Raw genomic sequence first — 1,153,433 nt, forward strand, 5'->3', positions numbered from 1 at the left:
CATTTTGATACAGGGTTGTGATCTGACAAATCAACAGTTCCTTTTCCCCCAGTGATGCTACTCGACCCAGTGAGATCCTCCTGCAGATTTTCTGTTGCTTCGGACCCCAGAATCTTCAGTCTCTTATGTCTACAATGCAGAAAATGCTCAACAGGTCAGGTAGCGTTCGTGGAGACCTCAAAACTGAGTTCTGACAAAAGGGCCTAAAATGTGATTGTTTTTTTCTCTATATGATGACAAACAGATGCTTGTTTGAAAGTAAGCATAGAAAAACCTACAGCACAATACAGGCCCTTGGACCCTCAAAGTTGTGCAGAACATGTCCCTACCTTAGAAATTACTAGGCTTACCCACAGCCCTCTGTGTTTCTAAGCTCCATGCACCTATCCAAAAGTCTCTTAAAATACCGTATTGTATCCACCCCCACCACTGTTGCTGCCAGCCCATTCCACATACTCACCACTCCCTGAGTAAAAAACTTACCCCTGACATCTCCTCTGTACCTACTCCCTATAACATTAAACCTGTGTCCTCTTGTAGCAACCATTTCAGCCCTGGGATAAAGCCTCTGACTATCCACACGATCAATGCCTCTCTTCATCTTATACACCTCTATCAGGTCACCTCTCATCCTCCGTCACTCCAAGGAGAAAAGGCCGAGTTCACTCAACCTATTCTCATAAGGCATGCTCCCCAATCCAGGCAACATCCTTGTAAATCTCCTCTGCACCCATTCTATAGTTTTCACATCCTTCCTGTAGTGAGGCGACCAGAACTGAGCACAGTACTCCAAGTGAGGTCTGACCAGGATCCTATATAGCTGCAACATTACCTCTCGGCTCCTAAATTCAATCCCATGATTGATAAAGGCCAATGCACCGTATGCCTTCTTAACCACTGAGTCATCCTGCACAACTGCTTTGAGTGTCCTATGGAATTGGACCCCAAGATCCCTCTGATCCTCCACACTGCCAAAAGTCTTACCATTAATACTATATTCTGCCATCATATTTATATACATCGTAGTGTCTTAATAGCACAAAAGTTAACACTTACTAGCACTGCAGTGTTTACAACAATGGTGGAGGATATCTCATGTTGACATGACATATTTTCAGAATTTCTATTGCAGCTTTAAAATTCACCACCATCATATTCCAATTGATTAAGATTAATTCCAAACATCCTAGGTACAACTTTTATCTGGTTGAACTCAACTATTGTGCTTGGAATAACATAGTGCTAGTAATATTTTATAACGTAGTTCACTGAAATATTTGAAACTTGATATGTCCCCAATATTGTATGATAGCAATATATATTTGCTAAACGAAAGATCTGACAGTACTTACCATAGTGTATGCAGCCTCCAAATCAATCGGAAAATATCAGTGGATCAACAACATACCCAGTTTTATGATTAAGACTGTACTTAAGCTCTTCTCGGGCTTCCAGCCGGGTACAATTATTTTCTTTGCAGAATTTGTCATTGAAACGTTGGTTAGAATCGATACCTGTACCTGGCTGGAAGCCTGAGAAGAGGTTATTTGTTGTATACGCTGGGAAAGCACGAGATCCTTTCTGTAGACTGTACTTAATTTACATTTCTCTTCTTTTAAAATATATTTCATTATTTATTGGGTTTTAAAATATTTGTCTTTATTTATTAAGATCACGGCATCACCGGGAAGGCAGCATTAATTGCCCATCCCTAACTACTGTTAAACTGAGTGGCCTGCTGGGGCATTTCAGAGTGAAGGACATTAATGGGATTGGAGTCACGTGTAAGTAGATAACCCTCCCTTTTAAGGACTACGGTGAACCAGGTACTCTTTTCTAGTTACCCACTAGTTTGTGTTTCGTTTATTATTACTAAAACTAGCAACTTTGAAAAGTTAGACGACTAACTAATGTTAAATTCCATATCTATTATGATCGGATTGGAACTCGGGTCTCTGCATAATTAGTCTGGATTAATAGACTGATTTTATAAACATTTCTAAATCGCCATAGTCCTGGAACACACGCTCCCCGTGATTTAAATTTGACAAACAATTGACAAGTAAGTGAAAAAATTGGATTTACATTTATCGGGATCTATTGTTACACAAAGAGAATTTGCTCTGAAGCTCCAGCTGCGTGGAATTACGGGCATCACAACGGGCACTGGGACCCGGCTGCTTCTCAGCGTGCTGCGGACGAGTCAGGACAAACACGCCCATTGCTGGCAATATATTGGGCTCGAGGGCTTTATTCAAAACACTCAGGAGAAATCGGTTGATGGCAAATACATCATTCCGCCGCCCAGCTGAGGATACGACATTAGAGGAAAGAAGAATAAAAAAAAACACACACACAAAAACCAAACAAAAAAAAAATCTCCCGCACCAAGGTGAGGTTCCATTCTTAAAACGGTGGCCTTCATTGCAGCGCCCCGAGTATGTTTCTCAATGGCTGCTCACCAGCACCTCCCTGCATGAACAGCTCCTCCATCTGCAGTTCATCCGCATGCACCTGCTCAGCTGCTCCCGGCAGTACCAGCTCTCTCTGCGGCTTCCCCGCACTACCCATGGCGGCGTGCAGGCATGAACGGGCTGAGTAATAGCTATTCACCATCTAATTTACCCACGAAAACCGCTATCAAAACATGCTCATTTACTGTATGGTTTTCAGCTCGTGTGTTTTACAATCCAGCACCATTTTAATGCATGTCAGTGGGTTAAACACGAGAAGTGCAAATCTTTCGAGGCTAAAACGTGTTAAAGGGCTTTGATTTCATTTCATTGAACCCATTTCGAATGCAGCTTTGCCTCCGATGAACGACGTATATAATAAATTGGTAACCAAGCCTGGAATTGTGATTGGTGGTGTAAATGTTAATTTAAGAATACTGCATCTCATCCTGGCTATCGCTCTGCTCCAGCTTATCCCCAGCTCCATATTTGGACGCTGGCTGTCTTTTTCTGTACCGATCACGGGCATAGACATAAGTATTCTCAAATCATACAGCTTAACAAAATTGAACCTTGACACAAAAAATTACCAGCATTCTACACAAATGAAACCAAAGAATACACGACAAGATATTGTTTTTAGCGACCAAGAATAAGCGGCTCTACAGAAACCTAAAGTAAGTGTAACTATTTAATTCTGTTACCTGAATATAACTAAAAGGCAGATCATAATTCAGGGAAATTCTAATAAAAAGCATTCACGGTTTTTTTTTGTAATCCGGCGGACCGCATATATTTTAGCTAGTGTGTGTTTTTCACCAGTTAGTGTGACTGCTTTATATTAGGAGGTTTGCAGGAATTTCACTGATTTTGGAATCGACCGTCCATGATTTTATCCTTTGTTTAAGCACTCATAAATTCCGGACCTTCAATTCATCTTGCACAACTGGGCCTTTTTCAGAATGTTTTGTTTTTGAGCAGAAATCTGAAAGAGGGTCATTAAAGTTCGTGGGTGAGTGAAGCATATCCCTTTCGTAATCAGCCCTGGAATTAACGGGGGCTCGAGTTTAACCTCTGATGATCTTCTTCAGTAAAATAGATGATTTTTTTTTTAAAACAAAGGGTTTTAATGTATTTTATTTTTTGTCCCCATGTAAATAAAGGCCAAGCAAAGGTGTATCTGTTCACTGAGGGGAAAGTTCGTGGTTTTTATTGTAATGAGTAGATTGCGAGTGCTGGATGGTAGTGAAACGCCTCGAAGATGGCCCCTGCCTGCCTGCATCGTTATGTAGCATTAAGTACAATTTCTCACTCATACATGCACATGTATGTTACAGAAAGTCCGGCCATGTGGCTTCGCTTCAGCAACATGTTTAGTCAACAGATGGAAGAGAATGTTCAATAAGCAAAGGGTATTGACGTACCCAGCGGCTGTGAGAAGGGACAATGAACACAACGCTGGCGGTGGCAGGGATGTGTGATCATTGATAGCCCTATCGCCAAAAAAATCAGAGCAAGGTCGTGGTTTTGGTCGCTGTTAAAATGACTCATCTGCAGGCCGGGCTCCGTGCTGAAACCATCGAGAAATCTCGGTTGGAACTGAATGAGAACGCGGAAGCCTTATACCAGGACATCCAGCAGGTCAGAGACATGATCGTAACCCGCCCGGATATCGGCTTCCTACGCACGGACGATGCATTCATCCTGCGGTTTCTGAGAGCCAGGAAGTTTAACCACTTTGAGGCCTTCAAACTGCTGGCTCAGTATTTCCAGTATCGGCAACAGAACTTAGATATGTTCAAAAACTTCAAAGCAGACGATCCTGGCATCAAACGGGCTCTGATGGATGGGTTTCCGGGAGTCCTCCAACAGCCGGATCACTATGGGAGGAAGATTCTGGTGCTGTTCGCTGCCAACTGGGACCAGAGTAGGTAAATGTAAAGGTTCTGTTTTTCCTCAGTTTGACTGTGAATGATGGATTAAAGTGCTTTAGAAACGCTCACCCTCTGGTAGTGCGCAGATACTGCAAGAAAAGTATAAAACCATTATACACTGGAATTTCCCTTTAGAAACAGGACAGTTAAGAATTCTTAAGATTCAGTCTCCCATGTTTGGTCTTGCCAGTTTTACCAATTTTAATTCTAGCACTGCAGGAACTGTGATTTCAAAATGCCTTTGTTCCTCCTGAGTGCGTATATAACAGACCACTGCAAATCACAAACTAATTACAGGTGAAGTCTTTTAGTGAACTCCTTTAGCTTAACTATTTAGAAAAATCCTCCAATCCTCGATGACATTAAATATTTTATATTTAATTCTACTCTTCTGTCAGAGCTGGAGGCCATTGATTGATCAGGTTCTGGTGTAAAGAAATCCTTTGCAACATAGATCAATTTAAATGCTACATTTTTAAAAGTCAGTTCCTAATACAATCTACATTTACTATTTTCAATCCTTCATAGTTCACTTAAGTTAGTCACTTAATGTTCTGCCCCTTAATTCTGTCATTCAGCCTGCAAATCTGCTTGGTGATTCATCTGGAACTTGAAAGCATCCTTGCATCTTGTTAATGAAAACAAGCTGCAGACTGAACACAGCACTACAAAATTTTGGTAAAAGTTGCTCTGACTTGTACCGTCATTTTGGTTGCTTTGGTTCGTACGCCGACCTATTCGGTTGATTCATGCTCAGTTGGTCTCTCCGTATTTGGATTGTGGGTTTCGAGCTGATGACGTGCCCACTCGATAATGCCAAAGGAAGGCCTCACCAATTTTGTGAATAAGGCCTGGCATTAGTAAATGCCAAAGTCACCAGTCAGCAGATGAACATTCCAGATACTTTGCCAGCTCTCAAAATGAGGTATTAGTCACTTCATCTTTTGTTTGGGGGGGAGTGTTGCTGCTTGGTTTCCAGGGGCTATATGATTCGCTCACTGTCTGCAAGAACTCTAGTTCTCTTAGATTAGAAGTTTCAGTCCTATTTATTGAGATGACTAGCGGTATAGTTTCCTTCCATATGTCACTGTGTCCTGTAAGCATTAAATTTCATCAATAGTGTCCAGTTTATTCTATATTTTTGAACTGACTCTTCAGTCTCAGCATCCTCTCCCAAATTACAATTATCTGCAAAAGTAATTAATTTGTATAGAAGTTTGGAATCCAACGTTCCATTTGACAAAGTTTGAGCCTATGTGCTTCAAGGCTTTTCCATAAAACATTTGCGACATCACTTCCTCAAACTTATATCAAACAGTATGTTCCCTTTTGAATCTGTGTTTACTATTTGTGCAAGGTTATTATTAACAACCCAAAATGTTTTATTCTAATGAATGTTATACAATGCATTAGGGGATTAGGGCCAGCACCCTTACAGCCCAGGTGGGTTGCATAACCCTAACTGTAAGTGTATCCTTTTTCTCTAAAGAAAATGTTGACTTGTGATAAGCCAGGTCGTGGCACATCATGCTGTAAACTCATTACTTGATGCAGGATGGTTTGCTTGAGTATACTGATGCTGCATATGTGTATCATAACTAGCCTTCCTCTGTCATTGTGTAAATTCCATGAGGCTAGGTCAGATATGGAAAACTTATAAGGTTCAGATTGGCTGTGGTCAGATGGGATCTAATTTTATGCTTGAAGAGACCTTTAATAGATTTGTTCCTTGTGCTTTATATCCGTGATCCGGCATCTTTATTCGAAACTCTGCCTGCTAGGCTTTTAGAATGTGAATGCTCCTAGCCCCATTGTCAAAAATTTGTGCTTGAAATGTCCATTGGGATTGTCATGAGTTCATGCTTTGACTTCAGGGGAAACAGCATGATTTATGCCAACTTTCTAATGAAGCTGAGGAACTCCGTACTTTTCAATCACTTGAAATCTGAATGGCATTTGGAGAATCTCTGTGTGTGCACAAAAGGACACAGAACACAGTTCTTGTCTGGTCATGTGAATTCAATTGGCCCCCAGAGAGTATGGTGATACCAGACCAGAATCCATTCTCCAGCTATGGGTTTCATTTTTAACCCCCTCACATAAATGTAATATCCTTGACAGCATTATCAAGTTGAACACAGGATCTGTGACAGGACTGAATACCAAGTAATTTCTTTTATAGGTTATAGCAGCACAACAGTTTTATTTATTCAGTAAACATTGTGAATAAAACCATTTACAATCCAAACAGAATTCCTGATAGAGAATGATTTCAAGAAATACCCCTTTCTAATCAAGACTCTAAATTGGTAATAAATTTAATTTTCAGCACCTAGTTCCTTGTGTATGATTTTAGTATGGTTAATAATATTACATTTCATAATTTGGATTAAGAACCTCACTGAAACAACCTATCATTAAATGTACTTTTTGTTCTCTTTTTATAAAGCCTTGCATTTTTCTCACTAGAGTGAATTGAACCAAGAGAATCATTTTTTTTTTAAAAAAGCAACATCTGTTTCATTTGGTTATAAATTTCTTGTACCTTCTAAAAATTCAAGTCATTTCATCAGTAATTCTTAAAATGTGATAATTATTTTATTTCAATTGAAACAATGATGATATAGCACATAGTTCACACATATCACACAGTTCAATAAATGGCCAACATTTTCTTTGTACTATTAAAACACTGAAAATAAAACACAATATTCTAAAAATGTTATTTTAAAAGACTGAAATAAGATCATTAAAGTATTTTGGACTTTAAGATTAAATCAAAACCAGTACAATTCAAAACAGACCTGTCTGGAAGAACATGGCAGATTCACTAGCATCTAAAAGAGTAGTTTGCTCTTGTAAAGAAAATATTTGAAATACCATAATCTTTTTTTATTTAGATGTCGAACCTCATATAAAGTTTCTGTAATTATAGATTAACTTTATATTCAATAAATGTTACAATTTGTAATGAATAATATTTTTAAAATAATTTTTAAAAAGTGTTAATTATTTTAAACCGATTCCATAATATGTAACCTGTTAAACTGAAGCATGTGATTGATCTCCTCATAGCCCAAAATCTCAATCATCCATCAGGAAATTCAGCAGTGTGTTGAGACGTCATTGACCTGCCTGCATGAACAGGACTTTAAGATCTCTTCAAAAGTTTGATAGCATCCAGGGGAAAGCTGCCTGCTTGATTGGCATACAATTCACCGATTAAACCTTCACTCCCTCCACACTGCTAACAAATACACTGCAACAAACTGTTGAGGCTTTATTAACACCTTCCAGATGCATAACAGCTACATCAAACAAAAAGGACAAAGTCAGCAAGAACATAGAAATGCCGCAGCTTCCCTATCAAGTCACATTCCATCCTTAGCTGGGAATATATTTCCATTCATCCATAGTGAGACCAAATCCTGAAACTCCCATGCTACAGTATTATAAGTGTATTTTTTAAAAGATTGCAGCTGGCCAAGAAGATGGTTCACTACTATTTATTGCATGAATGGCAGTAAATACTGTTAGTAATGTACAGATCTTGTAAATGAATTAAATATTAGAATATGAGCAGGTAAACTGACTGGGGGGGGGGGGGTGCAATATGTACCTGAGATGAACAAGAGAAAAACTTATATTTTCTGTGCCAGCTGATGTTTAGCAATGGATTCTGAGTGGATTTGCACAGTGATTTAGAATGTGTTAGGAGTAAAGGAACGTTAGCCAGTTATCAGGAGACTGCTTCCCAGCTTGTGAGAGGAGATCTCGACTCATCTCACTTTTCAACCAGTGCAATAGCCTTTCTATTCTCTCCAGGGAATCAGAAAAGGAAAGGTCTGAGGATCTTTCTGACCAATCAGATGAAAAGATAGTTACTGAAATGTGCAAACTGCAAAACACATTTTTGTAAATGAGAAATAAAAAATAGACTTAGATACTACACCTTAATAATTATTGTTAATAATTACTTAAGGCATTTGACAAGGTCACACATGGGAAGCTAGTTTAGGAGGTTCAGTTGCTTGGCAATCAGGATGAGGTAGTGAATTAAATTACATGCTGTCTTTGTGAGAGAAGCTAAAGAGTGGTTCCCTCTCTGACTGGAGGCCTATGGTGTGCCACAGGGATCGGAGCTGGGTCCTTTGTTATTTGTCATCTATATCAATCATCTCGATGATAATGTGGTTAACTGGATCAGCAAATTTGTGGATGACACCAAGACGAGGAGTGGGGGGGGGGGTGTAGTGCACAGTGAAAAAGGCTATCATGGATCAACTGGAAAAATGGGCTGAAAAATGGCAGATGGAACTTAATGCAGACATGTGTGAGGTTTTACACTTCAGGAGGACCAACCAGGGTGGGTCCTATACAGTATATGGAAGGGCTCTAAGGAGTGTGGTAGAATAAAGAGATCTGCGTAAGCAGGTCCATAATTCATTGAAAGTGGTGGCACAGGTAGATAGGGTCATAAAGTAAGTTTTTGGCACATTGACCTTCATAAATCAATATATTTAGTACAACGGATAGGATATCATATTGAAGTTGTATAAGACATTGGTGAGGCCTAATTTGGAGTATTGTGTGCAGTTTTTGTCACCTAACTACAGGATGGACATAAACAAGGTTGAGAGAGTACAGAGAAAATTGACAAGGATGTTGCCAGGTCTGGAGGACCTCAATGATAAAGAAAGATTGTTTAAGTTAGGACTGTATTCTTTAGAATGTAGAAGATTGAGAAGAGATATGATGGAGGTTTATGAAATTATGAGAGGTATAAATAGGGTTGGGTGGGACTACAACCAGAAGTCATGGTTTAGGGGTGAAAGGTGAGAAGTTTAAAGCGAGCATGAAGGGAAACTTCTTCACTCAGAGGGTCGTGAGAGTGTGGAATGAGCTGCCAGTACAAGTGGTGCATGCGAGCTTGATTTCAATGTTTAAGAGAGGTTTGGAGAGGTAGAAGGATGGCAGGGGTATGGAGGGCTATGGTCCCGGTGTCGGTCAATGGGAATAGGCAGTTTAAATGGTTTTGTTATGGACTAGATGAGTCAAAGGGCCTATTTCTATGCTGTACTTCTCTTTAACTCTATAACTAATTAATATCAATAAAAATATAAGCAATCTGCATAAATTGCCTCAGATAAATAAAGTAAGAAAGAGATGTGCAGCAGAGAAACAACCTAATGAAAAAGAATACTATATTTTTTTACATCAAGAAGAATTATTTTCTCTGTGGAGAATACTCCACTCCAAGGTGAGGGGAAAGATTTAGGACAAGGCTTTCACACAGTGTGTAGTAGGTACATATATGGAGCAAGCTGTTAAAAGAGGTGGTAGAGGTAGGAACACTAACAACATTTAAAACAAAATTGGACAGGTACATGGATAGGAAAGATTCAGGGTGAAAGGGGCCAAATGCAGACAAATAGGTTTAGAATATATAAATGTTTTGCTCGGCATGGATGTTGGGCCAAAGACCTGTGTTGGAGCTCTTATGAAGACTAATGAAATCTATTTATGAACCTAATTTTCCTATCCCCAGAGAGGTTATTTAGTCATTAGTAGTTTAAATGTTGTTTAAAATCTCTCCTACTCCTGAATGCGCCAGACCCAAAGTTTCCACGGCCATTAAGACTTGGAATTTTATGCCATTACATCAAAAAATCACAATGCAACTGATGGAGATGCAGTGTATCAGCAATAACAACTTGCAGATTTGAAAGCGTGACATCCCTGGACACTGGAAATGGCTGTTTGTTTTATCCATTGGCATTTGGTGGAAAGTTGAGAACCTCAGAGTCTTTAGCACTGAAGAATCAGAGGCACAAACTTTAGAATTGAACCCAAGTTGTTTTGAAGTGCAATTGGTTAGATAATTTTACTTTAACTTTTGATTTATACTGTAACTTGGATGAGAAGTATCATTTGCATGCTGTTGGCACTTATTCAAAGTTCTCTGTTTGTGGTGCAGATTATTATTTGCCTCTTTTGGCAGATACCTGTATTTTGATTTGAACTTTCAAGAGCAGAATATAGTATTGTGTGATCTGCAGATCAGACAGCAAATGTTCCGTTGAAAAGTCATTGAGCTGTAATATAATTTTGTTTTCCTAGTAGTAATATCTGGAATTATGGGATATTGTTTCAGAAACAATTTTGCCATTGTTGAATGGAGATCAAGGGAAGTTTTTTTTCTATTGATGTGTTGTGATTCTTTGAAATTCTTTATGACGGAGAGCTGAGAAAAAGGAATCACTGAATATTGAAGGCATGGATTGGCAGATATTGGAATTGCAAGGAAGTCGGGAGATATGAGGAGGGAGTGGGAAAATGGTGCTGAGGTCAAGATATGATCTCATTGAATAGTGGGACAGCTGAAGAGCAATTAACTTACTCCCACTCCCATTTCTTGTATATTTATATCAAGAGTTCAGTTGAAATATATTTATTAGAGTTATAGAAAAGTACAGCACAGAAACAGGTCCTGTGGCCCATCTAGTCCATGTTAAACCATTTAAACTGCCTACTACCATTGATGTGCACTGGGACCATAGCTCTCCGCACCTCTACCATCCATGTACCTATGCAAACTTTGCTTAAACATTGAAATCAAACTGGCATGTACCACTTGTGCTGGCAGCTTGTTCCACACTCTCATGAACCTCTGACTGAAGACGTTTCTTCTTGTGTTCCCCTTAAACTTTTCACTTTTCACCCTTAACCCATGATCTCTGGTTCTAGTCTCACCCTACCACAGTGGAAAAAGCCTGCTTGCATTTGCCCTATCTATACCCCTCATAATTTTGTATACATTTATCAAATCTCCCCTCAATCTTCTATGTTCTAAAGAATAAAGTCCTAAACTATTCAATTTTTCATTATAACTCCTGTGCTCCAGACCTGGCAACATCCTTGTAAATTTTCTCTGTACTTTTTCAACCTTATTTCAGCTTTCCTGAGTAGGCCTCATCAATGTCTTATACAAATTCAAAAAAACATCCCATCTCCTTTATTCAATACTTTGATTTATGATGGCCAACGTGTCGAAAGCTTTCTTTACGAAGCTACCTACTTGTGACAGCACTTTCAATGACTTGTGTATCATGGAATGTTGAAAGGCCTAGACAGAGTAGATGACGAAAGGCTGTTTCCTATGGTGGGGGAATTCTAGGACAAGAGGGCACAGCCTCGGTAGAGGGGCGTCTATTTAAAAGAGATACGGAGAAGTTTCTTTAGTAAGAGTGTGGTGAATTTGTGTCATTTATTACTACAGGTAGCTATGGAGGCCAGATTGTTGGGTGTATTTAAGGCAGAGCTTGATAGGTTCTTAATTGGACATGGCATCAAAGGTTACGGGGAGAACAGGATCAGCTATGATTGAATGGCGGAGCAGACTCGACAGGCCAAATGGCCTAATTCTGCTCTTATGTCATATGGTCTCGAGGTATTCCCAGATCCCTTTGCTCTACCACACTCCTCAGGCCCTATTGTTCACTTACTGCCTAAGCAAAGATAATTAATGGTTACATAAACATCGTATTCTTCCCTCCCTTTCTCATATCTATTAATTTAAGTAAAAAAAAATCTGCCTGTTTAGATTAAGACCCACAAGCAATTCTCGAATAGAAACCTTTGGACACAGGCCAGGTGAGTCATCAAATATGACTCCCCGCTCCAAACCCTCAGCATCTGCGTAGTGTCAGGGGGTAAGAACATTGAAAATGAACGGCTAAAATAAATTCCATTAGCTTTGTAACTTGACTAAATCAACAGATTGTGATGCGGATGAACATTCAGAGTACATGCACTTAATCAAAATGAAGATGCTTTGGGATGACCTCTTGGGGCAGGAGTCATGAGTGAATGAGTCATCTAGAACACCAGCAATGAAATCTAAAATGGATGTTTCGCTATGGTCATACAATGTGCTATTTACACCTATACTAGTGTAAAAATAAAATTTGCTTTATTAATTTTGGAGCTACTGTATGTATTCACATTAATGCTTAGCCAAAACCAAATACGTTGAAAGGTGAGAACAGAAAAAAAACCTTTCACCCTCCAGCTTAGTCTGTTTGCTTCAATTCGAACCTTAGCCCTAAATTCATTTCTCTGATCTCAGATTGCCAATTTCCTTTGAAGTGTACATCAGAGTCCATATCCTCTGTGCTCTGTTACTGTGTGCTGGTACTTCGCAATCTATTTCCTCTTGATTTGCGATTGTGCCTCCTAGCTCTTTTAGTGATGTTAAAAGCTTGGATCATGTTCCCCTTGCCCATCTTTTTCTCCGGAGAGAACAGCTGCTTCTCTTGCAACTCAGTGATTTAAAGTCCAGGCTGCCTTTGTCGCTGTCCAGTGCCGCTAAATAGAAATACCTTTTTAGCAATGCAGGAATACAGAACAAAACTCATGTGGATTCAGGGGTGTTTTTTTTTTTGGAACATTTTTAAAAAAAAGGCTGCAAGTAGAGAAAAAACTATGAGAGTCCAGAATAATGAATTTTTCAATGTGGTCTTATTCACTGCCAATTGACTGACAAAATAGCATGATGTTATATGAATATTTTAATGACATCTGCTACATTAAAAATCAATACAGCTCTATTCAAAACTGCAGTGCAGTTTTATGATGTAAATACTGTTTAAATTGCATATTTTCATAAATTTATATAATGCAGCATTATTAGTTGATAGAAAACATTTTTGTTATGATAAGACCATAGGGGTAAAAAATGTAAGTAAATCTTTTGTTCTCAGGCACCGCACTCATTAATTAGTGCCTGACAACAAAATATTCACTTCAATGTTAGTTATCATGTTTGTTTTCAAATATAGGACCCAGACTTAAATCTGGAATATGACAGAAACATAGAAACATAGAAAATAGGTGCAGGAGCAGGCCATTTGGCCCTTTGAGCCTGCACCACCATTCAGTATGATCATGGCTGATCATCCAACTCGGAACCCTGTACCTGCTTTCTCTCCATACCCCCTGATCCCTTTAGCCACAAGGGCCATATCTAACATGATAGATGATGCTAATGCTCTGCTGTAATAAGAAGCACAGCAACAACTCCATTCAGTGAAAAATACATTCTAGCAGTAACAAAAAGGTAAATCAGAAATGCAAGGTATTGGCCTGAAAACCCTCATGAGGAAATGTGCTAAATTAATATATGGTTCTTAGCATTTTTGCTCCCTAGCACTCCACCCACCCATATGTGGCTTTGATTTGCTCTCTTTCTATAGGTTAGTGATGTAAATCAAGATTTCACATGTAACTCATGGCTTTTTGATTTAAGTCAAGTTGAGTTTACTGTCTTGTGGCATTTGGTGAGGCACGGTACAATGAAAACAACTTTGTTTGCAGTAACTTCATAGCCACAGAGATACACGCCCCAGACAGAATATTACAATATTCTTGTGATGCAAAAGAAATTAATTTTCAAAAGTAAATCAATGTCATTATGAAGGTTTCAAAGCTCTCCGCATCTTTCTTGACAAAAGAACCAACCAATCCCAGCTCCCCCTCCCCCACCACCACTACCCTCCTCCATCTGGCCTTTGGGTCCTCCCACTTTCACCGACTCGAGGGGTAGCCATGGGCACTCCCATGGGCCCCAGTTATGCCTGCCTCTTCTCTGGCTATGTAGAGCAGTCTATGTTTGAAGCCTTCCCTGGTTATACTCCCCAAATCTTACTCTGCTACATTGACAACAGCATTGGTGTTGCTTCCTGCACCCATGCTGAGCTCATCGATTTTATCAACATTGCTTCCAACTTCCACCCTGCCCTTAAAGTCTCTGACACCTCCCTCCCCTTTCTCAATCTCTGTCTCTATCTCTGGAGACCACTGTCAAATGACAACCTTTACAAATCTACAGATTCCCATGGTTATCTGGACAATAGACAATAGGTGCAGGAGAAGGCCATTCGGTCCTTTGAGCCAGCACCGCCATTCAATGTGATCATGGCTGATCATCCACAATCAGTACCTCGTTCCTGCCTTCTCCCCATGTCACTTGACTCCACTATCATTAAGAGCTCTATCTGATTCTTTCTTGAAATCATCCAGAGAATTGGCCTCCACTGCCTTCTGACTATACCCCTTCCCACCCTATCTTCTATATAAAAAAAAGCTATTCCCTTTTCTTGGTTTCTTTCTCCCTGCTGCATCTGTTCCCAGGACACAGGTTTCCATTCCAGGAAATCAGAGATGTCCTCCTTCTTTAAAGATGGAGTAATTGCTACACCTGCCCATTCTCCTCCATTCAGGGCCTCAAATAGTCTGTCCAGGTGAGGCAACACTGCACCTGTGAGTCTGCTGGGGCTGTCTATTCTGTCTGGTGCTCCCATTGTGGCCTCTTCTACATTGGGAAGACCTGTCACAAACCGGAGGACCACTTCATCGAGCACCTCTGCACCATCCACCTCAAGCAGATCTTCCTGGTGACCAAACAATTTAATTCCCATTCCTTTTCCGACATATCAATCTATGGCCTCCTCGTGTGCCAAGAAGAGGCCACCATTAAGCTGGAGGAGCAACAGCTTATATTCCATTTGGGTGTCCTCCAACATGATGGCGTGAATATTGATCTCTCCTGGTGAAAAAAAATCACCCCCACTCTGACCTTTAACTTCTTCTCACCCACCTATTACTTTCCCGTGGGTCCCTCCTTCCTACCTTTCCCCTTTGTTCCACTCTCCTCTCCTACCAGATTCTTTCTTCTCCAGCCCTTGATACTTCCCACCCACCTGGTTTCGCCTATCACCTTCCCCTCCGCCCACTTTTTTGTTCTGGCATCTTTCCCCTTCCTTCTCAGTCCTGAAGAAGGGTCTCAGCCCAAAATGTTGACAGTTTATTCTTTTCCACAGATGCCGCCTGACCTGCTAATTTCCTCTAGTGTTTTCTGTGTTTTGCTCTGTAGCACTTCCAGGAAATTCTAAGGTCAAAATCAGCATTTTTCCCAGCTTAATTATCTTAATTTTAGTCAGACAGCACAACATTATCACATTCATACCGGAAAGACCTTAATTTATTCTGGTAAATTATTGGTTAACACACACAAAATGCTGGAGTAACTCTATGGAAAGGAGTAAACGGTCAACATTTCGGGCTGAGACCCCTCATCAGGACTGGGAAAAAGAGATGAGCAGTTAGAGTAAAGAGGTGTGGGGAAGGAAGGAAGAACCACAAGGTGATAGGTGAAACTGGGGGGGTCGGGGGGGGGGGGTGAAGTGAAGAGCTAGGAAGTTGATTGGTGAAAGAGATACTGGGCTGGAGAGGGGGGAATCTGATAGGAGAGGATAGTAGACCATGGAACAAAGAAAAGGGGGAGGAGCACCAGACACAGGTGATAAGGTGAGGGAGGGGAAATGTGAATGGGAGATGGTGAAGGGGAGTTTGAGAAATCGATGTTCATGCCATTAGGTTGGAGCTACCCAGACTGAATTGTTCCTCCAACTTGAGTGTGGCCTCATTGCGACAGTAGAGGCGGTCACGGACTGACATGTCTGAATGGAAATGGGAAGTGGAACAGAGAGATCCAACTTTCTGTGGTGGATGGAGCGTAGGTGCTAGGCGAAGAGGTCTCCCAATCTGCGTCGGGTCTCACGAATATACTTGTTCACCTTTCAATAGAACTGATAAGCATCTATTATAAATGACTGAGAACTGTGCTGAATGAAGCACAGTTCAACAGTTTGCTCCAGAGTAACGTAGATCTTGCATAGCATTTTTGGCATGATACAAAATGATGCTGTATCTGTAAAGACATGGCAAACTGAAAAATAAGTTGGATGTTACTAGTTACTTGAGGGGAAGAGACTGTGTACAGTTGGGCAGTTCTGTTAGAATGAGGGTATTTATATAACGTGTGAAATCACAAGAACACAGGAAAATGGGAGTATGAGTCATGCACACAGAATGCTGGAGGAATGTAGCAAGGCGTGCCCGACCCTTCAGTGGGGCTGGACAGGAAGGAGGAAGAAGCCAGCTTAAGAAGGTGGGGGAGGGGATGGAGTTCAAGCTGGAAGGTAATGTGAAACCAGGTGAAGGGGTAGATAGGTCAGTGGAGGAGGGGGTGATGAAGTTGGAAGCTGGGAGATGATAGGTGGAAATGGTAAATGGCCGAAGAAGAAAGAGAGGAGAGTGTTCCCTGGAAAAGAGGGAAGGAGGAGGGGCACCATAGGAGGGTAATAGGCAGGTGAGGAGGAGTAAGAGGGGAATCATGGGGAATGGGAAAAGAGGGGAGGGGGGAGAAATTACCAGAAGTTAGAGAAATTGATATTCATGCTGTCAGGTTGGAGGCTACCCAGACAAAATAAGAGGTGTTGCAGGAGTCCCTTGGTGTCTCTGGCTTGCTCTGCCACTCATTATGATGAGTTGGATTTATCCCATGTCTCAACTATTTCAGTGTGCCAGACCTTCATTGATATTTATCTGACAAGCTTTCGAAAATCCAACTCTCTCCATCTAATGATACAACATTTGGGTAGTGATGTTCAGAGATCAGTACTCACTTCATCTGTGATTCCCAGGAGCCATAGCAAGGTTAGTCAACCGTCAGGGCATGGGTGGTGCAATCTCACCAAAACAGCAGAAAGAAGGTTTACCAGGCACTCCAGGACAATGGAGTGGGAAGGGAGATTATCCCTGCAAGAGTGTGGCTATGCCCTGGCAACTAGATGACAGGAGACACAGGGACAGAGGCAGGATTACAGCTACTCCAGATACCTGGTTCTGGCCTGAACCATCACCACAGGTAGCTAGCACTTTGTCAAGGAGAGAGGTGATAGCGGGAAAAGTGAAGAGAAGGGAGAGTATATTGAACAGCTCGATGTGGAGATTATAACTACATGTATAAGAGCTTCAGGGCACCTCACCAAGGTCAAGGCAAACCTTTTAGAGTACAGCACTGAAACCAGTCCTTCGGCAAATCTAGTCCATGTTGAATCTACTTAAGCTGCCTACTCCTATCGACCTGCACCGGGGCCACAGCCCTCTATAACCCTGCTATCCATGTACCTACCCAAACTTCTCATAAATGTTAAAATAAAGCTCACATGGTTGCTCATTCCACACTCTAACAACCCTCTGCATGAAGAAATTTTCCCCTCATTTTCCCTTTAACCCATGACCTCTGGATGTAGTCCACCCAACCTCTGTAGAAAAAGCCTGCTTGCATTTACCCTATATATACCTTTCATAATTCTGTATATCTATTAAATCTTCTCTCAATCTTCTATGCTGTAAAGAATACAGTCCTAACCTATTCAATCTTATCATTCAGGTCCTCCAGACCTAGCAACATTCTTGTGAATTTCCTCTGTAGTCTGTCAACCTTGTTTGCCACTTTTCTGTAGGTAGGTGACCAAAACTGCGCAAAATACTTCAAATTAGGTCTCACCAATGTCTTGCACAACCTCAACATGACATCCCATCTTCTGCATTCTGTATGTTGATTTATGAAGGCCAATGTGCCAAAAGCTTTCTTTATAAACCTATTTACCTGCCGTGCCACTTTCAACAATTTTTGAGTTTATATTCCCAAATCCCTTTGTTCTACCACACTGCTCTGTGCCCTACCATTCATTGTGAAAGAGCTGCCCTGGTTTGTCCTGCCAAAGTGCAAAACCTTGGCTACATTAAATCCCATCTGCCATTTTTCAGCCCTTTTCTCCAGCTGATGCAGATCTCTCTGCAAACCACGATAACCTTTCTCTCTGTGCTCTACACCCCCAGTCTTGGTGCCATCCACAAATTTGCTGATCCAGTCATCCAGATCATTGATACAAAGGACCTCTGTAAGAGTGCAGCGAACCACACCTCTACAAATATGGTAGCACTTCCAAAGGTGGTCCTGCCAGTGATCAATCCACGTAGGTAACAGTGATCACTGTTCTGGCCTAAACAGTCTGCTGCAGGTGGACAACTGAACAATCATGCTGAGGAGGGTAGCAACTGACTGTAGCTTGTTGAGGAGATGATGTGCAAAAGCATCTGTTTTGGGCTTGTTAATATGTGATTCTGCTCTAAGCCCATGGCAACCCATCTTCCATCAGATCACACTGCTGCTGCTCACATTCCTGCTCACTGCTCTGGCAATGACTTCAAAAGCAATGGGTGATCTAGCAGAGGCATTTGCAAACTGGATGCTCCATTCAGGCTCCTGACTGAAGTAGTAAAAATTGCTAAGCTCTACAGACAGAGCGCCACAGTTATCTGTCAGTTTCAGACAGGGCAGCTCATTTGTCCTTGGATACACATCTTGTTTGTGTTTCAAGTCCTCATGGTCAGATACATAGTCACACTAGTAGTTTTCTGACCATTGCCTCCTACTGCATTGATTATCTCCTATAGGAAAACCAGAAGGCTGACAAGGGATATGGAAGCTAAAAGTAGAACTGATGTGCACAGAAAACATCAAGGAACTTAAAAGAGATTACATAGATTGGAGAAATGAAAAACTTCTCTTTGATTCCCTGGATCACTGGTGGGAATCAATTAAAGAAAACATCAAAGGATTCGTCATCTTCAAAGGTGTTTAGAAGGCAGGAAAGAGTCAGAGGGAAATTTGCCAACACCAGAAAAGCTTACAGAATCTGCTCCTTCTATGGTGAGTGGAGTGGGTGTCGAGGGAGAGCTACAGCCCCACTCTTGGAGTACTCCAAGACTACCTTTTGATTCAGAGTCTTCTCTGTGGAGTGGGATGAGATGTGTTTGCATTTCTTCTTTCTAAGTCTGAGCAGAGGGAATAACAGGTTTAAGGAAGATGATGGCTTTGCAACATCCCAATGGTCTGACATTATAGGATCTACAAATCCTCTGCCAAGCTACACAGTTTGAAAACCACAGACAGCATAGTCTCCCAGAACTTACTGTCCTCTTTCTTGAAGAGAGGCTGGACGAGCTATTAACTCTGGATGAGCTTGTGGAAGATTGAATCCACAAATTATAATTTTTAAAATTTGTAGATATAATCATATATCAGAAGCAATAACAGGTTATCTCATGGTATTTTCAATATGCACAATCATCCTCAATTAAAATGATTATGTCAAAGGGCTGTTGTGACTGTGATCATAGTCACTGGAGAGATACTGAAACTGATGATACAGAGGTCCTGATTCAGCCCGACAAGCAGACATCATTCCCATGGAGATCCTCTCAACAGAGGCACAAAAATCCAAAGGGACATTACATTTTTATATCAAAGGTAACAGTAGGTGATTCAATACAACTTTTTTTTGTAATTTATTTTTTTATTTGAAGTTCATCATCAAACAAACATTTCCATAAGATGTATTTCAGACATTGTACATATATATCATATAATCATATATATCACAAATCTCCACAAAATATTTATCTGAGGTATACATTTATAGAAAAGAGTGGAAAGAAGAAACAAGCAAAAGGAAAGAACTATGTACAAATAGGGAGTGAACTTTTTTTTTAACCACAGATTCATTAATTTGTGAAAATAAAATCAAGCCTATGAGGCATTATGTAGTTAAACCATTTTTCCCGGTATGAATCAAATTGTTCCAGCTTATGATTAACAGATGCTGTTATCTTCTCCATTTTGTAAATGTCCATTGTAATTTCCATCCATGTATTTAAAGTTGGGCTCTCCTGTGATAACCATTTCCTAGTAAGAGTCTTTTTACCAGCCACCAACAGTATATTCATTTTATCTCTTTTCAACCATTCTTGAGGTATATATCCAAAATATATGGTTTTACTCTCTAAGGGTATTTCACATTTAAAGATGTATTGTAGGGCATTGTGTATATCCCTCCAATAGTTTTTGATAACAGGGCAGTCCTAAAAAATATGATAATGATTTGCATTTTGATTTCCACAATTTCTCCAGCAAACAGGGAGGTTACTATCATAATGGGATTTCGGAGAGGGTGTAATAAAATATCGTATCAAGTTTTTCCATCCAAACTCCCTCTATTTCTGTGAACTGGTGCACTTCCATTGATATCTCCATATTGTCCATTCTTTCTCTGATATAATTATCCCTCCTTCCTTCTATTTTGTTTTAATGTATGAAGTCGAATATGTTTTAGGATTTGACAACCCCCTTATACAATGCTTGAAATGATTCTACTACCATTATCTGAATCATATGTTTTTCTAAAGAGCTCTATCAAGCATGTAGTTACCTTGGTTACATTTTTAAGCATCTTATTAACATATTGTCACATCTGTAAATACCGATAAAAATCTTGTTTTTCTAATAAGTGTTTCTCTTTAAGCATTTCAAAACTGAACAGTGTTCCTTCTTTCATTATGTTGTAAAGAACTGTTATTCCATTAGCTGTCCAGTCCTTAAATCTAGCATCCAATTAATTTATTTGGCGTAAAATCTGAGTCATAAGTACACCATTTAAGAATTGCAATATCTCCCTCTATATTATATTCTTTTTTAGTAGTTTTCCATATTTTAAGAGTCAATTTCACCCACGGGTTATCAATAGTATTTATGTACATTTGCAGGTTGTTCAATGGTTACAATGGCACAGTTTCCTTGGGTTGACAAATTGTTCCTTTGAGATACGTAGTGGAAGCACATTGTAATTGATAGTGCATCACTGAAGGCCCAAATGTCTTTTGGAAAATCTAATTAACATAAATATTAGACTCTAAGGTCATAAGGCATAGGAGCAGAATTGGCTTTCCGGCCTCTGGAATGTGTTCCGCCATTCCATCGTGACTGATTTATTACCACTCTCAACCCTGTTGTCCTGACTTCTCTCCATACGGATTCACCATCCTCTGGCTAAAGAATTTCCTCCTCATCTCTGTTCTAAATGGACAGCCGTTCTGAGGCTGTACCGACTGGAAACATCCTCCCCACGTCCATTCTATCTAGGCCTTTCAATATTCAATAGGTGTCATTGTGATCCCTCCCTCACCCCTTCCTTCTTCCAAATTCCAGTGAGTACAGACCCAGAGCTAGCAAACACTCTTCATACAGTAACCCTTTCATTTCCAGAATCATTCTTGTGAACCTCTTCTGGACCCTCTCCAATTCCAGCACATCTTTTCTTAGATAAAGGGTCCAAAACTGCTCAGAAATCTCCAAGTGTGGTCTGATCAATGCCTTATAAAGCTTCAGCATTACATCCTTGCTCTTATATGCGAATCCTCTAGAAATGAATACCAATATTGCCTTCCTTGCAACTGACTCAATGTGCAAGTTAACCTTTGAGAAATCCTGCGTGAAGACTCCCAAAATGTATTCTAAAAGCTTCTGATGACAGAGAGCCAGACACCAATAATTAGTGTTGTCAGGGCTGTCTCTGAATACACAAATATGGTAAGTATACAAAACATTGATTGCCTATATCTGCGATCATGTTTGATATGTTAAGTGACAATATCAGTTAGGTCTGCCAGGTGAACTCAAGTCACTATTGGTGCAAATAACTTAGCCATGTTGCCTGGTTTGATGCAAGCCAATTAACATGACCCCATTGTCTTAACGTTTGGCTATTGCATAGGAAATCTCTTCGTCTGTGGGCCAGTTTTACTTCAATTTACTGCTTGCAATTTACAATAAGAACTGAAAGCTATTTGCAAACAGTGTGAACTTATTTATGTTTACATAAAATAGGAACTAAAGACTGGTTTTTATTTGGATTAATATCTGCTATATTCACATAACTCTGGAATATTCCCTAACAAGGGCTATAATGCAAAACTGCAATGTTAAAAATGGAATAATAAGCAGATTAAAAAGTGGCAGAGATTTTAAAAGTATTTTATTTATATGGGTAAATGGAAATAAAGAACAAGGATGTAATGTTGAGGCTTTATAAGTACTGGTGGACCTCACTTGGAGTATTGTGAGCAGTTCTAAGAAAAGATATGCTAACATTGGAGAGGGTTCCAAGGAGGCTCATGAAAGTGATTCCAGGATTGAATGGCTTATCATATAAGGTGGCTTTGATGGCTCCGGGCCACCATTCACTGGAATTCAGAAGGATGAGGGGTGACCTCATTGAAACCTGCCGAATGTTGAAGGGCCTTGATCGAGTGGATGTGGAGAGGGTGCTTCCTATGGTGGGGAAGTCTAAGACCAGAGGTCATGGCCTCAGAACAGAGGGCTGTCCTTTTGGAACAGAGATGAGGAGGAATTCTTTAGCCAGAGAGTGGTGAATCTGGAATTTGTTGCCACAGGCAGCCGTGGAGGTCAAGTCTTCATGTATAATTAAGGCAGAGGTTGACAGTTTCTTGGTTTATCAGGGTATGAAAGGATATGGGGAAAGGCAGAGATGGAAATGGATCAGCCATGATGAAATGGTGGAGCAGACTCGATGGGCCAAATGGCTTGATGCTGCTCCTATACCTTATGGTTTCATGTCACAATTCAATAGTAATGCATTTGTAGGGTAATGTAATTGGGAGCAGTGTACACAATTCACAAACACTGACATTGGGGTTTCACTTTAAGAGGCTAGTCTGACATGATGACATTATTACGCAAAGATTTTTAGCGCAATTTTGTGCTAAGATTATGGAGTTTGATAAAAACATGTTACAGGTTTCATTAAACAAAAAACACTTCACTTTGTTTTATTTGCAAAAACCTACATTGGTGACCCCCGATGCGCTAGGACTGTTCCAGAGTTAATCAACACGTTGGCCAATGCAGTTGCTTTGAAACTGCTGGAGTTTTGGGAGCAGAGTACCATCGCTTGATATGTACAAACTGAGGTCCAGTACCTGCTGTGAGAAATTCCACTACGTGGTATCGTCACTGGGCAACTGCACAGGTGCAAGGGTAGTGAGTGTACTAGAACACCCGCCTGAACACGATAAATACTGGTCACTGAAAACTTACCTTTTACAAGCTTTTGGACTATCAGAGTCTGAGCATGCCAAACAGTTGTTTTCTGTACCCGGCCTCGGCAATGCGAAGCCGTCAAAGCTAATGGACCTCATGCTGTCCCTCCTGGGAAATCACCATCTTTGTTTTATTTTTAACGAACTCATCATGCAGAAAATGCCTGACCAAGTACGCACAGCCACGGCTAATGCACCCGTGAAAGACTATAGGGAGCTGGCTAAAATGGCTGATACTGTGCACTCAGCTCGGCAGCAATGCATCATTCCTCCCCCTTTCTCTACTTCAATAGCTTGGCCAGCAAGGCTCCCAACATAATCACGCCCATGTCTGCAAGACAAACGATGCCAGGCCTGTGCTTTCACCATGCTCACTTTGGCACGAGTACTCGAAAGTGCCGGCCGCCTTGCAGTTCCGACAGTGCCATTGCTTTGGGACATCAGAGGTCTGTGAACACCGTGGGTTCCAGCTGCCAGGGTCGCCTACAGGGAGACACTTCCTGTGTGACACGGGTGCTCGAGTGAGTGTGCTGCCAGCATCACCTACTGATAAGAAGGCAAAGAGCGACCAACCTCACTGGAGTCCGCCAAGGATCCAGACTTATGGGGCACAACGGGTGACACTGCTTCAGGGGGCTATGTTACCTACGGGACTTTGTCCTGGCTAAAGTGGCTAGACCTTTGCTTGGTGCAGATTTCCTGTTAGTCAGTCATAACTGCTGGCTGCCGGATGTCAAGGACTTTGGGTTGTTACCCTGCTGCCCCCAGTAAGTTCCCCATGACAACTCTGTCAGGCACATGCACCGCCGCATGTGAGTTTACTCAGCTCCGAAACCTCAGCAAGTCCACGTTTTCTACTACAGTCACAAAACGTGGCATTGAGCACCACATTTGCACAACTAGCCCACCAGTCCATGCCCACGCACGTAGACTGGACCCAGGAAAGCTGACAACCAAGGAGGTTAAGTTTGCCAACATGGGAAGTTTTGGCATTGTATACCAGTCGAATAGCCCCGGGCTTCACCCTCCATATGGTCCCTCAGTCCGATGGTCTCTGCTGCCCTTGTATTGATTACCAACAGCTTAATATGGCTGCCTCCCCGATCATTACCCAGTTCCACACATCAAGGTCTTTTCAGCACATTTAGCGGGGAAACTTCAGTTTTTTCAAAGTTAGGGGCTACCATCAAGTGCCTGTGTGCTCAGAGGACATTCCCAAAACAGCTGTGATAAGTCTGCTTGATCTTTTTGAGCTTTTGTGCATGCTTTTGGGCTGAAAAATGTAGCACAGTCTTTCCAATGGCTGATGGACTCTGCAATAAAAGATTTTCTTAAGTTTACCTGGATGACATACTTGTCACCGGTGCATCCAAATTTCAACACATATCTCATCTCTGCACACTTTTCAAGCACCAAAGATAGCATGGGTTGATTATTAACCCGACTAAATGCCATTTTGTGTTGTCAACTATTGACTTTCTCGGCCATCGGATCTCCACAGAAGGTGTGAAATCCCTCCCATCAAAAGTAGTCGATATTATGGATTTCCAGTGCAACGCACTACAAAAAAATCTATAAAAACACAAAATACTGGCAGAACTCAGCAGGCCAGACAGCATCTATGGGAGGAGGTAGTGACGACGTCTCGGGCCGAAACCCTTCATCAGGAGTGAAGTAACATGGGATGGTGGAGAGGGAATAAGAAGTGTGGGGGGGGGGGGAGGGATAAAGTCGAGAGCTGGTAAGTGATAGGCTGGAGGGATATGGGCTAGGGGGAAGGTGAATTATGGGAAATAAAAGAGAAATAAAGGTAGGGCTGGGGGGAGATTATAGTGAGGGGGGAAAAAGAAGAGAGAAAGAGAACCCGACTAAAATAAGAGATATGGATGTGGGTAAGGGGGAGCAGGGGTATCAACGGAGGTCTGTGAGTTGAATGTTCATGCCGGCAGGTAGGAGGCTACCTAGGCGAGAGATAAGGTATTGCTCCATCGACCTGCGTGTGGCCTCATCTTGACAGTAGAGGAGGCCATGGACAGACCTGTCGGAGTGGGAGTGGTCTGTGGATTTGAAGTGTGTGGCCACAGGGAGATCCCGCCACTTCTGGAGGAGTGAGCGCTGGTGTTCGGCGAAACGGTCTCCCAGTCTGCAGTGGGTCTCCCCAATGTATAAATGGCCACATCGGGAGCACTGGATACAGTATATCACCCCAGCTGACTCGCAGGTGAAGTGGTGCCTCACCTGAAAGGACTGTCTGGGGCCTGGGATAGTGGTGAGGGAAGAAGTGTGGGGACAGGTGTAGCACTTCTTCCGTTTGCAGGGATGAGTGCCCGGAGGGAGGTCGGTGGGAAGGGATGGGGGGGATAATGTGTCTACTACACATTAACTTTGCCTCCAACTTTCACCCCACCCTCAAATTCACCTGGTCTATTTCCGACACCTCCCTCCCCTTTCTAGATCTTTCTGTTTCTGTCTCTGGAGACAGCCTATCTACCGACGTCTACTACAACCCTACTAATTCCCACAGCTACCTAGACTATTCCTCCTCCCACCCTGTCTCCTGCAAAAATGCTATCCCTTTCTCTCAATTCCTCCGCCTCCGCCGCATCTGCTCTCAGGATGAGGCCTTTCATTCTAGGACAAAGGAGATGTCTTCCTTTTTTAAAGAAAGGGGCTTCTCTTCGTCCACTATCAACTCTGCCCTCCATCACGTCTCCCGTATTTCACGCACCTCTGCCCTCACCCCATCCCCCTGCCAGCCCACCAGGGATAGAGTCCCCCTGGACCTCACCTATCACCCTACCAGCCTACAGATCCAACGCATAATCCTCCGTAACTTCTGCCATCCCTACGTGATCCCACCACCAGCCGCATCTTCCCCTCCCCCCACTCTTGGCTTTCCGCAGGGATCGCTCCCTACGCGACTCCCTTGTCCATTCATCCCCTCATCCCTCCCCACCGACCTCCCTCCGGGCATTCATCCCTGCAAACGGAAGAAGTGCTACACCTGCCCCCACACTTCTTCCCTCACCACCATCCCAGGCCCCAGACAGTCCTTGCAGGTGAGGCACCACTTCACCTGCGAGTCAACTGGGGTGATATACTGTATCCGGTGCTCCCGATGTGGCCATTTATACATTGGGGAGACCCGCCGCAGACTGGGAGACCATTTCGCCGAACACCGGCGCTCAGTCCTCCAGCAGTGGCAGGATCTCCCTGTGGCCACACACTTCAATTCCACAGACCACTCCCACTCCGACATGTCTGTCCATGGTCCCCTCTACTGTCAAGGTGAGGCCACACGCAGGTCAATGGAGCAATACCTTATCTCCCGCCTGGGTAGCCTCCTACCTGCCGGCATGAACATCCAACTAACAGACCTCTGTTGATACCCCTGACCCCCCTTACCCTCTTCCCTATCTATAATTTTAGTTTAGTTCTCTTTCTCTCTCTTTCCCCCCTCACTATAATCTCCCCCAGCCCTACCTTTCTTTCTCTTTTATTTCCCATAATTCTCCACCTTCCCCCTAGCCCATATCCCTCCAGCCTATCACTTCCCAGCTCTCTACTTCATCCCTCCTCCCACTTCTTATCCCCTCTCCACCATCCCATGTTACTTTACTCCTGATGAAGGGTTTCGGCCTGAAACGTCGTCACTACCTCCCCCCATAGATGCTGTCTGGCCTGCTGAGTTCTGCCAGCATGTTGTGTTTTTATTTATTTCCAGCATCTGCATATTCACTTGTGTTGCCAAAAAAAACCTATGTGAGTTTTTAGGTACGGTAAATTTTTATCACTGCTTCATTTTGCAAGCTGCTGAACTTAGGCTCCCTCTGTGTAGTGTACTTAAAGGAAATACCTCTAATTAATCCTTGACTTTTCAGCGGACAAGACCAGGGCATTTGATGATACCAAACGAGCTCTTTCTAATGCTACCCTACTGACGCACCTGCCCCCCAGCACACCCATAGACGTTACTCCTGATGACCCAGACCATGCTGTGGGTGATGTGCATGAACCGGCTGGTCACAGGCATGAAGCTTCCACTCGCCTTCTTCAGCCAGCAGCTCCAAAGGAAGTACAGCACGTTTGACTGTGAGCTTCTCAGTCTTCATCTGGTTGTCTGCCATTTTCATCTTCTTCTAAAGGGTCGCCATTTCACAGCGTTCATTGACCACAAACCCCTCGTGCATGCGATGACCAAATTATCAGACCCTTAGTCTGCGCGGCAGCAACGTCACTTGGCCTACGTACCTGAGTTCACCACTGATATACAACATACCACAGGGAAAAGTAACGCTGTGGCTTATTGCCTCCCACGGCCAGCCGTTGAGGCCACACACATGGGGGTTGACTAAGCCGGCATGGCAGCCGACCAAGTTACTGACCCAGAGGTCCAGGCTTACCGAACAGCAGTCACAGGCCAGCATTAAGTTCAGTGAAGCTGGTGTTCCTCTGCTGTGTGATGTCTCATCTGGTCACCCTCGCCCCGCAGTGCCCGCAGACTGCAGCCAGACTGCTTTTTGACTCCATTCATGCCCTGAGGAAGGCCTCACAGGAACTGTTGCACTAAGGTTTGTGTGGCACGGCCTCAGGAAAGACGTGCGTGATTGGATTGCAGCCTGTGTGGAGTGCCAGTAGGCAAAAATTAACCATCATCTGCATCAGTGGCATCTTTTAAGTCCTTGGGCGATGGTTTGACCATGTCCATGCGGACACTGCCGGTCCTTTCCCCCCTCCCCCAGTTTCACATCCCTCCTTACCACGGTGGACCATACTTCCAGGTGGCCAGAGGTCACCCTGTGGCAACAGCGATGGCTACGGGTGTGGATCAGGCAGTTGTCAGCACCTGGGCAGCTTGGTTTGACACCCCACCTGATATTTCCTCTGACTGCCGTCCCCATTTCAGCCCTCTGGGCTGCGAAGGCCCAGAAGCTCAGCATTGGGCTATATCACACCATGGCGTATCGACCGCAGTCCAATGGCCGATGCGAGCAGTTTGACCGCTCCCTAAAGGCTGCTCTGAGGATTTCCCTGGTCCTGCTGGATCCGCAGTCATCCATGGCTGAGTAGGTTTATGGGCAGTCGTTACAAATGCCAGGTAATTTCATCCCTAACTGCCTGGTTGGCCCATTCAATTCCTTTTCACCTATTCCCACCTCCCATCATGGCGTACAGCACTCTTGGGTCCCTGTTGACCTACATTCTGCCTTGTTCGTTCTCGTCTGCCATGATGCTCACCAGCATCCCCTTAGGCTCCCTTACGCTGGTGTGTTCCACGCATTGGAATGGGGAGAAAAGACTTTTATCATATCTAAGAAAGGTAAACCTGAATGTATTTCAGTAGATCACCTTAAGCCAGCTCAAGGTTCGGAGCATCCCACTGCTATGCAGCTGGCATCACAACATGACCATGAGCATGTCAGTTCATCTCTGTACGAGCCAGGTGGCTCACCTGAGCTCCAGACAGCCTCACAATGCTGGTTTTGGTGAATTTTGTCGGGTAGGGGGTAGCCTGTGTAGGGTAATGTAATTGGAAAAATGTACATAATTCACTACCACCAACACTGAGTTGGGGGTTCACTTTAAGGAGCTATTATTACGTAAGCATTTTAATGAGATTGTGTTTACATTATGGAGTACAATAAAATGTATTATGGGTTTCATTAAACTTAAAATGCCTCACTTTGTTTTATTTGCAAAAGCCTACGCATTTATATTTGATACCACATGAATCCAATAGCAAGTCTAGTCATGATCATTTGATTGGATCCTGATTTACGAAATATTAGCACAACAAATCACTTAAGCTGCAAATACTGCAGAACAACTAACATTATTTGACTATAAGCCCATAAAACAGAGGAGCAGAATTAGGCCATTCAGCCCATTGTCTTCCCTGCCATTTCATCATGGCTAATTTATTATCCCACACAACCTCATTTTCCTTGTTTCTTCACATAACCTTTGACACCCTTAAAATTAAACTTATCATCCTCCGCTTTAAATATCCTCAATGAAGGCCTCCACAGCCATCTGTGACAAAGAATTCTCCTTAAGATAATTCAGGAGACAAAATTAATTCTAACTAAATTGACAATTACAGTACTTACAGCAGCTATTCAAATTAATCCTGAAATATGACATTGCTTGGAAGGTCCAGTCCATTTCAGCTCCATGTCCTATAACACACAGTTAAATATCACTTACATTTAATGTGTTGTGTTAAAAGTAGATTTCTCCCAAATATTACATCATAATAACTACTTGTTGAAGAATGCTGCATATTTTAAACAGTTCTTCTCTTCAGTAGCTTAGTTTCTGACTTCAGAATGTGGGTAGGCTTCTTAGAAATACATTGGAAAAGAATTGCTTAGAATGGCTTGTAATGAGGATTCATATTTAAGAAACCCTGGAAACTTATTGTTTATGATATCTAATTTTAGGCCTTTTTTGGGTTGTGCTCCAGCATTATGGATTTAAACATAATGCAATATTTTCTTACATAACTGATGTATGTACAAATTTGTCTTTGACCAATATTTCTAGATATTTTTGAGAGTGTTGGTGACTGAAAGTCCTCTCCTCTTGGCCATTTAGTTTTGTTAAAGTCAGTGGAATGGAATGACAAGAGCTGAGTATAGATGATACCCGATTCTTACACACACAAGCGATCAAGCACCAATGAAACTTAATAATAAACGTAAGAAATTCTGCTGATGCTGTAAGTCCAAAGCAACACAGTCAAAATGCTGACAGAACTCAACCTGATGGCATGATTACCGATTTCTCTTTCTGGTTAAAGAAGTTTTTGCCTCCCTAGCCACTTGTCTTCACTCTGGCCCCTTACCTCTTCTCGCCTGCCTATCACCTCCCCCTGGCTTCCCTCCTCCTCCTCTTTCTCTCATGTCTCTTCTCTCCTCTCAGATCCTCCATTTTCAGGCCTTTACCTTTTCTATCCATCGGGCTGTCCTCCTTCCCCTCCACCCACCTTTTTATTCTGGTGTCTTCCCCCTTCCTTTCCTGTCCTGAAGAAGGCCCAAAATGTCAATTCTTTATTCATTTCCATAGACGCTGCCTGACCTGCTGAGTTCCTCCAGCATTTTGTGTGTGTTCCAGTGAAAGTTAATTCCTTGTTTCTGCATACTTCCGTGCCCCCCACCCCCCGAAATGGCATTTTAGCAATTTGTGATGCTAATTGCATCTGTTAAGGAAAAAATAGAATTATAATTTATATGCTTCATTTGTAAGAGCATTCGGTGTTGTTTTAAGTCCAATCTATTGAGGTTTGGGACAGGCAACGAATAAAGCTAAAATTCTAACTATTCCTTTCTCAAAAGATTTATTCTTCATTCCTACTGTAGCGGAAGCCAGTACCTAGCCTGGCAAAATTTGATTTATACAGCTTGGCTACAGGCTGAGCTGTTAAGAAGCAGGAGTTGGCTCAGTGCTCATGTACCTATAAATTTCACTTTCACCATTAAATTTTAAATGCATTTTGAGTTCACCCAGGAGCAACTCATAGCGACAGCATAACTACACCCTTGATAAAAGGTTCTTTTACAAGAAGCTGCTAATGTGTAAAACATGGACAATGTTATATTAAATGTATTAGTCCAAGACTGGCATTTATAGATATTTATACAAGACCACCCACACTGACTTACACCAGTGTGGTATTCTATAGTTGTTGGACTGAATGTTATGTACATTTTAATGTTAGCTTTGAAAAATTAAAAGCATCCTTTCTTTAAAAGTCATTTTAGCATTTTGCTTTGCACTGATTGCATTTATACTGCACTAGACATGCTGTTGTAGCACAGCGACACTCATTTCCACAGTTATTCATTCCACACTCTTTCCAAAACTGGAGCAGGGTTTATATTCGGCCAAAACTGCTTCCCATTGATACAAAAGAACTAACAAATGTCCTTATAACAAACTTTTCAATATTTAATGGTACTGAGTGAAATATTTGTAGGTCCTCCCCAGACTGCAGTTGCATGATTTATGTACAGCCTGTGTTTGGGAGGTCAGTGGGGTGGATCTGTTGGATGCTGTGATGCTGTAGGCATCTTGTGCCACTTGAGAACTCTATTCACAGCTTCAGTTTCAACTAGTAAACTACACAGTCCACTGGAATTGAAATCTGCCATAGCATGGACCTGGAACTGTATGAGCACCAAAAAAAATCTAATTTTATCAGATTGTGCATTATAAATTGATCCTAATAATATCAAAAAGCTGTGGGGAATCTGAACTATTATAAGTCTGAATTTGGGAAAAAATAATTCAGGATTTTAGTATTGGTTTGGAAAATGATATATGAATAAGAAAAAATGAGCTATTAGTTGAAATACAGCAGGCCAGGCAGCATCTATAAGGAGAAGCACTGTCGACATTTCAGGCCAAGACCCTTCGTCAGGACTAACTGAAAGGAAAGATAGTAAGAGATTTGAAAGTAGTGGGGGGAGGGGGAAATGCAAAATGATGAATTGGGAATTTCGCATTTCCCCCTCCCCCCGTTACTATCAAATCTTTATCTTTCCTTTCAGTTAGTCCTGATGAAGGGTCTCGGCCTGAAACGTCGACAGTGCTTCTCCTTATAGATGCCGCCTGGCCTGCTGTGTTCCACCGGCATTTTGTGTGTGTTGTTTGAATTTCCAGCATCTGCAGATTTCCTCGTGTTTACTATTAGTTGAAATATATTCTTTCAACAGTGAAATCTCGAAGTTCCTATCTTGTTTCAAAACGATGCTCCACAGACCATGGAGGAGAACTCTAATCCCTTTATTCTTGTATGGCACTCTCTTTCAGGAATACCTTTGTGGACATTCTCCGAGCTATTCTGCTGTCCCTGGAAATTCTTATTGAAGATCCAGAGTTACAGATAAATGGATTTGTGCTAATTATAGACTGGAGTAATTTCACATTCAAACAAGCCTCCAAACTGACTCCAAGTATACTAAGACTAGCCATCGAGGGCTTGCAGGTTAGTGTTTCTGCATCCTTATTTTCCTTCTCGATTATGGAATGAGAGCTTTCAACGTTTTACAAACTGTAATCTCCACAGCTTGAGTAAATATAATACTTGTCCCATTGGTGCATTACTTAAATAAAGCACAATAAAAGGATGTAGCTTCTTGAGAGGTGACTTCCACATCAGTAAAGGGCACAGTGCAGATGTTAGACACTTCCCAGTCATGAGGGGAAGAAACTGGAAGCCCAGTTGTTCACAGTCATTATGTCTTTTCCCTCAAGTATTCTTTTTAGAACAGACTTGGCTGACTTTAGCAAAAGAAAGCTGCTTGGCCTCAGTAAGATTCAGTAGTGGTAACAAGTAAAATATAATCAAATTGAGAAGTATAGATAAGGTGCAATAAAATAAGTTACTTTAATTAAAAGGATCAGAGTAAAGAAGTTAAATAGGGTGCCACAAAGGGGTTGAGGTAAATCAAAAAGGAAAAAAAATTGAAAGCCAGCAAGCTTGAGTATTAAAACTTCAATGATTTAGCAATAAGAAATTGCACAAGGAATTCCACACTTCTGTGGTCCACCAGAATATGATTAGATTAGGAGGCAGCCTAATTGTTTTGGTCCATTTTCAAAAGATCAAAAGTTTTGTGTATTTCCAGCTAAGGTACCACGAGAGGGAGAAAAGCAATTTTCTACTGTGTGGTCCTGGGAAAAATAGAATAAAAGGGAGGTTAGAGGCTAGAGGGAAGCAAAAGGTCACATATCAGCAAGTCTTTTCTTGTACTTATATGTGCAACATCCAGACTGACGAGGAAAGATCAAAAATATCCCAAAGGAAACAGTAAGGAAGAAAGGGGTTGTGCTTCATGCCGAGGTCATCGTGTAGAACTGGTGGAAACCAATCAGCAAAAACAAAAATTAGGTCGGTCGTGCAGAAGGCAGTGATCGGAGAAATCCTGTTACTATGAGCAAAGAGTCAAGAACTACTCAGGGAAATAAGAGCTTGGCAAGCAGGAGTAAACATTAACAGGACTTTTTCTAGTTACCCTGCATCTGAAGAATGTTAGTGAAGGAAGTTCAAAAATTCAAAGTTCAAAGAAAATTTATTATCAAAGTAAAACACCTGTATCTTACCAAATACTACCTTGAGATTTATTTTCTTGAAGACATTTACAGGAAAATGAAGTTCAAGTAGAATTTTACAAAAACATACAAAGACTGACAAACAACTAATGTATAAAAAGCAAACAGTGCAAATAAAAATAATACTGAGAGCATGAGTTGTAAATAGTCCTTGAAAGTGAGCCTGCAAGTCATAGAATTAGTTCAAAGTAATGGTGAATGAAGTTACCCACATCAGTTCAGGAGCCTGATGGTTGAAGGGTAATAACTGTTCCTGAATATGGTGGTGGGAAACCTAAGGCTTCTGTACCTCCTGCCTGATGATAATAGTGAGAAGAAGGCATGGCCCGGATGGTGGATGCTGATTTCCCGAGGCCGCTCTTCGTGTAAATCTACTTAATGGTGGGGAGGGTTTTGCCTATGATGAACTGGGCTGTATCCACCACTAGGAAATTCTGGTGCAATGGGGTGAAGAATGATTCCACATTAAGACTAATAAAAATTAATTTCATTGACACCTTTTAGTCACAGTACTGGGCTTTGCAGAACCACAGATGAGGAAATTATGTGCAAAATCCTTGCATCCAGTTCCTGTGCTGCTCGGGCTACTGTCAGTGCATTTTCCAATGATCAGATTTTCGATCCATTGAGAGGTGACCTTGTTAAGTTTTTGCTTTGTGTTCTTACCATGTAAAGACCCATCAGGTGAAAAACACACAGCATTTCTTTCCCCCAGCCATGCTGTAGGTGGAGCTTGAAAATTGATATACACTGAGGTAATTGCTAAGTGGGGATGAACAGAGGGAGAAACGGCTCATCTTGTGTGGAGATGTGGAGAGTTGTGTGCCATAATGTCTTCATAAGGTCCAGCTGATCTCCAGTTTGAGAAATCTATGAATCCGTTAAAATTATTTTTGATTTAAATTAAACAATATCAAAGGTAAATAGGCAGACCCCTGTTTCTTCAGTTTGCTCCATGTAGTTGATGCTTAAGCATAACAGCTTCTTTTCTTTAAAAAATTCCCTCACCAATTTTGGATTATCAGCTACACTGGTGCCAGTTTGTTCCAGCAAACAGGCCACCTAGCCAGATCTTTGTGCAGGGCTGCGCTAGTAAATGGCAGCGGTCCACAGGCTGGTATTGAACAGCGGTCCCCCAGTGATATTTAGCACTGGTCCAAAGTTTCTCATCACAATGATACGGAGAAAACCCATTGTATTAATTCTATTGCATCTAACTATCTAAAAACTTTTGTGTAGGATATCTTAAAAATGTCAGAAATATATATATCTGAAATCTTTAGTGTTAAATTAAATCCTTATCAATTCAGAACCATTCAGTAAAACATTACAGTTATTATAAAACCATCAAAGGTGTTAGAAACACATCCGTCTGCTATGTGAATGTGTTACTTTCTGCCATCAACTGTTATAAACATCTCTTATAATCTAGTTATTAAACAACACTAATTAGAGCTAATAGCAAATACTATTACTTCCTCTGTCAATAGACCTTGAAGGACTTCTGCAGGGAGGCTGCCCTGACAAATATTTTTGGACCTGGAAACCCACAGAGAGTCAATCAATATCTGTGCAGAGAAGTTGTTTGTGCTTGGGATATGTAAACTTCCTATAATATTTACAAGGAAATGGCTGCTATGATCAGGGAAAGAAGAAAATAAGAGTTTTTTGAACAGGATTATAAAGCAAAAGAGGCAGGAAACGAACATAGTCCCCAGTTAATAGAACAAATATGCACACACATTATAGCTGAAAAATAGCATTTTAATAAAATGGAGGAATTTGAAAATGAAGAAAAGAATCATGAAATAATTTTGCTAGGTTTTACTACAGAATGCAAACAGATCTTGTCAGAAAAGCCATATGGGATGTAGAGTAAGCAGATAATTTTACAAATTGCATAACTCATATAACGTATTAACAAGCTAAGTTTCTACATTCTTCTATTCATTGTCTTTAATACAGTTACATGCTGGTATCAATTGAACACTAATTTATACTCACTTTTACTTTTCTGCCCATGTCAAGAGAGAAAGTGTGCTTCCAGTTTATTTGACCAATCCAGTTTTTAATATACGAAATAGGAGCAGGAGTGTGCTGTCTTCTCCATTTTGTAAAGAACCTGACTGAAGTTTTAGTTTTCCCATCACTATCATCATATACCTCGATACCCTAAATGCCAAAAATGTAATGACTCCATTTTGAAGGAGGCCAGTGAACTTCCACATCCCCCGGGGGCAGGGCAGAGAATTCCAAATGTGGGTTACCCTCTGAGTGAGGAAAGTTCTCCGCATCTCTGTCTGGAATGGCCTGTTCCATGATCCTGGACTCCTCAGTCCGGGAAAATATTCTTCCTATGTCAAGCCGACATGCCCGTTAAAAGTGTTACATTTCATTTAGATCTCCTGATATTTTTCTAAACTTTACTGAAAACAACTTCTCTTATAGCAAACATAACGTTTGAAAGCAGCCCAGTAAACCGAGGGGGTTTTGGTTTGGCACAACATTGTGGGCCTGAGGACCATTCCTGTTCTAAACTGTTCTATGTTCTTTACTGTATTCTTTCTACGGCAAGTAGTCTTTCTTAGGTAAGGTGACCATAATTATACACAATATGCCAGGTCCTATAGAACTGCAATAGGAATTCCTTACTCCTGTAATCAGAGCCTATCAGAACAACATACCGTTTGCTCTCCAGCTCATTAGCTGTACATCTATTATAGCCTTCAAGCATATCTTCGAAAATTAACACTATCCAATTTCTCATCATTTAACAAAGAACTCTGCTTTGCTGTCATATGTTCTAAAGTGGATGACTTCACATTCTTTTAAATAAGTTCTTTCTCATAATATCCAATGTGTGAATCAGTAACAGTAGTTCACTGGGTTCAGGCTATTGAGTGTAAAGTTAAGTACAAGTCTGAGGCAAAAAAGATTTACAAAGGGACTGATGAGGGCTGTTGTGCAACTGGGACCCTTGGGAAGTGGTTTAACAAAAATCTAAGGTAATCTTCCTAAAGATTTGGGCCCCCTATCTAAGAAAGGATGCTGCCTTTGGAGAGGGTACAGTGGAAGTTCTCAACAATGATGTTGAGAAAGAAAGGGCAAAGTTATGAAGAGCATTTGATGGCTCTGGGCCTGTTCTTACTAGATTTTAGAAGAATGAGGGGAACCTCATTGAAATCTGTTGAAAGGCTTAGATAGAGTGGACATGGAAAGAGCATTTCCCATAGTGGGGGTGTCTTGGGCCAGAGAGCACAACCTTGGAATATAAGGATGTCCCCGTAGAACAGATGAGGAGGAATTTCTTCAGCCAGAAGGTGGTGAGTTTGTGGAATTCATTGCCACTGATGACTGCTGAGGCCAAGTCATTGGGTATACTTAAAGTGGAGGTTGATAGGTTCTTGATCAGTAAGAGTCAAAGCTTATGATGAGAAGGTCTCCATCAATAAGCTCAGTGAAGCTTGAGGAACAATTACATAGAACATAGCATAATACAGCACAGTACAGGCCCTTCGGCCCACAATGTTGTGCCGACCCTTAAACCCTGCCTCCCATATATAACCCCCCACCTTAAATACCTCCATATCCCTGTTCCACCGTATTATAGACATTTGAGCTCAAATTTTTGCCTCCAACATCAATTCCAGTTTTCCAGCAGCACATTTACATTCTTTGTGGATGAACGTGTTACATTTCTCCCCTTCCCTTCATAAAATGTCATAGTTAACTAATAACTGCACTGCATGTCAAAGGTTTCAAACTATTCCTATTTACATTCATATTTCCAACCTCAACAGTATTTGCTTTGGCATTTTAGATAATGAATCTTTTTGATCCATTTATGTTTCAACAGATCTGATAATCTAAGTGGTAGTACTGCTTTGCGTTATTTCAGAGTCTTAATAGAGACAGTACGGGTAGCAGAGTGTGGATGCTAGATTAGGTCTTTTATCCAGGAAGAAAATAATAGTATTTACATATTTACAAATGTACATAGACATCAAACTCTCAAAATGCTTTAAAGGTAATCAAGCTTTTCTTCTGGACAGTTCCTGTGGTTAAGTGGCAGCCAAATTACGTTCAGTAAAATTTCACAAACAACAGCAGATATAAGTTAATAATGGTGATGTTCCATTAATGGTTTTGTTGAAAAGATAAATATTGACTGGGAACATAAACTAATGTTTTGAAGTAAGATCTGCGAGGCGAAAAGGCAACTGGTTTAATGATATAACTCAATAATGTTCTGCAAAGTTACCTTATATTTAATGGTTAAGACATGTAAAGTACTTAAGTGGGAGATTATTATGTTCACTCCTGAGCCATTGTATTTCAGGGGTTCCCAACCTCTTTTATGCCATAGACTAATACCATTAAGCAAAGGGTTTGACCCCCAGGTTGGGAACACCTGCTTTAGATGCATGTCAAAGTCTTGGAGGTTGGAGACTGGCAAATCTGGGCTGTTCTCCTTGGAGTAAAGAAGGCTGAAGGAAACTTGATGAATACGATCATGATGGGTTTAAATAAAACAATAAGATAGAAACTCTTGTTCCCATTAGCAAAACATCAAGAATGTGAGGAGACAGATTTGAAATAATGAGCAAAGATAGAAGATATGTAGAAAAGATCATAACGAGATTATATACACAAGAAATTCTGCAGATGCTGGAAATCTAAAGCAGCACACACAAAATGCTGGAGGAACTTAGCAGGCCAGGTAGCGTCTATGGAAATGAATAAACAGTTAACGTTTCAGGCCGAGACCCTTCTTCAGGACTTGCAAGAGATTGCTATGATCAGGAAATCTGAGCCTGTGATGGTAGGGCAGCATGGTAGTGTGGAGGTTAGCACAGCACTTTACAGTACAGGTGCTAAGATCAGGAATCAATTCCCACCACAGTGTGTAGAGAGTTCATACATTCTCTCTGTGACTACATGTGTTTCCTCCGAGTTCTCACATTCCAAAGATATACAGATATGAGTAATGAGTTGTGAGCAAGCAATGCTGGAACAGAAAGCATGGCAATACTTGTGGGCTACCCAGCACAATCCTTGCTAATTTTATTTGATGCAAAATGATACACTTTACCATATAGTTCAATGTATATGTGACCCATGGGTGATTGTATTGGATGTTTCTCTTGCGATTGGAAGACTCTGTTGAACAGTGATTATGTAAGATGCTGCAGGCTTGTTGCCCTTGTTTGGTGGTGTTGCAGAAGGTGGGGAAGCTGAAAGGCCTGAGAGGACTACGTTGCCGTCTGTTGTCGTCCAGGAGAGGAGATGCCGGAGGCTGTGTAGCATGGCATCCATGTTCAGTTGGGGGCTGGCCGCTTCTGTTGGTGCTGCCCTCCAGTGTTCAATTTGTGAAATGACAGGTTGGATTGCAGTGGCCTAGCACTGTCAAGGACAGTGTGTGCGTGACTATTTTTTGCTTGCTATTTTGAGTCATGTGATATGTATGCTTTGCACCTTGGCCCCAGAGGAACACTGTATTTATGTATGGTTGAATAATAATTAAACTTGATTTGAAATAAAGATAAAAAATAAAGAAACAGCCAATCAGAAGAAAAAATAATTGGGAATTGGCATAGGGATCGGGGGTGGGGCGGTGTGGTGCGTGAAGTCTGACAGATCTGGGTGGTAATCAACAGAAACACCATGGATGAACCAGTTTATGTGGCTCATTTGGATTTTAATAAAATTAGTAATCTTTTGTAACACCTTATCCAAAAAGGTTGGGGGGTCTGTGCATAACATATTAGCGCACTTTGAAAATTAGTTTCTGGACAGAAAGCAGAGGGTAAAATAAACAAATTACTTTTGGCTTGGGAGGCAGGGTTTTATGATATATGGTGGTGTGCTGGAGCTGTTCATATCTGTATCAGTAACTTCGATGAGGGGATCAAGTGTAATATCGCGAACTTTACTGATGATATAAAACTGGGTGACATTTGGATTGCGAGGAGAATGCAGATAGTCTTCAGGGAGCTATTGGCAGTGTAAGAGAACGGATAAGGACGTGCTTCAAGGAATATAAAGTGGGAAAATATGAGGGATAGCCTGACACCAGAAGCACTGAAATTATAATGCAGGTACAATGAACAATAATCGGTATGTTGGCCTTTATTACAAGAATAAAGATGCTATGATTTATTTATATAGGATATCCCTATGATTAGGTGTAGCTATATAGAGGCTGCAACTACATATTTGTCTCCCTACCTAAGGGCCCATAAATACAACAGTCAAGTGCAGCAAATGGTCACCACGTTCTTGGGATGGAGTTCTTGAAAGAGGAGAAATTAAACCAACTGTGCCTATGCCGTCTTAGAAGACTGAAAGGTGACTTATTGAAACATATAAATTCGTACAGGACTTGAGAGAGTAAATGCAATGTTTAAAAGAGCAGAGGTCTCCAAATAAAGGCTCAGCCATTCGGACAAGAGGTGAAAAGAGATTTCTTCACCTGGAAGTGAGCAAACATTTGGACTTCTCTACCAAAGAGGCTGAATCACTGAGTATGCTTAAGACAGAAATTGTTAAATTTCTAATGATGCACGGAATCAGTGAAATGTGTTTGTGTAAGGTAGTGTCATGAGATCAAATAACCGCAGAGATCTTATTGCATGGCAAAGGGACCAAATGGTCTAATCTTGCTTCTATTTCATATCCTCTTGTGTATACAAGTTTTTGGTCTCCAAGGAATGGGACTAATCAGATAAGGGGTCCAAGTGGCACCAATGGGTTGCAGGTCTTCCTTCTGTGTCAAAATGACCCTGTGATTCTCTGGATTGAGTTTTGTACCCATTGACCATTGACTCAGCCACTGACCAAAATGAATGTTGATTTCAACCTTATAAACTATCTGGATATGGGACATTAAAAAGCAATAAAGTAAAATTGTTGGAAATCTGAAATATAGACATTAAATGAGCTCTGAAGATAAGTCAGTGAACTGAGCTGTTAATTCTGTTTCTATCCCTACAAATGCTGCCTGATCCAGTATTTCCAGTTTTTCCTGTTTTTATTTTAGGTTTGGAGAGCAGGTGCCAGATGATTGTAGACTAGAAAAGACTGATCACATTTAAAAAAAATCAGGAACAATTAAAAAAAGATTATTAATATTACAAGTTAATAAGTTAGCTTCAAAAAGTGAGATTGACTAAAAATCTATCATGGGGTAGAGAAAGCAAACACACCAAAAACTATAAGGAAAGTTGGGACAGCAATCTGAAAAGTGAGTTAAAAAGGTACTAAGGACAGAAGAGACAACACCAGATTTGATTTCAGATAGTCAGCTGAAGATATCATACAAATTAGCCTTTCTTACAAGATGCTGATAATGTTGGAAACTTTTACTTTCTCCTTGAAGTTTAATTCATCTCCATCTGTGAGATGAAGGATTTTCAGCAATTACCGTCAGATCACCATCAATAATCTCAGTGTAATTTTGCAGCATCGACGTTGCCAGGATCTTCACCATAAATGCAAACGCAGACAGTATTTGGTTTTGTTGTTTGCCTTAACTGAACATGAAAGAAAACTTCATTTCAATTACTACAAGATGTTGAATATCAAACCAAAGGCATATGGGAGCATGTATCTAATTTTTGCAAGTCATCAATACCATTTTAATTTCTCATTACTCCTGGATGAATTGCAGCTAATCCACTTTACAACGTTCATTCTTAAGTCTTCCTTTTACAATGGCACTTCCTCAGATGTCTCACTCCGCACACCTACATACCTCTTCTGTACAGTCAGTGTCTGCCTTCTGACACATACATGTCCTTCTTCACAGCTGGAAAACAAATCACAGACCAGATCTCACGACACCACTCCACCACATGGTTGTCTGCTGTTCAGTGCCTCCTCCAGTTATCATAATCTGATTTAAGAGGGTGGGCAAATCCACATAAATCAAATCAAGTCCTAGGAAACATAGGTTCCTGTAGTACTAGAGCTCTATAATGCAAGAGGTTAAACTGGTGGACCCTGGACATTAAATGTGGAAAGGAAGCAGTCTTTATTCTTTTCATTGCTCTTTGAAGATTGAGAGCAAATAAAAGCAAAAATTAGATTAGAATTAGAGAGGGAGTATTCCCTTCCAGCAGCTCTGATTTTACAGATCAGTCAATGTAGCAGATTTTCTGTGGTTTTAAGTTACTAATCAGTTGATTCTGTGCTCTGATCTCTGCAGGACAGCTTCCCCGCACGGTTTGGAGGCATCCATTTTGTGAACCAGCCTTGGTACATCTATGCTTTATTCACGATAATAAAGCCATTCTTGAAAGACAAGACCAGAAAAAGGGTAATTAAAATTTCAGACAGATGGGAAACATGATTCAGCATGGCAATTAACAATTAGTTTGCAAGCGTGGTTCAGAATAATAAACCTCTCCTCTGCCTGGTTGAATGGGGGAGAAAGACAGTTACAGGGAGAGATGAATCGGTTAATCTGCATGTGTCTGTGAGTATAAGTGATTTATTGAATCGGACACTGTTCTGATCTGTGCTCATCCTCTGTTGAAATCCAAGGTGAGGTATGGGAAAAGTCTATTTTAATCTTCTGAAAGATGAATTAAATTTTGAATTGACATGGTATTAACTAATGTGAATCAATAGAACAAGCGTGATTTAGTTTTGAACATTTGGGAGAAGACAGATGTTTGCAGAAAACTTTGCAGGAACATTTTACTTTTAATGCCCCTCTCTTCATTTCCCTCTTTACAAATCAGCCCACAACTAGTTAACAGTTAACTAGTTAACTGAGTAGCAGACAGCAGGCCACTACTAAAACCTACAGCAATACTGCCGATCAACTTAGTACTCAATAACACATTAAAGAACCTTGTGTAAATAATCATCTCCTGGTAGCATGTGATGTTAGAAGTTCAATCCCATGGGAGTTTTGGGCACTATCTAAATCCTCATTACAGCAAAAGTGATTGTCATAATCTCTGAGACAAACTTAAATTGATACGATATCCAGTTTGTGCAGCTGCACATGCGACCTTCCAGACAACATGATTGGCACTTTTGACACTGTCCATTAGTGGTGTTCCCTGGCTGCATTAGATACTGACGATTACTATTTGAAAAACTGATTGTGTTGCACTTTTGTCACTAAAACACAGTTTTCACAAGGATTAATGACTTACTTAATTTTTTGATTTTAATAATGGTTTAGATCAAATTTATTGATATGCTATCTGTATAATAGATCCTTTATAGAGCCTCATGGGGAATGATAAACTCCCAGTGTTAACACTTTGTATTTTTAGATGCTTTGTCTTAATATTATAACAGTCAGTGTTGTTTATCAAATAATCATGTGAAACGATGCATTCCACTAAGCTTCAGTAGACTTTTATTGTTGGCAAGGACAAAGATATCATCAATACTTAGTTTTCCTGGGAAGAATGTGGTGACCTTCACTTTGAGCCACTCTTGTACTTGTGACAATGATCCTCTCAGAACATTAGCTCAGTGATACCGTCCAAGTTCACATACTGGTTTGCAGATTTTTGGCTAGTGGGTATTGATGCAAGCAGTGATTAGAACATAAAACATTACAGCACAGTGCAGGCTCTTCAGTGTTGTGCCAACCCTTTGTACCTCCTCCAAATTCTAATTAATGCTTCTGTCCCTCATAGCCCTCCATCGTCCATCCTTACGTGCCTATCTAAGAGTTTCTTTAATCTCTATCACCACTCCCGACAGGAAGTTCCACATAACCACAGCTATCTATGTTTAAAAAAAAGTACCCCTGTATTTTTCTCCAAACAGCTTAAGATTATGCCCTCTCATAGTAGCCATTTCTGTCGTGGGAAAAAGGCACTGGCTATCCACCCTACCTATGCCACCTATCATCTTATGCACCATCAAGTCACCTCGCTTCCTCCTTCACTCCAAAGAGTAAAAGCCCTAGCTTGCTCATTCTCTCCTCATAAGACATGTTCTTTAATTCAGGAAACTTCCTGGCAAATCTCCTTACACATCCTTTCTATGGGGTGACCTGAACTTTATAGAGCTGCAACATTACCGCACAGTCCGGAACTCAATACTAATGAAGACCAACACACCACACACCTTCTTAACTATCCCATTAACTCATGTGAAAACTTTGAGTATCTGTGGACATGGAACCCTGGATCTCGCTATCCCTCCACACTGCTAAGAGTCTTGCAATTAACCTTGTACTCTTCCTTCTAGTTTGACATTCCTAACTGTATCACTGCACGCTTTTGGTATTGAACTAACTCCATCTGTCACAACAATCAGGTGTATGGTGGATAGCCAACATGTTTCAGCTTTAATCTTGCCAATGGTGCCAAGCAAGGAGGTGAGCCCCTCATCACTGATCACCCAGCCTTTGGTCTGCTCTGGTAGCCACAAGACACGTTAACGTGACATGCATTACCAAGGGTTTTGACAATAGTAATTTGTAAAATTTTAATGGTAGGAGCTGCAGTATTGGTCTTTCTGTTGAAGGTTAGAAATTGAAACCTGAGCATTTTCTTGCTTCGGTTGACCAGCAAATGGCATTTTTGAAATCTGACTGATAACTATAATTTTCCAACCAAAGTCCAAGTCTTCCTGTAAGTTCAAAGTTGGAAACAGACGGGATTTGGACTCTTATTCACTGACCAAGTCCAACACTTGCATGAAAATAAACAAAGATTTTTGACGAAGCAGCTTGAAGAATCTCGCCTGACAATCTGCTTCAGTGATTTCTCATTGTTTCTTTCTGTACCATTTGGAGAAATATTCCCTGAACATTCCACCTGAATCTGGCCTTTCTGAGTTCTCCTCTGCGTCGTCTTCCCGACTTCCTCTGGTAATTTGCCCTGCTCCATTTGGCTGCTGCCAGATCCCCCATTCATATCCACTGCCGTGAGCTCACTTGATTTCTCTTTGAAATGAAGTGAAGACAATCCTCTTAAGCTTCTGACATGGCACTTCCTGACATAGAACAGTACATGAAAGCACCAGATCCTTGCAGAATCATTTCCATAGCAAGATAAATCAATCAAAACTAACTTGAAGATATGATAATCTACTTAAATTAGGTTCACTGTGGGTGCTTCCTGGCTGCTGAATCCATCCCCAGAAATATCTCATCGGGAGAATTAGGCTGGTGATTGATGTCATACTCTTGGCTGCTCAGCGGTCATGTTAGATTCACCCAAACAACCGGCAACAAAGATTAAATTTTGCAGCTATGATAGCTGGGGTATGGACTGTTCTGTTTCAATACAAAGTATGCCTTTAATGGTTAATGAAACAACTCAAAGGAAGGGGAAATCGAGGTCTGTAGGCTAGATTTAATAATGGATAAAAGAATAACAGTAAAACTGATTATCTGGCAACCTCAGGGCTCTGTGGCACTGAAACAGCATATTTCCTGGACAATTGGATGTTACTCTTATACTCCAACACACTTTTATTTCTCTCTTTTTTACATTTTTACATTTTACATGTGGTAAAATATATTTTACTGTGAACCTGGTGAGTTGAAAGGGAGCATTGGAAATAGAACACATGGTATTTCAGCTTGAAACAGCCAACTGAGGAGTTGTGGATCTGAGGATAATAAAGATTTAATGAGCCAGATGCGGAAACATAAATATTTCTGAACAATGAGATACCAGATTATTGGAGTTTACTTTCATCCACAAGATGTCACTGTTGAGCTTAGTAGTAATGTATTGTTGAGGACTTCAGAATACCATCCAGCAACACATTCTTCAAATATTTATCATCCAGCAAAGCAGTTGTATGAATTAGAGCTTCCGTGATTTAAGCTCCACTCTTTGTTCCTTGATTTGAAGTTTTGGAGAGTATATACGTCAGAGTTATAAGCAACCAGATAACAGATGTACTCAACTCAAGATTTAGTCCAGCAGTCCAAGTGGTTAAGTACTCATTAACGGACTTGGCTTCTCCAGCTCTGCTTGTGGGCTAGATAATGATTTTTATTCCAACCCTGCAATACAGCAAGAGCTGAAGATGCATGGTTCACTCCTTAGCATCAAAACATAAACCCTTTATCTTTCTTTACATTCTCCAAACTCAAGGGGTAGCCATGGCACTGGCATGGGCGTCATGGTAACCTAGCACTTAGTGCGATGCAATTACAGCTCGGGGCGTTTTGGAGTTCAATTCCGACGCGTTCCTGTGAGGAGTCTCTGTACGTCCTCCCCGGGGAATGCGTGGGCTTTCCTGAGTGCTCCTGGCTTCCTCCCACAGTCTAAAGACGTACTGGGTAGGTTAATAGTTCACTGTTAATTGTCCGATGATTGGGTTAGGGTACAATCAGGGTTGTGTATGGCTCCGAGGGTCAGAAGGGCCTACTCCACGCTGTATCAATAAATAAATACATAGATACAAAGTCCATAGAAATTAAGGCCTTTTGGCCCTTCATGTCCTTGCCAGCCAAAATAGCTGTAGGTCTAACTCTTCCTTGCTCTCTGCCTGAATACTTGCAGGGTATGGTTCAGGTGTTCATTCAGATGCATTTTAGATGCGACGAGGCTTTCTGCTGTCCCTCTGTAGTCTTGAAAATCTTTTCCTCCTCTTTAATTCTTACACAAATTAACTAGAAATATTGCCACTTGTATCAACCTTGCTGCCAAGTAAAAAACTGCTGAAGAGGTTTCTCCCAATGAATGTCAAGCATTATAAACTGAAAGAAAGGAATATTAGGAATCAGTAAGTGCTTTAAAACCGGCCCTGGTAGATTTTATTTTCATTTTTCAGTTAATTGCAGTTTAAAGAAAGGTGATATCAACCTAACTACTTTTGAATATTGATCTGTAATTGTCTTTATTATTTCTAAAAGGTGATTCTTTTGGAAAGTTTAAATTGGTTTAAATGCAGTAATTAATTTCAATTACTGAAATTAGTGTTTCCCAGTGTTACAAAATGGCAGGTTATTTTATACAAAGTCTTATCTTTTCCATTGAAGTCAATGTTTTAAACAGTATAAAATTTTTTGATAACTTTCATTGTTGAAATGTGGGTCACTTAAGGAAAAACATTATTTTGATCTGCTGAAGCAAGTTTGCCACATATAACATATGAATAAAGTTTTTTTTAAGGTTTCTGGGATGTGTGGATTAAGATGGACTAATTGTTCTTATTCATCCACATTTGTAGCCTGGCAAAAAGCAATGAGTCTTATTTGAGAAATGAAATATGTTTTAATGCCATGAACAGAATCAATGTTCTCCTGTTGGAACCTCCACCTTGGCAGTGAATAGGCTTAAAAATTATGAAGACAGAATATCAAAAGAAATGAGCGAAGAAGGTGACATCACAAAGTCCAGAGAAATTGAGCTAGACTTAATCGTCTGCAGTGTTTTATAACTTCAATTACACAATTTCATCTAACAGGAATGATTTTCCACTAGAAATAATAACATTTCTTTCGTTCTTTCTATCTATCTATCCATCCACAAATAACTTACTGGGAAAAACAATTCTGCACTTCACAAATGTTGATTATTGGTGCATTGAGTTGTATTTAATTAATTGAAAACATTTGTTTTTGTAGACCAAGTAAAATTCAATTTGACACGACTAATTTTTAATTTACCCCAATTTTATGAATATTTTGAATTTCCTTTTTTTTCCAGATTTTTCTTCACGGTAACAACTTGAACAGTCTTCACCAGCTTATTCATCCAGAATATCTGCCATCAGAGTTTGGAGGTACACTACCCCCATATGACATGGGAACCTGGGCGCGAACACTACTTGGTCCAGAGTACAATGATGACACTGAATATACTTACAATTCGTACAACTCAATACACATGAAAGACATGCTGGATGATCCGGAAAGCAATTGCTCTCCCAAGCATATGAAGAGGTTTGTACAGTCTAATTACAGAATTTTTAAATTAAATTTCTCTTCCAGCTCTCAAAATCTGCACATACAATTTTTCTGCATAATTTCCAATGCATGCTATTGTAATGTCAAATTAACTGTCACCAGTAATTTATTGACAAGTACATTCTGTGAAATAATCTTGAGGCAGCCAGTATGGATTCATGCACTGATCTCAGGCTGTCTGAGCCCTGATCTCAACCTGAGAGAGCTGTACGACCTCTGTACCTGTTGCCAGCTGATCATTTTCATGCTGGAACTGAATGTGGGCAGGCCAGGATTAGCCCTGCCCTGCAGTCATTTTTGAGGCTTATGCATCAAGCAGTGAGCAAACTCAGGTTACATGATCTGTATTGAATTTATCATTGAATCACCATCTTCAGAAGAGAAAATGTAAATGAAATTGTAAAAATGCAGGTGGTCACAGGAACTCTAAGTAGACTGTTACTGCTGTCATTAGCAACTCATCCCTGCCTCGGTAACCATTCTAGCGACACACCCTTCGGTGATATTTGAACGTCTCCTTTCTGCTTTCTCCAAGTTCACTAGTTGCCATCTTCCTTCTAGTGACAAGGCTCTTGAAACATCCTTATTTGACAGCTGTTTATTCTCCTTGAAACACTTCTTATTGCTGCTCCATCTACTCAATCATCTCTTTAACTGGCACATCATGAGGTCTGCCATATGCATAAGGCATGTACACTCCAACATTATAGGACGTGGACAGTGATGTCAGAAGACATATGACATTATTTCTGATGTCACTTGGAATGAACTGCTATTAAGCACAGGGCGCATGGAATAAAAACACCGAAGCAGTTTATAACTAAAGGATTGAGAGGTTCTTCAAGAATTAAATAGCCTAATCTAGTGAAGGAAAGTTTAAGAAAGATGGTAAAGGTAGATTTTCAACACAGAGGATGTTAATGCCGGGAATGCACTGCTTGGGATGACAGTAGTGGCTGATAAATCAGGAACATTGAAGAGGCATATGAATGAAATGAAAAGGAGGGTTATGGGCTATGTAGGAGGCAGGGTTCTATTGACTGTGGAGTAGTTTAAAAGGTCGGCACAACATCATGGGCCGATAGTGGGCTCTATTGTTCTATGTTTTATGTACTTAGGGGCTGCCTGGCATTAAGGGTATTTAAATATCTGCTGATTGTTTTCTTTTCATCTTCATTGTTGCCTCATTAAACTTTCTGTGCTTGCAATCATGGGGAAGAGGCCTCTCCACGGATTTCTGTTTGCAAAATGTATTTTATTTTGCATGGTCTTAGGCTCTCTGTGTAGTTGAATATCATAGTCTGCGGAACGGCGATAAACTGGCAATCAGTCCTCTTCACATGTCCACTTTGGTACTGTATTTGGATGTCTAGGCTTTTGTCTTTATATGATAAAGTTTATGCCTAATTTTGTTGTGCTAATAGTACAGGAAGTGAGAAGACAGGCATTACAATCCAGGTTAGAAATTTAGCAATTCTGTCGGATCCTGGATGGTCTAGGATCAATTTGGAACAGCTGAAACTGTCAGTGCGTTGTTTTGATTTCAACGGAAATATGATCTGGACAGATATTGAATGGGCTGTCAAAGCACTATTGTCTAAATCGGGCTCCCCCAACCTGGGGTCCAGGGACACCTTGCTTAATGGCATTGGTACATGACATAAAAAAAGTTGCAAACCCCTGGTCCAAACTCAAAATTATGCGCCTCCTGATTGTTCAGTGGAAGCTCCTAATCCTTGCTTTGCCTGTTTCTGAACTAGTAATACCCAGGTAATCTCAAGTTCAGGGTTGTGCTTTTAAAAAAAAAGGTCCATTTCATGGTCACTTATCAATTACATCATGGTGTCCATCACAGTTTACCATCTTACTGATTACTGGATGTGATTCTTCAGATATGCAGTTCATATTTCAGCTTATTGATCACTGCACTGCAAAAGCAATATCATATTTTAATTCAGCCCAAGCAGATCAGACCACATTCCATTTTCCCCAGTGGTGAATGCACCAGAGCTGTCTCTGGCACTTAGCAAAGAATTGAATATCAACACTTGCATTTCAGTTGTACCTTTTATGATCTCAGGCCAGTTTTACACTTGCATCCGTAATCAATGTAGCAAGTGTAGCAGCCAAGTTGCATGAATGACTCCCGTAAGCAACAATATGAATTATTGATAGTAGCTGTTTTTTTCCATACTAAACGTGATAGTTATATTGCAAGCAGAAATGCATCCCAAATTGGTTTCTGAACATAGACATATATTTATTGCAAAGATGTGTGTTTTTGAAGGCATACAGATGAAAAGTGATATTATTATTTATCAATTAGAATGAAATTCAGATAATTGGATACAAATCCATGAGTTGATGTGCTAGGCGGGTTGAAGGACAGGAATATTACGTGTTGTGTGTTGGAAATTTTGGAATTGGAATTAGTTTATTGTCACATGTACAGAAATACCTTGAAAAGTCTGGATAGAGTGGAAGAACGGAGGATGTTTCCGATAGTAGGAGTGTCTAGGACTGGAGGGCACAGCCTTAGAATAGAAGGATGTCCCTATGGAACTGAGTGGAGGAGGAACTTCTTCAGCCAGAAGGTGCTGAATCTGTGGAATTCACTGCCACAGACTGCTTTGGAGGACAAGTCATTCGTAATAATTAAAGTTGATATGTACATAATTAGTAAGGGTGTCAAAAGTTATGGGAAGAAAGCAGGAGAGTAGGTTTAAGAGGAGAAATAAATCAGCCATCATTGAGTGGTGGAGATGACTCAATGGGCCAAATGGCCTACTTCTGTTCCTATATCTTATAGAATGAAAAACTTGTCCTTCAAAATGCAAAAGTTTGTACAGTGAAAATTTGTGAAACCAGTTTGGATATCCTGAGGAAGGGTTATTAATCTGAAACATTTCCTCCACACAATTTCTTCCAAATGTGCTTAGAATTTCCACGATGTTCTAGCTTGACCTTATATCATATGTTTGGCAGCCTTAGCAAGGTGGAACTAATGCACTCAAGCTAGCCTAAGTAGCAGTTGGAGTACATGTTAGCCAGCATATCATTTCTGTGGAGCCTGCTGAATAAATGGATTGTCATTCAGTTAGTATGCAGACTCTCACAGGGTGATGATTACTGTAATGTGAAATTTAACATTGTTTCCAGTATGTTAAACAGAGTATTTTCATAATTTACACTAATGTTCCCATTCATAAAATCAAATCCAACATATTTGCTTGAAAAATAGCTCTACCTGTGAGAATAGATGGGTCAATTTGCATTTTGTTTATTGAACATTTACTTACTTCATTGTAGTTGACTTTAAGAGTAAGAGGTATCATGTAAAACTATAATAATAATAATGTATTTGTTTTCTAATCAGAATTTAACAAAATCATGTTTAGATAATTGAAGGTAATTGCTTAAAAATTTTTTTTAAGAATGTCACGTGTTGCACTTTGTGGAAAACATTGTTTCCTGGACACTGTAGTGAACTGATGGAACATGGTTTTAACTGCTGCTTCACTTTGGGTGCCTTTTTACTTAATTAGGTCAACGGGAGGCTAGTGGTATTTTGATTAAGTAGCACAGCCGGTATTGTTTGATTGTTGACTGTGTACTTCCCATGAAGGCCCTGCGGTTTCTTTTATTTGAATTTGGAAGCTCAGATACGATTTATTATTGATAAACAAACTTAGAAAGGAAATCAGCCTAGAAATTGAACTCATTTGTCTATGCTTTTTATGTGGGACCCGAAAATAAAAGTTTTTTTTCATTTCTTAGTTCATGCCAGCAATCAGTTCTGGGTCAATTAGTGACCATTGGGAAATTGTCCTGGGTACTTCCAGACTTGAACCACACTAACATATCTGCCATTTGCCCAACATCAAAACATACTTTCCCCAGGACTGAGCCCTCTGGCCTGCTGCTGAATGGAGATGATGACATTTCAGCGTTGAGGCCACCATCAATAAAGTGGAGAACTGCAGTCTAAGCAGAGTAGCTTGCAATGGGCATGCAGATGTTTTAAAGGGATAATGTTTCAAGCCAATCAAACCTTTAATCATTCAGCATTGAAACATCTCTCAGCAGACACAGGTGAGGTTTGTTTAATGTCATTGCATCAACTGACCACTTCAGGAACACCATGGGCCACCACGTCAAAATATCCGCAGCAGCTCAGATTTTCATTCATATCTTAACAACCTGATCTGGGCAATATCATGTAATGATTCCCTGCACAGCCCTTCAATTCTCTCCCTATCCTACTCTTCCCAGAGTCCAGCATAATAGAGGACTCCGTGAGAACAGACAAGTGTTGTATATTTTCCATCTTGCCATACGGCCTCCCTCATATTTCTCTGCCTCCTCTGAATATCAGATTCAAAAGGGAAGACGGAGAAAGTTCTGGCCTGCTATCCCTCAATTCCCTTAATACTGAAATTGAACTAAATAATAATAAATTCTATAGTGTAAAGAAATTAAGTGGGGATAACATCCTGAAAGGTACAATTATCTAAATGGACAAATACTAATACAGAGATCTGGCAGTTCTGATTAACAGTAATTAGGAAGTACCATTAAGAGTGCCCAAGTTATTAAGTAAATGCAAGTCAAGCATGAGAAAATTATAGTGATGGTTTCTGAATGCTGTCCTGTCCATAGGAATACGCTGGCTGCCTACAGGTTGTGTATCAGTGTGTACTGACCTTCTGAGCCTGTACTATGCTGTACTCTGGTAGGAAATGCTCTGCAGGTCAAGTACAAGCACAACTGACCTCTTACTTTGAGCATGGACATCACTGAGTCTAAAGGAAGAATTGAAGGGTTGAATACATTTTGTATCTAGTCCTTCACTTTTATGTCATTCACAGCTGGAACATCCTTATGATATCCATTCATTGGAATATAGCTGCTGACTGTCAGCATGAAGAGGTTTCTTATTTAGTTACTATTACTATTTCCAATTAATTTGTTTAATAGCAGCATGTTAACTGTGGCAAAGGCCTTCTGTCAGAAGGGTATGAGATGAAGGCCTCAGTCTGTGCTGATGAGATTCATTTGCCACTCATGGGCACATTATCCCAAGAGGCAACTGTAGTGATGAAGCTTCCATATTAATGGGAGCCCCATGGTTGCACAAGTAAGTGCCACTGCAGCAGTCTATGGGCTGGATGAACATGGTGTCATTGGTGGGTATCCATCATCAAGCACCTCCACCATCCAGCCCATGCTCTCTTCTGGTTGCTGCCATCAGGAAGGAGGTACAGGAACTTTAGGTCCCACACCAGCAGGTTCAGGAATAATTACTACCCTTCAACCATCACCGGTGTAGATAACTTCACTCATCACTACTCTAAATTGATTTCACAACCTATGGACTCACTTTTAAGGACTCTGGATTTCAAATTCTAGATATTATTTATTTACTTATTTATTAGTATTATTTGTATTTGCCCAAATTTGCACACAGGTTGTTTGTCAGTCTTTGTCTTTGTGACTGATTTATTGTATTTATTTGTTCTACTGTGAATGCCTGCAAGAAAATGAGTCTCAGGGTAGAATATGGTGATACTCTATATATGTACTTTGATAATATATTTAATTTGAACTTTGAACTGGAACTTTTGAAAGGGAATGGGTAGGATTTGGGCCCATTTGGACATTTAAATATCAATAATGGATCAATAATGGATCAATCCTACCCCTTTATTATTCATTGGAGCAAGCAGATTAAGAATGAAGTGCAGTTACGGTCATCATAATACAAAATAAATTATTGAAGGAAGCATGAGGAGACAACCAGACCAAATATAAGGATTGAGGGATTAGTTTATGAGAAGAGGTTATGTATAATTTGGGTATGCTCTCTTAGAAAATTAAAGGATAAGAAGTAATGTGATTGATTTACAAATTAAAGGGGGTGAAATAGCACACTACAATAAGGTGATACACTCTTTTTCAGGATTCTCATGTTAGAGCAAATTCAGTGTTGATCTGTTGATCAGTGAGAGAATAGTCAATCCCTTGAGGCACAATGGAAGCAGGTAATATTGAATCAGAATCAGGTTGAATATCATAGAACATAGAATAGTACAGCACATTACAGGCCCTTTGGCCCACAATGTTGTGCCGACCCTCAAACCCTACCTCCCATATAACCCCCCACCTTAAATTCCTCCATATACCTGTCTAGTAGTCTCTTAAACTTCACTAGTATATCTGCTTCCGCTGACTCAGGCAGTGCATTTCACGCACCAACCACTCTCTGAGTGAAAAACCTTCCTCTAATATCTCTAGCATACGTCGTGAAATTTGTTAACCTAGCTGCAACAGTACAATGCAATACATAATAGAGAAAAAAAACAGAATTACAGTAATTATATCTATCTATATATATATGTGTGTGTGTGTGTGTGTGTAAGTTCATGTGTTTCTTGGATTTACCGTGTATGGCCACAGGAGAATGAATCTCAGGGTTGTATAAGGTAGCATACATATACTTTGATAATAATTTTAAATTTAACTTTGAAGAATAACATTAGCTTTTAAAATTTTGGCAGAGTTAGTTTGGTATGACTTGGTGCATTATTAAATCATACTGGATGTCTGTGATAAGCCTGTATGTATCCAAGTTCTTACTCACTCTGTCTCATAACGACAGAGCCCAGGAATTCACTTCCAAGGGGAAGGCTTAGAAGTCGACAATTCCTCATTGGTTTTCCTTCTCATCTTACCCTTTCTGAAGTCCAAAATTAGTTCTTTTTGGAGCCATTAAACTCCAAATTTGATGTTTTCAGATACAGCATAGGAGTACTTTAGAACCTGTTCAGTGATAAAAATATTTAGGCATGTTTGAAAGGAACAGATAACTGTGGAACAGGGATTTTCTTTTAAAATATATACCACTGATTTCCTCACCTTGTCTGGTAGAGGAATGGACTAATTTCTGGAATTGATTGCAATGATTTATCAATGACGCTACTCCCATTGTAGTGGGTTATTACCAGCTCAGAGAGGGTAAACTAAACAGAGCTCGTTTTTGTCTAGCAGTTCCCATTTCATGTGGAGCGGGATAGCTCAGTGTGTCCCAGTAACAGAATACTCAGTTATAGGTTATTTAGTAAAATCACCAAATTTAATCTGACAACCCATTTAGGTGGACATCTGTAGAACTGCTCCCTGGTGAAAGTAATCTTATTTACTTGTTTTCATAAGTGCAAATTACCTATGCTTGATACATCTTGTCAGACTACATGCAGATTTTGTTAACACTTGACAGATGGACCAAAACCTTTTTATTCAGAAGCAGCAGATATTCTTCCATTAGAAGAATTTCTAAGTGTACATTTATATAATCACATATACAACTAGCATTGTGTAAAGCAGGGCTGGTGGAGGCAGAGTTAGCAGTCTGTACCTACATGTGTCAGCTTCTTGCTCTTTGTAGGATGACTTCATTAAGATACATTACGGAGAGCATGCAGCCAGTGATGGATCAAGTCCAGCAGTAATGGTGTAGAGTTGGGTAGGGAGATTTTACAGGAGATAACTGCAGTATGGAAGCAGGTGGTGTGGTTGTCTTTAAACATTGTGGTGAATATTAGAGAACAAGGAAAGAGATGCACTTATGTGATATTTAATTCAATTCTTTCTACATTGATTGTGGCAGAGAATTCTTCCTCTGATGAGGAAGAATAATACTTGAAATTCTGCCAAAGGTGGGCATTGAATTGGTTTTCAAAGACTTGAGAGGAAAAGTAGAATTTGAAAATGGAATAATAATGAGATAGAGGAAATAGCGTGTCCAGAAGTTTGTACATTCCATTCTGCCATATTAATAGGCAGTAAGAAAATGTGGAGGTCTACTAATTCAGGAATTGTCTCTTTAGATTGGAACACTGCTAATGTCATTGAATGATTTGAGAACAAGAAAGAAAATGATAAGGAATTGTTGACTTTTAAGATTTCCCCTGGGAATAAATTCATGGCCTCTTCAGCTACCACTTTCAGAACCCTTGGCTGTAGTCCATCTGGCCCAGGTGGTTTATCCATCTTCTGTCCTTTCAGCTTCCCAAGCACCTTCTCGCTAGTAATAGCAACTGCACTCCCTCCCACCTCCTGACACTTTCAAATTTCTGGCATACTCTTGGTATCTTCCATAGTGAAGGCTGACACAAAATACTTATTAAGTTTGTTTGTCATTTATTTGTTCCTCCTTACTACATCTCCAGTGTCATCCAGAGGTCTGATATCCACTCTCACCTTGATTTTACTCTTTATATATCTGACAAAATCAGGATTCCTTTTTGTATTATTGGCTGTTTTACCTCTATATTTCATCTTTTCTCTTCTTATTGCTTTATTAGTTGTCTTTTGTTGGTTTTTAAAAGCTTCCCAATCCCCAAACTTCCCACTAATTTTTGCTATATTACATGTCCTTTCTTTTGCTTTTATGTTCTTTTTGACTTCCTTTGTCAGCCACAGTGATGTCATCTTGCCTTTAGAATACCTCGTCTTCTTTTCTGCAACCCTCCAAATTTCTCCCAGAAACTCCTGCCATTACCATCTTTCCTGCTACTGTCCCCTTCCAAGGAACTGTGGCTATCTTCTGTCTCATGCCTTTATAATTCCCTTTACTCCACTGTAATACCTGAAACTCCCTAATAAAATCTGGTTCATTACACAACACAACACCCAGTTCAGAATAGCCTTTACCCTAGTGGGCTCAACCACAAACTGCTCTAAAAAGCCATCTCATAAGCATTTTACAATTTCCCTCTCTTGGGGTCCAGCACTAACCTGATATTCCCAATGTATCTGCATATTGAAATCCCCCATGACTATTGTAACATTGTCCTTTTGACATGTGGTTCTATCTCCCGTTATTTGCAGTCCACACCATAGCCACTGTTTGGAAGCCTGCATACAAATCCCATTAAAGTCTTTTTACCCTTGCAATTTCTTGACTCCACCCACAAGTGTTCTATATTTTCAGCTCCTATGTCACCTCTTCCTAAGGATTTGATCTCGTATTTTTACAAACAGAGCCACCCACTCCCTCTGCTACCTGCTGTCCTTTCAGTCAGAATCAGGTTTATTATCAGTGACATGTGTCGTGAATTCTTTCGGTCCTGTGCAGAAGCCCTTCCCATACCAGACAGTGATGTAGCTTGTCAGGATAATCTCTACAGTACATCTGTGGAAGTCTTTGAGTGTTTTTGTTGACATACCAAATCTCTTCAAACTCCTAACAAAGTATAGTTGCTGTCTTGCCTTCTTTATAACTGCATCAATAGGTTAGGTCCCCAGAGATCTTGACAACCAGGAACTTGAAACTGCTCACTCTCTCTACTTTTGATCCCTCTGTGAGGATTGGTACAGTATGTGTTCCTTCATTTTACCCTTCCTGAAGTCCACAATCAATGTATTATCCTCATCTTACTGATGTTGAATGCAAGGCTGTTGCTGTGACACCACTCCACTAGCTGGTATATCTCACTCTTGTACACCCTCTTGTCTCTATCTGAGATTCTACCAACAACAGTTGTATCATCAGCAAATTTATAGTTGGTATTTGAGCTATGCTTAGCCGTGCAGTCATGTGTACAGAGACAGTAGAGCAGTGGGCTAAGCTCACACCTCTGAGGTACACCAGTGTTGATTGTCAGTGAGGAGGAGATATTATCACCAATCTGCACAGATTGTGGTCTTCCAGTTAGGAAGTCAAGGATCCAGTTGCAGAGGGAGGTACAGGTTCTGTAACTTAACAATCAGGATTGTGGGAATGATGATGTTCAATACAACGTGTATCCTTGGATATTAAGCACCCAACAATAATCTTTCAACCATGACTCAGTGATGCCCATAACATTATATCTGCCAATTTCTAATTACGTTATAAGACCATCTGCCTTATTCCGTATACTGTGTGTATTCAAATATAACACCTCCAGACCTGTATTCACTTTCCTTTACAATTTTGTCCCCATGTTCCACTGCAACTTATCCAATAACTGCAAATTTGCCCTATCATCTGCCTGTCATTCCCGACAGTCTCACTCCACACTGCAAGCTGCATCCATTTGTAAGCCAACTGCATTATCCTGAGCTCTATCACTCTGGTTCCCATCGCCTGCCAGATTAGCTTAAACACTCCCCAACAGCTCTATAAAATCTACCCTCAAGGATATTGGTCGCCCTTGGGTGCAGGTGCAACCTGTCCCATTTGTACAGGAGACCCTAATGATCTGGAAATTTGAACCCCTGCCCCCTGCACCAGTTCTTCAGCCACCCATTCATTTGCCAAATCATCCTACTCTTACCCTAACTGGTGGGTGGTACAGTCAACAATCCAGAGATTACTACCCAGAATGTCCTGATTTTCAGCTTTCAATCAAACCTCCTAAGTTGTCTCTTCAGGGCCTCCGACCTTTTCCTACCTATGTCGTTGGTGACCAATAGGTACCAAGATTTCTGGCTGCTCACCCTCTTCCTTTAGAATGCTGTGGACCTGATCTGAGATGCCCCTAACCCAGGCACCTGGGTCATTTCATCCATCCCCTCTGGTAGGTAGGTCTTCCCCTCAACAGTATCCAAAGCAGTATATTTATTATTAAGGGGAACGACCACAGGGATACTTTACACTGGCTGCCCATTTCCTTTCCCTTTCCTGACAGTCACCTAGATACCTGCCTCCTGTAACTTAGGGGTGACTACTTCCCTGTAGTTTCTATTATCACCTTTTCAGTATCCCATAGGAGCCAAAGTTGCAGCTCTGGTTCTGTAACATGTTCTCTGTGGAGCTGCAGCTTCCTGCACCTGGCGCAAACATTCTGAAAGGCTGGAGGTCTCCCAAAATTCCCACATCTCACACAAAGACCACCACAAAGCCCCTGGAGCCATACTCACTGATCTATGTACTAACAGATGAAGAATGAAGAAGAAACGTAATAGAAACTTACTTCACCCAAGTCTAGTAAGCCAAAGCCTGTCCATTCTAACACTGGTCCATTCCAACAATGATCGCTTCACTGTCCCTCACAATTCAATTGCATTTGGGCCATGGCAAAAGCTGGAAGCCGGAGAACGCTCCTCTTTCAATCTCTCATCCCAATCTGTGTGTAGCCTCCACTCTCAATTCAATTTGCCATTTTTCACATGTTGGATCTTGCCAACAGTTACACGGTGGAATCTGGGTACTTACTCAGATAAATGCTAGCATTTGATCCATGCTTATACAAATGAAGAAGTGCCCACAGCGGAGATGCCCGAAGTTCAGAACCTTTTTGATAGAGGCCATTCTGGATTTTGGTCAATGTAAAAATCAAGTTTGAAAAGAATATTTATTGACCATTCTTCCTGTTATCCACCACCAAAATAAGGTCAGGTGTTTTAGGGGCAGATCAGAGCATGGGAACTTGATAAGCATGAAAAGAAAACAATAAAGTCAGTAGCCAGTTGAACTTACAGAAATGCCCAATTTTCAGACAATTCTGCTTCTTAAACAGCCAGATTTTGGACATTGGGCCTGTCATAAGGAAAGGGATGAGGAGGAAATGAAGATTCAAAACACTGAATATCTTTGACAAGACAGAAAATATGAACCTAATTGCTAAAATAGTTTTTCACAGTATAGAATTAGGTGACAGTAAAGAAACAAACAAGTAATATAATCTGATGTGGCTAAGCAGAATGGTGTTTGTGTGTCTGTTCCAGCCAAGCAATTGCTGTTGGAATTCCTTCTAATAGCCATGAATAATTCCCTGGTTACCATCGGTAATTATTACCATTTCCAAGTGATTGTTCACGGTTCAGTGAAAGGTCAGACTATGCATTAGTTGCATGGGAGAAAAAAGATCACTGGTTGATTGGCAGATAAAGAAAGAAGAAAGATTTAAACTACCATATTCCAATAGGTTAGTAGAGAGGCTTCATATTACAATGGGTGATGCACTCTTTGAACTGATTAGAGCTCTAATTTCCCAGTATCCAATTCTATTCCCTCATGCACCAGCTATATCACCATAAATATCTGTTCAGAAATTGCTGAATCTCTATGATATTGATAATTATTTGCAAGAGAACAATGCTGCAGAGGTGCCTGAAATAGAACCACATTTTCCCTTTACATACCAAATAAGCCAGTTATAAATTTCAGTTTTTCAGAAGTAACAATTAATTTGCTCACTTAATTCCAATTTTATCTTTCCCAGTGTTAGCTCTTTTGAAGACATTGACTTCCATGTGTCCTTTGGCATTTATTTCCACTCTTTAATACTTTACATTCAAAATGTGGATATATAGCTATATATATATATCTATATCGTGGGGGGACCAATATCCTAGTGGGGAGGTTTGCTAGGGCTACAGGGCGGACTTTAAACTAGTAAGATGGGGGGGGGGGCGGGAGACTATTTGAGGAGACTATGGGAGAAGAGGTTAGTTCACCAGTGGAGCAAGTAAATAGACAGTGTGTGAGGGAGGAAAGGCAGGTGATGGAGAAGGGATGCGCTCAGCCCGAAGATGTAGGGGAGAAGAAAGAAAAGGATAATAAATTTGAATGCATTGTTAGGGATGGAAAGAGAGGAGGAGATGGAGAGTATCTTAAATGTATCTATTTTAATGCTAGGAGCATTGTAAGAAAGGTGGATGAGCTTAAAGCGTGGATTGATACCTGGAATTATGATGTTGTAGCTATTAGTGAAACATGGTTGCAGGAAGGGTGTGATTGGCAACTAAATATTCCTGGATTTAGTTGCTTCAGGTGTGATAGAATAGGAGGGGCCAGAGGAGGAGGTGTTGCATTGCTTGTCCGAGAAAATCTTATGGCGGTGCTTTGGAAGGATAGATTAGAGAGCTCCTCTAGGGAGGCCATTTGGGTGGAATTGAAGAATGGGAAAGGTGCAGTAACACTGATAGGAGTGTATTATAGGCCACCTAATGGGGCACGTGAGTTGGAAGAGCAAATGTGTAAGGAGATAGCAGATATTTGTAGTAAACACAAGGTGGTGATTGTGGGAGATTTTAATTTTCCACACGTAGACTGGGAAGCTCATTCTGTAAAAGGGCTGGATGGTTTAGAGTTTGTGAAATGTGTGCAGGATAGTTTTTTGCAACAATACATAGAAGTACCGACTAGAGATGGGGCAGTGTTGGATCTCCTGTTAGGGAATGCGATAGGTCAGCTGACAGATGTATGTGTTGGGGAGCACTTCGGGCCCAGTGATCACAATAGCATTAGCTTCATTATAATTATGGAGAAGGACAGGACTGGACCTAGAGTTGAGATTTTTGATTGGAGAAAGGCTAAATTTGAGGGGATGCGAAGGGATTTAGAGAGAGTGGATTGGGTCAAGTTGTTTTATGGGAAGGATGTAATAGAGAAATGGAGATCATTTAAGGGTGAAATTATGAGGGTACAGAATCTTTATGTTCCTGTTAGGGTGAAAGGAAAGGTTAAAGGTTTGAGAGCACCATGGTTTTCAAGGGATATTAGAAATTTGGTTCAGAAAAAGAGGGATGTCTACAATAGATATAGGCAGCATGGAGTAAAGGAATTGCTCAAAGAATATAAAGAATGTAAAAGGAATCTTAAGAAAGAGATTAGAAAAGCTAAAAGAAGATACGAGGTTGGTTTGGCAAATAAGGTGAAAGTAAATCCGAAAGGTTTCTACAGTTATATTAAAAGCAAGAGAATAGTGAGGGATAAAATTGGCCCCTTAGAGAATCAGAGTGGTCAGCTATGTGTGGAACCGAAGGAGATGGGAGAGATTTTGAATGATTTCTTCTCTTCAGTATTCACTAAGGAGAAGGATATTGAATTGTCTAAGGTGTGGGAAACAAGTAAGGAAGTTATGGAACCTATGATAATTAAAGAGGTGGAGGTACTGGCGCTTTTAAGAAATTTAAAAGTGGATAAATCTCCGGATCCTGACAGGATATTCCCCAGGACCTTGAGGGAAGTTTGTGTAGAAATAGCAGGAGCTCTGACGGAGATCTTTAATATGTCATTAGAAACGGGGATTGTGCCGGAGGATTGGCGTATTGCTCATGTGGTTCCATTGTTTAAAAAGGGTTCTAGAAGGAAGCCTAGCAATTATAGACCTGTCAGTTTGACATCAGTGGTGGGTAAATTAATGGAAAGTATTCTTAGAGATAGTATTTATAATTATCTGGATAGACGGGATCTGATTAGAAGTAGCCAGCATGGATTTGTGCGTGGAAGGTCATGTTTGACAAACCTTATTGAATTTTTTGAAGAAGTTACGAGGAATGTTGACGAGGGTAAGGCAGTGGATGTAGTCTATATGGACTTCAGCAAAGCCTTTGACAAAGTTCCACATGGAAGGTTAGTTAAGAAGGTTCAGTCGTTAGGTATTAATGCTGGAGTAATAAAATGGATTCAACAGTGGCTAGATGGGAGATGCCAGAGAGTAGTGGTGGATAATTGTTTATCGGGATGGAGGCCGGTGACTAGCGGGGTGCCTCAGGGATCTGTTTTGGGCCCAATGTTGTTTGTAATATACATAAATGATCTGGATGATGGGGTGGTAAATTGGATTAGTAAGTATGCCGATGATACTAAGGTAGGAGGTGTTGTGGATAATGAGGTGGGTTTTCAAAGCTTGCAGGGAGATTTATGCCGGTTAGAAGAATGGGCTGAATGTTGGCAGATGGAGTTTAATGCTGAGAAGTGTGAGGTTCTACATTTTGGCAGGAATAATCCAAATAGAACATACAGAGTAAATGGTAGGGCATTGAGGAATGCAGAGGAACAGAGAGATCTAGGGATAACTGTGCATAGTTCCCTGAAGGTGGAGTCTCATGTAGATAGGGTGGTGAAGAGGGCTTTTGGAACGCTGGCCTTTATAAATCAAAGCATTGAGTACAGAAGTTGGGATGTAATGCTAAAGTTGTACAAGGCATTGGTAAGGCCAAATTTGGAATATTGTGTGCAGTTCTGGTCAGCGAATTATAGGAAAGATATCAATAAATTAGAGAGAGTGCAGAGACGATTTACTAGGATGTTACCTGGGTTTCAGCAATTAAGTTACAGAGAAAGGTTGAACAAGTTAGGTGTCTATTCATTGGAGCGTAGAAGGTTGAGGGGGGATTTGATCGAGGTATTTAAAATTTTGAGAGGGATAGATAGAGTTGACGTGAACAGGCTATTTCCATTGAGAGTAGGGGAGATTCAAACTAGAGGACATGATTTGAGAGTTAGGGGGCAGAAGTTTAAGGGAAACACGAGGGGGTATTTCTTTACTCAAAGAGTGATAGCTGTGTGGAATGAGCTTCCTGTAGAAGTAGTAGAGGCCAATTCAGTTGTGTCATTTAAGGTAAAATTGGATAGGTATATGGACAGGAAAGGAGTGGAGGGTTATGGGTTGAGTGCGGGTAGGTGGGACTAGGTGAGATTAAGGGTTCGGCTCGGACTAGGAGGGCCAAGATGGCCTGTTTCCGTGCTGTGATTGTTATATGGTTATATATATATATGGTTATATATATATATGGTTATATATATATAGTAGATTCCGGTTAATTGTGACATATTGGGACCAGTACATTTTGGCCCAATTAAGAAGCTGCCCCAGTTGGCTGGTTTCATGGAAACAGTTAAAAAGGTATAAAAAAGACAAACTGAGTAATAAATATTGTATTTAAATGAAATACATAACAAATGGAACAGTAAATTGGAGTGACTGTAAATCTGTGCAGACACCTAGTGTAGATAATGGACTGTCTTCATTCGACACTATTAATGATTACATCTTCCAACCCTTCATTTTCATTGTAACCTTCAAGATGATTGTCGATACCTTCAAATTCTTTGTAGTTCCTAACTAGCTGAAGTAGTGAAATCGTTTCGGGCATTTCTGTCATCTCCAAGGCTGAATGTGCAAAACAGTTCTAAATTGTCTTACTCCTTATTACTCACCAGCTATCAGTGACAAAATCACTGCTTTTTGAACACAAACACACACAACTGATGCTATGTAAAAACGGTTTGGTCTAAGTGTAGTGTCTAATAGCCACACAAGTGCATGCGACTGACAATATTTGGAAACTGTTTGGCAAGTCTCCTGCCCCAATTAAGCGAAAATGTGTCCCAAATAATCGAAGGGAAAAGCAGCAATTTTCTTATTAGTTTTTGTTCTTTATGAGTGGCTTAAATAAATAAATACTTCTTTAAGTAAGTGACTGCCCCAATTAACTGATGGTGTTATTAACTGGAATCAACTGTACACCTTGAATTTTTTCTTCCATGCTTTCTCTTACTTTCATTTTTGTGACATCCTCTTTCATAACTTGCAGGCCATGTTTCTCTTCTGATTAACTCAGTTTTTTTGATGCTGAGTATCAACCTCACTTACCTTTAGCCAAGTCTTGTAGATTCATTAATATACATTGTTTTGTCTCAGCCTCAAAGAGTTAGTGCTTTCAGCTGGTTTTTGCTAGTCTTTTGCCAGCAATAAATAAAGCAGACTTCCTGAATAATATGATTCCTTTTCCATTGTGCATTACCATTTGCTAATTTTCCATCTGTATCACAATCTGAGCCTAAAATCTCAAAAGTATTTTATTCTTTTAAAAATGCAGAAAAGTTAAAGTGGATTAATTAAAAAAAAGCACAGTAAATATAAAGGTCAACAGTCATCCGTTTCTCTAGAAGGAATTTCAGCCTAAAGATAATAGGACTGAGAGATCCTTTGCAAATTATTGTGCAGTAACAGTTAAATCTGAGAGTACTTTGTTAATTATTTTAAGAGATTTGAGCCTGTCACTGTACAGGCACAATATGTGTGCAATCTGCATGGAGAATAGTGCGACTTGCAATTAAGATAGTAACACAATACAACTTGCTTTTGTTTTCAAGCCTTTCAATAGCATTTCTTTTTTTTTTAACTACAATATGTTTCTATTTTTCTTAGCATCAGGTAACAGTTGTGATAAATGGCAGAAGGAAATGTAAAGCCTACTGTTCTCTTGGATTAATTTGGATAAGTGTAATTTTGCTGATTGATTGCCTTATCTTATGAAAGTCTGCAATACATCTTAAAATTATATTTGAAAGCATTTATCACAGATGTTTTCAGTGGACACTGCCAACACATGACAGAAAATAGTAATCTGCAGTTTTGCATTTATCATTCTAGCTCTTTTGCCTTCTTTTGTAATTTCCCCAAGATTGTTACACACAACTTTCATGAGAACTATCTAGTAGAATTTATTTATTTTGCCAAAATCTACTGGAGGGTTATGCAAAAAACTTATGTACTTAACTGAAAAAGGCAGCATAAACTCAAGAGATTGCAGATGCTGAAATCCAGAACAAAAAAAAGGTGTTGAAGGAACTCAATAGGTCAGGCAGCATCTGTGGACACAAAGATATAGTTGACATTTTAGGCCAAGATCCTACATCAGGACCCTACCACTTACTGTATATGTCTTACTCCAATTTCACATTCCAAAATCCATCACCTTAGTGGGATGAAATTTCATCCAGTTACCACCCAATTTCCCAAATTGATCTACATCCTGCTGTAGCATTAGATAACATTCATCAATATCAACAATGCGACCGATCTTGTGTCATCTATAAACATACAAATCATACCTCCATCGTTCACATCCAAAGTTGTTTATATGTGTCAGAAACAGGAAAGGCCCTAATACTGATGCCTGAGTTTTTAATAGTAAGATTGTGTTACTTACTTGACAGGCTAGACATGTCCACAGAGGATAATTAAAACTGATCTAACATGTTTTCAAAACAATAATGAAAAATGCTGGAAAAACTAAGTCAGGTATGATCTGTGGAAAGAGATGTTAAGATCTGTGGGAGAGAGTGTTAACTTTTCAAGTGAAGGAGAAGTAAGTTTGTCTTAGTGATATCTGGTGAAACCAAGGAAATCCTGCAAAGTAATCACCCGATTCTGAAGTATAGAGGTGGCCACATTGTGAGCACTGAAAACAATACACTAGGTTGGAAGAAATGCACCTGGAAAGAATTTTTGGATCACTAAAAAGGTACACACAGTTATAAGCAAGGTAAACTACAAAAAAACCCAATTCTACACTCCAATCCAATATAGGCTATTGGTTCTGTTGTCCACAGGGAACACTCACTTTGCATCTCCTTGGTCTGCTCACTCCTTCCCACCCACCATTCCTCATTCCCAGCACTTTTCCCTTGCAGCCACAGGAGATGTAACACTTGACCCTTCACCTCCTCCCTCACCACATTCCAGGGACCCAAGGTGCCCTTCCAATTGAGGCAGAGGTTCATCTGCACCTCATCCACCTGGTCCCTGGAGATGTCTCAGAGGACTGGCAAGTAGCTAATTTTGTTTAAGGAGGCAAGTATGCATAACCCTGTGACCCACAGAATGGTGATCCTCACATCAATAGTAGGGGAGCTATTGGAGTAGATTCTTAGGGATGGGTTTTGTGAGCATTTGGAGAACCATGACTTAATCAGGAAAACTCAGCACAGCTTTTAAGGAGCAAGTCATGTCATACTGATGTATGAGTTGAATGTCTCGCTAAATTGAATGAGACAGCCCAAGAAGAATAAAGGTAATGTTCATAGCCTGTTACTTGATGATATTTTATAACCATAAATGAAAATGGGCAGGTGTTAATTTATTAACCACACGTGCATTAGTTTAGTTTTCTATGAGTTATAGAATCATGCATGGCAGGAAAAGCTCTCTGCCCTGCAAATCCACACCTATTTACACCCCGTCATCCAAAGTCAATGAACAGGTTTTACAACACCAGGGGTACATGATTGAATCCACTTTGCTCAAGTTTTCTGCCTGTAATTAAATCCACCATTATTTGGTTTTCTATTCAGTTGCCTCTCTAAAGATTGGTGAAAAACTAACCATAAATTAACGCCCATCTCCCAAGCTCCCATGCATCCCTGTCAATTGATTCCTGAAATACAGTGACAAAGCAAATTTGATTACACCATCTTTGCTGTATGTGTAACAGATCCACAAAGCTTCCCCAGACTTAAATGAAATATTGCTTCACATCACTGGTGTAATGACACTTAATGAGGGAACAGTTCTGAACTAGAAGAAATCTAAATCACATTCTCTTACTCACTCTGCTGCATTCCCCCCTCACTGCCCCACTCCCACCCTTCCACCCCACCTTCAGCAGCTTTGATCATGCCATAGCTTGTTCGATCTTGCTTCTTGCAGTTCTGCTCTCTGGCTGACCTTTCAACCAGTGGCTTCTGTTTTTTTTATTGGAGAGCTTTTATCTTCCCCTAGGAGTTCTAATCATCATTGCTGCAGCCTGGACTGTAACGTTAACCCTTCCTTTCTTCCTTGTGTTGCTATCTATCAGCTCCTCCCAATACGGTCAACTCTTCACCACAGCAGCTATATTTTCCCCTTGCTCCAGGAGACCTCCATGTAATTAGACATGAAAGAAGAATGATAAACTGAACACCGGAGACAAAAGTAGTTGAGATAAATCACATATGGAGAAAAAGAGCAAATGGATTGAAAATACAACAAGGCAAGATTTTTTTTTCAGTTCTACAGAGTCACAGATGCACCAGTGAGTGGCAATGAAATTGTCCTCTTTTAGCCCTGCTGGCTGGAACATCTAACAATGAGTTCAAGAAGAAAATGAAGGCGAGGCCACTGAAAAAATAATGTGACTATAGTTCAAACTGAGAAAAAGGGAATAACTTTGTCAATAATGTGTTTGAAAATATGAACCAACTATTGACCAATATCAACAGACCCAAAGACCTATTTCTGAAAAAGGATACTGGATAGGTCTCACAATCGTGATTCTCGTGAATCGTGATGTTTGATGTTGAATCAGAATCATAATCAGGTGTAATATCACTGGCATATGTCTTGACATTTTTATGTATGTGTAACAGATCCACAAAGCTTCCCCAGACTTAAATCTGTGTGTGAAGTAGTGTTCATGGACTTTTCAGAGATCTGATAGCAAAGTGGAAGGAGTTGTTCCTAAAATGTTAAGAGTGTGTCCTCAGTCTCCTGTGCTTCCTCACTTACGGGAGTAGCAAGAAGAGGGCATTTCCTGGATGGTGAGGGTCCTTAATGACGGATACCACTTTTTGAGGCACTGGGTTTGTGAAGCAACACACACCTTCTTGATTCAACATTTCTAATAAAGTGCAAACAAATACTAACATAATTAAAATATTACAGCATCTGTAAATTTGATTAATGGACTCTGCTGAAATCCCTTAGAGAGATGCAGAGGGTAACAAGGCTGCAACACTGAGCAAAATAAATCAGCTTGGTCTACCACTCTCGATAGAAAACCGGTGCCATTTACCAGAAAATTTATACACCCAGTCATGGGTTGTGATTAGAGCCAGGTCTAGCTATGAAAGGAAAAGAAAGTCAATCCTCATTTAATCATAAAAGTGACATTCTTTTCAATACTCTACCAAATTAACAGCAAGTAATTTCAGAATGTGCTTTTTATTTGGGAGGCATCCTGCAGCCCAAAGGGACACCTAGAGGCCACCAAAGAACATGCAGATTTTTGTACTTGTGGGTTGATGCTTCCTTCCCCGGCTCCACGCATCAATAATTGAATCTGCTGGTGTCAGCCCTTGACACTGGCCCTTCAATCACCTTCCTATTCCCCAGGACTTGCTCTGCAGGCAGATTTTAGGATTCTACCCCATCCCCCACTTACTTGTAGTAATTCCTGTTTTCCTTTACTGTCACTGAGGTAAATTTTATCAGGCCTTCAGCCTGTTTTCAAGCTGCTTTGCAGAGTGTGGGAGGACCGGGAAAAAGACACTAATTTTCACATATGATGCAATTCAGCCAGATGATCATTCTTCCTGACAGTAATTACTCCCTTTAATGTTTTGTCAATACATAAGTTCAAAGAAATTTGAGATGTACAAAAATACATAACTGATTACAATAGACAATAGGTGCACAAGTAGACCATTCGGCCCCTTGAGTCTTCACTGCCATTCTGAGATCATGGCTGATCATTCACTATCAATACCCAGTCCCTGCCTTGTCCCCATATCCCTTGATTCCCCTATCCATCAGATATCTATCTAGCTCCTTCTAATAATAAGCAAGAAATATTATGAGTTACTGGTGACAGGAAACCTCTGCAGGAGTTTTTAAAGTGGAAAAACCATTGAACTGGGGCAGTCCCACTCTCCCGACCTCATAATAGTGTAGTGGCTGTTATTTGAGATAATGCTTACCACCTGACATATCTTCATCTCGCAAGAATTAAATTTATGATACAACTTTACTATCAGAGTATACCATCTTATTTAGTGTCCAATTCTACTTGGCACCTATAACTAGATTTGTAATTACCAATGGTTAATTTTGTCCTTCCTGCCAAAATTCTACACACCCTTTTAGCATAAGAGCACTGCTTACTCTGACCACTATTTACTCAGTAGAGTCCTAGAACCAATCAGTTTTCTTGGATTTTATAATTTAGTGCTGTGATAACTGCTGATCTTACCATGTAGGCTCCTGGAGATGAATAAACAGTTGATGGTTTCAGGCCAAGACCCTTCATTTCCGTAAGTGGTGCCTGACCTGCTGACTTTCTCCAGCATTTATTGTGATGTTGCTCTGGATTTCCAGCATCTGCAGAATCTCTTGTTTATGATTTGAGGCTTCTGGAGAGTTGCCTAGTGTTATTTTCACAGAAAGCCACTTTAAAGTTGCTGAGCTCAAAGAATCTGAAAATTTAAGTCAGTAAGAAATTTGGATAGAAATCTTAAAATACATTTTTAAAGATATTGCTATTGTTCGTATCACTATGCTTTTACTCCAGTCTATTGAAAGATCAATTTATAACTAACCTGGACACAGCACATCCGTATTTTATGTGAGGCAGGTGTTATTCTGATTAGAGGTCTGTGACAAGCGATGTTCCACACAGGTCAGTGCTGGGACCGCTTGTTTGTGATTATATGTATTTAAATGAATATGTAGATAGGCTTATTAGTTTGCAGACAACACAACAATTGTTGGAGTTGTGTATTGTGAGGAATCTGGTTAAAGGATTCAGCAGAATATCAGCCAGTTGGAATTGTAAGCAGATAAATAGAAGATAAAGATTGATCTGGACAAGTGGGAGGTGCTGTACTTCAGGTCAGAGTAAGAATGTGAGGTTATCCACTTTGGTTGCAAGACCAGGAAAACAGATTATTATCTGAATGGTGGTCAATTAGGAAAAGGGGAGGTGCAACGAGAACTGAGTGTCATTGTACACCAGTCATTGAAGGTGGGCATGCAGGTACAGCAGGCGGTGAAAAAGGCAAATGGTATGTTGGCATTCATAGCAAAAGGATTTGAGTACAGGAGCAGGGAGGTTCTACTGCAGTTGCACAAGGCTTTGGTGAGACCACACCTAGAGTATTGTGTGCAGTTTTGGTCCCCTAATCAAAGACATTCTTGCCATAGAGGGAGTACAGAGATGGTTCACCAAATTGATTCCTGGGATGGCAGGACTTTCATATGAAGAAAGACTGGATCGACTAGGCTTATACTCACTGGAATTTAGAAGATTGAGGGGGGAGCTTATTGAAATGTATAAAATTCTAAAGGGATTGGACAGGCTAGATGCAGGAAGATTGTTTCCGATGTTGGGGAAGTCCAGAACGAGGGGGTCACAGTTTAAGGATAAAGGGGAAGCCTTTTAGGACTGAGATGAGGAAAAACTTCTTCACAGAGGGAGTGGTGAATCTGTGGAATTCTCTGCCACAGGAAACAGTTGAGGCCGGTTCATTGGCTATATTTAGGAGGAAGTTAGATATGTCCCTTGTGGCTAAAGGAATCGGGGGAATGGAGAGAAAGCAGGTACAGGGCTCTGAGTTGGATAATCAGCCATGATCATACTGAATGGTGGTGCAGGCTCGAAGGGCCGAATGCCCTACTCCTGCACCTATTTTCTATGTTTCTAAGAAGAAAGTATACAATAAATGGCAGCATTTTTTAGAACATTGATAGACAGAAAGGATGTCCATAGATTTCTGAAGGTAGCAATACAAATAGAAAAGGAGGCATCCAGCATGCTTGCCTTCAGACAGGGTGTTGAGTAAAAAAGTTGTTATGTTACAACTGTATAAAACATTGATCCGCTCACTTTTGGAGTATCGTGCTCAGGTCTGGTTTTCGCATTCCAGTAAGGATGTGGAGACTTTGGAGAGGGTGAAAATCAGGTTCACTGGGATGTTGCTTGGATTGATACTTTCAGCAATATGGAGACGTTGGATGAACTTGTTTTATTTGGAGCATCAGAGACTGAGTGGGCAACCTGATGCATAAATATAATATTGTGAGAAACATTAATATTAACCATAGTTCTACGTTTTCCCAGGCCGAAATGTCAAATACTGGAGGGGATTGCTTTAAGATGAGAGGGGAAAATTTTAAAAGGCCATTTATGTGGCATGTTTTTTTTACATAGTAGATGCCTGGAATGCATTACCAAGGTCAATGGTGCAATAGCAATATTTAGGGGGCATTTTGACAGGCACAGAATGGGGTGGGGGTGGGGATAAACATCCCAGCAAATGTACAGTTTAAATTAGCATCATGGTCAACATAGACAGGACTGAAGGGCATGTTGCTGTGCTAATTTATGAAAAATTTGATAGAAAATTGATTAACTTTACAGTTACTCAACTGATGACTAGTTGAGAGAACCATTAATTTGAACGGAATTTTTCATCATTAATTTCCATGTTTTTTGCATTTAGCATTCAGCTAAATTGAACACCAATTGATAACAAAGATTAACGTTGTTCTTCCTTAAGTGGAAGTTGAATTATAGGTTATTTATCATCACTCTAAGCTTTGTTTACATGAAGCCCAAATTGTCTACCATGCAGGTCACAGTCGGTGGTGGAACCAGGTGTACTGAAGCGAGAAGACAGGGATGATGATAACACCCAACCACTACTAGCTCTGGATTGAATTAACTGTTAACTACATGGCTGGATCTCTGAGGTGCAAACATTTACGATGTATTTACTTAAATCACTTTCAATTATACTTTCTTTCATTAAAATGGCAAAATTCAGGTATCACCAGCTTTCTCATCAGTACTGCCAGAAGTTGATTTAAAACGGAGAGCATTTGAAATAAGGTACCTGAAGGATTTACTGTCTGCAGTGGGCAACCTGACAATAACCTTGGAAGGATTACAGATATTGGTACTTTGCCTACAGAAGAAGGAAAAGATCCATTATGGCAGAACTATTTAGGTCTTGATAACAGGCATGCAATTTTCTGACATATTTGTGCCTTTCCAAGAAAGGCCATGTTTTTATATATATTTCAGTATCAGATTGGAAAACTAAAAAAAAACACCAAATTTCAAACAGAAGGCAGGATGAAAGACCATTTATTAATGTGCCAAAGATCCAATAGTTCCATTCCTATTTATTTTCTGAATGAACACCAAACATCTATTAATGTATTTTAGTTAAATTCAGTAAATGAAGCTAACTTTATCAAACAAAATGCTGTTTAGCTAAGTGGATGAATAAAACAATTACTCACTTTCTTCTGTGTTTTATTTTGGGAACCATAGATCTTGCACAGCATGTTACAAAGCTTTTGTGTTCATTAGTAAGTCACAGATATTCTGCTCAGCATTCTTCACTGTAATTAAATGTTTACAATGCAATGGTTCTTAATACAAGTTGCATTAAAACATTAAGCATAATTTAAGTGTGAAGCATAAAAACTTTAATTTCAAATATCTTTTTCCAATTTGGAGACACAGTATTGATGTTTGTAACAGTGATTGCTGCAAAAATTTGCAAAAATGTGTACATTCTATTTGTTCCATAAGATATTTAAAACAAAAGCAAAGCTAAAACTGGGCTTTGTAAAACTCACACAACACACACAAAATGCTGGTGGAACACAGCAGGCCAGGCAGCATCTATAGGGAGAAGCACTGTCGACGTTTCGGGCCGAGACCCTTCGTCAGGATTAACTGAAAGGAGAGATACTAAGAGATTTGAAAGTAGTGGGGGGAGGGGGAAATGCAAAATGATTCGCATGAAATGAAGGGGAGGAGGGGCATTAACGGAAGATAGAGAAGTCAATGTTCATAAAGTAAATAAAAACTTTAATTTCAAATATCTTTTTCCAATTGGAGACACAGTATAGCTGTAACAGTGATAGCTGCAAAAGCAGAAAATGTCAATATACTCAACAGCATCAACATTAATGAAGAGTTACCGGCTTGGAATGTTTACACCGTTTCTCTCTCCACAGATACTGCTTGCCATGTCATTTTCTGTTTTCGTTTGTTTTTTTTTGCTTCAGAAGTGGTGGTTGCATTTTGCTCAAAGAATACTAGGCTTATATTATTTGCAAAAATCTATACATTCTATTTGTTCCATAAGATATTTAAAACAAAAGCAAAGCAAAAACTTTGCTTGCTAAAGCTTGAACATTGCCTTCTCTAACTTCCGTTAATGCCCCTCCTCCCCTTCTTACCCCATCCCTGACATATTTAGTTGTTTTTTTCCCTCTCTCTCTCTCTACCCATCACTCTGCCTGTACACCATCTCCCTCTGGTGCTCCCCCCTTCCCCCTTTCTTTCTCCCGAGGCCTCCCATCCCATGATCCTTTCCCTTCTCCAGCTCTGTATCACTTTCGCCAATCACCTTTCCAGCTCTTAGCGTCATCCCACCCCCTCCAGTCTTCTCCTATCATTTCACATTTCCCCCTCCCCCCACTACTTTCAAATCTCTTAGTATCTCTCCTTTCAGTTAGTCCTGACGAAGGGTCTCGGCCCGAAACATTGACAGTACTTCTCCCTATAGATGCTGCCTGGCCTGCTGTGTTCCACCAGCATTTTGTGTGTGTTGTTTGAATTTCCAGCATCTGCAGATTTCCTCGTGTTTGCTTTGTATAACTCAGTCAAGTTATTGGTGAAGGAAAAGATTTGACTCACATTTATAAAAAAAAAACTCCCAAACTCAGGAACGCAGACTATGAGCTTCCCTCAAAGCTGCAGTACTCACAGTTAAAACGCATGTCTACTTCCATGAAACCACTTCAATAACAAATCAAATTGACATTAAACCAGTAATTATAATACATTCACATAACACTCAGAGCAAATTTATTTTATCCAATGATATACAGTGTTTACTTCAAAATTATCATCCCAGCATTCAATGACAGAGTCAAAAAGAACTGCAGTACAGTTATCAATGGACTCAAAAAGAAAAAGGAAAAAAAAACTATTCTTTTAAAAAGAAAGTCAAAAACAAAATCTAATCTGTGTTCCCAATTAACAAAATAGAAAGTCGAGTCTCCCATTGGTTTAAATTAAAACTTATACCAAGTATTCTTCCAGAAACAAAGCTGGACCTCTGATAATATTTTAATTGATATACTAAATTAGAACTTGTTTGAAAATTGGGTCAAGAAAAGAAAACCATCATCTGCTTAATATCAGCTCTCTGCAAATGTACAACATATGGAAACTTTAACATCCATACACAATATTTCAGTTGGCTAAACATCTTATCATCTTAAATATTTTTGAATAATAGTTTACCAAATGTAACAATATCAATATCTGTCAAAGAGAAAATTGTTTTAAATCTCACTGAAGATCACTCTGATGTTGCAATTTTTGACTAAGCCCTGACAATAAACAGATGTCAAATTTTATCAGACTCATTGTCACTGGAATGCTGGGTACTGTGCAGCTTTAGCCATCACTACAAGCATATTGACTTCAGTGCATCAGAAGAGAGGTAAAGAAAACAAAGCATCAATGAACAGGGATTCCATAGTAATATAAAGTTAGGGGATTCAATTGCATTTGCATTATACAGGATTCCAATAAAACCATTACGGAAGTGATAGAGAACAATAAACCAGATGAGCAGAAACAAAAAGCAACTCCTGCCTGTGCAGCCAATCCAATTCCTCTGGGTGACTTGGTCGATAAATCCATCAAGACAGGCATTCACAGAATTATAAACTCAAAAGGTAATTTTAAAATCACAGTCACTAAACATTTTAAATTAAGGTACCACATTCACCTAGGTTTTTCGAACACATCATTCTCCACTGTGCATCCAACATATTATTCTCCGCACGCCGTATTCAGCACATCATTCTCTGCAATGTCTACTATCTTCAGTGGGATCCTGCCACCAAACATACCTTTACATTCCCTCCCCCCCGGGATCACTCATTCATGATTCCCTTGTCTATCTGTCCCTCACCACTAATCTTCCTTCATCCTGGCAAATATTCCGGCAACTGACAGAAATGCTACACTTGCCCATTCACATCCTCCCTTCCATCCATTCAGGTCCCTAAGCAGTTCCTCCAGGTGAGGCGACACTTCACCTGCAAATCTGTTGGGGTCGTCTATTGTATCCAGTGTTGTTGATCCAACCTCCTCGACATTGGTGAGACCCAACACATACTTAAGGAATGCTTTGTTGAGCACCTCTGCTCCATCCACCAAAAAACGGAATCACCTGGTGGCCAAACATTTTAATTCTTATCCCCATTACTGTTCTGACATGTATGCCCATGGCCTCTTTAACCACAACGAAGCCACTCTGAAGGCGGAGGAGAAACACCTCGTATTCTGTATAGGTAGCTTCCAACCTGATGGCATGAACATTGAGCTCTCCTTCTAGTAATTTTCCCCTCTCCCTTTCCTTTTGTAATCCCCTCTCTGGCCTCTTACCTCTTCTTCTCGCCTGCCTATCAACTCCTCCTGGTATCCCTTCTTCCGATTCTCCCATGGTACTCTCTTCTATCGGATTCCTACTTCTCCAACCCTTTACCTTTCCCACCCATCTAGCTTTACCAAATACTTCCCAGCTAGCCCTCCTTTCCTTCCCCCTACCTTTTAATTCTGAGGTCTTCTACCTTTCTTTCCAGTCCTGAAAAAGGGCCTCAGCCTGAAACATTGATAATTCATTTCTATAGATGGAGACCGACCTGCTGAGTTGCCCCACGTTTTGTGTGTGTTATTCTGTTCCCTAATGTTCTGCTGTCTAAATGGTTTGCCAAAATATATGAATAAGTAATTGGTAGTTGCCTTTTCCCACTTTCTGGACAAGCTTGTAATCCTTACCTTTCTCTAGGGATCTGACTGCTCACATAACTGCTCTGAGATAAAATTATCTTGATTATTCCTATGTGGTAAATTCAGTCCTCCTTGGCTTGCCCCTGCAACATTAAGTCTGTCATTTATACTTAGCATAATAAATTTCAATGTAAAAACATATGGTCATTTTATTGTAGATGTATTATGGTTGTCACAAGCCATCTGCTTTTCGGCATTTTGCACAGATGCATCAGCCATCTATTGATGACTGCGCCTCTCACATTGGCATTTGTTCATTTTTGTCACATGAAAAAAGTTCGACAATGGCATCTAAATCAGTTAGCATCTTCAGGGAATGCAGTGCAACTTCTCTTAACAGAAAACATAATTCTACACTCAAAAAGTATATCACCTTTATAAGTGAAGCTAGCAACATTGGAAAGAAACTTGCTCTTTACTTACATGATGTACATTAATTCAACTCCTCGAACAGTGAACACTGGAAAGACTGCTGGGGAAACGACTTTGGTTGAGTTTCTAAGCGCAGTGTGGGGGAGGCTAAGTATAAGCACTGATACATCTGTTAATTCAGGATGCTTCAGTGATCTTGTCATTTCAACTCTGTGTGTTAATCAATCTCGCTCACACTGTCAGGCGTAGTAACTTCACAAAGGCAGCTCTCCCATTGAGAGAAGTAACACACTTTGTGTAAACAAAAAGAAAATTCAAAATTGAAACACAGGCCAAAACAATCTAAATTGATATTTCTTGGGAAATGATCAGAAAGTGCAAAGGTACATCAAGCATTAATTGTCAGTGTAAGCTTAAAAAATGCTGATTTCAGGTAAACCTGTAATAGAATACACACATAGTGATTAATTAAAATATTGAGAGGCATAGATCATCTTTATAAAACTGGTCAATATCTATGATTACGAAACTCATGAATATCTGTACAATTAAAGTAATCAAAATATATACAGATTGATTCCATATGAAAATACCGAAGACCAGTTATGTGAATGTAACAGTATGAGTGCCTTACAGAAATTAGATAGAGTATAATCAGCTTAAGTAATATAGTGAAAAAACATAGTATCCACTTTGATTTTCACAATGAAGAGACTGCTTGAGCCAATTTATTGTGTACAGTGTATCGAAACTGTTCTATTTCCAATTGAAAAAGATGCCATGTTAATCTCATCCACCTTTTGTCACTGTGTTTCTTTTTGGAAGAACTCATGTTTATACTTAATATAAAAAATAACCTCTTAAAATGCCCCCCCCCCCCACACAGACCTCTTAGTTAATCCATTTTTTATTCTTCCCCAAAAATAGACCATCCTTTAATCTCAGAAAACTTCCCTGTACTAACAGTTAAAAAAACATCAATGGAAGTCATTACACTTCATAACATAATAATTTCTTCATGTCATCTCAACTCCCAAAATTTCCTTCTTCACTTTATGTCTCAAGCATGTGATTAGATTGGTGAAAGTGTTCTACGTTGGTGGGCTGTAAGGTCTGGATGCCATACATCCACTATGAAGATAAGCCTGTAGCTGGCAGCATCTTGCCAAACCTCATGCTCGAAAGAATCGTCAAAGATGAGCACTTTTCCCTCCTTCCATTCTCTGCAAAAACAGGACAACATTGAATTGGATCAACATCAGTTGAACAGTATTGAAAATTGCAGTGATACATAACAGGTTGATATTGTTTTAAAGCAATCTGGAAAAGAAAACTGAGACATCACTAGATACGATCCAATAATCATGCATCAAATCTGGGAGAAATATTTAGTCTTGATTTTCTTGCATTGTACGTACATGCTGGGTGCATACTTCATTAGCCTTTAAGTTTTGAAAATTCAAGAGCTGAGGCTGGCCCCATATAATAATAGGTCATATAATAATATTAATAGTTTTATTAGTGGAACATCACTGGTCACCCGCTTCTGGGCCATGCAGGTTGTTCTACTGTGGTCTCAGATGCAGACTTCTGACATCCCAGTTCCCAGCACTTCAACGGGCTGACTACCTCCTACACTCATAACCTGGCTTTGCCTCCATTTGAGAGCCCACCTCCAGGCTATTCAGCTATCAATGCTGTCATAGTAACTGTTTGGTGGATGTTATTGAACAATAAATAATTCTTGCGATTTGATTAAAAATATTTACATTAATACACTAATAAAGACTTCTGTACTTTAAGCTATTTGTAACTCTGCTTACCTTTCTGTTACCAACCAATTTCTCCCTTTCATTTTAATTGGTGCATTTGTTAGTTAAGTTTGGTGCAGACACAGCACTACTTTGCCAAAAAGTATTCCAGACTGACAATTTGTGGGTCTGCGCTTTGTGTTACCATATTCCATTCCACCATGCAGACAGGGACAGTTCACAGCACAGGTCCTTAGTGCTGGCCTCAGCTAGTATTGAAAATTGGGATACATGCCAAGTAGGGTCCAGCATTAGTACTGTTACTGGATTAAAAGTTCTGAGGCTAATACTTTTGGTTTAGAAACTTAAAAGCGGGACAAAGACAGTAAGTGAGAGTTCAGCATTAGAATATCTTTCACTTCAAATCCTAAGTTTGGGGAAATGGCCAGATGCAACAATGCACCTGCATTTCAACATCTGCAACGTGCCACTTTCCAGCAATGTGAAATCCTTTCCGCTTTTCAAAGGAAAAGGACTTCCACTGATGTAAACAGAAAAAATTAGCATTCCTCTTGAAAAATATTAATTGGTTATTGGGGTGCATATCTGACACATTATTGTTCAAGTCCTGTAAGCACACATTCAAAACAGCATCAGATCAACTGGGAACAGCTGACAGACTTGAAGGAAAAAAAAGTTACTTAAAATGTGTATGCAAAGGAACTTCAGGAGAATGGAATTCTACACTGAAGTGGAATTTCCACAGCTGTTCAGCCAGTTTCCCGAAGGAAATCCTGGAGTTATGAAAGTAGATTGGATGGAGCTAAGTAGATTGGGAAAAGCTAGAGAGACGAATCAGAGATAATATGCATATTTGCAGTAATTTACATCTGGTCATTTTTTTTGAATACTAGAGATTGTGTGGATGCTGGAAATCTAGAGCAAAACGCACAAAATGCTGGAGGAATTCAGCAAGTCAGGCAGTATCTATGGAAATGAATAAATAGTTAATGTTTCGGGCTGAGATCCATCTAGCCATTTTTTCCCCATTGGTTACACTTAGCTGAGACAACAAAATATTAATATGCACTTCTAATTTGTTTGTTTGATTGTAGATGTATTCATTAAACATGAAGAAATCTCTCACCTGGTGTCATTAGCACAGCGTATTCTGCATCCCTCTTTAGGAATAACCAGGCCAAGATGCATTCTTAAACGACAGTTTGTTGGTCCAGTGTGAGGCCATACATGAGTCCCTGGCTGCATTACTGAATACTTAATCTAAAAAGAATACACAGTAATAAATGAAATGCTGGGTTTCTATACTTATGAGCTATTATTGATTTTGATGAGTTCAGAATGACAATTTTACAATTTGATTAAATGATCGTAACATCTTTTTTAACATTGCCAGCATATGGAAAAAAAACTCTTGTGAAGTCAGTAAATAAATAGTCAGATTACAATATAAACAAAATTTTGTATATAGAAATCAAAAAGGATTGGAGGATAGAAACTGCTATTGCTGTATATCTGCCAGGTTCAGGACAGATTAGAGAGAGAAGTTTAGAAAGTGAGCGACATCTGGAAAACATATTTAGCATCTGCTATATGGAAGGTCCTTGAAATGATTTTGAGCTATAGATTGGGTGATTTTTTGGATAATAAGAATTTGTTAATGAACAATTAGCATAGAACCACAGAACATTACAGCACAGAAACAGGCCTTTTGGCCCTTCTTGGCTGTGCCGAACCATTTTTCTGCCTAGTCCCACTGACCTGCACCTGGCCCATATCCCTCCATATACTTCTCATCCATGTACCTGTCCAAGTTTTTCTTAAATGTTAAAAGTGAGCCTGTAGCGGTGTGCTACTTGCAGCGCTAAAATTACGACATGGAGTCGGTAACTGCAGTCAAAGAAACTTTATTCAAAATACCCAGCCTTGCTTTTAAGCCTCCCTCAACCTGCCCCCCGTGGCGCAGAGGCTCCAAAGCTCTGTGCTAGCAAACCCCCGTAGGCTATCTCCCTTAGCCGGAATGCTGGCTAATTGTGAGCCGGTTCGGATGTGCCAGGAAATGGGTCGCCACAAGCCCGCATTTACAACTTCATCTGGCAGCTCATTCCACACTCCCACCTCTTTCTGTGAGAAGAAGCCCCCCCCAATGTTCCCTTTAAACTTTTCCCCCTTCAACCTTAATCCATGTCCTCTGGTTTTTTTCTCCCCTAGCCTCAGTGGAAAAAGCCTGCTTGCATTCACTCTATCTATACCCATCATAATTTTATAAATCTCTATCAAGTCTCCCTTCATTCTTCTACGCTCCAGGGAATAAAGTCCTAACCTATTCAACCTTTCTTTGTAACTCAGTTTCTCAAGTCCTAGCAACGTCCTGGTAAACCTTCTCTGCACTCTTTCAACCTCATTAATATCCTTCCTGTAATTCGGTGACCAAAACTGCACACAGAGATTCAAAAAAGGAATCTGAATCTGTTTAATTAACCAGAAGAAAATTTCTTGACATTCTGGACAGAGTAGACAGAAAAGTTCTGCTGACACCGATAATTTAAGATCAAAACTTCGGTAAATTACAGCTTATGATAGAGTTATGGAACAAAAACTGAAGAAAGGCTTTGGATGGATAATTTTGTAAAAAAAACTTCAAAATTGAGGCTATACTAAACAACAACATTTTAAGCAGAGCAACGAAACTTAAGCGAATGCAGGATACCAATTTTGGGACCATAGCTATTTTTAACATATGTAGTGATCTCCACACACACACATAGCCCCCTCCTACATTTATACAGCTTTTGTTACATGCACATACAGTTCAATTCTTTCAGTGATTATGCAGAAAATTTGAAGTTAATAACTTCTACCTTAGGTGACAAACTTATCAATCACCCCTGCTGTGGACACTTTCTGGATGTCCAAGATCCGTATGCTTCATGACCGCTGGATTAAGTGTGTAAATGTAGGAAGGGACTACGTTGAAAAATAAATGTGCTACGTTTTCTAAAATTGACTCCTTTTACCCTAGGCCACGAACTTATCAATCACCCCTTGCATATAACTAATGTAAACCAAATAAACTGTTGGCTTTGTATCCAATGCATTGAAAGTAACAGACATGAGCTAACTTTACTAGAGATGTCAACAGTATGTAGATTCCTTTCCTTTCCTCCACATATGCTATAAACACTACTGGTTCTTAAATAACCAGCTTTCAATTGTCAGATCTGTATTAGGGAAAGGCACAAAGACCCAGAGAAGTTCAGATCTCAACATAAAAGGCATGAAAATTGATGGAAAAACAGCAGTGAAAACAGGGCTTTTATTTGATGGTTTACACCATTTAGTATGCCCTAATCCATACTGTGAAATGCAGTTGCAGTTTCAGTCTCTCCCCAGTGGGGTATAAAGTACAATTTTAACATTTATAGATGCAATTAATTATTTAGAAACCTCTAATTACGGAATGTTATGTATTTCATGACTGAGAGTGGGAAGGGTGCAGGGAGAGGAGAATCATGGATGGGGAAGGGGAAGAGAAAGGGATGCACTGGATGGACATTCTGTAATGATCAATAAACCAAATGTTTGGAATCAAGTGACCTTGTCTGGTGTCTCAGGGCTGGGTGTGTCTGCACCTGCTGCCCCGGCACTCTTTCTCTGCCACCTGCACCAAACCCCTCCCGCGGGACCTTACCCTTACCATTCCCAACATCCTTTCCTCCCACTAGACTTACAAACTCACTCTACACTTCACATTCACAACTAGAGTACTGCGTAAAAGTCTTAGGCACCTTAGCTATTTATAATATGTCTAGGACTTTTGCACAGTAGGTAGAAACCTTAGGCTAATCAAATCTGAAATTTTGGCAGAACTGACAAAATTGATCAGCCAATTTATTAAGTAAATCAAAATATTTAAATACCATTCAGAAGTGAAGGAAATTAGGTTAGAGAATGGAGAATAAGCAAAGTGCTTGCAGCCAGCTGTTGAAGTTATGGAATAAGAAAACATGAAGCCTCTTTTCCTTGACATTTAACAACATAATATGCTCCCAAGAGAAGACCAGAAGGGTGGAAATCTGTAGTAGGTGATTATTTTCTTACTCATAAATCCCTTGTAATAAATATATCTATGATGGAATGATTAACCCATACCTGGATGAGTGCGACTGCAAGAAATTCAAATCTGATCATCATCAAATTAAATCCTGAGCTGGAGTTTGTATGTTCTCTCCATGACTTCACTGAGCTGTATCCCACATCCCAGATTGACTGGTAAGCCAATAAATGACCAGTTAGCACAGGTTAATGGCAAAAAGGGTGATGGCAATATGTGAGAAAGAATAAATTGCAGAAATATGAGGAATTAAGGAGAAAGAACATTGGACTAATTGGCTGGCCCCTTGCAAACTGGCATGGATCAGGTAGGGCAAATAGCAGTGTCTCGTGTTGTTATGAAGTATAAGAACAAAGTAGTCTGCTAATTGCTACTTCATTCACCACTTTAAACATCCACACCCTCTCCCACAGGCCCATTGGGCTATAATGTGCATTAATCTTTATGCTCTACCCAGCGATTTGGTAGGGTCAGTAGCTGACCAGTAACTGATACAAAATACAAGTTGGATAGAAATATTGCCTCCTTTAAGTTTTTTTCTACAAAGTATCTTGACATGATAATACACTGGCAATTTCCATTGTTGCTGGCTAAATATATTGGAACTTCCTTAGCAACAGCATAACGGGAGATCCTTCCTCAAGGGATTGCCACGGTCCAATAGAGAAACTTAACTGCTTCACCCTTAAGGGGAAATTAAGCTTAGATGTTACATGGCCAACCATGCCCACATTGAACAAGGCATTGCTAGATGCACACTGAAGCAGGTATATATTTGGTCAATTTTTAAAGAAAAATATGTATTGAAGAATGTAATGAGAAAAGTGTGGTGATTCTCCAGGGGATTAAAAAAACATGTACTGTAAATGCATATTTAACCTACGGACATTCCCACAGACTTAAAAATAGCTTTTGTCCCATAGTCGTTGCTAATCTACTTGCTGTTGGAGAAAAAAAAGAGATCACTTTTCAGTTAAAAAAAAGTCCATTCAGTGAAAATAAAGGTTTAATTATCATGATTTTTCCATAACAATCATTCTCAGCCATCTTTCTGTGACTTGGTATCTTTGTTCAAAAATGTCAAAAATTGAGCTGACCTAGGCATTCTATCGATTGATTTGCTTTTCAAATGAATCACTAAGTGCATCTTATTGATTCACAGACAAAGTACTAAATGGGAGAAGGTAGGGCAGGGTTATAGGTGAAAAGCATGCTATCAACCTCAAAACTACTTCAGGGATAGCAGTTCTAGTATGTACTGATTGATAACTGCTCACCCCAAGGTTAAGAATAGAGAAAAGCCTTTGACATGGGCCACTTCTTTTGTTCTCCTTTCCAATGTTCTAAACATATATAACTTTACTCATCAGTTAGCATTGCTAAGAATATATTAACTGGTCCCAGTGCTACTGTGCTGTATGCCACGTAAGGTAGAGCAATCTGTCAGTATTTCTCTCTGGACTTGCATGAATAGCTTGCTTTAATAAGTTGGCCAATTGACCTTTGCTGACCAAAGACCATTAATAAAATGTACAGCCAACTCCCAGGTTATGTAGGTGTTGTGTTCTCAGAAAGTAGCCAGTATTGTAATTTTCTGTTCCTTTAACCCCCCCCCCCCCCCCACATTGAAAGCAGAAGTGCTTTTCTACAAGGTATTTTCCCCCAGATTAAGCTATTTTACTGTCAATGTCAGAGTGACCCACCATTATTATTCAGGTGAATATTAGACTAAGAGGATTGTTGGGTGGGAGTAGGTGGGGGAGGGAGGAGGTACTACGCAAGGGACTTTACTTATGTGCAAAGCTCCTTCTTGTGCATATGCAAACATATGGACGTCAGTGTGTGTGTGTGTGTGTGCACGCGCGTGTGCCTGTGCATGAATTGATGGTCATGCAGCAGTGGGTGCAAAAAAAGTGGTGCAACAAGAGACATCTATCATGGGGAAAGTAAGATTGCTGGCAAATAAAATGGAGGAACTAGTAGTACTCACGAGGACACAGAATGAATACAGATAATGCAGCATTATATGTTTCACCGAGACATGGCTACACAAGCAAATCCCGGATTCCAGTGCTACTGTGAATGGGTTTTCAGTGCTTGTGAACAATAGGTGGTGTAATCCCAGTCACATTTCTGTGAAAGAGTGAATCTGCAGTCTGTACATCGAACTGCCTGCTGTGAGCTTGCATCCGTTTTATCTACTGCTTGAGTTCAGTCACGCCATTTTTTTCTTTGTCTACATTCCGCCTTCTCAACGCAGTGTGATGTCATATGCAGTACTATCACGAGACTCGAGACTCAACAGCCCAATATGTTCATTGCAGGATCGGGAGACTTTAACCGACAACCTTACCACCTTCAATCAGTTTGTCAAGTGTCATTCGAGAGAAAATAAAGCACTGCATCTCTTGTATGCAAATACTAAAGCTGCTTACAGCTCCAGAGCTCTCCCCCCACTTGGAAGATGAGATCACAACTTGGTTCTCGTTATGCCCTTGTATAAGCCCAAAGTACAGCAACAGCTAGCTACCACCAAGATAGTAAAGAAAAGGCCTCCAGAGGCCTTCGAGGCTTTTAAGGGCTGCTTTGAGGTTACTACTTGAACGTGCTTTGTAAACTATATGGGGAGGTCATTTCTGATTGCATCACTGGCTACATCAACTTCTGTGTGGAAACTGTAATACCGTCAAGGACTATTTGCTGCTTCCCCAATGGCAAACCATGGGTCACCAGTGATCTAAAGGTTCTTCTCAACCACAAGTAGAGAGCCTTTCGATCAGGAGACAGCAAGGAATTGAAACGTGTGTGGAGGGAGGTAAAGGAGAAGATCAAGGTGGCTAAAGAGGGAATCAGGAGAGCTGGAGAACAAGTTTGGGCAGAGTAGCACACAAGAAGAGTGGAGAGGCATGAAGAGCATCACTGGCTTCAATCGGCCTAGCTGTAGAGCCTTGGAATGCAGCTGTGAATGGCGAATGAGTTAAACAAGTTCTTCAATAGGTTTGACAATTGCTCTCCTGGTCACAACCCTCTCAGCACACCAACTGCTCCCTCAACACCAACACCTCCCCTCCTCCAGTTCAACATGCGGATGAACAACACAGGTTACCACTGTCTACATCCCCTCCTGGCCACGCACCTACCGTCCACATCTCCACATACCAACCGCTATTGTCCCAATCTTCACCTCCCCCAGCCCCCACCTTCCACCATCTCCCAGTCATTCTGGACTCACCTTCACTACTGAGCAGGTGAAAAGGGCTCTGAGGAAACTCAGACATGGCACAGCACTGGCACCGGATGTTGCGTACCGCAGGGACTTGAGGGAGTGTGCTGAGCAGCCGTGTGGGGATCTTCAGTGCATCTGTGCCTCAGCCTAGAAAGGGTCCCAGCTACGTGGAAAACATCATGTTTGGCTGTACCCAAGAAGGGCCAACTGAAAGACTTGAATGACCACCGTCCAGTGCCCTGACCTCACACTTCATGAAGACCCAAGAGAGGTTGGTCCTGGCTCACCTCTGACCCCTGGCCAGATCAGCCCTCGATCCCCTGCTGTTTGCCTACCAGCAGCACATTGGCATTGACGATGCTGTCAGCTACCTGCTGAACAGAGCCTACTCCCACTTGGATAATCAGGACAACACTGTGAGGATCATGTTTTTTTGATTTCTCAAGTGCCTTCAATACCATACAGCTCTCATTGCTGGGAGAAAAGCTTCATTCATTGCAGGTTGGCACTTCCACTGTATCCTGGATAATAGACTACCTGACTGGCAGACCACAGTTTATGAGGCTTAAAGCTGTATGACAGACATGGTTATAAGCAGCACAGGGGATTATATTGGCTTCCTGCTTACCCTGTATACCTTGGACTTTAGATACATCACCGAATCATGTCATCTGCAGAAATCTTCTGATGACTCAGTAATTGTTGGGTGTAAAAAGGTTGGGAGGATGAAAACAGGACCCTGCTGGAAGACTTTGTCAAATGGTGTAAACTGAATCATGTACAGCACAACATCAGGAAGACAAAGGAAATGGTGATGGACTTTAGGAAGACTAAGCCTGCACTGCTCCCTGTTACTATTGATGGTGAGGAGTGGATGTGGTGAGGATCTACAAGTACCTGGGAGTGTACCTGGAGCACCAACGCAGAGGCTGTGTACAAGAAGGGCCAGAGTTGTCTTTACTTCCTGAGGAGACTGAGGTCCTTTGGAGTATGTAGGCCTCTCCTTCAAATGTTCTACCAGTCTGCTGTCGCCAGTACAACCTTCTATGCGGTGGTGTGCTGGGACAATGGCATCAACACGGGTGATGCCAACAGGCTCAATACACTGATTGGAAAGGCAGGTTATGTTATAGGAGTCAAACTGGACACACTGGAGTCAATGGTAGAACAAAGGACCCTATGGAAAATCCTGGCAATTCTGGACAATGTTTCTCACCTCCGTATGCCACCTTGGCTGTTTAATTTACTAATTTTCTGGCCATCACTGGCCAACCAGTATTTCATCATGCTCCTGACATAGGCTTTGTAAACAGTGGAAAGGCCACTTACAAGGTTTACAAGGGTGTTAGTAATTTGCCAAAATCTGGAATCTCACCATCTGCAGTTGTGGAACAAGTGATCACCTCGTTATTCTACTCGTTCAATCCAACACGTAACCAGTACCTGTTAGTCATCAGATCACCAGTCCTGAAAGTTTCTACTGAAGTCCAGGCACGTTTGAATAAAGTTTTGTCTACATTGCAGAGATAGATAATAGGATCCTCCCAGGTGATTTAATTGTCTAAGTTGGGAAGAAATGCAATTTTCTAGCAAGAAATGATTGTCAAGTAGGGAAGAGAAAGTACACTGTTTCATCAAAGAGGAGCTCAAGGTATCAAGGCAGCTTGCCTGATCCAGGCTGCGGTATTAGTGTATTCTGTCAGCGTCAGGATGTTTCCTGTAGTGGAGGAGTCTAGGACAAGAGGGCACATCCTCAGGATATAGGGGCATTCACTTAAAACAGAGATGCGGAGAAATTTCTTTAGCCAGTAGCTGGTGAATTTGTGATATTTATTACTCAGGCAGCTGTGGAGGCCAGGTCGCTGGGCATATTTAAAGCAGAGCTTGATCAGTTCTTGATTGGACACGGCATCAAAGGTTACAGGGAGAAGGCTGGGGAGTGGGGCTGAGGTGGGGAAACAAGGATTAGCTACGATTGAATGGCAGAGCAGACTCGATGGGCCAAATGGCCTACTTCTGCTCCTGTGTCTTATGGAAATATATGATACATAAGTATAGAGAAAAAACTGAATTGCATTAAGTATATATATATGTCTATTAGATAGTTAAGTTAAAATAAGTATGCAAAATAACAGAAATAAAATAGTAGTGAAGTAGTATTTATGGGGTCAATGACCATTTAAAGATCAGATGACAAAGGGAAAGAAGTTGTTCCTGAAATGCTGAGTGTATGCCTTCAGGCTTTTGTACCTCCTTCCTCTGGTAAATGTGTGAAGAGGACATATCCTGGGTGGTGGGGATCCTTAACGATGGATGCTGCCTTCCTAAGGCACCACATCTTGAAGATGCCCATGATAGTGAAAATGCTGGTTCCCATGATAGAGTTGACTACTTTAATAAACCTCTGTAACTTATTTTGATCTTGTGCAGTAGCACCCCCTCCCCATACCAGATGGTGATCCAGCCAGCCAGAACGCTCTTCACGGTACATTTGTAGAAGTTTTTGAATGTTTTAGTTGACAAACTAAATCTCCTCAAAAACCTAATGAAATAGATCTGCTGTCTTGCCTTCCTTATACCTACATCAATAAATTGTGTTCAGGTTAGGTCCTAAGAGGTATGGGTCTTCATGCTACTGTGCCTCCTCCTTGATGGTGGTAACATGAAGAGGCCATTTCCTGGAAGGTGAGGGTCTTTAATGATGAATGCCAACTTTTTGAGGTACCACTTGTTGAAGATATCTCTAAAGGTAGGGAAGGTTGTGGTTGTGGTGGAGCTAGCTGAGTCTACAAACATATGCAGCCTCTTGTGATCTTGTGCATTGGAAGCTGCGATGCAACCAATTATCATGCTCACTGCTGTACATCTATAGACATTGCAAATTTCCCAACACCCCAGTGAAGTAGAGGCACTGGCATGCCTCCTTTATGATTGTAACAACGTGTTGGACCCAGGACAGATTCTAGGAGATGTTAACACCCAGGAACTTAAAGCTGCTCATCCTTTTCATCGTTGACTCCTCAATCAGGACTGATACATGTCCTTTCAACTTCCCCATCCTGAAGTCCACAATCAATTCTTTGGCCTTGTTGACATTGTGTGCAACACTAGTCTGAATAGAAGTGGTGAATTGCAACACCACTCAACCAGCTGATGTTTTTCACTCCTGTATGTCTCCTTGTTGCCATCTGAGATTTTACCAAGAACAATGGTGCCATCTGTGAATTTGAGCAGTGCTGAGCCACACAGTCATGAGTGTAGAGGGAGTGGAGCAGTGACCCACGCACGCATCCTTGCCATGTGCCTGTGTTGACTGTCAGCAAGAAAACGCTATTACCGATCCATATTGATTGTGGTCTCCCAGTAATGAAATTAAGGATCGAATTGCAGAGAGATATACAAAGGCACAAGTTTAGTAGTCTGATGATTAATCAAAATTCATCCATATTATTGTCTGATGATTAATCAAATATCATCTGCTGGGTAGTCCATGTTATCCACATGCTTTAACAACCTTTATTCCAAGCATCAATAAGACAAGAAATTACTAAGTGGACTGAAGGAATGATTCTCAAATGTCCATGCAGAAGTGTACTGCCCTAACTAACATATGGGAAACAGTGGCTCTTGCTCACTCTAAATGGAGAAGGAGAATTCCGGTGGCACTGAGAACCTACAGTTCATCTGATAGGTAGAAACCCATGATAAACGGGTTTCGAGAAGCAAAACGGCTCCCAAGTTCCTTGCCCACTCACCCTATCAAGCCCCTCTGAGGCCCACCTATGGCAGAGTGCAAATCTCAGGCTGGCCTCAGCCACCTAACAACTCATGAAGTGAGGTGGAAAAAAGTCACAATGACAACAAATACCTGATTTTTGCATTTGATTGTCAAATGTACAAATGCTATCTGACTAAATTCATGATTACAATAACTGTTTTTACTTTAAGATTCAAGCCACAAAAATATGCTGAAGGAAGTGTCAAAATTAATGCTGGATGCACAAGAATAAAACTACTAAGTGAGACTTGCCAATCGTTATTGGCTGATGTTACAAAAGATCAAAGGCATATTTTGGCATGGAACCAGTTTCAATCCCAGTAACCAAGCAATACAAAGAATCAGAGTTACCATCCTGATGCACAGTGAAAGCACATATGAAATGTAATTTCATTTGAGAATATTAAATTCAGCATATTAAAATTTACTTCTATTACAAGTAGTTAACATCGTGTGTTAAACTGACTAGATTCATCCTTCACGGAAAACACAGCATTCTAATTGATACATCCTAATTTTGTAGTTCTGCGGGGCCACTGCAGATTGAGTCACAGAAAAACTACGCAGCTTCTGTCTCTCATTTCATTTTACAATTGCAGGCTGATGCACTCTGGAGATCAAGGTAATTACTAATGTCATATGTGTCAAGATTCAGTTAGGATCTTAATGATTTGTTTCTACAGTGAATGACAGTTTAATTGATATGAGAGAACAGTGTAGTAAACATGATTTCAGAAAGCCATGGCTGGTCTGGTACATCTATGAGAATTGCAACCTAAAATTCATATTTGAATCATATCAAAATTTATTTGGAATAAAATAATTAAAGAGTTATGTTTGATGCCTTCCATAGCAATTCATACAGCATTACACACTGACTGTATATATTATTTCCACAATAGATTTTTACATACCTGTCCTCTTTTACACCCTGTCGTCTCAGGGAATCTCTCCAGCAAGGCACATGTTTTCGGAACCTGTTGACAGGAATTCTCAATTCTACGACCTAGGATGGAAAAGTAAAACATACATAATTAGGCAGTAAACACATTACAATAATTGATATGTCATAATTAATGCAAGATAAATTTTAAATCATATTTTTAGGTCAAACCATAATGGAAATTATACATCAGGGAAAACTATTATAAACACATAAAAATGGTTGTCTAGCACTTACTGCTTTTCCACAAATACTATTCGTTTTCACACACACCTGCTCAGAGCTCATAATTTTCTCATTGCAATTGAGAAAATGTGCACTCTCTTCAAAGTGCAAAGTAAACTTATCATCAAAGTATCTATAGAGTAAGTCACCATACAACTTAGATTCCTTTTCTTGTGGGCATTCGCAGTAGAACAAAGAAATACAATAGAATCAATGAAAAACTACACACAAAGACTGACAAGCTGCCAATACGCAAAATGAGACAAACTGTGTAAAGCTGCATAAAATGCAGCAAGAGGAGGGCATGAACTGCATGGTAGGGTTCCTTGGTGATTGATGCTGCTTTTCTGTGACAGCACTCCTTGTAGATATGCTCAATGGTGAGGAGAGCTTAACCTGTGATGGACTGGGCTGTCTCCACTATTTTTTATGCACTTTCCATTTAAGGACATTGGTGTTTCCTTACCAGACCGTGATGCAACTGGTCAGTAAGCTCTCCACTGGACATCTATAGAAGACTGTCAAAGTTTCAGATGACGCCTTCGCAAACTTGTTGTTTTCATTCCAGGTTGTGATCTTTTCCCGTTTGTTTCAGTATAAACATACTGACATATCAAGAATAGAAGAAGCTATTTTCACAGAATCACAGAAGGGTTACACAGCAGGAAAGGGGCCTTTTAGCACAGTGCATCCCTCACTAGCTCTACAAAAGAAGAATCAGCTCCCTCGTCCTCTTGCCATAGCCATGTTAATTCTTTCTTTCCGACATTCAGCCAGCTCCTATTTGATGCTGCTGCAACAGTGCCCCTGGCAGTACAATTCAGGCATTACCCACTCACTACTTGAAGTTTTCCTCATTTTATTTTGCTAACTACTTTTATTGTTTCCCCTGGTTGATCAGAACAGGTTTACTTTGCCTACTCTATCATTCATTATCATCTTTATGTGCCATGTTGTAAGAAAAATTTTGGCAAATTTTTCTCAGAAGTGGTTTGCCATTGCCTTCTTCTGGGCAGTGTCTTTACAAGGTGGGTGATCCCAGCCATTATCAATACTCAGAGATTGTCTGCCTGGTGTCAGTGGTCACATAACCAGGATTTGTGAAATGCACCAACTACTCATACAACCATTCACCACCTGCTCCCATGGCTTCACATGACCCTGATCAGGGGGGCTAAGCAGATGCTACACCTTGCCCAAGTGTGACCTGCAGGCTAGCGGAGGGAAGTAGCACCTTGGTAGAGACATATCTTCACTCCGCCACCCATATTCCATCATTATAGATGCTCCATCAGAAGCCCTTTTCTTTGTTCCAAAAGAAACACCCAATTCTCCAGTCTATCCACATCACTAAAGTCCCTAACCGTTGCAACCAATTTAAGCAATTTTAGTTGAACCTCTATAAAGACACCTTCCTGAGGTGTTGTACTCATAATTGGATGTTATACTGTGTGGCTGAATGAGGGCTTTATAAATGTTCACTGCAACTTTCTTGCTTTTGCACTCTTATCACTCTATAACATTTTCTCCACCTGCTCTATTACATACAATAAATCATACACATGCACCCCAGAATCTGCAATGCCTGTACCCCTCAGGTGTCAGGTCATTCCAAATTTTTTCATCCAGGGCTTAAAATAATTGAGTTAAGGATGAGGAGAATAAATCAATTTATTTTGTGGCTTCAAACAATCTGCTTTATGGACAGCAGGACGACAGCAGATGCAATCTCACCAGCACTTGGATCACTAGGACAACAGCTGTACCTATGTCATGCTACTATTATTGATAATGCTTAGCGTTCATAATAAAGTAATCAACATGCTCCAAAACTGGGCCTCTGTATCTCCCTCTGCAACTGGATCCTTGATTTCATCATTGAGAGACCACAGCCAGTGTAGATCAGAAATAACATCTCCTCCTTGCTGATATCAACACTGGAGCACCTCAAGGATGTGTGTTTATCCATTGCTTTACTCTCTCCATACCAACAACTGTGTGGTTAGGTACAGCTCAAACACCATCATTAAATTTGTTGGTGACACAATTGTTGTTGGCAGAATTTCAAATGGTGACGAGGAAGCATATTGAAGTGAGATAGATCAGCTGGTTGAGGGGTGTCACAACAACAATCTTGCACTCAAAGTCAGTAAGTCCAGGGGTTTGATTGCAGACTTCAGGAAGGGGAACTTCAGAGAACACACACTAGTCCTCATCGAGGAATCGGAAGTGGAAAGGGTGAGTCGTTTCAAGTTCCTGAGTGCCACCATCTCTGAAGATCCATTCTGAGCCCAACATATTGATACAATTACAAAAAAGACACACACTCAACATTTTAGGGACAGCTTCTTCCCTTCCCCGATCAGATTTCTGAATGGACAATGAAGCCATGCACACTACCTCAATATTTTTTCTTCTATTAAATTTTACTACATATGCCAGAGATATTAAACCTGACGGATTCCGAGCATAATCTGTTCCATTACCCTCACCAATTCCGAAAACTTTTAAACTGTATGACACTTCTGGTTAAAAAAATCAACATCTTTTTAATTGATTGTAGTCCTTTGTGTATACTTATTTGCATAATACACCTTTGATAATTAGTATTTTATGTTTCAAGCTTTCATACCTAATTCATTCAACTAACCTACTTTTCCACTGGGATAATTTTACCTCAGCAACAACAAAGACCTTACAGTTATATGCCTCAGATTCACTGAAAACCACCTCAGCGCATCTCTTTTCATGTAGGGGACCACCACAATCTGTAATTAAATGTTCAATGTCTGCATATTCACGTGCTGGGAGAGACATTGAACTTGGCAAAAGGCTACTTTAAGATTTACTATTCTGTCATCTGTAAAACAGGGTTTTATTATTTTTATTTTTTTTTTTAGTTGGGATACTGAATGGTAATACATCTTTTTTTCCACGTTATTTTACATAATATAAGAACATAAGAAATGGGAGCAGGAGTAGGCCATCTAGCCCATCCAGCCTGCTCCATCATTCAATAAGATCATGACTGATCTAACCATGAACTCATCTCCACCTACCTACCTTTTCCCCATAACCCTTAATTCCCCTACTAGGCAAAAATCTATCCAACCTTGTCTTAACTATATTTACTGAGGTAGCCTCCACTGCTTCATTGGGCAGTTAATTTTAACCACAAAAGTAACTGAAAGCTAAGTTCCTCACTATAATCAGCACTTGTGTAAATTATAAAATAACCTCAAAACTGTGAACATTTAAAGAATACATTTTAGATTAGTAATTCTAACAATACGGTGATTTTTTTTGACAGAACATGCAACCCAATGTTAACTGGACAGAAAAGGTAGGATAGGAAGAGTGAATGCTGGAAATAAACAGCAGATCCAACAGCATCCCTCGAGTGAGAAACTCTCACGGACCTTTCATCAAAGAAATGTTAGAAATGAATAATTCATTAACTTGCGGAGAAGGGGAGAATCATAGAGATAACAAATTGAATGTCTTGTGAGACATTCAAGGCGAGTCTGACTGACATGAGTGATGTTGGTGATGGCCGATGGAACGTGATGGAACTGAGGAGATTCACCTGGAGGCTTCGTAAAGAGATGGAGGTAGATGAAAACAGAGTAAAAAAAAACACTGCTGGAAACATAAAACTGGAGAAGCAGAGTACTACGGATACTGGAAATCTGGAAAGACAGGGAATGCTGGAAATACTCAGTTGGTCAACAGCGTCTATGGAGAAAGAAACAGCTTTAAACTTTCAACTTAATGATATTTAATCATAGCCGGACAATTCTGATGGAAAATGGAAGGGCTGGTTACCCAAGTTGTTGCATTCAAGGTTAAGTCCTGAGGGCTGCAAGTCTGAAGATGAGATGTTGCTCAACAAGGATGCACTGGACTTCATTGGAGAGAGTAAGAGGCCTAAGACAGAGAGATCTGAATGAGAGTGGGATGAAGAATTAAAGTTACAGGCAACTGGAAGCTTCAAGTCACCCATGAGGACAGAATGGAAACGCTTTGCAAAGTAGTAGACCGCAAGGCAGGACCACCATATTGTGACACAAAATCAAAAGAGGTGGATGAGTAAAGAGGGTAAGGGAATAGATTTCCTACAATGTTTACAGAGGTTCTTTATAACCCAAAATGCAAAATACCCTAAAAGAAAGGATTTGTTACTGAATCTGACAATGGTCAGTGGACCAGAGCAGTTAAGAAGAATGATAGAGGGACATCTGGCAAACAATAATTCAAATGATACCAGAGAAAACAAAATATCATTAAAAAACAGATCACTAAACTGGGGAAAAGCACTGCCTGGGAGGTCTGAGTAAAGTTGGGCATGTAAAATGGCCAGCAAAACTGGTAAAGAATGATGTGGAGCAACAATAGGAAACATTTGAAAACTGCTCAATAGAGTGAAACTAAAAATATTTCAATGACAGGAAAGTATCAAGAAAACATTCATGGGAATTCCTTGGATCAGTAAACACATATACTAAGCACAATGATGACAAGTACCATTAAGAATATTAAGGGAATTAGAAAAGGTTAAAAGGCAAGAAGGAACTATGAATTTACGTGATTAAGGATTACAAGAAGTAAAACATTTAATAGACAAATCAATAAAAAACAAAGCCGAGACAGGAGATGCACTATTATATAACAAAGAAAAATAGCAGAGCTAAGTTTTTATCCATAGTCCCATTTATTGTCTATTGAAAACTTATATGTTCAAGTCAACAAACTGGTTACTGGAGTAGCGTTAATCAATTTTTGCACTGATTAACTGGCCTTATTATTTTTTCATTTAATTGAAGATGTTGGTTTTACACATTTTAATATGATCAATATATTGAAATATCACACAGATGATATGGTGTTATCTTCACAATTAGATATTACCTTGCTGCCAAATTGTAAACTGGCCCCAGTCGCCTTTTTCCCTTAAGTTTTCATCTTCAGGTAAGAAAAGCCCTCTTTCTTTATCCATTACGGTCAGACCCTCTTCACGGATTAACTTCCAATTTCTCTCCAGGGTCTACAAAAAGTAAATACTATTTATGATCTCACAACTAAACACCATCATGGGCTGAATGGGCCATTACAACATTTTCTCAGCAGAAAAACAAAGACCAGAACTTTCAGTTGTCTCAAATAAATAATCCACATCATTCATCTAGAATAATCAGTGCAACACTTCGATCTAACAAGAGAAAGAATAATCTTAATGCAATGTCATGTGTGTAACTTCTTAGAACCTATAAACAAATTAGTTAGAAATACATGGCTATTTAAAAAAATTGCACTTTTATGCCACTTTCTACAACTTCAGGACTTTCAAGGCACTCCACAGCCAGTTACTGTTTACGTGGATTCATGACTACAGTCAATGACTATCAACATGGAATAATTAACGTCACTTAAATAACTAACGGTTCCCTTCTACATATTAGTTAATTGAATAGATAGTAGAAATGCAGGAAGTGTCTATTCCTGTATCAAAATTTCTGCCCAATGTCCAGGGATCTCCACAGCAAAATTAATATTGTATCCCAGTAAGAAACACACTAGAAAGTTCAACCTCATGATATGAGAGAAATGAACAGATGAATACAAAGTTGGCTTGACATATTATGTCAGACTTGATTAAGAAGTACACAAACCTTCACCAGTTCAGTATACCCCGTTTCCTTAGCTGTCCACCAAGGCTGAGCCTTAAGTCCATTCACATTGTACAGTGAACGCTGCCATACTGATGCAAAGTGACCCCTCTTGTGTCCCAGTTCATACCATGCGTGTGCCTGTAGATGAGATAAATTGGTAAAACTACTCTGTAAACCATACTATGATTTTCTCTCATTGACTGCTAACTCATTTCATATCTGCATTGATTGTGCTAAAGGAAATGCTACATTAAATTCTTATATTTTAAATTTCATATTTTAATGTTCCTTTATTTCACCAGTTATACTAGGTTCAATCACTTTGCAAGACAAATTAACAATCACTATAACATGATTTTAAAGTGAATTTGCTCTGTTAAAAGCATCAGAAAGGGACTTTTCCAATTGCTGTATTAGATTAGTTTTATTATCTGGAGAAAAGTAACCAATTAGCATTCATTAAGTTCTTCCTCTAAACAAACTGGTTGAAAGTCAGATTTTTTTTACAGTATCAGACATTACACCATTATAGATGGAAGAGAGGCAAAAAAAAAACAAAAAAAAGGAAGTACAAAGGACAAAGCAGAAAGTGCTGATATTAGAAAATCTAAGTTAGAGATATATTTGGGTGAGCTTTAACTGTACTTGGAAGGCGAGGATACTGTAATTGAAAAACCCATTGATTATTTTACGTCAAAGTCTCTTACAACAAAATTACTATGCAGAATTTCTATTGCTAGCTCAGTATTTATGAGATGTTACTTTGACATATATGCATCTTTGAAATGTCTTAAATGAATAAATTCTATTAATCTATTAATATAAAATGGTGGCTCGCCTATATATTCACCTCTTGATCACCCACTCTCTGTAATGCATCTCCCAAGTGGAAGTAAAAGCGTCCATCATCAGTGCCTGGGTCTCCAGACAATAATCCTTCCTGCAAAAACATGGTCACTGAGCAAGAAACACATTCCACAATACACAGATGATATACATTAGACGTTACACTAATTTTATTGTAAACTTTGAGTTTCCTGAATTAATCACTTCCAAACATGTAAAACTACTCAAACTCATGTCTGCCAGTCATATAAATTACGGCTGAGAGAGATTGTGGTTTACAATCATTCATGACATGAGAATTAAGTCTTATTCTCGATTTAATACAACAGCTTCACACAGGGTTTGAATTGCATTTTCCCTGTAATGAGGTGGTAATAAAACACTCCAAATGACAGAGCACCATCTAAATACTTCCTTCAATTTTAACTCAACTTAGTCTAAACAAGACACAAGAGTCTGCAGACGCTGGAGGAGCTCAGTGGGTCGAACAGGAAAGGGATTGTCAACATTTCAAGTCGAAATCCAACAGGTCCTCATGCAGGGTTTATCCTGAGACATGAACAATTCCTCTCCTCCCGCAGATACTGCTTGATTCACTGAGTTCTTCTTGCATGTGTAATTGAGAACAACCCTGTTTGTATTGAGCCTAATTTTGTATTGCTTTATGATGTAGGTGGAGGACATTCGGCTCATTCAATCCATGCTGTCTCTTAGAACAATTCCTGTCCCCTACATACTTCCAGGTTACCTATTTTCTCACAGAGTCCACACTGATCAGAATCGAACCTATTTATCTAACTGGTACCTGACTAAAGGCTAAATGGCTTTTCCTTATGACTGTCAACAAAAAAATACATGAAAGTGGATTGAATGGAACACAGGATTTTTCAAATATTCCACAAAAGCCTGTGAAAACAGCAACTGACTCAGTATGACATATGACAGACAGCTTTTATGGAATGAAATATTTTTTTTTACAACAGTTGCTTAAAAACAGTCAGCTGAACTGGACCTTCAGGTCTTCAAAACTTGAAACCCAAGCATTCAAACAAGTCAAAGGAATGAAAAGCAGGGGTTGACATTGAAATTACTGCTGGCATACCAGTGCAAATTAATGTCATAAAATTTGGTTGCCAGTGTTATTTACTGTACTGTCTACTCATCCAACATGAGGCAGTGTTGAAATACAGTGGATTCCAGTTAAATGGGCCATCTGTTAATTGGGGCAGTCACTTATTAGGGAACCACTCCTAAAGAACAAAAACTTATCAAGAAAATAGCCAGAATTTCTTTTGTTTAACTGGGACACTATGCTGCTTCGTTGGGACAGGACACCGTTGCCGAACAATTTCTAACTAGTGTCAGTCGTGGTTGTCACTTAGACGCTACACCGTACTTAGAGCAAACAAGGTTTTAAATAGCGTCAGGTGTGCGTGTTTGTGTTCTAAAAGCAGTGATTTCTGACACTGATATTTGTGAGAAATAAGCAGTAAGATTAGGTCTGTATCTAACTCCCATCAGTGTCTCTTTACCCTTCCAGTTTCTTAGGTTCACGAGGATGATTCCAGGAATGAACAGGTTAACAGGAGCGTTTGGCAGCTTTGGGCCTGTATTCACTGGAATTTAGAAGAATGCATGGGGATCTCATTGAAGCCTACCGAATGTTGAAAGGACTAAACAGGGTGGATGTGGAAAACGCAAACACGAGGAAATCTGCAGATGCTGGAAATTCAAGCAACACACACAAAATGCTGGTGGAACTCAGCAGGCCAGGCAGCGTCTATAGGAAGAAATACAGTTGACATTTTGGGCCAAGACACTTTGTCAGGACTAACTGAAAGAAAAGATAGTAAGAGAATTGAAAGCGGGAGGGGGAGGGGGAAATCTGAAATGATAGGAGAAGACAGGAGGGGGAGGGGTGAAGCTAAGAGCTGGAAAGGGATACACAGCTGGAGAAGGGAAAGGATCATGGGATGGGAGGCCTAAGGAGAAAGAAAGGGGGAGGGGAGCACCAGAGGGAGATGGAGAACAGGCAAGGAGTGATTGTGAGAGGGGCAGAGAGAAAAAAAGAGAGGGGGGGAGAGAGAAGGATCAATCAATCAATAAGGGATAGGGTAAGAAGGGGAGGAGGGGCATTAACGGAAGTTAGAGAAATCAATGTTCATGCCATTAGGTTGGAGGCTACTCAGACGGAATATAAGGCGTTGTTCCTTCAACCTGAGTGTGGCTTCATCTTGACAGTAGAGGAGGCCACGGATATCAGAATGGGAATGGGACGTGGAATTAAAATGTGTGACCACTGGCAGATCCTGCTTTCTCTGGCGGACAGAGTGTAGGTGTTCAGCAAAACAGTCTCCCAGTCTGCGTCGGGTCTCACCAGGATGTAGAGAAGATGTTTCCTGTGTTGGGGCTATTCAGAACAGGGCACAGCCTCAAACTTGAGGGGCAACATTTTAGAATGGAAGGAGGAATTTTTTATAACCAGAGTGTAGTAAATTTGTGGAATGCTTTACTACAATGCAGAGAAGGCAAAATCCGTGTGTATATTTAAGGTGCAAGTTGATCGTTGATCAAAGGTTATGGTAAGAAGGCAGGTGTATGGGGTTGAATGGGATCCGGGATCAGCCATGAAGGAATAACAGAGCAGACTCAATGGGCTGAATGGCTTAATTCTGCTTCCATGTCTTATGGTCTTAACTATTCAGAACCGTTTTGCTCACTGTGGTTTCAAACATTCAGGCTTGGAGATGCCAGAAACAGCCGGGAGAGAAAATGAAATGATTTCACAACCTCAAGAAGTCTGCTTCTACAAAAATTTTCAAGTTATTGACAATCATCTTGAATGTTTAGAAGGATGCAACAGTTCCTAACCAGCATCAGTCGTGTCACTTGCATGGCCATTAGACACCATACCGTGCTTAAAATGAACAGCTTTTAAATAGCATCAGTTGTATGCTTGTGTTACATTATTAATTTAGGCCGACTGATGCCAAGTTAAAAGCAGTGATTTTTGACACAACTTCATGCAGGAAAGCAATGAAAGCAGTCCATTATCTGCACTGATTTTGTTCATTTACAGTCAATCAAAAGAACATGACAGCATCCACTGGATTAATTCTTCTATTGATAACGATTAGGAACTATTACACAATTTAATGGTATTATGGTAATGCCGGCATTATTCTAATTCATTTAAACTACTTCCATGAAACTTCGACGAATTGGGGCAGCGACTTAATTGAGCCAAAATATACTGGTCCTGATGAGAGCTAATTAAGCAGAATCCACTGTGTATTTCACAGCCAGCTCTGTATTGCTATACTATCCTGAATTACTATATATCTGAACTTTGAATTACTGTAACATGCAACCTTGGATGAGTTAACCTAACAGGGTTGTGTTTACCTTGAGATACGGGATGCTCTCAGCTATCTGATTTGCAGCTTTGAGGATGAATCCGTAATGAACTTTAGCAAATCCATCATTTGGAGCCATGGCCAAAACCTGAAACATCGCACAGCTATTATTTCTTTACTCACCATCAGAAATTCTTTACTTTTTTGGTTAAAAGGGAAAAATAAGAGAGAACCATTTATTCAAGCAAATCACTTTGCTCGTTCCATTCATTCTAGTCAAATGTCTTTGCGTCTGATACCAAGTAATAAATTAAGGGGCCACATATTTTTGAAGAAGCGTCTGGTAAAATTTTTCTTCATTTGGGAAGGGAAGAGCCAACACCTCTTCATTGTCTTGTTCTATGTAAGTAACATAATAATACATTTCAATATTTATTGTTAAATTAAGCATTTGTAAAGAGCCTCAAGTTACTGTGGGAATTACACCCTCTTGGTAGACGATGAGTGTACAAGTTTGTGAGATGGTACACTATATCCACCATTTAACCAGGCTGTCTACATTCTCTTGAGGCAGGTCTTCAAGGTTCTTAGTTCCATACCTTAATGTTCCTTCTCTACTTTGAACATTCATGGGTCAGTGATTCCCAGGAATCATTGGGTTTATTGCATTTATACTTTGAGTACATTATTAAATCCTTTCCTTTGTCCACTTGGTAATCTTTTGCCATAACACAACTCAAAACCAAGGGTTTGATCTGGAAGTCTGGCATGATGTGTCTTCTCCAACATAGCCTAGTGTGACTAGGGTTTCAATACTAGAGATGTTGGCCTAGGTAGGAGAAGATAGGACGCTGGCTCATTTATCCTCCCAGGGAATTGAAAGACTTTGAAGACACATTGGTGTTATTTTCACTGTGCTTTGTAGTCCTTATCATTTAGATGGACAGGGATCAGTGCTGCCTCATGGTGTTTTGTTCCAGATCCTATTTTATATATACCTAATGTCTGTAATAGTGCAGCAGTGAATTACATCATCAATATCTGTTACTGCCCAAGAAATGACAGGTGGACCTCTTTATCCATGATACTTTACGAGTCTTTAATGTTGGAAGATGTTGTAGTGTAGAGAGGGCAGTTGTTACTGGACACTGATCCTGAGGACAATGAGTATAAGAACCATCTTCTCAATTGCTTAAGTGAAAGTGCAGTTGGTTGCTTGGTGCTCAACCTCTGAGCATGTACAAACACAAGCTTTCTCTGCACGCTACAGCATCTGGAGTGTAATCATTATAGATTGAATAGCAACCATGAGTTCTGAAGATCAGCTCCATAAAAGGGAATATTGTTGGAGATGAGGTTCAACAATATGGTGAGATATATTGGCAATGGCACAGTTTCACAACAAGCTCATAAGGTGATAATGATCCACTGCCTGTATCTTTACCAGACTTAACATTACATGTTTTTCTCAATTAAAGCATACACAAATTAACAGCCCACTAATATATACATTCCAGAGTTGGTCACAAGGCAATTGGTTACATTGCATAGATCATCACCACTGAGTTCAACACACTTTACAAAATTTGGTAAGAAAAATATCTGTGTTTCAATCAGCAACAACATTTCATTGTAGAACTATTGCAATATTTTACAGCACAGTTTCATTTTTCCAGAATTTAGGGTTTCTACAATGGTATGAAGGAACCTTTGTTTTTTCCTCATCTGTACAGCTTGCATTTCTAAAGGTGGGATTGATACCACTGTATCAATTACCCTTTAGCATCTTATCCACCAGCCATCTTACATATGTAAATATGAACAGTGAATAACAATTAAGAAATCAACTGAATTTAACCCTATGTTTTCCTTCCTACCCATGTATACACAGTATATTTCCACACACACTTCACCACTGCAGATCACAGGATGCAGCACTTGTATTAATGGGCAAGATAAGATTAGCAAAGAGAAACGATTAAACTTTATTCATAGGCAAAATGGCTTAGCTTTATGATTGGCGGTTATGAACCAAATGAAGCATTTGGGAGTACATAAACTCAAGAAGATGCTGTCTTTGAATATGAACTTCAAACATGGAAAAAGATATGCACTTTCCAAATGTAAAGCTTTGAAGATATTCTGACATCTTTCTACTATGTTTCTTGATGACGTACCTCTTCATACACTTTCTTGGCATTATTGTTGTCTCCCAATAATAGATAACTTACTCCAAGCTCATTTCTAATTGAGATATCATCTGGGTAAAGAGATACCAGCTTCTTAAGGGTCATCACAGAACGTTTAATGTGACCTGTATATATGCATACACAATAGAACAACGAATGACAAAAGTTAGCAACATGCACATCAGATCACTTTAAACAAACTTCATTGATACTACAGGCAAGAGTTAAAGCAACTGTTTAACAAAGTACCACTCTTCTCTCTCCTGGATCTGAAGACACAAACCTAGATCCTACCAGGGTAGCTGAAGAACATAAATTTAACAGATATTTCTGGAATAAAAGATTGACAACTAGTGATGGAATTATGTCCTTTATAAGGTGTTTAAATAGACACTTAAGTAAGGTGTACAAGGATATGATCCTAATGTGGGCAAACAGGCTAATGCAGATGGACGAACAGGTCAGCACTGAAATGACAGAACAGAGGGTCTGTTTCCATACTGTAAAACTCCATGACCTTGTGACTCTTCCAGTAGGGGTAATAGAGAAACAGACAGCTGGAAAAGGCAGAAAATTGGAGGCACAATTGGAGAGGGGGAGAGGGGGGAAGAGGGAGGGAGGGAGGAGAGAGAGAGATGGGGGGAGAGAGACGGGGAGAGGGAGGGGAGGCGAGAGAGAGGGGGGAGAGAGAGAGGGAGAAGGGGAGAGAGAATGGGGAAAGGGAGAGGTGGAGAGGGGGAGAGGGAAGCAGAGAGAGGGAGGGAGAGATGGGGAGAGAGAGAGAGGATGGAGTCATAATCAATCAAACAAACGGAGACACTGACATGGAGAGATCTATCATCTACAAATTTTACCTACTGCGTTTCTTAACCCCTTGCTCAGCTGGTTCCATCTGCCTATCATTCCCCACTTATGTGGGTCAACATCACCTTCCTTATTTATCAGATTCCACCATCTGCAGCTGCTATTTTCCTTATCTCTCTCTGCAGGCCACCCACCAGTCACTGTCTTCAGTGTCCACTACATCCTCCCCCACACCAACCTGCTCATCAAACCTATCCTCAAATGATTCCACCTATCACCCAGCAGCATACTAACCTTCTTCCCTCTATAATCTGGGTCTCAACCTGAATCACCAACTATCTCTCCACTGCAAGACAGGAGTGGTTGGTTGATGATTCAGGTCGACCCACTAAATTCTCCAGCCATTTTTATTTTTTTTCTCCATCCGCATCTCTTATGGTTCTCTTATCTAATACCATTGCTTCTATAAATTGTTTTTCCTTTTTTCCTTCCATCATCAAATTACATGACTTTATACGTTCATGCGTTACATTCACACTACATCGAAGGGATCTGATTGATTGTGGCGCTAGTGGCTCTTTGTCTTCAGTTAGTCTTCTGAACCAACTACTTTCCTGTAATTATTTTTCATGAACACTATGGAATGCTTGCAAGGACCAACCTTTTGTTATTCCTGAATTTGCAAAGCTCAGTATCTAGTAATAGCAGTTTCTGCATTTATAGATTTCATTACTTAAGCTACGCAATCTATATGACCTCTTTCCCTTGATACAACTCCATAGTTACCCTTGAAGTTTTACAAGGTTGTTCTGAATGCTATTTCCATTCCTGCCCTTCAACCACCTCATTTCACATTCTCTTATGTTTGACTCTTTTTCTTACTCTATGGCACTAATCTATGAGAGAGAGAAACAGCATGAAGCTTAATTAAATAATAGTATGATCAAGTTTCTATAACTAGGTAAGCTAGTTACACTCCTCACCAAGGAACTGTTGTCGGTTTGCCTGCCGCTTCAGTGCCAACTTCACCAGATCAGCGGTTGGATTTGGCATGTCAGCCACTTCTCCATAGGTACTGATTGCTCTTTGAAGGATCTCATTGCTTCGCATCTTCTCTGCCAAATCATCTTCTGACTACATAAAACCACATGAAACAATTAATATATACACAATTCAGTATTGAAGTTCAACTAACGGGCTCCTGGACCGGCTGCAGCGATGAATTGACTTCGTGGCTGTGGATGCATTTTCGTGAACTTAAGTTGAGTGCTAATTGTTTACTTTTTATTGTTTGCATGTTTTGTTCTTTTTTTCGCTGAATAGGTGTCCGACAGTCTTTTTTAAAAGGGTTTTATAGGGTTTCTTTAATTTTGTGGTTGTCTGCAAGAGGATGAATTGTATATAGTATACATACTTCGATAATAAATATACTTTGAGCTTCGAACAAGGCACTTACAAAACAGCAATGCTTATAAAAATGTTAATTTTCTGCAGTTCGTTTACACTGCACTAGATAGGAGGTGAGAGATAAATGTCAAGTACTTGGAAGACAGTCTTTGTACAATTTTCCTGATCCATTTTCATATTTGCTTTATAAAGATCTCCATTGACTTTTCCTCCAACATGTTGTTCATTAACATGCAGTACTCTTCAGCTACCAACAACAGTATAGTTTAGTTAATTAATAAAGGGCACAGAAATAATTGAAAAACATTGAATAAAATTATGGGTCTTTGCAACTACAAATAGTTCTTAAATTTTCACCATTTACAATACTAAACAAACTTTCAAATAAACTGCTGGTAAACAATAAGCCAACCCTTACCTAGCACACTGCACACTACACATATACACAATAGAATGGTGCAATATATACAATCATGTGGTGCTAAAGTTGGACTGGATCTCCCATTAAACTATGCTGATATAGAGAAGCATATGGTAAAAAAGGGCCAGGGTGGGTTCCTGTCAAGAATTTCACCTCTCTCACCGGATGAAAAGTACAGCACACTCAACCTCCTAGTGTACTTACCTGTGCTTTTCCATATTTAGCTCGAGGACTCTGGGGATATGCTTTGAGAAGTTCATTAAATGCCTGCAGTGCTTCTTCAGGTTTACCCTAAAGCATAAAGAGAAAGTTTTAATACTTGGAAACATTTGTACATCTTTGTAAACAAAAACAGTCCATTCCAAATGTTCATCAATGATAAGTTACCTGATATCAAATCTAATTTCTTTTTGCTAGCTTTAACTTGGGTACTTATATCCTAATTGATTTGACTCTTTGATTTCATCATTATCAAATATTATGAGCAATCCAAACTGAAGGCAAGATGGGCCATCCTCTTCAGCACCCAGAGATACCAAGTGGAGACCCATCACTGAATCTTTCTGAGGTCACCACCACAACAGAAGTCAATCTTCAGTTAGCTTGAATCATTGCATGTAATACCAAGAAACAGGTGGTCACACAAATGCATGACAAACCCCAGCCAACCAGCAACTGCCCTGTATGTCTACTTTCCATCAAGAGCAAAGTGGGGAAAGGCATTATTAACAGTGTTAATGATATGGCACATATTAACAATTAACATATTAACAGTGATTTCACCAGGATCATTCAGCTCTGGACCTACACACAATCCCAAATGTGAATGAAGAGCAAAAGAAGGAAGATGAGAGCTACTGTCCTCGTGATCAAGGCACCACTTGACAAGAGGGCAGCTCCAAAGGGCCCTGGATAAAAAAATCAGGTAACAGGACATAAGGGGAAATCTTTACACTGGCTGAAGTCATGTTCTGTACAAAGGACGATAAATGAGATGACTGGAGCTGCAGGAGTTAGGCAGACAATCTCTATATCCTATCTCCAAGAGGTGATGTCTCAAGAAGACAGAAACCATCATCGTGGACCACCATTATCCAGGCCAAGCCCTCTGCCATCAGGAGGTGGTACAGGAACCTGAAGACCCACAACTCAAGATGCCACAACAGATTCTTTCGAACTATCATCAGGTTCTTGAACTAACCTACCTCGACCTATATTTTATTTCCCTCTTAATTCCATGCGAACATTATGTTTATTTTGTTGTTTGCTTTGCACATGTGCAAGTTACTTATGATTTATGCTAACTTAAGTTTGCATTAACTTCTATTTGTTCTCATCACTGTGCCGCTGTTGCAAAAATCTAACGTTCCTGGCATTTACATCCCGCGAAACAATAAAATGATGACAATAAACTTGAATTCAAGCATCTTCAATTGCTTCATCAATGATGAGTGGAGATGTTTGCTGATGACTGAAGAATGTTCAGTTGCATTTACAACTCTACAGATTCTCACACTGCAGCAAAATCTGGAGGCATTTTGGCATAGACTTATGTAGTGAGTAAAATGTAAACTCTACCAAAATCCTTTCCTATTAAAAGAGGAGCTCAAAGTTAGGATATTCAGAGACGAGGGTGACAAATGTATCTGTTTCCACAGAAGAAAGCTTTTCACTGTACGAATAAAAAGAGAAAATGCTGGAAACACTCAAAAAGGTCAGAGAGAAATGGAAAGAAAGTTAACTTTCCAGGCCCAAGAACTTTAATCAGAAATGGAAAAGAGAGGAAACAAGTTAGGACTGAGATGCCTCTTTTGGTTATCCACTGGTCATGAAGTCCTGTAGCAGGTCACTGACTCCCTAAAGAGAAGGTCTGTCATGAAAATGGCAATCTTTTCATTTGAATGCATTTGCGAACTTTGTGAGAAAAGATAAAAACAGTTAACAGCTTTACTTATTTTACTTTTACTATTTAACTTCTAATAACAAATTGGAAATGTTAAAAATAAAATAGGTAAAATAGAATAGTAAAATAAAATAATTGTTACTTAAAAAAAAATTAATCTTTTTGAATTATTTACATCTAAACATGCTCTGCTTAGATTATTGCTGTGAATTGCAGAACTGTAAATGGTGGAGGTTTCTCAAGAACCTTGAGAGTAATTAGCAGCCACAATTTCTGGAGTTGAAACATTAATTATGATCATCAGCATATGATTATTCTCTAAGTTATTCAAATGCTAAAGATCACGATCACTGTGGTGGATAATCTTTATAAAAGCTACTTCACACCAGGAAATCCTGTTAAGTTTAAGCATTTGAAAGTATTATTGCACTTAACAATGTATTATTTGGTATTGTCAAAATTTGCAGAATTTTCTGAAGCAGAATCACAGGTAAGATACTGAATTTTATAGCTCACCTTTTTTCGCAGTTTTTCAGCAGCATCCAATTCAGGTTTAATGGTCTTGTCAAACTTATTCAAGAGTTTTGGTTTCTTCTTCTTAGCTGGAACTAATAGAACAACCACCATTAGCCATATGATACAAGTATTCCAAAAGGTAAACAATACAGCTCTCATAAGTAGTTACAAATTTCGATAGAGTCCTACTGATCTCCTGATTTTATTCAGATTCTCAATTTCTGTTTATGCTTTTCTCTGGTATTTTCCAATAATCCCAATCCTGAATTATACTACGGCAATCTCCATGCAAATTTAGGGTCCATATTACAGTTCAATACAAATCAAAAAAGAGCCATTTGGCCTTTCATGAATATGCTGGCTTTTTAAGAGATTTTCATTATTTCCACTTGACAATCATGTTGCCACAGTTTTTAACCAATTATTCAATTACATAACCTGTTCTCTTTTGAAAGCAACAATTGGGTATCACTGAGCATAATTCATGCTGATACAATTGTATTTCTATGTTATATGACTGTCTTGTACATACTATTTATCACAAATCCCTCTAAATTCCATATTGCACATTTAGATGGAGACGTAACATAAAGATTTTTACTCCTCATGCATATGAAGAATGTAAGTAATAAAGTCAATTAAATTCAATTCATTCTATAGCTGTCATTGAAGGCATATCCCAACTCAGAACATTCACTGCACTCAAAACTGTACTCATCTCACCAACACACACAAAATGCTGGTGGAACACAGCAGGCCAGGCAGCATCGACAGGGAGAAGCGCTGCCGACGTTTCGGGCCGAGACCCTTCGTCTCACCAAGTTAGTTTAATTTTGTACAATGGGTTACAAAGCTGCTACCACTAGAAACACAAGTTCTTGTTTACCTTAGCAAAGCGATTCATGATTTGGAACATCTTTTGAAATCTCTCACCTCCTCTGTTCTAGCGGAAACACCAACATCCCCAAACTTACCATATTTTGCATTCCTGGTATCATTTCAAAAACAAAGTTTCTGTATCCTCTCCTTTAACTTTTCTGACGTGTGATGGCCATCAATAAGGGTGAGGTGTAAGGAGGAGATGACGACAAACGATTTCAAAAGATTTGGCATAACTTTGTTGTAGCACTCTGTGCCTAAGATCCTGAGCTTTACTTTATATGAAAAGCATTCTCAACTTGACCCATCATCTTTAGAAATGTCTGCACTTGACATGTTTTATCATTGCATTATCTTTTACAACTATTCAATTACACTTATTTTAATCCTTCTGGAAATGCATCACTTCACAATCTTATTCATTGGTCCATTTCATTAGCCTCTTTTTGTCAGTTGTTTGCTACTGTTCCAGGTTCATCATTGGCTAAAAACTTTGAAAATGGGTCATGTGCAGCCAAGATAAACCCAAGGAAGTTGAAAAATTTGAACTGCTCACAGCTTGCAAAGAAGATAGTGATGTTTCTGTCCAAATGTTTAATTCTTTCATTCACAACTTTAACAACAATGCTTCAATATTATTGGAAAATTGAACATTTATGTAGATTTTGTTTGGTCTGTTGATAAATTTATCGGAAATTAACACTTGTGTAGACCAATCCTTAAAATATCAGGATTTAACCTAAAACCTTGCTTTCAAATAATAATTAAATTTTGAAATGTTCATAGGCTCTTTAATAGAACAAATACTGTTTTAGGAAAAGGCACAATGATCCAGAGGTTTAGATTTAAAAACTAAAGACATGAAAATTAATGCAAATATAGCAGTGAAAGCAGGGCTGTTTTACACCATTTAGTGTGCCCTAATCCATACTGTGAAATACAGTCGCAGTTTCAGCCTCTCCCCAGTGGGGTGTAAAATACAGTTTTAACATTTATAGATGCAATTAATTATTTAGAAATGTCTAGTTGCCAAACAAATTATGTTGCCACACAAGACTTTTGCACATTACTAGGTACAGTATATATTGCTATGATGCCTAAGACCTTTGTATAGTACTGTAGTAATTTTATGTATTGCACTGTACTGCTGCCACAAAAAAAAAATAAATTTCATGACATATGTGAGTGAAGATGAACCTGATTTTGTTATGGGTCTCTATTGTGGACTGAGAGAGGGAAGGGGGCAGGGAGAGGGAAATCATGTTTGAGAAATGGAGAAGGGAGAGAGGAGGGAGCAGGAAGCCGCAGAGAGACATTCTGTAATGACAATATCCAATTGTTTGGAATCAAATGACATTGCCTGCTGACTCAGGGCTGGGTGTGTCTGCACCCACCCTACCCCCACTCCTGGCACTCCTCACACCCCACCTGCTGCACTCCACCCTCACCATTCCCAACATACTTTGCTCCCACCAGATTTACAAACTCGCTCTCCATTTTACATTGACAAATATAGTACTGTGCAAGTCTTAGGCACCAGAGCTATATATCTGCCTAAGATGTTTGCACTACTGTGTAATTATTGCACTTATGGCAGACACTGCCATGGTGGTGTTAATAAGATTTGGAGACCAAATCGTGCACCTCATGTATTACTTGAGTACACGATGATAAGCCTCAAGTCCTCAAGTCCCTCTATATGGGTCATATAACGAATAGTTAAAACCAAAATGCTTTTTAAAATCACAGCAACTTGATCTCACATTGGCATGTGCAGTAATTCTCATTTATTTTGACACAAAGTTTTATGTATAAAAATTTTAATTTGGTGGTACACTAAATTAACTTGGTCTTGTATCAAATATACTAATTAATTGATAACATTTTGTAAATGGTTAACCTCTTTAATGCTGGATTTCTAATTTAGCATACTACAATGCACAGGAATTGCTGGATTTATATCTGGTCAGTCTAAAATGCATGTACTTAATAAACAAATAACTTAATGATGAATGTTGCACCAGGAATCTCCCTGGGATTTTCAATTTCAATGAGCATAGAGCCTGCAAGGATTTTTTGAAATTATAATGAACAATGTTAAAAGAAATCTTGGTATAGAAGAAAATTGTAAACATTTACTAAGAGATGTACTGGAAGCAAAACATACATTTGTGGCCCACAGTCATTTGCATACTCATCTGCACAGTCCATGGAGCAGAACCTGGTGAATTACCTGGTGGTCCCCAATCACTTTGGACCAGGACCATATGCTGTAGAGATTTTATGGTAGCTGGTGTGCAACACTCAGTCCTTGCTAAGAGAAGCAGTGCACATGCACTCTCCACTCCTCAGAAGTGATCAACTCAAACAAAAAGGGAGTGGAGGGTAGGAAAGAAGTTTTGTAATAACTCCTACGATCTCAACTACCGAGGAGAGTAAGCACTACAAAAGTTCACAAGTACAACATTGCCCTAAAAATTGGGTGAGTCCCAATTTGTCTTCATTGCAGAGCTAATACCACACATTTCCTATCAATCATAACTGATGTATTTTGCCACATGCTGTAAATGTCATTTAGCAGCTTACTGTTTGCAGCCAAGTAACATTAACGCAACCACAAGAAGGTCATGACAGCTGGGATACTGTGCTGATCCTACATATTTGCTGCATAGTCCCTGTGATGTCGTGCAGCTAATGTGACCACAACTTAACTGAATCTTTTTACAGGCATTTTTCAATTTTGAAATTTGTGTTTGGTCTCAGTAAACAGAGTAGATGAGATGCTACTTCCCTTCTAAAACTACCAGATCTTCCTTCTTTGACCTACTACATCCTCTTAACTATTTTTGCTTCCCCCACTCAAATGGCATTTTCAACACACAAGCTGTCCCTTGGTTCCGATTTTACAGACTTTCATAGGCCAATCCTGTCTATTAGTCAGGAAATACACCAAAATCATTAGTTCAGCAGTGTCAGGAATTAACATATGTACATACATTTGACTTCTGAATTTAATAATATTATGGGAGTTGGGAACTTGTAAACTGGGAACAGCCTATATAGTACAAGCACTTTGATGTCTTGATGTTAATAATGAGCAGTAGGTATATAAAGAGTGGATAGCATTTTTTACAAAACAATGAGAGATTGGGTTTCAATGGCCCATGTGATCATGATCCCTGCTGGAACACCCAATTTACCTTCCATGCCTAACTTCTGACTGTCCACCAATGCAAAGTCTTGGAAGACCCATTGTTTGCTGAGCTCCATGGAGTGTAGCAGCAAGGATCTGTCCTACTGGAAGGATAGTGAATTCAAAGAGGCACACGTCTCCAGTGAGATTCTGAACATCTGCTAAGAAAAACTGATGTAAACTGTTCGGGATGGGTTAAACAACCTGGCCTATAATTATTTGGTCTGGATCAGGCTGAAGCATCCCCAGATGCAGGCAGCATGGCCTGAGGATTGGCAAGGCCACCAACACACAGAGAAGGTCTGTCCACGAAACACCATTGAAAGCTCTGACAGCCTGTAAAGCCCTGACTGTTGTAAATAGTGCAAGGGTTTCTAAATATCATTGAAAGTCATTGGAAAGAAAGTATATAATTAAAAAGTTATTAAAATTTAAACTTAATTTAGCTAATAGAGTCATATGGCAAGGAAAAAGACCCACCAGCCCCAAAAGCTCATGCTTCATGCAAGATAGTCCTTACGACAACATTTGGCCCATTATTTTCTAAATCTTTCCTATCTATGTACAATATGTATCAAACTTTTTCTGATGTTGTTATTGTACCTGCCTCAACCTCTTCCTCTGGCAGCACAATCAAGATACATACCACCCATTGTGTAAAAAGAAGTTGCCCCTCAGCACCGTTCCCTCTGCGCTGTGCGCCTGCGCAATAACTGAGATGCTCCCATGCCACACAGCTGGAATTTTATTTTAGACAATGTTGATATCCAAGTGCCCCACAGTTTTCAAGCACGTAAAAAAATTCTTACTCGGGGCAATGGTTGGTCCACATACCTGAAAAAAAATAGAACATTGTCTTTCAAGCTCCTAGTATATCTTTCCCCTCTCAACTTAGATCTATGCTATCTAGTTCTCAATATTCCAACTCTGGGAAAAATACTAAGTGCAATCACTCTACCTATATCTCTCAAGCATTTATAAGATCACTTCTCAGTCTCCTACTACTCAAGGAGAAAGTCCTATCCCTACAACTCAGTCCCTCAAGTTCTGGCAACATCCTTTTCAACCTTTTCTGTACTTTTCCTGGTTTAATGACATCTTTCCCAAAACTGAACATAATGCTCCAAGTGCGTCCTCATCAACGTCTTGTACAACCACATTGCAGTCTTCCAATTTCTATACTCAATGACCTGACTGACGAAGGCCAGTGTATCAAAAGCTTCCTTCAATACCCTATCTGTGACTCTAACTTTCAAGAAAGCATGTACTTGAACTCCAAGTTCCCACTGTTTTACAACACTCCCAAGGGCCTTAATGTTCACTGTTGAAGTCCAATCTTAATTTGATTTTAGAAAATGCAACACCTCACACATATCTGAATAAAATATCATTTCCCACTCCTCAGTCCACTTATTTACCTGATCAAGATCCTTTAGCAATTTTTGATAACCATCTTCACTATCTACCATACCATCTATATTAATGTAATCAGCAAATGTACTAAAATATGCTTTGTATGTTCTCATCCAAATTGCTAATGTAGATGACAAATAACAATGAGCCCAGCACCAGCCTTGAGGCATACCGCTATTCACAAGCCTCCAGTCCGAGAAATAGCCTTCCACTATCATCGTCTGCTTCCTACCATAAAGGAAGATGGTGATGGTGGAAGACTGTTCCTGGGACTGGAGGCTCATGGATAATGGTATGCCTCTATTCACTATTCCTTGGATTGAAAAATAACCTTTCAAATAATTAAAAACATTAAAAGTAAATTGTTATTACCTTGCCCTTTATAATGTCAAATCTGACAAAAAATAAAACAATCACATGTGCTCCCTCCCAAGTTCATCACGAAACTTCAAGAGCCGGGCCTCTGTAGCTCTCTCTGCAACTGGATACTTGGCTTACTCATCGGCCGACATTAACTAATGAAGGTCAACGGCAATATTCAGTTGCATCTCAAGGCTGCGTGATTAGCCACCTCCCCTATTCTCTATACACACAGGACTGTGTGGCAGTTCCAATACCATTTTCAAAATTTTCCATTGACACTGTGGCTGTTAGGTAAATAGCAGGTGAAGAAGAGTCAACTTACAGTAGCGGGGTAGGTCACGTGGTTGAGTGGTTGTTACAAAAACAACTTCTCCCATAAAGTCAGTAAAACAAAATAATTGAATCTTGACTTCAGTAAGGGGAAGGAATATGAACATATGCCAGTCTACATTTAGAGATCAGTAGTGGAGAGAGTTCTGTGGTTTAAATTCCTGGGCGTTAACATATTGATGAATCTGTTCTGGGTCCAGCACATAAATTCAATCATATGAAAAGTGGGCCAGCATCTTTTCCTCCTAAGCCGTTTAAGAAGGTTTGGCATGTCACTGAGCATTCTAACAAACTTCTACAGCTCTACTGTTGAAAGCTCAAGCTGGTTGTACCATGGTCTGGTATGGCAATTCAAATGCACAGAACATGTGGAGAGTAGTGGACTCTGCCTAGTGCGTCACGGGCACGTTCCTCTCCACCGCTGGTTGTACCTGCAGGACACATTGCCTCAAGAAAGTATTACCCATCATCAAACAACTCCACTAACCAGACCATACCAATTTTTAGCAGCTACCATAAAGCAGGAGGTATAGAAGCACACCACCAGGTTCAAGAGCAGCTACTTCGCTTCAACCATTTGTCCCTGAACCAACTAGAAAGAGCTTAATCACTATAGTATAGCTATACTGTGGCCATCTTGCACTAAAATAGACCTTGTTTTCTTTTGTTTTAATTATGTTTTCTTGAAGAATTGTGATTAATATTTTTCCTGCAAATTTTGCTATGTGTCTGTGATGCTTCCACATGTAAACTTTTCATTGAACCCGCACATACATGCACATACAAATAAACTCAACTTGCTATATCTGGCCTAAAAGGACAAACTGATCAATTTGACAATCTGTAAACTTGGAGATACCTATGCATCTTTGTCAAACATACCTGCCCTGGACTTGCTTTGATTTTTGAAGTGTGATCCAGGCCACTGAACTTGCTCAGTGCATTTTAAAAGACTAAAGGATGAAGTAAATCAAAGTTCACGAAAAACTTAGCTTTCCATTGCCATTTCAGCCTCGGAGCACAGATGGAAGAATTGCACATTTATACATGGTCCTATTTGAAACTGTGTTTTTCAAGGGAAGCTTAGTCATGAATGATGATGATCAGATCAGGTCTCAAACCTCTTTGGTATTCTGAAGAACAATGTCAAAAAGACAATACCTAATGTATGAAGTAAATACCAAACAAAACAGGCAGATCAGTACCATCACACACAACATCTGGTGAAGGGTAAATCAGAGAGCTGGAACATATAAAAAGCTGCATGATTGGCCACACTGAGCTCCTGACATGGCTGTAGAAGCATCTTTTCTCTCGGGTTCTACAGTCACAGCAGGTAGGAGAACCATCATTTTTAATTTAAACACCCTGCTGCTGATCACTATGGCAAATAATCACATCAGGTGCAGCTGCCATTAAGGCCACTTAGCTGCCATTTCCACACCGCAAAGATTCAAAGCAGCATGGTTATATAACCTTCAAAGTAATAAAACAAACAAAGGAGCAAAAGCTGTAATGCATCGCTCTCCATTCTCTGCATTACACTTGTGCATCTTGTAGTACCTTGCCCATGGTCACAAAGTGCAATATTATTTAAAAACTGTAACAGCAAAAAAAATGTGTTCTGTTCTTTAAAAACATTCAGGGACATGAAGAAATCCCATTTACTTTTCCATCCCTAAAAATCATACTCATCAACCTCAGCTTCCAAAAATGTTCAGAGAATTTGCTTTATTATGTTTTTAGGAAGAGATTCCCCAAGACCATGAGCCTCAGAGAGAAAAAAAATGCCACTCTTATCTTAAATGGGCAGACTGTTTATTTTTAAACAGTAGCGCGCTGTCCTAGGCACCCATAGATGAGAACTTTTCACAGCTTGAGGATCTAGACAGCTAAAGAAATCATATTCAGAAAAGAGTGAAAGGAAGGTTGAATCCAATGGTCAGGAAGGCTGAAGTGAATACAGGAGCAGGGTCAAGGGACCGTAGAATCTACACCCATTCTCCTACTTCTTGTACTTCTCTCTACAACGAATCTGATACTCATTTAAGGAAAGAAGCAGTAGAGGGATTAAAAAGGTAGCACAAATATAGTTGTGTTACAGGTAAAGATGTGAAAACTAAATGACAAAGTGGCACCATGCAAGTGAAAGAGTGAAGTTAAGGATGGTGGTTAAGGTAACAGTGAACAAAAGGAGAGGCGATTCTGCTCTGTGCCTGCTAATATAATGAACTGATGAGTGAGGCTTTAGGCTTATTCCGGGCTGCTCTAGGGTTCGGATCTGAGGATTCAATTTTGGTTCAGAATGCTGTTTGCATGATTTGTATTTTTTTTCTTTCTCATGCTCAACGAGGGTTGGTCTTCTATTTTTACTTTAATTATTTTTTTCTTTAATTGGGTTCTTTCGGGTTTCTTGCTTGTGGCTACCTGTGAGCAAGCAAATTGAGGTCGTATAATTAATACATTCTTTGATAATAAATGGATCTTGAAATTATGAATGCAGTTAGGCTAGATCTCTTCTCGTTGAGCTGGGTCATGCAAGTGATTCTGGAAGAGAATAATCTGAACAATTGTCAAGTGTTGCGGAGAATTTGATGAGAATTTAGTCATAATACACCAATTTAACAGTCAAGGAGAATGTTGATAGACTATAAATTTTTAGCATACCTCATTTATATGGTAATGTGTTCACGTAATGCAATAAAATTGACACCTTATGCTCAATTCTCCATATAGTAATGCGTTCTTGTTGCAAAATTACATTCATAAATGTATAATGGTATATCTAGTGTCTAAAGCATTCATTGTTCTCTTAACAGCAAATAGTTCTCTGAATAAAAGTTGTTGGAGACATGTAGCCCATGGCAATCTTCTCAAATAGAGTAATGAAAACCCCACATTGATTTTCACTCTCTAAAATAAATGATAATGCTATCTTATACATCTAACCCAAAATGGGCATCAGTTATGTATTAATTTATAGTGCCATCTAGTGTAAAATGATTTCAAGCTTTTGTCACATAACCCCAAAGCACACGTTTTCCTTTTCAATCAAATTAAGTTTTCCACCACAACAATGTTACAAATGTGAGACCGTCAGTGCACAGGTGTGGCAGGATATTTGCAAATAAATAAAATTGCAATAGAGTTTTTTTCCCCCACTGCAGTTTAAAGCAACGGATCTAGTTATTTAATCTCTGTATGTACAAGTTGCAAGAGGGAAAAAGGCCAGTTGCAACATGAGAAGTGTCTACCCAAAGTACTAATACCAGGAATAAATTCAATTTTCTTCCAATTCCATGTAAAGGTTCTTCCTTTCCCTTTTCTCAAAATCTCTTACATTTATCAATATATCTATGAGCCCTCATTTATTATTATTATGGATCATCTACAACATGGAACTGCCAGCTTCTAACTACATCAAAAATTGCCCTGTAATCTGGGATGTTAACTCAAAACTAAAGCCCATTTAAAATGCTTTGCTGAGAATCAGTTCAATTGAACTAAGATAGATATCTTATTTGTTGTTTTAAGCAATTAGTTGCTTGTACATTAAGCAATTAAAATAAGCATTTAATAAGACTAGCTAAGAAACTTTATTTCAGAAGAAAATTAACTGAAATCAACCAGCACAAGAACCTTTTAAAGTGTTTAATAGAGACTCCACCAATCGTGCAATGCAGCAGGCTCCATTCAGAAACATGTCTTTACTGGCTTTGGATTAGATTGCACTTCCACATCACTTTTTTAAAAATTTCAGCAAGAATGAATGGAATTGTCTAAAGATTCTATGATAAAATGCAGAGAGGAGCAAGGAGCAGATGTATCTCAGTAAAACCTGAATGAGTCTTAGCTCTTTTTATTCATCATTTCCTGCCAATGCTCATATTTACTTGGTTAAGATGTATTGACCTGTCACCTGCCCTACCTCATCAAATTCAATTGTCAAAACTTTAGCGAATTACTTGATTTATCTGTATATCAATAAGATGTACTCTACATTTTGAATACATTGTGCAATTTCCCATTCAATTGCTTCTACAGTTAGGAAACACATAGCTTACCTTTCTCTTCCTTCTTCACTTCAGAGTCAGATCTTTTTTCTGGAAGATTACAAAAATTATTTCATTGATTAAGGAAAATGACTACAATGCATCACTAATACAGATTGTTGTATAAAGTTCTTTTCTTCAAATTTGCAATAAACAATCAAGGTAGCAAACTGTATTTCAAGTACCTCCTCCAAGAGATTAAGTGATAAATGCGATGTAAGACACTAGATTAACAGCATTATTTTTTTGGCGTGTCGCACCAGTCAGCCAGCCATTCTTGTCTGGCGCGTGGTGTCAGGATTGGTCTCCTTTCGGATTAAGTGGGTTACGATATGAACATTCCTGACTCGAACCTTGTTTTTTTTTATGAGGCCGAGTGGCTAGCTCGACGCTCAACCCGGCACGGATGGAAAGTGTGCTCGGGGGTGGCATGATTTGAAATTCAAACTCAGGAGCCTTCGCTCTGGAGTCTGGCGCTGATGCCATTGTGCCACCAGCAGGCCATTATACAAAGCAGGCATCCGCCCCACATCGGTATACATGTGCACTAGAAACATGGTCATGGACCACAGGAACAGGACTAGCCTACTTTATCAGTACTTAATACCAAGTGCCCATTTGGAAATGTTTTTGCCCATACTCCTAACAACTGTCCTTAAATTTTATCACTCACTTATACACTAAGATCAATCTAAAGTGGCCAAGTAACCTACCAACTTGCATATCTTTTGGGATGCAGAAAGAAACTGAAGTACCCAGTGTAAGCCCATAAGGTCACAAGAGAGAACATGCAAACTCCACAGGTCAAGATTGATTCCAATCTTTAAAGCTGTGAGGCAGAAATTCTACTAGCTGCACTAGGGTAAGTTGCACAGTAGATATCTATTAGTCAAAATGAAGCAAGGATATGTATCGAAGTTTTGTATATAGTGGAACTTACTGAACAGATCTTGCCTTTCCATTTCTAAAAAGGGGAGTAAAGGTCCGGATGGTACAGGTTTTCTATATACACATTTTCTGTCTCATCCTCAACACCCAATTAATACCAGAACAGGGTTACCATGACAAGGGAAACATCAAACAAAAATCAGTTGCTTGAATGGATGCTTCACTTTGCAATTTGAGTCCCGATTGATTAAATAACACACACCTTGTCAGCATAATAAATCAACTATAGAATCAGCTGTCTGAATCTGACATTTTAGCATAAGATTTGCCTTTTCAACAATTTGTCAGCAATATTATTTCCCAAAACACACTATAAAAAAATGCTAGCTTGTATGCACAGCTTTGTGGAAAACAGATTAAGGGACTCTGTTTCTGTAAGCAAGAGGTTCACAAACTTATTTTTGTGGACCACTTCATGGGAAGATTTCCTCCCCCACTTCCCTGTTCATATTTAATCCCCATCATGATTTCTAGCTGCTGCCCAATTTATATCTTACTATCTTCACCCATCCTAATCATTAGAAACCCTTGGCTTGTGTACAGATACTGCATGCAGCATTTAAGCCAATTTTCCATTCTAGTTGCAGTAATAAACAAACTACAACAGAAACTCAGCAGGTCAAGCAGCATCCATAGAGGCAAAGGGATGGTCAGTGTTTCAGCTCAAGTCCTTACATGATGATTTGCATCATGGTTTGTAATGCAGGGCCTCAACCCAAAGCATCGACTCTTCCCTTTACCTTCACAGATGCTGCTTGATTTGCTGAGTTCCTCAGGCAATTTGTTCTTTTGCTCCTGATTCCAGCATCTGCAGTCTTGTATTTCCATTCCTCATTTTTTTTCAGAATAGTATAACATTAAAATACACACATCTTTTGTGTTTTGGTTACATTTAAGTCGGAGCATAACTACATTAATTGTACCTACATAAAAAAACTACAATGACTCACAGATGTAATTCTAGAACATTTTATTTTTCAAAAGTGACATATCCAAAAAAACTTTACATTGAATAGATTTGCACCTAAACTTTATGCAACACGCTAAAATTACATCAATTGCAAATGCAAAGTATTTCTTAATGCTAGCAAGATTTTTGGCAACAATTTAGAATCGCTAGCTTAAAGTTAGTTAGTGCCCATGTAAACTTTTGACTATCAAGTCATTTGTAAGAGAACCAATCTCCTAGACCAAAATGAAAATACAATAGAACATGAAAAGCAACCTTTGCTAATGATTAGCAATATTTTGCATTTTTTTAACTAACCCAAATCCTTAACAAATATCGCACCCTTTCTATGGCTTTATAAGTTTAATACAATTTCTTTAATTAAAAATAAGTACCATGTATTCTGCTTTGTCCATTTTCTGACACAAGGCCATCCAAAAGGCATATACAGAAATGACAACATATCACAGCTGGTAAATTTTATTGCTAAACCTGAATTATACTTCTGATGTGAAATTTAATATAGTCAAAAAAGAACCATATCTTACTAAAAAGTGTTATAGTTGAAATTTCCCTGCCATTTGCAACCACTTTTACAAAAAAAATGTCAGTCTGATTAAATACTCTTCACACTGAGGTTCTGCAAGGATCACATTGTCCTTTCGTACGATAGCTATAGAAAGCACTCAAGGGGATTGTGCCCTCAAATATTTTAAAAAAAGCTTTTTCCAATCATTTCCAACCAAAAGTTAAGACCTCGTCTGTGGCATTTTGTTCCAATGATTTTTTTGCTTTGAATTTGCTGCATATGCTCATTGCAGTCCACTCTATCAGTTTATTGAAATTATTCACATTTATAGACTGCTCTTTCATTTAAGTGAATATATTATATTTATGTAACAATTCCACATTAATATAAAGAGCAGGCTTTGTTTGAGACCATACAGAAAGACTGACTGGTACAATTCTCACTCCCATCATTCATATCACACGATTGAGTTGATACAGTCAAAATATTTGCAATACAAAATTTATAAAAGCACACCACTACTAAAAAGTGTTAATTTCTAAAAAAACACACACATCAACATAAAAAATATTATACTGAGTGAAAAATATTCCAAATATCCTTAGTGTATTCCATCACATTATCTTCCAGAGATCTCACTCTTATAGTGGCTGTTTTAAGAACAAAAATAAAATTAAGTGGAATGCAGAGTGGCCTGGTCCAAATGACTTTTTTGAGGTCTTTGTGATGAGTTAAAGATCTGCAAAACAACACAAATTTTTAATTAAAAGTCCTGACAGTCAATAGAAGAATTGGCTGATAATCATAATTCATCTGCACCTTTAGGTAATTCTTCATTTTGTTGTGAATTCTGCAAACTGCTTTGTAGTTTCAAATTCTCACTGATCAAATTCACTTCTTTTATGCTATAAATAGAAATTCATCTGAAACACCAAGTACTGGTCAACTTTGCAGATAACTGCTCCAAAAATGCCACATTTTCAGGTACAGATTTGCGTTATTTAAAATAAATGTGTGATTTTTCTATTCAACTAAATACATTATCAGAAGCAAGTAATTTAAAAGGGAATTCCCTTCGGGCTGCAAGCTGCTGTGCCAGGATCTTGGAACACACACAATGAAATAGCATGGAGATGGAATAAAGAACCAAGGCAACATGCAATATCAGCCTCAACAAGTTCAGCAATGGTCCCTAGTTACTCAGCTTGTTACCATTTAGATTATGAAGGCTGAGAAGAGCTGTATGGTCAAGGAAAGAGGGTACACTGCAATTTACCCCACATCCAATTTGAAACGAAAATACTCGAGGCTTGGAAAATTGCAAATTCCATTCCACTGTTTAAGAAGGGAAGGAGGGAAAATACAGGAAATTATAGGCCAAATTGCCTGATGTCAGTGAACTGGACACTCAAGAATGCAGGTACGACTACAGTAGCCATCACTGGAGCAGACTTGCGTCCAGATCATAGCACTCATCTCAGGCCGAAGAGTGATAAATGAACTGATGTTTGCCCATTGCTGGAGCAGACGGGGCTAGATTGGAGATGCGGGCCTCAGTTCAGAGAATGCAAAATGAGCCGACGTTTGGCCATTCCTGGAATGGGCTTGGAACCGGGTCAAAGAGGTGGGATCTGGACCCAAGAGTGAAAACAAACCGATGTTTGGCCATTGCTAGAGCAGACTTGGGGTCTGATCGAAGCAGTGGGGGCCTGGGCCTAAGACTGAAAAACAAATGTTTGGATGATTTGAATGCTGAGCCAAGTGAAAAAGATGAAGGTGTCAAGGCCAAGGGCGAAGGATGAACTGCTGTTCACCTCACTTCTTTGTGAGGTTTACACAACTCAATGCTGAACTGGTTCCGTGGCTATGGTCTGCAGCCATCAGGCTCCTGCACCAGCTTCACTTGTCTCTGTGGCAATGGACTCACTTTCAGGGAGTCTGCGGTTCATGTACTGTGTGTATTGGTTTATTGTTTGCATGATTTGTTCTTTGTTTTTGCACATTGGGTGTTTGATGGTCTTTGTTCTGTGGATTTTTTAATGGATTCTATTGTGCTACTTTGTTTTGTGTCTGCCTGTAAGGAGATGAATCTCAAGGTTGTACATAATCTAAATATTTTGATAATAAATATACTTTGAACTTTGACCTCAGTGGCTGGTTAGAGGCTTCGGGGTACCTGTAGGCACAGGATAAAATAGGCCAAAGTCAACATGTTTTCCTTAAGGGGAAATCTTGCCCTGACAGATTGGTTGGAATTCTTTGAGAAAGTAACAGGCAGGATAAACAAAAGAGAGTCAGTGGATGTTGTTTACTTGGATTTTCAGCAGGTCTGTGATTTGGATGGATGATGGAATTGTTGGCTTTGTGGCCAAGTTTGCAGATAATGCAAAGATAGGTGGAGGGGCAGGTAGTGTTGAGGAAGCAGGGAGTTGCAGGAGGACTGGACAGATTAAGAGGAAAGGCAAAGGATTGTAGGGAAATGTATGATCACTCACTTTGGTAAAAGGAATAGAGGTGTTACCTATCTTCTAAATGGAAGCAAATTCAGAAATTGAGGTGCACAGGGACTTAGCTGACCTAGGGCACAAACCCCAAAGGATACCTTGAAAGTCAAGTCATTAGAAAGGCAGGCAAATGCAATGTTATAATCCATTTCAAGAGGATTAGAATATATAAGCAAGAATCTGCAGGCATTAGAGAAGGTCTAGAGGAGGTTCACAAGAATGATTCCAGGAATGAAAGGGTTAATGTATGAAGAGTATTTGCTGGTTCTGGGCCTGACTTGCTGGAGCTTAGAAGACTGAGGAAGGTTATCATTGAAACCTATTGAATATTAATAGACCTAGATAAAGAGGACGTGGAGAGGATGTCTCCAAAAGTAGGATAGTCTAGGACCAGAAGACACAGCCTCAGAATACGACAAAATCCTTTTAGGACATGAGGGTATTTCTTTAGCCAGAGTATGGTGAATCTGTGGAACTCATTGCTACATTTGGCTGTGGAGGTTAAGTAATTGGGTATATTTCATGTGGAGGTTAATAGGTTCTGGATTAGTCAGGGCCATCAAACATTATGGAGAGAAGGCAGGAGAATGGGGTTGAGAGGATAGTAAATCAGCCATATATGTGGGCAAGGTATGTGCACAGTACAGTGCAAAATGCAATGAAAAGTAAATTGATGTCATTATGCACTAACCCCTCCTTTGTACCCTTTATTATTCTTTTGCTCAATATCTATACACTATTCATTTGACCAGATGATGAAATAGTGCTGAATTTATATACAGGATAGTTACAACCATCATAGAACCAAATACTCAGAATTTATTACATGTCAGACATACCTCAAATTAAATATTCAGGTTGAATCTATTTTCTTTGGCTCCAGTCACTAATTTACTCCCCCAGCCATCGACTACATCTCCCCATGCCACTATCCATCACCAAACTATATTCTTCATAGACTTGGTATTATATCTGATTCTGACTAGAGTCTTAGATCACATATTTATAAATGCCACCCGACCCCTGATGAAAGGTTCTTGGCCTGAAGATTTAATAGTTTTCTTTACAGAATTGCTTAACCAATTGCATTCTTCTACGTTTTTATCCAGATTTCTAGCGTTTAGTTGCATTTCGATTTTCCGCCCTAGCACAATTCAACTGCTGAAACCCTTTTCCATTTCTCTTTTTTTTTCCTTTAAGGCTTTTTAGCAAGGTCATTGATAAATTCCAGCATGATGGCAGAGTGAATAGCGAGGAAGACTATCAAAGCTTGCAGCAGGATCTGTACCAGCTGGAAAAATGGCAGATAGAATTCAACACAGTCAAGTGTGAGATGTTGCACTTTTGGAGGACCAACTAGCATAGGTCTTACACAGTGAGTGGTAGGGCACTGAGAAGTGCAGGAGGAGGATTTGGAATCCAGGTCCATAATTCCTTAAAAGTTTCATCACAGGTAGATAGGGTCATAAAGAAAGTTTTTGGCTAATTGGTCTTCATAAATCAATGTATTGAGTACAGGAGATGGGATGTTATGTTGAAATTATATAAGATATTGGTGAGACCTAATATGGAATATTGTGGGCAATTTTGGTCACATATGAAAAGATGTAAATAACATAGAAAGAATGCAGAGAAAAATTACAAGGATGTTACCAGGACTTGAGGACCTGAGTTATAGGAAAGGTTGTATAGATTAGGTCTTTATTCCCTACAATGTAGAAGATTCACAGGAGATTTGATAGATGTCTACATAATTATAATGGGTATAGATAGTGTAAATGCAAGCAGGCTTTTTTAACTGAAGTTGGGTGAGACGACAACTAGAGGGCATGGGTTAAGGATGAAAAGTGAAATATTTAAGGGGAGCATAAGGGAGAACCTCTTCACTCAGAGTGTGGTGAGAGTATGGAATGAGTTGTCAGCACAACTGGTAGATGCTGGGTGGATTTCAACTTCTAAGAGAAATTTGGATAGGCACATGGATGAGAGGGGTATGGAGGGTTGTGTTCTGGGTGCTGGTCAATGGGAGTAGGCAGATTAATGGTTCAGCACAGACTAGATGGGCTGGAATGCCTGTTTCTGTGCTGAAGAGTTCTATGACTTTATGAAATGATAGAGATAAGGACTGTGAAATCCATGGAGCAATGTGAAAACAAGGAGCAGAATTCAAAAATTTGAGTGTTGTATAATTGGAAACTAGTGTTGCTCAGTAAGCACATATATAGGTCAATGCTTAGTAGGAGCCAGTACACAGGCGTAGTTGGGAGGATGCAACTTCATAGAGCCAGCAAGGAATATACTAAAAGCTTAATGTGTAAGATTTGCCCTTTACTTCTTCATTTCCATTGTCCAGAGCCCCAAGCAGAAATTTACCTGTACAAAAAAAATAGTTGAGGTATATAACTTTACTCATGTTAGTTCTACTCTACCTTCAACTAGACTGAAAACAGGATCAGAAGAATAAACATGTAGTTTCTGCATGTGAAGATCTAAAATCAACCAATGGGACAAAGGAAAACAAATGTTAAACAGATTGAATACTGCAATTGAGAACACAGCTTACTGCAACAGTGAATAGCACACTAACACACGATTCCACAATAACATTTGTATAGTAACAGTCTAACATCTCCTCCTCAATGACAGTCAACATCAGCACACCTCAAGGTTGCATGCTTCGCTTACTCCTCTACTCTCACCCACCGATTGTGCGCCAGGCACAACTCAAACACCATCTATAAATTTGCCAATGACACAGACGGTGATAGCAGAATGTCAGATGGTGATGAGATGGCGTAGAGGAGCAAGATAGGTCAGCTGACTGAGTGGTGTCAGAACAACAACCTTGAACTCAACATCAACAAGACCAATAAACTGATTGTGGACATCAGGAAGGGGAAGTCGTGGGAGCTCACACCAGCCCTCATCAAGGAATTAGCAGTGGAAAGGGGGAGAACTTTCAAGTTCCTGGGTGATCTTTGAAGATCTATCTTGAACCCAACATATTATTGCAATTACAAAGAAGTTACATCAGGAGTTATATTTCATTAGGAGTTTGAGGAGATTGGTCTGTCAAGAGCATTCTAACTAGTTGCAACACCATCTGGCATGGGGGGGGGGGTCACTGCACAGGATCAGAGAAAGCTGCATAAAGTTGCAAACTCAGCCAGCTCCATCACGGGCACTAGCCTGCACAGCATTGAGGACATCTTCAAAAGATGATGACTCAGAAAGGTGGCGTCCATCATTAAGGGCCCCCATCATGCAGGAAATGCCGTCTTCGCATTGATACCATCAGGGAGGAGGCACAGGAGCCTGATGATACACCGTAACGTTTTAGGAACAGCTTCTTCCCCACCGCCATCAGATTTCTGAATGGACAATGGATCGGCTCATGGATATTACAACACTAGTTTTGCTCTTTCTTTTTCACCACTCATTTCACTTTAAAATTTTTAGATATATATTTATTATTGTAATTTATAGCTTTTTTATGTGTTGCCCTGTACTGCTGCCACAAAACAACAGATTTCACGACTTACGTCAGTGATAATAAACCTGATTTTGATCTATAATTTGCTTCCCCAAAATCGGGGTCAATTTATAAGATTCAATGTAGACAACTTCATAGTTAAAGAACAGAGTGCAATTATAAATGAGCTGCAAGAAACACTTACTAACGTAAAAGTCAAAGAGAATGTATAATTATTCGTATAAAAATTCCAATATATCCCCTCCCCCAGAGATTCATTTTCAATCCCAGAATGGGCTGTCACGATTTATAATTTTTTGGCAACATCCTCCTTTAGTAAAACTTAAGTACAGAGTTAATGTAGAAAAACCTGCATGTAATACAGTGTGTACAAAGTCTTAAGGAGTCATGCTAACTTGATAACAAACATTCCATTGTTACTGGAAGCAAAAAAAGCTTTTTTCTGCAGAAGGCACCAAGTTGCATTTACTGATTGCTTCTGAGGAAGAGGCAGAGTCACCTTTTTGGTACAGGCACAGAACATATGGAGAACATCTTCTCAGAATGTCATCATGTGGGAAATTATCAGATTTTGGCAACTCAAAGAATGGCTATATGCCCAGGCCAAAATAATCTGTAAATTAAAGGTGATTTTGGAGATGTTGATATTTTCAGGTGTTAGTTAACTTTCCGTATGGCAGCGGTCACAAGTTTGAGAAGTCCTTTGCAAAGATGGGGAAAGGAGCAAATAGTAAATGTGTTCTTGTGCATCAAAGAGAGGTACAAAGGAAAACATCATTACAGCCCAAAGCTGAATGCTGGGCAGATCTAACTGCATATGGATATGGATATCATCCAGTTGGCTTCAGCCACCCTTTCTTTTGTATATCTGTAGAAGCTCGTGTTATTTAATAGTTTACTCAGATAAATCATTTTCTTATTCTCTCTTACCAACCCTGCCCGCCACTACATCCCATTGGCAATCTTTGATATATTTGGGCCTGTAAAATTGTCCTGAGGAATGCCTGAAGCTACTAGGCCTCCAATAACCACAACAATAGCTAGTATATAGTTTTCTTGCATGATGACCATGATCTTTAACTTCCCTGAAACTTCTAAATGCCAAACTAGTTAAATCATAAACATGAGGAAGTCTGCCAAAGTTCTTCCAGCATTTTGCGTGTGTAACTAGTTAAATGGTGCTTTAGTGCCAAATGCAGCCACATTGAACTCACTTCTGGAAACAAGTCCCTTAATAACCTTGGTCAAATCATATACTGAAACCGAGAAGCTCTAGTAGACCCCAAATCGAGAATTACTGATCAAAGCAAACGGAACTTATTTTCTGCGATGGAGTGTTCCATCATGTTGCTAATGATCACAAGTTAGCTCTGAAGTGATAATCATCCAAATTAATCTGTGCAGTCATTTGTGGACAGGATATATAATTTTAATCTATATCTTCAAGTACTGTATCTTTCATGAAATTGATTGGAGGTGCAGTCAGATCTGGAGTACAAGTTTTCAACACCACTGCTGGGATTTTGCCACATCCCATAATGTTTGTCTCATACTGTGCTCTATCCAACTGTTTGGTGGAGTGATTTGAATCAGATAAAGACCAAATCAGTGGCAGAGGTGGATCACCCCCTTGCCACTTCTGGCGAACACACGTGGCTCATCTTTTGCATCATCATCCTGATTTCATTACCATTTATGATCTGTACACTCAGCGTGCCTCTCCCTGCTATTTGGTATTTAATCATCAGCCATCATTTACGATTGGATGCAGGAAGAACAGTCTTCTTCAAGTATGTTGGCTGTGGCATTGCATACTTCAGTTCCACAGCATACTGTCAACTCCAGTCTCTTGTGTTGTAGCTTCACCAAGATGAAAATGCATACCCAGATTATGCCAGGTGCTGTTCTGGACATTCTCTTTGACATTTCTCACTGAACTAGAAGAGTCCCAGCCTTGACAACAATGAGAGAGTAAGAGAAATTATGGGCCCAGAGGTCGAAGGCAATAAAAATGCTGCTGTTTGAGCCAAACCATCATGTGAGTCTCTCAGTTGATTGTTATGTCCAACTGAGAACGACATGAAGGACCAAGCAAGAAAGGGAATTTTTAAGATAATTCTGCAGCATTTCAAAAGTACATTTAACAATGCTTTAAAATGTGTCACGTGCTGAAAGAAATAGTATTCAAACAAATTAAAATGCTCGCGAGCAAAAATTGACTGAAATATTCATTATATCTTAATTTAAGACAGTAATGTGAAGGAGGGTGGCAGAAACCATTGCTGTGTGGTCACTATGATTACAGGCAAATCACACAACTCAAAGAATAATGCACTAAAAAAAGACAAATTTGGCTCATCGATGTTGTCAGCGATTTCTTAACACATAGCAATTTACAAATTACCATACAGCATCAATACTTTTATTCATTTTTGCATTAGGCTGCAGCTAACTTTAGCACTCCTGGTCAATTTCTGTCAGGCACAGTATATGGATGCCTACATTATGCAAATACAATGAAAAGCAGAAATATTGATACTCAAGTGTAGATCAACCTATTAGCAAATCTTTTGATGCTCACAGTCCTGTAATTCTAATTCATGTACAAATGTTCTTCTCAGTTAATCATAGTATTTTCTTCCTAAGTTAAAAAACATATATAAAAACTCAAAAAGTTTACATTTTCCTAAAGCTCACGAACATTAAATTTTTCAAACAATGTGACACACGGATGGCTTGAGTGACAAAACTGCATACATCCAAACAAAAAGGTACATCATCATCAGCTACAAGTCTCCAAGCACTAAAGCACTGCAAATTGACACTAAACATTGGCAGTGTTAAAACTGTTGAAATTATAACTCAGTTAAAATCACAGTCTCAGAACAGCCACCAAGGATAAACAGAAATGGTTCTCAGATTTCTGGCATACTGCCGTTGTGTCTTCCACAGAGAAGACTGATGCAAAATACTTACTGAGATTGTCCACCATTTCTTTGAACCCCATTACTGCCTCTCCAGGGTTGAGGTAGTAGCTCCCCTTACTCCAATGTAATACTGATACATCTGATTTTTAACTTCTCCCTCTCAAACTACAGGGTGAATTCTATCATGATTGCTGCCTCCTAGCATTTCTTTACCTTAAGATTCCTAATCAAATCTGGTTCATGACACAACACCCAATCCCGAATTGCCTCTTCCTTAGTGGGTTCAACCACGAGTTGCTCTAAACAGCCACCTGAAGGCATTCTACATACTCTTTCTCTTGGGATCCAGCCAACAACCTGATTTTCCCACTATGTGCATATTGAAATACCCCATGGCCAGTGGAACATTGCCTTTTTTACGTGCCTCTTCCATTGTAATTTGTATCCCACATTCTAGATGGTGATTCAGATTTATTTATCACACGCATGTTGAAACATACAGTGAAATGCATTATTTGCATAACATCCATGTACTGAGCCACCCCACAAGTATTGCCACACACAGCATGCTTAGCAGAACAACACAGAACACAACAAGCAACAAAATAACAAACAAGCCCCTTTCCTCTCTCCCACCGTCCTGCCTAGCCACAGACACGGATAATCCTCCAAATCCACGACAGGCCTCCTCTCTGACTGATCGGTCCTCATGCCTTCTGACTGCACAGATATCTGATCCTGGGACAGCCCAATATCCACAGAAGTGCTTTGTCACCCATCTACATTGCTGACCTTTCTATCTTTTGGAAATTATATATATATATATATCCCTAGATGCTAAGCTCCCAGCTGTGATCTTTCAGCCATGACTGAGTGATGCCCTCAAAGTCATACTTGCCGATTTCTAACAGTGCTACAAGATCATCTACTTTGTAACTGCGTACTTTCAAGTGTAACACCTTCAATCTTATATTCATCACCCTTTTCAACCATGTCTCTGTGTTACCTGAAGTTCAATTCTTATACCTTTCTAAGCTACTTGTCTTTTTTTTATTATTCTGGAGTCTTCCATACCCTTTCCTGCACTTGCCTTCCCTTTTATTTTATCCTTACTTTTCCAAGCTGTTGAACGCACCCCTCTGCTATTTAATTTAAAGCCTTATCTACAGCCCTAGTAATATAATTCGCCAGGAGCCCGTCTCTTTGGGGCAGCTCCCTCCTTCAATACTGGTGCCAATGTCACATGAATTCAAAACTGCACTGATCTTTGGCACGCATTTAGCTCTCTGATCTTATTAACTCTGTGCCAATTTGCACAATGCCTCAGGTAATAATCTAGAGATGACCAATTTTTTGATTCTACTTTTTAATTTAATCAGTAGCTGCTCAAATTCCCTCAGCAGATCTGTTAGACAAGCTCAAGGGCTAAGGCTCTTTCAGCACTACCTCATGGATCCCACTACCTGTAGTCACACCCTCTTGGCCCTAGCAACAGACCAAATTTGAAGTAGATCATCTATCGTGTGTGATTGCTTCCCGGAACACAGCATTCAGGTAACTCTTCCCTCCCTGATGTATCACAGTGTTTGATGCTCAGATTCCAGGTCATCAACTTTGAGCCTGAGTTCCTCGAGCAACTAACACTGCTACCAATGTGGTCACCATGAACCACAATGGGGTCCACCAGCTCCCACCTGACGCAGCTACAACATATCACGTGATCCTTTAACCCTATTATATTTAATTTGTTATAATTTTAAATCTTTTTTTTAGTTACACAAAACTAATAGCATATTTGAAAAAAAAACCTGTTCTTACCTGCGCCTCCTTGCCGAAGCCTCTCAAGTAAAGCCTCCGATCCTGCACAGGCCCACTCACACAGCAATTACCTGACCCCATTCCTAACTCTCTTTCAGTACTGGGAATGGTGACTGGCAAGCTAGCCAATGTGCTGCTGAGTCCACAACTACTTCTTGACCATAGTATTTAAGCTTTCACCCTGTTTTTAATTGTTCCCCCAAGTCTTTCTTTCCCTCTCTCTGTCCTTTTAAAATGCATCTTAGAACCATTCTCTCCGAACAATCTTTTGGTCATTTCTCCTTAATCTTTCTTTCTTGCCAAAAATGCTTTTATTGATTTTATCAATAAATCCCCCAAGAAATTAAGATGTATATTAATACAAATTGTTATTTTGATACCAGACATCCCAGCTCGGTTAAGAAAATGAAAGGCACTACGAATCTTTTCACTCATTAATTTTTCAGGTCACGAGGCCTTTCCAATTACAATATGTACCTTTTTTGTAAGTATGAAACATAAGACATAGTCTCCAAATTTCACTGAATATCACTGTCAATCATTAAGGAGAAATATTTAAAAAAAGATATCGCCCACTTACGTTCGTAGTAAGTAGCAGTGGCTAACGCACCATCATGGGTTTGAATATTAAGTATATTTCAGTTCTAATGTACAGAATGACACTAAACTTAATGATAGTGAAGGAGACTGGAAATGCCTGCTCCCATCTTTCAGTGTAATGCAAATATCCACTCTTCAGATTTCTGAGACGCACAGCAGCTAGTCAATTCAATGCGTAGGATAGCAATTATAAAATGTACATAATTAGGATTAAAATTAAGGTGAGGACCTATAACGGTCAATACCCACAGTCACATTGTAATGAAATAACAGCAATTTAATAAAATTATCAAAAATTGTAAGATTATGAATTAAGCCTCAAAACGGAAGACAAAGTACTGACGGATTGAAAGCTGGTTAATTTGCTTTTCAACTACATTTTTAATTTATTAATAATAAATCTATACAGTGGCACCAAAGCGTGAGAAAGAAATAGTCCCATTGCTCATATTACTGTATTTCCTCATGACTTAGAAGCTGGCCATTCAACCTATTGAGTCTTCACTGGCTCTTGGAGCAATCACGTCAATCCCACTTCTCATGTCTTTTCTGTAACCTATCCTCTCTTTTATGCCCAACTACTTCCTCAGTTCTCCAGTCACCGAACTACGCAAAAGACCACTAACCTACTAATTAATACTCGAAATTAAAAATCTAAAAACTGCATTTATTCAAATATCATAAACCGGTCAAATGCATGACAGAAAGAAAGCAAATGAGAAACCATTAGAGATTAAATGCATGAGATATAACAAGTAGAAGAGATTTCTTACTCAAGAGATCATGTTTTTTTGAATTATACAATAGGGTTTAGGACCCAAACCTAGTTTGCTGAAACAGGCTGGAATATCATGGAGAGACCAAGTAACTCTGTGATTATAAAAATATAAATGGGATAGATAAGTGCCTTCTGTGAAGTTGCACATCTATAGTCAAAAATATCCATAAAATATTGCACAGCTAATTGCTGACAATAGACAGATGGTGCAGGAATTGCTGAACATCAAGCGACTTTCCTGAGAGCAGTCCTCAACAAAAGGGCTATCAAAAAACATGCAATAAAGACATCATGCTAGATTCATTGAAAGACAATCTGGTCAAGTAACACAGTACTTGCCTGAATTGTGTTTCTTTTTTGATTAAGACATTTATCAGTTACGGGGCAAGGATAACTGAATAAGCTGATTCTATAACTTTTCCTCAGCAAATTGAATTACACTTGTAGCCTAGGCACGACTGCGCAAGTGCGTGGACATCAGTCAGTTAGAACAGCGAGAAGAGTTTAAAGACAGCTTTAGAGAATGGGTGCCAGAGGAGTGGGCGATGCCGTGTAGAGGGAGTCAGAATAGGAGGGCTAAGGCAATAATGGGTCGAGGTGAGGTCAGCTACTTGTGAGGAATAGAAACAGGAAGTATGTGTGTGAGGCCACTATTCTGTACTGGGTGTCAGATGTGCGAAGTCCGGAGACTCCTAGCGTTGAGCCGTAGCTCCTTAGGGACCGCGTTAGGGAATTGGAGATGCAGCTTGATGACCTTCGTCTGGTCAAGGAGAGTGAGGAGGTGATGGATAGGAGCTATAGGCAGGTAGTCACACTGGGGCCTTGGGGGACAAATAAGTGGGTAACAGTCAGGAGAGAGAAGGGCAAGAGTCAGATACTAGACAGTACCCCTGTGGCTGTTCCCCTTAATCCTGATTGAATTTTCTGAGGATGTGACTAAACGCACTGATGAAGGTAGAGCAGTAGATGTAGTGTATATGGATTTCAGCAAGGCATTTGATAAGGTACCGCATGCAAGGCTTATTGAGAAAGTAAGGAAGCATGGGATCCAAGGGGACCTTGTTTTGTGGATCCAGAATTGGCTTGCCCACAGAAGGCAAAGAGTGGTTGTAGACGGGTCATATTCTGCATGGAGGTCGGTGACCAGTGGTGTGCCTCAGGGATCTGTTCTGGGACCATTACTCTTCATGATTTTTATAATCGACTTGGATGAGGAAGAGATGGGATGGGTTAGTAAATTTGCTGATGACACAAAGATTGGAGGTGTTGTGGATAGTGTGGAGGGCTGTCAGAGGTTACAGTGGGACATCAATAGCCCAGTTTTGCATCCTGGGCTGAGAAGTGGCAGATGGAGTTCAACTCAGATAAGTGTGAGGTGATTCATTTTGCTAGATCAAATATGATGACAGAATATAGTATTAATGGTAAGACTCTTGGGAGTGTGGAGGATCAGAGGGATCTGGGGGTCCGAGTCCATAGTACACTCAAAGCTGCTGCACAGGTTGACTCTGTGGTTAAGAAGGTATATGGTGCATTGGCTTTCATCAACCGTGGGATTAAGTTTAGGAGCTGAAGGGTAATGTTGCAGCTATATAGGACCCTAGTCAGACCCCACTTGGAGTACTGTGCTCAGTTCTGGTCGCCTCACTACAGGAAGGATGTGGAAACCTTTTGCAGAGGAGATTTACAAGGACACTGCCTGGATTGGGGAGTATGAGAATAGGTTAAGTGAACTTGGCCTTTTCTCCTTGGAGCGACAGAGGATGAGAGATGACCTGATAGAGGTGTATAAGATGATGGGAGGCACTGATCGTGTGGATAGTCAGAGGCTTTTTCCTAGGGCTGAAGTGGCTAACATGAGAGGGCACAGTTTTAAGGTGCTTGGAAGTAGGTACAGAGGAGATATCAGGGGTAAGTTTTTTTTTTTACACAAAGAGTAGTGAGTACATGGAATGGGCTGCCGGCAAAGGTGGTGGAGGCAGAAACAATAGGGTCTTTTAAGAGACTTCTGGATAGGTACATGGAGCTTAGAGAAACAGAGGGCTATGGGTCACCCTAGATAATTTCTAAAGCAAGGACATGTTCGGCACAGCTTTATGGGATGAAGGGCCTGTGTTGTGCTGTAGGTTTTCAATGTTCTATGCTCAAAAATTCAGGATCTGTTAACTAAGCTACTTGCAAAGAAATTAATCTGCTGCCACTATTACCATAGCTACCATCCTATTAAAGATCCAATATTCGGCACTTGATAGTGATTCTGACCTTTCTTAAATGTTAGAAAACAAATGAAAACATCATCTTCCCTATTCACTTGCACTGCTGTGCTTTTGTCATCAGCAAGCTCGTGTACAACACATCGCTTCCTCATTTACTCCATTAGCACAAATAGTGACTAGTCTAAAGTCCAGGACCAAACCCTGCGGAAAGAGTCTGTCAATCTAAAAAATGACTGATTTGTTTATCCTTTAATTCTTCCTTTCCCTATCCTGCCTTTTCCCCCAACCTCATGAACTAGTCTTTAATTATGTTCAACAATTTATGCTGCTCCTTATCAAACGTCTTTGAATGGCTGGATCCACAGCAACCACCAGATTTTCTTTTTAAAAAATGTACTCTATTAGAGAGGCAGCATCAAAAAGTAGATCTGGCAAACATGATTTTCATACCGTAAAACCACGTTGCTTCAAATTAACCTTGTTAGGATTTACTATGTACCTTTGGTGTTTGCTATAATGGATTCAACAGTTTGCTGACAGTGGATATCAGGCTAAACGCTTGGTCATTTTACCTTTCCTATTTTGTAAACTGTAATGTTATACTTGCTTCCTTTCCACCTGCTACCCCTGTATTAAAAAGGGCATATCTGAAGACCACTTGTAGCAATAATTATCTCTGCAACCACAATGATGTGCAGTTGATCTAAAAGGATAATGAATATCTGCCAGTGATATTAAAGATGGGAGTTGGAGAGAATAAAAGCCTTAAAAAGTATGAGAATTATTGTGCATAAAGATTTGTTAATATAGTTTGAACCATACATCAACAAAACAAAATACAGTTGACTTGGAAGGACCAATTAGTTACTAAGTGGTTATGTCTATATACAACTCAGTGGGCAGTACTCTTGTTCAAGTCAAAAGATAATGAATTCACTTCTACCCCAGATTCTTACAAGAATGTCACTTCAAGAAACAACTACGATTGTTTCTCTAGATTGTGTCTGCTCTCTTTTGGATAGAATTTAAAACGTATTTCTGCTCCAAAGCGGATGTAAAAGATCCAAAGCACTATCTTGAAGAACAGGAGTGAAGCTCTCCTTGACATCCTGGCCCCCCAATAAAAGGTAACAAATAATGACTTGTGGGTGCTTACCCTCTACAAATTGGTTTCTACATCCCATACATTTCAACATAAAAACTACTTCATCGACTGTATTATTATGAGATGACACAAGGCAGCAAAAGACATTGCCCAAGTACAGAACTTTTTTCCCCTCCCCCACCCACAAAAAGCAGTTCTTGCTTACCTGGTTCATCTATAATTGTTTCCTCTTTTGCCTCGCCTAATAAAAAAAAAGCACATATATATATATATAAACTGTCAAGTGCATAAACAGGTATAAACAAAAACTCAGTTGTAACACTGGTGCGTAAATCAGATTTCAAGAACAGAGCATCCACGAGACAGAACCTGATAGTTATGCTGTTAAATTAGGTTTGTGTAGAATTACAGATGCAATCTGGGAAATCAAATTTAACAGAACAGATGTCAAAGATGACTACCAATACCTTGAATCTAAGCAAAGAGCATGATGATATAAAGGATGCTTTAGGCAAAAAAAAACATTGGTAGAAAAATAGCTGGTGAAATTGCAATCAGATTCCTGACTAACCTGTTGTTTCCAGATGGTCAGACTCTAAGGATTCACTCACTTCTTGGTGATCTTCTGAGTAATTCACATGTTCTGCAGTGACATAGAAAAACAAAGAAAGCAATCAATCATTTTAAACAGAGTCTGTGATTTCAATCTTGTAACCGGAATCATCATCCTGCCTCAGTGTTGCCACTTAATGCAAATGATGGCCTTTAAACCAAAGCTCAGGCGCTACGCAGAAGGAACAGGATAACTCAGTGGTATTGCGCCACAGAGTGGTTCGAAATAGATCTGCATTTAACAACATTTACATACTTCCTCTTTTTTTAGATAAACTCAAATTACGGTAATTAAACCCGATTCTGTCAACATTTTTTGTTAAATTTTGTTTTCAGGATCTAGGATTTACTGTAAAGCTCGCATTTATTGAGAAATTGGTGGCTGGCCAGCTGCCTTTTCAAAATGCAGACTTTTTAGTGAAGGTAGTCCCACAGTGCAGCCGGGTAAGTTCCGGAATGATGAAAGACTATTGATACAATTTCAAATCACAGAAGAACGAAAAGGTGATGATGTGCTTATATACCCTTGCTGCTGCCTGGGGTTACTGGTTTGGAAGTAGTCTCAGTGTGCAAATTGAACAGTGCAGCACAGTAACATATCCTTCAGCTCTTGACAGCTGTGCCAAAACCAATGGCAAATTAAATTAAATCTCTTCTGCCGGCACATGATCCATATTCCCCCTTCCCCATCCGAAAGTTTATTAAATGTCACTATCTTCTCTTTTGCACTAGACATGGCATCCCATCCCAGGCAACTGTTCTGCACATCTCCCTTAAATTTTCCTTCTCTCACCTCAAATGCATGTCTTCTAGTATTTGACATTTCTATCCCAGAAAATAAATTGGCCGTCCTTCCCTATTCATGCCTCTTCAGAATTGTATTGCTGTTAAAGATCCTGCCATTAACTATATATTTCCCTTACAATTGATCTCCCAATGTACAGCAATACACACTTGGCCTGGATTGAACTCCATCTGCCGTTTCTCCATTCATATCTACAACTGATCTCTATGCTGCTCTGTCCTCGACAACCTTTTCACTATCCACACATTTACCAATCTTTGTATCATCTGCAAACCATCCACCTACACTCTCATCCAAGTTATTTATATATAATCACAAAAACAGAGATCTCGGTAATGATCCCTATAGAACATCACTGATCAACATCCTCCAGCCAGAATACCATTACCCTCTATCTTCTATAGGTAAGGCAATTCTGAATCCAAACAACCAAATCACCATGGATCCCATGTATCTTAACCTTTTGGATTAGCCTACCATGAAGGAAGGGCCTTGTCAAATGAAAGTAGCTGCGGTGAAAATTGGAGATGGTGTACACTGCAGTCGGTGTGCATCAGGGATAAAAGGAAGGAATGTTCAGTCAAGTGGGTTGCTTTATTCTGAATGTGGTTAAGTGGGTGACAGCTATTGGAGTTGCATAAATCCAGTCAAGTCAAAGAGTCAGACTGCAGGGCTCCAGGTGTGAGGAAGCTGGGTATACATTACACCAACCTACCATTCTACCATGGTATTTATCTGGCTGATCCAGTTGAGATTCTGATCATTAATAACCAGCAGGATATTGAAGGTGAAGAAATTACGAACAAAACAAATAATCTGAGTGCAGAGGAGCAAACTCTGGGTTATGCAAACATTTTCGCCCGCAAGAGTAAATTGAAAACAATAATCTTCTGCAAAGTGCTTAATAAATGAAAGTATTAATCTGAAAGTGCCATGCTTTATTTTGGAAGTTTAACACATATGATATGAAGCTATCAAATGTCAGCAATCAAAATTATGAAAAAAACTGAATTTCATGTTTGCCTCTAGATTTCTTGAACTAAAAATAAATTAGCAATCCTGACTCATTGTAGCATGGTTAAAATTAGTAAGAAGAAACACAACTGACAAAATTATAACATGTGTATCACAATTACTAATCAAATATATAAAAAAGTCAACTGCATTAATTTTCATATTAAGAAACAATTGAATAAACATAACCTAGAATAGCCACACACTGCTGGATTTCAGATTGAAATGAAAACCCATACCTTCTTCAGCTAGATGTTCTTTTGGAGCCTCCGGAGTATCATCATCTGTGAGAAAATGAGGGGTTATATTACTAAGGCAGGCATTTTGATAAATGATTGTGAAGTAACAAAGCAAGTCGTGTTTCAGAATCTAAATTACAAATAACTCAATCATTCAAAGTTTGAAGTGGAGAAATTAGTTTCCTCTCCTGCTGGACGAAAACAGCCTCCACATCTTCCCTTTGTAAGCCGGTCTAACATGACTTCATAACTCAGGAGTTAGGATAAGATTTTCTCAGTGGTCACACATGTAGTGAGATTTAAACACACTATCCAAAAACAGTAATTTTGAGATAGTAATGTTGAGTTTTATCAGCACTATTGATAAAATTTCAAAGATCTAAGCTGCAAATAAATTTATTATCAAAATACATGTACGTCACCATATACAACTGAGATTCGTTTTCTTGCGGGGTTGATACAAAGGAACATCATAGAATCAATTAAAAGAAAACACACCCAAGTTGAATAAACACACCATGTGCAAACAACAATATTGCAATTACAATTAAAAAAATAAGCAATAAATATCCAGAACATGAGATAAAATGTCATGGAAGTTGAGTCTAAAGGTTGTGGAAACAGCACAGTGTTGGGGGTCAGTGAAGTTATCTCCTCTGGTTCAAGACCATGATGGTTTAAGGATAATATTTGTTCCTGAACCTGCTTGTATAAATCCTGATGCTCCTGTACCTCATTCTTGATGGCAGCAGTGAGAGGAGGGCATGGCCTAGGTGGTAGGGGTCCTCGATGATGAATGCTGCTTTCCTGCATCACTGCTCCATGTAGATGTGCTCAAAGGTGGGGAAGGCTTTACACCCATGATGGACGGGACTGTATCCACTACCTTTTATAGGTTTTTCTGTTCAAGGCATTGGTGTTTCCATTCCAGGCAGTGATACAACCAGTCAGAATACACTCCACCACACACCTATAGAAGATGGTCAAAGTTTTAGATGACACTAGACAATGGGGTGACCCGCTGGGGCATCCTTTGAGAGAAGGGTAGTGCAATTTGATGTGACCAGAATGAACATTACATTTTCCTGAATGCTACTGGTATCACTTTGCTTTGGAAATTGAAGAAGGAAACCTCAGTTTATTAAAGAAGAAGGGCACGTAGCAAGGCAAATATAGCTCCTCATTTAACAAAGGACACTTTTGTTGGCATCATTTCTGGTTAATCTGCCACCCTTGTGTCTCTTGTTGTCATTCTGGAGATGAGCAGCCCTTTCATCCCGTCTCTTCATCTTTTCTGCTGTTTGTTGATTGTCTCTGATCCTGGAGACGTGCATTTCTCAGGTCCTTTGTCTCTTCCTCTCTCCTCCTTCAATGCCAGTTGTTGTAATTTTGGAGACATGCATGACTCTCCTCCTCTGTCTCTTCTTCTCTCGACTCTTTGATCCTGGAGTCGTGTGGCCCTGGCCTCATCCGATTCTTGTTCTCTCCCTCTCCTTGCCACTTCCCGGCGACATTTGGCATCATCACTTGACAATAGTGTTTCGTTTCTCTTTTCACCACACAGCATTATTACGCTGACCATATTTTTTTACCCTAATGCTGGACAGAAGATACGAAGCAGTAACACGAAAGCCTCCAGGATGCTGATTATTCTTGATGATGTGGTTGGTGCTCTCCTAAATGGACATGATATAGTCACTTACAAGGAAATCTGCAGATGCTGGAAATTCAAGCAACACACACAAAATGCTGGTGGAACGCAGCAGGTCAGGCAGCATCTATAGGAAGAAGCGCTGTCGACGTTTCGGGCCAACACCTATCGCTAGTCCTGACGAAGGGTCTCGGCCCAAAACGTCGACAGCGTTTCTCCCTACAGATGCTGCCTGATCTGCTGTGTTCCACCAGCATTTTGTGTGTGTTGTGTGATATAGTCACTGCTGTCCTTTGACTGTAGCAAAGGGTTTAATGGGTGTCTCGAAGTACATCATTACAATAAGATTTAATCATCTCTTATTGATGGGTGGCAGTTAGATCTGTCCCAATCCTGCACATTCGGATGGTGATGAGCAGAATGTGACCGACCGCTCGAAGTAGAGCTGCCCTGCCCTGCCCTTTTGCTCCAATTGACGTTGCTGCTGTGAGCATCGCGAGGCGCTACTGAGGCTGGCCGTGCGCATGCGTCGTGGTGTCGCGTCGCAGTTTCCATCATGGTTGACATCGGCTCTCGGGTGAAAGCGGGGCTGCTGATTTTGGTGAGTGAGGAATTTTATACGAATATATAACCCTGAACTTTGCCTGCATTCTGTAAGTTAGCGCATTTTAAGTCGATTTAGCCAAAAACAGTGCCGCTGTAATGCACCGTTTGCTCTAATTGGAGGTCACAAACAGAGCATGAGAGTTTTAGTAGTATATAGATGCCAAATCTTCACAAACGTCTAAGAAAATAGAGGTATTGCTGTGCTTTGTAAGGGCACTTACATGCTGGACCCAAAACAGATCCTTTGAAATGATAACATCATGGAATTTAAAGTTGCTGAACCTCTCCATCTCTGATGCCCTGATGAGGACTAGCTTATGGGCGTCTGGTTTCCTCCTCCTGTAGTCAATAATTAACACTTTGGTTTTGCTGACTTTGAGAGAGAGGTTGTTACTACTGAGCCACTCAGATTCGTCACCACTTTTGATTCAGCCAATGACAGTGGCGTCATCAGTAAACTTAAATATGGCATTAGAACTGTGCTTAGTCTCATAACCATAAGTAAAAAGCAAGTGGAGCAAGACGCTAAGCTTTGTGGTACACCTGTGCTGATGGTGATTGTTGTTGCCAATCCAAACTGACTGGGGTCTGCATGTGAAGAAATCAAAGATCCAGTTGCACAAGGAGTATTAAGGTCAAGGTAATGAAGCTTATTGGTTAGTTTTAAGGGGATAATAGCATTGAATGCCGAGCAGTAGTCAATGAAGAGCATCCTGATACATGCACCTCCATTGTCCAGGTGTTGCAGGGTTGAGTTGAGAATCAATGAAATGGCATCTGCTGTTGACCTGTTGTGATGGTAGGCAAATTAGAGCAGATCTAAGTCACTGCTCAGGCAGGAGTTAATACTTTTCATCACCAATCTCTCTAAGTACTTCATCACACTGGATGTAAGTGCTACTGGACGAGTCAATGAAGCAAGTTACCATGTTCTTCCTGGGCACTGGTATAATCGAAGTTTTCCACAGACTGCTGAAGTGAGAGGTTAAAGATATCAATGAACACTTCAGCCAGTTGATCAGTGCAGATCTTCAGTCCTCGGCCAGGTACCCCATTTGGGTCAGATGCTTTTCACACGGTTGCCCTCTTGAAGACTGCTCTCACGTCAGCCTCAGAGACTGAAATCACAGTGTTGCCGAGGACAGAGGCAGTCTGTGAAAATGTCTCCATGTTTGTCAGTGAAAGTGAGGATAAAAGGCATTGAGCTCATCTGGAAGTGAAGCCTTGTTATCACATATGCTGGCTGGTTTTACTTTGTATAAGGTGACAGCATTCAAGCCCTGCTAGAGTTGTCAAACATCCTTTTATGATTCCAGTTTGGTCTGGAGTTCCCACTTTCCATGTGAGATGGCTTTCCGGAGCTCTTTGCTGGATCTCTTGTACTTTACTTGGTCGCCAGACTTGAATACCACTGATCAGGCTCTCAGCAGGCTGCGGATCTCTTGTTTCATCCCGGGCTTATGGTTCAGGAAGACTCTGAGTTATTTTGTGGGGACGCAGTCACCCACTATTAAGTTTATAAAGTCTTTTACAACCATAGCATATTTGTTCAGATCTTTTGATGAATCCTTAAACATGTACTGTAGTGTCAAGTACCTCAACAAAAGGGAAATGAGTTTAAAAGTTAATTAAACAAAATACCTGGGCAATGGATTGGTTCTGGTTTTCCAGGCATCTGTAAGTCTCTTTTGTCAAAAATTCAGAAATTACACAAGAATTGCTCATTATGGTAAACATACCTCCAAAGTATTATTACAAATATCATTAAAAGTACATAAAACTGATAGGAATACCTACTAAAACTGGAGAAGAAACTAGCTTGGCTATTTGTAGGCACAATCAAAGGTATGCACATTAAAGTTTTAACTTTAATATTGTTCATAAGCTGGGCATTCTCAACTTGAGAATAACCTGTAAGCCACCTGATTGGGAAGGGCCTCTTCCAAACTGCTGTGGGAAGTAGAGATGGAGATTGCAGAAGGTTTTGATATAATCTCCTAATCCTGGAAGAAGTTTAAAGCTATAAAATGCTAGTCTGAGTCTCTTAAAATGAAGAAATCATGTTTGATTATTACTTTTTGTTCAGGAGACGCACCAGCGTGATGAAGAAAATTGCTATAGATGGAATAAAAGGGTCAGTGGAACCTTGGATAAGAAATTGTCATAGAAGCAGAAAGCAGAGCGTTATAAAGCTTTTCACTCTCAGACTTTGGGACAGTGGCCAATTTTGAAGTATATACATCAACAGAGGAACCTGGCTGTACATATGTCAAAGACATGGCAGGCATGTTGTGGGTATGACTAGAAAAGTTCCTAAGAAGTGGCATAGAATAAAAAGACTGCAAGGTTATATTTCCCTCCTCTGAGCTTTTAAAACTTTATATAACACTTGTTTGACTAAAACCTGTGTGCAATGCTGGTCACCATAATTTGGGAAGGATGTGAAGACACTAAAAAAATGCAGAGGATATTACTCTAATGGTTGCCAGAATGAGCAATTTCAGCTATGAGATTAGACTACTGGGGTTTTCTTTTAAGAAAGGATATGGAAAGAGATTTCAAAATGGTGCAAAATATTGAGATGGTGCAAAATATTGAGAAAATGCTAAAATACTCAGCATTCCAGCAGAATCACTGAAGGGATAAACAGAAATAGCATTTTAGACCAATGACCTTGATTCAGAATTAGTAAGATTTGGAAATGAAACAAGTTGCAATGAAAAGAGGAAAGAATAGAAATAAGAAAAGGGGAAGGGGTGGAAAGAAGTAAAGCAAAGTCTCTGACAGGACCGGGGGCTGGAAATACACTGGAAATACACAAGTGGTGATAAAGCTGCCTGAAAGAGCAAAGACAAGTGAACAGTATTAGATAGTTTTAAGGAGTTTTAAATGAAAATGATGAATACAATCTCATATTATTATTAGAGGAAAGAAATAAATTGTTGGGATTAAGCCAATTATCTGAAATTGCCAAGTATAGATACTCGGAGTATTAAACAGGTCAAGCAGCATCTATGGAGAAACAGCTAACACTTTAGATCACATGAGCTTGACTTGTTCGATATTCCCAGCATTTTGTGTTTTAATTTTTGATTACTGGGACTTAAAAGTTTTTGTTCTGCAATTGTTGAATTTATCACTGAACTGAGAGGGTTGTAACATGCAGAGTTGATTTCTGCTCTGTTAGAAAAGCAAATGCTTTCACAGTCAGTCACCCTGGGGCCTGGGCTTCACTGTCTAGGCCTTTCTGAGAGCACAGCTGACCACTTGGACTGGACGCAGCCCTGTACTGCAGTCTCCTAATGCAAGAGACAGCATGGTCCAAATCCGCTACTGCCCAAAATGAATGAAATTACTCAAAATTTTTATCAGCATCACTTTGCCACTATTAAATTATTAGTTTAATGAAATGCTGCATCATTAATTTCAAAAACATTACATTGAGTGCTTCACCTTCATTTAAAATATATAACCTATCAAATTTCCCCATAGAGTCTATATGTTGTAAAAGGTATCCCAATTAATGTGGGCAGGACAGATGAACTAGGCATTTTACGATGTATGTTTGTTTGTTTGTAGAACAGAACCTATAAATATTGCAGAATCTAAAATGATGCCTACCTTTCTCCACATGCTCTTCCACTGCCTCAGAAAGAGGTACTGCATCTGGAAGATAAGCAGACAATTAAGTTTATAATGCCCATGTCAAGTATTGCACAAAAGAAACATGTCCTCAACTTGTTTTAATGCAAGCAGGAGAGGTACAAGATCAATTCTAATACTCACCATGTGAAAATAGCCTGACGATAATCAAGAGACAGATGCAGTATAGGAAACAAATTTGAAATTGTGCCCTAATTCAGGTTCAAAGACACCCTTTGAAAAGTTTTGTTAAACAGCTTAAAGCAAACATCACCCCAGACAAGCAAAATAACTCTGAAAAACTGGAAGCTATGAGAGGACAGGGCAAAACTAAAGGCAGCCAAGTCAAACAAACCTTGGATTTCAGATTCCACATCCAAGTTCTGAGACGTATTGACTGTTGTAAGTAATAAAATTGAGAATTTGTTAATAATATTCACCCTTTTAATGCTATGCACATAATGTTAGATTGTTTCATGCTAGAATGTTAGAAATAAAAATAAAAAGTTTCAACACAAACCTGACAGATAATCTTCATCACTCTTTTGAACAGGCAATGCTTCTGAAAGAAAAGTAACAGAACAACATGATCACAGGTGGCAGAGACAGCACAAATATTTTCACAGAATCATTAAATGATAGGTTGGAGCACAATTTCAACAGCTCAACATGGAGGGAAAAGATGTCATATAAACATAGAATCACCTTACAAGATTGTTCAGATTTGTAATTAGAATTAGGGGACGATACTTCTCCCTTTACTTCAATTTCCTAGAGGAATATGAGGAGAAAGACAAGTCCCGTTTCATGGTCCAATGTGTTTTGGAGCTAGTTTGTATTCCAGTTTAATTCTATAATCAGCACATCGGTGTCAGATCAGTGCTGAACAAATATTGGTTGTTAGGAGGAGATAGCTTTCATTCAAGTTGACAAATTTGAACTGATGACTCCACAGTTAAATTGCTGAATAACAGAAAGATGGATTTACAGATGTATAGTCCTTTTGAATCTGACCTGTTGCAAATCTATGCCATATGCAAAATTCTCAAAGTCTTGACAGGCCTTCTACAAGAAAATATTTCCCTTGGCTAGTGAGACTGGTATCAAAGGCACAGCTTGAAGATAAGGAGAGCAACATTTAGGGTTTATGACCGGTTCTTTTCTCAAAGTTACCAAATATTGACAGTCTTAAGTATAATGTGTATCAAGGTAAACTAACCTTGTATGTCGTCAGTGCCTGGCACATGCTCCACCTCTTCAGCTAGTAAAAAACAATTTAAAACTAGTTAAATTCCATGATTTTATGGGCATCGTCCCAGAATCTTCTGCAGTAACCAGATATATTTTTAAACCTGTAATGTTTTATCCAACCACAAGATGGCCAATATTTTACTTTCCAAAGAAACATTAGGTTAGCTTCCAGAGTTTAGAGTTTGCTGTTTAGAGATACTTACAGCCTACAAGGCACATTTCCAACTTCAAAACTTTGGGATTATATAATACTAACCATAAAATTCATCCACTTTATCTTCAAGCTCCGGGTCATTACCTGCAACAAACAAATTAATTAAAATGAACTTTTTATTTCAATTTTCTCTCATTCCCTCCTCTGTATAACACTCTCCACATGGAATAATTCCAAGTTTGTGAGCAGTACCATTCTGTTGGATCTAGAGATAATATTACCCAGATAGTTCTTCAGAAATCAAGTATGAGGCACAAATCCTGTGTTTAGAGCCGTTTTATTAGATGTTTGTAAAAAAGTGGCAGTAATTAGCAGCAGAAAACAGCCAGTGAGAAGTAAAGAAGGAAATGGCAAAGACGAGTATAAAGGGTGCCTTGTATTCCCTCTTTATACTGTTCAAGCTGGACAGATGAAGGACAGTTTATGACAGAAATATAGAACCAACTAGAGAACATGTTACTGAAAATTTACCAACATATGATCATACAAACATATAAGCAAACATAAGGAAGTTAAGCTTATAAGAAAAATTATAATTTAGATCCTAATCCAACAGTACAAATTTATATTTTTGGACTTACATTTTGTGCATTTTGTCAAAAAAAAATAATTAAATTAATCCTATTTTCTAGCCTTTGGATTGTAGTCTTGGATATTACAAGGAATCTTTAAACGCAACAAGTTTCAACTTTAACTATCTCAAGATGCAAACATATAATCATAGTCAATTCGATAAAAATAAAAATCTTAACACGTTTATCATTTATGTATAGAAATTTCAGCATAAACAGTATATAGGGCAAAAAGCAAGACAACTCAGCACCAAGAGAGCAGTTTAGAGACATGTCGAAAGCACACTTGAAATCTATCAAGCATATACAGAACTGCCTCCACTTCGGGCAACATTGCGGAATCATGTGCATTATTAAGGTGAGGAGCCTGAAATTCTTGAGATCAGAGTGCCAAAAGTAAAGGCTAGGTTTGGAAGAAGAATCATTAATCAATATACTTTGACAAAGATTAGTTAAATAGTTAACAAAGTAATCATAAACATGCTGTACTCAGAGGTTCATATAGGGCTGTTGGCAGAAGACAGTTTGACATACATCAAAGGCTACAATGGTTGAAAAGGGTAAGAAGAAATAAATCACAGCTACAGTTACTGTTATTTCAGTTACCTACCTATTACAAGAGTACATACTAGGAGGATGAAACCTGACTGATATATGAGACCAGAGCTACCACCCTGATGAGATCTGCTAAATCTGGACAAACAGATTTCTTCTAGGTTGTTGCACAGGGTGCCAATGTTAATCATGCCATCAAGGCAGTACCTCCAAGTAATTCTCATAGTATAACTCAAGGCAGGCATATCATTCTGCAATGGCATGTGATAAATTCCTAACACCATGCATCAAGTATAACTAAGCTATCCACTTAATAGCCTCATGATTCTTTTTCAAATTTCAATTCATTTAGCAAGCATATTAGTTTATTTTACTCATGATAAAACACATTATTTTACTTTGTACAAATAGGAGGAAAGACAGACATTTGAAAAAGGTGATAAAGTCATTGCTTTGGCTGCTTAGACTTCAGGAACAGATAAAATGTATTTAAAATTATAAGTTAAAGAAGAAACATTTTGAAAAGTTAGGACAATGGATGCTGTGCCACATACTTTGAAAGATGTAAAATCTAGAAGTATATAGATATTTGAAAAATTATTAAAAGAAAAAAAAAGAAGGGTGTAGGAGAATGAGATTAAATGAATGATTCCTTTAAAGAGCAGCAGATACACAATGGGGTTAAAGTATTTGAGGTTTTAAGAAACAGAGTTAATATCACCAGCATATTTTTTGAAATCTGTTAACTATATGGCAGTAGTACAATGAAATACATAAATAAGTATAGAGAAAAATCTTAGTTTTTTAAATAGTTAAGTTAAAATAAGTAGTGCAGAATAACAGAAATGAAAAAGTAGTGAAGTAATATTCATGGGTTTAACGACCATTTAGAAATCAGATGGCAGAGGGGAAGAAGCTGTTCCTGAATCACTGAGTGTGTGCCTTCAGGCTTCTGTACCTGTTACCTGATGGTACAGTGAGAAAAGGGCATGCCCTAGGTGCTGGAGGTCCTTAATAATCAACGCCGCCTTTCAGAGACACTGCTCCCTAAAGATGTCCTGGGTACTTTGTAGGCTAGTATCCAAAATGGAGCTGACTAGATTTACAACCCTCTGCAGCTTCTTTTGGTCCTGTGCAGTAGCCCTTCCATACCATTCAGTGATGCAGACTGTAAGAATGCTCTCCATGGTACAACTATAGAAGTTTTTGAGTGTATTTGTTGACATGCCAAATCTCTTCAAACTCTTAATAAAGTATAGCCACTGTCTTGCCTTCTTTATAACTACATCGATATGTCAGGACCAGGTTATATCCTCAGAGATCTTGACATCCAGGAACTTGAAGCTGCTCACTCTTTCCACTTCTGATCCCCCTATGAGGATTGGTATGTGTTCCTTCGTCTTACCCTTCCTGAAGTCCATAATCAGCTCTTTCATCTTACTGACATTGAGTACCAGGTTGTTGCTGTGGCACCACTCCACTTGTTGGCATATCTCACTCCTGTATGCCCTCTTGTCACCACCTGAGATTCTACCAATAATGGTTGTATCATCTGCAAATTTATAGATGGTATTTGAGCTATGCCTAGCCACACAGTCATGTGTATATAGAGTACAGCAGTGGGCTAAGCACACATCCCTGAAGTGCGCCAGTGTTGATCGTCAGTGAGGAGGAAATGTTATCACTAATCTGCACAGATTGTGGTTTCCAGTTAGAAAATCAAGGATCCAGTTGCAGAGGGAGGTACAGAGGCCCAGGTTCTGCAACTTCGCAATTAGGATTGTGGGAATGATGGTGTTAAATGCTGAGCTATAGTTGACAAACAGCATCCTGATGTAGGTGTTTGTGTTGTCCAGGTGGTCTGAAGCCATGTGGAGAGCCATTGAGATTGCATCTGCTGTTGACCTATCATGGCAATAGGCAAATTGCAACAGGTCCAGGTCCTTCCTGAGGCAGGAGTTCAGTCTAGTCATGACCAACCTCTCAAAGCATTTCATCACTGTAGATGTGAGTACTACCAGGTGATAGTCATTAAGGCAGCTCACATTATTCTTCTTAGGCACTGGTGTAATTGTTGCCTTTTTGAAGCAAGTGGGAACTTCCGTCTGTAGCAGTGAGAGGTTAAAAATGTCCTTGAATACTCCCTCGAGTTGGCTGGCACAGGTTTTCAGAGCCTTACCAAGTACTCCATCGGGAACTTACGCCTTGTGACGGTTCACTCTCTTTAAAGACAACCTAACATCAGACTCTGAAACGGAGATCACAGGTGCAGCAAGGATCTTCACAGTTGTGATCTCAGTAGTTGTGTTCTCCCTTTCAAAGCGTGCATAGAAGGATTGAGTTCACCTGGTAGTGAAGCATCGCTGCCATTCATGCTATTGGGTTTCGCTTTGTAGGAAGGAAGTAATGCCTGGCAGACGCTGCCGGAGCTGCCCTATCTAATGAGAACTAATGAGATGTCCCCCTTCTTCAAAGAAAGGGGTTTTCCTTCCTCCACTTCAATGCTGCCCTCACCTGCATCTCTTCAATTTCGTGCACGTCTGCTCTCACCCCATCCTCGCACCACCCCACCAGGGATAAGGTTCCCTCGTTCTCACCTACCACTGCACTAGCTTCTATGTCCAGCAAATGATTCTCTGTAACTTTCAACATATCCAACTGGATCCCACCACCAAGCACACTTCCCTCCTCAACTACTGTATGCTTTCCGCAGAGATCGCCCCTACGCTACTCCCTTGTCCATTCGTCCCTTCCCACTGATCTCCCTCCTGGTACTTATCCTTGCAAGCAGAACAAGTGACACACCTGCCCTTACAACTCCTCCCTCACTCCCATTCAGGGCCCCAAACAGTCCTTCCAGGCAAGGCAATGTGTCACCTGTGGGGGGCATTGTTGACAAGGTCTCAATTCACTTCCTATAGGCCTGCTCTCATTCCTCATTTTCTCACTGAGAATGAGGCCCTTTCAGCATGTAACGAGGGCCTTTCTTCCAACTCCATCAGTAGCACCTTCTCTTACAATTACAAGGCATGCACACATGCCATATTACCTCTTCCACTTCTGTTGTCCAGGGACATTTTCCCAAGTGAAACAGTAAGTAACTTGCATTGGATGTGGAAAGGAAATCCGACTTGGGAAGAAATTTATTCAGAACAAAGAGAAGCTGGACAAAGGAAAATAGATGGAGAGGAAAGTACAGGCAGACAGCAAGGATCAGTTTTGTTTAGCATGTGACTTGTTAACAAAGGTCAGAGCTACTGATTAGGTAATTCTCCTTGGTTTTAGTACAACAAGGATTAAACCAAGACAATACGTAAATCAAATAACAGAAATAACAGCGTTTCTCTATGGTTATAAGTAGCACTAGGATCCCACAAGGGACTGCACTGGCTCCCTTCCTGTTTACCCTGTATACCTCAGACTTTAGATACAACAGTAAGCCATCTCATCTGCAGAAATTCTCTAATGACTCAGCAATAGTTGAGTGCATAAAGGGAGGACGGGAGGATGAATATAAGGCCCTGGTGGAGAACTATCAAATAGTGCAAACTGAACCATCTGCAGCTCAACATCTGTAAGACAACGGAAGTGGTGAGGGACTTTAGGAAGACTGAGCCTGCACTGCTCCCTGTTACTATTGATGGTGAGGACGTACAAGTACCTGGGGGTGCACATGGATGCAGACCTGAGTGGAACACAAGAAGGGCCAGAGTCGTCTTTACTTCCTGAAGAGACTGAGGTCCTCTGGAGTATGCAGGACTCTCCTTCACGTGTTATACCAGTCTGTTGTTGCCAGTACAATCTTCTATGCGGTGGTGTGCTGGAGCAATGGCATCAACTGGCGATGCCAACAAGCTCAATAAACTGATTAGAAAGGCTGGCTCTATTATAGGAGTCAAACTGAACACACTGGAGACTGTGGTAGAACAAAGGACCCTCGGGAAAATCCTGGCAATTCTGGACAATGTTTCTCACCGCCTGCATGCCACTTTGTTTGAACAGAGGAGCACTTTTAGTAATAGACTAAGGCAACTGTGCTGCTCTAAAGAGCACTATATGAATTCATTCTCACCCTCAACCATTAGGCTCTATAATGAGTCAACCTATAGCTGGGAAAATGATGAGTCCCTCCTGTTTGACTGTTTGTGGTAACATATTTTTTATTCTTTCTACTTCTCTTCTAATAGCTATATCTGTGCACTTGTAATGCTATTGTGACACTGTAATTTCCTTTAAGATCACTTAAGTGTCTATTTATCTATCTAAGTATCTATTGCATAGTGTCATACAACATGGACACAGCCCTTCGGCCCACCAGTCCATGCCAACCATTCAGCAAAACAACCTCCTACCATCAATCTCTGCTTCCTACCATCAAGTCAATTGTGAATCCAAATAGCCAGCTCTCTTTAACTCTCATGAAATCTAATTCCCCATAATAGCTCACCAGGTGGAAACTCTCCTTCAATTAGGATCCAACATATTTCACAATATCACTAATTCTACACAAGGTTGAATCATTTGACGGAAGAGTATCACTAATTTTCTTGGCAATTACATCACATAAGACTGAATGACAGCTGTCTACTACTGGAAGTTAAGCTTTCATTCACTGTAAAGAGTAATTTCTATTCAGCAGTGCCATGGGCCAGGTTATATTACACTTTGGACAATCTATACTTGTCATCAATGTGGTAATTGGTCATTTCCACTGAGATGTTGCATCTTGCTTTCAACAGAAAATTTCCACTGGGCTTTTCTTTTACATTGAGTGTTTAGTTTCAATATGGAGATCATTTCTGAAGATTTCATAGTACTGTTGCTCACAGTAACACCCCAAGGTTTGGTGCATTCCTCATCCCCAAATAGAACATACCTATACATGCTGTAAGCAGTTTTCTATTTCCTGGTGAAGGCCAAACACTTCCAGATCTTTTCTAAATTATTTTAGCTTCAGTTGAAAAACACATACAATTCAAATGTAAGATCTGAAGAGGATCTATAATGATTCCGAATGAAAACTTCCAATGAGCTGTTTGGGACGTTCAGGAATTTCATTCTGTTAAGAAATGTAAAGCCCTAAGATCATGTATTATAGAAGCAGAACTAGGCCATTTGGCTCATCGGGTCTGTCCACCATTTCATTATGGCTGATCCATTTTTCCTTGCAGCCCAATCTCTTGCCTTCTCCCCGTCTCCCTTCAACGCCCTGACCAATCAAGAATTTGGTAACCTCTGCCTTAAATATACATAAAGACTTGCCCTCCACAGCTGTCTGTGGCAACCAATTCCACAACTTTACCACTCACTAGCTAAGGAAATTTCTCCTCATGTCCATTCTAAAAGGACTGCTCTTTATTTTGAGGCTGTGTCCTCCGGTCTGAGACACTCTCAGCATAGGAAACATCATCTCCACATCCACTCTATCAAGGCCTTTCGCCATTCAAAAGGTTTCAATTAGGTCACCCCTCATTCTTCTAAATTCCAGTGAATATAGGCCCAGAGTCATCAAATGCTCTTCACATGAAAAGTAGTTTAATCCTGAAATCATTTTCACGAACCTCCTTAGCACCCTCTCTAGTTTCTGCATATCTTTTCTATGAGAATGGGCCCAAAACTGCAACTAAGGCCTCACTAATACTTTATAAACTCTCAACATTACATCCTTAATTTCATATTCTAGTCCTCTTGAAATGAATGCTAACATCACATTTGCCTTCCTCACCACAGACTCAACCTGCAAATTAACCCTCAGGGAATCCTGCACAAGGTCTTCCAGGCCCCTTTGCACCTCAATTTTTTTGTATTTTCTATCCATTTAGAAAATAGTCAACCCTTTCATTTCTTCTACCAAACAGCATGACCATATACTTCCCGACACTGTATTCCATCTGCCACTTCTATGCCCATTCTCCTAATCTGTCTGTCCTTCTGTAGTCTTACTATTTCCTCAAACCCACCTGTCCCTCCACCTATCTTCATATTGTCTGCAAACTTTGCAACAAAGCCATCAATTCCATCATCCAAATCATTGACATATAATATAAAAAGAATTTGTCCCAACACAGACCCCTGTGGAACACCACCAGTCAGTGGCAGCCAACCAGAAAAAGCTCCTTTTATTCCCTCTCTTTCTGCCTGCCAATCAGCCATACTAGAATTTTTCCTGTAATACCATGGGCTCATAGCTTGTTAAGCAGCCTCTCATGTAGCACCTTGTCAAAGGCCTTCTGAAAATCCAAGTACACAACATCAACCAATTCTCCTTTGTCTATACCGCTTGTTATTTCTTCAAGCAACTCCAACAGATCTGTCAGCCATGGTTTTCCCTTGAGGAAACCATGCTAATTATGGCCTATTTTATCATGATCCTTCAAGTACCCTGAAACCACATCCTTAACAACCGACTCTAACATCTTCCCAGCCACTGAGGTCAGACTAACTGGCCTATCATTTCCTGCTTCTCTCCCTGCTTGAAGAGTGGAGTGACATTTGCAATTTTCTAGTCCTCCAGAGCCATTCCAGAGTTTAGTGATTCTTGAATTATTATTGTTAATGCCTACACAATTTCTTAGCTATCATAATTTCTTAATTATAATGCAACAGATTTTAGCTCACAATAAAGTGTCCTTTGTATCTCAAAAAACAGGATCTTATTTCACCTCACAGCACCATTCCAGCAATTGCCAAGACACACAAACCCTCATTAAATATGCTTCCACACATCAGCACAATGATAATCAATCAAAAGAACAAAAGACAAAGCCACCATATATACCTTCTATAAATTCATCACTGATCGGCAAATCTTCCTCTCTTTCACCTGCAGGTATAAATTTAAATTAGTTGAAAATTTGAAACTATACATTGGTTGAAAATGATCCATATTTGTTCAAATTATGGACTACAATTTGCCCTCAACAATAAAGAAATTATCACAACAACTCATTATACTGGTATAATGGGTTTGTTCCCAGCTTACTCTATAACTGATCTGAGTGAAGAAGTGTTAATGAACAACAGTGTCTAAACCAATTAAATCTCAAAATAGAGGGGAAATGAGGGAGATATCTGTAATAAGTGTAAAATTTAAAAATGAAGTTTTGAAATATTTGACGATAATTAGACAAGTTTTAAGATTTGAGTAATTAAGATTTTTTAAAAACCCTGATCTTCTCTACCAAGTGCAATGGATTTTCTGCAGTGTAACACATTTATTTCATTACCAAATTTCTGAAAGAGTTACAATTATCATACACAGGATATTTTCATCCATCTGTGCAGACACATAGGAAGTTAATTAAAAGCAAAAATACCCAGAAAATGCTGGAATTAACAGTTTGGACCATATGTATAGAAAGTGGTCCACGTCTCAGAACTTTTTTATTCAATTTCATTTCTTGTATCCAGCATTACTAGTTGTTTTTATTTTGACTTGGAGCTTCTTTAATGTCTTACCCAAAATGAGCAGCTTAGACACTGTTGTACTGGGCACCAGAGTGTCAGACTAAATAATACATTCAAGTTTCTAGTGTGGAGCTGCTCTCTCATTCATCTGGCACAGTAATGAAGCACCACCACTGGATTTCTGTTGACACGTTAGGCGTTAGCACGATCTTTCAGACATCCAGTTACTCACCCTCCCTAAACCCTTACCGTCACTACTTCACCATTTCCTGTCAACTTCACCTTATGTACTCCTGTACCTGGCGTAACTAAATAGTACATAGCATTACACACAAAATGCTGGAGGAACTCAGACGTCCAACATCTGCAAATTTTTTTTTGTTTGTGATTGGATAAATTCCTCCAACATTTTTGTGTGTTGCTTGGATTTTCAGCATCTGCAGATTTTCTCTGGTTTGACAATAGTACATATACAGTTTATGCATACAAACTGATCTTATGTATTTATATTTATCACATTTTATAACTGTGTTCCTTATGCTTATTGTGTATTTTTTGGCTGCATCACATCAGAGTAACAATCACTCTGCTCTCCTTTACACTTGTGTACTGAAGAATGGCAATAAACAATGTTGAATCTTGAATAATCAGCATTTAAACAACTCACTTAACCAGCCTTCTGAAATGAATAAGCTACATTTTGAAATTCTACAATGAATCTGAAAACATCTGCCATACATTTCAACAATTTCAGTACTTGGAAAGTGATATGAATGAGAAACAAGTGTATTTTTGACATAATCTGCAAACACAACTTTCACTTGGAAAAACAAAGATCAAATACTTCATGCCACTCATCTTTAGAAAAAACAATAATTTATTGAACACAAAAAAAATACAAAATAAATAAACACAAAAATTAACCTTCACTGTCCAGATGATCAGAGAAATCTTCCGTTTCACTTTCATATGCTAGAGGGGGAAAAAATTCTTTAGTAACATCATGAAGTTCAAAGTGCATTCTCCTCCTAGCCATAGCATCATAATCTATCTTAAGAAGCAGTATATCATTTAAAAATTCCTTAAAAAATAGTCCTTAAATCATCTCTCACAAGCTTAATTTATCATTCATGCAGAATTAGGTAGCAATTTTCACCTAGAAGGAATAATTTTTTGTAAATTGAAGTACCAACACAAAGTACCAACAAACTTTCAAACATCAAACCAGCGCTTTAGTACAATTATAAAGAAAGCATGGCAGTGCCTCAACTTCTTTAGAAGTTTGTGAAAATGGCATGACATCTAAAACTTTGACAAACTTCAACAGATCTGTGGCAGAAAGTATTTTGATTGGTCACATCATGGCTGATAAATCATTGACTGGTTACAATATGGAAACACCAATGTCCTTGAATGGAAAATTCTACATAAAGTAGTGGACATGGCCCAGTCCATCATTCATAGTATACAGAATAAGGTGGATGATTTTATAGCACAGTTAAAGATTGGCAGGTATGACATTATGGGCATCACTGAGTCATAGCTGAAAGAAAATTATAGTTCGAAGCTTAATATCGAAGGATACACATTGTATTGAACGGACAGGCATAGACAGAGGGGGTGGGGTGCCTCTGTTGGTGAAAGATGAAATCAAATCCTTAATAAGAGGTGGCAGAGGATCAGAAGACGTAGAAGCCTTATGGGTGGAGTTAAGAAACTGCAAGGGTAAAAAGACCCTGATGGAAGTTATATACAGGCCTCCGAACAATAGCCAGGATACAGGAAATAAGTTATAATGGGGATAGAAAAGGCATGAATTAAGTACAACATTACGATAGTGATGGGGGATTTCAATATACAGGCAGGTTGGGAAAACCAGGTTGGTGCTGAAATTATAGAATGACTATTTTAATGGCTTTTTAGTGTATCTTGTGGTTGATCCCATTAGGGGAAAAGCTATTCTGGAGTGAATGTTGTGTAATGAACCAGATTTGGTTAGGGAGCTTAAGGTAAAGGAACCCTTAGAAAACAGTGGTCATAATATGATAGAATTCATTCTGCAGTTTGAGAGGTAGAAGATAAAGTCAGATCTATCAGTATTACAGAGGCATGAGAGAAGAGGTCGTCAAAGTTGATTGGAAGGGGACATTAATGGGGTGACAGCAGAATAGCAAAGGTTGGAATTTCTAGGGGCAATTTGGAAGGCACAGGACAGTTAGGTCCTAAAGATAAAGATGTAATGAAGTATTCTAAAGGGCAAATGAGGCAACTATGGCTGACAAGTGAAGCCAAAGACAGCATAAAAGAAGAAGAGAAAGTACATAATATAGCAAAAATTGCTGGGAGGTTAATGGATTGGGAAGCATTTAAAAACAAACAGAAGGCAACTAAAAAGCCATAAGAAGAGAAAAGATGAATTATGAAGGTAAGCTTGCCAAAAATATCAGAGAAGATTGGAAAAGTTTGTTCAGATATATAAAGAATAAAAGAAAGGTGAGAGAGGATATGGACCACTGGAAAATGATGTTGGAGAGGTGTAATAGTGGACAAATAATGGCAGACGAACTTGTATTTTTTTTTGTATGTCTTCACTGTGGAAGACACTAGCAGTATCCCAGACATTCAGGAGTGTCAGAGTGCAGAAGTGAGTGTAGTTGCTATTAATAAGGGAACCTGAAAGGTCTGAAGGTAAATAAGTTACCTGCACCCCGGAATACACCTGATGGAATACACCCCGGGGTTCTGAAAGAGATAGCTGAAGAAATTGTGGAGGTATTAGTAGAGATCTTTGAAGAATCACTAGATTCCGGCAAGGTCCTGGCGGACTGGAAATTGCAAATGTCACTCCATTCTTCAAGAAGGGAGAGGGGCAGAATAAAACCTGACTTCAGTTTGGAAGATGTTGGGAGTCCATTTTTAACAATGAGGTTTTGAGGTTGTTGGAGGCACGTGATAAAGAAGGCCAAAGTCTGCATGGTTTCCTTAAGGGGAAACCCGGCCTGACAAATCTGATGGAATTCTTTGAGGAAATAACAGGAAGGATAGACAAAAGAGTCAATGGATCTTGTTTACTTGGAGACTCAGGAGGACTTTGACAAGGTACTGCACATGAGCCTGCTTAACAAGATAAAAACTCATGGTATTACAGGATACTAGCATGGTTAGAAGTTTGGCTGGCTGGCAGGAGGCAAAAAGTGGGAATAAAGGGAGCCTTTTCTGGTTGGCTGCTGGTAACATGGTGTTCTGCAGGATTTGGTTTGGGGGCATTTCTTTTCATTTTATATGTCAAAAATTTGGATGGCTAGCTGAATTGATAGCTTTGTGGCAAGTTCACAGATGAAACAAAGATAGCAAGAGGGACAGGCAGTGTTGAGAAAGTAGATTCTGCAGATCATCTTAGACAGATTGGGAGGCTTGGAAAAGAAGTAGCAGATGGAATTTAGTGTAGGGAAGTGTATGGCCATGCACTTTGGTAGAAGGAATACAGGTGTAAGCTATTTTCTAAATGGGGGGAAAATTTCAAAACTCAGAGGTGAAAAGGGACTTGGGATCTAATTTGCAGGTTGAGTCGGTGATAAAGAAGGCAAATACAACACTAGCATTTATTTTGAGAGGACTAAAGTATAAGAGAAAGGATGTAATACTGAGGCATTATAAGGCACTGGTCAGACAGTACTTCTACTATTGGGAGCAGTTTTAGATCCCTTATTTGAGAAAAGATGTGCGGGCATTGAAGAAGGTTCACGAAAATTATTCTGGCAATGAAAGGGTTAACATGTGAGGAATGTTTGATGATTCTGGACCTGTGTTCGCTGGAGTTTAGAAGAATGAGGGGCCATCTCATTGAAACCTAATGACTATTGAAAGGCCTTATATGGAGTAAATGTGAAAGGTATGTTTCCTACAGTGGGTTAGTCTAAGAATGGACAGCACAGTCTCAGAATAAAGGGACATTCATTTTGAACAGAAATGAGGGGGAATTTCTTTATCCAGATGGTGGTGAATCTGTGGAATTCATTGCCATGGACAGCTGTCGAGGCTAAGTCACTGAAAATATTTGAAACAGTGATCGATACTTTCTTGATCAGTCAGGGCTTCAAAAGCTATAGGAGAAAGCAGAAGATGGGCTTCAGAGGGATAATTAAAAAAAAAGCCATAATAGAATGGCGGAGCAGACCCAATGGGTCTAATATCCTTATTCAGCTCCTATGTCTTATGATCTTAAAGTATTAATAGCTGGAGGAGTTCAAATTTTGGTCTTTGAAGCTTAAACTGTAGCTGTTACATGATGATGTTTTTAGCAGACAGCATGTCGGGGACTAGCCACCAGCCATGAATGAGCAAACAAAAACAAAATTAATGCTAATTCCTAACAAATGCTGAAGCACTAGGGCAGTAATTCTGGAATACAGTCAGTGTAAATAATTTAGAGGGTACATGATTTTCCAACAGTATTCAGGAGAGCTCTTTTCAGCTAGTCGCTTACAAGTCCAAAGAAGAGAGGGCGTAATTCCTGTAGGGGAAACATCTGGCAAATTGGAAGGATTATCTTTTAAAGGGCTTTTTATGGGAATGATCAGAATGCAGTTTACAATTAAGATGCTTATGCTGATTATAGAAACAAACAAAGAATGAATAAAAAGGTTCTAAATTAGATTTAAAGCTACTTTGACCAAACCAGAAAGATCTACTTGAAAATACACTTGATTCTTGGCAACAATTCCTTGGGCGACATCGTCCAGATAGCTAAGCTTTTTAATTATTTCACTTTTTCGACACCTTCTGCTCGTTATTTTGGTCTTGATTGTGTTTTGGAAACTGCTGGAGCTTGAGGCGTGCAGTTTGGAGTTTGATCAAATGATCCAGCACTCTGCTGACCGTGGAGTGGACCACGGAGACAACGAGTCGATGGGTTGGTAGCAGGTCAGCAGCATTCGGGAAGCCACAGGTTGACGTAACTTGGAAGGCTGTAGGTCAACAATACGGCAGTCGCTCTTCATGGAAGACTGGGTTCGTTTCTGACAGGAGAATGTTTTTGAAATTCTAAGATTTATATGATTACTGGACTATACTTTATATTGGTCTCCTTCAGTTCTCTGTGTTTTCTTTTCTGTTGCTGATTGGAGGGTTGGGGTTCTGGGTGGGTGATATGTTTTTGTGAGAGGGAGGGGTTGGTGATTTGGGGCTTTTCTGTGTGGGCGATCCATTAACCTTTGTGTGTGAGAGAGGCAGTTGGGGTTTGATGTTATTGGCACTGTTTTATGAGAGAAAGCGGGTTGGGGGTTTGGGGTTCAATGTTCCAGCCACTGTTTTCCCTGTGGGCAATCTGTTAGCTTTTGTCAAGGGAGGGGGTGGGGGGGGGGGGTTGGGGTTTTTTAAGGTAGGTTTCTTTTTTCTTTTTTATGCAAGAAGGTGGTTGTTATTTTTTCTTTTTTTTTTGTATTTCATGGCTATCTGGAGAAGATGAATATCAGAGTTGTATTGTACATGCATACTTTGACAACAAAATGAACCTTTTAACTCTTTTAACAGAAGGAATTTAAAGAGGAGTTTCAAAGGGTTCAGGGTAAACTTATTGCCACTGAGAGAAAAAGATAAAAAAAAGAGGCTTATTCAAGATACCTAGAGGTTAATGCAAGAAAAATGTCCACAAGAGTACAGAAAGTGGAGGAGTGAACAAACCAATGAAGAAATAAAGAAAGAAGGCGGTGTAAAATAATACTGCCAAGTGTAATCTAAGAATATCCAAAGAGGTACATTAAGCCTTACATAAACATCAAGAGAATAAGTACACAAAGAGCAGGCCCAGTGAAAGGACAGATGTTTTGTGGTGGGGTTCTTAATGTATACTTCACAGTTGCCAGCACAAAGGGTAGATGATGCCAATATTGTAGTTTAGGAGCACAAGTGCAAAATATTGGATAGGATGAACATAGTAAAATATTAACAGTTTATCTTTTGTTACATACTCGTGACAGATGACAGTGGTGCCCTTGTCATGTGACTGGGGTTGAAGCTGTACTGGACTTGAGGTGATGGTCTTGTGATGGTGGAATGACGTCATTTTCCCGCCAGTAGAGATCATGTGACGGGTTTTTTTTTTTACAGGTTATAAAAGGTAGACCCCACCCTGTGAGGAGGGGCAGTTCGTGGCTGGATTTGCCAAGTTGACTTCATGCCACTGCGTGTTTGAAGTGATGTCGCAGTTTAGTTGAAGGATGAAGTTTTTATTTAATGCCTAAAGTTTAAAAGGTTAATGCCAACAGGTTCTTTATGATTCTGTTAGTTCGAGGGAATTAGAGGAGAGTGAAGATTCAAGGTTGGAAGTAAAGATCGAGGAGAATCGCTTTCTACGGTGAAATGGGGGCGACCTTTGATTGATCCTTATTTGGAAGGATTTCGTTGACTATCTTCGTGTTAATCCCTGGGTTTACCAGAAAGGATTGAAGGTAGTGGAGAAGGAAAGGTCAGTGCCTTTAAGCCGTTCTGTTTCGTAAGTTCTTCGTGGGAATTTCGACGTCGGGGATCGAAGCAAGCGACGTGAAAGAGAATTTAAATCGTCCTGTAAAGTCTCTCCTTTTAAATGGACTGTGAGCATATCGAACTTTTGGCAATATCACTTTAAGAACTGTTTTGGAATATCACTTTAAAGAACTGTTTTGGAATATCACTTTAAAGAACTGTTTTGGAATATCACTTTACGAACTGTTTGAACAGCCGCTCAGCAGCTGTTTCCGGTTACGGTAGTGTTTGTTTACTTTTGGGGGGGTTTGTTTTCTGTGTTTAATAAACGTGTTGTTTGTTATAAGAAACCCTTGCCGAACTCATATATTTATTGTTGCCTGAATACGTAACACTTTCAAAAGTCAAGGCATTGATAAAATATTTACCAACTGTTAAAAGTGGTGGACTAGGTTGCAGAGTCCCTGATCACAAGTTTTCAGTTCTCAGGCAGTAACAATGCACAATTTAAAAAGACAAGCAATTACAGGGTAGCTAGTTTAACTTCGATGATTGGAACTTATTCTAAAAGGACATTATAGCAGCAACTGCTAGAAAGTAAACAACATCAGATAAGTGGGGCTGTTTTAGTTCAAAATAAATGTATTATCGAAGTACATATATGTCACCATATACAACCCTGAGATTCAATTTTCGCGTGGGGATAATCAACAAATCTATAGAATAGTAACTGTAACAAAATCAATAAATGACCGCTCAACTAGGGCATTCAGCCAGAGTGCAGAAGACAACAATTGGTGCAAATGCATAAAGAAGAAACAATAATATAAATAAATAACTAATAAATACCGAGAACTTGAGATGAAGGGTCCTTGAAAGTGAGATAAAAGTGAGTTTAGAAGTAAGATAGTAAGAGTTAAGAGAGCAAGTTTAGGGAATCTTGGCTAACAAGATGTTGAAGGCTCACTCAAAGAAGAGGAGGAGTTGTATGCAAGGTATAGGAAATTGGTATTGCACAAATTCTTTGAGATTAAAAGGGATAAGAAAATAGAAATGAAAAAAGAAATTAGGAGGGCAATGAAATGACACTGACAAGTAGGATTATGGTAAAATTCCAGAACCTTTTCTGAGTATATTAGAAGAGGGTAGCAAAGGAAAGAGTAAGTTCCTTTGGGGACTAAAGGAGTAATCTGTATGTGAAGCCAGAGGACATGATCAGGGTCCTCGACGAATACACCTCATCAGTATTCAGCAGGGAGAAGGATGTGGTGGCTGGAGAGTTAATACGCTGATATTCTGCAGCTTAGCTGTACCAAGAAGCAGGAAGTGCTGCAAATCTTATTATACATTATGATGAGTGAATCTTAAGGGCTGGATGGGATATATCTCAAACTGTTAAGGGAAGCAAGCCAGAAGACAGTTGGGACTCTGAAAGTGATTTCTACAACTGCATTAGCCATGCGAGAGGTACCAGAAACATGGCAGAAGGCGAATTTTCCCTGTTGTTCTAAAACACAACAGGGATAAGCCTAGAAATGACAGGTTGGTGAGCCTTCTATCAGTGATGAGGAAGCTGCTGGAGAAGATTCTGACAGGCAGGATTTACCTTTACTTGGGAAGAGAGAACTTGATTAGGAGATACCATGTTTTTGTGCAAGGGAGATCTTATTCATTATGGAAGCATGCACAGGTAATAACTCCAACTAATTATGAAAACAATTCCTTCATTCACTACACCTCACATAGTTTTTGTATAAAATAAATAATACGTACCTGTAGCATCTTGTTCAGAGACTACTTCTTCAGGTTCAAACACTGCTTCATCTACACCATAAAGAATATTTTGTTATCAGAATCAGTACAGCAGCTCATTAGAATTAAAAGAGATTAGTAATTGTGCAAACCTGAAACAGTGTATTCATTAACTTCCCCCTCTCTCTCTTCTGACTCTGAAAGAAAAAGAAGTTTCTGCAAAATTAATAGCTCTTCCTTAAAAATTTAAAGTCTGCCATGAAAATAGCTCACAAAATCTACCTGGAAATTCTTCTACAGTACCTCAGTCTTGACCCTGCCTTATGCAGCTGGATCCTGGACTTCCTGTCAGATTTCCCTACAGTGAAGAAGTTATCTCTCTGACACAATGGTGTCAAGAAAACAACCTCTCCTTCAAAGTTGCAAAAATAAAGGAGCTGGTTGTGGATTACAGGAGGAATGGACATGGGTTAACCCCTATCGACATCAATGGATCTGGGGTTGAGGGGGTAAACAGCTTTAAGTTCCTCAGCATCCACATCACCGAGGACCTCACGTGGTCTGTACACACCTGCTTTGTGGTGAAAAAGGCACGACAGTACCTCTTTCACCTCAGACAGTTGAAGTTTGGTACGGGCTCCCAAATCCAAAGAACTTTCTACAGGGCACAATTGAGAGCATCCTAAACACAAAGTATACTGCAGATGCTGTGGTCAAATCAAGATGTACAAACAAGCTGGATGAACTCAGCAGGTCGGGCAGCATCCATCGAAATGAGAAGTCAACGTTTCGGGCCAAAACCCTTTGTCAGGACTGCTCATTTCAACGGATGCTGCCTGACCTGCTGAGTTCACCCAGCTTGTTTGTACATCTTGAGAGCATCCTGACTGGCTGCATCACTGGCTGGTATGAGAACTGTACCTCCCTCAATCGCAAGACTCTGCAGAGAGTGGTGCGGACAGCCCAGCGTATCTGTAGATGTGAACTTCCCATGATTCAGGACATTTACAAGGACAGGTGTGTAAAAAGGGCCGGTAGGATCTTTGGGGACCCAAGCCATCCCAACCACAATCTATTCCAGCTGCTACCATCCAGGAAGTGGTATCACAGCATAAAAGTCAGGACCAACAAACTCCGGGACAGCTTCTTCCAAAAGGACATTGGAGTGATGAACTCACACTGATTTGAGTGTATTTCTATGTTACATTGTCTGTTCTACTTATATTAAATTACTATGATTGCACATTGCACATTTAGATGGAGACATAATGTAAAGATTTTTACTCCTCATGTATGTGAAGGACTTAAGAAATAAAGTCAATTCAATCAACAACTTCAGGTTCACAGTGCCCTGCAAGTAAAAGATTCCCACCATGACTGAGGTGCAAAAGCAATAATATTGGCTATCTTTTTGCAATAATGTAATAATTTGAGTTACAACATTTCAGGGAAAAAAAGAACAGGAGAGGAGTACTGAGTTATTAATTTACCCTCCATTGGTTTAGGGAAATACAGAGATTGTTTTCCAGCTTTTTCAGGTTTTCAAATAACAGCAAAAAACAATGTATTTGTGGTATGATAAGGGAAGGTAGAGGTGAGAGTCAAAACTATCAGTGAATTAACAGTGTAGTGTTCAAATACCAATGAAACAGAACTTAAGATTTTAAGAATTGATACAAAGCAACCCATACCCATTGTCTCTTCTATTTCAGAAATTGCTTCATCTTCCATATAAACAGACTCTTCTAAAAGAAAAAAAATACATGTTAGTCGTCAAAATAGAGACTGTAACCAGAACTAACAGTGCACGTCACTGACCTCAGACACCTGCAAACTACTTCTGTGGTATGATTTCACCTTTCTTATGCCAGAATCAGAATCAAAATCAGGTTTATCATCACTGACATAAGGTAAAATTTGTTGTTTTGTGGCAGCAGAGTACAATGCAATACATAAAATATACTACAGATTACAATAAGAATATATATATATATATACATACACACACACTTGTATATACACGGTACTGTGCAAAAGCTTTAGGCACGTGTATATAGCTAGGATACCTAAAATTTTGTACAATACTGTATTTGTCTAAGTTGAGCAGAGAACAAGTTTGTAAATCTGGTAGGAGCGAAGGAGTGCCGCAGGTGGACACACCCAGCCCTGTTGCACCAGACAAGGTAATTTGATTCCAAACAATTGGTTTATTGATTATTACAGAATGTCCATCTGGGGCTTCCCTCTCCCTTTCCCTTTTCTTAGCCACAATTCCCCTCTCCGTGCCTCTTTCCCACTATCTGTCCTCAATAGAGCCCCATATCAGAGTCAAGTTTATCATCACTTACATAAGTCATGGAATTTGTTTATTTTGTAACAGCAGTACTGTGCAATACATAAGCGAAAATAGTGAGGTTCATTGTCCTTTCAGAAATCTGATAGTGGAGGGAAAGCTTGAGTGTGTGTATCCAGGTCCCTGTACCTTCTTACTGATGGTAGTAATGAGAAAAGGGCATGTCCTGGATGGTGGAGGTCCTTAGGGATAGATGTCACCATGTTCAAGCATCACCTTTTGTTGATTATCTTGGTTGCTATCAAGTATCAGTTTATGCAGCTATCGAGATAACAAGAAGATTGAGCAACTGATCACATTGGATGGATTCTCCTTCAGCAATTCATGAAGGAGAAAGCAATTTTTTAAAGCAATGATTTGATTATTTTTGGAGTACAAAATATGGAATGAAACATACAAATAAGACTGAAATGAAATCTAAGTATCACAAACTTGAAGTATTTTAAGTATTTTGAAAAAACACAAAATTTTTAAATATTCACCAAAGGAAATAGCAATTCACAAATACATTTTCTAAATATAATTAGCAGTTTGGCTTGGTAGACCATTCTTTCTTATTATGTTTGGGCAGTAGATTAGTTTTGAGGTGAGATGATAGATACACTCAAAGGCTTCAGGAATCGCTGTCAATGCTTATGTTACTGCTGAAAAATCATTCATTATATGTACCAAATTCATATTGCATCTTCCCTAACCAGTTGTCAAAAGGTTCAAGATGGACTAAGGGAGCATTCGATCTGCAATTTTCTTCATACTCACATCCACTGTCGAGTTGGATATGGCATTTGTGGTAACCCAGAAGTTGTGTCTGACAACAGAGATATTTTTTCTAGTTTAAAACTTAATGTAAAATGGAATAGCCACTCGTGCAACAATATTCTTTTTATTCAGCAAGAATAACTCAAATTCTTTAAGTTCTCATCAGTTTACTGATTTTCACTTATTTTGTCAAAGATGACTATAAGAGCATAACCTTCAGTAGATCTAGACCACTGAAAGAAACTTACAAGCTTCCCATGTTTAATTATGCATATGCTGTGCAAATTGCTTCACCATAACTCCCACTGTGAACTAGAATTATCAATATCCAATTGAAACTTACTTGGAGTAACTCAACCTAAACAATTCTTGTTATAAAACTATCATCTTCTTGTTATATAATTTTAACTTCATCTGAAAGAATACTAAATGAAATCCCCACTAAATAAAACCTCATGCTTCTGCATGATCAAACTCAGCTTCATTCTCAACTTCAGATGCGAATTTCAAGCATTAAAATATCACTTAACAAATGTACTATTTTCATTAAAATGCTGTAAAAAGCTGTAAATTTACTCAGCTCCATCTTGAATACTAGGCTCCTAAGTATTTGAGCCATCTTTAAGGAGCAGTGCCTCAGAAAAGCAACGTCCATCATGCAGGACTCACATCACCCAAGACACGTCCTATTCTCATTGTCACTGTTAGGAAGGAGGTACACACTCAATAATTCAGGAACAGTTTCTTCCCCTCTGCCACCCGATTCCTAAATGGACATTGAATCCATGAACACTACCTCGCTTTTTTAATATATCAGTCTTTGCACTACTTTTAATTTACCTATTTAATACACACATATAATTACTATAATTTTTAACTTATTTTTTTCTCTATATTATTATGTATTGCATTGTACTGCTGTTGCCAAGTTAACAAATCTCATGACGGGCCAGTGATAGTAAACCTGATTCAGATTCTGAATTTTAAACATGAGAGAATAAATATTGTCTGTTTTTAATATTTAGATTGAGCTTCATAGAACAGTACACCACAGTATGGACACATAATGCCAAGCTTATAAGCTATTTCAAGATCAACCTAACCCATCCCTTCCACATTTTTCATTCATCCATATGCCAATTTCTTAAGTGTCCCATACGTCTCTGCCTCAACCACCACCCTGACAGTGTGTTCCACACACTTCACAGTCTGTGTAAAAAACCTTCCTCTGACATCCCCCCTACACTTCCCTCCAATCACCATTGAATTATGCCCTCTCATACTAGCTACTGTTGCCTTGGGAAAGAGGCACTGGCTGCCCACTCTAATAATGTCCCTTATACACCTCTATGAAGTCATCTCTCATTCTCCTTCATTCCAAAGAGAAAAGCCCTCCCTCATTTAACCTATTCCCATAAAACATACCGTTAATCCAGGCAGCATCCTGATAGATCTCCTCTGCACCCCCTCTAAAGCTTTCATAGCCATCCTAAAGACTCCTCTGTCCTTTCACACTGCTGAGAATCCTGCCATTCAACCTGTCCTCTGCCTTCAAGTTCAACTTTCCAAAGTGCATAGTTTTCCAGTTTGAACTCCATTTGCATCCCATCCTTACAGTGGAAGCTCCAGGGGTCATTAGGTGTGTGAAGCTACAATATGGAGATTGGTGGAGGGACAGGTAGTTTTGAGGAAGTAGAGAGGTTACAGAAGGATTCAGACAGATTAAGAGAATGGACAAAGAAATGGCAGATGGAATACAGTGTTGGGAAGTGTATGGTCACGTACTTTTGTAGGAGAAATGAAAGGGTGGACTATTTTCTAAATGTAGAAAAAATACAAAAACTGAGGCGCAAAGGGACTTGGGGAGTCCTTGTGCAGGATTCCCGAAAGGTTAACTTGTAGGTTGAGTCTGTGGTGAGGCAGGCAAATGCAATGTTAGCATTCATTTCAAGAGGACTAGAATATAAATGCAAGAATGTAATGTTGAGACTTTATAAAGCACTGGTGAGGCCTCACTTGAAGTATTATGAACAGGTTTGATCCCATGATCTTAGAAAGGATGTACTGAAACTGGAGAGGGTTGAAAGGAGGTTCAAAAAAATTGATTCTAGGATTGAATGGCTTGTAATATGAAGAGCGTTTGAAGGGTCTGGGCCTGTATTCACTAGAATTCAGATGAATGAGGGGTGACTTCACTGAAACCCATCGAATCCTGAAAGGCCTTGATAGAGTGGATGTGGAGAGGATGTTTCCTATGTGAAGAGTCTAAGACCAGAGAACACAGTGTCAGAATAGAGGGGTGTCCTTTTAGAATGGAGATGAGGAGGAATTTCTTTAGCCAGAGAGTGGTGAATCTGTGGAATTCTTTGCCACAGGCAGCTGCGGAGGCCAAGTTTTTATGTATATTTAAGGCAGAGGTTGGTAAATTCTTGATTGGTCAGGGTATGAATGGATACTGGGACAAAGCAGTAAAACTGTATCAGCCATAATGAAATGGCGGAGCAACCCGATGGGCCAAATGGCCTAACTCTGCTCCTACATTTTCTGGTCTATCAATATCCCACTGTAACCCTTGACAGCCTTCTACACTACCCACGACAGCACTAATCTTAGTGTCATTTGCAAACTTCTTAACACATCATTCTACTTCCTCATCCAAGTCACTTATAAATATCAAAGGGTAGAGATTCCAGAACAGATGCCTATGGAACACTGCTGCAGGAAGAATATGCTCATATACCACCACCCTCTGCCTTCTGTCCTGAATGCACACCTCCAAGTTTCCATCGAACCCATACTTCTTCACTTTGTGAATGAGCCTACCATGAGAAAACTTGTTGAACACCTTATAAAAATCCACCTAAACCACATCCACTGCTCTACCTTCATCAATTTGTTTCATTATTTCCTCAAAGAATACAATCAGGCTCATGAAGCATGACCTGCCCAACACAAAGACTATCCCGAATCAGATTGGCTTTTCCAAATGCTCATAAATCCTGTCTCCAAGTATCCTCTCCAATAGTATGCCCACTACTGACGCAAGACTCATTGGTCTATAATTCCCTGGATCATCCCTACTATCTTTGTCACGCTCCAATGTTCTGGTACTACTCCCTGTAGCCAGTGAGGACACTAAAATCATCACAATTTCTTCCCTCAAGTCTTGTTTTAACCTTGGGCATAGCCTGTCTGGCCGCGAGCACTTAGCTATTTTAAGTTTTCTTACCATCTTTTCCTATCCCATCCTAGTGCACAGAGTGTCAGCAAGAACAGCCCTCCATACTAGGACTAGATAAGTCGGGGATAACACTGTCACCTTGTCCATAAAAATTCAAACATAGTTGTTTACGCTTTGTGAAAAATAGACAGGGCTCATTTTTCCCAAATACTACATCCAAATACTGATCTCTCCCACAATCTACATGTTTTTGAAAACTCATGGAGAAGGGTATGGCCCGAAACATTGACTGTTCATTCAATTCCATTGATGCTGCCTGATTTGCTGAGCTCCCCCAGCATTTTGTGTGTTGCTTTGATTTCCAGCATCTGCAGACTCTCTCGTGTTTATTACCTTCTGAAGTTGCTTCCAATGTGCATTTAGTGCTTATTTATTAGGTACACCTGCTCTTTAATGTGTAAGGGGTTTCTTCTTTTATGTTACTGCTAAGGCTACTAAAATGGTTTCTTTGTTATTGTAACTGGTGAGACAGTGCTTTCTCTCGCAGCTTGTTTGGGTTATAATTACTGATAATGAGAATTGTATTCATTTGTTAACCAATTGGGATAAATGTTATTCTTTCTTGTGGGTCTGTAAGACAGACAGACATACTTTATTGATCCCGAGGGAAACTGGGTTTCATTATAGTCACACCAACCAAGAATAGTGTAGAAATATAGCAATATAAAACCGTAAAAATTAAATAATAATAAGTGAATTATTCCAAGTGGAAATAAGTCCAGGACCAGCCTATTGGCTCAGGGTGTCTGACACTCTGAGGGAGGAGTTGTAAAGTTTGATGGCCACAGGTAGGAATGACTTCCTATGATGCTCAGTGTTGCATCTCGGTGGAATGAGTCTCTGGCTGAATGTACTCCTGTGCCTAACCAGCACAATATGGAGTGGATGGGAGACATTGTCCAAGATGGCATGTGACTTGGACAGCATCCTCTTTTCAGACACCACCGTCAGAGAGTCCAGTTCCACCCCCACAACATCACTAGCCTTACGAATCAGTTTGTTGATTCTGTTGGTGTCTGCTACCCTCAGCCTGCTGCCCCAGCACACACCAGCAAACATGATAGCACTGGCCACCACAGACTCGTAGAACATCCTCAGCATTGTCCAGCAGATGTTAAAGGACCTCAGTCTCCTCAGGAAGTAGAGACGGCTCTGACCCTTCTTGTAGACAGCCTCAGTGTTCTTTGACCAGTCCAGTTTATTGTCAATTCATATCCCCAGGTATCCCCAGATAGTGTTGCGCGGGCTTCTGAGGAGAAGGCACGAGGGGTTTGGACAGAGAAGACGCGATGTTTTAAGCTGGGCGACGGAACGGACCCCGAGCGGGAGTCCGAGGCCCAGGGTCTTCAGCAAGGAGAGGAGACAAGGACAGATTTGTGTGGAGCATCTGGTTGACCACTGTTGTTGGTCTCAGGTGACAGGTCGAGGAGGTCAGAGGGGATCGAATGGTGGCAAGAAGACTAATTGAGCTCCAATGGTTGTGCACGAAGTGGTTGGACTTTGATAAGTTTGGTGCCTTTTACTTTTATATTGTATCTCTATTAAGTACATTAAGTACCAGTAAGATCTATAAAGTGTAATAATTTAATCGCGTATGGTGTACTGTCTGTTATTTGGCATGGTGGGGACATCACACAGCGTCTACACAAGCTGATTGCCCAGTTTGGCGGGGCCGAAGGCTGCTCCCCCTAGGCGGAAGTGAGCTGAACGAGCTTGAGGCTTACCAGGGGCTACAAATGCAAACATCTAATTAGCCAGTAACTCAATGCACGGAAGCATGCAGAGTAGTCAAGAGGTTGAGTTCTTGTACAGGCCAAACATCAGAACGGGGAAGAAATGTGATCTAAGTAACTGTGACCATGGAATGATTGTTGGTGCCAGACAGGGTGCTTTGAGTATATCAGAAACTGCTGATCTCCTGGAATTCTCACATACAACAGTCTCTAAATCTTACAGAAAACGGTGCCAAGAAACAAAAAGCATCCAGTGAGTGGCAGTTCTGTAGGCAAAAATGGCTCACTAATGAGAGATCACAGGAGAACATCCAGACTGGTTCAAGCTGACAGGAAGGTGACAGTAACTCAAATAACTCTATGTGACAACAGCAGTGTGCAGAAGAGCATCTCTGAATGTACAACATGTCAAACCTTGAAGTGGATGGGTTACAGCAGCTGAAGACCACACCTGCTTCTACTCCTGTGGCCAATGAGCATAATTGACATGACTTATTACTCAGCACCCTATGACACTCCTTTTCTCCCAGGCATGCAGCACAAAACTGAAACCTTCCCCATTTCCCCAATATTTTTTTTCTTCTGTTTCCCTCACTATGGTTATATGCATCAGCCTTTGTTCAACAGTAACAGTCAGGATCTGCACTCTCAAAGCTCACCATACTCAGAATACGATGCTGCACAGCCACACAAGCTACCTTTCAAATCAGATAGTAAGCCACTGAATACAAATAATCCCATGGCACCATAATGAGACAAGGCTTTTCAATATCTCCCAATTACCATTAAAAGTTAATACAATGGTAGGTGCTGAGATGTTTCCACCAGCGGTGAGTCATGCGCATAAGGACGTGGCTACAAAATAAGAGGTAGGCTATTTGAAATAGAAGTGCGTAGAAACTTCTCAAAAATTCTCTGTCCCTGAGGGTAGTAGAGATGAGATCATTTTATATTTAGGATGGAGGCAGATAAATATTTGAAAGATCCAGGAATTAAGGAGAACTGACAAAAGAGGTCAGCACAGATCAGCTCTGATCATATTGATATACCCTAATGATGCAAAACAGTTAATCATGTATGAAACTCAATAATGTGTTTTAGCAAACTCTGTGTCACCAATAGGGCACCAAAACATAACAGAAAAATGTACATTTTCCACTATAGGTCATTAATTAACAATAAGGAAGTATCTTGGCTAAATTTTGTCCTCTGTTATCAAGGGCCACCAGAGCTAACTATTGCTCTAAAATAGAGATATGTGAGTATACATACACTGTATAAAGCTACCTGCTATTTACATACATACACCATATAAAGCTATCTGCTATTTACCCAAGGACAGATATAAACTTCCACCAGAGGTAGCTTCTTAAAGTCTTGCTGAAATAGGTTCTTTGATTATATAAAACTTTGAGGTTCTTGCTCATAATCTAATTTACCCCAGGTCTACAGCAATAGCCTATGAAAGCTCACCAGCTTCGGGACCAACTGAATCTTCAGACACAGCATCAAATTCATTTGTTTCTTCTGCCTCTGGCTCCTCCTCCACTGGCTCTGGTGCGAGTTTCTCCTCCAGTGACTCTGACTTTGGCTCCTCCTCCACTGGCTCTGGCTCTTCCTCCACTGGCTCTGGTGCGAGTTTCTCCTCCAGTGACTCTGACTCTGGCTCCTCCTCCACTGGCTCTGGCTCTTCCTCCACTGGCTCTGGCTCTTCCTCCACTGGCTCTGGCTCTATAGGGGAAAAAAATGAATTCTTCTGAAACCTGTGCACGTGCTAAGTATATACAACCTTTGAATCCCAATTATGAAGACCACAATTACAATAATTTTATCTCAATTAGCTCAGCATCCAAAAATAAAGGAGCAAGCACAATAAATTATTTAGTATTCTTCCAGGAATCAAATAATAATTGAATTTTAATAATAGCTTTTGTTATTACCCTATTAGTAAGTTAGCCCAAGTTTTAAATTAGTTTTAATGCCACTCTAATAAATTTCACTCATTAGCAATGAAAATCAAAGCTGCAGAACCCAGTTCCCAATGCCAAATGAATTTCTTTAACCAATATTATACATGCTCGTGAACTTACACTGGCTGTCAATTCTGTTTACTTCAATTTTAAAGTATTCAACTCATCCCGCTCCTAAACTTTGCAACCACAGCTTTAACTTCAACCACTAACACTCTGCAACTCATGTGGCCTTAATCCCTGGAATTCCTTCCCATGATTTTTCTCACCACTTCATTTGTTGTAATTGCTCCTTAAAATACATCTGTAGTATTATCTCATTAAAAAGTGTCATATTTTATTTCTTCACATTCCAATCTCTGATTGGAAGAGAAGATTAATAGGGATGATGGAGGAGCAGCAATGGGTGGAATTTCCAGAAGTAACTTGGAAGGAGCAGGATATATACATCCCAAAGAGGAAGAAGTATTCTGAAGGCAGAATGATGCAACCGTGACTGATAAGAGAAGCTGAAGCCAACGTAAAACCCTAAGAGAGGGCATATATGAGAGGTTAGAATATTGGGAAGCTTTTAGAAACCAACAGAAGGCAACTAATAAAGTCAATAATATTAAAGAGGATAACAGAAGTTCCTTCAGATATATAATGAGTAAAAGAAAGGTTAAAGTTATCTGCCTGCTGGAAAATGATACTAGAGAGGCAGTAATGGGGAACAAGGAAATGGTGGATGAGCTAATTAAGTATTTTTCATCAGTCCTTCATGTGGAAGAAAGTAACAGTATGCCAGAGGTTTAAAAGTGTCAGAGCAGAAGTGAGTAAAGTTGCCATTATTAGGGAGGGGTGCTTGAAAAAGTCAAAGGTCTGATGGTAGATAAGTCACCTGGACCAGATGATGTACACCCCAGAGTTCTGAAAGAAGTGGCTGAAGAGACTGTTGGAGGCATTCGTAATGATCTTTCAAGAATTACTAAACTCTGGCATGGTTCTGGAGGACTGGAAAATTGCACATGTCACTCCAAGAAATGAGAGGCAGAAGAAAGGAAATTACAGATCAGTTAGTCTGACCTCAATGGTTCAGAAGATGTTGGAGTCAATAGTAAAGGATGTGGCTTCAGGGTACTTGGAGGCACATGGTAAAACAGGCCAAAGTCAGCTTTGTTTCCTTAAGGGAAAACCTTGCCTGACAAATCTGTTGGAATTCTTTGAAAGAATAACAAACAGGATAGACAAAGGAGAATCGATAGACGTTATGCACTTGGATTTTCAGAGGGCCTTTGACAAGGTGCCACAGAAGAGGCTGATTAACAAGTTAAAAGCCATGGTAACACAGGAAAGGTTATAGTTTGGAAAGAGCATTAGCTGGTTGGCTGGAGGCAAACAGATGGAATAAAGGGAGCCTTTTCTGGTTTGCTGCCTGGGACAAGTGGTGTTCCACAGGGGTCTGTGTTGGGACAACTTCTTTTTTACATTAAATGTCAATGATATGGATGATGGAATTGGTGGCTTTGTGGACGATATGAAGACAGGTAGAGGGGCAGCTATTGTTGAGAAAGCAGAGAGGGTACAAAAGGGCTTAGGTGGATTAGGAGAATTAGCAGTGAACTGGCAGATGAAACAGTGTCATGTACTTTGGTAGAAGAATGAAGAAAAAAATCAAAAATTTGATGTGCAAAGGGACTTGAAAGTCATTGTGCAGGATTCCCTAAAGGTTAATTTGCAGTTTGAGTCCATAGTGAGGAAGGCAAATGCAATTGTTAGCATTAATTTCTAGAGGATTATAAAATAAAAGCAAGAATGTAATGTTAAGGCCTTATAAGACACTGGTGAAGACCATTTGGAGTATTGTGAGGAGGTTTAGGACCCTTATCTTAGAAAGGATGTGCTGAAATTGGAGAGGGTTCAAAGAAGGCTCACGAAAATGTTTCCAGGATTGAATGGCTTGTCATACTTACAGTGTTTGATGGCTCCTAACCTGTGTTCAACTGGAATTCAAAAGAATGAGGAGACATCTCATTGAAAGCTACCAAATTTTGAAAGGGTAGATAGAGCAGATTTGGAGAGAATGTTTCCTATGGTAGGGGAGTCTAAGTCAAGAGGACACAGCCTCAGAATAGAGGGACATCAACTTAGAACGCAGATGAGGAAACATTTCTTTAGCCAGAGAATGGTGAATCTGTGGTATTCATTGCCACAGGCGGCTGCAGAGACTGTCATTGGGTATAATTAAGGCAGAGGTTGATAGATCCTTGATTAGTCTGGGCATGAAGGGATGTAGGGAGAAGGCAGGTGATTGGGGCTGAGAGGGAAATGGATCAGCCATGATGAAATGGCAGAGCAGACTCGATGGGCCAAATGGCCTAAATATGCTCCGTCTGGTTTTATGGTCTGCTCAAGTGCCTTGAGATACTTTTTGATTACTTTGAAAATAAAATATATCTACATTTTGTTTCTGCATTATAAAACTGCTAAAATGCATTTCTATTTTTAATATTCTTTGTCCTCTGACCCATGCCATCTGCTCGAAACTGAATTAGAGAAAGTGATAATTAATCAGATGGTTCGCCTACTTTGTGAGGTATCTTCAATGAGCACAATAAACATGATTCCTTCACTAATCACCATAAAGTGAATGAATGTTTAACAAAATAATATCTACTCTTATTTGAACTGTTGGTAATTAGGGACCATAGTTAAGTACAAAGTTCAAAGTAAATATTTTATCAAAATACATATATGTCAACATATACTACCCTAACATTTACTTTCTTGCAAGCATTCACAGTAAATACCAAGAAACATAATACAATCAATGAAAACCTGCACGCGACAAAGGCAGATAACAACCGATGTGCAGGAGGCAACAAAGTGTGCAATACAAAAAGAAAAAAAATGAATGAATGAATGAATAAATAAATAAATAGTTATATTGAGAACATGAGTTGTAAAGTCCTTGAAAGTGTGTGGAATCAGTTCAGTGCTGCGGTGAGTGAAGTTATCCCTTCAGGTTCAAGAGCTTGACAGTTGAGAGGCAGTAACTGTTCCTGAGCCTGGTCCTTTCCTGATAGTAGCAGTAAGGAGAGGACATTGTCTGGATGGTGGGGCTCTTGATGATAAATGCTGCTTTCTTGCAACTGTGTAAATGAATTTGATGGTGGGGAGGGCTTTATCTGTGATGGACTGGGCTGTATCCACTACCTTTTGTAGATTTTTCTGTTCAAGGGCTTTGGTTTTACTACTTCAGACCGTGATGCAACCAGTCAGTCAGTATTCATTCCACCCCACATCTATAGAAGTTTGTCAAAAATTTAGATGATGTGCCAAATCTTCGCAAACTTTTAAAAGAGGCACCTCCGTGCCTTCTTTGTAATGGTACGATGTGCTAGACAGATCTTCTGAAATGATAATACTGAGTATTTTTAAAGTTGCCATATCTCTTCACCTCTTATCCCCTAATGAGGACTGGCTAATGAATCTCCAGTTTCCTCCTCCTGTAGTCAATTGTCAACATTGAACAATAAGGTTAAATTTCCCTTCTATATGCTAATTCATCACCACCTTTGATTTGGCCAACAACAGTGTTGTCATCAGCAAATTAAATAAGGGACTGGAGCTGCACAGCCTCACAGTTCCAAGTATAAAGCGAGTAGAATAGGGGGTAAGCACACAGCCTTGTGGTACTGACCGTGGAGAAGTTGTTGCCAATCAGAACTAACTGAGGAAATTGAGGAACCAGGCTAGATTACAGAATCAGAGGACTACATTTTGGAGAAAGACAAGAGAATGTTTGATGGAAAGATATAGAATGATGAGAAATATAGATAGGATTGTGGGAAGCTATGGAGGGGTCAAGTGCTCAAGGTCACAAGTATAAAGGGAAAAAGAAACTAGAGTGACATGACAATTTTTTTAAAAATGCACTGTGGAGTTAAATCATAGTACATATTACCTGCAGATGTGGTGGAGGCAGGTTCCATTGTGTCCTTCCATCAGCAATTTTACATGAGGAAATTAAGGAATGAATACATAAGACAATAAAACGTAGAAGAGAATTGCGTCATTTGGCCCACTGAATCTGTTCCACTGAGTCTGCTCCTTATACTGAGTCTAAGATGCAGTGTGGCAGATCAAAGAACATGAATGGGAACTAGATAGTTACTCCGTAAGAGAGCCAGAGCAGACACAATAAGCCAATTGTGTCTTTATGGTACCCACACTACGGTTCCATGATAAATAACAAGGGTAACAACATATACATTCAAAGTGATCACTTACCAAAATTACACATTTTATAATACCCCACTCCCAAAGGAGAAGCCAAGAGCTGGAGAAATACATTCCTATACTTATTTAATTCTTTGTGTAACAAATCCTACTTGAGTAAAATGGAACAGTTTAATTAAGAGATCAAATTTTATACCTTCGGTATATTGACCTCGAATGAGTTAAGGAATAATATATAATCCAAAACGTGAAGACCTACCTGTATTGGTTTTGAAAGACTCCTGACCCATAGTGGCTTTAATAGGTTCAGGTTCTTCTGGCTGAGTCTCTAAAATAATAGTTTAAAGACAGTATCAGCAAATTACTCCACTAATTAAACTCTTAACATAGTAGTTAGCACTGAGTTAACCATGGCTCTATTTTGTACATCTCAACATTTCTGATATGATCTGTCATGAGATGCAACATTGTAAATACAATTGTAGTACATTCTCATAACAATCCTAGGTGATTATTTTGAATACTGTACATTGATTTGTTACAGTTATTATAATCAGTTCAAGGAGATGGTAAGTATTATTATGAATTGTTTCTAATGTTACGAAGGATGAACAGCTCTGATGGGCAGAAGGGTGCAGGGTTGCCCATGCCCCCCTCCCCTGGGAGAATTACAAACCATTACTGTTGCCAGGCTGCTAATGAGAGAGAAAGAGATGGAACAAAACATACTGGGACTGGAACATTTGCTTCAGACAAGGGAGAGATAACACTGGGGGAGAGAGACCATATTATGACTCCTGAAAGACTTACGGCTCCAGAGAGAGCTGTTTACTTGGTACTATTCTGTTCATTAAAATTCCTCAGTGGACAGCTGGAGTGGGCTGGTTTGATGGGCTAAGCCATTCAAAACTGACTGATACCTGAGACCCCATGAGTAGGGATAAAAGTGAGGTCTGGGGAGACACCCCTCAGACGCACCAAGAGACACACTAGTGAGCACTGTTTAAGTGTTGGAACCCACGAGAAAAGTGTGGGGCATCGGAGACCGAACGAAGGATCGGTCAATTTTAACTCACAGTGTTTATAGCGAGGCCGGTGGGGGCTTGTGTGTGTGTCCACCCTTGCCTGGGTGACGAGTCCACCATAGAAGAACGGTCTAGCTGAAGGACAGACGGGTCATACCTGAATGGCCACAACAACACATCGACAGATCAAGAACGTAAAGGAAGGTTTGACTGGCTGTCACTGTTTGATTGCTCTCTCTCTCTCTCCCTCTCTCTCTCTCCAACAATTACAACACATCAACCAACAACTACCTCAGCCTGTATGAACTGAACTGAACTTTATATTCACATATGACAATTCATTATCCCCTAGACAACGATAGAGCTTGTCTATTATTGATTATTATTATACCCACATTTTTAGGTTTAGTATTGTTAACGTGTATTATCTGTATATTTGCATTGTTGATACTGATTTGTATATTTTACTAATAAACACTGTTTTGAAAATAGTACCAGACTCCAACGGATACTTCTATTTTTGCTGGTAAGACACCCAGTTACGGGGTACGTAACACTAATTTCTTCATATACAAGAGAAATGCCTTTAATCTATATTTGTCTGAGTCCAATGTTTTACTGCTGAACGCAAAGAGTAATTCCATATTAAAATCTCCTTCTTGTAGCCCTTTCCAGAAAAATGAGCATTTATACCGAAGTGTTTAATTTGAATGCTCACCATTACAATACTTCATTGAGATTTGCAGGGAATTCAAGTAATAAAGATTGCAGAGAACTTTTTTTTGACAAAAAGTAGCCTTTTCAAGGCTTTAGATTGTTTGGCATTGTAACATTTCTGTAAACTTGGGAGATAGCTCATTTAGTTCAATACATGATTAAAAAGTCAGTTATTATTCTGTTTTGGCCAGTTTAGCATTTTTTCCAGTTTTGTCATTTCATTACATAGGAATTAGTTTACCCATATCTATTATCAAAGAGCTACACATCACTTTACTCAATACAGAGAAGCTCATTTACAATCAGAGAATAACTTTTCTTCACATACATCTTCTTTACAGTGTCACTTAAAGTAGCCCTACCTTACCTGTCTTAAGTGGTGGATTGTCAGATGTTTGAACTGGCTCTTCATTTTTCCCAAAATGTTCAGCACGAATGGATCTTTCCACTTTTTTCATTCCTAATTTTAAATACCAAAGAATATCATAAAACAATTGAATTGGTATCAATGTCCAGCACGGGACAGAAAAGCTGGCTTTTTAAAATGACTGTACAGCGAACTGCAGGCATACAGATTATATTTTTACCTAGTCCCATAGTCTCTCTCAACAGGACTCAAATAGTCTGTTGATACATGGTGCAGTCACTGCTAGTCTCTGGCAATAGTTATTCATCTGACCAGGGTGCAGCTGATGAGCCTTGCATCTCAACTGTGAGTGGCAATGCTTCCTGACTGAGCCCTCACAGGTTGCCACCGCACAGTGCCTCAGTGGCTCCATCCACGCCAAGCCATGAAGCCATGGGAAGGGATTAACCACTTCCTCAGTGCAGGAAATCCAGCAGGGCCAAGACCTCAAACAGGTTCCCATTGCGCCAGCATGCAGATCATAGAGGGTTGGGTTCACACCAGAATCTAAGCACAACAGCATTGTGTCTACAGTGAGTCCTTTTAGCACCTATTCCACAATAACTCATTTCTAGGTGCACAACCTAAGCGCTAAGCAAGGTACCAGTGGTATAGTGCATTGCTGCTAATTGAAGTAGCCATAATAGATTAACATTCTTTTGATGCAACCTTCAAAACAGTTTTTATAGGAACAAATTCAGTCACAGAAAGATTTTAAAACATGAGGAAGCAATACATAAGCGACCTCTTTTGTTTTTAATTAAAAGTTGATTACTATATTGTAATTTTAATATATAGTTCCATTACTGAAAGATTAGTAAATGCTTCCTGAAAAAAAATACTTCCAGAGGCATTAAATATACATACACTTCAGGTAAAATCTAATATACATGCAGGTATACTTACCTTTCACTCTACAAAGCTGTATACACGGTATCTCAATGCAAAACAGCACCATCTACTCAATCACAACCTCAATTGACCAGAGAATATTGCTGTTTTTACCCAAGTAATGCAGCTAATACAGCTAAACTTCAAATCCCAGGAGTCACTTGCTTAAGATTCAATAGACTACAGAAGTCCTAAATTCAAGATGTAATCCACCGTGAACAAGCAAAGTTTGTAGCATGAGGTAAATATTAAAGCTTTGAGGTTGTCAATAAATTTTTCAAAATAAAGTTGAATAAAGTGAAGCAGCACAGTGTGATGCACTCAGTGAAGGGAGTGAAAGCACCATCAGAGAAGAAAATATGAGATGCTTGGACTGGAAAATGAAGAGGTGTGTACTTGCCATTGACTTCATCTTCCTAAATATATGGCATATTATATGCAGCTTTATTGCCAACATGATTTACTTTGCAATGCCATCTAGGGGATTTTTCATGAAAATGTACCTGCTTGAACAGATTGTCTTAACATTAGAATCAGAATCAGGCTTAGTGTCACAAGCATATGTCATGAAATTCGTTGTCTTTGTGCCAGCAGTATAATGCAATACATAATAGAAAAAAAAATGAATTACAGTAAATAAATAAATATTTCTATATAAAATTTAAATAAGTAGTGCAAAAATAGGAATAAAAAGCAGTGAGTAGTGTTTTTCTTTGGTTCAATGTCCATTTAGAAATCGGATGGCAGAGGTGAAGGAGCTGTTCCTGAATCGTTGAGTGCGGGCCTTTAGGCTCCTCTACATCCTGTAATGAGAACAAGACATGACCTGGGTGATGGGTATCCTTAATGATGGACACCGCCTTTTTGAGGTATCGCTCATTGAAGATGTCCTGGTTATTACAGAAACTAGTACCCATGATGGAGCTGGCCAAATTTACAACTCTCTGCAGCTTACTTTGATCCTGTGCAGCAGTCTCAAATTGTCAGAACTTTTAAGCATTGTTCCTGTATTTCTGGCACTTGTTAAATGAATTACTACCCTGTAAATTTTCCATTTGTCTTGAATAAAAAGATTATATTTAAATCTTTCATATAATAAAACAGGAGAAACAAAATCTAAATGTTGGTGATGGTGGTGGAGATGATTTGCTTTTCCACATTTGAACACAGATGACACACTTTAGGAACACAAAACCTCAGCAAGATGATTCTCTGCTCACCAATTTTAAATAACAGAAAATTGAAACTAAGTTTCTTTTTACTTCTCAGAATACTCTCAATACTGATAAATTATTGTTACTGAATTGCATCCTTTCTTAGGACTGCCAAGCAGTAAGCAAAACTATAGGAGATGCTGTTTATGCTAATTGTGAACTAAAATGACCTCTTTTTGGAAAGTGTGCTATTTTGCTCAAATAGGGTGGGAAAGACAAAGTTAAAGCTGCCAAGATCAAAAATGCCTCAATTTTATTTTAAATGCATCAATTTAAATACACTAAATAACCACAATTACAACAATTACCGGTACTTTCATTTCATATCAAACTGTTATAATGAACAATGTATGGCAAAATAAAATTAGAAAGACCTAATTCTGTTAGAAATTGCCCTGAGTTCAAATACATTCCCTGTTAAGGGACTGGTACTTTGAATATCACCACGTCCACATCTTATTCATCTTGAACCTTGCCTGAATGGATTGGTTAGGCAAGTTCACAATGGTAAACCTTTATTACACTTAGAAGGTGTTAAATGTAAAATGATAAGGTGTTGCAATCATTTCTCCTCTCAACTCCCCAAGCCTTCACTCCACTCTTGTGAATGGGTCTTGAATCCACTTCTTTATTGTAAGGTAAAAGAAAATGCACTCAGCCATTAGCTTCATTCTCATCCTCCAGCCTAAAACTTTATGCCTTGGTACACATCTATCATTTCCCAGCTAAGTACTCAAACTAAATCTCCATTCTGTTGATCTCAAACTGAACTTCATATGTGGGATATTGGTGTATATCAGCACATTATCCAACTGATTGTAAAAACCCTTATCCATTATCACTCATGGTTTTAACTTTTGTAGAGTTCCACCGGACATATCCTACTGTAGACTATCATTATCATTAGTAGACTTCACTATCATTATTCCTATCTTCCACTGACATCTTGATCACTTAGATGTAAAATACCTGTCAGAAAATGCTTTAGATTTCAGCTGGCCTGCCAAACTTCATGGAGAGAAACAAAGTGAACACTTTCTGTCTGCAACCCTTTATCAAAATGGATTGAGAGAAAAAGTTACAGAAAGGGTAAGGGATCTATAACAAAGGTAACGTCTGTGATAAGATACAGACCCAAGTTGTCAAGTTTAAATTCTGCAGTCTGAAACAGAAGCAAAATCAAAGGTGGAATTCAAAACTGAAAACATCCATAGAGAGAAAATCCAGAAGTTAGTTGAATCCAATACTGAGTCCCAAAGGCTTCAACATTCCCATATGAAATCTGAAGTAGGGCATTATCAAATCAGTGTTGGAGACAAAAGACAGAGAGGCCAAAGTGGAACTGAAGAGGAGATTGAAGTGATGGGAAATTGAAAAATCAAAGTTACTGAAATCATGAGCTCCAAACACAATACATTAAATAGGAAGAATGAACTTCACCTTGAAGGACAGTTTGAGTTCCTTGATAGTAGAATGTGAGAAGAGGGCATGTGATGCATCTCCCATGGAAAGTGATGAGAAGGCAAGTGATTGCTGAGGCAGAAAAACAAGTCAGAGACTAGTGGAGTGAACAACCCTATTAGAATGCTGAAAGGAGAGAGGACAGAAAGACCTGTCTGATGGATGAATCACATTGAGGATGGCAAAAATGATAAAGGATAATCCATTGAATATGAAGGCTGACAAGGTAGAAGATGAGGACAAGCAGAATCTTATCCTTATTCTAACTGGAAGCAGAAGAGTGGAAAACAGCAGACAAGACTGAGAGACCATCAACCACAGTAGACAAGATACCATTGTTAAGAAGGGAAAATGCATCAAAAGGTCTTTCTGTAATTTAAAACATGATGTTTTCTCACTTAACCAGTTTGGACTGTTGTTAATTTCAAACATCTGAGCCTCTCCAGACTCTGGATTGGGGATTGCCAAATGTTATGTGGATTTTCTAGTGTAGTCTGTTTTGTCATATGCTTTTGTGATATCATTCTGGAGGAACGGTGTCTCATTTTTTAATTGCATTGCATTTGTGGTTTCTAAAAGACAATAAACTGAATCTGAATCTCACTCCACAGATACTGCCTTAACTGCTGAATACTTCCAGAATTTTCTATTTTTATTTAAGATTTTCAGAACCTACATTTCTTTTTCGTCCAAGGCTTCATTCAATCTCATCTCACCTCCTATTAACTCGACTCAACTTGCCAGTGAATGAACTGTATACTTCAGGGCTCTGGCCTTTGATTCTACCCCACCAACAAACAACAGACAAAACCACACAGCTCCTACACCAAATTGCTTCCTATCTTAAAAGGCCTACCATGCCACCTCCCTTCTACTATACCACCACAAACATCACCACTTCATGCTTTAGACCACTTCTATAAGCATCCTGTTCATCAATGGTTGTTGTCAGCTCTGTTCAAATACAGTGGAAGCTTTGTTACATTGAAAGTTCTTTCTGGAGGTTAGGCTGTTATTCAATAAAAGGGTAAAACCAGAATCAGGTTTATTATCACTGACATATTGTATGTTGTGAAATTAGCTGTTTTGTGGCAGCTGTACAGAGCAAGACATAAATTATAATGACAAATAAAATAAATAGTGCAAAACAGGCAGTTCATGGATCATTCCAAAGTTTGATTGTAAAAGGCTGTTCATAAAATTTTTGAGTGTGCATCTAAAGGTCCTTTATGGTAGTAAAGAGAAGAGGGCATGATCTGGGTGGTGAGGGTCCCTAACGATGGATGCAGCCTTTTAAAGGCACTATGAAGACATCCTTGAGAGTGGGGTGGCTTGTACCCATGACTCAGCTGACCTAGTCTACAACCCTTTGTCGCCTCTTTCGATCCTCTGCATTGGGGCAGTGATGCAACTGGTCAGGCTGCAGATCTCTAGTCTTTGGTGACATACAAAATCTCCTCAAACTCCAAATGAAGTGTAGTCTTCAGCTTGTCTTCTTCATCTTACAATACGTTGGGCCCAGGATAGACCGTCTGAGATGCAGATTACCCAGGAACTTGAAGCTGCTCACCCTTTTCACTGCTGACCCCTCAATGAGTACTGGCCTCTTCACCTAACTTCCCCTTCCTGAAATCCACCATCAATTCCTGGGTCTTGCTGAGAGTGAGTGCAAGATTATTGCGACACCACTCAACTGGCCAATCTTCACAGCTGCGTACCTCCTCGCTACTATCTGCCAACAACAACCTCAGATGGTATTTGAGCTGTTCCTTGCCACACAGTTACAATGCCTTGTAAAAGTATTCAGCTTCCAACCCTCTGTTCACATAAATAAGTATTACAACCAGGGATTTTGATCAATTTAACTGATTAATTTTTATTTGTGGATCACATGCTCCTTGCTTCACAGTACAGCACAAAAATACAGGGAAGATTGTAAAGCATAAAAAATTCAAAATCTGAATTGTCAGCAGATCAAAAGTATCCTTCCCTCTTTGCTCAGTACTTAGTTGAACCACCTCTTGTAGCTATTACAGCCTTTTTGATAAGTCTCTATTAGCTTTGTACAATGAGATGGAGCAAGATTTGCCCATTCCTCCTTGCAAAATTGCTCAAGCTGTGTGAAGTTAGCTGGGTAGCAGCGATAGACAGGAATCTTGAGGTCTTGCCAGAGATATTCGATCAGGTTAAGGTCAGGACTCTGACTGGGCCACTCAAGGACATAAATTTTCTTTACTTGAAGACACAACATGGTTGCTCTGGAAGTGCGCTTTGGGTTGTTATCCTGAATTTCCCTGTATTTAGCAGCATTCATCTTTCCATCAATCATGACCATATTTCTAGTCCCTGCAGCTGAAAAGCATCCTTATGATGCTACCTCCACCATACTTTAGAGTAAGGACAGTGTTAACTGGCTATTGCACAGCACCACACATAACATTTAATATTCAGTCCAGAAAGTTCCACTTTAGTCTCATACAACCACAAGACCTTCTTCCACGTCTTTACAATAACCTTCCAAGTGATGCTTTGCAAAGGATTTACGGGCAAGGATATGCTTTTTCTTTAGCCAGGGCTTCTTCGTTGCTACTCTTCAGAAACAGGGATTGAGTTTAAGAGCCGAGAGGTAATGTTGCAGCTATGTAGGACCCTGGTCAGACTTGGAGTGCTGAATTCCGGTCACCTAACTACAGGAAGGACATGGAAACCACAGAAAGGATGTACAGGAGATTTACAAGGATGTTGCCTGAATTGGGGAGCATGCCTTATGAGAATAGGCTGAGTGAACTTGGCCTTTTCTCCTTGGAGTGACAGAGGATGAGAGGTGACCTGATAGAGGTGTACAAGATAATGAGAGGTATTGATCGTGTGGATAGTCAGAGGCTTTTTCCCAGGGCTGAAATGGCTATCACGAGAGTCAACGTCAACGTCAAAGAGCAAATGTCAACGATTTAGATGAGGGCATTGAAAACTATAATGTCAATGATTTAGATGAGGGCATTGAAAACTATATCAGCAAGTTTGCTGACGATACTAAACTGGGTGGCAGTGTGACCTGCAAAGAGGACGTTAGGAGAATACAGGGAGACTTGGATAAGCTGGGTGAGTGGGCAGATACTTGGCAGATGTCATTCAATGTGAATAAATGTGAAGTTATCCACTTTGGAAGCAGGAACAAGAGGGCAGAGTATTGTCTGAACGGTGTAGAGTTAGGTAAGGGAGAAATGCAAAGAGACCTAGGAGTCCTAGTTCACCAGTCAATGAAGGTGAATGAGCAAGTGCAACAGGCTGTGAAGAGGACAAATGGAATGTTGGCCTTTGTTACAAGGGGAATTGAGTACAAGAGCAAGGATGTCCTTTTGCATTTGTACAGGGCCCTGGTGAGACCACACCTGGAATATTGTGTACAGTTTTGGTCTCCAGGTTTAAGGAAGGACATTCTGGCAATTGAGGAAGTGCAGTGTAGATTCACTAGGTTGATTCCTGGGATGGCAGGGCTGTCTTACGCAGAGAGATTGGAGAGATTGGGCTTGTACACGCTGGAATTGAGGAGATTGAGAGGGGATCTGATTGAAACGTTTAAGATAATTAAAGGATTTGATAGGATTGAGGCAGGTAATATGTTCCAGATGTTGGGAGAGTCCAGTACCAGAGGGCATGGATTGAGAATAAGAGATCAGTTATTTAAAACAGAGTTGAGGAAGAGCTTCTTCTCCCAGAGAGTTGTGGAGGTGTGGAATGCACTGCCTCGGAAGACGGTGGAGGCCAATTCTCTGGATGCTTTCAAGAAGGAGCTAGATAGATATCTGATGGATAGGGGAATCAAGGGATATGGGGACAAGGCAGGGACTGGGTATTGATAGTGAATGATCAGCCATGATCTCAGAATGGCGGTGCAGACTCGAGGGGCCGAATGGTCTACTTCTGCACCTATTGTCTATTGTCTATTGAGAGGCCATAGTTTTAAGGTGCTTGGAAGTAGGTACAAAGGAGATGTCAAGTTTTCTTTTTACACAGAGAGTGGTGAGTGCGTGGAATGAGCTGCCGCCAGCGGTGGTGGAGGCCAAGACTCCTGGATAGCTACAAGGAGCTTAAAAAAAGAGGGCCATGGGTAAGACTAGATAGTTCTAGGGTAAGACTAGATAGTTCTAAGGTAAGAACAAGGTTAGGGCCTGTAGCATGCTGTAGGTTTCTGTTTCTAAACACCCTTTTTGAGCAAGGCCTTTGAGATGGTGGAGCCATGAACTTCATCTCCAGTTTCAGTCACTGACTACTAGTCAGAATAACCATTGCCATTACAGTAGCCTCTCTTACAAATGTCATTCTTCTCTGGTAACTAAGCTTAGAGGGGCGCCCTGATCTAAAAGTGTGGCTGTGGTTTCATATTTTTCCAAAATTTCACGATGAACTCCACTGAGCTCCAAAGTATGTTCAGTGCCTTTGACAGAGTATTGTACCCTTCCCTAGATTTGTGGTTTTCTATTATAATTTCCCCAACACTTGTCTTGAATAATCTTTTGCCAACATTTTGATTTGGTTTGTTGAAAATCTATGATAATGTTGGACCTTACAGAGAGAAGAATTTATTCTTATGAACTCATTGAAAGCAAGTGATCCTCCAAATTTTTTACATCAATAAATTGGGTGAGTTGGTAAGGTAAAAAGCACCTGAGGAAAGCTTGTGTCATACCTACAGATGGGACAAATGCTTTTTCAGTCTCACAGTTTTGGTTTTTAACTTTGAAAGGATTTGAAATTTTTCTTTTGATTATAGATAAAATACATTATGTTTTGTAGATTAGCTCAAAAAGCCTCCTTCAATATCTTTTGAAGTTAGAAAATGAAACAGTAAAATATGAAAATAGTTGTGGAGGCTGAATACTTTTTCAAGGCGCTGTATGTGTGTAGAAAAAACAGTGGGATCTAGCTGTGTACCTGTGTTAAATGTCAGTGAGATGTTATTACCAAATCCTTTGCAACATCTTCTACTTGTACTTCAGCAAGAATGTGTTTGCCAATTAAAAGAACTCTATTGGCTATACAGTTCTAATTATCAGTTGCTTGTATAGTATAGCCCATTTTGTAAATATGTAACCATCGTACGGAAGCTACATAAAGTGCACTAAACTCAGCCTCCTCAACCTACAGAAATTAGTTTAAACAAAAAAAAACTCCAACAATATTTTATTTTTGGTAACTTAGAAAATTCAATTAGTATTCTATTAACCTACTTCCAGAAATGTTTGAGATTCCGCGTTCTCCAGTAAATAACAAAACTGCTTCAAAAAATTATTGCAACCAATTGTGGTGTAGCTCTCTTGATAACTTATACATTGAGAAACATAGGCTTGTCCAAGGACAAGAACACACCTTGTATCAAAAGGACAGGCAGGTAGGCAGAAGGGGTGGAGTATGGGCTCTGTTGGTAAACAATTAAATCAAATCCTTTAGTAAGAGGTGTCACAAGATGGAGAACCTTTGTGGATAAACTTAAAAAACTGCAAGGGTATCAAGTCCTTGATGGGAGTTATATACAGGACCAAATAATAGCCAGAATGTGGATTACAAAATACAACGCTAGACAGAAAAGGCATGTAAAAAGGGGATTGTTACAATAGCTATGGGGGATTTCAATAAGCAAGTACAATGGGAAAATCAAGATATGGTAGATCCCAAATCAGAGAATTTGTAGAATGCCTACAATATGGCTTTTAAGAGCAGCTTGTGGTATAGCCCACTAGTGAAAAGACAATCTCAATTAGGTGTTGAGTAATGAACCAAATAAGATTAGGGAGCTTAAGGTAAAGGAATCTTTAGGAGACAGTGATCATAATATGATAGAATTCATCCTGCAGCTTCAGAGTGAGAACATAAAGTCAGACGTATCAATATTACAGTGGATAAAAGGAATTACAGAGATATGAGAGGGGAGCTGGCCAAAGTTGATTGGAAGGGTCACTGGCAGGGATAATGGCAAAACAATGGCTGGATTTTCTAGGGACAATTTAGAAGTATAGATACATCCAAAAGATGAAGTAGTATTCTAATAGGAGGCTGAGGCAACTGTGGCTGGCAAGGGAAGTCAAAGACACCATAAAGCAAAAGAGAAGGCATACAATATAGCAAAAATTAATGGGAATTTAGAGGATTGGGAAGTTTTTAAAAAAACAGAACACAACTAAAAATACCATAAGGAGAGAAAAGATGAAATATACAAAGAAGCTAGCCAATAATATAAATGAGGATATCAAAAGATTTTTTCAAATAAAGAGTAAAAATGGTGAAATTAGATATTGGACCACTAGAAAATGATGCTGGAGAGGGAGTGATGGGGGACAGCAAAATGGCAGAGAAACATAATAAGTATTTTGCATCAGTCTTCACCATGGAAGACATGAGCAGTATGCCAAAATTCGAGAGTGTCAGGCGGAGAAATGAGTGCTATTGTTATTAACTAAGGAAAAAGTACTTGGGAAAATGGAAGGTCTGAAGGTAGATAAATCATCTGGACCAGATGGACTGCACCCCAGGTTTCTGAAAGAAGTGACTGAAAAGATTGTGGAGGCATTAGTAATGATCTTTCCAGAACCATTAGGTCCCAGGGGCTTGCAAATCACAAATTTCACTCCACTCTTAAAGGGAGGGAAGCAAAAGAAAGGAAATATGGGCCAGTGATTAGGAAGATATTGGATGACATTATTAAGGATACTTGGACAGACATGATAAAATAGGCCAAAGTCAGCATGGTTTCCTTAAGGAGAAATTTTCCCTAACAAATCTTTTGGAGTTCTTCTACTACAGATTGCCATTAAATACCATCATCCCTTCAAAATTCTTCAGGAAATTACAGGCAAATAGACAATGGAGAGTCAACGGATATTGTGTTTCCAGATTGTCAGAAGGCATCTGAAAGGTACCGCACATGAGGCTCTTAAAAAAAAAGAGCCCATGGTATTATAGGAAAGATACTAGCATGGATAGAAGTTTGGCTGATTAGCAGGAGGCAAAGAGTGGGAATAAAGGGTTGGCTGCCGGTGACTAGTGGTGTCCTGCAGGGTGGGTGTTGTCACCACTCCTTTTCCCATTATACGTGAATGATTTGGATGATGAAATTCATGGCTTTATGGCCAAGTTTGCAGACAATATGAAGATGGGTAGAAGAACAGCGAGTGTTGAGGAAGCAAGGAGTCTGCAGTAGGAATCAGACAGATTAAGAGATTAGGACTAAGTGGCAGATGAAATACAGAGTAGAGAAGCATATGGTCATGGACTTTGGTAGAAGAAATAACAGTGTAGATTGTTTTCATAGACTGACATGGAGAATATTCAAAAATAAGAGGTGCAAAGGGAGTCCCTGTGCAGGATTCCTTAAAGGTTAGCTTGCAGGGCAAGTTGATGGTAAGGAATGCAAATACAATGTTAGAATTTATTTCTAAAGGATTAGAATTTGACATTAAGAATGTAACACTGAGGCTTTATAAGCCACACTTGGAGTACTGTGAACAGCTTCAGGCCTCTTATCTAAGAAAAGGGGTGCTGGCATTGGAAAGGGTCCAAAGAGTGCTCATGAGAATGATTCCAGGAATGAAAATGTTATCATATGAGGAATGTTTGATGGCTCTGGGCCTGTACTCACAAGAATTTAGAAGAATGGGCAGTTGGGGGTGGAGTTGGGGACATGGGGAATCTCATTGAAACCTATTGAACGGTCTGGAAAGAGTGAATGTACATAGGATGTTTCCTTTGTGGATGAGTCTAGGACCAGCAGGCACAGCCTCAGGCTAGAGGGACACCCATTAGAACAGAAATGAGAAGGAATTTCTTAAGCCAGAGGGCTGTGAATCTGTGGAATTCCTTGCCACTGTGGAGGCCAAGTCATTGAGTATGTTTAAAGCAAAGATTGATAGGTTTTTGATTAGTTAGGGCATCAAAGGTTACAAGGAGACCTTCATCTTTGTTAAAATTCTTTTCCTCTACTTTTATTTCAATGGCTCCCTTTACCAGATGGTCCCCAAAGCCATTGGTGCCAATGAAGGTCTTGTTCTAAGTAAGAGCTGGAATTCGATTGTAAACAAGGTGAAAAGGATTTTCGCTTTTACGAAAAAAAGGTGCCCGCTTTAAACTTGCGCTTACCCCGAGAAAGACTACCATGACCAATAAGTCTTGTGTGTGTGCACATGCGTGTACGTGCCTTTTTTTCCCTACAAATCGGTTTTTGGCTGAATCTTCCCCATTCTGGTAAGTGAAACTATTATTTTACTTTATATAGGCTGTATTTATCATATCATTCCTGCTTTTACGATATGTTAGTGTTATTTTAGGTTTTATGTGCTATTTGGTTTGATTTGGGAGGTTATTTCTTGGGTCTGGGAATACTCAAAAATTTTTCCCATATAAGTTAATGGTAATTGCTCCTTCGCTTTACGCCATTTTGGCTTACAAAAGGTTTCATAGGAACGCTCCACTTTCAGATAGTGGGGGGAAGCCTGTACCTGGACCTGGCTGGAAGCCCGAGAAGACCTTATTTGTCATCCACCAGGAAAGCACTAGATCATTTTTCAGCATATTTGGTATCCAACCACACTTGTAAAACATCTCAAAATGTAGCAGACATGGCCCAGTCCATCACTGGTAAAGCCTTCCCCACCACAGAGCATGCCTACAAGCAGCTTTATTGCAGGAAAGCAGCATCCATCATCTAGGACCTCCACCACCCAGAACATGCTCTTTTCTTGCTTCTGCCATCAAGAAGATGGTACAAAAGCCTCAGGACGCACACAAGCAGTTTCAAAAAGAGTTATTACCCCTCAACCATCATGATACCTTCACTCAACTTCATTCACCCGATCACTGAATTGCTCCCACAACCTACGGACTCACTTTCAAGGACTCATCCATCTCCTGTTCTTGATATTTACTGCTTATTTATTTATTATTTAAATTATTTCCTTTTTCTGTACTTGCACAGTTTGCTCTCTTTTGCACACTGGTTATCTGCTTGTCCTGTTGGGTGCAGTCTTTCATCGGTGCTTCTTGGACTTACTGTGCATGCCTGCAAGAAAATGATTCTCAGGGTTGTATATGGTGACATATATCTACTTTGATAATGTTTACTTTAAAACTTTTATTTCCCTCCATTAATACTGCCTGACCTCTTGAATTCCTCTGGGCATTTTGCATATGGTTGAGTGCACAATGCATCTTGGCTCCCAGGTCCCATCCTCTGCAAGATCATTGTCATCACAAAAAAATTTAATCTTCAACTAATCTGATTGATGCCATGTGATATCAAGTCATAGCTGAGGACACCAAATACACCCAAAGTTATGGGTCAGAAGCCACCTGGACTGTAGCAATAAAGGCTTCTAGTATGATAAGATGACCTCACAATGTACTTATGGCCTTGAAACTTATTATCTGTCTGGAATGTACCTTCTCTAACACTTTATTCTGCATTCTGTTATTGTTTGCATTGCGTTTATACTACCTCAGCTCACTGATGTAATCAGACAATATAATATAGATGGGCATACAAAACAGAGTTTTTCCACTGCACCACAGTACATGCAATGATAATAATAAATCATTTTACCAATTCTGAGGTGCCACAGCAGAACTTTAGTAATCTATAACTGAATCTGGCACTCAGGAAATCTATAATTATCAAGAAATAGGATAAAAATATTAGCAACACATTTTAGATGCAAAAATCAGCCATAAAAAAGGCATTTTGCAAAGGGTTTGAAATATTTGCACTCACTCCAGGAAACCTGCTGGAAACTCAACCAGGCATCCCAAATGGCATGTTGGAGTGGACATTTCCCATTAAGTTTCATCCCAACATAGATATAATTTCTCCCTCTTTCTTCAGAGGTGTGATGTAATCAACATTCATGGTAGGCATTTTTGACACAAACAGAAACTGCATCAAAAAAATCATGACCTATAATCTTGGTTTTTACATGCACCACAGAAATGTGTGCATAGCCCACTGCTCTACTCTCTCTACACCCATGGCTGTGCTGCTAGGTATAGCTCCAACGGATCTATAAATTTTCTGATCATACAATCATTGTTGGCAGATGAAAGGGCATACAGGAGAAAGATATATTAGCTAATTGAATAGTGTTGCAGCAACAACCTTGCACTCAACGCCAACAAGACCAAAAAGCTGATTGTAAACTTCAGGAAGGGCAAGATGAGGGAATACAAACCAATCTCAGAGGAATCAGAAGTGCAGAGAGTGAGCAAATTCAAGTTCCTGGGTGTTAATACCTCCGAAGATCTAACCTGGACACAACATATTGATGCAGCTGTAAAGAAGGCAAGACAGCAGCTATATTTCATTAGGAGTTTCAGGAGATTTGTTTGTCAACAAAAACACTCAAAAATCTCTGTTTTTATTTATCATGTATTTCATTGTACTGAAGTAAAGTCAACAAATTTCACAATGTAAGCCAGTGATATTAAACTTGATTCTGATAAAACAAGCATCAAATCACACAGGATGAGGAAGTATTCAAGAATTAAAGGGTCCCCGAAAATAACATTAATTTGCATTCTCTGCCTTTTTACAGACAGACAGAACCAATAGAAAAAGAATCTCAGCTGCACGCTGTGACAGTGGAGCTAACCAGGCCACTCCAGCAGCATCCAAATGAGACAGCACTTGCAAGTCCTATTAGCAGCTGCTGTCCACGAATCCATCAGTTGCTTTCTATTCCTTTCAAAATGGAGAAAACAATGATAGCGATTTCATGAAGCTGAGACAACCCAATTTTGAGATTTTGTTTGGTTATTCCTCAGCTTGGCATTGGAACATTATCACCTATTTAAGACCATAAAAAAAGGGTAAAATCCAATTCAGCAAATAAAGTCCTCACTCATCCAGTAGTGCCCTGCAGAATATGGTCTCCTTGACTTTCTGATGTCTTCTCAATTTCTTGCTTCTGCCCAGGAGCACTAAAGTCAGTTCTGTGGGTTAAGGAGGTAAATATGTTGCAATATGTACTGTAACTGAGGGCCAAAGCTTAACAATGGTCCAAAATACCTTGCAGAGACCACAAGGTGGTTTGGGAAGGTCTATTCTACCAGTATCACCATTTATCCAAATGCCCCTCAATCCAAACTTAAATTTGAGTCCTGCAAATGACACCACCAGCCGTTTAAAAAAATGTTCCTATAGAAACATTCGAAAGAGGGAAAAAAAAAATCAGTATTTCAGATCAATGATACTTCAGCAATCCAAAATATAGATTGCCAGTTCACCTTCCAGTGTTATCTGTTGCCCAGTAATCTTTTGCTTTCCACACACTTGTAATTTTTAATAAAATAAAATCTGAACTTGTTAAAACAGAAAACAAAATCTTCCAAAGGATCCTGCACCTGAAACTGTTTCTCTTTCCACAGATGCTACATGACCTGCTGTGTGCTTCCAGCAGTTTTAGTTTTTGTTCCCTCTTCTATCCAACTTTACTGCACCTAAAACCCTATTTATCCCCAATTTTTCAGGTTAAATTAGCTTTATTTGTCATACGTACATCGAAACATAGTGAAATGCATCTTTTAGAATGCGGGAGAATACCAGAATACCCAGAGGAACCCACCAGTCATAAACAAGGTTACCAAAGCAAACATTCCGTTTTTCATGCCACAACTGCTGCCTGATCAGCTAAGCTTATCCAGTAATTCTCTAATTTCTGCACACAGGCTATTGTAGAATGGTCCTGCAGATTTTCAATATCATTAGCTTTTCATTGAAAGCAATTATCAAGTAAACCGACTTGCATGATTATATAGCTTGTAGCTTTACTTCAAATTACTTGCAGCATAAAGTGACAACTCAGGCACTTTATGTATTTTCAAAATGTCTAATTCATCCTTCAGGTGCTTGCATTCTCGTCTGAGAAGAAAGAAGCAGTCATCATATTTTCAGCCAAATCCAATTTGATAAAGTTGGCTCAATCTCCATAACAGAAGGTGGAATCTGAGATGCAGTGGCATCATTGGCATGGAGAATGTTAAAATGTTAGTTAAAGCTAGAATAAGAGACAAGAGGATAGGAGAATGAGAACCAAAGCAAATTATAAGATTTATTCAAATATTTTTCTGGAATTCCCCGATTTCCTTTAGATGTACAGATTTATTATAAAGCAAGGCAGAAATAGAAGATTTTAATATCAGTACAATTAATACCAGTACAAGAAGGAAAAGCATCTTCCAATCAATCCAAAATACCTGCAATCCTCTTCCTCACATGAAATTACAAAGGAAGAATATGCAAAGCAATAAATCTGGATTACAGTACAAGGTACAATTTAACTGAAGTACAATGCATACAAACTGGGTACTTCCAAAAAATCCAAGGTATTAAAACAGATCACAGATGTCAAAATATATTTTGCTTCATAGACAATGCTTTCATGGAATCTGTACAAATTCAGAGAAAATCACACAAAGAACATGTTTAAAAAATGACAATCTAGGAGGTGTTTAAATAATGAAGATTCAGTTTAAATACACATTATTAAAAAATCAGCTATATAAAATAAAACTGTACCGATATACTAAGGAAATGGAGTACTTTCCTTCCTGTTCATGACTTCGTTTTCAGTATTTTAACTTGTAATAGAATGCATGGCAAAGGTACTCTGCTTGGCAATTTATTTTTAAATGCTCAAGTTCATGTGGGAAAAGCACAATTGTATGAAATTGAAAGTTTACCTAGAAAGATATGGAATTGTATGTAATTGAAACAGTTAAACCAGAAAGGTTGGCAAACATTCTTTGGGAGATATCTACTATCACAGTACCGGTCCACAAAGCTTGATTAATCAGTTTCTCTTGTCATAATATTTCACTCCTTACTTCTGTTTTTCCTTATTGGTAGATTTACCTTTAAGAACCTTAGGTTCCTTTTCAGCTTTCACTTGCACATTTTTTTCAACTTTAAATTTCTGAAATAACTTTTTTACTTTTTCTTGCAAAGACTCTGATTTTGCTTTTGGTTTTGCTTTCTCAACTTCGACTGTCTTCTCTTTTTCGGACTCCTTTCTCAGTTCCATTTTGGGCTTGGGTTTGGGTTTGGGTTTGAGCTTGAGCTTCTCCTTTTTTGGTTTCACCATTTTCAACTCTACCTTTTCTTTCTTTGACCTCTTAGACTTCTCCTCAACAACTCTTGAAGGTTTTGCTTTCTTAGCCTCCTTTGTTTCAGGTTGTTCTTTTACCTTTTTAAGCTCTCTTAATGCTTCTTTCACTTATTTAAAAGAAAAATCAAATTATGGAAGAAAAGGAAAAATTAAGAATGAACACTCAAACTCATACCGAAGCAGCTTGTCTTCAGAGACACACATGTATGTCCATTCATCTCCTGCCTTTACTGACAGAAATACTAAACCTACCCATTCACCTCCTCTCTTACCTCCATTCAGTGCCTCAGTCCTTCCGGGTGAGGCAACACTTCACCTAAGAATCTGTTGGGGACCGCTGGTCTATGGTATCTGGTGCTCTTGATGTGGCCTCCTCTACATTGTAGAGACCAATGTAAGTTGGGGGATCGCTTTGTTGAGTACCTCCATCCGCCAAAAGCAGGAGTTCCCTGTGGCCAACCATTTTAATTCCTATCCCATGCCCGTTTCAATATGTCAATCCATGGCCTTCTCTTTTGCCATGCTGAGGCCATTCTCAATGTGGATGAGCAACACCTTATATTTTATTCGGTAGCCTCCAACCTGATGGCATGACCATCAATTTTTCCTTCTGGTCATTTTCCCCCTCCCCCCTCCCTCTTCTTCTGTTGGCCATTCTGCCCTTTTACCTCTTCTCCTCCTCATCTATCACCTCCCCATGGTGTCCCTCCTCCTTCCCTTTCTCCTATGACCCACTCTCTTCTCTTACCAGATTCCTCCTTCTTCAGCCCTTTACCTTTCCCACCCAGCTGGCTTCACCTATCACCTTTTGACTTGTCCTCCTTCCCCTCCCCCCCCCCCCATCTTTTTGTTCTTGTGTCTTCACCCTTCATTTTCAGTCCCGAAGAACGGTCATGGTCTAAAACGTCAGGTCTTTAGTCCACTCTTTAAATGCTGCCTGACTTGCTGATTCTTCCAGCATTTTGTGTTTGTTAGTATGGAATAAAGTGTCTGGTCTGTACTCTACTATAAATACATGTGGGGTATGAGAAGCAAGTGAGGTCTCCTTGAAATATTTCCAAGGATAGTTTGCACTTCAATGAATTGTTCCTCCACCAGTTTGAGTGTATTACTCTAAATTACAATAATTTTATTAATGTATAGTTAGGTCAACAGTCAGTTAAATTGAGTACACCAACCCAATATTTACATGTGCCAAATAATTATTAGGAATTTAGTAAGTCTTACTGTGCACAAGAAGTTTTCACACACTGAACATATTAATATCAAATAGTACAATAATGGATTTTTTCCTTCTTTCATTGATCTGTAACTTTGAAGATAATTATGTATGGAATGGAAAACTGAAAATGTCTCATGTTCTACACAGCAGATTGCAACCTAATAATCTTTAAAAGAAAATAATGAAGTTGCCAAATAAATTTCTTTTTCAAACTCATCCAGGAATAGCGCAAGCATTAGTAAACTCTGAGCTCCAGATGCAATTTAGTATCAGAATGCATGCGTCATCATCTGCATAACAACCCACTCACATTTTTACTGACCAAAATGGTCAATTTGTGTAGAAAGCCTGTAGGAACACCAGATACACATTAAGGAGTAGCCTTTAAAACAGGTTTCACACATGGATATTTTTTGTTAATAGGTCAAGATGCAAGCCAATTTAAAAACTCATGACTACGGTTCAAGACTATATCAAAATATATTTTGCACAAAAAAGTCCACAGATTGTAAAAGATATAACAACTTCTGGTGATAAACAAATAAAAGCATGACATGTTTCAAAATTATCCCCAGGAGCATGTTCTCCTTCCAGCATCAGCATTCAGCCTCTTTGAAACATCAATTTGCTCTCATCTGTATCCTAGAGATCTTGTTTAATGTTCTCAAAAATTATCCTATCCCTTATATACAACAGTTATTTCTGAACAGGTGAGCATATTATTTAAGCTAGCACTTCAGTGTAATACTGTAGCAGTGTTGCACAAAGTCACCAGTGCTCTGATTAGACTTTAATAGAAGCGAATGTTGGAGCGGGTTTCTAGCATCTACAGAATCTCATGTTCATGACCACTATTAATGCCTCACCCAAAAGACGTGGATAGGTGACGTGGTGCAATTTGTAAAAAGCATGTTGAGACATCTCATCTGAACACTAGTTTAGTCTTAACTAACAAGTGAAAAAAATAACCTGGCCTATTATTTCTGGACTCTTTCCACATGCAGACTGGGTGTACAGTTCCTTATTTCACAATAGTGCCAACACTTTGCACATATTACACTTGTAATAACTCATGGGGCTAGTTGGCCCATCCAGTCTATACAAAGTCCCAAGTCTATTATGATATTAGCCCTATTCTCTGTCTCTTTATATTCCTGAATCCCTAAAACTTGTTCTTTCCCATCGACTCCCTTTAATTACTGATGCCATTAACCTAATGGATTACAGTTGCCGATTTAACCTACCATCACGTTGTTGAGACATGGAAGGACAAGCTTCCCAAACAACAGCCAGAGGCTGAAGAATGAAACTGTCTAACCTACAACAGGTAGAGGGGATCAAATCACTAAATATATTCAAGGAGATTGATCTTATTCTTAATGTTAATAGGATCAAAGGATGTTGGAACACAAAGGAACAAGGCTTTATAATGCATTATCAAACTGAACTGAAGGAGCGAAAAAGCCAAATGTCCTTTTCTTTCTCTTGTTGTCTATGTTTCTATTTTAAACAAGGAGGCAGAGAAGTAAAAGCAGGAACTATGGACCATCACTGGAAAGGAAAGTGCTACAATCTGAGTCACTGCTGGTATTTAAAAAATCATATTTTGATAGTTAAACTCATAGGAATTCTGTAAAGAAAATCATGGTTTGGGATTGTAACTAGCAGGATTGTAACTCACTAGGGTGAGTACCTAGAAGTCTTGGTACATATTGGCACCAATGACATAGGTCAGAAAAAGGAGGAGGTCCTGAAAAGAGAATTTAGGGAGTTAGGTAGAAAGCTGAAAAGCCAGACCTCCAGGGTAGTAATCCCTGGATTGCCACCGAAGCCATGTGCCAGTGAGGTAAGGATAGGAAGATTTGACAGATGAATGCATGGCCAAGGAATTGGTGCAGGGGGCAGGGGTTCAGATTTCTGGACTATTGGAATCTCTTCTGGGGAAGGCACGACCTGTACAAATGGAACAGGTTGCACCTGAACTTTGTGGGCAGATTTGCTAGAACTTTTGGGAAAGATTTAAGCTAATTTGGCAGGAGAATGCGAACCAGAGTAATAGGGCTGAGGGTGGGGCTGTTGGTATACAAGCAAAGGCAGTGTGTAGTGAGACTGTCAGGAAGGAGAGGCAGATGATAGGGCAAAACTGCAGTCAGAGAGATGAGTTGCTATGTAACAGTGGGACAAAAATCAGAAACAGTGACAAATACAGGACTGATGATGTATTTGAATACACACAGTATATGGAATAAGACAGATGATCTTGTATGGCAGTTACAGGTTGACAGGTATGTTGTTGTGGGCAACAGAATCGTGGCTGAAATAAAATTATGGTTGGGAACTTAACATCTGAGGCTACACAGTTTCTATTGAAAGGACAAACCTGTAAGCTCTGTTGGTAAAAAAAAAGTCAAATCCTTAAAAAAAGGTGACATACGATCACAAGATGTAGATTTATTGTGCGTAGTGTTAAGGAAATGTAAAGGTAAAAATACACGGATGAGAGTTATATACAGGCCTCCAAACAGTAGCCAGGAAGTGGGCTACAAATTACAATGGGAGATAGAAAATGCACGTCAATAGGGCGATGTTACGATAGTCATGGGGGATTTTAATATGCATATAGATTTGGACAAATCAGGTTGATGCTGATTAGGATCCCAAGAGAGAGGATTTGCAGAATGCATATGAGACAACTTTTTAGAGCAGCTTGTTGGCTGAGCCCATGAGGGTATCAGCTATTCTTGATTGGGTGTTGTGTAATGAACCAGATTTGATTGGAGAGTTTAAGGTAAAGGAGGGAGAACCTAAAGTCAAATAAATCAGTATTAGATTGGAGTGAAAAGCACTGCAGAGGCATGAGAGAGGAGCTGACAAAAGTTGATTGGAAGGGGGCACTAGCAGGGATGATGGCAGAGTAGCAATGGCTGGAGCTTCTGGAAGGTGCAGGATAGATACATCCCAAAGAATAATAAGTACTCTAAAGGCAGGATGACACAACCATGGCTAACAAAGGAAGTCAAAGTCAACATAAAAGCAAAAGAGAGAACATATAAAAGAGCAATAATTAGTAGGAAGTTAAAGGATTGGGAAACTAACAAAAGCCATAAGGAGTGAAAAGATGAGATATGAAAGTAGGCTACACATAATAGCAAAGATTTTTCAGATATATAAAAAGTAAAAGAAAAGCGAGAGTAGGCATTGGACTGCCGTAAAGAGGTGCTGGAGATGTAGTACTGGGAACAAGGAAATGACGGACAAAATCAATGTATTTTGCATCGGTCTTCGCTGTGGAAGATACAAACAATATACTGAAAGCTTGAGAGTGTCAGGGGGCAAAACTGAGTGCAGTTGCTATTACTAGAGAGAAGGTGCCTGGGAAGCAGAAAAATCTGAAGCTAAATAAGTCACATGGACCAGATGGAGAAAACCCTCAAGGTTCTGAAAGAGGTAGCTGAAGAGTTTGTAGAGGCATTAGTAATAATCTTTCAAGAACCATTAAATTCTGGCATGGTTCTGGAGGACTGGAAAATTGCAAATTACATTTCAAGGAAATTTAGGCTGGGCAGCCCGACCTCAGTTGTTGGGAAAATATTGGGAGTCAATTGTTAAGGATGCGGCTTCAGGAAATTTGGAGGCACATGATAAAATAGGCCAAAATCAGCATGGTTTCCTGAAGGGAAAATCTTGCTTGAAAATCTGTAGGAATTCTTTGAGGTATTAATAAGCAGGATAGAGAAAGGAGAATTGGTATATGTCTTCTTCCACCAGGCCATCAGACTGATGAACTCACACTGATTTGAGTGTACTCTATATTACATTGACTGTTCTATTATAAATTACTATGATTGCACATTGCACATTTAGACGGAGACATAAGGTAAAGATTTTTACTCATGTATGTGAAGGATATAAGAAATAAAGTCAATTCAATTCATACTTCTATTTTCAAATAGCATTTGACAAGGTATACACATGAAGGTACTTTGCCAGATAGGAGCCCATATTACAGGAAAGATTGCTCATGGTTAAGATCACTGGTTGATTGATAGGAGGCAAAGAATGGGAATAAAGGAAGCTTTTTCTGATTGGCTGCCAGTGACAAAAGACGTTCCACATGGTAAGGTGCTTCTTTTTAATGCTATCAGTGATGTGGCTAACAGAATTGATGGCTTTGTGGCCAAGTTTGTGGATGATACTAAGACAAGTGGAGGGGCAGGAAGTATTGAGGAAACAGCGAGGCAGCAGAAGGACTTAGACAGATTAGGACAGTGGGCAAAGAAGTGGCAGATGGAATACAGAGTCAGGAAGAGTAACAGGGAAAAAAATTCAAAAATCCAAAGAGCAAAGGGACTTGGGAGCCCTTGTGCAAGGTTCTCCAAAGGTTAACTTGCAGGTTGAGTCAATGGTGAGGAAGGCAAAAGTAATCTGAGTATTCATTTCAAGAAGATTACAATATAAAACATGGTATCACTTGAAGAACTGTGAGCAGTTTTTAGGACCCTTATCTTAAAAAAAGAATGTGCTGGATTGGAGAGGGTTCAAAGGAGGTACACAAAAATGATTCCAAGATTGAAACACTTATCATATGAAGAACATTTGAAGGCTCTGGGCCTGTACTCGCTGGAATTCAGAAAAATGAGGGGGAGATCTCACTGAAACCTATTGAACATCGAAAGCCATAGATAGTGTGAATGCAGGGAGGATGCTTCTTTTCTATAGTGGGGGAATCTAGGACCAGAGGTCACAACCTCGGAATAGAAGGACATCAGAATCAGGTTTATTATCACCAGCATGTGACATGAAATTTGTTAACTTAGCAGCAACAGCTCAATGTGATAAATAATCTAGAAGAGAAAAATTAATAATAAATAAAAAATAATCATAAACAAGTAATTACAGTATACATATATTGAATAGATTTTTTAAAAAACATGCAAAAAACAAATACTATATATTAAAAAAAGTGAGGTAGTGTCCAAGGATTCAATGTCCAATTTGGAATCAGAAGGCAGAGGGGAAGAAGCTGTTCCTGAATCACTGAGTGTGTATCTTCAGGCTTCTGTACCTCCTACCTGATGGTAACAGTGAGAAAAGGACATGCCCTGATTGCTGGAGGTCCTTAATAATGGACTCCGCCTTTCTGATACTGCTCCCTAAAGATGTCCTGGGTACTATGTAGGCTAGTACCCAAGATGGAGTTGACTAGATTTACAACCCTCTGCAGCTTCTTTTGGTCCTGTGCAGTAACCCCTCCATAACAGGCAGTGATGCAGCCTTTCAGAAAGCTCTCCACGGCACAATGATAGAAGTTATTATCCATTTAGAATGGAGATTGAGGGGAATGTATTTCAGCAGAGGGTGGTGAATCTGTGGAGGCCAGGTCATTGATTGTATTTAAGGCAGGAGAATGGGTTGATAAGGACATGGATCAGCCGTGATCATGGCCTAATTCATCTCTTATGGTCTAGAATAGGCAAAGGTAAGCAAGTGAATGTGGTACATTTGGACCCTAGCATTCACCGTACAAGACATTTGGACTTTCAGAAGGCTTTCAAGCAAGGTGCCACACAAGAGGCTATTAAACAAAATTAGAGCACGTGGATTGAAGACAGTCTATTTTCTGTTTGTTGACCAGTCAAAATAAATCATTTGTGTTGTCGCATATATTAATGCAGGTGCTGCCCCCCACCACCCATTTACTATCTATCAAGGAACCAATTATTATATGTTAGGCCTTTTGCTGATACAAAGTGTAAAAGGGGTTTCTTCTTTTTCTTTGTTACTGTGTATATTAATCAAAATGGCTTCTTTGTTTTGTTAAAAGTAGGAATATTTCTTTGTTGCGAGAGAGTGCTGAAAGCTTGTTTGGGTTAAAATTTACTGATAACGAGAATTATATTCCTTTGTAAACCAACTGGGATTAATGTTGTTCTTTCTTCTGAGTCTGTAAGCTATTGTTGGCGGGCTTTTGGGGAGATCGGCATGAGGGGGTGAGAGAGAGGACGCAATGCTGTAAACTGGGTGAGGAACGGACCCCAAGTGGGGGTCCAAGGCCAGGAGGTATCCTAAAGAGAGGAGACGAAGATAGATGTGCTTGGTTGACCACTTCGAGTGGTCCTGAGCTGCGAGTCGAGGAGTTCGGAGGGGATCGAATGGTGGCCAGAAGACTTCAGTAATTGAGCTCCAACGGTTGTGCACCAAGTGGTTTGGACTTTGATAAGTTTGGCACCTTTTCTTTATTTTCTTTTCCTTCATATATACTGCATCGTTATTAATCACTTAGTTACAGTAATCTTTATAAATTGTAATCATTTAATCGCAAATGGTGTCCTGTCTGTTTTTTGGCAAGGAGGGGACATCACACAGCATCCACACCAGCTGATTACCCAGTTTGGCGGGGCCAAAGGCTGCTCCCCCTAGACGAGAACGAGCTGAGCGAGCCTGTGGCAACCCAGGGGGGTGCAAAAGCTGTATGGTAGTCAGATTTGTAAGGAGAAAGCAGAGACATTTCAGAGAAAGCACTTTTAAGTGAACATGGTGGATGGAAAACAGCATACAATAAAACATCCACTTTGGTGGGGGGGTGGGGGACAGGGAAGCACACTATTTTTTAAAATGACAATACACCAAAAAGTGTTGCAATATGGTTATCATTTCACACACAACCAGCTGTAGGCCCAAAGACAGCATGTCCTTTGGGGGGGGGGGGGGGGTGTGTGTGTGTGTGTGTGTGCGCGCGCACTAGTGGATAGGTAGAGAGAGGAACGCGACTTATTTGTTGCTATTGTTCTGCAAAGATGGTGACCAGGCTATGTTGGCGGTGGAATGTGTTTCAACACTTGCAGGCTGCCCCCAGCACATCCTCAGTTAACATGATGGAAAAACAAACACTTAGGAAGGCAAACAGTATATTAGTCTTTACTGCAAGAAGCTTTGAGGCGAAATTATATAGGCTCTGATAAAACCACATTTGGGATACTGTGTGCAGTATCTCTCAACCCAGGGAAAGAAAATCCTGTGATGGGGTGCAGCAAAGATACACAAGATTGATTTCTGGAACGAGGAAGGATTTTCCCCCACAAAGGAGAGATTATCCACATTGGGCCTATAATCTACTACTCATTCTGGCAAACTATATAATCTCAATGAAACATACAAATTTCTTTTGTATGCACAGTGTGAATACAAGGTTAATCCTCTCTCTGGATGAATTATCTGAAATCAGGAATCAGTTTAAAAATAGTCAGCTATCTGGGGCTAACATATGCAAGAAACAATTTTTTACCTAGATAGTTCAGTTGCTGAGAATATTTGAGACTGGTGATTGACAGATTTTTTACACTTAAGGTATCAATGGACATAAAAGAAAGTCACAATAGGGCTAATGGCCTCATCTTGCTTTTATTTCTTAATCTAAACGCTTCATAGTCTTTAAAATTCTACAGCAGGTTATGTCTATTCCTTTAGAACTAGCATCCTCTTCCCTATCAGTAACTTGAACATACATAAGTCATGGCATACTGTAGATGTGCCATTTTCTTGTGATACTTGTGCCACAAGCTCCATTTATAAACTTGTTGCTAATAACTCCTACAGGTAATAATCAAAATGCATGCCCTTCCATGCAGTTAGACTTAATAGACCATAACATACATCCGACAGAGGCATACATACATCCTTTAAATCCATATCTCAGACTTTATGTGCCCAATTACTTTATGCCTGATAGAATTCAATAACTTCCTCATATAATGTTAAACTGACATCTGATTTCTCTTCTCAACTCTTCTTAATTAACGTATTGCCATGCATCTCTAATGTTTATTTTACTTAGAGATTCAGCATACAGGCCCTTCCAGCCCAAGGAGTCGTGCCACCCAACAACCCCCCTATTTAACTAATCACAGGGCAATTTACAATCAGCAAATAACCTACTAACCGGTATATCTTTGGACTATGGGAGGAAAGTGGAGCACCTGGAGGAAACCTATGCGTTCACGGGGAGGATATACAAACACCTTACAGAGGACACTGGAAATGAACTCCGAACTCACAAACCCCTACATTATTTCCCATCTATTTCCTTTAATATCCTAGATCCGGATGTATTTGGTATTAAGGCTTGTCAACCATACTATTAGTCATAGAAGAGTACAGTACAGAAACAGGCCCTTCGGTCCATCCAGTAGGTGCTGAATCATTTAAACTGCCCACTCCAATCAACTTGCACTGGGATCATAGAACCTCCATACCCCTGCCATCCATGTGTCTATCCAAACTTCTCTTAAATGTTGAAATCAAGCTCACATCCACCACTTGCGCTGGCATCTCATTATACACTCTTCACAGCCCTCTGAGTGAGAAGTTTCCTCTCATGTTCCCCTTAAACTTTTCACCCTTAACCTATGTCCTCCGGCTGTAGTCCCACCCAACCTCAGTGGAAAAAGCCCGCTTGCATTTACCTTATCTATACTCATACTTTTGAATACTTACATCAAGTCTCTTCCTAAACTTCTAGGTTTTAAAGAATACACTCCTAACCTATTCAAACTTTCCTTTTAACTCAGGTACTCTAGACCTAGCAACGTCCTTATAAATGTTCTCCACACTCTTTCAATCTTATTTACATCTTTCTTGTAAGTAGGTGACCAAAACTGCACGTAACACTCCAAATTAGGCCACACCAATTCTTTATACAATTTCAACATAACATCCTGTACTCAATACTTTGATTTATGAAGGCTAATGTGACAGAAGTTTTCTTTACAACCCTATCTGTGATACTACTTTATATAAATTATGGACCTGTGTTTCCAGATCCCCTTGTTCTATCACACTCTTCACTGCCCTACCATTCACCATACAAGACCTATCCTGGTTGGTCCTACCAAAGTGCAACACCTCATGTTTGTCTGCATTAAATTTCATCTGCCATTTTTCAGCTGGCCTGGTCCTGCTGCAAGCTCTGATAGCATTCCTCACTGTCCACTACAACCCCAATCTTGGTGTCATCCAAAAAGTTGCTGATCCAGCTAACCACATTATCATCCAGACCTTTGAAATAGATGACAAAGGACCCAGCACCAATCCCTGCAGCATCACACTAGCCAGAGACTTCCCATCAGAAAGGCAACCATTCAATACCACTCTCTGGGTTCTCCCACAAAGCCAATGTCTAATCCAATGAACTGCCTCATCTTGAATGCCAAGCAACTGACTCTTCTCCACCAGCCTCCAGACAGGACCTTGTCAAATGCCTTGCTAAGGTCCATGTAGACAACATCCACTACCTTTCTTTCATCAACCTTCCTCAAAAAAGGACGTTAAGATTTGTCAGACTCGACCTACCACAGCTATGCTGACTATCCTTAATCAGTCATTTAGAATACCTTTCAATAACTTTCCCACTACTGATTCAGGCTCACCAGCTTATAATTTCCTGGTTTAATTTTAGAGCCTTTTTTAAAAACAGTGGAACAACATTAGCTATCCTCCAATCTTCCAGTACCTCACCTGTTGCTAAAGATGATTTAAATATCTCTATTTGGTTCCCTGCAATTTCTGCACTGGCCTCCTGCAGAGTCTGAGTGAATACCTTTAATTTCTACATTACAGTAGTTTAAAGGATTAAAAAACTTGCAAAAAAAAAATCCATTCTGTGACTAACTTTTAATCCTCCTTGTACCACCGTTATTTGGTCCTGGGCTTCAATGTTTTATTATTATTGCATTTGTTATGTAGTCAATTTTTTTAAATGCTAGATTAAATACCTCTTCACTACATATTCTGTGGATACAAGAAGAATTTATATTGCTAAGTAGATCAAAGATGCTCAAAATACAATCAAAATTTTGCAAGCCATCATAAAAAATTGCATGCCGAAGTTCTACGAAATCGCTCCTAAAACAGGTGCACAACTTGAAATGCAAACATTGGAAATTCTACAAACCCCATTTCCAGAAAAGTTGGGATATTTTCCAAAATGCAATTAAAATAAAAATCTGTGATATGTTAATTCACATGAACCTTTATTTAACTGACAAAAGTACAAAGAAAAGATTTTCAATAGTTTTACTGACCAACTTAATTGTATTTAGTAAATATACACAAATTTAGAATTTGATGGCTGCAACACGCTCAACAAAAGATGGGACAGAGTTAAAATAAGATTGAAAAGTGCACAGAATATTCAAGTAACACTGGTTTGGAAGACTCCACAGTAAGCAGGCTAATTGGTAGCAGGTGAGGTATCATGACTTGGGTATAAAAGTAGCGTCCATCAAAGGCTCAGTCTTTGCAAGCAAGGATGGGTTGTGGCTCAGCCCTTTGTGCCAAAATTCGTGGGAGAATTGTTAGTCAGTACAAAAGGAACATTTCTCAATGCAAGATTGCAGAGAATTTAGGTCTTTCAACATCTACAGTACATAATATTGTGAAAAGATTCAGAGAATTCAGAGACATCTCAGTGCGTAAAGGGCAAGGTCGGAAGCTACTGATGAATGCGCGTGATCTTCGAGCCCTCAGGCAGCACTGCCTAAGAAACCGTCATGTTACTGTGACAATTATAGCCACCTGGGCTCAGGAGTACTTCAGAAAACCATTGTCACTGAACACAGTCCGTCACTGCATCCAGAAATGCAACTTGAAACTGTATTACGCAAGGAGGAAGCCATACACCAACTCTATGCAGAAACGCCGGTGAGTTCTCTGGGCCCGAGCTCATCTCAGATGGACTGAAAGTCTGTGGAACCATGTGCTGTGGTCAGATGTCCACATTTCAGCTAGTTTTCAGAAAAAACGGGCGTCGAGTTCTCCGTGCCAAAGATGAAAATGACTATCCTGATTGTTATCAGCAAAAAGTGCAAAAGCCAGCATCTGTGATGGTATGAGGGTGCATCAGTGCCCACAGCATGGGTGAGTTGCATGTACGTGAAGGTACCATTGACTCTGAGGCGTATATTAGGATTTTAGAGACATATGTTGCCAACAAGACAACGTCTCTTCCTGGGACGTCCATGCTTATTTCAGCAGGACAATGCCAGACCACATTCTGCACAGGCTACAACAGCGTGGCTTTGCAGACACAGTGCGTGTACTTGACTGGCCTGCTGCCAGTCCAGATCTATCTCCTATTGAAAATGTATGGCGCATCATTAAGAGGAGAATCAGACAATGGAGACCACATACTGTTGAGCAGCTGAAGTCTTCTATCAAGCAAGAATGGCCAAAATTTCCAATTGCAAATCTACCACAAGTAGTATCCTCAGTTCCAAGACGATTAAACAGTGTTATTAAAAGGAAAGGTGGTGTAACACAATGGTAAACATACCTCTGTCCCAACTTCTGTTGAGTGTGTTGCAGCCATCAAATTCTAAATTTGTGTATATTTACAAAATACAATTAAGTTGATCAGTAAAACTATTGAAAATCTTTTCTTTGTACTTTTGTCAGTTAAATAAGGGTTCATGTGAATTAACACATCACAGATTTTTGTTTTTATTGCATTTTGGAAAATATCCCAACTTTTCTAGAAATGGGGTTTGTATGATCTAATACATTCAGTATTTTAATAAAAAATTGGATTGATTTAAAATAAAGGTGGAAGATTTCCTAGATTTGTTCCAAGTATTATTGACCTCTCTACCAACCTAGAAAACCTTTGTGGATATGACTTGACCAATACAGTGTCACACAATGAGAAAGTTCCATGTTGCTTCACCTGTTGATTTATTTTATGTATTTAGCGATTCAATGTGGAATGTTCCCTTCCAGCCATACAAGTCATGCTGCCCCAGCAACCCCCCCCCCCAACAAACCTGATTAACCCTAACCTAATCAAGGGACAATTTACAATGACCAATTAACCTACTAACCAATATGTCTTTGGCCTGTGGGAGGAAACCAGAGCACCTGGGAAAACTCACACATTCTATGGGGAAAACAGACAAACTCCTTACAGAATGGTGCCAGAATTCAACTCCATACCCCGGAACACCTCGAGCTGTAATGGAGTCACATTAACCACTATGCTACTGTGGTGCCCACCAGCTTTGTGTGTGTTGCTCTGGATTTGCAGCATCTACAGTGAAGCCCTCAAATCTACATAAAATACACTAGACCTAATAATGAATGCCGATTTCTAATATTTTTTACAATCTATTACTATCCTTCAGCATCAAATAGCTTAATCAATAGTTCACAAATTTTTCAAGTCTCAATAGAATAGACGAACAAGTGTGTCATGGCAAATAATATAAAAGTGTTAAGGCCACAGTTTGATAACTGAATACTGGTTGGCATATTATAGATAAGGACATGATTATGTTGGAAAGGGTGCAAAGGAGATTCACCACAGTTGCCTGGAACAGCATTTCAGTTCTGAGGGAGAGACTGGACTGGCTAAACTTGCTTTCCTTGGAGCAGAGCAGGCTGAGAGTAGACCTTGCAGAGATATTGTACATTGTAGAAAACCCTTTCTCAATGCAGATGTAAAATCAAAGGGTTTAGGTTTAGGTGTGAGGGCAATTGATTAGGAAAGATCAGCTGAAGAACTTTTTCCACCCAGTTGCAATCTGGAAAACTCTCCCTGAATGGAGGCAGGTAACTAAACAAACATCTTAACCAACAGCACACTGAAGACTACTGATAATGTGCTGATAAATGAACAAGTTCAAATAGGTATTTGACGATTGGCATAGATATAGTGGGCTGAAAGACCCATTTCTCTGACATATGATATTCACACATTTAATACACCTTGTATTCTTAAAAATGCATCTTTTCCTGCAAATAGACTACTTATTTGAATTTTTTTTCAATTCAGCGCACACTGCTTAAAAAGGACTTTCTAAATACATTTTGCACCTGCAACAGTACTTTCATGCTACTTTGCCCTTCTAACTCATTATAAAAAATCTTTCTGCATTACTTTGATTTTTGACAAACTTATTAATTTAATAGTTATGTTCCTTAATCTCAGTTTACTGGTCACAGATGCCTGCAAAATGTATATCTATAACTTTATACATTTAAAAATGTTCTACTTGACTGCATTGCTGTGCAGAATAATCTGCAAAATACAATTTGGTCAAGCATTTTCACAACACTTAAATCTGCCCTAGGACTTTCAAATCTGTCAACTATTCCAAATAGATCAAAGTTAAAAATGTTCTGTGTAACATGGCACACTAAAGTGCTGCAAAAATTGAAAGCATGTGCAACATGTGGAAAATGCATTTCATCATTAAATATTCATGCAATGCATGCCTTCACAAATCTGATTCAGCTAACCATTCTTGTTACCAGCATTTTAGCAAAATACCTTTTTCCTTAGCCTTTTCCTTTGCTTTCACTTTCCCTCCTGGCTCTGTCAGTCACAAGAAGGAAAATTAGACTAAAACTTGCAGAGAGTTCATAGACATTCAAGTTCAGTAATTACACATCTGATTAACAGAATTAATGTAAAGATCAATGGAAAGACGCTCCTAAACTGAAACCACACATGCTCAGATTCCCTTACTGAGGTCAAAATGGGACACCGCACTTGGCTTTCTTCAATGAAAAATGCATGATGACACAATGACATTGAATAGAAATAAATTAAGAAAAAAAATTCAAACTTACTGGGCAGTGTAGCAACGAAAGCAGCAAGAACAAACAGGATGATGGCAGCAATTAAAACCTCAACTGAGACACGTAAAGCTGGTGATGAAGCTGTCTCCAAATACAGACAAACCCCACATTTCGGAAGGGTTACGTTCCCAGAAAACCATCCATATCGTGATTTTCCTTAACTCAAGACCCTAGTTCCAATGGAATCCCATGCTGTTAGTGGAGGTGCATCCTACAGGACACTACTCTCTCACAAGTAATGCTGCTGCAGCAGTGAGGCTCCTGGTTCAAGGTGGGGGATGACGACGTAAAAGATTGCCTTTTTATTTCCAAAGTAAATCGCTTTAAGAGACTGGCAGCTACATTTGCAGATGCAAGTGACTACAGATTTTTATCACTTTCAAGTCTTCAGATTGAATGGAGTCAGATTCAATATATATCTAAAAGCAGAAGATTCTCAATGACACAAATGACCACTGTGATCTATCATGACACAAGCTTATAACTTGCACTTAAAACTTGCAGCCCTGTTCCAGGCACCGTGAAATTCAGAAGAACAGAAAACTCAGGGGAAAGACACTAATGACCATAACCCACTAAAATTACACCACTATCAGCATGTGAACTAAGAAATGAGAGTTCAAAATATAAAAATGAAGAAAAATTTATTGTTTCTTTTCATTTTGTTTCTTAATTTAATATCTTCCCCTCTAATTTTTGTAATTTTTATTTTATATTCCAAATTTTTAGACAGTAATTTGTGAATTCTGCAAGGGCAAACTTCCATCACCCAAAGGTCACCTGAACAGCGAAAACTATAGCACCACACAGTATCAATCTTCAAGGACCTTGCTCCATGTGTTAGAAATTATTTTCATTCAGTTCTGGAAAGTTCAATAACCTTCCAAAAATAGAAAATATTGACTATTAATGTCTATCGAGAAACACATTAAGACTGCTCAAAATTATTTTGCACAGCATCTGCAGATGCAGATAAAACATTTGACTTTATTGGTCCACGGGCAAATCAATACACTGAATCATTACTCCCTCAGTTTCCTATATCATTCATTGGACAAACCAGCTTTCGAGGCTGAACTCTATAAGCATACACATATACAACATTCAACAATCAAAATATTTTCAGAAAACAGCATTACCCTAATAGCCATCCTCATGTCTGTTCTCTCGGCAAAGCAAAACAAAAGATAATCAAATGATGATAATCATGCCCCAATAGGCCTCTTCTATTTCAACCCTTCACTTTAAAATAAAGGACTGTCTATATGTGACACACATACATCACAATACATGCAACATATTGGGCTGATAAATACAACTTGAATATATCTATATGCTGGGAAAACAAAGCCCAGTCTAGATCACTACATTTTACATAACTATGTTATGTAAAGAAGGCACTGTTAAGAAGGCTTCTGATCAATACCGTGCAGAATCAGGTTTGTCATGCTTTTGGCCATCTTAGCCGTAAATATCATGACAAATCAAATGAGCTGTTTGGTACTTTACAAACATAATGGAAGAAATAAGTAGAAAGCAATTGTGTCTTTCAAAAGTTTCACATCATCCATGCTGCTAAGTAAACAACTTCTGTAACTAGTCTACCAGATCTTGATACTCGTTTGCTGTTCTTATTATTAGGCACATTGAAATTAGAATACTATAGCAAATTAAGAGACACAGTAATGCAGATAAGCATAATGAAATAACAATTCCAGTGGAGACAAAAAGCTGTAAACAACTGTTCTGAGTTTTGAACCATGTATTTCAAAGCCAACCAAAATACTGAAGTAAAATAATTAAATGGAATGATTAAATGCAAGAACAGGTCAAAAACAGATCCTAAATTTAGGAAAATTCAGCTAACTTGACAGCAAGTCAAATACTGAATACATAGAGCTTTACCAATGAGATGAAAACTCAACCTCTGGCTATGGCAGAACCATTAGAGCATCATACAGGGAAAAACTACAAACCTCTAACCTTACATCTATTTAAAATAAAATCAAACTGTGCTAAACCATTCAAGATATTCACAAATCATTACGATACAGAACAAATGCTGGCTGATTGTTTGCTGCAACAAACAGTTTTCTGAAAAATTGCAGGATGGTTCTGTATCAGCCGATATGCACCAAAAGAACTTGGGATTTGGGGTGGGTGAAGCGAGGGTTGACCTCCATTGAGATTAAGTTAAACCTCAAAAAGTAAGCCACCCTGTAAAGCTTTAACACCCACACTACAAGTAGTTATACAAAAGCACTAAAGCAGGGCTGCAATATTACTAGTTAGCCAGTGTGCCTTCTCTCTTTGTACCCCAGTCTAAAACTATAGTTTTAAAGCCAACATATTTTGTTCACGATACCAAATTCATGCAAGAAATAATTCTGCATGATTTCAAAAACTCTTATCATGGTTTACACACAATGATAATAATTTTGACAAACTGAACTAACAAACTTAATTAAAATCTTCATCATTTTTGTCACCAAAACCCACATGCCATCCCAATCAGCAAAAACAGAATTCTAAATAAAGAGGTATACATTTGAAGCTTGATGACACACAACTCAGTTAGAAAATTGAAAAACATATTTATCTATAATGAAATAGGAACATGGTAAACTGTAAAGTTCATTCACTGTACTCCAACAATTCAAATTGCTCACCAGTATATGACTGGATAATAAACCTAATTTTGTGCAACTATCAGTAGTCGTGTCATCAGTAATGTCAACGAGGAGGTACACATGGGGCTCCAGTTCCCTGCCATGTAGCGAAAAAAAAACAGCTATAAAGCTATTATACATTTTTAAAGAAAATAACTTTTTTTCCCCAGATACAAAATCAAGTGACCTACAAACTAAAGCATTATTGGTTCAGAGACTGCACTGCAGTGAATATACTGTCACTGCTGATCTTGAAGAGAGCTGCCCATCAAGATCCAGCAAACTCTGGTGGCAATAACTTGCACACCTCTAAAACATTGTTGCTTTCAGGCACCAACTCAAAAGAATTCTTGAAAGCATTGATAAGATTTCCGCTGAAGCATACGCCAATGCAGTTGACGTTGCAGTGTTTCACTGTTAGAACTGCAATCCTCTATGCATGTTTCATTTTGTACAGCATGGCAAAGATTATACTTAAATTTTAAACTGCCAAAGCAGTGCCAGTATCAGGACTCCTTTGCGTAATTTGAGTGGGTAGATGCAAACAAATCCTGATACTGGCACTGCTTTGGCAGAGGCAAGTGTAGTGCGGGACGCAATCTGGGAGGAATGTACTGCCAATTACACCACTAATTCCATCACTACTAGGATATGGCAAAAATAGAAAACGAAAAATTTAAATCAAGATTTTTCCAATTTTTTTTAGAATCCTCTACCACATCAATTTCATAGAACATTTCAATAATTTTATGAGAGGTACACTTCTTGTCAAAATTTAGAGTTTTGATTTTATTTGACTATTGACTGTGAATCGCAAGCAACTTTACTTCTATTACCCTCATGTTCTCTTATGAAACTCCATTAGGCCTTAAAAATGAGCAGCTATGCATCAAATATTAAAGTTTGATGAACGAGTACAGTCTTTTGTTTTAAAGTCTAAATTGTTTGTTCATTAAAAGAATTGAAATATCTTTGCCACTAAGTCCATCAAGAGATAGATCAACAGCCCAGTTTCATAGAGTCACACACCACAGAAATAGCCCAAAATATTCATGTTAACCATCAAGTACCCATCTACCAGCATTTGGATGATAGCTTTTATTGCTTTAGCAATTCAAATATTCCTCAAAAATGCATATGAGAGTACTGTGCAGTTGAGTGCATTTATACAGATTACTAAATAATAGCAAGCAAAAAACCGTATCTTCACATTTCATTTATTTATCTTTTCATAAAACCAGATAATCAGGAGAAACTACATTACACATGCTCATTTAGTTTAATTTACATCAGAATCCCAACATGCAAACTTCTCATGCTAGACATCAATTTTTACACAAGGATCCTTCATACATTAGTATACAAAAGTGCATATAAATTCATATATTCAAATAGCAAGATTATAAAAATGTTATTTACAAGGTGCAAGCATATCTATATTATACAACCATGCACAAAGAATCATTCCAAGCTTTAGTCATATTTCTTAGTACTTTAATGTCTCAATCCAATGACACTTCTCTATTAACACAAATGGAGAAAGTAAAAAAAATTAAAAATAAAATGGTTGGAAAAAAATAAACACACAAGAATGAAGTTAAATACATATACAAGTATATCTTCTCCCTATGAAAAGCTGCCAATAAAAGACTTCCATGAATTCAGACAACTTGACAATTTATAACGGATATACACATGAAGGATTCAATTACACAATTAACATCCCTTATGGGTTCATAGAATAAAAGGTATTTCACATAATTTATATCTGTCCATTATTGTCACCTGCAAAGCAACAATGCATTCACAGGCATTTTAATCATGCATCTTAGATATCAATAATGAAATCACATAACATCTCAACCTCAAATCAACTTCCACTTGCCCCCCCACAAATTTTATTTTGCTCCTCTTTGTGGATTTATTTTGGACATTTTTTGCCCAACTTCATCTAGGTACTTAGAATGACTGCTATTGGTTCTGTAAATCCAGTATGACACAATTTTCTTTCCCCTTAATCCCTTCATTCTCTGACGTACCAGGAACATCCTCTGATGCTTCATTTTCTTCTTCTAGTATTTCAAAAGGCGTCATTACATCATACAGAAATGAGAGGAAACCATAAACCCAATCTGAGGATTCCTCTGTTATAATATCTAGGACCTCCTCGAGTGTACCAATTTGTTCATTACTACCATCACCTTTAGTGAGGCCTAAATAAGAATGAGAAGGGAAAAAGGAGAGAAAAGAAAGAAGAAGTGGTCAGACAGAAGTGGAAGAATATAGAACAGCGGAGTGCTACTTTAAGTGTCCTACTTGGAATCAATCAGCTCTTAAAAATCACATCATTTCTTGTGTTACAAAGAAAATTAATTCTTCCTCCTTCTGTTCATTCAATATCATCCCAACCTATTCACCCTGCCATCTGAACAAGAACAACCTCTACCTTTTGCATTCCCAACTAGGTGTCCTTTGAGGAAACAGGAAAGCTTGAAAATAGTCAACTGGAAGACCAAAGTTCTAATTCTGAAATGACAATTGCTTGAATTATATCAGGAGGTAGACTCCCTGGGATTTAGTACCCCTAAGTTTTGCTAAAAGTAGTTGGAGCCTATTGCGTATAAGATACAACATATACTTTCATTTTTGCTCACAATGTCTTCAAATATTAAAAACAGAAAGTTTTAGCAACATTTATAGTCTCCACAAGATTTAAAGTGTTATCATCATACACATTTTATAGCATTACCACTCTATATCAACCCAGCGATCAAAACAATTACAACTAAAACTAAAGGCAAGATGTCTGATGCATTGTATTTGTCCTGGACAAATGGATACAAAAATGGACGCAAGAGAATGATAAGAGAATATAAATAATTACTTCGCTCAAAATACTGTTCAGCAGAAATATCATCACTTTTATAGAAGCTCACATTCCCCAAGCAAATTCCAAATAACTTAAAACAAGAAAACTACTTTGCTACAAAATGAAAATATGACATGGATCTCACTAGCCAATGTTCTATCTGCTTTTATTATTCTGCCCCCATCCCCCATAGTCAACTAAGCTAGGAGGGAAAAAATACAAAAAAAAAGACAGGCTATGCTGCACATACACTGCTCTTGACCAACAGATGAAGACATATGCCAATACTTTTAATCTATTAAATTTTGGAAGCCTAACCTAACCCTAAATACTTTAACAGCACATACACCAAAACCAAGCTCAATGTTTGGAGGGTTCATGGGTCAGACAGGCAGGCTCTAGCTCAAACAACCTACACTGACAACAGAGAATCAGAATCTCTTCTTTTGCCACTGCTGCACGGAAGTTCAGTTTTAAAAGCATCGGGAAATTAGGTAAAAATTCCACCATTTAAGTTATAATTCAAGTTCACCTGATCACAAACAATGAAGTATAATATAATATTTACTTCATTCACTTGGCATTAAAAAATCTTCATTAGTGTACTCAAGTGGCAATTTGGTGCAATGTTATAATTATTAAAACAAACTGAATTCTTTTTTTCTAACCATTCACCTAGTTGCATTATTTAAATCATTTAAACTATAGTGAACAAATAGTTTAATGGCAGATTAACTTATCTACATTCTATAGCTCTATGATCTTTTATGGGGGGAGGGGGTTGTCCATTTTTGACCAACTGAAAGCAAACCAATTTAATTGCCTAAATCTGACAAAGCCCATCACCAAATGATGTTCAAGAACTCCTACATATTAACAAACCACCCTGACATCCAAATTAAAAACACTAAATTCAATAAATGGCCCACAATAATGTACATATGCATATTTATTTATTGACAAAATGCAAATATATTTGTTCTGAAATTGATTATTTGAAGATTCTTCTTTCCAATCCATGAAAATCTGTTACATGAAACTTCTGTACATTTATCAGTTCCTGCACCCAGAATAATTGTGAATTCTCTCATCTCCAAACTCACAAGTTGTGGCGTTCATAAACGGAGAATAAGGTTACCAACGCTCAACATCGATCATGTAAGTTCAGTCAATAGCTGCATTTAAAATTAAGCTTTCAGAACAACCAAATTCATTCATGCAACTGCCAAACAAGGGTGCCATTTTGGAAATCCATGCAAGATAAAAACAAAGATATGCTTGCCTAGCAAAATTTTGGCATCTTCCACATCAAAATCACCATCTCCATCTGCATCATAGATTCCAAGTTTCCCTATTCAGAATAAAAAGGAAAACAATTACCTTTTGAATTACATTTCAATGCAACAAATTCACAGCATACAAAAACAATTAAAAAATAAAGTTTCAGATGTGCCCAAATTGCAAAAAAAAATACAATTACAATATGTATATACATTACACTACACTTGGTACAAGAAGCAGTATTGCAAGAATAGCTACTGGGAACAAGGCTCTTTCTAACCACGCAGATACTAAATGACATTCCACCAGAGCTAGATAACTAACTTAATCCTTCCAGTGTCAAAATGACAAACTTTGTAATATGAAGATCTTAGGTCACTTGAAAGAATTTATACAAAGCAGAAATACCAAGAGTTACACAAGACATAATTTGCTAAGATAATGATACATAATTGTAGCAAAAATAGCAAAAACATGTTTAAGTTAATGTCACAGATTTAAAAAAATGACCAAAATATCTTAGTCCTTTTCACAACGAAAAATAATTCCAACTTAGACGTGGGCTGTCAGAGCTACGGAAGGACTTTGTCGCGGTAGAAAATACAGCTGTAGTTGAAGTTTATGTTCCAGTGAACATAATAAATATAACCAGCAGTAGACTAATCATCCCTCCAGCTTGCCTTGTCCTTCAATCAGATCACACCTTATCCAGCTTTGGCCTCAACAGCATTTTCTTCCTCTCTCATCATACTCCATGAACTACTTGTAGTTCAGATCTCTGGCAATATTAATCATAAACCAAAGACTCTGCCTTCGTAGCTTTCGAGATAAAGAATTCCGAATAGTTACAAATTGGTCAAGGGAAAAAAAATACTCCTCACCTCAACATGAACGGACAACATTTTTATTCTGAAGCTTTGCCCCTTAGTCGGAACATCTACTCCATAAGAAACAGCCTTTCAACATTCATTTTGCTAATCTCCCTCGGAAACTTGTATATTTCAATAAAATTACCCTTCACTCTTTTAAATTCTAACTGTCCAAATGTCCAATGTTTCCTCATCTGTCAACCCCTTAAACCCAAGGAATAACCTGCCCTTTTCTGCAGTGCATCCAATACATCTCTCCTAAATACAAAGGCCAAAACTGAATGCAGTACACAAGGCCAATTTCATCAGCACCCCTTGTAATAACGACCAACAATTCATTAGCTTTCCTAATTACTTGATGCACATGCATGTCAATTCTTTGCAGCAGAACCTTCGTAACATAACATTTTGCAATTAACAATCTGAACTGCACCATCAGTAAATTTGGCCTCAGTTATTAATAAACAGATTGTAAATAGTTGAGGCTCCTGTGGTGCCCAATAATAACGAATCCAGGAATATTATTATAATTCTGCAAAAAGCAGTATTTCCCAGTGGCCAACCATTTTAGTACCTATCCCCCAAGATGTTAGTCCATGGCCTTCTCTTCTGCCATGATGAGGCTAGTCTCAGGGTGGAGGAACAACATATCAGATCCCATCTAGGTAGCCTCTAAATTGATAGAATGAATGTCGATTTCTCCTTCCAGTAATTTTTTGCCCTCTCAATTCCCTCTTCTTCTATTCCCCACTGCAGTCTCTTAGCAGCCTATCACCTCCCCCTGGTGCCCCTCTCCATCCCTTTCTTCCATGATCCACTCTTCTCTCCCATCAGATTCCTTCTTTTCCAGCCCTTCGCCTTTTCCGTCTTTCATTCCCAACTTGTTACTTCATTCCCCGCCCCCCCCCCCCCCCCCAGTCACCTATCACCTTCTAACTTATATTCTATCCCCTCCCTTCACCTTTTCATTCTGGCATCCTCCCCCGTCCTTTCCAGTCCTGACGAAGGGTCTCAGCCCAAAATGTCCACTGTTTATTCGTCTCCACAGATGCTGCTTGACCCCCCCCCCCCCCCCCCCCCCGAGTTCCTCCAGCATTTTATTGTGTTGCTCTGGATTTCCAGCATCTGAAAGATCTCGTGTTTATTATTATAATTGATTAAGTGGATAAGTTAAGAAAAATAAAGATTAACAAAAGGTTTTGGGTTTGAAGAGCACCGATCTAATATTTAACTTCAATAGTTCAAAAGGGCCACTAGGTTCAGGACAAACAAAGTACAGTATACCTGGACTTTCAAATAACCTTTGAGGTATTTTGCACTATATTATTTTACAAGGTTGTATCTTATGGTTTTAAAATATGTAGTTTCAGTAGAACAGAGTGATCTAAGAATAATGGTGCATAGTTCCCTGAAGGTGGAATCTCATGTGGATAGGGTGGTGAAGAAAGCTTTTGGTATGCTGGCCTTGATAAATCAGAGCATTGAGTATAGGAGTTGGGATGTAATGTTAAAGTTGTACAAGGCATTGGTGAGGCCAAATTTGGAGTATTGTGTACAATTCTGGTCACCGAATTATAGGAAAGATGTCAACAAAATAGAGAGAGAACAGAGGAGATTTACTAGAATGTTACCTGGGTTTCAGCACCTAAGTTAGAGAGAAAGGTTGAACAAGTTAGGTCTTTATTCTTTGGAGCATAGAAGGTTGAGGGGGGATTTGATAGAGGTATTTAAAATTATGAAGGGGATAGATAAGAGTTGATGTAGATAGGCTTTTTCCATTGAGAGTAGGGGAGATTCAAACAGGAGAATATGAGTCGAGAGTTAAGGGGCAAAAGTTCAGGGGTAACACGAGGGGAACTTCTTTACTCAGAGAGTGGTAGCTATGAGGAACGAGCTTCCAGTAGAAGTGGTAGAGGCAGGTTCAATACTGTCATTTAAAAAAAAATATTGGATAGGTATATGGACAGGAGAGGAATGGAGGGCTATCGGCTGAGTGCAGGTCGGTGGGACTGGGTGAGAGTAAGTGTTCAGCGCAGACTAGAAGGGCCGAGATAGCCTATTTCCGTGCTGCAATTGTTATATGGTCATATTAAACACTGTATTTGAAACTGGCTCCATTTCATTGAGTGTTTTTAATGGTGCCTCTAGAAGTCAGTGCCAGTGTAGCTGTGCGCAATATTTAACATTAATGTGCTGCTGGATTGAGGGTGACTTGCTCCCATTGAGGTTCAGTGGATTCTACAGCAATTGGTGAAGCCAATATGGGAACCATGGTTTCTTCCATAGATGCCTTTAATACACTTGTGCCACCATTGTACAGAGGGCTCCATGTACTCCTGACACACAGACTCAAGGTTCTCAAATGTTCTTTCTTCATTCTGACCAGATACGGGCCAAGAATTCTCTAGCTCTATGGGTAGACTGCATGTTTTTATTGAGACTTTGAGCACATCCTTGTATATTTCTGCTGAGCATCTCAGTAATCTCTTCCTGGAATAAGGGTTAAGCTATACTTCAGGTGAAATGGGAGGGTTTGCAGAGATACAACAGATGGCGTCTTTTCAAGCCATTTAGTGACTGTGGTAGGTAGGTAATCCAGATCTCAGAAGCATACAGGAAGGCAAGGATCAGGTTGCTTTACAGACCCTTAGACTTGCGTCAGGTTCAAGACACTGCACGGGCGTAACTTCAAATGCCCCTTGATGAACAATCTGTTTAGGATTTTACCATGAACTGTAATTGTCAAGAGGGCAGCAGAGTACAATGAAGTCACAATAATAGAGGATTCATTCTTTAATGCATGCTGGGTTAAAGATCTATTTTCTCACACACTTCAGTGAAAGAGTTAAAAAGGGGTTTTATGGCTCATCCTTTTGTATACTGTAACTTAACTATCAGGGTTGGATAAACCCTGCTCTGGAGCACAAAAGATATAGGATGACCTAAAGATTAGCTCAACCTCCAACAGAACTCTTACGAGAGTGAAGGTGCAGTGTTGGAGCATCTCACAGGATTACATAGAAATTTCAGAAAAGTTCTGAGAAGTCGAGGATTACACAAATGATTCCTAGCTTTGAGAATCTCAGCTGCTCAGAAAGCCTGAAATGCCTCAGTGGGCACAATATTACAACAATATCTGGAGATCACCAGATAAATAAAGGTCAGCAGACTAGGATGTTGCTTCTAATAGATCATTCCAGTTGTAACATATTAGAAAGGGCCAGAAGATGCAAGTTTATAGAAATTAAAACAGGCAATACCTGCTACAGGGAACTGAGAACCTCTGGAACTCATTAGCAACTGCTATTGCTTGTGGTACCTCCCTGCATTGCTTCAGGAAGTTGAGTATGTTTCTCACTGGGAAGAGTCTGCATCATGAGGAAGGCATGATTCTAACTGAAATACTGTTTCATGCAATTTCCTGAACAAGTTCTAATCTCCTGCATGGGTCATAGCAGAATTTTTTTCTTCCCTGTCTAAAGACGTTTTTGTTTCCCCCTTATATAGCATATACTAAATTCAAACTTAAAGTGTGTCCCTCAGAAAAGCAGTGTTTAGCCATGGTGGTAGAAAAGTCACAATGTGGGATAAAGCTATTGGAACAGCTGGCACTTCATGCACATTCTTTTCTGTGAATGTATTTATGAAGCTAGTCTGGTACATACAAAGTTTCATTAGATTCATTTAAATTAAAAATGATTAAAACAGGCAAAGCCATCACAATAATAACCCAAACACAATTCGAGGAGCCAAAGCTCAAAATGTTGTGCAGAAAATGAGGACGTCGACTTCCTCAGGGGAGTAATCAGAATTGTGCCTTTATCCACTATAATTTACAATACTTATTCTAGGAAGTGGGTTGATGAACTAGACTTCTAATATTATCAATATTCAGCCTTGCAGAAGTACAAGCTAATGTTCTACATAATAATATATTGATAATTATTATTATAATAATGTTCAGGCAGCTTATCATCAAGTGCTGATGATCAAACCACTAAAACAAGAGTCCCAACCTGGGGTCCATGGACCTCTCAGTTAAGGATAAGTCTCCATGGTATTAAAAAAAGGTTGGGAAACCCTGCGCTAAAACAATATAACAGTCTCAAACTGAAACATCGACCATCCTTTTCCCTCCACAGATGTTGTTTGATTCTAGATTTCCTCTGGCAGTTTTGTTTTTTCCTCTACATTTTGCAGTTTATTGTCAAGATTCAAGATTGTTTAATGTCATTTCCAGTACACAAATGTAAAAAAAGAATGAAATAATTGTTATTCCAGATCTGATGGAGCACAAAATAAAATACAAAATATACTACATCATAATAACAAAAAGCAATAAATATAAATACATAAGATAGCTCATATGCATGTAAATAACACTAGGCACCGAGAAGAAATGATAAAATAGTGAGTGGAAGTGTTGATCAGTCTTGCTGCTTGGGGAAAGTAACTGTTTTTGAGTGTGGTTGTTCTGGTGTGTACGTAGCCTCCTCTCTGATGGGAGTGGGACAAACAATCCTCGAATAGGATGGGTGGGATCCTTCATGATGCTACTGGTCCCTTTTCACCACCTTTGTCTACATGTCCTTGATGGCGACTGGGCTGGTGCCAGTGATGCACTGGTTAGCTCTGACTCCCAACTGTAGAATCTTCCTGTCTGCTGCAATGCAGTTTCCTTACACTGAGTGGCACTGTTTGTTAGGATGCTCTCTTCAGACTCCTCAAAAAGCAAAGATGAGCTCTCCTGATTGTGTTTGTGATCCGAGACCATGAGAGTTTGTGTGAGATGTGCACTCACAGGAGTTTGAAACTACTTGCAGTTTTCACTGCTGTAAAGAGAAGTGTGAGTGTTCTCCTGAGGTCGATAATGATCTTCTTTGTCTTATTAACTTTCAGGAAGAGATTACTTGCCTAGCACCAGGCCTCAAGCTCTTCTACCTTCTCATTGTTAGTGATGAGCCCCACCACTGTTTTAAAGGTTCAAAGATTCACTTATTATCAACTAAACAGCTCTGAAATTCTTCTTCTCTGGGTAGCAATAAAACCATGAAAGAAAAGAAAGGCAGCATGATCATCAACCCCCAAATCCACCTGCCTCTCCACACAAAAAAAAGTGAATAAAAACAGAACAGGCACATCAACCTTCAAATCTGTTATGTCATAGGTGAACTTGATAATGTGATGACTCAGGTGCTTAGCCTTGCAGTCATGTGCGAGCAGAGTGTACTGCAATGGGCTCAGTGCACAGCCGTGGTGGGCACCTGCATTGAAGATAATGGTGGGGGGGGGGGGGGGGCAGTTGTGCATCCTGTCTATCTAAGGTCTGCTTATTACCAAGTCCAACATCCAGTTGCACAATGGTATATTTAGACCAATGAGTAGGATTTTGTTCACCAAGGTCTGTGGAACAATAATGTTGAATGCTTCAGTGAAACCCAGAAAGAGCATCCTGACATTAGTGTCCTTGTTTGCCAGAGTCGGTGCACAACAGATGCTGTGGTGTCTTTTGTACAGCATTTCTTCTGTAAGCATTTCAGTTAGTGTCCAGTGTGGCAGGAATGGAGGTTTTGATATATGCCATTTCCAGCCGTTCGAAGCACTTCATGACGACTGGCATCAGTGCCACTGGGTGGTAGTCATTTAGTTCTGAAAGTGTAAGATTTGACGGTGGCTGATAGGGATAGCAGGCTGGAAGATGTCAGTGAGCTGGAGTACTCAGCCTGGGATGTTGCCTGCCCTGTTGCCTTATGGGGATTGACTCTTTGTAGAGTTCACAGAATAAGTGCATTTCAAGATGCAATCATGTTAACTAAGAAAAGGAAGATTTTGAAAAGCAATGGCAATTCCCCCCCCCACAAAATTATAATGCACATATTATGTTTGTGTATAATAATGTGTATGTATGTGTATAATATATGCACATATTATAATAGACAGTATTTTTAGCCCCTCCACCGCAGTCTGTGGCAGAACATTCCATAGATTCACTACTCTCTTCCTCCTTACCTCTGATCTAAAAGGTTGCTCCTCAATTTTGAGGCTATTTCCTCTCCTTCTGGATACCCCCACCATAGGAAACATCCTCTCCATATCCACCTTATCTAGTAGGTTTCAATGAGATCCCTCATGCATTCTTCTAAATTCCAGTAAATACAGGCCAAAAGCTGCCAAACACTCCAATCATTTCATTCCCGGAATCTTTCTTGTGAACCTCCTCCGGGCTCTCTCCAATGACAACACATCCCTTCTGAGATATGGGGCCTCAAAACTATTGACAATACTCCAAGCACAGCCTGACTAGTGTCTTATAAAGCCTCCGCATAATCTCCTTGCCTTTATATTCTAATCCCCTTTAAGTAAATACCAACATTGCCTTTACCTTCTTACCACCGACTCAACCTGTAAATTAACCTACTGTGAGTCTTGCACAAGGATTCCCAATTCTCTCTGCACCTCTCATGTTTGAACCTCTCCCCATTCAGATAAGAGTCCACGCAATGTTCCTTTTACCAAAATGCATTATCATACATTTCCCAACAGTGTTCTATCTGCCAGTTTTTTGCCCATTCTTCCAACTTGTCTCAGTCCTGCTGCAATCGCATAGCTTCCTCAGCACTACCTACCCCTCCACCTAACTTCGTATCATCCGCAAATTTTGCCATACAGACATCAATTCCATATCCAAATTATTGACAAACAACGTGAAAAGTAGTGGTCCCAATACTGACTCCTGAGAAGCTCTACTAGTCACTGGCAGCCAACCAGAAAAGGCTCCCTTTATTTCCACTTGCTGCCTCCTGCCTGTCGCCATTCCTCTATCCATGCCAGTATCTTTCCTGTAACACCATAGATCTTATTATTTTTAAATCAGCCTCATTTTGTGGTACCTGATCAAATGCCTTCTGAAAATCCAACTAAATGACATCCACTGCCTCTACTTTTGTCCAACCTGCTTGTTACATCCTTAAAGAATTCCAACAAATTTGTCAGGCAAGATTTCCCTTCACAGAAGACATGCTGACTGATTTATTTTATCATTAAGTCTCCAAATACTCCAAAACTTCATCCTTAATAATAGACTCCAACACTTTCCCAACCACTGAGGTTAGGTTAACTGGCCTATCATTTCCTTTCTTTTGCCTTCCTTCCTTCCTTGAAGAGTAGTGTAGCATTTGCAATCTTCCAGTACTTCAGGACCATACCAGAATCAAGTGATTCTTGAAAGATCATGACCAATACATCTTCCAAAGTGAAGACTGACGGAAAGTACCCATTAAGTTCATCTATCATCTCTGTCTCCCCCCAGCACCTAACCAGAATCATTTCCCAGTGGTCCAATATCAACTCTCAATTCCCTTTTATTCTTTATATAAAAACTGAAAAAAAAAATTTTGGTATCCTGCTTTATATTATTGGCTAGTCTGCCCTCATATTTCATCTTTTCCCTTCTTATAATTTTTTAATTGTCTTTTGTTGGATTTTAAAAGCTTCCTAATCATCTAACTTCCCACTCATTTTTGCTACCTTCTATGTCCTTGCCCTGGCTTTTATGTAGCTCCCACTTCCCTTGTCAGCCATGGTTACCAACCCCTGCCATTTGAGAACTTCTATGAGACATCTCTATCCTACGCCTCATTAAACTATTCCCAGAAACTTTAACCATCTCTGCTCTGCTGTCATCCCCACCAATATTCTCCTCCAATCTACCTGGGCAAGCTCCTCTCTCAAGCCACTGTGATACACTTTATTTCACTGTGATACTGATACATGTGACTTGTGCTTCTCCCTCTCAGATTACAGTATGAATTCAATCGTATTATGATCACTGCCTCCTACGAGTTCCTTTAAATTATGCTTCCTAATAAGATTTGGGATATTACACAACACCCGATCTAAGATAGCCTTTCCCCAAGTAGGCTCAAGCATAAACTGTTCTAAAAAGCCATTTCATAGGCATTCAACAAATACCCTCTCTTGCTATTTAACAGCAACCTGATTGCCCCAATCCTCTTGCATACTGAAGTCTCCCATTACAATTGTGAGATAACCCTTAGTACATGCCTTCTCTTGCTCTCTTTGCAATCTCAACCTCACATCTTGGCTACTATATGGAGACTTGTATATGATTCCCACAATGGATTTCTTACCCTTGTAGTTTCTTAACTCCACCCACAAAGATTTGACATGTAGATGTACTCAATGATTTGGAGGGTTTTACCTGTGATGCACTGGGCCGAGTCCATTACCTTTTGTAGAATTTGTCACTCAAAGGCATTAATGTTCTCATACCAGGCCGTGATGCAGCCAGCCAGCACACTTTCCACCAAACAGCTATAGAAGTTTGCCAAGGTTTTCAATGACATGCCAAACCTCCACAGACTCCTGAGGAAGCTGAGGTGCTATCGCGCTTTTTTCGTAATTATATTTATATGATGGGGCTAGGACAGGTCCTCTGAGATGGTGACACCCAGGAATTTAAAGTTACCGACCCTCTCCACCTCTGATCCTCCAATGATTACTGGCTCATGGACCACTGGTTTCCCTCTCGAAGTCTACAATCAGTTCCTCAGTCTTATTGACATTGAGTGAAAGGTTGTTGTTATTACACCACTCAGCCAAATTTTTAAGTCACCTCCTGTATACTGACTCATTACCCCCTCTGATATGGCCCACAACAGTGGCATCATCAGCAAACTTGTATATTGTGTTGGGAGCTGTAGTTAGCCACACATAACCTGGTTATTCAAAAAAGACTAACTACAATATGTTAAACATATTATAAAATGTTTGATAAATAAATCTTGGTAGATAGAGAAGCTTTTAGATCTCAAATGAACAATATGATTCAAGTTATTATCTAATCTAATGGCCCAGTGAAAGGGTTGTCCAAAATAACTCAATGCTTTTCAATTGAAAATATACTTTATTGATCCCAAAGGAAATTACAGTGTCAAAGTAGCATTACAAGTGCACAGATCTATGGTAAATATTAGAAGAGAAGCACGAAGGAATTAAAAAAGTTAACTTAAAAGTTAAATGTTCAAGATTTACAAGTTAGAGACTGCAAGATCACTTTCCCGGCTATAGGTTGAATCATTATAGAATCTTATGACCGAGGGTAAAAATGACCTCATATAACACTCTTTGTAACAGCACAGTTGTCTTAGTCTTTTACTGAAAAGGCTCCTCTGCTCAGTCAAGTTGGCATGTAGAGTGCAAGAAACATTGTTCAGAATTGCCAGGATTTTCCATAGGGTTCTCCAGTATGTCTACTTTGACTCGAATAACAAAGTCAGCCTTTCTAATCAGTTTATAGAGCCTGTTGGCATCACCCATCAGCGTGTCCCAGGACATCAACACATAGAAGATTGTACAGGTGACAACAGACTGGTAGAACATGTGAAGGAGAGGCCTGCATACTCCAAAGGACCTCAGTCTCTTCAGAAAGTAGAGGCAACTCTGGCCCTTCTTGTACACAGCCTCTGTGTTAGTGCTCCACTCAAGTCTGTCATCCAGATGCATTTCCAGGTACTTGTAGATCCTCACGCATCCACATCTTTACCATCAATAGTAACGGATATTATATGATTTACACATAAAAAACCTTTTATTCCAAGCACAGAACTAGAATCAATTTATTATCATTGACGTATGATGAAATTTGCTGTTACGTGGCAGCAGAATAATGCAAAGACAAAAATATATAAAAAGCGTAAAGAATTCATGGGTTAACAGACTCTGCAGAAATCTGATGGTGGAAAAAAAGCTGTTCCTAAATCAATGAGTGTGGGTCTTCAGACTCCTGCACTCCTCACTCACGGTAGTAGTAACAAGGAGAGGGCACGTCCTGCAAGTTGAGGATCCTTAAGGATGGATGCCATCTCTCTGAGGCACTAGCTCTTGAAGACACCCTCAATGGTGAGGAATGTTGTGCCTAAGATGGAGCTGACCGAGTCTGGGACTCTCCTGTGTGCTGGAGTCTCCATAGCCGGCTATGATGCAACCAGTCAGAATGGTCTCTACCATACATCTATAGAAATATCAGAATCAGGTTTACTATCATGAGCATACATCATGAAATTTGTTGTTTTTCTGCAGCAGTACATTGTAATTTATAGATTTTTATGTATTGCATGAGAATTATCAATATAAAATGAAATTAACTAATGCAAAAATATATTGTGAAGTAGTGTTCATAGGTTCAATGTCATTCAGAAATCTAGTAGCAGAAGCGAAGAAGCTGTTCCTGAAGCATTGAATATGTGTCTTCAGGCTCCCATACTTTCTCTTTGATGGTAGCAATAAGAAGGCATACCCTGGGTGATGTGGGGTCCTAATGATGGATGCCGCCTTCTTGAAGCATCACTTTTTGAAAGTGTCCTTGATGCTGGTGAGGTTATGCAAAAGTCTTTGATGACATACCAAATCTCCTCACACTTCTCACTCAGTAGAGACTCTGGCTTGCCTTCTTCACAATTACATCAATGTGTTGGGCAAAGGATAGATCCTCTGAAAAATTAACACCCAGGAAATTGAAGCTGCTCACCCTTTTCACCACGAACCCTCTGAGGGCTCTTCCTCTACCTGATCGGGGGCCAAGTAGCTGCCACATATTGCCCAATGGGACCTGCAAGCTAACAGAGGGAAGATGTGCCTTACATTTCCTTTGGTAGAGACACATTCCCACCCTGCCACCATGTGCTATCTTTCCCAGTTATGGGTCTGCAAATCCTACTTTTCAGCTACCTCAGACTTCTACAAACTGAAAACCAGATTGAAAGACAGAATGAAGCTTGATTTGATCATGCCTTAAAAATAAGGGACTTATTTCCTTTAAATCAGCCTAGCTTGCAGCATTAAAAAAGACACATTGAGATGATAGCTGTGCATGAACTGGTGTCAAATCCTATTTTCCCATTCATAATATACAAAATTAAATATACCCAAAAAATACCAAGTACATTGAAGCATAAAATAATCACCTCTGCAAATCTAAAGATCAACACAATAATATCCAGACAAAACTATACAGAGATTTCAGGCTAGTAGAGATTATAACATATGGGAACAGTGTAAATCCTACCTTGTAATACCTCTGAAAAATTATAACGGAATTCCTTAGCTTTCGCTGCATGAGTAATAAAAATAACACTTTTAAAGAACTGTAGAAAATAGTCATTGTGTACATAGAACAAAAGACTATAACTCAATATTTTGAAGAAAAGGATCCAAAAGGATGCTGATTCAAAATGAAGCAGTGTAATTTCAATGTGATCTTATTAACTCTTAATTAAATGCAACTTTTGGCGTAGTTTAGAGAAATTGCTCCTGGAAATCAAAAGCAGTTATTTTAACAGCTCTAAGATAAAACAGTTGGTTCTTATTGTTTTGGAAGGTCATCCCAGTAGAATACAAATTGCTAGAGGGCTATTTTGCACTACTATAAGCTGTATGTGATTGTATCTCTACAGTTCTTATACATTCTAAAGATTAAAGATCAAAATGTACAAGAACTGAAGAAACTGTAATCTGAATGAATCCACAACTTTATTAATGGAAAGAGACATACATGTATGTCATCCACTGGCCACCAGTGTTTCAACTATAATGGAATATGACCCAAAATGATAACCAATCTAAAAAGTTAATAAAATAATTCAAGTAATATTGAGCATAAAACAGTAATGTGAATCCAACTTCCCCCATACATGACATCCTGCTTTCAAGGACAGGAACTTTCATTCAAAATGCAATTTGAAAAATGAGAAACTTACCCAGAACTTCCTCATAATCCACCAAGTCAAACCAAACTACAGCTACTGATGACCAGACTCCAAGTAAAGCAATTATCATGAACCACATGAAGAACGAGCTTCCTGAAGGCCCATCTCCTTTCTTCCCATTTTTATTAGTGCCATGTTTATCTACAACAGAAGAAATCATGGTTAGTCATCTGTAGTAAGTAAGCAAATGGACAAAACACGAATGCTTAAAATTGTTCTATTTGTAACATTTATGCGGGGATAGACTCACAGAAACATATAATGCCAATTGCATGATTTGGATTAAAATTTATTGTCACAACAGCAATGCACAGAAGCTGATTGGACCAGATCAACTGACTCAGTACCAATGTTAACGCCAGTACCTTTCCATTAGTGGTCTCACTGCCAGTTGTGTATTAGACTCCTCATGGAGTCCCACAATACCATACGAACTTCTGCTTGCTTCCCAAATATCAAACTGGAAAGTGTGACCATTGGGCCTATCCCAAATTAAGCCACATAGAGAGCGAGAGAGAGCGAGAGAGAGCGAGAGAGAGCGAGAGAGAGCGAGAGAGAGCGAGAGAGAGCGAGAGAGAGCGAGAGAGAGCGAGAGAGAGCGAGAGAGAGCGAGAGAGAGCGAGAGAGAGCGAGAGAGAGCGAGAGAGAGCGAGAGAGAGCGAGAGAGAGCGAGAGAGAGCGAGAGAGAGCGAGAGAGAGCGAGAGAGAGCGAGAGAGAGCGAGAGAGAGCGAGAGAGAGCGAGAGAGAGCGAGAGAGAGCGAGAGAGAGCGAGAGAGAGCGAGAGAGAGCGAGAGAGAGCGAGAGAGAGCGAGAGAGAGCGAGAGAGAGCGAGAGAGAGCGAGAGAGAGCGAGAGAGAGCGAGAGAGAGCGAGACACTTTTTAACTATATTTAATTCTTACTTCCATTTGAATTTTACCCTACTGATACATGTTTTTGTGACATGCAAGCATTCAAGTAAAATGTAAGCAGAGGACAGGGCTCATCAGTTGTCACACCTGGTCTGGGAGTGCAAAAGGCTGCTTGCATTGAGGAAATGTCTGTACTGAAGAGGCAGAGAAAGGCTCCCAGCCAACGTTTGTGCCATGGACAGACTGGAAGAGTAAAATGGCTTAGGGACAAAAAGCCAGCAATTACAGAACAAAATATCCCCTCTAACAACTCCGGTACTACAGCACAGACAAATTCAGCCACACAGCAGGGTGATAAGGACCCTCCTGTTGAAAAAAGTGGCTTAAAGCCAGATTTCACTTTTTTTTTCCTCATTCCCGTATGTGATCTTTAGGTTGTTTCATCACCACATTCTTTACATCAAGGATATATCTTAGTAGGTGTTCCATGCAAAGGGTGGAACAAATTTCTAAAGACATCACCAAAAATAACTGAAGTCACTGATAGCGTCACTTGCTCAGAAGTGGGTTACAGCCATTTAATTTTTCCAAACTGAGAACAGTTTTAAATGAACTGGTTTCTATTAGAAACACAGAAAACCTACAGCACAATACAGGCCCTTCAGCCAAAAAAGCTGTACTGAACATGTCCTTACCCTAGAGCTACCTAGGCTACAGAAACATAGAAAACCTACAGGACAGACATTCTTAAAGCAAAGCTGTTCAGACCCTCTCACAATTGCTTTCAACATCCCCAAAAACAGCATATACTTATAGCAGAAGCTATATCCACTAAAAGTAAAAAGTAAACTAAAACCAAAACTTGTTCCACATGAATGGTTTTAATGCCTGCTGTGCAAATGCCTATTCTCAACTTCCATTACATGTACCACACAGCCTTACAAATCCCTTTTTCTATTAAATAATCAATTCTCCCCCATCGTTCAGATCTGGATCTGCAAGACTTCAAAATTCAATTTGATCCATTGTGGAATTACTCATTTTTGTTATGGGAAGCCCAATGCCTCTCCATTGCAGTTTCATTCAAGCTGTCAGCACACTTTAGTTCCAGCGGTTGTTACCCCAGAAATATTTTTACATAATCACTGAAAGAAAGTTAGCATCATGACCTCTACACAAAACGTATTCAAACACATGATCTGAGTGTACCTGGTAATTCCTTTCTGACTCTGATCTAAGGAGACAGTTAACAGCCAACCTTGGTGGATCTGTGATTGCACTTAAGCCCAACAAGCAAGGCAGCTCATTTCAGATGGGTGCTTGAAAATAGTTTAGCTGATTCATATTTCCTTACTCTTATTATCTTTAGGTATTTGGTGTTAAATTTTCCAATTGCTATGATAGGATTTGAACTTTTATAGCTGAATTAGTGATTCCCATTTTAGAAAGACATTCAGCAAAGTCTCTCATGGTATTCTCCCCAGAAGATTTAAATGTATGGGATAAACAGTGACTTGGCCATACACACAGCAATTCAGTAACAGCTTCTTCCCCACTACCAACCGATTCCTAAATGGATACTGAAGGTTTAGGCACTACCTCACTTTTTAAAAAAAAAATACAGTATTTCTGTTTTTGCACATTCTTTTATATCTATTCAATATACGCAAGTGATTTACTTGGCTCTTTATTATGTTTTACTTTAATTTCTTTTCCCTCTCTCCCTCTCTCCCCCTCTCTCCCTCTCTCTCTCTCTCCCTCTCTCTCCTAGATTATGTATTGCATTGAACTGCTGCTGCTAAGTTAACAAATTTCACATCACATGCCGGTGATAATAAACCTGATTCTGGTTCAGAATTGGTTTGCCTATAATGGCAGGATGTTTATCAGCACTGATGTACAGGGGCACCTTGTACAGTGGCTGCTTAAGTGAATGGAATGATAAAGACAGCAAGCAGCATGCTTGCCTTTATTACTCAAGACATTAAATTCAAGAGTCAGGAAGTAGTGTTAAGAGTTTTTAAAAAAATAAAACTCTTTTTAGACTACATCCGGAGCACTGCATTCAATTCTGGTTACCTCATTATAGCGAGGATGTGAAGGTGAGAGAAAAATGCAAAAGAGGTTTTACCAGGGTCTTGTCTGAATCAGGAGGAATATGCAATAAGGAGAACCATTTAAGCAATACAAGCACAGCTTCAGGCCCATCAGTCCATTGACCATGGTACTCACCCAGCTATTGCCAATTTCCAGAGTTCCGCTCATAACCCCAGCCCTTCCACATAGCTATCCAACAGCTTCTTAAATTATATTACTGTAACTGCCTCAGGCACTTTCTCTGGCAGCTCGTTTCACTCACAGCATTCTGCATGAAAAAGTTGTCCCTCAGGTTCCTTCTCGCTCAAAATCTTTGCTCCTGAGTTTTGGCCTCTCCAATCCTAGGGAAAAGACTCCTTACCTCTGCTTCTCAGAATTTTAAACATTTCTATAAGGTCACCCCTCAAGCTCCTACTTTCCAAGGAATGAAAACCTAGCCTGGTCAACCTCTGCCTATATCCTCCTCCAGTCCTGGGAACATCCTCAAATCTCTTCAATTTAACTACAGTCGGCCCTCCTTATCCGCGGATTCTGGATGCGCGAATTCAACCAAACGCGAATTGCGATAACCCAGAAGTGCTCTTCCAGCAATTGTTGTTCAAGCATGTACAGATTTTTTTTTGTCATTATTCCCTAAACAATGCAGTGTAGCAACTATTTTACATAGCATTTACATTGTATTAGGTATTATAAGTAATCTAGAGATGATTTAAAGTATACGGGAGGATGTGCGTGGGTTATCGGGCATCAGGATCGAAAAAAAGTCAGAACAGGTACATCCGGTATTATTTAGCATCAGTTAGTCAAACGTTTGTCTTAGTATATAGTACATATTTTATCTTTCTATGCATATAAAACACTTAAGAACATATTTTTCAGTGACGGGCTCGGGAACGGAATTTTCCGAGTTCGATCCAGTAACAGGCTGCTTCCGAGTGCACTCTCCACCGTGCCAGGTTGATGTGGAGGATCAAAAACCCAAAACCCAATAATTAAACCACTGCTTTCATCGGGGCAGAGCCTTTCTCAATTATCCTTTAAAATTGTTCCGATCGTTGACCGGTAGCCTAACACTTTTCCAATGACTGATGGCATTTCAGCTCTTTCAGATGGCTTTATTATTTCCATTTTATTTTCAATCGTGATCGTGATTATTTTCGTGAACAGAAACACTGCGCATTCAGAGCTCTGGCGCCAGGTCCTAATGTCCAGCGCACTGAGACAGGTAAATAATGCCTGGGGTTCCGCTGGGGCCTAAGGTCATTCAGACAGGTTGAATAAGGGAATTGAGCATCCGCGGATTTTGGTATCTGCAAGGGTTCCCGGAACCAATCCTCTGCGGATAAGGAGGGCCAACTGTACATCTTTCCTATAACAGGGTAAACAAAACTGTACAAAAAGTGTGCTCTAACCAACAACTTGTACAGATACAACAATGTCCCACCTCTGTGCCCAGACTACTGAGGTTACAACTGACTGATAACTAGGGCTATTTTCTCTGGAACTGCAGAGGCTGAGTTTATATAACTATAGGAAGCATGGTTAGAGTAGACTGCCGTTATCTTTCCCCCACAGAGTTGAAATTTCTAATACAAAGGATATTCATTTAAGAAGCTGGTGGGGGGGGGGGGGGGGTAAAGGAGAAGAAGTTCAAAAGAGAAATGAAGAGCAAGCTTCTTAAGTTGTGGGTGCCTGGAATGCGCTGCTAGGGCTGGTTGCAGAGACAGTGATGATAAGAGGTTTTCAAGAGGCTCTTAAGTAGGCATATAAATATGTAAAGAGAGGAATATGGCCCATGTGGAGAACTATAGGGTAGCAAGAAAGGAGCTTAAGAAGGGGCTGAGAAGAGCAAGAAGGGGACATGAGAAGGCCTTGGCAAGTAGGGTAAAGGAAAACCCCAAGGCATTCTTCAATTATGTGAAGAACAAAAGGATGACAGGAGTGAAGGTAGGACCGATTAGAGATAAAAGTGGGAAGGTGTGCCTGGAATCTGTGGAAGTGAGCGAGATCCTCAATGAATACTTCTCTTTGGTATTCACCACTGAGAGGGAACTTGATGACAGTGAGGACAATACGAGTGAGGTTGATGTTCTGGAGCATGATGATATTAAGGGAGAGGAGGTGTTGGGAGTTGTTAAAATACATTAGGACGGATAAGTCCCCGGGGCCTGACGGAATATTCCTCAGGTTGCTCCACGAGGCAAGGGAAGAGATTGCTGAACCTATGGCTAGGATCTTTATGTCCTTGTTGTCCACGGGAATGGTACCAGAGGACTGGAGGGAGGTGAATGTTGTCCCCTTGTTCAAAAAAGGTAGTAGGGATAGTCCAGGTAATTACAGACCAGTGAGCCTTACGTCTGTGGTGGGAAAGCTGTTGGAAAAGATTCTTAGAGATAGGATATATGGGCATTTAGAGAATCATGGTCTGATCAGGGACAGTCAGCATGGCTTTGTGAAGGGCAGATCGCACCTAACAAGCCTGATAGAGTTCTTTGAGGAGGTGACCAGGCATATAGATGAGGGTAGTGCAGTGGATGTGATCTACATGGATTTTAGTAAGGCACTTATTTGACAAGGTTCCACATGGTAGGCTTATTCAGAAAGTCAGAAGGCAGAGGGTCATGGTGGAGTGACTGCATTCAGATTGGAGGGTTGTGACTAGTGGTGTCCCATAAGGAAAAGTTCTGGGACCTCTACTTTTTGTGATTTTTATTAACGACCTGGATGTGGGGGTAGAAGGGTGGGTTGGCAAGTTTGCAGACGACACAAAGGTTGGTGGTGTTGTGGATAGTGTAGAGGATTGTTGAAGATTGCAGAGAGACATTGATAGGATGCAGAAGTGGGCTGAGAAGTGGCAGATGGAGTTCAACCTGGAGAAGTGTGAGGAGGTACACTTTGGAAGGACAAACTCCAAGGCAAAGTGCAAAGTAAATGGCAGGATACTTTGTGGAGGAGCAGAGAGATCTGGGGGTACATGTCCACAGATCCCTGAAAGTTGCCTCACAGGTAGATAGGGTAATTAAGAAAGCTTACGGGGTGTTAGCTTTCATAACTCAAGGGATAGAGTTTAAGAGTCGCAATGTAATGATGTAGCTCTTTAAAACTTTAGTTAGGCCACACTTGGAGTACTGTGTCCCGTTCTGGTCGCCTCACTATAGGAAGGATGTGGAAGCATTGGAAAGGGTACAGAGGAGATTTACCAGGATGCTGCCTGGTTTAGAGAGAATGGATTATGATCAGAGATCAAGGGAGCTAGGGCTTTACTCTTTGGAGAGGAGGATAAGAGGAGACATGATAGAGGTATACAAGATATTAAGAGGAATAGACAGAGTGGACAGCCAGAGCCTCTTCCCCAGGGCACCACTGCTCAGTACAAGAAGACATGGTGTTATGGTAAGGGGAGGGAAGTTCAAGGGGGATATTAGAGGAAGGTTTTTCACTCAGAGAGTGGTTGGTGCCTGGGATGCACTGTCTGAGTCAGTGGTGGAGGCAGATACACTAGTGAAATTTAAGAGACTACTAGACAGGTATATGGAGGAACTTAAGGTGGGGGGTTATATGGGAGGCAGGGTTTGAGGGTCGGCACAACATTGTGGGCCGAAGGGCCTGTTATGTGCTGTTCTATTCTATGTTCTATGTTTTAAATAAGGAATTGGGATTCATTAATTTAATTAGTTTGCCACAACATAGTGGGTCAAACTGCCTGTTCCTGTGCTGTATTGTTTTATGTTCTACAGCTCTGGCTTCTCACCCAGTAACCCAACTAATCACTGCACAACTCCACTCACTTGGCATTGCTTAGCGACTGATGGCAACAGTGGGTCATGGATAGCCCGATTTGAATTGCAGTGCATATTCTAAATCTATCCCACTGAACATAGCAGGGCCAAACAAAACAACAACCAATCTCCTCAAATGTGCAAGACGAAGCTCTATTTCTACAAATTGAGTTTGGAGAGTATGGAGGAGGATTTTCCCCTTGGAAGTCCATTCTGGCAATTAAGTCCTCCAAGATATGGGCCAGCAATGATGCTGATAATTTAATTTGGTATATAAATTTAGCCACCACCCTCATCTATTAGAGATTTTGTGAACATTATGCATTTCTAACTACTTATGTGAATGAAGATCATTAGACAGTCTGCACAACTAGTGCACAAATCAAACAGGCATTATAATCAAAATGACTCAGCAAATGATGTATTGCTACAGGGCTTCGGCACTGGAATAGGCCAAGGGGTCAATGTAACTAAGGTTGTAAAATAGCAGGACAACTTCTAAAGATTAGCGTCAATACTTAATCTGGCTGTTTCATATTTTTTAAAATAGTCTTTTGAATGCAAAACTTTGTGCATCTGTAGTATGCTTGGAACAAAATAATCAAATGGGGAAAAAAGTTATTTCAGGTTGAATACAACTTTGTATACTAGGCATTCACAACTAAGTTTGATGGCTCAACCGAGGCACGTTGTTACAAAGTGTTACTGAGAACAATAAATTACATTAGGAAATACATTTAACATTTTCCAAGTGGTGTCCAAACCAAATAAATACCAACTTATCAGTACTGCTCCATTTTGGGAACTGTGAATAAGTATCAGCAAAGAAAATAAAGAATTAATTGCTACCCTCTAATTCTTTAACAACCACATTTCCTTCATATTGCTCCAAGATTCAAAAAGAGCTAGATGCATTTTTAAGGATGCCAGGCCCCAACACTCAAGTGGCCTTTGGAGATAGCAATGAGATAGTTAAACAACACACATTATTAACTTCAATTTCATAGCCAAGTGGCTGTTTATTCAGAAACTTGAATTCTGTCAAGTTGCCTTCAAAACATGATTTGGGGCATTGAAATATGAAATGTAGAATAGTCTATGATTTGTCAATGCAAATACTGTACTCATGTCATGATGCTGTTTATTGATTATAGCTCAGCATTTAACGCCATCATTCCTACAGTCCTGGTCAAAAAGCTACAGAACCTGGGTGCTTATACCTTCCTCTCTCCACTTGGATCCTTGACTTCCTAACCGAAGACCACGATCTGTGCAGATTGGAAATAACATCTCCACCTCGCTGACAATTAACACTGGTGCTCCAGAGGGATGTGTACCCTCTCTACACCCATGACTACTTGGCTAGGCACAACTCGAACAGCATCTATAAATTTGTTGCTGATACAGCCATTGATGGCAGAACTTCAGATGGTAACTAAAGGGCATACAGGAGATATCAGTTAGTTAGCAGTATCACAGCAACAACCTGGCACTCAACATCAGCAAGACCAAAGAGCTGACTGTGGACTTCAGGAAGGGTAAGATGAGGGAACACAAACCAATCCCAATTGGAAGAGAAAGAGGGAGTCAGAAGTGCAGAGTCTGAGCAATTTCAAGTACCTGGGTGTCAAAAATTTCTACAAATATAGCTTGGATAGCATTCGGACTAGCTGCATCATCATTTGGTTTTGTGGGGGGGGGGGCTACTGCACAAAATCAAAATAAGTTGCAGAAACTTGTCAAATTAATCAGCTCTATCATGGGTACCTGCCTCCGTAGTATCTCAAGGAGCGGTGCCTTAGGAAGGCAGCATCCATCACTGAGGAATCCCACCACCCATAATATGCCCTCTTCACACTGTTACAATCTGGAAGGAGGTACAGAAGCCTGAAGGCACCGCTCAGTGATTCAGGAACAGTTTCTTCCCCTCTACCATCCGATTTCTGAATGGACATTGACCCATGAACACCACTTCACTACTTTGTTATTTTGCTGTAAGAAACAAATAAATATTACATATATTTTTAAATTTTTTTCCATTTAGACTATTTTTTTAACCTTACATTTGCTCACAAAGCAAGAAAACTGTGACTGCTTCAGATGAGCAAACAACTCTTTTTCCCTCCAAGTTAAAACATTGTAGGATCAAGATTCATTTTAGAGACTTGAGCACGTAATCCAAATTCTGCTCTAATGAAAGAGTATTGCACTATCACCGGTGCAGTATGTCCACATGAGAAATTAACCCAGGACCGCACTTGTCCTTCAAAGTGAACACAAAGGTTTCATAGAACAACTCAGAAGACAGAATTCTGAAAACAAACTGATCAACATTTAATTGTTCACCAAACAATTCTAAAACCGATTAAATGGCCATTTTCTCATCACTCTACAAGAGTTTGCTACTTAACAAATGGCATCATAGTTTCCTACATTATAGTACTTTTGGATGTTTTGAGGTCATAAAATATAAAAACCACTTTACCAACATTACATACCTTTTAACTTTTCATTGTCATTTATAACTGCAAAATATTTAAATTCTCTCACCTCAAAACAGTGCTCAAACTATTCCGACACCCTCTCTCACCTGAAAAATATCCCTTACCATCTTTAAGATCATCGACTGGACAATTTGTTATTTGAACCAAGACGAAATTAATACATCCCCTTAATTACAGTTCAGGGATCAAAGATAGCTAATTTCTCCAACATTATATGACAGCATTATTTAGCTTCATTTCACTGCATGGAGCTTTCTTTCCAAATTCATTATTTCTAAAATGACAGCTTAATTTAGATAGCAAACTGATGATTGGAAAGCTCTATGTAAATTGTTGAGCTGGGGATAATTATCTAATTGTGTCCTTTTGCTGATCCAGACACATTCTTGATCAGCATGAAAAGGAGTTTTCAGATAAATATCAGTAACTGACTTGATCCACTGAAAACAAATTCACTAAACCGCATTGGACAAATCAGAAACAAGGAGGTTATACTGCGACACAGATCATTGCAAGATTATCACGAGAAGTTTACTCAGTATTTATTAGACTGGGTGTCACTTGCAAAAACAAAACTATGCAATGCAAATTAAAATATTTCCAAGTAAGCCAGACCATATAGGGGCACAATTTCCTTGAAAACACTTTGTGACAAGAAGATGCCACCAGATTAGCTCTAAACTCTTCATTATAAATAGTTCAGGAGTACACCTGTAGTACTCCTTAGATAGACCAATCTGCTTCCAAATACTGAAAAGATAAATGGAATGTTTTGACAAAAATTAAAAAGGTGAAAATTATTTTGAATACAGATTCACACAAGACTTCAAGTACAATACTCTATAGCATCGTTACCTGTGGTGATAAAGCAAATGCTGCAATTGAGCAAGTCATCTGAAAGACAACATTAAATAATCAAATTTGGCTCTTTTTAAGCCATGAGCTTTAATTTAACACATGTCTAAAAACTCAAGCCTAATTTTCAGATGATTACCAGCTAGTCAAAACTTAATACAAAATGGGCCTACTACCATTAAGCAAAAAGCAGCATTGAAATGTATTACTTTCTCAACCACACACTGTAATACCAGAGTACAAGTCTAATATTCTTGTGTTCTAAAACATAATCATTGCACACAAGGATCAAGGCCACAAAATATCCAGTGTACTTGCACACAAAATTTAAAATGTTACCTGAAACATCTGCCATGGTATCAGTCATCTATTTTCCATAAAGTAGCAGGCAACACATTATTAAATGTAATGAAGAAAAGCACAACTCTGGAACGGAGACTCCAGCCACAGAGCAGAAAGCCACAGCTAACTCAGCTATAACCCGATATGAGACCAGCCGGCAGAATCTGCCAGCAGAGTATTTTTAGGTTTGTTTTCTCCATGAGTCAACCAGTTTCAAGCACTCATATGGAAATACTTCTCATTGAATGACAACTATTTGGCATCAAACTTGTCCAAGTTATCCAAGCAAAAGTCATCACTAATATTCACCCACTGTCCAATGACAGGTACCGTTCAGAGAACAAAAGAATAAAATGTGCCATTATATTTCCTAGTATGTCTTAATAAATCATTCAAAAGCTATTCGATCACAAGATATCATGAACAAAAACAAGTGGCTGAACAATTTTAAACAAAGATTCTGCAGATGCTAGAAACCCAGAGCAACACGCATAAAAATGCTCAAAGAACTCAACAGGTCAGGCAGCATCTGTGCAAACCAACAAACAGACATTTCAAGTTGAGACCTTTCTTTAGGACTGGAAAGCTAGGGGACCAAGGAGAGGCACTAAGGGGAGCTGATAGGCAGGTAAGGGGTGAGGGGGAAGAGCGCAGGAGTGGGGAATTGAAAAAGAGGCCTGGGTAGGAGGAAAAGTACCAGAAGTTGGAGAAATCCGGAAAATCCACACCAGTACTTAAAACCCCACATTTAACAGTTTAAATCGCCATCATACCAGAATAGCCATCTCCCTCTAATTGCATAGTGAAAAGAACTGCTATTTACAAGATTTTCCCATCTTCCAACCTGAATTTTTCGGGAATGGAGATATAACACATTGTGCTAAACACAAGATACTAGTAAAACTCAGTGAGTCAGGAGCATCTATGAAATAGAAAATGCATTGGGTGCGGACACTTCATTCTAGTTCCTCTAGCTCTCTGAGATGAGTCCATGGAATTCTAGATTCCAGCATCTGCAGTCTCTGGAGCCTCCAAGCAACATTTTTGTGTGCGTGCATTTTTAAAAAAATAAACATTTTCCCCCTCCTATCGCTAACTAGAGTATCAAACACTCTTACCAGGTTAAAATGTGACAATCATGTAAAGGGGGGTTTCTTCTTTTTCTTTGTTACTGCATACGTTAATCAAAATGGCTTCTTTGTTTTGTTAAAAAATAGGAATGCTTCTTTGTTGCGAGAGAGAGCTGGAAGCTTGTTTGGGTTAAAATTTACTGATGACGAGAATTGTATTCCTTTGTAAACCAACTGGGATTAATGTTGTTCTTTCTTCTGAGTCTGTAAACTATTGTTGGCGGGCTTTTGGGGAGATTGGTGCGAGGGGGTGAGAGAGAGAGGACGCGATGCTGTAAACTGGGTGAGGAATGGACTCCAAGCAGGGGTCCAAGGTCAGGAGGTACCCCGAGGAGAGGAGACGAAGATAGATGTGCTTGGTTGACCACTTCGGGTGGTCCTGAGCTGCGAGTCGAGGAGTTCGGAGGGGATCGAATGGTGGCCAGGAGACTTCAGTAATTGAGCTCCAATGGTTATGCACGAAGTGGTTTGGACTTTCATAAGTTTGGTGCCTTTTCTTTATTTTCTTTTCCTTCCTATATACTGTATGGTTATTTATCAGTTATAGTAATCTTTATAAATTGTAATCATTTAATCACATATGGTATCCTGTTTATTCTTTGGCAAGGCAGGGACATCACACAGCATTCACACAAGCTGATTACCCAGTTTGGCGGGGTCGAAGGCTGCTCCCCCTAGACGAGAACGAGCTGAGCAAACCTGAGGCGACCCAGGGGGTTACAATACGCAGTAACAAAGAAAAAGAAGAAACCCCCCTTTACAATCATATTTATTTAATAGTGTTCTGTTTAAATTGTTTAATATGTGGTTTTTCCACAGTAGGAGCAATTACACAACAATTGCTGCATTATAATAACACAGGACTCTGACCTCACAACCTCTGCCAAGCCCACTAAAGCTTTTCTATGAAACTCAGTACACTTGAAAAATATAAATCTTCATCTTTACAACACTTTACAATATTTCCAACAGACTGTTGTTAATTTCTTACTTTTATAAATTAGAACAAGCCCACTTGGCCCATCAAGTTAATACTATCACCCCAATTTTACCATTTATCTCTCTGTAATCCTACAATATTGAACTCCCCTCTGGTTTCCCTAACACCCACCTTAGTTCACACTTAGTTCACAGAGGCCAATTAAGTCTCCAAACCAGTGCATCTTAGGAAACTGGAAGAAAATTTGGAGCATTCAGGGTAAAATTCAAGAAGCCACAGAAAGAAGGTGAAAATTCAATAAAACCAGCACTGGAGGATGAGATGGAACACAGATCACAAGCACCAGGAGCCAACAGCACAATATGATAGTTATACAGCTCTTCCAAACAAATTTTTTGTTTCTTTACTTGTGAAACTTGATCATCATCTTTAACCCCATCTAAAACCAACCCTTTTGTTTCCTCACTTTCCAAGTCATAAAAACTTTTAAAACTTTCCAGTTCTTTTTAATTGATTTTTTATGCATTTCTACAACCAGTACAATCAAAAACCCAATAGCAAAATGAAGATTAATACAGTGCAAAATAAACATATCAATTGTATGTATAGCTCAAAACAGTAAGGAAAAAGCACCCAGAATAAAATCTTATAAAACTAATATCCTCCAGTTCTAATAAAAGATGAGCAACAGCAATCATATTGCCTTGTCACAAAAGCTGCCTAATATGGCTTTTCTACAATCCTGTTTATATTACAGAGAATTCTACATCAGTATTTTCCTTCGTAATTCCTACAGCACAAATGCAAATATCTCAAAAGTAACATACTGTTTGCAAAGCACTTTGGGATATCCCAAAATGATGAGAGGTGCAATATTTCAAAACTACAATCAAAGCTGAGCTTTTAGTGCCTCAAATGAATGCAAATATCAAATAATCTCTAAAAAAACTGACTACCGACCGCAATCTACCCTCAACAACCTAGACTTTTTATACCTTTTCATCAGTCCTTTTCTTTCTGGCTAAGAGACCAGGTGCATCAAAATGACCATTTCAACTTCTGAGTCATGATGCAGAGACAATGTGTGTTTGATGTTTAATAAAATAGCACAGATGGCTATTGGACCAACACAATTGTTCTATAGATGGAAATAAAAACACAGCAAGCCAGACAGCATCTATGGGAGGAGGGAGTGACGACGTTTCAGGCCGAAACCCTTCATCAGGAGTGAGGTAACATGAGATGGTTGAGGGGGGATAAGAAGTGGGGGGAGGGATGAAGTAGAGAACTGGGAAGTGATAGGCTGGAGGGAAATGGGCTGGAGGAAGATGGAGAATTATGGGAAATAAAGAGAAAGAAAGGTAAGGCTGAGGGGAGATTATGGGGGGGGGGGGGGGAGAGAAGAGAGAGAAAGAGAACCAAACTAAAATTACAGATAGGGATGGGTACGGTGGGGGGCAAGGGTATCAACAGAGGTCTGAGAGATGTTCTATAGATGGACTTGTAAAAAAAAAAGCACTTGGGGGAAAAAAGATCACATAATAGGCTGATTTGTACAACTACAGGAGAGGAAGCAGAATGGTGACAAACGGTGATTTCTGCACTCTGGGATGTACTCGGCATGACTGCTGGATACAAAACGGTGATGACTACCTATTGTAAAACTTCAACTTTTGGGTATTAGAATTGTACTATTCGCTAACAATGAGACTGATCATTGTTATCAACTGAGGATGAAAAGCATTGTAACAAGCAAAATTGGAAGAGGTACAACTTGGAAGAAAAAAAATTTAAAAAGTGATGCAGGAACAGAGACGCTCAAGCATATATCCAGTATAAACCTTTGATCCATATGAAAAGCCTTCTGGTAAAAGTGTTACATAACATGCTGGAGGAACTCAGCAGGGCAGGCAGCACCTATGGAAACGAGAAACCAGCTGACGTTTCAGGCTGAGACCCTTCATCACAGCAAGGATCCCAGGATCCTGATGAAGGGTCTCGGCCCAAAATGTCGACTTTACTCTTTTCCATGTGTACTGCCTGGCCTGCTGAGTTCCTTGACCATTTCATGTGTGTTGTTTGGATTTCCAGCATCTGCAGGTTTGTAGTAAAAGTGTTATTTTGTATTTATACTATTTATTTAGCTTATGGTTATGCTAACCCTTGGGAAAATGTGGTCAGGTCCCAGCAGGAACATCTGCACCTGCACCTCATGTTTCAGCATATCAAGAAGAAATGTAACTGGATCTAGCTAAGGAAAGGCTCTGTTCTGTAGATACGTTAGAGAATTTGGTTCTGTTCTCACTAAGCAAACAGATCATTAAAGGAGAAAGAGGAGCTTAAAATAATTCTGGACAATGAGGAAAATTTTTTCCAGTCAAAGTAATGAATGTACTCAGCAATTGTGACAAACATTATGCTAATGGCCTCTCATTCACTGGTTAGTTGTTAAAATCCAAATTCAGTTAGTTCTCATGTGCATAAGTAAGAGCATGCAGAGATGCAATGAAAGGCTTACCTGCAACAGCATCACAAGTACATAGTATCACAAGTACCATTCACAAGAAAAACATTAATTATACTTTTTAAACAATTAAGAACACAATTAGAACAAAAAAAATAATTTTAGTGCCATATTAGAGGCCTGCTTTCAGGCAAATACCTCTTCCTGTACAAATGCCTGACACAAAACCACCAGCAGCATCAAGGACGTGTATACAGAAACGTGGCAGGCAGGAGGAAGCCAGCAACATTGAGAAATTTTTAAAGGTTATGGTACTAAGATATCTGACCATTCTGAAATTAACAACGTAATTAAAGACTTTTACCTTAAGTTGTATCAGTCTGACTTCTTCAGATGATACCTATAGGAATGCTTTTTTCAGTAATATCAATATTCCTACATTGTCTGCTGATAACCTAACACAGTTAGATCAGCATATTTCCAATGAAGAAGTGGCTGAGTGCTTTACATTCTGATAAGACCCCAGGACCTGATGGCTTTCCTGGGGAGTTTTATAAAACTTCCACTACGTTACTTACACCTTATTTATTCTCTGTTTTATCAGAGTCCCTTAAATCAGGTAAACTCCCTCAATCTTTTTATGAAGCTTTTATTTCTCTTATTCTTAAAAAAATAAAAATCCAGCTGAATGTTCTTCATACAGACTGATTTCTTTATCAAATGTTGATGCAAAAATTTTATCCAAAATCTTAGCTCAGACTTGAAAATATTTTACCATCTATTACATCACATGACCAGACAGGATTCATTAAAAATCGTTACTCAATTTTAATATACTTCAGTTATTGAATGTGATTCACCATCCAAAAAAAAAATCAGTGTATATTATCCTTAGATGCAGAAAAAGCCTTCGATAGGATTGAGTGGAATTATCTTTTTAAGACCTTAGAAAAGTTTAATTTTGGGCCTAATTTTATTCATTGGGTTAAATTAATCTACGATTAATCTACAGTAGCAGCAGTCTCCTACCGCTCAGGTTATTACTAACTCCCAAATTTCTAAGCCCTTTAAATTACAGTGGGGAACTAGACAAGGTTGCCCTCTTAGTCCTTTTTTGCTTTAGCTATAGAACCCTTAGTAATTGCATTTCGAGAATCTAAGGACATTTCTGGTATACTAAGGGGAGGTATGACTTATAAAATTTCATTATATGTTGATGATATTTTACTTTTTATCTCTAACACTGAAACTTCTTTACCTTCGGTTCTTTCTTTAATTTCCCAGTTTAGTTCTTTTTCAGGATATAAGCTGAACCTACACAAAAGTGAGCTATTTCCTTTAAATGACCCAATGTCATCAAATGCCAAATTTCTGCTTGAAGTTGTTATAAGTCAATTTACATATCTAGGTGTAACAATTACTAAAAACTTCAAGAATTTATTTAAAGAAAACTTAAACCTCTTATTGAATTATGTGAAAAAGACACTTTCTAAATGGTCCCCTCTTTCTTTAACCCTAATTGGCCGAATTAATTTGATTAAAATGAAGATTCTTCCTAAATTTTTATATCTTTTTCAGGCTTTACCTATTTTTATTCCTAAGACCTACTTTGATTCTTTAGATTCAATATTAACATCTTATATTTGGAATAATAAACAAGCTTGTTTAAGTAATGTTTACCTACAAAGAAATAAAGAGACGGGTGGATTAGCCCCACCCAATTTTAGGTTTTACTACTGGGCTGCCAATATAAGGAATATTACTTTCTGGTCCTATTATATTTATCGTAAAGATTGCCCATCATGGGTCTCCTTGGAAGTTAATTCTGTAAAAAATTCCTCTATTGTCTCTCTTCTTGGATCATACTCTTTCAGCAAATAAAAAAACAGATAACATAATTGTTAAGCAAACTTTAAGGATTTGGGTTCAATTTAGGACATTTTTTGGTTTAGCGAATTTTTCATTATCATCTCCCATTCTCCTTAATTTTTTTTAAATCCCTTCCATGACAGACAAAATCTTTAAGGATTGGGATGAACTAGGTATTAAGTGTTTTTGGGACCTGTTTATCTCAGGATCTCTTGCTTCATTTGACCAATTGTCAAATAAATTTGCACTCCCAAAAACACATTTTTACAGATACCTTCAAATTAGAGATTTCCTACGTTTCCATTTAACTACTTTTCCTATAGGTCCTGATAAAAATCTCCTGTACAATCTTTTAAATTTAAAACCTTTTGTTAATGATTCTATTACTGGTATCTATAACTTGTTGATTGATTCTAGACAAGACTTTTTAGATAAAATAAAAAAAGCCTGGGAGAATGACCTAAATTGTCAGATTTCTGATGATAGATGGAATAAAATTCTTAAAAGGGTTAATAATTCATCTCTCTGTGCTCGTCATTCTCTTCTACAATTTAAAGTGGTTAATAGAGCTTACATTTCTAAACAGAAGCTGTCCAGTTCTTACCCGAATGTTTCTCCACTTTGTAATAAATGCAACTCTGCTGATGCCTCTTTAATTCATGTTTTGGTTTTGCCCTAAAATTGAAAAGTTTTGGCGGGAAGTATTTCATACCTTCTCACAACTTTTTAGTTGTGATTTAGGTCCAATTTGACCCAAATCCCCTTACTGCCTTGTTTGGTATTATTGCAAATGAAGATACAACTTTAAATACTCCTAACCTACAGGTTTAGTTTTTACCTCTCTTTTAGCAAGAAGAGCAATCTTGCTTAAATGGAAGGAGTCTACCCCTCCTACACATCTTCAATGGCTACGCGATATTATGTCTTATTTAAATTTAGAAAAGATCCGCTGCTCAGTCTTAAATTCGAAACAATCTTTTTATGGTACCTGGGGACCTTTCCTAAATTACTTTTCCAATTTATAAAGCTTAACAGTGCACAGACTTTTATGTATATTTTTATCTTCTCTTCTTAAGTGAATATGGTTTTTTTTTCTAATTATCCATTATCATCCATCAGCTTTTTTCTTTGGTAGTTGGTTGACTTTTTTTTATATAAAAAAAGGCATTGGCGTTTCCATAACAGGCCGGGATGCAGCCTGTCAATATACTCTCCACAATACATCAATAAAAGTTCGTCAAAGTTTTTGATGTCACGCCAAACCTTCGCAAACTACAAAGGAAGAAGAGGCACTGTTGTGCTTTCTTCAATAATTAAGTATGCAAAGATGCATACATCAGGATGTTCTTTATAGATTATAACTTGACATTAAAACCATCATCCCCTCAAAACTAATCAGTTAACTCCAAGACCAGGGACACGATACCCCCTTGTGCAATTAGATCCTGGATTTTCTCACTTGTAGACGTCAGTCAGTTTGATTAGACAAAAACATCTCCACAATCTCCATCAGCACAGGAGCACCATAGGGATGTGTACTCCCAACTGCTCTACACCTATGACTATTTGGCCAAGTACAGCTCCAACACCATATTCAAGTTTGTTGATGACACCACTTTTAGGGGCTCTACGAAAGGTGATCATGAATCAGCATACAGGAGGAAGAATGAAAATTTGGCTGAGTGGTGTAATAACAACAACCTTTCAACTCGCTATCAGTAAGACCAAAGAACTGATAATAGACTTCAGGAGAGGGAAACAGAGGTCCATGAGCCAGTAATCATCAGAGGATCAGAGGTGGAGAGGGTTAGTAACTTTAAATTCCTGGGTGTCACTATCTCAAAATTGCTAAGAAATCACAACAGTACCTCAACTTCCGCAGAAGTCTGCGGTGATTCAGCATTTCATCAAAAACCTTGGCAAACTTCTGTAGATGTGTGGGAAAGCATGCTGACTGGCTGCATTACGGCCTGGTATGGGAAGACCAATGCCTTTTGAGTAGAAAATCCTACAAAAGCTGCTGAATTCCGCCTGGTATATCACAGGTAAAACCCTCCCAACCACTGACCCCATCTACGTGAAATGCTGCCATAGAAAAGCAGCGTCAAAGAGCCTCGCCACCCAGGCCATGGTCTTTTCTGACTGCTGCCATCAGGCAGAAGCCACAAGTACCTCACGACTCACACCAACAGGTTCAAGAACAGTTACTACCCCTCAATTATCAGGCTCTTAAACAAAAGGGGATACCTACACTCATTTAAGGACTCTTTTATCTTGTTGTTTCATGCTTTTTATTTATTACCATTTATTTATTATCTGTATTTGCTCAGTTTACTTACAGTTCCTGATGTTTAGTTACTGTTCTACAGATTGGCTAAATACTTCCACAGAAAAAGAATCTCAGGGTTGTATGAGGTGACGTGTGTACTCTAATAATAAATTTTACTTTGAATTGTGAATAATTACACTACTGGGCCCAGGACAATGATAACACCAAGGAATTTAAAGTTGTTGCCCCTTTCCATCTTTGGATTTCCAATGAGGAATGACTCATAGACCTTTGGTTTCTTCCTCCTGACGTCAATAAACAGATCCTTGTTCACGCCGACATTAAGTGACAGGTTGTTGCTGTGGCACCAGTCAGCCAAATTTTCAATCTCCCTCTTTATACTGATTTGTCAACATTTTTGACCAGAATCAGGTTTATTATCAATTGCATGTGATGTGATTTGTAAACTTAGCAGCAGCAGTTCAATGTAATACATAATATAGAAAAGAAAAAGTAAATCAATTACAGTAAATGTATATTGAATAGATTAAAAAACATACAAAAAACAGAAACAGTGCATTATTTTAAAGAAAGTGAGCTCACGTCCAAGGGTTCAATGTTCATTTAGGAATCTGATGACAGAGGGGAAAAAGCTATTCCTGAATCACTGAGTGTGTGCCTTCAAGCTTCTGTACCTCCTACTTGATGGTAAAAGTGAGAAAAGGGTATGCCCTGGGCGCTGGAGATCCTTAATAATGGACGCTGCCTTTCTGAGACACCATTCCTTGAAGATGTCCTGGGTACTTTGTAGGCTAGTACCCAAGATGGAGTTGACTAGATTTACAACCCTCTGCAGCTTCTTTCAGTCCTGTACAATAGCCCCTCCCTATCAGACAGTGATGCAGCTTGTCAGAGTGCTCTCCACGATACAACTATACAAGTTTTTGAGTATTTGTTGACATGCCAAATCGCTTCAAACTCCTAATGAAGTATAGCCACTTTCTTGTCTTCTTTATAACTACATTAATATGTTGGGACGAGGTTAGATCCTCAGAGATCTTGACACCTAGGAACTAGGTGCTCAATCCCTCCACTTCTAATGGAGGATTGGTATGTATTCCTTCATCTTACCCTTCCTGAAGTCCATAATCAGCTCTTTAGTTTTACTGACGTTGATTGCCAGGTTGTTGCTGCAGCACCATTCCACTAGTTGGTATGTCTCACTCTGGGCACCCTCTCATCACCACCTGAGTTTATACCAACAATGGTTGTATCATCAGCAAATTTATAGATGGTATTTGAGCTATCCCTAGCCATGTGCATATTGTTATGTCCACAGCCCCCTCCTTTGTGAGAATCGCAAGAGCACTAGTTGGAGGGGGGTTAGTAGACCCAGGAAATGGGAGAGAGACATGCCGGATGCCTTGTTCCCCGGTGATGCAAATTAACGCGACATTGACCATTGTCTCCTGGAGACCACGTTTGTGGATTTTGGACTACGCTATGTGCAAGCCCTCGGGCAAAGTGGGCTGGATGAGAGAGAGATTGCATCATCCCAACCTGATTGATATCTGAGACCCCGTGAGGTATAAGAGGGTCTGGGGGAACAACGCCTTCATACACACCAGAAGAAACGCTAACGATCCCGTAGTAGCGGGAAGCCATTTGAAGGAAGCCACGTGCGTTTGATTCAGTGGCTGGAACCACGGAAAACAGCTTTTAACTAACAACGGGGAAGCCCGCTCCCCCGATTCAATGGATTTGCTTCATAAAAGACCCGAGCAAGTTTCTTTTCTCACAAATCTCTCTCACTCTCCATCAAGTGAAAACCCAGCGGTCCCCAGAGGCTGAAGCCTGCAGGAACTGAGTGACTTTTATATTTCCATCGGACAATATATTATCCCCTAGACAAACGATCGAGCTGTTTCTTATTGATGGTTATTATTAGACCCACGCTTTTAGATTGAGTAGTGACGACGTATATTATCTGAATGTTTGTATTAATCTTATTTTTGTGCCCCTTTATAAATAAAGACTTGTAAAAATAGTACCATCAGACTTCAACGGACCTCTCTATCTTTGCTGGTAAGTGACCTAGTTACAGGGTATGTAACAATATAGAGAGTAGGGCAGTGGGCTAAGCACACATCCCTGAAGTGCGCCAGTGTTGATTGTCAGTGAGGAGATGTTATCACCAATCCGCACAGATTGTGGTCTTCCAGTTAGGAAATCAAGGATCCAATTGCAAAAGGAAGTACAACGGCCCAGGTTCTGCAACTTCTCAATTAGGATTGTCGGAACGATGGTATTAACTGCTGAGCTATAACGATGGTGTTATCAACAAACTTAAGTATGGCGCTGGAGTGGTGATCAGTCATAAAGCAAGTACAGCAGGGGGCTAAGTACACAGCTTTTTGGTGCACCTGTGCTGAGGAGATTATGGAGGAGATGTTGTTGCCAATCTGAACTGACTGGGGTCTGCAAGTGAGGAAATCCTGGATGCAGCTGCACAATGGAGGTAATGAGGCCGAGGTCTTAAAGCTTATTGGTTAGTTTTGAGGGAATGATGGTATTGAATGCCAAGCTGTAGTCCATACAGGGCATCTACACACAGGTTATCATGCCTCTTTTGGGAAAGGGTTTTTAAGTTGGTGCAGAACATTCTTAGTTTAGTAAGGTAACTGAGGAATAAATTAATAGCTTGGATATGCAAATCAGTCAGGGAAGCTCTGTAGTTATAAAGTCATACATAACATGAAAAGGCCCTTTTTGGTTTACGTGGTCCAACATCTAATAGCAGAGATCTTAGAATCTAAGGAAGATCACAATCCAGATTGCTGACGAAAGGAATGGCCTAATTAATATATGTAATGTAGTTTCCTCTCTCTCCATACTTGGCTAGTAACATTTGAAGCACACCAGGTAGCAATAATTACTCACTTAACAGAAAACACTGAGCAATGCACTAACTGCACTCAAGTTGAAATTTTAGTTTTAAATATACAGTGGAATCATGAAAAATCAGAGAAGACTAAACATGGAAACACAAGAGACTGCAGATGCTAGAATCTGGAGCAAAAGAGTGAGCTGTTGGAGGAACTCAGTGGATGAAGCTGCCTCAGCAGAGGGAAATGGACAGATAATTGTTCAGGTCTCACTACAGATGCTGCCTAACACATCAAGTTCTTCCAGCAGTTCAATTTTACATACTATGTTAAAACATATTATCCTATAAAAACTGTAAACAGGAAACCTTACTAACAAAAACCGAATCACTACCCATGTGTCTTTTCCAAAAATTTGTATTTAATATTCAAAAATTATTTAAGAATGCATTCATGCAAAGTTCAGCACAAAATATACCTGGCTTAAAATCTTAATTAAGTTCATGAATTAAAACAAGTACCAACTTCACCACAACCAAAATATTAGCAATGCTACACAAAAAAAACTAAAGCCAAGAAACTTGAAAATAAAAATAACACATCACTTCATGTTTCAGTTAATTAACAGAACAACTTCATAACAAACACTTGCATTTCCGTTCAAGCAGGCTTTACTTGTGCAGGGCTTGCAAGGTTCTCAGAAAACACAGGGAGAGAAAAAGCACAGCAACAGAAAAAAAGGCAGCATGCAGGCACACAAATTCACCTCCAACATTCATAGCTATGAATACTAAACACCAACAGTAAAAATAATAAAACTCAACTACATGCCATTCTCAGATTACCAGTCATAGTCTTCGCTAGGAAGGCACACAACTCCAGATGAGCTTGTAGCAGTGTTGATGCACAGGTTCTGTGCCAAGATGAAGAATCAATAATTAAAAACTAAAATACTTAATAACCACACTGTTATTAGGCAAAATGATTACATAGTTTATCGGTATATTTACATCAATATGAAACCCATGTTTCATGAGTGCCAAGGTCAAATACAATATCATTCAGGATACATTTGTTCAGTGAAATACCAAACTGTCAGCATTAATTAGTGAAAGCGAATTTCTCCCATGGTTCTAAGTCATCCAGTTAGAAAAATAATTACTTGATCCTCATCACCAAATACCATTTGACCACTATAGATTTTAAATATTTAGGTGCTCCTCATCACAAGGGAAAAATAATGTTCAACTCACTAACCATACCAAAAGATCTTGTTGTTAAATTCATCCCAACTTTGAAAGCTAGACAGATACCCTCTAATGACTGCGATCCAAAAGGATTAAAGTTGATGATTTGTGCTGTATACCTCAGGCTATAAGCTGCTCAGAGTCACATGCAATAGAGTGCATATCTCTAGACAAGTTAGACTTGTTGGTTAAATTGTCAGATACAAGTAAATATTTCTCAGCAAAAAAATATGCATAGCCAAAAAGGGAATCATAAAGGCTCCATTTAAGATTTTAAATGAAAAAGATGTTTTGCCACTGAGACTGCTCTTGACAATTTGTTAGTTTTAAAACAAAATTAATTATTTCAAAAGGATAGATAAGCAGGAATTTTAAAAACTCTGTATTGTCTTGTATAATTTACGCTCCTTGTGCACATGAAAATAAACTCAACATGATTTGAATACAAACGATCATGGGATTCAAATTCCAAAACCTAATTATGCAAATAAATAGTACAAATGTCAGGTGACCTGCAATTCAGTGAAATTAAAGATCAGCATTTCCACATGTATCTGCTGAATGATAAAAGATTGCTAATGAAAATGCTCTCCACGTGGCTCCTCTTAAAAGGAAAACTGCACATGAACACCCTTCTCTCATGTCAGCCAATATCACAAGAAACAAGAAGTGAGCTGGTGTTGTGCAGCATGCAGCATACCCTTCTGCAAACCAAGTAGGCAATGTAGCTCAATATTAAATACAGAGGAAGACTAGCATGATACTGTGGCCACTATGTACAGTATGGATACTATCTACAGTGAACACTAGCATTTTAAGTTTTGTCAGCTATAGTTACCTTTTCTATTTCAATGGCAATCATTCATTATACATACCTGTACTTGTATCTACCTCTCGACTCTTGTATTCAAATGATTCAACCCGTTTAATATTAAAAAGCCCAGCACCCAGAAAATGTATATAAAAATTGGTCACCAGACATTTAAAGAGTCTCTTTCTGTGATCTACCATTCCATCTTTTTGTTCTCAACCAGCCATTCGTCATTTACGCATTTCATTCCAATCATTCAGTTGTTAAGATTACCCATCTTTCAAAGATACAATGCTCTCTGCTGCTCTTTCATACTAACCTAGATTTGAATTACTAAGTCAGTAGAGCCATTGAAGAGTAAGGGAAGGGAAATCATCTTTGACAAACCTACTGGAGCTTTGAGTTTGTAACTAGTAAAATAGTGAACAGAACAAATGGATGTGATATATTTCAATTTGCAGAGGCCTTTGATGAACTTTGTCATGATGGGTTTGTGTGTAAAATTAAACCCATGTAAGAGTAGAGATTATACTGGGTAACAGACAGAAATCAAAGTAGGAACAACTGGACTTCCTTGGGTTAGCTGCTGGTGACAAACTAGAGTACCAAAGGTATCAGTGATTGAATTCCAGCCTTTCATAGTGATTTGAATGAAGGAACAAAACACGATATTTTTAAATTTGCCAACAATACAAAATTGGCTGGGAATGCAAATTAAGAGAGACAAATTCATTTTCTCCATCACTGAACTGTTCCCACAATCTATGGACTCATTTTCAAGGATTGTTCATCTCATGCTCTAAATATTGATTGCTTATTTATTATTTCCTTTTTTTGTATTTGTACAGTACCTGTATGTTGTTTTTGCACATCTGTTGTCCACCCTGTTGAGTGCAGTCTTTCATTGATTCTATTATGGAGATTAGGTCTTTTAAAATCACAACTTTAAGTTTTTTTGACTAATAAATAAAGCTTATATTTTACATACCTGAATACTTAATCAGGAATTTAATATGGCAACTCAGTAACAAATAGCATTGACTTGCAATGTCTGCACCTTACTAGAAAATTTAAAGTGTTATTCATTGCACTGAACTTACTTAGTGGCCTCATCTAAAGTCACCTGAAATGCATTTATAATAGAATGCATAATACAAGTGTCCACAGACTCAGAGTTATTTTAATACAGCTTTATAGAAAAGTAATTGAAACATAAATTGGATGCAGCCGTGGTATTGAGAGAGAATAACAGAACAATAGGAATGATTTACAGCAATGACAATGTTTCCTGTGGATCAGAGCTTGGCTCCATCAACCCATCACATGTACAGAATAGTTGCAGAGGAAATTTACAAGAATGCTGCGAGTACAAGGGATTTTAGTTATGTAGAGAGACTGGAAATTACCCCTCAGAGCAGTGATACTAAATGCAAATGTTTAAAATTCTAAACAGCATTAATTAATGGATGGAAGATACTTCACAGTTATACAACATGGAAACTGGCTCTTTGGCCCAACTCATCCAAGTGAATCCCATCTGCCTGCATATGGCCCACATCCCTATAAACTAGGGGTTCCCAACTGTTTATATGCCATGGACCCTGGCCAATAACCAAGGGATCTGTGGACCCCAGGAGGTAATAATGACGTTTCAGGCCGACGTTTCCCTCCTGATGAAGGGTTTCGGCCCAAAACGTCATTATTACCTCCTCCCATAGGTGCTGTCTGGCCTGCTGAGTTCTGCCAGCATTTGTGTTTTTTGTTTTGTAAATGTACTGCTTCTTCCACTTCCCCATAGGTCATTAATAGAAGAACATCAATTTTATAATACTAAGAGGCATATTTTACAGTGTACCACCATTCTGCATGATAAAAGCAAGTTTGAGTGTGGCTTCCAAAAATGAATTGTAAGTATATTTGAAAAGGAAAACTACTACAATCTTGAAAGAATAGTGGAAGATTGATTGGATAGTTCTTTCAAAGATCCTATGCAGGCAGAAATGAACAACTGTATAACCTCCTCTGGAGCAATGATTGCTTGTATAAACAATGGGAAGAAATGTCAAGGACTTGAACTGATCTGGTGACAAAATTCTTTAGAGTAGGAAAAGCCAAGAGAAAATGAATGCTTTATTTTACTATGAAGATTATTCATGATCACAAAAGTCAGGACAAAGACAGGATTTCTGAGATGAAGGGAAACATCTCTGAAGAAAACTTAAGAAAAATAGTTAGATGAGACAGATACACATTTATTATGACACAGGCAGCAATTTGCGGACATCAGAAGAGCAATCACATCATTCAACTGCTCTGTATCCCTGCAATTTATTCTCTCTTACTTGATCCTTTTGTCACTTATTTATACGAAAGGGCAATTTGCAGTGGCCAATTAACTTACCAGCACATCTTTAGGATTGGGAGGAAGCCAGAATATCCAGGAACCTGTGGTAAGAATGTACAATCTCAAAAGAGACAAGGTTCCAGACAAGCAACTAATCCAGCTGAGAGGCAGCACAGCTACAATGTTCTGCCCTTCAAAATGAGCAAGATCATTACATCCTTTAAAGGAAATCTGAATCAACATTTAGAGTCAAGGACTGCAGTGAAATAGTAGAGCACACTAATCTGTTCCAGTAGAGTTGGTACAAACATCTGTCCAAAGTCACCTCTAGTACTTTAAATTTCATCTACTATGATGAACCACAACATCATATTGGAAACACGAGGAAATCTGAAGATGCTGGAAATTCAAACAACAACAACACACAAAATGCTGGTGGAACACAGCAGGCCAGGAAGCATCTATAGGGAGAAGCGCTGTCGACGTTTTGGGCTGAGACCCTTCGTCAAGACTAACTGAAAGGAAAGATAGTAAGAAATTTGAAAGTAGTGGGGGGAGGGGAAGAGGGGGAAACGCGAAATGATAGGAGAAGACCAGAGGGGGTGGAATGAAGCTAAGAGCTGGAAAGGTGATTGGCGTCTCTTATTACCTTTCCTTTCAGTTAGTCCTGACGAAGGGTCTCGGCCCGAAACGTCGATAACGCTTCTCCCTATAGATGCTGCCTGGCCTGCTGTGTTCCATCAGCATTTTGTGATAATATTGGAAATTTCACTGGATGATCATAAAGCATAAGAGCAGAATTAGGCCAATTGGTCCATCAAATCTTCTTCACTATTCGATCATGGCTAATTTATTTTCCCTCTCAACCACATTCTCCTGCCTTCTCCCTGTAACCTTTCAAGGTTCAAGTATCCCCTGCAAAGTGTATTCTGCATTACATTATCTAGAAAGACAAAAAATATTTGCCTATAAATGTTCATCATTAAAAAAGTGTATTTGGTCAGCATAATGTATTAGGCACATTTTAAAAGCAGCTGACTGTGCATTTCATAAATTCCTTAAGACCATTAGATACAGGAGCAGAATTAGGCCATTTGGCCCATCCAGTCTGCTCCACCATTTCATCATGGCCGATACATTTTTCCTCTCTGCCCAATCTCCCGCTTCCCCCACCTCCTGCCCGAACATCCTCATGTCCTGACCAATGAAGAATCTATCAGCCACTGCTTTAAATATAATATACATAAACACTTGGTGTACATAGCTGCCAGTGCCAATGAATTCCACAGATGCATCTCTCTGGCTAAAGAAATTTCTTGTAATTTCCATTCTAAAAGAATGCCCCTTCCCCCATTTTGAGGCTACGTCCTCTGGTCTTAGACACTCCCACTATTGGAAACATCCTCTCCACATCCACTCTACTAAGGCCTTTCATCATTCAATAAGTTTCAATTAGATCACCCCAATGCATTCTTCTAAGTTCCAGTGAATACAGGCCCAGAGCCATCAAACACTCTTCTTACGACAAGCCATTTAATCCAAGAATCATTTTCATGAACCTCCTTTGAACTCTCTCCAGTTTCATAACAACATCCTTTCTAAGATGAGGAGCCCAAAACTGCACAGTATTCCAAGTGAGGCCTAACCATGCTTTATAAAGTCTCAACATTACATCCTTGCTTTTATATTCTTGTTCTCTGAAGTTAATGTTAACATTGCATTTGCCTTCCTCACCACAGACTCAGCCTGCAAATTAACCTTTCGGGTAACCTGCACAAGGACTCCCAAGTCCCTTTGCACCTCAGTTTTTGTATTTTATCTCCATTTAGAAAATAGTCAACCCTTTCATTTCTTCTACCAAAGTACATGACAATACATTCACTAACACTGTATTCCATCTACCACTTATTTGCCCTTTCCAAACAGTCTGTCCTTCTGTAGCCTCCCTATTTCCTCAAAACTACTTATGCCTCGACCCATCTTCATATAATCTGCAAACTGTGCAACAAAGCCATCAATTCCATCACATAAATCATTGACATATAACACAAAAAGAATCTGCCCTAACACAGATTCCTGTGGAACACTACTAGTCACCAGCAGCCAGTCTGAAAATACTCCCGTTATTCCCACTCCTTGCCTCCTGCCACTAAGCCACTGCTTTTTTTCATGCTAGGCTCTTTCCTGTAATACCACGGGCTCATAGCTTGTTAAGCAGCCTCATGTGTAGCACCTTGTCAAAGGCAGTCTGAAAATCCAAGTACATATCAGCTGATTCTCCTTTGTCTATCCTGCTTGTTATTTCTTCAAACAATTCCAACAGGTTTGTTAGGCAAGATTTTCCCTTAAGGAAACCATGCTGACTATTTTATCTTGTGCCACCAAGTAACCCGAAATCACATCCTTAACAAATGACTCCAACACCTTCCCAACCACTTAGGTTTGACTAACGACCTAAAATTTTCTTTCTTCCACCTCTTTCCCTTCCTGAAGAGTGGAGTGACACTTGCAATTTTCCAATTGCCAGAACCATTCCACAAACTAATGATTCTTGAAAGATCATTACTAATGCCTCCACAATCTCTTCAGGCACCTTTGTCAGAACCCTGGGGTGTACACCATCTGGTCCAGGTAACTTATCTATCTTCAGACCGTTCAGTTTCCCAAGAACCGTCTCTCTAGTAATGATAACTTCACACACTTCATGACCCCAGACACCTGGATCTTCCATCATATTGCTAGCATCTTACACAGTGAAGACTGATGGGAAGTACCCATTAAGTTTTTTCTGCCATTTTATTATCCCCCATCACTACTTCTCCAGCATAATCTTCCAGCGGTCCAATATCCACTCTCACCTTTTTTTTTTAAACACTTTAAGTATTTGAAGAAACTTTTGGCATCCTCATTAATATCACCGGCTATCTACTTTGCCATTCTATCTTTACCTCCTTAATGACTTTTTTAGTTGCCTTCTGTTGGTATTTAAAGACTTCCCAATCCCCCACCTTCTTACTAATTTTTGCTCTATTATATGCCCTCTTCGACTTATATATTGCCTTTGACTTCTCTTTTCTCTTGTTAGGCAAGGTTGTCTCATCAGAATACTTCTTCCTCTTTGGGATGTATATATCTTCTTAATTGCTTCCAGAAATTCCAGCCATTGCTGCTCTGCTGTCATCCCTGCCAGTGTTCTTTTCCAAACAATTCTGGCCAACTCCTCTCTCATGCCTCTAATTCTCTTTACTCCATTATGATGATGATATGTCTGACTTTAGCTTCTCCTTCTCACATCTCAGGGTGAATTCAATCATATTATGATCACTTTCTCCTAAGGGTTCTTTTACCTTAAGCTCTCTATTTTGGTTCATTGCGCAACAGCCAATCCAGAACAACTGATCCTCCAGTGGGCTGCCATCTCGTAGGCTTTCTAGAAATTCCCCCTCTTGGGATCCCACACCAAATTGATTTCCCCAATCTATCTGCATATTGAAATTCCCCGTGACAACTGTAACATTGCCCTTTTGACATGCATTTTCTATACCCAATTATAACTTGTAGACCACATCCTTACTACTGTTTGGAGGTCTGTACAGAACTCCCATCAGTGTCTTTCCACCCTTGCGGTTCCTCAGCTCTATCCATAATGATTCAACACTTTCCGACCCCATGTAATCCCTTCCTAATGATTTAATTTCATTCTTTACCCACAGAGCCACGTCACCCCCTCTGCCTACCCGCCTGTCCGTTCAATATAATGTGTATCCTCAGACATTAAGCTCCCAGCTATAATCTTCTTTCAGCCATGATTCAGTGATGCCTACATCATAATTGCCAATCTGTAACTGTGCTACAAGTTCACCAGCCTTATTCCATATACTGCACACATTCAAATATAATACCTTTAGTCCTGTATTCAGCTCTTTTGATTTTGTTCACCTTTTACGTTGCAACTCATGCTGTTGACTTGCTTTGCTTTCTAAAAGCTTAAGTCAGAATTTGTTTCTAAATGGTTCACCAGGGCATTTCTGTTCTCTTTCCTATATAATTGCTTCAAAATAATTCCTATGTTAAAATGAAACATGTTTAGAAGAACTTAACCACTGCATTTTGTCTTTTTCATCATTTTTTTATATATTCTTTGTGAAACTATTTTAACAAGTTAGTTTCAATTCTCCAAATAGAGTATTTCAATACACAATCTGGAATTACTCTGATATAGGGGACAAAAAAAAACCTTCACCAGAAAACAGAAGAATTGGCCATTTCAAAGAAAAAGCAGCTTATTGTATGTGCCCAACATCAGTTGCCTTCCCCATTCTCTGAAACACCCATTGATGCAATGCAGCTGATTTTCCTTCGATAAATTCTACGAGAGAAGTCATTAATTAAATATGTTTGTAAATTCAAAAAAACAAAATTAAATATGAAACCTGCTCATTTTGGTCTACATCCCCATTGAAATTACCAATCCTACAAAACACAATGCCCTGGTATATGATAACCCAATGCTCAAAGATCCAGAATTGATTAGAGAGCTTAACGTAAAACAACCCTTAGGAGAAAGCGATCATAATTCACCCTAAAATTTTTTTAAGGAGAAGCTAAAGTCAGATGTATCAGTATTACAGTGGAGTAAAGGGAATTACAGAGGCCCAAGAGAGAAGTTGGCCAGAACTGATCGAAATAGAACTCTGGCACGGATGATAGCACAGCGGCAACGTCTGGAATTTCTGGAAGCAATTCGGAAGGTACAGGATATACACATCCCCAAAGGCAAGATGACACAACCATGGCTAAAAAGAGAAGTCAAAGCCAACATAAAAGCCGAAGAAAGAACATACAATAGATCAAAAATTAGTGGGAAGCTTTTAAAAACCAACAAAAAGCAACTGAAAAATCATGTTGAAGTGTCATTTTTAAGATAGGATACACAAGTATGCCAGATAACAAAGGATACCAAATGTTTCTCCATTTACAGAAAGTTTAAAGAGAGACACGAGTGGATATTAGACCACTGGAAAACAAAGTTGAATAGTTAGTAATAGTGAACAACGAACTAGCAGAGGAACTTAATTATTTTGCAATTCTTCACTGTGAAAGACGAGATCAATCTGGTTTAAGTTTCAGGCATTAGAGGGTATGAAGTGTTTGATGCTACCATTACTAGAGAGAAGATTCTTGGAAAACTAAAGGTAGACAAATCACCTGGTCCAGATGGTGTACACCCCAGAGTTCTCAAAGAGATAGCTGAAGAGATTGTGGAGGTATTCATAATGGTCTTTCAGGAATCACTAGATTCTGGAATGGTTCTGGAAGGCTGGAAAATTGCAAATGTCGCTCCACTCTTCAAGAAGGGAGAGAGGCAGAAGAAAGGAAACTATAGACTCAACAGTTGGGAAGATGTTGGGAGTCGATTATTAAGGCTGAGGCCTCAGGGTACTTAGAGGCACATGATAAAATAGCTGTAGTCAGCACTGTTTCCCTCAGGGGAAAATCTTGCCTGATAAATCTGATGGAATCCTTTAAAGAAGTAATAAGCATGACAGACAAAGGAGAATCAGTTGATTTTCAGAAGGCCCTTGACAAGGCGGAACAAGGTGCTTAACAAGCTATGAGTCGATTAGGAAGGTTTCTGGCATGGATAAAGCTGTGGATGGCTGGAAGCAAACAAAGTGAAAATAAAGGGAGAATTTTCTGACTGGCTGCCAGTGACTAACGGTGTTCCACAGGGGACTGTGTTGGGACCGATTCTTTTTAAGTAATATGTCAATGATTTGTTTGATGAAATGGATGGCTTTGTTGACGTTTGCAGACGATATGAAGATAGGTGGAGGGGAGGGTACTTTTGAAAAAAATAGAGAGGCTACAGGAGGACTTAAACAGATAAGGAAAATGGACAAAGAAAGGGTAGTTGGAATACAGTGTTGGGAGTGTATGGTCATGCACTGTGTTAGAAGCAAAAGTATATACTTTTTCTAAATGGAGAGAAAATTAAAAAAACTGAGGCGCAAAAGGATTTAGGAGTCCTTGCACAGGATTCCCTAAAGGTTAATTTGCAGTTTGAGTCTATGATAAGGAAGTCAAATGTGATGTTAGCATTCATTTCAAGAGAACTAGAATATAAAAGCAAGGATGCAATGATGAGACTTTATAAAGCACTGGTGAGGCCTCACTTGGGAGTATCATCAGCAGGCTTGGGCCTCTTTCTTAGAAAGGATGTGTGAAACTGAAGAGGTTCACAAAAATGATTTCAGGATTGAATGGCTCATCGTATGAGGAGCATCTGATGGCTCTGGAACTGTATTCACTAGAATTTAGAAGAATGAAGGGTGACCTCATTGAGACCTATCAAACGGTGAAAGGCCTTGACAGAGTGGGTGTGAAGAGGATGTTTCCTATGGTGGGAGAGCCCAAGACCAGAGCCTCAGAATAGAGAAGTGTCCTTTTAGAACAGAGATAAGGGGAAAATTTCTTTAGCCAGTGGGTAATGAATCTGTGGAATTCTTTGGCACAGACAGCAGTGGAGGCCAAGTCTTTAAAAATATTGGAGGCCAAGTCTTTAAAAATATTGAAGGCCAAGGTTGGTAGATTCTTGATGGGTCAGAGAGTGAAGGGAAAGTCTTAAATTCAGCAGTTTTACACCCTTAATTTGCTGCTACAGTATTAAAGTGGATACATGCCAACAGATTCCTTCAGACCTCTAACTTCATTCTGAAAAATCCAAGCTAATAAAATGATGCACCATTCTAAATTTAAAATGAAATTTGCATAAATAGAAATACTTTCCAATGTTACTATTCTGATGGAAAATACAGACCTCCAATTTATTCTATAACAGTAAGAAACCAGCTGAATAATAGTGAAATAGATTTGTTTTCAAATGCAAGATAGTAACTATCCTTTAAATCAGATTGCTGCTAGATTACTACCACAAATTTGAATCACTGTAATCTTATTCATGAGCTGATCATGCACTAGATAAGAGCATAAGACATAGAAGCAAATAGTCATCCAGCTCATCTAGACTTCTCCGCCATTCCACTGTGGCTCATTTATTATCCCTCCCTGTCACTTTTGGGGCCCTTATTAATCAAGAATCTGTCAACCCCCACTTAAAACATACCCAATTATGTTACCCTATGGCAACAAATTCCACAGATTCATTACCACCTAGCCAAAGAAATTCTTCCTCATATATGTTCGAAATGGGTATCCTTGTATTCTGAGGTTGTGCCGTCTGGTCCTAGGCTCCCCCACAACAGGAAACATCCTCTCCAAATCTTTCAATGTTTCAATAAGATCCCTTCTTATTCTTCCAAACTCTAGCAAGTACAGGCCTGAAGCCATCAAACGTCCCTTGTATGTTAACACTCTCATTCCTGGGATCCTTCTTGTGAACCTCCTCTGGGCCCTCTACAACACCAGCACATCCTTTCTTCGTTAAGGGGCACGAAACTGCTCACAATACTCCAAGTACAGTCTGACTAATGCCTTATACAGTCGGCCCTCCATATCCACGGGTTACGCATCAGCGGATTCAACCAACCGCGGATCAGGATTGGAAAAAAAACCCATAAGTTCTCTCTCCAGCACTTGCAGTTTGAGCATGTACAAACTTTTTGTCTTGTCATTATTCCTTAAACAACACAGTATAACAACTATCTACATAGCATTTACATTGTATTAGGTTTTATAAGTAATCTAGAGATTATTTAAAGTATACGGGAGGATGTGTGTGGGTTATGTGCAAATACTATGCCATTTTATACACAGGACTTGAGCATCTGGTATCCATGGGGCGGGGGGAGGTCCCGGAACCAAACCCCCACAGATTCGGAGGGCCGACTGTAATGCAGAGTCTTTACATCTTGCTTTTATATTCTAGTCCTCTCAAAATGACTGCTAACATCATTTTTGCCTTCCTTAACATCAAATCAACTTGCAAGTTAATCTGAGAATCCTGCACGAGAACTCCCTACTCCCAATATGAGACTCCTAGCACACAATAAAGTATTCTAGTTTTAATTCCCAAATCTCGACACAAAATTATCTGCACAAAATGTTAGATCATTTTTTCTGTACAGTAAAAGAATTGACAAGTTCAGATAGATATAAAAGTATCACCTTAACTTCAACATTTAGCTCATTTCTAACTACCTTCTTGCTTAAAAAGAACACCAAAACCACTTCTAGTGCAAGGAAAATGAACAGGAAAAAAAAATCAATTATTGAGCAGGATTATATTTGCAGAAATGTCATCCTGCATTTCTGATGAAGGATGCAGGATGATGCATCCGCTGTAAATGCTACAACTAGAATTTAGAACATTTTGTGCAAAATCTAAATTGTCAGGTTTACATGGGGGGGGGGGGGGGGGTTGCTAGCAATAAAAAGGAATCATTAAACTTCCATTATTGCAACTATTGCAATTTGTGAAAACTCACCAGAACAACATAACAAACTTTTGACATTCTTAATCAAAAGAAAACGTAATTGCCACAGTGGCAGATTCCCTGGGCTAGTTCTGGGGATGACAAGTTTGCTCCAAGAGATAGATTAGGCCTGTAACCACTGGAATTTAGAAGAATGTCAAGTGATCTCACTGGATCTTACAAAAGGCTCCAAAGTGTAGATGCAGGTAGATAATCTTCCCTGACTGAAACATATAGAACCATGAGCCCAATACTGATTAAATGATAGGCCACTTTAGGACTACTTTTCCAAGCAGTAATTGGTGAATTCTCTGCTCGATGGTTGTGAGCCTCAATCACTGAGTCTAGTCAAAATTAACATTGATAAGATTCCTGAATAGTTAAGAACACAAAGGGGATAACAGAGGGTATAGCACTGAAGTGGAATATCAATCATGTTGAATGGTGAAGCAGACTGAAGAACAGACAGCCTACTCTCACTCAAAGTTCTTGTGTTCAAGTGACAAAGGCTTCAGTTGGAACTGATTTCCATTCTCCTAAATAAGGCTGGAGCGGCAGGCAAATTCAGTTTTTGAGTTTAGTGGATTGCAGAAGAAGAGAACAGGTCAGGAAAGAACTCTTACTGTGAGTAACAGAGGATGGAAGCAGGGCAGAAGAATTTAACTCTGAAGCATCTGGTGAAAGTATGCTGACAAAGGGAGGTAAAGACACTGGCAGAATATTAAAGAGAGAAGGCAAAGCAGACTGCAGGGGGCAATACTCAAGGAAATTGTGCTCCAAGATTTTATGCAAGTACTTTTTGTTAACGGTATTTTAATTATATGCAGGCCTCCCAAATCAGCACTGCAAGATTTAGGTAATATTCTTTCAGAGCAGGGGTCCCAACCTGAGGTCCACAGTCTCCTGAGTTAATGGTAAGACTCCAGGGCATAAAATGGTTAGAAACCCCTGTTTTAGATGTACCCCACCACAGCTTTAAATTCCTTCACCCTGCATCACAGTGGTTTCTCAGGATAGCTTGCAAAAGGGTATCCTGGAACAAAACCTTGCTTCAAGACTTGTGAGAAAGAATAAATCACAGGATTACAGAAAAATAAGGCGGAATGGAATTGATGGTGTTCCCTCTGCAGGGAAGTGGCAGCAAATTGCCTCTTTATATCTCACAAGTATGAAGGAACTAATGAATGCTGCTTAAAATAGCAAATAATCACCCCAATGCTCAGTACATGATTCAAACCACGTAATTCAAAGACTGGCGAAAATTGAACACAACTTCAACCCCACAGCAGCACATAAAACAAGAAACTTCAAACAAACTATTAAATAATCTTAAAGAACGGATGCACAATGGACCCACCCACCCCAAAACAGCAAGTCCTACCAAAATATGAAACCAATGCAGTTAGGTAGAAATTGCAGTATGTTTTCAACCAATACCAGACATTAAACCTTTACAGGAAAAAGGTGCCTTTCGCCTCGAGGAAAGACCAAAGATCGATCTGACTGAGGTTCAGGCAAATCCTGTATGAAAAGCAAGCAATAGTACAACACACAGTGCACCAACCTACAGCGCACAGGTAAATAGAGAAGGTGCGTTAGAAAACGTGCAAACGCTCCCCACGTAATAACGCTATGGGAAGGCGGGCCAGTTTTGTGCCCATTCCCTCCGTGCCCGCCTGTCCCATGGCATCCTGCTCCTTATCAGGAGTTAGCCATCAGCATCGGCTCCAGACTGCAAGCGCTCTCCCCCGGCCCTCTCACCTTTCTTCGATCCCGCAGAGCTCGATCTGCTGTTGCTGGCTTTATTCTTCGACACCATGGCTTGCTCGATTGAAATTTAAAACGCGTGCAAAACAAAAGAAGAAATCAATGGAAAATAACCACCCTTCACCCGCTTCCTCGTCTCAACATTAACCAAACTTCCAACACCCTTCGAAGGTTGGAGCACGGCTGCAACCTAATCCCGGCAACGATCTCGTTAATTGACGTCAAAACGGTCCAATCAGCGATAGGACTCTCGGCGGTGATTGGATGGTAGCCTTTTATGCCCGGCCCACTCCCCCCCCCACGGGGGGGCGGGACTACTGTGCTATCAAGGTAGAGTGAGGCGCAGCGCGCGCCGAGCGAACGTGGCAACATGGAAGCGGCGAAGGCTCGCGAGAGCTTCGGCGGGCTGTCCGTCCGTCCGCCCGTCCGCCCGTCCGCCCGGTGTCGGTCACCTGCTGTTCGCATCTCGGATCACCTCAGTCGCTCTGAGCGGGGTCGCCCACCCCGTGACGGCGGCGCTCGGGGGTTGATGAGCTCCGTTCTCTTTGCAGGCGGGGCTGCTTCTGCCTCCACACATCAGACCGATTTCACCGAATATGCCAGTGATGTTAGACTTCGATTCTGATTCCGGTTCACTCTGTCTTCTCGGGTGGATTTTGGATGATTGTTGGCAAGGGATTCCCACCTCAGTCACTTGCATCATAAAAAAAACACAAAGGTAGATAAATCCTCGGGGTCTGACTACGTGCGTGCTCAGACTTTGTGGGAGCTAGTGGAAAACGTAAATTGGTTTATTATTGTTATATATACCGAGGTATAGCAAATATATTTTACACTCCATGCATACAGTTCATTACACGAGTTCATTGAGGTAGCAGAACTATAAAAAAGTTAGTTTAATTTGTCAAGTGTACATCAAAACATAAAGTCAAAGGTCCTGATGAAGGGTCTCGGCCGGAAACGTCGACAGCACTTCTCCCTATAGATGCTGCCTGGCCTGCTGTGTTCTACCAGCATTTTGTGTGTGTTGTTGTTTGAATTTCCAGCATCTGCAGATTTCCTCGTGTTTGCTAAGTAAAAGGCATAATTTGCGTCATCGTGTTGTGATGTACTGGGGACAAACAACAAGTGTCATCACGCCAACGTAGCATGCCCACAACTCACTAACCTTAACCATACCTCTTAAGTATGTGTGAAGAAGCCGGAGAGTACATCAACTCGTCGCAGACAGTGATGGGAGTCGATCAGAGAACGAGGGCGCTGTAAAGCGATTGCGCTAAATATTGCACTTTTAAGCCAAATGAAAACAGAATGCAGAATAAAGTACGGAGAAAGTGCGGTGCAGGCAGACAATAAGGTGCAATGCCATAATGAGATAGACAGTGAAGTCTAGGGGAGGCTTTCACTCCAATGGGATCTTAGTGGGGGCTTCCATTGGAGTGGAATTATTGAAGCCCTTGCAGAAATATTTCCATCATTAGCCACAGGTGAAGTTCTGAAGAACTATAACTTTGGAAATGTTGTAACATTATTTAAGAAGAGCAGCAAAGAAAAGCCAGAGAACTATAGGCTGGCGATTTTGACATCAGTGTTACTGGCAGGATTCTGAGGAACAGGACCTACCAGGGTTTGAACAGACAAGGAATGATTAGAGATAATCCGCACAACTTTGGGCATGGTAAATTGTATGGCTCAACTCAGAGCTTTTTGAAGAGGGAATCAAGAGGACTGATGAGGGGGGAAAGTGGTCATTGCCTATATGGACTTCAGCATACATCTCCAAGATCCTGCACAAGAGGCAGATAAAAATAACAGTATTTAAGAAATGTGAATAGGTATATGGATAGGAAGGACTTAACGGGATATGCAACAAATGTGGGCAAATGGGTCTAGCTTAGGCTCACATCTTGGTTGGCATAGATGAATTGGGCCAAATAACCTGTTTTCCATGTTTTAATGAGATTAAGAACATCTTTGAATGATTTCATTTGTGCTACTGATCACCTCTTGCCATTGCTGAGCTCAGAGTGGCATACCTGTTTCAGGAGTGAGAAGCTCACTGGACTCTGCTGAAGTTGATTTATGCCTTAAAGGGAGAAGACTCTGTCATGGGATTGCTGACCCAGCCAGTGGATCTGCAGGATTTTACAGAGACAGACAGAAATGTGGATACTTTGCCAGTGTGCTGAGGTACCTACTGTTAGTAATTCATATCCTTGTTGGACCTCAGTATCCTAATTTTGTTACCATTATTTTTAAAGGTTAAATTGTGGAGATTACTGAATGGATTAAATAGAGGACAGTCCAGCATTCAATGCTATTTGTCACAGCACAGATTACCTGACCATTTCTCACTCAGACAATGACATAATCCAACAGTCACCAGCGCCTGGTTAAGTAAAATGCTGCCTATGCAAATTTGGTGAAATTGATAACTGCACTTCAAGGTGATGGCAGACGATGTTTTGAATCAAACACTGCAGTGTAATGTGAAGGGTAAGTTTATGTGCTTCTGCTTCTGCCTTCCTGGTCATCGAATGGCCCACTCAAAGGATGCAGCAGCTTCTTCCCATAAGACCAGAAGACACAGGAGCAGGATTAGGCCATTCAGCCCAAGATCATGCTGCCATTTCAACCCGGCTCTCACTCAAACCATAAACAAGCCCTCTCACCATATCCCTTGATGCCCAACCAATTGAGAATATATCAACTTCTGCTTTAAATATAGCCACGAACTTGGCCTCCACCATTGTCTGTGGCAGAACATTCCACAGATTCACCACTCTTTGTCAAAAAAAAACCTCCATACTTCTGCTCTAAAAGGTCACACTTCAATTTTGAGGCTGTTCCCTCTAGTTCTGGATATCCCCACCAGAAAGAACATCCACCCTATCTAGTCCTTTCTACATTTGGTAGGTTTCAATGAGATCCCCACACATTCTTCTAAATCCCAGTGAGTACAGGCCCAGAGCTGCCAAATGCTCCTCACATGTTAACCCTTTCATTCCCAGAATCATCCTTGTGAAACTCCTCTGGACTTTCTCTAATGACTGTGTCCGTTCTGACATATGGGGCCCAAATCTGTTGACAATATTCCAAGTATGGCCTGACTAGTATCTTATAAAGCTTCAGCATTATCTCCTTGTTTTTATATTCTATTGCCCTTTTAATAAATGCTAACATTACATTCACCTTCTTTACCGCAAACTCGACCTGTAATTTAACTTTCTGGGAGTCTTGCACAAGGGCTTCTAAGTCTCTTTGCACCACTGATGTTGTCCTGCTGCAATTGCATTGCTTCCTCTGCACTACCTACCCCACCAGGTCTCTTCATATCATCCGCAAATTTTAACACAAAGCCATCAATTCCATTATCCAGATCATTGACAAACCATGTGAAACGTAGTGTTTCCAACACTGATGCCTGAGGAACTCCACTAGTCACTGGCAGCCAACCAGAAAAGGCCCCTTTTATTCCCACTTGCTGCCTCCTGTCAGTCATCCCACTATCCATGTCAATATATTTCCTGTAACACCATAGGATTTTATCTTGTTAAGCAGCCCGCATGTGAGGCACCTTATCAAATGCCTTCTGGAAATCTAAGTAAATGATAACCACTGCCTCTCCTTTGTCCACCCTGCTTGTTACTCCACAAAGAATTCCAACAGATTTGTCAGGCAGGATTTTCCTTTACAGAAACCATGCTGACTTTGACTTATTTTATCATTAGCCTCCAAGTATCCTGAAGCCTCGTCCTTAATAATGGACTCCAACACTTACCCAACCAGTAAGGTTGGGCTAACTGGCCTACAGTTTCCTCTCTTTTGTCTCCCTCCCTCTTAAAAGAGTGGAGTGACATTTTCAATCTTCCAGTCCTCTGGGACCATGCCAGAATCGAGTGTTTTTTTTGAAAGATCATAATCAATGAATCTGTTATGTCTTCAGCAACCTTTCGCAGGACTCTGGGATGTAGTCCATCTGGTCCAGGTGACTTATCCACCTTAAGACCTTAGAGTCTGCCTAGCACTTTTTCCTTTGTAATAGCAATGGCACTCACGCCTGCTCCCTGACACTCATGAACCTCTGACATACAGTTAATGTCTTCCACAGTAAAGACTGAAGCAAAGTACTCACTAAGTTCATCTGCCATTTCTTTGTCCCCCATTACTACCTCACCAGCATCATTTTCCAGTGATCCAATATCAACTCTCACCTCCCTTTTATTCTCTATATAACTGAGAAAAACTTTTAGTATCCTGCTTTATATTATCGGCTAGTTGGCCCTCATATTTCATCTTTTTCCCTTTTTATGCTTTTCTAGTTGCCTTTTGTTGGATCTTAAAAGCTTCCAATCATCCAACTTCCTATTCACTTTTGCTACCTTATATGCCCTTTCATTGGCTTTTATGCAGTCCTTAACTTCCCTTGTCAACCATGGTTGCCTACCCCGGCCACTTGAGAACAACTTCTTCTGTGAGGCAGATCTATCCTGTACCTTATGAATTGTTCCCAGAAACTTCAGCCACCTCTGCCCTGCCATCATCCCCACCAATATCCTCCTTCAAACCACCTGGGAAAGCTCCTTTCTCATCCCTCTGTGATTCCTTTTATTCCATTGCGATTCTGATACATGTGACTTATGCTTCTCCCCCTCAAATTGCAGTATGAATTCAATGATATATAATCACTGCCTCTTAAGGGTTCCTTTACCTTAATCTCCCTAATAAGATCTGGGTCATACGCAATACCCAATCTAAGATAGCCTTTCCCCGAGTAGGCTTGAGCACTAGCTGCTTTAAAAAGCCATCTCGTAGGCATTCAATTAATTCCCTCTCTTGCAATCTGACACCAACCTGATTGCCCCAATTCCCTTGCATATTGAAGTCTGCCCCCTCCCTTACAATTCTGACATTACCCTATTACATGCCCTTTCCAGCTCCCTTTGCAAGCTCAACCAACTCCATATCTTGGCTACTATTTGAAAGTCTATGTATGATTCCCATACATGAGGAAATCTGCAGAAGCTGGAAATTCAAGCAACACACACAAAATGCTGGTGGAACGCAGCAGGCCAGGCAGCATCTATAGGAAGAAGCACTGTCAACGTTTCAGTCCGAGACCGACGAAGGGTCTCAGCCCGAAACATCAACAGTGCTTCTTCCTATAGATGCTGCCTGGCCTGCTGCATTCCACCAGCATTTTGTGTGTGTTGATATGATTCCCATAATGTTTTCTCAGCCTTGCAGTTTCTTAACTCCACCCAGAAAGATTCGCTATTCTCTGACCCTGTGTCATCCCTTTCTAAAGATTTAATTCCATCTCTTACCAATAGAGCCATTGGTAACCTTGTGTGCAATGATACTGCTGTCCAGTTTCAGGCACCTGAGGGGCTTTCTTTTGTCTCCAAGCACTTACCTTCACCCTGAGGTCATCACCAATGTTGAAAAACCGATACAGGAGGGCCCACTTGCACTCTTAGCTACGTATCTGTTTGTTGATTGTTTAGCCTTGTAGTTGTGTAACTTGGGGAGACCTAATGAGGTACCTATTGAGCCTGAAGTGTTGCTGAATGTTTGGTATCGTTGTTCATGTAACTTATGGTGGCTTAGATATTTGGTCAAATATTTCACCCTTTCTCTGAAAATAAATGGTTAATGCGCTTATTTGTAATCGGTACCTTCTGTCTCACTTACCAAACCCATGAATCTGCTTCCCCGAAACATGTAGTGACAGTCCTCATATCAAAAGACACCAGACAATGACAGTACTCTCACTTGGATACCATGACTGAATATCAACAAACTTCAGCCAATCAATTATACTTAAGTAGAAGATTCTCTATTTTCTCTTCCAAGCATCCTGCAAAGTCCCTTCATATAGAAGGGGCACTAGGACATGTTGACACTGGGGAATGTGGAACCCTGCAATACCAAAAACAATGGCTCAGAAGATTGCATGCAGCAGATCTCTAAGCAAGCTCCTCTTTGCATCACCTACAGCTGTCAGACCCCACCATATCAGCATCCCAGGCATCCAGATATGATCAAGCTGTTTTGACAGCCGCTCCTTTATATATTCCCGTAGACAGCAAACCAGGTTCATTTTTTAACCATGTTTTGAGCATTATTCTAAATAAAGACTGAACCATGTGCATTTGTTTCAATTCAAATTTGAAATATAATTAAAAATATTTTAGGAACCCCTATATTTTGAAATATTTATGAAACAATTGTTATGCAATTGTATATCACTGAGGACCTCATGTGGTCTGTACACACCAGCTGTGTGGTGAAAAAGGCACAACAGCACCTCTTTCATCTGAGACGGTTGAGGAAGTTTGGTATGGGCCTCCAGATCCTAATAACTTTCTACAGGGGCACAATTGAGAGTATCTTGATTGGCTACATCACTGCCTGGTATGGGAAATGTACTTCCCTGAAGCACAAGATTCTGCAGAGAGTGGTGCAGACAGCCCAGCACATCTATAGTTGTGAACTTCCCATGATTCAGAACATTTACAAAGACAGGTGTGAGAAAAGGGCCCAAGGATCGTTGGAGACCCAAGTCACCCCCAACCACAATGTATTCCAGCTGCTACCATCCAGGAAACAGTACCGCAGCATAAAAGCCGGGACCAACAGGCTCCCAGACAGCTTCTTCCACCAGGCCATCAGACTGATTAACTCACGCTGATTTGACTGTATTTCTGTTACTTTGACTGTTCTATTTATTATAAATAACAATGATTGCACATTTAGACGAAGACGTAACATAAACATTTTTACTCCTCGTGTATGTGAAGGATGTAAGAAATAAAGTCAATTCAATTCAAATAAGTTATTTTCATATATATGCATTCAATGTTTTGCCAAGTTGTCTTTTTCTGTCTGATTAAAAATTTATTCAGGTTTACTTATCAAATGTACATTCAAAAATACAGTGAAGTGTGTGTTTGTGTTAACAACCGACACACCCAAGATGTGCCTGGGACAGCCTGCAAGTGGAGCATTCATTCTAACACCCACAGTGTTCAATATAACAACACAAGTAGCAGCAGCAACCACAACAAAAGAAAACAAGACAACAACAACAAAGAACCCTCCTTTCCCACTCTTCCACCCACACATATTCAGACAGGCTTCCAACTGAGGATAGGTCACTTCTGGGCCTCCAGTTTCTGGCCCTCCAGTTTCTGGCCCCAGTCTCTCAGACTCACAGATACCAGGCCTCTAAACTTCAAGCCTTTACCTGCAGACATGCTGACTTTGATCTTCGACCTCTGACATGCTGAGTGCTCAACTTCAACCTTCGGATTTCCCCTGTAGACTTTGCTGACTTATTGACTACAGAATTCACCGATCACAGGTTTGAGGTTTGGGCCTTGATCTTCAGACGCACGGACCACCGACCCTGGTGACCTGAGGGTGGTGGTGGGGGGGGGGGGGGTGCGGTCTACCTGCCCTCATAATTTCTGCCCATAGGGACCAGTGACCTGGCACTCATTGACTTGAGGATTGCCAGTCTCCTCAGCGCATGCTGAACCAACCTCTGCTCCAACCTGGACTCTAAGCACCAACTCTTGCCCCTGACTCTTCACTTCACCTGACTCTTCGACCTCTACCTCTCACTCATCCCTGTCCCAAAACCCCAGCCTGACCCCATAATCGTCATGCTGTCCCGCAAACCATCCCTACAAACATAAAAAAACAACCAAGACTGCGTCAGAACATCAATAGACACCCCAGCTCATGCTGCATGTGATCAGTAATGTTTCCTTGTCTTAAGCCTGTTTTTGGTAGTTAGACAATATCTTTACACAATGACTCGGGGTCAGTATTCATATTATTAAAATGTGTCCAGATTCTTTCTCACTATACAGGAAAAGAAATTTAGTATTCTTCCAGGTGCACCAGTTTCTTCCCACAGTCCAAATATGTACCGGTTAGTAGGTTAGTTGGTCATTGTAAATTGTTCCGTGATTAGGCTAAAGTTAAATCAGTAGGTTTCTGGGCAGAGCAGCTCGAGGGGCAGGGAAGGCTTGTTCAGCGCTGTATCTCTAAATTTGAAAATATGTTTGCCTTTCTTGTAATTTTGAGATGTTATCAATTACTGAAAGTTTAATCTAAGTGAACTTCAAGTTATATTGTTTCTCTGTTCATTATCTTCATTCCACCAAAGGCCACATATAGACGTGTTATTGAGATGGAATAAGGAAACTGTCACTTGAGCTCTCTTAGATTGCAAATGCGAGGTTCAGAAGAAGTGCTCAATGCTGTACCGATTGTTTTCAGAAACTGTTTCTGAAAGGCATCATGTTGCAAAATCAATGCCGTATCATCAGATAACTAATGTAAATAAATGTGACGCCACCAGTGGGTGTCACTGTGTGAAAGTTGAAAAAAGTGGGTAAAAGAACATACCACTGAGCAAGGTAATCTTTTCATTGTCAAAGTGTACATGAAATCCAGAATATCATATTTATTCATGCATTAGATGACAGTCACTCACTTTAGCAGCTTTTCCCAATTTGTATTATCTTCAGAGGAAAGGACTGCAAATGTCCTTGTTTTTAATTTGGCCTCTGGGTGAACTGCCAGCGCTAATGCCCAAGCATTGATATGTTATGCTTAGCCCCCTGATTAAGCACACAGTTCACTGATGACACCACTGTCCTTGGCTGAATCAAAGGTGGAGATGAATCAGCAGAAAGGAAAGAGCTTGAAAATTTGGTTGAGTGGTGCCACAACAACAGTCTCTCTCTCAATGTCAGAAAAACCAAGGAACAGATTATTGACTTCAGGAAGAGGGAACCAGAGGCCCATGAGCCAGTCCTTATTGGGGCAATCAGAGGTGGAGAGGGTAGGCAAATTTAAATTCCTCGGTGTTATCATGTGCTCTCCTGGGCCCAGCATATAAGCACAATTACAGAAAAAGCGCAACAGTTCCTTTACTTCCTTTGGAGTTTGTGAAGATTCAGTATGACATCTAAAACTTTGACAAACTTTTATAGTTATGTGGTGGAGAATACATTGACTTGGTTGCTATGGAAACACCAATGCCCTGGAGCAGAAATTCCTACAAAAATAGTGGAGACAGCTCGGTCCATCATATGTAAAGCCCTTGCACCATTGAAAACATCTACATGAAGCTCTGTCACAGGAAAGCAGCATCCATCGTCAGGGACCCCCACTGCCATCAGGAAGGAGGTACAGGGGACTCAGGACTCACACCACCAGTTTCAAGAACAGTTATTACCTCTCGGTGATAAGGCTCTTGAACCTATGGGGATAACTTGACTCAACTTCTTGCCCCAACACTAAAACATTCTCACAATCAATCGACCCACTTTCAAGAGCTCTTCACTTCATGTTCTCAATATTTATTGCTTATTTATTGATCTATTTATTTATTTATTTATTATTTGTTTTGTATTTGCACAGTTTGTCTTTTGCATATTGGTTGCTTGTCTGTCCTGCTGGGTGCAGACTTTCATTGATACCATAATAGTTCTTGGACTTACTGAGTATGCCCGCAAGAAAGAAAACAAATCTCAGGGTTGTATATGGTGACACATACATACTTTCATAATAAATTTACTTTGAACTTCTATCTGTCCTAAAGCCAGCTAAGATATGATAGGTTTCATCATCCAAATCATTGACATATAAAAAGGATTAGTCCCCACTAAACACCGGTAGCAAACCAGAGAAGGCTTCCTTTATTCTCACTCCTTGCTTCTGCCAATTAGCCACTGCTATCCTTGCTAGAATCTTTCCTGTAATACCATGGACTCATAGCTTGTTAAGCAGCTCATGTGTGGCACTTTGTCAAAGGCCTTCTGAAAATCCAAGTACACAACATCGACCGATTCTCCTTTGTCTATTCTGCTTGTTATTTCTTCAGTGAATTCCAACAGCTTTGTCAGGCAAGATTTCCCTCAAGGAAACCATGCTGACTTTGGCCTATTTTATCATGTGCCCCCAAGTACCCTGAATAATCGACTCCAACATCTTCCCAACCACTGAGGTCAGACTAACTGGTCTATAGTTTCCTTTCTTCTGCCTCTCTCCCTTCTTGAAGAGTGGAGTGACATTTGCAATTTTCCAATCTTCTGGAACTATTGCAGAATCTAGTGATTCTTCAAAGATCATTACTAATGCCTCAGTGATCTCTTCAGCCACCTCTTTCAGAACTCTGGGGTGTACACCATCTGGTCCAGGTGACTTCAGATTTCTGTTTCCCAAAAACCTTCTCGCTAGTCATGGTAACTTCACACGCTTCATGACACCTGACACCTGGAACTTCCACCATACTTTTAGTGTCTTCCACAGTGAAGATTGATGCAAAATACTTAATCAATTTGTCCAACATTTTGTTGTTCTATATTACTACAACATAGTTTTCCAGCGGTCCTATATCCACTCTCATCTCTCTTTTACACTTTATGAATCTGAAGACACTTTTGGTATCCTCTTCAATATTATTGGCTAGCTTACTTTTGTATTCCATCTTTAACCTCCTAATGACTTTTTTAGTTACTTTCTATTGGTTTTCAAAAGCTCCACATTCCATTAACTTACCACTAATTTTTGGTCTATTATAGACCTTCTCTTTGGCTTTTATGTTGGCATTGATTTCTCTTGTTAGCCACGATTTGTGTCATCTTTCCTTTAGAATGATTCTTTCTCTTTGTGATGTATATATCCTGTGCCTTCCTGATTTCTTCCAGAAATTCCAGCCAGTTCTGCCGTCATCCCTGCCTATGTTCTTTCCTAACTAATTCTGTTCAACTCCTCTCTCATGGCTATGTTATTTCCTTTACTCCTTTGCAATACTGATGCACCTGGCTAGCTTCTCCTCAAGCTTCAGGGTGAATTTGATCATATTATGCTCACTTGCCCTAAGGGTTCTTTTATCTTAGTTCTCTAATCAATTCTGGTTCTTTGCACAATACCCAATTCAGAACAGCTGATAGTTTTGTGGGCTCAATCATGAGCTGCTCTAAAAAGCCATTTCATAGGCGCTCTAGAAATTCCCCCTCCTGGACTCCAGCATCAACATGATTTTCCCAATCTACCTACATATTTAAGTCCCCTATGACTATTGTAACTTTGCCTTTTTGGATGCATTTTCTATCTCCTGCTGTAATTTGTAGCTCTCATCCTTACTACAGTTTGGGGGTCCCTATACAATTCCCATTAGGGTCTTTTTACCCTTGTATGCTACGCACATCACATTCAAATACAACACCTTAAGTCCTGCATTCACCCCTTTTGATTTTGTCCACCTTTTATATCAATGAGACCCGACATAGATTGGGAGACCACTTCACTGAGCATCTACGTTCCATCCACCAGAAAAAAGCTGGATCTCAGTGGCCACCCATTTCAGTTCTACTTCCCATTCCCATTCCCGACATGTCAGTCCATGACCTCCTCTATTGCCATGATGAGGCTGCATTCAGTTGGAGAAGCAACAGCTTATATTCCGTCTGGGTAGCCTCCAAGCTGATGGCATGAATATCTACCTTCTGGTAATTCACCATTACTCATTCCTGTTGCTCTTTCTCACTTTTTCATGCCAGGTGTTACCTGCCTATCGCCTCCCTTTGGTCATCTTTCTCGTTTTTCCATGATCTTCTGTCCTCTCCTATCAGAACTTCCCAGCTCTTTACTTCACCCCTTTCCCAGTTTCACCTGTCACCTACTACCCTGTGCTTCTTCCACCCATCCACCCTCCTTTTTTACTCTTTCTCATCTTTTTTCCCGTCCTGATGAAGGGTCTCGTCCTGAACGTTGACTATTTATTTATTTCCAAAGATGCTGTCTGGCCTGCTGAATACCTCCAGCATTTTGTGAATGTTGCCTTGGATTTTGGCATGTTAAGGACATGAATTTTCTTCATTTGCAGCTACTCTACAGGTGTTTTGGGTTGTTGTCCTCCTGAAAGATTGACTCCTTCCCAAGTTTAAGTTTTCTGGCAGAGGGTAGCAGGTTTTTATGCAAGATCCTTCTGTATTTAGCAACGTTCATCCTCCCATTTATCCTGACCAGATTTCCAGTCCCTGCTGCTGAAAAGCATTTCCACTGTACTTTATAGTGGGGATGGTGTTACCTGGCTGATATGCGGTATTAGATTAACACCACACGTGCCGTCAAAAAAAAAATCATACCCTTGCCTGTAAGGACTTTGCAATGCGTCACTTAGAAGATATTGTAAAGATCTGTAGGAAGGCCTTGTGGTCAGATGAGGCTAAGGTGGAGCCCTTTGGCCTCAACACGAAGTGTGGCGTCAATCTAATATGGCACATCAGCCAGGTAACACCTTCCCTCAAGATGGTTCCAACAAACCTGACACAACGTGAACAAGGAAAGGACTAATCTTGTTCCATCATGTTCTGCAAAGCCAACAGAGACTTATCCAAAAAGACCACTGGCTGTAATAGCAGCAAGGGGTGGTTCAACTAAGTGTTGAGCAAAGGGGGATGAATACTTTTGAATTGCTAACATTTCAGTTTTTGAATTTTTAGTTCTTTGTACATTATAATTTCCCTTGTTTTTTGGACTCTACTGTGAAAAAAAAGGAGTATGATTCACAAAAAAAAAGTACTCAATTAAATTGATCAAAATCCCAGGTTGTAATACTTAATTATGTGAACAAAGGTTTGGAGGCTGAATACCTTTTCAAGGCATTGTATGTACTAACAGACAAAAGAGAAATGACCTTCTGAGAATCTGCCTGTTCTTTCCTAAACCTGTCCACTCACTCCAAAACAGACTGCTCTAATAGATTAGATTAGATTCAACTTTTTTGTCATTGTGCTGAGTACAGGTAACAAAGCCAATGAAATGCAGTTAGCATCTAACCAGAAATGCAAAGAATAGTGTTATTTACAAAATAACTGTGAATAAGAAGTAAGACCTACAGCACACAAATATAAAAGTACTGAGACAGTACAATATGGGTGCAATACTGCTTAGCGCTGTGATGTGAGGTTCAGCAGGGTCACAGCCTCAGGGAAGAAGCTCTTCCTGTACCTGCTGGTGCAGGCGCGGAGGCTCCTATAGCGCCTACCGGATGGGAGGAGAGTAAAAAGTCCACGGTTAGGGTGAGATGCGTCCTTGATAATGCTTTTCGCCCTGCCCAGGCAGCATTTATGGTAGATGTTCTCAATGGTGGGCAATTGGGTGCCAATAATCCACTGGGCAGTTTTCACCACCCGCTGGAGTGCTTTGCGGTCCGATACAGGACAATTGCCATACCACACTGAGATGCAGTTGGTGAGTATGCTCTCAATGGTACAGCGGTAAAAGTCCGTCGGTATCTTGGGACAGAGGTGAGCTTTCTCGATGCTGCGCAGGAAATAAAGGTGCTGTTGCGCCTTTTGATCAGGATGGAGGAGTTCAGGGACCAGGTGAGATCCTCGGAAATGTGAACACCAAGGAATTTGAAGCTTAATACGTGCTCCACTACAGCTCCATTGATGTAGATGGGGGCGTGAGTGTGGCTCCTAGCATGCCTGAAGTCCACAATGATCTCCTTGGTCTTCTGGGTGTTAAGGGCCAGGTTGTTGTCGGCACACCACGTGGCCAGGTGCTGGACCTCATCCCTGTAGGCCGTCTCGTCATCCCCTCTGATCAGCCTGACCACCGTGGTGTCATCTGCGAACTTAATTATGGAGTTAGAACCATGTACAGGAATGCAGTCGTAGGTCAAAAGGGAGTACAGAAGAGTGCTCTGCATACAGCCTTGAGGCACGCCGGTGTTCAGGGTGAAAGTGGAGGAAAAGAGGTTGTCCAACTTGACAGATTGGGGTCTGTTAGTCAGAAAGCCCAAGGTCTGACTGGCAAAGTTTGGCGATCAGCTTGGAGGGGGTCACAGTATTGAATGCCGAACTAAAGTCAATGAACAGCATTCTGATGTAAGAGTTGGGGCTGTCCAGGTGGGTCAGTGCAGTGGAGATGGCGTCCTCTGTTGACCTGTTGGTGCGATAGGCAAATTGATGGGGGTCCGGGGTAGTGGGGGGCAGACAGGATTTCAGATGTGATAGAATCAGTCTCTCAAAGCAGTTTGCAATGATGGGGTGAGTGCCACTGGGCGAAAGTCATTCAGGCCCGTGGCACTGGCACGGTGGTGATGATCTTGAAGCTTGTGGGGACAACTGCCTGGACCAGGGACAGATTGAAAATATCTGTGAAGACGCCGGCCAACTGCCCTGCACAGACTCTGAGCACACGGACAAGTATTCCATCCGGACCAGCTGCCTTCCGTACATTCACCCTGCTCAGGGTGGCGCAAACATCGGAGGTGGAAAGTGAGAGAGGCAGCTCACCAGGTGGGAGATGGGCTTTGAGGGTGACCTCCTTGTTCGCACAGAAGTAAGCCTATCTGCTCCCACAATGTCCATAGGTCGTCATGACTGCAGCCCACCAAAAGATTTGCAAGGCTCTGACCGCGTTTTAAACCTTACACTGCCTCACCAACTGCTCACAATGTTTGCAGCCCATCGAAAATAATGGGCAGACTAGACCAGCCAAAGGACCTGTTTCTATGCTGCAGAGCTCTAAGACTCTACAACTTTACTTCATATGTAGAAATGTTCTATGATTTTGGGTTGAAATGTCAAATATTCCTCAAAGTACCATCTGAACATTCCTTTTGGAGCTTACTTCCTATATCTTTTTAAGAATCTATTAGAAATCTGCAGATTGGCATAATGAGATGAGAATTATTAATGGAGATAGTTTGCAGTATGTACCATTTTTATAGGAGATGGGATGGACTGTGTTATTTGTATATTGGTAGTGAACTCATATAATTTATTGGATTATCCCTTTTTTCAGGAGCCAACCATGCAGGCAATGGAGCTGGGGTCTTGTGGATGGTGTGGGTAGATAGCTCTTGTGTTGAAGTCGAAGCGGGTTCAGGAATATTTAGTTCCCATCAGTGTTGCTATGCTGCAGGTGTTCTGGTAGACAAACAGGCAGATATGGAGGTGTACCACAAAGTTTCACCATCTCTCTTTAAATGGAGAGTTTTAACTATAACCCTGTTACTTCTTGAAACAATCCTTGTTGGTTATTAGCAGCATCCACAGACTCAGGATAACTAAAGGGTTTGCCTAACTGATCTTAAGCTGTGTAAGAAAGTCTCCTTTAATACACACAAAATGCTAGAAGAACTCAGTAGGCCAGCCAATATCCATGGAAAAGAGTAAACAGTCAACATTTCAGGCCAACACCCTTCACCAGGACTGGAAAAGAGAGTTTAGATGAAAGTATCCTTTCCTCTTTTTCTCCCCTGGATCAGCTTTATTAATCTAGAAATCTCAAAGGTTGGTACATTTGTAAAGCTGCAAATACAAAAGACTTTCTTGAGTAACAGGTCACAAATTTCATTTGGTGAAGAGTAAGTGATTTATTAATGATAGTTGAATCTAGTTGATTGGCAGCATTCCCTTCATTTATTTGCGACACTATGCTGCTTAATTAGGGCAGAAGACTGTTGCCAACCAGCTTCTATTGTCAGATGTGCGCAGTTGTAAGGTTGTTAGACACTACCCTGTATACAGAGTGAACAGGTTTTAAATAGCGCCAGTCGGTTGCGCTTCTGTTGAAAAGGCAATGATGTTTGTCACTGTTATTTGATGAGAAATAAGCAGTAAGACAATTCAGAACTGTTTTTCTCACTGCAGCTTTAAGTATTAGGCTTGGAGATGCCAGTAACGGCTGGAAGTGAAAATGAAAAGATTTCATTACTTAAGCAAGTTAGGAACTACGAAGAATTTGAAGGTATGGATAATCATCTTTAACGTTACAATTAAAAAGAAGGAGGATGCAATTGTCGAAAATTGTGTGAAGGCACTAGGAGTCCGTGCTGATTTTGTTCATTTACAGTCAATCAAAAGAACGCAGCAGTGTACCTAAAGTTCTCATCTGTTGCTCCAAAGAGCTGTTTAATGTGACAGCGGGCACAATCCAACACACCATTTCAACAGGTGGGCTAAACTAAGTGAGGGTAGCTGGAGGCCTTTATACCCTGGAGAGATAAAGATATGCTTGTCCTAGCCTGCAAAGTCAGCTCCAACAGACTGGACATGAGATTCACAGTAAGCTCCAACGGCCGGCATGACAGTTCTACAACACTCTGTGGAGAGCGAAGGCATGATGAGGCACAGAAGTCATGGTCAACCACTGCAAACAAGGAACCCCAGTTGTGACTATCTTTGTACCACTGAACCCAAACTTCTGAGATCAAGTGAGTGGAATTGCCCTAGTGCAACGGTGTTTCCACTTGAAAAACTCTCCCGCACAGGTTTCCTGCTATTTTCAGATACGACGGACAACCACCAAACCAGCTTTTAGGAACTAATACACAGCTTTATCATACTGTAGTAGTAATGATAGTGTGCTAATTTGTGCTATATATCATTTCAATATATAATTTGTTCTTCAGTTAAATGGTATTTGTCTTTTTTTAATACTTTTTTGACTATTTCCATGAAATTTCGGCTAATTGGGACAGTCGCTTAAATGGGCCAAAATGTACAGATCCCAATGTGTCCCAATTAACTGGAATCCATTTTGTATATATGTGGTGACAGAACATAATGTGCCTGGCAGCTCTGGCTTTTATTTCATAATATTTAGACATTTCAACTATTATAAACCTGCTGGTAACTGACTTTATATATTTGTCTTACCAACAAACCTTAGATTAAGAAATATGCCAAGAAAGCACCTTCTTTGAATTCCAATGTGTGAGCTTGTGCTGAAGATTTAATAGCATTATACTAAAGCAGATAAACACATTTCAATGACCTTTGACAAAGTGGCTACCAGTTTGCTTTTGAAATCATAGGTGACATCATAATTATATGTTAAGAGTACATAATAATTCGGGAATCATACATTTTGTCATAAATGTAGGATGTTCATCCACATTTTCTGAACAAGATCACTATTCCGTTATTCTACTTCCTGACCCTTTTCTCCAAACCTTCCAAAGATTTTCTTTTATCCACCTCCATTTTAAAAATGCATTTAGGATTCTTCTCCCAGTATTGTCCATACCTTCAAGAGGACCACAGCATTGTTGTGGTTTGGAGACTTGTGTGCATCAATAACCCAGAGAGCTATGCTGGCTGGAGTCAGGGGTTTATACTTTGGGTCTTGCTAGGGTAACTATGCTAAACAGGTCAAAGGGTATAGGCCAGTCCTCCAGGTTCAGGGGTTCAGCTCAGGACAAAAGCCCTGACTGATCAAACAAGGAAACAGCAATGAAGACTCCTTCTGTATCTGAATGGCCAAGGACAGACACAGATGGAGGATCGTCATTGCTGCCCTGAACGCCGGCAGCATTATGAGCAATAAGTAAGTATTCCCCATAGTTGGCCATCCTAGGTTCTAACAACCTTAAGCAAAATAAAACATCAAACTTGTTTAATTCCTTGATCATGATTTCTTATTTATGTTTACTAATTATCAGCTAGTATGTCATGAGTAGTCTTTCAAAGGTTTATAAAGTCATAGAATTAAATAGCACAGAAACAGGGCTTTCATCCCAACTCAACCAGGCTAACCTAGGTGACTATCTAAACTAATCTTATTTGCCTGCATTTGGCTGACATCCTTTCTAATTGTTTCCATCAGTGTCAATTCTTCTTAAAACTGTAATTGCATCAGAATTAGAGTTGGGATTAGGTTTATTATCACTGACAAATATCATGAAATTTGTTGTTTTGTGGCAGCAGTGTAGTGCAAAACATAAAATGACTGTAAATTGCAATAAGAGATATATAAAAATGCATAACTAGTGCAAAAAGAGCAAAATAGTGTTCATGGATTCATATATTCAGAAATCTGATGGCAGTGGGTAAGAAGCTGTTCATAAAATGTTGTGCGTGCATTCTCAGGTTTCTGTTCCTCCTCCCTGATGGTAGCATGAGAAGAGGTCATATCGTGGGTGGTGGGGGTCCTTAATAATGGATGTTGCCTTCTTAAGGCACCATCTTTTGAAGATCTTCTCAGTGGTGGGCTGAGTCTACAACGCTCTGAAGACCCTTATGATCCTATGCATTAGCAGAAGGTACCAATGCACAGTCAGAACACTCCCCACATTGCATCGATAGAAATTTGCTCGAGACATTGTTGACACACAAAATCTCATCAAACCCCTAATGATGTACAGCCACTGGCATGCCTTTGTCGTGATTGCATCAATAAGGTATGCCCTTTGAGATGCCAATACCCAAAAACCTGAAACTGCTCAGATTTTCCACCACTAAATTCATGATTATGGCCAGATCAGTCTTCTCCAAACTTCCCCTTCACAGTCAATTTCTTGTGTCTCACTACATGCAGATATGTCTTAAACTAACCTTTAGGAAAAGCTGAAGAGATGATTACAGTCTCTTCTCAGAATAGTGGAGTGTAATTCTAGAAGGCATCAATTTCAGGTGAGAGGATAAACATTTTAACGGAATCTGAGGGAAAAGATTTTTAACAGAGGGCAATGGAAATACGGAATGAACCGCCAGAGGAAGAGGTAGCGGCAGGTTCAATTGCAACATTTAAAATACATTTGAACAGGTTTATGGATAGGAAGGGTCTTGAGGGTTTAGGCCAAATGTAGGCAAATGGGACTAGCTCAAGTTAGGCAACCAGGTCAGCATGGTGGAGTTGGGAAAACTGGCCTGTTTCTGTGCTATATGACTATGACACTTACAGTAAATGCATTCTCACTGTGTAGGCTTGTAAATTCAAGTATTAAATTTAGTGATTACTTGTTTATCTCTGTTCTCCAGCAGCATAACCTGGCTAGGTTTCCAATTTTGATTATCTGAAAAGAAAAAGGGAAAGAAATAAGGGTAGGGATTTGGTGAGAGGAGGGAGGATAGAGAAAGAATGAAATATATAGACCATAAGAAATAGGAACAGAATTAGGCTATTCAGCCCATTAAGCCTATTCTGTCATTTCATCATGGTTGATCCATCTTCCTCTCAACCCCATTCTCTTGCCTTCTCCCAATAACCTTTCATGCCCTAACAAGTCAGGAACCTATTAACCTCCACCTTAAATGTACCCAGTTACCTGGCCTCCACTGCTGTCCGTGGCAACGAATTCCATAGGTTCACCACTGTCCGGCTAAAGAAATTCCTCCTCATCTCTGTCCTAAATAGAAGTCCCTCTATTTTGAGGTGGTGCCTCCTGGTCCTGGACTCCCCCACCAAGGGAAACATCTTCTACACATCCACTCTATCTAGGTCTTTCGACACTCGATTGGCTTCAATGAGATCCTCCCTCCTTCTTCTAAATTCCACCAAGTACAGGCCCAAAGCATTCAATAGCTGCTCATAAGATAGCCCTTTAATTCCTGGAATCATTCTCGTGAACCTCCTCTGAACCCTCTCCAAAGTCAGCACATCCTTTCTTAGATATGGGGCCTAAAATTGCCCATAATATGCCAAATGAGGCCTCACCACTACCTTGTAACAACCCTAGCATTATGTCCTTGCTTTTATGTTCTAGTCCTCTTGAAAGGAAAGTTAACATTATATTTATATGAATTTAAATTCACATTCATATAAATTTCCATAGCACCTTCATGGCACATCAAAAACACTTTGTGGCCAATGAGATTCTCTGAAGTATAATTACTATTTTAATGTGAGAAACTTCAGAGCTAATTTGTGCACTTGGATCTCACTAATATCAAAGCAAACGCGATAAATTTATTTCCTTTTATACTGGCTGAGGGATAACTATTGGGTACAAGACTAGATGTAACTCCCAACATTCTTCAAAATTGTCCAGTAGATACTTTCATGTCTACCTTCGCCATGTTTCAGGTCAGAATGAGCCTCAGATGGCTTAATTTGAAAACCCATGGTACATCACCTCCTCATTACCCTCTGGATTTCAAGGCTTGGTTTGCTGTGCTCATGTCCAGGAAGTGGAGTTAAGCCTAGCAAATTGTGACTCAGAGATGGAGCCACTACTACTGGGTAAATTAGAAGAGTTGTAGAAAGAGAACTGGAGTGTGAGAAAGGTAAGTTTGGAATATGCTGCCATCTTCATTTCCTCTCTAGTGTTGGCTGAGCTTCAGCGGTAACTGCTTCAATACCATCTCTTTGTGTCTTGCATCCATGGCTGTTGCCTACAGGTAAACTGCACAGCATTCAATTGTGTGTCACCTTATGTCAGGAAAGGATGTGCCATGATGAATGAGGTGAGGATGTAAAGTTTGCAGCAGCGTTCATTGTGTGAGTGAACCTGGGAATGTAGAGTAAGAGTCCTGACTGACTGTTAACTATTGTTGGTAAATTAGTGTTGGTGATGTGGTGTAAAGAGCTGTGATTGAGATTTGTGATATGACTACTGGGATGTCATTTGAAGATGCTTTCACCTACTGTACCTTGACCACTTGAAAGGTTGTTGAACTTCATAACATTGCATTAAGTTCATTGGGATTGAGTCTTTGTAACAGTAACTATTCTCCACGAGGACCGCAACCTTGTCATAGAGTTTGGAGCTTGCGTGCGTCAATGATCCAGAGAGCTATGCTGGCTGGAGCCAGGACTGTATGCTTTGACGTTTGGTATGGTTACCCATGCCAAGCAGATCAAAGGGTAAATGCCAGACTAAGAGTGGTCCATCGATCATCCAGATTTTGGGGTTCAGTTCATTGCTAACAAGTCTGAATGGTCAAACAGAAGTGTTATTAGAAACAGCCATGAAGAATCCTTCTACAGTATTCCTGAGTCTCCACACAGAACTTACATGAATGACAGTAAACCGAGAGGAAGCTAATGACATGATGAAGAAAGCCGTAAACACCGCCAGAGAGGGAGGACTTCCACTGCTGTCCTAATGCCAGCAGAATAACGGGCAAAAGAAGAACAGTAACTATGCTCCTATTTTGCTGAGGGTTTCCTGGACCCCAGTGGTAGAGTACAATTCCTCTTGGCTTAATGAGCCAAAGTGTTCAGAGCAACATCAGAAAATCTTCAAGTCAGTCCTCCTCCATATTGAGTAATGCTTCACAATTCTCCAGGAAAGAAAATGCTTGAGCCACAGTTCTGAATGTCTTTATTAACTCTAGAGAGCAGCATCATCCTCTTGCTGAGGTGTGAAGCTATTTGATACCACAGTTGGTGCTGGGTGCAGTCACATAACTGAGGATCCAGCTCAAGGTTAAAGTGGTGATGAAGTTAGTAGCAACAGGCATGCTTTAATAACACACAGAGATTCAAAAACATTTTTGGTGAAAAATTGCTTTTTATTTGAAATCATTCTGTCAGTTGTCTTGATGGAACTAACATCACATGGAAAACATAAAACATACCTTCAGAAAAGAATCTTATAGGATCAGCAACAATGGCTTCTACTTTACTGGCTCTATAGAAGCTTTAGGGTTTTAAATTATCTGACCACGTTTTCTGATAGGTGTTTGGATTTACAGTATTCCCAGATCCTTCTTTTGCCCATAGATTTCTAGGCAGTACCACCATCACGTTTGAAATCTTACAACTGGGGCGAGAAACATCAGAATAAAAGAGAGCTGATTTAAAAGCAAACAGGAGAAAATCTGCAGATTCTGGAAATTCAAGCAACACACACAAAATGCTGGTGGAACACAGCAGGCCAGGCAGCACCTATAGGAAGAAGCACTGTTGACGTTTCGCGCCGAGACCCTTCGTCAGGACTAACTGAAAGGAAAGATAGTAAGAGATTTGAAAGTAGGAAGGAGAGGGGGAAATGCGAAATGATAGGAGAAGACCAGGAGGGGTGGGGTGAAGCTGAGAGCCAGAAAGGTGATTGGCAAAAGGGATACAGAGCTGGAGAAGGGAAAGGATCATGGGACGGGAGGTATAGGAAGAAAGAAAGGGGGAGGGGAGCACCAGAGGGAGATGGAGAACAAGCAGAGTGATGGGCAGAAAGAGAATGAATAAATGAATAAATAAATAAACAAACAAACAAACAAATAAATAAATAAAGAGGGGGGCAAACCTAAATATATCAGGGATAGGGTAAGAAGGGGAGGAGGGGCATTAACGGAAGTTAGAGAAATCAATGTTCATGCCATCAGGTTGGAGGCTACCCAGCCGGTATATAAGGTGTTGTTCCTCCAACCTGAGTGTGGCTTCATCTTGACAGTAGAGGAGGCCATGGATAGACATATCAGATGGGAATGGGACGTTGAATTAAAATGTGTGGCCACTGGGAGATCCTGCTTTCTCTGGCGGACAGAGCGTAGGTGTTCAGCGAAATGGTCTCCCAGTCTGCGTCTGTTTGCATTGCAATTGCATTTTTCAGAAACTTAAATAAATTCTGATTTCATTTTCATCTCAAGAAGCACACTTTAATTTGAAATCCTTTCTAGTGTGATAGTCCACTAGAGGTATTTATTTAATATAAAATAGGACAGCCATTATCTTCATTAGAGCACAAGTATTGGCAATGGGAAATGGATTTTCTTTCGTTGTTAATATTCTGTGTAACAGTTATTGCAGGACTTACATTAAAGGTCTTTACATCTAATGGAAATAAATTTGAAGCATTTATTATCCACTTTATCCATCTAATTTTCTGTATGATGGCCAGAGTAATTTCTATCATGTTAATGAATGAGTAGAAAACAAATTTAAATGTATAGTTAATTCATAGTGTTAAATTTCCATTCTTAATACCAGTTGAGGACAGTGATGCGCTGTTTCCATTTGGTGGCATATCTTTACATATCTTTACAGATGAATACTCATAAAACCTGCATCTAGGATCATTATTCAAACATGTAATTGGCTGCTAACATGATAACTTAATGTGTGAGGTAATTATCTACTTGACTCCAACACTATCAAGGTTTTGTAGTAAGGACGAGCCACGGGCTTAGATAATAAATGATTATTTATGCTAAAGAGACTAAGGGATTTAAGCAACAATAGAACAAAGATAGAACATAGAATAATACAGCACAGTACAGGTCATTCTGTCCACAATGTTGTGCCGACCCTTAAACCCTGCCTCCCATATATACCCCTCACCTTAAATTCCTCCATATACCTGTGTAATAGTCTCTTAAATTTCACTAGTGTATCTGCCTCCACCACTGACTCAAGGCAGTGCATTCCACGCACCAACCACTCTCTGAGTAAAAAACCTTCCTCTAATATCCCCCTTGAACTTCCCTCCCCTTACCATAAAGCCATGTCCTCTTGTATTGAGCAGTGGTGTCCTGGGGAAGAGGTGCTGGCTGTCCACTCTGTCTATTCCTCTTAATATCTTGTACACCTCTATCATGTCTCCTCTCATCCTCCTTCTCTCCAAAGAGTAAAGCATAATCTCTGATCATAATGCATACTCTCTAAACCAGGCAACATCCTGGTAAATCTCCTCTGTACCCTTTCCAATGCCTCCACATCCTTCCTATAGTGAGGCGACCAGAACTGGACACAGTACTCCAAGTGTCGCCTAACCAGAGTTTTATAGAGCTGCATCATTACCTCACTACTCTTAAACACTATCCCTCAACTTATGAAAGCTAACACCCCATAAGCTTTCTTAACCACCCTATCTACTTGTAAGGCAACTTTCAGGGATCTGTGGACATGTACCCCCAGATCTCTCTGCTCCTCCACACTACCAAGTATCCTGCCATTTACTTTGTACTCTGCCTTGGAGTTTGTCCTTCCAAAGTGTGCCACCTCACACTTCTCTGGGTTGAACTCCATCTGCCACTTCTCAGCCCACTTCTGCATCCTATCAATGTCTCTCTGCAATCTTCGACAATCCTCTACACTATCCACAACACCACCAACCTTTGTGTCGTCTGCAAACTTGCCAACCACCCTTCTACCCCCACATCCAGGTCGGTAATAAAAAGTAGAGGTCCCAGAACGGATCCTTGTGGGACACCACTAGTCACAACCCTCCAATCTGAATGTACTCCCTCCACCACGACCCTCTGCCTTCTGCAGGCAAGCCAATTCTGAATCCACCTGGCCAAACTTCCCTGGGTCCCATGCCTTCTGACTTTCTGAATAAGCCTACTGTGTGGACCCTTGTCAAATGCCTTACTAAAATTAAGCAAGAGAAATAATGTTGGTGTCAGTGTTGTGTCACAGGTCAGGAATCTCAGCTCTAAGCAACAGAATTGTGAATCCAAGTTTAACCAGTAAGGATTTGAGCTCAAAATTCTAGGTTTGCTCTTCTGTTTAGTAATGAGGTATTGCTGCACTGTCAGTCCTTCCTTTCAGATGGGACATGAAATCACTACCAATCAGCCATTAAAAAAACAAAGAAAACTATTCCTGGTGTCAGGAAATCAAAATTATCTGTGTGGTCATTGTTTCTGTGATACTGCTTCTTAATGTACACCATAGGTGTTTGTCAGATGAAGTTAGCATATAGTACCACATATTTTTAGGGCAGTCCTCCATCCAAATGCTATTTAGCCTTGAGCTGTGCGGCTTCTAAAATCGGACAGGATCAGCTTTCCAGAGAAGTGCCAGCAAGCATTCCAGCAGAACAGGCAATATGCATTCTCAACATTACTAAAACACATTTACCAAGAAGTTTGCCAAGTTTACCAAGAAACACCTTATTTTTTTGTGCACTAAAGTATTGTTGCATTTAGAGCTGGCAGCAAATTGGGTTCCCGAAAAATACTGTAAAGTTGATTAAAAATAATTTTAAACAGCATATGAATAATCAGATCAAGATATGGTTATGTGCAATACCCTTAACAGCTGTGACTACTATGCTGACTAGCCATCATGTATATTGAGGACAAGACACATAAATTGCTGGGGGATCTCAGCAGGCCAGGCAGCATCTAGGAAAAGAGTACAGTCGACATTTTGTCCCGAAACATCGACTGTAATATTTTCCTAGATACCACCTGGCCTGCTGAGCTCCTCCAGCATCTTATGTGTGTTTCTCAGGTTTCCAGTATCTGCAGATTTTCTCTTGTTTGTGTTTGGATCTACATTGAGGGGCTTGAGGATGACAAACGACATTTAGAGCTACAGAATGGAGCTGCTCAGACGAAAAAGTGTCTTTTGCAAGGTCAATGCTGTTTACACAATTGACCACTCAGAGATTTGGTAACACATTATTTAAATTTGAGAATCAGAGAATCATTCATTGAAATGTTACATTCAGTACAGGTGGATTTGCACAGCATGATGTAAGAGTTGACTGGGCCCTTCTGGCTTATTGCTTGCTTATTTTGTTTCACTTGGGAGTTGTAGACTTGAGAAGACCACTTGGTTTTCATTGGGAGCTGTAAGTTTGCAGCTTTCTTGTGGAATTTCTCTATCCTTCAGGAACTCCATATTGCACATGGAATTGGCATTATATTGCCAACTCCACTCTTGGGGCAGGAGGCTTTGGATGCCAAGATTTCCCTAGTAGCTGAATAATCATTCTGAATACCCTCAGTTATTAACAGTTGATGTATTACATCCAGTGTTACTGAATACCAGGACTATTTATAATTATTATTGGCTTAAAATGCTTCAAAATGTGTCAGAAAATTTGTGTAAAGCTGGACTTTACAAGTCAGGTCATTCATAATTGGTACGAGACTCTGTACTGTATCTGGTTTAATTTTATGCAGATACAGTATTGTTTCCAAGGTTATGATGAGAATAAATATTTTACACAAAGCTTCCTTGAGAAGAAATGACTTTTTTTTTAGGACTACCAAGATAGATCTACAAAAGTTATACCTCTGGGATAAGTTCACCAATTGCATTTGTCAGTATAATTAATCATGGTAATGAAGGTATTGAAGGACATAGGCTATGTAGCTGTCCGAGACAACTCAATGATGGAAATTAAACTTTCTAGAATTACCAGACTCATAACAGGCCTAAGTCAGATTGAGCCGAAGGACATCAAATAAAAAGCTTCCTAATTCAGTAGATAGTACACCACAGACTCATAGATGCTGCTCTGCAATCTGGTAGCTACTGAATGCCTCCTTCAATGTCGTGGGAATTACAGCCCATCAGTAATATTTTTCTTGTTATGGGAATTGAATGCAGATGTTCCTGTATCACGCATATGCTACAGAATGCTTTGCATCAATGGGTATCTCTTTATCAGGGTAGCACAGAAAGTCAATTAGCCTCAAACATTTTCATATTTGTTGTCTCTTTTGAGAGATTTCAGAGCCTCCATATGTGTTTGATGTTCTGTATGATGTCCTTATTAATGTAGGATCTTTGGAATCATGGTCTTCATAGTTTACAAGCAATGATTAATATTTTATGAGCCTTAAGTTAAGAACAGGATCTTTAAATGTTATTGTGTCCTTTGACTCACCCAGCAGCTATTAATCACCTAAGTTATTTAATGCACCATTTGTTGGTGAGTGCTAATAATGGGTTTGTTTGTCTGAATGGGAGAAAGGTGACTGTTACTTAATGTTGGAAGTCAAGGTAATTTATCTTCTCTATTTTCTTATTCAGCATGACTACTTGCTTCTTTGAAAACCAAACAGAATTATTGTAATGTCATTATACCTCTAATAGAACAGTTTTATTAATTTTGGGTGCCTCTGTTTGATACTAGCAATAGTTAAACTTTTGTTATGTTAGCTTCCAGTACATCATGCTTTTGTGCTCTGAGTAACCCCTCCACAGCTGCAGGATCGATACATTTTCCAAATTTCCTCAAGGTCGATGCCAGTAGTCGTCTGCCTGTTACTTAATGTTCTCATGTACTGTGGACAGTTTTATCCTGTATAAAATGAATGGTTATATTTGCATTTAACTTTTCCACACTTTTCTTTAGAAATCTGGATGATATGCATCTCTTGAGGAAGAAGACTGGCAGATAGATGAAAAGTGTGAAATGTACTATGACATAGAGAAGACAGCTGTGGATTTGCAACAGGAAAGGCAAAGAGACATCCAGGTGACTGAGTTAATGACATTTTCTCTGTAATGATATAGAGTTAATTATACAGTGCATAGATGCCATAGTACTTATCTTTGCCCTTGACAGATAATTAAACTCTGTATGGCATTGTAGTTGTATCCTTGGTTTCTAATTCAATCACAGCCTCAGTCCAACTTGTTCAGAGTAATCTCAAAGGGCAATCCTGCTTTATCCTCCAAGTTATGACCGTCACCATCTGGCAGGGAAAGAATGACATATGCAAGGAATAGTTCAACAACTAAGTCACAGACTACTATTTCCTGACTTGTAATATACAGGAAAACAGCATTGCTCCTTTATCTCATAGCGCCCGAGCTCTCCCTATCTAACAACACTGAGAGTACCTTGGCAAGAGATAAATGTGCCCATCACCATCAGATCAAGGGCAACTAAAGATGGGTAACAAATACCAGTCTTGCTTGTGATGCATGCAGCTGGAATATCACTAAGTTCCAATTTATTGGAAAGTTGGCAGCCTTTCCTTTTCTCTCCAAATATGATCTCTTTAAAAGCATAATGTGATTTTTTTTTATATTTAGCTCTGCCTGATACACACAAATGATTTTCTTCCTCCACCTTACAATCTTTTTGCTGGAAAAATAAAAGAGTTTTGAAATTAGCTGCCTTTAGAACAAGCACATGTTAATTGGGCATTCCGAACAGTTACTGAGTTTAGGTGCTTTAGATCTCCTTTGTAGAACTGGAATTGACCACAGCAGGAAGAGATTTTCTGCATTAGTAAGACTTCACCTGGAGCGAGTGAATTGTTGTATAATAGTGAGGTATAATAATAAACAGAAACAATAAACAACTGTTTACCTGCACAGAACTGTGAATGCACAGCATGTGCTCCCAGCAGAAGTAGCAAACACATTATATATATACATACAAAACAAGATTAGGAAAGAATTTGAAAATGCATTCTAGACTTACTATAATGCAAATCATGACCTGTAATTTCCTTTTAAAAACACTATAATACTATTCACAGTTCTATCCAAAAGTTGAGGTGACACTTTAAACATACAAATGGAGCCTACAATCAATTACATGCTACAAAAATATAAAAACTGGACTTTATCAGGAAGCACAAACTTAAATAAACTTGGGTATCTATAAAACAACTTAGAATTTAGTAATACCACATTGCAATGTGCAATAATCTCTAGTCTTCCAGGATCAGCTTTCCTCCACAATGTTAAATGTGATTTCTCAGTTGTCTTTTATGTAATCTCTTGGTGATAACGATTTGAAAATATTTTATTATAATACCATTAGACATAGGAGCAGAATTAGGCCATTCAGCCCATCAGGTCTGCTTTGCCATTCCATCATGGCTGACATATTATCCCTCTCAATCCCATTCCCCAGCCTTTGCACTGTAACCTTTGACACCCTGACTAATCAAGAAACTGTCAACCTTCCCTTTAAATACATCCAATCATTTGGCCTCCAGACGTCCGTGGCGTTGCATTTCACAGATTCACCACCCTCAATGAAATCCCTCCTCATTCTTCTAAACTTCAGCAAGAACAGGCCCAGAGCCATTAAATGCTCCTCATTTGTTAGTCCTTTCATTCCTAGAATCATTCTCGTGAACCTCCTCTGGAACCTTTCCAAATCCTGCAGATCTTTTCATAGATAAGGGGCTCAGAATGGCACACAATACTCCAACCTCAGTATTGCATCATTGCTTTTATATTCTAGTCCTCTCAAAATGACTGAATGTTAACTTTGAATTTGCCTTCCTTACCACTGCCTTGACCAGCATGCTAACCTTCTGGTTATCCTGCATGAGGACTCCAAAGTTCAAAGTAAATGTATTATCAAAGTACATACATGTTACCATATACAACACTGTGACTTGTTTTCTTGTGGGCATACTCAATACTCCTGTTTTATTATTTATTGTAATGCCTGCACTGTTTTTGTGCAGTCCAGTATAGGTCTGTAGTCTAGTGTAGCTTAGTGTAGCTTTCTCTGTGTTGGTTTTTTTTATTATGTAGTTCAGTCTAGTTTTTGTACTGTGTCATGTAACACCATGGTCCTGAAAAACGTTGTCTCATTTTTGCTATGCACTGTACCAGCAGTTATGGTCGAAATGACAATAAAAGTTGACTTGACTTGACTGAAATTCAAAGAATAATAACCATAACAAAGTCAATGAAAGACTGCACCGTCTTGGGCATTCAACCAGTGTGCAAATACAAAAAGAAAGAAATAATAATAAATAAATAAGCAATAAATATTGAGAACACGAGATGAAGAGTCCTTAAAAGTGAGTCCATAGGTTGTGGGAATATTCCAATGATAGGGCAAGTGAAGTTGTGAAGTTATCCCCTTTGGTTCAAGAACCTGATGGTTGAGAGGTAATAACTGTTCCTGAACCTAGTGGTGCGAATCCAAGGCTCCTGTAACTTCTTCTTGGGTATGGGGATCCCTGATGATGGATGCTGCTTTCCTGCAACAATGTTTCATGTGGATATGCTCAGGGGTGGAGAGGGCTTTACCTGTGATGGACTGGGCTGTATCCACAACTTTTTGTAGGATTTTCCATTCAGGGGTATTGCTGTTTCTATACCAGGTTGTGATGCAGCCAATCAATATACTCTCCATCACATGTCTATAGAAGTTTCATCTCCTTCATTCCTTTCTCCTATAGTCCACTCCACTCTCATATCAGATTCCTTTCTCTACAGACCTTTATCATTCCTACTCACCTGATTCACCTATTACCTTCTAGCTATCCTCCTTCTCTCCCCCGTTTTTTTATTCTAGCATCTTCCCTCTTCCTTTCCCGTCCTGAAGAAGGGTCTCAGCCTGAAAAGTCAATTGTTCGTTCATTTCAATAGATGTTGCCTGACCTGAGTTTCTCCAGCATTTTGTGTGTGTTTATATAAAAGTTTGTCAAAGTTTTAGATGTCATGATGAATCTTCGCAAACTCCTAAGGAAGTAGAGCCGCTGCTGTGCTTTTTCATGATTGCACTTATGGGTGCTCCAAAATAGAAACACCAAGGAACCTAAAGTTACTTATCCTTTCCACATCTGATCCTCTGATGATAATCGACTCATGGACCTTTGGTTCCTTCTCCAGAAGTTAATAATTAACTCCTTGGTTTTGTAGGCATTGAGGAGGAGGTTGTTGTTATTATTATTCACAACTTGGCTAGATTTGCAATCTTCCTCCAATATGCTGATTCATCACCACCTATGATTTAGCCCACAACAGTAGTGTCGTCAGCAAACTTGAGTATGAAATTGGAGCTGTGCTCAGCCACTCAGTCGTAAGTGTATAAGTGAGTAGAGCAGGGGCTAAGCATGCAGCCTGGTGTTGCACCTGTGCTGATGGAGATTGTGGAGGAGATGTTGTTGCCAATCTGAACCGACTGGGGTCTGCAAGTGAGGAAATCAAGGATCCAATTGCACAAGGAGCTATTCAGACCAAGGTATTGGAGCTTATTGATTAGTTCTGAGCAGACAATGGCATTGAATGCTGAGCTGTACTTTAAAAAGTAACCTGATCTCAGAGTCATAAAGAAGTACAGCACAGAAACAGTCTCATTGGCCCATCTAGTCCATGCCAAACTACACAAACTGCCTACTCCTATCAATCTACCCTGGGACCACACACCTCCTTACCCCTAATATCTATGTACCTATCCAAACCTCTATCAAATCTCCTCTACATTCTAAAGAATACAGTCCTAACCTATTCAATCTTTCTTTATAACTCAGGTCCTCCAGACCCGACAACATGCTTGTAAATTTTCTCTGTACTCTTTCAAATTGTTGAAATAGTAACAAGAGTGAATCTGCAGATGCTGGAAATAAATAAAAACACAAAATGCTGGCAGAACTCAGCAGGCCAGACAGCATCTATGGGAGGAGATAATGACGACGTTTTGAGCCGAAACCCTTCATCAGGAGGAGTAGAAACGTCATCACTACCTCCTCCCATAGATGCTGTCTGGCCTGCTGAGTTCTGTCAGCATTTTGTGTTTTTATTGTTGAAATAGTATGCATCTTTGCTATCCAGAAGTTCCAGGGTTGAGTGAAGAGCCAATGAAATGGCATCTGCTGTGGACTTGAATGACCTTATTTCTTACATCCTTCACATACATGAGGAGTAAAGATCTTTATGTTACATCTCCATCTAAATGTGCAATGTACAATCATAGTAATTTATAATAAATAGAACAGTCAATGTAGCATAGAAATACACCCAGATCAGTGTGGGTTAATCAGGCTGATGGTCTGATGGAAGAAGCTGCCCTGGAGCCTATTGGTTCTGGCTTTTATCCTGCAGTACCGTTTTCCGGATGGAAGCAGCTGGAATAGATTGTGGTCAGGGTGACTCGGGTCCCCAATGATCCTTAAGGCCCATTTTTTACACCTGTCTTTGTAAATGTCCTGAATCATGGGAAGTTCACAACTACAGATATGCTGGGCTGTCCGCACCACTCTCTGCAGAGTCCTGCGATCAAGGGAGGTACAGTTCCCATACCAGGCAGTGATGCAGCCAGTTAGGATGCTCTCAATGGTGCCTCTGTTTAAAGTTATTAGGATTTGGGGGCCCATACCAAACTTCCTCAACTGTCTGAAGTGAAAGAGGTGCTGTTGTGCCTTTTTCACCACACAGCTGGTGTGTACAGACCACATGAGGTCCTCAGTGATGTGGATATCGAGGAACATAAAGCTCTTTACCCTCTCAACCCCAGACCCATTGATGTCAATAGGGGTTAGACTGTCTCCATTCTTCTTGTAATCCACAACCAGCTCCTTTGTTTTTGTAATATTGAGGGAGAGGTTGTTTTCTTGACACCTCTGTGTCAGAGAGACGACTTCTTCCCTGTAGGCCTCCTTGTTATTGTTTGAGATTAGGCCAATCAATGTAGTGTGGTCAGCAAATTTAATTAGCAGACAAGTGCTATGGGTGGTAAAACAGTCATGGGTATACATGGAGTAAAGGATGGGACTTTGTACATAGCCCTGAGGAGCTCCTGTGTTGAGAGTCAGAGGGGTGGAGGTGAGGGAATCCACTCTTATCACCTGCCAATGATCTGACAGGAAGTCCAGGATCCAGCTGCACAAGGCAGATTCGAGGCCGAGGTCTCTGAGCTTCCTGTCACGTCTGAATAGAGCCTTGTTTCTCTGGTAGGCAAACTGGAGCATATCTAAGTCACTTCTCAGGCAGGTTGTTTCATCATCAACCTCTCAAAACACTTAATCACTGTGGATGTAAGTGCTACTGGCTGTAGTCACTGAGACAGGTCACCACTCTCTTCTTAGGCACAAGTGAGATGTTAAAGAACTCAGTAAACACTCTCGCCAGTTTGTCAGCACGGGTCTTTAGTATTTGCCCAGGTGCTCCATCTGGGTGAGATGCTATTCATGGATTCACCCTCTCGAGGGGTGCTTGCACCTCGGCCTCTGATGCAGAAATCATAGGATCGTCAGGGATGTGGGAGTTTGTGAAGGTTCCCCCATACTTTGACGGTCAAAGCAAGCATAGAAGGCATTGAGCTCATCTGGAAGCCAAGCCCTCCTGTTGCCTATGTCACTTGATTGAACTTTATGAGGTGATAGTATTCAAGCCCTGTCACAACTGATCAGCACCCTTCATTGATTCCCTTTGCACCTCCGATTTTTGAATATTCTCCCCATTTAGAAAATTGTCTATCCCTTTATTTCTTCTACCGTGCATGACCATACACTTCCCTACTCTATATTCCATCTGCCACTTCTTTGCCCATTCTTCCAATCTGCAGACACTCTGCTTCCTCAAGAGTACCTGTCCCTTCACCTATCTTCATTTCATCTTCAAACTTGGCCACAAAACCATCAATTCCATCGTCCAAAAGAAGCTGTCCCAGCACCGACCTCTATGGAATACCACTAGTCACTGGCAGCCAACCAGATTATTCTCACTTTTTGCCTCTAGGCAGTCAACTTATATTTTATACATGCTAGTATCTTTCCTGTAATATCATGTGCTCATTTCTTGTTAAGCAGCCTCATGTGCAGCACCTTGTCAAAAGGCTTCTGAAAATCCAAGCATATCCATCCATATAACATCTCTCATGTAACACCTCAACTCATCCTACTGACTCCTTTTTTCCCTATCATCTAATGTCCTTCTCACAGTCCCACTGCACACTACATCTACTTGTACCCCAACTGCCCCATCCTCAGCCCTATCACTCCGATTCCCATTCCCCTGCCAAATTAGCATAAACCCTCCCCAACAGCTTTATGAAACCAACTCCCAACGATATTGATACCCCTTGGGTTCAGGTATCACCCTCCTTTTTGTACAGATCACACCTTCCCTAGAAGACACCCCAATGATCCAGAAATCTGAAATCCTGCTCCCTGCACCAATTCCTCAGCCACACATTCATCTGCCAAATTATCCTTTTCTTACCCTCACTGACACATTGGCACGGGCAGCCAAACAGAGGTCACCACCCTGGAGGTACTGCTTTTCAGATTTCTGCCTTACTCCTTATATTCTATTTCTTTTTCTGATCTATGTTGTTGGTACCGATATGTATTACAATTTCTGGCTGCTCACTCTCCCCCTTTAGAGTGCTGTGGACCCGATCTGCGATATCTCTGACCTTGGCACCTGGGAGGCAACATACTATTTGGATGTGTCTTTCACATCCGCAGAATCTCCTGTCTGTTCCTCCAAACATGGAATCCCTTATCACTACTGCAATCCTCTTCTCTCTCTGCCCCTTCTGAGCCACAGAGCCAGACTCAGTGCCAGGGACCTAACCACTGTGGCTTTCCTCTACTACTTCACCCACCAACAGTATCAAAGCAGCATATCTGCTGTTGAGGGGGATGTCGACAGTAGCACTTTGCATTGGCTGCCCATTCCCATTCCTCCTACTGAGAGTGACCTAGTGATGCACCATCAATAACTCTTGGAGACGCGAGGCGAAAGATAGGCTTTTATTAGCTGGAAGAGAGCACTATCAGCAGCAAGAGACCATCACACAACATCCTGGAGACTGAGGGAGGAGCAGTGCCTCCAATCGCCTTTATACAGGGGTCTGTGGGAGGAGCCACAGGAGCAATCAGCTGGGTGGGGGGGGGTGTCCAGACAGGTATATGTAGTTCACCACACCTAGTTACCTGTGCCTTTCACCTTGGGTGTAACTATCTCCCTGTATTGTCCTGTCAATCAACCCGTTAGCTTTCTGAGTGTCCTGGAATTCATTCAGTTCCATCTCTGAATGCTTGCCAGAGCCTGAAAAAGCTGCAACTGGACGCATTTCTTGCAGGTATAGTTGTCAGGGACGCTGGAGGTCTCCGTGCCTTTTCACATCCCGCAAGAGGAACAATCCACCTGCCTGCCATCCACATCACTGCTAGCTGTGCTCAGTCAAAGCCTGAATGCCCCACTCTAACACAATGGGCCCTCTGCTTAAAACTAACTTCTTTTTATTGGACTTTTCAAATTGCTTAGCGTGTAGAATATCTAAACTTTCTCTCTATGAATGCCTAAAGTTCCAGCATTCACAGCATCAGATTATAAATTCACCACCCATAAACATGTTTTAGCATATATAATCAACTTATGCAATATTTTGATCGAAATACAGGACCAAGGTAAAGGCCATTCAGTCTTTTCCAGCTGCGTGACCATTCACTATGGTTGATTACATACCCTAAGGCCATCTACCTGTGTGTCTATATTTTTTGTATGACCACTTGAATCAAGTATAATGTTCTCACAAGGGGTTATTTCCATAATGAAGAAGGCCTGTTCGTGACTTCGTATAACATGGAGATGCTAATGCATGGGCAGTCACCAGACGGTCCCTGACAGATTGGGGTTTGAGACAGCTTCTTGTGGACTTTACATGCCAGTTTTAAAAAGTGAGTGGGGCCCATCAGTACGTGTCTGTGGAGCAGAAGACCACTTGGGTTAATAGTAACTGGGGTTAATTAGCAAGGGCCAATAAAAAGAAGTGGGCTTGAACGGAGTTTCCATTATGTAAGTGAACAGTGTTACAGTGATCAGGCTTTGGACTACAGGCATGAGTGAGAACTTAAGTTAGAGGCTTAACAAGTGTAGGCAGGGTGGTTGTTCAGGCAGTGGAAAGCTCCTCCTGTGAGATGCAGATCACATTTACAGGGGTATGCTCAATGTTATCTTCTACCTGATAAATTTGAGGAACCAGAGATGGAGCTGGACGCACTCAGGACCATCTGAGAGGTTGAAAAATTCATTGATGAGTCTTTTACTGAGCACAGGCTTCAGATAGTAAATGGGTGACCACCAGGAGAAGTAAGGGGAGTAAACAATCAGTGCAGGGTTTCCTGTGTCTATTCCCCTCAGCAACCAGTATATTCTTTTCGATACTGTTTGAAGGTGGGAGGGGGAATGACCTATTGTTGTGTATTTAATAGTTTGGTAATATTTAACTAATATTTTAAATATATTTTTCGATTAAGCATGCTTTGTGGTTTACATAATGCATTGTGGCAGGTTATCTGTAAAATTACATCAATGGCATATGTCATTATGCCACCATGTGATATGTGTGCACCTTGCATAAAGTAAAAAAAATAAACTAAGATACATTTTCCTGGGCCCCTGAGTTCCCCTTTCAATTTGCTTTATGTTTCAGTTACAAGACGTAATAGTGGTGACGAGGAAGTTTCAAATGAATCCGAGACAGCTACCTTCCTGTTGAAGCGGAGCGAGAAGTTTGAGTTTTTAAAAAAAGCGCAGAAAAACTATTGAGGAGAAAAAGCAGTGCATCATCTGCTTCTTTGGAGGAGAAAACATTTGAGTTTTAAAAAAAGGTGGAAAACAAACAAAAAGTACAAAAAGTACCAAGTGATAATAATCATAAATGAAAAAAAAACATGGCTGGCTACTTTTGAAAGATTGATGTGCTTGATTACACAACAGATTACTGGATATTGTATATTGAGCAGTATTTTAAAGCAAATATAATAGCCAATGAGAAACAGGTACCAGTTTCATTGAGTGCATTGAGTTTAAAGGCAGAAAGTTTGCTTTGAAGTTTAACTGCTCCAACCACGTCAGCTGAAATGAGCTTTGCAAATATTGTGAAAGTAATGCAGGAAAATTTAGAACCAAAACCATGTTGATTGCAGAATGCTTTAGGATTCATATGTGGAATCAAAAGGAAGAAGAGTCCATTTTGGCATAAATGACTGAATTGAAGAAGCTCTCTGAGCACTGTCAGTTGGGTAATGGGTTTAATGCTACACTAAGAGATGGTTCATGGAAACTTACAAGAAAGCATTCAAAAACAGCTCCTAACTGAAGCTCAACTTACATTTAAGGTGAATATTTAGAGCAGTTGAAATAGCTGCTTCAATGGAAACCATAGATAGAGACGCAGTCAAGAATGAAAGAGAGCATGAACAAAATTGCCATGTCTGAGCAGAAAATGGACTGGCTGAACAAATTTTGTTACCTCTATGGCAGGGGCACACATTCACCAGACCAATACAGGTTTAAAGGTGAAAATCACAGAAAATGCAACAAAGTAGGTTACATACAAAGAACACGTCAGGTAGACAAAGGGCAGAGAAAAAGATAAAAAGTCAAGTTGCAGTTTCCAAAAGAGCACTAGCCTGCATGCTGTTTGTGAAAAGAATTGACAGTGATGAGAGTGACACAGGACTGAGTAGCCTTGAGAATTACAAAGTGAAAACTAACAATAGACAAGGACTGTGGCTTATGCCAGAAGTGAATGGTGAATTAATTAAAATGAAATTGGACACTGACTTGGCTGTTTCAGACATTCCACAAAATGAGTTTGAATGGCATTTCAAAGATATTGAACTAAAGCCTGCAGATATCCAATTAAGAACTTATACTGGATGAAAAAGAACCCTGTGAAAATTATATTGGTAACAACCAACAAGCCGCATTGGGCTTGCATGTGATAAAAACAGGAGGGCCAGCATTGAGCAGATGTGAGTGGCTGAGACAACCTCAATGTGACTGGAGATTCATCCACAATTTGCATGCCACATCCCCTCATCAACTGAAAGCGAATTAAGAAAGGTACTGGATAATGGTAGTGTTCAAGGATGGCTTTGAAAAACTCAAATATATCAAGGGTAAAATAGCATCAAAATGAAAATGTCACACCCAAGTTTTACAATGTCCAGTTCCTTATACCATCCATGATAAAGTAGCTAGTGAGCTAGATCACATGAAAACTGAATGAATTCTTTCCAAAGTTGAGTAGGGCTAGGTACCAGTGGTCCCAGTAGCCATGAAGAATGGGTCTATCAGGATCCGTGGTAATTTTAAGGTCACCATCAACCCAGTACTGAAAATAGATCAATAGCCTCTGGCCAGGATCTTTCCAGACCATTCTGGAGAGAAACAGTTCAGCAAAGTGGACTTAGCTGAGCCCTATCACAGACAGAGATGGAAGAAGAGTCCAAAGTGTTTCACACTATAAACACTCACAAAGGGCTTTATCGCTATAATAGGGTTATTTTTGGGTAGCATCTTCACTTCTTCTCTGACATCCAATACTGCTGCTGAAAAATTTGTTTTCCACAGAAAGTGATAATAGCCTCTTTGCCTGATATGAGATAGCAGTTTTTTTCCTTGTAACTATTTGTTTAATAAAATCAGATTTTGAGGTAAAATATGTCAGACTACCAGTGACAATTTGTTTTCTAAACTGCTTACCACTTAGTAATGTTACAATTCTATCCTAAAGTGCAACAAAGCAATGAAGACAACTACATTTTGATAACCACTGGACCTCTGTATGCATTAGTAGTCATTCAAAGTGGTTGAAAACAACAATCTTGAAGTGTATTTGATTTCATGAAGTTGACAGCCATTTTTACAGTAGCAAGGATGTCATGCAAATGTCTTCCCAATTTTTTTGCAATGCAATGCCTACATTAGATGACACAGTGTGTGCAAAAAACACCAGGTATGGCATTTTTTAAATGAGCAGTAAGTTCTCTGTATCTTCCTACCGTCGAAGAGGCACCATCTGTTGCACAAGCCATTGTATTTTCCTGCAGAATATTCTTTTCTAAGAAACACTGTATCTCTTGACTTCTTCAATAATAGTTTTACCTTTGGTATCTGTCTTAAGATTTTGGTCAAAAAACATTTGCACACTGGCCTTATCATCATTCAGAAAGCTAACATATGCCATCAAAAGGGCTTTGTTATCTGGGAATGTGCTTTCACTGATTTGCAAGGCAAAGTTCTTAACTTGAAGTTGTTCAGCTAGTTGTTTTTCCACCTCACCAGTTCATCAATACACATTTTAGGCAGTTCATAGATACATGCCATAAGTAATGTTTTACATGCTACTACAGTATATATGCAGATTCTATGTGGTAATAAAGAGTGTGTACTCACCAAAAAAGCAAAATAAACTTACTTCTAAAATATGAAAGTTTTAAGGAAGTAAAGAGGCTACAGAAGGACTCGGACAGATTAGGAGAATGAGTAAAGAAATGGCAGATGTAATATAGTGTCGGGAAGTGTTTGGTCATGTACTTTGGTGGAAGAAATGTAAAGGTTGACTATTTTCTAAATGGAGGGAAAGTACAAAAAACTGAGGTGCAAAGGGACTTGAGAGGTTTCCTTAAAGGTTAACTTGCAGATTGAGTCAGTGGTGAGGAAAGCAAATGCAATGTCAGCATTCATTTCAAGAGCACTAGAAAATAAAAGCAAGGATGTAATGTTGAGACTTTATAAAGTACTGGTGAGGCCTCACTTGAAGTACTGTGAGCAGTTTTAGGCCCCTTATCTTAGAAACTATATGCTGAAACTGGAGATGGTTCATAGGAAGTTCACAAAAATGATTCTTAGATTGAATGGGTTGTCATATGAAGTGCTTGGTGGCTCTGGGCCTGTATTCACTAGAATTCAGAAGAAAATGGGTGACCTCATTGAAACCTATCAAATGGTGCAAGGCCTTGAAAGAGTGCGTGTGGAGAGGATGTTTCCTATGATGGGAGAGTCTAAGAACAGAGGGCACAGTGTCAGAATAGAGAGGTGTCCATTTAGTACGGAGTTGAGGATGAATTTCTTTAGCCAGAGAGTGGTAAATCTGTAGAATTCTTTGCCACAGGAAGCTTTGGGGGCCAAGTTTTTATGTACAGTATATTTAAGGCAGAAGTTGATAGATTCTTGATTGTCCAGGGCATGAAGGGATACGGGGAGAAGGTAGGAGTTTGGGGCTGTAAGGAAAATTGGATCAGCCATAATGAAATGGCAGAGTAGACTCAATGGGCTAAATAAGCTAATTCTGCTGCTATATCTTCTGGTCTTATGATAAGTATCAGGGATTTAATGGAAGTTAGTAGTGGTTGGTGGTGATGCAGCACTGAACTTCACGCATTCTCGTCTCTGCAGTTTGTACATTTCTGGATTCCACTGCAGTAACCGGAGCCTTCATGTCACATTTTATAACATGCAGGAGTCAGCAAACAGGACCAGCCTCCTGCTGCATACACACTGACTGGCCTTGCTGCAGACAGCCCTGCCCAATCTTTAGTTTGTTCATGATACTCATAATCATTTTAATTAGAATTCTACAACATGGGCCATGCCAGGCTTTCCACATTAATCCCCTTCTGATAAGGGTTCTGATATGGAAACCTGGCAACTTCTGACAGTCTTTCAGTTGGAATTAAATGCAGATGGTTCCCTATTAACATATAATTATCTACAGTATAACAAAGTAATCAGAATCAGTAGCTGGTGGAGCACATTGCAGGGTCACACCCGCCTGGTCACTGTATATTCTGTGATATGCGGGCAGACATGGAGTGGGGCTCAGCAGGTCGCCCAGCAAAGTGTGAATGATGGTTTGTGCATGGTCAGGCAGGAACAGAGATAACCAGTGACGTGCTGCACCCTCCCCCCTCTATCTATCTATACACACACACACACACACACACACACACACACACCTGCTTTGCTGCCTCATTTGCATCATCCAGCATATCTCCCCATTCATTTCACTCAGAGTTCCAAGTCAATTAAATATATTTATTTCTTTAATTACTTATACCTTTTAGTAATATGTCAGTGAAGCTTATCATAGACCAACCAGAGACTCACGTGGCCCCCAGTTTTTTGGTTTTTCACTTGTGGCCCCTAAAATATCCGGCATGGCTCCCTGGAGTGGGGCCATATGCTCTAGGTTGAGAACTCCTCTCTGCATGGAGCTGAAGGAGACAGGGAAAATATCAGATGGACTCTTTTGCACCTGCATTTACTCAGGAGACAGACATAGTGTCTATAGAGGTGAGCCAGAGTAGCAGTGAGATCATGGACCGTACACAGGTTACAAAGGAGAGGATTTTAGCTGTCCTGAGACAAATTAAAGTGGATAAATCCCCAGGGCCTGGCAATGTGTTCCCATGGACCCTATAGGAGACTAATGGAGAAATTGCAAGGTCCCTCGGATTGACATTTAAAATGTTCTTAGCCATGGGTGAAGTGCCAGAGGATTGGAGGATAACTAATGTTGTTCCGTTGTTTAAGAACGTCTCTAACTATAAGCTAGGAAATTATAGGCTGGCGAGCCTGATATCCATAGTGGGAAAGTTATTGGAAGGTATTCTAATGGAACACATATATAGGTATTACAATAGACAGGGACTGATTAGAGATAGTCAACATGGCTTTGTGTGTGGTAGGTCATGTTTAACCAATATTAAAGAGTTTTTCAAGGAAGTTGCCAGGAAATTTGATGAAGTCAGGGCAGTGGATGTTGTCTAAATGGATTTTAGCAAGGTCTTTGACAAGATCCTGCATGGGAGCTTGGTCAAGAAGGTTCAGTCCTACAGTGTCACACTGTGGGTTTTGTCCTTATGAAGTTGTGGACTTTAAGGATCGGATGGCAGGCTGCAATAGCACATCTAGTGCAAAGGTGTTTATTGTATGTCCGAGGTAAAAAAAAATTATAAATTTAAAATTTGTAAATGCTAAAATGTTTACAATGCAAAAAAAGGCAAAATAACAAAATTGACAAAAGAGAAAATGCAGACCTATCAGACCTTTTGGACTAAGCTCCAAAACAACAATCTAAAGTACAAACCGTTGTAATACACTTCACCTTACCACACCTCTCTCCCTCTTAGAATGTTCACAGGCCTCCAGCTCTGTTTCTCTTTCTGTTCCCTCGGGATCAATAAAGAATGTCTGTCTGTCTGTCTTCCCCTTCTCAGGGAAGATAACAGTAGTTTGAGACTTTTGTGTGCTGAAGGGTACAACAAGAAGCTTTGTGGCCTGGCTGTTAAAGGAAGAAGCAAATTAAAGGCTTGGTCTTCCCACTGTCTTTCTCCTGTGTAGACCAGGTGTAACTATAGGTTGTGGAAGTTCGCTCACTGCAGCTGTCCTCTGCTCCTGTGGCTGGATCAAAACTGGCTGGAAGACCCCTCGGCAGGCATTCAGGTACTGTTGAGCCAGCAGGGATGCAGCCAAGCTATTTGCAGGTTCATGTTCCTGTACCCATGTACAGACATCTCCTGGCAGGACTTGCAGCAGATGCTCTAGCACAATGACTTCTCCGACGTCCTCCTTCGTCTTCACCCAGCAGCGATATAATCCCTTCAGTCAGTGGTAGGCAAGGTCTCCTTTGGTGACTCCCCTGGTGGTGTAGACCGGGTTCAAAACCTCTCTCAGTAGGTGTCTGGAGAGGTGTCAGACTTGGTAAGGAAAGCCTCCTTCAGCTGAGGACACTGGTTGGACACTGTCTCATCTATCGCAGAGTAGGCCTCAAGTGCTTTCCCCTTCAGTATTGGGATGAGCCACAGGCCAACTCTTTCTCTGGCCATGCCCAAGTCCCAGCAAAGCACTCAACGTGCAGCAAGTAGTTTTCAATGTTCTCTCTATCTTGGAAGGTGGACACTTTTGGCTCTGTTCTGTAAGTGAAGGCTCCGTTTTGTAAGTGAAGTCTCTGGGTCTCGCAGTGGCCTCCTGTATTGCACCTCCTTCACCTGCCTGCAGAGAACGTCAGGGAGCTGGTAGGAGTAGTCTTGGGCTGGAACTTTCATCAGATCTTTAGTGAAAGCTGGGTGTCCGCATAGCAGGAATTGCACTGGCTCTCTCCATGTCCTCTGCAGGGGTAGTGTTGTTAGATGTGTACAATGTACTGTGTATGTTAATCAAAATGGCTTCTTTGTTCTGTTACAAGTAGGAATGCTTCTTTGTCTGATAAGTGCTTTCTCTCACAGTTGCTTAGCTTTAGACTTGCTGATATCGGGATTGTATTCATTTGTTGACCAATGGGAAATGTTATTTTGTCTTGTGGGTCTGGGAGCGGGGGTTTCGCGGTCTTTTCAGAAGAGTCGGGAAGGAGACGCCAAGGAAGGTGGACGTGCGCTGCACTGCTCAGTCGACCACCCGGGTGGTCCCAGGTGCGAGGACGTGGACAGCGGAGGAAAGTGACGAGGGGTCAAATGGTTTGATGGTTGAGTTCCAACGATGTGCACTAAACTGACTGAACTTTGATAAGTTGGTGCCTTTTACTTTCTTTTCTTTTCCTTCATATATATTGTATTGCATAGTACTCTTTTAGTTTTAGTAAAATCTTTAAAGTGTATTTCATAACGGTGTCTGGTGTGAGTTTGATATGGTGTGTGCGCGCGGCATAAACTTGATTCCCACAGCACCTGCATGTACGGGAGGTGGGGTTGGTGAGTGGCTGGATCTCCTGTTCCCCTAGACATATACCAGCCTGTTGGGTAAGTGTTACAGATGAGTTTTCAGCTCCTGAACTCCTGGATTACCTGTTCCTCCCGTTCCTGCTGATGGAATCTTTCCAGGAGAGACATGATGTCAGACATCTGGTACGGTCTCGCTGGATCAGGAAGAGGCCATCGTGCCTTCGGCTCAGCTCCCAGGGCTGTGTACTCACTGGGGAAAGAGGAAGAAATGACTTGTGGCAAACCTCCTCTGTCACACTCTGCATTCAAGGCGAGATCGTAAATTTGATTAGACATTGGCTTTGCAAGAGGACTCAGACTGGTTGTAGATGGCTGCCTCTCAGACTGGAGGCCTGTGTCTAGTGAGGAACTGCAGAAGTCAATACTGGGTCCAATGTTGTAGGACAATGAGGAGTGTGGTAGAACAGAGAGATCTGGGAATACAGGTCCATAATTCCTTGCAAGTGACATCATAGGTAGGTAATATCATAAAAAAGCTTTTAGCACACTGGCCTTCATAAATCAAAGTATTGAATAATTGGAGTCGAGATCTTATGTGGAAGCTATATAAGCTGTTGCTGAGGCCCAACGTAGAGTATTGTGTACAGTTTTGGTCACTTACATACAGGAACATTTATAACAAACTCTCACTCAAAGTCAGCAAGACCAAGGAGATGATTATTTACTGCAGGAGGGGGAAACAGTAGGTCCATGAGCGAGTTGTTATCAGGGAACAGAGGTGGAGAGGGTCAGCATCACAGCCTGGTATGGAAATACCAAAGTTTTCTTCCTGCAAGAGTTCGATTACCCTGACTGAATCAACCACCAATACCCGCACAGCCTCGAGCAACATTGCAACAAGAAAGTGTCAGCCTGTACCACTAAGAAGGACTGATCGCTAGTTTAAGCCAGTTGCTCTAATCTATATCAAGCATCAGCTCAAATCCTTCAGGTAATCATCTTTGAGATGGAAATGTTACGGAGAGCCGAAACAACCAATGCTAGCTGACAACCATTCCCAAGCTGACTTTCACTAATTGATCGCTGTTCCAACCAAGGTCCCAAATGTTCTTCAGGTAAGTCATGCTTTGGGATGTACAGTTGAGTTTTGAGTTTGAGATTTTGCACTTGTATGGTTTTTACTGAATAAATTCCGGATTTGCCCTGTCTCCTGGCTTCAGGTATTATGCACGAGTGAATACAACAATTTAGTTCGCATAATAGACCCTGAAATTCATTTTCTGGGGGTATTCACAGTAAATACAAAAAACTCAATAGAACCAATGTAAGACCGCCCCCAACAGGACAGACAAGAAAGCAATGTGCAAAAGACAACAAATAGTGCAGTTACAAAAAAAAGGAAATAATAATGTGTGAGCAATAAATAACACTGCTGCCATCAGAAAGGAAGTACCCACAACACCAAGTTCAGGAACAGTTATTACCCGTCAACCATCAGGTTCTTGAACCAAAGTGGATAACCTCACTCGCCCCATCACTGAACTGTTCCCAGAAGCTGTTGACCCACTTTCAAAGACTCTTCTTCTTATGTTCTTGATATTTCTTGTTTATTTATTATTATTATTATTATTATCATCATCATCATCATCATCATCTTGTTTTTACACTGTTCCTTGACTTTTGCACATTGATTGTTCATCCTGTTGGGGGCAGTCTTTCATTGATTCTATTGTGTTTCTTGTATTTACTGTAATACTCAAAAGAAAATGAATCTCAGGGTTGTATGTATATGGTGACATTTTTCCATTTTGATAATAAATTTGCTTTGAACTTTGAATAAGGACGTTGCCAGGACATGACCTGAATTATAGGGGAAGATTGAATAGGTTAGGACTTTAATCCCTAGACCTTAGGACAATGAGGAAAGATTTGATAGAGCTATACAAAATGATGAGGGGTGTAGATAGGGTAATTGGATGCATTGGGATTATGCAGAATAAAAGTTTGACACGACCTTGATGGGCTGAAGGGCCAGTTTTGTGCTGTAGTGCTCTATGACTCTATAACTCTACATTCAGCAATTGGACTTCTGAAGAATAGTGAAAAGTAAGAACTGTCACACTATCTTTGTAGAACCAAATGACCTTTTAGTATGTGGCAGATTATTGTGCTGAAATGTGCATAAGTCCTGAGTGACTCAAGGAACTTATTTTGAGCATCAAGGTTGATTGAAATAAAATGTTGCTTCCTAGCTATAATTAGAATGTGTGTTTGCTTTCTGCTGCAGTTGTGAGGCAGCTCAGCATCTCTCTATCATGTAAGAACTGTCACACTATGTGATGGATGAAAGCCATTTCTATTTAGCTCTTTGTCCTATGTCTGCGGCAATGTTTTGAAATTGGACATTACATGCAACATTGGTATGGTAGAAACATCAAGTCCTTTCAATGTTTAACTATTAATGATTTTACTTTTATGAAAATTGTCTACATCTCATTGCCAAGTGGCAAACTGTAACAAACTGTTGTCAGGCCAGTGACTGAGTTAAAGTCCATGTAGAATTTGCTGATATGCCCATGATCAAATGCTCTGCAAATGGCCAGTAGAGGGTAGCCACAGATGATTTTTTTTTAAACAGAGGTAACCCAAAGGCTGAAGACAAGTCAAATTGTCATTCTCAAACACAAGAAATTCTGCAAACACTGGACATCCAAATCAACATACACAAAATGCTGGAGGAACTCAGCCGGTCAGGCAGCATTCATGGAAATGTTTCAGGCCAAGGCCCTTCTTCAGGACTGGAAAAGAAGAGCAAAAGTGCCAGAATAAAAAGGTGGGGGAAGAGGAAGATTGATAGCTAGAAGGTGATGGGTGAGACCAGGTGGGTGGGAAAGGTAAAGGGCCAGAGATGAAGGAATCTGATAGGAGAGGACAGTGGACCACTGGAGAAAGAGAGAGAAGGGGCATCAGGGGGAAGTGATAGGCAGGTAGAGAAGAGGCAAGCCAGAGTGGGTAGGATCCCTTTGGAGATGACGGAAGTTGAAGAGAATGAAACGTTGAATGCAGAGGCTCATGGGGCGTTAGGTAAGGAAAAGAGGAACTATCATGGTTAAGGCGGTGGGAAGTTGGGGTGAGCGTGGATTTCTGAGAAATGAAGGAGATGTGGATGAGGGCTGCATCAATGGTGGAGGAAGGGAAGCCCCATCCTTTGAAGAAGGAGGATATCTCTGATATCCTGGCCAGGAAAACCTCATCCTGGGAACAGATGCAGCAAGATGATGGAAGCGAGAAAAGGGAATAGCATTTCTACAGGAGATAGCAATTGGAAGAGGTATAATCAAGATTGCCATGGGAATTGATAGGTTTATAAATAACTTTGATTGACAGTTTGTCTCCAGAAATGGAGAAAGAGAGATCGGGAAAGGAGAGGGAGGTGTCAGAGATGAACCAAGTGAACTTAAGGGCGGGTTGGTAGTGGGAGGCAAAGGTAATGAAATTGACGAGCTCAGCGTGGATGCATGAAGCAGCACCAATGCAGTCGTCAATGCAGTGGATGAAGAGTTGAGGAGCATTATCAGGGAAAATTAGAACTATAGTGGTGTACATAGCTATAACTAGGGCTTATGCGGGTGCCCATGGTTACCCCTCAAAGTAGAAATTGCTGAGGGTGATGACTAGTTCTACCAGTGGTGGTGGTGGAGGGGATCTGGTTGCTTCTATTGTTGGGAAAGAAATGGAGAGCTTTAAGGCCTTGTGGATGGGGACTATAGGTATATAGGGACTGAACATCCCTGGTGAAAATTAAGCATTCAGGGCCAGGAAATTATAAGTTTGTGAGCAGATAGCATGAAAAGTTTCATCAATGTAGGCAGGAAGGGACTGAACAATAGGGGATAGAACAGAGCCGAAATATGAGGACAGGTGTTCAGTGAAGCAGGAGCAGGCAGATACAATGGCCAATCATATTTGTGAATCTTGGGTAGGAGGTAGGAACGAGCAGCAAGGGTAAGGGAACTATAAGATTGGTGGCAATGGATGGGTGTTCTCCAGAGCTGATGATGTCAGTGATCATGTTGGAGACAGTTTTCTGATGGTCAGGAGTGGGGAGCACTTCAAGGGGTAGTTAAGAGAAGGTGTCTGAGAGTTGCCACCTCTTTTCAGCAAGGTAAAGGTCAGTCTGCTGCAACACGACTGCAACCATTTTGTCTGAGGGTTTGATGGTCAGTTTGGGATTAGCGCAGAGAGAGATTTGGTTCAAAGGTAGTAATGTTTGAGGAGGAGTGAGGAGTTGTAATGAGAGACCTAAGTGAGAATGGTTAGGACCCATGTGCCGGAGTATCCAAGTCTAGGCTTGAGACATGTATCAAGATTAAACGACGACAGGGCGCAAAACAGGATGCTAGATGAGAATCCAAAGTACAGCTGATGATTGAGCGCCAAACCTCAATTCAGGTGCTCTTAAATATCAAAATCCTGATGTCAAAGCATGACTTCCAATTAGCGGGGTGGACCTAAATCTTTAAAGAGGTCATGCCAGCTATCTGTATTCAGGTGAGTTGGAGCACCTAAAGCTCAGAAGCTGGAGCAGTTGGGTACATATCGCAACAGGACTCCCTTCCCTATGGCCAACAGCAGACAGCCCTTGTTCCATGGAGAGACGATGATGAGAGCTGGACCCAAGGTGTCCCTTTCCGGAACCCAGCACCATTCCTTAGGTCTAAATCCTTCCCAGTCCAGGAGGAACTGACCAACACCCCAGACAGTTTGTGAATCAGAAATTCTCACGGTGACAACCAGCTCCCCGTCAACAAACCTGTGTGGCAGAGGGACTGATAGAGGTGGGGATAAAGGGCTGGTGTTCACAGGTTTGAGAGTGGGATTGATCGTGAGGGTCTTGGGGAGCTGCGAGGTGAGGACCACTGAGTTGACTCTCTTGAGGACCTTGAAGGGTCCAATAAACTTAGGCGCAAATTTCCTAGACTCCACCTTAAGAGGCAAATCATGATTGGACAGCCAAACCTGTTGGCAAGGCTGCAAAACTGGTCCTTGTCTGCTCTTGTTGTTAGCCTTTATTTCAGCCTTCCAGGTAGAGGACAACAAAGTCTCCCCTGCCCTAGACCATCTCTCCTTGTAGCATCTGACAAGTTTTTTGGCCACAGGAACTCCGATTTCAGTCCCTTGCTCAGGGAAGAGTGATGGAAAATCCCCAAATTGACATTTGAATGAGGACATCACGTGCACCAAATGCTGTAAAGTACTGTGGGCGATCTCTGCCCACATCATATGGTCGCACCATTTGTCTGGTTTTCTGAAGCCAGTGTGATGAGAGTCCTTGAAGAGGACGGCCTGGAACCAAATGCTGGAGTATCTGAGGCTGAGGTTGAGACACAGTTTCAAAATGGATCGAGAATCGGAGCACCAAACAAACACCAGACAAAATCATGAGTAAGCTTGCAATTGAGCACCATACGTCAGTTCAGGTGCTCTTTAAATACTCAATCCTTGGAACCCAAAACATGACTGGCAATTAGTGGGACCATCCTGAATCTTTAAAGGGCCCATGCCTGCTATCCATCTGGGGAGATGGAGTATCTGGACCTTGGAAGCTGGTGCGAATGGGTGTGTGTCATAAGAGACCCACCTCCTATGGCCAACTCCTGACAACCCTGGCTGCGCGGAGAGATGATAATTGTAGTCATGGATGAGATCTGGATCCAAGATGTCTCTCCAAGGCACCCAGCACCTCTCCTCCGGTCCGAATCCTTCCAAGTCCATGAGATATTGCCAAACACCTCAAACTGTATGCGAGTCCAAAATTCTCCTCATGATCAAAACTTGTTCCCCATCAACAAACTTGGGTGTTGGCAGGGCTGATGGTGGTAGGGCTAATGGGCTGGTGTTCATGGGCTTTAACTTGGAAATGTGGAAAATGGGATTGCCTTGAGGGTCTTGGGGAGCTGTGAGGGGTAGGTCATTGGGTGTACTTTCCTGAGAACCCTGAAGGATCCAATGAATTTGGGTGCCAATTTCCTGGACTCCAGAGGCAAATCATGACAACCAGATCTGTTGCCCAGACTATAAAGCAGGTCCCCATCTTGTCTTTTAGTACTCCTAGGTCTCCGCTTTCCAGGAAGAGTCCAGTAAAATCTCTCTTGCTCTAATCCGTTTTTGCTTGCCATGTTGGATGAGATCTTTGGCTGCACGGGAACTTGGACCGAACAGCCAACATGGAGGACCAACCTTAGGAATCTCCTTTTGCACTTGGGCTCTGTGAACAAGTGTGTTGATTCCCCAATGATCTGGCGCTACCACCTTGGCTTGGGACAAAATGGTGGTAGGCTGATCCTCTCATTCGGGTTCATTAAACTGATGGGACAAAGCATCTGGCTTCTAGTTCCTTGACCCAGTTGACAGATCAGGATGAAATTAAAGCAGTTAAAGAACAAAGACCACTCAGCCTGCCATGAATGCAGCCTCTTGGCCTTCTGAATATAATCCAGGTTCTTGTGGTCTGAACAAACAATTAAAGGGTTCCTGGATCCCTCTACCCACCATCATCAGCCCCGCCATTCTTCTAAAGCCGACCTAACCACAAGAAGCTCCCGATTCCTGATGTCATAGTTCACCTCTGCTGGGGATAGCGGCCTGGAGAAGAATGTACATGGGTGCAGTTTACTGTCCAAAGGTGTCCGTTGAGACAACGCTGCACCCACACCATCACCTCCATGATGAAGGGAAGGTCCAGGTTAGGTGCAATCAAAATGGGAACAGATCTCCCAATAGCTGCAGTTGTGGGCAATCAGCCCACATGTGACCTGCTCCCCCGCAGTAATGGCAGCAACCTCGATTCCGACGCTGGAACCTCTCTTCAGCAGAGACTCTTATGTGGCCGATTTGCATGGGCTCAACAGGATCCTGAGCAGGAGGTGGGTGGATCATGGTCTGAGATCTGGGTGGGGTGGAACAACAATGTGTTGAGTCTGGGGTTGAGCAAGCCCTCTGCGACCTCGTGCTGTAGTCCCAGTTACGCTCTGCAGACGATTATCGAGACAAATGGATTGGTCAATCAGAACTTCTAAGTCCTCAGCTGGTTCTCCCAAGACAAGGGCATTCTTTAGTTTATCTCAGAGTTCGTGGCGGTATAGCATGGTCAAGGCTTTCCGTTTCACCCACTCTCTTGGGCCAAGGTCTGAAATTCAATTGCATACTCAGCTGCTAACCCTTCACCCTGTCAAATATTTATCAGGTGGTCCGAGGCCTGGCTGGCTTCAGCAGAGTGATGGAATGCTTTCCTCATGGCAGCCATGAACTCTTCGGAATCCAAGCAAACCTCTGACCTCCGTTTCCTCTTCCAATCAGAAGCAAGATAATGAAGGCCTCCTTTCCCACGCTCTGAAGGGAACCCGGATGGCTGGAGTTCAATTACCAATGAGCATTGGACAAGGAGACCACGGCAAGAACCCGGGTCATCATCGAATCTCTCGAGGATTGGAAGACGGACACGCTCCTCAGAATGACCAACAGCCTCACCCAAGCGATTTTGCCCTCCTGCCTGCAGGAATTGGCACACGGTGATCTGGAGTGCGTGTATCTCCAGCCTCTGTTTTGAAGTATTTTTGCTACGGCTGGCCACAGCTGACGAAAGGCTCCAATATCCTGCTGAGTCCATATTGGCTCAAGTGTACCTTGACAAAGATGGCATGGACCCAAATGCTGGAGTGTCCGATGCTAGGAACAAGATATGGTTTCAAACTAGATCGAGAATCAGAGCACTAAACTAATACCAGATGAAATCATGAGTAGGCTTACAACTGAACACTGAACTTCAGTTCTGGTGCTTCTTAAATGCTCAGTCCCTGGCACCAAAACATGATTGCCAATTAGCAGGAATGTTCTGAATCTGTAAAGGGGCTGCGGCAGCTAGCCATACTCCAGGGAGTTAGAGTGTCTGAACCTTGGAAGCTGGCGTGAGTAAGTGCATGCAATAACCAGGCATCTTAGTGTTCCTTCCAAAAGAACACCCATGGGTGCAGTTTATTGTCAAAGGTGTCCACTGGGACAACATCGCACCACTCTGACATCCAAGTCATCCACCTTCACAATGAAGGGAAGGTCCAGGTTGGGTGGAACCAAAATGAGAGCTGTCATGAACCACTGTTTGAGCTCTGCAAAAGCAGGCTCCGCTTTGGTAGTCCAAACAAAAGGGCCTGTGGATCGACAATACTCTTGTCCCTTGGAGAATTTCAAAGACAGTGTTCATGACTGGAAGAAGTTAACGATTCTCAGTCATTATGTGATTCAGTCCTCTCTAATCAATGCATAACCACAGGCTTCCGTCCCTCTTCTGCATGAAGTAGAAGCCAGCACCGGCAGAAGAGATGGCGGGCCAAATGAATCCCATAGCAAGTGGCTCCCGTATGTATTCCTTCATATCAGGTAGCAGATGTATAGCACAGTCATAGAGTGGGTGCAGTAGAAGAGTTGAAGCCTTTCACTTGCAGAAGACCTCTTCCAAATCCTTGTAGACAGAAGGGATTTCAACCAGCTCGGGTGCTGCGATTACCCTTGAACCCTCCGAGGATTTCTCCTGAGGATCCTTAGGTAGTGGGCTTGATTCTCCAGACCTCAGAGTCTCCTTCATAGGTTCACAGGAGACTTAAACAGAGACCCAATCAGAGTCCAAAGCCTCATCTGTATCCTCAGACATCAGCAGCAAGGCAGTACAAATGGTCCCCGTGCTCTGGGACCAGGCTCCAGGGTTTTCATTTTGGAGCCTTTCTCTTAGACGGGAGCTGGTGATTGGAGCCCTCAGGCTTAGCTGCTAGAGTACCAGACTGCTTGGGCACCTCCTTGGCTAGCTCCTGAACTAGAGGTCCTCACTCTCTAGTTCCAGCACACCCCCTCCACTGGACAGGGCCAGGACTCACACAGTCCTGTTGGCTGGAGCTGGCTTGTCTGCATTTGAAAGCAGGACTGGGTCTCCTGAAGACTCCATGTTACCCTGAACAGAAGTCTTCCCTCTTGTCAGCCACTGGTTTCAGAAGAGTCTAGGCATCAGAACAGCAAGCCGAGAACATACCTCCTTACAGAGACTGGACCATGCGATGATCCTCTCTTGCTTCTAGTTCACGGAAGGGTTATGCTGGGACAGCCAAGGGTGCTTGAGGATCTGGGGTATATGAGGAGACTCTATGATATAGAAACTGATGTTCGCCGCATGATCCTCTAACCTCATCAGCAAAACCATTGTCTGCTGCTGGATCTGCCCGGAATCTAGCGGATGGCCATCCAGGGGAGCTGCAGGCATGGGCTGGCTTAACTCCTACAGCAACATGTTGAGCTGACGGATGATTCCCAAGTCCAGGAAATTACCGGCTGCCCCAAAGTCTACAAAGGCATTCACCTCTCTTTGGTTCTTACTCCAGGAGAACGCTGCCTTCAGCGTGACTCCAGAATCCATGGGGTCTGGAGTGGAGGCTGCTCCTGTCATGGCCCTCCCAACAGTGGATGTCTTAGCAGTTTCCTGACAAATGCAGCTTCACACATTCGGCCAACCGGTGCTCTACTTCCCCGCAGTGGTAGCAGTAAACTCAACTCCAATGCTGGAACCTCTTACGGCGGAGAGTCTTGTGCAGCCAATTCGTATGGGCTCAACAGGATCCTGAGCAGAAGATGGGTTGGTCTTTGTCCTAAGTCAGAAAGTGGAACTACGATGCGTTGAGACTGGGCTCAGGGTAGTCTGCTTCAACTTCTTGAGGTAGTCCCACTTTTGCTCAGGCAGGTGGACTGGTCAATCAGAGCCTCTAAGTCCTGTAACGGCTCTTCTGAGGCAAGGACATCCTTTATTTTGTCTCCGTGTCTGTGGCAGTATAGAGTGGTTGAGGCTTCCCTGCTCCAGCTGCTCTCTTGGGCCTAAATATGAAACTCAATTGTTGGCCACTGACCAGGTGCCCCAATACACCTTCATCAGACAGTCTGCAGCTTGGCTTCCTCCTCATAGTGGCCATGAGTTCCTCCGAGTCCCAGCAAATCTCTGACCTTTGCTCCCAACGTGTGGTGGTCCAGGCCAGGGCCCTCCCAGTCAGAAGAGAAGTCATGAAGGCCATCTTTCCACACCCCCTGGGGAACTGGGTGAGTGGAGTTCCAACACCAATAAACATCGGGTAAGGAAGAACCGGGGTCACTGCCGAATCTCTCTGGGGTCAGAAGATGGACTGGCTCCAGAGTGTGACCAAGAGACTCACCCAAAGGACTCTAGCTTCCTCCTTGCAATATTAGGCACACAGCAACTTGCAGGTCATGTATCTCCAGGCTCTGCCTTGAAATTCTCTTGTTGTGGCTGGTCTCAGTGGACGAGAGGCTCCGATATCCTGCTGAGTCCATGTTAGGCTCAATCATACTGCGAATGGTTACAATTCAACTGCTGGAATATCTGACACTAGACTCAGACGCAAATTGAGACTAAATGAAGACAGGATACAAAACTAGATGCTAGACAAGAATCAAAGTAGAGCTGATGGTTGAGCGTTGAACCTCATTTCACATACTCTTAAATATTGAAAACCTGGCACCAAAACATGGCCGCCAATTAGCAGGGTGGACCTGGATCTTTAAAGGGGTGGTGCCAGCTATCTATTCCAGAGAGTCAGAACATCCAAACCCCAGAAGCTGGCACTGTTGAGTTAGTTTTGTAACAGGAATGCTATAGTTGAGACAGTTGATGTCTCATCTGCAATTAGAAATTACCTTTCTGAAAAGAATGTTCAAGGGGTTGTGAATGTTCACTATTCTTACGCAATTATTATTAAAGTAATGAATGAAGTAAATTTTGTCCAGCAGTAATTCTGCATATTTGCACTATTTAATAATATATAATTAGTAATTTTAAAGAAATGAAAAATGCATCTTCTTAGGCAATAAATTTCTTTTGGATTAAACTGGGAATTCTAGCTATTTCTCATATATCAGAGGTGAGGTGATCCAAATGGTTCTTTGAAAAACAAAATGAAAATCTAAAATATGTGGAGTTGCTGGAAATCTGAAATAAAAGGAGGTCAGACAGCATCTGTGGAAAAGGAAACCAAGTTGACTTTTCAGAACTGAAATATTTCAGTTAGATTTGGGCTCATTAGCAGCCGAAGCTAAGGTTTCTACGAGGAATGATTGCTTGGGACCAGAGATGGGAAACCCAGCAGAGATGACAACAACAGAGCAGTGGCTGGAACAGAGGATAATATGGATTTAGATCAGACTGTGACATCTGGTCTCTCTTCCCCATTTATTTTGCTATGAAAATTAACTTCTATTCTCTTTCCCAGTTGTGATGAAGGGTCTTGGACCTTAAATCCTTCCACGGGTGCTGCCAGGCCTGCTGAATGTTTCTAGTTTCTTTGTTTCTCTTCTAAACAAAATACTTTAAATGAAATAATCATAACCTTGTGTGGTCAAAAAGGCAAATACTCTGGGCACATGCTATTCACTAAGTATCTTCATACTTTATCTACCTTGTTCAGAGCCTTTCACTCAGATTTTGGAATCAGTGTCAGTGACATAATTCTTATTCCCGTAATGTTCAACAGATAAAACGCAATCATCTAACTGTACTTAAACTGGGTGTTTTGACTGGCACTAAGCAATGAGCATTCCCTTCACCTTGTGCATTGCCAGATGCATTTTCCTTCTGGTGAAGCTGTTGATCGCACATAAGTAGCAAAGCTTTGTGTAATTCTCAGAAAATTTGCATAGAATTTGTGTAATACATTTTGATGCTGATAACATTGCATTGGGAACTGATGCTGTAAAATTATGCAGTGTGAAATATAGTGTACTGAGGCTTGGTACATTCATAAATACAGCTTGAATTGACAAAGGATTTTATATCAACACATTAATCTGAGTATTGATGAATGGTAACCTCTCTGCTCATGTCTTTTTTTTGTAATATATTTTTTAAGACAACTAGTAAATTCAACACAGAAATTACAAGACTTAAAGTAGATTCAAGATTCAGGATTCGCTTATTATCAAAGAATGTATAAATTATACAACATTGAGATTTGCTTGCTCACAGGTAGCCACAAAGCAAGAAACCCAAAAGAACCCAATTCAAGAAAAAAATAAAAATAAAAGACCTACCCTCGATGCGCAGGGGAAAGAAAAAATATAAAAATCATGCAAACTTTTGAATGAACAACAAAATTCCAAAACAAAATTGAGCCCTCAGATCCAAACCCTGGACCATCCTGGAGTAGACCCAAAGCCTTTCTTATCAGTTCCTCTTATCAGCAGGCTTGGAGCACAGCAGCTGGGGCAGTCTTCACAGCCTCAGTGCCATGGAGATGACCATTGCGGAGATCAAGCAAAACCGGCTCTTGCCTCTGATCCTGACACCCTGGCTTTTCAGTCTATAAGGGCTGGCATGTAAACTGATCAAACAATGGAACAATGAAAGGCTCTGGCGCCCTGGAGAGCGGAGTGAAAATCGTGGAGAGCGAGCAAAATCAGGTCTCGCCTCTGATCAGGGCCGGCATTTAAATTGTCTAAACAATGTATCATATCTCACACTAGGACCCAGGCATTGCTGCTACAAAAGGCTCCAGGCCTAGACCATGCTGCCCAGCGATTCACTCCAGGCCCAGATTTTGTCACCCAGCTCAAAGCTGCTCTCAAGCTCTTCGAATCGGGTTGGCACCCAGAGCAATCCAGCCTTGCACTTGGGCCAGTTGAACGACCATTGGAATTTCTCTGCTCTGGTCAAGACTTCTCCTTTTGGTGTCTTGAGTGATACCACCTCACACCTGGCCAGTTGAATGAGCATCGGAACTCCAACTGCAAAGACTCTGCCTCACACCATCTCGGCTCATCGCCTGAACTCACCTCACCATCGCTCGCCACTTCACTGTTTGAGGTGTTAATTTCACACAATTTCCTCAGAAGAAGTATTTTTAGTATTTTTTTTTCTCAGATTTCTTAGCTTTTTGACTACCAGAAGTTGTCATACACATTTGGTAGCACCATCTTAACTGGAAGCCATCATGTTTCACAAGTATCACATGTTTTTTCAGTAAGTTATTTGCATAAATGCAATTCCCTCTGCAGAATTGTATGCATTAGTCAGTTTATAAACCCTGATTGTTAACCAATCTCTTCTCACATGGAGATGTGTCACTCTGTTCACATTGTCAAGTATGATTTTGAAATAAGAGGAACCATTAATTACACTTGGTGGTTTCTTATTGGGTCCAGATATTTAATCACATAAATTTCTGAAGGAATTGCAAACCAGCTAGCCAAAAGAGTGATAAAACCACTGTCAATTTTTGATGTGACAGGAAACTATTCAGCAGAGTATTCTTGACTAAATGAAAGAAGAAATCTCTTTTCATAACGTCAGAGGAGGAAAAGGGAAATGTACCCAAAGAGAAGGAGATTTCAATGGATATCCTGCTGAACCACCTATTGGATGTAATGGTCGCAAACGACTTTCTGTATTTTTGAGGATCTGACTGCACGTTATCACTGCTTCATAGAGGATGCAATTGGATGACAGTGTGACTTTCTCAAATGATTTTATCCTCTATTCAATACTGCCAAAATCTCATGATTGAATTAAAGGTGACATAAGTCTTTGCCTTCTATAAATCCAGATCCTTATATAGAATTCAATCTAATCCTTTTATGGTTTACTGGCTTCCCCAGGGTGTGCAAGACAACAGACATAAAATATATCAAAGTAAATAAAGAAGGACTGGCATTATAAGGTGATATCAGAAAGGATTTCAGAGCCAATGAGGCATTTTGTGAACAGTATGGAACACGCTATTGCATTGAAAAGCCCTGTATTAAAATTGAAAATGAACAATATGACGAGGAAAATCCTGGACCCATTATACGTACATCAGCGTGACTAAACAGAAAGTGCACTGTCCTCACTAAATCCGGCATTTCAGAACTACGTTTCATATCCAGAAAAATTCATAGATTTGGAATTAATTATGGTCTTCCACAAGGACACAACTCGAATCATTGTCCCAGGAGGAAGGAAACGTCAAGTCGCAACTTGGTCAGGTGGATATCACCACCAATCCCACTTCCAACTCTACTTGTCAGGATCAATGAGATCAGTTTAGTAAAAGTTTGGGCTCTATGGCAAATCAAAACTGACATTTTGTCTGAGCAGAAAAGTGTGATCTAATCATACAAGCATGTATAGGGAGAAATTTTAACTAGAAGCTTGGAAACATGCTACTATTGAGAGTGTCCAGGTGGAAGAATGGCCACACCAACCCTCCCTATGCATAATGCAGAGGCAAAGGCCCTGACCAAATTCAGTATCCAACTCCTAATTTAGCCCCTTTCAAGATTATGACTCACAGCTGACATACTTCGAGCCTTGTTTTAAGCATTTTTTCTTCAAGTGACATCAATGTACTAGTTAATTTTATGTACTAGTTTTGGTTTAATAGAGTAAGTGTTATTTTGCGTCTGCAAGATGTGATTCAAGACAACTCCAGATATAATTCAGGATTATGCTTTTTTTATATTTTGATGATTATGATTATACTTTTTTATGCCAGAGCCTTATCTACATCCTTTGACCCTCATCCTGTCCAACATTGTTCTTCAACAAAATAAATGGAAAAAAATGATTTTAGTCTTTCACTTGCTGCAATTTTTCCAACTAGTGGGTAAAGTGGTAGCCATTTTTGCCCACATCAAGCTAATATCCTTTATTAAAATGCCCATTATAAAGTACTTTCCCCAAGCAGTAAAGCTGATCAATAACTCCACCCCAGCACAGCACATCCCCAACCTCCAATACTTCATCATTTCCTGTCAGAGTCATCTTATATGCAGACATTCCTGGGCCTAGCATCACTTGATGAACACAATCAAATCTATGTATATAAGCTATCTTTATATTTATTGTTTTTTATATGTTATTGTGTTCTTTATCTTACTGTGTTTTTTTGTGCTGCATTGGATCGGGATAACAATTATTTTGTTCACCTTTACACTTGTGTACTGGAACTGACATTAAGCAATCATGCATTTTGAATCTTGTTTCTTGAATTAAGTGCAACAGGATGTACTGAGATTATTCCATTATGTCATTTAAGAAAATTAAGATGAATCAAGTGCAATCATGGTAATTTGGTAAAAGCTTTACTTTGTCGTCATTTTCCTTCAGCGGATGTCTAGCATTTATACAAGAGCAGAATAGACAGACATTTCAAAATGTCCAGCCAATGTGAAAAAGTAGTTGAAATCTATTATCAAAGTGCCTGTGGTACAATCAAATTGTAGAAACAATTTATCCTGGAAGTTAGAAATTTGGACACAATTGAAACCATGAAGCAGAAGCATTACTGATGCAACATCATTCCAGGACGGTATGAGACCTGGGCATTCACGTGTGCACAGCTAACACCTGCAGGAGGTGTGCACCACAGGCAGTTTGTGATATCAGCATAAGAAAACAAGCAGACAAAGTTCATTCAGCCCCTTACGAAGTGACAATGATTGATCTGCCCCAAGAAGTTCCGCAAAATTTCTAAAATGTATCTATTTCCTCTTTAAGCACTCCTGTGATCCATCCTTCACAACCCTCTGGTTGAAGAACTATCTGTGAGAATACGTTCCCAAGCACTTCCAATCCAAATAATAGTTCTTAATCATATAACTATGCCCCTTCATTTGAATTTCTTCTACTAGTGGAAACATCTTACCAGTTACCCTATTTTTGTCTAGGATCTTACATATTTTAGTAAAACCACCTCCCAATCTTCTAATGACCAATGACTATAGATCTATTTTTTTTCTGTGCAGTCATCAGTGGACGTGCAACCATTTTTGAGCTCACTGCTTAAACTGAGGCCTTTCATTACACTTACACATCTGAACTGGCATTCAGCTCAGAACCAGAATCTGGTTTATTATCACCGGCACGTGTCATGAAATTTGTTGTCTTTACAGCAGCAGTACAGTGCAATACATAACAATTGAGAAAAACAACTGTGAATTAGAGTAAATATATATATTATTTTCATATAAAATAGCTAAATTAAATAAGTAGTGCAAAAATAGAAATAAAATATGTAGTGAGGTAGTGTTGATGGGTTCAAAATCAGAAATCAGATGGGGAAGGGGAAGGAGCTGCTCCTGCATTGTAGAGTTTGTGTATTCATGCTCCTGTACCTCCTTCCTGATGATAACACTGAGAACAAGACATGACCCATAGGATCTTTGCAGCTGCAAAGGTCCTCTTGCCCTTCCAGTACCACTAAAGCGGTTCATTTACTACTCACAGTTTAGATGCTAATCAGAATCAAATTTGTTAACACAAACATGAGGAAATCTGCAGATGCTGGAAATTCAAGCAATGCACACAAAATGCTGGTGGAACGCAGCAGCCAGGCAGCATCTATAAGAAGAAGCACTGTGAACGTTTCAGCCCGAGACCTTTCGTCGGGACATTCAGGACGTTGGGAGTCCTGACGAAGGGTCTTGGCCCGAAACGTCGACAGTGCTTCTCCCCAGAGATGCTGCCTGGCCTGCTGCGATCCACCAGCATTTTGTGTGCGTTGCTCAAATTTATTATCGTTGACTTATATGATGTGAACTTTGTTGTTTTGCAACAACAACAGTGCAGTGTAAATATATACGATTACTACAAATTACAAAAATAATGAAAAAGAAAGAAATATTAAGGTTGTGTTCATGGATTGTTCAGAAATTGTACAACTGCCTGGAATTATTTAATATTGCTTAAGTCGACATGTTAACATTATTTTGCAATTTACCAGTTACTAAATAAATGATACCATTCGGGTTATCTGGCTTCATTTCACTCTTCCTCGCAGCAAGCAGAGGGGGCACACCTTTTTTACGCCTTCTGCTTGTTCTTCTTGTTTTGTTTGTGTTGTGGAAACTGTTGGAGCCTCTGACGTTCAGCTTGGAACTTGATTGAAGGATCCAGTTCTCTGCTTCCTGCTGTGACTTCTCCTCCTTCCCTTTCTCCTATTGTCTACTCTTCCCTCCAATCAGATGCTTTCTTCTCCAGCCCTTTATCTTTCCAACCCACCTGGCTTCACCTATCACCTTCCAGCTATCCTCCTCCCCCTCTTCTGGTGTCTTTCCCCCTTCATTTTCGGACTTGAAGTAGGGCTTGGACCGAAACAGGGACTGTTTGTTCATTTCCATAGACGCTGCCTGGCCTGCTGAGTTCCTCCCGCATTTTGTGTGTGTTGCTTTGCATGTCCTGCACATACAGACTCTGTCGTGCTTGAGATCAGAGAAGACCTTAAACTCACACTGGCAAAATGGAAAAACTGCTGATGCCAGAGAACGTAGAGTGCTTGGGTTTTCGAGTTCATAGGGTGCACTGCGTTTACACTGCCTGGTTCAGTGAAGGCCTCGTCACAGTGCGATGTACAGATGCCCTGACTTTACGATGTCAGGTTCAGGGAGTGCAGACCACCGTGCTGGACTACACTACACACACATGGTGTTCTTGCCGCTGAGTTTACAGGCACACCAGAGTCCAGAGGATTTGAGCACGGGGATTCATATATTAAAATTAAATTGCTGAAGGGCTAAGAACAAAAGAAGAACCAACGTCCATGGCAATGACGGGTATTCCTGACCGGTTGCAAGCTGGGATTCGTGCAGCAGTGATTCGGATGAGGCCTGTTCCTTGCTTGCAATGGCGGGAACTTGACATTTGGGGACCTGCTAAAGGAAAGACTTGCAAGAAGTCAGATATTTGCGAGGGTTGTAGGCCTGGAGATATTCTACGAGGATTAAATCAATGCAATAATTCGAAATAAAATCATACATTTTAAAACCAAATGCCTAATTAATGGAGAGGCAATGTAAATCAGATTTGGTATTGAGTGCGTTGTTGAAAGGAAAGTCTTGTGTGACCCTGAGGTATTGTAAGGTGGAAAATGGAAGAACACCAAAGTTGTATTGCCGGAATGGTTGTGACTAGAATACAGTGGCAAAAATGAATACCTTGTTAAAAGTAGTGAATGCAGAAAATGATGCCACGTGTTAACTTTTTTTTTAACCCTGATAAGTAGAACTATCCCACCACCCATCATCTACCAACCTCACCTTCAAAAGTAAAAGTAAGCTTGTTAATATAGTTTCCAACAAAATTGAAATTATTTAACAATGGGGTTGTCCTGGAGTCATCAATTTTTAATCATCAGTTATTGCTCAGAGCCAGTAGTTCCTTGTCTGTAATATGGTTTCAGAACCAGGAGGGAACTCAGCTCTCTGAAGAAGTAACCTGAAAACTCTAAATCCAATAAACAACATACCTGCCAAGAACATTTTTAAATTTCTAAGTGCCTCTGAACAATAAGCTGGATGGAAGGGATTGTTTGCCATAATCAGTGCTCAAATAGCTGTCATAATTCTTTTTCAGGGCAATAAACTGCACAGGGATTTACTGTTTACTTTCAGACACAATGAACTAGCATCCTTTATTGTTTGGGGCTTAGCTAATCAAATTCAGACAGGCAGCATGGAAGAAAATCTAACTTTGTTCTGTAAATATGCAGGACATGTTTGTTCACCAGGAGAAGATCAAATACGGTCACTGGATTATTTGCTATCCATTCTTAAGAAGTGATCATAGCTAGAAGCTGTTTACCTGCAAAACCAAGCTTGATTTTGAAATGAAAAATAAACAACCAGTTACAATCCGCGATTATTTTTTTCTCAGAAAAAGCTTGAAAATTAGCTCCATTAAGGTGCTTGGTTTCAAATTGGTGGATTCCCAGAAGATTCTCAGTAACTGCAGAGACAAAGTGTAGGTCCACATCCTCCCCCAGGACAATATCTCCAGCTCTGATGCCCTGCTGATGCACCATCAATAACTCACTCTGAGACGTAAGGCGAGATATCGGCTTTTATTGACTGGAAGAAGGAACAAGCAGTGAGTGACCACCATACTACATCCTGGAGACTGAGAGGCCGGGCTCAGGCCTTGATCGCCTTTATACAGGGGTCTGTGGGAGGAGCAACAGGAGCAGTCAGCAGGGGGCGTGTCCAGACAGGTATATGTAGTTCACCACACCTGTGTACACTCAATCTGGTTGGGCAGTCAGGCACGTCATTTGTATGCCTGATTCCAGACTCTCAACACAATCTGAACTCTGACATGGTTAGAGCTTTGCAGTGTACAGAGGTAAAGGTCCAAAGAAGTGCTCTCAGTCCCACTAACTCTTGGGAATCTCTGATCCATGGTGTCAGGGTGTACACTGGCAATATTGGAACTCAAGTGCAGAGGAAAGACAGACTTTGATGTAGAGATGGCGATGAGAGTTTATTCATAATAATTCCAAAAGAACATTCTCAAAACTAGGAGCCTGCGATTGGCACTAATCAGGCATTCGCTTAAATAATACAAGTAACATGGAATCCCTGAGCCAATCAAAATAAACTTAACAAGCTTAAGCAAAAAGCACCTGAAGACCATATTACAAAGACCGAATCGCTTAGGAAAAGCACAAGGAATATTAAACGATTAAGAACTGTCATTGGACACAAATAGCCAATTCTGGTGCTCTAAAAATATCAGCGCCCGATACTCTCTGGCGCCCCACACAGGCCTGAGGAACTCATTACATATGACTATTCTGGATCGTGTTGAAAACCTTCAGTTTCGGAATTAGAGCACGCAGAGGCCTTGTGTAGATGGCAGAAGGAACGTTGTACTAACCACCCACCTACCCCATCAATGGAAGTGTTTGCAATTCCCACACTGACCTCATTTGTACAAAGACAGAAATTCTACAAATTACAAATAAACAGTGCAGAAAAAGTAATATTGAAGCAGTGTTAACATGAGGAAATCTGCAGATGCTGAAAATTCAAAAAACAACACACGCAAAATGCTGGTGGAAGGACCAGGACCAGGAGGAAGCAGTGTTCATTGGTTCATGGACCATTCAGAAATTTGATGGTGGAAGGGAGGAAGTTGTTCCTAAATTGTTGACTGTGGATCTTCAATGGTGGTAATGGAAAGAAGGCACATCCCAGGTGGTGAGGGTCCCGAAAGAGAATTTAAATTAGCTGCTTTTGGAAGGGTGTATATGCACACACGTTGTGTGTGTTGAAAGGGTCAGGTGCAAGATATAAACTGCAATTATTGATGTATTTTTCAGTTTTTTTAAGGGAGGCCATACCTCTGTTTCCACCAAACTTGTATACTATTTTAAAAGCTTTCCCTTTTCTTTTTTCCTGCTCTCTACCTTTCTGTGTATTTGTACTTCTTTACAATTTGACATATCCCTTTTTTATAGTTTTGATGACAGGTCTTTGACCTGAAATGTTATCTTTGTTCGGTACAACTGGGTGTTTTTTAAATTTTAGGTTTGCATCATCAGTACTTTGCTATGACTCGAGTTAGGATCTGGAACCATCTAGTCCTATGAGCTTGAGCTATAAATCTGATTCATCAGTGACTGCTGTGAAAGAGCAGCTGACAACCAGGGAAAGTCCTGGTGACATCCTGGAAAGACAGTTGACAGATGACAGAAGGGAAAGACTCCACTGGGGTTGCCATAGGCTAGCAATCCATGGCAGCAGACTCCTCTTGCTTAGGAAGCATATAGGGGTCAACCACTGATGGCTACTAGAACTACAAAATAAGATACCCCCAGAGTCAGTGAGAGTGGGGGTGCAAGATGATATTCCAGTAATACAACATGGCGTGACTTCAACTCTGAGATATGAAGTTCCCATCACTCATGTTGAAAAGCTGGAGAGGACAGTTAGTTCCTTCACTAAGAAGTGAATGGGCCTAACAAGGTCGCTAAGTAACACCTGCCTGTATGGCAAAGGAGCTCTGAAGCTGTCTGTCATGAGCTGGCTGAAGAGTTCAAGAGAGCCAAGGTGAGGCTCAAGATTACTCTCTCAGAATCCTGTGACAGTGTTGTCCAGGATACGGCACCCAGGACCTTAACAGGGAGAAAGTGGTGTCCAGCAGAGTCGGTAAAACAGGCAGAAGCAGCACTCAGGATGGCAGACATGGTGGGCCAGGTGCAATCTGGAAGAGGGGGTCTTGGAAAAGGGTCAAATAGGCCCATTTGACAAAAGGCGACAACACCAAAGCAAAGGCAAGCTAAGGTGGTGGAGGAAGTACAGTGACAGGAGGTATGCAAGAGCAGTGTCCCAGACAAAGACAGTGAATAAGGTGGGAAAACATTGAGAAAAGAAAATTCAGCTGGAAAGACTTATGGGAAAAGGAAGGAAGAAAGATTAGCTTCCTTACAAGTTTATGATGTTCTCCTAACTCCCACAAATCAGAACCAGTGGCTCAATGGACCATCCTTGTGAAAGAACAGCAAATCTCGAGCACATCCTCTCATCTTGCAAAGTAAGCCTTTCTCAAGGAAGGTACACATGGAGGCCCAACCAGGTCCTCAGATGTTTGGCATCCATTGTGGAGAAGCAAAGGCTGAGGAACAACTCTAAGCCCCATGTGACTGGAAGAATCACCATCCCCTTTGTCCAGCAAGGACAGACAGTGCCACCCACAGTGACACGGTTGGTGTCAGGCACACTGGAACCTGCTCATGACTGGAACATGGCTGCCGACCTTGACAAAGGAGCTCTGAAGCTGCCTGTCACGGGCTGACTGAAGAGCTCAAGAGAGCCAAGGTGAGGCTCAAGATTACTCTGTCAGGCTAATATTTCCCCCGGAGATAACCACTACCACCCTCAGACCAGATTCGGTCTTGTGGTCCATCAGTCTGAAGGCTGCAGTAATCTGAGAGCTTATGGGGCCCTGGAAAGATGCAGCTTGTGAGGGGTATGACGGGAAACATGTAAGATACACTGAGCTGCCCACAGGTGCCCAGCAACTTGGATGGAAGGTGCAGATTTTCCCGCTAGAGGTTGGCTGCGGAGGATTTGAGGCTACTTCTATGGTCAAATTGCTGAAAGGATTGGAAATCCAGGGCCAGGGCCAGCGGCAAGCTAGAAAAGAACTCTCGGAGGCAGCTGAGTGAAGCAGCCACTGGTTATGGATGAAGTCAAGTGACAACAGCTGAGCCCTAAAATGACCCATGAGTGGCCAGATGTGGAGTGGGTGCACCTGGGACTCCGGGTCACACTGCTGAGCTCTCTGGAAATGTAATAGGTTTAAACTGATAAAACATTTAGGAAGGGGAGTGCCCACCTGATGACCCCTGGGAAGCATCTGCCACCCACCAAGCCCCTCCCCAAGATCTCTATGCTAGGACCTGAGTTAAGATCTGCTTATCAAAGGGATTGAAACATCTAGTCCTATGAGCTTGAACTATAACATTATCAGAAATATTTCTCTAGAAGATGAAAAATTGCTGCATGGAATATGTGTTTTTTTTCTCTCAGATTGAGTATTAAGTACACATTTTTCAATTATCTTGCTATATTGTCTCTTTTTTTTTTAACTTTTCCAGTCTGGCTATAACTGTTTGAAGGGAGTTATCACAATGTTCTGTGATTATAATTAACATTTTCTTAAGGGTTTTAAATTCAAGGTAAAATTCTGGCAGAACATAATTGGCAGAGATGAATATTCATTTCCTGTTACATGTTATGAAAATAACTCATAAATATTCAAACTACAAAAACCTATCATTTATTTTGATACATACTTTGAGCAATGCAACACAATCAAGGGCCACTGTAACCAAAATAATCAGAGCTTTCAATTGAATTTCTCTCCAGATTTGAAAAAACATATTACAAGTCTGAAATAGGAATAGAAAATATGAGCAAAGTGGATCTGGTCTGAAATGTTCTCTTTATTTCTGCTGCCCATAGTTAACAAAAAGAGGTTAATACCTTAATGTTCTGAGTTGAAATTAAACTCCTAATTGGTTACAAATGTGAACCTGTCTTGACCAATGTTCTAATCCTCTTATAACAAGTCTTTTATGTTTTCCATTAAATAACTGTGCAATTTGAAATGAATAAATTAACATAATTGTTACACATTTTGCACAACTATGATTTCAGAGTCCTTCTTGGTGTCTCTCACATATTAAGCATCTACAGCTGAAGATTCAACATCATTTTTATTTTAATTTCTAACAAGCTATGCTGTAACTTTCCTTACTGTCTTTTTAATTTTCTAACAGTCATATGGTAATGATGATAATTTAGTAAGTTTGACCAAATGAGGTCAATGAAATGATGTCTTAAGAAATAATTTAAAATAAATAAATATTTTATTTCACTTTGGCATGGCTAAAAATTTACATCTATCATTTGATCATTTCAAATAAATATTAATGTGAGCACAGAGCTGTCAGACAATAAGGAGACATTAAAGGTTATATTTTCTGAGTCCATACCTGTAGTGAGATACCTATCTTCATTGCTACTGGTGTCTGCCTTAAAAATACAAATGGAGCAATTAAGATATTAATGCACAGGCTTAAAAAACCCTTAATTACAATTGAAACATAAATTGCTGGCAAAGCACAGCATCTAGAAGAAACATAAATTAATCTTGAATCATGTCCTAATCTTGATGAGACATGATTGAAATTACTATATTGGAGCATAAATCATTTTAAGTAAAGCTGCATCAGCTCATGCTAAAGTGATAAAATATTTTAAAAGAAGGAAATTTAGACCAAGGAGTTCTGTGTGCTTAACAAACATTCCCATTTATATTGTCTTGTCCCCTCTTAGTATTTGGTGAAGGATTGTTTCATGATTCCTGGAGTGCAGAAGTGCTGCTGGACCATTAACATCATGGCCCACGTACTTTGAAAGCCTGATCACTCTGGCCGTCCATGTTGAACAACCCTCCACGTCACCAGCCAGAACCCCAGCTCAGCCAATCAGCAAGTGGAGAAGTTTCTGTTAAGCTTCGCAGATTCTAACCCCTATAAGATGGACTCTTGTCCTTACAATCTACCTGATTATGACCTTGCACCTTGCTGTCTACCTACACTGTACTTACTCTTTAATGCGTTATTCTGCACTCTGTTATTGTTTTACCTTGCACTTCCTCACTGTTTTAATGAATTGATCTGTATGGACAGCATACAAGACAAATTTTTCCCTGTGACAATAATAAAACAGTTTATCAATTTACCAATTTACTAAGCCAGCCAGAGAGTATGTTGCTGCATCCATTTTTATTGTGGTCAATTACTTTTTCACTGTACAGGCATTGCAAAAATTCAATTCTGATGCAATTGGAAATAAAAAGTAATAAAAATAAATAATATACACAAGAGATTCTGCAGATGCTGAAAATGTCCTGTGAAGAATAAGAATTTCAGAATGTATTCTGTATACATTTCTCTGATATTAAATTAAACTTAAAACTATAGAAGGATCTCAGTTCAAAACATCAATTCTTTATTCCTCTTCATAGTTGCTGTATGACCTATTGAGTTCCTCTAGCATTTTGTGTGTGTTCTAAGTAAAAATAGATTCTCAGTCTCTCCACCCATATCCTCACAAATGAAACAAAGAGTGGGAGTAAACGGAACCTTTTCAGAATGGCAGGCAGTGACTAGTGGGGTACCGCAAGGCTCAGTGCTGGGACCCCAGTTGTTTACAATATATATTAATGATTTAGATGAGGGAATTAAATGCAGCATCTCCGAGTTTGTGGATGACATGAAGCTGGGCGGCGGTATTAGCTGTGAGGAGGATGCTAAGAGGATGCAGGGTGACTTGGATTGGTTAGATAAGTGGGCAAATTCATGGCAGATGCAATTTAATGTGGATAAATGTGAGGTTATCCACTTTGGTGGAAAGAACAGGAAAACAGATTATTATCTGAATGGTGGCCGATTAGGAAAAGGGGAGGTGCAACGAGACCTGGGTGTCATTGTACACCAGTCATTGAAAGTGGGCATGCAGGTACAGCAGGCAGTGAAAAAGGCAAATAGTATGTTGGCATTCATAGCAAAAGGATTTGAGTACAGGAGCAGGGAGGTTCTACTGCAGTTGTACAAGGCCTTGGTGAGACCGCACCTAGAGTATTGTGTGCAGTTTTGGTCCCCTAATCTGAGGAAAGACATTCTTGCCATAGAGGGAGTACAAAGAAAGTTCACCAGATTGATTCCTGGGATGTCAGGACTTTCATATGAAGAAAGACTGGATCGACTAGGCTTATACTCGCTGGAATTTAAAAGATTGAGGGGGGGATCTTATTGAAATGTATAAAATTCTAAAGGGATTGGACAGGCTAGATGCAGGAAGATTGTTTCCGATGTTGGGGAAGTGCAGAACGAGGGGTCACAGTTTAAGGATAAAGGGGAAGCCTTTTAGAACCGAGATGAGGAAAAACTTCTTCACACAGAGAGTGGTGAATCTGTGGAATTCTCTGCCACAGGAAACAGTTGAGGCCGGTTCATTGGCTATATTTAAGAGGAATTTAGATATGGCCCTTGTGGCTAAAGGGATTGGGGGTATGGAGAGAAAGCAGGTACAGGGTTCTGAGTTGGATGATCAGCCATGATCATACTGAATGGAGGTGCAGGCTTGAAGGGCCGAATGGCCTACTCCTGCACCTATTTTCTATGTTTCTATGTAACCTTCTCATTGCTCTAACCACCTTCAAAAGACCAGAGTGAAAAAAAAAGACAGGCTATAAAAACCTGGGTGTGATAAATCTCGTCGCAAACTCATAAAATTCATAGCTGTTCATTCACTGCATAGTTGAGTACCAGACAAGTAGTGCATCTCGCAGAAATCAAGTTTCAAACAGAGGTATTTTCCCTTCAATCCTTCTTAACAATGAAATTTATATGTTCTTTTTTACAACATAGAATACATGTCTGGCTTCACTTGGTCATTTATGATTCTGATTTGAAATGGGCTGATGTGAAATCAAAGATACGTAATATTTACAAACAGCTTCACCACTCATATCTTCCTTACAGACCACCCTGGTTACAAATAATGATGAGGATACCAAGAGAAATATTTCAAGAGGTTTGTTTGATGTTGCCAGAAGGATCAGTCTGTTTAAATCTGGATACTTAAGATTTTGTTGGGTTCCGATTCTGAAGGGAGGGTTGTTTGTGTTTACTGTCACTGGATTATGAAACTAACAGCATCTTGCCAAGTAGTCAAATACAATAACAACCGGAAAAATTCAGAAACTGCTGTCGGTGAACCCTTCCTCATCGACATGGATTTTTATTGTAACCTCCTCTGCATAATCAATGAAGAACAGTAAATGAAGAACTTCAATTAATTCTTCCTAATTCACTGTTTAAAAATGTACTGAAAATAAACCCCTTTACTCCATGAAGAATAAATGAGCTTCTAATAATACATTAATCTACAACTCTGCCAATTTATTTCTCAGACCCAGAAAAGATATGGATTATCATTCACTTGGATATTTTTTGATATAGAACATAGCTTTTATTTTTATTATTTCATATTTATTATTTCAGATTGACGAAGGAGAGCTGAACACTTAACAGAGAAAGCAGCACATAAATAATTGAATAAGGCAGGTCACAATGAAAGCAATATTAAAACATGGATGTCTAGCCAGAGAGTTCCTTTGATCCATATCAATCCAATGTGCTTGACCTGATATATCACCAATTATTCCCATTTCTCATGAACGGTCAAACATCTGAAATATTAACAATGTTTCCCTCTTTTACAGATGCTGCTTAACTGAATGTTTCCTTGTACTCAAACCCTCAATCCTCGATATTCAAATGCCCTGCAAACCTCAGGAATTTTACAGCTCTTTGCCTCCAGCCTCTTATGCATCATCCCTCAGCTCTGCTGTACTTTTGGCTGCCACGTCTTTGGGTCATTATCTGTGAAAATTTCTCTGTAGACTTCTCCACTTCCCCATTCCTTCACAGAATCACAAAGTAGTTACAGCAGAGAAGGAAAGCATTTGACCCATTAATTCCTTACTATCTCTATATAAGAGCAATTCTTTGCCCCATGCCCTGCAGTGTGGAGGTTGAGAACTTTATGTTCCTTGGAGTTAAACCATGTTGGCACCATAGCCAAGAAAGCTCACCAATACCTCTACTTCCTCAGGATGCTAAAGAAGTTTGGCATGTCATCTTTGACCCTCGCTATTTTTTATAAATACACCACTGACAGCATCCTATCCAGATGCATCATGGCTGGGGGTATGCATCTATTCTGCCTGAGACATCAAGAAACTGGAAGGAGTTGTGGACACAACTCAATGCATCATGGAAACCAACCTCTTCTCCATGGACTCTGTGCACACTGCTCACTGCCTTAATAAAGCAGCCAGCATAATCAAAGTCTTTACTTCCTCAGACACTCTTCCTTCTCCTTCCTCCTATTAATCATAAGATACAAAAGCCCGAAATCATATACCACCAGGCACAAGGACAGCTCTTATCCTGTTGTTATAAGATTATTGAATGACCCTTGTATGTTAAGGATGGACTCTTGATCACCTGCACTGTGTACATTACATCACTCCTGGAGTCCTTTGGCTCACTGCCTTTTAAAAATAATATAATGTCAAAGGTTGATTTACAGGTTCATCAGCTTATCAAGGAGGCAAATAGAATGTCAGACTTCATTGCGAGAAGGATTGAATTTAGGAGTGAAAGCTTATGTTGCCACTGAACAGGGTACTGGTGAGGATGCAGCTGGAGTACTATATGCTTAATTTTGAAAATATTTATCGGCTTTGGAGGAGGTGCAGAGGAGGTTCACCAGCAGGATTCCGGAGATGAGGATAGACTGAGTCTCCTGGGACTATATTTGCTGGAATTCTGAAGGATGAGAGGGGATTTTATAGAAACATAAAATTATGACAGAAGGTAGAGGCAGGGAAGTTGTTTCCACTGGGAAGTGAGACTAGAACCAAGGAACACAGCCGTATGATTTGGGAGATAAGATTAAAGATGAAAACGAAGAACAACTGCTTTTTCCAGAGAGTAGTATATCTGTAGTGAATCTGTTTAATTTTCTGCTCAGCAGTGAAGGTTACCTCATTAACTATATGTAAGACACAGTTAGGTTTTTTCGTAGTAAGGGAATTAAGGGTTAGGAGAAAAAGGCAGGTAGGTAGAGCTGAGACCATGCAGATCAATCATTATCTTAATGAATGGCGGAGCGGGCTTGATGGGCAAGATGGCTTTTTCCTGCTCCTATCTCTTATCCTCTTACATTCTTATAATGGAGAGAGGGAGTTTGGTTTATGTAAACCCATTCATTCCGACAATGCACCGTGTGACAGTGTAACTATGTATGTACCCATACTATTGCAGTGTTTATAGATTAAAGAATTCTAAAATAATTACAGTTTTAAAGTTAAAAGATGCCTCAAATGTTTGCCAGTATAACAGTACATTGAAAAGTTGTGTGGTAATTAATAAAAATGGAAGAAATACTACCCATTTACTGCCTCTGAAATTTTTGACCTTACCTTTTAAGTTCCAGTCAACAAGGTAATGCAAATTCTAGAGATAATTAGAATTCAGGACCTACTAGAAAAGCCCTTGGAGTAAAGAAATCTAAAGTATCAGACATGCAGTTTCTGTTTGATTAGTAATGCATCTTCTTTAAAAACGATAACTGTCTGTGACATCCAAGGTACATAGTGACTATTACATCACTAAAAGAGTTAGAACAAAATGTCCTTCCACTGTTGTCTCTTCCTTTCCCCAATGTGTTGATTGGTTATGAATATTGAAGAACTAGTCCATTAATGTTGGTAACTTACCAATTCTTCAATGACAGGATTACAGATAAACCTAGTGCTGACCTAGACTATATCCACACATTTTCATTTTCCAGCTAAAGGACACCGACTCAGCAACCCTCCAGTCTATCTCAAGAAAGTAATAATATAATGTCCTGCATTGCTTAATCATCAGAGAAGTGACTGAATTCACCTCCAAACTTGAGAGAAGCTAATCATAGAGATCTAGCCATTTCTCTTCATGGATAATGCCTGAATTATTCAACAATGCTTCACCAGGATTTCCAAGTCCCTTCACATCCTCACCCCTCACTCTCTGTACCTCCTCCAGACCTAAAAACCTAGAGAAACTGTAGTGCTTCCGCTCCAGGCATACCCAGTGCCTTTACTGAACCAATGGTGCAAATTTCATCTTTTATGACATCACTTGACTGTCAGATGTCAGTTCTTAGAACATAGAACTTAGAACAATACAGCACGGTACAAGGTCTTTGGCCCACAATGTCGTGCCAACGTTTTAACCTACCCTAAAAACAATCCAAACCTGTCCTCTTACACAACCTATTTTTCTATTTTTCTATCTTCCAAGTGCCTATCAGAGAGTTTCTTAAATGCTCCTAATGTATCTGCTTCTACCACCACCTTTGGCAGAGTGTTCCACTCACCCACCATTCTCTGTGAAAAGAATATAACTCTGACATTCACCATGTACTTTCTTCCTTGCATAATGCTCCCATGTATTTGCTATTTCCACCCTTGGAAAAAAATCTCTGGCTATCCACTCTGATATGCATCTTACTACCTTGTACACCTCTATCAAGTAAACTCTCATCCTCCTTCACCGCAAAGACAAAAGGCCAAGGTTGTCAACCTATCTTCATATGACACACCTTCTAGTTCAGGCAGCATTCAGCTAAATCTTGTCTGCACACTCTCTAAAGCTTCCACATCCTTCCTATAATGAGGTGACCAAAACTGAACACAGTATTCCATAGGACCATAAGATATAGGAGCAGAATTAGGCCATTAGGCCATTGAGTCTGCCCCATCATCTGATCATAGCTGATCGATTTCCCCCTCAGGATCAATCTCCTACCTTTGCCCCATAAACCTTCATGCCTTGACTAATTAAGGATCTATCAAACTCTGCCTTAAATATACCTAATGACTTGGCCCACACAGCCACCTGTGACAGTGAATTCCAGACTCACCACTCTCTTACTATAGAAATTCCTTTTCATCTCCATTCTAAATAGATGTACCTATATCCTAAGGCTATGTCCTCTGGTCCTAGACTCTCCCACCACAGGATACATCTTCTCCACATCCACTCTATCGAGGGCTTTCAACATTTGTTAGATTTCAATGAAATTCCCCCCTCATTCTTCCGAATTCTAGTGGGTACAAGCCCAGAGTCATCAAATGCTCCACATATGATAAGCCTTTCAATTCCAGAATCATTTTCCTGAACTCCCTTTGAACCCTCACCAATGACAGAAAATCATTTCTTAGATAGGGTGCCCAAAGCTGCTCACAATACTCTAAGTCAGGACTCACCAGTGTCTTATACAGCCTCAAATTTACATCCCTGCTTTTATATTCTATTCCACATGAAATGAATGCTAACATTGCATTTGCCTTCCTCACCACCAACTCAACCTGCAAATTAACCTTTCGAGAATCCTGCAAAAGGACTCCCTTTGTACCTCAGATTTTTAAAAACTTTTCTCTCCATTTAGAAAATGTATACACTTTTGCTTTTCTAAGTGCATGACCATACACTTCCCGATACTGCGTTCCAGCCGCTGCTTCCTTGCCCATTCTCCTAATCTGTCTACATTCTTCTTCAACCTCTCTGCTTCCTCAACACCTTATGACCCTCCACCTATTGTTGTATTGTCTGCAAACTTGGCCACAAAGCTATCAATTCCATCATCCAAATTATTGACATATAATGTCAGAAAAAAGTGGCCCCAACACAGACCCCTGTGGAACACCACTAGTCAATGGCAGCCAACCAGAAAAGGCCCCTTTTATTCCCACTCTTTGCCTCCTGCCAATCAGTCAATGCCCTATCTATGCTAGTATGTTTCCTCTAATACTATGGGCTCTTAACTTATTAAGCAGCCTCATGTTTGGAACTTTGTCAAAGGCCTTCTGAAAATCCAATTTCACAATATTCACCAACTCTCTTTTGCCTATCATGTTTGTTAGTTCTTCAAAGAATTCCAACAGATTTGTCGAAAAATCTTCCCTTAAGGAAACCATGCTGACTTTGGCCTCCTTTATCATGTGCCTCCAAGTACCCCAAAACCAGATCCTTAAAAATTGACTCCAACATCTTCCCAACCACTGCGAACAGACTAATTGGGCTATAATTTCCTTTCTTCTGCCTCCCATATTTAATTGAAGAGTGGAGTGACATTTGCAATTTTCCAGCCCTCTGGAACCATGCCAGAATCTACTGATTCTTGAAAGATCATTACTAATGCTTTCACAATCTCTTCAGCCACTTCTTTCGGAACACTGGGGTGTACACCATGTATGGTGTAACCAACGTTTTCTAGAGATACACATAACTTTGTGGCTCTTGAACTCAATCCCTCTACTAACGGAGGCCAACACACCACATGCCTTCATAAACCACCCTATCAACTTGAGTGGCAACTTTGTGAGATCTATGGACTTGTATCCTAAGTTCCCTGTTCCTCCCCACTGCCAAAATTCCTGCCATTAAACCTGTATTCTGCCTTCAAATTTGACCGTCTAAAATTATTCACTTCACATTTTTCTGGATTGCGTTCCATCTGCCACTTCTCAGCCCAGCTCTGCATCCTGTCAATATGCAATTTTAACTTGCAACAACCCTCCACACCATCCGGAACTCTACCAACCTTCATGCCATCTGCAGACTTACTAACACACCCGTCCACTTCCTCATCCAGGTCAGTTATAAAAATCACAAAGAGCAGGGATCTTGGAAGAGACTCCCTGTTACTGTTACTGTTACTGTTACTGTTACTATTCTGTTACTATTCTTTGGGCTGGTGAGATTGCAAAAATCATTGACAAGGTGCAGTAATCTCTTCTTTCACTTCCCATTGTGATCTGGAGACTATCTTATTTGGCCCAGGGGGCTTATCTCTGGTATCTTTGGGATCTCTACATCCAGCAACAGTGATGTCATAAAGTGACATAGTACCAATCACATTGCTGAATTCTCACAGGTAGCAAAAATAAAGCAAATATTTGCTCAACAAAATATGAACATTGTTATGGTCCGGTCCCAAACTCGCATTCTGGTTCTTGATCCGGTCCGTGGACTCCGGACTCCGGGTCTTGTAGCCGTCCCTCCTTTCACCTTTGAGCCAATTAGTCACACCTGTGGATCATCGTAGCTTGTTGGGGCTCAAGGAGACCCACCTGATGCCCATCGGCTGGCAGGTGTATATAGGGGGCTCTGGGACTGAGTGGAGTTGGTGGGTTGTCCTGCTTATCCTGGTGTGGAGTTCCCCCTTGTTGAAGGTGAGGTCTTTGAGTAAGTCTGTCAGGCACCCTGGACCTAGTTCCCTTTCTATCCCCTGCCTCTGTTGGGTAAGCCTGGCTGGACTACTGTTGCCTGCTGCTGAAGGTTTGTGCCCTGCAACCTACCCAGGTGCCCTGTGACCTGCTCATGCCCCTGTGTTCCTGCCTCTGAGGTCTGGGCCCTGCCTAGGAGTTATATGGCCTTCCCAGAGGTCTCTACCCCTACCTATCCCTCATTGCTGATGGGTTGTGCCCTGCAACCTACTAAGGTGACCTGTGACCTGCTCAGGCCCCTGTGTTCCTGCCTGGGAGGTCTGGGCCCTGCCTAGGAGTTATGTAGCCTTCCCAATGAACTCTAGGATCCTCCTGACTTGCCTGAACTCTAAGACTCTCTTGGAACCCCAGCATTACCTTGAACCATATAACAATCACAGCATGGAAACAGGCCATCTTGGCCCTCCTAGTCCGTGCCGAACTCTTAATCTCACCTAGTCCCACCTACCTGCACTCAGCCCATAACCCTCCACTCCTTTCCTGTCCATATACCTATCCAATTTTACCTTAAATGACACAATTGAATGTCATGTCCCTCACGCACACCATGGTCTCCACATCTTGTCTCTTGTTTAGTTGTTCCTGTCCTGCCCCTAGTACTTCAGTGCACTTGGGTCCAGCCTCCTGTCCCCTTATGACAAACATATGAAAACAAATTTATTTGAACTAAAACTAAATTTTGTTTTCAGTTTCAAAGTAATCATTTTATTACTTTAGAACACTAAAATGTGAAACAATTTATCTGCAGGAAAGATTCTGAATATAAATTTCAGTTGTATTCAGGGCCAGAGAGTTCATAATACAGTATTTATAATTTTGCACTATTAACAATAAAGTAACAGTTAATTGAACAAGGATTTTTTTAAAAATAAGAACAGTTAACCTATAAGTGAAGCTATTATCAGATTCATTAATTTATGTTGATTGCACCATAGGATACTGCAAATGAGCTCAATGTGAAACAAGGAGAAGAATGTATTGTGCCTTCTGGATTTCTGCATTTATCTTATGTGCATATGCCAAATGTCACTATCATATTCTCCACTTTATATTAGTGAATTCTGATATCTTCTGATTCAAATACCAATTTCACATTATTGTTTTTGCACAACAAACTAAAGCACTTTTTAAAAAATTATTTTGAAAATACTGCCATTTATAGAGGAAATGAAGAGATTATTGCAAAAAATTAAACATACTGTAGCCCCATCAGGAGGGGCATCCATAGACCTTAACAGAATGTTATTTAACTTGTGCTGTTCTCTGGACAACCAAGTACAAAACTAAACTTTGGATTAAGCATGAGTGTTGAGGACTTGAAGGATTTTGAACCCAATTAAAAAGATTCAGCAAGTTGGTAGGTGAAGGCAGCATCAGCTATCAAGTCCTGAAAAGCTAATTTTGCTTCTAGCACTCCATCCATATTTAGAAGCAGGGAATAAAACCTTGGAAAATGGTTATAGAAGGCAGCATGTTAATGTTTGCATCCAAAGCATTAAAACATTCTGTGCTCTATAAGCTAACAATTGTTAATGTATAACATCTATGTGAAACCTGCTGAATGTCTAAAATGAATCTGGTAAAGGGTCATTGGCCCGTTAACGCTGATTCTCTCCACTAATGTTAGCTACTGATTTCCAGCTCTTTGTTTTTTATTTTATATTTCCAGCATTCACAATTTTAATTTCCCCCTTTTCTGTTGCTCTTAAATTAAATCTTTTGGTTTAGTGCAAAAACATAATATAGTTGTTACTTGAAGCTCGCAGGTGGAACCTACTTTGCATCAAGAAATGAAGTACAAAGGCCACGCATATGGGATACAAAACCAAAAGCTGGAAAGATATAGTTATTAGGCAAATTGTTTCAGTTTGTCTGCAGCATGTAGGAAAGATAAATATTAAGACACTATGTTACTTTGTCTTTGGATTTGACATTGGTAACTTCAGCAATTTGCCTACTGCCACAACACCTAGACAACAACAATGCATGTTCGCAACATTAATTAGCAAGCTTCAAAACCTGGGCCTCTTTATCTCCCTCTGCAACTGAATCTTTGACTTCCTCATCAGTAGTTAGTAGTGATCAGTAATAACATCTAGCTGACAATCAACACAGACACACCTTAAGAATGTGTTCTTTGCACATTAATCCACACTGTCTAGCCTCATGATTGTGTGACTAGGCATAGCTCAAACACCGTCTATAAATTTGTTGATGAAACCACCTTTGTCAGAATTCCAGATGGCAGCAAGGTGTACAGGAGCAAGATGGATTGGTTGATTGAATACCTATGTCAGAGATTTGGCATGTCAACAAATACATTCAAAAACATCTCCATGGTACAACTATAGAGCATTCTGACAGGCTGCATCACTGTCTTGTATGGAGGGGCTACTGCACAGGACTGAAAGAAGCTGCAGGAGTTTGTAAATCTAGTCAGCTCCTTCTTGGGTACTAGCCTACAAGTTACCCAGGACTTCTTTAGGGAGCGGTGTCTCAGAAATGCAGCGTCCATTATTGAGTACCTCCAGTACCCAGGGCATGCCCTTTCCTCACTGTTACCATCAGGTAGGAGGTACAGAAGCCTGAAGATACACACTCAGCGATTCAGGAACGGCTTCTTCCCTCTGCCATCTGATTCCTAAATAGACATTGAATCTTTGGACGCCTCTTCACTTTTTTTTAATAAACAGTATTTCTGCTTTTGCACTTATTAAAATCTATACAATATACATAATTGATTTACTTTATTTTATTTATTATTATTTTTTTCTTTTCTATGCTAGATTATGTATTGCATTGAATTGCTGCTAAGTTAGCAAATTCCACATCACATGCCGGTGATAATGAATCTGATTCTGTTGCAACAACAGCCCTCAGTCAATGTCAACATGGCTAAGGAATTGATTGTGGACTTCAGAAAGAGGAAGTTTGGAGAACACACACTAGTCCTCATCAAGAGGTCAGCAGTGAAAATGGTGAGCAGCTTCAAGTTCCTGGGCGTCACCATCTCAAGATTTCTATCCTGGGCCAGCAGATTGATGCGATCAGGAAGAAGCCATGCCCATGCTAGTGGCTATACTTCATTAGGAGCCTAAGGACATTTGGTGCATCACCAAAGACTCTAACAACTTTCTACAGATGTATAGTGAAGAACATTCTGACTGGCTACATCACCACCGTTGTTTGGAGGTTCCAATGCACAGAATTGAAAGAAGCTCCAGAGGGTTGTAGAATCAGCTAGCTCCATCAGAGAACAACCAGCCCTAGTATCAATAACATTTTCAACTAGCAGTGCCTCAAGAAGGTGGTATTCATCATTAAGGACCTTCACCATCTGAGACATGCCCTGTTGCCATTATTACTTTTGGGGAGGAAACACAAGACCTGAAGACCCATTCTGCTATAAGATCCATGGACACTACCCCCTTCCTCTTTTGCACTATTTATTTACATATTCATTTATTGTAACTTGTAGGATCGTTTTATGTATTGCACCGTACTGCTGCCACAAAACAACAAATTTTATGACAAATGTCAGTGAAAATAAAACTGATTCTGAATCAGTTTTGACACATGCTACCTTACAGCAGAGTCCCGCATGTGTATATACTGCAAACTTATGCGCTTGAAGCTATTTCCTAGTAAGAATCAATCATTTTGTAACCAGGCAATGTAACCCAGATTAAACCAGAAGATACCCATCTGGATATTCTTCATAAATCATACATAACTGCAGCTTCAGAGAATTACACTTTTTCCAGGGGAAAAGATTTCCGTGCACCATATTGGACCATGTGGTTGGCGTATTGGAGGTTACATTTTACCACAAAGATAAAAATCTTTATATGTTTGCTTAATCAAAGTACAAACTAATTTATAACCATATAACAATTACAGCACGGAAACAGGCCATCTCGGCCCTTCTAGTCCGTGCCGAACACTTACTCTCACCTAGTCCCACTGACCCGCACTCAGCCCATAACCCTCCATTCCTTTCCTGTCCATATACCTATCCAATTTTACTTTAAATGACAATACCCAACCTGCCTCTACCACTTCTACTGGAAGCTCATTCCACACAGCTACCACTCTCTGAGTAAAGAAGTTCCCCCTCTTGTTACCCCTAAACTTTTGCCCCTTAACTCTCAACTCATGTCCTCTTGTTTGAATCTCCCCTGCTCTCAATGGAAAAAGCCTATCCACATCAACTCTATCTATCCCCCTCATAATTTTAAATACCTCTATCCAGTCCCCCCTCAACCTTCTGAGCTCCAAAGAATAAAGACCTAACTTGTTCAACCTCTGTATCTTAGGTGCTGAAACCCAGGTAACATTCTAGTAAATCTCCTCTGTGCTCTCTCTATTTTAGAATTTTCTACTATTTACGTGGTAACGGATTTGGGATCGGATTACTTGCTGCGAAATGGTAGGAGTGAAATTTACCATGTAATGAGCTGAAACATACTATAAATAGGACTTCATCTACGCTAATTTCATTCTCTTCCCAGCTCGTCCAATAAACAAACAATGTACGTGGACCATGTTTAAATATGCTTACACAGCATGTTTGCTTTTCTAGAAAATCAAGTTTGATCTAAACTTATCTCCTTGAAAATGCCCTCTTAGTCTGTTTCTTGACCTGAGCAGATGGAGTTGTCCATTAAGCTATGTTGCAGCATTATTAACTCAATCTTCCTTGGTCCCCCAGTTGGAGTCATGCATCTGTTCTCTATCTGCATTGTATTCTGTGTTAAGTGTTTATTATGGTAATTAGTCACATGAGTGGTAAAAGTGAGGGGAATAAGTTATGTATTCATGCTTTGTTCTTTGCAGTTTCCAGTAGTTGGAGGCCAGCAGATTTCATATTGTTTTGCTGACTGCCCAATAACGTTCAATTACGCTTTGCTGACACTTGGATATGCTTAAGTTTCATCACATCAAGATTGTACATTCACTAATTGTGAATAAAGGATCAAATGCATATTCTCAATTTTTGGAGCAATCGTTATGGAGTGAGGGCACATCATCATGTGTAACAAATCCGTAGGGTCACCAGCAGTGGTAATTGTCTTGGTTTTGCTTCGGTTTATCTCCTTTAATATTTATATGCATGGACGATTCAGTGCAGTGTTGCCTGCATGTTGCATTGTTAGAAGCAGTAATTGTCATATGAGTCTCCATCTGAGGAATGGTCAAATTGTGCCCATGCTTCAGTGAAGACTACATTGCATCTATGCTAAGACCACCCAACTTGGGTTGATAATTTTCTAAATGCAGAGAAAATACAAAAATCTGAGGTGCAAAAGGATTTGAGAGTCCTTGTGCATAAAGATTAATCTGCAGGTTGAGTCTGTGTTGAGGAAGTCAAATGCGATGTTGGCATTCATTTCAAGAGGATTTGAATATACAAGCAAGGATGTAATGTTGAGAACATAAAAAAAAAGGAACAGGAGTAGATTTCAGACTTGAGACTTTATAAAACACTGCTGAGGCTTCCTTTGGAGTATTGTGAGCAGGTTTGGGCCCCTTAGAAAGGATGTGCTGAAACTGGAGAGGGCTCAAAAGAAGTTCACAAAAACAATTCCAGGATTAAATGACTTGTCAAAGCAAAAATGTTTGATGGCTCTGGACTTGAATTCACTGGAATTCAGAAGAATGGGGGGGTGACCTCATTGAAATCTACTGAATGGTGAAAGGCCTTGATAAAGTGGATTTGGAGAGGGTGTTTCCTTTGGTGGAAGAGTCTAAGACCAGAGAACACAGCTTTAGAATAGAGGGTCATCCTTTTAGAACAGGGATGAGGAGAAATTTCCTTAGCCAGAGAGTGGTGAATATGTGGCATTTGTTGTCACAAGCGGCTGTGGAGGCCAAGTCTTTATGTATACTTAAGGAAGAGATTGATAGATTCGTGTTTGTTCAGGGTGTGAAGGGATATAGGGGAAGGCAAGTGATTGAGGCTGAGGGAAAATATGGATCAGCCATGATGAAATGGTGGAGCAGACTCGATGGGCCAAATGGCCAAATTTTGCTCCTGTAACTTATGGTCTAATGGTCTAAAAACAGTTACTTTCCCTAAGCAGTAAGGCTGATCAATGCCTCCCAACTCCACCGCTCCTTTATTATTTCCTATTAGAAACCTTATGTACAGCCTAGCATCACTTTATGGATATGCAATCAATCTACGTATAGAAGCTCTTGTGTATTTATACTCATTGTGTTTATTATTATTATTATTACTGTTGCTGCTGATTTCTTTAACTTTTGTTTTTCTTTGTGCTGCATCATTTCCAGAATAACAATTATTTTGTCCTCCTTACATTTGTGTTCAAGAAATGACATTATGCAATCTTGAATCATTAGCTATTGAAGAAAACAAAGGAATTTCCACCAATGTTTGTCAATAATCCAACAAAAAAAGTGGATTAGCAGATCATTCACTTCAGTATGGGATGTCTAATAAATATTCATAAAGATGAAACCGACTTATTTATTTATTTATTCAAGTAGCCCAACAGGTCTGTGCATTGTGCTTCACACACTCAACCTTATGGTTTACACTTTGTTTTTCTTCCTCATTTGGTTTGTTAACATAAAAAGCTAGACTTTTCTTTAAAAGTGTATGTAGGAACTTCTTGAAAGATGTGATAATGGACTGTAAAATGAATATTTGCTTCATTAAATCAGTTAAGTTGAGCTCTAATTGATTAAAAAGTGAACCCAGACAATTAAATTGAGTGTGAAGTTTAAATGACAAATAGTATTTTCCATTACCTAAACCATTCATTCTTTCTCTGTATTTATGTGATGCTTTATTAATTCATGAATTAAAATATAACTTTTTGTCCCAGGAAATGAATAACATAACAAGTAACATTAAGCTGACACTCTTTGACAGTAGGATAGAGAAAAAAAAAATGCGCCTTTGAGGAAACCAATTTATCCCTCACATTCAGCTAAATAAAATAAATCCATTAGACAGGTTTGGAATTTCCCTCTAACAATTATTTTCTAAAATAACAACCTGTCACAGAAAGAGTAGAGGCATTGTCTTGAAGTGTATTTTTGTCAACAGTTATTAAGAAATAAGAAGACTGACTTGCCTTAAGAAGAAATTTACCAGCCTCACTATCACCTGCCTAGGGTGACCTGAATTTGGTTTCGTGTTCACCTTCTCCAGAGCACATGGCCTTCGCCTGAAGGTTTCATATTAACATCAGTAGAGAATATTATTGAATAGAGTGCAAAATCACCATTCCATCTGATCCCCTGGGCTTGCTGTCTAATTGAGTTAGATTAAAATTACCTTCATTAATGCATTAAACTTGGTGAATAAACAGAAGAGACTCCAGAGAGAGATGATGAAAGCAGTTAATTTATTTATTTATTATTTATTCAGCGATCCAGCGCAGAGTAGGCCTCTACAGCTCTTCAAATCACGCTGCCCCAGCATCCCCACCAAACCCATTTAACCATAACCTAATCACAGGACAGTTTACAATGACCAATGAACCTACCCAATATGTCTTTGGATTGTGGGAGGCAACTGGAGGAGGACCCGGAGACAATGCACGCATTCCACAGGGAGGACATAACAGAGGTTCGTAAAGAATGGCACCAGAACTGAACTCTGAACCCTGAAACCAGGAATGTCTCGAGCTGTAATAGCGTTGCACTAACCACTATGCTACCATCGTACCCAACCACCAAATGCCCAATAAGATAGAACTATTTCAGTATGAATTTTCACTATGAGTAAAATGAAACATGTCAAAATGTATGCGTAGTCTGCTTGAGAGAAACAGTTGAATTTTAGGTTAATGACTTGTGAAGATATTTATTATTGGCTGCTAGCAAAGCCAAATATAAGCAAACCTAGTCAACAAGGTTTTATGAATGAATGGTAAATTATGTTTGACAAGCTTGCTCAAGTTCTTCAAGGATACATCAGGGAGAGCTTGTCGAGAGAAACCTGTAAATATGGTAACTTAGATTTCCAAAGGGCATTTAACAACGTGTCTTACAAAAGGCTGGTGCTTAAATTAAGAACCAAAGGTGTCTGTATAATAGAAAACAATGATTTGGAATCAATTGATCTCTTTTAGACTTGAGGTTTATAACTAGTGATGTTCCTGGTTTGCAGTTGTTTACATTAATGACCTGCAGGAGGGAACAAAATGTAATGTTTTTAAGTTTGCCAATAATACTGAATAGATCAAAGGAAAAGTTGTGATGAGGACATTATGATTCTGCAATGGGACATAAATAGACTGTGTCTGTGAAAATCTGGGATATGGATTTAACATGGGAAGGTGTAAGATCTGGCAAATTCTGTAAGAGAAACTGAAAGGTGGATTCAGAACTAAATAGAGAGAGATTGCAAAATGAGGGATTTTGCCAAGAATCCTAACAGGACTTTACAGAGCAAATGTGGAAATGTTTTCATTAGTGGGAGAGTCATGAACAGATGACATAGACACAATATCAGGGTCAGTCACTTAAACTGAGGTGTGCAGAAATGACCTTTCTCTGAGTTTAAGTTCAAGTTTAATTGTCATTCAACCATACGCATTTATACAGTCAAACAAAACATCTTCCACTGGGACCAAGGTGCAAAATGTAGTACAGTCACACACAGCACATATTGTTATCATAGAACATGGAGTCACAAAATAATATTAGCACAAGTCCCTGAGTAGTATAGCCTGAAGATTGGTGGTGCATGGGACGTTGCCCTAAAGCCATGTTTCTGCAAGATCAAGCACGCAGCAGTTCTCCGTTTCATGCTGGGTCAGCTGCAATCCAGTTTGCCTTCCAGGCAGTGATGTGGAAACTTATGATCTCTAGTTGCAAAGTGTTCCCCTATCATAAACTTCTGTCACTTGCCCTGTTTCATTCCCTAGTATTCTACACTGTCACTAGCTGGGTTTTCTATATACTGATTAAGGAAACTTTCCTGAACTCATTTGACTTGCTCTTCCCCATCCAGCCATTTTGCGGTATGGAGGTCCTAGTCAATATGTGGAAAGTTAAAATCTCCGACAATCACGATCTTATGTTTCTTGCAAGAGTCTAAATTTGCTCCTCTAAATACTGGTTAATCTATAACATATTCTCATTTACGCAGTCATACCTTTCTTACTCTTCAGTTCTACTAATAAATCCCCACTAGACAAGCTCTTCAGTCTGTCCTGATGAAACACTGCTATGACATTTCCCATGATTAGTAACATCACCCCTCTCCCTTTAATCCTTCCCACTCTATCATATCTAAAACAATGAAACTTCTATCCCACCTGCAACCAAGTCTCACTAATGGCTACAACTTCATAATTCCATGTGCTGATCCATGCCCTAAGCTCATCCACTTTTCCTACAAAACTCCTTGTATTGAAATAGCTCAGAACATTAATCCCAGTATGCTCAGCATTTCAATTCCTGTCTTTGTATGTAGGCTTATCAACACCTTTCTTCACAAACTCTCCACTATCTGTTCTGGCGCTCCGGTTCCCATGCCCCTGCAACACTAGTTTAAACATGCCATGCAGAATTAGCAAACCTTCCCACTAAGATATTAGTTTCACTCCAGTTCATACGAAAAATATCCCTCTGTAAAGGACCCACCTTCCCAGAAAGAGAACCCAAGGATCCAAAAATCTGAAGCCCTCCCTCCTGCACCAACTCCTTAGCCATGTGTTAAACCATATGGTCTTCCTATTTCTGGCCCCATTAGCATGTGGCATGGGTAGCAGTCCTAAGTTAAGAGCCCTGGAGGTCCAGTCCTTTAACTGAGAACCTAACTTCCTGAACTCACTTTGCAGGATTTCGTCATCCATCCCCAGGAGGCAACAAACCCTCCAGAAATCTCCTTCTCATCCACAGAACTTCCTTTCTGTTCCCCTCACTAACTAATCTATCATTACAGCTCGACAATACTCACCTCTTCCCTTCTGAACACAGAGGCAGTCTCAGTGCCAGAGACTTGACCACTGCAACATTCCTCTGCTAGGTCATTCCCCCCAACAGTATCCAAAGTTGTTGTTGAGAGAAACAGACATGAGGCTACTCTGCGTTGGCTGTCTATCCTCTTTCACCCACCTGACGATCACTCAGTTACACATGTACTGCACCTTGGGTGTAACTACATCCCTGCGTGCCCTATCAATCAACCAGTCAGCCTCCTGAATGATCCAGAGATCATCTAGTTCCAGCTCCAACTCCTTAATGCAGTCTGTTAGAAGCTGCGGCAGGTGGCACTTCTTGCAGGTGTAGTCATCAAGCGGGAGGTCACACTACCTTCCCACATCTCACAGGAGAAGTATTTCAGTATCCTGTCTGGCATTCTCCCTGCTCTAAATGTGCAATAAGAAATAAAGGAAGTATAAATAATGAAAAGAATCTACCAATGGCCTTGTCTCTCCTTGCCAAATCCTCAACTCCCCTGTCCAACACAGGCCCACTGAAACAATTGCCACTCCACTTAAACCTAACTTTTTTAATTGGTCCTTGCCAAGTGGCCAATTATGCACAATCCAAAGTCTCCTCAGGACTGTGCTGACTGATCCAATCATTTCTGCGATACCGTCCTCCCTCCAAACAATCTGGTATCTCCTCAGGAATAGGCTGCCATAAAAACGGAAGAAGCATTGTATTTCACAAACTACCCAACTGCCTACTGTGCCAAGAAACTCTTCACCCATGTTTGTTAGAGTATGTTGGTCTCTAAGAATACACAGGACCTAAGTGGAAGCAAGACACTGTCCATCCCAAAGGACTGCCTAAGAAAGAAAATACAATTGTTTCCAAAGATCTTCTGGTATGAGACTACTACAATTTTTGTCACACTCTCCCATTTTAAATATTCAGAGAACTGCAAACACTCACATCCTGCAGGTCTCTTGACCTAAATTGTGAAAGATAGTGACAGTTATGAAAAACAGAGTGATGCTGTCCTTTCTATAAGTGCAATGAATAATAATGATAGTCAAAAGCTCCTTTCATGAATTCAGCAATCCTATGTTAGCTACAGCATGCTAAGTATTTTTGGTGCAATTCGTGTTTTGCAATTTGGGAAAAAATGGTAAATAATTTTGACACTGAAAGGTCGAAAAATAATCTATTATATCAATGGAATGCATAAGGATGTTTTATCTCCACGGTCAACTGCTTTGATGAAATCTTTAATTCATAACTGGCATTAGGTTATAGCTGAGTGGATAGTATGTGTTTCTTAGTCAAATTTTGTATATTAGGTGTGTAGCATCAGGAAATAATTTGATCCAATTGCAAAAGTGTATTCTGATTTTGAAGTTTTTCAATATATTTACAATTGGGAATTTTCATGGTTTAATAGTTATTATTTAGCTTTGTGTGTATATTTCAATGCAAGGTAAGTTGAAGAAAGAACCTACTATATATTCTCAGAGATTGATCCATCAGAATCAATATTGGCATGTAGAGGGTTGTATCTGGTGATAGAGGATACATTGCTGCTGTTCTGAAAAAAATAAAAAGTGCAAATGATTGCTGAGCTAATCATTTATAATGAGGATATGCCGTCTAAGGCAGAATTCAGTTATATGGCACAAAAACAGGCCCTTGAGACCCAAATTGCCCATGTCAACCAAATTGCCTACCTGAACTATTCCCATTTGCCTGCATTTGCCCCATATCCCTCTAAACTTTTCCTATTCATGCACCTGTCTAAATATATTTTCAACATTGTAATTATATCCACCTTTACGGCTTCCTATGGCACCCACCATTCTCTGTGTGATAAAGTTGCCCCTCAGATCCCTTTTAAATCTTTCTCACCTTAAACCTATATCCTCCAAGGACTTTGACCATTCACCTCATTTATGCTGCTCATGATTTCATATATTTCCATAAGGTCAGCCCTCAGCCTCTGACCCTCCATGAAAAGAAGAGCCAAACTATTCAGGCTTTCCTTATACCCCAAGTCCTTCAGACATGACAACAACCCTGAGATTATTTTCTGCATCCTTTCTAGTTTCCTTTAGCTGGGTGACCAGAACTGCTTGCAATAGTCCAAGTGTGGTCTCACCAATGACTTATATAGTTATAACATGAAGACTAAATTCCTGTATTAAACATGCTGAACAGCAAAGGCAAGTCTGCTGAACATAATCTTCTCAGCCCTTTCTACTTACATTTCCACTGTCAGGGAACTAGGCATCTGTACTCGTAGGTCTTTCTGTTCCACAACACACTCCAGGGCCTTACTACTTAGTAAGTCCTGCCATCGTTTAGTGCCACACCTCAGACTTGGCTGGCTGGTGGAGCTGTGGCAGACCTTCGAGCGAAGGCTCCCAAGTTCGAATCCAGCCGGTGCCAAAAACCTGCAGAGGGATGGGCTCCGCCAGGTTTCAGATGCCTGAGGCATGATGAGCAATCACCAAAAAGATCGGTGCAAAAAGCTTGTCATGACTGCAACCCGGCGACTCCAGGACCACCACCCCCACAACCACCACCACCCCCCCCCACACAACCACCACCACCACCACCCCCCCCCCACAACCACCACCACCACCACCCCTCCTCCCACACACACACACACACACACACATTCATCTGCCATTCTTTCGCCCACTTCTCCAGTTGGGCTGGATCCTGTTGTAATCTTAGATCACTCTCTTCATAGATTATCATAAGATTATCTCTTCATAAAATCACCAATATTGTTGTCATTCTTAAATTTAGTAACCATGTACAATCTACAACAAATTACTATATAGATTACAAACAGCAGAGGCCCCAGCATTGATCCCTGAGGAGCACTACTGGACATAGGCTTCCAGTCTGAAATACAGTCCTCTATTGCCAGCTTCTGACTCATTCCACCAAGCTAATTTTGTAACCAATTGGCCTATTAACACTGGATCCTATATGATCTAATCTTCTAGGCTAGCCTGCATTGTGTAACCTTGCAAATGTTCTTTGTGTAGCCAAGGTCTGCTGTCCTACCTCATCAACTCTCTTCATCACCTCTTCAAAAAACTCAATCAAATTCACAAGAGGTGATTTCCAATGCAGAAAGCCGTGCTGCCTATCACTAATCAGGCCTTGGCTTTCCAAATGTTAGCAGACAAATCTGAAGTCAAACTTGTTGCAAGAGTGAAGGATGAATGCAGAGAACAAAGAGATTGTATGTCTTAGGGTAGATGAGAGAAAATGAATGACACAAGTGGTGAACGTGCTGTGTGAGAGAGGGTGGTGAAAGCTTGTTACTCACATCTGATCTGTCTGGATGAGATGCAAAAAGGAAACAAATAAGAGCAAGAGACAGAGAAAAACACATGAAGTGTGAAATACAAACCACTACAATGGAATATGAAACAAGACAAAGAATGCTTGAAAAACTTACCAACTTACTTTCTGCAACTTAAACTGTGCTAGATTTTTGCTGTTTTTTAGCTCTCATTGTTTCTCTCCACAGGTGCACCTTACCTGCCGAGTATTTACACCAGTTTTTGTTTGTTTTTCATATATCCAGCATTTTTATTATTTTCAATAACAGCAAGTAAGCTTCCAATAATATGGCAGATTATTTCCTCCAAAATTTCTGGACACATAGTTTCTTAACTTTGCACAGCCCACAAATGCTGTGCCCGGGTAAACCCGTCATCTCAACTAATTGTTGTCCCATAGAGATTATTACTTCCTACCTTGTCCTTACTATTTTCCCCTTTTTCTGCCTTACTCTCTCTGATCTCTGCTCTAATGAGATCTTGAATGCCTTCTGGCATCTTGTTAGTTGTAGGTTCCTGGGCTGCTGAGTTCCTCCAGCATCTTGTGTGCATTGTTTTGGATGTCCAGCAACTGCAGGTTTCCTTGTCTATGCAGTCTTGGTGGAATTCATAGAGCAGACCTTGTTTCAGGCCAACTAGGCCCCACCTCCACCTGTTTTTCTAGTGCGTTGCTAGCATATCAATGTTGCTTCCTGAAATCAAAAGTATGAAGCTAATTTCCACATTGTTCTCTCTTTCATATGGTCCAACTCTGACTCTTCACCCTGCATTGTCTTCACTACCCCCTTGGCAGGGGATGGGTTAGTTCCCTTTACAAATCAGATCTCTTCCTTGGCTATTATCCTCTCAGCTGCACTGCTGTAAGGGCTCTATTTGTTCTCCCAGTTATCTGTAACATGATGATCACACCTTCCACAACAGTTCTTCTAAAGTTCCTTACCCCTCCAATGACCTATCCTCCTTTTACTCCACAGAACTGCCAACTTGTCCGCTTCATTGCCTGTACATCTGCATCACTCTACTCCTCTTTTCCAACCTGATGGTCTCCACATTTTACAGATCATCCTCCCTAAGTTTCTGCCACCTCCTGTGGGATGTCATCATCAAACACGACTTCCCTTCTCCTTCTCTCAGCACACTGATTGGACCATCCGCTCTGCAAGTGCCCGGAAACACTCCGCTAAAATACACTCATCATGTCACAGCATCTTCCCACTCAACAAGCGGTTCAGCATCTGCGCTTTTCCAACCGTCCCTTCTCACCAAAGCTCCTTCTAGCTGATCCAGCATACACTCGTATCTCCTTGATTTCAGTGCACTGCATTTGACAGTCATGATCTTCGCACTGGAGACGCCAAATATAGATTGGTTACCCATTTTCCAGTATGCTCTGTTCAGTCTGAAAGAGTTTCCAGTTGCCTGTCGCTTCAATTTCCCGTGCCACTTCCGATCTGACCCAACTCTCTCCGCATTCCAGAGAGGTCCAGCGTAACATCAAGGAACAGCGCTTCACCTTTTGTCCAGGCATATCGCAGTCTTCATATTTCAATATCAAATTCAACAACTACGGATGACTCACGTTTCCCGCTTGTAACAGAAATGGCCCTCTCTGCTGTAACAATAACTTAACTGGGTTTTCTCCTACTGCCTGATACGCTGACTATTTTGTTTCAACTTTCAGTAAGTCATGATTGTTCCCGAATACAAAATCATGAGTGGTACAGATAGGGTAAATAAATGCAGGTTTTTTTCCCCACTAAGGTTGGGGAGAGAGACTGGAACTAGAGGCCATAGGGTAAGGATAAAATGCGAAGTGTTTACGGGTAACATCAGGGGGAACTTCACTCAGAGGCTGGTGAGAGCGTAGAAGGCACTGCCAGCGGAAGTGATTTCAACATTCAGAGGACATTTAGGGAAGTATGTGGATGGGGGTGGTGTGGAGCGCTAAGGTTCAGATCGATAGGATTAGGCAGAATAATAGTTCGCCGCGGACTAGACGGGCCGAAGGGCCCATTTCTGTGCTGTAGTGCTTTATACTCGTGACTTGCATTTCATAGGTTTCATCGACCCTTTAAAAAATGCCTCCAACTCCCGCATTAATCTATTAACCCTTATTCCCGCACATATTGAGATCTTCTGACCATTACCGGCCTCACCCTCTCGGAGAGATTCCCTTTGTCCCAAACCTCTCGCCCAACCACCTCCGCAACTTGAAACCAAATTGTCTTCTCGTTTCGCAATTCCGACGAAGAGTCTGCCACCCGAACGATTAGCTCTGTTTCAGTCATGTTGCCCGACCTGCGGAGAGTCTGAAACATTTCCTGTTTTCACTTTAGTTTCCGAACTTTCCCGTGTTAGTCTGAATGGAGATGGCTGAGTTTCGGCCAATTTACCACAGCCGATCACTGTTTTCTTTGACAAATACTTCCTCGCCAGCCATGATGTTTAATGCAGCCTTCACACCCCAAAGTGTTTCACCTCACACTCTCATCTGCTCAGCCCCTTGAATTTCCCAAGCATCCCCGGCCTCCGCCCACAGACCCGCTCAACATTAACCCCAACTGCCCTGTTTCCAACTCTGCCCCTCCACTTTTCGAATTAATCATTTTGGGGGGTGGAGGATGGCCGCCCCGCCCAGAGCGTCCTGACGAGTTACGTTTCGGAAAATCCCACCAACTCAATTAAACTTTCTCCGACCCTGGCCACTTCATACTTGGCTTCCCCAGCAAGTGACTGTATAAGAAGCGTTTCGAATCCTCTCCGCTGCAACAATCCCAGAGCAGCTGGATTGTACTAGCCGCCTTCCTGCCTCCTCTCCATTCTCCGCACCGCGTACATGGAGTGACATCCTACACCAGACTGCCAACTAGACTTCGCTGATTGCGATTCAAAAGGTGTAGAGAGACCTAATCAGATTCTTCCGGCAAGACTTTCCCTCCGGTTGGAATGGGTTGCTGCACGGGTCGGTGTACTTTAATATTCCTCTGTACTTTACAGTTGGTGAGTATTCCACGCCGACCCATTGTGCTTGGGCAGTGTGTAAGCATTGCTTACAAAAATGATCTGGGACTTTTGAAGGGATCTGCGTACTTTCATTAGTCGCGAAAGAAAAACTGAGCGGTTATTTGCTGAAATCTCTGTGTTTACTAAGTGTACACTACAGTTAGTATGTCACGGTTAATATGTGTGTTGGAGCACGTCAACTTTAAGATAGAACGGCAGTACACCTGGTTCCAAACATGGATCGCTGGCAATCTATTGCCAAATAAGATTCAGCGGCTGCGCTCGGTTTCGTCTCTCTATCCTACCATCTCTTTGTGTTTAATCGCGCTCTGCTGGGTTGCTGCCTGTGCGGTGCGGAGATGGAATTAAAAAATCATGCTTGTTGGTTATCCCTTTTGTATTTGCTATCGGCACTTTGAGTCGTGCTGACACTTCAGTTCGTGCTTGTGTTGCTGCAGTTCAAGTGTATTTTTTTTAAATCGGTATCACCGGGATCTCTTTCGCGAGTCCATCCAAATGCACCCGGATACTGTCAATGACTGGCTGTCTGTTTGCTCCCAACCCAGGAGCAACATCGCGAAGCCAGATACCCATTCACCGGCCCGAGCCCGAAACAGCCGGGAGCCCCGGGATTGGCGGGGGATGGGGGGCGGGATGCTGTGTTGGGCTCGCGGTACATTGATTGTTCTTTGAGAACCCAGTCACCAAATAAAGGCAGGCAGAGCCGGGAGTGAAATTTCTTTTCCTGGTCCATATTTTGTTGTAGAAATCAGTCTGGTGCTGCGGTATGTGGATTGAAATTGGATGCTGTAGCTGTTTAGTGGATGCTTGCTCATTTTGACGGTGCACATTGCTGAAGTCCGAGGTGCAACAGAACAAACGTCTGTTCTCAGCGGAAAGAACGCCTTTTAGGAAACCACGAAATAAAATGGAAAGATCGTTGGGCAAATAATGTGTTAGAGGCAGGGCTGCTTGCATTGTATTGATTTTTCTTAAGAGGGCAAGCATGGAAGCATCTGGCTGTTGGTGAATAAAATGAAGCCGGACCGGATGGATAAGGCAGCTGACAAAGGCTGGGACTGCCACCGGACGCCTGCTGCTGTGAGCACCCGGAGCAGGTGCGGTGTGGTCCTGCCAATGCATTGTCCACCTGCGATATTCAGACGAAAGTACATATTGCGCCTTCTGGATTTTGTTCCGGAGTTGACCGGACGCTCATATTATATATAGCTATTTGTAAATAAATATTTAAGGAAGGGGTGATATCGTTGGCATAAAAAACCGCATATCTTGACTATTTTGATCGCATTGTTCGGTTATCTGGGCAATTCGGGCTTCTAGTGAATGAAGGAGCAGAGGAATGAACTATTTCCAGACCAAACTACCTTCAGACCTGATTATTAATTGATCCCAATAGGTTCCCGGCACAATAGTGCAGTTCTACAGGCAGAAATCCAGCAACGTTACTCCTGTCACAAATTATAGGACCGGCTGGTATTATTGGGATGACGTCCAGGACTCGAGGGACCCGAGCTTCGTGTCAAATTATTAACTATATCATTCCTGCCCATCGTCCTTTTTCAGCAGATCCAACTCGAAAGATTTTGTTTTCAATTTACCAGCCGTGCCATTTAATTTCCTCATCCCGTGCGTTCACCCAAACTGAGGGAAGAGACTGAAGATACCAAGAGCCAACCTACCCTACCACTCGGTAGGGCAGATTAATCTGCCTGGGTGGGGTGTCAGAATGGGGGAGGGTGGACTTGTAATTGAGATTTTTATATTGTGTACGTCTGTGATCATGGGTGGAGAGCTAGTATCTCGCTCTTCCTTTTGCAGAAATACTGTGTAACTAATTGGTCTCTTATCATCGTGGCTGCCAGATTAACGCCCGATCAATCACATATATTTCTTTATCATTTAGGAAATTCATTGCACTTTCTAAAATGGATTATTTTCTGTGTTCACACTTTATCAGGCCCCTGACTTCTAGTATGCTTTGTGACGGCACATTTACTAAGTTGTCCATTTACCATTACCGCCCCGAGCAGCTGCGCTGCCAGCTCCTTGTGTGACAGGAGGTCTTCATGTGAAAGCTTCAGATCTACTTGCAGGTGTGACTACTTCCACCATCAGAGCAAACTCTTTGCAAGAGCGAGCCATGAAATAGTAAGTAATGAAGAGGTGATCTGAAATCAAGAACTTATTAGTAATACTAATCACCACTAAAACGCAATGCTTTCTAGAGCACTGTATTTAATCACAAATGCGTGTAATTTACTTTAAGGAGATTTCACCATCAAAATAAATTTTTTTCTAAGTTAACCTTGGTTTCTCTGCTATGTGTGTAAATGCCATCATTTGCAAGAAAATATTTTAACAAAAAGCTGTATCTAAGGTAATTTATGTGTAAACACAGCATCAAAATGTAAAAGCAAACATATTTTTCATTTTTGGACTCCGTGGCAAAAGTTCTGCCTTTGAGTCCTTTTGCCTCCTCGTCTGCTTTTATGGATTCTCAACTCAATGTTTTTCTTGGTTCTGGAACTTCACAGCACACTTTATAACAAATTGGGTCCAACATTTTGGACTTAAACATACTTGGTTAGGGTTAATTTTAGGTTGAATTGATTGATGCTTTCCTTTACTAGTCACAGTCCCTCAGTGCATAAGTAGTCAAATATATCAATATCTTATCTCAGTGAATTAAAAAAATGCCATTTATTTCAAAACTATTAAAAATGTACTGTATTTTAAAGAAAACAATTTGCTTTAGCTGTGCTTTCAAGGTGATATTTCATTCATGTAGTTTAATTTCCCTCACTATAGTATACTGCCATTTCAGATCATTAATATTATTGTTAAACATTTCCCTTAAAATCTGTAGCAATTATTGTGTCTAGTCTAACTTATTGATCTTTCATAAAGAATTATCAGAAAGCTTTTGTTGATGGTGTACTCCAGATGTTATAGTTTTCTGTTGATTGAATATTATATTGGTCCTGAATACTACAACCAGGCTGGATTCTTCACCATAAAGCAGACCCAAGTGCAGCATTTCAGTTTGTTTGTATGTATATAGGAGCACTATGTTCCTGAATGTATGCATATGCACAAACTCCAAGCCATTGCAACAAGCTGATTTTAGTTATTTAATTGAATCAAATTACCACGATTTATTTTGTCAGTACTCTTTCTAATAACAATGAAATTAATCACATTTTTGCAGGAGATGTAGCCAAGTGTTCATTGTTAATGCAAGGTTAAGCAGTGAAATAATTTACTTAGCTTATCTTTTTCTTCACTTTTTGAATGCTGAAAGGCTGGATAGATGACAATTATGCATATGAATATTACTGTAGTTCAGATGGATTATTATGTTCGAGTTTTTAAAACTTTGGGGACAATCAATGCCTATGAGGAAGTTCAAGGGGGAATAACTGAAGCAATTTTTGGTCTCCCAGCTCAAAATCCCAACTTTCCAGTTTTTCCTGATACTATTTTTTTACTCCTGTTACCATTGGAAGGAGTCAGTTTTGGTACTGTTTTAGTAAATCTTTTCTTTTGCATTTATTCCAGTGCTCCGATAATTTATTTAGTTGCTTACTTTCTAAAGTTTAGATTGTGTTATTATTTTCTGAAAGTGTATCACTTGGCATTTACAATAAAGTTAGCCATTTAGTCTGTAAATATTCTAATATGTTATTGTAGTATGTTGCATCCTTCTTCAGCATGAGCTAAATCATCTTCAAATTTTGATATTGTCTAAATTGTTAATATATAATAAATATCAATAGTCCCGGGTCTATTTCATGTAGACCACTACTTTTTGTCTTTCCTCAGTCTGAATATTTACCCCTTTTCCCTCTTCTCTGTACTTGGGGACCAGGAAGGTGTTTTTGTAATTGCCGAAGCAATGGTACATTTCCTCTAGGGAAATAAAAGTTAAAGGTATCACTGAGCAACTGCATGGAATTCCATAGGGGAGAGTGAATGACTAGAAGTCTTGGTCAATGCATAAATAACCTGCACAGGGAAAAAAAATGGATGAAGTCCTCCAGGGAAATTTTTAAGGAGTTAGGAAAGAGATTAAGAAGCAAAGGTATTAATCTCCAGATTACTCTTGGTGTCAAGCATGAATGAATACAGAGAGAAAAAAAACAATAGTGTGGCTTGTGAGAGGGTTCAAGAGACAGGACTTTGATTCTTGGGGCACTGAAAGTAGATCTGGGGAGGCAGAACCTATACCAGCCAGATAAATTCAGTTTCCTGATGTACGGCAAATGTTCTCATAAAAATTTCATGGTGCTGTTGGTGAGAGGTTTCAAACTAATTTGGCAGTGGCTTGGACACAGAAATTGAACACTGGAAATGTGAACACAAAGCTGAAAAAAAAAGGTTTGGAAAAAAATAGTGTCAGATAATAAATATTGTTTTTGACTAGACCATAAGTGTCCAAGTGTTAATAGTGCACATGTTTATAGGAAGAAGCACATTAAATAGGATTTGTAAGCTCCCAGGGTTATTAACCAAGTGGGCTAATGATATCACAGCAATAAAAGTGACCTGACTTAAGAACTAGTTGTGAGTATACAGGAGAGCATATTTGCAGGGATATTTCAGTGTCATGTGAAAGCAATGGGCAGTGATAGTGGAAACTTTAGCTACCCCAATATATGCAGGAGTAGCAATGTAACGAGGAGCAAGATAGGGAGGTATTTCCAGTGTGTGTTCAGGATAAATTTCTTTACCACTGTTTTTTCTCTGGCCCAATGAGGAATGCTGCACTGCTGGACTTGGTTACAAAAAGCAAACTGGGTCAAGTGCAGCAAACATTAGCAGTGTAACATCTTTTAAAATTGATTATATCATAAATCACTACAGTACAGAAAAGGGCCCCTTGGCCCATCTAGTCCATGCTGAACTTTTAATCTGCCTGTGTAGGTCCCATCGACCTACACTTAGACATTAGCCCTCCATACCCCTCCTATCCATGTACCAATCCAAATTTCACTTAAATGTTGAAATCAAACCTACATTCACCAATTCTGCTGGCAGCTCGTTTCATGTGCTTACAACCCTTTGAGTGAGGAAGTTCCCTTAAATATTTCGCCTTTCACCCTTAACTCATGACCTCTATATCTAGTATTTCCCAACCTCAGTGGAAAAGGCCTTCTTGTATTTGCCCTATCTGTACCCTTCATAATTTTGTATACCTTTATCAACTCTCCTGTTATTCTCCTATGTTCGAGTAAATCTATTTAATCTTTCCCTGTTGCTTGAGTCTACAAATCCCAGCATTATTGTTGTAAATTTTCTCTGCACTCTTTCAATTTTATTGATAACTTTCCTGTAGGTAGGTGACCAGAACTGTACACAATGCTCCAAGTTGGGTCCCACCAACATCTCATACAACTTGAATATAACATCACAACGCCTGTACTCAATACTTTGAAAGCTAATGAGCCAAGAACTCGTTCTTTGTTCTGATGCCATTTTAAAGGAGTCAAAGCCAATGTCTAATCTAATTTACTACCTCAACCTGAATGCCAAGAAACCAAATTTTCCTGACCAACCTCCCATGCGAGGCCTTGTCAAAGGCTTTGCTGAAATCCATGTAGACACCATCCACTGCCTGTCCTTCATTAACTTCCCTGGTTACTTCTTTGAAAAGCTCTAAAAGATTGGTAAGGCTCAGCCTACCACACACAAAGCAGTGTAGACTATCATTAATCAATCCCTGTCTATTGAAATATATACACATATTCAGTCCCTTAGAATACCTTCCAATATCTTCTCGCTGCTGTCTGTAAGGAGTTTGTGCACTTGCCCCTTGACCACAAGGGTCTACCGATTTCCTCTCACAATTCAAAGATGTACCAGTTGGGAAGTTAATTGGTCATTGTAAATTGTCCTGTGATTAAGCTATGGTTAAATGGGGGTTGTTGTGTAGCATGTCTTGAAGGGCTGGCAGGGTTTATTTCACGCTGCATCTCAATAAATAAATATATTTAGCCACTGCTGACGTCAGGCTCACTGGCCTATAATTTACTGCCTTATTTTTAAAGCCTTTCTTAAACAATGGAACAACATTAGCTATTCTCCAGCATCTCCCCAGTTGCAAAGGACCTTTTAAATATCTCTGCTAGCACCCCTGCAATTTCTGCACTACCCTCCCACAAGATCCAAGGGAACATCTTATCAGGCCCTGGAGATTATATCACCCTAATCTGCCTCAAGACAGCAAACAGAGCCTCCTCTGTATTGTGTATCAGTCCATGACCTCACTGCTGTTTTGCCTCACTTCTGTAGTCTCTGTCTCTTGAATAACTACAGATGCAAAATATACAGAATCCCCTGCGACTCTCCTTTACCTTGTTGGCTAGAATAACCTCATGTCTTCTTTTAGCTCTCCTGATTCTCATTTTGTGTTCTCTTCCATTTCTTATACTCAAGTATCTATTTTTTTCCTTCCTGTCTATATTTGTTATGTAATTTCTCTTCCTTCTTAACCTGGGTGTCAATATCTCTTGAAAATGAAGGTTCCCTCAATCTGTTATCCTTGTCTTTTATTATTGTAGGAACATACAAACTCTGTACTCTCAAAATTTCACTTTTGAGGTCCTCCCACTTACCAACCGTGTCTTTGACTGAAAACGACCTATCCCAATCTACACTTGCCAGATCCTTTCTGAACTGGTTTTTCTTCAATTTAGATTGTCAACCTAAGGAACAGCCCTATCCTTCTCCATAATTATATTAAAACTAATTGCACTATGAACACTAGATGCGAAGTGTTCCTCTACACAAACTGCTGTCACTTGCCCTGTCTCATTCCCTAATCGGACATCTAGTATCACATTCCCTCTAGCTGAGAGCTCAACGTATTGAATAAGGAAACTTAAGAAACTCCATCCCATCTAGCCTCTTTACGGTATGGTAGTCCCATTCAAAATGTGGAAAGTTAAAATCACCTACTATACAACCTTGTGTTTCTTGCAAGGGGCAAACCTTCCCACAAGGATATTAATCACCCCGCAATTAGGGTGCAAACTGTTCCATCTGTACAGGTTCCAACTTTCCTGGAAGAGAGCCCAACAATCCAAAAATCTGAAATCCTCCCTCCTGCACCATCTCCTTAACTATGTGTTGAACTGTACTTTTGTCCTGTATCTCACCTCACTAGCTCATGATACAGGTAGCAATCCTAAGATTACAAGCCTGGAGGTCCTGTCCTCTAACTTGACACCCAACTCCCTGAACTGACTGTGCAGGACCTCCTCTCCCGCCGTACCCTTGTCATTGATACCAACGGGGACCATGATCTCTGGCTGGTCATCTTCCCACTTAACAATGCTGTGGACTTGATCTGAAATGTCCCTGACCCTGGCATCCGGGAATTGTGTTTTTGTCCACAGAAATTTATTGATTCCCCTATGACCACAGCTCACCCCTTCTTCCCTATTCCATTTTGAGCCACAGAGCCGGTCTCAGTACCAGAGACCTGACTGCTGTGGCTTTCCCCATAACCACCACCACCCCCCAACAATATCCAAAGCATTATTCCTGTTATTGAAGGGAATAGTCACAGCTGTACGTTGCAATAGCTGCCTTCCCCTTTCCCACTTCTGATGATTACTCAATTGCCTGTGTCCTGCACCTTGGGAGTAATTATCACCTGTAATCCCCCAGCCTCCCTAATGATCCAAAGTTCATCCATTTCCAGCTCCAATTCCTTATCCTGGTTGGTAAGAAGCTGCAGCTGGATAGACTCTGTTCAGGTGTAGTTGTCAGGGGCAGATGTTCTCCCTGCCTTCCTGCAAGGGGAGCATTCACTATCCTGGAATCCCCGCTGCTCTAACTGTGCATTAAGAATGAAAGTAAGAAAAATTAAATGAAAGTATCTACCTACAGCCTTTCCTCGCCAAAGCCTCTATGAGCCCAAGCCTGAAATCCCCACTCAAACACTGGTCCACTCACACAATGGCCGAACCACTTAAAGCTGACTTCTCCTTACTGGACCTTGCCAAGTGCCTAATTACACACACTACAGTGTGTCCGAGTGATATGTGGCTTGCAGAATGTCCTGACTGTCTCTGAACGCTTCTTTTGAAATCTCTCTCATGCTACACACAATCCAATGTCACTTAGAGACATAATTATGGAAAAGTACATAGAGCACTCCAGGATAAAAGAAAAGTCAATCAATGAAGGGGCAAGTTCAATGGGATGAGAGAACAGACTAGCCTGGATGTTCTGGAATCAGAGCTTGGCAGGCAAAACCATTTTGAAGCTTTGAAGTTGGAGATGTTTCAGCTACAGTTCTATGTACATTTCCATAGGGAACAAGGGTAGAGAAGTTAAAGCCAGAGCTCCTTGGATGACAAAAAAGACAGCAGAAAAGATGAGCAGAATAGATGCAAGATTGCAAGTATAAGTGAGAACCAGACTGATTACAGGGAGGAGTTCAGGGGGAAAGTAATAAAGGAAATGAGTCGACAAAAGAAACCATGAGTAAAGGCTGTCAGTAGCATTAAAAGGAATCCAGCAGTGTATTTTCTAGGCAATTTACTGTGTTTTTTAATAATAATAATGACTTTATATAGCACCTTTCATACATTAAGATGCAGGCTCAAAATGCTTTACATAGATTGTAAAGATAAATCAATATGATCATAAAATATGAAACATAATTAAAAATCATAAGTAAAGAATAAGAATCAGCTTTAATATCACCGGCAAATGCCATGAAATTTGTTGTCATTGTGCAGCAGTACAATGCAATATGTAAAAAAAAAACTTAATTACAGTAAGAATATATATATTAAAAGGTTAAATTAAATAAGTAGTGCAAAAATAGAAATTAAGAAAGGAGTGAGGTAGTGTCCATTCAGAAATCAGATGGCAGAGGGGAAGAAGCTGTTCCTGAATCATTGAGTGTGTGCCTTTGGGCTTCTGTACCTCCTGCCTGACAGTAGCAAGATGAGACCAGGACATGTTCTGGGTGATGGGGGTCCTTAATGATGGATGCTTTTTGAAACACCGTTCACTGAAGATATGCTGGATACTACGGAGCCTAGTGCCTATGACGGAGCTAAGTTACAACTCTCTGCAGCTTATTTCGATCCTGTGCAGTAGTATCCTCCCCCCACCACCCTTATCAGTTGGTGGTAAAGCCAGTTAGACTGCTCTCCATGGTACATCTGTAGAAATTTTTAAGTGTCTTTGATGACATACCAAATCTCCTGAAACTCCTGATGAAGTATAGTCACTGTCGTGACTTCTTTGTAATTGTGTTGATATGTTGAGCCCACGACAGATCCTCAGGTGTTGACACCCAGCAACTTCAAGTCAAGTGAAGTCACTTTTTATTGTCATTTCGTAACTGCTGGTACAGTACACAGTAAAAACCAGACAGTGTTTATCAGAACCATGGTACTACATGAAACAATACAAAAACTACACTGAACTACATAAAAACAACACAGAAAAAAACTGCACTAGAGTACAGACCTACCCAGGACTGCATAAAGTGCACAAAACAGTGCAGGCATTGCAATAAATAATAAACAGGAAAATAGGCACAGCAGAGGGCAGTAAGCTGGTGTCAGTCCAGGCTCTGGGCATTGAGGAGTCTGATGGCTTGGGGGAAGAAACTGTTACATAGTCTGGTTGTGAGAGCCCAAATGCTTTGGTGCCTTTTCCCAGATGGCAGGAGGGAGAAGAGTTTGTATGAGGGGTGCGTGGGGTCCTTCATAATGCTGTTTGCTTTGCGGATGCAGCGTGTAGTGTAAATGTCCGTAATGGAGGGAAGAGAGACCCCGATGATCTTCTCAGCTGACCTCACTATCCGCTGCAGGCTCTTACGATCCGAGATGGTGCAATTTCCAAACCAGGCAGTGATGCAGCTGCTCAGGATGCTCTCAATACAACCCCTGTAGAATGTGATGAGGATGGGGGGGGTGGGAGATGGACTTTCCTCAGCCTTTGCAGAAAGTAGAGATGCTGCTGGGCTTTCTTTGCTATGGAGCTGGTGTTGAGGGACTAGGTGAGATTCTCCGTCAGGTGAACACCAAGAAACTTGGTGCTCTTTACGATCTCTACCGAGGAGCCGTTGATGTTCAGCGGGGAGTGGTTGCTCCATGCCCTCCTGAAGTCAACAACCATCTCTTTTGTTTTGTTCACATTCAGAGACAGGTTGTTAGCTCTGCACCAGTCCATTAGCTGCGGCACTTTCTCTCTGTAAGCTGACTCATTGTTCTTGCTCATGAGACCCACCATGGTTGTGTCATCGGTGAATTTGATGATGTGGTTTGAGCTGTGTATTGCAGCACAGTTGTGGGTCAGCAGAGTGAACAGCAGTGGACTGAGCACACAGCCCTGGGGTCCTTGTGCTCAGTGAGATGGTGTTGGAGATGCTGCTCCCAATCCGGACTGACTGAGGTCTCCCAGTCAGGAAGTCTAGGATCCAGTTGCAGAGGGAGATGTTCAGGCCCAATAGGCTCAGCTTTTCAATCAGTTTCTGAGGGATGATTATGTTGAATGCTGAACTGAAGTCTATTAACAGCATTCGAATGAATGTATGTGTCTCTTTTGTCTAGGTGGGTTAGTGCCAGATGGAGGGTGATGGCAATGGTGTCGTCTGTTGAACAGTTGGTGCAGTACGCAAACTGCGGGGGGGGGGGGGGGCGGCGACAGGATCTTGATGTACTTCATGACGAGCCTCCCGAAACACTTCATGATGATGGATGCGAGTACAACGGGACAGTAGTCATTGAGGCAGGACACCGAACTTGAAATTGCTTACTCTTTCCACTTTTGATCCATTACATAGAATAAAATATAATTGAACATACCAAATTATATAAATGTAATCAACGTCAGCAGTCAATAAATACTCCTATAAGTAGGCCAAACTTTTTAAACATGTAGGTTTGCAAATATGTTTTGAAATGTTCCACAGTACTAGCCTGGCATATCTCCATCACTGGAGTACAGCAGATTTTTGGTGCATAAGAACAAAAGCCCACATCACCAGCTCTTGTATACTTTGCTCCAGGAACGCAAAGCGAACCAGTATTTGTGGAACTAAGATGATGGTTAGGGATATAAGGGGTTAGATACTCCAAAATATCGACTCTTTTCAGGCTTCCAGCCGAGTACAGGTATCGATTATAACTGATGTTTCGATGATGAACTCTGCCATCTTCTTCAGGGATGACGCCTGGGCATGTCGAGTCTGGTGATACTGTAGTCCGTCCCTCCTGATTGGTTAGTCCTCATCCAATCAGGTTTCCACTCTTGCTTCCAATCAAATTCCTGTTCTTACTTGGAGTGAGGCCTTCTTCTTTGTTAAAATTCTTTGCCTCTTGTTCTATTTCAATGGTTTCCATCACCAGGCGGTCCCAAAAACCTTTGGCACAGCACAGCAGTTTTGTGCTATCGAATGCAGTGTTCTGCAGCCACTGATTTCTCTGGGTAACCCAAACTGATACACCTCCTGTGCTCCTTGATGTGGGTTTCCACTGTGAGTCCCATCTGGCCGATATACACTGCTGTACATTCACAGGAAATCCTGTAAACGCCTGCCAAGCTGACTTCCAGGTTATCTTTGACCTTCTTAAGCTATGATGAAGTTCCTTATGGGTTTGCTGATGGTATTAATCCGGTATTTCTTCAGGATCCTGGCGATCTTCCAGTCAACATGGAAATGTAGGGAAGACTGGCGGTGGCTCCTCGTTGTTAGATTTTCTGGGTTTTCTATTGGCCCTTTTAAGGGCCAATTGATTTCCTTCACCTTGAAGCCATTCTGTAGGAACGTCATGCATAATCATCTTACTTCCTCGGGGAGACTCTATGGTTTCGAAATAGTTTTCACATGGTTAATCAAAGTAGAAAGAACCGTCTACATTGAGAGGCATGATGGTGGCTTTTATTGTTGAGGTAGAAGTCCACGTGGCTGGGTTTCCAGTAGACACCATGTCAGATTTCCATTGTATTAGAATGTCCAGGAAAGAGGAGCAATGATTCTTCCCCATCTCCTTTGTAAATTGAATGTTTAGATCTGTACTGTTCAGATGGTCATGGAACTGTTAGAGTGCATGGAGACCATGAGGCCACACTTTGAAGGTGTCATTGATGTATCTGAAGAAGCGTTTGGGGTCCTTAATGTAGGAATTAGCATTAGCTGGCAACAAGGACAATCCCATGGCCACTCCATCCGTTTATACATAGCGGTTCCCCTTATCAGGTCAAGATGGCACCAGTGTGCAATGCTCCCTCGGTCAACATCTTCCAGATAACTGATGGAAATAGCTATTTTTACTTAGGTTTTTCACCTTAAATGTGTTTCTAGGACTGTTGGAGCCTGTGGTTTACAGCTTGGAGTTTGTTAGAGTGGCCCAGCGCTTTGCTGGCTCCGAGAAGATTTTGGGAAACGTGTGCATACTTGGACGGTTTTGATGTGGAAAAACTTCAAAATGGAGCCGATGTTTGACTGCCTTCCTTTTTGATTGCTGCCGGAAAAGGAGTCAGTGAGCGGCCTATCGCTGTGCGGCTCACTGTGGCAGGCAGGTAGGGCTCTCTAGCTCATGTGGTGTCCCTCTCTTTCAATGAATATCAGTAAGATTGTAGGATGGTATCGTGGTTCTGTGTTTATGAATTGGACTACTTGAGTTTATGGACTGTGGACTTTTTCCAGACTTGTGGTTTTCATATTCTGTGTTCTTTTATCGCCCACTCCTTTTCAGCTTTGTTGTGCGAGGGGAGGGTGCTTGGGAGTTGATATTCTGTTAGTGTTCTGTTATCACATTCTACAGGGGTTGTATTGAGAGCATCCTGAGCAGCTGCATCACTGCCTGGTTCAGAAATTGCACCATCTCGGATCGCAAGACCCTGCAGCGGATAGTGAGGTCAGCTGAGAAGATCATCGTGGTCTCTCTTCCCGCCATTACAGACATTTACACTACACGCTGCATCCGCAAAGAAAACAGCATTATGAAGGACCCCACGCACCCCTCATACAAACTGTTCTCCCTCCTGCCGTCTGGGAAAAGGCACCGAAGCATTTGGGCTCTCACGACCAGACTATGTAACAGTTTCTTCCCCCAAGCTATCAGACTCCTCAGTACCCAGAGCCTGGACTGACACTTTACTGCCCTATTGTCCTGTTTATTATTTATTGTAATGCCTATACTGTTTTGTGCACTTTATGCAGTCCTTGATAGGTCTTTAGTCTCGTGTAGTTGTTTTTTTTCTCTTGTATTGTTTTTACATAGTTCAGTCTAGTTTTTGTACTGTGTCATGTAACACCATGGTCCTGAAAAACGTTGTCTCATTTTTACTGTGTACTGTACCAGCAGTTATGGTCGAAATGACAATAAAAGTGACTTGACTTGACTTAGTTTCTTTGTGGGGAGGGGCTGCTTTTTGGGGTCCATCTTCCTGTGTTGTGTGAGGAGGTTGATAAATTGGGATGCTGTTCTTTGTATGGAAGGGAGGTGGGTTTGATTTTTCTCTCTGAATGACTCTTATGTTCTTTCTTTGTTTCATGGCTATCTGGAGAAATACAAAACTCTGAGGATACGTGCTGTCACACTTTGATAATAAATGAAGCTTTGAACCTTTACAGGGGAAGTGCAAAGATGTAAGGAGGTGTTCAACAAGATCAGTGATACCCTTATCTAACCTTTACCATTGGAAGGCCAAGCTGTCCTTAATGGGATCTCTTGTGAACACCATGTCGAAACTGACCATTATGTCCTCTGGGTTCAGCTGCATGTCGGTTATCATTTTAATGAAGTTGGTCGAACTTGTGATGTGGTGCTCACAGTCCCCAACAAAGAAAGGCAGCGTGGTCGTTAAATGCTTAGTGAGGCAGTAAGTCGGAGAATCTGTCCCACTGACAATAGGCCTTGAGGGCGATCCCTCTTTGTGTATCTTAGGAGCCCGGAAAGTCTTGGTGGTACTGGCAGCTGAAGCAGAATTGTCTTGCATATGTGTGTTGGCAGTCCAGATTTCTTCAGTTTAATCAAAGGTCATCTTGACCATTGAATCAGTGGGGTCCCACTGTAGAATTCTGTAGGCAGGTTCATCCAGAATCTGTTGGACGTTCCTGTGGTATTCCTCCGAGGTCATCGGGACAGTTGCATTTCCTTTGTCCGCTGATAAAATCATGATGGCTGGGTTTCGCCACGGTGCCTGGAGGGCTAGTAGCTCTCCTTTTGGAATGCTCGGCTTTGGCAAAATGGCTCTTTTGGGGGCCGTGCAGATCTCTGTCCTTACTTCCTCTGTGGTACCCAGTGGTAGTTTTCGGTTGGCTTTGCTGTACTCTGCTAATGTTGTCCTGATGGGGTACCGATCTGGGGACTGGAGTGAAGCTTTGCCCCTTGGCGAGGACCAGTTTTGTCGCCTCATCCATGCTTTGCCAAGTTTGATTGATGACAATCCTTATCGTGGGATGGCTACCCTTTTCTCTTTTTTGGATAGTTTGTTGTACTTCCTGACCTGCCTTGTAGAGCTCCTTCATTAAACTAGCTCCCCTTAGGCAGTGGTGGACCTGACAATGTACTCCCAATCACTGGGAGACAAGGTTTTCTGTTCGCATTGATGTCCAGAGCAGATATAATGTAATGGTAACACTCCCTAATCAACGCTTGGCCAGCTCATCGTAGAATGTGCTTAGCCACCAGAGAAACCACTGTGGAATGCATCCTCACCAACTTCGGAATGATGTCCTTGTCCCGGCATCTCTGAAGGAAGCCTAAAGAACAAAGAAACGCCACCTTCTCTTTACGCAATGTTTCAAAGCAACAAACATTGCGATGAACTTCCTCCCTGCAGAGGTAAGTGAAAAAGGATCTGGTGCTTTCCCGGCATATACGACAAGTACTGTATATGACAGACTTCCAGCCGGATACGGGTATGGATTATATTGATATCTATACCTGGCTAGAAGCCCGAGAAGAGTTTATTCATCACATATGCTGGGAAAACACTAGATCCTCTTTCACTCCAAAACATATGGAGGAGGTAGATTATTCAGAGCCTTATGTACAATTAGAGTATTTTTAAATTAATCCTAAAGGACACAGGCAGCCAGTGCAATGATGCCAAAACTGGTGAAATTGCTCGGATTCTGGTTTCTGGTTTCGTAGGCACGTTATCAGGGGAGGGGTTGTAAGCAGAAGGTTGGAGCTGACGAGAAAGCGGTCAGGACCTTTACTCATGGAGGAGAGGATATGGCTGAGGTGCTGAGTGTGTACTCGAGCAATCTCCCCTGGAGAGGTGCTGCTGGAGCCTCGGCAAATGAATGTGTAATATTGATTCTGAAAGGGCAATAGAGGAAGTACAAGGAGGGCTGTACCTACCAAATATTGAAAGTACTATATAGGGCGGATATGGAGAGGACATTTCTTATGGTGGGAGTATCCAGGACCAGAGGGCACAGCCTCAAGATTGAGGAATTCTTGTTTTAGCCAAGGAGTAGTAAATCTGTGGAATGCTCTGCCACAGGCTGCAGTGGAGTTGATAGTTTCCTGATCGGTCAGGAAAGGCAGGTTGTATGGGATTGAGTGGGTTCAGGGATCAGCCATGATGGAATGCTGGAGCAGACTCGGTGGGCTGAATGGCCTAATTCTGCTTCTATGTCTTACAGTCTTATGGACTGTAAATCACTAGTTCCAAAGGGATTAACTTGTGATTGCTGAGAGAGCTAAAGCAGGAAATTGCAGAGGCCTTAGAATCTGTAGATTCAGAGGTGGCACCCGAGGACTGGAAAACAGAAGTGTAGGGATAAGTTCCGTCACTAGGGACAAATCAGTGTTATCTTTGATAATAGGTAACCAGGACAGGATTAGTGATTACTTCGTTAGCAGTTCAATTGGTATGATGATTAACTAACAGAGAGGAGGCAGTGTTGATGTGCAATCTGTGAGTTTTCGTTATATATTTGACAAAATGCCAATTAATTGATTTGTTATCAGAACTTAGAACTTGAAATAAAAGGAACTACTGCTGTTCCATCATTGACAAATTCGTAGGAAAAGAGACTTTTCAGCCTGGAATTTCCTAGGGATTGGAATTACTATCCCTGCTTTTCTTGATCAATGCCTCTGACTTGGGTTTGTAGGAAACAAACTGCAGATCTGCAGATGACATAAAATTTGGAGGCATGGAGAAATGTGAGGAGAGGAGCAATAGATTTAACAGGGATATAGACTGACAGGTAGAACAGTGGCAAGTGACATTCAATGCTGAGAAATTAGAAGCATTACATTTTATAGAAAAAATAAAAAAAAGGAAGACACAGCTCAAAAAGACGCATAAGAACCGAGAGAACTGGGTCATATATGCATATCTCATTGAAAGTGGCAGGCCAGTTTGAGAAATGAGTTAAAAAGCACAAGGGACCTTGGGTTTTGTTATTACAGTAAAAGAGAAACGTCATGATAAATTGTCATATCAGACTGGCTTATCCACAGCTCTTGGGGGGATGGCTGAAGTGGAGGGCTGAAGTGAAGAGCTGGGAAGTTGACTGGTGAAAGAGATACCAGGCTGGAGAAGGGGGAACCTGATAGGAGAGGACAGAAGACCATGGGAGGAAGAAAATGGGGAGGAGCACCAGAGGTAGCTTCCAACCTGATGGCATAAGCATCAATTTCTTGAACTACCAGTAGTGCACCCCTCCCCCTCCCCTTCACCATTCCCCATTCCCATTTCCCTCTCTCACCTTGTCACCTCCCTCTGGTGCTCCTCCCCCTTTTCTGTCTTCCGTGGCCTATGCCCTCTCCTATCAGACACCCCCTTCTCCAGCCCTGTATCTCTCTCACCAATCAACTTCACCACTCCTCCTTGGTTTCACCAACCACCTTGGTCCGCCCTGCCCTCTCCCCACTTTCTTATTCTGAGTCTTCATGTATTTTATCCCAGTCGTGATGAAGGGTCTCAGCCCAAAATGTCGACCATTCTCTTTTCCATAGATGCTCCCGGGTCTACTGAGTTCCTCCAGCATTTTGTGTGTGATCCAGTCATATACCGTTTATTATTCCTGTTTAACCTCACCATGTGCAGAACTTCTCAGTCTTTTCAGGGTTCTGATAATGGATTCAACAAATTGATCATCTGGATGTAATGCAGAGCAACTAACAAGCTGTCCACTGTTAAAACATCTTTCCTGTGTTTAATTTTATAGGCACCTTAAAACAATGAAAGAAAGTGGAGGTATTTCACTGAATATAAAATGTGATATTTTCATCATAATTTCTCAAACACAGAAATGAAAACTGAACTAGTGACTGAATCTGTGTGCGAATGTGTAGAATTAGTAGGTTTATGACATACAGTGATTCTTAATCATAATAAGGATTTCCCACATTTTTGAATACAACCAGAAAGCAAATGTTTTTCTGCACTATAATTGAATGATAAATATATTTTTCCATTTTCTTGGCATTACTTAATGATTAATGCTAACAATCCTACACAGTTAGCCTAGTAATCAATTATTAGAATTTATCCATTGAAATATCTTCCATTATGACAGGTGTGATAATGAAACAGTATTTCATGATAAAGAGGCAGTGAACAGAAGTCCTTGACGTGGTGAGTTTAAAAAGAACTATCAATGAATAAGGCACTGCTTTCTGCTTCTTGAACAATGAATCTTTGCCAGGAAATGTTATTATGGATGGTTAATATGTGCTATAACTCAAGCACAAAATATACACCTGTTTAGAGACAGAGAGTCTTTAATATCTTCCAATGCTAGGGTCAATACCGTGATGATTGAATTTTAATATACAGCAATGCGCACAAGTTCTAGTAATCAAATGGCATTGACTCTATATTCTCCCTTTGACTTGCTTCCTCTAATGAAGGCAGCAATTCCTCGTACAGTACGATTCCACATGTGTTGTCTTGCTCATCAATTCACTTGTTAAATTAATCAGTGAGAACTTGCTGTCCAGCTGCTCATGGGATCCCATTGCCAAAACCAGGTCCATCTTCTTTTAAATGTTAAGCTTTCTGCCAGGAATTTCTGGATAATAATAATCAAGAGCAGGATCTCTGGCAGAATTCCTCCTCTCTGAGGTTATGTGAATATCATATCTACTGCCTCTGATGGACTTAAAAGATACTGTGCCTGGAATTTCAAAGAGAAGTGGTGATCTTAGAGAAGATTTATTCTTCACTCACTTAAATTCCTAAAACAGATTAACTGAACATTATCACTGACCTTTTTTATGTAGAATCCTGCTTTGTGTACTTTACCCATCATATTTCATTATAATAACCATTGTTGTAAAAGCACTGAATTAAGTAATTTGGTCAAAGTGTGGAATTGAATTGAATTGACTTTATTTCTTACATCCTTCATATACACGAGAAGTTATAATCTTTACACTACATCTCTGTCTAAATGTACAATGTGCAATTTATAGTAATTTATAATAAATAGTATATACAACAGAATAGTCAATATAACATAGAAATACAATTGTATCAGCGTGAATTAATCAGTCTGATGGCCTGGTGGAAGAAGCTGTCCTGGAGCCTGTTTGTCCTGGCTTTTATGCTGCGGTACCATTTCCTGGATGGTAGCAGTCGGAACAGTTCATGGTTGGGGTGACTCAGATCCCCAATGATCCTTCAGGCCCTTTTCACCCAGCTGTCTTTCTAAATATTCTGAATAGTGGGGTTCACATCTACAGGTGCACGGGCTGTCTGCACCTCTCTCTGCAGAGTTCTGCGATTGTGGGAAGTACAGTTCCCATACCAGGCAGTGATGCAGCCAGGCAGGATGCTCTGTGGCCACAATTTCTTATTGGCTTTTCTCTTCCTGTAATGAAATGAGTGCATTCATTCATTTTGGACCAGGGCTATGTGTATGGATGGTCCAATTCTACATTGGCGCAACAAGCTTCATGTTATTCTGCTTAAAGAGCATCCTGATATGAGCCCAATCTTCTAGATTGTGAAGAACAAATAAACTTGCAAATTAGGTAAAATTAAAAAAAAAATCTCCCCATGGATTTTGGATTGAGAAAGAGACTGGCAAGAAGCCAGTTTATTCTTTTAACCAGTCAGCACTGCTTCACATCGAATTTCTAAATCAATCTAACAATGGGGCTATCCCCACAATACAGGGGCTGGACAAAACAACAGTAGTATGATGACCAGTTAATGATGCCTACTGCTTAATTACCAATGTGGACTGACTATATTGTTGGCTTATGGCTTTAATGTTTCTCTGTTCAATGTGCTGATGTCTGTCTGGCAGACACTGTGTATAGAATTTTTATGTATGAATTGACAGGTCAGATTAAGAAATGATTACTTTGCTGCCCATTGTCATTCTATTATATATTACGAGGAAAAAAGTTCATATATCAGTGACATGATAATTTTGGAACTAATTGCATATTGTAAATTAAGATATTGATTAAACACTCCTTGTACATTATGTAATTCTTGTTTTCTGATATTTATTCATCACCTATTAAAATGGGGTTACATACTACAGAGCAAATGAAATGCATTACTAACAAAGGTTAAGAACTCGTTCTCATTGCTGAACAAAGGCTGGAGTATTGTGCTTCTTACTATGAGCTAATCATGCCTTGTTCTCATTGTTAAAATAACGATGTGTGGTAGCGGTGGGTGAGATGTAAACAAACGTTATTTCTCCTCCCTAACAGCTGGTGAATTTGAATGAAGTCCATGGTTACAGAAAGTAATTATTTCTATGTGATGAACATTTTAGTGTAAGTGGTGCCCTCTTTTGGCCCTTTTTCTTTTGGAGTCGGTAAAGGCTGAAAATCTGCTTCTGGACCCATTCAAACCTTTCAAAGCAAGCATAATCAAAGGGAGTTAATATTTAGAAAGAATTAAACAAGGGAGTCTCCCAAGCTGGTGTCCCTTAGCCTGGAATCATTGTGGTTCATATTGTCCAGATGGGTATTTTCCCAAGGGGAGACTCTTTCTTTCACATAATACATCAAGTGCAGGCTTTAAGCGCTAGTCTCTTATAAGGCTCAAGTCGTATTGTAGTCATGTGAGAGACCATTTATAATATCATAAGAAGGACTCTACACTTATGAAAAACAGAATCTACTTTGCATCTTTATTAATGGCGTTATGAAAGCCTGCCTTATTTCCTTTGTCACTGCACTAAACGCCTTCTTGCACCCCAGGCAGCCAGGTGCAGGTTGGGATAATCTGAATGCAGCTGACTCTCCAATCCTCTCTGCACTAGATGTTTTAATGATTTAGTATCCATGCGTGAGGCAAGTATCGTTAAAATTATTAACCAAAAGCATGAAATCTATCAGTTTTACAGTTCATGAAATATTTTCTTGACATATGAGCATTTAAAAATTATCCCCTTGTAAAACATTTGTCAATCCTAGTATTTTCAACCCAGTAAATAACTGTCTATATAGTTTACAGGAATGATGTATTACATAAATGGAAATGAACTGGATCTATGTAGATCAGTCATGGTCATATTGAATGACAAGTCATGCTCCTATTTTCCTGTGTAAGAGTTCAGGATATATAAGAACTTAAGCATGAAAGAATGTGGAGCAAAGACAAGAGATTGAGTCTGAGAGGGAAAACGGATCAGCCATGATGAGATGGTGGAGCAGACTCAATGGGTCAAATGGGCTAATTCTGGTCCTGTATCTTATGGTATTAAAAGCAGGATTAAGCCATCTAGGCCTTTGAGCCTGCACCTCCATTCATCACCTCAGGGCTGATCTTATACCTCAGTGACATTTTTCTTACACTATATCCATATTATACACGACCCCATGGTAGTGTAGAAGCAATAGGATCATCCTAACAGCTTGGGGTTAGGATGATCAATTAGGAGTTCAATTCTGGCGCCATTCGTAAAGAACTTGTCTGTTCTCCCCATGAACTGAGTGGGTTTCCTCCGGTTGCTCCCACAGTCTAAAGGCCTAACGGTTTGTAGGTTAATTGGTCATTACAAATTGTCCTGTGAGTAGGCTAGGATTAGTATGTGGGCTGCTGGATGGTGCGCCTCGTTGGGCTGGAAGGGCCTGTTGCATGCTATATCGATAAAGAAAATATAAATTTAAAAAAATCCCTTAATATTGACTGCTGAATGAACACATCAATGACATATTTCTGTTCTCTCCAGCATCCCAAATAAAAGATCTAAGCATCATTGTGCAGACATTAATAAATGCTGAGCCTATATGCTAAAGTATTATTTTATCTATCTGAGTACAATCTGAAATTACAATTTATTGATCTTTATTGATACAAATTAAATTCTGTCAAACCTATATGTATATCTTCAGACTAAGCTAAATGTAGAGATTGCATTTCCTTTTGCATTATGAAAAAGCAATGAGGACCAGCTGATTGTGCACATTTTGAAGTATTCCATCCTCTGACATATCCATTTGTGCTTTTTGTATGGAATCACTCTCTAGCATAAGAGTTCCAAGATGGGATGTACACTGTATAAGTCAATTTTCTGAGAGAGGAAACTCTAGTATCTTTAAAAATGTCTGTAAAATTTAAACATTATTTCTTGTTGAAGAATTGATAATTTTATTCATGCCGACCATGTGGGAGCCACAGTTGTGGATGATACCAGCAGGCTAGACCGAACAATTTTCACAGCCAGGCATCAATTTAATTTGATCGAGTATTACACTGGTTCTGATGAGCATTCAGTTAAGGGCTGAAGGAGTAAATGGAAAGAAGGTGGATGGGCAAATCAGACATAGTGTCTGTTTGTGGGCTAAGCACTTCCATCAAAAGCTGTTTAGAAGGATTGGAGTCAATTGAGGAGCAGGGACAGAAAGATATATTGTACGTAGTGTAGGTTCATCCTGGCTCAGAACTATCAACAGGTTTAGACACAATTTCTTCTAAGTACTATTCTAATTTCTGTAATTGTCATGAATGCCTCAGGATCTTGATTAAAATATCTTAATAAGCCTCTTTGCTTCTTTGGCCAAGGACAATGATATCCCTCATGAGGGCAATGTAGAATAAAGTGAATTGTGCCTTGAGCAACCAGTGGGCAGAACACTCTTTTTATATTATCTTCAGCCCAATGTTCTTGTTTTCCGTTCAAGGTGAAGCAAACGGATGGAATCACACCATTGAAACGTATAAGACGTGGGGCTGGATTTCAAACTACAAATATCTTTAAAGACCATTGTCCTAAGGAAATGTTTGTCATGTTTGGAGTTCTGTTTTCTTTGTGTCAGCACATTACAAAAATATTTGTGCACAACACTTCTGTATTATGTTGTAGTCCTTTTTTAAATACACCTCTGACAAGAAAAATTCCAGAAAATTAAGCAGTCTTTAAGTAGAGTATTCCAAAGTTAAATTTAAAAAGGGGGAAAAATTCTGGTAATTTTGTTTGCATTGACTAAAGAACAAATGTAAAAGTTAAACTTTGGAATTCTTGTATGGCCATGTAGGAGTCCATTGACCTAATTCACATAAGTACACTCTGCACTCTACACACTAGTCAAGTCAAGTCAAGTCAAGTCACTTTTATTGTCATTTCGACCATAACTGCTATGTACAGTACATAGTAAAAATGAGACGTTTTTTCAGGACCATGGTGTTACATAACACAGTACAAAAACTAGACTGAAGTATGTAAAAAAAAAAGAACACAGAGAGAAAAAAAACAACTACACTGGACTACACACACACACATGACACAAACACAGGCAAGCAAAGCACACACCCATACCCCACACATCCACCCAAATTCTGACATCCCAATACGAACGCTATCACAGACACCCAGTCTCTCAAATAAACTCACACACACAAAATAAATATATCATACACAGTACTCAACAGTATTTGTTGGAATAGTGCTCTTCAATTGTTATATGAATTGCAAAATGGCATTGAAGAAATATAATTAGGAAAATAAATATTACTGATGTCCAGAGGTGTACATTAATGTGCAGTCAAGCTAAAGGCTACATAATCTATTGTTTGCTGCAGTGCTATGAATTAAGGTCTCTACAGGGCAGTCAAAAGTATAAATCTAAGTATTTAATCAGGTACATGATTTCATTTTTTGTCTTACATAGCACATAGACAAAAATTTAAACTTGTGGTTTGATAAAAGCAAACACTGTTTTAATTGTGTAAAGGTGTGGGCTGGGGACATAGTCATTAGCAAAATATTTAAAGTCTGTATGATTTTTGACTTGGAATTGTAGAAAAACATAAATGTAGACATCTTTTTCTCCAAACCCTTATTTATCCAGTTGCATCTTTTTAAAAATTGTATGTTTATCTAAATGAATAATTGATTTTGAACAAATTATGCACAAATAAAGAAACTAACACACCAAAGTCTAGCTTGAATTCAAACATTAGCTTAATTTATTCTTTATTCAAATGCATTTCGGTCCAGATTTTCCTTTCATAAAACCATAAAACACTGGACTTAATGCAATATTTATCATGTTTCATTTCCTTTAATCAAGTGCATTCTCACTCATTTTGTGTCCATCCAATAATTGTACTTCAGCAGGGGCTTTTTAGATATTTGTTTGAAATTTTCAAGAGTATGTTTTTAACAAAAATAAGTTTTTCCAGTGATGAAAATGTCACAATTTTTAAAGTCATTGTTAGTGCAGTGTGACAGGCTCCAGGGTTAATCATATGTAAGAGAAAATATAATTATATTAGGACATTCAGTCTTACAGAAAAAGAATGAATCATTTTATCCCCAGAGTTTATCCTCCACTCAGTTAGATCATGACTGATCAACATCTCAACTCTCGGACTTCCAGCCGGGTACAGATATTGATTATAATTGATACCTGTACCTGGCTGGAAGCTCAAGTAGAGTTTATTTTTCATATATACTGGAAAAGCACAAGATCCTTTGTCATCTCAACTCTTTTTCTATTAACTTATCAGAGACGTTCTTTGTTCTAACCATCCATTCTGCTGTTCAAAACTAACTTGTTTTCTCTTTGTCCTGTTTTAATAAAGGATCTCAGATCTGAAGTTTAACTTTGCTTTTCCTTCCATAGATAGAAACATGGAAAAACTACAGCACAATACAGGCCCTTTGACCCACAAAGCTGTGCCAAACATGTCCTTACCTTAAAAATTACCATAGCCTTCTATTTTTCTAAGCTCCATGTACCTATCTAGGAGTCTCTTAAAAGAACTTATCATTTCTGCCTCCACCACCATCGCCGGCAGCTCATTCCACGCACTCACCACTCTCTGCCTTTATTTAAAAATAAACTTACCCCTGACATCTCTTCTGTACCTACTTCCAAGTAGCTGCAACATTACCTCTCGGCTCCTAAACTCAATCCTATGATTGATGAAGGCCAATGCACCATATGCCTTCTTAACCACAGAGTCAAACTGCACAGCAGCTTTGAGTGTCCTATGGACTCGGACCCCAAAATCACTCTGATCCTCCACACTGCCAAGAGACTTACCATTAATACTATATACTGCCATCATATTTGACCTACCAAAATGCTTAACCTGCATAATGTTTGCATTTACTTACTGTAACTCTATATTCCTTGAAAACCTCAGCTCACAAAATCTACCAGTCTCCTTCCAGAACACAAGAGATTCTGTGGATGCTGGAAATCCAGAATAACACATACAAAATGCTGGAGGAACTCAGAAGGTCAGGTAGTCTGAGGAAGGTCGTCGGGGAGACTCTTATCTCCTGACCTGCTGAATTCCTCCAGCATTTTGTGTGTGTTAATCTCGTTCCTAGCATTTACTGTCATTTTTGAGGACAGCTTTCAGATTTTTATGAACTTTTGAGTGACAAAATTCTCCCTATTTTGTTTCTTAGATTTAAGTTTGTGTCCATGCCTACTGTAATGAATCATTTTCTCAGACCAAAAACCACTAAATTTAAGAGAATAGAACAACATTATTACAACCTGTCCTCAACATTTAACTTTTTAAAACTGTTCATCATTCTGCTGAATCATAGTCATGATCCGGCAGAGAAAGGCCTTTGTTTGCCTTGTCATGCGTGAGGTCTGTCATTCACATCTGCAAGCTATTGTTCCCAGTGGGAGCATGCAATAAACCAACCCCGTTCTCTGATACTGTGCCCCTTTAATGAGGGGTATTATGCATAGGAGAATTCTGAGTCAGTCTTAACATTTTAGATTTACTCTATAACGTGATGTAGTAAGCATTAGTTTATTTTAAAATATTTCCAAGGGTTGCTTAGGGAGAAAAGTTGTAGATTATTCCAGGTCCCAAAATACTTTAAAAGTATTTTTGATGTGTACTGTATACCCTGCTATTACAGCCTCCAGACTTCTAAGCTTCAGTGCGATAATGACGAAATAAGTTTTTTTAATACTTGGTGGGTTGAATATGTGACTGAAGTTCTGGAACAATTCATCCATTATACATCACCATGTTGTCCAGGGATCCTTTAACATCAAATAGATCCTCTGCTGAATGTCTCGACTGAAGTACTCGGCCCCTGGTAGTGCAGTAACCTTTTACTTCTGCTCTGGAGTATCAGCCTAGAAGTTTCTGACCTTATTTTGAATCCTTAAAACTTTCTTGCTGACAGTTGAGAGTGTTGTTTACTGACCAGATCTGTAAATATGAAAACCAAAAGCTAATAGAAACCTGAAATAAAAACAGAAAATGCTGGAAATAGTCAGTAGGTCAGGCAACACCTGTGGTAAGAGATGCAACGTAATATTGCTGTTTTATAGTGTAATTGTACACAATCTCGATAAAGAGACTAACTCCTTTCTTTCTAGCACCCGAATATCAGAATCAGCTTTAACATCCTGATCTTTGTTGTGAAATGTGTTTTTTTGCAGCTGCAGTCAATGCAATACATAAAAACCCTGACGAATTACAATAAGAAACTTATATAAATAAAATGAAATTAAATGAGTAATGCAAATAGACGGCAAAATAGAAACACTGAAGTAATGTTCATGAGTTAGCTTATTGTCCGTTCAGAAATCTGATGGCAAAGGGGAAGAAGCTGTTCCTAGAATGTTGAGTGTGTGTCTTCAGGCTCCTGTATCTCCTCCCTGTTGTTAGCAATGAGAAGAGGATGTGTCCTAGATGATGGGGGTCCTTAATGATGGATGCTGCCTTTTTGAAGCATTGGATTTTGAAAATGCTGGGGAGCACCATGGATATTCTCAGGATATTAGAGTGTATTTCATTGCATCACACACAAATTGCAGGGGGAACTCTGCAGATCAGGCAGCATCTTTGAAAATGAATAAACAGTCGACATATCAGGCTGCGATCCTTCATCAGGACTAGAAAAGAAGGACGAAGACACTAGAATAAAAGGTGGGGGAAGGGGATGAAGGACAAACTAGAAAGTGATAGGTGAAGTCAGGTGGGAGGGAAAGGTAAAAAGGTTGGAGAAGAAGGAATCTGATAGGAGAGGAGAGTAGTCCATGGGAGAAAGGGAAGAAGGATGGGTACCAGGGAGTGAACAGTGATTTCTCCTTCTAAACACCCCTTTTGCTCACCTGCCTTTACCTCCCCCTGGTGCCCCTTGTTCTTCCCTTTAACCCATGTCCACTCTCCTCTCCTATCAGAATCCTTCTTCAGCCTTTTACCTTTCCCAACCACCTGGCTTCACCTATCACCTTCTAGTTCCCCTCCTTTTCCACCCCCACCTTTTTATTCTGACATCTTTCCCCCTTCCTTTCCAGTCCTGAAGAATTATCTTGACCTGAGATATTGGCCCTTTAGTCCCTTTCATTGATGCTGCCTGAGTTCTTCCAGCATTTTGTACGTGTGGCTCTGGATTTCAAGCGCCAGCAGAATCTCTTGTGTTTACTAGTGCATTTCATTGATATTTCAGGATAGAACCATAGAACATTACAGCACAGAAACAGGCCTTTTGGCCCTTCTTGGATGTGCAGAAGCATTTTTCTGCCTAGTCCCACTGACCTGCACCTGGACCATATCCCTCCATACACCTCTCATCCATGTACCTGTCCAAATTTTTCTTAAATGTTATAAGTAGGCCCGCATTCACCACTTCATCTGGCAGCTCATTCCACACTCCCACCACTCTCTGTGTGAAGAAGCCCCCCCCCCCATGTTCCCTTTAAACATTTCCCCCTTCACCCTTAACCCATGTCCTCTGTTTTTTTTTTCTCCCCTAGACTCAGTGGAAAAAGCTTGCTTGCATTCACTCTATCTATACTCATCATAATTTTATATACCTCTAACAAATCTCCCCTCATTCTTCTACACTCCAGGGAATAAAGTCCTAACCTATTCAACCTTTCTCTGTAAGTCAGTTTCTCAAGTCCTAGCAACGTCCTGGTAAACCTTCTCTGCACTCTCTCAATCTTATTAATATCCTTCCTGTAATATCTGAATTAAAATGAAACACTCAAATACCCTGCACACCCATGTACTTGCCTCTACTGAGGTGGGTAAATGGATAATTGTTACGTATCAATGAATAGCAAAGTAAATATACATGCCTTCTCATGTGACTTTTAAGCTATGGGCTTAATCATATTGCGTGAGATCTCTTGGAAATCAGTGCAGTGAAGGCAATAGTAAAGCAGGCTTTGTGTGGGGCAATGGGAATATTAGGCCGACACACCATTTGAGGAGTTACTTCATGGGCACAGGTGGACCTGGATAGGCATGGCTGATTTTAATTGTGCCTTTGAGATGTTAAAAAATTAGTGCTAACCAACCCTTTATTCATTACAGATAAACAGGCATCCCAGCTGCTCTGCCGCCCACCGGAATTTGTAATTAGAGCCCTGGTCATGTCACTGGCTGTATGCTTTGTTTTGCAGCTGTGCTTTTCACAGATCAGGGCCTCCCTACATCTTAAAACTCAACTAGCTGTTTAAAAGTAATGCTGAATTTTCCCTTTATAACGATAATCTGTGCAATCATGAAACAGCTTGCCAAACTGAATCACATTTTCTCTCCTTTACAGGATCCTGAAAGAAAGCCCTCGAAATTTTAATGGAAAATGATTACGATGGTGTGGGGAGGGTGTAGGGGGTAGGAGAGGGGCTGTGAGTGGTGTGATGGGGGTAGAGTGGATGAGTTGATGTCCAATCATTATTACAACCAATTTGGAAATGTGAAGGTAAAGATACAAATATTAAGACAAGATTGTACTTTATGACAAGAAAGAGACTGGAATTACCTCTGGTCTTCTTATTCTTGATGGAAAACTAGATAATCTGAGACTAAGGTGATTTTTACAGTGCACACTGGTTGGAGGGGCGGTTTCCATTTATCGCAAATGGAGTTTAATGCAGATTCCACTCATTTACCCACAGATGTGTTTGACTCACTGAGTTCCTCAATCACTTTGCTTTTCACCAGGGTAATTACTGGAATGAGAGAATTGTCTATTCTGGTTCTGTATTCTTTGGAGTTCAGAAGACAGAGGGGTTACCTCATACTAACACAAGATCTTGAAGTGGCTTGACAGAATGGGCGTTGGGATGCTTTTCTCCTGGGAATGTCTTTAATAAAGATATCTAGCTACAAGTTAAGAGGCTGGTCATTTATAACTGAGGTATATAGAAAGCTCTCCTCCTAGGTGGTGGTGAGTCTGTAGAATGCCTTGCACTGGTGGGTTCTGAAAGCTGGATCAGTGGAAGTATTTAAAGTGGACATGGATCAATACTTACAAAAAAGAGAAAATCTGCAGATGCTGGAAATCTGAGTAACACACACAAAATGCTGGAGGAACTCAGCAGGCCAGGCATCATCCATGGAAAAGAGTACAGTTGACGTTTTTGGGCTGAAACCCTTCATCAGGACTTCCAAAGATGCTGCCTGATTTGCTGAGTTCCTCCAGAATCTTTATAGATTGAGGAATACAAGGGGCATGGGGAATTGGCAGTGAAGAAGAGTTGAGGTCAACAAAGATTAGCATGACCATATTAAATAGTGGGCAGTCTGATATCTATCCCTGCTCCATTATTTCTTGTGTCTTTGTGCTATAAACCAGGAAATGCAGGGAATACATTTCCTGCAGGTCAGACCGCATTGATGGAGAAAGAATGGGGGGATAAACAAAGTTCACCTTCCAGGTCATTGACCTGAAAGACATCAATTTCTCGAACTTCTGTAAATGCCCCTGCCCCCCCGCCCTTTCCTTCACCTGCCCCCTTCCCCTTTTCTCTCTCTCACCTTACTCCTTGGCTGCCCATTGTCTCTCTCTGGTGCTCCTCCCCCCTTTTCTTTCTTTCATGGCCTTCAGTCCTCCCTTCTCCAGCCCTATATCTCTTTCACCAATCAACTTCCCAGCTGTTTGCTTCATCCCTCCCCCTCCCAGTTTCACCTATCACCTTGTGTTTCTCTCTCCCCTCCCTCCACCTTCAAGATCTACTCCTCACCTTTTTTCTCTCCAGTCCTGCTGAAGGGTCTCAGCCCGAAATGTCAACTGTACTTTTTTTCATAGATGCTGCCTGGCTTGCTGAGTTCATCCAGCTTTTTGTGGTTATTTGGATTTCCAGTATCTGCAGATTTTCTCTTGTTTGTGACGTGAAGGATTAACTGCTTCTGCTCGAGTAATGTTGGCTGACCTGCTGAGTATTTCTAACTTTTACTAATTTCTCTCACAAGGTACCTGTATCATGGGAGGTGGGGGCAAGGTTCATATTTCCAGCATCCAATGTACGATGCATTTGGAGAAATTTTTACTATTACTAATGGAGCATTTTTCTGATATTGGGATGTTCCACCTAATTACCTTTATGCATAAATTAACTTTTGACCAGCTGGAGGGTAGTGGATGGAGCTCACCTACTCCAATCTAATAAGTTGTCGTTGCTCTACAACAGCATTGACCAGGTGTCTATCTGTGATCCATCAAGAACTGAACCTCTATTAATGTTAGAATATCTGAAAGGAACCAGCCATTCAATTAGATCATATTTAGATCTTGGTCTCTTATTCTTAACATCTGTCTAAGATTTTGTAATTCCAGTGGCTTACTCTCAACTGCAGGAGACCTTCCCAATACTTTCAGCCACTTTTACAATGCTGCTAACATTGTAAATTTTGAATTGAATTGATTTTATTACTTACATCCTTCATATACATGAGGAGTAAAAATCTTTACGCTATATCTCCATCTAAATGTGCAAAGTGCAATTTATAGTAATTTGTAATAAATAGTATGTACAACAGAACAGTCAATATGGCATAGAAATACAATTGTATCAGCGTGAATTAATCAGTCTGATGGCCTGGTGGAAGAAGTTGTCCTGGATGGTAGCAGCTGGAACAGTTCATGGTTGGGGTGACTCGAGTCTCCAATGATCCTTCAGGCCCTTTTCACGCAACTGTCTTTCTAAATATCCTGAACAGTGGGAAGTTCACATCTACAGATGCGCTGGGCTGTCCACACCACTCTCTACAGAGTCCTGCAATTGAGGGAAGTTCAGTTCCCATACCAGGCAGTGATGCAGCCAGTCAGGATGCTCTCAGTTGAGCCCCAGTGGTATTTATGTATTTTTGTTCTTTATATATTGTTCTTTATTACATGTCGCGCCAACCCACGACTGCAAACTCCTGGTACATGTAAATGTATTTGGTGAATGAAATTGATTTTTGATGCCCTAGAGCCAATCAGTCTACTAGTTACCACTGACCAACTTAAAAACTGGTGTTGGAACAAAACATGCCCTACTATGGGAAAGGCTGGTTGGGCCTTTGGTCTTGGGCAATCTGCAACAGTTCCCTGAAGTAAAGAGTTCTAAATGTCCTTGGCTTTTAAAGTAGATGAGCTTTCTAATGTCGGCCTTCAATATCTGTGCTCTAGTTTTGTCATGCCTCTTGTATTCATCCAGCTGAAGATCAGTTTGTCCTTCCGGAGTTGTGGAACCAAATGCTGTGCTCGAGAAGGGTTTCAGACAGCTCTTGCCTCACCTGGAATCGTACCCCCACACCATTTTATTCCAACTCTTGGAGATGAAGGCCGAAGTTCTGTCACACTGTGATCTGTTTGAGGGTTAAATATTCTTGGAAAAATATTAGCACATGAACAATGCATGTTAGAAACACTTAGCAGGTCAGGCAGCACCTATGGAAAGAAATGGGCAAAGCTAATTGTTTAGAGCCAATGATCCTTGGTCAGGACTGCTTTCTTTAATAATTAATGTGTAAGTTGACCAACAAGTTTAATAGATTGTGTAATATATCATATCTTGTGAATCAAGAACATGGTTGGACCTGGTTTGTTATGCTCTTTGTGCAAAATGTATTTCACCCTAAGGTTTGCTGCCATTTGTAAGAACATACTGGATTTCTGGAGTTATTGAGCTGGGAACAGGGCCAATAGTATACAAATCAATACAGTGCAGTGCAGACTGGAGGAGGACAGGCAAATTTTAGGGCAAAATTGTTTTCAGTGGATGAGTTGAAGTGTAACATGGGGCAAAATCGATAAGGGTGATGAATGCAGGACTGAAGCTGTTACATTTGAATGCAAGTGGCATACAGAATAAAGCAGATAATCTTGTAGTGTAGTTAGAGGTTGTCAGGTATGACATTGAGAGCATCACTGAGCCATGGCTGAAATGAGATCATAGTTGGGAGCTTAACATCCAAGGGTACACATTTTATCGGAAGGGCAGGCAGGTAGGCTGAGGAGGTGGTGTTGCTCTGTTGATAAAAAATGAAATCAAATCCTTAGAAAGAGGTGACATAAGATTGGAAGGTGTAGATTTCTTGTGGGCAGAGTTAAGAAACTGAAAGGGTAAAGAGACCCTGATGGGAGTCATATACAGGCCCCTGCACATTAGCCTGGGTGTGGGCTATAATTACAACAGGAGGTAGAAAATGCATATAAAAAGGGCAATGCTATAGCCATGAGGGTTTTTAATATACAGCTTCACCAGCTTGAGCTAATCAGGCTTGAGCTAATTTGCAACAGAGTTAGTAGAATCCCTACAAGATGGCATTTAGAGCAGCTTGTGTTTGAGCCGGCTTGGAGAAAGGCAATTCTGGACTGGGTATTGTGGAATGAACCAAGTTTGTTTAGGAGTTTAAAATTAAATAATAGAACTCACCCTGCAGTGTGAGAGAGAGAAGATAAAGTCAAGATGGATCAGTATTACAGTAGAGTAAAGGGAATTATGTTGGCTTCAGGGAGGAGCTAGCCAAAGTTGATTTGAAGGGGACACTATCAGGTATGACACAGAACAGCAATGGCTGGAATTTCTATGGACAATTCGGAAGGCACACGATAGATACACCCCAAAGAAAAAATAAGTATTCTTAATGGACAATGAGGCAACCATAGCTGACGAAGGTAGTTAAAGACAAAAGAAAGGGTATATAAAATGGCAAAAATTAGTGCAATATCAGATGACTAGGAAACTAATAGTTTATATATTAAAAACTAACAGAAGGCAACTAAAAGGCCCTGAAGACAGAAATGATGAAGTATGAAGGTAAGCTAGCCAATAATATAAAAGAGTCTATTTAAAGAGTAGAGAGAGGGGAGAATGGATGTCAGACTGCTGGAAAATGATGCTGGAGAGGTAGTATTGGGGGACAAATGAATAGTGGACAAACCTAATAAGCATTTTGCATCAGTCTTCACTGTGGAAGACACAAGCAGTGTACCAGAAATTCAAGGGTGTCAGGGGGCAGAAGTGAGTGTAATCGCTATTACTAAAGAGAAGGTGCTTGGGAAGCTGAAAGGTCTGAAGGTAGATAAATCACCTGGACCAAATGGACTCTATCCCAGGGTTCTGAAAGAAGTGGCTGAAGATTTTGTGGGGGTATTATTAATGATCTTACATGAATCGCTAGAGGACTGGAAAATTGCAAATGTCACTCTACTCTGTAAGAAAGGAACGAGGCAGCAGAAAGGAAATTATAGACCAGTTAGCCTGACCTCAGTAGTTGGGAAAGTGTTGGAGTCCACTGTTAAGGATGAGGTTTTGGGTTAATTTGTGGCAGTTGATGAAATAGGCCATATTCAGCATGGTTTCCTTCAGGGGAAACCTTGCCTGACAATTCTGTTGAAATTATTTGAAGAAGTTTCAGGCGAGACAGATAAAGAAGAGTTCGTGGATGTTATTTACCTGGATTTTCAGAAAGCCTTTGACAAGGTGCCACACATAAGACTGTATAACAAGAGAAGAGCCCATGGTATTACAGAAAAGATATCAGCATGGTTAGAAGATTGGCTGACTGGCCTGAGACAGAGTGGGAAGATAGAGCTGCCTTTTCCGGTTGGCTGCTGGTGACTAGTGGTGAGCTGGTAGTGTTGTGACCACTTATTTGCATGTTATATGTCAATGATTTGGGTACTGTAATTGATAGCTTTGTGACCAAGTTTGTAAGTGATATGAAGATATGTGGAGGGGTAAGTGGTGTTGTGGAAGCAGAAAAGGAATTAGGGAGATTGGGGGAATGGGCAATTAAGTGGCAGATGTAATATAGATTTGGGAAATGTATAGTCATGCATTTTGGTAGCAGGAATAAAAGCATATACTATTTTCTAAATGTGGAGAGAATTCAAATATCCGAGGTACCCAGGAACTTGGGAGTCCCTAAAGATTAACTTGCAGTTTGAGTTTGTGGTAAGGAAGAGAACTGCAATGTTAGCATTCATTTTGAGAGGAATAGTATATAAGAGCAAGGATGAAATGTTGAGGCTTTATAGGCATTGGTGAGACCGCACGAGAATCGTGGGCAGTTTTGGGATTTTTATCTAAGAAAGGATGTGCTGGCATTGGAGAGAATCCAGAGGAGTTTTCACAAGAACGATTCTGGAAATGAAAGGGTTAACATAGGAGTGTTTGTCTCTGGGCCTACATTTGCTACAGTTTAAAAGGATGAAGGAGGAACTCACTGAAACCTATTGAATATTGAAAGGCCTAGATATATGTGGATGGGTGTTTTCTACAGTGGGTGAGTCTAGGACCAGAGGGCACCATCTCAGTATAGAGGGACATCCATTTAGAACAGAGATGAGGAGGAATTTCTTTAGCCAGAGGGCACTGAATTTGTGAAATTCATTGCCACAGATGGGCTGTGGAGACCAAGTCATTTTGTATACTTAAAGTGGAGTTTGCTAGGTTCTTGATATGTCAGGGTGTCAAAGATGAGGGGGAAGGGGGCAGGATAATAGGATTGAGATGGATAATAAATCATCCATGATGGAATGGTGAAGCAGACTCGATGGGCCAAATGGTCTAATTCTTCTCCTATGTCTTAAGTCTCCTATCAATTGTCTACTGTGGGTTCCATGTAATGTTAGGATCAATAATTATAATGTAGCCTTAAATGTCTTTTTAATAAAATAGTAATCAAACTAGAAAACAGAAATTTAAATAATCCTGTTTCATTGCTTCAATTGATTTTCCTTTTCTATTCTTTCTCTTTCTAAACCCAATATATCTCTGCATTCTTAATCTATGTAGAATAGAGAGTCTTAGGGGTACAAGTACAGAGTTCCTTGAAGAAGGCAGCACAAGTAGACTGAGTGGTGAAAAGGGTTTATGGAAGGGGCACTGAAGACAAGATATACTCTGTGTGTCTGTATACTCTGGTCACCATGCTATAGGAAGTATAGAACATAGAACAATACAGCACAGTACAGGCCATTCGGCCCACAATGTTGTGCCAACCCTTAAGCCTTGCCTCTCAAATAACCCTCCACCTTAAATTCCTCCATATACCTGTCGAGTAGTCTCTTAAATTTCACTAGTGTATCTGCCTCCATCACTGACTCAGGCAGTGCATTCCACGCACCAGCCACTCTCTGAGTAAAAAACCTTCCTCTAATATCCTCCTTGAACTTCCCACCCCTTACCTTAAAGCCATGTCCTCTTGTACTGAGCAGTGGTGCCCTGGGGAAGAGGCGCTGGCTGTCCACTCTACCTATTCCTCTTAATATCTTGTATACCTCTATCATGTCTCCTCTCATCCTCCTTCTCTCCAGAGATTAAAGCCCTAGCTCCCTTAATCTCTGATCATAATCCATACTCTCTAAACCAGGCAGCATCCTGGTAAATCTCCTCTGTACCCTTTACAATGCTTCTACATCCTTCCTATAGTGAGGCGACCAGAACTGGACACAGTACTCCAAGTGTGGCCTAACCAGAGTTCTATAGAGCTGCATCATTACCCCATGACTCTTAAACTCTATCCCTTGACTTATGAAAGCTAACACTCCATAAGCTTTCTTAACTACCCTATCTACCCGTGAGGCAACTTTCAGGGATCCCTCTGCTCCTCCACACTACCAAGTATCCTGTCATTTACTTTGTACTCTGCCTTGGAGTTTGTCCTTCCAAAGTGTACCACCTCACACTTCTCCGGGTTGAACTCCATCTGCCACTTCTCAGCCCACTTCTGCATCCTATCAATGTCTCTCTGCAATCTTCGACAATCCTCAACACCATCCACAACACCACCAACCTTTGTGCCATCTGCAAACTTGCCAACCCACCCTTCTACCCCCATATCCAGGTCGTTAATAAAAATCACGAAAAGTAGAGGTCCCAGAAACGATCCTTGTGGGACACCACTAGTCACAAGCCTCCAATCCGAATGTATGTGCTCCACCACGACCCTCTGCTTTCTGCAGGCAAGTCAATTCTGAATCCACCTGTCCCAAACTTCCCTAGATCCCAAGCCTTCTGACTTTCTGAAAGTGTGATTAGGATTGAGAGGAAGCATACAAGATTTGCAAGGATGTTGTTGGGACTGAAGTGGTTTGAATTATGAGAAGCTACATATGCTGGGACTGTTTTCCCGATAGTGAAGGGGATTGAGTGGTGATCGTATGGAGGTTTATAAATTCCTGAGGGGCATTGATAAGCTGTATGGTATGTCCTTTTCCTGGGGTAGGGGAATCTAAAACTAGAGGACAAAGGCTTACAGTGGTGAGTATATAGAATGAGCTGCCACGAGAAGTGGTAGAGGTAGGTTCATGTACAACATTTAAAAGACATTTGAACAGGTTAATGGATAGGAAGGATTTAGAGGGACAAGGATCAAATGCAGGTAAATGGGACTAGCTTTGGTAGGCACCTTGATGAGTTGGGCTGAAGGCCTGTTTCTAAACTGTACAACTTCAACTCGAATTCATTATTCCTTTGCCTCCCTCCAAACTGTAGCTGTTAGTTTGGGAAATATATTGTTTTTACAGCCATCATTCACTGAGACTGAAGGACATGTGGCAGCTGAAACTTCAAGTAACTTATCAAGTGTAGGTTTAAAGCATATTTTAGAATGTTGGAAGAAGTCTTTTCTAAAAATAAAACTTTCCACTCAAGAAGAATTTGGTCTTACCTTTTTATTGAGTGGTGATGAGGGTAAGGCTGAGACTGGGATTCAGGGCCCAAGTTTAATGTGAAATTAACCAATGGAGTACTCAACCCTGATTCAATTTTCAGTTTTTGGCTCTTCATTTTTCACAGTACAGAGTATAATTTTAAAAAAATGCTTGAAATATGGAGCAGCTTAGGTAGCATCTGTGGGGGAAAAGCTCTTTGACCTTAAGAATTATCCCCATTATTCTCTCCACAGATGCTACCTAACTGCTAAGCATTTCCAGCATTTTCTGTTTTTATTTGTTTTCTAGCTCTGCAATATTTTACTTCTACAGTGTAAAATATGACGTGCGTTTATGGAGAGAGCACCAAATTGACTGGTAATAAATTTTGGTAAAAGATGTAGGATCATGATCAGGAAATGACTAAGATTTTATAAGTCAGAAATTCTATCTCTGAATCAATATGCTATCATCACACTGTTTTCCATGTTGCAAGTGTTTAAGCAATTTTAAAGTGAGACATCAATAAATGCAAAAGAGTAAGCAATGAGAAGCCTGAATAATGCTTGAAGGCTGTATTTGATAACCAGATAATTGGAATTTAATTCAGGTGTATATTTTTATTTTTCCTAAGGAATAAGTGATACAGTGCTTTGCTTACTTAAACGGTACATAACTTCCTAGGCTATAAAATCCCTTGTTTTCTTCCAGAACCAGTCTAATAGCTTGGAGAATAGCATGTAGTAACAAGCTGACTTGTGAAGGTGACAGGAGGAGTGCTATGCTTTTAACTGGTCCCACAAAAAATCCAGATAACATTTTGGTGGTCAGGAAATGAAAGGGCTCAGAGCACAATTAGCCTTTAGTTAGTATTGAGCAAACTGCTTGTAGAAATTAAGTTGATATGCAGTCACAGTGCATGGAAAAGGTAGCAGAATGCTTAGAGCAAAAGACATGGCATTGTGCTCTGTCGCCATCATTGATAAGCACTTGAAAAGGAGCTGCAGACGGGTGCACTTTCCACTATATTTCTGGTATTTGGAAGGAAAATGCATGGAAGACAATTCTGAAGTAAGATTTTGCAGAAAATTAAGAAAATATAACTCGAATAGTTAGTGAAATTTGAAGGTTAAATTATCTATTGCTCAGAAAACTTGATGAAATAGTTGTGGTAATGACTTCAGCAATGCTTCCAAACATAGAAATGAAGTTGATGTAGGAATAGAAAAGTTAATAGAGGAAATTTCAGAATGTTGCCTTAGGCTGTTTTAAAACACTAGAAAACAGCTGGGGAAAATATGGGCAAAAGGAATGGGCTGCAGTGATGTCTTCTTGGATGGAAAGTACATGGGAGTAATTGCGTCGTTCATAGATTCATCTAATTTCTGAGTGATTTATTTTAACTCTGTCTCAGACCGTGTATTTGAAGTTGAGAGCACACCATGAAAATTTTACACTCTTGTATGACATGTGTATTGTTATGCCACCCATGTAAACTTCATCCTAAGTAAAAAATGATCAACCAGATTACTATGAAATTTTAAACAAAAACTAAACTAGCAGATCCCTTGAAGAAAGTGTAAGTTAATTCAATGAAATAGCAACTGATATTCAAGTGTATGCAAGAGATCAACAAATAATTCGCAATGGTTATAAGTTTAGCATGTTAATCTTTGGTTGTCTGATTTGGACTTCTTATTATTGCTAGACAATGAAGGTATCTACCTCCTTTGCAAAGTGAGCTAGTTTCTAGTTTTCAACAGTTATATCAAAGCTTCAGGTATGCATGTAATAACCTTAGACTGATCTCTATACCTTTAAGTTAATGTAACGATGACTATATCTTTCATTTCACATTTATTTAATTGGTTACTTTTCCTCCCCTCTCCAACCCTCGGTATGGAGAATTGAGGAGAGAAAAATGGCACTTTCTACTCCTCTCGTATCCAGTTCCTGTCCTCTTCTGACATCCACACAGTCCTATTGCAGAATGAATAGTGTCACCCTTACTGAGAAGAGCCAACAGCATAGACTGAGGACTGAGCTGGCTCGTACAGCCAGTTGGTCAGCTTGTAGGCCCAACAATGTATAAAATATATACACACAGATATTTAAAATTTATCATATCAGATATAATTAAATCCTATTGACCCGGTTCTCAGATGCTGCAGAGGAAGTTATTGCAGTCAAAGACTGACATACTATATACAAATGTTCTGAACCATAACAGGTTAGTCAGCTAAACCAGGCAGTGTTGGTTTAGTGCCCTTGTCAGAAATTATCTCTATCTTATTTACACTCATCTATCACTGATTAGATATACTTATCTTTCATTGATTCTGTTGTGTTTCCCTGTATTTACTGTTAATGCCAGCAAGTAAATGATTCTCAGAGTTGTATATGGTGGCATATATGTACTTCGAGAATAAACTTATTTTGGACTCTGATCTTTTTTTGTTCTTTCACCTATCCAAGCATATTCTTGGATTTGGAATAATAGATTGAGGTGCAGCATATTGTGAGAGGGGATATGGTGTCTTAGAGAGTGCATTTGTTCTTTTATGCTCCAAGTACACAGTTAAACTCAGAAATCCTGAAGCTTGCTGCAAGCAGATTCATGGCTTTTGCATAGGGAGCACCATTGAAGCTATCTCTGGTATAATCAGTAAGCAGATGAGAGCAGTATTTATAATACAGTCACGCTCTAAAAAACACAAAAGAAGTTGTGCTTTGATTCATGAGATACAGCTGAATTTTTAATGGTAGTCTAGGCTGTAATTACCATCTAACAACCTTTCTGATTCTAGCAAATAATTTATGTGAGTATCATCGGTCTCTCATATAAATATTTGAAAAATTCATGATGTATTTAAAACATTTTTTATTTTGATTTTATTATGTTCACCATATTTTAACTTTTGCTTTAATTCGGTTTATGGTCCAAGCTTTATGTCTGTGAATTATTTGAAACATTAATCAAAAATCGTAAGATTTTCTTGCTGGATTTCAGTATTTGCTACATCTTCAATGCGATAGACTTTCCAGCCAGCTTAATATACTTAATAATATCACTGTTATTGGATAGAACATTTCTTCATTGACAACTGCCGACACCTGGCAAAGTGAAATCCACACCACTAAGATTGATGGAACTTTGTGGGGAGCTTCTTTGAAGGTCAGCTGTGAGCCCAGCCACCTCACTGCAGAGCAAAGCTCCGTAACGTAGCTTTTATTTATCTCACTTACCCTTGAAATGCATTTCACTGTCTCCCAGCTCTGTGTGAAGAATTTTCTCCTACCCTCTGTTTATAAATCTCTTCACCCATGGACAATAGAATTGCAGAACTCTTATCTAAGTGTAAGGCACAGCTTCAAAGGCTAGCTTCTCCACTGAGTAAATGGTCCATTTCACATTATCCAGCCTTAAATTATGGAATTATCACTGTTGCACATGCTATCTGACAAATGGTGAATTTGGTATTTGCAACAATCACAGAGCACTCTAAAGGGTAAATTGTTGCATTCATACAGGACAGTTAATAAATAGGCATGGTGCGGAATAGATCCAGCAAGCTAATTAAGTGCAGAGAAAAATAGGTTAGCCCAGAAACTTGGAAAAATGGTGAATATTATTTGGGGACTAATTGACCCAATTTAGAGGACAGGAAGTGCTTGCACGTTTCCAGTCATGAGTGTAATGCTCATCAGATGGAATAAGAGGGTACAGTTAATGAGACTGTCTTTTGTGATTATTTAAAGAGCGGGATATTTTGTCTCAGAGTGGACACTGCACTCTGCAGTATGCGTTTTATAGTGTTTGAAAACATCAGGGCTTCATTTACTACATGCTTCCCTCTCATGGCACAACGTGGCAAGAGCTGGTAGGAAGGTGTAATGTGATAATTGCAGATTATTGCTTTTTTCTCATTATAGGCTACTAATTAACTCAGTACTTTTTTGACATTTTAGCACCTTAGAAGTATTTAGCTGTTGCTGTAGGTAAACTGCTGGAGCCAAAAATGAGACAGCTGTCCTACCTGAATCTCACAGATACACAAATCCTCAAACACCTACCCCCCACCTCTCTCCCCCTCTACATCTTCAGTACATCCAATATGAAGCAGACAAATTGCCAAGAAGTGACTTTCCCAAACGCCTGCATGTGGTGAATCTTTAATCAAGGCAAGAAAAATACCAAAAGAAGCTTTTAGTAGTCCAGGATATGTAAATCTAAGTCTCAGTTAGAGTCAAAGTAAATTTATTATCAAAGTATGTATTTGTCACCATATGCTGCCCTGAGGTACATTTTCTTGCAGGTATCTACAGGAAAATAAATAAATACAACAGAATTCATGGAAAATTATTTATGGGGTCTGACAAACATCCAATGTGAACAGAGAACAAATTGTGTAAATAAAAGAATATTATTTTGTGGACATGAGTTGTAGAATCGTTTTTTAAAATTATTTATTGAGATACAGCATGGAATAAGCACTTTGAGCCACACCACCCTGCAGTCCCTGACGTAATCATGGAACAATTTATAATGTCCAATTAACCTACCAACCAACACATCTTTGGACCATGGGAAGAATCTGGTAGGAGCAGAGGATGTTGAGAATGGCAAGGGTGGAGGAAACCGCAGAAACCCACCTGGTCACAGGGAGAATGTCCAAACTCCTTACAGGTAGCATTGGGACGCTCTGAGCTGAGGTGAGTGAAGCTATACTTGCCAGTTCAGGAGCCTGATGTTTAAAGGGTAATAACTGTTTCTGAACCTGGTGGTGTGGGACCTGAGGCTCCTGTACCTCCCGCCTGATGGTAGCAGTGAGAAGAGTACATGGCCTGGATTGTGGGGTCCATAACACCGTAAGTTATAGCAGCAGAAGTAGGCCATCTGGCCTATTGAGCCTGCTCTGCCATTCAATCATGGGCTGATCCAATTCTTCCAGTCATCCCCACTCCCCTGCCTTCTCCCCATACCCTTTGATGCCCTGGGAAATCAAGAACCTATCTATCGCTGTCTTAAATACACCAATGACTCGGCCTCCACAGCCGCTCATGGCAACAAATTCCACAGATTTACCACCCTCTGACTAAAGTAATTGCTCTGCTTTTCAGTTCTGAAAGGACGTCCTTAATCCTGAAGTCGTGCCCTCTTGTCCTAGAATCCCCTACCATGGGAAATAAACTTGCGACATCTAATCTGTTCAGGTCTTTTAACATTCGGAATGTTTATATGGGAATACAGCCCAAGAGCTGCCAGACGTCTCTCATACAGTAACCCTTTCTTTCCTGGAGTCATTCTCATGAATCTTCTCTGAACCCTCTCCAATGTCAGTATATACTTTCTAAAATAAGGAGTCCAAAACTGCACACAATACTCCAAGTATGGTCTCACAAGTGCCTTATAGAGGCTCAACATCACATCCCTGCTCTTATATTCTATACCTCTTGAAATGAATGACAAAATTTCATTAGCCTTCTTCACCACAGACTCAACCTGGGGGTTAACATTTAGGGTATCTTGCACAAGGACTCCCCAGTCCCTTTGCATCTCTGCAATTTGAATTCTCTCCCCATCTAAATAATAGTCTGTACATTTATTTCTTCCACCAAAGTGCATGACCATACACTTTCCAACATTGTATTTCATTTGCCACTTCTTTGCCCATTCCCCTAAGCTATCGAAGTCTTTCTGCAGGCTCCCTGTTTCCTCAACACTACCCGCTCCTCCACCTATCTTTGTATCATTGGCAAATTTAGACAGAAATCCATTAATATCATAGTCCAACTCATTGACATGCATCGTTAAAAGCAGAGGTCCTAACACCGACCACTGTGGAACTCCACTGGCAGCCAAAATAGGATCCCTTTATTCCCACTCTCTGTTTTCTGCTGACCAGCCAATGCTCCACCCATGCTAGTAACTTCCCTGTAATTCCATGGGCTGTTAGCTTGCTAAGCAGACTCATGTGCGGCACCTTGTCGAAGGCCTTCTGAAAATCCAAGTGCACCACGTCTACTGCATCTACTTTTTCTACCCTGCTTGTAATTTCCTCAAAGAATTGCAGTAGGTTAGTCAGGCAGGGTTTTCCTTTCAGAAAACCATGCTGGCTTTGGCCTGTCTTGTCACGTGCCTCCGGGTACTCCATAATCTCACCCCTAACGATCGATTCCAACAATTTCCCAACCACTGATATCAGGCTAACAGATTTATAAATTCCTTTCTGCTGCCTCCCACCCTTCTTAAATAACGGAGTAACATTTGCAATTTTCCAATCATCCAGTACAATGTTAGAATCAATCAATTATTGAAAGATCATCGTTAATGCCTCCATAATCTCTCCAGCTACCTCCTTCAGAACTTGAGGGTGCATTCCATCAGGTCCAGGAGATTTATCCACCCTCAGACCATTAAGCTTCCTGAGCATCTTCACAGTTATAATTTTCACTGCACAAACTTCACTTCCCTGACACTCTTGAATGTGGTTCTTGATCATGGTTGCTACTTTCTTGTATTGCCAGTGATAGCTCCTGAGTCAGCAGAGCTGCTGTTCACCTAAAGCAGGAAATTGTGCATGTTGCTTATTGAATTGAGGGATAAATTAACCATACTATTACAATGGTAGAGAGTTTAAGTGTGCGCAGCTTTCAAGGGAATGTTACACATTCACGTTAAGGGTGCCGGGAATACAGCGTTGACGTTCACTCTTCATGCATCCCATCTTTGCTGTTGCTGGTGATGCCCACTCCACTCATTTCCTGTTTGGAGAATGTGGACTACAAGGAGTAAAGCAGGCTCTGAGAGAGGAAAACAAATATGCTCAGGAATTAGCAAAAAGGTGTAACTTTACCAGCATCTTCGCAGTATTTGCAACAGAAGGCATCAAATGAGCTCCAGTTGATCATTATACATTTATGGAGAGAAAAGCATGTGTAACTGAGCTATTAGAGTTTATTGAGAATTTGATTAGTAAAATACAGTACTGTGTAAAAGACTTGGACACATACAATAGCTGGGGTGCCTAAGACTGTAGTAATTTTATGTCCTGCTGCCACAAAAGAAAAACAAATTTCATGACATATGTGAATGATGATAAACCTGATTCTGATGTGGGGCTGTATTGTGGACTCAGAGTGGGAAGGGGGGCAGGAAGAGGGGAATCATGGTTGGAGGAAGGAAGAGGAGGGGGAAGCACCAAACAGATTTTCTGTAATGATCAATAAACCAATTCTCTGGGATCAAATGAGCTTGCCTGGTGTTTCAGAACTGGCTGTGTCTTCACCCATGCCACCCGCCCCAGCTCCGGCACTCCTTCTCTGCCACCCTTCCCACGGCACTCCACCCTCGGTGTTCTCAACATCCTTTGTTCCTACCAGATTTACAAACTTGCTCTCTGCACCATGTTGACAAATACAATACTGTACAAAAGTCTTAGGCACTCGAGCTATATATATGTGCCTTGGGCTTTTGCACAATACTGCATGTAAAGAGAAGTGAGGGGATGTGGTACATTTAGAGTTTCAGAAGGCTTTTGTAAAGGACTCGTGCACAAGGTTCAAACACATGGAATTGGGCTTAATACACTAACACTGATTTGACAAAAAGGCAGAGTGGGAATAAACTGGTGGCTGCAGGGATCAATTCCTGGATCCCAGTTATTCACGATTTGTTAGTGATCTGCAGATTGCTGTATTTCTGAGTTAGTGAGATTGTGAGTCATGAGCAGGATGAACAAGTTAAGTGAATGGGTGAAATGCATATCCCTCATTCAATATGCACACTGGCGTGCAAAACAGGAAAAAACAGTATTTTGAAAATGGTGACCAATAGGGAAATGTTGATGTTCACAAGAACCTGGATGTCCTTGTACAGACATTCTTGCAAGCAAATATTTTGGAGGGGAAATAATAAGCTGTTTTTACTGCAAGTGATATTTGAGCACAGGATTCAGGATTTCCAGCTGCACTAATAAAGGATTGTTGTGGGGATACACTTGGATATAATGTACAGTTTTGGTTTCTTTATTAAATAAGAAAAAAGATATACAGAGTGCATGTGGAATATGGCTAAGGTTAAACAGACTAGTTCCTTGGATGGCAGTTTGCTGTATAGGGAGAAATTAGTTCAGCCGGGCCTGTATTCTCTGGAGTTTAGAAAAAACCCAGCCATTGTGCGGAATTGTTCCTACTTTGTGCACAAATCCTGAAATTATTCATGATTAATCATACAACAGTGGAAAATTCATCACATTTGCCTCTCACTTGTGCATAGCCTTGTATAACATGTGCAGATAAAAATTTTCTCAGCAACTAGAGGAAGCTGGCATGAGTCTGCATGCAGTGCCATTGATCTCCAGGTGGCACGATAGACTAACAGTTAACGTAATGTTTTACAGTTCCAGCAATTTCGACTGGAATTCAGTTCCTGCTTTTGTGTATAAGGAGTTTGTGTATTCTCCTGGTTTCCCCAGATGCTCTGATTTCCTCCCACATTCCAAAGACATACAGGTCAGGGCTAGTAAATTGTGGGCATGCTATGTTGGCACCGGAAGCATGTCGACACTTGTGGGCTGTGCTCAGCACAATCCTCGGACTGTGCTGGTCATCAACATAAACGACATATTTCACATATTTTGATGTATATGTGATAAATAAAACTAATCTCTTTATTTCTATCTTCATTTTTAGCATTTTGCTTCAAAACAACTAAAAGCTTCTGGACTTTTTGCCCCAGAGCAATCCACAGGGATGCACTGGGAACTCAAACTCTCCCACCATCATTCCACCCAACCCACATGAGTATTGCTGGCCCTGATAAGGTTCAGTCTGCTTTACATTTGAGAAAACCCAAGCTGTAAGTATAGAACTCGACCTGTTGCCATACAAAGTCCTGGTTTGACCAGTAAATTTTCTCTGAAGTTATAGTGGGTGTGTGTCAGAAAGTGTCAGTAGCTTTATGGCCTCCCAATATCTGGAGAAGTGTGATTTTGGAAAGCTAATTTAAAACATGCCAGATGCTTGAAGGACATTTTTGTGGTTTCATTACTTTGAATGATTGCAGGGGAAATAAATCAGAATTTTAAATCAGATGTTCTTAGACTCATTATCCTGAAGATTACAATCCAAACGGGAAAAGAGTTTCCTAGCAACATGCTAAGTTTTGTATTCAATTTAAGGATATCAAAGTAATATATAAGTGATCAATTCAATGAATTGCTTTTTGATCTTCTAAAGCATGTCCCTTTTCCCCAGTGATTGCTGGAGTCCAGGGAACCAAACAAGCAGATATTTCCACATGGGAATTGGAGAGCTAAGTGAAAAATTTCATTTGTCACCTGAAGTATTATACTGAGACTCCATCTACTCTGCCATGTGGACTGCTCAGTAGTGTAGTCATCAGCACAATGCTTTAAGGTACAGTGACCCAGGTTCAATTCCTACCTTTGCCTGTAAGGGGTTTGTATGTTTTCCTCCGGATGCTCCAGTTTCCTCCCACAGTCCAAAGATGTACTGGTTAGTAAGATACTTGGTCTTTGTAAATTGTCCAGTGATTAGACTAGAATTAAATCGTGGGATTGCTGGGCGGCACTGCTTGAAGGTTTGGAAGGGCCTTTTCCACTCTGTATCTTAATAAATAAATAAACAATAAATAAAATAACATATGCCATAGTGTTGTCCAAAGATGAGCAGAGGAGATCTGCAAGGTGTATAAGTTCATTATTATCCCCTGTATTTCTGTGTAAGAAGGCTTATGAGTATTTTATTGTTGTAAATGGAATTAAATACACAGTAGCCACATTATTAGGTACCTCCTGTACTCGATAAGGTGGCCACAGAGTGTATATCTGTGTCTTCTGCTGCTGTAGCCCATTCACTTCAAATACATGTTGTGTATTTAGAAATGCTCTTCTGCACATCATTATTGTAACACGTGGTTATTTGAGTTACTATCACCCTCCTGTCAGCTTGAACCAGTCTGGCCATTCTCGTCTAAACTCACTCATTAACAAGACAGTTTTTGCTCACAGAACTGCTGCTCACTGTTTTTCTTCCCCACACCATTTTCTCTAAACTTTAGAGACTTCTGAATGTGAAAATTCCTGGAGATCAGCAGTACCTGAGATATTCAAACCACCCCATCTGACACCAACAACTATTCCACAGTCAAAGTCAGATAGATCACATTTCTTCACTGTTCTGATGTTTGGTTTTATGCTGTTATGCATTGAGTTCCTACCAAACATTATTGGCTAATTTATTACATTAATGAGCAGGTGTACTTTAAAAAGTGGCCACAGAGGGTTAATGCAAACTCTTTGTTTTGAAGCTCTTCAATATTGTAGTACCTTTTGTAATTGGTTTCAGTTCAACTTCACCATGGTTAGTAACTGGAATATTTTTAAGTAATACCAGTTTAATTAATAACATGCTTATGATAATCTCAGAGAAAATTATGTGGCAGTCTTGGAGTCTGCTTCAGTACAGAATTCACTGTCCTTTACTTTAGGGAATAAAATGTGCACTTATTTGAGAGTCACACATGACCATGTGATTTTGCCATTCATTTGAGAATTGCAACTCTTCCATATTTTTCTGATATTTTCTTTGTTATTCCTTGCCACAAATGAACGATTCTCTTTCTAATTAAAAAAGCTAAACTGTAAATATTTACCTGCAAACCTACCGATACATCTTTTTCTCCAATGTAGCACTTCCTTCCGGTAACTTGTATCAGAATAACCTCGCTTTGAAAAATGCTTTGGCAAACCCCAATAAGAATAATTTCAATTTATAAAGCAGGAAATTGCTGAATATCTGATGTTTGCCAAACAAGTGCAGCATTCAAGTTTTAATTCTCATTTTGCCTCATTGCTTTCTGAATCAATACTGCATTCTTCCTATTTCTATCTTGTGTTTGCATGCCTATATAGTTGGTTAATTTTTGCTATTCCATTTGAAAGGTTAATTGATCTGCTCAGTCAGAATCGCTATATTTTTTGTTCCTTTTCCTGTTATTATTAATATCTGAACAAAAGCTTTGTGTTAGTTTCCTTCGTGCCCTTCTCAGAAACTGAAAGTCATGAAGATGTGCAAGGCCAAATGCACTTTGTTGAAGCAGCATATATCGCTAAGCATTGGCTCAAATTATGCTTTTTTTATCTGCACAATGTACTGTTCTGTGACATAACACCAAGAGACTATAGAATTGACAGATTGCTGGTCAATTTGAGCTCAAATTGTAATGACCTACTCCTTCCTACAAGGTCAGGGTCTCAGAGCCCTTGGAGTGTCTATGTTTTGTTAGTTCTCTGTTGTTACACTAATGACTGTAAACATAGAGAGTGCGTGATCTGACAGCACTATGTCATAATACAGGCCCCTAACCTAGGTTGCCTTCTTCTTTCTTTGAACAAACCTTAAGAATGTTAACGAGAGGATGTGGGTCATGCTTTTGCTACTTCTGGCAAGTTTGCACCCACTTGTTTTCTGTGGCATTGTTATTACCTAACTTTGAGAGCGGGAGCCACAGTTAGAGGTCGAGAGGAGCAAGATACATGTCTGCAGCCCCCCGCAGAAGCTTGGATATGTAGTTGTCCAGTCTCTCACTTCCTACAGAGATTCAAGTAGTCTTCAAGTAGCCTTGAAAAACTGCTTAATTATTATTGTGTATGAACTGGAGACTATTGAAATGTAATGAAGTTGAATTGCAAGTTGCCTTGTTTAATGATCCACCTAATGTAACTTCTATGTAAAATAATTCAAATGCAATTGGACGCGAGAAGACAGAGGGATTGAGATTGTTAAGAATGATAGGAACACAAGCTGGAGGTAGCCAATTGTCCCCTCATGCCTGATCTGATACTTAATAAGATCATTGTCACTTTCTTGCATATTCTTGTTCCTCGTAATGCCCTTGGTAAAAGGAGGGAAAGCTGGTTTCTCTGGACTGATGACCAATAACTATTCTTTAAATATTTTGTAGTAGAGAACTTGACAGCAAAATTGGCTGAGGATTGGCCATCTGTGGTTTATGTTGCCGAAGTTTCCTTTCTGTTGTCATGTATGAAAGGGAAACAGGTTTTCACATGTGATTTAAAAAAGATGTAGACAAGCTGGGTGGGTAACTAATGCACGAGAAGCGCAATGGGCAGGATACAGAACGGGAAGGAAAAAGCAGTGCATTGGACATAGAACAGGCAGGAGCAACTGCTGGAGCTGAACAGCTCTTGAATTGAATGCTCTTTCAGATCGTTCTCCCTTTCTACTTTCCTATGACTCCTCCAAGTTCTAGCCCTGGCCTTTTTATCACTATCCCTCCTTATTGTCCCTTTTGTGATTCCGTATAATCAGTCCTCAGAAGAACTATCAGCTTCATTACCTCAAGTATCCACCTTAATGAATTTAGAGCCTGACAGTATGTTGAATTTTTGGTGAATTTGGAACTCTGCTTTGTTGTGCTCTAGTAATTAGTCTTCACAGATATTTAGTACTCACATAGTTGTACTGCTTGGACCAGATATGTTTTGTGCATCCACCCTCTTGAAGGATGCCTGGGTGTCAACTTCAGTGACTGAAATTACAGAGTCTTCTCGAGATTTGGAGGCTTGTGTGGCTATGTCATAGTTCTCTTTATCAAGGTATATGTGAAAGGCATTGATGGGCCATTGCCACTTATGCCTCCTAATCTTATGTTATAGGGAGTTGTCACAGCTGTCGAGAGTGTCCATCTGTGGTTCCATTTAGTCCAAAACTGCCTCTTTGTGCTGTCAAACCCCGTCCAGATGTTGTACCTGCACTTATTATAATGTCAGCTAGAAATGCCACAAATCTAATCCTCAGAAGATTTCTAATTCCATGGTTCATCCAGTGCTTCTAGTTGGGGAATGCCTAGAATGTTTCCATAGGTACACACTCGTCCATACCAGGTCTTTATGAAGTCAGTGTAGACTTTGATATTTTTATTTAGGTCAAAAGATGAATTGTAGAATGTAGTCCAGTCTACCAACTTGAAGCAATCCTGCATTCACTTCTGCACTTCTGCTGACCATTGTGTGCAGTTTTGGGCTCCTTATTTTAGAAAGGATATACTGACATTGGAGAGGGTTCAGAGAAAATTCACAAGAATGATTCCAGGAATGAAAGGGTTACCGTGTGAGGAACTTCTGGCATCTCTCAGGCTGTATTCCCTGGAGTTCAGGAGAATGAGGGGGGATCTCATAGAAACATTCTGAATGTTAAAAGGCCTCAACAGATTATATCTGACAAGGTTATTTCCCATGGTAGGGGAGTCCAGGACAAGAGGGCATGACTTCAGGATTGAAGGACATCCATTTGGAACAGAGATGAGGAGAAATTAGTTTGGTCAGAGGTGGTAAGTCTGTGGAATTTGTTGCCACAAGTGGCTGTGGAGGCCAAGTCATTGGGCGCATTTAAGAAAGAGATAGATAGGTTCTTGATTAACCAGGGCATCAAATATGAGGAGAAGGCAGGGGAGTGGGGATGACTGGAAGAATTGGATCAGCCCATTATTGAATGGCAGAGCAGACTTGATGGGCCGAATGGCCTACTTCTCTTATATCTTATGGCCCTATGGACTTTGTAGCCTTCACTGATGAATCACTCTTCAGTGTCTGAGGCTGAAGAAGCATAGCCAAGTGGTTGGAGCTAACAAAGTGCAGGCAAGGATGGGGCGAGAGGCTGGTCTGATGATCTTGTGGCAGTGGATGAGTGTGTCAGGCGGTCTAGTGTTGCAGGTGAGGTGTTGATAGTAGTTAGGCAGAGCCTAGCCTGCGTACAGTCTCCCACCATGATATGCCAGGCGTCAGGGCATGTGGCTTCATTTTATTAATCACAAAACATGGTGCCAGCTTGTTGTCTGCCTCGGGTGAGATGTAGACTGCAGTCAGGATGTTAGCAGAGAACCACTGGAGGTTCAAGGTTGAAGTGCCATTGAACCATACATGAATACAGCCAAACGAAACAGTGTTACTCTGGGGCCAAGGTACAAAACAAAATACCAACAGTCACACACAGCACAAGGCACATGTAGCACACGTAAGGTAGCAAGCACATACAAGATATCAGTAAAATACAGTAACATGTAAAAATATAGTCCAAGACGCTGAGTCCGTGAAAATTGCGGCATTCTGCAGTCAAGCACAATACAGCTGGTCCTCTGTTGAATGAACACTGGGGGGCAGCATCAACTCTAGCGTGGACACTACGCCACACCGCCTCTGGTGGAGTGCACCAATCCTGATGCATCTCTCCTGGGCAACTGTTAACAGGTGACTCTGTGGCTCGACCCCCATTTCTTGCTGTGACGCATCTCCCACACCATCTGCCCCTGCTGCCCACCTGTAAATCAAGTGAAGTGGAAGGTAGAATGTTTGGCACTTCACTGCCTGGAGTTCCAGGTTAGGAAAGCAGGAATAGAACGAGGTAGTGTTGTTCATGCACTATGATGAGCTCTTCATAAAACAGAGGTGGCCACCTTTCCCTTTCCCCAATGCTGGCATCTGGTCCATGTAGTGGATTGAGGAAACCCTGGGCTTGAGCACTGTGTTGGGAGAATTGGGATAAGCCCTGTCTCTGAAACAAAATACAGAGCAGTTCTTCAAAGTTCAAAAGTACAAAGTACACTTATTATTAAAGTACATATACCATATACAACCTCCAGATTTGTCTTCTTGCAGGCAGCCACAAAACAAAGAAACATGAAAGAACCCACTAAAAACAACATATGCACCAAAGATAGTCAAATACCCAGTGTACAAAAAAAAAGAACAAATCATGCAAACAATTAAAGAAGTGAACAAGTAACACACAGAACATGAATCAGGGTCCCTGAAAGTGAGTCCATAGCCATGGACCCAGTTCAGCATTGCAGCTGGTCCAGGAGCCCAACTCCAGCAGGCCGCAGCCACTGATTCAGTTCAGTGCTGCAACCGGTTCAGGAGCCTAATGGCTGCAGGCCTGTATAAAGTAATCTGCGTCAGTCTCACTTGAATTCAGGCATCTTGTCACTTTTGCAATTCTGACGAAGGATCCTTGACATCCACATCACTGAGGTCCCTGATCTGCAGCATTTTCAAGGCCATATCTTTCTAAGGTGTGGTGACCAGAAATGTGCACAATTATGGCCAAAAATGTTTTATAAAGGTCCATGCTGACTTCCTTACCCTTGTACAGTTTACATCAATCTGCCTGGATCCTCTATGCTTTCCTAACCACTTTCTCATCCTGCCCTTCTAGTTCTAATGAATTTAACACATGCACATCCCCACCCCAACCGCAATCTCCTTTCAGAATAGGTTACTGGGACATCACAGTAGCATAGCGGTCACTGCAACACTATTATATCTTGGGTTATTCTGGAGCTTAGAGTTCAGTTACAGTCCCTGTGGGTTAAGTGGATCTCCTCTGGGTGCTCTGGTTTCCTCCCACATTCCAAAGACTTACTGGTTAGTAGGTTAGTCAGTCATTGTAAATTGTCCCATAGTTTGGCTACTGTTAAGTAGGTGGGTTGCTGAGTGGTGTGCATTGTTGTGCCGGAAGGAACAGTTCAATGCTGTATTTCTACATAAATAAATACTGTGCTCTCTAATCTTTTTGAACACAATATAACATTTAGCATCCCTGTGTTTGTTTCACCTACCAATGTTCTAACCTACCTTGAATCATATTGCAGGAGAAAATGATTTATATGAACAGTTTCAAGCAAATTGCAGAACAATAATATGTAGATATATCTACTGCAGGGTCCTGGCTAATATCGAAGACTTATTTTCTCCTCCATGTGTCTGTTCTGAAGTTGTGTCGTGGTCTGCAGATAAATTCTCTTGTCTACATTCCAGCTGCCAGCACCTGTGATAATTGAATTCGGGTGGCCTTGGAACAGTTTTACATTCTGGAGTCTTCAGGGTCACTCTTTTAAGAGTTTTTACGTGAGACTTTCAGAATTAAAGACCATCAGATTTGATTACTCTCCTTTCCCCTGTGTCTGTAGTCCCATTGATTCAGCCAAGCTTTCCAATATAAATTGGTGCTGAGGCATAACTGCTCTGACCTGTGTAAATAGCAATGGATTAAAGTAAATCTGTTGGATACTTTGTCCTCAGTGTGCAGTAGAAACAAATGGAAGGGAGAAGCCTCTTACGTTTAGTGACTGCAATTTTACTGATAAATCCACTATCACAAATGCACGAATTTCTTTGGTCTGTGTGTATAATTGCAGAGTAATCTCTGCATGATGTAGTTAATGCATTATTCATTTTAGCTTAATACTCTCTATTGACCCATCTTTTAGACTTTTCCTTTCTCTTATTCTGCCAAGAGGCATACTAATTAACTGCATCCATAATCAGGACATAAAGAAACACATTGATGAAATTTATTGCATGGAATTCTGTCAACACCACTTGAATATAAATGAATAAACTGTTTTCATTTCCTTCCATTCACTTTCTGAGCAATCTACCTGCTGTATCTCTTGCCAGATTTAGTGAAATGCAGCTCCTTCTAATAGAAGTGAGGTCACTGGCATCGCCCTGGGCTCAGAGATTATTAATTACAGGAGCCCATACAGAATCTATATGTATGGAGGAGCAAACACTAATGGTAAAATGTTCCTTTGAGGACAACCCAAGGGGCAACGTGGCAGAAAGAAGCTGTTCTCTTGGGCAGGACAGTGATATAGACATCTGGGATTCAAGTGGAAGTTGTTTGAGGCACCTGAGTGTTATTTAAGTTCCCTTTTCTAATTGCACTCAAAACAACCATGTGCATTGCACATCATGAGCCAGTCTTTCATTCTGCAATTCTAAGTGCTGTACTTTCAGAATATTGTTGAGGACCTGGTGACAAGAGTGTTAGAGTGGTGGCGGCTGACATGGTGAAGGCAGGAAGTTCACCTACGTTTCTGACTTGGAGATATTGTTGAATTACTTGCAGCACTGTGCCCAGCTCCTTGTTGCCGCTGCCTCTCTCTATCATCTCCAATCAGACTACTTGGCTTTCTCATAGTTCCCTCTCAGAATCTGGATCAGCTTTTTCCTCTTTCCATTACCATAGTGGGCATACCACGCAGATCTGCACTTGGCAACATGTAACTGGGACAATATCTGGACCTGAAATATTGACTTTGCTTCTTTTCCCACAGATGTCACTTGAGCTTCTGAGTGGCTCCAGCACTTTCTGTTTTTATTTCTCTTAGAACCTTTTGAAATGGCATTTTCCTCTGACTCTCACTGCAGTGAGCATTGGCTCAAGTGTCAACTTTACCCTTCAGCCAGTGTGTACAGTGAAGGCACAAAATAGAATATAGAAGTCAATGCAGAGTTCACCTTCAGTGAATCTTAACTTCCTATAAGAAATGCATTCATCCTTCATATTGTAGAATGGGTCCCGTTGGAAACTACATGTTATAGGTGGGCTGGTATCACATGTAGAGTAAGTGCGAATGAAACCTGGCTTGCTGAGTCAACCAGCCATTACAGGCTTTCACGTTTCTCACCGCAAATTAAAATTGATAATGGTGACTGTCTTTCCTTCATAGAAGTAATGAGTCATTTCATTGTTCATGGGTAAGTATTCCATTTTTCATTAAGCTGTCATTTGAATTTAACCACCAATTAATGTTTATAACTCCCAGTTTTGTAGGTTTAACTGATAATTCCAAATGCAGAATGTTGGGATTACTGTTGATTTTGAAAACATTGAGGAGAATTAATGTTCTTTCTTTGAGCTCTTTATATAACCATCAGCCCTGTCTGTACATTCAAGCAGCAAGGTCAAAGCTTTATTCTCATATTTCCTTTCAACCATTGACAGCCTGATACCATATCTGGGAAATCAAAAGTTTAGTATCAAATTGTTTTACACATTGAAGCAATGACCAGATTCAAGAACCTACTCTCCAGTAAAGGAGGGAGAGGTGCCAGGGAGAGATCCCTATTGGAAAACCATTGGAGCAAAATGGAACAAGGAGAGTGGCTAGGAAATTGCTGAAAGTATCAAACCAATAGTCCTTTTTTAAAAAAATATAGGCTTTCTGTATTTAAATATTTAATACTACATCTGGATTTGAACAGGTGATAAATATTTCTGATTTATTTAGCATCAACTTTCTGTGGTAAAAGAAGATCAGTGGAACTTCTGAGTTCTGCCAGTGTCGTGCATGAAGATTCAGCAATTGATGTCCTCTACATTTATAGAGTACCAGAGGGAATATTGAGAATGCCAGAATTGTGAAATTCCTAAAACACAGCATGTGAGCCTCAGTGACATACTGCAGGATAAGCTCAGATCAACAATAGTAATCATTTAAAAATGCAATAAAAAATTATTAAAAAAAAAACAATAGGAAGATGTGTCAGTGTATAACAACACTGTGAAGAAATAGTCTAATGATTGCAAAACTTCAAACACGCATTTAAAGTTTTTCCTATTTATGTAGAATCAACATTGTATTTATTTAGCTCTAATTGTTTTGTTTTCTAATTTCTTTGAAAATAATGTACTTCCCGAAATGGGGAATCCAGAGCAAGAAGACATGACCATAAATTTGGGGCAAATGATACTTCCAAACAATTATCATGAGCCATAACTGTTGGAACTCCTCACTATCACAGCTGTTTGGCAGTTTAGTCATTCAGTACTCTTAACTATTCCTTAATATTACGTGGAGTGAATTGAATTTGTCTGGATCTCAAGAGGATCATCACTCGGCAGTCCTCAATGAACATGATTGTGAATTCTCCCACTTAGTCTACAGGACACACATAGGCTGAGTTGTGCCATCAGTGTGGTGAGAATATTGCTGCAACTTCATCCTTAACTGTTAAAGTGCTTCAACATTTAAAGTTGAGCATTGATAGACTGAAAAGCTTTGATCTGATCCATTAGTTCTGAAACCAGGTCTATCTTTGAACAAAATTGATTTATAGGCTTGATTGTGATTTTGCAATAAGTAAATGCCAGAGTATGGGAATACATTATTGATCCTTCAAATAGCCCAAAGTTTCTCATTGATATTCAATTTGGAGACACCAGATCTACTCAGAATTTACTCTATTGAATGTGCTGTTCTGACGTAATGGAGAAGACAGGACTCTCTCGACAAAGCCTAAATGTTGCTCACTCCTGTATTGAACAGACACATCTGTAGCAGTCAGACTGATGAGGATGAAGTCAATTAAGTTTTAATTCACTCACCACCTCCTGTAGACCCAGTCTGGCAGTTCTCTTATTGAGAGCTTGGTTAATCGTGGTGCTACTGTATCTTTTTTTTTGGTGATGGTCGCTGCAATTCTCCATGGAAATTACATTGTGCCCTTTGCACCATCAGTGCTTCTTGGTAATTATTCTTTGTTATGTTTCCTCATTTGAGGGAGGATAGTGAGTGTTCATCAGCAGAAGATTTCTTTGCCCATGTTTAGCCTGATGCTGTGAAACTTTAAGGGAACAGATTCCGTTTCAAGGATTCTCAAGACCACTTCTCAACTGTTGTCTTGTGCTGTTGTTGAGATAGGATTAAACCAGTGGTTGTGAAGAAGAAACCCAGATCTTGGTTGCAACAACTGTGATTCTGTGACAACTATGTTGGTTGACTAGACCCTGAGGTAGCTCTCAAATCAGTCCCAACATTTGAGGTGTACAAATAAGCTGGGGGTAACTTTACTATGTCCAGATTCAGTTGATCCAAGTTGTCTGTCTGAGTTAACATTTTTCATTTACTGTAAATAGGGACTAGCTCACTCAGGCAACCTGGTTGGCATGCATGAGCTGGGCTGAAGGGCCAATAAAGCTCTGGCTCTATTTTTGTTATAGCTGTCCAGCTGACATCTCAGGTTCCAGTCATTGTGTTGCAGTCAGCCTGGAGTCATTCAGTGATCAGACTGGGCGAGGGTAGCAAGTTTTCTTTTGTAAAGAATCGTAATGAACAGAATAACTTTATGACAACCCAGTGCTTTATGAAAACCATTACTGAAACCAATATTTTAAAGATAAAATTACTTTATTTAATTAATGGAATTTAAATTCTTCAGCTTCTGTGAAATCATGTCTCCGGATAGTGCAAGCCTCAGGGCCAATAACCCTCTCTTCCTTCCTAGCAAGTTAGGGAGTGAATAGATGACCTTTCCTTTTGAAAAGCCACAGTGCAAGCAAGGGGTTACACATAAAAATATTTTAAAAAGGAACATTATTGATACTTTGCAACTTTCCCACCACTTGTCAGTGAAGCTAATTAACTATGAAGATAAATCCTGTTAAAATCAAATTCTGTCACAAATAATCAATGAAATAGACTTTACTGTAGCCTTTAGTGAATTCTTTATAAAGTTACCAATTTAGCTGACATTTAAATCTCTAAATCTCATAAATCTCTTATGTTGAAACATAATTGCACCCTTGATCTCATTTATACTGTATGATTTTTAGGTTTTAAAATGCACCAGTTTATAGAAATTAAAACAATTTTCGTATTTGCGCTCCAGCTTGGTGATGACTCTGCTTCAGTGACAGAATCTGGAAATAAAAATGTTGATGGTTTGCATGCAAGAGAGTAAATTGAAAGAGGCTTAACCTTTCATAGAAAATGAAACATTCAAAAAACAAATGGGATTTTGCATTGTGATATCTGCCCAAGTTTTCAGATATGCTATTGTTCAGGGATTCTTTTAACATATATTCCTGTTTAGATTTATTGTTTAATGTCATTTCCTGTATACAAATGTAAGGACACAAAATAATTGTTACTGTGGATCTGATGCAGCACAAAAATAACACAAATGTAAATAACACAATAAATACAAATACATAAGATAATTTATATACATACAGTAGATTGATTGTATGTCCATAAAGTGACTAAGGGGAAATAATAAACTAGTGGTGGAGTTAATGGGTGGAGGTGATGATCAGTCTTGTTGCTTGTGTTTGAGTCTGATGGTCCTGGCGTGGATGCTATGTAGCCTCTTCTCTAATGGGAGTGGGATAAACAGTCCATGAGCAGGGTATGTGAGAGCGTTCCTGATTTTACTGGCTTTTTTCCTGTATAAATGTCCTTTATGGTGGGTAGGCTGGTGCCAGTGATATGATGGGCAGTTTTGTTTACCAATTGTAAAGCCTTCCTGTCTACCGTGGTGCAGTGACCATACCAAGCAATGATGCAGTTTGTCAGGGTGCTGTCCACTGCACACCTGTAGGATGATGTGAGTATGGATGTGCAAAGTCCAGCTTTTTTCAGCCTCCTTGGAAGGTAAAGGCATCGGTGAGCTTTCTTGACTGTGTCAGATGTGTTTTGGGATCATGAGTTTTGTGTGATGTGCACTCCCAGCAGTTTCCACTGTTGTGTCTGTGACGTAAAGGGTGTGTGAGTGGTGTGAGGTCCCCTTAAGCTGATAACCATCTCCTTTGTCGTGTTGACACTAAGGAAGAGCTTATTTGCCCGGCACCAGACCTCAAGCTCTTCCACCTCCTCTCTGTAGGCTATCTCATCGTTGTTGGTGATGAGCCCCACCACTGTTGTGTCATTGGTAAACTTGACGATGTGATTACTCGGGTGTTTGGCTGTGTAGTCATGTGTAAGCAATGGGCTCAGTGCCAGCCCTGGCGGGGCTGGGGTGGGGGGTGGGGGGAGACGTATATTGAGGATGATGGGAAGGGTGGAACAGTTCTGCTTCCAGACTATCTGAGGTCTGTTCGTTAGCAAGTCCAACACCCAGTTGCATATTTTGAATGAGCAGTAGGAACTTGTTCAGCCAAGTCTGTTGGCAGCAGTGTTTGATGCCGAACTGAAATCCAGAAGCAGCATTTTGACGTGTCCTTGTTTTTACGTGTATCAGGGCCAGATGTATGGCAGATACTATGACATCTGCTGTACAGCAGTTCTGTCAGTACGTACATTGGTGAGTGCCCTGTGTGGCAGGAATGGAGTTTTTGATTTATGATGTTTGAAGCACTTCGTGATGACTGGTGTCAGTGTCACTGGGCGGCAGCTGTGTAGCTCTGAAGCTGCAGGTTTCTTTGGTGCAGGGATGGTGGTGGCTGATTTGAAGTATATGGGGACAGAAGCCTCAGTGAGTGAAGTGCTGAAGATGTCAGTGAGTTGCTTACACACTCCTTGAGTAGTTGGCCTAGGGTGTTTTCTGGTCCAGCCCCTTGCAGGTGACACTCTGCAGAGTCCTCACATTCGCTGCTGTCACAGACAGTGGCTGCTCACCTGTGAGGGGGTAGTTTTTGTGGCTGGCGTTGCGTTGCATGCTTTGAGGCGTGTGTAAAAGTTTATTTGACACTGTTTTTCCTTGTGCAGTCTGTCGTCCCCTTGATAGGCAGCTACGCACGCCGGGGATCGCTATCAGACAGATGTTCCTGACTTTTCTTGTGCAAGGGCAGTCTTTACCCCCTTGATGCCTAACGTGAGGGTTCTCCTGCCTGCTCTGAGAGCCTTTCTGGCGGTGTCCCGGGCTTTTAGTAGGGAGTGCAACTCTGCATTCAGCCAGGGTTTCTGGTTGAGCCATGAGATGACTGCAAAGAAAAAATTATCATCAGAGTACATACCTGTCACCACATACAATCCCAAGATTCTCTTCCGTGTGGGCATACTCAGCAAATCTATAGAATGGTAACTGTAAAGGGATCAATGAAAGAGCAAGAGCATAGAAGTCAAGAAACTGCGCAAGTGCAATTATAAATACATAGCAATAAATAATGAGAGCATGAAATAACAAGATAAAAAGCCTTAGAGATCAACAGTGTCATCTACGCAATTACTTGTATAGCCAGTGACAGATGAGGCATATTCCTCAGTCTGTGCCTACTCTCTTTGTGGCAGCCTCCTTGAACGTCTGTCCGTTGGTCCACTCAAAACAGTCTTGAAGTGCAGAGATTGCCTCATTAGGCCATACCATGACAATCCTCTTGCCTGGTCTCTCCAATTTCAGCAGTAGTTGTTATGCTGAGATTACCATCATGGAGATGTGGTCAGAGGGGCCAAGACAAGGATGAGGGAATATTGAATATTGTAATAGACCTTTCTCACTTGATACCTAGGTATTTATTGCCCTAGTCACTCTATTTGTTCCTCTGCCATCAATCCTGTCAGCTTGTGGATGAAGATAAATTTCCATCTGCTCATTTCAAGTGAGAAATTGAAAATGGAACTGGGAAGGCACAAAACATTTGGCAACCGTTCTGAATGCTCATCTTAGTTAACAACCGCAAGTTCCGTTTCAGCACTGAAGGAAATCCATCCATCACACCATTGCATTTATTTATAACAACAGAAGAAAATATTATGGGAATCAAAATCTGCGTAATTGTGGAAACTGTGCTGGGGAGAAAAGCGAGCGAATGATTAGAATTAAGATTACTGAGGCAGATAGTTGTTCATCCAGGGCGTTATGTTAGTAAATACCTATGAATAATAGAGGGCCTATTCCATTCTTTCCTCTTTGCTCGAGCTAAAATGCTTTGTATGTTAAGCTGCACTGATCCACATCAGACCATGCTCCACCCTCCTTTGGCAGGTGCTTGTCAGCTGCTTTCCTCCCTGGAAACACTGTGTGCTAAAGAGTGCACAATGCCCAGAATAAGGGCAATAAGCTAATTATTTTTTTCCCCAAGGGGAGGTTTGTTTGTGGGCCTGGAGAATTAGTTGTTTTACTTCAGGATCCACCAAGAAATTCAGAGCCTACCCCTTCAACCAGCTTGTATCTCAACTGTGAGAACAAGCCACACATTCCCGACATAACGGTAGCTTGCCTCTGCTCCTGATGCATTGGTGCTGAAGTCTGCGTGAATCTAAAATTACAGCCACTTCTGTAGTTTCATTCTTAACAAATTGTCCATCAAAATATTAACATTCCATGAAATAAGGCGATAGATGTATCATTTGTTATATAATAATAAAACTTACTGTCCTTACTGAATGCAGAATTTAGTATTAGTTGCTGTTTAGGCTTGGTTTCAGTAGTTGTCTGGTTTTAACAATTGAAAACCAGAAGAACATTGAGTTAGAAATGTATTGTGATTGATGGCGATGCGTTGAATTGCACTGTTTGTAATGAACGAGTGAGTGATGCACACAGATGAGGTACAATGATTAATGGTAAATGCAAAGTCTTCTCACCATTCTGGTGGGTTTAGAATTTTATCACTTCTGTGTTTTTTTTAATTCAATGTCATTGTCACCCAGAAAAATTAATGTGGGACCATTAATACAGGGAGAAAGCTCAGGCAGGGAGCACAGATATAATAGATTTGCCCTGTACTATTCAGGGACGCATATTGTAAGCTGAGCATATTCTGCCCGCAGCATCTGAAGTCACAGACCTCCAGGGCTAGCTTGCCATTACTGTATGAGCTGTATGCTACAGCCCTCTCAATGAAGTTAAAATGTCACAGTGTGTGTGTGTTGTGGACCTTTGAGAACAGTAACAGAGCTGTGTGTAGCTCACAGGTTTTGGTTTGTCAGTTCCTGTGCTGGTCTGTGAAGCTGCAGCTCTGCGCACACAGAACCCAGCACATGCCTCACTCTTTTCAAATCGATGCGGATAGCCATCGCCATCACCTTTCGAAATTTCCCCACTTTTTATTGAATAGTTGTACTATTCGAGACATGGAACATTACAGCACAATAAAGGCCCTTTGGCCTATGAAGTTTAACCGACTTTTTAACCTACTCTAAGATCAATCTAACCCTTTCTTCCTACATGTGCCTCTATTTTCCTATCATCCATGTGCCAAGCTGAATTTCTTAAATGTTCCTGATGTGTTTGCCAGCTACCAGCACTCCTGGCTGGGTGTTCCACACAATCAAACCTCTTCTTAAAATAAACTTAACTTTGATGTTCACCCCCCCCCACATATTTTCAGCTCCAAATGAGCATAAAGTTTCTTGGACTAAATATTGTGAGCTAACTTCATTTCTGCCACAGGGTCCATTTTTGTTTCTACTGTGTGGTGAACCAGACTACTTACAACCAGGGTTAGATCTGTGTATCTATTTTCTGTCTGTCTGTATTGTATTGTGTTGTGCATTTATTATGGCTAATTTGTCACCCATGTTGCAATGTGGTGGAAGTGAAGAGCGTAGTTACATATTCATGCTTTGTCTTTAGTGAAATATAGTCTGGTTAGACTGGTGGGTCGAAGGAATGAGTTTTTTGTTGACCATTTAATGCTATCAATTAAATAAACTACATTTATCACTAACATTTAAATATGCTTAAGAGTGCTTAGACTGCTTATTCTGTTAAATCATTAGCTTTCGTTTAATTTGCTTTCTGTTATTACACAATTGTTTGTTTTTGTCGGTTTCTTAATAAAGGATCAAGCGTACTTCAAGTTAGAACTTCGTTATTTTTGGAGCACAGTGTCAACCCCGCGTGCTTAGTCTCAGAGCAGTTTTGGTTTGTTTTCAAATAACCGCTACAATCTGAATTCACACTAAGTCACAGCCTCATGAAAACCTTCTCTGCCCTGTAACATTGTTTATTCAGGTTCAAGGGCTCTTGAAATCCTATGTGTGTGTCTTCAATCCAGATTTATAATTATAAAGGATCCAGCTGCAATCGTGTAACTTCAGATCATTTTCCTTGCGGAGGCATACCAAATTCCAGTTCTTTGCATTTAGTATCCGAACACATACCGGGTTTCAGTGGTCTAATGTGCATTTAGCAATTCACATTGATTCCCAGTTAAGCCACTCTACTGTTTTAAAATTCTCCTCTTGCTTTCATTCAGCTCTTTCTTAAAGCCTGTTCCTCCCTACTCTACAATACACTCCAGTTCAACGCTCAATCAAGACATCTGTATTTCTCCAGTTGGCACTGTGAACATCCCCGATTTAATCGTTCAATCAATCTTTTCATGCCTGCAGTTGCCAAGACCTCTAGCTCAGGAAGTACCTAAATAATCTTGACTCTTATTAGCTCTTTCTCATTTAAGATATTCCTTGAAACCTTATTTGATATCTGTCATATTTTTAATGGAGTGGTAATATCCTTATAGGGTTTGGCCATAAATTTTGCTGTATAGGTTCCTGTGAAGTACCATAAAGCATTTACTGTGTTAACGTTGCTACTTAATTTGTTGCTGGTATTTATGAAGGCAGGTTAGGAATGCTTCATCTTGCTTTCTATATATTTCACCACAAGACCCACACTGAAGTATCTCAGATGGAAACTGCTTCATTCACTGAGAGAAAAAATAATGGTTAGCAGGAAGCATTGAACAGGTCTTTAAGGTGCAATTGTGGTATCTAAAAGAAGCTGAGGAAGTAAATGCATCAAGTCAAAAAGCTTACTTCATCAAAAATTTTATAGGTCCCTAACATTGATTTTTTTTTCGGTGGTCAATTTACTTCTCATCCATTCTATCAATATCATTTACCAGAATCAATTTATATTAAATAAGAATTCTCAGCTATTCCTGATTTTCATGTTTCAATGAAGAAATTCAGTAAATCAATTTGCTATTCACTTTTATTGGGGGATGTTTGGGGCCCTAAATCCTATGTCAGGCATTGTGCAATAAACCACTTAAGATTTGTGCAGTAATTTTCCCCACCTGGTAAACATCCAATATGCCCAGTTTAATATGGTTAACGTTGTGAAGTCCAGGGCAAAGGAAGCCAGGTAACCCCACTGCTCGGCGCAGGGGTCGATTTAGAGGCTGTTTACTGAAGAAAGTACTTCAGAATGCAGAAAGGATCAAGAATGGAAATAGTGAGAGGGAAAAGAACAAAGGGAATGAAAGAAAAGCAAGGAGATCAGGGAGAGGGAGAGCTTCCTTTACTCAAGATTCAAGACTGGTTAATGCCATTTCCAGTACGCTAGTATAAAGGAAAACTAAATCATTGTTACTCCGGCTGCAATGCGGCATGAAAAAATACACAATAATAAAAAAACTACATGTAAATATGTGATAGCTTATGTACTTAGATTATCTGTCTATAAAGTGATGCTGGGCACCAGAGTGTCTGTACCAGGTGACTGACAGGAAATGATAATGTATTGGTATTTGGGAATGTGGAGGGGTGGTTAGTGGCTGGAGGTGTTGATCAGCCTTACTGCTTGGGGAAAGTAACTCTTTTTGATGCTGATGGTCCTGACGTGGATGCTATGTAGCCTCCCACCCCCCCCCCCCCCCCCACGGCCCCCAGAGAAACAGACAGTCCATGAGCAATGTGGGTGATCCTTCATGATGTTACTGGCCCTTTTCCGGCACCTTTCTGTGTTTATGTCCTTGGTTCTCAAGCTCTAATCCGGCTTTTTTCTTCATTAAATCTCTACTTAGATCCATGCAGTGAAGTATTGATTTTGTTACCTCTGATTAAATCTAAATTGAAACCTAACTCTACTTGGAGATTAATTCATTCCAATCTACAGTTTTTTTTTAAAGCCTGTCTGCTTTGGTAGATTTTATTTGGATTTAATCTGAACTAAACTACTGATCAAAATTAAAGATTTTGAAACAAAACTGCAGAATAAAATCAAAAGAAATTCCTTGCTTCATCTGACCGACTTTGACTGAGGGGTTAGATTCAGTTTATTCACATTATCCATGGGATGACAAGCTGTTCTGAAGAAACTACCTAGGGCTGTTCATGTCATAACTTGCAAATGAAAATGGATATTATTCTCAAAGGTGTTATGCAAATGAGAATATTTCAAACCAAAATCACTTGGCTCATAAACAAAAATTAATAAACATTCAGAGATAATGTACACTCTACGACTTGCGCCTGATGTGCTCTCTGTTCATGTTTTCATGCTGGCTTAAGATACACTTCATGAATTCATTCTACGAGCAACATACAAAATTTGACTTTTAATCAGTTCACTCTGACATATTTTCTATGTATTTGTACAGCAAACTGTTAAAGCTTTGTGACAGGTAATGGGATCTTGCAGACAGGAGCAACGGCGAAACGAATGTTGGATAACCAATAGAACTTGGTGATTTAACTCCTATTAAAATTACCAGCAGGCTTAAATTTAGGAATAATTCTTATTTTTAATGATTATTTTGTATAATTCAGCTTAATTTTTGTTCCACATGTATTGTGAATGTTGTACTTTACAGTTTTACATTGTATTTTAAATATCATAAAATCAATAGCCTAGAGATCAGTTGCATTTTCTTCAGACTTTATGCTGCCATACAGGCAAAATTCCACGTCACCCAGAATATCAGAATCAGGGTTAATATTACTGGCATATGTCGTGAAATGTGTTGCTTTGCAACAGCAATACATAATTGCAATACATAATCCAAACCGTAAATTACAATAATATAAATACACAACATATAAATGATTATTGTAAATATTACAATAACATAATATACAAATTAAATAAGGAGAACAAAAAAAAGAGTAAAAAAAATAGAGGTAGTGTATTGGGCTTATTTCCCATTCAGAAATCTGATGGCGGTGGAGAAGAAGCTGTTCTTAAGAAGTTGAGTATGTGTCCTCAGGCTCTTGTACCACCACCTTGATGTTAGGAATGGCACACCCTGGTTAATGGGGGTCTTTGGTGATGACGTTGCCCTTTGTAGATGTCCTCGATGCCAAGGAGTCTGGGGCTGATGATGGAGCTGTCTGAGTGTTCAACTTTCTTCAGCTTTTTCTGATCCTTAGCGGTTGCCCCTCCATACTGAATGATGATGCAACCAGTTAGAATGCTCTCCATAGTACATCTGAATAAATTTGCAAGAGTCTTTGGTGACATACTTCCACAAAGATCGAATGAAATACAGCCACTGTTGTGCCTTCTTTGCAATTGCATTGTTATGTTGGGCCCAGGATAGATCTTCAGTGATGTCGACACCAGGAACTTGAAACTGGTCACCCATCCCACTGCTGATCTCTCGATGAGGAATGGTGTGTGTTCCCTCGACTTCCCCTTCCTGAAATCCATCATCAGTTCCTTGGTCTTCCTGACATTGAATTCAAGGTTGTTGTTTCAACACCACTCAACCAGCTGATCTATCTCACTCCTGTACGCCTCCTCATCACCATCTGAAATTCTGCCAACAATAGCTGTCATTGGAAAATTTATAGATGGCATTTGAGCTGTGCCTAGCAACACAGTTGTGTGTGTAGAGAAAGCAGAGCAGTGGGCTAAGCATGTATCCTTGAGGTGAGCCAGTGTTGATTGACAGTGAGGAGGAGACGTTATTTGTGATCTGCATTGACTGTGGTCTCCCAATGAGGAAGTTAAGGATCCAATTGCAGAGGGAGGTACAGAGGCCCAGGTTTTGGAACTTGTTGATTAGTACTGAGAATATAATGATGTTGACCACCAAGCTGTAGTCAATAAACTGCAGCCTGTTCACCTATTGTCCGGGTGATCTAAGACCGAGTGGAGAGCCAGAGAGATTGCATTTGCTCTAGAGCTACTGTGGTGAAAGGTAAATTACAGGGAGTTCAGGTCCTTGTTTAGGCAGGAGTTGATTCATCACAGTAGATGGACATGTGAAAGACAATCAGAGGTTGAGACACAGGGAAATAAATAGAGGGCAAATGAAGCCTTTGGGAATGCTCTACTGGGAATGAGCAGGGACCCAATTAAATGAATCACTTTCTACTGTGTTGTTAAAGGAAGAAAGTAACAGTATGATAAGGTTCAGAAAATACGTGAATTATATTAAATGAATCACAACTTACTCAAGTCAGGATTTACATAAATGAAAATATCAGAAATGTAAAGACCCTTAAGTTCATACAGCTTGTTTCATGAACTCAAATAAATTCTGTTTCTCATAAATATTTCTGTGTATTCAGTATTCCTGATCTCCATAAGGCTGGTATTTCTGCATTGAGAGTCATTCACATGAACAATATAAATTTGTGACTATTACCTGAATATATTTGACAGTCAAGGACATGTGGAAACCTATTATCTTAATTACAGTGTGACATCTACTGTGAAACAGTAATTACCTAGCCTGCCTTGAAGGATCAGTTCTGAAGTTCTTCCATAACTAAGCAAGTCATCCACTGTAGCCAAAGCTTTATTGATTGGCAACATTTTCCATTCAGCGTTGCCCTAACTTTGGGAATGCCCAATGGGACTGAATGCAGACATGATTTTCTTCAGTTTCGTTTTTTTGGGGAATTTGATGGGTTCAGATGTTTCATTATTTTAATGATATTAAAGTGATAATAAATATCTTTGCATATTCATTCATGTTAAAGCACAAAGTCTCTCCAATGAAGAAATTGGAGATGCTTTTGTACAGGGGTAAAGGCTTTTTATTACTGGGCTGAAGTTAGCTCTGGAATGTTAAATCCATTTTAATATAGTGTTCTTGGTTGGAAAAGAGAAGGAAGCTTACCCAGTACCCTGTGCTGATATGCAAAGCTCTGCTCTAACTGTACCCCTGTGTATTGATGGGGATCATACCAGCCTACACCAAACCTTGCTGTACCTAAAGAAGCAGTAAGGTCCTCATGGGAAGAAAAAGTGAATGAGGAAGTGGGTAAATGAAGGACAAGTGGGCATATTTCTCAGCACTAATTTTGGAGATTCTGAACCATTAGGCAGTTGTCAGAAACATAATTTTGATCGGATCTAAATTCTCTATATCCTGATAGCTTGTTCATAGCCTGCATTACCGTGAGTTTGATCCACTCAAGCTTTTTGTTTGTTTGGAACCGTATGTACTAAAACTTTCAAGAGCATGTGTGCAAACAATATCCTTACAGAGATCTTTGGCTTTTGTTCTCATTTCTGACACAACACAAGGAACTAAAAGTTAAATTGTAATAACTTTCTCACAATCGAAATATTCCCTATTTATGACTGATACAAATAAATTACACTTTGTATTCTTACAGTTATATACATACTGCTTATTCTAACATTGAAACAGAAGCATAGAAAACCTACAGCACAATACAGGCCATTTCAGCCCTGGGAAAAAAAGCCTCTGACTATCCACACAATCAATGCCTCTCATCATTTTATACACCTCCATCAGTTCACCCCGCATCCTCTGCCAGTCCAAGGAGAAAAGGCTGAGTTCACTCAACCTATTCTCATAAGGCATGCTCCCCAATCCAGGCAACATCCTTGTAAATCTCCTCTGCACCCTTTCTATAGTTTCCTCATCCTTCCTGTAGTGCGGTGATTAGAACTGAGCACAATACCCAACTGGGGTCTGACCAGGGTCCTATATAGCTGCAACATTACCCCTTGGTTCTTAAACTCAGTCCAATGGTTGATGAGGGCCAATGCACAATATGCCTTCTTAACCACAGAGTCGACCTGCGCAGCAGCTTTGGTGTCCAAGGACACGGACTCCAAGATCCCTCTGATCCTCCACACTGTCAAGAGTCTTACCATTAATATTATATTCTGCCATCATATTTGACCTACCAAAATGAACCACCTCACACTTATCTGGGTTGAACACCATCTGCCACTTCTCAGCCCAATTTTGCATCCTATTGATGTCCTGCTGTAACCTCTGACAGCCCTCCATACTATCCACAAACACCCAACCTTTGTGTCATCAGCAAATTTACTAACCCATCCCTCCACTCCCTCATTCAGGTCATTTAAAAAAATCACAAAGAGCAGGGGTCCCAGAATCGATCCCTGAAGCACACCACTGGTCACCAACCTCCATGCAGAATATGACCCATCTACAACCAGTCTTTGCCTTCTGTGGGCAAGCCAGTTCTGGATCCACAAAGCACGATACCCTTGGATCCCATGCCTCCTTACTTTCTCAATAAGCCTTGCATGAGGTACCTTATAAAATGCCTTGCTGAAATCCATATACACTACATCTACTGCTCTTCCTTCATCAATGTGTTGGCTCACATCCTCAAAAAATTCTATCAGGCTCATAAGACATGACCTGCCTTTAACAAAACCATGCTGACTATTCCTAATCATATTATGCCTCTCCAAATGCACATAAATCCTGCTTCTCAGTAACTTTTCCATCTTTGCCTTGGGGTTTTCCTTAATCTTGTCCATCAAAGCCTTCTCAATGCCCCTTCTGTCTCTTCTAATTTCATTCTTAAGCTCATTCCTATTAGCTTTATAATCTTCTAGATCCCTATCATTACATAGTTTTTTTTTGAACCTTTCATAAGCTTTTCTTTTCTTGACTAGATTTTCAACAGCCTTTGTACACCACGGTTCCTGTAGACTACCATTCTCTCCCTGTCTCATTGGAACATACCTATGCAGAATGGCATGCAAATATCTGCTGAACATTTGCCACAATTCTGCTAAACATCACTGAGAGACCTGACACCTGACCAGGCTCATTTCCCAATACCAGATCAAGTACAGCCTCTCCTCTTGTAGGCTTATCTACATATTGTGTCAGGAAACCTTCTTGAACACACCTAACAAAGTCAGCCTCAACTAAACCCCTAGCTCTAGGGAGATGCCAATCAATATTTAGGAAATTAATATCTCCCACCATGACAACCCTGTTATTATTACACTTTTCCAGAATCTGTCTCCCTATCTGCTTTTTGATGCCCATGTTACTATTGGATGGTTTATAAAAAACACCCAGTAGAGTTATTGACCTCATCCTGTTTCTAACTTCCACCAATAGAGACAACCCCTCCATGACTTGCTCCTTTTCTGCAGCTGTGACTCTATCTCTGATCAACAGTGCCACACCCCCACCTCTTTTGCCTCCCTCCCTGTCCTTTCTGTAACATCTAAAACCCGGCACTTGAAGTAACCATTCCTGCCCCTGCCCCATCCAAGTCTCTGTAATGGCCACAACATCATAGCTCCAAGTACTGATCCACACTCTAAGCTCATCCGCTTTGTTCATGATGCTTCTTGCATTAAAATAGACACATCTCAAACCATCAGTCTGAGTGCGTCCCTTCTCTATCACCTGCCTCTCCTCCCTCTTGCACTTTCTCCAAGCTTGCTCTATTTGTGTCAACTTCCCCCTCTTCCATCTCTTCAGTTTTGTTCCCACTCCCCCCCCACCACCCCAGCAATTCTAGTTTAAATTTTCCTGAAAAGCCTTAGCAAACCTCCCTGCCAGGATATTGATCCCCCTGGGATTCAAGGCAACCTGTCACTATTGTACAGGTCACGCCTGCCCCAAAAGGGGTCCCTATGATCCAGCAATCTGAATCCCTGCCCCCTGCTCCAATCCCTCAGCCACGCAATTATCCTCCACCTCACTCTGTTCCTATATTCACTGTCACATGGCACAGGCAGTAATCCTGAGATTACTACCTTTGAGGTCCTGCTTCTCAACTTCCTTCCTAACTCCCTGTAGTCTGCTTTCAGGACCTCCTCCCTTTTCCTACCTAGATTTGGTACCAATATGTACCACAACCCCTGGCTATTCTCCCTCCCACCACAGGATATCTTGGACGTGATCAGAAACATCCCGGACCCTGGCACCTGGGAGGCAAACTACCATCCGTGCTTCTTTCCTGCATCCACAGAATTGTCTGTCTGACCCCCTGACTATAGAGTCCCCTATCGCTGCTGCCTTCCTCTTCCTTTCCCTACCCTTCTGAGCCACAGGGCCAGACTCTGTGCCAGAGGCATGGCCACTGCTGCTTCCCCCAGGCAGGCTGTCTCCCCCAACATTACTCAAACAGGAGTACTTGTTGTTAAGGCGGACAACCACAGAGGTACTCTCTAGTATCTGACTCTTGCCCTTCCCTCTCCTCACTATTACCCACTTATCTGTCTCCCGAGGCCCTGGTATGATTCTTGTCTAAAACTCCTCTCTATCACCTCCTTACTCTCCCTGACCAGATGAAGATCATTGAGCTGCATCCCCAGTTCTCTAACGCAGTCCCTAAGCAGCTGCAGCTCGACACACCAGGCATAGATATGGCCGTCCGGGAGGCCAGGAGTCTCCCAGCCATCCCACATCTGACATCCAGTAAAGAACACCGGCCTCACAGACATACTTCCTGTTTCTACTCCTCACAGGTAACTTACCTCGCCTTGACCCGATATCACCAAAGCCCTACCACCCTGCCTCCGATCACTCCTTTGATGACTGCTCCAGTAGGCAGTGTCTCCCTTTTATGCCTGAACCTTCCCTGTTATCTAACTCACAACTGGTGCTCTGGTTATAGCCGCTGATAGGCTGCGTACAATGGACAAATGCTCTCAAAGCTCCCTTTTTAAATAACCGCCACCGACCTGCGAGAAACCCCTCTTGGTAAAGCTCTGTTGACGCCGCTGACCATTTAGTCCTAACGATACATTATTTAGTCCGTCACCTTACTGATAATTTTAGAACTAAATCTGTGTATTCGTTTTTAGATTGTCTTTCACTGTGATGCCCACACTCTGGTTCAGAAAGGTCATGTCCAGACCAAACTGCTGATAGAACACTGCCAACCTCAGAGTGGCTGCACTCCACATTGTGGCTTGTGCTTAAAATAAAATCGCAATTAAGCATGAATTCTTAAAATAGGCACCCATTTGTGGGCAGATTATACGTAGAAGAAAAACTGATGACATTGAAGCAGCGGCCCAGAAAGGGCAATCAACAGATCAAAAACAAATAAAAATACAACAGCCCAAGCTCTTTGTTTGTGATGCAAGTTCTAGTGAGATACAAATACCAAGGTTGACGAGAGCAGTGGTCTGGCAATGTGCGTGCCGGCATGAACTGCCACCTGGAGACAGCATACAGATATGTTCCCCACCATCAAATCTTTTCTCTATGCCGGGTGGATATTCTGCCAATACATTTTCTTTCGGTTGCATTTCCTATTTTCCCAACTTAATCGTTGACAAGCTGCAGTTGTTATTTTATTGAAGGTCATTGAAGCAGGCCATGAGTTAGTCATCCTTCCTCTAGGGCGAGGAATCACAAAAGAATACACTCGTCTCTCAACTCCTCCCTGAACAGACCCACTTTGAGCAGCATGCACTGGGTATGACAGTAATTCACTGTCTGGAAAATGAGTTTGCAAGGAACATGGGCGTTTTGTCCAGCATATTTCCAGTGTCATTATAATTGAAACCTGCTTGAAGTAGCCGATGCCTCAGACTACCAAAGTGAGAGATTAAAGCTATCAGTGAACACTACAGCCAGTTGCACAGCATGGGTAATCAGGACTCAATACTGTCTGTGGGCTCAACCTCCTGAAGGATACCCCCCACTCCTGCCTCAGAGACTGAAATCACAGGTCGTTGGGGACTGTGGGAGTTCGTGAAGGTTCCTCCATGTTCTGCTGGATTGAAGTCATCTGGGAGTGAAACATTATTGTCACATTGGTCTCTTGGTTTTACTTTGTAGGTGGTCATAGAGTTGCACAGCACAGAAACAGGCTCTTCAGCCCATCCAGTCAATGCTGAACCATTTAACAGCCCACTGCCATTGACCTGTACCGGAGCTGTCCATACCCCTACCATCAATGTACCTTTGATTGCACCACTTGAGCTGGCAGCTCATTCCACACTCTCCCGACCCTCTGAGTGAAGGTGTTCTCCCTCATGTTCCCCTTAAATCACCACTTTTCATAGAACATAGAAATCTACAGCACATTACAGGCCCTTCAGCCCACAATGTTGTGCCAACCCTGTAACCCATTCTAGAAACTTCCAAGAATTACTCTACTGCATAGCCCTCTATTTCTCTAAGCTCCATGTGCCTTTCTAAGAATCACTTGAAAGACCCTATTGTATCCGCCTCCACCACTGTCACTGGCAGCCCATTTCATGTATTCACCACTCTCTGTGTAAAACAAAACTTGCCCATTTTTCTGGCTGAGGCAGATCCCTCTGGAGGCCATGATAGCCTTCCTCACAGTGCACTACACCCCCATCTCGGTGAGATCCGTGAAATAGCTGATCCAATTAACCACATTATCGTCCAGGTCATTGATATAGATTACAAACAACAGAAGTCTCAGCACCAATCCCTGCGGCTCACTATTCGTCACAGGCCTCCAGCCAGAGAGGCAACTCTCTACTACCACTCTCTGGCTTCTGCCACAAAGCCATGTCCAATCAAATTTATTACCTCACCCTGAGTGCCGGGTGACTGAAGCTACTTGACTATTCTCCCCTACAGGACCTTGTCAAATGCCTTGCCAACGTCCATGTAGACAACATCCACTACTTTGCCTTCATCAACTTTCCTGGTAACTTCCTTGAAAATCTCTATAAGATTGTCTAGACATGACCGATCATGTACAAAGTCATGTTAACTATCCCTAATTAGACCCTGTCTACCCAAAGACTTATATATTTGGTCCTTAAAATACCTTCCAATAACTTTCCCACAACTGATGTCAGACTCAACGGCCTATAATTTCATGGTTTATGTTCAGAGCCTTTTTTCAAACAGCAGAACAACATTGGCTATCCTCCAGTCCTCTGGTACCTCCCTTGTCACTAAGGATGATTTAAATATCTCTGCTCGGGCCCCGGCAATTTCTGCACTTGCCCCCCACAGGGTCTGAGGGAGCATGTTATCAGGCCCTGGTGATTTATCCACTCTGATTTGCCTCAGGGTAGCAAACACCACCTTCTCTGTAATCTGTGTGGGTCTGTGAGGTTTGCTTTACTTGCTACCTTGCTTTACTTCCGTAGACTCTGTGTCCATTTGCTGAGTAAATACAGATGTAAATAACTTATTTTTGATCACCCCCATCTGTTTTGGCTCTACACATGGATTACCATTCTGGTCTTCCAGAGGACCCAATTTTGTCCCTTGTAATCCTTTTGTTCTTAACATATCTGTAGAATCCCTTAAGATTCTTCTTCCCCTTGTCTGCTCATGCCTTCTTTTAGCCCTCTCGATTTCTTTAAGTGTTCTCTTGCATTTCTTACACTCCATAAGCACCTCATTTGTTCCTACTTACCTATACCTGCTATGAACCTCCTTTTTTCCTTTTAACCAGGGCCTCAATATCTCTTGACCTTTTACCTTTTATCCTGACAGACACATACAAGCATTGTACTCTGAAAATTTTGTTTTTGAATGTCTCCCACTCACCTTTGCCAGAAAACAGTCTGTCCCAATTCACACTTCCCAGATTATTTCTAATATCATCAAAATTGGCCTTTCTCCAATTTAGAACCTCAACCCGTGGACCAGACCTACCTTTTTTCATATTTACTTTGAAGAAAATAGCATTGTGGTTAGTAGATGCAAAGTGTTCCCCTACACAAACTTCAGTTACCTGCACTGTCTCATTCCCTAATAGCAGGTCCAGTATCACACACTCTCTCACTGGGACTTCCATGTACTGATTAAGGAAACTTTGCTGAACACATTTGACAAACTCCATCCTATCTCCTACAGAAACTCCTAAGCCACATATGAAATTGTATCATCCTCCTATTTCTGGGCTCACTAGCACATGGCACGGGTAGCAATCCTGAGATCACAACCCTAGAGGCCCTGCCCTTTAACTTAGCACCTAACTCCCTATGCAGAACTTTATCATTTGCCCTACCCATGTCATTGGTACCTTCATGGACCACGACATCTGACTGTTCACTCTCCCACCTAAGAATACTGAGAACTTGATCTGAGATGTTCTGGACCCTGGCACCTGGGAGGCAGCGTATCATCCAGGCATCTCAATCTTGCCCACAGAACCTCCTGTCCATTGTCCCTATTAATGAATCCCCTGTCACCACAACGTACCTCTTCTTCCCCCACCCCCTTGCCTTCTGAGTCACAAAGGCAGACACTGTGCCAAAGAACCAACCACTGTAACTTAGTTAGGTAATTTCCCCACTGACAGTATCCAAAGTGGCATACCTGTCGTTGAAGGGATGGTCACAGGGATAGTCTGCACTGCCTTTTTAACCCCTTTCCCCTTCCTGACTGTCACCCAGTTTCCTGTGTCATGCACCTTGAGTGGAGCTACCTCTCTGTATGTCCTGCCTGTCTCCCGAATGATCCGGAGTTCATCCAGTTCCAGCTCCAACTCCTTAACGTGGATGTTAGAAGCTGCAGCTGGATGCACTGCTTGCAATTGTAGTCGTCAGGAATGCTGGAGGTCTCTCTGCCTTCAGCTATCCTGCTTGGCATCTCTATTGCGCTAACTGAGCAGATGTACAGCAGGAAAGGGAAAAAAAAACTTTACCCAGAGCTTTTCTTTTTGCCTTTTCTGATTGAAGCTGCTCTTTACTGAAGCCTTGAAGAGCTAAAGCCTCACCACTCCCGCTCCAACGATGGCCACTGCGCTTGCCCCTGCCCTCCTTTCATTTGCTCTTGCTAATCAATCCCAACTGGCCGCTGATGAGAGCTCCAGATAAGGTGCCGTGATCCATCGCTGCCTTTTTCTACTCTTGTCAGTGGACCCGAGTGAAATCCACAGGTGACAGCATTCAAGACCTGACACAGCTGCCTAGCATTCAAGGATTTCTCACTTCACATGCGAGACTGCTTTTTTGAGATTATGCCTGGATCTCTTGTACTTGGTTTCCATACCCAAACCCCACTGATCTGGCCATCAGCTGATTATGGATCTCTTGGTTCATCCAGGGCTTCTGTTTGGGGAAGATTCTGAAAGAACTTGTGGAACACACTCGTCCACGGCTAACAACTGTGTCATACTCATTCAAATCTTCTCATGAGCCTTTGAACATGGCACAGTCCATCAACTCAAATAGCAATCCCATAGCCGCTCAGATTTCTGGAAATGTGGTCTTGGTATGGAATGGTAGACATTTCTGGGTAGAGTAGCAGTGATCGAGTGTGCCAGAGAAGAATATAATAACCTACTTCAATGATTATCATCCAGTAGTATCTGCTTTGACTGTGATGAAGTGCTTTGAGAGGCTGGTGATTAAGCATATCAACTCCTGCCTGAGGAGTGTCTTGAATCCACTCCAATTTGCTTACTGGTGCAACAGGTCCACGGCACATGCCATGTCATTGACTTTCAGCTCAACTCTGGAACATCTAGACAGTGAAGGTGCATGTATCAGGATGCTGTTCATTGACTAAGGCTCTGCATTCAATACTATTATCCTCTCAAAACTAATCCACAATTTCCAAGACCTAGGAATTTATACCTCCTTGTGCAACTGGATCCTCGATTTCATCACGTGCCGATCCCAGTCAGTTTGGATTGGCAGCAACATCTCCTTCCCAATTTCCATCATCTCTGCAGCATCACAAGGCCCTGTGCTTAGCCCTCTGCTCTACTTATTGTATGCTTATGACTGTGAGATTAAATACAGCTCCAACGCCGTATTTATGTTTGATGGTGTTAGGCAAATCAAACGTCATAAGGAATCAGCATGAAGGAGGGATGTTGAAAACCTGGCTGAGTGGTGCCACGACATCAACCTCTCACTCAGTGTCAGTAAAATCAACCAGCTGATCATTGACTATGGGAGGAGGAAGCCAGGGGTCTATGATTCAGTCCACGTCAGGAGGTCAGAGAACCTACGGACTCACTTTGAAGGACTCAAAATCTCACGTTCTTGATATTTATTGCTTACTTATTATTATTTTGTTTGTTAGTCCATCTCTGTTGTGTACAGATTTTCATTGATTCTGTTGTGTTTCTTTAGATTTACTGTGAATGCCCGCAAGAAAATGAATCTCAGGGTTGTATGTGGTGACACATGTGTACTTTGATAATAAATCTGCTTTGAATTTTGAACATTGAGTGCCATCTGATAATAACACTGCATTCATTTCAGCCAGCTTCCACGTTTTCCAACTGGTAGCGCATGACCTCCAGCTTGCCTAGTTCTGTCTCGCTCCATTTCCGAATGGAACCAGAAAGCTATCTGTTCCATAACCAGGCCCAGAATCACCAAGTAAGTGTAATAAACTCAGTGTGAATGACTTGGCAAGCTGAGTGCCCTCCTTCTATGCTGTAAACATTCTGTGGATTTATGAAAGGGGTTCTACAAAACATTCTTGAGACATAAACCCATTTTTCATAATCTTCCCTGGCATTAAAATCATTAGTACATCTACATTGGAGCTACCAGCAATAAAAATTACATAATATTTGAGACAGAATGGAAGTAATAGCAGTAAATCAGAAAGTTGCCTGTGTTTTATGATGTTTAGTGTAAGCCAAATTAAAAATAAAAGGATACCATTGTTTTCATTCCTATTACACAGAGAAAAATGGAGAGGTGTGACCTCAATAAAACTTGATGATGGCTGTTATTTTTAGTGCCTTGCCATAGGTCTCTGGACAATAAGCTTTTAAAATGAACCATGTTATCAACTATCTTCGACTGCAATTGCCTGAGGGAGATTGCCTTTCATATTGCTCTGCTGGGAGCCTGATTTGGAAAGCACTGATAGTCCAGTCAAAAATTAAGCAGAATATATACTTCGTATTATTCAAAGCACAGATCAAATGTTTATCAATTGTTTTAAAACCTTTATAATTATTCTTCAAAAAGTAATTGTCCATCTGAGTAACCAAGTCCAGTAATTTTACACTCACTTGCTAAATGTGCTACACTGCACATTTTTGCAGAAATGCTTCCACATTCAACTGTATTTATGAATAATTGAGCTCTCTAATGCATACAATTATCAGAATGCACACCTCTCTAATCTGACAATGAATGTTATCCTTGATCCCTTTATTTACTATTCGTAGTTCCAGTAGAACGATCAGCCCTTTTCTTTAACTCAGCTTAATAGGATTAATTATTGTGCTTTTTCTACAGAAGTCATTGTGCTCTATGCTAACTCCTTTCCAAGTTCCCCCAAAGGTTTGATACCCAGGACCATCTGCAGCAACATTTAAATTCTGAGTTCAGAGTAGGAGGTGATGTCTGAACATGGGAGTTCCCATGCTATTTAGTACACATTTGTTTGGTTTAGTACTTCTGCAATTTTGTATAAACTTCTTATTATTTACTTTTTAACATTTTGTCTGATTTAACTAGCTTCAGTATTTTTATTTCTTTCCATTGGGGTCATGGGAATTTAAAGGTCTGACCAGTCATTAAGATGTTATGGATCCCATTACAGATTTCAGACTGGTCAACTAAACACTTAGGCCAGGAGATTTGTGCAAGTCATACCAGTGTATTTAAAGAAAGGAGACCAACATTATACCAGCCCCAGAGCTGGTGGAACTGAATAAAAAGATGTAAGCTGTTTCTTTGAGTAGAAGCAGTTTCTTGAGGACAGATTATGTTTGCCCTGGGCTGCCTGAAGGCCTAAAGAAGATAAAAGGAATTCTGTTTATTACTTGCCTTTCAACCTTCATGCAAGCAGAAAGTGGTTAAAAGTGAGTGAAATCCATACTTTTTGAAGCACAGTCTCTATTGCACAGCAGAAGTGTAGCAGAGGAAGGCCTTACACACAACCGTGTAATAATGACCGATTGATTTGTTTCAGTAAATCTACTTAAAACATAAATATTTAGTCAAGTCAGAAGTGTGATCAGCAGGTTAAAAATCATTCATGGATAGGGAAGTATAATTAATATTTCACCTAGGTGACTTTCATCAGAACATTTTGGTCATCAGGGAGATTATACTTGCTCCCATCCGAATGAAGGGTCTCATCCTAAAATGTCAATTGCCTGTTTCCCTCTAAAGATTCTGCTTGAACCATCGAGTGATTCTGGAGTTGGATTGTTTGTCCAGATTCCAACACCCACAGTCAAGTTTTTACACTTAGCAATAGTTTCATAGTATCATTTACATTCAACTGAGAGGGCACATATAAAATAAAGTGCTGGAAAGACTCGGCAGATCAGGCAGCATTTGTGGAAGGATAAAGAGCTATTGTTTCAGATCATTCACACTTATTGAAAAAGAGAAGACTCACAACACAAAAGGAGTGGTAGTAAATAGTGAGATGGGGATTAAGACCAGATGGATGAAGAGTCATGCTAATTATTTGAAATTCAATGTTATGCCCAAAAGATTTTAACATGTCTGTTTGGAACATGAGGTAATGTTTCTGAAGCTTGCTTTGAGCTATTTTTGGAACCATGTAAACTGATGAAGACAGAAGTCAGTATGCATTTTGGATGGAGAATTAAAGGGGCAAACAACTGGAAGGGACTAATGTTAGATGTACTGCAAAATGGTCATTCAATCTGGACTTGGATTCCCCCTTACGCAGAGAGCAGGAAGAAGTGCGGCTGAGCTGTTGTACCTGGCAGAGTATTTGGTGCCCTATGGGAAGAGAAAAAAGGAGGAGTTGTATCTCCTAGGGTTTCACAGGAAGGTGTCATGGAAGGGGAGTGAACAGTACTGGAACTTGATTGTCCCAGAGGAAATGGTTTCTTCAGAATGATGAAGGGGGAATGAAAGCTGCGTCTTATTGCGGCATTGTGCAAGTGTGGAAGTTGGAACAAGAGCTCTCTTACTCTTCTTCTGGGTCGGAGTGAAATGGATGCATGTGGAAGGGCAGTTTATAGAACAAATATAGTTAAAGCCCCTGTCAACCGTGGTGTTGCTCTCGCATGGCACGAGATGAGGTATTGGATATTGTTAAGGGACTACAGAACCTGAATTCAATCTGCTCAGATTAGTAGTTTATTACTCCACCTGCAAGAGAGTGCTGTTATACACACTTTTCCCAACCTAGTGAAAGGCTACAAATAATAATTATGCTAGCAATTGTATATACATATATAACTCCCTACAGTTATAATGCAGTGTCTGGGCATAAAAATGATACGTCACTAAATATAGTGTACTAGTTCTATAATGTTTGGGGAAAAGAGCCCCAAATTTAGCACAAATACACCTCATATTCTGCCTGAATAGTCTACAAAACATTGGTATGAATACTGAATTCCATATAACCTCCACCTTCCCAACTTCCTCACCTCCTCCTCTCACCTCTCTCTCCATCACCTCCTCTCCCTCACTTTCCCCAAACCCCGCCTCCCTTACCTCCTGTCTCCCTCCTCCTCTCTCTTGCCTTCCCCACCTCCCCTCACTTCCCCTACCTCTCCCCTCACCTCCCCCCATTCTGATCCACCCCCAATCCATTCATTTTTGTTACCTTTCCCATATCCGTGCCCCTATCCCTATTTTTTCGCCCACTCCCCCACCTCTGAGATGAATATTGACCCTCCCTTTGCTCTGTTTCTGCTACAGGCAATGTTGGATTAACTCACATTGAGCCAGACTTTCAGACTCATCAGGACAGTTTGTTTCATTGCTACCTGTATCTCCTTTGATTTTGAAAGGGGATGATACAGTCAATATGCTGAATGCTAACCTTGCCACTAGCAAACATCTTGACCACACGTGTGAAAATCATTTATATAAACAATGTTTATAGTGACGTTTTTCAAATCAACCTTTATTTCAGTTTCAGAATTATTTCCGAGCTCTGCTGGAATTCTGACTATCTTAATTGTCTTCTGTTTTCATTCAATTTGCCTTTAGCAATGAGAATCATGTTCATGGCTGTGGTCCAAGAAACAGCTCAGCTGGTGCTCTGCCAGAGGTAGTGTGACCACTTTTCCAGTGCCTTATTAGAGAGAGTATGTGGTGTTGAGATAATTGATGTCTCTTTGATCCAGTACTTGCTTAATAAGGATCCAGCTGCAGCTTCAAACACTCACATTAAGGTGTTGGATCTGGAAGAGGATGAACTCTAAATCATTTGGGAGGCTGACAGGGTGATAGATAGGACATCCAGAGAGGTAGTTACACCCAAGGTACAGGACACAGGAAACTGAGTGACATTAAGGAAGGGGAAAGGGATTAAGGAGCCACTGTGGCCACCCCCCCCTCAACAACAGGTATATCACTTAGGATACTGTTGGGGGTGATAACCTAGCAGAGACACAGACTCTGGCTCTTTGACCCAGAAGGGATGGGGTGAAGAGGCAAGCTGTGGTGGTAGGGGATTCATCAATTAGGAGAACAGAAAAAAGGTTCCATGGACGAGAATGAGATTCACAGATGACACGTTGCCTCATGGGTGCCAGGGTCCCGGTCAACTTGGACTGAGTCACCAGCATTCTTAGGTGAGGGGTGAACAGGCAGAGGTTGTGCTCCATGTAGGTACAATGACATAGGTAGGAAGAGTTATGAGGTTCTGCAAAGGGAGTTCAGTGAGTTAGGTGCTGAGTTAAAAGGCAGGGTTGTGATCTCAGGATTTCTACCTGTGCCACATGTTAGTGAGGCCAGAAATAGGAAGATTATACAGTTTAACACACGGCCAAGGAGTTGGTTTAGGATGGAAACATAACATTTTTGGATCATTCAGCTCTCTTCCAGGGAAGGTGGGGTCTGTACGGAAGAGAATTTTTGTACCTGAACTCGAGGGAGTCTAATATCCTCACAGGAATGTTTGCTCGTGCTGCACGGTGGGGTTTGAACTAGAGTTGCAGGAGGATGGGAACCAGAGTGACAGATCAGTGAGTGGAAAGGTTGTGGAGGCAGATGTTGTTAATACCTCGGACAACTGTAGGTATCAGAAGGTTGAGCAGCGTCCTGAACTGTATATATTTCAATTCAAGAAGTATCATAGGCAGGGCATGGATCAACACCTGGAATTAAGATATTGTAGCCATGATTGAAACTTGGTTGCAGGAGAGGACTGGCAGCTCAATAGTCTGGGGTTCTGTTGTTTTAGATGAAACAGGGCAAGAGGGATTAACGGAGGGCCAGTGAGGTGTTCTGGGTGGAACTGAGAAATAACAAAGGTATGACCATGTTAATGCGGCTATATTACAGACCTCCCAACAGTCCAATGGACTATTTACAGGAACAAGTTTGTAGAGAGATTGCAGACTGTTGCAAGAAACATAAGGTTGTTACAGTAGGTGATTTTAATTTTCCACATATTGAGTGGGACTCCCACGATCTGGATGATAATGTGGTTAACTCAATCTGCAGATTTGTGGGTGACCTAGAGTGGTGGTGTAAAGGACAGCAAGGAAGGCTATCATGGCCTCCAGAGGGATCTGCACCAACTGGAAAAATGGGCTGAAAAACGGCAGATGGAAATTAATGCAGACAAGTGCATATCAAAGTGTTGCATTTCAGTCAGATCAAGCAGGGTAGGTCTTGCACAGGGCACCGAGGAGTGTGGTCAAACAAAGGGATCTAGCAAGACCTACAAACAGGCTGGATGAACTCAGAATTTCGGGCAGCATCCGTTGAAATGAGCAGTCAACGTTTCGGTCTGAGACCCTTTGTCAGGATCTGGCAATATAGGTCCAAAATTCATTGAAAGTGGTGACACATAAGGTCATAAAGAAACCTTTTGTCATGTTTGTCTTCATAAATCAAAGTACTGAGCACAGGAAAAGGGATCTTATGTTGAAGTTGTACAAGATGTTGGTGAGGCCTAATTTGGAGTATTGTGTGCAGTTCTGGTCACCTTCCTACAGGAAAGATGTAAACAAGGTTGAAAGAGTACAGAGATAATTTACAAGGATGTAGCTAGATCTGGAGGACCTGAGTTATAAGAAAAAATACATAAGTTAGGATTTTATTCTTTAGAACATAGAAGATTGAGAGGAGATTTGATAGAGATATACAAAATTATGAGGACTATAGATAGGGTAGATGCAAGAAGACCTTTTCCACCAGCTTGGGTGGGACTAAAATTAGAAGTCATGGGTTAAGGGTGAAAGGTGAGAATTTTAAGGGAACATGAGGGGAAACTTCTTCACCCAGAGGGAAGAGAAGTTTGGATAGGTCCATGGATGGCAGGGATATGGAGGGCTTTGGTCCTGGAGCAGGTCAATTGGAGTAGACAGTGTTAAATGGGATGGCACAGACTAAATGGGTGGTAGGGCTTGTTTCCGTGTGTGCTGTACTTTTCTGTAACTCCATGATTCCCTTAGGTAGGGTGTGTTCAGATATCAGCTGAGGGACTAAATGGAATAAGTAGGAAGGACCTATTCCTATGGATTGAACGGTCAAAGAGCAGAGGGTATAACTATTCTGCAGAAAGATTAGAGGGGATATGAGGGAAAAGAATCACCCAGAGGATGGTAGATTCTGGAACTCACTGCCTGAAAAGATATTAGGTGCAGAAGTCCTCATCACCTTTAAGGAGTGCTTGGATATGAACCATGGCCCAGAGGGGTATGGCTCTAGTGTTGGGATTATGTTAGTTACCTGCTTTTAAACTAGCAGAGATATGATGGACTGAATTGTCTCCTGTCTGAAGTTTTTTATTATTTGTTTTTTATTTATACTAGTTACCCACAGCTCCTGGTCCATTAGGATAGCAAAACCTATGACTGCACAGACCTTCTGTGCGGCATTCTGCCCCTCAAAATCATGTTCAGGGCATCTTTTTCAACTTTTGCATAGTTTGACTCATTTGCACTGAAGATGCCAGAGACCACCTGTAACAAAAGAGAGTTAGTCTGATCTATTTTGACATATGATGTACAAATATAGTATGCTCAAAAATTAACTTTTATCTTTGAATTTTTGTCACAATCATCAGTAGAACAAATTCCCAACTTCCAGCAGTTCTCGTCACCCCATTTTAGAAAGGGTGTCAGGACTTTCGAGAAGGTGCTGCCTGGATTAGAGGTCACGTGCTAAAACAAGAAGCTGGAAAAATGTGGACAAGAGGTTGGACAAACTCTGGAGCGGCTGAGGGGAGATCTGAAATAGGTTTATGAGATTATGAGAGGTATTGATAAAAGAGGGTATACATTTAAGGTGAGAGGGGTTACTTTCAAAGGAGATGTGGGCAGGTTTTTTACACACAGAGTGGTGGAAATGTTTAGGAAGGAAATGGAAGGATATGGACATTGTGTAGGCAGAAAGAGATTAGCTTAGTTAGCATTTGATTATGAATTTAATTGGGTTGGCACAACATTGTGGGCCAATAGGCCTGTTGCTGTGTTGTATTTCTCTATGTTCATTCAAATAGCATTAGATTGTCGTTGTAATTTACAAAGCTCAATAGATGTGCTTTGGGAGTGTGACCATTCTTGATTGCATTCAGCTTTTCCTTGATAAGGCAGAAACTATCCTTGCCCTCGCTATGATCCAAAGACTTCTGAAACACCTCACATTTGCGTCCTTTTGTAGCTACTCCATGCTTTTCCAAAAGTTGGAACACTTCTTCCAGCCTGTCATTATCGATCTGCTTGTTTGGAGATGAATTGTGAATATTTCTTCCCTTTGACTCTCTTTGGGCAAAGAAAGCACTAAACAACATCCTCCCGAGCTGCAAAAGACACTGTACATAGAGTATAAAGTATGATGTGGAACCTTCATCCAACTTGAATTCAAGATAAATATTTGGTAGATGAAATGTTGAAAAGATCTCCCATCAAGACTGTGTGTAAATCTTCCAATTTGACAAAGTATCAGGTGAATTATATCCAAGACTTGATAACTTGTGGAGGTGTTGATGGATGAGAGAGAGAATAAGTTGCAGGGCTACTTGGTCGGAGAGGGGGAATGGGATGCTCTACTGGTTGCCAGTATAGACTGAACAGGCTGCGTAGTTTCTTTCAGTGTATTTAAAAAGAAAATGAGTAGCAATTACTTTATAATCACCACTTACTTTGATTTTTGGCTTCATAACTATGAATATAGCCCAATGAATTTGTTCAGTCTTGGCAAGATGTTCTCGGATTCAAATCTTCTCCGTTCAGGCTTTGCACTTCCTCTGAGAGAAGAGGGTAAGTGGGTGTGAGTTGGAGCAAACAGTTATTGCAATCCTCTCAAACCTCCTCCTAAACATAAATCATTGAAATGCTCTGTCATTTAGTTAAAACACTTTGGATACAATTTTAACTTGTGATGTGGATTTCAATTTTAAAACAAAATATCCAATCTAGTTTCAATGAGCCGAATCAATTTTTTCCTATCAAGGCCAGTTTGTGTCCTCTCAGTGTACTAATAAGCAATTTGACACATTGCTTCTTGTACATGACTGGAATAGAAACACTTTCAACTTCAAGAACTTCCAGCCTCCTGGATAACGGCATCTGCACCGGGTGCACCGAGCTGCAGATCCTGAGAGAACGTGCTGAGGAAATGGAGCTGCAGCACGGTGATCTTTGGCTCATCCAGGAAACTGAGCAGATGGAAGGAGCTACAGGGATGGAGTCACCTGTAAGTTGCAGGAAGCAGGAAAATGAGTGACTGTCAGGAGAGGGAAGGGAAATGGGCAACTAGCACAGAGTCCCCCCTCCCCTCAAAAATATCATTTTGGGTACTGTTGAGGGGGATGACGTACTGGGGGGAGGGGGAAATGACCAACTGGGTCTCTGGCGTTGAGTCTGGGACTGTAGCTCTGAAAGAAAGGGGACAGAAGAGGATTACAGTTGTGATAGGGGATTCCATGAGGTTCTGTAGGTGCAGTAGAGACACCAGGTGCCAGGGTCATGGACATCTTGGATTAGATTCACTGCATCCTAAAGGAGCAGCCAGAAGTCAGTACATACTGGCATCAGTGACATAGGTAGGAAAAGCAAAGGAGGTCCTGAAGAGAGAATTTGGGGAGCTGGTTAGAAAGCTGAAAAGCAGGACGTACTGGGTAGCAATCTGTGGACAGTGAGGGTAAGAATAGTGTGATTTGGTAGATGAATACATGGCTGAGGAACTGATGTTGGAGGCAGGGCTTCAGATTTCTGGATCTTTGGGATCTATTCTGGGCAGGGTATGACCCATGACCTGCACAAAAAGGGCAGCTTACAACTGAACCTAAGGGGAATCATTATCTTTGTGGGCTGGTTTGCGAAAGCTGTTGGGGTATATAGGAACTGGAGTGATAGGGCTGAGGATGGGGCAGTTGGTATACAAGCAGATGAATGCAAGGCTAAGAAACTGGTGTTAGGTGCCAATGTCTTAGACTTCTGGATCATTAGGATTTCTTCTGGGGAAGGTATGACCTGAACAAAAGGGATGGGTTACACTGAACCCGAGGGGGACCGATATCCTTGTGGACAGGTTAGCAAGAGTTGTTCAGGAGGGTTTAAAATAATTTGGCAGGAGGATTTTCAGAAGGCCTTTGACAAGGTGCCACACATGAAGATGCTTCACAAGATAGGAGCCCATGCTTTTACAGGAAAGATGGAAGAATATAGAGCATTGCTTGGTTGACAGAAGGCAAAGTGTGGGAATAAATGAAGGCTTTTATGGCTGCCAGTGAGTAGTGGTGTATCGCTTCTATATGCCAAAGATTTGAATGATTAAATTTATGGTTTTGTGGCCAAATTTGCAGATAATAGGAAGATTGGTGGAAGGGCAGGTAGTGTTGAGGAAGCAGGGAGGCTGTAGAAGAACTTGGATAGATTAGGAGAATGGGAAAAGAAATGGCAGATGGAATGCCATGTCAGGAAGTGCACAGTCATGCACTTTGGTAAAAGGAATAAATGCATGGACTATTTTCTAAATTGAGAGAAAATTTTAAAAAATCTGACGTCTGAAGGGGTTTGGGAGTCCGCGTGCAGGATTCCTTAATGGTTGATTTGGAGGTTGAGATTGTGGTGAGGAGGGGAAATGCAATGTTAGCGTCTGTTTTGAGAGGACGAGAATATAACAGCAAGGATGCAGAGGTTACTGGTGAGGCCTCACTTGGAGTATTGTGAGCAGCTTAGGACCCCTTGTTTAAGAAAGGATGTGTTGACTTTGGAGATGTTTCAGAGGAAGTTCATGAGAATGATTGTGGGAATGAAAGTCTTATCGTGTGGGGAGCAATTGATGGCTTGGGCCTTCACTCGCTGGAATTTAGAAGAATGAGAGTGGAAACCTATTTTGATCGAGTGGGCGTGGAAAGGATGTTTCTTCTGGTGAAGGAGTCCGGAGCCAGAGGGCACAACTCCAGAACAGAGGGACATCCATTTAGAACGGAGGCATTTCCTTACCCAGAGCGTGGTGAACCTGGCGGCCATGGTGGCCTCGTCATTGGGTGCATTTAAGGCGAAGATTGATAGGTTCTTCATTGATGAGGATATGAAATGTTACAAGGAGAATGCAGGAAAATGGAGTTGAGAGGGAAATGGATCCTCCATGATGAAATGGCTGAGCAGATACAATGGGCTGAATGGCCTAATTCTGCTCCATGTCTCATGGTGTTATGGTCTAACCAGCATCAGATCCTTAAGTGTTCCAAGGAAGAAACAACCTTTGGTTGGAGAACTTGATTCTTCTTTGCTTTTGGAACTTATAGACATTTAATTATTCTGTGTATAATAGCTAGAGGTATGGGGGATTTCAGTATGACCACAGCCCAAGAATGGGATGAAATGCTGGATGGTGAGTATCCATTCCATAAATGTATTAAAATTTAATTTGAATCTCACATTAAATAATAGCAATAAATTGGCTTTGCGCTGTGGGCTTCTCTCCTACTCATTTTCTGAGAAATGTGAGGAAGCTAATTGTGAAAAAGAGATTGAAAATGGACAATAAACAGCTGTTTCAAATAACTTCCTCTGTTTATACTAAAAACAGTCATTAGCAATTTAAATCAACATCCTAATTCATTACACATCAATCTAACTTTCTGCTCATTCAGTCATGGAAACTAACTCATCTGAATCTACAAAGCTAATGGCAATTTTAATGAATTTTCTTTTTTTATATACACTCAGTACACCTGTATACATGCTCATTAATGCAAATTTCTGATCAGCCAATCATGTGGCAGCAGCTCAGTACATAAAATACTGTGGATATGGTCAAGAGTTTCATTTGTTGTTCAGACCAAACATCAGAATGGGGAAGAAATTATATCAACGTGACTTCGACTGTGGAGTGATTGTTGGTTCCAGCTGGGGGGGATTTGAGTATCTCAGAATCTCTGGGATTTTCATGTCTCTAGAGTTTATAGAGAATGGTACAAAAAAAACCCAAAAAGGATCCGTTGAGTGGCAGTTCTGAGTTCTGTGGACACAAATGCCTTATTAATGAGAGGGGTCAGAGGAGAATGTCTAGACTGGTACAAGCCGACAGGAAAGCAACAATAACTTAAATAACCACACATTACAACAGTGGTGCACAGGAGAGCTTTTCAGAATGCAAAACACATCGAAGCTTGAAGTGTATGGGCTACAGCAGCAGAAGACCAGACAGGGCTCCATTCCTGTACAAAATAAAGTGGCCACTGAGTGTATGAGGAACCTGCAAACTCTGAAAGAGCCTCTAGTTTCAGAACCTGAATCTTTGGCATTGTAGATTATGTAAACCAAACAGTTGTGTTGCTTATTTAATGCCGGAGCAGCAGGCACCATCACATTCACCTCATCACATTTGTTTCCATTGACCCAGGTGGAAGTAGGTGCTGAGGGATGAGGTCAAATGGAGGCTGTTAACCTAGTGCATGTTTAACTTTGGAAACTAAAGATGAATTTCTTCCACTGAAGTTTTTTAAAATTATATTTGCTGGGCTATTAACTTTAGAAGAGATCTTGTTTATTTATAATTGCACACCCACACGCGTTACTACATTAACGGCACAGAAATACTCCCTAATGAACTGCAGAAACATCAGCATCAGGTTTAATTCTATTTAACTTTCTGTCACTTGCAAAGTTATGTGTGAGGACGTGGGGAGGGGCACGTGGGTTAGTGGGGAGGGACGAATGGACAGGGAATCGCAGAGGCGGTAATCCCGGCAGAAAGTGGAGGGGGGGTGGAGGTCAGGTAAAGATGTGTTTGTTGATAGGATCCTGTTGAGGATGGAGGAGGCTGCAGCGGAAGTGAAATAGTTCATGAGTAGGTTCATTGTCCATTCAAACATCTGATGGTGGAGGGGAAGATGCTGTTCCTGAAACATTGAATGTGTCTCTTCAGGCTCCTGTACTTCCTCTCTGATTGTAGTAATAAGAAGAGAGCACATCCTGGGTGATTGGGGGGTGGGGTCCTTAATAATGGATGTCACCTTTCTGAGTCATCTCCTTCTTCAGTGCTGGGTAAGCTGGTGCCCACGACGGTGCTGGCTGAGTTTTCAACCTTGGGTTATCTTGATGGAGTGATGTAGATACAATTGCTACATTTAACTGTGAAATTGAATACAAAAGCTGAATTGCCTACAGACTGAGGCTGCAGATTGTACTAGAATTGCTGCGGTCATTGCAGAGGTATATTAAATGATCATTGTTGTGTGCCTGGGCCCTGGGCTTGGAATTCCACAGCGCACATCCCGTTGTTGAAAAGCAGACCGGGTGGGTGGGGGAAAGGATAGCAACACAATGTTTCACACAGGAATTAGACTACGGTGTTTGAAATGGAAGCTCTGGGACCAGCTCTGACTGCACACTAATGAATTGGTATTCCACGAAGAAAGGCCTTTTCTTCTGTGCTACAGTGCAAAAGAGATAAACAAGATCTTGGGCTACGGCCAGGTCTGGAGTTTTGAAGGGAAGACCATCCTTGTTGGCGGTGCATTGTGGGGTAATTAAAGTTGCTGGTGACTCAAAAGAGAAAGCCTGCAAGTATTGGTAAAGAGGTAAAGGTCCATGATTAGTTGGGGAATGGTTAAGTTAACCAAAGGTTTTTGTATAGCTTCTCATAAATTCTATTGTATTCCTTTTATTTTCTTGCAAGCATTTATAGGAAAATAATCTCTAGTTAGTATATGATAACATATGCATACCTTGATAATGAATTATTTTGACTTTGAAGGGTCGTGAAGTTGGGTGGCAGAAAAATAGTTAAGATGTGGGTAGAGTGTTAGAGCAATATGTTGGGGTCTGAAGCAGAACTGATAAACTTGAACAAAGTTTCCAGTACTGCTTTGACTAATCTTATTATCTTCTTTATCTTTTTGAAATATTGAAGTTCCTTCTCAACTGAACCTCCACCTTGTATTCTTGTCTTGGACACAAATTGTGCTGAATTTCAGTGACAGCTTTGATAATGATCTTACGCTTTTCCTTGTTAGCTCTGGACCAGTTGTGTCCTTGTCTGGACCAGACATTTCTTTCTGTACAAAGGCACAATTGTTGTGATGTTGTCAGTCTCCTCAGGACCTTTATCAAATATTCAGAGATTTTCCTGATTTGCAGTTGCAATCAAAATGTTGTCTTGTTTGTGTAGACAGTATTTATCTAACTTCAATACCTTGTTCATGGTGGCTTCTAATATTTTGTGTGATGACTTCATGACACCGGCTAATAAAATAATAATAATAATAATAATAATATATCAATTCAGGAATGTTGGTATAACTACTTCCCTGAACCATTTAGTTCCTGGACCATGTAGCGCAGCCTTAATTTCTAGAGTTTAGGAACACAAGAATGACTTTGCATTAAAATGGACTTTGCCTTATTTTTGTTCGAATTGCATTCCTTGTAAAATATCTGTTTAATTTATGTTTTTCTTGTGAATTCTAATTATATGATGCTATGAGCTGAAGATGCTGCTGCAAGTAAGTTTTTAATTGCAACTGTGTATACATGTACTTGTGCATGTGACAATAAACTTGAGTTTGAATTTGAAACCCCTTGTGAGTGTAATTGTAATGTAGTGTTGGTTTACTTCATTTACATTTAATTCTGACTAGGTAGGTGAAACTTGGTGAAGACTTCAGCGCCTGCCAATTGAACGTATAAATCCCTTACCACTACCTATTCCCTTGCCCACAAATACAACTCTTCAACTGCTATGTTCTTCTCTCCTGGCAATTGCATAAAACAAAATCAAACTTGGTGTCATATATGACCCTGAGATGTGCTTTGGGTCATATATCTAAAGCATGTCTAAGGTGCCTCTTTCCTCCATGGTGACATCAACAACTTCCAGTCACTGGCCACACACTCAAGTCAAAGGAAATTTATTATCAAGTTCGTCCATGTCACCTTATACTGCCTTGAGATACATTCTCTTGCAGGTCTTTACCAGGAAAATAATGATATAATATAGATTAATTTAAAATATACATAACAAAGACTGACAAACAACCAAAGCGCAAAAGAACTATGCAAATAATCAAATAAATAAATAAATAGATAGATAGATAGATAAATAAATAATGCCGAGGATGTGAATTGTAGAATTCTTGAAAATGAGTCTGTAGGTTATGGAATCAGTTCAGAGTTGAGGTGAGTGAAGTTAAGTTTCGTCCAAACCCCCTCCCCAACTCCTTCAGCTCACATTGTGTTGAAATCCACATTCACCTCTTCTGTTGTTTTAAACTTGGTCATTCCAAAGCACACTTTACTAGCTTTCATCATTTTACTCTCTGCAAACATGAGGACATCAAAACCCTGCTGCCTCAGTCCCAATTTACTGTGAAAACTTGGAAGAAAATGAATCTCAGGGCAGTATATGGTGATATATATGTACTTTGATAGTAAGTTTTCTTTAAACTTTCAAAGGCAACATAAAACAAACTGGAAGAATTCAGTGAGTCAAGCAGAGGGCAAAGAAATGACATCAATAAATCTGTGAGGGAAAGGAAATAACATCAATTAGTCGGTTGCACCTACATTAGGTCTTAATTATGAAACAACCTGATTTTTTCATTCTGAACTTTGTTCAAATACTTTTTTCTGATGTTGCTCCCACTATGCAAATGGGGGGCTAGAGCCAAAATGTAATTTCTTGTCCCTTACAGATGCTGCTTGACTAACTGAATTTCTCCAGTTTGTTTTATGTTGCCTTTCAAAGTTTACAGTAAATTTATTGTCAAAGTACGTATATGTCACCACATTCTGACCTGAGATTCATTTTCTTGCAAGTATTCACAGTAAATACAAAGCACAATATAATCAATGAAAAATGCACACAACAAAAAGAGGCAAACAACCAGTGTGCAAAAGACTATAAACTGATACAGAATAAATCAAAATGATAATAATAAATACATAAACAATAAATATCGAAAACATGAGATGAAGATAGCATGGAAGTGAGTCCATAGGGATCAGTTCACTGCTGGGATGAGTGAAGTTGAGTGAAATTACCTCCTTTAGTTCAAGAACCCGATAATTGAGGGGTAATAATTATTTCTCAACCTGTTGGTGGGGGTCCTTGATGGATGTTGCTTTCCTGTGACAGCGCTCCTTGTAGATGTGCTCAAAGGTGGGGAGGGCTTCACCTTGATGGACTGGGCCGCAACCACTATAGTTTATGGGCTTTTCCATTCATGGGCATTGGTATTTCCATACCAGGCTCCAATGCAACCAGTCATTGTACTCTCTGCCACACATCTATAGAAGTTTGTGACTGTTTTAAATGACATGCAGAATCTCAGAAGACAGAGAAGCTGCCAGCCCTTTTTCTTGGAATGGTACTTGCATGCTGGATCCAGGACAGCTCCTCTGAAATGACAATGCAGAGGAAATTAATTGTTGATCTTCACCAGGTCCATTGGGGTAAAGTCCTCCCCACCCTTGATGAGGATGGCGCTTTCACCTTAGACATTTGAAGAAGTTTGCTATAGGCTCCCAAATCCTAAGAACTTCCTTCAGGGGCACAATTGAGAGCATCCTGATTGGCTGCATCACTGCCTGGTATGGGAACTGTATTTCCCTCAATTGCAGGACTCTGCAGAGAGTGGTGCAGACAGCCCAGCGCATCTGTAGATATGAATTTCCCACTATTCAGGATATTTACAAAGTGTAAAAAGGGCCTGAAGAATCATGGGGTAGCATGAAATAATAGGTTTATTAGTCTATGTTAGTAAAAGAAAATACACCGCTGTTAATAGTGTAAGATTCAATGTAGAATACAGTTTAAGAAGTTAAGATTTTTTTTAGTTTATGTCATGGCTGTTGCAATGTAAGAAAAGCATACCTAGAGGCATTGTTTTGGTAAATCACAGTGTTGTAAAAAAAATCTTGAGAAGGGGGATGTAATGTATTGTGTGAGTGTTCATAGGTCAGAGTGCGTATGATGTCAGGACTGGTGAAAGGAAAATGGAAGACTGTTGAATAAACGTGGTTATTCAATCTACAGCGGTGTCCGAGTCACATCAATACTACAGGCTCCACGACAGCTTCTTCCACCAGACCATTGGGCTGATTAATTCATGCTGACACAACTGTATTTCTATGTTATATTAACTGTCCTGTTGTACATACTATTTATTATTAATTACTTTAAATTGCACATTGCACATTTAGATGGAGATGGAACGTAAAAGATTTTTACTCCTCATATATGAAGGATGTAAGCAATAAAGTCAATTCAATTCATGGATCTTCAGTTTTCTCGTCCTGTGTCTGTAGTCTCTGTTGATGACCTTTATTAGTCCAATTTGTATTGTCCCATTTACAAGCTCTTTTATTGCCCTGGAATGTAATCATTTCACAAATGGCATCTGTTCCTCTAGCCAAGACTCTCATCACCCTGCAATACATACACGTTATTAGAACTGCAGTTGAGGAATTGTTTAGGCTGCAGTAGTGTTACATTTAGTAGGGCTCTGACATCACACTTACATAGTTGTGTGTTTAAATTCAACTTCAACATATGAAGAACAATGGTCTCAACTTAGGTGCTGTCCATGGTCCTGTCAGCTTTCTAAACTTTCTGTAATATATCACTTTGCATCATTACAAAGGAGTGGAAGGGATTTTTAAAAAAATAATGTTCAGGTCTTTTATTTCCAAATAATACTGGAACAGATTGGCTGGGTATTGTCAGTTTTTTTGTGTGAGGTTTATGTTTGCAAATTATTGGCTGTGTTTAATGCAATTCAGAAGTGACTCAACTAGCCTTAGTTCATTATTGGCAAAATGCTTTGAAACAAAGTGAAGCTGAGAAAGATATTATCCAAATGCCTATTTTCATTTTTTGCTTCTTGGTCTTTAAAGTCTACCTTATTTACCAAATTTTTGCCTTATTATCTTATGTGGCTCAGTATCAATATTATCTCTGGAACTCATTTGAGGCTCCTCGATGTTATTTTCTACAGATAAGGTTAAGGCTGAAAGTAATTCCCAAGGCACCACATCACCTCAGCTGCTTTAGCTTGATTTGTGTCACAGGTGAAACAACAGGCAGGACACTAAATAGTGCCTATTCTTTCTCCAATTAGCTGCTCCAAGTGTTCTTGTTGTCAAACATCCAAGTGCTAATCAACCTGAATATACATTACTACTAAAATTAGGTACTTTCAGCCTTGTCCCAATATGCACTGTAATAAAACTATTCTACAGATACACGTTGCTATTGAACCTATTGTTAGCCATCATTGTCAAGACATTACATTGGTATAATTACAATTTGATAATTACCATATGATTCCATAAATCTGGAATAAGTAAGCATCAAGCATTCTGCAAATTTTCCTGATCTCATATTTAATCTGATTGACCAGGACTCAGTTATTTAGAAAAGTTGATATTAGTTAAGTGCAAAGCATAGTGTCATATGTAACCTTGTAAATTAACCTGCTTATTATGAGCAATAACTGAAAGGGTGGCTGAAGCAGAGGTACTCATTTGAAAAGTACCTGAATGAGCACTTAGAATGAAATCACTTACAAACCAAGTATAGGAAAGTGGGTATAGTCTCCATAGGTTAATAATGTGATATCCTGGGCCACATTGCTTCCTCCTGCATTATAAATTTTCATTAATCTGTAATTCTATGAATACTATAATAATACAAAATTCAACACACATGATAATTTAGCTCTTTATATTAATATACTGTAAGTTACTTGGTATCACACGTATTTTTCTAACGCTATTGTGGTGGGTTCCAAGTCTTTATTATACTCTAAAGGAAGACCAAAGCAGAGGGCTTCCTAATGAGAACAGGCAAAAGAACAAAGATTGAGCTACATTTATCTGCTCAGCTTGACATCTACAGCATTGAGCTTAATGAGTTAGTGACGAGGAGTGGAATTTTTAATCAGTTCCCTCCATATAAGAAAGATACGCATTTATGTGTGGTTTTAATTATCCTGAGCCATCTTGTAATAAGTGAGATAATTAAGCAGTTAATTTGTAGTAATTATTGAATAAGAGTAAATAAGAATAAGAATAAATATTGGCCAAAATATCAGAATAGACTCTCTTGCTCTTCTTCAAACTCTCATCTTCCTGAGATGCAAGACAGACCTTGGATTATATCATCTTCAAAAGATGGTAACAGCACAGTGTTCTGTAAGGCTTTACTACAAGTGCCATTCTAATATTTATGCTCAAGGATTTTGGAATAATGCAAGAGGCAGAGAGTTAAAGTGGGAAGATGAAAAGCATTTTTGGTATCTAGATTTTTAAATATTGTGTTTCATGGAGATAAAATAATGTTAGTCCTGGTGTATTCCTTTGTTATGTTACAGAGGAAAAATGAAAAGGGGAGAAAAGATCAGTAATACAGATTCATTGAACAAATCAGGAAATAGTTGGCCTTCTGTTCACCAATGCAAGTGACCTTTGTTATCAGTGGGAGGAATCATTGGGAGGTGATTGCACTTGAGGGCATCAACTATGAACTCCTGTGACAACCTCGAAGCAGCATTGACAGTGCAAAATAGATAAAAACTCTTTCAGCAATAGATTTACGCAGCTGCATGCAAAAGAAGGACAGGAGTTCATGAATAATGTAACTTAGCAGTGTTTAATCAAGTGTACTGTTACTAAGGCAGTCACAGGAATCTAAAATGTCAACAGAACAAATTGCAAACCTAACATTGGAAAGTGGTTTTGATTTCTATCAGCCAATGTTTGTCTCAGTTTTCCTCTGATTTTCTTGAAAATTATAGAAGTGAAACTCTATTTATTCTGGGTATCAATGTGTATGTCCATCATTTCCTTCATTGTGCTCATTTTGTCAATCACACCTTGAATGAAGTTGATGATTTATCCATGGTCATCACTTGCAAAGCTTGCAAACCACTAACAAAAAAATGAAAAGGATTTAAAAAGTTATCTGGAATATAAATTGAGCCTTTTCTTGACCAATGTTTTGATTTTAAAAACTACTATCTTAAGGAAAAATATCATGCATTCTGTTCTTCATATCCTTTCTTTCTCCCAGATTGTATATTATAAGTCAATGTAAATTTATTATCAAAGGTCACATATGTCACTGAATACCGCACTGAGATACATTTACCTGAAGGTATTCACAGCAGAATAAAGAAATACAAAAGAATCAATGACAAGCTGCACACAAAGTTTGACAACTACCGGCCCAATCAGTGGTGGAAGCAGCGCACAGCAAAGACGTTACTTGCAGGTTGACAGCACTTGTTTAAGAGGAGAGCAGCATGGGCATTCAGTGTAATTCTGGTGACGGATGGTTGCAGTTGGGAATAGAATGTCCAAGGTGATGCATTGTTATTGGAGGGATAGGAAAGTAGGCAAGGAGAATGACTTCAAGTCATTAGAACGATGTGACATAGGATCAGAAAATGTTGAATCCTTGTAGGTTGATTTAAGAAACCACAGGGGTGAAAGGACCCTGAAGCCAGTTATATACAGGCCTCCAAACAGCAGCTGGGATGTGGACTACAGATTACAACAGGAAATAGAAAAAGCGTGTCATAAGGGGAATGTTATGGTAGTCATGGGAGATTGTAATATGCAGGTAGATTGGGAAAATCAGGTTGGGAATGGATCTCAAGAGAGTGAATTTGTTGAATTGCCTACGAGATAGCTTTTTAGAGCAGTTTGTCGTTGAGGCTAATACGGGATCAGCTATTCTGGATTGGGTGTTATGTTATGAACCAGAAGCAATTAGGGAGCTTAAGGTAAAGGAATTCTTAAGAGACAGTGATCACAGTATGACTGAGCTTAACTGAAAATTTGATAGGAAGAAAGTAAAGTCTGATGTAGCAGTATTTCAGTGGAGTAAGGGAAATTACAGTGGTATGAGAGGAGGTTTGGCCAAAGTAAATTGGAAGGAGACGCTGGCAAGGAAGACAGCAGAGCAGCAGTGGCTTGACCTTCTGGGTAAAATGTGGGAAGTGCAGGATAGATGTATTCCAAAAACAAAGAGATACTCAAATGGCAAAATAGTATAACTGTGGTTGACAAGGGAAGTAAAAGCTAATGTAAAAACAGAAGAGAGGACATACAAGAAAGCAACAATTAGCTAGAAGATGGAGGATTAGGAGTCTTTTAAAAACCTACATAAACCAACTAAAACAATCATTAGGAGGGAAAAGATGAAATACAAAAGCAAGCTAACAAATAATTCCAAGGTGGATAGAAAGAACATTTTCAAGTTTAGAAAAAATAAAAGAGAGATGAGAGTGGATATAAGATCACTAGAAAATTAAGCCACAGAAATAATAACAAGGGAAAAGCAGATGGCAGATGAACTAAATGAGTATTTTGGATCAGTCTTCACTGTGGAAGACACTAGCAGTATGCCAGGTGTTGAAAGATGTGAAGGAAGAAGAGCAAATGCAGTTAATATTACAAGGGAGAAGGTGCTCAAAATACTGAAAGACTTAAGGGTACATAAGTCACCTGGGCCATATGAACTGCACCCTAGGGTTCTGAAAGAGGTAACAGTAGAGATTGTGGAGGCATTAGTAATGATCTTTCGAGAATCACTGAATTCTGGCATTGTTCTGGAAGACTGGAAAATTTCAAATGTTGGCTCCGTTTTTTAAGAAAGGAGGGAGGCAGCAAAAAGGAAATTACAGACTAGTTAACCTGACCTCAGTGGTTGGGAAGATGTTGGAGTCAATTGTTAAGTATGAGGTTATGGAGTATTTGGTGACACAGGACAAGATAGGACAAAATCAGCATGGTTTCGTCAAGGGAAAATCTTGCCTAACATACCTGTTGGAATTCTTTGAGGATATTACAAGTAGAATAGATTAAGGGAATGCAGTGGAAGTTGTATATTTGGATTTTCAGAGGACCTTTGACAAGGTGCCACACATGAGGCTGCTTACCAAGTTAAGAGCCCATGGTATTACAGGAATGTTACTAACATGGTTAGAGCATTGGCTGATTGGTAGGAGGCAGTAAGTGGGAATAAAAGGATCCTTTTCTGGTTGGCTGCCAGTGACCAGTGGTGTTCCTCAGGGGTCAGTGTTGGAACCGTTTCTTTTATGCTGTAGCTCAATGATTTAGTTGATGGAATAGATAGCTTTGTTGCCAAGATTGCAGATGATACAACAACGATTTGTGGAGGCGCAGGGTGTGTTAAGGAAACATGATGGCTGCAGGAGGACTTAGACAGATTAGGAGAATGGGCAAGAAAGCAGCAAATGAAATACAATGGTCATGCACTTTGGTAGAAGAAATAAATGAGCAGACTATTTTCTAAATGGGGAGAAAATCCAAAAATCTGAGCTGCAAATGGGGTTGGGAGTCCTTGTGCAGAACACCCTAAAGGTTAACTTGCAGGTTGCGTCAGTGGTGAGGAAGGCAAATACAATGTTAGCATTCATTTCAAGATGTCTGGAATATAAGAGCAGGGATGTGATGCTGAGGCTTTATAAGGCACAGGTAAAGCCACACCTTGAGCATTGTGAACAGTTTTGGGCTCTTTATCTAAAAAATATATGTGCTGGCATTGGAGAGGGTTCAAAGGAAGTTCACAAGGATGATTCCGGGACTGAAAGGGTTATTATATGAGGAATATTTGATGGCTCTCGGCTGGTACTCACTGGAATTTAGAAGGATGGGGTGGGGGGGGGGGGTTCTCATTGAAACCTTTAGAATGTTGAAAGGCCTAGACAGAGTAGATGTGGATAGGATGTTTCATATGTCACAAGAATCTAGGATAAGAGTGTACAGCCTCAGGAGATAGGGGTGTCCATTCAGAAACGAGTTGCAGAGAAACTTCTTTAGCCAGAGTGTGGTAAATTTGTGGCATTTGTTATCACAGATGGCTGTGGAGGCCAGGTTGTTGGGTCTATTTAAGGTGGAGATTGATAGGTTCTTGATTGGACATGGCATCAAAGGTAATGCAGAGAAGGCTGGGGAGTGGGGTTGAGGAGGAGAAAAAAGGATCTGCCGTGATTGAATGGCGGAGCAGTCTCAATGGGCCAAGTGGGCACATTCTGCTCCTATGTCCTGTGGTCAACCAGTGTGCAAAAGAAGTCAAACTGTGCAAATACAAAGAAAGTAAAATAAAAGTAAAGAATATGGAGAACATAACTTGTAGAGTCCTTGAATGTGAGTCAACAGGTTGTTTTCAGTGATCAGTTCAGTGTGAAGTGAGTGAAATTACCCATGCTGGTTCAGACCTGATGGTTGAAGCATCATACTTGATCCTGAACCTGGTGGTCTGGGACCTAAGGCTCCTGTGCCTCCTTCCTGATGGAGCAGCGAGAAGAGAGCATGGGCTGGATGGTGGGGGTACTTGTTGATGGACTATCTTGAGATTCATTTTCTTGCCGTCATTTACAGGAAAGTAAAGAAGTAGAGTATAATTTATGCAAAAGAAAAAAAAGTGCAAATATAAACAAGTAAATAACTAATAGTGAGAACATGAATTATATAGTCATTGAAAGCAAATCCATACTGGTTGTGGTTTAGTTCAGTGTTGTGGTGTGTTAAGTTATCCACTCTGGTCGCAGGGTAATAACTGTTCCTGCAGCTGGTGCTGTAGGCCTGGATGATGGGAGCCCTTAATGATGGATGCCGCTTTTTGAGGCAGCGCACCTCGTAAATGTGAGCACATTCAAGGACTGTACTCCATTTATTTAGTACTCTGAAACTATGTTGATTTCTCCTGGATTATACAATCTGCAGTGAAATATCTATAACTTAGATCAAAATCTCTGTCTTCCAGTACTGACCTGTTGCTATATGCCGCATAATATGTAAACACTATTGCCATTGGATGAGGTTTAGGCAGGCTGTGTGGTAATTTGAAACTGATTGTCAGACCCATTGCACAATTAAGGTGTCTTCCAGCAACTGGGTTGCCTAATGCTTGCATTTCTCACAGTAGAATCAGTCACTGCCTAAATGATAGGTTTACCATGGACCCAACAGACAATGCAGGAAGTGGGGAGGTCAATCTGCAAAGAAGTATAGAATATGTGAAAGTAGTTTGGAGTCAGAGCTGCAATGTACAATGCTTGACTGCTCCATGATTTAGTGCATGAGAGAAACTGTGGGATATGATGCTCAACTTAATCTAGTTCATAAAAGGTGAAGCATATACTGGAAATAGAATGGGGTCAGTAACCACTGAAAGAAAATTCTTAATGTGTTCTTGCGTGGATGACTAGAGGGCAGGGAAAAGCCTTGTCTTTCTCGTACCTTGTGATCTCCTCAAAAGTTTTGGGAATTGTGATCCTTACAGCACAATGCATTCTTCCACAATTTGGAAATTGTTAAGATAGTAAAACTTCTTGTAAATTGCACTCAACTGAACAGTTTCTTTACATTTTCACAGCCATTTTTTGGAGGTTTTATATTTAGTTATAAATTTTTGTAAGAGTTTTTTATACTTTAAATTGCCTAATCGTGCCATCTGTAAAATCTGTTTTACTGCCGAGGAAGCAAAGTAATTTTTATGGATAAAAAACATGCAATGGTGTTTGCCGACAGCAATAACAAAACTGATGAAATATTTCCTTAAATTGAATGTATTTTTCAGTCTTCCGCTTCCTCTGAGGAAGTGGTATTTAGATGATCATATATACTGTATACTCTTTTTATCCTATTCTGGTTTTTCATTCCTGTTCTACTTATTACATTTGCATTAAAATCAGTCTCAAATATGTTGACCAATAGCACTTTTCCTTTGACATTCTAACCATGTTAAGAAGCTGGTCTGCTTAAATTGACCAATTATAACAGTGGCATTTGGTTCTGACAACTTTTTTGTCTTTGGTCCTCAAGTTGGAAGTGTGAACACAGATGACTGATGATAGCAATCAAAACTCACATTTTAAATTCAATTGACTCAAATCCTAGGCAAGTCTTGTGAATTGAATGTTGTATTCACAGATCCCCAGTTATTTAGGTGGCAGAGTAAGTGATCTCTGCAGATAAATTCAGACAAATGTCTGTTGTAACTAAATGCAGCATTCACTTCCAAAGTGGGTTGAAATCATTCCAGGCCAACATATAACAAGTGGCAGGTTTAAAGCAGTTTTGCTTTAATCATGCTGCACAACTAAATAGGAGAAATCAAGCTCTAAGCTCATGATGTTTCCCAGCACACACTGTGTATTTTGTTCTGTGACTTGCACAAAGGAAATCGATAATTTCATTTTTGCTTCTAGGTTTGCAAGGACAATTTGTAAATTTGATTTGGAAACATTCTTTATTGTGCCAAAGTGCTCAGATATAATTTGACACAAATTGAAAAACAGAGTGAAAATGGAAATTAGAATAATTTGATTTGTACATAAAAAACTGCCTGGAAATTAAATTTCCCCTTATTTTTCAGCACAGAAAGGTATTTACCTTGCTTTTTCACAAACAGCTCTATGGGCTCCCAACATTTTTCTTGACTGTCGCCTGCTCTTCACTGTAGTCTTTTGCTGATAAACCCCTCCCTCTTCAGCCCAGGGCTGCAAACAGCCTTGGGTGAGCACCAAGCACAGGTCTACAAGTCAGCCACATGCTCAAAGCTTGTTCATTATACAATGGAGCAGGCCTGCTGAATGAACGGGTACATTTTTGAGTACGATGGCTTCCAGTCAAATGGCGGCTGGTCCTCTGAGTAAACTGGAGTAGCAGAGTTTCCCTACTTCGTAGCACTTTTAGTTTTCCTCTTGCCTGTGATGTTGGAGGGAGCTGTGTATACAGAAGTCTGTTTGACTGCCAGAGCTGAGAGAGCACATCTGTTACTTTGGGTCATACAAGACCTGGAGCAAATTTCTTTGTTTCCAACTCAATATCATCAAACAAGAATTGATTTATTTTAACCTAACTGCAATGTTTTCATTCTGCTTCCTCACCATCCTCTCACCAGACTTTCTTCACACCCACCCAAAACTGGTTCTTTGTCTTTCCTATCATCTGCATTTGCACGATTCCCTCCTACGCCTCCAATTTTGCTTCTTCCTTTCTACTTGTCTTTTGCACTCCACTCTGCATCCCTGCGCAATTATAAATAAAACTGTACATCTGAAAATGTTGGGGTTTGAGCAGGACACAGTTTTCTACAGATGCTCCCTGACGTTGATTTTTTTCCAGTGTTTTCTGTTTCTGCCTCTCCACGAGGCTGGACTGATGAGTTCTGAATTAATAAAGGCTCACGACCAGTCTGTCTGCCTTTCCCCCACTACCCTCCCCAAAGCTCAGTTAACACAGTTGTCTTCCCGATGGCCTGCTCACCTCGGCCCCATTCCCCACCCCCTGAGGGAGTCTTACCAATGGCTGGAGAAGACAGCTTGTGCCAACTCCAGATGGCACAAGCCGGATATCGCTGGAGGTGGTACAGCAGAGAAGTCTGTTTCTGTACAATACCTGGAGCCTGGACCCAAAGCATTAAGTATTTCCCTCCACTCCTGCTGCCAAACCTGCTGAGTTCCTCCAGCATCTTGCTTGCTCCAGGTAGCAGCATCTGCAAACTCCCATGTTTTATGGAAGAAGCCCTAATCAGTAGTACAGGGACAGCTGAAACTAAATTGCCAGTTACTGCTGGACTCATTCAGCTCCTCCAGCAGATTGTTTGTCAGATCAGGAGAAAATCCTCTCGGGCATAGCACCTCACCGTGCACCGTGTTGAGGAGAAATTCCTTCCATCCCTGCAGCTTCAATTAACTGGATTCTTTAGTAATTAAGTTCTCCAAAAAACTGTACTTTGCTGACTTGAGTGGAGTCTGAGGAGTGCTCGGACAGAGATTTAAGCACTGGGCCTGATTGAAAAGGTCAGGGTGTCGAGGAGCGAGCCGGTTTGGATTGCTGCTTGAAGCGGCAGAACCTGAAGTTCGGATGGAGGGTTGAGCTCTGGGTCAGATTGAAAAGGTCAAGGCATCAGGGCCCAAGGTGAGGTATGGGCTAATTAAGAGTGCGGCTCTGTGATGCTAGTTGGCTCTGCACTGAACTGTGGGTCTTAAACTCTCTTTGTGGACTTCAGAAATGCTACTTGCTTACAGTTACTGTTTACATGATGTTTTTTTTCATTGCACATTGGGTGTTCAGTCCTTTTAATGGGTCATTTTGCTCTTTAAATTTCTTATGGGCACAATGTGGTTTTTATTTTCTACACATTGGGTGTTAGACAGTCTTTTTAATATATATGGGATTTGCATTTGGGTTTCTTTATTTTGTAGCTGCCTGTTAAGAGACGAATCTCAAGGTTGTATAATGCATACTTACTTTGATAGTAAATGTACTTTAAACTTTGAGCTACTCCGTGAGCTTTGATGCCTTTTATGCTCACTTCGACCGTCAAAACATTGAGGGAACCTTCACAAACTCCCACAGCCCCTGATGACCCTGTGATATCAGTCTCTGAGACTGACGTGAACAGAGGGGTGAACTCACAGAAAGCAAGCAGCCCAGGCCGGGTACCTGGCTGCGTACTAGAGACTTGTGCTGACCAACTACTTAGAGTGTTCACTGATATTTTTAACATCTCACTTCGGCAGTCTGAGGTACCCAGCTGCTTCAATCAGTGATTAAGGGAGCTAGAGCTTTACTCTTTGGAGAGAAGGAGGATGAGAGGAGACAGGATACAAGATATTAAGAGGAATAGACAGAGTGGACAGCCAGCGCCTCTTCCCCAGGGCACCACTGCTCATGCAAGAGGACATGGCTTTAAGGTAAGGGGAGGGAAGTTCAAGGGGGATATTAGAGGAAGGTTTTTTACTCAGAGAGTAAGTGCGTGGAATGCACTGCCTGAGTCAGTAGTGGAGGCAGATACACTAGTGAAGTTTAAGAGACTACTAGACAGGTATATGGAGGAATTTAAGGTGGGGGGATATATGGGAGGCAGGGTTTAAGGGTCAGCACAACATTGTGGGCTGAATGGCCTGTACTGTGCTGTACTATTCTATGTTCTATGTTCATACCGGTGCCTATGAACAGTGTGATAACCTGCCTCAATGACTATTGTCCAGTAGTGTTTACATTCACTATGATGAAGTGCTTTGAGAGGTTGGTGGTAAAACTCCTTCCTGAGAAGTGACTTGAATCCACTCCAATTTGCTTGCTGTCACAACAGGTCAACAGCTGATGCCATTTCATTGGCTCTTCATTCAACCCTGGATCACCTGGACAGTGAAGGTGCACACATCAGAGATGCTCTTCATTGACTACAGCTTGGCTTTAATACTATCATCCCCTCAAATCTAGTCAGTAAGCTTCAAGACCTTGACCTTAATACCTCCTTGTGCAACTGGATCCTCAATTTCCTCTCTAGCAGACCCCAATCAGTTTGGATTGGCAACAGCATCACCTCCTCGATCTCCATCAGCACAGGTGCATCACGAGGCTGTGTGTTTTGACCCCTGCTCTACTCGCTGTATAGTTATTACTGAGATGTTAAGCACAACTCCAATGCCATATTTAAGTTTGCTGACAACACCCTGGCATAGGCCAAATGAAAGGTGGTGATGAATCACTATGTAGGAAGGAGATTGAAAATCCAGCTGAGTGGTGCCTCAAAAACTTCTCACTCAGTGTCAGCAAGACCAAGGAGCTGATTATTGACTTCAGGGGGAGGAAGTCACTTGCCAGTCCTTATCGGGGAATCAGAGGGGAGAGGCTCAACAACTTTAAATTGCTCAGTGTTATCATTTCAGAGGGTCGGTCCTGGGCCCAGCACGTAAGGGCCATTATGAAGAAAGCACGGTAGTGTTACGAACCCCGTAACTGGGTGTCTTACCAGCAAAGATGGGAGTAGCCGTTGAAGTCTGATGATACTATTTTCAACAGTATTCATTAGTAAAAATACACAAAAATAATATCAATGCAAATATACAGATAATATACGTCATCAATACTAAAACTAAAAGTGCGAGTATAATAATAATCAATAAGAAATAAGCTCTATCGTTGTCTAGGGGATAATGAATTGTCCAATGGAAATATAAAGTTCAGTTCAGTTCATATAGGCTGCAGTCGTTGTTGATCGCTGTGTTGCAATTGTTGGAGAGAGAGAGAGAGAGAAAGAAAGAGAGAAAAACTTGCTGACTTTCCTTTTTCGATCTTGATCCGTATCCGTCCTTTAGCGAGACCGTTCCATGGAGGACTCGTCACCCAGGCAAGGGTGGACACACACACAAGCCCCCACCGGTCCCGTAGCGTCTCTCCTAGTGCGTCTGAGGGGTGTTCCCCAGACCCTACTTTTATCCCCTCTCACGTGGTCTCAGCTGTCAATCAGGTTGGGATGATTCAATCCCTCAACCAGACCACTCTGGCTGCCCCCTGAGGGGTTTCAATGAATAGTACCGTACTCAATACACAGTTCCTCCTTCAAGAGACAATAGCAGTAATCTCTCTCTTTGTCAATAGGAGACATTTCACCTTGTTGTGTATTCTGGCGTTGTCTCTCTCTCATTTCCTGACATGCTGTGTATCTCTCTCGTTTCCTGGGTATCAGACCCGAAATAATAGCAATCTTGCGATTCTCAAAAGAGGGCGGGGGGGGGGGCAGGCATTGGCGATTCTGAACCCTTCTGCCCATCAGAGTTGCTCCTCATTTGTAACAGCAGCGCCTCAACTTCTTTAGAAATGTGCGAAGATTTGGCATGTCGTCCAAAGCTTTAATCAACTTCTATAGATGTGTGGTGGAGAATAGATTGACTACAAAATGTAATGGATACAGCCCAGGCCATCACAGGTTAAGCTCTCCCTCCACTGACCAGATCTCCACGGAGTACTGAAAGCAGCATCCATCTCTTTTCTCATTGTGGCCATCAGGAAGAAGATACACGTTCAAACAGGCTGGATGAACTCAGCAGGTCGGGCAGCATCCGTTGAAATGAGCAGTCAATGTTTCAGGCAGACAAGAGCCTCAGGACACACACTACCAAGTTCAGGAGCAGTCAACCATTAAGCTCTTGAACCAGAGAGTTCAGTTCACTCAACGTCATTTGCAGAACTGTTCCCACAACCTATGGACTCATTTTCAAGGACTCTTCACTTCAAGTTCTCAATATCTATTGCTTGCTTGCTTATTTATTTATTGTTTTTCTTCTTTTGTATTTACACAGTTCGTTGTCTTCGCTCGTTGGTTGTTTGTCCATCCTGCTGAGTGTGTTCTTCCATTGATTCTATTGTGGTTCTTGTGTTTGCTAAGAATGGCCGCCAAGTAATGAATCTCAGGGTTGTATATGATGACATATATGTACTTTGATAATAAATTTACTTTGAACTTTGAAGCTGCCTTCAGAAATTTCCCCTTTGTCAGGTAAACGTACTGTTGATCTCAGAGCATTTTACACCGCGTTTATGTGACTGCTAACAGATTATCTCTGTACAGTACTGGATAGATTCAAGAAGTCTTCAAATAAGTGCACACAGCAGTTGTCATCATTAGCTGTACATATAATGCCAGGAGAGAGTCAGACGTGCTAGCATGGCTGCGAATAGGACATATCCAGGGGTGGAATTGAGTGTACATATAATGTACATATAATACCAGGAGAGTGTCAGACATGCTAGCATGGCTGCGAATAGGAGTGGAATTGAGTGCTTGTGCGATCCACTGCAGAATGTATCAATTTTTGATTGCGTAGTGCTGAAAACAATAAATGTTCTGTAATCCAGTGTCTAGGGCATTAATTAATAACAATTCACATGCATTGGATAAATACTACCAGGCAGTTATGACAACAGTAGGAAAATACCCAATAGCTTGTATTTATAATCTGTGTCCTTCACAGTCTCAGGATTTTCGCAATCAAAGTTACAGCGTTTCTGTCACTGCAATGTAGGAAAAGTCAACAGCCAATTTAAAGGCAACACACACAGTCATGGGATGCATGACCAGATAATCCCTTTTTACTTTGATGGTATAAATTGAAGGATGACTCTTGTCTGGGACACCTTTGCATCCAGATGAGAATTTAACATGGCTGCAAGAAAGGTTTTCTGACATTGTAGCACGGTCCCTGGGCTGGACTATGTTATCATGTCAACTTATAATGTATGTCTAAGACCTGAAGTGAGGCTTCAATGTATCTATGGGTATAAATGCTAGCACTGAGGTTGTTGTCTTCAGTCGCCTTTAAGCATATATATTAGGTCTCAGAGGTGATTTGGGTGTGTCTGGCTTCTGCACCATCCATAATTTGATTCTTTAGCTATTGTCCACAGACGTGCATTTTGCAGCAGTTACCAGTCAGCAGACAGGAGTAGGAATCTTGGCTGACCTTTCCCCTCACTACTGCATGAGAATTGAAGTCAATTATAACTTTCCAACTGTTGCCCACTTGAGATTAGCTAATGCATGATGGATCCGACGATTTCCAGTTTGTCTGGTTCAATGCCACTTTGGGAATGCCAATTACCCAGCAAGGAGACCATTGGGGAGTTGTAAATGCTACACTTAACATTCCCTAGATATTCACAGTTTGTTCTTTGGTTTCACACATCTTTTCCCCACTTTTATCTCTGGTCCTGTCATCCGAATTCATTAATAACCCAGTGCCAATATCATTAAAGCACTTGATGCACTGTGTCAGTCACAGCCATCAGTTATTTTTACGGTTTGGTACCTGCTCTGTGCAGCTGCAGCTAAAAGCATTTTTAGCATTAGCACTAGTTTAGGTATCAATTACCATTAATGCATTCATGGACTCCTGATAACCAGTGGTGATTAATTTTCAACAAGCTATTGTGGCTGAAAAACTTCTGACCTGAAAATAAATTGTGTGTAGGCTATTTGATGGGTTAATAGGATGAAATTTCTAATTAAGAAAGTGCTTGCTGCAAAAAAAAAATGACAATAACAGGTTGAAGATAAATTTGAGAGAAATGCCTTTGAAATTCTCTTGGAATGTCTATCCCTTCTTTATTAACAAATTACAGCTACAACTTCCAGATTTTGAAAAGAAATGACTGGCCCTCTTGAATTCTGATTTCATATCTGATTTTAATATAATTATTTAAAATTTGTTATGAGGGTAAATGTTAAATATTGATAGTATTCACATAAACAGTTGAGTATCTATTGTGTTATGAGATCTCCCCAGTGAATTTTGTTGAATTTGTGCAGCTGGTAGCTATCTAGTGCCACTTTAATTCTTTTTACTTAGCATCATTCTGGTTTGCACTTGGCATTATGGGGAGAATTACTGGGGTACTTGCCCAGAAGATCCGTTTTCCTTGTGTACAATGATTGTAACAAACCTAATTGTGGACCAGCAGCTGAACACTTGATTAACTTGTGTTTAACTGATTGTGGTAAATCAGACAAGATAGTTATATTTCTAAACCTTGGTTTCCAAAACTCATTGTAACAAGCAGACCTCGAAATCCTGTCTGTGGTTTGTTGTAACATTTTGTAGCTTTTCCAACTTGATATGGGTGGTCAAAATAAATACTGCACAAAAAGCAAATGATAAAAAGTTTGGTCTCAGCCCAAAACATCAACTGTCTATTCCCAATAGCATGAATGCAGCAATGTTTCACTACCAGATGACGTCTACATCTTGTATACCCGCTTTGAAAGGGAGAATATATCTACAGCTGTGAAGATCCCTGCTGTGCCCCGTGACCCTGTGATCTCTGTCTTGGATGTCAGACTGTCTTTCGGGAGGGTGAACTCATAAAAGGCAGCAGCCCCGATGTACTCCCGGGTAATGCTCTGAAAACTTGCGTCAACCAACTGGTGGGAGTATTCAAGGACATTTTCAACCTCTAATTGCAATGGTTGGAAGTTACCACCTGCTTCAAAGGGTCAACAATTATACTAGTGCCTAAGAAGAGTACTGTGAGCAGACTTAATGACTATGGTCCAGTAGCACTCACATCTATAGTGATGAAATGCTTTGAGAGGTTGGTCATGACTAGACTGAACTCCTGCCTCAGCAAAGATCTGGACCTGCTGCAATTTGCTTATCACCACAATAGGTCTACAGCAGACACAATCTTAATGATTCTTCACCTGGCCTTAGATCACCTGGACAATACAAACACCTATCTCAGGATGCTGTTTGTTGACTATAGCTTGGTGTTTAAGAGCATCATTCCCACAGTCCTGATTGATAAGTTACAGAACTGGACCTCTGTATCACCTTCTGTAATTGGATCCTTGACTTCCTTACTGGAAGACCACAATCTGTGTGGACTGGTATTAATAATTCCTCCTTGTTGACAGTTATTGGCACACCTCAGGGATGTGTGCTTAGCCCACTGCTGTACTCTCTCTATACCCATGACTGTGTGGCTAGGCATAGCTCAATTGTCATCTATAAATTTGCTGATGATACAACCATTGTTGGCAGAATCTCAGATGGAGATGAGAAGACATATAGGAGCACGATATACCAGCTAGTTAAGTGGTGTTGCAGCAACAATTTTGCACAATGTCAGGAAGACCAATGACCTGATGTGGACTTCAGAAAGGGTAAGACAAGGGAACATGAACCAGTCCTCATACAGGAATCAGAAGTAGAGAATTTCAAGCTCCTGGGTGTCAAGATCTCTGAAGATCTAACACGGTCTCAACATATCAATGTAGCTATATTTCATTTGGAGTTTGAGGAGATTTGGTTTGTCACCTAAGACACTCAAAAACTTCTACAGATGTACCGCAGAGAGCATTCTGACAGGCTGAGTCACTGTCCGGTATGGGGTGGGGGAAGCTCTTGCACAGAATCAAAACAAGCTACAGAAAGCTTTAAAATCAGTCGGCTCCATCATGAGTACCAGCCTCTGTTGTATCCAAGACATCTTCAAGGAGCGGTGCCTCAGAAAGACTGCATTGATCATTAAGGACCTCCATCACTCAGGGCATACACTCTTCCCATTGTTACCATCAGCAAGGAGGTCCAGAAGCCTAGAGGACTCACTCTGTGACTCTGTGATTCAGGAACAGCTTCTTCCCCTCTGCCATCCAATTCCTAATTGGACATTGAACCCATGAACACTATCTCACTTTTTTATATTATTTTGGTACTATTTTACATTTAACTATTTTTTATATATATATATATATGTATATATGTTTGTTTGTTTATTTTGTTTTTCCTGTATTATCATGCATTGCCTTATACTGCTGCCACAAAGACAACATATTTCACAACATATGCCGGTGATATTAAACCTGATTCTGATTCCCCTCCACAGATGCTGCCTGACTTACTGAGTTTCTTGAGTATTTTGTATCTGCTGCTCCAGATCTCCAGAATTTGCAGTACCTCTTGTGTGAATCTAAAGTAAATCATATAATTTCACCATATTACCTCTTTCACCAATCAGCTTCTGGGCTCTTTACTTCCCCCTCCCCCTCCCAGTTTCACCAATCACCTTGTGTTTCTTCCTCCCTCCCATCGCCTTCCAACTCTGATTCCTCTTTTTTTTTCTCTCCAGTCCTGATGAAAGGTCTTGGCCTGAAATGTTGACTCTGCTCTTTTCCATAGATGCTGCCTGGCCTGCTGAGTTCCTCCAGTATTTTGTGTGTGTTGCTTGGATTTCCAACAGCTGTGGATTTTCTCTTGTTTATATTATTTCCCTTGTGTTAGGTTTCTCTTTGGAGTAGATAAAACTTATTATCTTGCTATAAAATTATTTCCTTCACAGGCATGCATACTCACATATTTCAATTTTTTTAAAAATACTTCTGTGGCTCAAAGTGAGAGAGTAGGTGAGTAATGCTACAGTTTTCAGTCCAGGTACTGAATGTTTCAATGAGGAAACAGCCTCCTCTGTACTGTTGTAGCTCAATTTCAGCCAATGTAAGTCTATTCCTCATAGCACTTCGGACAGGCATGATATTTATCCACCACAAAGCCATGTTGTTTAAAATCTCCACTGCTGTTCCTTTTTATCTGACATAGCCAATGCCTAATTGGCAGGGATTTGGTAAATCTATTTGCAACTGACAAGGAATGATCCCTGCTGGCGAGTGCATTGCATTCCTTCATTAACTACTATCCGCCAGCTTGATATGGGTTAGAATCAGAATCAAAATCTGATGTAATATCACCAACACATTTCATGAAATTTGTTGCCTCTGCAGTTGCAGTTCAATACAATACATAATAATAGAGAAAGAAAACATTACAGTAAGTGTGTGTGCATATATGTACAGAACACAACAAGCAACAAAACTAGTCCTATTTCTCTCTCACATCCACCCTCTCACGTGCACACACAAGCACCCACACACAGTCCTCCAACTGTAAGATCGGCCATCCATCACTGGCCTCCGGCTCCCAGTAGATTAGAGGATTTGCAGACATTGGGTTTTGACTTCCCTAGGGGACTTGCAGACTTAAGGCTCTGGACACTTGGCCTCCAAATTCAGACTTCCAATCAACCTTCAATCTTCAGTATGACCCGAGGTCTCCCTGATGATGATGACTCTGAGCTCCAGGCCTCGAACACCAGGCCTTGAACTTCAGTCTCGCCGACTCACGTACCCAGGGTTCAGCGGTCTTCATGGCTCCTGTCCTCACGGAACTCTGATCCCAGGACACACCGATGACCTTTAAGCATGGGGTGGACATCAGCCCTTGCTGGTCTGTTGGCCCAACACCCAACCACAGATGTCTTTTGTCGTGTGTCCCTGTCGCTGGACTTCAAACGTGGAGTGCGGAGCAGAAGCCTAGACTTCAGTCTGACCTCTAAAACCTCCACATTCCTGTCCCTTAACCCTAACTTGACTTGATTCCTAGCTCCTCTCTCTCTCCTCTAAACCATCTCTACAAATCTAAAGAAAGGGCTGAAAAAATAACTCTCTGAGCCATGATCTGGACAGAGACCATCGCCATGGTGCCATCTTAACAGGAAGTAGAGGGACTGATGAGGGTTTTTGGCCATGGCATCAATATAGTTGGACCAGGACAACTTCACTTCTCGGAACGTGAAGATCTCAAAACCTCTTCACCTCTGCACTGTTGATGTGCAGTGCTCCCCTGCCTGATGTCAGTTACCAGCCGCTTTGTGTTGCTGATTCTGAGGGAATGCTTGTTTTCATGACATCCTGTCACTAAGCTTTCTCTCTCTCTCCTGCACTCCAGCTTATTGTTATTTGAGGTATGACCTACTCTAGTGGTCCGCTGCATACTTGAGGTTGCAGTTGGTGTTCAGATGCTCCAGGGGTGAGTGTAGGGCCAGGGTGATGACATTTGCCAAAGACCTGTTTCTGCAGTAGGCGAATTGCAGTGTGTCGAGGTTGTTGGGGGTGGGGGGATTGAATAAATAATATGATGCGTGCAAAAATCATTTCCTTCTGACACCAATCGAAGAGGCATGGTGCAGTTCCTTTTTAATGTTTTAAACAATGCTGAATTTCAAGGCTATAGTCTTTCAGATCTGTGCTTTGTAGATGTCCTTCATTAATGATACATTAGAATCATTAATGAGAAAATGTTATATTACAGGGTGCCAAGTAAAATCACACTGTTCTTTGAATACTCCTTGCATGGTAATATTGTACCTTTCCAAAACTAGCACTTCTTCAAATACATAGCTTTTCAAAGGCACAGTAAACAATCTAATAGTACTTTATAAAATTCCCAATTTACATGTATATAATTGCACAAGAACATCAGGCTTGCGTTTTCCAAATGAAGCTGCTGTGCTGTTTTCCTTTCTGCTTCTGGAAGGATAACTTTGCCAGAATTGCAATGGCAGACCCTTTGCAGCAAACTTAAAGAGACAGAGCAGGAGTGCATTTGGGAAAATGTTCTTTTTTATATCTTTTTATTAATTTTAAACAAACATAAGAGAAACATAGATATAGAGAGTTTGAGAATACATAATTAATAGGTTAAAGTATAAATACAAATAGATGATATTCCATATATAATAACCTCCCAAACTCATAGTGATGACGAAAAAAGGAGTAAATAAGAAAAAAAAACTAACCAACATGGGCCATTGCATTATGTCGAATATACACAGCAGCGTCAATAACTCCGTACCTCCATCCAAATAGTTAAGGATAATACGAGTAAGGTTTAGGAAAAGTCAGTTTAGCTCATATGAAAATGTTGAATAAATGGTCTCCAAGTTTCTTCAAATTTAATTGAAGGGTCAAAAACAACACTTCTAATTTTTTCTAAACTCAAATAAGAAATAGTTTGAAAAAACCACTGAAACATGGTTGGAGGATTAATTTTCTTCCAATTCTATAGGATAGATCTTCTAGCCATTAACGTAACAAATGCAATCATCCGCCGAGCTGAGGGGGATAAACAACTATTATCCACCACTGGTAAACCAAAAATTGCAGTAATAGGATGCAGTTGCAATTTAATATTCAGAACTTTTGAAATAATACCGAAAATATCTTTCCAATAACTTTGCAAGCAGGGGTAAGACCAAAACATGTGGGTCAATGAAGCAACTTCAGAATGACATCTGTCACAGGTTGAAAAAGAGGTATGAAAGGGATCTGTTTGCACCTCTTCATGTGAGTCCATCTGGAAGAGGTTGAGCGTTACTGTTTCAACAAGACAACTAAATAGGGAATTCACATCAACTGCTTTAAAACATATGGCTCTTTTATTCCAGTGCATGAAAATCTGAAATAAAATGTTATTATGTAATTGCATTCCCAAGGCAATGAATAAAGTGTGTGCCAGAGGAAAGATTAGCATTCACGACCTTCTGTTCAAGTATCTTTATTAATTCAGTAAAAACAATTACTTTCTGTCTCCATTTCAAATGAATAAATGTTTTTTTAAATATATAATTTGATCAAGTTTTCCTGTATATATTTTTTGCAACTACAATGTGACTCAGAGGATGTGAATTTGGTTTGTTTGTTGGGTCACCCATTTCTCAGCCTCAAGCCTACTTTACTTGGAATAACAAGGGATCATTGCACCTACGAACCGGCCAGTCCTGATTCTGCTTTAATTTACAAAGATGAGCACACAAAGCTGTTGATTCCAAGAACTATGCTAGATGTTTTCTATACATTCTGCCCCAATGTTAAAAGATAACTTGGCCTTTTCACCATCTCACTTGCTTCGGCAAATAGCTGATAGAGCTGAATTCCCATCATTAGCAGGCTAAAATTTAGCTGGCTAAGGCTCTTTAAAAGGTTGGGAATAAGGAGAACTTCTCTGTAGAGTAATCTTGACCAAGCAATGTGAGAGAGGCTGGGAATATTCACCACTGAGTGCCTCCTACACAGACCTCACATATAAATGGTTTCTGAAACTCATGAAGTAGTTTATTTTCCATTATTTCTTATTTCTTGCCAACTGTGCCTCTTAGTTTAAAGCAAGCTTTTAAAAATGGCATATCCAAATTTAACGTGAGAGGGCCCTTATTTTCTCCAGGTTCTGACTGATCATGTTAAGGTTAACTGGGATGGGAGGGGGTACTGTGCATGGGTAGGGTACTGGTAGGGTGATGGCAGAAAATGTAAGGGGGGGAGAGAGTAGGAGCAAGAACGGTTGTATCTTCTACCAATGCAACATTAAGATGACCTTATATTGAGGTAGCTGTGCTCTGAACATGGACTGTGGCGCCAAATGAACGAAAGCCCATGGGAAGGGTTTCTCCTGTTCTGGTTATCACCTACACTTTTCATATAAAGTGGTCACAGGTATATCTGAGGCCAGAAAGAAAATGAGAGTGCACTTGGAAGAAGTAATCTCTGTGTAAAAGGAGCCAATGAGTAATTGTTTTTTTAAGCATGTTTGGAGCAATTGCCCAGTTCTACTCTCCTTCTGTCTTTCCAACATCAGGTGCCCAGATTGCTCTGATATGGTATGGGCATTTGTGTCTTCCTATATCTACAACTAACTTCCCATCCCCGAATGTTGTCAAGGCTTATTTCTGTTAAAATACCTCAGATGAGCATCTCAACCACCTAAACTCACGCTGTGTATTAACAAACATAGTCATCCCATTATCTCAGGTTCTCATGGAAGCATTTTAAATGTGCCAATCCACGGAATTGCTGACTTAAATGAGTTCTAGTAGTAGTGTGATCACTTGAGTTGGTATGATGTTTGATCGCTTGAGTCAGTGATTCCCTTAATGGAGAATGCCTGAAGGTGACTTTGTTTAACGTGGGGAAGTTGCCCATGCATCAGCCTCCCCACGTTGAACGGAGCCACGCAAAGGGTTTCACCATTAAGAGAATCCATCCTATCCTCCCAGAGAACCACCACATGGTCCTTGACAGATCAGATTCTGGGTCCAGTGGCAGGAATGCACGGATACTGGGGTCCATTCACTATAGCCTTCCTCTGCCTTCACTGTTGTTCTGATATGTCTTCACCTTGTGCCTGTTCCACCGTTGAGGTCTTGGTTGGATTGTTCCTTGCCCAGAACCTCCCCCTTGACCTTACTAGCAGGAGCTAAGCACCAGATGGCTCAATTCCAGACTCTCGGAATCTCAGCAACTCACAAACCCCTCTACCACAATGAGGTGACGACCTTTGGAGAAGGCTAATTAAATTACAATACACAAAATACTACTGATGCTGGAAAGCCAAAGTGAAAGAATAAAAATATCCCAGAGTTGGCAGTTCGGGTAGAATGTGCGGAGATTGGAGGCTAGATGAAATTTTAAAATGTATGTGCAGTCATCAGACTAAAGCTGAGGGATGAATGGCTTCTTGACAAGAATAGATAGAGGGGAAAGTGAATGGGAATTTTCTAACCCAGTAATATTTTTCTGATGGAAATATGCCATTCCTTACACTAATTATCAGTGTTCTTGAAAGTTAAATTCAACTTCACAAAACATAAATTATTACCATAAACTTCTGAGCCACCAAGAGTTTCCTGTATTTCTGATTCCAAATGGGGTATCCACATCGCTTTCCTCTCTGAGATAAGCCAATTCAGCTGTATGGAGATTGAACAGGGTCCTTCTGATCTGTCTGATTTATTACTTCCAAGACATTAATATATTATGTGGTCGAAATGACATTATATATCACTCAAGCATTGCTCTTTCTGCTCTTGCAGTGTATTACTAACCCAGTAACCCTTTCAGTGCCTTGCTCTCTTTTCATTGACTGCAGAATGTATATATAATCTGAGCATTTTTCGCTTTAAAGTGACGCATTGAAACGAGATAATTCAACAATCCTGTCTGCTTGAGGAACTAATGACCACATTAGGGATTAAACTATTCCTTCTGTGTTTTGGAAAGCTGGCCAAGTCATATTGATTGGTATTAGTGATATAATTGATACAGTGTGGAGAGAAGACACTATGATGAATACTAGAGGATTCCCTTTTGCAGAATCCTAACACTGCTAGAATTTCTTGGTTGTACAGATTAGATTTGTATTGAGTAATTTGATTGATCTTTCTAACAGCCCTGTGCAAAATGCAGATACTGTTTCAACAGTCCGTTTCCCCCAGTTAAATCTAAACACAAGCAGCTATTAGGGATTTGGAGATGGCAGCTTGTCAAGATTGATTTAGCAAAAAAAAAGCATTATTCATTATAAAGTCTTTAGAGAAAAGGGAAATGGTTGTGAGTTTGTGGTTTTAATTTCACTTTGATGGATGCTGAAGAACAAATAAGTTGTTGCTTCCTTTCTTTATGTAGTTAGTCACAGATAAGTATGAAAAAGTAATGAGGCAGATTTCCCGACCAGAATTTAGTAATAGTCCCTCTTTGAATTTTTTGTACTCTGTTGTGGCTCAAGGATAGCTTCAACCCTGCAGTTATAAAACTATTGAATACTCCCCTAGTTTGATCAAATGGAAGCTTGACCTCAAAGTCAACCTCATTATGATCTTGCACCTTATTGTCTACATGCACTGCACTTGCACTTCACGTTACGCTTTATTCCACATTCTATCATTACTGTCTTTGGCAAGGTAGAGCGAGCTAGTGCTTTTATCTTTGGAGTGAAAGAGGATAAGAGGAGAATTGATAAAAGTACAAAAGGTGATAAGAGGCATAATTAGAGTGGCTCAAGTACTAATGGTTAATATGAGAGGATATTCTTTTAAGGTGATTGAAGGTAAGTATAAGACAATAAGATCATGAGACATGGAAACAGAACCAGGCCACTCGGCCAATGCATCTGCTCTGCCATTCCATTACATCTGATTTATTAACCCTCTCAACGCCATTCTCCTGCCTTCTCCATGTAAACCTTTGACGCCCTGAGTTACTGAGAAGCCATCAACCTGTGCTTTAAATATGCCCAATGACTTGGTCTCCACAGTCATTTGTGACAAGGAATTCCACAGATTCATCACCCTCTGGCTAAATAAATCCCTTCCTACCTCTGTTCAAATGGGCGTCCCTCTATTCTGAGGCTGTGTCCTTTGGTCCTGGACACACATTATAGCAAACATTCTCTCCACATCTCCTCTATCTAGATATTTCAATATCCAATAGATCTCAGTGAGGTCCCCTCTCATTTTTCTAAACTCCAGCAGATCCAGAGCCATCAAATGCTATTTATGCATTAACTCTTTCATTCGTGGAATCATTCTTGTGAACCTCCTGTGGTGCCTCTCCAATGCCAGCTCATCTTTCCTTAGATAAAAGGCCCAAACTGCTCACAATACACTGTGCAGACTGACCAATGCTTCAGCATCGCATTCTTGCTCTTGTATTTTAGTCCTTTTGAAATGAATGCTAACATTGCATATGACTCAACCTGCAAATTAATCATTAGGGAATCCTGTAAAAAGACTCCCAAGTCCTTTTGCACCTCTGATTTTTGAATTTTCTCCCTGCTTAGAAATTAGTCTACATCAGGCCTCCTTTATTCAAACTCTTTTCCTCCTGCCAGACAGCCAAACGTCCATCCACGCTAGTACCTTTCCTCTATTGGCATGGGCTCATATCTTGTAAAGCAGCCTCACGTGCAGCACCTTGTCAGAGGCCTTCTGAAAATCCAAGTAAGCAACATCCACTGACCCATCTTTGCCTATCCTGCCTGTTATTTCTTCAGATAATTACAACACATTTAACCATACTGACTTTGGCCAACTTTACCATATGTTTCCAAGTAGCCCGAAACCTCACACCTTCCACCCATTGAGGTCAGCCTACCTAGCCTATAATTTCTTTTCTTCTGGCTCACTCCCTTCTTAAAGAGTGGAGTGACATTTGCAATTTTCCGGTCCATTGAACCATAGAACACTACAGCACAGTACAGACCCTTCAGCCCTCCATGTTGTGACGACCTATATAATCCTTAAAAAAAAGTACTAAACCCACACTACCCCATAAACCTCTAATTTCTTTCATCCATGTGTCTGTCGAAGAGGCTCTTAAATATTCCTATTGTTTTAGCCTCCACCACCATCCCTGGCAAGTCATTCTAGGCACTCACAACTCTCTGTGTAAAAAACTTACCCCTGATGTCTCCCCTAAACTTTCCTCCCTTAATTTTGTACATATGCTCTCTGGTGTTTGCTAATGGTGCCCTGGGAAACAGGTACTGACTATCCCCCCTATCTATGCCTCTCATAATCTTGTAGACCTCTATCAAGTCCTCTCTCATCTTTCTACACTCCAAAGAGAAAAGTCCCAGCTCTGCTAACCTTGCTTCATTTCCCCTTGGGGATGAATAAAGCATCTATCTAATCTAATCATATGACTTGTTCTCCAAACCAGGTAACATCCTGGTAAATCTCCTCTGCACCCTCTCCATAGCTTCCACATCCTTCCTATAATGAGGTGACCAGAATTGAACACAATACTCTGTGCGGTCTCACCAGAGACTTGTAGAGTTGCAACATGACCTCTCTACTCTTGAACTCAATCCCCTGTTAATGAAGCCTAGCCGGGGGTCGGGGGCCGGGGGTCGGCAACCCGCGGCTCCGGAGCCACATGTGGCTCTTTTACGTCTGTGCTGCGGCTCCCTGTTGCTTTGGGAAATAATTGGTTGTGGCGACCCTTTTCCTGGCACATCCGAACCGACTCACAATAAGATAGCCTACGGGGGTTTGCGAGCACAGAGCTTTGGAGCCTCTGCGCCATGGGGGGCAGGTTGAGGGAGGCTTAAAAGTGAGGCTGAAGATTTCGAATAAAGTTTTTTTCCTTCGACTGCAGTTACCGACTCCGTGTCGTAATTTTAGCGCTGCGTGTAGCACACCGCTACATGGTCAGTATTTAATTAATATGTATTTTATGTTAGTTTGTTAGTTTTTGAAATGTAAATCTAAATTTGAAGATTATGGTGATCTTGTACAATCTAAATAAGACGTTGTGGCGACCCATTTCCTGACACATCCGAACCGGCTCACAATTAGCCAGCGTTCAGGCTAAGGGAGATAGCCTACGGGGGTTTGTGAGTACGTGTCTTTTGCAGCATCCGCGCCCATGGGGGGCAGGTTGAGGGAGGCTTAAAAGCAAGGCTGTTTAGTTCGAATAAAGCTATCTTTGACTGCAGTTTACTGACTGCGTGTAGCAACCGCTACAACGTGTTTTTATCCCTGGCTGTCCAGAGGGGAGGTGCTGAAACGCTTTGTCGCGCGTCTGGAAGGAGTGAAAACTTTCCTGGGCAGCAAAGGGCTCAACTTTCCTGAGCTGGAACAGCCAGAGTGGCTGGAAAAGCTACACTTCATGGTAGACATGACAGCGCACCTGAACACGCTGAACACAGCTCTTCAACGGGGTAAGGACGTACAGCCCTGCACATGTTGGAGGATGTTTTGCATTCGAGCGCAAGTTGACGTTGCTTGCCAGAGATTTACAGAAAGGCACATTGTCTCACTTCCCCAATTTGAGAGAGTTCAAACAATGTCACGACATGATAAATTCGGAGTATTTACATTCTGCAATCATCGCAATGCAAACATCGTTTGGGAAACGCTTCTGTGAGTTCAGAGAGGAAAAAAACACATTATCCTTCCCGGTCACTCCCCTAAGCATCGATCCATCCCTACTGAATACGACTGCATTGTCAGGTGTGAGTCAACCTGAAGAAGTATGATAAATATTTTAATTGCGTATTATTTTACGTATATTCATATGTTTTCATTGTTCAGTGAAATAGTCCTTTCATTTTTCAGGTTGACAGCTGGCTGACATTATTTTTGGTTTGCTGCTGGCGGCAAATTTAAGTTTGGCATTTTTCATAAATACAAGAAGGACTCAAATAGACGTTGAGTATTTTACTTAAAAGTAACCTTCAACCCAACGTCTTTTTTTCGGAGTTCAAAATGTTTTTGTTGCATGCAGAAATGTAATTTCGTTTTCTCTGCAGGAGTTCATCAATTTCATAAATGCAACACATTATAGTTTGTTTATACATAGCATAAAGGCAAAACAAAACGTTGTATGCAGTGTTATTTCATTTTAAATGTCAAACGGGTTTTGCGGCTCCCAGTGTTTTCTTTTCTGTGGGAAACGGGTCCAAGTGGCTCTTTCAGTGGTAAAGGTTGCTGACCCCTGCCATAGGCCTTCTTAACTACCCTATCAACCTGTGCAGTGACTTTGAGGGATGTATGGATTTGAACCCCAAGGTCCCTTTGTTCATCCACACTCTTAAGTAACTGACCATTAATCTTGTATTCAGTCTTCTGGTTTGTCCTTCCAAAATGCATCACCTCACACTTGTCCAAATTGAACTCCATCTGCCATTTTTCTGCCCAACTCTGCAGCCTGTCTGGATCCTCTTGTAAGTTTTGACAACCTACAGCTCCATCCACAACTCCTCCAATCTTCGTTTCATCAGCAAACTTACTCACCCATCCTTCCGCCTCTACATCCAGGTCATTTATAAAAATCACAAATAGCAGGGGTCCCAGGACAGATCCCTGCGGCACTCCACTAGTCACCGACCTCCAGGCAGAATACTTCCCTTCCACAACTACCCTCTGCTTTCTTCCTTCAAGCCAATTCTTTTATCCAAACAGCCAAAGTTCCACTGATCCCATGCCTCATGACTTTCCAGATGAGTCTCTCATGAGGGATCTTATGAAATGTTTTGTTAAAGTCCATGTAGACCACATCCACTGCCCTACCCTTAGCAATTTCTTTTGTTACCTCTTCAAAAAACTCAATCAGGCTCGTGAGGCACAATCTTCCCTTCACAAAGCCATGTTGACTATCCGTGAGTAGACTGTACTTCTCCAAATGCTCATAGATCCTATCCTTAAGAATCCTTTCCAGTAGTTTGCAGACCACTGACGTAAGCTTTACCAGTCTATAGTTCCCAGGTTTCTCCCTATTACCATTTTTAAACAAGGGAACTACATTTGCCATTCTCCAGTCCTCTGGCACTTCCCCTGTAGCCAAAGAGGAATGAAAGATCATGACTAATGCTCCAGCAATCTCTTCTCTCAATTCCCACAACAACCTGGGGTGTATCATATCTGGCCCTGGGGATTTATCAATCTCGATGTTTTTAAGAAGATTCAGCACTTCTTCTGCCCTAATCTCCACATTGTCCAGCACACAGGCCCACTCTACTTCGACCTCACCCTGATCAAGATCCTTTTCACTTGTGAATACTGAAACAAAGTATTCATTTAGGACCTCCCCAACCTCCTCCGCTTCCAGGCAAATGTTGCCCTCTTTATCCTTTAGCGGTCCCACCTTCGTTCTCATCATCCTCCTGTTCTTCACATACGTGTAGAACGCCTTGGGGTTCTCCTTAATCCTACATACCTTCTCATGCCCCCTTCGAGCTCTCCTAAATCCTTTCTTTAGCTCCTTCCTGGCTACCCTATATTTCTCATGAGCCCCTCCTACTTCCTGCTTCTTATATCTAACATATACTTCCTTTTTCCTCGACAAGTTGCCTCACATGTTTCGTCAGCCACGGTTCCCTTTTCCTACCATTTTTTCCTTGCCTCAGTGGGACAAACCTATCCTCAACCCAGCTCAAGTGGTCCCTAACCTTCTCCCACATTATTTCTGTGCTTTCCCCTTTGAACATCTATTTCCAATCCTACAGAACCATTCCAGAAACTAGCTATTCTTGAAAGAACGTTACTAATTCCTCCACAAACTTTCCAGCTACCTCCTTCAGAACTCTGAGGTGTAGCCCATCTTGTTCAGGTGACTTCAAACATTCAGCTTTCTAAGCACCTTCTCCTTAGTGATAGCAACGACACTCACTTTGGCTCCTGACATTCTGAAATGTCTGGCATACTGATTGTGTCTTCCACAGTGCAGATTGACACAAAATAGTTTGTCTACCGTTTCCTTGTCCCATGACTACATCTCCAGTATCATTTTCAAGTGGTTCAATATTCACTCTTGCTCTGATTTTTGCTTAATACTGTATATCTGAGAAAACTTTTGATAAACTCTTTTATATTATTGGCCAGCTTACATATCTCATCTTTTCTTTCCTTATTTTTTTTTAGTTGCCCATTGTTACTTTTTAAAAGCTTCTCAATCCTCAAATTTCCCACCAACTTTTACTCTTTTATATGTCCTCTGTTTTGCTTTTATGTTGTCTTTTATTTCCCTCGTCAGCCACGGTTGCCTCATTTTCCCTTTAGAATACTTAGGTATCTTTGAGATTTATCTATCCTGCACCTTGTGAATTGCCCCCCAAAAATCCAGCCATTGCTGTTCTGTCATCATCCCAGCTTTGGCCAGCTGCTCTCTCATGCCTCTGTAATTTCCTTTACTTCACTCTAATACTAATACATTTGACTTTATCTTCTCCCTCTCAAACCACAGGTGAATTCTATGGTATTATGCTTATGGTCTCCTAAGGGTTCTTTTGTCTTAAGCTCCCTAATCAAATCTGTGTCATTACTTAACACCCAATCCAGAATTCTCATTCTCCTAGTGGGCTCAACCACAAGCTGCTCTAAAAAAGCAATCTTGTAGGCATTCTACAAATTCTCTGTCCAGCACCAATCTAATTTTCCCAATTTGCCCAATCTTCCCAATCTTCCCGCTTATTGAAATTCCCCATGACTATCTTAACATTGTCCTTAACATGGGGGTCTAATAGACATTGCCTTGTATATTTCCCATTGAAATTCTATATCCCACATGCTAGCTATTGTTTGGGTGCCTGCATGCCTTTTTACCCTTGTAGTTTCTTAACACTACCAGCAAGAATTCTATATTTTCTGATCCTCTGGAAGATGGAGAGAGAAGATGCCAGAATGGAGAGGTTGTAGACTGCAGGACTGAGTGGATGTGGAATGGGGTCGGGACTTGACGATGCCAGGGAAAAATGGAGGGTTATGGGGTAGTGTGGGTTTAGTACTTTTTTAAGGATTACATGGGTCGGCACAACATGGAGGGCTGAAGGGCCTGTACCATGCTGTAGTGTTCTGTGGGGAAGTCAATGGAGAATGAACAGACGGGAAACCCTGAGCTCCAACGTGGACATTAGACTGTTTCATTAAAATGGGCCCTTCTCTTTTTGTTTTCTTTACTAACCCTCTAGTCAAATTAAGAATTATAAAGCTAAATCATTTAATTGCATATAGGGTACTGTTTGTTATTTCATGGTACTGATTTGTAATGGGAAAGCATCATGCAGCATTCACACAAGCAAGATTTCACAAGTTTGGCAGGCTGGAGAGTGTCTTCCCCGAGACTAATGCTGCCAACCGAACCTATGGTTACCCTAGCAAAGGCAGATTTATAAAAGACATTTAAGCGGCTCTTAAATGATTGAAAGAAAAACGGAAAATGGTGTGGGAGGGAGGGTTAGATTGACCTCGAAGTAGGTTAAAAGTTCAGCAGAACATTGTTGAGCCAAGGGCCTATTCTGTTCCATGTACTATCTTCTATGACCTACCTTGTACTACCTCAGTGAATTGTGTATTGATTTGATCTGTGTGAGCACTAGGCACGACCAAACTTTTCAGTGTATCTTGGTACATGTGACAATAATACACCAGTTCCAGTTCCCACTAACACACCAGTTACAGGACATGCCAGTAAACTGGCACAGATGGTGAATTTCTTATTAAAAGGAGTGATTGTTGAAACACCGCCCGCCCTGTTGCTGTATTGTTCTTTAAGTGGCATGCTCCTGATTTCACCTGGGATGTTTTGAAGGTATTCTGGAGTCAGGCAGAAGGAAAGTACATTTACCCTGGAAGGAAGGAAAACTGAAGGCCTGTTTTGATGGAGTAGTCAGGCAAACCACAAAAATATTGAGTTAGATGGTTGGAAGTGGCTGCAATGGATGCTGGAGGCAGAGAGCTTATGGACAGCTTGCTGGGGAAATGCTTGAGCTGTGAATGACTGTCTTGAGTTAAAAGCAGTGTCCGAAATGCACTTACCTTACGTAATCAGCCCTCCTTTCAAACATCCAAATGCCAGGTTTCCTGGATATTGGAAACCTCGAGGCCATAAGACAAACAGTAGGAGCAGAATAAGGCCATTCAGCCCATTGAGTCTATTTCACCATTCATTCATGGCTGATTTATTATCCCCCCCCCAACTCCATTATCCTTCACCTTTGACACCCTCACTAATCAAGAACCTATCAACCTCTGCTTTGAATATATTCAATGACTTGGCCTCCATAGCCATCAGTTTTTGCAATCTTGATAACAGGGTTTTGTTTTTTTTAATTTACTGTTGTGTTTCTTACATTAAAAAATATCAATAGAAACAGAAAGTATCAAAAGAAAGAGAAATGATCAGAGAAAAGATTATCTTTGAAACTCGCTTCTCAAAAAGGAGGTATAATCAGAATCTTGGAGCATTTTTCAGGCCAAGGCAGACAGACGCTTGGTAAGCAAAAGGATGAATGTATGTAGCAGCACAGGTTTAAGGGGCTGAATGGCCTATTTCTGCCCTTGGCTGATATATTTGATGATCTGGCCCTCCTATTGTTTTTACAAAATGGTAACCTATCCCAAAAGGTTCCTTTGTCAAATTAAAATTTTAGTACATTAGAAAAATATTTTTCAAATCTGTAAACAGTAAATCAGAATCTACAGCTTGTGTTTAAGCCTCACTGTCTCAGGCTTGTGCACGATCAGCAATGGGGGAATTGACTGGCTGTGGTGGTTTGTGATCCCATCCTGCATCCAATCATGCTACCTCTTCAAATTCGGCAACTGTTTGGTGCAGTTAAAATCCAATATATTGATTCTGATTTCCGACAAGCAGGTTAATTGGTGGAGGAATGTCTTATAATGGAAGTGTGCATTTGCTGCTGAGTTGTTTGGTCGGTAAGAATGATGTACGATCCCAGAGTAAAATTTTAGTTTTTTTTTAGTGTTGCTACAATGTTGCATTTCAATCCATATGCCAACTTTCAGCTTAGAATTTCGCATTGCTGTGCCAAGTATGGAATGAGGTTAAAAATGGCAGATAGATAGTACCAAGTGTTCTCAGGACGAGTGGGATGCCAGTAGTATACATTTGATTGTGACTTCACTATATGGATGCATCCTGACAGAGATTGGAAGAATTTGTTGTTTCATATCAGTACCACAGAAATGCAGCGTAACAACGTGCCGGTATGTGAATGCTTCATGCCTCCAAAGTGAAGTTATTGCATTCCCCTCCGGACCCACCAAAAGCAAACCAGTTGATAGATGTTGATACCTCTCCCAATGAAGAACTATCAACAAAATCACATCAGGTACAATTGCTATCATTGACCTGTGGTGTTGTTGCATGGGAACCATGCTGACTGTGTTACCGTGAGTTAGATACACCTGCCTGTGTCTGGCCCACAGCTCTCTGAGCCTCTCCTATCCATGTACATATCTAGAGGGCTTTTAAATATTGCTAACGTGCCTGATTCAACCACTTTTTCTGGCAGCTCATCCCAAACATGGACCACCCTTTGAGTGATAAAGCTGCCCCTGATGCCCCTTTTAAATCTCTCACCTCTGATCTTAAACCTATGTACTTGTTTTTAGCACCTGCATCCTGAACCGTTGACAACTCCTTTACCTCCACAGATGCTGCTAGACTCAATTACATCTTCCAAGAGTTGTTTCCTTGCGTATCATGGTTGTTAAACCGATTGATAAAATGAAGTTGCACAGTAGAAGGGCCGATAGGCCTGTTTCTGTGAAGTACATGAACTGAACTGAATTCCTAGCAGAATACCTCAAACCAAGATCAGACTTTTCAGTGAATTTATAAATGCTCAAAGTGCAGTACAAGTCTGACATGAAACTGATAAACAAAAAGCATGTACTCTGAGAATTGCTCAAAGAGATCGACTCGCATCCTGTAAAAGGAGTAATAGCATGAAAAGAGTATGTCTTATCAATATCAAAACAAATCATCACAGCAAATGTCACGATCAGTGGAGTCTGGATATCGATGGCTTTGATATTATAGTTAGCAATATAAATAGTTTCCTGCCCCAAGGCAGAGCCTAAAGAATTACAACAGGAGATGACTAGTTCGACCTAGATAGACTAGATTTTGCTTCCATTTCTTAGTGTGAAACCAAAATTTTGTTCCTGCATTTTTATAAACAGACTAATAGATCATAGCATCTATTGCAGTACTTGTCTGGAGCACAGATTCTGAGTGGCACTAGCCCAGTATGCACTTACATCAAATAGTTTATTGACAAAGGATGTGAGGCACAAGCTTTTCAAATAATTTAAAGGAGGTTTTTTATGCATGCATTGTAAAAATATTAAAAGATAATATGGAACTATTATAAATAAAACAGTAAAGGCTTACATTAATTTAAGGACTTTTATATAATTGCAAACCAAAGACAGTTCACAGGTGAACGTGAGGACCCAGAATGAAAAAAAATATAGGATGGCTTGACTGAATGTTTTTAAATGGATGAAAGACATAAAAAAGGCAGACAACTGGGATGCCTACCAAGGGAGTTCTGAAGTCAGGTCAGCTGGCTTAAAATCTTTAGTGTTAGTGGTGGAGTAAGTCCGCAGCATAAATCTTAAGAGGCCCTAGATGGAAGAATAGATTTAGTGTCTGGTTGGGATGGGTGGGGATGTTAGGAGAATATAGGACTTGAAGATTTTTTCAAAGAAATGGTGAAGTGTTTTTCATCAAACTGCCCACAATTGCTGGGTGGTACGTAGATCAGGTATTCCACCAACCACAAAATATCAGGAGCTCAGGGACTGAATCATTTTCAAATTTGCATCTCATTTGAATTGGGTCACTGAGATGCCAAGCACTTAATAAATACTGACCGCAAAACTGGAAGAAATCTATGAAAAGATAATTAGCAAAGACTGTAATATGTCCTATATTAAAATATGAAACTATGGCATTTGACTTACTCTTGCAATTATTGAAAGTTATTGTGGTTTTACTTCTCTAGTTCTGTAACATTCATGTTATAGAAGTATCAACTCTGATATCTCACTGGCAAACTGAAAAGACCACATTTTTTCCAGTCCTTCCTATAAAGTTCTTCCAGCCTTCAAAGAACAAGAATCAATTTTATGATTCTTAGTATCTTTGGATAGAATACTTCCTTTGCTTTCAGAACTTTAATGAGTCCCTTGTTGACTAGGATTGGATATGTTCTCAGAAGGTAAAGCAGAGTTTTCAGGTTTATTACCACTGACAATTGTGAAATTTAATTTGTTGCAGTACCACAGTGCAAGACATAAATGACTAAAAGAATAAAATAAATAAGTATTAAAAAACCCAATAAAAATAAATAAGTAATGCAAAAGAGGAGTAGCAAGGTAGTGTTCAAGGGTTAATGGAACATTCATAAATCTGATGGCAGAAAGAAAGAAGCTGTTGCTGAAAGACTGACTTTGGGTCTTCAGGCTCCTTTTTCTCCCTTCTGGTGATAGCAATGAGAAAGAGTATGTACTGGGTTGGTGGCCCTCTCTCGGTTGAGATAAACCAATGATGTTGTGTCCTATCTACCTGCATTGTTGGTGCAGTGCCATCTGTGACCAATATGAGAATGGCAGTCTCTTTTGCAAAGGTCATATCTGTAAGTGGTGAATGCAGCGTTCATCTCTATGGGCCTGTTTGTCTTCTGCCACTTTCAGGAATTTTTCCTCGCCTGACTTAAGGTGTTTCTGAGGGTATTTTTTGATCTGCTGTGGTCGGCTGCAAGTTCCTCCCAGGCCACGATGTCCAGCACCTTCATGTCCCGCTTGCAGACATCCTTGTAGCACAGTTGCTGGCAGTCAGCAGTTCTCTTGCATGAAGCCAGCTCACCATAGAGAATGTCTTTTGGGATACGGCTACCCTGCACGCGGCAGACATGGCTCAGCCAGCACAGCCTACGCTGCCTGAGCACGGTGTACATGTTGGGAAGGCCAGCACGAGAGAGAGCCTCAGCATTGGGTATTCTGTCTCTCCAGGAGATGCCCAGGATGTGACAAAAGTACCTTAAATGAGCCTTCTCCTGCGTGTCCAGCTCCCACTGTTGTACATAGTGTGCTGGTGACACAAGCGTTGTACGCTGCCGTCATTGTTTTGACCGAGAGTTTGGAGTTCTGTCATGCTCATGTAGTGAGGCAGGGGAGAGTTGTTGCAGCCTTCCCGATGCACTTGTCGATTTCTACGTCTCTGATCATAGCTTCGCGAACTTTAGTTTTGGCTCTTAGGCGGGTAAAGTTAAAAAGCCTACCATCTGACTTGGAGTGGCAGTGGACCCCCTCAGTTGCAGTGCCAAACGCATGCCTCAGGAGAAGGGCTAAGAAGATCCCAAAGAGAATTGGGGCGAGAACACAGCCTTGCCAGGCCTTGCTGCTTATGTCCTGGGTGGTAAGGGTCCTTAATGATGGATGGCACCTTCTTGAGGCACTACCTTTTTGAAGATGTCCTTAATAGTGGCAGGCTTGTGCCTATGATGGAGCTCACTGGGTTTACAGCTCTCTGCAGCTTTTATAAATCCTGTGCATTGGAGCCTCCATACCAGTCAGGATGCATTCAGTTACAACTTGCTAGTGTCCTTGGTGACAAACCAAATCTCCTGAAACTACTAATGAAGCCGAGTCACTGGTGTGCCTTCTTTGTGATTGTGTTGGGCCCAGATCGCTCCTTTGAGATTTTGATACCCAGGAACTTGAAGTTGCTTGTCCTTCCACTGGCTGGCATGTCCATGAGGATTGGTGTGTGTTCTCTTGACTTCCCCTTCCTGAAGCTCATAATCAATTCCTTGGACTTGTTGACGTTGAGTGCAAGTTTGTTGTTGTGGCACCAACCAGCTGATCTACACTATCTTACTGCTGTCACCTTCTGAGATTCTGCTGACAACTGTGGTGTCATCAGCAAATTTGTAGATGGCATTTGAGCTGTGCCTAGCCACACAGTCATGAGAGTAGAGAGCAGAGCAGTGAGCAAGCATACTTGAGGTATGCCTGTGTTGATTCTCAGTGCAAGGGAGATGTTATTAATGATCTGCCCTGACTGTGATCTCCTGATGAGGAAATCAAGAACCCAGCTGTGGAGGGATGTACAGAAGCCCAGGTTTGAAAGCTTATTTTTACTACTGTATTTCCATGTATAAGTTCTGTGGTTTAAACTTACAACTTATTTTTGTTTAATTGCAGCCCTGTGTTGATTAGGACATGCTGGAATTTATTGAAGTTCTTGGTGTTTTGCAAATTTATCTTCCACATTTAACATTCCACGGTTGCAGCCTGACCTGCTGAGTTCCTCCGGCAGTTTCCGTATGAAGCTTTGGATTTCCAGCATCTGCAGAATTTCTTGTGTTTGCAACTTTACCTGTAGTTTATTAGACTCATTCATGTCATCTACCTTGAGAGCTGTAGACGTTTTGATATGGATGATATTTATTCTATTCAATTGTTTTCCCCATCATTCTTTATGCTGTACATTCTTGAAGAAATATGGCAACATTTCTTTTTAACATTGCTACCTATGAGATACTGTTCACCTAATTTTTCTTCCAAAGGAATAAAAATTGGCAAAGCAATCCACTACTTGTTGCTGCCTTGTGTTGTTACATTCTGTAGTGATGATGTAATATATTCATTTGCAACCAGATTAATTATAATCAAAGACAGTTGTGTCTCCAACATACTACAGGTTGAGTTTCCCTTATTGTAAATTCTTGGGGCCAGAAGCGTTTTGGATTTTGAGCTTGTTATTTAGATTTTGGAATAGATAATGAGATAGCTTGGGATCGCCATAATTTCCGACTCTGAATTATGTATGTGATACAGGTAAGAAGTCTTTGTCTTACGCTTGTTCATCATACATATGCATTTAGCAGTAAAAATAATTGTTGTTGTATGCTGTTAAGTTGCATTGACTCGTGGCCACCATATGGATAGTGAAGTCTTCGTAAGAAGATACAGAAGTAGATTGCCTGGCCTTTCTTCCATGCAGATACTGCTGCTGCTGGAACCTGGCCGGATTCAAACATAGGGCCATCCACCTCGAAGTCCAGTGCTGGTGCCACTACACTACCAGCCAGCCTCAAAAGAAACTATTACATACCATTAATATAATGTGTGCCCGGAATCAGCTGTTGAACAATATCAACTCCACCAATGATGTCGTGTTTTAATTAAAAGGTTACAGTATGTTGTATTTGTATTTTACTTTTATTTAGGTTTATGTAAGGTACAGAAGCATTCAGCGTCGTAGACTTCTTCTAGTGTTAGATTTTCAGTGGTGATTATCTTGGCAAACACATCAATGAATTTCTCTGCTGCTCTGTGACCTGCAGACACCTTATCTTTAAATTTTTTAAAGTCTTTAAAAATTTAATGCTGTGCCTTAATTTTCTGCAACCATCCTGCTGTATATTCACAATTACCTTGAATTTTCAGCTTGTTGTGATAGATCGTTTCTTGTTTCATGATCAGCATACTGTTAAGCCACAAATGTTCACTCCAACACTGATGAATCCAGTCTTTCAATACACTTTCAAGATCTTTGTTTTTCACTTTATGCAGTGTTTTTCTATTTTTCATTGAATTCTGTTTAATACATATGTGAGGTCACTTCTCCGAACTGTCTGTGGTGTGCAGAGGCCTGCACCTTACTCAATGCCTTATGAAATTTTCCATTTATGATGTCATGTCAGCACTGAAAAAAGATTGGATTTCAGAGGTTTGTGGATTTTAGGATAAAATGTACTCAAACTGTAGCTGTGTTTATGAATTTCAGGATTTTTAGTCTGGGAGCTGCATTTCTTTCACCTTCCTCATTGCAGCTGACTATGGCTCCCACTTCTCACCATTTTGTCCATCAGAATTTAGAGTGCAATAGGTGAAAATTGCAGAGAATCCAATTTAATATGTTAGTTAATAGAAGTTTTATGATTTCCATGCTATTTTACTCTTCTACTTCATTGACTAACTCTTGCAGTCCTATAGTTTCCCAAAAGTACAAAATAATAATTTAGTGAATATTGATATTCAGCTCTGACTTTGCCCTGACATCTACAGATTTCGCTGCAATTAAGCAACAACGCAAACAGGAGTTGTAGATGTTGATATGTATGTGTAAAGTGCTCTCCTCACAGCAGTGTCATCACAATGTTATTGGATGCACATTGCTGCATCTGCACTCCATAGAAATTGCAAAATCAATTAAGGTCAGCAAAAAGCAGTGATAACTCACTGGCAAAGAATTGGTAACTGGATCATGTTAATTACGCAGTGCTAAGTATAAAAGTCCGAAATGATATCCTTTACTGTATAGCTTTTCCCTTCAAAGGCCCACACACTTCAGTACCTTAAAATTACAGTAATTACGGTTTGTAATAAACCCAGTGGCCCATAATTTGTTGCCAAATTAACATGCACCATATAACAACCACCATTATTAATGTTCAGATTCTGTATTAACATCAGGAAGTGCAGCTGAGGTTAAGCATTGAAACTCAAAAGGTATTGCTATCTAGCCTTGAGCACGAAACTTGCTACTGACTGCTGTCCATTTTATTTTGCATAATTGTTGTGATAAATGCTAATTACTGCTAATTACCTTTCTGCCATTGAAAGTTAATTTTTGCAAATATAATATCAAATGATTTCCTATTTTTCTTATTCTGTAACTTTCATTATTTAAAATTAAAATGAAAACTTGTTTTATTTGTCCTTTTGGTCTACTTCCTTTCAAGTTTAACTTGACTTCCTTTACTTTTACTTTTAATTCTGTACTTGATTTGCAATGAAGTCAATTAGACCTTTTCAGTACCTGCAAACCCCTCAATATAATTCGTGAAGGAGAGCAGAGATGCTTGATCTTTTCATTCAGGTCCTAGATTATCTGAATTCATTATTCTCTGTTCAAACTTCCAGAAACTTTTGCAATGAAAATGGAATTTAAAGCTTAAGGTGCAAAAAATTCTTCCTAACTGGAGATACAGTTAGATTCTCTCTTTGAGCATATTATGGCCTTTTGTAATATTCACTAAACGTATACATTTGGAAGTGGTTTGAAAAGCCGGATATGTTAGAGGAGAAAAAGCTAACTGATGTCAGAAATCTTTATTCCAATAACTGCTCATGGAGTGGTAAGAGCACAGGACATGATTTGTTCCTTCAAAGCCATGCAGAAGCATTGGAGTTTGTTGCACCCACATATTTTTATTTTAGTTTTGCAATTTTTTTTCCAAGCCCTCATTTAATTCAATGTTTAAAGACACAATTGAATACACCTTCAGCACCCTCCCCAACGATATTTTCTGGATGCTAACCACAAGCTGAATGACATAGTGATGGCATTGAACATTGATTACTCTAATTTCCATTAATGCCCCCTCCCCTTCTTACCCCATCCCTTATCTATCTTTTTATTTATTTATCATTTCCCCTTTTTTTCTTCTTTTCTCTCTCTCTCTTTCTCTCTCTGGTCCTCTCACAATCACTCCTTGACTGTTCTCCATCAAACTCTGGTGCTCCTCTCCCCCTTTCTTTCTCCCTTGGCCTCCCATCCCATGATCCTTTCCCTTCTCCAGCTGTGTATCCCTTTTGCCAATCAACTTTCCAGCTCTTAGCTTCATCCCTCCCCCTCATGTCTTATTATATCATTGTGGATCTCCCCCTCCCCCTCCCACTTTGAAATCTCTTACTATCTTTTCTTTCAGTTAGTCCTGACGAAGGGTCTCGGCCCGAAACGTCGACTGTACTTCTTCCTATAGATGCTGCCTGGCCTGCTGCGTTCCACCAGCATTTTGTGTATGTTGGTTAAATTTCCAGCATCTGCAGATTTCCTCTTGTTGTAGTTTTCCCTCTTGCACTTATGTTATTTTTGTCAAAAATATATGCACTCAGATTCTTGACTCTTTCACACGCCACTCTCTTTCTCCTTGCTCCTTCTATTCCTTCATTATTTTGAGTCCTCAAGCTTCTCCATAAGATGCAAAACCATGGACCAGTCCTGTTGATCTTTACCAAATCCTCTCTAACAATCTTGTGGTGACCAGAATTAGTTGCAGTGAGCTATTGTTCGATAGCCACTATTCCATCACAATTTTGCATCAGATGCTTCCATTTATAAAGTTCAGGATCCCTTATAGTATATTTATTTTCTTTATTAAGTGATACAACATGGTAACAGGTACTTCCAGCCTAATGAGCCTGTGATACCCAAATACGCCTGAGTGACCAATTAACCCATGAATCTGTACATCTTTGGGACGAGGGAGGAAATTGGAGTCCCCAAATCCCCCTCTCCACCCACAAAAAAAGCCTGAGAAAGACTGGCCAAAAAAACACAGGATACAGAAACCCTGAAGACTGAAAAAAGTCCACAGTCCAAGTCTACATCCAAAATGCAGAAAACCTGGGCAACATTCTCCCTCTTCTTACAGAGCGAACTCACCAATGATAAAAAGGTGGTCTCCCTTCTCCATGCAGACCAATCTCACCAAAGGCAGTCCCTTCTCTCCATGCAGACCAACCTCACCAAAGGCAGTCCCTCCTCTCCATGCAGACCAACCTCACCAAAGGCAGTCCCTCCTCTCCATGCAGACCAATCTCACCAAAGGCAGTCCCTCCTCTCCATGCAGCCAGATTTCGCCCTGCGATGAAAAGGCAGACAGCTGGTGTTTCAGTCTCCCTCGTCACTCTAATCGGTGTCAAATGCAATTGAACATTGGCTCGCAGCCTTTTCACCTCGAAGTTCCTTCATGCTGCCTCAGAGTCCCCTCGGAGACTGTAGAGTGTTGAAACAACCACATGATCTCCAAACTGCAAATCACAGGCTCCAACAGTTCCAGAGTCACATTCAAGATACAAAATACAAATGTAAAAGACATAAAAAAGTGAAATATATGATTTCATGGACTATTCAGACTGAAGGAGAGTTTTTTTTTGTGTGGAGAGGAGGGATTTGTGGTTTGATGATTGTGCTGCCTTTCTTTTCTTTTTTGGTTTCATGGCTACCAGTCCTAATCCATGATAGTAACAATGTGCACATTTTGGACAGGAAGGACAGGTGTTTTGAAAGAGGGGTTAAAGAAGCCATCTTTGTTAAACTGGAAAACCCATCCCTGAACAGAGGGCGTGGGGTACGACACCACCTATCAGCTACTTACAATACAGTCCTAACATCTCCTACCCCAGCATCTCCATAACAGTTCACACCTCCATTCATGCAAAGATAAAACTAATGACCCTCTCATTACCTCTACAACTCTTAACAACCCTCACGTAATTGCTATACCTTTAAACAACTCACAGAGTTTATAAGCTGGAAAACTGCCCACCAAGGATCAGAACTGAAGAAGTCTCTCGGATGAGTGACGAAACATCTTCTAGACAACACGGCAAGTCCAGTTGCCTTGATTTACTACTGCTTGATGTACTGTGATGTGGATGGCTGAGAACTTTCATAGACACAATAAACAGGGAGGTGAACTAGTTTTGAAGATCGGAGAGTTACAGTGAGGGTACCTGTAGTATCTATATTGGATAGGGCTTAAAATATTCTATTGAGTTTAGTGAATCAAACCCAATACCATCACACTGCCTGTTTGTGGGGTAAGAGTTAGGATTATGCCCTGGGACCATTTGCAATTTTTCGGGTAATGAAGCAAATCCTGGATAACATTTGGTGATGGGGCTTTGAGTGAAAAATAACTTCATGCCATGCAAGTGCCAAGTATTGACCATATCCAAAAAGAGGAAGGTCCCCTTGATATTTAATAGCATAGCTAACAATTGACTCCGCAGTCATTGACAGACTTGGCAGGATCAGAATCAGAATCAGGTTTATCATTAATATGTGTCTTGCAATTTGTTCTTTTGAAGCAGCAATACAGTGCAAGACATAAAAATCATTATAAGTTGTGAAATATATAAATAGTGCACAAGAGAAGTAGTGATGCCAAGAGGCATGGTGAGGGTCTTCAGTGATGGATGCCACCTTCTTGAGGTTGAGCCTTTTGAAGATGCCCTCACTGGTGGGGAGATTTGTGTCGATGATGGAGCTAGCTGAAGCTTGCGATCTAGTGCATTGGAAACTCCATAGGAGTCAGTGATTCAGCCAGTCAGGATGTTCTCCACTGTACATCTGCTAGGGTCCTTCGTGATGTACCAAGCTTTCTCAAAATCCTAATGAAGTAGACCAACTGGCATTTGTCTTTTTTGTTGTCATTAATGTGTTGTATATTAATGTTAGCACCTAGGAACTTGAGGCTGCTCACACTTTCTACCACTGACCCTTCAATGAAGGCTAGTCTGTATTCTCCTAGCTTCCCCTTCCTGAAATCCATGATCAATTCCTTAGTTTGCTAATGATGTTACAAGTTTGCTATTACAACACCACTCAAAAAGCTGTTCTATCTCATTTCTGTCCACCATCTTGTCACTAACAGGGATTTTGCCAACAACCGTGCTGTCCTCAGTGAATTTATAAATGGCATTTGAGCTGTGCCTAACCACACAGTTATGAGTTTACAGAGAATAGAGCTTTGGGCTGAGGACACATCTTGAGATGCCAATGTATCAGAAACTCTGTGGGACAAGTGAAATCAGTAAGAGAGCTATTTCATGAAACATTAAAACTGAAGCAAAGAAAAGTAGGGTTCCATCCTTTTTCTTCCTCCTTTTCAACACACTTCACCATTGTCACTGGCTTGCTGATGCATGCACTCAAATTGTTTTTTTGTAAATCTACTGGATGCTGTTGTCAGCATGTGATAATCCCCTGTCATTCTGGATTTCCTGCCCTTTCGAGTAATGAGTAGTTACTTTTCAGGGTGACCAACCCGAGCAGGTTTCCACTGCATTTAAACCATCAAAATCAATTAAGCATTCAGCCAAAGCTCATTCACCTTCCAGACTCCAAAGTATAAGTGACTTGGATGTGTAGGTGGGGTAATGAAGGAAGACTTAAATTTTTATCACATCTTTCATGCTTTGATGCCGTATCAAAATTCAATGAAATACTTTGAAATCTAGTCAACATGGCAATGTAGGATGCATTGAAGCTAACTGATGCACAGCAAGGTCCCATAGACAGCAATATGATTATGATGAGATAATGTGTTTTATTAATGTTTAATTCTTTCATCATTGTACAGAAGCATTCTTCCACATATCACCTCCCAGCTTCTTATTTCACACCTCAGGTTGTCCTCAGTCCCTCCTCCCTCATCCCACTTTCTTATTCCGGCCTCTTCCCTCTTCCATTCCAATCCTAAGGAAGGGACTTGGTCCAAAACGTCAACTGTTTATTCTCCTCTGTTGATCCTGTCTGAATTGTTGAGTTGCAGCAGCAGTTTGTGTGTGTTGTTAATGTGTTTAATGATTTTGCTTGAAATAAGTATGGGGGGGTGGAGGAAGGGCAGGGCGAACTGCACACTTCTCTTTTCTTGTGTGAAGGGAGTTGAAAAGTTGAGTTTTTATTCCTTTTCATAACCTGCAGAGTTCTTCCAGCATTTTGTGTGTGTTACTCTGACTATTTAGTGATATTTTAACTGAGTACCTTGTTCCTGGACTGGCTTGAATATCCACAGTTTACTTGGAGCTGCCAAAATGCTGCAAAAAGTGCAGCCTGTGGCCTCCACCCAGATGTGTCATACACTTTTTTCCACTAAATGTGATTTGACTGTCTTGCTGTACATTTGTCCTGGTCTTTGAACGCAATCTGCAGTGCACTGATCTCTACACACTGAAATCTGCTGAACAGCTCTTTGAAGCCTGGTACCATTGTCTCTTTTTACTGTCATTGCATCTTGTGATGCTCCCCTCATTTGAAAGTGCTAGTGTTTATCCCAGGGCACCTGAAGCTATTTGTGGCTTTTGTATTCTCATCCCAGCAGAGATCTTCAAAAGAGCTCACTGGATTGAATCCATCACTCTTCTAATCTGTGTGCACAATATATTACTGAATGAACTCCCTGAGCTAATGTGGAAGTTGGAGTTTTATTGGCTGCTGGTTTCATTTCCACTCTTGAATCATAGGCAGATAAGAGATATTAAGGCAGCTAAATTGCAGCAGTTAACTTATGCCTACTTCTACTTTGAGAAACCATTTCAAGTAATTTCCCTGTAAATCTAAAATACAACGTAAACAGACACATTAATATGCCAATATAAATCCTCATAGCCAGAGGCAGATTTCCCATGTGATGCACCTTCATGGCTCCGTTTACCTTGGTTAAACTATCATTATTTAGAAATTTCCCATGAGTGTCAAAATAATCATCTCTGTTGTACTTAATAATGGAATATTAATCCTAAAAGCCCTCAGGCAATCTATATTTTTCAGGGGAACTGTGGGGCAGTGGTTGCAATCTCCAGCCAGACAGTTTATATTCGGAGCAACACCTGATAACATCAGATAACCATGGGTGCACAAACAACAGTGGATCTTTGCTGGGTTACCAAACAGTTCAAATGTCATTGATTGAAGCTGCAAAGATCTCTCAATGCCAATAGCTGACTGTACTTCTGAAGAGGTGCGTAGAACATTAACAGAGCAGCACTGGACTGGCCATTCAGCACAGGATCTGGCAATTTGTACTAAATGTCTGCTTTCTGTGTCTCATCCATATCCCTTCATTCCCTTCATGTCCAAGTGCCTGTCTAAAAGCCTCTTTAAACACCACCGGGCTGCTTCTTCCCCAACTACACCTCGTAATGTTGAAGAATGAATTTGGTGAAATTGTTATTGGAAACAGAGAAATGGCAGAAGAATTTAATAAGTACTTTAGACCTGTCTTCACTAGGGAAGACACAAGCAATCTGGATGGGCCAAGGACATAGGGTAACAGAGGAAATGAAACAGATTGACATTAGGAAGCAGAGGTGGTGAGTAGACTGATGGGACTGAAGGCTGACAAATCCCCAGGTCCAGATGGTCTGCATCCTAGGGTACTAAAAGAAGTGGCTCTGGAAATCGCAGATGCATTGGTAATCATTTTCCAATGTTCCTTAGATTCAGGATCGGTTCCTGAGGATTGGAGAATGGCTAATGTTATCCCACTTTTTAAGAAAGGAGGGAGAGAGAAACAGAGAACTATCGTCCTGTCAGCCTAACATAAGTAGTGGGGAAGATGCTAGAGTCTATTATTAAAGATGAAATAGTGGCATATCTAGATAGCAGTGATAGGATTGGGCTGAGCCAGCATGGATTTACCAAGGGCAAATCATGCTTGACTAATCTATTGGAGTTTTTCAAGGATGTAACCAGGAAGTTAGACAAGGGAGATCCAGTGGATGTAGTGTACCTCGATTTTCAGAAGGCATTTGATAAGGTCCCACATAGGAGATTGGTGGGTAAAATCAGAGCTCATGGCGTTGGGGGGTAAGATATTGACATGGATAGAAAACTGGTTGGCAGATAGAAAGCAAAGGGTAGCGGTGAATGGGTGTTTCTCGGAATGGCAGGTGGTGACTAGTGGGGTGCCACAGGGCTTGGTATTGGGACCACAGCTGTTTACGATTTACATCAATAATTTAGATGAAGGCATTGAGAATAACATCAGCAAGTTTGCTGATGATACTAAGCTGGGAGGCAGAGTGACATGTGATGAGGATGTTAGGAGAATTCAGGGTGACTTGGATAGGCTGGGTGAGTGGGCAGATACTTGGCAGATGACGTTTAATGTGAATAAGTGTGAGGTTATCCACTTTGGGAGAGAACAGGAAGGCAGATTATTATCTGAATGGTGTAGAGTTAGGTAAGAGAGAACTACAAAGAGATCTAGGAGTCCTTGTTCATCAGTCAGTGAAGGTGAATGAGCAAATGCAGCAGGCAGTGAAGAAGGCTACTGGAATGTTGGCCTTGATTACAAAGGGAATTGAGTACAAGAGCAAGGAAATCCTCTTGCATTTGTACAGGGCCCTGGTGAGATCATACCTGGAGTATTGTGTACAGTTTTGGTCTCCAAGGTTAAGGAAGGACATCCTGGCTGTAGAGAAAGTGCAGCGTAGATTCACGAGGTTAATCCCTGGGTTGTCCGGACCGTCTTACGCAGAGGGGTTAAAGAGACTGGGCTTGTACACACTGGAATTAAGGAGATTGAGAGGGGATCTGATGGCAACATATAAGATTATTAAGGGATTGGACAAGATAGAGGCAGGAAATATGTTCCAGATGCTGGGAGAGTCCAGTACCAGAGGGCATGGTTTGAGAATTAATGGTAGGTCATTTAGGACAGAGTTAAAGAAAAACTTCTTCTCCCAGAGAGTTGTGGAGGTGTGGAATGCACTGCCTCAGAAGGCAGTGGAGGCCACTTCTCTGGATGCTTTCAAGAAGGAGCTAGAAAGGTATCTTATGGATAGGGGAATCAAGGGGTATGGGGACAAGGCAGGAACCGGGTATTGATAGTAGATGATCAGCCATGATCTCAGAATGGCGGTGCAGGCTCGAAGGGCCGAATGGTCTACTTCTGCACCTATTGTCTATTGTAATTCATCCCAGTTGCCCACCACTCTCCGTGTAAAATTAATTATGTAAAAAAATCCTTTAAACATTTCCCTTCTGATTGTAGAAGCATATCTGCTAGTGTTTGACATTTTTACCATGGGGAAATGATTCTGACTGTTTATCTATCTATGACTCTCATAGTTTAAACTCCATCAGCTCTCCCCTCAACCTCTGACGTAAGAACAACCCAAGATGGTGCGAACTTTCCTTATATCTACTACCCTCTAATCCAGGCAACATTCTTGCAAACCTCTTCTGCACTATCTCCACATCCTTTGGATAATGGGGTGACCAGAAATACATACAGTACTTTGTGGGGTCTGAATAAAGATTTATATAATTAGGTAATCCTTAGGTTTGGTCAGTTCAATGAATCCTTTTATTATAGAGGACACATAGGAAGATTATAAAGCCTCCTACTTTAAATGGAAGAGTAGCATAATCAACCTATTAGGAAATAATATGTGATCTGTCTTTGAATGTGTAGGTTGTGATTCTATGCTGCAGGGCACTAGGAGAATGATTGAGCACCCCACCTGCTCTGCTCTATATCAGCTGATAGATCATTAGGCAACTACAAGGAGTTTTATTTTACTGTTATGTTGCTAGAAAAAGCAAAACTGCCATACCCAAAGCCAGCCTTGGCAGCTTCCACTCTGGGAAAGCAACTCGGCTGAGACGGAAGCCCTCAATGAATAAATATGTCTCTTGGCCGGAGTCCAATAGGTGTCTTAATATTGCAAAAGGCACTTGCTCATCAGTGACCTACTAAGTAGTAATGAAGCTTATCCCCCAAAATAGCCAGGTCTCAAGTTAACACTAACTGTGCTTTACCAGCTGGCTGGCTAAAGATAGGGCAGGGAAAGCCACCTGGAAGAACAGGTCATCTTTCAGACTTAATAACAAAGTATTAGATGTTTGTATTATAATTGTTTGTTCATTATTAAAATTGAGTTTTTCCATATTTTTGCTCTCACATGCCCTTGCTGCTGCAATCACTGGCTACTGTCACTCACTGGACAACTTCATTCACTGCCCCTCCCTCCCGCACGTCACTCACTGTCCTTCCCACAGTTCCACTGACTGCCCTGTACATGCTCTACCCACTGCCTACTCACTGCTGTACTCACTGTGCCTTGCCCTTGCTGCCTTTAGTCACTGAGTCAGCTACTGCCCCCTTTCCTTCTTCACTCATTCTCCCTCTCATCTCTAGTCCCAGACATTTCCCACCTACTCTATGCTTCACTACACCTGCAGTGCATTTACCTATCTCGCTACACCTGTCCCCACCCGAAATACACCCAGTCTTATTTAGTAACAGACCTGTACCTACAATAATGTGTAATATTTTAATAGCAGGCTGCCGTCCACCAGCACAGAATATCTTGAATATTGATCTGGATCTGGACGAAGGACTAGAAAATCAGTCTAATTCTAATATAATCCCATAGTCTTTGGAGTCAGACCGAGTGATGATCCTGGTTCTCATCCTGATATTTGAGATCTGGAGGCCTGGTGTTTGCAGGGTCCATGTTGTACATCCTGATTTAAAGAAATAACTTACCCGGTGTTCTTCTAATACTCTGGTCAAACCAAACGACTCGTGACTGCTGAAATATAGACAGAATTTTCATCAGCTTGGACTGCAAAGAGCCACTGTGAAGCTGCTGCAGAGTTACTTAACCTGGGCTTACTTCGGCAAGCAGTGGAGCCCAGTTTGTGCAGAACACATTTTAGATTGGTTCTCACCAACTTCCCTTAGCACATCCCAATCATCACTGCAGCTGCAAATCTCAGAGTTGGATTCTGCATACATACTTTGATAATAAAAGTAACCATTGATGACATTCACAGTTTGCTGAGGGCTAGATCTGTGGTGTTCAATAATGGTGAACTAGAACTATACAAGAATTCCAGGTATGACCTAAGGAATGCTATTTTAAGTGCAAAGCATCAATTCCAATTGAGGCTAAAGATGGGTTTGCTGGCCATTACTTCCTACAAGGCAAAATCTAACATTGTGAATGGCTGTGATGTTTTACTCCCAGATGGGCTTTTATGTATCCTTTCAAAGGGAGAATAAAACTGCACATGTGTGATCTCTGTCTGTGAGGCTGATGTGACAATATCTTTCAAAAAGGGTGAACCCTTGTAAGGCGTGAGGCCCCAATGGTGTATGTACCTGGATGGACACTGTAAGCCTGTGCCAACCAATTTGTTGGAGAGTTCAAAGACATTTTTGACCTCTTACCGGCACAATCAGAGGTTCATACCTGCTTCAAAAGGGCGTTGATCATACCAGTGCCCAAAAAGAGCAGAGTTACTGTCTGAATGACTATTGCCCATTTGCACTCACATCTTCTGTGATGAAGTGCTTTGAAAGGTTGGTCATGGCTGGAATCAGCTCCTGCCTGAGCAAGGACATTGTCCAACTGCAACTTGCCTACTGTTACAATAGGTCTGCAGCAGATACAATGTCGTTGGCTTTCCACTTGACTTTGGCCTACCTGGAAGACAGCAATACCTATGTCCAGCTGCTCTTTACTGTGTACGTCTCAGCATTCCACACCATCGTACCCTCAGTACTAATCAACAAGCTTCAAAATCTGAGCCCCTGCAGCAAGGACAAACTGTATATGCAGAAAGGTGCTGGAAAAGGCCCAGTAACATCATGAAGGACCTACGCACCCTGCTCTTGGACTGTTTGTCCTAGTCCCATCAGGGAGGGGGCTACATAGCATCCACACTGAGACCACCAGACTCAAAAATGGTTATTTTCCCCAAGGCTGATTAACACCTCCACCCACAAACTCCACCACAACTTTATTATTTCCCATCAGTCATCTTATGTACAGCCTAGTGTCACTTTTTGAACATACAATCAACATATGCATATAAGTTATCTTATGTATTTATTTTTATTATGTACTTTTAAAATTGTGTTCTTTACCTCTTGACGTGGTTTGGATTCGAAGTAACAATTATTTCATTCTCCTTACACTTGTGTTCAAGAGGCATTAAACAATCTCGGATCTTGAACTGGGTCCTTTACTTCCTCATCATCAGACCGGTCAGTGTGAATTGGAAATAATACCCCCTCCTCCTTGACAATCAACACGGACACACCGCAAGGATGCGTGCTTAGCGCACTGCTCTACTCTCTCTACAACCTCGACTGTGTGCCTAGATACAGCTCAACCACCATCTATAAAATTTGCTGATGACAAAACCGCTGTTGGGAGAATCTCAGATGGTGACGAGGTGGCGTATATGACTGACATATGTCAGCTGATTGATGTCACAGCAACAACTTTGCACTCAGCATCAGTATGATGAAGGAAGCAGTTGATTGTGGAATTCAGGAAGGGGAAATTGAAGGAACACACACCAGTCCTTGTTGAAGGATCAGCCGTGGAAAGTGTGAGCAGTTTCAAGTTCCAGGGTGGCAACATCTCAGTCACAATGGAGGGCTGTCAGAGGTTACAGAGGGGCATTGACAGGATGCAAAACTGGGCTGAGAAGTGGCAGATGGAGTTCAACCCAGATACGTGTGAAGTAGTTCAAATGTGGTTAAAAGTGTGAAGTGGTAGGTCAAATATGATGGCAGAATATACCATTAATGGTAAGACTCTTGGCAGTGTGGAGGAGCAGAGGGTTCTTGGGGTCCAAGTCCATAAGACACTCAAAGCAGCTGTGCAGGATGACTCAGTGGTTAAGAAGGCGTATGGTGTATTGGCCTTCATCAATCGTGGAACTGAATTTAGGAGCTGAGGGGTAATGTTGCAGCTATATAGGACCCTAGTCAGACCCCACTTGGAGTACTGTGCTCAGTTTTGGTCACCTCACTACAGGAAGGATGTGAAAACTATTGAAAGGGTGCAGAGGAGATTTACAAGGACGTTGCTTGGATTGGGGAACATGTCTTATGAGGATAGGTTGAGTGAACTCGGCCTTTTCTCCTTGGAGTGACGGAGAATGAGAGGTGACCTGACATAGGTGTATGAGAGGCGTTGATTGTGTGGATAGTCAGAGGCTTTTTCCCAGAGCTGAAATGGTTGCCACAAGAGGACACAAGTTTAAGGTGCTGGGAAGTAGGTACAGAGGAGATGTCAGGGGTAAGTTTTTTACTCAGAGAGTGGTGTGCGCTTGGAATGGGCTGCCGGCAATGGTGGTAGAGGAGGATACGATAGGGTCTTTTAAGAGAATTTTGGATAGGTACAAGGAGTTTAGAAAAATAGAGGGCTGTGGGTTAGCCTAGTAATTTCTAGGTTAGGGACATGTTCGGCAGAACTTTGTGGGCCAAAGGGCCTGTTTTGTGCTGTAGGTTTTCTACATTTCTATGGCTGAAGATCTATCCTGGGCCCGACTTATTGATGAAATTACAAAGAAGCATGACAGTGGCTATATTTCATAGGAGTTTGAGCAGATTTGGTATGTTACCCAAGATTCTAGCAAATTTGCACTGATGTACTATGGAGAGCATTGTAATTGGTTGCATTGTCTGGTATGGAAGGGCCACTGCACAGGATCAAAAAAAGCTGTCGAAGGTTGCAAACTCAGCCAGCTCCACCATGGGCACGAGCCTTCCCAATGTCAAGGACATCTTCAAAAGCTGATGCTTAAAAAAGGTAGCATCCATCATTGAGGGGTCCCATTAACCAGGGTGCACCCTCTTATCATTGCTAACATCAGGGAGGAGGTACAGGAGCCAGAAGACACACCCTTGATATTTTAGAAACAGTTTCTTCCCCTACGCCAGCAGATTTCTGAAAGGACAATGAACCAACGATGAGCACGACTTCACTATTATTCTTTTCTTCTCTTTTTGCCGACTTATTGAATTTAGTTTATATACTGCCGCAAAGCAAAAATTTCACGACTTATGTCTGATATTAAACCTGATTCTGATTCTGATTCTAGTTTGGCCTCATTAGAGCAGACATTACTTATGTGAGACCTAAAGTGGATTCTGGAAGTGGCCTTTCATGCTGAGTTTGTGATAAATATCTCTTATAGCCAAAGATGATCATTTATTAACATAGAATTCTAATGCTCACTTTAAAACCTGTTACTAGGATATTGAACAGATTTGGCAGCCTTAGTTGAAAATACTTGCATGTTGAGTCTTATTCTCTCTGCCCACATTACTGAATACGAAATAAGACTCCCTGTGGCCTGTCTAAGGCAGATCTGATGGATGAATAAATGAAAATGTGTACTTTTTAAATGCCAGCTGGATATCTGCACACTTCCAGCATCATTTGCATTTTAGTGGGATTTTGAGAAAAAGCCTTCTCTTGTGCTGTGGCTCCTTAAAAAAAATCCTAGTCTGTAAGGAAAACTTATAAAATGATCAAATGTCAACTGTTTATTATTTATTTCTGGACTCGTCAGGTTGTGCTGTGATGGAAGCCCAAGCTTTGACCTTGTAGTAATTGTGTTTCAAATGGTGCATCGTATTTTGTTTTGCTGTGATCACTTGTTTTGGTTATTTGTTAAAGACCGTAGGAAGATTGAGCAATCACTACTCATGGATTCACCATCAATAATTGGTGGATCTTCTGATTTTGTGTTTAGCAAGAGGTGCCTGGTGTGGGTTTAGCCAACAAGTTAACTGCCTGTGGATTTTCCATGTTTCAAAATGACCTTATAGTGTAAGATTCAAGGGTGTTAAATAAAGTTCTGATACCTGAAGTAATTTCAGGAGAGTAATCCAAATGTGCAGAATATATTGCTGATTGTAAATTATCCAGTCTATAAAGTTTATATATTTATTAGGCAAAAGAATCAATACTAGGTCTCACCCACGATTTGTTAATAGCACTGATCTGAACTTTTGATATTGTTACTAGTAAATACTCTGTGATATTCATTATTGGCTGCCTGTCTTTTTGACACTGACGGCAGCAAATCTTTATAGCAAACTGAATGGCATTAGGCATTGAAGGCACTGTGCAACAGATACACTTCAGTGATTTAAATAAACAGCTTGGCCAATGGAAAACCTACCTAATGAATGAGATGGTAAACATTGTCCGCTCAGATATAGTTATAGAAATAATAGGGAGAGTCTATAATCAGACTTTGCCATTTGGTTAATTTTTATGGGAGTTTATTATACGTGTTACTATTATAGCTGTGGTTATTACCATTTGCCCTTTGTCTAATTTTTTCAAAGTTACGGAATCATTAGAACACTATGTGGGAACAGATCTGTATATAATAATATGCAAAACAAATTGAAGAGGCAACTTCGGAGCATAAAAAGAATTGTGAAAATTCACAATGTTATGATTATGAAGAATATTAATATTTCATTATTTAAATAGAGGAATGTTAACAGTGCTTTAGAATAGGAAGTGACTTCCTCTAAACATATTTAAGATGGTTTGGAAAAGTACTGTTAATCCTGAATCTCTTTTGGGGTTCTCTAACGTAGGGTGGAGATCTGATGTGTTGGGAAAGTGGCATACCATACCTCTGACAACGCCCCACTGTTATGAGTGATGAACAGACCTGATGGACAATGCGGTACAGAGTTAACTATTCCCCTCCCGAGAAACACGAACTATTACTGTTGCTATGCTGATCGTGAGAAAGAGAGACGGAAAAACAAATAAGAACATTGGCGACAGATAAGAGAGAGAGGAGGAAATTGCTGATTAACCGTATTGTGACTCCTTTTTGAATTATTTACTGTTTCGCTGCAAGGACAATAGTTTGCTCATAAACATTCCTCAGTGGACTGAAGGATTGGCCTGATTTGATGGACACAGTCATTCAGGAGTGATGGATAGCTGAGTCCCCGTGAGTAGGGATAAAAGACACACCAGTGGACACTGATTGAGTGTTGGAACCCACAAGAAAGTTGGGAGCTTCGAAGACCGTACCAGGAGGTCGGTCAGTAAGACTATCAGTGTAAAAGCAGGGCCGGTGGAGACGTGTGTGTGTGTCCACTCATGCCAGAGTGACGAGTCCACCATAGAAGAACAGTCTAGCAGAAGGACGGAGAGGACATAACTGAATAGCCACAACAAAGAAACGACTGATTAAGAAAGCAAAGAAAGGTTTGCCTGACTGTAGCTGTTACATCTCGCTCGCTCTCTCTCTCCAATGATTACAATACAACAACTATATCTGCATCAGCACTCATGAACTGAATTGAACTTTATACTCTTCTATGACAATTTATTTACCCCTAGACATCGATGGAGCTTGTTTATTATTGATTATTATTATTCCTACACTTTTAGGTTTATTACTGCTAACTGGTTTTATATGTATATTTGCATTATTGATATGGTTTTGCTTATTTTTATTAATAAACACCTTTAGTATAGTACCACCAGACTCCAACAAATTCTTCTTTCTCTGCTGGTTAGACACCCAGTTACGGGGTACGTAACACCACCCTTATGGTATTTATGGGGGGTGGTGTTTGAAGATAATTTCTTTACAAAGAGGGTGGCGGCTATGTGGAATGCCCTGCCTCTCAAACCCATTCTCCTGCCTTCTCCCCATTACCTTTCCCGCCCTGACTAATCAAGAACCTATCAACCTCCGCTTTAAATGCATTCAATGATGTGGCCTCTACAGCCACCTGTGGCAATGAATTCCATAGATTCACCACCTTCAAGCTAGAGAAATTTGTCCTCATCTCTGTTTAAAATGGACATTCCTCTACTTTAAGACTGTGCCCTCTGGTCCTAGACTCTCCCACCACAGGAAAGATGTTTTTCATGTTCTTTTAGTATCTTTTAGTATTCAATAGGTTTCAATGAGACTCTCCCCATATTCTTCTAAACAAGCCCAGATCCTTCAATTACTGTTCATATGATAACCCATTTATTCCTGGAATCATTTTTGTGAACGTCCTCTGAACCCTTCCAATGTTGCCACATCCTTTCTTAAATAAGGGGCCCAAAACTGCTCACAATACTCCATGTGAGATGTTGCCATTGCTTTATAAAGCCTCAACATCACATCCTTGCTTTCATGTTTGCGTCCTCTTGAAATGAGTGCTGTCGTTGCATTTTCCTTCCTCACCACTAACTCAACTTGCACATTAGCCTTTAGGGAATCCTACATGAGAACTGCCAAATCCTTTTGCACCTCACGTTTTTGAAATTTCTCCCCATTTAGAAAGTAATCTTTGCTTTTGTTTCATTTACCAAAGGGCATGACCAAACACTTCCCAACACTGTATTCCATCTGCCACCTCTTTGCCCATTCTCTCAATCTGTGTAAATCCTACTGCAGCCTCTCTGCTTCCTCAGAACTACCTGTCCTCCACATATCTTCGCGTCATCTGCAAATTTGGCACAAAACCAACATTTCATCAGCCAAATTGTTGACATACGATGTAAAAAGCACTGGTCCCAACGTAGACCCCTGTAGAACCTCATTAGTCATCAGCAGTAAATCTGAAAAGGCTCCCTTTATTCCAAATCTTTGCATTCTGCCAATCAACCAATGCTATATCCATGGTCTTATCTTTCCTTAGGCTCTTATCTCGTTTAACAGCCTCATGTGCATCACCTTATCAAAGCCATCTGAAAATCCAAGCACCCAGCATTCACCAGTTTAACTTTGTCTATCCTGCTTGTTATTTCTTCAATGAATTCCAACAGATTTGTAAGGCAAAATTTTTCCTTATGAAAAACATTATGACTCTGGCTTATTTTGTCATGTGCCTCCAAATACCCCGAAACCACATTCTTAACAATCAGCTCCAAAATCTTCCCAACCACTGAGATCAGGCTAACTGCCTATAATTTCCTGTCTTCCTTCTTTATATTGTAACTTGCTGTAATGTTTATATATTGCGTTGTACTGCTGACACAAAAACAACAATTTTCGCAATACGTATTAGTGATAAACTATGATTCTGCTTCTGAGTCTGATGACTTTATTTACGAATGTTTGTAGGGCTCTTGTCTGTATACCTACTTACTGCCAAAAGGAGATCCAAGGTCAGCCCTGAAGAAGATAGAACTGCTACTGTTGATCTCCAAGTGTTAGGAACAGATTTTAAGAATATGAGTTGAATGCAATGCGCGCTTGCAGCTCTCACCAGAGAGTGGGACATGCAGAAGAACCTATGTCCATTGACCTCCAGTGGGTGGGAGAAGCAGATAGCAAAGATCTCAGCTGGACAAGCAACGATACGAAATAATCTTTAATTCAGAATGATTGGTGAAGAAAAGAGAAGTGGTATTGGCAATTGAGTTACTCAATACCATGAAGTTAATTATTGTGCCAAAGATTCTGTAAAACAGATAGTTTCAAGCTTTAGGGCTCAAATGAGTAAGAATTAATTAATTACCTGGCAGTGAAGAGCATTTTCCAGTTTGAAACAATACTATAGCATCTGTTTTAGATGGGGACAAGTTATAAGCCAGGATTTAAGCTAACTTAGGACTGACTTCACAGAAAGGCAACTTTAACTGAGTGAATCAAATTAAACTGAGGTGCTGTGGCAGGTTAATGTAGTCTATACAAATGGTTGTCCAGCTGGTTGGGATAAATACAGGTTGTGTGGACAGACAGCGGAGAGATTTGAAAATCTAAGTACAAAGCTGATGCAAAGCTGATGGAAATGTACAAAAAGCCATCAGAAAGACTGTGGAAATATTGAGCTTAATTTCACAGGGCCAGGAATGAAAAGCAGAGCAAATAGTGAACCTTGGTCAAATGCCTTTTGGAATATCACTTCTGGACAGTACACCCTGAAATTTATTGGCCTTTGAAGGGATAAAAAGAAAAATTGTCAGATCAGAAAATTAAACTATTAGGACATATGCATAAATTAACTAGAAATGTAAATGAGATGTTTTAACATATTCTGATGACAGGTCTCGGTTTGAAACGTTGACTGTTTATTCCTCTCCATTGATGGTGCCTTAATTGCTGGGTTTCTTCAGCATTTGTTTGTGTTGTTTAATATGTTAGAAGGCTTTTAAAATAAAGATGGACCAACTACTTGTTCTGGTGGGACAGACCAAGGTCAACTCATTTGCAACACTTAAGAGAAGTCTGGATAGGTGCATGCATGAGAGGGGTATGGAGGGTTATGGTCCAGGTGCAGATAGATGAGATTAGGCAGAGAAACAGATAAGCACAGACTAGATATCTGTGTTGTTTTACTCCATGATTCTAAAATACAATCCTAAATTTACAGACTATTCAGTCAGAGGCAAAATCAGGTCATTTTTTAATGAAGCGCAGTAGAATGCATCTTTCAGGACTGATCTGTGTATATTTGTGGCTAAGGATGTTGAGAGATGTGGAGCAAAGACAGGCAATTGTAGTTTGGTGTTTGGTGGACTTGGTAATCAGATAAAGGTTTATTGTGTAATTAAATTGTAGAGGAGGTTGAATATTCTTAATGGTCCAGAATAATAGTTTCATATATGCAATTTAAGCCCAAATCTTATATGTGTCTGGTGTTTATGATTCTGCGTTGATCAATGACATTGAGAAAAATGGAGTTATTGCATTGGTTCCATAGCATTATAATAATTTGGACTCAGTTCTCCTGCCTTGATCCTTTTGTTAACATTGTGTGCTGCCTTTTCCTGTGGAAAGGAGAGCTTAACTGGTTGAAATGTAAGTGAATGGAGCAGGGAAATAAAAGATTGTTTAGGGTTTGATAATAAATATAAAAGTGAGTGCAAAATGTAGTACTTCCCTATTGGTGTCGCCCAGTTTGGTTGTACATGAATTAAAAATCAGGTGTACTGCTCAGTATTTCTGCATCTAACACATTTCCATGTCTTTGGTTTAATTGTAAAAATTGCAATGCCAGATGGCTGACAAGAAGTCTGTACAATTTTTCAAAAATAATTATAATGAGCATTCAGGCTGTTGTCTCGGCATGATTTATTCAAACAAAATAATTGCAGGCACTGAATAGAACAGCATTGTCTGGGGCAGTTTGTAGTGATTACTGATTCATTGTTATCCATTACAGGATAATGAGCACCCAGGGCCAACAATGTCTGCTGGGTTCTTCAAAATGATGAAATGCACAATGCTGTTGTTTCAAGCAAAAAAATTCAACTTAATAATGCTTAGAACTATTCTTGGATGAAAATTGTTGCATCTCAGTTTTATTAATTGCATAAAGGCCAGAAATTATCTCAAAATCTGCTGTAAATTGTGCCTAATAATCACATACTAAATTTTATTTAAAATATTTTAACTAAGTTAAAGATTTTATTTGTATGGTAATTGTAAAAAGATGAAGTTTTCTTAGGCAAGAAGCTGCTGGAAATCTAAATTAGAAGCAGAAAATGCTAATTCTATTTCTTCCTCCATGGATATTACTTGCTCTGCAGGCTAGTTCCAGTGTTTTATGCTTTTCCCTTCAAGATTGTTTTCGTGGTTGTGTATGGCAGAAATTTCTTGGCTTGTTTTGCATGAGTGATTGAAAATGCTCTTTTTTCATTATTTCATTATTCAACACATAATGGAATGGAGGTTGGATTTGCACGGTCCTGACCACTCTCTTTTCACCTAGACACTAATATACTTTAGATGGAGGTGGGAACTAGTATTTTGTGTTGTGAATAAAAAGACAGAAATTAATTAGAATTTTGACAATGGAGAAATAAACAGGATTGAATGATAATGATATGATCCAAGTTCTATCAATGACGGGCATGATCATTAGAAGAAAGTAGCTTTTGTTTAACTTTGTAAGGAATAAAAGTGATCAAAGCATAACATTAACAAACCTCAATCAGGAAGAAACACTTTTCCCATTCATATGCAAGTACCAGCTAATGCAGTTAAAGTTCACTAATTAGGAAGGAGTTGTATATCTAAGAACAGAGTGATATTTTGGTGGAGATCATTGACAGTCATATGAAGTATGTTTATGAACTGCTACAATATCAGAGATGTGAAGGTTAGTTGGATATATAACGTACAATATAATGTTAGTTTACGTGGAATAGAAGGTTAGATGAATTGTCTGGAGCTTTGATTAATTTATTTTGAAGAACAAATGGAAATCACACACAACTTTTCCCAATGTGTGTTATTAAGAAATATCGTATCTACTTAAAAATATAGTAAACAAATTCAGAAGTGCTACAGTACAAATAAATCCAGTCATCTAAATCACAATTTAAATAGTTGGATTTACTCTTGCCAGGTGTGCATCAATACATGAGTTTACGCAGAAGGAGGAACTTAATTTCAATGCAACGGCAATTGAATTTAAATTTACATGACACAAGCAGGGTGGGCAAAGGAGAGTCAGTGGATGTCATTTACTTGAATTTTCAGAAGGGATTTGTTAAAGTGCCTGCCGCACATGAGGCTGCTTAACAAGATGAAATCTTGTGGGGTTACAGGAAGGATACTGGCATGGATAGAGGAATGACAGGCAGGCAGGAGGCAGTGAATGGGAATAAAAGGGGCCTTTTCTGGCTGGCTGCCAGTGACTAGCGGTGTTCCTCGGGTCAGTATTGAAACTGCTACAATTCACATTGTTTATCAATGATTTAGATAGTGGAATTGATGACTTTGTGGCAAAACTTACAAATGATACAAAGATAGGTGGAGGGGTAGGTAGTGCTGAGGAAGCAATGTGATTGCAGCAAGACTTAGACAAATTAGAAGAATGGGCAAAAAAGTGGCAGCTGGAATACATTATTGGGCAAAGTCTGATAGTGCATTTTGGTAAAAAGAACAATAGTGCAGACTATTATTTAAATGGCGAGAAGATTCAAACATCAGAGGTGCAGAGGGACTTGGGAGTCCTTGTGCAAGACTCCCAGACGGTTAACTTATAGGTTGAGTCTGTGGTATAGAAGGCAAATGCAATGTTGGCATTTATTTCAAGGGTAATAGAATATAAAAGCAAGGGGATAATTCTGAGCCATTATAAGACACTAGTCAGGCCACACTTGGAGTATTGTCAACAGTTTTGGGCCCCCTATCTCACAAAGGATGTGTTGTCGTTGGAGAGAGTCCAGAGGAATTTCATGAGGATGATTCTGGGAATGACAGGGTCAACGTATGAGGAGCATTTGTCAGCCTTGAGCCTGTACTCACTGGAATTTAGAACCTATTGAATGTTGAAAGGACTAGATAGGATGGATGTGGAAAGGATATTTCCTATAATGGGGGTATCCAGAACTAGAGGGCATTGCCTCGAAATTAAGAGGCAACCTTTTAGAACAGAGGTAAGGAGGATTCCTCCTTTAATCAGAGTGTAGTAAATGGGTGGAATGCTCTTCCATGGACTGTGATGAAGGTCAAGTCAGTGGGTATATTTAAGGCAGAAGTTGATAGTTTCCTGATCAGTCAGGGCATCAAAGGATATGACGAGATGGCAGGTGTATATGGTTGAGTGGGATCTGGGATCAGCTATAATGGAATGCTGGAGCAGGCTTGATGGACTGAATGGCCTAATTCTGCTCCTATGTCTTTTGGACTCGTATAGAAATTCAAATGGAGAAGTTAAAGCATCGATTCCTGGATTCATAATGCATTCACACAGACACCCAAATATAAATGTAATAAGGATATTTTTACATGTTAATACTGCTCCAGAGAAGTGTTTGTATAATGCATTACAGGATCATAGGTTAAGCTGTTTAAGATTATCCAGGGTACATGAATGCTGTTGGTACTATGCAAGAGGGCGGTGAAAGCTAATTAATCACAGCAGATAGTTCTGGAGTAATGTAAATAGAGGTAAGTGACTGAGGGTAGTAGGAAAAGAAAACAACAATGGCAGGACTCTGAGATGCAGAACTCAGCAGTAAAATAACTGAAATAAAGGAGAAGGCTGGAAATACTCAGCAGAGCGGTCAGCATCTGCAGAAAGAGAAATGATGTTGATTTTATAGTTGGATGCCCTTGTGTTGGAACTGGCCACTTTTGATATAGATGGGAAAAGTTGATATCTGAAATTGTTGCATTTAGTGTTCAAGTGCTGCAGCATTAACACTTGGACATTCTTGGTCCTCATTCTAAAGTGGGCATTCCCTCTGCTCCCTCTGTCACCCTTTCTCTCTCTACAATTTTAAAACATTCTTGCTTTCTTAGTTTTCAAATTCTGATGAATTTGTTAAGCAGAACAATTAATTCTCTCCACAGATGCCACTTGACCTATTGATTATCCCAGCATTTAATGGTTTTATTTAGACCTTCAGCAGCTGTAGTTTTGCTTTTCTATTGGCACCGTCCATTGTTTTAGTTAATATATGTTTATAAATAATTTAAATTATTATTTTTTATTTCCTTTAAGGAGATGTTAAATTGCCTGTAATATCTGTCAAGGTGTTTGTGACCAGGTTACTCAATTCAAGTTAACATGTTTTTAAACATATTAGTTGATTCTTTAAAAAATGTGTTTCCACAAGTTAGATATCTTGTTAAATAACACTGAAGTATTCCTTGTATGATCGTGATCTTAGTAAACTGCCTCAGGATTCCTTAGCATATGCTGCTTGCTTCAAGATTAACAAATTGGCTTGATAACAGTGTGAAAATCAGCTGCAATAGACATGTTGGTAAAATATAAAACCCGCTTCGACCATCGCCGTATATATCGCCTTTGTAAGTAAATGAGGGAAATTACTTTTAATAAAACAATAGCTAGGTGCTTCTGTTACAGTAAAAATAATAAGCTGAAGACTGGGCATCCCACCACTCAACACAGTACTGTTGACCTACTGTACTTTGTATGGGATTGGAAGCTGAGAAGGAGAGATAGTAGGACAGAGGCTGAAATGATGAGAGTGTTGGCGAGTGTTTGCAAGTTTTCTTCAATCAATCTCTGCATCATCTTTCAGCACTACTTTCACCCTGGGCGATCAGAGTGATCAAATGCATTTTGCTTTAAATGTTGATACAGGAGATAGTAGCGTTGTGTAAAGGACACAATTAAGCAGGATGAATATAGGTGAACAGGCAGTACTGAAAAAATGTAAACATAAAATTTAAAAAAAGAAGTGCACTGACCAGTGCCAGAGGGAATCCGACCACAGTTCCTTAAATGTAATTGAATATGAAAATGATATCAATGGACTGATAAATGCCTATGTTGCAAAGGATAAGCTTGTAACCTCCAGACTGGTCTGTGCAACATTGGTCACGGGTATCTGTCCAGAGGCCACAATGTGGTATAAAGCTAATATCTGGAAAAAAAACATGGATTAATCAAGGACAGCCAGGTGTGACAAATTTAATAGGGTTCTTTGAGATAATGCTAGAGGTTATTGATGCAGAAAATGAATTAGGTGTGTGTACATATATTCAAAAGGCTCTGATAAGTAACACATGGAAGGTTTGTTGATAAAAATTGCATGTATTTAAAGGAGTGCTGCAGTAAGGCTTGGTTACAGAAAAGCTGACGAATAAGTGTACTAAATAATTTTTTGAGCTGTGTTAATTTGAACAGTACTGTCTATTAACTGGAGTCATTTGAGGACAAATGCTTTACCTAGTATAAACATGAGCTGGGCTTGATACGAGGAACCTGACATACTTCTAGATTTTTGATTTTATTTTTGCTTTTTTTTAAAAAAACACAGAGTTGTGTTTAAGTGTTGTATTTTAAGATTGAAATATTTGCTGGGGTTTGCCTGTTCTCCATCTCCCTCTGGAGCTTCCCCCCACCCCCCCCCCCCACCTTTCTTTCCCCCGAGGCCTCCCGTCCCACGATCCTTTCCCTTCTCCAGCTCTGTAGCACTTTCGCTAATCACCTTTCCAGCTCTTAGCTTCATCCCACCCCCTCCGGTCTTCTCCTATCATTCCCCTCCCCCCCCACTACTTTCAAATCTCTTACTATCTTTACTTTCAGTTAGTCCTGACGAAGGGTCTCGGCCCAAAACGTTGACAGCACTTCTCTTACAGATGCTGCCTGGCCTGCTGTGTTCTGCCAGTATTTTGTGAGTGTTGTTTGAATTTCTAGCATCTGCCGATTTCCTTGTATTTGCTGGGGTCCTTTTATTCAAAGAAGGCTGCAGTTTGCAAACATATTTATCTAAACCAAACTGACCTCTATGCAGAATGCTGCTGTACACTTTAAGAGATAAAATTAATGGTCTTTCTGACCCTGAAGGTCTAAATTTAAACGAAGATGTTATGTCCTATTGATATAGATAGCTACAGCTACCCTCACTGAAGGGGGGTTATACTATATAACCTACTCTTAAAGACAAGTTCACTGCTCTGTTTACCCTCCATGTTAAGTTTAGCTGCTAACATTCAAAGTGCATTTATTATCAATATGCAGCATACAACTTTGAAATTTGTCTTCTTGCAGGCAGCCACAAAACAAAGAAGCACTTTTGAACCCATTTAAAGAAAAGGCCCAAACAACAAGACGTGAAAAAGAGCAAATCACTTAAACAGCTATAAGTGAACAAATAACACACAGGGCATTAAACATCAAATCGCAGAACCCCCAGGAGTGAGTTTACAGCTGCTGAGGTGAGTGAAGCCAGTGCAGCAGTCGATGGCCACAGCCACAGTCACTGAGTCTGCACTATGTCGATGGCTGCAGGCTACAGCTGCAGATCCAGTTTTGCGCTTTGATTGAATTGCAGAAAGAGTAAAGTGAGTTCAGCACTGAGGATGTTAAACATCAAGCTGCAGCTGGAAGTGAGTACATGTCTATGAGCCGCTGAACGTGGGACTGAAGACACCTGCATTTTCCGCCAACAGCAGCGAGAGGGAGACTGGTCAAACACAGGCAGACAGTGCCGGACACTCATTCATTTCCTGTTCTCGTCCTCGTTGATTTCAACCCTGCTCGACTTCTCAATTGGAGCAGAGTAATGGAGCCAACCAGAGGCTGGCGTTTGGCCATTAGGTTTCGACTCAGCCACACCCCAGAGATGGCCATAGTTGCACTCCATGCTAAATCACCCAGGAGATTGCAGAAGCACCAGATTGTTCACTCAGCCAAAAAATATATTCTTAAAAAAGGGAAATTTCAGGCTGCAATCAATTACAGTTCAGAAGAAGAAGAAGAAAAAGTGTATCTAGAAGAAGCGTATGCAGTCGTTTTGTAAGCTGCCTGCAAGATCTCACCATTGGTCACTAGTGCCATCTTGCCGGAACACCTACTATTTGAGTGGTGGGTCACCAGAGCTTACCAAGGATGCTAACAAAGTGGCTTAAACACAGTTCATTTATTTTTAATGATATACGTTTAAATCCAAACAACCACCTTAAAACATATTTAAAACTCAGAGGATTCCTATATTATAAAATACTTCCAAATTACAAGGCATTTCTAAAACACAAAGGATTTCCAAAACATAGGTACAGTTCCGATAAGCTAAAAAGACATACCCACGAGCTGCAGATGATTGAATCGTCCACCACAGAATTCGAAGGCAGAGGAATGGATTTGTGACAGAAGTTTGTGTCGGGGAACACCTTGTAACTAGTGATCATAAAGTTATTAGACTCAGGGTAGTTATGGAAAAGGATAAATCTTGTCCTTGGGTTGAGATTCTAAATTGGACAAAAGCCAATCTTGATGACCTCAGAAAGGAAAAGGCAAATGTGAATTGGGATGACTGTTTTCCGGCAACCATGTGCTTCATAAGCCGGAGGCCTTCATAAATGACATTTTGAGAGTACAGTTTGTATGCTCCTGCCAGAATAAAAGACTAGCATAATGGGTTTAGTGAAACTTTGTTTTTGAGAGATTCTGAGAGATAGTTAAGAGAAAAAGGTGCATAGCAGGTATATGCTGGCAAGAATAAATGAGGTACTTGAAAAGTATAATAAATACAAGAGGACTCTTAAGAAGGAAGTCAAGGGGGCTCAAATAAGGCATGAGGTTGCTCCAGCAGACAAGGTGAAGGAGAATCCTAAGAACTTCTACAAATATATCAATAGCAGAAGGATACGAAGGGACAAATTTGGGCAGAGTAATAATCTATCCGTGGAGCCAAAATAGATGGGGAAAATCTTGTGGATTTTTGCATTTGTCTTTACTCAGATGGACACAAAGTCTATATAAATGAGGCAAAGTAGCATGGGTCATGGGCCCTCTCCAGATTACAGAGGAGGAGGATGTGTTTGTTGTCTTGAGGCAAATTAGTGTGGATAGATCCTTAGTGCCTGACAAGATGTTCCCTCAGTCCCTGTGAAAGGCTAGTACAGAAACTGCAGCGGCCCTAGCAGAGATATTTAGAACTCTTTATCTATGAGTAAGATGTAGGAGGATTGCAGGATAGCTAATGTTGTCCCATTGTTTAAAAAAGGCTTTAAGAATAAGCCAGGAATTTATAGACTTGTGAGGCTGACACCAGTAGTGGGAAAGTTATTAGAAGGTATTCTAAGGATGAGATATATGGGGATTTGGATAGACAGGGATTGATTAGGGATAGTGAACATAGCTTTGCGCGTGGTAAGTCATGTTTAACGAATCTTATAGAAATTTTCAAAGAAGTTACCAGGAAAGTTGATTAGGCAAGGCAGTGGATGTTGTCTAACATCCTTGTAAGTTAGATATGGCCCTTGTGGCTAAAGGGATCAGGGGGTATGGAGAGAAAGCAGGTACATGGTTCTGAGTTGGATGAATGGCCATGATTATACTGAATAGCGGTGCAGGCTCGAAGGGCCAAATGGCCTACTCCTGCACCTATTTTCTATGTTTCTATGTCTACATGGCCTTTAGCAAGGCCTTTGACAAGGTCTCACATGGGAGATTGGTTAAGGTTTAGTTGCTTAGTCAAGATGGGGTAGTAACTTGGATTAGACATTGGCTTCATGGGAGAAGCCAGAGAGTGGTGGTATGTGGTTGCCTCTCTGACTGGAGGTGTGCTGCAGGCATCAGTGCTGGGCCCATTGTTGTTTGACATCTACATCAATGATCTAGATGATAATGTGGTAAATTTAATCAGTAAATTGGGGGTGTAGTGGACAGCATGGAAGACTATCAAAGCTTGCAGCAGGATCTGGACCAGCTGGATAAATGGGCTGAACAGTGGCAGGTGGAACTTAATGCAGGCAAGTGTGAGGTGTTATACTTTGGGAGGACCTACCAGGGTAGGTTTTACATGGTGAGTGATAGGGCATTGAGGAGTGTGGTAGAAAAGAATGATCTGGGAATATAGATGCATAATTCCTTGAAAGTGACATAACAATAGATAGGATCATAAGGATTTTTTGGGGCACATTACCCTTCATAAATCAATGTATTGAGTACAGATGTTGTTGTGACATTATGTTGCAATTGTATGAGACAATATTGAGGCCTAATTTGGGGTAGCATGCCCAGTTTTGGCCACCTACCTACAGGAAAGATGCAAACAAGATGGAAAGAGTGTAGGGAAATTTTTACAATTATGTTGCTGGGACTTAAAGACCTAAGTTACAGGGAAAAGTTGAATAGGTTGGGACTTTATTTTGTAGAATGCAGAAGATAGAGAGGAGATTTGTTAGAGGTATTCAAAATTTTGAGGGATATAGATTGGGTAAATATAAGCAGGCTTTTTTATCTGAGGTTGGGTGAGGCTGCCACTGGAGGTCATGGGTTAAGGGTGAAAGGTGAAATGTTTAAGGGGAACATAATGGGGGAACTTCATTCTGAGGGTGGTGAACAAGCTGCCAGTGCAAGTGATGGATGTGGGGTTGATTTCAACATTTATGAGAAAATTGGATAGGTACATGGATAGTAGTACCTATATGGGGAGCTATGGTTCAGTTGCAGATTGATGGTACTGGTTTGGTTAATGGTTTTGCACAGACTAGACATGCTGAAGGGCTTGTTCCTATGCTCTGTGTTTGATTACTCTATGACTGTGGTCAAGTCAAGTCACTTTTTATTGTCATTTTGACCATAGACTGCTGGTACAGTACACAGTAAAAATGGAACAACGTTTCTCCAGGACCATGGTGCTACATGAAACAACACAAAACTACACTAGACTATGTGAAACAGCACAAAAACTACACTAGACTACAGACTTACACAGGACTACATAAAGTGCACAAAACAGTACAGGGCAGTGCAATAATAAATAAATAAATAAACAAACAAACAAGACAATAGGCACAGTAGAGGACAAATTTCAATTATAATAATAAATGATGTAGATGTCAGTCTAGTATTGAGGCGTCTGATGGCTTGGGGGAAGAAACTTTGCACAGTCTGGTCGTGAGAGCCTGAATGCTTCGGTACGTTTTGCCAGATGGCAGGAGGGAGAAGAGTTTGTATGAAGGGTGCATGGGGTCCTTCATAATGCTGTTTGTTTTGTGGATGCAGCGTATAATGTAAATGTCCGTGATGGCGGGAAGAGGGACCCCGATGATCTTCTCAGCTGACCTCACTATCCGCTGCAGGGTCTTGCGATCCGAGACGGTGCAATTCCTGAACCAGGCAGTGATGCAGCTGCTCAGGATGCTCTCGATACATCCTCCGTAGAATGTGGTGAGGATGGGGGGAGGGTGGGGGTGTATAAGGGATATTGGTTGGAAGTCTAACCTACTCTTAAAAACAACCCTTTGGTCTCTGGAAATTTCAGCTGCTGCACTTAGAAAGCTGACAAAAAAAGGAAGAAAAGACACCCTGGCCATGTACAGTGAATATCACAATCTGCTCATGCAGAATGAACTCTACTGTGCACACAACATTTATATTTTCTATGTAAAGAACTGATGCAGGATTTAGACCTGGAAATGCTGACAAGTTCTTTCATTCCACAGTTGCAGTCAAACCTGCTGAATTCTTTCAGAAGCACACTTGTTCCTCCCGATTCCAGAATGTGTAGTCTCCTGTGTCGCAGTTTTCATATGGATTTTCCCCTTCTTACCTTATATAACCTGCTGTACTTTCTTGAAGCTTTAACATCAGGTAAAAATAAAACACGAGTTAAAGTCTGATTGTTCCGCACAGGTACAGTAGACCTCCAGCAATTTTCCACCAGATCCAGCCACATCCCAAGTATAAGTTGGTCATTCATGTTAAGTTTTATAACTTGAAAACATTGAACCAATTCAAAAAAGAGGACATGGGAATCTGAAGTGTGAGTCTCACTTTGAGTTTAGGTGCAGAGGGACTGGGAGTCCTCGTGCAAGACTCCCAGAAGGTCAATTAACAGGCTGAGTCTGAGGGAGAGAGGGCAAATGGCATTTATTTCGAGGGGAATAGAATATAAAAACAAAGAGATAATGCTGAAGCTTTATAAGACACTAGTCAGGGTGTGCTTGGAGTATTGTTAACAGTATTGGGCCCCATATCACAGAAAAGATGCATTGTCATTGGCAAGAGTCCAGAGGAGGTTCACAAGGATGAATCTGGGAATGAAGCGGTTAACATATGAGCAGCATCTGGCAGCTTTGGGCCTGTACTCACTGGAAGGTAGGAGAATGTGTGAGGATCTCATTGAAACCTACCGTAAGTTGAAAGATCTAGATAGGGTGATGTGGGGTGGATGCTTCCTCTGGTGGGGGTATCCAGAATTAGAAGGCATAACCTCAGAATTGAGGGGTGATCTTTTATAACAGAGGTAAGGAGGAATTTTTTTAGTCAAAGAGTGATGAATCTGTGGAATGCTCTTTCATAGACTGCAGTGGAGGCCAAGTCCATGAGTGTATTCAAAACTGAAGTTGATAGATTCCTGATTGGACAGGGTATCAAAGGTTATAGTGAGAGGACAGGTGCATGGTGTTGAATGGATCAGGATCAGCCATGTTGGAATGATGAAGCGGACTCAATGGGCCAAATGGCCTAATTCTGTTCCCTTGTCTTATGGCCTTTACTTTAGGCAAGGCACACACCTATCACACCATAGCATCATGACATATGCAATTCACTTATTTTTACATATAATCCATAATGGATCATTGAAACGAACAAGAATGCTTAATTAAACAATACATTTACAATATTACTTAATACTGCAGAAATTTTAAATACAAAATTCACACATCCCAACCAACCATCTGGCACCTCTGCTCTGTCCTGTCTCCATTCATCTGAAATGAGTTAGGTGGGTATAGAGGAGGAGTTTGAAATGTTTAAGAAATTACTTTTGATTATTATAGAGAGAATGTGGGGTTCACACTCTGAGCCAGTATTTTAAATGCCCACTCCTAATTGTCCTTTGAGAAGGTAGTAGTGATCTACTTTCATTATAACAATACTGGTAGGGAGGAAGCTCCAGAATTTCTGCCACTGATGGGGAAGGGACAGTGACATGTTTACAAGTCAGGGTGGTAAATGCCCTGGAGAGCACCTTCCAGCTAGTGGATTCCCATGCTTTCATTACCCTTGTCCTCCTAACTGCTGGAAGCCGCGATAAGACTTGGTGAGCTGCTTCAGTGCATCCTGTAGATGGTGAATCTGTGTCTGTGTTGGAATAAGTGAGTGGCTGTGGATAGAGTACCTATCGTGTGGGTTGTTGTGTCTTGTATGATGTCAACCTTCTTGAGTGTTATGGAAGCAGCACCAGCCTGGTTGAATGAGGAGTGTGCCATCACATGCCTGATTTGAGCCTTGTGGATGGTGGAGAGAGTTTGTGGAGTTCTTCGCCACAGGATTCTCAGCCTTTGACTTGCCCTTGCAGCCACATTGTGTTAAGGTGAGATGGGGAAAATTTAATGGAGATTTGTGGGGCGGGTTAGTTACACAGAGAGTGGCAGGTGCCCAGAATAGGCTGCCAGGGTCAGTGGTGGAAGCAGATGCAACAATGGCATTTGAGAGGCTGTTCAATAGACCCATGAACGCACAGGGACTGCAGCTAGATGGAGCATGTACAGGCAGAGATGTCTGGCACAGACAGAATGTGCCTGAGAAGTTGTTCCTGTGCTATAGTGCTCTCTGTTTTTTATGACTACTGCAGTGTGGTTTCTGCTCAATAATAGGGCTTAATGCATGTAGTGCTCGGAAGGTTAGAACTTAAATAGGATGGAGCAAGAAACAACAGTGAGAAAGTATTGTGAATGATGAGATTAGAGGTCATAAAATGTATGTCAGAGTTTTGATACCTTTAACTTAAGTAAGAAATGAGGTGAATGCTTCAAGAGAGGGTGATTTTTTCAGAGCCACACACAATTTGCTGGAGGAACTCAGCAGGTCAGGTATTGTCTATGGGGGAGGAATAAAGAGTAGATGTTTCAGGGCTGAGACCCTTCTTCGGTAATTTTTTGGTAGCCTTGCTTCTTAATCAGAAGATTTTTGTTTCAATTCCATCAAGTTTCTAAGGAGAAACGTTTTGTTGCTCTTCAATTATCATGGCCTGAGAAAAATGGGAGTCATTAGATCTGAAACTGAGAAAGTAAGAATTCCTTTCTTTTCAACCAGTATGAGATTCAAAGCCACTCTAAGGAGATGAATTTTATACTTTACACAAATGTTGAATGTATACTGTGTTGAAATGACTTGGGAGATTTTTTATGTCTAGGAAAAGATGTATGGAGAATGAAAATCCTGCCAAAAATTTGGGGAAAGAAATGGACACCATGTTGCTCTCAGGGGCAATACCAGTTTGCTTTGGCATTCAGAAGAATGACTTTATTGAAACATATACCATCCTGAGGGTTTATAACAGGGTAGATGTCGTGATGTTTCCATTAGTGAGACAATCTCAAATGAGGGGATGGAATTACAAGAGGGTGGTGAATCTTAGAAACCTTCTGTCCTCAAGGATTGATATGGGGATGATCACTGGTGGTGTTTAAAGGAGAAAGGAAATCTGAAAGATCAAGCTTTGCAAAACTGGCATAGAAGAGGAGTGGAGGCCTGGGACGGATCAGACATGTTTTTATTGAATGGCAGGGCAGACCTGAGAGGCCAGGTGGCCTAGTCCACATCCTACTTTCTTACTTTCAAGGAAATGAATCTTACCTAGCATATTATTAGAAGCTCTGCTACAGAAGACAACAAAACATTTACAGATCTTCATGAAAAATGTCATTGTTGTGTAAAGCGATGAAAATGTCAGGGTATAGCAGGGAAGATACTAGTTAGGGATTTTGAACAGAGAAATGTCAGATGAAGTTTAATCTAGACGTGCATAAGGTGCTACATTTTGGAAAGGTAAATATAAGAGGAACGCTTACAGGACATCACTTGACCTTTAGGTGCACTGAATTACAGAGGGATCCTCACATGTGGGTTTGTAGCTCCCTGAAAGTGGTAATGTACCATTACAGGAATCTTATATAGGACTTCAACTAGTAACCACGATGTGGAACTGAGATTGCAAAGGGAGCTGGAAAAGGCATGTGATAAGGATAATACCACATTTGTAATGCGGGATTTCAATATGCAAGGGGTTTGGGAAAATCTAGTTGGTGCCAGATCACAAGGGAGGGAATTGTTGAATGCCTTCAAAATGGCTTTTTAGAGCTTGAGGCTACTCATAGAAACATAGAAAACCTACAGCACATTACAGGCCCTTCGGCCCACAACGTTGTGCCAAACATGTCCCTACTTTAGAAATTCCCTAGGGTTACCCATAGTCCTCTATTTTTCTAAGCTCCATGTGCCTATCCAGGAGTCTCTTAAAAGACCCTATCGTATCTGCCTCCACCACAGTTGCTGGCAGCCCATTCCACGCCCTCACCACTCTCTGCATAAAAAACTTACCCTGACATCTCCTCTGTACCTACTTCAATTCAGGTCAAGTCAAGTCACTTTTATTGTCATTTCAGCCATAACTGCTGGTACAGTACATAGTAAAAATGAGACAACGTTTTTTCAGGACCATGGTGTTACAAAACACATTACAAAAACTAGACTGAACTATGTAAAACAACACAGAGAAAGCTACAATAGACTACAGACCTACCCAGGACTGCATAAAGTGCACAAAACAGTACAGGCATTACAATAAATAATAAACAGGACAATAGGGCAGTAAGGTGTCAGTCCAAGCTCTGGGTATTGAGGAGTCTGATAGCTTGGGGGAAGAAACTGTTACGCAGTCTGGTCGTGAGAGCCCGAATGCTTTGGTGCCTTTTCCCAGATGGCAGGAGGGAGAAGAGTTTGTTTGAGGAGTGCGTGGGGTCCTTCATAATGCTGTTTGCTTTGTGGATGCAGCGTGTAGTGCAAATGTCCGTGATGGCGGGAAGAGAGACCCCGATGATCTTCTCAGCTGACCTCACTATCCACTGCAGGGTTTTGCGATCCGCGATGGTGCAATTTGCGTACCAGGCAGTGATGCAGCTGCTCAGGATGCTGTCAATACAACCCCTGTAGAATGGGATGAGGATGGGTGGTGGGAGATAGACTTTCCTCAGCCTTCGCAGAAAGTAAAGACACTGCTTGGCTTTCTTTGCTATGGAGCTATGGAGCTATGGAGCACGTTATTCCAAGCACCTTAAAACTGTGCCCTCTCATGATAGTCATTTCAGCCCTGGGAAAAAGTCTCTGACTACATGATCTATGTCTCTCATCATCTTATACACCTCTGTTGGGTCACCCCTCATCCTCTGTTACTCCAAGGAGAAAAGGCCAAGATCACTTAACCTGTTTTCATAAGGCATGCTCCCCAATCCAGGCAACATCCTTGTAGATCTCCTCTGCACCCTTTCTATATTCTTCCTGTAGTGAGGTGACCAGAACTGAGCACAGTACTCCCAAGTGGGGCTTGACCAAAGTCCTATATAACTGTAACATTACCTCTTGACTCTTAAACTCAATCCCACGGTTGATGAAGGCCATGCACCATATGCCTTCTTAACCACAGAGTCAACCTGTGCAGCAGCTTTGTGTGTCCTATGGACTCGGACCCCAAGATCTCTCTGATCTTCCACACTGCCAAGAGTCTTACCATTAATACTATATTCTGCCATCATATTTGACCAACCAAAATGAACCACCTCACACTTATCTGGGTTGAACTCCAACTGGCACTTCTCAGCCCAGTTTTGCATCCTATTGATGTCCAGCTATAACCTCTGACACCCCTAATCTTTGTGTCATCAGCAAATTTACTAACCCGTCCCTCTACTTTTGCATCCAGGTCATTTATAAAATCACAACGAGAAGGGGTCCCAGAACAGATCCCTGAGGTACACCACTGGTCATCGACCTCTGTGAAGGATATGACCTGTCTACAACCACTCTTTGCCTTCCGTGGGCAAGCCAATTCTGGATCCACAAAGCAATGTCCCCTTGGATCCCATGCCTCCTTACTTTCTCAATAAGCCTTGCATGGTGTACCTTATCAAATACCTCTGAGAAAGGCTATTTTAAATTGGGTGTTGTTGAATAACTCAGGTCTTATTAGGGAGCTTAATGTAAAGGGACCCTTAGGAGACAGTGATCATAATATGATTGAATTCATACTTCAGTTTGAGAGGGAGAAGAACAAGTCACGTGTATCAGTATTACAAAAGGAATTACAGAGGCATGAGAGAGGAGCTTACCCGGTGGTTTGGAGGAGGATACTGGCGGGAATGTTGGCAGAGCAGAGATGGCTGAAGTTTCTGGGAGTATTTCACAAGGCACAGGATAGGTATGTCCAACAGAAGAAGAAGTTCTCAAATGGCAGGGGTAAGCAACCGTTGCTGAAAAGGGACATGAACGATTGCATGAAAGCCAAGGAAAGGCAGTAAAAGTGAATGGGAAGTTGGATGATTGGGATGCTTTTAAAATCCAACGAAAGGCGATGGAAAAGGCTATAAGAAGGGAAAAGGTGAAATATGAGGGCAGACTAGCCAATAATATAAAGCTATTTTTTCAATTATATAAAAGTTTTTTCAATTATATAAAGAGTAAAAGGGAGGTGAGAGTTGATATGGGACCACTGGAAAATGATGCTGGTGAGGTAGTAAATGGGAGACAAAAAAATGGCAGATGAACTTAATGGGTACTTTGCATCTGTCTTCACTGTGGAAGACACTAGCACTGTGCCAGAGGTCTGTGAGTGTCAGGGAGTGCCATTGCTATTACAATGGAAAAAGTGCTAGACAAACTCAAAGGTCTTAAGGTGGATTAAGTCACCCGGGCCAGATGGGCTACATCCTAGAGTCCTGAGAGAGGTTGTTGAAGAAATAACAGATGAATTGTGCATGATCTTTGAAGAATTACTTGATTCTGGCATGGAATGTTGCAGATGTCAATCCACTCTTTCAGAAGGGAGGAAGGCAAAAGAGAGGAAATTATAGGCCAGTTAGCCTAATAGTGGTTGGAAAAGTGCTGGAGTCTATTATTAAAGATGAGGTTTTGGGGTACTTGGAGACTAATGATAAAATATGTCAAAGTCAGCATGGTTTCTGAAAGGGAAATCTTGCTTGACAAATCTGTTAGAATTCTTCGAGGAAGTAACAAGCAGGGTAGACAAACGAGAGGCAGTGGATTTCATTTACTTGGATTTTCAGAATCCATTTGATCAGGTGCCATACAAGAGGCTGCTTAAAAGGTAATAATCCTTTAGTGCTGCAGGAAAGATACGGCATGGAGAGGGGAATGTCTGACAGGCAGGAGGCAGCTGGTGGGAATAAAAGGGGCCTTTCTGAATGGCTGCCAGTGACTAATGGTTTTCCTCAGGGGTCAGTATTGGGACCAGGGCTTTTCACATTGTTTGTCAGTGATTTGGATAATGAGGTTGATGGCTTTGTGGCAAAGTTTGCAGATGATACAAAGATAGATGGATAGATAAGTAGTGCTGAGGAAGCAATGCGATTGCAGCAGGGCTTAGACAAATTGTAAGAATGGGCAGAAAAGTGGCAGGTGAAATACAGTGCTGGGAAACATATGACAATGCATTTTGGTAAAAGGAATAATAATGCAGGCAATTATCTAAAAGAGGGGAAGGTTCAAACATCAAAGGTGCAGAAGGACTTGGGTGTCTTTGTGCAAGACTTCCAGAAGGTCAATTTACAGGTAAAGAAAGCAAATGCAATGTTGGAATTTATTTCAAGGGAAATAGAATATAAGAGCAAGGAGATTATGCTGAGGCTTTATAAGGCACTAGTCAAGCTGCGCTAGGAGTATTGTCAACAGCTTTGGGCCATATATCTCAGAAAGGATGTGTTGTCATTGGAGAGAGACCAGAGGAGGTTCACTGGGATGATTCTGTGAATGAAAAAGATAACATATGAGGAGCGTTTGGCAGCTTTGGGCCTGTACTCAGTGGAATTTAAAAGACTGCTGGGGGGACCTCATTGAAACCTACTGAATGTTGAAAGGATTAGATGGTGGAGAGGATGCCTCCTATGGTAGGGTATCCAGAACAAGGGGGCAGAGCCTCAAAATTGAGGGGTGACCTTTTAGAACAGAGGTAAGGAGGACTTTTTTATAGCCAGAGAGTAGTGAATCTGTGGAACACTCTGCTACCGACTGCCGTGGAGGCCAAGTCCATGGGTATATTTAAGATGGAATTTGATCATTTCTTGATCAGTCGAGGCTTCAAAGGATATGGCAAGAAGGCAGGTGTATGGGGTTGAGTGGGATCTGGGATTGGCTATAATAAAACGGTAGAGCAGAGTTGATGGTCTGAATGACCTAATTCTGCTCCAATGTCTTATGGATAGGATAGTAAAGGAAGCATGCTGCATTCTTGCCTTCATAGGCCAAAGCTTTGAAAATTAAGGTTGGCAATTCAGATTGCATCGATATAAAACTTTGATTGGGCTACATTTGCAGTATTATGTGCTTTTCTGGTCACCATACTATAGGAAAAATTTGTAGAGAGGATGCAGAAGAGATTTGTCAGTATTTGCAAGATTGGAATTGTTAGCTATAGGGAGATGATAAATAAACTTGGATTGTTTGTTTTAAAGTGGGAGGCCAAAGGGTGACCTATGGGTATACTGTATATAAAACTGAATGGCACAGTTTGGAGAAGATGGTCAGTGTATTTTTCCAGAGGTGCAAATGTCAAATACGAGGGGGCATTGTTTTTTGAGATGCAAGGGAAAAAAAGTTTAAAGGAGATTTGTGAGCTAGGTTTCTGCACAGAGAATGGTAGGAACCTGGAATGCACTGCCAGATGTACTGATAATAGTGATATTTTAGGAAGCATTTAAACAGACCTCTCAACAAATGGGGAATAGAGAGACAACATGTAGCAGGTAGAATTAGTTTAGCTGCCTTCATGGTGACTCAAAGGGTTTGATCTTGTGCTAAACTTCTTCAGTGTTTGTATGTTTCAATTAAATATAATGATGGACTGCAGTTTGCAGGCAACACTTGTCCTTTGGTGTGGTCCATGAGTATTCATCCCTCCAACCAAAGAATGTGCATTTGATTAACCGAGAACTGGGATACTCGCTCTTCTGCCGGTCCTATTAATCCTGACTTCAGATCACACCAAATAATACACTGTGCCTATAAAAAGTACTCACCCCCTTGCAAGTTTTCATGTTTTATTGTTTTATAAGATTGAACCACAGGGGATTTAATTTGGCTTTTTTGACACTGATCAACAAAAAAAGACTTTTCGTGTCAAAGTGAAAACAAATTTCTACAAATTGGTCTGAATTTATTACAATTATTCAACACAAAATAATTGATTGCTCAATTACTCACCCTCTTCAAGACAGTATTTAGTAGATGCACCTTTGGCAGCAATTACAGCCTTGAGTCTGTGTGGATAGGTCTCTATCAGCTTTGCATATCTGGACACTGCAATTTTTCCCCATTCTTTACAAAACTGCTCAAGCTCTGTCAGATTGCAGAGGGATCATCAGTGAACAGCCCTTTTCAAGTCCAGCCACAAATTCTCAATTGGATTGAGGTCTGGACTCTGACTTAGCCATTCCAGGACATTAATTTTGTTGTTTGCAAGTCATCCCTCTGTAGTTTTGGCTTTGTTCTCGGGGTCATTGTCTTGTTGAAATATAAATTTCCCAAGTCGCAGTTCTCTTGCAGACTGCATCAGGTTTTCCTCCAGCATTTCCCTATATTTTGTTGCATTCATTTTACCCTCTACTTTCACAAGCTTTCCAGGGCCTGCTGCACTGAAGCATCCCTACAGCAAGATGCAGCCACCACCATGCTTCATGGTAGGGGTGGTGTGTTTTTGATGTGCAGTGATTGGCTTACACTTGGCATAACGTTTAGTCTGCTGGCCAAAAAGCTCAATTTTGCTTTCATCAGACTATAGAACCTTCTTCCAGCTGACTTCAGAGTCTCCCACCTGCCTACTGGCAATTTCTAGCTGAGACTTCATGTGAGTTTCTTTCAACAGTGGCTTTGGCTCTGTCTCATAAAGCTGCAACTGGTGAAGCATCCAGGCATAACTGTTGTATGCGCAGTCTCTCCTATCTCAGGCACTGAAGCTGCATGGTCACTAAGTTTTTGAGGACAGCCTGTTCTAGGCAGATTTACAGCTGTGCCATATTCTTTCCATTTCTTGTTGACTGACTTAACTGTACTCCAAGCAATTTTCAGTGATTTGGAAATATTCTTGTATCCACCTTCTGACTTGTGCTTTTCAATAAGCTTTTTGCGGAGTTTCTTGGAGTGTTCCTTTGTTTTCATGGTGTAGTTTTTGCCAAGATACTGACTCACCAGCATTTGGACTTCCCAGATACAGGTGTATTTTTATTACATTCAATTGAAACAATGTGACCGCACACGGTGATCTCTATTTAATTAATTATGTGACTTCTAAAACCAATTGGCAGCACCAGAGATGATTTGGTGCGTTGTATAAAAGGGGGTGGGGTGAATACCTATGCAATCAATTATTTTGTGTTTTATAATGGTAATTCATTTAGAGATTGTTAGAGATCTGTTTGACATAAGTCTTTTTCTGTTGATCAGTGTCAAAAAAGCTGAATTAAATCCACTGTGATTCAATGTTGTAGAACAACAAAACATGAAAACTTCTAGGTGGGGGCAGGGGGGGAGAAGGTGAATACTTCTGGTATGTACTGCATTTCTTTCAGCAAGTCCAACTGTGGGAAATATTGACAATAGGAACCAAGATGGAATAGAGCTAGGAGGAAGAGAGGAATGGGAGGAGTAGGAGTTGAAGTTGCAGGAGGGAGAGATGGACCATGACTATTGACTGTTAGTCATGACTCCCAAGTAGGTAATAAAATTGCTCAATTTTGTCTTCCTTGCTGCAGGATTCCACAGAATTGAGAGACAGAAAACAATTGTGAATAGCAAACAATTTGAAATTATAAATAACAGTTCTTATTTTTGAGTGATATTTCACTTCCTAAACAATTTCATACACATTTTTAACAGCGGCAATTGTTCCAGACATTCCTTTGGGCAGAGTTGCAAATGTAACTCCTCCTGGTCTCTTTAGTTCAAAACCAATCTACTGGAAAGATGGAGTGTGACTTCAGTACATTAATGAGCTGCTTAGCGCTGCAGTATAAACTTTGTTGGTAGATTAGAAGGCAAATAGGTTTGCAAGGATCTGTGGATTTTGTCCATAAATCTCGCTGGTCAATTGTGCATCCACTCACTAAGATTCAAACAAATAACATCAGGTTTCAAAAGGAAATGAATACAGCAGATAGAAAGGGAATAGAAAGTGCAGGTGTTTAAAATAGCATGTTTTACAGCAATAACACTGATCAATGTGGATCTGTAGATTGTAATAACAGCCTGATTCTTTGTATCATTTCATCATTGCAATTATTTTTTTTCTCACTCAGGCAATTCTGAGTATTGGAAAATGAATCATCTGTGAAATGTGAAGCAGTCATGCTACTTGTTCAGCATTATAAATCCTCTGCAATACTTGAGATAAAATACCATAACTCAAAATGAAGATTGGGTCGGGTAATGAGAGCTGATAAATGTTATGCCTTTTCAACTAATATAAAGTAGTTTCTCTGGCAAAAAGGTTACATGTTTTAAAGGAGCAAGTGGTTGTATAGATTAACGTACAGGCAGGATTTTGGTGATGTTGGATGGAACTCATTGACTGACAGTACACCATCAAGGGGGTTCTTTAAAGCTGTAGAACAGAGTGCCAATGATCTGTTCTGGAGAAGAGCTTGAAGAACAGAACTTAGGTCCAGTGAGGTGTTGGAATGGACTGCTGATCAGAAGCAGTGCCATTTAGGTAATGATGGGTTAATGTGTGTTAGGGAGCAGAGCTTCACAGTCAAGATGTCACTAGAATTGAAGTTGATGGAGATGATCAGGATTAGAGTTAGAGGGGGAAAGAGGGCTAATGATGAGCTTTGGGACCTGGGTAGTGAGGGAATGTGAGGAATCAGGATCAGTCAAAGTCAAGATCAAGGTGCAGCGTTAGTTGAGTGAGGGAGGAATGGCTGTTTTTGGCTTGCTTGGAGGAGGGAGTTGATCCGATCTAGTGGCCAGGGAAGAATTGTTGAGATAACTGGGTAGTGGGTGTGGTTGGGATCATGGGGAGGGAGACCTTGAGGGATTGGAGGTGAATAGGGAACTTAAATTTATGGTGCATTAGTCTGTTACTATGATGTAAACATAGTTATCTCTGAAATAACTAACTGTGATTACACTTGGGACCTGATTGGGATATGACACCAATTAATGTGACTGAAATCACACTTGATGTGCAACTTGAACTCTCTTTGAAATGTGGTTGAAAATCTTTCTAAAGTAATTTGAAAAAGCTGGGAATCATCATGATTATGTTTCATTATTTTCAGCCAGGTGATTTAGTCACTGGGTGTCAGCTTTAAGCACATTCAGGTCTATGAAAAGCAGAGTGAGGCATGCTTTTAGCCCTGCATTTAACTATTTGGCATTTCTAACTTCCATCAACATAAATCAATTTATGATCTTTATGAAATAGTTTCCAAAGGTGCTAATTAGGACTGAATTAGACGAGATTTTACACTGTTGCAATAAGACATCATGAATATCACCAATTACCAGTGGTTCATAAGGCTGCAAAGAGGAACTGATAACATGCCTATTTTAGTAAGATGGAACTGAGAAGTAGAGAAATTATGCTCAGCTTGTATTGAAAGGCAGTAAGACGAGACTTGAATATCTCTGGTTGTTATAAATTGGAGATTGTGCACAAACTATTTGCAAGAATGATATCAGAACTGCAAGGCTAAACTGAGAAAGGATAAATAGACTGGACCTCTTTCCTCTAGAAGAGGTGTGACCTGATATAAATCTTTAAAATAGTGAAAGGTTTTGACTGAGTGAATGATATAAGGGATTTTTTCATGAGGATAAGCTAATGGGGTTTAAATCGGTGTTGTCGTGAGTTGCTGGGGTGGTGCGGTTTGAAGGGCTCGAAGAACCTAATCCATGCTGTGTCACTAAGTTATTAAATAATAGTTAATAATAATACCTGCTGTACCTAATAAAGCGGCCATCAAGTGTATGTCCGTGGTCTTCTGGGGTAGCCCATCCATTACAAGGTTTGACATGTTGCGCAATCAGAGGTGATCTTCTGCACGTTACTGACCATACAAGGAAAACCAGCATTGACTGCTCCAGTGAAGACTCCCTCCCTGACCTTTTAAACAACTTTTCTGCCGGCTTCGAGGCATGGAACTCAATGGCAGCCACCAAACACCAGCCCTCATCCAGGTGAGCAGCCACTGTCTGTAAAACAGCACAAGTGAGAAGGAGCCTGCAGGGTGTTAAGTGAGTCGGGCCAGTTAAGATCCCAGGCCAAGTACTCAGGGAGTGTGCACCCCAGCTCACTGATGCCTTCACCAACATCTTCAACACTTCACTCATCCAGGCTGCTATCCCACAAGCTTCAATTCAGCCACCATTAATCACGTACCAAAGAACGCTACACCTTCAGACCTAAGTGACTACTTTCCAGTGGCACTAATGCCAATCCATATGAAGTGCTTTTAACAGCTGGTAATGGCCTTAGCATCTGTCATGCACCTGGCTCTGACACACCTGGAAAACAGAATCATTTACGTCAGAACAACAACACACACAAAATGCTGGTGGAACACAGCAGGCCAGGCAGCATCTATAGGGAGAAGCGCTGTTGACGTTTTGGGCCGCGACCCTTCATCATTTACGTCAGAATGTTGTTTCTGGATTTCAGTTCGGCATTCAACACTATTGCCCCACAAATCTTGGTGAAAATCTCCTGCTCCTCAGTCTAAGTACACCACTGTGCAACTGGGTGTTGGAGTTCCTAATAGGATGCACAACCACTTCTCCTTCCTCTTCAGGCTCAGCAGACATGCCCCCCCACCCCCAGGCTGTGTGCTGAGTCTGTGTACACTCTCCTCATACGTGACTGCACCACCGAGCACCCATTGTCAAGTTCGCCAATGAACCAACAATGATGAGACACCCTATAGAGAGGAGGTGGGAAATAACTTTCTCAGTGTCAGTAGGACAATGAAGATGGTTATCGACTTCAGGAGAACTTGCACCCCTCTTTAAATCAGCACCACTGAGAGCGTTTTCAATGTCCTGAGATTGCACATGCTACAAACCTCTTATGGGCTCAGAACACATCCCACATAATCAGGAAAGCTCACCAATGCCTCTGCTTTCTAAGGAGGCGGAAGAGAGCTGGGGTTTGCATGTCTAGACTCTCGTCCTTCCACGTAAGTGCATCATTGTGCAGCACGGAAACTGCACTGCAGCAAACAGATAGTCAAAACTGCCCAGTGCATCACCGGCAGCAGCCTACCCACCATCAAGGACATTTATACAGAAAGGTGGGGGGAAAGACCAGTACTATCATGAAGGATCCTACCCACCCTGCTCATGAGCTGTTTGCCCAACTGCCATCAGGGGAAGGTCTAGTAGCATCCATGCCAGGACTACCAGACTCAAAAATAGTTACTTGCCCCAAGCAGTAAAACTGATTAACTTCCACAACCGCCAGCACTATGACTTTATCATTTCCTGTCAGAGTTCAGAGTCACCTGATTGTACAGAAACTCCTGTGCTTAGCGCCACCTTATGGATGTGAAATCAATCTATGTGTGGTACATAAGCTACCTTATGTGTTTATGTTTATTGTTTTTAATTGTATTATTTATTGTGTTTTTTCTATTGCATCAGATCTGTAGTAACCTTGTACTCCACGCTTGTAATGGAAATGACGTTAAGTGTTAAATAATCTAAACACTCAACACCTCTGTTGGATCACATGGTTATTTAAGTTACCGTCACCTTCCTGTCAGCTTGAACTAGTCTGACCTCTCTCATTAACAAGGTGTTTTCACTGGGAGAACTGCCACTCACTAGATGTTCTTTCTTTTTCTCTGTAAACTCCAGAGACTTCTGTGCACAAAAAATCCCAAAAGATCAGCAGTACCTGAGCAGAGATACTCAAATTACCCTGTCTGGCACAAGCAATCATTCCATAATCTAAGTCACTTAGAGCACATTACTTCTCCATTCTGATGTTTGGTCTGAGCAGCAATGAAACCACACCTGCATGCTTTTATGCATTGAGTTGCTGCTTTGATATTTGCACTAATGAGCAGATGTACAGGTGTACCTAATAAAGAGACCACTGAGTCATTTCTCTGAATGAAGGAGAAAACCCTTTTGTTCAGAGAATGTGGAACTCACCATGATAAGGAGCATAGAGTCATAGAAAAGTACAGCACATAAACAGGCCCTTAGGCCCATCTAGTCCAGCCAGAACTATTAATCTGCCCACTCCCATCAACCAGACATTAGATCTCCATACCCCCCCCCCCCCATCCATGTACCTATCCAATTTCTCTTAAGTGTTGAAATCAAACCTGATGGCTTCTTGGTCCACTCGTTTACAACCCTTTCAGTGAGGAAGTTCCCCTCCCTGTTTCCCTTAATTTTTTCACCTTTCACCCTTAACCCATAACCTCTGGTTGTAGTTTCCACTGTAGTCTCAGTGGAAAAAGCCTGCTTGCATTTATCCGATCTATATCCCTCATAATTCTGTATACCTCTAACAAATCTCCCTCAATCTTTGCCATACCAATGAATAAAGTCCTAAACTATTCAATCTTTCCTTCTAACCCAGGTCCTCCAGGCCTGGTAACATACTTGTAAAAATTTTTTGTACTCTTTCAACCTTATTTTTAATCAATTGATGCAAGTTGTATAGATGTATTTAAAGGGCATCCTTGTGAGGGCAAACTTACATGAGGAAGAAAAAGAGAAGATCAAATTGAGTATCAGTGCTGGCTTGGATGGATTGGGCAGAATAGCCTACTTACGCAATATATTCTGTGTAATTAAAGTGCGATGTGGCTTCCAACAAAACTTGAACGTCTAGTAAACCATAAGGGAGATGTAATAGATTTCAAGGAAATGTAGTCTAATTGATGAAATAGGTGCCAAATGAAATTTAATGTTGAGAAATGTGAAGTGTTATATCTTGGTAGCAAGGATGAGAACATTGTGGTCACAGCTCTGAAAGAGGTGTATAAGTACAGCCTTAAAAGTATACTCTATGTGTACATTTAGCTGAAAATGACTGAGTGGATTGAAAATATGCTAAGCAAACTTAGGGAATTTTGAATGTTTCAACTGACTCAAATTATGAGTACAAGGAAGTTGTGATGAATGTTTTCAGGCATTGGTTTGGACAGGGTTGAAGTCTTGTTCTAAGACTCATTCTTCAGAAAAAATGGCAAAGCTTTAGAGAATATGCAGAAAAAAATCATGAAAATGATTGTAGGAAGAAAAGACTTCAATTATGAATAGATTACAAAAGCTAGAACATTTTTCTTTAAACAAAGTAATTTCTAAAGGGATTTAACAAAGGTTTAACATGAGGAATTTATTTTTTGACAAATTCGAGTCTGGAGAGCACAGTGAGAAATGGTAATAAAAGCAGATTCACAAGTGTTGTTCAAAGAGGAAGTTAGTTCAGTACTAGCCAGGTTTGTGGGGAGAGGGTAACTGGCTGTGTTGTTCTTGCATTGAAATGAGAGACTTAATGCTCCAAATGACCTCCTTCTATACTGTGCCACACAAAAAACGCTGGAGGAACTCAGCAGGTCAGGCGGCATCCACGGAAAAGAATAGTCAACGTTTCAGGCCGAGACCCTTCTTCAGGATTTGGCCCGGAAAGGGTCTTCGCCCGAAATGACGGTGGTTTACTCTTTTCCATAGATGCTGCCTGGCCTGCTGAGTTCCTCCAGCACTTTATGTGTGTTGCCTTGGATTTCCAGCATCTGCAGATTTTCTCGTGTTTGTTTCCTTCTACACTGTAATCATTCTGTGACTGTGTGATTCTGTAAAGCAAACTTGCTGCAGACAACACAGTTTAAATAAGCATCTTGTTAGATTTGATATGACATTGTAAAACTCCTCTTCACCAAAGCCTCTGCAGGGGTTCCACATCTGCTCCGTCACAAGGACTGTTGTCACCGGCAGGCTTGCTAAGGGATATTTAAAATGGATGTAGCATATCTAAATTTTTTTAAAAAACTATCTTATAAGATCCCACACAAAAGATTGCTTTTTACAATGAGTGCTCATTGGGTTAGGGGATATGTAAGCATGAACAGAGGCTGGTTAGTGGATTAGCATGAAGTTATAAGAGGTAGTGAGGTTGAGCTGGCACGACAATCACTGCTGGGCCTCATCCTGTTATTTTATGTGGATGTATGAGATGAAAGGAGAAAGACGGCTGATGGCACAAGGCTAGATGCACAACTTAGCTGTCGGGAGTAGAGAAAACAACCTGCTAAGGGATTTTCTGGAATATTCAATAACTAACTGAACTTGAAAGGAGGAGAGAAATGAAGAATAACATGGGGGAATGTGAGGTAATTCACTTTGGTCCAGAGAATGGAAGAACTGTCAAATGTCTGACCTAGTAAATCTTGAGAAATAAGACGTTCTTGTACTTGAAACATAGAAAATTGACACGTGGGTATAGCATGTAGATGGTAAATCAAAAAAAATATTGTAGTTTATTGCAAAGTAGATGGAACAAAAGAGTAAAGATATATTGCAATTCTATGGAGCTCATTCGGCATAATTTTAGTCTCTGTTCACAGAAAGGATATTATTACAACTACTAATCCTGGTTTATCTTGTGTAAAGTGAAGGTTAAACTAAAACCATTGAACTGCATTAAGAAGATAAACTACCAAATCCTATCAGGTATATGCCATGTCACATACTGTTGACTGTATCCTGATGGATCTGTGAAACTCAGCTGAAGCTGTGCAAAGAAGGGAGGTGGTGAGTTTCCAGTGTTGGAGCCTGAGCCAGAAGATGCTTGATGGCCAGACTCTCAAAACAAAAACAAGTCTAGGGTACATAATCAGATTCTCTTTCCCAGATTGGAAATGCCAAATACAAGAGGGCACAGGTTTAAGGTGGTACAGGGAAAACTTAAAGGAGCTTTGTGGGGCAAGTTTTTTTTAAAGAGAGTGATAGATGCCTGAAATGTGTTGCCTGGGAAGTGGCAGAAGCCAATGTAATAGCAACACTTAAGAGGCATTTAGACAGACATGTGAGCAGATAGGGGTTAGAGGGATACATACCATGTACAGTTTGATTGGTGGGATGAAGAGCCTGCTTCTGTTCTGTACTCTATTGAGTTAAGTACTGGAGCATTCTGTGGTTACCACAGAGGTTACTGCATCTGCTAAGTGAAAATGAAATAATTATTTGATGCAGAAGAAAGGACTATAGATTCTGAGATTTACCTTTTCTGAACTAATACAAGATTAAAAGTTAGTGTGTCACTCAAGCCTTTTCTTCTATTCACTTAGATCATGGGTGATCTGTCCCACCACTCCATCTTTGCTCATTACTGATAACCCATGAAATTAAAATCTATTCACCCGTCTTGAACATTTCGGTCGAACCAGTCTTCTGGTAAAATTAGTTCTGCATTTGCATTACTCTGTTTAAAATGTACTCTGCTACTTTGTTCTATATACCAACACCAAAGGGCATTTCTGTGGTTTTAACCCCTCAATCAATTTAAGAACTTTGATCACCCACAAACTTTTGAAGTCACAGGACAAGACAAATTTCTGCAAGCTGTCCTCAGAGGTTCAGATTTTAAGTCTAAGTATCACTTTAATATGTCAGTACAGTTCCTTATCCATGGTTAGGATGCACCAAAGCTGTCCTTTATAATAGATCTGAGCAAGGGTCTGTATAATTGATGTATTGCCTCCTCACCTCGAAGATTAAATTCCCTTGAACATTTGCCCTGTATGTTCAATATGCCCTAATGCCTGAAGGACACACAGAATAATGGAGGACAACAGAAAGCCATTTAACCCATTAATCTCTTCAGAATAACCTAATTAGTCACATTTCCAAGCTCATTTTCATCTTCTGCAATTTATTCCATTTCCTCATAAGACCTATTGCTGCATTTGTAAGCAATACCCTTTCAGGAAGAGAATTTCTAAATCCTATCAATTGCATTAAAAAAGTTTTTTTTGTTCATGTGACCTCTGCTGCTTCAGGTAATTTCCATAAACCCATTTTGTTCCATTCATAGAAATAATTTTCCTTATTTATTTTATTAGATTTTTTTGTAAGTTCCATCAAACCAGTCTCTTCCCAGCTATTTCTGCTTTAAAAATATAGCCTGTCCAAACTGTTTAACTTTGAGCTTTTATCTTTGAAACCATTCTAGTAAATTACAAACAAGAGAACCTCTGCAGATGTTGGGAATCCAAAGCAAAATACTGGGGGGAGTTCAGCAGGTCAGGCAGCATCCGCGGAAAAGTAAACAGTTGTTGTTTCAGGCCCAGAGCCTCCTTCAGGACTGAGAAGGAAAGGAGAAGATACCAGAATAAAAAGGTGGGGGGAGGAGAGGAAGGCTAGCTGGAAGGTGATGGGTGGGTTACAAAGGTGGCTGGAGAAGAAGGAATCTGAGAAGAGTGGACAATAGGAAAAAGAGAAGCAAGGGGAAGGGGAAGCAATTGGGAGGTGAAAGGAAGTGAAAAGTCAGACTGGGGAATAGAGGGAGGGAAGGAGATTTATTTGCCAGAAGAAAATTGATACTGATGTCATCAGGTTGGAGGCTACCCAGACAGAATATAAGGTGTTGCTCCTCCACCCTGAGGCTAGCCTCATTTTGGCACAGTAAGTCTTTACTATCTCTACTACTTCCTCAAAAGCTTCAGTTCCTTCTTAAATCATGCCTAAATGCCTCAGAGCTGAAAATGGCATTCAGTGTGGAGTTAAACCAAACCGATGCATTTCATTTTACTTACCTGGATTTTGTTGTCAGTTCCAAAATAATCACATGTGCTTTTCTTTAATAACCCTTTTCAAATCGTCTGACCTATGACCTTGTACTTGTATCCACAGGGTTTACTTTCTAGAGCCCTTTGAAATAGCACCTCTTAGTTCACTTTGCATATCCTCCCTCCTCCAACCTAGCTGCTCTCCGCATCCCTCTAACTCCTCCTGTTATCCTCAGATCTGGTCTGATTTCTGGGAAACACACTTCACTTCAGTATGAGAACTAGTTATTGACTGAACAACAGATTTTGACATTTCTTCTTGCCTTTCCTCTCTCATTCCATTGCTGTCAAGCTGGCATCAACCACTTTGATTGTACTTAAGACCATAAGATCATAAGATATAGGAGCAGAAGTAGGCCATTCGGTCCATTGAGTCCGCTCTGCCATTCAATCATAGGCTGATCCAACTCTTCCAGTCATTCCCACTCCCCTGCCTTCCCCTATGTCCTTTGATGCCCTGGCTAATCAAGAACCTATCTATCTCTGCCTTAAATACACCCAATGACTTGGCCTTCACAGCTGCTCATGGCAACAAATTCCACAGATTTACCACCTTCGGACTAAAGAAATTTCTCCGAATCTCTGTTCTAAATGGACGTCCTTCAATCCTGGAGTCATGCCCTCTTGTCCCAGGCTCCCCTACCATGGGAAATAACTTTGTCATATCTAATCTGTTCAGGCCTTTTAACATTCGGAATGTTTCTATGAGATCCCCCCTTATTCTCCCAAACTCCAGGGAATACAGCCCAAGAGCTGCCAGATGTTCTTCATATTGTAACCCTTTCAACCTTTTAATGCATACTTTAGATCTGTCTTCACCAGGGAGGACACAAGCAATCTCCCAGATGTATGGATGGGCCAGGGTCATAAGATATCAGAGGAATTGAGACAGATTGACATTAGGAAAGAAACTGTGATGAGTAGACTGGTAGGACTGAAGGCTAATAAATCCCCGGGTCCAGATGGTCTGCATCCGAGGGTTCTAAAAGAGGTGGCTCAGGAAATTGCGGATGCATTGGTAATCATTTTCCAATGTTCCTTAGATTCTGGATCAGTTCCTGAAGATTGGAGAGTGGCTAATGTTGTCCCACTTTTCAAGAAGGGAGGGAAGGAGAAAACGGAGAACTAACGTCAGTCGTGGGGAAGATGCTTGAGTCCATTATTAAGGACGAAATAGTGGCACATCTAGATGGCAGAAATAGGATTAGGCCGAGCCAGCATGGATTTACCAAGGGCAAATCATGCTTGACTAATCTGTTGGAGTTTTTTGAGGGTGTAACAAGGATGTTAGATGAGGGTAAGCCAGTGGATGTTGTGTACCTAGATTTTCAGAAGGCATTCGATAAGGTGCCACATAGGAGATTGGTGAGTAAAATCAGAGCTCATGGCATTGGGGGCAGGGTTTCAACATGGATAGAAAACTGGTTGGCAGATAGAAAGCAAAGGGTAGCAGTGAATGGGTGTTTCTCAGACTGGCTGGAGGTGACTAGTGGGGTACCACAAGGCTCTGTATTGGGACCACAGCTCTTTACGATTTATGTCAATGATTTAGATGAGGGCATTGAAAACTGTATCAGCAAGTTTGCTGACGATACTAAACTGGGTGGCAGTGTGACATGCGAAGAGGACGTTAGGAGAATACAGGGAGACTTGGATAGGCTGAGTGAGTGGGCAGATACTTGGCAGATGTCATTCAATGTGAATAAATGTGAAGTTATCCACTTTGGAAGCAGGAACAAGAGGGCAGAGTATTGTCTGAACGGTGTCGAGTTAGGTAAGGGAGAAATGCAAAGAGACCTAGGAGTCCTAGTTCACCAGTCAATGAAGGTGAATGAGCAAGTGCAACAGACAGTGAAGAGGGCAAATGGAATGTTGGCCTTTGTTACAAGGGGAATTGAATACAAGAGCAAGGATGTTCTTTTGCATTTGTACAGGGCCCTGGTGAGACCACACCTGGAATATTGTGTACAGTTTTGGTCTCCAGGTTTAAGGAAGGACATTCTGGCAATTGAGGAAGGGAGCGTAGATTCACTAGGTTGATTCCTGGGATGGCAGGGCTGTCTTACGCAGAGAGATTGGAGAGATTGGGCTTGTACACGCTGGAATTGAGGAGATTGAGAGGGGATCTGATTGAAACGTTTAAGATAATTAAAGGATTTGATAGGATTGAGGCAGGAAATATGTTCCAGATGTTGGGAGAGTCCAGTACCAGAGGGCATGGATTGAGAATAAGAGGTCAGTTATTTAAAACAGAGTTGAGGAAGAGCTTCTTCTCCCAGAGAGTTGTGGAGATGTGGAATACACTGCCTCGGAAGACGGTGGAGGCCAATTCTCTGGATGCTTTCAAGAAGGAGCTGGATAGATATCTGATGGATAGGGGAATCAAGGGATATGGGGACAAGGCAGGGACTGGGTATTGATAGTGAATGATCAGCCATGATCTCAGAATGGCGGTGCAGACTCGAGGGGCCGAATGGTCTACTTCTGCACCTATTGTCTATTGTCTATTTTCACTTGTGTTCATGGCTCTTAACTGCCCGCTCTATCATCTCATCAAGAACTTTAATAATGAACATGAGAAACCAGATCCCTTCATACTTATTTGCTTTGCCATACCATAAGATTATATCTGACACTGAGGTAAAAATAAATCAGCACTATAACCCTTGATTGTCATAATATCCAATAATCAAATAATCTTGTTCTTGAATGTACATCATGACTGAGCTGCTAAAGGGTCGAGAATTAAATATTCACTATCAGCTCAGTGAGGAAACCTAATCTCAGTTCTGAATGGAAAGACCCGTTATTTTGAGAACACAAGAGATTCTGCAAATACTTTAAATCTGGAGCAACACACACAAAATGCTGGAGAAACTCAGCAGATCTGGTGGCATTCTTGGAGTGGAATAAACAGTTGACATTTTGGGATAAGAGCCTTCATCAGGTCTCAAAGGAAGGGGGAAAGAAGCTACATAAGTCTGGGTTGTGGAAGGAGTCAGTACAGGCTGGTCGGTGATAAATGAAACCAGGTGAGAGTGAAGCAGGGTTAGTGGAGGCGGGGAATGAATTGAGAAGTTGGGAGGTGAGATTTTCTTTGGAGTTTGTGATTGCTGGTTAAAGGGCACATCATTCCTCCATATCCCTCTGTTAAACCTCGTAAGAATGTTTGTTTGCTTCAATGAGATCACCTCTCATTCAGCTGAACTCTGAAATGTATAGACCCAGTCAGCTCAATCACTTCTCCCGAGAAAAAAGCGCATGCTTCAGGAGTGACTTAGTCAGATGCAGTCCTTGCCCTAACAAATCTGTGCTAGCTCCCCTTTCTTAACGGTAGTCTATATTATTCTGCATGAGCCCAACTGGATTTCTCAGTTTCTATAAGCTTTCCCACCTTTAACGGTGAAATGAATCAACTATGATTGCCATACTTATCCTCCCCACTACAAGGGATCTAACATCCTACATCATCTTGTTCTTTGCTGGCATGGAGACACGGAGTCACAAAACACCACGACACAGAAACAGGCCCCTCGATCCATCTAGTCCATGCTGAACTAATTTGGCAGGGGATAGGAAATGGAGTAATAGGGCTAAGGATGGGACAGTTGGTATGCAAGTAAATCAGTGTATAGTGACACTGTGATGAAGGGTGGGCAGAAGACAGGGCAAAGTACCAGTCAGTGGGATGAATTGAAGTGTAACATTGGGACGATGGATTGAGAGGTTTACATTTGTATGCAGTAGACAGAATTAGTTAGGTGACCTTAGAGCTCAATGAAAGAATAGTAGCTATAATATGGGTATCACTGAGTCGTGGCTGAAAGCAGATCATTTTTGGGAGCTTAACATCTAAGGATGTACATTGTATAGAAAGGACAGGCAAGAAGGCAGAGGGGGTTGGGATGGCTCTATTGGCAAAAATTGTAATCAAATCTTTAGAAAGAAACATAGAAACCTGCAGCATAATAGAGGCCCTTCAGCCACAATGCTGTACTGAACTTGTACTTGCTTTAGAAATTACCTAGGGTTACCCATAGCTCTGTATTTTTCTAAGTTCCATGTCCCTATCCAAGAGTCTCTTAGAAGACCCTATCATATCTGCCTCCACCACCGTCGCTGGTAGCCCATTTCATGCACTCACCACTCCCTGCGTAAAAAAACTTACCCCTGACATCCCCTCTGTACCTACTTCCAAGCACCTTAAAACTGTGCCCTCTTGTGTTAGCCATTTCAGTCCTGGGAAAAAGCCTTTGACTATCCAGATAATCAATGCCTCTCATTATCTTATACACTCCTGTCAGGTCATCTCTCATCCTCCGTCACTCCAAGGAAAAAAGGCTGAGTTTACTCAACCATTTCTCATAAGACATGCCCCCCAGTCCAGGCAATATCCTTGTAAATCTCTTCTGCACCCTTTCTATGGTTTTCACATCCTTCCTGTAGTGAGTTGACCAGAACTGAGCACAGTACTCCAAGTGGGGTCTGACGAGTGTTCTATATAGCTGTAATATTACCTCTTGGCTCTTGAACTCAAACCCATGCTTGATGAAGGCCAATACACTGCATGCCTTCTTAACAACACAGTCAACCTGCACAGCAATGTTGTGAGTCCTATGGACTTGGACCCCAAGATCCCTCTGATCTATGCTGCCAAGAGTCTTACCATTAATACTATAGTCTGCCATCATATTTGACCTACCAAAATGAACCACTTCACACTTATCTGGGTTGAACTCCATCTGCCACTTCTCAGCACAGTTTTGCATTCTATCGATGTCCCTCTGTAAACTCTGACAGCCCTCCACACTTTCCACAACACCCCCAACCTTTGTGTCATCAGCAAATTTTTTAACCCTTCCCTCCACTTCCCCATCCAGGTCACTTATAAAAATCACGAAGAGTAAGGGTCCCAGAACAGATCCCTGAGGTATACTGGTCACTGACCTCCATGCACAATAAGACCCGTCTACAACCACTCTTTGCCTTCTGTGAACAAGCCAGTTCTGGATCCACAAAGCAGTGTCCCCTTCCATGCCTCCTTACTTTCTCAAAAAGCCTTGCATGGAATACCTTATCACGTGCCTTGCTGAAATCCATATACACTACATTTACTGCTCTACCTTTATCAATGTGTTTAGTCACATCCTCAAAAAATTCAATCAGGCTCATAAGGCACGACATGCCTTTGACAAAAACATGCTGACTATTCCTAATCATATTATGCCTCTACAATTGTTCATAATTCCTGCATCTCAGGATCTTCTCCATCAACTTACCAACCACTGAAGTAAGACTCACTGGTCCAGAAAGGCTGAGCTGGCCTGTTTCTGTGCTGTAATTGTTATATGGTTATATATGGTTATATGGTCTATAATTTCCTGGGCTATCTCTACTCCCTTTGTTGAATAAGGGAACAACATCTGCAACCCTCCAATCTTCCAGAACCTCTCCTGTGCCCATTGATGATGCAAAGATCATCGTCAGAGGCTCAGCAATCTCCTCCCTCGCCTCCCACAGTAGCCTGGAGTATATCTCATCCAGTCCCGGTGACTTATCCAATTTGATGCTTTCCAAAAGCTCCAGCACATCCTTTTTCCTAATGTCTATATGCTCAAGCTTTTCGGTCCACTGCAAGTCAGCCCTACAATCGCCAGAGTCCTTTTCTATAGTGAATACTGAAGTATTCATTAAGTACCTCTGCGATCTCCTCCAGTTCCATACACACTTTTCCACTGTCACACTTGATTGGTCCTATTCTCTCACATCTTATCCCCTTGCTTTTCACGTACTTGTAGAATGCCTTGGGGTTTTCCTTAATCCTGTCCGCCAAGGCCTTCTCATTGCCTTTGTTGGCTTTCCTAATTTCATTCTTAAGCTCCGTCCTACTAGCCTTATAATTTTCTGAATCTCTATCATTACCTAGATTTCTGAACCTTTCATAAGCTTCTCCTTTCTTCTTGACTAGATTTTCAACAGCCTTTATATACCATGGTTCCTGTACCCTACCTTCCTTTCCCTGTCTCCTTTCACAGTAATTTTTGCTTTATTATATGTCCTCTCTTTCACTGTTATGCTGTCCTTGACTTCCCTTGTTTGATACCGTAGCCTCTTCCTCCCTTTTGAATACTTCTTCATTTTTTGATGTATCTGTCTTGCACCTTCCAAACATCTCCCAGAAAGTCCAGATGTTGCTGTTCTGCTATCATCCCTGGCTAGTTTTCCACTGTGAAAAGAGGTGACGTTGAATCCTATGATGCAGACTCTTTGTGGGTAGTGTTAAGAAAATTGCAAGGGTAAAAAGACCTTGATGGAATTTTTCTTCAGCCTTCCAAACAGTAGCCAGGATGTTCGGTACAAGTTACAACGGGAGTTCAAAAAGGCATATAAAAAGGGCAGTGTTACGTTAGTCCTGGGGGATTTCAATACTCAGGTAAATTGGGAAAATCAGGATGGTGCTTGATCACAGAGAAGGAATTTGTAGAATGCCTACAGGATGACTTTTTAGAGCAACTTGATGTTGAGCCCACTAGGAGAAAGGGACTGGGTGTTGTGTAATGAACTGGATTTGATTAGGGAGCTTAAAGTAAAATAACAATTTGGTGACAGTTATCATAATATGATAGAATTCACCCTGGAAGAAACTAAAGTCAGATGTTTTGGTATTACAGTGAATTAAAGGGAGTTACAGAGGCAAGAAAAGGAGCTGGCCAAAGTTGATTGGAAGTGGAAACTAGCCGGAGAACTTTGGTTGGACTTTCTGGGAGAAATTCGGAAGGCGCAAAATAGATACATCACAAAAATGAAGAAGTATTCTAAAGGGAGGATGAGGCAACAATGACAAACAAGGGAAGTCGAGGACAGGATAAAAGTGAAAGGGGACATATAATAGAGCAAAAATTACTGTGAAGGTAAAGGTTTTGAAAGCTTTTAAAAACTAACAGAAGCAACTCAAACAGCCATAAGGATAGAAAAGATGAAATATGAAGGGATGCTTGGCAATAATATATAAGTGGATACCAGAAGTTTCTTCAGACTTATTAACAGTAAAAGAGAAGTGATAATGGATATCAGACAGCTGGGGAGGTAGTAATGGGGCAGAAGTGACTGTAGTTGCTATTCCTATTGAGATGATGCTTTGGAAGGTAAAAGGTCTGAAGGTAGATCAGTCACCTAGACCAGATGGACTACACCCCAGGGTTCCCAAAGTAGCAGCTGAACAGTCTGTGGAGGCATTACTAATGACCTTTAAAGAATCACTAGATTCTCGAATGGTTCCAGAGGACTGAAAAATTCCAAATGTCACTCTGCTCTTGAGGAAGGAAGGGAGGCAGAAGAAAGGAAATTATAGGTTAGTTAGCCTGACATCAGTGGTTGCGAAGGTTTTGGAGTCTATTATTAAGGATGAGGTTTCAGAGTACTTTTGAAGGCACATGATAAAATAGACCAAAGTCAGCACAGTTGCCTTAAAGGGAAATCTTGCCTGGCAAATCCATTGGAAATCAAACCAACAAGTAGGATCAGAATCAGGTTTAATATCACCATCATATGTCATGAAATTTGTTTTCTTTGTGGCAGCAGTACAATACAATACATAATAGAGAAAAGCTGTGAATTATACTAAATATATACGTAAATATGAAATAGTTAAATAAGTAGTGCAAAAATAAAAATAAAAAAAGTAGTGAGGTAGTGTTCATGGGTTCAATGTCCATTCAGAAATCAGTTGGCAGTGGGGACGAAGCTGCTGCTGAGTTGTTGAGTGTGTGCTTTCAGGCTCCTGCACCTCCTTCCTGATGGAGTGAGAACAGGGTATGTCCTGGGTGATGGAGATCCTTAATGATGGATGTCGCCTTTCTGAGGCATCACTCCTTGAAAATATCCTGGATACTACGAAGGGTAGTGCCCATGATGAAGCTGACTAAGTTTACCACTTTCTGCAGCTTATTTCAACCATGTACGGTAGCCATACCAGATGGTGATGCAACCAGTTAACATGGGGATAAGGCAGGAGAACATGGTTGAGAGAGATAATAAATCAGCCATGATGGAATGTGCAGTGACTCAATGGGCCATCTGGCCTAATTCTGCTCCTGTGTCTTATGCTTTTATAAGCTGTTAGTTGCCTAGTCCCATTGACCTGTACCCAGATCAAGGCCTTCCATACCCCTCCCATCCGTGTACTTATCCAAATGTCTTTTAAATGTTGAAATCAAAACTGCATCCACCACTTCTGCTGGCAGCTCATTCCACACCCTCAGCACCCTCTGAGTGAAGAAGTTTCCCTCATGCTCCCCTTAAATACTTCACCTTTCATCCTTAACATATGACCTCTAGTTATGTTCTCACCCAACTTCAGTGAAAAAAGCCTATTTGCATTTACCCTATCTATACCCCTAATAATGTTTTATACCTTCATCAAATCCCCCATCGTTCTCCAATGCTCGAGGAAATAAACCCTAACCTATTAACTCTTTCCTTATAACTCAGGTCCTCAAGCCCTGGCAACATGGTTGTGAATTTTCTCTGTGCACAGTACTCCAAATTAAGCCTCATAAAGTCTTATACAATTTCAGCAAAACATTCCATCTCCTGAACTCAATACATTGATTTGTGAAGGCCAATGTGCCAAATGCTTTCCTTAAAACCTTATCAACCTGTGATGCCACTTTCAAGGAATAAAGGGTATAAATAACTAGATGCCTCTGTTTTACCACACTCCTCAGTGCTCTATCACTCACTGTCCAAATCTTACCCTGGTTTGTCTTCCAAAAGTGCAATAGCTCACACTTCCCTACATTAAATTTTATCTGCCATTTTTCAGCCGATTTTTCCAGCTGGTCCAGATACCACCGCAAACTCTGATAGTCTTCCTTGCTGTCCTCTACACACTCAATCTTGGTGTCATCCACAAATTTGCTGATCTATTTTATAATATTATCATCTAGAAGATCATTGATGTTGATGATAAACAATGGGCCCAGCACTGATTCCTGTATCACACCACCATTCACAGGCCACCTTGTTAGAGGGTAACCATTTGCAACGACTCTTTGTCTTTTCCCATGATGCCAATGTCCTATTTACTACCGCATCCCAGATGCCAAGTGATTAAACCTTCTTGACCAGCATTCTATGCGGACCTTGTCAGTGGCCTTATTAAAGTCCATGTACACACAATTCTCTGCCTTGCATTCATCAACATTCCTGGTAGCTTCTTTGAAAAACTCTTTAAGATTGGTTAACTACCTCCTACCACACCAAAAGCGATGTTGACTGTTCCTAATCAGACCCTGACTATCCAAATCCTTGTTTATCAGGTCCTTTAGGAATCCTTTCAAAGCACTACTGATATCATGCTCACTGGTTTATAATTTTCATGGATTATTCTTAAAGCCTTCCTTAACAATAGAACATCATTAGCTATCCTCCAATCCTCTGGCACATCACCTACGGCTAAGGTAATTTTAAATATCCCTGCTAGGGCCCCTGTAATTTCTGCAATAACCTCCCACAGGGTCAAAGGAACACCTTGGCAGGCCCTGGGAATTTATCCATCCTAACTTTCCTCAAGGTAGCAAATACCTCTTCCTCTGTAAACTATATGATCCATGACCTCAGTGCGGAATTGCCTCAATTCTACTGACCTTGTGTCCATCTCCCAAGGAAATACAGGTACATAAAACAATTTAAAATCACTCCTATTTCTTTTGGTTTCATGCATAATGACCACGTTGATCATCAATGCTGTCTGTTGCTGAGCATGGTGCACTTCAGGGGTGTGTGCTTAGCCCACTGCTCTAATCTCTCTATACCCATGACTGTGTGGCTAGGCATTGCTGAAATGTCATCTATAAATTTGCTGATGATACAACCATTGTTGGTAGAATCTCAGATGGAAACGAGAGGTTGTATAGGAGTGAGATATACCAACTAGTGGAGTGGTGCCGCAGCAACAACCTGGAACTCAATGCCAGTAAGACTGATCGTGGACTTCAGGAAGGGTAACTCAAAGGAATTCATACCAATCCTCATAAAGGGATCAGAAGTGGAGAGAGTGAGCAGTTTCAAGTTCCTGGGTGTCAAGATCTCTGAGGACTTAACCTGGTCCCAACATGTTGATGCAGTTATAAAGAAGGCAAAACGGTGACTATACTTCATTAGGAATTTGAGGAGATTTGGGATGTCATCAAATACACTCAAACACTTCTATAGATGTACCGTGGAGAGCATTCTGACAGGCTGCATCACTGTCTGGTATGGGGGGTGGGGCTACTTCATTGGACTGAAAGAAGCTGCAAAGGGTTGTAAATGTAGACAGCTCCATCTTGGCTACTAGCCTACAAAGTACCCAGGACATCTCCGAGGAGTGGTGTCTCAGAAAGGCAGCGTCCATGATTAAGGACCTCCAGCACCCAAGGTGTGCCCTCTTCTCACTGTTACCAACAGGTAGGAGGTACAGAAGCCTGAAGGCACACATTCAGCAATTCAGGAACAACTTCTTCCCCTCTGCCATCTGATTCCTAAATGGATATTGAACCTGTGAACATTACTTCACTTTTTTAATATATATTATTTCTGTTTTTTTGCACGATCTTTAATCTATTCAGTACATATACATTGTTATTTGTTTATTTATTTCTTTCTTCTTCTACATTATGTATCACATTGAACTGCTGTGTCAGTGATAATAAACCTGATTCTGATTCTGCTATCCTTTTGCTCTTAATACTGAATGCAGTATCTCTAGAAGCCATTTAGATTCTCTTTCTCAAGCATCTCATATTCTCCTTCCCGCCTATACTGGAGTAAACTTGAACTAACGAAAGATGCTTGGCAGTTGTGTCAGGGCTTGAGTACTGTCACCTCTTATAAAGTGAAATCAAGCAACATGGGCAACAACAGGGCTTTGCGTCCAGGTGAGCTCAATGCCTTCTATGTGTGCTTTGACTTCAGAACATGGAGGAAGCATCATGAGCTCCCACAGCCCCCCGATGATCTTGTGATGTCAGTTTCTGTGGCCGACGTGTGAACAGCCTTCTTTAGGGTGATCCAACAAAAGGCAACTGGGCCAGATGGCATACCTGGTTAAATACTAAAAACTTGTTCTGATTAAGAGACTGGAGCGTTCACTGAATTCTTTAACCTCTTGTTTTGACAGTCTGAGGTATCCACTTGCTTCAAGCAGGCTTCAATTATACTGGTGCCTAAGAATAATGTGGTAACCTGTCTCTATGACTATCATCCAGTAGGACTTACATCTACAGTGATGGAGTGTTTTGAGTGGTTGGTGATGAAACATATGAACTCCTGCTTGAGAAGCGACTTGGATCCACTCTAATTTGCATACTGGAGCAGCAGGTCCAGAGCAGATGCCATCTCATTTGCTCTTCACTCAACCCTGGAACATCTGGACACAAAGGTGCATGCATCAGACTGCTCTTCATCGACTGCAGCTCAGAATTCAATACCATCGTCACTCAAAACTGATCATTAAGCTTCAAAACTTTGGCCTAAATACCTCCTTGTGCAATTGGATCCTCGATTTCCTCACTTGCAGACCCCGGTCAGTTTGGATTGGCACAATCGCCATCAGCCCAGGGGCACCTCAAGGCTGTGTGTAATAGATCCCTGCTCTACTCGCTTTCTACTTATGACCATGAGGCTAAGCACAACTCCAATGCCGTATCCAAATTTGCTAATGGCACCACTGGTGTCGGCCAAATCAAGGTGGTGATGAATCAGCATATAGGAGGGAGATTGAACATCTGGCTGGGTGGTGCCATAACAACAACCTCTTACTCAACGTCAGAAAAATCAAGGAGCAGATTATTGACTTCAAGAGGAAGAAACCAGAGGTCCGTTGGAGGATCAGAAGTGGAGAAGCCTTTAAATTCCTCAGTGTTATTATTTCAGAGGACCTGTCTTGGGCCCAGCACAGAAGTGCAATTATGAAGAAAGCACTGCAGCACCTCTACTGTCCTTCCTTTGGAGTTTGCAGATTGGACATGTCACCTAAATCCTAAATCTATCGATGTGTGGTGGGCAGTATATTGACTGGCTCCATCACAGACTTAAATGGAAAACACTACAAAAAGTAGTGGATAAAAACACAAACTGCTGGCCAGACAGCATCTATGGGAGGAGGTAGTGATGACGTTTTGGGCCGAAACCCTTCATCAGGAGACAAAAAGTAGTGGATACAGTCCAGTCTTTCACAGGTAAAGTCTTCCCCATCATTGAGCACATCTACAGAAAATGCTGTTGAAGGAAGGCAGCATCCATCATCAGGACCCCTACCACCCAGAACATGCTCTCTTCTCAGTGCTGCCATCAGGAAGAAGTATAGGAGCCTCAGGGCTCACAACACAAAATCCCGGAAGAGTTACTACCCCTCAACTATCAGGTTCTTGAACCAAAGTGGGAAAACTCAACTTCACTTGCCCTATCATTGAATTGTTCTCACAAACAATGGCTCCAAATGTCGCCTGTATGTTCATTTCCAAAGGTGCTGCCTGACCTGCTGAGTTCTGCCAGCATTATTTCTGTGTTGCACGCAAAATCCAATGTCTCCAAGGGAACTGTGGCCCGCAGAATGTCCCGACTGCCCTGCTCTCTTCTTTTGAAATACATGCCCCATTGTACAAAATCCAATGTCTCCAAGGGAACTGTGGCACACAGAATCATCTGTTAGCTGTGGGAGATTGAAAAATTGTTGTCGATTCATTTGCAGTTTCTACCCATATTTCAATTATGTCAGAGAAGCAATGAGACACAAATATATCTAAAGAGAGGTAAAGATTTACTTATGAGAATGTTTCTGTGTCCAATCTTTAAGACCGAGGTTAAACTGAATGCCTATCAGACTGTTACATACTTTGATGTGCAGGCACAGCACTTAAGGCTGCTGCTGATCACAGTGTTAACACACACACACACACACACTCACTCAGAGTTAATACTTTAGAGTGTCTTTGCCAATTAGATAGACATGCTGTCATGGATTTGTGAAGCCAGAGCAGTGGAGTAGTGCGATACTAGTTTCACGTGTGGTTATGAGTAGCTGCTGCAATGTGTATAAGTAAAGCAAGATTACAGAAGATATTTTGGGAAACAGCCAGCGGAAAAAAAAGTGTAAAATATGAACAATTAGAATGAAAAATAAAATGAAGGAAACAGCAAAAATGCAAAAAAAAATTGAAGTAAGTGGAAAAATGATGAAGATTGGAAGACAAAGGCAGCATCTGACTTGCTGAGTTCCCCCACACTTTGTGTGTCGCTCTGGATTTCCAGCATCTGCAAAATCTCTCGAGTTCATGAAAAACAAACACTTTGCTTTATTTTATACAATTGAACTGAAGTGTAAAATTAATTGTTAAGATGATCAAAACATTTCCAGAGCACATAGAACATAGAAATCTACAGCACATTACAGGCCCTTCAGCCCACAATGTTGTGCTGACCATGTAGCCTACTCTAGAAACTGCCTAGAATTTCCCTAGTGCATAGCCCTCTATTTTTCTAGGCTCCATTTACCATGCCATATAATGGAAAATTGAATCACATGTTTTGTGGTCGTAACATGCATGTGCAAGGAGGCGTCGGGGCACATGACCATGATGTCAATCATTGTGCTTGAGTTTGAAAATACCTATAATAAAACAGCTTGGGCTTCAACAATGAATACATTGTTCTAATGGAAGGATGCTGCTGACTTAGCAATCCTAAAATGGACAGTCTGTAATTGAGACAGTGCTGTGAAACTTGCTGTGGAAGATGAGGATAGAATCTTCTTCCGTGCACTGATAAATTCAATCTCACAGACTTCTCCCTCCTACTCTTTATGTGCAGTTATTTAGACATTTTCATTACATTTACATACTTAAAAATACATAAATTACTTTTAAAATCTGAAAAACACATTAAAACACTTCCAATATATTCCCATTTTTTTAAGATTACACTGTAGTAAATTCCACCTACATCTTTTACCAGTCTGCAAATAGTCTCGTGTACACATCTGTGCCCTGCGGTGCATTACCCAGCTTACAATCTGAAAGTAATGCATATGCTGTTATGTGTAGTGGCACTGCTGGCTGTTGCCGACAAGTTTGCTGTCTAACCATCAGCACGGTGTCGGTGAGGAAATAGAGAAAAAAAAAATTAAGGAAAATGTCAAGGAGGTATTGAGTGAATAGTAAAACCAAAAATAATTTTAGTGAAGTAGAAAGATGTATGAAAAAGGAATTGGAGCAATAATTGCATAGTGAAAATAAATTAGAGTAAATGGGATCTGAAGAAAAAGGCTTGGCAACATTGTTTCAATGTGTTAACGTTTTATTCCTTCCTCCTTGAGTTAGTATTGAACTATAGGTGATTAAATAACAATGTACTGCCTGAGATCACTGACAGCAGAGCAATGTTATTTATGACACAAGTTATGGGATCGGCTTTATCTCCACATGTCCTCACTGCAGCTTGACACAGCAGCATATGGATCTTTATTCATTCATTTCTTAATATAGCACAAAACATGAGGTCTCAATACCATTGTACTTGCTGCATCAATACACACAGAATATTCCATAAACATAATACAATTTATGGTGTTATGAATCCCGTAACTGGAGAACTTACCAGCAAAGATAGAGAGGTCCGTTGAAGTCTGATGTCACTATTTTCAAACGTTTTATTCATAAAGGGACACAAAAGTAGGGTTAATACATACATTCAGATAGTGCACCTTGTCAACACTCAATCTAAAGCGCGGATATATTAATAATCATCATTAAGAAGTGAGCTCTGCTGGTGTCTAGGGGTTAATAGATTGTCCGTTGGAAATATAAAAGTCACTCTGAAAGTCTGCAGGCCTCAGCCCTTTGAAAAATCGTTGGGTTTCACGTGGGGCGACCGAGAGAGAGAGATTGGGGGAGAAGAGAAAGAACTTGCCGAGTCTTGATGAATCTTCCGTGAAATCGGGGGAGCGTTGGTTCCCTCTCCCCGATGTTAATTAAAAGCGGTTTTCTGTGATTCCAGCCACAAATTCCAATCCCGGAATCTAGCACACATGGCTTCCTTCAGAATGGCTTCCCACTGCTGCGGGATCACTCTCTCGTATCTTCTGGGTGCGTCTGAGGGGCTGTCCCCCTGAGACTCTCCTTCATACTTCCTCACGGAGTCGCAGGTGTCAATCAGGTTGTGATGATGCAATCTCTCTCTCAACCAGCCCACCTTGCCCGAGGGCTTTTCACGTGGTCTCCATGAGACAATAGTCACTGGCATCTTATTCTGTATCCCAGGTGGGACGTGCAATTTAGCGCGTTTCTTTCTCTCACTTCCTGGGTCTACTGACCCCCCCCCCCTCAGTTGCGATTCTCACAAGGGAGGGGGCTGGGATCATAACAATGGCTAATAGTGATCATTCTAAAGCTCAAAGTATATTTATTATCAAAGTATGTATAATATAAACAAGCTTGTGATTCATCTTCTTGCAGGCAGCCATAACACAAAAAAACCCCACAACAGAATTCACAAAATATCCCACACCCTGTGCACAACTTTAAACTGTATCAAAGAATGTTTAGAACATATAGAGGATGAATTAACTAATTGAAGAATTTTATCCCAATTCTCAATAGGGGTAGTAAAGTTAAGTTCTCTTTCCCAATCATTCTTATTCTTATAAAAGGCCTCTGAACGTATTTTCATAACTGTATTGTAAACATTTGATATAACACCTTTCTGAAAAGGATTTAGTTCTAACAATTTCTCCAAACTACCCATAGAATCTAGATTTGGAAAGGTAGGAAGTACAGTGTTTAAAAAGTTCCTAATCTGTAAATATCTAAAAAAATTAGATCTGAGCAAATTATATTTATTAGCTAATTGTTCAAAAGACATGAGACAATTATCCAAAAATAAATCAGAGAACCGTAGTATATCTTTAGTCTTCCAAGCTAAATAAGCTTGGTCTATAATAGAGGGATGAAAAAAGAAATTGGATACGATAGCAATTGCTAAAACAAATTGATTAAAAATTTCCAAAATTGAAACTATATACGTACGGTGTGTTTGACTATCGGATTGTCAGTTCGTTTATGTAATTTAGAAAGAGCAAAAGGAAGAGAAGTCCCTAAGATAAAACCCAATGAAAATCCTTGCACAGATTTAATTTCCAAATTTACCCAGTGAGGGCTAGGAGATAAATTCAAATCCCTTAACCAACATTTCAAGTATCGAATATTAATTGCCCAGTAATAAAATCTAAAATTTGGTAATGCCAATCCACCTTCCTTTTCTGACTTCTGTAAATATCTTTTATCTAACCTAGGATTTTTATTCTGCCATATAGATGAAGAAGTTTTGGAATCAACATTGTCAAAAAAGGATAAACATTGTCCAAGGATAAATTAGGCACATGAGTGAATCTGCAGATGCTGGAAATAAATAAAAACACGAAATGCTGGCAGAACTCAGCAGGCCAGACAGCATCTATGGGAGGAGGTAGTGACGACGTTTCAGGCCAAAACCCTTCATCAGGAATGAAGTAACATGGGATGGTGGAGAAGGGATAAGAAGTGGGGGGAGGGATGAAGTAGAGAGCTGGGAAGTGATAGGATGGAGGGAAATGGGCTAGGGGGAAGGTGGAGAATTATGGGAAATAAAAGAGAAAGAAAGGTAGGGCTGGGGGGAGATTATAATGAGGGGGGAGAAAGAGAACCAGACTAAAATAATAGATAGGGATGGGGTTAAGGGGGGGCAGGGGTATCAACGGAGGTCTGTGAGTTGAATGTTCATGCCAGCAGGCAGGAGGTTACCTAGGCGGGAGAAGGTATTGCTCCATCGACCTGCGTGTGGCCTCATCTTGACGGGAGGGGAAGCCATGGACAGACATATCGGAGTGGGAGTGGTCTGTGGATAAATTAGCTCATTTTTATTCCCACATAAATCCTATATGTGATAGATGTCATTCTGAGATAGCTTCTCTAACTCATATGTTTTGGTCATGTCCGTCCTTGGAAAAATATTGGCAAGACATTTTTGATATTATTTCCACGGTATTGAATATTGTCTTACAACCTCATCCTATTACTGTAATCTTTAGTTTACCAATGATGGAGTCAATTCATTTATCTCCTTCTGCTTGATTCTTCTGGATGATTGCATTCCTTACATTAATGGGCAAAAGGTCAATTTTGTTGAATTGGAAAGAAATTAATCCCCCTACCACATTCCATTGGTTTTCTCAAACTACGTCATGTTTAAACTTGGAAAAAATTAGAAGTGTCATATATGACCCTTCTATTAAATTTGAAAGACCTGGAGGCCATTCATTCAATATTTTCACATGATGTATATCCGGTTCCAATCCTATTTTTTTTTTTTGGTCCTGATTTTATATAGGATTGGAGTTGGTGACACCGTTGTTTTTTTGTCTTTTCTTAGATATGTTTTTTTTTTCTCTTTTTTTCTATTAGTTAGTGGTTATTTAGTAGATTATTTCTTTTTTGTGGTTATAATTTTTTTCTTTCTTTTTCTTTTTTTCTTTTTTTTATGTTTTTTTTATATTGATATGCCCAGTTTTTTTGTCTTGTTTATATTATATTTGTATCATGTATGATTTGGGAAGATTTAATTATAGTATTCTTATTGCTTATGTATCCGTTTATACTTATTTTAATTTTGTAATTTTGTAATCCCAATAATGATGTATCAATTTTATCATGTTGATATAAATAAAAAGATTGAAAAAGAAAAATATCCCACACCACAAAGGCAGTCACATATATCCAATGTGTGAAATAGACAGAACAAATCATGCAAAGAAATAATCCACAGAACATAGAGTCCCTGAAAGTAAGTCCTCAGGCCCGTAGCCAGTTCAGTGCCGCAGCTGGTCCAGGAGCCCAACAGCTTCTGGCCACGGCCCTGGAGCCAGGTTCAGTGCTGAGGTGGGTGTTCATGGCTGCAGGCCGCTGCTGCAGAGTCAGTTCAGAGCTGAGGCAGTTCAAAGCCTTCTAGAGTAGCGAGCTAAAGCCCGGTTCATCCTCCATCCTTGGCCTCGGTGGCTTACTCTTCTTAATCTGGTTTAGTGCTTAAATTGGCCAAACATCAGTTTGTTATCCACTCTCGGGCCTGGGCCCCACCATTTCAATCCAGCCCAGAGTTTCAGTTCAGATCCAAGTTCACTCCAGCAGTAACCGCTGCGGACATTCCTGCATTCTTGAGAGTCCAGTTGGACAAACATTTCAGGCGACCACAGAAACCCCAGGTCGAAGACTGTCCAAAAGCTCATCTCCCGGTGGGAAATTACAGGCTGTGGATTGCATAGATTGTTGTCCTGAAAAAGTATACTTTATAGAATTGTTAGTATTTTTGTTTGCAGTTTTCAAAGTGTTGCCATGTCTCCCCAGCACTATCTTCAATTTACTTCATGGATTTCCTTTCATCATTCTCCAGTTGACAGCTGACTCAGCTCCTTTTGTAGTAGATGTGTGCCACATTCCTGTTCACACATCAGTTACTCCACAATATTGACAGCTCTCTCACAGTACATACTGTGAGAACTATGCAGAATACAGAAGGCTTAGATGAGAAGTGCAAAAGAAAATTGGCAGGACAAAGAAGGAAAGTGAGAACATACTAGCGACTAACACAAAAAAAGGGAAACTAAAAGAATTTCTATAGACTTGTAGATGCTGAACGGTTAGTTAAAGGAGAAGTGAGGTCAATAAGAAACCAGATGGAGACAGGACGAAAGATAATGCTGAGACACTACATGTGCTTGCATTTGTCTTTACTTGGGAAGAAGATACTACCAAGGTCAGAACAAATAAGAGGGTGTATAAGAAGTGTTCTAGGTTGCTGATGGAAATGAGAGTGAATATTGTACTGGCCATTATTTTTCAATTATCCTCAGATACAAGCAGGCCTGAAGAATTGTGGAAATTACTGCTTTGTTCAAAAAAAGGGAATGGGGATAAGCCTAGCAACTACAGCTCAGTCTGCTGTGGAAATGTTTATTAACAATAATCCAGTTTGTAACTTGCAGGTGATGCAAAGCATGCAACAGATTGCAAAGTCTTGTTCGTGTGACTATACCATTCATGTGGCTGGTTCAGATAAGGTTGTGACCAACAGTTAGTAATCTGACCCCTAACTCATCTCTACACCCAGCATTTAGGTGCTGACAGACTCAACAGTGGCAGGCCATTTGAAGTAAAAACACCAACGCAGAACCGTAGATGTAGTGTATATGGATTTTAGCGAGGCATTTGATAAGGAACCCCATGCAAGGCTTATTGAGAAAGTAAGGAGGCATGGGATCCAAGGGGACCTTGCTTTGTGGATCCAGAACTGGCTAGCCCACAGAAGGCAAAGAGTGGTTGTAGATGGGTCATGTTCTGCATGGAGGTCAGTGACCAGTGGAGTGCCTCAGGGATCTGTTCTGGAACCCCACTCTTAGTGATTTTTATAAATGACCTGGATGAGGAAGTGGAGGGATGAGTTAGTAAATTTGCTGATGACACAAAGGTTGGGGGTGTTGTGGATAATGTGGAAGGCTGTCAGAGGTTACAGCGGGACATTGATAGGATGGAAAACTGGGCTGAGAAGTGGCAGATGGAGTTCAACCCAGATAAGTGTCAGGTGGTTCATTTTGGTAGGTCAAGTATGATGTCAGAATATAGTATTAATGGTAAGACTCTTGGCAGTGTGGAGCATCAGAATGATCTTGGGGTTCGAGTCCATAGGACACTCAAAGTTCCTGCTCAGGTTGAATCTGTGGTTAAGAAGGCATATGGTGCATTGGCCTTCATCAATCGTGGGTTTGAGTTCAAGAGCCAAGCGGTAATGTCACAACTGTAAAGGACCCTGGTCAGACCCCACTTGGAGTACTGTGCTCAGTTCTGGTCACCTCACTACAGGAACGATGTGGAAACTATAGAAAGGGTGCAGAGGAGATTTACAAGGATATTTCCTGGATTGGGGAGCATGCCTTATGAGAATAGGTTGAGTGAATTTGGCCTTTTCTTCTTGCAGTGACAAAGGATGGGAGGTGACCTGATAGAGGTGCATAAGATGATGAGAGGCATTGATCGTGTGGATTTTCCCCAGAGCTGAAATGGCTAACATGAGAGGGCACAGTTCTAAGGTGTTTGGAAATAGGTACAGAGGGTAAGTTTTTTTACACAGAGAGTGGTGAGTGCATGGAATGGGCTACCAGTGGCGGTGATGGAGGTGGATACAATAGAGTCTTTTAAGAGACCCCTGGACAGGTACATGGAGCTTAGAAAAATAGAAGGCTATGGGAGACCCCAGGTAAATTCTATGGTAAGGACATTTTCGGCACAGCATTGTGGGCCGAAGGACCTGCATTGTGCTGTACGTTTTCTGTGTTTCTATGTTTCTCTTGTTCAAAATTGCCTAATATTTAAGTGTCATCAACAATTATCACCCTAAATTCCTATGTTTTTGGGTCAACGGGTGGGCTGTTTGATTATCACAGAAGCTGTGTATGAAAATAAATTGTAGAAGCATAACTATACATTCTTTTTTATGATCTTGTGAGGAAGGGATGCTCTTTCGTTAAGTACCTAAAGATCACTTATCCTTTCTTTCTTTTTTTTTAGCCCGTATCTTTTGTAATATTAATCCTATTTGCGACAGATTTAATATTGAGTTGGCTACTTTAACACATATTTTTTGGTCTTGTATTAAGATAAATAATTTTTGGAAAGATGTCTTTAAAACTTTATCAAAAGTCTTGAATTTGGATCTACAACCAAATTTACTTACAGCAATTTTTTGGATCATTCAATCGGAAGCAGGATATATTCCTGTTTCTGCTCAGCTTTTACAACTTTATTGGCTAGGAGAGCCATTTTGCTTAAACGGAAGGACTCTAATCCACCTACTGCTCTTTATTGGCTTATCTCCATCATGTCCTGTTTAAGTTTAGAGAAAATAAGAAGTCGGACATTTGATACATCCTTTAAGTTTGAGGAAACTTGGCGACCTTTTATTCAATATTTTCATATGGTTTGATTTATACATCCTCGAAATGTTGGATTTGATCAGAAAAGATCATTTATCCATTGGTATTTCACTGACATATTCCTTTGATGTCTTGGCATTGTGAGAAGAATCTCTAGCAACTGACTTCCAGTGTGTCTGATGAGATTCTAGTATCTGTAGATTCACCTTCTTGTTCTCAAGTAACTGTGTTTGTTTTGATCACTTCCTGGTGCTATGCTCATAAGAATGTGATTTGATGCTGGGAGCTTTAAGTGCTTTATATATGTAAGACAATTTTCCTTTGAAAATCAAAAAATAAGCTGCAGATGCTGAATATTCAAATTAAATGTTGGAAAATGAATTAACTGTTGGACACCTAAAGTGCTGTCTGATCTGTATATTTACTTTCCATTCAATTCATTATTGTATTTTAAAAAAACTGACTGAGGCTGGATTCCCAAAGTTGAATTTGGAAGGTCTTCAACCTTTCCTACTTCGCCCATCGCAAACACCACCATCTTCCCAACTGATGAAAGAATTTGTAGATTATATTCAAATTCTGAAACGTCAGCTAACTTTGGAAGTAATTTCTCACTGATGCATTTAACTTAGCAAAAGAAGGTACTCCAAATGAGCTGAATGCGTTGTATTCCTGGCTTGATCTATATTCTTGTTATTTTGATAGCAGATATAATGATCATTTTTGTAGTTATTCTATGCAACAACTCCTGTCATTTACTTCAGTAATTAAGAAGTAAGTAACTTCTCACATATTTCAAAGTGTTCCAGTGATGAAAAGTTCTTTGTGATTCTAAGCACATTCTGTCTTCTTGGAAGTGAACAAAAGCCATTGGGGAAAGAAGCATTAATTAAAATTTAACAGCAACTAAAATTAGTGATGTGTACAATTAAGATAAGATTATCTTAATTGAGTGTTAATCAGGCACTAACCGAATGCCTTTTACTGAGGAGAATTTCCTTTGCAGTTCATTCTGGTCACTGTGGAACCAAAGTATCACAGACATTGTTGACAGCGTGCTATTGAAATTAACAGTAATGAACCATCATTTTAGTATTTCTTTTGTTTGGTTAGGTGATAGTATTTGAAAGAAAATTCTATTGCAATTCATAATGAAAACGGTTCCAGTCCATTCATATGCAGCTGGTTTTGTGATGTTGAGCATCACACAGATCATGAAGTCATACAAGCCTTGTGGCACCATGGTTCCTTGCCAACCATCAAACATCCACTTACACTAATCCTATATTAACACCATTTCTATTTCACCCACATACTCGTCAACTCCCCCCAGGTTCTAACACTTCAGCTTAGAAAATTGTACAGACAGGAACAGGCCCTTCACCCCACAATGTAGGCACCAAACGTAATGCTGAATTCTCTTCTGCATGTACACGATCCATATCCCTCCATTCTATGCATATTTATGTGTCCATCAACTGCCTCTTAAACTCCATTGTATCTGCTTCTACCACTACCTATGGGCCTTCAGCCCATGATTGAATGGCGCAGCAGACTCGATGGGCTGAATGGCCTACCTCTGCTCCTATATCTTATGGATTTAAGGCCTGCCCACAACAACCATTCCAGGTGCATAGCACTCTCATTGTGAAAAACATACTTGCTCTGGGCATCTTTAAAATTTCCTCCTCTCACCTACTGTAAATGGATAATTTCCAGTACTTGCCATTTCTACCCTGGGAAAGAGATTCATAATCTAATAACTGTAACCTGGTTTCCCCTTGGCCTCTGATGCTGCAGAGAAAACAATCCAAGTTTGTCCATTTTTGTCTTATAGCTCATACTCTCTAAAACAGGCAGCATCTTCCAAAGACTCCACACCCAATAATGCGGCAACCAGAATTGTGCAAAGTACTCCAAAAGCAGTCGAACCAAATGTTATAGAGCAGTTACATGACTTATATTTAAATCCCTGACCAAAGAAGGCAAGTATGCCATATGCCTTATTTACCCATCCTTGTGTGGTCATTTTCATTGAGCTATGGAATTAAACCTCAAGACCATTCTGTACATCAATACTGTTAATGGTGCTGCTGTTAACTGTATGCTTTGCTCTTATGTTAGACCTCCCAAAGTGTAACACCTCACACTTGCTGGGTTTAAACTCCACTTGTATTTCTTTGCCTATAAATATAACTGATTATTACTCCTTTGACAGTCCCCTAAACTGTCTAAAATTCCACCAATCTTTATGTCATTTGCAAACGTAGCCAACCATCCATATTTCTGTTCAAGAAATATATATATATTTCATAAATAGCAGAGGTCCCAGCACCAACACCTGTGGAACACCAATGGCCATTGGCCTCCAGCCAGAATAGCACCCTGAAACACATCACTATCCTAACACCTACCCAAAGTCTCTTGTAGGGAAGCCAATTCTGAACCTAAACTCCAAGTCACCTTTGAACTCAGGCATCTTAACCTTCTGAATCCAAAGGGGCATATCAGGGACAAATCAGGCTAAGTTTTGGATGTGAGAATTAAAAAGAGAATCCCGAAGAGACCCACTAGGACATGGGGAGAATGTGTAAAGTCCATTGAGACGGCACCCAAAGTCAGGATTGCACCTGATTGTTCTGTACCGTGAGTCAATAGCTGGACTAAGAGTACCATTGTGTTGTCCATCCTCGGTCTTTGCTATCTGTTCTACTGACTGCCATATTTTTCTCTTGCTTCAATATTCAATCCCCTGCTTTATAATATTGAACTGTTGGTCAAAGACTGCTTGGTGGGAACTGGAGGCCAAAAGATTCCCTCTATAATTAACTCATAGTTTCTTTCAAGAGTCCCCCTCACCCAGGGGCACCATGCCATAATCAGATCTAAGGCTCCGCCCATGGAGCTCACTTGCATTCTGAAGTGAGCTCCACTCTCATTATCTCACAAGCCTGGTTATGGCTTGTGCAAGTCAGCCTGCAAAAATTATCCCATATAATGCTGCAGACTGTACAACTTTGAAACATCATATCAAAGTACCAACAGAATGGGAATTTCATCATAATGAGAGGGCTGATGAAGGTGACTGTGTGGAGGAAGAGGGGGCAGGATGGTTGCAACAGTAGCTGTCTGCCAGAACTCTTCAGCAGAAATGTAATGAGCAGCCCTTTAAATGAATGATCAATGTTTGCTTGCACTACTATTGTCAAATTTCTGGCCCAGTGCTTGTCTTTATATCCTCCTATAACTGGATTCCACTCAAAGACCAAGAGAGACATTAAAGACCAACATTGATAATAATGTCAATCCAGACTATGGATAAACTCTTCTCGGTTTTCCAGCCAGGTCCAGGTATCGATTTTAACCTTATTTCGATGACAAACTCTGCTTTCTTCATCAAGGATGATGCCTGGGCAGATCTAGTCCAGTCATCTGTCCCTCCTGATTGGCTAGTACTCATCCAGTCAGGTGTCCCACCTTGTTTACAATCCAATTCCAATTCTTACTTAAAGCAAGACATTGGTCTTTGTTGAAATTCTTTTCCTCTAGTTTTATTTCAATAGCTTCCCAAAAAGGCAGTCCCAAAAACTATTGCAATGGTTTACATCTCTCTAAAGTACTAATTGTCACTATCGTACAGAGGATAAATTGTTTCTTGGAAATGTCTCCCATTTAGTGTCTGCGCTGTACTTGCATTTCAAACCTTGGATAGTTACACCTCAACAAGTTTGTAGATAATGCCAATGTAGTGGGCTGTATTATCCAAAGGATAATGCAGAAACATCCTTTGGATGCAATTAGTAGTGAAATGAGACCACTGGAGCCACCTCTACTTATTACAGGTGAGATTGGCTGCGTTGATTGCTGCAGTGGGTACTCAAGCCAGACAAGCAAGGCCTCTGACAGCGAGACTTTTCCAGAAGGATCTTCTTAAAACATAGTGACCTTTAACACAATAGTGAGTGCCGAAGACAGATGCGATAGCAGGAGGATGGGAAACATACCCCACAATTAAGGCTGTATTGTCTTAGTCCAAAATATCATCAGCTCTCCATTCAAAGTTTTGATTGAGTTTTAACACCTCTATTGTCCCTACTAAATGCAAAATATCATCAGCTGTCTGCTTTGAAGTTTTGACGGATTTTAAAACCTCTGTTGTGAATGGTGATTGATCTTGTGAGTAAGGAATTCAAACATACCATACACAATTTAATATAATCAATATCCTTAGCTGATAAGCCAATTCTGTATGAAAATGTTAGTTTTCTGTTCCGACTTCAGAACAATTTGGGTGACGGGCCCATGCTGTTCTCCTTGTGCACAAGTAAAATAAAAATCATTTTTATTATCAGCACTGACTGTTACTACAAGAGGTTCATAGTAACAACCTTTCCTCATGTTAACAAAAACTGGTCATTGACTTCACAAAGAGGGTTTCGGAGGTGGGCCAATGCACATGCTCCTGTCTTCATCAGCGGTTTTGGAGTTGAGAGGGTTGAGACGTTTAGAGTTAAGATTACCAATAGCCTGCCCTAGTCCATCTACACAGATGCCATGGCCAAGCAAGCGCAACAACCCCCTTACTTCCTCAGGAGCTAAAGACATTTTAAATCTTCCTGTTGACCTTTATCATTCCTTATCTAGATGCTCCAGACTTTGTTTGGAAACTGTTTTGAAAGTGACCCAAGGAACTGCAGAGAATTGTAAAACATAATCAGCACATTACAGAAACCAGCCTCCTCTCTACAGATCTGTCTGTACTTCTCATTGCTGTAGTAAAGCAGCCAGCACAATCAAAGACCCTGCACACCCTGGACATTCTCTCTTCTCCCCTCTTCCATACAAAAGTCTGAAAACACATACCATCAGACTCAAGGACAGCTTCTCCCTGCTGTTAGAAAACTATTGAATGGCTTCCTGGTACGATAAGGTGGACTCTTGGCCTCACAATCTACCTAGTTATGATCTTGCACCTTATTGTTTACCAGCACTGCACTTTCTCCATAGCTTTATTCTGCTTTCTGCTATTGTTTACCTTTTTTTCTTCTTCAATACCCCTTCCTAGATACCCATACCTTGATGTGCACGGGATGTATGAGGTGTCTGGGGACTGATAACACCTCTAGTGAAAGGGCTTGTCATGTCCAAGTTGGGGCAACTCAATCAACTTTGGTCCCCACTTCTGGCTCCAAGTAGCTGTTTGCATGCATTTGATAATATGCCACATCAAAGACATCCATAAGGAAGCATGGAGCTGAGGTTTATGCATTAGTGTGGATAAAGGATTTGTTATCAAATAGAAGGCATTAAGTTGGGATAAATGGTTGACTGTGAACATGGAGCAAAATGCAACAGTGGTCGGTGCTTGGCCTGCAACTGGTAATGATTTGGAAGACGGGACCAAGAGTAGTACATCTAAGTTTGCTGATGATAGTAAACTGAGTGGAAAAGCAAATTGTACCGAGGATGTAGGGAGTCTGGAGAGAGATTTAGATGGGCTAAGTGAGAGGGTAAGGGTTTGGTAGATGGAGTGCAACACTGGTAAATGCTAGGTCATCCACTTTGGAATGAAGACCAGGTTATTATTTAAATGCTGAAAGATTGCAACATGGTGTTGCACAGAGGGATTTGTGCATCAGTTGTAAAACGTTGGTTTGCAGATGCAAAAAGGTAAATAAAATGGTGGGGCTTCATTGCTAGAAGGAATTAAGAGCAGGAAGGTTATGCTGCAACTTTACAGAGTACAGGCGAGGCTACACCTAGAGTACTGTGTTCGCTTCTAGTCCCCTTACTTGAGGAAAAACGTACTAGCTTTGGAGGTGCCACAGAGGAGGTCCACTAGGATGATTGTGTAGATGAAAGGTTCTTCCTATGAGGAGAGATTGACTTGCTCTTGACTGTACTCATTTCAGAAGAAGGAGAGGGGATCTTATAGAAGCATAGAAAATTATGAAAATCACCAATTATGATAGAGGCAAGAAAGTTCTTTCCACTGGTCCACAAGACTGGAACGGGGGACATGATTCAAGATTTGGGGGAATAGGTTTAGGATGGAGATGAAGATGAACTTCTTTTCCCAGAGACTAGTAAATCTGTGGAATTCTCTGCCGGGGAAGTGGCAGAGGCTTATCATTGCATACACCTAAAGCACAGTTAATCGATTTTGGAATAGCAGGGGAAATAAGAGTTATGGGGAAAAGGCAGGTAGGTGGAACTAAATTCAGAGTCAGATTTGCATGATCTTATTGATTTGTGTAGTAGGCTCAGCAGCTCAGGTGACTGACTCCTGTTCTGTCTCTCGTGTTCTTATAAAAGATTATGACAGACCTTGACAGGGTGAGTGTGGAGGAGATGTTTCCTCTTGTAGGGAAATTCACAAATTCAGAACTAGAAGCTTTTAAATATAAAAGCTTGCTCATTTAAGGCAAAAATTACATGATCTTTTTTCCCTCAGAGCGTAGTGAATCTTTGGAGCTCTCTTGCTCAAAGGACAAAAGTCTATGAATACACGAGGTAGAAAAATTCTTGATAAGCAAACGGGTGAAAGATTATCTATGATGGACAGGAATTTCAATTGAAGTTACAGTTAGATTAGCCTCAACTTTATTAAATAGTGGATCAGGCTCAATATTAAATTTGGATGAGCAGAAAATTCCTCTAATTAAATTTTGAAAAGACTGAAACTATTGAATTTAATTCTTGTATCAAACTCTATTTCCTGACTGCCATTCTTCACCATCGGAGTCTCTGTGTGAGAATGAAAAATCCTGATGTCACATTTCATTCCATATGAAACTTTGAATCTAAAATCACCATTATTTCTAAGAGACTTGGTTCCCAGCTCAGAAATATCACTTGATTCCAACCCAGCTTCAGCTCATCTTCCAACTTGTGCTTTTCTTACCTCTTGACAGTAATTAACATTTTACATTCAGGAAATCAAGTGTCTTGGAATCTTTTCCATTTGTTGATCAATCTGGGATATCTGGAATGGCTTAAAAATTAGAGCTATCTCCTTCAGACCTGAAACTATAGAACCCTACTAAATCCAAAGGATTACAGAGATTTGAATTGCTCAGTCAATTATCAATTGTATACCTGAGATCTTTTTTTTTTACCAAAATTCTGATGGATATGGGGCAAAGATGCAACATGAAGTTCGATCACAGTTAGGCTTCTTGTTGATTTGAGACCCAGAAAAGAGTGACTAAATGCCTTATTCATCTGTTTTAATATTCTTCATATTGTTTAGTTATTATTAACCATGTGAAATCTATTTTGTATTCAAAAATGAATGGATATGTGGCAAGAAGGGAAGATTCTTGACAGTTACAATGAAGCCCATTTTATAGCATGCATGCTCAATGTAACATAACAAATAGGCAACAATTGTTGTTTGTACGCTGTTATCCTTTTAAGGAATGTACAATGTGATTTTCCTGGAGACTCATTTTCCAACAATTTTGGGCAGCAGATTCAGAATAAGATGCTGTTTTATAGAAAGCACCCCATCTGTAAGCTTGCTTACTGGCTCCATACACTCTTTCATGAATAAAATGGAAGGCTGCCTCCAGTACCTAAGAGAGTTAATAAAAGAGATACTAAGATCATTTTACCTCTGTAAGTCATTCAGTAGAAGTAAAATTTTCTTTTGTGTGCAAGTATTATCATGAAATGAATTTTTATTGATGCCTGAAATTTATTTTTACGTTTTTGAATCCATGTGGAGCTATTTTGCATAGTTGCGAATTACAATTTAGATGATAATTTGAACCATCATTAACTGTATAATCATCATGAAATGCTTCAGGTTGCATTACCCTGCTTCCTAAAACCTACTGTGTGTAGACACAGTAACGAGAAACTACCATCGTAAACGCTCATTTATCAAGTATTTATTCACTCAGAATTTTCATGCAATAGCCATTTTAAGAAGCAATGAAAGCAATTTCATAAGTCTACTTTAAAAAAATAGCAAATTTAAATTTACCCTTGCTAGGTTCCAAATTAATATTATTCATACATTGTCTACCATCACCCCACAGCACATTGGCTCACCCTCATTCCTCCATGTGTGATTACTAGTGTTGGTTGGTTCCAGTTGTTTTTCTTCAACTGCATTGTAATTTTCAATTTATCCACAGTGTTGAATAGAAACACTCCCTGCAAAGCTAGAAAGAGAAGCCTGTTGCTGTAACATTGAAACAGAAGCTGGAAGCAAGTTAAAGTTTGGAAAAAGAGTAATACTCTTATGAAATAATTCAAGATTGGTTCCTCAAGGATTTATTATGTTAGATCACAAAGTGAAAAGCTTACGAGGTCTTCTTGAACCAAGTAATAAAGGAGTTGAAAAGCATCATATGATGCACACAGCAAAACTTGATAACAGAACATAGAACAGGACAGCCCTTTGGCCCAAGATGTTATGCCAAACTAATTAAACTAGTTGTTAAATATCTAACTAATCTAATCCCTCAGACTATACAATGCCTATACCAATCAAATCTCTGTATATTTATGCACTTATCTAAGAGCTTCTTAAATGCCTCTATTGTGTTAGCTTCCACTTCTACCCTTGCTGTGCATTCCATGCACCACCACTCTGTGTAAAACCAAAACTTGCCTTGCACATCTTCTATGAACTTGCCCCTTCTCATCTAATATGCATGCCCTCTAGTATTAGACATTTTGACCACTGTGAAGATTAGAGTGCCTTTTCTCAGGGATGGCTCGCACTATTCAATGTTCCACATGGAATTCAAGGATAAGATGTTTCCAGCTGATTATTTTTGTAAAACTTACAATAATTCTGTTTTTGAACGTGATCTGACTATTGTGTAAACGAAGACTAGAGCATGCACAAATTGCTTACATAGCCTCCATGAGGGTTTGTTTTCATGAAAATAAGTGCAAACAATGAATTTTATTTCAAGTGTTATGCAAAAATATTTATTTACATTTATACACAAAAGCTGATTAACAGCCACATCCTCTTTGAAGATGGGACACTTCATGTGATGGTGAGTACCTTTTGAGGCAATTTAATTTAGTTTTGCTCTATTTCACATCAACACTGATTATCCTTAAAATGTAGTATTGCTTTGCATAATGTTATTTCAGAGGTAAGGAGATGACATATAGTTAGTCAATTTATTTAAGTGTTTATGCCCTGAATACATCTGTGATGCAAAGTAATTAATTTTCTGAATAATTCTCATGCAACTGGCATTTACCAACCCACATTTCCCATGGTTGCTGGACAGTCGTGAGTTTACTGTTACAAAGTCAAGTGGAATAGCAACAGTTCTCATCTTCTAACTTCCCAGTTTTCTTCATGAGTCAAACCAGGCACTTTGTCCTAATTGTTAATTTAATGAAATGTTTTTTTTTTATGAATGTATCTATGGAGGCCAACATTAAATACATATTCTGTCAACTAAAGATTCTTTAGGCAAGAGTTAGATTTAATGATTGAAAACAGCAATACTACTTGAATTTCTTGTATGTAGCAGGACAGTATTCCATTTCTACTGTCCCTGAGTCAAGGTGGTCTAACTTAGAACAGTTAATGCTGAGGACTTTTTCTCATTTTTGGGATCTGGGCAACTCAAGTAATGTCAGCATTAATTTCCTATTTCTCGTTGCCTTTGAGAAGTTGTTGGAGACTATCTTCTTGTACGATGAGAGTTCTATGTGAAAGTAGTCTCAAGGTATCATTGGATAGGGAATTCCATTTGTCTGACTTGGCTGCGATGACATACCATTGAAATGGGGAGAAACCTGCAGGTGATGGTGCAAGAAAGACCTACTGTTCTTGTCCGTCTTGTAGAATAGAGGTTATGCGTTTCAAATGTTCTGCTGGGACAGCCAGGGTGACTAGCTATAGTGAATTTTGTCAATGGCATTCACTGTGGATACTGTGAAATATTGGTAGAGGAAATTACGCTTCATAGTTGTTGATGGGGTACCAGTCAAGTGGGTTGGTTTTGCTTTAGATGGCATTGAGTTTCATCAATTCATCTGGCAAGTGGGAGTATTCCAGTTTCTGTCTTAGGCCTTGGAGGTGACAGAAAGATGTTTTGTCAGAAGTGTGTGTTACACACCGCAGGATACCAGCTTCTGACATGTAGTTATAGCCACAGTGTTTATGTGGTTCACGAGTGAATCTGCAGATGCTGGAAATAAATAAAAACACAAAATGCTGGCAGAACTCAGCAGGCCAGACAACATCTATGGGAGGAGGTAGTGACAACATTTTGGGCTGAAACCCTTCATCAGGAGTGAAGTTACATGGGATGGTTGAGGGGGGGATGAGAAGTGGGGGGAAGGATGAAGTAGAGGGCTGGGAAGTGATAGGCTGGAGGGAAATGGGCTCGGGGGAAGGTGGAGAATTATGGGAAATAAAAGAGAAAGAAAGGTAGGGCTGGGGGGAGATTATAGTGAGGGGGGAAAAGAGAGAGAAAGAGAACCAGACTAAAATAATAGATAGGGATGGGGGTAAGGGGGGGGGCATGGGTACCAACGGAGGTCTGTGAGTTGAATGTTCATGCCGGCAGGTAGGAGGCTACCCAGGCGGGAGATAAGGTATTGCTCCATCGACCCGCGTGCGGCCTCATCTTGACGGTAGAGGAGGCCATGGACAGACATGTTGGAGTGGGAGTGGTCTGTGGAATTGAAGTGTGTGGCCACAGGGAGATCCCGCCACTGCTGGAGGACTGAGCGCCGGTGTTCGGCGAAACGGTCTCCCAGTCTGCGGCGGGTCTCCCCAATGTATAAATGGCCACATCGGGAGCACCGGATACAGTATATCACCCCAGTTGACTCGCAGGTGAAGTGGTGCCTCACCTGCAAGGACTGTCTGGGGCCTGGGATAGTGGTGAGGGAAGAAGTGTGGGGGCAGGTGTAGCACTTCTTCCATTTGCAGGGATGAGTGCCCGGAGGGAGGTCGGTGGGGAGGGATGGGGGGGATGAATGGACAAGGGAGTCGTGTAGGGAGCGATCCCTGTGGAAAGCCGAGAGTGGGGGGAGGGGAAGATGTGGCTGGTGGTGGGATCACGTAGGAGGTGGCGGAAGTTACGGAGGATTATATGTTGGATCTGTAGGATGCTAAGGTGATAGGTGAGGACCAGGGGGACTCCATCCCTGGTGGGCTGGCAGGGGGATGGGGTGAGGGCAGAGGTGCGTGAAATACGGGAGACGCGATGGAGGGCAGAGTTGATAGTGGACGAAGAGAAGCCCCTTTCTTTAAAAAAGGAAGACATCTCCTTTGTCCTAGAATGAAAGGCCTCATCCTGAGAGCAGATGCGGCGGAGGCAGAGGAATTGAGAGAAAGGGATAGCATTTTTGCAGGAGACAGGGTGGGAGGAGGAATAGTCTAGGTAGCTGTGGGAATTAGTAGGGTTGTAGTAGACGTCGGTAGATAGGCTGTCTCCAGAGATAGAAACAGAAAGATCTAGAAAGGGGAGGGAGGTGTCGGAAATAGACCCAGGTGAATTTGAGGGTGGGGTGAAAGTTGGAGGCAAAGTGAAGTTTCCCTTGTCCATTCATCCCCCCCATCCCTCCCTCCGGGCACTCATCCCTGCAAACTGAAGAAGTGCTACACCTGCCCCCACACTTCTTCCCTTACCACCATCCCAGGCCCCAGACAGTCCTTTCAGGTGAGGCACCACTTCACCTGCGAGTCAACTGGGGTGATATACTGTATCCAGTGGTCCCGATGTGGCCATTTATACATTGGGGAGACCCGCCGCAGACTGGGAGACCGTTTCGCCGAACACTGGCGCTCAGTCCTCCAGCAGTGGCGGGATCTCCCTGTGGCCACACACTTCCATTCCACAGACCACTCCCACTCCAACATGTCTGTCCATGGCCTCCTCTACCGTCAAGATGAGGCCGCACGCGGGTTAATGGAGCAATACCTTATCTCCCGCCTAGGTAGCCTCCTACCTGCCGGCATGAACATCTAACTCAAAGACCTCTGTTGATACCCCTGCCCCCCCCCTTACCCCCATCCCTATCTATTATTTTAGTCTGGTTCTCTTTCTCTCTCTTTTCCCCCCTCACTATAATCTCTCCCCAGCCCTAACTTTCTTTCTCTTTTATTTCCCATAATTCTCCACCTTCCCCTAGCCAATTTCCCTCCAGCCTATCACTTCCCAGCTCTCTACATCCCTCCCCCCACTTCTCATCCCCTCTCCACCATCCCATGTTACTTCACTCCTGATGAAGGGTTTTGGCCCGAAACGTCATAACTACCTCCTCCCATAGATGCTGTCTGGCCTGCTGAGTTCTGCCAGCATTTTGTGTTTTTATTTGTGTTTATGTGGTTACTCAGTAGAGTTTCTGGTCCCTGGCAACCCTCTGGAACTTAATAGCTGTGAATATTTCAGCCCATGTCTGAATATTGTCCAGGTCTTGCTGCATGTAAGCATGGGCTGCTTCATTTGTTGAGCATTTCTAAATGGAAGTGAACATTTTACAATAATTAACAACATTTTTAAAATTTCTGATCTTATGATGGATGGAAGATACACTGATGAAAAAAAAAACTGAAGTTGGTTGGGTCAGTAAACTTCCTTGAGGATCCTTGGCAATGGTGTCCTCACTGATTGAGCTGCAACTGTTATATTCATCTTGGTTTGTACAAGATATGACTCCAGTCACTGGAGTGTTTTTCCTTTGCAGACCATTAATTCTGGTTCTACACAGTCTCCTTTATGTGACATTGATGTCAAGGGAAGTATGACACACTGCTAGCGTGTTCCACACTGAAGAAGGAGGCGATGTACTCATCTGCTATTCAGATAGCAGTTCATCTGCTATTTCTTTGCCCCCCATTACTACCTCACCAGCATAATTTTCCAGTGGTCTAATTTCAACTCTCACCTCCATTTTACACTTTATTTAACTGAAAAAACTTTTACTATCCTGCCCCTGGCTAGTTTGCCCTCATATTTAATTTTTTTTCCCTTCTTATAACTTTTATTAGTTGCCTTTTGTTGGATTTTAAAAAGTTCCCAATCATCCAACTTCCCACTCACTTTTGCTACATTATATATCCTTTCTTTGGTTTTTATGCAGTCCTTCATGTTGCTTGTCAGCCATGGTTGCCTACACCCGCCATTTGAAAACTTCTGTGGGACATATCTATCCAGAACCTTCAGCCACCTCTGTTCTGCCATCAATCCTGCCAGGATCCTCCTCCAATCCACCTGGGCAAGCTCCTCTCTCATGCCTCTGTAATTCCCTTTATTCCAATGCGATACTGATACATGTGAGTTATGCTTCTCCCTCTCAAATTGCAGTATGAATTCAATCATATTATGATCATTGCCTCCCAAAGATTCCTTTACATTAAGCTCCCTAATAAGATCTGGGTTATTGCACAACACCCAATCTAAGATAGCTTTTGCCCAAGTATGCTCAAGCACAAACTGCTGTAAAACGTCATCTCATAGGCATTCAACAAATGCTCTCTCTTGCAATCCGACATCAACCTAATATTCTCAATCCTCTTGCACATTGAAGTCCTCCATTACAATTGTGACATTACCCTTATTACATGCCTTTTCCAGCTTCCTTTGCAATCTCAACCCTGCATTTCATCTACTATTTGGAGGCCTATGCATGATTCCCATAATGGTCTTTTTCACCCTTGCGGTTTCTTAACTCAACCCACAATGATTCACTATTCTCTGACTCTGTCACCTCTTTCTAAAGAAGTAATTCCATCTCTTACCAACAGAGCCACACCACCATCCATGCCTTCTTGCCTGTCCTTTTGATACAAAATATATCCTTTGATATTAAGCTTCCAACTACGGCCTTCTTTCAGCCATGACTCTCTGATGCCCCCAACCACATACCAAATAATCTCTAATTGCACCACAAGTTTGTCCACCTTATTCTGAATGTTATGCACCTTCAAATACAGGACCTTCATTCCTGCATTCTTTGCCCTTTTGAATTTTGCCTCTGTGGTACAATTTAACTCTTTGGTCTGTCTGCATTTGTACCCAGTCACTGGCTTGCCCTTCCTTACATTCATGTTACACCCATCACCTGGCTGGCTCATCCTCCGCTCAGCCCATGAGAATATTGGTCTCCCTTGGGTTCCAGTGCAACCTATCCCTTTTTATACAGGTCCCAGCTGCCCCAGAAGAGGACCCATTGATCCAGAGATCTGAATCCCTGCCCCTTGCTCTAATTATTCAGTCAGGTTATCTGTCACCTGATTCTATTCCTATCCTCACCGTTGCATGGTGCAGGCAGCAATCCCGAGATTACTACCCCTGAGGTCCTGTGTGTTCTTTTCCTTTTCTGAACTTTGTCTTTTTCTTTATTCTGGAGACTTCAGGAATCTCTCCTGCATGCTGCTTTCCTTTTACTTTGTCCTCACTTTTCCCAGCTGTTGAACCCAGCTCCCTGATATTTAGTTTAAAACCTTATCCACAATCTTAGTTGAATGATTTGCCAGGACCCTGGTCCCAGTGTGGTTCAGATGGAGCCCCTCCCATTGGAACAGTTTCCTCCTTCCATAATTCTCTTATCACTGTCCTATAAATTCAAACCCATTTCTCCCACACCAATCTTTGAAACACACTTTTAACTCTCCAATCTTATTAACCTTGTGTCAAATCACCTGTGGCTTATTTGAACAATCCAAAGTTTATTAACAGCTCAAATGGCATCAGCAGAGCCTTTTTCCTTGTTCTGCTTACATTGTTGGCCGTTGGCCCTTGGCCCTCCCCACCCAATTCCCACACAGTCCAACAACCTGCTTATTTAATATTAGCCTAATCACAGGATTACTTACAATGACCAATTAGCCTGCTAATTGGTGCATTTTGGAATGATCTTGTGTGAGTGGGTTGGTGTAAGAGGGGGGAACTTGATGTTTTGGCTTGAGAAGCATCAGTGAAAAGGTGCAGCTGAGTAGCTGGTAAGAACAAATAAGTTTTCTTTATAATCATCAAACAAAAAGACACAAAATTACAACAAAATAAATATAATAGTGGTAAAAATACAAAATGCTGGCAGAACTCAGCAGGCCAGACAGTATCTATGGGAGAAGGTAGTGACGATGTTTCAGGCCAAAACCCTTCAGTCTCAGGAGACTGATGAAAGGTTTCAGCCCGAAATGTCATCACTACCTCCTCCAGAGATGCTGTCTGGCCTGCTGAGTTCTGCCAGCGTTTTGTGTTTTTATTTATTTCCAGCATCTGCAGGTTCACTTGTGTGCAATATAATAGTGGTGTAGGATCTGTTGATATGCTATAGCTGCATGATGTGGGAGCTGGTGGACTCCATTGTGGTTCCTGGTGACCACATCTACAGTGAGTGTTGGTTGCTTGAGAAATTCAGACTCAAAGTTGTCGACCTGAAATCTGAGCCTCAAACGGTGTGATGCCTCCGGGAGGGGAGGGCTACCTGGATATAATGCTTCAGGAGGCAGACACACCCATTAGATTAATCATTGAATTAGATTTGGTCTGTGGTTAGGGACAAGAGGGTGGCTGTAAGTGAAGCAGATATGTGAATTGCAGAGATGGTGCTGAAGAAGTCTTGGAACTTGAGCCTTGCCCAACAGGTCTGAGATTGCTGTTCCCTGCCCGGAAAGGAGTGGGGGCTGTAGGAAAGATGAGCACCGTGGTTCAGGAAGCCATTCAATAGGAGGAACTAAATAAAAAATGTAGTTTTCCATGATTCTTTTGTATTTCCTTGTTCTACTGTGAATGCCTGCAAGAAAATGAATCTCAGAGTAGTTCCTACTTGGTGAGATATGATAAATATACTTTGAAATATTTGACTGGAAGGAATTTGCACAGCGGTGAGGCGAGGGCAAAGGAATGGGACTAAAAGCATTTTTCACATAGTGTGGACTTGGGCTGAGCTGCAAGTAATTTGCACTTCTGTGAATCATTAACACTGGGACAATGTGGGAAAAAATGAGAAGTTGGTGTAGTTAAGAAGGCCTATAGGTTCATAAAATGAGATAGAATATTTGCAAATAGAACACAGTATAGTTTAAAATTAAACAAATCAACAATTATAGTTTCTGTCACTCATTTTGAATCTGAAACCAAATAACTTTAATTGCATCTAAATTTAGAATTTACCACAAATGTGTAAAATTCAGATTACTGATTTTGTGGAATGATTTTTATGTAACACAAGTATATTTTCATCTGGGAATCATTATAGAAAACAATATCACCAATAATCTCGAATTCTAATGCTTTGATAAGCATGATATATCTTATAACCTTTGAAAATGTGTTTTAAATCAATTGTCAAGCATATATTTCCATTTTTCTTTGACATATCTTGCTGCAAGCAGTAAATCTCGGTGGCATAAATCTCATATTCTAAATGCCTTTAGATCCTACAGTACAATGGTAATTCTTTCCATCATGTAGTAACTCTTAAAACATTGTGTCTTATCCCTTCAGGCTATCTAAACAATTTTAATTACTGAGCAAGTGAGAAGTGACAGGAAAGAATAAGTATCGCACAATGACAGGACGGGCAATTGTTTTAAATTTCATTGTAATGGCTGCAATGGCCATATGACATCAATTTAGCCTTAAGTTATATTTTAAGTGCTTTAATAAAACTATTTTAATTCATTATTAGCATACTCCATTTTCTTTTCAAGTCATTATGTGAATGATAGATCAGCTCACTCCCAGCAAGAGGAATTATACAGACTGCAGAATTCATGGTTAAACTTCAACGGTAGATATTGTGCAAATGGAATAACAGTTACAATTGTCTGCTATTCTGGAACTGCTGTTCCAAGTGTATAGGGTGTTAGTAATTATTATAATTAGTAGTCATTATTCTGAATGGACAATGAACCATGAATACTACTACAGTATTTTCCTTCTCTTTTTGCACTACCTATTTTAAGTATTTTTATATACGTTGTAATTTATAATTTTATAAAGTATTGCAATGTACTGCCACAACACAAAAAATTTCATGATGTATGTTAGTGATATTGGACCTGATTCAGATTTTTAATGTTGCAAATTTCAAGTATGTTGAAGAGGAATTGATTACTATTTAAAACTAGATAGTTGTAAAAGTGCAATGTTCTAGCTTTGTAATGAGAAAATAAGCATAACTCCATGTGTTTTTATCTGAATCCTAAGTTGCATAACAATAAATGACCATACCTTTTCTTAAAAAAAAAGAGCTACCCTTGACCTCACTTGATATTTTTCTTCTTGATTGAGTTAAGTTCCTTGTTCACCGTAATAAACTAGTGATTAGGAAGAAACTGGTTGGGTATGTACTTTGTGCTGTTGGCTGTTGCCAGTGAGCACCAGCAGTCTTTAATTGAAGCACTAAGTTGTGAATGTAACTGCTCAGGTTGTGTCCAACTTGAGAAATTGAACTACCAGTGCAGCCATTCCCTTCTCTGAAAGGCATGCACATATTTAAGGTACTTTAGATGAATTGTGTGTCAATGGATAGCATGCATATCAACACATTATTGGTGAAAAATAGGACTTATAAAACTAAAATATCAATAGTAGATAAGCTATTTGGAAAGCACAACAATCCATTCCACATAGTTTAATGTAACAAGAATAACACAAAAATGAACAGCTTTCAATTAATAATAATTGGTATTTGAATGGTTTTGATTGACTTATCAGTGCTTAAAATAGTGCTCCAGGTGCTCATTTTTCAGTAGTCCAGAGGTTAATATGGTTTACACTAAAGTTGTGGTTGACATTGACTTCAGGTTTTCTAGTTGTAAAATAAAATGTAATTACTCTTTTTAAGCAAATTTTTACTACTGTTCAGCGAGGCATGGATGGTTTTCTGATTAGGTAACCATAGAATCAGAGCTATCTACAGCACATTACCACATAACAATTACAGCATGGAAACAGGCCATCTTGGCCCTTCTAGTCCATGCTGAATGCTTACTCTCACCTAGTCCCACATATCTGCACTCAGCCCATAACCCTCCATTCCTTTCCTGTCCATATACCTATCCAATTCTTTTTTAAATGACAATATTGAACCTGCCTCTACCACTTTTCTGTTGGAAGCTCATTCCACACAGCTACCACTCTCTGAGTAAAGTTCCCCCTCGTGTTACCCCTAAAGTTTTGCCCCTTAACTCTCAACTCATGTCCTCTTGTTTGAATCTCTCCTACTCTCAATGGAAAAAGCCTATCCATGTCAACTCTATCTATCCCCCTCATAATTTTAAATACCTCTATCAAGTCCTCCCTCAACCTTCTACACTCCAAAGAATAAAGACCTAACTTGTTCAACCTTTCTCTGTGATTTAGGTGCTGAAACTTGGGTAACATTCTCGTAAATCTCCTCTGTACTCTCTCTATTTTGTTGACATCTTTCCTATAATTTGGTGACCAGAACTGTACTCAAAACTCCAAATATGCCCTCACCAATGCCTTGTACAATTTTAACATTACATCCCAACTCCTATACTCAATGCTCTGATTTATCAAGGCCAGTATAGCAAAAGCTTCCTTCACCACCCTATCCACATGAGATTCCACCTTCAGGGAACTATGCACCATTATTCCTAGATCACTCTGTTCTACTGCATTCCTCAATGCCCGACCATTTACTATGTACGTCCTATTTTGATTATGTAGCACCTCACACTCATCAGCATTAAACTCCATCTGCCATCTTTCAGCCCACTCTTCTAACTGGCCTAAACCTCTCTGCAAGCTTTGAAAACCTACTTCATTATCCACAACACCACCTACCTTAGTATCATCTGCATACTTACTAATCCAATTTACCACCCCATCATCCAGATCATTAATGTATATGACAAACAACACTGGACCCAGTACAGATCCCTGAGGCACCCTGCTAGTCACCGGCCTCCAACCTGACAAACAGTTATCCACCCCTACTCTCTGGCATCTCCCATCCAGCCACTGTTGAATCCATTTTACTACTTCAATATTAATACCTAATGATTACAAGCCCTTTACTCACAATTTTGTGGTGGCAATGTAACCTACTCTAGAAACTGCCTAAAACTGCTCTACCACGTAGCTCTCTCTTTTTCTAAGCTCCATGTACCTGTCTAACAGTTTGTTAAAAGATCCTATTGTATCCGCCTCTACTACTGTTGCTGGTAGTGCATTCCATGCACCCACCACTCCCTGTGTAAAATAAAAACAAACTTGCCTCTGACATCCACCATGAACCTACTTCCAAGCACCGTAAAACTATTCCCCCTCGTGCTAGCCATTTCAGCTCTGGGGGAAAAACCTCTGACTATCCACACGATCAATGCCTCTCATCATCTTGTACATCTCTATCAGGTCACCTCTCATTCTTCGTCGCTCCAAGGAGAAAAGGCCAAGTTCATTCAACCTGTTCTCTTAAGTATGCTCTCCAATCCAGGCAACATCCTTGTAAATCTCCTCTGCACTCTTTCTATAGTATCCACATCCTCGTAGTGAGGTGACCAGAAATGAACACAGTACTGCAAGTGGGGTCTAACTAAGATCTTATAGCTTTAATGTTACCTCACGGCTCTTGAACTCAATCCCATGGTTAATGAAGGCCATCATACCACACACCTTAACAACACTGTCAACCCACCCAGCATCTTAGAATGTCCTATGAACACAGCCTCCAAGATCTCACTGACCCTCCACACTACCAAGAGTCTTACCATAAATATAAAATTTTGTCCTTAAATTTGACTTACTGATATGAACCACTTCACACTTAGCTGGTTTGAACTCCATCTGCCACTTCTCAGCCTAGTTCTGCATCCAATTGATGCTCCAGTATAACCTCTGATGCTGGCGTGTGGCCAAGTGGTTAAGGCATTCGTCTCGTTATCTGAAGGTTGCTATTTCGAGCCTTGGCTGAGGCTTGCGTGCGTGTCCTTGAGCAAGGCCACACACTGCTCTGCAATGACACTGGTGCCAAGCTGTATGGGTCCTAACGTCCTTCCCTTGGGCAACATTGGTGGTGTGGAGAGGGGAGACTTGCAGCTTGGGCAACTGCCGGTCTTCTAGTTTAAAAAAAAACACAAAAAAAAACAACTTTCCCCAGGCCTGCACCCTGGGAACTTTCCAAGGTGCAAATCCATGGTCTATCGAGACTAACGGAGGCCTACATATCCTCTGACAATTCTCCACACTATCCACAACACACCCAACTTTTGTGTTATCAGCAAAAGTGTTACCCACACTTCTACTTCCTCATCCAGGTCATTTATAAAATTCACGAAGAGGAGGGGTCCCAGACCAGATCCTTTTGGAACACCACTAGTAACGGGTGTAACAACTGATCATATAGATACCTGTTACCTCTAAATTGTCCATTAATATTTTCCTTTATATAGCAGAGTATTGCTCAGCAAAATAATAGGCAGTGTACTTATTGACAGGAAAATCTCTGCACTGGCAATTGAATAAAAAAAACAATCATTCATATGTTGAGAAAAGAATAACGATAAAGTTTAGATAGTTATAGCAAGGTATAAAACTAATTTTATATTCAATCAGAAGAGAGATGGTGGTTAATATATTCCCTTTCTTATCCATTGTGAAGTAATACTTTATGATAAGCTCATTTTTGGGCAATCAGGATGCTAAGCCTATGACAGAACCATGACTTTACTGGTGTGTTGCCATGCCTCCAATGGCAAAGGGTCCTGAGGGAAAAGGATGTCTGCCTAGCGCCTTTTCAGAATGTTGATGAGACACTATAAAACTCTTCAAATTTGCTGGTTGAGAACTTGCCATATTATTCTAAAGAGGGTTTTAGATGATCCTGTCACAAACAAGAGAAGATTTGCAGATTTGTGATCCTGCCCTTACAAACCAGAGATGCTGTTATCCCAGCATGCCAGAGCAAGAGAATAGAGCAGCTGGATCCTTTCCCTACCTTTGACACTGAACTTGTGTGTTCACCGCAACCTCATTGTCCATCCTGAGATTAACTAACTCAAATACACCACAATGTATAAAAATTGTTAACTCATTTTCAGTCACTGCTCTCGTGTGCAAAATATAAATCTTCCCCACTATTTTAGATACTCGTTTGGTGTATACTTAAAACTAACTTCAATGTTGATGCACATAAATATTTTGGCATGATCAGAAAAAAACACTTAGTGAAAGTACTGAGAAGCAGCACCTATTCAAAGTCTAAAGGAGCTTTCTTTCTATTTATCTTAGATTGAAAGAACTTGTGGGTAATTTCAAAGCTGCAGTTACATCAGCTAAAGACAGCGCATTGAGATAGAATAAATTGCAGGCTAACAGGGAAATGAGGGGAATTGGGACCAATGAGATTATGCTGCATGAGGCTGGCATGGACTTGATGGGCCAAAATGCCACTTACTGTATCATTATAAATAAGTAAGATTATTTAAATGCTTTATATTCTTTTCTCTCTATTATCTTTTTCCCAGTTTCAGGCTGGAATAAATCCTGCTGCTTTGCATTTCCTAATGCCGCTTTAATGCTCAAAGATGTGCTAAGTGATTCATCTTTTCCCCCAAACATCCTACGTCTTCCAGAGGTTGTGTCCAAGAGTCAAAATAGTTCCATGAACTGATTATTAACACCCAGTACCAAAAATATTATGGGGTTATTAATTATGCAGTGATACCTTCTGTACCATGAGTTAATAATAAAATCATCTTAGCACAGAATAAAATGAAACATAATAAAAATAGCATTTTTAGTTTGCCTGGTGCAATCAAAGCAGCCTTTATGTGGGTATATTAATAATAATTACAAGATCATTATGCTAATCTGTACTTCATTTGGCATTGAGAAACAACTCCAAGTAATGCTGGCAGAAAAATCTTATTCCAGAAGTAAGGACACAAATGTTTTGTGAAATAAAGCCAAGATGGTAGAAAAACTCAGCAGGTCAGTATCTGCGGATAGAAATAAAGTTAATATTTCAGATCAATGACATGCTGAGTATCTACTGTATTTCCTGATTTTAGATTGATGACATCTGCAGTTTCATTAGTTTTCAACTACCATTTTTAATTTTCAATTTTAATGTTTGGAGCATTATGATTTGGGCAAATATACAAGAGAAAATGGAATCAGGAAATCATGACTGGGTTTATATTGGGGTATGTGTTCTGCATGGTTCACTATCCAGAGTTGTTGTCATATGTTGACACCAAAGCAGAGTTTCATGTTGCAGTCTGGTAAATAAAATTCCTGAGGTTGAAGAGATATGTTGCTACATGTGACTTTTACAGAAAGAAGCAGAATATTTTCTTGCTACTGGCTTGTGATGACTTGCTTTCAGCACATATAATGCCAATGCATTTAATATCATTATAAAACCAATGTATAAACATGAGATTCTGCAGATGCAGGACTGAAGCCTCAGCCTAAAACGTTGACTGCTTATCCCCTTCGATAGATGCTGCCTGATTTGCTGAGTTCCTCCAACAGTTTGTGTGTGTTGGATTTTGTTCAGAAAGGTTCAACAGTTGATATTGATTTTGGATGGGATGACATACATTTCAGCAACCTGTGCCCATTGGCAAGGCTTTCCTGGCACTGAATAATTGGCATGATCTGAAGCAATATGAAGTGTCAATACAGGAAGACATCTGCAACACACACTAAACGCTGGAGGAACTCAAGCACTGAAGAAGGGTCCTGGACTGATACATTGACTGTTTACTCTTTTCCATAGATTCTGCCTGACCTGTTGAGTTCCTTAAGCATCTTGTGTGTGTTGCTTTGGATTTCCAGCATCTGCAGATTTTCTTCTGTTTCTGCAGATTATCAGTTGTTTAATGGTTAAGTTACTGGACAAGACTGAATACAGTAATAAAATCCAGAGAGATGAGCTTAACTCCTATCCTGACAGTGAGCACAGTTTTATAAAGTCCTGAGAAATAAATCTGATACCATTTTCTAATACCAAAATTCAAAAAAACTGAACCAGCTTGACTACACCCTTTAATGTTGTTCTTACTTGGACTGCCTAATATGACTCCAGGGTACTAAACTTGGATTATTCGTCAATTACCCATGAAGAGGCTTAGCAGCTCCTCAAATGTATCATATGAATAACTAGAATGGTCTATAATGAATTGTAGACCATTTTATAAAGATCTATTCTAGTAGTTTCTGCAGCTCAACAGTAAAGGAAAATTAATCTTGACAGCTTTTCACCCAGGAACTATTGCAAGAGAGGGTTTCACTATCACACTGTACCTTACCAGAACTATCTTTCTTATGTATCTATATGAATATATTTTAATAATTTCAATGCTTCAAATAAGGCAGCCAGGGAGATGAAGCACTGCCTCTCCTTCCTCTTCAAATCAGGATAATGTGTGCCTGATTGGAGCAGGCTCCTTGCTGCATTAGTATAATGGTTGATTATCTTGTAGGAGTACATAGCTGCACGGTTTGAGGAATAAAATGAAATAAACCAGACATCTGAATGTAGTTTTGTTTCTTGTCTCTCCCTCTCCGTCAAATATAATGTTACGCTTTGCCAATCCAAGCTTTTGTATAATCTGACGTTTTTCTCTTCCTTGAGACGCCTGTTAGAAGGTTTTTTTTTAGTATGTTCTTTGTTAGAACACTTTTGGTGAATTTCTGGGAATAAACACTTCTATCTCCCAGAAGACAAAAATGTCTTCTGAGTTTGTTCTTCATATTTGGAAAGACTATACCATAGAAACTAAGTAACAAAGTAATGTTATGCAACAAACACAAAATGCTGGAGGAACTCAGCAATTCAGGCAACATCTATGGAGGAGAATAAACATACAATATTGCAGGCTGAGTCCTTTCATTAGGAAGCCCGACAAAGGGTTGCGGTCTGAAACACTGATGGTTTATTCCCTTCTGTAGATGCTGCCTCACTTGCTGAGTTCCTCCAGCACTGTGTCTGTTGCTTTAGATTACCAGCATCTGCAAATGCTCTATGCTGATTACTCTGTTTATGAGAGTAATGTTATGACAGTTATCTATCTTGTGGATCTCTTCTAAAAATTCAATTTCACCAAAAAATTTTTACAGTGTAAATTATTGAGAAATGAGGATAGATAGTCTTTAATATTCAGTTGGTACAAATCAAACTACAAGAATGCACTAATCTGGAAAAAACAGTTGCAAAGGTTAGTGATACCTTATAAACACTTTTGTACTGATGTCCAGTTGATGAGGAAGAAAGATGGAATTCTTTTTAAAATATCATATATAATGCAAGTTTACTGTTCCTCCAAAAGTATGTAATGGTATTTTCTGGCAACACGTAAGGATAATGTTTTACAACATTTCTTCATTAACAGTGTAGGAGCTAAGCATCCATTTGCTATCTGTATTATAATTTATTCTGAGCCTTTGTTTATTTTGGGTAGTCACATGGGTTGAGGCATAGTAGAAGCAAAGAATTTGGTTATGTATTCATGCTTTGTCTTTGGGTCAGTCTAGTCTGGATAGAGCTAATGAGTGGGCTGGGGGTGATATCTATGTTGAATATTTAAGCCAAGTGTTCTTATATATATTTGAGTATTTAAGTACACGTAATATGCTAAGACTGTTTATTTCATTATATTGTTGGTTTTAGTATTTAATGTTTCAAGATTGTTTGTTTTGCTGGTTTCTTCATAAAGGATCGACGGTACTCTTCGACGTTTCAAGTTCGTTATTAGATGCATAAGCGTGTCATACAGTATCAACCCCTGTGCTTGGCTTTAAGCAGGTTTGGTTTGTTTCAAGTAACTGCTGCAAACAGTGAATTGCAACTGTTGAACAAGTGTACCATGAAACAGAACAATCCACTAGCTTTTATCCTACTGCTTTTCACAGGGACTGATTCAGATCTTTCGTACTGATAGAAAATGGATAATAGTGAACTGACAGCTTGTTTAACACTATTGTACAATGATAAGACCTACTTTCCAACCTCAATTCAACCTAATGTTTTAAATGCTCCTCTTTTGGCAAGCTCATTTTAATAAAATGAAACCTATACCCGGCTAGTAGCCCGCAAACAGTTTATTCATCATATATGCCACAAAAACACTAGGTCTTTTTTCATTTTAATATGCCCTCTTTCAGATCATTACATCTGATGTTTTCATGAAAATTTTGAATGCAAAGCATTATAATCAATGTTTATTCTTTTAAGGCATGTTAATTAATTAGTTCAATGCTTAATTGGGGTTGTATGAGGAGAGGAAATTAGCCATGACAAACTAGCAGCTGTGGTGTCAAGGTTAATAATGGACTCTTGTGCTTTGCTTGGTATGATGTAGAAATGGCCTTTCAGTTGTGGCAGGTTATTGGAGTAGCCATTTGAGCATGTTGATTGGAACTAGAAACAAACATGAAATCCAAATTAAATCAATTATTGGGCCAGAATATGCTGGCAAAATAATGATATGTTTAGGACACATGGCATAAATGATGTAACAATTTATGCAGAGGAGAAGATGCCACAGGGTTTGCAAATTATCTGGCAATAATTGCCAGATGATTTGCATCATAACAGAGTCAGCTTCATGGAAATGACAGTTTGCATTCAATCTGTGAATTTTATGCATTTAATGTTACCCAGAGGGATGATGGCAAGAACCTGAGGTTTCGCTGCAGAGATAGTCTCCAGCTTGAGGTGCAATGATTGAAGAAACTATCCATTAAACATGGCATGAGGATTGGATCCACAGGTGTTGTATAAGAGTTGGCCACTTTATGGGCTCTAGTAAAGAACAGTTATGTGCAGACCAATGTTGGAAGACTCCATAAAATTGAATGCTGTGTTTATGCTTTCAGACAGGCCTGTCAGTCCATTGGCTATTTCATTATGCGCATGTATATCAGTCTTTTTCTGTCAGCTGTCCTTATCTGAGTCTTCTGTGACTGAACAGATGGGTTCCAACTCTTGGATGTACTGATATCAAAGTTACTTTGCACCTTGCCCTTCACTTGACAACAATACTGCTGAAGTAACCTTGATATTATCTGAACTGTCAGAATCTGAGCTGGCGTCTGTGAGTCTCTGGTTAGGTTGATGGTTGGTGATGAACTGAATGGATTGAATTTGGGATACATTTTTGTAATACTGCTACTTGCATCCTCTTGATAATGAGTTAATTACTACTGCATTAGCTGTATAATCAAAATCAATTCTTGTTATGTTTAAATCTACAGGATTTATATTCATTTTTATTTTACTCTTTGTCTTTTCATTTCTCCTGGTTATTTTTCTTGCCATTATTTTTTTTTCTTGGTTTTCCCAATTTATTTTTTACATGCCTCCCCAAACTTTCTTTATCCTCTTAGTATCTGGCAGAAACTTTTTTTTGTCTACTAGCATCCTTGACAGTTTTAGAACTGTATTCTCACACTTTTCCCTTGTAGAAGCACATCTGCCTTAAACTCCCACTGTCATAAGACCATAAGACATAGGAGCAGAATTGGGCCATTCAGCCCATCATATTGTCTATCTCCCATTGCTCTGCCAATTATTTGTCTTCAAGAAACTGGTTCCAGTTCACTTTTTCTTAGTCACTGCTCAATCTTTTATTTTGAAACATATCCTTCCCCATTTAATATTTTAACTCCAGTACATTGTAGTCATTACCCATAACTATGCTCAATCTAATGAAGTGGTCAAAACATCTAATTATGCAGATGTTGGAAATCTGAAATGAAAGCTGAAAAAGCCAGTAGGTTAGTTAGCATCTGTACAGGAAGAATTAGATTAATATTTCAGGTCGGTGAGTTAGGAATGAATTCAAAGGTTTTAAAATATAGCCTCCTTCCTCTTCATTAGTCAGCATTTGAGTATACAGAGAGTGCTTTTACAAGAATACCTGTATTTCTGAATGTGAAAATTTGCCATATTATGTGTTTGCTGAGAGAGGTCAATACAAGATTCTGCAGATGCTAGAAATCCAGAGTAACACACAATGTTTGAGGAACTCAGAAGGTCAGGCAGCATCTATGGAAAGGAAGAAAGAGTCAATGTTTCATCAGTACTGGAAAGGAAGGAGGAAAAGCCAGAATGAGAAGGTGGGGGAGGGGAAGGAGTACAAGCTAGAAGGTGATAGGTGAAGCCAGGTAAGGGAGAAGGTAAGTGGGACAAAATGAGAAGCTGGCAGTACATGTGGAAAAGGTAAAGGGCTGAAGAAGAAGGAATCTAATTGCCATCTCCAATGTACCATGGGAGAAAGGGAAGGAGAGACACCAGAGAGAGGTGAGAGGCAGGTGTAAGGAGCAGGGAAGAAGGTAAAAGGGGAGCGAGAATGGAAGAAAAGGAAAGGAGGAGAAATTACTGGAAGTTAGAGAAATAAATACTCATGCTGTCAAGTTAGACAGGTTTTGAGTTGTTGCTCTTCCAGTTTGAGTGTTGCCTCATGGCAGTAGAGGAGGCCATGGAACGACATGTTGAAATAAGAATGGGGTTTGGAATTAAAGTGGTTAGCTACTGGAAAATCCTGCTTGTTGCGGTGTTGCTAAGGTGCTCGATGCCTGAGTGAGGTGTGTGTTGCATCAGTGGGATTTTTCTTATTCATAGTACAACTGTGATTTTGCAGGATGCCCATTTCATTTCTCTGGCCATTCTATAATGTGAATAAAGTCAGATTAATAATTCAAGCTATTTTACTAGTGGACTAGTTAAGTGCCACCAACTCAGTGCAAGATTCTACTTGTACAATACTTAGCACATAAAGTATTCCAAAATAATAAATATTAAATCTCCAAAACTCTGTTTGAAAGCTTTGAATCTTAGACTTTGATAAACTGTTATGTGTAATTAGCATTGCTTCATTGTGATACATAATCCAAATAGGATGGCTGAAAATATCAAGAAATGCATGCAATTCTAATGGGCTGCTGAAGTATTTTTAATCAAGTAATCAGAATATTAACAATATCAATAATTTCCAGACAAAGGTGTGAACAGCTGTTCAGTTGAGTGCTTGGGTTATTTGATTGCAATTTACATTATTTTTAATGTTTGTCATATACATAATTTAGCTAATATAGGCATGGGTTAGCTATCGCAAACTTGATTCAAATAGTTTCTGTCTGGAAAGAATGCCATGATCTCGATTTATATATAAAAAAATTCTCCATTATTCTCAAGTCTCTCAATAGATCATTATATCTTCATCCTTTTCCCTCCTGTTGTTCAATAAGGACAGCAGGCACAGTGGAGCCTGGGGAATTGCAATCAAGCTATGCACCTGGCCCTGCTATAATCTTTGCTACTTCTATTATGGATGGAGCAGCTGCACCTTGAGGGTGAGGCTAGCATGGTTAACAGTTCATGGTCTCAGCTGGACCTGTTTGTGGAATCTTCATTTATCACTGCTTTTGCCCGATTGAAAGTAGATTCAGCAGTACAAACTTTTTTGATTGGTTGCAAAGTGATTTGCTCCAAAGCATGTATACTAAAATACTATATAAATGCAAGTTTGGTTTTCTTTCTCAACTGCCTTTCTTGTTCTCTATGAACTAATTCCATCTCCGTTTTCATAGTTTGCACTGCGTGACACCTATGTAACACTAAAAATCAGAGTGGATGTACGTACACTGACATACAATTTGCAAGCACTAGCATAGAAAGCTCTTGTTTAATGGAGTGAGGCTTTTCAGTATGCTAATTTTAAAGAGCTGAAGAGCTATTGGGCTTACTTTATGGCTTATAATTTGCAAAGCAGAACTCAACTTTTATTCTGGGCAGTAGTGTTTCAATGGAACTAAAAGCACTATTTTAGCACTGTGTATAAACATTAACCCATCGCTTGCTGTTCAAATGCACACATTAAAAATACAATACTATCATTCCAATTTTCTATACATTTTATTGTTTTTCACCCCTAAAACATTTGCACAAAAGTTAACACTGTATATGTTATCATTCACTTGCTTGGTGTTGGAATGATGTGTTTTTTGTTTTTTTTTAAGCATTGACTTTTGAAGCTGCTCCCGATGTTGGGGACGCCAATGCCCATGATGGAGCTGGCTGAGCTTACAACCCTTTCCAGCACTGATCCTGTGCAGTGACCCCTCCATACCAAATGGCTTTGCATCCAGTCAGAATGCCTTCCTCAGTACATCTGTAGGAATTTCCTAGAGTCTTTGTTGACACACCAAATCTTCTCAAGCTCTGAATGAAATGTAGCCACTGGCGTGCATTACTTGTATGAATATGTTGAGCCTAGGATAGATCTTCTGAGATGTTGACATCCAGTAAGTTAAAACTGCTTATCTTTTGAACAGCTGACCTCTCACTAAGGACTGGCATGTGTTCCTAACCTTTGTCCTCGTGTTGGCTGGGGAGAGTTCCTGCTGGTCTCCATAGGCTGCAGCTTGCCATTTTTCATATTCCCATCCCATCTGTAGAATTTGTGATGTTGGTGCCAGGTTGGGTGTGATTTATGGTCAGCATAATTAAGTGAAGTCCTAGAGATAAAACACTCATACAGGTGGGCAGTCATCTCTGCTCACTGCTTTCTACTCAAGATGACTTTACGTTCACATTTGATTTTATACCAATTAGTTATAGTTTCTGCTATGTATTGTACTACATATTACAGAAACGAACAACAAAGTAATGTCAGTGAATAATAGTTCCAACATTTACTGTTTACCATGTGAAGAAAAGTTGCATTCATTTTATACCCTTAAAGTGTATTCTGAGCTCCTCCTCTAAATAGTAGTACTTATCTCGATATTTTACCTCCCTTTTCTTCCCTCCGTCCACCACCTGCTGATGGGCACGGGTTGGTTGGATCCCTCAGGGTGTGTTTTCCTTCCTGTGTTCGGAAAGGTTCAGATTTGTTTGATCATTCCAGAGAAATGGGTTTCTTTTACCTACTTCACCAGCTAGACAAGCCTGGAATTGTACTTCATAAATAGTAAATAATTTTTTTCATCATTATATTAAAATTTAAGTTCTAAATCGACTTTGTAGATGATGCTTCAAAATAGAATGAGTTGGACTGTACCTTTAATTTCTTGTGCATGGTTGACTCTTTTTTGTTGAAATTGGCTGTGATATTGCAGTGTGGATCCAAGTGACAATACTCATTGTTTATTTCAAAGAAACCCACCCACAAAACTTCAGAAATATGTCAGTTAGATATCCTTTTAACTGTCATCAGTTGGTGCCAGGTACATCTTATAGAGGATATGTTCACAGAGTAACATTTCACATTGAAGAATTTTGGAAAACAGCAATCCATAAGTTAGAAAAGCTCGAGCTTTTAAAGATAATAAAACCATAAGGCATAGGAGCAGAATTAGGCCACTTGCCCATTGAGTCTGCTCTGCTGTTTCATCATGTTTGATCCATTTTCTTCTCAGCTCCAATCTCCTGCCTTCACCACCACCCCCGCCCCCCACCCCCGGTATCCTTTCATACTCTGACCAATCAACAATCTACCAACCTCGGCTTTAAATACACCCATGACTTGGCCTACTCAGCTGCCTGTGGCAACGAATTGCACAAATTCACCACTCCGGCTGAAGAATTTCCTCCTCATCTCCATTCTAAATGTATGTCTCTTTGAGGCTATATCCTCTGGTCTTAGACTCCCCACCACAGGAAACAGCCCCTCCACCTCCACTCTATAGAGTCTTTTCAACATTGGATAGGTTTCAATGAGAACATAGAACATAGAAATCTATGACACTTTACAGGCCCTTCAGCCCACAATATTTTACCGACCATATAACCTGCTCCAGAAACTACCTAGAATTTCCCTAGTGTATAGCCCTCTATTTATCTAGGCTTCATGTACCTATCTAAGAGGCCTTTAAAAGACCCTATTGTGCATTCCACGCACCCACCACTCTGTGTGTGGAAAAACTTCCCCCTAACACCCTCTCGGTACTCAAGCACTTTAAAACTATGCCCCCTCATGTTAGCCATTTAATCCCTGGGAAAAAGCCTCTGACTATCCACACAATCAATGCCTCTCAACATCTTATACACCTCTATCAGGTCACCTCTCATCCTCCGTCACTCCAGGGAGATGTTCATTGAAATGTTTTAAGACGTTAGTTCAACTTTAAAAAGCTATATATTTTTGGCATACTCATTAAAATTTAAAATTAAATACTCTGTAAGAATGACAAAACCACACCACAAATCTAGTTGTCTTGGACTAGAGAATGCACTAAAGAGTATTTATACTTACTATGTCAGTTAAAGCTCAAATACGTGTCAACGAACAAAGGATTGCTGCTTAAATCCATCCTCCGCATCGCTGATGCACGTTGAAGGTAATGGAATGAATTTCAGAAATCAAATGCAACTCATTGATGCCATTAGAGAGCACATTTAATACTCTTTACCAAGCATGGATTTCCAGTTTTAAGTGGTACTGGGGAAGCACAGCAATGACCTTTGGGTAGCAAACAAAAAAATTACTGTATTAATCATATGGTTTTTCGGATACGGTCACTGCAATCGATAGCCTGTTACTGTGTGTGGAAGAACCACCAGCTGTGTCTTTTTCTACAAAAATCCAGATGTACAGGGCTGCCATCGTCACAACACAGCTGTACAGCTTCAAAGCCTGGTTCTTGCACCACAATCAAATCCAGTCGCTCGAGCACTTTCGTTGGCGCTGACTCCACTCCATGGGTATCAGCTGGCAGGATTGTGTCTCCAACAACGAGGTCCTGCAGAAGGCTCAACTTCCAAGCAGAGGGGCCAGTTCGCTGCTCAGGCAGCTCTGCTGGCTAGGCCACGTGTCTCACATGGACAACCCTAGGCTACTGAAAGCAGTACTTTATGGAGAACTCTCTCAGGGCAAGAGAGATTGTGGTGCCCCACGAAAGAGGTACAAAGACCAACCAGCTCTCTCGGGCAAATATCAAGGTCAATGAGTAGCAGCAGCTGGCTTGTGACAGAGACCACTGGAGAAAACTGATCCATGGAGCAACCAAGAATTTTGTGGAATCCAGAAGAGCGACTACTGAAGAGAAGCAGAGAAGCAGCTTGGCCTGTGCAGGGCAGTGTGGAATGAGCTAATGTTTGGCGGTTGCTGGAGCGGACTAAAAGGTGATTCGATGTGGCAGAACTGAGACAAGGTGAGTGGAGGCAATGCAGAGTCGAGGTGGTGGGGCCTGGGACCGAGCAAGGAAAGGCCTGAGGTGTGATGGATTTAAGTGCCGTGCGGAATTGGCAAGTTTGGCTATGGGCCAGATCAAGGCAGCTGGGCCTGGGCCCAAGAGCGTATCCAAGCAGCGGGGCCCGGGTCCGAGAGCAAGCAACAACCCGGATTGAGGAGGTCAGGGTGTCGGGCTGGAGGCGAGGAACGGGCCGGTTCAGCTCCCTGTTCTGTGAGGTTCACTTATCTCTGCGCTGAATTGAGGCTGTGGCCTGCAACTGAGGGGCTTCTGAGTCGGCTGCAGTGATGCCTGACTTCATCTGTCGGCTCACTGTCGTGAACTTCAATTCTGAATATTATTTGCTTACTTCTATTGTTTCCACAATTTATTTTTTCCCTGCACATTGGGTATTTGACAGTCTTTTTAAAATTGGTTCTATTGCTTTCTTTTAGTGGCTGCCTCTAAGGAGATGAATCTTAAGGTTGTATATAATATACATATTTTTGATAATAAATGTACTTAGAATTTTGATATGTAGGCAAACATCTTCAAATCTTACAGCTGAGGAAAAAAATCAAGGTGCTGAGATTTTTCCTTTGAAATAAGATCGCAGCAGTGTGTTTGTGGAACAGGAGAGGATTTGGTAGCATCTTCAGAGCCAGTAACTGCATTGTATGTACAGTTGCTTTCTGATAACTTCCATTATTCTGCCTGAGGCGAGGCGGGAGCCGGTTCAGATCGCTGCTCTGTGGCATTTACTTGGCTCTGCACTGAACTATGCGACTCTTGTGGATTTCATTTCAGAAACACTATTTGCTTGTTTGCATGATGTCTTTTTTTTATTGCACATTGGGTGTTTGATGGTCTTTATGGGTTCTTTCATTCTTATGGGTTCTTTTTTATGGGCAAAATGTGTTTTTTTTAATTCTCTGCACATTGAGAGTTAGACAGTCTTTTTATATATAGATAAATGTATATATTTTTTGGGCTGTCTGTTTTGTGGCTGCCTGTTAGATGAATCTCAAGATTGTGTAACGTATACAATCCTGCATGATAAATGAACTTTGACTTTTGAACTTTATCTGAAAGACTGGAGTTGGTTATTTCAAACCATTACTTATCTATTCTGTTGAAGGACTGCTAGAAATTCCTGCAGGTAAAGCTACTTTAAATAAATTGACAATGCTAAAGGATACTGTCCAAGTTGCATGCCATCTTGGACAATGTCTCCCATCCACTCCATAATGTACTGGTTAGGCACAGGAGTACATTCAGCCAGAGACTCATTCCACCGAGATGCAACACTGAGCATCATAGGAAGTCATTCCTGCCTGTGTCCATCAAACTTTACAACTCCTCCCTCGGAGTGTCAGACACCCTGAGCCAATAGGCTGGTCCTGGACTTAGTTCCACTTGGCATGATTAACTTATTATTTAATTATTTATGGATTTTATATTGCTATATTTCTTCACTATTCTTGGTTGGTGCGGCTGTAATGAAACACAATTTCCCTCAGGATCAATGAAGTATGTCTGTCTGTCTGTGGTGTATATTTGGAATGAGCTGCCAGAAACAGTTGTTGAGACAGGCTCGCCAGCAACATTTAGAGACCATCCAGACGGATACACAGATATGACTAACCCGCTGGGCAACACGGTCAGTATAGATGAGTTGGCCTGTTTGACACTATAACCAAACTAATGACAAACTAAGGAACACTTGAATTGACTTAACAATACAAACTGATGTGTGAATGCACTGTTTAGACTTAAGATTGTTCTTTGTTATTCTTCAGAACGCCAGTGTAAATGAGAACCAAATGATTGTTACTCTGGATTCAATGCAGCATAAAAACACTAAGCATAAAGAGCACAATAAATACACAAGATTAGCTTATATACACGTTGATTGTACATTAAGTGACGCTAGACTCAATGAATCAGGAACAGCTTCTTCCCCTCCACCATCTGATTTCTAAATGGATATTGAACCCGTGAACACCACCTCACTACCTTTTTATTTCCCATTTTTTGCACTACTTACAGTATTTAACTATTTTATATATACTCTATGTACGCTTACTAAGGGAACAAACAACCTTCTGATTTAACACCTAATCCCAAAGACAGCATCTGTGATAATTGTTATTGAAATAAGAACTTCTAAGTTCAAAGTCCAAAATACATTTGAATTCAAAGTATAAATTGTACAACCCTGAGATTTATTTGCTTACAGGTAGCCACAAAACAAGAAACTTACAAGAACCCAATTGAAAAGAAGACAAACACAGTGTGCAGAGGGGAAAAAAAACAAATCAATACAAATCGCGTGAACAATAAAGCAAGCATCAGCATTCAGATCAAAATTGAGTCTGTGAACCCAAAGCCAGGAACAGGCAAAGTAGGTCCCTGGTCTCCTCATTCCTCACACTGAGGCAAATCGCCACAAAGCTGACAGACACTGAGCCGCCGGGACACAACACAGCCTCAGTCCTGAAGAGAGTGGAATAAAACGTTGCAGAGCAGTACCTGCTCGACACTCGCCTCCAGTCCTGACACCCTGCCTTTTCAGTCCATTTAGCCCTCCGTTTAAATTGTCCAAGCACCAGTTCATCCTCCAAATTCAGGCCTGGGCCCCACCACTGCAATACGCTCTGGGCCACTTCCGGCCTGTCCTCGACCATTGCGAATCTGCACGGCGTTTAGATGTAGCAAACCTCGCTCCCGGTTTAGGGGGACAGGCTCTGAAACAGCTCCTCTTCAGCTTTTCTGCTCTTTGTTCGCTCCAGCCACATCTCCGATTCCATCTGCGACTCCAACTCTATCTTCTCCTGGAACATGCCTCGACCTCGCTCTGGCTCTGTCTTGCAAACGCACACCTCCACCCTCAGATCAGCCTCGCCTTTGCTTCCCTCTTGCAGTGATTGTTTACCACAATTTTCCATATAAAGACTTAATAATAGAGTAATTAGTCAAATAACTTGCCTTGAGAACCACCAGCAAGCTGTCACCCACGTTAGTTAGTGTCATCTTAAACCAGTAGTTGATTTTCTGTTGCAGTCACCTGACTGGGAATAACACACAACCTTTAGACTCAGTGGCAAGTGAAACAAAAATGAATGTGGGGTGACGTGACAGAAGAGATTGTAATCACCAAGTGCAAAGAAGGCACATAGAGCCCAGGGATATCCATTCTTCAACACTGCAAATAATGGCTCCTTTTCCATTTGTTTAGGAATGAGCATTTACTAACCATCCAGCAATATAACCATTGTGAAGAGCCAAAATACTGAAACTACTGTATGAGGAGTTAGAAATTGGGAAAAAATGAACAGGAACTGAATATTTTGAAGCAGCCTGACAGATGAAAGCACTAATTATAGCTGGACATTTGCATTATACTTGTCACTGAAAACAGATTTTGACAAAATGCTTTTCACCACATGGTAAGTGAAGACCAGCTGGATAAAATTCAGGGATCTTGCTTGTCACCTAGGATAGTGATCTACTGCAAGAGACGCCTTCAATGATGGGCAATTTTAATTTCAGGGTCTAAAATACTTTGCTGGAGGATCCAGATGATACTCATATTTACATGGATATAAAATTAAGAACTCAGCAAATGACAAGCCTTATCTATCTCATATTGAAGGCTTAGAAGAAAGCAAATTTATTGCAGCACAACCACAGAACTAATTGAGAAGCAGAGAAAAATGAGTTACCATCAATTTAATCTTCTTAAAAAGTGATTATAATTATATACCACACTCATTTGGAAAACATCAGACATCAGTGAACAAGGTTTCAAAAACATGAATTTTAAAACAGAGCAGTTTAAGGTACGATTGTAACTCTCTATCCATATCATGGGCACCAGCCTCTCTGCTGTCAAGGACACATACAGAAAGGTGCCGGAAAAAGGCAAGCAATATTATGAAGGATCCCACCCACCCTGCTGATAGACTGTTTGTCCCACTCACATCAGGGAAGAGGCCACACAGTGTCCACACCAAGACCATGAGACTCAAAATTAGTTATTTTCACCAAGCCTGATTAAAACGTCCACCAATTAACCCACACCATCACACTCCCCACCACCAACACTTTATCATTCCCTGTCAGAATCGCTTTATGTACAGATACTCTCAGAATCAGGTTTAATATTCCGGCATATGTTGTGAAATTTGTTGATTTTGCAGCAGCAGTACAGTACAATGCATGATAATAGAGGAAAAACTGAATTATAGTGTACATACAGTAAATATAAAAGTTAAATACTATAAATTAATGCAAAGGAAAATAATACTGCAAAGAGAAAAAACGACCCACAATATTATTAAAACTCACTCTTGTTACTCTTTGTGGATCATTGTGAATTGGCAACAATACCTACACCTCGGCTATCGTTTATTGCTGGGAATACACTTTGGTCTATCGTTAAAGGATACATGCAAATGCTGCTTTTAATGCTTTGATCAGCTGAGAACTGACAAAATGGAACCCAGCTGTTCTGCATAGATTTGAGTGGCAGGCAGCCAGCCAACCTTGGCAAGTGAATAATATCATTTGTGTTAATGCCACAAGCTGTTTCAAGGAATCAAGATCTTCTCAGATATTAGATTATGATGAATAATTCATCATAATGAATAAGATCTTGCAGGGGAATGCTCGGAGCCTCAAGATTTCCTAATATACACGAAAAATGCTGGGAGCCTCAAGATTCCCGAATATAAATATATACACACACACACACAAATGTAGATATCCTAATGATTCTCCTGCGTCTTCTTTGCTGCATGGAAGCCACCATCAGGAATGTAGTTAGAGCAGTTTTCGATTGGGGATCTAGGATTCCTATAAAAATCTGCTGCAAGCTAGATCAGGTGCAGGACTAATGTTAATATTTACTTGATTGGAGAAGTGCTAAAAGGGACTCAGATAAGCACGAGGAAACATTTTATTTTGTAATTATGTTTAGATAAGGTCAAAGTTTTTTTTCTCATCTTAGAACTATTTCAGTTTTTCAGGGAAATTGCATGAATCCCTACCATTTCCAGGTGAACATAATTGCATTTTCACTCAGAACCTTCTCCAGCAGCCTCCTTACTTCTGATCTAAGGCTCAACAACCTGTCAGTCCAGGCTTGTCCCTACTCTCCATTTTGAACAAGGGTACAATATTAGCCAACCTACAGTCTTCTGATATTCACCCATGGGTAAATGAAGATGTAGAAATTTCTGTCAGAGTCCCAGCAATCTCCTCCCCTGTTTCTTTAGCATCCTGGGATAGAGCCCTCTGGCTGGAATAAGCTCCAATATTTCTAGCACTACCTTCTTTCTGATACAGATATGCTCCAGAATATCAATGTGCATCTCCCTTAACTCTCTAGCCTCCTTTCCCTTCTGCACCACTGACCCAGGCTCAGTGCCAGTAACCTGGGCTCTGTGGCATTCCCCTGGGATGTCATCCCTCATAACGGCATCCAAAACGGTATACTTGTTACTGAAGGGAATGGCCACAGGGGTGCTCTGTGCTAACTACCATTCCTTCTCCTGACATTCCCCCAACTATCTGCCCCCTGCAACTGAGGGGTGACTACTTCCCTGTAACTCAGTTCGATGATCTCCTCACTCTCCCATGCAATCTGAAGCCCGTCCAGCTGCTGCTCCAGATCCCTAACATGGTCTTTAAGGAGCAGCAACTCTATACACTTCATGCAAATGTCATTCCCTGGGACACTCTGGGTCTCCCAGGACTCCAACATCTGGCATGAAGAACACATAATGACCATTTAAACTACACTGTACCCCTGACACTGTAAGAAAAAAGGGAAACTTAACAGAAACTTACCTGGACAACTCACCCAGAGTCAATGCCTCCTCTGAGCTGAAGCCTTCTTTGAGCCAAACCCTGACACTCCCACTCTGACCACTGGCCAACTCCCAGTTATGGCTGTTCCAACAATGGCCGCTCTGCTGTCCCTTCTGTACTTTTATTTACTTCTCTCTACACGGCTCCCGCCATTGATTGAGCTGGTGAAATGATACCGAACACCTGTATTCTCTTTTTAAACGAGTGCTGCCAACCTGTGAGTGAGGGTAGAAACAGGATGAATGTAAATGCATGGCTGAGAATCTGGCACAGTGGGGCAGGGCTTCAGGTTCTTGGGTCTTTGGGATCTCTTCTTGGTGGGGGTAATACCGGTAGAAAAGGGACGGGTTGCACCAGAACCCAAGGGGGGCCAATATTCATGAGGGCAGGTTTGTCAGAGCTGTTGGGAAGGACTTAAACTAATTTGGCAGGGGTATGGGAACTGAAATGAAGGGACTCAGTATAGAACAGATTGTAAAAAAGCAAAGATAGCGTGCAGTCAGACTGTCGAGAGGGGCAGGCAGATGATAGGACAAAATTGCAGCCAGCAAGGTGAGTATCAGTGCTTTGGGGATGCAGAATCAAAAAGAGTAGCAAATACAGTATTCAAAGTGTTATATTTCAATGCATGGAGTTATAAGAAATAAGGTGGATGATCTTATGGCTGTCATGGTCCTGTCTGGCAATTCCCCATTATCTCTTTAATTGGGCCCTAACCCCCTTGCCTGATTTCCAACAGTTCCCAATTCAGCAAATTACACACAACCTGCTTTACATCAGTAACTGCAGGATGAAAGCTCTGGAAACACAACAAGGAACCGGCAAGGTTGAGATGGGTTTTTTGATGTTTGATCAGTGGTGGGTTCTCTTGCTTTTGGTTGGCCAGTTTGTTTAACTTTATGTATTAATTTGATTTCTTCCCCTTTATTCAGCCTAGTAGGTTGAAAGGGTTAGTTTGTAGCAAAGGGGGGGGGGGGGTGGGAGACTGTGGAATACTCTAGAAGTAAGGGGAGCCAAAAAAGAGGTGCATCAAGTGAAAGACCCGAAGTAATAGGGGACAACAAATTAAGGAAAATGGGTGACTCAGAGGAATTTGTAGTTCTGTATAAAATTAAAGGTCAGAAGGAAGGGAAGGAGGATTTAGAGCCCTTAATCCTTTGAAAGTGGTAGCAGCATTATAGAACCAAATAAGTAAAGGATTCCAGGCTAAGATTTTGTATAATGGATTGCTGAAAATTTGTTGCACAGATGTTGACCAATATAACAGTGCTAAAATGGTGGGAAAATTGGTTGTGAAAGTGGAGTGTATTACTCTGAAAGAAAGGAAGGAAGAGAGTTAGGGGGTAGTGTATGGTATTTGGTCTGGCACAACTGAGAAGGAAATTTTGGACAATATTAAAGGTGGTCAAGTGATTGAATTCAAGCGATTAAAATCAAGAAAAGGTGGTGACTGGGATTCTCCTGTCCTACTGGTTTTTGCAGGTGATGTTCTTCCAACTAGAGTCTATCTTGGGAGCATGACTTATCAAGTTAGAGAATATATTAGACCTCCCTTTTGCTGTTATAATTACCAGAGATTTGGACACGTTGCTGGTTCGTGTCGAGGTAAAAGATGTGTGAAATGTGGAGAGGATCATGATATTAAAGTGTGTAAGGCAGCGGCACCAAAATGCAGCAACTGTGGAGGGGACCATGTAGCAGCGTTCAGAGGATGTGAGTGTTTTATTGAAGCTAAGCAAATTTGGGTTGTTAGTGACCAACAAAAAAGTATCAAATGCTGAGGCAGTAAAGAAAGTTGATAGAGAGCAAAAAATAAGTAAAGAAAAGATTGGCATGCTGGGGAGTCAGCACATTCCGCGTTCTCCAACTATGGTTCCTTCAGACATGTTGATGACTAAAGAGTCTTTTTTGATGTTTGTTGTTGATGTACTGATCGGGGCTAAAACTGCAACCAAGAGGTCAGACATAAAAGTAATTGTGGAGCTGCAGAGAGATTCCTTGATGTGAAACAGGTTTTACTGCAAAAATCACGTGAGTATATGACAATTGATCACTGAATACTTCCTGGTTGTTGGGGTCAGAGAGTATGGGGGAGATTTATGTGGATGAAGAGGCTGATAATTAGTATTTGGATGTTTTTAATATTACAATGGAATGCAAGAAGTTTAATTGCAAATGGTCAAGAATTTAAAAGGTTTATTGGAACTTTTAAAGATGAGACTAATTTGGTCTGTATACAGGAGACATGGTTAAAGCCTCATTTAGATTTTGTGATCCCTGAGTATGATAGTTTGAGAGCTGACAGAATGGGTAAACCTGGCGGAGAGTGCAACTTTCATAAAAACAGTTCAGTTTAGAAAACTTGATTTTAAATCTAACCTTGAAATTGCGGCTGTGGAGGTTTGGAGCTCTCGTGGTCAAACAACTTTGATTAGCTTCTATAATTCATGTAATATGATATCAGATTTTGATGAAATTATGAATAAGGTAAGATCCCCAGTAATCTGTGTTGGAGATTTCAATGCCCATGATTCTATGTGGGGTAGTGAAAATAAACATAGAAATGGAGCGGTGGTAGAGGAGTTTCTAGATAAATACAACATGGTACTTCTAAATGATGGAAGGCCTACAAGATTTAATATTGTAAAGAATACTTGTAGTTACTTAGACTTATCAATCACTTCCTCAAACTTAGCCAGGATTGGGGAATGGGATGTTATGGACAGGTACACACTAGGAAGTGATCAGTATCCTATATCATGTAGATTTGGTAGAAATTTGATAGTGGAAGTTGAGGAGAGGGCTGCTAGGTATAATTTTTCATTGGCCCGGTGGGATGAGTACCAGGAGAAAGTTGTGGATGTAATAGAAGAGAGTGATAGCAAGGGCTCCATAGATGAGTGGAATGAATCTCTCTGTTCTATAATTCATAAAGTTGCTCAGTTGACTATTCCACTATGGAATGTTCCTAAGGCTCGAGCATTTATTCCATGGTGGAATAAAAATTGTGATATAGCAGTTAGAAACAGAAATAGAGCTTACAGGAAATTAAGAAAGTACCCAGTGTTGGATAATGTTATGGAGTATAAAAAGGAAAGAGCAGTAGCAAGGAGAGTAATTAAAAATGCAAAGAAGGATAGTTGGAGAACCCTGGTCCCTGAGGCACCTATAAAGCAGCTATGGATGATCATTCACAGAATGTCAGGGATATATAGAAAACCATCCATCCCAGCTTTGCTGGAAGGAGATATTGAAGCTGTAACCACCAAGGAAAAGGGCTGATATGTTTGTAGAGGGGTTCCAAGTGTTACACAGTTCTGGAGAGTCAGGTGATTTGAGAAAGGAAATTATGTTAAAGGAAAGTTGGAAATTGGACAGGAGCTTGGAGGATAACAGCTCCATGAATTTGTTTTTCTCCCTTCAGGAATTGCAGGAAGCTGTCCAATCAGGTACAAACACTTCTGATAGGGATGGACTGTGTTATGAATTGCTTAAGCATTTAGATGACTCTGTATTAATGGAAATGCTAGCTTTGTTTAACTCAGTGTGGAAAGAAGGAAAATTACCAGTAGAATGGAAGCATGTGGTGGTAGTTCCAGTTTTAAAGCCAGGTAAAGACGTGTCTAGTCCTAGTATGTATCGGCCTATAGCTTTAACATCAGTGCTTTGTAAAACTATGGAATGAATGGTCACCTACAGGCATTTATTTTTTTAGAAAATAAGGGGCATTTTGCTGCCTATCAAAATGGTTTTAGAACTGGAAGATCTAAAACTGGACTGGAAGAATCTGTTGCCCTTTTAGATCATGACATTAAAAAAAATTTTCAGAGAAGTAATGGTAACTGTATTTCTAGATATTGAAAGAGCATGACTCGCTATGGAAGGATGGTTTATTAATTAAACTCTGTGATGCCGAAATTAGAGGTAGAATATTTAATTGGATCAAAGATTTTCTTAAGGAAAGGACAATTCAAGTAAGAATAGGCAGGACAAGGTCCAAGTCTGTTAAAATAGGTAATGGTACCCCTCAAGGAAGCGTCATTAGTCCAGTTCTTTTTAATGTCATGGTAAACAGTATCTTTGGGCAGGTAGGGACAGGATTTGGCAAATTGTTATTTGTAGACAATGTGCAATCTGGAAAAGAGGAAGAAACCTCAAGTATATATTAAAGTAGCTACAAAAGGCTTTAAGATCAGTTGAAAACTGGGCAAACAAATGGTGTTTCAGGATTTCTGCTTCTCAGTCCTAAAATAGATTTTTGGCTTTAGTAGAAAGATTCCTGATTGAGAATTGTCTATATGATTCTCCATTAGAAAGAGTCAAGGTATTCAAGTTTTTAGGTGTCTGGTTTGATGAAAGACTTACTTGGAGGGCTCGTATAGATAAAACAATTGGAAAGTGTGAGAAAGTTTTAAAGGTTATGAAAAGTATCGCTGGATGTGGCTGGGAAGCAGAACAAGAAACTAAATATATCTAGCTATGATTAGATCAGTAATTCATTATGGTTGTATTGCTTATGGTTCTGCTGCTATGGCAGTGCTTCAAAGATTAGACACTGTGCAGTTCAAAGCACTTAAACTCGAAGGGTCTCGGCCCGAAACGTCGACAGCGCTTCTCCCTATAGATGCTGCCTAGCATGCTGTGTTCTACCAGCACTTTGTGTGTGTTGTTTGAATTTCCAGCATCTGCAGATTTCCTCGTGTAAACTCTGTTGTGGAGCTTTTAGAATAACATCAGTCACTAAATTGTGTGGAGATGGGAGAAGTGCCTCTACATTTAAGATGAGCTAAGTTGGGCCTGCAGAATTGGGTAAAACTAAATGGTTTCATTCACAGCTGTCCATCAAAATGTCTTTTGCAGGAGACATCGGGCCGACAAAGTAAAATTAAAAGATAACCAAATCTAAAAATGGATAATATCTGGGCTGTGAAATTGAAACTGATTGAGGAAGACATAGCTGACCGAATTTGCTTGCCACCCCATTCCTTTTTGGCTTTTGCCAGAACCAGAAGTAGACCTATTCCTCCTTTTTCAGCCTAAAGCAAAGGGTCAGCAACCTTTACCACTGAAAGAGCCACTTGGACCCGTTTCCCACAGAAAAGAAAACACTGGGAGCCGCAAAACCCGTTTGACATTTAAAATGAAATAACACTGCATACAACGTTTTGTTTTGCCTTTATGCTATGTATAAATAAACTATAATGTGTTGCATTTATGAAATTGATGAACTCCTGCAGAGAAAACGAAATTACATTTCTGCATGCAACAAAAACATTTTGAACTCCGAAAAAAAGACGTTGGGTTGAAGGTTACTTTTAAGTAAAATACTCAACGTCTATTTGAGTCCTTCTTGTATTTATGAAAAACGCCAAACTTAAACTTGCTGCCAGCAGCAAACCAAAAATAACGTCAGCCAGCTGTCAACCTGAAAAATAAAAGGACTATTTCACTGAACAATGAAAACATATGAATATACGTAAAATAATATGCAATTAAAATATTTATCATACTTCTTCAGGTTGACTCACACCTGACAATGCAGTCGTATTCAGTAGGGATGGATCGATGCTTAGGGGAGTGACCGGGAAGGATAATGTGTTTTTTTTCCTCTCTGAACTCACAGAAGCGTTTCCCAAACGATGTTTGCATTGCGATGATTGCAGAATGTAAATACTCCGAATTTATCATGTCGTGACATTGTTTGAACTCTCTCAAATTGGGGAAGTGAGACAATGTGCCTTTCTGTAAATCTCTGGCAAGCAACGTCAACTTGCGCTCGAATGCAAAACATCCTCCAACATGTGCAGGGCTGTACGTCCTTACCCCGTTGAAGAGCTGTGTTCAGCGTGTTCAGGTGCGCTGTCATGTCTACCATGAAGTGTAGCTTTTCCAGCCACTCTGGCTGTTCCAGCTCAGGAAAGTTGAGCCCTTTGCTGCCCAGGAAAGTTTTCACTTCTTCCAGACGCGCGACAAAGCGTTTCAGCACCTCCCCTCTGGACAGCCAGGGATAAAAACACGTTGTAGCGGTTGCTACACGCAGTCAGTAAACTGCAGTCAAAGATAGCTTTATTCGAACTAAACAGCCTTGCTTTTAAGCCTCCCTCAACCCGCCCCCCATGGGCGCGGATGCTGCAAAAGACACGTACTCACAAACCCCCGTAGGCTATCTCCCTTAGCCTGAACGCTGGCTAATTGTGAGCCGGTTCGGATGTGTCAGGAAATGGGTCGCCACAACGTCTTATTTAGATTGTACAAGATCACCATAATCTTCAAATTTAGATTTACATTTCAAAAACTAACAAACTAACATAAAATACATATTAATTAAATACTGACCATGTAGCGGAGTGCTACACGCAGCGCTAAAATTACTACACGGAGTCGGTAACTGCAGTCGAAGGAAAAAAACTTTATTCGAAATCTTCAGCCTCACTTTTAAGCCTCCCTCAACCTGCCCCCCCCCCCCCATGGCGCAGAGGCTCCAAAGCTCTGTGCTCGCAAACCCCCGTAGGCTATCTTATTGTGAGTCGGTTCGGATGTGCCAGGAAAAGGGTCGCCACAACCAATTATTTCCCAAAGCAACAGGGAGCCGCAGCACAGACGTAAAAGAGCCATATGTGGCTCCGGAGCCGCGGGTTGCCGACCCCCGGCCTAAAGGAAGCAGAGCAATTTCAACAGTGTCGATCGTAAATGAATATTTAAATAATAAATGGGAATCTTCTCTGAAGATTTTTACTGATGGACCCTGAGAGCAGTAAGGCAGGATTTGGGATGTACGTGTCTCAACTTGGAGTTGAGATGGATCACTGGGTTTCAGATGGTGTTTCTGTCTTTGCAACAGAATTATTAGCAATCCTCTGTGCCTTGTGGTGGATAGACGACTCTCGACCATGCAGGGTTGTCATCTGTTCGGATTCTGCTGCTGTCTTAGAGGCTATAAAAGAGAATAAATCAAAAGCTCAACCTGACATAGTTATTGAGATTCTCTTAGTTTTGTTTAGAGTAGGGAAGATAGGTTGTGAAGTTAGATTTCCATGGATACCTGGGCATGCTGGGGTGGAGGGAAATGAAATTACAGAAACATGGAAAACCTACAGCACAATACAGGCCCTTTGGCCCACAAAGCTGTGCCAAACAGGTCCCTAACTTAGAACTACCTGGGCTTGTCCCATTGCCCTACGATTTTCTTAGCTCCATGTAGACATCCAGGAGTCTCTTAAAAGACCCTATCATTTCAGCCTCCACCAATTTCTCCAGCAGCACGTTCCACGAGCTCACCAATCTCTGATTTAAAAAAAAACTTACCCTGGACATCTCCTCTGTGTGTATTTCCAAGCACATTAAAACTGTGCCCTCTCGTGCTAGACATTTCAGCCATGGGTAAAAGCCTCTGACCATCCACACGATGAATGCCTCTCATTATCATGTACACCTCTGTCAGGTCACCTCTCATCCTCCGTCGCTCAAAAGAGAAAAGGTTGAGCTCACGCGACCTATTCTCATAAGGCAGTGGTTCCCAACTTTTTCTATGCCCCACACCCCTAGGAAATGTTTGATTAATGTTCGCACCCCCTGCAAAAGTAATATCACATTTGAAGACGAAGTCTAATTTCTAATTTTTGAACCACATACAATACTGCGGGTGAACAAATTGAACTTTAAAAAAATATTTTAACGGTGCACAAAATGCAAATATAAATTGAGCAATCAGATTCTAAATTGTGGATGGCATTGCAAAGTCTTCCTTACAGAGTGGGTAAGTAGAAATTAGAATACCCCTAGGCAGAGCAGAATTGCATAGAGAAGAAATGGCAAGAGGATTGGGAAAAATGAATTAAAGGGAAGGTGTTTCTTTTCTAGTCACCCTCTAGTTAAAAAGGTCTCAGACTGTTACTCTTCAAATCATAGAGATATGGCGAAATTAACAAGACATAGGTTGGGGCATTGTGGGCTAAACTATTACTTAAAGATAATAAGAAGACATCTTACTGGATTATGTGACTGTGGTAGTCCAGAGACCGTTCAGCATGTTTTGCTGAGTTGTAATTGATATAAAATTGAAAGAAGAATATTGTTTGAGATCGCCTGACTTAAATATATTTTGTTTTTCTATTAATTCTTTGGCCACCAAGAGAACCACCATCTGATTGAAAAGATATTACTTTGTTTCTACGTGCAACTAGTTTATATTTGAGAATTCGAGTTTCTTGAAATTCTGTAATTGTACATCCTGCAGAGGGCAGTAATATGTCTAGATGTGTCTAAACTGCCAGAAATAGAAGGAGGAGGAGGAACTGCCAGTTTGTTGGTCAACTCTTGTATGAGTAAACTTGTTTCTTGGTTATTTAGGACTGTTAGTTCTAAGTTCTGCGTTGTCTCCTGGATTCTCCACATGAACCTTGTCTCTGCATAAAGACTCTCTGAGATACTGGCCCTCCATTTGCAGTGGCGCTAATGCCTAACATCTCTGCCTCAGCGCATGTGTCCGGCACTTGGGTTCGTCCCCAGCCACATCCCTGCGACAATTGCACTTTTACAGATCGCTGTGTATGATGTTGTGGTTGAAGGATGGTTGTAGTTGGGAACTGAATGTCTGGGGTTAAACATTGTAATACTCTTTCAAAAATTATTGGACACTAGCATGGTTCCAGAGAGTTGGAAAATTGCAAATGTCAATTTAAGAAATTAGGGAGGCAGCAGAAAGGAAATTATAGAGCAGTTAGCCTGGCCTCGGTGGTTGGGAAGATGTTGGAGTCAATTGTTAAGGATGAGGTGATGGAGTATCTAGTGACACAAGACAAGATGGGGCAAATTCAGCATGGGAAAATCTTGCCTGATGAACCTGTTGGAATTCTTTGAGGCGATTGTGTGTCGTATAGATAAAGAGGATGCAGAGGATGTTGTACATTTGGATTTTTAGAAGGCCTTTGACAAGGTGCCACAATGTACCACACATGAGGCTGCTTAACAAGATAAGAGACAATGATATTAGGAAAGTTACTGGCATGGTTTGAGGATTGTCTGATTGGAAGGAGGCAGTGAGTGGGAATAGAAGGATCCTTTTCTGGTTGGCTGGCAGTGACTAGTGGCATTCCTTGGGTCAGTATTGGGACTGCTTTTGATGATGTATATCAATGATTTAGATGATGGATTAGATGGCTTTGTTGCCAAGTTTGCAGATCATAGAAAGATTGGTGGAGTGTTGAGGAAACAGGAAGGCTGCACAGGACGTAGACTGATCAGGAGAATGAGCAAAAAACTGGTGCATGAGGGTGTTTTCATTAGTGGGACAGTTTAGGATCCAAGTATGGTGCCCATTTAAAACAGATGTGGAGAAATTTCCCTGGCCAGAGGGTGGTGAACTTGTGGAATTTGAGGCCAGGTCACTCGGTGTATTTAAGGCAGAGATTGATAAGATCTAGATTGGCCATAGCATCATAGGTTGTGGGGAGAATGTCAGGGAGTGGGGCTGAGGAAGGGTAAAAATACGATCAGCCATGATTGAATGGATAGCTGACTTGTTGGGCCAGATGGCCTAATTCTACTCTTATGGTCTAAATACAGTGGATTCCAGTTTTGAAAATTAAGCTGCAGCTCTAATTGACTGAAATTTCATGGAAGCAGTTAAAAAGTATAAACTACCATTTAACTGAGTTACAAATTGTGTATTTAAATGAAATACAGAACAAGTTGAAGCACTGGCAAACTGTGGTAGTGGTTGTCCATCGTATCTACCAATGACAAGGAAGCTGTATGATTGAGTTGCACTGAGGCAGTTCCATTCCCTCAGCCTCGGAAGTCTGGGTCCAGTAGTATGAGTAGTCATCACATCGGGTTGCAGTGGATAGCGTCATTTTACTATCCACCCTCTCTGCAAGAGCTGACTTCACAATACAGTACTATAACACTGTATTAGTCCCTAATAGTTATTGACCAAGGAATTCATCTGGTGTACATTGCTGTGTTCCTTTGACTGTAAATGAACAAATTCAGTGCAGGTAGTCAGTACAAAAAATGGACTGCTTTCACACAATGATCCTCCAAGTCTTCATTTTCAATGTAGCATTCAAGATGGTTCTCAATGCTTCCAAATTCTAACTTGAAGTACTGAAATCATTTCATTTTCACTCCTGACTGTTTCTGGCATCTCTCAGCCTGAATGCTTGAAACTGCAGTGAGAAAAGCAGTTCTGATTTGTCTTATTACTTATTTCTCAAATATCACTGCTTTTTGAATCCAAACACCTGCAAACTTTTCTATTTAAAAACTGCTTGCTGTCTCAGTACGGTGTAGTATCTAATAGCCACATAAGTGCACATGACTGACTATAGTTTAAAAAAACTTTTTGGCAACAGTCTCCTGTCCCAATTAAGTGGCATAGTATCCTAAATAAATGAAGGGATTCCTGCTATTTCCTCTGTAAGTTTTAGTTCTTTAAGAATTGACCCAAATATAGTGCCTGCCCAATAATCCAATGGGCCAATTAACCAGATTCTATTGTACATCACACAATAGAGTAAAGTCGGTACTCTTTTGTTAACGGGGCATCTTTCCTGACAAATATGTTAGAATTCTTTGAGGAGGTAATGAAGTTAGGCAAATGAGAGTTAACGAACTTTATTTGCTTTGATTTTCAAAAGGCTTTTTTGACAAGTCTGATAAACAGGATAGAACCTATGGTGTTCAAGGCATAGTAGCAGCTGAGACTGAAGATTGGCTGACTGGCAGAAGTCAGAGGGTGGGAATAAATGGGTCATTTTCAGGATGGCTGTTGGTGACTAGTGGAGATCCTCAGGGATCGGTATTGGGACTGCAACTTTTTACTTTATGGAAAAATTACCTGGTTGAAAGAATTGTTGCATTATGGCCAAGTTGACAGTTGATACCAAGATAGGTAAGAGGACAGCTGTTGTCATAGAGACAGGGAGTCTGCAGAAGAACTTGAACAGGTTGGGAGAATGGGCAAAGAAGTGGCAGATGGAATGAAGTGATTGTGCACTTTGGTAGAAAGAGTACAGCTGCAAACTATTTTATAAATAGGGAGAAAATTCAGAAAGAAGTACAAAGGGACTTTTACATCCTAGGTTAGGATTCCCTTAAGACTAACTTGTAGATTGAGTTGGTAATAAAGAAGGCAAATGCAATGTTAGCATTCATTTCAAGAGAACTGGAATGTAAATGCAAGCGTGAATTGCTGATGCTTTAGAAGGGTGTTCGTACAACTATATCTGGAATATTGTGAGCAATTCTGGGTCCTATATCTAATGAAAGATATGCTGGCCATGGAGAGGTGATTTACTGGAAATGAAAGACTTTGATGTCTCTGGGCTTGCACGTGATGGAATTCAGAAAGGTGAGGGGGTTCTCATTGAAACCTACAGAATGCTGTAAGGATTGGACCGGGGGTGTGGGTGCATTGAGACAGTGTTTTCATTAGTGGGACAGTCTAGGATCCAAGTATATTTAATGCAGAGATTAATAGGATTTTGATGGGCAAGAGGATTAAGTGTTACAGATGAAGGTGGGAAAATGGAGTTGAAAAAATTAATAATGATTCAATGGTGCAGCAGACATGAAGGACTGAATGGCCTAATTCTACTCCTATATGTTATGGTAATTTCAAGCCCCCTTTTTGCCCTCCAAATTTCTTCCTTAAATTTTCCCTTGTATTCCTCATTTATTTCAAATGGTAATGATTTCCTATATATAACACATACTACATCCTCCTTTTCCCTAATAAAACCTTTCACGCTCTTCACTGGTGCATATCTCAGGGGTCTCCAGTCTGCCTCACTTGGCAGTCATCCATCTACTCTTTGGCTGAACCTGCAGTGTGACGACTGCAGGGAGTGTCCTACCTCTGTCTGACACCTTCTGATCTTCTGTATGCTTCAGAGTGATTGCAACTGCTGCTCCAGCATGAGATTTTCCTTTCGGAGTTAAGCTTTTGAATTTGCCTGTTTGAAGTATTTTTGGGACATGAACTGAACTCCCAAGGGTACAGGATGGTTGTCATGTGGTGATGAGGCTCAAGCCTGAGAGCAAGGGACAAGCCAATGTTTGACCATTGCTGGAGTGAACTTTGAGCTGATTCAAAGCGGCAGATCCAAGGCAAGTTGGTGCCTGGGCCTGAGAGTGAGGAATCAGCTGATACCTGACCGATTTAAGCTCCGGGTCAGATTGGAAAGGTTGGAAATGGGCTGAATTGAGGTGGGGGCTTCAGGCCTGAGAATGCATCAAAGCAGCAGGGCCTGGGTCTGAGAGCGAGGAACAACCCGATGTTTGGCCAATTTAAATGCCGTGCCAGGTTGAAAAGGTCAGGGTTAGAGGCAAGGGATAGGTTGGAGTTTGGCTCACTGGTCTGTGAGGTTTACTTGTCTCTGCACTGAACTGAGGCTGTGGCCTGCAATGAACAGGCTCCTGAGCTGGATGCAGGGATGACTGATCGTTAGTTCTGAATGTTATTTGCTTGCTTTTTATTGTTTGCATGATTTTTTTCCACATTGGCTGTTTGATGGTCTTTTTTAAATAGGTTCAATTATGTTTCTTCTTTCTGTGGCTGCCTGTACAGAGACGAATCTCAAAGTCGTATATAGTACAGTATACATACTTTGATAATAAATGCACTTTGAACTTTGACTGACCCATGCGGCCTGTGAGGAGCTGTACCTGGAAACACTTGTCAAAGTTTAAAGTAAATTTATTATCAAACTACGTATATGTGTCATCTTATACACCTCTGAGATTCATTTTCTTGTGATAATGATTCACAGTAAAAACAAGAAACTCAATAAAATTAATGAAAAAACACACCCAACAGGACAGACACACAACTGATGTGCAAAAGACATGAAACTTTGCAAATACAAAAAAAAGAGCAATAATAATAAATAAATAATAAGTATCAAGAACATAAGATGTAGTAGAGTCCTTGAAAGTCAGTTCATAGGTTGTGGGAACAGTTCAGTGGAGGGGTGAGCGAAGTTGTCGCTTCTGGTTCGAGAGCTTGGTTGGACATGCTGCTGAACATGGTGGTGTAACTGAGACTTCTGTTCGTTCTTCCTGATGGCAGCAGCGAGAAGAGAGTGTGGGCTGGATGGTGGGGCCCTGGATGATGGATGCTGCTTTCATGTGACTGTGCTCCAACATTCAACGGTGGGAGGGTGTTTCCCGTAATGAACTAAGCAGTATCCACTACTTTTTGCAGGCTATTCTGTTCAAGGACATTGGTGTTTCCACACCATGCCAAGATATAACCAGTCAATATACTCTCCACTGCACATCTATAAAAGTTCATCAAAGCTCCAGATAACATGCTGGATCTTTGCGAACTTCTAAGAAAGTAGATGAGCCGCTGTGCTTTCTTCATAATGGCACTTACATGCTGGACCCAGGACAGATGACCTGAAATGGTAACAGCAAGGAATTTAAAATTTCTGATCCTCTCCACCTCTTATTCCTCTGAAGTCCAGTTTCCTCCTGACGTCACTAATCTGCTCCTTGTTCTTGCTGACATTGACTGAGTGGTAGTCATTGATGCACTACTCAGCCAGAATTCTGATCCATCCCTTTAAGCTAATTTCTCACACTGCCATCAGCAATTTAAATATGGCATAGCTGACCTCTGTCTCCACACTCTCCCATGTTTCACAAGGGAAACGCACCACTTTGCTGCCTGCCAAATTGAGTTTATTGTTTATTTAGGTGCTGGTGCAATGTAAAACTCTTATATGCTGATTTGTCACCACCACTGATTCAGCTAACGATAGTTGTCAGCAAACTTAAATATGGCATTAGAGCTGTACCTGGTCTCTCAGCCCTGTGGTGCACCTCTGCTGATGGTGACTGTGGAGGGGAAGTTGTTGCCAATCCAAAATGACTAGAGCCTGCAAGTGAGGATAGGGTGGATCCAGTTCCACAAGGAGGCATTATCCCCTATTATCAGTTTCCTGGGAATCACCATTTACTGGAAACCCTCTGGAGCAATGGCACAGATATGGTGGCTACAAAATTTTGGGCAGAGGCTGCTCTTCCGAATCAATTTACTCATCTCCTGGCACTCCAAAATCTTATCACTGTTCACAGGGAATAAATGTAGAGAGTTATGGAATATTGTCGTCTTGCCTGAATGTGTAACTCTAACAATCCTCAGTAGATTTATATCATTCAGGACAAAGTAGTTGACTTTATTGATACCTGATTCAGTACACTAAATATTTGTTTCCTTCACTAGCTGCGGTATGTACAATGTACAAAACAGACTCTGGTGACTCTCCTTGGCTCCTATTTCAGCAACATTTCCCAAACGGTTAGTCTCTGCCACCAAGGATAAGAGTAGCAGTTGCATCTCTAAGTTTGCTACTTGTGTGCTCTCCACTACATGACTTGTAAATGTATTGCAATTCTTTTATTGTCACTGGCTCTAAATCCTCAAGCCAAATCTTGTCAGCACAAATTAGGAACCAGCTGAATACTGGCTTTTCAAAGACCAGTTCAGTAGGTTACACTGTGTAATGCTTTCAACGGTGCATTACGGCTAGTCTTACAATCCTGGAAATGGCTGTTTTGTTTATTGTATGGGTCTTGAGGGATATAGTATTATGTAATACCCATAAAATTGAAATGTATATAAAAATGTACAAAGCAAAAACAGTGATATTGAGTTCTAAGGAGATTTTTGCATTACAAAGGATTCTTCAACTTTGAAAGTAGGCTTACACATTGTGTTTTATATTGGGGGGGGGGGGAATTAAGTCAGGCTTAATCTTCTAAATTCCATTTTCAGAATTCTTGAATGGAATAATTGGGAATTTAGGATGTAGGTGGAAACTATTTGGCCTATTGTGATGGTGCTGATATTTAAAAAAGAAAAGAACTTCCCAGTCTCAACTAACCTTTCAATCAAGTACTTTAAAATTTATGTCCTAATATCTATGTTTTGACCTCTGCTAAGAGAATAAATTCCTTCCATGTTTCCCTTGTCTGGGTCCCTCATATCTTATACCTTTTTTATTTAAATCTTCCACTTGCTTCCCATGTTCTTAGAAAACAGCCTAAGTTTTCCCAATCTTCCCTCAGAACATAAGTTTGAGAGTCCTGCCAATATCCTGGTAAATCTCCTTTGTACCATCTCCAGTGCAATTGCATCTCGTCTGTAATGTAGTGTGAAGAGCATTATGCAGTACCAAAGTAGTAAGTTGGAATAAATACAAGAAAAAATGAACGGCTGGATATATCTCTTTTTTTAATAAATCTTTCGCAACATTAACTTTCCTGATCTGTCAACAAGATGAATCTGATCAAGACATTCAGAACAAGCTCTCTCCAAATATGAAGCCTCCTGTAACACACTATTAAAAAGATTAAGCAGTAACCATTGAATTGGCCTTTAAAAGCAGGCTTTCAGATAGCTACTAGTTTGTTTTCCTGTGCTGCCAAGATACATTTCACAAAAATTGGCAATTGGTGACCTCTTGACAGGAATTTGTCTTTGTCCTCACCTAGAAAGTTAAACCATTTTAATATTGTCCCGCTGATGGTTGCCAGCCAGTGTGGTTGAGACTCCTGGGTCTCTGCAGATATTTATTTTAAGTGTTTATATTTGGAACAGTGGCTATAAAAATCTGGAACTGATGCAGCATTCAGTACTGAACATAAAGCACGGTCATATATTGTAAATCAATCTTTGTAGTGACATCGTTTTCAAAGCACATGGCTTTATTTGCAAGTGAGAGTAGAGGAACACAGGACAATTCCATTAGAGTTAACCCTGGGCACCATAAAATATCTGTTTTATCATCACTATGCCAAATTTGACTGCTGCTCTGCGGATGTGCATATAACCACCAGCATGCACAATTTAAAAGCATTATATTTTTATTCGCTTTCAATTTATCTCAAAAAGGTAGTTTACTTGCTTGGATCCCAGTTAATTTATTTATAGTTTCTTGGTGTGCAGGGACTGGTAAGATATTTGTCATGCTTGGTCAATTCGTCTCTTTGTAGGCAGTCTCTCAGGGCTGTGGGCGACTTACTTCCATTCCAGTTCTTCGGCTCTGGGGTTGTGATGAGTCAGTTTGGAACCCCAGATCCTGCTAGAGGTGGGGTAGGATGTGCAAGATAGGGCTGCTTCAGTCCTCATACAGTTTGCAAATAGTTTGGTGTTCTCCTGAAAGCTCCTTTCCTTTTGCATCTTGCTTCTTGAGGTATCATGGGCCATGCTGAAGAGCATGCTGTATTTTTCAAGGAGACTTTGAGAATGTCCTTGACTGTTTTCTGTGCCCAGCTGGAAGTTTCTTGCAGTCGTGCAGCTTACAGCTGAGTGTTCATTTTAGGAGCTGGTTAAGCATGAACAGATCTCGATCCTGGAGTAGTTAGCCTGGGAGAGAAAATTTGTTTGTTCTGCCAAACTGGAGAATTCTGCAGAGACAGATTTGACATTATTTTTCCATTGCTTTACATTGCTTTGTGCAGATTGTTTGAGTTTCAAAGCTCACTGGATGTCTTTGGCTGAAGGCCGTGCTTGCTCATTGGAACTGCTGGTGAATATTATCCTTAGGCTTGGCAATATTATCCTGGAGATTGGCAATCACTGAAAGGTGTTCTTCACAAGTGAAAATTTATTCACTTATCAAGGCTTGCAAGATAAATTTTAATCAGTGATGTTGTGTGGGGGAGAAGCCAGAAGAAATTTATAGAGGCATAGAGCCACACAGAACAGAAACTGGCCCTTGGTCCAAATGGCCCATGCCAACCAACATTCCCATCTCAGCTACACTTGCCCAAAACCCTCAAAATCCTTTCTATCCAAATATCTTCTAAATAATGTCAGCGTACCTGCCTCAAACACTTCCTCTGGCAGCTGTCTGGGTGAGAAGATTACTGTTCAGGTTCCTAGTAAACCTCCATGTCCTTTCCTTAAACATGTACTCAGTGGGCACTTTATTAGGTACAAGAGCGAAACCTGATGTTGTCCCCTGTCGTAGCCTGTCCACTTCAACCTTTGACATGTCGTGCATTCAGAGATGCTCATCTTCACACCACTGGTATACTGCATTGTTACTTGTGTTTCTTCCCCTTTCTTGGCTGCTTGTACCAGCCTGGCCGCTCGCCTCTGACCTCTCTTGTTAACGAGGTGTCTTCGCTCAAAGAACTCCAGCTCACTGGATGCCTTTTTTTTGTTAATCACACCATTCTCGGAGCTCTGGAGACTATTGTGTGTAGATGTCCCAGGAGAACAGTTTGTTTCTGAGATAAACAACCCTCTCTGGCATTAACAATCATGCCGCAGTCAGTCACTTTGATCACATTTCTTTCCCATTCTGAAGTTCGGTCTGAACAGCAAATGAAACTCTTGGGGGATCACCATGTCAAACATCTCTGCTTCATCCACCAAAAGCAGAATTTCCTGGTGGCCAACTATTTTAGTTCCTATCCCGATTCTGCCATGTCAGTCCATGGCCTCTACTTTTGCTGTGAAGAAGCAACTCTCAGGATGTAGGAGTAACAGCACATATTCTCTCTCGGTTGCATCAGTTTCACTTTTTGTTATTCTTCCATCTACTTTCCCTCTTTCTATTCCCCACTCTGGCCTCTTACAAATTCTCCTCATCTGGTACCTCTCCTTCTGCTCTTTCTCCCATGGTCCACTCTCTTCTATCAAATTCTTTCTTCTCCAGCCCTTTATCTTTTCTACCCAATTGACTTCACCTATTCTAGCTAGTCCACCTTCCTCTCCCCACCCACCTTTTTATTCTGGCATCTTCCCCCTTCCTTTCCAGTCCTGAAGAATGATCTTGGCCCAAAACTTCAGTTGGTTATTCCTCTCCATAGGTGCTGCCTCACCTGCTAATTTCCTCCAGCATTTTGTTTGCATTGGTCTGAATTTCAAGCATCTAGAGAATCACTTGAGTAACTGAACCTCTGGGCTATAAGACCATAAGACATAGGAACAGAATTAGGCCTTTTGGCTCATAGAGTCTGCTCTGCCATTCCATCATGGCTAATTTTCTTTTCCCCCTCCTCTGCCCTACTTCCCGGCCTTCTCCCCATAACCTTTGACGTCATCGCCAATCAAGAACCTATCAATCTTAGCCTTAAATGCACCCAGCAACTAGTCTCCACAGCTGCCTGTGATAACAGATTTACAAATTCACCATCCTCTGGCTAAAGAAATTTCTCTGTATCTCTGTTTTAAATGGACTGCCCTCTATCCTGAGTCTGTGCCCTCTTGTCCTAGACTCTCTCACCATGGGAAACATCTTTCCATGTCTAGGTTTTTCAACGTTCAAAAAGTTTCAATGAGATTTCCCCTCATCCTTCTAAATTCAGTGAGTACAGACCCAGAGCCATCAAACGTTCCTTGTATAACCCTTTCATTCCTGGAATCATCCTTGTAATCTTCCTCTGGACCCTCTCCAATGCCAGCACATCTTTTCTAAAATGAGGGGCCCAAACCTGTTCACAATACTCAAGGTGAGGCCTCACCAGTGCCTTATAAAGCCTCAGCATAACATCCCTGCTCTTGTATTGTAGATCTCTTGAAATGAATGCTAACATGGCATTTGCCTTCCTCACTGCTGACTCAACATGCAAGTTAACCTTCAGGGTGTTCTGCACAAGGACTCCCAAGACCTTCTGCATCTTGGATTCCTGGATTTTCTCTCCATTTAGAAAATAGTCCACACATTTATTTCTACTACCAAAGTGAATGACCATAGATTTTCCAACATTGCATTTCATGTGCCACTTTCTTACCTGTTCTCTTAATCTGTCTAAATCCTTCTGCAGCCTTCCTGTTTCCTCAGCACTACCTGCCCCTAAACCCATCTTCATAACATCTGAAAATTTGGCAAAAAAGCCATCTATTCCTTCATCTAAATCATTGAAATACAGCAAAAAAAGAAGCGGTCACTGTGGAATGCCACTAGTCACTGGCAGCCAACCAGAAAAGAATCCTTTTATTCCCACTCACTGCCTCCTACCAATCAGCCAATGCTCTAATCATGCTGGTAACTTTCCTGTAATGCCATAGGCTCTTAACTTGGTAAGTAGCCTCGTGTGTGGCACCTTGTCAAATGCATTCTGAAGTCCAAATATACAACATCCACTGCATCCCCTTTACCTATCATGCGTGTAATCACCTCAAAGTACTCCAACAGGTTTGTCGGGCAAGATTTTCCCTCAAGGAAACCATGCTGCCTTCTCTATCTCTACCTCCTTCAGAACCCTGGGGTGCAGAAACTTACCCGGACAACTTTACCAGAACCAATACCTCTTCCAAGGCCAAAGCTTGACACTCCCACCCTCGCCCTTGGCCCACTCCCAACAATCACTGCTCCACTTGTTCCTGTTGTACTTTTATTTAATCACCTTTGCACTGTTCTCACTGCTGATTGGGTCACCGCAATGACACCGAACGCCCGCGAAGCTCTCCTTTTAACCGAGCGCCGTTGACCTGTGAATAACCACCTCGCTGTGCGCTGCTCCCACCGCTGACTGGGCCACCGCAAGGACCATGTCTGGATGATGATTTTATGCATTGAGCTGGTGCCACGTAGCTGATTAGGTACTTGCATCAATGAGTAGGTGTACCTAATACAGTGACCACTGAGTGTTGGTCCTCTCGTTCTTGATTCTCCATCTCTGGAAAAAAGACTGCATTCACCTTATCCGTACCCTCATGGTTTCAGACACCTCTATCAGATCACCCATCATCTCCCTTGCTCCAATGAATAAAATGCCAACTAGCTTAAAGTCTCTCCATATCTCAGTTCCTCGGGTTCTGGGAATATCCTTGTGTTCCTGCACAGTTTTGAGCTTATTGCATCCCTCCTTTAGCAGGTTGGCAAAATCTGACCTCAATATTGCAAATGCTGCCTCGCTAAATCTTGAATGATTGCAATAGAAAATTCCAAGTTCTGTACTCAATGAAATGAGCAATGTGTCAACGGCCTTTTCCACCATCTTATCTACCAGAGACACCACTTTCAGTGAACTATGTATTTGTATTCTCAGATCCCTTTGTTTTATACCACTCTCCAGGGCCTCACCTTCCACTGTGAAATTAGTACTCTGATTTGCTTCCTCAAAATGCAAATACTACCCATTTATTCAAATTAAACTTCATCTGCCAGTCTTCAGTCCACTTGCCCAGCTGATCACGATCCCTCTGTAAATCCTGATTACTATCTCCACTGTCTTCTAGATGTTTGGTGTAGAGCTTATCCTCTCATACATTTCAGTGAAGGAATCAGCAATGACAGATCAAAGTTCAAAGTACATTTGTCGCTGAAAACCAACTTGAAATTCATTGTCTTGCTGGTATTCACAGTAGAACAGAGAAATACAGTAGAATCAATGAAAAATTGCACACAAGCAACGATTTACAAATAACCAAAAGAAGACAAACTGTAAATAAAACAAAATAATAAAAATGAGAACATGTGCTGTGGACACAGCTTGTGGGATCCACTTAGCATTGAGGTGATGAAGTTATCCACTCTGGTTCAGGAGCCTGATGGTTAAAGGGTAATAACTGTTCCTGACCCAGTTGGTGTAGGATCTAAGAGTACTGTACCTCTTTCCCAGTGGCAGTGAGAAGAGAGCATGTCTTAGATGATGGGAGGCGGACGCGGGGGGGGGGGGGGCTCATTGATGATGGATATTATTTTCTTGTAGCAGTGCTCTTTGCAGACTTAATCAGTAGTGCGGAGGGCTTTGGCTGTGGTTTTCTGGGCTGTGTCCACTGATTATTGTAGGCTTTTTCATTCCTGGAGATTGCTGTTCCCTGTCAGGATACTATCCACTGTGCCCAGATAAAGCTCTATGCGCAGTGTAGACTCACTGTTCATGCCCATAAACGTGTACACATGTATGAACTATGTGTTCTGACTGAGACTGGGATACTTATGGTTCTGGAGGCTGAATTATGAAGGCTGAAGGGTTCCTTGTTCATCCGTTTCATTCCATCTGGGATATTGTTGGACACGAGTGTGTTTTTTTTCTGAGTAATATTGAGGATGATACATTCTTGCTTGATTCCTGTTTATACACCAGGTCAATTGTGGGACTGTTCGCTAGGATCATGGCATCATGTAGCAAGCGCAGAACAGTAAAAATTATTTCAAAAGCCGGGCAAAGTTGAAAAAAGACTTTTCATATTCGATGTCAGCCAAAGGAGTCTGATTTAGTTTCAGGTTGAAGAAGCTCATGCTTTTGCTGCTCATGAAGCATTAGTCCATTTTACCAATTGATGGCATGTGTGCTTTTCTAGAAGGAACTCTTCTGTAAATGGGGTGAGCTGCCTTGCAAAGATTCCTATAATGACCGTCCCTGTGTTGGACAAAGGGTAAATCCCTGCTATTACTACATTTGGATTCTTCCCCTTGTTTGAAAATATTGCAATCATGGGTCTATTGAACCCTGGTTACACCACACTTGGAATATTGTGTTCAGATTTTTTTGGTGCAGCAAGAGGGATTTTGGGATCGATGAACCTGATTTGTTTTGTTTCATAGGCATATGGATGTTAGAAAAATAGATTGATTTCAGAGTAGGTTAAAAGGTATGTAGAAGGGCCTTTACTGGGCTATAATGCTCTATTTTCTATGTTCCACGGCATCTCTGAAATTCCCTGCCCTGCCCTTCTCATCTTTGGTGACTCAAAAGGAGATCCTGAATTCACTGTGTGTATATCATGATTTAATACTTCAGCAGAGGCATTGTTTTCAATTGTTGGATACCTTTTCCAACACTTTCTGGGTTAGCAGTGAGATTGTGAATTCATTAGCAACACACACAAAATGCTGGAGGAACTCAGCCAGTCAAGCAGCATCTATGGAAAGGAGTTCAGTTACTGTTTCAGGCCGAGGCCCTTCAGTAAGACTGGAGAAGAAAGATGAGGAGTAGAGTTAAAAGGTGTGGGGAGCAGAGGGAGACATGCAAGGTGATAGGTGAAATCAGGAGGGGGAGAGATGAAGTAAAGAGCAGGGAAGTTGATTGGTGAAAAAGATACAGGGCTGGAGAAGGGTTTAATAGGAGAGGGCAGAAGGTCATGGAAGAAAGAAAAGGGGGTGGAACACCAAAGGGAGGCGATGGACAGGCAAGGAGATGAAAGTGAGAGGGGAAAAAGGGGATGGTGAAGGGGGAGGATCATTACAGAAGTTTGGAATTCGTTAAGGATGTTTCCCACTTTACGTAGGCCTGGACTGATGATGCAGAGATATGTGTTACGACAGCTAATTCATTAAAAATTTGGTCAGTTAAGTATTCCTGAAATTGAAAAAACAAGTAGCTATAAATGGCCAGCTTATTGTAAAAACTGACCTTATTTATTACCAGACTTTGGCGGGGGGGGGGAGAAGAAAGTCACCTCCACTCACCCGGAGAGGGAAGTCAGCTGGCCCGGCCCAAGCCCATATGATACTCTAAACCTGCAACAATGTAGTTTATTCCGGCCAAGCCTTTGAAATGTCCTGGCAAGCCATTCAGTTGTTTCAGCTAATAGCTCCTGACTATATGCTGGAGTTCAGTTCGAAATGGGCAGCAAATATCCTGTGAATCAATATTAAAAATATTGATTGCTAGATATAATCAGAAGTAGATCATTGTCTATTCTCCTATTGCCTTTTCTACTCACGTGACCAAACGCTGTGTAGGACAGGGACGAATAGCTCCCTTATGCCGAGCAGCTCACTCCAGAAAGCACTTATCTGTAGATAAAATCTGGCTAAGAGAATTATTGAAACATGTTAACATCAGGTTCTGGACAACGTCCATAAATGTTCACTGTTCAGCAGAAGTCTTGGAGAGAGATAGCATGGAAACAGACCGTGCAGCTCACCAGCCATCAAGCACCCATTTTCATGCTAATCCCACCTTAACCATTCTATTCTGTCCATATTCCCATGTGCCTTCTCCGGACTCTCTCATTCAGAGCAGTTTACTGTGGCTGATTAATCTTTGTAACCACCCACCCGTTTTGGGGGTGTGAGGAAACGGGCAGCACCCAAAGTCGGGATTGAACCTGGATTGCCGGAGTTATGAGACACCAGCTCTAGCACTGTGCCATCTGCTGCTGTTTGATAATGATCAGTATTAAGGGCTCTGGCTACTTTTATCGTACTACTTTTTCTCCCTGGAGAAATTGTGGTCAATTTTTTTCCACACAGTGTAACAAGTAAATATTTAATGAAACCTTCACATGCGTTCTACTGACAGTTTTTAATCAATAATGGATTTTCATGAATTTGCATTAGGAAAAATGCAATTAAATGTTGGAATCTTCTCTTATTATGGTTGCATATATTAATAGTTAAATTAAGGTTCCTGTAACTGTCAAAGCAGATAGTTTATTTCATTCTTCTCTGGATTAACACTGAATATTTTATATTGATTTGGTGTTTAATGACATGGGTATAGCAAGGCATGGAGGAATGAAAAGCTTGAGAGATCATTGTGTATGTGTGACTGAGCGGAGTAACCCTATTCTTCAATCTCCTATTTCCATTGTGGATGTTTATTGTGTGATGCTATTTTAAACGGTGGTCATTGTAAACTTAACTGAGTTTCTGCTTAGGGTGCAATCATTCAAAATTAAGTCCAAATTAATCCAGTTTTGAATAGTCTTTTTCCTACCCCCACCAAGTTTCCACTCTCATTCATTTGCATATGCCCAATGTACAAGCTGGAAAATTCTTCACATGCTTAAGATTGTTAATTTGGCAACAGTGTCAAAAGAGCTTCCATTAAAGTAAGCTGGTATCTTACACACTTTAGATTTTGAGATCTGACCTTGAAGCATATATTACTCACTTTTTAGAGTACAGTGGCTTAATCTTTGAGTAAACAAAATATTTTCAGAAATAATTAAAGATAATACCTAATGCTAGCTATGTGACCAAAAAGTTCTAGCTGTACTATTAAAGCTTACCTGAAGTGTGTAATTAGTGGTGACTCTTAATAAAAGACATTTGTGATGGTTTGGAAAACTGGCATGGATGATTGTGAAGGTTTATGGAAACGTTGATGTGATAAGTGTTTCTAATTAATTTATGAGATTCTAAAGGGCATTTTCATAGCTATTTATATTTTATACCTTGTGAGCTTTTAACTTAAAATGCCTCTGGTATTTTAAGCTTGGTGAACTGCATTTACAGATGTCAATCATAATATGTACTATGTCTATGTTATGCCTTAAGTCTATAAGGTGAATGTGTATCACACAACTTCTAAAAAGTATTTTCTTGTCTTCTCTCTTAGTTGGCAGCATTGGAGAGACAGATCTTTGATTTTCTGGGTTACCAGTGGGCTCCTATACTGGCCAACTTCCTTCATATAATTGTTGTCATTCTGGGACTGTTTGGGACAATTCAATACAGGCCTCGCTACATTGTGGTGGTAAGTTGTGAAATTAGATACTTGCATTAAAATTTTAAAAAATCATCTTGTGACAAATAAAATTACCATGAAAAGAGTCATATCTTGGAGGGCAGCTAGTGATGCAAAAACTGCCTTGCATTCAATCTCAAAAAAAAAGACATTAAGAATTCCTTATTGTAAACACAGCTAGGTTGGGACTAGTACCATCACACTGTGACTGTGTGTGCTCTTGTTCCTTTTTCATGATTGCACAGAAAGAAATCCTACTTCACATCTGCATTAAAAAGGAAATACAAGATGGCGTCAATAATTTCAGCAATAATAATCAATTTATATTTTGTATTTCATGTAGTAAAACTACTTGTTGAAAACTGAATCCACAGCCTTTAGTTTGCATCACAATGTGTTGCTCACCATCAATAACCAAAATGAGTTTTGAACCATAAATTCATGCCGTCATCATGATTTCACCCACGTAATATTGCATAACTTTACCGCAGCAGCTAACCTCAGTTTACATGTCCCTGAAATCATCACCCATGTCTGTTCTATCTCTAGGCATCACAGTTCCAACATCTTCCTCACTCCACCTCTGTATAGCTGAGGTCATTTGATGTTCTGTTACCAACATTTCAATTGGTTACAAGACCTGTTAATCCATCTCCTCTGATATGGATTAAGCTCCAAGTTAAGCACTGATTCAAAATGTTGCCAATATTTTCAAACCACTTTTGTCAATCCCAACCTGTGAACACTTACCAGTTCAATTATCCTCTTAGGGTATTCCCTCTGGGGTGAACTTGCCATTCCTGATGGTACTTATTCCATGTGTTCAACTGCAAAGCACTAAAATTCCCTCCGCCAGTCTCTCTACCTCTCTACATTCCTACCATTAAAGCTCTTCTTGAAATCCACCTCTTTGATCACAAGTGAACATCTCCCCTTTTATCTTCTTTTTGGACTTGGTATCATTTTTAGTTGTACAATACTCCTACGAAATTTCATAGTGTGTTTTACTGTATTAAAGGCTTTATATAAAAGAAACATTGTCTTTTTGCAGTGTACTGTGTAGATGGAATGTAACTGATTCCTGCAATTCTAGATCAAATGGTGATATTTTTTCTGGATCTGATGAGGTCTCCATTCAAGGGAGATATTGTTCCAGTGGAGGTGAATTAATGGTGAAAATGCAGTAGTTAGAACGAGGAAATGAGAAAGAAGAGGAACGGGAAGTGTCATGAGCCCCACATTACCTTCTCTGAAAGACTGATCTTTTGTGTTTTAAAGATTAAAATGTATGACTCGGAAATTGTGTCAAATAGACTGTTTATGCAAATTGATCTTCTCGTGTCCCCTGCAAAAAAAATTCAATAAGTGTAGAAACTTGCTTGCTGGGTGCTCTAATCATAAAGTAATAATGACAAAAGGAAGATGGAGTGATAGGTGGTGACTCTGTGTGCAGCTCCAATGGGATTCAAAAAATATTCCTGTTTAAGACTACTACAGCTGAAATCCAGTCACGACCACGGGTACTTCAGTAAGCAACATTGTTTTAAGACTATTAAAAAGAATCTACTGCATCTCAAAATCAGCGGACCCTGGACAGCAGACTTAGGACAGGAGTCCCGAATAAGGGTCGCGGCTCAAAATGTTGACAGTTTACTCTTTTCCATAGATGCTGCCTGACCTGCTGAGTTCCTCCAGCATTTTGTGTGTTACATGAGTGCAGTTCCCCTTTAGGAAAATAGAAGCAAGTTTCCAGGTACAATTCCAGGTACGGGTACAGAGGTCTTATTCCACTCCTGACTATCAAGTTGGTGAGCATACAATCTCTGGAAAATAAAATTGAAGACCTCAGAGCAAGATTGCAGTACCAGAGAGACATCAGGGTCTGCTGTGTACTTTGCTTCACAGAAATATGGCTCACCTCCACCATTTTGGATGGAGCGCTACAGCACAATGGCATCACCATCCACCAGAAAGGCAGGACACCTGAGCCTTTTAAAGGTAGAGGAGGTGGAGTATGCTTTCTGATTAACTCATCATGTGCACAGACATGGCAGCTCTGTCTCAGTCCTGGTCACTTGACCTCAAAACATCTAGCAGTTGTGTCATCCATTTTATCTGCTGAGGGAGTTTTCTGCCATCATCCTGGTTGCTGTGCACCATGATCAGCAGTCACAAAACACCACATCCTTGCAGGGGATTTCAACCACACCAGCTTGAAGAAGTCTCTGACCAATTACCACTGGCATGTCACCTGTTGAACTGGAGGAGCTAACGCACTTGACTACTGTTATACCACCAACAAGAATGATTATCATGCCATATCAAGTTCACACTTTGGAAAGTCCGATTACCTGGCTATACTACTCCTGGCATACAGACAGAGACTGAAGAATGCAGCACCAGCAGTGTGGACCAAGAAGGTATGGTCAAGGTAAGGTGGACTTACAGGACTACTTTGAGTCAATGGACTGAATAATATTCGGGATCCGTCTTTGAATATGAATGAATACTCCACAGTTGACACCATCTACATCAAGACCTGTGTGGATGAGTGTGTGCCTTCAAGAACATGCCAGACATACCCAAACCAAAAGCTATTGATGAACCAGGAGATTCATAGTTCCTGAGTGCTAGATCTATAGAACTTAAGACCAATGATCCAGAGCTATACAAGAAGTCCAGGTATGACCTTATGAAGGCTATTTTCAGAGTGAAGGAAATATTCTGATTCAAGTTAGAGACAGAATCGGATGCACATCAGCTGTAGCAGGGTTTGCAGGCCATTACTTTCTACAAGACGAAATTTAACATCATGAATAGCCATGATCTTCATTCCAAGCTGAGCTCAACACTTTTTATACATATTTTGAAAGGGAAAATAAAACTACACCTGTATAAATCTGTTCAGCATCTGGTGACCCTGTGATCTTTGTCTCAGAGGACAATTTCAGAACATCTTTCAAGATGGTGAACCCTCACATGGCATCAGGCCCTGATTATGTACCTGGTGGGGCACTGGAAACCTGTACCCAACCAACTGGTGGGAGTGCTTAAGGACATCTTCAATCTCTCATTCCTGCAGTCACCTATTTCAAAAGGGTGACAAGTCATACCTGTATCTAGGAAGAGTAGGGTGAACTGTCTCAACAATTAATACTCAGTTGCACTCACACCTACTGCGATGAACTGCTTTTAAAAGGTTGGTCATGGCCAGAATCAACTTCAGCTGGGCCCCCTGCAATTGGCCTTTTGCTAACAGTAGTTCCATAGTGAATGCAATCTCACTGGCTCTCCAGTCAGCCTTGGATCACATGTACAATATCAATATGGTACCGACATCAGCCTGCTGTTTATTGATTACAGCTCAATGTTCAACATAGTCATACCCTCTCTTCTAATCAACAAGTTCCAAAACCTGGGCCTTTGCACTTTCCTCTGCAACCGTTTATACAGATTGAAAATAGTATCTGCCCCTCACTTTCAATCAACACTGATGCATCTCAAGGATGTGTACCCAGCCCACTGCTTTACTGTATTTATACACCCATCTGGGTGGCTAGGAACAGCTCAAACGCTATCTATAAATTTGCAGATGATGCAACTATTTTTGGCAGAATCTCTGATGGTGATGAGCAGGCATACAGGAGTGAAATAGATCATCTGGCTGAGTTGTGTTGCAACAGCAACCTTGCATTCAACATCAGTAGAACCGGGGAATTGATTGCTCTCCTCAGGAAGAGGAAGGATCCACACACTAATCTTTATCGAGGGATCAGCAGTGGAAAGATTGAAGGTCTATCTTGGGTCCAGAATGTTGGTGCAATTATAAGAAGGCTCAATAGTGGCTATATTTCATTGGGAATTTGAAGAGAATTGGTATGTCAACAAAGACACTCACAAATTTCTACAGATATACTGTGGACAGCAATCTGACTGGTTGCATCACCATCTGGTATGGAGGGGCCACTGCACACTATTAGAAAAAGCTGCAGAAGGTTGTAAATTCAGCCAGCTCTTTCATGGGCACTAGTCTCTCCAGCATCATTTGAAGAAGGACACCTTCAAAAAGTGATGCCTCAAAAAGGGACATCCATCAGTAAGGACCCCCATCACCCAGGATGTGCACTCTTCTCATTGCTACTATCAAGGAGGAGGTACAGGAGCCTGAGGACACATACTCAACATTTAGGAACAGTCTCTTCCCTTCCACCATTAAATTTCTGAATGTACAATGTACACTACCTCACTGTTATTATTCTTTGGTCTCTTTTTGCACTATTTAGTGTGTATGTGTGTACACACACACGCTATTGTAATTTATATTTTTAACAAGTTTATGTTTTGCAATATAGTGCTGCCACAAAATAATGGATTTTAGAAAATATGCCAGTGATATAAATCTGATTCTGATTTGGAAGAAGCACATTTCCTCATACCTGCAGTATGTACTCATAAATAAGCTTGCACTGATGTAGAGAAGTACAGCACAGAAACGGGCCCTTCAGCCCATCTAGTCCATGCTGAAACCATTTAAACTGACCAATCCCATCAATCTGAACGAGGACCAAAGCCCTCCATACCCCCACCATCTATGTACCTATCCAAACCACTTAAATGTGGAAATCGAGCTCGCATGCACCACTTGTGCTGGTAGCACATTCCACACTCTCTCAAACCTCTGAATGAAGAAGTTTCCCCTCATGATCTCTTTAAACTTTTCACTCTTAATTCGTGACCTCTAGTTGCAGTCCCAGCCAATCTCCGTGGAAAAGCCTCCTTGCATTTATCTTATCTATACCCCTCATAATTTTGTATACCTCCATCAAATCTCTTCGCAATCTTCTACGTCCTAAAGAATAAAGTCTTAACCTATTCAATCTTTCCATATAACTCAGATCCTCCAGACCTGGCAACATCCTTGCTAATTATTTCTGTACTTTTTCAATCTTGTTTACATCTTTCCTGTAGGTAGGTGTGCAACACTGCATGGAAAACTCCAAATTAGGCTTCATCAATATCTTATACAACTTCAACATAACATCCCATCTCCTGTATTCAGTACATTGATTTATGAAGACCAATGTTCCAAAGAGCTTTCTTTACAATCCTATCTACCTGTGACGCCACTTTAAGTGAATCATGGACCTGTGTTCCCAGATACCATTGTTCTACCACATCCCTCAGTGCCCTACCCTTCACTGTGTAAGACCTACTCTGGTTGGTTCTGCTGAAGTATAACACTTTGATATGCATTTGTCTGTGTTAAATTCCATTTGCTATTTTTCAGCCCATATTTCCGCTCATATTTCCAGCTGATGCTGGAAACTCTGATGGCCTTCCTTGCTGTCCACTACATCCCAAAGCTTGGTGTCACCCGAAAATGTACTGATCCACTTAACCACGTTATCATCCAGATCATTGATATTGATGACAAACAGCAATGGACCCAGCACTGATCCCTGCAGCACACCAGTAGTCACAGGACTCAAGTCAGAGAGGCAGGCATCTACTGCCACTCACTGGCTTCTCCACAAAGCCAGTGTCTAATCCAGTTTATTATCTCATCTTGAATGCCAAACAACTGAACCTTCTTGACCAATCTCCCATGTGGGACGTTGTCAAATATCTTCCTAAAGTCAGTGTAGACAATATCCACTGCCTCGCCTTCGTCCACTTTCCTAGTAACTTCCTTGAAAAACTATGATTGGTTAGATGTGACCTACCATGCATGAAGCAAGGCTAACTATCCTTAATCAATCCAAGTCTATCCAAATACTTGCATATCTAGACCCTTCAAATACCTTCCAATAACTTTCCCACAAGTAATGTCAGACTCACCGGCCTATGACTTCATGGTTGTTTAGAACCTTTCTTAACCAGCAGTACAGCCCTGGATAGCTTCCGATCCTCTGTTTCTTTTCCAGTCACTAAGGATGATATAAATTTCTCTGCTATGGCCCCCACAATTTCTGCACTTGCCTCCCATAGGATCTGAGACAACACTATGTCAGGCCCTGGGGAATTATCCACCTTGATTTTGCCTCAGGATAGCAAACAGCTCCTCATAATCTGTATTGGGTTAATGACCTTGCTGCTGTTTTGCCTCACTTCTATAGACTCTGTGTCCAACTCCTGCAAAAATACAGTTGCAAAAAATCCGTTTAATGTCTCCCCTCTCTCTCTCTTGGCTCCACACATTCATTACCATGCTGATCTTTCAGGGGACCAATTTTGTCTCTTGTAATCCTTTTGCACTTAACATATTTATGGAATTCCTTGGGATTCTTCTTCACCCTGAGCAAGTTCATGCCTTCTTTTAGCCCTGCTGATTTTTTTTCTTGAGCATTCTCTTGCATATCTTGTATTCCACAAACACCCCATTTATTCCTACTTGCCTATACTTGCTATGCACCTCCAGTTTTCAGTTAATCACAGTCTCGATATCTCTTGAACATCAAGGTGCCCTACACTTTATCTTTTCCTTTTATTCTGACTGGTGCATTCAAGCTTTGTACTCTCAAAATTTCACTTTTGAAGGCCTCCCACTTTACAAGCACACCTTTGCCAGAAAACAGCCTGTCTCAACCCACACTTGCCAGATCATTTCTGATGCCATTAGAATTGTCCTTTCTCCAATTTAGAATCTCAACCCGTGGGTCGAACTTTTTTTTTGTATATTTACTTTAAAACTAATGGCATTGTGATCACTGGATGGAAAGTGTTCCCCTACACAAACTTCTGTCATCTGCCCTGTCTCAATCCCTAATACCAGTATTGTACATTTCTTATAGGGACTTCTACATACTAATTAAGGAAACTTTCCTGAACACATTTGATAAATCCTATCCCATCTCGTCCTCTGACAGTATGGGAGTACCAGTCAATATGTGGAAAGTTAAAATCACCTACTATAACAACCTTGTGTTTCTTACAACAGTCTGCAATCTCTCTACAAATGTGTTCCTCCAAATCCCTCAGTCTGTTGGGTGGTCTGTGATATGGCTGCATTAATGTGGTCATACCTGTCTTCTTTCTCAGTTCTACCCATAACATCTTGCTAGATGAGCTTTCCAGTCTACCCTCACAGAGCACTACCATGACATTTTCCCTGACTAGTAACACCACCCCTCATTTAATCGATCCTGCTCTGTCACATCTAAAACAACAAAACTCTGTTATTGAGCTGCCAGTCCTGTCCCTCCTGCAACCAAGTCTCATTAAGACACAAGGTGCACATTTCTGATTTTCTTTGCACTGTACTGTTCAAGACCATCCAGAATCACACTGTGGAAGTCAGGTATTTAAAGATTAATTTCCTGCTTTCAATCCCCCATTCTCTATCTCCACTGAACACAACTGCCTTGCATTTCCCAGAAGCAATATTCCAAAATTCAGTGCCTTTGCAGCATCAGTAAATTGGTTTTGTTTTGCTGTATAGTAAAGCAAGTAAAAGAGAGTGGAGACAGGCTTTAAAATCACTGGACCAACACCAGAGTTCGAACCACTGATCTTGATTGATGAAGCTGATTCCCACCATGGTAATGGAGAATTTAAATTCAGTAGTTAAATAAATGTAGAATTAAAAACAAAAGTAAGCATAACAGAATTGAACTATTATAAGAAGTTCAATTTTTGTGTGTGTGTTTCACTAATCCGTCAGGGGAGTAAATCTGCTGTCTTTGCTCAGTCACGCCTCTGGCGTGTCAAATGTCATTGACTCAAACTGCCTCCTTTGTTCAGGGTAAATAAGAATGGAAAATGTTGCTGGCAATACCTGCAACCTCTGAACCAAAAAAAAGAATAATTGATGAAAACAACATTCAACTAACAGCAGTGGCTGATACAGCAATGAATCAAAAGTCACCTTTTGGCTCACATGTCTCAGAATCAGATTCATATTGTTGTGAACTTTGTTGTTTAGCAGCAGCAGTCGAGTGAAATATTTTTTTAAAAAAACTATTAGTTATAATCAGAAATATATATGAAAATGAATTGTGCAAAAAGCAAGAAGTATGAGGTAATGTGAGAAGTGCGATGTCAACAAGATAGAGAGAGTACAGAGGAGGTTTACTAGAATGTTACCTGGGTTTCAGCACCTAAGTTACAGAGAAAGGTTGAACAAGTTAGGTCTTTATTCTTTGGAGCGTAGAAGGTTGAGGGGGGACTTGATAGAGGTATTTAAAATTATGAGGGGGATAGATAGAGTTGACGTGGATAGACTTTTTCCATTGAAAGTAGGGGAGATTCAAACAAGAGGACATAAAAACATAGAAAATAGGTGCAGGAGTAGGCCATTCGGCCCTTCGATCCTGCACCGCCATTCAGTATGATCATGGCTGATCATCCAACTCAGAACCCTGTACCTGCTTTCTCTCCATACCCCCGATCCCTTTAGCCACAAGGGCCATATCTAACTTTCTCTTAAATATAGCCAATGAACCGGCCATCATCGGAAACAATCCCCAACATCAGAAACAATCTTTCTGCACCTAGCCTGTCCAATAGCATTTTATACATTTCAATAAGATCTACCCTCAGTCTTCTAAATTCCAGTGAGTATAAGCCTAGTCTATCCAGTCTTTCTTCATATGAAAGTCCTGCCATCCCAGGAATCAGTCTGGTGAACCTTCTTTGTACTCCCTCTATGGCAAGAATGTCTTTCCTCAGATTAGGGGACCAAAACTGCACACAATATTCTAGGTGCGGTCTCATCAAGGCCTTGTACAACTGCAGTAGAACCTCCCTGCTCCTGTACTCAAATCCTTTTGCTATGAATGCCAACATACCATTTGCCTTTTTCACTGCCTGCTGTACCTGCATGCCCACCTTCAATGACTGGTGTACAATGATACCCAGGTCTTGTTGTATCTCCCCTTTTCCTAATCAGCCACCATTCAGATAATCTGCTTTCCTGTTCTTGCATCCAAAGTGGATAACCTCACATTTATCCACATTAAATTGCATCTGCCATGAATTTGCCCACTCACCTAACCTATCCAAGTCACCCTGCATCCTCTTAGCATCCTCCTCACAGCTAACACCGCTGCCCAGCTTTGTATCATCCGCAAACTTGGAGCTGCATTTAATTCCCTCGTCTAAATCATTAATATATATTGTAAACAACTGGGGTCCCAGCACTGAGCCTTGCAGTACCCCACTAGTCACTGCCTGCCATTCTGAAAAGGTCCCGTTTGCTCCCACTCTTTGCTTCCTGTCTGCCAACCAATTCTCTATCCACATCAATACCATACCCCCAAGACCGTGTGCTTTAAGCTTGCACACTAATCTCCTGTGTGGGACCTCGTCAAAAGCCTTTTGAAAATCTAAATATACCACATCCACTGGATCTCCCCTATCCGCTCTACTAGTTACATCTTCAAAAAATTCTATAAGATTTGTCAGACATGATTTTCCTTTCACAAATCCATGCTGACTTGGTCCGATGATTTCACCTCTTTCCAAATGTGCTGTTATCACATCTTTGATAACTGACTCTAGCATTTTCCCCACCATCAATGTCAGACTCACCGGTCTATAATTCCCCGGTTTTTCTCTGTCTTCTTTTTTTTAAAAAAGTGGGGTTACATTAGCCACCCTCCAATCCTCAGGAACTAATCCAGAATCTAAGGAGTTTTGAAAAATTATCACTAATGCATCCACTATTTTTAGGGCTACTTCCTTAAGCACTCTGGGATGCAGACCATCTGGCCCTGGGGATTTATCTGCCTTTAATCCCTTCAATTTACCTAACACCACTTCCCTACTAACATGTATTTCCCTCAGTTCCTTCATCTCACTAGACCCTCAGTCCCTTACTATTTCCGGAAGATTATTTATGTCCTCCTTAGTGAAGACAGAACCAAAGTAGTTATTCAATTGGTCTACATGTCTTTGTTCCCTATGATCAATACACCTGTTTCTGACTGTAAGGGACCTACATTTGTCTTGACCAATCCTTTTCTTTTCACATATCTATAAAAGCTTTTACAGTCAGTTTTTATGTTCCCTGCCAGCTTTCTCTCATAATCTTTTTTCCCTTTCCTAATTAAGCCCTTTGTCCTCCTCTGCCGATCTCTGAATTTCTCCCAGTCCTCAGGTGTGCCGCTTTTTCTGGCTAATCTGTATGATTCTTCTTTGGACTTGTTACTATCCCTAATTTCCCTTGTCAGCCATAGGTGCTCTACCTTCCCTGGTTTATTCTTTTGCCAAACTGGGATGAACAATTGTTGTAGTTCATCCATGCGATCTTTAAATGCTTGCCATTGCATATCCACCGTCAATGCTTTAAGTATCATTTGCCAGTCTATCTTAGATAATTCACGTCTCATACCTTCAACGTTACCCTTCTTTAAGTTCAGAACCTTTGTTTCTGAATTAACTATGTCACTCTCCATCTTAAAGAAGAATTCCACCATATTATGGCCACTCTTACCCAAGGGGCCTCGCATAACAAGATTGCTAACTAACCCCTCCTCATTGCTCAATACCCAATCTAGAATGGCCTGCTCTCTAGTTGGTTCCTCCACATGTTGGTTCAGAAAACCATCCCGCATACATTCCAAGAAATCCTTTTCCTCAGCACCCTTACCAATTTGGTTCACCCAATCTATATGTAGATTGAAGTCAACCATTATAACTACTGTTCCTTTATTGCACACATTTCTAATTTCCTGTTTAATGCCATTCCCAACCTCACTACTACTGTTAGGTGGCCTGTACACAACTCCCACCAGCGTTTTCTGCCCTAGTGTTATGCAGCTCTACCTATATCGATTCCACATCCTCCAGGCTAATATCCTTCCCTTCTATTGTGTTAATCTCCTCTCTGACCAGCAATGCTACCCCACCTCCTTTTCTTTCCTGTCTATCCCTCCTGAATATTGAATATCCCTAGATGTTGAGCTCCCATCCTTGGTCACCCTGGAGCCATGTCTCTGTGATCCCAACTATATCATATTCATTAATAATTATCTGCACATTCAATTCATCCACCTTGTTACGAATGCTCCTCACATTGACACACAAAGCCTTCAGGCTTGTTTTTACAACACTCTTAGCCCTTATACAATTATGTTGAAAAGTGGCTCTTTTTGCTTTTTGCCCTGGATTTGCCTGCCTGCCACTTTTACTTTTCACCTTACTACTTTTTGCTTCTACCCTCATTTTACACCCCCCTGTCTCTCTGCACTTGTTCCCATCCCCCTGCCACATTAGTTTAAAGCCTTCTGAACAGCAGTAGCAAACGCTCCCCCTAGGACATTGGTTCCAGTCCAGCCCAGGTGCAGACCGTCCTGTTTATACCGGTCCCACCTCCCCCAGAACTGGTTCCAATGCCCCAGAAATTTGAATCCCTCCCCCTTGCACCATTTTCAAGCCACGTATTTATCTGAAACATCCTCCTATTTCTACTCTGACTAGCACGTGGCACTGGTGGTAATCCAGAGATTATTGCCATTGTGGTCCTACTTTTTAGTTCATCTCCTAAGCTCACCTTGTAGGACCTCATCCCATTTTTTACCTATATCGTTGGTACCTATGTGCACCACGACCACTGACTGTTCACCCTCCCATTCCAGAATGTCCTTCAGCTGCTCAGAGACATCCTTGACCCTTGCACCAGTGAGGCAACATACCATCCTGGAGTCTCGTTTGTGGCCGCAGAAATGCCGATCTATTCCCCTTACAGCCGAATCCCCTATCACTATAGCTCTCCCACTCCTTTTCCTTCCCTCCTGTGCTGCAGAGCCACCCGTGGTGCAATGAACTCGGCTGCTGCTGTCTTCCCCTGATGAGGCATCTCCCCCGACAGTATCCAAAACAGTATATCTGTTTAGGAGGGAGATGACCCCAGGGGACTCCTGCACTACCTGCCTACTGCTACATTGTCTAGTGGCCACCTCTTCCCTTTCTGCCTGTGTAGCCTTTGCCTGCGGTGTGGCCAACTCACTGAACGTGCTATTCATGACTTCCTCAGCATCGCGGATGCTCCAGTATGAATCCAATCGCAGCTCCAGACGCTCAATGTGGTCTGCCAGAAGCTGCAGTTGGACACACTTCCTGCACACGTAGTCGTCAGGGACACTGGAAGTATTCGATTTCCCACATGCTGCAGGATGAACAAACCACGGGGCCAATCTCAGCTGCCATGACCTACCCAATACTTGCCTCAGCTTTTGAAACTTTCTCCTTTGAAAGGAACTTACCCAGCCTTACCTCACTTGGAGTGAAGCTCGACCGCCACCTCTTCTTGTTGAAGCCTCTTGAGTCAAAGCCTCAAATCTCCACTCCTTCACTGGCCACTTTCCACATGAGTTGAGAGTTGGGGGGGAAAGCTTAGGGTTAACATGGGGAGAACTTCTTTACTCAGTGTGGTAACTGTGTGCAACGAGCTTCCAATAGAAGTGGTAGAGGTAGGTTCGATATTGTCAATTAAAGTAAAGTTGGATAGGTATACGGACAGGAAAGGAATGGAGGGTTATGGGCTGAGTGCAGGTTGGTGGGACTAGGTGAGAGTAAGCATTCGGCATGGACTAGAAGGGCTGAGATGGCCTGTTTCCATGCTGTAATTGTTATATGTTGTATGCTAATGTTTATGCTTCATGAATCTAATAGAGGGGAGAATCTGTTCCTAAAATACTGAGTATATGTCCTCAGGATCCTGCACCTCCTCTCTGATGGTAGTAATGAGAAGAGGGCATGTCCTTGATGGTGAGTGTCTTTAACATTGGATGCTGCTGTCTTGAGGTGTCTCCTTCTGAAGATGTCCTTGATGATCTGGAGGCTGGTATCCATGATTGAGCGGACTGAGTCTTCAACCCTCTGCAGCTTTTATTGATCGGAGCCTCTATGTCAGATGGTGATTTGACCAATTAGAATACTCTCCGTTGTACATCTGCAGAGATTTGCTAGAGTCTTTGGTGACAAACCAGATCTCAAACTTATAGTGAAGTATAATCAATGGCACTCTGTCTTCATGGTTGCATCAATATGTTGGCCATACAGTGGCCACTTTATTAGGCACTCTTGCACACCTGCTCATTAACTCAAATATCTAATCTGCTAATCATGTGGCAGCAACTCAATGCATAAAAGCATGCAGACATAGTCAAGAGATTCAGTTGTTGTTCAGAGCAAACATCAGAATGGGGAGGAAATATGATTTATGTGACCGACCGTGGAATGATTGTTGGTGCCAAATAGGGTGGTTTGAGTATCTCAGACACTGTTGATTTTCCGGGATTTTCACGCACAATCAGTCTCTTTAGTTTACAGAGAATGGTGTGATTAACAAAAATCATTCAGTGAGCTGCAGTTCTGTTGGCGAAAGTACCTTGTTAATGAGAGAGAATGGCCAGTCTGACTCAAGCTGACAGGAAGGCAACAGTAATGCAAGTAACCAGATGTTTCGGAAGTGGTGTGCATGGGAGCATTGTTGAATGCACAAGATGCAGAACCTTGAAGTGGATGGGTGACTGCAGCAGAAGACCATGAACATGCACTCAGTGGCCAATATATTAGATACAGGAGGGACCTAATAGAGTGGTCATTGAGTGTCTTATGATCTTAGGTTTTTCACTGTGCCTCACTACATGTAATAATAATGAACCAATTTATCAATTCAATTTCCCATTGTCCCCTGTATGTATACAACTCTGGGTTCCCAGTTTTGAGTGCAGAGGTGTTCCAATGTGCAGTTAATCATGGAAAACAGGAAGAGTTTTAACAAAAATGGTTTGCTTGCTTGAGGTTTATCTCAGACTACGTTCACGATGCCAAGTGAGTATTCAGTGCAATGAGAGCCAAGTGAACTGCTTAGTAATACAATGAGCAGGACAACTGACTCCTGAGATATCCCTATGGGTGCCCTCATCAGGTTTACTGGTTGAAGTGTTGAGAGCAACTGTGACCTTAACTGCCACAAGCAGTGCACAACATTTGGTTGTCTGTCACTAGGTTTGTGGACCAGATGGTAAGGAGAGTTAGCAGCCTCCCTTGTGATCATGAGCACCATCATTATGTCCCGTCTCTCTGCTCTCTGGCAGTCCATCTGCTTTGGGTAGCTTGTTCAGTGGGTCATTCAGCACCCACTCCCACGTCAACTCTCGACATCCCCCTCCCCCCCCCGTTTATTTTCAGTGACTAATAACATACCAGATCAACTGTGCTGTGGAACAAATACTTCAGCTATTATGGCCAATCCTCTCAGCAAGCTGCAGGTGACACCAGGGTGCCAGAAGGAAATTCTCTCAACAAGTTTTTCAAAGTGAACAATTGAGTGAAGTAGAAGAAAGTCATACTCACCACAAATTCAACTGAGGTAAAAGATTGATCCTTCTAGCTTTTCCAACAAAGATCACTTCCATAAATCTGGTTAATGCTTCTTTTCCAAATCACTGAAGAATGCTGCGAAAGGGAATTATTTTATAGTAATTCAAAGATAACTGGTATAATGCACACTGACTGATTTTAAAGTTAGCAGTTACTCTTTGCACAATATGTAAATGTGTCAATTGATGAGGCTGTTAAGGTTACAAATAAGAGTAATATAACCCTCTTCTTCTGGTGAAATGCACTTGGATTTTCTGTTATGGCCACAGTGCACAATATCTATATCTTGTACCAATGAGATGTTCTTCGGTAATATTGAAAGGGGAATCCTTAACTTCCCTAGCTACACCAGAGAAATCCTGAGCACCTGTAAGTGAACTAAGTATTATGCCTTGAGGAAGATTAATCCAAAAGCAAACAGCAGGGGCAACAGAAACCTGTATCAGAAATATGAGATTGTCCAGGGGCAGAAGTGAGTGTATTTGCTATTATTAAGGATAATGTTCAAAGTAAATTTATCATCAAAATACATGTCACCATATACAAGCCTGAGATTCATTTTCTTGTGTGCATTCACAGTAAAAGAAAAGAAACTTAATAGAATCAATGATTAATCAGGGCATGAAAGGATATGGAGAAAAGGCAGGAGATTGGGTCTGAGAGAGAGAATGGATCAGCCATGATGAAATGGCAGAGCAGACTCGATGGGCCAAATGGCCTAATTCTGTGCCTGTGTCTTACGGGCTAAAGACTGCATCCAATAAGACAGATAAACACCATAGTGTAAAAGACAATAAATTGTACAAATTTTAAAAAAGAGGGGAAACAAAGCAATAAATATTGAGAACATGAGGTGAAGAGTCCTTGAAAGTGAGTCCATAGATGGTGGGATTGGCTCAGTAATGGGGTGAGTGATGTTATCCCTTCTGGTTCAAGAGCCCGATGTCTGAGGAGTAATAACTATTCCTGAAACTGGTGGTGTAGCTTCTAAGGCTCCTGTACTTTGTTCTTAATGGCACCAGTGATCATTTTCTTGTTCATTGGCACATTGCAGTTGCAATGTGTACCATCTCAAAAATGCACAGTTGCGATGACTCCCAAATTTAAATAGATTATCCAGCTTCATACATGTTGAATGTTGACATGGACAAGTTAACTGGAGATATGAAGGATTTATGGAATTTCAAGGGTTTATCACTAAGTACTTAAGAGCTGAAGAAGGTTAAATCTCAAGAAGAGAATATTTAATCAGGTCATGTTGAACACTCCAAAATCTGCTTTACCAATAATTTCTGAGGATCTGCTGTACGACAGCTATAAAAAGAGACAATCTAAAAGTTCTGCTTTCAAGCATGTTTTTCTCCCCGCTCTCTAACTATGAGCAATGGCAATAATGTTTTGCCAGCATCTCAAAAAATGGAACTACTTTAAGCATATTTTTGACAAAGCATGCATTTCTATTTAAGGTTTACTTTTAGAGTCTCCATATTATTGAAATTAATTCCTTAAGGTTTGTTGGACAGTTGATGGGAGAAGGGCAAAAGAAACAAAATTCCATGTGCATTCACTTGGGTACTTTATTAATGATTTAACTGTTTTTCTTTCTCTCTTTCTGGGACTAGTACACTATTTGGACAGCCTTGTGGGTTGCCTGGAATGTATTCATCTTCTGCTTCTATTTGGAGGTTGGAGGACTCTCAAAGGTAAGGATCATCTTTGACAACCAGCATTATATCCAAAGTAACTGGAGTTCTTGGCTTGTAATGGTTGTAATGAATGCCACAGAATGTATAGTTATGTACACAATGCCACAGTATGTTTGTGTCTTGCTACAGGAAGTTCTCCCTTTAGTTCAACAAGCATGTCATTTGCTTTCTCCTTACCTTCCACCCTTTCAATGCGCGCTCAGTTTAACTAACAAAAGTCTGCTGCAGCAAATCTTTTTCTTCCAATACCTTTACTCTCATGCTAGTTTTTATTTTGTTAGTCAATTTGAGTCTTTACAATAAAAAGTGTCTCTATATTCTGGGTTTTATTTCTCTAAACAAAAAACAGTGGAACAAAATATGCCTCGGAATCCTTGAAGTTAGGTAAAGAGCATCCTCTGGGTAAATTATTTGCTGGATAATTAACCAGCTTTTATTAATTGCTGCAATTTCTCTCTTGACTATATGAAGCATCTTGCACTCAGTAGTTCAAGGTGAAATATTTTTAGAGATAATAATTAATCTTGTTATTTTTTTTACAACAAACTGAGTGCCTTATAACAAATCTGATCAGAATACTTGGATAAGTTTGCTGCTTTTGCCTGTGGAGAGTAAGGACATAATTATTATCAGGTACGATTCAAAATGAATTATATTTTATTTGAAACTATTTCAGTGGATATGTTCCAGTTTCAGCTGACATCAAATTAAGTCAAGAAGAAAATGAATAAAAACCACACATGAGTAGGTAACGTTACTGAGTGAAAGACTAGTAGCACTCGGTAGTTGGGTCAAGTTGGCATATGAAATCTGATCATCCTCAATGAACATTATAATTTGTCACATTCCTTGAACTTCCCACTAATGACACAGTGGGAATGTCATTTATCAAGTCAGCTATTGCTCTTCCTCTAAGCTCACTTGCATTTTTCAAACTATGATTAGGTTAACAGTGTCAGTTTAGACCCTATTCTCAATGTTTAAAATCTCCTACATTGTTATCGAGTGAATAGTGACCCACTTCCAGTAGCTATGTATGCAAATTGCAGTTAGATACTGAATATCATACATAGTTTTCATATTTGGGCCTGCCTAGTAAATTTTGATCATGTGGAAATAATTAGAATAACCTGTGTAATTAATTTCTTCTGTGAAAGAAATTAATATTAGTGCAAAAATAGTATTGGAGAAATTAATGGTACTGAAAACAGATAAATCCCAAGCGTAAGATGACACTTTCCACAAGGTTTGAGAAAGGTAGCTGTGGAGATGACGAATGTAGTAAATGTTGTCTTTCAAAAGTCCCTCTTGGATTATGAGACCTAGGAGCAGAATCAGTCCATTTGGCACATTGTCTGCTCTCCCATTTGGTCATGGCTGATTTAATTTACCCCCCTTGACCATTTTCTTCCCTTCACCCCATAATCTTTGACATCCTTAATAGTTAAGAATCTTTCAGCGTCACCTTCAGTCAGCTTTACTGTCTCAAGCTGCAAGTTAACCTTTAGGAACTCTGCACTAGGACTCCCAGCTCTTTTTAAAACATAGAATATAGAAAACCTACAGCACAATATAGGCTCTTTGACCCACAATGTTGTGCCGACCATGTAACCTACTCTAGAAATTTCCCGACCACACAACCCTCCATGTACCTATCTAACAGTCCTATTGTATCTGCTTCCACCACCGTAGCTGGCAGTGTATTCCACATGCCCACCACTCTCTGTGTGAAGAAGTTTCCTCTGACATCACTCCTGTACTTGCTCCCAAGCAACTTAAAAATATGCCCCTCATGTTAGCCATTTCATTCTTGGGGGTAAAGCCTCTGGCTATCCAGGAAATCAATGTCTCATCATCTTATACACTTCTATCATGTCAGCTCTCATTCTCCATCACTCCAAGGAGAATTGGCCAGGTTCACTTATCCTACTCTCAGAAGGCACGTTCCCCAATCCAGGCAACGTCCTTGTAAATCTCCTCTGCACTCTCTCTATAGCATCCACATCCTTCCTGCAATGAGGTGACCAGAACTGAAGACAGTACTCCAAGTGAGGTCTAACTAAGGTTTTTTTTATAGCTGTAACATTGAACTCAATCTCTCTGTTGAAGGCCATCACACCATACATCTTCTGAACAACACTGTCAGCTTGTGCAACAGCTTTGCGTGTCCTATGGACATGGATTCCAAGATCTCGCTGATCCTCCACACGGCCCAGAGTTTTACCATTAATATTATATTCCATCTTCAAAATTGACGTACTGAAATGAACACTTCACACTTACCTGTCTTAATCTCCATCTGCGACTTCTCAGCCCAGTTCTGCATGCCATCCATGTCCCGTTATAATGTCTGACAACCCTCCAGACTATCCACAACACCACCTATGTCATCAGCAAACTTATTAACCCATCCTTCTACTTCCTCATCCAAGTAATTTATAATAATCATAAAGAGGAGAGGTCCCGGAACTGATCCCTGTGGAACACCACAGGTCACGGTTCTCCATGCAGAATATGAACCATCCACAACCACCCTTTGCCTTCTCTGGGCAAGCCAATTCTGGATCCACAAGGGTAGGCCTCCTTGAATCCTATGCCTCATTACTTTCCAAATGAGCCTCACATGTGGAACCTTATCAAATGCCTTACTGAAATCCATATGCACTATATCCACTGCTGTACCTTCACCAGTGTGTTTTACATCCTTAAAGAATTCAATCAGGTTCATAAGGCATGACCTGCCCTTGACAAAGCCATGATGACTTTCCCTAATCAGATTGTCTCTCCAAATGCTCATAAATCCTGCCTCTCAGGATCTTCTCCCACAACTTGCCCACCACTGAAGTAAGACTCCCTGGTCTATAATTCCCTGGGTTATCTGTACTCCCTTTCTTGAACAAGGGAACGTTTGCAACCTTCCAATCCTCTGGTACTTCTACTGTCCCTATTGATGATGCAAAGATCATTGCAAGAGGCCCAGCAATTTCCTTCCTCACTTCTCACAACAGCCTGGAGTATATCTCATCTGGTCCCGATGACTGATCAAACTTTAATACCTTTCAAAAACTCCAGCACATCCTCTTTCTTAATTTTCATACACTCAAGAGTTTTAGTTTGCTTTAAGTCATCCTCACAATTGCTAAGATCCTCTTCATTGGTGACCTTCCTTTATTTAATTTTTTTCCTGATTTCTCACTTTGCTATCCTGTGTCCTTTCTGACCTAATCCAAAGCTCAAACTGAATATTTGGCATATATATAGTTTGGGCAGCATTTTCATAGGGATCATTTTTGACTGAGCAGGGCCAATTTTGATTTCCATTTTCTCTGGTCATAAAACCAGCAATGATAATTTGCCCCTTATATAGATACTTATACTATTTTTCACTGATTCCAATTAAAAGTAAATTTGTACTGAGATGCAAAGCAGAACACTAGTCTGCTGTCCTGCTTCAAGCATAGTGAGAATGGTTAATTTGAATAATCGTGCCCACTTACAAATTGGCCCGAACCACTTTGATGGACGTGCCGTGCAATTGCATGCTGATGAATTGCCTTGTTATGGAGATTTCTCCTCACTCTACTGTGACTCTGATTGTCATAGGAAATGAGCAATAAAACTAGCCAGTGTTTAATGTTAATACACAAATAGTCCCGTCTATTTAAAAAAAGACAAACAATGATGCAAAATTAATTTAAAGACAGAGCTCTGGTAATGGACCTTTTTTCCCCATAAGAGACCATAAGGCATATGAGCAGAATTAGGCCATTCAGCCTTGATGTCCTTACTAATCAAGAGCTAATCAGCTTCCACCTTGAAGGGACCTCCACAATGAATTCCACAGATTCATCACTCTCTGGCTAAAGATATTCCCCTCGATTTCTCTTGTAAAGGAATATCCTTCTATTCTGAGGCTGTGCCCTCTGGTCCGAGACTCTTACACTAATGGAAACATCCTCTCCGCATCCACTGTCTAGGCCTTTCATTATTTGATAGGTTTCAATGAGATGTCCCCTCATTCTTCTAAGCTCCAGTGAGTACAGGCACAGAGACAGCAAACACTCTTCATACATAAACCCTTTCATCCTCAGGATTATTCTTGTGAATCTCTTCTGGACCCTGTCCAACACCAGTACATCCTTTCTTAGATCAACAGCCCAGAACTGCTCGCAATAGTCCAAGTGCAGTCTGACCAATGTCTTATAAAGCTTCAGCATTATATGCTTGCTTTTATATTCTAGCCTTCTCAAAATGAATGCTGACATTGAATTGGCCTTCCTTACCACCTGTCTGACTCGACCTGCAGATTAAGGTTTAGAGAATTCTGCACAAGGACTCCCAAATCCCTTTGCACCTCTGATTTCTGAATTTGCTTCCTGTTTAGAAAATAATCTACACCTTAATTCCTTCTGCCAAGTGCATGACCATGCATCGCCTGGCATTGTATTCCATCTGCCACTTCTTACTCCATTCTCCAAATTTATTTAAGTCCTTCTGCGGACTTCCGAAACACTATCTGCCCCTATCTTCCACCTACTGTATCTTCATATCATCCATAAACTTGGTCACAAAGTCATCAATTCTGTTCTCAAGAGAAGGATGTTTGGTTAACATTTTAATTTTACTTTATTGTCACCAAACAATTGACACTAGAGTGTACAATCATCACAGTGATATTTGATTCTGCTCTTCGCGCTCCCTGAAGTACAAATCGAAGTAAATATAATAAAAATTTAAATTATAAATCATAATTAGAAAAAGGAAAGTAAGGTAGTGCAAGTCAGGTCCGGATATTTGGAAGGTATGACCCAGATCTGGGTCAGGATCCATTCAGCGGTCTAGTCACAGTTGAAAAGAAGCTGTTCCCAAATCTGGCCGGACAAATCTTCATGCTCCTGAATCTTCTCCCGGAGGGAAGAGGGACGAAAAGTGTGTTGGCTGGATGGGTCGTGTCCTTGATTATCCTGGCAGCACTGCTCCAACAGCGTGCGGTGTAAAGTGAGTCCGAGGATGGAAGATTGGTTTGTGTGATGTGCTGAGCTATGTTCACGATCTTCTGCAGATTCTTCCGGACTTGGACAGGACAACTTCCATACCAGGTTGTGATGCACCCTAGAAGAATGCTTTCTACAGCACACCTATAAAAATTAGTGAGGGTTTTAGGGGACAGGTCAAATTTCTTCAGCTTTCTCAGGAAATAAAGGCGCTGGTGGGCCTTCTTGGCAGTGGACTCTGCTTGGTTAGACCAAGTCAGGTCATTTGTGATATTCACCACGAGGAACTTAAAACTTTTGACCTGGTCCACCTGTGCACCGCCGATGTAGATGGTGTTGTGCGGTCCGCTACTCCTTCTGAAGTCAACAACCAATTCCTTCGTCTTGCTGACGTTGAGGGATAGGTTATTGTCTTTGCACCATGCCACCAGGTTCTTAATTTCCTCTCTGTACACAGACTCATCATTATCCAAGATACGGCCTACAATTGTGGTGTCATCAGCACAAAAGAGTTCGACGGAAACATGGCTACACAATCATGGATGTACAGTGAGTACAGCAGGGGCTGAGTATACATCCTTGTGGGGCACCGGTGCTCAGTGATTTTTAGCATTAACCATGACTCTTGGCACCATGGTATGGCTTTAGATGGTGGGATGCAGATTTTTCCTGTTGCCCATGATGTATATGTTAACATTAAATACAAGCACAATTTCACACTGGATCAGGTACTGTAAAACTTTTGAGCTGGCATGATTCAGATCAATTTCTGTTCATCAAACTTCCCAAGTATTTATTGTGTCATTCAGTAGCAAGGGAAGCGAATGGATATAAACACAAAAGGAAAGGATTTCAGTGTGGAAGATTTTTAAAGTAAATGTAAAACAAATTCCTTAAACCCCAGATGTACAAAAAAGTTGGATGAACTCAGCAGGTCAGGCAACATCCGTTGAAAGAAGCAGTCAGTGTTTCGGGTCGAGACCCTTCATCAGGATTAAAGAAGGAGGGTGCAGGGGACCTATAAAGAAGGTGGGGGGAGGGTGGAAAACCAATCAGAGGAAAGATCAAGGGGTGGGGGGAGGGAAAGAGGGAGGGGATAGGCAGGAGAGGTGAAGAAGGAAACTAAGGGGAAAGCACTATGGGTAATAGAAGTAGGTAGAGTCATGAGAGGTGATAGGCAGCTAGAAGAGGAGACAGGGTGAAAGTGGGATGGGGGAAGGGAGAGGGAGGGAATTACCAGAAGTTGGAGAATTGGATGTTCATACCAAGGGGCTGGAGACTACCCAGATGGTATATGAGATGTTGATCCTCCAACCTGAGTTTGGCCTCATCACGGCAGTAGAGGAGGCCATGTATGGACATATCCGAATGGGAATGTGAAGCAGAGTTGAAGTGAATGGCAACCGGGAGATCCTGTCTGTTGTTGCGGACGGAGTGGAGGTGCTCGACGAAGTCGTCCCCCAATCTGTGTCGGGTCTCGCCGATGTAGTGGAGGCCGCACCGGGAGCAACGGATGCAATAGATGACCCCAATAGACTCACAAGTGAAGTGTTGCCTCACTTGTTTGGGGCCCTGAATGGTGGTAAGAGAGGAGGTGTAGGGACAGTTGTAGCACTTACGCTTGCAGGGATAAATGCCAGGTGGGAGATCTGTGGGGAGGGATGTGTGGACACTTGAACTGCAGTGTGTGCTTCTTGCTAACACTCAGCATATAGTATACATGTTGCTTTATTGTACATCTTTCTCATCATGGTAATTCACAGTTGTAACAGCACAGCCACTATTTTTCAGACTGCAGCATAAGAGAAATACGAGGGGTGATTGATAAGTTTGTGGCCTAAGGTAGAAGAAGTCAATTTTAGAAAACCTAGTACATTTATTTTTCCCCTCCTATATTTACACACTTAGTCCAGCAGTCGTGGAGCATACAGATCTTGGACCTCCAGAAAGTGTCCACAGCAGGGGTGATTGATAAGTTTGTGGCCGAAGGTAGAAGGAGATGAGTTATACAGCTCTTATTACATGCACATGCAGTTCAACTCCTTGAGTGATTATGCAGAAAGTTTGAAGTTAATAACTCAAGATCTAAGATCCGTATGCTCCACGACCGCTTGACTAAGTGTGTAAATGTAGAAGGGTACTATGTTGAAAAATAAATGTGCTAGGTTTTCTAAAATTGACTCCTCCTACCTTAGGCCAAAAACCTATCAATCACCCCTCGTATAACACTATTATCACTCACCAGAAACGAGCCAATTAGCAGGACTTTCATCACATTGTAGGAAATCACATATGGTGGCTAAGCGAAGTCAGACAAATGATCTAGAGATGAAAGTTCAATGCAGCTTTAGCTAATGAACAATTGAACTGAACCAGAAAATCTAAAATTCAGTTCCTGGTGAGTTTCAGTAATAGTGACCATAAAACTTTTGGGCGGCCCATTTGGTTCAATGACGTTGTTTTGAAATGGAACTCATTATAGCTCAAAGAAACATAGAAAACCTACAGCACAATACAGGCCCTTTGGCCCACAACGCTGTGCTGAACATGTACTTTATAAATTGCCTAGCCCTCTATTTTCCTAAGCTCCATGTACCTATCCAGGAGATTCTTAAAAGACCCTATTGTGTCCACCTCCACCACCATTGCTGGCAGCCCATTCCACGCACGCAACATTCTGTGTGTTTTTTTTTAAAAAACAACACTCACCCCGACATCTCTTCTGTACCTACTTCTAAACACCTTAAAGCTGTGTCCCCTCGAGTTAGCCATTTCAGCCCTGGGAAAAAGCCTCTGACTATCCACACGATCATATATTATATTCCATTTGGCTCCATACACGCAGCAATGTGCAATAAAGATGCCGGGGGAACTCAATGAGTCGAGCAGTATCTGTGTAAAAACAAAATGAGCAGTCAACATTTCGGGTGAGGACCCTTCATTTGCAGCAATGCAGTTGATCCTTAGCTGCCCTCTGAAGCAGGCATTCAGTCGTCTGGTGGTTGGCTTGCCATATTTCTCGAGCAATAAGAATGGTCCATAAATTCTGCCTTTTTTTTGCAACATCCACCTCTCTGAATGAAGAAGTATGGAAGTAGCTTAGTTGTAGAAAAAAAAGAAACTGGAAAAAAAAACTGATATGAGTTCAATGAAAATATTGTATGAAATATCATAAAGGTATCAGATATCTAGAAGCCTTCTCATTAATTGTGATGAAGTTGTTTGAGAGATTGGTGATGAAACATATCAATTCATACCTGAGGAGCAAGGTAGATCCACTCCAATTTGTCTATCATCACAACAGGTCAAAAGCAGATGCCATTCCTTTGGCTCTTCACTCAGCCCTGGGACATCTGGATAGTGAAAATGCATTCATCGGGATACTCTTCATTGACTGCAACTTTGCATTCAACATTACCATCACTTCAAAACTAATCAGTGAGCTCCAAGACCTAGGCCTCGATACCTCCTTGTGCAAATGGATCCTTGACTCCCTCACTTGCAAATTCCAGTCAGTTCGTATTGGCAACAACATCTCCATTACTGCCATCAGCACAGGTGCACCACAAGGCTGTGTGCATATCCCCCCTGCTCTACTTGCTTTACACTAATGACCATGAGGCTAAGCACAGCTCCAATGGCATATTTAAGTTTATTGATTACACCACTATCTTTGACCGAATCAAAGGTGGTGATGAATCAGTGTACAGGAGAGAGATTGAAAATCTGGCTGAATGGTGAAACATTAATAACTCAATGTCAGTAAAAGCAAAGAGCTGATTTATTGACTACAAGAAGAGAAAACCAGAGTTCTGATTAGGGGTTCAGAGGTGAAGAGGGCCTGTAACTAAATTCCTCAGCATTATCGTTTCAAAGGATTTGTCCTGAGTCCAGCATGTAAATGTCGTTACAAAGAACGCATGGCAGTGCCTCTACTTTATTTGAAGTTTGTGATGATTCAGTATGCCATCTAAAATTTTGACAATGTGTATAGATGCATGGTGGAGTGTATATTGGCTGATTGCATCATGGAATATGCAGTATGGAAATGCTAATATAATTGAATGGAAAAGCCTACAAAACGTACATCACAGGAAAGACCCTCCCCACCACTGAGCACATCTACAAGGAGTGCTATTGCAGGAGAACAGTATCCATCATTAAAGAGTCCTATTTTCTCTTCTCATTGTTGCCATCTGGACAGAGGTACAAAAGGTTTCGGACCCTCACCACCAGGTTTAGGAACAGTTGCTAGGCCTCAAGTGTCAGGCTGTTAAACCAGAGTTGATAACTTCACTCACCCTGACTGACGGACTCACTTTCAAGGACTCTACATGTTATGTTCTCAATATTATTTATTACTTAATTATTTATTAGTATTATTTCATTTTTCTTTTTGTATTTGCACAAATTTTTGCCTTTTGTATCTAATTTGTCCATCTTTATTTGTGGATAGTTTTTCATTGAACCTATTGAGTTTCTTTGTACTTACTGTGAACATACGCAAAAAAAGTCTCAGGGTAATATATGGTGACACATATAGTGTGTACTTTGACAATAAATTTACTTTGAACTTTGAATTTCACCAGTGATCTGTAGAGACTTGCTCAATGCTGTTACAATGTGAAGACCCCGCAAGGAAGATGTTGAACAATCTCATCAGTTTTAAAACTATTGACAAACTGTCGGTGGAATTTATCATAGCCTGCCTAAAATTTGAAGCTGGAAAAGTTTTAGACTGCTTTTTAATCTTTTGTCTACTTCACTACGTTTTACAGAGGAGCAATTAAAAGTGAAATTTGGCATGGTATATCAAATTACTAATGGCCAAAATTCATTTAGTATAAAGTAATAAGAGCATCCAACTTAGTTTATACAGCACAAAAAAGGCTGCAACTTTTTCTCACATTGAATAACAACTGCTTACTTTAAATTTGTTGGAATTCTTTTGGCATTTTTGACTGCATGTTTGCAGTGTGTTGAGTTAATATTGAAATGCGGCTAAGGCATAAAGATGAAATTAAAGTACATCAGCTCATTCAGATGTTCCATTATTGTCTGTGCTCCCGCTTGAGAGATGGTGTGACTGGTAATGCTGCCAAAGCTTCTGAATCACTGAAGATGAAAAATTAGACAGTTGATGCGGAGCAGCACTGTGAAAATATCTGTCAGCAATTTTGTCATTTTCTTGTTTATCCATACATCAATCTTGGATCATATAACTTCATTAAACTAAAGCAGGGTGAGGAGGGCAGGTAAATTCGTGAAGAGAAATTGAGACTTTGGTTTCTAATGTGGGTTTAAATTCTGGAAGCGTTTAGTCAAAAAAACTTAAGACATAGGAGCAAAATTAGGCCATTCAGCCCATTGAGCCTTCTCCACTATTTGATCATAGCTGATCCATTCCCATCTCAACCCCATTCTCCTGCCTTTCTATAACCTTTCACACCCCTGACTTATCAAGAATCTATCAACCTCTGCCTTAAATGTTCCCAAAGACGGTCTCCACAGCTGTCCATGGCAGCGAATTACAGTACACACAAACACCACCCTCTGGCTGAAGATATTCCTTGGCATCTCTGTTCTACATGGACAGTCCTCTGGTTCTAGACTCCCAGCTATAGGAAACATTCTCTCCACATCCACTCACATCACTTTGGCCTATTCTATAATGTGCCTCCAAGTACCCTGAAAACTCAATTTTAACAATCAACTGAAACATCTTCCTAACCACTGAGGTCAGGCTAATTGGCCTATAGTTTCCTTTCTTCGGCGTCCCTCCCTTCTTGAAGAGTGGAGTGACATTTTCAATTTTCCAGTCATTCGGAACTATTCATGAATCTAGTAATTCTTAAAAAATCATTACTAACCTTCCACAATCCCTTCAGCTACCTCCTCCTGAAATCTGGCGTGTGGTCCACCTGGTTCAGGTGACTTATCTACTTTCACACCTTTCAGCTTCCCAACTACTTTCTCCCTCGTAATAGCAACTGCCCTCACTTCTGACCCCTGACACTTTCAAACTTCCGGCTTAATGCTAGTGTCTTCCACAGTCAAGGTTGATGCAAAATACTTATTCAGTTCATGTGCCATTTCCTTCCCCCCCCACCCCCACCTCTGCAGTGTCATTTACCAGCAGTCCAAAATCTACTTTCAACTTTCTTCTACTTATATATCGGAAAAAACTTTTGGTATCTTTCATATTGGCTAGCTTACCTTCATATTTCATGTTTTCCCTCCTTATTGCATTTTAATCACCTTCTGTTGGTTTTCAAAAACTTCCCAATCCTCAAATTCCCCAGTAATTTGCTATATTACATACCCTCTCTTGTGCTTGTATGGTGGTTTGACTTCCTTTTTCAGCCACAGTTGTATCAAATGGCCTTTAGGATACCACTTATCTTTGGCATGTACCTATCCTACACATTCCAAGCTGCTCCCAGAAACTCCAGCTATTGGTGCTCTGACATCATTGTGGCTAGTGTCCCCTTCAAATCAACTTTGGCAAGGTCCTCTCTCATTTCTCTGTAATTCCCTTTACTCCACTGTAATCCTGATACTCGTGTCCTCAGCTTCTCCCTCTCAAATTGAAGGGTGAATTTGATCATATTATGATCCCTGTTTTCTGGGGGGTTCTTTTACATTAAGCTCCCTAATCAAATCTGGCTCAACACTCAATCTAGAATATCTGATTTCCCAGTGAGCTCAACCACAAGCTGCTCTCAAAAGCCATCTCATAGGCATTCTACAGATTCCCTCTCTTGGGATCCAGCATCAGCACCAACCTGACGTTGGCAATCTACCTGCATATTGAAATAAGTATTGTAACATTACCCTATTGACATGCATTTTCTATCTCCCATTGTAATTTGTATCCCTTGTCCTGGTTACTGTTTGGAGGCCTGTATACAACTCCCATCAGGGTAGGTGTTGAGACTTGGGTAACTGCCAATAAGTCTGTTAATAATCTCAGAATCAAATAACCCCTTGTTTGCAGGGTAAAGCTGAACACAATCCATTTAATACTTGTTCTTCCTTTCGATGTGAATGTAGACAGGAGATTCATTCAGCCTGACAGAGATACCCGCATGGCGTGTTGCCTCCCAGGTGCCAGGGCAGGTGATGTTTCAGATTGGGTGCAGAGTATTCTGAAGGGAGAAGGTGAACAGTTAGAAGTCTTGATATACGTTGGTACCAATGACATAGGTTGACAAAGGGAGGAGGTCCTGAAGAGAGAATTCAGGGAGTTGGGTAGGAAGCTGAAAAGCAGGACCTCCAGTGTGGTAATCTCAGGATTGCTGCCTGTGACATGTGCTAACAAGTGCAAGAATAGCATGATCAGGCATATTAATACATGGCTGAAAGACTGGTGTAGGGGACAGGGCTTCAGGTTTTTGGATCACTGGGGCATCTTCTGGGGGAGATGCAACCTGTATACAAAGGGCCTGTTACACCTGAATCCAAAGGGATCCAGTATCCCAGCTGGCAGGTTTAATTGAGCTGTGAGGGAGGAATTAAGCTAATTTGGCAGGTGGATGAGATCTGGAGTGATAGGACTGAGGAAGGAGAAAACAAATAAATCCAAGGTAGCGTGCAACAGAGATGATAGAAAGAACAGACGGCAGAGGAGGATTTACAGAGTATTGGAAAGATAGGTTAATAGGCAGAGGGGTGGTGTGGCCCTCCATAAGAAATAATATTAAATCATTAGAAAGGAATGACATGGGATCAGAAGGTGTAAAGTCTCTATGGGTTGAGTTAAGAAATGGCATGTGTAAAAGGAGCCTAATGGCAGTTGTATACAGGCCTCCAAACAGCAGCCAGGATGTGAATTTCAAATTATAGCAGGAGATAGAAAAGGTGTGTCAGGAAGGAAATGTCATGGTAATTATTGGGGATTTTAATATGAAAGTGAATAGGGAAAACCGGGCTAGTACTGGATCTCAAGAGAGAATTTGTAGGATGTCTAAGGGAATGCTCTTTAGAACAGCTTGTTGTTGAGCCCACTAGGGGATCGGCTGTGCTGGATTAGGTGTTGTGCAATGATCCGGAGGAGATAAGAGAGCTTAAGGTTAAGGAACCCTTAGGGAACAGTGATCACAGTATGATCGAGTTCACTTTGAAATTTGAGAAGAAGAAACTAAATTCCAATGTGTCGGTATTTCAATGGAATAAAGGAAATTACAATAGCATGAGCAGGGACTTGACTAAAGTTGACTAGAAAGGGACACTAGCAGGAAGGACAGCAGAGCAGCGATGGTTGGAGTTTCTGCAAAAAAATGAGGGAAGTGCAAGACAGATATATTCCAAATAAGAAATTTTTTTGAATGGAAGAAGGACACTACTGTGGCTGATAAGTGAAGTCAGAGCCAAAGTAAAAACAAAAGAGAGGGCATACAAGGAAGCCAAAGCTAGTGGGAAGATAGAGGATTGGGAAGCTTTTAAAAACTTGCAGAAAAAAACTGTCATAAGGAAGAAAAAGATGAATTATGAAAGGAAGCTGGTGACTAATATCAAAGAAGGTACCAAAAGCTTTTTAATTATATGAAGGGTAAAGAGAGTCAAGGGTGGATATAGAACCAATAGCAAATTACACTGGAGATACTGTAATGAGAAATGCAGAGATGGCAGAGGAATTGAATGCGTATTTTGCATTAATCTTCACAGTGGAAGACATTTGCAATATACTGAACATTCAACAGTGTCAGGGAAGTGAAGTATGTACAATGAAAATTACAACTGTGAAGGTGCTCAGGAACCTTAATGGTCTGAGGGTGGAGAAATCTCCTGGACCTGATGGAATGCACCTTTGGGTTCTGAAGGAAGTAGCTGGGGAGATTGCAGAAGAATTAACAATGATCTTTCAAGAATTGATAGATTCTGGCATTGTACCAGATGACTGGAAAATTGCAAATGTTACTTTGCTATTTAAGAAGGGTGGGAGGCAGCAGAAAGGAAACTATAAACCTGTCAGCCTGACATCAGTGGTTGGGAAGTTGTTGGAATCAATTTGTTAGGCATGAGATTACAGAGTACCTGGAGGCACATGACAAGATAGGCCAAAGCCAGCATGGCTTCCTGAAAGGAAAATCCTGCCTGACAAACCTATTGCAATTTTTTTGAGAAAATTACAAGCAGAGTGGACAAAGAAGTTGCAGTAGATGTGCTGTACTTGGATTTTCAGAAGGCATTTGACAAGGTGCCGCACATGAGACAGCACAAGATAAGAGCCCATGGAATTACAGGGAAGTTACTAGCATGGGTGGAGCATTGGCTGGTCATCAGAAAACAGAGAATGGGAATAAAGGGATTCTATTCTGGCTGGCTGCTGGTTATTAGTGGAGTTCCCCAGAGGTCAGTGTTGGGACCACTGCTTTTTACAATATATGTCAATGATTTGGACTATGGGATTCATGGCTAAATTTGCTAATGATACAAAGCTAGGTGGAGGAGTGAATAGTGTGAGTAAACAGAGCCTGCAGAGAGACTTAGGTAGTTTAGAGGAATGGGCAAAGAAGTGGCAAATGAAAGTGTTGGAAAGTGTATGGTCATGCACTTTGGTGGAAGAAATAAACAGGCAGATTATTATTCAGATGGGGAGAGAATTCAAAATGCCGAAATGCAAAGGAACTTGGGAGTCCTTGTGCAGGATAACCCTAAAGGTTAACCTCCAGGTTGAGTCAGTTGTGAAGAAGGCGAATGCATTGTTAGCATTCATTTCTAGAGGTATAGAATATAAGAACAAGGATGTGAGGTTGAGGATCTACAAGGCATTCGTGAGACCACACTTGGAGTATTGTGTGCATTTTTGGGCTCCTTATTTTAGAAAGGATGTATTGACATTGGAGAGGGTTTAGAGCAGATTCACGAGAATGATTCTAGGAATGAAAGGGTTACTGTATGAAGAATGTCTGGCAGCTCTTGGGCGGTATTTCCTGGAGTTCAGGAGAATGGCGGGGGGGGGGGGGTGGATCTCATAGAAACATTCAGAATGTCAAAAGGCCTGAACAGATTAGATATGGCAAAGTTATTTCCCATGGTAGGGGAGTCTTGGACAAGAGGGCATGACTTCAGGATTGAAGGATATCCATTTAGAACAGATGCAAAGTAATTACTTTAGAGGGTGGTAAATCTGTGGAATTTGTTGCCATGAATGGCTGTGGAGGCCAAGTCATTGGGTGCATTTAAGGCAGAGATGGATAGGTTCTTGATTAACTAGGGTATCAAAGGGTCTGGGGAGAAGGCAGGGGAGTGGGGATGACTGGAAGAATTGGATTAGCCCAATGGCAGAGCAGACTTGATGGACCAAATGGCCTACTCTTTTCCTGTATGTTATGGTCTTTCCGTTTGCAGGCCTGAAGCTTTTTTTAAACCGTATGGACTACTTGTTATTTCTTCTTCCATGTGTTTCTTCTGCGAGGACGGAGTATAGTCTTCTCCAAATGAAGCAGTCCATGGAAGCCAATGACAATCAATTTTATTATCACTGACATATGTCATGAAATGTTTTGCTTTGTGGCAGCAGTACAGTGCAAGACAAAGGAATTATTATGTTACTAATAAATAAGTAGTGCATTAATAGATTATAAAATTATGAACATTTGCAATATTTTAATTATTTTATCCATGGTTCTCTGGATGTAATATGTACAATTTATCGAGGCAGCATCTTTTGTGGATTCCCTACCTGTCCTTTTGAAATGCACACCTGATGGCAGCAATTCTTAGCATTGTCTTAATGCTGCCAGTTACAATTGGATCAGAACACCTCGGCAGAAGCAATTTGTTTTTGGCGTGAGTGTTAAATGAATGTGAGAACATTTTCTGCTTGTGGAAGCTCACCTCAACTCATTTGATTTGATTGACTTCAATGGAGCCAGAAATGCAAAAAGTGACTATAATTGCCAATAATCACACACAAGCTAGAGTGAACAATTAAGGGCAAATTGCTTACTCTCAGTCCCCCAATTATGAATCTACCAGTTCGGAGCTAAGAATTTGTGCTTTGTTTCATGGACAGGCAGCCTGGTTTCGGTCAATGCATTTTTTGTCTATTTTTGGTCTCGGGAACCTTTTTTTTCTCTGAAAGCTCTGACATTAATGTGAGTGCCGTAGGCAATGTCTGCATTTTGACCTTCTCCCAAATTTATTTTCTGAATTACCCCAAGCTACATCAATTCAGTTTCATGCACCATTTCCCTTTATTGCTGAGGTGCTACATTGGTGTTCTTTTCTACATTATCACTCACTTTTGCATTGGAAAGTCTCACTTTCCTCAGGATAAGTATCTCTGGAACCCAACTCATACCTGATGGACCTTCCAGCATTCCACTATCTCAAAATGTTTGCCATCTTGGTCATATACATCTATTATCCAGTGCAGCCAATTTGAAGCACTTACATGGCACTTTCTGGTCTGTCAGACTGCATGCAGACTTCTGGCATTCCTGCTGACCGATGTAAAAAGCATTGTGTATCAAACAACGCTAATTATCATAGCGCAGAGTGAAAACAAGTAGGCATTATGGAAATAAAATCCTTATATTCTCTGACAGCATTTAAAATATGTCAACGTATCACCATTGTTTCATCCCTAAGCAGCCTGTCATTGAAAATAACTATCTAAGAAGTTACAGCGCCCAGTTTCATGCAGATCAAAAAGTGAATTGCAGCAACTTGATTACTGTCTCGGCTTACCTTCCTGGGAACAGCTCGTAGAGCACAAAAGCTTGTGTTACGTGGTTACTTTGCAAGAACATTGATGAAGACTATTGCATTATGCCTCTATCTTGGAAAATGCAAAGACCACAAGGAGGTGAACTGCTACATCACTTGCACTGCAGCCCCCTTAAGAGGAGCATAGGGTGGAATTGAGACTCAGACTGCACATGAATTAGTTGATGGGGAGGTCACCTATCAACACCAATCATGAGATCCTGGTGCTTGTTTGAGAGTTCTGGTGTTGAGGCATTCTCCCAAATGACTTTTGCAGTGTAATCTGGAGACCACCCTGCTGTATACTGTACACACAGAGCCTCTTGGACATGCCAAGCAGACCTCTGCTCTATTGACATGGTCTATGGTGTTTCTGCAGAAAGTATTCCATAAGGGCTAGCTGTTATGATACAGTCTAACTGAATGGATAGTTCTGCAACAACAAGGCCAAGACTACCTGGCGCAAATCTGAAGATAATTTAAGTTAGTCGATTTCATTGTTTCAGGATCGTGTTTCCTCCTATTTCAACATATTAGTTAAACTTATTACTGAGAAATGGAGTAATACCAGATATGTTTTGCTGTGGTTGTAGACCATTCTCTATACATCACTAAATATAGTGTGAACCCTCTGGGTCGCCTCAGGCTCGCTCAGCTTATTCTCGTCTAGGGGGAGCAGCCTTCAGCCCCGCCAAACTGGGTAATCAGCTGGTGTGGATGCTGTGTGATGTCCCCGCCTCGCCCCAAAACAGACAGTACACCATATGCGATTAAGTGAGTACAATTTATAAAGCTTACTATAACTAAGTGATTAATAACGATAGCTCCTCGACTCACAGCTCAGGACCCTCCGAGTGGTCAACCAAGCACATCTAGCTTCATCCCCCCTCCTCAGAGTACCTCCCGGCCTCGGACCCCCGCTTGGGGTCCGATCCTCGCCCAGCTTACAGCATTGCATCCTCTCTCTCGACCACCTCGTGCCGATCTCCCCAAAAGCCCGTCAACAAAAGCTTACATACTCAGAAGAAAGAACATTAATCCCTATTTGGTTTACAAAGCAATACAATTCTCCCAGCACTCTCTCGCAACAAAGAAACATTCCGCTTTTAACAAAACAAAAGAAGCCCTTTTAATTACATACACAGTAACAAAGAGAAAAAGAAACCCCCTTTACACTCTCCCCCCACCAAATAAAAGTCATGTCCTCATGACTATTAAATAACTTGCCACCTTTCCTGCCAACACACCGTAACCCAAGCACAAACAGTGACATCTCCTCCCCACACAGTAAACCTCACGCCCTGTTCCTCAGGCACTATTTAGGCCAACTATCTGGGAGTTCCCTAACCCTTCTGAGACCTCCGTACCCCCTCACCTAAACCCTTCAGGCTCAGACAGAACTGGGGATACCTTGGGCCCACTACCAACTCCTCTCTCAACCTCTCACTCATGCCCCACACTGCACACAGCTACACCGCTACACCTGACTCAATGGGAGAAGGGCCAAGGGTCTCTTCCTCAATCGAGGGAAGTCAGCAAAAGGCAGCATGTACCACACATCCAGCACATCATCCATCAAATCTGTATTCTTCCTCATCTCTGTGATCGGTAGCTGCTGTTTGATCTTCTCCAAACGGAAACACGTGGCCTGCACTGCTCCCGCAGTCTCTTCAGCCTCCTGTTCAGTATTCACTGCACTTCTCTCTAGCTTTTTCTTCCTCATGACTTCTTCCAGATCAACTTTCAGGTTTTGCACTTCATTTGAACTGTCGATGGTCATCTTCAGGTTCCCTTCAAGCTTCCGCTTCTCTCTTCTGAGATTTGTTTGTAATTTCTTCACCTCCGCAAACTCCCCTCTCCGGGTTCTCAGTTTGCTATTGCCCTCAGCCAAGCACTGCCACTCACCCAACAACAGAGGGGTCCACTCCGCTCACGCCTCCGCCCCTTTAGGGCTGGACATTATTCCAACAACTGGGCGGAGCTCACCACTGCTGAAACATCCCAACCTGTCACTCTTCACTCTCCAAACAGCACGGACAACCCATGGTCCCACCACCATTTTGTCAGCACTAGTCGGAACTCGAACAACGACCTCCAGGCTACCAACAGCAGCCACCCCACCCAACACACACGCAGTGATAACCAGCAATCGCACACCCACAAAGGCACACTAGCTCTTCGCCGCAGGCACAATTTAAAGAGGGTGATCACACAGCCTCCACAGAAATCAACCCCGGATGAGCACCCTACAATGTAACCCCCTGGGTCGCCTCAGGCTTGCTCAGCTTATTCTCGTCTAGGGGGAGCAGCCTTTGGCCCCGCCAAACTGGGTAATCAGCTGGTGTGGATGCTGTGTGATGTCCCCGCCTCGCCCAAAAACAGACAGTACACCATATGCGATTAAATGAGTACAATTTATAAAGGTTACTATAACTAAGTGATTAATAACGATGCGGTATATATGAAGAGAAAAAATAAAGAAAAGGCGCCAAACTTATCAAAGTCCAAACCACTTCGTGCACAACCGTTGGAGCTCAATTTCTGAAGTCTTCTGGCCACCATTTGATCCCCTCCGAACTCCTCGACTCGCAGCTCAGGGCCCTCCAAGTGGTCGACCAAGCACATCTAGCTTCATGCCCCCCTCCTCAGAGTACCTCCTGGCCTCGGACCCCCGCTTGGGGTCCGATCCTCGCCCAGCTTACAGCATTGCGTCCTCTCTCTTGACCCCCTCGCGCCGATCTCCCCAAAAGCCCGTCAACAAAAGCTTACATACTCAGAAGAAAGAACATTAATCCCCATTTGGTTTACAAAGGAATACAATTTTCCCAGCACTCTCTCGCAACAAAGAAACATTCCTGCTTTTAACAAAACAAAAGAAGCCCTTTTGGTTACATACATAGTAATAAAGAAAAAAGAAGAAACCCCCTTTACAAGTGCATTCCCCAGCAACACCCTAACCCTAATGTGTGGGTGCAGCCATACAAAAAGCTGGTCATCAGTATGAACTCTATGTTGGGACATTTTTCCCAACTTTCTCTGGAGACTCCAACATAAGATCCTTATGGAACTAGTCCATTTTGCATCTCCATATGAAATGGAATGTAACTTGGATGACTGCAATGGTGTGGGGTACAGGTGTCGCACAGCCGGACTGAGGGCACCTTACACTAATGATGAGTTTCTTTCTGGTGATCAAGAGAGTTGTGAACACACATTCCCACTTTCTGTTTCACTTTGAGTATTCCTTCCATCCAATTTTTGCTACATGGCCAAACATGTTCAAACCAAATTCCCAGCACCTTCACATATTCAGACCTGATGATGAAGGATGGGTAGGGCCATCTGTCAAAGGACACATTCTCTAATTCATTGTAATTGGCTCTGGTTTCCAAGCCATTTCAAATTTGTTCTGGATGTTCATTGGTCTGTGAGTGGACTGTGGATCTGAGCAGAATGGTGACATTTTCTATCCATAGAGAGGCTTTGACCAGACTGCCCCCTCTGCTTGGGATCATCACCGGTCTTCATAATTTGAATTTGAATGAGCACTTAATTCAAGGGTGTTCTGTGTTCAAAGCTAGTTTCATTTTTGGATTAAAAGTTTGTAGCTTATAGTATTGGAGATTCTGTGTACAGGTAGGCACCTCCCAGTCTCCACCCAGCTAAAAGTCCCCTGTGACCTGTTTCCAACTCATCACCTGCAGCCTATTTAAACCTAGCTCTCCTCTACAGTCCTTGTTCACTCATAGAACCAGCCAGCCTCAACCAGTTGCTCCTAGCCTTCCGTTACCTTGTTGCCTGTCATGTTTAGTGTCTGTTCTGTCTTGTTTAGTGGCCCCCTGTGGCTTGCTATTTTGCAGTTTATTAGTGAAGTTATTGCTCACTGCTACATCGTCTGTGCTACTCTGCTTTTGGTTCAAGCCCCTCTACATTCCCTGACATTCTGAAGTTATGGCATGTGTTTTATTGTAATGATATTGTGTTCAGATGGATGAAAGCACAATTTAAAATATGTCGATTATGATTCATTGATTGTAAAATGATGGACTGAATTGCCTGTTACCTCATATAGTGTTCTTTCATACAAGTACTGATGTGTAATAAATACTAAAAGTCAAGCAGCAGTATAACAAAACTTTTGGGGAGAACAGCATTCCCAATGACAACCTTATTGGGAGAAGTTCTCTTTGAGATTGACACAAAGAAACCCTTCAAGCTCTGATGACTTACAAAAATAACACTGCTTCTTGTATAGGAGGCAAAAGTAACCAAAGCAATTAACTTGCATTTGAAGTAATTTTAAAGTGAATCAGTTGAAGCTGGTGATGTTTCGCAACGTTTTGACTCCAAACTCACCCACCTAGAAATGGGTTTGAACAGAGCAACATTTTTTTGGCACGTTGTACAAAGTAATTTGCTTCCAATTAGAAACCTTACAGACTGCTCACTCATACCATCCAAACACCCCCTCAGTGCCCACATTGCAAGGCTGTGAAATGGAAAAAGCACCTGGGTATGTCATTTTATTGACAGATGTTATGATTTCCATCAATGGATCAATTTTACTTGGCATTGTTGAAATGCATTCCCATCTTATGTCAAAAACCATATGCTGTGACAAATGCTGCATATTCTGCAATGCTTCACCTGGAAAGGTTGTTCATGTCATGTGTATGTGTCTGATCTAAATCTTGATTGTAGTTAGACACTGAGAGATAGTTTCACCTTACCAGCTACAGATCCACTGCAGCAGAACGCACGATTGTGATATATTTAGATTCACGCTAGAGCTGCTATGTTGTTCTGGCAATGAATGTGTATGACCCTCCAATGTGACATCGATGACTGTCTTGCAATTCTCATCCGCTGCTTGTTCTAATCTTAAAATAGCTCTCATAGCCATTTCTAAAGAAAGGATTCCTAAGAGATGCTGGGAAATATGAAGGAATTTGCACACTGAGATGAAGTATTTGCTGTACACAGTCCCTTTTCATGAAGTACTCCTTTATGCAGAGAATTGAAAGCATATAATTAAATGAGAAAATACTATGGTGAACTGATGGTTTATGCAGACAAGTATGAAGCTATATTGATCAGATCCAACTGTGAGGTAAATCAATTGTGGTGTTTATATTGCTGCTGGCTGTTTTTTTTAAAAAAAGACCTCGGTTGGAATCTTCTGAGTAATCTTACTTTGTTAAATGATTTTGGATTTCCCTGGTTTTAGAATTGGCTCTTCAATGTCTATCCCTGCACTTATCAGTGAGATCAATGGTATATTTGTCTGAACATCATCAGCCACTGAGTGTCCAGCAAATATGGACTCCATTAGAATGATGGTCCTATCAAATATAGAGCTGATGATGCATGGCAGCATTTGGCTGACATCATTCAAAACTTCTAGAAGTACTTCTTCTAAACTCTTGTCACTGTAATTTACAGCCTATAATTTCCCTGTGAGTAGGATACTTTATAACCATCTAAATGAAGAAGCAATTTTACGATATCCTGAAGGACTCGACAGACTCAACTCTCAGGAATGCAGGTACAACACCATTAAGCAGAAGAATTGTCATTGTCTTGTCCTGAAGAGAGGTCAGCAAGAATGATTCCAAGCCAGACTAAACCGATGGGCTATTAAACTTCCTCTATCTGGTAGCTCGTTAGCAAATGTATAGTTTCTGGGGTACAAAATAGAGGACCTATGGGATTGTTGGATGACGGAGAAATAAGGGATTGCTGTGGTCCCTACTTCACGGAGAAGTGACTCACTCCGGGCAAGCTGGATATGATGGTTAGACTCGAGGGCTTCTTGATCTACCAGATGGACTGAACTGCTGAATTGAGGGCAAAAGTTGGTGTCTGTGTTTCATGATAAACTTTTTGTGGTGCTTGATCATAGCAGTTTCATTCCACTCTTGTTCTCCTGACATGGAACGTCTAATGATTAAGTGCAGTCCAATCTACTTCAAGGGAGACCTCCACTGTGACCCTAAATGCAGTTTACGTAACACCGAAGGTTGATGTTAAGCAAGTACTTGATGTATTGAGTACTGTGATTAGCAAACAAGGAACAACCTACCCCTATGCCTTTCAAGTTATTGACAGGGACTTCAGTTAGGCTTGTTTGAAAAGATTTCTGTTCAATTATCATCAACTCCTGCAGCACCAGGGCTGCCAACACACTTGACCACTGTCCCCACCCACTTGACTACCTAGTAAACAATAACGTATGCAACACAGAATACAAGGCAGATAGAAAATGGTACATGGCTCCTACAAAGACCTTGAGCACCATGGAGAGGTCAGTCCAGGAAGGAGAGGATTATCGGTGGCCTTCCACAGAATACTGCGTATCCCAGTGTCAAAATATCTGACCCTGCAGCTGCATTATTGTTCGTGAGACAGTTGCAGGTAGGACTGAGTGTCTCTGAAGTTGGTGGGGGATGAGGCTCCTCAACAGTGGGCACATCTTTGTTTAGTGCCTGAGGTCCCAAACCGCTCTGCACTGAGAACACTTCCAATGATGTTCTGCTTAAAATAGTAGGAAAAGCATCTCGTATAATGAGCTGTTGCATTTACTTGGACTGTTCCACGACAGTGGCTGTGTGAAGCCTTCTGCTCCCAGTTATATCGTTACAGAAGGAAATAGGTGGCATGCGACTAGCTTGTCAATTGGTGCACAGAAACATTGAGAGGAACTTGGGTGCAATGACTTGGATCACAGTTCAGTTTTGAAACTGATGCAATTTCACTTGGAAATGATTCCCAGCATAAACAACTCTCAGTACAATTGAATGTAGATTGGATTTTGCCTAAGAAATGGGTGCTACATGTCTGACGTTCTTCAGTTCATGTCTCTGAGCCTCACAGTCCAGTTCCCAGGTGATCAAATGCCTGATACTTGTCCACATCTCCACCATCCAAACACATATCTGACACTGACTCCTCTTCTCTTGGTGTCATCCCTTTCCATGATGATGGTCACCTTTCCCTTCCATTTTCTCGGGGCACCTTTACCTGCATTAGAATAGAAACATAGAAAACCTACAGCATAATACAGGCCCTTTGACCCACAATGCTGTGCCGAACATGTACTTACTTTGTAAATTACCTCGGGTTGCCCATAGCCCTCTACTTTTCTAAGCTCCATGTCCCTATCCAAGAGTGTCTTAAAAGACCCTATTGTATCCACCTACACCACCGTCGCTGGCAGCCCATTCCATGCACTCACCACTTCCTGCGTAAATAAACTTACCCCTGACATCCCCTCCGTACCTACTTGCAAGCACCTTAAAACTGTGCCCTAAATTAGCACGATAATTTATTGCTAATGACTTTATAGGGATTAAGGAGTCACATGGCCAAGAAGCAGGCTCTTCAGCCCATCAAGACCATGCCGACCCTCAAGCACTATTTATGCTGATCTGACACCAATTTCATTTTATTCTTCTCTCAGTTCCCGCCCCCACCCAAATTCTAGTAATCACCTACATGTTATGTGCCTCTGATGCTGCTACAAGATTTTCATTGCACATGTGCATGTATGTACTTGTGCATGTGACAATAAACTTGACCTTGTCTTCTAGGCATAATTCACAATGGATAAATAATCTCACAACCCATACATCCTTAGGGATGATAAAACAAAAATGAAACTTTGTCTTGTGCAGATCGACGTTCTGTGGTCATAGCACAACTAGGCATGACTGGTAGTGAAAAGTTAATGACTAACTAGAGTACGATATTCACAGAACATTTCTGTAAACAATCATGTGCTCAGTTTGATTTTAACTTTGAACAAAGTCCATTGCAAAATGCAAAGACGTGTATATACTGTATATGTGACACGAGGTGTTCAAAGCATTTAGTCAAAGGCTCTTCACACATCATTTCTCTGGAATTTCTTTCTACATCACAAACATTTTGTCACACAAAACGATGACCTTAAAATTATAATCATCGTGCACAATCAAAATAACATGCACTACACTACTTTCCTATCAAATAAATGAAAAACTTATTTAGTATATATGTAAACATTTGACAAATTTACTGAATCATTGAATTCTTTGTAAGCTTCAGAGAGTGGTGATGCTGTTTCGGTTGAAATTACAAATTCACTAGATGTTATTGGTGTATCAATCACCTCTGGACAGAAGGATGTTGTCCTGACTCCTCATTAGAAATATCATATGTAGACTCCCCTTGGCTAGCAGCTGCCTTCATTGTAGATGCTTCTTGCACCCTTCCTTGCTATTTTTGTTGGTATTGTTTGCTAGGATTAAGTAGTCCATATAGATGTTTATTGTAACTTCTCACCAGTTTTCATTATATAATGTGTAGCACTATATGTGCCTCCTTTTTCCCCAGATCACATCGTCTCATTTCTGCCCTACAGAGATGTCTCAGTATGTGGCTTACTGCCTCAAAGCATAAATCTATTGTCTGGCAGCCAGCCTGTAACACCATTCTTGTTTGGAATAAAGACAGAATTGGGCACTTGCAGAGGATCCGTGCATCATGAATGTCTTACGACTATCCATGACTTCAGTTGCTCCTTTGAATACATCTAACAATAGCAGCTAAATCTGGTTAATGATGTGAAGCTAAAATAAAGAGACCAAATGCTGCTGTGGTCATTTTAAAACTAATGTTTATAGAACGAGCTTATGAGTACATGTTTTGAGGGCCTTCAAATTTTGTGAGCAAATATGAGCAGAACACAGTCCTCTTGAGTCAGTTTTTGAATCTGCTAAAAAAAACTATCAAAGTTCATTGAATACAAAATGAGGAGGAATGTAAACTGCAGTGCAAACTGATTAATCCTGTTCTCAAATATATTGCACGCTTACAGCAAGTTGTATTTTTCTTGTACTTTGAGCACTGATTTAACTTCATTGTGTTATTACGCATCCTCTGTGAAGATGCCCATGAATTTGCCTTGTGGATAAATAAATATCCCTTTTCATGTGTTTTAGAATCATCAGGGAAGTTCTGGGCTCATTTGGCATTAGCTAAATGATCTCATTTCAGCACTTGAGTAAACAGAACGGCAGACGAAAACAGCTGAGATCTGGAATTAAATCCAGTACTGGCACAGAAACCTGTTCTTCAGTTATTAAAATTCATGAAATAATTTTGCCATAATTTCCAGACTGAAAAAGATACTGACTGATGTTTACTGATTCGTGGTGGGAGAAAGAATCAGAAGTTCCTTTGCTTACGTTAAGCCTCCATCTCCAGTGGCTGTGGCTCCTTACTGGAATGTTGAATTCAGAATATTCCTCTTGCTTTCCTTACGAACTACAATTTAAGTGCTATCTGGATGCAAATTATTGATGCAGCTATAAAGAAGCGTTCTGACTGGCTGCATCACTGTCTGGTATGGCGGGGGAGGGGGTGCAACTGCTCTAGATGGAAGTAAACTGCAGAAACTTGTGAGATTAGTCAGTTCCGTCATGGGTATCAGCCTCCATAGGATCCAATACATTCTCGAGGATCAGTGCCTTAGGAACCCAGTATCCATTATCAAGGACCCCCACCACCCAGGACATGCCCTCATCTTATTGTTATCATCTGGAAGAAGGTACAGAAGCCTGAAGGCACACACAAAGTGATTCAGGAACAGCTTCTTCCTCTCTGCCATCTGATTTCTAAGTGGGCATTGAACCCATGAACATTTGCTCCCTACATTTTTATTTGTGCTACTTATTTTAATTTAACTATTTAGAAGACATATATATACTTAATGAAATTCAGCTTTTCTTCCTCTATTTATTGTGTACAGTCAGCCCTCCTTATCCGCGAGGGATTGGTTCCGGGACCCCTCGCGGATACCAAAATTTGCGGATGCTCAAGTCCCTTATTCAACCTGTCTTAGTGCAGTGGACATTAGGACCCAGCAGAACCCCAGACCTGTCTTAGTGCAGTGGACATTAGGACCCAGCAGAACCCCAGACCTGTCTTAGTGCAGTGGACATTAGGACCCGGTGCCAGAGCTGGGTGACACATGCCAGTGACATTAAAACTAATTCTTTTTTAATATACAGTATTTCTGTTTTTTGCATGTTTTAATCTATTCATATATGCTTACTGTAATTGATTTACTTATTATTATTTTTATTCTATTTAATTTTTTTTCTATGTTATGTACAGTATTGCATTGAACTGATGCTGCTAAGTTAACAAATCTCACGTCACGTGCTGGTGATAATAAACCTGATTCTGAACTTTACCAATTTGTCAAGCACTTGCTATTGGAAATGTACAAATGTATTTAGCAATTGAAAGTAGCTGTTGATTCTTGCAGGCTCTTCCCAGTACTGTCATTGGGCAAGAGGTACAGATGCCTTAGGTCCTACATGACCAGGTTCAGGAGCAGTAATTGCTCTACAACCATCAGGCTTCTAAACCAGCATGGATAATTACTCCCCTCAACTCTGAACTGATCACCTTCAATGACTCTGCAATTCATGTTCTCAGTAATATTGATTTAATTTTTATTTGCACAATTGATCTTTTAAAATTTGCACTTTGGCTGTTTGTTAATCTTTGTTTATATATTTAGTAGTTATCATTAATTGTATTTCATTATTTTCCTGTAAATGCCTGCAAGAAAATTAATCTCAGGTTACTATATGGTAGCATAAGTGTACTATAGTCATCAATTTAGTTTGACTTTAGTGGCCCTGAAAAATTGACTCCAGTCTCTGAGTACCTTATGTGCAAGAGAACTGTGCAAGTGACCCAGTTAATAATTGATGACTTCAGATCAGCCACCTCTTTTGAGTGACTAGTAGATCTTCCAATCAAGTTCTTCTGAAGCTGATCTGCAGTCACATGACAGCTCTGAAAGGAAAAGGAGCTGCAGAAAGAATCCTCTTCTTTGATCCTGACACTAATGATTAGATCCAGCAAATTTGCATGATGCAGCCCATTGTGAGCAAAGATTTGTTTTAATGTTAGCAAATGGCAGAGACTGGTGAGTTTGTCAAAAGGTGATAAATTGCGGAGGGGAATTGCAGCTATACCCTATTACAGTGTAGTGATGCATGTGCTGCTGAGCCTCCTTATAGCCTGCAGGCTTATACGATGGCTGGCTGGAGATGCGGTTAATGGGCTGATTCATTCCTTCCACTTTCCCCTGAAGTTGAATGTTCTAATATTAATATGTAGCTTTCTCAATGTCTATCTTGATATTTCCCCTTATTCATACCCCCAAGTACTGTATTCCACCAACTATTAGCGACAGACCTTGTCCCTTGACGCATCATTTAGATGGCCACATTCTAAGTATGAGCTGTATTACCTGACATTTTCCCTGATAATTGCACATAATGAATGTCTGATATGTCCAAGAACAACAATGTCATCCATTGACTGAGGTTATGAAAACCGGAGGCTTAAGAAGTTTTAATGCACTGTAGATAACATAATAAGTCTTCACCAGTTTAATATTATTTGCATACACGTTCTGAAATTGCATTTCTGAGATCTACATCAGATTAAGCTTCCAATATTTTTCTCTGCTTTATTGAAAGCTCTGACTAAAATACAAATTCCCCACTGTTGGCATTTTCAGGTCCAAGCTTTCTTACGGAAGTAACGACTTTCTGAAGTGCTTACATGGTAAGTACATTGATAATAAGAGTTGTCAATTAGGTGTTAACATTAACTCAGTAGATGATTTCTAATATCATGACTACCTCGAGCACATCCAAGAACACAAGCAAAGAAGAGCTGGAGTTCGGCCGCCAGTCTCTTAGACCTTTCAGCCATTCGGTGTGATCAGGGCTGACCTACGCTGACCTCACGATCAACTATGATCACAGAATCCGAATCAGGTTTATTATCACTGGCATGTGACGTGAGATTTGTTAACTTAGCAGCAGCAGTTCAAATAATCCAGCAAAGACAGAGAAAAAAGCCTAATAATAAATAAAATAAAACATAATAAATAAACAAGTAAGTCAATTACATGTATTAAATAGATTTTTTTTAAATGTGCGAAAACAGAAATACTGTATATTTAATAAAAAAGTGAGGTAGTGTCCAAAGCTTCAATGTCTATTTAGGAATCGGATGGCAGAGGGGAAGAAGCTGTTCCTGAATCGCTGAGTGTGAGCCTTCAGGCTTCTGTACCTCCTACCTGATGATAACAGTGAGTAAAGGACGTGCCCTGGGTGCTGGAGGTCCTTAATAATGGACGCTACCTTTCTGAGACACCGCTCCCTAAACATGTCCTGGGTACACTGTAGGCTAGTACCCAAGATGGAGCTGAATAATTTTACAACCTTCTGGCAGTTTCTTTCGGTCCTGCCACTGTCTTACTTTCTTTATGACTGCATCAAAACGTTGGGACCAAGTTAGATCCTCTGAGATCTTGACACCCAGGAACTTGAAGCTGCTCACTCTCTCCACTTCTGATACCTCTAAGAGGATTGGTATGTGTTCCTGTGTCTCACCCTTCCTGAAGTCCACAATCAGCTCTTTCGTCTTACTGACATTGAGTGCCAGGTTGTTGCTGCAGCACCACTCCACTAGTTGGCAAATTTCACTCCTGAATCCCCTCTTGTCATCACCTGAGCTTCTACCAACAATGGTTGTATCATCAGCAAATTTGTAGATGGTATTTGAGCTATGCCTAGCCACACAGTCATGTGTATACAGACAGTAGAGCAGTGGGCTAAGCACACACCCCTGAAGTGTTCATGGAGGAGGATATGTTATCACCAATCCTCACAGACTATGGTCTTCCGGTTAGGAAGTCAAGGATCCAATTGCAGCGGGAGGTACAGAGGCCTAGATTCTGCAACTTCTCAGTCAGAATTTTGGGAATGATGGTATTAAATGCTGAGCTATAGTCGATGAACAGCATCCTGATGTAGGTGTTTGTGTTGTCCATGGTCTAAAGCCATGTGGAGAGCCATTGATATTGCATTTGCCATTGACCTATTGTGGTGATAAGCAAATTGCAATGGGTCCAGGTCCTTGCTGAGGCAGGAGTTCAGTCCAACCTCTCAAAGCATTTCATCACTGTTGATGTGAGTGTTACTGGGCAATAGTCATTAAGGCAGCCCATTTTTTTGAGCTGAAAGAGGGATTTGGATGTCGATGTGTCTATTCCATTTTTTTGCAGGGAGGTGGGATTTAGGATTTGATGTTTGTGTTGCCTTTCTTGGTTTCATGGCTACCCAGAGAATTTAAGAACTTCAGAGTTGTATACTCTGATAATAACTGAAAGTTTGAACCTTTGCTTAACGTTGGCCTTTGGTGTTAAGCAAACTGTGTTCAGGGTCACAGAGGAGAACTCTTAGTAAATAGAATGGATGGCACTTAATCATTTGATGTTTCAGGCCATGGGAACAAGAGTGTGTCAAGACCGTTACATCTGTACTCTATGAGGAGTTTATCATGAAATCCCACCACTTGCCCTCCCTGAGTGTTCTGCAGATCAATTCATCCAGTAGATCAAGACCATAACATCATATCCAATGTGTCTTGAGTAAGCCATGTCTCCGTTAAACATAGAATGCAGCAATCACTCATTTCTCTCCAATACAGTTATCTTGCCCTTAGCTAGCTCCTTAGTGTTCTCCAGTGACTACATTTGCTAACAAGGCACTGGGTAGAGGAATTTTACACCTCCTCATCATCTAGCCTAGTTTGGAATCCTCTCCCTGCTCCTGCTCCTCCTCCTGTCTGTAGCAATGTACCGTCAACCTCTTAAAGATGCTGTACCTTCATCCTCTTCAAGGAGCTATATCTGCATGCCTGAAAGTTAAGACCACTGAGTCCTTCAGAAGATCATGAAATCGCAATTTCATTTAGCCAGTTCAAAAGTACATCACTTGAAGGGAAATTGTAGGCTGCAGATTGCAGTGATTGTAGTTCAAAGGCATACATTTAGAAGTTTAATAAGCTGCCTGCAAAATGCCACCATGTATCACCAGCACCATCTTCAAAAAAAGAACTTATTTGGTGTCTCTTCCACTAAAGAAAATATATCCACTTTACACTGCTAAGCAGTCTTACATAAAGAATAGAAGAAATGTGAGCAGGACTGGGACATCTGTACTGCCAAGCCTGCTCAACCATTAAGTAAGAACATGATTGAACATACCTACCTTTTGCCAATAACCCTTAATTTTCCTGCCATGCAAAAATCTATCTAACTCTGTCTTAAACAGATTTAATGAGATAACTCTAAAGCTTTCCTGGGTAGAGAATTCCACAGACTCACAATTCTGAGGGAAGTAGTTCCTCTTCATCTCTGTACTAAATCTATTCCCCCAAAATCTAGTCTCATTTACCAGTGGAAACAATTTTCCTGCCTCTGTTGTATCTATCTCTTTCACAACTTAACATGCTTGTACAAGATTCACTCTCATTCTTCTGAATTCCAGTGACTATAGATCAAGATGACTCATTTGACCTCATGGGTTAACATTCTCATCTCCGGACTCAACCTAATGAATCTTCTCTGCACCTCTTCCAAAGCCAGTTTCTCTATCTCCACAAACGAGAAAATCTGCAGTTGCTGAGAACTCAAGCAACAGGCGGCATCTATGGCAAAGAGTACAGTCCATGTCTCAGGCTGAGACCCTTTAGCAGGATTCCTGCTGTTGAAGGGTCTCAGCCTGAAATGTCGACCATACTCATTTCCATATCTATCTTCAGTAATGAGACTGGAACTGAATGCAGTAGTCCAGGCGCAGCCTCATCTGTAGCCTGTACATTTGCAGCATTAACTCACTGCTCTTAATTTTAGTCATTTCAGCAATGAAGGCTAACATTCCATTCACCTTCTTGGTAACCTGTTGTACCAGCAAACCAACCTTTTGTAATTCCTTTGTGCAACAACATCCTAAAAATCTTTCACCATTTAAATAACAGATTTTCTATTTTTCATTCCAAAGTGTATGACTAAAATTTATCCCAACTTTTGTCTTTTATAAGTTAAGCAAACCTCTGTTCATGCTGATGCATTACCCCCAATTCCATGCATCCTTAACTTATGGACAAGTCTTTTATGTGGCACCATATTTGGATTTCCAAAAGATGTTCAATAAACAACATCCACTTCCTTATCTCTATCAACTGTGCTCATTATATCCTCAAAGGACTCCAGTACATTCATCAAACTAGACCTGTCCTGCATGGAAGGTCATTAATTTTACCTGTTCAATTTTTCAGGACCAGATTATGATAGCATTTTTGTAGTTTCACTAACATGCTGTTCAAGAAAGCTATCATGGTTGCATTCTATGAAGTCATCCTCAAAATTGCCTTGACCAACTTGACTCGTCCAATTAATGTGCAAGTTGAAGTCCTCCATGAAAACTGCCTTCTCCTTAGATCTTTCATTGTCTATCACCATCACCTTGATCTCAACCTTAATTAAGAGCACTACCTGAACTCCCTTACCCTCCTGCCTGTTCTTCCCTATTATCTGATACCCTTGGATACTTAATTCCCAATTATTTCCACCCTGCAATCACACTTCTGTGATGCCCACTGAATCATACCACTTTCTACTGATATGTACCACAGGTTCAATGACCTCTTTCAAATACTGTGGCTCAGATAATTACCCTTGCACTCATTGTCCTTTTCAAATCTATTAACCTTTGTGTCCTTTGCCTTTAACTTTTCTGTACTCTACTCTGATATTTCTCTTTGCTCTGGTTTCTGCAATGTTTCCCTCTGCCTTTCTGCATGGATTCCCATCCCCCCGGCCAGATTAGTTTAAACCCTCCCAACAGCACTACCAAGTAATCCCCCGAAGACATTAATCTCAGTCCTGCCCAAGTGTTAGGATCTTACATGTTTGAATAAGGTAGCACTGCATGCTTCTAAACTTCAAGGAATACAAACTCTCCAGTCGCTTTTGAAATAACAACCCATTCAACCCTTTAACCTTGTGAATCTCCTGTGGACTGCCTATAATTCTACTATTTCCTTTACTTTTAGTAAGGCGACCAAAATTGTGCACAATATTTCAGGTGTAGCTTCACCAATGCCCTGTACAACTGTAACAAAACCTCCCTATACTTGTATCCCAACCCTTTGCAATAAAAGCCAAAATGCTGTTTGCCCTCTAATGACCAATTGAACCTGTATGCTCTTTCTGATTCATACACTAGAACACTTGATTCATCTTGGCTTCACTCATTTGTAGTCTCTCTCCATTTGGATAATAATACACCTTTTGATTACTCTTACCATGTATCAATATTTTTGCACAATCTCTCTAGTTTTCAATCTGTGTCAGCATCCTTCCTCCTGTTCATTGGTTCTTAATTTGATCATGAGCCTCTTATGTGACACCTTGTCAAATTCCTTTTGGATATAGATACACTATTTCTTCTAAGTTCTCTTCTATTATCTCCCCCTTCACATCCTCAAGTAACTCAATCAAACTTGTTGAACATGATTTAACTTTTGCAAAACCAAGCTGACCAGGTTCGGTTATATTCAGCAACAACACGCTGGAGGAACTTGGCAGGTCAGGCAGTATCTATGGAAGCGAGCAGTCAACGTTTTGGGCCCAGACCCCGACGGTCCCGGCCTGGAACATTGACTGCCTGTTTCCACGGATGCTACCCGACCTGCTGAGTTCCTCCAGTGTGTTGTTGCTTTGACCCCAGCATTTGCCATGTACTTTGTGCTTTTGGTTATACTCAGATTTCCTAAATGATTAAATATTTTCTCTTCAATTATTGACTCTAGCATCTTGCAAACTATAGTTGTTAAACTAACTAGCCTGCAGTTGAACAAGAGAGTCACACTGGCTGTTTTCCAATTTTCTGATACCTTCCCAGAATTTAGAGTTTTGAAAGTCTTGGGTCCTCTATCTCTGCAGCCACTTCCTTTAAACCCTAGGGTGCAGGCTGTCAGGTCCCAGCTATTGGTTCACTTTTAGCCCTAAGAACTTCTCTAATACTTTATCCCTTTCAACTGGGATTTTCACAAATTCCTCCATGACATTTAAAATTAGCCCATTCTTTTATCAGGGATATGTTAAATAGCAATCAAATCTTTACTAGTTTTGCAGTCTGCAATAATCAGCTAGTTAGATAATTTTTAAAATTTCAAAACTTTCAAGTGGTGCCCAATAGCATCCTTAAAATAGATTAATTTTGAGATCTTGAAAGCTTGCAAATGGATACAATTATCAGATTAATTTGATGTGGGAGTTCTGCCAGTACTGTGAACGGGTGACAAACTTGTGGAAATTTGATTGGTGAAGCACGTGATTTATTCTTAAAGTATTTTAGCTTTCCAATGCAGTTCTGACTGGTTGTGGGTGAATATAGAAACATAGAAAACCTACAGCACAATACAGGCCCTTCGGCCCACAAAGTTGTGCTGAACGTGTCCCTACCTTAGAAATTACTAGGCTTACCTATAGCCCTCTATTTTACTAAGCTCCATATACGTATCCAAAAATCTCTTAAAAGACCCTATCGTATCTGACTCCATCAAGTTGCCAGCAGTCCATTCCACGTACTCACCACTCTTTGAGTAAAAAGCTTATCCCTGACATCTCCTCTGTACCTACTCCCCAGCGCCTTAAACCTGTGTCCTCTTGTGGCAACCATTTCAGCCCTGGGAAAAAGCCTCTGACTACCCACATGATCAATGCCTCTCATCATTTAGAAGATTGAGGGGGGATCTTATTGAAATGTATAAAATTCTGAAGGGATTGGACAGGCTAGATGCAGGAAGATTGTTTCCGATGTTGGGGAAGTCCAGAACGAGGGGTCACAGTTTAAGGATAAAGGGGAAGACTTTTAGGACCGAGATGAGGAAAAACTTCACACAGAGAGTGGTGAATCTGTGGAATTCTCTGCCACAGGAAACAGTTGAGGCCAGTTCATTGGCTATATTTAAGAGGAAGTTAGATATAGCCCTTGTGGCTAAAGGGATCGGGGTTATGGAGAGAAGGCAGGTACAGGGTTCTGAGTTGGATGATCAGCCATGATCATACTGAATGGCGGTACAGGCTCGAAGGGCTGAATGGCCTATTCCTGCACCTATTTTCTATGTTTCTATCATCTTATACACCTCTATCAGGTTGCTTCTCATCTTCTGCCGCTCCAAGGACAAAAGGCTGAGTTCACTCAACCTGTTTTCATAAGGCATGCTCCCCAGTCCAAGCAACATCCTTGTAAATCTCCTCTGCACCCTTTCTATGGCTTCCACATCCTTCCTATAGTGAGGCGACCAGAACTGAGAACAGTATTCCAAGCAGGGTCTGACCAAGGTCCTATATAGCTGCAACATTACCTCTTGGCTCCTAAATTCAATTCCACGATTGATGAAGGCATATACACCATGCGCTTTCTTATCCAGAGTCAACCTGCGCAGCTGCTTTGAACTTCCTTTAGACTTGGACCCCAAGATCCCTCTGATCCTCCACACTGCCAAGAGTTTTACCATTAATACTATATTCTGCCAACATATTTGACCTACCAAAATGAACCACTTCACACTTATCTGGGTTGAACTCCATCTGCCACTTCTCAGCCCATCATCCTATCAATTTCCCGCTGTAACCTCTGACAGCCCTCCACACTATCCGCAAAACCTCCAACATATGTGTCATCAGCAAACTTACTAACCCATCCCTCCACTTCCTCATCCAGATCATTTATAAAAATCACGAAGAGTAAGGGTCCCAGAACAGATCCCTGAGGCACACCACTGGTGACCGACCTCCATGCAGAATATGACCTGTCTACAGCCGCTCTTTGCCTTCTGTGGGCGAGCCAGTTCTGGATCAACATATCTCTCTAACTTTGGAAAACTCTACATCTTACTTCCTCATGAGAATTACACTGAGGTGATAAGTTTTGTGGCCTTTTGTTTCCTTTCAGGGCTAAGGAATTTGTAACTTAAAATACCTTGATTCAACATAACCAAACATTGAATGTTTCGTCTGTGTGTGTGGAATATTTAATGACCTGTGCATTACAATTTTAAGTCAGAATGCATTTCTTGTCTTCACATCTTTGCCTTTCTGTTATTCTGCTTTCACTAGATATTTTCTGTCAACCTTTTCTATTCTAAGTAGTCAGTCTTTTAGCCAGAGTGGAAATGTCAAACTTGAGAGAGCATAGGTTTAAGGTGAGGGGTTGATCTTGACAGGAGAGTTGCAAGCAAGTTATTTTCTACATAGACAGTTGAAGACAGTTGGGTAAGACTAGAACAAGAGGTCATGGGTTAAGGGTGAAAGGTAAAATATTTAAGGGGAACAGGAGGGGGAGCTTCTTCACTCAGTAGTGAGAATGTGGAATGAGCAAAGTGATGGGTGAGGATTTGATTTCAACATTTATGAGAAGTTTGAATAAGTACATGGCTGGGAGAGGTATGGAGGGCTATGGTCCTGGTGCAGGTTGTTGGGAGTAGACAGATTAATAGTTTGGCATAGCCTAAGTGGGCTGAAGGGCCTGTTTCAATGGTGTGGTGGTCTATGATTCTTATGGACAGGGAATAGAGATATGCGGGTAGATAAGATGTTAGATTAGCAGATATCCTAGCAAATTAGCAGATATATTAGCAGATTTTCTTTAGAAACTTGGCTAAATGATGGCTGCCATTGGGAGCTTAATGTCCAGGGATAGATAATGTATCGGAAAGATAAGTTAGTAGGCAGAGGGGATGGTGTAGACCTGTGTATAAGAAATAATATTAAATCATTAGAAAGGGATAACTTGGGACCAGGTGATCTATGGGTTCAGTTAAGAAATATCATGGGTAAAAGGACCCTAATGGCAGTTGTATACAGGCCTCCTGCCAACAGAAGCCAGAATGTGGATTACAAATTACAGAGAAGTTAGAAAAGGTGTGTCAGAAGGGCAATGTCATGATAATCGTTAGGGATTTTAACCTGAAAGTACATTGGGAAAACTAGGCCAATACTGGACCTCGAGAGAGAATTTGTAGGATGTCTAAGGGAAGGCATTTTAGAATAATTTGTTGTTGAGCCCACCAGGGGATTGATTGTGCTGGACTGGGTGTTGTGCAATGATCTGGAGGTGATAAAAGAGCTTAAGGTTAAGGAACCCTTAGGGAACAGTGATCACAGTATGATCGAGTTCACTGAAATTTGAGAAGAAGAAACTAAATTCCAATGTGTTGGTATTTCAGTGGAATAAAGGAAACTACAATGGCTTGAGAGGGGACTGGCCAAGGTTGACTGGAAAGGGACATTAGCAGGAAGGACAGCAGAGCAGCAGTGGCTGGTGTTTCAACGAAAAATGAGGAAAGAGCAAGTCAGATATGTTCCAAGTAAGAAGAAGTTTTTGAATGGAAGAAGGACACTACTGTGGCTGACAAGTGAAATCAGAGCCAGAGTAAAAACAAAAGAGAGGGCATACAAGGAAGCCAAAGCTGGTGGGAAGATCAAGGATTAGGAAACTTATAAAAACTTGAAGAAGAAAACTAGGAAGGTCATTAAGAAGGAAAAGATGAATTATGAATGGAAGCTGGTGACTATTATCAAAGAAGATACTAAAAGCTTTTCTAAGTATATGAAGGGTAAAAGAGAGTTGGGAGGGTAGATATAGGACCAATAGAAAATGACACTGGAGATATTGTAATGAGAAACGCAAAGATGGCAGAGGAATTGAATGCATATTTTGCATCAGACTTCACAGTGGAAGACACTTGCAGTGTACCGGAATTCAAGAGTGTCAGGGAAGCAAAGTATGTGCAGTGAAAATTACGACTGAGAAGGTGCTCAGGAAGCTTAATAGTCTGAAGGTAGATAAATCTCTTGGACCTGATGGAATGCAGCCTCGGGTTCTGAAGGAAGTAGCTGGAGAGATTGCGGAGGCATTAACAATGATTTTTCAAGAATCGGTATTGTACCAGATGACTGGAAAATTGCAAATGTTACTCTGCTATTTAAGAAGGGTGGGAGGCAGCAGAAAGAAAACTATAGACCTGTTTGCGTGACATCAGTGGTTGGGAAGTTGATGGAATCAATTGTTAGAGATGAGGCTACAGAATACCTGGAGGCACATGACAAGATAGGCCACAGCCAACATGGTTTCCTGAAAGGAAAATCCTGCCTGACTAACCTACTGCAATTTTTTGAGGAAATTACAAGCAGGATAGGCAAAGGAGATACAGTAGATGTGGTATATTTGGATTTTCAGAACGCCTTCTGCACATGAGGCAAGATAAGATTACATGGGAGTTACTAGGATGGGTGGAGCATTAAGAGTGGGGATAAAGGGATCCTATTCTGGCTGGCTGGCTGCCAGTTACCAGTGGAGTTCCATAGGAGTCGGTGTCGGGACCGCTGCTTTTTACCATGTATGTCAATGATTTCGACTACAGTATTACTGGGTTTTAGCTAGATTTACCAATGATACAAAGATAGGTGGAGGAGCGGGTAGTGTTGAGGAAACAGAGAGCCTGCAGAGAGACTTGGATAGTTTAGGGAAATGGTCAAAGAAGTGGCAAATGAAATACAATACTGGAAAATGTATGGTCATGCACTTTGGTGGAAGAAATAAACGGGCAGACTATTATTTAGATGGGGAGAGAATTAAAAATGCAGAGATGCAAAGGTATTTGGGAGTGCTTGTGCAGGATACCCTAAATGTTAACCCCCAGGTTGAGTCGGTGGTGAAGGCGGCGAATGCAATGTTGTCACTCATTTCTAGAGGTGTAGAAACTAAGAGCAGGGATGTGATGTTAAGGCTCTGTAAGGCACTCGTTAGACCACACAGAGTATTGTGTGAAATTTTGGGCTCCTTATTTTAGAAAGAACATACAAACATACATTCATGAGAATGATTCCAGGAATGAAAGGGTTACTGTATAAGGAATGTCTGGCAGCTCTTGGGCTGTATTCCCTGGAGTTCAGGAGAATGAGGGAGGATCTAATGAAAACATTCTGAATATTAAAAGGCCTGAACAGATTAGATATGGCAAAGTTATTTCACAAGGTAGGGATGTCCAGGACAAGAGAGCATGACTTCAGGATTGAAGGATGTTCATTTAGAACAGAGACTACTTTAGTCAGAGGGTGGTAAATCTGTGGAATTTGTTGCCACAAGTGGCTGTGGAGGCCGAGTCATTCAGTGTATTTAAGGCAGAGATAGGTAGGTTCTTGATTAGCCAGGGCATCAAAGGGTGTGGGGTGAAGGCAGGGGAGTGGGGATGACTGGTAGAACTGGATCAGCCCATGATTGAATGGCAGAGCAGACTTGATGGACCGAATGGCCTACTTCTGCTCCTATATCTTTTGGTCTTATATGGTGGGCTGACAGGCCTATTCCCTTCCTGACCTGTTCCAAGTTCTGTTTTATGTATTTGTATTTTAGATTTACATTTAAATATTCTATATTATATTTATCACTTTGTGCAATTTGGGCAGCCACAATTTTCAAACTGTTCTCTGTATTTTAATTGTTTCTATTATTCTTAAAGATTCAATTAGAGTGAGAGCAGTTGTATATTTCACAATAATTCCAGTTTTTGTATTAAATTGTCTTTTCATGCCTATGTTAACATGCTTGGATGAAAGCTTCTACCTCTCCCAATAATCCAGTATTTTTAATCTCAGGACTGGCACCCACCACGTTACTTTTCAAGTATTAGAACCTGTGGCAGTCTTTCGTCTGTGGATCATGGACATCACCCGTGATATCATATATGCTAGTGAAGCTCAGGCCACCAAAAAAGTAGGCAAGAAAAACCCCTGGAAGCTCGCTGATTTATTTTTTAGAGAGCTTCATTGTTTGTTCATGCGTTGCTACTGAACCATGAGGAAACCTTGGGTATCCTCTGTCTGACCCTAACCATGAACCTTAGCTGATCAAGCCAAACTCTTTACATACATAGCACTGGGGACTGTTACCTCAAATGTGGACAGCTGACCCGGATTGAAATCTTTCCGAATTTCATATAATAATATTGCCGTTCTTTATAAGCATCCTAGGTCCCATTATATAGCTATGCCAGTTTTAAAACCTGGCTCTGGTAGTATTAATAAAGTAAATAGATTTTTGCTGTACAATTCCTTTTACACAATAATATTAAATAGAAGGAACAGCACCTTTTTAAATTGATATTTGGGAAGAACCATTGATTCTATCTGTTTTCACATAGACAGAATCAATTACAACTATCTCTTAAATTTCTCTTAAACTGTGAATAAAAAAAATATCAAAATCTTCATGCCAATGAGTCATGAGTATTTGCTCAAGGCTGCCTTGATGTTGGGAGTGGCGCTGGGTTGACCAGCAGGGGATTTCAAGTGGGCACCCTCCTTCCTCAAATATTCATGGATTAATCCACTGCATCTCTGGACAATGATCTTCAGTGTCCCAGATTCACCCCCCCCCCCACCCCCCGTTGTGTCCTCCCTCTCATTTGATTTTAATTTGGCACCAGGAGGTATCTTTCCGCTTGATCCAAAGTCAGTGACTATTTCTTTCTGCCGCCTCTGATAAGGCTCTGATCATTTGCTGCAGAATCTGACCATGAATCCCCAGCTCTTTCAGCAATTTGATGGTGGATGTGGCTACAAATCCCCTACAACCCATTTTCAAAGGACAAACTTGGGGTTTCCAGCCCTGTCGCTGAGCTTCAGCTGCTAGAACTGCGTAGCATAACCTCTTGCACTCGGATACTTCAGCCAATGAATCTTCCACGGGACTGTGAGTTCACGATGTAGACAATCTCTAATGAATTGGACCAATGAACGAAGTCTCTCCTGAGGTTGGTGATAGCAATTTCTAGTGGAAAGATGAATTGTTTATTAACATCCGCCAGCATTTTCCAGTCACAGGCCATGTTTATCTGTCCTGTTTCTGGCTTAGGAGGGAGATCAGTTGGTCTTTTCACTCCATCCTGGACCAATGCTGCCGGTGTCAGAGCATTCTAGGCAGGGGTGAGGAGCAAGTTGCTATCCTCTTGGTCTTTATTGCTGCTGCCAAACTCTTAAAGATCTGGTTGTGATGCAATGAGTGAGGGGGATTTTGCTGCTTGCTAGGATATGCTTGAGCATTGCTGGAATCAGGCACAGGGAACAAGTTGGGTCTTCACTGGAGGTTTCTTCGTGAGGGAAGCACATCACATGTCACTCTGATGAGAAAGCTAAGTCTGTTTGCTTCCATCTCCCATATGTCCTTTCAGCTGATTTTCCTCCTCTTAATGCTTTCCACCACATCCATTGCCCCTGCTTATCCAGGGGGACAGCTTTTGCACTTCTGTCTGACTCTGCTTGCCGCCGTACTTCCTTGACAACCATCTTCCTTCGCTCTGGAATTGTGGCCTTGTGCCAGGTGGGTCCACTTGCAGCCAGACCAAAGCCTCCCCCACCCTGTGGGCTGCAGTTCCTTGCTGCACCACATCAGCTGGGGTCCATTTCTGCCCAGTTGGTAAGGTCCATGCAGCGTTACCAATGGTCTTGTCACGAGAGTCTTTGAGTATCGCCTGTAGACGCACCTTAAAACCCTTGAATTCCTCTATAAGGCCTGTGATAGGTACTTCAATGATTCCTTTACCATAGAGACTGATGTTGCTGATGCGCCTTAGTGGCACTGTGCCACTTCTTTACTAATGATGTGATGGTTCTGTTGAGTTTCTTCATGGTTGTTAGTGGGACCTCATAGACGGTGAATGGCCACATCACCCAGGGTAGGAGTCCAAACTGTAAGCACCAGACCTGGCACTCAATGTCAGTAAGACGAAAGAGCTGATTGTAGACTTCAGCAAGGGTAAGACGAAGGAACACATACCAATCCTCATAGAGGGATCAGAAGTGGAGAGAGTGAGCAGCTTCAAGTTCCTGGGTGTCAAGATCTCTGAAGGTCTAACCTGGTCCCAACATATCGATGCAGCTACAAAGTAGGTAAGGCAGTAACTGTACTTTTATTAGGAGTTTGAAGAGATTTGGCATGTCAACAAATACACTCAAAAACTTCAATAGTTGTACCATGGACAACATTCTGACAGGCTGCATCACTGTCTGGTATGGAGGGGCTACTGCACAAGACTGAAAGAAGCTGCAGAAGGTTGTAAATCTAGTCAGCTCCATCTTGGGTACTAGCCTACAAAGTGCCCAGGACAACTTTAGGGAGCGGTGTCTCAGAAAGGCAGTGGCCATAATTAAGGACCTCCAGCACCCAGGGCATGCCCTTTTCTCACTGTTACCATCAGGTAGGAGATACAGAAGCCTCCTAAGCTCTCCTTTCTTGAACCAAACACTCAATCTCCTGCTGCTTCCTGGACTTTAATGGTGGTGATGATGTCTTTCCACTCTTCTTTGTGCTGACTCCAAACCTCTCTTCCCTGCAGCAAAAGACAATGTCTCCCATTGCATCCAACTTCTTTTCTGCCTTTCCTTTTAATTGCTCCAGAATTTTCATCAAGTCGTTGTTGATGGTTTCCCACTCTTTCTTATCAGCAGTTGTGGGCCACTTCAGGAGCAGTCTGTGCCCTTTGATTTTTCTCTCCTTAGGAGATGTTGGTGTTTGGGTGGGTTGGGTCCCTCTGCTGGGATTTCTCGGCTGACCTCAGTGACAGGGGTGCTGACGCTCTGCCAACTTTGGTTTATGTCCAGTTTCTGCATTTCTCTCAACCCTCCAGTCCTGCTCTAGGGTCTCAGCCCAAAAAGTTGACTGTTTACTCTTTTCCATAGATGCTGCCTGGCCTGCTGAGTTCCTCCAGCATTTGGTGTGTGTTGCTTGGATATCCAGGGTCTGCAGCTTTTCTCTTGTTTGTGACTCGACTTAATTGATTGACTCCCCTTCCCAGTCTTGGTGGATCTTCAACCCCTTTTCTGATGTTACGTTCTCCCACTGACAGAAGCACACACCACAATTGTGTCCTGCTACTGCTGCTGTTGCTTTGGTGGTCTCTTGTGCAGTGCTCTCTTTATTCATGCTAGATGTCATTCCTTGGTCTGTATTTGTGTTATCAGCCTTTGAATCATCTTGCATTCTGCTCCTGCAGGCTCCTGGGGTATCTTCCTTTGTTGCCTTTTCATAGCCGTTAACGGGTGTCTGTAACATGCTGAAACAGCATTGAGGACTACCACCATGGGTAGCTATCCCATGCCAGCCCCACTGGGGTCTATTCCCTCCTGTCAACTGTCTTTCTATGCTGCCACAAGGCCTTTCCCTCATCGCCAACTGCCCTGGACAAGTTCAGTTAATCAAAATTTTTAAAAAAAACACAGGATAAGATATTATCCCTCATGCCAATGGGTCATGAGCACTTGCTTGAGACTGCCTTGATGTTGGGAGAGCCACAGGGTTGACACGCAGGGGTTTTCAAGTGGGCACCCTCCTTCCTTAGTGTTTAATCGATTAGCCCACTACACCTCCAGCCGATGACTTCCGCCGTCTCAGTCATCCCACTCCCCATTGTAGCTCTAGTAGCTGCAGTAAAGGAAATAGATTTTTGTTGTACAGTTCCTTTTACACAATAATATTAAATTGAGGGAACAGCACCTTTTTAGAAGTATTTATTTTTTAAATTGACATTTGGAAAGAACCATTAATTCTATCTAATTTTTCAAGTTTTTCAAAGACAGAATCAATTATAACTATCCCTTAAATTTAAGAATTAATTTATCCACAGTACCGTCACATCTCTGATAATGTGTGCTTCTTTTGTTTTACAAATTTTCATCTTTTTTTTAGGATTCAATAGATATATGTCAGTAGTTAACTATGACAGAGGTAAGTAAACCAAAGTGAGCTACACGAGAAGTTATTTCCTATCAAGAAAGAAAGGAGACTTCTTTCAGTTGACAGTCTGACAGCAGGTCTTATTTTCAGTGATACAAGAAAAGAGTTGCATACAGGAATATTATTTGGTGGAGAATTTGCTGAAATTGCAACAGTATAATAAATCAAACAATGGTACAATATTGTGCATGGTAATCTGGGTGATTTCTTTAGTTTAGTTTTTATTCAAATTGAGGGGTTATCACAGTAAGAATTGCCTTAAAAGGGGCAGGCAACTGAATGAAAAGTAATCAAATTAAAGTATTTACAATTAACTAAATTATTGGAAATACTTGGCAAAGAGATGCTGATAGAACATAGAACAGTACACCACAGGAACAGACCATACAGCCCATAATGCTGTGCCGCGCTAGCTAAAAAGCAAATCAAAAATATCCAAATACTAGTCCCTCCTAACTATATCATGTCCATAACCCTCTGTTTTCATTCTACCCATCCAAACATCTCTTAAAGCCTCTAATGTATTTGCCTCTACCACCGTACCAGGCAGTGCATTCCAGGCACTCGTTGAGTGAAAAACTTACCCCTCACATTCCCTTTGAACCTACTCTCTCTCATCTACAATGCCTGCCTCTGATATTAGACATTTCAACCCTGGGAAACAGATGCTCTCCATCCACTCTATCTATGTATCTCATAATCTTGCAAACCTTTATCAAATCTCCCCTCAGCCTCTGGTGCTCCAGAGAAAGCAACCTAAATTTACCCAGCCTCTGATGATAGCACGTGCCCTCTAAATAAGGCAGCATCATGGTAACCTCTTCTGCACCCTCTCCAAAGCCTCAACATCCTTCCTATAGTGATGCAACCAGAACCGGACACTAACTAGAGTTTCATAAAGCTGCAACATAACTTCCTGACTTTTGAGCTCAGTGCCTTGACTAATAGAAACAAGCATTCCATAAGGCTTCTTAATCACCTTATTGACCAGTGTAGCCACTTTCAAGGAGTATGAACTTGGATCCCAAGATCTCTCTGCTGAGCACCAAGCTCTCTCTGCTCATCAACATTGTTAAGAATGTTGCCCTTAACATTGTATTCTCTCCTTGCATTTGCTCTCCAAGGGGGCAACACCTCTCATTTATCTGGGTTAAACTCTACCTGCCATTTCTCTGCCCATATCTGCAACTGATCTAAATTGTGCTGCATTTTTTTTTGCCGTCTTCTGCATGATCCAAAACACTGCTGATCTTGGTATCATCTGGAAACTTACTAAGCAACCCATCTACATTTTCATCCAGGTCATTTATATATATATATATATCACAAACAGCAGACATCCCAGCACGTATCCCTGCGGAACTCCACTAATTACAGACCTCCAGCTTGAATAAGTCCCTTCAACCAGTATCCTATTTGTAGGCCAGTTCTGAATCCAAATAGCCAATTCACCGCGGATCCCATGCAGCTTAATCTTCTAAATTAGCCTCCCATCAGAGACTTTTTCAAGCAGCTTACTAAAATTCATGTAGACAACATTCACTGCCCTACCCTCAGCAATCTCTCTCATCACCTTGTCTAAAAATCAGTCAAGTTGGTAAGGCATACCCTGCCATGCACAAAACCATGCTGGCTCTCTCGAGTTAGGCCATGGGGTTCCACAAGCTCATATATCCTATCCCTAAGAATTTTCTCCAGCAATTTCCCTACAATTGACATGAGACTCACAAGTCTATAGCTCTCAGGATTTTTCCTAGTTTCCCTCTTAAAGAGAGGTACAACATTAGCTACTCGTCCATTCTCTGGGACCTCGCCTGTGGCTAGAGCGGACATGAAGATACCGGTCAAGGTCCCAGCAATCTTGTCTATTGCCTCCTTCAATAATCTGATGTGAATCCCATCAAGCCCTGGGGACCTTTCCACATTAATACTCATTAGGAGACCCATCATTTCATCTCTCTTGACTTCTAAAGGCCTTGAAGTATTTATACACTCAGCAGTGATCTTGTGTTCCTCTATATTGTGTTCCTTGGTAAATACTGAAACATTCTCTGCATTCAGACGAATGTTCCCCCCTTTACCCTTGAGTGGTCCCACCCTCTCCCTGTTGTCCTCTTTCTCTTGATGTATGTATGGAATGCCTTGGGATTTAACTTAATCCTACTTGCCAAAGACGTTTTAGGGCCCCTCCTGGCTTTCCTAATTCTCTTCTATAGTTCTTTTGTGTCTTCTTCATACTCCTTGTTTGCTTTGAATGACCTTAACTTCTGAAGCTTTACGTACTTTTCCTTTATCTTCTTGACTAATATCATCGCATCTCTGGATATCCAAGGTTCTCTCATCTTTCCATCCCCGTACTTCCTTCCAACAAGAATGTACCTTTCCAGTACTTTGTGCAATTGGTCTTTCAACTCCCTCCACACGTCTTATGTGGACTTGCCAGAGAAAAGGTGACCCCGGTTAAGCTTCTTCATTCTTGCCTAATGCCCTCATAATTTGCCTTGCTCTGGTGTGAAACTCTCCCACAAGGACCAAACCTATCCTTATCCATAGCTATCCCGAAGGTTATGGAGTTGTGATCACTGTTCCCTAACTGCTCACCCACTGAAAGGTCTGTCACCTGGCCAGGCTCATTACCCAGCATTATTTCTCTCATTAGATTGTGCACATATTGATTGAAGAAACCTTCCTGGATACACTGAACAAACTCTGCTCCATCTAAACCCCTTGCACTAAGAAAGTCCCAGTTTGTATTAGGGAAGTAGAAATCCCAAATGACAACAACCCTATTTTACAAATTTCCTTAATCTGGTTGCATACCTGTTCCTCAGTGTCCCAGTGGTCATTAGGGTGTCTGTAGCACAATCCCACCACTATAATTGCACTCTTCCTATTCCTGAGTTCTCCCCAAGTGGACTCAGTGTCTGACCTTCTACTATGTCTCCTCTGAGTGCAGCACTGATGTTGTCCCTTATTAGTAGTGCAATTCCCTCCTACCTCGTCTACCTCCTCCTCTGTCTTATCTAAAACTTTGAAAACCTGGTACATTAGTCACTCATTCCTGTCTCTCTTTCATCCAAATTTCAGTAACAGCTACAACATCATAGTTCCATGTACTGATCCATGCTCTAAGTTCATCACCCTTATCCATGATACTCCTAGCTTTAAAATATACACACTTCAAACTATCCAACTGATCATACTGGTTTTTTCGATTTTGCCTTTCAATGCTTTCCCTGGCATCTACTTCCAGCCTAGTCCTTCCTTTACCAATCTGGGTTACTAGTCCCCTGCAAAATTAGTTTAAGCTCTCCCAAGGAGCATCAGCAAACCTCACGGCCAGGATATTGGTTCCCCTCCAGCTGAGGTGCAAACTGTCCCTCTTGTACGGGGCACCCCTTCCCCAGAAAAGGTTCCAATCATTCAAGAACTTGAAACCCTGTCCTCTATACCATCTCCTCAGGCACTCATTCATCCATGCTATTGCCTGCATTAGCCTGTGGCATGTGGAATAATTTAGAAAACTAACATAAAAGTATTTTACATACAGTACATGTCTGAAATACTGAGAAAAAATTGTCAGTCTGCAAACATTAAGAATGCCTGTCACAGCATCCTAATCAATCTATGGCAAAAAGGCCTTATTTAAAATATTAACATCTTGTTGGGCCAAATTCTGCTCCTTTGTCTTGGGCTGCATAGTCTCTCTTCACCTTAAATAAACTATTTTTGCTTTTGTGTTAATAATGTGAGCAGTGTGAGGATGTTAAACTGGTGTAATGGAGCACATTTGAGTTTCAATACAAAGCATTCAGAGTTTGGTTATGTGCTAGGTTGTGAAGTGTTAACATGCCTCAGACCAATCTCAGAGGGCCTCAGCTGTGTTATCAGAATAGCAGATTTTAAAAAAAATTTCCCTTTGTAAGCGAATTGAAAATTCTGTAAATCTCAAAACAAAACAAGCCCGAGTGACAAGTATTTTTTTAATGGAACAAAAAAGCGAGTTTTGGAAATAAAAATACTAAGATTGTGGATGGATGCAGAGCTGAAATGTTGAGAAACAAACAAGAGATTTATCTATAATGCAGGAAGATTAAAAGTCAACTATTACAATAGGAAATTAAACTTACCAATTTTTGGAGATGAAATTCATGGGTATTTGCAATGTTAAAGAGACAACGTCACTTTTTTATTAAAACTTGTTGTGGAGAGCTGTTTTCCCCACTTTGCACACAGCTCTGCACAAATCTGCTTGATGAAAGAGGCTTTACTCAGGCCTGCAATTTTCTCCCACAGCTCTCTCCCAAGCCCATTTTCACTGATGGTTGATAGAGCCATTATGGGCACTTGCTGAGGAAAAGACTGTACTAATTACTCAGACAGCAGGCTTTATAATATGATTGCAACAATATACACTCCAAATCTGACCTGATGTGCAGCTGTCAGATCTGAACCCAACACTTCCAAGGTGAGAAATAAAGGTGACGGCTTAAGTGTGTTGATGTTTATTTTTTAATGAAGAGCTAAGTAGAAGACCACTGATACTGAATAAATGTCGTAATGTATAATAGTCGCAAACAGCGGGATTATTTTCAGGAGCCTTTAGAATTAAAAGAAGAAAATGTTTGAAGTACTCAGTAAGCCACACAGAGAGAAACTGAATTAATAACTTCATGCTGTTGACCTTCAATCTGAGTTGGAGGAAAGACAGAGAAGGAACATGTACAAGCCTAGCATTTTCCAGTTCTGAAATATTGTCCCTGACAGTTTTGCACAGAAATGTCAGCAAGTACAAATGTCCCAGGTTTCTGGCACATCACAGGGAATCAGGTCAAGCATCCTTCTCTAAATCAGACTTGGATCAAGTCAGAAACATTCATAGTATTTGGATAGCTTTGATAGTTGACTAATTTGAGATGTGGTTTAACCATCCATCAGAATTTTTCTCCAGAAATGCTCTGGCTTTTTTTAATCTCTCACATTTTAACTACATAAGCATGGGACCTTGTTGTCCAGGAGAAAATCTGCACAGGAAAAGAAAATAGTAGGGAGCTACTGACCACAAATACAGAACCACAAATTACCTCTACATATGTTGCTTGGTCTTCTAAACAGTTTTTTAATTTAGTAATTTTTGACTGTCTAGATATGTTCCCTACAGATTCTACATTTATTTCAGATTTCGAGTCTCCATAACATTTGAGAAATGCACACAAAATGCGGCAGGAGCTCAGTGTCAGGCAGATTGTATGGAGGGGAAGGGGGTCAGAAACCAGAATAAGGAGAAGAAAGGAGAGGATGCAGTACAGGCTTGCTGGAGATAGGTGAGACCAGGTGATGTAGGGAGGATGAAGTAGGAAGCTGGGAGGAGATGGGTGAAAGATAAAGGGATGAAGAAGCAATTTGATAGGAGAGGACAGTGAATGATGAAAGAAAGGAAAGGAGGACGGAAACTAAAGGGAGGTAGTATGGTAGATGAGGAGAAGAGTAAGGGTGAGAGAGGAACTAGAAAGAGAAATAGAAAAAGAGAGAAGGATGGGGGGGGGAGAAATTACCATAAGTTGGAGATAACAATGGTTCATACCATTAAATTAGAAGCTATCCAAATGAAATGTGAGGTGTTGCTCTTTCATCCTGAGTTTGGCCTCATCATGACAGTAAAGAAGGAAATGTCAGAATGGGAAGTCGAATTGAAATAGGTAGCCACCTGCCTTTTGCAGAGGGCAGAGTAAGCATTCTTGACTAAGCTGTCCCCCAAACTGCATTGGGTCTCATTCATGTAAAGAAGGCCTTACTGGGAAAATCAGGGAACAATATATGACCCCATCAGCCTCACAGGTGAACGACCCTTATCTGGAAGTACTGACTGGGGTCCTGAAGTCTTGAACGGTTGTGAGGGAGGAAGTTTAGGGGCAGGTGTTACCCTTGTCTCACTTGCAGATATAAGTACCAGGAAAGAGATTAGTGGGGAGGGATAAATGGTCATGGGAGTCATGTAATCTGTGAGGATAAACCCTTCAGACAGCAGAGGAGGATGTAGTGGGGGCGGGAAAGATGTGCTTAGCAGTAGGATTCTGATGGAGATAGTGGAAGATATGGATGATGTGCTGGATGCAAAGGTTCATGGGGTTGTAGGCAAGGACAAGGGGAGCCCTATGCCAGTTATGACAGCAGAAGGTTGGAGTAAGTGTGGATGTATGGGAAATAGGGGAGGTATGGGTGAGTGCAGTATCAAAGGTGATTTTATTTTATGACTTGCTTTAAGACAATCCTTCAGAGTGGGTATTCCCAATCTGGGGTCAATGGCCCCTTGGTTTATGGTCATGCTCAAAGGCATACAAAAGTTTGGGAACCCCTTCTTTACAGGCACCTTGCCCTGCAGCTTATAGGAAAGTGAAGAGATGGAGATGACACATCATCGATGTAATGTGATATTTGCTCTGACTAATGTGACATTGAGTAATTTGTTGTCTGGCCTAGCTTCAAAACTATGTTCTGTAACTGGCCTATTTCTGCAACTAGTCATCAGAATAAAGAAAATGTATTTAATACAGCAATATTCAAATAAATACTCTTCTTAGAACAACTTTATAACTGATGAAGCAATGCTAACAAATGAGATTTAAGGATACTTTAGCCAAGAGCACTCACTGTTGTGTATTTAATATTTCAGTAATATTGTGTGTGTGAATAATTCATTACTGGCTATATGTAAAAGTACATGCATCACTTAAAAGAAGAATTTAAACTCTCATTCTAAACTCCCTTGTTTTTCTTCCAACTAGTTTTATGTTTTGGAGTTTAAAAACATAACAGTGATGATGAAGAAGTTTTAAATGAACCCAATACAACTACATACCTGTTGAAATGCAGCAAGACACTCAAGTTTAAAAAAAATTGCAGTGTGAAATGGTCCAGTTAAAAAAAACAGCACAGCAGTGTCCCTTTGAAAGGGGAGGGGGAGAAAGAGAGAGAGAGAAGATGGTCGAGTTTAAAACAAGGCAGAAAACAACAAATTCTTGGCTGTATAGATAATGAATACCAGGATAATAATCATAAATAAAAAGACAGAAATGGCTGGCTACATTGCAAAAATAGATGTATTCAATTGAACAAGAGATGACTGGAATATCTATACTGAACAAACTGAGCAATATTTTAAAGCCACTGGAATAGTCAATCAGAAACAAATACTAGTTTCGCTAAGTGTAATAGGTGGGAAATCATACTAGCCAAAATGAGCTTTGCTGATGTCATGAAAGTAATGCGGGAACATATAGAACTGAAACCGTTGTTGATTGCAGAATGCTTTAGTTCATAAGTGGAATCAAAAGGAAGGGGAGTCACTATCAGCGTACGTGGCTGAACTGAAGAATTGTCTGAGAATTGTCAGTTCAGTAATAGGCTTAATGATGCACTGAGAGATTGTTTAGTTTGTGATATCTTACAAGAAAGCATTCAAAAATGGCTCCTAACAGAAGCACAACTTGCATTTAATAGAGCAGTTGACATAGTTGTATCAATGGAAACAACACACAGAGACGTAATTGAGTTGCAGTCAGGAATCTAAGCAGAAACCAGCCTGGCCAAACAAATTGGGTTACCATTGTGGCAGAGACATGCATTGACTAGTCCAATGCAGGCTTAACATTGAAACATGCGGAAAATGCAACAAAGTAGGACCCATACAAAAAGCAGAAATAATTGTCGGGCAGACAAAAATAACTGGACTGCACAGGGTAGAGAAAAAGATTAAAATGTCATGTTGCAGTTTCAAAAAGAGCTCTAATTTGCATGCTGTTGATGAAAAACCTGATGAGAGTGACACAGGACTGGATAACCTTGAGATTTATAATGTGAAAGCTAGTAACAGACAAGCAATACAGCTTACACTAGAAGTGAATGGCAAATTAATTAAAATGGAATTGGACACTGGTTCATCTCCTTCAGTCATTCCACAAGATAAGCTTGAATTTTATTTCAAAGATATTGAAGATGTGAATTAGTCTGCAGATATGTATCTAAGAGCTGCTCCCAGAGAAAAGAAAACTCCTGTATGAATGACATTTGTAATAGTGAGATAAAACAACGCACAGGCCGTACTGTGCTGAAAACAGAAGTGAGGTTATAAATGGCTGAGACAACTCCTACTTGGTTGGAGATCCACCCGACATTTGCACCCGGCCTCTCCTGCAATAGAGTCAACTGAAAGTGAATTAAGAAAGGTGCTGGATGATGCCACAGCAGTGTTCGAGGATGACATTGGAAAACTCAAACATCTCAAGGACAAAATGGTGTTAAATGAAAATGCCACACCCAAGTTCTACAAAGCCCATCCAGTCTCTTATATCCATGATCCCTGAGATGGCAGGACTTTCATATGAAGAAAGACTGGATTGACTAGGCTTATACTCGCTGGAATTTAGAAGATTGAGGGGGGATCTTAATGAAACATATAAAATTCTAAGGGGATTGGACAGGCAAGATGCAGGAAGATTGTTCCCGATGTTGGGGTAGTCCAGAACGAGGGGTCACAGTTTAAGGATAAAGGGGAAGCCGTTTAGGACTGAGATGAGGAGAAACCTCTTCACACAGAGAGTGGTGAATCTGTGGAATTCTCTGCCACAGGAAACAGTTGAGGCCGGGTCATTGGCTATATTTAAGAGGAAGTTAGATATGGCCCTTGTGGCTAAAGGGATCGGGGGTATGGAGAGAAAGCAGGTACAGGGTTCTGAGTTGGATGATCAGCCATGATCATACTGAATGGTGGTGCAGGCTCGAAGGGCCGAATGGCCTACTCCTGCACCTATTTTCTATGTTTCTATACCATTCATGATAGAGTAGGCAGTGAGCTAGATCACATGGAGGCTAAAGGAATTTGTTCCAAGGTTCTGTAGAGCCCACGGGCAACAACAGTGATGTCAGAATGGGTCAATCAGTATCTGTGGTGACTTTAGGGTCTCCATCAACCCAGTACTGAAAGTAGATCTATATTCTCTGCCCAGGATAGAGAATATATTTGCAAAGCTTTCTGGAGGTAAAAATTTCAGCAAAGTGGGCTTAGCTGAGGACAACCTACAGATGGAAATGGAAGAAAAGTCGAAGGCATTTCTCATCATAAACACTTATAAAGGGAATTATCAATATAATAGAATTACTTTTGGGGTAGCATCTTTACCTGCACTCTGGCAGAAAGCTATGGACCAGGTGCTGCAAGGCTGCCCAGGCACTCAGTGTTACCTGGATGACATCATTGTTACTGGTGAGGATAACGAGGAACATTTCCAAAATCTCAAGATGCTGTTAAAATGATTAGAAGATTATGTGCTCACAGCCGGACACAAGAAGTATGAATTCTTTAAACCAAACATCACTTTGGTGGTCACACCTTTGACACAAAAGTATTACACAAGTGTGCTGAGAAAATTCAAGTATTAGTGGATGCCTTAAGGCCAAAGGATGTGTCACAGTTGCAGTCCTTTTTTAGGATTTGTCAATTATTATAACAGATTTCTGCCAAACCTGGCTACTGTGCTCCACCCCTTGAATTCATTACAACAGATTGAGAGGAAGTGGCAATGGACAAGGCATTGTGAGGTGGTTTTCCAATAGACAAAGGAAATAGTGACATCAGACACTGTGCTCACACTTTCTGATCCACATTGTCCAGTGAAGCTTGCCTATGACTCCTTATGCCTTATAGCATAGGTGCAGTCATGTCATCTGTTACGAGTGATGGAAGTGAATGCTCCATAGCCTTTGCATCACGTTCCCTTGCTGCTGCAGAGAAAAAATATGCACAGTTTGACAGTGAGGCCTTGAGTCTGGTTTGGGGTGTGAAAAACATTTCAAACAGATCTTGTATGGGAGGGTTTATCCTCATTACTGATCTTCAACCTCTAGTATCCATTTTCAGTCCGCAGAAGGGTGACCACTAACAGCAGCAGCACAAGTGCAGAGGTGGGCTTTGTTTCCTGGAGGGCGAGGTTACAAGATCGAATTCTAAAGGACAGCTAGTCATGGAAATGCCAATTAATCATCTTGGAGAAAGGAGAATAAAGGTGTCCATTGCTGTCAGAACTATTTCCAGCACTCCCAAAGTCAATTCCTACAACACCACAGAACCTGAGATTATTTCATAGCCACAAATCTCACTTGCCAGTCGGAGTGATTTCTGCCTTGTCAAGAAAGTCATTATCTCATAAGGATAAGGAAGTCTCCACAGTAAATAGATCTTTTGTCCTGAATGAAACAACTTAAAAATTACTATGATGTTTACGTCTTTAGAGTGGGTGTATTATATAGTATATTGCATGTATGTATATGATTTGAGATGCATTCTATATTGAGTGCATGGCTATGGTTAAGCAGGGAGGAGTGTTGTGCGTTTAATATTTCAATAATATGTGAGCAATATTGTATATATATTTAGGATTGAGCATTCTTTGTTGCTTAAATAATTCAATATGTGTTATATGTGTAATGCCCTGATTAAGATGTCTACTGCTGTGCCATGAGGTAGTTTCTATCAGCAGTTTTCTGTAAAAGCATTGTGCCATGCTGGAAAATGTGCTTTGGCTTTGGCTAAGGTAAGAGCACATGTTGTCCAACTGAGTCAGCCAATCAGGACTGTGGAATGTGAGAGAAGGTTTCAGAGAACTTTGGGGAAGAGTTTTCTGAAGAACAGTAGTCTGATTTGGGGTCTTTTGGCGTGAGCTGCTGAGTGGGACACAAGGCAAGATGCAACAGAATGCCATGGAGAGGGAGAGTCTCTGTTGCAGGAAGTGCTTTGTGCAGATGAATGGCCCCAAGGAGGAAGGCCAATATCCTGGAGAAAGAGCCATTTGTTCGAGATGGACTTCGAGGGAAGTTCAGACTGTGATGGGAGCTTTCAGGGAGACCGTGGGTTCGGCGCCATAATTAACAGTTATAGCCAGCTTTTGGAAGAGATGAGCTCCAACGGTCATGTGCATGTTGAGACCGATTTAACTGTAATAGGCCCTTTAATTTTAATTTCTCATTAACTGTGATAAAGCTGAAATTGACAATATACCTCCTTTATAATTTTATGCAAAGTACGATCTGTTATTTCTTGCTGACAGCAAATCGTGCATGGACAGTATTTACACAGCATTTGCTCAAATCGAGGTTTCATTAATCAGAATATCCCGACTTTCCTGTTTGGTTGAACACCAAATCATACCTACCCTAAACATATATTGTTTATAAGGGTGACCTTCTCACCACTGAGTCACGTGGCTGTTAGCCGAGTTAGCTGTCGAGCCAAGTTGGTATATGAACCTGGTGAAAGGGTTACATATATAAAAGTACATGTACGGTGTACATCATCACACCACTGCGTCATACGTATGTGCTTCACTTCAAGTAAAAATGAACTTAGACACGTTATTCCTGGCTCTGTTCTTTTGCCTTCAATTATTTTTATGTTTTGGAGTTACAAAACATAACACTAACTATGTTAGAGGCCTCAACATGTTGTACCCTCATATTCATTTGGTCACTTGTTCCATTGCAGACAAAGAACAACGGGTTGTTGGCGTTTTAAGTATGTTTAGTCCTATTGACTGAAAATAGTTTTCTCGGCATAAAGAATTGCTGAAAGAACAGAAGTGGGGAGTGTGTCTACTCTGCAGCAACACTGGTCCTGCTGTGCCTGCTTTTCCACTCATTCAACAAGGAGATTGCCTGCAGTTTCCCAAAATCCATTCCTAATGTTTGTGACCAGCATGCCAGGCAACCAACCAGTTCATAAATGAAAGTTCAATTACATTTTAATTTCGAAGTGCATTTATTATTGATTTCATGCAGTTACATATTATGCAATGACCTTTCAATGTTAAAATTGCTTTTACAGCTAGAATTGTATCAGATATATAACATAGACTATTAGTTTATAATTCTACACTTCAAGTTTTCTCAACCTTGATAAGCACAAAATAAAGAGGATTTAAATTTCAACACATAGTTTCTTTTCTGAAAGCTAGTGCCTTAAATGGAGAAACACTCTTCAGATCTTGCAGAGCCCACTAGCAATATTTGTGATGTATGAGAATAATTTATACTGGAGATGAAAAGCCTGTTTCACAGCTCAATTATAACATTTCTCCAGTCAGGAAGTCCTTGTATCCAAATTCGTCCAAATTGAAAGTATCCTTAACTGTCAGAAATTGGCTGGAAATGTTAATGCCCCTCTGAAAGATTTGTGCTTGGAAATCCACAAGAATGGACCGCTATTTGCAAATGGTACAGTCATTAGCCGGATTGTTTGCTCGGTGTCTCCCCACATTAGAGAAGTGTCAGTGTTGATGAATGATATCTCTCCATTTGGGGGAGGGGTTGACACAAAAGTCAGATTAGGTGATCTGGTCAGAGTCAGAGTAGGGAAAGGAAAACGACTGTTTCGGATTTCCCCGGGGACCTATCATAAACCTATTTTTCTCAGCTTTACTTTCGGGAATTTGAAACTGATGCTGGAAGATTAAATCTAACAATCTTGTATGTGAAATATATGAAAAATAGTTTTTTTAAAATATTGTAAACAGTTTGAGACTTCTACTGAATATACTAATGAAGGTTTGAAATTTCACCAGAAAAAATGCAGAGGAAGTCTGACAATGAGAGGTTAGTTTCCAATTTCACCCATTGTAGCACAGGTATAATTTTTACTCTTATGATTTCAGTTGAAAATTATCAACCTGTCTTCCTCTTCTGAGCCTTCAGAGCTGTTGGAGTTTCTAGGTTATCTCATTATCAACAAGCATATCTTTTGAAATAGCCAGAAATATGAGGTAAGAAATGAATCGATGTGGCTTAACTTGCCCAATAACACACCAGTCTCTTGCAGAGCATTTCCTTTGTGGAGCTACACACAAGGAGGTGATCCTATAAAGTGTTTCTATGAATTTTATAGTAACTCAGCAGTATCCAATTGACTTCTAAAACCTGCTGGAGCTGGAATGACATCAAGGCCTTTAAGAACAGCATTACACAGACCCAGCTTTCCACCCTCCTAAAGAAAATGGTGTCCAAGGATTTTTTTTTTGTCATGCCTTCAAATCAAGCTACTTATGTTGGCTAAGTGCAGTGGTATTGAAGAAATAAGTCATCTAATATTCAGTGAATATCTGAGAAGAGGATAAATCAATTAAATTAATAATTTGTTTTTATGTGTAGAGTTGTCCCAGATTTACTGCTCTGTTTAAAAACTTCTGTTGATATAGTTAAAATATTAGCTAACTGAGGAAATGATTTGGTTGGAACAGGCTTGGTGACCCTGCTACAAAATCGGAAAATACAGGATGTACTCAGAAGGTCAGCTTGCATCTGTGGATGCAGGAACCATTTTTCCACCCAATTTTATATTTCCACCATTTGCATCTGTTTTGTTTTAAATTTTTCATTTACATGCTGGCCTTGACATGCTTGTACTTCATAAAAGACCACTGTCTTCTATTTGGACATGGTTAAATACCTGAAGAATTTATACATCATATTAGAGATTATATTGAATAATTTGTGAGACTTACTCTTCATCTCACAAATGGTACAGAGTGCAGTAAGGCATCACAGTCTCTTTAATCATAGAACAGTACAGCTCTATGTATCTACTAAGTGAGATGCCTCAATATTTCACTTCAGTTCATCAAATCATTTCAAAAAGTTGCCGAGACAGGAAAAAGCCCAATTGACCACATTCTGCCCAGTTCCTATCACCCATTTGCACTCACCCCTGCTGTGGGGATGAAGTGTTTTCAGAGGTCACTCATGGCAACATCTACTCCTGCATAAGCAAGGACTTGAACCCATTGCAATTTGCCTGTCACCACTGGCTCTCCATTCAGCCTTGAATCACCTGGACAACAGCAATACCTACATTAGGCTGCTGCTTATTGATTACAGATCAGCGTACAACACAATTGTACCCTCAGTTCTAACCAACAAGCTTGAAAACCTGGGCCTCTGCAACCAGATCATTGACTTCCTCATTTGGTGACCACCATCAGTGAGGATCAGAAATAACTTCTCCTCCACACTCATAATCAATACTCAAGGATGATTATACTCAAACTCAAACCCTCAAGGATGTGTGCTTAGCCCACTGCTCTACGGTCTCTAAACCCACAACTGTGTGGCTAGGCACAGCTCAAACACGTCTATAAATAGTGAGATAGATCAGCCGATTGAGGGGTGTCGCAACAACAACCTTGCACTCAACATCAGTAAGACCAAGGAATTGATTGTAGACTTCAGGAAGGGGAAGTCGAGGAAACACACACCAGTACTCATCAAGAGATCAGCTGTAGAAAATGTGAGCAGTTTTAAGTTCCTGGGTGTCAACAACTCTGAAAGCCTATCCTGGGCCCAACGTAATCATGCAACAAAAAAGAAGGCACAGCAGTGGCTATATTTAATTAGGAGTTTGAGGAGATTTGGTATGGCAGCAAAGGTTCTAACAAATTTATGCAGAAGTACTGAGGAGAGCATTCTAACTGGTTGCATTGTTGTCTGATATAGAGGGGCTTTTGCACAAGATCAGAAAAAGCTGCAGAAGACTACCAACTCACTCAGCTCCGTCTTGGACACTAGCCCCTCTCCCACCACCCCACCCCCGGCATTGAAGACATCTTCAAAAGGCTTTGCCTTAGAAAAAATGGCATCCGTCATTAAGGACCACATCATCCAGGATATACCTTCTTTTCATTGCTACGATCAAGGAGGTGGTACAGGAACCTAAAGATACACACTCAACATTTCAGGACAGCTTCTTCCCTATTGCCATCAGATTTCTAAATGGACAATGAAGCCATGAACAATATCTCACTTTTTTTTGCTCTATTTTGCATTACTTATGAATATAAATTAAAGTACCTTTTATTACTATGTATTGCAATGTATGCTGTCACAAAACAACAAACCTCACACCCTGCACTTACAAAATGCAGCGGATATGGGCCAGTCCATCGTGGTAAGGCCCTCCCCACCTTGAGCACATCTACATTTGGCGCACTGTCGCAGGAGAACAGCATCCATCGTCAGTGACCCTCATCATCCAGGCCATGTTTTGTTCTCACTGCTGCCATCAGGAAGAAGGTACAGGATCCTCAGGACCTACACCACCAAGTTCTGGAACAGTTATTATCCCTCAACCATCAAACTCTTGAACCAGAGGAGATAACTTTACTCAACTTCACTTGCCCCATTACTAAACTGTTCCTCAAAACCTATGGACACTTTCAAGGACTTTTCATCTCACGTTCTCTATATTTACTTATTGTTATTATTGTGTTGTTTAATGCTATTGTGTAGTGTCTTTGGGACGATACTAGTTGTATATATTACTATCGGGACAATGTATACCGTGTTCTTGTTCCACTGTCTTTCAATTTCCTGTTTTAATTCAGCATATTTCTGGTGTTTTTCACTTACTGATTTCAGTATGTTATGTGTGTTTGGAATGGCTATAAGTTGTTCTTGCTTGTTTGCATGGTTATTATGGATTGTCCTGTGTATAACAACAAATTTTTTCGAAAGCATTGCTTCTTCAGAATCTTATTTTGTTTATGATAGACTGCTTGAAGCTGAACACAAATATAATTTTAGACTGTTTGTAAAACATAGGAGACTGAAGAAACAAGTAATTAACTTTTATTGAATATAATGAGTTTAATTGCATAATGGTGTTGACGCTTTGCAATAGTTCAACTAAGCTAAAACTCTTCTGTTGATGATTTTCATTTGTACTCAGTGTCAGAGGCTTCTTAATTAAATGTCAGCCAGCATTGATGGATTATATTTGCCCTGATTCCATTTCTCCATGACCACTATGTCCTGTTAAAACCTTTCACCATGCTCATATCTGACAGCGCCAAAATTTGCAGGGAAGAAGTCTAAATAGGCATGCATTTAGTGACATGTTGCACTTCATGATTTTGTATACTTGAAGCATGTTGTCAAACAGGTGCATGTAGTTTGGTGCTCTGTAGTTGCCAAGCAAATTTTCAACAACATCCTTGAATGCTGTTCATGAAATTTTCTCTGGTCCCACTGGAAGTTCTTTGAATTGCCTGTCATTGATGATCTGTTTGATTTGTGGACCAACAAAAATGCCTTCCTTCATCTTGGTATCAGTTACTCTGGGGAACATCTGTCAATATCAAAGTCCTTCACGGAAGTGTATAGCTTTTCTAAGCCCTGTCCTGCCAAGCAGCATCTGCCCTGCCTAAGCATGTCCAGGCATGGACAAGATAGAAAACTTCCCAGCTTGCATTGTGGGCAACATTTTAATTGACTTGAATTATGAATTGAAATAACAAATATAGGCAAGTTCAAAAATGATGTGTGATAAGAAAATTTCATCGTGATTTTCATGATCAGCAGCCCAAAGTTCATGAGATACACCCAAAAGTGTTCAGGAAGCAGAATCTCGGCCCAAAGCGTTGACTGTTTGCTCTTTTCCATAGATACTGCCTGACCTCCAGCATTTTTTGTGTGTTGGTCAGGAAGTAAAATCTTTATTTCGATCGGTCATAATATAACTTGTAGGACTCTGACTCCAGAACTGAATCAGGCTTGTATTTATAGTAAGGTATGATGTATTTTATAATTTTGCATTTTAAAGCAAGATTTTGGAGAATGATGTTTGTCGTCTGATTGTGCCTGTTTAACTTATCGGATTGAATTCAACTGCTGCAGGATCCTGTCATGTATTGGATTGTTTCTGGTTTCACTTGGAATTTTCTATATTTACCGTCTTGAATTTATGTGTCTTTTATAATATATTTTTGATAATATTTTTTGTATTAATAACCTGGTCCTGTATTACCACAAAGAACCCCTCTGTTTCTGGCAAGAGGTCTCCAACTCTGAACCAAGCCTTTGACACTTATTTTATAAATAAATTCTCAGCTCAAGTTAGTAAAACCTGAGGTACTGGCATAGTCAAGCACACTCATTTCTCATTTCAGACTATTCTAGTGTTGTATAGTATTGTGGCTTTCTGAAGATTTACATAAATATTTGCTGTATAGGCCTCATTGTTTAACTCTGTCGTGTAGTGACTGGGGTGATACCTGCTTATTCGCTATGCATTTGTTTACATGAAGGGATATCGTGCTATAAGCTGTTGATCAAGTTTGTCCCTGTGTGCTATCATAATAGTCTCAAGTTCTGTTACTCAATAATATGCACGTATTATGAATGTGTTTACTTCTAATGACCATTTCATGCATACCTTTCTTCTCTGAGCTGCCTGAGTGGTCTCAGTTGTAAGTGGACAGCTCCCCTGAGGAAGACCTGCAGCAGTCACAGCCTGTGGTGTCGGTGAGCTACTTTTTTCAGTTTTCCTGCTGACCCGCCCACCGACTCAGCAGTGCACCACTGGCAGTTCACTTACAGGCATGTCCTGGTATTCCTGGGCAGTGGCTGTATCACTCCGTTCCATAGACATCCCTCCATTTCTAAAACAAAAGGATATTGCTTTTTGTACCTGGAGCCAGGCTTCAGGTTCAGCTGTCCCTATCATGGAGAATGGATGCTGACCAGAGCACTGCCCAATCTGGGTAGAGACATGCCTGGATTTGTTTCTGTTCTGGTCCCAAGTGCCCTGCATATTTGCAGAGGTTTCTCCAATCTGGCGCATGGGGTCATGACCGACAGGGGACAGAAAACACCTCATGGATTACTATTATTATTATTTCATTTTTATTTTTTCTCATCTCAAGCTGGAGAAACCCTCAGGTACAGGTATAGCCAAGCACGGTCATTTCCCAGTCACGAGGAACTTTTGGACTACTCTGGTGATGTTTAGTACTGTGGCTTTCTGGAGTTTTACATAAATATTGCTGTGTAGGCCTAACTGTTTTATGTTATTGTGTATTGACTTTGGGATGACAGCAGTTGTAGATGTTACTATTGGGACAATGTATACCCTGTTCATGTTCCATAGTATTTTTATTTCCCCTTTCAATTCAGTATATTTCTGGTAATTTTACTTGCTGATTTCTTTATGTTATGTGTTTTTGGAATGGCTATATCTGCTAAGGTAAGTTGTTCTTACTTGTTTACCCTGTATTATTATATCTGGCTAGTTATGCTGGATCATCCTATCTGTAATAATGGATTGGTCGTAATATAATTTGTAGGACCCTGACTAAAACTGGATCAGGCTTGTCAATAATAATAAGGTGTGATGTATTTTATGGGTTTGTATTTTAAAGCAAGGTTTTGTGGAATGAAGTTTGCCACTTGATTGTGCCGGTGTGAGTAATCTGATTGAGTTAAACTGCTGTTGGATTGTTAATCTTATTTATTTTTGCATTTGCACAGCTTGTTGTCTTCGGCACATTGGTTGTTTGTTTGTCCTCCTGGAGGTGGTCTTTCATTGATTCGATTGTGTTTCTTGTTTTTTCTGTGAATGCCTGCAAGGAAATGAGTCTCAGGGTTGTATATGGGGACAAATAATAAGTTTAATTTGAACTTTGATATGCCAATGATATTAAACCTGATTCTGAGCTTTGTCCCACCATTCACCCGTCCAATTTTTTTTAAACAAAACTGTTTTACCCACTTCACGCATTTTCTTTCAGAGCTCATTCTATACATCTGTCAATTTCTAATGGATTTTACAGATTTCTGAAGAAATGAAAAAAAAATTAAGAGATGAATTCTGGTTATATTTTAACTAATAGTGATGTCCAGAATAATCAGCTTCATAGAGTTATGGAGTCATATAGCACAGAGGGAGATTTTTTAGCTCAGAATGTCCATGTTGATCATCATGACTCATTTGTGTATCTAGATATGGAGTTAAAGTCCCTGCTTCTATCATTATATACCAAATTCACCAGTACACCTAGCCCTCAACTATTCTCTCTGTTTTTAATGACATCTTCTATTTCACTGGGATTACCCGGTTGGGATGGGACAGCCAGTCAAGATGCCGCCTGTGTACAGCGCTCCTTCAGTGGACATCTTCTCGGTTGAACATAGAACCATATATTTCACTTTTTAAAATGATTTTTATGTTTGTTTTTCGGCTTAATTGTGATTCTAGAACTGTTAGAGCCTGTGATTTGCTGTTTGGAGATCGTTTGGGTGTTCCAGCGCTCTGCACTCTTGTAACAGGATTCTGGGAGGCCAATGCAGAGTGCGTGACCTTTATGGTGGGCAGGTTGTGGGATGGTGTTCCACAAAACTGATACCTAATAAGAATAACCGTGACCGGTGGATGCTGCAACTATTTGGCTTCGCTTGAACAAATGGACCCAGACTTGATAGTTCTTCCGAGACTCACTTTATTGTTAATACAGAGAAGAAAATAGAGAGTTGAGAGAAACGCTTTATATTATACACTAGCTGCACCACCAATATTATACACTAGCTGCACCATCAATAGGTAACTTGAGAGAAACGCTTTATATTATACACTAGCTGCACCACCAATAGGTAACTTAGTAGTCTACACCGCCGAGTATCCTTAGCAACATCTGAGTGATCCCTGAAGCAGGCGATCGACCGTGGATTGGCTAGGGTGGAGGACCTTGGCACCGGTTCAGCTGCTCAGCCCGAAGGTGGGACCCAGGCGACTGGTCGGCCCAAGAAAGAACTTGCCCACCTTTATAGCCCTATCACCACCTCCCAGTCCAGCTGGTAGGGCCTCGGCATCCAATAGATAGATAGGTAAATACTTTATTCATCCCCAAGGGGAAATTCAACATTTTTCCAGTGTCCCATACACTTATTGTAGCAAAACTAATTACATACAGTATTTAACTCAGTATAAATATGATATGCATCTAAAATCACCCTCCCAAAAAGCATTAATAAATAGCTTTTAAAAAGTTCTTAAATAGTTTACTAAAGTGCATTGTGTGGTAACTTAAGCTCAGTCCTAACCCCGGCACTTTAACATGTCTTGCCCCTGGTGGTTGAATTGTAGAGCCGAATGGCGTTGGGGAGTAATGATCTCTTCATCCTGTCTGAGGAGCATTGCATTTACAGCAACCTGCCGCTGAAGCTGCTTCTCCGTCTCTGGATGGTGCTGTGCAGAGGATGTTCAGGGTTTTCCATGATTGACCGTAGCCTACTCAGCGCCCTCCGCTCTGCCACCGATGTCATACTCTCCAGTTCTGTGCCCACGACAGAGCCCGCCTTCCTTATCAGCTTATTAAGATGTGAGGCGTCCCTCTTCTTAATGCTGCCTCCTCAGCACGCCACCACAAAGAAGGGGGCGCTCTCCACAACTGACCGATAGAACATCTTCAGCATCTCACTACAAACATTGAATGACGCCAGCCTTCTGAGGAAGTACAGTCGGCTCTGTGCTTTCCTGCACAGGGCATCTGTGTTGGCAGTCCAGTCTAGCTTCTTGTCTAACTGCACTCCCAGATTCTTGTATGTCTTAACCTGCTCCACACATTCTCCATTAATGATCACTGGCTCCATATGAGGCCTAGGTCTCCTAACGTGCACCACCATCTCCTTGGTCTTGGTGATATTGAGACGCAGGTAGTTTGAGACACTTACACGGCCCTAACTTGGGCTAATTCAAGTCCTGGCCACGTATTAAGGCAACATATATCCTTCATTCCTGCAAGTACCACGGTCGAGTGACCTGTAACAACCAGCCTTTGCCCCCTCAGGGATAATGCATCCTATTAATCTTACAACCAAACAATGTAAAAAAAAACATTCTTTAGAGACCAGGTGATGGATTACTTTTACACAAATCAGAACTTTTACCCTGCTCTCAGGCATGTTATCCGGTAGACCAGAGTCACATATTGTTCTCCCCTAATCTAGTATGAAGGGTCAATCTCCCCAACAACATAACAGGCCCACAAATTCTGAACTGTTAACCATTTCCCTGCTGTGCTAATTTTCATACCCACACACTTGCTCATACACTATACACTTACCTATAGAGATGGGCTGCAAGCTGATGTTCTCTGAACAAAGTGAAGAGAGAGATTGAACCATCGAGGCGAGTGAGGAGGGGTGAGTGCTGGCTGCCTGTCTTTTGATCACTCTGCTATGGAAAGGGGGAGCCTGTCGCTGTGCCCGGAGTGTGTTGCCCAGGTTTTCTGTGTTTTGGATGTGGACTTGGACTATACACTTTTTTCATTCTTATGAACTTTATATTCTATGTTTTTTGCCTGATCTTTCTCGTTTTTTGACAGATTGGAGGGTCGACATACCCGTTCTGTTTTGTTTATTTGGGGTATTTGGGATTTGATGATTTTGCTGCCTTTCTTTTTTTCTTGGTTTCATGGCTACCCAGAGAAGTGGAATTTCAGAGTTGTAGACTTTGATAGTAAGTAAACACTTGAACCTTATTCCATCAGTGCTCCCCATAGTTTTCGTAGCTCAATCCAATCCACAGGCTCCTCCGATAACAACATATCTTGAAGACGAATTTATTTCTATTTTATGAGGAATTTCTTTGATGAGTGTTAATTTCCTTTGGATTTCCCTTTTTTTATGTGACATTACTGGAAGTTTGCTGTTAACCTCATGTCCTCACATCAATGGGTATATAGCAGAGAGAAAAGAAACCTAAAGATTTTGATTGAAGAAGATGGTGCCAGCGAACAATGAAACCAAGGGTGACATCCTCCAGCTGGTTGACACTTCTCCATCTTCTCTTTCTTTCAAATGCGGCTCTGCCTGTGATCTACAGTTCGGTGGTCTTGTTTTTGGGCTGCTTGAGCAAGCTAGTGCATTGCCTTCTCTGAGAGGGCTCCACGGGGCTTTGAACGAAGAGTGCAGCCTGGAGGCCAAGAAGCCTGGAAATGGAGCACAAGCCCATGATCGAATCCACTTCTCACTGATCTTGCCATTTACACCATTGAGGAATATTGAAATCATCGAGGCAGGTGCGAAAGGTGAGCAGCTGTTCAATGCCGTCTATCAGCCTCTCGTTTGTTGCTGCTGGAGGAAGGTGCCTGCATGTGACGGTCTGTCTCTCCCTCTCGCTCACTGCTCCCAAAGGAAGGTTGCCGTGTTCAAATGGTCTCTCCCCCCTTTCCCCCCTCCCCTCTCCCCCTCCTCTCTCTCTCTCTCTCTCCTGTTGGTGTTTTGGGTCCTGGGCTAGATTTAGTTGACATGGTTTGTGGATTGGATTCTGTAGTTGACATTATGGTGTGCTTCTGGTTGCTAGTCATTCTGTTTTTTGTTGCTATTTTGTGCGATTTTTGATTGAGGCAACCGGCAGATAGCAAAATGAATTGAATTGAACTGAATATGCCTGGACTCCTTTGATTTTGTGTTTTATATTCTGTGTTTTTCACTCTTGTAGTTGCCATATACACATGGGGGGGGGGGGTGATTGATGTTTTTCTTTGAATGGTTTCCTTGTTTTTTTTTGTTCTGTGGCTGGCTGTGGTGAAAACAAATCTCCTGCTTGTACAAGGGGTAATTGATAATTTCGTGGCCTAAGGTAGAAGGAGTCAATTTTAGAAAACCTAGCACATTTATTTTTCAACATAGTCCCCTCCCACATCTACACACTTAGTCCAGCGGTCGTGAAGCATACGGATCCGTTCTTTGTAGAAGTTGGGATCTTGGACCTCCAGAAAGTGGTCCACAGCAGGGGTGATTGATAAGTTCGTGGCCTAAGGTAGAAGGAGATGAGTTATACAGCTCTCGTTACATGCACATGCAGTTCAACTCCTTGAGTGATTATGCAGCAAGTTTGAAGTTAATAACTGGAGGGCCTGTTTCTGCAAAACTCTGTCACTCTACATAAGGAGAACCTAAAATTTTATCGGGAAAAGAATTTAATGGAGTTAGGATAAGTTTAAGAGAAAAGTGGTAATGAACAGAGCAATGGGACCTGATATAAGCTTTCAGGACTTAAACAAAACAACTTCACGACATATATCAGTGATAATAAACTTAATTCTGATTCTGATGTTCCAACTCAGTGAACTTTGATCTGTTTGGCAAAAAATTAGGCTGCTCCACACTAGAGGCAGAAGCAATAAAAAGTAATCAAACCTGAAGGGAGGTTTCATCTCGCTTTGGTAAGTGGGCAATAGGGAATAGAGGAATGAAACAATGTTGCTGGGTGACGTGAGATAGTGGGAGGGGCAACTGCTTTACAATAAATGTATTATTGGTATATTATTGTTACAGCTTGTTCTTCCTTTTAATAAACACCCCTTGACACAGTTTGTCGGTTCTTGGGGTATCTATGAACTTCTGATAGATTGGTAGCGTCTTTTATCTTGGAAACACACTCAGATTTCTCACCTAACTGCTGGATAATAGCATTACTTGGGTTATTGTAATCCAGTTTGATGGAGCCATCTCTTACATATGTTGTTGACTTGGATAAAGGGACAGAGTTTTGGAAGATACTACATTAGGAATCACAGTAAACAGCATAGCAGATGAAAGTGGAAATTTAGAAATGTGATACAGCTTATGTGTGTTGGCATACCACGATAGCAGTTAGAACTGTATGAATCCAAAGAAAATGAAGGTTTTAAGTGGTATGCGATGAGGGGCTGGAACTTCCTCTCCATACTGCAGTGTTCTTAGGTGCTGTATGAAAGGATATATTTTAAAAAAACACAACTGTTGAACAAAATCAGATTATTTTTGCTTGAGTCGGATCGGTTACTAAATTTATTCTGGACCGAACATGCATGTGATGTGCCAATGGACAGAGCCACTAGGCATAGGCAATAACATTGCCTTGTAAGTTGATGCTGCATGCTTCAGGCCTGTATGCCTATCCTGCAAATGATCTGTGTGACTTAGTCAGAGGCAGGCCTTCCCTGGACAACTCAGCCCTGCTTCTCTGCAAAACATCATCAATGGAAAAGAATAAACGCTCAATGTTTCAGCTGAGACCCTGCTGGAGGAAATCTGCAGACCAGGCAGCATCTATGGAAAACAGTATAGTCAACGTTTTGGAGCAGGACCTTTCACCTCCAGACTTGCTGAAGGGTCTCGGCCCAGAACATTGACTGAACTCTTTTCCATAGATGCTGTCTGGCCTGCTGAGCTCCTCCAGCATTTTGTGTGAGTTGCTCGGATTTCCAGCACTTGCAGATTTTTTAGTTCTGTCTCTATTATTAATTTCTTTGCTCTGAGTGTTTCAATGGTAGACTGAAGCTAAGCACACACTGTGCACAGCAAGATGCTGCTTCTTGTTGATAGAGACAGACTTTTTAAATGTTATTGAGCATCTCTAATGCCCTCACTTCTAGTTTTACCCATTAGCAACCATTCTCCTTAGGCTTTGGCAAAATGATAAATTGATTTTTCTAAACTGCTTATCGTTTAATTCTTTCTCCCAGGAGACCAGCCATTTTAAGCTTACAATACCTCAAAGCTTCAAAGATTCATCTATTATCAAAGTATACAGCTCTGAGATTCTTCTTCTCCAGCTAGCCATGAAACCAAGAAAAAAAAGAAATGATAGCACAATCATCAACCCTCAAATCCCAACTCCCCACACAAAAAAAGTGAACAAGAACCGAACAGCTACATCGACCACCAAATCCCCCTCCGCCACATACAAAAAAAAAGAAAGATTAGAGAAAAACACAGAATACAAAAAACCCATAAGACTGAATAAAAGTCCACAGTCCAAGTCCACATCCAAACCGCAGAAAACCTGGGCAACTTTTTCTCTCTCTCCATAGCTGAGCGATCTCTCCAGTGATAAAATGGCAGTCTCCATCTCCATTGCAGTACCTGTGGATTACCTTTGGAAATCCTATTGTTTAAGGTGGGTGGGGCAGTGAGGACAGTTTTGGAGAAAAGGTGTTCACCCATACAAGCTTGCAAGAAGAAATAATGAGGGGGCCTTGCACCCAAAGACTCCCTGATATCAGAAACACCACTCAACTACAGCCCCCACAAGCCTTGCTTTACATCCACATAACACTGCAATTGGAGGTCTACCTATTACCAATCCCCAATTCACTTGATAGGAATCATATCATTCTTAATGAGGTTGGGTATCAAAAATCCTAAAGAGGTATAAACCCACTGGTGGAGTTTGCTTCTCCCTCTTTTTCACCAGCTACTGTACACTTCATGACAGCTCACTCCTACCAAACAATTGAAGATAAGATGACCTAAGATCAGGTCTTGAGACTACAAACATTCCTCCCCTCCACCTGCTATACTAAACCCACCAAACTCTGGCTCACCATTGGAAGCCAATTCTCAAGCAAAGGCTGTGAAAACTATGGGGTTTCCTGACATAACAGCACATAATCTGTCTTCACCTCAGCTGCTGTGCGGTGTAGTTGAGTATCTCTTTCCAAATTTCATCCTCAATCCTAACCAGCTTTATGTGCAAACCTTCACAAACATTGTTATTAACTGAAGTATCTGAGTAAAGGTTTACACTGTTCCTGCTTCAGTGTTAGCAGAATAAAGTAGAAATATTGATCAAATGTAATCAGTGCTTTAAGATGTTATTGCATCCTGCAGAATAGTCTGGTCTAACTAGTTATAAAAATATTTTCCATCTCTCTGCGGTGATGTGTCCTGCATCACGGCTGAAGTACACAGAGTGCAACACAATGAAGATGAATCCGAAAGGACACCACACTGTTGAAGGGATGAACAATACCACAACTATTTCTTTCATCCCAAATCAATAGAAGTGCCACAGTGGTGTGTGCTGCATAGCGAATGCTTTCATATTACACATCATCTCACTGAAGTCACCCTATTTATTGTAACTGAGGAGAAACATCAGTTAAAATGAAAAGCATTTTCCACTATCTTTACCTTACCAGTAACAGAATAACACAACGGGTTTTTGTCCTATAACAGTCCTCAGTTAAAAACAAAGATCAATATTATTTATTTCTTAATGTTTTATCAATGGGATGCATCCTGGGCATTTGTATGTGGAGATTCTGATTTTCTTTTGAGGGGGCAACTACCTCTCAGAGGCTGCAGTATGAGTCAGAATTCAAAAGTAACTGTGAAGAGGTGTTTTTACACAAAAGTGGATTGTCGCCAAAGCACAGCTTTTGGGGAAAAGAACTTGAAAAATTCTGAGCTGTCAGTTCCTGGTGTGTGCTGGGCTGTGTCCAGATGACGCCTCCACAGATGGCCAAATCGAAATCCCATTAATTCACACCTATAATCAAAGGAATTAGTTGGTTTCAGTGCGAGAGCCAGGGTCCCCTTTTAGCGAGGAGCCTGAAATACTTCCATGGAGTATTTCTGCAAAAAAAAGAGTCCAGACCAGGATCACAGCCTGGGTAGAAAATACATTGGCATTGGGCTTTGGTGATAGTAGTTGAGGAGATAACACCTGAACAATGTGATCGCAAAGTCGTCTTCTCTTTGGAATGGTGCCATGGAATCTGTCACATTATCTGAGGGATAAAATATGACATTTATTTCATATCCTGACAGAAAAGTGGTGCATTGTTTTTCTGGGCCCAAAGGTGCTTCACGGATTAGCCTTGGCTTTATCTCTGGTGAAGGGGTACACTCAAATAAAATTACTGAGGATTACAGGACGATTTAGTGAGTAAAACTCCAACATATTGTTCCTCATGTTGTTCTCAGAGGGAGCTCCCCCAGCTCGGTCAGAGGGCTGAAGGGACTGATAGGATTGGTAGTGTCAGAGCCTTACCTTGACTCAGTGTCTCAGTTATTTTTCCTCTGTATTTACTTGCGTTACTGTTCCATATAGTTGGGATTGATTTATAACTCAGTGCCCTGCTGCAGAGGGAGAGTAAATCAACTAAATACTCTCGGTCAAGCTAATTAGGAGTTATGGGTCCCCTTCCCTGAAAATCATGAATAAATCAGATGGAATTTTACAATTATCTAATCGTTACAGAAATATAGAAAATAGAAAACCTACAGCACAATGCAGGCCCTTTGGTTCACAAAGCTGTGCCGAACATGTCCCTACCTTAGAACTACCTAGGCTTACCTATAGCCCTCTATTTTTCTAAGCTCCATGTATCCATCTAAGAGTCTCTTAAAAGACATTTCATTTCTGCCTCCACCACCGCCGCCGGCAGCCCATTCCACGCACTCACCACTCTCTGCATAAAAAACTTACACCTGACATCTCCTCTGTACCTACTTCCAAGCACAGCCATCTGCGGCAAAGAATTTCCACAAATTCACCAACTGCTGGCTAAAGAAATTTTTCCTCATCTCTGATCTAAATGAATGTCCCTCAGTTCTGAGGCTGTGCCCTCTGGTCCTAGGAAACATCCTCTCCACATCCACTTTATCTAAACCATTCAATATTCAATAGGTTTCAATGAGATTCCCCCTCATTCTTCTAAACTCCAGTGAGTACAGGCCCAGAGCCATCAAATGCTCCTCATATGTTATCCTTTTCATTCCTGGAATCATCCTTGTGAATCTCCTCTGGACTCTCTCCAATATCAGTACATCTTTTTTTAGATAAGTCCAAAACTGCTCACGATACTCCAAGTGCAGTTGAACCAGTGCTTTATAAAGCCTCAGCATTACATCATTTCTTTTTTATTCTAGTCCTCTTGTAATGAATGCTAACACTGCAATTGCCTTCCGTACCACCAACACAACCTGAAAATTAACCTATAGGGAATCTGCACCTCTGCTTTTTGAATTTTTCCCCATTTACAAAATAGTCCATGCCTTTATTCTTTCTGCCAAAGTGCATGACCTACATTATATTCCATCTGCCAGTTTTTTTGCCCATTCCTTCTGCAGATCCTTTGCTTTCTCAACACTACCTACCTCTTCACCTGTCTTCATATTGTCCACAAACTTGCCCACAAAGCCATCAACTCCGCCATCCAAGTCATTGACACACAATATAAAAAGAAGTAGTCCCAATAGCAACCCCTGCGGAACACCACTGGTCACCAGCAGCCAACCAGAAGAGGCCCCCTTCATTTCTACTCTTTGCCTTCTGCCAGTCATCCAATCTTCAGTCCATTCCCATTCCTTTCTGCTAATAACATGGGCTCTTATTTTGTTAAGCAGCCTCATGTGCGGCACCTTGTCAAGGGCCTTCTAAAAATCCAAGTAAGTGACATCCACTGACTTTGTCCATCTTGCTTATTATTTCCTTAAAAAAATCCAAACGATTTGTCAGACAAGATTTTCCCTGAAGGAAGCCTTGCTAATTTGGCCTCTAAGTACCCAGAAGCCCCCTCCTTAATAAATCTTCCCAACTACTGAAAACAGGCTGACTAGTGTATAATTTCCTTTCTTTGGCCTCCTCTCTCCTTGAAGTATGGAGTGATGTTTGCAATTTTCTAGTCCTCAGTAACCATTCCAGAATCTAGTGATTTTTGAAAGATCATTACTTATGCCTCCAAAATCTCTTCAGCTACATCTTTCAGAACCCTGGGGTGTAGTCCATCTAATCCAGGTGACTCGTCTACCTTCAGATTTCTCAGCTTCCCAAGCACCTTCTCCTTAGAATGACTTTCACTTCTGACCACTTGATACTGCCTCTTTTCTGACACTCTGCTAGCATCTGCCACAGTGAAGACCGTTGCAAAGTACTTAATAAGTTCCTCCAACATTTCTCTGTCCCCCATTGCTAACTCTCCAGCATCATTTTCCAGAAGTTTGATACCCACTTGTGTTCCTCCTTTGCTTCTTATTACTCCTTGTAATACTCCTTGTATTGCTTGTATTACTCCTTTATAAGCTTTATTAGATGATAATTTAATGAGGGTTGGTGTGAACTCTGGAGTTCTCGCAGCTAATCCAAGGAAGGAACTGCTGATTGTACAGCATGGAGTTCCTCTGAGTAGGAACCGCTGTGTTTACTCCAGAACTGTTTAGGAAGCCGTGATTCTCACATGCCTCCCCTTCATTCACCATTTGTTCTATAGTCCTCGCACATTGTTGGGCTTCATTTGGATTCTCACTTAGCTGTTATCAGTCCCATTCTCACCATTAGCCCCTCAGAGAAGCACACATTCCAAATATCTCACCCCTAGCTCCCCTCACTGTGCAGGATACCATCCCCAAAATCTCCTTGAATCTCCCGGAACAAAGATTCCTTCCAGGTGGCTCAGGGAAGATGAATTTTAAATATGAGGGCTGCTATTAAAATCAGCAAGGTGTGCATCCCCTGTCGTACAATGATCTCCCAGAGCCTCGGACCTCTCCCACACCTTTCCAGTTAATATCATGATCATATAATGACAGTAAGCTGTTTTTGAACATTGAGATCTGAACAGGAGCTGTACATGAGCTTTGTGGCTGAAAATAAGTAGTGTAGAAAAGAAGCCTTTGAAAATGCTGGAATGCGAAAGGAAAGTTCTGTTGTGTTAAGTGTGATTTCTAAGGCTCTTAAAATTTGGTATGATAAAATCAGAATCAGGTCTACTATTCAAATTCAAGTTTAATTTTCATTCAATTATACACACATATATAACTAAATGAAGCAGCATTCCTCCAGGGCCAAGGTGGTAAACACAGTACATACAATCACACCAGCTCAAAGAGTAACAATAGCACAATACGGTCAGAAAAATAACATCAGCACAAGACCCTGAGAGGCATTGCATGAAGATTGATGGTGCGTGGGATATTGTCCTGGAGCCATGTTTCTGCAAGAGCAAGTATGCAGCAGTTCCTCATCTCACATCAGCCACGGACGAAGGCAAATCAGCTTGCCTCGCACTGGGTCAGCTACGGGCAATCCAGCTCCTCTTCCAGGAGAGCGGTACTGACAGGAGGAGTTGGCCCCCAACCCAGCAGAGAGTCCAAAACGCCCACTGTGCCTCTGTTCTTTCACACACACCCTTCAGCATCTCCGGCCCTGGGTGACAGAAACAGACAATGCTGTGGAATGAGACCCTCGGTCACTTCAAGCCTCTGAACCATTTATTAGACGGCATGCTGCTTCTGACGACTTCTTCCCTGCTCAACTGTAGCAGCGACAACAGACAACGCCATAAGCCTATGTTGTGCAGCTCCTCTGCTGTCCAGCAACTCGCTAGTGAGATAGAATTGCAGCACTTAGTGTTCTTTATATCCAGCATCATCTTATTTCAGAACAAAGACATAAAGGATGAACAATTGTATCATTGAGAGGCCACTGTGATCAAGCCTGACACCATCTTAAATTACTACGATATCACTGACAATATCTTTGAAATTTTATTCTGGCCTCTGCCCCCTTCATTTCCAGTCCTGATGAAGGGTCTCAGTCCACAACCTTGACTGTTTATTCCCTTCTATAGATGCCACTTGACCTGCTGAGTTCCTCCAGCATTTTGCGTGTGTTACTCAAGATTTATGGAATCTGCAGAACTTCTTGTGTTTGTGTCATGAAATTTGTTCTGTACAAGACATAAATAATTATACTTTATAAATGATAAATTTTGCAAAAAAGGATAAATGAGGTAGTATTCATAGACTGCTCAAGTTAATTCTAAACATTAATTGTGGATCTTCAGGCTGCTGTAACTTCCCCGCTGGTAGTAATAAGAAGCGGGCATGTCCCTCATGTTGAGCGTCCTTAATGTTGGCTGCCACATTTTTGAGACCCGGCCTCGTGAAGATGTCTTCGGCAATAAGGAGGGCTTATCCCATGCTATATAGTAGCTGGCTGAGTCTACAACCCTCTGCAACTTCATGTCGTCCTGCACTTTGGAGCCTCCATACCAGATGGAGATGCAACTGGTCAGAACGCTCTCCATGGTGCGTCTGAGGAAATTTGCTAGAGTCTTTGGTGACATACCAAATCTCCTCAAAGTCCTTCTGAAATTGAGCCTCTGGCTCTATGTACAAATACACATACACAAATACATGTACAAACATCCACAAAAAACATACAAGTAGAGACAAACATATGCAGATACACAAATACACATAGACATTCAATACAAGTCTACAAACAAGTATGCCCATATTCAATCAAACACAAAAGCATAGTTACAAAATCTCTTAGCACATTAACAGACTGACTGCTAAAGGAATGCATGTTTCAGTTCTTGGCACTACAATTAAATTAAATTGAACAGGAATACCGTGTCAAAAGCAGATTATTGATGAGTGCTGACTGGAGCTTAGGGAATTTGCAGTAGGAAGTTATCAGCAGAGCTTTGAGCTTTGCTTGTGTTTTCTCCTGCTCTCTCAGTTTTATTGGCCTTTAATCTCCTGACTCTCTGTACACTCGACTGGCAAGAATCTCACACTAATGGAAGAGGGATGCGTAATTATTGCAACCTGCCCAGGCACCAGGTCGATCTTTTTACATTAATCAAATTAAAATACCAAAGATATTTTTTGCTAGCTTGCACTGTATGTGGGTTTAAAGTCAGTATTTGTAGATTTCAATGACAATGACCTTTCTGACCTGCAGTTCTGAATATTCAGTTCAGTCTAAATTGTAAAACCTGTATGTTCATGAAATATAAAAGCTTAATTTGTGAATTTATGCAAGCAACTGTGTTTAAATATTCTATTCATGAAAGAAAAAAGCTCCCACTGCTTAATTATCAATGAGTTTTTAATATTTTTTTTGAAAATTCTTTAAAAACAGTGGATATTATTCATAGATAATTGCTTCTATTTTGGTGCATCTTGGGAGTTTGACTCTTTTTCTGCTTCATTTAAGCTCCAGCTTTGTTCAGCTCTAAGGAACTGCAATGTAGCATTCCTCAAATGAGCAGGCTATAGATTAAATTTTCTGGTGGACATAGCCAAATTCCCAGGATGACTGGATGGCTTGTAGGATATATACAGTCTTCTGCCAGTGATGTTATGGAACAGTCTTTTGATCTCTACATGCAGCTAACATTATTTTTACAGTGCAGTACTTTCAGATTTCAAGTCAGCTTAACTAATTACTTCACTGGATATGTTGTCACTGTGAATATGCTTGGTATTGAATGTTAACTGGCTCAATAGATTTGTACCTATGCAAAATAACATTGAGTTGATTCGTGTCAAATTCAGAACATTCTGTAGCTACCAGCACAGTGCTGGTATGTGACTTCATTGAAAATAGAAGCAAAACCGCACCAAAAATGTGGCTGGGGAGTACAGCTGCCACAAAATGCACCATGCATGCTGTACTGCGCATACTTTCTCAATTCTCCAATATCACCTTAATGAAATGTAGCAGAAGTAAAGCTTCGAAAATCGGCGAGCAAAAAGTTGAAAGGAATCAGCCCATGCTTTATAAACATATAAAAATGAAATGCTATTCTAGATTTAGGTAATATGAATATTTAATGCTGGAGCACATGGAATATTTTCCTGAGCTGTGAACCATCACAACAGCAAGAAAGTACAAGAGTCTGTAACATCATGATCTGGCCGTATTCCTCACTCCAGTGTGTTCATTTATTCAAACATGCAGAAAAATAAGGTGCTAATCTGGCGAAAGCTGCAAAGTAAACAAAACTAGGCTGAGTAAACTTACAACTAATATTAGATCAGAGATTGCTTGTTATCTCGTCTAGAATAGTGATAAACCATTCAATAGCTTAGAGGTGATGAAGACTTCAAGCACATGTGACTGTGAAAGACAGGGCAGAAGTATTTATAATCATTGCCAGTCAGAAGTTCTGACAGTTGGACCTGCGTTGGCATGGTAATGATCACACCAAAGTCGCAGGTGGGTGCAACATGGTAGAGTAGTGGTTTGCGCATTGCTTTATAGTGTCAATAATCACAGATTCCTGTAAGAAGTTTGTACGTTCTCCCCATAACTATGTGAGTTTCCTTCAGGTGTTTCATTTCATAGAACATAGAAATCGACAGCACCTTACAGGCCCTTCGGCCCACAATGTTGTGCCGACCACGTAACCTACTCCAGAAACTGCCTAGAATTTTTCTACCGCATAGGCCTCTATTTTTCTAAGCTCCATGTACCTATCTAAGGAATGTTTCCCCTCTCATTCCAGTTCAGGTTGGCGTTAGTAAGTTGTGGGCATGCTGTATTGGCACTGGAAGCATGGCAACACTTGCAGGTATCCCCAGCGAATCCTCACTGCTTTGATTTGATACAAACATTGCTTTTCACTGTGTGTTTCACCATTTCAATGTACATGTGACAAATGAAGCTAATTTAATCTTGGCTTCCAACTGAGATCACCAATCAGAATCATGTTCAATATCACCGGCATATGTTGTGCAATTTGTTGTTTTTCGGCAGCAATACAATCCAATATATAATAATAAAAAACTGTGAATTACAGTTAGAAGTGTATATATATTTTTTTAAGTTAAATTAAATAAGTAGTGAAAACAAAAAGTAGTGAGGTGGTGTTCATGGGTTCAATGTTAGGCCAGTTTTCAGGCATCTTGGCTCACTCCCATGTGAGTACAATGTCTCTGGCTCTAAACTACATTCCTGCTGTGCTACGCTCCTATCTACCCGAGCAGCTCCAGTACAGTTTGTGCATTGGCATCTTTTGCTAAGGTATATTCTGTCCTCCAAGAGTCAGACGACAACACAGCTAATTGCACAGTGCAGTCTCAACACAAAATATCAAAGGTACACCTTTTGTATCCACAGATCTGGCTTCACCTGCTAGTTCTTCCAGTGGTCTGTTCCAATATCTGCAGTCTCCTTTCTCATCACAGCCATCAGCCTCCTTTCAATCAACAAAAATGTAATAAAAGGTGTTCTCAACAAAGATGTTCTATCCAGAGACACCTACCGATAACTGCATAACCCAGATGCCCATTTTGGGTTTTCACCAGGACCACTTGGCTCTAGACCTCATCACAGCCCTGGTCCAAGCATGGACAAAAGAGGTGAATTCATGTACCAAGCTAGCTTGAAAAGATATAGTCATTCCTTCATTATGAGGATAGGTTGAGCGAGCTAGGGCTTTTCTCTTTGGAGAGGAAGAGGATGAAAGGTGATTTGATAAGTGGTGTACAAGATGATCAGAGGCACTTTGTGTGATTTTGATTGTAGCTCCGCAGCCTGTAGTTAACGAATGACACAGAGCTAGATTGGATTGAATTGAGCTGAATATGCCTGCACTAGTTCGATGTTTTATATTCTGTGTTTTTTTTTACTTTTTTTTGCACATTGAGGGTTTGATGTTTTTCTTTGAATGAGTTCCGTGGTGTTTCTTTGTTCCGTGGCTGCCTATGGGAAGACAAATCTCAGGCTCCTATACTGCTTACATACTTTGATAATAGATGTACTGCGCTTTTAATCCTTGAGATCAAATGTACAATCATACTTTTTTCGCACAGCGGAAATGGCTAATATAAGAGGGCATAACGTTGAAGTGTTGAGAGGGATGTCAGACGTAGGTTTTTCACACCGTGGTTGGAACGTGGAACATGCTGCCCCGGTTGTAGAACAGGCAGGTACATTAGGGACATTTAAGAGACTCTTAGACAGGCACACGGATGAAAGAAAAACTGAGCGCTATGTGGGAGTGAACAATCAGACTGGTCTTAGAGAAGGTTAAAGGGCCAGCACAGCATCAGGGGCCAAAGAGCCTACATTCCATCACTGGGTCTAAATCCTACACAAATGCTGTGAAAGTACCTTCACTGGAAGGATTCCTGCTGTTCAAAATGATGCCCATCATTGTCTGCTGGAGAGCAGCTGGGGGTAATTCATGTCCACAGGTAGAGTATAACCAAAGCAGCTGCAGACCAGACCACCTAAAGGTGGTTGTGACCTTTGACATATGCTGAATGACATAATGCAGAATGAAATTCTTACCATCTCGAATCACACAGGCTGGACACTGATTTGCGGAAAAGAAGCTGCATTAGATCATTGAAGAGTGCCTGAATGTTTAGAAGATCTCAGTAAGAACCTTCACAAGAGACTCGTTTGAAAAAACTCAAGTGGTTGGAGTAGGGGAAGATGCATCCTTTGGGGCTGAAAGCTGGCTGATGGGTACAAATATGAGTGTTACAGCAAATGGGCACATATTGTAATGGACCTGGAATGAAGTGATGTATCTCAAGAGTCATTGATGTTGTCAGTATATATAGATGATTTTGACTTGAAGAGCACATTCTTCAGCCAGACGCACTAAGTGGATGATTCTTCTTGGCCACCTCCTTGGGAGCCTAATGGCATGTTTTTCAGCTAATTTGCTTAATTCGTTGTGACATTAAGAAATAGCAGCATGCATTGGAAAGAGCAAAGGGTCTGGTTTCTGGCAGCATCTTAGCTCCATTGCTGACAACTTGTGCTGCAGAACTAACTGGGCCTCTGACAAAGTAATTGCAGTCCAGCAACAACATAGTTATCAGAAAATTGTATATAATTGTCTAGGTGAACAGACAATTCGAACTCTTGTCCAAGTATCTTATTAGCCTGCTTTCATTCAATAGAAAAACAATGGAAGATGTGTTAACATGGGCATGAAGTGCCACTTAGTTACTAATAACTTGTTCACTGATACGGAGGTTATTCTGGCAGCACACTCAAGAACTGAATAAAATGAAAACAATTATCTTTGACATTAAGGCAGAATCTGAATCAGGCAGAAGAAAAGAGCCTTAACAAAATAGCTCAGTGAAAGACAATGGAGAACCTTATCTGTGCTTAGACTTACTCCCAGTAAAAGGAAATAATGTTCTGGTTGTTGAAGCATAGATTGAGGACATTGTCATAGGTTTTCTTCATGGTAATTCTCACTTAGCATAATGCTGAAATGGCAAGTGTTAAATTCTACTCACATTTCCTCAGGTAAAGAGATGGACAATAACCAGAACTGGACTTTGTAAATGAATGTTCATGCATCAGGTGCTCAGCTTTACTTTAGCAAAAGGCATGAGTATTAAAGATAAAAACAGAAAAACACTCAGTGGAGCAGCCCACATCTGTAAGAAGAGAAAACAGAGCCTAAGTTTAAAGTCAAAAGCCCTTCATCAGAATGAGCAGGGAACAAAATAGGTCTAAGCAGTTGAGAGGGTGAGGTGGGTGGGGGCTGTCTCTGATCATGTAAAATCAAGGTATGTGGTCTGTGAGTGAACGGCAGTATTTATTCACTGAGAATATAGATATTGGAATGGCAAATGACAGAGGAGGGTAAGAGAACAGGTCAGGCTGCACAGATCCTCCTCTCCCACAGGACAGGAAAAAGGAACAAAAAGGAAAGACAAAAACTAGCGGAGTCAATATTAAAAAATGGACATCTGATGCTGACAGAGATATTAAGTTACCTGAAATTGTAGAATTCAATATTAAGCCCAAATGCTGCAACATGAGCAGGCAGAAAATGATGAGTTTGGGTTGACAGTGCAGGAAGTCACAGACCTATAGATCAGGTCTGAGTGCTACTGGTCCCGTGGAAGCCAGTGCTACCTGTCGCGTGGTCAGTGACTAAACCGGCTCCCTCACCGTGCTTGCCTGGTGAGGAAGGTGGCTAGACACTCTGCAGGATGAAAAACAAGACCTGTCGAAGGTGAATGAACCCTCTCGTAGGGTCAATGGCCATCTAGCAAACACGTTCCGCGAAGCGTGGAAAGGGCATCCCTTGCATCGAAGTCTGGTCCGGCCGTTCGCTGCAACTGAACTTCCCCCGGCCGTTTTGGACCCCACCGTGCCAATGGATCCGGGAGGGAATGTTGAGAGAGTGGGTCTGGACCTGTGCAACCCCCTGCTCACCTAAAATCCATTCACGCTCACGCTGTTCCTTTCTGAGGGGTGGGGTATCCTCACACACCCCAGTCCTGTAGTGACAGACAGGAGACAAGATGGTAGGCTTAACCAGCTGGGAGCCATAGTCACAAGTCTGCATGCAGGCGGCAGGGGGAGAGTGGTCGCACATGGATGGCAGAGCGGAGATCTGGTGAGGCATCGCACATGGATGGCAGAGCAGAGATCCGGTGAGGCATCGCACGTGGATCGCAGAGCGGAGATCCGGTGAGGCAGCACCCTCTGTGTCTGAGCAGCCCTGATACGGAGGCACTGCTTACCCCAGAATTAGGGAAGGGCCTAGAAAATGTGGCTCAAACAAAGCCCACTCACACCAATCTGGCCAGTTTGCCGCGACTGGCGGGTCGTCCAACTCTTAGCGGTAAGAATCGCAAGCAGAATCTGATCATCGCCTCATGGAACAGACGAACTCTGTTGGACAATGGTAACTCTGATCGCCCAGACAGACGCACTGCACTTGTTGCTTGTGTGCTCGAGAACTACAACGTGGACACTGCGGCTCACCAGGAGTCCCGACTTGCTGGAGAGGGCGTGCTTTGTGAAGCGAAAGGAGGGTACACATTCTTCTGGTCTGGCAGGCCCAAAGAAGAACAAAGAGAATCTGTTGTGTGCTTGGCTATCAAGAACTGCCTCGCAGCAAAGCTATCAACCCTGCCTGTTGCTGTAAATGACCGAATCCAGACCTTGTGTACACCTCTGCAAGGAAAGTGCCACCTCACCATAGTCAACGTTTACGCCCCAACTCTGACTAATCCCAGTGAAGTCCAGGAGGCATTCTACAGTGAACTGAAAATCACCATCGTGCGTGGCAACTTCTGATAAGCTGCTGTTGCTGGGAGACTTTAATACTCGGGTTGGCAAGGAGTCCACTGTGTGGCCTGGTGTGATTGGATGCCAGGGGGTTGGCAACGGCAACGGTAATGGTCTACTGCTCCTCGCGATGTGCACAGAATTCAAACTGTGCATCACTAACACACTGTTCAGATTGCCAGACAAGCTCAAATGCACATGGATGCATCCATGATCTAAAAGCTGGCATTTCATTGACTATGTCATCACCCGATAACAGGACATCTCTGACATCCGTATCACCAGAGTTAAGCGTGGAGCTGAGTGCTCAACTGATCAGCAAATGGTGTGGTTGGATCTATCGATCAAACCTCCACGCAGACTGAATGCTACCAAACCACCCAGAAAGCTGAACACCACCAAACTGAAACATCGTGAGTGTGCTGATGCCCTGAAATCCTCTGTGGAAACTGCTCTAAGCAGACTGGTTGTGAATCCACCAGACAATATCACTGAGCACTGGAATGCCTTCAAAGAAACGGTCTACAGCGCTGCCCAGGACTCCTTGGGGAAAGTCAAGCGCAAGCATCAGGACTGGTTTGATGAGAGCAACCAATCTGTGCAAGACCTTCTAAGAGCTAAGGCAGCTGCACACCAGACTCTTCTTCCAAACCCAAACTCAAGTTCCAATAAACGTGCCTTTTTGAGTGCAAAATCAACTTTGCAGAGGCAGCTCAGAGCTATGAAAGACCAGTGGTGGGCGAACAAGGCCAAGGACTTACAAGCCTTCGCTGACTGTAATGACTCAAGAAGCTTCTATGAAGCAATCAAGGTTTTGTATGGTCCATCACAACTCCTGAGCAAGGACAGTACATCCATCTTCACTGAGAAGTCAGAGCACATGAAAAGATGGCAAGAATACTTCCACGAGCTGCTGAACAGACCAGGAACCATCACTGATGAAGCACTGGGCAGAGTACACCCTCAATCCATACTGTTCAAGCTAGATGCTCCCCCTACTCTTCATGAGGTCATCAAAGCCATCAAACAGCTAAAACCCAACAAAGCGTGACGGTATCGCAGCCAAGATCTACCAGTATGGTGGTAACACACTGACATCATGCCTGCACCAGCTGTTCACAAAGTTGTGGGGAGCTGCAGAACTACTACAAGACTTCAAAGACACATCAGTCGTGACCATCTACAAGAACAAGGGAGACAAGAGAGAATGCTACAATTATCATGGCATCTCTCTTCTGTGAGTTGCAGGAAAATGCCTCACGAAGATCATCCTTAGATGCTTGGTGTCCAACATCAGTGACACAATCCTTCCAGAAAGCCAGTGTGGTTTTCGAACAGGCCGTAGTACAGTGGACATGATCTTCTCACTGAGGCAGCTCCAAGAGAAATGTGTTGAGCAGCAGAAAAGTCTCTATGTCACATTTGTTGATCTAACCAAAGTGTTTGACACTGTTGGGAGAGCCCCCCCCCCACCCCCACTCTTAACCAACATCATCCATCAGTTCCACGAAGACATGGAAGACCACATCAACATGTGTGATGAGCTGTCAGACCATTTCCCATCAGCAACAGCGCAAAACAGGGTTGTATTTTGGCTCCTACTGTGTTTGGACTCTTCTTCGCTGCTGTTCTTCAGGATGCCACATCAGGCCTGAAGTCAGGGGTCTTCCTACAAACGAGGGCTGATGGCAGCTCCTCAACCTCGCAAGACTGAGAGCAAAAACAAAAGTCAGGGGCATTGTGGCACATGAGCTACGGTCTGCTGATGACTGTGCACTGGTTGCCCACTCTCTCAAAGACTTACAGGAGATCACCAGTCGCTTTGCCAGTATAGCCAAAAGTTTCGGACTGACAATCAGCCTGAAAAAGACAGAGGTTTTGTACCAACCAACTCCTGGCTCAAGCTACGAAGAACCAACTGTCCTCATTGATGACACTCGTCTCAATGCTGTCAACAAGTTTTGTTACCTGGGCAGCATAATAACATCCTCAGCTTCTCTGGATGTAGAGATTGAGTCAAGAACCAGAAAAGCCTGCTTTGCCTTTGGTCAGCTGAAAAATCAAGTTTAGTCACAGAATATCAGGTTGGCCACCAAGTTCAAGGTATACAGGGCCATTGTCATATCAGCCTTGCTATACGGTGAGATATGGTGCCCATATCAGAGTTACTTAAGCCAGCTTGACCAACTGCAGCAGCGTCACCTACGTTATCTGATGAAGATCACCTGGCGAGACAAGATCTCCAATACCGAGATCCTCTCTCAAGCCAGAGTGCCAGCAGTTTCAACTTTGATTGAAAGGTTGTCAGAACTGCGCTGGGCAGGACATGTTGTCAGAATGCCTGACGGAAGACTGCCCAAGGACATCCCAACTGTCCAGTGGTACCCAAAAACAAGGAGGCCAGCGACTACAGTACAAGGATGTTCTGCACAGGAGCCTCAAGAAAGCTGACATTGCCCCATCAACATGGGAGGATCTGGCTCAAGATCGCTCACAGCGGAGGGATGCCATCAGAAAAGGTGTGGACACTGCTGAGAACAAGCTCATAGAGGCAACAGGGGAAAGGCACAGGAAGTGCCACAACAGAGCTTCTGCCCCTGCTGCACCTCCAGGCCTCACCTGCCAAGTATGTGGCAAGTAGTGCCTGTCAAGGATCGGCCTGTACGGCCACTCCAGGATGCACATATCAAACCCCACTAACTGACTGAAAGGAACCATCATCACCCTATGGGATGGATGGATGGATGGAGGGAGAGAGATGTATATATCAGGATGGGATTGGGAGAGCAAATCAAATTGGCAGGCAATGGAGATACTGGGGTTACCTCATAAATGCAGGTTCTCCTCCAAGCAATCACCCATTCTGTATTTGGTTTCTCCATTGTGAAGGAGACCACATTGTGAATATCAGACTCAATGCAACAGATTGGATAAAATGCAACTAAATTACTGCTTCACCTGGAAAGATAGTTTGAGTCCGTGGATGGTGATTTTCACTTTTCACTTGAGAATTTAAGGTGTTTGTAACAAGGATGCTTGCCTTGATAATTGGAACAATGGTTAAGTAGCTTAGCACTATCGAGAAAGGAATCAGTTATTTGATCAAAATTGCACTTATCAACATATATCAGCAGCCTCTTTACAACTAATCTACTGCGGCTTCAGTACAGATAATCCACAGGACATCTCTAAATGTCCCTGATTTCCAATACCTAGAGGGAGAAGGGCATCAGCTAAATGGAAACGTGATTACCTTCAGGTTCACTTCAAGTTTCACACTATCCTGATGTGGATATATAGAAACATAGAAAAACTACAGCACAATACAGGCCCTTTGGCCCATAAAGCGCCAAACACGTACTTACTTTAGAAATTACCTAAGGTTACCCATAGCCCTCTATTTTTCTAAGCTCCATGTACCTATACAGGAGCCTCTTAGAAGACCCTACTGTATCCACCTCCAACTGTGCCCTCTCGTGTTAGCCATTTCAGCCCTGGGAAAAAGCCTCTGACTATCCACACGATCAATGCATCTCATTTGATACACCTCTATCAGGTCACCTCTCATCCTCTGTCACTCCAAAGAGAAAAGGCCACGTTCACTCAACCTATTCTCATAAGCCATGCTCCCCAATCCAGGAAACATCCATGTAAATCTCCTCTGCACCCTTTCTATAGTTTTCGCATCCCTCCTGTAGTGCGGTGACCAGATCTGAGTACAGTACTCCAACTGGGGTCTGACCAAGGTCCTATATACCTGTAACATTACCTCTCGGCTCCTAAACTCAGTCCCACGATTGATGAAGGCCAATGCACCGTATGCTTTCTTAACCCTCAGAGTCAACCTGCGCAGCAGCTTTGCGTGAACTATGGAATCAGACACCAAGATCCCGCTGATCTTCCATGCTGCCAAGAGTCTTACTGTTATCCTTTGGTCAAGATCTTGGAGCTCTCCGCCTCACAATATTACAGGAATATCTTTATCACAAGTACTTAAGTGTTTGATGTAGAAAGCTGACAGCCATTTTCTCAAGGGCAACCAAGGATAAGATATACATGCCCACCATGCTTGGATTACTTCAACCGATGAAATTGAGAGGAGAATTCTGTGAAGTATTTTTATAATTACCAAAATATTTGCTGCAATTCACATTGATTAAATAATTTATCTGGTTTTTGGTCTTTAATTCCAAATTGTTATGAAGATAGAGGGATAAAAAAATTAGACCCTTTCTGCGGAAGTTTCTCAGTTGCACTGGAGAAACTGTTGAGGCAAAGATCTTCTAACCTCATAAGAAAATATTTGATGTGGAGGAGATGCAAATTCACTGGAAAAAAAGAGCATTGTAATTAGATTTCTGTTGCTCCAGCAAAGAGCTGGAACAGAAAATGTGACCCAAGTGGTCTCTATTTGGTCAACAAACTTTTACTTTTCTACAGCACATGACTACATCACACAAGACTGGAGACTGAATAACTGTGACAACTACCGTTGTAATTGATGGGCAAGGAAGTCGATGAAAAGTCAAGTTATTGTGCAGAAATCACCCCCAGTCATTAAAGGAACCATACCAGAAATTTCTTTTTAAAATATTAAAACAAATGTCTGCTTATCTTGAAAACCTTATTGAAAGAATCAGCTTTGACCACAGACCCAATGAATTCTTAATTCTTTAAAGTAATATGCTGAATGATTGATTTCCTATTCCAGTACTCAAATGGTTACAGGTAAAATACTCATGCCATATATCAACATGAAAAATGGATCTGTCAACTTATTACAGGAAATGGAAACATTTTCTCTTGAAAACATCTGTTCAGTTTTGAGACCCATTGGGATTACATGCTTTGTCAGGTATGTCTTCAGATTTCTATCTCTTTACTGAGAGGTTATCCGTTAAGAAATGGGCGGAGGGAAAAAAGGGATGAAGTTATCCTGATAAAACAGAAGTGTATTATATCATGAGACTTGTTTTCAGAGAAATGGATAAGTTTTAATTCCTTCTTCACTGAGCAGACACATCAAAGTGAGGAGAAACTATGAGGAGAGATTTAACTGGACTGTACTAGCCGGAGTTCAGAAGAATGAGAGGAGATCTATTAGAAATATATAAAATTATGGAAGTGATAGATAAGGTAGAGGCAGAAAAGTTGTTTCCATTGGTAGGTGAGACTAGAACTAGGGAACATAGACTCAACATTCAGGGAGTAGATTTGGGACAGAGATGAGGAGAAACTGCTTTTCCCAGAGAATGGTGAATCTGTGGAATTCTCTGCTGAATGAAACAGTGGAGGCTACCTCAGTAATTATATTAAGGTTGGATAGACCTTTGCATAGTAAGAGAATTAAGGGTTATGGGGAAAAGGCAGTTAGGTGGAGATGAGTCAATGGCCAGATCAGCCATGATTTTATTGAAAGGCGGTGCAGGCTCGATGAGCCAGATGCCCTGGTCCTGCTCCTATTTCCTATCTTTTTATGTTGAAAGCTATTTTGTCTTCTGAATACTTTCATTCCTGTTCTAACTTAACAATAACATCTTTTCCCCCAGTGATTGGGATTGCGGTGAGTATTTCAGCTTTAATCCTAGCTTAGACTGCTCAGTGAAGACTATTTCTCTTTCTCGACACTCTTCAAGGAATCAAAAAGAAAATGGCTGGAATACTTAGTAAGTTAGGCAACATCTGTAGAGAGTGAAACTCTATCAAAACTTCTGAAGGGTCATCAGTCATTTCCATCTTTGAAAAAGTGCCTGATCTGCTGCGCATCTCGAACATTTTCTTTTTATATTTCAGATTTTCAGCATTTTAATTTTTTTTTTGTTGCTCTTCAATTTTGAAGTAGAGATTTGTCTGTGACTCATAGCTTTCACTAAGTTAACAACCTCACTCTTTAGAAGCAACAGGTTACCTGTCATCTGAAATTCAGCCATGCTGGGTGTGATATGATAGCCATTACTACTGAGCATATGGCATGAATTCTGTTGGTACAAGACAACAAATTTTATGTTTTATGTGAATGACAATAAACCTGATTCTGATTCAGATTCCGAGGATTGGGAACTTTTCTTTTATTAATTTTGGGGGGAAAAAAGGAAAATAGAAAGCAAAATAAATTTACGAAGCAAGTTTCTTCAAGTACAAGAAATCTAACATAAAAACAAAAAAAAGCGCTTTCTTGGCTTTGCCCCTATATGAGCTATGTGTTCTGGGATTACAGGACCTTAGAAATGCAGCTTCCCTGATAATTTCTAGTTCTTCTCTCTCCTGTCCAGCAACCAAAATCTTTAGCTGCCTGGCAGGTCCGTAAGGACCCAACGAGTAAAACTCTGGTGGTGGGGTTGCAGAGAGACTGTGGTTGGAGTAATCCGATATGAGCCAGAATAAGAAAGATGGGCTGATCATGGCTGGAGGTGAAGTAAGGTAATGAGCAAATTAGTATTAAGCAATTCTTTATCAAGTATGTAATCGAACATAGAGCATAAAACAGCAAGATCTTCAGCCTACGAGTTTGTGACAAACATGATGTCAGATTAAACTAATCCTATCCGCCTGCACATGGTCTATATCCCTTCATCGCTCTGCCTTTTATATTCAAGAAAATGCATCCAATTGAACTTCAATCTACTATCCTCCTGTAGCATGTGATAATTCTTGTATCTAATCTTCTGACCTCTCCCAGTGCAGCTATTAACTCAATACCAATATGGGATGAAATGAAGATTAAATTTATCCTTTACAGTCAGAAATAATTGTATTAAATCAGTCTGTGTTGGATTTAAAACACAATACCACAACAATATTTGTCACACTGCATCACACATTCCTCTGCTAATAGTTTTTTATAATAAATGCCCTGGGTTATAGCTTGGGGCAAAGCAATGCAAATTAACTATAAACAGAACATTCAGTGATATGACTGAACAAGAGAAATCTGTTAATTTTCAGACTTGTGTTGCAGTATTGATTGGCTGCTGGAAGCAATTCTATCAGAGCAATCTCTAGTACTTAAGCAAAACCAAACTGATTGATAACTTCTGTCAATGACAAATGCATTGATGTCCACCTACTTAAGAAAAGTACAATCCTAATGCAGCAAAGAGTTCTGTAATCTGACACCCTCAAAGAAACCAATTCCATCAAGCTTCTCAGTGGCTCAAGTGAATTTATCTAGTACAAAGATGAATGTGGCAAAACAGAAAGATTTTAGCTTTACACTATGTTATTTCTTCAAAATCCTCCATGTTTTGTCAGTCAAAGCAAACATAAAAGACAATGAGCTCATCTGGGAGTGAAACTTTGTTGTCAACTATGCTACTTGGTTTTACTTTATAGGAGGTGATAGCATTCAAGCTTTGACACAACTGACAAACATACATGCTTCTGTGATTCAAATTTTGCCTGGAATTGCTGCTTTGCATGTGAAATGGCTTTCTGGAGGTCACACCCAGTCTCTTTTATTTTACTTTGTCACAAGACCTGAATGCCATTGACCTGAGCCTTAGCAAATTGCAGATCTCTTTGGTTCATCCAGGGTTTCTGGGTGGGGAAGACTGGATTATTTTAAGGGACAAACACATCTACACCTGACTTTATAAAGTCTGTGATGACCTTGGTGAGTTCTTGAACATGGCCCAGTCCACTGACTTGAAGCGATCCCACCACAGTTCCTCCTCTGCCGCCTGCGATCACCTCTTTGTTGTCCTTACCTCTGGAGTCTTGCTCTTTAGCCTCTGCTTGTGTGCAAGTAGGAGGAGGAGAGTCAGATGATCAGATCTGATTTCCCAAAATGCATTCTAGGGATGGAATGGTAGGCATTCTTATTGTCGTGTAACTGTGGTCGAGTGTGTTGACACCCCTGGTAATGCAGGTGAGAGGTTTTTCAAGCAAGCTTGACTGAAGTTCCCGGCAATAATTTGAAAGGCTGCAGGGTAGACTCTTTCTTCTTTGCTAATCGTGGGTCTCAATACATCAAATGACAATAGACAATAAGTGCAGAAGTAGACCATTCGGCCCCTCGAGTCTGCACCGCTTGCCTAACATCAGCCTTTGGCAGCATGGAAACTGCGGTCAGTATCATGGAGGAGAATTCTCTTGGTAAGTAGGATGGACAGTACTTATCATCAGATGTTCCAGGTTAGGAGAACAAGAATGCAACAAGAGCACTATGTCTGAGCACCACAAAGAGCTTATTGTGAAACGCAGACCACACCTGTTGCCTTTTCTGAATCAGCAGTTTTGTCCAACTCGTGCATAGGTGTTAAACTCAAGGCCCATGGGCCATATCCGGCCCGGCGTACAATTATATCCGGCCTGCGAGATCATTTTAGATGGATCTATTATTTTAATTATTAATGGCCCGGCGATATGGAGCCTATGATTGTAAGTTAATACCAATCATAAAAATAATGCTTGCTCAGCAGTCTTCCTCATAAGAAATGGAATTTGTGAAGTGAAACACTTTGTAGTTATAGCAGAGACTGAGACACATGAGAACAGGCTGAAAAAACGGAGGCAATGAAAGCCGCGTTCGCACGCGCCCGACTGATCCGGCCCACATGAAGCTGCATTTTGCCCAATCCGGCCCGTGACTTAAAATGAGTTTGACACCCCTGAACTAGTGGATCAAGAACCCTTCTACCTCGAGTGCTGTATTCAGCATGTCCAGAGGGAGCCATGTCTCTGTGAAACAGAAACTGCAGCAATCACTCACTTCCCTCTTATACAGCAATCTTGCCCTTAGCTCCTTAATCTTCTTCTCCAGTGACTGTGTGATGGTTGGAGGAAGTTTAATACCCCATTGTTTTAGTCTTCCCTCCTTCTGGCCAGGGTGATGGATCTGTGTTCGCTTTAAAGTGTCGTACAGTACTTGCATTCCTGAGTCATGTCTGCTGAGTTCTTCAGGAGTTGCTAGGTTGTTTAGATGTTACTTAGAGGGAACTTACAGGCTGCAGACTGCAGAGATAGTAGTTCAGAGAAGTAAATCAAGAAGTTTTGTGAGCTCTACACAAAATGTCACCATGTATCGCCAGCATCATCTTGAACAGGAGCCACCTTCACGAAGTCCCACAACCCCTTATGACCCTGTGATTTCAGCCGGCGTGAAAGCCCCCTTCAGCAAGATGAACCCACGGACCAGGTACCTTGCTGAGTACAGACGACCTGTGCTGATCCACTGGCTGGAACGTTCACTGATATTTTTATGATCTCTCGCCTCACCAAACTGAGGTACCCACCTGCTTTAAGCAGGCTTCATTATATCGGTGCTGAAGAGGATAATGGTAACCTGCCTCAAGGTACTATCATCGAATAGTACTTGCATCCACTGTGATTTGAGAAATTGGTAGTTTAACATTTCAGCTCCTGCCTGGGGAGTAACTTGGATCTGTTTCAATTTGCCTCCCATCGCAATAAGTCAACAGCAGATGCCCTTTCATTGACTCTCCACTCCATGCTGGAACTTCTGGATAATAAAGGTGCATTCATCAGGATGCTCTTCATGAACTACAGCTGTGCATTCAACACCATCACCCCCTCAAAACTAAACAATAAGCTCCAAGGCGTTAGCTTCATTACCTCCTTGTGCAACTGGATCCTTGATTCCCTCACTGTAGACTCTAGTCAGTTTGGATTGGCAACATTTCCTCCACAATCACCATCAACACAGGTGCACCACAAGGCTTTGTGCTTGGCCCCTGGTCTACTTGATTATCCTTATGACTGTGAAGATGAGCACAGCTTCAATGCCATACTTAAGCTGCTGATGACACCACTGTCATTAGCAGCATCAAAGGTATATGAATCTGCATATAGGAGGGAGATTGTGAGGAGAGATTGTTAGCCTTGTGAAATGTGGGAGGACAGGGAGACTTCAAATGTCTGACAGCTATGCCATGTTTAAGTTGCTGACAACGGTGGTGATGAATCAGCTTAGAGGAGGGAGATGAAAAATCCAACTGAGTGATGTCAATGTCAGCAAGAACAAGGAGCTGATTATTGATTTCAGGAGGAGGAAACTGCAGGTCCATGAGCCAGTCCTCATCAGGAGATCAGAGGTGGAGAGCATCAGAAACTTCAAATTCCTCAGCTTTATCTTTTCAGAGGATTTGTCCTGCACCTCAGACGTAAGTGCCATTACATAGAAGGCATGGCTCTACTTTCTAAGAAGTTTGTGATGATTTAGCATGTCATCTAATACTTTGATAAACTTCTATAGATGTTTGGTAGAGAGAATGCTGACTTGTTCCATCATGCCCTTGGACAGAAAAGCCTACAAAATGTAGTTGATACAGCACAGTCCATCACAGGTAAAGCCCACCCCCCACCATTGAGCACATTTACAAGGAGTCACAGGAAAGCTGCATCTATCATCAAGGACCCCCACCATCCAGACCATTCTCTCTTCTCACTGCTGCCATCAGGAAGAAGGTACAGGAGCCTCAGGTCCTACACGTAAGGTTCAGGACCAATTGTTTCCCCTCAATATTCAGGGATAATTTCACTCGCCCCAATATTGAAGTGATTTCACAACCTATGGACTCAAATTCAAGGACTCTAATACTCATGTCCTCAATATTCATTATTTATTTATGTATTTATTATTCTTTTTTTAATATTTGAACAATTTGTTGTATTTTGCAAATTGGTTGTTTGTCTTTGTTGTGTACACTTTTTCATCGATTCTATTGCGTTTCTTTGTATTTACTGTGAATGCCCACAAGAAAATGAATCTCAAGATAGTATATGGTGACATTGATAAGAACTTTACTTTCAACTTTGAATGTTGTTTTCATGCAATATTCTGTAATAATTCCAGTAACTTAGATTAGTGTGAGTGAGGGCATTAGCTTTACTCTGTATTTTGTGTGAAATTAGCTGATCTGAATGTGTTGAGGAGGATGGAAGTTACGTCAGTGTTCTGGAAAAACACAGATACCTTTCCCACTCCTGAACATCTTCAGTGGGGGATTTCATTGTGCAAGGTCTCCAATGGAAAGGGTGAGCAGCTTCTCATTCCTGGGCTTCAGCATCTCAGAAGATCTATCCTGAGCCCAACATATGAAGAAGCCATGCCAGCAACTCTACTTCATTAGGAGTTTGAGGAGATTAGATATGTCACCAAAGACTTTTACAAATTTATAAATTGCACTGAGGGTTGGTCTTTTATTTTTATTCTTTTTCTTCCTTAATTGGGTTCTTTCAGGTTTCTTACATGGTGGCTACCTGTGAGCAAATAACTCTCAAGGTTGTATAATTTATACATTCATTGATAATAAATGAATTCTGAATCTGGAACGTACAGTAGAGAGCATTCTGTCCTGTTGTATCTCAGCCTCAATGTTGCAGCTCCATCAAAGGTACAATCCTCCCATCCAGGACATCACAACCATTGAGACAGTGCCTCAAGAAGTCAATATCTGTCAATAAGGACCATCACAATGTGAGATGTGCCCTCCTCTCATTAGTATCATTGGGAGGGAGGTACAGGAGTCTGAAGACCCACAGCATCTTCCTCTCATCCAGCAGACTTCTGAATGGTTCATAAACCTATGAACACTACCTCATTAATCCTTTTTCTTGAACTGAAGTGGGACCAATGTCCTAGCTGGGAAATCTGCTTTTTTCAATGGGGGGATTTAAACAAGATTGGGGTTATTGGGGAAATGGGTGAAGAGACTTGAGACCCTAAGTGCAGGTGGAAGACTCTTAAGAAAAAAAGGTCATATTAAGAGTCCAAGGAGAGCATGTTTCTGTGAGGGTGACATCAGGTTCAGGGAATCCTGACTGATGAGAGATATTGAGGCTCTGTCTGGTCAGAAAAAAAAAGAGGCATCGTATTTTAGGCAGCAGGGTACAAATAAATCCATTGACAAATTTAAAAAAGAGGTTGAATAGGCTTAAGAGGGAATTCAGGTGGGTAAAAACAGGATCTGAGATGTATTTGGCATGCAGGGTTAGTTCTCCATTTAAATTCACAGTGAAACAATGACTAGGGAGAAGTAAGGTACCCCCGAAGACCATCAGAGCTGCCAGTGAGTGGCAGCAGATGACTGAGATTTTTAAAGTCTATTTCTCTTCAACTTTAGTAAGGATCATGGAAACCTGAGAAAAGGGGTAAATAAGTAACATATGCATATTACAAGAAAAGAGGTATTTGCAGCCTTGTAGTGCCTTAAACTGGGCATATCCCCACAGCCTGGCCAAATAATCCCTGGTCAGGGAAGAAATTAGAGAGGCCCTTGTAGAATAATTCGCTTTATCATAAGTTCCTGAAAAGTTTCAGTAGATTGGAGGGTGGTGAACGTTGTTCCATTGTTCAAAAAGGATAGCAAAGACAGGCCAGGGAACTACAAGCCTGAAAACTTGATTTCAGTTGCAAGGTAACTACTGGAGGGAATTCTAGAGGATAGGATGTCCCGTCACTTGGATAGTTAACGCTTCATGAAGAATAATTGACATGGCTTTGTGAGTGGGGAGCGATTCTGACAAATCTTTTGGAGCTTTGCAAAGAAGTAACTAAGGGGATTAGTGAAGGTAGAGCAGAGCACAGCATATGGGTTTTAATAAGGTCTTTGACAACGAACCACATGGCAGGCTAATCTGGAAGGTTTGATCACATGGGATTCAGGGGAATCTAACAAGGTGAATTTAGGATTGGTTTGATAGGAAGCAGAGAGTGATGGTTGAAGGTTTATTCTCTAACTTGGAGTCCTGTGGGTAGTAGAGTGTTGCAGAGATCAGTGCTGGGTCATTATTACTGTAAATAATTTAGATATGAAGGTACATGGCATGATTAGTAAGTTTGTTGATGATACTAATTTAGGGTGTCTTGTTGGTGAAACGGGTTAGAATGAATTGCAGATAAATCAGTTCGGGAGATGGTCTGATGATTTGCAAGTAGATGGTCAAACCAGGATTGGACTTATACAGTAAATGGCAGAGCACCGATATGTGCTGTGGAGCAGAGGGACCTGAATACAAATGCACAATTTAGACCATAAGATATAGGAGGGGAACTATCAAGTCTGCTCTGCCATTTCAACATGGCTGATCCAGTTTTCCTCTCTGGCCCAATCTCCTGCCTTCTCCCCGTATCCCTTCATGCCCTGACTAATCAAGAATCTATCAACCTCTGCCTTAAGTATGCATTAAGACTTGGCCCCCACAGTTGCCTGTGGCAAAGATATCCACAGATTAACACTCTTTGGCTAAAGAAATTCCTCCTCATCTCCATTCTAAAAGGATGCCCCTCTATTCTGAGCTTGTGTCCTCGGATCATAGACTCTACCACCACAGGAAATAAGCTCACCACATCCACTCTATCAAGGCCTTTTACCATTCGATAGATTTGAATGAGGTCACCCTTCATTATTCTGAATTCGAGTGAATACAGACCCAGTGCCATCAGACACTCTTCATATGACAAGTCATACAATCCTGGAAACATTTTCAGGAGCCTCTTTTGAATATTCTCCAGTTTCGGCACATCCTTTCTAAGATAAGGGGCCTCACCAGTGCTTTATAAACTTTCAACATTACATCCTTGCTTTTGTATTCTAGTCCTTTTGAAATGAATGCTAAAATTGTATTTGCCTTCCTCACAACAGACTCAACCTGCAAATTAATCTTTAGGGAATTGTGCATAAGGACTCCTAAATCCCTTTGCACGTCAGTTTTTTGTGTTTTCTCTCCACTTAGAAAACAGTTAACCCTTTCATTTCTTCCACCAAGGTACATAACCATACACTTCCTGACACTGTATTCCAGCTGCCACCTTTTCCCCCATTCTAATCTAAGTCCTTCTGTAGTCTCACTACTTTCTCAAAACTACCTGCCCCTCCACCTATCTTCATGTCATCTGCAAATTTTGCAATAAAGCCATCAATTCCATCATCCCATGACCTTTAAGGTAAAAAGAAGTGGTCCCAACACAGACCCCTATGGAACACCACTAGTCATCGGCAGCCAGTCAGAACAGGCTCCCTTTATTCCCACTCTTTACCTTCTGCTAATCAGCCACTTCCTTATCCATGCTAGAATCTTTCCTGAAATACCATGGACTCATAGCTTGTTAAACAGGCTCACGTGTATCACCTTGTCAATGCTTTCTGAAAATCCAAGCACACAACATCAACCAATTCTCCTTTGTCTATCTTGCTTGTTACTTCTTCAAAGATTTCCAATGGATTTGTCAAGCAAGATTATCCTTTGAGGAAACCTTGCTGACCTTTTTATCATGTGCCTACAAGTACCCTGAGACCTCATCCTTAATAATCGACTCCAACGTCCTCCTAACCACTGACATCAGACTAACTGGCCTATAGTTTCCTTTCTTCTGCCTCTCTCCCTTCTTGAAAAGTTGAATGTCATTTGCAATTTTCCAGTCTTCCAGAACCATTGCAGAATCTAGTGATTCTTTAAAGATCATCACTAATAGCTGCACAATCTCTTCAGCCACCTCTTTCACCCTGGAGTGTACAACATCTGGTCCAGGAGACTTGTCTAACTTAAGACATTTCCCCAAGAACCTCCTCTCTAGTTATGGTAACTTCACACACTTCATTCCCCCCGGCAGCTGGAACTTCCACTATCCTCCTGGTGTCTCCCACAGTGAAGACTGATGCAAAATGCTTATTCAGTTCATCCGCTATTTTGTTGGCCCCCATTTCTACCACTCCAGCATCATTTTTCAGTGTTCCGATATCCACTCTCGCCTCTCTTCTACACTTTATGTATTTAAAGAAACTTTTGGTATCCTCATTAATATTATTAGCTTACTTTCGAATTCCATCCTTACCCTCTTTTTGACTTTTTTAGTTGCCTTCTGTTGTTTTTTTTTAATAAGATTCCCAATCCTCTAACTTTGCACTAATTTTTGCTCTATTATATGCCCTCTTTGGCTTTTATGTTGACCTTGACTTCGCTTGTTAGCCACGGTTGTGTTATCTTCCCTTTAGAATACTGTGGAAGGCCACATTCATAATAAATTGATGCGCCATCTATAACTCTCAAACGATAGGCTTTTATTAGCTGCAAGAAACCACCACACAACATCCTGGAGACTGAGGGGGGAGCAGTGCCTCCAACTGCCTTTATACAGGGGTCTGTGGGAGGAGCCACAGGAGCAGTCAGCAGAGGGGCGTGTCCAGACAGGTGTATGTAGTTCACCACAAATACTTCTTCCTCTTTAAGATGTATTGGGAAGTCCATAACAAGAGGACACAGATGCAGTATAAGAGGGGAGAGATTGATAAGAAACCTGAGAGGTAACTGCTCTGCACACATTAGGTAGTGAGTACCTGCAATGTATTGCCAGAGAAAGTGGTCAATCCGAGTACAATTGCAACCTTTAAGCGGCATTTGGATAAATATATGGAGGGGAGAGGCTTGGAGCACTATGGGCCAAATGCGAGCGGCTGGATGTAGCAGGGAGAATTCTGTAGTTGCACAGAAGATTTGGACCAAAGGGCCTTTTTCCATGCTGTATTACCCTGACTCTGTTAGACTATTTATTTGTTTTGTAAATTATAGTAATTTTTACATTGAAAAGCTGTAAAACAACAACTTTCATGTCATATGAGTCAGTGATAATGAACCTGATTCTGATTCAGGAAACTCTTGTGAAAGTGACCATGTCTGGACAGAAAGGTGAAGGTGGGGAAAGGATTATTGTAACATCCTTAAGGCGAAGTAGTCACTAATGCTTTAGCAAGAATTCAGAAATAAATAATTGTACTTTCACAAGATACTTGAGAACAGTAGTGATTTGTCACTAGCAGTCTTGTGGGCTCTTTGAGTAAGACTGTTAATACAATATCAGAGGGTGCAGAAAATGGAAAGAAAAACTGCTGTTATGTATTTTGCCTTTGAAGAACACTTTCTAGCAGAAACTATATATTTAAGAGCTAAAAGTCCTCCCTCGCGTAATATCAACATAAACAGAATTTGTGGCCATTTTTTTCTCACAAATACTGAACATGAAAGTTTTAGTCCAGTGGTTAGTTCATATCTTTTAACCTCAGGAGTAATTTTAACATTTGAGAGAAAGTAAAAATATAGTAGAGGCCATCAGAATGTGAAGCCCCAAGCTCAAGAACATTTTTCTTAAATAATATAGAGCAATAAGAAATATATCTACAATCAATGGCTTACATTTACTACTCATGGAACATAGGACCACCTGGCTGTAACCTGAGCCTATTCTGTATTTCATCAAAATCTATGATCTACCTCCATCTACAAGGAGAAGAATTACAAAGCTGAAAGGTTAGTTTACCGACAGTAACCTCTAACCATGTGTCTGATAACAAGGCCACTTAAAAATTTTGAGATACAAGATTTTATGATGTTCTGAGTCAACTTTCACTCTCATAATGACTTGAATTTATTAAACTAATGAACTCCTTAAGGAAGAATAGATCACTAACCTGCCAGAATACTAATAGATATATGCAAAATTATGCCCTACCAAGTAGTATATCCTGTGTGAGAAATTCTCTACAGTGCATCAAACATTCATTATTCACTGCAAACCTATATAATGCTAAACCTCTTTGGCAAGGCTCTATGTGTTGTCTGGATCAATGTCTTTTTTAATAACATTATTACCTAAGTGCCTGGTTTAGAAACTGCAGTAGACCAGAGGAATCGGCCTATTAGCCAATTTTCCAGTAGGAACATTTGCAACTCCATCATTCTTCATGGTTTATTTAATATTTCAGTGATATTTGAATAATATTGTAAATATATTGTTAGATTAAGCATTCATTGTTCATTTAAATAATTAATGCAGATTATTTGTCAAAGTATGTCAATGGCATACGTTATCACACCACCATTTTATCAGTGCATGCCTCACTAAAGTAAGAACGAAAATAGATTTCATATGTTATTCCCAGCTCAGTGGGTTTTTTTCAATTAGTTTTATGTTTTGGAGTTAAAAAACATTACAGTCGCAATGAGCAAGATTTAAGACAAACCCTGGACAACTAAAGGAGACATTCAAGATAAACCAAATTGCAGAAAGGTGTTCTAGTTTTTTTAAAAAGTGCAGGACATGGTTTCCTTGGAAGAGGAAAGTTGATCAAGTTTAAAAAGCAGCAGAGAAATCTCTTTGCACTTGTGTGGTGTTTGCTTCAACAGTGCATAAAGGTGCTAATTTGTTGAGACTGGTTCTACAAACTCACCTGAGGTTGTTTTCTTTTAAGTAATCTATTTAACAGTTCTCCCTTTGGTCCTTCCTCCACTCTCCTCGACTTCTCGAAGTCCAGTGCACTGGTGAGGTTAGCAACCAATATCCACCTCAAGCTCTTGTACCTCCACAACTATCTTTATTGCATGCTGTTTCGTGGTAAGAAAGCCAAACCACTATCCCAGTTTCACCATTCACACCACAGCTGCACTATTGATGCCACTTTTCATTCCAGTGCTTCTAATGTGCCATTCTTTTCCCTCAACTGCAGTTTCTGTCACTGTAAGCAACCGGGTTCTCAGTAATGCCTGTTGCTACACTTATACCCTCACTCTGCCTTTCATTCAGAACTGGGATGAGCTTCCCTCTGTCAGAAAATTCCACTCAGAGATTTCCACATTCAACAAATTTTCCAGCACAGTCTCTGTTTCATCCACTTTCAGCAGTTTAAGAAAAATCTTCCCTTTAGGAACTCGTTCTCATTTCCATCTCCAGCAATCTTCACCTCTTTTCCCATGAAATACAAAGAAGTGCATTTCTTCCTGTGCAGTTGCTGGAGTTATGCTGCCCTTTTGCATCCTCCTGTCACACTCTCCATGAATCCCTTCATAAAGAAGCAAATTGCTTGAGCTTCTTTCCATTTATCAACTATTCATTGCGATCGATATGACCTTCTGTCTGCTGGAGATGCTGGACATTGATTGTGAGTGGATTGTGGATCATCAACATTTAGAGAGCAAGCATGAAATTGAACCTCGATTCACCCATCATTATAACTCTCCAGTTCATTCTGTTCCAATGAGGTTCAAAATAAGCTCAAGGAACAACACAGTTTCACTAAGAACATTATAACCATCCAGACTCAGCAAAGCACTGAAATATTCAGCATTTCCAATACCTTAATTTCAAATTTCCATCATTCATAGTGATTTTAGGTAATTAGATTGTGAGACAGCTTCACGAAGCACCTTTGTTCCACCCGCCACCAAAAGCAGGATCTCCAGTGACCACCCATTTCAATTTCACTTCCCATTCCCGTTCCAACATTTCAGTCCATGGCCTCCTCTACTGCCGAGATGAGGCCACACTCGGGTTGGAGGAATAACACCTTATATTCCGTCTGGATAGCCTCCAACCTGATAACAGGAACATCGATATCTTGACCTTCCAGTAATTTCCCAGCCCCCCTTCACCATTCCCCATTCCTGTATCCCTCTTTCACCTTATCTGCTTACCAGCCCTCTGGTATCCTCTCCTTCCCTTCCTTCCATGGTCTATCAGATTCCCCCTTCCCCAGCCCTTTATCTCTTTCACAAATTAACTTTCCATCTCTTTACTTCACCCCTCCCTCCTTCCTGGATTCACCTATCACCTCCCCTTGTACTTGTCCCTCCCCTCCTCCCACCTTCTTAATCTGACTTCTCCCTTTTATCTCCACTCCTAATGAAGGATAGCAGTCCAAAGCATCAACTGTTTTCTCTGCCATAGGTGCTGCCTGACCTGCTGAGTTTCTCTAGTGCTTTGTTTATTTTCTGTCCTCTTGGCACCTTCCTGCATCTGGTACCATCATCACTTTTGTCAAAATATTTCTCCTGTCTTCCTCTCCTTCACAAAGTCCCTCCCTTCTCTTCTCCTTTCTTTACCTTTTAAAACACATTTACCTCTAACTTTTGCCAATGCTGATGAAAAGATATCACCATGAAATATTAGTGGTGTAGCTGTCTAAGGTTCTGAAAGTAAGAGAGGTAAACTTGTTTTAGACCAATAGAATGTTTGCCACAAAAAACCTTTAGTTGAGTGTAATGGACTGTATCACTATCCTGGACCACCCTTGCACATAGTCCTCCCTCTAGGACTGAGAAGGCAGCTCACCACCTCCTTCTTGAGGGTTACTAGCGATGGCAACTAATTGCTTGCTCAGCCTGCAAAGACCACATCCCTTGAATGAATGTAAAAAACAAGCTAGACTGGAAGATACTTCATGAAAGCCAGAGAAAAAAAGCAGATTTAAGAAGTTCCTAAATACAAAAAAGGTATCAAATAAATACATATTTGAATAGATCCCACAAGATTTTTGTATCTGAACTGAAAGGTAGGAGAAAAACAAATATAAGAATAAATTATAGCATGTTTTCTTTGAGTGGAAATAGACTTTTGCTGTCAGTAGTATGAAGGAATTACAATTTTACAGTACCCATAATAAAATTTATGCATAAGAAATTTTTTCGTAGACATTTTTCATAATCTATAAACAAATGACTTTGATGTAGATTTTAGTAACTTTGGTAACCATGCCAACATGGAAACATTCAGCAAATAATGATAAATCGCTTTGAGACTCTATTTCTTCATTGTTAATATCTGTTCTAACAGATCATTGCTGTTTACTTTTCTAACATGATTTATTTTATATTTGTTTATATTAAAATTAATTTTCATTCTTTAATAATTTTTAAAAATGGTTCAGTATATCCATATGTTATTTATTTTCTTTATATTTGCCATCTGCTTGCAGAGTGTGGTATTGTTAGCAAGTGTTCCAGTGCTTGTAGTGTTCATTCCAATTCCTAATTGACTTGCAGAACAGTAGAAAATAGAACAGACCACACAAAATTACACTGGTGACTAAGAACAAAGATTCTGGAGTGGTCCTTTCAAAGACGGAATTATATTCTACTTTGTTAACTTTATTTTTTAACTAAGCAACCATAGCTTGCATACGTCATTAGCAAATCCAGCATATGTGGTTCATATTGAATTGCTTCTGAACTGAAGAGGCAGTTCAGTTGTGACCACATTGGTAAGTCTGGTGTCACATGTAGGCACATAATCAGGTTTTCATTTAAGAAGGACTGTGATAGATCAGTTGGATTTTTATGACAGCAGTAGTTTTATGCCCTTCAATCAAGATTTTATTTAATTAATTATAAAATGAGTTTTCAATCTATGGAGAAATATGAACCCTGTGGACATTTGGCTGTAGACTAAAGGTTTTCCCACTCTAGCTCTTACTTTAGTATTGTATTTAACCATTTGGTTTACACATTAAAATCATGCTTGTTTCTTTGCTTCTGTCCTGAATGGGCAGTTGATTTAATGGGTACGGTGAACTAGGATGGTACTAGATGTCAAAGAAGCAGTGGATTTGAATGCTGCATACGGAACAAGAAAGGTCTGATTCTGCAATGCAAACTAATGTTGATGTTATGATGTAAAGTTCAATCTTGTGTGCTGCTCATTGCAAGAAAACTCAAAGTTGGGTTCAAAAAGAACTTGTGTACCATCTTGTTCCAACTATTGCTGATTGAAATTCCATCGATTGCATCTTCAGCACTGTTGTCCACTGTTGTTAGTGGTGTACATGGATATGTACACCTGTATGTTAATGCAAGTATCTAATCAGCCAATCATGTGGCAGAACTTCAATACATAAAAGCACGTACACATGTCAAGAGGTTCAGTTGTTGTTCAGACCAAACAGCACAAGAGGGTAGAAATATGATCTAAGTGACTTTGACCATGGAATGATTGTTGATGCCAGATGGGGTGGTTTGAATATCTCAGCAACTGCTAATATCCTGGAATTGTCACACACACAACAGTCTCTATAGTTAACACAAAGTACACTGCAGTTGCTGTGGTCAAATCAAGACGTATAAAAAAGCTGGGTGAACTCAGCAGGTCAGGCAGCATCCGTTGAAAGAAGCAGTCAGTGTTTCGGGTTGAGACCCTAAAGAAGGAGGGGGAAGGGGCGCTATAAAGAAGGTGGGGGAAGGGGGGAAAACCAATCAGAGGAAAGATCAAGGGGTGGGGGAGGGGATAGGCAGGAGAGGTGAAGAAGGAATCTAAGGGGAAAGCACTGCCTCGGAAGACGGTGGAGGCCAATTCTCTGGATGCTTTCAAGAAGGAGCTAGATAGATATCTGATGGATAGGGGAATCAAGGGATATGGGGACAAGGGATAGTGAATGATCAGCCATGATCTCAGAATGGTGGTGCAGACTCAAGGGGCCGAATGGTCTACTTCTGCACCTATTGTCTATTGTCTAAGGGTAGTAGAAGAAGGCAGAATCATGAGAGGTGATAGGCAGCTAGAAGAGGAGACAGTGAAGGTGGGATGGGGGAAGGGAGAGGGAGGGAATTACCAGAAGTTGGAGAATTCGATAGTCATACCAAGGGGGGCTGGAGACTACCAGACGGTATATGAGATGTTGTTCCTCCAACTGAAGTTTGGCCTCATTATGGCAGTAGAGGAGGCCATGTATGGACATATCAGAATGGGAATGTGAAGCAGAGTTGAAGTGGGTCGCAACCGGGAGATCCTGTCTGTTGTGGCAGATGGAGCGTATGGGCTCGACAAAACAGTCCCCCAATCTGCGTCGGGTCTCGCCGATGTAGAGGAGGCCGCACCGGATGCAATAAGTCTCGGTAGTTTACAGAGAATAGTGTGAAAAACAAAACAACACCCAGTGAGTTGGAGATCTGTGGGCAAAAATACCCTGTTAATTAGAGAGAGGTTAGAGGAGAATGACCAGACTGGTTGAAGCTGACAGGAAGGTGACGGTACTGAAAAAACAACATATTCCAACAATGGTGTGCGGAACAGTGTCTCAAAGTGAAAAACACATCAAACCTTGAAGTGGATTGCCCGTAGCAGCAGAAGACCACAAATATTCACTCAATGGCCACTTTATTAAGTAGCCATAAAGTGGCCCCTACGTGCAGATTGGGATAGGCTTTGATGGAATTTACTGATCAATATTTTAGAAGGAAAATTAGGCAAATGCACAGCAAAATCCCTTGGTGACAATGGAGAGTGTCTGCCTTTCAATATTTCATGCAGTTTTTGAAATTTCTGCAGTTCTTGGACTCAAAGACACCTGAAGCCAGAGAGGCTTCTGGATGCATAAGCTCCAACACTTTTTTCAAGCATTGATGTCACAACTATAATAAATTTTTAATGTAGTTTTCATTATTCACTACTTCTACAAAATCTGTTTCATACTGTATTCAACTGAGAAAAACCTTTTGAAGTGAAACTCTTCTTTTATGATAAACATTTAGAAAAGCTTCTTTCTTTGTTTAGCAGTCATCAACTCAGTGACGAAAATCACAAGGAAAGCACTCTATTTGCAGTGACGTAGGTGCATTCAAAATGATGCTTCTGGCTCAAAACTAAATAACCCTTCCGGGCCTAAACTCAGACAGATGAGTAGTTGGAAATGAGCAGCTTTAGTATGAGCTTGTGCAAGTGAAACACTCGCATCATACAAGTAACAGATCCTGGCACTTCAGTAGAACCCCAAGGGTATTGTTAGTTGGATTTGGGAGTAAAATCTGCTGCAACTGTTTTTGATAAATGAAGCCAGTTGACAGCTGGCAGAAAGCACAAAGAATCTGGATGTTGGAAGGTGTAAGAGTGTCCCACAAGTTCTCACCAAAGAAAGTAAGATTCTTTAGAAACTTACAAGTTATCCATGAGATAAACTTGGAGCTCGATATCTGACTCCTAGTCAATCCAGCAATAAAAATGGATGCAGACTTCAGCTGCATTTAGCACGCAAGCATGGATTTCCAAACTTCCTGGAAACTGCTGTGAGTTAAAAACCCAGCTACACTTCCTCTCCTAAAGGTGCTGAGGAAGGTTATAATTATAGCAGGTGTTCCAACCTTCCTTTTTTTTAACTTAAGGAACTCTGTGTAGCATTGTGAACTTTGAATATCTGCAGGCTGTGTGAGCACTGTGAGTTTAGATTGGGGGGCGGGGGGGAAGGTTGCTTTGTTACAATTCTGGTCTGATCTCACAGAAATAACTCTCCAGCAGAGTTCTTTGGACAGCTACTAAGAACAATAGTTATTTTTCCCATTCTAAATCTGTCGTATGGAGGTAAGTGTACAATGTCACCAGAAGCCTGATAAGGTGAGATAACACGGCACAGAGCAGGACTCTAGCATGGAAGGTTCCCACTCTGTGTGGTTCAAAATACACGTGTATATGTTTACCCACCATCAGATTTTGATAATGTGGTAATGTGGACTTAATGTCAATCATAGCCTCAACCTGGTGTTGTGGTTGAAATTTGTGCCACTGCATTTTTCCACATGTTCACAGGTTGCTTTTAACTCCTCAAAAACAAATTCTCAGTCTGAATCTTGTTTAATTTCCAGAGTGAGGCCGTGTCATCATCTCATATTAAAACAGATTAATCAGAACACAAAAGAAGCCAGATAAGTATGGGAGGTAAGAAGCGAAAGGAAGATGTTCTGAATGGTGAAATGCAAAGTTTGGTGTTGGGAAGATAGGTGAAGATGAAGCTCAGACATGCCAAGGCTAAATGCTCCCACGGGCCTATTGGCCAGGTAGGCCAGTTTCTGTGCTGTAGATTCTACCTAAATCTTTCTGAACCTGCATCATAGGCACCCTTTGACAAAATATTTAAGTAGATTGCATGGATTAATAATTACAAGTCTTGGCCCCTTCCTTTCTTTCTTTATACTATAGTCAGTACATTATGCAAGAACACCTATAAAGTTGAAGCTTTTTAAGATGAATATCCCAACATTTGGAAATGCCTGTTAACTGATTACTATTGCTGTCTTTAATATCCTTCAACTTAATAGATACAGTTATTTGTAATCCCTTCTGCCCCTTCCCTGTGTCTGATTACTTAGAAAGTCCTACAATTTTCAATAAGACAATGGACATCATTCAGTCATGTAGGTCTTAATAAGCTTCAAACATAATGTAATTTAATACTGCAGTTCAGTAGATAAAGTTTTGGTAGTTGGGTAAACTTTTAGTATCAATACAAGGAAAAGCAAACACTCCGCCATTAAAAAAAACAGTCAATTCAGTTAGTTACTTTCATCATCCTAAATATTGTTCTCCAGAAACTTGTAGAAGATGTCCCAAATTTCCAGAAATTTGCCAAGTTTGTTTTTTGTGATGTAGCTTATCTTTTCTAGAACAAGATAAGAAGTCATTCCTTTCAGCCATTGTGAGAATCCACTGGTTGTTGGTTCCTTCCATGAATAGGCTATGCAGTGTTTGGCTTCCAAAAAACAAATATGAAGCAGAGACCTTACATTTTTGGAAGTTACAAACCCTTTGGATAAATGTTCAGAATACATCATTTAAGATCAAGGGGCACCTTTTTTCCAATAATCTGACTAATCAAATCCAGCACCTTCTTCCAGAAGCAGATTATCCGGGGGCACTCCCACATACGATGGAACAGAGACCCCTTTCGGTGATTACATTTAATGCATGTGTCTGGAATGTTGGGGTTAAAGTGATGCAACATGACTGGAGTAATGTACTGTCTGGTTATCCATTTGTATTGTAGATCACTCCCCTACTTGGGTCTCAATGGAATCCCAGTGGATCAATATCCCTCTGGAACTATATATGTATTAGCAGATAAGAAAAAAACTGGTCAAACAAACTAAAAACCCCTTCTTAAAAAATACAGTAATGGTTTGGCACGATGCTTTTGCGAATTTGGGAGAGGCATGATGGTTATCCCAGTTTACTCCTGCCTTTGGTGATGACAGCTTCCAGCCCGGCAGAGCAGACCCTGCTTTTAAAACTTAGTCGACCCGAGGCATTGCTGAAGTGCCTGATCTTTATAATGGCAATACATTTACATCATTTTTAAAAATACCTTCAGTCGTGAAGTTTTATTATGTCCAGGCAAGGTTATAGTTTGAAGCTTCCTCCTTTATCTATCCTAGAAGACATCACTCTGAAATTATCTGAAACTCGGGGGCATGTGTCTGTATTATGATTTGTTTGCAAGTAAATTCTAAGAGTCATAAAATAACATACTACAAGCGTGGGGAACTAACTTGCATGAGAATCTGTCAGAAGCTTGTTCCCTAGTTCAAACCCAACCAGCGAACACTCATTATAAATTACTACAATACAAAGAGTGGTGAATTTAGTGTTGCACTGTGCTTTCCAGCCTGAGAATGAGAGAAGACAGCCTAACATGCCAGCATTAGAACTTCACAACAGTGCACACACATACACTTACAAATGCACATTTCTAAATTGTGTGCCAAATATTTGTGAGCATCTAATGCACGGTAAAATATTACAGTAAATCCAGAGCAAGTACTTTGAATAAAAGCTCAAAATAAAGTCAGTGGTAAAATTTCATATCATTTGTGACATATAGAAACCATTCATGGTTGTTTTGAAGTGCTGACTCTGGCTTTTGTAATATGGTTAAAAAATGCTTTGTTCAGCTACCGAATTTCCCAAAATATACAGCTTCATTTTATATTGTAGGTTTCATTATATGAATTAATATTACAGTACTGTGCAAAAGTCTTCGGTACATATTCAGTGCCTATAAAAATATTCACCCCGCCCTCTCCCCCCTTGGAACTTTTCCTGTTTTATTGTTTTACCACATTGAATCACAGTGGACTTAATCTGGCTTTTTTGACACTGATTAATCGAAAATGCTTTCGTGCCTGAGTGAAACCAGATCTCTACAAAGTGATCTAAATTAATTACAAATATAAAACACAAAAATAATTCGCTTAGAGAATCAGAGTGGACAGCTATGTGTGGAGCCGAAAGAGATGGGGGAGATTTTGAACAATTTCTTTTCTTCGGTATTCACTAAGGAAAAGGTATATTGAATTGTGTAAGGTAAGGGAAATGAGTAGAGAGGTTATGGAAACTATGACGATTAAAGAGGAATAAGTACTGGTGATTTTAAGGAATCTAAAAGTGGATAAATCTCTGGGTCCTGACAGGATATTCCCTAGGACCTTGAGGGAGGTTAGTGTAGAAATAGCAGGGGCTCTGACAGTGCTTCTCCTTATAGATGCTACCTGGCCTGCTGTGTTCCACCAGCATTTTGTGTGTTGTATCAAAAACACACCATTCCTACTGTGAAGCATGATGATGGCTGCATCATGCTGTGGGGATGCTTCACTGCAGCAGGCCCTGGAAGGCTTGTGAAAGTAGAGGGTAAAACGAGTGCAGCAAAATATAGGGAAATCTTGGAGGAAAACTTGATGCATTCTGCAAGAGAACTGTGACTTGGAAAATTAGTTTTCCAGCAAGAGAGTGAGCCCAAGATAAAGCCAAAGCTATACAGGAATGGCTTAAAAACAACAAAGTTAATGTCCTGGAGTGGCCAAGACAGAGTCAATCCAATTGGGAATTTGTGGCTGGACTTGAAAAGGGTTGCTTACTCAAGATCTCCATGCAATCTGACAGAGCTTGAGCACTTTTATAAAGAAGAATGGGGAAAAATTGCAGTGTCCAGGTGTGCAAAGCTAATAGAGATCTATCCACACTGAAGGCTGTAATTACTGCCAAAGGTGCATCTACTAAATTCTGACTGAGCGTGAGTAATTATGCAATGAATTATTTTGTGTTCAATAATTTTATTACATTTAGACCAAATTTAGAAATTTATTTTCTCTTTGACGCAAAAGAGTCTTTTCTGTTGATTAGTGTCAAAGAAGCCAAATTAAATCCACTATGATTCGATGTTGTAAAACAATAAAACATGACAACCAAAGAGGGATAAATTTTGTTTTGGCACTGTGTATATAGTTAGGGCGCCAAAGACTTTTGCACAGTACTGTCGTAATTTTATGTATTACACCGTACTACGACAAAAAAAATTCATGACATCCGTGAGTGATGGCAAACTTGATCCTGATATGGGTCTCTATTGTGAACTGAGAGTGGGAAGGGAGCAGAGAGAGGGGAATCTGGTAGGGAAAAGGAGAAGTGAGAGGGGAGGGACCAGGAAGTACCAGAGAGGCATTCTGTAGTAATCAATAAACCAATTGTTTGGAATCAAATGACTTTGCTTGGAGTCTTAGGGCTGGGTGTGTCTGCATCCATGCCACCTCCCTTCCCTGTACTCCTTCTCAGCCACCTGTTCCTCACCCCTCCAGCAGCACTCCACCCTCGTCGTTACCAACATCCTTTGCTCCTGCCGGACTTAGAAACTGACTCTCTGCTCCACGTTGACAATTTCAGTACTGTGCGAAAGTCTACGAGACACCCTAGCTATATGTACATGCTTAAGACTTCTGCACAGTACTGTATTTATTCATTACTGACGGATATAATCAGTTACTTGTTACAGTGTATCTTTTCACTTTCTTCCACAAAGATTAATTAGGTTGTCTAAAATGCTTCTATTTTACCGACATTTAATTGTTACAGAACTAAATCAGCTGTAAGAGCAGCTGGACGTCATGTAGATGCCACTGCTGAGCTGTTCCTGTGAACAGCTTCAGTCCCAGCAGCAGGAATTGTGAATCAGGTAATGGTTCCCACAGCAAGAACTGTCAGGAGGTAATAGTTTAAAGTGAAGAGGTTACTGATGTAAACTATTTCTGCTGTCAATAATATTAACCTGCAGACAGGTCTGGAGCTCGAGTTTTAAACTTTATTAATCCTTAGGACCTTAAAGATGTTGGAATCAGGACCTGAGCATTAAACCTGCCACTGATATCTCGCCAATTATAAAGCAAATGGGTTGTGTAAAGCACACAAGTCACACAACTTGCTTTTGTTCCTCTGAAATAACGGATAGTTCTGCTGTCTCCAGGAATAAACTTGCAGCCTGCTGACACCATCACTTTCTATTGATTACACAAGACCTTCCCCGCCATTTACCTGGATGTCAGCATTTGGCACCTTCCAAACTCAAGTGGTGGTATTTTGAGGAAGTCACCAGGAAAATTGAGGAAAGGAAAAGGCAGTGGATGTTATCTATATGGACTTTAGGAAGGCCTTTGACAAGGTCCCATATGGGAGATTGGACAAAAAGGTTCAAGATGATGTCATAAATTGAATCAGACATTGATTTCATGGAAGAAGCCAGAGAGTGGTGTAGAGGGTTGCCTCTCTGACTGGAGGCCTGTGATTAGTAGTGTGTCACAAGATCGGTGCTGGGTCCATTGTTGTTTTTAATCTATGTCAATGATCTGGATGATAATTTGGTTAACTGGATCGAGAAATTTATTGATGACACCAAGATTGGTGGTGTGGCGGACAGTCAGGAAGGCCGGCATTTCATGAAGAAAGACTTTGAAGCTTTTCTTTCCTATTTTGGTAACTGGATGCCTTTCATTTCAAATAATTTTCCAAAATTAAGTTTGTCTTTTAAGTCAACATGTTTGCAGCAGAAGTTTTTGATCACAATATAAATTGATAAATTGGTTATTTGAGTCATCCAACAGAGAACCAGACTGAAATGTTTAAGGGGAACATGAGAGGGAACTTCTTCACTCAGAGGGTGGTGAGAATGTAGAACGTGTTGCCATCACAAATGGTGGATGTGCATTTGATTTCAATATTTATCAGAAATTTGGGTAAGTACATGGATGGGAAGGGTATGGAGGACTATGGTGCAGGTGCAGATTAATGGTTCAGCATTAACTAGATGGGCCAAAAGGTCTGGTTCTGTGTTGTATGACTCAAATAACCAATTTATATTGTGATCAAAAACTTCTGCTGCAAACACATTGAATTAAAAGACAAACTTAAGTTTGGAAAATTATTTGAAATGAAAGGCATCCATTTACTAAAGTAAGAAAGAAAAACTTCAAAGGCTTTCTTCATGAAATCAGCAAATGAAAAACAACTTTTGAATGAGTTAATCAACCAGAGATGGACCTACTCTCTCCCATCAGTAACCTCGTTAGTGACATGCAGGAACTGGTGTTAGCAAGGCCGCCTACTGAGCCATTGCCCCAAGCAATCATACCAGTTCAATTTCCTTCCCTCCAATTTGAGAGCTGGGCACAGTCTGGTGGGCAGTGTGAATTTGACTTGGGAAAGATGTGGTACCAAAAGTTAGGTGTTATGTGAAAGCGGTATTGCTGCCCTGGGGCTTAGGGCTCAGTATCCACAATAACATTGAGGTCCATCGGTGGGGGCCGTAACACATGCACAAGGAATACTGGGCTGCGGAATGTACATGAATGCCTTAAAGAGTTGCTGCCTGCAGGAATTAATGCAGTGAGCTCAATAGCGAAGGATCGGGTGAGGCTGGACCTCTTTAAGAAATGGTGCGGCAGCTCATGTGTCTGATAAAAGATTAATGCAATTCAAGAGACTGGCATGAGTGCACAAGTGAGTTTACAATGGTGAGGAAAGATTGTGTTGCTTCTGGCTATGAGGAGTTTGTACATTCTCCCCATGACCCCATGGGTTTTCTCTGGGTGTTCCCATTTCGTCCCACTTTCCAAACGACACACTCATCAGGGTTAGTAAGTTGTGGGCGTGCTGCTTTGGTGCTGGAGCCATGGCAACACTTTCAGGCTGCCCTCAGCACACCTTCAGGCTGTGTTGGTTGTTGACTCAAATGGTGCTTTTCACTGTAAGTTTCGATGTACATGTGACAAATAAAGCTAATCTTTAAACCTCTTTAATCTTTATAGTTGTATGTTGCTTGACATTACTGAGCAAGTCCTGAGCTCACATGCACAGAAGGACCAAAGCTGTCTTATGCAACATGCACAATCATATTTTGCAATCAGGCTTTTAATTAAATTCTTTTCCACAATGTGTAAACCTGATGAAAAATTTCTAGGTTTGATAACTTGTCATAGTGAAAGATTCCGTTCTAACCCTTTTGTACTATTGCACTAAAGGTACAAAAACAAAAGCTGTGATTTGCTTTGTAAAGGTCACACAAAATTTATTTGCAACAATAATTCAGGATTGAAGAATATATTCCTAACTCAGCTTGGAAATGAATGCACTAAATTTTCCACGCTGACAGGTATTTGGCAACAGGAAGACAAATGAATGTGCACAAATATTTATCACACAGACTGCTGCGGCACTGAATGTATTCTTCAGCTGGGAAGTAAATTTCAACTGCAATTGAAAGCTACATCTTGTTTTGCCTGACAGGTTTTATATTCCAGTTATTCCTAGTGTCTTACTGTGCTGGTAAAGGAACCGAGTCCACATTAATTTGCCCTAGTGACATTTACACTGCTGTCCCATTAAAGGGAGAGCCTGTAGGAGTTGTCAGTGTATAGCAAGTGTGTTTGGAGGCTGAATGCTAAACAAAAGTTATTATCTCTTCTCCAAGCCTGCTTAGGTCTGTCTATTCAAGCAATAGCCAGAATAAATTAAATTCATTAGCCTTCTATTTGGCAAATCTAAGACAAGATTCCAAAACAAGCCTGAAACAGATTCTGTATCTCTTTGCCTGCTGATGGTGGGTTTCAAGTCAACTCCCCAAATTATACAGCAAGACCTCTGCTGTGATAAATGGCAGCTGTCTAAATAGTGATAACCATCAACCCCTTTACTAATTTATATCCTCTCAGTTTTCCAGTTTTTACCTAATAGCCCTGAATCTTACTGGGGTGTTATTCCCTGGGCAAGGACTTGCATCTGGTATTTCACTCAAGCATTCAAGATAATTGATAACCCTCTTTTTATGCATCGAATTCGGGTGGGTACATTGGCTTTCATTGAAATATTTCAACACAGTGCTTCCAGAAACCAGCGAGGGTCCCTGCAACATTTACTGATACTAACCTGGAGTTGTGATGAGGCCAAGTTTGTTTTCTGTAAAGTTAATGATTAATCAAATGTTATAAATGATATGCGGTTAAATTACACAGTCCATAAGACCATAGACATAGCAGCAGAATTAGGCCATTCAGCCCATCATGTCTGCTCCGTCATTCTATCATGGCTGAATTATTATCGCCTTCAACCCCAGTCTCCTGCCTTCTCCCCCTCATCTTTGACACCCTTACCATCAAGAATCTATCAATCTCTGCTTTAAGTATATCCAATGACTTTGCCTCCACAGCTAGCTGTTGGTGGACTAACCAGTGGTGCTCAAAATAATAACCATTTCTAAGATTTTCAAAAATTTTTTGCCTGTACCTTCTCCAGACTGTTGATCTAAGTGAAAATTGTAGGGTACACTTGACAACCTTGTCACCCCTGCCCACTGCCACCTCAGTGCCTCTTTTGAAGCTGCAACACAATGTACCGTCTATCTGAGTTCTGATCACCTCTGTCTTGACTCCTATTCTGATCATCCAGCTGTCTCTGTTCTCCCTTCATCCCCATCCACTACTCTCTTGACCTGATTACATCTCCTTCCCTTTCAACCAGCCATTCAGGGATTGCCTCAAATGATGCATCAAGCCAAAATTCAAATTCAGTCATGTGCAGGGGTTGTTCATGGTGCCTGAAATAGTTTTTTTTTCTGGTCTAGCAAATTTGATAGGTGCTCAGACCTCTCTTCATTAATAAAAGTGTTGTAAACATTTTCACAGTCTTCCTTCAAGTTGTTCAGAGGTACGTGGTAAGATGGTGAGGTGTCTGGTGAAAGAACAGAAAATTGTGGGAGCATTTGGAAACAGATATGCGTGATATTCCAATAGGATCCCGGCTGAGAGCAACAGGAGATTCTTCGGCAAAGCATTTAAAATAGTGATGACGAAACAAATTGGTGTTACAGCATTAATTGCCGTTCCTGTGGTAGAGAGCATTGCCAGTTGCTGCCTTACCTTGCCCCCACTTGTGAAGTTAGTCCACTTTACCGGTACGGCAGGCAACACGTGGCCGGTTGATGGTGCAGTGACATCCCCACCGGACTTCAAGGTGAGCAGTCCCGGATTCCTTGCATGCTGGGTTGAGTGTCAAGCTAACAGTTCATCCTTTAAAAAAAACAGACAAATGTGAAAGAAGTGGCTGCCCGATGTGCCTCAAGGGTGTGGAGAGGAGTAACAAGGTAACATCAAGCAGAAGGTTTCTATGTGTCTTCAAATGTTCAGTAGCCTTTTGGCCCATATTCTGTCCGGCTGCTCTGGAGTTGTAGTTCCTTCTGGTAACAGGTTAGAGCTCAACTCAAATCCTTCTGAGAACATGCTCTTCACCCAATTTTCTGGCTTTAAATCCCAAGTTGTCTGGTTTCACCATCAGCAAGTGAATTGACCAACTGTATGCCTTGAGGGTGCACAGTAGCAGGAAACTGGAGCATCCGATGGAAATCGAATTGGTCACTTGGGGAGTGGTGCTGTTTATGTAGAACTGTGCAAAGTTCAGGACCGGACCCATATCACTGGAACTACGGGACTGCACTGTGCCATCCTAGTATTTTACTTTGTGGCATGAAATAATTTTTCTTTGATAATGTTCTCATGTTTCATGACATTGAATGCACCATAGACATTTAACTTGGTCATTCTGCCTCTCGTTATCCCCCTGCACAATGTTTCACTTTTGACAACTAATCGACACGATCATGCACTAGCCATGTGATCTGTCCTGCTCCACATCATCAAAACCCACTCCCTTTGATGATATAATAACAGAAAGGATCCTTTTGGAAAATATTTCTTTTGATTCATTTCTATATCATTCCTTTATCATAAATTTGATGACCTGGTTTCATTTTCCTTTTAATCTCCCTTCAGCAAGGGGTGTACATGGGAGGAAGGGAAGGAGGAAAAATGAAAAGCTTATTAGATGCTGAAGGTGAGGCTTTTACTTTAAAAACCTGTTCTGCCATTTTCCTCAAGTGAGCCAATTCACCAAAAAGTTTATAAAGTTTATTTTAAAAAGTTCTCCCAGATTCTGCTAAAAATACATGCCAGTATTATGAATATGACATGATATTGTGAAAAACTGTGCGAAAATATACATTTAGCTCATTTTTTGAACTGGTGCAAATGATCATGTATCCCTTGTGAAGTAATAGTAGTAATACAGCGTAGATAACATCTACTGTATGCAGCACTACACTGCAATGATACTCGATGGATTCTGGTTAATTGGGCCTTCAGTTAATTGGCAGCCACTTATTTGGAACAACTCTTAAAGAACAAAACCTCATCAAGAAAATAGCCAGGATTTCTTTCATTTATTTGGCACACTGTGCCACTTAATTGGGACAGGAGACTATTGCCTAGCAGTTTCTCACTAGTGTGCTTTTATATGGCCTTTAGATACTACAATGAACTTAGGCTCCTCCCTAGGCCTAATATGCCATAGCAAGAATGCCATAATCTTAATCAATAGATCTACTGCAACCCCAATTTTAGTGCAGTCATGCATCAAGCAATGTTTTCTCATTCGTTCTCATTGCATTGCTGTCCCTGAAATCGAACAGGCTTTCCACTAGAACATAGTTAATGTACAGTCAAATATTGACTTCCTCACCAGCAGACCATTGTCAGTGTGGATCCGATGTGACACCTCCTCCTCGCTGACAATCAACACCAGCACACCTCAAAGACACGTGCTTAGCCCATTGCTTTACTCTCTCTACACCCATGACTGTGTGGTTAGGAGCCGCTCAAACACCATCTGTAAGTTTGCCAATGATACAACTGTTGACAGAAGTTCTGGTGACGAGGTGGTGTACAGGAGTGAGATAGCTCAGCTAGTTAAGTGGTGTCAGCCTTGCACTCAACGTCAGTAAGACCAAGAAATTGACTGTGGACTTCAGGAAGGGGAAGTCGTCATCGAGGGCTCAGCCGTGGAAAGGGTGAACAGTTTCAAGTTCATGGGTGTCAACATCTCTGGGCCCAACATATTGATGCAATTACAAAGTAAGCAGGACAGCAACTACATTTGATTGGGAGTTGGAGGAGACCTGGTATGTCACTGAAGACTCTCGCAGATGAACCGTGGAGAACATTCTAATTGTTTGCATCACTGTCTGCTGTGGAGGGGCCGTGCACAATATCGGAAAAAGCCACAGAAGATTGAAAAATCAGCCAGCTCCATTATGGGCATTAACCTCCCCAGCATCAAGGACATTGAAACTTCAAAAAGGCTAATAGTATCCTGACAGTAAAGGTTGAATGACCCCAGAAGGTGTGAAGCAATTCCAGGATCTTTGAAGCCAGCTCTTTCACACATGATGAAGTTCAAAATTAGGTAAATCCATCAAATTTCTGCTTTTGTTATTGAACCAACATCAGTGTCCTCGTCCTGGCTAATATTTTCAGTATCAAGGATTTAATTGCAATTTTTCAAACCTCATCTTTCCGAAGCAGGAACTTTTGTATGAGCTTCATTACAGCAATAAATTACCAGTTGAACAAATAAAATAGAGGATAGAAGATATTTCTTTGCATCGTTTCTGAAACTGTAAGTTCATTGAATGTGGAGTGAGAGGGCTTAGGTGGTAGCGAGGTGAGCTGAGGTAGGTTTACCTGTGTTAGTTGTGGACAGGAAGAATGTGTGTGAGGCCGATCTTCTGTGCTCAGTGTCAGGTGTGGGAAGCCCTGGAGTCTCCCAGCCTCCCAGACGGCCATATCTGCACCCAGTGTGTCGAGCTGCAGCTCCTGAGGGACCGTGTTAGGAAACTGGAGATGCAGCTCGATGACCTTCATCAGGTCAGGGAGAGCGAGGAGGTGATAGAAAGGAGTTATAGGCAGGTGGTCACACCGGGGCCATGGGAGACAGATAGGTGGGTCACAGTCAGGAGGGGGAAGGGGAAGAGTCAGGTACTAGAGAGTACCCCTGTGGCTGTACCCTGAACAATAAGTACACCTGTTTAGGTACTGTTGGGAGGGACAGCCTACCTACTGTTGGGGGGGAAGCAACAGTGGCTGTGCCTTTGACACAGAGTCCGGCCCTGTGGCTCAGAAGGGTAGGGAAAGGAAGAGGAAGGCAGTAGTGATAGGGGACTCTATAGTCAGGGATTCAGACAGGCAATTCTGTGTATGCAGGAAAGAAACTCGGATGGTAGTTTGCCTCCCAGGTGCCAGGGTCTGGGATGTTTTAGATCACGTCTAAGATATCCTGCAGTGGGGGGGAGAACAGCAGGAGATCATGGTACATATTGGTACCAATGACATAGGTAGGAAAAGAGAAGAGGTCCTGAAAACAGAGTACAGGGAGTTAAGAAAGAAGTTGAGAAGCAGGATCTCAAAGGGAGTCATCTTGGGATTACTTCCTATAACATCCGACAGAGAGAATAGGAATAGAGTGAGGTGGAGGATAAATGCATAGCTGAGGGATTGGAGCAGGGGGCAGGAAGTCAGATTTCTGGATCATTGGGACCTCTTTTGGGGCAGGTGCGATCTGTACAAAAAGGACGGGTTGCACTTGAATCCCAAGGGGACCAATATCCTGGTGGGGTGGTTTGCTAAGGGTATTGCAGAGAGTTTATACTAGAATTGTTGGAGGGTGGGATCTGAACTGAAGAGACAGGGGGAGAAGCTGTTGGCTCACAAATAGAGAAAGCTTGTAGACAGTGTGAGAGGGAGGATAGGCAGGTGATAGAGAAGGGACACACTCAGACTGACGGTTTAGGATGTGTCTATTTTAACGCAAGGAGTATTGTGAACAAAGTGGATGAGCTTAGAGCTGGGTACTGGGAGATGTGATGTGATGGTCATTACAGAGACTTGGATGGCTCAGGGACAAGAATGGTTACTTCAAGTGTCGGATTTTGGATGTTTCAGAAACGAAAGGAAGGGAGACAAAAGAAGTGGCGGCATGACACTTGATCAGAGATAGTGTCATGGCTGTAGAAAAGGTGGACGTCATTGAAAGTGTCTACAGAGTTTCTGTGGGTGGAGATTAGGAACAGGAAGGGGTCAATAACTCTACTGGGTGTTTTTTATAGGCTGCCCAACAGTAACAGGGATACAGATGAGCAGATAGGGAAACAGATCCTGGAAAGGTGTAATAATAACAGGGTTGTCATGGTGAGAGATTTCTAATTTCCCTAATATCGATTGGCATCTCCCTAGAGCAAGGGGTTTAGATGGGGTGGAGTTTGTTAGGTGTGTTCAGGAAGGTTTCTTGACACAGTATGTAGATAAGCCTACAAGAGGAGATGCTGTACTTCATTTGGGATCTGTTCTGGGACCCCTTCTCTTCATTATTTTTATAAATGATCTGAATGAGGAAGTAGAGGGATGAGTTAATAAATTTGCTAATGATACATATGTTGGAGGTGTTGTGGATAGTGTGGAGGGCTGTCAGAGGTTACAGCGGGACATTGATAGGATGCAAAACTGGGCTGAGATGTGGTAGATGGAGTTCAACCCAGATGAGTGTGAGGTGGTTCATTTTGGTAGGTCAAATATGATGGTAGAATATAGTAATGGCAAGACTCTTGGCAGTGTGGAGGAGCTTGGGGTCTGAGTCCATAGGACACTCAAAGCTGCTGCACAGGTGGACTCCGTGCTTAAGAAGGTATATGCTGCATTGGCCATCATCAATCGTGGAATTGAGTTTCGGAGCCGAGAGGTAATGTTGCAGCTATATAGGACCCTGGTCAGACAGACAGACAGACAGACATACTTTATTGATCCCGAGGGAAACTGGGTTTCATTACAGCCTCACCAAGAATAGTGTAGAAATATAGCAATATAAAACCATAAATAATTAAATAATAATGTTAATCATGCCAAGTGGAAATAAGTCCAGGACCAGCCTATTGGCTCAGGGTGTCTGACGCTCCGAGGGAGGAGTTGTAAAGTTTGATGGCCACAGGTAGGAATGAGTTCCAATGCTGCTCAGTGTCACATCTCGGTGGAATGAGTCTCTGTCTGAATGTACTCCTGTGCCTAACCAGTACATTATGGAGTGGATGGGCATCATTGTCCAAGATGGCATACAACTTGGACAGCATCATCTTTTCAGACACCACCATCAGAGAGTCCAGTTCCGCCCCCACAACATCACTGGCCTTACGAATGAGTTTGTTGTTTCTGTTGGTGTCTGCTACCCTCAGCCTGCCGCCCCAGCACACAACAGCAAACATGATAACACTGGCCACCACAGACTCGTAGAACATCCTCAGCATCATCTGGCAGATGTTAAAGGACCTCAGTCTCCTCAGGAAATAGAGACGACTCTGCCCCTTCTTGTAGACAGCCTCAGTGTTCTTTGACCAGTCCAGTTTATTGTCCATTCGTATCCCCAGGTATTTGTAATCCTCCACTATGTCCACACTGACCCCTCGGATGGAAACAGGGGTCACCGGTGCCTTAACCCTCCTCAGGTCCACCACCAACTCCTTAGTCTTTTTCACATTAAGCTGCAGATGATTCTGCTCACACCATGTGACAAAGTTTCCCACCATAGCCCTGTACTCAGCCTCATCTCCCTTGCTGATGCATCCAACTATGGCAGAGTCATCAGAAAACTTCTGAAGATGGCAAGACTCTGTGTTGTAGTTGAAGTCCCCACTTGGAATACCGTACTGTGATCAGTTCTGGTTGCCTCACTAGAGGAAGGCTGTGGAAACCATAGAAAGGGCGCACAGGAGATTTACGAGGATGTTGCCTGGATTGGGGAGCATGCCTTATGAGAATAGGTTGAGTGAACTCGGTCTTTTCTCCTTGGATTGAAGGAGGATTAGAGGTGACCTGATAGAGGTGTATAAGATGATGTGGCATTGATCGTGTGGATAGCCAGAGGCTTTTTCCCCAGGGCTGAAATGGCTGCCACAAGAGGGCACAGGTTTAAGGTGCTTGGGAGGAGGTACAGAGAAGATGTGAGTGTGTTAGAGGAGAGAATGGTGAGTGCGTGGAATGGGCTGCCAGCAATGGTGATGGAAGCGGATATGATTGGGACTTTTAAGAGACTTTTTGATAGGTACATGGACCTTCAAAAAATAGAGGGCTATGGGGAAGTCTAGTAATTTCTAAGGTAGGGACATGTTCGGCACAACTTTGTGGACTGAAGGGCCTGTATCGTGCTGTAGGTTTTCTATGTTACTATGTTTCTAATTAGTCAGCAACTTAATTACAATTGTATCCTAGATGATTCTGGGAATGAAAGCGTTATCATACGAGGAATGTTAGATAGCTCCAGGTGTCTGTGCTCACTGGAATTCAGAAGGATGAGGGGGAAACTCATTGAAACCTTTTAAATGTTGAAAAGCCTAGACAGAGTAGATGTGGAAAGGTTGTTTCCCGAGGTGAGAGAGTCTAGGACAAGGGGGAACAGCCTCCAGATAGAGGGGCATCCATTTAAAATTGAGATGTGGAGAAGTTTCTTTAGCCAGGTGGTGAAAAATTTATGGAATTTGTCAGCACAGGCAGCTGTGGAGGCCAGGTCGTTGGGTGTATTTAAGGCAGAGCTTGATAGGTTCTTGTTTGGACATGACATCAAAGGTTACTGGGGAGAAGGCTGGGGAATGGGGCTGAGGAAGGGAAGAATGATTGAATGGTGGAGCAGATACAATGAGCCAAATGGGCTAGTTCTGCTCCTACGTCTTATGGTATCATACATACACCAGAAAATGAACCAGAATAAAAAGAACTTGGTCTTTTTATTTTATCTGGCATTTTCCATATTCCTATAAAGCAGTGCAAGTGGGCAACCCCTAGTTTACTGCATTGATCCTGATCATGAAGGATGGGGCTGCCTGGTCTGATACGTTATGGTCAAAAATGTTTGTACATTCCTCACACATAACTTGCCATTCACACATTTACTTCCAAGACTGCTATAACAGTTTTGAAATTCAAGTGAAGTATTATGTTGTCCTCTCCTGATTGTTCTCATTAACACTTTCTTTGGCTTTATTTCCCTTTACATTTCTCACTAGATTAACTCTTTTTAACCTTCTGTCCTAAGTTTGACTTTCATTCACTTATTTCCTTTGCTGTCTTTCGCTTCCTTTTTCGATCCATTCATTTCACGGTCCGGTGAGCTAACTCACTGTATGTGACACGTGTGAGATCCCAGACATTGATAGTGCTCAGATGATGTCAGATCAATATCAGCAATTTGAGTTGTGCGTACAGTGTGATAAATCAGAAAAAGTCTAATTAATGTTGTTTGGCTTAAGATGTAGCAGTACAGGAATCCCTTGCTCTGTCGCTCTTACAAAATTATTGAAAAGCATGCCATGAAGCTTTAGAAATGTATATGTTTATGTAATTGATGCAATTGAAAAACTGTAAAATCTTACAGTTTTTATAATAGGGTAAATTGCTCCTGCGCCATATTTAACCCAATACATCACCCAACCATTCAATAAATGACTGAAGCACAGCTAAAAGACATAGTAATTCATCCATCAATACATTTATATTTTTAATAATGCACTACATGGAACCATCATGAACTGAGAAGGTTTGATTTCTTTTCTACAGCCTGATGATTATGTTTGCACCGATCTATAAATAAGCCAATTTCTGGAAATATAGTAAGGGTTATTCAAAAGCTGCAATTGCATCCAACCCTGACACCTGAGAGCTAATGCCCAGCTGAACATCGCAGAGTGGATATGCAAACTTTCCTGTGAGCTTGTTTAATGGTTCCACTGTGAACGATAACTGGCAACCACTCCATAACAAGAGAATAAAGAAAATATTGTCTCAGCACAGTGGGGCAACTGGTAGAATTGCTCTCTCGTAGTGTCAGCAACTCGGGTTTGTTTCTGACCTCTTGGTGTTGCCTGTGGGGAGTTTGCAGTTTCTCTCTGTGACCATGTTGCGTGGCACCGTAGCGTAGTAGTTAGCACAACGCTTTTCAGTACAGGCACCCGAGTTCAATTCCAGTCACAGCCTGGAGGGAGTTTGTATATTCTCCCCATGACAGCGTGACTTTTCTCTGGGTGCTCTGTTTTTCTCACATAGTCAAAAGATGTACCAGTTGATAGAACCATAAAACATTACAGCACAGAAACAGGCCTTTTGGCCCTCCTTGGCTGTGCCGAACCATTTTTCTGCCTAGTCCCACTGACCTGCACCTGGCCCATATCCCTCCGTACACCTCTCATCCATGTACCTGTCCAAGTTTTTCTTAAATGTTAAAAGTGAGCCCGCATTTATCACTTCATCTGGCAGCTCATTCCACACTCCCACCACTTTCTGTGTGAAGAACCCCCCCCCCCCCAATGTTCCCTTTAAACTTTTCCCCCTTCACCCTTAACCCATGTCCTCTGGGATTTTTTTCTCCCCTGGCCTCAGTGGAAAAAGCCTGCTTACATTCACTCCATCTATACCCATCATAATTTTATATACCTCTATCAAGTCTCCCCTCATTCTTCTACACTCCAGGGAATAAAGTCCTAACCTATTCAACCTTTCTCAGTAACTCAGTTTCTCAAGTCCCAGCAACATCCTTGTAAACCTTCTCTGCGCTCTTTCAACCTTATTAATATCCTTCCTGTAATTCGGTGACCAAAGCTCCACACAATACTCCAAATTTGGCCTCACCAATGTCTTATACAGCCTCATAGCTGGTCATTGTAATTTGTCCCATGGTTGGTCTAGAATTAGAATTAGAATTAGAATGGCTTCATTCACGCAGTAACTCAATAAATAAATAAATGTATGTTTTTGTCGGGGTTCCACTCTCATCCCAAAGACATTCAGGTCGTAGACCAGTTGGCTGGTGTAAATTGGTCCTAGATTGAATCTGGGTAGAGTCTGGGGTTAATGAGAATGCAGGAGAATAAAAAGTGAGATTAATGTAGTAGGTCAGCATGGACTTGGCTTGTTTACTGCTCTAAAATATTTTTGTGTTACATTCTAACAGCAAGAAAGCAATGTTATTTGCAACCACTTATTGTTGAATGAATTTGCTAAAACTGGAACCAGTACCTGCAATGTCATTGATGTTTAGTATTCCAACTGAAAAATATTTGCTGATAACAGAGCTCGAGGCAACAGCTTCATCTGAGGAAAATGTTAGTCGTCCAGTGTCAGTGTCTCCAGATACTGTGAGAAATAGTGAATCTCAATAAAAGATTTAAATCCTGTGCATTGGTTCTAGATATTTTACCGTTTTATCCCCCCACCTCAGAAAATAATCGTAATTGTTAAGCAATCTTGTTTCCAGCTTTTTTCTGAATTAAGCAATATCCTGAAAGGTCAATAGCAGTACCCCATTATCGATTTTTCAATTAAAAGTAATTAAGGTTTTGACGTTGTTGGAAACTTGCATTAACAGTATATCTCGTTAAGAGGTTTTTTTTTGCTTCACTCTTGTACACATAGAAACAACTATAGGGATCAGAAGCCACAGTTTCAAGTTTTCCCTTTCTGAGCCAGAGAGTTGATTGATGTTGCAGGAACAGAATTCACAGTGAAAAGGTGCTAATAGCAGCTCTAACTTTCTGCATCTAGCTGGCAATTAGGATGCAAATACAACAACTAACGGAGAAGCTCAGAGCAAACTGCCGCTTTCACCAGGCTGATGGCAGAGTGGTGCAGATCATCCAGCAATGTGGCAATTCGCAAATCACTGCCTGCCTTTTCCTCAGCAGATGTTTGATGATTTACACAACAATTAACGTCAGGCACATTTAAACTTGCCACAGCCATTATCTTGATAGTAAATTTATGTCCAGTGACAGGAAGCTTCAGGCAGAGGATAGGTCCATTTACTTGCTTGAGTGTCACTGTGAACTTGGCTCACTTTGACCTCACTTCATGAACTCTTCAAACTCCAACGTGCGAGTTACTCTGTTCACTTGAGTAGATTTTGGCCTTATCTAATAGAGATATTAATCAGCTCAGTTTTTGAACGACTGAGTAAATATCACCATTTACTACCTTGAGATTCATTTTCTTACAGTCACTTACAGGAAAAAAGGAAAGAAAATAGAATTTTATTTAAAAAAAACTATGCATAAATAGACTGGCAAACAACCAGTGTGCAGAAGAAGCCGAACTGTCCAGATAAAAATAATGCCAAGAACGTGAGTGTAAAGGATGTTTGAAATTGAGTCTATGTCGTTGAATCAGTTCAGAGTAGTAGTGGATGAAGTTATCCATGCCATTTCAAGGGGCTGATGATTGTAAAGAAATGACTGTTCATGTCATGGTGGTGTGGGACCATACCTCCTGCCTAATGGTAGTAGCAAGAGGAGGGCATGGCCTGGATAGTGGTGGGGTGGGTTCTTTAATGATAGATGCTGCTTTTTTGTGGCAGCACTCCACGTAAAGGTACTCCTGTGGATGGACTGGGCTGTGGCCAGCACTTTTTGTAGACTCTTCCATTCCTGGGCAGTGGTGTTTCGATACAAAGTTTGATGCAAGCAGTTAGGACACTTTCCACTGAGTATTTATGGAAATTTATTGAAGAATTTTGTGACATTGAATCTCTCACAGTCTATTGAAGTAGAGGTGCTGTTGTGCCTTCTTCGTGATGACACTTATGTGCTGGTCCTAGGTCCTCTCACGTGTTGATGCCAAGGAATTTGAAGCTTCTAACCCTCTCCATCTCCATTCCCCTAATCAGGATTGGCTCACGGAACTCCATCTTCTTCCTCCCGTAGTCAATGATTAGCTCTTTGATTTTGCTGACGTTGAGCGAGAGGATGTTGTTGAGATACCACTCAACCAGATTTTCATTCTCCCTCCTATATGCCAGTCCATCGCCATCTTTGATTTGGCGAACAACAGTACCGTCACCAGCAAACTTAAATATGGCACTGGAGCTATACTGAGCCCGACAATCGTAAGTATTAAGTGAGTAGAGCAGAGAGCTAAACGCACAGCCCTGTGGAGGAAATGTAGTTGCCAATCCATACTGACTGGAGTCTTCTAGTGAGGAAATTGAGGATGCATTTACACAGAGAGCTGCCGAGGCCATAGTCTCAGAGCTTAGTGATGAGTTTCAAGGGGTTCATTATATTGAGTATAATCTGTAGTCAGTGAAGAGCATCCTGATGTAAGCATCTTCATTGTCCATGAAATCGCATCTGCTGTTGACCTGTTTTGACTGCAGGCAAATTGGGGTATATTCTGGTCACTCCTGAGGCAAGAGTTGTTACGCCTCATGGCCAACCTCCCAAAGTGCATCATCATGGTGGATGGAAGTGTTGCAGTATGATAGTCAGTGTGGCAGGTTACCATGTTCTTCTTAGGAATTGATATGATGGCCACATTGAAGCCCTCCGTTGGTTGGGGTCAACCATGGATATTTGTCCCAGGTGTCTACGTGATTAGGAGGCAGTATGATAAGGAGGGCGAGCTGTTGCCAATGCAGCAGGCTCCCCCTCTCCGTAAAGCTGTCGAATCCAAAGAGATGGCAGAGACCCATACAGATTGGCATCAGTGGCGTCGGAAGAGTTACCAGTCAGCGTTGAACTCAGCATAGGACTGTGTTAGGGAATCCAGCTCTGGATCTTTTCTGGGGGTTTAACTCATGAAGCCCTCCCCAATGAGTGGGTATAGCTTCAAGGCAGCGGAGGTTTGAGATCAGAGTTTTCCTTCTCGATGAGCTGCCAACCACAGCTGAAGCAAATAGTTTTATGGCACCATATACAATCATGCATAGTAGTTTTAATGGGAATATTAACTTACATGAAAACTGAATCAAGTAGAACAGCTCATGAAGAAGTTCTTCAAATTCCATAGTGCATTAGTAACTTATTTTCTGCATCCAAGTCAACAACGAGGCAGACCAAAATAGATTCAATAATGAATGCTAATCCTGATCTATTTAGCAGGCAAGCAATGAATGAGTTGTACTGACTAGTGATTACAAAATCAGAGTTCAGTGGAGTGTTTGAAAAGAAGAAATACAAAACCACAACTCAGTTTCTTGCTTGGGTAAGTCGAACTTCCAGATATCAAATGTGGTAAAGTAAATATATTTTTAAAAGGAAAACAATAGATCAGTGGGGAGTGTTCAGAAATGAATTTAGCATGGTACAAGCGATAGGTTTTTAGCCTCTTCATAGAGAAGTAGAGCACAGAAGCAGACCCTTCAACCCATCTAGTCCCTGCTGAAACCAATTAAACTGCCCAATCCCATTGACCAAAGCCCTCCATACTTCTACCATCCAAATACCTCTCCAAACTTCACTTTCACATTGAAATCAAGCTCGCATGCATCACTTGTGCTGCCAGCTCATTCCACACTCCCACAACCCACTGAGTGAAGAAGATTCCCCTCATTTTCCCTGTGCTGTCTTTACGACAGTTATTTAGTTTATAATATTTTTGCTTAGTAATTCATTCGATAGTATTTTCTAGTTAGAATTAGAAGTGTTTAAAGTATATTCATTGCATGTAAAATATATCGGCATGCAATGACGTCACATCCGGTTTCGCCGCGTCTTGTGGGAAAGTACCGGTTTGAAATTAGTGCGAGGGTGGGGGCTCACCACGAGGCACACCTGAGCAGAAGTTGTTTTGCAGGCATGAGAAATCACAGTGAGAGCAACGCTGTAAGTTAATAGATAATCGATATATTGAACTAAGATGTTAATGCCGATCCTGTTAGAAGTAACGACGGTCGATAATGTTTATGCTTTCGTTAGTTAAAGAGTTGCGGATAGTTTGCATTGAAGTGTATTTAAAGTAGTCAATGGAGCAGGTAAACTCTGCCTGTATACTGCACCTTAGTGTAATGTAGTTATAGTCACCTTTGCAAGTATTTACATTTGAAATGTGATATTAAGGAAGGAACAAATACTGAATCAATCTTGTATTGTTTTATCAACAGTTTTCACCATATGTTAATGTGAAGAGTGAACAGTAAATGGTTAATCTTACTGCAATCTGGTTCTTATTGACTGTGGTTTATCTCAACGTTTAATTCGGCGTTTCGTTACACGCGAAGGAGAACGTTACATTCCCCTTAAACTTCTCACCTTTCACCCGTAACCCATGACCTCTGATTGTAGTCCCACTGAAACTCAATGGAAAAAGCCTCTTGCATTTACTCATCTATACCCCTCATAATTTTGTTTACCACTATCAAATCTCCTCTCAGTCTTCTATGTTCTAAAGAATACAGTCCTAACCTATTCAATCTTTCGTTATAACTTGGGTCCTCCAGACTCGGCAACATCCTTGTAAATTTTCTCTGCACTCTTTCAATCTTGTTTACGTCTTTCCTGTAGGTAGGTGAACAAAACTGCATCCAGTACTCCAAACCAATGTCTTATACAACTTTAAGCTCCCATCTCCTGTACTCAATACATTGATTTATGAAGGCCAACGTGTCAAAAGCTTTCTTTACGATCATACCTACCTGTGAAATCACTTTCAGTGAATTACAGTGTGGACCTTTACTCACAGATTCCTTTGTTCTACCACCTCCTCGGTGCCCTTCTGGTCACTGTGTAAAACCTACCTTGGTTTGTCCTACCAAAATACAAAAGCTGGCTCTTGCCTGCATTAAATGCCAGCTTCCATTTTTCAGCCCACTTTTCCAACCGATGCAGATCCCTCTGCAAGCCATGATAGCCTTTCTTACGGTCCACTACACCTCCAGTCATCCAGATCATTGATGTAGATGACAAACAATAAAGGACCCAGAATTGTTCCCGGTGTACACCACAAGTCACCGGCCTCCAGCCAGAGAGGCAACCCTCTACTACCACTCTCTGGCTTCTCCCACAAAATCATTGTCTAATCCAATTTACTACCTCATCTTGAATGCCAAATGACTGAACCTCCCCAGCCAGCCTCCCACGAAGGGACCTTGTCAAATGCCTTACTAAAGTCCATGTAGACAACATCCACTGCCTTGCCTTCAACTACTTTCCTGGTAACTTCCTCGAAAAACTCTGGTTAGACATGACTTACCATTCTAACTATTTTTAATCAGTCCATGTCTATCCAAATACTTAGATATATCCAAGCCCTTAGAATATCTTCCAATAACTTTCCCACAACTGATGTCAGACTCACCGGCCTGTAATTTTCTGCTGTCTGTTTAGAGCCTTTTTTAAACAGCAGAACAACATTGACAACCCTCCAATCCTCTGGCATCTCTCCTGTCGCTAAGGATGATTACACATCTCTGTTAGTGCCCTGGCAATTTTGCACTTGTCTCTCGTGGGGTCTGAGAGAACACCTTGTCAGGCCTTTGGGAATTATCCACCCTGTTTTGCCTCAGGATAGCAAACATCTCCTCCTTTATAATCTGTATAGGGTCCATGAAGTTGATGCAGCTTTGCCTCCCTTTTATAGACTCTCTATCCATCTCCCGAGTAAATACAGACACAGAGAATGCATTTAAGATCTCCGCCATTTGTTTTGGTTCCACACATTCTGGTCTTCCAGAGAACCAATTTTGTCCCTTGCAATCCTTTTCTTCTTAACATATCTGTAGAATCTCTTAGGTTTCTCCTTCAGCCTGTCTGCTTGAGCAACTTCATGCCTTCTTTTTAAGCCTTCCTGAGTTCTCCCTGAAGTTTTTTCCTGTATTTCTTGTACTCCATAAGCATCTCAATTGTTCTTACTTGCCTATACCTGCTATGCATCTCCTTTTTCACTTAACCAGAGCCTCAATATCTCTTGAAGACCGAAGTTCCTTACACTCTTTACCATTTCTTTTTATTCTGACAAGCATTGTACCCTTTAAATTTCATTTTTAAAGTCCTCCCACTTTCCAATCGCATCTTTGCCAGAAAATGCACTTGCCAGAGCAATTCTGATACCATCAAAATTGGCCTTTCTCAATTTAGAATCTCAACCCGCAGACCAACCTATCTTTTTGCATATTTTACTTTGAAACTAATGGCAATGTTGTCACCAGATGCAAAGTACTCCCCTGCACAAACTTCCGTCACCTGCCCTGTCTCATTCCCTAACAGCAGATCCAGTATCGCCCGCTCTCTCATTGGGATTTCTATTTACTGATAAAGGAAACCTTCCTGAACACATTTGATAAACTCTTTTCTATCTACTCCTTTTATGTCATGTGTTTCCCAGTCAATACGTGAAAAGTTAAAATCACCCACTATAATAACCTTATGTTTTTTTCAACAGTCTGTGATTTCTTTACAAATATGTTCCACTAGATCTCTAGGACTGTTGGGTGGTCTGTAATATAGCCCCATTAACGTGGTCATAACTTTCTTCTTTCTCAGTTCTACCCATAACACCTCCCTAGTCAAGTTCTCTGTCCTGACAGAACATAGCCATGACATTTTCCATACTAGTACTAGAGGAAGTACTAGAGTTTTTGAAGAATATAAAAGTGGATAAATCTCCGGGTCCTGACAGGATATCCCTGGGATCTTGAGGGAAGTTAGAGTAGAAATAGCAGGGGCTCTGACTGAAATATTTCAAATGTCATTAGAAACGGGGATGGTGCCGGAGGATTGGCGTATTACTCATGTGGTTCCATTGTTTAAAAAGGGTTCTAAGAGTAAACCTAGCAATTATTGACCTGTAAGTTTGACGTCAGTGGTGGGTAAATTAATGGAAAGTATCCTTAGATATAGTATATATAATTATCTGGATAGACAGGGTCTGATTAAGAGCAGTCAACATGGATTTATGCATGGAAGGTCATGTTTGACAAATCTTATTGACTTTTTAAAGAGGTTTCTAGGAAAGTTGATGAGGGTAAAGCAGTGGATGTTGTCTTTATAGACTTTAGTAAGGCCTTTGACAAGGTTCCACATGGAAGACTAGTTAGGAAGGTTCAATCATTAGGTATTAATATTGAAGTAGTAAAATGGATTCAACAGTGGCTGAATGGGAGATGCCAGAGAGTAGTGGTGGATAACTGTTTGTCAGGTTGGAGGCTGGTGACCAGTGGTGTGCCTCAGGGATCTGTACTGGGTCCAATGTTGTTTGTCATATACATTAATGATCTGGATGATGGGATGGTAAATTGGATTAGTAAATATGCAGATGGTACTAAGGTAGGTGGCGTTGTGGATAATGAAGTCAGTTTTCAAAGCTTGCAGAGAGATTTAGGCCAGTTAGAAGAGTGGGCTGAAAGATGGCAGATGGTGTTTAATGCTGATAAGTGTGAGGTGCTACATTGTGGTAGGAATAATCAAAATAGGACATACATGGTATGTCATAGGACTGTCTTCGGTATTCCAGCTCTGGATTTTTTTTCTGGGGCTTACTCCTGAATGCTTCCCAGGGGTGGGTTCTGCAAGGCAGCAGAAGTTTGCAGGACATTAAGGAATGCAGTAGAACAGAGTGACCTAGGAATAATGGTGCAAGTTCCCTGAAGGTGGAATCTCATGTGGATAGGGTGGTGAAGAAATCTTTTGGTATGTTGGCCTTTATAAATCAGAGCATTAAGCATAGGAGTTGGGATGTAATGTTAAAATTGTACAAGGCATTGGTGAGGGCAAATTTGGAGTATTGTGTACAGTTCTGGTCACCAAATTATAGGAAAGATGTCAACAAAATAGAGAGTACAGAGAAAATTTACTGGAATGTTACCTGGGTTTCAGCACTGAAGTTACAGGGAAAAGTTGAACAAGTTAGGTCTTTATTCTTTGGAATGTACAAGGTTGAGGGGGGACGATAGAGGTATTTAAAATTATGAGGGGGATAGATAGCGTTGACGTGGATAGGCTTTTTCCATTGAGAGCAGGCGAGATTCAAAAAAGAGGACATGAGTTGAGAGTTAAGGGGCAAAAGCTTAGGGGTAACACGAGGGGGAACTTCTTTGCTCAGAGTGGTAGCTGTGTGGAACGAGCTTCCAATAGAATTGGTAGAGGCAGGTTCGATCTTGTCATTTAAAAAAAAATTGGATAGGTATTTGGACAGGGTTGTGGGCTGAGTGCAGGTAGGTGGGACTAGGTGAGAGTAGGCGTTCAGCATGGACTAGAAGGGCCAAGGTGGCCTGTTTCTGTGCTATAATTGTTATATGGTTATATGTTATATATAGTAATACCATCCCTTTTCCTTTAATCCCTCCCATTCTGTCAAATCTAAAACAATGGAACTCTTGAATACTGAGCTGCTCCTCTGGCAACCGCCTCACTAATGGCAGCATTAGCAAACCCTCCTGCGAGGATATTAGTCCCCCGCCAGTTCAGGTGCAAACTGTCCCTTCCCAACTTCCCTGGACGAGAGCCCAATGATCCAAAAATCAGATATCCTCTGTCCTACACCAACTACTTAGCTATGTGTTAAACTGCATAATCTTCCTCGTTCTGGCCTCACTAGCACGTGACATGGGAAGCAATCCTGGGATCACAACCCTGGAGATCCTGTCCTTTAACTTAGCACCTTATTCCCTGTGCAGAACCTCTTCACTCATCATTGATATCCACTTGGACCACAAACTCTTGCTGTTCTCCATCCTGCTTAAGAATGCTGAGGACTTGATCTGAGATTTCCCTGGCACCTGGGAGGCAACATACCATCCAGGAATCTTGTTATTGCCCATAGAACCTCCTATCTGTTCCCTTAATCAATGAATCCCATATCACCACAGCATGCCTATTCTCCCCCTTCCCTTCCGAGTCACAGAGTCAAACTCTGTGCCAGAGACCGCTGTGATTTTCCTCTCTTAGGTCATATCCACCTCCCTCCCCCAACAGTATCCAAAATGATCCAAATTATATATACCTGTCGTTGAGGGGGATGGCCACTGAGGTACCCTGCTCTGGCTCCTTAACCCCTTTTCCCTTCCTGACTGTCACCCTTTTTGCTGTGTCCTGCACCTTGGGTGTAACCACCTCTCCATATGTCCTATCAATCACCCCTTCCGCCTCCTGAATGATCCCAAGTTCATCCACTTCCAGTTCCAACTCCTAACATGGGTTGTTAGGAGCTGCAGCTGGATGCACTTCTTGCAGCTGTAGTCATCAGGGACACTGGCAGTCTCCCTGCCTTTCTATATCCTGCAAGAGGAGTATTCAGCAATACTTCCTGGCATCTTTGCTGTCCTTACTGAGCAGATATAAAAAAGGGAAGGAAAAAAAACTGAACCTCGAGCTTTTCTTTCCTTTGCTTTCTTTGACAGAAATCTCTAAGAGCAAAAGCCTCAAGATCACCACTGTAACTCTGTCCACTCAGACAACAGCCACTGCACTTGCCTTTGCCTTCCTTAAATTTGCTATTGCTTGTGAACTCCAGATGCGGAGTGGTCACTGGTCAAAGCTCAATTACACTGCCATGATCCGCTGCTACCTTTTTCTACTTGGGCAGTGGACCTGGGTGAACTCCTCTCCTCTCAAATTTCCGATGTCTAGATTGGTCGCTGGTGAAAGCTCAAATCTGCAACAAAATACTGAAAGAGGAAACAAACAAATATTAAGAACTATCATTGACCCTGGTGACTGGAAGTTAAAGTCAGCGTTAGGAAGACATGCAACATTATATTAAATTCAAGAGGGCAAGAATAGCAAAGCAAGGATGTAATACCCAGGCTTCACAAGGTATTGGTCAGACTGCACTTGCAGTACTGAGAGAAATTTTGGGCCCCTTATCTATGGAAGAATGTGTTGTCATTGATCGTTGACGAGAATGACTCTGGGAATGAAAGGGTTAACATATTAGGAGCATTTGATGTTTCTGGGCCTGTACTGGCTGATGTTTAGAAACTGAGGGGGGGGGGGGGTGGGATCTCTTTGCAACTTTTTGAATATTTAAAGACCTAGATAGAGTGGCTGTGGAGAAGATGTTTACTATAGTAGGGGAGTCTTGAACCAGAGGGCACAGGCTCAGAATAGAGAGAAGTCGATTTAGAACGGAGATGAGAAGGAACTTCTTTAGCCGGAGGATGGTAAATCTGTGGAATTCATTGCCACAGACATCTGTGGAGGCCAATTCATTGGTTATATCTAAAGGGGAGGTTGATAGTTTCTTGATTAGTACGGGTATCAAAGGTTACGGGGAGAAGGCAGAAGAGTGGGGTTGAGAGGGATAATCTATCAGCCATGATGTAATAGTGGAGTAGACTTGATGGGCCGAATGGTCTATGTCTTCAATGTAATTGCAAACATGTGTAAACATTACCCGACATTAGTGCTCACTGAGGAGGATTTCCTGATTGTCTGCCATCAGAATGGACGTTCCTTTGAAATCTCAGTATCTAAGACTACCTCTTACATCTCAGACCGATACCCAATCAATGAAATTATATTGTTTTCCACAAACCATAGTATAATGAGCTGCTGACACCTCTTCGGGTAGAGCTATGGAAGGGTTGTTGTCCGAGGGAGAAGGGAAGTTCTTGGTTTTGTGCAACATTTGAAAGGAAGCACAGCCATCAGTATAATCTTCAACACAATTGCACCAAATTCAGTGGTAAAATCTTTCATCTAAAGATTCAATCCATAACCTTACAACTCCCAAGTCAAGAGATACAAGACTGAAACCAAAATCAAGATTTAACCACAATTAATAAACATGTTTTATAAATTGCAAAGCCTAATTCAGACTCGAGCATTCTTTACCCTAGATTCTGTGTATACCTGACATTATTTGATTTTCATGTCTCTCCATGTCCTGATAATGTTCAGTTGTGTGTAAAAGTAGATGTTTATTTGGCTCTCTTGAAGATGCCGATAAGTGCTTTTTATTGTAAGGATTTTTTATATATCCATTCTTCTTCATAGGAAAGAAATGTGTTTTTTTAAATTTATTGTCTTGCTTGAGGATTGTAACTTTAATCCCATGTCTTCTAGTTCTATGCTCCAAAGACAAATAGGCAGTTTATAATTGGTACTACCTAATAAATAGAGAAAAATATTACATTTATACTGTGTTTTATCACATCTCTTCGTACAGCGCAAAACATTTAACATCCAAAGAGCTTGTTTTTGCAGTTATTATTCTATTTTGGACCAATGCACTTTTCACACAATAGTGAACTGTTATTTTACAACTTTTGCATCTATCATTGCTACATGCAAAGTTTCTGTGTCCATATTCATGATGAGGATTTATCATAACGTTGTTTTTATCTGAACTACAACTTCCCATTACTGATGATATTGAACCTGGTTTGCATCTCCATGAACAGAAAGTTCAATGATTCAACTAATCACTTTGTAAATAGGAAGGTAGTGGTGTCAAGTGCATAATCATACCTTACACAACTATATATGGTGTATGGAGCAAACTTGGATGATACTATCAAGCTAGCTGGTTATATTTAAATTTGACACTGATAGATGTTGAGAAGACCATCACAGAAGGAGGAGGCTGCAGAATAATTAAACAGCTAGGGATTTCCAAGTGTTATTAGGACTCGGTGATCTTTCAGTTGGCACCATAGAATGTGGATTAATGATTGAGTAAACTTGAATTAAAACTTAAATGGGAACCAAACTGAAAGCAAGACAATCATAGAGGTGGTTGTGAAGTTACTGCTTGAAGATTGTTAGAATTCACCCTCTGTCTTGTCAAAATTTGCTTGTGCAAAGAGCTGTCCACAACCCGGAGTTGCATATCCATGCGTGTCAAGGAATGCGCTAATAGTTAATGTTGTGCTGCAAAGACCAAATGCGGAAAGGTCACAGTGCAATGCCCAACCCTTCGTCATTACATATTGAGGATCTGGAATCATCATGAAAATCCTTCATGGTATTTATTCAAAGAATATACATAAATGAAAAGTGCTGTCTCATTAACATAAAATGAATGATACAATTGTACTAGAAGTGGTGACCCATGATAATACTTTTTAATATTTTGTTCATATATTACAAATAATTTACTGTTCTTGAAATTTAAAAAAATGTGGAGATGTTTGTGAAGCAAAGCTTATTAGATTTTCAAGATATTAGCTTTACTCATTATAACCACTTCAGGTGAGTGAAGCTACTACTATCTTGAAAATCTAATAAGCTCTCTGATGTTGGCAGTAGTATTGCTTGCAGAAGCTAGTGAAGAAATCAAAACAGCTGAGGCAAAAGGTACAATAGCAGCATCAGAATTAGGACCAGGTTTAATATCACTGGCGTATGTCATGAATATAGTTGTTATGTAGCACAGTACATTAAATAAGTAGTGTAAAAAGAGAAAAAAAAAGTAGTGTTTATAGGTTCAATGTCCATTCAGAAATCTGATGGCAGAGGGGGAGAAGATACAGGTGTCCCCTGTTTTTAAAACGTTTGCTTTATGACACCTCACTGTTACGAAAGACCTACATTAGTTCACTGTTTTTGCTAACAGAAGGTGTTTTCACTGTTACAAAAAAAGGCAGCGCGCGCCGACCAGCCAAGTTCCTCCCTCAGAACTGCATTCTAGCCAGCATAGCTTAAACATGTGCCTGTGAGCATCTGTGATTTATGTCAATTTTTTTTGTACATCCATTAGCAAGATGAGTTTTAAGGAATAGAAAAAGCCTAAAAGAGCTTGTAAGGGTGTTAGACTTAGCGTAAAACTAGACATAATTAAGCATCTCGATCATGGTGAACGAAGTAAGGACATAGTGAGTTTGGCTTATGGAAGTTGACAAAGGTGATGTTGAAGAGGTTTTGGTATCCCATGACCAAGAACTGACAGATGAAGAGTTGATGCAATTGCACGAGGAAAGGGTAATAATCGAACTGAACACAGCAGCAAACGACCCGAAAGTGAATTCGTCCAGGAACTGAACATGAACCAATTGCGCGAGATTTTCGCTGCGATTGACAATGCTGCAATGATTGCAGAGAAGTATAACTTTAATTTTGAAAGGGTACGTAGGGTTAGGCTATATTTGCAGTATGGTTTGAGTGCTTACAAAGAACTGTATGATAGAAAAATGCACAAGGCTAAGCAGTCAAGCATACTGTCATTTTTCAAGCCTTCCACGTCAGCCACAGCAGGCGACGAACCTCGATCTTCGACATCGTGGCAGGCAGACATAGACGAAGGTGACCTGCCTGCCCTGATGGAAACACACGACAATGAGATAACACCCCGGTCTCCCAACACCTCAACCTCTGATGATTTAGCCTAACACACCATCATCAGTGCACTCGCTGTCTTCCCGATTCTGTTAAGTGAAACTACACTGTACATACGTTACTTCTACTCCGTATAGGTTGTGTATTTTTATATGTTATTTGGTATGATTTGGCAGCTTCATAGCTTAAAGATTACTGGAAAGAGTGCTATGCCGAGAGAGCTTACGCCGACTCTTTCTGCCGAGAGTGCTTGCGTGAGATTTTTGTTACGGTGGACAGTGCTGCAATAATTGCAGAAAAGTATTTCTACTTTATATAGGCTGTGTATTTATCATATCATTCCTGCTTTTACTGTATGTTACTGTTATTTTAGGTTTTAATGGTATATATGGCATGATTTGGTAGGCTATTTTTTTGGGTGCGCAAACGCTCACTAATTTTTCCCATATAAATAAATGGTAACTACTTCTTCACTTTACGACATTCCGGCTTACGAATTGTTTCATAGGAAAGCTCTACCTTCGGATACCGGGGGAAACCTGTATTCCTGAATTGTTGAGTTTGTGCCTCCTCATTGATGGAAGCAATGAGAAGAGGACAATTCCTGGGTAATGGGAGTCCTTAATGATGGATGCCACCTTTTTGAGGCATTGCTTCTTGAAGAAGTCCTGGATACTGGGGAGGCTAGTGCCCATGATGGAGTTGACAGAGCTCATAACTTTCAGCAGCTTCTTTCGATCCTATGCAGTGCCGCCTCTCCATGGTATATCTGCAGAAATTTACAAGTGTCTTTGGTGACATACCTCAAACTCCTAATGAAATATAGCCACAGTTGGGCCATTTTTGTAACTGCGTTGATATGTTGGGCCCGAGATAGATCCTCGGAGTTGTTAACTCCCTGGAACTTGAAATTGCTCTAGCCTTTCCTCTTCAATTATAAGAAAATATGAAAAGAAGAACTTGATTCTCAAATCACCTGATTCAAATAAACTGACTGAAATGTGCTTTTTAATTGTTTTAAAGCAACTTACTGTGTCAGGGAAGTGACGTATGTGCAGGGAAAATTACGACTGTGAAGATGCTCAGGAAGCTTAATGGTCTGAGGGTAGATAAATCTCCTGGACCTGATGGAATCCACCCTTGGGTTCTGAAGGAAGTAGCTGGAGAGATTGCGGAGGCATTAACAATGATCTTTCAAGAGTCAATAGATTCTGGTATTGTACCGGATGACTGGAAAATTGCAAATGTTACTCCACTATTTAAGAAGGGTGGGAGGCAGCAGAAAGTAAACTATAGACCTGTTAGCTTGGTATCAGTGGTTGGGAAGTTGTTGGAATCGATTGTTAGGCATGAGATTACAGAGTACCCAGAGGTACATGACAAGATAGACCAAAGCCAGCATGGTTTCCCGAAAGGAAAATCCTGCCTGACTAACCTACCGCTTTTTTTTTGAGGAAATGACAAGCAGGGTAGACAAAGGAGATGCAATAGATGTGGTGCACTTGGATTTTCAGAAGGCCTTTGACAAGGTGCCACTCATGAGGCTGCTTGGCAAGATAAGAGCCCATGGAATTACAGGGATGTTACTAGCATGTGTGGAACATTGGTTGATTGGTAGAAAACAGAGAGTGGGAATAAAGGGATCCTATTCTGGCTGGCTGCTGGTTACCAGTGGAGTTCCACAGGGGTTGGTGTTGGCACTGCTGCCTTTTACCATGTATGTCAATGATTTGGACTAAGGGATTAATGGATTTGTGGCTAAATTTGCTATTGATACAAAGATAGATGGAGAAGCGGACAGTATTGAGGAAACAGAGAGCCTGCAGAGAGACTTAGATAGTTTAGGGGAATGGGCAAAGAAGTGGCAAATGAAATACAATGTGGGAAAGTGTATGGTCGTGTACTTTGGTGGAAGAAATAAATGGGAAGGCTCTTACGTGGATGGGGAGAGAATTCAAATGCAGAGATGCAAAGAGACTTGGTCCTTGTGCAGGATACCCTAAAGGTTAACCTCCAGGTTGAGTCGGTGTTGAAGAAAGCGAATGAAATGTTGGCATTCATTTCTGGAGGTATAGAACATAAGAGTAGGGATGTGATGTTAAGGCTCTATAAGGCACTCGTGAGACCACACTTGGAGTATTGTGTGCAGTTTTGGGCTCCTTATTTTAGAAGGGATATACTGAGATTGGAGAGGGATCAGAGAAGATTCACAAGAATGATTCCGGGAATGAAAGTGTTACCATATGAGGAATATTTGGCAGCTCTTGGGCTGTATTCCCTGAAGTTCAGGAGAATAGAGGGAATCTCGTAGAAACATTCTGACTGTTAAAAGAACTGAACAGATTAGATATGGCAAAGTTATTTCCCATGGTAGGGGAGTCTAGGACAAGAGGGCATGACTTCAGGATTGAAGGACATCCATTTAAAACAGAGATGCAGAGAAATTACTTTAGTCAGAGGGTGGTAAATTTGTAGAATTTGTTGTCATGAGCAGCTGTGGAGGCCAAGTCACTGGGTGTATTTAAGGCAGAGATAGATAGGTTCTTGATTAGCCAGGGCATCAAAGGGTATGGGGAGAAGGCAGAGGTGTGGGAACAACCGGAAGAACTGGATCAGCCATGACTGAATGGCAGAACAGACTCGATGGGCTGAATGGTCTCTGAATGCTTCCATATCTTATGGTCTTAAAATAAAAAGCTATGGGAATGCTGATGCACAGAAATAAACATAATTAGACTATGGATTTCTTGGGATACCGCAGAAAAAAAATTGCTTTGCATTTAACTTAATGATCAAATCTCAGTGGAACAGATCAAGATAGCACTGCAGGCACTAATACCTGCCAGGAGCTCTGATCAGGATCAAGCTTCTGCAAGCTTTTCATTTTTATATATAAAAAAATCATGATGGCAAATATTGCAGAATGGAATATTTTATCATCTGCCTTCTGTTACTTTGGTTTGCAGGTAATTATGATAGATTGTGTCAATGCCCTCAGCACTATTTGATGCACAGTTTGAATGTTGTGGAAATAGGGTTTCTGAAGAGGTCTTACCACTAACAGCGTACATTAGCAGCTCTCAGTAGAAATGTTATTAAGTCTTTTGATATGCCATGATATGACCTGGTACAACCTTTTCCCACTTTGAAAAAGAATAATCATTGGGCCAGAAATAGAGTAGCAGTGCATTTAACCTTGCCTTTTCTTGACTGGACCTTCCCCAGCACCATAAAATTTTCCAACCAAGCAGTTGAACATGTAAGCAAATAATAGAACTGCAGGAGAAATACAATGTTTTTAACTGTGCAAAGAGAGAAGCTAGCCTTGACAAAAAGTACGGAAGGCTAGGGAAAGAAAATTCAGGAGGGTAAAATAAGGGAAGGAATGCAGTGTCAAAGTTAATGCAGGAGGAAAAATAAAAAGAGATAAAGAAAGGTTGGATTTAAAGGGATAGAAAAAGAGCTAAAATAATGAAATCTATACTTGATCATTTAAAAATCTTCCTGATCCTCATTCTGAACATTTCTTCCCAGATTCTACCACTCACTTACACATTATGGACAATTTACAGTGGTTACTTAACTTACCAGCGTGCTTCTCTTTGGGATGTGCGAGGAAACTGGAGCACCGAGATAAGCCCATGCAGTCACAAAGAGAACAAAGTGCTAACTCCTTATAAGTAGCTGCCAAGGTCAGAACAAAGTGCTAACTCCTTATAAGTAGCTCCTTATAAGTAGCTCCTTATAAGTAGCTGCCAAGGTCAGAACTGCCAAGGTCAGAACTGAGTCCAGGTCTTTGGCCTTCTGAGCCAGCAGCTCCACTAGCTGCACCACCAATGGGCCAATAAGCTTGCTTAACAGTGACCTACACTTACAGTATCATCAAAAGAGCTAATTTAACTACAGAACTACTGAAATAAAAAATGGAAATCACAGCCATTGTGGAGAGGAGTTCTGCTGCAGGTGAATTATCTTTAATAAGAACTGGTGATGAAGGTCATAATGAAAGGTCATTGACATGAAACATTAATTCTGTTCTTCTCTCCAACAGAGGCTATCTGATCTGATATTTCCAGCCTTTTAAATAACCCTTGCTTCTCATTGCCAGCACCTGTAATGCTTTCTCACTTTCTTCATCTGAAGTTGTTGTCAATGTAGTTTGCGTACAACTGATGGAAGGAGCCATCAACATTTCAGCTTAACAGCAAAATCTGTCCTAACCTGTCTCTGATGAAGAAATAATATTGCCCAGCTGCCAAAAAAATTAGACTGGAAAGAGGCTGGGTAAAAGTTAATATACAGCAAATTATGACAAACTCATAGTTGATTTTAAGGAAACATTTTGAATAGATGGTATCAAATAATAGATTTGCAATGCGCCTAATAATTGATATGCAGAACAACGCTGTATGGTAGCTGGGGAGTTCATAACTTCAGTGGAATAAATATTGAAGATAGAATGCCACGATACAATGCAATTTATACACCTAATCAGAGTTAAATTTCCTGGCCAAAACGCATTACCTAGAGCAGTGGTTTCCAAACTGTTTTTAATCTACTGTCCCCTTGGTTCCCAGACCCCAACCCCAGCAACCCCCCACCTTTCCCTTTCCGGCCATTACATAAAAATTATAAAGAATTTTGATTTATGAAGCACTGTGAAAGAAAGTAGGAATTGCAAATTCAGAGCAGTGACAAGTAATTGCCAAAATAATTCATATCTATTTAAAGCTACAAATAAATTATTTCTTCATTTAATTACAGCAAAAACAATTTTCATGAACAATTTTAGAGGGTATATTAGTAGTCCAACTATTCACCTCTTCATTGCTTTTTCACCTTTCGATGAGCTGGACGTGCTTCGTGCAGGGACATCAGCTTCTCAACATCAGGCTGAATGTCACTCAGGAGTCTCAGATTCCCCATGTTTAGTAATTTGCAGTCTGCTTCATTGCTTCAAAAGAAGTTTGGTGACTGCAGTGAAAACACGGTCCACTAAATATGATGTCAGAAGGGCAATAAAGAACATCTCATCCTTTTCCCATAGTGCATGATTGTGTTCAGAGACTTCTTTCTGCAACTAAAAGTCTTGATATGAGTTTTTAAGCCTCAGCTTCAACACAAAGTTATTTTGTAATGAGATCAGTTCTTCCTACATCCTACCTGTTAATTCTTCATTATAAGTGTTAAGGAATGGATTTATTACCAGAACTGTAATTTGCATCAAGAGAAGGTCCTGAAATCTCTCTGATCTGTCGTTATGCAGCTGAACCCATTGGGCACAGTATGCTTGAAAATCTGGTGTTCTTTCCAAGAGGTTCGGAAATTGGAAAAGATTGCAGTGGCCAATGGTGCACTTAGATAGGATTAACTCCGATAGAACAATGGAGGCTGATTAAACCGATAAAATTCACATCATTTCCTGGCAATTGAAGATTAATTTCATTAAACTTTGTGAATCATTCTGACAAATAAGCAATGTTGTTACTAATATTTTTGAGTTGATTACTGAATGAAGCATTTCAGTCTTTAAAGAATTTTATTACAGTTTCAAAAAGCACATTGAGCACGCCCCCACCACCCCCCGCCTGGGGCTGTGTGCTCAGTCCACTGCTGTTCACTCTGCTGAGCCATGAATGTGCAGCAACACACAGTCTTGCTTCCAAGCATCTCACTGCATCCCAGCCAGTCTCCTTTTGAGAGCTATCTGCCTTCAATGTGCAACAGCAAGTGTTCAAACTGTTTATTATTCTCAGTACAAAGCTCTCCAATTGAGAGTATTGAGAGCATGGTACTTGATTTTATTTACCGCTGTGATAACAGGATATAATCATTTGTGCAGCTAATCTTTCAGGGTTTTTTTGTGATAAGATGTTGTCTCTGAATTACACAGTGAATGATATATACGTTAGGTACAGCTTTTATCAAGAAAGTAATAAATGGCATCCTATCATTGAATGTTGGTGAACAGAACGTCCTTCTGTTTGAAAAATTTCTCAAAATCTGAAATATTGACTCCCCCTTTGCATCTGTTTCTAGTCCCATTGCAAATAACAACACTTGAACCATCTGTTTTGCAACAAACATAACCAAGAAGCAACAATCCATTGCCTGGCAAAGTTGACACATCCAGCTGCAGAGCAAATTCTGTTGTCCCAAGTATGTTGCACAATAAGTCTTCCACATTCCAGACATTTCATCTGTGCGACTTTGAATAGAGTTGTTGCTGAACGGAATTGCTTTAATTATTTGGTCTGGTGACTGATGCAAAACCATAATTACAACCTCCCTTACTGCTGGCAGAATCAAGTTAAGTCAAGTCACTTTTATTGTCATTTCAACCATAACTGCTGGTACAGTACATAGTAAAAATGAGACAACGTTTCTTCAGGACCATGGTGTTACATAACACAGTACAAAAACTAGACTGAACTACATAAAAAAAAAACACAGAGAAAGCTACGCTAGACTACAGACCTACACAGGATTACATAAAGTGCACAAAAACAGTGCAGGCATTACAATAAATAATAAACAGGACAATAGGGCAGTAAGGTGTCAGTCCAGGCTTCGGGTATTGAGGAGTCTGATAGCTTGGGGGAAGAAACTGTTACATAGTCTGGCCATGAGAGTCCGAATGCTTCGGATCCTTTTCCCAGATGGCAGGAGGGAGAAGAGTTTGTATGAGGGGTGCGTGGGGTCCTTCATAATGCTGTTTCCTTTGCGAATGCAGCGTGTAGTATAAGCATCCGTGATGGCTGGAAGAGAGACCCCGATGATCTTCTCAGCTGACCTCACTATCCGCTGCAGGGTCTTGCGATCCGAGATGGTGCAATTTTCGAACCAGGCAGTGATGCAGCTGCTCAGGATGCTCTCAATACAACCCCTGTAGAATGTGATGAGGATGGGGGGTGGGAGATGGACTTTCCTCAGACTTTGCAGAAAGTAGAGACGCTGCTGGGCTTTCTTTGCTATGGAGCTGGTGTTGAGGGACCAGGTGAGTTTCTCCGTCAGGTGAACACCAAGAAATTTGGTGCTCTTTACGATCTCTACTGAGGAATCATCGATGTTCAGTGGGGAGTGGTCGCTCTGTGCCCTCTTGAAGTCAACAACCATCGCTTTTGTTCACATTCAGAGACAGGTTGTTGGCTCTGCACCAGTTCATTAGCCGCTGCACCTCCTCTCTGTAAGCTGACTCGTCGTTCTTGCTAATGAGACCCACCACGGTCGTGTCATCGGCGAACTTGATAATATGTTTCAAGCTGTGTGTTGCAGCACAGTCGTGGGTCAGCAGAGTGAACAGCAGTGGACTGAGCACACAGCCCTGGGGGCCCCCCATGCTCAGTGTGATGGTGTTGGAGATGCTGCTCCTGATCTGGACTGACTGAGGTCTCCCAGTCAGGAAATCTAGGATCCATTTGCCGAGGGAGGTGTTCAGGCCCAGTAGGCTCAGGTTTCCAATCAGTTTCTGAGGGATGATTGTGTTGAATGCTGAACTGAAGTCGATGAACAGCATTCGAACGTATGTGTCTTTTTTGTCCAGGTGGGTGAGGGCCAGGTGGAGGGCGGATCAGTTGCTCTCCAGTGGTATGGAGCTTTCCAGATTTAGCAATAAGCAATGAAACATTATACAAAGCACACAAACCATCATTGTTTGGTTGTGAAGAGCTGGCAAATGTGTTTTGAAGTATTTTCTGTTTCTGAAAGTTTTCATGAAGTGACTGAAAATAAGCCAAGTTTATTGTTTGCTTTGTCAGAGTGTGTTTTCTTCAAATGCTCAAGGAATCTGGACAGTTTCATTGCCTCATTTGAAAAATATACTTCACAGGATAGACACAGTGGCAGCTGTTGGTTGCTTGTTGTTGGTATAAATATACTATACACTATACTGCCTTTTTCATGGTCTGCTTCTGCCATTTTTGTTATAGATTAATGACTATCGTCAATCTCCATTTGTTTAAGTGCTGCGATCAATAAAGGGAAGCGTTTGACATAACTCAGGCAAAACCTGACCCTCGCCTGAAGGTACATAAAGTAGGGCAGTGATATCTTTTCAAGTCAAGAGTCTATGCAGCTTTGAGAGTAACATACAGCTACCACCACCACCATGTACCTTCTGCCTGTGTCTATATAGCTGAGGGTGTGGATTTACTGCAGGCACTCTTGTTTCTCCCCAAAGCCCAAAGAGGTGCAGGTTGATAGGTTAACGGATAACTGTGAATTACCGCTGGTAGGTAAGTGCGTGGGAAAATGTTGGGATTAGGTGGAAATTAAAAGGAATGTAAGAAGAATGGGTTACTGGGAAAATTGAGGAATGTGATTGCTTTCATGGGCCAGCATAAAATTAATGAGATGGAACAAACAATGGAAAATATAGTAGAGAGCTAAGGTTCAGGAGCTGCTGGTGACATATACTTGTGCTGGAAAACCTCACTCAGCTGACAGTGTTTCATTGGCAGTCTAGGGTGTGACTTAAGACAGTTTAGCACCTTGCCAAGCTGATAACACTACAGTTAATCATAAGATCATAAAACATAGGAGCAGAAATAGGCCATTGTGCCCATTGAGTCTGCTCAGCTGTTCCATAAAGGCTGATTTATTATCCCTCTCAACCACCTTCTCCACATATCCTTTGATGCCCTGGCTAATCTACACTACCGTAGCATAGCAGTTTGCACAACGCTCTTACAGCTCAGTGCGTTGGAATTCAGCATTTAGTTTTGGTGTCCTCTGTAAGTAAGTTTGTATGTTCCTTCCTATGTGCACATGGGTCTCCTCTGGGTGCTCCAGTTTCCTCCCACAGTCCAAAGAAGTACTGGTTAGTAGGTTAATTGGTCATTGTATCTGTCCTGTGATTAGGCTAGGATTGAAAAATAAGCATAATAATCAAAAGCCTATCAATCTCTGCTTCAAATATATACTCAATGACTTGGCATCCACAACCATCTGTGTCAGTGAATTCTAGAGATTCACTACCCTCTGACGAAAAAAAAATTCCTCCTCATCTCTGTTCTAAATGGAGGACCCTCTATTCTGAGGCTGTGCCCTCTGGTCCAAGACTTACACACGATGTTTCCTATATCTCCACATCCAATCTACCTAGGCCTTTCAATATTCAATAGGTTTCAATGAAATCCCACCCCATTCTTCTCATTTCCAGCAAGTACAGGCCCAGAGCCATCAAACCTTCTTCATGTGTTAACCTGGAATCATTCTTGTGAACCTCCTCTGGACCCTCCCCAATGCCAGCTCATCTTTTCGTAGATAAAGGACCCAAAACAGCAAGTGCTGTCTGTCCAACGACTTGTAAAGCCTCAGCACTACATCCTTGCTCTTATATTCTAGTCTTCTCAAAATGAATGCCAACATTGCATTTGCCTTACCCAACCTGCAAGTTAACCTTAAGGGAATCCTGCACAAGGACTCCCAAGTCCCAGATTTTTAATTTTTTTCCCCGTTTAGAAAACAGTCTACACCTTTATTCCTGACCATTCACTTCCCTACACTATACTGCAACTGCCACTTCTTTGCCCACTCTCCCAATCTGTTTAAACCCTGCAAAGTCCCTTCTTTCTCAACACTAACAGCCCCTCCACCTGCCTTTGTATCATCCCCAAACTTGGCCACAAAGCCATCAATTCAGTCATCCAAATCGCTAGTATATAATGTGAAAAGACATGGTTCCAACACCAACCCCTACAGAACACCAATAGTCACCGGGCACCAACCAGAAAAGTTTGTATCTTCCCTATAATACCAATGTCTCTTATCTTGTTGAGCAGCCTTATGTGTGGCACCTTGTCAAAAGCCTTTTGAAAATCCAAGTACACCACATCCGCTACCTCTTCTTTGTCTATCCTGTCTGTTATTTCCTCAAAGAACTGCAATAGATTTGTCAGGCAAGATTTTCCCTTTAAGGAAACCATGCTGGGTTGGCCAATTTTACCATATGCCTCCAAGTACTCAGATACCTCATCCCTAATAATGAACACCTTTTTTCCAACCACTGAAGTCAAGTTAACTGGCCTATAATTTCCTTTCTTCTGTCTCTCTCCCTTTTTAAAGAGTGGACTGACATTTGCAATTTTCCAATCCCCTAGAACCATTCGAGAATCTAGTGATTCTTGAAAGATCACTACACCTCCCTTGTCCTACCCATGTTGTTGGTACCAATATGTACTACAACTTCTGCCTGCTTACCCTCCTCCTTTAGAATGCCGTAGACCCATTTGGAGATATCCCTGACCCTGCAACTTGGAGGCAACATACCATCCAGGTGTCTCTTTCAAGTCCACAGAATCTCCTGTCTGCTCCTCTAACTATGGAATCTGCTATCACCACTGCATTCCTCTTCTTCCCCCCTTTCCCTTCTGAGCCCCAGAGCTAGACTCAGTGCCAGAGACCAGAATGATGTCACCTCCCCGGTAGGTCATTTCTCTCCAACTGTATCATGGACGAGTCCTTTATATTCAGAGCTGAGGGAGAATGTACAAATTCCTTCCATACAGCGGCAGGAATTGAACATCAATTAGTGATCGCTGGTGCAGGAAAATGATGCACCAACTTCTATGCTGCCCACTTCCTCTCTGCTGACTCAGGTGCCCTATAATTGTAGTATCTATGCAGATGACTGGATGAAATTGTCAGCTTCAGCTCGAACTAGGAAACTGTGTACTCTACTTAATGACTTAATTTTGGTTCATGGCACAGCTTTGCATTTTGGCAATACATGAAGGATCTAGCACACAATCAAGAGTTTCACTATGTCTAATACTGTGGTTTTGGTGATATGGTTAAAGTAAAAAGCATTTAAATTGCCTCTTATGATATTTGCAGGATAGTGATCTGATGACCTTTAATATCTCGATGCACCGCTCGTGGTGGAGGGAACATGGGCCTGGGTGTGTGCGGAAGGAGTTGACTGCTTCAGCCAGCAAAAGCTTGGATGATCGCACCTATATCTCAGTGACAGGCTGCATTGTCGACTTCCAGTACCTGGAGGTTATTCACAGCTCCTTCCAAATACTACTGTCGGTAAGTATGGCCCTTGGAAAAAGTGGTTTAAGTGTTAGCGATTACAGTCAAAGATGCAAAGTACATTTATTATCAAAGGATGTACGCAATATACAACCCAGGGATACTTCTTCCCACAGACAACCGCAAAACACAGAAAAACATCGAACCCATTCAAAGAAAAACATCAAACCCCCAACAGGCAAAAAAACAAACCCAAATCATACAAGTGGCAAAAACCCCCAAAAAAAACCACAATATAAAACTTCAAAGCACAAAGTCAGCAAGAGAGTCAGGAATATTCAGTTCAGTCGAGTGCTGTGTTGTTCATTGACTGCAGGCCGCAGAGCCAGTTCACTCTGATCCAAATTGCAAAAAAAAGCGACCGAGAAAACAGAGCAACCAGGATCATATCATAACATGAATTACAGAGCCCCATCCACAAACGGAGTCGATTAAACCTTGCTGAGGACCCAAGTCTCCAGCACCATCCTCTGGCAGCAACAAGTGAGAGGAAGAGAGAGACCAATCGAATGCAGGCACCTTCCCGCATGAGCAACGAGCAAGAGGTAGGGAGGGAGAGAGAGAGAGAGAGAGAGACCAATCGAATGCAGGCACCTTCCCGCATGAGCAACGAGCAAGAGGGAGGGAGAGAGAGAGAGTGAGAGCAATCGAATGCAGGCACCTTCCCGCATGAGCAACGAGCAGGAGGGAGAGGGAGAGAGAGAGACCAATCGAATGCAGGCACCTTCCCGCATGAGCAACGAGCAAGAGGGAGGGAGAGGGAGAGAGAGAGACCAATCGAATGCAGGCACCTTCCTCTGGGAGCAGTGAGCGAGAATGAGAGAGAGCGCGGTCACTTGCAGGCAGATGGCGCTGAACACTTGCTGTCCTTCTGCTCTCATCCTTGTTAATTTAAATTTTCCTCAATGCTTTAATCGGCAGGATTAGCGAGAAATGGAGTTGATCATGGGCTGGTACCCGTCTCCAGGCTTCTTGGCCTCAAGGCCACAGACGGCTCTACCTCAACGAACTCCCTCGGACACAACAAAGTGCCAGTTCACTCAATCTCACACCATCAATCTATAGAGTACAGACTCCAATAGTAGCTGAATCATATGTGAAAGAAATAGTAATAGTAAAGAAAGTAGAAAAGATCATTTTGCAAACTGTCTGAAGGATGTCACCTTTGGTCGCATTGTTTGCTGGTGCCATCTTCTTCACCGGTCCCAGCAAATGTAATAATTCTACCCCTGCAGAAATTATTGACTGGTCATTGTTATCGTTGTCTGTTACTGTTGGAACATTTTAATGCATTGAAGCTGGAATATATATCGAAATTCTTGTTCTATTATAGATGTTGGGCCTGTCTTAATTATAAAAAACTAAAAGTGATTATGTTTTCCCATACACACTCTTCTATCCTAACCTAGCTCATTACCAGAAGAATTAAACACATACTTTCCTGAACCATTTAGCATTCTCCTTCGAAAATAGTTTAAACTTTACCTGCCATTTTCAGAGTTTGTGTACCAATGCATCCTCTGTGGTAACTTCAGATACATAAACAAAGGCAAAGTGAAGTATGTTAATGTGAGGTGACCAAACGTTTTGTCCCAGATTCCTAAATCTTATTTGATAAAGGTTTCTGTTTGTTACTCAATCATTTCACCAAACATACAGGAAAAATACTTAAACTTTAAACCACACAAGAGCAGCACTACATAAACAAATCTGCTTCCCAGCTTTTTGACTCTTTGAGTGGCTCATTACCGTGGAAACGCTAATGGACACTTCTAACATAATTGTTATCATTACAGTGTCATAGAGGCTTACGGCATGGGAAAAGGTTCTCAGCCCAACTCACCCATGCTGCTCAGTAAGCTAGTCAGTCCCATCCGCCCACATCTGTCCCATAGCCCTCTAAACCACTCCTACCCATGTACTTATCTAGATGGCTTTTAAACATTGTCAATGTGCCTGCTGTTTCTGACAGCTGATTTCAAATATGCAACATCCTTTGCATGAAGAAGCTGTCCTTGATGTTCCTTTTAAATCTCTCACCTCTGATCTTAAGCTGACATTTCTCTCTTGCTTTTAGCACCACCTCCTTGAGAAGCACATTTTGTGCTTCTTGTGCTTCCACCCTATGCCCCTCTTGATTTTGCATACAGTATTTGCATTAGGATTTAATCAGCTCGGCATTTGTAGGACACAATGGCTGCGTGGTGCATCCCGCAGTCATAATAAGCAGCCAGGATATAACTCTTTTAAGTGCTGATGTGACCATAAGTATGGAGCAGGTTCAAGCTTTGATAAACTACTTACAGATAAAGTGTTTTGAAATTTAGGGTCAGTTCAACACTTGAGACATTGCCCATTATTTATACAATACAGTCAGTATCTCTGTACTGGCACTGCAGCTCACAGAGTAGATAATTTCTGTTTGCCCCTGTATTTCTGCTGGCCAAAAGAAATCGAAACTTTGATTCTGATATTAGAATAAGAGATGCTTACTTTATGATGAAAAGTTATGTACAGAGAAGCTAAACAAGTAATGATGTTAAATTTCCTGTTCTTGACTTGCTTCTGAGGCAGTTTGCTGCAACTAATCAACAATTCCTGTTAACTGATATCAGTAATGAACATTGCCACAATTCATATGCTGTATAGTTAAGCAACTTGGACCAGCAGAAAAACTAAGCAGGAATTTCAAAAACGTAAACATTCTTACATTAACAAATGTAGAAATAGAGTTTTTTTGACCTTTTACACAATCGCAGCATTTTTACTAGAACCATAGAACAGTACAGCACAGAAGCAGGCCTTTTGGCCCTTCTTGACTGTGCCGAACCATTTTTCTGCCTCGTCCCACTGACCTGCACCTGGGCTATATCCCTCCAAACCCCTCTCATCCATATACCTGTCCACCATCCATATACTACTTTATTTCTGTGATTGTTATTCAGAGATGCTCGACAGATTCCACTGTCTTCGGCTAGTTTTTCAAATTGTTCCTGGGTGTAGCCTCATCTCCCAGCAGCTTCTGTTAGTGTTTCTGTGGCTCTGGGTTTTTACATGGATGGGTTTGCTATTGCCATGCACAACCCGTCTCCTTTCACAGCTGGGTTTGGGACAGTCCACGGCAGAGTTACTGCAGAAACTATTGGACCTGAAATTGTCAGGGAGACAGCATTGCTAAGCTTCAAAGTTAAACTACTTGTGAGATTTCATCCGCAGAATCATGTTTCATAGCCAGGTTTGTCATTCCATGATGTCACAGATTCATTTGGTGTAGAGAGCCTTGCCCAAAATAACGCTTTTGTAAATTTTGTAACTTACTATGTCACACCACTGGCTTACTATCGGTTTTCAAATTTCAACATTATAAAAGCACTTTAAATCTAAAACCCTGAAACACTTAAGAACAGGTAATTCAAATCAACCAATTTTTAAATATCCAAATTAAGAAAATCTAACCTTAGTCATTCATAGTATTTCCTCTCCATTAGCCTCAATGGAGAACCAGTTCTCACAGAAGGTCCAATTTACCACAGAATGTCTCTGTGGGTCGCCACACTTTAGTAATATGGATAAACACGAGATGCTGCGGATGTGGGAAATCCAGAGCAACACACACAAAATGCTGGAGGAACTCAGCAGGCCAGGATCATCTATGGAAATGAATAAGCAGATGAAATTTTGGGCTAAGACCTTTATTCCCCTTTCCTTTCCAATCCTGATGAAGGGTCTTGGCCGAAAATGTTGACTGTTTATTTACTTCCGCAGATGCTGCATAAGGTTCTTTAGTAGTATGGAATTGGAATTGTTTTGTGCTCCTTTGCTACTGCCCATCATGGGAGTGCAGTTGGGAAAAACACAGAGAGAGCTATCACAATTTCAAGCCTTCTGCATTTCATGCAGGAACCCTGAAGTTGCTGAAAGTTTCACAGGTAAATGCTGTCATGTCAGGGTTTATACTGTACTCACTTTGTTTCACCTACTGCAAAAGTTACCTCTTCTACTTTTGCATGTAGGCTGATGTGGTACATTTATTATCAAAGTACGTGTATTCCTGAGATTCATTTTCCTGCAGGCATACTCAATAAATCCATAATATGATAATAACTGTAATATCAATGAAAGATTGCACCAGCTTGGGTGTTCAACCAATGTGTAAAAGACAACAAAGTGTGCAAATACAAAGAGCAATAAATAAATAAACAAACAAACAAACAAACAAGCAAGCAAGCAATGGCTATCAAGAACATAAGATGAAGAGGCCTTGAATTTGAGTCCATGGTTTATGGTGCAAATGAAGTCAACTGAAGTTAGCCATTTTGGTTCAAGACCATGATGTTTGAGGGGTAATAGCTGTTTCTGAACCTTGTTGTGAGAGTCCTGAGGCTCTTGTACCTTCTTCCTGATAGTAGCAGTGAGAATAGAGCACAACCTGGATGGTGGGGTCCCTGATGATGGATGCTGCTTTCCTATGACAATGCTCCATGTAGATGTGCTCAGTGGTGGAGAGGGCTTTACCCATGATGGTCTGGGCCACTACTTTTTGTAGGGTTTTCCATTCAAGGGCGTTAGTGTTTCCATACCAGGCTATGATGTAGCCAATCAATAGTCTCTCCAATACACATATATGGAAGTCTGTCAAAGTTTCAGAATTTGTGCTGAATGTTTGCAAACTCCTAAGTCAGGCACTGCCGTGCATTCTTCATAACTACACATACGTGCTGGGCCCAGGACAGGGCCGCTGAAATGATAACATAAGGAATTTATAATTGCTGATCCTCTCCACCTCCAATCCCCTGATGAGGACTGGCATATGGACCCCTGATTTCCTCCTCCTGAAGTCAATAATCAGCTCCCTGGTGTTGCTGAGTAAGAGGCTGTTGTTGTGGCACCACTCTGCGAGACTTTCAATCTCCCTCCCATATGCTGATTCAGCCTCCAACAGCAGTGTCGTCAGCAAGCTTGACCATGTCATTGGAGCTGTGCTTAGCCATACAGCCATAGGTATAAAGCGAGTAGAGCAGGGGACTTAATAGCAAAGGATAGCATAAAAAGCACATGATTGGGGATTGCAAAGTGTAATCATGTTTAACAATTTAAGCAGAATTTGAATTACAGATGATTGCTAATACAAGGAACCAATGGCTTACCAGCCCAGATGAATGTCAGAGGAAAGCAGGGAGTAATAGTTAGATTTTAGCAGAGATTTAGAACATAGAACAGTTCAGCACTGGAAAGGACATTTGGCCCATAATGTTGTGTTGATATTGATTCCTATTTGTACTAAGCATCGTACTAAGCATCCTGTGTATCATCCAAATCCGCCCATTTTCTTCATATTCATGTATTTATCTAAAAGCTTCTTGCACCCAACCAGTCTGTTTCCTCTACTATCCCTCGTACCTATTCCAGGCACCTATAAGAAATTTAACCCTAACAGCACCTTTAAAATTCCACTTGCATCACAGTCCGGTACGGAAACACAATGCCCAGGAATGGAAAAGGCCACAGAAAGTGGTGGATATAGCCTGGTCCATCACGTGTCAAGCTCTCCCCACCACTGAGAATGTTTACACAGAGTGCTGCCATCATTTGCATCCATCATTAAAGGCTTCCGTCAAGCAGGCCATGCTCTCTTCTTGCTAGTACCTTTGAACAGGAGGTGGTAGAGACAGAAACTCTCCCCACATTGAAACAGTATTTGGATTGTACTTGACTAGTCATCACAGACAGGGCTAAGGATCATGTGGTGGGTTTAGGCAAAGGGCTCTTTATTATCCAGTGCCCTCATAAAAGGCCAAATGTCATTTTTCTGTGATTCTATCGTCGCCACTTTACCAACAATCTACACAGGTGTAAAAAAGTAAAGCCAGAGTAGAAAATTGGCCAGCTCATTCATAAAGCATTAGCTCAGATGATCTTAATGCATTTAGATTGATAGCAGATGAGCTTTATGTATAAGATTAGATTACAGTCATTGAAAAATACAGCACAGAAACAGGCTTTTTGGCCCATCTAATTCATGCCAAAACTATTTAAACTTCCTGCTCCCATCGACCTGCACCAGGACCATAGCCCTCCATACCCTACCATCCATGTACCTATCCAAACTTCTCTTTCACATTGAAATCAAACTCCTATGCACCACTTGTGCCGGCAGCTCATTCCACACTCTCATTGCCCTCTGAGTGAAGAAGTTTCCCCTCATGTTCCCCTTAAACTTTTTACCTTTCACCCTTAAACCTTGAACGCTGGTTGTAGTCCCACCCATCACAGTGGAAAAAGCCTGCTTGCATTTATCCAATCTAGTCCCTCATAATTTTGTATACCTCTATCAAATCTCCTCTCAATCTTCTATGTTCTAAGGAACAAAGCTTTAGACTATTCAATCTTTCCTTATAACTCAGGTCCCACAGACCTGGCAACATCCTTGTAGATTTTCTCTGTGCTCTTTCAAACTTTTTTCACATTTTTCCTGAAGGTAGATGACCAAAACTGTATACAGTACTCCAAATTAGGCCTCACAAAGATATAACTTCAACATAACATCCCATCTCATGTACTCAATACTTTGATTTATGAAGGTCGATGTGTCAAAAACCTCCTTTATGACACTATCTACCTGTGACACCACATTCAATGAATTATGGAACTGTATTCCCAGATCCCTTTGTTCTAGCACACTCCTCAGTGCCCCACTATTCACTGTGTAACACTGAGGCAAGTTGATCCAAGCACTCAGATCTACAGTGATAAAATAGTTTGAGAGGTTGGTCATGGCAGAATCTCAGGTGGTGACAAGAGGGCATACAGGAGTGAGATATATCAGTTAGTTGAGTGATGTGGCAGCAATGATCTTTCACTCAACGTCGGCAAGACCAAAGAGCTGATTGTGAACTTCAGGAAGGGTAAGATGAGGGAACACAAACCAATCCCAATTGGAAGGGTCAGAAGTGCAGAGAATGAGCAACTTCAAGTTCTCGGGTGTCAGCATCTCTGGGGACGTAAACTGGTCCCAACAAATTGATGCAGTTATAAAGAAGACAAGACAGCAGCTAAATTTTATCAGGACTTTGATGAGATTTGGTTTGTCACCAAAAATAATTTTTTCACTATGCTATATTCCACTCTTATACAGCTCAGGAAAGAAAACTGTTTTGCCCTCTCTCAAATCATTTCAGTTGTTGCAGCAGTTTACAGCTGCTGTTCACAGCCCATTATCCGTATTATTAATATTGTTTCAGTTGATGCTCTGTTGGTCAATTCCAGGAACCCAGAAACATGCAATTATCCCTGTAGTTTCACACCTACTCTATAGTAATTGCCAGATAATAGCTTTAATAGTATTCATTGACCATTAAATCTTCCTAGGTCTTGCTCAGATTATTTTTATTTTCTGATGAAGGTGGCGGTTTGCAACAGCCTTCAATATTTAAGTGATGCTGACATCACAGAAATGTGAGCAGGACTTTAACTCCAAAGATGTTAGATTAGGGTTAGTGGGTTGTGGGCATGGTATGTTGGCGCCATCACAATCCTTGCTGATTTGATTTGACTTTTTGATGCACCCGTGACAAATAAAGCTAATATTAAATCTCTAATTCAATTCAGAATTGCCCAATAATGAAAATGCTCCACACTCTGTGAGCAGTGACTCCTGTACTGGATGTTAGGGTGGTTAAGAATGCACATAGCATGTACGCCTTTGTTAGTCTGGGCATTGAATTTAAAAGCCAGGAAATTTTGTTGCATCTTTATAAAACTTTAGTTAGGCCGCATCTGGAGTATTGCATACAGTTCTGGTCATTAGGAAGGATGGTGAGGCTTCAGAGAGGGTGCAGAAGAGTTTTTCCAGGATGCTGCCTGAATTACAGGGCACGTGTGCTGTAATGAGAGGCTGGACAAACTTGGGTCGTTTTCTCTGGAGCGGCAGATGCTGAAGGAAGAGCTGATAGTGGTTTAATACACTATGAGAGGCACAGAAAGAGTAGACAGACAGCTTCTTTTTTCCCAGGGTTGAAATGCCAAATATCAGAGGCTGTACATTTAAGGTGACAGGTGTTCAGCGGAGATTTGAGTGGAAAAATTTTTATGCAGAAAGTTGTGGGTGCCCAGAGTGTGCTGACTGGGGTAGTGGTAGAGCCAGATACTTCAAAGACCTTTCAGCGGCCTTTAGGTAAGCACGTAAATGTGAGGAAAATGGAAGGATGTGAACATTCTGTCGGCAGAAGGGATTAATTTAGTTAGCCTTTTGACTATGAGTTTAATTGGTTCAGCACATTTTAGGCCAATTCCTGTGCTGTACTGTTCTATGTACTCCTGACACATTGTAAATGTTACATCTTAATATAAATTACAGAAACATAGAAAACCTTCAGCACAATACAGGCCCTTCGGCCCACAAAGTTGTGCTGAACATGGCCCTACCTTAGAAATGATACATGAATTTTCATCTGGAGTTGTCCCTAGTTTAAACAAAATCAGCTTTGACATTAATAATAAAATATTAAAATGGGTACAATGCAATTGAATAGAGTTGCTTCAAAAAGAATTGGACTGAAGTGAATGTAATAAGGAATCAGACTATTTTCACTGATACAGTGTGTTAAATTAGATGTTTTGCAACAGCAGTATATAGTCAGACATAAAAATGACTAAAATACAATAACAGCATAAATAAATAAATAGTATAAAAGAGGAATGGCGAAGTAGTGTTCATGGGCTCGAGGACCATTCATTAGTTTTCTTCCCTCAGCTTTTGAAGATAAGAATTAGAAAAATCATGATAAATAATTAAGTGGTGCTTAATGTATTACAGACAGTACTTACTTGGGAGATTCCTTCATTTTTACTATTCTGTATACATATCCATAAGACATAGGAGCAGAATTAGGCCATTCAGCCCATCAAGTCTGCTCCAGCATTCCATCACAGTTGATCCCAGATCCCAATTAACCTGATACACCTGCCTTCTCACCATAACCTTTGATGCCCTGACAACATTGTGGGCTGAAGGGCTTGTAATGTGCTGTAGATTTCTATGCTTCTACGTTTAAAACTGTTGACAATACTCCAAGTGTGGCCTGACTAGTGTCTTATAAAGCCTCAGCATTATCTCCTTGCTTTTATATTCTATTCCCCTTGAAATAAATGCCAACATTGCATTTGCCTTCTTTACCACAGACTCAACCTGTGAATTAACCTTCTGGGAGCCTTGCACAAGGACCCCCAAGTTCCTCTGCACCTCTGATGTTTGAACCTTCTCCCCATTTAAATAAGAGTCCACACTATTGTTCCTTTTACCAAAATGCATTATCATACATTTCCCAACACTGTATTCCATCTGCCACTTTTTCGCCCGTTTTTCTAATTTGTACAAGTCCTGCTGCAATCACATTGCTTCCTCAGCACTACCTACCCCTCCACTTATCTTCATATCAACCACAAACTTTGCCACAAAGCCATCAATTCTATTATCCAAAAAGTAGCAGTCCCAGTACTGACCCCTGAGGAACACCACTAGTCACGGGTAACCGACCAGAAAAGGCCCCTTTTATTCCCTATCACTGCCTTCTGCCTGTCAGCCATTCCTGTATCCATGCCAGTATTTTTCCTGTAACGCCATAGGATTTTATCTTGTTAAGCACCCTCATGTGTGGCACCTTATCAAATGGCTAATGTATGCATGTTAGCCTCTGGCCATCTGCTGTGATGTATATAGCGCTCTGCTGTATGGGAACATCGAAGAATCAGCCCAACGACAAACCTGAAGGCCTAAAGAGCTATGGTACTCACTACGCTCCTGTACGCCTGTGCGGACCGTCTATCCAAGGCGTGAAAGACAGCTCAACCATTTCCACATGACTTGTCTTTGCAGAATATTAGGCATCAGATGGCAAGACAAAGTACCAGACACTGAAGTTCTCTCTAGAGCAAGTCTGCCATCAGTCCACACACTGCTGATGAGAGCACAGACCCGGCAGGCAGGTCATGCCATCCACATGCCGGACGAGCGCATACCCAAGCTCCTCTGCTGGGAGACGCTCACATGGAGGGCAGGAGAAACGTTACAAAGACACACTAAGGGCCTCCCTGAAGTCGCTTGACGTAGACACGACCTCCTGAACCGCCCTTCCTGGCGTGGCCTCATTCACAAGGGCTGTCAAGATTACAAAGTGAGGCGCACTGCTGACTTTGCACAACTTAAGTGTGAGCTGCGCAAGTCCAGGGCCACCAGTGCAACAACTGCAGTGCCTACACACGTCTGCCTAATGTGTGCCAGGACATTCCGTGCCCGAATTGGCCTGACACACCGCATCCAGTCTCAAAGTGACTAATGGTGTCAAGGTCTTCATCGATGACAATGGACAAACCACTGCCTGTGGCAATGAATTCCACAGATTTACACCTCTCTGGCTAAAAAAATTCCGCCTCATCTCTGTTCTAAAGGGATATCCTTCTATTCTGAGGTTGTGTTCCCTGGCCCTCGCTACAGGAAACAGCCTCTCCACGTCTGCTCTCGCAAGGCTTTTCAATATTTGATAGATTTCAATGCATCTTCTAAACTCCAATAACTACAGGTCCAGAGCCATCAAACTCTCCTCTTACATTAACTGTTTCATTCCCAGGATAATTTTTGTAAATCTCCTCTGGACCCTCTCCAATGCCAGTACAGCCTTCCTTAGATATGGGGCCAGAACTGTTTACAATACTCCAAATGGGGTTTCACCAATGCCTTATAAAGCCTAGGTGATGATTGTATTGGCATTTTCCAACTGAAACATCCTTTTGATTGATATTGACAAGGACCCTTACTGGCACTACAAGAGCATGTTGGATGATCTGAATGCTGTATCAAAGGCTCGATCTGTCTTGAGTTGTTTCAGCATCTGAAAGTCTCAAGTCTGTCTGTAAAAGAAGTTGTCTACTATTCCAAAGAGATTGTAATGTGCTCTTCATTTAGCTCCATGAGTTCATTTACAAAGATAAAAATCAAAGGTAAAGATTTGCTCCGTTTGTTGCATGTACATCAAGACATTGAAACAGAGTGAAATGTGTCATTTGCATAAACAAGCAACTCAGCTTGAGGATGTGCTGGGGGCCATCCACAAACGCTGCCCTACTTCCGGCATGCCCACAACTTACTGACCCTTGCTTGTACGTCTTTAGAATAAAGGTGGAAACCCACATGGTGACGGGGAGCACGTACAAACTGCTTACAGATAGTGGTTGGAATTGAACCTCGATTGCTGGTGCAGTAAAGCATTATGCTAACCGCTATGGAAATAAGTAAGCAGTCGACATCTCAGACCGAAACCCTTCGTCAGGTCTTAGCCGAAGACATCAATTGTTTTCACTTCCATAGTTGTTGCCTACCCTGCTGAGTTCCTTCATCAATTTGTGTGTGTGTAGGTGTGTGTGTGCATGTGTGTTGCTCTAGATTTCCAGCACCTGTAGAATCTCTTGGGTTTAAGGTAGTGCTATACCACGATACTGGCATGATTCAGCTGGGAAGCCGTAACTTTTGCAAATTTTGTCCTTATCACAATGCAAAGCTCCTAGAAAGGCAAGGCAGCTAGATATACAGGACAACATACACCAGTGCCACTGGCAAATGTTTCTCTTTGCTGAGTGTTCGCTCATTCACAATGCTGGAGCTGCCACTGAGGCTGACAATCTCTGAGTCCCTTACGAACCCTTTCGCAAGGTAAGCTTCAAACTAACTGCTATATACGAGGACCTCAGCCAGGACTCCAAATTTATGATATTTTGTTATTGGCTCTGGGATCAAGTCCTCAGGTTAGTGTGTGCAATGTTCTCTTGCCAAGGCTTCCAGTGGTGCTTCATTTCTGTTATAAAGGGCTTTTTGCATCACCCCCACTATCCAGGGCCTCCCTGAACATATCCGCAACTTCCAATAAAATGTCTTGGGGCTATGTGTGACTACTCCCCAAGCTCCACAGTAATTTCTTACAGTGGATGTATCTAATTGTATGATTCTGGTGTGATGCCATTCAGCACTGGAACATTTCACAGGGTTTCTGGGACTCCTAAAATTACTTGGGCAAAAAAGAAAATCCTGATTAATGCTTCCAAAATTCCAGAAATGTGGATACAAAAAAAACACACAAATGACAAAGGAACACATTGTTATTAGTTGAAAACAACACACACAAAATGCTGGAGGAACTCAGCAGGCCAGGCAGCATCCATGAGAAAGAGTATACAGTGATGCTTCGGGCCGAGACCTTTCATCAGGACTGGAAAGGAAGGGGGAAGGAGTCAGAACAAGAAGGTGGGGGGAGGGGAGGAGAAGTGCAAGGTGGTAAATGATTGGTGAAACCAGGAGATGGGGAGGGTGTGAAGTAAAGAATTGGAAAATTGATTGGTGAAGGAGATAAAGGGTTGGAGAAGGGGGAATCTGATAGGAAGAAAGGGAAGAGGGAGGAGCATTAGTGGGAGGTGATGGGCAGCTAAGGAGATGAGGTGAGAGAGGAAAACAGGAATGAGGAACAGTGAAAGAGGTGGGGGGCAATTACTGGAAGTTTTGAGAAATTAATGTTCATGCTATCAGGTTGGAGGCTACGCAGATGGAATATAAGTTGTTGCTTCTCTAACCTGAACATGGCCTCATTATGCCAGTGGAGGAGGCCGTGGACTGACATATAGGAATGGGAAGTAGAATTGAAATGGGTGACCAGCTGGAGATCCCACTTTTTGTGGGGGATGGTGCAAAGGTGCTCGGTGAAGGCGTCTTCCAATCTATTTTGGGTCTCACTTATACACAGGAGGCCACACCAGGAGCACCAAATACAGTAGATGACTCCAACTGATGCCAAGGTGAGGTGTCGCCTTACCTGGTAGGACTGTTTGGTAGTGATGAGGGAGATGGTGCAGGGGAATGTGTAGAACTGGTCCTCACCCTCAATAATTCTCCTTCAGTTCCTCTTACTTTCATAAACCAAAGTGTAGCCATGAGCAGTTGCATGGGTCCGAGCCCTGCCTACTTTTTTGTCAGCTATGTGGAATGGTCCATTTTCCAAACCTACTCTGGTATCACTCCCCATCTTTTCCTATGCTACGTCGACAACTGCATTGGTGTTGCTTCCTGCACCCATGCTGAGCTCATCGATTTCATCAACTTTGCCTCCAACTTCCACCCTGCCCTTAAATTTACTTGATCCATTTCTGACACCTCCCTCCCCTTGATAGACAGACTATCTACTGACATCTTTTATAAACCCACTGATTCTCACAGCTATCTGGACAATACCTCTTCCTCCCTGTCACTTGTGAAAAGGTCATTCCTTCTTTTCAGTTCCTCCGACTCTGCCGTTCCTGCTCTCAGGATGAGGCTTTTCATTCCAGAACAATTGAGTTGTCCTTCTCCTTCAAAGGAAGGGGCTTCCCTTTCTCCACCATCAGTATTGCCCACACCTAAATCTCTTCCATTTCTTTCACATCTGCCCTTATCCCATCCTCCTGCCACATCACCAGGAATAAGACTCTTTCTGTCTTCACCTACCACCCCACTAGCCTCCACATCCAGCACATTATTCTCCATATTCTCCACCATCTCCAATGGGATCCTACCACCAAGCACATCTTCAGCCCCCCTCCCCACCACAGACTGCTCCCTGTGTGTTTCATTTGTCCTTTTGTCTCCCTCCTGGCACTTCTCTGTGCAAGTGGAACAAGTGCCACACCTGCCCCTATACCTCCTCCTTCACTGCCATTCGGGGCTCCAAACAGTCCTTGCAGGTGAGGCAACACTCGTATCTACTCGTATCCAGTGCTCCTGATGTTGCCTCCTGTATATCAGTGAGAACTGATGTGGATTGGGAGAACCACTTCGCTGAGCAGCTCTGCTCCATCTGCCAGAAAGCAGGTTCTCCTGATGGTCCATGGCCTCCACTTCTGCCACGATGAGGCCAAACTCAGGTTGGAGAAGCAACACCTTATATTCCATCTGAGTAGCCTCCAACCTGATGGCATGAATATCAATTTCTCAAACTTCTGGAAATGCTGCCCCCCCCCCCCACCATTAGCATTCCCTATTCCCATTTCCCTCTCTCACCTTATCTCCTTACCTGTCAATCACCTTCCTCCGGTGCTCCTCCCCTTTCTTCCATGGTCTTCTGTCCTCTCCTATCAGATTCCCCCTTCTTCCAGCCCTTTATCTATTTCACCAATCAACTTCCCAGCTCTTTACTTCACCCTCTCTCCCTCTCCTGGCTTCACCCATCACCTGCCACCTTGTATTTCTTCCTCCCCTCCCCCCCCCCCCCCCCCCACATTCTTAATCTGACTTCCTCCTTTTATTTTCATTCCCATTTAAGGGTCTTGGCCGGAAACGTCGACTGTTTACTATTTTCCATAGGTGCTGCCTGGCCTCCGGGGGTGGGCTGGTGTGTGTGTGTGTGTGTGTGTGTGTGTGTGTGTGTGTGTTGCTTTGGATTTGCAGCATCTGCAGATTTTTTCATGTTTGTGGTACAAGTGTCATGTCTAGCACTATTTCAGTGCATTTTTTAATGGGCTGAGGAACTTCAAACCACAGTTCATTTTTTGGGGCTTCAGCACGCAGTGCTACTGTTCTCTGGATTCTTCAGCAAGACAAAGCTATCGGCTTTATTGCAGACTTTAACCAGGCATTAAATACAAGGAGCGAGGTGCTGACACTGGAACAGAACATACATGCAGGGCAAATGATGTTTAAATTGATAGTTTGCAGAAAATTAGAGAGTGTAATGGAGTTCATCGAATTGAGTGTTTAGCAGATAAATTGATGGAGTGATTGGAGACCACTTTGTTTGTAAAAGGTGGGTATATATATGGCTATGCTAAGATGTATAAAAGTTTCCTGGATTTAGTTTTACAAAGGAACAATAGTAATGATGGTTGATTCATATTGTTTCAACTGTCAGTTAAAGCAACAAAAGCACATTATTTATTTGTTACTGTAAAATTATTTCCCAATTTAACAAAGCCAATAAGCTAAAAACTGGGTTACAGGGAGCGTATTTTTATGTACTACTCTAGCTCCCAAGTCACTAGTGTGGAAGATTCAATGTTCAATGTTCATCACAAAGAGCAGCTTAATAGATATCTTCTGGCCGGGTCCTGAAGGATTCAGCTGCCAGACTGGGTCTGTGACAGGTTATGAGTGAACTAGTAAACATTTGGCCCTCCTCAATCCATCTGTCACAGATGCATCCATCCATGGCCATACTAATAGGAGTAATCAACACAATCCTCATGGAGGAATCCATTCATCACACAGTGTAGCATTATCTTCACTTAGAGCTAAGTGATGCCACAACCAATGAATCAGGCAGCAGTTCTGCAGTCTTGCCACATCCAGTTATGAATTGCAGCAGACAGTGACGCATCTAGCAGAAAAGAAGCTTCAAGAAATTTCCGAAGCTAAACAATAGTGGCATCTGGCATCTGAATGCTCAAGGCAAACACTTGCCACCACATTCGGGCAGAACTAACCTGGCTTCCACCTGATACTGCAGCCATCACCAAAGCCAGCATTACACCAATTCAATTATTTTATTTGAATTATCAAGCAACAGCTGAAAGAACTAGACCAAAGAACATTACAGCTGTAGAATAGCAGAGTTGCATTCCAGAACAACCTGTTGCAGATAGTGGAAGACATCTCCAATAAAGCCGCTCAGTCTGTTCTCAATTATTAGTGAAATGATAGGGATGTCTCTGAAAGTGCCAATATCCACTAACAAATGTCTAATATGGATCTCACCAAGATCACTCAACTCCAGACCTCATCATAGCCTTGGGTCAACGTGGATCAAAGAACTAAATCCCAGGGGTGAGTTGAGGGTTACCATGCTTGATGTCGAGGTACTTCTGACCCAATGGTAAAGAGGCATCAAGGAGTTCTAATAAAACTGATGTCAATGGGTGCGTAGTGAAAAACATCCAGTAATCGGAGTTGAACCTTGTATAAAGGAACATAGTTGTGTGTTTGGAAATTAATTATTACAGCCCGGGGATACATAATTCTGGAGTTCTTTGGGGCACTAACCTTGGCCAAACCACCTTCATTTTCTTTATCAATTTACTTGCTTCTGTCATTGGATGAGACACATGCTTGTACTCCAACAAAGTGGACCCAAGGACCTCCTTTAGACAGGGAAGACATTATAAGGTGCAACCTAAAGGATTTCTTAAATGAGTATGCCCGTAGACCAACAAAAAGTGAGGCCATACTAGACCTGGTGTTGGGAAATTAGGCTGGCAAAATGACTGCTCCTTCGCTGGGAGAACATTTAGGAAACAGTGATCACAACTCTGCAAGAGTTTGGGTAGTTCTAAATAAGGGCAAGTGTGGACCTTGTAGGAGAGTACTAAATTGAGTAGGGCAAATTACAAGACCTTTAGGCAGGAACTAGGGAGAGTTAACTGGGAACAGCTATTTTTGGAAAATAGTCATAAAGTTTGCTTGACTAGATTAGTCAAAACACTGAGTTCAAGAGTTGGGAAATCATGTTTCAATAGGTTTCAAAAGGTACATTTAATGAAAAGAGAAATGTATACAATATACATCCTGAAATTCTTTTTCTTCACAAACATACACAAATAGAGGAGTGCCCCAAAGAATGAAAGGCAATTGCAGATATGTGAAGCTCTGATCTGGCAGCATCTGGAATATAGCATTCAGTTCTGGTTGCTTCATTATCGGGAGGATGTGGAGGCCTTGGAGAGGGTGCAGAAGACGTTCAGTAGGACGTTGCCTAGATTACAGGACATGAGCCATAAGAAGAATTTGGACACACTTTAGCTGAAGCAGTAGAGGGAGGCTGAGGGAAGATCTGATTGAGGTTTGTAAGATTATGAGAAACAGATGGAGAGGACAGATTTTTTTACTCAGGATTGAAATGTCTAGCACTAGAGGTATGCATATAAGGTGAGAAGTACTAAGTTCAAAGGAGAACTGTGGGGCTTTTTTTATATAGAGAATGGTGGGTGACTGGAATGTGCTGTCAAGGGTAAAAGTGGAAGCAATTACAAGAGAGACATTCAAGAGGCTGTTGTGCAAGCACATGGTTGTGCAGAGAATGGAGGGATGTGATTGTGTGAGCAGGGGGGGATTGGTTTAGACAGGTATCTACTTTCTAGTTTAATTAGTTTGGCACAACAGCATGGACCAAAAGGCTTGCTCCTGTGCTGTACTGTTCTGTGTTCTATTTTCGAAGGTCCATTTCATTGTCATAATATGCATGCACAGTACAACTCTGATATTTGTCTTCTCCAGATAGTCATAACATACACACAAAAAGAAACAAAACTTGCAGGACCCCAGAAAACCCCACACCTCCCTGCTGAAAAAAACAGTGACAATAGCAATAAATCTCCACCCCCTCCCCACAGAAAAAAAAACAGTGACAATAACAATCCCTGACCTTCTCACCTGCATAAAAAACCGACAATAACAATCCCCGACCCCCTTATTCTAAATGTACAGTTTTAAATTGCCTTGGCATCTCAGCTGAAAATGGACCAGTCTATGTTTCTATTCAACAAGATCTGAAAAAGATTTCCTTAGAGCCTCAAAAGCTGCAGTTAACATTGTGTGGCACAGGAGTCGAGCAGTGACCTTTTCCATCAATAGAGAGATATATTACCCATCCTTGACATTCAGTGACATTATCTCGGCCGCCATCTTCAATGTCCTGAGGCTCATCACTAACCAGAATGCAATTGGACCAGCCACATAAACATTGCAATGGTTAGAGCAGGTCAGTCTCGCAACCTGAGATGAGTGACTCCACTCCTGACTCATCGAAGCCATCCACCATGTAAAAGACCAGGATTAAGAATGCAATAAAATACTTTCTGCTCTCCTGGGTTTAGTTACTCATAGACATAGCATGGAGTAGGCTCTTCGAGCCAGCTCATCAGCAATGCCCCAGTTTAATACTTGCCTAATCACAGGACAATTTACAATGACCAATTAACCCACTAACCGGTACGTGTTTGAACAGTGGGAGGAACGGAAGCACCCAGAGATAACCCACATGCTTACAGGGAGAATGTATCAACTCCTTACAGGCAGCAGTGGGAATTGAACCTGGGTCACTGTACTGTTGAGCATTGTAGCTAACCACTACGCCCCTGATCTGCCCAACAATTGTCAAGAAGCAGCCTGTTAATCTCAGGTTCCAAATTCAGGTCTCATGCCAGAGATCTTTATCTATTTCCCAGATTTTCATTCAGGAGTTTCGTTCCATTAAAATTCCAAACTCTGCCTTCTCCCAGTGCTTTGTCCCATTGTGCACATCTGCCCACTCCTGGTAGCAAAGGTATTATTTACTACTGGTGTTACATTGGAACCCCATCTACACCATTGTGTGCTGCCTCCCAAGCTGTGTAATATTTAACTATTTTTCCAAGACACTCCCCACCCCCGCCCACCCCCGTTGCTTGTCTTATCCTCTTAGTACAAAGCTTGATATGCGCTCTGGAAGATGGCTGCTCTAAGGCCATGAGACAATTGAGCTGGTTCCACAACTTACAGCATTTTCTGGGAGGTTCATCAAGCGTATATCAAAATGTAATGTTGGAAATCTCTAAGTCCCAGAATGATCTTTAAAGTAAAATCAAACAAAAACATATTACTACAAAGCAGTGCAGTGAATCACTCTCATTTCAAATTAAATGTTGGCTTCAGACAAGTTACAAAGATAGCAAGCAATTTTCATGCAGTCAGTTATGCACAGTTTTTTTCAATCATAAACTAAGAGTAAGAAATTCCTTGTATTTGAGAAAGATTTTAATAAACAGGCTCAAAGGTCACTCTTTTAGAGAGCAAGTATCTGATAGACTCCTCAGAGTGTAGTAATATTAAGTAGTCCTATAAATTTGAAAATGGGCATAAGTGCCAGATGCTAAATTTTGGCCATCAGTATATTCTTGTCATTAAGTGGAACTTCACTAAACACACTGGGAACGTTCTATATAGTATTAATACATACACTGTGCTCGAGGTTGCTCACCAAGTTATTTAATAAGTGAACATATTCATTAGATCGTTATATTTCTAATTAAAATCATTTTACCACATTAAAATAATAGCACTTGAAGCTAATTTGTTTTATTAAATACTTCATTGCTCAAGTGTTAAGATCTGAAACTATTATATTACAATTCTTCTCACAAGCTCAAAACAGATCGCAATCATTGTTCAGAAGTTTAAAGATATTTAATATCACTGTTAGTAATCAGATATTAATATAACCAGATTTACAAGAAGGATTCTGTATCTCGGCTGCTTCATTAAGAAAATATTGCTAATCATCTTAAAGCAGAACAAATATTAAATGGGTCTTAATTGTGTCATATCCATAATCACTGTTTCCTCTGATATGTAATGACCAATGGGTGCAAAAATATTGTGCTGTACAATTTACACTGTACATCACTGTACAGTGATGACATGTGCAGACTGAATTTTATATATAGAGGTACTCATTTTAACAGCTAGCAAAACACTGATCTAAAGAACTTGGATCTCCTCTGAGTTTGATCGTTTTCGCTGTCAATCTCCACTCTCAGAAAACACATGTATCAGGCCTGTCATGCGTGTTTCTCACTGGAAGTTTTGCACAATGTCCATATGTGAGTTGCTTGCTAAATGGCACTTTAAAAAGTCAAATTTCCAAAATATAATTTCCAAATATCACTCCATTTCTTCCCAATCGTAAACTGGTGTTGTCACATTGCACAACTCTCTAGCAACTTGTGCAATGTGACAACACATGCAGGTAACACCAGTTTCTGCATTGTACATAAATATTGCTCGTAACTGCACATCCCTGACCTCATGAGCTTTTGGGTGTAGCAGTTTCTACTGTCCCATTAAGCTATTCCACTTCAGATGAACTAGCAGTTCTTTTGTGCTTCACGCCCTTTGCTTCTTTGGAATTCAACTTAGTGAATCAATTTTTTTTCAACAAAAATAGTATAAAAAAGCCAGTTCTAAATTCTGCAGACAAATCATTGCAAACTCCTCATTGTCAACACCATCTGCATCAGAAACTGGAAAAAGAAATGTAATTGTGTATGAATATGAAATATACTTAACATGCCAACGAGGTAGAAGGTGACAACCTTTTGTGAAAAGTTTATATTCCTTTGTGCGCTAGTAGCAAAAGAGGTGTGTATGAGCACATGAGCACATCTTACAGGGAACATTGTCTATAATTTGCAATTATAAATGTGGGCTGCCTGTAAACTTGAGTTTGAATAAAAGTGTAATTTAATTAATCCATGATATAAATACAAGACTGCAATATTTTACTGCATTAAGACCACACTTAGACAGTGCTTACAGTTTCAGTTTCCTAAACTAAGAATTGAAATATTTGTTATGGAGGAAGTGCAACAGAGACTTACTGGCCTGGTTTCTGGGATGGTGGGTTTACAACGTGAGGAGTGAACAACTAGACCAGCCCTGTATGGTCCAGAGTTTAGCAGATTGAGAGCTGAGTTCAATAAGATCACTGAAGTTGGAAAGCGCTTGAAAATAGATACAGGGAGGACGTTACCTCCACTAAGAAACGTCAAACCACGTGTGTCAGTCTCAAAATAAGGGATAGGCCATGTGGGACTGAGATGAGAAGTTTGAGCAAGACTAATAAACAGGCTGAGAAGTTGTTAGACGGCAAGTTATACTCCTCAAGTACTGCTGTTAAAGTAGTCCAATAAAATGGGTAGACTGGACTGATGTGGCCTCATTTAGAAGAACAAGAGGTGAAAAGCGTGAAATGTTAAATACCTAAGGGGAGTTTTTGGTCAATGATCAGTGAGTATTTCCCTTAGCTTGAACTGAAAATACCAGTCTTAAAATAGGAACTTAGCTACAAAGGGAAGGCGTGATAAGAAATTTCTTTTCTCAAAATGTCACATATCTTCAGAAACTTGAGTATATTAAAGACACGGTTAAGACGTTTTTTTTGGTATTTGGGAAATTGAGGTAAATATTAAGTGGTTCCGAATAGTACGACAAATTTACAGGGATAAACGTCCTACTCTGCTTCTACTTCTGCAAGCTTCACGTTCTTAGAAGTGTCCATGATTAAGATGTATGACTTTGCTGCACGGGGTAAAATTGGTCTAGCACTTCAGGGCTTTTCCATGCAGAATAGCAATCAACATTTAATCAGTACTGGAAATGTTTTCCCAAATCCTGAGGCATTAACTTTGTACTTGCCTCTACTTCCATCCTTTTCTGTAAAGTTCCTAAGTAGAGAAAGTAAATGTGAGAGGAATGAAACACGGGGGCACTAAAATGTGATTATGAGTTGGGATTAGTGTTGGTGTGGGTGTTCTGCTGACTGCTTGTCATAATTTTAGTGGAAAATCCAACAAGGAATTGTCTGTTGGTATTTTCTCCGAAGTTTTGCCTGGAGAAATACACTATGGAATAATGATGGGAAATTGAATGCTTCCTTTACCTCCATGAAAATTCAATCTCATGGAATACTCTTTAAATCTGGCAAGGATGTAAACTTATTGTGAAATAAAAAGGACCATAGGAGGTTCTTGATATATGTTACAGTGAGGAACAATGGAAATCAATTTAAATAAATGTTTGTAGAATGCTAAATCAACACATGGAAAAAATAATCCACTTTTAGAAATAATGCTTTATTAGATTTTACAAATAGTAGACCCCCATGACAGATAGCAAAGACAAAGCAGTATCTTGCTGTAACCAGTACTAAAGAGGAGCTGCTGGACTGACAGATAACATCAAGTGACAGTATGACAATTGGTCAGTTCACTACCATACCAAATTTTTCATTAAGCATTAACATTGCCAGCCCTCAAATTGACCAGTGGTTTCCTGCTGAATGCATGTTTTCTGATAATATTGAAGTCAAGTTTATTAATGGACTGTTGACAGCTCTACAGGTTAGAAATTCTGTAGAGTCTTGGAAACAATTGTGTATTATTTACGAGGAATTATTTGCATTCACTATCTTGACTGCTTTAGGCATATAAATGAGAGCTCTTATCTGGGTGTCATCTAATCACTGACAAGATAGAAGAGACTGAAAGCAAAACCACAAAGAAAATATTTATGGACAATTAATTGTTTGAATTTAGGACCAATCCTTCTCTTTGCTAAAGAGAACCTCAAATCCCCAACGTATCTTTCTACGTGGGTTTGAATTAATTGACTATAAAATAAATGTCATAATCCTTTTTGAAATGTTACAAATTCAACATGGTGTCAATGATAAAATAATGAAGGTGATCATCAGTTAATGTAAAATAGCTGTAATATGATTAACATTGATTTAATTCCCTTTAAATCCCAAAAGCTAATTGCCCTCAATTACCTGTCATATCCCCAATAATATAATTGCTTGCAACTTCCTGCAAATTTAGCACAGTTCAGCAGCAATACAGTATGGATTTAAAACAACAGAGTCAAATAATGAAGGAATCTCCAAGATGAGCTGTGGTGATAGGGGATTCGTTAGTTAGGGAACAGAAATGAGGTTCTGTGGACAAGATTGTGACTCTTGGATGGTACATTGCTGTTCGGTTGCCAGTGTCCTGGACATCTCAGATCAAGTCCTCTGCACTCTTGAGTGGGAGGGTGAACAGCCAGAGGTCCACGTAGGTACCAATGACACAGGTAGGAAGATTGACAAGTTCTGCAAAGAGTCTTCAGGGGGTTAGGTACTAAGTTAAGGGGAATCAGAATCAGGTTTATTATCACCAGCCTGTATTGTGAAATTTGTTAACTTAGCAGCAGCATTTTAATGCAATACATAATATAAAAGAAAATAAATAAATTACAGTATATGTATATTGGATGGATTAAAGACTGTGCAAAAAACAGAAATAATATATGTTAAAAAAGTGAGGTAGTGTTCACAGGTTCAATCTCCATTTAGGAATCCAATGGCAGAGGGGAAGAATCTGTTCCTGAATCATTGAGTGTGTGCCTTCAGGCTTCTGTACCTCCTACCTGATTTTAATAATGAGAAAAGGGCATACCCTGGGTGCTGGGGGTCCTTAAAATGGACGCTGCCTTTCTGAGCTCCACTCCTTGAAGATGTCGTGGGCACTTTGTAGGCTAGTAGCCAAGATGGAGCTGTCTACGTTTATGAACCCTGCAGCCTTTGCAGTAGCAGACAGTGATACAGACTGTCAGAAATTTCTGCAACACACACAAAATGCTCGTGGAACACAGCAAGCCAGGCAGCATCTATAAGGAGAAACACTGTCGATGTTTTGGGCCAAGACCCTTCATCAGGACTAACTGAAAGAAAAGATAGAGATTTGAAAGTGGGGGGGGGGGGAAGTCCAAGGATTATTGATTATCCAATGATTATTTTATCATTGACACCATGTTGAATTTGTAACATTTCAACAAGGATTATGACATTTATTTTATATTCAAGTAATTCAAACCCACTTAGAAAGATACGTTGGGGATTTGAAGTTCTTTTTAGCAAAGAGAAGGATTGGACTAAGTTCAAACACTTAGTTGTCCATAAATAGCAACACACACCAAATGCTGGTGGAACACAGCAGGCCAGGCAGCATCTATAGGAAAAAGCACAGTCAACGTTTTGGGCCGAGACCCTTCGTCAGGACTACGTTTGAATTTGCTTGAATTTCCAGCATCTGCAGATTTCCTCGTGTCAGAAATTTCTGAATGTTTTTGTTAACACACCAAATCTCCTCAAACTCCTAATGAAGTATAGTCACTGTCTTACCTTCTTGGTAACTGCATCGATATGTTGGGATCAGGTCAGGTCCTCAGAGATCTTGACACCCAGGAACTTGAAACTGCTCACTCACTCCACTTCTGATCCCTCTATGAGGATTGGTATGTGTTCCTTCATCTTACCCTTCCTCAAGACCACAATCAGGTCTTTTGTCTTACTGACGTTGAGTGCAAAGTTGTTGCTCCGGCACCACTCCACTAGTTGGCACATCTCGCTCTGTACACCCTCTCGTCACCACCTGAGATTGTACCAACAATGGTTGTATCATCAGCAAATCTATAGATGGTGTTTGAGCTGTAGCTAGCCACACAGTCATGAGTATACACAGAGTAGAGCAGTGGGCTAAGTACTCACCCAAGGTGCACCAGTGTTGATCGTCAGTGAGGAGGAGATATTATCTCAAATACACACTGATTGTGGTCTTCCGGTTAAGAGGTTGAAGATCCAATTGCAGAGGGAGGTGCAGTGTCCAGCTTCGGTAACTTCTCGAACAGGATTGTGGGAATGATGGTGTTAACTGCTGATCTATAGTCAATGAACAGAATCTTGACTTAGTTGTTTGTATTCTCCAAGTGGTCTACGGCCATGTGAAGAGCCATTGAGATTGCATCTGCTGTTGACCTATTGTAGTGATAGGCAAATTGCAATGGGTCCAGGTCCTTGCTGAGGCAGAAGTTCATTCTAGTCATGACCAACCTCTCAAGGCATTTCATCACTGTAGATGTGAGTGCTACTGGGCAATTGTCATGAAGGCAGCTCACATTATTCTTCTTGGGCACTGACATAATTGTTACCTTTCTGAAGTAAGTGGGAACTTCCGCCCATAGCAGTGAGAGGTTGAAAATGTCCTTGTATACTCCCGCCAGTTGGTTGGCATAGGTTTTCAGAGCCTTACCAGGTACTCCATCGGGACCTGCCACCTTGTGAGGAAGGACCTTTAGAGTTGTGATCTCAGTATCACACGCTAGTGAGGTCAGAAATAGGAAAGTTATACAGTTTAACACATGGCAAAGGAGTTGGTGTAGGAGAGAGGGCATCAGACTTTTGGATCATTTAGCTCTCTTCCTAGGCAGGTGGGACCTTTACTTTTACAGAAGGGATGGTTTGTACCTGAACTGGAAGGGGACAAATGTGCAGTGCAGAGGAGATATACGAGGATGTTGCCTCGATTGGAGGGTGTACCTTATGAGAATAGGTTAAGTGAACTTGGCCTTTTCTTCTTGGAGTGACGGAGGATGAGAGGTGACCTGATAAATGTATATAAGATGATGAGAGGCATTGACTGTATGGATAGCCAGATGCTCTTTCCCAGTACTGAAATGGCTAATATGAAGGGGTATCATTTTAAAGTGCTTGCAAATAGGTACTGGGGGGATGTTTTTCACAGAGAAAGTGCTGGGTGTGTGGAATGCACTGCCAGCAGTGGTGATGGAAGTGAATACAATAGATAGGTACATGGAGCTTAAACAAATAGAGGGCTGTACACTAGGGAAATTCTAGGCAGTCTCTAGAATAGGTTACATGCTCAGCACAACATTGTGGGCTGAAGGGCCTGTAACGTGCTGTAAATTTCTATGTTCTATAAATGTTCCAGCAGGAAGTTTTGCTAGAGCGGCATGGGAAGAGGGGCAGGGGGGTGATGTTTACTGGAGTTGCAGGGGGTGTGGGAACCAGAATGCCGGAACAGATAGTGGAGAGGTTGAGGAAACAGATGTTGTTAAGACCTCAGAGAAGTCAGGAATCAAAAGCTGACTGGTGCGACTAATGTCCTGAGGTGTGTATGTTTCAAATACTGTAGTAAAGACAGATGAGCTCAGGGCATGGATCAACACATGGAATTATGATATTGTCGCCATTAGTGAGACTTGGTTGCAGGAGGGGCAGGACTGGCAGCTCAATATTCTGGGTGTTGTGTCTGTGCACAGCTACATATTGATTAAATAAAAGCACACACGTGTGAGATGGCTTTACACCAGGGCACCGTTGTTTCAGATGCAACAGAACAGGAGGCATTAAAGGAGGAGGTGTGGTACTACTAGCCCGGAAAGATATCTTGGCAGTGCTCGGTCAGGACTGGAGAACTTATTGACTGAGGCATTATGGGTGGAACTGAGGACTAAGGAATATATGACCACATTAATAAGGCTATAATCCCAACAGTTAATGGGATTTAGAGGAACAAATTTGTAGAGAAATCACGGACTGTTATGGAAAGAAACACAGGGTTGTTATATTATATGATTTTAACTTTCCACATATAGACTGGGATACCCATACTATAAAAGGACTAGACGGGATAGAGTTTGTGAAATTTATTTAGGGAGATTTCCTTAATCAGTTCGTGCAAGCCACACAAAAAGGGTAAGCAGTCACAAACAAGAGAAAATCTGCAGATGCTGGAAATCCAAGCAACACACACAAAATGTTGGAGGATGTGATAAGTATGAGGTTTTCATTTCAGAATGAAGATGTCCTCCTCCTTCAAAGAAAGGGGTTTCCCATTCTCCATCATCAACATTGCCCCCAACCACATCTCTTCCATTTCATGCATGTCTGCTCTCACCCTAAACTCCCATCACCCCACCAGGGATAGGGTTCCTCTTGTCCTCACCCACCACCCCACCAGGGATAGGGTTCCTCATCCTCACCTACCACCCCACCAGGGATAGGGTTCCTCTTGTCCTCACCTACCACTCCACCAGGGATAGGGTTCCTCTTGTCCTCACCCACCACCCCACCAGGGATAGGGTTCCTCTTGTCCTCACCTACCACCCCACCAGGGATAGGGTTCCTCTTGTCCTCACCTACCACCCCACCAGGGATAGGGTTCCTCTTGTCCTCACCCACCACCCCACCAGGGATAGGGTTCCTCTTGTCCTCACCTACCACCCCACCAGGGATAGGGTTCCTCTTGTCCTCACCTACCACCCCACCAGGGATAGGGTTCCTCTTGTCCTCACCCACCACCCCACCAGGGATAGGGTTCCTCTTGTCCTCACCCACCACCCCACCAGGGATAGGGTTCCTCTTGTCCTCACCCACCACCCCACCAGGGATAGGGTTCCTCTTGTCCTCACCCACCACCCCACCAGGGATAGGGTTCCTCTTGTCCTCACCCACCACCCCACCAGGGATAGGGTTCCTCTTGTCCTCACCCACCACCCCACCAGGGATAGGGTTCCTCTTGTCCTCACCCACCACCCCACCAGGGATAGGGTTCCTCTTGTCCTCACCTACCACCCCACCAGGGATAGGGTTCCTCTTGTCCTCACCCACCACCCCACCAGGGATAGGGTTCCTCTTGTCCTCACCCACCACCCCACCAGGGATAGGGTTCCTCTTGTCCTCACCCACCACCCCACCAGGGATAGGGTTCCTCTTGTCCTCACCTACCACCCCACCAGGGATAGGGTTCCTCTTGTCCTCACCCACCACCCCACCAGGGATAGGGTTCCTCTTGTCCTCACCCACCACCCCACCAGGCATAGGATTCCTCTTGTCCTCACCCACCACCCCACCAGGGATAGGATTCCTCTTGTCCTCACCTACCACCCCACCAGGGATAGGGTTCCTCTTGTCCTCACCTACCACCCCACCAGGGATAGGGTTCCTCTTGTCCTCACCCACCACCCCACCAGGGATAGGGTTCCTCTTGTCCTCACCCACCACCCCACCAGGGATAGGGTTCCTCTTGTCCTCACCTACCACCCCACCAGGGATAGGGTTCCTCTTGTCCTCACCCACCACCCCACCAGGGATAGGGTTCCTCTTGTCCTCACCCACCACCCCACCAGGCATAGGATTCCTCTTGTCCTCACCCACCACCCCACCAGGGATAGGATTCCTCTTGTCCTCACCTACCACCCCACCAGGGATAGGGTTCCTCTTGTCCTCACCTACCACCCCACCAGGGATAGGGTTCCTCTTGTCCTCACCCACCACCCCACCAGGGATAGGGTTCCTCTTGTCCTCACCCACCACCCCACCAGGGATAGGGTTCCTCTTGTCCTCACCTACCACCCCACCAGGGATAGGGTTCCTCTTGTCCTCACCCACCACCCCACCAGGGATAGGGTTCCTCTTGTCCTCACCTACCACCCCACCAGGGATAGGGTTCCTCTTGTCCTCACCCACCACCCCACCAGGGATAGGGTTCCTCTTGTCCTCACCCACCACCCCACCAGGGATAGGGTTCCTCTTGTCCTCACCCACCACCCCACCAGGGATAGGGTTCCTCTTGTCCTCACCCACCACCCCACCAGGGATAGGGTTCCTCTTGTCCTCACCCACCACCCCACCAGGGATAGGGTTCCTCTTGTCCTCACCCACCACCCCACCAGGGATAGGGTTCCTCTTGTCCTCACCCACCACCCCACCAGGGATAGGGTTCCTCTTGTCCTCACCTACCACCCCACCAGGGATAGGGTTCCTCTTGTCCTCACCCACCACCCCACCAGGGATAGGGTTCCTCTTGTCCTCACCCACCACCCCACCAGGGATAGGGTTCCTCTTGTCCTCTCCTACCACCCCACCAGGGATAGGGTTCCTCTTGTCCTCACCTACCACCCCACCAGGGATAGGGTTCCTCTTGTCCTCACCTACCACCCCACCAGCCTCCACATGCAGCACATGATTCTTCGTAACTTCCGCCATCTCCAGTTAGATCCTATCACCAAGCACATATTTCCCCTCTCCCCCCCCCCCACTTTCTGCTTTCCACAGGGAAAACTCCTTATGTGACTCCCTTGTCCATTCATCCCCCATCCCACTGTCCTCCCTCCTGGGACTTATCCGTGCAAATGGAACAAGTGCAACACCTGCAGCCACACCTCCTCCTTCACAACCATTCGGAGCACCAAACAGTCCTTCCAGGTGAGGCGACTCATCACCTGTGAGTCTGTTGGGGTCATCTACTGTATCCTACCTGGCCTCCTGTATATCGGGGAGAATGGACGCAGATTGGGAGACAGTTTTCCGAGTACCTACACTCCATCCGCCAGAAAAGATGGGATCTCCCAGTGGTCACCCATTTTAATTCCACTTCCCATTGGACATTATGTCTTACGTTCTCCTCGCCTCACCCACTTTCTCACCCTGAATTACCTGGCCTGCTGAGTTCCTCCAGCACTCTGAGTGCGTTGAAGAGAGTCTGCAATACTTGATCTGTTATTAGGGAATGAGACAGGGCAGGTGACACAAGTTTGTGTGGGGGAACACTTTGTTTCTAGTGATCAAAATGCCATTACTTTCAAATTAAATATGCAAAAAGACATGTTTGGTCTATGGGTTAAGATACTAAATTGGAAGAAAGACAAACTTTGATGGCATCAAAAAGGATCTGGCAAGAGTGGATTGGGACAGGCTGTTTCCTAGCAAAGGTGTACATGGTATGTTGAAGGCCTTCAAAAGTGAAATTTTGAGAGTACAAATCTTGTAGGTATTTGTCAAGATAAAAGGTAAAGATAGCAGGTTTAGGGAACCAAGGTTTTCAAGAGATAATGAGGCTGTGGTTAAGTAAAAAAAAATTCATAGCAGGTATTGGCAGATAGGAACAAATGGAACACTTATGGAGTATAAGAAATGCGAAAGAACACAAGAAAGAAATCTGGAGGGCTAAATGAAGGCATGAGGTTGCCCTGGCAAACAAGGTGAAGGAGAATCCCAGGGGATTGTACAGTTATATTAAGAGCAAAAGAATTGCAAGGGACAAAATTGGTCCTCTGGAAGACTAGAAAGGCAATACATGTGTGGAACCAAAACAGAATGGGGAGATGTTAAGTGCATTTTTTGCATCTGTATTTACTCAGGAGATAGACACAGTGTCCATAGAAGTGAGGCAAAGCTGCATCAATGTCATTAACAGAAAACAGAGGAGGATGATTTTACCCTCTTGTGCCAATTTAGAGTGAATGTGTCCCCAGGTCCTGACAAGGAGTTTCCTTGGACCCTATAGGAATCAAGTGCAGAAATTGCAGGAGACCTAGCAGAGATACTTAAATCATCCTTAGGAACAGGTGAAGTACCAGAGGAAGGGAGAATAGCTAATGTTATTATGCTGTTTAAGAAAGGCTCTAAAAATAAACCAGGAAATAATAGGCTGGGATGCCTGACGTTAGTAGTGGGAAAGTTATTGGAAGGTATTCTAATGGACTGGATATATAAGTATTTAGATAGACACGGACAGATTAGGGATATTCAGTGTGGTTTTGTGTGTGGTAAGTAGTGTCTAACCAACTTTACAGAGATTTTCGAGGAAGTTACCAGGAAAGTTGATAAAGGCAAGGCAGTAGGTGTTCTCTACATGGACTTTAGCAAGGCATTTGACAAGGTTTTGACCACGAGGGGTTGGTCAACAAGGTTCAGTCGCTCAGCATTCAAGATGAAGTTGTAAATTGGATTAGACATCGGCATTGTGGGAAAAGATAGAGAGTGGTAGTAGATGATTGCCTCTCTGACTGGAGGCCTGTGACTAGTGGAGTACAGCAGGAATTAGTGCTGGGTCCATTGTTGTTTGTCATCTATACTAATGATCTGAATGATAATGTTAATTGAATCAGCAAACTTGCAGAATACACCAAAATTGGGGGTGTAGTGGACAGTGAAGAAATCTATCAGAGCTTGCAGTGGGATCAGGAGCAGCTTAAAAATGGTAGGTAAAATTCAACGCAGACAAGTGTGAGGTGTTGCACTTTGGTAGGATCAATCAGGGGAGGTCTTATATAGTGAGTGGTAAGGTATCGAGGGGTATGGATAGGGTAAATGCAAACAAGCTTTTTCCACTGAGGTTGGGTGGGACTATAACTAGAGGTCATGAGTTAAGTGTGAAAGATGAAAAGTTTAAGGTGAACATGAGGGAAAACTTCTTCACTCAGAGGGTTACGAAAGTGTGGAATGAGCTGCCACCACGAGTGGTGTATGCAAGCTTGATTTCAGTGTTTAAGAGATGTTTGGATCGTACATGGATGGTAGGGGTATGGAGGGCTATGGTCCCTGTTCAGGTCAATGGGAGTAGGCATTTTAAATGGTTCACCACAGACTAGATGAGCATGTTTCTGTGCTGTAGTTTTCTATGGCAAATGTTACTTGGCTATTTCAGAAGGGTGGGATGCAGCAGAAAGGAAACTATAAGCTTGTTAGCCTGACTTCAGTGGTTGTGAATTTGTTGGAATCGATGGTTAGGGATGAGATTACGGAGTACCCAGAGGCACATGACAAGACAGGCCAAAGTCAGCATGGTTTTATGATAGGAAACTCCTGCTTGACAAGTCTACTGCAATCCTTTGAGGAAATTACAAGCAGGATAGACAAAGGAGAAGCAGTAGATGTGGTGTACTTGGATTTTCAGAAGGCCTTTGACAAGGTGCCGCACGTGAGGCTGCTTAGCAAGATAACCCATGGAATTACAGGGAAGTTACTAGTGTGGGTGGGGTATTGACTGGTCGGCAGAAAACAGTGGGAATAAAGGGATCCTACTCTGGCTGGCTGCTGGTTACCAGTGGAATTCCACAGGGGTCGGTGTTGGGACTGCTGCCTTTTACAATGTATGTCAATGATTTGGACTATGGTATTAATGTATTTGTGGCTGAACTTGGCAATGATACAAAGATAGGTGGAGGAGTGGGTAGTGTTGAGAAAACAGGGAGCCTGCAAAGTGACTTAGATAGTTTAGGGCAGAGGTCGGCAACCTGTGGCTCCAGAGCCACATGCGGCTCTTTGATCTCTGTGATGCGGCTCCCCGTGGTTTGTTAGCTTTTGAAATGTAATTCGAAATTTGAAGATTATGGTGATCTTGTACTTTGCGGAGACACCGTTTCCTGGCACATCCGAACAATTAGCCACCGTTCCGACTAAGGGAGATAGCCTACGGGGGGTTGTGAGTACGTGTCTTTTGGAGCATCCGCGCCCATGGGGACGGGTTGAGGGAGGCTTTAAAGCAAGGCTGTTCGAATAAAGTTACCTTTGACTGCAGTCTTTATTTTAGCGCTGAGTGTAGCGCTACATCGCTACAACGTGTTTTTTATCGCTATTAATATACATCACAACTGCCAATGCCTGACACCCGCCAGTGCGCGCTTTCTTTTAATTCTTCGATCCAAGGTAGGCTACCTATGTAGTAACCTTCAACCCAACGTCTTTTTTTCAGAGTTCAAAATGTTTTTGTTGCATGCAGAAATGTAATTTCGTTTTCTCTGCAGGAGTTCATCAATTTCAAAAATGCAACACATTATAGTTTGTTTATACATAGCATAAAGGCAAAAAAAACCCGTTGTATGCAGTGTTATTTCGTTTTGTGGCTCCCAGTGTTTTCTTTTCTGTGGGAAATGGGTCCATATTGGCTCTTTTAGTGGTAAACGTTGCCGACCCCTGGTTTAGGGGAATGGGCAAAGAAGTGGCAAGTGACACACAATGTTGGAAAGTGTATGGTCCTGCACTTTGGTGGAAGAAATAAATGGACAGACTATTTTTGGATGGGGAGAGAATTCAAAATGCAGAGGTGCAGAAGGACTTGGGAGTCCTTGTGCAAGATACCCTAAAGATTAACCTCCAGGTTGGGTCGGTTGTGAAGAAGGCGAATGCAATGTTGGCATTTATTTCTAGAGGTATAGAATATAAAAGCAGGGATGTGATATTGAGGCTCTATAAGTCACTCATGAGACCACACTTGGAGTATTGTGTGCAGCTTTTGGGCTGTATTCCTTGGAGTTCAGGAGAATGGGTGGGGGGGGGGGGATCTCATAGAGAAATTCCTAATATTAAAAGACCTGTACAGATTAGATATGGCAAAGTTATTTCCCATGGTAGGGGAGTCTAGAATAAGAGGGCATGACTTCAGGATTGAAGGATGTTCATTTAGAACAGATGCGGAGAAACTACTTTAGTCAGAGGGTGGTAAATCTGTGGAATTTGTTGCCACGAGTGGCTGTGGAGGCCAAGTCATTGAGTGTATTTAAGGTAGAGATAGATAGGTTCTTGATTAGCCAGGGCATCAAAGGGTATGGGGTGAACGCAGGGGAGTGGGGAGGACTGGTAGAATTAGATCAGCCCATGATTGAATGGCAGACTCAATGAACTGAATGGCCTACTTCTGCTCCTATATTTTACAGTCTTATGGTCTTTCCATATCTTATGGTCTTATGATGACTCAATGGCAAAATTGAACTTTAAAAGCTATTAGAAAACTTCAGAGTGCAAATTTCTCAAGGCTGAAGGATTTATGATGCAGGGAAAGATAAAGATGTGGGAGTGAGTCATACAGTCCAATACCTGGCCTCCTGCCTGAAGGAATTGTTGTGAGTGGTGCTTGAGAGAATTATCATTCCACTTGACACTCCATATGGCTCTCTGAAGGTACAAGAGTCAATTAATCTGCTTTATAAAGTGTATGACAGAAGATGATATTAGCTGGTAGCTTCCAACATTACCACAACTATTTCTACTTCAATTTATCAAGATTCAAGACTGTTTATTATCATTTCCTGTACACAAGTGCAAAGGAATATGTAATAGTTGTTACAGCAGATCTGATGCAGCACAGAAAAACACAATAAGGTAAAGAACACAAAAATAATAACAAAAATATAATAAATACAAATGCATAAGATAGCTTATATACATAGATTGTACTGTATGTCTGTAGACACGGGTGTCTATACATAAGGCGACTGACAGGAAATAAAACAGTAGTGACTAGATGTGTGAAGGGGTAGGTTAGTGGGTGGAGGTGTTGATCAGCCTTACTGCTTGGGGAAAGTAACTGAGTCTGGTGGTCCTGGCATGTTTGCTGCATAGCCTCCTCCCTTAATGAACTGGGACAAACAGACCATGAGCAAGGTAGGTGGAGTCCTTCATGATGTTACTGGCCATTTTCTGGCACCTTCCTGCATGTATGTCCTTGATGACAGTTAGGCTGTTGCTGGTGATGTGTTGGGCAGTACGTCTACCCACACCGAGCCTTCCCGTCCGGTGAAGTGTCGTTTCCGTAGTATGTAGTGGGGCAGCTTGATGGGATGCTGCGCAGCTGTAGAATGAGGCGTGTAGATGTGCAATGTCCAGCTCTCTTCAGCCTCCTCAGGAAGTCGAGGTGTTGATGAGCTTTCCCGATGGTGCAGAATACGTTCTGCGACAATGACAGGTTGTGCGTGATGTGCACACCCAGAAGATTGGAACTGCTCGCTGTTTCCATGGGTGTGAGTAGTACGAGCTGAGGCTGATAATCATCTCCGTTGTCTTGTTGACTTTCAGGAAGAGGTTACTTGCCTGGCCATTCCACCTCCTATCTGTTGGCTCATCATCATTGGTGAGGAGCCCCATCGCTGCCATGTTATCGACAACATGGTTACCTGGATATTTCGCTGAGCAGTCATGTGTGAGGAGAGTGTACAGCAATAGGCTCAGCAACTGCCCGGGAGAGCAGCCATGTTGTCGGTGATGTGGAGGGAGGAGTTTTTGTGCATCCTGACTATCTGAAGTCTGTTGATTAGGAAGCCCAACACTCAGTTGCACAGTTGTGTATTTAGGCTGAGCAGCAGGGATTTGTTCACCAAGGTCTGTGGGACAATAGTATTGTGGGACCCTGAGGACTTGTGGAAACTGTATGGTAGTTTCTTTTGAACTTACAGTCTTTTAACATCTTTGGACTATTTTTACTGTGCCCATGATCTGTTTTTTTTTTATCAATTATGGTATTGTCTGCACTGTTGTAACTATATGTTAACTACAACTATATGTAACTATGTGGTTTTGTGTAGGTTTTGTAGCTTTAGTTTTTGGTTTGTTGGGCAGTAGAGTTGGTCTCCTGACGTGGTGTGTCTGGGTAGTCTTGTTTTGTCTGGTGGCTTTGAAGCTCCTTTCTGGGGAACGCGCTAAGATGGTAGCACGATATTAATATGCAGCAGCCTCTCCGGACTCTGGATTTGGGGATTACCAAATGTTATGTAGATTTTCTGATGTAGTCTGTTTTGTTGTGTGCTTTTGTGATATCGTTCTGGAGAATGTTGTCTCAATTTTAACTGCATTACATTTGTGGTTTCTAAATGACAATAAACTAAAACTGAACTGAATTGAATGACAGACTGCACTTAGATCAGTTTTCTGACATAAGAGTCTTTGTTTTCTGGGTGTGTCAGGGCCAGGGTCATGACAGATGCTATGGCATCTGTTGGTAAGTGGTTCTGTCGTTGACTTTGTGGCTGCAATGGAGTTTTTGATATGTGCCATTACCATCTTCATGATGATTGGCAATAGACAATTTAGTTCTGAAGATGTAAAGTTCTTTGATGATGCTGTCTGATTTGAAGCATGTGGGGACAGCAGCTTGGATGAGTGATGTGTTGAAGATGTCCGTGAAGAGGTCAGTGAGCTGGTGTATACGCTCCCTGAGTACGCAGCCTGGGATGTTATCTGGCCTGGGGTTTGCCTCTCTGCGGTGGGCTTCTCATGTCTGCTGCTGTCACCTGGGAGCAGTGTAGCTTTCGTGACAGATATTGTGTTTCTGAGCTCAAATCACACATAAATATTGTTTCTACAGCGTCAGGGAGGGAAGTAACAGTTGACACTCTTTTTCCTGGCATCATCGCCCTCAGGGCTCATACTGCGGAGATTGTTATTGGACAGGTGCACCTGTATTTTTTGAGCATAGGTGGTCTCAGCCCTCTTGGTATTCTGTCACCAGACTTGAAGGCAGTATCCTGGGCTTTTAGTAGGGAGTGCAACTCTGCATTCAGCCAGGGTTCTGGTTGGGCCTTGAGATGATAGTTCTTGAGGTACCTTCATTATCTACACACTTACTGATGTAGCCAATGACAGATGAGGCATATCCTCAAGGTCTGAGTCTCCTTGGTCTTGGTGACTTCCTTGTTCCAGCCAGTTTGTTCAAAACAGTCCTTAAGCATAGAGAGTGGTGAGTCTGTGGAATTCTTTGCCCCAGGCGGCTGTGGAGGCCAAGTCTGTATGTATATTTAGGGCAGAGGTTGATAGATTCTTGATCGGTCTGGGCGTGAAGGGATACGGGGATTGGGGCTAAGAGGAAAATTGGATGAGCCATGATGAGATGGCGGAACAGACTCAATGGGCCAAATGGCCTAATTCTGCTCCTATATCTTATGGTCTTACAGATTGCCTCATTGGGCCATACAGTGATAGTCCTTTTTACTGGTTTCTCCATTTTCAGCAGCGGTCAGTGTGCTAGGACTAACATTGTGGATATGTGGTCAGAGGGGCCAAGATGTGGTGTGGGATGGCTTTGTAAGTACTGGGTCTGCTGATATAAACATGGTTGAGTCTGTTTGTTCCCCTAATGTCCATGGTGATGTTTTGGTGGAATTTGGGTAAAATGTCCTGCAGGTTGCCATGTTTGAAGTCTCCTGCATTTATGAAGAGATTGTCCTGGATACTTGTTTTGTAAAGCGCTGATGATGCTGTAAAGCTCTCGCAGTGCACCCATGGTATTTGCACTTGGGGAACTGTGACAGTGGTGATGAATATAACAGCAAACTCCCTTAATAGTTAATGTGGCCAGCGTTCAATTGTACGATGTGTATTTGCCCCAGAACAGTGACTACCAGCTACAGATGAGTTTCCACACCAACCTTTGTTAGCGTACACACAGAGTGCACCTCCTTTGGTTTTGACAAATGGAGCTTATCTCTGCTTGGAGCAGAGTTATTGCATCGTGCTGAGATGCCAAGTTGGGCATATTGTTGCTTAGCCGCGTTTTAGTGAAAACCAGAATGCAACAGTTTCTCATCTCTTTCTGTGCATTCATTCTCAGTCCCAGTGAGTCCATTTTATTTTCTAGTGAGTGGGTGTTGGCCAGGAAAAGTGATGATTCTGCTGGTCTGGTCAGGTTAGCTGTCAGCTAGTCTGGTACTCTGGCTCACTTGCCACATTTCTGCTCCCTCTCACACTGCCTGCATCTGCCACTTTGGCCAGGTCACTGCCACCAAATCTGGTGGCCATGGAATTGCTAGTCTATTGAACTCTGCAGTCAGTGGCTTAGAAGTAATTTTGTCTAAGAGTATGGCTGTGTTGTACTTGTGGAGCTTTGGTTGGCTAAACTTACTGACTAGAAACGTTGAAACATGATCTAAGAATTTAAAACTAGCACCGTTATTTGGAACTGGAGTATCCACTGTGCCTTTGCTTGTTGCTAATTTTGTCTAAATATCAGGCAGTTTATGGCATCTTAAATACTGAAATCACTAGTATATTCTATGATGCAATGCCAGTAAGTCATGGGAAATCATGACTGAACTGCTACTGGAAAGTATTCCAACATAAATCTTAGGCAGTTATTCAGCTCTCGTTGTCACCTCCTTCGTGCCTGCCTTTGCCAATACCATTTTGGGGACATTATTGGTCAAAATATATTGGGATTCAGGTCTGGACTAGAACACTTCATCTCAGCATCAATTATATCTGTTGTCATTTCCATGTAGACACATCAGCTCAAAGCTTCTGATATCACTTACTGTGATATGTACAGAGGAAGATCGGAGCAAAATACCAGTGCAAGGGCAATTGGAAGAAATGTCATAATATCCAATACCAGTTGGGGGAATAGCCCTTACTGGCCTATCAAAGGGATATTACCATTAAAGTCTTTGGTCTTAACACGTGCTCAGATGAAATCTTGATCTTGTCAGGTTTTATATGTTGGAGACATTGTCCTGTATGTCCATTGGGCAGAAATGATAGCTCCGTTCCAGGCCCTGTAATTTATGTGAAGCTTCCTCCTGCCAGAGAAGTTGTGCAGCATATTGCTGGTCCAACAGAACTGGTCTTGACCATCTCCCAGTCAGGAAGGTGGAAGTGAAATGCAGCAGTTCGAGAAAGAATATGTCTTATGACATTTTTTTCACCACTTAATAGATACCAAGCTGATTTCTAGATACTGAATTATTGTTTCTGAAATACCTTGGTTGCTCATTTGATTTCATTTTTAAAAAAACATTTCAGAATAGTAGATGAGATAGTTTATCAAATTTGACTTTTCCATGGCATGTATATAGCTCTGAATTTCTACATGCATTTTGGTGAACTGACGTTAAAACATCCTGATATGATAACTATGCTATCAAGAAAAAAATCTTGTTTGACAGAACTGGTCCATGGAAATAGGTAAGGTATAGATAGTTCTAGTTTGATCAGTCTTGGATGGATATGTTGAAAACTACCTATAAACATTCGATAACCTTGGCTTTTCCCTGTTACATCTCCCAACAGCTCATCGGCTTTGTCTATGCCTGCTATGTGATCAGCGTTTTCACTGAAGAAGAGGACAGCTGTAAGTACTGAAAAAACGCCCGTCTCTGGATCACTCCAGGGTGAGACATGACCTTTGTAATAAATTATTTGACATACGTTTAGACTGCATTTCAGCAATTTCTAATTAAAGTAATTAGAACTTTCTTTTAGCAGCTCTTTTTGGCTTTGCCGAGCAAATAATAAATCTCATAATATAAAGTTTAAATTTTTCAACACAAAGTAAGGGAGTAAAGGTAATAATTACCACTTATCTCTCAGATTAATGTTCTATGGGATACACTGGTTTTAGAACCTATGGAAAGCAATGTTCAAGATTACTTATTCTGAGTTACTTATTATAATTGGACAGGATTTGCATTCCTGGCTGGTACTTATTTCTTTCAGAAGATTAATTGCTTGGGTTACAAATTAAGATCAATTCTACTTTATTATTGAAAGTGCATTCAAAAATACCTACATGTTATTCCATTCTTGGTGGTGAGTTGGGTATGATGCAGGAGAAGGTGTGGGAAAAATTTTTTTTGGAATTATAGGACAGAATTTCCAGCACTGGTGGGTTATAATGCAGACTAGCTGCTCTTTAAACAGATTTTCCATTAGTAGATATGTATAAATTGACTGATCACCATTGCCCTTTCTCTCCCCCTCAGCAACAAAGGTCATGCATTTGATAAGATATTTACACACAATAAAAAAAACCTGCTCAGTTTTTTGTGAGGGGAATTGCAACTGGGCTGCGATCCAAATCTCCGTCACTGAACAGTTCTTAGTTCATTAATTCATTATTTCATTAATTCATTAATTTTCCAAAGCAGATAAACACCCTCTAAAATAACCCAGCTGAATTTAGAAAAATGCAATAGTTTTCCACATAGTGAGCAGCTAAAATGAAATAGTTCAATGAATAAAGTTCACAGATATGTTACCTATCTGTTTATTAATTATTCCAGGAGGTTCGTTAATGATGACTGCAGTGCTTTCAATGTTGCATGTCATCTGCATGGAAGTGTGATCAAAAAATATCAGGATTTGGGAGATGGCCAAATCTTTGAACTTAATAGTTAAGTGGGAAAGAAATATGCTACTGGAAATGGCTACTTCCAATAACTGATTTTTACTATTTTGGACAAGATGAATAACATAGTAAGACACAAAATGCTGGAGGAACTCAGCAGGCCAGGCAGTATCTATGGAAAAGAGTACATTCGACGTTTCAGGGTGAAACCTATTCTGTGGAAGGGTTTTGGTCCAAAACGTCAACTGCACTCTTTTCCATGGATACTGCCTGGCACTGAGGTCCTCCAGCATTTTGTGTGCATTGCCTGGATTTCCAGCATCTGCAGATTTTCTTTTGCTTGCGATGGGGACAAAGGTATGCTGCTGGAAATAGCTGCTTCCAATGACCGATTTTTAAAATTTTGGACAAGATGAAAAACATAGTAAATAGGATGAGCTTTGCAGATGTTACTTACATGGCCTTCCAGAAGGCACCCGATAAAGAAGCAATTAAAGCTGGTGCTTAGTCTCTATTGCGCCCAGAGAATCTCATCTCTATTCTGCTGACTATGGAATATGAACTTGAAGGCTAATATTTATTTTAAAAACAGGAAAAGGGCTTAGAATTAAGTTCAGTTCAGTTTCAGTTTATTGTCATTTAGAAACCACAAATGCAATGCAGTTAAAAAATGAGACAACCTTCTCCAGAATAATATCACAAAAGCACACGACAAAACAGACTACACCAGAAAATCCACATAAATCCAGTGAAAAATTGTAGATGTGGGCTTGGCACTCACTTTGGGAAGGAGCTGACTGGTGGGGCCTCTGAAGCCTCTGTTTCTGGGGCTGTAACTATTTCTGAGCTGCTTTAAATGGTTAGATAACAAGCCACAATTCTGGGCTGCTCAGTGGCAGAAATAACAGCATTAGTAGATTAAGTCAATAAGCAACATTGTAGTAACTTGGAACAATGTGACTTCAGACCAAAGGAGGATGAAGTATGTTCCAAAGGACGAAATGCTAGAAACTGCGTTAGTTCAAAGAGGCTTGGGGATGCAGGTAGACTGAACATTGAGCTGCAATGGGCAAGTACAGAAAATAATCAGTAAGCGATAACGTGGTATTTTTATTGGCCCTCATGTCTAGAAATCTATAGAACAAGAGGGTAAAAAAGTTATGCTGCAAACTTTTAACCATACCTGGGGCTATGAGCTGTCTGGCGTTACAGGGAGTGCAGCACAGATTTTCTGGAACGATAGCCTGGATTAGAAATATTCCAACAAATGTTTCTGCAAGACCCCACTGGTAGAGAATTGCACGCTGTGAAAGGCCTACGATTCCATGCGACTGTCTTTCCATCACTGTGGTGTTAAAAGGCATACACTCTGCACTCACCTTACAAGTAGGGGGAAAAGAGGTAGATTAATGGGGAGGTGTTTTGGGGATAGGTGTTAATTTGTAGGGGCATGCCGGAGAACTCAGGACTAGGAGGACAGTCAAGACACCGTGAGGATACAAGTGCAGGGCAAGAGATTTACAGCATCTGCTGCAAGGAGGCACGAGATCAAGATTGGAGGTCAGACTGGTAAAGGGAGAGTTGAACATTTGACAGATCAGAGTAGCAGAACCTTTTTACATGATTTAGAGTTCTATCCAGATTATCCTTTGGCCATAATAGTCACATTCTTATAGATACTGATTGCAAAATTTCAACAGTAAACCCAACCACCTTCCTCAGGCACAGCTTAGTCAAATGGCAAGTCCCACTGGAGACAACTCCTTATATACTCTCTTGAGTGAGCAGGGCATGGGTGGGACTTAATGATCAGTCCTGATTGGCTGGATCTGAATTGCTTATTCTTGATGGGTTAGTTTGAATTGTCCTTGTGTAAAAGGACTTAGGAGTCCTTATGCAGCGTTCCCCCAAAGGTTGGTGGTGAGGAAGGCAAATGTATTGTTAGCATTTATTTTGAGAGGACTAGAATATAAACGTAAGGGTGTAACGTTAAGGCCTTGGTTAGAATATTGTGAGCAATCTTGGACCCCTTATCTGAGAAAGGATGTGCTGGCATTGGAGAGGGGTCAGAGAATGATTCCAGGAATGAAAGGGTTAATGTATGAGGAGCTCTGGGCCTGTACCTGCTGGTGTTTAGAAGAATGAGAGAAGATCCCCTTGAAACCTATTGAATATTTAAGGGTCTAGATAGAGTGGATGTGGAGAGGATGATTCCTGTTATGGGTGAGTCTAAGATCAAAGGGCACAGCTTCAGAATAGAGGGACATCCATTTAGAACAGAAATGAAAAGGAATTTCTTTAGTCAGGTGGTGTTGAATCTGTGGAACTCATTGCCACAGATAACTATGGTGGCCAAGATGTTGAGTATATTTAAAGTAGAGGCTAGTAGTTTATTGGTTAGTCAAGACATCAAAGGTTAGGGGAGAAGGCAAGAGAATGTGGTTGAGAGGGATAATAAACCAGCCCTGATAGAATGGCCTAATATTGCTCCTATGTTTTATGGCCTTAAGGGAGCAAAATGGGGAATGGATAAAGAAATGGGGGGGGGGGTGGTCAAAGGAACCGATGTCCACACTGTCAGACTGGAGGCAATCCAGATGGAATCTGAGGTGCTGCCCCTCCAACCTGACAATGGCACACCTAGCCTCCCCCCTCCTCCTCACCTGGTTTCACATATCATCTGTCACCTTGTTCTACTTCCCCTCACCCACAACCCCCAACATTTTTATTCTGCTTCTACCCCTTTCCTTTCCCATCCTGATGAGTGATCTTAGCCCAAAACGTCAACTGTTTATTCCCCTCCTTAGACCCAGCATTTTGTGTAATTCACTGATTAGCATTGGTTTTGATATCAGTTCCTTGACTGCTGGAACAAGCAAAAGGATCAAATGTTTTATTGCTTTTCCAATGAAACTGTTGATGTACCCATGTTCTGACTGTATCTCATCAAATCCATTTTAATTTCCCATAATATCTAAAGTAATGTGTGTCTTGATTCTCTTCATTGCTTGGCATAAGTGAGTGAACTGGGTATTCATAAATCCAAGCTACTGGTCTTCCAAGGTCTTAGCTGAGTGTCAATGAAACATAAATTCAGGACTGGTTCTCATCTAGCTGCAGGTTGTACCTTCGACTTGCTGCATGGGTGAGTGGCCACTGGAAACAGGCAGCAAAAGAGCTGTTCTTGCTATCCCTTAACAGCATCATTATCCATGTCTTGCTTCTGTTGTGACATGAGGATCAGATGCTCACCCTGCACCACTGCTTACCTGTGAAATGGCCATCCTAATTGTACCAATTTGCCGCATAGTCAAATGCAATTGGTTGCAAAGAATGCTGAACTTTGAAGAGAAGGCTCTCTACACTGTGCTCATTCTAAGTCTTGATGCCCAAAATCTGTTCCAACTTCCAGAATGTTTTTTAGATACCTTAGTTTGTCCTGCATGACTTGGGTGCTTCCCAATGTCCTTTATCCTACAGCTGTTTATCACAATGCTGTGCTATTTCCTTTGAACTGGCCCCCAGGTATTCCAGTCAATCTGGTCAATTGTACAAGTTACAGTGGTGACCACACTTTACGTGAGTCCAGTCTCTCTCTCTCTCTCTCAGTCACCAAGATCCATCAGTGCTGGATCCTCAAGGAAACTCCCAAAAGTTTTCACTTAGTGTTATATTGTTTTTATTTCCCCATTTCCAGTGCAGACACCCATTTAAAATAAATGAAGTTCATTAAGATAATGGATAAGGGAAATGCTATTAGAACCTATTAAGTGTTACTCCGCTAAAATTGTTGTTACTGATGTCACGCCTACTGAAATTTATTTTAATGGCTAATGAAAGGAAATTTTATTCTATCTAATGGTTCATGGTTAGTCAAAAATCAATAAGGTTCTTTATCTGTTGAAAATCAAAGTCAATAGCTTTGAAGTTTTAAAGCATACATATGGAGAGAATGTACTTTAGCAGAAAGATGTAATCTCCTCTATTTATTCCAGGAGGACATGATAAAATTTGTAGAACATAGAACAGTACAGCACAACATTAAATCCTCTGGCCCATGTTGTTGTGTTGAACTAGCTAAATTAGTAATCAAATGTCCAAATAAATCAACCCCCTCTACCTGCACAATGTTCGTAGCATTTGTTCCTGCATATCATGTGTGAATCTATAAGCCTCTTGAATGACTCTATTATATATACCTCCACTACCACCCTTGGTATCATATTCCAGACATCCACCACTCTCTATGTAAAAGAAGAAACATACCCCACACATCCCCTTTCAACTTAACCCCCTCCCTGTGACAGATCTAATAAGCACCTTTGCATGAAAAGTGCTAAGTGACCATAGTTTTTCCTTGGTCATAATCTATGTATTAGAACATTCCCTCTCCTTAAATGCATGTCCTTTGGTATCAGAAACTTAAGCACCAAAGAAAAGGATACTGTCTGTCCATTTAATCTGTGCCTCTCATAATCTTATCAACCTTTATCAGTTCTTTCCACAGTATACACTACTCCAGAGAAAACAATACAAATTTGTCCCGCCTCTCTTTGTAGCACATGCCCTCTAATCCAGGCAGCATTCTGGTAAATGTCTGCTGCACCCACTCCAAAGACTCAACAATCTTCCTAAAATGGGCCATCCAGAACTGAACACTAGATGCTCCTAACAACACACACAAAATGCTGAAGGAACTCAGCAGGCCAGGCAGTGTCAATGGAAAACAGTACAGTTGATGTTTCGGCCTGAAACGTCAACTGTGCTCTTTTCCACAGATGCTGCCTGACCTGCTGAGTTCCTCGGCATTTTGTGTGTGTTGCTTGGATTTCCAGCGTCTGCAGAGTTTCTCTTGTTTATGTCTAGATGCTTCTACCACAGGAACACTGAAGTCAATGAACTAATGAACACTACTTTGCTATCCCTCTTTTTATATTAATTTATTTTGTAGTGGTTTGTTATGCATGCATAGTCTTCTATGGGGGAGCTTTCCTGCCAGGCCATCATTTAGTGCTTCAAAAGGTGCCCCTACCCCTGAGGAACAGGCACTCTGTCTGGCCACAGTTCATTTGAGAAAGCCCCTAGCCGGGGTCAACCCATGTAAAGCTCCAGGGCCTAACAATATATGTGCCCATGTAATCTAAGATTGTGCAGCCCAGCTGGCAGACATTCTCACTACATCATCAACATCTCCCTGGATCAGACCACCACCCCCACAGGCTGTAAGGCCACCACCATCATCCCAGTGCCCAAGAAGCTGGCCGTGTCCTACCTCAATGACGCATCACATGCTAGTGACATCAGTAATATTAGTTGTTTTGTATGAACACTTATAATTGAAATGTGGCCTGGGAGGGACAGACGCAGGTTTGTCCATTCGGGAGCCTGGGTTGGATCAATCTCTGTCTGGCATCTCATCCACAGCTAGTCCAACATGGGTAGCTTTGAGTTGGCATTGCCTGATGGAGCCCTTGAAGCCTGGAAGCCTCCACAAGACATCAATGTGTTGATCCAGGTTGTGGAGTAATAGTGAAGTGCTTTGATTGGCTACGCATGAACTACATTAAATCCAGCTTTCCCACAACATTGGACCCCTGTCAGTTTGCATAGCTTCTAAGTCAGTCCACAAACGATGCATGGCCTCCATCCTTTACACAGTCCTGTTCCTGACGGACAGTGGTGACACCTATGTCAGAATGTTGTTTATTGACTTTAGCTCTGCAATCAATACAATACAATCATTCCCCAAAGGCTGGTGGAAAGACAGTCCATGTTCAGTCTCAACACTTCCCACTGGAACTGGATCTTAGACTTCCTGACGAAGAGACCACAGACAGCCCATGTTAGCAGTAACATCTCTAGCTCCATCACACGGAGCACCAGAACCCCCAGGGCGGCACACTCAGCCCACTGCTGTTCATACCGCTAACGCATGACTGTACTGCTAAATCCAGTTCTAACCACATCATTCATTTTGCTGACAACAGTGATTGGCCTCATTAGCAACAATGAAGAAATAACATACAGGGAGGAGGTAGACCAACTCGTGGACTGGTGTAAACCCAATAAACTGAGTCTCAACATGGGCAAGACTAAAGAGATGATTGTGGACTTCAGGAAGATGCAGGCATACCATTCCCTACCGCATGTTAATAGCTTCTCTGTGGAGAAAGTCAGGAACACGAGGTTTCTTGGCATGCACATTACTGACGATCTCACCTGGTCCCACAACTCCATCTCTTTGGCTAAGATCAGCACCTCTACTTCCTGAGATAAGTGAGACCAGCGAATCTACCACCCCCCCCCCCCCCCCACACTTCTCAGCACATTCTACTGGCTTATCAACAAGATCCTGACCAGCTGCATTTCCATCTGCTTTGGGATGGGGAATTGCTATGCATCAGATCGCAGGACACCGCAACAGATAGTGAGGACCACTGAAAACATCAGGATCTCTCTCCTGCCCCCATTCAGGACATGTGCATATCAGAAGCGATGCCTACAAAGTTGTCAAAGACCACTCCCATCCTTCCCATGACCTCTTTGACCGCTTGCTGTCAGGCAGAAGGTACTGTTGCAGCTGGACGGGAACCAGAATGCCAGAGCAGTCAACGGAGAGATTGTGGAGACAGATGTTGGTAAGGCCTCTGACAAAGTCAGGAATCAAAAGGTTGAGCATGGTGTGACGAGTATCCTGAGCTGCCTATGTTTCAATGCAAGAAGTATCTTAGGAAAGGCAGATGAGCTTAGGGCATGGATCAACACCTGGAATTTTGAAGTTGTAGTCATTATTGAGATTTGGATGTAGGAGGGGCAGGACTGGCAGCTCAATGTTCTGATGTTTTAGACATGACAAAGCAGGAAGGATTAAAGGAGGAGGGAGGGGTGGCATTACTAGTCAGGGAAAATATCACGGCAGTGCTCCGTCAGGACAGACTGGAGAACAAAAGCAGCGAAGCATTATGGGTGGAACTGAGAAATAAGAAACTATGGCCACGTTAATGGGGCTATCGTACAGACCACCCAACATTCCTAGACATTTTGTAAAGAGATCGCAGGCTGTTGCAAGAAACAGAATATTGTTATTGTAATGAGTTCAATTTTCCACATATTGACTGTGAATCTTGTACTGGGAAGCAGTGGATGGGATAGAGTTTGTCAAATGTGTTCAGGAAGGTGTCCTTCACCAACACATAGATGTCCCAATGAGAGAGCATATGACACTTGATCTGCTATTAGGGAATGAGACAGGGCAGGTGACAGAAGTCTGTGTATAACTTTGCATCCAGTGACCACAATGCTATTAGTTTCAAAGTAAATATGCAAAGAGATAGGTCTGGTCTGCAGGTTGGGATTCTAACTTGGAGAAGGGCCAACTTTGATAGTAGCGGAAATGATCTAGCAAATGTGGATTGAGACAGGATGTTTTCTGGTAAAGGTAACAAGTGCAGGGGACCTTGGCTTTCAAGAGATATTGAGGCCTTCGTTAAAAAAAAAGATGCATTGCAGGTTTAAGCAGGTCGGAACAAGTGGGGTGCTTATGGAGTATAAGAAATACAAGAGAACTCTTAAAGAAATCAGGAAGGCTAAAAGAAGGTCTGAAGTTGCTCTAGCAGAAAGGGTGATGGAGAACTCTAAAGGATTCTACAGGTACGTTAAGAGCAAAAAGATTGCTAGGGACAAAGAATGGTAACCCTTCTGTGGAGCCAAAACAGAATGGAGGAGATCTTAATGCATACTTTGCATCTGTATTTACTCCAGGGATATATACAGAGTCTATAGAAGGGAGGCAAAGTGTCGTCAACTTCATGGACCCTGTACAGATTACAGAGGAGGAGCTGTTTGTTACCTTGAAGCAAAACGGGGTGGATAATTCACCAGGGTCTGATGAGATGCTCCCTAGGACCCTATAGAAGGCAAGTGCAAAAATTGCCAGGGCCCTAGCAGAAATATTTTTAAAATCACTGGTGACAGGAGAGGTACCAGAGGATTGGAAGATAGCCAATGTTGTTCCACTGTTTAAAAAAGGCTCTAAACAGAAAGTGGGAAATTATAAGCCAATGAGTCTGACATCAGTTGTGAGGGAGTTATTGGAAGGTATTTTGAAGGACCAGATTTTTAAGTATTTCGATAGATATGGACTAATTAAGGATAGTCAGAATGGCTTTGTGCATGGTAGGTGATGTCTAACCAATCTTATAGAGTTTTTTTGCATAAGTTACCATAAAGTGGATGAAGGCAAGGCAGTGGATGTTGTCTACATGGACTTTTATAAGGCATTTGATAAGGTCCCACTTGGGAGGCTGGTCAAGAAGGTTCAGCTACTCGGCATTCAGAATGAGGTAGACATTGGCTCTGTGGGCGATGAATGCCTCTCTGTCTGGAGGCCTGTGACTCGTGCTGTGCAGCAGAGATTGTTGCTGGGCCTGTTGTTGTATGTCATCTATATCAACAATCTGGATGATAATATGGTTAATTGGATCAGCATATTTGTAGGTGTCACCACGATTGGGGATGTAGTGGACAGTGAAGAAGGCATCATGGCTTGCAGAGGGATCTGCATCAGCTGGAAAAATAGGCTGAAAAATGCCAGATGGAAGAAAGTGCAAGGTTTTGCACTTTGGTAGGGCCAACCAGGGTAGGTGTTACACAGTGAACAGTAGGGCTCTGAGGAGAGTGGTAGAACAAAGGGATCTAGGAATGCTTCCCAACTCATCAGCACTTTACACTGGTCATTTTTCATCTTTTATTGCTGTTGTTTTACAAATTTGTTATAATAGTGCCAGTAACATTATACTGCATTAAACATTAAACATGCATCTCCCAGTTTATGTCAACATGCCACTCAAGGATTTGTACTAATATTACTTTGTGACTCTGTGCTAGATTGTAACTATATATATCTTATTGTGTGTGATTATATGTACCGTGCTTTGCATCCAGAGGAATGATGTTTCGTATGGCTGTATATGTGTATAGTTGAATGCCAATAATTTGAACTGGTACTACTGCCACCAAAAAGAATTTCATAACTTATGTCAGTGAAAATCAACCTAATTTTGAAATGTGATTCTGACTTAACTTCCTGACCCTGAACTCACCCTCTGTAGCCACTTTTCAGGGAATTAAAAAACTTGGACTCCTTGCACATTAACACTGTTAAGGGTTTTGCCATTAGGAGTATACTGTCTATTTACACTTGATCTTCCAAAATTGCATAGCTTTATATTCAGCTGTGTCATATTCCCCACCCATATCTGCAAGTGATCAGTACTCCACTGTATTCTTAGGCAGAATATATCACAAACAACAGAGGTCCCTATATGGATCCCTATGCAACACCACTAGTCTCAGACTTCCAGCCAGAATAAGTTTCCACAGACAAGCCTATTTTGAATCCAAATGGTAGAATTGGACCGAATTCTTACTGGTCATGAATTGGCCACCTATTTTCCAGCCTATTCAGCTTTCCAGTTAATATTAAACATAATGTAATAATACGCAGAGCTTGCATAGAACCTGTGTGAAATCATAGTTATTTAATCCATAATTTAGATAAAGCACTGGAGCACAGTGAAAACTCCTCTAATGCAGTGACGTTACCTCTTGATGTTTGGCTGTGGAAGGGCATTAACTTCTTCCACGTTCTTTCTAGGGCGTGAATTTTCAGGAATATTGACCAAAAAGTCCTCTTTAAATTCTGGTCCCTGGCATTAGGTGGTAAATCTAATGTTCAAAGTAGTTTCATGTTCAGATTTTTCATCAGAGCCTGACTTGTGTTACAATGCAATCAATGCCAGTGTTTTGTTTAAAGCAGGAAACGTGCTCTATGCATATATTCATGTATATATGCCAGTTTAATTTATAATGCAATGTAGAACTTTTAAAATCTAATTGTTGGTTTAGTGTGATTATCCAGTAAGATACGTAACCAGAGGCAATTGGCAGTTCATCTAAAAATATGCCAAGAGCGATTGACGGGCAAATTCCAAGACTTGAATCACATTCTGTGCTGAAGCTACGCCACAGTTTCATGCAGTCTTTCCTGACTTGATAGATCCCACAATAAAATTTGTGGCTGTTAGCTGAAGGTCAACCACAGGTTAGAATTTCTTAAAGATTTATTTTCTCTTTGAACACTGTATTTTAAGCTCTGATATAAAATTAAATGTAATCAGTTGATTTTGATTCAAAGTGTGAAATTTGAAAATGAACATCTTCATTTAAAAAACAAGGATCATGTCGAGCTATTGTAAAGCCTGCACTTACTCAATAATAACATTCACCAATTAGAATTCACTTGCTCCCGCATGACCCAATATAGTTATTATTAAATTATATAGCTACAGGATTTGAATAATTATTTTCATAACCTGCATTTAAAGGGTTTTCTCTCTCCTCTTCAGTCTTTATCTTAACTCAGTTCTCAATGGGAAAGGCAGAAATAACATGTTCCATAACACAAATAGCAATGCAGCTGGGAGGCTATGAAATCTTCTGACAAGTTTGCTGCTGACTAGAAGGAAAATGAACATTATTAACTGCTTTGTTGTGCCTTCCAGAACTGACAATAAACCTTGCTCTAATTCAAATGGCATGTGCTGGTAAAAGTGTGAAAACCACAGAAGAGTACCCTGTTGTTAAACAGCAGCTTCTGGTGGTTAATTGCCTTCACTACATTGGCAAATGAGCAGTCTGCTACTTTATGCTTTTCTTCTTTAAAGGAATGCAGGTGACATCAACCCAAGAGGCAGATTCTTGTCAAATGACTAATGTAGTTAATTGACTAATTCCGAGCCTCAGTTACACTTTAACACACCAAACTCCATTAGTGACTGGGTTTTAATTGAAAGCTTAGTTGAGGGCACTCAAGTTGTTACTGGGCACCAATGAACATTAATTATCACATACTTAGTTGTGTAATGTAATGTAACTCTAACCCACGCTAGGTGCTTTAATCTATCATATGAATTGATTTAGTCTTATAGGTATATATCCTGGAATTTTTCACACTGCAGTACCATGATGCCATTTAAAAGCGCAAAGGAAGGAGAATAGTCAGACTGAGTTGCTGTTAAATCATTGTTGATAATAAGCTGGTTGATCTGCTCTCCAGTACAAATTCAGGAAAACAAAGGAAACTTTTTAAAAAAAAATCTTTTGTAATGCCTATAATGAAATAGCTCAAACTATTTCTTCAAGGTAAAAATGCGTGAAAAGTAATGAAAGGAAAGCAAAGGGAGATAAGTGAAACTGCTATGCAGGTTGAGACACTCAAAGCTGCTACACAGGTTGACTCTGTTGTTAGGAAGGCATATGATACATTGGCCTTCATCAATTGTGGGATTGAGTTTAGGAGCCAAGAGGTAACGTTACAGCTATATAGGATGCTGGTCAGACCCCACTTGGAGTACCGCGCTCAGTTCTGGTCGCCTCACTACAGGAAGGACGTGGAAACCATAGAAAGGGTGCAGAGGAGATTTACAAGGATGTTGCCTGGATTGGGGGGGCATGCCTTATGAGAATAGGTTGAGTGAACTTGGCCTTTTCTCTTTGGAGCGATGGAGGTTGAGAGGTGACCTGATAGAGATGTACAAGATAATGAGAGGCATTGATCATGTGGTTAGTCAGAGGCTTTTTCCCAGGGCTGAAATGGCTAGCACAAGAGGACATAGTTTTAAGGTGATTGGAAGTGGGTGCAGAGGAGATATCAGGGCTAAGTTTTTTATGCAGAGAGTGGTGAGTGTGGGGAATGGACTGCCAGTGGCAGTGGTGGAGGTGGAAACGATAGGGTCTTTTAAGAGATTCCTGGATGGCTACATGGAGCTTAGAAAAATAGAGGGTTATGGGTAAAGCTTAGGTAGTTCTAAGGTAGGGACATGTTCGGCACAGCTTTGTGGGCCGAAGGGTCTGTAGAAAGGTTTCAGGGATTGGACTACAATTGTGGGAACTATGGCTGATTTGAAGATAAACCAAAGAAAATGGGAAACTGTCTGAGGAGTATGACTACAGGTGGGAATAGCATTAATAAATTACCAGAAACATTCAGGCATATGGTAAGACAATATCTGAGAGGAAACTATGGATATCATGGAATTCTGGTGTTTGACAAAAGTGTCATCAGGAAAAGGATTTAATATAGGCCATTCATTTCATTTATTTCTAATTTATCAGAAATAACTAGCCTAGACTTTATTTTCAAATGCTGCTTATGATCCAAGATGAAATGTGTTTGAGAAGTGGAAACCATAGAAAGGGTGCCAAGGAGATTTACAAGGATGTTGCCTGGATTGGGGAGCTCAGAAAAATAGAGGGCTATGGGTAACCCTAGGTAATTGCTAAAGTAAGGACATGTTCGTCACAGCTTTGTGAGCCCAAGGGCCTGTATTGTGCTGTAGGCTTTCTATGTTTCTATGCAAGTCTGAAATCATTTCCCTGGAGAGTCAGTTCCCCAGCAGAATCAGAACCGGGTTTAATATTAATGGCACATGTCATGAAATTTGTTGTTTTCTGGCAGTAGTACATTGCAATACGTAATAATAAAAACTGTAAATTACAGTAAGGTATATATAATGTTAAATGAAATAAATGGTGAAAAAAGAGGGAAAAAGGGAAAAGTAGTGAGGTAGTATACAGAGGTTAATTGTCCATTCAGAAATCAGATGCCACCTTTTAGAGGAAACACTACTTGAAGGAGTCCTGGATGCTGGGTGGCTGGTGCCCATGATGGAGCTGACAGAGTTTTCAATTTTCTGCAGCTTATTTTGATCCTGTGTGGTGACCCCCCCCCCCCCCACCATACCGGGCATTGATGCAGCCAGTTAGAATGCTGTCCCACAGTATACCTGCAGATATTGTCGTGTTTTGGTGACATGCCAACTCTCCTCAAACTTATAATGAAATTAAACCGCCATCATGGCTTCTTTGTAACTGAATCAATATTTTGGGCCCAGGTTAGATCCTCAGAGATGTTGGTACCTGGGATCTTGAGATTGCTCACCCTTTATACTTCTGATCCCTCTATGAGGACTGATATATGTTGCTTTCTTTTACCCTTTCTGATGTCCACAATCAATTCTTTGTTCTTACTGATGTTGAGCGTGAGGCTGTTGCTGCAACGCCACTCAGCCAGCTGATCTATCTCGGTCCTGTATGCCTTCTCATCATCATCTGAGGTTCTGCCAACAATAGTTGAGTTGTCAGCAAAATTACAGATGGCATTTGAGCTGTGCCTAGCCACACTATCATGGGTGTAGAGAGACTAGAGTGGTGGGCTAAGCACATATCCTTGAGATGTGCCAATGTTGATTATCAGTCAGGAGGAGATGTGATTTCCAATCCGCACAGACTGTGGTCTGCTGGTGAAGAAGTTGAGGATCCAGATGCAGAGGGAGGTACAGAGGCCCAGGTTTTAGAGCTTTTTGATAGAACTGCCAGAATGATTTTGTTAAACGCTGAGCTGTAGTCAATAAACAGCATCCTAACATAGGTATTTGTATTGTCCAAGTGATCCAAGGCCGTGAGAAGAGCTAATGAGATCGCATTCACTGTAGACCTATTGTGGCGATAGGCAAATGCAGTGGGTCCGGATTGATGCTGAGACAGGAATTGATCCCAGCCATAACCAACCTCTCAAAGCATTTCATCACTGTGGCTATGAGTGCTACTGGATTTTAAGGCTACTGCTCTTTAAGGCAGCTCACCCTACTCTTCTTGGGCACTGGTAAGATTGTTGCCCTTTTGAAGCAGGTGGGAACTTCTGACCATAGCAGTGAGAGATTAGAAATATCTTTGAACCCACCCACTAGTTAGTTAGCACAGGCTTTCAGAGCCCTACCAGATACACCATCGGGGCCTGTGGCCTTGTGAGGGTTCACCCTCTTGACCATAAGAAATAGGAGCAGAAGCAGGCCATTTGGCCCATCGAGTCTGCTTGCCATTCAGTCATCAGCTGATCCAATTCTTCCAGTCATCCCCACTCCCCTGCCTTCACCCTATACCCTTTGATACCCTGGTTAATCAAAAACCCATCTCTTGAAGTAAGTTCTGCAGCCATCTTCCAAGACAGAGGTCAGAAGGTCATTGGATGCTACAGATATCTTCATAACTGTAGTTTTATTCTCCTTCTCGTGCATAAAAGGTGTTAAGGACATCTGGGAGTGAAGCATCACAGCCCACAAAATGTTATTAATTGGTATTAAAGTTGAATATTCACTTGAGGTATTACTTACTTTGAAAGCAGGAATGTAAAGTATTGGTTAGCCGGCACCGAAGATAGCACAGCCAGGCTCACTGGAAAATTGTGGCTGTATCTAACAGTAGGGTTTGAGTAAATGGTGCCACCCCAGAAAAGAGCATTGTCCTCCACACCTTACCCTCTGGCAGATCATCCAGACTGGAAACAGAACTCTGTGGTCCTGAATGGGAGTTTGAGAACTTGCAATAGTATAGTGAAACTGGGGTTCCCACTGTAGCTATACCGCTAACTATATAATTTAAGGAAGGTGGCTTAAATAGTATTCATAATTTAGGTGCACATTGGTCAATTTACAATATTGCAGTGTTTGGTGAAAAGCTTAACGACTCAACGTTTGGGTGTGCGCATTGGAAAATTAAATTTCTGATATTCTTCAACTTCAGCAGCATGTGGATGGTGTAAAGAAAAGCACTTATCTCCAGGTACATTCCAAGCAATTCTTCTGTAAATGATCTAGAGCAAGGAGGGGTAAAGGGCCAGGTCACGCTGATGACAAACCCACGGTCCCATAAGGAAACAAGTTCGGAACATATTGGGGTATCTCAGGTCAAATATTGGGACATCTCAGCTGAGTGACTGGACACAACTTACATCACAAAGCCAGTGATATCTGGTTGCATCTAGTGCAGCCCCATTCAGTTGAACAAGCTCACAGCACTGTGTGAGTTTCTTCTCAATGGCATTTGTTGTGAAACTTACTATTTTGTGCAGCAGTACTGTGCAAATCCTCCATAAAATATTACTATAAGTTACAATAAGAATATAAGAAAAATAAATAAATAATGCTAAATGAGAGCAAATAGAGGGTTAGTGTTCATGGACTGTTTAGAAATTTGATGGTACAGTGGAAGAAGCTGTTCCTAAAAAAACATTCATTGTGCATCTTCAGGCTCCTGCACATCCTCGCCGATAGTAGTCATTTAATTAGATTAGTTTCTCCTTTTTGTCATATGCAGTACAAAACATACCGTGAAGTGTGTTATTTGCATCATATCAAATTAGCGATTTTGCAAATTTGCCACAGTTCTGGGAACAACATAGAAGGCCCACAACTCACTTACCCCAACCATTCTACTCTGGACTGTGTGAGGAAGGCAGCGTACCCAGAAGAAACCCATGTGGCAATGGGGAGAGCATACAAACTCCTTACAGACAACAATGGGAATTGAACCACTATCTTACAGCTGGTTATTGTAAAGCATTGCACAAACAGTTACATACACTGCTCTGATGCCCTAGCATGAAGACAGCATGAACTGGATTCCATTGCTTCAATATTAATAACTATAATTAACCAGCATAAGTTGAATATATTTTAGTTCATTCATTCTATGAATTTAGGTTAAGATAATATTTTCAACTGTTTCTTAATGTCTCTGTTCATTTTGGCATTTAGAAACTATGAAAAAAAACTTCTGAACTGTCGGAGAGTAACATAGTTGCTTCATGGGCAGAGACGTGGTTTCCTCCGCCTGACCTAGTTGCCACTCCCTGTTGCACAGTACATCGGCAGCAGGGAGGCCAACTATAGGGAGTAAGTGTGACTACAGGCACCCTGCTGGCAGACAGATGTGAAGTCTGGAGAAATCAGTTCCACTGTCGTTTCATCAGATTCACTGACCCATTCAAAATACACAAGGAATTAACTTGCCAGGATAAATATTCGAAATCGACCTCACAAGTTTCTGAATCGCACAGTAAATACTGATAAATGGATTGGAGCGATTTTTAAGGTAGTGAAAGAAAACCTTGGAATCAATTATAGAACCTTGTTACCATTGAAAAGTGACTTAAATCCTCCGTATTGCCATGAAAAGGTTAAAGGCACATTGAAGAATGTTGGAATAAAAAAGTAAATTAATTTTTAATGCATTTTTCACTTACACTTATTATTCAGCCCTCATTTTTTCTGAACTGCAGTGAGTAGAGGCCCAGAGCCATCTGACGCTCTTCATATCCGATCGCAGAATCGTTTTTGTGAACCTCCTTTGAATGCTCTCCAATGTCAGCACATCCTTTCTTAGATAAGGGGCCCAAAACTGCTCAGAATACTCCAAGTGAGGCCTCATCCGTGCTTTATAAAGCCTCAATATTATATCCTTGCTTTTATATACTAGTCATCTTGAAATGAATATTAACATTGTGTCTTCATCACCACCAACTCAAATGAAAATTAACCTTTAGGGAATCTTGTGCAAGGATACCAAAGATTTTTGAATTTTCTCTCCATTTAGAAAATAGTCTATCCTTTTATTTCCTCAACCAAAGTGTATGACTTTGTATTCCTGACACTGTATTCCATCTGCCACTTCTTTGCTCATTTTCCTGATTTGTCTAAGTCCTTCTAAAACCCTTCTCAAAACTACATGTCCTCCACCTATCTTCATATTGTTTGCAAACTTTGCAAAAAAGCCATCAATTCAGTCATCCAAGTCATGACATATAACGTAAAAAGAAGCGGTCCCAAGACAGACCCCAGTGGACCACCACTATTCACTGGTATCTAGCCAGCAAAGGCTCCCTTTATTCCCACTCTTTGCCTCCTGCCAATCAACCACTGCTTCATCCATGCTAGAATCTTTCCGATAATACCACAGGCTCTTAACTTGTTAAGCAGCCTTGTGTGTGGCACCTTCTCAAAGACCTTCTGAAAATCCAAGTACATAACATCCACCGATTCTCCTTTGTCTATCCTGCTTGTTATTTTTTCAGAATTCCAACAGGCAAGATTTTCCCTTGAGGAAACCAAGCTGTCTACGACCTATTTTATCATGAATCTCCAAGAATCCCAAAACCATATCCTTAACAATCGACTCCAACATTTTTCCAACCACTGAGGTTAGACTGACTGGCCTATGATTTCCCTTCTTCTGCTTCTCTCAATTTTTGAAGAGTAAAGTGATATTTGCAATTTTCCAGTCTTCCAGAGCAATTCCAGAATCTAGTGATTCTTGAAAGATCATTACTAATTCCTCTACAATATCTGCAGCCAGCTCTTTCTGAAAGAAGTGGTGTACACCATCTATTCCAGGTAACTGATCTACTTTCAGTCCTTTAAGTTTCCCAAGAACCTTCTCCCTAGTAATGGCAACTTCACGCCCCCTTGCTCTCTCAAATTTCCATCCTACTGCTCGTGTCTTCCACAGAGAAGACTGATACAAAATACTTACTCAGTTCATCTGTTATTTCCTTGCTTCCCCCAGTACTACAACTCCAGCATTGTTTTCTAGTGGTCTGATAGCCACTCTTTTCTCTCTTTTACACTTTATGCATCTGAAGAAACTTTTGGTATCCTCTTTAATATCATTGGCTAGCTTACAATATTCCATCATTTAATACTAGTATTCCATCATTTCCTTAGATATTAGATATAAGCCTGTGAACTGGGGACTATGAAAAATATTAAACTTTGAGTATATTCAAGTCATTTGTTTGTTCTTGTTAGAAATACATCACAAAACATCGTCTTGGTTTATAACCCATGGCAGTTGAATGCTATGCATTATGTTCGAGTTTCTGATTGGCTTACCTGTATGTCAGGACACACACACACTAACTTGTCACTGAAGATTTGTTTGATGGAATTGCACTAAGAATGGTGCTTATGGTTAGAGAAAATCTTCAGGTGATATTCCTTTCATAGGATGTCTGTCTCTTTAACTAATTCCAGAGATGTTAGCGCCATAAGGTGACAGTATAAATTGTAAGAAATACACAGAACAAAAGACAGAAAATTTAAAATAGCTTTACATGAAGTGATCTAAGCAGATAATATTTGAAACTGGTTTTTTGAAGTTGGGATTTATTTTGTTAATTTAAATCTCCATCCAAAATCACTTTAATAAGGAGAAAGAATGTATCCCCAGGGAAGTTAAATAGCATTCTTTTACTTTTATTTATAGACATCAGGTAAAGGGTTTCTCAAAGCTTTGTCTATGTCAACGGTTTGTTCTGAATTTCCCCAGAGATAAGTAAAAGTTAAGCAGTTGAAACAATTTTATTTTAAAGGCTAAAAACAACAACTTAATCTCCTTACAGGTTATGCAAGGAGATTAGGGTTGGATTATTTGTGTAGGCCAGGAATTGTTGAGTTCTTTTGGTTGGGAGTTTTCCTCTTGTTCTGCAGAATTAATTAATATCAACTGTTAATGCTGATTTTTCAAAGACCAAATTACTAATGATTAAAAGGAACATAGGAAAACTCAGGTTATATTTTACAACAGAGCCTACTTCAGCATTCAATCGTCATCTTTTTTAAAAAGACTTGCAACATTATAGTGGAATTATGGCCAATAATATAACATATTCAGGACACATTTTAATGTCGTGTTCAAGTTTTCTTTGTGATATCTAACCTAAATTAAAATTATTGGAGTTATTCAAATAGCTTTATTTAAAAATATCATCCCTTGTGTTCATCCAGTGTTCATCCTTTTCAACCTTAATGGTACTCTGGCCATCATAAATAAATATCCGACAGGTTTTTGCGATCTATGTCAGGAGACTGAAACAGTGGAGCATATCCTTATTTCATGCAGGAAATTTGCACAGGAAAGACAACAAATGCTACAACAATTATGCAAAATAGGACTGGTAGAGAACAGTGTTAAAGGTTTATTGGAATGTGGGGAGAGTGATCGGGGAGGAAATGGTTGTTTAGTTTTTTAAGGGCGACGGGACAGGAAAGACGACTTTAGGCAGTCAAGTGAATGGACAGTGAGGGACAGTAAATCCTGAAGATGGCAGTGTGGATGCCAACTGCCGTAAAAACTCAATGAAGAAAAAGAAGATCCTTTTCAAATGGCTTAATTGAACAATGTTAAGAATACAGTTGAAAAGCAAAACCAACTTCTTGAAAGTAATCAGAAAAGAAAATCAACAGCTTAAACACAAAATTATTATTATTTCAATTGACAGAACTAGCAAATAATATAGCTACAGTTTCCTTACTAGACTCCAGATCAAGAAATTCATCCCAGGCTACACGGCAAATTCAAACTTTAGTTCAAAGTCACAACAATTCAGAAACTACTACTTTGTGCAGTTAGAATGTGTGATAGAGAATACAATTCTCTCGCAAAGTAAATTAAGCAATTCTATGGAACAGCCAGCTTTACAAAATGTTTCATTCTAATTCAACATTGAGCGAAGCGGTTGCTAATCTTAAACCTTGTTCAAAGGATCTGGCAAATAACTCTTCAGACAGATATCCTTCAGGAAGGTGAACCCACGGAAAGCCTGTGGCCCAGATGGCAACCTGACCGAGTACTAAACAACTGTGCTGATCAACTGGCTGGACTGTTCCCTGATATCTGTAACCTCTTGCCTCAGCAGAGTGAGGCTTCAATTATACTGGTACCTAAGGAGAACATGGTAACCTACCACAATGACTGTCATCCAGCAGCACTTACGTCCACAGTGATGAAGTGCTTTGAGATTGTGCCTGAGGAGTGCCTTGGATCCACTCTAATTTGTCTACTGGCACAACAGGTCCACAGTAGATGCCATTTTATCAGCTCTTCCTTCACTCCACCCTGGAACATCTAGACAGCAAAGGTGCATAGATCAGGGTGCACTTAATTGACTACAACTCAGCATTCTATATTATCATCCCTTCAAAACTAAACACTAAGGTCCTAGACCTTAGCCTCCTACCCCCTTATTCAATTGGATCCTTGATATCCTCAACTGCAGACCCCAGCTTGTTTGGATTGACATTTCCATTTCATTTCATTTTCCAATCTTTTTTATTGATTTTCAAATAAAGAATATACAAATACAAATCGAAAGCGGAGTTTAACAAGTAGATAGTATAAAAGACATATAAACAACAATATTAAAAACAAAAAGCATATAATATCAAACTCAAATAGGTAATATATTATGCTGTTATATATACAATGGTCAGAGAGAAATTACAACTCATGGCAATCGTAAAAAAAAGATTGGAAATTTTATTGATAGAGAAAGAAAAACCCCACTAACTAAACTAAAACAAAAAAAAGAGAGAAAGAAAAAAAAGAGGATAAACTTAAAAAAGAAAGAGAGAGAGAAAAAAACGCATCCTTCCAGTCATCTCCAAACCTTCACGGACAAGGATATTCTCCAAAGAGAATAAAGAAAAATAAATTAATAAAGATAAATTAACTCATGTAAAAATATTGAATAAAGGGTCACCAGACTTGTTCAAAATCAAAAGATGTATCAAATGTCCGGCTTCTAATTTTCTCCAAGCTTAAACATGACATGATGGAGGAGAGCCAATAGAAAACAGTGGGCGAGTTAGATTCTTTCCAGTGTAGCAAAATAGCTCTCCTCGCCAGTACAGTTGAAAAGCTATCACACGTTGGGCGGAAGCAAACACTTTGCTTGCTTCCTCTGGGAAAACCCCAAAAATTGCTGTAAGTGGATTAGATTGAACATCCATATCTATAACTTTAGATAATATTCCAAACACATCCTTTCAAAAATTATTTAAACTTACACATGACCAAAACATATGGGTTAGAGTAGCCACTTCTGCATTACATCTATCACAAATAGAGCATATATTAGTAAAAATATGCACCAATTTATCTTTGGACTTATGGGCCCTATGTACTATCTTAAACTGAATTAAAATATGGCGTGTGCAGATAGATGAATTATTAACTAAATAATAAATTTTACTCCATTGGTTATCTGAGAGTCAATGTTGAAGTTCTACTTCCCAGGAGTGTTGAACCCTATCATTAGATGATGTGCGAGTATTCATTAACTGTTTATAAATGATAGCTATTAATCGTTTTTGAAAAGGTTTAAACTGATAAATAACATAAGCCAAATTTGAAGAGCAGATCAAGGGGTAATTTGGTAAAAAATCACGTAAGAAATTCCTAACCTGTAAATACCTGAAAAAATGTGTATTGGAGATATCATATTTATACATTAACTGTGAAAAAGACATTAAAAACAAATCTAAAAAATATTGTAAAATCTTGTAAAAACAAATCTAAAAAAGTTTTTATTCCCTTAATTTTCCAAGTTAGAAAAGCCTTATCCAAAGTTGATGGTTTAAAAAAGAAATTAGAATAAATATTACTAGAAAGTAAAAAATCATTTAATTCAAAAAATCTACGAAATCTAAACCAAATTTTTAAAGTATGTTTAACAATAGGGTTAAGAGCTTGTCTACCTATTCTGGAGAATGAAAAAGGAAGAGGAGCTCCTAATAAAGAAGCTAACAAAAACCCCACTACTGAATTTCCTCCAGCTGTAACCATGAAGGGCGATCTTGATCGTCTATATCATAAATCCAAAAAGTAATATAGTGAATATTAATTGCCCAATAATAAAATCTAAAGTTTGGTGAAGCCGGTCCTCCATCTTTTTTTGATTTTTGCAATAAATTGTATTCACTCTAGAGCTTTTATTATTCCAAACATAAGACAGAATCAGAGAGTCTATTTTATCAAAAAATGTTTTTGGAACAAAAGAGGGAACTGCTTGAAATATATATAAAAATTTCAGTAGAATAACCATTTTTATAGCATTTATTCGACCTATCAATGACATTGACATAGGTGATTATTTAGAAGGCACCTGTTGAGTATATTCAACTAAAGGGAAGAAATTATACCTATATAGGTCTTTAAAATTTTTTTGTAATTTTGATACCACGGTAAGTAAAATGGTTTTTGGCAATATTAAAAGGTATTTGATCATAATAATCAAAAGAATTATTAATAGAAAATAATTCACTTTTATGTAAATTAAGTTTATATCCAGAAAAAGTACCAAATTCCATAAATATAGATAACATAGAAGGAATAGATTTCTTAGGATTTTAAATGTAAACTAATAAATCATCTGTGTATAATGAAACTTTATGTAATTTATACCCTCTCCTAATACCCTGCACAGAATTAGAATCCCTAAGAGCAATAGCAAGTGGTTCTAAAGCCAAATTAAATAATAAAGGGCTAAGGGGACAGCCCTAACGGGTACCTCTATATAATCTAAAGTAAGGAGACTTTTGGGTATTAATGAGAACCACAGCTACCGGGGCATGATAAATCAATTTAATCCAGGAGATAAATCCTGGACCAAAATTGAACCTCTTCAAAATCTGAAATAGATAAGGCCACTCCACCCTATCAAAGGCTTTCTCTGCATCCAAAGATACAATACATTCAGAATCTTTGGTTGATGGGGAATAAATGATATTTAATATTCTTCAAATATTAAAATGTGAGTACCTATTTTTAATAAATCCTGTTTGATCGTTTGAGATAACATTAGGCAAGATACTCTCAAGCCTATTTGCTAGAATCTTAGAGAGGATTTAAAAATCTACATTCAGTAAAGAAATAGGTCTATAGGATACACATTCCAGTGGGTCTTTCCTTTTTTTTTGGAATCAATGAAATTAGTGCTTCATAAAAAGTTTTAGGAAGGTTCCCAGAAGATGTAGAATCAGTGAACGTTTGATGAAGATGTGGTATAAGCGTTTCGTGAAAGGTCTTATAAAATTCTACCGTATAACCATCAGGTCTCGGAGCTTTACCTAATTGCATCGAGGATATTGCCTTGGCTATCTCCTCTTGTTTAATAGGTGCATCTAACATATCAACATCTTGAATCGAAATTTGAGGTATGTTTAACCTTTGCAAAAATCTATTCATAGTGATATTACTATCAGAGAATTCAGATTTATAAAGATTAGCATAAAAGTCCATAAATATCGTATTCATTTCGTAAGGATCTAAAGTTTCTGTTCTATCTGGTCGGCGAATTTTTAAAATCTGCCTTCTGACCATCCCAGCCTTTAACTGACCCGCTAAAAGTTTAGCAGATTTTTCCCCATATATATAAACTTCTAGATTTAAAAATGTGCTGTTCAATGTGAAAAAATTTGCTGTTTACTATCCGACACTGAGTGAAAAAGAGGTCCTTTTCGAAAACGAAAAAATCTATCCCCATCCTGTTTTCGTATATGATTTTCTTGCGCAAAAATATCAGCATTCAGTGTTTTTAGTTTCTTAATCTTTTTACGCCTAATGGGATAATTTACACCGTTCCAATTCCAAGATATTATATTAATTTTATTGACATCCATGTTTAAAATTGAGTTTAATATTATATAAAAGAAATGTTACGCAAGTACAGATTAAACCAAAAGGCGCGGGTACAACCAGGAGTGACGCATTTACGAAAGAGAAATCCATCAAAAGAACTGCCAATCAAGAAAAAACCCTATTCCAATAGACCCCTCCCCCTCCCAATAGATAGAAAGGAACCAATAGCTGGAACCAATAGCTGGTCCCATGCTAACTAATCACCTTTGACCCTGTTCTCCAACTTGCTTCTCCATATATAAGAAAAAGCAAAAATCCCACGGAAAATAGCCATAATAAAAGGCACAAACAGAATTCAACTACTATAATGTTGTGTCTAAAATTAATAAAAACATAATCAACAACGGCCATCCTAGAATCAGCTAAAGTAGCTCAAACACATATTCAAAAGAAAGAATAAATCCGAGCAAATAATGTTACAAAGAATATTCTTTCTCTCGAAAAATAAAAATAAATGAATATATGTATATAACAGACCTAAAGCTATAAGTATTGAAACAAATAAAGAAAATAAGAAGATTAATACACAACAGGTCCTACACGGACCACTAAAGTACAATACTATAAAGGTTCCCTACAAAACAGTTATATATGTATTAATTATTAATAAGGCAAAAAAATTAAATCGACCACGTCCCATACTAGAGAGTGAAAAGGTATAACTCAAAAGCTCCATAACCAACTCATACAGCAGATACTTCAAAATTGGCTATTGAATAATCGATGTAACTTTAATATTTTATTCAGTAGGCTTAACTTTAAAGTTTTTAATATACTCCCATCCCTCCTGAGGAGAGTAGATTCTCAATGGTTGAAATTTTTCAGGAAAAATTATCAGCTTTGCTGGAAAGCGAAGGGAGGGATTTAAATCTAATTTATACATTTCACTCATAACTTCTCGATATTTCTTTCTTTCGGCAAAGATTTCGAGGGGATAATCTTCAACTATACGAATGTGTGTTGAATTAAAGAGTAACTTCCGTTTCTTTCTGGCTTCTCAAAGAATAGCTTCTTTAGTCGTGTAATAATGCAAAGAAAGTACAACGTAATTCGGCTGAACGCCGAGAGCATCGAATGCTGTGAGCTCTGTCGATTAAGGGGCTAGCTTCGAGGGTTTCATTGAAAAGTGAATACAGCATATCTGAAAAGTATTTTAACAGATCGCCAGCTTCAGTATTTTCAGGCAGAATAGGCAGATTCCTCCGACGCCCTCTGCCATCTAAATCAACCATTCTTTTCTTCGTTTTAGATAGTTCCGAGGTAATTTCATTGATTTTCTTTTCCATTGAAGATATCTTCATTCCTTGATCTTTAATAGTTTGCTTGAATAAATCATGCTCGCTCTCAATTCGGGTTGTAGTCTGCTGAAGTGTTTGAAGTTGAGAATCCAAGTTTTTTCAGCGAGTCTTGAATCCTAGAAATAGGTTTTTCGAGCTTCCCGTTTGAACCGGTCAGCTTATCAACTTTAATATTAAGCGATCCAAATTCCGACTTCATGCCTTGTATTGAAGAAAATATTCCCGCTAGTGTAACAGGTTCCTCCGTTTTCTTGGTTTGTCCCGTTCGCTCCGTTTCAGGGTAAGTCTTGCCGCTTCTCAGTTCAATACCAGAACGACTTTTTTTTGGCCATTGTAATTAAGTCGTAAAATCCTTCAGTAGAAGCAGTAAGTCATCAGAACTAAAAGGGATCGGTTAGTGGGGTATAAGAGAGAGAGAGCCGCTAGAAACGCGACCTACTCCATGTGCTGCGAAGATGGAGAATCCAACGTTTCCACGTTCTCCATCTGCATAGGTGCAGCGGTAGGCTGTGTGCTCAGCCCCTGCTCTACTTGCTTACAATTATGACGGTGAGGCTCAGCACAGCTCCAACGCCATACTTAAATTGGCTGATGACACCACTGTTACTGCTGAAAGAAAGCTGACGCTGAAACATAAAGGAGGGAGACTGAAAGTCTGGCTGAGTGATGCCACAACAAATTCTCACCCAATATCAACAAGACCAAGGAGCTGACTATTGTCCACGAGCCAGTTCTCATTGGGGAATCAGAGGTGCAGAGGGGCAGCAATTTTAAATTCCTCAGTGTAATCATTTCAGAGGATCTGTCCTGGGTCCAGCATGTAAGCGAATTATGGAGAAAGCATGGCAGTGCCTCTACTTCCTTAAAAGTTAGCAAAGATTTGGGATGGCTTCTAACAAACTTCGATAGATGTGTGGTGGAGAGTACATTGACCGGTTGCACCATGGCCTGGTATGGAAGCAACAAAGCCCTTAAGTGGAAAATCCTACAAAACTACAGCCCAGTCTGTCACAGGTAGAGCCGTTCCCATCACTGAGCGCATCTGTACAGACTGCTTTTGTAGGAAAGTATCATCATGGACTCCCACCACCCAGGCCATGCTCTTCTCACTGCTACCATCAGGAAAAAGGTACAGGAACCTCAGGACCAACACCACCAGGTTCTGGAATAGTTACTTCCCCTGAACCATCAGGCTCTTGAATCTTCACCCACCCCATTGTTGAACTATTCCCACAACCTACGGACTCACGTTCAAGGAATCTTCATCTGGCTCTCAATATTTATTGCTTATTTATTTGTTTATTTATTGATTTCTGTTGTACTTTTACTACTTCTTGTCTGCTGTACTTCGGATATCTACCCAGCCTGTTCAATGCGGTTTTTCATTTTTCTTTGAGTTACTGTGTATGCCCATAAGGAAATGAATCTCACGGCTGTATATGATAACATGCATGTACTTTGATAAAAAATTAACATTGAACTTTGAATTTTGATAAAATACCACATTAAAGTAGTAGAAGATGCTCTTTTGCTGAGGTATATGATCGAGGGCTTTACTCTTATAAATATTTTTTTTCAATCTTTTTTATTGATTAATATACAAATCAAAGGCTTCTAAATTGTAATTCTAAATATTACACTTGGCATGGGAGGGTTTAACTGCAAGCCTATGTTCCTGAAAATGGGAGCACAATGGATTCTGATTAATTGGGCCATTGGTTAATTAGGGCGACCACCTATTTGGGACAAATCTTATAGAACAAAAACAAATGGAGAAAATAGCTGGGATTCCCTTTATTTATTTGGAACACTGTCACTTAATTGGAACAACAGACTACTGCTGAACAGTTTCCAACTAGCATCAGTAACGTGCATGTCTTCATTAGAGTGAACAGTTTTTACATAGCCTCACGTGTGTGCTTGTGTTCAAAAAACAGAGATTTTGTCTCTGATGGTTCGCATATAATTAACAGTAAGACAATTCATAGCTGTTTTGCCCCCTGTGGTTTCAAGCATTCAGGCTTGGAGATGCCAGAAACAGTTGGGAGTGAAAGTGAAATGATTTCACTACTTCAAGTTAGGAACTATGAAGAATTTAAAGGTAACGTCAATCATCTTGAATGTTACAATGAAAATGAAGATTTAGGGATGCAATCCTCCAAAGCACTGGATGAAAGCAGTCCACTATCTGCACGAGGTGTGCACTGATTTTGTTCATTTAAAGTCAACCAAAAGAACACAGCAGCATACACTGAATAAATTTCTCCATTGATCACTATCAGGAACAAATAGCAAGTTTTAATAGTACTTAGTTTTGTTAGTGTTCTAATATGTTCTGTATTTCTTTCAAATACATAATTTGTTACTCAGTTAAATGGTCATTTGTCTTTTTTATACCTTTTTAACTTTTTCCATGAAACTTTGGCTAATTAGGGCAGCCACTTAATTGGGCCAAAATATACTGGTCCCGATGTTTCGTAATTAATCAGAATCTTCTGAATTTTATTTGTAAGTACTAATTCTTCCTGAGTTTTTATCAGGGAAATAGAAAAGACAGGACGTTCTACTGAACTTTGTATTGCACATATTTGCTCTTTGTGTAATATTTGCTCTTAGTGATCCATCCCCTGTTCACTAGGGCTGACTGGCTTACATGTCCATTCACCTGAATTGAAATGAAGATCAGGTCTATTGTATAACTGGCAGGTATTCTGTTCTCAAATGGTGAGAGTGAAAGGGCTACTAAAATTCATGCTGGTGTTGCACTGGAGTAAAGGTTAAAGCCCACAGTCGCAATTCAATAGTTAGAAACTAATAATGAAGCTTTTGCATTTTAGTCGTTAGAAAATATTTAAATAGCAATTTTTTGACAGTTAAGGTTATTTACATAAACAAGAAATATGTCAACAAAAGAATGAAGGAAATCATATTGATTAAAGTGTAATAAAGAATAGATACAGCATTAGAAATAAAAGAAATTAGCATGTAACATAAATAAAAATAAAAAATATCTGGGTAAAAGTTAGTATTTTCCTTTCTTCCTGTGGAATTGGAGAAAACAAAATTACAAAGACCATCATATTTTTTACTAAAACCCACAGGAAAATGGGTAATTTGACACTTCTCTTTTCATTCAATAACTTATTGCTTCAGAAAATTAGTACTATAGCTTTGTTGACAAACAGACACATTAAATAAGGAAATGATTAATGCAACTAAAGTCACTTCTTTAAAATATGTTTTTTGGGAAATGCTCTCTTCCACAAATGTATACTGTAAGCTTACAATTATACCATGGCACTGAATCTTTTCTTCTGTTGACATGGTTATAAACAGTCATATGATTAAATTTGTATAAAGGGGAGTTGTCACCAGATTTGGGGAGTGATATTCATCTTTAGCAGGTGAGAGAAAATAAGCAGCTTTGAATCTCTTGCTTTTTATATGACCCACACATTTTTCTTTAATTTATACAGACATGGATAAAGATGATCAACTCCCTCCTGTCAGTTTCACTCCTTGCATTTCTCTACAGTATAATGAAAGGGAAAGATTGTAATGTCACACTACATGTTTGCGGTATCAGTGACAGGGCCTGTAAAAGCTTGCTTATCTTTACCTCACTGCCTATCTTAAAAGTTTGATTTACAGGTATGAATATTCTGCTCATAAAACGTAATTCCTTTCGAACTTTGTTCAAGAAATCTACTGCTAGCAGGAATAAATAAATTTGTTCTGTTTGATTTTTTGAAGAATTCACCGAACAGGAAGCAAGACAGGACCCAGCCCCTAAAATGAATTTTGGCGATAGCGGAGGCATTACCAATGGCATTCCTTATCTCTTACAGGAATATTTTTAGCAGATTCCTCCCTCTTCAATCTGCAGAGAACAATATAAATGACCAGATGATATATAGACATACATCTTTGATATTCATAAATTATCAGGAAAATTATTTCACACATGACAGTCCAAAACCACTATTGACAGGTTTTGCTGTGACCAACTCTTGATCATGAGTATAATTTTAGCAGTTAGTTCGAAAGAACTAGAGTGTAGCCAGGATGCAATTTTGAGGCTTTATAAACCACTAGTGAGGTCTCACTTAGAGTATTGTGTGCAGCTTTGGGCCCCTTATCTAAGAAAGGATGTGCTGATATTTTAGAGAGTTCAAAAGAGATTCAAGTAAATGACTCTGGGATTGTGCTTATTACATGAGGAGTGTTTGATGGCTCTGGGCCAGTACTCACTGGAATTCAGATGAGTGGGGATCTTATTGAAACTTAATGTTGAAAAACCTTGACAGAATGGTTGTGGAGAGAATGTGTCTTATGGTAGGGGAGTCTAGGACCAGAGGGCACAGCCTCTGAACAGAGATTAGGAGGAATTTCTTTAGGAAGAGAGTGGTGAATCTGTGGAATTCATTGCCACAGGCAGCTATGGAGACCAATTCATTTGGTATAGTTAAGTTAGAGGTTGATAGGTTTTTGATTAGTCAGGGGATGAAGGTTACAAGGAGAAGCCTGGAGATTGGGGCTAAGAGGGATATGGCGCAGCCATGATAAAATGGCAGATCAGACGGTGGGCCAAATAGTCTAATTTTGCTCCTATATCTTACTGTTTTATATTACTCAGTATTATGCATGAACTGTGTCTGCAGTTAAAGCTTATGGAATGTTAACAGAAGGACAGGCTATTAGAGAGTGATGGCTTCTGACCATATTGTCACCCTGATCTCATGGGTTGTTCAAAGTCTATTCACTTGCAAATACAATTAAGATTGAACGCTTCATAGCTAAACTACATATAAATGAGGCACTCGTTATAAAATTCATAGATAAAAATCACAATGTTGGAAATAGTCATCCATGCAGAAGCAAGTAATATGCTGTCTGATTGATGTATTTTTCACTTGCTGCTAAAAATGCAGCAATTGTTACTTCTAATCGTGCACTTTGATGCAGCTATGCCATCCAGTGGTTCAGCACAACAATTCACAATGGATCTGACAGCAGTTTGGCAACATCTCAGCCTCAGTGCCTGTAATCTTTCATCTATTGCCTTGTGATATAATAATGACACACATCATTGGCAGTAATGCCATCAATTTTCTGTACAACCGTGTGAACTGTGTAGAAGTTGGTATTCTCATGGAATCCCACAGCAGAACACAATTCCACAGATTTCTCAGAGGAAATCTAAGGAATGCCATGTGGTTCTCTGTTTAGGCAGGGTGTGGATATTTAGGACATTCCAGATGTTCAGATGTGGTGCAAGTTAAACAAGCCCATCTGTTGGAATTGGACAGAACATCTGTAAGAGTGAAAGTTATGAATAACGTAATTTACAATTTAGGTAAGCTTTTTTTCTTGTCTGATAATTAAAGTGTTTTAGAATCATAGAGTCATACTGCAGGGAAATGGGCCATTCAGCCCAACTGGTCCAGTCCAATCCACATTTCCAACTAAGCTAGTTCCATCTGCCTGTACCTCTCTAAACATCTCCTATTCGTGTAACTATCCGAAGTACCTTTTAAATGTATCTGCACCAACTATTCCCTCCAGCAGCTTATCCAAATATGGCTTTTCACTCTCACTTTGAACCCATATCCTCTGGTTCTTTATTCCCCAACACTGTGGGAAAAAGACAGTGTGCATTTACCCTCGTGATTTTATACAGCTTTGTAAGATCACCTTTCATTCTCCTAAGCGCCAATGAAGAAGTTCTGGTCTGCTCAAGCTGTCTCTATAGCTCACTCACTCTAGTGCCTGCAACATCTGTGTGAATCTCGTTTCAACCTTAATGACATCTTTCCAACAACAGAGTGACCAAAGCCATACATGTATTCCAAATATAGACGCAGCAACATCTTGTACAGCTGCAATGTAACATCCCAACTTCTATACCCATAGCCCAGACAAATGAAAGCTGACGTGCAAAAAGCATTCTTCACCATCCAATCTACAGTACCTGTGATGCCACTTTTAGGGAACCGTGTACATGCCCTTCTAGATCCCTCTGTTCTGCAACACTCCTCAGGATCCTATTGTGCACTGGGAAAAAAAAATCTTACTTTGATTTGACTTCTGAAAATGCAGTAGCTCACAGTGGTCCTATTTAAACTGGATTTGCCATTCCTTGGCCCACTTATTTAGTTGATCAAGAACCTATTGTATATCCTGATAACCATCTTCACTGTCAACAACATTTATTTTAGTGTTAACTGAAAAACTTACTAACCATGCCTTGTGCATTCTCATCCAAATCATTAATGTAGGTAGCACCTAGATCTAGAGAACACCATGAGTCATAAGCCTCCAGTCCATATATATATAAAAGAAACAAACCCACCCCCAAAATGTAATAACGTATAACGTACAAAGTATATGGCGAATTTAACAGTCTGGGTGAATTCTGCCTAATGAAATTAAGGAGTCCCTACATGGTAGTCTATATCTACCATCTTGCCCTCATTGACTTTGCAGCTCACAACTTGAGACCTATTTCAGTTTTAGGCACTGAAAATTGCCTGGTGATTGTGTGGTCTGCATGTTCCTTACTATTTTTCAGCTCATCCCTAAATGTTACCCAGGTACTGTATTAAAGAATTCTTAATGATGAATAACATTTTGTAAACAATTTCAGAACGTGATAAAAGAATGGTTGCTGATTAAGTAGGAAAAGGTGGTTTGGCTCCATGACATTTCCTTGAAAACTCTTGTTGTGCTGTACTGAAATGACTATCCTCCAAGAAGTGCTAATACCTTTGTTTGTGCATTACTCAAAGCAATAAATACATTTCAACTATTTTTTTAAAATTTCAGCTGCAAAATTCAGTCAAAGTGTTAACAGACATTGTTAATCTCTCCCTGTCCCAGTGTAGAGTGCCTTCCTGCTTCAAAACATCTACCATTGTCCCTCTACCTAAAAGACCAAGGTAACATGTCTAAACGGCTGGCATCCTGTCCTGCTCACCTCGATAATAAGCAAATGCTTTGAGAGGCTGGGCAAGGACTACATCTGCAGCATGTTACCACCCACACTGGACCCCCTACAATTCACCTGCCAAAACAACCAATCAATAGCCACTGCTCTACATACTGTCCTTGCACATCTGGAGAAGAAGGATGCTTATGTGAGAATGCTGTTCTTGGACTACAGTTCAGCATTCAACACCATAATTCCCTCCGGGCTCAACTGGAAGCTCAGAGACCTCGACCTTCACCCTGCCTTGTGTAGCTGGATCCTGGACTTCCTGTCAGATTGCCGGCGGGTGATAAGAGGGGGCCCCCTCACCTCTGCCTTCTGACCCTCTACACAGGTGCCCCTCAGAGCAGTGTCCTAAGCCCCCTCCTTTACTCTCTGTATACCCAAAACTGTGTCGCCACCCTCAGCTCCAATCTGCTAATTAAATTTAAAGATGGTACTACATTGATTGGTCAGATCTCAAATAATAGTGAGGCAACCTACAGAGAAGAAGTCATCACCCTGACACAGTGATGTCAAGAAAGCAACCTCTCCCTCAATGTTGCAAAAACAAAGGAGTTGGTTGTGGACTACAGGAGGAATGGAGACAGGCTAGCCCCTATTGACGTTAATGGATCTCATTTTGAGAGGGTGAACAGTTTTAAGTTCCTAGGCCAAGGGTCGGCAACCCGCGGCTCCGGAGCCGCATGCGGCTCTTTGATCTCTGTGCTGCGGCTCCCCGTAGTTTGTTAGTTCTTGAAATGTAATTCAAAATTTGAAGATTATGGTGATCTTGTACAATCTAAAAACGTTGTGGAGACCCCATTTCCTGGCACATCCGAACCGGCTCACAATTAGCCACCGTTCCAGCTAAGGGAGATAGCCTACTGGGGTTTGTGAGTACGTGTCTTTTGGAGCATCCGCGCCCACGGGGACGGGTTGAGGGAGGCTTTAAATCAAGGCTGTTTAGTTCGAATAAAGTTACCTTTGACTGCAGTGTCTTTATTTTAGCGCTGCATGTAGCGCTACACCGCTACAACGTGTTTTTTTATCGCTATTAATATACATCACCACTGCCAATGCCTGACACCTGCCAGTGCGCGCTTTCTTTTAATTCTTCGATCCAAGGTAGGCTACCTATGGAGTAACCTTCAACCCAACGTCTTTTTTTCGGAGTTCAAAATGTTTTTGTTGCATGCAGAAATGTAATTTCATTTTCTCTGCAGGAGTTCATCAATTTCATAAATGCAACACATTATAGTTTGTTTATACATAGCATAAAGGCAAAAAAAAAACCGTTGTATGCAGTGTTATTTCATTTTAAATGTCAAACGGGTTTTGTGGCTCCCAGTGTTTTCTTTTCTGTGGGAAATGGGTCCATATTGGCTCTTTCAGTGGTAAACGCTGCCAACCCCTGTCCTAGGCATACACATCACTGAGGATCTCACATAGTCTGTACATACCAGCTGTGTGGTGAAAAAGCACAACAATGCCTCTTTCACCTCAGACGTTGAATAAATTTGGTATGGGTCCCCATTTGCCATTTTCAAATTGTCTAATTGCTTCTCAGATCGGAGTTCTGAGAGGCGGGACTGCGCAGGCGCGTGAAGGAGGCCCAGGAAGGAGGGAAGATATATAAAGGAGATACTGAGTGAGGTAGTTCTCTTTTGGAAGAGGACAGCGAGGCTTGAGAGGAAGTGCGGCGGCGGCCATTTTCAAATTGTCCAATTGCTTCTCAGATCAGAGTTCTGAGAGGCGGGACTGCGCAGGCGCGTGAAGGAAGCCCGGGAAGGAGGGAAGATATATAAAGAACGCCGCCTTAAGAAGCGGGCAGCTTCGTTTGCGGGCAGCGGAGTGAGCCGGGCGCAGAGTGTAGGGCTTGGGCTCAGAGGGCTTAGGCGGAAGAGGGCACAGTAGGCTTACCTTTTAGTTCTTGTATTTTCAGTTATTTGGGAGGTATGAGTGTGAGGGCAGCTTGTTGTTCTCAGTGTCGGATGTGGGAGATCCTGGAGTCTCCGAGCCTCCCGGACGTCCACATCTGCGCCAGGTGCGCCGAACTGCAGCTCCTGAGGGACCGAGTTAGGGAACTGGAGCTGCAGCTCGATGACCTTTGCCTGGTCAGGGAGAGTGAGGAGGTGATAGAGAGGAGTTACAGGCAGGTGGTCACTCCGGGACCACAGGAGGCAGATAGGTGGGTTACAGTCAGGAAGGAGAAGAGGCAGGTACTAGAGAGTACCCCAGTGGCTGTACCCCTTGACAATAAGTACTCATGTTTGAGTACTGTTGGGAGGGACAGCCTACCTGGTGGGAGTGACAGTGGCCGAGCCTCCGGCACAGAGGACGGCCCTGTAGCTCAGAAGGGTAGGGTTAGAAGAAAGAGGTCCATAGTAATAGGGGACTCAATAGTCAGGGGCTCAGACAGGCGTTTCTGTGGAGGTGACCGGGAGTCCCGGATGGTAATTTGCCTCCCTGGTGCCAGGGTTTGGGACGTTTCTGATCGCGTCCAAGATATCCTGAAGTGGGAGGGTGAAGAGCCAGAGGTCGTGGTACATGTAGGTACCAATGACATAGGAAGGAAAGGGGAAGAGGTCCTGAAACGAGAGTATAGGGAGTTAAGAAGGCAGTTAAGAAGAAGGACCGCAAAGGTAGTAATCTCGGGATTACTGCCTCTGCCATGCGACAGTGAGAGTAGGAATAGAATTAGGTGGAGGATGAATGCGTGGCTGTGGGATTGGAGCAGGGGGCAGTGATTCAAGTTTCTGGATCATTGGGACCTCTTCTGGGGCAGGAGTGACCTGTTCAAGAAGGACGGGTTACACTTGAATCGTGGGGGGACCAATATCCTAGCGGGGAGGTTTGCTAGGGCTACAGGGCGGACTTTAAACTAGTAAGATGGGGGGGGTGGACGGGAGACTATTTGAGGAGACTATGGGAGAGGAGGTTAGTTCACCAGTGGAGCAAGTAAATAGACAGTGTGTGAGGGAGGAAAGGCAGGTGATGGAGAAGGGATGCGCTCAGCCCGAAGATGTAGGGGAGAAGAAAGAAAAGGATAATAAATTTGAATGCATTGTTAGAGATGGAAAGAGAGGAGGAGATGGAGAGTATCTTAAATGTATCTATTTTAATGCTAGGAGCATTGTAAGAAAGGTGGATGAGCTAAAAGCGAGGATTGATACCTGGAATTATGATGTTGTAGCTATTAGTGAAACATGGTTGCAGGAAGGGTGTGATTGGCAACTAAATATTCCTGGATTTAGTTGCTTCAGGTGTGATAGAGTAGGAGGGGCCAGAGGAGGAGGTGTTGCATTGCTTGTCCGAGAAAATCTTATGGCGGTGCTTTGGAAGGATAGATTAGAGAGCTCCTCTAGGGAGGCCATTTGGGTGGAATTGAAGAATGGGAAAGGTGCAGTAACACTGATAGGAGTGTATTATAGGCCACCTAATGGGGCGCGTGAGTTGGAAGAGCAAATGTGTAAGGAGATAGCAGATATTTGTAGTAATCACAAGGTGGTGATTGTGGGAGATTTTAATTTTCCACACGTAGACTGGGAAGCTCATTCTGTAAAAGGGCTGGATGGTTTAGAGTTTGTGAAATGTGTGCAGGATAGTTTTTTGCAACAATACACAGAAGTACCGACTAGAGTTGGGGCAGTGTTGGATCTCCTGTTAGGGAATGCGATAGGTCAGCCAACAGATGTATGTGTTGGGGAGCACTTCGGGTCCAGTGATCACAATAGCATTAGCTTCAATATGATTATGGAGAAGGACAGGACTGGACCTAGAGTTGAAATTTTTGATTGGAGAAAGGCTAACTTTGAGGGGATGCGAAGGGATTTAGAGAGGGTGGATTGGGTCAAGTTGTTTTATGGGAAGGATGTAATAGAGAAATGGAGGTCATTTAAGGGTGAAATTATGAGGGTACAGAATCTTTATTTTCCTGTTAGGGTGAAAGGAAAGGTTAAAGGTTTGAGAGCACCATGGTTTTCAAGGGATATTAGAAATTTGGTTCAGAAAAAGAGGGATGTCTACAATAGATATAGGCAGCATGGAGTAAAGGAATTGCTCGAGGAATATAAAGAATGTAAAAGGAATCTTAAGAAAGAGATTAGAAAAGCTAGAAGAAGATACGAGGTTGGTTTGGCAAATAAGGTGAAAGTAAATCCGAAAGGTTTCTACAGTTATATTAAAAGCAAGAGGATAGTGAGGGATAAAATTAGCCCCTTAGAGAATCAGAGTGGTCAGCTATGTGTGGAACCGAAGGAGATGGGAGAGATTTTGAATGATTTCTTCTCTTCGGTATTCACTAAGGAGAAGGATATTGAATTGTCTAAGGTGTGGGAAACAAGTAAGGAAGTTATGGAACCTATGACAATTAAAGAGGTGGAGGTACTGGCGCTTTTAAGAAATTTAAAAGTGGATAAATCTCCGGGTCCTGAGGATATTCCCCAGGACCTTGAGGGAAGTTTGTGTAGAAATAGCAGGAGATCTGACGGAGATCTTTAAGATGTCATTAGAAACAGGGATTGTGCCGGAGGATTGGCGTATTGCTCATGTGGTTCCATTGTTTAAAAAGGGTTCTAGAAGGAAGCCTAGCAATTATAGACCGGTCAGTTTGACATCACTGGTGGGTAAATTAATGGAAAGTATTCTTAGAGATAGTATTTATAATTATCTAGATAGACGGGATCTGATTAGAAGTAGCCAGCATGGATTTGTGCATGGAAGGTCATGTTTGACAAACCTTATTGAATTTTTTGAGGAAGTTACGAGGAATGTTGATGAGGGTAAGGCAGTGGATGTAGTCTATATGGACTTCAGCAAGGCCTTTGACAAAGTTCCACATGGAAGGTTAGTTAAGAAGGTTCAGTCGTTAGGTATTAATGCTGGAGTAATAAAATGGATTCAACAGTGGCTAGATGGGAGATCCCAGAGAGTAGTGGTGGATAATTGTTTATCGGGATGGAGGCCGGTGACTAGCGGGGTGCCTCAGGGATCTGTTTTGGGCCCAATGTTGTTTGTAATATACATAAATGATCTGGATGATGGGGTGGTAAATTGGATTAGTAAGTATGCCGATGATACTAAGGTAGGAGGTGTTGTGGATAATGAGGTGGATTTTCAAAGCTTGCAGGGAGATTTATGCCAGTTAGAAGAATGGGCTGAATGTTGGCAGATGGAGTTTAATGCTGAGAAGTGTGAGGTTCTACATTTTGGCAGGAATAATCCAAATAGAACATACAGAGTAAATGGTAGGGCATTGAGGAATGCAGAGGAACAGAGAGATCTAGGAATAACTGTGCAGTTCCCTGAAAGTGGAGTCTCATGTAGATAGGGTGGTGAAGAGGGCTTTTGGAACGCTGGCCTTTATAAATCAAAGCATTGAGTACAGAAGTTGGGATGTAATGCTAAAGTTGTACAAGGCATTGGTAAGGCCAAATTTGGAATATTGTGTGCAGTTCTGGTCAGCGAATTATAGGAAAGATATCAATAAATTAGAGAGAGTGCAGAGACGATTTACTAGGATGTTACCTGGGTTTCAGCAATTAAGTTACAGAGAAAGGTTGAACAAGTTAGGTCTCTATTCATTGGAGCGTAGAAGGTTGAGGGGGGATTTGATCGAGGTATTTAAAATTTTGAGAGGGATAGATAGAGTTGACGTGAACAGGCTGTTTCCATTGAGAGTAGGGGAGATTCAAACTAGGGGACATGATTTGAGAGTTAGGGGGCAGAAGTTTAAGGGAAACACGAGGGGGTATTTCTTTACTCAAAGAGTGATAGCTGTGTGGAATGAGCTTCCTGTAGAAGTAGTAGAGGCCAGTTCAGTTGTGTCATTTAAGGTAAAATTGGATAGGTATACGGACAGGAAAGGAGTGGAGGGTTATGGGCTGAGTGCGGGTAGGTGGGACTAGGTGAGATTAAGGGTTCGGCACAGACTAGGAAGGCCAAGATGGCCTGTTTCCGTGCTGTGATTGTTATATGGTTATATGGTTATCCTAAGGACTTTCTACAGGGGCACAACTGAGAGCATCCTGACTGGCTGCGTCACTGCCTGGTATGGGAACTGTACTTCCCTCAATCGCAGGACTCTGCAGAGAGTGGTGTGGACAGCCCAGTACATCTGTAAATGTGAACTTCCCACTATTTAGGACATTTACAGAGACAGGTGTGTAAAAAGGGCCCAAAGGATCACTGGGGACTCAAGTCACCCCAACCACAAACTGTTCCGGCTGCTACCATCTGGGAAACAATATTGTAGCATAAAAGTCAGGCCCAACAGGCTCCGGGACAGCTTCTTTCACCAGGCCACTTGACTGCTTAATTCACACTGATACAATTGTATTTCTATGTTATATTGACTGTCCTGTTGTACATACTATTTATTACAAATTACTATAAATTGCACATTGCAGATTCAGATGGAGATGTAATGGAACGATTTTTACTCCTAATGTATATGGAGGATGTAAGTAATAAAGTCAATTTAATTCAATTCAAAATCATCCCTGACATCTGGAGTTCAGATTTTTGTCCTGATTTTGCCCAAGTTACTGATGAGGACTGGTCTAGGCAAAAGCTAAACTGAGCAACTGTGGGCATGTTATTGATGAGAAAATGCTGCTTATTAGCACTGTTTGGATCATTCTGCAAATGTTTGCGAGGAGGTTGATTGAACATACTTTGCTTTGGATTCGTCATACTTTTTGGGATGGGTGATGCTTGGACAATTTGCCTCATTGCTGGTTAGATGCCAGTATATAACTGCACTGCAACAGCTAGCTATAGTATCAGCTGGTTCTGGAGCACAAGGCTTCAGCATTCCAGGTAAGAGTGTTGTCTGCTTGTACTAGTTTTAGCCAAATTTAGCAACTTTTGATGCCATATAAAACAAAAACAGAAAATGCTGGAAACACTCAGGAAACATTTGGAGATCAGTTAGCATCTACCCTTTGTCAGAATTCATTCCGTTATTGATACACTTTGAATGACCGCTATGGGGGTTTCAGACAGAAGCCAAATTGAATCTTGCTTAAGATAATTAGACGTGCTTGACTCAGGTATAATTGAGGATGGGGTTGCATTAGAGGCTGAGTCTTGCTTAATTGCTCATTATCATTCAAGGCTTGATATGATCTGTGTGGTGATTAATATTGTTTGGCCTTCTTCCATGCGTCCTTTGTTTCTATCAAAGCTGCTCTCTAGTGTTGCTGCCTTACCATATTGTGATCTCAATGGATCCCACCTCTACCAGATATAAAGGATTTTCTTTATGTCACTCATAAACTCTCCCTTTTTTCTACCTGTGATGTCTAGTCCTCAGTCCTTCCAGCAGAGCTGGTATGTCATTTGAGAAGGCAATTAGGAGCCAACTACTTTACTGTGTGGAGACAAAAGCATAGCACTTCCCACCCTCAAAGAGCAACAGAGAATTAAATGGTTATTTAATGACAAACCAACTTCATGGGCACCATTATCCAGGCAAGTTTTTATTGTTATTTAATATTTGTTTATTATCTAATGAACTGCCATAGGGGTTGTATAATCAGTCTCCACGTCATTATTTCAGGTCTCTAAATTATAACACCAGTAATTTAACCACTAAAACACCATCTTCTGCAGAAGCAATACATGTCTTAGCAGTCAATCACATATTTCTTCAATTTGATATTACAGCATCTGCCTTAGGCACAATTGCACCAAAATTGCCTCCAAGTTTCCTCTAAAATTAAGATGAGTAATTACTATTATAAAGTTTCCATAAATCAGTGCATATCAGGCTTAGTTATTAACTCTTTAACTATTCTTATTAAAAGTATTACTGCACGAACATAATATAGTAAGAATAGAGCATTTTAATTAGGGTGCTCAATCCTCCACAGCATCTTATTTAAAATCACTGAAGGTACTTCTAAAAGAAAACATACTTTATTAACTACTTGCTACTTAGTATTTTAATAAATGAAACCTATAAGCTAAGTCCATGTAAGAAAAGTTTGTAAGGTTTCTTACACCATAGAAAATGAGCAGAATTTGAAGATTCCAGGACCTCACTGCATCTGGCAGAGTCTAGTCAGGTTAGCTGTGACAAACTTCTGGATGGGGGGTTGGTTTGGATTTTGAATATTCGCTCCTGTTTGTAGTTCTGCAGCACTGGTTTGTGTGTTTCTGGCCTCGATTTCAAGAATAGCAACAAAAGCTCCACACAGTGACATATAAATTGAGAGATTAACTCCCATTCTGAAATTCTAATTCAAATCTCAAACTCAGACACAATTCACGGTAATTGTTAGAATCTTTTTACCTGATCCCAAGAAGGCAAAGTGTTCAAACATGAGGGAGTTACTTTAGCAGAACATTAGCCCGCTCTAACCAACATGCCTTTAAAATTACCTACAGCGGAAGAATTACTGAAGCGTAGGCATTATCCTTTCATGAGTAAAAAATGAGAAATCTGTATGGGTAAAATTCCCTCTCCATCTGCTGAAACATTTGACCTCCCAGGAACATTTTTCTATCCAGCAGCACTTTCCTCAGTAGCCATGATTAGCATTTTATTATAGACACAGAAAATTGGCAGAGAATTGAACTATTACAGCCAAATCTACGTTCCCTTCCTGACCTGATATTAATATATGTGCATGTTCAAGCAAGGGGTTATTGGATTATGATCAGGGATTTGCATCCAATATTCCTTTTCTCATCCAGCTTTTTAAAGTCAGGTTTAAAGATGTGTAATAGAGGTTCAAACCCCATCAGACCACATTCTGCCAAGGAATTCCAACTCAGTTAATTAAATAAAGTGGATTAACAAGACAGCATATTTAATGATAATTGCTTATTAACTGAACATATTAAAAAATATCTCTGCTTCAATGTCTTTTTAGGGAAGGAAATCTGCCTTTGTTGTCCTATCTGATTATAATGTACCTCTAACCCCATTGCATTGTGTTCGATTCTAAACTGCCCCTTAAAGTTGGTTCAATTCAAGGGAAATCATTCAGTTCAAGGGAAAACTATGGATGGACTTGGGCCAGAATCAGATTTATTATTACTGACGCACAGTATGATATAAAATTAGTTGTTCTCTGGCAGCAGTGCAGTGCAAACACATGAAAATCTCTAAATTACAAGTAAATAGTGTAAGAGAAGGAAAAATGAGCTGATGTTCATGAGTTCAGGTACCATTCAGACATCCATTGGCAGAGGGTAAGAAACTGTTCCTAAATCATTGAGTTCAGGTCTTCAGGCTCCTGTAACTTCTACTTTTTGATGGTAGTAATGAGAAAGGGGCAAGTCTTGGATGGTGATGGTCCGTAATGATAGATGCTGCCTCGAAGGCATCCTCTGTGGTAGGAAATGATGGAGCTGGCTGAATTTAGAACGCACTCTTGCAAACTTGTGCATTGGAGGCTCCATTGAAGGCTGAGATGCAACCTGTCAGGATATACGAGTCTTTGATAACCTACCAAATCTCTTCAAGCTCATTATGAAGCAGGGGTGCTGGCGTGCCTTCTTTGTGATTGTTTTGCATTGAGCACTGGATAGATCCTTGGAGATGCTGAAGCCCAGGGGCCTGTGGCTGCTTACCTTACCACTTTCGTTTATGTTCTCCCAACTTCCCCTTCCTAAGCCTGTCCCTTAGTTTTGCTGAAGTTGTGTGCAAGATTGATGTTGCAGCACCACTTAGCCAGCTGACCTACCTCGATCCTGTATGCGTCCTTATCATCATCTGAGATTCTAGCAACAACTGTGGTGGCATCAGCAAATTCATAGATAGCATTTCAGCTGCGCCAAGCCACACAGTCATTAATGGGGAGAGAGAGAGAGAGAGAGAGTAGAACTGTGGACTAAGCATGCATCCTTGATGTGCAACTGTGTTGACAGCAAGGAGGAAATACTATTGCTGATCAGCACCGACTGTGGTTTCCCGATAAGAAAATTAAGGATCCAGTTGCAGAGGGAGATAGAATCACAGATTTTGAAGCTTGGTTATCAGATCTGAGGGAATGATGAATGCAGAGATGTAATCAATAAATAGTAGCCTTGCGTATGTCTTGCAGTCTTCCAGGTGATGCAAAAGTGGAGTGGAGAGCCAGTGAGATTATGCCCGCTGTAGACCTGTTGTGGTGATAGTCGAATCACAGTAGTTCCAGGTGCTTGCTCAGACTGGAGTCAATTCTAGTCATTTATAACCTCTGAAAGCACTTCATTGCTGTAGATGTGTGTGTTACAGGGTAATAGTCATTGACACTGCTCACCCTGCTTTTCCTGGGTACTGGAATGATTGCTGCCCTTTTGAAGCAAGTGTGAACCTCAATCCACAGCAGTGAGAGATTGAAGATGACCAAGAATACACCAGTCTCTTGGTTGGAGCAGGTTTTCAATACTCAGCCAGGTATACTGTAAGGTCTCAGAGACAGAGATCACAGGGTCGCCAGATGCTGTGGGGATTTGCACAGGTATAGCATTATTCTTGCTTTCAAAGCATGCATGAATACCCTCACTCATGACTGTACAAAAATATTTTTATTTACATTGTCCCTTCAGTCGTATTAATGAGTTACTTCTGAAACATACCCATTGTTTCAACAATGGGTTTGGGTTGGGTCTATACTTAATAGATCACAGAAAAACATGAGGTGACCTGACTGAAACGAGAGTTGGACTAGGTGGATCCTGATTGGTTATTTCTACCTATGGACATATACAGAACTAAGAAGTATACTTTTAGAATGAAGGAGTATTACCCAATTCAAATGGAGATGGGAAGGAATTTCTTTTTTCAAGGTTATGAATATTTAAAAGTCTCCAACACAGGGAGTTGTGGGTGCTAGGTGGTCGAACTGTTGGTCTTTATCGTTTTGAGGTACAAGATATGCTCACTCATACCCATTTTTGCAATAACTTGTTGCTGATTTCTGAGATGACATTAGTTCATTCAGGATCATTTAATATTTGCGGGGGTGTGTGTGTGTGTGCATCATTGCACCATTGCACTTATCAATTAAAGCATTTGACAATCCAGTCAGGAATTTGTAATAAGATGTGTAAGTTGATGTACCATCAGACTTATTATTAATGCAGTCAGATAACTTTTCAGATAGTTTATGCTGGAAAAGTTAATGTTTTCAAGGTTTATATATTAATATAGTTTAAAATATCCAAAGGTTCAACTATTATCTTTGATCTGGTATCAAAGTACAGATGTTGGCTATTAACACAAATCACTATCTGATAAGGTCTTTTTTGTCTTTCTTTTCTTTAGCAAACAGCTTTGAGCTTGGTAGTGGGTTTAGATTATTTTTTTACAATAAAACTATTAGAATAAAACTATTACAATTCAATTTAATTCATTTGTTTGATTATGACTATGGAGTACTGTGCTTGCAATAGCATGATCTAAATACAGTGCATTTTGCACTATTCTATCTTTTTTTTTCGATTCATAATATGTATCCTCATGAACTCTGTATTTTCCTATGTGAAATTTAATAAAAATATTGGATGGAAGAAATGTCCAAAAGTGATATTACTGAAACTTTTGCTTCTATTGCAGGTCGAAGTAAATGACTGATAACAGATGACCATCAATGAAGAGGCCGCTGGCAATGATATATTTCAAACTACAGGTCAGAGGAAAAGAAAAGGTTATATGTACTATCAAATGTGGGCAGGTACTCCCACATAATTAATTTCTGACCAAAACTCAAGTCAAGGACTAATTTTAGACAAATCCAAGTGGAGAATGAAATACTTGGTTCTAGTTATGACTGTTTTTTGTCCTTTGCTGTACGATAATGGTATCTTGTATGGAGCGTCTAGTTAAAGTATGTACACTGTAGCAGACAGTGAATTTGGTAAAGTGATTTCTTTCAGGTAAAACCACTGTGCAAAAGGAAAGCATTGCTGGATTTGTGCTGAGAATGAATCAGTCCTTTGACAGTAGCAACAGTTTCTCTGTAGAATATTTAAATGATTCTGTTTTCAACTTGTATAAAACTTTTTTATGAATTTATGAATTATTAATTCTTAACATATTTGTAAGATAATGTTAGCACCCCAGTATTTTGTAGTCTTGTGAATGTTGCATTTTATGTGAAAGATATCTTTTAGGCTATTTATGCATTATAGAGTAGGCGATTAAAGGAACCTTTCATCTCATTATTGCTGCATTTCTCTCTCTGATGTAGTTGAGGATCTTGTAAGTCGTCTGCTGAGTGGAGCATGTGACATGGTTGTAGTATCCTAACTGCCAGATCCAATTTACCATTTGACAGTTTTAAAAATCCTGGTCTCAGAGCCTACTGAAAACCACTCTCAAAGCCTTTATCTGGAACACATAATAATTAAATTAAAATACCCACAGACTTCAAAATGTGAGAGGCTAGGAATTCCATCATGCTTAAAGTGGAGCAAGTGGGTGGTTGGGGGTGGGTTCCTATGCACATCTGTTTATTCAGGATTGTATTCGACTGTCTTTGACCAGAGTGGTCAAAAGCCCAAAGAAGAGGCTGGAAGAACCACACTGCTTTCTATGCTACCCATCAACATTCCCTCACAAACATTTCCCACCACATTTGGGGCCGAACTTGCAGATCTCACATTCATCCATCATAGATGTGGAGAAAAATCAAATCATCCTTCAGCACAAGAAATTGCCTTAGAAGAAACATGGGTGTTGATCTATAGGTATTCACCCATCTCTCTTCCAAATAATGTGTCTACTAAATGTACGAAAGTAAAAGAACTGTGTGTTATCAGTGCCACTATAAAGGTACTCAAACATTGTCTTAACAACCAATATCTGAGGGTGGTAAATGCAGCTAATGAACTGTAGATAATTCAGGTGCAATGCTCTTGTATCACTCCAAACAAAGGTCAATAGTGCTCCTCCAGCTTCTCCTCTTCTTCCACTTTTGATGCAAAGGGCAGCATAGATCAGTTAATGCATATGAGGAAGACACAAGGTACACAAAAGGATGGTTAGGTGAAATGAGTGGGCCAGAAATCACAAAATGGAGTTGAATATGAAAAATGCAAGACTCAAGAACATTGTAAAGAAAAATTAAGTGACATCAGAAGGTTTTTAAGCACAAAAATTACCATGTAGGTCACAAAACAATTAAGAATGATAGTAGAATATTGTCCTTTACAGAGTTTTAATGCTGTATAATAGTTGAGAAGGTTTGATTTAACTTCTGGTAGCAACTGGTGACCACTTCCATCTATATTTAAGGAATGACATGCTCAGGATGAATAAGTCAACAGTGGGTTTGGGTTGTGTCTATACTTACTAGATCACAGAAGAACATGGGGTGACCTGGGTGAAACAAGAGTTGGACTAGGTGGATGCTGATTGGTTATTTCTACCTGTGGACATATACAGAACTAAGAAGTATACTGTTAGAATGAAGGAGTATCTCCCAATTCAAATGGAGATGTGAAGGAATTTCTTTTCACAAGGTCATGAATATTTAAAAGTCTCCAATACAGGGAGTTGTGGGTGCTAGGTGTTTGAATAATTTGACAGACATTTAAACTATTCGGGAGTATGAGGACTGAGTGGGAAAGGCAGCCCGAGGTCAGAATTGGATTCACTATGATCTTATCGAATGGGAGTGGTGGTTCAGTGAACTGAACGGCTTACAATTTCCAATGTTTGCATTTAGCTTGTGGCCAAACAATAAGAAGCTAGGTAAGAGATGTACTGCAAATTTCTCAAATAATCAAGGCTGCATATTCATCAATAACATAATTTTTGGAACCACTGCAATTTGCATTGTTTGCCAACATTAAGCCTTTGACAAGTTCAGTGATCATGAATGACATTTGGAAGAGGTAACCATTGACACTGAGGCAAAATAAAAGGAGCAGTAGGTGCAGACTTGCATGCTGTGCTGTGGGTGGTTACAAACAAACTTTGCATTCAGGAAGATGATCTCAAACTTCTGAAAAAATATATACTCAGATGATCCTGGGTTGTAGTCTATGGGTAGCTTGCAATGTCAGCTAAGTCATAACTCTGCTCTTCCTCTGAGAATATGCAGCATGTAGTGCCATCCCGCTACCACGAAGGTGCACACAATGCAATGTCAGCTATCCAAGCAGTAAGAGCACCACGACATGAAATACAAAGATAACAATGATTGATTGTGGTTTCCACTGGTAATGTATTTGATTAGGTTGTCTTTACTGAACAAAGTCATCTGAACTGTTGGCCTTTATTGTTTTGAGGTACAAGATATGCTCATTCAATACATTGTTGACATAGCTGTCTACTCACTGTGCTATTTTTGCCTTCTCCTCTGTCCATCTTTTGGATTGCTCCTACCCTCCAACAGCTCTGCAACAATATTAACCATACTCAGAATAGATTGCAAAATGGAGACCTCAGCCACCATTATAAAATTTGTTGCCAGAAGTCAAAAGCACCTAGAGAATAAAAAATATACACAAAGTACGAAAGCTGACTAAAAACCTTAGCAAAACAATTAACGGAGATATTCAAATCAGAGGTGCTTTGCTTTCAGCAATATCAAGGGTACATTTTTAACAAAATATCTAAACAGAGGAGGCCTCAAAATTCTGATCAAGCACATCCGTTGCCAAGTCCTTCCCAAATATCTTGTAAACACAACAATTTCTGTTCCTCTGTCAGGATTGGAACAACCCAGGCAAAATTCAACTCTCAATTTCATATTGTTCTTCCTGTTTGATGCTGTTGAACTATTCTTACTCGACAGGGTTCCTGGGCAACACTCCTCACTGTGCACCAAGCTCAACTAAATTCATTGCATTTTCTCTATAGCCATCTGCAGCAACGGCATTTGGAGGAGGAACTAAAAAATATATTTAATAATTGACTCCAATTATTTTGGGTTCAAAGGAGACTGCAAAGATCCTATTTGTTTCAAATGTTGCTAACACATGTATGTTATTGGTGTTCTTTGAATACTGGATCTACTGCTTAGTACTGATGAACAAAGCACATTGTGCATAACATTTTTTTTGGAAAAAAAAAGAACTTGTACATATATGCACAGTAAGTGTATTGAGGGTGTTTGTTGATAGTATTTTATGTAAACAATTTTTACTTATGTAGAAAGCCCATCACTTGGGTACCTTGTAAAAACTCATATGGATGGCAAATACTCCACGTCAGCTGAAAATGATTAAATTGTACATTGGATTACAACCAACTTGTAAGTATTCCTTCTTTATTGTATCTTGATTACTAAATCAATCTTTAGGGAATCCTGTGCTCTTCGGCCAGATAGGTCCCTTTGGATTGGTGCTCACACAAACCAAATGTATTCAAGCTTAATTTGTTGAGTACCGACTACAAAGATCAATTAAGGTGCTTAATTAAGGTTTTCTTTCCAAATGCACTCCAAGATGCAGTTCACCGATGCTGCTGGCACAGCTAAATTTCAAGTCATTGTGGAGACACAAGACACGTGATGATAGAATCTGGATGAGAAGACACGAGATGCTATGCGAGCTCAGCAGGTCAGGCAGCATCTCTCAATGCAAGTATAGGCTTTTAACCCAAAACATCAACCGTCCATTTTCCTCCGTAGGTGCTGCGTGACTCGCTGAGATCCACCAGCACCTCGAGGGTTGCTAATTCATCCACTGATGCACTGGGAGGTATGGGCCGTTTATCGGCTGCCCTGCAAACACAGCACCAATCCCCTACAATAGCAAGTGCAAGCTGGAAAATGTGGACTCATTTTCATACACTAGGAGCCACCTCTCAGCTAACTGAGACAGCAGTGCCCCCAGTGGCCTTCTTAGGAAATTAAAGTTTGAAAATTAGGTCCTCAATCCAGCATAAAGCTTGTGGTGCACTGGATAGCATTGATCCCCTGGTTCCTGTTTGTTTCTCTAACACACATAACTACAACGACAATTGCAAAGCACCGGAGAGGAGTCAACATGCAGCAAACACAAAATCCACCAAATACATTCCTGGGACATGCAAACCAGTACATGCCAAAATCCCCCTATCAATGCTCTAAATACCTTTTAGTCAACTATTAATCGACACATCATGTTATGTTATACCTGACACCAGATATCAGAAACAAGCACCACAGCTCGGCTGCTGAAGGTCAGAGGAAATGATTCTGGAAGCCATCTTGGTAAGTGTAGTGTCTCAGTGACTTGCCGGAATATGTAGCTCATATTTCTCAGGATAGGAGAACAGCATCTAAGCGTGTGTTAAAAGCATTAAGATCAACAGAATTCTTTTTTGAAGTTATGCACACTGCATTACCAGCCTGTAGCCTGCACAGTTCCACCCCGACAGTATTTTTAAAAAATTGTTCTGACTCACCTTGAACAGTGCTAAGGAATTAAGCACATTGTGGTGCTAAGTTTCTTCATGAGGAATCTGAGTGGAGCACAGATCTATAATAAAATGCTGCAAGCTTATTACAGGTGGGTTGGTCCATAATAAATTCCCAACAAATATCAGATAACTAAAGCAGACTTGAAAATTGACTTCAGTAATGACCTACTACTTTTTATATTTGAGTATTTTATGTAAGGTTAAATTCACTACATGGGAAATAAGAACAAAATACAATGTTTAATTTTATTGAGCTTTATCACAGATCAAAAACACAAACTCAATTTCCAAATGCCTTATTACACCTTGCATTACTGGAAAACAGATTTGCAGTATTGTGCAGTGCATAAAGAGTGCTTTGATAGTCAGCAAATCATTATACTGATGCACAATACAATTAGCAAAGACATTTACTCACTTACTTTCCACAAAGACCAAAAACTTACATCAAATACTGGAATACAAGTTTATTTGTATCCTTTTAACTGTTTAAGCTTATGATAATAAGACCATAAGATATAGGAGAAGTAGCTCATTTGGCCCATCGAGTCTGCTCCGCCATTCAATCATGGGCTGATCCTATTCTTCCAGTCAATATATTAAAAAATTCTGCACATCACCTTACCTGGTTTCGCAACAAAACAAAACAATGCAGTACTTCCTGAACAAAAGCTTTGGAGATTGGGCTGATAGGGTTAAGTGTATGACAGGTGACCAGGGAGGCAATTGTAGAAGCTGTATGATTTTGTTTCTCCTTTCCACACTTCCTTTGCAAAACAATCTCACACCCTTCGATTACAATAAAAACAGAAATTCAAATTTACAAATGTAATTCAGTTAATTTTAGCCTTCATAGAAGCCTGGAAAATGTAATGATAGATTTAGCCATTTTGCACGTGCAACCCACTAAGAATGTGGAAGGTCATAGCATTTTGCATTGAAATGGGATTTGTGGTAAAGGTATGTTTAGCTTATAATTAAGTAAATGAATTTTAGTGAATTGGCATACATATAATTCACCTGCAAACCTCTATAAAAGATGACTAAGTAGTGCATACAGCCCAGTCCATCACGGGTAAAGCCCTCCCCATCACAGAGCATATCTACTTGGAGCACTGTCGCAGGAAAGCAGCATCCATCATCAAGGACTCCCACCACCCAGGCCATGCTCTCTTCTCGTTGCTATCAGGAAAAAGGTACAGGAGGCTCAACACCCACACCACCAGGTTCAGGAACAGTTATTACCCCTGAACCATCAGGCTCTTGAACCAGAGGGGGTAATTTCACACTCCATCACAGAGCTGTCCCCACAATCGAGGTACTCACTTATGGACTCTTCATCTCATGCTCTCACTATTCATTGCTTATTTTATTATTATCTTTTTGTATTTGCATCATTTGATGTCTTTTACAAACTGGTGTTTTTTTTCCTCCTGCTGGGTGCTGTCTTTCAATGATTCCTTGTATTTACTGTGAATGCCCGCAATAAATTAGTCCTTTAACATCTTGGACTATTTTTACTGTGCCCATAGTCTGTTTTTTTTTTATCAATTATGCTAGTGTTTGCACTGTTGTAACTATATGTTGTAATTATGTGGTTTTGTGCAGGTCTTGTAGCTTTAGTTTTTGGTCTTGTTTGTCTGGTGGATTTGGAGCTCCTTTCCGGGGAACGCGCTAGACGGTAGCGCGATATTAATACGCAGCAGCATCTCCAGACTCTGGATTGGGGATTGCCAAACGTTACGTGGATTTTCTGGTGTAGTCTGTTTTGTCATATACTTTTGTGATATCATTCTGGGGGAACGTTGTCTCATTTTTTAACTGCATTGCATTTGTGGTTTCTAAATGACAATAAACTGTATCTGAATCTGAATCTGAAGAAAATGAACCTCAGGATTGTATATGGTGTCATATAAGTACAGGTACTTCGATATTAAATTTACTTAGAACTTTAAAATTTATCCTTTGCCCAAAGACGACACAGGATAAATTGTTTTCTTTAGCATTTCAGAATTCAACAGGAGAGATTCACATCAAAATGCCGTCATGTAGGTATTAAATGTGATTCTCTAATCAACTGTGGGCTGAACTTGCGAGATTTTCTGATGTTCATTGTCTAGGGAACACTAAGGATATCAATTTATTTTTTTGTCAAAACATTCTGGATGGGAAAGCCATAATGTGAGTGGTGGATATGTGGAATGCTCTGCCCCAGAAGGCAGTGGAGGCCAAGTCTCTGGATGCATTCAAGAGAGAGTTAGATAGAGCTCTTATAGATAGCGGGGTCAAAGGATATGGGGAGAGGGCAGGAACGGGGTACTGACTGTGTAAGATCAGCCATGATCACAGTGAATGGGGGTGCTGGCTAGAAGGGCCGAATGGCCTACTCCTGCACCTACTGTCTATTGTATTCAGATATGCTATTCAGTTCAAATTCTTTTAGAATCTATACAAGTACAAAATTGAGAATCTGGTTTTAAATTTAGTGTGATTTGCTAAAAGTAGGAATTGGAGGAACTTCACCCTCAAGATAGTAAATGTACTCCTCGTGGATTTTGTTATTTCAGAAACACAGAAACCAGCACCGATAGTACAATGAAGCAGCGATGACGTGCTTTTGCCAATATTAACTTCTATAGCCAAACCTGTAGCTTTACCCACCGGATGATCCAGGTTAGTCAGGAAAAGTGAGCAAAAAGCAAAAAAATCTCAAAGTATCCATTAACTTTATCCTGACAGTATCAGCGTCCACAGAATTATACATTATTTTCTATAGGCCACAAAGTTAACATAACCATTTTTATATTAGAACTATTAGAATCAAGTGATTACATACATTTAAAAGACATTTTCTGAGTTCCTCATGGTTGGGAAGCCGTACAATTTCAAATGGTTCTTCACATCTTGGCACAAAGATGATTTCTTTCCAAAGCCCACTTCTTAAGTGAAGTGGGGTTTATCAATTACATAAATCTGTTCAAAGTGGGAGACGTTGCCAGCATAAATTGGTGCATAGTTATAGATCAAAGCCTTCTCCTCTTCTTTTTCATTAGGAAAATGATGCCAATTCTTCCGAGCTGGAAAAGAAGACAGTAACAATCAGATCTTAAAGCTTATGTACTGACTTACAACATTAGCATTTCTGAAGTGAATAAGGGAAACAAAACATGTATGAAATGCATTGCCAGTGCAAGGGAATTGCATCATGTATGTGATGAAGAGCTGAATTACCAGTGAGAGCAGAAGCAAGTAAAGCTTGGCTTTCTGCTAGTCTATGAGAAATAAATGTAAAGGTGAGCTCCATATTGAAATTGCCAGGGGCTATAGCAAGGTAATCCAAATTATCTAAATAGGGAACATAAAACAAAAGTATCAATTATAAGGGCACGCTTACAAATAATAAATGATATACAGGTAGATATACTTTGAAAGAGTTAATGGAAAATGGGGGATGTCTCAGAATTGGCCTGAGGAAGGGAGACAGCTAATGAGTCAGTTCAAAGAGGAAATTTCTGTTTCTAATAAATGTCCAGGGAAGGTGGGATCTGTTCCGGTTTACACCTGAACTGGAGCAGTACTAACATTCTTGCAGGGATGTTTGGTAGTGCTTCTTGGGGGGGGGGGGGGGGTTTAAACTAAATTTGCAGGGGGCAGGGATCCAGAATGTGAGAGAGGATAGCGAGAGGAAGAATAAAGGACAGGTGAGGACTGCACGGTTCCGGAATATTAAGTGTGTAGTGGAGAAAGGTGAGGCGGAACAAGTGGAGGACACATGTACAGAGGGATGGTCTGACGGAACATGGAGTTAATTGTGCAGAAAGAATAAGTAAATTTAAGAAGGACAACAAAATTCTAGGGGCGTATAGCCCGATGGGAGTTCGGGGAGCTGGGTTAAGCACAATAGGCAGCGATTCAATGAGAGAGAGGAGAAATGGGCTAAAAATTCTATATCTGAATGCACGAAGTGTCAGAAATAAGGCAGATGAACTTGAAGCCCAGGTGCGAATGGATAACTATGATGTTGTTGGGATAACGGAGACATGGCTGCAGGGAGATCAGACCTGGGAAATGAAGGTACAAGGGTATACGTGCTATCATAGGGACAGAAATGTGGCAGAGGGGGTGGGGTGGCCCTGTTGGTGAGGAATGAGATTCAGTCCTTTGCAAGAGGGGACATAGGGTCAGGAGAAGCAGAGTCTGTGTGGATAGAACTGAGGAACAGTACGGGCAAAAGGACCCAAATGGGTGTTGTCACCAAACAGTAGCATAGATATTGGGTGCAAGTTGAATAGGGAGTTAATATTGGCATGTGGCAAAGGTAATGTCGCAGTAGTTATGGGGGATTTCAACATGCAGGTGAACTGGGAGAATCAGGTTGGTGCTGGACCCCAGGATAGGGAGTTTGTAGAGTGCCTACGGGATGCATTCTTGGAACAGCTTGTACGAGAGCCGACCAGGGACAAGGCTATTCTGGATTTAGTGTTATGTAATGAACAGGATTTGATAAGCGATCTTGCAGTAAAGGAGCCATTAGGTGGTAGTGATCATAATATGATAAGTTTTTATCTCCAATTTGAAAAGGATAAGGGCAGCTCGGAGGTGTCAGTGTTGCAGTTGAACAGGGGAAACTATGGAGCCATGAGGGAGGAACTGGCCAAAGTTGATTGGACGGATAGCCTAGCAGAAAAGACAGTGGAACAGCAATAGCAGGTATACTTGGGAATAATGCACAAGGTGGAAAATCAGTTCATCCCTTAGAGAAGGAAGGATTCAAAGGGGGGAAAGGGGCCACAGTGGTTGACAAAGGAAGTCAGAGATTTCATAGCATTAAAAAAAAGGAAGTATGACAGAGTTAAGGTGAGTGGGAGGACAGATGATTGGGAAGTTTTTAAGGAACAACAGAACTTAACTAAAAAGACAATACGGGGAGAAAAAATGAGGTACGAACGCAAGCTAGCCAGGAATATAAAGGAAGATAGCAAAAGCTCTTTTAGGTCTGTGAAGAGAAAGAAGATAGTTAAGAACAATGTTGGGCCCTTGAAGAATGAATTGGGTGAAATTGTTATGGGAAACAGAGAAATGGCAGAAGAATTTAATGAGTACTTTCGATCTGTTTTCACTAAGGAAGACAAGCAATCTCCCAGATGTATGGATGGGCCAAGGACATAGGGTAACAGAGGAAATGAAACAGATTGACATTGGGAAGGAAACGGTGATGAGAAGACTGATGGGACTGAAGGCTAACAAATCCCCAGGTCCAGATGGTCTGCATCCTAGGGTACTAAAGGAGGTGGCCCTGGAAATTGCAGATGCATTGGTAATCATTTGCCAATGTTCCTTAGATTCAGGATCAGTTCCTGGGGATTGGAGAATGGCTAATGTTATCCCACTTTTTAAGAAAGGAGGGAGGGAGAAAACAGAGAACTATCAACCTGTCAGTCTGACATCGGTGGTGGGGAAGATGCTAGAGTCCATTATTAAGGATGAAATAGTGGCATATCTAGATAGCAGTGATAGGATTGGGCCGAGCCAGCATGGATTTACCAAGGGTAAATCATGCTTGACTAATCTGTTGGAGTTTTTTGAGGATGTAACCAGGAAGTTAGACGGGGGAGATCTAGTGGATGTAGTGTACCTCGATTTTCAGAAGGCATTTGATAAGATCCCGCATAGGAGATTGGGGGGTAAAATCAAAGCTCAGGGCATCGGGGGTGGGGGAAGACATTGACATGGATAGAAAACTGGTTGGCAGATAGAAAGCAAAGGGTAGTGGTGAATGGGTGTTTCTTGGAATGGCAGGTGGTGACTAGTGGGGTGCCACAGGGCTCGGTATTGGGAACACAGCTGTTTACAATTTATGTCAACGATTCGGGTGAAGGCATTGAAAATAACATCAGCAAATTTGCTAAGCTGGGTGGCAGGGTGACATGTGATGAAGATGTTAGGAGAATTCAGGGTGACTTGGATAGGCTGGGTGAGTGGGCAGATACTTGGCAGATGACATTTAATGTGAATAAGTGTGAGGTTATCTACTCTGGGAGTAAGAACAGGAAGGCAGATTATTATCTGAACAGTGTAGAGTTAGGTAAGGAGAAATACAAAGAGATCTAGGAGTCCTTGTTCATCAGTCACTGAAGGTGAATGAGCAAGTGCAGCAGACAGTTTTGGTCTCCAGGGATAAGGAAGGACATCCTGGCTGTAGAGGAAGTGCAGCGTAGATTCACAAGGTTAATTCCTGGGATGTCTGGACTGTCTTATGCAGAGAGGTTAGAGAGACTGGGTTTGTACACTCTAGAATTAAGGAAATTGAGAGGGGATCTGATTGAAACATGAAGATTATTAAGGGATTGGACAAGATAGAGGCAGGAAATATGTTCCAGATGCTGGGAGAGTCCAGTACCAGAGGGCATGGTTTGAGAATAAGGGGTAGGTCATTTAGGACAGAGTTAAGGAAAAACTTCTTCTCCAAGAGAGTTGTGGAGGTCTGGAATGCACTGCCTTGGAAGGTAGTGGAGGCCAATTCTCTGGATGCTTTCAAGAAGGAGCTAGATAGGTATCTTATGGATAGGGATATGGGGTCAAGGCAGGAACCGGGTATTGATAGTAGTTGATCAGCCATGATCTCAAAATGGCGGTGCAGGCTCGAAGGGCTGAATGGTCTACTTCTGCACCTATTGTCTATTGTCATGAACTTGTGCAAGTAGGGTAGATTGGGTGCAGAGGATGTTGTTGTGAGGGGATCACAACTGGATTTTAACCTGTGAATTTTGCCCAATATTTACTAATCTTTACAATGATCACCTTTGATGGTGGCAAACTTGATGAATCTGTTTTTAATTCCAGTCTCAGTTTTGATGTGTAACTTGAACAACCTGGGAACGCCTGTGCCTTGGACAGCAGTAAGACGCTAATACTACTTTTCTACTCATAACCTTTCTCAGGTCATGTTCAACTTCCCAAATTCACCAAAGTAGATCATCAATTTGGTTAGTTGCTATAAATCATTTTGCTAATCACAAACTATTAAAATAAAACTAGTATCATAGATTAATTACGTTAAGCGGTCATACCTTCACTAACAAAAAAGTCAGCCATGTACCATGTTAGTTTCACAGCATTGCTGGAATGTGGGATGCTGATTTTTGGATTCCACTCATAAGGGTTTTTCTCTGGATGCCACTGAACTCCATAAATAGGATAGTTGTGTGCTGCAATAACACAAACCATTCATCATTCCCTTTATACCATCAATGAGCATAATTGTTCTATGAAATTTATCCACAGTAACTCACTGAAATCCTTACTGGAAATGTATGCTTCAACTACATACACTACATCTAAAAAGTGTTTAGACAAGTTTGCACAAGTTCTTAAAATGCATGATTCAGATCAATGAATAAGTACAGTTGTTTCTCTGTGGAATGTAATTATCCTTCAGAGAAAGAAAAATGAATTTAGGAATTATAAATTTCATTGTAAAAGTTACTCCTAATTAGTTTTTGCAGAGTAGGATTGGAAGAGTATTGCAATGCAAACGCAAAGTTGTTAATCAGGTTTAGTTCTTTCATTCTTCTCTCCTCATTAATACACCGTGCACCTGAATAATTACTTTTCCATTCCAAAACTTGCTCTGTGGAAATTACATACAATCCATAGTTTAATCATTCTGCACATGTGGCTCCATGCTAAATTTGTCAGGAGGTAGGAGTTGGTGACATTGAAGAATTGTAAAAATATTTTAAAAACAGAAATAAAGACTTTATTAAACTAGGAGAGTGGGCAGAATGAATTAAAAACTATAGAATTAGATTAACTTCCATTAATGAAATCTAAATCAAGTGGTTTTCTTGTGGACTTTGGGATAAGAGACATAACTGATTAAAATCCGGGGAAGGGGTGTAGGTCTCTTGGTCCAGACTTGTTCTATTTCATTTGTTCATTCATTATGTGCCTTGTCGTATGACATGAGTGATCACAGTCTTTCCATGACCATGATCGGTCTTGGCAATTTTTTTCTAAAGAAGTGGTTTGTCATTGCCATCTTCAGGGCAGTGTCTTTACAAGACGGGTGACCCCAGCCATTATCAATCCTCTTCAGAGATTGTCTGGCATCAGTGGCCACATAACCAGGACTTGTCGCATGTATTAGCCTGACCATCAACCACCTGCTTCCATGTCTTCGTGTGACCCTGATTGGTGGGGCTAAAGAGGTGCTGCACCTTGCCCAAGGTTGACCTGCAAACTAGCAGAGGGAAGGAGCGCTTTGTATCTCATTTGAAAGAGACTTAGCTCCACCCCAGCAGCCAGTGTTGTATTTAGACCAGTCAAATGTATTTACAGTAAATGTTTTGATATGTTAACCAGAACTGTGGCAATTAAACTATATTTTTGGCTGTAAAAATAAATTAATAGAAATAACTGAGGCTGTCAATTAAGAATTTATTTATATAAACAAATGTATATCAAAAACGCACATAAAAACATAAGCAGTGTTTCACTAATCTAATTGTACGAGAGTGGCGTTTTAATCATCAGCAAAATAATGCATGCCTAATTATTTGTATTAGAATTGAACCATGTCCATTAGCACCCTTGCATTCTTGTTAGGGTATGCTGGAACACTGCTGCCAAAAATGAAAACAGCATTTAAATATGTAACAAAAAAACCTTACTGGCAGAACAGGCCAAAGACATTCTGGATACATCCAAATGTACAGTCTGTGTACAGCTGGAGAATGCTCGTCTCTATCACTCCCTACCTGACTCCTTGTTTCTCCAGTCACCTATACCATCTGGTGGTGTCATACAAACAGAAACCTTTAGCAATACTAATAATGGAAAGAAGAAATCACAGCAGTAGCTTATTTTCTGAAGAATGAGGAAAATTATAATAGAATGGATTTAAATCAATCCAAGGAAATTCGTGTGTTTATTAATTAGAACTGTTAATTAGAAAGTACCTTCCATTGTAGATATAAATTCAATCTGTTGGCTGTCTCTATTAGTGGTCAAGATCTTGTAGAAGTTTTTCAAATCTTTATTCATTTGAAATTTCTAAAATTAAATCATAAAAAATTAATATACACCATCAACAAGATTTTCAATGATGCTCTGCTGATCTGGGCAAAGCAACAAATTTCAAGATGTTGCAATTTCCTTCAGTTCATAGTGATTGATACAGAAACCTTTGTTCACTATTCTCTGCAGCAAATCTTATTGCATGGTGTGTAGCATCAAACTACAAAAACAGGGACACTTGTGAGAAACTTCACTGGAATCACTGGCCTGAACAGATTAGATATGGCAAAGTTATCTCCCATGGTAGGGAGTCTAGGACGAGAGGGCACGACTTCAGGATTGAAGGACATCCTTTTAGAACTGAGGTGCAGAGAAATTACTTTAGTCAGAGGGTGGTAAATCTGTGGAATTTGTTGCCACGAGTGGCTGTGGAGGCCAAGTCATTAGGTGTATTTAAGGCAGATAGGTTCTTGATTAGCCAGGGCATCAAAGGGTATGGGGAGAAGGCAGGGGAGTGGGGATGACTAGAAGAATTGGATCAGCCCTTGATTGAATGCTGGAGCAGATTCGAAGGGCCAAATGGCCTACTTCTGTTCCTATATCTTACGGTATTGCATAGTCAGTTACCTGAACGGAAATACTAACATGAAAAACATAAATAAAAACAAAATTCCATGCTTGTTTAGATACTTGCCCCAAAGAATTTTCATTGTTTGCTGCTATTTTCTGCAAACAATTATATGGGCATAAACTGTTCATAAAATTAACTTCCTCATAATTGTCCCCATTTCTTACACATTATCTCAGTGATCCAGGCCATCCCAGCAATGGCCAGGATTTTCTCCAATGAGTAGCATATGCTGTGGTCCAGCAAAAAACGATCAGAAAAATAGCGTTGTGCCAAAAAAAGTCCGAGTGGCACTGAACAAAGGAATGATTGGCCGGAGGGGGGAGGGTTCATTGCCATCTCTGGGGGTGCCAGTAAATGCCAAGTGAATCTAGTGTCACAGATTGCAGTGAGGGATGGATCTCAGTGATGGCTGGCCAGTGATCTATGAGCCACTCTGCTGATCCAAACACCTAATAACTAAAAAAGCAAGGCAGGTCACGTGATCCAGTCCAACAACCGAGCTTATACATCCCGATTCTTTGTGCGGCTTTTGGCAAAGCACTGCAGATATCTAAACAAAGGCAGAAAATGATATCAAAGCTCAGATGAGCATTTATGAAGAGAGAAACAGGGCTAATATTTAAGGTTGATAAATCTGCATCAGAACAAGGAACAGTTAAAAGAATTAAAAAGGTGGAAGTCAAGTAAGATCAAAGAACAGCTTGATGAAAGAGGATAGAAATGGTTAGTAAATAGTACAATATCTCTGGAGCAGGTGAAAACAGGAGAAGGTGAAAAAAATAGGAGTACTAGATATGTGAGACACAAGGCTGGCAATCATAGATTTCTTTTGTCGCCACCAATTCTTTTAAATATTTGTAAAGACGGGGCTTTAGTATATTACTTAGATATTATTCTTTACAGGTTTAGCATCTAATTTCTTATCTTCGACATTAGAAATATCAGTTACTGAAAAAAGAACAATAGATATTCTTGTGCGCAGGTTTACTAGAGCTGTTGGGAGTGGCTTAAACTAATATGGCAGGGGAATGGAAACCAGTATGGGGTAGAGCTGAGGATGAGCCAGCAGGTTTACAGGTAGATGATGGGAGTAACATGAATGTAAGGAAGGACAAGCCAATGATTGGGTACAAATGCAGACAGCACAAAGAGTTAACTTGTACTACAGATGCAAAATTCAAAAGGGCAAAGAATGCAGGACAGAGGTGCTGTATTTAAATATGCGTAGCATTCAGAATGAGGTGGACAAACGTGTCACAATTAGAGACTGGTTGGTATGATGTTGTGGGCATCACCGAGTCATGGCTGAAAGAAGGCCATAGTTGACACCTCCAGCCACCTCTACTCTGCTGTCATACCTGCCAGTATCCTTCTCCAATCCACCTGGGCAAGAATCGAAAGGACAGGCAGAAAGGCAGAGGCAATAGTGTGGCTCTGTTGATAAGAGATGAAATTACATCTTTAGAAAATGGGGACAGAGGGTCAGAGAATGTTCAGTCTTCGTGGGTGAAGTAAGAAACTGCAAGGGTACAAAAACATTCTGGGAATCATATATAGGCTTCCAAATAGTAGCCAAGATGTGGAGCTGAGATTGCAAAGTGAACTGGAAAAGGCATGTAAAAGGGTTAATGACACAATTGTAATGGGGGACTTCAATATGCAAGGGGTTTAGGAAAATAAATTTGGTGTCAGATTGCAACAGAGGGAATTTGTTGAATATTTACGAGATGGCTTTTTAGAACAGCTTGTGCTGGAGCTTACTTGGGGAAAGGTTATCTTAGATTGGGTGTTGTGTAATAACTCAGATCTTACTAGGGAGCTTAATGTTAAGGAATCCTTAGGAGGCAGTGATCATAATATGATTGAATTCACACTGCAAATTGAGAGGGAGATGCACAAGTCACATGTATCAGTATCGCAATGGAATAAAGGGAATTACAGAGGCACAAAAGAGGAGCTTGCCCAAGTGGATTGGAGGATACTGACAGGGATGACAGCAGAGCAGAGGTGGCTGAAGTTTCTGGGAATAGTTCACAAGGCGCAGAATAGATCTGTCCCACAGAAGAAGTAGTTTTTAAATGGTAAGGGTAGGCAACCATGGCTGAAGTTACGGATTGCATAAAGCCAGGAAAAGGCATACAAGGTAGCAAAAGTGAGTGGGAAGTTGAATGATTGGGGAGTTGGATAATTGGGAAGCTTTTAAAATCCAACAAAAGGCAACTAAAAAAGCTATAAGGGAAAAGACAAAATATGAGGGCAAACTAGCCAATAATATAAAGCAGGATAAGAATAGTGTTTTTCAGTTATATGAAGAGCAAAAGGGAGGTGAGAGATGATATTGGACCATAGGAAAATGATGTTGGTGAGGTATAATGGGGGATAAAGAAATGGCAGATGAACTTAATGAGTACTTCGCAACAGTCTTCACTGTGGAAGATACTAGCAGTGTGCCAGAAGTCCATGAGTGTCAGGGAGCAGGAGTGAGTGTCATTGCTATTACAAAGGAAAAAATGCTAGGCAAACACAAAAGTCTTAAGGTGGCTAAGTCACCTGGACCAGATGGACTTCATCCCAGAGTCCTGAGAGAGGTTGCTGAAGAGATAATGGATGCATTGGTCATGATCTTTAAAGAATCACTTGATTCTGGCATGGCCCCAGAGTAATGGAAAATTGAAAATGTTACTCCACTCTTTAAGAAGGGAGGAAGGCAAAAGAAATGAAATTATATGCCAGTTAGCTTAACCTCAGTGGCTGGGAGACTAATGATAAAATAAGTCAAAGTCAGCATAGTTTCTGGGAAGGGAAATCTTGCTTGACAAATCTGTTAAGAGTTCTTTGAGGAAGTAACAAGCAGGGTGGACAAAGGAGAGGCCGTGGTTGTCATTTATTTGGATTTTCAGAAGGCATTTGATAAGGTGCCACAAATGAGGCTGTTTAACAAGATAAAATCCTATGGCATTATAGGAAAGGTACTGGCACAGATAGGGGAATGGCCGACAGACAGGAGGCAGCAAGTGGGAATGAAAGGGGGCCTTTTCTGATTGGCTGCCAATGACTAGTGGTGTTCCTTGGAAGTCAGTATCGGGTCCATTACTTTTCACATTGTTGTCAGTGATTTAGAGAAAAGAATTGATGGCCTTGTGGCAAAGTTTGCAGATGATACGAAGATAGGTGGAGGGGTAGGTAATGTTGAGAAAGCAATGCAATTACAGCAGGACTTAGTCAAATTAGAAGAATGGGCAAAAAAGTGGCAGATGGAATACAGTGTTCAGAAAAGTATAATATTGGTAAAAGGAACAACAGTGCAGATTCTTATCTAAATGGGTAGAAAAGTCAAACATCAGAGGTGTATGAGCTTAGGAGTTCTCTTGCAAGACTCCCTGAAGGTTAATTTACAGGTTGAGTCTGTGGTAAAGCCGGCAAATGCAATGTTGGCATTTATTTCAAGGGGAATAGAACATAAAAACAAGGAGATAATGCTGAGGCTTTATAAGACACTAGTCAGGCCACTCTTAGAGTATTGTCAACATTTTTGGGCCCCATATCTCAGAAAGGATATGTTGTTATTGGAGAGTTAGTGGAGGTTCATGATGGTTATTCTGGGAATAAAGGGGTTAACATATGGGGAATGCTTGTCAGCTTTGGGCCTGTTCTCAATAGAATTTAGAGGAATGTGGGGGAATCTCATTGAAGGCCACCGAATGTTGAAAGGACTAGACAGGGCAGATAATTAGAGGCTGTTTCCTATGGCAGGGTTATCAAGAACTAGAGGTCACGGCCTCAAAATTGAGGAGTGATCTTTCAGAACAGAGGTAAGAAGGATTTTTTTTAGCCAGAGAATAGTGGATCTGTGGAATGCTCTGCCACAGACAGCAGTGGAGGCTAAGCCCATGGGTATATTTAAAGTGGAGGTTGATAGTTTCCTGATTGGTCAGGGCATAAAAGGGTATGGTGAGAAGGCAGGTTCAGTGGGATCCAGGATCAGCCACGATGGAATGGTGGAGCAGACTTGGTGGGTTGAATGGACTAATTCTGCTCCTATGTTTTTATAGTCTTATGAGGAATCTCCGCAGACGCAGTCAAATCCCTTTAGGTGTTTTTTAGCAGATCATTGTGGACAGCGTGTTTACAGATTAACTGAATTCTTTGAACATTACTTTTGCAGTTTCAATTAAAACTTTGGCAAAGTTTCAACAACTTGAAACAAGTAATGTCTATAAGCCGCACAAAACGGACCAAACAAAGTAGTTTTAATGTGTGGAGAGAATCAATTGGTTATTTATATTGTGCATTAACTTTTATTTTATATGTCCAAGAGCTTTATGGCTGGAAAGTGCTAGTTACCAGACCTTTACAGAAAGACTCCACATGTGGAAATTTGCAGTTAAAGGTTCTACAGCCAATGCTTTCATCAAATCTTCAGGAACGTTCTTAAACATCCGACTGGTTGCTGCATCTGGACAAAATGAAATAAGTGATTTAGAGTAACAATTTCTTTTTTTAAAAAGAGAGATATAGTGTAGAACAGGCCCTTCTGTCCCAAGGAACTGCTCCACTCAACAATCCACACAGATTTTCTTATAGAGAACACCAGAATTGCACTCTGAACTTTGATGCCTGGAGCTGTAATAGTGTTCCCCCAACCACTACTGCTTCTGTAATTTCAATAAATTAGAGCTTTTTTTTTTCTTTTACACGAGTTCCTTATAAATCAGGGATATCCCTGAATGTGCACTCCAAACAGTTTAATGCTCTGGCTTTTCTATGTCTGTTCAAGGGCAGCTTTCTGATGTGTGCATTAATTCTTTATTTTCTGTGGATAAGTTAGTCATTTCCTTTCTAGCTCATTAACATTTTAATTCTATTATATAGCCTATGTTCTAAATAAAACTTTCTTTAATCTAAGTATATTCCAATTTGCTGCATTTTCAACAGTGCACTTAAATCCCCGCTGACAACAAGCTATCTTATCTAGCACCTGAAGCTTATTGTGCAGAACACTGGCTTGAAATCTGCACCAGCTGCAATGTTTTGCTAAGATCTAGACATAATCAACACTATGACATATAGTGCTCATAGTAATGGTCACGCAAAGATATATTGGTAGGTGTGCAATCCGTACGAGACATATAGATATAGTAATATGAATCTGGGCACTTTCTTAATGAAAATACGAGTTTGAATGGGTCAGCCGAGACTGGTTTAAATATATCAATCCTTATTCTCCAAAAGGAAAAAAAAAGAGGGGAAAAAAACCCCACAGAAAACATTTATTGAATATAATTAGACCCCTTCAAGCCACAAACAGTAATACGATAATTAGAAGCCTTGAGGAGCCAAGGTTTGTAACTGGGATCAAGAATCACCAGAGGTAACAACACAGGCGGACAGGTGATTAGGAAGGCTCGTGCAATACTTGCATTCATTAGACGGGGCATGGAATACAGATCAGAGAAGGCATGATAAAGCAGCAGGCCACATGCGGAATACTGTGTTGTTATCTGATCTTCACATCAGTGGAAGGATATGACTATATTGGAGACAGCACAATGAACATTAACCAGAATGTTGTCCAAGATGGAACATATCAGCTATGAGGAGATACCGGATAGGCTTAATTTGTTTCTTTAGAACAGAGAAGGCTGAAAGATGACCTGATTGTGGTACGTATTGGGGGAAAGATCAAGGATCAACTCCACTGTCATAGGAATTTGCTGTAGACAGACAGTGAGGAAGTTTTCCCCATAGCCTGAGTGGCTACAGCCAGCAAGCATAGGTTGAAAGTTCTGGGCAGGAGATTTAAAGGGAATTTGAGCAAGCCTTTTGCTTGAACCCTCTGCAGGAAGAGGTAGTGAGGGTGATGAAGGAAGGTACTCCCATGAGATTTTAGCAGCATTTGGACGAGTGCTTGGAACGGCATGACTCAGAAGGCTCTGGGAAGTGTCAGGAATTGGGGTGCAGCAGTACTTGATGGCTGGTGCAGTCTCAGTGAGCCAGGGGGCCTGTTTTCATTAGTCTACAAACTTAGCAAATTCAAACAAGGGAAATTTCAAAACAAGCTTACTAGTTGCACTGGAGTTATAAGAAATCAAATCCCTGCACTGGCACAGATAACACTGGATGGCTTTGAAACCTGCCCAGGACAAACGGGGAGAGATTGCACCTTGCCTCACCTTCACGTATATCAGGCCAGCTACAGTAGATTGTGCCACGTTGAGAAAAATCTCATAGTTGGATACGAATTTGTAACAGAATCAGTGGATTAACTCTTGATCTCATCACTGTAGCAGCTAACACCACCATTAGTTTATCATCTATTTATTGCTGAATCACAGATGGAACACAGTTCCTTTCAGCTTGTGGACTTGGGATACCCTGAAGCTGAACAGAAATATGTGCAGCAACAGAACACAGCTCAATCAGACATGCATAGCTTCCTGAATCGCAATTTATCAAAATATAATTCAGCAAGCCTCTGTCAATTCCTGCCTGAAGGATCTGCCCTTTAAAGAAAATGAGGCAGGAGTTGGTAACCAGGCTTTACTCTATGCACCATCAATAACTCACACTGAGACGTAAGGCGAGATATCGGCTTTTATTGACTGGAAGAAGGAACCAGGAGTGAGTGTCCATCATACTATGTCCTGGAGACTGAGGCCGAGCGTCAGGCCTCAGATCGCCTTTATACAGGGGCCTGTGGGAGGAGCCACAGGAGCAGTCAGCAGGGGGCGTGTCCAGACAGGCACATAGTTCACCACATACTCCAAGGAGAAAAGTGTACACATGTTGTTACAAGGCAACTGCCATTTGAAAGGGTAAGAAACTCTATAAGACAGAGATATTATTCCAGATCAGTGACTCTTGTCTCGAAGTTATAACCTGTAGGTTTAATATAATTGTTTTATTTAAAGCCAGTTGCAAACTGCAAGATCAAATGTCTGCAATCAAACTACAATATACCAAAGTTGGTGAGATTAATGAGTTCATAGAAATTGATTACCACCAAGTCATGGATTCAATTAAAGGAGCCCCACAATATATTGACAAGTCTCTCAGATGTCCAAATTCGTCAGAATCTTAAGTGTTGTAACAGAAAACATTAGAACACAAACAGAAAATGACAAAGACAATGATAACACAATTTTCCCTGTAAAACATTATTAGAAATAAATAGGCTGTCAGCCATAAAAAAATCTGTAAACATAACTAATCTAAGCTTACAGTTACGTTGAGCAAACCACACAAAAGGTGCTAGTTTTGAACTTCGATTGGACTTGTACTCCTTTACACACATAGTAGCTGGATTATTAAGTAAGACCTTGTATGTTAATAAAAGTTTCGATAAATGAAATTACTGCCAAGATACTTGTGAGGTTTCACTTGTATGCTTGCCACTGGATCCAAAGTAAGATCACAAACGAGGACTGTATTTTGAAGATCTGCTCTTGTAAATGTTAACAAAAGCTTAACACACACAACGGATAGACAGAAAGAGGAAAATTTTACTTTTATACAGAATCTTAGCCCATTGTCCTGCATGCAATTGTGCAGCTCATGCAAAGATTTTTGTTACAAAGATGTAAAAAATAACTGTCTTGCTTATAGTTTAATGGATAGTGGGGGAAATGCTGAAAAAGGCTAATTTTTTGTCTCATGCCAAATTCAGCTGAACAAGCAAATGGATTTGCAACTGGCAAAAATTGGATAATGAAGTACTGCATTAGACTACTAGCTTCAAACGCACACCAAGTCCCTGGAGTTTATTCTTTGTCGTATAGAGCTCTGGTGCAGTGTTTCTTTCAAGCCATTTAATTAGATTTCATCCCTTGCTAGAAGTAGACTGGGTGGAATGAAACATGTTAAAAAGAAATATATAAATAACAAGGGTGATAATAAATTGTCATTACAGACACATGTATAAGAAATGGAGCTAGATGAAAGTTAAAAATACACAAGACAAAGAGGTGAGAGGAGTAAAGAGAATCACAATGTTAACGGAGCCAATTTCTTACACTTACAGGTCCCACAATTTTCATTTCCATAACCAAAATGATCTCACCCTCCCAATCAAAGTTTACCTTTGCTGAATTTCAAAGGAAGAGACACATTCTTGGTGTTTGTAGCAACCAGAAGATTTTGTCCACTGGTAAGGACAGTCAGCTCTTCAAATCCAAGGCAAACCCCCAAGATTGGGAAATAGGTCCCATGATTATTGGCCTGTTTTAAAAAAGGATCAGAAAAGTTGCATTTACTGCCAGCCTTTGACAAGTAGTGCTTTGTATTTATAATTGATATTACATATGTCTTAAATTGACGGGTCTAAATCTGCTTAAGTTACTCCACCACATTTACAGTACACTAACAAGCAAATAGTGTAACAACATTTAGGTAGGCTATTACTATTTCCATCTTTTTACTTACAGCCTTTCTAATTACTGCATTCATAAGTTTGAATAATATCACAGCCATATTCACAATGATATCCCTTTAGAAATAACATTGTGCAAGAGAGTGATACATATAGCATCTTGCACAATAAATGTTTTTTTTAACTTAAAAAGGGACCAAATGTCCTCCTAATAGCAAAAGATAATTTGATAAATTAAAAGAATATACCTGAAGAATGTCATTATTTTAGAGGTTCAAAGTAGAAAGTAAATTTATTATCTAGGTGATAATATAGCAACTTACACACCCTGTCACCATATGCAACCCTGAGGTTGATTTTTTTGCAGGCATGCACAATAAATCTAAGAAATACAATAGAATAAATGACAGACAGAACCTAACAAGACAAAAAAAGTGTGCAACGATAACAAACTGTGCAAATATGAAAGAGAAGAAAATATTAATAAATAAATAAATAAGTAAGCAATAAATATCAAGAACCTGAGATGAAGAGTCCTTGAAAGTGAGTCCATAGGCTGTGGACACAGTCCAGTGATGGGGAAGTGAAGCTATTCCCACCGGTCAGGAGTCTGATGGTTGAGGGGTAATAGCTGTTCCTCAACCTGGTAGGCCCCCTGAGCATCAGCAAGAAGAGAGCATGGCCTCGATGGTAATGGTCTTTGATGATGGATGCTGCTTTCCTGTGACAATGCTCTGCGTATATGTGCTCAGTGGTGGTTAGGGCTCTACCTGTGATGGACTGGGTCATATCCACTACTGTTTGCAGGATTTTCTATACCACGTCATGATGCAACCAGTCAATAAACTCTCCACCACACACGTACAGAAGTTTGCCCAAGCTTCAGATGTCATGCTGAATCTTCACAAACTTCGAAGCAAATAGAGGTGCTGCCTTGCTTTCTTCATAACTACACTTACTTGCTGGAGCCAAGGCAGATCCTCTAAAATAAAGTTTGCAGACTCTCTCCACCTTTGATCCCCTAACGAGCATTGGCTCAAAGTGACTAGAGCTGGGCGATAAGCACACAGCTCTGTGGCTCACTTCAGTACGTTGACGGAAATTATGAAAGAGATGTTGCTGCCAATCCAAACTGACTGTGGTCTGCAAGTGAGCAAATCCAAGATCTAATTGCACAAGGAGGTAATGAGGCGAAGGTCTTGAAGATTTCTGACCGGTTTTGAGGGAATGATACTGTTGAATACTGAGCTGTAGTCAATAAAGAGCATCCTGAAGTCTACACCTTTGCTCTCCAAATGTTCCACGGTTCCGTGAAGAGCCAATGAAATGGCACCTGCTGTGGTCCTGTTGTGCTGGTAAACAAATTGAAATGGATCCAAGTCTCTTCTCAGGCAGGAGCTGATATGTTTTATAATGAACTTCTTAAAGCACTTCAACACTGTCGATATAAGGCTACTGGACGATAGTTATTGAGGCAGGTTACTATGTTGTTCATAGGCACCAGTAAAATTGTAGTTTGCTGGAAGCAGGTGGGTAGTTCAGACTACCAAAGCAAGAGGTTAAAGATATCCGTGAACACGCCAGCCGTTGGTCAGCACAGGTCTTTACTACTTGGCCAGGAACCCCATTTGAGCTGCTTGCTTTCCATGGGTTCACCCTCCTGAAGGATGCTCTCATGTTGGCCTCAGAGACTGAAATCACAGGGTCATCGGGGCTGTGATAGTTCATGAAGGTTCCTCTAGATTTTCAGTTAAAATGAGTGCAAGAAGGCATTGCGTTCATCTGGGAGTGAAACCTTGTTGTCACCTGTGTCAAATTAACAATGGTGTCTGGCATACCAAACGGACAAGCTGCCTTTGCTTGGATGATGTCAATTGACCTGAGTATTTTTGGAACTGCGTGCATCCAGGCCACTGGATTTGGTGTATACTCCTGACACCAAATGACAGAAATGCTTTTCAAAGTTAGGAAGCAAAACATTGCAGGACACTCGACTTTTGTCCTACTCTTGGAGACCCAGTTTTACAAGGGCAATGATGACTGGGTGGGTGGATCTGAAGAAGGCCTGTGGTTTTCCTAGCTGCAGTTGGTCAACACCATCAGATGAAGATAACTTTACACTATCAGTCAATGTCTAAAGTTTGTTTAGGTTTCACTGCATACACGTACGTGTTACTTCATAGATTTGAATCATGCCCAATCATCAATAAGTAGTCCCACTTATGAAGCAAGAGCAGTCATCCACGAATAGTTGAAGAAGGCTGGGTCTGAATCCCTGAATGTAGACAGTCAGCTGAAATAATAAACCTTTAAAAACCACAATCGTCTTTGCACAAAGTATGCTACCAACTGAAGGAGAGTTCTGTCCTTAATGCCCATGGATATCAGGTTTACTTAGCCTCTTTGATATCACAATCAATAAAATGTGATCTTGATATCCAAGGTAGTCACTCCTACCTAACCACTGGAACTCTGCTCATTAGTCCAAGTTTGGTCCCTGGCTATGATAAGCCAAGTGGGATCGGTGAAACACAGGCTTAAGATCTTCTTTATAAAACCTGGGATCATTTTTAAGAAATACAACTTTGCCAAATGGTCTGCTCACAAAGCTTGCTATATTAGAAACTTAAATGTCTCTGATCCGTTGCTTGATATCAAACCAACCGCATAATAAACCATTCCTGGTATCGGCATTAATCAGCCAAGCATCAACTCAATCTTTTAGTTTCTTCTGAATTCACCTGGAGTCCTTTTAATGGTCAATCACACTCACAAATCTCCTTCTGTAATTCTGAATATTGTACAACAACTGGATACATGATAAACATATACCAAGAAAAATGAGAACTAGATTTAAGTTCAAAGAAAAAAATAGCTACCTTTCTCTCCTTCAAAGACTTCCTATACATAAGGGTACTTTTGCATTATCTTATCTCCTATGCAGAAACCCAAGTCCATTTTTGAAAATGCATAGACACAGTAATCACTCTAAATAAACCACGGGCTGAAAACAGCACTTATGCATATACAAGGTCATCCATACTCGACAATTTTTTCTACAAACAAATACAGTTACCTGTATTGCAAGATCATAAAACAAAGATGCAATCTTGGCATATTGTGATGTCCGAAGGTTTACACCACCACCTGGAAAAAGCACCCTGAAAATCATCAGCACATATTAATTTACAAGGATATTTTGAAGGACATATTGTAATAGCTGAAGAAAACTATGTTGAACTGACTTTAAATCTTGTAACAAAAAACCCTTTTGACTTTGTGCTCATCAATCTACTTGGCAAGATGTACCTACTCTTTAAAAGTATTAGGAAGAACGAACAAACTTTTCCAATTCAGACCCTTTTTCCTCACACAGTTACATCATGTGCCACAACTATCAGGTTAACTGAAGAGATTATCAGATTTAACTTCACTAACTTGGGCTCCCAAATGGTACAGTGGGGCAGCAGTAGACTTGTACACAAGCATAATCTGTTTTTTACTTTCAGATTAAGCAGGAGGTTCACCGTCTAAAAGACCAACAATCTGCGATATCCAGAATAATGCAGGAGATCCAGCAATTAGCCAATTACCATGACCTGCATGGGTTCCTCAGTGCTATCAAGACCTGTGTAGCAGCCAGTATCTTATCAAGCTCTGGGATGACACACTTGAGGCCAGTAAGAGATGCTGAGAACCAAGAACAAAGGGGTAGAGTGAAGGAAGGTGAAACGATCTACTCATGGCCATTATCAATATATGAGAACAGAGCTGAGGTAGCCTCACGTCCCTCTGCGAACCACCTGGAGATGAAGCAAGTGGGAATGTTGTGAAACGAAGAGCCTGATAAATTGCAAAAGCTCAAACAGGTACTCTGTTAATTAAGCAAACAATGGCTCAAGTTTTATGAAACAACATCTGCAGGAATTTGAAGCGTCTTCCACAATGGAGACTCATGCAAATTACTTGTTCAATTCATCCACCATTTCTTTGTCGCCCATTACTATATCTCCAGCTTCATTTTTGCTCTCACCTCTCTTTTACTCCTCATATATCTGAAAAATCTTTTCGCATCCTTTTTGATATTGTTGGTTAGCTTACCTTCATACTTCATCTTCCCTCCACCCCACTACTTCTTCAGTTGCCTTCTGTTGGTTTTATAAGCTTCACAATCCTTTAACTTCCCATTAATTTTTGCTCTATTATATGCCCACGCTTTGGCTTTGACTTCCCTTGTCATCCACGGTTGTGTCACCCTGCCTTTAGAATACTCCCTCTTCTTCAAGATGTATCTATCCTACACCTTCCAAGTAGCTCGCAGAAACCCCAGTCATTTCTGCCCCACGGCCATCCTTCCTAGTGTCCACTTCCAATCAATGTTAGCCAGCTGTATTTTCTTTTACTCCACTGTAATACTGATACATCTGACTTTAACTTCTCCCTCTCAAACTGCAGGGTGAATTTGATCATGTTATTAATTCTATTTATATATCCATGTATACTCCTATTCATTTAGAAGTGTTTTCTAAATACTGTGCTAGTCTTCTGTCAGCCTGTTCCATTTACCCATCAAACTCTGTCTGGAAAAACTTGCCCCTCAGTTCCCCTTTAAATATTTCCCCTCTCATGTTAAACTTATATCATTTAGTTTTAAGCTCCCCTATCCTCGGACAAAGAGTGCAACTATCTACCCTGTCTACGCCCTCATAGTTTTATAGATTTCTGTAAAGGTCACCTCTCATCTTTCTGTGCTCTAGTGAGAACTATCCCAGCCTACCTAATCTCCCCTTGTAACTAAGTCCCTTCACACTTGACAGCATCCTGCTGAACCCTTTCTGGATTTTTTTAAATTCCAGATTGTGGTGAGCAGACCTACACGCAGTTGTCCAAAAGCAGCTCAACTTAAATCTTGCACAACTGCATCATAATGATCCAAATCTTATATTTAATACCCCAGTCTGTGAAGCATTACCCAATTCACCCGTGCAGATATTTTCAGCAAACTACAATCTTGCACACAAAAGATCTGTTACATCGACAATTGTATGGTCCTTGTTGTTTACTTTATATGTTTAACCAGTTCTTTAGTTTCACCTGTCTGGATTAAATTCCAGCATCTGCCCAACTTTCAGTTGATCTATGCCCTACGTATCCATAGGTAAGCATCCTCACTATCAACAAAGAACGACAACCCAGATATTTCTCCATCCTATCTAGTCAAGTCCAAGCAAACTATTTTACCAAAATTTCAAAAATTAACTATTTTTAATGTAACACAGGACCTAAATGGGACGCATTCATTCACTGCCCATTCCCTGACAGTAAAACATCCGCTGAGCCTTACTCTATCCTTATTTATTCTTTCCAGAAAAAAAACATGCAGCAGATTTCAGACAAGGCATAAAAATGCAAGCTTTTAGTAATACATTGTTCACATAATCAAAATATGAAAACAAAACTCTTATGGCTTAATAAAAGTACTCACCCATTTAGAGAATAAAATAGTTTCTGGTATTCAGCTTCACTTAGTTTAGTGCTACAGGAGAACAGAAATATAAAGATTATATTAACTTCTTTATTTGGAAGCAGTGCCAGCTGATAAACAGCTTCACTGTAGTAAACTAAAACTTGAACTCTGATCTGAAGTTCGGCAAACTCAGGCTAAGTACACTAAATAAACACAACTGCCACTGAGAATATTAGGCATCTTGAAGAGTGCAGCACCACTGCAATTGAGTGCACAGAATCATTGTGTTCAAACAACCAAAATGTCACAAGTGTTAATTATAAACCAGTTTAAAAGCCAGACACTGAAATAAGTATAACGTTAACTTGAAGGATGAAAGGCCTTGGCCCTCCATTCGCAAGATTTGGAGACTTCATGTTCCCACTAAGTGTGATTCCAGCTATTTGCTCTTTTAGATCAATTTCTTTATTCCCTATAATTTAAGCTCACTGGCCCTGAAAATTTCAAGTTGATCCTTATTTCTTGTCTTGACTTCTTTACCAAAGGAGATTAACAAATGCAGTTAGAAAGGTACTCTCGTCTACTTGCTTTTTTGTGGTGTTGCTTAAGTGATACATGGACTTGCAAAGAAAGTGACAAACTTATTATTTGAAAGGGAACTCCCTGCTGGAGACTAAGAGAAAAGGAAATGTTGACACATTAACTTCTTGTATTTTAGTTGGATTTTCTTAGTGGTGTCATAAATGATGCATAAGATCATAAAGCTACTTTGAAATACATGACATTTCAGAGTCATAGAAAAGTACAGCACAGAAACAGGCACTTTGGCACATTTAGTCCATGCTGAACCATTTAAACCTCCTACTCACATCAACCTGCATCAGGACCATTACTCTCCAAACTCCTACCATTTACCTATCCAAACTTTGCTGAAACATTTAAATCGAGCTTACATGCACCACTTGAGCTGGCAGCTCATTTTACACTCTCATGACTCTCTGACTGAAGATGTTTCCCCTCATGGTCCTCTTAAACTTTTCACTCTTAATTCGTGACCTCTAGTTGCAGTCCCAGCCAACGTCAGTAAAATAACCTGCTTGCATTTACCCTATCTATACCCCTCATAATTTGTATACCACTATCAAATCTCCCCTCAATCTTCAGCATTCCAAGGAATAGACCTAACCTATTCAATATTTCGTTATAACTCAGGACCTCCAGTCCTGGCAACATCCTTATAAATTTTCTCTGTACCCTTTCATCCTTATTGGTGACCAAAACTGCACATAATATTCCAAATACCAATGTCAAATACACCATCAGTCTTGGTGTCTTCCACCAATTCGCTGATTCAGTTAACCACATTACCATCATTGACATAGATGACAAACAATGATAGATCAGAACTGTTCCATGAAGCACGCCACTACTCACAGGCTTCCAGAACCTCTCCCCTGTTTCTCCCACAAAACAAATGTCTAATCCTATTTACTACCTCATCTTGAATTCCAAATGAATGAACCTTCTTTACCAACCTCCCATGTGGGACCTTATCAAATGCCTTGCTAAAGTAGATGCAGACCACATCCACCGCCTTGTCTTCATCAACTTTCCTGGTAACTTTCTTGAAAATCTCTACAACATTGGTTAGACATAACTTGTCACAAACAAAGCCATGCTGATGATCCCTAAACAGTCCATTTCTATCCAAATACTCCCTTAGAAAATCTTCCAATAACTTTCCCACTACACTTCACAGGCCTATAATTTCCTGGTTTAATTTTAGAGCCTATTTTAAACAGCAGACCAACATTGGTTATCCTCCAATAGGGTCAACTGTGGGTAAGGATGATTTAAATATAAAATCATAAGACCACATAGCAGAATTAGGCCATTTGGCCCATCAGGTCTGCTGTCATTTCATCATGGTTTATCCAATTTCCTCTCAGCCCCAACCTCTTGTCTCCCCCCTCACCCCCACCATCTCCCATATCCCTTCATGCCCTGACCAATCAATAATCTAGCAACCTTTACCTTAATTATACATAAAGAATTGGCCTCCACAGCTGCCAGTGGCAAAGAATTCCACAGATTTCCCACTCTCTGGCTAAAGAAATTCCTCCTCATCTCTGTTCTAAAAGGTCTCCCCTCTATTCAGAGGCTGTGTATAAGCTTTGTATTCTCCAAATTTCACTTCTGAAAGCCGCCCACTTACTAAGTATATCTTTGTCAGAAAGCAGCCTGTTCCAATCCACACTTGCCATCAAAATTGACCTTGCTCCAATTTAGAATGTCAACCAGGGGACTAGACCTATGTTTTGCATATTGACTTTGAAACCAACGACATTATGATCATTAGATGCAAAGTTTTCCTCAACACAAACTTTGTCACCAGCCCTGTCTCATTCCCTAATAGGAGATCAAGTATCGCACACTCTCTCACCGGGACTTCGACATACAGACGAAGGGAATTTTCCTGAACACAGTTGACAAACTCAAACCCATCTAGTCCTTTTACAGTATGGGAGAGCCCGTCAATATGTGCAAAGTTAAAATCACCTTCTATAACAATCTTGTGTTTCTTCCAGCAGTCTGCAATTTCTCTACAAAATTGTTCTAAATCCCTCAGACTGTTGGGTGGCTTAGTAACATGGTCATATCTTTCTTTTTCTTCAATTCCATTCATAACGCCTCACTAGGTGAGTTTTTCCAGTCTGTTCTAACTGAACACTGCTGTGACATTTTCCCTGACTAATAACGCCACCCCTCGTCCTTTAATCCCTCCCATTCTGTCACATTAAAAACAATGGAACCTCAGAATACTGAGCTGTCAGTCCTGACCCTCCTGCAAACAAGTCTCATTAAAGGCTATAATTCCATGTGTTGATCTATATCCTGAGCTCATCTACCTTTAAGACCATAAGACATAGGAGCAGAATGAGGCCATTCAGCCCATTGGGTCTGCTCCACCATTCCATCAAGGCTGATTTCAGATCCCACTCAACCTCATACACCTGCCTTCTCTACATATACTTTGATGCCTTGACTGATCAGGAAACCTTAAGCATATCCACAGACTTGGCCTCCACCACAGTCTATGGCAGAGCATTACACAGATTCAGTACTCTCTGGCTAAAACAAATTCCTCCTTACCTCTGTTGTAAAGCATTCTTGTTCTAGTTCCCCACCTTAGGGAACATTCTCTCCACATCCACCCTATCTAGTCCTTTCAACATTCAGTAGGTTTCAATCAGATCCCCTCGCATTCTTCTAAATTCCAGTATAGGCACAAAGCTGCCAAAAGCTCCTCATATGTAAACCCCTTCACTCCTGGAATCATCCTCGTGAACCTCCTCAGGACTCTTTCCTAATCTTTCCTACATTACTTCTTGCATTGAAATTGTAAAGGGGACTTCTTTTTCTTTGTTACTGTGTATGCAATCAAAATGGCTTCTTTGTTTTGTTAAAAGTAGGAATGCTTCTTTGTTGCGAGAGAGTGCTGGAAGCTTGTTTGGGTTAAAATTTACTGATAACGAGAATTGTATTCCTTTGGAAACCAATTGGGATTAATGTTGTTCTTTCTTCTGAGTCTGTAAGCTATTGTTGGCGGGCTTTTGGGGAGATTGGCGCGAGGGGGTGAGAGAGAGAGAGGACACGATGCTGTAAACTAGGCGGGGAACGGACCCCAAGCAGGGGTCGAAGGCCAGGAGGTACCCCGAGGAGAGGAGATGAAGCTAGATGTGCTTGGCTGACCACTTCGGGTGGTCCTGAGCTGCGAATCGAGGAGTTCGGAGGGGATCGAATGGTGGCCAGAAGACTTCAGTAATTGAGCTCCAACAGTTGTGCACGAAGTGCTTTGGACTTTGATAAGTTTGGCATCTTTTCTTTATTTTTTTTTTCTTCATATATACCGTATCGTTATTAATCACTTAGTTATAGTAACCTTTATAAATTGTACTCATTTAATCACATATGGTGTACTGTCTGTTTTTGGGCGAGGCGGGGACATCACACAGCATCCACACCAGCTGATTACCCAGTTTGGCAGGGCCGAAGGCTGCTCCCCCAAGACGAAATGAGCTGAGCGAGCCTGAGGCGACCCAGGGGGTTACAAAATATATGGAGCTCAGGACATTACTCACACAATGCGCAACTTTTTCATTTGTGACTTTGTCTGAGGTCTTAACAACAACTCTATACACAATCTCTCCACTATCTATTTTGGAACTCTGGTTCCCATCCATACAACTCTAAGTTAACCCCTCTCCCCTCCGTGCAGCACTCGGAAACCTTCCCCCTCGGATATTAGTCCCCTTTCAGCTCTGGTACAATGCTTCTCTCCCATACAGGTCCCCCTCCCTTCCCCGGAAGACAGCCTAGTGATCCAAATTTATTTACTTGATTTGATTTACTTACAGAAATCTTTTACTTTTTAATAGTTTTGGAATACCAAAGCTATATTGAGCCTCTAGGTCAGGGGTTCCCATCCTTTTTTTTATGCCATGGATCAATACCATTAAGCAAGGGGTGCACTGAACCCAGACAGATGGTAACACTCTCTGGCATCAAAGTACTAACTACATTTCTTTGGCTCCAGTAATGCAATTTAGTTAGCAGATTCCACTGGTCTGCAAATGACTTTGCATGTTACATCAAGGAGTAAATCTTCAGTTTGTGCTTCAGTTTAAATGGAACATTATAAATTGGAAGACCATTAGAAATTAATTAGCTTGATTTTAATCACTTAAGGATTGATTAACTCCTGGATAAATACTGCAGGGTGGCACAGTAGTGCAACATTTTACAGCAGCCAGCTGTAATCAGGGTTCAATTGCCTCCGCTATCTGTAAGGAGCTTGTACGTTCTCCCTGTCATCGCCTGGATTTTGTCCAAGCGCTCTTGCTTTCTCCTACATTCCAAAGACATATGGTCAGGATTACCGGGCTGAGGGCATGCTATTTTGGCACCCAAGGCATACTGACATTTCCAGACAGCCCAGCACCATTTTCTCTGTATTTGATGCAAATTGATGAAGTTAATGTCAGAAAGATGCTTGAAACAAACGTGTTGAATGCAAACTGGATTTGGAGATGTTGGTTGGCAAAGCTAAACAAGGTGCAATGAGGGTGGTGTAGCTTTAGGAATCTGTCTTAAATATGTTTGTAAAACAACTTAAATGGTTGATTATCAATGTTTAAGCTTGAGGAATTTCATTTTAACAGATCTACAATACAGTCCTTTACAATAAATTAACCTCATACTGAGTAAAAAGAATAAATGGAAGCTTACTACACTGACCTAATGGGTACAACTCTTGCTCCAGCAGATTCCAAGTATTTCACATACGACGCTGCAATGTAGCTACCGCCATAGTCTGCAAATTTATTAGGCATTTGCTGAGCCAGAATACCTGACCAAACAAAAATATAAGCATCAGTAAAAAAATAAAATTATTAAATATGCATTGTGAAAGTCAATATCGTAACAGTGAACATGCTGGACATTTTTAAAGCAAATTAAGATGTTACAAATACATAACAGAATAGACAGCATTTGGAGAAAATTTACTATTTCAGGTCAATCAATGCCAGTTAAATATAAAGCTCTAAATCTGGAGTATTTCATACAAACTTTACCTAATACCACTTTCAACCCAAAATTTAAGTAATTCATTCCCACTCAATGAGCCATTCAGAGTCTTCAAAGATCATCACAGCTGAACACTGAGGGATAGTTGATCCATGAAACCCAGCAGGAATTTCTCTCAATTGGAAAGAGGGATTTCATGAGAAGGAGGCATAAACTGTGGTTAACAAAGGAAGTTAAATCAAAAAGCAGGGCACACAAATTTGCCAGGCCTAGTGGTTGATTGAACAACTGAGAAGCTCTTACGATCCAGCACCAATAAAAAGTCAGAGTAAAATTTCAGGTAACATCAAGACAAGTGGAAAGAGCTTGTATGGATATAAAAACAGAAAAGGACAACTAAGGTTAACAAAGATGGTGAATCAATAAATGAAACAAAGAAATGTCAAGTAAGTTAAAACAACCTTTTGCATGCCTTCTCCATGGATGATGCTGAAAATATTCCAGGTAATGGGTGGGTTAATTTTAAATAATACTAAAGGATTTGTAAAAATCTCAATTGAAAGAAATAAAAGACGCATTCAAGAATTTCATGCGGCTAAATCTGGACAAATCATCAGAAGCCAGCATCCTGCACCCAAGATTTTAGAGGAATTGGTTGCAGAGGCAGTGGACCTATTAATGGAAGTTTTGCAAAACTCACTATAATCCGCAGGATGCCGGAAGATTGGAAAATAGACAATATTTTCCCTTTGAAAAGGAAAGAAGATAGAAGGTAGGAAACTGTAGGTTAGTTAGTTCAATCCACACACACAAAATGCTGGGGGAACTCAGCGGGACAGGCAGCATTATAAAAAAAGAGTACAGTTGACATTTTGGTCTGAAACCCTTCAGCAGGCCTGAAATGTTGACTGTACTCTTTTCCATAGATGCTGCCTGGCCTGCTGAGTTCCTCCAGAATTTTGTGAGGGTCATTCGGATTTCCAGCATCTGCAGATTTTCTCTTGTTTGTGGTTAGTTAATTCAATGCCCAGCCTTTGGCAAGATAATTTGAGTCAGCAATCAACGAGGAAACAACTAATCATTTAGGATAACCAAATTTACTTAATGTGGTTTCATGAAAGTTAAGTCACGTTTCAGGAATTTGCTCAAATACTTTGAAGATGGGACAGGAGAGAATTGAAAGATGGGAACCGGTAAATGTATTACATTAGATTTGACAAGGTGTCACATGAGGAAGCTGTTTTATAAATTAAGAGCACAGGTTATTGGAAGAAGTGTGTTGGCATGGATTTAAAATGGGCTTCAAAAGAAGAGTTGGAATAAATGGGTCTTTTTCAGGCTGGAGAAATATATCTAATGGAATATCACAAGGATTTGATTCTGTACTCCCCATTGTTTATTACTTATATTAAAAATCTGGAGAAGGGAACAAAATGTAAAGTTTCCAAGTTCTCCTGATGTTACGGACTCAGCAACAATTAATATATGAGTGAGGCAGGGGTTTTTATAACAAATAACACGTTTATTAAACACTGAAAAAAAAAAACCCAAAAGTAAACAAGCCACTCACGTAACCGGAAATCAGCTGCTGTGCGGCTGCTTAAACAGGTCTTAAGGCAATGAAGCTTAAACAGTTCAAAGTAGTATTGCAAAAGTTCAAAATGCTTACAGTCCATTTAAGGGAGAGACTTTTTAAGACAATTTAAATTCTTTTTCACGTCGTGTTGTTGCAATTCCCAGTCAAACTACTTTTCCCATGAAGAATTTTACGAAGATGATATGTAACAGCTTAAAGGCACTGACCTTTCCTTTACAAAACTGTTCCTAATCCTTTCTGCTATTATTCTCAGGGATTAACAAGAGAACAGTCAACGAATTCCTTCTGAATGAGGATCAAACAAGGTCGAACATGTTTCACCGTCAAAATCGACTTCCCTCGATCTTTTAACTCCCGAACTCCGATCTTCACTCTCCACTGATTCTCAACTAGCAGTATTATACAGAAACTGCTGGCAATGACCTTTTAAACTTTAGGCATTAGATAAAACTTCATCTTTCAACTAAACTGCGTCATAACATTAAATCACGCAGTGGCTTGAAGTCAACTTGGCAAATCCAGCCACGAACTGCCCCTCCTCACAGGGAGGGGTCCTCCTTTTATACCCTGTAAAAAAACACCTGTCACATGACCTCTACTGGCGGGAAAATGACGTCACTCCACCATCACAAGACCATTACCTCAAGTCCAGTATAGCTCCAACACCAGTCACGTGACAAGTACACCACTGTCACGTGTCATGGGTACATAAAACTGATGATATGGAAAATAGCTGGGAGAGCATGCTGTGATGAGGAGGTCATTGTGATTCTGTAACAGGATATACCTAGATAGGCTGGGTTCTTGGGTCAGGACCACTGCGAGGCAGGAACACATACCAATCTTCAGGTCAAGTCGCTTTTATTGTCATTTCAACCATAACTGTTGCTACAGTACACAGTAAAAACAACATTCCTCCAGGACTATGGTGCTGCATAAAACAATACAGAACTACACCAGACTACCTGAAACAACATGAAACTACACCAGACTACCTGAAACAACACAAAACTACATTAGACTTCGGACCTACACGGGACTACATAAAGTGCACAAAACAGTCCAAGGCAGTACAATGATTAATAAACAAGACAATAGGCACAGTAAAGGGCAAACCACAATATAATAATAATGTAAATATAAACAAATGTTTTAGCAGGAAATTAGGGATAGTATCAAGTCCAAAGAAGAAACATACAGATTAGCCAGAAAAAGCAGCACACCTGAGGACTGGGAGAAATTCAGAGACCAGCAGAGGAGGACAAAGGACTTAATTAGGAAAGGGAAAAAAGATTATGAGAGAAAGCTGGCAGGGAACATAAAAACTGACTGTAAAAGCTTTTATAGATATGTGAAAAAAATATTGGTCAAGACAAATGTAGGTCCCTTACAGTCAGAAACAGGTGAATTGATCATAGAGAACAAAGACATGGCAGACCAATTGAATAACTACATTGGTTCTGTCTTCACTAAGCAGGACATAAATAATCTTCTGGAAATAGAAAGGGACCGAGGGTCTAATGAGATGGAGGAACTGAGGGAAATACATGTTAGTAGGGAAGTTGTGTTAGGTAAATTGAAGGGATTAAAGGCAGATAAATCCCCAGATGGTCTGCATCCCAGAGTGCTTAAGGAAGTAGCTCAAGAAATAGTGGATGCATTAGTGATAATTTTTCAAAACCCCTTAGATTCTGGATTAGTTCCTGAGGATTGGAGGGTGGCTAATGTAACCCCACTTTTTAAAAAAGAAGGGAGAGAAAAGCCGGGGAATTATAGACCGGTGAGTCTGGCATCGGTGGTGAGGAAAATGCTAGAGTCAGTTATCAAAGATGTGATAACAGCATATTTGGAAAGAGGCGAAATCATTGGACAAAGTCAGCATGGAGTTGTGAAAGGAAAATCATGACTGACGAATCTTATAGAATTTTTTGAAGATGTAACTGGTAGAGTGGATAGGGGAGATCCAGTGGATGTGGTATATTTAGATTTTCAAAAGGCTTTTGACAAGGTCCCACACAGGAGATTAGTGTGCAAACTTAAAGCACATGGTATTGGGGGTATGGTATTGATGTGGATAGAGAATTGGTTGGCAGACAGGAAGCAAAGAGTGGGAGTAAATGGGACCTTTTCAGAATGGCAGGCAGTGACCAGTGGGGTACCGCAAGCTCAGTGCTGAGACCCCAGTTGTTTACAATATATATTAATGATTTAGACGAGGGAATTAAATGTAGCATCTCCAAGTTTGCGGATGACACGAAGCTGGGCGGCAGTGTTAGCTGTGAAGAAAATGCTAAGAGGATGCAGGGTGACTTGGATAGGTTAGGTGAGTGGGCAAATTCATGGCAGATGCAATTTAATGTGGATAAGTGTGAGGTTATCCACTTTGGTTGCAAGAACAGGAAAACAGATTATTATCTGAATGGTGGCCGATTAGGAAAAGGGGAGGTGCAACAAGACCTGGGTGTCATTGTACACCTGTCATTGAAGGTGGGCATGCAGGCACAGCAGGCAGTGAAAAAGACAAATGGTATATTGGCATTCATAGCAAAAGGATTTGAGTATAGGAGCAGGGAGGTTCTACTGCAGTTGTACAAGGCCTTGGTGAGACCGCACCTAGAGTATTGTGTGTAATTTTGGTCCCCTTATCTGAGGAAAGACATTCTTGCCATAGAGGGAGTACAAAGAAGGTTCACCAGATTGATTCCTGGGATGACAGGACTTTCATATGAAGAAAGACTGGATCGACTAGGCTTATACTCACTGGAATTTAGAAGTTTGAGGGGGGATCTTATTGAAACGTATACAATTCTAAAGGGATTGGACAGGCTAGATGCAGGAAGCTTGTTTCCGATGTTGGGGAAGTCCAGAATGAGGGGTCACAGTTTAAGGATAAAGGGGTAGCCTTTTAGGACCGAGATGAGGAAAAACTTCTTCACACAGAGTGGTGAATCTGTGGAATTCTCTGCCACAGGAAACAGTTGAGGCCGGTTCATTGGCTATATTTAAGAGGAAATTAGATATGGCCCTTGTGGCTAAAGGGATCGGGGGTATGGAGAGAAAGCAGGTACAGGGCTCTGAGTTGGATGATCAGCCATGATCATACTGAATGGCGGTGCAGGCTCAAAGAGCTGAATGGCCTACTCCTGCACCTATTTTCTATCTTTTTATGTTTCTATGCATGAAGTGTAAAAGAGAGGTAAACATGGATATTGGACCACTAGAAAACAATGCTGGAGATGTTGGAATGGAGGACAAGGAAATGGTGGATGAAGTGAATAAGTATTTTAAATCAGTCTTCACTGTGGAAGGCATTAGCAGTATGGTAGAAGTTCTAGGTGTCAGGGATCATGAGGTATATGAGGTTACCATAACTAGAGAAAAGGTTCTTGGGAAACTGAAAGATCCAAAGGTAGATAAGTCACCTGGGTCAGATGGTGTACACCTCAGAGTTCTGAAAGGGGTGGCTGAAGAGATCGAGGAGGCATTCATGATGATCTTTCAAGAATCATTAGATTCTGGAATGGTTCCAGAAAACTGGAAAATTGCAAATGTCCCCATACTCTTCAAGAGGCAGAAGAAAGGAAACTATAGGCAAGTCAGTCAGACCTCAGTAGATAGGAAGATGCTGGAGTCGATTGTTAAGGATGAGGACTCAAGACTGTTTGAAGGCGCATGACAAAATTGACCGTAGTCAGCATGGTTTTCTCAAGGGAAAATCTTACCTAACAAATCTCTCGGAATTCTTTGAAAAAGTAACAAGTAGGACAGACAAAGGAGAATCAGAGAGTACTTGGATTTTCAGAAGGCCTTTGACAAGGTATCATACATGAGGCTGCTTAACAAGCTACTGCATTACAGAAAAGACTCTAACATGGATAAAGCAGTGGCTGATTGGTAGGTCACAAAGGGAGCCTTTATTGGTTGACTGTCGGTGACTAATATTGTTCCACAGTAGTCTGTGTTGGGACCAATCCTTTTTACACAATATGTCAATAATTCGGATTATGGAAATCATGGCTTTGTTGTAAAGTTTGCAGATGAAAGGCAGGTAGTTTTGAGGAAATAGTAAGTCTACAGAAGGGCTTATAGATTAGGAGAATGGGCAAAAAAAAAGCAGCTGGAACACAGCTGAAACAAAGTGCATACCAAAGTCATGCACTTTGGTAAAAGAAAGGGTTGACTGTTTTCTAAATGGAGAGAAATAAATAGACCCAAGGCACAAAGGGATTTGGGAGTCCTTGTGCAGGATTCCCTAAAGATTAATTTGCAGGTTGTGTCCCAGATGGCATCTCGGGACGGGTTCTCCGGGCCTGTGCAACCGAGCTAGCTGGAGTGTTTGCGGACATCTTCGACTCAGATTCAGTTTATTGTCATTTAGAAACCACAAATGCAATGCAGTTAAAAAATGAGATAATGTTCTCCGGAATGATATCACAAAAGGATATGACTAAACAGACTACACCAGAAAATCCACATAACGTTTGGCAATCCCCAATCCAGAGTCTGGAGAGGCTGCTGCGTATCGATATCGTGCTACCATCTTAGCACATTCCCCGGAAAGGAACCCCAAACCCATCAGACAAAACAAGACTACCCAGACACACTAAGTTAAGAGTCAGCACTACCACCCAACAAACCAAAAACCTACAGAAAACCACATAGTTAACGTTTAGTTGCAATAGTGCAGACAATACCATAATTGATAAAAGACTAACTGACAAAACCACATAATTACAACATATAGTTACAACAGTACAAAGCAATACTGTAATTTGATAAAGAGCAGACCATAGCACAATAAAAAAAAGTCTCAAAGTCCTCGATAGGCCATCATCATATGCAGACGGTAGGCGGAAGAAAAACTCTTCCTGCCACGAACCTCCAGCGCCGCAGCTTGCCGATGCAGCACTCTGGAAGCACCTGACACAGCCAACTCAGAGTCCGTCTGAAAACTTCGAGCCTCCGATACCAAGCACCATCTCTGCCGAGCGCTTCGACCCCAGCCCCGGCCGCCAAGCAACAGGCAAAGCCGAGGATTCGGGGCCTTCCTCCCGGAGATTTTTCCGATTGCACAGTAGAAGCGGCAGCGAAACAGGCATTTCAGATGTTCCTCCGTGCTTCACACGTCTGTCTCCATCAAATTAGGATTGTACACAGCATCCTACTCGACAGATTACAGATATTCATTCCAAAGTGGCTGCTGCACGCTGCTGCGTCACGCTGCCATCTTAGAAACTGCTCCCTGCTTCAGTCTAAGATCCCCTTATGTTTTAAGAAGGCAATGATAATCCCGGTCGAAGAAAAGCAAGGTGGCATGCCTAAATGACTACCGACCTGTGGCTCTAACATCAATTGCTATGAAGTGCTTTGAGCGATTGGTTATGACGCACATCAACCATAACCTATCAGTCAAACTCGACGCTTTGCAATTCACCTACCGGAGCAACAGGTCAATGGCAGATGCCATCTCTCTGGCACTACATTCCTCCTTAGAACACCTGGAGAATAAAGACGCATATGTAAGGCTCCTTTTCATTGACTACAGCTCTACCTTTAATATCATCATTCCAAATAAACTGATTCCTAAGCTCCGGAACCTGGGTCTTAGCACTCAGATCTGCAGCTGGATCTTCAACTTCCTCACAGACAGGACCCAGGCTGTAAAAATAGGGGACAAGCTCTCCTCTACAATCACTCTGACCACTGGTGCCCCACAAGGCTGTGTACTCAGCCCCTTGCTGTACTCACTGTACACCCATGATTGTGTAGCCAAGTTTCCATCGAACTCAGTATGTAAGTTTGCTGATGACACCACAATTGTAGGCCGCATCTTGGGTAATGATGAGTCTGAGTACAAAGAGGAAATTAAGACCCTGGTGGCATGGTGCGAAGACAATAACCTATCCCTCAACGTCAGCAAGACGAAGGAATTGGTTGTTGACTTCAGAAGGAGTAGCGGACCGCATGACCCCATCTGCATCGGTGGTGCGCAGGTGGAACAGGTCAAAAGCTTGAAGTTCCTCGTGGTGAATATCACAAATGACCTGACCTGGTCTAACCAAGCAGAGTCCACTGCCAAGAAGGCCCACCAGTGCCTTTACTTCCTGAGAAAGTTGAAGAAATTTGGCCTGTCCTCTAAAATTCTCATTAATTTTTTATCGGTGCACTGTAGAAAGCATTCTTCTAGGGTGCATCACAACCTGGTATGGAAGTTGTCCTGTCCAAGACCAGAAGAAGATGCAGAAGATCGCGAACCTAGCCCAGCACATCACACAAACCCATCTTCCACCCTTGGACTCACTTTACACCACATACTGTTGGAGCAGTGCTGCCAGGATAACCAAGGATAAGTCCTATCCAGCCAATACACTTTTTGTCCCACTTCCCTCCGGGAGAAGGTTCAGGAGCATGAAGATACATACGTACAGATTTGGGAACAGCTTCTTTCCAACTGCGATAAGAACAGATCCTGACCTGGATCTGGGCCGTACCTTCCAAATATCTGGACCTGACTTGCACCACCGTACTTTCCCTTTTCTATTTTCTAATTATGATTTATAATTTAAATTTTTAATATATTTACTTTGATTTGTACTTCAGGGAGCGCGACGCGCAGAAACAAATATCACTGTGATGATTGCATGCTCTAGTATCAATTGTTTGGTGACAATAAAGTATTTGTATTTGTAGTGCCCGGCACACAGCACAGATAAACAGTAAATAGCCTGCTGTCCTAGTGATGAGAGCGCGGAGGTGGCAGGTTATTCATTAGTGTCACAGCCTGAGGGAAGACCGTTATGCAGTCTGGCAGTCCTAGTCCTGATGCTCCTGTACCACCTTGTGGACAGTAGTGAGTCAAAGAGATAGTGGGATGGATGGCCTTTGGTATTCAATACTTCCAGTAAACGTCATAAATAGAGGGGAATAAAGAAAATGTGAACACACCTGAACTGATATACACTTTCTAAAACATTCTGATTTGCAATCCCTATAAAACACACAACGTGGCAGTGTTTAACATCAGGAAAATAACAAGGACCCATCAGTGTTAGTGTAACTGGGTGTGGTGAACTATGTGCCTGTCTGGACACGCCCCCTGCTGACTGCTCCTGTGGCTCCTCCCACAGGCCCCTGTATAAAGGAGACCTGCGGCCTGACGCTCGGCCTCAGTCTCCAAGACCTTGTATGATAGACACTCACTCCTGGTTCCTTCTTCCAGTCAATAAAAGCCGATATCTCGCCTACGTCTCAGTGTGAGTTATTGATGGTGCATCACTGGGCCAATGAGCAAATTGGCAAGCCAGCTCTTTCTTCTAATGCAGTGTGCTGCCTAACTGACTTTATATTTTACAGAAGAACAAAATTACCTGTCTGTATTACTGTTTAAGAAGCTCTTTTTCAATTAAATTCCTGCAAACCAGACTATTACAATTGGGTAGTATTCAGCTTTGATGAGAGGATCTTACTGAAAAATACTGAGCATTACAAAAATTGAATCATAACTCTGGAACAGACAGCTTTCAGAATCTCAGCTGCAGCAATTCACTACAGTTGGTTCAAGGTTCTTTGAACTTGGTGATAAGCTGGGAACGTCCTTGGCATTCATCTCAGGAGGGAGTTGTGAGCAGACTGGGCACTCCTCTTTGACAGCATCTCAAGCAAATGATATCACTTCAGGAAGAGAGGGTTAACACAGACAACAGTCGTTTATCCGGTTTAACTTTCACATGTACATTAGTAAGGAAAAGTGTATCCAGAAGGTCAAATCTGTCAGATTGTCAAGGACATTGCGTTCAGGGAATTTTGAGACATATTCCAGTTTTAAAGGCAGAATGCTTCGAGTTCCTGTCGATGACACAAACGAAACAGCCCATTCAGTTTAATACTTTTCCATTATACATTTCTATCGATGTCACGTACACTTCAGGTAATATTACATCTAACTGCATTGAAGCCATTGTAGCAGACGCCAGAAACCTGACAATTACCCGAGAAGTCAAAGAACCTCATTAAATTCCTCTTATAAATACAGATAATTAGGGACATTTTCAAAATAAGGAAGTCTGAATCAAGGCCAAAAAATATGGACCAACTGCAATATTGAGTGGAATGAGTCAGATGATAATGAATACATTCCGAATGAAATCTCTCATATTCAAGTGACTTGAGAGCTGCTATGTGTATTGTCTTTTTCATGAGGTATAACTCAGCTAAATGCCCATCCTGCACAGCACTGAGAAATATTCAGTGGGTTGTCAGAAATGCAGAGCTCAGGTTACAATAGAAATCAGTCAGGATTTGCTTATTTTCACATTTGGACATGCTGTCTGCAGCCTAATCAACCTTACAAAGTTTTCCTCACAAATGCCTGGGCGGTGATGTCCACTCCAGCAGAGGTCAGATTGCCTGATAAATTGTTACTTGCATAATCATGCAATGTGTGTGACTCCTTCACCATAACCCATCGGTTCATCATGTCCCACCTGTAGGACAGGCACACCTGAGGGGACAGGACAGTGGTGTTCAGGAGGAATGGAATAGCTCCAGAAGTCCTCGACGTTGCTGTCAGACTGCTGACTCCATATTAAACACAAACCACCGATCTTCCTCACTCAGCTGATAGAATATAGAACATTGAACACTATGGCACAGTACAGTCCCCTCTGCTCACGAGGTCGTGTTGATGGAGATCAGTCCAAGGGCGGGAATAAACAGTCTATTTATTTCCCCTCCTAGACTAATGGTAAAGCCTCTGGAGGGGAATAGATGTAGATGCAACCTGAACTGTCGAGTTCCTCCAGTACTTTGTATGTTGCTCCATATTTCCAACATCCGCTGAATCTCTTGTGCTCAGGATCTCTCCTACATCCATTATATATACAACCCAAAGAAACAACGCTCTTCCGGGCCTTAGTGCACCACAACACATATCACACACAGCACATAGACTAAAATATTATACTATCAATAAGTTAATAAAACACAATTCAAAATGCATGTGGTAAAGTATGCACATTTAAATAGTTAACAGTAAACTGCTCGCTGTCTGAGTGATGAGAGCCCATTGGTGGCAGGGTATTTATTCGTCTCACAGCCTGAAGGGAGAAGCTGTTGCCCAATTTGTCAGTCCTAGTCCTGATGCTAATGTACCTCTTGCCTGATAGTAGTGGGTCAAAAAGATTGTGGTGGGGATCCTGGGCAATGCATTGGGCCCTTTGTTTGCAACACTCCTGATAAGTGTTATAAATAGGGGGAGGAAGACCCTGGTGAACCTCTCAGCTATTTTTACAATCCTCCTGACGATCTTGCCTTGCAGCTTCCATACCGCACAATGATGCAGCTAGACAGGACACTCTCACTGGTACTGCTGTGCATTAATTTACGCTTTTCTTGTGAATGCTGTTTATCTTACGCTGTGTACCTGTGATGCTGCAGCAAGTTAAATTTTTCATTGCACTTATGCACACATGAACATGTGCTATGATCATAAACCTGACTTTTACTATGTTGTATGTTCTATGTCTGACTCACTGAGAGTTTCCACTATTTTCTGTTTTTATTTCAGAATTCCATCATCTGCAAAGTTTTAGTTTTCTTTTACTGCATCTTTAGAGATATCTGTGTGTTATTTTCCAAGGTCTTTTAAGAGACTCCTGGAAAGGTACATGGACCTTAGAAAATTAGAGGGCTATGGGTAACCCGAGGTAATTTCTAAGGTAAGTACATGTTCGGTACAGCTTTGTGGGCTGAAGGGCCTGTATCGTGCAGCAGGTTTTCTATGTTTCTATACGAAGTGTGAGTCACTCATAAAATTGTACTTAAAATTATTTGGGTGGGGAAGTTGTTTCATTCGTCATTGCAGTGATTACACACATATTCTGTGCTTACAAAAGGAAGGTGTGGTACATGGGCGTCAGGTACAGCTAGACATTTGAAACAAGAAGGGTTTAAAACACTCCTGATCATTTTGTCTTGAGACAGTGCAGATCTGATACCTACAACTTTCTGACTTCTGCTGTTAGGGACATGGATCATAAAAAGTTGACATTAAGGCTTCTTTTCTGACATGCAATTATATGCTGCATCAATCCTTCAGCTAAGAATTTATAGGAACAGAATGTCATGATTCTGGCAGTGTGCAGTGTAGTTATTACAGTTCTGTAAAAAAAAATTATTTTAAGAAAAAAACACTATATTGTAAATGAAAAAGAAAGAGTAACTATCTTAACTAAACTTTAGTCTTATTACATTTTACCCTTAAGCTTTATAATTGAAAAGAGGGTGATAGAGATTTTTTTGTTTAAGAAATGTGGGCAATATCTATTTATTTTCCTCACTACCTCACTTTTTTTACCATTTTTGTTTTTGCACTATTCTTAACTCAACTATTTAATATATGTACATATGCTTACTGTAATTACTATATTATTATGTATTGCAATGTACTGCTGCCACAAAGTTAACAGATTTCACCACATATGCTGGCAATGTTAAACCTGATTCTAATTCTGATTATTTGTCAGTGACATGGTTTTAGACCATCTGGCATTTTTAATGATAGCAGCAAAATTTATTGGAAAACTGACCATGCAATAGAATTATGTCAAAAACATTAGGAGCTCCAAATCAGATGAAACTCCTGAAAATTTAGATCAGTACCTTCATTTGAAGTCTGTACTCAAAAGTTCACTATTTCCATTTTGTATTAAAGAGATGTTTGGATAGGTACCTGGATGGCAATGAGAGGGCACCAGTTGATGGAAATAGGCAGTTTAAATACTTAGGCACGGACCAGGTGGACTGAAAGGCCTGTTTTAGTGCTGTGCTTTTCTATGGCTGTATAACAGAAAATATTGACTGAATATTATCAGCATTCAATTTAAACCATTAAACCAGAGGTTAATTTTTAAAAACAGAACCTTGTAACAAATTAAGATATAGAAACATAGAAACATAGAAAACCTACAGCACAATACAGGCCTTTTGGCCCACAAAGTTGTGCCGAACATGTCCCTACCTTAGAAATTACTAGGATTACCCATAGCCCTCTATTTTACTAAGCTCCACATCACTATCCAAAAGTCTCTTAAAAGACCCTATCGTATCCGCCTCCACCACCAGCGCCAGCAGCCCATTCCACACACTCATCACTCTCTCCGTAAAAAACTTACTCCTGACATCTCCTCTGCACCTACTCCCAAGCACCTTAAACCTGTGCCCTCTTGTGGCAGCCACTTCAGCCCTGGGAAAAAGCCTCTGACTATCCACACAGTAGAAAAGGCTGAGTTCACTCAACCTATTCTCATAAGGCATGTTCCCCAATCCAGGCAACATCCTTTTAAATTTCCTCTGCACCCTTTCTATGGTTTCTACATCCTTTCTGTAGTGAACCGAGCACAGTACTCCAAGAGAGGTCTGGCCAGGGTCCTATATAGCTGCAACATTACCTCTCAGCTCCTAAATTCAATTCCACGATTGATGAAGGCCAATACACCGTGCGCCTTCTTAACCACAGAGTCAACCTGCGCAGCTGCTTTGAGCATCCTATGGATTGGACCCCACAATCCCTCTGATCCTCCACACTGCCAAGAGTCATATGCGATAGAGAAATGAATAAGCTTGACAGTATGGAGGTGCAACCTGAAAGCATTTGATCTATTCCATAGGGATATTGAGTTTAAATGTTTAATTTGTCTTTCATTATTTACATCCATGTGATCAAAAGTACAAAAGCTTAATAAAATAAATTAATTTAGATTTATTGAGGTAAAGATTTCTTATTTAGTTGGACGAGTTTGGGGTTAGCTTGAAGGTCAAATTAGTAGCGAGGATAAAGTGAACATGGGAACCACAGATTATTGTGATATTTCCAGCTGATATGCACCATAATTAGAACTGGTACTTGAGCAATTTGTCAGACAGCTGGCAAACATCAGTAAATTAGGCTAGATCTTTCCTGTAGTTATGAATACTTATGTTAAACTAGTGGGGGAAGGGGTGTATATCAAAGGAGGTGTAAGGAGCTCCTTCCCTCCGCTGGCCTGCAGGTCACCCTTGCTGACGAAGGCAAAGCAGCAACGGTGACCCTTACATTGCTCTGCTTGAATACCGCAACACACCGATTGAGGGTGTGGGGTTCTCTCCCGCGCAGCTGTTGATGGGACGTCGTCTGAAGTCCAAACTGCTGACATCCACAACACTACTGACTCCTGAAGGTAAAGCTCAAGTACATGACAAGCAAATAAAGCAAAAGAGCTACTATGACAGACGTACAAGACAGTTGCCAGATCTGCATACAGGTGAAAATGTCAGAATACAGAGAGGAGACACTTGGCAGCCAGCTGTAGGTGTGAACAGGCATCAGCAACCAAGATCCTTCATAGTTCGCACGCCGGATAGAAGAGTCTACAGGAAGAACAGGAAGCATCTGCTGAAGACAGGCGAGAGGAAGTTCCCACGTACAGATACACAGGACATTTCCACGGATACACACATGGAAACAAACGACACCAAGAGTGAGGGGGACGATGAAACCCCACGACGCAATGAAGGTGAAGGTTCGGACCGAGGTGGGAATGCAGACCGCAAAGACACAAGAGGTCACTCGGGAGACGGACTCTGATGAAGGACAAGCTCAGTCACAGTTGTATCGCACACGGTCTGGGAGACAAGTCAAGCTTTCAGCTAGATACAGAGACTAGATCTACCTACAGTCTCACACAGTTTGAGGCAGACACACATGTTATAAGTTCCAAGGTGTGAAATAAAAGGTTTATTAGTCTATGTTAGTAAAAGAAAATACACTGCTGTTAGTGGTGTAAGATTCAATGTAGAATACAGTATAAGTGAAGATTTTTTTAGTTTATGTCATGGTTTTTGCAATGTAAGAAAGGCATTGTTTTGGTAATTCATAGTGTTGTAAAACAAATCTTGAGGAGGAGGATGTAATGTACTGTGTGAGTATTCGTAGGTCAGAGTGCGTATGACGTCAGGACGGGGGGTAAAGAAAATAGCAGTCTGTTAAATAAAGGTGGTGGTTCAATCTACAGCCGTGTCCGACTCACACCAATACTACATTAAGGATCTGCACGTCCTTCTCTATCACAGTGGTTCTGGGCGACAAGTTTGAGAGTCTGAGTCAGCCACCGACCGAGCATGCAAGAGGTCACAAATCCTATCCGTTCCCTTGAGACCAAAAAGTCGCAGAAATTATGGCTGACTGTCTGAAACATACTGGTTGGCTCCGTGGCGCTGGGTGGGCCTGGACATACGAAAAGGTTGTGGAGGGAAATGAAGTCAACCTGAGGAGGCTGCAATCCCTTCACTATCCATTCCCCACCCCCATGATATTGCCTGATGATCTGGGTTCCTCCAGCAATTTGCTTCATTTAAAAATAATAAATCAAACTGTGAGCATTCCCGGCGGTGTCAGAACACGTAACGGCATTAACAAGCCGTAACGTCGGCAGAAAGCCAAGTTGGCTTTCTGATTGGGAGAGACTTGAAAAAAAACGAACAAATATTTTTGCAAAATCCCCAGTTCTAGTCATTTTTACTGCCAGCAATGCCCGACTGTGAGTAACTCGCCTCTCTTACCGATTACGGGTCGCTGGTTGATGGGGGCAGCCGAAAGAGCCGCGGAGACGCACAGCAGCAGTACAAATGCGTGCGGCCGGAGAGTATCCATTATGAAAATATCGACACAAGTTCAGAGCTGTTCCGAGGAAGTTTTTAATTCATGACAGCTGAATTCCTGCAGCCTCATGCCCACACTGACTCCTTGCTCAGGGGAGTTCGAACAACCGTTCCGCACTTCCGGCCTCTGGCACCACCCCTCCAGAACTCGAGATCCAAAGTCAAAGTCAAAAGCGGAATTAAATCAATCACATGCTCAAAAAGTCAAAAGGTCACGATACGGAAGAGCCCATTCAATCCTCTCCCACCATCACCGCACAAGAAAGCGGCATCTATCATCACAGACCCCCACCATCCTGGTTCAGGAAAAGTTACCCTTCAACCAGCAGACTCCTGAACCAGCATGGAGAACTTCACTCACCTCAACACGGAACACAACGTTTGGACTTTGCGTCTCACGTTCTCAGTATTATTGTTGTGGTTTCTCAGGTCCAGTTGGTAAATCCCAGAGGAACGGGCATAGCCAGGTGCGCTCATTTGTGAATTGCTCAGAACTTTCGGACTATTCCAGTGGTTTTAGTATTGTAAGTTTCTGAAGATTTACACAGATATCACTGTGTGGCCCTAATTGTTTAATGCTGTTGTGTAATGCCCTTGGGATGATACCGGGACAATGCACACCCTGTTCATGTTCCAAATTCTTTCAAATTCCTCTTTTAATTTGGCATACTTATGGTGTTTTTCTCATTGATTTCTGTAAGCTTTGTGTGTTTGGAATGGCTTTATCTACAAACGTATTAAATAAGTTGTTCTCGCTTGCTCACCCTGTATTATTATATCTGGACGGCCATTGTTCTATCTTAAGTCAAGTCACTCTTATTGTCATTTCGACCATAACTGCTGGTATGGTACATAGTAAATAAGAGACAATGTTTTTCAGGACCATGGTATTACATGACACAGTACTAAAGCTAGACTGGACTACGTAAAAAAAAACAACACAGAGAAAGCTACACTAGACTACAGACCTACACAGGACTGCGTAAAGGGCACAAAAATAGTGCATGCATCACAATAAATAATAAACAGGACAATAGGGCAGTAAGGTGTCAGTCCAGGCTCTGGGTATTGAGGAGTCTGATAGCTTGGGGGAAGAAACTGTTAAATAGTCTGGTCGTGAGAGCCCGAATGCTTTGGAGCCTTTTCCCAGGCAGCAGGAGGGAGAAGAGATTGTATGAGGGGTGCATGGGGTCCTTCATAATGCTGTTTCCTTTGCAGATGCAGAGTGTAGTGTAAATGTCCATAATGGCGGGAAGAGTTGGTATGTAGATTTTCAGTGAATCCATTGTTTTTATTTGTAAATGCCTGCAAGAAAATGTTACGTAGGTTCCGGTAAGATGGCAGCTGTTCAATCGCAGCGGCTTGTACGAGTTCAACCAAAGGAGCTTTTTTACTTTTAAAAACTTTTTTTTTTAACAATCACAAGACCCTGCTGGATATTCAGAACTTAGAGGACTGCTGGTCTACTCCATCAACCAGTGGTTCGTTGGCGGAGAAACTTAAGGAGCTGGAATGAGTGTGGATCGCACCGCTGCCTCCAAAAAAAAATGGAGGAGTTGGTGCGCGAAGGTGGTGTGCAGTCTAACAGAGAGTCACTTTCCTTGTGATCACAAGACCCTGTTGAACATTGTTAATGTGGAACGCTTCAAGTCTGATTCACTGGGTTATTGGTGGACGGTGGGGAAGGTGCATGGCCTTGGGCGTAGCGATGACTAGGTTTCAAACCACGGTGTCGGCCAGGAGAGAGGGGTTGGAGTCGTTGCTTCACTGGAGGCAGTGTGGCAGCATCAACGTGGGAGTCGGTGCTGCCCCCCGTGTTCGCTCGGCAGATGACCAATGTTCAGCTGCAGATTTCATCAGCATTCATGGATCTACATGTTTTTGTGTGACTGTATTTTACTGACATATGTGGAAATCTGAACTTTGGATAAATGTCCACTTCCCATTGGACTCTGTATTTGAAGCTTGCTCCACTGTCATGAACAAAAGTAGAAATGCTGACAACAGAAGGTCAGGCAGCGTAGGTGGAAAGAAAAAAAAGTGTTCCATGATAAAACAAAATCGTCAGCATTCTCCATTTTTTTTCTATTCCTTATGTTATCAATTTTTAAATTCCATTTCCACCCTGAAACGTGGCTGTCTTTTTGCCAGTCACCATTGTTCTATGAAACCTAGTTCTTGAAGTCCTTCAACAGCATTCTCCTTTACTATAAATTGGTAATATTATGGAAGGTCACCTCATAGCTTTCTCTGCTCCAAGAGAACCACAAACTCACTAGTCTATCCAAATAATTATAGACTCATTGCAGTAATCTTTTTAGTAAGTATCTGCAGTGTCCTTTCTTTACATCCTTCCCAAAATACAGTCTCAGAACTGGACACAATACTACATTTGTTCCATTACTATGTTTTATGCACGTGCATCATAAGTTAGTTGTCGTTGTATTATTTATAAAGCCCCAGGCCCCGTATGTCTTTTTAGAAACACCGCCGCAATCTATCATGTCACCAGATCTGCTATAATAGCCCTTTTAGATTTGTGGCCACTTTTCTTTCTTTGTCCTAAACTGTAACATTCATTGTTCTCAGCATTAAATTTCATTTACCACCTATAATCCATTCCATTCAGCTGTCTAGATATGCAAGTCAGGGCAGTACAATATGGAGAGCAAGCTGTTGTTATGCAGTAAGCTTCCCTTCTCCGCGCTTCTGATGAACCCAAAGGAACGCCAAAGACCAAAGTTTGTCACCAGCAGCCTTGCAAGAGTTGCCATTCAGTATTGAACTCAATGTAAGACTGCCTTAGGGAGTCCAGCTCTGGATTTTTCCTTCACAGCTTACTCCCGAAGCCTTCTCTGAGTGGGTATAGCCCCAAGGCAACAGAGGTTTGAGATCAGAGTTTTCCTTCCCCTAGGTGAGCTGCCAATCATGGCCGACAAGCCCCATCTGCCCAAAGCGACTCGCTTTATGGTGCCAGAAACGTGTTTACTCTTTCTCCTGTCAGTAAAAATGGTTCCATTGGGCTTAGTATCAAAGCCACACATGAAGACCAGGAGATGCACTTGGTCGTCAGAGGCTATTTGAGGCTCATGACATTGGAAGCATTTAATATGTAGCGGGAGCTTGTCCCCATTACCACCCCCAGCTATAACAACCTTAAGGAATCCCTGCATATTGCACAGGTCTACTGTGCAATACATAAAATATATTCTAAGTTACAATGTGAAACGTATTTAAAAATAAGCAATTCATCCAAAAAGAGAGCAAAGTATTTGGGTAGTATGTGCTTGGATGCTATTAGTCTCTTCTTCACAGTAGGCTGCGACTTGATGCTTTGTGCCCTGTACATCCAGGTAGAGGTCGTGGATGTAAGACAAAATACTGTGGTTCTCAAACTGATGTTGGGGTATGCTGTAATACAACTCTTTACAATGAATACAATTCCCTACAATGACTGTGTGGCTAAACACAGCTCCAATACCATATTTAAGTTTGCTATGACACCACTGTTGTGGGCCGAATCAAAAGGTGGAGATGAATCGGCATAGAAGAGGGAGATTGAAAATCTGGCTCAGTGGTGTCATAACAACAACCTCTCACTCAATGTCAGCAAGGCCAAGGAACTGATTATAGACTTCCAGAAAGGGAAATTAGAGGTTTATGAGCCAGTCTTCATTGGAAGATCAGAGGCGGAGAGGGTTATCAACTTTAAATTGCAGGGTGTTACTATTTCAGAGGAGCTGTCCTGGACCTAGCATGTAAGTGCAATTGCGAAGAAAGCACAGCAGTGCCTCTACTTCCTTAGGAGTCTGTGGAGGTTTGGTATGACATTTAAAACTCTGGTAACTTCTATAGATGTGTAGAAAGTATGTTATGGGAGCACCAAGGCCTTTGAATGGAAAATCCTACAAAAGGTAGTGTATTCAGCCCAGTACACACGGGTAAAGCCCTCCCAACCATTCAACATATCTACATGAAACACTGTCAGAGGAAAGCAGCATCTATCATCAGAGATCCTCACCGCCCAGGTCTTGCTCTCATCTTGCAGCTACTATCAGGTAGAAGGTACAAGAGCCTTGCACCACCAGGTTCAGGAACAGTTACTACTCCTCAACCATCAGGCTCAAGAACAGTTACAACTCCTCAACCATCAGGCTCTTGACCAAAAGGGGATAACTGCACTCCATCATTGAAATCTTACAACCAATGATCTCACTTCTAAGGATTCTTTATTTCATTATCTAATGTTGTTGTTATTTATTGCTATTTATTAATATTTGCACTTGCAGTTTGTTGTCTTCTGCATTATTGCAACAATGCCCTTTTGCCATGCACTTTCTAACTCCCACTGTAATCTGTAGACCACATCTTTACTACTGCTTGGGGATCTGTACATAACTCCCATCAGTGTCTTTTTACCCTTGCAGTTCCTTAGCTCTATCCACAATGATTCAACACCTTCTGACCGTGTCATCTCTGATAATAATTTGTTTTAATTTTTTTATCAACAGAGCCATGCCACCCCCTCCGACTACGTGCCTGTCCTTTGATATAATGTGTATCTTTAGACATTAAGCTCCCAGCTAGAATCTTCCTTCAGCCAGTGGTGCTCATATCATACATGCCAATTTGTAACTGTGCCACAAGTTCATCAACCTCATTCTGTATGCTGCATACATTCAAATATAATACCTTATTCACCCTTTTCAATTTTTTTTCACCTTTTATGTTGCAACTCATCCTGTTGACTGCAGTTTTATCATCAGCCTCTCCTTGCTAGGAGCCTCACTACACACTGCCTCTGTTTGTAAACCAGCTACCTCACCTTCAGCACTCTCATTTCTGTTCCCATCTGGAGAGTAGTGGATATATTTAAAAGTTCCACTTTAAATATAATGAACTGACCTCCACACCTGTCCGTGGCACAAATTCCATTCTCTTATCAACCTTTGGCTAAAGAAGTTCATCCTCATTTTTGTTCTGAAGGACATCTTTCTATTCTGAGTCTGTCCTCTGGTCCCAGACTCCCTCACTATAGGAAACATCCTCTCCTTGTCCACTCTATCTGGACCTCCAGGTACTTGATAGATTTCCATGAGATCCCTCCACCCATTCTAAACTCCAGCGAGTACAAGCCCAGCGCCATCAAATACTCCTCATATGTATCATTACTGCCATTCTGCTTACTTAATATTCCCTTCCCTATTTCTTCTAAACACTTTGTATCACTATTGGTTCCAGCTCTGCTAAAGTGTGATCAGTCTGATCTGTGCAAGTCCCGCCTCTCCCTGAATTGGTCCAAATGCTCCAAGAATCTAAAGTTCTCTGTTCTACAACATTCCCTCTACAATACAGTAACTCATGCAATATTTCTGTGTTCATTAGCTTGGGAGCCAGGGAGTAATTGTGAAATTATTACCTTAGAGGTCCTGCTTTTTATTTGCCTACAGGGCCCCATTTATTTTCCTTCATAATCATTGATATTAATGTGGATGCCTGGCCTCTCCCTTCAGAACTTTCTGCTGTGATACCTTTGAGCTCATTTTGAGGGAGATAGCAAGTCTTACTGGCAACCACAGAAACGTTTGTCTGCTCTAACTATAGACTCCCCTGTGAATATTGCTTTGTTGGTTTTTCTTCTCTCTTCCTGTGCAGTTGAGCTGACCACAGTGCTATGATTTTGGTTCTGATTGCACCCCCGGGGAAAACTTTCCCATCAGTACATAAAATCTAATAATAATCTGAGAGCGTCCTCGTGCCTGACTCACTTTCTCTTCCTGACTGCACTCTCAGGTTCTGCCCCTCAATCACTTCCTGAAATGGGCAAACCAGTTACAAAGACAAACAGCCATAACCGATGCTGTTGCTCTAGTTCCAAAACTTAGCAACGTTTCTCACTACCAAAAACTTTCCAACTCCCCTACCTGATGGTAGTACTTGAAGCAATACTAAAGCAATCATTAAACACTGAAGGTTTTTTCCAAATCATTGTTGGCTACTTCATTCAGGCTTGTTTGAAGAAATCTCTCCCCATTTATCATCAGCATATCGCTTGCAGCACCAGGGGTCCCAACACACTTGACCACCGTTATATAGGTATTAGGAATACCTAACATTCTATCCTGGGCTACATTTCAGCAAATCTGACCATCTGGCTGTCCTCCTTACACCTGTATGCAGGCAGAGGCCAAGGAGCAAGACTCAAGAGATGAGGACAACAAAGAGGTGGTCATGGGAGGCTGAGGAGCAGCTGTGGGATTGCTTTGAGTCAGTAGACTCAGCCATGTTCAAGGACTCATCAGAGGATCTGAATGAACACTCCACAGTTGTCACGGGCTTTGAGTGTGAATCAGAGTTTTCCCCAACCAGATTCCTGGATAAAACAAGAGATATGCAATCTGCTGAAGGCCAGAACAGTGGTGTCCAGGTGTGGTGATCAAGTAAAATACAAAAGGTCCAGATATGACCTCCGGAAAACAATCTCACATGCAGAGTGGCAACTCTGGACCAAATCTGAATCACTGTGGGATGCTCGACAGCTGTGACAGCGTCTGAATGCTTTCACCTCCTACAAAGTAAAACCAAGTGACACATACAACAACAAGGTTTTATTCCCAATGCTTGTTATGCTCACTTTGACCATCAAAACAGGGAGGAACTATCCCAAACTCTTACAGCCTGCAATGACCCTTTGACTTCAGTCTCTGAGGCTGACATGAGAGGATTCTTCAGGAGAGTGAAATCATGGAAAGCACTTGGCCCAAACAGGGTACCAACTGTGCTGATCAACTGGCTGGAATGTTCACTGCAACCTTTAACCTTTTGCTTCAGCAGTCTGAGGTACCCACCTGCTTCATGCAGGCTTCAATTATTCCAGTGCCTAAGAAGAATGTGATAACCTGCCTCAATGACTTGTCCAGTAACACTTAGATCCACTGTGATGCAGTGCTTTGAGAGGTTGGTAATGAAATGTTCCTGCCTGAGACGGGACTGGCTCCACTCCAGTTACCCACCTTCACAACAGCAGATGCCACTCTTTGGTTCTTTATTCAACCCTGGAATACTTGGACACTGAAGATGCATACATCAGGATGTTCTTCACTGACTTTCTCTCTGCATTCATTTCTATCATCCCCTTAAAACTAGTCAATGAGCATTGAGATCAAGGCCTCAATACCTCCTTGTGCAATGGGATCCTTGGTTACCTCACTTGGTTATCTCACCCAGTCAGTTTGGATTGGCGACAACATTTCCACCACAACCTCCCATCAGCACAGGTACACCACAAGATTGTGTGCTTACACTCTCTTTCCATATTCTCAATCCCATATTCAAGTTCATTGATGACGCCACTGTCACTTGCCAAATCAAAGGTGGTGATGAATCAGCAAGTAGAAGGGAGATTGAAAATCCGGCTGAGTGGTGCCACAACAATCCTAACTCAATGTCAACAAGACCAGGGAGCTGAATATTGATTTCAGGAGGAGGAATCCAGAGGTCCATAAGCCAGTCCTCATCAGGAGATCAGAGGTGGAGAAGGTCGCCAACTTTAAATTCCTCGGTGTTATCATTTAAGAGAACCTGTCCTAGGTCCAGCACGTAGGTGCTATTAAAAAGAAAGCACGGCTGCCCTTCTACTTTCTTAGAAGTTTGCAAAGATTAGGCATGACATCCAATACTTTGACAAACTTCTATAGATGTGTGGTGGAGAGTACATTGACTGGTTGCTCAAGGCATGATATGGATACACCAATGCCCTTGGTTAGAAAATCCTACAAAAAGTAGTGGATACAGCCCAGACCATCATGGGTAAAGCCTCCCCATCATTGAGCACATCTATATGGAGCACTGTCACAGGAAAGAATCATCCATCATTACAGACCCCCGCCATCCAGGTCATGCTCTCTTCTTGCTGGAGTCATCAGAAAGGAGGTACAGGAGCCTCAAGACCCAAACCATCAGGTTCAGGAATAATTATTACCACTCAACCATTAGGCTCTTGAACCAGAGGGGATAACTTCACTCAACTTCATTCATCCCAACAAAGAACAGTGCCCAGAACCTTTGGACTCACTTTCAAGTAATCTTCATCTTATGTTGTCAATATTTATTGTTTATTTATTATTATTGTTATTATTGGGGTGTCCAGGGAGGGGTAGTGATGCACCATCAATAACTCTCGGAGACGTGAGGCGAGATATAGGCTTTTATTGGCTGGAAGAAAGAACAAGCAGCAATTGACCACCATGTTACATCCTGGAGACTGAGGCCGGGGCTGTGTCTCCAATCGCCTTTATACCGGGGTCCGTGGGAGGAGTCACAGGAGCAGTCAGTGGGGGTGGGGGGGGGGATTGTCCAGACAGGTATATGTAGTTCACCACAGGTAGTACCTCTGGTGTAGGGGCATATCATGGCCATTCTGGGGCAATTCACTTACTTTTGGTCCCCACCAGACACTCAAGCCTCACCTGCGTCTCCAAGTAGCTATTTGCATATTACAGCAGCCATACTCCAATACACAGCTTCGACAGGTGGGCTAAACCAGGTGAGGCTAGCCAGCGGCCTCATACCCCGGTGAGTTAGGGACATACCTGTCCCAGCATGCAAAGTCAACTCTGGTGGACTGGGTAGATGAGATCCACGGTGAGGCCCAGCAGGCAGGAAGGTAGTTCCGCAATGCTTCGTGGAGAGCGTAAGACATTACAAGGCATGGAAGAAGTCATGGTCATCCACCGCAAATGGGAAGACCCCAGTTTGTGATGCTTGTTTGTAAAACTGGACTTGGAGTTCTGAGCTCAAAAAGGTTCAACTTTAAAAACACACCTGCAATGGTTTTCTGTCATCGTCAGACACAATGGACAACAATCAGTATTATAATTATTTGTTTCGTAGTACTTACTGTGAATGCACACAAGAAACTGAATCTCAGGGTTGTATATGGTGACATATATGTACTTTGATAATAAATTTACTTTGAACCGGGATCTCCTCCAGTTGACAATGATTCCTTTCTCCAGTATGCCTCCTTCTTGAGGCATCATCTTTTGAAGATGTCCTCGATAGTGGGTAGGCTGGTGCCCAAAATGTAGCTGGCTGAGTTTAAAACCCACTGCCGTATTTTCCAAACCTGTGCATTAACCCCACCATGCCAGATGGTGATGCAGCCAGTCAGAATCCCCTCCGTGATACATCAATAGGAAGTTACTAGTCTTTCATCACCTGCCAAATCTCCTCAGACTTCCAATGAAGTATGGTTGCTGGTGTGCCTTCTTCATAATTGCATCAATATCTTGGACCTTCAGAGATGCTGACACCCAGGAACTAGAAACTGCTGATCCTTTAAACTCCTGACTCCTCGATGAAGACTAATGTGTGTTCTCCTTCCCTCTTGTGACTTGCAGTTCCATGATGGTTGACTTAGGTTTAATTTATGCCATTTCAATTTGGTTTGCAGTCTATAGAGGTTGACAGCTCTTCTCAAACCCATGATCACTGCCACTTAATAGGGTAAAGACTGATGCATGGGGATCCCACTACCTGCAATTCCTCACTATCGCACGATGTCCAGACTTCAAAATATATTGCTGATCCTTCATTACTTCATTATGACTGGGTATGTATATTGAACCATCTGCAGGAGTGTTTTCACCGAATGGAATGCAGCTCCGCTGGTGAACACTCCCTGTCAAATTCTCAAAGGCCAGAGCTTCCCACAATCTGTACAAAAATACACCTTTCTGTTTTTAGAGCTTAACCAATAAAATTGTGAACAGCTTTTAGTATCCCCAAAGGAAATAAATTGACACTTAAGTCTACAAATAGTCACAGCCACTGCACAGAATTTTGAATCTGAGCTACATAAGTCTAAGGGCAAATATGTACAATGGATTTAACTGGGTTACATCTCTAGCAGATTGAAATTATATACTCAATTCTGGCAGTCATACTTTATTTCTGTCTCCATAACTTGGCTCTGTGCACTGAAGCCTAAAGAAATCAAGCAATGGAAGCTGCCCCATCTTGCGAAGATTGGTACGATCTCACTATTCTTAGTGTTGATTTCTTATTTATGTGCCAATATGAATAATGTTATAACATTCCATGAAAACAAAACTTCAGAATTGTAGCAAAGTGTACTTAAAGCCATGTAAAACAAAAGAATTACTTACTGTCAAAATATTATTACTAAGTAAAAGTAAAAGTTGTTTGTAGATTCTGAGGGCATTGCCTGGAAGTCTTAAGGTTTAATTTCCTTTTCACACCATTGTCTTAACCAAAATTATTGCATCATTTACTTCACTTGACAAAGTTATAGGTTCTGACCCACACTTACTTCCTAATGAAAGGCATTTCCCCACACATTAGCAAGCATAACACAGCAGGTAATTAGTTTCTACTGCAACGCAAGCAAAATGCCAAAGAAACTTACAAGGATGTTGCCTGGATTGGGGAGCATGACTTACAAGAATCGGTTGAGTGAACTTGGCCGTTTCTCCTTGGAGCGACTGAGGATGAGAGGTGACCTGATAGAGATGTACAAGATGATGAGAGGCATTGATCGTGTGGATAGTCAGAGGATTTTTCCCAGGGCTGAAATGGTTGACACAAGAGGACACAGGTTTAAGGTGCTGGGGAGTACATACAGAGGAGATGTCAGGCGTAAGTTGTTTACTCAGAGAGTGGTGAGTGCGTGGAATGGGCTGCCAGCAACGGTGGTGGAGGCGGATACGATAGGGTCTTTTAAGAGACTTTTGGATAGGTACATGGACCTCAGAAAATAGAGGGCTGTGGGTAATCCTAGTAATTTCTAAGCTAGGGACATGTTTGGCACAACTTAGTGGGCCAAAGGGCCTGTATTGTGATGTCGGTTTTCTAAGTTTCTATGAACTCAGCAGGCCAGGTAGCATCTATGGAAAAGATTAAACAGTCATGTTTCTATTAATAGGTTAAGAATGAAAAAAATTGTAACAAGTAATTATTTAAATGTATTTGACTGAGACAAATATAGCTGAATTCAATCCAATCAATTATAAAAATTTGTTCAAAGTTAAACATGTTTTGCATGTAATCAGGTAAATAATTATCTATCAATACTTAGGCTTCTGTACGATTAGAAAAGTGGTGGAACTTCTTCCATGCTGAGAAACAAAATGCATTTTTCTTAGGAGAAATTTTCTTGACGATTTCTTAGATTTACATATATAAACTGAACAAGAATATTTCATTATTTAAAAATCCCATCAGCTATAAAAGGCTAAACACAGAAAACACTGTACTGTGTGTTGTGAACCATACCTTCATTCACAAAATAAATCAGCTAAATGCTAAGGGACTTTAACTGCTTCAGAGGAATGTGAGAGTTCCTCTGTTATTTCCATTGATAAGGACTTCTCCCTGGGTATTACTGCACTGCAAAAATCAGCAATCAGTAATCCATATTTACAGATAGAGTGATGAGACAAAACAGAACTATCACGTCCAAAAGTTTATCTGTTACATTACATTTAAAGCACATTCCTGACAGCAAGTGGTGTTAGGTAAATTGAAGGGATTAAAGGCAGATAAATCCCCAGGGCCAGATGGTCTGCATCCCAGAGTGCTTAAGGAAGTAGCCCAAGAAATAGTGGATGCATTAGTGATAACTTTTAAAAACTCCTGAGATTCTGGATTAGTTCCTGAGGATTGGAGGGTGGCTAATGTAACCCCACTTTTTAAAAAAGGAGGGAGAGGGAAACCGGGGAATTATAGACTGGTTAGTCTGACATTGATGGTGGGGAAAATGCTAGAGTCAGTTATCAAAGATGTGATAACAGCACATTTGGAAAGACGTGAAATCATCAGACAAAGTCAGCATGGATTTGTGAAAGGAAAATTATGTCTGACGAATCTTAAAGGATTTTTTTGAGGATGTAACTAGTAGAGTGGATAGGGGAGAACCAGTGGATGTGGTATATTTGGATTTTCAAAAGGCTTTTGACAAGGTCCCACATAGGAGATTAATGTGCAAACTTAAAGCACATGGTATTGGGGGTATGGTATTGATGTGGATAGAGAATTAGTTGGCAGACAGGAAGCAAAGAGTTGGAATAAACGGGACGTTTTCAGAATGGCAGGAAGTGACTAGTGGGGTACCGCAAGGCTCAGTGCTGGGACTCCAGTTGTTTACAATATATATTAATGATTTAGACGAGGGAATTAAATGCAGCATCTCCAAGTTTGCGGATGACACGAAGCTGGGTGGCAGTGTTTGCTGTGAGGAGGATGCAGAGTGACTTGGATAGGTTAGGTGAGTGGGCAAATTCATGGCAGATGCAATTTAATGTGGATAAATGTGAGGTTATCCACTTTGGTTGCAAGAACAGGAAAACAGATTATTATCTGAATGGTGGCCGATTAGGAAAAGGGGAGGTGCAACGAGACCTGGGTATCATTGTACACCAGTCCTTGAAAGTGGGCATGCAGGTACAGCAGGCGGTGAAAAAGGCGAATGGTATGTTGGCATTCATAGCAAGAGGATTCGAGTACAGGAGCAGGGAGGTTCTACTGCAGTTGTACAAGGCCTTGGTGAGACCGCACCTAGAATATTGTGTGCAGTTTTGGTCCCCTAATCTGAGGAAAGACATTCTTGCCATAGAGGGAGTACAAAGAAGGTTCACCAGATTGATTCCTGGGATGGCAGGACTTTCATATGAAGAAAGACTGGATCGACTAGGCTTATACTAGCTGGAATTTAGAAGATTGAGGGGGGATCTTATTGAAACATATAAAATTCTAAAGGGATTGGACAGGCTAGATGCAGGAAGATTGTTCCCAATGTTGGGGAAGTCCAGAACGAGGGGTCACAATTTAGGACCGAGATGAGGGGAAACTTCTTCACACAGAGAGTGGTGAATCTGTGGAATTCTCTGCCACAGGAAACAGTTGAGGCCGGTTCATTGGCTATATTTAAGAGGAAGTTAGATATGGCCCTTGTGGTTAAAGGGATCAGAGGGTATGGAGAGAAAGCAGGTACAGGGTTCTGAGTTGGATGATCAGCCATGATCATACTGAATGGTGGTGCAGGCTCGAAGGGCCTATGCCTGCACCTATTTTCTATGTTTCTATAATGAAAGTTTCCAAGCTGAAGCACTATCACAAAGTTTAATGTGAATGCACATAGAAATGTAATAGTAAAATTATTTTACAGAAAGATTCAGAGGAGCTGTGGGGTCTTGTACCATTTCATACTCACTTTTCCACTCACTGAAATAGGTTAAATCCATTTGTAATTTCAAAGCAGTACAAAAATATTTAAACCAAATGAGAAATGCTACAAACACATAACATAATGTACACAGATCAACATTCGCTTCATTACATGATGAGAATGTGCAAAATAAAATGATTAACAGATTACCATTCATAGAATAGTTCATTTTATCCAAGCAAACTGCAATTCACAAAATCATTTTTGATTAATTTCTTCAAGAAATAGCACATTTCCTGCAAAGTCTATTGGTGGTTTATAGACCTGCACAAATAAAATTTGTTTAATAGCTCATATATTTAGCCAGTAAATAAACCCCAGTTATCTGCCATCCAATTGTTACAGAAATCCCAATTGTTATGGCAAATGGCTCGTAAGACTTCACTTCCAGCACTACTTTTAGACTGCCAAGGGCCCCAGTTACCACACTCCTTTCACATTGCAACCCCATTTCCCACTTTTAATATACCCACATTGCATTTTCTGTGTCCCCTTTAAACTCACTACAGCACTGTTTCCTCCAGTTTTTAAAACCTCACCCGATTCATTGGTAAACTTATAATATTATGATGTGACGTATTTTAAAAATGAATTAAAAGTGTGTTGGAATATCATAGAAGTAATGTTTAATAGTCTGGAAATTCTGCATGTCCAGCATCTCCATACTGGAAGACCCAGATTTGGTCTGGTTTATGGGAAATTACTTCATCTCAGCCTGTGGCTACTGGAAGATTTTGGTAGACCTCAACAGGGCTTAGCAAATTAAATAGAGAAAAATGAAACAAGGGTCTCATTTCAGATCGACGTCTGGTGATCTCTGCCTAATGTGGAGATAAACAGTCGCAAGCTGAGAAAGATGATTTGGTTTCACTGCTCTGCTAGTAAGGTGACATTTATTGTTAGCATTCACTATAAAGGTTATGTTAGATTCAAATTCAAATGCTAGAGTGGTAAAATAATCTTCAAAATTTTTAAGTGCTTTACATTAAATAGAGTTATTTACCATGACAGTCAAGTTATATACAAGAAATTACCGTAATTTGCAAACAGCTATTTCCCAGCTACCCAAAGAAAGCCTAGGATTGTTAAAGTCCTTGGAAATGTGACAAGACAAGCAATCCTTTCCTCATGGAAAATTAATGAAACTATTATAGATGAAATATTCAAACTCGAAACCTTTTTACATTATAGTGTGCTGGTAATGCAATAACTAGCTTTAGATTACAGCCATGAAGTGTACTTGATACAATAAATGATCTTTGAAACTGAATGCGCAACTTCATAACTGTTGTAACTACATTGGAGAATATTGTCTTTTCTTTCAGCTTTCTCTAATCATTTACCAGCATCTCCTATGCTTAATTGTAATGGACGGGACCATTTGTCAACATCAATAACTCAGATATTTACAAGGTTAAAAAAAAATTAATGATGCAAATAGGAATATCAGATTCAGCTTTTCTAACCCAGATAAAACTAATATATTCTACATGTAGGGTGTATAATTAAAATCTTTTGTTCAAAGACTTAAAAACAGCTGCTGTTATTTGAATTTACCTTCCACGGTGGGCACAAGTTTTACTTGTTGGCTGCCCATATTTGTACACAGGGCTCTGTAGAAATCATTTTTTGTGAACTTCTGAAATACATAATAAAGAATTCTGAGAAAACTAAAATAAATTAACAAATCTGTAAGTATCTATGATATACTGTGTATATTGTGCAACCACACTATTGTGCCAGCAAACTATAAAATTTACCCTGCAGAAGAAATATGAATTGTATGCTCACACGAAGCAAAATATTGTCACAAGTGGCTAAAGAAGTTAGAACTATATTCCCTAGAGTTGAGAAAAATGAAGCGTGATTTATATGACATATGTTGAGATCTTACTGCTAGTGGGAGTACTTTGGTTAAGGAGACACGGCTACAAGATTAGGAGAAGGTCATTGAACTGAGCTGCGTTCAATCTTCATTTCACAAAGGATGATGAGTCTCTGGAATTCCCTGTCCTAAGAAGGTTGTGAAGGTTTTGCCCACGAAGTCAGCAAAACACAGTCATCTGAAACTTACAATTTAAATAATTATATGAAAGATAACATTGCTTGTCCAATCTACAGTTTTCCAGACTTTTATAATTTTGCTATTGATTCATGGTGACATTACTTTGTATTTCATGCTTAAACATAGCAAAGTATTGCATGGATGCGATGGAGTTACACATCTATTCAGTTCGTGGTTACGTTTATGTTGAAAATTGTAGCAGATTAAATAAAAGCACTGCAATTATACAGTATAAAAAAGGTTGTTATTCAAAGCTTATTATGTAAAGCAATAGTAACTAACAACCTTGCTAAATCCCCTCTTCTGAGAAATACTCCAACTGTGTAGTTTCCTGTCAAAAGTTGGTTTGCAATGATTGCAAGAGATGTCTAGGAAAGTTCTTGAACATTTGACTTTGAAAAACATCTGAACAAAATAACAAGCTGAAATATTTATTCAACTACTTCATCAGTTACCTGATTATGAAATTTTCATTTGCCACCTTCTGATCATACTTGCTCTCTATTTTGCCTCAACCAACATATATCTTAAAAGGATGGTGGCAGAAAACACTTGCTTTTAACTTTTAAAATCATGGGGACGAAAATAAAATAGAGCTAAGTCTAGATTCATAGGCTTGAAATTTATTCTTTTAATGAATTTATGGCTGCATCTGACAGAACAAAAGTTACAAAGTTAGTATGTGCATTATATGATCCCTGATACATTGATCCTTGTAAACATGGCAATAAAATTTATATGACACTAGGTACATTGAGCTTTGACCCATTTGTAAACAGGACAACAAAATACAGCTTTATATTAAATGAACAATGAAATTACTCACATAATCTAGAGCCTAGGAATGGAGATAGGAGTTCAATTCATGCCCTAGAATTTGGGAAAATAAACAATTAAACTAATCTAAAATTATAATAGCAAACATGAGACCGTAGGTTTTCGCAAATAAAACAAAGTGAGGCATTTTATGTTTAATGAAATGTTTTTATGTTTAACCAGTTACGCATTTTATTGACCTCCAAAACCTAAACACAAAACTGCACTAAAAATACTCACATAACAAAATCATCACGTAAGACTAGCCTCTAAAAAGTAAAACCCCAACTCAATGTCAGTGGTTGTAAATTACGTATCTTTCTCCCAATTATGTTACCCTTCACAGGACCTCCCAGAATTCACTAAAACCAGCATTGTGAGCCTGTCTGGAACTCGGATGAGCCTCCCAGCTCGGGTCATGTGTTCCATGGGCTGAGGAACAGCAGGTGCCTCTGGCTCGTCTAGAGGTGTGTTGGCATACTCCTGGTCATGATGTGATGCCAGGGGCATGGCAGTGGAATGCTCCAAATCCTGGTTGGCCAGTTTAAGGCGATCTACTGAAATATGTTCGGGTTTACCTTTCTTATCTATGGTGAATGTCTTTTCTCCCGGTTCCAAAATGCGGAATGGGCCATCATAAGGGGGCCTAAGTGGATGTTGGTGTGTCCCATGGTGGACGAAAACAAACGAGGTGGAATGCAGGTCAACAGAAACCCAAAGGTGCTCTACGCCATGATGGGAGGTAGGAACAGGTGAAAGGGAATTGAATTTACTGAGGAGAGTGGAGCGCTGTTGAGAGGCCGACCAGGCAGTTGTGGCATCAGGAATGAAATCATCTGGCCCTCATAATGGTTGCTGTATACCACCTGAGCCACGTACCACTGCAGGTCCTCTTTTGGAGCAGTTCCGAACCCCAGCAGGACTCATGGGAGATGAGCATGCCAACACTCATTGATCAGGGAAGCCTTTAAAGAGAGGTGAAACCGCTTGCAGAGGCCTTTGGACTGTGGGTGATATGTCATGGTGTGATGTAGCCTTCCACTGAGGCTCTGGCCGTCAAAGCCCAGACGTCTGATATGAATGGGGTTTCATCGCTCTTTGCCTTCTCATCGGTAGGTGATGCTGGCACCACGCTCACTCGAGCACCCGTGTCACACAGGAAGTGTCTCCCTGTAGGCGACCCTGGCAGCTGGAACCCACGGTGTTCACAGACCTCTGATGTCCCAAAGCAATGGCACTGTCGGAACTGCAAGGCGGCCGGCACTTTCTAGTACTCGAGCCTGTTACGTGGAACTGGCAATAATAGATGTGGAATGGAGTCAGAATATTATCGGAAAACAACAGAGTTTATTAAGACTCAAGCAGAAACATAGAAAATTAAACAAGTGACCAACTTAAAACAAAATTAACAGCGCTATGTGTCTATAGCTTCCAAATGGTTAAACTTAGAAACAATTCTTAACAGAGTCTTACTGGAGCACAGTCTCAGAATGTCAGTTAGGAAAGTTTCAGGGATTCACAGGGGGAATTGACAGGACAGACCTTTAGCTTTGAGGTGTAGCGAAGAGACAATCTTGAAGACGGAGATTCAAAATAGCGAAGAAGCGAGTCTTGCAGACATATGCCAGAAACGGCCACCGTACCTTTCTGAAGGCGATTTGGCAGACACACAGTACCCAAAAAGTGAGAATCTCACCATGTAACTGACAGGAGACGTCCCTTTTCCAGGACTGGTCACCACACACCCGAGACTTTGCAGGGGTTTACCAAAGTGGGTGCCAAAAATCCACGTTTGGATGATCCAGTTCCATGGCATATGAAATAACTCCAACAGTGATTTGCCACAGGGTTGCCTTCTTTAGTGAACTGCCACACCCAGACCAGGATAAACACACATGTGGTATTCACAAAGGCTTTCCCTCACCAGAGAACCCACTCCTGTGGATTAACTATGTGACAGCAAACTGGAATGGAATTAAACTCACCCTTCTGGGCTACTTGGCAGAGTCCAAATAATGATCTCTTTGTCACTGGGTTCCTTCTGTTTCAAATCTTTCCTCTCTCTCCTCTTCTCTGCAACTGGCTCCAGCTGCAGCAACCGTGAGAGCCATTTATCAATACTCTGGATCGATCTCAACTCACCCCTTTGGGCTACTTGGAGAGTTTAAACCAGCGGCCCCACTCACTGGTGTCTTTCCATGGTTGAAACCATACTCGACTCTCCAGAGCAATCGGCGCTGCTTCTATCCGTCGGGATAGGTCATCGCATGCCACTCACAGAAACAAAGTCACAGATTCCCAGCACATCAGGTACTGTCCCAGGTGTTGAAACCGGGGTTCATAACAGTGCCAAAGTGAGGGTGGTGAAAGCACAGGCCTGGCATCACCTGTTTGGCAGCCACAGGCATCCTTATGTTGGGGGCCTTGCTGACTGAGCTTACTGAGGCAGGGAAAGGAGGAGGAATTATACACTCCAGGGAAGGTGGGACCTGTTCCAGCGGGACAGTTTAAGTCTGAACTGGAGGGGGACAAATATTCTTGTAGGTAGGTTTGCTAGAGAGGCTCCAGTGGATTTAAACTAGATACGAAGGGGGAGGGGAACCAAAGTGTAGGAACAGATGTAAGGGAGAAGGAAGAAAAAGAAGACAGTAAAGTTTTTTGTACTGTCAGAGATAAACAGAGAGGAAGAGGTGGAGAATTTCTTAAATGCATTTATTTTAATGCTAGGAGCATTGTAAGAAAGGTGGATGAGCTTAGGGCGTGGATTGATACCTGGAAATATGATGTTGTAGCTATTAGTGAAACATGGTTGCAGGAGGGGTGTGATTGGCAACTAAATATTCCTGGATTTCGTTGCTTCAGGTGTGATAGAGTAGGAGGGGCCAGAGGGGGAGGTGTTGCCCTGCTTGTCAGAGAAAATATTACAGCAGGGCTCTGGCAGGATAGATTAGAGGGCTCGTCTAAGGAAGCTATTTGGGTGGAACTGAGGAATGGGAAAGGTGTAGTAACACTTATAGGGGTGTATTATAGACCAGCTAATGGGGAGCGAGAATAGCAGATATTTGTAGTAAGCACAGGGTTGCTTACCTGTGGTAAGATTGTGGAAGATTTTAATATTTGTAGTAAGCACAGGGTTGCTTACCTGTGGTAAGATTGTGGAAGATTTTAATTTTCCACACATAGACTGGGAAGCCCATACTGGAAAACGGCTGGATGGCTTGGAATTTGTAAAATGTGTGCAGGATAGTTTTTTGCAGCAATACATAGAGGTACCGACTAGAGAAAGGGCAGTGTTGGATCTTCTGTTAGGGAATGAAATGGGTCTCGTGATGGATGTATGTGTTGGGGAGCACTTCGGGTCCAGTGATCACAATACCATTAGTTTCAATATAATTATGGAGGATAGGTCTGGACCCAGGGTTGAGATTTTTGATTGGAGAAAGGCTAACTGAGGAGATGAGAAAGGATTTAGAAGGAGTGGATTGGGACAATTTGTTTTATGGGAAGGATGTAATAGAGAAATGGAGGTCATTTGAAGGTGAAATTTTGAGGGTACAGAATCTTTATGTTCCTGTTAGGTTGAAAGGAAAGGTTAAAAGTTTGAGAGAGCCATGGTTTTCAAGGGATACTGGGAAATTGGTTCAGAAAAAGAAAGAGATCTACAATAAATATAGGCAGCATGGAGTAAATGAGGTGCTTGAGGAATATAAAGAATGTAAGAAGAATCTTAAGAAAGAGATTAGAAAAGCTAAAAGAAGATACGAGGTTGCTTTGGCAAATAAGGTGAAAATAAATCCGAAGGGTTTCTACAGTTATATTAATAGCAAAAGGATAGTGAGGGATAAAATTGTTCCCTTAGAGAATCAGAGTGGACAGCTACGTGTGGAGCCGAAAGAGATGGGGGAGATTTTGAACAATTTCTTTTCTTTGGTGTTCACTAAGGAGAAGGATATTGAATTGTGTAAAGTAAGGGAAACAAGTAGAGAAGATATGGAAACTATGATGATTAAAGAGGAGGAAGTACTGGCGCTTTTAAGGAATATAAAAGTGGATAAAACTCTGGGTCCTGACAGGTTATTCCCTAGGACCTTGAGGGAGGTTAGTGTAGAAATAGCAGGGTCTCTGATGGAAATATTTCAAGTGTCATTAGAAATGAGGATGGTGCCAGAGGATTGGCTTTTTGCTCATGTGGTTCCATTGTTTAAAAAGGGTTCTAAGAGTAAACCTAGCAATTATAGGCCTGTCAGTTTGACGTCAGTGGTGGGTAAATTAATGGAAAATATTCTTAGAGATGGTATATATAATTATCTGGATAGACAGGGTCTGATTAGGAACAGTCAACATGGATTTGTGCGTGGAAGGTCATGTTTGACAAATCTTATTGACTTTTTAAAGAGGTTAAGAGGAAAGTTGATGAGGGTAAAGCAGTGGATGTTGTCTATATAGCCTTCAGTAAGGGCTTTGACAAGGTTCCACTCGGCAGGTTAGTTAGGAAGGTTCAGTCGTTAGGTATTAATATTGAAGCAGTAAAATGGATTCAACAGTGGCTGGATGGGAGATGCCAGAGAGTAGTGGTCAATAACTGTTTGTCAGGTTGGAGGCTGGTGACTAGTGGTATACCTCAGGGAGCTGTACTGGGTCCAATGTTGTTTGTTATATACATTAATGATCTGGATGATGGGGTGGTAAATTGGATGCAGATGATACTAAGGTAGGTGGTGTTGTGGATAATGAAGTAGGTTTTCAGAGCTTGCAGAGAGATTTAGGCCAGTTAGAAGAGTGGGCTGAACGATGGCAGATGGAGTTTAATGCTGATAAGCGTGAGGTGCTACATTTTGGTAGGAATAATCCAAATAGGACATACATGGTAAATGGTAGGGCATTGAAGAATGCAGTTGAACAGAGTGATCTAGGAATAATGGTGCATAGTCCCATGAAGGTGGAATCTCACGTGGATAGGGTGGTGAAGGAAGCTTTTGGTATGCTGGGCTTTATGAATCAGAGCATTGAGTATAGGAGTTGGGATGTAATGTTAAAATTGTACAAGGCATTGGTAAGGCCGAATTTGGAGTATTGTGTACAGTTCTGGTCATTGAATTATAAGAAAGATGTCAACAAAATAGAGAGAGTACAGAGGAGATTTACTAGAATGTTACCTGGGTTTCCGCACCTAAGTTACAGGGAAAGGTTGAACAAGTTAGGCCTTTATTCTTTGGAGTGTAGAAGGTTGACGGGGGACTGGATAGAGGTATTTAAAATTATGAGGGGTATAGATAGAGTTGATGTGGATAGGCTTTTTTCATTGAGGGTAGGTGAGATTCAAACAAGAGGACATGAGTTGAGAGTTAGGGGGCAAAACTTTAAGGGTAACACGAGGGGGAATTTCTTTACTCAGAGAGTGGTAGCTGTGTGGAATGAGCTTCCAGTAGAAGTGGTAGAGGCAGGTTCGGTATTGTCATTTAAAGTAAAATTGAATAGATATATGGACAGGAAAGGAATGGAGGGTTATGGGCTGAGTGCGGGTCAGTGGGACTAGCTGAGAGTAAGCGTTCGGCACGGACCAGAAGAGCTGAGATGGCCTGTTTCTGTGCTGTAATTGTTATATGATTATATGGTTACCACTGCCTGGCTGAGTGCAGACTATCAGCCATTTGAGCAAGCTCCCTATAGTCCTTCATGGGTGCATTAGCAAGGACTGTGCGAACTTGATCAGGTATTTGCTGCATGAAGAGTTCTTTAAAAATACAACAGGGGTGGTGATTTCCCAGGAGAGACAGCATGTGGTCCATTAGTTCTAAAGGCTTGCCATCACCGGGACTGGGCAAGAAGAGCAACTGTTTGGCACGCTCAGGCTCCAACAGCCCAAAAGTTTGTAGCAATTGGTCTTTATCATGTTCAGGCGAGTGTTCAAGTAGGCTCCTCATTCTCTCAGCCCTGGCATTGCTGAACGACGTTACCACATAGTAGAATTTGATGTTAATGGCGGAGATTTCTCACAGAGCAAACTGGGCCTCTGCTTGTACCAAGCAAGTGATGCCACTTTGCTCCCTTCTGGGTCACCAATGGAGGTTTTCGCAAATAAAACAAAGTGAGGCGTTTTATGTTTAATGAAACCAGTAACACCCGTTGTTGAACTCCGAAAACCTAAATGCAAAAACACGCTTAAAATCCTTACGGAACCACGTCATCCCATCAGACCAGCCTCTTAAAGCAAAACCCCAACTCAATGTCAGTGGTTGTGAATTATGTACATTTCTCCCAATTACGTTACCTTACAAAGCTACAGATTTGGAGTAAAACTCCATCAGGTTCATTTAGGTCGTTAATTGAAGAAAATCTCTATTTATCCATCATTGACTGTATATGATTCAAGGCCAGGGTTTAAAAGACATTTGAACAAATTTGTAGATAACAACAACAATAATTTCCATTTATAGGGACTCCATTGGCTTCACCCACTCACTCACTAGAGGAGGAAATGCACTGGCCTTGAACTTTCCTCTCCCCATCAGCCAGGGTCCAAAACTGTGCATCCAGGTGAAACAGTCATTCACCTGCACAACTCCCTATCTACTGTAATCCATTCAGTGGTCACAAAGTGCTCCCTTCTATGCCGGAGAAACCAAATGAAGACTAGGGACTTGCTTTGCAGAGCATTTCCATTCATTCTACAAAATCCTGTTGCTTTTAGTTTTCAGTTTAATTATCACTGCCACTCACACCCTGACCTCTCTACTGTTGGCCTCCGATATTGTTCCAATAAGGAACAGTTGCTCGTCTTCTGACCAGTCACATCATAACGTGGAACATAGAAGGGCACATTACAGTCCCGTCGGCCCGCAATGTTGTGCCAACCATGTAACCTACTCTAGAAACTGCCTGGAATTACCCTAGAAAACAGCCCTCTATTCTTTTAAGCTCCATGTACCTATCTAAGATGCTCTTAGAAGACCCTATTGTATCTACTTCCACCACCACCACTGATAGTGTACACCCACGACTCTGTGAAAAACCTACTCCTGACATCCCCTCAGTACCTATTTCCAAGCACTTTAAAACTATGCCCCCTCGTGTTAGCCATTTCAGCCCTGGGAAAAAGCCTCTGGCTATCCGCATGATCAATGCCTCTCATCATCTTGTACACCTCTATCAGGTCACCTCTCATCCTCCGTCGCTCCAAGGAGAAAAGGCCAAGTTCACTCAACCTATTCTCAATCTTCAGGACATATTTAAAGTCTAACATGAAAGAAATGCGCCCATATCCTTTTCCCATAGGCAGAGCTGTTGTTTCCTGTTTCAATTTATTATGTCAGTTTTTCCAAGCAATTGTACCCATGACATTTTTGGTGTGTACTTGTCACAGATATTCCCTCTGTTCTCTCCTCCTCTCTTTCTCTCTGCATCTGAACTAGCTTTTATTCTCTCACTTTTCGAGTTTTGATGAAGCATCCTTGTCCTGAAATATCACCTTGGTTGAGGTTGATAAGAGTCAGGAGATAAAAGAGTTCAGCATGCCGTGGTAATGGTCTCGAGGCTGTTGGAAGAAATAGAGTCAGGTGTTATTGTAGTTGCTGCTGACAGCTGGTGATAGGATTTACATGGCCAGCTGGAGAGGTTCTGAATCCATGATGTCGATGTGCTTCAGTTTTCTTTGATGTCATTTCCATCAGAGATTTAAGTATTCTTTACCTTAAAGTTTTTTAGTGACACAATAGATTTAAAGGCTTTGTCAGCAGTTCACTTGTCCCACTTGTTAATGTGAACATATGAAGTCATAACAGAAGCTTGTCCTACCACTGAATAGCATTATGGCTATTCATTCTATCTTATCACGACATTACAATCTATGCACCATAAATATTCTTCCTACATGATTATCAATAATTCATCTATATTTGCTTTAAAAATAATTTTAAAGATACAAGACTCTGTGTGAGTAAAAAATCATCTCATCTGTCATAAAAGGGCAACCCTTATATTAAAACAATGCCTCCTTGGTCGATTCCCTCACAAGATTAGACATCCTCTCCACACCCATCCTGTCAAGAATTCTCATAGCGTCAATCAATTTCTTTCTCTCTCTTCTAAACATCAGAATGTCAGATTGAAGCTGCCTTAAGCCTGCTGGTAGGCAACATAGCATTTTGTATTTTCTGCCCAATGGAAAGGGGGGAATAACTGGGGTAGGAGGGGCCTCTGATTATGTTGGCTTCTTTCTCATGGCAGTGGGAATTTTAGATAGGATGAGTGGAAGGGAGGTTTGTTCAAATGACTGATAGACCGCACTACACTGCAATTTCCTGGGGTCTTGGGCAGAGCAGCAAAGACTGAACTCTTGGTAAAATCCAGCAGTAAGTTGTATCACATTGCAATGTCATTCATGCTCAAATTCGTGCAAAGCATGATGCGGGGAATGTTTCATTTTACAGTCAAGGTCCAATAATCTGCTTTTTAAGTGCATTTAGGATTGTTTTCATAAGCCTAAATGCCTGATTTCATCACAACAATGAAATATTTGGTCTTTAAATGGCAAAGAGAACAGGAAGAGATTGGAACATTGAGGGATGTAGGATTGGTGATTGATGGGGGAGGGTGGAGTGATGGTGCCTGTGTCAGGCGTTCAGGCATACACTGCCAGTAAAGCTGCAAGGCAGAACAAGCACCAAGGAAAATTCCTTGAGAAGTATTTGCCTACAGACAAAAGAAAACACAGATAGTAGTTTGAAGTCAATTTGATTTGAACTGATAAAATACCTTAGGGCTGGGTGTCTGAAGTAAATCATCTGTGGAGAAAATGTTAATATTAGTGTTTCAAGTTAATAAACTTTCAACCTAAAATGTTATTTCTTACTCTATCTGCTACTATTGCCAGGCCATTTTCAGCATTTTCTATTTTCACTTCTCTTACAACTACTGCAGAGTAGGTGTGTGCATTGATTATGCAATTGCACAAACCTGAAAAAGGCAAATAACTATTTTGCTTATGTGACCTTGCAGTGCAGTGTGGCCTCCATGCACCTACTCACCACAGGTGATGCACAGTTCAATCAGATATTTCAGTCAGTTTCCAGATACAGTCAGTGGTTCATTAAAATGTTCAGCTCCAGCAAGAGATTTCAAATTTGATGGTTAAATAAAACCTCATAGTTCCTGTTGTCCAAAAATGGAGGTGCATTTGTGAATAATGGGCTAGAAAACCATAACAAATGTCTATGTTATTAATCTACAGTTTTTTTTTGATAAATTCTCAAGATTTCAGGTGACCCACCAAAATGAGCTTTAATAGCTGCACTGTACTGCCCTCTGGTGGTTGATGAATTATTGTGTCACTACTGGTAGGATTTAAATTAGATACAACAGAAATTGCAAACTGGGGACGCTTCAGACGTGTCAACCTGACACATTTGTCTCTTACAAAATCTGCTTCTCGGTTTTCTCAGCATTTCCAGTAATATTTTTTGTTTTGCATAACATTAGAAAATCCAAGGATAATATTCTGTGCTGCTATCTTGCTGCACTGAGGTCATTGTCAAAGAGGAGCACAGCACAGAAACAGGCCCTTTGTCCCATCTAGACCACGCCAAACCATTTAAACTGCCTATACCCATCGACCTGCATCGAGGCCACAGCCCTCCGTATCCCTACTATCCACGTACCTATCCAAACTTCTCCTAAACTTTAAAATCGGACTCACTTGAGCTGGCAGCTCATTTCACACTCTCGTGATCCTCTGAGTGAAGAAGTTTCCCCTCATGTTCCCCTTAAACTTCTCACCTTTCACTCTTAACCCATAACCTCTGGCTGTAGTCCCAGCCAGCCTCAGTGGAAAAGGCCTGCTTGCCTTGATATACCCTATCTACACCTCTCACACCTCTATCAGATCTTCTCTCAATCTTCTACATTCTAAAGAAAACAATCCTAACTTATTCCATCGTTCCTTACAACTCAGGTCCTCCAGACCCGGCAACAAGATTGTGAATTTTCTCTGTACTCTTTCAATCTTGTTTACATCTGTTTTGTAAGTAGCTGACCAAAACTGCACCCAATACTCCACATTAGGCCTCACCAACGTCCTATGCAACTTCAATATAACATCACATCTCCTGTACTCAATACTTCGATTTATGAAGGCCAATGTACCAAAAGCTTTCTTGACGATCGTCTCTACCTGTGACACCGCTTTCAAATAATTATAGACCAGTATTCCCAGATCCCTTTGCTCTACCACACTGCTTCGTGCCCTAATGTTCACTGTGTAAAACTACCCTGGTTGGTCCTACTGAAATGCAGAACCTTGCACTTGTCTGGATTAAATTCCATCTGCCATTTAAAATGGGCTAATTTGTTCAGCCCATTTTTCCGAATGATGCAGATCCCTTTGCAAGCCATGATAGCCATCGTCACTGTCCACTACACCCCTAATCTTGGTGTCATCCTGATGCACAATCAATAACTCTCGGAGACATGAGGGAAGATATAGGCTTTTATTGGCTGGAAGAAAGAACAAGCAGCAAGTGACCACCACACAACATCCTGGAGACTGAGGCCGGGGCTGTGCCTCCAATCGCCTTTATACCGGGGTCCGTGGGAGGAGCCACAGGAGCAGTCAGCAGGGGGCGTGTCCAGACAGGTGTATGTAGTTCACCACATTCACCCCCCCACCCCCGCCTTTGTTTTAAAAGAGAGTCCCCAAGGGGCGAAGTTTCTGACAAGTATATTTACAGGTTAAGTCTATCAGGTGGTCGAATCTGTCGCTGCGATTTATGTAGCACCGGCTGTGATTGCACAGATGCCGGTGGTGGTGATTGCACCGGAGACGGTGGTTGTGCTGGTTCCGGCTTAACTGGAGGTGTCAGCCCACTAGGCGTCAGTGATCCCTCACGCGTGTGCAAGACGCCCGGTATGGGAGTGTCGTGAAGAGTCTGTGTAGGGCTCGGTGTGCGCGGTGTCACCTCAGGTACAGGGTTCATAGTTACCGTGGAGTGTTCGGGGTAGTGGTCTGCTGCTCCTGCGGGCGCCAAGACGCGGACAGAGACCGTGTCCTCCCGCCCATCAGGTAAGACCACGTAGGCATACTGGGGGGGTCGCATGTAGAAGGTGAACCCTCTCGACCAGCGGGGAGTATTTATTACTCCTCACATGTTTCCGGAGCAGCACTGGCCATGGGGACATCAGCCAAACCGGTAGGGTGGTCCCAGTGGCAGACTTCCTGGGAAAAGAAAAGAGTCACTCGTAAGGGGTGGCATTGGTGGACGTGCATAACAGGGAGCGGATAGAGTGGAGTGCCTCAGGGAGGACCTCCTGCCATCGAGAGACCGGCAACCCTTTTGACTTAAGGGCTAAAAGTGTGGCCTTCCATACTGTGGCATTCTCCCTCTCCACCTGTCCATTTCCCCGGGGATTATAGCTCATGGTCCGACTAGTAGCAATGCCCCTAGCCAGCAGGTACTGGCGCAGCTCGTCACTCATAAAGGAGGACCCTCTATCACTGTGGATATAGCAGGGATATCTGAACAGAGTGAAGAGCTGGCGCAGGGCTTTTATGACGGACGTGGCAGTGGTGTCGGGGCAGGGGATGGCAAAGGGGAACCGCGAGTACTCGTCGATAATGTTGACAAAGTAGACACTGCGGTCGGTGGAGGGAAGGGGGCCCTTAAAGTCAACACTCAGTTGCTCAAAGGGGCGGGTGGCCTTGATAAGTTGCACCTTTTCAGGATGGTAGAAGTACGGTTTGCACTCAGCGCAGACTTGGCAGTCCCTGGTCATCGTCCTGATGTCCTCAAGGGAGTACGGCAGGTTCCAGGCTTTCACAAAATGGTAAAATCGGGTGACCCCTGGATGGCAAAGATCTGCATGGAGGGCGTATAGCTGGTCGAGCTGTGCGCTTGCACATGCTCCCCGGGATAGGGCATCAGGGGGCTCATTGAGCCTTCCAGGCTGGTACAGGATGTCATAGTTGTAGGTAGAGAGTTCTATTCTCCACCGCAAAATTTTATCATTTTTGATTTTGCCCCGCTGTTGGTTGCTGAACATGAACGCAACTGAGTGCTGGTCGGTCAGCAAGGTGAACCTTCTGCCGGCGAGATAGTGCCTCCAGTGCCTAATAGCTTCCACTATGGCCTGGGCTTCTTTCTCCACCGTGGAGTGCCGAATTTCAGGGCCTTGAAGGGTACGAGAAAAGAATGCTACTGGCCTGCCTGCCTGATTGAGGGTAGCAGCAAGCGTGAAATCGGAGGCTTCACTCTACTTGGAAGGGAATGGTCTCGTCCACCACATGCATCGTTGCTTTGGCAATGTCCCCTTTAATGCGGCTGAAGGCCGCGCGGGCCTCGGCAGAGAGGGGAAACGAGGTAGACTTGACCAGGGGGCGGGCCTTGTCTGCGTAATGGGGGACCCATTGGGCGTAATAGGAAAAGAAGCCCAGGCACCGTCTGAGGGCTTTGAGAGTGGTGGGAAGAGGGAGTTCTAACAGGGGGCGCGACAGTCGGGATCAGGGCCAATAACCCCGTTTTCCACGCCATACCCAAGGATAGTGAGTCGGGTGTCCCTGTTATAGGTAAGGTTAAGAGCTTTGGCCGCTTGGAAAAATCGTTGGAGGTTGGTGTTGTGATCCGGCCAGTCGTGACCACAGATGTTGATGTTATCCAGACAGGGAAATGTGGCCTTCAGTTGGCACTGGTCCACCATCCGGTCCGTTTCCCTCTGGAAGACAGAGACACCATTTGTGACACCCAAGGAGACGCGCAGGAAGTGATAGAGCCTGCCGCTGGCCTCGAAGGCGGTGTAGGGGTGGTCCTCTGGGCGGATGGGGAGCTGGTGATAAGCGGATTTCAGATCTATTGTCTAGTACACCTTGTACTGAGCTATCTGGTTGACCATATCCACGATGCGGGGTAGTGGGTACGCGTCAAGCTGCGTGAACCTATTGATGGTCTGGCTATAGTCCAAGACCATCCTATTTTCCTGCCTGGTCCGAACAACAACCACCTGGGCCCTCCAAGGACTCGTGCTTGGCTCAATGATCCCCTCCCTGAGCAGCTGCTGCACCTCTGACTGAATGAAGGCCCTGTCCCCCGCGCTGTACCTCCTGCTTTTAGTTGCCACAGGTTTACAGCCGGGGGTCAGGTTGGCGAACAGCGGTAGGGGAGGGATCTTGAGGGTGGAGAGGCTGCAAGTGGTGTCAGTAGCGCAGCTGTCGGCATGGTGCTGGGTGGGATGTGCGGGTCGGTGTGTGTGTGTGGTCAGTAGCTGGGTATATGACGAAGTCCCACAAAGCTGAGGATTCCTGACAGTGATTGGTGGGAGGGGCCCATCATATGCCATAGTCGCACTTTCGAGGTGGCTCTAGAAGTCCAGCCCCAATAGCACAGGCGCGCAAAGTTCCAATATTCTGTGCCCTGCACCACCAATGTCGCTACACAACCCCCCCGGATGTCTGTGGAATGTGACCCAGAAGCCATGGTGACCCTCTGGCTTACCGGCCGTGTCACGAGTCTGCAGCGTTGCACCATGTCCGGGTTAATAAAACTCTCAGTGCTGCCCATGTCAAACAGGCAGCTAGTCCTGTGCCCCTCCACCAGGATGTCCATCATTGACCTTGCAAGCTGGTGTGGGGTGCTTTGTCGAGGGTTACGGAGGCCAGAGTTGAATTGCCGTCTTGGTGCCTGGTAAGCACCCGTGGGTCGGGGGCGGGGCGAGGTGGCGCCGACAAAGATGGCGGCCCCCATGCCTCGCACGAGGCGCTGCCCGACCCTGCTCGTGGCTAAGACTTACAGACCTTGGAAAAATGGCCCTTCTTTCCGCAGCTGGAGCAGGTCGATTCTCGGGCCGGGCAGCGTTTTCCGGGGGGTGCTTTTTGAGTCTGCAGAAGTAACACTGCGCGGGCTTGCGACTGGCTGCAGCTGTGGTTGGTTTTGGGGAGTTCGTGGACTCACGACTGGCAGCAGCGGTGGTGGATTTGCTCGCTGGTGGCAGGATCTGCAGCGTCCACGGAACCGGCGGGGGATCGCACGGCCGGGCAGCATCAGCGTTGTGCAGAGCAGCCTCCAGCGTGTCGGCCGTCTCGATCGCCGAGCGTAAAGTAAGAGCAGCATTTTCCAGCAGCCGCTGGCGCACGTACACTGACCTGATCCCCGTAACGAAGGCGTCTTGTACCACATGCTGTTCCGCCGTCAGTCCCTTGCAGTCGCAGGCCCGCACAAGTGTCTGTAGGGCTCGGAGAAACTCCTCACTCGACTCGTCGGTCTGCTGCCGCCACGTAGACGGTGTTCACTGGCCGCAGGTACTGTCTTTTGAGGGCATCCAGTGCCCCTTGGTAGGTCGGCAGGTCTCTGATAAGGGAGATTACTTTCGGACTTACTCTGGAAAGGAGGATTTTGTACATTGTGGCAGGCTCAGTCACTGGAATCACTTCCAAGTATGATTGGAAGCATGCAAGCCAGAGTTCAAAGGCAAGAGCTGCTTCTGGAGTTTGAGGGTCCAAGTCTAATTTTTCCGGATGTAAAATACTCTCCATGTTTTAAAACTTCCAGCCAATAAAATTGATGCACAATCAATAACTCTCGGAGACATGAGGTGAGATATAGGCTTTTATTAGCTGAAAGAAAGAACAAGCAGCAATTGACCACCACACTACATCCTGGAGACTGAGGCCGGGGCTGTGTCTCCAATCGCCTTTATACAGGGGTCTGTGGGAGGAGTCAGAGGAGCAGTCAGCAGGGGGGGGGATGTCCGGACAGGTATATGTAGTTCACCGCACATCCACAATTTGCTCATCCAGTTAACCACATTATCATCCAGGTCATTGATATAGGTGACAAACAACAAAGAACCCAGCACTGATCCCTGCAGCATGCCACTAGTCACAGGCCTCCAGTCAGAGAGGCAACCCTTTACTTCCACTGTCTGTGTTCTCCCACAAAGCCGATGTCTAATCCAATTTACTACCTCATCTTGAATGCTGAGCGACTGAGCCTTCTTAACCAACCTTCCATATGGGACTATGTCAAAAGTCTTACTAAAATCCACGTAGATGACATCTGCTGCCTTGTCTTCATCCATTTTCCTGGTAACTTCCTTTAAAAAACTCTATATGATTGGTTAGACATGGTCTTCCATGCACAAAGCCATGTTGACTACCCTTAGTCAATCCCTGTCTATCCAAATACACCCTTAAAATACCTTCCAGTATCTTTCCTGCTTCAGCCTCACTAGCCTATAATTTCCTGGTGTTTGCCTAGAGCCTTTTTTAAACAGTGGAACAACATTGGTGATCCTGCAATCCTCTAGTCTCTCTCCTGTCGCTCAGGCTGTTTGTAATATTTCTGCCAGGGCATTTGCCTCCTGTAGAGTCTGAGGGATCTCCTTGTCAGGTCATGGGGATTTATCCACCCTGATTCATCTCATAGTAGCAATCACCTCCTCGACTGTAGTCTCTATAGGGTCCATGAAGTTGATGCCACTCTGCATTATTCCAAATACCCTTTATCTGTCTCCTGAGTAAGTACGGATGCAAGGAATTCATTTACCATCTCCCCCATCTGTTTTGGCTCCACGCATGGATTATCATTCTGGTCTTCCAGAGGACCAATTCTGTCTCTTACAATCCTTTTGCTCTTAACATATCTGTAGAATCCCCTAGGATTCTCCTTCACCTTGTCTGCTAGAGAAACTTCATTTAGCCCTCCTGATTTCTTAAGTGTTCTCTTGCATTTCTTATACTCCATAACCACCTTGTTTGTTCCTACTTGCCTATACCAGCTATGTACTTCCTTTTTCTATTAATTAGGGCCTCACTATTTCTTGAAAACCAAGCTTCCCAACACTATCTGTCTTTATATTTTTATTCTAACAGGCACATGCAAGCTTTGTACTCTGAACATTTAATTTTTGAAGGCCTCCCACTTTCCAAGTACTGTACGTCTTTGCCAGAAAACAGCCTGATCCACACTTACAGAACATCAAAACGGGACTTTTTCCAACATAGAATATCAACCCACATACCAGACCTATCTTTTTGCATATTTATTTGGAACCTAATGGCACTGTGGTCGCTGGATCCAAAGTGTTCCCTTACACAAACTTTTGTCACCTGCCCTGATTCCGTAATAGCAGATCCAGGCACACTGTCTCATTGGGAGTTCTACGTATTGATGAATGGAACTTTCCTGAACGTATTTGGCAAACTCTATCCCATCTAGTCCCTCTACAGTATGGTATTCTCAGTTAATATGTGGAAAGTTAAAATCACGTGCTATATCAACCTTATTTTTCTTGCAACAGTCTGCGATCTCTCTACAAATTTGTTCCTCTAAATCCCTGCTGTGTGGTCTGTAATGTAACCCCATTAATGTGGTCGTGCCTTTCTTATTTCTCAATTCCACCCATAACGCATCACTAGTTGAGTTCTCCAGTCAGTCCTGACGGGGTACTGCTGTGACAATTTCCCTAACTAGAAATGCAATCTCTCCTCCATTAATCCTTCCCACTCCCTCATGTCTAAAACAAAGGAACCCCAGAATATTAAGCTGCCAGTCTTTTCCCTGCTAGAATCAAGTCTTACTAATGACTACAACATCATAATTCCATGCTCTGAGGTCATCCACCTTTCCTAAGATACTTCTTGCATTGAAACATAGGCAGCTCAGGACACCAGTGGCACCATGCTCAACCCTTTGATTCCTAACTCTGTCTGAGGTCTTAGCGACATCTGCCTACACAACCACTCCACAAACTGTTCAGGCAACCTGGTTCCCATCCCCTTGCAACTCTACTTTAGACCACTGATAAATCCCCAGGGCCTGAAGGTCTGCATCACAGGATAAAGAGGTAGCTGGGAAATATTGGTCATCTCCTTCCAAGCTGCTTGCTTATTATGAATCAGTTCTTGTAGTTTGGTGTGTGACAACTGTCTACTTAAGCAAAGGAGAAAACTGAGCTATGGACCAGTTAGTTTATCCTCAGTAGTACATTTTGGAATCATTATGAATGAAATGATAACAGGAGACCTAGAGAATGTTAATAAAATTAGACAAACTCGACATAAAAGTCTGAAAATGGAAATCAAATTTGACAAAACTACTAGAGTTTTTGAAGATATACATGGCAAAATAGGTAACAGAGAAAGTACTTAGATTTGAAGTAAGATCTTAAAAAAAATGACATAAAAAATTAAAATGAATGCACTGGGGGGCCAGGGCAATATACTGGTATGGATAAAAAGCTGATGGATTGATAGGAAACAGAGAAAAGAAATAAATGGGCTTTTCAGGGTGGCAAGCTGTGTCTAGTGAATCATTGCAGACAACAGTGATGGGGCATCAACGATTCATAACACATGTTAATCATTTTGATGAAGGAACAGAATGTAATATTTCTAAGTTCGCCAACAATACAAAATTGGGTTTCGTGAGGAGAGCAGAAAAATGCTTTGAGGTGATTTATACAAATTGGAGGAGAGGCAAATACAGTAAAACTCTAAAAACACCCTCAGGATTTTGTGGTGCTGGAGTGGCAGTGGCATGATTTCCGGACTGCTGGATATTATTAATAATCTAACACTTCTTATATTCAATTTTGTTTTATATCTTACACAATAAGATTATAAATTTTACATTTAACCAGGTGAGCTTAAAAGAGAGTAAGGGAAGAGCTTCCTGGTTAGTTTAATTGTAGCATCACAAATGAGGCATCAGTAACCTTGAAGAGATCGTGGGAACAGGGGCCCTGTAAGTTCTAAGGGAGCCAGAGAAGAGGACCTGAGTGAGAGATTCAAAGGAGCATGGATACAGAGCCCAGTTGAGTTTGAAAGTAGATCAAGAGGGGGGCCCTGGTGAGTTTAAGAGATAGACTCCTAAACACAACCAGATACTGAACCACTCACTGTATGTTCTGAAGAATTTTATGCAAGGTTATGCATGGTTTTTGAAGAAGCAATTAGACTAGGTAAATTGCCACAATCTTTTTATAGAGCTTCCATTTCTTTAATATTGAAAAAAGATAAAGACCCTACTGACTGTGCATCCTATAGACCAATATCCTTATTGAATATAGATTCCAAGATCTTTTCCAAGTTACTGGTGACCAGGCTGGAGAAGGTATTACCTCAAATTATCTTGGAGGATCAAACTGGTTTTATTAAAAATCGCTATTCTTTTTTTCAATATTAGGAGATTATTGAATATTGTTTATACTCCTTCACGCAGCACCTCAGAATGTGGCATTTCATTAGATGCGGAGAAAGCATTTGATAGAGTTGAATGGCCATATTTATTTACTGTGCTTGAGAAGTTTAATTTTAGTCCGACATTTATATCCTGGATTAAATTGATATATCATACTCCAGTAGCCTCGGTTTTTACTAACAATCAAAGATCTCCCTTTTTTCGTTTATTTCAGGGTACCAGGCAAGGCTGTCCTCTTAGTCCATTACTATTTGATATTGCTCTGGAAACTTTGGCAATTGCTATTAGAGAATCACCTAACATTTTTGGCATTACTCGCGGGATGGATATACATAAGTTATCATTATATGGAGATGACTTGTTATTATATATCTCTGATCCTGAGAAATCCATTCCTGCAGTTATATCATTATTGGCTCAGTTTAGTAATTTTTCCGGGTATAAATTGAATCTTAATAAGAGTGAATTGTTCCCCTTAAATAGACAGGTTCCAATTTATGGAAATTTACCTTTTAAATTAGTTAATGACTTTTTTTATATACTTAGTGAATAAAATTACAAAAAATCATAAGGAGTTATTCAAGGTTAATTTTGTTACCCTTAATTGATCAGATTAAATGTTTGTTCACTAAATGGTCACCATTGTCTTTATCTCTGATAGGTCGGATTAATGCTATTAAGATGATTATTTTACCCAAGTTCTTATATATATTTCAAGCAGTACCAATTTTTATTCCGTAATTCTTTTTTGACAATGTCGATTCAAAAATTTCCTCATATATATGGCAGAACAAAAATCCTAGATTAGGTAAAAGATATTTACAGAAGTCAAGGAAGGAAGGTGGATTGGCATTGCCTAATTTTAGATTTTATTATTGGGCAGTTAATATCCGATATTTGATATGTTGGTTAAGGGATTGGGATTTATCTCCTAGCCCTCATTGGGTAAATCTGGAAACTAAGTCTGTACAAGGATTTTCACTGGGTTCTATTTTAGGGACTTCTCTTCCCTTTGCTCTTTCTAAATTGCATAAACAAATTGACAATCCGATAGTCAAACACACTTTATGTATATGGTTTCAATTTTGGAAATTTTTTGGATTGAATCAATTTGTTTTAACTATTCCTATTGTATCCAATTTCTTTTTTCATCCTTCTATTATGGACCAAGCTTATTCAGCTTGGAATACTAAAGGAATACTATGATTTTCTGATTTATTTTTGGATAATTGTTCTATGTCTTTTGAACAATTATCTAATAAATATAATTTGCCTAGATCTCATTTTTTTAGATACTTACAGATTAGGAATTTCTTAAACACTGTACTTCCTACCTTTCCAAATCTTGATTCTTCTGGTATTTTGGAGAAATTGTTAGAACTAAATCCTTTTCAGAAAGGTATAATATCAAATGTTTACAATATAATTATGAAAATACATTCAGAGGCCTTTTATAAGACTAAAAATGATTGGGAAAGTGAACTTAACTTTACTATCCCTATTGAGAATTGGGATAAAATTCAATTAGTTAATTTATCCTCTATATGTGCTAAACATTCATTGATACAGTTTAAAGTTGTTCACAGGGCTCATATGTCCAAGGATAAATTGGCTCGTTTTTATTCCCGTATAAATCCTATATGTGACAGATGTCATTCTGAGATAGCTTCTTTAACTCATACGTTTTGGTCATGTCCACTTTTGAAAAAATATTGGAAAGACATTTTCGATATTATTTCCACGGTATTGAACATTGATTTACAACCTCATCCTATTACTGCAATCTTTGGTTTACCAATGATGGGGGTCAATCTATTTATCTTCTTCTGCTTGTCGGATGATTGCATTTCTTACATTAATGGCTAGAAGATCTATTTTGTTGAATTGGAAAGAAATTAATCCACCTACTGTATTTCATTGTTTTTCTCAAACTATGTTATGTCTAAACTTGGAGGAAATTAGAAGTGGCGTATATGACCCTTCTATTAAATTTGAAAAGATTTGGAGGCCATTTATTCAATATTTTCATATGATGTAATTTGACCCTGTTCCAATCCTACTTGTTTTTCCGGTTTTGGTTATATATATATATATATATATATATGTTGAGAGGATCGGAGTTGGGGACACTGATGATTTTGTATTTTTTTATAGATACTATAAACAGCTCATTTTCTTCTTTTTTTTCTTTAATAGTTAGTGGTTAGTTTGTTAGATTAGTTTTTCTTAGGGTATTAATTTTTTTTCTTTTTCTCTTTTCTGTTTTTTTTACATGATTTACCTAGTTTTTTTTGTTTTGTTTATATGCCATTTGTATCATTCATGATTTGGGAAGACTTAACTATGTTGTACTTATTGCTGGTGTATCCTTTTATGTTCATTTTAATTTTGTAAGTTTGTAATCCCATTATCTATGTACTAATCTTATCATGTTGTTATTAATAAAAAGATTGAGAAAGAAAAGAACGAATTGAATAGTGGATTATTATTATTTTACTGTACAGTCTGATATAGGATAATACTGTAAAATTGAATGCTATCCACTTTGGTAGGAAAAGAAGAAGTGTAGAGTATAATATAAGGGTAATGGATTGGGAAATATTGATGTACAATAGGATATGGGTATTCTGGTACACAAATCACTGGAATCAACAATAGATGTAGCAAATAGTCAAGAAGGCAAATGTGACGTTGGCTTTAAATGCAATAGGTTCTGAGTACCAAAGCAAAGATGTCTTGGTGAGACCTTGGTGAGAGTACACCCAAAGTAATGTGTGCACTTCATTTCTCCTTACCTAAGGAATTATGTACTTGCCGTAGAGGGGGTACAACAGCAGTGCCCCAGGACTGCCAACAGAGGAGAGATTGATTGACTAGGCCTGTACTCACTGGAATATAGAAGGCAAAACACAAGATTCTGTCCACAATCAGGAGAAAATCTACAGACAGAGGAAATCAAAGCAACACACACAAATTGCTGGAGGAACTCAGCGGGCCAGGCAGCATCTATGAAAAGGAGAAAACAGTCTACGTTTTAGACTGAAACCCTTCATCAGGACATTTCTATAGATGCTGCCTGGCCTGCTGAGTTCCTCCAGCATTTTGAGTTTGTTGCTGAGAAAATTCTGGCAGTGTTTTACAGGTTAGATGCAGACAGGATGTTTATGTTCTCTATAGTTATCTAGAAGCATGGCTCACAGACCCAAGGATCTTTAAGGGGAACTTTAAGGACTCCAGGACCTTTAAGGATTGGGATGTGGTGAAGCTTCTCCCCAGTAGTGACCCTTTGGAATTCAACCAATGAAGGCTGTGGCGATCATGTAACTGAATATATTTAAAAATAACAGAGATAGGAGTTCAACAGGGTTTTATAGGGTTCTTGGTACAGGGAGAAAGTGCGAATTTGGTATTGAAGTAGCCATCAGCCATGATTGTATTGAATAATGAAGCAGACTCAAAGGGCTGTGTGTGCTGTGAACAAAGGTAGGTAAATGGAATGAAAATACTGATCAATCATAACTTCACTGAAAGATAGGGTCCCAGGATTTACGATACTCAGGGTATCACTTCTGAAGCATCGGGTGGGTTCCCCACTGAAAAATCACTCCCATTTATGGTCAGGACCAGGATAATTTGCCTTTATTTAAGCATATTGATTTATCAGTTGAATATTATTAACATACCTTCCAACATCATCTTGCTAGCAGAGTCCTGTTTACAAAACATGGACCTTAAAATTGGTCAAATTGGAAGCACACACCAAAGAATGAAACATATTTACCTTCAGCCCTGATCTGACCAACCAGGGCTTCTCCCGAGAAACCAGTTTACTGGTTTTGTTATCTCAAAATCCATGGACATCATCACTTTTTCTTAAAGCCCTTATGGTCAAATAATACCAATAGCATTTAAAATTAGAGTGAAAATCCTTGCTCAAGATATGTGGTTATGCATTCACTTTCATGAACCTTAGTTCTGAATATTATTTGCTTACTTCTTATTGATTGTCTGACTTGTTCTTTTTTTTTACCCATTGGATGTTCAACTTTCTTTTTAATGGGTTCTATTGGGTTTCTTTGTTTTGTGGCTGCCTGTAAGGAGACAAATGTCAAGATTGCATATAGCTTACATACTTTGAACTTGGATTAAAGCTCTGTACTCCAAAAAGGGTAGATAAGTTAACTTCAGGAACACATTTGTAGAAATCTAGCTAAAAAGGCTTCAGTTCCTAAAAGTTCTGAAATTTAAACAAACATTTTAGAACCAAAAAATATACGGTAAAAAAACTAAATACACAATCATCTGAAATCCCATATAAACTATCAATTTTATTCAATATTTAATATCTCTAAAAAGAATCATACTTATAGTGCATTACTAGATATAGACTTGTTCTGTAAAATTTCATCTTTTTTGGCACTTGGGTTACATTGATATAACACCATGAAAAACCACTGTTTTTCAGATTCTAGTCACTGGCATATGGCATCAAGTAACAAGTGAGAGCTCAAGGAGATCCTTCTCAGAATGCAGCACAAAATTCGTCCATTCCTGACAGAGCTCTTCGTAAAGAGGTCCTTGGCCACCATAGTCAGGTGGAAGAATCTGGACTGGAAAGTACCTTCTAAGGCTGGACTCATAATTATTTCCATGCATGTGAATCTGAAATAAGCACAATGGATTTAGTTGAAATCAGGGCATCCTTATTTACTTTTTTCACATTTAAAAAGAATTCATAAAGCATATTTTCTGTATGAACTAAACAAAAATATGAATAAATAATAAAGACAATGGATTTGATATTATTAGGATGGAAGGGTCTCTATTGGGACACTAGAAGAGCTCTACCTGAGAAATTACACTAAAATTTTGACAGTTGACAAAGTTTTGCCTCCAGCTTTGGCAAATGTTAAAATTGCAGGGGTTTTAAATATTTCTGAATGTTTGTGAAATACCTTTGAATGTCTCTGAAATTTCCCCCAGTAGACCATTTGGGTGGAACAGGATCCATAATACAGGAGATTGCACGAAGTTCTTATGAAAACTCTGATCTTTGAAGAGACATAAACTGTCCATTCATTCTGACTGAGCTAATATTTTCTGCAATTTGTATTAGATTTTTTAAGATAATTGACATTTTCTGTATTTTCATTTTGTCAGATTATACACAAATCATGTCAAGACTGTTGTAATCATTCTGTCTTGAATAGTAACACTGAAATCTGTGAAGCATCTATTCTTCAGTTTGAAACATAATAGTTAAAATACAGACATCTCATGTTTTAAAATATAAAAACAATTCATTTGCTGTTCATTTAAATGAGAAATATTCATGCTGATAAGTGAAATAATCATTCAATGCTTTGTTCCAATGACAACATTCCCAAGCAAAGTAAAGAATGGGCTTCTAAAGGATGCTTTTGATATGATTATATTTCAATTAAAATAAAGTTTTACTATTGCTGTTAGAATAACTAAACTGAGAATAATTATTCTCTCTGGGACTAAAAAGAAGTGTGCAAGATTACTCACACGTCTCATGATTTTTTCTGACAAGAATTTTGAAATTATAGCAAAGACTGGATGAAATAGCACTGGCTCATTGATCATGTGAATGCCTCGGACCTTCAGTGGAAAGGAGTCCTGGGAATAACAAAAAAAAGGCCTTCATTATACTTCATATTTTTGCATATCTACATTTCAATAAAATACAGCCTTCTTAAGATCCACCAGTTATCAAGATGCTTTAAGCAGACATACCCTTGCTTAAGAATGAATAAAGACCAGGCAAAAACTGACAAGTTCCAGTTTATTTTCCTCTAGACCAATATTCATGACTTTTTCTAGCTGCTGTTCCATATTCTTTCACACCCTGTCTGACCACATTTTATCCATGAGATCTGACACTTAGCAATTACAGGGACAATGTGTGAGTATGCCAGTTCTAGAATGGGGGTCCATATTTAGTGTAGTCTCTCAGAACCAAAGGCTCAGCTTCACCTGAACAGCAGGGTGGAATCAAAGTAAATTTATTTTCAAACTGTCACCATATACAGCCCTGAGACTCATTTTCTTGCGGGCATACTCAATAAATCCAATAACCATAATAGAATCAATGATAGACCACACCAACAAGGTGGCAACCAGTGTGCAAAAGACAACAAACTGCAAAAAGAAAGAAAGAAATAATAATAATCATAAAATATATATTCTCCTCTTGCATTGATCTCCCAAAGTGCAGTTCCTCACACGTGTCTAGATTATACTCCATCAGCCATTTCTCCAGCCATATTTCTATCAGTCCAATTCCTGCTGTGTTCTTTGACCATCTCCCTCAACCCCCATCAATTTTTGTGCCTTTTGCAAACTTAGTAATCGGCCCACCTACATTTTGTCCAAATTATTTAAATATATGACTGAAAGGTTCCCAGTAATGATCCTTACTTGAACACCAGTCACAGACACCTAGTCAGGGAAATACCTAAGTTTAAACTACCCTTTGCTGGATGTATTACAATTTGACACTTCAGACTAGGAAAGGCTACTGAATGACTGGTGGTTATACAGGTTTTGCAAAATTTGCTTCAGAAACACAATATTTACAATTATTAAGGAAGCAGTTCATTCAGAGAGCCTGAGGAAGAAATAAATATTACCACAAATAATCTCCATTGATTCATTGACATGTGATTCTACTCAGTGATAATGGATGTGTAACCCTCTCACCAGGTCTCGTAACAAACTCGGCTCGTTGGCTAACTGAACAGCCACGTGACTCAGTATCACATGGGTAAAAGCGAGAAGGCCACTTTCAATAAACAGCACACGTCCAGGGTCTGTATGGTTCGGATTCAACCAAACAAGAAAGTTGGAGTGTCCTGATGAGGGATTGAAAATTGTGGTGAATGTTGTGTAAATAATGCCCCATGCAAAATTATCATCCGACAGGAAATAACAGATCATTACAGTGGAAATCAATGAAATTACAGTGGAAATATATTTACCAATGTTTCAACTTTAACATTTAACAGAAAAAGAAAAGGGCCCATTATAGTTAATCTAGTCTAAAAGTGCACATTGGAGCTCGTTTCTGTCGAAGTTGGGTGTATTGTTTTACTCACGGCGCTCAACCTTCATCACCAGCCACAGGTCAAACTTCCCTCTTAGAACATCACGAACACACCAGCTAACTCAGAACTATTACCACTTCCTCCTGGAAACATTCAGCTGCCCAAAACACTCCTTGTGGTAGGGTCTCCCTTGGGTGGGGTCCTCCAGGCATTTTCCCTCGTGCTCTTCTCTGCACCTCCTAATGAAAGACCCCAAACCAAACTACTGTCCTTCAGAAATCTCATCTCGCCCAGCTCACTTTAATATTCCATGCCCTTTCCCACCCCCACCCCGACTGGCTAACACAACATTCCTAGGCTGAGCAAATTCTCCTTATCTCAGCTGAAGTCAAAACACTAGCCTATGAAGCTTAACTAGCAAAACACACTGTGTTTGCAGAAAACTGCTAAAATAAAATGCTCAAGGGCATAACAGTAGAAATATAACTTCAACCAGGACATTACAGATGCTTTCCATTTGAAAACATAGTTCCAAATTTTCTCAGGAGTAGAATTAGAATCAGAATCAGGTTTAATATCACCGCCATATGTTGTGAAATTTGTTCTTTTGCAGCAGAATTACATTGCAATACATAAAAATAAATAACATAAAATACAATAAGAAATATATTAAAATTAAATTAAATAATTAATGCAAAAAGAAAAAGAAAAAATGAAAAAAAAAGTGAGGTAGTGAGATTGCATCCACTATAGACCTATTGTGGTGATAGGTAGATTGCAGCAGGTCCAGGTCCTTGCTTAGGCAAGAGTTGATTCTGGCCATGACCAACCTCTCAAAGCACTTCATCACAGTAGATGTGAGTGCAAAGGTGTGACAGTCATTGAGGTATCTCACCCTCTGCTCTTCTCCGGTACTGGTATGATTGTTGCCCTTTTGAAACAATGGAACCTCCAACTGCAGCAGTCAGAGACCGAAGATGTCCTTGCCAGTTGGTTGGCTCCTACCAGGTAACAATCAGAGCCTGATGACTTGCAAGGGTTCACCATCTTTAAAGATGTTCGGATGTTGAATAACATCAGCAAGTTTGCTGATGATACAAAGCTGGGTGGCAGGGTGACATGAGGATGTCAGGAGAATTCAGGGTGACTTCGATAGGCTGAGTGAGTGGGCAGATACTTGGCAGATGACGTTTAATATGAATAAGTGTGAGGTTATCCACTTTGGGAGTAAGAACAGGAAGGCAGATTATTATCTGAATGGTGTAGAGTTAGGTAAGGGAGAAATACAAAGAGATCTAGGAGTCCTTGTTCATCAGTCACTGAAGGTGAATGAGCAAGTGCAGCAGGCAGTGAAGAAGGCTAATGGAATGTTGGCCTTTATTACAAAGGGAATTGAGTACAAGAGCAAGGAAATCCTCTTGCATTTGTACAGGGCCCTGGTGAGACCACACCTGGAGTATTGTGTACAGTTTTGGTCTCCAGGGTTAAGGAAGGACATCCTTACTGTAGAGGAAGTGCAGCATAGATTCACAAGGTTAATTCCTGGGATGTCAGGACTGCCTTACGCAGAGAGGTTAGAGAGACTGGGCTTGTACATACTGGAATTAAGGGGATTGAGAGGGGATCTGATTGAAACATATAAGTTTATTAAGGGATTGGACAAGATAGAGGCAGGAAATATGTTCCAGATGCTGGGAGAGTCCAGTACCAGAGGGCATGGTTTGAGAATAAGGGGTAGGTCATTTAGGACAGAATTAAGGAAAAACTTCTTCTCCCAGAGAGTTGTGGGGGTCTGGAATGCATTGCCTTGGAAGGCAGTGGAGGCCAATTCTCTGGATGCTTTCAAGAAGGAGGTATCTTATGGATAGGGAAATCAAGGGATATGGGGACAAGGCAGGAGCTGGGTATTGATAGTAGGTGATCAGCCATGATCTCAAAATGGCGGTGCAGGCTCGAAGGGCCGAATGGTCTACTTTTGCACCTATTGCCTATTATTGGCCTTCAACTCAGGGATCACAGGGTCACCAGATGCTGCAGGGATTTGCACCAGGTGTAGTTTTATTTTCCATTTCAAAGCATGCATGAAAAGGTATTTAGCTCATCTGGGAATGAATCATCACAGCCATTCATGATGTTAGGATTGTCCTTCGCGCTTGTAGGAAATAATGTCCTGCAAGCCCTGTTAGAGCTGAAGCACATCCGGTTCTGTCTCTAACCTCAGATGGAATGTTTTTCTCATAGTGACCTGTAGGTCATACAGTATATCGATATATAGTTCTAGAGCACCAGTCTTGAATGCCACCTCAACAGACTACTAATCTCTTGGTTCATCCATGCCTTTTGTTTTGGGTATATCCAGAATGTTCTCAAAGGCTCATATTCATCAACACAGGTCCTGATGAAGTCAACAACAACAGTGGTGTATTCATTTAGATTCAAAGATGAATTCCTGAATATCGTCCAGTCCACCAACTGAAAGCAGCCTAGTAGGTAGTCCTCAGCCTCGCTTGATCATACCCTCTTGGTCCTCACAATTGGTGCTGTAGTGTTTAGTCTCTACCTGTACATCAGGAGTAGGAGTACAGCCAGGTGATTGGACTTCCCAAAGTCTGGATGTGGAAAGGCATGGCGAGTGTTCTTGATGGTAGTGTAACAGTGGTCAAGTGTGTTGGCTCCTTTAGTTCCATAGGTGATATTTTGGTGAAAATTGTTCAGAAACCTTTTCGAGTTGGCCTGGTTGAAATGCCTCAGAATGATAGTGAAGGCACATTGTTTTGAGACTGCTGATCATGGTGCTCAGATTCTCCAGTGCCAGCCTGACGTTGGCAAGAGATGGAAGGTACACTATTATCAGGATGAGGGCAGAAAACTCCCTCAACTAAAAATAGATATTCAAGCCTGGAAGAGTGAGAGTGAGAAACATCTGTGCATCATGATGAGTAAATCATGAAGCATACTCCAGTTGCACTACCTTTAAACAGTCCTACTGTCCTGTCCTCGTGGTGTACGGTGAAGCCCTTGGGCTGCAGTGCGGCATCTGAAATGGTGGGCTTGAAGCAAAGTACACAGCAGTACCCAATATCCCTCCGGTACTACAATCTTGCTCTGAGGTCTTCAGTTCTACTTTGCATAGACTGCATTCACCAATAAGATAGTCAGCAGCAGGGGTCTAAGAACTCTGTGCTTCAATCACACCTGCAGACCTACTCACCTTTTTTCTGAAAAGGGAACTGCACTCAATATGAGTCTGCCATTCAGGGCCCACTGATTTTGAATATCAGTCGATTTTCTAAGCATCATAAAATGATATTGCTTACTGAAGTACCCATGGCTGTGACTGTGGATTTCAGCTGTAGTAGTCCTAAATGGGAATATTTGAAGAATCCAGTCAGAACTCCATTTATTGGCACCACCTTGATTGTAGTATCAATCATTAACATATTGAAATCAAATGGAAAATAGCATCATGAGATATGGAAAATGTACTGCTGATTATTTATCACCCCTCTTACAATATTGCAAGGGTTTTCAAACTGACTTCCACCTCATCCAGAGGAAAAAGAGAGAACATAAACATCCGGTGAGTGGCAGTTCTGTGGACAAAAATTGCGTTGTTAATGAGAGAGAGGTCGGAGGAGGATGGCCAGACTGGTTCAGCTGACAGTAACTCAAATAACCATGTGTGACAACAGTGATGTGCAGAAGAACCTCCCTGAACTCGGAACACAATGAACCAAGCAGTAGACTATTTCCTGTGTCTAATAAAGCGGCCACTGTTTATACAGTAACAAGATTAGGGCTCACCAATTGGAACTGAGGCATATGGGAATTTCTTCTTGCAGAAGTTGAAGAACAGCTGGAACTGACAATCCTGGAGCATCATGAAGACTGGAGTTGTGGAGGCATGTAAAGAGGAAGTAAACGTTTCTTTTAAACATCTAGGGATTGAGGATAATGTGGATTGACAGAGGACTTACGGCGTGATCTGGTGAGTGGTGAGGCTGGCAGGAGGTTGACTGCTGCTCCTATGTTCTGCCGCTCGTTTTTCAGCAAATTTATCTCACCACCTCAATCTGATGCTTTTACAGACTAACCCATTTGCACATAACGTTCTAGCATGTTTTGGATGATAAAAGGGTTCCATGCATTATTTAGATGCTTTATAATAATGATGAGCTCTTCTGGTGACAAAAGGAGTTGGAGTTAAAAATAAAAGATCAAGTCTGTAGTGTTTCCAACAAATGCCCTGCTTGTGCAGGAGATTAAATGTTGTTCACTTTCTACATGAGATAACTTGACATTGCCTCTCTGATGGTGTGTGGTCTACTCTGGCACTTCCAGAAAAATCAGGCTGCCATTTTAAATACGAAACATAGAAACATAGAAAACCTACAGCACAATACAGGCCCTTCAGCCCACAGCCCACAAAGGCCCTTCAGCCCACAAAGCTGTGCCGAACATGACCTGACTTTAGAGCTACCTAGGCATACCCATAGCCCTCTATTTTACAAAGATCCATGTATCCCTCCAGAGTTTCTTAAAAGACCCTATCATTTCCGACTCCCCCACCACCATCAGCAACACATTTCACACACTCACCACTCTCTGCATAAAAAACTTACCCCTGACATATCCTCTGTACCTACTTCCAAGCACCTTAAAACTTGTGCTAGCCATTTCAGCCTTGGAAAAAAGCCTCTGACTATCCACACAATCAATGCCTCTCATTATCTTGTACACCTCTATCAGGTCACCTCTAATCCTCTATCGCTTCAAGCAGAAAAGGCCAACTTCACTCAAGCTATTCTCACAAGGCATGCTCCCCAATCCAGGCAACATCCTTGTAAATCTCCTCTGGACCATTTCTATGGTTTCCACGTCCTTCCTGTAGTGAGGCAACCAGAATTGAGCACAGTCCTCCAAATGGGGTCTGACCAGGGTTTTATATAGCTGCAACATTACCTCTCGGTTCTTAAACTCAATCCCATGATTGATGAAGGCCAATGCACCGTATGCCTTCTTAATCACAGTGTCAACCTGTATAGCAGCTTTGAGTGTCTTATGGACTCAGACCCCAAGATCCCTCTGATCCTCCAAACTGCCAAGAGTCTTGCCATTAATGCTATATTCTGTTATCATATTTGACCTACCAAAATGAACCACTTCACACTGATATGGGTTGAATCCCAGTTTTGCAACCCATCAATGTCCCGCTGTAACCTCTGACAGCCCTCCACACTATCCACAACATCCCCAACCTTTATGTCATCAGCAAATTTACTAACCCATCCTTCCACTTCCTCATCCAGGTCACTTATAAAAATCATGAAGAGTAATGGTCCCAGAACAGATCCCTGAGGCACACTACTGGTCACCGGCCTACATGCAGTATATAACCGGTCTACAACCACTCTTTGCCTTCTGTGGGTAAGCCAGTTCTGTATCCACAAAGCAATGTCCCATTGGATCCCATTCCTCCTTACTTCCTCAATAGGCCTTGCATAAGTTACCTGATCAAATGCCTTGCTAAAATCCATATACACTACATCTATGGCTCTACCTTCATCAATGTGCTCAGTCACATCCTCAAAAAATTCAATCAGGCTCTTAAGGCATGACCTGCCTTTGACAAAGCCATGCTGGCTATTCCTAATCACATTATGCCTCTCCAAATGTTCTTAAACCTGCCTCTCAGGATCTTCTCCATCAACTTACCAACCACTGAAGTAAGACTCACTGGACTATAATTTTCTGGGCTATCCCTACTCCCTTTCTTGAATAAGGGAACAACATCCACAATCCTCCAATCCTCCGGAACCTCTCCCGTCCCCATTGATGATGCAAAGATCATTGCCAGAGACCCATCTCCTCCCTCACCTCCCACAGTAGCCTGGGTTATATCTCGTTTAGTCCCAGTGACTTATCCAACTTTCCAAAATCTCCAGCACATCCTCTTCCTTAATATCTACATGCTCAGGCTTTATAGTCCGCTGCAAGTCATCCCTACAATTGCCAAGATCCTTTTCCGTAGTGAATATTGAAGTAAAATATTCATTAAGTACCTCTGCCATCAGTTCCACACACACATTTTCCATTGTCACAATTGATTGGTCCTATTCTCTCATGTCTTATATACTGTTGCTTTTCACATACTTGTAGAATGCCTTGGGGTTTTTCTTAATCCTGTCCACCACGGCCTTCTCATGGCCCCTTCTGGCTCTCCTAATTTCATTCTTAAGCTCCTTCCTGCTAGCCTTATAATCTTCTAGATATCCATCATTACCTAGTTTTTTTGAACCTTTCATAAGCTCTTCTTTTCTTCTTGACTAGATTTACAACAGCCTTTGTACACCGTGGTTCCTGTACCCTACCATAACTTCCCTGTCTCATTGGAACGTATCTATGCAGAACTCCACGCAAATATCCCCTGAACATGTGCCACATATCTTCCGTACGTTTCCCTGAGAACATCTGTTTCCAATTTATATTTCCAAGTTTCTGTCTGATAGCCTCATATTTCCCCTTACTCCAAGTAAACGTTTCCCTAACGTGTCTGTTCCTATCCCTTTCCTAAGCTATTGTAAAGGAGATAGAATTATGATCACTATCTCCAAAATGCTCTCCCACTGACACCCGACCAGGTTCATTTCCCAATACCAGATCAAGAACAGTCTCTCCTCTTGTAGGCTTATCTACATGTTGTGTCAAGAAACCTTCCTGAACACAACTAACAAACTCCACATTCCTAGGATGGTAAGACTTTCATATGAAGAAAGACTGGATTGACTGGGCTTATACTCGCTGGAATTTAGAAGATTGAGGGGGAATCTTATTGAAACGTATAAAATTCTAAAGGGATTGGACAGGCTAGATGCAGGAAGATTGCTCCCGATGTTGGGGAAGTCCAGAATGAGGGGTCACAGTTTAAGGATAAAGGGGAAGCCTTTTAGGACCAAGATGAGGAGAAACTTCTTCACACAGAGAATGGTGAATCTGTGGAATTCTCGGCCACAGGAAACAGTTGAGGCCAGTTCATTGACTACATTTAAAAGGGAGTTAGATATGCCCTTGTGGCTAAAGGGATCAGGGGGTATGGAGAGAAGGCAGGTACAGGGTTCTGAGTTGGATGATCAGCCATGATCATACTGAATGGCGGTGCAGGCTCGAAGGGCCGAATGGCCTACTCCTGCACCTATTTTCTATGCTTCTATGTTTCTATGTTTCCACTCCATCTAAACCCCTCACTCTAGAGAGATGCCAATCAATATTTGGGAAATAAAAATCTCCCACCACAACAACTCTGTTATTATTACTCCTTTCCAGAACCTGTCTCCCTATCTGCTGCTCTGTTGAGATAAATGCATGCCTCCTACTAGATGATGCTTCTTCAACAGCATCCTTCCAATCATCCTCTGGACAAAGGATTTTCAAATGGTCACCCATTGTCCAAAAGCTAGCAGGTTTTCAAAACTTCTTTCACACTGAATATGAAAAACATGATTTGAAAATACGTACACATGAAATTCACGCAGATCCAAGCGTGAGTGCAAGGGACAACCCAGGAACAGCATAGCAGGTAAGTTCTTGTTCGTGGAGTGTGCTGCATTGCGACATGCAAGAAGGAAATTGGTGAGATTCTGATTCACTGTCAGTGCAGTGTGCTCTGTTGCATTGCTTGTAATGCATTCTTTAGACTCTGGACAAACATTTCCATGCATCCATTAGCAGCTGGGTGGTACAGTGCAGATGTAATATGTCTTATTCCATTCGCTTTCAGGACTGACTGTGGTCCATCGTCACTGACTAAGTGTTCTGGAACTCCAGTCCTTCCGAAGAGGCTTCTCAACACATCAACAATGTGTGAGGCTTTTGTGGAATCTACTGGGGACACTTCTGGCCACGTTGTAGCTTCGTCCACTACTACAAAAAAAATTTATGCCCATGAATGTTCTGGCAAAGTCCACCTGAACCCTCTGCCAGGGCAATGCAGGCTACTCCCAGGGACAGAGGGGCACTACTCTTGGAATCTTCAGGACGTATTGGCATCCCAAACAGTACATCATAAGCTGCTTGATCTGCTGATCCATCCCAGGCCACCAGACTATCCTTCAAGCCAATGCTTTCATTTTGACCATGCCTATATGACCAGCATGTAGCTCCTCCGATATTTCAGATCTTAGCTTGGATGGTACAGCAACTCTCAATCCACACATAAGGCAACCCCTGTTAATGGTAAGTTCATCCCGGTGCTGGTAGAGATAGGGGAACTGGAATTTCTGCTGCACATTGCAGCCATTTTGGTTTCCGTTTGGATAATCTCTGCTGTAGAGGGAGACTTCCAATTCACATTAGGAGGATACATCAAGAGAAGGGTCTATGTTGTAAATTTTTCAGGTAATTCCTTTTGCAAGGGTAAATGGGACAATCCGTCAACATTTCCATAACTAGTTGTTCTCTTGAATTCAATCTTGTAACTGTGTCCTCCAAAAAACAGATCCCATCTCTGTATTCATGCTGCTGGTGTTAGTGGAACAACTTCCTGTGGATTGATAATGGACACTGTGCTTCATGATCAATAATGAGGGTACACTCCCCCTCTTGGCTTTCCACAGCATGTCAGCCCGGGCCGCCACCTTCCGGGGGTCACTGAAATCTGCATCGGCCAGCAGCAGATGTATGTCCTCGGGCAGTTGCTCTAGGAACGCTTGCTCGAACATGAGGCATGGCTTGTGTCCGTCATCTCATTCATCAATGCTGACGGCAGTCTGTCTCCCAAACCGTCCAGGTGCAGCAGGCGGGCACCTCGCTCACGCTGTGAGAGGCCAAAGGTCTCAATGAGCAGCGCTTTGAATGCTTCATATTTGCCTTCTTCCGGGGGCGACCGTATGAAATCTGCAACCTGGGCGGCCGTCTCCTGGTCAAGGGTGCTCACCACGTGATAGTAACGCGTGGAATCAGAGGATATCTGCCGAATCTGGAACTGAGCTTCTGCTTAGCTAAACCACACGCGTGGTCACAGTGTCCAGAAAGTCGGCAGTTTTAGCAAAACTGCGTGAACAGATGAAGAGTTGGTCATCTTTGGTCCAAATCCCATTTGGACCGTCGGGGTCACCAACGTAGCGCTGTACTACATACAGAGCTAGAGACGATATGCAGTCGGCAAGTTGTTTTGAGACTAGTTTATTCAAACTTCGCGGCGCTGGCACTTAATCGCCCACGGAAATGACGTCAGAGGTGCATTACCAAAGTCTCTCCCCGCGCGCTGGCTATTTGTGAGCCGGTTCGTCTGCGCAGAAAGTGGGTCACCACAATCAGCAAAATTGCTGATGATACAAAGACTGGAGGTGTAGTGGACAGTGAGCAAGATTTTCAAAGCTTTCAGAGGGATCTGGACCAGCTGGAAAAATGGGCTGAAAAATGGCAGATGGAGGTTAATACAGACAAGTGTGAGGTATTGCACTTTGGAAGGACAAACCAAGGTAGAACGTACAAGGTAAATGGTAGGACACTGAGGATTGCAGTAGAACAGAGGGATCTAGGAATACAGATACAAAATTCCCTAAAAGTGGCATCACAGGTAGATAGGGTAGTAAAGAAAACTTTTGGTACATTGGCCTTTATAAATCAAAGTATTGAGTATAAGAGTTGGAATGTTATGGTGAGGTTGTATAAGGCATTGGTGAGGCCGAATTTGGAGTATTGTGTGCAGTTTTGGTCACCGAATTACAGTAAGGATATTAATAAGGTTGAAAGAGTGCAGAGAAGGTTTACAAGGATGTTGCTGGGACTTGAGAAACTGAGTTACAGAGAAAGGTTGAATAGGTTAGGACTTTATTCCCTGGAGCGTAGAAGAATGTGTTGAGACTTGATAGAGGTATATAAAATTATGACGGGTATAGATAGAGTGAATACAAGCAGACTTTTTCCACTGAGGCTAGGGGAGAAAAAAAACCAGAGGACATGGGTTAAGGATGAAGGGGGAAAAGTTTAAAGGGAACATTGGGGGGGGGGGGTTCTTCACCCAGAGAGTGGTGGGAGTGTGGAATGAGCTGCCAGATGAAGTGGTGAATACGGGCTCACTTTTGACATTTAAGCAAAGCTTGGACAGGTACATGGATGAGAGGTGTATGGAGGGATATGGTCCAGGTGCAGGTCAGTGGGACTAGGCAGAAAAATGGTTCAGCACAGCCAAGAAGGGCCAAAAGGCCTGCTTCTGTGCTGTAATGTTCTATGGTTCTATGGAAAAAAAAAGGAGCTGGGATGCATGTGTACTTTAACATAATGAATTATGTAAACAAAGAATGCCTAATCAAACAATTTATTTACATTTCACAAATATTACTAAAATACTAAATACAGTACATGGAGACTTGATAAATATGTTCGTATCCACTCTAGTCACAGGCAAGGTCCCAGAGGACGGGCAAGTTGCCAATGTTGTTCCATTGATCAAGAAGAAAATCAGAGTTAATCCTGGAACCTATAAACCAATGTGCTACTGGAGAGCATTCTTAGAGTTTGCATGAATGAGCATTTGGAGCACCACGGCCTAATTAGGGACAGCCAGCATGGTTTTGTGCAGGACAAGTCAAGCTTTCCTAATTTGATTGAGTTTTTTGATGAGGTGATGAAAATGATTGACAAAGGTCGATTTGCAGATATTGTCTACCTAGATTTTAGTAAGGCAGGGTTTGACAAAGTCCCTTATGGGAGGCTCATCCAGAAGATTAAGATGCTTGGAATCAATGGTTAATTGTCTGTTTGGGTTCAGAACTCACTTGCCCATTGAAAACAGAGTGTGGTAGTTGAAAAGACTTATTCTAGCTGGAGGTCTGTGATTACTGGTTTATCACAAGAATCTGTACTGGGACTTCTGCTGACTGTGATGTAAATAAATAAGCTGGATGAAAATGTTAGTGGGTGGGTTAGACAGTTTGCTATTGATATGAAGATTGGTGGTCTTGTGGATAGCATAGAAGACTGGCAAGAAATACAGTGGAATATGAATCAGTTGCAGATATGAATGGTGAAATGGCGGATAGAATTTAACCCAGCCAAATGTGAAGTGTTGCACTTTGATAGGTCAAATGTAAAGAGACAAAACCCTTAACAGTTTTGATGAGCAGAGATATCTTTGGGTCCAAGTTCATAGGTCTCTGAAGGTGGCTGCACAGCTTGATGGGGTAGTTACAAAGGCATATGTTATGCTCGCCTTTATTAGTTGAGACATTGGGTTCAAAAGTCAGGAAGTTATGTTGCAGCTTTATAAAACCCTACTTAGGCCACATCTGGAGTATTGCATACAGTTCTGGTCACCCCATTTTTGGAAAGATGTTGGGGCTTTGAGGAAGGTGCAGAAGAGGATTTCCAAGATGCTGCCTGGATTAGAGAGCACATGCTATAATGAGAGGTTGGATAAACCTAGGTTATTTTCTCTGGAGTGGCAGAGGCTGAGAGGAGATCTGATAGAGGTTGATAAGATCATGAGAGGCATAGATAGACAGACAGTATCTTTTTCCCAGAGTTGAGGTCTAATACATGAGAACATACATTTAAGGTGGGGGGGGGGGAATAATATTGAAGGAGATACAAGGGACATTTTTTTAAACAGAGAGAGCAGTGGGTGTCTGGAATGTGCTGCCTGGGGTGGTGGTAGAGGCAGATACATTAGAGACTTCTAAGAGATGTTTAGATAGGCACATGAAAGTAGCAAAATGGAAGGATATGAACATTGTGTTCTCATAAGGAATTAGTTTAGTTGGCCATTTGATTACTAAGTTGCTCGGTACAGCTTTGTGGATCGAAGGACCTATTCCTCTGCTGTTTTGTTCTATGTTCTATTTCCAGCACCTTTCTTCGCTAACTCCCTTTTAGAAGTTTATTATTGGATCCACTGCCATTACTGTTCAGTTTGTATCTTCCAGATCATATCAACTTAGTGCATTAAAATAGGTTTCTGCATTTTTCATAAATTTTATATCTGCATTCATCTGCCACTAGGTTTACCTCCTTTTTAGCCCCAGTAAAATTTTTGCAGATTTTGTTCACCTCATTAAATCATCCTATTCTTTACATGGTGTTCCTCACTTAGACAATCAAATACTCCCTGGCCTGTTAAGCTTGGGACGATGAATGTTGAATTGACCTTATTTCTTACATCCTTCACATACATGAGGAGTAAAGATCTTTATGTTACATCTCCATCTAAATGTGCAATGTGCAATCACAGTAATTTATAATAAATGTAATATAGAGTACACTCAAATCAGAGTGAGTTAATTGGTCTGATGGCCTGGTGGAAGAAGCTGTTCCGGAGCCTGTTGGTCCTGGCTTTTAAGCTCCGGTACCACTTCCTGGATGGTAACAGCTGGAATTGATTGTGGTTGGGAAGGTTTGGGTCCCCAAATGATCCTATGGGCCCATTTTGCACACTTGCCCTTGTAAATGTCCTGAATCGTGGGAAGTTCACATTTACAGATGCGCTGGGCTGACCGCACCACTCTCTGCAGAGTCCTGTGATTGAGGGAGGTACAGTTCCCATACCAGGCAGTGATGCAGCCAGTCAGGATGCTCTCAGTTGTGCCCCTGTAGAAAGTTCTTTGGATTTGGGGACCCATACCAAACTTCCTCAACCGTCTAAGGTGAAAGAGACGCTGTTGTGCCTTTTACTCCACACAGCTGGTATGTACAGACCAAGTGAGGTCCTCGGTGATGTGGATGCCGAGGAACTTGAAGTTGTTCACCCTCTCAACCACAGATCCATTGATGTCAATAGGGGTTAGCCCATCTACATTTCTCCTGTAATCTGCAACTAGCTCCTTTGTCTTTGTGACATTGACGTTGTTTTCTTGACACCTCTGTGTCAGAGAGATGACTTCTTCCCTGTAGGCCACCTCATTATTCAAAGAATACACTTAGCATGGGGTTGGCACAAAAGGGACTTGAATGCTTCATTCTAACTGAGGACACATCTTGATACACATGTTTTGTCATTCTAGCAAGCCTGATCTCTTTACTCACTACATTACTATTTGATTCTTCTTTCAAGTAGAACACACACCTCAATCATTTTCTCCATTGCATAACACCAAAAAACCTCAATGCGTTAGCAGTTTCTCATCTATGTTTAAGTAAAACATATACTATCAATGCTGCCTTTAATTTCACATTTGAAGAACTAATAATTTTATATTTAGTGATAAAAGTAGAATAGTTGTACCTGGTGTTCCTACAATATATATCTGTAAGGATTTACCGCTAATCTAATGGCTTCTCTGTAACGTTCATTGCTGAGGTAACGGTTTCTCTGTAGCAGCAATGTTTGCGTTATGGCTGGAGACAACAGGACTGTGGTATGCATGTTAGCCAATCAGAGGTTGTTGCTCTGTCTTGTGAATCTGGAGGGATGTTTTTCATGGTCTTTGCTGAGGAGAGACGAAGAGGGAAGATGCGTGTGGAGAGAGCTGGTAGACCCCCGGACGGAGTGGACTGGGATCTGAGGGTCCGAAGGTCGGTGACACTCGGAGTAGACCAATGGTGGAAGAATGACTACTGAGTGAGCTCCAACGTGAACTTTTGAACTTTTCCTTGAATTGGGCCTTTTTAAAATTTTCATTACTAACCCCATATTCAGATTAAGATTCATAAAGCTCAATCATTTAATTGCGTATGGTGTACTGTCTAATATGTTGCGTTGTGAGTTTGTAACTGAGTGGTACATTACACATCTACACAAACATGCTTTCCCAGTTTGGCGGGGCCAAAGGCTGTTTCCTCTAGACGACCACGAGCTGTGGGAGCCCGAGGGTTATGTACGTTACAGATTTACGTTTGTTCATTTTCAAAGAATTTCTTGTTTTCACCTTGCACTGTAAGTTCCACAGGGATAAAAATTGCCACTTTGAGTTGTAATCACTCTCATGCACAGGTAATAAAAATGTAGCACTTAATCATAACTTAAGTTTATCAAAGAGTTTTTAAAGTTTTCCAAAATACTTTTTAAGATTACTTAGAAGTGATAATTATAATGAGGAATTCTGCATCCTTCCTAGCTGAGTCAAGTACGGCAGCCAAAAATGGTAGATTGAATTTCCTTCTAGGTTACAGTGCATTAATTCTGGGGAAGAAGATCTAACGTAATTCAAGATCTAACAATAAACATTGTTAATTTCTTTTTAGCATAATATGTTAAGAGGTCCAACAATTGTTTAGGATTTAACAAATGTTTAGCTAAATGCATTCTAGCATACAAGAAACACTAATTTAGATCTATGGGAAAAGAAACAAATTCAGACCATATTTTTGAGTAATTTTATTCCTTCAGCTGGGTTTTTGATCAGTAAATCTATATTATACTTATTTCATTGAAGTAGGCTAGATTTACTAATGCTGGAATGATCTTCAAATATCTTTTAGATAGTGATTTTACTGGTTCTTTTTATTTGATATTTTGATCAATTTTGCTCACATTCACCGAATTCAGGTTTTAGAAAATGAAATTTAAGTTGGTGGGATAAAAGTGGCCCTTTTTGCTGAGAAATTTTCTACAATGATTGGATTTTAATACTTAGTTGCAAGCTTCAGAAAAAAATCTGGGTGCAATGTGAAACTGAACATAGTCTGCAAGTATTCAATGGTAGAAAATGTGACTATTGTCACTGTGGTTGGTTATAAAGCAAACCTTTAATTCAAAATTTAACCAAAGACAAAAAACTTACTACAATTACTGCAGCAATTCTTTTAGCAACTATTGGATTGATCTGCAAAACGTGAGCAAATTGCCATCCAGAGAGATCAAAGATAACCTTTACACCATTTTGTTGTGTCTTGACCTCCTTCACAATTAGTTCTGATGTGATTAGGCTGACACGAAATACTTCATAGACTGAAAACAGCTTGGGATCCCAATGTCCTAGAAAAAGAAATGGATAGTGATCAGATACCAGTCATTTTCCTTTATTTCAACCTCACTTAGAAAAGATAAATTCACTCAATATTATCTAATAGAACTGCTTCAGATTTCCCTTTCTATTTGATCTCCACTGTTTGGTAACCTGTGAGGAACATCAGACATGATTCTAATTCCATCCATTATTTATCTCCAGCTCCATTTTCACACAATCTCAAGACATCCTTACCTTACAACACCAACATGACTGCCAGGATCAAGTTGAGCTGCAACCAGGAGTTGTAATGCAGAAGTCAAGAATCTACTGGAAGTCAGGAGGAGGCTCAGTCAGGCTGAACCAAGTGGCCAGATAGACTTGCTTCCAGATCCTCAACTTTGGCACGGCCCCTTTCACTTAATTGGGTACACTGGGCTTGTCAAAGAGATTGAAGGCTAGAACAAGGGCTGCAACAACACGAATAGGAAGTTTGTTAAGTAGCAGGATAGAATAATAGAGAAGAAGTGTTCACACTGGAGGGAAGGGTACAGTCAGCTTCCTCAGGAGTTAGTAGTGCAGCCAATTTTATTAAAATATGGTATGTGTTAATGGCTATGATTTGGATGTACAAGCCAGAATTTCCAAATATACATATTTTACCATTTAGAGTTTTAATGAAATTTAGAAGACAGTAATGGCCTTCAACGAGATTCATACAGTTGGATAAGTGCAGAGAAATGTTGAGATACATGAAATGTTTATGTTGGTTAATAGAATGGAGAAGGCAATATAAACTCTCTTCATGTGACATCCTAATACATAAGCTGAGAAATCAGATATAATTATGTGTTTTATGTTTAAATACCCATTGTTTTTTAAGTGCTTTGAAAAATGCTGACCATTTCTGATAGGAGTCCCACCCACTGCAACCTCTGCCTGCAAACCCCTTTAAGGTAGCTAATGCTTTTCTTGTATTATTTCCCCATGAAATGTTGCAGCCAACATTTGCAATGTTCATTTCTGCCTCACCAGTGAAAAAACAAGGTGAACTAATAATGTGCAACCTATGACCACAACTTATAGCTCCCAGAAAAACAGAAAGACAAACCATGCAACAGTAGATATGCTCATAAAGAATCCAGAGCAACACTCACAAAGTACTGGAGAAGCCCAGCAGGTCAGGCAGCATTTAGTGGATGGAATAAAGAGCCTGCGTTTCAGGCTGAGACCCTTCATCAGGACTAGAAAGAAAAGGGGAAGGAGCCAGAATCAGAAGGTGGCAGGGTGGGGGTGGGGGGAGATGAAGAAGTACAAGCTAGAAGCTGATAAGTGATTTGAACAATAAAGCGATCACTAAATGTCCTTAGCAATATTCATGTTACATGCTTCATTCAAATAAAAAATAATAAATGTAATAATTCCAAAAACTACAGAGGTGCAGTGTATTGCTGGTTTAACCAGGAGATGGCATGGGGAAAAATACAATGCATGAAAATGATGTCTCCATGAACAGTACAACAAAACTGCTAGTGTACTCAAAATAACAGAATCTTGAAAGGGGAAAAAAAATCAACATTGGTTTTGTAATCATTCTAATGCTAAGTAGGATATTTCTTTGTACATTCCTCATATCAACGCTTCATTTATTTAGCAAAGTATTCCCCTGAAGACTAGGGAATACAGATTAATGGGACTCATGTGCAGTACAATGAGCTTCTTTAATTATAGAATCAAAGGGAAGATACAGTACTTACCAATTTTGTATATCAAAACTCTGCTTCCACTAGAATCACGAGACCTCAAAACAGCATGGTAACCAGCCTTAAGGAGACCTATGATGGATGATGGCCTCAGGTCTGCACTGATCTCAGGGCATTCCGCTCTCCATTTATGGTAGTTTGACAGTAACTGTGAAGTCAACGTGGAAAGGTTTTATTTGGGCAACAAAATTCCTCACTCCTTGAATAATTGAAAAGTAATGCCAAATATTTACGTTTATTTTTAAAAATTCACTGTTATTATGTCTCTCTGGAAGTTATCTTTCTTAATGCACAATTCCTCATGCAGATGAAGGTAGAGCAGTGATACAGTGTATATGGATTTCAGTAGAACGTTCCCCATGCAGGGCACATTCAGAAAGTAAGGAGGCATGGGATCCAAGGAGACCTTGCTTTGTGGATCCAGAATTGTCTTGCCCACAGAAGGCAAAGGGTGGTTGCAGATGGTTCATATTCTGCAGAGTCTCTCTGGGCTTCCAAATCTGGTGTTAAGTGGTACACAGGAGTGTAACAGACTTAGTGGATAAGGACGCTGCCCCGCAGTGACAACTAACTAGTCTAGTGATGCCATCCGTTGACCAGCACTCTGGTTCCTCCGCATGCCACCAAGGTGGCTGTACCATCGACCCTTTTGGATTCATCTGCACAGACACCATCAGATGCACTGCTGCCAGCGTCCTCACTGGGTGCAGCCTTTGTCTGAAGAGGCATAACCTACAAAGTAGCAAAGGCATGCTTACCTCCTTGACTTAGCTAACCAGGATTCTACTACTAGATCTAGTCTAGTAGGATACCGATTGAACATCACCTTCACGGCTAGTTTAGACCTGCCAGAGAACGAATCTCCACTGTACTTATCTTCAGAGTTGGAAGCCCAGAGAGACCGTACAGTGGGGGCACAACACCATCTGTCTTATTACTGTGCAAGGCATGTTGGAGCAGAGTTTCTGGATGGTGGAAAGCCCTGTGGCGGTGAAGGTCATGTGACGAAGCAGGAAGCTGCTAGCATGAACTCGGCACATAGGCGGCTCACATAAGATGGTCATTACCTTGTTGAGTTTTCTGAGCCACAACAGGGTTAGGCAGTTATGTGAGTGTCAGGGCAGCCCCTTTTAGGGATAGCACTGCCCGCCCTGGAAGGGGAAGCCCCTAGAAAAGGTGGGGTAAAGAAAGCTTGCTCAGATCTCACCTGGCTGGCTCACCGCAGCCGTGGGTCTTCACCACTGCGGTAAGAGGTTTAAGAAGATGAATCTGACTGTTGCCACATGGAATGTGCGAACAATGCTGGATAATGACTCAAGACCGGAAAGGAGAACTGCTTTGATAGCTAAGGAATTGGCAAGATACAACATTGATATTGCTGCGCTCCAAGAGACAAGGATTGAAAGACAAGGCCAGATCCAAGAAAATACTCATACTTTCTTTTGGATTGGGAAAACCAATGAAAGGAAAGATTCAGGTGTGGTCCTTGCTATTTCCAACAAGATTGCTAGCAAATCGCAAACACTTCCGATAGGGATATCTGAAAGTATCATGCGACTACGTGCTCCCATCAGAAAGGATCATTTCTTGAATTGATCAATGTGTATTCACCAACCATGGCATATTCTGACGAAGACAAGGAGTCCTTCTATCAGGAACTGGCTAAAGTAACTGATAATGTCCCTAGGGCAGACAAGTTGCTCATCTTGGGGGATTTCAATGCCAGGGTAGGCAAGGATCACAGTCCCTATGAAGATGTCATTGGCAAATTTGGTAAAGCCAAAAAGAACACCAATGGTGACCTTATGTTAAACTTTTGTGCTCAGAGGGAATTGTGTGTTACTTTATTTTGTCAACCTGAAAAGAACTACTTCACCTGGATGCACCCAAGGTTAAAGCATCTCCATTTGCTTGACTATGTTGTGACTCACAGAGCAGATATGCCAGAGGTTCTATCGACAAAAGAAATGCGTGGAGCAGAGTGCACATCTGATCATTACATGGTACGATCACAACTTAGACTTAAACTGCTGATGCCAAGTAGAAAAATCCCTAGTGAAGCACCCAAGAAATTGGAGGCCGACAAGTTGGCCAGTGAGGAACATCAGAGGAGACTTGTCACAGCATTGGCATTATCTCTCCACGAAGACAAAGACCCTCTCAGTGACCCAACCAATATTGAAGAATGCTGGAAGCAGCTCAGGAAAACCATCCATTCAACTGCAAGTGTAGTGCTTGGCCACCCTAAGAGCAAAACTCCTGACTGGTTTCAAGAACAAAATGATTCAATTCAAGTACTGTTGGAGATGAAACAAAGGCTTTATATGTGTCACTTGAAAGAGAACACTGAAAGAAGCAAAGCAGCGTTTAAGGCCATGAAAGCCAAAGTTCAAAGGGAGATCAGGGCTATGAAGAACAACTGGTGGAATAAGAAAGCAGAAGAACTGCAAGAAATGTCAGACAGGAATGACTACCACGGGCTCTTCTCAGGACTGAAAGCTATCTATGGTCCAAGAAGCAATACAGTGGCCCCAGTAAAAACTGCAGATGGGAGCAAGCTATGCACTGACAGGAAAGACATCATTGAGCGATGGAGGGAACACTTCTGTAACCTTTTAAACCAACAAGGTGCAGCTGACCACAATGCACGTGAAAGGCTCAGAGCTGGACCGGTAAGAGAAGAGCTGTATGGACTCATCACTATAACAGAACTTAATAAGGCTTTAAAAGGTACCAGGAGTGGTAAAGCACCCAGGCAAGATGGCACTCCATCAGATGTACTGAAGCATGATGGTCCTGCCCTGAAGACTGAACAGTTAAACTTATATAATGCTTGTTGGCAGAATCAATGTCTCCCTCAGGACTTCAAAGATGCGCTGATAGTCATCATCTACAAAAAGAAAGGCGACCGTAGTGTTTGTGGAAACCACCAAGGAATCTCCCTTCTGTCCACAGCTGGCAAGATTATGGGGAAGGTACTGCTCAACCAGCTCAAGATCATCTCGGAAGATGTGCTTCCTGAAAGCCAATGTGGCTTTAGGGCTAAAGAGCAACCACTGATGTGATTTTTACTTTGAGGCAACTCCAGGAGAAGGTGATAGAACAGCAGCAACCATTGTACATTGTCTTTGTTGATTTCTCACAAGCATTTGATACGGTGGACAGAGAAACGCTCTGGGGAGTGCTCAAAACTTATGGCTGTAAAGATAGGCTGGTTACGATGATCAAGTTGTTTCACGAAAACATGCCTGACAAAGTATCTATCAGAGGGGATGTCAGTGAAGCCTTCACCATCAACCATGGGGTAAAACATGGATGCATTCTTGCTCCAACTTTGTTCACACTATGTCTTGCTGCAGTTTTGGAAATAATATACCATAATTTGGACAAAGGTGTGTACATCAGGACTCATTCAGATGGAAAATTGTTCAACCTGTCAAGACTCAAAGCTTCAACCAAATCAAGAGAGATATGAGTCAGAGAGCTTTTGTACGCAGACAACTCAGCCCTGGTTGCTACTGATGTTAATGTGATTCAAGAAATTGTACACCACTTCTCATTTGCTGCCACTCTTTTTGGCCTAAGAATCAATGTCTCCAAAACTGAACTTCTGTACCAGCCTCCTCCTCTGTGTAGTCCCAGTGAGACCCAACCACCAGTCATATCGGTCAATGGGGTAGCACTGAAAAGTTCTGACTCTTTCACATACTTAGGAAGTGCTGTGACCAACAACAACTCATCAGATCTGGAAGTTGAGAGGAGAATTCAATCAGCTACAAAAGTCTTTGGTGCTTTGCAGAAGCGACTTTGATCTCGCCACAACATTAAAATGGCAACCAAGGTCAAAGTGTGTAACACAGCTGTTTTACCATCTCTGCTTTATTCAACTGAAACGATGATATTGTATTGGAAGCACATCAAGAAATTGACCAAAACACAACTCAGGCATTTACACCAAATATTACACATCAAGTGGCAAGGGAGGGTACCAGATGTGGAGATGCTCAAACATGCTGGGACAGTTGGGGCAGAATTGCTCATCACAGCTTCTCAGCTGCGTTGGACTGGTCATGTCACAAGAATGAGTGATGATCATTTACCCAAAGCTGTTTTCTGTGGCGAGCTACATGAAGGAAAGAGGAAACATGGTCGTCAAAAGCTGCGGTACAAAGATGTGCTCAAGCACCATATGAAGAACACTGACATTAATGTCAACACCTGGGAGAAAGATGCTTTGGACAGAAGAAGTTGGCACTGCATTGTCAGGAAGTCAATCCCAGCTATCGAGGAGAAAAGGCAGAAGAAATATGAAGCAGGTCATGAATGCAGAAATTCGGTGCTAGACCAGTCAAATCACAGATGCAACCGATGTGGGAAACAGTGCCGATCCATTGCTGGTCTTGTGGCCCATAAACATGCCTGCAGAGACTAAACTCAGCACAGTCAATATTGAAATAAATGGACAGCCGAAGAAGAAGTATTCTGCAGGGAGGTCGGTGACCAACGGTGTTCTGCAGGGATCTGTCCTGGGATCCCTCCTCTTTGTGATTTTTAGAAATGATCTGGATGAGGAAGTAGAATGGTGCTTTAGTAAGCTTGCTAATGGCAAAAGTTGGGGGTGTTGTGGATAGTCTGGAAGGTTGTCAAGGTTACAGCAGGACATCAATAGGATACAAAACTAGGTTGAGAAGTGGCAGATGGAGGTCAACCCAGATAAGTTTGAAGTAGTTCATTTTGGTAGGCCAAGTTTGAAGACAGAACACAATATTAATGGAAAAACTCTTGGCAAGTCGGAGGCTCAGCAAAATCTTGGGTTCCATGTCCATAGGACACTCCAGCTACTGCACAGGTTAACAGTGTTGTTAACAAGGCATATGGTATAATGGACTTCATCAACTGTAGGATTGAGTTCAAGAGCCATGAGGTAATGTTACAGCTGTAAAAGACCTTAGTCAGACCCCACTTGGAGTACTATGTTACAGGAAGGATGTGGATACTATAGAGAGAGTGCAGAGGAGATTTAAAGGGGTGTTGCCTGGATTGAAGAGCATGCCTTATGAGAATAGGTTGAGTGAACTTGGCCTTTTCTCCTTGGAGTGACAGAGGATGAGTGATGTATAAGATGATGAGAGGCATTGATCATGTGGATAGCCAGAGGCTTTTTCCCCAGGGCTGAAATGGCTAACACGAGGGGGCTTAGTTTTAAGGTGCTTGGAAATAGGTACAAGGGGGATGTCAGAGGTAAGTTTTTCCACAGAGATTGGTGGGTGCGTGGAATGCACTGCCAGTGTTAGTGGTAGAGGCGGATACAATAGGGTCGTTTAAGAAACTCTTAGGTAGGTACATGGAGCTTAGGAAAATAGAGGGCTATGCGCTAGAGTATTTCCAGGCAGTTTCTCGAGTAGGTTACATGGTTAGCACAACATTGTGGGCTGAAGGGCCTGTCACGTGCCACAGATTTCTATGTTATATATTCCATATACAAATGTTTAAATGGTACCATAAATTAATTTTACCCAAACTCAAATCAGTACTTGCCCACTCCAGGAAAAATTTCTCGCCCTCCATAAGCATTTTGCATGTGCTCATGAAGCCCAACATGTCAATCAGTGTCTATCACTTAGCCACAAATCTAGTTCTTAAACAATGTACATGCAACCCGCCAGCGCACAGAACACAAACATTACAGAAGGCCTGAGCTGAAGGGATGAGCCATGGTGTGGTGTTAAAGGACCTGACATTACCTGGATATCTGCCAGTTTTAGTCAATGCAGCCTTATTCTATGTCCTCATCCACAGTAGTTGCCCTGCTACAAGGAGACATGACATTTCCTACCCCTACAATTCATCTCTTCTTCTCAAAGTCTCAGAAGCCCTCTATAGACTCTATAATAAGTACCAATTTTCTGCCCAATTGACTTTATCCACAATATTCTCCACTGCCACCAAACTTTTCTTCAATTCCACATCTACTCTTTTGCTCCTCTTTTCATATCCTCACTTGGTCCCAGATCATCTCCCTAGCTCACTTTGATATTCTCCCCTCTCGATTATCCTCTGGCTTGACCATCACCAATTGAATACTTTTCCCAGCACAACTTGTCTCCCCACTCTCTACCACCACCATCTCCTCCATGTCCATGGGCTCCTAGCATTTCCATTGTGTTCATAAATTGAGGATGAAATGCCTTTGTGACTCTGCATACAATATATCATCACTGAATTTCAGGCTCCCTAGTACAGCTCTTCTTCACAGTGGAAAAAGTACACAGAGTTTCTTGCCCAGTAATGCACTGTCTCATGTGACAATTTTTAAGTCTCAATAATGCATGATGATGATGATGATGATGATGATGATGATGATTATTATTATTATGACTACGTTGACTGTCAGGTATTGGGCATTTTCATGCCTTACCAGGTACAGAATAAAAGACTGTGTGGTGTGCCACTCCTCACACAGACATTTCACAGTATTTTTTCTTTTTATTTTTATGAAGTCAAGTTGCGAGCTCAACATTCAACCCAGCATGGATGGAAAGTGTACTTAGGAATGGCCTGATTGGATTCGAACCCAGGAACCTCCATTCCAGAGTCTGGCGCTGTTGTCACTGAGCCACCAGCGGACCAGCCAATAATGGAGCATTACCTTTAATTGCAGAAAAGAGGCAGATTAGATGAGTGTCTGAACTACAAGAGAGGGAATTTGGTGAATGCCTATAAGATGTCTTTTTAGAGCAGCTTGTGCTTGAGCATACTCAGGGAAAGGCCATCTTAGATTGGGTGTTGGATAATCCAGATCTTATTACAGAGCTTAAGGTAAAGGAACCCTTAGAAGACAGTGATCAGAATGTAACTGAATTCATACTGCAATTTGAGAGGGAGAAGCATAAGTCACATGTATCAGTATCACAATGAAATAAAGGGAATTACAGAGGCATGAGAGAGGAGCTTGCCCAGGTGGATTGGAGGAGGATACTCGAAGGGTATGACAGAGCAGAGGTGGCTGAAGTTTCTGGGAATAGTTCACCAGATACAGGATAGATATGCCCCACAGATGAAGTAGTCCCTAAATGGCAGAGGTAGGTAACTGTGGCTGACTAGAGGACTGCATAAAAGCAAAGGAAAGGGCATATAATGTAGTAAAAGTGAGTGGGAAGTTGGATGATTGGGAAGAGTTTAAAATCCAACAAAAGGCAACTAAAAAAGCCCTAAGAAGGGAAACGATAAAATATGAGGGCGAACTAGCCGATAATATAAAGCAAGATACTAAAAGCTTTCTCATTTATATAAAGAGTAAAAGGGAGGTGAGAGTTGATACTGGATCACTGGAAAATGATGCTGGTGAGGTAGTACTGCGAGACATAGAAATGGCAGATGAACTGAATGAGTATTTAGCGTCAGTCTACTAGCAGTGTGCCAGAGCGCCGTGAGTATGTTATTAGAAAGGAAAAAAAATCTAGGCAGACTGGAAAGTTTTAAGGTGGATAAGTCACCTGGACCAGATGGACTACATCCCAGAGTCCTGAGAGAGGTTGCTGAAGAGATAATGGGTGCATTGCTCATGATCTTTCAAGAATCACTTGATTTGACCTGGTTCCAGAGAACTGGAAAATTGCAAATGACACTCCACTCTTTAAGAAGGGAGGAAGGCAAAAGAAAGGAAATTATTAGCCAGTTAGCTTAATCTCAGTGGTTGGGAAAATGTTGGAGCCTATTATTAAGGATGAAGTTTCAGGGTACAAAGACTTATTATAAAATAAGTCAAAGTCAGCATAGCTTCTGTAAAGGGAAATCTTGCCTGACAAAAGTTCTTTGAGGAAGTAACAAGCAGGATGGACAAAGATCCCACACACCCAGCTCATGGACTGTTTGTCCCACTCCCATCAGGGAGGATGTTAAGTAGCGTCCAAGCCAGGACCACCAGACTCAAAAACAGTTACTTTCCCAAGCAAAACAGCTGATCAAAACCTTCACCCACCAATTCAGACCCCCCATATACCCAAACTCACTACTTTATCATTTCCTGTTAGTCACAACTCTCCTGTGCCTCACATCACATTATGGACATAAAATCAATCTTATATATTTATTCTTTTTTTAAATTATAATTTTCTTTATCTTATTGTGTTTCTTTTTGTGCTGCATCAGAACCACAGTAACAATTACTTTGTAATCTTAAATCTTGAATGAATTGTCAAAGCCACAATGAACAAACTATTGAAGACAAGTAATATATGGTTCCTCAGTGGTTGAAGCATTTGGTAACTTCCACTGTTTATAACCATATAACAATTACAGCACGGAAACAGGCCATCTCGGCCCTTCTAGTCCATGCCGAGCGCTTACTCTCACAAACCTATGTTTGTTTAACCTTTGAATGATTATGACAATACAAATTCCACAATGATTAGATTCAAAGATAGAAACATACCTTTATCCGACTGATTCCACAATGACCATCAAAAATCTCCGTATATTAATCCTGGTTCACCTCGTCATATTCCTTCAACGCCCCACCAAATTCCCCATCATACCTACACACAAGGGGCAATTTACATTGTATAACTAATTCTGTCAACGGGCACATCTTTGGGAATGTGGGAGGACACTAGAGCAATGGAGGAAATCCAAGCTGCAAAAGGGAAAATGTGCATACTCCACATTCTGGCAGCACTGATGGCAGGGGAAACAACCTGGCATCAGGTCCTCCAAAAGATGGAAGAAATATACAATCAATGGAATCACCAATGACTGGTCATTAAAAAATACCATACAGTCAATCTTTCAGGGAGCCAGACTAATACTGATTTGCTGCTGAACTCAGTCTCATTAACACAATGAATTTGGATTGCCACCTGCAATTGTTATGGTCAATCTGTATCGACTGTGATGGAGTAATTGAGTTCCATACTGTTCTGTCATGCTTAATCATGTATCTTCCAACAAGCAAATCCGTTCAATAGACTTTAAGATGGTTGGTGATTCAAAATACCATGACTTCCCTTATTGTAACTTTGTCTGATCTCCGGTGGGTCAGCTCTGCAGTCCCATTGTCCACTGCCATGCCTAATGTGGGGTTCTTTCCCATGTGTCTTTAACAACCTTGTGGAATTCAGCACTTGAAGTGAATGGTTGTGCTTTTCATCCCTTCCAAATCATTCACTTCATTAACAACATTGAATTAACTAGTCTGGCAGCCTCCTTAATCCCCAAGGCAATTGACAGGAAAAGTGGAATGTCTCCACCATGCTCATCATCTCTGGATCTGTACCCTCTGCATCTAATGCTCCTCAGCTAGCTTCAGCTAAACATGAAGACTCTTTGTCTGGACAGAATCAAACGTTTGTGTTTTGTGTCCATTTTCTCACAGTTACTGACAGTAACCTCTTTAGTTCTTTATGGAGTAGTTAAGGATAGGCTAAGCCCATAAGACCATAAAATGCAGAGGCATTTAGCTCTTTAAATCTGATCCACCATTTCATCATGGCTGATCCAATTTGTCTCTCAGCCCTAATCTCCCATCTTTTCTTCATATCCTACCATGTCCTGACCAATCAAGAATCCATCAAACTCTGCCTTAAATATACATAAAGACTTGGTTTCCACAGATGCTTCTGGCAAAGAATTCCACAGATTCACCACTCTCAGGCTAAAGAAATTCCCCTTCATCTGCATTCTAAAAGTACGCCCCGCTACTCTGAGGCTGTGTCTTCTGGTCTTAGACTCTCCCACTATATGAAACATTTTCTCCACATCCACTCTATCAAGGCCTTTTGCCATTTGATAGGTTTCAATGTTGTCACCCCTCATTCTTCTGAACCTTAGCGAATACAGGCCCAGAGTCATCAAACGCTTTTCATATGACAAGCCATTCAATCCTGGAACTATTTTCGTGAACCTCCTTTGAATTCTCTCCAGTTTCAGCACATCCTTTCTAAGGTAAGAGCCCAAAACCACTCACATCACTCCTAGTGAGGCCAAACTGGTGCTTTACAAAGTCTCAACATTACATCCTTGTTTTTATATTCTAGACCTTTGGAAATGAATGCTAATATTACATCTGCCTTCCTCACCACAGGCTCATCCTGCAAATTAACCTTTAGGGAATACTGCACAAGGTCTTCCAAGTCCCATTGTGCATCAGTTTTCTGTATTTTCTCTCTATTTGGAAAATAGCCAACCCTTTCATTTCTTCTACCAAAGTGCATGGCCATACACTTTGCAACACTGTATTCCATCTGCCATTTCGTTACCCATTCTCTTAAACTGTCTAAGTCCTTCTGTAACCTCTCTACTTCATCAAAAGTACCTGCCCCTCCACCTATTGTCATATTAACTGCAACCTTTGCAACAAAACCATCAATTCTATCACCCAAATCACTGACTTATAGCGTAAAAAGAATAGGTCCCAATACAGACCCATGTGGAACAACACTAGTCACTGGCAGACAGCCAGAAAAGGCTCCCTTTGTTCCCACTCTTTGCCTCCTGCTTTATACATGGTAGAATCTTCCCTGTAATACCATGGACTCATAGCTTGTTAAACAGCCTCATGTGTGGCAACTTGTCAAAGGCCTTCTGAAAATCCAAGTACACAATATCAACCCATTCACCTTTGTCTATCCTATCATTATTTCTTCAAAAAATTCCAACAGATTTGTCAGGCACGATTTTCTCTTGAGGAAACCATGCTGACTATGGCCTAATTTATCATGTGCCTCCAAGTACCTTGCCTTAATAATCAATCCCAAGATAATCCCAACCACTGAGGCCAAACTAACTGGCATTTAGTTTCCTTTCATCTGCCTCTCTCCCTTCTTGAAGAGTGGACTGACACCTGCACTTTTCCCGAATCTAGTAATTCTTGAAAGATCATAACTAATGTCTCCACCATCTCTTCAGCCACCTCCTTCAGAACCCTGTGGTGTTGACCATCTGGTCCAGGTACCTTATTTACCTTCGAACCTCTCAATTTCCTTCCGGTAGATGGAGCTCTTTGTCTGGGAAGGCAGTCCATCTAAGAGAGGGAAGACTCTGATTTCAAACTTCCGTTGCTTTGTGGCCATACCCACTCATGGGAAAGGCTTTAGGAGTAAACCCTGAGGACAAATCCGGAGCTGGAGTCCCTAAGGCAGTCCAACGTTGCTTCAACCTTGTTCTGGCGACTCCTGCGACGACACCGGTGCCAAGCTGTATCGGCTCTTGCCCTTCCCTTGGACAACATTGGTGGTGTGGAGAGTGAAGACTCACTGCATGGGCAACTGTTGGTCTTCCATAAATCCTTGCCCAGGCCTGCATCCTGGAAACTATTCCAGGCACAGATCCATGGTCTTGCGAGACTAACGAATGCCACCAAATTTCAGTTTCCCAAGAACCTTCTCTCTAGTACTGCTAACTTCAAACACTTCATGGCCCCTAACACCTAGAGCTTCCACCAAACTGTTAATGTCTTTCACAGTGAAAATTAATACAAAATACTTAATCAGTTCATTTGCCATTTCATTGTCCCCCATTACTACAGCACCAGCATCATTTTCCATTGGTCCAATATCCACTCTCACCTCTTTTACACTTTATGTATCCGAAGAAACTTTTGATATCCTCTTTAATATTACAGGCTAGCTGGCTTTTGTATTCCATCTTTACCTTCTTAATGACTGCTTAGTTGTGTTCTGCTGGTTTTTAAAAGCTTCCCAATCCTCTAACTACATTCTCACTCATTTTTGCTCTATTATATGCCCTCTCTTTGGCATTTACATTAGCTTTGACTTCTTTTGTTAGCCACGGTTCTGTCATCTGCCTTTAGAATATTTCTTCCCCTTCGGGATATGTATATCCTGTGCCTTTCAAATCGCTTCCAGAAATCCCAGCCAATATTGCCATGCTGTCATCTCTGCCAATGTTCTTTTCCAATCTATTCTGGCCAACTCCTCTCTCACACCTCTGTAATTCCCTTTACTCCACTGTAATACTGATACAGCTGACTTTAGCTTCTCCTCAAGTTTCAGGGTGAATTTGATCATATTATATGATCACTTGCCACTTTTATTTTAAGCTCTCTAATCAATTCCAGTTCATTTTACAACACCCAATCCAGAATAGCTGATCCCCTAGTGGGCTCAACCACGAGTTGAACTAAAATGCTATTTCATAGGCTCTCTAGAAATTCCCCCTCCTGGAATCCAGCACCAACCTGATTTTCCCAGTCTACCTCTATATTGAAATTCCCCATGACTATTATAACATTGCCCTTTTGGCATGCAATTTCAATCTCCCATTTTAATTTGTAGATCATAGACTGTTTGGGGGTCTGTATACAGCTCCCATCAGGGTCTTTTTACCCTTGCAGTCCCTTAGCTCTATGCACAATGATTCGACACCTTTTGAGCCTAGGTCACCTCTTCCTAATGATTTGATCTAATTTTTTACCAACAGAGCAACACCACTCCCAATGCCTTCCCGACTGTCCTTTCGATACAATGTGTATCCTTCGATATTAAGCTCCCAGCTATAATCTTCTTTCTGCCATTTTTCAGTGAAGCCTACATCTTCATACATGCCAACCTGTAACTGTGCTACAAATTAATGTCTTAATCCGTATACCACACAATTCAAATATAACACCTTCAGTCCTGTATTTGCCCGTTTCGATTTTTGCCACGTTTTACATTGCAATTCATCCTGTTGACTGCAATTTTGCCCTTTCTTCGCCACACATTGCCTCTGTTTGTAAACCAGCTACCTCAGCTTCAGAATCAGATTTAATATCAGCAGTATGTGTCATGAAAGTTGTTAACTTTATGGCAGCACAATGAAATGCTTGATAAATAGATATAGAGAAAAAGCACAGTTACATTAAATATACGTATGTCTATTAAACAGTTAAAATAAGTAGTGCAAAATAACAGAAAATAAGTGGTGAGGTCGTGTTCACGGGTTCAATGTCCATTTAGAAATTGGATGGCAGAGGGGAAGAAGCTGTTCCTGATTCACTGAGTGTGTGCCTTCAGGCTCCCTGACAGTAACAATAGGAAGACATGTCCTGGCCACTGGGGGCCCTTAATGATGGAGAATGCCTTCCTAAGGCACTGCCCTTTGAAGATGTTGTGCATTCTATGGCAGGTGGTATCCATGAGAGAGCTTACTAATTTTACAAGTTCAGCACTTCTATCCGCCTTGCCTATGATACTTCTTACACTGAAATATTGCATCTCAAGACACTGATCATATCATGCTCAACCTTTTGATTTCTGACTTTGTCTAAGGTCTTACCAACATCTGCCTCCACAACTGCTCCACTAACTGTTCTGGCACTCTGGTTCCCATCCCCCTGCAACTCTGGTTTTAACCCAACTAGTTCAGAATCATAATCAGAATCAGGTTTATTATGACCAGCATGTGTTGCGAAATTTGTTAACTTAGCAGCAGTTCAATACAATACTTAATATAGAAGAAAAATAATAAATAAAACAATTACAGAATAGGTATATTGAATAGATTAAAAATTGTGTAAAAATAGAAATAATACATATTTAAAAGTGAGGTAGTGTTCATGGGTTTAATGTCCCTTTAGGAATCAGATGGCAGAGGGGAAGAAGCTGTTCCTGAATCGCTGAGTGTGTGTCTTCAGGCTTCTGTATCTCCTACCTGATGGTAACAGTGAGAAAAGGGCATGCCCTAGGAACTATCATTAAAGATGGATGCCGCTCCTTGAAGATGTCCTGGGTACTTTGTAGGCATGTGCCCAAGATGGGGCCAAATAAATTTACAATCCTCTGCAATTTCTTTTGATCCTCTGCAATAGCCACCACCCCCCATACCAGACAGTGATGCAGCCTGTCAGAATTCTCTTCACAGTACATCTATAGAAGTTTTTGAGTGCATTTGTTGACATACCAAATCTCTTCAAACTCCTAATGAAGTATAGCCACTGTCTTGCCTTCTTTATAGCTACATTGAAATATTGGGACCAGGTTAGAGATCTTGGCACCCAGAAACTGGAAACTGCTCACTCTCTCCACTTCTGATCCCTCTATGAGGATTAGTATGTGTTCCTTTGTCTTACCCTTCCTGAAGTCCACAATCAGCTCTTTTGTCTTATTGACATTGAGTGCCAGGTTGTTGCTCCGGCACCACTCCACTAGTTGGCATATCTCACTCCTGTATGCCCTCTCGTCACCACCTGAGATTCTACCAACAATGGTTATGTCATCAGCAAATTTATAGATGGTATTTGAGCTGTGCCCAGCCACACCATTGTGGGTATAAAGAGAGTAGAGCAGTGGGTTAAGCACTCACCCCTGAGGGGCACCAGTGTTAATCGTCAGTGAGGAGGAGATACTCTCACCAATCTGCACAGATTGTGGTCTTTCAGTTAGGAAGTTGAAGATCCAATTGCAGAGGGAGGTACAGAGGCCCAGGTTCTGTAACTTCTCTATCAGTACTGTGGGAATAATGGTGTTAAATGCTGAGCTATGGTTGACGAACAGCATCCTGACATAGGTGTATGTATTGTCCAGGTATCCTAAGGCCAGATGAAGAGCCATTGAGATTGCATCTGCTGTTGACCTATCGTGACAATAGGCAAATTGCAGTGGGTCCAGGTCTTTGCTGAGGCAGGAGTTCAGTCTAGTCATGACCAACCTCTCAAAGTATTTAATCTCTGTAGATGTGAGTGCTACATGACGATAGTCATTAAGGTAGCTTAGGCACTGGTATAAATGTTGCCTTTTTGAAGTAAATGGGAATTTTCACCTGTAGCAGTGAGAAGTTGAAAATATCCTTGAATACTCCCACCAATTGTTGGCACAAGTTTTCAGAGCCTTACCAAGTACTCCAGCGGGGCCTTTCACCTCATGAGGGTTCACTCTCTTTAGAGACAGCCTAACATTGGCATCTGAGGTAGAGTTCACAGGATGACTGGGTGCAGCAGGGATCTTCACAGCTGTAGTTGTGCGTTCCTATCAAAGTGGGCATAGAAGGTGTTGAGTTGATCTGGTAGTGAAGCATCACTGCTATTCACACTATTGGACTTTGCTTTGTAGGAAGTAATGTCTTGCAAACCCTGCCAGAGTTGTCATACATCCAATGTCACCTCCAACCTCATTTAAAATTGTCTCTTTGCCCTTGAAATAGCCCTCCACAAATTATACCTGGTTTTCTGGTACAGACTTGGGTCACCAGTCCTGAATGCCACAGATCTAACCTTCAGTTTCGTGTTTACCTCCTGGTTCATCCATGGCTTTTGGTTTGGGAATGTACAGCAAGTCTTTGTAGGCACACACTCATCCGCACAGGTTTTAATGAAGTCAGTAACAACAGCAGTATACTCATCCAGGTTCGAAGATGAATCCCCGAATACAGTCCAGTCCACTGATTCAAAGCAGTCCTGAAAGTGCTCCTGTGCTTCCCTTGTCCATGCCTTCTTGGTCCTCACGTCGGGTGCTGCAGTCTTCCGTCTCTGCCTATACTCAGGGAGTAGAAGTACAATCAGGTGATCAGACTTCCCGAAGTGAGGGCATGGGATAGTACAGTAGGCAGGACTGCCGAGGTTTTTCTCTTTTCCATAGATGCTGCCTGGCACGCTGAGTTCCTCCAGCATTTTCTCTGTGTGCTCTTCAGATTTCCAGCATCTGCATATTTTCTCTTGTTTGTGATTTGGTCTATTCAGTTGTGATTGAATTCCTCAACACACACCAAGCTGAATGTCTAGACTGAGTAAGAATTATCATCATTGCCTATAACAGCCTCTTCAACACCTTGACAGCCAGTGAAACACACCCTGGAGAGAGTATTTCTAACAACTAAATGAGTGAATTGTATTTGTTTTATTGCTTCCCCATTCTGTTCAAAGCATTTACACTTTCTTCCATCACAAATGACATTTTGGTCAAGGTACAGCGCAGTCTCCCTACACTTAATGATGGGAATGAAGCACATGCATATATTTGCCTAAAATACATTCTGCCCTTCACCCACATCTCAAGCAAACTCTAGATCCTTTACATACTCAGAAAATAATGGTATACTGGCAGCCTGGTACCATCTGAACAATTGGTTTGCCGGAAGCCTGGCTGTTTTTCAGCCTGCCGATCATCTTACTGAGAAGGTACTCATTACTGGTTCAACCAGTATTACTTCTGCCTCTCAGTAACCATTTTCTCTTCTGGCTGCGATATCTGAAACTTCCAGAGTCAGGTTGCAGTGCGAACTTCCCTTCTCGCAAGAAGGGTCACTTGCTCCTGGCTCCAGAGAAGCCCTAAGTTTCTGAGTCCCACTGATCACGTCACATCTTCCTGCATGACTATTAACACAGGAGCTAAACTTAGAGCTCTGGTGCCTCTCGATTACGATTGGGTAACATGAATGACTGGTTCGTATTTTTTATCAAAGTGCCCTGCATTTGTATCCCATAAGAGCGACGTTCAATGCTATCACCCCACTTTTTGATGAGTTGTATAAATTAGCTCATCTTGTAACAGTTGTCACAATTGTTTCAGCTGAGGAATTCCATCATGCCACATTTGCACTGTCATCATGAAAACATTTTCAGACTCCTCTGGTTTCTGTGGTAACAGAAAATAATCACCAACATGTCTGCATAATAATTGGATCCGTTCTCAAAACAAATATGAGAGCACAAAGAATGGAAATAAAGCTCGATGCAAACGAGGATCCCATTTCAGGTTTGGTTAACGGCACACAATGTTCTCACACCTTCTAAACCCCAGTGTACAATCCTTACCACATGTGCCTCACACTGTAACAATTTCCATACTGACAATAATATATCACAGCCCTGACCAGGATCTACGAGCTATTTATCAAGATCACTGTGTTTTTTGAAAACACAAACCAGATTTCATCTTGCTCTTCTACTGTTCAAATTCCTCTACTAAAATATCTCCATTTGGTGAAGAATTTAAAGTGCTGTTCTGACCACTGGCACAGCTTCCAAGATGGCGGCATGTTTAGATGCAGAAGCCGCTTGGGAGCCAAACAAAGTTGATTTTGGCCTTTTTAGACAATCACAGGACAATGTTGGACATTTAGAACTGCAGGGGTACCCCATCAGTGAGCTGCTCGTTGGTGGAGGAACTGGACTTGGTGTGGACTGTGTTACTGCCTGCTGCAGGAAGGCAATGTAGTCAGTGCACAAACGTGGTGTGAAGTCTACCAATGAACGATTGTCTTGGACTTTTCTCTTGCAATTGCAAGGCCCTGTTTGGGCATCGATAATGTAAAATACCACGAGTCCACTTCCCTTGTTTATTGGTGAGACAAGCAGCAGGGGAGCTGCTTGGCCTTGGTTGTAGCAACAAGCCGTGGAGTTGCCTTTTGCAGCAGTCCAGGAGAGGAGGTGGTGCACCATAAAGTCCATGCTCACTTGGGGGCTGGCCTCTCATGTTGGTGCTGCCATCTAGTGTTCGATCAGTGAAATGACCAGCTGGATTGCACCCATTCGTCTGCAGACTGCTGAGAAAAGTTTTCTGTTAATGACAGCACCGATTAACCATTAATTTACAGGACATATCACTCAGGGACTTGGGCTATTTGGTATATATATACTTTTTTGTATGACTGCTTATACTTATTATCTTGTATGTGTTATATGTGCCTTGTGCTGTGGTTTCAAAGGATCAGTGGTTCATTTGTTATCAAAGTATACAACTTAAAATTCTTCATCTCCAAGTAGCCATGGAAAAAAGGAAGAGCAGAAAAGCAGCACGATCATCACCCCACAAAAATGGAACAGGCACATCAACCCCCAAATCACTCCTGCATAAAAAAAAAATTAACACAATGGAACAGGCACATCAATCCCCAAATCCCTCCTCCTACACAAAAAAATGCAAGAAAGATTGAGCGAGAAACACAGAATATAAAAAAAAACAATAAGACTGAAGGTCTATACTCCAAGCCCACATCCAAAATGTAGAAAACCTGGACGATATTCTCCAGGCCCCCGTGACAGGCCGTTCCCTCTCACAAGAAAGGCAGCCACACTTGTTCTCCTCACTTCCCTCAACCCGAGGATCAGACCGATCCTTTTCCATAACTACCTTGAAACTAATGGCATTATGATCACCGGATGCGAAGTGTTCCCCTACACAACCTTCTGTCACCTGCCCTGCCTCATTCCTTAATATTGCACCTCTCTCATTGGAACTGCTGTAATGACTAAGGAAACTTCCTTGAATACATTGGAGAAACGTAGTCCCATCACATCCTTTTACAGTATGGGAGTCCCCGTCAATATGTGGAAAGTTAAAATCACCTACTATCACAACCTTGCGTTTCTTGCAACAGTCTGTGATCTCACTACAAATTTGTTCCTCTAAATCCTGCAGACTGTTGGGTGGTCTATAATATAGCCCCATTAATGTGGGCATACCTTTCTTATTCCTCAGTTCCATGCACAGAACCTCACTGGACAAGTTCTTCCATCTATCCTGACATTTTCCTTGCTGCCATCTGTTCCGCTATATCACATCTAAAACAACAGAACCCCAGAATATTGAGCTGCCAGTCCTGTTCATCCTGCAACCATATCTCACTAGTGGCTACAATCTCATAATTTGAGGTGGCGATCCATGCCTGAGTTCTTCTGCCTTTCCTACAATGCTTCTTGCATTGAAATAAACGCAACTCTGAACACTAGTCCCACCATGCTTACCCTTTTGCTTCTTGACTTTGTCTGAGATCTTTAACAATATCGTTGTCTCCACAAGCACTCTACTATCAGTTCTGGCACATTGGTTTCCATGTCCCATGTGAAGTGAAGAATGCTAATGTCTGGATCAAAACGACATTGAAGTCTGGTGGGTGAATTTCCCAACTGGAGGATAAGTGAGGGTACAGGAAAGAAAGTGATGCTTGCAAGCATAGCTTACTTATCTTGTAAACTTGGTAATGTTAACAAATTGGCCAATGGGGTTGCCTTGGACCAAGTTGAATTTAGTAAATGGACGACTTGAACACTTTTCCATACTATCATATAAATACCAATATTATAGCTAACATTATATTTAGTGCATTTAGTGCATAAACACTGCATTTAGTGTAGCTAAATGCAGTTCTGAGTCATAAGTTTCTGCAGTACTAATACATTTTAGGTGACCAGAGCTTATATGTAATACATGCTTCTTCGTATCATATCAAGTAGCTAGAAGACTGACAATGGAAAAAAGATGATCTCAGGGATTCAGACATCTCTTGTCTGATCTGCTGAGTATTTCTAGCAATATGTTTCTATTCAAGAAATATGTTGTGGGTGGAGCTAAGGAGCTTATGGTGCCTAACGGCGACTCCTTTGCTTGCATCGTCGGGAACAGCTCTATTTCCATCTTTAATATCTCTACTGCTCCCTTTCAGGGTTCTTTTGAAGACCCTGACCTGGAGTTACACGCTGACTTCGGTTCTTTGCAGGAATGGGACCCACTCTCGGGGTCTGACGAATGGCCGTTATTCGAGATACCATGGATTCGGCCGAGAAGATGAGCTCGTCTTCGAAGGTCCGCGATTTCGTGGCTCTGGAGTTGGATGAACTCGAGCTCAGTGCCTCTGCAGGAACTTGGTGTGTCGTGGGAGATGGAAGATCGAAAGCAGCGAGCTGGCTGCTGGCTGTGTACCAGAGACCCGAGTTCTTTGGGCCCGGAGCTTGGAAAAAGCAACGCAACGGACTTCTAACATCGTAAATCAGCGAGTTGTTTGTCATGTCTCCCCTCTTGCTGTGGAACAGGGACATCTCTTTTTCCCTTGTTAGGGAAAGAGAGAGAGCCTGTGGTGTGTCGAATACCGGGTGAACGAGTAGTCTTTGGGGTACTGCACGTCTGGTCTTTATTGATGCTTTGCTGCCCACTTGAGTGCTTGGTGGGGGGACACTAATGCTTTTTTTGCTGGTGGGGGAGGAGGGGTTGTTGCTTGCTGCTGCTTACGCATGGGAGTGGGGAGCTGGGGGTGCCTGAAGGTTCCAACATTTAAATGTCATTCATTCTTTGTGGCACTCCTCTGCTTTCGTGGATGTTTGGGAAGAAAAATCATTTCAGGATGTATATTGTATACATTTTTCTGACAGTAAATATACCTTTGAAACTTTGAAACCTAATGTTTTTCAGCTAAAGGTGAGATTTTGCTCTCAAATACAACGAGCCCATGTTATTACAGGAAAGATTCTAGCACGGATAAAGAAGTGGCTGATTGACAGGAGGCAAAGAGTGGGAATAAACAGAGCCTTTTCTGGCTGGCTGCTGGTAACTAGTGGCATTCCACAGCTGTCTGTGTTGGGATCAATTATCTTTACATTATATGTCAATGATTTGGATGATGGAATTGATGGCTTTGTTGCAAAGTTTGTGGATGATATGAAGATAGGTAGAGGGGCAGGTAATTTTGAGCAAATAGAGAAGCTACAGAAGGACTTAGACAGATTAGGAGAATGGACAAAGAGATGGCAGATGGAATACAGTGTCGGGAAGTGTAAGGCCATGCACTTTGGTAGAAGAGATGAAAGGGTTGATTGTTTTCTAAATGGAGAGAAAATACAAAAAAAAACTGAGGTGCAAATGGGCTTAGGAGTCCTTGTGAAAAATTCCCTAAAGGTTAATTTGCAGGTTGAGTCTGTGGTGAGGAAGGCAATCGCAATGTTAGTATTCATTTCAAGAGGACAATAATAAAATCTTGAGACTTTATAAAGGAGTACTGTGAACAGGTTTTTGGCCCCTTATCTTAGAAAGGATGTGCTGAAACTGGAGAGATTTCAAAGGAGATTCACAAAAATGATCCCAGAATTGAGTAGCTTGTCATATGAAGAGCATTTGATGGCTCTGGGCCTGTATTCACTAGAGCTCAGAAGTATGAGTCATGACCTCATTGAAATCTATCGAATAGTGAAAGGCCTTGATGGAGTGGATGTGGAGAGAGTGTCCCCTATGATGGGAGAGTCTAAGACCAGAGGACTCAGCCTCAGAATAGAGAGGTATCCTTTTAGAATGGAAATGAGGAGGAGTTTCTTTTGCCAGAGAGCAGTGAATCTGTGGAATTCTTTGCCACAGGCAGGTGTGGCAGCCAGGACTTTACGTATATTTAAGGCAGAGGTTCACAGATTCTTGAATGGTCAGTGCATTAAGGGATACAGGGAGAAGGCAGGAGATTGGGGCTGAGAGGAAAATTGGATCAGCCATGATGAAATGGTGGAGCAGGTTCGAAGGGCCAATTAGCCTAATTCTGCTCCTATATCTTATGGCCTTATGGTCTTGGGTGATCTTGCATCCATCTTGTCTTACTAATTACTTAATTGTTCCCCATCACTCATGAATGGATGCCGTGAGTAGATTTGAGGATGTATAGTGATTTCAGAGCTGTTCCATGATTTATTCTGATGTGCATGCAGTTTCCCCATTTGACACCCATACAGTTCTGCCTTACAGCCTTCATGAGTTGAGACCCACTTGTTGGTAGGTGAGAACTAGCTGCTGGGTGATTTCAATACTCATTCGCATACGCATTCATCGTTAAACAAGGTATGAGCATCTGTTTGACTGTAATGAGATAAGGAAAGGTCATGGTCATATCCAGTCCCCTAATGCAGGGTCTCTACCCAGATTAATGACGATCTCTTCATCTCCACAGATGTTGCCTGATCCCTTGGGTTCCTCTAGTAAGTTACTATTTGCTCAAGATTCTCTTGTGTGTCAATGGTAGTTTCCAGCTGTGACTACAACCTGACCCTCAAGGATGCTGAGGTTTGAGTTATTAGTGGGGTTAAATGAGAGTTGCAGGGGGTTGGGAACCAGAGTGTCAGAACAGATAGTGGAGAGGTTGTGGAGAGAGATGCTGTTAAGATCTCAGACAAAGTCAGGAATCAAGTGGTTGAGCAGGGTGGGACTAATGGTCTGAGTTGCGTATATTTCAATGCAAGTAATGTAGGAAAGGCAGATGAGGTCAGGGCATTAATCAACACCTAGAAATGTGAACTAGAATCTATAGAGGTGAGGCAAAGTGGAATCAAGTTCATGGATCCTGTACAGATAACAGAGGAGATGGTGTTTGCTGTCTAGAGACAACTTAAGGTGAAACTTGGTTGCAGGAGTGTCAGTTCTGGCAACTCAATATTCCAGGGTTCCGTTGTTTCAGGCAAAACACAGCGGGAGACATTAAAGGAGGAGGGGTGGTGTTACTAGACAGGGAAAATATCGGGGCAATGCTCAGTCAGGATGGACTGGAGAACACGTCTAGTGAGGTGCTATGGTTGGAAATGAGTCATAAGTAAGGTACGACCACGTTAATGGAGCTATATTATAGACCACACAAGAATCCAAGGGATTTAGAAGAACAAATTTGTCAAGAAATCACAGGTTGTTGCAAGAAACATAAGGTTGTTATCTTAGGTGATTTTAACTTTCCACATGTTGACTGGGACTCCCATACTGTAAAAGGACCAGATGGGACAGAGTTTGTCAGATGTGTACAGGAGCATTTTTCTTAATCAGTACATAGAAGTCCCCACAAGCAATACTTGATCTACAATTGGGGTGGAAATAGGGCAGGTGACAAAAATCTGTGAAGTAGAATGCTTGTGCATCGAGAGATCACAATGCCATTAGTTTCAAAGCTAATTATGCAAAAACAATGTCTGGTCCTCGGGTTGAGATTCTAAATTGGAGAAAGGCCATTTTGGAAATTGGATCTGACAAATTGGAAAAGGGATCTAACAAGTGTGGATTGGGACATTCAGTTTTCTGACAAAGGTGTACTTAGTAAGTGGGGAGCCTTCAAAAGTGAAATTTTGAGAGAACAAAGCTCGAATGCGGGTTTCAGAATAAAAGGTAAAGATAAGAGGTGTAGGAGCCTTGGTTTTCAAGAGATACTGAAGCACCATTTAAGATTTTAAAAAATGGAGATGCATCGTAAGTATATGAAAGTAGGAAGAAACAAGTTGCTCATGGAGTATAAGAAACGCAAGAGGATACGGGAAAGAAATCTGAAGGGCTTAAAAAATCATGGGGTTCACTTTGCAGACAAGGTGAAGGAGAATCCGAAGGGAACCCATAGGTATGTTAAGAGAAAGGGACAAAACTGGTCCTCTGGAAGACCAGAGTAGTAGCCCTAGCATGGAATCAAAAGAGATGGGGGAGATCTGAAATGTATTTTTTTACATCTGTTTTTACTGAGGAGTTGGACACTGAATCTATAGAGGAGAGGCAAAGTGGAATCAAGTTCATGGACACTGTACAGATTACAGAGGAGGTGGTGTTTGCTTTCTAGAGACAATTTAAGGCGGATTAAACCCCCAGGGCCTGACAAGGTGTTATCTCAGACCCTGCAGGAGGCAAGTGCAGAAATTTTCAGAACCCTAACAGAGATATTTAAATCATCCTTAGCGACCAGTGGGGTACCAGATGATTAGAGGATAGCTAATGTTGTTCTGCAGTTTAAGAAAGGCTCTAAAAATTATGCAGGGAATTATAGGCCAGTGAGCCTGACTTCAGTAGTGGAAAATTATTGTAAATATTTTAAGGGACCAGAAATATGAGTACTTGGATAGATTTGAACTGATTAAGGATAATCAGCACGGCTTTATGTGTGGTTGTCATGTCTAACCAATTTTATAGAGTTTTTTAAGGAAGTTAGCAGGAAAGTTGATGAAGCCAAGGCCACGGATGTTCTCTACATTGATGCTAGTGAGGCATTTGATAAGGGCCCACATGGGAGTTTGTTCAAGAAGGTTCAGTCACTTGGCATTCAAGATGAGGTAGTAAATTGGATTAGACATTGGCTTTGTGGGAGAAGCCAGAGAATGGAAATAGCTGGTTGCCTCTCTGACAGGAGGCCTGTGACTAGTGGAGTACTGCAGGGATCGGTGCTGGGTCCATTGTTGTTTGTCATCTGTATCAACAATGTGATTGATAATGGTGTTAACTAGATCAGCAAATTTGCAGATGAATCCAAGATTGTGGGTGTCGTGCGTAGCGAGGAAGACTATCACGGCTTGCAGAGGGATCTGCATCAGCTGGGAAAATGGGTGAAAAATGGCAGATAGAAATTAATGCAGACAAGTGCGAGGTATTACACTTCGGTAAGACCAACAAGGGTAGGTCTTACACAGTGAATATTAGGGCAGTGAGGAGTTTGGTAGAACAAAGGGATCTGGGAATACAGGTCCACAATTCATTGAAAGTGGCAGCACAGATTGATAGGGTCGTAAAGAAAACTTCTGGTGCAGTGTCCTTCATCAGTCAATGTACTCAGTACAATAGACAATAGACAGCAGGTGCAGGAGTAGGCCATTCGGCCCTTCTAGCCAGCACCGCCATTCACTGTGATCATGGCTGATCGTACACTATCAGTACCCCGGTCCTGCCCTCTCCCCATATCCCTTGACCCTCTATCTATAAGAGCTCTATAAGTACAGGAGATGGGATGTTATGTTGAAGTTGTATAAGTCATTGGTGAGGCCTAATTTGGAGTATTGTGTGCAGCATTTGTCACCTACCAATCAGAAAGATATAAATAAGGTTGAATGAGTACGGAGAAAATTTACAAGGACGTTGCTGGGTCAGGTGGACCTGAGTTACGTGGAAAGATTGAATAGGTTAGGACTTTATTCCTTGGAATATAGAAGATTGAGAGAAGATTTGATATTGATATACAAAATTATGAGGGGTATAGTTAGAGTAAATGCAAACAGTCTTTTTCCAAAGAGGTTGGATGGACTACAACTAGACCCATCTATGGGTTAAGGATGAATGATGAGAAACTTAAGGGGAACATGAGGGGAAACATCATGCCATGGGTCTTGAGCATGTGGAATGTTGCCATTGCATCTGGTGCATGTGAGCTCGATTTCAATGCTTCAGAGAAGTTTGGATAGGTACTTCAATGGTACGGGTATGGAGAGCAATAGGAGTAGGCAGTTTAAATGGGTCGGCACAGACTAGAAGGGCTGAAGGGCCTGTTTCTGTGCTGTACTTTTCTATGATTCTACCTATTATTAATCTACCTCATTTAGTACCAAAGGAATGCAAAGTGGTCAATCTTGAAATGGCATACCTGCCACACCTATATATACTGCTGACGTTGAGGGCAAACAAAACAATGTGTACGAAATGCCCTTCAAGATCACATCATTAGCGCAACTAATGAATCACTCTGACGGCGAGAGAGTGAGGTGCAGAGAATACATTTCAGGCTCTTACTTATCTTCCCCTTCCCACTACGTGCTTCCTAGAAGTAGGTTCACCTTAAAAATGGTCTCATTAGGTGCGTGACTTGTATCTGTGGGGGAGGGGAAGTCCATTGACGTTCAGCATAATAAACCTCCTAAACCACATTTCACCACAAACAAACTTTTGCAGAACTCCACACAACACGTAGATATGTGTTGGGATCTAAAATATTTAAGAATAATGAAGGAATTCGGCACACTTTGCAGATAAATGTGTCATTCTTTTAGGCTGTTGCTTCACTAGTTTGTGGTTCAATTCTCCTGATTTTGGCACCAATCCCCCAATGTCAATGAGGAGTATTTTTCAAGGCCAACTGGGCAGAATGAACCTTTTGTGTCCTGATTAAAGCCTGGGCTGCAGGGGAGTTGTTTTTCCAGTTTTGCTTGTTATTTCTCCCAGCTAGAAAGGCCATTTTAGAAGGCAGTTAAAAGCAACCTATCATGGGACGGATTTAGAAGCAAGTGTATCATGTTGGTAAAGAATGGCTCATTTCTTTAACAATATTATTTCACTCACTAGATTTTTAAAAATAATCTAACATGTTTAGGGAGCAGTGTCTCAAAAAAGCAGCATCCATTATTAAGGACGTCCAGCATCCAGGGCATACCCTTTTCTCACTGTTACCATCAGGTAGGAGGTACAGAAGCCTGAAGGCACACACTCAGTGATTCAGGCACAGCTTCTTCCCCTCTGCCATCTGATTCCTAAATGGACATTGAAGCTTTGGACACTACCTCAATGTTTTTAATATACAGTATTTCTACTTTTTGTACATTTTTAAAAATCTATTCAATACACATAATTGATTTACTTGTTTATTTATTATTATGTTTTACTTTATTTATTATAATCTCTGCTAGATTATGTATTGCCGTGAACTGCTACTGATAGGTTAACAAATTTCACGTCACATGCCAGTAATAATAAACCTGATTCTGATTCTGATTTTGACAATATTACCTTACTTCCAGACTTTGCAATTTTAAACTGCAATGGCAGTAATTGAACAGATGCTCTCTGATTTATTAATTCAGGTCTCAGAGACCAGTATCACTATCGTATAGAACATAGAACACAGACATTTACAGAGCATTACAGGCCCTTCGGCCCACAGTGTTGCGTCAACCACGTAACATACTCTAGAATCTGCCTAGGATTTCCCTGCTGCATAGCTCCCTATTTTTCTAAGCTCCATGTACCTATTTAAGAGTCTCTTAAAATACCCTATTGTATCTGCCTCTACTACTGCTGCTGGCAGTGCATTCCACGCACCCACCACTCTCTGTGTGAAGAATTTACCTCTGACATTCCCCCTGTACCTACTTCCAAGCACAAAACTATGCCCCCTCAAGTTAGGCATTTCAGGCCTGGGAAAAAGCCTCTGGCTATCCACGCGATCGATGCCCCTCATCATCTTATACACCTCTATCAGGTCACCTCTCATCGCTCCAAGGAGAAAAGGCCAAGTTCACTCAACCTATTCTCAAAGCTTCACATCAAAAACTTCTCCATTTTGGAGAACATGAACACACTCTAAAAAGGAGAACAACACTTTGCCCTCATGTTCAATACTGCAAGTTATGGCTGATTTATACTTGTGCGTACGGCCGACGCTGTAGCCTATGCCATAACCCTGATTTTCACTTCTGCATAGGCTGTACGCCGAAGAAAGCATGTGTTGGTGTGCGCCAAAATGCTAGTTGGCAATGGGGTTTCTATGCCACTGTGTTGAGTTTCTTCATGACAGACGTGGACGAGGAATTGCATTTCAAACATTTTTGCATGTCGGCAGGTAGATTTGACGAGTTGGTTCATCTATTTCGCATCGGTGTGCAGGCATGGCGGAGAAGAAGCAACCGGAAATGCGATGCTACCAAGAGGACCAATCACAGTTGTTGCGGCCTGCGTTGCTGTGACACATGAGTTACTTTTTTGGGGAGGTGCATGTCACCCAACGGCGTAGCTTACACGGTACCTATGGCGTACATGTGACGCAGAAGTATAAATCAGGCTTTACTCCAAGAACTGTGCCTATTTCTTTATTTGTAAATATTGTGCATGGTAGCATAGCGGCTAGGGTGCTGCTATTACAGACTGGTTTCCTCCCACAGTCCAAAGAATTATCGAGTAGGTCAATCAGTTATTGTAAATTGTCCCATGATTAGGTTAGGGTTGGTTAGGGTTAATGAGAGTTGAGGGGTTGCTAGGGTGATGTGACTCAAAAGACCGTAAGAGCCTGCTCCGCATTGCAATCAATAAATAAATAACTAGTGCACTATTTGTAAACAAGAACAGTAACATGAATGCCACTGTGAAAGGTCAGTTACCATGGTGCAGTTACCTTTTATAACTTTTCAGCTAGAAGTTCAAAGAACGAAATACTGTATCTGACAATGACTTTTGCGATGTTTTCAGGGGAATGGGTTCAGAGGAGGACTTATCTATATATTAACCAAGGTTCAACAAGAAAGCTGTGATAGGGAGTTGTACTGAATGCTGCAATCAGATGTAGCCAACTCAACCTTAGACACAAACTTGTCAAAGTCATCACAGCCTAACCCCTTATACTTTGACTAGTTTTACTGTAATCACTAAATATGCCGACAATGGGTAGATCCAATAGGAAATTGAGATCTAGCACTTTGATTTTGCTTCCTCCGGAAGCAGAAGAGGATCCTTGTGTAGCTGCGCAAGTTAACAGCACTATACACACTATAGAGTGCATGGGGTCATTAATGAAATCAATACATTCAACAGGCAGCAAGCTCCCTCTCCTGTTATCAATGCTTGCTCCTATTGATTTTTTGTCCATGATTCCCTAGCATTTTCTTTTTAATCGCATTAACTGATGCTGCCTTTGCTGAGAAACTGCTCTCAAAATAAGGATGATTCGCATTTCAAAGGATCTTATCATGGTCTTGGTCACCAGGGACAACACTGTGTAGCTGGGATAGATTATTCAAAGCCCTTTATCAACAGGATGTTTAGTTTAAGGCCTGTTCTCCTGCAAATTTCAGTGAAGTAATCAATGCTGATTACCAGTGAGATACAGACAAGCCTGCACCACTCCTCCGCATCCCTCTTTACACCGGCTATCTCTCCTCTAATATCAGTCCAGAGGAATGGTCTCAACTGGAAACTATCCATTTCCTCTACAGATGCTGCCTGACCTACTGGGTTCCGCCAACAGTTTGTGTTTTTCTCTAGACTCTTACATCTGTGAAACAGTGAAATGCTCCTCTTACAGGATGTGGGAAAACAGGAAGATGTCCTGTTGTCTTGACGGCTACAAGCAGGAGAAGTGCATCTAACTACAGCTTCTAACAATCTGCATTAAGGAATTGGAGCTCGAACTGGATGATCATTCGTGAGGCTGAGAGGTGATAGATTGGATATAGAGAGTTACTTACACCCAAGGACACAGGAAACAGGGTGACAGTCAGGAAGAAGAAAAGGGTGGAGCAAATGCCCCCATGGCCATTCCTCTTAACAACAGGTATTGTCATGGTCCAGTCCTTAAAATCCACATTCCGGTGCACGGTCTGGTCCATGCTCCTTATTCCAGGTTTTCTGGTTTTCCCCAGTTTCTGTTGAGGCACCTGACTCTTGTTTTGAGCTGGCTTCATAAATAGCTTCAGGATTCAGCCTCTGGCTGCTGGATTGTTTCTGTCCAAACCCGTCTGTATCCCTTCCTTTCACCTTCTGCCTGGAGCCTTGCCTGTAACCCTCGCCTTCACTGCTGTCAAGTTCAACCACTGGAGCAAGATAAGGAACTGTCTTTTGTTGTTTTGAACTGTCTCTGTGTCCATATCTTTGCTAGGTAGGTCTGGCTGTCTGCTGCTACCTTGTGTTGAGGACTGTCTTGTTGTATTCTGTGTTCTGTGTAATGAGTCCCAGCCCCATGTCTTGTACCCAAGGAGGAGTCCTGGATCTGTTCTGTGTATGAGTCCTGGCCCTATGTCCTGCTTCCAAAGAGGGGTCCTGGCTCTGCGTTCCTGTCTCTCCCTCGACCAAGGCTCTGCGTTCCTGTCTCTCGCTCGGCCAAGGCTCTGCGTTCCTGTCTCTCCCTCGACCAAGGCTCTGCGTTCCTGTCTCTCGCTCGGCCAAGGCTCTGCGTTCCTGTCTCTCCCTCGACCAAGGCTCTGCGTTCCTGTCTCTCCCTCGACCAAGGCTCTGCGTTCCTGTCTCTCCCTCGACCAAGGCTCTGCATTCCTGTCTCTCCCTCGACCAAGTCAAGGCTTTAGGGTCTCATCTAGTCCTAACCATGTCCAGGAACCTTGTCCTGTCCAAGCCATGGTTTTGTGTTCTTGTCTTGTCCATGTGCCTTGCCCAGTCAGGTGCTGGGATTCCCTTGTCCTGTACTTGGGTTCCCTTGTCCTAACCAGGAGTCTCATGTCCAGTCCCATTGCCTCTCCTCATCCTGTAGCCACGTCATGTCCTTGCCTAGTTCTGGGGTCTGAGCCTGAGTCAAGACCCAGATTCTGGGTCCTTGTCCAGTTTCTGGCTCAGAGCCCAAGCCCAGGCTCCAAGTTCCCAGTTCCATGTCCAGGTTCTGCTATCCCAGTCAAGTCCTAGCCCAGGCCCGGAATCCTTGTCTTGTCCAGGACCTGTGTCATGTCCTACATCCTGTCTTCCCCACCTTCCTTGCCTCCTTCTCATGCCTAGTCCTGTTCCTGGTAGTTCAGTGTCTGTGTCTTGCATTTAGGTCCGCTCCCAATGCCCACCCTATGACTGGTATATCACTTTGGAGGATGACCTAACAGGAAAGTCACAGTGGGAGGGTCTCAGCCTCTGTGAATCAGAAGGGAAGTGGGGGGGGGGGCGTGGGGGTAGAAGAAGCACGCTGTGGTGAGAGGGGATTTATTAGTTTGGAGAATGGACAGGAGGTTCTGTGGGTGAGAATGAGATTCCCAGATGGTATGTTGTCTCCTGGGTGCCACGGTCTGGGATATCTTGGATTGAGTCCTCAGCATTCTTAGGTGGAAGGGTGAAAGACAGAAGTTATGGTCCATGTAGGTATCAGTAACCTAGGGGTAGGACGAGTGTCGAGGTTCTGCACGGGGAATACAGGGCGTTAGGTGCTAAGTTAAAGGCCAGGACTTCCGGAGTTGTGATCTCAGGATTGCTACCCATGCCACGTGCTCGTGAGGCTAGAACTAGGAGGATTATACAGTTTAATACGTGGCTAAGGAGTTAGTGTAAGAGGGAGGGCATAAGATTTTTAGATCATGGAGTTTTCCTCCGGGGAAGGTAGGACCTAAGTAGAAAGGATGGTTTATACATGAACTGGAGAGGGATTAATATCCTGGCGTTTGTTAGTGCTGCATAGTGGGGTTTAAACTAGAGTTGCAGGGGGATGGGAACCAGAGTGCCAGAACAATTAGTGGAGAGGTTGTGGAGGTAGAAGTTGGTAAGACCTCTGACAAAGTTAGGAATCGAAAAGGTTCAGCATAGTGTGACTAGTGTCCTGTGGTGCCTCTACTCAAATGAAAGAGGTATCATTGGAAAGGCAGCTAATTGTGCTGAAGATGAGGCAGCTGGTTAACAAACAGAAGCAATGTGTAGTGAGGAGAGGAAATTGATAGGGCAAAATTGCAATCAACAGGATGAGGTGCACAGTAAAAGGTAGACAAAATCGAAAAGGTGAACACTAGACTGAATATGTTGTATTTGAACGTGCATAGTATATGGAATAAGGTAGATGAGCTTGCAGCACAATTGCAAATTGGCAGGTATGATGTTGTAGGCATCACTGAATCAAGGCTGAAAGAAGGTTATAGCGGGGAGCTTAATGTCCAAGGATACACATTGTATCGAAAGGACAGGCAGGAAGGCAAAGGCAGTAGGTGTTGCTCTGTTGGTAAAAAATGAAATGAAATCATTAAAAAGAGGTGACATAGGGTCAGAAGGTGCTGAATCATTGTGAATAGAGCCAAGGGACTGCAAAGATAAAAACATACCCTGATGGGAGTTGTGTACAGACCCCCAAACAGTAGTAAGGATGTGGCCTACAAGTTACAATGGGAGGTGAAACATGCATGCCAAAAGGGCAATGATACAATAGTCATGGGGTACTCCAATATGCAAGTAGAAATGATAAGATCCGGTTTGGCGCTGGATTACAGGAGGTGTCTTTTCTAGAGTGCCTATGAGATGTATTTTTAGAGCAGCTCGTGGTTGAGCCCATTAGGGGATCAGCTATTCTGGATTGGGTGTTGTGTAATGAACCAGAATTGATTAGAGAGCTTAAGGTAAAAGAACCCTTGGGGGAAAGTGATCATAATATGATCAAATTCACCCTGAAATTTGAGAAGAAGCTAAAGTCAGATGTACCAATATTATAGTGGAGTAAAGGAATTTATTAAGGCATGAGAGAGGAGTTGGCCAGAATTGATTGGAAAGGAACACTGGCAGGGATGACAACAGAGGAGCAATGGCTGGAATTACTGGAAGCAATTTCGAACGCACAGGATATATACATCCAAAAAAGGAAGAAGTATTCCAAAGGAAAGATGACACAACCGAGGCTAGCAAGAGAGGTCAGAGCCAACATAAAAGTATATAATAGACCAAAAATGAGTGGGAGGTTAGAGGATCAGGAAGCTTTTAAAAACCAACAGAATGCAGCTAAGAAGTCATTACGAAGGTGAATATGGAATACAAAAGTAAACTCGCCAATAAGTTTCTTCAGATACATAAAGTGTAAAAGAGGCAAGAGTGGATATCAGAACGCTGGAAAACGATGCTGGAGAGTAAGTAGTGCAGGATAATGAAATGGCAGATGAACTGAATCAACATTTTGCATCAGTCTTCAGGATGGAAGACACCAGCAGTATAATGGAAATTCCAAGTGACGAGGTTCATTAAGTGTGTGAAATTACCATAATTAGAGAGAAGGTTCTTGCGAAACTGAAAGATCTGAAGGTAGATAAGTTATCTGGACCAGATGGTGTACACTTCAGAGTTCTGAAAGAGGTGGTTGAAGAGATCGAGGAGGCATTAGTACTGATCGTTCAAGAATCACTAGATTAGGGAATGGTTCTGGAAGACTGGAAAATTGTAAATGTCACTCCATTCTTCAAAAAGGGAGAGAGGCAGAAAATAGTCTGACCTCAGTTGTTGGGAAGATGTTGGAGTCGATCATTAAAGATGAGGTCTCATGGTACTTGGAGGCACATGATAAAATAGGCCAAAGTCAGCATGGTTTCCTCAAGGGAAATCTGTTGAAATTCTTTGAAGAAATAACAAGCAGGATAGACAAATGAGAATCGGTTCATGTTGTATACTGGGATTTTCAGTAGTCTTTTGACAAGGTGCCACACATGAGGCTGCTTAACAAGCTATGAGCCCATGGTATCATAGGAAAGATTCTAGTATGGATAAAGCAGTAGCTGATAGGAAGGAGGCAAAGAGTGTGAATGAAGGGAGCCTTTTCTGGTTGGTTGCTGATGACTAGTAATGTTCCACCGGGATCTATGTTGGGACCAGTTCTTTTTATGTTATATGCCAATCATTTGTATGATTTAACTGATGGCTTTGTTGCAAAGTTTGCGGAAAAGAGAGGCGTCCTTTTAGAATGGAGATCAGAATGAACTTCTTTAGCCAAGGGATGGTAGATCTGTGGAATTGTTTGCCATGGGCAGCTGTGGAGGCCAAGTCTTCATGTATATTTAAGGCAGAGGATGATAGATTCTTGATTGGTCAAGGCATGAAGGGATATGGGGAGAAGGCAGGTGATTGGGGATAAGAGGAAAATTGGATCAGTCATGATGAAATGGCAGAGCAGACTCAATGGGCCAAATGGCCTAATTCTGCTCTTATATCTTATGGTCTATCTGCAATCTTCTGGGTCTCCTGTTTGCCTATTTAGTCAGGTCCCAGGTTCCTCTCGTAACACATTGAGGTCTCTTTCTCTGGAGCCATGAAGCAGCAGGTCTCACTGATAATTGTTAAATGTTACTAGATATGTTGCGGTGAACATGATTAGTTTGAAATTTTTCAGTAGTTCTTCTGAATCATCAGAGACTGCGTCAAAAGGATCGAACAATCTGAATCATCAGAGACTGCGTCAAAAGGATGGAACAATCTTACTTTGCTGCAGTTTGCTGTTCATCCTATTGTGATAGAAATTTGGAAGTGATGTTTTTGGATTCCAAAACACTTAAAGAGGATGCTCACTGTGAAAAAACTGGATTTTATGCCGACATTAGCTGAGCAAGCACAGGATTTGAAACATCACCAAGCAAAGGCCTGGACTGTTGAGATGTTGAGGCCTATCTTTGTTGGCATCTTTGGGAAAACTGAAGAAGTATCCAAATGGGAGTTGTTATCTCTGACTGCACATGACCCAGAGGTAATGAATGCTAAGTGTCTCTTCCCTGTAATCAACATTCTCAAGGGAAATTGACCAACAGTTTTATTGAGATCAAAGCTACATAAAAGAAGACCATGCTGATGTAAAGGAGGGGTTTCTTCTTTTTCTTTGTTACTGCATACGTTAATCAAAATGGCTTCTTTGTTTTGTTAAAAGTAGGAATGCTTCTTTGTTGCGAGAGAGTGCTGGAAGCTTGTTTGGGTTAAAATTTACTGATAACGAGAATTGTATTCCTTTGTTAACCAATTGGGATTAATGTTGTTCTTTCTTCTGAGTCCGTAAGCTATTGTTGGCAGGCTTTTGGGGAGATTGGCGCAAGGGGGTGAGAGAGAGAGATAATGCGATGCTGTAAACTGGGCGAGGAATGGATCCCACGCAGGGTCCAAGGCCAGGAGGTACTCCGAGGAGAGGAGACGAAGATAGATGTGCTTGGTTGACCACTTTGGATGGTCCTAAGCTGCGAGTCGAGGAGTTCGGAGGGGATTGAATGGTGGCCAGAAGACTTCAGTAATTGAGCTCCAATGGTTGTGCATGAAGTGGTTTGGATTTTGATAAGTTTGGTGCCTTTTCTTTATTTTCTTTTCCTTCATGTATACTGTATCATTATTAATTACTTAGTTATAGTAATCTTTATAAACTGTAATCATTTAATCGCATATGGTGTCCTGTTTGTTCTTTGGCGAGGCGGGGACATCACACAGCATCCACACAAGCTGATTACCCAGTTTGGTGGGGCCGAAGGCTGCTCCCCCGAGACGAGAACAAGCTGAGCAAGCCTGAGGAGATCCAGGGGGTTACACTGAAATCAAATAATACAAAACCCACTGGGAAGTAAAGTGAAGTGTATCATAAACAAACTAATTGAAGTAGGAGGAGACCTAAATGTAACCAAACTGTTCACACTGTCAGAACTACACCCAACCTTTCTGTACATCAGTAGAAGTTGACAAGACTGCAAGCAGGAATATTTCACAATGATGACCAGAAAATCAGTTATGACAAGATTAAAGGAACACTCAAAGATAAATGAACACCTTGGACTGTTCCAACAGTATAACTTCTATTTAGGATCCTATCAGCTTTGTGCATTTTCTGGAGACAATGGATTGTTTGATCCAAGTGGCATTGTCGTCTTTCTAACTGCTGCACTCGTGCCTGGAAGGACAGTAGACCATGAGAAGGAAACTGGAAGATACTTCAATGATTCTGAGATGTAGAAATGCAGCTGAAGGAAGGCATGCATCTTTACTACTTCAGATGTAGCTTATCTTGAAAACAGTGGAAACTGAAAAACTCCACCAATTTGAATACAAGATTAAAGCTACATTTCACCTTGACCAAAGATCTCAACAGTTGAAGACCTCTTTATGACTTCTCAAACACTACGATAATTCCTGCCAGCCTCATCCAAAACGTTAGGACATTTATAATAGTTACTGAACCACAACCAATATGAAAATAGAAATGAACAAGAAGCTCTGATCCAAGATTTGAGGCAAAGTTTAATTCTCATGTTCCTGTTCATTAAGATTGAGTCCTGTGATGCATGTCCTTGCAGGGTTGGTCGTAAGTAGTCACACCCCCAGAAGAATGGAGATGAGCAAGCTGTCAGGTTTACATCAAGCTCCCTTCCCAAGGTAAAAAAATGTTACTTGCATCTGAACAATGAAGATTTAACTTTTGTCAACGGAGTAATGAAGTTGTACAGATACTTGTAAGGTCAGAACTTTGTGGTTATCATGAACCATAAGCTGCTGCGAATTTTTAATAGCTCCAAGGGAATAAACGGACAGATTTGGTTAAAGTGAAGAGGTGATATTATCATTGGGTGCATCTGGTTACTCCAATGGTAGATGGATTTTAATTTGGACATGTGTCTGGTGTTGCACTTGGGAAGATCAAATGTAAAGGGCAGGACCCTTAAAAGCATTGATGTACAGGGAAATGTTGGGGTTCTGGTCTATAGTTGCCTGAAAGTGGCCACACCAGTAGATAATGTGGTAAAGAAGCCTTATGGCATGCTTGTCTTCATTAATCAGAAGAGTAATGAGGACATATTGTACCTATACAAAACTTTGCTTAAACTGCACAAAGCGTTGTGCATGATTTTGGTCACCCCATTGCAGGAAGGGTGTGGAGGCTTTAGAGAGCATATGGAAGAGGTTTAGCAGTGTAGTGAATCTGTGGAATTCAATGGCACAGACAGCTGTTGTGGCTAAGTCATTGGGTATATTTGAAGCAGAGGATAATAGGCTCTCCATTAGTGAGGGAACGGGGGGGGGGGGAGGAAGATGGGGGAGCGTGGTTGAAAGGGAAAACACATCAGCCATGATCAAATAACATTACAGACCTGATAGGTCGAATTGCCCAATTCTGCTCCTATGTCTTATGGTTAGGGTCATTAACAAGGAGTTGGAGGACACTGTGAAGGAACGCAAGCAATGTAAACTGCATTGCAGGAATCCAGCAGTGGATCCTCTCCACCACCATTCCCTCTAACTGTTGGGGTGCATGGCCGCGCAGGAACTGAAATGCTCCTATGCACATCACCTTTGTTGCCATGAAGCTGAAATTTTCTTTTATATAATGTTAAGAAATTATTATTTTGAAATTATGCTAATATAATTTTGAAATTTCTGTAAATATATTTGTAAATTACCCTGTAATTATTTATTAGTTAATAAATTAAGTCCATAAATTTTCTAAATAATAAACATACTACTTTGAAACTTTTTAGAGCTTGCACATTGTTACATTGTCAGTGTTTCAAGTTTCAATACTTTACAAATTGTAACAATAAACACAGAATGAAAGTTATTAGCTCATTGTTAATAAATAACCAGTCCACTGATCGCTGATGCAGTTTTCCGGCCATGTGAAAGTTTCCTGTTCAGAGCAATGGTTAGTCTGTGCAGCTGTTAAACAAAATAAAGGGAACATTGCTCTCAACCCATGGCTCTTACTGAATAAACAATAGGGATACATGTGGAGTTCTCAGGCTTATTTATGAAAGATTATCATGATAATACTAAATGCACAATCACATTACATCACAAATTATGATTTTGAAAATTGTAAATGATCATTTCTACATATATTATTTTGCAACTGACAATAGAAGCCATATCACAGAATTTATCAACTTCCTCTAAAGGACTCAAGTCAAACCAGATATTTGGAGCTCAGCATGGTGGAAAGAGCAACTCGGACTGAAACATGGACTGAAAAGCGGGACAATGAAATCAAGACAAAAAAATTCTATTCCTTACTGTATTACAGAATACCCTACATTATCATACAGAAATAACACGTACTGAACTACTGGTTGGTAGATGTGTCAGAACACATTTAGATTTTGTGAAGCCAAAGCTTTTGCACGTTATTTTCATCATGATCTTGCATCTTATTGTTTACTTCCACTGGTCTTTCTCTGTAGCTGTTGCACTTTATTTTGCTTTGTATTGTTTTACCTTGTTCTACCTCAGTGCACTTTACGTTATATGAACAGCGTGCAAGGCTGTATCTCACTGCATACTGTATAACAATAGTCAACAATTCCAATTCCATCGGTAAATTCTCAACAAGCAGGGTAGATGAAATAGCAGGTCAGTGTCTGCAGTTGCCAGTTCGAAGTGGATGATCCTGCATTTGCACAAGACAACACGGGAATCTTGTTATTGCAAAACATCATTGATTGTACTAGCTCATCTTCTGTGGTTTGCCTGGATGATGGTTGCATGAAGAATTATCATTAAACCCTTTGCACATTGCTCAACCAGATTCTTGAGACAGGGTCTTAATTTTCTTCACTGGAGCAGGTCGAACAGCATCGGCAGTCTCTGTATCAATGGGAGGTGTTCCAATGTGAATTCTGCTGCTTTGTTCCCAATGATGCCACCGGCTAAACTTAATTAACAAAAAAGGAAACTTCTGTTTTAACACTGTACTATGCTTAGCTTATCCGCCACGATGAAGTTTGATATCGCAATATTGTGAAAGCACTTTTAGATCGTGTTATAAAAGTTTTAAAAAAGGCTGCGCGCGTTTCGCCAATGTGAGCTCCATTTTCAATGAAAACAAGTATTCAGCAAGACAGACGGCATTTGTAGGAAGTCAAACATGGTTAATGCTTTAGGCTGATGATCTGGCTTCAAAACTAGAACTAAATTAAGGGCTCAGAGAAACGTGAGGTGGGGGCAGTGCGGGAGCGGAGAGATCAAACTGGGAAGTTTATCGTGTGTAAACAGGAAAGATTGATAAAAGTGGCGCTAGAGTAGGCTGGTGTGGCTGACAAATATCAAAAGCTATGTATAATGAAAAAAAGAATAAACATGTTTATACTACTGCTTGTTTTTATTAGAAAAGTGGCAGTAACATTACATATGTCAGTATGTCAATCTCCATGTCATGCCACTCGGAGTAGTGTTATTATTTTATGACTCTTTCCTGGATCGTAACTATATGTGCTGCGTATGACTATATGTCCTGTGTTTTGCACCTTGGCTCCAGAAGAAAGGTATTTAATTTAGTTGTAACGGCGTGCGTAGTTGGATGATGATAAACTTGAACATGAAAAGTGACATCAAGCATCCTGACACCCATCCGGACATTGATTCTCCATCTCATTCCCGTTCTTCAGGGGCCAAAGCTCAATGCACACACCTCACTTTACCGCTGGAGACATTACAGCTTTCCGGACTCAACCTGTGTCAGCTTCCTGTCTCTCTCTCTCTCTCTCTCTCTCTCCCCCCCCCCCCCCCCCCATTCCAACTTTCGTAATGATCTTTTCATTATGTAACACTTCAAATCTTTTCCTGTCCTATTTACATCACGCCATCTCCACCCGAGTCATTCGCCAGACTTTGCCACCCTCTTCCTCTCATTTCTTCCCCTGTTCCATCCTCTGGAGCATCTTGTTTCTTCTCTGCAATTTTAAACACGTTTCACTCTAACTCTATTAAACTTGTGAAAATCGTCTATCTAAAATGCTGATTCCTCCTCTGTCCAGAGATATTGCTTGTCCCCCGTGAGTGTTTCACGCACGAAATGCTGGAGGGTCTCAGCAAGTCAGGCAGCATCTAACGAGCAGTCGACGTTTTTGGCGGACATCTGCACGGAGAACACCCAGAACTCCCGACGTCTGCAGAATCTCGTGTCCGTGAGTGCTTCCAGCGTTTTTTAAAACATTTCAAATGTTGCTTTCACCTTCAGCTCACTGTCCTCTTCTGAAGACCCCTATGAACTTAGGGAAGATCGGATCTCTCCTCCACGACACGGCTCGCTTGTTGCGGTTTGTCCGTTTTCACACTTACCTTCAGCGCCAGGTCGATGTCGAAGTCGCGGGCTCTCAGAAACTTCAGCAGGAACCCGTCCTCCAAGCCCAGCGGCCAACTCGGGCTCTGGCTCAACGCTCTCCGCCTGAGCTGCGACACCGAGCGCAGGACCGAGTCCGGGTGAAGCTCAGAGCCGCCGTGCCGCGGCATCTCTCCCTCGCCCGTGCGCTCCGCCGACATGCTGCTGCCGTTGCAATAAACATCCTAATTTTAATTTTAAGTTACGCCTAATTTTATACTGTGGGTGGCGGCAGCCGTCATCCAATCACGACTTTCATTCCATCCCTTTATTTTTAGATGGATACACTTTTATGAATGTAACCGGGGATCGATTTTTTTCATGTTACCTCGTCTGCATAGAGATGAAAAGTAAAACCATAGTCAATTATGTTTATACTGATGTTCTCTTACTATATTAAGACAATAAAACCCGGATCCCCAGTGCCAGCAGAAAAGTCAATTAACGAGGAAAGTCCACACATTACGATCAAGTTGCATTCCCTCCCACCCCCATCTATACAACGTTATATGTTGTTGTGCGTCCTTCCGAGTCGAAGACGACCACGACTTCTGTCAGGTTTGTGACTGTGGCTCCCGAGGTGAGTGGTGAGGCCAGTCCGGGCCCTGAAAGCTCGCCCACATGTGGGACACATGAGGGTAGGTGCTGCAGTGGAAGTGGAGGTAGTTCGAGCCTCTGAGTTTCCTCTGAGCCTCTGCGGTGTGCTTGATTTCTGCTGCATACGCTCCTCTAAGTGGTCCTGCTCCACCAGGTTGGGCGGTCCAGAGCAAGCGATTCCCAGCTACTGGGATTGATGTTGAGGCCTTTGAGGGACACTTTGAGGCATTCTTTGAAACGTTTCTTCTGCCCTCCAACTGAGTGTTTGCCCTGGCTCAGCTCTCCATACAGCGGCTGTTTTGGTAGTCGACTGTCAGACATCCTGATGACATGGCCAGCCCATCTGGCTTGGGCTTTCTGTAGGAGGGGTAGCACGCTGTGGGTGCTAGCCCGCTCCAGGACATCCGTGTCTGGGACTTTGTCCTGCCATCCTACATGGAGAAGTCTGCGGAGGCAGCTCAAGTGGAAGTGGTTGAGCTGTTTAGCGTTTAGCTGGCATAGAGGAGGGTGGTGAGAACCACTGCTTGGTAGACCTTCAGCTTGGTGGTAAGGCTGAGTCCTCTCCGCTCCCATACATTCTCACGGAGTCTCCCAAAGGCAGCACTGGCTCATCAATACCATCAATAGCAAATCAATATGCCCTGTGACCTGCGTTGCTCAGTGAAATACAGCATGAAGCAATGAACGTCATTGTGATTTTATTTGCATACCTGACGAACAGGTTGTCCGCAGAAATCTGTCTCACTACTGCACAAGAACAGGCCCTCCAGTCCAATATCCGTTCTACATTTACTTTGCGAGGGTGTGTAAAGGAGTGTGAGCTTTGATCCTAACCAAAGGGTTCACAATAGATTCAATCTCAGTGCACTCTGGTATAAGCATATTCACCCCGACATTTTCACTCAGTGGAATGATGCGGCCCACCTTCGACCAGCGGACCACCAGAATGAAGCTAATCTGCTGGTCAAGTGACAAACTATTCAGCCAAAGATGCCTTTACATCCATATCTGCTTCTGTACACGCTTCCGATGTTGCGTGCAAGTACTTATAAACAAGGGGTACAGATGATGCAGATGTTGACCTGTAAATCACTTCCAATTCACAGAGAGGGATAACAAATACTGCCGCTGCAAAATTTTCCATATCAACTGGGAAATAAGAGAATATGGACTCCCAGACAACAACCCCCCGCACCCCCGAACAAATAATTACTCTCGGCTCAAACTCTCCTAAGGGAAAAGAAGCGACATCCCATCCAGCTCCCGGGAATCACTGGTTTATGAGGCGCTCAGCAAAGGAGTCCCAGCGTTAGGCTGGCACTGAAAATCTCATGTCTACTTGTTGGAAGCATGTAGCAACCCAGCAAGTCTGGTTATATAAATGTGATGGAGTAACACGTACAAGAGGCATAATATTTGAATGTGCTCGGTGTAGAGAATAAGCAGATGAACTTGTAGCACAGTTGCAGATTGGTAGCATCTATGGAAATGGAAAAATAGTCAACGCTTTGGGCTGAGATCCTTCATCAGAACTTGGAAAGGAAGGTGAAAGAAACCAGAATAGGAAGCTGGGTGGAGGGAAGAGTACAAGCTAGAAGGTGATAAGTGAAGCCAGGTGGGGGGTGGAGAGGGGATTGTCTTTTCCACCTATCACCTCCCAGCTTCTCACTTCATCCCCCTTACACTAGCCACCTGGTTTCACCAATGACCTTCAAGATGGTATTCCTTCCCCTCTACCCACCTTCTTAATCTAGTTTTCCCCCTTCCTTTCCAGTACTGATGAAAGATCTCAGCTCAAAACATTGACTGTCTACTGTTTCCCGCAGACCTGCTGAGTTCCTCCAGCATTTTGTATATGTTATTCTGAACTCCCAGCATCTGCAGAATCTCCTGTGTATACACTCTGAGGGAGTTTATTCAATCCAAACTGACATGCTGGACCCAGTCTACGTCCTCTGAAATAACAACTCAGAAGAATTTATGGTTGCTGACCCTCTCCGTCTCTGATGCTCTGATGAGGACTGGTTCTGGACCTCTACTTTTCTCCTGAAATCAATAATCAACTCCATGGTCTTGCTGACATTGAATAAAGGGTTGTTGCTATGGCACCATTTAGCCAGAGTTTCAGTCTCCTCACCACCACCTCCCCCCCCCCCCATATGCTTATTCGTCACCACCTTTGACTTGGCCTACAACAGTGGTGTCGTCAGCAAACTTGAATATGGCTTTTATAGACAATAGACAATAGGTGCAGAAGTAGACTATTCGGCCCTTCGAGCCTGCACCGCCATTCTGAGATCATGGCTGGTCAGTTTTTGAGCAGTAACTTAGCCACACAGTCACAAATGTAAAGCAAGTAGAACAGGGGGCTAAGTTCACATACTTATGATGCAACTGTGCTGAGATCATGGAGAATATGAGATCTTGTTGCCAACGCGAACTGATTGGTGCCTGCAAGTGAAGAAATCGAGGATCCAGTTGCACAAGCTGGTGTTCAGGAATGGGCGTGAAGCTGACTGATCAGTTTTGAGGAGATGATGATATTGAATGCTGAGCTGTAATCAATAAAGAGCATCCTGATGTATGCGCCTTTGCTGTTCAGATGTTCCAGGCTTGAGTGAAGAGCTAATGAGATGGTATCTGCTATGGACCTGTTGCTCTGGTAGGCAAATCGGAGCAGATCCAAGTCACTTCTCAGGTAGGAATTGATATGTTTCATCATCAACCTCTCAAAACACTTCATCACTGTGAATTTAAGTGCTACTGGACTGTAATCATTGAGGCAGGTTACCATGTTCTTCTTAGACACTGGTATGAGTGAAGTCTGATTGAAGCAAGTGGGTACCTCAGACAGCCAAAGTGAGAGGTTAAAGATCTCGGTGAACTCTCCAACCAGTTGATCTGCACAGGTTTTTAAAAGGTGGGCAGGTACCCCAACTGGGCCCGATGCTTTTTGTGGGTTCACCCTCCTGAAGGCTGATTGCACGTCAGCCTCAGATACTGAAACCACAGGATCATCAGGGGCTGTGGGAATTTGTGATGGTTCCTTCAAGTTTTGACAGTCAAAGCCAGCATAAAAGGTATTGAGATCATCTGAAAGTAAAGCCCCGTTCAAGCCCTGCCACAACTGTTCGGCATCCATCGTTGATTCAAGTTTAGTCCAGAATTACCACTTCACCCATGAGATAGCTTTCTGGTGGTCGTAACTAGACCTCTTGTAGCTTTCTTAGTCACCAGACTTGACTGCTCTAATCTGCTTTCAGCAGGTAGCAGATCTCATGGTTCATCCAGGGTTTCTGGTTAAGTTAAATTGTGAGTGTTTTACAATATTGCCAAAAGCAATTACAACATCAAAGAATTAAAAGCTGTTCAGGGAAATTGGAACAACGTTTATGTGAGACTTTCCAGCTGCTCTACTATAGCCTCTGGGCAATGTTTTACATTGTTTAAAAAGTATTGCGATAGCTGTCTTGGACAATTTGAATGTTATTTTACCTTATAACTTTGTTTTAAATTGACAGTGACCAATTTTTGGCTAATCATTACCAGATTAACTTCTGCTTTCACTGTAAACTTCAGTTTTAATATTATACCACATGTAACCCCCTGGGTCGCCTCAGCTCGTTCTCGTCTAGGGGGAGCAGCTTTCAGCCCCGCCAAACTGGGTAATCTGCTTGTGTGATGTCCCCTCCTCGCCAAAAAACAGACAGGACACCATTTGCGATTAAATGATTACAATTTATAAAGATTACTATAACTGATTAATAACCATACAGTATACATGAAGGAAAAGAAAATAAAGAAAAAGCGCCAAACTTATCAAAGTCCAAACCACTTCGTGCACAACCATTGGAGCTCAATTACTGAAGTCTTCTGGCCACCATTCGATCCCCTCCGAACTCCTCGACTCGCAGCTCAGGACCACCCAAAGTGGTCAACCAAGCACATCTATCTTCATCTCCTCTCCTCGGGGTACCTCCTGGCCTCAGATCCCCGCTTGGGGTCCGTTCCTCGCCCAGTTTACAGCATCGCATCCTCTCTCTCTTACCCCCTCGCGCCGATCTCCCCAAAAGCCCGCCAACAATAGCTTACAGACTCAGAAGAAAGAACAACATTATTAGCCGGGAGTGTTTGCCATGTGTCCCTGCTGAAACTGTCATGGAGTTTCAGAGACTCTTGTGCTACGGAAATTCAGTAAGATTTATATCGTCCTCTGCAGGACAAAGAGAAAGGTATGTGGAGGTTGTGTTAAGGCAAGGGTTAAAGATAAAGTCCAGGCTAGAACAGTCCGGGACAGTTAAAGTCAAGCAAGACCGCCAGAGACACCTCTGCTTACTACAGATGAGATACACAGCTGTGATTGCTGCAGTGAGTACTCAAGCCAGACAAGTGGGGGGGCTCTGTGGTGAGACTTTTCTAAAAGGATGGTCCTAAAACACAGAATCACTTTACACAATAGGGAGTACCAGAGACAGGTGAGATAGGGAAGGATGTGAAACACACACAACAACTAAAAGACACTATTGAGCATCAACGATAAGTGATTGTCTTTCTCTTGTTGAAAGTAGTTATTGCCTGGCACTCCTGTGACATGAATGTTATTTGTACTTATCAGCCCATGCTGAGCATTGTATGGAACTTTGTATGGAACATTTCATGCAGGCATGTGCAGCTTCATTTTATGAGAATTTGTGAATGGAATAGAACATTGTCTAATTATCAGTGATGATGCCTTGTTCTGATCTTATCATAAAAGTCATTGGTGAAACAACTGTAAGTGATTGGGTTTAGCATATTGCATTTGGTAATTCTTGCAGAGATGCCCTAGGATTGAAATGTTTGACCTCTGACAACTTAGACATCTTCATTTATGTGAAATATGAGTCTAGTCACCAGAGCGATCTCCCTTTGATGTTCATTGACTTCAATTTAATGAGGGCCCTTTGATGACACACTTGGTCAAATGTTGTCTTGATATCAATGGCATTCACTGTCAGCTTCCCTCTGAAATTCATCTCCATGGTCCATGATTGAAACAAAACAGAGATGAGGCCTGAAGCCAAGAGGTCTTGGATGAATACAAACCAGACTTTGGTAAGCAAGTTAATAGTGAGTAAATGCTGCTTGATTGCACTCTCAATCACCCCTCCCATCACTTTGTTGTTGAGCAGTAATTAGACTAATTGTAATTGTCTGGGTTTTTTTTATTTCCACATTGCCGGGTAGATGCTAGTGTTGTAACTGTACTGTGACAGCTAGGCGAGAGGAACAGCTAGCTCTCAAGCACAAGTTTTCAGCACTACAATCCTGACCTTGGCTGGTTGCTTCGTTTTTGCTGTCAGCCATGTCTGAATATTACAGGGAGTAAACCAATTGTCTAAGGACTAGCCTCAGTGATAGTGATCTCAAGTGGTAGCAAGACAGATAATTCATTCAGCGCTTCTGACAAATATTGTTGTGAATGCTCCAGCCTTGTCTTTAGCATACACATGCTGAGTCTTGCTATTGTTAAGGAGCATGGTGTTGTTAGAGCCTTTTTCTCCCATGAGGTGATTAACTGTTCACTACTAGGTGTGGAAAGACTGCAGGTTCATTAATATTCTTTGAGATCTTCAGACCAGTCTATTGTATTGTGCTTTTTCTGGTTGATTCTTCTATTGCATCACATGCTGATGTCTCCTGGAACACTTGCATAAACATTAATATCTGTCTAACTGTGGAAATTTTTAACATATCTAACACTCCATCCTAATTTAATACATTTGCATCGATGCCTAATACATGAAGGCTCCATCTTTGACCCTAACTGTAACAAATAACAAGCAGATAAGTGCATTGGTTTACAAAATATCACTAGGATTTATACCATATTAACCAGCTGTAATATCAGCAATAATCTTTTGCTGTGCTATTTTTCTGAACATATAAGATTGCATTACAAATTTGATTTTAACTATTTTTCTTCGAGCAACAATTCTGCTTGATTGTCTTGAGTCTCTGTCCCTGGTCCATTCCTCATTACCATTCTGCAATTCACCACCTCCCCCCATGCTCCAGCTGGGCTGCGGCTGTGTGGCTACCTATTCAGCACAGTTCAGTCTCATTTGAGAATTGTTTTGATTCAAATATGTAAACCCAGTAGGTATTAGTTATATCAACAATAAGCAAAAACAAAAAAAAACATGTTAGAAATTTCAAGGAAGGAAATGCTGGAAATACTCAGTAAGTCAGGTAGTAGCTGTGGAGAGAGAAAAAGAACTTAAGCCAAGGCCAACTGGATCCCAATGTGACAAGTCATTGGTCTGAACAGCCAACGTTACAGGTCAATAAATTTTCATCAGAACTACCAGCAGTGCTGAGAATGATGTAGATAACACATTTAGTGAGTTGTTCACACCACAATTTAAAAATGAAAGAAAGATTGAGAATGTGTGATCAAAAGGCAGAGAAGGTCCTGTGGGAGGCATCTCAGAGTGGCAACAGGACATTCTAAAAAGCGAAAGTGAACAACCAGTTGTCATGGGGCATATAGGTAGCAAAGATATAGGAAAAAGAAATGTGGGATGAGGTCCTACAAGTTGAAATTTGAGAGCAAGAAAACAACTTAAAAAGTGGGGCATCCTAAACTATATTGACTGTTCTGTTATATCTACCTTACTTACATACCATTTATTACAATTTACCACGATTTGCACATTCTGCATTCATATGGAGACATAACGTAAATATTTTTACTCTTCATATACGTGAAGGATGTAAGCAAAAATGTCAATTAAATTCAAATGTAATATTCTCAGGTTTCTGCCTTTGACACATGCTAGTCAGATTAGGAATCGGTGCATAGTTAGGGTGAATATATGACTTGAGCAGTGGTGCAGGATTTTAGATTCATAGGGCATTGAAAATGGTTCTGGGGAAGGTGGGACCAGTACTAACCATTTGCTCTATACCTGGGCAGGATCAAGATCAATGTCCAAGGGGAATTGTTTTCTAGTGCTATTGGAGAGGGTTTGAACAATGTGGGAGGGGTCAGGAATGCATGCAGAAAGACAGGAAAACAATTGCAGAGACCAAAGCAGAAGTTAGAAAAGAGAAAAGTAAGACTGGAATACAGAAAATTCAAAAGCAAAGGACATTAAAAATTACTACATTCTTAAAGGACAATGAGTGTAAGATCACTTTATCTAAATGCCCGTAGTAGTTGAAACAAGTTAAATGAACTTCTACAAATCAGTCCAAAGGGTATAACTTAGTGGCCATTACAGAAATGTCACTATAGGGTAGAGGTGATTCGGAATTAAATATCCAATAGTATCAGGTAATACTGAAGGATAAGCAGAAAGGGAATGGAGGTTAGGCAGTGCTCATAATTAAGGATGAGATCAGGACAATAGTGAAAGCTGATATAAGATCTAAAAAGCACAATATTGAATTCATTTGGGTAGAGATTATGAACTGCAAAGGGAAAACATCACTGATGAAAGTTGTTTACTATATAAACAACTTGACTGCCAGCAACGGTGATGGAGGCGGACATGATAGGGTCTTTTAAGAGACTTTTGGATAGGAACATGGAGCTTAGAAAAATAGAGGGCTGTGGGTAACCCTAGTAATTTCTGAGGTAGGGACATGTTTGGCACAACTTTGTGGGTTGAAGGGCCTGTATTGTACTGTAGGTTTTCTATATTTCTATATAGGTCAGTAAGTAATAACCTTAAGTGGCACAAGGCAATAAGCCAAGGAATGCATGCAGAACTGGAGCTGCATTGCACAAAGGTTGGGTGAATCAAGTTGGTTGAGGCACTCTTGAGGAGGACTTCATGGAATGCATCCATGATAGATTTCTGACCCTACAAATGCAAGTGCTATTTTAGATCTGGTCCTGTGCAAATGAGGTGTAAATAGTTAACAATTTTGTAATGACTTGGAATGACTTATCACAGTATGGATGAAATTGTCATATAAATGGAGGGTGCAGTAGTTCAATCTAAAATCATGTGCTATGCCTAAAAAGTGAGATTACGATAGAATGGAAGGAAAGTTGGCTAGCATAGATTGGTGTTTGATCCTGACATTTTTGTGATCTAAAGATTCTTTGGAAGTCAAGAATGAGGCATAAAACGTGCCAATGTTTCAAAATGGATGTAGTCAAAAGGTGGGTAACTAGGTCGCTTAGCTTAAGATCTGCAGTCAGGAAAATGCTTGAAGCTAGCATTAAGGAAGAAATACTGAGATGCCTGGATAGAAGAGTTTCCATCAGGGAGATGCAGCATGGATTCAGCAAGGGCAGGCCCTGTTTGACAAACTTACTGTAGTTCTTTGAGAATGTAATGAGCACAGTGGATATAGGGAAACAGGTGGATTTCTGGGAAGTGATCTATAAGGTGCTGCATAAAAGACTTACCCATAAGGATACTTGGAATGTTTTGGCTTGGATAGACGATTGACAGACAGCTGGGATAAATGGCTGTTACTGTAGTTGGTAATCAGGAGAGGGCGGAATGCTGCAGGAGTCGGAGCTCGGCCCACAACTGTTCATGATAAGCAGTAATGATTTGGAAGAAGGGACCGAATGTAGCATATCTAAGTTTGCTGGTGACACTAAATTTAGTGTCAAAACATATTGTGCAGAGGATGTGGAGAGATATAGATAGATAAATGTGTGGGCAAGGGTCTGGCTGAGAGAGTACAATGTTGGTAAATTTCAGATCATCTATAATGGATGGAGAAAATGTTCAGGTTATTACTTAAATGGTGAAAGATTACAACATATGCTGTGCAGAGGGATTTGGGGGCAATTTTGGATGTATCACAAAAGGTTGGCTTGCAGGTGCAACAGATTATTGAAAAAGTAAATGGATTAAGACTATAAGGTATAGGAGCAGAATTAGGTCATTTGGCCCAACGAGTCTGCTTCACCATTCAATCATGATTGATCATTTTTTCCTCTCCTCAGCGCCACTTCTTGGCCTTCTCCTTGTAACCTTTGATACCATGTCCAACCAAGAACCTATCAAGCTCTGCCTTAAATAGACCCAACATCCTGTCCTCTACAGCTGCCTGTGGTAACAAATTCCACAAATTCACCGCCCTCTGGCTAAAGAAATTTCTCCACATCTCTGTTTTAAATGGACGCCACTCTATCCTGAGGCCGTGCCCTCTTGTCCTAGACTCTCCCACCATGGGAAAAATCCTTTCCACATCTACTCTGCCTAGGCCTTTCAACACTTGAAATGTTTCAATGAGATCCCACCTTCATCCTTCTAAATTCCAGCAAGTTCAAACCGAGAGCTATCAAATGTTCCTCATATGATAACCCTTTCATTCCTGGAATCATCCTGGTGAACCTCCTCTGAACTCTCTCCAATATCTTGTAGATAAGGAGCCCAAATCTGTTCAAAATACTCAAGGTGAGGTCTTATCAGTGCTATGAAGCCTCAGCATTACATCCCTGCTCTTGTAATCTAGACCTCTTGAAATGAATGCTAACATTGCATTTGACTTCCTCAGCACCAACTCCAACTAAGTTAATTTTTAGGGTGTTCTGCACAAGGATTCCCAAGTCCCTTTGCATCTCAGACTTTTGGATTTTCTCCCCGTTTATTTATTTCTACTACCAAAGTGCATGACCATGCATTTTCCAACATTGTATTTAATTTGCTACTTTCTTGCCAATTCTGCTTAGCTATCTGTCTTTCTGCAGCCTGCCTGTTTCCTCAACACTACCTGCCCCTTCACCAATCTTTGTATCATTGCAAAATTGGCAACAATGCCACCTATTCCATTATCTAAATCATTGATATACATCATAAAACGCAGTACCAACACCAGCCCCTGGAGAACTCCACTAGTCACCGGCAGCCAATCAGAAAATGATCCTTTTATTCCCACTCACTACCTCGTACCAATCAGCCAATGCCCTAACTATACCAGTAACTTTCCTGTAATACCATAGGTTCTTAACTTGGTAAAGAGCCTCATGTATGGCACCTTGTCAAAGGCCTTCTGAAAGTCCAAATATACAACATCCACTGCATCTCCTTTATCTATCCCATTTGCAATCTCCTGAAAGAATTCCAACAGGTTCATCAGGCACGATTTTCTCTTAAGGAAACCATACTGACTTTGTCCTGTCTTGTCCTGTGTCACCAAGTACTCCATAATTGCATCCCTAACTATTGACTCCACTATCTTCCCAACAATTGAGGTCAGGCTTACTGTTGGCTTTCATTGCTAGAGGGATTGAATTTAAGAGTAGGGAGGATATTCTGCAAATGTCCAGAGTACTGGTGAAGCTATACTTGAGTACTGCCTGTTGCTTTTGGTCCCTTTGCTTGAGAAAAGATATACTGGCTTTGGAGATAGTGCAGAGGAAGTTCACCAGGTTGATACTAGAGAGGAGGGGATTAGCATTATGAAAAGGATATATAAGATATAGACAGCAAATTTGTCTGCACTAGTAGATGAGACTAGAGCTAGGAGACATAGCTCCAAGATTTAAGGAGTATATTTTGGACAGAGATGAGGAGGAACTTCTTTTCCCAGGGAGTAGTAGAATTCTCTGCACATGGATGCAGTACAGGCTACCTCATTAAATATATTCAAGATACAGTTAGAAAACTTTATACAGTATATCATAGGGGAATTAGTGACTGTGGGGGAAAAGGCTGTTAGGTGGAGATCATATTAGTTCTCATCTTTATTGAGTGTCGGAATAGGCTCAAAGGGCCAAATGGGCAACTCCTGCTCCTACTTTTTATGTTTTTCTGAAGAAAAAGCGGGGGGGGGGGGGGGTGGGGCAATGACTGGAAAACAAAAATATCTCTTACAAATTAGTAATCGATGTAATTTTAGCTCCTCAGTTGGCATGACTTGTATTTTCAGATCATTAGTTTAGGCAGCAGGATTTAACTCTTAGATTTAGGCATTATGTTTAATCTTTACAAAGCTGCAACTTTCTTTCAATCCTCATAGCATTATCCAAGCAAAGATTGTTTTGGAATGTATTCCCTGTTAGTCACATCAGCCAACCGTATAGATATAATCTATCTATATCTTAAGATGTATCATTAACTGAAACATTATCAGTTGGCACTTCACATGGAAATTTATCCAAACTTTCTTTGAAATGTTTATCTGTGTATCCAGCTCAAAACTTTACTGCATCATTGTGACTAATCCATGTATTGTATACTTCACACATATGCCATTTGGATTGGTTGAAGGGAACACCAAAATTGTCGTCATCCATTATTACCCTCCTCCAACTAGCTGTATTTGTTCTTGCCATGAACAGACTCCATTTTCCCTCATTCATTCCTATTTATAAAAGATATTGCAATGGGAACCTGTAAGACTTATTGCTATGGCTGTTTTTTATATCAGGAGTGCAGACTTTTTGCCTTAAGTGGAACATTCCCTCATCTATCTTCTTGACTTTGACTTTTCAGTATACTTTTCTGAGAATGGCCTATTCACCAATGTCTATAATTATCCCCCTGATTTCCAGTAGAACCTTGAACAATCTTCCTTCAATGCTCATTCTTTCAATGAATTGTTTTTCTTCTGCCAGCATCTATAGTTCATAGTATTTGTTTTAATGATGCCATTTTCCATGAAAGCTATTCCATATAACATCCTTTTACCCCACTAAAGAACTCCTCTTCACTGGAGTAAAAGGTGCTCATCCATGAAAATTCCCTACTGTCTTCTTTAGCCCTTCAAATTCTCCCAGAACCCTGGTTGTGCTTTATGTGTTCTCATTTATCACACCACTGGTTAAAGCAGTCATCCTTTGACATTTGTGTCATTTCCAGCATGTTGTCGTCAGCAAACTCATCATTCATTTGGCCTCCCCTTTCAGCATTTTATCACAACTTTTCCCTCTATAGCACTCTGGTCCATTTCTCATTCACTCTCAATAAGTTCTTCCCTTCCTATGATCCCATTTGCACATATGTAGAGAAGATCTCAACACTTTAAAAAAAAATTACTCTCTCACTTGGCTAAGTTGAGAAACATGATTTCAAGTGAAGCAGCAACTTGTAATGCATTGTTCACAATGCAGTCTCCTTTGCACAATGTAGATCAAAGATCGATACAGGAACTGCATCTGTGCATCATTTCCAATCAATTATGAAGAAAAGCTTCAGAACCAGAACTAGAAAATGATGAAAACTTTCAGCAGGTCTGACAGCATCTTTGAGAAGAGGAACTGTTAACATTTCAACTCCAGGGCTTTTCATCAAAACTGGTTTCAAACTGGAAATCAAACTTTTGGTTACTTGTCAGGTTAATTCAGCAGCCCACAGTTTTGAATACTAGAATTGCCAAAGTTGTACTGTAAACTGTAAAATGCTTAAAAATGCCCCACAAGGCAGTGTACTCAGCCCCCCTGCTGTAGTCACTGTACACCCATGATTGTGTAGCCAAGTTTCCATTGAACTCAATATAAAAGTTTGCTGGTGACACCACAATGATGACACCATAATCATTACTCATTGGGTAATGATGAGTTTGAGTACAGAGAGGAAATTAAGAACCTGGTGGCATAGTGCGAAGACAATAACCTATCCCTCAATGTCAGCAAAACGAAGGAATTGGTTGTTGATTTCAGAAGGAGTATCAGACTGCACAACCCTATCTACATTGGTGGTGTGCAGGTGGAACAGGTCAAAAGCTTTAAGTTCCTTGGACTGAATATCACAAATGACCTGACTTGGTCTAACCAAGCAGAGTCCACTGCCAAGAAGGCCCACCAGTGCCTTTACTTCCTGAGAAAGGTGAAGAAATTTGGCCTGTCCCCTAAAACCCTCACTATTTTTTATAGATACACCTTAGAAAGCATTCTTCTAGGGTGCATCACAACCTGGTATGGGAGTTGTCCTGTCCAAGACCAGAAAAAGCTGCGGAAGATCGTGAACACAGCTCAGCACATTACACAAACCAATCTTCCATCCTTGGACTAACTTTACACCGCACTCTGTCAGAGCAGTGCTGCCAGGATAATCAAGGACACGACCCACCCAGCCAACACACTTTTTGTCCCTCTTCCCTCCAGGAGAAGGTTCAGGAGCTTGAAGACTTGTACAGCCAGATTTCCAACTGTGATAAGACTGCTGAACGGATCCTGACCCAGATCTGGGCCGTACCTTGCAAATATCCGGGCCTGTTTCTCGTTTTTTTTTGCACTACCTTACTTTCTCTTTTCTATTTTCTATTTATGATTTATAATTTAATTCTTATTATATTTACTTCGATTTTACTCTAGGGAGTGCGAAGTGCAGAATCAAATATTGCTGTGATGATTGTATGCTCTAGTATAAATTGTTTGGCGACAATAAAGTAAAGTAATAAAATGTAAGTATTAACTTCCATTAATGCTTGCCCTCTGTTCAGAAGACCATCAATCTGAGAGTTAAACACTTAAACTAGACCAGGCACTCAAGAAAGATTGCTACATTTTTGGAGATGGTGAATGAAAGTTAGTGTGTCTGCTCAGGTAGACGTTGAAGTTCAACCCTGTGCTAACAGTTGAAATATATACTCAGTGGCCACTTTATTAGGTACACCTGTACACTTGTTCATCATTACAAATATCTAATCAGCCAATCATGTGGCAGTAACTCAATGCATGAACACATGAAAACATGATCAAGAAGTTCAGTTATCAGCCCAAATCTCAGAATGGGGAAGAAATGTAATCTAAGTGACATTGACTTTGGAGTGACTGTTGGTGCCAGGCAGGGTGGATTGAGTATCTCAGAAATTACTGATCTCCTGAGATTTTCACATACAACATTTTCTAGAGCTGTGTGAGAACAGTTTCTGGGAAAAACAGAACAGAAAAAAAGCATCCAGCAAGTGCCAGTTCTGTGGGCAAAAATGCCTTGTTAATGACAGAGGTCAGAGGAGAAAGGCCAGACTGGTTCAAGCTGACAGGAAGGAGACAATAATGTGAACAACCACGTATTACAACAGTGGTGTGTAGAAGAGCATCTCCGAATGCACAACATGTTGAACCTTGAAGTGGATGGTCTACAGCAGCAGGAGACCATGAACTTAAACTCAGTGGCGACTTTATCAGGTATAGGAAATACCGTACAAGGTGGTGACTGAGTGTAGCAAGGATATCCTCTCAGTGCCCTAACTAACAAAAAGAACTAAGATAGATTCTAATCTGCACAATAACAGTAACATTCATGGTGCACACTCTTAAACAGAGCCTTGGCACAATAAACACCTATCAAGGAAACTCAGTGTTTAATCTGAAATAAATGGATGTAGAGATATAAGAAGGGACACGGGGTTTTAAGGAGGAATGGGACATACAAAGGCAAAAAGAAATCACAAGTATGTTTTGACAGAGCTGAAACAGTGACTGATATATCACAAAACCTATCTCCAATTTGTTCTCTTATGCAATCCTAGTTTTGATTTCTTCCACCATTGGTCACTAAGGATTTGCTGCAATGACTTGACATTCTGAACCTACTTCATTAAAGTTCTTTCCCATTATAAAATAGTCATTAAAATTATCTTTATAATATTTTCTTATGTAGCCTTATGTCGTGTTATTTCTGGTACCTCTCTAGCCCAGCTGCTGACGCATTTATGATATACGTGTACCAACACAGCTGCCCACTCCATATATTGGCAAATTCGGTCTGCCATGTTTACAAGTCAGGCATTGTCCATTGGATATTGCTGGGGGTCCACAAAGCTTGTAATTTTGGTGATTTAAAGTTCAAGGTAGTCTTTGCCTTTTCTGATAACATAGTTGCATTTTATAAAAAACTCATAAAAATGCTAAATTCTCATTTCATTTGAATTATGTATGTCTCTGCTGAGACTAACAGATCTTGGTATTTGTGACAGAGTAGGTCTGCCATAAGAATCTTTTCCCTCCCACCTCAAGTAGCCCCATAATTTTCATTATCCCCGTCCGACAGTGCTGACATTGTGCTTATCAGGTGCACGTTCTGAGCAAATGCATGGACTCTTATGCTTGCACTTGCACACTCCAGGACAGTGGCATACTGTGACGCATCCGGTCAACTACAGGGACGGGATCCCTGACGGGTGGGGTCAGGGTCTTAAACAAGCTGCCTGTTTACGGTGGCACATGCTCTTCACTGGCTCAGTGGAAGAGTTCATTTTAGAGGATGGGAAGAGCGCTGGCTCCAAGAGAATGGGTAGTTGTTGATGAGTTTTTGATGCACATTGTCATTGTGATCTAATTGCAATGACTGTATTTGTGGACATTTATGATTTTGAAGAAAGATGTGAAATTCTGTGTTTCAGTTTCGTGGAATTGTTCAGGCTCATGGTAGCAACTTCCCCTGCATTCCAAAGAATGGCTTATCTCTTTTCTCCTTGAGTAAGAAGATCCTTATTTAAAGGCTCATTTTGGTGTGAGGGAGAAGGAAGATGAGGTGCATTACTCCAGACTGATGTTTTGGAGCTTAGTCCTAAAGATCTGATGGTATACATCTGTATTTTCTCTTGTCACCTTTGTTATTTTGCCATTTTGCACTGTAAATATTTTTGCATTTTTTCTATGGCGCAGCATGAACACCCTATGCACTGAATGAGTTATTGAGGCCCGTCATCTGATTAAAAAAAAACTTTCATAAGGGCATGTGACCCTCACCAAAACCCATGGTGTGACAGTTATGATGGTATTCCTTAGTCTTCTTGTGACCGGTGCTTGCATTCCTCCTCCTCTATCATGATGGTATCAGGAGCTCTATGAAATTCTGGGGGTCCTGTCTGATGCCATGATGCTCAAGAAGACATACTGCAGGTTAGCTAAGGAATACCATCCAGATAAAAACCCACATGCTGGTGATAAGTTTAAAGAAATAAGCTTTACTTATGAAGTTTTATTAAATCAAGAGAAATGGGAACTTTATGATGCTATGGTGAACAAGGTCTATGAGAGTTGTGGTGATGGAGGAGGTGCAATGGACAATATTTTCTCATATCTCCTTGAGTTCACGGTCAGTCAAGGTAGAAACTGCAACAGCAGATGAAGGGGAAAGGATAGGGTGCATTCCGCTCAAGGTTTCCTCGGAAGGTTTGTATCACCTTCAAAACTACAGCTGAGCAAAAATGTCCTAGCAATTCATGTAGTGGTCAAGGTAGGAAGGCAGGTGTCTGTTCAAAAGTGCAGTGCTTGCAGGAGATGAGCTGTATTGATCATGATTAGACAATTAGCACTAGGAATGGTTCAGCAGATGTGTGCTCTGATTGTAATGGAGAAGGTGAAGATATCAATGAAAAGGATCGATGCAGAAAATGTGAGGGGATAAAAATGATAAAGGAAATGAAGATTATAGAAGTTCATATAGACAAATGTGTGATTCACGGACAGCAAGTTCCACTTGGTGGAGAAGGAAAACGATTGCCTGCTGTGGAACTTGGTGACATTATCGTTGTACTACAGGAGAACGAACACCTGGGGTTTCAGAGAGAAGGCTGGCTTGCACGTGACACACAAAACTGGTCTTGTTGAAGTGGTTTTCAATTCATGTTCCATCATTTAGATGGATGGCATATAGTTGTGACGTATCCTCCAGGGAAGGTTATCAAACCAGATTGTGTTTATATTGTAAAAGGAGAAGGAATGCTGTGGTATTGTAATCAAGTTGAAAAAGGAGACTTGTTCATCAAATTTGATATTCGATTCCCTAAGCATAATTGGATTAACCCTGACAAGATAGTTGAATTGGAATATTTGCTACTAGCCAAGCCACAAGTCCCTGAGATGATTGGTGAAATTGAGGAGTTTGACAAAACACACAGCTCAGTTGGAGGGCACCAGAGGGACGCCTACAATGATAGCTCTGATGAGCCCCACAGGGGACAGCACTACCTCTCCCCTGATTATGCTGTATACCTCAGATTTTAGATACAACATTGAGTCACGTCACCTGCAGAAATTCTCTGATGACTCAGGAATTGTTGGGTGTATGAAGAAGGATGGGCAAATGAAATACAGGGCCCTGATGGAACACTTTGTCAAATGGTGCAAGCTGAATCATTTGCAGCTCAACATTAGTACAACAAAGGAGATGGTGATGGACTTTAGGAAGACTGAGCGTGCACTGAATCATTCTTGTGAATCTTCTCTGAACCTTCTCCAATGTCAATATATCCTTTCTAAAATAAGGAGCCCAAAAGTGCGCACAATATGCCGTGTGATCTCACAAGTGCCTTATAGAGCCTCAACATCACATCCCTGCTCTTATATCCTATACCTCTAGAAATAAATGCCAACATTGCATTCTCCTTCTTCACTACTGACTCAACCTGGAGATTAACCTTCTGGGTATCCTAAACAAGGACTCACAAGTCCCTTTGCATCTCTGCATTTTGAATTCTCTCCCTATCTAAATAATAGTCTGCCTGTTTATTTCTTCCACCAAAGTGCATGACCATACAATTTCCAACATTGTATTTCATTTGCCACTTCTTTGCCCATTCCCCTAAACTATCTAAGTCTCTCTGCAGGCTCTCTGTTTCCTCAACACTACCCACTCCTCCACCTATCTTTGTATCATCGCCAAGTTCAGCCACAAATACATTAATAGAAACATAGAAAACCTACAGCCCAATACAGGCCCTTCGGCCAACAGAACTATGCCAAACATGTCCCTACCTTAGAAATTACCTAGGGTTACCCATAGCCCTCTGCAGATGCTGGAAATTCAAACAACACGCAAAGTGCTGGTGGAACACAGCAGGCCAGGCAGCATCTATAAGGAGAAGCACTGTCGACATTTCAGGCCGAGACCCTTCGTCAGGACTAACTGAAAGGAAAGATAGTAAGAGATTTTGTTGCTTTTATATTCTTATCCTCTTGAAATGGAAGCTAACATGGCAATTGCCTTCCTCACCACTGACTCAACCTGCAAATTAACCTTTAGGTAATCCTACACAAGGACTCCCAAGTCCCCTTGCATCTCAGATTTTGGAAATCTCACCATTTAAAAAATAGGCTACCTTTTGATTTCTTCCACCAAAGTGCATGACCTTACACTTCCTGACAGTATATCCCATATGCCACTTCTTTACCTATTCTCTTAATCTGTCTAAGTCCTTCTGTAGCCTTCCTACTTCCTCAAAACTACCTGCCTGCCACCTATCTTTGTATCATCCTCAAACTTTGCTACCAGGTCATCAACTCCGCCATCCAAGTCATTGACATAACACAAAAAGAATTGGTCTCAATACAGGCACCTGTGGAAAACCACTAGTCACCGGCAGCAAACCAGAAAAGTCTCCCTTTATCCCCACAATTTCCCTCTTGCCAATCAGCCACTGCTTTGCGCATGCTAGTATCCTTCCTGTAATATCATGGGCTCTTAACTTGTTAAGCTGCCTTATGTGTGACACCTTGTCAAAGGTCTTCTAAAAATCCAAGTACACAACATCCACCAATTACCCTTTGTCTATCCAGCTTGTTATTTATTGAAAGAATTCCAACAGATTCGTCAGGCAAGATTTTCCCTTGAGGAAACCATAGCTTATTTTATCACATGCTCCCCAGATGCCCTGAAACAATATCCTTAACAATCAATTCCAACATCTTCCCAACCATTGAGTACAGATTAAGTTGTCCTATAATTTTCTTACTCCTGTCTTCTTGAACAGTTGTGTGCTATTTGCAATTTTCCAGTCCTCCTGAACTATGCCAGAATCAATTGATTCTTGAAAAATCATTACTAATCCTGTAAAATCTGTTCAGACACCTCTTTCAGAACCCTGGGGTGTATAGCATCTGGTCCAGGTGACTTGTCTAACTTCAGACACTTCAGTTTCTCAAGAATCTTCTCCAAGTGATAACAAATTCATACACTTCTGCTCCCAGACACTCCAGAATTTCCATTATACTGCTTGTCTTCCACTGATGCAAAATACTTATTCAGTCCATCCACCATTTCCTTGTCCCTCATTACTACCTCTCCAGCACCATTTTTCAACAGTCCACTATTCACTCTCACCTCTCTTTTACACTATGTACCTGAAGAAATTTTAGAATTTTAGGCATCCTCTTTAATATTATTGGGAGCTTACCTTCATATTCAATCTTGTTTTTTCTTATTAGTTGCCTTCTGTTGGTTTTTAAAAGCTTCCTAATCCTCTGATTGCCCATTAATTTCTGCTCTATTATATGCCCTCTCTTTGGCTTTTGTGTTGGCTTTGACATCTCTTGTGAGCCATTTGTTTTGTCATCTTGCCTGTAGAATACCATCTTCCTCTTTGGCAGGTATCTATCCTACATCTTCAGAATTCCTTCCAGAAATTCCAGCCGTTGCTGCTCTGCCTGTGTTCTTTTTCAACCAACTCTGGCCAACTCCTCTGTCATGATTCTGTAATTCCCTTTGCTCCACTGTAATACTGATACATCTGACTTTAGCTGTTCCTTCTCAAATCGTAGGGTGAATTCGATCATATTATGATCACTTGACCCCAAGGGTTCTTTTACCTTAAGATCTCTATCAATTCTGGTTCATTGCTCAACAACAGAATAGCTGATCCTCCAGTGGACTCAAGCACAAGCAGCTCTATAGAGCCATCACCTAGGCACTCTAGAAATTCCTCCCTCTGGGACCCAGCACCAACTTGATTTTCCCAATCTACCTGCATATAGAAATATAGAAAATATTGTTACATTGTCCTTTTGACATGCGTTTTCTACCTCCTGTTGTAGTTTGTAGACCACATCCTTACTACTGTTTGGGGGTCTGTATAGAGCTCCCAATGTCTTTTTACCCTTGCAGTTCCTTAGCTCTATCCACAATGATTCAACACCTTCTGACCAAATGTCACGTAGTTCTAATGATTTGATGTAGGCAGATATGATAGGGTCTTTTAAGAGACTCCTGGATAGGTACATCGTGTTCTCGATATTCATTGCTTATTTATTTACTTTTCTTTTTTGTTTTTGTATTTGTATTTTGTTGTCTTTTATGCAATGGTTGTTTATCTGTCTTTTTGGGTGCGGTGTTTCATTGGGTTTCTTGGATTTACTGTTTATGCCCGCAGGGAAACAAGTCTCAGGGTTGTGATAATAAATTTACTTTGAAACATGACTTGCTGAGATCCTCCAGCATTTTGCATGGGCTGCTAGAGGTAGAGGGTCTATCTCTATCTTGTATATGTTGATAAATTGCAAAGCAATGGGCTAAATTGCCCCTTTCTACCATCTCTCATCTGCATGTCTCAATTAGCTTCAATTTGTTCAGTTTGGTGAGCCCCATGCGGCCTTCTATTACCTACGAAGTACTTAACAGTATCATTGAGGATTGCTCTGAGTACTTTGAGAGCCAATTAATAAAATTTCCAGTATTTATAATTCAGTTATACATCCTGTCGTCTGCCAATACAGCAACATATCCATAAGTGACGTTTCAGGTTTCAGGTTACCGACTAAGGAACTTACTTCAGTGTGGCAACACACACAAAATGCTGGAGGGACTCATTAGGCCAGGCAGCATCTATGGTAAAGAGTAAACAGTTGTCGTATTCTTATGAATATAGTTTATATTTGCAAATTTAAAATAAATTCAAATGAGCTCTTTTTTTGTCATGAGTACAGTGAGTACGGGTAGAATGAAAAAATTCAAGTTCCATCATGGGCGCATAGGTACAGACAACACACAGAATATAAATTATACGTAAATCATATGGGACAGTGAGAACCAAAACACAGTTTAGACACTGCCAGTGTCTCAGAGGCCGATGTTAAAGAGAGTGAACCCTCGCAAGGCAGAAGATCCCGATGGAGTACCTGGTAAGGCTCTGAAAACCTGTGCCAGCCAACTGGCATGAGTATTCCAGGATATTTTCAACCTCTCACTGCTATGGGCAGAAGTTCCCACTTGTTTCAAAAAGGCAACAATTATACCAGCGCCTAAGAAGAATAATGTGGACTGCCTTAACAACTGTCGACCGGCAGTGCTCACATCAATAGTGATGAAATGCTTTGAGAGGTTGGTTATGACTAGACTGAACTCCTGCCTCAGCAAGAACCTGGACCCATTGCAATTTGCCTATCATCACAATAGGTTCATGGTAGACGAATCTCCATGGCTCTTCACACAGCTATATAACACCTAGACAACACAAACACCTATGTCAGGATGCTGTTCAATGACTATAGCTCAGCATTTAATACCATCATTCCCACAATCCTAATTGAGAAGTTGCAGAACCTGGGCCTCTGTACCTCCCTCTGTAGTTGGCTCCTCGACTTCCTAACTGGAAGATCACAGTCTGTGCGGATTAACAATAACATATTCTCTTCGCTGATGATCAACACTGGCGCACCTCAGGGGTGTGTGCTTAGCCCACTGCTCTACTCTGTATATACACATGACTGTTTGGCTAGGCATAGCTCAAGTACCATAAATAAATTTGCTGACAATACAACCATTGTTGGTAGAACCTCAGGTGGTGACAAGAGGGCATACAGGAGTGAGATATGCCAACTAGTGGAGTGGTGTCACAGCAACAACCTGGCACTCAATGTCAGTAAGACAAAAGAGCTGATTGTGGACTTCAGGAAGGCAGCGTCCATTATTAAGGACCTCCAGCACCCAGGGCATGCCCTTTTCTCACTGTTACCATCAGGTAGGGGATACAGGAGCCTGAAGGCACACACTCAGCGATTCAGGAACAACTTCTTCCCTACTGCCATCTGATTCCCAAATGGACTTTGAAGCTTTGGGCACTACCTCACTTTTTAAATATACAATATTTCTGTTTTTGCACAATTTTTTAATGATCTATTCAATATATGTAATTGACTTACTTGTTTATTTCATATGTTTTATTTTATTTATTATTTTTTTTCTCTCTCTCTGTCTCTGCAGACATCCCACCTCTCCCGGAAGTTCCGGGAGTCTCCCGCATATTGATAGTGGCTCCCGGACACCCGCAAATTATATACAATATCCTGGAAAATGGTTTTTTTGCGAGCGAGTGAATGGGAGGAAGAGAGAGAGTGATAGACGTAGCGGGAGAGTGACAGAGAGAACATCTTGATTGGTGTCTCTTCGTGCTAAGTAGACCTATTAGTTTTCTCAGTGGGTGGGATTTACAGTTGACCTCTCTCTTTCTCTTTTTCATTGTCCATCAGTTCAGTTTAGTATCCTGCAACGCCATGGCAGAGTGTTCCAAAAAAAGAAAATATAAAACGTACTTCACCCCAGACTGCAGTAAAGTATACCCCTGCCTCATAGGGGTCAAAAATAATGACAGTGTTACTCACTGCACTGTTTGCAACAGTGACTTTTCTATTGCCCATCATTGGTTAAATGTAAAAGACATGTTGAGCTGAGTTTAACAGGTGTCATTCGTTCATTAGCATAGCTAACATTATTTAAATTAGCTGGCTAGCTGCTAAGGAGCTACTCTATTGGTGCTGCCAAATTCTAATTGTGATGTAGAAAGGGTATTCAGCATGGTGCGTCAAATTAAGACAGAATTAAGAAGTCAACTGTCTCACAAAATACTTGTGAATCTGATGTCTTGCAAAATGAACAAATTCTTTTGACACAGACTGCTATGAGGTTGAGACTCCTGGCAAAATGCTCAAATCTGCCAAGCAAGCCACATCACAGTACAAGGAAAGTTTGCAAAGTAAATAGAAAAGCTATTTGCATTAGCATTTAGCTATTAGCATTGAGACTGCCAACAAAATACTCAACAAGGAATACATATGTGTTTGTGTGTAAATAGTTTCAATATGTGATCAAATAAATTGTTCTGTTCATTCATAATCAAATGTCCTATATACATACACCCGTGGAGGTCGACGGCGGCGGGGGGGGGGGGGGGGGTGTATATGGGGTGGTGGTCATACCTCCCTGAAATTTTTGCAGGGTGGGATGTCTGTCTCTGCTAGATTATGTATTGCATTGAACTGCTCAAATTTCACGTCACATGCCGGTGATAATAAACCTGATTCTGATTTTAAAATAAGACATTCATACGAAATTCGTGTTCGAGCAAGCGGTGGAGCGAACTCCATTCTCAGTGCGGTGCAGGTCGGTACCAACAGGTGGCAGTGTTTGGGGTAAGGAGCGGCGGTGTTGAGTACTGCGCCCCCTCCTTGGAGGACCCGCGTCGCACCTGCCGTTCCTCCGGTTGTCCTTCTCGCAATGACGTCAGATGCCGGAAGGTCAGAGGCTCTGAGCGGAAGTGGGTGCAGGAGCGCTCTCCGCCATTGTGTGCGAGAGGAGTAGTAACCGTACATCTACAGACACGTACACAGTCAGTCACCGCCGCCCGGCCCGAGGGGAGACCTGCTCGCAACACAGACAGCTACTCGCTCCGCCACCTCCTCCTGGGATTTACCATCATTGGCCTGGGCCGTTGCGCGATCCACTGGGAGCTCGTTTTTTTAAAAATATAAAAAGAGTCGGCGGAGCCTGAGGCCGCGGCCGAGACCCTGCCCGTTGTTGTTTAATGAAGAATGTCTGCGACCAGCGTGGAGCAGGTAATGCGCTGGCTGCTGGCTGGCGAGCAAGCGAGTACTCGAGTCCGGCCTGCTGCCGCCTCCTCGCAGGCCACAGCTCCTTCCCTCCCTCCCTTACATATTTCCTGTCGCTTGCACTATAGTAACAAGGTCAATTTATTAGTTTAAATATTAGATAATTTAATATTGAATTCCGAATTTCCATGAGGTACTGACGGGTGTTTTCTGTTTTTGTTTTTTTTTCTTTTTGCATTTTTGCTTTCTATTAAACACGATACTACATCAGAGACCGAAAGGACAGGGAAGTAAAGGTGAGTTGGTCCGTAACTCATTGTTAGTTTCACAGATTGACTGTTTTTGCTTTTTTTTTGTGTTTGTTTTTAAAGCAATTTTTTTAACCCGGAGTTTTTCCTAACATCACTTTTTAAAAAAAAAAATTCAGAGCTCATCTCTATTTGGAAACTTTTTTTCCCTTTTACATAATTTGAGGATATGTTTAATGTTTATATTGGAGGACATTTTTTTTCTGATTTAGGGTAATTTCTCCAGGAGAGTTAATTAAATTGACAGATGTAGATTGCTTTTATCGAGGGCACATGTCTTTTGATTCTTCAGTCTGAAGTTGATGCTTATGTGCCTGAGTGTTTAATTTCATTTGTTTGAACTTTTGCTTTTTTTTTCAAAATAAATATTTTATTTTGATTCAAACTCTGAAAATGAAATTAAGATGTAATTGAAGAAAAGGTCTGCAGATGCTGGAAATCTGAAACAGAATATGGTGAAAATACTGAGTAAGTCAGGCAGTACCTTGTAAGAAATGAAGTAATCTTTTTAGCTCAGTGACTCTTTATTGGACCCATCTCTGAAGAGGCATTGGCCTGAAACATTAATGTTGTTTCTTTATTCACAGATGCTGTCTGATCTTTTTGAGTATTTCTGCTATTTTGTGTGTGTGTTCACAACAGTATCGATTTACATTGACAACATTTGTAACCCAAAACTTTTATTTCTGAAAATAACCCTGTCTGCTTTTTAAAAGTATGAAATTTGCTCAGGCAAATTTTGTACTGTAGTTATCTAATTTAATCAGCAGCTGGTGTACATGCATTTGAAACCTTAAAACAGCAGTACTGTAGTTCTTTCATTAAATAAAATCAAGGCTGATCTGTTCTGGGTTTCAACTTCACTTTCTAACCTGCTAGTCATAACCATTAATTTCCCAATTGACTCCCAAACTATGCCTTGATACTATAATGTTCATTAAAATTAGCATTGCTAGTTCTTCCAATTTTACAGATATTTTTATAACATACTCAACACTAAAAGTGTGGAGATGAGCAAACAGCTTGTAAATCTCATCGCAGTCTTCAGTTCAATTGTTTACATTATCTTCAGCTATTTGAAATTAGGATTATAATTTATTTTGACATGGTATTTCTCACCTTTTGCCATTACTAAGACTTGCTCCAAGTTTTAATTTTGGTTTGAGGGCAACTTGATCAGTGTGATGAGGGTGATTTAAAAAAATCTGGAATCTAGCAGTCAATCTGGTTATTTATTAATGAAATTTGAGGTATTGTGCAATGATTGGGAAGGAAGAATATGAGAATAGTTGAAATTGGGTACAGAAAGCAGAAGGAAACAAACACTAGACTATGGAAGGGAAAATTAAGTATTTTTAAAAGTGTACTTTGAATTCAATTTCTCTCAAGCAGCAATAAAAACCTGATGTGCTGGGATTCCATACTGAATAGCTGAAAAGCTTTGTTGCGAGTGCTGCAGTTTTGTGCTAATTAATGAATTTCTCTGGGAGGACAGGAAGTGAAGCTAAGGTGAAATGGCATCAGCCAGCCAGCAGCATTTGGATGTCAGAGTTTAAATCAAGTTTTGCCCCTCAGTTGGAGTTGCTGTGCCTTTTACTGTAATAGCAGAATGCACCGTTGGTCTTGAGATACTTTACAAATTTTGGTCATTTTTGTATGCAACTGTATATTAGAACTGTGAAATATCACAATTTTTTGGGAAAAATTGAGAATTTCAGAACATGGATGATGCATATATTGTTCAATAAAATTAGCTAAGTGTTTAAGAATGTACTAAGCTTTGAATTCATTTCCTGTTTATACCCATTTGCTTGAGCGCAGTTAATTGTGTGCATTGTTTACTGCTGATTGGATCTTAAATAGTTTGAATTGTTGACATTTGGATGGGTTGATGGACTGATTTCAATCTGCAGAAATCTGAAAGCATTCATTTTAGCTGTAAAAAATGTATTGCTATTTGAACTGCCATGTTTGATAACTTGTATGGAGGAAAGCTTGCATTGTTTGATTTGCCAAATGACCACTGAGTTATGTTGAAGTAACAAAATCAGGAGAATCAGATCTATTATCACTGACAGAACATGCAAAAAGAGGGCGCGTCTCAGGTGTGGTGGCCAGCTTTTTGAGGCACTGCCTCTTGACGTCTTTGGTGGTGGGAAGGGCTGTGTCTGTGATGGTGCTGGCTGAGTCTACAATCCTCTGTAATCTCTTGTGATTACCAAACTGTGATGCAAACAGTCAGAATGCTCTCTGCCATGCCTCTAATGAAATTTTTCAGTTGTCTGGTAACTCTCAATCTCCTCAAACTCCTGACAAGGTAGAGCCTCTGGCATGCCTTCTTGATTGCATCAATGTGTTGGGGACAGGATAGATCAGGATTGGTATCCTGCAACTTAAAGCTGCTCACTCTTTTCAAACACTGATCCCTCAATTAGGACTGGTGTGCTATCAGCTTCCCCTTCCTGAAGCCAATAATCAGTTCCTTAGTCTTGCTGATGTTGAGTGCAAGGTTGTTGTAGTGATGCTACTTAACTAGCCTATCTATCTTACTCCTGTAAATTTTTTCAGCACCATCTGAGATACCACCAACTGGAGTGGTCACATCAGCATATTTACAGATGGCTTTTGTACTGTGCTTTGGTACACTGTTAAGAATGTAGAAAGCAGAGTTTTGGGCTAAATGCACATCCCTGAGGTGCGTCTTTGTTGATGGCCAGTGAAGTGATGTTGTTACCTATCTGTACTGACAGTGGTCTCCCAGGAGGTTGCGGGTCTAGTTGTAGGAGGTGCAGAGGCACAGGTTTTGAAAGTTGCTTAACTGGCAAATGATGTTGCATGTCAAGCTGTGATCAAAATGGTAGCATGACATGTGATTTGCTGTTGTCCAATTACTTCAAAGCAGAGTGAAGAACCAGTGAGATTACATCTGCTGTGGACCTATTGTGGTGGTAGGCAAATTGCAGCAGGTTCACTTTCTTGAAAGATGTTTGGGCATTAGCCTGTGAGACGAGATCACGGGGTCGCCAGATGCTGTGATGATTCACACTGGCGTTGTGCTTAAACGGCATTGAGCTCATCAGGGAGTGAAGTATCGCTGCCATTTATGCTGTTAGGTTTCACCTTTTAGGAAATAATAGCACGTAAACCCTGCCACAACTGTTGTGCATCCAGTTAGGTGTCCAGCTTCACATGGGATTCTCATTTGACTCTTACAATGGCCTTCTACACATTGTACCTGGATTTCAGACAGTTCTATTTTTTTTCTCTACGTTGAGGGGAACATGTAATAGCAAAGAATGAAAGCAAGATATAATTTTACTATATCTTTTGAGAGAATATTTGAACTCTGCATTGGCATTCAATATAAGCAGACTACTGTGGATTTCATTAAAGTTACAGTAACTTTGTTCTTGAACTTTGTATATGTCAAATGCACTGATGTTTGACGTTGGATCAAAAATGGAATTAAATCTTTACCCAAGAGAAAGGACGTTAACTGGCCACCCCATAGTACAACATGGCAATCAGATATTTTGTGCATCATTTCAGAATCAGGTTTAATTTTGCTGATGTACACCTCCCAGACGTGCCCTCTTCTCATTGTTACTGTCGGGAAAGAGGTACAGGTACCTGAAGGCAGACACTCAGCGATTCAGGAACAGCTTCTTCCCCCTCTGCCATCCAGTTCCTAAATTGACATTGAACCCAGGAACTCTACCTCAAAACTTTTTTATTTGTTTTTGTTTGCACAAATTTTAATTTAAATATTTAATAAACATATATTTATTTTATATATATACACACACACACTCTGTAACTGTTGTTTCCCTCTATATGTATTTCATTGTACTGCTGTCATAAAGTTAACAAATTTGATGACATATGCCCATGATATTAAATCCGATTCTGATATATGTTGTGAAACCTGTTTCCTGGCAGGAGTGTAGTGCAAGGCAGAGAAATGAAATAAATCAGTGAATAGTGCGAGAGCAATAGTGAGTACATTTAGAAATCTGTTGCATTTTCCGTGTGTATTGCAGAGCAGATACAGGTGTGGATATGAGGCTATTTTCACCTCAAGCTTCTACATGCAATTGTCACACCAAACAAGTAGTGATATAATCAACCGTCAAACAAATACTTGTGCTGTTTGCTTTTCATTATTACTATCTAATCACCGAAGTGTTACAGTAGACATACTTCAACAATTTGAATGTAAATAGTGAGCTTGTAAATGTAAATGTACTTGAATGTAAATAGTGCCCACTCTTTATTTAGTTAGAAGTCAATTAATCGGATCTGCATTCCAAGCTGGCCATAAACATGTTTCCTTTCAAAGAAATATGTGGAATTGAACAGTCATCAGAACCTAGCTGCAGCAGTTTTCATGTTATTTACCAATACAAGCTTCTGAATTGATTCAGTTCAGTGCTTAATACCAATTCTAAAGTGCAATTCAGACAGCAAGGATTTATTATTGAAGTAATACAACATACTTTTCAGGATTTGCTTTATTTCTTATAGCATATCTCAATTTAGGACTGTGAAAGCTTTAACTCTTCTCTCCAGTGAAAATTTAATTGTCACATGATATTGTTTTAAAAAAGGTGAACGCACTATGGTATGGACTTGCCAAGCAATTAATAATAAATGGTCTTTGTAAGTATATCTGTACTTGAATAGTGGCTTGAGCTACAATATTTCTGTAGTTTTAGCAAATAGTTTATCTTGCTATTGACATTTCAAAACAAGACTTGTTAATTTTTAATCCAAATTACATGCAGTAGTTTATGGATCAGTCTTACTATGGATATAAAACCATACTTCCTTTTGGGGAGGAAAAAAGTAAAATTTCATTAGTGCTGGGCATGTTTGATTATGAAAAGGAACTGAGAAGACTGCAATCTGCATCAGTATTTAATGTAAGTTATACTTCAACAGTAATAGATTAAAAATGATAAATGTAATAGACTATTGCAGACTCAGGTAATATGCAAATACTTTTAAACATTCTGGTGCACACTGTTGACCAAATAGTTAGTTGAAGTTTGGACTTGAGGTTCCTTTAATTTTACTGTGGGACTTATTTTGGCGTTAAGTTGCTGCTTGACTGCAAAATGATGTGTATCACAAAATTAAATGCTCAAATCATTATATCTGTTTTCAGAGTGATTTCTTAGTTTCAAGTTTTACTGGACTGTTGGCATTTTTTCTATGGTGGTTTTTGTTTACATGCCCTGCAGATATTGGTCATGTTACAACATAATGGCCTGGCTGTGTTGTGCTTTCATATTATTCTTAATTGTCCTAAAACTCTGAGTATTGTGGGAATGCAATTTAAAAAATAAAATTTTTAAATAACCTGCGGCTCAGAAACTGCGTAATTTTCAGTTAGGTGTACTATATCCATTCATACAGGATGACCTGAAACTGCTTATAATTTCATTAGCATTTCTTTTTCATCATTGAATTTATGATGTTATGTTGTACTCATTGTTAAACTAGCTTACATAAGACAAACTCTAGAAAATTGTATTTTAAAAAGTGGCTGCATTGGTTAGTAGCAGTTACTAATAGAATGTTTTTAATTTCAGTTCAAAACGGTTCGATGCATCAAAAAGACACAGTAAACGATGATGATTTTGAACCTTATTTAACAACCCAGGCAAATCAGGTAGGTACCTTAATTATCAGTGTTTTCACTGATTATTGAAGAACATTGCATACACTGCTGTTTCATAAAACAGATATACATGCACAATGAAAGGATATTGCTTTAATTTTTTGTTATGTTTCAAATTGCTAATCGCTGATACAATTACTGTAGTAAGTATAGAGCAGTAAAAGTTGATTGAACTTGGTAAAGTATTCCTGTCTTTAGGTCAAAAATAGGCAAATAAATTAGTAAAGCAAAGTAAGATGTACAGATAGCGCAACATTGATGTTTGAGGGAGGAAAACACCTTATGGCAAACACCATGGATATGTTTGTTAGGTCCATAGCTTTTCTTAAACCCTGAAGGATCAGTTCCCAATCCTAACTATTGATAGTAGGGCATTATGATGTTGCCGCATAAGCTCCGTTGCCTGCATGATATCTTGAACTCCTTTGTATTGCCTCACTTAAGACTTCTCTGCAGTCTTTGAATTCAGGGCTGTTGATGGCAGCAGTGCTGTCAGAAAAGCACAACAGCATTATAGGCACTTATACGCTTGGCAATGAAATCGGTCTAATGCTGAAAGATTTAGCTGTTTTGATCTACACTAATCAATAATTCCCAAAGCACAGATGATTTTTTTTTCCATCTGTAAGCTTATTGTTGATGCTTTAGTGAGAGATTCTTGGACGAGGTGGTGGTCTACAGGCCAGTCATGGTCTGGAAAATGCTGACTAAAGAAGGATTTACAGGAAAACTCTTAAGATAGGTTTGTGCGATTTAGTTTTTCAACTTTTTATTAATTATTCTTTAAAATTCATTGATTTATTCTTTAAATTCTGTGGTTTTTCTCAATCAAATTGGATGCTGTAATTTGCTGCATGTGTAGTTAGTTGGAATACAAAAATGTTGCCCCAATTATATGAATAAACAAGCAGGATACTTGAAGAATTCTTCCAACCCACTTTGTATTTTCTTATTGTGAACCCAACCCTAGAGTTCAAAGTACTACCACTTCTAAGAAAGCAGAATTTTCAAAGTCCTGTTAACTATATCAAAAAATTGTTCTTTATTCTTGAGAACAATTTTTGAGAGGAAATTATATATCAGTACAGCATGATTTTGAAGGATTTTGTTCACCCTACGTGTGTAGGTAAAATAGAATTTTGAAATTAAAAGCTCTGATCTGTTTAGTCATTTTACCAAATACTGAATTATTCCTTTAATTTTAGCTAGCATAGGTGTGTATTTGCCCACAGTGCTCATTGTTAATTGCTGTCCAATGGCTCTTGCTGGATGTCCATTCATGTGTGTCCTGCATTAGGGTAGACTGGCTATGCTGTAATAGAAGTAGCATTTCCAACCCTGCTGTATTGGCAGGAGTCTTCAAGAGTTGAGAATTACCTACAGGAATCTGCTGCGAGTAACTTGTGAGAAAAATCTTAGGGAAGTAGAGTTTGCACTTTGGGATTTGGACTTTCTTTTCCAGATTGCTTTGTCCCTGCTTGTGGTGCCTCTGCAAATTCCATGAGGTCCTTCTCTGTCCTTTATTTGAAATGAAGGAGCGAGTCACCGTCGGCCTTTTCAAAGTGAAGGTGCCTGGCTCGTGTTTATGGGATCGCGTGTGTTTGCATTGCCCAGTCCGTTGCTCAGCCAAAGGGAATTCTCGACTCTGTGAATGACCAAGGCGGCAGGTGGGTACTCGAGCTTTGCAGTTCATTTCTGCTCCTGGTATGTCTGACAGACCAGGAGAAAGAACAGGTAGGGGAAATTGCATATGCTGATCCACACTGAACTGAGTAAAATGATACATGAGAATATTACATTGCAAGATCCAGTTGATAGAGGTGATCCAATGGAGATACTCAGTAAATAATCAAATAACTTTAAATCGTATCACCACAAGCAAGGTGCACTTCTAGTGGGGTCTTAGATGGTTTCAGGTCACAACTTAATGTATCAAAGATTACAAAGTTGTAACAGTGCTTACATTAAAATGAGGAGTATTTCAAAAATGTTACTATGAAAATATTTGACGGTCCTTGTACACAGCTGTACCTTCTATGATATAGCATTTGCTCTTCAGTATAAATCAACATTAAGCTTACAAGCATTATTTGAGGGGGCAAAGTCAGAGTTCAGGGATCTTATCTTAAAAGAGCTAAAGAAATATAATCTTGAAAATAAATTAAGAATTTCATTATCTTCGCATCTTAGAAGCAAGAATTCTATTCTTGACCTGAGGGCATAAACTGCTATTTTTTTTAATTCCATTTCTTAACCCTTCCACTACTGAAGACACTGAAATGTAGTGAACATGGTTTGTGGATGAAAAAGCACACAACTGCAGATGATCACATCACTACTCTTGTGTGATGGGTCATTAATAATTGAACCTCTGGTATTGAATCAAAGGCATGCGATCTCAATCGGGGCACCATTTGACTTTGATATTGAGGAGTCTGAGTAAAATTGAAGTTAGAGACAGTTGGGTGCAGGGATGATGGAATAGTGATACTTAGTGTGAGCTCAAGTACATATTGTAGAATTTTGGATGAGCCTACGTGTGCATGTGGTGCAAGATGGGAGCCTGGGATAGGATTAGAGTCATTTATCTGATATTAACCTGGTACAAAAGAAGGTGATTATGATAGTTTTAGACAAGTTATCTTGCATGGGGCTCTAGGGAAGTTGCCTATTTCCAACTATCTTCAGTTGCTTCATTAATGACCTTCATAATGTGTTTATCAATGGCATTGCATTTTATTTAGTATTCTTTGTAACTTACTGGGCCAGCATATCAAAGACATGGAAAATTTTCAGCTTGGCAAAATGTAATACAGTGACCCATCAGCAGCCTTCTCCAGTAAGGAGAAGTTTAACTACCTAACGCTGTAATTTATGTATAATACTGTTGAATAATCCCACCATCAGTAGTCTGAGTATCACTATGCTATGAGTCAAAAACTTGCCTAGGTCAGCCATATAATTCAGCTAGAAAAGTTGGTCAGATGCTGGATATACTACGATGATGGTTTTATATCCTGACTTCCAAGCTTTCACACCATCTACAATGAATGTTTTGGAATAATCTCCATATGCACATGAATTGATGTTTCAAATGCATTACAGTTCCTTAAAACTTGGAATTTCCTACTTGCCTAATTGGACTTACACTATTTTTGTTACATGACTGCGGTAATCCAAAAGGACAACACTTCATTACCACCTCCCAGAAGAAGAGTGGGAGATATGCAATAAATGCTGGCCTTGCTGGTGAATCAGACATTCCATCTGTTGATATCTTTGTTTTGCTTCAACTCTGATCTTCCACATGACTTGATTCTTTTCAAGCCATCTTTGGCTGTGCCTTTTATCAACCAGACCAAGACAAGAATTTCTTTCCTGAGTCTTTCTGGCTTTTAAGACATCTGCTAAAAGTGAACTATTGGAATAAGTTAATGCTTGGCTGCAGGGTTTTGCAAACAGTCATAACTGTTGGGAGAATTTCAGATAGAGCTTTTACATGTTGATTGCCACTAAGTTACCATTCATGGCTTCAGGACAGTAATGTAAGGGCTCTTGCCATCTGTGTTTTGTGAGCACTTGTAGATAATTATCTGGGTCATCCAACTGAAATCAGGACTACTTTTTTTCTCTAATTCTCTTTAGTTTCCCTATAATTAAAAAGCATGTAATAAAATCATAGTCGGAGTTACCATGTGCAGAAGAATGCTGCTATGGGAGATTGATCCACGGTGCATAAGCACGTTTGACTTTTTTTGTCTCTGTACATTTGCATGCCAGAAGTCCTTCTGTTTAGTAAGCAACCTTGACAATGCTTTATAAATTATCTACTAGCATTAGACTTAAAAAACATTAAGTTGCTCTCGAAGATTAGTTGTTTAACTTTCATACCTAATTACCTTGCTCATTGAATGACATTCTTGTGTTAGCTATTTTCACTTCATTCTATCTCCTAAGGTAATAGAAGTGTTGAAGGACTATTTGAATTTTCTTCTGTCGAGCTAACTAAATTTGCTGTTGCTATTAAAAGTAGAGGATCAGTTGCATGTGACAATATGCCTGATATTTAAAAATGTACTGAGTATGCTCATGAATTTCTAAATATTACTGTACTTCGAGAGTTGTTGTAAATGCTTTTTTTTTTCGTGGCCACACTAGAATTTCAATAATTTCTCTTGTTAGGCTTCTCCTTTATAATTTCAAATCCTGACCTCTCAACGGGTCTTCCTAAAATGTGTAGTAATTTTTGGTACTATTCATATGTAATTTAATCTGTATAGAGAGCCTTGAACAACAGTGATATATTAGTGTTTTTTTTTACTCTGAAGCTACATATCTTTTAATTAATGATATTTACAAATAATATGATTAAACAATGACAGTAAAATTAGACTGGTATAGCTAGAAAATCCTCAACTTAGCTAAATGACCTATACACTGAAATTTACACAAAGTTCACTGACAAAACTTAACGAAACTTATAATAAGTCTTTGTTGTCCTTTACACTTACTGTAAAATTAATTTGCTAAAGTGGCTAGACATTTAGATCTTTGAGTAAAATTTGAAAAAAAATTATCATTGGGTCTTATGAACAGCATAAAACTTGTAAAATGTCTGAAGTTTTTCTCATTGACACTGGTAATATCTTGATCAAATTGAATTGATATATGGCTCAACCCTTCCTTATTGCTCTTCTCCCGATCCTGTTCATCTACGATCACATGAAAATTATGGTTTAGTTTATAATTCCATTCAAATGGAACTTTTTAGAATTATGAAGAAATGGCACTTTTTAGAAAATTACATACTGTAAGTTCTATGCCGTTCATTTAAAGCATTTCAATTAACAGTGAAGGCTGGCAAAATCAAATCACAGATTTTAATTTCTCTAATTCGAGTGAAGCTTAGTGGGTCAATGTACAGTATTGTCTCTTGTGCACACTCATTCTAAGCTTGTTTATGTTTAAATATTGTGGATTAACTATAATAAGGAAGTTTTGCAAAAGCCTTGAATGGATGGAATGTATACTAGGTGCATACGGATTAGAGTTTCTGGAATAACTTGTGTTTAAATAAGTGAAATATAAATACAATGGTAGAACAAATAAAAATCTTCTCATTTTATTAGCTGATGTACCTATTGCCTTAAAGTAGGAGTATGTTTCACCAGGATAAGTCTGCAGTGTTTACCTGCAGTATTCTTGTTTGAAATAAGGTGAATGAATTCAAGCTCTTTTCCACCTGTAATAGCCATTCAGTGTGCAGCATCCCTCATTTGGGATTGGTAACTATTGTCAGGATTGCAGGATACTGCTGAGGAACATTTGGAAGTTGACTAATGATAGATGGTTTTAAATTTGAAATATTTAAAGAATGAAGAATTTGTTCACATCAAATTTTGACCACTTCAGAAGTGAAATACTTAGTATAGACCTAACAGAAAAGCTTATATCTTTAAATATTAATATTACAATGTACCTTAATCACAAAAGTAAATTACATTGTTTGGTATCCTTATTCACCATTGAAATATTTAACAGATGTAACTTGTTGATATAATGTTTTGCTGCCTGCGAACATCCACTTCATACCCAGTTAAATTTATTTTGAAGTTAGCGTTGTCGTGGCGGAAATATGATGACTATTAGTGAAGCGACAGTTTCGCTGCTCAGTCAATATAAATTAAAAGGGAAAACAGGTGCTGCCAGGGATGGAAGTAATTGCCCTGCTATACTTTTGAAGTTCAGTAACTTTATGCACTCCTGAAGGAATAGATGGAATAACCTTACATGTAACATGCTCTTGGTTAAGTTCTAGAGTGTCAGTCTAGACCAGGGGTCAGCAACCTTTACCACTGAAAGAGCCACTTGGACCCGTTTCCCACAGAAAAGAAAACACTGGGAGCCGCAAAACCCGTTTGACATTTAAAATGAAATAACACTGCATACAATGTTTTTTTTGCCTTTATGCTATGTATAAACAAACTATAATGTGTTGCATTTATGAAATTGATGAACTCCTGCAGAGAAAACGAAATTACATTTCTGCATGCAACAAAAACATTTTGAACTCCGAAAAAAAGACGTTGGGTTGAAAGTTACTTTTAAGTAAAATACTCAATGTCTATTTGAGTCCTTCTTGTATTTATGAAAAACGCCGAACTTAAATTTTCCGCCAGCAGCAAACCAAAAATAACATCAGCCAGCTGTCAGCCTGAAAAATAAAAGGACTATTTCACTGAACAATGAAAAAATATGAATATACATAAAATAATAGGCAATTAAAATATTTATCATACTTGGTTAATGGGATTTCTGCTCCTGGACCTCAGCGCACAGCGTCTGCACATCAGGGCTGTATGACGTCACCTTCATCTTTACACAGGATCGCAAGCTGTCATCTGTGAGGCGTGCGCGATGTTTGTTTTTAATAAAGTTCATGTTGGAGAACACCTGCTCACATACATATGTGGATCCAAAGATCGACAGGACTCCAAGCGCATACTTTTTCATGTTTACATAAATGTCGGGCACAGCATTCCATGTTTCAAACACAAGTTGGTCCGGATTTGGAAGGTTTTCAATATCACTCCATTTGTGATTCTGAGCAAGAACGGCCTTCTGACGGGCAACATCTTCAAGGTCTGCTGTCAAGCGTCTAAACTTGGACACCCATATGTCTTTGTCGGCTATGTCGGCCAGTTCCATCTCAAGATCAGGTTGACTCACACCTGCCAATGCAGTCGTATTCAGTAGGGAAGGATCGATGCTTAAGGGAGTGACCGGGAAGGATAATGTGTTTTTTTCCTCTCTGAACTCACAGAAGCGTTTCCCAAACGATGTTTGCATTGCGATGATTGCAGAATGTAAATACTCCGAAATTATCATGTCGAGACCTTGTTTGAACTCTCTCAAATTGGGGAAGTGAGACAAAGTGCCTTTCTGTAAATCTCTGGCAAGCACTGTCAACTTGCGCTCGAATGCCAAGACATCCTCCAACATGTGCAGGGCTGTGCATCCTTTCCCCTGAAGAGCTGTGTTCAGCGTGTTCAGGTGCGCTGTCATGTCTACCATGAAGTGTAGCTTTTCCAGCCACCCTGGCTGTTCCAGCTCAGGAAAGTTGAGCCCTTTGCTGCCCAGGAAAGTTTTCACTTCTTCCAGACACGCGACAAAGCGTTTCAGCACCTCCCCTTTGGACAGCCACCGGACTTTGTTGTGCAGCAGGAGATCAGAATATGCGCTTTCCATCTCGTCCAGTAACAAACGGAATTGACGGTGATTTAAACTTTTTGCCATTATTTTATTGACAATCTGAATGACAACATCCATTACTTCTGTGCATTCCGGAGGAAATGTTTGAGCGCACAGTGCCTCTTGGTGCAAGATGCAGTGAAAAGTCAGCAGCTTTCTGTCCAGCGACTTCTGCAGTAAAGCCACAAATCCCTTGTGCGTTCCCGTCATATTCGGAGCCCCATCAGTAGCTACTGACACCAGATGGGTGGTCTTTATTCCTTTGGCTCTTAAACAATTCAAGACAGCCTCACAGATGTCCTCCCCCCGTGTTTGTCTTTTAGAGGTATCAACTCAATCAGTTCTTCCTGTGGCCCGGCAGAGTTTACATACCGGCAGAACAACGCTATTTGTTCAATATCGCCTTTGTCTTTAGACTCGTCACAGGCAATCGAGTAGGCCACAGCTGAATTGATGTCTTTAATTTGCTGTCTTGTGATGTCTTCTGCCATTTTTATGGTTCTGTCTTTGACAGTCTTTGCAGAGAGGGGCATATCCCTGATTTTCTGCACAATTTCACTCTTGTTTTTAAAGTCCGTGAATAGATGTTCTGAAATCTTAATGAAAGATTCTTTTATATATTCACCATCTGTAAACTGCTTCCCGTGCCTGACTATTTCCTGAGCGGCAATATAACTGGCGTATGTCGTTGATTTTCCTGACTTCATCCATTTCTGGAAATGATTTTTGCTCAGATCAACCTTCCGCATCAGTTCCGAAACGGCTTTTTTTCTCTCATCTCCATCCGGATATTTTTGAGCAAAGGCTGCGTGTTTACTCTGGAAATGCCTTGCGACATTTGACTTTTTGTTGTTTGCTAGTTTCTCATTGCATATTAAGCATACCGGTAAACCAGTCTCGTCAACAGTGAAAGCAAATGAATCTGTCCAAGTATCATTAAACGTTCTGTTTTCTTCAGTCACTTTTCTTTTTTTAGAATTCTCCATAGTTGGCTTACCTTGGATCGAAAAATTAAAGAAATCGCGCACTGGCGGGTGTCAGGTATTGGCAGTGGTGACGTATATTAATAGCGATAAAAACACGTTGCAGCGGTGTGTTCAGGCAGTCAGTAAACTGCAGTCGAATAACTTTATTCGAACTAAACAGCCTTGCTTCTAAGCCTCCCTCAACCCAGCCCCCATGGACGCAGATGCTGCAAAAGACACGTACTCACAAACCCCCGTAGGCAATCTCCCTTAGCCGGAATGCTGGCTAATTGAGAGCCGTTTCGGATGTGTCAGAAAATGTATCGCCACACTTACATTGTACAAGATCACCATAATCTTCAAATTTAGAATTACATTTCAAAAGCTAACAAACTAACATAAAATACATTTTAATTAAATACTGACCAATTATTTCCCAAAGCCACAGGGAGCCGCAGCACAGAGGTGAAAGAGCCACAAATGGCTCGGGAGCCGCAGGTTGCCGACCCCCGGTCTAGACAAACTGAAGAGGCTTTCATTCAACCTGAGCCACAGCTGACTTCTGTTGTAATTTGTGTTCAGTGCACCCGTATGTTAAGTAGATCTAAGAAATGTGCTTTTGGTACAGTTTGAGCAGGCGACAGACTGTGATTGTTGGGGAAGTGCCACTACATAGTTATGCTAAGTTCCAAGCCAATTTAAAGTTGTAAAACTTTGCAGTAGTCATCTTCCCAGTGATTCAGTATCTGTTCAGAAAGAGGTAGTTTGCCTAAAATGTACCATTAATAGGGTAGCATGATGACATGGCAGGTAGTGCTGTTACTTCACAACTTTGTTCAGTTCTGATTTCAGGTGCTATCTACAGATCTTTTTGCTGTGTTTCTTCTGGGTGCCACTTAAGAAGCAGCTCAATTTGCTACAGTAAATTAACTCGGAGTTGATTAATATTAGTAAAAATCTTGTGTAAGTCAGAGAATAAAGTGAAATGAGAGTGAGCTAATAGAGGGGAAAAGAGACTAAATGGGAGTTGTATAGATCCGATGGGCTGAATGGTCTCCTACGATACAATATTAAGAACGCATGCTCAGGGCATTGAGCCTTTCATTATTAAATGTCCCATGTTTTATGTGATAGGGGTAAGAGATAGGGGTAAGAACTTGAAAGCCAATGTCTAAGTGCTGGCATTTACATCTGAGTAAGATTTGTTGTTTAAAGTATGTTGAGTACATTTCAAGCAGATAATCTTGGGGTTTTTGAACTTTTGGAGGTGTATTTTTTTACCTTTTAAGCACTAAAACTAGAGGGCATGGATTTAAGGTGAAGAGGGATTGATTTAAAGGACCTGAGGGATAAGTTTTTCTATGCAGGCTGGTTGGTATGTAGAATAAGCTGCTGGAAGAGGTGAGAGGCAAGAACGTTAACACCATTTAAAAAAAAACACATTTGGATGGGTATCAGGAAAGGCCAAATAGAGGTAAATAGGATTAGATCAAGAAAGCACCTTCATTAACATGATGTGCCAAATAACCTGTTTCTGAACTATTTAATAAAAGTTTGGAATTTCTCACTCTAAGAAAAATCATGGGAATTGAGATTCGAGGGGTTGAGAGGGATAATAAATTAGCCATAATGAAATGATGGAGCTGAGTTGATCGGCTAAATGGTCTAATTCCTTTAGTGTTGCTTGAATATTTGCAACTTGAAATTAGTTGCTTAAATTAAATTCATATACAAAAGGAATTTTATTTTCAATATAGCATTTATGGAAAGGAGAAGGAAGATGAGAGTTAAATTAGGGCACTGTTTTAAAGTGTTGTTTGTAGCACTACCTATCTTATTTGAACTGCATGTTGATTCATTACCACATTGGCGCTTATGGTGGTGACGGTACGGATTCTATGTGTACCATTGAATTCAAGTACAGTTATTTACCTGGAAAGGTTTATTTCAGTCAGCGGATATAAGGAAATAATTTTGGACTGAGGCCTGGGAAACAGCTCTATAAAGCAATGTTTGGAACTAAACAAATGGGGTGGGGAAAGGAGGAGATGAGAGGTTCAGCCTGAAACTTGCTATATTTTCTGAGTCCTCTAGCTACTTTTAAATACAGGATAATCTCACATTACATGGGCTTTTTGTATTCAATGGAGAATGTGGTCAAGAACATTAGGATAGCTATTTTAATTTTGTAAATTAGATTTTGCAGGAGTGCTTGCCTGTGAAGAAGTAGTACTTTGGTTTAGTGTCTTATCCGTATTGAGTTAGCTGATCATGATTGAATAGTGTACAGTTATCTCAAAACCTTGTTTAACAATTAAAATCAGTCAAAAATTTAGCCTAGCATACTACCCACTTGCCCACCAGAAGCGTTGCGTTTGATTAAATTATTTTTGGCTGTATTCCTTTGCTTGATGCACAACATCAAATTGCTACTTGAAGGTCTTGTTGGGCAGAACTAGAGAGGTTACTTATAATTAGGCAAATAGCAGAAAAGGAAGAAAGTTTTGCTGTTCCACCCAACAGTATTTGCTGAGGCATTTGATAATTCCGCACCTTTATTGTTGTAGATACCAGTTTGACTTAATGGGGCTCAGTTCACTAAGGTATACAAATAAGCTTGCATTTACATGGTCTTGTAGAGAAATTTTTATGCAAGATGTTTTATCATATGGAAAAATAAACTGCAAAGTTTTGAAGGTGCAAGTTCACATTTAATAGGAGCTATTGGCTAAATTGTTTTGACTGGCCTGTACTTCATGTCTGCCTCCAACAGGATCCTAGTCGTAGCATGGCTCCGAACAACTGTAAAGCCTTTCCACCATGTTTTATACTACCAGAAAGAATTTTGTATTGTCACTAAATATTTTTGACCGCAGGTGTTCGGAGGCAATGGAAATTTATTAAGAAATGTTTTCTAATACACAAAAGGTGCACAGGAATTGAACAAAGTTGCTTTTGATCTCATTGGGCTATGTTAGATGCATAAGGTTGAGGGTCTCTTTACAGTGTTTCTGGCTCTGTAGGTGGGTAAGATTAAAAACAATGCCCAGGCTAAGTGGCAGCTTCAGGGACTCTGCAGAACATAGTTAGTGCTGACATCTGACCCCCATTGAATTTTACACTATAGTGTGCAGGTGCAGAATGTGCTAGTTCAATTTTTAAGGGACCTGCTGTTAATTCATCTGTACTTTCTGGATCATTGGGTCGACAAAAGTTTTTAGTTAGATTTGTAGTGACATTCTTTGTAGAGTAAACTACTTGAATTTCTACATATCTGGAAAGTTTGAGTTTTCTCTGTGTAAATAATTATCTGAAGTTCTGTTTACTTTTCTGTAGATTATCCTCATATGAGCATTTGGAACAATTTGCCAGCTGTAATTAAAATGTCCAACTAAACATGTTAAATAACATTTTTGGGATATGATTAATATTGAGGAAGTGTGTTGTGATTGAAAATTATAAATTGTAAAATTAGTTTAAAGTATTTTTACATTTGCTGAGGGGGGTGGGGTTCATATGAAGCTTGGGCCTCAATCGAATTACACTTTCTGGCTTTAAAGGGGCACTAATTTAAATACAGTTGCTTTTATTGCAGATATGTGTAACAGAATGTATGCTGGTTTGGAGTGAGTGACACTGTAGATTTAAAAGAATGTGTGACAAAAATATAGTACTTCACCAGTGTTGGTAGAATAAATTTATTTTTTTTTCTTGCAGAGCAACAGCTACCCACCAATGTCAGACCCATACATGCCCAGTTACTATGCTCCTTCCATTGGATTTCCTTATTCACTTGGTGAAGCTCCCTGGTCAACAGGGGGAGATCCTCCAATGCCATATTTAACAACATATGGACAAATGAGCAATGGTGAACATCACTTTATACCAGATGGTGTATTTAATCAACCAGGGGCCTTGGGGAGCACCCCACCATTTTTGAATCAACATGGATTTAACTTTTTTCCTGGGAATGCAGACTTTTCTACATGGGGAGCAAGTGGATCTCAAGGGCAGTCAACACAAAGTTCTGCATATAACAACAGTTATGGATATCCACCAAGTTCTCTCGGAAGAGCCATAGCTGATGGACAAGCCGGATTTGGAAGTGATTCTTTGAGCAAAGTGCCTGGCATAAATAGCATTGAGCAAGGCATGACTGGACTGAAGATTGGAGGAGATATGACAACAGCTGTCACTAAAACTGTAGGTTCTGTTCTGAGTAGTACTGGTATGTGCAGTAGCATTGTTGCTAATAGCATTCCAGCAACAACCACTTCAGCGCCTAAACCAACGTCATGGGCTGCTATTGCTCGGAAACCTGCAAAACCTCAGCCTAAGCTAAAGCCTAAGACTAATGTAGGAATAGGTGGGTCTGCAGTGCCACCACCACCTATAAAGCATAACATGAATATTGGAACTTGGGAAGACAAAGGTAATGTGCCCAAAGCCCCACCTACACAGCAAGTTCTGCCTCCTCAAGTTGTTATCCAGCAACATCAACTTCCACAGCAGCCAATTGCTATTCAGACCCAACCAGCACATCAACCACCACAGCACGTAGGGCCTCAACAACCTCAGGTTCAGCAGCAGTTGCAAAACCGCTGGGTTGCTCCTCGCAATCGGGGAGCTGGCTTCAATCAGAACAGTGGTACTAATAGTGAGAGTTTTGTGTTGGGTATTGCTGCTTTAAGCACTTCACCGCCTAGTGGAGAAGTACATCCTGTATTGGAAAAACTGAAAGGCATACACAACTACAACCCCAAAGATTTTGACTGGAGTCTGAAGACGGGTCGAGTATTTATAATTAAAAGCTACTCTGAGGATGATATACACCGTTCCATCAAATATTCTATTTGGTGCAGTACTGAACATGGTAATAAACGTTTGGATGCTGCTTTCCGTTCCTTGAACAGTAAAGGGCCACTCTATTTACTATTTAGTGTAAATGGAAGTGGACATTTTTGTGGAGTGGCTGAGATGAAGTCGGCCGTGGACTATAATGCTTACGCTGGAGTATGGTCGCAGGATAAATGGAAAGGCAAGTTTGAAGTGAAGTGGATCTTTGTAAAAGATGTACCCAATAACCAGCTACGGCATATTCGTTTGGAAAATAATGATAACAAACCAGTTACCAACTCAAGGGACACACAGGAGGTGCCCCTAGAAAAAGCCAAGCAAGTGCTTAAAATAATTGCTACTTACAAGCATACCACTTCAATCTTTGATGATTTTGCACATTATGAAAAGCGTCAAGAAGAGGAGGAAGCCATACGTAGGGTAAGTATGGAAGAAATTGTACCTGTAGTTTCCACTTGTGCCATGTGGTTCTGCTTATTTTTTTTCAGGTTACTGTTGAGTAGACAACCATATATCAGGTAATTGCTTAATATTTGTATCAAGTATGTCTGCTGATGGGCTATTGAGGGTCGGTCTTAGATGCTTTAAGTATTTAAGACTTTGATTAAGACCATGGTCTTTTTAGACAATTTGATGTGTACAATTTGTGTATTTCAGATTAATTAAATATACATATATTGGCATGGTGCAAGATACTGCAGTAAAGGAATCAGATTGCCTTTTCTTCTATTATAACAATTGGAATTGCTTTATTATTGTCACATTTACCAAGGCACAGCTAGTCATGTGTACTGTTCATACAGATCAATTCATTGCTCCGTGTATTGTGGTAGTACAAGGGAAAACAATAGCAGAATTTGCTGTTACAGCTAGAGAGAAAGTGTAGTGCAGGGACACAATAAGGTGCAAGGTTATAATTGTGAGGTTATGTTGCAAGCTCAAGAGAGTCTTATTGTACCATTTACCATTAAGTAGTCTTATGACAGTGGGGTAGAAATTGTCCTGTCCTTGAGCCTGGTGGTATGTGCTTTCAAGCTCTTGTACCTAGCCCAATGGGGGAGAGAGGAGAACGTTTGGGATGAGTGGGGTCTTTGTCCATATTTCTTTGCTGCCTTTGATAATGCTGGCTGCTTTAGTAAGTTTTTGAAGAGGCAGCTGTGATATGCTGAGCTGTGTCCATAACACTGCATATTCTTGTAGTCATAAGCAGAGCAGTTGCCAAACCTAGCCATGATACATCCAGGCAGGATGTTTTCTTTGGTGCATGGATAAAAGTTGGTAGAGCTTGATGGGAATATGCCAGATTTCTTTAGCCTCCTGAGGAAGTAGAAGTATCGTTGAGCTTTCATGGCTGTTCTGTCTGTGATTGGATTTGAAACCTTCAACCAGGATGGTTACAGTCCAGTATAAAATAGGACCAATATAAAACAGAGATCATGCTGTGCTGGAGATATTTTGAACTCGTGTAAAAGAGTGCTAAAGTAAGGTAAGTCATAATTGTTGCGTTCCAAGCACCAGTGAGAGGGGACAAACTGAAAAATTAAGAGAAGTTCAGAAGAGTCATTATACCCAGAATTTTTGAGGGAATATGATTGTATGAAAGGGTGTCACAAACAGAAGAAAATCTGCAGGTGTTGGAAGTTCAAAGCACCACACACACAAAATGCTGGAGGAACTCAGCAGGCCAGACAGCATTTGACGTTTTGGGCCAAGACCCTTTATCAGGACTGGAAAGGAAGGGGGGAAGTCAGAGGAAGAAGTACAAGGTGGCATGTGATGGGTGAAATTAGGGGAGGAGTGAAGAGCTGAGAAGTTGATTGGTGAAAGAGCTGCAGAATTGGGAATCTCATAGGAGAAGACTGAGACCATAGAAGTAAAGGAAGGGGGAGGAGCACCAGAGGGAAGTGATGGGCAGGTAAGGAGATCAGGAGAGAGAGGAAAACAGGAAATAGGAATGATGAAGGAGTTGGGCAATTACCAGATGATTGAAAAATTGCTGTTCATGCCATCAGATTAAGGCTTCCAGGTGGAATATAAGGTGTTGCTTCTCCAGCCTGATTGTGGCAGTAGGGGTGGTCATGGACTGGCATGCTGGAATGGGAAGTAGAATTGAAATGAGTGGTCACTGGGAGATCCTGCTTTTTCTGGTGGATGTGGCATAAGGGCTTGGTGAAATGGTCTCCCATTCTACCTCGGTTCTCACTGATACAAAGGAGGCCACACCAGGAGCATCAGATATAGTAGATGACCCCAAGAGACTCACAGGTCGTGTCAACTCACCTGAAAGAACTGTTTGGAGCCCTGAACAGGATAGTGAGGGTAGAGGTGTGAGGACAGTTGCGACACTTGTTCCTTTCACTAGGATGGTCAGAGCTGCAAGTGTGGTACAAGTCTTGTTCCCCCCCCAGTCACCTTCACATTGTTATCAGTTAATTCTCCACCAAGATCTTTGGAGGTCAGTAATGAGATAGAAACTTAATTGGAATAGGTACATTGATACCCTGTCTACAAGAACAGGTCTGATTAGATGCTTTTAAAATCACAATGATGCAAAGACTTTCCACTGTATATACAGAAAAAATTAGGAATATGTTCTAGGATAAAGCAGCCTGTTTGATTGACATGTTGTAAGCATTCACTCCTTCAGGTTGTGCCATCTACAAAATGTTTAGGAGTATCTACCAGCTGCAGGATCTAAATGTTAGGATCTAAATTTGTTCAAAAATTACATGCCATCCTTGCTGGTAAATAACAACCTGTTGTTCCATTGTGACTTGTTTAAGATCATCATATTTCCGAACTGTTAACAGAGTGGAAGTATGTTGACCTTATAGACTGCAGCAATTCAAAACAGAGCCTCACCACAACTTCTGAAGGCTAATTAGGTATAGGTAATAAATGCTGGCTTGAAGTATGTCCATGTACTGTGAATTAATGCAAAGGGCACTTCTGTAAATCAAGCAAGCTATTTCATCACAGTTTACTTTGTGCTGTTTCCAATACCTTTTATTTTCTGGCCCCTGTCTATGAATGGAAATTTATTGCAGACTTAATGTTCTGTAGTACGGCTCTGAATTTCGGTTTAAGGAATAGGAACAGTTGGTAGGACATTATTAGTGTGAATGATGCTATTTCTGATTTGAGGACAGAGTCGGTTTATAGTTTAAAAATGTGAAAGGACTGAAACAGTGCTTGATAGCAAAGATTTTGCTGTTTCAATGAAAATCAGTCATTATGCTAATCTTCAAATCAGTAGGGCCAAGAGTTTGTTTTGAAGGAGCTATTCATGAGTTGCATTTTAATCATGAGAACATTTTAATCTTTGCAAATACGCAGCTATTGTGTGAGTTCTTTCTACAAACGTTCTTAAATTGTTGAATTGATGGAAGATCAAAATATTTTCCTTGAAACACAGGAAAGGAATTGATGGCAATAAGTACGTTGTGCCTTGTTTATTAAAGATACTCATGTTCTGACACCCATGTTACATCAAGATAAATGTATTATATGAGGGGTGATTGATAAGTTTGTGGCCTAAGGTAGAAGGAGTCAATTTTAGAAAACCTAGAAAATACTTTTCAACGGACTCCTCCTATGTTTACACACTTAGTCCAGCAGTCGTGGAGCATACAGATCTTGGACCTCTAGAAATTGTCCACAGCAGGGGAGATTGATAAGTTTGTGGTCTAAGGTAGAAGGAAATGAGTTATATAGCTCTCATTATATGCACATGCACTTCATCTCTTTGAGTGATTATGCAGAAAGTTTGAAGACAATAACTCCTCAGTTAATAGAAACATAGAAAATAGGTGCAGGAGTAGGCCATTCAGCCCTTCGAGCCTGCATCGCCATTCAGTATGATCATGGCTGATCATCCAACTCAGAACCCGGTATCTGTCTTCTCTCCATACCCCCTGATCCCTTTAGCCACAAGGGCCATATCTAACTTCCTCTTAAATATAGCCAGTGAACTGGCCTCAACTGTTTCCTGTGGCAGAGAATTCCACAGATTCACTTCTCTGTGTGAAGAAGTTTTTCCTCATCTCTGTCCTAAAAGGCTTTCCCTTTATCCTTAAACTGTGGCCCCTTGTACTGGACTTCCCCAACATCGGAAGCAATCTTCCTGCATTTAGCCTGTCCAATTCCTTTAGAATTTTATACGTTTCAATAAGATCCCCCCTCAATCTTCTAAATTCCAGTGAGTATAAGCCTAGTCAATCTAGTCTTCCTTCATATGAAAGTCCTGCCATCCCAGGAATCAATCTAATGAACCTTCTTTGTACTCCCTCTATGGCAAGAATGTCTTTCCTCAGATTAGGGGACCAAAACTGCACACAATACTCTAGGTGCAGTCTCTCCAAGGCCTTGTACAACTGCAGTAGAACCTCCCTGCTCCTGTACTCAAAATCCTTTTGCTATGAATGCCAACATACCATTTGCCTTTTTCACCACCTGCTATACCTGCATGCCCACCTTCAATGACTGGTGTACAATGACACCCAGGTCTCATTGCACCTCCCCTTTTACTAATCGGCCACCATTCAGATAATAATCTGTTTATCTGTTCTTGTAACCAAAGTGGATAACCTCACATTTATCCACATTAAATTGCATCTGCATAATCACTCAAAGATCACTCCTTGTAATGTTGATTTTTAAAACGTTTAGCACAACCTCTCAGAAACTTGATAAGATATGTTTGGTGCATTTCACTTTATGTGATGCACAGAGCTTTTTTTTAAATGCCTAGATTTTTGAATTAATTTTGATTACAAATGGTCTACACAGCTCTGTCATCTGGATTATGGAAATTCACAAATTACTAGTGAAATTACTACAAATCACAAATGATCTAGGAATAATGGTGCATAGTTCCCTGAATGTGGAATCTCATTTGCATAGTGTAGTGAAGAAAACTTTTGGTATGCTGGCCTTTATAAATCAGAGCATTGAGTATACGAGTTGGGATGTAATGTTAAAATTATACAAAGCATTAGTCAGGCCAAATTTGGAGTATTGTGTACAGTTCTTGTCACCGAATTATAGGAAAGATGTCAAAATAGAGTACAGAGGAGATTTACTAGAATGTTACCTGGGTTTCAGCACCTAAGTTACAGGGAAAGGTAGAACAAGTTAGGTCTTTATTCTTTTGAGTGTACAAGGTTGAGGGGGGACTTGATAGAGGTATTTACAATTATGAGGGGGATAGATAGAGTTGACGTGGATAGGCTTTTTCCATTGAGAGCAGGGGAGATTCAAACAAGAGGACATGAGTTGAGAGTTAAGGGGCAAAAGTTTAGGGGTAATATGAGGGGGAACTTCTTTACTCAGAGAGTGGTAGCTGTGTGGAATGAGCTTCCAGTAGAAGTGGTAGAGGCAAGTTTGGTATTGTCATTTTAAAAAAAAAATTGGATAGGTATATTGGCAGGAAAGGAATGGAGGGTTATGGGCTGAGTGCAGGTCAGTGGGACTAGGTGAGAGTAAGTGTTCGGCATGGTCTAGAAAAGCTGAGATGGCCTGTTTCCTTGCTGTAGTTGTAATATGGTTACTCACAATTTGAGAAAGAGATAGAAAATTGTTTCAATTTTTGTTTAATCACTCGGAGATGTGGAACAATATGATTTGGAATGACGTGGCTGACATGGATTCTACTTAAATTTATGCTGGCGTTTTGTTCTTGGTCTTAAATTTACATTGACTGTCAAAGTTCAAAGTAGATATACGTCACCATATACAATGAGATTAATTTTCTTCAGGCATATTAAATCCAATAACTATAATGGAATCAATGAAAGACACCACCAATAGGGCGGGCAGCCATTGTGCAAAAGATGACAAACTGCAAATACAGAAAAAACTAAATAAGCAATAAATATCAAGAACATGAGATGAAGATTTCTTGAAAGTGAGACCATAGATTGGTTCAGTGACTGGACAAGTAAACTTCAGTGAAGGAAGTTATTCCCTCTGGTAAAGTCAGGAGGCCCAACGAGCACTTGGATACTTGTTACTTACTTTCTAAACTGGGGTCTTGTAACACCAGCTGCATCTTTTACCTCTTGCTGATATTTGATAGTACAGTTTTGGTCAATAATTTGTCCTCATCACGTGTTACCATGTCATCTGGTAGTTAAATTTGGATTGGCTGTTATTACCTTCTGAGGCAAAGGGAGGATCTTAATTTCATGGAAATTAATTTGTTGAATAATGTAGTGTAACCATGAGCCAGATGCATATGTTTGATACACTTCAACCTTTGTAGGATTCTATCAAAGTTCTATGCATTGGGAAAATAAGCCAAACCAGCATTAACCTTTCATTTCTGCCAGTTCATTGCTTGAAGAATATACTGTTGCTGTAGCTTAGCTTCCATACTGGTGTTCTTTAACACTAAAATTAGCTCTGAGTGAAAATATTCTGATAAATTGCAAGTCTGTGGATCCTGTCCTCCTATTTTTCTGTCATTTTTTAAGTTGCAAATTTAACACTATCCTGTCATTCTATAATTTCTAAGACACCATTAGTAAAATAACGGAATAAAAGGAGAAACGAAATAACAGAACAAAATTTTGTTCGGAAGATTAATTGGAAATTAAACCCCTTTCCATTCCCATGTACTGGTTACATATGCAAACCTCAAATAAACTCTTCTCAGGCTTTCGGTCAGGTACAAGTATCGATTTTAACTGACGTTTCAATGACAAACTCCACCATTTTCATCAGGGAACCTAGGCTCGGCAGTCCAGGGGTATATATACCCCTGTCATCCATCCCTCCTGATTGGTTAGTCCTCGGTTTTTGCTATCCCACTTGGTTTACAATCAATGAAGTTGTTGGAATTTGTCATTGAAACTTTGGTTATAATCGATACCTCTACCTGGCTGGAAGCCTGAGAAGTTAATTCGTCATATATGCCAGGAAAGCACTAGATCCTTTTGCAGACCTCCATAAAGGTGCACCTTGAGATTTCTGTGCGAAACATGGCTTTCCAGATTGAAACACTGAGTCTAAATATTAATGACATTAAGATAGGAGTCAAGGCATATTTAGACTCTCCAACAGGATTATAGATTGAGTGGGAAGAAACTTGGGGTGAATTGAGAATCAAAAGGCAGAATGTTACCTAATTGGAGAGAAACTGAAAATTGAGTGCAGAGATATAAGTGTTCTTATGCATGAATCATAAAGCTAGCTGCCTGGTGCAGCAAGTAGTTAAGAAATATTGGCCTTTTAAAAGTGAATTTGAGTTTATTATGTTCATACAGGGACATGGCACATAACAAATGAACTTTCATTGCTAGTGGGGGTTTGTGCACAGTACTCTGATGGATGGTCTATTCTGGAGTAATTGCAGTTTTGAGCCACAATTTAAGAAAGGACATTGGAGGATGTTCAAAACTCCTTGTTTGACAGAATTGTCTTATCACAAACAGGTAATGTGCGTGGGATCTGTGTTTTTGGGAATTTTGAAGAACGACATTAATCTTAGTGAAACGAGAGAGGTTATGGCAAAGTAAATATTAATTCCATGAGTGGGAGAAATCATGAACAAAGTGACCAACTGGGGTCTGTAGAAATTACTTCTGTGGTGTTCTCTGCCCTAGATGTTTGTGTTTGGTAGATTATAGGAGATATTTAAAAAGGAAGTTAATTTTTGAATGCTTTGTAATTCAGGACCACAAGGGAGTTTAGACCTTGTTATACTAAATGATTGAGCAGGATTAAGGAGTCCAGTGGCCTACTCTTGCTCCTGTTTTCAAATGTTCTTGTTCAGAGAAAGATGGTTCTAAGCACGTTAACACAGATGTGTTTAAATACAATTTTAATTGAAGAGCTATGGTCTGCGCTTTTCAGTGGTGCCAAATACCTTAACTCTAGAATGGTTAGTTAATTTAATTCATGGCCTACTTACCTATCCATTGTTTCTCACTATTAATGGCTGTTCTTATTTGCTTGGTCCTTTTTTCAACTCTGTAGTGCATTGGTCACTGTAATATAGACCTTTGTTAAATAGTTGTTTGGCATCTTTTCCACAGCTGATCCACATGATACTGCTTCTGAGTGTCAGTGCATTCATTGGATATAGATTGAAGGCTAGTTCCCACTTAATCAATAGTTTGTATGTTAACTAAAAGGTCTGAGAGGGAAAATAGGTAGCATTGAAATTGCAGACTCATGTTATTAATAAGTTTCATAGATGCCAAATGAGCAGATAATGGAGGTGAGGTTACAAATGCTGGAGTCTGGAGTTTGCTGGAGGAACTCAGCAACTTGAGCAGCATCTGTTGGGGGGGGGGGAGGAATCATTGATGTTTTGGGTCAAGATTAACCTTTTTTGTTCTAGTTGTGTTCTTCGTTTTAAAAAAAATTGTGTATACTTTGTTTATTTTTCTTTTGAATGTTGCTTTTATGATGCCGCTGCAAATAAATTTTTCATTGCACCTGTGCACATATGTGCTTGTGCATATGACAAAAAAACTCTACTTTTAAAAGCCCTGAGTCAAGACATAGTAGAGAGGCAGAAAGCAAGTATAAAGAGAAGAGGGGGAGGTTTTGAGATGAGCCAGTAGGTAATTTGTGGATTGAAAAGCGTTGGAGAGGATGGGCATACGGAGCCACAAGGGGAAGAGTAGAGTTGGGAGACAGGCATGTGATAGGCTGTAGCAGAAGAAAAAGGTCAATGGAGCCAGATGGGGAGAGGCTGAAGCTAGAGATGGCTGGAAAATCAATAAGTAGGGATAGAAACTACCAGTGCTACAATCTGATAAGTAAGGAACTTGATAGTGGAAATCATAAGGGGAGAGGTAAAGGACAGTTAGAATCAGATGGTGAAAGTTGATCTCATGGGAGAAATTTGTGGGTAATAGGCAGCTGGAAGAAAAGGAATGAGAATGGATGATGGGAGTTGCAGAGGGGTATGGGGAAAGAGGACTCCTGTTTAATTTCCGGCTTATGAAATTGGACCAATACCACTGGTTCTCCCACCTAATCCTGAGCTCCCAAAGATCTGCCAGGTCTTTCTTCTTACTCCATTGCCATTCTTAACATGACCCTCGCCGCCTTCTGACTTTGTATCCTGTATCCTCCACCATACTTTTCCACTTGTTTTCCTGCTTTCCTGAAAACAGTCGCCACTCCTCACCCCAGTTCCAATTCCTGCCAGGTTTCCACTATTTCTTCACTCCCCTCCCCCCACCCCTGAACCATCCCTTCTGATCTTATCAGATCTTCCCCTTACCATTGCCACACTGCTCTGTAAGTCCTTGGCCTTCTTTACTGCCAGAGTGAGACCTACCCACATAACATCTAATGGTACAACAGCTTGTATTCTGCCTGACAAGTCTATGGCCCAGTGGTAAAATGAGTTCTCCAATTTTGGCTAACCCTTACCCCCCTGTGTTTCCATTATTTTCCCTATTGCACTTCTGACATCATCTCTAGTACTCCCATTTTTGCTTGCTTTTCCATGGCTGCCTGTCCTCCTCCTGGATACATTCTCCTACAATGCATGCATTTCACCCACTGCATCCTCGCTACTATCTGGTTTCTCCTGCTCTTCACCCTTCCTTTAATAGTGGCCACCATCACACCGGCTTCACCCACCCCTTTCCCCACCTGGCTCCATTCTAGTTGATATTAACTGCTTCCATTTGCCCATTATCCTTCACCCCTCCTTGGTCCACCAAATATGTACTAATCTCTCCTCTTTATACTGATTATTTTCTCTCTCCACTCGGTAGCATCTCAATAGCATGGCAATTCCTTCGGCGACCCCTCCCCTGGCCCCCAACCTGTCTGCCACAGATTCTGCTCAGGTTTTATTGAACTGAAAACTATTATACTGTATAGGCAGCCTCTTCAGTAGATATTTAAATGCATTCCTTTACAATAACAAGGCAAATCAACTTCCAGCCATTGACATTTCAGTAAGATTTTGCCTTGATTTGTTGTCAAACTTCTGGCATGACTCCCCATGTAGTCTAGTAAAGAACAAAAATTTTTCAGCATTGCACCTGGGAATTCCCACTCAGATCATATGCTACATCATACCTGTGTAGAATCTGACATCATGTTAATTTCAGTGTACATTCCAGGCTTGCTGCTTAGAGGACAAAGGGGAAGGTAGGTATTTTTCAGTTTGTTTTACATGGTTTAATGATAATTACCAAAATTTTTGTTTCTAATTAATTATAAATATTTTAAATAATTTTCAACCTTAATAGTTTTCAAAAATCTGTTTGAATCATTTAACATCCTTTGAAGTAATTGACAGATAGAAAATGCTCCCTCTCCATAGGGCGTAGAAGCAGAATTAGGCCACTCAGCCCATTGAGTCTTCTCTACCTTTCCATAATGGCCGATTCCAGATCCCGCTCAACCCCATTCACCTGTTTATCTGTCCCCCTAACTATAGAGTCCCTTATTACTGCTGCCATCCTCTTCAGTTCCCTGTAGTTGGGGTGACTACCTCCCTGTAGCTCCTTTCTATAACCTCTTCACTTTTCCTAACAAGCCAAAAGTCATCAAGCTGCAGCTCCAGTTCCCTAACACGGTCTCTAAAGAGCTGCATCTCTATGCATCTGGTACATGTGGCCATTGGGGATGTTGGTAGCCTCCCAGAAATCCCAGATCTGACACGCAGAACAGAACGCTGGCTCTGCAGATATACCCCCTGTACCTCCAGCTTTGAAATGTTCCAAACTATCGCAAATTCCTCAAAAACACAAATGAACTCAGCAGGTGAAGCAGCAGAAGAATGGGTGATGCATTGAGTTGAAACTCTACCTCAATTCTTCTGAACCCAAATTGTAGTCACCACCGAGATCTTGTTCCCTGATTTGCAGAACTAATAGGATCAGCTCCCCACATTACACTGGATACTTAAATTGGATTGGCCAGGAGTTGTTAATAGCAACATGAGTTTGTGCCACAACTTCAAACTTTATTTTAATGCTTTTCAGGAAAGCACTGCTCTAAGTGCATGATTGAGAAGGAAGTAATTCTTAAGTAACTTGGTGTTTGAGCTTAATCTTAGAATTGCTTTTCTTGGGATCAGCTATTTAACTTGTGAATTTTATTTGTCAGCAAGAAATCAATTACTGTATGACTAATTTGCTTTGCTTTACTCATTTTCTTCATATTGTTATAAGAATGTTTCCACTTATGACACTTTTCTCTTGTGGGAGCTGAAACAAAATTACCTAAAATCTCAAATTGTTTAAAAATTCTTGCTATTCCTCCTGACCCCCCACCCCCTTTTACTTGCAAATATTGAATTCCTTGGAAGTCTTTTTTGCCACCAATTTTCTGATGAACATGGATCTTACCCAAAGTACTGGGTGGGGGGGGGGGCGGGGGGTACTTTAAATGCTTATTTTCTTTCATCTTCCTGTCAATTTCAATATGTAAAAACCAATTAACCATTAAGCTAGTAGGCCAGTCAGAAGGACAAATGCTAAGTCACGTTGATGCCAGCTCATGAATCCTATTCCACACACCTTGTATCTAATACAATTACAGGTGTAATCTGTTTGAAGTTGATACTTACTAGGTATTTATCTTAATGACAATGTTTTCCTGATGTTTGCAGGAGCGGAACAGAAGCAAGTAGGAACTGAATGGAGAAGCTCCACCACATTTACAACACTAATGATACAAACCTTGGAAATGCCTAGTATCTTCAAGGAACATGATTATTGGAACTTTATTGCTCAAGGCAACCTCTACAGAACACTTGAACACAAAATTGGCTTTCTGTGTTGGTTCTCGTTAATGCATTTGCCCTTGTACACTTGTCTCACAAAACACATTTGAGCGCTATAACTTTGTCAAGCACTTTCTGCCATCCTTAGCTTTTATCAGTAATTCCTGTCTTTCTGAGCTCACCCTCTTAGATGAATTACAGAAATTGAGTGAAAGTGAGAAACCAATAACTTTTTATTTGAATTCGTCTAATACTAACAATGAGTGTAGGTTGGTCAATGATCTGAGATTTCAAAATGCTTGGCTCTTCAGAATATTTTCTGTTGTAGGACTTTTAAGTTAATTTTAGCTCTTTTGAAACAATTTGGATATCATGTTAATTTTTAGTTCAATCAGATAAATCCGATATAATGCCTATGTGAAAATTATTGTAGACAATAAAGCAAATAAATTCAATTCATATTTTGCCAAATGTGAAAAAAACCATAAGTTATGCAAGATTCTTACCCAAATTATTCATGGTTTTGAAATATTTTTAAAAGTGTATGTGCAACCATTTGAATGCAATGATTTTTTTTCTTGTACTCTGTATTACATAGGCTTCAGAAAAGTACATTTGTCTAAGGAGGAGATACTAGATGTTTGATACGACCATTGATGAAACTGTCCTAAGTAAATGTACCTCAGCTTGATTTTTAAATTTTAGACTTATGTAATATCTTTTAAATACAACTTCCTTGCTTTGAATATTTGCCTTTCTGGCAGGAAACTATCATGGAAGTGATTTTTTTCCTCTAAATGATTCATTAGCTAAATAAATCCATTACTTCTTTAGTGAGTGTTATGGCATGAGTTAATTTACAATGTGGTTTCACATTTTCATTTTTCTGAGTACTACTTTACAGGGAATGAACTGATTTAGGAGATACTGAGCCCATTGTCTCCTGTTTACATATACCACATATATTCAGTCTCAGTGATGTAATTGCCTTAATTTATAATGTGTATTTTCAGTAGGTACCAATAGCCTAATAGAAACAAAATGGACTTTTTATAAGCACAGTACTTAAATCACTGTTCATCCCTTGAAGGCTATTTAATTTATTTTAGTGCATTATTTTCAATGTATTTAAATTTGGCAGTCTCCAATGTGATCCTGTAGTTATCATGTATAATGTCCTGGGTCATTTAAAATCTATGACTTTGTCAGAGGTGCATACTTCAGAGTTTGCAGTGCCCAAGTAGTTTAAAACTGCATTGTGTACACAAAGTCATTATCACATTTGATTTCATTGCTTCATCTTTGCATATGTTGGAATTAAATTAACTAGTATGAAGATTTTTGAGTGTGAATTAGCATCGATATGTATAACTTCTATGCATTTACATCATGGAGTTCCATGATTCAAATGTAATTTTTTTTCTTGAAATCCAACTATTATACTGACATAAGTTGGTGCAGTAATTGGAGAAATAAGAATGCAAAAATGCAAAGCTTCGCAGACTTTTGAAGCCATTTCTTGGTCTTCTGACTTACTTTCTAAATTGCTCTTAATTTTCCTTTGATTTAATCTTTGTATGCTGTTTATATGTTGTCCCAAATAACATTCGGCACCTACAATGGATAAAAGTATGATATTATATGTAAATTCCTAACCATTCATTGAGAAAATTTTAAGATTAGATCTGTAGCCTTAATATCCACAAACCTTGCATGCATTTTTGTCTCTGGTTCAGTATGTTGTATGAAATCATAATCTTGTGCAGACCTTTACAACGGAACTATCAGTACATATGGGAGGTTTAATAATACAGTTTCTTCCCATGTTCCAAAATTAATTGAATGTACACGATCAGAAAGTCATGTGTTTAATTTCTTTTAATTCTGGGTTAGTGAAAGAAGAACATTTAAAATTAGAGACGGACTAAAAGAATATGTACAACAGCGTATGTATTAAAGGAAGTGAAAGTATTGCATAAATGCAATAGCACACAAGTCTTTGATTGAGGAAGTTCAATTTTTATCTCTGACATTGTAGAAGTGTCAAGTTATGAAACTCAAGTCCTAAAGGGAATTCTTATTCTAATACACCGCTAATATAACCTGTTTAGTAAAGGTTATTTTGGAATGGCTTTGTAAAACTGAACTTTTGTTATTCAGATAGTTATCCAAGAAATAGAATAATGCAATCATAAACTTTAAAATTCTATTCTTTCTCATAGCCAATAATATTCCCATACCTTTATATGCATCTCAATAAAATGCTTATTGTTCTATTTTATTTAAAATAAAAGTAATTACTGTTTTATGCCTGCGCTGATAACCCACAAGTTATACTTTATCTTCCCATGCACCATCGGTCACTTTCTCGTTCACAAATTTTGAATTGCTGTTTCATGTATAATTAAAAGTTAAAAGATCAAATTGTCTCATTTCATTGATTTGTGTATTTGATGTTTTCATTTTTTCTGCAGGCATATTTCTGCTTTGGAAGATATATTTCAAGATCCACAAATCTGACTCCCTGTAGGCCTGTTGTTTCTGCCTGCTGCCCCATTGAAATTGTCTACATAATTCAACTCCATTTTCTCCCTCTTGGTTCATTCTCTTCCTATTTACATCCACCCTTTTAAGTCACTTCCAGTTCCCTGGTCCAGAAGGCCTTAAAGCTCTCTGCTTCTTTCTGGACAGCAATCCTAACCTTTCACCACCACCCGCAGTCTGGTTCTTACCCTCAAAGAATTTTATCTTTTGGATCCACCCACTTTCTTCAAACCAAAGATATAGCCATGGGCAGTCATCATGGAGGCTAGTTATACCTGTTTTTTTCATCGGCTGTGTGGAACAGTCCACGTTCCAAGCCTATGCTAGTAACACGTCCCAACTTTTTATCTGCTACGTCCTGCAATCCTGCACCCATGCTGAGCTCATCAATTTCACAAACTTTACCTCCAACATCCACCCTGCCCTCAAATTAACTTTTGAACCTTTGAGGCTTCTCTCCTTTTTATCAATCAACCTGTCTCCATCTCTAGAGACAAGACTATACGTTGACCTCTTGCAAACCCACTAACTTTCAGTTATCTTAACTACCTGTTCCCAACCAGTCATTTGTAAAAAGGCTATTTCCTTCTCTCAGATCCTCCATCTGTCCTCAGGATGAGGCTGTCCATTCCAGAATGTCTTGGATGTACTATTCCCCCCCCCACCCCCAAACCAAAGAACAGGGTTTTCCTTCCACTGCCATCTATACTGACCCCAACCTGCATCTCATCCATTTCTTACACATCTGCCCTTGCCCCATTCTCCCTTTTGCCACAACAGTGATGGGGTTCCCTTTGTCCTTATCACTCAACAAGTTTCCAAATCCTGCACATCATTCGCCAACACTTCAGCAATCTCCAATGGGATCCTACAGTTAAGCACAACTTCCCTTCCCATGCCTTTTGCTTTACTGTAAGATTTGCTCTGTGTGTGTAACCCTTGTCCTCTTGTCCTTCCCGTTGATCTCCTTCCTGACACTTACCTCTGCAAGTTTGACGAGTGCTACACCTGGACATGTACCAGCTCCCTCACCACCATACAGGGCCCCAAGCAGTCCTTTAAGTTGAGGTGACTGTTCACTCCTGTTAAATTCCTCATCCTTCAGCTCTGTCCTCACCTATAACCTAGTAGCTTGTACTCATTCCCTTTCCACATCTCATTCTTGCTTCTGCACCCTTTTCAGTACTGATGAAGGGTCTTGGCCTGAAATGTCATCTGTTTATTCCCCTCTGTAGGTGCTGCCTGACTTGCTGAGTTTCTCCAGCATTTTGTGTGTGACTCAATATTTCCAGCATCTGCAGTGTCTCTTGTGTTTATATCTCTGCTTTGTGCTGGTTGAATTGAATATACTTTTGTCTCTTTACAGCATGGTAGTTACATTAAACTATTTCCTCGTATATCTCAGTTACAAAAGCAATCTCAAGAAATGTGTTCCTCCACTAGATTTATACCCTAATGCATTCTGCTATTTAAGTATTTGCTTTTTTTGTTGTATGTTATCTCAAGATTACTCGTGTCACTTTGCCATGGTGTGCTCCTAATTGATTTGTCCAGATTTCACATAAAATTGCAAATAAAATTTCCAAAAATTTGGTCAAAGGTAGAGTTTTAAGGGAAGAGAACTGGAAAAGTATGGAGGAAATGGGTCACACGTTGGATGGCTAATGAAATTTTTTATTTACCTCATGGTAGATTTTCAGCAGAAACTAGTCATTCAATAAAACAATTTATTGTCTCAAATCTTAAGCAAGGGGGTGGAGGTATTGGTTTCATTAATCTGTGGATAGTCCTAAATATTTGAATAGAAATGCTGTGAGTGAGGTGTTTTTAACCAGTATGCTCTTCATTTCTGAGATTGTACCTTACAGCCTCTTTAGTTCTTACAGATTCAATGATTTTTAGATTATGGGTGACTTTGCAAAGATAAAACTTTTGCTAGAAGACTCAGGAATGGAGCTAGTGCTTAACTTTTACCAGGCTGTTTCCTGAACAAAGTCAACCATTTGCCCGGGCGGGGGGGGGGGGGGGGGGTCTCTCTCTCTCATAGCGTAAAATGGTCAGTGTCTGAAGAAAAACAGTATCATTTGCCATTTCAAAGTTTGGGGTAGGACAGATGGAGATAAGATCAGTTGAAAAGTGTTCCATTTCCATTCCCAAACCTATGAAGAGGCTCACCGAATCACTGAAAAACTGAAGCTTGAAGCCCATTATTACTGGAGTAGCAGGATCATACTGTTTGCTCTGGGGTGTGAACTGGTAGAAGTATTGAAAGTGGCAACTTAAGTAAATTAAACACAAGATCTTTCAGATGCTGGATATCCAGTGCAAGACACACAAAATTCCGTGAAATTCAGCATGTCTGGCAGCATCTATGGCGAGGAACCAACAGTTGACATTTTGGGCTGAGATCCTTCCATCAAGGGGAAGAAGCCAGAATTAAACAGGTGGTAGAATAGGAGGAGGACAAGCTTATAAGGTGAAGGGTGAAGCCAGGTAGGTGGGGGGTGGGGAAGAAATGAGAAGCTGGGACTTGAGAAATGGACTCTAACCCCTCTCAATAACCAGTCCTCTATCTTACCAAGTACTAACCCTGGAAGTCCTTTCTATTGTTGAAAAGCCTAGGGAACATGCACTGGATCCCTGCTGGTTAAAGTCACAAATACTAATTGATTACAGGTTTTTTAATTTACAGAAAACTTGCTTTCTCTATCTTTTCAAATGTGACCCTTTTTTATATATATATATATTCCTGTCAGCTTGAACCATTCTGGCCATTATCCACTAAACTCATTAACAGGGCATTTTTGCCCACAGGACTGCCATTACTGGATTTTTTGCACTATTCTCTAAACTACAGAGACTGCTGTGCTTGAAAATCCAGGAAGATTTTCAATCATTCCACTGTCAAAATCACTTTGATCACATTTCTTCCCCATTCTGATGTTTGGTCTGAACAACACCTGAACCTCTTGACCACGTCTGCATGCCTCTATGCATTGAGTTGCTGCTATATGATTGGCTGATTAGGTATTTGTATTCAGGAGCAGGTGTACCTAACAAAGTGGCCACAGTGTGGATTCGTTGATTTTTTTTAATGTGCAAGCATAGCAGAACTGCCCCTCTGGCTCCCTGTAACTGTTTCTAACAGCCTGCACGTGGTGAGTATCCCTCTACACCCTGTGTGTATGTCTCTAATTGCTTCTTAATTTAACAGTTATAGCTGTTTCTATCAGTTGTCCCAGCAGTGCATTCTAATTTTTTTTTAAAAAACCTTGCGTTGTACGTCTTTGCATCATCAATGTAACAGGAGAGTTTCCAGAGGATTGGAGGGTTGCAGATGTTCCCTTATTCAAGGAAGGGAGAAGAGATAGCCCAAGAAATTATAGACTAGTGAGTCTTATTTCAGTGGTTGGTAAGTTGATGGAGAAGATCCTGAGAGGCAGGATTTATGACAATTTGGAGAGGTATAATATTAGGAATAGTCAGCATAGCTTTGTCAAGGGCAGGTCCTGCCTTACGAGCCTGATTAAAAGTTTTGAGGACGTGACTAAACACATTGATGAAGGAAGAGCAGTAGATGTAGTGTATATGGATTTCAGCAAGGCATTTGATAAGGTACCCCATGCAAGGCTTATTGAGAAATTAAGGAGGCGTGGAATCCGAGGGGATATTGCTTTGTGGATCCAGAACTCGCTTACCCACAGAATGCAAAAAGAGTGGTTGTAGATGAGTCATCTTCTGCTTGGAGGTCAGTCACCAGTGGAGTACCTCAGGGATCTGTTCTGGGACCCTTACTCTTCATGATTTTTATAAATGACCTGGATGAGGAAGTGGAAGGATGGGTTAGTAAGTTTGCTGATGACACACAGGTCGGAGGTTACAGAGGGACATTGATAGGAAGAAAAACTGGGCTGAGAAGTGGCAGATGGAGTTCAATCCAGTTAAGTGTGAGGTGGTTCATTTTGGTAGGTCCAATATGATGACAGAATATAGTATTAATGGTAAGACTCTTGGCAGTGTGGAGGATCAGAGGGATCTTGGGGTCTGAGTCCATTGGACACTCAAAACTGCTGCGCAGGTTGACGCTGTGATTAAGAAGGCATACGGTGTATTGGCCTTCATCAATCGTGGAATTGAATTTAGGAGCCGAGAGGTAACGTTACAGCTATATAGGACCATGGTCAGACCCCACTTGGAGTACTGTGCTCAGTTCTGGTTGCCTCACTACAGGAAGTGGAAGCCATAGAAAGGGAGCAGAGGAGATTTACAAGGATGTTACCTGGATTGGGGAACATGCCTTATGAGAATAGGTTGAGTGAACTTGGCCTTTTCTCCTTGGAGTGATGGAGGATGAGAGGTGACCTGATAGAGGTGTATAGGATGATGAGAGGCATTGGTCGTGTGGATAGTCAGAGGCTTTTTCCCAGGGCTGAAATGGTTGCCACAAGAGGAAACAGATCTAGCATGCTGGGGAGTAGGTACCAAGGAGATGTCAGGGGTAAGTTTTTTTTATGCAGAGGGTGGTGAGTACGTGGAATGGGCTGCCGGTGACATACTATATAAGTGGATACTATAGGGTCTTTTAAGAGACTTTTGGATAGGTGCATGGAGCTTAGAAAAATAGTGGGCAGTGGGTAAGCCTAGTAATTTCTAAGGTAGGGACATGTTCGGCATAACTTTGTGGGCTGATGGGCCTGTATTGTGCTGTAGGTTTTCTATGTTTCTATGAATCAAGGACAGTGGAAGCAGACTGACCAATTGCCTTGCCGTGAGGGATGAGATGGAGGCTGCCATTTTATGAAGAAGACTGAGTTCTCCATTTTGAGAGTCTGTTTTAAAGTTGACACAATGATGCCTCAGGTAACCTGCTGAACTAGAGATCATTTCCAAAGAAGGAGTCGTTGGAAAGTGGTTGGATACAGCATGCAGGTTTGTGAATGTTCGTCTGTGTCTGGTCTGCATGGTTCAAGATGATTAGGAAAAAAGATCCATAAATTAACAATTGTTACCTACTGGGAAGAGGACAATAAATGTTGGCCAATAAAAAGGCGTTACAGGTCAGGCACCTGACCTACATCCAATGACACTTGAGTGCAATATTTGAATTGATAGGGAATGAATATTAAAAGCTGACATTTCAAGTCTGCTGGTGGCAGTAACTTGGTTTGAGAACGACTATCGCAGATATGAGGTGCCCTAAAGACACATGGAGATTCCAAACCGGACTTCGAGGAACATGTGGACAGCAGTGGAAACTCCTTTTTAACAGGTAATATATTTTCTGTTCTTTGAATGTTCAGGGAAAGTTAGGAAAACCTAGTTGGTGTGCATACAATATATTTAATGTATGAATTCACGTACTTGTTAATGTCGACAATAATGTTTAGTAAATATGGACCTTTCTGTGCCTTTCTGATCATTATTACAAGGGGTGATTCTTGTAACACTGGCCTGATAGAAATCCCCCAGAATCATGACTGCTGATTATGGTCCTTCGCTCTCCCAGTGCCTGCCTGACATTGGCCTAAGGTTGAATGTACAGCACTACCAGGATAATGGTGGGAATCTCCCTAGGCAGGTAAAATGGGCATTTGATCACTAAATGTTCCAGGTCAGGTGAGCAAGATTGAGACAGCTTGCCATACCTGCACATCATGATGAGTTAATCATAAAACATGCTCCACCTTCCCTACTTTTAAAAGACTCAGCATTCCTGCCTTTATGGTGAATGGTGAAGCCATGAGGCTGCAGCACTGTATTGAAAATGGTGGAAGTGAGCCCGGTTTCTGTGCAGCAAAGTACACAGCAGTCCCTGATGTTCCTCTGGTACTGCAACCTTAGTCTGAGGTCTTCGATTTTATTTTCCAGAGACTGTACATTTGCCAGCAGGAGAGTCAGAAGGGGGAGTCTAATGCCTCTGGATTTCAATTGTACCTGTAGACTGGCACACCGTCTCTGCTTCTGTCTCTTCAAGGGGAGCTGTACTCGCAAGACGAGTCTGCTGTCCAATATAGAACCATAGAACAAAAAACACTACAGCACAGAAAACAGACCATTCAGCCATTCTAGTCTGTGCTGAAACTTTATTCCGCTAATCCCATTGACCTCCACCAGTCCGTAACCCTCCAGACCTCTCCCATCCATGTATTTATCCAATTTATTCTTAAAAGTTAAGAGTGAGCCCACATTTACCATGTCAGATGGCAGCTTGTTCTACACTCCCACCACTCTTGAGTGAAGACGTTCCCCCTAAACCTTTCCCCTTTCACCCTAAAGCCATGTCCTCTCGTATTTATCTCTCCTAATCTAAGTGGAAAGAGCCTACTCACATTTACTCTGTCTATACCCCTCATAATTATGTAAACCTCTATCAAATCTCCCCTCATTCTTCTACGCTCCAAGGAATAAAGTCCTAACCTGTTCAATCTTTCCCTGTAACTCAGCTCCTGAAGACCTGGCAACATCCTAGTAAATCTTCTCTGCACTCTTTCAATCTTACTGATATCCTTCCTATAGTTAGGTGACCAGAACTGCGCACAGTACTCCAAATTTTCTGTCACCAATGTCTTATACAACCTCACCATAACATCCCAACTCCTATACTCAGTACTTTGATTTATGAATGCCAGGATGCCAAAAGCCGCCTTTACATCCCTGTCTACCTGTGACGCCACTTTCAGGGAATTATATATCTGAACTCCCAGACACCTTTTTTCCTCCGCAATCCTCAGTGCCCTACCATTTACTGTGTGTGTCCTACCTTGATTTGTCCTTCCAAAATGCAACCCCTCACACTTGTCTGCATTAAATTCCATCTGCCATTTTCTGCCCCATTTCTCCAGTAGGTCCAGATCCCTCTGCAAGCTTTGAAAACCTTCCTCGCTGTTCACAACACCTCCAATCTTAGTGTCATTAGCAAACTTGCTGATCCAATTTACCACACTATCTTGATCATTGATATAGACAACAAACAACAATGATCCCAGCACTGATCCCTGAGGCACACCACTAGTCACAGGCCACCAGTCTGAGAGGCAATCATCCACTACCACTCTGTCTTCTCCCACACAGCCAATTTCAAATCCAGTTTACAACCTCTCCATGGATACCTAGTGTCTGAACCTTCTGAACTAACCTCCCATGTGCAACCTTACTAAAGTCCATGTATACAACATCTACAGTCTTTCCTTCATCTATTTTCTTGGTAATCCTCAAAGCTCTACAAGATTCGTTAAACAATCTAACACGCACAAAGCCATGCTGACTATCCTTGATCAGCATTGGCTATCCAAATACCTGTATATCCAATCTCTCAGAACACCTTCCAATAATTTGCCTACTACTGATGTTAGGCTCACCGGCCTGTAATTACCTCGTTTACTTTTGGAGCCTTTTTTAAACAACGGAATAACATGAGCTACCCTCCAATCCTCTGGCACCGCACTCATGGGTATGGAAATTTTAAATATTTCTGCCAGGGCCCCTGCAATCTCTACACTAGTCTCTCTCAAGGTCCAAGGAAATATCATGTCAGACCCAGGGGATTTATCTACCTTTATTCGCTGTAAGGCAGCAAGCACCTCCTCCTCTTTAATCTCTATATGTTCCATGACACTACTGCTTGTTTCCCTTCCTTCCATATACGCTTTTCCAGTTTTCTGAGTAAATACTAATGCAAAAAAAAAAAACTGTTTAAGATCTCCCCCATTTCGTGAGGCTCCACACATAGGCAACCACACTGATCTTTTGGCATTTCCCTAGTGCAAGGGGTTTAGATGGGGTGGAGTTTGTTAGGTGTGTTTAGGAAGGTTTCCTGACAAAATATATAGATAAGCCTACAAGAGGAGAGGCTGTACTTGATTTGGTATTGGGAAATGAACCTGGTCAGGTGTCAGATCTCTCGGTGGGAGAGCATTTTGGAGATAATGATCATAATTCTAGCTCCTTTACAATAGCATTGGAGAGAGATAGGAACAGAAAAGTTTGAAAAGTGTTTAATTGGAGTAAGGGGAATTATGAGGCTATTAGGCAGGAAATTGGAAGCTTAAATTGGAAAGAGATGTTCTCAGGGAAACGTACGGAAGAAATGTGGCAAATGTTCAGGGGATATTTGTGTGGAGTTCTGCACAGGTATGTTCCAATGAGACAGGGAAACTATGGTAGGATACAGGAACCATGGTGTACAAAGGCTGTAAAAAATCTAGTCAAGAAGAAAAGAAAAGCTGAGAAAAGGTTCAGAGAGCTAGGTAATGTTAGAGATCTAGAAGATTATAAGGCTAATAGGTACGAGCTTAAGAAGGAAGAGCCAGAAGGGGCCACGAGAAGGCCTTGGCAGGCAGGATAAAAGAAAACCCCAAGGCATTCTACAAGTATGTAAAGAGTAAGAGGATAAGACGTGAAAGATTAGGACCTATTAAGTGTACAGTGGGAAAGTATGTATGGAACCCGAGGAAATAGCGGAGGTACTTAATAGTACTTTACTTCAGTATTCACTATGAAAAAGGATCTTGGTGATCATAGTGATGACTTGAAACAGACTGAAAAGTTTGAGCATGTAGATGTTAAGAAAGAGGATGTGCTGGAGCTTTTGGAAAGCATCAAGTTGGATAAGTCTCCAGGACCAGATGAGATGTTCCCCAGGCCACTGTGGGAGGCGAGGGAGGAGATTGCTGAGCCTCTGGCATTGATCTTTGCATCATCAATGGGGACGGGAGAGGTTGCAGAGGATTGGAAGGTTGCAGATGCTGTTCCCTTATTCAACAAAGGGTGTAGGCGTAGCCCATGAAATTAAAAACCAGCAAGTCTAACTTCAGTGGTTGGTAAGTTGATGGAAAAGATCTTGAGAGGGAGGATTTATGAACATTTGGAGAGATGTAATGTGGCTTTGTCAAGGGCAGGTTGTGTCTTATGAGCCTGATTGAATTTTTTGAGGATGTGACTAAACACACTGATGAAGGAAGAGTAGTTGTTGTAGTGTATATGGATTTCAGTAAGGCATTTGATAAGGTACCCCATGCAAGGCTTATTGAGAAAGTAAGGAGGCGTGGGATCCAAGGGGACATTGCTTTGTGGATCCAGAACTCGCTTGCCCACAGAAGGCAAAGAGTGATTGTAGATGTCATATTCTGCATGGTGGTAGGTCATCGGTGGTCGGTCATCAGTGGAGTGCCTCAGGGATATGTTCTGGAACCCTTACTCTTCGTGATTTTTATAAATGACCTGGATTAGGAAGTGGAGGGATGGGTTAGCAAGTTTGCTGATGACACACAGGTTGGAGGTGTTATGGATAGTGTCGAAGGTTACAGAGGGACATTGACAGGATGCAAAACTGGGCTGAGAAGTGGCAGATGGAGTTCAACCCAGATAAGTGTGAAGTAGTTCATTTTGGTAGGTCAAATATGATGACAGAATATAGTATTAATGGTAAGACTCTTGGCAGTGTGGAGGATCAGAGGGATCTTGGGGTCTGAGTCTATTGGACACTCAAAACTGCTGCGCAGGTTGACGCTGTGGTTAAGAAGGCATATGGTGTATTGGCCTTCATCAATCATGGAATTGAATTTAGGAGCCAAGAGGTAATTTTACAGCTTTACAGGACCCTGGTCAGACCCCACTTGGGAGTACTGTGCTCAGTTCTGGTTGCCTCACTACAGGAAGGATGTGGAAGCCAGAGAAAGGGTGCAGAGGAGATTTACAAGGATGTTACCTGGATTGGGGAGCATGCCTTATGAGAATAGGTTGAGTGAACTCGCCCTTTTCTCCTTGGAGTGATGGAGAATGAGAAGTGACCTGATAGAGGTGTATAAGATGATGAGAGGCGTTGATCTTGTGGATAGTCAGAGGCTTTTTCCCAGAGCTGAAATGGTTGCCACAAGAGGAAACAAATCTAACATGCTGGGGAGTAGGTACAGAGGAGATGTCAGGGGTAAGTTTTTTTTATGCAGAGAGTGGTGAGTGCATGGAATGGGCTGCCGGTGACGATGGTGGAAGCGGATACAATAGGGTCTTTTAAGAGACTTTTGGATAGGTCATGGAGCTTAGAAAAATAAGAGGACTATAGATAGCCTAGTAATTTCTAAGGTAAGGACATGTTCCGGACAACTTTGTGGGCTGAAGGGACTGTATTGTGCTGTAGATTTTCTATTTTTCTATCTTCTAGGGGACCAATTTTGTACCATACTATCCTTTTACACTTAATATACTTGTAGAACCCCTTTGGGTTTACCTTCACATTACCTGCCAAAGCAACCTCATGTCTTCTTTTTGCCTTCTTGATTTCCTTCTTTAGTATTTTCTTACATTTTCTATACTCTTCATGTTCCTCATTTGTTCCATGTTGCCTATACCAGCTATACACCTCTTTCTTTTTCTTAACCGGATTGCCAATATCCGTTGAAAACCAAGGTATCCTATGCCTGTTAACTTTGCCTTTAATCCTGGCAGGAACATTTGTCCTTTGACAAAGTTCCACATGGAAGGTTAGTTAAGAAGGTTCAGTCGTTAGGTATTAATGCTGGAGTAATAAATGGATTCAACAGTGGCTAGCTGGGAGATGCCAGAGAGTAGCGGTGGATAATTGTTTATCGGGATGGAGGCCGGTGACTAGCGGGGTGCCTCAGGGATCTGTTTTGGGCCCAATGTTGTTTGTAATATACATAAATGATCTGGATGATGGGGTGGTAAATTGGATTAGTAATTATGCCGATGATACTAAGGTAGGAGGTGTTGTGGATAATGAGGTGGGTTTTCAAAGCTTGCAGGAAGATTTATGCCACTTAGAAGAATGGGCTGAACGTTGGCAGATGGAGTTTAATGCTGAGAAGTGTGAGGTTCTACATATTGGCAGGAATAGTCCAAATATAACATACAGGGTAAATGGTAGGGCATTGAGGAATGCAGTGGAACAGAGAGATCTAGGAATAACAGTGCATAGTTCCCTGAAGGTGGAGTCTCATGTAGATAGGGTGGTGAAGAAGGCTTTTGGAACGCTGGCCTTTATAAATCAGAGCACTGAGTACAGAAGTTGGGATGTAATGTTAAAATTGTACAAGGCATTGGTAAGGCTAAATTTGGAATATTGTGTACAGTTCTGGTCACCGAATTATAGGAAATATATCAATAAATTAGAGAGAGTGCAGAGACGATTTACTAAGATGTTACCTGGGTTTCAGCACTTAATTTACAGAGAAAGGTTGAACAAGTTAGGTCTCTATTCATTGGAGCGTAGAAGGTTGAGGGGGGTTTTGATCAAGGTATTTAAAATTTTGAGAGGGATAGATAGAGTTGATGTGAATAGGTTGTTTCCATTGAGAGTAGGGGAGATTCAAACGAGAGGACATTATTTGAGAGTTAGGGGGCAAAAGTTTAAGGGAATCACGAGGGGGTATTTCTTTACTCAGAGAGTGATAGCTGTGTGGAATGAGCTTCCTGTAGAAGTAGTAGAGGCCAGTTCAGTTGTGTCATTTAAGGTAAAATTGGATAGGTATATGGACAGGAAAGGAGTGGAGGGTTATGGGCTAAGCACGGGTAGGTGGGACTAAGTGAGATTAAGAGTTCAGCATGGACTAGGAGGGCCGAGATGGCCTGTTTCCGTGCTGTGATTTTTATATGGTTATATGGTTATACAAACTCTACACTCTCAAAATTTCGCCTTTGAAGTCCTTCCACTTAGTGAATACACCTGTGCCAGAAAACAACTTATCCCAATCTACTCTCCCTAGATCCTTTCTCATTTCCACTAAATTGACCCTTTACCACCTTAGAACCTCAACTCAAGGACCAGACCTATCCTTATCCATAATTAACTTGAATCTAATGACATTATGATCACTGGACCCAAAATGTTCGCCTACACATATTTTTGTCACCTGACCTGTCTGGTTCCCCAATAGGATAATCAAGTATTGTATCCTGTCTTTTAGGTACCTCTATATATTGATCTATAAAACTTTCCTGAACACATTTGACAAACTCCAAGCCATCTAGCCCTTTCACAGTGCGGGAGTCCCAGTCAATATGTGGAAAGTTAAAATCCCCGACTATTACAATTTGCTGTTTCTTACATCAGTCTGCTATCTTTCTACCGATTTGCTCCTCTAATTCTCTCTGACTATTGGGCGGTCTATAGTACAACCCTATCAGTGTGGTCACACCTTTCCCGTTCCTCAGCTCCACCCATATGGCCTCTGTAGACAAGCCCTCCGGGCTGTCCTGTCTATGCAGAGCTGCAATATTTTCCCTGACTAGTAATTCCACTCCTCCCCCTTTCATCCTTCCCTTCTATCAAGTCTGAAACAACGGAATCCTGGAACATTAAGCTGCCATTCCTGCCCCTACTGCAACCAAGTCTCACTAATAGCAATAATGTCGTAATCCTACCTGCCAATCCACACACTAAGCTCATCTGCTTTACTTACAATACCCCTTGCATTGATATAGATGCACCTGAGAACATTTCTATCATGTGTCTATACATGCAGTCCTCACATGACTTTTATCCTCCTCCACCTCACTATCTGCTCTAACATTCTGGTTCCCCTACCCCTGCAAATCTAGTTTAAACACCCTGGCACAGCACTAGCAAATCTACCTGCAAGGATGTTAGTTCCCCTTCAGTTCAGGTGCAACCCGTCCCATCGGAACAGGTCCCACCTTCCCTGGAACAAGGCCCAATTATCCAGAAACATGAAGCCCTCCCTCCTGAACCATTTCTTTAGCTATGTATTTAGCTGCATTATCGTCCTATTTCTAGCCTCACTAGCACGTGGCATGGGTAGCAATTCTGAGATTGAAACTCTGGAGGTCCTGTCCTTCAATTTTGCACCTAACTCCCTAAATTCTCTTTGCAGGACTTCCTCCTCCTTCATGGACCACAACATCTGGCATTTCACCCTCCATCCTGAGAATACCGAGAACTCGATCCGAGATATCACAGACCCTGGCACCAGGGTGGCAACAGACCATCCAGAATTCTTGATTTCTCCCACAGAACCTCTTATCTGTCCCCCTGACTATTGAATCCCCTATCAATATTGCTCTCCTCCTTTCCCTCCTTCCCTTCTGAGCTGAGAGTCCAGTCTCGGTGCCAGAGACGTGACCTCTACAACTTCTCCCTGGTAGGTCGTTCCCACCAACAGTATCCAAAACGGTATACTTATTGTTGATGGGAACGGCCACAGGGGTGCTCTGCTCTTTCTGTCTATTCCCCTTCCCTCTCCCGACAGTCACCCAGATACCTGCCTCCTGACTGTTAGGGGTGACTGTCTCCCTGAAACTCCCGTCTATTTCTGCCTCTGCCTCGCAAATGATCTGAAGTTCATCCAGCTCCAGCTCTAGTTCCCTAACTCAATTTGTCAGGAGCTGCACCTTTTACAGGTGGTGTCATCAGGGACAATTGTGCTGTCCCTGACTTCCCACATCCTGCAAACAAAGCACTCGACTGCCCTAACTGCTGCCTCCATTACCTACTCCTAAATTAATTAAATTGATTAAAGGAACTTACCCGGCCTTACCTCACTGGGAGCAAGTTCGTCCTCTACTCGCTGAAGCCTCTCGAGCCAAAGCCTCAAAGCTCCACTCCTATCCTGAGCCACTCACACACTCGCCACTCCTCTTCAGTTACCCCTCCTTTTATTTGTCCCTGCCAATTATATCAAGCACTCACTCCCTCAAATCAACACTCTGTTTAACCCTTCAGTTGCCCTCCATGCGCCTTTTAAAGCACACTCTCCTCAGCTCCTCAGTTGCTTCCCAGCACTCAGTGCTCATCCGAGCTCCTCCTCCTGCTGTGACTGTCAATAGACAATAGGTGCAGAAGTAGACCATTCAGCCCCTCAAGTCTGCACCGTCATTCTGAGATCATGGCTGATCATTCACTATCAATACCCAGTCCCTGCCTTGACCCCATATCCCTTGATTCCCCTATCCATCAGATATCTATCCAGCTCCTTCTTGAAAGCATCCAGAGAATTGACCTCGACCGTCTTCCGAGGCAGTGCATTCCACACCTCCACAACTCTCTGGGAGAAGAAGCTCTTCCTCAACTCTGTTTTAAATAACTGACCTCTTATTCTCAATCCATGCCCTCTGGTACTGGACTCTCCCAACATCTGGAACATATTTCCTGCCTCAATCCTATCAAATCCTTTAATTATCTTAAACGTTTCAATCAGATCCCCTCTCAATCTCCTCAATTCCAGCGTGTACAAGCCCAATCTCTCCAATCTCTCTGCGTAAGACAGCCCTGCCATCCCAGGAATCAACCTAGTGAATCTACGCTGCACTTCCTCAATTGCCAGAATGTCCTTCCTGAAACCTGGAGACCAAAACTGTACACAATATTCCAGGTGTGGTCTCACCAGGGCCCTGTACAAATGCAAAAGAACATCCTTGCTCTTGTATTCAATTCCCCTTGTAACAAAGGCCAACATTCCATTTGCCCTCTTCACTGCCTGTTGCACTTGCTCATTCACTTTCATTGACTGATGAACTAGGACTCCTAGGTCTCTTTGCATTTCTCCCTTACCTAACTCTACACCGTTCAGACAATACTCTGCCCTCTTCTTCCTCTTCCAAAGTGGATAACTTCACATTTATTCACATTGAATGACATCTGCCAAGTAGCTGCCCACTCACCCAGCCTATCCAAGTCCCCCTGTATTCTCCTAACGCCCTCTTCGCATGTCACACTGCCACCCAGTTTAGTATCGTCAGCAAACTTGCTGATATAGTTTTCAATGCCCTCATCTAAATCGTTGACATAAATCGTAAAGAGCTGTGGTCCCAATACAGAGCCCTGTGGTACCCCACTAGTCACCTCCAGCCAGTCTGAGAAACACCCATTCACTGCTACCCTTTGCTTTCTATCTGCCAACCAGTTTTCTATCCATGTTGAAACCCTGCCCCCAATGCCATGAGCTCTGATTTTACTCACCAATCTCCTTTGTGGCACCTTATCGAATGCCTTCTGAAAATCTAGGTACACAACATCCACTGGCTTACCCTCGTCTAACATCCTTGTTACACCCTCAAAAAACTCCAACAGATTAGTCAAGCATGATTTGCCCTTGGTAAATCCATGCTGGCTCGGCCTAATCCTATTTCTGCCATCAAGATGTGCCACTATTTCGTCCTTAATAATGGACTCAAGCATCTTCCCCACGACTGACATTAGGCTAACAGGGCGATAGTTCTCTGTTTTCTCCTTCCCTCCCTTCTTGAAAAGTGGGATAACATTAGCCACTCTCCAATCTTCAGGAACTGATCCTGAATCTAAGGATTCCTGCGTGTCCCGCGGTCACTCTAGATTTCAGTATTGATAGACCTCTTAAACATCTTACAATGATGTTTGTGTTGTCTTTATGACAGTTATTTAGTTTTGTAATATTTTCGCTTAGTAATTCATTTGTTAGTATTTTCTAGTTAGAATTAGAAGTGTTTAAAGTATATTCATTGCCTGTAAAATATATCGGCATGCGATGACATCACATCCGGTTTCGCCGTGTCTTGTGGGAAAATACCGGTTTGAAATTAGCGCGAGGGTGGGGGCTCACCACGAGGCACACCTGAGCAGAAGTTGTTTTGCAGGCATGAGAAATCACAGTGAGAGCAACGCTGTAAGTTAATAGATAATCGATATATTGAACTAAGATGTTAACGCTGATCCTGTTAAAAGTAACGACGGTCGATAATGTTTATGTTTTCGTTAGTTAAAGAGTTGCAGATAGTTTGCATTGAAGTGTATTTAAAGTAGTCAATGGCGTAGATAAACTCTGCCTGTATATTGCACCTTAATGTAATGTAGTTATAGTTACTTTTACAAGTATTTACAATGGAAATGTGATGTTAAGAAAGGAACAAATACTGTATCAATCTTTTATTGTTTTATCAACAGTTTTCACCATATGTTAATGTGAAGAGTGAACAGTAAATGGTTAATCTTACTGCGACCTGGTTTTCATTGACTGTGGTTTATCTCTGCGTTTAATTCGGCGTTCACTTACACCCGAAGGAGAACGTAACAATGTTGTTTACTGAATTACCTATAGCTGTGACTGGATTTCAACTGTAGTAGTCCTAAATGGGAATAATTAATAATTCCCATCTGACCTGCATTCAAAGATTGGTGCCGTCTTGAACATCTTTCAGAGAATTACCTCCAAATAAATAATTGCCCTTAGTTTCATTCGATGTTTCCAAACTTCTGAGTTTTTCAGCTCCATCTTGTCAGGGAAATCTTTTAAGCTGCCATTTGGTGTCACTGTTGTATTCCAAATCAGTTAGCACTTGGGAACATTTAGGTAAAGTATCACCATTTATAACAGGAGGTCGATCTGTGGATGAGAGGTTCCGGTGATTATCTATAATTTCGAATATTCACAACATTCAAGCTTATATCTGTGAAAATTGAAAAGCTCAGCTGTTTTTCTTTCACGAGGTTGGAATACCAAAGGTTTTTACTCCTTCATGTTGTGGGGTGGATGTAAGATTTAAATAAATTCAATTCAGTTCAACTAAAGGTCCAGTCTAAGCTTAAAGCTGTTGAGAAATATTTGTTCCAAATAGTAGTTTCAGCCTCCGTCCTGTCTCAGAAGCTTCCAGGAGACTAAGCAGTCATTTGGGAGACTTTGTGGGTGGAAAGATCTAGGCTTTTCATGCAGGTGACCTCTCTGTATTTAACTTTATGGTGTACAGTATCTCAAAGAATCATATAACACAAAACAAGCCCTTTGCCCCAGCAAGTCCATCCATCTACACCAATGTTACCCTCACCTATTTTATTCTCTCCACTTCCACTTTAATTCCCCCCATGAACAATTTAAAGTGGTGAATTAACCTACCACTTACTGATGAATAAGTTTGCAGATGAGACAAAAATGGGTAGAGTTGTGGATAGTGAGAAAATACGTCAAAGGATATGGTAGAATATAGATCTGTTGGAAACTTGGGTGGAGAATGGCACATGGGGTTTAACCTGGAAAAGTGTAAGATATTGCATTTTGGGAGAACCACTGCAAGAGGACAATAAATTGCAGCACCTTAAGAATTAAAGATGCAAGTCCATAGCTCCCCAAAAAGAGAAACTCAGGTGGACAGGTCAGTAAAGAAGGTGTATGGCTTCATTGGTCAGGGTACTGAATATAAAAGTTGGGAAGGCATATTGTACCTGTATGAAACATTGGTTAGGCCAAATTTGATGCAGTTCCAGTCATCGCATTGCAGGAAGGATGTGGAGGCTTTGAAGAGGGTGCAGAAAGAGGTTCATCATGATCTTAGCAGGCCAGGCAACATCTCTGGAAAAGAGTACAAGTCGGCATTTCGAGCCAAGACCTGTCAGCCCAAAATGTCGACTGTACTGTTCTCTATAGATGCTGTCTGGCCTGCTGAGTTCCTCCACTTTGTGCGTGTTGCTTGGATTTCCAGCATCTGCAGATGTTTTCTTGTTTGTCACCAGGATCTTGCCTGGATTGGAGTATGTTAGCTACAAGAAGTTGGTTAACTTTGTATTGTTTCTCTGGAATGGCAGAGGATGAGGAGGTGTCCTGATAAAAGTATATAACATTATGAGAGGTGTAGACAGGGTAGAATGAAAAGGTTGTATATTAGAAGGCATAAATATAAATTTGGAGTGTAGGTTTACAAGAGATTTGTGTGGTAAGATTTTCTTTTACACATAGGTACCCGAAACATGCTGTCAAGGAAGGTGGGAAAAGCAGAAACGATAGCAATGTTTAAGAGGCATTTACAGAGACACGTGAACAGGCAGTGTATAGAGGGTTATGGACCATGTGCAGGCAGGTGGGATTAGATTAGATTGGCATCATAGTCTGTGTAGTTATAGTTGACCAAAGGGCTATACTATTCTAAGAGTTGTACCTATGCTTTCTATGCACAACTCTCACGTCTTTATAATATGGGAAGAAACTGCAGCACATGGAGGAAACCCAAGTGGTCACAAAGAGAACGTGCAAACTCCACAGTAACAGTGGTTTTAATTGAACTTGATTCTAGGAGTCTGAGGCAGTGACTGATCCAGATGCACCACTAATATCATTCTGGGGGAGCAATATTGACAACCATACGTACACTTCAAGCTTCCAGTCTAGACTCATTCAGCTAGGCGTCCCGATACTTGGAAGGAGTCAGCAGTACTGTTTTTCCAGCAGGAGATCCCAGTCTATCTGAGAGAAGGATTTATCAGAGCATCGAAAGTTCACTAACAGATTTGTTTCAGTTACATTTCCCTCCAACAAGCTTAGGCGAGTCAGAAAGATGGGAATAGGCCTCGACATCAACGGGGTTGAGGGTTCCTGCTGTGCAATGCTGGCCATCTCAAGAAACACAGCTGGTTAGCCTCTTGCTAACAAGCCAATGGCCTTAGCAGTGAGAAAACCACCTCACTCATCTGGGGTCGATATGACTCGGGTCCTACCAGACCGGGACAGCCAGGATGTTTTGACCACCCGCACCCCAATCTGTGCAAATGCTGTGTACATACTATCCACTTGCAATTCCCTGTCAGCAAGAAATAACAGATAGTACTGTACACTGATACAATTATAATAAAGGTGTATTTATGAATGTCAGTTAATAAAGAAGAAAGAAAAGAATACAAGAGCCCACTATAATTAAAACAGTCAAATGTTCACAAAGTTGGAAGTCAGATCTTCCAAAAGCTGAGATGCCCATGTATTCACGGTGCCAACTCCTATTCACCGATCACCATCTCGGACTTCATCAAATAATGCATTACAGTTGGATTGAATCCTACTGCCAGTTCTCTTGATCTTCTTCATTCTCCATCTCTCCACCCAGCTTTCTCTAGAACCTTCTCCCAATTCCACCATCCTGATTGGCTGACCTGACATTTCTAAGCTGAACATCACAATCCCTTATCTTTAACAGTAACCCATACACTACCAGTAGAACACACCACTTCTACAGGTAACTATTCAATGAAATACCCTACAGCATTAGCAGTAAGATCTTAACCAGGGCATTACATATACATACTTTGATAATAAATGTACATTGAACTTTGAATCTCTAACATTATCTGCCAAACCTGAAACCTCTTCCTCAAGAAGGATAAAGGCCACAAGCTGTGCTCCATTTTCCAAATCATGCACCATCCTGACTTGATCTAGGTTCTTAAAGGTTCCCTACTCAAAATACTTTGGGAATACCTTTATCAGAAGGACAGCAGTGGTCCAGGAAGATAGCTCACCATCACCTTCTGGCAAATACTAGCTGCAGAAACACTTGCATGGGTTTCAAACAGCTTGAGCAGATACATAGACCACAACTGGGAACTCCAGCTGATAAACTCACAATGAGATGCTAAGCAAGTTTTAGCATATTTGTTCCAAATGAGGTCAGGTAGTTTGGCACATGGACAGATTCAAATATGAGTTATAAAGTTTTCGAGTATTACAGCACCAAAACAGGCGCGTTGGTCCATCTACTCCATGATAAGCTGTTATTCTGCCTTTTTCCACTGACCCACACCTGGACCAAAGTCCTCCATAACCCTCCCATCCATGTACTTATCTAAACTTCTCTCAAGAGTTGCATTTGAATCTGCATTCACTACTTCCACCGACAGCTTATTCGACATTAGTACCACCCTGTGAGTGAAGAAGTTCTCCCTCAGGTTCCCCTAAAATATTTAACCTTTCATCCTTCACCTAACATCAGTGCCAAAAGTCTGCTTGTGTAGTACCCCTAAAAAACTGAAACATACACACTGTACCATTTACTCTTCAGTAACTTTATGGTAAATGAAAATAAGTTACAGCACATCCAGTTAACTGTATAGCAATAGGCATGAGACGTGCATTAAATCAGATTGAATTCTTTTCCTGTTTATAATGACACTCATTTAACATTCAGGCTTTTTTGGTTTAACTGTCATTTCTGTTACTCCATTTGGGAGATATTACTTTAATTCCAAATGATCAAAAATATTACATAAAATATAAAAAAAACTCCAATGAACTATTATCTTCTGTTATTAGCATTTCTTTGCATCCAAACAGTTACACTGCGTGTTTCTGGCACTGTCTCCATGCAGCTTTAACACCTCAGTCGTACAAGCCACGTGGGTGAAAACAGCATTTTCCTCACGGTTTCAAGCAAACATATAACTCAAAGAATTATGCAAGCTTTTGGAGAAAAAATACTCCACAATGTTTTTCTGAGAACATAAATGTGCTAGTTCACTTAAAACTCCAATTATCTTCTGTATTTCTTTACCTACCCGAAAAAGGAAGAAATGAGTGAAACATTCATGAAACATGGTGAATAAGGAACACAGCATAACCACCCCCTCCCCTTCAACACCAGGCTCTCTGGCAGGCATGAGCAATCAGTCGTGTACTGGAGATTGAATGCAAGGCTTTACAAGTCGATGGCAATGCTATTAGAAGGATATCTAGCGCACAGCTTCTCAGAATTTTCAACTAAACACATCTGCATGTTTTAAAAGTAATATCCCTTTTTTCTCATCCTGAATCGATATTCACATTAAATAGATGATTTTAACTCTCCTTAAATTTATTTGAACAATCATTTATAACTAAATTGAACAGATTTTAACCTTGCCACCCTCTCCCCCTCAAATGTAGATGTTGACCTGACATCTTCCGGGTGTTAGACTTGCAATCACTACTTTTCTTATTTCAATCTCAAGGCTATCACACCGTAGAAACTTGGACGGACAAGTTGTTTACACACACTTCTTTCCCTATATTTAGCTATGAATCACAGTCATTCACGCTAAAAATTGCCTGACAATGAAAGCAGCTGGCAATCACAAGTGCACTTAATGGACCCTGGCTGCCATGTCCTGGTTTCTAACAAAGGTTTGTGAGTACCAGGGCATTTCCGGGTTCCAATGAAGAAAAGTTTATACAGTTTCATCTCTAAAGTGCTCCTTGATAGCAACAGTATTTGAGTACTTGGAGCATAGCTGTCAATCACAAGTGGGTGTAACAGCAGTCCACGAGCACTTCCTTGTGCCATCTTGCCGGTTGCTTTATAGTGCGACATTCACTAGCTTAGGGCATAGAAATTCCTCTCAATCAACAGTCCCTACACTACTTTCCTTGCACAAAACGTTCCATAAGACCATAAGATATAGGAGCAGAAGTAGGCCATTTGGCTCATCGAGTCTGCTCCACCATTCAGTCATGGGCTGATCCAATTCTTCCAGTCATATCCACTCCCCTGCCTTCACACCATACCTTTTGATGCCCTGGCTAATCAAGAACCTATCTATCTCTGCCTTAAATACACCCAATGACTTGGCCTCCACAGATCCTCCTGGCAACAAATTCCACAGATTTACCACTCTTCTGACTAAAGTAATTTCTCAGCATCTCAGTTCTAAATGAACATTCTTCAATCCTGAAGTTGTGCCCTCTTGTTCTAGACTCCCCGACCATGGAAAGTAACTTTGCCATATCTAATCTGATCAGGCCTTTTAACATTTGGAATGTTTCTATGAGATCCCCCCTCATTCTCCTGAACTCCAGGGAATACAGCCCAAGAGCTGCCACACTTTCCTCATATGGTAACCCTTTCATTCCTGCAATCATTCTTGTGAATCTTCTCTGAACACTCTCCAATGTCAGTATATCCTTTCCAAAATAAGAAGCCCTAAACTGCACATAATACTCCAAGTGTGGTCACACAAGTGCCTTATAGAGCCTCAACATCATGCCCCTGCTCTTATATTCTATATCTCTGGAAATGAATGCCAACATTGCATTCACCTTCTTCACAACTGACTCAGCCTGGGGGTTAACCTTTAGGGTATCTTGCACAAGGACTCCCAAGTCCCTTTGCATCTCTGCATTTTGAATTCTCTCCCCATCTAAATAATAGTCTGCCCATTTATTTCTTCCCCTAAAGTGCATGACCATACACTTTCCAACATTGTATTTCATCTGCCACTTTTTGCCCATTCCCCTAAACTATCTAAGTCTCTTTGGAGGCTCTCTGTTTCCTCACCACTACCCATTCCTCCACCTATCTTAGTATCATCGGCAAATTTACCCACAAATCCATTAATCTCATAGTCCAAATCATTGACATACATTGTAAAAGGCAGCAGTCCCAACACCAACCCCTGTGGAACTCCACTGGTAACCAGCAGCCAGCCAGAGTAGGATCCCTTTATTCCCACTCTCTGTTTTCTGCCGACCAGCCAGTGCTCTACTGGTTTCCAGTTGGCAAATGATAGTTGATGTAGGAACTGAGACACAGGTAGCAATGAAGTCATTGATGTTACACAATTATAAGGGAAGGCGCAATACTGATGTAGTCTACAGTCTGTATGTTGTGACATCTGGAGGTCCCAGCCCTATCATAAGTAAAGTGTTTTGGTGGCTGTAGTTCTCTCCGAGGAAACTTTGAACTCCTTTGTCTTTGCTCCATCTGGTTGTCTGGCTTGTCATTCACAGAAGGAAACACAGGAACGGGTAATGGTTCATTTGCAGGAAAATCACCTGGGTCACTTGGTTCGGATAAAGGTACAGGACTGGTAGTGATTCACAATCGGATACGTCATCTAGGTTATTTGGTACAGATGAAGATACAGGGACTGGGACTGGTTTGTATGCAGGTAAATTCATCAACCATTCATTCTCAGACGTTTGTCATGGGAATCGTTGTGAATCCTCAACCCTCATTTGCTGCTGGGCAGGTTGTATAGGTTCTACTTCAAAATTATTGCTGTCCTTGTTACTCTGAGGTTGTGAATATTCAACTTGGTAGTAATATTCATCCTTACTGTCGCTGGCTTGTTCGCTCTCTTCACTTTCTTTAGGCGGAGGAGCCCTGATGCTCCATTTTGGCAGATACCCTTGTTTTATTGTGGTATCCACATGGTTCCAACAACCAAAGACAGGTATTCACATGGCATGAGAAGATTGCGATGTGGTACTTTGGATTTACTCTTTCCTTGTTCAGGTTTTACTTCACAGATTGGCACATCCTCCCAAACTTTCCATACAACAGTACCGATGCAGTCCTCCCAATAACTCTGAATAACTTTTCCAGGCCTCTGCAGGAAGTCAGCTTCTTTACCAGGACATGATTCCCACGTTGTAACTCTGTAAACCTCACACTGCTGTCATAGTTTCTCTTAAGTCTCCCTGAGACCTTTTGCATGTACTCCTTGGCAACCTAATGAGCTTCTTGCATGCCTCTTTTCCAACTTTCCAGGTATTCACTGCAGATTGCAGGACTTTTGTCAGAGTTTAGGCCAAAGAATATATCTATCGGCAACCTCAGTGATCTATCAAAAAGAAGGTAGAACTGAGCGTCACTTCCGACCTTGACGGTTATAAGCATAAATCATGACTCCTTCCAATTTTCTTTTTGTCTTTCTGTTAGTGTTTTCAACATTTGCAGAAGATTCTGGTTGAACCTTTAAATTTGTCCATTTCACCGGGGGTGGTACGGTGTAGTTCTTATCCATTTCCCTGGGGGTGGTACAGTGTAGTTCTTATCCATTTCCCTGGGGCTGGTACGGTGTAGTTCTTGTCCATTTCCCTGGGGTAGTACAAAGTAGTTTTTGTCCGTTTCCCTGGGGGTGGTACGGTGTAGTTCATGTCTGTTTCCCTGGGGGTGGTACGGTGTAGTTCCTGTCCATTTCCCTTTGGGTGGTACAGTGTAGTACTTGTCCATTTCCCTGGGGGTGGTACGGTGTAGTTCTTGTCCATTTCCCTGGGGGTGTTACGGTGCAGTTCTTGTCTGTTTCCCTGGGGGTGGTATGGTGTAGGTCCTGTTCATTTCCCCGGGGGTGGTACAGTGTAGTTCTTGTCCATTTCCCTGGGGGTGGTACAGTGTAGTTCCTGTCCATTTACCTGGGGGTGGTCCGGTGTGTTTCCTGTCCATTTCCTTTGGGCTGGTGCGGTGTAGTTCTTGTCCATGTTCCTGGGGGTGGTACAGTGTAGTTCTTGTCAGTTTCCTTGGGGGTGGTACAGTGTAGTTCTTGTCCATTTCCCTGGGGGTGGTATGGTGTAGTTCTTGTCCATTTCCCTGGGGGTGGTATGGTGTAGTTCTTGTCAGTTTCCCTGGAGGTGGTACGGTGTAGTTCTTGTCTGTTTCCCTGGGGGTGGTATGGTGTAGTTCTTGTCCATTTCCCTGGGATAGTACAAAGTAGTTCTTGTCCGTTTCCCTGAGGGTGGCACGGTGTAGTTCTTGCCCATTTCTCTGTGGTACAGTGTAGTTTTTGTCCATTTCCCTGGGGGTGGTACAGTGTAGTTCTTGTCCATTTCCCTGGGGGTGGTACGGTGTAGTTCTTGTCTGTTTCCCTGGGGGTGGTACGGTGTAGTTCCTGTCCATTTCCCTTTGGGTGGTACAGTGTAGTACTTGTCCATTTCCCTGGGGGTGGTACGGTGTAGTTCTTGTCCATTTCCCTGGGGGTGTTACGGTGCAGTTCTTGTCTGTTTCCCTGGGGGTGGTATGGTGTAGGTCCTGTTCATTTCCCCGGGGGTGGTACAGTGTAGTTCATGTCCATTTCCCTGGGGGTGGTACAGTGTAGTTCCTGTCCATTTACCTGGGGGTGGTCCGGTGTGTTTCCTGTCCATTTCCTTTGGGCTGGTGCGGTGTAGTTCTTGTCCATGTTCCTGGGGGTGGTACAGTGTAGTTCTTGTCAGTTTCCTTGGGGGTGGTACAGTGTAGTTCTTGTCCATTTCCCTGGGGGTGGTATGGTGTAGTTCTTGTCCATTTCCCTGGGGGTGGTATGGTGTAGTTCTTGTCAGTTTCCCTGGAGGTGGTACGGTGTAGTTCTTGTCTGTTTCCCTGGGGGTGGTATGGTGTAGTTCTTGTCCATTTCCCTGGGATAGTACAAAGTAGTTCTTGTCCGTTTCCCTGAGGGTGGCACGGTGTAGTTCTTGCCCATTTCTCTGTGGTACAGTGTAGTTCTTGACAGTTGCCCTGGGGGTGGTATGGTTTAGTTCTTGTCCATTTCCCTGGGGGATGGTACAGTGTAGTTCTTGTCCATTTCCCTGCGGGTGCTAAAGTGTAGTTTTTGTCCATTTCCCAGGGGGTGGTACAGTGTAGTTCTTGTCCATTTCCCTGGGGGTGGTACAGTGTAGTTCCTGTCCATTTACCTGGGGGTGGTCCGGTGTGTTTCCTGTCCATTTCCTTGGGGGTGGTACAGTGTAGTTCTGGTCCATTTCCCTGGGGGTGGTATGGTGTAGTTCTTGTCCATTTCCCTGGGGGATGGTACAGTGTTGTTCTTGTCCATTTCCCTGGGGATGGTACAGTGTAGTTCCTGTCCATTTCCCTGGGGGATGGTACAGTGTAGTTCTTGTCAGTTTCCCTGGAGGTGGTACGGTGTAGTTCTTGTCTGTTTCCCTGGGGGTGGTATGGTGTAGTTCTTGTCCATTTCCCTGGGATAGTACAAAGTAGTTCTTGTCCGTTGCCCTGAGGGTGGCACGGTGTAGTTCTTGCCCATTTCTCTGTGGTACAGTGTAGTTTTTGTCCATTTCCCTGGGGGTGGTACAGTGTAGTTCTTGTCCATTTCCCTGGGGTAGTACAAAGTAGTTCTTGTCCGTTTCCCTGAGGGTGGCACGGTGTAGTTCTTGCCCATTTCTCTGTGGTACAGTGTAGTTCTTGACAGTTTCCCTGGGGGTGGTATGGTTTAGTTCTTGTCCATTTCCCTGGCGGATGGTACAGTGTAGTTCTTGTCCATTTCCCTGCGGGTGCTAAAGTGTAGTTTTTGTCCATTTCCCAGGGGGTGGTACAGTGTAGTTCTTGTCCATTTCCCTGGGGGTGGTACAGAGTAGTTCTTGTCCATTTCCCTGGGGGTGGTACAGTGTAGTTCCTGTCCATTTCCCTGGGGGTGGTACGGTGTGTTTCCTGTCCATTTCCTTGGGGCTGGTACGGTGTAGTTCTTGTCCATGTTCCTGGGGGTGGTACGGTGTAGTTCTTGTCCGTTTCCTTGGGGGTGTTACAGTGTAGATCTTGTCCATTTCCCTGGGGGTTGGTACAGTATAGTTCTTGTCCATTTCCCGGGGGGTGGTACGGTTTAGTAATTGTCCATTTCCCTGGGGGTGGTATGGTGTAGTTCTTGTCCATTTCCCTGGTGGATGGTACAGTGTAGTTCTTGTCCATTTCCCTGGGGGTGCTACGGTGTAGTTCTTGTCTATTTCCCTGGGGTTGGTACAGTGTAGTTCTTGTCAGTTTCCTTGGGGGTGTTACAGTGTAGTTCTTGTCCATTTTCCTGGGGATTGGTACAGTGTAGTTGTTGTCTGTTTCCCTGGGGGTGGTACGGTGTAGTTCTTGTCTGTTTCCCTGGGGGTGGTACGGTGTAATTCCTGTCCATTTCCCTTTGGGTGGTACAGTGTAGTTCTTGTCCGTTTCCCTGGGGGTGGTATGGTGTAGGTCTTGTCCATTTCCCTGGGGGTTGGTACAGTGTAATTCTTGTCAGTTTCCTTGGGGGTGTTACAGTGTAGTTCTTGTCCATTTACCTGAGGGATGGTACAGTGTAGTTCTTGTCAGTTTCCCTGGGGGTGGTACAGTGTAGTTCCTGTCCATTTCCCTGGGGGATGGTACAGTGTAGTTCTTGTCAGTTTCCCTGGAGGTGGTACGGTGTAGTTCTTGTCTGTTTCCCTGGGGGTGGTATGGTGTAGTTCTTGTCCATTTCCCTGGGGTAGTACAAAGTAGTTCTTGTCCATTTCCCTGAGGGTGGCACGGTGTAGTTCTTGCCCATTTCTCTGTGGTACAGTGTAGTTTTTGTCCATTTCCCTGGGGGTGGTACGGTGTAGTTTTTGTCCATTTCCCTGGGGGTGTTACTGTGCAGTTCTTGTCCGTTTCCCTGAGGGTGGCACGGTGTAGTTCTTGCCCATTTCTCTGTGGTACAGTGTAGTTTTTGTCAGCTTCCTTGGGGGTGGTACGGTGTAGTTCTTGTCCATTTCCCTGGGGGATGATACAGTGTAGTTCTTGTCAGTTTCCCTGGGGGTGGTACGGTGTAGTTCTTGTCCATTTCCCTGGGGGTGGTATGGTGTAGTTCTTGCCCATTTCCCTGGGGGATGGTACAGTGTAGTTCTTGACAGTTTCCCTGGGGGTGGTATGGTTTAGTTCTTGTCCAATTCCCTGGGGGATGGTACAGTGTAGTTCTTGTCCATTTCCCTGCGGGTGCTACAGTGTAGTTTTTGTCCATTTCCCAGGGGGTGGTACAGTGTAGTTCTTGTCCATTTCCCTGGGGGTGGTACAGAGTAGTTCTTGTCCATTTCCCTGGGGGTGGTACAGTGTAGTTCCTGTCCATTTCCCTGGGGGTGGTACGGTGTGTTTCCTGTCCATTTCCTTGGGGCTGGTACGGTGTAGTTCTTGTCCATGTTCCTGGGGGTGGTACGGTGTAGTTCTGGTCCGTTTCCTTGGGGGTGTTACAGTGTAGTTCTTGTCCATTTCCCTGGGGGTTGGTACAGTGTAGTTCTTGTCCATTTCCCGGGGGGTGGTACGGTTTAGTTCTTGTCCATTTCCCTGGTGGATGGTACAGTGTAGTTCTTGTCCATTTCCCTGGGGGTGCTACGGTGTAGTTCTTGTCCATTTCCTTGGGGTTGGTACAGTGTAGTTCTTGTCAGTTTCCTTGGGGGTGTTACAGTGTAGTTCTTGTCCATTTTCCTGGGGATTGGTACAGTGTAGTTCTTGTCTGTTTCCCTGGGGGTGGTACAGTGTAGTTCTTGTCTGTTTCCCGGGGGGTGGTACGGTTTAGTAATTGTCCATTTCCCTGGGGGTGGTATGGTGTAGTTCTTGTCCATTTCCCTGGTGGATGGTACAGTGTAGTTCTTGTCCATTTCCCTGGGGGTGCTACGGTGTAGTTCTTGTCCATTTCCCTGGGGTTGGTACAGTGTAGTTCTTGTCAGTTTCCTTGGGGGTGTTACAGTGTAGTTCTTGTCCATTTTCCTGGGGATTGGTACAGTGTAGTTCTTGTCTGTTTCCCTGGGGGTGGTACGGTGTAGTTCTTGTCTGTTTCCCTGGGGGTGGTACGGTGTAATTCCTGTCCATTTCCCTTTGGGTGGTACAGTGTAGTTCTTGTCCGTTTCCCTGGGGGTGGTATGGTGTAGGTCTTGTCCATTTCCTGGGGGTTGGTACAGTGTAATTCTTGTCAGTTTCCTTGGGGGTGTTACAGTGTAGTTCTTGTCCATTTACCTGAGGGATGGTACAGTGTAGTTCTTGTCAGTTTCCCTGGGGGTGGTACAGTGTAGTTCCTGTCCATTTCCCTGGGGGATGGTACAGTGTAGTTCTTGTCAGTTTCCCTGGAGGTGGTACGGTGTAGTTCTTGTCTGTTTCCCTGGGGGTGGTATGGTGTAGTTCTTGTCCATTTCCCTGGGGTAGTACAAAGTAGTTCTTGTCCGTTTCCCTGAGGGTGGCACGGTGTAGTTCTTGCCCATTTCTCTGTGGTACAGTGTAGTTTTTGTCCATTTCCCTGGGGGTGGTACGGTGTAGTTTTTGTCCATTTCCCTGGGGGTGTTACTGTGCAGTTCTTGTCTGTTTCCCTGGGGGTGATACGGTGTATTTCCTGTCCATTTCCCTTTGGGTGGTACAGTGTAGTTCTTGTCCGTTTCCCTGGTGGTGGTATGGTGTAGTTCTTGTCCATTTCCCTGGGGGATGGTACAGTGTAGTTCTTGTCAGTTTCCCTGGGGGTGGTACGGTGTAGTTCTTGTCCATTTCCCTGGGGGTGGTATGGTGTAGTTCTTGCCCATTTCCCTGGGGGATGGTACAGTGTAGTTCTTGACAGTTTCCCTGGGGGTGGTATGGTTTAGTTCTTGTCCATTTCCCTGGGGGATGGTACAGTGTAGTTCTTGTCCATTTCCCTGCGGGTGCTACAGTGTAGTTTTTGTCCATTTCCCAGGGGGTGGTACAGTGTAGTTCTTGTCCATTTCACTGGGGGTGGTACAGAGTAGTTCTTGTCCATTTCCCTGGGGGTGGTACAGTGTAGTTCCTGTCCATTTCCCTGGGGGTGGTACGGTGTGTTTCCTGTCCATTTCCTTGGGGCTGGTACGGTGTAGTTCTTGTCCATGTTCCTGGGGGTGGTACGGTGTAGTTCTTGTCCGTTTCCTTGGTGGTGTTACAGTGTAGTTCTTGTCCATTTCCCTGGGGGTTGGTACTGTGTAGTTCTTGTCCATTTCCCGGGGGGTGGTACGGTTTAGTTCTTGTCCATTTCCCTGGGGGTGGTATGGTGTAGTTCTTGTCCATTTCCCTGGTGGATGGTACAGTGTAGTTCTTGTCCATTTCCCTGGGGGTGCTACGGTGTAGTTCTTGTCCATTTCCCTGGGGTTGGTACAGTGTAGTTCTTGTCAGTTTCCTTGGGGGTGTTACAGTGTAGTTCTTGTCCATTTTCCTGGGGATTGGTACAGTGTAGTTCTTGTCTGTTTCCCTGGGGGTGGTACGGTGTAGTTCTTGTCTGTTTCCCTGGGGGTGGTACGGTGTAATTCCTGTCCATTTCCCTTTGGGTGGTACAGTGTAGTTCTTGTCCGTTTCCCTGGGGGTGGTATGGTGTAGGTCTTGTCCATTTCCCTGGGGGTTGGTACAGTGTAGTTCTTGTCCATTTACCTGAGGGATGGTACAGTGTAGTTCTTGTCTGTTTCCCTGGGGGTGGTATGGTGTAGTTCTTGTCCATTTCCCTGGGGTAGTACAAAGTAGTTCTTGTCCGTTTCCCTGAGGGTGGCACGGTGTAGTTCTTGCCCATTTCTCTGTGGTACAGCGTAGTTTTTGTCCATTTCCCTGGGGGTGGTACGGTGTAGTTTTTGTCCATTTCCCTGGGGGTGTTACTGTGCAGTTCTTGTCTGTTTCCCTGGGGGTGATACGGTGTATTTCCTGTCCATTTCCCTTTGGGTGGTACAGTGTAGTTCTTGTCCGTTTCCCTGGTGGTGGTATGGTGTAGTTCTTGTCCATTTCCCTGGGGGATGGTACAGTGTAGTTCTTGTCAGTTTCCCTGGGGGTGGTACGGTGTAGTTCTTGTCCATTTCCCTGGGGGTGGTATGGTGTAGTTCTTGTCCATTTCCCTGGGCTAGTACAAAGTAGTTCTTGTCCGTTTCCCTGAGGGTGGCACGGTGTAGTTCTTGCCCATTTCTCTGTGGTACAGTGTAGTTTTTGTCAGCTTCTTTGGGGGTGGTACGGTGTAGTTCTTGTCCATTTCCCTGGGGGATGATACAGTGTAGTTCTTGTCTGTTTCCCTGGGGGTGATACGGTGTATTTCCTGTCCATTTCCCTTTGGGTGGTACACTGCAGTTCTTGTCCGTTTCCCTGGTGGTGGTATGGTGTAGTTCTTGTCCATTTCCCTGGGGGATGGTACAGTGTAGTTCTTGTCAGTTTCCCTGGGGGTGGTACGGTGTAGTTCTTGTCCATTTCCCTGGGGGTGGTATGGTGTAGTTCTTGTCCATTTCCCTGGGGTAGTACAAAGTAGTTCTTGTCCGTTTCCCTGAGGGTGGCACGGTGTAGTTCTTGCCCATTTCTCTGTGGTACAGTGTAGTTCTTGACAGTTTCCCTGGGAGTGGTATGGTTTAGTTCTTGTCCATTTCCCTGGGGGATGGTACAGTGTAGTTCTTGTCCATTTCCCTGCGGGTGCTAAAGTGTAGTTTTTGTCCATTTCCCAGGGGGTGGTACAGTGTAGTTCTTGTCCATTTCCCTGGGGGTGGTACAGTGTAGTTCCTGTCCATTTACCTGGGGGTGGTCCGGTGTGTTTCCTGTCCATTTCCTTTGGGCTGGTGCGGTGTAGTTCTTGTCCATGTTCCTGGGGGTGGTACAGTGTAGTTCTTGTCCATTTCCCTGGGGATGGTACAGTGTAGTTCTTGTCAGTTTCCTTGGGGGTGGTACAGTGTAGTTCTGGTCCATTTCCCTGGGGGTGGTATGGTGTAGTTCTTGTCCATTTCCCTGGGGGATGGTACAGTGTTGTTCTTGTCCATTTCCCTGGGGATGGTACAGTGTAGTTCCTGTCCATTTCCCTGGGGGATGGTACAGTGTAGTTCTTGTCAGTTTCCCTGGAGGTGGTACGGTGTAGTTCTTGTCTGTTTCCCTGGGGGTGGTATGGTGTAGTTCTTGTCCATTTCCCTGGGATAGTACAAAGTAGTTCTTGTCCGTTTCCCTGAGGGTGGCACGGTGTAGTTCTTGCCCATTTCTCTGTGGTACAGTGTAGTTTTTGTCCATTTCCCTGGGGGTGGTACGGTGTAGTTTTTGTCCATTTCCCTGGGGGTGGTACGGTGTAGTTTTTGTCCATTTCCCTGGGGGTGTTACTGTGCAGTTCTTGTCTGTTTCCCTGGGGGTGATACGGTGTATTTCCTGTCCATTTCCCTTTGGGTGGTACAGTGTAGTTCTTGTCCGTTTCCCTGGTGGTGGTATGGTGTAGTTCTTGTCCATTTCCCTGGGGGATGGTACAGTGTAGTTCTTGTCAGTTTCCCTGGGGGTGGTACGGTGTAGTTCTTGTCCATTTCCCTGGGGGTGGTATGGTGTAGTTCTTGTCCATTTCCCTGGGGTAGTACAAAGTAGTTCTTGTCCGTTTCCCTGAGGGTGGCACGGTGTAGTTCTTGCCCATTTCTCTGTGGTACAGTGTAGTTTTTGTCAGCTTCCTTGGGGGTGGTACGGTGTAGTTCTTTTCCATTTCCCTGGGGGATGATACAGTGTAGTTCTTGTCAGTTTCCCTGGGGGTGGTACGGTGTAGTTCTTGTCCATTTCCCTGGGGGTGGTATGGTGTAGTTCTTGCCCATTTCCCTGGGGGATGGTACAGTGTAGTTCTTGACAGTTTCCCTGGGGGTGGTATGGTTTAGTTCTTGTCCATTTCCCTGGGGGATGGTACAGTGTAGTTCTTGTCCATTTCCCTGCGGGTGCTACAGTGTAGTTTTTGTCCATTTCCCAGGGGGTGGTACAGTGTAGTTCTTGTCCATTTCCCTGGGGGTGGTACAGAGTAGTTCTTGTCCATTTCCCTGGGGGTGGTACAGTGTAGTTCCTGTCCATTTCCCTGGGTGTGGTACGGTGTGTTTCCTGTCCATTTCCTTGGGGCTGGTACGGAGTAGTTCTTGTCCATGTTCCTGGGGGTGGTACGGTGTAGTTCTGGTCCGTTTCCTTGGGGGTGTTACAGTGTAGTTCTTGTCCATTTCCCTGGGGGTTGGTACAGTGTAGTTCTTGTCCATTTCCCTGGGGGTGGTATGGTGTAGTTCTTGCCCATTTCCCTGGGGGATGGTACAGTGTAGTTCTTGACAGTTTCCCTGGGGGTGGTATGGTTTAGTTCTTGTCCATTTCCCTGGGGGATGGTACAGTGTAGTTCTTGTCCATTTCCCTGCGGGTGCTACAGTGTAGTTTTTGTCCATTTCCCAGGGGGTTGTACAGTGTAGTTCTTGTCCATTTCCCTGGGGGTGGTACAGAGTAGTTCTTGTCCATTTCCCTGGGGGTGGTACAGTGTAGTTCCTGTCCATTTCCCTGGGGGTGGTACGGTGTGTTTCCTGTCCATTTCCTTGGGGCTGGAACGGTGTAGTTCTTGTCCATGTTCCTGGGGGTGGTACGGTGTAGTTCTGGTCCGTTTCCTTGGGGGTGTTACAGTGTAGTTCTTGTCCATTTCCCTGGGGGTTGGTACAGTGTAGTTCTTGTCCATTTCCCGGGGGGTGGTACGGTTTAGTTCTTGTCCATTTCCCTGGGGGTGGTATGGTGTAGTTCTTGTCCATTTCCCTGGTGGATGGTACAGTGTAGTTCTTGTCCATTTCCCTGGGGGTGCTACGGTGTAGTTCTTGTCCATTTCCTTGGGGTTGGTACAGTGTAGTTCTTGTCAGTTTCCTTGGGGGTGTTACAGTGTAGTTCTTGTCCATTTTCCTGGGGATTGGTACAGTGTAGTTCTTGTCTGTTTCCCTGGGGGTGGTACAGTGTAGTTCTTGTCTGTTTCCCGGGGGGTGGTACGGTTTAGTAATTGTCCATTTCCCTGGGGGTGGTATGGTGTAGTTCTTGTCCATTTCCCTGGTGGATGGTACAGTGTAGTTCTTGTCCATTTCCCTGGGGGTGCTACGGTGTAGTTCTTGTCCATTTCCCTGGGGTTGGTACAGTGTAGTTCTTGTCAGTTTCCTTGGGGGTGTTACAGTGTAGTTCTTGTCCATTTTCCTGGGGATTGGTACAGTGTGGTTCTTGTCTGTTTCCCTGGGGGTGGTACGGTGTAGTTCTTGTCTGTTTCCCTGGGGGTGGTACGGTGTAATTCCTGTCCATTTCCCTTTGGGTGGTACAGTGTAGTTCTTGTCCATTTCCCTGCGGGTGCTAAAGTGTAGTTTTTGTCCATTTCCCAGGGTGTGGTACAGTGTAGTTCTTGTCCATTTCCCTGGGGGTGGTACAGTGTAGTTCCTGTCCATTTACCTGGGGGTGGTCCGGTGTGTTTCCTGTCCATTTCCTTTGGGCTGGTGCGGTGTAGTTCTTGTCCATGTTCCTGGGGGTGGTACAGTGTAGTTCTTGTCCATTTCCCTGGGGATGGTACAGTGTAGTTCTTGTCAGTTTCCTTGGGGGTGGTACAGTGTAGTTCTGGTCCATTTCCCTGGGGGTGGTATGGTGTAGTTCTTGTCCATTTCCCTGGGGGATGGTACAGTGTTGTTCTTGTCCATTTCCCTGGGGATGGTACAGTGTAGTTCCTGTCCATTTCCCTGGGGGATGGTACAGTGTAGTTCTTGTCAGTTTCCCTGGAGGTGGTACGGTGTAGTTCTTGTCTGTTTCCCTGGGGGTGGTATGGTGTAGTTCTTGTCCATTTCCCTGGGATAGTACAAAGTAGTTCTTGTCCGTTTCCCTGAGGGTGGCACGGTGTAGTTCTTGCCCATTTCTCTGTGGTACAGTGTAGTTTTTGTCCATTTCCCTGGGGGTGGTACGGTGTAGTTTTTGTCCATTTCCCTGGGGGTGGTACGGTGTAGTTTTTGTCCATTTCCCTGGGGGTGTTACTGTGCAGTTCTTGTCTGTTCCCCTGGGGGTGATACGGTGTATTTCCTGTCCATTTCCCTTTGGGTGGTACAGTGTAGTTCTTGTCCGTTTCCCTGGTGGTGGTATGGTGTAGTTCTTGTCCATTTCCCTGGGGGATGGTACAGTGTAGTTCTTGTCAGTTTCCCTGGGGGTGGTACGGTGTAGTTCTTGTCCATTTCTCTGGGGGTGGTATGGTGTAGTTCTTGTCCATTTCCCTGGGGTAGTACAAAGTAGTTCTTGTCCGTTTCCCTGAGGGTGGCACGGTGTAGTTCTTGCCCATTTCTCTGTGGTACAGTGTAGTTTTTGTCAGCTTCCTTGGGGGTGGTACGGTGTAGTTCTTGTCCATTTCCCTGGGGGATGATACAGTGTAGTTCTTGTCAGTTTCCCTGGGGGTGGTACGGTGTAGTTCTTGTCCATTTCCCTGGGGGTGGTATGGTGTAGTTCTTGCCCATTTCCCTGGGGGATGGTACAGTGTAGTTCTTGACAGTTTCCCTGGGGGTGGTATGGTTTAGTTCTTGTCCATTTCCCTGGGGGATGGTACAGTGTAGTTCTTGTCCATTTCCCTGCGGGTGCTACAGTGTAGTTTTTGTCCATTTCCCAGGGGGTGGTACAGTGTAGTTCTTGTCCATTTCCCTGGGGGTGGTACAGAGTAGTTCTTGTCCATTTCCCTGGGGGTGGTACAGTGTAGTTCCTGTCCATTTCCCTGGGTGTGGTACGGTGTGTTTCCTGTCCATTTCCTTGGGGCTGGTACGGTGTAGTTCTTGTCCATGTTCCTGGGGGTGGTACGGTGTAGTTCTGGTCCGTTTCCTTGGGGGTGTTACAGTGTAGTTCTTGTCCATTTCCCTGGGGGTTGGTACAGTGTAGTTCTTGTCCATTTCCCTGGGGGTGGTATGGTGTAGTTCTTGCCCATTTCCCTGGGGGATGGTACAGTGTAGTTCTTGACAGTTTCCCTGGGGGTGGTATGGTTTAGTTCTTGTCCATTTCCCTGGGGGATGGTACAGTGTAGTTCTTGTCCATTTCCCTGCGGGTGCTACAGTGTAGTTTTTGTCCATTTCCCAGGGGGTTGTACAGTGTAGTTCTTGTCCATTTCCCTGGGGGTGGTACAGAGTAGTTCTTGTCCATTTCCCTGGGGGTGGTACAGTGTAGTTCCTGTCCATTTCCCTGGGGGTGGTACGGTGTGTTTCCTGTCCATTTCCTTGGGGCTGGTACGGTGTAGTTCTTGTCCATGTTCCTGGGGGTGGTACGGTGTAGTTCTGGTCCGTTTCCTTGGGGGTGTTACAGTGTAGTTCTTGTCCATTTCCCTGGGGGTTGGTACAGTGTAGTTCTTGTCCATTTCCCGGGGGGTGGTACGGTTTAGTTCTTGTCCATTTCCCTGGGGGTGGTATGGTGTAGTTCTTGTCCATTTCCCTGGTGGATGGTACAGTGTAGTTCTTGTCCATTTCCCTGGGGGTGCTACGGTGTAGTTCTTGTCCATTTCCTTGGGGTTGGTACAGTGTAGTTCTTGTCAGTTTCCTTGGGGGTGTTACAGTGTAGTTCTTGTCCATTTTCCTGGGGATTGGTACAGTGTAGTTCTTGTCTGTTTCCCTGGGGGTGGTACAGTGTAGTTCTTGTCTGTTTCCCGGGGGGTGGTACGGTTTAGTAATTGGCCATTTCCCTGGGGGTGGTATGGTGTAGTTCTTGTCCATTTCCCTGGTGGATGGTACAGTGTAGTTCTTGTCCATTTCCCTGGGGGTGCTACGGTGTAGTTCTTGTCCATTTCCCTGGGGTTGGTACAGTGTAGTTCTTGTCAGTTTCCTTGGGGGTGTTACAGTGTAGTTCTTGTCCATTTTCCTGGGGATTGGTACAGTGTAGTTGTTGTCTGTTTCCCTGGGGGTGGTACGGTGTAGTTCTTGTCTGTTTCCCTGGGGGTGGTACGGTGTAATTCCTGTCCATTTCCCTTTGGGTGGTACAGTGTAGTTCTTGTCCGTTTCCCTGGGGGTGGTATGGTGTAGGTCTTGTCCATTTCCCTGGGGGTTGGTACAGTGTAATTCTTGTCAGTTTCCTTGGGGGTGTTACAGTGTAGTTCTTGTCCATTTACCTGAGGGATGGTACAGTGTAGTTCTTTTCAGTTTCCCTGGGGGTGGTACAGTGTAGTTCCTGTCCATTTCCCTGGGGGATGGTACAGTGTAGTTCTTGTCAGTTTCCCTGGAGGTGGTACGGTGTAGTTCTTGTCTGTTTCCCTGGGGGTGGTATGGTGTAGTTCTTGTCCATTTCCCTGGGGTAGTACAAAGTAGTTCTTGTCCGTTTCCCTGAGGGTGGCACGGTGTATTTCTTGCCCATTTCTCTGTGGTACAGTGTAGTTTTTGTCCATTTCCCTGGGGGTGGTACGGTGTAGTTTTTGTCCATTTCCCTGGGGGTGTTACTGTGCAGTTCTTGTCTGTTTCCCTGGGGGTGATACGGTGTATTTCCTGTCCATTTCCCTTTGGGTGGTACAGTGTAGTTCTTGTCCGTTTCCCTGGTGGTGGTATGGTTTAGTTCTTGTCCATTTCCCTGGGGGATGGTACAGTGTAGTTCTTGTCAGTTTCCCTGGGGGTGGTACGGTGTAGTTCTTGTCCATTTCCCTGGGGGTGGTATGGTGTAGTTCTTGCCCATTTCCCTGGGGGATGGTACAGTGTAGTTCTTGACAGTTTCCCTGGGGGTGGTATGGTTTAGTTCTTGTCCATTTCCCTGGGGGATGGTACAGTGTAGTTCTTGTCCATTTCCCTGCGGGTGCTACAGTGTAGTTTTTGTCCATTTCCCAGGGGGTGGTACAGTGTAGTTCTTGTCCATTTCCCTGGGGGTGGTACAGAGTAGTTCTTGTCCATTTCCCTGGGGGTGGTACAGTGTAGTTCCTGTCCATTTCCCTGGGGGTGGTACGGTGTGTTTCCTGTCCATTTCCTTGGGGCTGGTACGGTGTAGTTCTTGTCCATGTTCCTGGGGGTGGTACGGTGTAGTTCTTGTCCGTTTCCTTGGTGGTGTTACAGTGTAGTTCTTGTCCATTTTCCTGGGGTTGGTACAGTGTAGTTCTTGTCCATTTCCCGGGGGGTGGTACGGTTTAGTTCTTGTCCATTTCCCTGGGGGTGGTATGGTGTAGTTCTTGTCCATTTCCCTGGTGGATGGTACAGTGTAGTTCTTGTCAGTTTCCCTGGGGGTGGTACAGTGTAGTTCCTGTCCATTTCCCTGGGGGATGGTACGGTGTAGTTCTTGTCAGTTTCCCTGGAGGTGGTACGGTGTAGTTCTTGTCTGTTTCCCTGGGGGTGGTATGGTGTAGTTCTTGTCCATTTCCCTGGGGTAGTACAAAGTAGTTCTTGTCCGTATCCCTGAGGGTGGCACGGTGTAGTTCTTGCCCATTTCTCTGTGGTACAGTGTAGTTTTTGTCCATTTCCCTGGGGGTGGTACGGTGTAGTTTTTGTCCATTTCCCTGGGGGTGTTACTGTGCAGTTCTTGTCTGTTTCCCTGGGGGTGATACGGTGTATTTCCTGTCCATTTCCCTTTGGGTGGTACAGTGTAGTTCTTGTCCGTTTCCCTGGTGGTGGTATGGTGTAGTTCTTGTCCATTTCCCTGGGGGATGGTACAGTGTAGTTCTTGTCAGTTTCCCTGGGGGTGGTACGGTGTAGTTCTTGTCCATTTCCCTGGGGGTGGTATGGTGTAGTTCTTGCCCATTTCCCTGGGGGATGGTACAGTGTAGTTCTTGTCCGTTTCCCTGAGGGTGGCACGGTGTAGTTCTTGCCCATTTCTCTGTGGTACAGTGTAGTTTTTGTCCATTTCCCTGGGGGTGGTACGGTGTAGTTTTTGTCCATTTCCCTGGGGGGTGTTACTGTGCAGTTCTTGTCTGTTTCCCTGGGGGTGATACGGTGTATTTCCTGTCCATTTCCCTTTCGGTGGTACAGTGTAGTTCTTGTCCGTTTCCCTGGTGGTGGTATGGTGTAGTTCTTGTCCATTTCCCTGGGGGATGGTACAGTGTAGTTCTTGTCAGTTTCCCTGGGGGTGGTACGGTGTAGTTCTTGTCCATTTCCCTGGGGGTGGTATGGTGTAGTTCTTGTCCATTTCCCTGGGCTAGTACAAAGTAGTTCTTGTCCGTTTCCCTGAGGGTGGCACGGTGTAGTTCTTGCCCATTTCTCTGTGGTACAGTGTAGTTTTTGTCAGCTTCTTTGGGGGTGGTACGGTGTAGTTCTTGTCCATTTCCCTGGGGGATGATACAGTGTAGTTCTTGTCTGTTTCCCTGGGGGTGATACGGTGTATTTCCTGTCCATTTCCCTTTGGGTGGTACAGTGCAGTTCTTGTCCGTTTCCCTGGTGGTGGTATGGTGTAGTTCTTGTCCATTTCCCTGGGGGATGGTACAGTGTAGTTCTTGTCAGTTTCCCTGGGGGTGGTACGGTGTAGTTCTTGTCCATTTCCCTGGGGGTGGTATGGTGTAGTTCTTGTCCATTTCCCTGGGGTAGTACAAAGTATTTCTTGTCCGTTTCCCTGAGGGTGGCACGGTGTAGTTCTTGCCCATTTCTCTGTGGTACAGTGTAGTTCTTGACAGTTTCCCTGGGGGTGGTATGGTTTAGTTCTTGTCCATTTCCCTGGGGGATGGTACAGTGTAGTTCTTGTCCATTTCCCTGCGGGTGCTAAAGTGTAGTTTTTGTCCATTTCCCAGGGGGTGGTACAGTGTAGTTCTTGTCCATTTACCTGGGGGTCGTCCGGTGTGTTTCCTGTCCATTTCCTTTGGGCTGGTGCGGTGTAGTTCTTGTCCATGTTCCTGGGGGTGGTACAGTGTAGTTCTTGTCCATTTACCTGGGGGTCGTCCGGTGTGTTTCCTGTCCATTTCCTTTGGGCTGGTGCGGTGTAGTTCTTGTCCATGTTCCAGGGGGTGGTACAGTGTAGTTCTTGTCCATTTACCTGGGGGTCGTCCGGTGTGTTTCCTGTCCATTTCCTTTGGGCTGGTGCGGTGTAGTTCTTGTCCATGTTCCTGGGGGTGGTACAGTGTAGTTCTTGTCCATTTCCCTGGGGATGGTACAGTGTAGTTCTTGTCAGTTTCCTTGGGGGTGGTACAGTGTAGTTCTGGTCCATTTCCCTGGGGGTGGTATGGTGTAGTTCTTGTCCATTTCCCTGGGGGATGGTACAGTGTTGTTCTTGTCCATTTCCCTGGGGATGGTACAGTGTAGTTCCTGTCCATTTCCCTGGGGGATGGTACAGTGTAGTTCTTGTCAGTTTCCCTGGAGGTGGTACGGTGTAGTTCTTGTCTGTTTCCCTGGGGGTGGCACGGTGTAGTTCTTGCCCATTTCTCTGTGGTACAGTGTAGTTTTTGTCAGCTTCTTTGGGGGTGGTACGGTGTAGTTCTTGTCCATTTCCCTGGGGGATGATACAGTGTAGTTCTTGTCTGTTTCCCTGGGGGTGATACGGTGTATTTCCTGTCCATTTCCCTTTGGGTGGTACAGTGCAGTTCTTGTCCGTTTCCCTGGTGGTGGTATGGTGTAGTTCTTGTCCATTTCCCTGGGGGATGGTACAGTGTAGTTCTTGTCAGTTTCCCTGGGGGTGGTACGGTGTAGTTCTTGTCCATTTCCCTGGGGGTGGTATGGTGTAGTTCTTGTCCATTTCCCTGGGGTAGTACAAAGTATTTCTTGTCCGTTTCCCTGAGGGTGGCACGGTGTAGTTCTTGCCCATTTCTCTGTGGTACAGTGTAGTTCTTGACAGTTTCCCTGGGGGTGGTATGGTTTAGTTCTTGTCCATTTCCCTGGGGGATGGTACAGTGTAGTTCTTGTCCATTTCCCTGCGGGTGCTAAAGTGTAGTTTTTGTCCATTTCCCAGGGGGTGGTACAGTGTAGTTCTTGTCCATTTACCTGGGGGTCGTCCGGTGTGTTTCCTGTCCATTTCCTTTGGGCTGGTGCGGTGTAGTTCTTGTCCATGTTCCTGGGGGTGGTACAGTGTAGTTCTTGTCCATTTACCTGGGGGTCGTCCGGTGTGTTTCCTGTCCATTTCCTTTGGGCTGGTGCGGTGTAGTTCTTGTCCATGTTCCAGGGGGTGGTACAGTGTAGTTCTTGTCCATTTACCTGGGGGTCGTCCGGTGTGTTTCCTGTCCATTTCCTTTGGGCTGGTGCGGTGTAGTTCTTGTCCATGTTCCTGGGGGTGGTACAGTGTAGTTCTTGTCCATTTCCCTGGGGATGGTACAGTGTAGTTCTTGTCAGTTTCCTTGGGGGTGGTACAGTGTAGTTCTGGTCCATTTCCCTGGGGGTGGTATGGTGTAGTTCTTGTCCATTTCCCTGGGGGATGGTACAGTGTTGTTCTTGTCCATTTCCCTGGGGATGGTACAGTGTAGTTCCTGTCCATTTCCCTGGGGGATGGTACAGTGTAGTTCTTGTCAGTTTCCCTGGAGGTGGTACGGTGTAGTTCTTGTCTGTTTCCCTGGGGGTGGTATGGTGTAGTTCTTGTCCATTTCCCTGGGATAGTACAAAGTAGTTCTTGTCCGTTTCCCTGAGGGTGGCACGGTGTAGTTCTTGCCCATTTCTCTGTGGTACAGTGTAGTTTTTGTCCATTTCCCTGGGGGTGGTACGGTGTAGTTTTTGTCCATTTCCCTGGGGGTGTTACTGTGCAGTTCTTGTCTGTTTCCCTGGGGGTGTTACGGTGTATTTCCTGTCCATTTCCCTTTGGGTGGTACAGTGTAGTTCTTGTCCGTTTCCCTGGTGGTGGTATGGTGTAGTTCTTGTCCATTTCCCTGGGGGATGGTACAGTGTAGTTCTTGTCAGTTTCCCTGGGGGTGGTACGGTGTATTTCCTGTCCATTTCCCTGGGGGATGGTACAGTGTAGTTCTTGTCAGTTTCCCTGGGGTTGGTACGGTGTAGTTCTTGTCCATTTCTCTGGGGTAGTACAAAGTAGTTCTTGTCCGTTTCCCTGAGGGTGGCACGGTGTAGTTCTTGCCCATTTCTCTGTGGTACAGTGTAGTTCTTGACAGTTTCCCTGGGGGTGGTATGGTTTAGTTCTTGTCCATTTCCCTGGGGGATGGTACAGTGTAGTTCTTGTCCATTTCCCTGCGGGTGCTAAAGTGTAGTTTTTGTCCATTTCCCAGGGGGTGGTACAGTGTAGTTCTTGTCCATTTCCCTGGGGGTGGTACAGAGTAGTTCTTGTCCATTTCCCTGGGGGTGGTACAGTGTAGTTCCTGTCCATTTCCCAGGGGGTGGTACGGTGTGTTTCCTGTCCATTTCCTTGGGGCTGGTACGGTGTAGTTCTTGTCCATGTTCCTGGGGGTGGTACGGTGTAGTTCTTGTCCGTTTCCTTGGGGGTGTTACAGTGTAGTTCTTGTCCATTTCCCTGGGGGTTGGTACAGTGTAGTTCTTGTCCATTTCCCGGGGGGTGGTACGGTTTAGTAATTGTCCATTTCCCTGGGGGTGGTATGGTGTAGTTCTTGTCCATTTCCCTGGTGGATGGTACAGTGTAGTTCTTGTCCATTTCCCTGGGTGTGCTACGGTGTAGTTCTTGTCCATTTCCCTGGGGTTGGTACAGTGTAGTTCTTGTCAGTTTCCTTGGGGGTGTTACAGTGTAGTTCTTGTCCATTTTCCTGGGGATTGGTACAGTGTAGTTCTTGTCTGTTTCCCTGGGGGTGGTACGGTGTAGTTCTTGTCTGTTTCCCTGGGGGTGGTACGGTGTAATTCCTGTCCATTTCCCTTTGGGTGGTACAGTGTAGTTCTTGTCCGTTTCCCTGGGGGTGGTATGGTGTAGGTCTTGTCCATTTCCCTGGGGGTTGGTACAGTGTAATTCTTGTCAGTTTCCTTGGGGGTGTTACAGTGTAGTTCTTGTCCATTTACCTGAGGGATGGTACAGTGTAGTTCTTGTCAGTTTCCCTGGGGGTGGTACAGTGTAGTTCCTGTCCATTTCCCTGGGGGATGGTACAGTGTAGTTCTTGTCAGTTTCCCTGGAGGTGGTACGGTGTAGTTCTTGTCTTTTTCCCTGGGGGTGGTATGGTGTAGTTCTTGTCCATTTCCCTGGGGTAGTACAAAGTAGTTCTTGTCCGTTTCCTTGAGGGTGGCACGGTGTAGTTCTTGCCCATTTCTCTGTGGTACAGTGTAGTTTTTGTCCATTTCCCTGGGGGTGGTACGGTGTAGTTTTTGTCCATTTCCCTGGGGGTGTTACTGTGCAGTTCTTGTCTGTTTCCCTGGGGGTGATACGGTGTATTTCCTGTCCATTTCCCTTTGGGTGGTACAGTGTAGTTCTTGTCCGTTTCCCTGGTGGTGGTATGGTGTAGTTCTTGTCTATTTCCCTGGGGGATGGTACAGTGTAGTTCTTGTCCATTTTCCTTGGGGGTGTTACAGTGTAGTTCTTGTCCATTTCCCTGGGGGTTGGTACAGTGTAGTTCTTGTCCATTTCCCGGGGGGTGGTACGGTTTAGTAATTGTCCATTTCCCTGGGGGTGGTATGGTGTAGTTCTTGTCCATTTCCCTGGTGGATGGTACAGTGTAGTTCTTGTCCATTTCCCTGGGGGTGCTACGGTGTAGTTCTTGTCCATTTCCCTGGGGTTGGTACAGTGTAGTTCTTGTCAGTTTCCTTGGGGGTGTTACAGTGTAGTTCTTGTCCATTTTCCTGGGGATTGGTACAGTGTAGTTCTTGTCTGTTTCCCTGGGGGTGGTACGGTGTAGTTCTTGTCTGTTTCCCTGGGGGTGGTACGGTGTAATTCCTGTCCATTTCCCTTTGGGTGGTACAGTGTAGTTCTTGTCCGTTTCCCTGGGGGTGGTATGGTGTAGGTCTTGTCCATTTCCCTGGGGGTTGGTACAGTATAATTCTTGTCAGTTTCCTTGGGGGTGTTACAGTGTAGTTCTTGTCCATTTACCTGAGGGATGGTACAGTGTAGTTCTTGTCAGTTTCCCTGGGGGTGGTACAGTGTAGTTCCTGTCCATTTCCCTGGGGGATGGTACAGTGTAGTTCTTGTCAGTTTCCCTGGAGGTGGTACGGTGTAGTTCTTGTCTGTTTCCCTGGGGGTGGTATGGTGTAGTTCTTGTCCATTTCCCTGGGGTAGTACAAAGTAGTTCTTGTCCGTTTCCCTGAGGGTGGCACGGTGTAGTTCTTGCCCATTTCTCTGTGGTACAGTGTAGTTTTTGTCCATTTCCCTGGGTGTGGTACGGTGTAGTTTTTGTCCATTTCCCTGGGGGTGTTACTGTGCAGTTCTTGTCTGTTTCCCTGGGGGTGATACGGTGTATTTCCTGTCCATTTCCCTTTGGGTGGTACAGTGTAGTTCTTGTCCGTTTCCCTGGTGGTGGTATGGTGTAGTTCTTGTCCATTTCCCTGGGGGATGGTACAGTGTAGTTCTTGTCAGTTTCCCTGGGGGTGGTACGGTGTAGTTCTTGTCCATTTCCCTGGGGGTGGTATGGTGTAGTTCTTGTCCATTTCCCTGGGCTAGTACAAAGTAGTTCTTGTCCGTTTCCCTGAGGGTGGCACGGTGTAGTTCTTGCCCATTTCTCTGTGGTACAGTGTAGTTTTTGTCAGCTTCCTTGGGGGTGGTACGGTGTAGTTCTTGTCCATTTCCCTGGGGGATGATACAGTGTAGTTCTTGTCAGTTTCCCTGGGGGTGGTACGGTGTAGTTCTTGTCCATTTCCCTGGGGGTGGTATGGTGTAGTTCTTGCCCATTTCCCTGGGGGATGGTACAGTGTAGTTCTTGACAGTTTCCCTGGGGGTGGTATGGTTTAGTTCTTGTCCATTTCCCTGGGGGATGGTACAGTGTAGTTCTTGTCCATTTCCCTGCGGGTGCTACAGTGTAGTTCTTGTCCATTTCCCTGGGGGTGGTACAGTGTAGTTCCTGTCCATTTCCCTGGGGGATGGTACAGTGTAGTTCTTGTCAGTTTCCCTGGAGGTGGTACGGTGTAGTTCTTGTCTGTTTCCCTGGGGGTGGTATGGTGTAGTTCTTGTCCATTTCCCTGGGGTAGTACAAAGTAGTTCTTGTCCGTTTCCCTGAGGGTGGCACGGTGTAGTTCTTGCCCATTTCTCTGTGGTACAGTGTAGTTTTTGTCCATTTCCCTGGGGGTGGTACGGTGTAGTTTTTGTCCATTTCCCTGGGGGTGTTACTGTGCAGTTCTTGTCTGTTTCCCTGGGGGTGATACGGTGTATTTCCTGTCCATTTCCCTTTGGGTGGTACAGTGTAGTTCTTGTCCGTTTCCCTGGTGGTGGTATAGTGTAGTTCTTGTCCATTTCCCTGGGGGATGGTACAGTGTAGTTCTTGTCAGTTTCCCTGGGGGTGGTACGGTGTAGTTCTTGTCCATTTCCCTGGGGGTGGTATGGTGTAGTTCTTGTCCATTTCCCTGGGGTAGTACAAAGTAGTTCTTGTCCGTTTCCCTGAGGGTGGCACGGTGTAGTTCTTGCCCATTTCTCTGTGGTACAGTGTAGTTTTTGTCAGCTTCCTTGGGGGTGGTACGGTGTAGTTCTTGTCCATTTCCCTGGGGGATGATACAGTGTAGTTCTTGTCAGTTTCCCTGGGGGTGGTACGGTGTAGTTCTTGTCCATTTCCCTGGGTGTGGTATGGTGTAGTTCTTGCCCATTTCCCTGGGGGATGGTACAGTGTAGTTCTTGACAGTTTCCCTGGGGGTGGTATGGTTTAGTTCTTGTCCATTTCCCTGGGGGATGGTACAGTGTAGTTCTTGTCCATTTCCCTGCGGGTGCTACAGTGTAGTTTTTGTCCATTTCCCAGGGGGTGGTACAGTGTAGTTCTTGTCCATTTCCCTGGGGGTGGTACAGAGTAGTTCTTGTCCATTTCCCTGGGGGTGGTACAGTGTAGTTCCTGTCCATTTCCCTGGGGGTGGTACGGTGTGTTTCCTGTCCATTTCCTTGGGGCTGGTACGGTGTAGTTCTTGTCCATGTTCCTGGGGGTGGTACGGTGTAGTTCTTGTCCGTATCCTTGGGGGTGTTACAGTGTAGTTCTTGTCCATTTCCCTGGGGGTTGGTACAGTGTAGTTCTTGTCCATTTCCCCGGGGGTGGTACGGTCTAGTTCTTGTCCATTTCCCTGGGGGTGGTATGGTGTAGTTCTTGTCCATTTCCCTGGTGGATGGTACAGTGTAGTTCTTGTCCATTTCCCTGGGGATTGGTACAGTGTAGTTCTTGTCTGTTTCCCGGGGGGTGCTACGGTGTAGTTCTTGTCCATTTCCTTGGGGTTGGTACAGTGTAGTTCTTGTCAGTTTCCTTGGGGGTGTTACAGTGTAGTTCTTGTCCATTTTCCTGGGGATTGGTACAGTGTAGTTCTTGTCTGTTTCCCGGGGGGTGCTACGGTTTAGTAATTGTCCATTTACCTGGGTGTGGTATGGTGTAGTTCTTGTCCATTTCCCTGGTGGATGGTACAGCGTAGTTCTTGTCCATTTCCCTGGGGGTGCTACGGTGTAGTTCTTGTCCATTTCCCTGGGGTTGGTACAGTGTAGTTCTTGTCAGTTTCCTTGGGGGTGTTACAGTGTAGTTCTTGTCCATTTTCCTGTGGATTGGTACAGTGTAGTTCTTGTCTGTTTCCCTGGGGGTGGTACGGTGTAGTTCTTGTCTGTTTCCCTGGGGGTGGTACGGTGTAATTCCTGTCCATTTCCCTTTGGGTGGTACAGTGTAGTTCTTGTCCGTTTCCCTGGGGGTGGTATGGTGTAGGTCTTGTCCATTTCCCTGGGGGTTGGTACAGTGTAATTCTTGTCAGTTTCCTTGGGGGTGTTACAGTGTAGTTCTTGTCCATTTACCTGAGGGATGGTACAGTGTAGTTCTTGTCATTTTCCCTGGGGGTGGTACAGTGTAGTTCCTGTCCATTTCCCTGGGGGATGGTACAGTGTAGTTCTTGTCAGTTTCCCTGGAGGTGGTACGGTGTAGTTCTTGTCTGTTTCCCTGGGGGTGGTATGGTGTAGTTCTTGTCCATTTCCCTGGGGTAGTACAAAGTAGTTCTTGTCCGTTTCCCTGAGGGTGGCACGGTGTAGTTCTTGCCCATTTCTCTGTGGTACAGTGTAGTTTTTGTCCATTTCCCTGGGGGTGGTACGGTGTAGTTTTTGTCCATTTCCCTGGGGGTGTTACTGTGCAGTTCTTGTCTGTTTCCCTGGGGGTGATACGGTGTATTTCCTGTCCATTTCCCTTTGGGTGGTACAGTGTAGTTCTTGTCCGTTTCCCTGGTGGTGGTATGGTGTAGTTCTTGTCCATTTCCCTGGGGGATGGTACAGTGTAGTTCTTGTCAGTTTCCCTGGGAGTGGTACGGTGTAGTTCTTGTCCATTTCCCTGGGGGTGTTATGGTGTAGTTCTTGTCCATTTCCCTGGGGGATGGTACAGTGTAGTTCTTGTCCATTTCCCTGCGGGTGCTACAGTGTAGTTTTTGTCCATTTCCCAGGGGGTGGTACAGTGTAGTTCTTGTCCATTTCCCTGGGGGTGGTACAGAGTAGTTCTTGTCCATTTCCCTGGGGGTGGTACAGTGTAGTTCCTGTCCATTTCCCTGGGGGTGGTACGGTGTGTTTCCTGTCCATTTCCTTGGGGCTGGTACGGTGTAGTTCTTGTCCATGTTCCTGGGGGTGGTACGGTGTAGTTCTTGTCCGTATCCTTGGGGGTGTTACAGTGTAGTTCTTGTCCATTTCCCTGGGGGTTGGTACAGTGTAGTTCTTGTCCATTTCCCCGGGGGTGGTACGGTCTAGTTCTTGTCCATTTCCCTGGGGGTGGTATGGTGTAGTTCTTGTCCATTTCCCTGGTGGATGGTACAGTGTAGTTCTTGTCCATTTCCCTGGGGATTGGTACAGTGTAGTTCTTGTCTGTTTCCCGGGGGGTGCTACGGTGTAGTTCTTGTCCATTTCCTTGGGGTTGGTACAGTGTAGTTCTTGTCAGTTTCCTTGGGGGTGTTACAGTGTAGTTCTTGTCCATTTTCCTGGGGATTGGTACAGTGTAGTTCTTGTCTGTTTCCCGGGGGGTGCTACGGTTTAGTAATTGTCCATTTACCTGGGTGTGGTATGGTGTAGTTCTTGTCCATTTCCCTGGTGGATGGTACAGCGTAGTTCTTGTCCATTTCCCTGGGGGTGCTACGGTGTAGTTCTTGTCCATTTCCCTGGGGTTGGTACAGTGTAGTTCTTGTCAGTTTCCTTGGGGGTGTTACAGTGTAGTTCTTGTCCATTTTCCTGTGGATTGGTACAGTGTAGTTCTTGTCTGTTTCCCTGGGGGTGGTACGGTGTAGTTCTTGTCTGTTTCCCTGGGGGTGGTACGGTGTAATTCCTGTCCATTTCCCTTTGGGTGGTACAGTGTAGTTCTTGTCCGTTTCCCTGGGGGTGGTATGGTGTAGGTCTTGTCCATTTCCCTGGGGGTTGGTACAGTGTAATTCTTGTCAGTTTCCTTGGGGGTGTTACAGTGTAGTTCTTGTCCATTTACCTGAGGGATGGTACAGTGTAGTTCTTGTCATTTTCCCTGGGGGTGGTACAGTGTAGTTCCTGTCCATTTCCCTGGGGGATGGTACAGTGTAGTTCTTGTCAGTTTCCCTGGAGGTGGTACGGTGTAGTTCTTGTCTGTTTCCCTGGGGGTGGTATGGTGTAGTTCTTGTCCATTTCCCTGGGGTAGTACAAAGTAGTTCTTGTCCGTTTCCCTGAGGGTGGCACGGTGTAGTTCTTGCCCATTTCTCTGTGGTACAGTGTAGTTTTTGTCCATTTCCCTGGGGGTGGTACGGTGTAGTTTTTGTCCATTTCCCTGGGGGTGTTACTGTGCAGTTCTTGTCTGTTTCCCTGGGGGTGATACGGTGTATTTCCTGTCCATTTCCCTTTGGGTGGTACAGTGTAGTTCTTGTCCGTTTCCCTGGTGGTGGTATGGTGTAGTTCTTGTCCATTTCCCTGGGGGATGGTACAGTGTAGTTCTTGTCAGTTTCCCTGGGAGTGGTACGGTGTAGTTCTTGTCCATTTCCCTGGGGGTGTTATGGTGTAGTTCTTGTCCATTTCCCTGGGGGATGGTACAGTGTAGTTCTTGTCCATTTCCCTGCGGGTGCTACAGTGTAGTTGTTGTCCATTTCCCAGGGGGTGGTACAGTATAGTTCTTGTCCATTTCCCTGGGGGTGGTACAGAGTAGTTCTTGTCCATTTCCCTGGGGGTGGTACAGTGTAGTTCCTGTCCATTTCCCTGGGGGTGGTACGGTGTGTTTCCTGTCCATTTCCTTGGGGCTGATACGGTGTAGTCCTTGTCCATGTTCCTGGGGGTGGTACGGTGTAGTTCTTGTCCGTTTCCTTGGGGGTGTTACAGTGTAGTTCTTGTCCATTTCCCTGGGGGTTGGTACAGTGTAGTTCTTGTCCATTTCCCGGGGGGTGGTACGGTTTAGTTCTTGTCCATTTCCCTGGGGGTGGTATGGTGTAGTTCTTGTCCATTTCCCTGGTGGATGGTACAGTGTAGTTCTTGTCCATTTCCCTGGGGGTGCTACGGTGTAGTTCTTGTCAGTTTCCCTGGGGGATGGTACAGTGTAGTTCTTGTCAGTTTCCCTGGGGGTGGTACGGTGTAGTTCTTGTCCATTTCCCTGGGGGTGGTATGGTGTAGTTCTTGTCCATTTCCCTGGGCTAGTACAAAGTAGTTCTTGTCCGTTTCCCTGAGGGTGGCACGGTGTAGTTCTTGCCCATTTCTCTGTGGTACAGTGTAGTTTTTGTCAGCTTCCTTGGGGGTGGTACGGTGTAGTTCTTGTCCATTTCCCTGGGGGATGATACAGTGTAGTTCTTGTCAGTTTCCCTGGGGGTGGTACGGTGTAGTTCTTGTCCATTTCCCTGGGGGTGGTATGGTGTAGTTCTTGCCCATTTCCCTGGGGGATGGTACAGTGTAGTTCTTGACAGTTTCCCTGGGGGTGGTATGGTTTAGTTCTTGTCCATTTCCCTGGGGGATGGTACAGTGTAGTTCTTGTCCATTTCCCTGCGGGTGCTACAGTGTAGTTCTTGTCCATTTCCCTGGGGGTGGTACAGTGTAGTTCCTGTCCATTTCCCTGGGGGATGGTACAGTGTAGTTCTTGTCAGTTTCCCTGGAGGTGGTACGGTGTAGTTCTTGTCTGTTTCCCTGGGGGTGGTATGGTGTAGTTCTTGTCCATTTCCCTGGGGTAGTACAAAGTAGTTCTTGTCCGTTTCCCTGAGGGTGGCACGGTGTAGTTCTTGCCCATTTCTCTGTGGTACAGTGTAGTTTTTGTCCATTTCCCTGGGGGTGGTACGGTGTAGTTTTTGTCCATTTCCCTGGGGGTGTTACTGTGCAGTTCTTGTCTGTTTCCCTGGGGGTGATACGGTGTATTTCCTGTCCATTTCCCTTTGGGTGGTACAGTGTAGTTCTTGTCCGTTTCCCTGGTGGTGGTATAGTGTAGTTCTTGTCCATTTCCCTGGGGGATGGTACAGTGTAGTTCTTGTCAGTTTCCCTGGGGGTGGTACGGTGTAGTTCTTGTCCATTTCCCTGGGGGTGGTATGGTGTAGTTCTTGTCCATTTCCCTGGGGTAGTACAAAGTAGTTCTTGTCCGTTTCCCTGAGGGTGGCACGGTGTAGTTCTTGCCCATTTCTCTGTGGTACAGTGTAGTTTTTGTCAGCTTCCTTGGGGGTGGTACGGTGTAGTTCTTGTCCATTTCCCTGGGGGATGATACAGTGTAGTTCTTGTCAGTTTCCCTGGGGGTGGTACGGTGTAGTTCTTGTCCATTTCCCTGGGTGTGGTATGGTGTAGTTCTTGCCCATTTCCCTGGGGGATGGTACAGTGTAGTTCTTGACAGTTTCCCTGGGGGTGGTATGGTTTAGTTCTTGTCCATTTCCCTGGGGGATGGTACAGTGTAGTTCTTGTCCATTTCCCTGCGGGTGCTACAGTGTAGTTTTTGTCCATTTCCCAGGGGGTGGTACAGTGTAGTTCTTGTCCATTTCCCTGGGGGTGGTACAGAGTAGTTCTTGTCCATTTCCCTGGGGGTGGTACAGTGTAGTTCCTGTCCATTTCCCTGGGGGTGGTACGGTGTGTTTCCTGTCCATTTCCTTGGGGCTGGTACGGTGTAGTTCTTGTCCATGTTCCTGGGGGTGGTACGGTGTAGTTCTTGTCCGTATCCTTGGGGGTGTTACAGTGTAGTTCTTGTCCATTTCCCTGGGGGTTGGTACAGTGTAGTTCTTGTCCATTTCCCCGGGGGTGGTACGGTCTAGTTCTTGTCCATTTCCCTGGGGGTGGTATGGTGTAGTTCTTGTCCATTTCCCTGGTGGATGGTACAGTGTAGTTCTTGTCCATTTCCCTGGGGATTGGTACAGTGTAGTTCTTGTCTGTTTCCCGGGGGGTGCTACGGTGTAGTTCTTGTCCATTTCCTTGGGGTTGGTACAGTGTAGTTCTTGTCAGTTTCCTTGGGGGTGTTACAGTGTAGTTCTTGTCCATTTTCCTGGGGATTGGTACAGTGTAGTTCTTGTCTGTTTCCCGGGGGGTGCTACGGTTTAGTAATTGTCCATTTCCCTGGGTGTGGTATGGTGTAGTTCTTGTCCATTTCCCTGGTGGATGGTACAGCGTAGTTCTTGTCCATTTCCCTGGGGGTGCTACGGTGTAGTTCTTGTCCATTTCCCTGGGGTTGGTACAGTGTAGTTCTTGTCAGTTTCCTTGGGGGTGTTACAGTGTAGTTCTTGTCCATTTTCCTGTGGATTGGTACAGTGTAGTTCTTGTCTGTTTCCCTGGGGGTGGTACGGTGTAGTTCTTGTCTGTTTCCCTGGGGGTGGTACGGTGTAATTCCTGTCCATTTCCCTTTGGGTGGTACAGTGTAGTTCTTGTCCGTTTCCCTGGGGGTGGTATGGTGTAGGTCTTGTCCATTTCCCTGGGGGTTGGTACAGTGTAATTCTTGTCAGTTTCCTTGGGGGTGTTACAGTGTAGTTCTTGTCCATTTACCTGAGGGATGGTACAGTGTAGTTCTTGTCATTTTCCCTGGGGGTGGTACAGTGTAGTTCCTGTCCATTTCCCTGGGGGATGGTACAGTGTAGTTCTTGTCAGTTTCCCTGGAGGTGGTACGGTGTAGTTCTTGTCTGTTTCCCTGGGGGTGGTATGGTGTAGTTCTTGTCCATTTCCCTGGGGTAGTACAAAGTAGTTCTTGTCCGTTTCCCTGAGGGTGGCACGGTGTAGTTCTTGCCCATTTCTCTGTGGTACAGTGTAGTTTTTGTCCATTTCCCTGGGGGTGGTACGGTGTAGTTTTTGTCCATTTCCCTGGGGGTGTTACTGTGCAGTTCTTGTCTGTTTCCCTGGGGGTGATACGGTGTATTTCCTGTCCATTTCCCTTTGGGTGGTACAGTGTAGTTCTTGTCCGTTTCCCTGGTGGTGGTATGGTGTAGTTCTTGTCCATTTCCCTGGGGGATGGTACAGTGTAGTTCTTGTCAGTTTCCCTGGGAGTGGTACGGTGTAGTTCTTGTCCATTTCCCTGGGGGTGTTATGGTGTAGTTCTTGTCCATTTCCCTGGGGGATGGTACAGTGTAGTTCTTGTCCATTTCCCTGCGGGTGCTACAGTGTAGTTGTTGTCCATTTCCCAGGGGGTGGTACAGTATAGTTCTTGTCCATTTCCCTGGGGGTGGTACAGAGTAGTTCTTGTCCATTTCCCTGGGGGTGGTACAGTGTAGTTCCTGTCCATTTCCCTGGGGGTGGTACGGTGTGTTTCCTGTCCATTTCCTTGGGGCTGATACGGTGTAGTCCTTGTCCATGTTCCTGGGGGTGGTACGGTGTAGTTCTTGTCCGTTTCCTTGGGGGTGTTACAGTGTAGTTCTTGTCCATTTCCCTGGGGGTTGGTACAGTGTAGTTCTTGTCCATTTCCCGGGGGGTGGTACGGTTTAGTTCTTGTCCATTTCCCTGGGGGTGGTATGGTGTAGTTCTTGTCCATTTCCCTGGTGGATGGTACAGTGTAGTTCTTGTCCATTTCCCTGGGGGTGCTACGGTGTAGTTCTTGTCCATTTCCCTGGGGTTGGTACAGTGTAGTTCTTGTCAGTTTCCTTGGGGGTGTTACAGTGTAGTTCTTGTCCATTTTCCTGGGGATTGGTACAGTGTAGTTCTTGTCTGTTTCCCTGGGGGTGGTATGGTGTAGGTCTTGTCCATTTCCCTGGGGGTGGTACAGTGTAGTTCTTGTCCATTTCCCTGGGGGTGGCACAGTGTAGTTCCTGTCTATTTCCCTGGGGGTGTTACGGTGCAGTTCCTGTACATTTCCCTTTGGGTGGTACAGTGTAGATCTTGTCCGTTTCCCTGGGGGTGGTATGGTGTTGGTCTTGTTCATTTCACTGGGGATTGGTACAGTGCAGTTCTTGTCAGTTTCCTTGGGGGTGTTACAGTGTAGTTCTTGTCCATTTCCCTGGGGTTGGTACACTGTAGTTCCTGTCCATTTCCCTGGGGGTGGTACGGTGTGTTTCCTGTCCATTTCCTTGGTGCTGGTACGGTGTAGTTCTTGTCCATGTTCCTGGCGGTGTTACAGTGTAGTTCTTGTTCATTTCCCTGGGGATGGTACAGTGTAGTTCTTGTCAGTTTCCTTGGGGGTCGTACAGTGTAGTTCTCGTCCATTTCCCTGGGGGTGGTATGGTGTAGTTCTTGTCCATTTCCCTTTGGGTGGTACAGTGTAGTTCTTGTCCGTTTCCCTGGGGGTGGTATGGTGTAGGTCTTGTCCATTTCCCTGGGGGTTGGTACAGTGTAGTTCTTGTCAGTTTCCTTGGGGGTGTTACAGTGTAGTTCTTGTCCATTTCCCTGGGGGTGGTACAGTGTAGTTCCTGTCCATTTCCCTGGGGTTGCTACGGTGTGTTTCCTGTCCATTTCCTTGGTGCTGGTACGGTGTAGTTCTTGTCCATGTTCCTGGGGGTGGTACAGTGTAGTTCTTGTCCATTTCCCTGGGGACAGTACAGTGTAGTTCTTGTCAGTTTGCTTGGGTGTGGTACAGTGTAGTTCTCGTCCATTTCCCTGGGGGTGGTATGGTGTTGTTCTTGTCCATTTCCGTGGGGGATGGTTCAGTGCAGTTCTTGTACATTTCCCTGGGGGTGCTGCGGTGTAGTTTTTGTCCATTTCCCTTTGGGTGGTACAGTGTAGTACTTGTCCATTTCCCTGGGGGTGGTACGGTGTAGTTCTTGTCCATTTCCCTGGGGGTGTTATGGTGCAGTTCTTGTCTGTTTCTCTGGGGGTGGTACGGTGTAGATCCTGTCCATTTCCCTGGGGGTGGTACAGTGTAGTTCTTGTCCATTTCCCTGTGGGTGGTACAGTGTAGTTCCTGTCCATTTCCCTGGGGGTGGTACGGTGTGTTTTCTGTCCATTTCCCTGGGGGTGGTACAGTGTAGTTCTTGTCCGTTTCCCTGGTGGTGGTATGGTGTAGTTCTTGTCCATTTCCCTGGGGGATGGTACAGTGTAGTTCTTGTCAGTTTCCCTGGGGGTGGTACAGTGTAGTTCCTGTCCATTTCCCTGGGGGTGGTACGGTGTGTTTCCTGTCCATTTCCTTGGGGCTGGTACGCTGTAGTTCTTGTCCATGTTCCTGGGGGTGGTACAGTGTATTTCTTGTCCATTTCCCGTGGGGTGGTACAGTGTAGTTCTTGTCCATTTCCCTGTGGGTGGTACAGTGTGTTTCCTGTCCATTTCCTTGGGGCTGGTACGGTGTAGTTCTTGTCCATGTTCCTGGGGGTGGTACAGTGTAGTTCTTGTCCATTTCCCTGGGGGTGGTATGGTGTAGTTCTTGTCTGTTTCCCTGGGGGTGGTACGGTATAGTTCCTGTCCATTTCACTTTGGGTGGTACAGTGTAGTACTTGTCCATTTCCCCGGGGGTGGTATGGTGTAGTTCTTGTCCTTTTCCCTGCGGGATGGTACTGTGTAGTTCTTGTCCATATCCCTGGGGGTGGTACGGTGTAGTTCTTGTCTGTTTCCCTGGGTGTGGCACGGTGTAGTTCCTGTCCATTTCCCTTTGGGTGGTACAGTGTAGTTCTTGTCCGTTTCCCTGGGGGTAGTATGGTGTAGGTCTTGTCCATTTCCCTGGAGGTTGGTACAGTGTAGTTCTTGTCAGTTTCCTTGGGGGTGTTACAGTGTAGTTCTTGTCCATTTCCCTGGGGGTGGTACGGTGTAGTTGTTGTACATTTCCCTGGGGGTGGTACAGTGTAGTTCCTGTCCATTTCCTTGGGTGTGGTACGGTGTGTTTCCTGTCCATTTCCTTGGGGCTGGTACGGTGTAGTTCTTGTCCATGTTCCTGGGGGTGGTACAGTGTAGTTCTTGTCCATTTCCCTGGGGATGGTAGAGTGTAGTTCTTGTCAGTTTCCTTGGGGGTGGTACAGTGTAGTTCTTGTCCATTTCCCTGGGGGTGGTATGGTGTAGTTCTTGTCCATTTCCCTGGGGGATGGTACAGTGTAGTTCTTGTCCATTTCCCTTGGGGTGGTATGGTGTACTTCTTGTCAGTTTCCCTGGGGGTGCTACGGTGTAGTTCTTGTCCATTTCCCTGGGGGTGGTATGGTGTAGTTCTTGTCCATTTCCCTGGGGGATGGTACAGTGTAGTACTTGTCCATTTCCCAGGGGGTGGTACGGTGTAGTTCTTGTCCATTTCCCTGGGGGTGTTACGGTGCAGTTCTTGTCTGTTTCCCTGGGTGTGGTATGGTGTAGGTCTTGTCCATTTCCCTGGGGGTGGTACAGTGTAGTTCTTGTCCATTTCCCTGGGGGTGGCACAGTGTAGTTCCTGTCTATTTCCCTGGGGGTGTTACGGTGCAGTTCCTGTCCATTTCCCTTTGGGTGGTACAGTGTAGTTCTTGTCCGTTTCCCTGGGGGTGGTATGGTGTTGGTCTTGTTCATTTCCCTGGGGATTGGTACAGTGCAGTTCTTGTCAGTTTCCTTTTGGGTGTTACAGTGTAGTTCTTGTCCATTTCCCTGGGGGTGGTACACTGTAGTTCCTGTCCATTTCCCTGGGGGTGGTACGGTGTGTTTCCTGTCCATTTCCTTGGTGCTGGTACGGTGTAGTTCTTGTCCATGTTCCTGGCAGTGGTACAGTGTAGTTCTTGTTCATTTCCCTGGGGATGGTACAGTGTAGTTCTTGTCAGTTTCCTTGGGGGTCGTACAGTGTAGTTCTCGTCCATTTCCCTGGGGGTGGTACGGTGTAGTTCCTGTCCATTTCCCTTTGGGTGGTGCAGTGTAGTTCTTGTCCGTTTCCCTGGGGGTGGTATGGTATAGGTCTTGTCCATTTCCCTGGAGGTTGGTACAGTGTAGTTCTTGTCAGTTTCCTTGGGGGTGTTACAGTGTAGTTCTTGTCCATTTCCCTGGGGGTGGTACGGTGTAGTTGTTGTACATTTCCCTGGGGGTGGTACAGTGTAGTTCCTGTCCATTTCCCTGGGGGATGGTACAGTGTAGTACTTGTCCATTTCCCAGGGGGTGGTACGGTGTAGTTCTTGTCCATTTCCCTGGGGGTGTTACGGTGCAGTTCTTGTCTGTTTCCCTGGGGGTGGTATGGTGTAGGTCTTGTCCATTTCCCTGGGGGTGGTACAGTGTAGTTCTTGTCCATTTCCCTGGGGGTGGCACAGTGTAGTTCCTGTCTATTTCCCTGGGGGTGTTACGGTGCAGTTCCTGTCCATTTCCCTTTGGGTGGTACAGTGTAGATCTTGTCCGTTTCCCTGGGGGTGGTATGGTGTTGGTCTTGTTCATTTCACTGGGGATTGGTACAGTGCAGTTCTTGTCAGTTTCCTTGGGGGTGTTACAGTGTAGTTCTTGTCCATTTCCCTGGGGGTGGAACGGTGTAGTTCTTGTCCATTTCCCTGGGGGTGTTATGGTGCAGTTCTTGTCTGTTTCTCTGGGGGTGGTACGGTGTAGATCCTGTCCATTTCCCTGGGGGTGGTACAGTGTAGTTCTTGTCCGTTTCCCTGGTGGTGGTATGGTGTAGTTCTTGTCCATTTCCCTGGGGGATGGTACAGTGTAGTTCTTGTCAGTTTCCCTGGGGGTGGTACAGTGTAGTTCCTGTCCATTTCCCTGGGGGTGGTACGGTGTGTTTCCTGTCCATTTCCTTGGGGCTGGTACGCTGTAGTTCTTGTCCATGTTCCTGGGGGTGGTACAGTGTATTTCTTGTCCATTTCCCGTGGGGTGGTACAGTGTAGTTCTTGTCCATTTCCCTGTGGGTGGTACAGTGTGTTTCCTGTCCATTTCCTTGGGGCTGGTACGGTGTAGTTCTTGTCCATGTTCCTGGGAGTGGTACAGTGTAGTTCTTGTCCATTTCCCTGGGGGTGGTATGGTGTAGTTCTTGTCTGTTTCCCTGGGGGTGGTACGGTATAGTTCCTGTCCATTTCACTTTGGGTGGTACAGTGTAGTACTTGTCCATTTCCCCGGGGGTGGTATGGTGTAGTTCTTGTCCTTTTCCCTGCGGGATGGTACTGTGTAGTTCTTGTCCATTTCCCTGGGGGTGGTACGGTGTAGTTCTTGTCTGTTTCCCTGGGTGTGGCACGGTGTAGTTCCTGTCCATTTCCCTTTGGGTGGTACAGTGTAGTTCTTGTCCGTTTCCCTGGGGGTAGTATGGTGTAGGTCTTGTCCATTTCCCTGGAGGTTGGTACAGTGTAGTTCTTGTCAGTTTCCTTGGGGGTGTTACAGTGTAGTTCTTGTCCATTTCCCTGGGGGTGGTACGGTGTAGTTGTTGTACATTTCCCTGGGGGTGGTACAGTGTAGTTCCTGTCCATTTCCTTGGGTGTGGTACGGTGTGTTTCCTGTCCATTTCCTTGGGGCTGGTACGGTGTAGTTCTTGTCCATGTTCCTGGGGGTGGTACAGTGTAGTTCTTGTCCATTTCCCTGGGGATGGTAGAGTGTAGTTCTTGTCAGTTTCCTTGGGGGTGGTACAGTGTAGTTCTTGTCCATTTCCCTGGGGGTGGTATGGTGTAGTTCTTGTCCATTTCCCTGGGGGATGGTACAGTGTAGTTCTTGTCCATTTCCCTTGGGGTGGTATGGTGTACTTCTTGTCAGTTTCCCTGGGGGTGCTACGGTGTAGTTCTTGTCCATTTCCCTGGGGGTGGTATGGTGTAGTTCTTGTCCATTTCCCTGGGGGATGGTACAGTGTAGTACTTGTCCATTTCCCAGGGGGTGGTACGGTGTAGTTCTTGTCCATTTCCCTGGGGGTGTTACGGTGCAGTTCTTGTCTGTTTCCCTGGGTGTGGTATGGTGTAGGTCTTGTCCATTTCCCTGGGGGTGGTACAGTGTAGTTCTTGTCCATTTCCCTGGGGGTGGCACAGTGTAGTTCCTGTCTATTTCCCTGGGGGTGTTACGGTGCAGTTCCTGTCCATTTCCCTTTGGGTGGTACAGTGTAGTTCTTGTCCGTTTCCCTGGGGGTGGTATGGTGTTGGTCTTGTTCATTTCCCTGGGGATTGGTACAGTGCAGTTCTTGTCAGTTTCCTTTTGGGTGTTACAGTGTAGTTCTTGTCCATTTCCCTGGGGGTGGTACACTGTAGTTCCTGTCCATTTCCCTGGGGGTGGTACGGTGTGTTTCCTGTCCATTTCCTTGGTGCTGCTACGGTGTAGTTCTTGTCCATGTTCCTGGCAGTGGTACAGTGTAGTTCTTGTTCATTTCCCTGGGGATGGTACAGTGTAGTTCTTGTCAGTTTCCTTGGGGGTCGTACAGTGTAGTTCTCGTCCATTTCCCTGGGGGTGGTACGGTGTAGTTCCTGTCCATTTCCCTTTGGGTGGTACAGTGTAGTTCTTGTCCGTTTCCCTGGGGGTGGTATGGTATAGGTCTTGTCCATTTCCCTGGAGGTTGGTACAGTGTAGTTCTTGTCAGTTTCCTTGGGGGTGTTACAGTGTAGTTCTTGTCCATTTCCCTGGGGGTGGTACGGTGTAGTTGTTGTACATTTCCCTGGGGGTGGTACAGTGTAGTTCCTGTCCATTTCCCTGGGGGATGGTACAGTGTAGTACTTGTCCATTTCCCAGGGGGTGGTACGGTGTAGTTCTTGTCCATTTCCCTGGGAGTGTTACGGTGCAGTTCTTGTCTGTTTCCCTGGGGGTGGTATGGTGTAGGTCTTGTCCATTTCCCTGGGGGTGGTACAGTGTAGCTCTTGTCCATTTCCCTGGGGGTGGCACAGTGTAGTTCCTGTCTATTTCCCTGGGGGTGTTACGGTGCAGTTCCTGTCCATTTCCCTTTGGGTGGTACAGTGTAGATCTTGTCCGTTTCCCTGGGGGTGGTATGGTGTTGGTCTTGTTCATTTCCCTGGGGATTGGTACAGTGCAGTTCTTGTCAGTTTCCTTGGGGGTGTTACAGTGTAGTTCTTGTCCATTTCCCTGGGGGTGGTACACTGTAGTTCCTGTCCATTTCCCTGGGGGTGGTACGGTGTGTTTCCTGTCCATTTCCTTGGTGCTGGTACGGTGTAGTTCTTGTCCATGTTCCTGGCGGTGGTACAGTGTAGTTCTTGTTCATTTCCCTGGGGATGGTACAGTGTAGTTCTTGTCAGTTTCCTTGGGGGTCATACAGTGTAGTTCTCGTCCATTTCCCTGGGGGTGGTATGGTGTAGTTCTTGTCCATTTCCCTTTGGGTGGTACAGTGTAGTTCTTGTCCGTTTCCCTGGGGGTGGTATGGTGTAGGTCTTGTCCATTTCCCTGGGGGTTGGTACAGTGTAGTTCTTGTCAGTTTCCTTGGGGGTGTTACAGTGTAGTTCTTGTCCATTTCCCTGGGGGTGGTACAGTGTAGTTCCTGTCCATTTCCCTGGGGGTGCTACGGTGTGTTTCCTGTCCATTTCCTTGGTGCTGGTACGGTGTAGTTCTTGTCCATGTTCCTGGGGGTGGTACAGTGTAGTTCTTGTCCATTTCCCTGGGGACAGTACAGTGTAGTTCTTGTCAGTTTGCTTGGGGGTGGTACAGTGTAGTTCTCGTCCATTTCCCTGGGGGTGGTATGGTGTTGTTCTTGTCCATTTCCGTGGGGGATGGTTCAGTGTAGTTCTTGTACATTTCCCTGGGGGTGCTGCGGTGTAGTTTTTGTCCATTTCCCTTTGGGTGGTACAGTGTAGTTCTTGTCCGTTTCCCTCGGGGTGGTATGGTGTAGGTCTTGTCCATTTCCCTGGGGGTTGGTACAGTGTAGTTCTTGTCAGTTTCCTTGGGGGTGTTACAGTGTAGTTCTTGTCCATTTCCCTGGGGGTGGTACAGTGTAGTTCCTGTCCATTTCCCTGGGGGTGCTACGGTGTGTTTCCTGTCCATTTCCTTGGTGCTGGTACGGTGTAGTTCTTGTCCATGTTCCTGGGGGTGGTACAGTGTAGTTCTTGTCCATTTCCCTGGGGACAGTACAGTGTAGTTCTTGTCAGTTTGCTTGGGGGTGGTACAGTGTAGTTCTCGTCCATTTCCCTGGGGGTGGTATGGTGTTGTTCTTGTCCATTTCCGTGGGGGATGGTTCAGTGTAGTTCTTGTACATTTCCCTGGTGGTGCTGCGGTGTAGTTTTTGTCCATTTCCCTTTGGGTGGTACAGTGTAGTACTTGTCCATTTCCCTGGGGGTGGTACGGTGTAGTTCTTGTCCATTTCCCTGGGGGTGTTATGGTGCAGTTCTTGTCTGTTTCTCTAGGGGTGGTACGGTGTAGATCCTGTCCATTTCCCTGGGGGTGGTACAGTGTAGTTCTTGTCCATTTCCCTGTGGGTGGTACAGTGCAGTTCCTGTCCATTTCCCTGGGGGTGGTACGGTGTGTTTTCTGTCCATTTCCCTGGGGGTGGTACAGTGTAGTTCTTGTCCATTTCCCTGGGGGTGGTACAGTGTAGTTCCTGTCCATTTCCCTGGGGGTGGTACGGTGTGTTTCCTGTCCATTTCCTTGGGGCTGGTACGCTGTAGTTCTTGTCCATGTTCCTGGGGGTGGTACAGTGTAGTTCTTGTCCATTTCCCGGGGGGTGGTACAGTGTAGTTCTTGTCCATTTCCCTGTGGGTGGTACAGTGTGTTTCCTGTCCATTTCCTTGGGGCTGGTACGGTGTAGTTCTTGTCCATGTTCCTGGGGGTGGTACAGTGTAGTTCTTGTCCATTTCCCTGGGGGTGGTATGGTGTAGTTCTTGTCTGTTTCCCTGGGGGTGGTACGGTATAGTTCCTGTCCATTTCACTTTGGGTGGTACAGTGTAGTACTTGTCCATTTCCCCGGGGGTGGTATGGTGTAGTTCTTGTCCTTTTCCCTGCGGGATGGTACTGTGTAGTTCTTGTCCATTTCCCTGGGGGTGGTACGGTGTAGTTCTTGTCTGTTTCCCTGGGTGTGGTACGGTGTAGTTCCTGTTCATTTCCCTTTGGGTGGTACAGTGCAGTTCTTGTCCGTTTCCCTGGGGGTGGTATGGTGTAGGTCTTGTCCATTTCCCTGGAGGTTGGTACAGTGTAGTTCTTGTCAGTTTCCTTGGGGGTGTTACAGTGTAGTTCTTGTCCATTTCCCTGGGGGTGGTACGGTGTAGTTGTTGTACATTTCCCTGGGGGTGGTACAGTGTAGTTCCTGTCCATTTCCCTGGGTGTGGTACGGTGTGTTTCCTGTCCATTTCCTTGGGGCTGGTACGGTGTAGTTCTTGTCCATGTTCCTGGGGGTGGTACAGTGTAGTTCTTGTCCATTTCCCTGGGGATGGTAGAGTGTAGTTCTTGTCAGTTTCCTTGGGGGTGGTACAGTGTAGTTCTTGTCCATTTCCCTGGGGGTGGTATGGTGTAGTTCTTGTCCATTTCCCTGGGGGATGGTACAGTGTAGTTCTTGTCCATTTCCCTTGGGGTGGTATGGTGTACTTCTTGTCAGTTTCCCTGGGGGTGCTACGGTGTAGTTCTTGTCCATTTCCCTGGGGGTGGTATGGTGTAGTTCTTGTCCATTTCACTGGGGGATGGTACAGTGTAGTTCTTGTCCATTTCCCTGGGGGTGTTACGGTGCAGTTCTTGTCTGTTTCCCTGGGGGTGGTATGGTGTAGGTCTTGTCCATTTCCCTGGGGGTGGTACAGTGTAGTTCTTGTCCATTTCCCTGGGGGTGGCACAGTGTAGTTCCTGTCTATTTCCCTGGGGGTGTTACAGTGCAGTTCCTGTCCATTTCCCTTTGGGTGGTACAGTGTAGTTCTTGTCCGTTTCCCTGGGGGTGGTATGGTGTTGGTCTTGTTCATTTCCCTGGGGATTGGTACAGTGCAGTTCTTGTCAGTTTCCTTGGGGGTGTTACAGTGTAGTTCTTGTCCATTTCCCTGGGTGTGGTACACTGTAGTTCCTGTCCATTTCCCTGGGGGTGGTACGGTGTGTTTCCTGTCCATTTCCTTGGTGCTGGTACGGTGTAGTTCTTGTCCATGTTCCTGGCGGTGGTACAGTGTAGTTCTTGTTCATTTCCCTGGGGATGGTATAGTGTAGTTCTTGTCAGTTTCCTTGGGGGTCGTACAGTGTAGTTCTCGTCCATTTCCCTGGGGGTGGTATGGTGTAGTTCTTGTCCATTTCCCTTTGGGTGGTACAGTGTAGTTCTTGTCCGTTTCCCTGGGGGTGGTATGGTGTAGGTCTTGTCCATTTCCCTGGGGGTTGGTACAGTGTAGTTCTTGTCAGTTTCCTTGGGGGTGTTACAGTGTAGTACTTGTCCATTTCCCTTGGGGTGGTACAGTGTAGTTCCTGTCCATTTCCCTGGGGGTGCTACGGTGTGTTTCCAGTCCATTTCCTTGGTGCTGGTACGGTGTAGTTCTTGTCCATGTTCCTGGGGGTGGTACAGTGTAGTTCTTGTCCATTTCCCTGGGGACAGTACAGTGTAGTTCTTGTCAGTTTCCTTGGGGGTGGTACAGTGTAGTTCTCATCCATTTCCCTGGGGGTGGTATGGTGTAGTTCTTGTCCATTTCCGTGGGGGATGGTTCAGTGTAGTTCTTGTACATTTCCCTGGGGATGCTGCGGTGTAGTTTTCGTCCATTTCCCAGGGGGTGGTACAGTGTAGTTCCTGTCCATTTCCCTTTGGGTGGTACAGTGTAGTACTTGTCCATTTCCCTGGGGGTGGTACGGTGTAGTTCTTGTCCATTTCCCTGGGGGTGTTATGGTGCAGTTCTTGTCTGTTTCCCTGGGGGTGGTACGGTGTAGATCCTGTCCATTTCCCTGGGGGTGGTACAGTGTAGTTCTTGTCCATTTCCCTGTGGGTGGTACAGTGTAGTTCCTGTCCATTTCCCTGGGGGTGGTACGGTGTGTTTCCTGTCCATTTCCCTGGGGGTGGTACAGTGTAGTTCTTGTCCATTTCCCTGGGGGTGGTACAGTGTAGTTCCTGTCCATTTCCCTGGGGGTGGTACGGTGTGTTTCCTGTCCATTTCCTTGGGGCTGGTACGCTGTAGTTCTTGTCCATGTTCCTGGGGGTGGTACAGTGTAGTTCTTGTCCATTTCCCGGGGGGTGGTACAGTGTAGTTCTTGTCCATTTCCCTGTGGGTGGTACAGTGTGTTTCCTGTCCATTTCCTTGGGGCTGGTACGGTGTAGTTCTTGTCCATGTTCCTGGGGATGGTACAGTGTAGTTCCTGTCCATTTCCCCGGGGGTGGTACGGTGTGTTTCCTGTCCATTTCGTTGGGGCTGGTACGGTGTAGTTCTTGTCCATGTTCCTTGGGGTGTTACGGTGCAGTTCTTGTCTGTTTCCCTGGGGGTGGTACGGTGTAGTTCCTGTCCACTTCCCTTTGGGTGGTACAGTGTAGTTCTTGTCCATTTCCCTGGGGGTGGTACAGTGTGTTTCCTGTCCATTTCCTTGGGGCTGGTACGGTGTAGTTCTTGTCCATGTTCCTGGGGGTGGTACAGTGTAGTTCTTGTCCATTTCCCTGGGGGTGGTATGGTGTAGTTCTTGTCTGTTTCCCTGGGGGTGGTACGGTATAGTTCCTGTCCAGTTCACTTTGGGTGGTACAGTGTAGTACTTGTCCATTTCCCCGGGGGTGGTATGGTGTAGTTCTTGTCCTTTTCCCTGCGGGATGGTACTGTGTAGTTCTTGTCCATTTCCCTGGGGGTGGTACGGTGTAGTTCTTGTCCATGTTCCTGGGGGTGGTACAGTGTAGTTCTTGTCCATTTCCCTGGGGACAGTACAGTGTAGTTCTTGTCAGTTTCCTTGGGGGTGGTACAGTGTAGTTCTCGTCCATTTCCCTGGGGGTGGTATGGTGTAGTTCTTGTCCATTTCCGTGGGGGATGGTTCAGTGTAGTTCTTGTACATTTCCCTGGGGGTGCTGCGGTGTAGTTTACGTCCATTTCCCAGGGGGTGGTACAGTGTAGTTCCTGTCCATTTCCCTTTGGGTGGTACAGTGTAGTACTTGTCCATTTCCCTGGGGGTGGTACGGTGTAGTTCTTGTCCATTTCCCTGGGGGTGTTATGGTGCAGTTCTTGTCTGTTTCCCTGGGGGTGGTACGGTGTAGATCCTGTCCATTTCCCTGGGGGTGGTACAGTGTAGTTCTTGTCCATTTCCCTGTGGGTGGTACAGTGTAGTTCCTGTCCATTTCCCTGGGGGTGGTACGGTGTGTTTCCTGTCCATTTCCCTGGGGGTGGTACAGTGTAGTTCTTGTCCATTTCCCTGGGGGTGGTACAGTGTAGTTCCTGTCCATTTCCCTGGGGGTGGTACGGTGTGTTTCCTGTCCATTTCCTTGTGGCTGGTACGCTGTAGTTCTTGTCCATGTTCCTGGGGGTGGTACAGTGTAGTTCTTGTCCATTTCCCGGGGGGTGGTACAGTGTAGTTCTTGTCCATTTCCCTGTGGGTGGTACAGTGTGTTTCCTGTCCATTTCCTTGGGGCTGGTACAGTGTAGTTCTTGTCCATGTTCCTGGGGGTGGTACAGTGTAGTTCTTGTCCATTTCCCTGGGGGTGGTATGGTGTAGTTCTTGTCTGTTTCCCTGGGGGTGGTACGGTATAGTTCCTGTCCATTTCACTTTGGGTTGTTCAGTGTAGTACTTGTCCATTTCCCCGGGGGTGGTATGGTGTAGTTCTTGTCCTTTTCCCTGCGGGATGGTACTGTGTAGTTCTTGTCCATTTCCCTGGGGGTGGTACGGTGTAGTTCTTGTCCTTTTCCCTGCGGGATGGTACTGTGTAGTTCTTGTCCATTTCCCTGGGGGTGGTACGGTGTAGTTCTTGTCTGTTTCCCTGGGGGTGGTACGGTGTAGTTCCTGTCCATTTCCCTTTGGGTGGTACAGTGTAGTACTTGTCCATTTCCCTGGGGGTGGTACGGTGTAGTTCTTGTCCATTTCCCTGGGGGTGTTACGGTGCAGTTCTTGTCCGTTTCCCTGGGGGTGGTATGGTATAGGTCTTGTCCATGTTCCTGGGGGTGGTACAGTGTAGTTCTTGTCAGTTTCCTTGGGGGTGGTACAGTGTAGTTCTTGTCCATTTCCCTGGGGGTGGTATGGTGTAGTTCTTGTCCATTTCCCTGGGGGATGGTACAGTGTAGTTCTTGTACATTTCCCTGGGGGTGCTACGGTGTAGTTCTTGTCCATGTTCCTGGGGGTGGTACAGTGTAGTTCTTGTCCATTTCCCTGGGGATGGTACAGTGTAGTTCTTGTCAGTTTCCTTGGGGGTGGTAGGGTGTAGTTCTTGTCCATTTCCCTGGGGATGGTACAGTGTAGTTCTTGTCCATTTCCCTGGGGGTGGTATGGTGTAGTTCTTGTCCATTTCTCTGTGGTACAGTGTAGTTTTTGTCCATTTCCCTGGGGGTGTTACAGTGCGTTTCTTGTCTGTTTCCCTGGGGGTGGTACAGTGTAGTTTTTGTCCATTTCCCTGGGGGTGGTACGGTGTAGTTCTTGTCAGTTTCCTTGGGGGTGTTACGGTGTAGTTCTTGTCCATTTCCCTGGGGGTGGTACAGTGTAGTTATTGTCCATTTCCCTGGGTGTGGTACGGTGTAGTTCTTGTCCATGTTCCTTGGGGTGTTACGGTGCAGTTCTTGTCTGTTTCCCTGGGGGTGGTACGGTGTAGTTCCTGTCCATTTCCCTTTGGGTGGTACAGTGTAGTTCTTGTCCATTTCCCTGGGGGTGGTACAGTGTGTTTCCTGTCCATTTCCTTGGGGCTGGTACGGTGTAGTTCTTGTCCATGTTCCTGGGGGTGGTACAGTGTAGTTCTTGTCCATTTCCCTGGGGGTGGTATGGTGTAGTTCTTGTCTGTTTCCCTGGGGGTGGTACGGTATAGTTCCTGTCCAGTTCACTTTGGGTGGTACAGTGTAGTACTTGTCCATTTCCCCGGGGGTGGTATGGTGTAGTTCTTGTCCTTTTCCCTGCGGGATGGTACTGTGTAGTTCTTGTCCATTTCCCTGGGGGTGGTACGGTGTAGTTCTTGTCTGTTTCCCTGGGGGTGGTACGGTGTAGTTCCTGTCCATTTCCCTTTGGGTGGTACAGTGTAGTACTTGTCCATTTCCCTGGGGGTGGTACGGTGTAGTTCTTGTCCATTTCCCTGGGGGTGTTACGGTGCAGTTCTTGTCTGTTTCCCTGGGGGTGGTACGGTGTAATTCTTGTCTGTTTCCCTGGGGGTGGTACGGTGTAGTTCCTGTCCATTTCCCTTTGGGTGGTACAGTGTAGTTCTTGTCCGTTTCCCTGGGGGTGGTATGGTATAGGTCTTGTCCATTTCCCTGGAGGTTGGTACAGTGTAGTTCTTGTCAGTTTCCTTGGGGGTGTTACAGTGTAGTTCTTGTCCATTTCCCTGGGGGTGGTACGGTGTAGTTCTTGTCCATTTCCCTGGGGGTGGTACAGTGTAGTTCCTGTCCATTTCCCTGGGGGTGGTACGGTGTGTTTCCTGTCCATTTCCTTGGGGCTGGTACGGTGTAGTTCTTGTCCATGTTCCTGGGGGTGGTACAGTGTAGTTCTTGTCAGTTTCCTTGGGGGTGGTACAGTGTAGTTCTTGTCCATTTCCCTGGGGGTGGTATGGTGTAGTTCTTGTCCATTTCCCTGGGTGATGGTACAGTGTAGTTCTTGTACATTTCCCTGGGGGTGCTACGGTGTAGTTCTTGTCCATTTCCCTGGGGGTGGTACAGTTTGTTTCCTGTCCATTTTCTTGGGTCTGATACGGTGTAGTTCTTGTCCCTGTTCCTGGGGGTGGTACAGTGTAGTTCTTGTCCATTTCCCTGGGGATGGTACAGTGTAGTTCTTGTCAGTTTCCTTGGGGGTGGTAGGGTGTAGTTCTTGTCCATTTCCCTGGGGGATGGTACAGTGTAGTTCTTGTCCATTTCCCTGGGGGTGGTATGGTGTAGTTCTTGTCAGTTCCCCTTGGGGTGCTACGGTGTAGTTCTTGTCCATTTCCCTGGGGGTTGGTACAGTGTAGTTCTTGTCAGTTTCCTTGGGGGTGTTACAGTGTAGTACTTGTCCATTTCCCTGGGGGTGGTACAGTGCAGTTCCTGTCCATTTCCCTGGGGGTGCTACGGTGTGTTTCCTGTCCATTTCCTTGGTGCTGGTACGGTGTAGTTCTTGTCCATGTTCCTGGGAGTGGTACAGTGTAGTTCTTGTCCATTTCCCTGGGGACAGTACAGTGTAGTTCTTGTCAGTTTCCTTGGGGGTGGTACAGTGTAGTTCTCGTCCATTTCCCTGGGGGTGGTATGGTGTAGTTCTTGTCCATTTCCGTGGGGGATGGTTCAGTGTAGTTCTTGTACATTTCCCTGGGGGTGCTGCGGTGTAGTTTACGTCCATTTCCCAGGGGGTGGTACAGTGTAGTTCCTGTCCATTTCCCTTTGGGTGGTACAGTGTAGTACTTGTCCATTTCCCTGGGGGTGGTACGGTGTAGTTCTTGTCCATTTCCCTGGGGGTGTTATGGTGCAGTTCTTGTCTGTTTCCCTGGGGGTGGTACGGTGTAGATCCTGTCCATTTCCCTGGGGGTGGTACAGTGTAGTTCTTGTCCATTTCCCTGTGGGTGGTACAGTGTAGTTCCTGTCCATTTCCCTGGGGGTGGTACGGTGTGTTTCCTGTCCATTTCCCTGGGGGTGGTACAGTGTAGTTCTTGTCCATTTCCCTGGGGGTGGTACAGTGTAGTTCCTGTCCATTTCCCTGGGGGTGGTACGGTGTGTTTCCTGTCCATTTCCTTGGGGCTGGTACGCTGTAGTTCTTGTCCATGTTCCTGGGGGTGGTACAGTGTAGTTCTTGTCCATTTCCCGGGGGGTGGTACAGTGTAGTTCTTGTCCATTTCCCTGTGGGTGGTACAGTGTGTTTCCTGTCCATTTCCTTGGGGCTGGTATGGTGTAGTTCTTGTCCTTTTCCCTGCGGGATGGTACTGTGTATTTCTTGTCCATTTCCCTGGGGGTGGTACGGTGTAGTTCTTGTCTGTTTCCCTGGGGGTGGTACGGTGTAGTTCCTGTCCATTTCCCTTTGGGTGGTACAGTGTAGTACTTGTCCATTTCCCTGGGGGTGGTACGGTGTAGTTCTTGTCCATTTCCCTGTGGGTGTTACGGTGCAGTTCTTGTCCGTTTCCCTGGGGGTGGTATGGTATAGGTCTTGTCCATGTTCCTAAGGGTGGTACAGTGTAGTTCTTGTCAGTTTCCTTGGGGGTGGTACAGTGTAGTTCTTGTCCATTTCCCTGGGGGTGGTATGGTGTAGTTCTTGTCCATTTCCCTGGGGGATGGTACAGTGTAGTTCTTGTACATTTCCCTGGGGGTGCTACGGTGTAGTTCTTGTCCATGTTCCTGGGTGTGGTACAGTGTAGTTCTTGTCCATTTCCCTGGGGGTGTTACAGTGTGTTTCTTGTCTGTTTCCCTGGGGGTGGTACAGTGTAGTTTTTGTCCATTTCCCTGGGGGTGGTACGGTGTAGTTCTTGTCAGTTTCCCTGGGGGTGTTACGGTGTAGTTCTTGTCCATTTCCCTGGGGGTGGTACAGTGTAGTTATTGTCCATTTCCCTGGGTGTGGTACGGTGTAGTTCTTGTCCATTTCCCTGGGGGTGGTACAGTGTAGTTCTTGTCCATTTTCCTGGGGATGGTACAGTGTAGTTCCTGTCCATTTCCCCGGGGGTGGTACAGTGTGTTTCCTGTCCATTTCGTTGGGGCTGGTACGGTGTAGTTCTTGTCCCTGTTCCTGGGGGTGGTACAGTGTAGTTCTTGTCCATTTCCCTGGGGATGGTACAGTGTAGTTCTTGTCAGTTTCCTTGGGGGTGTTACGGTGTAGTTCTTGTCCATTTCCCTGGGGGTGGTACAGTGTAGTTATTGTCCATTTCCCTGGGTGTGGTACGGTGTAGTTCTTGTCCATTTCCCTGGGGGTGGTACAGTGTAGTTCTTGTCCATTTTCCTGGGGATGGTACAGTGTAGTTCCTGTCCATTTCCCCGGGGGTGGTACGGTGTGTTTCCTGTCCATTTCGTTGGGGCTGGTACGGTGTAGTTCTTGTCCATGTTCCTTGGGGTGTTACGGTGCAGTTCTTGTCTGTTTCCCTGGGGGTGGTACGGTGTAGTTCCTGTCCATTTCCCTTTGGGTGGTACAGTGTAGTTCTTGTCCATTTCCCTGGGGGTGGTACAGTGTGTTTCCTGTCCATTTCCTTGGGGCTGGTACGGTGTAGTTCTTGTCCATGTTCCTGGGGGTGGTACAGTGTAGTTCTTGTCCTTTTCCCTGGGGGTGGTATGGTGTAGTTCTTGTCTGTTTCCCTGGGGGTGGTACGGTATAGTTCCTGTCCAGTTCACTTTGGGTGGTACAGTGTAGTACTTGTCCATTTCCCCGGGGGTGGTACGGTGTAGTTCTTGTCCATTTCCCTGGGGGTGTTACGGTGCAGTTCTTGTCTGTTTCCCTGGGGGTGGTACGGTGTAATTCTTGTCTGTTTCCCTGGGGGTGGTACGGTGTAGTTCCTGTCCATTTCCCTTTGGGTGGTACAGTGTAGTTGTTGTCCGTTTCCCTGGGAGTGGTATGGTATAGGTCTTGTCCATTTCCCTGGAGGTTGGTACAGTGTAGTTCTTGTCAGTTTCCTTGGGGGTGTTACAGTGTAGTTCTTGTCCATTTCCCTGGGGGTGGTACGGTGTAGTTCTTGTCCATTTCCCTGGGGGTGGTACAGTGTAGTTCCTGTCCATTTCCCTGGGGGTGGTACGGTGTGTTTCCTGTCCATTTCCTTGGGGCTGGTACGGTGTAGTTCTTGTCCATGTTCCTGGGGGTGGTACAGTGTAGTTCTTGTCAGTTTCCTTGGGGGTGGTACAGTGTAGTTCTTGTCCATTTCCCTGGGGGTGGTACAGTGTAGTTCTTGTCCATTTCCCTGGGTGATGGTACAGTGTAGTTCTTGTACATTTCCCTGGGGGTGCTACGGTGTAGTTCTTGTCCATTTCCCTGGGGGTGGTACAGTTTTTTTCCTGTCCATTTTCTTGGGTCTGATACGGTGTAGTTCTTGTCCCTGTTCCTGGGGGTGGTACAGTGTAGTTCTTGTCCATTTCCCTGGGGATGGTACAGTGTAGTTCTTGTCAGTTTCCTTGGGGGTGGTAGGGTGTAGTTCTTGTCCATTTCCCTGGGGGATGGTACAGTGTAGTTCTTGTCCATTTCCCTGGGGGTGGTATGGTGTAGTTCTTGTCAGTTTCCCTTGGGGTGCTACGGTGTAGTTCTTGTCCATTTCCCTGGGGGTTGGTACAGTGTAGTTCTTGTCAGTTTCCTTGGGGGTGTTACAGTGTAGTACTTGTCCATTTCCCTGGGGGTGGTACAGTGTAGTTCCTGTCCATTTCCCTGGGGGTGCTACGGTGTGTTTCCTGTCCATTTCCTTGGTGCTGGTACGGTGTAGTTCTTGTCCATGTTCCTGGGGGTGGTACAGTGTAGTTCTTGTCCATTTCCCTGGGGACAGTACAGTGTAGTTCTTGTCAGTTTCCTTGGGGGTGGTACAGTGTAGTTCTCGTCCATTTCCCTGGGGGTGGTATGGTGTAGTTCTTGTCCATTTCCGTGGGGGATGGTTCAGTGTAGTTCTTGTACATTTCCCTGGGGGTGCTGCGGTGTAGTTTTCGTCCATTTCCCAGGGGGTGGTACAGTGTAGTTCCTGTCCATTTCCCTTTGGGTGGTACAGTGTAGTACTTGTCCATTTCCCTGGGGGTGGTACGGTGTAGTTCTTGTCCATTTCCCTGGGGGTGTTATGGTGCAGTTCTTGTCTGTTTCCCTGGGGGTGGTACGGTGTAGATCCTGTCCATTTCCCTGGGGGTGGTACAGTGTAGTTCTTGTCCATTTCCCTGTGGGTGGTACAGTGTAGTTCCTGTCCATTTCCCTGGGGGTGGTACGGTGTGTTTCCTGTCCATTTCCCTGGGGGTGGTACAGTGTAGTTCTTGTCCATTTCCCTGGGGGTGGTACAGTGTAGTTCCTGTCCATTTCCCTGGGGGTGGTACGGTGTGTTTCCTGTCCATTTCCTTGGGGCTGGTACGCTGTAGTTCTTGTCCATGTTCCTGGGGGTGGTACAGTGTAGTTCTTGTCCATTTCCCGGGGGGTGGTACAGTGTAGTTCTTGTCCATTTCCCTGTGGGTGGTACAGTGTGTTTCCTGTCCATTTCCTTGGGGCTGGTACGGTGTACTTCTTGTCCATGTTCCTGGGGGTGGTACAGTGTAGTTCTTGTCCATTTCCCTGGGGGTGGTATGGTGTAGTTCTTGTCTGTTTCCCTGGGGGTGGTACGGTATAGTTCCTGTCCATTTCACTTTGGGTGGTACAGTGTAGTACTTGTCCATTTCCCCGGGGGTGGTATGGTGTAGTTCTTGTCCTTTTCCCTGCGGGATGGTACTGTGTAGTTCTTGTCCATTTCCCTGGGGGTGGTACGGTGTAGTTCTTGTCTGTTTCCCTGGGGGTGGTACGGTGTAGTTCTTGTCTGTTTCCCTGGGGGTGGTACGGTGTAGTTCCTGTCCATTTCCCTTTGGGTGGTACAGTGTAGTACTTGTCCATTTCCCTGGGGGTGGTACGGTGTAGTTCTTGTCCATTTCCCTGGGGGTGTTACGGTGCAGTTCTTGTCCGTTTCCCTGCGGGTGGTATGGTATAGGTCTTGTCCATGTTCCTGGGGGTGGTACAGTGTAGTTCTTGTCAGTTTCCTTGGGGGTGGTACAGTGTAGTTCTTGTCCATTTCCCTGGGGGTGGTATGGTGTAGTTCTTGTCCATTTCCCTGGGGGATGGTACAGTGTAGTTCTTGTACATTTCCCTGGGGGTGCTACGGTGTAGTTCTTGTCCATGTTCCTGGGGGTGGTACAGTGTAGTTCTTGTCCATTTCCCTGGCGATGGTACAGTGTAGTTCTTGTCAGTTTCCTTGGGGGTGGTAGGGTGTAGTTCTTGTCCATTTCCCTGGGGGATGGTACAGTGTAGTTCTTGTCCATTTCCCTGGGGGTGGTATGGTGTAGTTCTTGTCCATTTCTCTGTGGTACAGTGTAGTTTTTGTCCATTTCCCTGGGGGTGTTACAGTGTGTTTCTTGTCTGTTTCCCTGGGGGTGGTACAGTGTAGTTTTTGTCCATTTCCCTGGGGGTGGTACGGTGTAGTTCTTGTCAGTTTCCCTGGGGGTGTCACGGTGTAGTTCTTGTCCATTTCCCTGGGGGTGGTACAGTGTAGTTATTGTCCATTTCCCTGGGTGTGGTACGGTGTAGTTCTTGTCCATTTCCCTGGGGGTGGTACAGTGTAGTTCTTGTCCATTTTCCTGGGGATGGTACAGTGTAGTTCCTGTCCATTTCCCCGGGGGTGGTACGGTGTGTTTCCTGTCCATTTCGTTGGGGCTGGTACGGTGTAGTTCTTGTCCCTGTTCCTGGGGGTGGTACAGTGTAGTTCTTGTCCATTTCCCTGGGGATGGTACAGTGTAGTTCTTGTCAGTTTCCTTGGGGGTGGTAGGGTGTAGTTCTTGTCCATTTCCCTGGGGGATGGTACAGTGTAGTTCTTGTCCATTTCCCTGGGGGTGGTATGGTGTAGTTCTTGTCAGTTTCCCTTGGGGTGCTACGGTGTAGTTCTTGTCCATTTCCCTGGGGGTTGGTACAGTGTAGTTCTTGTCAGTTTCCTTGGGGGTGTTACAGTGTAGTACTTGTCCATTTCCCTGGGGGTGGTACAGTGTAGTTCCTGTCCATTTCCCTGGGGGTGCTACGGTGTGTTTCCTGTCCATTTCCTTGGTGCTGGTACGGTGTAGTTCTTGTCCATGTTCCTGGGGGTGGTACAGTGTAGTTCTTGTCCATTTCCCTGGGGACAGTACTGTGTAGTTCTTGTCAGTTTCCTTGGGGGTGGTACAGTGTAGTTCTCGTCCATTTCCCTGGGGGTGGTATGGTGTAGTTCTTGTCCATTTCCGTGGGGGATGGTTCAGTGTAGTTCTTGTACATTTCCCTGGGGGTGCTGCGGTGTAGTTTTCGTCCATTTCCCAGGGGGTGGTACAGTGTAGTTCCTGTCCATTTCCGTTTGGGTGGTACAGTGTAGTTCTTGTCCATTTCCCTGGGGGTGGTACAGTGTGTTTCCTGTCCATTTCCTTGGGGCTGGTACGGTGTAGTTCTTGTCCATGTTCCTGGGGTTGTACAGTGTAGTTCTTGTCCATTTCCCTGGGGGTGGTATGGTGTAGTTCTTGTCTGTTTCCCTGGGGGTGGTACGGTATAGTTCCTGTCCAGTTCACTTTGGGTGGTACAGTGTAGTACTTGTCCATTTCCCCGGGGGTGGTATGGTGTAGTTCTTGTCCTTTTCCCTGCGGGATGGTACTGTGTAGTTCTTGTCCATTTCCCTGGGGGTGGTACGGTGTAGTTCTTGTCTGTTTCCCTGGGGGTGGTACGGTGTAGTTCCTGTCCATTTCCCTTTGGGTGGTACAGTGTAGTACTTGTCCATTTCCCTGGGGGTGGTACGGTGTAGTTCTTGTCCATTTCCCTGGGGGTGTTACGGTGCAGTTCTTGTCTGTTTCCCTGGGGGTGGTACGGTGTAATTCTTGTCTGTTTCCCTGGGGGTGGTACGGTGTAGTTCCTGTCCATTTCCCTTTGGGTGGTACAGTGTAGTTCTTGTCCGTTTCCCTGGGGGTGGTATGGTATAGGTCTTGTCCATTTCCCTGGAGGTTGGTACAGTGTAGTTCTTGTCAGTTTCCTTGGGGGTGTTACAGTGTAGTTCTTGTCCATTTCCCTGAGGGTGGTACGGTGTAGTTCTTGTCCATTTCCCTGGGGGTGGTACAGTGTAGTTCCTGTCCATTTCCCTGGGGGTGGTACGGTGTGTTTCCTGTCCATTTCCTTGGGGCTGGTACGGTGTAGTTCTTGTCCATGTTCCTGGGGGTGGTACAGTGTAGTTCTTGTCAGTTTCCTTGGGGGTGGTACAGTGTAGTTCTTGTCCATTTCCCTGGGGGTGGTATGGTGTAGTTCTTGTCCATTTCCCTGGGTGATGGTACAGTGTAGTTCTTGTACATTTCCCTGGGGGTGCTACGGTGTAGTTCTTGTCCATTTCCCTGGGGGTGGTACAGTTTGTTTCCTGTCCATTTTCTTGGGTCTGATACGGTGTAGTTCTTGTCCCTGTTCCTGGGGGTGGTACAGTGTAGTTCTTGTCCATTTCCCTGGGGATGGTACAGTGTAGTTCTTGTCAGTTTCCTTGGGGGTGGTAGGGTGTAGTTCTTGTCCATTTCCCTGGGGGATGGTACAGTGTAGTTCTTGTCCATTTCCCTGGGGGTGGTATGGTGTAGTTCTTGTCAGTTTCCCTTGGGGTGCTACGGTGTAGTTCTTGTCCATTTCCCTGGGGGTTGGTACAGTGTAGTTCTTGTCAGTTTCCTTGGGGGTGTTACAGTGTAGTACTTGTCCATTTCCCTGGGGGTGGTACAGTGTAGTTCCTGTCCATTTCCCTGGGGGTGCTACGGTGTGTTTCCTGTCCATTTCCTTGGTGCTGGTACGGTGTAGTTCTTGTCCATGTTCCTGGGGGTGGTACAGTGTAGTTCTTGTCCATTTCCCTGGGGACAGTACAGTGTAGTTCTTGTCAGTTTCCTTGGGGGTGGTACAGTGTAGTTCTCGTCCATTTCCCTGGGGGTGGTATGGTGTAGTTCTTGTCCATTTCCGTGGGGGATGGTTCAGTGTAGTTCTTGTACATTTCCCTGGGGGTGCTGCGGTGTAGTTTTCGTTCATTTCCCAGGGGGTGGTACAGTGTAGTTCCTGTCCATTTCCCTTTGGGTGGTACAGTGTAGTACTTGTCCATTTCTCTGGGGGTGGTACGGTGTAGTTCTTGTCCATTTCCCTGGGGGTGTTATGGTGCAGTTCTTGTCTGTTTCCCTGGGGGTGGTACGGTGTAGATCCTGTCCATTTCCCTGGGGGTGGTACAGTGTAGTTCTTGTCCATTTCCCTGTGGGTGGTACAGTGTAGTTCCTGTCCATTTCCCTGGGGGTGGTACGGTGTGTTTCCTGTCCATTTCCCTGGGGGTGGTACAGTGTAGTTCTTGTCCATTTCCCTGGGGGTTGTACAGTGTAGTTCCTGTCCATTTCCCTGGGGGTTGTACGGTGTGTTTCCTGTCCATTTCCTTGGGGCTGGTACGCTGTAGTTCTTGTCCATGTTCCTGGGGGTGGTACAGTGTAGTTCTTGTCCATTTCCCGGGGGGTGGTACAGTGTAGTTCTTGTCCATTTCCCTGTGGGTGGTACAGTGTGTTTCCTGTCCATTTCCTTGGGGCTGGTACGGTGTAGTTCTTGTCCATGTTCCTGGGGGTGGTACAGTGTAGTTCTTGTCCATTTCCCTGGGGGTGGTATGGTGTAGTTCTTGTCTGTTTCCCTGGGGGTGGTACGGTATAGTTCCTGTCCATTTCACTTTGGGTGGTACAGTGTAGTACTTGTCAATTTCCCCGGGGGTGGTATGGTGTAGTTCTTGTCCTTTTCCCTGCGGGATGGTACTGTGTAGTTCTTGTCCATTTCCCTGGGGGTGGTACGGTGTAGTTCTTGTCTGTTTCCCTGGGGGTGGTACGGTGTAGTTCCTGTCCATTTCCCTTTGGGTGGTACAGTGTAGTACTTGTCCATTTCCCTGGGGGTGGTACGGTGTAGTTCTTGTCCATTTCCCTGGGGGTGTTACGGCGCAGTTCTTGTCTGTTTCCCTGGGGGTGGTATGGTATAGGTCTTGTCCATGTTCTTGGGGGTGGTACAGTGTAGTTCTTGTCAGTTTCCTTGGGGGTGGTACAGTGTAGTTCTTGTCCATTTCCCTGGGGGTGGTATGGTGTAGTTCTTGTCCATTTCCCTGGGGGATGGTACAGTGTAGTTCTTGTACATTTCCCTGGGGGTGCTACGGTGTAGTTCTTGTCCATGTTCCTGGGGGTGGTACAGTGTAGTTCTTGTCCATTTCCCTGGGGATGGTACAGTGTAGTTCTTGTCAGTTTCCTTGGGGGTGGTAGGGTGTAGTTCTTGTCCATTTCCCTGGGGGATGGTACAGTGTAGTTCTTGTCCATTTCCCTGGGGGTGGTATGGTGTAGTTCTTGTCCATTTCTCTGTGGTACAGTGTAGTTTTTGTCCATTTCCCTGGGGGTGTTACAGTGTGTTTCTTGTCTGTTTCCCTGGGGGTGGTACAGTGTAGTTCTTGTCCATTTCCCTGGGGGTGGTACAGTGTAGTTATTGTCCATTTCCCTGGGTGTGGTACGGTGTAGTTCTTGTCCATTTCCCTGGGGGTGGTACAGTGTAGTTCTTGTCCATTTTCCTGGGGATGGTACAGTGTAGTTCCTGTCCATTTCCCCGGGGGTGGTACGGTGTGTTTCCTGTCCATTTCGTTGGGGCTGGTACGGTGTAGTTCTTGTCCCTGTTCCTGGGGGTGGTACAGTGTAGTTCTTGTCCATTTCCCTGGGGATGGTACAGTGTAGTTCTTGTCAGTTTCCTTGGGGGTGGTAGGGTGTAGTTCTTGTCCATTTCCCTGGGGGATGGTACAGTGTAGTTCTTGTCCATTTCCCTGGGGGTGGTATGGTGTAGTTCTTGTCAGTTTCCCTTGGGGTGCTACGGTGTAGTTCTTGTCCATTTCCCTGGGGGTTGGTACAGTGTAGTTCTTGTCAGTTTCCTTGGGGGTGTTACAGTGTAGTACTTGTCCATTTCCCTGGGGGTGGTACAGTGTAGTTCCTGTCCATTTCCCTGGGGGTGCTACGGTGTGTTTCCTGTCCATTTCCTTGGTGCTGGTACGGTGTAGTTCTTGTCCATGTTCCTGGGGGTGGTACAGTGTAGTTCTTGTCCATTTCCCTGGGGACAGTACAGTGTAGTTCCTGTCCATTTCCGTTTGGGTGGTACAGTGTAGTACTTGTCCATTTCCCTGGGGGTGGTACGGTGTAGTTCTTGTCCATTTCCCTGGGGGTGTTATGGTGCAGTTCTTGTCTGTTTCCCTGGGGGTGGTACGGTGTAGATCCTGTCCATTTCCCTGGGGGTGGTACAGTGTAGTTCTTGTCCATTTCCCTGTGGGTGGTACAGTGTAGTTCCTGTCCATTTCCCTGGGGGTGGTACGGTGTGTTTCCTGTCCATTTCCCTGGGGGTCGTACAGTGTAGTTCTTGTCCATTTCCCTGGGGGTGGTACAGTGTAGTTCCTGTCCATTTCCCTGGGGGTGGTACGGTGTGTTTCCTGTCCATTTCCTTGGGGCTGGTACGCTGTAGTTCTTGTCCATGTTCCTGGGGGTGGTACAGTGTAGTTCTTGTCCATTTCCCGGGGGGTGGTACAGTGTAGTTCTTGTCCATTTCCCTGTGGGTGGTACAGTGTGTTTCCTGTCCATTTCCTTGGGGCTGGTACGGTGTAGTTCTTGTCCACGTTCCTGGGGGTGGTACAGTGGAGTTCTTGTCCATTTCCCTGGGGGTGGTATGGTGTAGTTCTTGTCTGTTTCCCTGGGGGTGGTACGGTATAGTTCCTGTCCATTTCACTTTGGGTGGTACAGTGTAGTACTTGTCCATTTCCCCGGGGGTGGTATGCTGTAGTTCTTGTCCTTTTCCCTGCGGGATGGTAGTGTGTAGTTCTTGTACATTTCCCTGGGGGTGCTACCGTGTAGTTCTTGTCCATGTTCCTGGGGGTGGTACAGTGTAGTTCTTGTCCATTTCCCTGGGGATGGTACAGTGTAGTTCTTGTCAGTTTCCTTGGGGGTGGTAGGGTGTAGTTCTTGTCCATTTCCCTGGGGGATGGTACAGTGTAGTTCTTGTCCATTTCCCTGGGGGTGGTATGGTGTAGTTCTTGTCCATTTCTCTGTGGTACAGTGTAGTTTTTGTCCATTTCCCTGGGTGTGTTACAGTGTGTTTCTTGTCTGTTTCCCTGGGGGTGGTACAGTGTAGTTTTTGTCCATTTCCCTGGGGGTGGTACGGTGTAGTTCTTGTCAGTTTCCCTGGGGGTGTTACGGTGTAGTTCTTGTCCATTTCCCTGGGGGTGGTACAGTGTAGTTATTGTCCATTTCCCTGGGTGTGGTACAGTGTAGTTCTTGTCCATTTCCCTGGGGGTGGTACAGTGTAGTTCTTGTCCATTTTCCTGGGGATGGTACAGTGTAGTTCCTGTCCATTTCCCCGGGGGTGGTACGGTGTGTTTCCTGTCCATTTCGTTGGGGCTGGTACGGTGTAGTTCTTGTCCATGTTCCTGGGGGTGTTACGGTGCAGTTCTTGTCTGTTTCCCTGAGGGTGGTACGGTGTAGTTCCTGTCCATTTCCCTTTGGGTGGTACAGTGTAGTTCTTGTCCATTTCCCTGGGGGTGGTACAGTGTGTTTCCTGTCCATTTCCTTGGGGCTGGTACGGTGTAGTTCTTGTCCATGTTCCTGGGGGTGGTACAGTGTAGTTCTTGTCCATTTCCCTGGGGGTGGTATGGTGTAGTTCTTGTCTGTTTCCCTGGGGGTGGTACGGTATAGTTCCTGTCCAGTTCACTTTGGGTGGTACAGTGTAGTACTTGTCCATTTCCCCGGGGGTGGTATGGTGTAGTTCTTGTCCTTTTCCCTGCGGGATGGTACTGTGTAGTTCTTGTCCATTTCCCTGGGGGTGGTACGGTGTAGTTCTTGTCTGTTTCCCTGGGGGTGGTACGGTGTAGTTCCTGTCCATTTCCCTTTGGGTGGTACAGTGTAGTACTTGTCCATTTCCCTGGGGGTGGTACGGTGTAGTTCTTGTCCATTTCCCTGGGGGTGTTACGGTGCAGTTCTTGTCTGTTTCCCTGGGGGTGGTACGGTGTAATTCTTGTCTGTTTCCCTGGGGGTGGTACGGTGTAGTTCCTGTCCATTTCCCTTTGGGTGGTACAGTGTAGTTCTTGTCCGTTTCCCTGGGGGTGGTATGGTATAGGTCTTGTCCATTTCCCTGGAGGTTGGTACAGTGTAGTTCTTGTCAGTTTCCTTGGGGGTGTTACAGTGTAGTTCTTGTCCATTTCCCTGGGGGTGGTACGGTGTAGTTCTTGTCCATTTCCCTGGGGGTGGTACAGTGTAGTTCCTGTCCATTTCCCTGGTGGTGGTACGGTGTGTTTCCTGTCCATTTCCTTGGGGCTGGTACGGTGTAGTTCTTGTCCATGTTCCTGGGGGTGGTACAGTGTAGTTCTTGTCAGTTTCCTTGGGGGTGGTACAGTGTAGTTCTTGTACATTTCCCTGGGGGTGGTATGGTGTAGTTCTTGTCCATTTCCCTGGGTGATGGTACAGTGTAGTTCTTGTACATTTCCCTGGGGGTGCTACGGTGTAGTTCTTGTCCATTTCCCTGGGGGTGGTACAGTTTGTTTCCTGTCCATTTTCTTGGGTCTGATACGGTGTAGTTCTTGTCGCTGTTCCTGGGGGTGGTACAGTGTAGTTCTTGTCCATTTCCCTGGGGATGGTACAGTGTAGTTCTTGTCAGTTTCCTTGGGGGTGGTAGGGTGTAGTTCTTGTCCATTTCCCTGGGGGATGGTACAGTGTAGTTCTTGTCCATTTCCCTGGGGGTGGTATGGTGTAGTTCTTGTCAGTTTCCCTTGGGGTGCTACGGTGTAGTTCTTGTCCATTTCCCTGGGGGTGGTATGGTGTAGTTCTTGTCCATTTCTCTGTGGTACAGTATAGTTTTTGTCCATTTCCCTGGGGGTGTTACAGTGTCATTTTTGTCAGTTTCCTTGGGGGTGTTACAGTGTAGTTCTTGTCCATTTCCCTGGGGGTGGTACGGTGTATTTCTTGTCTGTTTCCCTGGGGGTGGTACGGTGTAGTTCCTGTCCATTTCTCTTTGGGTGGTACAGTGTAGTTCTTGTCCATTTTCCTAGGGGTGGTACGGTGTAGTTCCTGTCTGTTTCCCTGGGGGTGGTACGGTGTAGTTCCTGTCCATTTCCCTTTGGGTGGTACAGTGTAGTTCTTGTCCGTTTCCCTGGGGGTGGTATGGTATAGGTCTTGTCCATTTCCCTGGAGGTTGGTACAATGTAGATCTTGTCAGTTTCCTTGGGGGTGTTACAGTGTAGTTCTTGTCCATTTCCCTGGGGGTGGTACGGTGTAGTTCTTGTCCATTTCCCTGGGGGTGGTACATTGTAGTTCCTGTCCATTTCCCTGGGGGTGGTACGGTGTGTTTCCTGTCCATTTCCTTGGGGCTGGTACGGTGTAGTTCTTGTCCATGTTCCTGGGGGTGGTACAGTGTAGTTCTTGTCCATTTCCCTGGGGGTGGTATGGTGTAGTTCTTGTCCATTTCCCTGGGGGATGGTACAGTGTAGTTCTTGTACATTTCCCTGGGGGTGCTACGGTGTCGTTCTTGTCCATTTCCCTGGGGGTGGTAAAGTGTGTTTCCTGTCCATTTTCTTGGGTCTGATACGGTGTAGTTCTTGTCCATGTTCCTGGGGGTGGTACAGTGTAGTTCTTGTCAGTTTCCTTGGGGGTGGTAGGCTGTAGTTCTTGTCCATTTCCCTGGGGGATGGTACAGTGTAGTTCTTGTCCATTTCCCTGGGGGTGGTATGGTGTAGTTCTTGTCAGTTTCCCTTGGGGTGCTACGGTGTAGTTCTTGTCCATTTCCCTGGGGGTTGGTACAGTGTAGTTCTTGTCCATTTCCCTGGAGGTGGTATGGTGTAGTTCTTGTCCATTTCCCTGGGTGATGGTACAGTGTAGTTCTTGTACATTTCCCTGGGGGTGCTACGGTGTAGTTCTTGTCCATTTCCCTGGGGGTGGTACAGTTTGTTTCCTGTCCATTTTCTTGGGTCTGATACGGTGTAGTTCTTGTCGCTGTTCCTGGGGGTGGTACAGTGTAGTTCTTGTCCATTTCCCTGGGGATGGTACAGTGTAGTTCTTGTCAGTTTCCTTGGGGGTGGTAGGGTGTAGTTCTTGTCCATTTCCCTGGGGGATGGTACAGTGTAGTTCTTGTCCATTTCCCTGGGGGTGGTATGGTGTAGTTCTTGTCAGTTTCCCTTGGGGTGCTACGGTGTAGTTCTTGTCCATTTCCCTGGGGGTGGTATGGTGTAGTTCTTGTCCATTTCTCTGTGGTACAGTATAGTTTTTGTCCATTTCCCTGGGGGTGTTACAGTGTCATTTTTGTCAGTTTCCTTGGGGGTGTTACAGTGTAGTTCTTGTCCATTTCCCTGGGGGTGGTACGGTGTAGTTCTTGTCTGTTTCCCTGGGGGTGGTACGGTGTAGTTCCTGTCCATTTCTCTTTGGGTGGTACAGTGTAGTTCTTGTCCATTTTCCTAGGGGTGGTACGGTGTAGTTCCTGTCTGTTTCCCTGGGGGTGGTACGGTGTAGTTCCTGTCCATTTCCCTTTGGGTGGTACAGTGTAGTTCTTGTCCGTTTCCCTGGGGGTGGTATGGTATAGGTCTTGTCCATTTCCCTGGAGGTTGGTACAATGTAGATCTTGTCAGTTTCCTTGGGGGTGTTACAGTGTAGTTCTTGTCCATTTCCCTGGGGGTGGTACGGTGTAGTTCTTGTCCATTTCCCTGGGGGTGGTACATTGTAGTTCCTGTCCATTTCCCTGGGGGTGGTACGGTGTGTTTCCTGTCCATTTCCTTGGGGCTGGTACGGTGTAGTTCTTGTCCATGTTCCTGGGGGTGGTACAGTGTAGTTCTTGTCCATTTCCCTGGGGGTGGTATGGTGTAGTTCTTGTCCATTTCCCTGGGGGATGGTACAGTGTAGTTCTTGTACATTTCCCTGGGGGTGCTACGGTGTCGTTCTTGTCCATTTCCCTGGGGGTGGTAAAGTGTGTTTCCTGTCCATTTTCTTGGGTCTGATACGGTGTAGTTCTTGTCCATGTTCCTGGGGGTGGTACAGTGTAGTTCTTGTCAGTTTCCTTGGGGGTGGTAGGCTGTAGTTCTTGTCCATTTCCCTGGGGGATGGTACAGTGTAGTTCTTGTCCATTTCCCTGGGGGTGGTATGGTGTAGTTCTTGTCAGTTTCCCTGGGGGTGCTACGGTGTAGTTCTTGTCCATTTCCCTGGTGGTGGTATGGTGTAGTTCTTGTCCATTTCTCTGTGGTACAGTGTAGTTTTTGTCCATTTCCCTGGGGGTGTTACAGTGTGTTTCTTGTCTGTTTCCCTGGGGGTGGAACAGTGTAGTTTTTGTCCATTTCCCTGGGGGTGTTACGGTGTAGTTCTTGTCAGTTTCCCTGGGGGTGTTACGGTGTAGTTCTTGTCCATTTCCCTGGGGGTGGTACAGTGTAGTTATTGTCCATTTCCCTGGGTGTGGTACGGTGTAGTTCTTGTCCATTTCCCTGGGGGTGGTACAGTGTAGTTCTTGTCCATTTTCCTGGGGATGGTACAGTGTAGTTCCTGTCCATTTCCCTGGGGGTGGTACGGTGTGTTTCCTGTCCATTTCGTTGGGGCTGGTACGGTGTAGTTCTTGTCCATGTTCCTGGGGGTGTTACGGTGCAGTTCTTGTCTGTTTCCCTGGGGGTGGTACGGTGTAGTTCTTGTCCATTTCCCTTTGGGTGGTACAGTGTAGTACTTGTCCATTTCCCTGGGGGTGGTACGGTGTAGTTCTTGTCCATTTCCCTGGGGGTATTACGGTGCAGTTCTTGTCTGTTTCCCTGGGGGTGGTACGGTGTAATTCTTGTCTGTTTCCCTGGGGGTGGTACGGTGTAGTTCCTGTCCATTTCCCTTTGGGTGGTACAGTGTAGTTCTTGTCCTTTTCCCTGGGGGTGGTATGGTGTAGGTCTTGTCCATTTCCCTGGGGGTTGGTACAGTGTAGTTCTTGTCCATTTCCCTGGGGGTGGTATGGTGTAGTTCTTGTCAGTTTCCCTGGGGGTGCTACGGTGTAGTTCTTGTCCATTTCCCTGGGGGTGGTATGGTGTAGTTCTTGGCCATTTCTCTGTGGTACAGTGTAGTTTTTGTCCATTTCCCTGGGGGTGTTACAGTGTGTTTCTTGTCTGTTTCCCTGGGGGTGGTACAGTGTAGTTTTTGTCCATTTCCCTGGGGGTGGTACGGTGTAGTTCTTGTCAGTTTCCCTGGGGGTGTTACGGTGTAGTTCTTGTCCATTTCCCTGGCAGTGGTACAGTGTAGTTATTGTCCATTTCCCTGGGTGTGGTACAGTGTAGTTCTTGTCCATTTTCCTAGGGGTGGTACGGTGTAGTTCCTGTCTGTTTCCCTGGGGGTGGTACGGTGTAGTTCCTGTCCATTTCCCTTTGGGTGGTACAGTGTAGTTCTTGTCCGTTTCCCTGGGGGTGGTATGGTATAGGTCTTGTCCATTTCCCTGGAGGTTGGTACAATGTAGATCTTGTCAGTTTCCTTGGGGGTGTTACAGTGTAGTTCTTGTCCATTTCCCTGGGGGTGGTACGGTGTAGTTCTTGTCCATTTCCCTGGGGGTGGTACATTGTAGTTCCTGTCCATTTCCCTGGGGGTGGTACGGTGTGTTTCCTGTCCATTTCCTTGGGGCTGGTACGGTGTAGTTCTTGTCCATGTTCCTGGGGGTGGTACAGTGTAGTTCTTGTCCATTTCCCTGGGGGTGGTATGGTGTAGTTCTTGTCCATTTCCCTGGGGGATGGTACAGTGTAGTTCTTGTACATTTCCCTGGGGGTGCTACGGTGTCGTTCTTGTCCATTTCCCTGGGGGTGGTAAAGTGTGTTTCCTGTCCATTTTCTTGGGTCTGATACGGTGTAGTTCTTGTCCATGTTCCTGGGGGTGGTACAGTGTAGTTCTTGTCAGTTTCCTTGGGGGTGGTAGGCTGTAGTTCTTGTCCATTTCCCTGGGGGATGGTACAGTGTAGTTCTTGTCCATTTCCCTGGGGGTGGTATGGTGTAGTTCTTGTCAGTTTCCCTTGGGGTGCTACGGTGTAGTTCTTGTCCATTTCCCTGGGGGTTGGTACAGTGTAGTTCTTGTCCATTTCCCTGGAGGTGGTATGGTGTAGTTCTTGTCCATTTCCCTGGGTGATGGTACAGTGTAGTTCTTGTACATTTCCCTGGGGGTGCTACGGTGTAGTTCTTGTCCATTTCCCTGGGGGTGGTACAGTTTGTTTCCTGTCCATTTTCTTGGGTCTGATACGGTGTAGTTCTTGTCGCTGTTCCTGGGGGTGGTACAGTGTAGTTCTTGTCCATTTCCCTGGGGATGGTACAGTGTAGTTCTTGTCAGTTTCCTTGGGGGTGGTAGGGTGTAGTTCTTGTCCATTTCCCTGGGGGATGGTACAGTGTAGTTCTTGTCCATTTCCCTGGGGGTGGTATGGTGTAGTTCTTGTCAGTTTCCCTTGGGGTGCTACGGTGTAGTTCTTGTCCATTTCCCTGGGGGTGGTATGGTGTAGTTCTTGTCCATTTCTCTGTGGTACAGTATAGTTTTTGTCCATTTCCCTGGGGGTGTTACAGTGTCATTTTTGTCAGTTTCCTTGGGGGTGTTACAGTGTAGTTCTTGTCCATTTCCCTGGGGGTGGTACGGTGTAGTTCTTGTCTGTTTCCCTGGGGGTGGTACGGTGTAGTTCCTGTCCATTTCTCTTTGGGTGGTACAGTGTAGTTCTTGTCCATTTTCCTAGGGGTGGTACGGTGTAGTTCCTGTCTGTTTCCCTGGGGGTGGTACGGTGTAGTTCCTGTCCATTTCCCTTTGGGTGGTACAGTGTAGTTCTTGTCCGTTTCCCTGGGGGTGGTATGGTATAGGTCTTGTCCATTTCCCTGGAGGTTGGTACAATGTAGATCTTGTCAGTTTCCTTGGGGGTGTTACAGTGTAGTTCTTGTCCATTTCCCTGGGGGTGGTACGGTGTAGTTCTTGTCCATTTCCCTGGGGGTGGTACATTGTAGTTCCTGTCCATTTCCCTGGGGGTGGTACGGTGTGTTTCCTGTCCATTTCCTTGGGGCTGGTACGGTGTAGTTCTTGTCCATGTTCCTGGGGGTGGTACAGTGTAGTTCTTGTCCATTTCCCTGGGGGTGGTATGGTGTAGTTCTTGTCCATTTCCCTGGGGGATGGTACAGTGTAGTTCTTGTACATTTCCCTGGGGGTGCTACGGTGTCGTTCTTGTCCATTTCCCTGGGGGTGGTAAAGTGTGTTTCCTGTCCATTTTCTTGGGTCTGATACGGTGTAGTTCTTGTCCATGTTCCTGGGGGTGGTACAGTGTAGTTCTTGTCAGTTTCCTTGGGGGTGGTAGGCTGTAGTTCTTGTCCATTTCCCTGGGGGATGGTACAGTGTAGTTCTTGTCCATTTCCCTGGGGGTGGTATGGTGTAGTTCTTGTCAGTTTCCCTGGGGGTGCTACGGTGTAGTTCTTGTCCATTTCCCTGGTGGTGGTATGGTGTAGTTCTTGTCCATTTCTCTGTGGTACAGTGTAGTTTTTGTCCATTTCCCTGGGGGTGTTACAGTGTGTTTCTTGTCTGTTTCCCTGGGGGTGGAACAGTGTAGTTTTTGTCCATTTCCCTGGGGGTGTTACGGTGTAGTTCTTGTCAGTTTCCCTGGGGGTGTTACGGTGTAGTTCTTGTCCATTTCCCTGGGGGTGGTACAGTGTAGTTATTGTCCATTTCCCTGGGTGTGGTACGGTGTAGTTCTTGTCCATTTCCCTGGGGGTGGTACAGTGTAGTTCTTGTCCATTTTCCTGGGGATGGTACAGTGTAGTTCCTGTCCATTTCCCTGGGGGTGGTACGGTGTGTTTCCTGTCCATTTCGTTGGGGCTGGTACGGTGTAGTTCTTGTCCATGTTCCTGGGGGTGTTACGGTGCAGTTCTTGTCTGTTTCCCTGGGGGTGGTACGGTGTAGTTCTTGTCCATTTCCCTTTGGGTGGTACAGTGTAGTACTTGTCCATTTCCCTGGGGGTGGTACGGTGTAGTTCTTGTCCATTTCCCTGGGGGTATTACGGTGCAGTTCTTGTCTGTTTCCCTGGGGGTGGTACGGTGTAATTCTTGTCTGTTTCCCTGGGGGTGGTACGGTGTAGTTCCTGTCCATTTCCCTTTGGGTGGTACAGTGTAGTTCTTGTCCTTTTCCCTGGGGGTGGTATGGTGTAGGTCTTGTCCATTTCCCTGGGGGTTGGTACAGTGTAGTTCTTGTCCATTTCCCTGGGGGTGGTATGGTGTAGTTCTTGTCAGTTTCCCTGGGGGTGCTACGGTGTAGTTCTTGTCCATTTCCCTGGGGGTGGTATGGTGTAGTTCTTGGCCATTTCTCTGTGGTACAGTGTAGTTTTTGTCCATTTCCCTGGGGGTGTTACAGTGTGTTTCTTGTCTGTTTCCCTGGGGGTGGTACAGTGTAGTTTTTGTCCATTTCCCTGGGGGTGGTACGGTGTAGTTCTTGTCAGTTTCCCTGGGGGTGTTACGGTGTAGTTCTTGTCCATTTCCCTGGCAGTGGTACAGTGTAGTTATTGTCCATTTCCCTGGGTGTGGTACGGTGTAGTTCTTGTCCATTTCCCTCGGGGTGGTACAGTGTAGTTCTTGTCCATTTTCCTGGGGATGGTACAGTGTAGTTCCTGTCCATTTCCCTGGGGGTGGTACGGTGTGTTTCCTGTCCATTTCGTTGGGGCTGGTACGGTGTAGTTCTTGTCCATGTTCCTGGGGGTGTTACGGTGCAGTTCTTGTCTGTTTCCCTGGGGGTGGTACTGTGTACTTCCTGTCCATTTCCCTTTGGGTGGTACAGTGTAGTTCTTGTCCGTTTCCCTGGGGGTGGCATGGTGTAGTTCTTGTCCATTTCCCTGGGGGTGGTACGGTGTAGTTCTTGTCCATTTCCCTGGGGGTTGGTACAGTGTCATTCTTGTCAGTTTCCTTGGGGGTGTTACAGTGTAGTTCTTGTCCATTTCCCTTGGGGTGGTACGGTGTAGTTCTTGTCATTTTCCCTGGGGGTGGTACGGTGTAGTTCCTGTCCATTTCTCTTTGGGTGGTACAGTGTAGTTCTTGTCCATTTCCCTGGGGGTGGTACGGTGTAGTTCTTGTCTGTTTCCCTGGGGGTGGTACGGTGTAGTTCCTGTCCATTTCCCTTTGGGTGGTACAGTGTAGTCCATTTCCCTGGGGGTGGTACGGTGTAGTTCTTGTCCATTTCCCTGGGGGTATTACGGTGCAGTTCTTGTCTGTTTCCCTGGGGGTGGTATGGTGTAATTCTTGTCTGTTTCCCTGGGGGTGGTACGGTGTAGTTCCTGTCCATTTCCCTTTGGGTGGTACAGTGTAGTTCTTGTCCTTTTCCCTGGGGGTGGTATGGTGTAGGTCTTGTCCATTTCCCTGGGGGATGGTACAGTGTAGTTCTTGTCCATTTCCCTGGGGGTGGTATGGTGTAGTTCTTGTCAGTTTCCCTGGGGGTGCTACGGTGTAGTTCTTGTCCATTTCCCTGGGGGTGGTATGGTGTAGTTCTTGGCCATTTCTCTGTGGTACAGTGTAGTTTTTGTCCATTTCCCTGGGGGTGTTACAGTGTGTTTCTTGTCCATTTCCCTGGGGGTGGTACGGTGTAGTTCTTGTCAGTTTCCCTGGGGGTGTTACGGTGTAGTTCTTGTCCATTTCCCTGGCAGTGGTACAGTGTAGTTAGTGTCCATTTCCCTGGGTGTGGTACGGTGTAGTTCCTGTCCATTTCTCTTTGGGTGGTACAGTGTAGTTCTTGTCCATTTCCCTGGGGGTGGTACGGTGTAGTTCTTGTCTGTTTCCCTGGGGGTGGTACGGTGTAGTTCCTGTCCATTTCCCTTTGGGTGGTACAGTGTAGTACTTGTCCATTTCCCTGGGGGTGGTACGGTGTAGTTTTTGTCCATTTCCCTGGGGGTGTTACGGTGCAGTTCTTGTCAGTTTCCCTGGTGGTGCTACGGTGTAATTCTTGTCAGTTTCCCTGGGGGTGGTACGGTGTAGTTCCTATCCATTTCCCTTTGGGTG

The 1,153,433-nt window shown here is 41.4% G+C and overlaps 6 protein-coding genes and 1 long non-coding RNA gene across 16 annotated transcripts; 3 read left to right on the forward strand and 4 right to left on the reverse strand.

Annotated features, from left to right (window-relative positions):
- Positions 1-3,900: 3,900 nt before the first annotated feature.
- Positions 3,901-72,267, forward strand: LOC132382231 (clavesin-1-like). The gene is made up of 5 exons (XM_059952291.1): positions 3,901-4,384; positions 32,069-32,243; positions 41,577-41,687; positions 47,017-47,252; positions 71,167-72,267. The coding sequence occupies exons 1-5, from the start codon at positions 3,996-3,998 to the stop codon at positions 71,249-71,251; spliced, it is 996 nt and encodes a 331-aa protein (XP_059808274.1). The 5' UTR covers positions 3,901-3,995; the 3' UTR covers positions 71,252-72,267.
- An 867-nt stretch (positions 72,268-73,134) lies between these two features.
- On the reverse strand, positions 73,135-266,114 carry unm_hu7910 (un-named hu7910). 6 transcript variants are annotated; one of them, XM_059981753.1, is made up of 32 exons: positions 265,889-266,114; positions 229,298-229,447; positions 228,607-228,651; positions 216,653-216,721; positions 178,226-178,318; positions 176,376-176,444; positions 171,399-171,656; positions 163,531-163,584; positions 161,992-162,036; positions 161,861-161,911; positions 154,550-154,597; positions 152,997-153,041; positions 145,134-145,175; positions 144,846-144,887; positions 144,147-144,185; positions 143,982-144,023; positions 143,606-143,650; positions 137,728-137,772; positions 135,629-135,700; positions 135,263-135,298; positions 117,203-117,241; positions 106,961-107,052; positions 104,746-104,832; positions 103,697-103,847; positions 101,898-102,034; positions 99,770-99,868; positions 96,369-96,458; positions 95,519-95,656; positions 94,758-94,893; positions 89,596-89,687; positions 78,693-78,826; positions 73,135-77,017 (listed from the first exon to the last, which is right to left on the reverse strand). In XM_059981753.1, the coding sequence occupies exons 1-32, from the start codon at positions 265,944-265,946 to the stop codon at positions 76,867-76,869; spliced, it is 2,694 nt and encodes an 897-aa protein (XP_059837736.1). In that variant the 5' UTR covers positions 265,947-266,114; the 3' UTR covers positions 73,135-76,866. The 6 variants fall into 6 exon arrangements, with proteins under 6 accessions (XP_059837736.1, XP_059837727.1, XP_059837752.1 ...); XM_059981744.1 differs by having other exon boundaries at positions 144,147-144,188; XM_059981769.1 differs by lacking the exon at positions 228,607-228,651 and having other exon boundaries at positions 144,147-144,188.
- Positions 266,115-356,843: 90,729 nt separating this feature from the next.
- Positions 356,844-868,061, forward strand: LOC132400631 (sodium/potassium-transporting ATPase subunit beta-1-interacting protein 3). Of its 2 annotated transcripts, none has more exons than XM_059981806.1 (6): positions 356,844-357,054; positions 619,189-619,326; positions 635,268-635,348; positions 780,772-780,969; positions 818,970-819,070; positions 863,219-868,061. In XM_059981806.1, exons 1-5 carry the CDS (start codon positions 357,001-357,003, stop codon positions 819,039-819,041), a joined length of 543 nt encoding a protein of 180 aa, XP_059837789.1. In that variant the 5' UTR covers positions 356,844-357,000; the 3' UTR covers positions 819,042-819,070; positions 863,219-868,061. The 2 variants fall into 2 exon arrangements, with proteins under 2 accessions (XP_059837789.1, XP_059837779.1); XM_059981796.1 differs by having other exon boundaries at positions 818,970-819,030.
- On the reverse strand, positions 619,557-773,576 carry LOC132400640 (uncharacterized). Its single transcript, XR_009514324.1, has 4 exons — positions 773,524-773,576; positions 747,950-748,099; positions 633,619-633,720; positions 619,557-619,582 (listed from the first exon to the last, which is right to left on the reverse strand). It is a non-coding gene; the product is annotated as an uncharacterized LOC132400640 (long non-coding RNA).
- Positions 868,062-868,242: 181 nt separating the features above from the next.
- On the reverse strand, positions 868,243-912,992 carry LOC132400643 (gamma-glutamyl hydrolase-like). Its single transcript, XM_059981826.1, has 9 exons — positions 912,282-912,992; positions 896,798-896,909; positions 891,518-891,568; positions 889,109-889,193; positions 885,743-885,881; positions 882,014-882,120; positions 876,976-877,069; positions 875,086-875,223; positions 868,243-871,092 (listed from the first exon to the last, which is right to left on the reverse strand). The coding sequence occupies exons 1-9, from the start codon at positions 912,370-912,372 to the stop codon at positions 870,956-870,958; spliced, it is 954 nt and encodes a 317-aa protein (XP_059837809.1). The 5' UTR covers positions 912,373-912,992; the 3' UTR covers positions 868,243-870,955.
- A 30,090-nt stretch (positions 912,993-943,082) lies between these two features.
- Positions 943,083-1,009,557, reverse strand: ttpa (tocopherol (alpha) transfer protein). Its single transcript, XM_059981880.1, has 5 exons — positions 1,009,320-1,009,557; positions 970,399-970,552; positions 968,477-968,670; positions 952,222-952,332; positions 943,083-951,351 (listed from the first exon to the last, which is right to left on the reverse strand). The coding sequence occupies exons 1-5, from the start codon at positions 1,009,518-1,009,520 to the stop codon at positions 951,178-951,180; spliced, it is 834 nt and encodes a 277-aa protein (XP_059837863.1). The 5' UTR covers positions 1,009,521-1,009,557; the 3' UTR covers positions 943,083-951,177.
- Positions 1,009,558-1,012,201: 2,644 nt separating this feature from the next.
- ythdf3 (YTH N6-methyladenosine RNA binding protein F3) lies at positions 1,012,202-1,065,060 on the forward strand. Of its 4 annotated transcripts, XM_059981848.1 has the most exons (5): positions 1,033,126-1,033,465; positions 1,033,731-1,033,755; positions 1,039,362-1,039,441; positions 1,051,384-1,052,943; positions 1,064,114-1,065,060. In XM_059981848.1, the coding sequence occupies exons 1-5, from the start codon at positions 1,033,442-1,033,444 to the stop codon at positions 1,064,132-1,064,134; spliced, it is 1,710 nt and encodes a 569-aa protein (XP_059837831.1). In that variant the 5' UTR covers positions 1,033,126-1,033,441; the 3' UTR covers positions 1,064,135-1,065,060. The 4 variants fall into 4 exon arrangements, with proteins under 4 accessions (XP_059837820.1, XP_059837831.1, XP_059837841.1 ...); XM_059981837.1 differs by lacking the exons at positions 1,033,126-1,033,465; positions 1,033,731-1,033,755 and adding an exon at positions 1,012,202-1,012,654; XM_059981858.1 differs by lacking the exon at positions 1,033,731-1,033,755 and having other exon boundaries at positions 1,033,129-1,033,465.
- The last annotated feature ends 88,373 nt before the right edge of the window (positions 1,065,061-1,153,433 follow it).

The sequence above is a fragment of the Hypanus sabinus genome, chromosome 1 (assembly GCF_030144855.1).
Source record: "Hypanus sabinus isolate sHypSab1 chromosome 1, sHypSab1.hap1, whole genome shotgun sequence".
Classification (NCBI taxonomy): Eukaryota; Metazoa; Chordata; class Chondrichthyes; order Myliobatiformes; family Dasyatidae; genus Hypanus; species Hypanus sabinus.

Bases quoted from the DNA above. Each gene is read 5' to 3' on its own strand.
- ttpa (XM_059981880.1), bottom strand. From the start codon at position 1,009,520: ATGTCGGCGGAGCGCACGGGCGAGGGAGAGATGCCGCGGCACGGCGGC. The intron at 968,671-970,398 runs GTAAGTACTGTA...TTCTTTTTCTAG, and splicing joins AGTTTTGATATACAAAATTG to GACATTGGGATCCCAAGCTG. The intron at 951,352-952,221 runs GTGAGTAATCTT...TGCTTATTTCAG, and splicing joins CAGAAAAAATCATGAGACGT to ATTCACATGCATGGAAATAA.
- ythdf3 (XM_059981837.1), top strand. From the start codon at position 1,012,540: ATGCGCCTTTGCTGTTCAGATGTTCCAGGCTTGAGTGAAGAGCTAATG. The intron at 1,039,442-1,051,383 runs GTAGGTACCTTA...TTTTTCTTGCAG, and splicing joins TAACAACCCAGGCAAATCAG to AGCAACAGCTACCCACCAAT. The intron at 1,052,944-1,064,113 runs GTAAGTATGGAA...TGATGTTTGCAG, and splicing joins AGGAGGAAGCCATACGTAGG to GAGCGGAACAGAAGCAAGTA.
- unm_hu7910 (XM_059981744.1), bottom strand. From the start codon at position 265,946: ATGGTGTCGAAGAATAAAGCCAGCAACAGCAGATCGAGCTCTGCGGGA. The intron at 104,833-106,960 runs GTGAGCTATAAA...TTTATGCTTTAG, and splicing joins CTGAAAAACTGCGAAAAAAG to GGTAAACCTGAAGAAGCACT. The intron at 95,657-96,368 runs GTGAATATATAG...TCTCATCTACAG, and splicing joins AGAGAGTGGGTGATCAAGAG to GCACACGCATGGTATGAACT.
- LOC132400643 (XM_059981826.1), bottom strand. From the start codon at position 912,372: ATGGATACTCTCCGGCCGCACGCATTTGTACTGCTGCTGTGCGTCTCC. The intron at 891,569-896,797 runs GTCAGTGTAGTA...GTTCTCCTGTAG, and splicing joins GCAAGAGTTGTACCCATTAG to CACTAAACTAAGTGAAGCTG. The intron at 871,093-875,085 runs GTATGACCGCTT...CTTCTTTTCCAG, and splicing joins TGACTTTTTTGTTAGTGAAG to CTCGGAAGAATTGGCATCAT.
- LOC132382231 (XM_059952291.1), top strand. From the start codon at position 3,996: ATGACTCATCTGCAGGCCGGGCTCCGTGCTGAAACCATCGAGAAATCT. The intron at 41,688-47,016 runs GTAATTAAAATT...TTTTTTTTCCAG, and splicing joins AAGACAAGACCAGAAAAAGG to ATTTTTCTTCACGGTAACAA. The intron at 47,253-71,166 runs GTTTGTACAGTC...TCTACCATGCAG, and splicing joins TCTCCCAAGCATATGAAGAG to GTCACAGTCGGTGGTGGAAC.
- LOC132400631 (XM_059981796.1), top strand. From the start codon at position 357,001: ATGGGTTGCTGCACGGGTCGGTGTACTTTAATATTCCTCTGTACTTTA. The intron at 357,055-619,188 runs GTGAGTATTCCA...CTTCTCTCTTAG, and splicing joins TCCTCTGTACTTTACAGTTG to TTGGCAGCATTGGAGAGACA. The intron at 635,349-780,771 runs GTAAGGATCATC...TGATATTTGCAG, and splicing joins AGGTTGGAGGACTCTCAAAG to GATAGTGATCTGATGACCTT.